Source organism: Canis aureus, chromosome 4, assembly GCF_053574225.1.
Source record: "Canis aureus isolate CA01 chromosome 4, VMU_Caureus_v.1.0, whole genome shotgun sequence".
Taxonomy (NCBI): Eukaryota; Metazoa; Chordata; class Mammalia; order Carnivora; family Canidae; genus Canis; species Canis aureus.
Genome location: NC_135614.1, coordinates 58476747 through 59567885, shown reverse-complemented (window position 1 = coordinate 59567885; position 1091139 = coordinate 58476747). Strand labels below are relative to the sequence as shown.

The following is a 1091139-nucleotide window of genomic DNA, read 5'->3' as shown; positions in this document are numbered from 1 at the left end:
GACTGCTGCTCCTTCTGCAAATAGGAAGTACTCAGACGGAAACTGCACAAAGACAGGGGATTGCAGAAGGGTGAAGTGAAGGGCTTAAACAGGGCAGCTCAAAGATAAGTTAGAAAGATGGGCAATATTTTTCCCTCCCGCTCCACCATTGTCCTCGTGTCCGCTCTCCCTCCAGAGGTTGCCAACTGGCCTCACTCAGGGGTGCACAGATCCCCAGCGCCTCCCACTTTGGTCTGGAAGTACATCTACACAACTCACCCTGCATGTCTACTCTCCTGATGGCTTTCCTTCTGGCGTTACCTTGTATTAGAGGGAGCACCGCCTTGGATTAAAACATCCTGGGTGCAGGCCCCAACTCAGTCACTGACATACTGTGTGGTTGTAAGCAAGTTTCTTACCCTTACTCCCAAGTAACTCATCTGTACAATGGTGGGCTAGACTAGCTTTTGTCAAAGTGCACTTCATGGATCAACTCCACAGAAACCCCCAGAAAGTTGGCTAAAATGAAGATTCTCACGCTTCCAACCAGATAAAATGGGCAAAAAATTTTGGAGAAATCTTATTTAGATTTTGCGTTTACACAAGTAACATGTGATACATTTTCCTTGTGAAATAATAAAATATTACATTGAAGGTTAAAGCTCTCTTTGCCACCGCCACAAATAGCTTTTCCAAAGGCAACCAAGATAATTATTTAGGTGTGCAAACTTTGTAGATATTTATATTCATACATAAATGTACCAGAAGGAAATATATAACATTTGGAGTTTTTGGTTTGTTTGGGGAAGGAGGATGGTTATTGAAATAGTATCTTGTGTGTCATCCTGCAACTTATTCACTCAGCAATTTGTCTTGGGGTCTTTTCGTGGAGTACACATAGATCCACCCACACTGGGAGCTCTCCAGGTCATTCTGGGGCTCATTCAAGTTTGAGAACCTCTGAGCTAGATAAACACTGACGTCACAATCCCTGAGTCTGATTTCAACATAGAGAAGGGGCAGACTTAGCAGGATATTCCCCAGGAATGAGGGGAAGTCTGGCCTAATTGGTACTTCCTTAGAACTGGACTCCACTGTTCAAATAGGCTCCCCCACTTCCCTTCCCTTCTCTTCCTCTTCCCTTCTCTCAGGGCCACACCCTCTTTGCCTTGACAGCCCCGTCACCCTGATGTCATCTGTGCAGGCTAGGACTGACTCAGGCTCTCCCTGCCACCCAGAAGGCAGCTCCCTATGGCTCTTGATGAGGCCTGACTGGTTTGACTTGGTAGGGAGTTGGTGGTTTCTCAATACCTCCTCTCTGGGGACTTCCAAGCACACATCATCTGCCTCTGTGGGGAACTTAAGAGCTGTCTGGGTCTAGAGTAGTGAAAATCTCTTCACTGTCCTCAAGGCTCTGCCATCACTGTGGGAACTTGAGCAAGCCCCTGTCCTCAGAGCTTCTCTCTCTGCAACTATAAAATAAGGCTATAATCAGTAATCTCTATTCCTGACAAATATATCTAGCAAGCAAATCTATGCAAGTTTGTTGAATGAATAAATATTGAAAAGTCCTTTCCAGCTCCCAAGGACTATGAATTTAAGGCAACCATTACGATTAAAATACTTACCATGTGCATAGCCCTAGAGTGAGAACTGAGGGGTACCAAAACCTGGAAAACAAATGATGCAAACAGCCAAGTTGGGGGATCCAGTCATCCAGTCAATCAGTATTTCCCTGGAGTTTAGCATGTGGCAGGAATGGAGGAGCCATGTCAAGGCAGTCAAGAAAGGACCAGGGGTCTACTCCCAAGCCTTTGGGGAAGAGTGAGGGTCAGAAGAAAGGCCAATACATATCATGGTCACAAAGACTATGGGTCCCATAGAAGGTCGGAGGAGAAAGCATTCACAGAAAAAATGAGGTATATAGAGAATGGAAGCAGAAGATATAAATAGGGAGCGTGTGTGACACATGACAGGCTCTGAATAAATGATAAATTGATAGATTGTTATAGAGACCAACTCATGATAAATGGATACATAGAAATAGATGAGTACCTTAAATAGATAAGAAATAAGCAGATGAAAGTAAGTTAGCAATGCATGAGTGGATGGACACATGGAGGGTTGGATGAGTGGGTGGGTGGATGGATAGGATGGGCAAGCAAAGAGATAGATAATCTTGGTCCAGGATTATTGGACTTTGGATCAGGTATCTAAATTTAGATTTGGGCCCCTCTGCTTATTGACTATTACTGGCCATGTAACCAATGAGGGTTTTGTGTTACAAACAGAAATGATCAGTCCAGCCTGCCACCTATCCCAGGAAATTATCAGAGTTCCCTGAAATACTAGATGAAAGCTCTGCATAAAGCTACTTGCAATTGTCAGAGGATAGTGGTTATAAGCAAATCTAAAGGACTTCTCAGGGACATCTGGGTGGCTCAGTGGTTGAGCGTCTGCCTTTGGCCCAGGACGTGATCCTGGAGTCCCAGGATCGAGCCCCGTGTCCGGGCTCCCTGCATGGAGCCTGCTTCTCCCTCTGCCTGTGTCTCTGCCTCTCTCTGTGTGTCTCTCATGAAAAGATAAATAAAATCTTTAAAAAAAAATAATAAAGGACTTCTTAGATCTAGTTATACCTAAATTTGGACAGAGTGAGAGATTCATAAGGAATATAGTTAATGATATTGTAACAATATTGTACAGTGGCGGATGGCAGCTACCCTGGTGGTGAGCGTAGCATAATGTATAGAGAAGTTGAATCACTGTGTTGTACCCCTGAAACTCATGTGACATTGTGTATCAACTATACTCAAAATTTAAAAATTAAAAAAGGGTGACTGAAAGGAGAATAGATTTAGGAGCTGGAATTTATATTACACACAGTAGGTCCTACTCCATCAAGTAACAGTTGAGCAAACCAAGGGCCTGGTGTCTTGGGACTGCTTGAGTTCAGTGTCTTCCACAATTCTGTCTCACCATCCAAAGCACATCATCCTCCCCAGTGCAGCCCCACTGCTGTGATGCCCAGATGTGCCTCTATCTACCCTGATAAGTCAGCCTCAGGGGCAGTATCCAGAGCCCAGTAATATCAGAATCACCAGGGTGCCACGGACAAGAGGAGATTGTGGGGTCCTTGCCCTGTCCTCTAAACCAGAGCACTTTGATGTGTCCAGGTTGAGGATAATAAGTTGCTGTGGCTTGCATTGGTTGGTGTCCAGCAGGATTGAGACTTGAACCCAGCTGTCCTGCTGCCTCCTGCTGCCTTTTCCAGGGCTCCCACTACTGCCTCTTACCCAGGGACTAGGAAATGGCCCGAATGACCTCTTGATGGCCCTACACTCTGAGATTTCAGACCCCTCAGCAACTACCAGACATAGGCTGCTCCAATTGCCTAAGGATTTTGAGCTAAGCCTGCAGCTTTCTCGGGGCTGCTGGTGGGATCCTTGAAAACCTAGGGATAAGGGAGATAAGTGGTTCTTGTTCCTCCTCCCATCTGGCTGCTGCCCAGATGAAGGCCACTCTAATGCCTATAGTAAAGTCCCAGGCATGGAGCCATGGAGCCTTGTAGGAGAAGTACTCACAGAAACCCCAGGCTTGTTTCCCACAGTTGTCTCTGCCCTAGCTGCTCATTACAATAACCACAAGGGAGAGGTGCGGTGGCGGGGGGGGGGTGCACTTTACAAACTATTGCTGCCTGGGCCCACCCCCAGAGATCTGAACGCATCAGGATGAGGTGCAAGCCTGGGCACCAGACTGTGAAGACTCCCTGTGTGGTGCCAGTGTGGAGCTAGAGTTAAGAAGCAGAGCTCAGAGGCATCCCCTCCCCAGGGACTTGCTGTGTCTCCAGCTGAAGTGCTAAGCATTGAATCCTCATTTCCCAGATGGAGAAAATGAGACTCAGAAATGCTGGGTAACATGTCCCAGAGCACATAACGTGCTCTTTAAAAGGTGCAGAAATAGAGGCACCTGGGTGGTTCAGTTAGTTAAGCTTTTGACTCTTGATTTTGGCTCAGGTCATGATCTCAGAGTTGTGAAATCCATGCTGGGTATCGAGTCTGCTTAAGATTCTCTCTCTCCTCCCCACCCCCATCACCATTCGAACTTTTTCTCTCTCTAAAAAAAAAAAAAAAAAAAAAGTAAAAAGGACAAAAACCAACAAAACCTGCCTGCCTTCCTAGTGCAGAATGGGAATTTAATGCATGGGTATGAATGACACAAAGAATGAATGTGAGTGCAGGAGTTAAAATTAGACCCCCTCAAAAGGGAATAACCAGGAAGGAGTGCACAATCCACTCAGGCTGTCACCCCCAGAAGGACAGATGTCCCTCCTCTCAAGATCCAGAATGCTTAAGAGGAGTGGAGCTGGCTGTGCTTGGGTCCCTTGCAGGGCTGGGATGAAGGAAGGCTGACCCTGTGCTCATCTGACCCTGAGTGTTTGTGCATCCTTAAATTTTGTACCCTATATGGCTGAGATACCTGGTGCCCCTCACCCTGGCGCTGAGCTGGGTCTCAGGCCTGAACCTTGGAGTGCCCTTGAAGTGACAGCCCACTGAGACTGCATCAGATAGCCACTGGATGCCTCTCCAAAGGACATTTGGATGCTGTTAGTGCAAGGAGAGAAATAGATACTGGGCAGATGAAAATGTAGGTGCTCATACCCAGGCTCTAGAGTAGAGCAGTTAGAAACATGGCTCTGGATTTAAATGCAGTGTCTCCCCTTAATATTTATTTGACTTCAGACAAATCAACTTGTTCTCTGTTTCAAAATGATGCTATTAATGTTACCATCTATTGATTTCTGTCTTCTGGTTCTTCATTCCATGTCCTTACCCCTATATCCCAGTGTTCTCAAATTTTCCAGTGAGGTCATCTAACTGTAAGGGAGAGTGGACTTAGGTACCTGCAGGTCTGGGAATAGAGTTTGAAACCACCCACAGGGGCAGCCTGGTTGGCTCAGCGGTTTAGGGACACCTTCGGCTCAGAGCATGATCCTGGAGACCCAGGATCGAGTCCCACATTGGGCTTCCTGAGTGGAGCCTGCTTCTCCCTCTGCCTGTGTCTCTGCCTCTCTCTGTGTCTCTCATGAATAAATAAATAAAATCTTTAAAAAAAACACCCACAGGAAGTACTGCCTCCTTTGAGACACACATCAGCCACACCACCACCACCAGCAAGTCCACATGAGGCATATACCCCAGGAAGCCAGTGCATATGTCCACAAATCATCATAGCAATGTCACTCATAAAATCCAAAAACTGGACACAAGCCAAACATCCATTGATAGTAAAATAGGTAAATGAAGCAATACTGCATGACCAGGAAAAATAACAAACCACCGCCACAGGTAATGACATGGGTGGGTCTCAGACAACATGTGTAGAGAAGGAAGCCAGACCCCAAACAGCGCATGCCCTATAATACGTGGAGTTCAAGAATAGGCAAAACTAACACTATGAGCTGTGCTGTAAAGATCAGTGAACTTTATTCTGTGTAATGTTAATTAAAATGGTTTTTAATTTTTAAAAAAGGAAAAATATGTAGTTTTTGCAATCTATCCAAATATGCTTGTGCTTCCTTTAACAACGATCTCCTCTGAAACATCTCCGTAAAATGGACTCTCCCAGAATATAGGTCTTTGTTTGTTGGCACCCCCTTCTGGGTGCCTAATTGCCCTTGTAAGGCACACTCCCTAGTTAAGGAGCTCCCTGCCCTCACTCCAATATGCATGATTTCCATAAACCTGGCAAGCTACAAGTTGTAAACCACTGGTCCGTGAGCCACAATCACCCCTCTTCAGGTTCTATTTGACCCACTCTTCGTTTCCTTAATTTAAAAAAAGCTTTAACTCATCACCAATTTCTAAAAATTGGGAATATTTAAAGAAAAGTCCAGGCTTCTCTTGAAAGTCTGGATGGTCTAAAAAAAAGGGGAGCGTGTTGGCAGCAAAGCACTGCAGCTCAGATACTGCACATTTTCTATGGGACCAGACGCAAGTACTTGAGTCACCCCAGTCCCATCCAGCCTGCCTCACTCATTTTCTTGGCTTCCCAGGCTCTTGCTAGCATTTGAGTGTGCGTCCTTGCTCTCACCTCCAACTCAAACCTCCGCGACTCCTCCATCCAAGTCCTGCCCTGGCTTCCACGTCTCTCCTTCAGAAAGCCTCCCAGAAAGGCCACCCAACATTGTCCTCTCCCTCCTAGTTCAGGGGCCCATAAACTACAGACTGTGGGCCAAACCACCCTCCCCTGTTTTCATACTGCCTGGAAGCTAAGAATGGTGTTACATTTTTAAATGATTGAAAAAAATCGAATCAAGTGTAATATTTTGTAATGTATGGAGTCGAAACCTCTGCATCTATAGATAGTTTTATCGGAACACAGTCACGATTGTTCATTGTGTATTGTCTGTAACTGCCGTCATGGTACAACGGCAGAGGTGAGTAGTTGCAACAGAGACAGTATGGTCCACAAAGCATAAAATACTTACAATCTGGCTTTTTACAAAAAACATGTGCCAAACTCTGCTCTGGCTCTAGCCTTCCACAGGATTGTTGCTGTATCGCCTTTACATACTTTGCTGTTTGGATAATGTGATAATTTGCCCTGTCTTATACTCTTTAATGACATTGTGTCATATTTCTCCTTTGTACCACTCCCTCCTTGGTCTTCACTCTGGTGGAGCAAATTGTTCTCTGCCTTAGGGGGTGGGAAAGCAGGAAGAGCCTGAACCCCTGGAAGTGGATTCAGAAGGACTCTGAGGAAGATATCCAAGCTAAAATGCCAACGGAGGTACATGCCCGAATGCCTACTTCTTCTTTTAATTCTCCCTGCTTATGGGAACCCTTGACCCTAAGTCGTCCGCCCTGGAAGGAATTTCAGAGCACTTTTCTTTCTCTCTTTTTTTTTAAAAAAGTATTTATTTGTTTGAAAGAGGAAGAGAGCACACAGTGGGAGGGGCAGAGGGAGAAGCAGACTCCATGCTGCCATGTGGGGCTCCATCCCACCATCCTGAGATCATGACCTGAGCTGAAGCCAAGAGCCAGACACAAGAGCCAGACGCTTACCTGACTGAACCACCCAGGTGCCCCTTCAGAGCACCTTTCATCCATCCATCTCTTCACTCACTCATTCTACACTATTAGTTGCCTCCGTATGTCCAGAACTGCTTGGGTAAGATGGCCAGGGAAGGCCACTCTGACCAGAGGACCCTTGAGGGGACCCGGAGTGATATGGAGCCAGCTGCACAGATCAGAGAGGTGATATTCCAGGTAGAAGGAGGAGCAGCAACCAGGCCTTGTTTTGTGCTACTTCCAAGATGCAACCCCTTAGTCCACTCTGAGCAAGAGAACCAAAAACTGGAAGATATCTTGAGATTATTTATCTTTTTGGGTTTTGCTCCAGTTTTTGCTTGTTGGGTGTCCGACTGCTGTACTAGGTAGAAGCCCCACCAAAGGAGGTGCTATGCGGGTCTTGTTAGCCACTTCACCCCCATGGCGCAACTGGGGGTGTTTATGGGAACAGAAATGGAGAGTGATGGGGAGGAAATGCTGGTGAAGACGTGGCAAGTCAGAGGGTTTATGTCTAAGTACTCCACTGATGGTAAATGAGACTCTGCAAGATGCCAGTTGGTTACCAAAAAAAGTAACAAAGCCTTCTTCTCCCCTCCCATAATTGCCCCACTTAATTCATTAAAGGATTATCCTTGAGACTGGGGGAGGGGACGGAGCCCAACCTGGGAGTTCTGGCAGCAGCCCAACTGCTGTGAGGCAGCAGGAAGGCCTGGGGACCCCCACCTGGGGCAGCAAGAACCAGGTTGGGATGGAGGAGCCAGGGGTCTAATCCTAGCTCTGCCCCTGAGTGACGGTGTGACCCTGGGTGGGTATCCTCCCCTTTCTGGGCTTCAGTGCTCTCATCTACACAATGAATAAGGGTGGGGTAAGAAGAGTGGCTTCACACTATGCTTCGAGGAGCCCTAGGGTCCCAAAGAGGGGCTCTTAAGGGTCTGCCTTGCAGGGAGGGGCAGCAGAAGATAGGACAGATAGAAGTGGGGGCCCCCCACTCCCCTTCTCAACCAGAACAGCCCTGCTTTAATCTGTTTCTCACTTTGGGTTTCCTTACAAGGAGGTGATATTTGGAGTGATAATGAAAGCAAACATTGAGCCGTCACACCTTGTTGGGTGGATTCCATGCAATAATGCATGCCAAGTGCTTCGCACAGTAACACCGCACAGTATTTGTATCATGAGAACATACATCTTACAGGAAACCGAGGCTGTTAGATAACTCATCCAGGATCTGAGTGAGGATGCAGACACTTGAGTCAGGCCCCTTGACCAAGAGCATGGATGTTTTGTATTAAGCGGACAGGCTCTTGAAGCTCCCCTACTGGCTAACCCTGTGGCCAAGAGTACCTCGAAGCTTGCTGAAGGAGATGATACGTGTGAGACGCTTGCCATCATACTTGGCTCATGATACAGGCTCAAGAATCATTAGATATCATTATGATTATTTGGATCTTAATTTCATGTGAAGACTGATTCCATTCCTAAAATGTGTTTGGAAAGGCCTGGAGTAAATGATCCCTAAAGCTCTTCCAGCCCTGGCAGTCTCCTGGTCAGAAGGAGGGATGATGCTGTGGGTGGGTAGCACTCAGTGGCCCCCTGGTGGGGAGGGGTGGCTGGTGCTGGCCTGTAAAGAAGCTTTCACTAGTTTTTACAAAATGAGACAAAGAAGACAAGCCTGAGATTTTCATGAAGCTCGCTTTGTTTCGTTTAAAGGACTATCCTTGAATCAGAGATGAAGGCCTATCTAACAACAAATATGTTTGGTGATTTTTGAGCGATCACTATGTCCCTGACCTGTGTCACCTTACATAGATGTTCTTGATTAATCCTTAACACAACCCTTATATAACTGAGGAAACTGAGGCTTAGCATGGTCACTAATTTGCCCGCTGAAAAGCAGCAGAGCTGGAATTCACATTGAAGATCTCAGGACACCAGAGCTCTGCACTCTTACCTAATATGCTGTCTGTCCATCCTAGGACCTGCTTTTATGTTTAACCACTGTATTGAAATATAATTTATACGCCATCAAATTCACCTGTTTAAAGAGTGCAAGTCAGTGGCTTTCAGTTTATTTATAGAGGGACACAACAATCACCATAATCAAATTTTCGAATATTTTCATCACCCCAAAAAGAAATCCCTTTTTAAAAAAAAAATTATTTATTTATTCAGGAGAGACACAGAGAAAAGCAGAGACACAGGCAGAAGGAGAAACAGGCTTCCTGCAGGGAACCCGATGCGGGACTTGATCCCAGGACCCTGGGATCATGCCCTGAGCCGAAGGCAGACACTCAACCACTGAGCCACCCAGGCGTCCCACCAAAAAGAAATCCATACCCATTAGCAGCTCCCTGATCCCTATCCTTCATCTCCAGTCCTGCCAACTGCTAATCTACGTTCTGTCTCTGTAGATTCGCCTATCCGGACGTTGCAGATAAATGGAATCATACTATATGTGTTATTTTGTTACTGGCTATTTCACTGAGTATGTTTTTGAGGTTCATCCATGTAGTACCATGTATCACCACTTCATTCCTTTCTATGGCGAAATAAAACTCCATTGTATGGGTGTGTCCTATTTTGTTTATCCACTCATCAGTTGATGGACATTTAGACTTTTTCTACTTTTTAGCTTTAAGAACAATGCTGCTAGAACATTTGTGTATGAGGCTTTTGGGTTTGGGGATTTTTATTTCTTAAGTAGGCTACACATCCAGCATGGAGCCCAATGCAGGGCTTGAACTCATGACCCTGAGATCAAGACCTCAGCTGAGATCAAGAGTCAGACGCTTAACCAACTAAGCCACTCAGGTACTCCTTTTTGGTTGTTTTTTTGTGGGTTATTTTCCGGACATATGTTTTCATTTCTCTTGGGTAGATATATAAGAATAGAACGGCTGCGTCATATGGTAATTCTATTCTTAACATTTTGAAGAACTGCCAAACTGTTTCTCAAAGCAGCCATTTTCATTCCCATGAGCAAAATAGAAGGATCTAATTCCTCTACAACCTTGTCAACACCTGTTGATAGCAGTCTTCTTGATCATTGCCATCCCAGTAGACGTGGAATAGTATCTCACGGCGGGTTTGATTTGCATATCCCCAGTGACTGAAGATGCTGGGCATCTTTTCATGTACTTATTGACCATTTGTATATCTTCTTTGGAGAAATGTCCCTTCAAATCCCTTGCCCATTTTTTGGTTAGGTTATTTGTCTTTTTGTTGTTGAGTTGTAAGTGTTCTTTGTATACTCCAGATACAAGTCCCTCATCAGATACACGATTTGCAAATATTTTTCCCGTTCTGTGGCTTGTCCTTTCATTTCTCAATCATATCATTTACAATGCAAAAGTTTTCACCTCCACACTATCCAATTTATCAATTTTTTCTTTAATTGCTTATGCTTTACGGGTCATATCTAGGAATCCATTGCCTAATTCACAGTTGCAAAGATTTATCCCTATATTTTCTAAGAGCTTATAGCTCTTTATTTTTTTATTTTTTATTTTTTTTTAATTTTTATTTATTTATGATATTTTTTTATAGCTCTTTAATTTAGGTCAATGGTTCATATTGAGCCAAGGTTTCTGTATATGAGATATAGGAGTGCAAATTCATTCTTTTATATTTGTGTATCCGATTGTCTCGGCATCATTTGTTGAAAAGGCTATTCTTTCCACATGGAATTGTCTTATTACCCTTATCAGAATCAACTGACCATAAATGTAAGAGTTTATTTCTGGACTTTTGATTTTCTTCCATTGGCCCAGATGCCTATTCTTAGCCAGTTCCACACTGTCTTGATTACTGTAGTTTTGTAGTAAGTTTTAAAATTGGGAAGTATGAGTTCTTCACCCTTTGCTCTTCTATTTGAAGATTGTTTTGGCTTTTCTGGGTCCATTACATTTCTATATGAATTTTAGAATTAGCTTGTCAAACACTGCAAAAAAACAGCTCTCACTTTTAAAAGTGTTCTCTTATGAAATACGGTGATAAAAGACAGTAATTTAAAAAAAATTTTTTAATGACCTTGTTTGAGAAAAAAAAGCAATTCTATATAAGGCCCCCCAAATTGTGGGGCATTTTACCAATCTGTGAAATTCAAAAGTAACTTAGAAAGTCCTGGAGCATGGGCCAGATTTTGAGGTAGGGCAAAGTGCACACTGCTGGGGAGAAGGAAAACAGATGACATGAAATGGAGTCTTGAGGGGCCCCTGGGCCCCTGTTGTAACATAATCTAGGAGTGTCCTAAGGACAAGAGGTGGGGCACAGAGGGTCCTATTTGCATAAAATTTGCATAAAAGACCCACAAAGCTCCTGGGGAAAAAGTCACCTTTAGTAAAGGGAATCGGATTTGGTGCTTTGGCACTGTCACCACTTGTCAAGGTGAAGGAAAGAAGGGATCTGGGGTACGGCTCGACATCTAAGGTCAGATGTACAACACTGAATACTTCCCCTGAACGAAGCCCTTCCTATGCAGCATGTCATTTTACTGCTCCCTGCAATCCTGTGAGTTCATAGTATAGTTGCCTGCTTAAGTACGGAACACAGCACTGTCCAACAGAAAGATTTTGTGAACCACACGTGTGATTTTAAATTTTCATGAGCCACCTTTAGAAAGTAAAAATAGCAGATGAAATTAGTTTTGTTAATATATTTTTATTTAATTCTATGTATCCAAAATGTTATTTCCAACACATGATCGATATCTAAACATTTATTTTAGAGTATTTTTCATTCCTATTTTCTTACTAATGCTTTAAAATTCAATGTGCTTTTATACATGTCCAGGACATCTTGACTTAAATGCTAAATATTTGATCAGCATTTGGATTTCACAAAATCTACAGCTGAAACGTAGCTTCACATTCCTATTACTGACAGCATACTTAAAAGCAAACCAAGTATCTGTTTTAAAATTTAAATTTGAATGAATAAAAATTAAATGAAATGCAAAAATTTCCTCGGTCACCCCAGCCAGATTTCATACGTTTGTGGCTCTCCCATTGGGCACACAGGCCAGCATCCCTGTCACACTGTATCATGAGGGTAGTGACAAAGTCAGCTTGTTGAACACCATAGCCCTTGCTTTGCGTGGGCACATAGTAGGTAGTCTTAAACACTTAATAAATAATGTGTAAATAGATGAACCAACAAGCAAACCAAGCTAATGAGCAAATGAAATAATGAGTGAAAAAGAAGTAAACTAGGTCAAATGCCTACAAGCCAGTGGCAAGGAAAGAATTCAAAGCCAGGTCTGACTCATTCCAAAAGCTATTGGCTGCAAAGAACATATGTGGACATAGGAAAGGAAAGCGGAAGCCTAGGCCATCGAGCCAAGGATCATCAGGGTGTCCTCCAGGCCCTGCCAGCCCTCCATAGGCCCCCTTTTGTCCACCTACCCTCCCTAGCCTGCTGTGCCACCTTTCCCCCGGCCAAGCTCTGGGGATGCTCCAGGAGCCCAGAGGATGAAAGGCTGCTAGGGCGGGTGACATCGTGAACGTGGTGACAGCCGACTGCCCCGAGCACCAGGGCAGAGCTCTGGGCACAGGAAATGGGCACCAGCTGCACAGACAGAGCCCTCGTTTGTCTTGAAGTCGGCATGACCGACCTCATCTCTGGTCACAAGTTCTGGTGCTGATCCAAAACCAGAAAGAGAAGCCAAGGGAGACTTCAGTTTCAGTCACAGGACTTCAGAGCTGGAAAGAGTTGGGGCATCATCTCATCCAGAACATTTATTTTGTAGATTAGGAAACTGAGGCCCAGGAAAGGCAATAGTCGCACACACGGTTCCTTTCTTTAAGAGGAAAGGCCACATCGTACATTTGCCATTGCTGATGGTACCACTATTTCCTTTCTCTAAAATGATACCAGTTCTGGGGCCTCTTCTAGCCCCTGGCAGTTCTGTTCCCCCCACCCCATGGTGCTGGCCCCCAGTGTTCTGAAGAGTAGCCACACTGCCAGAAATCTCAACTGGTTCTGCCTGGAGCTTTTGCTGATTGTTTTCTCTGCCTGAAATGCCCTTCCTCGCTTGCTCTTTACTACTCCACCCCTCACAGTCTCAGGCCGGCTAGATAAACACCTCCAAGGCTGGGCTCAAATGTCACTGTTTTGGTGAAGCCTCCTCTGTCCCACTGAACTAGCACATCTCCTCCTGCCCTCATCCCATAAGGCTCCACATGACGACTATTGGACAATGGAGAAAACCAGGTGGGCTTTACCTCCTTGGTCCAGGAAGGCATTAGTGGCTGAGACCCCATTAGTGGGAGGAAGTTGTGGAAATTCAGACTGGAGAGCAAGAGTGGGGCCAGATGGGAGAATGGGGCAGGTTGTGAACAGTGAGAAGGGAGAACCTGGAGGCCCCCCTATGTCTGCCTGTAGTGGGAGTGTGATCTGGTCCTTGGGGGCTTCACTTGATCCCATTTTCACAAGAGATGGAAAACAGCATCATTGAAGACCTGCTCCCTGCCTCCCGAGCTTCAGCTGTAGTAGAGGAGACTCACTTATTCATGTTTAACGAGTGCTGAGAGCTTACCTTGTGCTGGCCACTGTCATAGGCAATGGGAATAAAACTAGGTTTGTGTGTGTGTGTGTGTGTGTGTGTGTGTGTGTGTGTGTGTGCACATGCTCGCATGTCCGCAGAGGTGAAAGGATAAACATAGCTAGCAATCCTTTCAATGTGCTAAGCCCTGTTCTACACACTAGAGACACAACGGTGGATGAAGCAAGTATGTTCCTGCCTCGGGAAGTTCCTGTTCTGGTGAGAGAAGACAGATATTGAATAAGTCATGACAAGTTTGACAAGTTCAGTGCATTTTATGAAAGGAGCATAAGGAGCACCATGGGAACGCGCAGCCGGGGAACCTATCTTGATTCAGGACCTCCACGATGAGACATTTCATCTACACCCCAGAGATGAAATACAAAGATTTCACAGATGAAATGTGAAATGGTAAAGTGCCGGGTGCTTTGGGAGTCCATCAGGAGGGCACAGGACTCTGACCTGGTTGAAAGGAAGGCCCCTTGGAGGAAGTGGCATCCAGTGATTGCCCACATAGATATCACTATAGATGGAAGGTGGATACGAGGAACAAGGAAGACCAGTCACAGCAGATCTGGGCTTTCCCGCAGAAGTGATATTTAAGATCTGAAACACACGTCAGTTAACTGGTGAGTACTGAAAAACAGTGCAGGTGTTCCCAGCAATGGGACGGGCACATGCAAAAGCCCTGAGGTGGAAGGAGATGGCTCTCTGCAAACCATTTTTGTCTCCAGGCCCTTTGAAAAGGATCTGCAGGTCCAAGCCACCAGTGAGAGCAGAGGGCTGCTCTCTATACCCAGAGAGCACTCGCTGTGTTTGCTGTGCTCCATCCGTGGGGCTTTCCAGGCACCGAGAGGCATCTCCCTCGGGCCTAATCCTGGACTGAGAATCCAAAAAAACTTCAAACATCATTGAACTTAGCATCATGCCTCCCTTTCCTGAAAGGGAGTTGAGACTCAGAGAAAAAGCAAGGGATTTACCAAGGTCAGAGATAATCACGCTGATTAATCACTTACTATGTCCCAGCTACTGTGCTAAGCTCTTTACTGTTCAACACTAGGTAGGGACAATTACTGGTCTCATGTGATCAATGAGAAAACTGAGGCTCACAGAGGGCATCTTGTCTGGGGTCACATAGCTAAACAGTCCCCAGAAATTTGAAACCCAGGTAGCTGACTGCAGAGCCTACGCTCCTCTTCAGTGGGACTCTTTGGCAGAAGTTGGCCAGAGCTCAGGTTCTCTGACATCCAGCCTTGTGCTTCTGCCACCGGGAGTCCTCAACATCCCTGAGCCCAACAGTCTGACTTCAGGTGGAGCACTAAGCAAGAGTGCTAACGGAGGGCCCCAGGGCTTCAGCCCACCTACCTTCCCTCTCTCCCGCTTGCTCTCCCACTAGCTTTCCCAGCCCAAGCTCCACCCACATCACCCTAAATCCTGCCCCGCAAACAGCACCAATTTGGCACCCCCTCACACCCTTTAGGGGCGCCCAGCCTGCCCTTAGAGGAAGATGCCTAGCAGGGGCTTACTGTACAGGCCTAGGGAACTATCTGGGGTTCTTTAAACAAGAAGTCCAGATCCTGGATGCCCAGAATGTGATCAGGAAGTGGGGGATCATAGGCTTGGGGTGAACCATACCAATAGCTCCACAGACCTCTTGATTCCATGGGGAGAACACAGCTGCCGGAGGGGCAGGCGGGGCCCAGAGCTCCAGGTGGAGTGGAATCCAAACCGCAGACAATCCTGGGGTTACCGCTAGGTTCGCCCTTTGTCCCCATAAGGCAACTTTCCAGCAGGACCAATTGGTGCACATTCCTCATGTCCCTACAGGACATGCAGCTCATGCCCATACTTCCTCCAGGGCCCTTACCTAACAGTGACCCCCACCCCACACCAAAATCACCCCTTCCCACCTCGGTTCATGCCCCAGCTTGTGCAAACCACAGGCCTCATACTGCACTAAGGCAGGATGAGTCAGGGGGAGAGCTGAAGGTGCTAAGCCTGGGAAGCTGCTCTGAGCCGGGAAGAGGAAGCTCTGTGGCCCCGGAGAGGAATGAATCAGGCAGGAGTGGTTCAGATCCTGGTTTCCAGCCTCTATTCAGCAAATACCTGTAGCAGCAACAGATATGGGGGAGGGACCCAGGCATGTCTGGTTTGGGGTCAGGCATTGTTGAGGAAGTGTTTTACCAGGAAAGTAGGTAGATGGCATCTCCAGTGTCGTTAAGACTGCAATTTGCTCATGGGGGGCAGGGGGGCGATGCAAGAGGGCTCTGTGTGTGTGCACACATATGTGCCTTTGGGTGTGTACATACATGCATGTGTCTGTGTATATGTATATGGGATGTGTGTGTGTGTGTGTCTCTGATGGGGGCACATGTCTAGACACACATCTGTGTGTGCATCAGTGGGTGTACAGTGTCTGTGTGTGTGTGAAGGCGTAGGCTTCTCTGCCTATGTCTGTATGGCTGTCATATAGGTCTATGTGTCTTTGTCTCTGTAAGTTAGGTTGTGTCTAAGTGCAGCAAGCAAGAGCACCCCAAACTTGGTGCCTGGCAAATGATGCCAGAACCTATCATCTCAACCACTACATTTGACTGTTAGCCCCTTGAGGACAGGCACCACTCATGATTTTTCTCACTATCGTGAGAACATATTAAATACTAAATACGCAGGTGTTGAATTACTATCTCAGAGAGGCAGGCCCTCACCTGGTTCAGCTGCCCGGGAAGCGCAGAACATCCCAAAGAGGAGGCCCACGGTGGTAGAGGAACATCAGCCAGGCTGATCCCATTCTGAGAACAAGTCTCAGAGGACCTTTCCAACCCTTTGGTGTTTCCCTCTGCCCCGGTCAGAAGTCAGGAAACAGGACTCTGAGCTCTGTGATAACCTTGCTGTGTGAACTTGAGAAGTCCCTTCCCCTCTCTGGACCTCAGGTTCCTTATCTGTTCACAGAGCAGGTTGGATTACAAACCTCAAAGGCCACATCCGGCCTCAGCATGGTGTGGTTTTTACCTTCAGTAGCTCCCGCCCAGCGGGTCCATGGAATGCCTCTCAGAGCCTACTCCAACGTCCAGGGGTCCTAACAAGTATCACTCTCCAAGGCTTCACATTGCCCCTGGGCTCTCCAGGGTGAACACTCATGGGTAACCCGCAGGCTTAATTAAGAGCACCTTTTCTAGAAACACACGGGTTGACATTTATAAGCTTGAGAAGGGAACACTGTGGGACAGTGGCGATGAAAAATGCAGTCCCCTAGCAACCTTAGCCTCTGGGCCTCAAGGGGGGGAAGCATTCTGTAAGTTGTGTTTTCCAGAAAGTTGCGCTGGAGAGAGGGGAGGGGATGAAAATGCTACAATTTTCTTTTGTTTTAAGTGTTTCAGATAAGAAGCTTCCCTGGATGTATTACATGCTTCCCTGCCTTCTCAAACGAGAGGTGAAGCATCATTTCATCTTTCTTTGATGACTCCAGGCCATTATAAAACATTAATGATTGAATTGAGGTTGTTTTTTTTTTAAGATTTTACTTATTTATTCATGATAGACACAGAGAGAGAGAGAGAGGCAGAGACACAGGCAGAGGGAGAGGGAGAGAAGCAGGCTCCATGCAGGGAGCCTGACGTGGGACTCGATCCCAAGTCTCTAGGATCACACCCTGGGCCAAAGGCGGCACCAAACCACTGGGCCACTGGAGCTGCCCTTGAATTGAGTTTTAATACAGTGGTGTCCTCAGGGCTGTGTAGGTCTATTAGGCTATTTTCACTACCCTGGAAAATCCAGGGTTTCCTTTTTTTGTAATCGATTATTGCTCACTGATAGAATGTCAGCTGCAACTTATTTCAAGGGCCCTTCTCTCTCCATTCTTTTTTTTTTAATATTTTATTTGTTTATTCATGAGAGACACAGAGAGAGGCAGAGACACAGGCAGAGGGAGAAGCAGGCTCCTCACAGGAAGCCCGATGTGGGACTCGATCCCAGGACCCCAGGATCACGCCCTGGGCCGAAGGCAGATGCTCAACCACTGAGCCACCCAGGCGTCCTCTCCATTCTTTACAACAGTAAATCTGTTAGATAACTACATGCTACACCGTGTAGAAAATGAGTCTATCAACTCTGGGCAAGGTGTTCTTTTATGAATGAAATACATAGTAGGAGCCTTTTTGTCACCGGCATTTCTTAGCCAAGTAACCCTAAAAAATATCTTTCTGTGGCTCAGTTTTCTGATCTATAAAACAGGACTAATAATAGTATCCACCCATAAAGCTATTGCCACTGAACCTAAGATTATATGCAATTAAAGCTCTTAACACACTGCCAATAGTAGCTATTCAATAAATGTTATTTGTTTTACTCTTTTTTTTTTTTTCCATGTTTTTTCCTGGGAAGCAAAAAGGAGCTGAGTTGTTTTATTCTTACCAGTATTCTTGTCTGAGTTTTGGATCAGTGACATTGTTGGATAGCTACTTGAGTTCTGTATGAGTGAAATGACTCATTCCTAAAGAATGCTTTGAGCTGCAAATAACAGAAAATCCAACTAACACTGGCTTAAACAAATAGATGTTTGTTTTTATTCTATTACAAGAACCATACAGGCAGACAGTTATTGACATTAGTTTAATGGTGCAATGATGTGAGGACAAGTACCTCTGTAATTCTTTTGGCCTCTACCTCATGGTCACATTGTGGCTGCTGCAATTCCAGTCATTGCATCCTTCTTTATGGCTGGAAGAAGAAGAGAGGGCGATGCCAGCTGGCTGTCTACTTTCCCAGGTACCCACTTTCCAGCAGATTTCTCCTTGTTTTATCATCCAGAACTGAATCACATGGTCATTGTTAATGCAAGGATTCTGAAAAACAAGAAATAGGGTTGTCATGATTAGCTTTGACCAAACATCACATCTCTCTTAGGACTAAACCATACCATCTCCCTGCTCCCATCCTCCATCCAGGGTTCTATTAGTAAGGAAGAAGGGGAAATGGAAATTAAGTCAATCGCTAACATTGTTTATTCCAGTGACTATCATATTTCTTTCACTGTCTTAATTAGGAAATTTTGATTCCAAGTGATAGCCAAATCAGACAGACTTAAGCAAAAATAATTGGATAGAGAGAGGAATTAATAGGAACAGGAAAGAAATAAGGAAAGGAAATATATATAATATATAATATATATACATATATAGTGTATAAATAAATAGACTCCTATTCCTGAGAAGTCCAGGAATAGTTTGGTTTTAGGTAAGTATAGGACTGAATGTACAAACAATATTGGCAATAGGTTGCCCTTCTCTGCCTTTTGTCTGTTTTGTTTTGCATTTGGTCAGGTAGATTCTCCTGACACCTGACGGTGCCTGGGAGCTCCAAATTCTCATTCTCCCAGGCTTTTGTCAAGTTGAAAAAAGAGTGAGTCATTTCTCCCTGTTGCCATAAGCCAAAGTTCCAGGGTAAATGTTAGTTGGCTGTGATTGGATCACAGGCCCATTCCTGAACCAATCACAGGGACCATCGGGAATTCAGAGCACTGACTGGCAAGGCTGATCTCAGACCTAACACTGGAGCAGAGGTTGGGTCAGTGGCCCCAAACCACTGGTCAGAATTGGAGGTCAGAATGGGCCGGATGTCTCATGGAAATTAGGTGTGGAACCAGAAAAAGGGGGAAGGGACACGGAGCAGACAGAGAGTTTTGCAGTTTCCAACTTAGACCTATGAATTGGGAAAAACAGGGATTCTGGCCCCATCTAGCAGTGGTCAAAACTATCTTAGAAAGGCAAAATGACATGCCAAGAGCCATTTGGCTCATGGATGGTTAGTGTGAATCCAATGGTTAGGAAGCATCTGAGCTCCCAATGTTTCTCCTACACCACATCCTGAGCTGACGGACAACTGGTCAACCCAGGGAGATAGCTCAGGAGCCACAGGGCCATGGGACAAACTAGTCAGAGGGACCACCAAGAGAGACCACTGGTTCTACATAGTCCTTTATGAAGCTCCATTATTTATTTTTTTAAGATTTTAAGATTTATTTATTTATTCACGCGGGACACAGAGAGAGAGAGAGACAGGCAGAGACATAAGCAGAGGGAGAAGCAGGCTCCCCACAGGGAGCCCAATATGGGACTTCATCCCGGATCCTGAGATCTCGCCCTGAGACAAAGGCAGATGCTCAACCGCTGAGCCACACTAGGTTCGGCGTCCCTATGAAGCTCCTTTAACTCCATCGTCTTATTAAAGCTTCATACTACCCTGTGAGGAGGGCAGGCCCAGAGAAAGTTCCATTCTACTGAAAGAGAAGACAAGAAGGCACCAGGGGGGCTCAGTGGTTGAGTGTCTGCCTGACTTTAGCTCAGGTCGTGATCCAGGGGTCCTCGGATAGAGTCCCGCATCAGGCTCCTGGAGGGAGCCTGCTTCTCCTTCTGCCTGTGTCTCTGCCTCTCTCTGTGTGCTCTCATGAATAAATAACATTTAAGAAAAGAAAGAAAGATGGGATGCTTGGGTGGGTCAGCGGTTGAGTGTCTGCCTTCGGCTCAGGACGTGATCCTGGAGTTCCAGGATCGAGTCCCACATTGGGGTCCTGCATGGAGCCTGCTTCTCCTCCCTCTGCCTGTGTCTCTGCCTCTCTCTCTGTGTCTCTCATGAATAAATAAATAAAATCTTAAAAAATAAAAATAAAAAGAAAGAGAAAGAAAAAGAAAGAAGGAAAGAAAGAAAGAAAGAAAGAGAAAGGAAAGAAAGAAGAAAGAAAGAAAGAAAGAAAAGAAAGAAAGAAAGAAAGAAAGAAAGAAAGAAAGAAAGAAAGAAGAAAGAAAGAAAAGAAAGAAAGAAAAAAAGGAAGAAAGAAAGAAAGAAGAAAGAAAGAAAGAAAGAAAGAAAGAAAGAGAAAGAAAGAAAGAAAGAAAGAAAGAAAGAAAGAAAAGAAAGAAAGAAAGAAAGAAAGAAAGAAAGAAAAGACAAGAAAGATGTGGAGAGAGCACTCAAGGCAGAGGAGTGCTAGTAACCCCTGCCATTTCTCCAGCACTTACTTTGCACCTGACCCTGCATTATCTCATTCATCTCTCCATAATGCTGTGAAGAAGGTACTATTAGTACTACCATTTGACAGACAGGTAGCTCCGATTCAGAAAAGTGAAACAACTTGCCCAAGATCACCCAGCTAATAAGAAGAGAAGCTGGGGCTTGAAGCAGGTCTGTTTAAAAAACCGGGCCCTGGGGATCCCTGGGTGGCTCAGCGGTTTAGCGCTGCCTTTGGCCCAGAGCGGGATCCTGGAGACCCGGAATCGAATCCCACGTCGGGCTCCTGGTGCATGGAGCCTGCTTCTCCCTCTGCCTATGTCTCTGCCTCTCTCTCTCTCTCTCTCTCTGTGTGTGACTATCATAAATAAATAAAAAAATTAAAAACAAAAAAACCGGGCCCTAAGTAAATGAAGGAGGCTCCACCCAAGCTGGGTTCTTAGTGAAAGCAAAGCAGCCTACTGTGATCTGAGGATCCAATGGGTAGATATTTAGGATGCCTGGACAGCCTGGCAGAGGCAGGATGAGTATCAGGAAGGCAGCCCCAAAAAAGCTTCAACAAAGAGTCAGTCCCTTTTGCCTGCTTCATAACACCTGGGATTATGCCCCCTCTGCTTTCCTTCTGTCCCCTTCCTCCAACATTATCTATTCATGCCAGCTTTAGACCAAAAGACTGTCCCTAAAGTCCAGGGATCAGCCCAGGACAAAGAATTTGGCCTGGGAATCTTGGAACCTGCATTGGCTTCTATCCCTAATTCACAGGGCAAACCTAAGAAAAGCCCCCTCTCTGGGCCTCAGTTTCCCCACCTGCAAAAGTAGCTAGTTGGACTCCATAATCTGCCAAGGCACTTCTGGCTCCAGCCAGAATCATTGTCTCAGGTTCCAAGATTTCTCTACCCCGCCTCCCGCATGGTGGCTTCAGATTTCTTGCCTGGGGGAAGAGCCTGGGCAAGTTGCTACAGTTCAGCTCGCTCCCAGCAGAGAGGCAGAGAGGCATGGCTCCCAGCCCAGCAAGGAGTTTTACCTAACCTCAGCAAGCTGAGCAAATCCCTGAGAACAAAAAGGGGAGAGGACCGAAAGAGGGAGGGGATCCAGCGAGTCTATTATTGCCTTGCTGAGCCAACACTTTAACCCTTTCCACCCTCCGCCAGCAGCAGGAAGGCGAGCAGGGACTCAGGGCAGGGCATGCGTAGGCTTCTAGGAACTGCTCCGCACTCCAAGCCAACTTTCCCTAAGGGAGGCCTCCCAGGGAGCGGCTGCAGCTGGAGAAGCCATTTGTCCTTCAGAGATCCAGACGCGGGATGTCACAGTTGGAAAGAGCTGGGAAGAGCCCCACTCCATCATTTGCAAGTCAGGAGGCTGAGGCCCAAAGATGGGGAATAAGTCGGTCACGATCACATAGCTTTAGACTCACAGGGAGGAGGCTGGATCAGCGCAATGCCAAACACATAGATTAATAGAATTTGTTGAATGACAGAAACCTAGCCCCCTCGACTATACCATAGTGCCTTTTAGGATTCTTAAATCAAAGTTTCCATCCCTAAATTAGAAGCAGATTGTTGAGGCCTGTCTATAAATTCCTCACTTGAACCTGCAGTGACTAATTCACCCAGGAGTACGGGATCAAACCCACCATGGCTATTAAAAATTTAATACAAAGCCCCAGTGCCTTGGGGCTGTGCTTTTTTATTAGCCCTGGAACAGGGTGAAGCCTGCATAATCAGTCAGGCTGAGCCAAGAATGCTCAAGAGTCCCATCCCTGAGAAGCTCTGAGGGAGCACTTTTCCCCTCTGGAGGCATTCTGGGGAAGACCTTCCAAAAAAAGAATATCTTTCCTGTATCAGCCTTAATTATAGACAAAGGGGGGCTCTCCTTAGCCAAGAGAAGTATGAATTAATACAGATCACACCACTACACCTGTACCCCTTAGTATGAGGCCGACTCTCAGGTCTCCCAAAAGCCTCTGTGAACATGTGTATGACCCGCAAGGGAAGAAGGGGATGGGGGTCCATACTATTGATGAATTTTAAGCAGACGGCATATATTTGAGCTGGGAAAGCAGCATCAAAATTGGGATCTTGGCTCCTGCAGCCAATGAGGGGGCACGGGCCAGAAGAGGGCTCTGGGTGACCTGAGGATGGCAGTGGAGGTGCAGCATAGCTGCCTTACCTACTCTGGTTGATTGTGGGACTGATAGGACTGTGAGAGAGCAGGGGTGCCTTCTTGGCCTCGTCTCCCTGGGTCCTTGGGAGGGATACAAGCTCTAGGGACTATTCATGACCATATGAGCATCACTCTGTGCCCGGCACTGTGCTAGGCACCAGGAGTAAAGGAACAAAACCCAAGTGGTTCCTGCCCTCAAAGACAATGACAAGTAGGAAACACAAAGGTCGCCCTACTGTCATTTCAGATGTGCCCAAATCCCAGTGCTGAGCTCTTTGGCAAACTAGCAGCCCACGGGGATCACCAAGTCATGTTTATTAATCACTTATTAATTGCATTCTACATACGTGTCCCTCTCTCATAAGCACATCCAATCCATCAGTGAGCCCTCTCAGCTCTACCTCCAAAATATACACCCTGAACTCTGTCAGCCCCTCTGCCTTTGATCCAGATGCCATTTTTTTCTCCCATGGATGGCTGTCCTTCCTGCCCTTCCCTTATCTCCCTCTAGCCTGTTCTCCAAGAAGCAGCCAGAATGAGTTGTTCTCCTCCTAAAACCCTCCCTGGCCCTTAGCATGAAGTACACACTCTCTGCCATGGCCCCCAGACCAGACCTTCCTCCCCTGTCTCCTGCCCACCACACACTCTCTCCTTCTGCACAGGCCTTCTTTCTGCTCCTTGAAGATAACACACTAGCTTCTTTCTCTGGGCTCCCGCACTTGCTGCTTCTCCTTGGAGGGTTTGTCTCAGCTCACTGTCATTCAGGCCTTGACTCAATAGTCACCTCCTCAAAGAGCCCCCCCCCCCTTGACTAGTCTAATCGAAGCCCCTGCCATGGCTCATGCTCCATCACATTCCCTTATTTTTATTGTTACAGTACTTAGCAGTAACTGAAATCATCTTATTACTATGTTAATAGTCTGTCAGTCTCCACCTACTAGAATTCTAGTACGCCCCTTCAGGGCAGGATTTCTATCTTATTTTTTCACTACTACTTACATAGCCCCTAGAACCCAGTGCCCAGTGGGGTCTTCAAAAACTTGTGTGGCCTCAGGACACCTGCGTGGCTCAGTCAGTTAAGCATCCCACTCTTGATCTTGGCCCAGATCTTGATCTTGGGGTCATGAGATCAAGCCCCATGTTGGGCTCCATGCTCAGTGTGGAGCCTACTTAAAAAAAAAATTTTTTTTAAATGGCCTCATTAAATGACTTGTCTAATGCTTAGATGCACATTTTGGAAAGGAACATAGAACTTAAACCCATCTACCTATTTATCAAATGGGGAAATTAAAATACAGAGAGAGACCAGGATTTGCCCAGTCATATGATCCCTTCAGTCATTCATGTAACTACTACATGGAGAAGAAGCAGCAGCTGTGAGGGTATGAGAGGAATAGCTAGTGCCGATGGCCTGAGGCAGGACCTGTATAAGGAAGCAGGTAAGAGATGAGTGAGGAGGGGAGACATGTGAGGTGAGGTGAGGTGAGGTGAGGTGAGGTGGCCAAGCAGGCAAAAGTCAGGCCAGGCAGATGCAGCTTGGATTTTATTCCCCCTGAAGCAAAAAGGGGAATTATTTCACTCCCTTGGGTAGGATGCAGAGAGAGCCTGGGATTTGGGAGACCAACCAGGCACCCACTAGAAGCCCAGAGTAAAGATCCCAAGGTTGAGTGAGTCCCCCTGGCATGTTTGCCAGGGCATCAAAGGTGCCGTAGGCAGTCAGCGCCTGTCTGAGCTCCACTTGGGCAGAGGGTTGCATCCAGAGCCCAGTAAGTGGGAAGGCAGCAGTCTCTGCACAAACCCACTGCTGCCGGTGTGCCGCATGCCAAATTGCTGCACGCTTAGTTACTCATGCCACAGGCTTTGGACCAATTAAGTGAGCAAAGAGGGTGGTTAACAAGGAGTAAACAATCTAAATGCCCATAATTACACTGAGGCTTTGCTATAATACATCTAAGCCAAGAGATGGGAGTGGGAGCAGGAGGAAACATGGGGTCTCCTCGTCTTTGTTCTCTATGGTCTGCCCCGCTGAAATTTCTTCCACCCAGCTCACCCTGTCTCGTGCTCTGATATGGCAGTCTGCAATTTTTTTAAGATTTTATTTATTTATTAATGACACACACACACACACTCACACACTCACACACATACACAGGCAGAGACACAGGCAGAAGGAGAAGCAGGCTCCATGCAGGGAGCCCGACATGGGACTCCATCCTGGGTCTCCAGGATCAGGCCCTGGGCTGAAGGCGGCACTAAACCGCTGAGCCACCCAGGCTGCCCGGCAGTCTGCAATTTTCTTGTCTTTTTATTTTCTTTTTTTTTTTCCTGGCGGAGGAGGGTGTGCATGCTAGGTTCTCAGCATTAGGATTACAGCAGAACAAAGCAAAGTGCCCGCTCTTATGGAACTGACTCTGTAGTCAGATAATCAACAGGTAAACAAATAGCTATAAAATGCCTACGTGCCACAAAGAACACGGATGTGGAGCAAGGGGAATAGGAGAGGTTCTGGGGGTTGGACACATACAGTGTGTCCAGAGAAGGCCTTTCTGATAAGGTGACATTTGAACAGAGATGGGAAGGAGATCAGGGCTCAACCATGCAGTTACCTAAAGGAAAAACACTCCATGCAAAAGGTGTTACAAGTCTGAAGGCCCTGAAACAGACTTGCAGACACAGCCCAGCAGGACTGAGCAGAGCAAGCCACCTTGTAGGACCATTTGGGCTTACACAGCTACTGGGGCAGAGCGGGTTCCAGGTAGACAGAACGGCATGCGGGAATTCCTCAGGAGAGACACAAGCACTTTCTGTTTTTCTAAGTATCTGATTTGATCCCTAGAACAGAACTGTAAGAGTAAGAAGTGTAGGTTTCTTTTTCCATTTCACAGCTGAAGACCTGAAGCTCTAGAGTATCTACCAGTTGAGCCAGCATCACTACCTTTTAGGTCAGATCTGAAGCTCGTTCCTTTTTGACACTGCACCATTGTGAGCTTCCAAAAGAAAAGCAGCTCTCAGGCAAGCCTCTGATTGGGTTACAAAGTTCAAAGCAGAGCTAAGTCCCCGAGCATGATACAGAACGCTCTGTGATGTGTCTATATAGAGTATTAACACATCCCGTAAGACTGTAGTAATTTTTAATAAATAAATAAATAAATAAATAAATAAATAAATAAATAGACTGTAGTAATTTAACCAACGTGGCCGAAAAACACAGCTTTTGAAGAAACCTTTATGGAAACACTGAAACTTAGAATCATGTTCATGTCAGGTCCTAACTTAATATTTCTGGAATGAAATTCTTCTTAAATGTATTTGTCCTTTGGAATTTCTCTAAGAAGTTTCCTGCAAAGTACTGGATAAAAGGTAATATGAACGATTAAATTAAGATCACCATCCAGAAGATCAGATTCCCCTGAAAGAGACATGTATGCAGATTTTGGGAACATTTCCAGAAAGTTTTCTCTAGCTCTGCCATCATTGGACATTTGTTTCTGTGCCATCCATGTTTACTGAATTTCTGATATTGTTAGTGTCATTTTCATTATTCAGTTTCCATTTGTCACTATACCGAGTGAAAACAACAAAATGGGTGTTCATGAAATTTGGCAGAAATGTTTGTGAGCATCTTGTGTAAAACATAGGCTGTGTAGGAAACAGAATTTTTTTTGCAGGGATCAGGTGGGGAGCATCTCAAAAAGCAAGAGAGTCATCTTAGACACTGGCAGGGTTGCTGGTCAAGAGAGACAAGCCACAGCCCTCAGGAAGCTATGGAAGGAGAAATGCAAGGAGGGATTTACAATTTAACTCCCATATTGCAAGTCACAAGGACAGACGCTCTGAATCACAGACATTGATCTGTGATAGAGCTGGTTCTCCCATGGGCCACTCCATGTAGCATGATCCAGGGATCTATTTCTTAATAATGCTAATGACACTGGCAAGCAGCCCCGGGACCACACCCCTAGTAGGCCTCCCTGGGAGCCTTATACCCATGTTATAGTGATTGGGGAGCAGTTCTGTGAGTATAGTGGTTCTCATGCTTTTTGGTCTCTGGACCCCTCTACACTCTTACCTTATTAAAACCGAGAGAAACATGTTAAGTATTTATGTGGATGTATTTAAAAAGTAACAATAAAAAAAATAAAAAGTAACAATAAACTCATCACATGTTCATACAAGTATTCCTATGAAAATATTTTCAAAATCAAAAAATAAGGAGAAGAGTGTCATTGTACATTTTTTCAAATGTCTGCAAGAAACACCTGATTCTCCTCCCTGCTTGCTGTGATATCACAAGTCCTGTAGCTTCTGGAAAACTCCACTATGCACTCATGAGAAAATAAGAGTAAAAAAGGCAAGGAAGTTCTTAGCAATAATGAAATTTATGTTGACCTTGTGGACCACGTCCAAGGGTCTCTGGGACCCAGAGGTCCCCAGACCACTCCATGAGGACCTCTGATACAGCAGTTGAAGCCAAAGTCTGGGACTTTGGGTGAGGCATTTAACAACCTCTCCATGTCTCAAATTTCCTGTCTACAAAATATGGATGATTGTAATACCTATCATCATTAAGACTCTTATGACAATAAAGTGACTTACTATGGGTAAAGGGCCTAAAACATAGTACCAGCTGAGTAAGCACTGGCTGTTCCTATTAGCCTCTCAAGAGCTGAGTGCATGCCCCAATGTTTACAGCAGCAATGTCCACAATAGCCAAACTGTGGAAGGAGCCTCGGTGTCCATCGAAAGATGAATGGATAAAGAAGCTGTGGTCTATGTATACAATGGAATATTCCTCAGCCATTGGAAACGACAAATATCCACCATTTGCTTTGACGTGGATGGAGCTGGAGGGTATTATGCTGAGTGAATAAGTCAATCGGAGAAGGACAAACATTATATGGTCTCATTCATTTGGGGAATATAAAAATTAGTGAAAGGGAAAAAGGGAAAGGAGCGAAAATATCAGCGAGGGTGACAAAACATGAGAGACACCTAACTCTGGGAAATGAACAAGGGGTAGTGGAAGGGGAAGTGGGTGGGGGTTTGGAGTCACTGGGTGATGGGCAATGAGGGGGGGCACTTGGCGGGTTGAGCACTGGGTGTTATGCTATATATTGACAAATTGAACTCCAATAAAAAAATTTTTTTTTAAAAAACAGCTGAGTGCATGGATTCATCGTTCCTCCAGTACAGAGCACAGAATAGGCACTCGAGGACTCTGTCATGAGTAAAGATGCACACACACTATTCCTTCTCATGAGAGGACTCTGCGGCCCTTCCTGGGACCGAGGAAAGTTGGTTTTTTTGCCCTGATTAAAAAAAACTAAACAGCTTGGAGAGGCCAAGTGACTTAGTCACTTATAGTCACTCAGCAAATCCCACCATACCTGCTGTCATAGCTGACTGCAGTCCTCCTCCACCCACCCTTGCCACCTCTAAAGGCCCCTGCACACCCTCGGAATGGAGATCCCTGTAGTATCTGATTTTGTCCTGCTGTGAGATGTGCCCCCTCTGCAGACTACTGGGCCAAAGCATGCCTGCAGAAGCCCTCGGTTTAAGATCCTCAGGCTCTCTCTCCTTCTGCTGCACCATCCAGAGAGCACTTCTTGGTTATAAATACTTATTAACTTATTTGAGGGGACAGTCTCTTTGGTTTTGATGGTTGCCATGCCTGGGATGTGGGAGGGGCCTCTTGTAAAAAATGTGGATGTTTGTTGAAAGAAAAGAGTAATAAAACTGTGTCTTTTTCTTGACAAAAATGAAACCACTTGGATAGTTTTTCTGGATACATAGATGTTAGGGATGGTGGAGAGATAAGGAGAGAATGGTAAAATGTTAAAACAGAAAATCAAGCAGACACATAGGGTCTCAAGAGTTAAGGTGTTGTGTATGCAGAGCCCTGGCTCTGTTTAGCTTTTAAAGCAATAATGGTAATAATTGCAAGAAATGGCTCATGGGTATTAGGAGCTTGCTGCGCGCCCGGCACCATGCTGAGCACTCTGCATGGCTTGTCTCACTGAATGCTAGCAAAACCCTAGTCAGCAGATAATAGTCTTATTTCCACTTTACACATGGGGAACCTGAGTGCTTGAGTGACTCGCCTGACGTCCTACAGCCAGTGAGGGGCACAGCATCGCTGTGGTGTGTCTTGCAAGGCTCAAGGAATAGAATGCAGACCAGAGTGGGTGGAAGGAGGCTGGGATAAGAGAGCGGCAGGTTGGGGTACCAGGCAGCAGAGGAGGCCCAAATGTAGGTGCCAGAAGTTCAATGTCTCTGGGGCTACGCATAGGTGAGCCAAAGGAAAATGCTGCTGACTTATATATATATTTTTAATTTAAATTCAATTAGCCAACATACAGTACATCATTAGTTTCAGATGTAGACTTAATCCTGCGACTCGACACTGACTCAGGGTGACAGGTGCAGAGCCTGACTGAGCACATCTCATTTTATAAAAGAGGACACTGAGGCTCAGAGAGGGGAAAGGCCTTACCCAAGGTCACCCAGCAAGCCAGAACCCAGCCCAGTCACTTCTTCTACCCCAGTGATTTTTGGCGCTCTGCCAAGTGCCCCTCTTCTGAGACACACACTTCCACCAGCCACCAGCTCTCCTGAGTCCCTGCCTCTCTGCAGAGAGGGTGGCGTGGGAAGGAGCAAAGCATGGCCTTCACTCTAGGCTTCCCTCTCCTCCCAGGGCCGGACGAAGAGAGCAGTGGGGGCATGACCAGGCCTGCAGTGGCTGCCTGGATCTCTCCACCACTGCTCCCCCCCCCCCCAGAACAAAGCACTGTTAATGAGAGCAAATTACAAGGGCTCTGAGAATGGAAGGGGGCCCTTTGATGGTTGGGGTGGGAGCTGGGATGGGATGAGCCCCTCCTCTGGCCTCTCCCCGGGCAGCAAGCAGGCTGGCACAGGATGGTGCCCACAGAAGCATCCATCAGTCCAGTCAGTGTGGGGGCTCCAGGTTGGGCTTCTCCAACCAGTTCTCCACTCCCAGCAACCATAGAAATGACAGTTTCTGGTGGCCAGGCAGCTTGGCAGAGTTCCCCAGCCATTCCAGACTTAGGTCTTAAAGCAGATTTGGGGGAGAAGCTCCAGCATCCCCCTAAATCCCTGGAGAATGGACCAGGGCTCTGAGGATTGCTCTGCATCATCTCTGAGTCTGGTTAACTTTTCTGTCTGTGGTGAGGGGGCTCATAGAGTAATAATCACTAAGATATATTAAGTTCTTAGTCTGGTACTAGCACAGTGCTAAGGGGCTACATAGCTTAATCCCACATAAACCTATGAGCACAGTGGTTATCAAGGTACAGTCCCCACGCCAGTATCACAGGGAAACTTGTTAGAAATGCAAATTCCCAGGCCCCACTGCCTTATAGAGAGTGAGCACTGGGTTCAAAGCAGCAGGGCAGCAGGTAGTAGATCCTGGGGTCGGACACTGTTCCTGCTGCTCTGGGCCTCACAAGTCTAACCTCCAGGCTGTACTGCCTGTGTCCTGCCATCCCCATGTCCCTTTTGCGTGGGACATCACAGCTGAGAGGCTGAAAGGAATTTCAAAAGGACAGCATATTCCCTGGGCACTGTTTCTAACTGGGAAAGATTGCCAGCAGCCTAAATGACCACCAGCACCCGGCTGGTTAAATCAGCTATGGGGCGTCCACATGATGGAATATCCTATAAAACTGGTATTTTATAGAAATTGAATGGAAAAGTTTTTTTTATATGCTATGGAATGATCTCGATATTACAGTATTACATAGTAAAAAGCTAAATGCAGAATTATATATGGGGTGGGAGGGAGAAGCTACTATTTGGGTAAAGAAGGAAAGAATTTGTAAACCAATCTGTTCATACACACACACAAGTCTCTGAAAGAGGGAAAAGATTGGGCGACATAGAGATCCCCTGGAGGTGACAGGGAATAAGGTTATAGGAGGAGATTTTTCACATGCTTTCATATGGATCGCCTACTCATATGATAACCAGAATACAATTACAATGGAAAAGAAGAAGGAGGCATGGCGGAGACTGTGAGAAGACAGAGCAGGTAAGGACCAGGAAGCTGAGGGCCTGTAAAATGCCAGGCACTGAGCTAGCCTCTTTACCTGCATTACCTCCTCTAATCTACTCAACAAACCTGTGACGTCATTGGTGTTATCCCCATTTTATTGACACAAACACAGAGTCACAGAGCTGGTTAGTAGCAGAGCTGGGATATGAATGTACATTTGTGTGACTCCAGAGCCCAAGCTTTATTTTTTTTTAATTTTTATTTATTTATGATAGTCACAGAGAGAGAGAGAAAGAGAGAGAGAGGCAGAGACATAGGCAGAGGGAGAAGCAGGCTCCATGCACCGGGAGCCCGACATGGGATTCGATCCCGGGTCTCCAGGATCGCGCCCTCAGCCAAAGGCAGGCGCTAAACCGCTGCGCCATCCAGGGATCCCCAGAGCCCAAGCTTTAAATCACTCTATCCCATTAACATATACATTTTATTTATTTTAATGTAAATATCAAATATGTATATTTACTTTTTATATATGTTCACTTAAAACTCCCAACGCCCTTTCAAAGATGTTATGATTTTTTCCCCTTTATAAATGAGGAAATAGGGGCCCAGACAGGTTAAGTTACTTGCCCAAGGTCACACAGCCATAGCATGAGTAAGAGAAAGAGAATCCCTAGAAAAGATGAACAAACCTTGGGGCCTTGTACTCCAAGTTTCCAGTGGAGAAGACTCCTTCTCAATAAATTAGAGGTGAAAGGCTGTGACTTCTACGTTTATAAAGGAGTGTCCATCATGCTGGCTGTTTCCCCAGTGCCAGGCACAGTGCCTGGTACATGCAGAGCACCTGAAAAATTGGGAGGAAGAGAGGAAATGAAGGATAGCAACACTGACTGGGGATCACCTCAGAAGAGGTTTGGGATCAGCTAAACCAGGTGGGCAAATCCACGTCTAGAGGGGGGCACTTGCTTAAACTGGTTCATAAGGAATTCTAAGGACATGGACATGAGGGTAGACATTTCTTCATGATCCACTTACTCTGGGAACTGTCACGATCTTCTGCCCTCTTCCCTTGCCCCAGTGAGGATGGAAGGGGACAGAAACTGGCCATTTTGATTGGGGCAGAAGAAAATAAGCCATAGTAAGGTCTGAGCCTATGGGGAGAAGGGTCCCTCAGCAACTGTGGGGAGGGGGGGCGGCAGTGAAAGTAGGCAGTGAGTATAAGCAAGAAGCTCAAAAGAAGGAAGCTGAGATACAGCAAAGGCCAGTGGATTAGCAATCAAGGGACCTGACTCTAGTCTCAACTCTGCCTTTTACTAACTGTGTGGTGTGGGGAGGTCACTTCACCTCTGACCCTCAGTGTCTTCATCTATAAAAAGCAGGATTATTGGGGGACCCATTACTAGTGGTCAGGGGTTGATGGGACACAAAGAGGGCTGTGGTCCGAGATGCAGCTGGAAAAGCAGAGCCAGCCTATGGCAGATCCTGCAAGTTGGGCAGAAGCGTCTGGATACCTCCACCTTGCAGGCAGTGGGGCGGGGCACCACAGAAGGTGTTTCTAAGGGACAAATGACCTGGTGGACCTGCACTTCCTTCCCTGGCTGCATGTGAAAGGACAGGCTCCAGGCCAGGGCAGGCTCCAGGAGTAGGCCTCATCACTCACCGCTGTTGGCCAGGCCTTCCTGGAGAGCTGCCCAGAACCAGGGTGAGAAGGGCTCCTGACTGCTCATGGACACCTGGCCTCCCTGTGCCACGGGGCTAGATGTAAGAGGCTGTGGATCCTCCCGCAGGGAAGGCCTCCCCCTAAGGAATGGCTGAAACGACACCAAGTCACCTAGGTGCCCCTGGGCATCTCCCCATCTCAAGTCTGACCGTCCCCATTCTCCCAAAGCACACCAATAGGGCTGTATGGGCTCTGGGGTCAAGTTCTACTCGGAGTGGCTGTGTGACTTGGGCTGGTCCCTGTCTCTCTCTCACAGGCCCTGCATTTCACAGCTCCAAGATGTAACTGTCGCATGGAATACAGTGAAAGGATACTCCCCTAGAGTTGTACAAGCCAGCAGCCCTGCCTCTGCCGTGTTTCCCAGCTGTATAAGTGAGGACGAAGCTTGGCCCGGACCATGTCTGAGGGCACTCCCCATCTCACTGTGCATCAGCCTGAGCACGGCTTTGGGACAGGAGGAGGGAGGGAGCCATGGCCTTCGCGCTCTGCCAGAGGTCGTGAGAGACAGGAAGGTCTAGAAGCTGGTGGATAGCCAATCCCCGAAAGCAACAGTGACCTCCACCTCCCAGAGCCAGACCTGGATTTGCACCCTTGACCCCATCCCCCCTCCTCTTTCAAACTACATATAATCTCTCTAGCCAGGTTTCCTGTAGGAATAAGCCAGGGAGGGCAGCCTGGGTGGATCAGCAGTTTAGCACCGCCTTCAGCCCAGGGCATGATCCTGGAGACCTGTGATGGAGCCACCTCGGGCTCTCTGCATGGAGCCTGCTTCTCCCTCTGCCTGTGTCTCTGCCTCTCTCTCTCTCTCTCTCTCTCCTGCCTCTCATGAATAAATAAATAAAATCTTAAAAAAAAAAAAAAAAAAAGGAATAAGCCAGGGAGAAGAAAATACACCTCATGTGGTCGTTGAGCATTAATATAAGTAATGCCAGTCAAGCACCTCGCAGAGTGCCTAGCCCAGAATAACAGCTCAATAAGCATTATGTTCATCATTTTTTTTGTTTTATTTTGTAAAACAGCTTAAATGTATCCACTCTCAGGCATTCTCACTTTGACCAACTTAAGATTCACAATAAGGTCCTTCAGGCATGGGCCCAGAGCAGAACTCAGATGTGCACTTGAGAAAAGCACAAAAGGGGTCCTAGGGAGTGAGAAAAAGAAAATCAGGATACCTCCCCTCCCCGCAAACAGAACAACCCCAATGTCCTGATAAACTCATAGAGGTAGACCTGCGGAATTTGGACGAAATTTAAGTTAAAGGAATGAAGTACTGACTGTGTAATTCCACGTAGGACAATGTGCAGAGGTTTTATCATGCTGGCTCCCCAAAGTCAGGTTCTGGGAGTGGTACCCAGACCTTGGGCTAGCCCCAACTCAACCTTCCATGGGTTGGGGGTAGGAGAAGGAATCAGCAGGGAAGACTCAGGGCCTTGGTGCTTTGCTGACTGTTATAGGACATCCCGACGAGGAGCAGAGTCAAACCCAGCCCTACCCTGCCCTGCCCCAGCAGCTGGATGGAAGGAAGGGCCAGGTGTGGGGTCCAAAGGCAGAAAGGAGAGCTCCATCTGGGCTCTGGAGATTCTTAGAGTAGGAAAACTAGCAGGCAAATGCACTAGATATGACTCCTCAGACTTCTCTGTATTTTTAGATCTTACTCATTTTTTATGTAATTAGAAAAAAATAACACATATTAAAAAACAATATCAGACTGGTCTGAAATTCACAACACATAGTCTCTAATCTGACCCTGCCATCAGGGGGCATCTTTGTAGTTGAACAAATCATCCTCCCAACCCCCTACTTCACCCCCATTTCAGCTTTGAGCCTTGGTTTTCCCCTGTATTATGGTAAGCGGGGATTCCCTCCTATTCTAACAGCCTGTACCTGTCAAACCTGGTGTCAACATTAGGGTCATGAGATTATAGATGCCTTTACCTTTTGATTGTCATTTCCCCATTTTCCACACTTAAAATTTTCCTATTACTACTTTAAATCTGGAAGAAAGGCAACCACTGATAAGTCATCGCCTCCCTTCGCCTCCTCCTCAGTAGGAAGCAAACCCCTTGCCCCAGGCTATTTGATAAAAAAAAAAAAAAAAAAGGGCAGGTTAAGACAGAGAGGCCCCGTATTTTGTCAGCCTCTCAATGGGTCACCTGCTTGATCCTGTGATTCCATAAACCCAGAGCCTCAGGTTTCCAGAAAGCCAGAGCTGTTCTGTCTCACAAAGACCATCTGGTATCCAGTTTCCTAATCTACACAGTGGAGCCTTAGGACCAAAGAGAAATAGGAAGTGGCTCCAAACCACAGTGTTCACCAGTGTCAGAGTGAACACATCCAAAACCCAGGCAGGGCTTAGACACCATTATGTTCTATCGCTTTGTACCTTGTTATAATTTCAAACTTAGGGATCCCTGGGTGGCGCAGCGGTTTAGCGCCTGACTTTGGCCCAGGGCGCGATCCTGGAGACCCGGGATCGAGTCCTACGTCGGGCTCCAGGTACATGGAGCCTGCTTCTCCCTCTGCCTATGTCTCTGCCTCTCTCTCTCTGTGTGTGACTATCATAAATAAATAAAAATTTAAAAAAAAATAAATGATTTCAAACTTAACCCCAAAAGTTGAAAAAATAGTGCAAGACATTTAAATAAACCCTTTACCCAGATTCATCATTTGTTGACAGCCCCATTTTCTCTACCATTCTCTCCTCTGCACATGCAAGCACACTCATGTCTATTTTTACCTGAACCATTGACAAGTAAGTCAAACACAGCATCCCCCAGTGTTTCAGTGTGTATTTCCCAAGTAAGAATGTTCCCTGACATAACCACAGTATAGTGATCAAAATCAGCAAATCTAATGTTATGGTCCATATTTCAATTTCTTTACCTGTTCCCCCACCTCAAACCCATCCTCAAACCTCGGAACCGGTTATTATTTTTACTCAGTACCCCTGTGCTCAGGCGCCCCTCCTTTTCACCCTAGGCAACATGAATAAGGCCTTTCATCCTTTCTCTCCCACCCCCTACCTCCCATTTAATGCCCCTTTCCACTGCCCTCTCCACTAGGGCATGCCCAGACCAGATGCAATGGGAGGTGCTGCCGTGAGCCCTTAAGCTGTCCTCCTCTGACCTGGGAGCACAGACACTTAAGCCTCTGCCTCCAGCATGCCCAACTGGAAGAGGTGGGTAGAAGGTCCCATGGAGCACATTGCAGTCCTCAGTAACGCTCACTGGCTTGTTTGTCCCAAGGCACAAGATAGGCACAGCACGTTGGCAGTGCTGAGGAGCTCAAATTCTATCTAGTTCTAGAAACAAAACCCACTCCTATGAAAAATCCACACCCTCCAAAATATATTTCAGCTAAGAGGGGTCTGTGACTGGGGAAAGAGCAAGAAGGAACTTTCTGGGTACCGGAAATGTTCTGTATGTGAGTGGTGGTTATAGGGATGCATATATCATCAAGCTGTGATCATGAGATGGTGACCCCTTACTCTGTGGATATCTCAATGAACAGTCGTATCTATATAAATCCTGTGTGTGTGTAATCAAGAATCTCCAAGGTGGGAGCAACTGGGTGGCTCAGTCGGTTAAGCATCTGACTCTTGGTTTCAGCTCAGATCATGATCTCAGGGTTGTGAGATCGAGCCCTGCATGGGGCTCCCTGCTCAGCACGGAGTCTGCTTGGGAGTCTCTCTCCCTCTCTCTGACCCTTGCAGTCGTGCTCTCTTTGTCTCTAAAATAAGCAAATAAATTTTTTAATAAAATCTACAAGGTGGAACACAGCACAGCAGAGAAATGGAGCAGAGCTCAGAGCTCCAAGAGGAAGGGATAGCTTCTACTTGTGTCCAGCTGGCTTGGAGTAGTTCGCATCTGTCATTTTTTAGACACCAAATAAACTGTTGAAGAAACAAATGAATTAATTTGATACTATATAAAAAATTAATTTGATACTATAACCATATTTCTTAACATGGGAAGATGTTCATGATACTTTGTTAAATGGAATAAACAGGTTATGGAATAGTGTGTGAGAATGATCTCATTTGGGGGGATGCTTACTTTTGCATATATTTTTAATGTCCAGTCTGGAAGAATGTATCAATCTTCTATTAAGGATTCTCTCTGGGTGAAAAGATAAGGACAATTTCTTTTTTATTCTTTTTTTTTGTCACTTTGTACTTGAATTTTTTTCACAGCAGATAGGAACTAAGTGAAAAAGCAAACACTTCTTAAAAATTATCCATAAGGGCAGCCCCAGTGGCACAGCGGTTTAGTGCCGCCTGCAGCCCAGGGTGTGATCCTGGAGACCCGGGATCGAGTCCCACGTCGGGCTCCCTGCATGGAACCTGCTTCTCCCTCTGCCTGTGTCTCTGCCTCTCTCTCTCTCTGTGTCTCTCATGAATAAATAAATAAATAAATAATCTTTTTAAAAAATTATCCATAAAAAGTGCCAGGAAGCAGTGTAGGTCCTGAGCATGCTGGAATTGAATGTGAATCCATCTCTACAGGGGGGTTATAGTAGATAACTGTGTCCCAAACTTATCTGACCAAAGACTTTGGGGGAAATGCTGCCCTAAAAAGAAAAAAATAGAAGGATTCTGGATCCCTGATAATGGCACGGCGCCATCACATCAATATGAAACCCCTTGTGTCAAACCTCCTTATAAACAAGAAAAACCTTCTATGTGTACGCTATGGTTACTTGGCTTTTTTGCTACACAGTTGAGCTGAATTCCGGTTGATAGGAGCTCGCATAGTGCCAGGCACATAGGAAGTGGCCGAAGACCGAACTGCTCATGTTTTCAGCTCTCCAGTGGGACACTGGCATCTTATCCCCAAACAGAAGCTACTTTCCCAAGCCTTCCACACGGGGTTCCTGGGCAGTTACTGAGCACAGATGAATCCTTCCTCTCTCTGAGCTCCAGCTGAACAAGTTAGGGATGGAGTCAAGCTCTGGCTGCAAGGGAAAAGCCTGGAAGAAATCCCAGTCCGGGCAAGTCAGAACCAAATGCATGTGGACTTGATGGAGCCTGGTGAGTTTCTGAAACCTTAATGCCCAGCTCGCCTGGGGATGGCCCCCACTGACGGCTGACAGTCCCTGGCTTCCCCAGCAAGAGGGAAACTTAAAAGGCAACCACTCCAACCTCCGAGTGCTTATGCCCTCTATAGCATCCCTTCCAAGCAGCCCCCAGTCTCCATCTGAGTACTCGGTGATGGGTACCTCTCCAGACTACTTCCCCAGACAGCTCGGCCCTCCGTCAGAGGATCCAGAGAAACTTCTTTCTTAGGTTGAGCTGTGGCTTCCACCCTTTGGGCCCATGCAGTCCAGGACTGCACGAAGCGAGCTGTCACTTCAAAATCACTCAGGCATCGTAGGTGTTTCTCCTTAATTAAAATAATAGTAGCAATAGCTACCATGAGTGTGGTATTTGCTGCGTACTAGACACCATGCCAAGCACTTGAGGTGTCTGATCTCCATTACCCCTCACAATGGTCCCACGAGCAAGGGGTTACTATTGTCCCCATTTTACAGATGAGGAGTCTGAGTCTCAGGAGAGGTGAAGAGGTTGCTCAGCTAGTAAGTTTGCAGAGCTGGGCTAGGAACTCAGACTTTTCAGAGCTTAACCACTGTGCTCTGTCTGCTAACCTATGCACATGCGTGCACACATACACACACACACACACACACGCTGAATCCTTCTCCAGCTATATCCACACTGACAACTCTGCAATGTAGCCACAAAAATTCTCACATGGCTCAGGAGAGCCCAGAACCTTTCGAGAAATTCTGTCTGCCTCTCCTCCAGTCCACCCACCCCTCCCCACACTCAGCACCTCCTAATCCAGCCTTGGGTTTCTCCTCACACCACTCTAGGGGAGGTGTACTGTCTTTATCCAGGCCTTCCTCTCTCCATTGCAAGTGATTCTAAGGGGCCCATCCGTCACAGCGTGCCTGCCGAAACCACCACCACAGGCACATAACTCAGGTTGAGCTAGCTTTCTTACTTGCCTGTTTTGCACCAGTGATTGGTACAATGGTCCCATGACCTGACTGCGACTAAGGAGAATCTTTGGCAGTCTCATGGGGACTCTGGGAGAAAGAAACTTTTTCCACTCCCCATGGACTACTTGGATTAGTACATAAGAAGATACAAATCTGGAGACACAAGCCAAGCCCATTGTATTAATTTCCTATTGCTGTGGTAACAAATTACCACCAACTTGGTGGCTTAAAAGAACATATATTTATTTTCTTATAGTTCTGGAGGTCAGAAGTCCTAAAATCAAAGTATCAGCTGGGTCACATTCCTTCTGGACACCTTAGAGGAAGATTCATTTTCTTGACTTTTCCAGCTCTTAGAGGCTATTTCCATTCCTTGGTTTATGGCTTGCTTATTCCTCCATCTTCAAGGCCAGTAGAGTGGCATCTTCAAGACACACACACACACTCTCTTTCTCTGACTTCTGCTTCTGTCATCACATTTCCTTCTTCTACTGTGATCCTCCTGTCCCCCTCTTATAAGGACTCACATGATTACACTGGGCTCACCTGGGTCATCTCCTCATCTCAACATCCTTAACTTAATGATATATGTAAAATCACTTTTACCATGTAAGGTAACATTTGCAAGTTGAGGATTAGGACATAGACATCTTTAGGAAGCCACCATTCAGCCACCACACCCAACCATGCAGAGGAAGCTTAGCAGCAGCAGAAGAGAAAGACCAACACCAATAGAATAAAAAAAAAAAAAAAAAAAAAAAAACTAAAGAATAAAGAGAAGAGAGCCCTTGATCCAGCCATGCCTGAAATCCCAACCTACTGGTTACATGAGCCAACGATTTCCCTTTTTGCTTAAGTTCATTTAATCTGCATTCTGGTGGGAGAGATCCCAGGACGACACTGTTGCTCTGGTCTTCCCGACATCATCCATATGGATGATTATGTGGTTGAACATTACAGCTGCAACACATGCTAACCTTCTATATTCTCTGGTACATGACCCTGTTTACAGAGACTTAGTGCTGACAATACCCTTGTTGCTCTGTGTTTCTATCACACACAGAGACATCACACCACAAGTGAATGAGAAGCCTGGGCCTTTGTGGTACATAGCCAGGGGCAATCACTCTATCTCTTTCCCATCTCCTTCTCATCCAGCTTTTGGCAGCAAAACAATGACTTTGAGAGAAAGCCAAGGAGAGGAAAGGAAAAGAAGTAGCTGTTAAAAAAAAAAAAAAAAACATATGCACACATGTAAAGCCCATCTACCATGCAGCCCCCTGTACCCCCTGACTAGTTCACAATCCAGGCAAGGGAATGTTCTATGCTTGCCTAGTATGTTTCTCTATTTTTAGAAAAAAAATTTTTTGCAATAACAACTCACTAATTTAGGGAATTTTAAGATAAAGTTTTGTAGGGTCTTTTTCTTTTATTCACTCTTTCCTTTCTTCCTTTCTTCTTTCCTTCCTGTCTTTCTTTCTCTCCCTCTCTTTCTTCCTTCCTTTCTCTCTCTTTTCTTTCTTCTTTTTTTTTAGTGTGTGTTTTTTAAGATATTTATTTATTTATTTATTTATTTATTTATTTATTTGAGAGAGAGAGAATGAGAGAGAGCATGAGCAGGGGATGAAGGGAACAAGCAAGTTCCCCTGAGCAGGGAGCCCAGTGTAGGCTTGATCCCAGAACCCTGAGATCATAACCCGAGGCAAAGACAGTCACTTAACTGACTGAGCCACCCAGACACCCCTCTTTTTTCTTTTTTTTAAGCAAACCATAAGATGATCAGATCTTTAAGGGCTCTTCTGGTACAATCTTGTTAAGCTTCTTGGGAGTCTGTTATTAAGGGGAAAGGCCAGAAGAGAACCCTGGGAATGGCCCGAGTGTAGCAACAGTCCCACAAAGAGGAGGTCAGCCTATGCCCTGACTTCAGCACCATCCAGGCAGAGGGGAACTAGGGGCCAGGAATGTTCTGCTCCGTGGGTGCTTGTGGTGGCCGGATGGAGGGCTGTGTTCTGTGCAGGAGATGCTGCACTTCCAGGTCTACAAGGTAGCAGGAGAGTATTACACTTTGTCATCCTAGGACATTTTCCCTGTTGGGCCTTAGTTTTCTCTTCTGCAAAATGAAAACATTAAGCCAGAAATCAATAAATCTTTCCAAGAGACACAAGAGGGCTTCCGGAGAACTGGTAATGTTCTTTTTCCAGAAGTGGGTACTGATCACATGAATGTGTCCAATTTGTGAAAATCCATTAAGTTGTACATGTATGATTTGTCCACTTTTCTGTACATATACTTTTCTTAAATAAAGTTTACACAAACAATAGAAAAGGGGGAAGTGGATGTGAGTAGATATGAAGCAAATGGGAGTGAATTGTATAAGAATGCAGAACAAAGGATGAAGGCAAGTCACAGCTTCCCACTTTGAATCGAGCATGTTATGGAAGAGAAGGAATATGGCCAAAACATTAATTGTAACAGAAATGAGAAGCATTATACTCTTCGGACATAGTTATTTGTTTTGTTTTGTCCAGTTTCAGATACGGTTTGATATCTTCATGTCTGATAGGGCAAATTAACAAAGACTGTTTTGAGACATTTTATTTAAGTTCTCCATAAGAATGCTCATGAGGTCAGGTGCTGGATAGGTTCTGGGTTATCACAGCCCACACACAGTTGGCTCCCTTGCTCTGGCGCCAGCTGCACCAATTGAGCTGGTGGCATGAAGTAGGGGAAAGGGCAAGTCCCATAGGACCCTCTAGAGTTTGGCTTGACCTTCAAGCAGTGGTTGCAATGTCATCATCGCACTTAAAGGGTTCATGAATAGGGGTGCCTGGCTGGCTCAATCAGTAGAACATGTGACTCTTGATCTTGGGGTTGTGGGTTGGCTCCACATTGGGGGTAGAGTTTACTTAAAAAACAAAAATAGGGCAGCCTTGGGATCCCTGGGTGGCGCAGCGGTTTGGCGCCTGCCTTTGGCCCGGGGCGCGATCCTGGAGACCCGGGATCGAGTCCCACGTCGGGCTCCCAGTGCATGGAGCCTGCTTCTCCCTCTGTCTGTGTCTCTGCCTCTCTCTCTCTCTCTCTCTGTATGTGTGTGTATGTGTGTGTGTCTCATGAATAAATAAATAAAATCTTATAAAAATAAAGGGGTTGTGAACAAATCATCGGTGCAAAGTGACTGAGGTTCATCCACTCCCTAAACATGTACTGAGCTCATGCTCCCTGCCAGGCACCCTTCTAGGGGCAAGGGACGCAGCAGTGCATAAAACAGACAAAAATTCCTGTCCTGGGGAAGCATCCACGATTCATTAAGTCACTTACTAGTTTCAAAGACTTATCTAATTTTTTTAGTTTGTGATAAAATATATATAATTTAAATTTTATCATTTTAACTATTTTTGAATGTACAGTTCAATAGCAGTTAAGTATATTTACATTGTTAATGCAGCCAGTCTCCATAACTTTTTCATCTTGCAGAACTGAAGCTGTTAGACAACAGCTCCCCTTTGCCCCCTTCTCCCAGCCTCTGGCAATTCCCATGCATCTATAACATGAGGGGAATAGACAGTCATGGTGACTTGGGCCTGGTGACCCGGCTCCAGGCATTTATCAGGGGCATCCTACTGTGTGCTCAGCACTGTGCCTTCAAAGAACTTGAGGATGGTTTGGGGGATCTAATAAGCAGTTGTGATATGAGACTGTCTGCGCAAAGTGCCAAGGGGGGAAAACAGCCACTGGAGCTCAAAGGAAAGAGGCTGCCGTGGACTGGCAAGGACTTTAGCTGAGCCTTTTGGGACAGATAGGCTTTGAATAGAGAGAGAAGGAAAAACTCTATGCACTTTGGAAGCCTATTCAGCCAACCTCAAACTAAGTTCTGGAGGCAGTTCCTGGCTTCGTTTCCCTCCCTGGAGCAGCAGAGGTGGAATGGAACAAACCTTGCTGACAGAGACAAGGGATGCTCAGGCCCAGTTCCACTGGCGACATTATTTTGTGCCATTGTGTTTCCTGCAGGTGTTTCTAGTTGTTGACTGCAGGGAGTAGGGTGTGGACAGTTCAGAGCTTTTTAGCTAGAATATCAGAGTCTTGCTGAACTTGCTTGTTTTCTGCCTTCTGCAGCTGTCCAAGCAGTAGATAGACCCCCCCCTTCCCGGTCTCTCTCACCTTACCCTCTGGGAGGGCAGGATAAACGAACGAACAGGGGCTCAGATTGCATGGTACAGCCCCCAGCAGGTGCCTCCAATGCAGACTGTTCCCAAGGCGCAGGGGTGCTGGCCAGGGTGGCACGGGGGAGTAGGGGATGGCCCGCTCTCTCCTCAGCTTTCTAAGTGCCCTCTGTTCCAACCCCTGAGCCTTGCTTTCCGCTACACCCAAACCGCCCGTAGGACTGGTTCTCCTCTGCACAAACAGCTCTTTGTTTGCTGCTTGCATTCATTTGTTGGCATCCGAACAGTTCTCTGTGGTTCACAGTTGAGGCCGGCCTGAGGCAAAATGAGGCTTGGGGGAGGTTGGCATGGGTGCCACACCTCGCTTCCACTCTCCTGCCCCCAAACCTAGACCCTCCAAACCTTACCCTTTAACACAATGCCGACGCCACCACCTACGGAATATCCTCCCCATTTGGGGTCCAATCCTTCCCTTTTCCCCATCTGCTCATTTAAGAAACAAATCTTCTCTAAGGGGTGAGATTTTGATAAAGCATTTCCGTTTTCATATAAGTCTTCTACAGACACACTACCCTGAAAGAAAAATGAAAAATGAAATGATAAAGAAAAATGGTGAGGAGTCTCGGGCATTGTGATGGTTTTCTCAGGGCACATCAGGCTGTCCACACAGTACATGATCCACTCGGTTCCTTGTCTATACAGTGGACACCGGGTACACTGCCCCAGTGGCTCTTAATCTCCGCTCAACTATTAATGTCTGTGTCCTCCTCCCCTTTGGGAAGGTCTCCATTTTCTCATCATTACAGTAAAGGAGCTGGATTGGATCTTTACTGCCAGCCCTACCATTGATAAGCCTGTGCAGGCAAGGAGGGATACAATGATGCCCTGACCCCAAAGAAAAGTTCTCTATTTTTTAAGAATTATGAAACTTGGGGACACTGAGTTTCCTCTGACCCTCTTTCCTCTCTGCAACTTGGGATGGCTTTCATCCAAGTACCACACTTTACAGGCCCAAAAGTGTCATCACTGTCCTGACCCAAGCCAACATTTGTTCAGTAAATAACTGTGAACATCTATAAGGTGTCATGCATTTTGCTGACTCTATGGAAATAAGCTTGATCTGCCAGCTGCTGGAAAAAAAGAAGAGCATATTCAAAAGGAGCATAGCTCCTGTGGATGGGACTTCGAATGTAAGACAAGAGTGAATAGAAAAAGCCCACAGATGAAAATAAGATGAGGGGGATCCCTGAGAGGCTCAGTGGTTTAGCGCTGCCTTTGGCCCAGGGCATGATCCTGGAGGCCCCGGGATTGAGTCCCACGTCGGGCTCCCTGCATGGAGCCTGCTTCTCCTTCTGCCTGTGTCTCTGCCTCTCTCTCTCTTTCTGTGTCTCTCAGGAATAAATAAATAAAATCTTAAAAAAGAAAGAAAGAAGGAAAGAAGAAAGAAAGAAAAAGAAAGAAAGAAAGAAAGAAAGAAAGAAAGAAAGAAAGAAAAGAAAGAAAGAAGGAAAGAAAAAGAAAATAAGATGAACATTCAATAACAAGCAGCAGCCAACCCTGGGGAGGTCTAGAGGCAGCCTGTGCAAGGGCCCTGAGGCAGGAACTAAGGCCACTAGACCTGTCAGGGCATCAGAAAGGTCAATGTGCTTGCAACCTAGCAAGCTGGCGTGATGGTAGGACAGAGAGAGGAAAGTGACACTGGATAGTGCAGAGAGATTTATGGGTTTTATTTTGGGCATAGCAAGAAATCATTAGTTTTTTGTTTAGAGGTTTTATTACATTCTAAAAAGATCATAGTGGCTATTGTAGTATGGTCATCAGCCCCACGCTGTACCTCTCCTGGGCACCGTTCATGGCACAGGCAATGTAAATGGAGCCCCCTGGAGTTGTGCAAGATATAGCAGCCTGGACTGTCCTTCCCAATCCCCACAAAAGTTCAGGTGCTAACAATCCCCACCCCCCACCCGGGATGGAAAGAGTCCGAGTCTTCCTCAGAGGCTTTGAGGATGTCAATCCTCTGTCATCTTTGCAAAGCGGAGGGGAGCTCTGGCCCCTCCACTGTGTCTGGTCTGATCCCTGCAAACACTCGCTTCTCCCAAACGCTTTCGTCTGCAGGGTCGAGCCAAGTGGCAGCAGACGCTCCCTCACTCTCCCCTCGTCAAGCTGACACCCTCTAAGCCTTTAAGCGGCGTGTAACTCCCTGGTCTCAGCGCCCCTTGGAAGGGAGCAGCCGCAGATTAAGCGCTTCTGGGATCCAGGCGCTGAGGAATTCGGGGCCTCTCAGGTTTCTTGGCAGGAGTTACAAGTACATGCAGAGACTCTTCTTCAGAACAAGTGAAAATAATTCCTTCCAGGGGCAGAAAAAGGCGTGCTTTTGGCAAAAGGCCTTCATAAGATGTTATCTCAAGAGACCCGCAGAGGAGCGCTTGGGAAGGAAGACAGAACCTGCTGAACCTGGTGGGGAAGGCCCTACGAGGTTCCCACAGGGACCCAGGAACTGGACCGGGGCGGCCTCCAGGGGCTTCCACACTCCTGGGGCAGGAGGGCGCCGGCAGGGAAGGGACAGTGGGACATCCGTACCATGGAATGGTGTGCAGGCATTGGAAGGAAGGAAGGAAGGAAGGAAGGAAGGAAGGAAGGAAGGAAGGAAGGAAGGAAGGAGGCAAATACACATCACTGCTGCGGAGAGATTACTAGTGACACTTTGAGTTACAAACAAAGCACATCATGAAATGTATAGTACAATCCAATCCGTGTAACAACAAACATACATATGGGGGTGCCTGGCTGGCTCAGTCAGGAGAGCATGGGACTCTTGATCTCGGGGTCATGGGTTCAAACCCCACAATGGGCATAGAGATTACTTAAATAAATAAAACTTTTTTTAAAAGTATGTATACAGGGATCCCTGGGTGGCGCAGTGGTTTGGCGCCTGCCTTTGGCCCAGGGCGCGATCCTGGAGACCCAGGATCGAATCCCACGTCGGTCTCCCGGTGCATGGAGCCTGCTTCTCCCTCTGCCTGTGTCTCTGCCTCTCTCTCTCTCTGTGTGACTATCATAAATAAAAAAAATAAAAAAAAAAAATTAAAAAAATAAAAATAAAAATAAAAGTATGTATACATATATATGAACACATAAATACCTTTACATATTACATTACAATATTTCTCCAGAAAGATAAGGAAAATTAAGAGTTTAGGAAATGAAATGGAAGCTGAGGAGAAGGCATTGTAGCTACATTTTATACCCTTCTGTACAGTTTGGAGTTGTATGTTTGGAAGGCATTTACCATGGATATCACATTTTCATTGCAAACAGAAAGTTGGGGGCTCAGAGATGGGAATCATGTAGTCCTGCAGTTATTGCCAGGGCTGGGACCGGGACCGGTCCACGGGCTTCTCTCTTTTGTCCCTAGCACAGTCTTCCTTGCCAAGCCCAGGAGCCAGCCTTGGGCACAGGAGGGCTCGGACACCTGGCTGTGTGTCCCACAGCTGGGAACCAGGGATGTGAAGATTATGTTTCTCAGAGCACAGGGATGTTGGCATCCTAGGGCTTTGGGCTTCCATTCTTGAGTTCCTTCACAAATCGTGCCACTAAGGTAGTTGTGGAGCAAATCTCCAATCCCTGTTCCACTCTGAGACTCAGTTTCCTTCACCTGTAAAATGGTGTGCCTTGGGGTGTGTGGTGGAGCAGGAGATCCTGCTCAGGGTCCTGAAAAAGGACGGGCCAGGTGGCTCCCGGCAGACTGGAGTCCAGCCCAAGGCCTAGGACTTCTCATTTCTTGAGTCAGGCTTCCCCCTGCTGGTGTCAGGTGGTACTCAGCAAGCTTCCAAGAAGCAGATTCTCCTTGGTGGTGTATACCCCCCAGGGCTGGGGACAGGGCCCTTTTGGAGTTGTGGGGCCAGCCACAGTTTCAGGGGCACAACTGACATTTAGCAGGCAGGGGTGGAGACCTAGGCGTCCCACAGTGCATGTGACAGTCCTGTACCATCAAGAATTGTCTCATGTCCTGTGTGTCTTTTCAATGAACAAATCAAGAAATCCTGTTTCTAATGAACCGAGCCCAGAATCTTGCTCTCCTTTGCAAACATTAACAAAGTTGTTTGGGTTTTTGTTTGTTTCTTGTTGTTTTGTTTTGCTCTGCTTAAAGGTAGACTGAAGGGCAACGACTCTGTGAGTTGATGGATGCTTGTGCTTTGCTTTTGCCTGGCGCTTCACCAAGATTTGTTCACCGCCTCCTAAAATGGCATCACAGTGGCACTTGTGCTGTTATCATTCTGACCTACTTGTACTGCCTGCTTTTGTAGCCATATCCGTTGGCAAATTCGCAACCAAAGACATCTGAGACTTCTTTTAACAGATGGAGAACTAAACATTACTGAATTCTCAGAGATATAGGAAATGCAGCGATTCTATTTTGTTTTCTTTTTTCCAGCTTTACTGAAATAGTATAGACCATGTGTAAGTTTATGGTGTACAATGTGGTGATTTAATACACATAAACGTTGCAAAATGCTTACCATGATAAGGCTACTTAACAACAACAAAAAAAGGCTACTTAACGTTTCCATGCTCTCACAAATTTACCTCTGTTTTGTGTGCGGTGGTGACATTTAGGATCTCTCTTAATAACTTCCAAGTATATCACACAGTATTGTTGACTATAGTCACCGTGCCATGATTAGATCCCCAGATCTCACTCATCATACAGCTTGGCATTTAGACTCTTTGACCAACATCTCCCCATTTCCCCCATTCCTCTGCCCCTGGCAACCACCATTCTACTCTCAATTTCTTTGAGTTTGGCCTTTTTAGACCTGACATAAGCGATCCCCTACAATGTTTCTTTTTCTTTGTCAGATTTATTTCACTTAGTGTAATGCCCTCTGGGTCCATCCATGTTGTCACCAAGAGCAGGATTTCCTTCCTTTTGTGGCTGAATAATATTCTATTGTATATATAAATTACATCTTCTTTATCCATTGACCCATTGATGATCACTTAGGTTTTCTCCGTGTTTTGGCTACTGTGAATAATGCTGCAGTGAATATGGGGATGCAGATACCTCTTCAGGGTAGTGTTTTCACTTCCTTCAAATATAAACCCAGAAGTAGAATACCTGGATCACATGATAGTTCTCTCCCTAATTTTTCAAGGAATCCCCATACTGTTTTCCAGAGTGGTTGCACCAATTTACATTCGCACTAATAGTGCACAAGGGTTTCCTCTTCTTCACATTCTCACCAATGCTCGTTATCTTTTGGCCTTTTGATGACAGCCATTCTAACAGGCATGAGGTGATATCACTGTAGTTTTGATTTTCATTTCCCTGATGACGAGTGATGTTGAGCACCTTTTCAAGAACCTGTTGGCCATTTGAGTATTTTCTTTGGAAAAATGTCTTTTCAAGTACCTTGCCCATTTAAAATCAGATTGTTTGCTTTTTTGCTAGAGAGTTGTAGGAGTTCCTGATATATTTTGGATATTAATGCTTTATCAGAGAAATGGTTTGCAAATATTTTCTCCCATTCTATAGGTTGCCTTTTATTTTGCTAACTCTTTCCTTTGCCGTGCAGAACCTTTTTAGTTTGATAATGTACCACTTGTTTACTTTTGGTTGTTACTTGTACTTTCAGCATCGAATTTAAAAAATCTTTGCCAAAACCAATGTCAAGGAGCTTTTTCCCTGTATTTTCTCAGACCCCAATGTCTACCTACCCTTTTCCTCATTCCAAGGGCTTTCCCTACTCGGGCCTTGCCCCATATCTCATTCATTCATTAAACAAATATCGACAGGGAGAACTTAATATGTTCTGAGAAATGTGCTCAGGGCTAGGGGCACAGCAGTGAACAACAGATCCGGTGATTGTGTTCATGGATCTTACATTTTGCATTGGTGCCAGGCAACAAATTGAATAAACTAGATAATAATTACAAGTTGTGAGTGGTGTTTTTTTTTAAGATTTTATTTATTTATTCGTGAGAGACACAGGGAGAGAGGCAGAGATATAGGCAGAAGGATAAGCAGGCTCTATCCAGAGAGCCCGATGTGGGACTTGATCCCAGGACCCCGGGATCACGTCCTAAGCCAAAGGCAGATGCTCAACCACTGAGCCACCCAGGCACCCACAAGTTGTGATTGTTGATATGGAGGGGAGAAAATGGGAGTAAGAAGGGTAGAGAGCAAAGTTGTCTCTGAGAACGTAACATTTGAACTGAGATCTGAGAGTGATAAAGAAGCAGGCACTAAGGAAAAGTTGGGGAAAGACTGTAGTTCCAACAGAGGGCACAGCAAGTGCAAAGGCCTTGAGGCAGGGCAGAACTTGTCATGTTCCAGGAACACAATGAAGGCCACTGTGGCTAAAACATAGTGACTGGGAGAGTAGTGATAGAAGACAGGGCTAGAGAGGTCATTTATTAGACACCAGCTATGAGCAAGATCCACCCTAGTCTCCCATTTGCTCAGACTACTTGCTCCCTGACTGTGATACTTAACTCTGCTTCTCTGAGCCTTTCCCATCCTTCAAGACCAGGGCCTGCCCAGCTCACCCCAGAAATTTCCCTGACTCTCTCAACTCTTAGACATGGAGGGCAACCAATATGTATTTGGAAGTGGGCAGCTCTGTCCACTTTCTTGCCTCCTAAGGCAGTGTTTCTCAAACTGTGGTCTTCAGACCACCTTGGTCAAGGGTGATGGTAAAGAAGCCCTGAACCATGTCTGGGCTGCAGTCTAAGCTTAGACGTCAATGCAGTGGATGGACTTGGAGGTCAAGTTGCCTGATTTAGCAAAAGAAAAGACAACCTACCTGGTTAAACTTGAAGTTCAGGGACCTGACAAGTAATTATTTACTAGAAGTTAAGTTCTAAGTGTTGCATGGGGCATACTTATACTAAAAAAAATTTATTGTTTATCTGGAAAAAATTTAGCTGGGAATCGTGCATTTTATCTGGCAAATCTATCCTATGGAGAGTCTTTCACTCCTGTGAGCCTCAGTTTCCCCATTTGGAAAATGAAGAGGTTGGGCTAGATGACTTTTATGGGTCCTTAGGGCTTAGATGCTCCTGTGGTCAGTTCAGACCCATTCCACAGCTCTGAGAGCCTTTCTCCTCAATCCCGCTAGAGGGCGCCCTTACCCTCCTCAAAGGCCTGGCAGGCCTGTGGCTCCGCAAGGAGGTTTAGGTCCCGCTGGCTCTGGGGGAGCCATCTGGAAACCAGGTTGTGAGGCCTCCATGGCCCAGGGGCCTCACTTATCCGTAGGGCAGCCAGATCACAAAGACACAAAGGGAGACCTCATAGACTCTCTGAAGATAAAGACCATCTCATCCAGCATCCCTCTACCATTGTTTAAGAGCCTGGACCCCTAGAGGGGAAGGCACTTGTCCAGGCCTGCACCAGGGGTCTGAGAACTAGACTGCCATCTCCCTGACCAAGACCCCTTTACCTCCTAAGGGTGCCTTGTTTCTCTGTTTCCTGCTACATACGTTTAACCCTTGCAGTCCTGTAGCCAAAGCCATTACAGACACCAGGCAGCCCAGCTCAGCCTAATAAGAGAGATAACCTCGGAGCCCCTTCACAAAGGGGATGTGGCCTTGAGGCAGGAGCCCTTACAACTGAGAGAGGACTGGGGACAAAGGATCTGTCTAGGTGGTGGGGAGTGGGGGCAAGCCCCTTACATTTAAGTATTAATCTTTTTATTATTATTGGCCTCCTCTGTGTCAGACACCTAAGAGGACCACTGTCATCAGACAAGAAACAAGATCCAGGTTAGGTCACTGGACTAGAAGGGCTCAATCCAGTTCTACAGCAGACATTCAGAAGGAAGGAGCCTTCTGTTACCAGGGACTCAGATGGTCTCCAGCTGAGACTCACACTCCTTTCACTGCAGATAGGAGTTGCCCAAAGCGAGGTAGACCTCCCCCCAACTATGACCTAAGAGATGATTTCAGGAGAGTTACAGATTTGGCATTCGTTAACATTGAATTAATTATAATTCAGTTCTCTTTGGGGCCATCTGATTATCAAAGAGATAATCTCTTAGATTTCTTTCTTTTAATAAAAAACAGACCACCCCTCAAGCATGGGACACAATAATTGCATAACATTGTTTTTTCACTGTATTTATATTTTTATTGTATTTATCCGTAAGGTTTATCTCCAGTTATGGTAAAGGATACTGATTTTCGATCTAAGGTAATGAAATCATTTCCTTTAAGTGTTAAGTTGTCTTGTTTCGTTTTTAAGTGATTTGATTTAACAGTAAGGAAAGCACAGATAGAATATAGAAACACTCACTGCCCTGAAGGATTCTAGGTCCTGCGGCCCCTGTTAACTGAGCTGATCAGTGGTTCTGCAGCTAGCAGGGGTGCAGCCCTGTCCTCCCAGGGCCCTGGGATTCATGCTTCGTGCCCCTCTGGTGCTGCCTTGCCCTTGAAAAGCTCCCAGAGGGAGACATTCCAGTATGGAGGAGAAAGCTCTGGGTCCCAGTTTCCTCCTCTTTGCCTTGTCTCATCATATGACACAGTCCCTCGACTTCCCAGAACCTGTTTGCTTCTCTGTAAGTGGTGGCAGAGCTGTTATACTTATGGGTGCCACGCATCTCACAGATAATCTGCCCTGGGGTTAATCAAGGCCTAAGGACTATATCCCACAGTCCTGAGGTCAGATGTCACATCTCCCTCTTTACCCAAATACCCTGTAAAGCCAGGCTCCATCATAGCTCCCTGCTTTATTTCCTTCATGGCATGTGTTTCCACCTGAAATGGTATTGTTCCTTAACTTGGGCATTGTCTGCCTAGCTGGAAGGAAATCTCCAAATGAATGTGACTAAGGAATGGAAGTTTTAATTTAAATTAATTTAAACTTAAATCTAAATAAGCCACACCTGGGTAGTGGCTACCATGTGGAAAGTGAAGCTCTAGAGTAATTTGTGTCCTCCTATTGCACATACTCTGGCTTCCCTTACTCTTCCTTTAATGCACTTCTTACTTCTTATAATTTGTATTTAGTTGAGCAATTTTTTTAAATTTTATTTTTAAGTAATCTCCACATCTAACATGGGGCTCAAACTCATGATCTCGAGATCAAGAGTTATATGTTCCACCAAGTCAACCAGGCACCCCTAGTTGTGCAATTGTTTTATCTATTCCCTGCTGGGATCAACACCTGCCCTACTCCTGAACATGTAGGACGTGCCTAGCACCCTGGAGGCACCTGATCAATACCAGAGAATGAATGAATGAATGAATGAATGGGCCTGTACCAGAACTGACTTTACTCCATCTCTGCTTGGATCCCTAGAGACTGAGACTACTAGTGCTATGCTTGCATTTCTCAAATGCCCAAGACCAAACTCTTGAAAAAAAGAGAACACTAGAATATAATTCGATTTTTTTAAGTTTGCATTATTTTTGTGGTTTGAAAATAATTTCAAATAAAAGGAAGAAGAAAACCAACTTGGCACCTGAAGATTCAGCTCTGTTGCAGTGGCACACACCTTCTTGAGCCTATTTTTCCATCTCTAACGGGAGTCTTGAATTACTAGCCTGAGCTATCGCACTGGCATGAAGAACATGCACGGATTTTGAAAACTGCTCTATGGACTTTCAATGTTGTTATCTCTTTCTAGAATCAGTGTGCTTATTAAAGCAAATCTAATTCTGTTTGTCTCTCTGGTTTAAAACACTCCAATGAATTCCCATTGCACAAAAAATAAAATCCAAGCTCCTTAGCATAGCTTATGAGACTGCAGTCTGGCCTCTGCCCACCTCTTCAGCCTCATCTGATATGACCTACACCTCACTTTGTACACCAGTCATATCAGCTTCAATTCATCTTGCTCCCCATCTACCTCAAGGCCTTTGCACATGCTGTTCCCTTTGCCTAGAATGCTTTTCCCTGCCCTTTCTCTGTTCTCTCCCTACTCCACACACCTAATCCTTCCTTTCCCTTGTGACTCAGCTCAAATTTTCTCAAGGAAGCCATGAAACAGCTGTGTCCAATAGAACTTTCTTTTGTTGTTGTTGTTTTTAAGATTTTATTTATTTATTCATGAGAGACACAGAGAGAGGCAGAGACATAGGTAGAGACATAGACAGAGAGAAGCAGGCTCTTCGCAGGGAGCCCAGTGTGGGACTTGATCCCTGGACCCCCAGGTCATGCCCTGAGCCAAAGGCAGGGGCTCAACTGCTAAACCACCCAGGTGTCCCCCAATAGAACTTTCCAAGATGATGAAAATGCTTAGATCTACCCTGTTCAATAGGTAACCACTATTCACATGCGGCTCATGAGCACTTGAAAGTGTCCAATGTGACTAAGGATTGGAAGTTTTAATTTTAATTAATTTAAACTTAGATCTAAATAGCCACACCTGGGTAGTGGCTACCATGTGGAGAGTGAAGCTCTAGAGTAATGCTGTGTCCTCCTATTGCACATACTCTGGCTTCCCTTATTCTTCCTTCACTGTATTTCTTACTTCTTATAATTTGTATTTAGTTGTGCAATTTTTTTAAATTCTATTTTTAAGTAATCTCCATATCTAACATGGGGCTCAAACTCACCATCTTTTTTTTTTTAAGGATATTTATTTTTATTTTTTTATTTATTATTATTTTTTAAAATTTTTATTTATTTATGATAGTCACAGAGAGAGAGAGAGAGAGAGGCAGAGACACAGGCAGAGGGAGAAGCAGGCTCCATGCACCGGAGGCCCGACGTGGGATTCGATCCCGGGTCTCCAGGATCGCGCCCTGGGCTAAAGGCAGGCGCCAAACCGCTGCGCCACCCAGGGATCCCTCAAACTCACCATCTTAAGATCAAGAGTTACATGCTCCACCAAGCCAACCAGGCACCCCTAGTTGTGCAATTGTTTAATCTATTCTCTGCTAGATTAGAAGTTCTAGAACGAATGCTTTGTCTACTTTGCCACAACTGAGTCTATCACCTGGTATGGGACCTGGTGCATAGTTGGTGTATCATAAACATTTGTTGACTGAATGGGTGGATGGATAGATGGATGGATGAACAAACCATAAGAGACTCTTAAAGACAGAGTAGAAACAGAGGATTGATGGAGGGAGTTGGGGGATGGGGATTAAGGAGGGCACTATGGTGAGCACTGTGTGTTTATGTAAGTGATGAATCACTGAATTCTACTCCTGAAACCAATATTGCACTGTATGTTAGCTAAGTAGAATTTAAATAAAAATTAGAAATAAATAAATATGAGGCAGTGAAAAAAGAGGATGGATGGATGGTGGGTGAATATAGTTGCTTAGCCTGGTGCTTCTATAATAAAGTACAGTAATGAGAAAAGTTCAGCACACCGTTCATAAAATCAAAAGTAAGCTTAGCTATATGTTGGCAAATTGAATTTAAATAAAATTGAAAAAGGAAGGAAGGAAGGGAAAGAAAAAAAGAAAGGAAGAAAGAAAGAAAGAAGGAAGAAAGAAAGGAAAGAAAGAAAGAAAGAAAGAAAGAAAGAAAGAAAGAAAGAAAGAAAGAAAGAAAGAAAAGTTTGGGGTGCCTGGGTGGCTCAGTCGGTTAAGCGTCCTACTCTTGGTTTTGGCTCGGGTCATGATCTCAGGGTCCTGAGATCAAGCCCTGTGTCAGGCTCTGCGCTCAGTTGGGAGTTTGCTTAAGATTCTCTCTCCCTCTCCCTCAGCCCCTCCCCCTGCTCTCTCTCTTTCAATAAACAAATTAATAAAATCTTAAAAGTAAGCTAGATTTGTGCTTATAGGAACTGTACATTCCCTGTGTACAAATACATCCGTGGTATATAAAGAAGCCTGTGTGTACATCAAGGCATAGTAGTGTGTTTGCAAAGGTTTGCGGTTGTGCCGTTGTGTGCAGACACGTCCATCCGTGTGCCTGTGTGTCAGGCTAATTAGAGATGTCTAAGACTGAGACACATGCAAAATCACTCAGGAAGGCAGTTTCTAAGTCATTACTTTTTATTTTGAAAGATTTGTCAAACTCCCCACATCGTGGCAAGAGTTTGCACGATTAATAAGAAGCAGCTTTTTCATGAAATGCTTGGAGGTGAACGAGTTCTCAGCCTGTGAGATCCGACCATCCCATGGACTTTGAAGTTTCTCTTGATTAATAGGAGGAAAAACGTGAGAAAGGGAGAAAAGGAAGAACATGCTGGAAACTGAGGGAAAGACCTCTTGTGACAGCTATCCAAATGTGAAAACAAAACAAAACAAAACCAATTCACCAACACCACTTTTTCTATTTTACAATTTTTCTACACCTTGCTCTTGACCTTGGCCTCTCTGGTCAAAACAGCCTCCCAGTCCTGCGTTTCCCAAAGACAGCTAGGAGGGGAGAAGCCCTACAGGGTGTGGTGATCCACCCCCCAGCGGCCTGGCGGATTCCAGAGAACTGCTGTACCACCCCAGCTCCCAAAAGTTTGTACAAACAGCCTAACATGAAGAGAAATGGCACTGAAGGATGAGAGGAAAATGGTGAGGAACTGGGTTTATATGAGAATTAATATGTTTTCCTAACACAGACTCAGGTCCTGGCTGTGAGTGACCGCCTTGTCATCTGCGGCTCTGGCTGCTGGGCTCTGCAGGACTTTCTCCCACTAGTTCCCCAGCCCCAGAAACATCCTTGCCAGCATCACGTGCCTGCTACTTCCCTTCGCCCACCTTCAGGCCACATGAGGGCGAACCCCCAGCAGCCAATACCCTGAAATAAAACGAACACAAAGACTAACTTGGTGAGCATTAGTCTCAAACTGAGAAACAGAGAGAAAATCTGAAGATGCAATGTGTCGAAGGCAGACGCGAGCAGATCAAAGTTCCCACCCCTACGCCACTAGGACACGAGGCAGCGCAGCAAATGGCAAGAGAAGGGGACCGTTAGTGGGTGAGCAAGAGGCGTCGACAGCCGTGTGATGACTAAGAATGTCATGACTTGGGTTACAATTTTCATTTTTAGCACCGTTAATGTATTCGCTTAAATCTATATTAGCACCTTGTCCCCAGGCAGAACAACAGACCATCCAAACATTTTAAACATTGGGGGAAACAGGAAGGGAAAGATCAAAGAGGGAGGATCCGGGACTGCGGAAGGAGGCGTGGATTTAGATCACCAGATCCTTGTCAATATCCTCTGCAAAGCAAGATGAGAAAACAGAATTAGAAGTGAGGCCCTGAACAGGGGAAGACGGCTTCCCCAGCAGTCGGTGGGTCCCCCCCACCCCAGGCCAGCGGTCGGGGGACCAGCCCAAGGTCACCCAGGAGGTTGAAGACTGAGAACTGTGGTCTCCCTGACCCCGGCCTGTTCCTGTCACTCACACCCGCTGCCAAGTGACACTTCCTATCCCCTCTCTAGGTGCCTGCCAGCTACCAAAATAGTGCGAGGCACAGACCGAGTGCTGCCCTTGAGGAAGAGAAAGAGAAAGGGGATGGACCAGAAGGCGCCCGAGAAAGCAAGGCCCACCCGGACGGGAAGAGCAGAAAAAGGAGTTAACGAGGCACAGAGAGGGCACAGGACAGTGGCCCCTTTGCTCAGACACTCACGCTCCTTGATGCCGAAGCAGCCCGCCCACTCGTCCAGGGCGATGTACTTGTCATTGTCCAGGTCACAGGTCTCAAAGAAGCGGGTGGTGCAGTGCTCCATGGGGATGAGGGGTGCACGCAGTGGGGCCAGCTCCGTGTGGGACAGGTACCTGCGGGCAAGAGGTTGGAGGGCCTGAGGCATGGGAAAGCCCCCCCATTCCACGAGAGCCAGGGGAGAGCGAGCCTGCCCCACAGAGCAGAAGGAAGGGGTGTGCAAGCAGAACAGGAAGCCGGGATCCTAGGCTACCCCTCGCCGTACCCCGGACCTGCGGTGGGGCTTAGAGCAGGCACTGTCCCCCTCTGAGCCTGTTTCTCCTCCATCGAAGCGGGGAGAGTTGACCATAATGTCTAAGAGCCCTCTCCGTTCTGAGATCCCATGGATTCGTAACAAAGGCCTCTCGGTGCATTTAACTATTTCCTAATTGGCTGAGAACTGGGGCAAAGAAACTTAAATTGAAAATATTCTGCTATTGGTAGGCCAGAATCTGGTATGAAACCACAATGTGTGTTTCTGGTGGACACACATTTGTGTAGCTACAAATGCATAGGAAAGAGTCTAAGTGTGCTTGAGTGGCTCAGCCGGGTAAGCTCTCCGACTCTTGATTTCAGCTCAGGTCATGATCTCAGGGTCGTGAGATAGAGCCCCACGTCGGGCTCTGTGCCTGGGCATGGAACCTGCTTAAGATTCTCTCTCCGTCTGCCCCTCCACACTGCACCCCCTCCCCTCCCTTTTAAAAATAAAGTCTAAAAAGAGATATATCAAAATGGTAACAGTGCTGCCTTCTGGGGAGAAGTGGGAAGGGACTGGGATTGGCAGGAGGGTCTAAAGAACCGTAACCTTCATGGAGCTTTAGTTTTTTGTATATCATAATGTGTGAGAAGGAGGCCTTCTCGTTTCTCTCCCACCGTCCTCCATTCCTACTCCTCCGGCCAGCCTGGACTCCAGAGCCCATGTATGAATTTTCTCCTTATTTCCCAGAGCCCTCAACTAGTTGTCCTCAAAATATTCTTCCCCAAGGGGCCACACTGTGATTCCAATTTTCTCGCTAACCCCCAGACCCTCTCGCCCCTCCTAACTCAGAAGGAATCACACAATGTGTTCGAATGGGAAGGAACACTCCCTCCTCTTACATAGTCTATCGGTCGGAAAATCAAGGCCCTAAGGGAAGCAGGGGCTCGGGCAAGGTCACCACGCAGCTCTGGGATGAGAAGAGGGGACGGCTGGATCTCCTGGCCCAGGCTGGAGCACTTTCCCAGATGCACCGCCCCCATCGCCCCAGCTGGAAGTCTCTTCTCCTGGTCCTTTCATGGTGGTGGAATCCAGATGCTCAGCCTGAGTTCCAGATGTCCTCCTGACTTTTCCCTCCCCCCCCACCGTGAGTGACTCAGTTGGATCCCAGCCATGGAAAGAGCCTGGGAGAGAAGCAGCAGGGAGTTTCCCAGAGCTCAGGAGACCCCGGCCGCAGGGGATGGCCGACAAGGTGGGCGGACTCCAAGCACACAGCCTGCACGGAGAACCAGGGGTGAGCCTCCAGTAAGGAGCACCCCTGTACAGAGTGTGCTCCCCCAGGCATGTCAACAGCATGCCCCATCCTTCTCTGCCCCCCCAAGAACACCCGGCAAAAGGAGACCAGAAAGCTGTGCCGAGGGTCTGACAATCACTACTCGGCCTCACGTGCAGCAGGCCTCCACCTGCACCTTCTGGGAGCCTTTTTACTTGTTTCTTCGATCGTCAGAAGCCCATCATCACCCACAGCGTGAGCTTCCCGGGGTCAGGGACCATGTCGGTTCTGATTACTGTTAAAGCTCCTGCCTGGAATAGCGCTGAGCACATAACAGACGCTCAGTAAGTGTTTGCTGACAGCTGCCTGACTGCTCTGTGGTGGACTTGCACGGCTCTTCACATTTGGACAAGAAGCAAGAACAATTAAACCAAGGCTTGCAGCGTGGATGGGATTGGCTCCGTGGATGTTGCCCTATCGGGGCCGGGTCTCAGGTCCTGCTGAGGGACTGTGAGCACGCAGGCTGCCCCACCTCCGCCGCGCTGGCCCAGGGAGTCTGAGCGCCTCCCTAGCTCAGTCTCCCTCAACTAACGGAGACGCAAGGCCAGCATGCACAGGGGTAAGGAGGGATTTTCAGTTCCCTCGGACTTCCACTTCTTCTGGCATGAAAACGTATTTGGCTTTCTTCCCCTCGGTCCTGCGTGTTTTCTCCTATGCCTGCTCCTCCTTGCCTCGGCCCCTGCGCAAACAAACTGTGGGCTGCAGGGCTGGGAGCAGCAGAGACGGCCGAGAGGGTTTCTGACCAGACCCAGTGCACCTGCCAGCCCTGACCTGTGACACTGTCTATACCAGCGCCAAGGGATCCAAGGGCCGGAGGCCTTACCCGTCAATGGGGTGCTGGTCCAGCTGGCCAAACTGCCAGTGCACAGGGAAGATGTACATGTTGTAGTTCTTCTCAAAGTCCCGGGCCAGCAGCTCCACGGGGTGGTCTCCAGCCTCCAGGCGCTTCTCGTTCTCGTGGATCTTCTTCACCTGTGAGAGCAGACGCTGCGTGACAAAGGGTCCAGCGGAGACAGTCCAGGCCAGTCAGGGCCTCTCCACTCCTGACAGCAGGCCAGAGCCAGAAGAGGCCAGCTAAGGCCAAGGTTCAAAATGAGGGAAGAAAGAGGCAGAGATGGGTGCCAGTATCTCATCCACAAAAGCGGAGGCCTGGGCTGATCTCAAAGGAGTCTATCTCCATAGAGCTGCCCCATCAAACTCATCTGGGGAGTGTGTTAAAATGCAGCTTCCTGGACCTGGTTTCACAGAGACCCTGATTCTATAGGCATGAGGTAGGGTTCAGGAATCTGTACTTTATCAGTACTCCAAGTGCTCCATAGATCCAATAAAGCATAAGATCCACAGACTCCGAAGGAGAAAAGCTTAGGGCTGTCTGTGTCCCTTTGTGTTTAACACTGGGCTAAACCAATGAACTGAGCAGGTCTCTTGATTACAAGACTTCTCAGGGTCCTTAAGAAGTGAACGCATACAGTGGGCCTCCAGAGGCCGTGAGACGTCTGTGTCCCAGCACCCAGAATGAGGGCACTCGTCAGAGCAGGGGTTGAGGCTCCCACCTGGGGGCCTAGTTTTAGGATTGGGACCTTGTGGATCTCAGCAAGCGTGGGGCCAGGAGCCATCTGGCTCAGAGCTGGGCAGAGGCCTGGGACAGGCCAGAAAGGGGGCACTTACTCGCAGCTTCTGCTTCTCGGTCAGAAGGTTGTTGTCCTCATCCCTTTCATACAGAGTGACCAGAACGTTCTTGAGCCAGTCCCGCATGCGCAGAGGGAATTCAGTCAGCTCGGAGTCCAGGCAGGGGGGGATGTCTAGGTTCAAAACACAGGAGTTGCCAGCACAGCCCCTGACCCTGCATGCCTGGGGGCCGACGTGCCAGCTAGGCCAAGCTTCCCACCCCGGGCCCCTCCTATAGCTAGCTCCATCAGCAACCTTGGCTCAGTGGGCGATTCGGCCTTTCTGGGCCAGTGTCTTCACCCTAGTGAGCAAAGGAGACCGTGTGGAGGGAAGAATGCTCTGCAAATGGAGACACAAAGACATGCCTGCTGTTCCCTTGGCCTAATCTGATCTGCTAAGGTAAACGGGTCACTCCAGTGACTCTTGCACCTTTCTGCATGATGGGGCCTGAAAGACAGAGGCCCAGGTCCCACACTGGTGATTCCAACCATTGGGAGAGGTTTGAAGCTGAGAGGCTGAGGAATAACGTCTATCCATAAGCCCAGGTTAGCTGGGGTGGGGAGGTCAGTAATGCTTACCCACCAGAACATTCTTCATGATAATGATTCTATCCTGATCTTTGGAACTTAGAATACCAGAATGTCAGACCAAGTCCACCCTCTTATTGGTCTTATTGGTTAGCATGGGGAGAAGGAGCTTGCTCAAGGCCACATGATCAGAACCTTATCCACCATCCAGGGCATATGGTTGTCCTGGGGCTTAGAGGCCTATCTTTCCCTCATCCTAAGTCTAGGGCAAGTTCCCTCTGTGGTTAGAAGCACTACCTTCTCCACCACCAGCTGAGGAGTAGACGGGAACATCTGTAGTGGACACACTAGGAGTTGGAGCAAGTGAACAATATGCCCCAGAGGACAGTAAAAGCCACTTGGTGAAAGGCCCCTTGGCACACTCCTCAGTCTCACTGCCCAAAGATTCCCATCAACACTCCTTCCCCAGTCCTCCTTCCCCTCCCCCTGCCTCCTTCCTGTGCCTTCTCATTTCATGCCCTGGGTCCCAGAACTGGGAAAGTGGGGCTGACCACAGGAGAACCTGGTTTTCTTCTCCACCTTTGTGCACTCTGTATACCTGAGGCAGGTGAGTGGCCCTCCCCCATGGCATGTAATACCAGAATATACCAGGCACACAACACAACATGGGTGTTATCTTGGAGGAGGACCAGATGTACCCAGGAGACACCTAGGCCAGTGAAATCTGCACCTGGAATCACTAACAAAAAGCTGGACAAAGGGGACCTGGGTAGCTCAGTTGGTTAAGAATCTGCCTTTGGCTCAGGTCACGATCCCAGGACCCTGGGATTGAGCCCTGCATTGGGCTCCCTATTTAGCAGGGAGCTTGCTTCTCCCTCTCACTCTATCTCCTGCTCCCCTTACTTGTGCTCTTTCTCTCTCTCTCTCTCTCTTTTTCTCTCTTTCTCTCCCCCTCTCTCTCTGTCAAATGAATAAATAAAATCTTAAAAAAAAAAAAAAAAAAAGCTAGACCATATCCTGGCATTCTTTCCCCCAAATACCTAACTCCCAGGTTTCTAGAAGAGGATGGTTCATCTTTTTCAAGTGGGCAGTTAGGAATGTGATGGAGTGAAAATGCCGAGGATATGGCAACACCGAGTAACAGGGCCTAAAGGGAACTGACAGGCATGCCCCATATTTTAAAGCATTCAAATTCAAATATTTTCAAAACACTTTATAGGCCCAGGGTGCCTGGCTGGCTCAGTTAGAAGAGCATGTGACTTTTGATCTCAGAGTTGTGAGTTTGAGGTTGTGTAATGCAAGAGATTACTTAAATTTTTTTAAAAATTGTAAATGAAACAAAAATCTGTTATAGGCCCAGAGAGAACATCATTTTTGCCTTACAATATTGAAGCAGTAAAGATTTGGGTTAGCCCTATAGAAGAGCATCCTCATCATTAGAGAAGAAGAATGCGGTGTGTTGGATGCCAGCAAGAGGCTCCAAAAATCCACCCTGACCTTGTGCTTCCACAATTGCTCAGTCCTTCCTGGGAGGCGTCCTAAATGCAGAGCCCAGAGGAAGCTACTCGTAGACAATCCTCTCCTTTTATAAATGGCAATCCTGAGGCTCAGAGAGTGGAAGAGACTTGCCCAATGTCACCTAGCATGGGGCGGCAGAGCCTGTGTCAGCACCAGATCAGGGCTCTTCTGCGAGATGGGAGCCTGGAAGAGCCACCAGGACAGACTCACATTTGCAAGGCCCAATGTAGTCCAGGTGGAGTTTGTGGCCTTTCTTGGTGCCTTCCAGGGTGCACTTGGTGGCAAAGAAGTGGCAGGAAGAGTCAAAGGTCTTGTTGTCGTTGCTGCATACCTGTCGGCAAAAAGCACAGAGCACCTCGTCTTCACTTCCAAAGCCCTTCGCTGGCACCACCATCTTTGCCCATTTCAGAGGTGGAGACACAAAGGGCCAGGCGAGGAATGCAATGAGCCCAAGGCCAAGCAGTGACTTAGTGGTGGGGCTGCAATAAGAACCCGCTCTTTGGGCTCCCGGGCCGATGTTCAGCCCCTGCTGAGAGCCACAGGTGGTCTCCGAGCAGAGCTACAACAGAATCAGGCTGAGACATGGGAAAACAAATCTGGCAGATCTGGAAAGGATGAGTTAAAGATGCAGATGGCAAAAAAGGCAGAGGGTACAGGAGAAAGTTACCACAGAGAGCCTGGGATTGCTATGCTTAGAAAGACCCGCTTGCGATGTTGGCCCTTGGCTGGCATCCAAGAACTTGGCTGGTAAACAAGTCCCTGTGCTGCCATAAAACTTTCCATAGAAGATAAGGACGCCTCACTGTGCCTAGACTGCTTGTACAAACAATTCGGTTTATGCTGAACGTCTGCTTTCCTTCTGGGAGTCTGGAATTTGGGTATGTGCTAGGCAGAGGGTGCCTACGTGACCAGTCCTCAATGAAAACTTTGAATGCTAAGTCACTAATGGATTTCCTTGAGCAGAAACATTGCTCCCATGTGCCAGTATCTTTGTAGCTGAGGAAAGAGTGCATTTTGTAAGACCCCTCATGCAGGTGGAGAAAGGAAGCAAGCCGTACGTGGGTTCCTCCAGACTCTCCCTATGTCTTGTTCCAGTATTTTTTAGCTATGTGTCTTTAACATGCCACTGCAGTAAGTCTTCACTGTGAGTACAACTGTACATTGAGGCATGCGAGTCCTCCTAATGAATCTCTGTACATGGGGGTGGCTGAGCAGAGGTGCTGAGGGCAGAACAAGGACAGTGGCACTATCTCTGTCAGGAGGCTGGGAGCCTTGTGTCAAACCTCCTGTATGTGCTCACTCAAAATTGCTTATATATCACTGCAGAGGGAGAGTTGATGGGCACTGGAGACCAGTGGGATGGGAGGAAAAGGGGTGAAGAGGAGGGAAGAGTTGGCAAGGATGCTAAACGTTGGGGCCCATAGGAGAAGTTGTACTGGGGAGAGACTAAAGATGGAGAACCCAGATAGGAGGTTATGGGAATAACATTGATACCAGATTTGCTATCCTGAGCTAGGCCATCACTAGCACATTGGTTGTCTTGAGTGGGCACTCAACAAATAATCATATGGATGGATGAATGGATGGTTGGATAAATGAGTCCGATTGGAGGCAGAATGGATGGGTTTGAAAGATTTTTTTATATAGCATATGTTGGGTACTAAGTACTTCCTAACAAATCCACACAATAGCCCTATGAAATAAAGCCTATTTCTACACCCACTTTAGAGATGAGAAAGCTGAGACTTGGGAAAGTTCTGCACTTAGTTAAGATCTAACAGCTAAGTTAAAAGGGTGGCAATGAGGTTTGAAGTCAACCTTCAGTCTGACCCCAGAACCCATATTTTTGGGCCTGATGCTTTGCTAGGCTACTCCCAAGCAGAGAAAGCCCCTATCTCAGTGTCTGATGCTCTTGATATATTCCTTTCTAGATCTGGTGAGGAGCTGGGAACCTGTTGGTGCCACATAAATTCTTGCTGGTTGCTGGAGAGACCCAGTGACAGGCAGAGGCTTCAGAGCCTTACTTCCACTTTGTGACTACATGGCAAAGGAACTTTTGAGACTAGAGCTGCCCCATAGAGCCACCAAGCCACTAGTGTTCTGGGCAGCCACTCCATGTTTGCAAGGGCTTGATCCCCCAACCCCCTACCCTTACCTTCTCAAAGTCGCCAATGGGACCAGGGCAGCTGGTAGGGTCCTGGCACACACACATGGGAGTATTGTTCTCATCCAGCTCACACACTTTGCCATGTTTGCAGTGGTGGTTCTGGCAGGGGTCTGGTGGAGTACAAGGACATGTAGTTAGCACCACCGGGTCCACCCCAGCCCAACCAGACTGATCCTTGGGTAAAACTGTCGCCCATGGCCCCCACTCTGGGCTTTGGACAATCCTGAGTCCTTTCTCTTCTGCTGAGCCCAGCAATCGGCATTTAAGGGAGAAATTGGCTCCGTCTGGGGATTAGAGATTCAGTGTGAGGTCAGGGTCAGGTACTTTTTGGGGAGTTGCAGGCTTAATCTGGGACCTAGGAGCACTGGATACCATGTAACTCCCTTGAGGATTGAAATAACCACTGTGTTCTCAGCTCTCTGTTCCTCAGTGATAGTGAGGCATTTGGGTATTATAAAATAACCTTTCAAGAATGACTTGGAAAATCGGCTGTTGTCAGGGTGCCAAGGAGCCGTGAGGCCAAGCAAAACAGACTTGAGTGGCCATAAAGGAAGAGGGAGAAGAGCCCTGAGGCCCACACTGAACAATAGAGCCCAGCTGTGTCTGGTAAACACCGGATGAGGGTGGGCCTGGAGGAGGGGAGGAACAGACTCAGTAGATGCCCCTCTACTCCAACAAAAACTCTGTGCCTTCAGGATGACAGCTCAATCTAGCCGTTTCCTCCTGATACATGATTTGGGGTATTTTAGTCATTCTTTATTGGATGCTTGCCCTCCCAGGCACTGAGCCAAGTGCTCTGGTGCCTCATCTTGTAATCCTCCAGCAGCTGTATGGTGAGGGTCTTCATCATTCCTGCATTAGAGATGAGGAAGCTGGGCTCAGAGGAGCTAAGCAGGCTGTCGGAAGGCACTCTCAGCATGAGTCAACAAGTTTAGAGGCAAACCTAGGTTGGTTGCCTCCCAGGTCCTTGCTTTAACCCCTTGGGTATGATGCCTCTGTACTCTGTGGGAAGGAGATGCCAGCATGGTGGGCTGGAGATGAAGGACATTTCTCTCTTTCTGGCACCTACTCCAAGGGTAGTATTATATGAGCTATGTCGTGAAACCCAACTTTGGAATCAGGGCAAATAGCTGTGAGGGGGGAAGGCCATTTCCAGCTTGGGAACATCCCTTCCTGACACTCACAGAATTGACAGACTGGCTATACATAGATCATTCCTAGATTCCAGAGAATATTCCTAACCTTTGAGTCAACAGTTTCTCCTCCACAGCCCACCCTGAATTTCCTTGGGAAAGAACATCATGTAGGCTGTCCCCATGCCCTGGGCTCAAGCATCAGAAGACAAAGACTGGTCATGACAAGACACAAGAAAGGGACCTACTTTCAGCCACCACCTCCTCTTCAGTTTCCTCAGCACCTTCATCAAATTCTCCTACTTCCACCTGCACGGGGTTGGCTCCCACAGGTCCCTGGGGTAGAGGGAGAAGGGTGAGTTAAATGGCTCCTACCCTCAGAGGTAAATGCTGGAGGGGATTTCCTTGAAGCTTCGGGTCCCACGAAAGGAGAGACAAGCTGGAAAGGTGTGCAGGCCCAGGGCACAGGAAGCACATGATGTCAGGGTCCAGAATTTGGATGGGCTCTTACAGACCCACCGAGATGCCTCAGAGGCTGGCAGAGGTGTTGGAACAGGAGGGGTACCAAGCCCGCCACCCCCGCCAGCCACATCGCAAAGCCCCCTTTATGTTTAATGTATGGGGAGACAGTGGGTGTTCACCTAAGAAAAATTGTTCCATAGCTTAAAAATAAAAAATTTCAAAATCATAGCTTCCAACTCTAGTGTGCCATGGAAGGTTTGGGAAGCATTCACGAATGCGTCAGGATTGGGGGATACACAGGATTCACATCTGTGCTGTGTATGCACATGGGAAGGGCCAAACGCCCATTCCAGGGAATGAATGTAGAGGTCTGGGGTCCCCACCCACCTACCTCTGCCACCTCAGCCACGGTTTCCTCTACCACCTCTGTCTCATCAGGCAGGGCTTCCTGTTGCTGTTGAGAAGAAAAAATGGGGTTCAGAGAGGTCAGAACGATGTGTCTCCAGCCAGAGGATCTAGGAGGGCAGCTCACTGGAGATCCCCAAGGTTATGCCTCAGGGACTGCCCTGGGTGGGGTGATGAAGGCGAACGAGAAGCCAAACACAGGGCTCATTGGAACTCTGGAGCACCCACCTTTATATATTTTATATCTGGGCCATCTATCGAAGATTTAGCTTGGGAAAGCATTTCCATTGCTTTGAACCCCTATGAATCTGAAAACCACTGATGCAGACCAACTCCTTTCATCTTAGAGTGGGACAACGGAGACCCACGAGGCGTGAACATCATGCGTTTTAACAGATGTCATTAGCTTCCCCAGGAGTGTGATATTATTATGATGATTTGGTGATTCCTTCTTGCCATGTCAACTTGGGAGTGGGAAGCAGCAAGAGGAGCCTGGCTGGCTAGGCCTTCTTCTGAAAGTAATGCTAACCCTGCCAAATCTTCTGGCAAAATGGACCTGCCAGAGCCCACCATCACTCACACCTCCTAGTGGAGAGAGGATGAGGGAATCAGGGGTTGAGAGAAGCTGTCGGCCGGCCGCATGCTTCTTCCTCCGTCTTCCGCTATTGGCTTCCAGTTTAGCTTTGGATGACTACTACTAGCCCCCTGCAAGCAGGTCTTGGCGGGAGTGTCTGTCAGGGTGCTCCACACTCTCCTGGCCAAGAAGCAGGGCCAGGACTCAAGCTCAACTAGACTGGCTCTCCTTGAATTGCTTTTAAATCTTCTTGGCACGTTTTCTCAAGATACTACTGGAGCAGATCCATTCAGATAGCAGCATCTCCAAGACCATCTACTTGTTCTTACCTCTCAGATCCTGAACCTGCCCTTTTCCAGTCTTCCCTAACATCTTTGATTTTATGATTTACAACTGTATCTCCTCACCCCCAATTTGGCCAGATTGGAGCCTGTTGCTTGCCATCAAGTGATCTGGAAACTAGCCAACCCTCTCTGTGGCTGCTATAAGTTCACCTTCTCCTTACATGGAAATATCTCTTCCCTGGATTCTCCATCCAACAGTCCTCATCTCAATTTTTCTCCTGTGCTTATTAGTGTAAGAAAAAAAATCTTTTTAAAAAATAAGGCAAATAATGAGATAGACAGGGAAGTCCCTGAGCACCCCCAAGCATCCAGAGCTAGCAGATTTGGTGCCACTGAGCTGGTGGTGTGAGGAAGACCAAGCAAATATGCTCTTTGGGTACTTACAGGGGCTGCCAAGGCCCTCCCGGCCAGGCAAAGGAGAAAGAAGATCCAGGCCCTCATGGTGCTGGGAACCCTGTGGGGAGACAGAGATTGAGAGCTGAGTGAGTGGAGGAGGGCTTCTTGATAGGGGAGCTCCTTCTGACACTGAATTCCTATGAGACGCAGGGTAATTTTAGAGGTGTGTATTAAGTTATAGTAAAAGATGGAAGAGAAATCTGCTTCCACTCAATTCTCTTCCAATCCCAACAATATGAAGAGAAACTCTCAGTGTGGTGCTAAGATGTCTCATACCTTTCTAGCACTCATCTATCTCCTTTGTTTTTTTTGTTTTTTTTTTTTTTTTTTCATCTATCTCCTTTGTAACAGAGAGCAGGTTCTGGCTCAGAGCCTCCGCAGGAAACTATATCCAGCTGGAATTCAACAAAGTTGTTTTGTCTTCTTTGTGTTTATTTTTATTGTTTCCTCCCATTTATGACAAAAGACAAAGATTTCTCCATTTATGGTAAAGATATAAAGTCTCTTTTGTCTGTACATTTACTGAAGTTTTTTTTTTGTTTTTTAAAGATTTTATTTATTTATCCATGAGAGACACACACACACAGAGAGAGAGAGAGAGAGAGGCAGAGACACAAGGCAGAGGGAGAAGCAGGCTCCATGCAGGGAGCCCGACATGGGACTTGATTCCGGGTCTCCAGGATCACACCCTGGGATGAAGGCGGCACTAAACTGCCGAGCCACCCGGGCTGCCCACATTTACTGAAGTTTTTAAAGAGTATTTCCACAAAGGTGGTTGGCTAACTAGTCAAGTTTGGGAGATACTGAGCCAGACCATCTTCAAGGACCCTTAAATCCTTGATGTTCCAGGATTCTTTTTTTTTTTTTTTTTCCTATTCCCATAACCTTCCTCCTCTTCCTTTTCCTCCTCCTTCCTACTCCTTTTGAAAGGGTGGGAAATTAATAGGCAGAAACCCCCTGCCAATTTGAGACAATGAGATCTACCTTCTAAAACAGAAAACAATAGTCTTAGAGTGTGACCAGTGGGAGCTTGAGGGTAGCCACATTTTTCTCCACTCTACCCAGAAGGCACAGCACTTCTCTGTCCCCTAGGGAAACTAACCACATATTTGCATGTGTTCATGTTGTCTCCTCTTTCCTCTTCACAGCTGAAGAATGTTAGCTAAGATCTGAAACATGTTCCTGCCCTGGTAACTGCTAAGACGTCACTCTCTAAATGCTAACCTCTTCACTCCAAAAATCTCAGGATGCCCAGGGATTTGGGAGCAGAATCTTCTCTGATGGTTCACTGCCAAAATGCCATCCCTCATAGAGGAACTGTAAGAAGGTCAATTTATTTCTTGTTCTCACTAGATGGACTTCATTTCCAAATGGCTTTAGAAAGCTCTTCTTTAGATGGATTTAAATTTACCTCCCTCTAACTTTGGTCTACTCTGTTCCTCCTATGCCTACATGAAACAGGAGTGCTCCCTCCGCCCCCCAGTAGATTTTAGGAGACATGAGCAGTGGCCATGTCTTCCCTCTTTTGCCCCCACAGACTTCTGTATTGGGCTCATTAACCCTAGCTCTTTCCAAGACTTTTCAACTGACAGAGTACCTTGGAGGTAGCCTGGCATCATGGAAAAAAAAATACTCGGTTTGAATTAAATGCCAGGGGTCCTTGATCTGCCTCAAAAGTATACTGGTGTATTGGTTAAATTGCTTGTCCTCTCCAGACTCTGTTCCCCCTTCCATCGGTTGTAAGGGTAGGACTAGGTAAGCTTAGAGGTCATAGGCTGGATTCTTGAAATGCCCTCAAAATGCTGCAGGTACACAATGGTCTTGGCATGTGTTGTCACCTGCGGTATAACCCTTCTTCACTTGGGTTATAGCATTTGAACAGTAGAAACAGGCGAGGAGGAGCAGACTTCATAATGGCCCTTTATTGTATTAAAATAGACACAAAACCTCATCTCCTATTTCATGATGTGTGTATGAAATAAAACTAACAGAAATTTAATGGGATCCTCCAGGAGGCCTGGCATTGCTTCACCCTGGCTCAACTCTCAGAGGCGCCCAGTCTTTCCAGGCAGTTGTTAGAATGTTCCTGCCCCACACAGTTGTATGCTTGTTTCCCCCAGGCCTAAGGTGGAAAAATCTCCCTGCTTGCTTTCCCATTTGGAAGATACAAGCAAGACAACCCCTGCATACGATTTTATGAATGGAACAGGAGAGAAAGCATCAATGGATGACTTGTCTGAGCCTGTTTGAAGTCAAAGGGTCAAAGTGAGACCAGTAGCTAGAAACACAAAAAGATGTTGTTTGGGCTCCAGCGACAGAAGTCATGTCATTGGAGAGATACCCTAGCTAGGACTGGACATGTAATAAGCTTCTGGTTGAAGAGCCAAGAAGACCAACATCCTCAGAGTCTGTGTCCTTCATCTGAGCAGAGAAAGCAGCTGTGCTCCCCTCTCTGACCAGGGAAAGGTTTGTTGGTCAACTTTTTTGTCTGTCCTTCCTGCCTCACCCCCTTCCTATGCTTCTTTGCCAGTGGCACACTCACCCTTCCTGCTGCTGGCTTTGCAGCCAGAACCAAAAAATAATTCTAAATCTTATAGTGTATTTAGTGTCTAAAGGCCTCACTTGTATGGAATCTATGACGCACTGGTGGACAAGGCATGGGTAGGCTCCTAGTCCCACTTTCCTGATGAGCCTGTGGTGAGAGTGGGAAATCATGCAACATTCAGGCCTCTTGCAAGTCAAACTGCCTTGACAACGTCCCTTCTCATGGAGTTGGGCTAAGCCTAATAGGGACTACGTTCAGTCCACTGTGGGAGTAGAGGAGAAAGGCAGGAAGTGACAGTGTTAAGAAAATGACCCTAAATCTTGGAGAAAGAGTTTTTTTTCCAAGTTTGGGGTTCTTTATCACCAATCCCAGAACCCTTTCTCTCCAGATGCTTTATCACCAATCCCAGAACCCTTTCCTTCCAGATAATAGGACGAGAGGGAAGGAGAACAGCTGGACTGTTCTTCCCACACAGCCATACTTCCTACACACACACAAGATCCCTCCCTGAGCCTCTCTGAAACAGGTCTGGCACCCATCTTACACAGCTAATGGGGTGCCACAGTAACCCCGGAGAGGTCAGACAGAGTCAAACCCCAACATTTAGAACACATACGTTGTCAATCAAACCTAGATCTGGTATTCCCAGTGAAAATATAAACAGCTTTGTAGAAATGACTAGTTTTAAATGAAAACTCCCTCCTTTGTGATGATGTCTATATTTGTCCTTTCCAAAGTGTCTCGGAGCATCCCACTGGAGGCTTAAGGCATATCTTGCTGTCCCATAGTACAGGTGAGAAGACTGAGGCCCAGAGAGGGGAAGGAATCTTCCAAGAGCCCCAGGGAGTGAGTGGCAGGGCTGAACGAGGGCCCAAGCAGCCCCGCTCCACCACTGGCCAGCTCTTCACCTCACACAGTTTCTCTTGGCAGCTGGTCCCACCCAGGTGCTCACCTGAATGGAGCCCGGCTGGGCTGTGAACTGGCCCGAGGTACAGGGAAAGTAGACTGGGCCAGGGGAGGAACAGGAGGTGTGTTTCCCTTGGCTTGGTGGTCATCAAATGCGGACACTGCTCACCCCCACCCCACAGCTGCCTCCTCCCCCTGTTCCGTACATCAAGTCCCTTCCTTTTGCCTTTATTTGCTCTGGAGACGGCTGAAAACCCGTCTTCAGCTGCCAGCGGGACCCGAAGCTGAGGTCACTTCTCTCTTTAGAAAGACTCTGGGGATGGAAAAGTACAGCCAGCCCCCCAGTTCATCTCCCTCAAGATATAAAGGGCCTCATCCAGGCTCTCCCTGGACACTGAAAAATCCCTGAATGTCAGAACCGGGGGACATCTGAGAATCATGGAATTTTAGATTGCAGTCTTGGAATTGTAGGCTCTTAAGAACGTGGAGCACAGAATCTGAGTTCGATTTGAGTAGAAAGAGGTTTATGGAGCAGTGCAGCCCAATAGAACCCTTTGGAGATGATGAAATTTTTCTATATCTGCATTGTCCAACATGGTAGCTATTGGCCACATGTGGTTGCCAAACACTTGAAATATTGCTAGTGTAAATGAACTGAATTTTTCATTCTACTTCATTTCAATTATTAAATTTGAGTAGCCACATGTTGATTCTGGCTACCACATCAGGGTGGTTATACAGGTAACCACGGGTTATGCAGCGTACCATAAAGGTAAGCACATCGGCTCTGGAGATAGAACTCATGGGTTCAAATCCCCACTCGGCCACTTAGCAGCTGTGTGACATTCAGAAAGTGACTTTCCCTCTCGGGGCCTCAACTCATTTCTCCATCTGTAAAACAGAAATAATACACCTACCTTGAAAGGCTCAGGACGATTCATATGAGAGAATACGAGGAGTAAGCAATGTTGCTTGGAAGAGCATCTTAAAAATCCAAGGATCCCAGAATCTCCATCCCCCTCAAAAAAAATCCAGGGCAAGAACCCCGGCTCTTTGTGTTTCTCCCAAGGAGAAATGGTGCCGAAGTGGAACAAAGGAGACACTGCTCCTCTTGGTCAAGGGGACACCAGCCCAGCTTCCAGAGAACACAGTGAAGAAGCCTGGGCCCCCGGCTGGCCTCTTAGTTGGGCTGCTGACGCAAACCAAGCATCTCTCGCCCACTGTTTGGCTTGGAAACAAGGGTTCCAAAAAACACACGTTCCTGGTAAACAAGCCCCAAGAGAGAAAAACAAGTCTGGAGGCTAATAAAGGGACCCCCTCTGTGAGCCAAGCCCGCCAGGGAGCTGGGACTTGGAAGGCGGTCCGAGCCAGGCCAGAGAGGCGCCGCCAGAGTCGGTCGGACCTCACTAGACTCAATGCCAGGGAGCAAGCACAGCCTCTCGGAGGTGGTCTCGTGACATGGAAGTCGTGAGTCCTAGGATGCAGTCTTGGCAATGCTGCTCCCGGCTCACTGCGCAAACTTACGGAGGGCTCCTCTACTCCCTGGACCACACCTGGCCCTGCTCATCTGCACAATGAGGAGATTGTTTCAGATCAGTGGTGTTCAAAATTATGTAAGCCCTCTCTTTCAATGAGGTCTTCTGCGAAGTCCAATATTTGAAGCAGCTAAAGGCTTTTGCATTTGTTGAAACATGGATATATTATGATCTGGTCAACAAATCAGTTTGGAATTAAAAAAACAAAAGCGGGTGCAAGTGGAGTTGAGATGGGGCTGAAAGTCCTCCACGCTCAGACACCCCTTGGAGCATCTCTGGGTTCTCCCGTGGGTACAGTTGGAAAACCCTGGGGCAAGGTTGTCCTTAAGGATTCTTTCAGCCCTGATGTTCTAAGTGGGCTCAGATAGAAGCCTTTCAGAGCATCACCCCTCCCAACCTGTCCCTTGACTCTACTTCTAATTTTAATATTTCTTGCTGGAAGGGAAGAAGCTAAGGGAAATTTTTAGGGTGTTATGGGTGCTCAAGCCTAGGAGTGAAGAGGTTCTGGGGCAACTCCAAAGCAGCCCTGGAGTTTGGGACTAGAATCAGCCTAACAGAGATTCCATAAACGCACCTAAGATGCCACGTTTCACTGTTGCGTGGTGGTTAGGAGAGGCCCAGGGTGGGGCTTCAGGCTTTCCTCCTTGGCTCCCTCTAGGGGCCACTGCTGCATCTGGGTGACCACAAATGGAGGTGAGAAAGAACATCAGAATCCAGGCTGTCACATACCAAAGATAGCAAATACATGGTGAGTATGTCTCCACCTGCTCCTCTAGTGCCTGTGGCAGACATTACTAATCGATCACATGACCTTTTCCCCTAAAGTGCAGAGTGGCATCTGAATCCTGAGCATTCTCTGGCTGCCAGTACCAATGGATTAGTGTCGTCAAGCCATGTGAAACCTCTTTGCCATGCTCCTGGTTTTAGACATAGAGGAATTGAGGCTCAAAGAGGGAAAACAACTCTCTCGAGGGTCACACGGCAGGCTGGTACCGATGCTAAACTTCCAGATGTTTAGAACCATCCAGATGTTCACCTTGTTTTGCATTGTTTCTTTTTTCCTCTGATCAGTCTGGGATTCTAATGTCATGACTAAGATAAGATGACCCAGAGGGATCCCCAGATGAGATAGGTTAATATCGAGTGTCTGAAAGAACCCCATTCTGGACAGAGTTGGTATCACCATCCATATTTTTTCAGTAGACACCAAGCTGTATGTCTTGAGAGTGAGGGTAGAGCTAATTTCCTGTCTCAGACAGCTCTGACCTAGATAAGAGGAGGTGGCTTTTCTAAATAATTTTGCCAAGTTACTACTTGCTGGCTCTGGCTCTGCTCAGCCCAGCCTCCCTGAGTTCAGGGTTGGGGTCAAGATCCAGGCTCCGTGCTGTAGAGGAAAGTAGCTTCATTAATTCCCAGGTTAGGCTGAAAGCTCAGCTCCAACTCTCTCTTTCCTCCTTTAAAGATGGATCAGGCAAAGAGCCAGCATGAAGCAAATGAGCAGCCACCTACTGGATGCATCATGCTGCCCAAATGGCAAAGCCCTGCAGGCTGGGATAGGCCACACTGGCCAGCAAAGAGGGAGAAAGTACCCCTGTCACTCATCATCCACAGGGCTTGTTGCCTATGGAGGGAGGTGCACAGGTGTGAAACCAAACTGAGCAGATGAAAACCAACCCGAAAAAAAAGAAAAAAGAAAAAGAAAAGTTAGGCTCAGACATCAGTTGGCCATGTGACCTTCAGTAATTATCTTCCTTCTCTGATCCTCTGATCCTCATTATCTGTGAAGATAGAGAATACCAGTGATTTGGTATCGTATGTGTTAACGTGTCTACCTACTTGTCATAACCTGTAGTTCTGTCTGGCTCTGCACATCTGCATGTGGCTACAGATGGCAGTAGGATCTACAACCCTGACATGTTGTATATATAAATTATCTATGGCCTTGAGGACCTCTAGGTGAAGCATCGGTCCGTTTTGGCCCGTGTAGCTCAGGGCCAGGGTTTGTATGTGCACCAAGATGTATACCTGGAACTTGTCTGTGACTCAACATATCATTCAGGGGGAGGCATGTGAGAGTATGACCTTCTGTGTTTGCACATGTGTGCAGGCATTTATTTTTAGCTGTGCCCGTGGGTGTCTTTTGGTAAAATCCATGTTGCAGTCTACATCTTCATTTGTGTCTGTCCATGTTTATCTCTACCCTTGGCTACCTATCTAAATAACCTCAAAAGCCAAGTATTCTCCGGTTTACCTCACATCCTGAGTTCTTGTCTTTTCTCCACCATCCTTTCCTATTTATAGCTTATTTTAGCAAGGAAAACTGCTCTTGTAAATAACAGACCCCAGCCATGCTATTGGTTGACAAGTCTCTACAGATGGATGAAGATTTTAACAGGACTGTTACCCAAGATCCCTTAGCCCTCCTCTCCTCTTTTCAACTAGGGGGATAGGGGTTAAAAACGTAGGCCAGCTATTTCTTCTCATGAAAGCAACCTCTGGGATTTACGTTTGCAGGACTTCAGATCTGGAAGGGCCCCTAGAGACCATCTAGATTCCCCATTTAACAAATTAGGAAGCGGAGACCCAGAGAAGGGAACGGTCTTACCTAATGTCACTCACTGTGAGTTATGCCTTGCCTCTACCACCGCCTTGACCAATGCTTTTTTCACACTGGAGGGTACAACACTCTTGGGAAATACGAAGGTGCCCAAATCAAAATGGATTTAAACAATATTTACTTTGCTTAAACGTGCCTGTTAGCATTTTTGATAAAGAAAAGTTATACACAACCCTGAGATTATGGAGCTGCTGGACCAAAAAGCTGGAAATGAGTTCACCAAGTCTTTGGATGCCATAAGTTTATCAGTTCTAAAAACCCAATGCATGGGGGGGCATGGAGGCGCCACAGTTTACCAAGTGTTTCCTGTGTCTCATCCTTTCTTCTGCGCAGTATCCCTTTTGAGGTGATTGTTGTTATTGCTCTCTAACCAAGGAAGAAACTGGGGCTCAGAACGGAGGAGAATTAATTAGTTCAAGGTCAAATGACACCTTCTGACAGCAGTGGAACTAAAACTCAAGTCTTCAAACCTCGGGTCAGGGAGGTTTATCACAGCCCCACAGCTGCTCTAGGATCCTGGGAGATCAGCAGGGCAGGACCTAGAGTTTGCAGTCCTGGTATTTGGGGACTGAGTGGAGTGGGGGACATTCAGACCGAGCCTGATGTTCTGAGTGTTTCAGTGTCCCCTCCCAGCCAGCAGGCAGAGACCCTGAAAAAAAGGTTACCGTGGCAACTCACATTCCTCCCAGAATGAGTCATGGCAAAGAAGAGCCTTTCTGTGGGTGGGACTTGGAGAAAGTTTCAAAAGTTGATTTCTTCTCCAGGCATCCCTTCCCCCTCCCCCCTCCCTTTGCTCCAGGCTTTGTCGATGTGGCAGCTGAGCACTGTGAGTTAACCCTCTCTTCCCCCAACCACTCCCTTTCAAAATTGTTTATCCTCCCGCAAATATACATCTGCTTCCAGTCCCACACTCCATCTCCCACATCATCATGCCCTCTGGCTATTTGGGAAGTAGTACATCCATTTGAGGATATCTTAAGAGTAAAGGCTGTGAACACTTCTTGTTCTTGTTCTCTCTCTCTCTCTCTCTCTCACACACACACACACACACACACTACCATACAAACAATTTTAAGTGGCTTGCAGATGTCTTTAAGCTCATTCAAAAGCCAGTCCGTGGATTTCAATTTAAGAGACTTTTCCTTGAAAGTTCCAGATGATGTCAAAGACCATCAAGTCCAACCTTCTTACTTTATAGATAGGGAAACTAAGTCCAAAGGACTTACTTACCTAAGACAGCACATAGGATGTGCGCCTTAAGTCTGCCAACCTACTTATTTGCTTCTCCCTCTACTATCAGCACTTGGATGAGATAGAAATTTAACCCCGGGGAATTGCTAGTGAAAATATCCTCTCTGTGTTCTGTGTAGAATGCTGTCCTTTCTGGGGGAAAATGTGTGTCTTTCTGTTCTCTCTTGGGCAAACTGGGCTTTCTTGAAGACATGCCTCATCTCAGTGTACCCTTTTCCCTTGGTGTCCCTCAGACCCAAGGAAGTCCACTCACCAGCCAGCCAATGAAGCTAACCAAGGAAATACAGGAAAGAGTATGTCCAAAGAGGACTTAATATCCTAAAAGGCAAGATACCATTTCCATATAGAGTTTGGGCTTTCTAAACAAGGAGGTGTGAGAAGGTTGCCCGGGACTCTCTATCTTTCGTTCCCCCTCCTCCCCTTCTTGGAACATCTTTCACCACACCCAGCCTCCCACAGGATGGAGAGCCTTGGTTGGATGATATCAGATGCCTGGGGTCTTCAGATCTACACAGACTAAGGGCTCCAGCCAGTGAGTTTCTGTGCTTACACCCAGGCAGCCCAGGATGGGAACAAAGCCTAACCCAGAAGTGACTGTCTGACGGTGCTATTTCAGAGTGCGTGTGTTGGGGGGGAGGGGTCTGTGGGGGAGGATTCCAGGGAAACAGAAGCCTTCTCAGAGGTGCTGAGTAAAGGTAGAGACCCCACCACCACCACCACCACTATTTGCCCTCCAGAGATCAATGTATCGTTGATGCAGATTCCTTTTGGAAAACAGAACCCCTCCCGAGAACCAAGTCTAGGAAGTGTCTTCTCCTGGAATGAGGGAGCAGGGCAGACGTCCCCATGCAGCTGTGACCAGATCAGATTCCTAGGAACACAGGCTGCCACATTTGCGAAGGGAGCACAGAGGTTAAGCAGGCAGCCTCTGACACCAGAGAGGCAGGCACAGAGAAAGACAGAGAAAGAGAAAACCACTCTCAAAGACACAGTGAGATAATGTACCGCACACCTAAAAGAGAGACCAAGTTATGCCACCTGAAAAGCAACAGGCAGTGAGTCCGTGGCCCCTGCCCTTAGCGGGAGTGGTGATGGAGCCCTGAAGGAGAAGCACACCCTGTCCCTGACCCACAGACCTCCCAGCACTTCTCCTCTTTCTGTACCCAAACTGCAGGAGTGAGCTAGGGTGTCAGGGTGGAGCAACCAGAGAAGGGAGAGGCCAGGCAGGGTCGTGCGTACCTCAGTGGCAGGCAGGCAGCTGGCGGAGTGCGCTCTGGGCAGTGTGAAGGTCTGCAGGAATGTGGAGGGTTTAGAGCCAGGCAACAGGAAGCCACTCGCAGCTCTGGGCTGGGTCTGTCTCCCCTCCACCCCTTGGTCCCTCCTCCTCCTCCTCTGTCTCCTCCTTCTCCCCCTCCCTGCCACAGCCAAAGCCAGCCAGATCTTCCATTTCTCTCCTCCTCTTCTTCTGGTGTGCTGTCCTGACTAGGCTCCCCAACACTGGCTGCCTCAGGGGCTCTGGGGCTGCTACCTACACAGACTCATGGAGTGCCAGGGCTGGAAGGGTCCACAGGAATCATCTGGAACAATCTTCCCCTTGTTCCAAGGGGAACTGAGGCTTGGAAGGGGCAAGGGATTACCCAAAGGCTCCCAGGGGCAGAGCTGGGCCCAAGTGTCCCAACTTCATGACCAGTGATCTTTCCAAGATTAGGCAATGCCAACGAGGGCATTGCAATTCCAGGGGGCTGTATCTGTGACAAAGGCAAAGCCAGGACTGGCCTCTGTGCAGACAAGAGAAGCAGCCTCTGGTGGCATCATCGCTGATGATTGGGGGTATGATCTAAAAATAACAACTCTGACTCTAGTTGCACCACAAATAGACATATAAGAGATTTGCTTTCTAGCTGGGGAATCTGTGTCATCAGTATAGAATAGAGAAGGTGACTGATGATAATGATCATAGAAGTGGCAATAGCCACGGCTTACTGAGACTTAATAATCTTCACCAGCGAGTCCTTGACTAGGTATTGTTATTGTGCCCATTTTACTAATAATGAAACAGAGGCTCAAAGCAGCTAAGTCACTTGCCTAAGATCACCAGGTTTAAAATGGTCTGGGGAGGCTAAGTCCATCACAATTCAATTTGGTTCATTCTTATGCTACATGAACTTCTCAGAGCAACAGGTCTTGGTTGAACATTTATGAGAATATTGGGATCCCTGGGTGGCTCAGCGGTTTAGCGCCTGCCTTGGGCCAGGGCGGGATCCTGGAGTCCCAGATCGAGTCCCACATCCTTGCATGAAGCCTGCTTCTCCCTCTGCCTATGTCTCTGCCTCTCTCTATGTCTCTCGTGAATAAATAAATAAAATATTTTTTAAAAAAAGAAAATTTATGAGAATGTTGATGAATGTATGACTGTTTGTGAGTTCCAGGAACTAGCGTTCCTGGAACTTTGAGTGATGTAAGAATGGATATCTGGTCATTGTCCTGCAGGAGTTTTGGGTCTTGCTAAGAGGGCATGCCTTATGCATTAGTCCACTCACATGAGTGATACAGACTCTGGGGGTTCAGAGTGGAGGGATCCCTGGATTGGAGAAGGCTTGCTGGAATAGGTGCCTCTGGGAGCATGGATTTGGCTTGAATAACATGGAAAGGGAGAAGACAGAGAACACTCTCATAAACTTCTACATGATATGGCCTTTGCCTCTCTTGCCATCCTCTCCTTCTTACTTACTCTACTCGAGGACACTGGCCTCAGTTCTTCATGGACCCTAGCATTGTTCCCATCCCTGGTTCTTTGCACTTGCTCTTACCTCTGCCAGGGCCAGTCGCCTGTCTGAATTTCCTGTGCCTGAACTCTCCTCACCCTTCAGGTCCGTTATCATGTCATCTCCTAGAAGAGACCCCCCTGCCCCCGACCACCCACCGAAACCAGCCTCCTTGCCTCTCTCACAGGCATATTTCACACCAACTTACCCTGTCTTTTTTCCCTCCTATCATTTGTCATTATCAGAAATTATTTGTCTCCCCCACAAGGGGAGGCAGGGGTTTCACATGTCATGTTTGCTGCAATGCTCTAAATGTCTAGAACAGTGGCCAACACTGAGCTGGCATTCACTCAGTGAGGGTTGTCTTTTAATAGCATTCCAGCCTGGAATAGTGCCCAACACTTGTCTTCCAGAGACCCTAAACCTACAAAAATTGATTGTAAAAGTTTGGGTGTCTGTGCATCTTTCTGTAGAGAAGGCTCATGGCTTTCATCAAGTTCTCAAAGACTCTAGTGGGGAATCCAAGAAAGGACCTCTACTCCACATGCTCCCCAAGGCCTCTCCCTGCTCCAGGGGCGAAGAGCTGATGCTCAGCCTTGGTGTTCAATACAGGCTGCTGGCGGATTCCTCAGATATGTTTCACCATCTGGACAGATGCACATTTTTATAGGATTGGTTGCTATAGCTCCCAGGCATCATGGGGACTAAAATTAACTTAAGTGCTGTCATTTCTTTTTAAACTAAGATAATGTTTCTGATGAGAATGAGCCAATGGAACCACTCTCATGTGGCCTTTGCTTCAGGAATTGGAAAGCTCGCTGGAACTAAGGTAACACTCTGGGACAGAGGTCCCATCCAGGGGCCGCTCAAAGGCCCTGGTGGGGATAACTTGAGCCAGGATCCCTCCAAGGAAAGCTAGGTAGATTTCATATCTAGGCTAAGAGCACCTTCGGGGAAGCAGGAGCCTCTGAACCAAGAGTGACTTTGACCTAAGAAGGGAAACTGTTAGGACTGGGACTGGTCCTCTTGCCACCACCAAGGGCTTTAGAGGAAGAGAAAGAAGTACAACTGGACCAGGTGTGGCGGACCGGGGTGTGAGTCCCTGCTCTACCACTGAGTCAGTGACTTTGGGCTCATCTCCACCCCCAATTGTCTACCTGTAAATAGATTAGACAGTGTAATAGCAGCAATAAGAACCAGAAGTTTTTAAACACCTGCAATGTGCCAAGCACTGAGCTAAGTCCTTTGCATATATTTTCAGATCTAACCTTTATGAAATAGGAACTTTTATTACCGCCATTTTATAGACATGGAAAATAAAGTTCAGATCAGATCAACAGTATACCCAAGCTCATGCACCCAGCACGTGGCAATCCAGAGATTCGAATCCAGGGTTGAGGGACACCAGAGCCCAGGTGTTCAACCAGTACACTCTACCTCCTCCTAAAATTTCCTCCAGCTCTGACATCTGTGGGTCCAAGACCATACAACCATTTGGTACCCCTCTTCTTAGTTGAGAATGCTGCTTACCCAACATCAGCTTGTAAAATGAGAAGTCCCCACTGCCTTCCCACCACCCTGTCCAGCCACTCTCCAGCCATGCTCGTCTAGGGACTACTTGTTCTACCTGGATCCTGACCTGCCTGACCCTAGTGCCCAGCCACAGCCTTAGAACTCAAGGGTGCTTTACTGCCTTGGGAATGTCCACGAGTGCATGGCATCCAGCCTCTCCACACCTCCAGAACATCAGCTGCCTCCCTCATCCATTCATTGACTCCACTGCACTGGGGCTCTGGCAGTAAGTAGGACAGAGACACTCTAACAGCTAAGGCAGGTGATGAACTCCTTTTAGGTTGTGATCAATTCTATGAAAGAGATAAACAGAATGAAATGAAAAAGCAACGGGGGCGGTGCTGGGTAGCTCAGTCGGTTAAGCGTCTGCCTTCAGCTCAGACCGTGATCTCAGGGTTCTGAGATTGAGTCGGGCTCAATGCTCAGTGTGGGGGGGTGGGGTCTGCTTCTCCCTCTCCTTTTGCCCCTTCCCCCCCATGAGCATTCTCTCTATATATATATATCTGAAATAAATAAAATCTTTTTTAAAAAGTAATGGGGGTTACTACTTTAGATGGTGTAGTTAGGGTAGGCCTCTCAGAAGAGGCAAACTTTGATAGAAAAGTTGATGGTGAGTCAGTGAGAAGGGCTGCAGGAGGAATACTGCAGATGAGGAGAGAATAAGTGCCAAGACTCTGGGGCAGGGAAAGCTTGGCATCTTCAAGTTACTGAAAGTGTGCCCAGAACTGCCAATCAGTGGAGATCCCCCTTCTCCTGTTCCTCCTCCTTTTCTCCTTCCTCTTTCTCCTCCTCATTCCTACCATTTTTACACCCTTTCAGCCATTTGAAGGTTATTTTCTCGTGTAATATCTCAGTCAGTGACAGAGCAGTCTGGTGAGGGAGTCAGGGTAGCTCTTACAACTTGTATTGTAGATATGGGGAACCTGGGGCCCCAACCAGCTTGGGGAGCTGGGGCTCAGAGCCAGGTCTCCTGAACCCTGACTCAGAGGCAGATTCCCAACCCCACTGAGAACTTGCTTGTCTTTCTGCTTGGGAACTCAAAAGTCTCTGTCACCTGAACCACCTGGGGGACCATCTCGGGGAGCTAGGCAGGGCCAGGTGGGCAACCAGTGTTCCCATGTATGGGCAGCAGTACCTGGACATGGAGTGAGACGTCTGAATTCTGGAAACAGATCGGGGTGTCTCTGCTAATTTGGCTTCTGGCAAGAAGGAAAGTAACCAAGCAGAAAGTTGAAGAAATAGAAGCCATGCCAAAAAACATCCCCTGAGGCCTTACTTCAGAAACAGTGTCAGAATCTCAGTGGTTCAGATCTCCAGGCCATAAATCCTGAATGGGCCTGGCAGGTAGGAAGATTGACAAGTTTTGTGTGTGGGAATTGAAGACCCCTGGGGGACCAAGTCCTGAAGGAACAATTATGACTAAACTAGGAAGAAAGATAATAATTTCAGTAATACTGAGCGGACACTGGGCCAGACCCTTTATATCCATTATCCCATTTCATCTTCACTTAAAACACACACTTAGTGCATTCATTTCTTCCTAATGCTGTAATAATTTGCCACTATCTTGGTGACTTAAAACACACATCCATTACTTTAACAGTTCTGGAGGTCAGAGGTCCTAAAATTGAGGTGTTGGAGGCTTGAGGGATGAACTGACTCTTTGCTTTTTTCAGCTTCTAGAGGCCACTTGCATTCCTTGGCTGGTGACCTGTCCTCGTCTTTCAAGACTGTCGCTCCAACTTCTGCCTCTTTATGACATCTGTTTCTGGACTTTGACCCTCTTGCCTCCCTCTTATAAAGACTTAGGATTACACTGAGGCCATCTGATCACCTAGGGTAATCTTCCCATCTTAAAACCCTAAATCCACAAAGTCCCTTTACTATGTAGGATAACATTTTGGTTATGGGGTATGGGACACGGACACCTTTGGGGCGCTGTTATTTGACCCACTTGAGGGGTTGTTATTTGGTCTATCTCAATAGTAATTGAGTACAATTGCCATTCCCAATTAAAAGATGAGGAAACTGGGATCCCTGGGTGGCGCAGCGGTTTGGCGCCTGCCTTTGGCCCAGGGCGCGATCCTGGAGACCCGGGATCGCATCCCACATCAGGCTCCCGGTGCATGGAGCCTGCTTCTCCCTCTGCCTGTGTCTCTGCCTCTCTCTCTCTCTCTCTCTCTCTCTCTCTGTGACTATCATAAATAAATTTAAAATAAATAAATAAAATAAAATAAAAAAAAAAAAAGATGAGGAAACAAAGATTCAGAGAACTAAAATCACTTGCTCAGAGCCCCACAGTAGTGTAGCCAGGAATCCACACAAGAAGCTCAACCTCAGACCCCCTACTCTCCATTGCTTCTATACACACACCTCTGCTGATGCCACACATTGGGAGAGGCTGCATCCTCTCACATCTGCTCCAAACCTACCCATCCTTCAATATCAGACTGAATCTCTCCTATTCTTCAAAGCTTAGAGCTGATAGGCCCATAAGCCCTACTCAATCTTAATACTTTCCCTACAGGGCTAAGGAATTTGAGGATCCTAGAGCTCAAGGTCACAGTGTGGATAACCAGGCTCGGGCCCCGGATCTCCCAACTCTAGGCCCAGGCTGAGGCCAGCTCTGACTGCTCCAAGCCTCTGGAGGCAGGGACCGGACCCGCTGATCCCTTTGGGCTGAAGATTATGTATCAAAACTCTGAAAACTCTGAAATGCCCTCTTTGTGTGTCTGGCTCAAAATCAAGGTTGCGGAGCTAGCAAGGCCTGGGTGCCTGTTGTCTTGTTACTGTATCTATCCCCAGGAAGGCCCTGCATTGGCTGAAGGGCACAAAAACCCCATTGTCATCTGGCCTTCGGTCCCCTGGGCAGAGAGTAGCTGCTGACCAGGCAAGGCCAAACAGAGAGGACGATGAAATTTCACTTCAGTCCCCTCCCCACTTGTAACACTCCCAACTGAGCAGCTTCAGATTTTTTCTGTCAGCTCTTCACAGATCACAAGGGACTTTTAAATCTTCTTTTAAGATTTTATTCATTCATTCATTCATTCATTTATTCATTTGATTATTTAGAGAGCACAAGCATGGGAAGGTACAGAGGGAGAAGAGAGAATCTCCGGCAGACTCCCCGCTGAGTGCAGAGCTGGGCTTCATGACCCTGAGATCACGACCTGAGCTGAAACCGAGAGTTGGACACCTAACTGACTGAGCCCCCCAGGGGCCCCCACAAAGGACTTTTGTACCCATAATTTTACTGAGTGGCGCAGTTAGTCTGTAAGGTAGAAAAGTCAGGATGCGCTAAGCACATGTTGGGCTTGAGCAGACAGCGTCCCTCCAGGACTTGCCCTTGATCACATAGCTGGCCCATGGGGGAACTGAAATGAAAAGTCCAAACTTAACAGGCAACCCAAGTCTCCTTCCAGTGCCCCTGCTGCCTCCACCCAGGGTTCCAGGGAGAGCTTGCTGAGGCATACGTCACAGATCCCCTTCTTCACTGAGGCGACAAGTGGCTGACTGTGTGTTGGCCGCACTTTCTTAGGTTGACACAAACCCACCAGAGAGGAGAAGTGCTAACCCGAGCTCTCAGTTGGATACTGCCCTTAGGAGGATCTGTGCCCTCAGGCCCTGCCCACAGTCTGTCCTTGAGCAGCTCATCTCTCCTCTCCACCTGGCTCTCCTTATCTGTAAAATGACCATGATTACACTTGACCTTCCAGGGTACAAAGTCAGCATAATATTCAAGCGAGCATGAGTTTTAGAGTCAGTAAGCGGTGCAGCTTTGGAGTCAGATCTCTGGGCTTGGGTTCTATGGCAAGCTGTTGAACTCTGGAACCATGGGGCACACTATTTAACCTCCAGCAGCAGTGCCTCGGGTGTACAGGCTAAGCCCCCGCTTAATAGGGTCCTTGTGAGGAGTCACGAGAGCATACGTGTCATACATTTGGCTCACTGTTGCATATCCTAAGCAGCCCATAAATGTACACTCTCTTACCATCAGAGCATGAGATTATTCAACACTTCCCAAAAGGTCTTCCAGAAAATATTAGTCCTCAGGAAGAAGGGGGACCCTGGCTCAAGTGGGTTCAGGTAAAGTGGAGTTTGTCACCTTGCTCACAGATACTCCTGAGGCACATGGGAACATTAAAGCCCCTGAGAAGTTCTGCAGAAGAGAAACCATTTGAACTCTGTTGACCGGTCACAGAGCCCTCTTTTTCGTGAACTTGTGAGTGCCTCCCACAGAGCTTGTGTTCCGTGAAGAACTCCTCGGAAAATGTTTATTGGATCCAATGCCCTTGTCTTAAAAAGAAACTGAAGTCCAGGAAGGTGAAGTGATTTGCCCTGGCCAGTAAATGGCAGAGCTGGGGCTTGACCTGAGCTAATGAATTCTTTGGCCTCTCACTCTTTCTTTTAAACCACCCTGAGAAAAATGCCTTCTGCTACTGATGCGGATACACACTCCCCAAGCATTAAAGATTTGTATGGGCCTGTGTGCAAGTGGCAGGGCCTTCAGCCTTTCTCCAGGGTTCTGTTTCCACGGCTGATGGTGCGGGCTCCCTCTGGCCTGGGCAGGGTTGGAGGAGCTCGGCGGTGGATTGGTTCTGTCTCCACCCATCCCTGGCTCTGTCATATTGCAGCTGCTGGTCCAGGTCCAGGGAACACTCACACGCAGGCACCAATTTTCTTCTGAAACGCCACACGCCTGGAAGTCTTTTCTGAAGGAGGGGGAAAGCCCAATAACCCAACCCTCCAACGTGGCAGATCTTACATGCTGCCTGACGTGGCCTGCAAACCAAACCTCTTTTCGGTTTTAGTAGCTGTACAACCAGGAGTAAGAAGGGCCCGCCAGCCTGGCGACGTGGCAGGGTGACTCAGGCGACCCAGGGGACAGCTCGGGGGATGAGGAAGGGAGCTTGCCCATGTGGCTGAGCCCCCACCCCTCTTCTCCAATGGTAGTCTCCTTTTCTCCACCATTTCCTGGGATGAGGCCTCATTGCCCTCTTCTGAGGCTGGGCCAGCACTGCTTATCATGCCCTCTCTCCCCACTCCTGAGTCTGACCCCTTTCCTCGGACTGGAGCTTCTTGTAAGGAATCTTCATGATGCTCCGTATCAGTGGTTTTCAGACTGCCTTCTATGCAGCTCAGGGAGCTCCATGCAGGAGCCATGCAGATCTCCAGGCCCCCGGCCCATCCCTGCTTCCATCAGAACTGTTTGATGTGTGGCATATTTGGACTTTTGCCTAAGATTTCATTTCTTAAAATGATTTCACTACTCAAGAAAAAAAGAAGAAAAAACCCTGAAATGCACAAATTTATCTTCAGCTCCACCAGTGAAGATAAAATGAGCATGGAGAGAGAAGGGCATCTGTCCTAGGATAGAGTATCACAAACACAGACTGTACTGGACACAGCGGAAGGGGGCAGGTTCCAAGGCCAGGTGTGAGCCCCGGAAGATGGCAGACCCACACCCCAGAAGCTTGCAGTGTGCTCACCCTGGCCAGATGGTGGGTAGTGCCTGCTTCCTCCCAGAAGCTGGAGGAAGGGACTCCCCATCCACCAGCCCAGTACCTCCCTGGAGGACAAACCAGGGGTGACTAGGCATGCAAGCTCAGTGTCTTCAGGGACAGGCAGGTGACCGATGGGAGCATCCTTTCTAAGAAATACACCCGGACTACACCAGGGGGGCCTGAGCCCACCTGGAGAGGATATGCCACACCCAGAGGGATTCAGATACCTTCTTCCCCCTTTTCAATGTTTTCTCCTCCAAACAAAATTCATCTGCTGGAGAAATATCCCCTTGGGCCACCAGTTTGGTACCTTTACTTATGGGGGCTGGATTCACCTTTCTTTAAGGGAATTAACCAGCCCTCTTCTGTATTCTTCTGGGGGAAAGGCTAGCATTTAACCTCCTCCTGGTTTGGAAAACTTGAAAGAGACCCAGCCTCTTGCTTCCTACTCTTTCTTAATCTGTTCCTCTTCTCTTTCATCTTCTCATATATTTTCTCTCCTTCCTTTTTGCCTGGGCCCTCCTCTTTCTGTCTTTCCCATCCTTTTAAAAAGAGCACTGGGGGCAGCCCCGGTGGTGCAGCAGTTTGGCGCCACCTGCAGCCTGGGGTGTGATCCTGGAGACCTGGGATCGAGTCCCACATCGGGCTCCCTGCATGGAGCCTGCTTCTCCCTCTGCCTCTCTCTCTCTCTCTCTCTCTCTCTCTCTCTCTCTCTGTCTCTATGAATAAATAAATAAAATCTTTAAAAATAAAATAAAATAAAAAGAGCACTGGGCAAGGAGCCAAGAGACCTGGGCTGTTCATCCACTCTGTAAATGACTTGGGCAAGTCCTCTCCCCTTTCTGGGTCTTAGTTTGCTCATTTGAAACAGGAGGGTGTTGGATTAGGTCATAATTTCCAAACAGTGAGTGATGAGGACCAAGAGGACCAAGAGTCCAGGCTCTTCCCCTGGAAGCCTCAGAAGCAGCTGTTGTTTGGCTATTTCAATAGCAGCCTCTCATGTGAGCAAAGGATTCTGCAGCTAATAAAACTTGAAATTCACTAGGTCATTTAACTGAAGGCCTTCCAGCCTTTAGATTCCGTGTTTCCTCTTCTCTTTCTCTTCCGCCTCCTCTTCTCTCCCTCCCTGGGATCACTCGCTCAGAGCCTAGGGTTTGCTAGCAGAGCCTTCTGATCCTCCAGGGCTGCAACCCTGAGTCTATCCTGCTATCTCTCGAGAGGCTGGGCCCTGCAATTTCACTTGCAACATGAAAGAAGAGAGCCTTTCTTTCCTGAAATCCCAGAACAATGAGGGACACCCAAGGGCTATGATGAACCGTGGCCAGCCTGCTCACCCTATCTTGGCCTCTGATCCCGACACTGATCTCCAGCCCTCACTCCCCCACTACACTGCCTGCTTCCCAGCCACATCCCAAGTTGGGTTATTCTCCTGATTCAGACATTTTTGTGGTGTGAAATCATCTCCGCCCCAGCCAGCTGAAGCCCGGCGCTCTCTCGCAGCCCAGGGCAGCTGGCGGGCCCTCCCTTCCCCGCCACGTCCCACACCCTCAGCTCCTCTCCTCTGAGTGCTCAGAATTTCCACTTGATTTCCTTCCAGTTCTGAAAAGAAATAGCAGACAGAGCGCAAGGGCATGTGGGCCTGTGCCCTGTCCTCCTGCCGTAGCTGCTGGTGCACGTCCTGGCACACAGCTGACTCCCTGGTAAAAGTGGCTAAGATGAGTCTGCGAGATCAAGACAGAAAAGCAGAGCCAAAGGGAGAGAGAGAGACACCCACAGTGTGTCATGATCGGAGGGAGACAGAGGCGAGGAGGTAGACACAGGGAAGAGAGACACAGAAACAGATGTGGGGAAAACTTACCCAAACTTCGCAGTCACACGGAAGGCGACTGCGTGTCCCCGCCACATCAGGCTGGAGTGTGGTCTGACCACCCTCCCCTCTTGGGGACGTATTGCTGTCTGACTTGCTACCTATTGATTAGGACTGATTAGGACTCTGACTCTGCACATACATCTTAACATGTAGGTTTCTGTGCAGTTAAAGGAAGATGCTCAGAGGTTACAGTTTGGGCACCTTTAAGGACGGTCGCCAGTTTTGCAGATGACCTCGCAGTACCTATCTCCCTCTAAATTCTCTTTGAACCAGCTTTACCATCCTCAGTCCCTTTTTTTTTTTTTTAACAGTTTTTTTTTTAATTTAATTTTATTTATTTATGATAGGCACACAGTGAAAGAGAGAGAGAGAGAGGCAGAGACATAGGCAGAGGGAGAAGCAGGCTCCATGCACCGGGAGCCCGATGTGGGATTCGATCCCGGGTCTCCAGGATCGCGCCCTGGGCCAAAGGCGGGCGCCAAACCGCTGCGCCACCCAGGGATCCCCTCAGTCCCTTTTTTAATGGAGTAAAGAAATCATCGACATGTGCTCATTCTTTATAAAAGTTGTTAACTTTAAAGAGTTATAAGAGTTTCTAACTTTAAAAAACAACAACTATATTTTGGCAGAAATAGAATGAGACAGACAAGAGAGCGAGAAGGCCTCTAGACACTGAGAGAGCTCAGGAGAAAAGACAGAGACGCAGACAGAAGAACAGCGGGCATGTGACCCAGTCAAACCCACACACAGAGTCAGACAGCAAGTCAGGGGCAGCCACACACACACACACACACACACACACACGCACACGCACACGCATTGCCAGAGGTAGCACCCACCTGGAGAGGGGATGGGGTGGAATAGAACAGAGATGTGGGGGACCTCCAGACTCGCTTCTTGTGAGCCTAAAATCACCTGTTATTTTATGCTTTTAAAATAGAGAATCAGGGCGCCTGGGTGGCTCAGTGGTTGAGCATCTGCCTTGGGCTCATATGGTGACCCTGGGGTTCTGGGATCCAGTTCCACATCAGGCTCCCTACAGGGAGCCTGCTTCTCCCTCTGCCTACATCTCTGCCTCTCTCTGTGTGTCTCTTATGAATAATTAAATAAAATCTTTTTTAAAAAAATAATTAATTAATTAATTTAATAAAATAAAAAAAAATAGAATTAGACATAGAGGGAAAGGCAAAGAGCCTGGGAGAGAAGAAGAAACCACCAAAGGGAGATGACATCAAGAGGAGAAGGAGCAGAGTGCCTGGGTGGCTCAGTAGGTTAAGCATCTCCCTTGGGCTCAAGTCATGATCCCGGGGTCCTGGGATGGAGCCCCACATCGGGCTCCCTGCTTGGTGGGGAGCCTGCTTCTCCCGCTCCCTCTGCCAGCCACCTCCCCCTGCTTGTGCTCTCTCTCTTTCTCTCAAAGAAATAAATAAAAATCTTGAAAAGAAGAGAAAAAGAGTAGGAGAAGCAGAGGAAGCCAGATTCCAGGGGGAGGCACTTAAGGTTGGGGACCATGGACCATACCTGGTTCCTGTCGGAGGCTGGCGCAGTGCGGCCCTATCAGAAGTCTGTGTGGGAGACAGGAAGGAAGACAGAGGAAGCCAAGGAGAGAGACATGGGGCAGGCAGGCTGAGGGGCACCCAGACAGAGCAGGGACAAACGGCCCCCCACCAACCGTAGGTGGGTAGGTGGAGGGACAGACAGGAGCAGGCGCCGCACCTTCTCCCTCCTCCCAAAACCCGGGTGCTCAGGCCGGAGGGAGGATAGGAGAGCTACTCAGAAGTTCCAGAACTGGCGATGCTTCTCCAGAACCAGAACCAGCTCTGAGAGCTGCCAGGCCCTCAGGCAACCACCTCTAGGTTAGCCTCATTAGGAGAAGGTAGCAGAGTGCTTGTCAAATCCAACCCCATTTAAGAAACGAGTTAAGTCAGGCCCAGGCAGGGGAGACGCTTGTTCAAGGTCACCTAGTTGGTCTGTGTAGCATCAGGACCCAGAACCAGGTCAGTGACTCCCTCTTTGATATTCTTCCCACTTTTGCCACATTACTGCCCATGTTACACATGCGCCTAGAATGACCCTTTTAAAATCCAAATCATTCAAGTCTCTGCCCTGCTTAAAACCCTTGCAAAATCCTATCCCCCAATATCCATTTTCTAGCCAGCAAGATAGGTAGAGCTGGAGAGGGATCCTTTCAGGAATCTGAGTCCCCTACGAAGTCCATCTTCTTTCTTTTTTTTTAAATTAAATTATATAGATAGGGGCCCACTCCTCCCACTAAAAAATTTGCCCAAGGCTGTGTACACCCTGAGGAGTTCTGCCTGTGACTAAATCCAAATGTCTCCTGTATTGTGGACTCTCCTCCTCAGATCCCTCAAATGTTTACTCTTAGCAGGCAGAGCAGACTAAGCTGGGTCTCTTTATCTCTTCTCCTTCCCAAGGAGGCAGAGACTCACTCCTGGTAGGATGAGAAAGGACTCCAAAGGACAGGATTACTGTTCATTGCAGTACTACTTTGATTAGCATGTGGAAGTCCATCTCTTTTGCCCTTCTTTTCTTCCTTTTTCCAACTGCCTAGAACTCAGACACAATGGCTGGAATACCAGCAGCCATTATGCACCATAAAGCAACCTTAAGGATGGAAACCATTAGCTGAAGTGATAGAATAGAAAAAAACAGCTTGGTGCCTGATGACCAAGGAGGTGCCTCATCAACCCTCTTTCAGGAATTTTACCTGAGAGAGAAATAATCTTTATCTTATTTAAGTCACTATTATTTTTGAGGGTTTTTTTTTTAATTTTTTAAATAAATTTATTTTTATTGGTGTTCAATTTGTCAACATACAGAATAACACCCAGTGCTCATCCCATCAAGTGCCCCCCTCAGTGCCCGCCACCCAGTCACCCCCACCCCCCACCCACCTCCCCTTCCGCCACCCCTAGTTCGTTTCCCAGAGTTAGGAGTCTCTCATGTTCTGTCTCCCTTTCTGATATTTCCCACTCATTTTCTCTCCTTTCCCCTTTATTCCCTTTCACTATTTTTTATATTCCCCAAATGAATGAGACCATATAATGTTTGTCCTTCTTCAATTGACTTACTTCACTCAGCGTAATACCCTCCAGTTCCATCCACATCGAAGCAAATGGTGGGTATTTGTCATTTCTAATGGCTGAGGAATATTCCATTGTATACATAGACCACATCTTCTTTATCCATTCATCTTTTGATGGACACCGAGGCTCCTTCCACAGTTTGGCTATTGTGGACATTGCTGCTAGAAACATCGGGGTGCAGGTGTCCCGGCATTTCACTGCATCTGTATCTTTGGGGTAAATCCCCAGCAGTGCAATTGCTGGGCTGAAGGGCAGGTCTATTTTTAACTCCTTGAGGAACCTCCACACAGTTTTCCAGAGTGGCTGCACCAGTTCACATTCCCAAAAACAGTGTAAGAGGGTTACCCTTTCTCCACGTCCTCTCCAACATTTGTGGTTTCCTGCCTTGTTAATTTTCCCCATTCTCCCTGGTGTGAGGTGGGATCTCATTGTGGTTTTGATTTGTATTTCCCTGATGGCAAGTGATGCGGAGCATTTTCTCATGTGCTTGTTGGTCATGTCTATGTCTTACTCTGTGAGATTTCTGTTCATGTCTTTTGCCCATTTCATGATTGGGTTGTTTGTTTCTTTGGTGTTGAGTTTAAGAAGTTCTTTATAGATCTTGGAAACTAGCCCTTTATCTGATACGTCATTTGCAAATATCTTCTCCCATTCTGTAGGTTGTCTTTTAGTTTTGTTGACTGTATCCTTTGCTGTGCAAAAGCTTCTTATCTTGATGAAGTTCCAATAATTCATTTTTGCTTTTGTTTCTTTTGCCTTCATGGATGTATCTTGCAGGAAGTTGCTGTGGCCAAGTTCAAAAAGGATGTTGCCTGTGTTCTCCTCTAGGATTTTGATGGAATCTTGTCTCACATTTTTTTTTTTGTTTTTTGTTTTTTTGTTTTTTTTTTTTTGTTTTTTTTGTCTCACATTTAGATCTTTCATCCATTTTGAGTTTATCTTTGTGTATGGTGCAAGAGAGTGGTCTAGTTTCATTCTCCTGCATGTGGATGTCCAATTTTCCCAGCACAATTTATTGAAGAGACTGTCTTTCTTCCAGTGGATAGTCTTTCCTCCTTTATCGAATATTAGTTGACCATAAAGTTGAGGGTCCACTTGTGGATTCTCTATTCTGTTCCACTGATCTATGTGTCTGTTTTTGTGCCAGTACCACACTGTCTTGATGACCACAGCTTTGTAGTACAACCTGAAATCTAGCATTGTGATGCCCCCAGCTATGGTTTTCTTTTTTAAAATTCCCCTGGCTATTCGGGGTCTTTTCTGATTCCACACAAATCTTAAAATAATTTGTTCTAACTCTCTGAAGAAAGTCCATGGTATTTTGATAGGGATTGCATTAAACGTGTAAATTGCCCTGGGTAACATTGACATTTTCACAATATTAATTCTTCCAATCCATGAGCATGGAATATTTTTCCATCTCTTTGTGTCTTCCTCAATTTCTTTCTGAAGTGTTCTATAGTTTTTAGGGTATAGATCCTTTACCTCTTTGGTTAGGTTTATTCCTAGGTATCTTATGCTTTTGGGTGCAATTGTAAATGGGATTGACTCCTTAATTTCTCTTTCTTCAGTCTCATTGTTAGTGTATAGAAATGCCACTGATTTCTGGGCATTGATTTTGTATCCTGCCACGCTACCAAATTGCTGTATGAGTTTGAGCAATCTTGGGGTGGAGGCTTTTGGGTTTTCCACGTAGAGTATCATGTCATCGGCGAAGAGGGAGAGTTGACTTCTTCTTTGCCATTGAATACCTTTTATTTTTTCAGTATGTGGCCAAACTTAGTTCTAACTGATTTACCCTTAGTGTTTCCTGTTACATTAGAATAAAACCCAACTGCTTTCTCTTATGTAAGCTGACCCCAGCTATCAGGCTTCAGGTCCAACTACTCTCTCCATTGCTCAAACTCTTTACATACCTTCCCTATGTCAAGCATGCTGGTGGTTTTTCTACCTCAGGGACCTGACACTTGCTATTCCCCTGCCTGGAATGCTTCTAGCTCAGGTCTTCACAGACAAGCTACAACCCTGTCCCCCCACCCCTACCCCCACCCCACACCAGCCATCCATCTGATCTCAGCTCAACTAATTCTTGAGAGAAACTTTCACTAGCCACCTAATCTCAACAAAATTCATTACCCACCCACAAACTCCAGTCACTCTACCATAGCACCCTGGGGCCTTTTCTTTATAGCACAGTCCAAGATCAAATGAATTTGTGTATTTATTTATGGGCTAGTTCTCCATCTCACCTTCCCCAGAATCTAAGCACCACATGAGCAGGGACCTTATCTGTCTCGGTCACTGATATAGGCCTTGTGCTTCACAGAATACATACATCAGTTTGACAGTGATGACTTTTCCATTATCAGGAACTCACCATATGAATTTCATGTTATGTTTGTTTTATCATCATTTGACAAAATCAGTCTTTGTAGACGCCAAGGTTAGAAAGTTCAAGGCTTAATGCTACAGTTAGTATTAGGAAATTTACACTAATGAATGTTAGGCTTAACAAGAATTTTTTTTAAAGATTTTATTTATTTATTCATAGAGACACACAGAGAGAGAGAGAGGCAGAGACACAGGCAAAGGGAGGAGCAGGCTCCACGCAGAGAGCCCAACATGGGACTCGATCCACGGTCTCCAGGATCATGCCCTGGGCTGCAGGCGGCGCTAAACCGCTGCGCCACCGGGGCTGCCCAAGAATTTTTTTTTTTTTTTTTTTTTTGATGTTTAACTACTGGCAAGGTCACACAATGTAATCTTTTCTAAGGATAACACATTAATTTTTTAATGTATCTTTTTTCCACCTTATTTACACGGAAAGGGATTTCATGGAAAAACGAATTCATTCTATGGCAGGCATGTGCTAAGGGCCATAAAGGTGCGACTTAGACATGAATTGTGCCCATGGGTAACTGATCTTTGTGGGTGAGAAAAGGCACATGTACACATAGCAACAAGACACTAAGGAAAGTCGTCCAACCAGACCTTGAAAGCACTGCACTTACATGAAGGAGGCAGTCACCAGACTATATTACATTTATGTGACCATGATGCCATTTATGGGAAACGTCCAGAATAGGCAAATCTATATATAGAGAAAGTAGGTTAGTGGTTCCCTGGGAAGGGGGGGAATGGTGCTGGGGATGGTGATGGTGGGGAGTTACTGCTAATGGGTGTGGGGTTTCTTTTTAGGGTGAGCAAATATCCTAAAGCTGACTGTGCCAATGGTTGTACAACTGAGAATAGCCACTGAATTATAAACCTTACATGGGTAGGTTGTATGATGTATTCCTTTGCCGGGGCCACCATAGCAAAGTACCATAGACTGGGGGCTTCAACCACAGAAGTGTATTTTCTCCTAGTTCTGGAGGCTAGATATCTGAGATCGAGGTATTGGCAGGGTTGGTTTCTTCAGAGGCCTCTCTCCTTGGCTTGTAGATGGCCTTCTTCTCCCTATGCCTTCACTTGGTCTTCCCTCCACATTTCCTCTTCTTGTAAAGACACCAGTTGTGTGTGATTAGAGCCTATCATAATGACCTCATTTCAACTTAATTACATCTTTAAAGACTCTGTCTCGAAATAAGATCACATTCTGACGTCCTAAGGGTTAGGACTTCAACATATGGATTTGGGGGGACAAAATTCAGCCTACAGCATATGGTATGTGAATTATATGTCACTAAAACGGAAAAAGAAAGAAAAAGAGAGGAAGGAAGGAAGGAAGGAAGAGGGAAGGAGGGAAGGAGGGAAGGAGGGAAGGATAAAGGAACAAGGGAAGGATAGATCTACCTAGAGCAGAAGTAGAGCATGCTGGGGGACTCAGGAGGAAGAACTTACTATTGCCGAGGTCTTACTATTGCTCTGCCCTTGATGGGGCTGAAGGATAGAAATGTGGGGACAAGCTGAGAGCTATCTCTAGAGTACTGTGAAGAATCTTTTGAACACAAATCTGATTATGTCACTCCCCTGCCTAAACATTTCATTCCCTGCAGGCTACCCTACAAGCCCCATCAGGTGGCTGCAAGTCCCTGCATAACCCAGATTCTCCAGCCTCCCAATTGCTGGGTCAGGCACCTCCCCTACGGGCTCTGTGACTATTTACACATCTGTCTCCCCCACTGTACTCAGGGTTTAGAGAGGGAGAAACAGACCTTGTCTCCATTGTGTCCCTAGCATTTGGAGAGCACCCAGTACCGAAGGGTTCAGGTACTCATTCGAGTGTGATTGTATCTAGAGATGGAGGCATGGACAGGCAACAGGAATGCCTCCCTTTAGAACTGCCTTTTTCTTCCCTCCCACCCCCCAACTGCACAGCTTTCTGCCTCCCTGGGTTCTTGGAGAGAAACTGAAATTCTCTGAAGTCATTACTCAGCCCTTAGGCCATGGCTGGCTTGTGAGCTAGAGCCAGGGAGGGCTGGATCTGAATACAGGCAGGGACTCTTCCACCCTGTAAAGTCCTTCTCCACTTTCCAACCCAAATGTTCAGCCCTGACGACAGGCAGCATCTCAGTTGGCCAAGGAATAAGAAAGAGGTCCCTGTGTTCCCTGGGAGGGTGGCCAAGGGCGTAGGTTGCAAGGTGGGGGGGAGCAGTCGGTGGAATGCCCAGGAGAGCCTGGGTCCATTTCAGGGGCTCTCAAACCCCTTCACTTCATGACCTCCCAGGGCCTCTCCTGCTCTTTCCAATTAAAAATATCCCTTCCCTAATGTTTCTCAACAAACTCTCAAAGGTCCAGAGGAAAGGCAGGTGGGGAGGGGCCAGGAGAGAGAGGAGGCTGCTACCTACAATACAAGAGAGCAGTCTGGTCCTGAGTAGGGCTTCCCAGATGTCTGTCACCTGGTACCACAGTCCCCTTACTGCCAATGCCTCATAACACCTATGGTATTATTTGCTTTACTTCAATTTATCTCTTAAAACCTAAATATACTTAATTGCAAGGAAAGCTTTTATCACTATTAAGTGGAAAAAATTTCACTTGCTGTGCTGGCTGTGTCCTGTTTGTCCCTCAAAGCCACTCTCCACCACTCCTGTCTGCTGTGGGATAGGGAGCCTGACCTTAAGCCCCCATCAGTGGTCTCCCATGGTATCTGTTTCTATCTGGGATTGGTCAATGGGGAGGATCAGTGGGAGATTGGGTAGTGAGAGAAAAAAGAATGTGGTTGGAGTATCTGTACCTCCAGCTTCTCCTCTGGGACCAGCACAGACTGACTGTGCTCCTTAGCCCCAAGGCCCAACTCCTGTCTGATGGCCCCTCTCTGGTTCTAAAAACCCCTTGCTCCCTTGCCCTTCAGGCCCTTTGCATTTGTTGGTGTCCCGAGAAACTGTACCATCCCTGCGGTTTACCTATGTGGGGCCTACATCTCTATGAATAGTTCTTTGATTCAGTTATCGGATTATTCATTTTGAAAGTGCCATCTGCTCCTGCCAGGCACCTGACTGATAAATTTTTCATAAATAGAAAGTAGTTGACACAGTGCTAGTAAAATTATGCTATCAAATTCTAATTCAACATAAAAAGGTACAAAGAATTTCTGCATAGTGCTATAAAATGATCTTCAGTTTGTATTACATGGAAAACAAGCAACAGCAAAAAAACAAGTTGCAGAACAATGTTTAAAATGTAAGGGAGGGAGAAATAAAAACATGCATGGTCGGACCTTCAAAAACACAGGTTTAAATTTCACGGGTCCACTTACACATGGATTCTTTTTTGATAAATATGGTACAGCACTGTAAATGTATTTTCTCTTCTTTACTGTTTTCTTCATAACATTTTCTTTTCTCTAGCTTCCTTTATTGGAAGAATACAGTATACAATATACATAATATGCAAACTACGTGTTATTCGACTGACTATTAGTGTTATTGGTAAGGCTTCCAATTAATGGCAGGCTATTCATTGTCAAATCTGGGGAGAAGTCAAAAGGCACATTCAGGTTTTTGACTGTGTGGGGGTGGGTGCCCTTAACCTTCACATTGTTCAAGGGTCAACTGTATATGTATTTACTTATATTTTCAAAAAGAAAGAAAAATTAATAGAAATAGTGCCCTTACAGGGAAAGAAGAAAAAGGTTGTTGGTGAAAGCTAGTTCTCTGAATATACCTTGTTATACAGTTCTAACTTTGGAACTATTAACTGTTGTACATAATTAAAAATACTAAAGCATATCAAAGAGATAAAGTTAATTCTAAGTAAATGAGCCTAATTGTATACCAAGTTGGTGGCATAACCATCCTGAGAATCATTATTTCAAGTACATTTAATAGTGTTTTAGCCATTCATCCTTAGTGAGATATATACTAAGGAATGTATATATTTATACATAGTCTTATCCTATATACTAAGGATATAGTATATACTATACTATATCCATACACTAAGTCTTATCCTTAGTATTAATTTTAACATTTTGAAATAACAGGATAAACTAACTATATATGATAAACAAATAAATTTTGTTAATATCATTAGCAACCAACACTTCCAGCCTATGAGATCGATTTTAAAATAAAACAGTAAATGGGGCAGCCCTGGTGGCTCAGCGGTTTAGCGCTGCCTTCAGCCCAGGGTATGATCCTGGAGACCCGGGATTGAGTCCCAGGTCAGGCTCCCTGCATGGAGCCTGCTTCTCCCTCTGCCTGTGTCTCTGCCTCTCTCTCTCTCTCTTTCGCTCTCTCTCTCTGTGTCTCTCATGAATAAATAAATAAAATCTTTAAAAAATAAAAAAAAAACATTAAATGAAAGACTCCAGTCATCGAGCTGGGAATTCAGCAGCCCCTAGCTCAGGATTTTCTTTCCCTCCTTTCCCAGCATCCTTTAGAAGCAACCAATCCACTGCATTGCACTCCTTATTCTAAGGTATTTTAGGACAGCAAATGCTCAGTCACTCAGAGTCTTGCCTTCTAGAGGTACTTGATTACAGGAATCTATAGCTAATAGTTTGAACAACTGTTCTGTCACCACATGCCATGGACTGCAAGTGACCCTGTTAGCACTGGAAACAAGGTCACAGGAGCCTTTAAATCTAATCCAACCAGAAAATCAACTCAGAAAACCCATCTTTAAGATTCTGTTCCTCAGGAGCCACTTTCAGTACCAATCTGAATCTGACTCTAGAGGAAATACAAAGGGATAGAGGAACATCTTTTAAATTTTTTTTTTTAATTTTTATTTATTTATGATAGTCACAGAGAGAGAGAGAGAGGCGCAGAGACACAGGCAGAGGGAGAAGCAGGCTCCATGCACCGGGAGCCTGACGTGGGACTCGATCCCGGGTCTCCAGGATCGCGCCCTGGGCCAAAGGCAGGCGCCAAACCGCTGCGCCACCCAGGGATTCCGAGGAACATCTTTTAAATCACCACAAAGAGCACCTGGCTGGTTCAGTTGGTAAAGCATGCAATTCTTGGTCTCAGGGTTGTGAGTTCAAACCCCACATTGGGTATAGAGATTACTTAAAAATAAAATAAAATGACCACAAGATCCAACCACCACAAGAATCCAACCAGCCAAATCCAGAATGTGGGAATTCTACAGGATAAGTAACATAGTTTCTTTATTAAATAAATAGCATGAAAAGGGGGGGACATTTTGGGGAGGTGGGGAGGAACTTCAATAGCTTAAATGAGACATAAGAATAAAGTGTAGGGGTGCTTGGGTAACTCAGTTGGTTGAGGGACTGACTCTTGATTCTGGCTCAGGTCATGATCTTGGGGTTGTGGGATGGTGACGCAAGTTGGGTTCCATGCTCAGCAGGAAGTCTGCTTGGGATTCTCTCTCTCTCTCTCTCTCTCTCTCTACCTCTGTCCCTCCCTCTATTTGCATGCTCTCTCTAAATATTTTTAAAATCTTTAAATTTAAAATCTATCTAAAATATTAAAAAAAATAAAGTGTAGTGTGTGAGTTTCTTTGTATCTTGATTATATCAACCAAATATAAAACATTTTTTAGATAATCTGGAAATTTTGAATATAGGCAGGGTTTTGGGTGATATTAAGAAATTACTTTCAACTGTGTTAGGTGAGCTGGGGAATTATAGCTAGTTTGAAAAGAAAGTCCTTATCTGCTAGCTACACGTACTGAACTATTTATGAGTGTAATGCTACCATGTATTAGATTTGTTTTGAAATACTCCTGAAAAACAGTGTGTGACAGAGGTGGTAGGTAAAATAAGCTTGATAAAATGTTGAGAATCATGGAAGCTGGATGATGAGCACGTGGGAGGTTAGTGATTATACTCTTTGCTTTGAAGCATGCTAGAACATTTCTATAAAACCTCAAGATAATAATATTAAGTTAAATTGTTACTTCTGAAGGCTCTGAGCCTAAAGTTGACTCCCTTGCTGTTAAAACAAAGATTAGCAAGTGCTGGAAAGGTGTTAGGAACTCAATAGCTCCAAACTAAGACTTTCTCTTTGATGTGATTGGAAGGGCTTGGCAAAAATTTTAAAAGGAGATAATTTACTAATCTGTGGATTCAGTGCAATTTCATGCAAAAATACTCTTGGGAACAAAACATGGTAAATGCTGACCTTGAGAAGTTCTGGTGTTACAAAGCCAGCCCTGGACTGGGGGGCAGGGGGCCCTGGACCCAATACTCACTAGGTGCTGGTCTCACCGGGAAGCCCCTTGTCTTGATTTCTTCTGTGAGATGGGAGGCATCAGACTAAAAGACCTCTGGGATCCCTCCAATCAGGTCAAGCTGTGATTCAGTAAGTGATCAAGGTACCTAACAGCTCATCCAGTCAACCGACAATCATCTAAACACCTGCTATGGACTATGCTTCATGCTGTGATGCACCTGGACTTACTCCCTGCCTTCCCAGAGCTAGCTGTAATCTGCCATTTCCAAGAGAATGTTCACTATTCTGAAAATAGACACTGGCATTGTGGTACATTTTGGAACGACTATGAAGCAGTTTCCTCCCAGATTTCCTGCCTTCTCAATGTCCTGACTGCCTTCCCAGACTGCCTGGACTTCAGAACAGCGGAGGGAGCAACTGATACCTCCGTGACCAGAGCAAGCAATGCTCTGATTGGCCACACTGAGAGGCCCTTCTGGTCTCCCAGCGGGGGAAGGGCCTTCCCAACCCCTCACAGGTACTAGGAATGGGAGGAGGGATCCCCAGGGGAAAACTCAGGTGCAATAACTGGAGAGGAGGTCAGTGAATGCTGAGGGACAAGAGGCAGCAGCGCCACTGCCTTTCCTATCTCACTGCAAGTACTAAAATAAATATATGGAACTTTCCCATTTCCTCTGAGAAGAGGCAACATAAAGAAATCTAGTTGTGCTTTTTAACTAACCCCATCAATGGGAACCAGTCCCAAAAACCTGTGTTAGCCTCTCTATTTCAGTTTTCTTCTCTGTAGAATAGGAATAATGTTATCTATCTCCATAGAGCAGTTAAGAAGGCTCAGGGAGGTAATTCACAGGAATAGCCTAGCACAATGCCTGGCACATGAAAAAGGCTCAATAAATGGCAGTTGTTTCAGTACCTCTTGTCCACCAGTCCAGCTCAACAGACCCAGAAAGCAACTCCCTGGCTTGCCCTAGAGGGTGACCTTTTCGTTCATTATCTGTGACCCCTGCTCCCAGTCTCCCCATAGAATCTGGCAAACGCAACAGTGGCTTTGCTCCTTCAACTTATGGCTCCTGAGTCATTCTCTGGGTTAAATGCTCAAACAGCTTTGCTTAGAACTCTCAAGAAATCAGTCAAATTCTTGTTTATGTGCATTCATTAAAATATTAATGGCCATCCCAGCAAATGCTGGGCTGTATCTGCCCCCTTGTCTTTCTTGAAGGCTTTCCCAGTCCCTTGGCAGACACACCCAGCCCTTGTCTCCATTAGTTCTAACCCCAAACTGGTCCTTTCTGCCTTATTTTAAAGTGCTCTACTCTCATGTACAGAACAGATTATTTTACCCTTGGAATTATAGAGGAACTCCCTCACAATTCTAAACTCTTTAAAATCCAACATCAGGGCAACCCCAGTGGTGCAGCAGTTTAGTGCAGCCTGCGGCCCGGGGTGTGATCCTGGAGACCCGGGACTGAGTCCCACACTGGGCTCTCTGCATGGAGCCTGCTTCTCCCTCTGCCTGTGTCTCTGCCTCTCTCTCTCTCTCTGTGTGTGTCTCTATAAATAAATAAATAAATAAATAAATAAATAAATAAATAAATAAAATCCAACATCAGTGGTTTTCCATCACCCACATGGTCAAGGCCAGTATTCTCAGCTCACCTCTAAGACTCCAACACCTGAACCTCAACCTCCACCATTATCTTTTTATTTAACCTATGCTTGATTCATACTTCAGTTATTATTCTTTTTTTTTTTCAGTTATTATTCTATTAAGAACACTCACCCACTTCTTGGTTTCTCCCAAGTTCAACAGATCCTTGTTGTACTTTAACTTTTTCTTTTTTTTTTTCTTAGTAGGCTCCGCACTCACTATGGGGTTTGAACTCATGACCCTGAGATCAGGAGTCACATGCTCTACCCACTGAGCCAGGTAGGCACCCCTCCTTGTTGGACTTTAGGCAAGTGCTTTCCTTCTGTGTTATAATCTGATAGGCATTTCTCCAGAAATCAGCCAAATGTTAAGATTTGGTGAAGTAGGAAGTTTAACTTATGAGGATAGAATGGAGCCTGTGGTGAAGCACAGTACCTGGGTTATTTCAAGCCATTTAAAATGCTTAAGAATACAGTGATAGCCAGGCAAAATACATCTTTTGGCTTGGGACCTTCAGAAGATCATTGTTATCAAACTCTTTAAGGAGCACCTGGGTGGCTCAGTCGGTTAAGCCTCTGCTTTTGGCCCAGGTCATGATCCCAGGGTCCTGGGATTGAGTCCTGCATTGGGCTCCCTGATCAGCAGGAGTCTGCTTCTCCCTCTCCTTCTATCCCTACCCACTCACCTGCTTGTACTCTATCACTTTCTCTCTCTCAAAAAAATAAAATCTTAAAAAAAAAACCACTTCTTTAATAATATGCCCCCAATTTTGGGCAGCCCCGGTGACTTAGCAGTTTAGCGCTGCTTTCAGCCCAGAGGGTGATCCTGGAGACCCGGGATCGGGTCCTGCGTCGAGCTCCCTGCATGGAGCCTGCTTCTCCCTCTGCCTGTGTCTCTGCCTCTCTCTCTCTGTGTCTCTCATGAATAAATAAAATCTTAAAATAATAATAATAATAATAACATGCCCCAATTCGAAATGAAATTAGACACAAGATCCTGCTATAAAAATAAATAATAGTCGTGTTTTTTCAAAATAAGTTTATTTTATGATTTTATTTTTTAACGATTTCATTTATTTGAGAGAGAGAGAGAGAACAAGCTGTGGGGAGGGGCGGAGGTAGAGGCAGCCTTTCTGCTACACAGGGTGCCGGACTCAGGGCTCAATATCAAGACCCCAAGACTGCAACCTGAGCTGATGGCAGATGCTTAACAGAGCCACCCAGGAGCCTTTATATTCTGATTTTAAACATATTGCTTTATTTTTGTTTTAAAACCAGTCAAAGAGAAGAATAGGCATTGATGATCACAAAAATTTGAAACTGGAACTGGGTTTTTGATGACAATTGCAGACTTGAACCAGCCTCAGCCGTTAATTCATTGAACAATAATTTATTGCCTGATATTAAGAAAAATACCAACTTAAAGAGATATAGTTGTAAAGTCACCATTTTTAAACAGCTCACTTTGAAACAGAGAATAAAGGAGAAACTTTATTCCAAGGTCTGCACAAACAAGTTAGCCTAATAGCTGACCCCTGATATTTTGTATACTTTTCTTTCTTGGGAATAAAAACTCTGATTTTAACTGAGTATGATGAACAGAATTTGAAAAGCTGAATTCCTCAGATTCTCTTGCAGGTAGGCCATATGACTAAGTTCTGGCCAAAAGAGTATAAGCAGTGGTGCCTAATGCAATTTCTGGAAATGTCTTGCTGACAGGTGCAGTTGGGGTGGGCATTTTAAGCAGCTCTTTGAAACATCAGGTTTAACCCCCAAGCTGGGTGTGACAGAGCAACAAAATTGACTAAATCTAGGTCTCTTATAATCATGAGCCACAATCCTAGCCCTTGATAACTTGTTTCCACATTGTATTTATAGGAGAGCATAGCAAATTTTTACATAAGACATTGTTACTTTTGGTTTTCTGTCACAGTTAAACCGGTCTGATACAAAAAGCTAAACCGATGTTGGCCTAGAATGTGTTAAAACTTTGTTATGGGATGCCTGGGTGGCTCAGCGGTTGAGGGTCTGCCTTCTGCCCAGGCCGTGATCCTGAAGACCTTGGATTGAGTCCCATGTAGGGCTCCCTGCATGGAGCCTGCTTCTCCCTCTGCCTGTGTCTCTGCCTCTGTCTTTCTGTGTTTCTAATGAATAAATAAAATCTTAAAACAACAACAACAACTTTGTTCTGTAACATTACATGAGATTTAAGAGTGTCTTATTTAAGATTTTCAAGTAAACTTAATATCTAAAACAGCTAAAGAGTAGCAGAAATATACCACTTCGAAATATGCCAAAGTGACATGGGGTGGTGTGTTCTGCTACCCTTCACAATGGTTCTCAAACCTTTGGTCTCAGGACCCCTTTAGTTTCTTAAAAATTACTGTGGCCTTTAAAGAACTTTTATTTAGTGGGCTATAAACACCAGTATTTACTGTATTAGAAATTAAAATAAGACCTTTTTAAAACATAAGAATATATAAACACATCTCATCAGGTGTCAGAGCCACGTATCATGTAACTTCTGGAAAACTCCACCAGACACTTGTGAGAGAATGAAAATAAAAAAGGTAAACGAGGGATCCCTGGGTGGCGCAGCGGTTTAGCGCCTGCCTTTGGCCCAGGGCGCGATCCTGGAGACCCGGATCGAATCCCACGTCGGGCTCCCGGTGCATGGAGCCTGCTTCTCCCTCTGCCTGTGTCTCTGTCTCTCTCTCTCTCTGTGACTATCATAAATAAATAAAAAAATTTAAAAAAAAAAAAAAGGTAAACGAGGGGATCCCTGGATGGCTCAGCTGTTTAGCGTCTGCCTTCAGCCCAGGGCATGGTCCTGGAGTCCTGGGATGGAGTCCCACTTTGGGCTCCTTGCATGGAGCCTGCTTCTCTGCCTCTGTCTCTGCCTCTGTGTGTGTGTGTATGTGTTTCTCATGAATAAATAAATAAAATCTGAAAGAAAGGAAGAAAGAAAGAAAGAAAGAAAGAAAGAAAGAAAGAAAGAAAGAAAGAAAGAAAGAAAGAGGCAAACAACTTCTTAGTAGTATCATGAAAATAGTTTGGACCCTTAAGGGGACCTCCAGGTACCCCATATCCCATTTTGAGAACCACTGATCTAAACCATTGAAATTTTAATCAAATACTTAGAAGTTCTCCCACACCTTTGTGGCTTAAGAATCTCTGAACGTAAGGATGCCTGAGGTTCAGCAGTAGAATATTTGTTTATGATTTGTTGGGTTTGATTTGGGGCCACCAACACCCCTTTCCCCTTCTTGGGGAACTATGCCTTGATTTCCTTCTCAACAATACCTTCTCCTGCACTCTTAAATCCAGCTTAGAAAAAGAGCATGAGACTAGGCTAAGCCACCATCCCATTCTCCACAGCCACAGGAACCAGGAACCGTTTCAGGGAGGAATTCGAGGTGGAATTCAACACAATCTGGCCTTTTCCTTCCAGGCTGGACTAGGAGTGGCTCTTACATCCGTAAGAGCCAAAATAGCAGCATCCTTCCTGACATCTCACGGAGGCCTGCGTGAGCCAGACACCAACATGAAGGAGAACGACAGAGAAAGATAGAGACTGGCCCTGGGACATTGGCCTGGGAACCAGCCTGGGGCAGACACTGCTATTTGTCTGCTCTTTGGACTCATCAACAGACCCTCAGTTTTTCTCAGGGAGCTCTATGTCCAATCCCAAATGTTCAGCCTCCTAGGCTCCTTGGCAGTGCAGGGAGGCCGTGTGACCTGGTTCTGGCCAATGACTTGCAGCAGAGGTCAGTGGCTGGGGCTGCTGGGGGAGCTTGTGGAGGGAGAGAGGCTTTGCCCTTCCTTCTCAGATTGCAGACCTGAGACTAGAAGTGGAGGAGCAGGAGCAGGAAGCTGAACTGGGGAGGCTGACAGAGATGCAGCCACACCATTGATGGCTTCTGCTCTACATCATCCCAAGGTGGCCGGTCTGCTTTGCAATGTGAGATAAAAGCTTTTGGAGTCAAGTTTCTGCTGATTGCAATCCTTTTGTGGATACAGTCCTGCTTCTGGACTTCTTGTTAACAGGAGCCAATTAATCCCTTTTTGCTTATGTTCTTCTGGGTTGGGTTTTCTGTTGCTTTCAGAAGAAGAAACCAGATGTCTGGCTCTGAGGAGAGCTCATGGTTATGCAGCAGACAGATAGCCATTTCTTGTGTCTGTGAGATAAGGTGAGCCACAGTCATACCTTTAAGAGAAAGGACATGGGCAGCTCCCGTGGCTCAGCGGTTTAGCGCTGCCTTCAGGCCAGGGCCTGATCCTGGAGACCTGGGATCGAGTCCCACATCGGGCTCCCGGCATGGAGCCTGTTTCTCCCTCTGCCTGTGTCTTTGCCTCCCCTGCCTCTCTCTGTCTCTCTCATTAATAAATAAATTTTTAAAAAAAATAAATAAGAGAAAGGACATGACATTTACGGCAAAGGAGACTCAACCCTCTGGCTCCAGAGACACATCAAAGCAGGCAGAGGAGAGAGGAAGAAAGACACCAGGCACGGAGCAGCCTTAAGGGGAGGAGAAAATTTGTTCCAGCTTTGGAAAAGGGCTGAAACAGTGTCTGGAGCTGCTGTCTGGGTCACAAGCATCATTTTAATGACTCTTCAGCCAAGCTATGTAGGGGAGGCTCCTCCAACTTTCAGCAAACTCTGGCTCTTACTCCTCTGAGGCATGTGAAGAGCTACATTCCTCCAGGGGCTGGGCCTCCTTAGAACTTTTCCTCTTTTCTAGAGAGGGTCAGGGAGGGGATGGGGAAAGAATATGAATTAATATAGAGGTGCCTGGGTGGCTCAGCCTGTTAAGCATCTGACTCTTGGTTTTGGCTCAGATCATGATTTCAGGGTGGTTGAGATTGGGCCCCCATGTCAATTGAGCTCAGCGCTGAGCATGGAGCCTGCTGAAGATTCTCTCTCTCCCTCCCTTCTCCCCTCTGCCCCTCTCTACTTCACTCATGTGCACGCTTGCTCTCCCTCTAAAAAAAGAAAAAAGAAAAAAGAAAAATTTATGTAAGCATCGACAAACTTTGGAATTAAGAAATCTGACTCTAGGGGATCCCTGGGTGGTGCAGCAGTTTGGCGCCTGCCTTTGGCCCAGAGCACGATCCTGGAGACCCGGGATCGAATCCCACATCGGGCTCCCGGCATGGAGCCTGCTTCTCCCTCTGCCTGTGTCTCTGCCTCTCTCTCTCTCTCACTGTGTGCCTATCATTAATAAGTAAAATAAAATAAAATAAATTTTAAAAAAATCTGACTCTACGTCCTATTTCTGCACCAAATTGCTAGAGATATTGAACAATGTATTTAATTTTTCTGGGACCCAGTTTCTTCTTATGAAAAATGATCATGAGAATAGTGATCTCATGGAGTTGTTGCAAGGATCAGATGAGCTATTAAAATGTAATAGGAAAGAATTATGTAAGATGTAACCATTGTGCGAGACTGGGTAAAGGGTACATGGGACCTCTGAGTACTGCTGTCTTTTCAACTTCTTGTGAATCCATGGCTAGCTCAAAATAAGAAGTTCTAAAGAGATGTTTTTTGAATTAATAGGAAGAAAAGAAGGAAGAAAGGAAGAGACAAAAATCCACAGGTCCTAGCTGTGGGGTTTTGCAGTTTCCTGGCAGTTAGGCACTAGGAGTGAGGAAATGAGGGAGTTTGATGGGACAGAAATAGAGTTTTGTATTGATTATTAATCAGGTCCCTTTTAATGCTCCTAGATATATGAAGTAAAGATCATAGAGCTTCAAAGTGACTTGTGATGGTGGGACTTTATTTTCTTCCATTGGGACGCTGCACAGATTGTGCCATGTGAAGCTCTGGCATTTTCCAGGGTTATGCTCATGACAGAGGCAGGTCAGCGATGCTGTTGGCCTTTCACTGTCCCAACCCCGCTGTCTGAATGGGCTACCAGCATGCCCAACCCCCACCAACATTCCTCTCAGAAAGGTGGTCAGAATAGAGACCAAAACAATACCTTCGGCCCCTGGGCCTTTCTAGAACCTTCTCTGAGATAAAGTTTCTCAGGCCCATTAACTCATCCCATCCTTCCTTGGCCTCTGGAACAGATTAGAAGCTTCCTGTGCTGGAGGACAAGGAGAAACCCAAAGAGCTGGGGGTGAGCTAAATAGCTCAGGTCTCCCCAGCAACTTCATGATGCTCCTGGTCTTGAAAGCTTCCTGTTGTCCATTAGGCCAGACAATTCCTCAGCTCCTTTGCCCAGGGGAAAGGTGAGTGACAGCGGGCAGAAAGGCCTTGTGGCTATAGTGCCACTGTATTCAACACAGCAAGCTGTCACAAAGGAGGACCAGCTGCAGACTGCTTGGGCAAGGTCCAGAGACAGTCCAGAGATAGGGGAGGTTGTGAGATGTGCCCCCACAGCTAGGGACAGTACATTTGCAAGTTTTGATGCTCCATTTGGTCATCTTTGCATTGTTGGAGGATGGCCTCACATAGATAGCGTAGGGCAGATAGGGCAGGTGCTCATGGTAAATCTGAGAGATGCGCTAGTGGAAAGTTTGGTATGCACACCTCAGGGCATATTATTCCCTGTGCTAAAATATCTTGGATTAGGGGCGCCTGGGTGGCTCAGTGGGTTAAGCGTCTGCCTTCAGCTCAGGTCATGACCCCAGGGTCCTGGGATAGAGCCCTGCATCAGGACTCCTGCTCAGGGGGGAACCTGCTCCTCCTTCTCCCTCTGCTGCTTCCCTTGTTTGTGCGCTCTCTCTCTCTCTCTCTCAGATAAATAAATAAAAATCTTATTTAAAAAAAAAAAGACATCTTGAACTAGACATCAAGCAGCTGATGATGGAGCACAAATTTGGGGCAAAGGGTGGTCTGAACGGATGTGATAACTGATTGGCTTCATCCAGGTGATGAAGTGCTCCTGTTCCGTAGTGGTCTGTCCTCTTCACTCCAAGAACATTAGTGGAAGGCAGTCGTTCTTAGCCTAGAGGTCAAAGTGCAGTCTCCACTGATGCACTGTCTAGGTTCATGTTCTGGTCCACAGCAAGTAACAGTGAGGTCTTGGGTAAATCGAAATTGCAGCTTCCTGGTCCATAAAATGACTTAAAAAAAGAAGAAAGGGGATGCCTGGGTAGTTCAGCAGTTGAGCGTCTGCCTTTGGCTCAGGGCGTTGTTGTGCCCAAGATTGCCAATCCGAGAAACCACCAAGGAGCCGACACACATGCAAACACACGAGGGTTTATTTACAAGCTCGAGCTTGGGTCCAAGTGTACCCAACACAGCGGAGCAGGGACTTGGACCCCGAGTGGGTTTCATCTTAGTTTTAAGGGCTGGTCTAGGGGACCTCCAGAAGGGCTGGAGGAATTTCTCAAGTTCTGTTTACATTATGATATGGGGCTTTCAAGGGCATTGAGCTCTGTTCTTATTCTAATAGGGGCTTCCTGCCCTTGGCTTGGGCTCTGTTCTTATTCTAATATGGGGCTTTCGGGATCCCTGGGTGGCGCAGCGGTTTGGCGCGGGCCTTTGGCCCAGGGCGCGATCCTGGAGACCCGGGATCGAATCCCACGTAGGGCTCCCGGTGCATGGAGCCTGCTTCTCCCTCTGCCTATGTCTCTGCCTCTCTCTCTCTCTGTGACTATCATAAATAAATAAAAATTTAAAAAAATAATAATAATAATATGGGGCTTTCTAGGATGTTAAGCTGTAAGCTGTTTTCTTCCTGTAACTGAAGTAAGGTAAAGTTCAGCTCTTATTCACAGGGGCCTGGGATGGCTGTACTTCTGCTAACACTGAACTTAAAGTGGAATGGCCTTAATTTTCTCGGCCTCCACAGTGTGATCCCGGGGTCCTGGGATTGAGTCCCACATCAGGCTTCCTGTGAGGAGCCGGCTTCTTCCTCTGCCTATGTCTCTGTCTCTCTTTCTGTGTCTCTCATGAATGAATGAATCAATCAATCAATCATTCAATCTTAAAAAAAAGAAGAAGAAGAAGAAGAAAGTATGCCTATCTCTCAGGGTATTCATGAAGTGTAAATGAGATCTTGCATGTCATGTGCTTAACCCACGGCATGGCACATAGGACACATACATTAAATTAAACTATTGCAATTAATGTGGATGAAAAGCATCAGGACAAGTCAGCACATGGCCCTGCCCTGCTGTAAGTTGCTAGTGACTTCAGCTAATCTTCTCAACCTCTCTGGATCCACGCTTCTTCTTCTGAAAAATATAAGAATTGAACCAAAGGTAGGCCCTTCTACTGGAAAGAGCTTGAAAATCTTGCGGAAAGTCTGAGTTCCTCCCAGCTAAGACAGCCCCTGCTTTGAAATGCTGAGTCTTTTTCACTGCCTCAGTAAACTACACTTCCTCTGGGGAACTCCCAACCCAAGAGGAAAGGCTGCTGAATGACAGCTTTTCAAGATATTTGGCAAGGGTGTTGCCAGCTCAGAAGAAACAATGGTCACAATTCTCAGTTCTGAAGGTAACAAGAAGTCCCCTGCCAGTTCCCAGAGAGAAGGCCCTCTGCAAACTCATGGCAAGGGTCAGGGCTTTCATAGAATTTTAGAAGGTCAAAGCTGGAAAAGCTCTTTGGGAGTTTCTAGTTCAGGGGATTTAAGCTGTGTTTTGTGAGTGTATCTGCAGTGCCACAGACTATTACTATTCATCTCATTTTGTATAGCTCAAGCTGTATTTACAACTGTGACTGAAAGACAGCAAAGACACCCGCTTTAGTCACCCATTAATTTTGACACATCAGAAACCATAATCCATTAATATATTGTGGCAGATCTGCTGGTTGTCCCCTAAATCTACTCTTCCTTTTTTACCTTTGTTGTAGACTACAGTTGGGTAGGGCCATGGCCACCCAGATTAAAGGCTACACACTCCAGCCTCCCTCGCAGCTAGGTAAGGCTTTGTCATTAAGTTTTGTCAATGGGATGTAAACTGAGGATGTGAGCACTACTTCTAGGGGGTAAAGTGAGAGACTGTGCCCTTCTCATCCCTCTTCTTGTTGGATCTAATGTGGATGTGATGGTGGAGGTCAGTCAGCCATCTTGGGCTCTGGATTAGAAATTTGTGTTGAGGTTGATGGACAAGAGAGAGAAGGAGCCTCGGGTCCTCGACAATCATTGAGCTCTAACCTGTTCACATTGAGCGCCTTACATGGCTCACCTCAGACTTCATTAACATGAAGGAAACACAAACTTCTATCTTGTTAAACCACTTTTATTTTGAAGTTTTTGTCTTTTGCAACTAAACCTAATTGAACACAGTTGTGTTCTCAGTGACTGACTTTATAACATATTAGTAATATTTTAAGTGTTTACTGAAAGATTCTAGGAAAATATTTTCCACTTGTAACTCCCACTCAGGTCAAGAAGTTTGTAGCCACCCAAATGCCCTTTGTGTGCTTTGACCTAATCCCAACTACCTACTTGCTCCTAAAAGCACCTCTATCCTGACCTTTATAGTAAAAACTTCCATAATTTAATGATGTAATATTACCTTAAAAACACTTTGGTTAAAGACTGCTTTTATCTGTTTTACATGGGATGACTCTTAAGACTGTTTGACAGTAGTCTTCCTCTGATCAGAAAGTTAGAAAATGATTGAGAAAGTCTGACCGTCTCATTTTACAGGGGAAGAATGTAAGGCTCAGGGAGAGGAAAGACCTTTCTAGTATCAATCAGCAAATTAGCGGCAGAGTGAACTAAGACTCAAGTTCTCTCTAACTCTTTAGCATTTCATTTTCTAGTCCTTTCCAGGAGAAAACGACCCTTGATATAAGATACCAGCCTTATCCAGTGACCGAAAGATGGGAAAAGAATGCCAACACAGCCTCTTCTATAGGACGTTCCATCCTCCCACACTGAATCTGGTTCTTTCTGCATAGATCTCAGGGCAGAGAAGCTGTTAAGGAACTTGGCAGTGATTTTTCCTGGATGGCTTTGCCTTTTACCTAAAAAACAAATGTAAAAAATAATAATAATAATAATAAAATAAAATAATAAAAAACAAATGTACCAGCAAAGGTGGGAGTCACAGACAGAGGACACACAACGGAGATGATAATAGCGTGAAGTGGGCATCTCTCCCATGGTGCTGTGTGCACTAAGCCTGACACACAGGAGCCCTAGAGATCACTTTGGTGAAGTATGATGCTGAATCTCTGGGCCCAGCAGTGAGAGGCAGAGATACAGGCTGGAGCAAGCCCGAGCTCTTCTCCCACATTCACTCAGCTGTTCTCACTAGCATGGAGATGCTCCTAACTTAATTCCAGGGGAATCCTTTACATTCATGAAAGTCAGTTATTTTATCTTGTGAAAGATGCCCATTGCACGTTTGCGTAGGACACAGCAGAACCCGATAGCGCCTCATTAGCCAGATTCCACAGCCCTCTCTGTCCTAGATTCTTGGATGGTTTACAGGTAGGCCTGTTGGCTTTCCCGTGGACTAGAATTAGCAAGCACCATTTAGTAAAGATGTTGTTACGTGTTCCCTGAAGGGGCAGGGGAGGTTCCAAGGACTCAATGTTTAGGAAACCATGTATACTTTATCTCCTTTTTGAAGAGTCAGGAAGTGCAGTGTTAGCATATTGAAGGCTCTGAGAATTCCCACAGTAAAGCATTTTACTTGATTTTGACTGACTTGCCATTTCCAGGGCTTTTTTTTGACTTTTGGATCTGGTGTTTCACTAGTAGCATCCTGCATAGAACATGTTGGCCAGTGATGCTGCAGCCCCTCTGAAGGATAAAGGATGCATTAATACACATGTATCACACATACCACGTAACTAGAAAATCACCTTTCTGGCCCAGGTAGCCGATCCCTTTGGAAAAGTACTGAATTATCCCATCCTCCTTATAGCCCCAAGAAGCAATTGTGGAACTGACCGAACCCTGCCCAGTCTGGGGTGGGTTCCCGGGGATAGCTGGCGGGGCTTCACCGCCTGGCACCAGGCTTGTTGTACCAAGAGCCCTGGCCAGCCGGCAGCCACCCAGTGTGTGTCTGGGCTTGTTTTTCCTTCCTTTCCCTGCTCATTTTGGAACACAGCTGAATGGCCTCAGTCTCTCAGGCCTACTCCTGGCCAACACTGGACCCCTCGAAGTCTGGCCAACTCCTCTCCCACTGGCCTTGATAAACACCCCCTCCGAGCTGGGAAGCACAGCACTGGCTGTTTTTCTCCCTCATGCACCCCAGGAAGCCTCTCCTGTGCCTGGGCTTTTTTCCCAGACCTTGGCTGCCAACCCATTTTAAACTCATCCTTAGCCCAGTCAGTCACCTGAAGAAAAAGAGACTCACAGAAGGCTCAAGATGAAAGAGTCTTTAATCTTGTGGCTTTCTGAGTTTTGTTTTTAGCAGGAAAGCCTTATTTTCCAAGCAAATTATTATGCAGAATTTACCAGTTTACAGAACAAATAAGCGAGGACATTTATGGAAGACTTGTTTGTTCCCACAAAACTCTAGAAAGAGACAAAATGTCCACTAGTAGGAAGCAGGCTTAATACAATTATATAGAGTCAAACACTAGAATAGACTCAGCCACCTAAAAGTGTGAGGCAACCCTCAACACTAGCAAAAGCCCTAGGAAAAATTCTTATTCCAAATCAACAATATGTGGTTAATAATTTCATTTTAGGACAAACGCGAAGAGAGGTTTTCCAGGACATAGGATTTTAAATGATAAAATCCCAGGCAAAGCCCAAGCCAAAAGATGACTTGGTCACCCTACACTGAAGAGAAATTAAGACTTTATTTTAGAAAGAAAAGCTTATTATGAATTTTTTTTTTAAATGTTTATTTATTTATGATAGTCACAGAGAGAGAAAGAGAGAGGCAGAAACACAGGCAGAGGGAAAAGCAGGCTCCATGCACCGGGAGCCCGACGTGGGATTCGATCCCAGGTCTCCAGGATCGCGCCCTGGGCCAAAGGCAGGCACCAAACCCCTGCGCCACCCAGGGATCCCTATTATGAATTTTAATCCCAGTTTGTTCACAAATGAAATTGAACTAGTATTTATACTATAAATACAAAAGTAAAACTGTGTGGATTGATAAGAAACATAAAACCACCTCGAGATATAATAAGGAAAAAAAGGCAAGGTACAGAACAAGTGTGCCAAGTGTGCTCTCATTTTGTGAGTTTTCTCTTTTTCTCTCTCTTTTCCCCTAAAGGTCAGAGCAAGGGAGCAGTGGAAGATTTATTCATGTAATAAAGTGAAGTTTGTGACTTCTTGTCTACTTCTGTACCATATCATGAGAAAATTGCTGGACTGATTTTTACTAAATTCTAACATGCTTGTGATGGTCTGACTTAAAATATGAGCTGTTCGGCATACGAAAATTTCATGCTAAGGAGCCTGAGGAGGATACTTCAGAAAGATAATCAGTCATTCTCCAGAGAGGTTGACCCTAGTTAATAAGAGAGGCCCATATATTCACCAATTGGGAAAGATACACAGATGGGTTCAGGTCCACTAAAAGAGAAAACAAAGAGTGGTTTCTAGTGAGTGTCCAACATAAAGGGTCATGAGGTAGACTTTCCAAATGGAAGGCTTCAGTGTGTTGGCCTGCTTCCCACATGGGTGAATAGAATTAGACATCCAGGTGTGTAAGTACATGGGTATGTGTGTATATATGGTTCCGAGTGGAGCAGCAATTCCAGACATTAAAGCTTGCATTTGCATACCCCTGAAACTAATAATACACTATATGTTAACTAACTTGAATTTAAATCAAAAAGAAAGAAAGAAAGAAAGAAAGAAAGAAAGAAAGAAAGAAAGAAAGAAAGAAAAAAGAAAAGAAAGAAAGGAAGAAAGGAAGAAAGGAAGAAAGGAAGAAAGAAAGAAAGAAAGAAAGAAAGAAAGAAGAAAGGAAAGAAAGAAAAAGCTTGCTTTTGCAGACTACTCCTGCAGGATACATATGAAATTGATAATAATCAGAGTCTCCAAGGAGGATCATAGATCTGAAATGAACGGGTATTTATTTATTTTTCATTATATAGCCTTTTGAACTGTTGGCAATATTTTCTATTTTTATATATAAGCTTTTTCTTTTAACTTATGAAATATTTCAAGCATACAAGGAAGGTATAGAGAATAATAAAGTTAATGTCTTTGTTTCTTTTCACTTGTTTGCTATTAAATTGCATATAACATCTTCATCATGGATTTTCAGAGGAGTTTATTTTATTTTATTTTTATTTTTAAAGATTTTATTTATTCATTTGATAGGAAAGAGAGAGTGTGTGCAGGCACAAGTTGTTGGGGAGGAGCAAAGGGAGAGGCAGAGTCCCTGCTAAGCAGGGAGCCTCATTCAGGATTTGATCCCAGGACTCTGAGATTATGACCCCAATCAAAGGCAGATGCCTAACCAACTGAGCCACCCAGGCACCTCAAGTTAATATCTTTGTATTGGGGCACCTGGGTCACTCAGGTGGTTAAGCGTCTGACTTTCTATCTCAGCTCAGGTCTTGATCTCAGGGTTGTGAGTTCAAGCCCCGCATTGGGTTCTATGCTGGGTACAGAGCCTACTTAAAAACAAAACAAAATGAAACAAAAAAACTTTGTGTCTACCTGCTAATTTTTACGAATCTTAATATTGTACCATATATGGTGGTACTGGAAAATCCTAGTTCCCTTCTTGTGTCTTTCTTCTCTACTTTCACACAGAACACTTTGGACACATCCGGTCATCCAGGGAGTGGGGTGTTGTGTTTTTTGTTTTTTTCCCCCACAGCAAGCAATTCTGTGACACCAGCTGAGTGTCTTACAGTATAACTCAATTCTGACACCATCCTTCTGGAGATAGTGTCAGATCCTACAGGTGAAAGCCTCAGTCGCACAAGACACCCACCCTCCCCACCCCACCCCTGCCTCAGATGCCAGGCCCAAGTAGTACATCTGTTGTAGACCCTCAGCTACCCACAACTTCTAACTTGGCTACAAATTGGAGGTTCTCATTACTCCCTCCCCTTTGGATCTGATTGTTTCCCACAAAAGGGAACGCAGGGAAAAACTTATATTTGTCAATTGCAGGAAATGATAAAGGATGGATTTGAATAGCCAGATGAAGGGATACATAGGGTGAGGGCCAGGAGACTCCTAAGCATAGGCAATTTGGGAGCAGGAGAGTGAGGTTCTTTTCTCGTGGAGTTAAGCAAAGATACAGAAGAAGCTCTCAGGAGTGAAGGGTCCTAACAGGGTTGCCACTGGGGGCTTTTAGGGTTGGTCTTTTATTGAAAGCTAACCAGGGAACTTAAATCCTTTTAACATCTCTATTGATATCACCATTGAACAAGAATTAGCGTTATCACCTTTAAGGGCTTACTTCCTTTTTTAGAGCCTGCTCATTTTTCTTTGTCACAAGTCAATGTTATAATGAGACCTCATCTCTGACACCTAGGACAGGATGGTCTGATTTGTTTCCTTTTTGTTTGTTTGTTTGTTTTTTAACATTTTACTTATTTATTCATGGAGAGATGCACAGAGAGAGGCAGAGACATAGGCAGAGGGAGAAGCAGGCTCCTCCTCACAGGGAGCCTGATGAGGGACTCGATCCAGGACCCGGGATCAGGCCCTGAGCCAACGGCAGACACTCAACCACTGAGCCACCCAGGCATCCCTGATTTGTTTGCTTATTTCTGGTTTCCTCTCACCTCCACATTTTTGGGATTTTTGTGAACCTGATCCCATAGCCCCCTACCTATCTCTCCCTACCTAGCCCTATCTGTCTGTCCCTTACTCACTCCTGTCCCTGTGGAGTTGGGGTGCATCACCTTCCAATACATGGATGTGTATTGAGATACCTGGAACTCACCAACCTGGAGATACCTGGAACTCACCAGGTTCACCAACCTGAACCCCAACTCTTTGGATTTTCTACATGGATGATCATTCATCTGCAAATAGAGACAATTATATTTCTTCCTTCCCAATCTGTGTACCTTTTATTTCCTTTTCTTGCCTTATAGCCCTGCCATCTTTTTCCTGAGGTACTTGCATGTAACCTTAGATGTCCATAGAACATAGCTTAAATCACTGATCTAGATCATGAATTAACACATTTTTCTATGCGGGTCATATGGTCTCTGCTGCAACTCTTCAACTCGGCATGTGCAGTGCAGAAGCAGCTCAGATAACAGACATCTGAGATGAAGGTGTGTCCATACACAATTTAGTGAAAGAAGCTGGTTTATAAAACATCCCTACTAATAAAATGGTTAATGCTTGTCAAATGCCTACTACACGCCAGCTGCTGTAGTAAATGATTTACATGGATTACCTTGTTTAATTCTCAGAACTGCCCTGTGATATAAATGCAATGATCTCTAATTACCTGATGGAGAAACCGTTTATGTCTCCTTATATATACAGTTGACCATGAACAGCATAGGGGTTGGGGCACCGACCCCCTGTGTGCCCCAACCCCTTGTGCGGTTGAGAAAATCTTCGTATAACTCGAAGACTGATTTACTTATTTTAGAGAGAGAGAGCGCAGCAGGAATGGGCAAAGGGAGAGAGAAATTCAAGCCGACTCCATGATAAGCACAAAGACTGTTGCAGGGCTTGATTCCACCACCCCGAGATCAGACCCAAGCTGAAACCAAGTGTCTGATGCTCAACCGACTGTGCCACCCAGGCATCCCAAAAATTTTCATATAACTTTTGACTCTCCACAAACTTAACTACTAATAGTTGACTGTTGACCGGAAGGTTTCACCTCTCCCTCTCCATCCAGCCCTTCCTACCATCTCAATGGCTTTTCTGGCCTCTCTAATTACCAGGAACATAGAGGGAACCACAGCTTCTGTTTAGAGCAAAGGAGGAGTTAGATACCCACAAACGACTGCCTGGGTGAGGGCTATTTCCAAATTGGACCCTGGGAGGGGCAGTGACTGAGCACAGTCAGGGCCAGGTCTGTTGGTGGGTGTGGCCTGACTGGGCAGGCCCAGTCGTTTTACTGAGTGGTAGGATTCAGGGACACGTCCTCAAAAATGTAAATTTTGAGATGCATTGACTGACCGTCTATCACATGCTGGGCACTCTGTGAACATTACCTGTGAATTAGGTGCCACCTAGAGCCACGTTTTCCAGATGAAGAGGGATTGAGTAACTTGCCCAGAATCCCTCTGTTTGAGGTACTTGTGCTTTCTCAATTCAGTCCAGCTTTTTCCATGCTGAGCCAGGAACCGTGTGGGCTGACATAGAATCGGTGGGGTTCCAGAACTGCTTGGACTTTTCCATGGTTTCTTAGCTCCCACTATTAAGAAGGCATCAACAAAGAGGCTAGTGACCAGGTGGTCAGATAAGTCCAGCTCTGTCCCTGAGGAAATGCTGAGGAGAGAATTTGGGTTACTCCTCATGAGGTAAGCCAGGGAGGGGCCATAGGGATTAGAAAGGGAAAGCATGTCTCTGAGGAGCCACCACAGGGAACTGTTAGACTGATGGCCTGCATGGCAGGACCAACATGGCCCCAGTCATGAGATGTGCCAGGGATATAAGGATGGGTTCAACACCAGAACCTTCCCTCACAGAGCTGTCCAGGGCAGAGTAAGCTGCTAGTGATGCTCCCTCCTCGGGGTGGTGGGCAGGCCAAGGCTTGGGGCCACGCATCAGAGGGAGTGGACATGGACGTTGGGTTGGATGACCACCTAGTTCTTCTCCTTCCCTAGGATCCTGCAATGATGATGATAGCCAAGCTGAGCACCCTTTGTGTGTGTGCATTATTCACGTCATTCTAAGAAAAAAAGATATCGTTATTATTGTTCCTATTTTACACATAGGAAAACTGAGATCCTGGGCAGTTAAGCAGCTTGCCCAAGTTCACACAGCTGATGAACAGCCAGGCTGGGACTGAACCCGTTTGTCTGCAGAACATGTGTTCATATCCAAGATATGAGATAGAGACTGCTTCTAGCTGTCTGAGGATCTACCTTAGAATAGTATTAGGATTAGAATGCTAGGAACCCATGTTAAGCAGACCAATGGGAGATAGATCTTATTTCCAGAGACTCTGACATTTTATTTCAAGGCAGTCATGAGATTTGCAGAACTCCCCCATTTTAGGTAGCAGATTAGGAAACTCATCTTGTCCACTTAAACTAAGTAGCCATAGCCCCTAAGGACATGGAAATCTAAAATCAGCCCCGACAGACACTCCCTAGAAATTACAGACTTGAGGTTTTTAAGAGACTGGCACTAATTAAAGGAGAACACAAGAGAGGACCGTGACTCTAACCAACTGCTCACACCCACATGGAGCTATGCTGAGATTTCATTTTTACTTTTTTGTAGTCTGCCATGGTCAAAAGGACGTAGATCGGATGTTTTTCTTTTTCTTTCTTTCTTTTTTTTAAAGATTTTATTTGAGAGAAAGAGAGCACTAGAGAGGGAGAAAGAACAAGTGGGGGTCAGAGGGAGAGAGAGAAGCAGACTCCCCACTGAGCAGGGAACCCAAGGTGGGGCTTGATCCCAGGACCTGGGATTCATGACCTGAGCCAAAGGCAGACAGACATCCAACCAACTGAGCCACCCAGGTGCCCCATAGATTGGATGTTTATCAAATTTCAGTTTCAAGCTTTAATTGTATAATGGTGAAAATTTTTGTTCAAACAAAAAGCTTCATTTGTGAAATGCTGTCATCAGGCATTTGGCATGTAATGTTCTTCCTTAAGGCTCAGAATAGCCACATGGGGTAGATACTACCATGATCCCCATTTTATAGATGAGGAAACTGAGTTGCACCAAAGAATCAGTATCTTTCCCAAGGCTCCACAGTTACTAGGTAGTGAAGGAAGAATTTGAATCAAGAGCTGCCTAAGTCCAGAGGATGTGGGGCTGGGATGTAGAAGGAAGCCAAGCTGATAAAACTATCAATTGAGCTGCCTTAGTTCGGGTCTGGGTATTCTGGGTTGGAAGAGTCCAGCCCACTGAGATTCTCTCTTACGCACTGCAGGGCCCTCGGGAAACCATGTCAGCACCAGAGAGCAGTTTCAAAAACTGGAAACAACTCAAATGTCCATCAACAGGTGAATAAATAACCATTTAGGGCTTGTGGTACAGCCATGCAATAGAATACTTACTACTCAGTGTTAAAGAGAAAGGAACTATTGATACCCATATTAACAGATGAATTTCAAACTAATCATGGTGAGTAGGGAAAAAAACAGACAAAAATGAGTATATACTGTATGATTGGGTTTATGTAAAAGTCTAGAGCATTGAAACTGATTCTGGCAGAAAGCAGAATGGTAGTTGCTTGGGGTGGGGAGAGGAGGGGGAGGGATTGCCAAGAGACCTGACGAAACTTTCTGAGGTATCTAATCACTATCTTGATTGCGGTATCAATTCATGAGTGTGTGTTTGTGTCTTTAAAAATCACATATTTGGGACTCCTGGGTAGCTCAGTGGTTGGGCGTCTGTCTTTGGCCCAGGGTGTGATCCTGGAGTCCTGGGATCGAGTCCCGCATCGGGCTCCCTGCATGGAGCCTGCTTCTCCCTCTGCCTGTGTCTCTGCCTCTCTCTCTCTCTCTCTCTGTGTCTCTTATATAAATAAATAAAATCTTTTAAAAAATCACACATTTAAAATGTGTGAATTAATTGAATGGAATTATACCTCAGTAAATCTGTTTTTAAAAAAACAGTCAAAAATAAAAATCTTGTATTTAACAGGAGGCTGAGCCAGGAGGTGATTGGCTTAAGCTCACTCAGCTTGTGGAGGGGCTCACTCTGGGGCCCACACCACCGTGAGGGGGGGGGGACACAGCCTCACTCAAGTCCAGCCCCCAGGCTCTACCTCCAGCATCTTGAGGGGCAGAGGGCTTCTCTGTAGCTGTGGGCTCTGTCAGCACTGGACAAACCAAGGCTCTGGCCACAAGATGGGTTGTTTGATAGAGGCAAAGCTGCTAGGAGCTTTACCCCATTAGTCCCAGAAACAATGACAATGACAATTATTGGGAACACCCCAGAGGTCACTCTAGGTTGCTGTACTCACAACCAAGGACCTATGACAAAAATATAAGCCTGCTGAAAGGATTAGACTAGGCAATCTCCTCTTCTGAAAGATTAACCCAACAAACATCTACTGTGCACCCAACACACACCAGGGTCTGTCCTCATTCACTGTCTTGTGAGGACCAAATAGGATGGAATGACATTAATATAAGAGCATGACACCCAATAAACACTCCCCAAATGGTGCCTATTACACAGCCATCAAATATTCCCTCAGTGCCTGTTCTGTGCTTGGCCTGTTCTGTGAGGATAGGAAAGACACGTGGACCAAAAGCTTTGTCTTAACACTGAAGCTGGTGGGACAGATGCTGTGAGGGCCAGGAGAAGAAATAAATTACTTCCAGTTGTGGACAGGTTTCATGGAAGCTGTGGTATGTAAGACAGGGAAGGAAATTTGTACACGGAGACAGGGTGGTGGTGGAGAGGCAGGCAGAGGAGAACATTTCATTTACCGGGAGCAGCATGAACTGATCTGGCTGCGGGAGGGCTAGGTCAGGCTGGGTCAGGCTGGGTCAGGCTGGGTCAGGCACAGGAAGCTCTGAGAAGTATGTTGACACATGCCCCCCCACCCCCCGCTCCTACCCCCACAGAAACTCCCACCCCACTATGTAAACTCACTTGCTAAAAAAAAAAAAAAAAAAAAAAAAAAACTCACTTGCTCCATGGACGGCCAGCTGGGCTGCTGGCAGGCTCCTCTGGAGCCTCCAAGAACAGAACCAAGGGACTCAACAAGAAACTCAGGTGGGGGAGGGGGGTGGGAAAGAACTCCAAGGGCCACTTGTCCCAAGCAGCACTGGTGCCTCAATCCTAGGACATTCTGGATGGGCCAGCCAGCCTGAATCAGGTCTCCTGGGAGGCTCTGAGAATGGAAAAAACCCTCAGGTTTATCCTCCCAGAACCCACAGGACGGGTCCTTTTTTTTTTTGTTTTTTTTTTTGTATATAAACACAATTGATTTTTTATTGAAGTATAGTCACGGGACGGGTCTTAAACTTGTCCTGATGGTTAAACCCAGAGGACACTGCCATCTGGTGGCCAAGGAAGCCAGATACCATGAAGGTTGGGAGCGTCCCTGTGCTGAGGGCCACAATGGCAGAAATGGTTGAGACTTGTTTAATAATTTCATAAGGGGACCAAAATTATGCTAGCACACAACTTAGAGTTGAAACAACGTCTGACTTCTGGATACCAAGCTCCCTGAGGTGCAGGCATCATCTGGGTGCAGAGGAGGAAACTGCCTCCGGGGGGATTAGGTTGCTTATCTGAGGTCACAGCTGCAGAGCTGGGTCACATCCAAGCCCAGCAGCGGTGGTCCCCCTCATCAATACCCAAGAAATAGTTAAAGGGTCTCTCAACGTGTGGTACCCAAAACCCTTTTAGAAGGCAAAGAGGGAAAAGCTATTTCTATAAGGAGCCTTTTTCTTTCACTTACAATCATACGGTGAAATTTTCCAGAATCTAAGTGACATGCAATGGCTTCATCTAGACCCGATGGCTAATGGGATGCATACACGTATATTCTTGTGTTTCAAAAATTTGTTTTAACTTCTAATAAGGCACAACCTACATAACCAAAAGCTCTTTTGAGATACACAGCAATAATTTTTTTAGTAAATTTATTTTTTATTGGTGTTCAATTTACCAACATACAGAATAACACCCAGTGCTCATCCCGACAAGTGCCCCCCTCAGTGCCCACCACCCAGTCACCCCCCCCCCGCCCCGGCTCACCTCCCCTTCCACCACCCCTAGTTCGTTTCCCAGAGTTAGGAGTCTCTCATGTTCTGTCTCCCTTTCTGATATTTCCCACTCATTTTTTCTCCTTTCCCCTTTATTCCCTTTCACTATTATTTATATTCCCCAAATGAATGAGAACATATAATGTTTGTCCTTCTCCGATTGACTTACTTCACTCAGCATAATACCCTCCAGTTCCATCCACATGGAAGCAAATGATGGGTATTTGTCGTTTCTAATGGCTGAGTAATATTCCATTGTATACATAAACCACATCTTCTTTATCCACTCATCTTTCGATGGACACCGAGGCTCCTTCCACAGTTTGGCTATTGTGGCCATTGCTGCTAGAAACACTGGGGTGCAGGTGTCCCGGCGTTTCATTGCATCTGTATCTTTGGGGTAAATCCCCAGCAGTGCAATTGCTGGGCTGAAGGGCAGATCTATTTTTAACTCCTTGAGGAACCTCCACACAGTTTTCCAGAGTGGCTGCACCAGTTCACATTCCCAAAAACAGTGTAAGAGGGTTACCCTTTCTCCACGTCCTCTCCAACATTTGTGGTTTCCTGCCTTGTTAATTTTCCCCATTCTCCCTGGTGTGAGGTGGGATCTCATTGTGGTTTTGATTTGTATTTCCCTGATGGCAAGTGATGCGGAGCATTTTCTCATGTGCTTTTGGCCATGTCTATGTCTTCCTCTGTGAGATTTCTCTTCATGTCTTTTGCCAGTTTCATGATTGGATTGTTTGTTTCTTTGCTGTTGAGTTTAAGAAGTTCTTTATAGATCTTGGAAACTAGCCCTTTATCTGATACATCATTTGCAAATATCTTCTCCCATTCTGTAGGTTGTCTTTTAGTTTTGTTGACTGTATCCTTTGCTGTGCAAAAGCTTCTTATCTTGATGAAGTCCCAATAGTTCATTTTTGCTTTTGTTTCTTTTGCCTTCGTGGATGTATCTTGCAAGAAGTTACTGTGGCCGAGTTCAAAAAGGGTGTTGCCTGTGTTCTCCTCTAGGATTTTGATGGAATCTTGTCTCACATTTAGATCTTTCATCCATTTTGAGTTTATCTTTGTGTATGGTGCAAGAGAGTGGTCTAGTTTCATTCTTCTGCATGTGGATGTCCAATGTTCCCAGCACCATTTATTGAAGAGACTGTCTTTCTTCCAGTGGATAGTCTTTCCTCCTTTATCGAATATTAGTTGACCATAAAGTTCAGGGTCCACTTCTGGATTCTCTATTCTGTTCCATTGATCTATGTGTCTGTTTTTGTGCCAGTACCACACTGTCTTGATGACCACAGCTTTGTAGTACAACCTGAAATCTGGCATTGTGATGCCCCCAGCTATGGTTTTCTTTTTTGAAATTCCCCTGGCTATTCGGGGTCTTTTCTGATTCCACACAAATCTTAAAATAATTTGTTCTAACTCTCTGAAGAAAGTCCATGGTATTTGATAGGGATTGCATTAAACGTGTAAATTGCCCTGGATAGCATTGACATTTTCACAATATTAATTCTTCCAATCCATGAGCTGGAATATTTTTCCATCTCTTTGTGTCTTCCTCAATTTCTTTCAGAAGTGTTCTATAGTTTTTAGGGTATAGATGCTTTACCTCTTTGGTTAGGTTTATTCCTAGGTATCTTATGCTTTTGGGTGCAATTGTAAATGGGATTGACTCCTTAATTTCTTTCTTCAGTCTCAGTGTATAGAAATGCCACTGATTTCTGGGAATTGATTTTGTATCCTGCCACACTACCAAATTGCTGTATGAGTTCTAGCAATCTTGGGGTGGAGGCTTTTGGGTTTTCTATGTAGAGTATCATGTCATTGGCGAAGAGGGAGAGTTTGACTTCTTTGCCAATTTGAATGCCTTTAATGTCTTTTTTGTTGTCTGATTGCTGAGGCTAGGACTTCCAGTACTATGTTGAATAGCAGTGGTGAGAGTGGACATCCCTGTCTTTTTCCTGATCTTAGGGGAAAGGCTCCCAGTGCTTCCCCATTGAAAATGATATCTGCTATGGGCTTTTCATAGATGGCTTTTAAGATGTCGAGGAATGTTCCCTCTATCCCTACACTCTGAAGAGTTTTGACCAGGAATGGATGCTGTATTTTGTCAAATGCTTTCTCTGCATCTAATGAGAGGATCATATGGTTCTTGGTTTTTCTCTTGCTGATATGATGAATCACATTGATTGTTTTACGACTGTTCACAGTAAGAATTTTGAAGAGTATAAAAGGGTCCTAAGACAATAAGTTTGAGAATGGCTGGCTTAAAGAAATATATTTCTTTTAATAAAATAAAGCTACACACAGTAAAACATTCCCTTTGTTTTGACATATTAGAATGAACTCTGCAAGACACTAATTTTTAGGCTGACTGGAATTATGTCATTTCTATAGACTGATGGTTAATGAAATACACACAAATGAGTGAATAAAGAATGGTTTACTGTTGGGACGCCTGGGTGGCTCAGTGGCTGGGCGCCTGCCTTTGGCCCAGGACATGATCCTGGAGTCCCAGGATAGAGTCCCACATCAGGGTCCCCACAGGGACCCTGCTTCTCCCTCTGCCTATGTCTCTGCCTCTCTCATGAATCAATAAATAAAATCTTAAAAAAAAATGTTTACTAACTGGTAGGCATGACTTGAGGTGATTTACATGTGTCACCTCATTTAATCCACACACCCACCATTTGCTGTAGATGCTATTGTTACATTTTATGTGTGTGGACACCGAGAAATTACATGGCCCAGCTGGGAGATAACTGGAGCTTGGACTCTATCCCAAGCAGTCTCCCTTTTACCCACTATTCCAACTGTTATAAGATTTAACATCCCTTAGATGTGATGCACTTGATGACAGACAAGTTTTTCAAGATACTGAAAACAAAGGAGGGGGGGGGGTCACCCATGTGGCCCAACATCTTCACTTTGTAGATAGGAAAAGGAAAGCATGGAGAGGGCAAGTGACTTGCCGGAGATCACAGCCCAAAGAATCAGGATCTGTCAGGCCAGTAGCTCCCAGCTGGGAGCCCTTAGAACTCCAACCTGAGTAAGCACTGTAATTACTCTTTTATTGCAAGTGAGCAAGTAACATCCAGACATTGCAAGAGACGACACCTCCAGCAAAAGTGGCTCAACTTTATTACAGGGAAGCTAGGGAGGAGCGGGGCAAGTGAGGGTCTCTGTCAGGAACAGCCATCGCTGAGCAGGACTGCCAGGCCCCAGGTCTCTCTGGAAGGCAGGAGAGGATCAGCGTCCTGGAAGAGATGAGAAGTCAGGTGGAACAAAAGCACCATCTGCTGTGCACAGGAAGGCATTGCAAAAGCAGCAGGGGTTCACTAAAGGGCAGCTGTGGGAGGTGAAGTGGGAAACCCAGGTGCTAGAGTGGAACTAGCGCCCCGTGTTCAGCCCCACACACTACGCCCACCAAGTCTGTCACGATGGCTGGCACCCACTAATCTCACGCAAGCCAATCTCTGCCAACGCCTTTTTCTGGGGAACTTCCAGGGCTGCTGGGATGATACCCCTTGTCCTGTTTCAATGCACACAGGGGAGGCAATGAACAAAATCACAAGCAAACAAATCTGCCAATGAACAGACAGTCCTGGTGACTTTATTACCCAGAAATGCTCTATCTCTGATTCCCAAACCTGGCATCACATCAGTCATTGGGGAAGTGTCTTTTTTTTTTTTTTTAATTTTATTTATTTACTCATGAGAGACACACAGAGCAAGAGAGAGAATGAGAGAGGGGGGTAGAGACACAGACAGAGGGAGAAGCAGGCTCCATGCAGGGAGCCTGACGTGGGACTCAATCCCGATTCCGGGTCTCCAGGATCACACCCTGAGCTGAGCCACCAGGGCTGCTCCCTGGGGAAGTGTCTTAAAACAGATTGAGATAGATGCAGCAGGGATGGGCAGGGTAGCTGTTTGGCAGGTGATTCTCACCCAGTGCTGCGCATCTGAATCTGCAGGAGCCTTTCCATACTACTCATGCTTGCAGACATGTGCCCAGATTAAATTAGCTGGTATCTAGAAATTGCTTCAAAATAATAGGGGGAGGCGGTGGCATGCATAGATGAAACAGTGATGGCAATGGCTGATCATTGGATCTGGGTGATGGGTACGTGGGGATTCATTTTACTACTTGTATGACTAAAATTTCCAAAATAAAAAAGCAAAGGTAAATAAATCAATTAAAAACTCTTGAGAATTATTCAGCCATAGAAAGGAATAAAGTGCTGATCCAGCTACAGCTTGGATGAATCCTGAAGACATTATGCTAAGTGAAATACTACGGTTCCTTTTATTTTATTTTATTTTTTTAATTTTTTATTTTTTTATGATAGTCACACAGAGAGAGAGAGAGAGGCAGAGACATAGGCAGAGGGAGAAGCAGGCTCCATGCACTGGGAGCCTGACGTGGGATTCGAACTCGGGTCTCCAGGATCGCGCCCTGGGCCAAAGGCAGGCGCCAAACTGCTGCGCCACCCAGGGATCCCCTATGGTTCCTTTTAAATGAAACATCCAGAAGAGGCAAATCAGAGGCAGAATGCAGATTAGTGGCCCCCAGGGGCTGGGGGGGAGGCAGTGGAGAGTGTCTGCTAAATGGGTTTGGGCCGTTTTTTTTTTGGGAGGGGGGGATAAAGCTTTGAAACCAGAGTTACACAACACCGTGAATGCAGTGAACCCGCTAAATCATACACTTTAATGGTATGTTATGTGAATTTCACCTCAATAAATTCAAAGACTACTATGAGAAGAAGACACATCCAGTTACACATGGTTTACAACTGGCAGGCAGTACTCTTTTAGCTGAATAAGATGCACACGCTCAGGCCAGGAGTCTCCAATGCAAGGGGTCTACGTTGGGGCTCCCCCCGGTGTTTTGCCCACTCAGAAAGTTCTGTCTCTTCCCTCCCTCCATCCTTTCTTGTGGAGCGCTTATATCAACCACAATCTCACAATCTTACATGGAGACCCAGTATGAAACAGAGCTACTACCTGGGATGGCTGGAGGGGCCCAGAGGGCCACGCATCAATCTCCTCCAAAACTCCTCAGGGTGCAGGGACCATATGATGATCACTGATCCTCGCATGGTGGAAATATTATCCTCCCTTTGAGCATAATCCTTCCTATTCAGAGGGATTTCACAGGAATCCCCATAAGGAAGGAAAATAGGATAGAGGCTGTGGCCCCATCTTACAGATGAAAGGCCTGAGTCTCCAGGATGTAAGGTGAAGTATCCAAAGTCATAGCGTGACATGAGGACAGAGTTGGAATCAGAATGCCAGAATTCTCATTATTCATCCCAAGCTCACTCCTGATCATGGGCTGTGTCCATGGACGGACAGGGGATCAGGAAAACAGAGGCCTCTGACCCCTCATGATTTGCATGTGACATCACCACATACACAGGACACCGGCACAACCCAGCAGTCAGTTGGGAGAGGAGGGTCTCATGGGCCTGTTCCCAGGGATGAGGACACTGGCCACTACGGATTCCAATTTGGGATGCCCTCATCCTGTCTCTGCCACCCTCCTGGGTGGGGCTTCAGTCAAGGCACTTCCCCCCTTCCCAGGCCTCATGTTTCTCAATGGCATTGAGAGGGCTGATCCACATCAGGGATGTGGCAATCACTGTCATTCAAGCACCAAAAGCACTGCAAGGGCAGTAACAGCTAGGAAAGGCTGTGCCATGAAGGATTCTGAAGCTGGGGTTGTGCAGAGAGGGAAGGAGTGCTGGAGCGATACATAAGGTCTATCCTGGTTCTGCAACCAACTGATTTTGGCCACCTATAAGCCTCTCTGGATTCTGTACAATTAAAGGGGACATCCTGCTTGGATGTGAGGATTTGTTCTGCACCAGTCGGGAGCAGAGGGCATGCTCAGGAAGCTGACAGCAGTTCCAAGCAAGGAGAGAGGCCAAGCTGAATTAGCTGAACCTGGTCAGCACACAGGAGCATGAGGCCCAGGACATAGGTGTCCTTGCAGATGGGACAATTTATCAAAGCACTGCTCAGGCTCATACGCCCTATACTTAAACCCTGTTGGTTATGAGATGCGTTCCCCAAGTCATAAAAGGGACCCTGGGAGACATAACACAGTGCTCTGCGTATTCTCAGGGGGCTGTGAGGATTCCCTGAACTCATGATTTGCATTAGCTAATGAAATATTCCGTCCAAGGGCTGGGGCCTCACCCACCTGCTCCCTTTGGTCCATCATGGGCTCAGGGTCCAGGCCCTCACTACTTGGGGCCGAGGTAGGAAACGGCCTTTCCTGTTTTCTCCAGGGTCTCCAGCAGAATGTCCACGCTGTGCTCAGAGTTGATGCAGACCTTCTTGTTGGGCAGGTCAATGTCAAACTCAACTCCTGCAGGAAAAGGAAGTAGGGTGTGTGGGGAGGAAGCAGAGACCCTCCCAGTTGGGGCAAGAAAGAATGCTGGCTCCAGAATTCTTATTCACAACCACCTTCCCCTTTCCTCCATGCCAGATATCAGCACATTCTTCCTATAAAGGGCCAAAGTCATGTTTTAGGCATTCTGGGGCCAAATGTACTCAGCTACATATTCTTCTCTCTGTGTGTATTGCTTTTACACCCCTTTAAAAATGTTAAAAACCATTCTTAGCGGTACAAAAAAAGAATGTGGCTAGATTTGGCCCATAGACTATAGTTTGCCAACCCCTGCTTGAGACTGGGGCTTCTTTTAAGTTTTCTCTTCTTTTTAATTTCAAAAGTAACAATACACACCATTGGGGGGAAAAAAAAAAAGCAAACATTGCTGAATAAAACTGGAAAGTGGAAGGCCCCCTACTCTCTCCTATCTCCAGAAGTCACTATGAACAGCACAGCATCTACCCAGTCTTTCTCTCAGACAGACAAGTGAAAAGTAATTGTTGTGTGATAATAGAGCAAAATTCGAAGCAGCAACCTCAGTGTCCCTCAGCAGGGGATCGAGTAGATGTATGGGACATCCACACTGCGGATTATCACACAATGCTACAGTAAACATACTTGAACACATCCTATAAAACTTGTGAAAATATTTCTATACCATGAATTTACAGAATGGAAATTGTGAGCAACCGATGGGCACATTTTAAATGTTGATATTATAAAACCACCCTAAAGGGCTATGTCAATTTCAAGCTTTTCCCTCCCCACAGACCAGTACATGGGAATAGCTAGAGATGCCATCTTGTGGAGACGATGGGATCCAGAGGGAGAGGCCGTGATAGGTTCTAGGCCTGGCTTCATCACTGACTTGCTGGATGACCACAAGCCTGCCCAAAATGGGCCTCAGTTTCCCCATCTGTACATGAAGGAATTGGGGGTGGTCAGCACCTGTGATCTATCCGGTTCACACAGGCCATTAGCTGTGATTCCTCAGGCTCAGCACTGCTCATCTAAGGCCCCAACTCAGAAAGCCCTTCTGACCCACCTCAAAAGGCTACCCAAGTAGGGACAGTGGTAAAAGATGGGGCCATCTATCCAAGGTCAAAGGGAGATTCCCCAAACATCAAAGAGCCTTAAAAAGCCCACAGTACAGAATGTCTGAATTTGTACCTAACAGACACTGAGGGAGAAAAAAAAAACATAATGTGTCCTTACACACTGGATTTTTGTCTTTTGGTTCAGAAGTTTCTCCCTCCTTGGCACTTGATGGGATGAGCACCAGGTGTTATATACTATATGTTGGCAAATCAAACTCCAATAAAAAAAATACAAAAAAAAAAAAAATAGGAAAAGAAAAAGAAGTGTCTCCCTCCTCTTTGGAATAAATATTTTGGCGGCATCATAAACCTGGAAGAAACTCTAGGATCGGGATCCCTGGGTGGCACAGCGGTTTGGCGCCTGCCTTTGGCCCAGGGCGCGATCCTGGTGACCCAGGATCGAATCCCACGTAGGGCTCCCGGTGCATGGAGCCTGCTTCTCTCTCTGCCTGTGTCTCTGCCCCTCTCTCTCTCTCTCTGTGTGTGTGACTATCATGAATAAATAAATAAAATCTTTTAAAAAAAAAAAAAAAAAAAAAGAAACTCTAGGATCATCTAACCCAGTGGGTTTTAAACTGTGTTGCTTACAGCCCAGACTCCTGGTCAGGTGTTCTCAAGTCATCAAGAGTGAAAGCAGGCCCACCTGCACTCCTCACTTCATCCAGAATGTGCCACTTCATATTGGAGGGGCCCCTGAGCAGTTTTCCTCTTACAGTATCCACGGCAGAAGCTAACATAGGCTGACACGCCCATACCACAGCTGGGGAAATAGGCCCCAGGGAGAAGAAGCTGCAGTCACACGGCAAGCCAGCAGCCAGGTTTTCCCCGCTGCTTCAGACTTTCAAATTAAGATTATGATTTCCATGACTAGAAACCAGCCATTGACTCACTTTGGGCAAGTCACTTCCCCTCCTGGGCTCTGGTGTCAACACTCCCATTCCACAGACGGAAAGGCCAGCTCAGAGATTGAAGTGCTAATGAGATCAAGTCCATGTGGAAGGCCTTTGAAATCTGGGTATTATCTAGGGTTGTTTTTCTTCTTTAAAGATTTTATTTCTAGAAAGAAAGAAAGAAAGAAAAGAAAGAAAGAAAGAAAGAAAGAAAGAAAGAAAGAAAGAAAGAAAGAAAGAAAGAAAGAAAGAAAGAAAGAAAGAAAGAAGAAAGAAAGAAAGAAAGAAAGAAAGAAAGAAAGAAAGAAAGAAAGAAAGGGAGAGAGAGAGAGAGGGAGGGAGGGAGGGAGGGAGGGAGGGAGGGAGGAAGGAAGGAAGGAAGGAAGGAAGAAAAAAAAGAAAAAAGAAAAGAAAAGAAAGAGAGAAAGAAAAGGGGGGGTAGGCCAGGTGGCTCAGCGGTTTAACGCCGCTTTCAGCCCAGGGCCTGATCCTGAAGACCTGGAATCAAGTCCCACGTCAGGCTCCCTGCATGGAGCGTGCTTCTCCCTCTGCCTGTGTCTCTGCCTCTCTCTCTGGGGCTCTCATGAATAAATAAATAAAATCTTTATTTTATTTATTTTTTTAAGATTTTATTTATTCATCAGGGAGAGAGAGGCAGAGACACAGGCAGAGGGAGAAGCAGGCTCCCTGCGGGGAACCCAATGTGGGACTTGATCCCAGCACCCTGGGATCATAACCTGAGCCAAAGGCAAACACTCAACCACTGAGCCACCCAGGTGCCCCCTATCTAGGTTTTTTTTTTTTTTTTTTAAGATTTTATTTATTTATTCATGAGAGACACACAGAAAGAGAGGGGCAGAGACACAGGCAGAGGGAAAAGCAGGCTCCACTCCATGCTGGGAGCCCGATGTGGGACTCAATCCTGGGACTCTAGGATCATGCCCTGGGCCAAAGGCAGGCGCTAAACCGCTGAGCCACCCAGGGATCCCCGCTATCTAGGGTTTTAAAAGTGAAAATCTTAGCACTATCAGAACACTGGTCATATCTCAGTCATTACCTCTCGGAAACCCAGGGCCAGACCTCAGTCTCCCCAGCTGAGAACCAAGGGGGCTGGATGAGAATAATGATTTTCTAAATATGTCCAGAAGAGGTGCTTTAGGAGTTTTGCACATGACTCGAGTCAAAGTTTATTTCTTAAAATATTACAATTTTCTAAATGTTAATAGAAAATGACACTCAAATGTAGCATATGCAAAATTATCACACTGAAGATCACCAACACATTAACTAGTGCTGCCAGGACTCTGAGCTAGACTGTGGCAAATCCCAGCTCTGCCACTTACTGTGTGATCTCAGCTAAGTTGCTTAACCTCTCTGAACTTCAGTTCCTCTTGCTGAGGATGGAGATAGTCCAAGAAGCAACCTAAATGGCTGTGGTGAGGAACAGATGATGTGGTTCACAGAAACCACACCAGGCAGAGTAAAGGGCACATGCTAAGTACTCAATATATATATTTTTAAGATTTTATTTATTTATTCATAAGAGACACAGAGAAGAGAGGCAGAGACACAGGCAGAGAGAGAAGCAGGCTCCTCATAGGGAGCCTGATGTGGGACTTGATCCCGGACCCTGCGATCACACCCTGAGCAGAAGGCAGACACTCAACCACCAAGCCACCCAGGAATCCCCTACTCAATACATTTTAGTTTTACTGTTATTAGCAGCTTTAACTCAAGCTTCTCCTGATCCATGTCTGCAAGTATTTGAACATGATTTAAGTGCCTCGGCCTCCCCAACCTCACCCCTAACCGAGGGCCACTCACTCACCTCCCAGCTTGTTGAGCACCCGACTGACCGCGTTAGAGCATCCTTCACAGGTCATGTCCACAGAGAACTCGTGCTTCTAAAATAAACAAAGGGGACCATAAGCAAGTCCTTCAGCATGACACACACACTCCACCAGCATGCAGGCCCACCTAGAGGCCAAGACAGAAAGCAGAGACAGGGCAAGATCTGGCTGTCATCAGACTCACCAGTAGCTTCTTTCTGAGCCCCACTCTCTTAAACTGGAAAGTGGAGTTAAGTAAGGGTTTCTCCATCTCACAGGTTGTATTGAATGAGATAATCCCAGGACACCTGGGTGGCTCAGTAGTTGAGCATCTGCCTTCAGCTCAGGGCGTGATCCTGGAGTCCCAGGATCAAGCCCCATAATGGGCTCCCCGTGGGGAGCCTGCTTCTTTCTCCCTTTGCCTGTGTCTCTGCCTGTCTGTCTCTCATGAATAAATATTTAAAAATAAATAAATCAATAATAAAAATAAAATGTTGGTGTCTAGTCTGACCTTCAAAATCTTGATTCTTGAGCTACAGGGTTTGTCTCAAGACCACTGATAACTGTGATTTGAGTAGGCCCATGGACTCTGAGCAATGCTGATCTGGTGGTCTTATTTATGCATCAGAAGATCATCTTATGCATTAGAATCATCCAGGAACTTGAGAAAACTACAAGTTCTGATCCACAAGTCTGGGCTGGAGTGTCTATTATGGCTAATAAGTTTCTCTGGCATTCTGATACACAGAGATCACTGTTCTCATCCACATGCTGTCAGAGGCAGCACCCGAGTCCTGGGACGAGAAGGGATGTGCCAGGTCTCCCAGCGGGGTGGAGGCTGGGCCAGTAAGGGAACCCAGACTCCTGGACTCTTCGTACAGGCTCAACATCCTATAGTGTCCAAGGGCCTTAAGGCAAGCTTTGTTGAATTCACTGCTGCGACCCGATACTTGAACAGCGCCTGGCACAGAGTGGGTGCTTACTACATTTTGTTGAGTGAAGAGATGATTGACACAACTGGTTGAGGAACTCTGGGTCCTTCTTTTGCTTTCAGACAAAGGTTTCTATACCAATACATCTATTTTAAAATCTCTGGGGCAGCCCCAGTGGCGCAGCGGTTTGGCGCCGCCTGCAGCCTGAGGTGTGATCCTGGGGTCCCAGGATCGAGTCCCACATCAGGCTCCCTGCATGGAGCCTGCTTCTCCCTCTGCCTGTGTCTCTGCCTCTTTCTCTCTGTGTCTATGAATAAATAAATAAAATCTTTAAAGAAATAAAATAAAATAAAATAAAATAAATAAAATAAAATCTCTGGAAATAAGACCGGCCTCAGTTCCCAACTCTGGCAAGCTGTATGACCATGAGTAAGTTATTCAACCCCTCTTTGCCTTGGTTTCTACATCTGCAAAACGGGGACGAGAGTCCTTTCTCTAGGTTAGTGAGTGGGATGAACATTGTAAGTATGGGAGCCAGCATGCAAGATGGCCCCAGTGACCTCTACCTCCTGATTTATGCCCTTAGGAAATCCCATTCCACAATGTCTCAGGGTTGCTCTGTGTGTCCAGTAGAATATGGCTTAAATTACATCATGTGACTTCTAAGGCCAGGTCACGAAAGACACTGTGGATTTTTCCTGGAATGGCAGAGTTGAGTAATTGTAAGGGACCACATGGTTCATGAAGCCTCAAGCACTTAAAGTATTTACCTGACCCTTTAAGAAAAAGTGTGGTGACTCCTGCTCTAGAATAACCAGCAGACAATCCAGATTTGTCAACAGTTTGCACCTGCATATACCCATCCAAAGCTTTTTTTTAAAGATTTTATTTATTTATTCATGAGACACAGAGAGAGAGAGGCAGGGACATAACAGAGAAAGAAGCAGGCTCCTCGTAGGGAGCCCGATGTGGGACTCGATCCCAGGGCCCTGGGATCATGCGCCCTGAGCCCAAGGCAGACGCTAAACTGCTGAGCCACCCAGGCGTCCCAACCCACCCAAAGCTTTAGAGGGTTTGTAAGACCAATATAAGGCCTAAATCTATTGTGTCTGAGTGCACCTCTGTGCCAAATGCTCAGTATATGGTATTTTAAATTAGTTCTCACTTGGCTTGGAAAGGGAGCTCGAGACCCTATTTTACTCCAAAGGAAATTGAAGTTCCCAGGGGTTCACTGAGCTGCTCACAGTTATGGAGCGAGTCTGTGCTGAGGATATGAACCCAGGCCTTCCTGGCTCGAGGGACATTTTGCTAGTTGTGGAGCAGCCAACAGCACTGCCAGCTGCCACCCTGCGACCCTGACTCTCAGCAGGAGCTCTGGGAGTGGGACAGCTTGTGAAGAAATGCAAGTTTATGCTGCCCAAGAACCTAAGTCAACAGAATATGTGAAGCTTTCTGCCGCTGCCTACAGAGAGCGGGTCTCCTTTCATCCTCCATAGTACAGAGGTCAGAAACCAGGAAGCGGCGTCTGGGTGGCAAAAGTTACAATTCTGTGCTCTTCCCCTCAGACTTGCACAAGTCAATTTGAGGGTGGTAGAAAATCTACTTCATGGATAGAGTAACCCATTCTTTACAGAGAATCCCAATCCCCTGTTGCCTCAGCCCCTCAGAGCCTCAGACTGGTCTGTCACCTCTAAGACATGTCCTTTAAAGCCATGAAAAAGTCCAGTAAACTGCAATTCTTTAATAGAATCTCAGAACTGGAAGGGCAGAAATGCAGTGGGGTGGCTGTCCAGCCCCCTCCCAGAGAAGGAATTCTCAAATATCCCGGATATTTAATCTTTGACACAATGTCAGTCGGGTTTACTAATACTAATATTTGAATGTGGACTACATGCCAGATATTGTTCTAAACACTTTGTGTGCATTACCTGGTTTAATCACCACAAGGTTCCCATGAGATGGGTGTTATTATCCCTTGACACACAAGGGTTTGAGATTCAGAGGTTAGGGCACTCACTCAGGGTGACACAGCTAGTGAGGAGCCAGGGCCTATACTGAAAATGTCTCCGAAGCCTAAACTTTTAACCACTGTGGTCCTTGTTAAAATGGGATTAACACCTGCCTGCCTGTAGTTCTACACACTTGTCTTTGGTCTACACGAGAGCTAACATTTCTTGCGAACTAGCAACATCAGTGACTATATGCTACATATTTTACTGGCATTCTTCCAGATAATACTAACAATAGTCCTTTGAGATCACAGCTTTTATCCCCATTTTACAGATGATGAAATCAAGGCACAGAGAGATAAAGCAGCTTGCCCAAGGTCACCCAGCTGGCAAGCAAGGGCACAGATTTTTTCAAAGAGGCCTCTGAGATTCCAAGTTTTTGTCTGAGAAACCTCTCGGGTGACACACTGACCAGTTTTGACCACGGCCCTTGACTAATACCCTCCTTTCTTCAGTTGCTCATCTTGTGATATGGTGCCAAGTACCCTCTTCATTCTGACCATCTGCTCTGGAGGGTCTCTAGCTTGTCAATAGAGTGATCCTCAAGCTGGCCTTTGCTTTACTGCCACCCTCTACAAACACCTGGTGACTATCTCAGTCCCAGGGTGATTAATGTTGTCCTCTTAACATTGCCACAGGCAGATTTGCTCAAGGAGGAGGGCCGATTCTGTTAGGTTCTTTGTCCATACTTGTGTTGTCTGAGGATTTGTCTCAAGGCACCTGGCAAGCCCCAAGGGAAAGGACACCTGAGATGGTTGTGGGTTGGCCCAGAGGGCCACTGGCTTACGTGTCAGCTCCCCAAAGCTAGGCTGCTAAGACACAGGGCATCTGTGGAACACCTCTGGGTATCCCCTTGAATCAGAGCCATAAACTAGGCACTCTGGGGGAAATCGCTCAACACCACATGACCCCAACTAGGATCTACAGGATATACTTGGCATCACAGCTTACTTTCAATCCGGTATAACGACTTTTGTCTGGCATTTATTTCCCAAGTGGTCAGGCCAGAAGAGACTGGGAGCCTGAAGATAAGGGGCTTAATCCTAGCCCTACTCAGTGCCTCAAGGAGACCATGAGTAAGTTACTGGGCTTTTTCCTTTCTTATCTGCAAAAGTCCTGAATTTCTTATCTACAAAATGAGGTCCTGAGCAACCATGTATGTGCATTAAGCCTGAGTGAGCGGCAAAGGCGCCTAAGACCTACTCATTCCTCCCCAAACTCTGTCTTTGAGCAACTGGCAAGTGTGAGCAGGTCCCTTAACCTCCCATGGGCTCATAGGTTCAGGGTCGGAAAGTGATCGGTAGGAAAGGTTAAAAGCACTGTCTCCATTCAGCGTCGCCCAGGGCTGAAGTGAAAATGGGCCAGAGTAGGCAAGAGGAAGGAAAGGAAACCACGGGTCTCTGAAAACGTGCCCCATCCAGGCGGCGACAGCCACCCCACCCCTCCCCCACTCCCCGCTTCTGGCCGGCTCAGCCGACAGGGGCAACAGGGGCAACAGGGGCAAGCGGGGGGAAGGCGCAGGGACTGGCCGTCCCAGTTCCAGTTCGCCACAGGCTCGCTCCCCGGATGAGCTCAGCGACTCGGCCCTTCGCTGGGCCTCAGTTTCCCTCGTCTGTGCTGGGAAGGGCTGGGCTTGTAACCACTGGAGGCCCTGCCGCTCCGATGTCCGGAGGCCTGACTCCTACATCAAGCCCCTTTCGCATCTGGAGGGATTTTCTGGAGGGTCGCGGAAGCCGGGAGGAGACGGGGAGGGAGGGAGCGGGAAGAGAGGCAAGAGCTCCGGCTGCGGCCTGGGCCCGTGAAGAGCGACGTGCGGCCGAGGCGCGGTGCAGCCGGGGCGCAGGCGGGGCCGCGTCTGCGGGGTCGGGAGCGGGCACTCACCGGCATGGCTGTGGATGGCGGGCGGCGGCGGCGGCGGCGAAGCTTCGGCCGGCTCCGAGCGCTGGCGCGGCTGTGTTTCCGGGGCTGGGCGCGGGGGAGGGCCGCCCCCTCCCGCCAGGCCCCGCCCCGCCCGCCAGGCCCCGCCCCGCCCGCCAGGCCCCGCCCCCTCCGCCAGGCCCCGCCCCCGCCCCCGCGGGCGGAGAGCCACCTGACTGCCGCTGGCCGCCGCGCCTCCTTTCCCGCGGTAGGGGCCGGGGACTCCCCGCTCGTCCGCCCCGCGCTGGGCCGGCCTCCAAGGCCTACTGGCCATTTTTAGACCACCTGCTTCGTGCCAGGCGAGTATTAGAGGCTGGGAATGCCAGCCCCACCCCCACCCCCCGCAGTGAAGACGACAGACTCCGCCCCTCCCTAAAGGGACAATCCCATTTATTGATGTAAGCGAGTCCCAGCCTTGAGCCAGCACGGTGCTAGGTAGCCAAGATGCACTAGTGAAAAAGACCTCGCCTCCTAGGGAGCCAAGGAAGCAGGCGGTGAAAACGCTGTGTTAGAGGGGCTGTATCGTGGGAGCCGAGGAAGGGTCTCTAACAGACTGGAGTGTGTTGGGGCTTCGGGAAGAAGTGATCTGAGTCAAGGGTGGAGAGCACACGTTCATCTGGTGAAGATGAGCTACTGGGGAAGGAGGGAGGCAGAGGGAACAGCAAGACGGAAGATGAGAGTGGGCTTGAGAGGCAGGCACAGAGAGAGGTGGAGGAGGATATGAGATCCACAGCCTTGGGTGAAGACAGATGAAGGACACTTACAGAGACAGCCATGCGGAGACTCGGAACTTCAGACACACACACACACACACACACACACACACCCCTCTCCATACACACGAGTTTGGGGTGAGGGGGCTCTCCCCTTGGAACATCCAAGGAACCTGCCGGAGGGGTCCGGTCTGAGTAGTTTCAAAGATGTCCCTCATCAACAGAACTGCTTGGACATCTTATTAACAACCCAGACTTCTAGGCTTCACCCTAGATTCACTGCCCCTTATTCTCCAGGTATACTTTTAGTCCCCCTCCTCTGCTTGGTTTGGGGAACCACTGGTTGAGGAAAACTATAGTCTTATTACATGAAACTTCTTTAAGAAAGTGTGCTCAGGGATCCCTGGGTGGCGCAGCGGTTTAGCGCCTGCCTTTGGCGTAGGGCGCGATCCTGGAGACGCGGGATCGAATCCCACGTCGGGCTTCTGGTGCATGGAGCCTGCTTCTCCCTCTGCCTGTGTCTCTCTCTGTGACGTGACTATCATAAATAAAAATTAAAAAAAAGAAAGTTTGCTCATGATTGATTTATTGTCTCACCTCCAATTCATCCTTTTTGTTTGCTCTATGAAGATGAATCTGGACTCTTTAAATTTTTTTTTTTCCTTTGCCTTCTGGCAGGATGTTAAAACTTCTCAGTAAAAGTTCTGGGAAGACCCTGAAAGGGGAACGGTTTTCCTTCCTGGTTCCAGTGTGCTCACTTGCCAGACCCTTGCAATGTGAGTGGTTGCCCCACGCCCATCTTCTGAGAACGGCTTCCTCAGCACCAGGCTCCTGCTGTGTTCAGGGACCAGCAGCACCTAGCAGCCTAGCACCTTCCTTGTGTCTATCCTTCCTTGTGTACTTTCAATAGCAGAGTGCCTTCGGTGAAGTGCCTCTCTGTAAATAGCTTTTTCCAGTACCCCAGAGGGAAATTTTCCAGCTGGAGGATGGATGTCTAGCAAGTTCCACCAGCCTGGCATCATAGCCATTTCTCTGCCATTCTGTGGGCCACAAGGCCTGGATCTCAGGCTAGGATGGGGCTTAGGGGATTCTTCTCTGTGTAATACCCTATGTTACTACCTTGGCCTTACCAGCAATGGCTGCTCCTTGTATCTGCTGTTTCTATATTCTTCAAAATTCTCTTTACTTCTTACTAGCCAATGCCTCATCACAGACTCATGATTTTTAAACTTTCCTTGTTCCAATTATGGTGTGGTTTCTTTCTCCTGATTAGAACACACTGATACAGGGAGTGACCACAAGCTGCCTGCTTCAGTTTAGGGAAGAGGGTAATGGATCCACCCTTGGCCTAGGTTCAAGGAACACGAAATGGAAGGAATAAATGTAGGCCAGAACCTGTCACTGACTCACACTGGCCCTGAGTGAAGAGGCCCATCTCCAGCATGGTGAGTGGAAGGAGCATGGAAATGACAGCCTGCTATAACAAAATATCACAGACTGGAGGGCTTAAAAAATATTTATTTCTCCCAGTTCTCATAGTTCTGGAGGCTGGAAAGTCCAAGGCCATAGTGCTGGCTGATTCAGTTCTTGGTAAGATTGCTCTTCCTGGCTTGCAGATAGCTGCATTCTCGCCATGTCCTCACATGGCAGGGAGAGCTAGCTCTGGTATCTCCTCCTCCTCTTCTAAGGCCACTAGCCCTATGGAATTAGATCCCAGTCTTATGACCCCATTTAACCTTTATGAACTCTTCAAGGCCCATCTCCAAACACTGTCACCTTGGGGATTAAGGTCTCAATGTGTGGATTTGGAGGGAACACATTTCAGTCCATATAAACCATATAGAGGGCAGCCTGGGTGGCTCAGAGGTTTAGCACCTGCCTCCAGCCCAGGGCCTGATCCTGGAGTCCCAGGATCGAGTCCCACATCGGGCTCCTTGCAGGGACCCTCCTTCTCCCTCTGCCTGTGTCTCTGCCTCTTTCTCTCTCTCTCCTTGTGTCTCTCATGAAAAAATAAATAAAATCTTTAAAAAATAAATAAATAAACCATATAGAGCCATAGACACCAGAGTTTGAATTTTAGCCCTATCATTTGCCAGTTGTATAACCTTGGGCAGATCACTTTACCTCTCTAAACCTTAATATCCTCACTTTTAAAACCAGGATAGTTAGGGTGACTATACAATTTTTTATCCAAACCTTTTGAGAGTAAAAGGGGTTGCCAGGACAATAGGCATACACCATGACTGTTCCAGGCAAACCAGGACATATGGGTTTCTCAAAGAAAACTATTTTGTGGTATTATTGGGAAGAATATAAATGATACTGTCTACAAACCCCTAGCGCATTACTTGGCACATGATAGGCATCAAAAAATACTAGAATTCTAATTGCTGGAATTGGTCCTGGCCTCCCTGACATGGCTCTTCCCCTACTGGCAAAATGCTCACCCCTTAACCCTTCATACCTCTTTGTGACCTGCCAAGCATTTCCTTAGGTCCAGTGAAGGCAAGGCTCAACATTTTAGTAGCACTGGGCACAACTGTATACTGGGGCACAACTGTGAAAGGGACGGGGGCACTAAAGGAAAGGCAGAGGAAGAGTGAATAGGTCAAAGAATTAGGGAAGAGGGGAGGTGAAGCAGAGAGAGCACAACTTAATGAGAGGCAGCATTACGGAAACGGAAACTCAGTGCACGTGACAAATGAGGAGAGGAAAATGTGCATGATAGTTCCTATACATAATCTGCATACATTCCAGTTATTTACATAACAACTCAGCCTGAAATGAACCACAGCAAATGTTATAGAAGTTATCTGGAATGGATGCAGGATTATAGGCTCTTGATGTACATACTATTTAAAAAATTCCAAACAGCACAGAAGGGTATATGGGGAAAATAAGTCTCCCTCCTACCCTGACTACCCCTTTTTAAACAAAAGGCAGGGCAGCCCGGGTGGCTCAGCGGTTTAGTGTTGCCTTCAGCCCAGGGCCTGATCCTAGATACCTGGGATCAAGTCCCACGTCGGGCTCCCTGCATGGAGCCTGCTTCTCCCTCTGCCTGTGTCTCTGCCTCTCTCTCTCTCTGTGTGTCTCTCATGAATAAATAAATAAAAATCTTAAAAAAATAAAAAGTTAAAAAAATAAAAAGTTAAAAAAATAAAAAGTAAAAAAATAAATAAACAAAAGGCATCTATATACAATTTTGCACCTTGCTTTTGTCACTTTACAAAATATTATAGTTTATTCTTTACTTGTGGATATCCCCTTCATTCTTTTTAGTGATACATAATGCTATATAGTATTCAGTTGTACCATAATTTAACTAGTCCTGGGCAGCGCCGGTGGCTCACTGGTTTAGTGCCACCTGCAGCCCAGGGTGTGATCCTGGAGATCCGGGATCGAGTCCCACGTCAGGCTTTCTGAATGGAGCCTGCTTCTCCCTCTGCCTGTGTCCCTGCCTCTCTCTTTCTCTTCTTTGTGTATTCTCATGAATAAATAAATAAAATCTTAAAAAAAAAAGTTTAACTAGTCCTTATGGCAGAAACCATTGGTTGGCTAATCCAACCCTCACTCCCAGTCTTTTTATCTTGCTACTGTAAAGACCAGATCCCCAAATACCCTAAATGCTTGCTTTCCCATCCTCCCTTGCAGCCAAGAGTGCCCATATGACATGGCTATGGCCAGTGAGTCAGAAGCAGAATGTTTCTGGAAAGCTCTTGCTTTTTTCACAAGGAAAACAGATACTACTCCTTTCCCCTTCCTGCTGAGAATACTGGCATGGTACCTTGAGTACAACCATGAGGAAAATGCCAAGAGAATTACAGAGATGCTGGTTCTGACTGTGTGCTCACTGAACTAATGCCAGCTGCAGCTTGACTGCAGACTTGTTACATTACAAATATAAGCCCCTCTTATTTCGACTGCTACATAGACTACCTGTTACTTACCCCTGACATATTCTTGATATAGTCTCTCACTGATATACAGGTTGCTTCCAATCTCTTAATGCTAATAATGATGATGTAATGACAGTTCATATACATAGATCTTTGCTTAAATGTTTATGTAGAATAAATTCCTAAGGTGGAATTGCTGTTTGCTTTCAATTTTGATAATGAGATTGCCTCTCAAAGAAGTTTTATGAACTATGCTTTCATATCTTCAGATCTATGTGTGCTACTCTCACCCATTTCCAATATTATTGATTTTTCTTTCTGTTTTTTCCTATTTCTCTTTGCCATGTGTTCTATAATATGTATTAAGAATCTCAGGAGGGACGCCTGGGTGGCTCAACAGATGGGCATCTGCCTTCGGCTCAGGGCGTGAATCTGGAGACCCGGGATCGAGTCCCACATGGGCTCCCTGCATGGAGCCTGCTTCTCCCTCTGCCTGTGTCTCTGCCTCTGTGTGTGTGTGTGTGTGTGTGTGTCTCATGAATAAATAAATAAAATCTTTAAAAAAAAAAAGAATCTCAGGAAAAAAATTTTTTTGAAAAGCAGATTTCAGGGCAGCCCTGGTGGCTCAGCAGTTTAGCGCCGCCTTCAGGCCAGGGTGTGATCCTGGAGACCTGGGATTGAGGCCCATGTCAGGCTCCCTGCATGGAGCCTGCTTCTCCCTCTGCCTGTGTCTCTGCCTCTCTCTCTTTCTCTCTCTCTCTCTCTGTCTCTAATAAATAAAATTAAAAAAAAAAAAAAGAAAAGAAAAGAAAAGAAAGAAAGAAAAGAAAAGAAAAGCAGAATTCAGGAATTCTGAGTTCCAGACTACGCAGGAGTCTTCTTACTGGCCTTGTAAACTTGAGTAAGTAGATTTAGCACTAAACCAGTGGGCTTGGGAAATGAGCCGTTTCCCAGTGTTGTTATGATGATAGGAGTATATAGACTGTAGTCATGTGTAGATGACAAGTTCACAGACAAGTGGTGGGTATCTTCTTTCTGGTATATCCTACCTCTGGACCTCACCCTACTGGAGTGACCCTTTGGCAGATGCTGGGGTCAAGCTCTGCAAAGAAAGGCCTTTGTAGCTGTTGTCTACTCCCTCTGGAATACCAAGTGTCTGTTTTTTGTGTTATAGCAGAGGTACACGCTGGCTGCCTCACTGCTTTATCCATCAAGGAACCTTCAGATTAGGATCAAAGGTTCTGAGCTGAAAAGGCCCTCAGAAAAGCCTATGCATGGGAAGAGAAGGGCTGCCAAGCACAGGTGGCTTGGGGTGCAGGCTTGGTGCAGGCAGCATGGTATCAGGAAGAGTTGCGATTTGGCTGCAGCTGGTCTGCAGACATATTTTATTTAGTTCCTAAAATGCTCAAAATATTTTTTAATTAGTTGACAACATTTATAAACATGGGAGCTTGGTTGCACAACAGTGTGAATATACCTTTAACGCCACAGAATTGCACACTTAAAAATGGTTAAAGTGGTAAATTTTATGTTCTGTATATCTTACAATTTAAAATCTATTTGTAAAATAAATAAATAAATAAATAAATAAATAAATAAATAAATAAATAAAATCTATTTGTAGGGCAGCCCTGGTGGTGCAGTGGTTTAGTGCCGCCTGCAGCTCGGGGTGTGATCCTGGGGACCGGGGATTGAGTCCCACGTCAGGCTTCCTGCATGGAGCCTGCTTCTCCCCCTCTGCCTGTGTCTCTGCCTCTCTCTCTCTCTCTCTCTCTCTCTGAATAAATAAATAAACCTTTAAAAATTAAATAAATAAAATCTATTTGTAGCATGACATGTAAGCATAGTTGTACCAATGTTACTTTTCAGTGACCAAGAAAAGCATTTTTTTTTAAGAAAAGCATTTTTATGAAATATATCAATTCCAAATAAAGTTTTAAAAAAGAATAAATTCGGGACACCTGGGTGGCTCAGCAGTTGAGCGTCTGCCTTCAGCTCAGGGCGTGATCCCGATCTGGGATCCAGTCCTACATGGGGCTCCTTGCCGGGAGCCTACTTCTCCCTCTGCCTGTGTCTCTGCCTCTCTCTCTCTCTCTCTCTCTCTCTCTGTCTCTCATGAATAAATAAATAAAATCTTTTTAAAAAAAAGAATAAATTCAACTATAGTCTTCTTAGAATATGTTCATTGTATTTTTAGAAGTAAGAACCAAGGGGCACCTGTGTGGCTCAGTTGATTGAATGACCTCTCTTGGTTTGGGCTCATGATCTCAGGGTCTTGAGATGGAGCCCCTAGTCAGGCTGGACATGGAGTCTACTTCAGATTTTCTTCCTCTTCCTCTGCCCCTGCTCTGCCACCTGCTTGCGTATGTGCTCTCTCTCAAATAAATAATCTTTTAAAAAAAGTGAGGACCAGACACTTTTATACCATTAATAAAATGTTAAGAAAGAACACTGAATGATCCAGATTTTGAGTGTCTGGTAAAAAACTGGAAGATCTAGAAACTTATCTGTAACTGGCAAGACAGGCCAGGTAATGCTATAGCAACAAACCATCACAAAACCTTAACGGCTTAAAACAACAGATTTTCTTCTTGTTTATGTCATATGACCATTGCAGGTTGGGCAGTTTGGAGGAGCAGCTCAAGGACCCAGGTTAAGGGAAATTCCCCAAATAGAATGATATTGAATATGGGGGCTGGTGTGGGGAGGGAAGAGCTCAGCAAATAATCACTAGCTCCAAAGACTTCTCTTCCTGGAGGAGAGATGTGTCACATTTGCTCACCTTGTTTTGGCCAAAGCAGGGCATGTGGTCATACCTGTCTATAGGAGGGCAGGACAGTATAATCCTGCCAGGTACTTGGAAGGACTGGAAACAGCTATGTCAGAAAAAAATACAATAAGTCATAAAAATGAAAAGTACAGCATAGGCAATATAGTCAATAATATTGTAATAATGTTGTACGGTGCTGAGTGAAATGAGTCAATCGAAGGACAAACATTATATGTTCTCATTCATTTGGGGAATATAAATAATAGTGAAAGGGAATAGAAGGGAAGGGAGAAGAAATGGGTAGGAAATATCAGAAAGGGAGACAGAACATAAAGACTCCTAACTCTGGGAAACAAACTAGGGGTGGTGAAAGGGGAGGAGGGTGGGGGGTGGGGGTGAATGGGTGACGGGCACTGAGGGGGGGCACTTGACGGGATGAGCACTGGGTGTTATTCTGTATGTTGGCAAATTGAACACCAATAAAAAATACATTTATTATTAAAAAAATAATGTTGTATGGTGATAGATGGTGACTACATTTATCATGGGAACACTAATGTATAGAATTGTTGAGTCATTATGTGGTACACCTGAAATCAGTGTAACATTGCCTGTCAACTATACCTCAATTAAAAAAAAAATATATATATATATACAAACGACCACCAAGGACTCTTCAGATAAGGCATGAGCCCTTTGGCCACTGCAGTACTTCTCTAGGCATCAGGGATTTAAAGCTATGTGTAATGAGACACTCTAGACAAACCTGTGTTCAATTCCTAGCTGTGTTGGGCAACAAACCTCTCTGAACCTGAGTTTCTTTCCCTGTAAGATAAAGATAATAATTAGACCTATCTCATAACATTATTGTGAGAAATAAGATAATGTTCATAAAATATTTAGTTCAGTGTCTGACATACAGTAAATACTTAGAAGCCACGCTTATGGTTATGCCAGGTTTTTTTTTTTTTTAAAAAGATTTTATTTATTTGTTTATTTATTTATTTATTTAAAATGCAAGAGAGAGAGAGAGAGAGAGAGAGAGAGCAGGGGGAGTGGTAGAGGGAGAGAATCTCAAGCAGACTTTACACTGCATGTGGAGCCTGATGTGGGGCTTGATTTCACACCCTGAGATCATGACCTGAGCTGAAATCAAGAGTCAGATGCTTAACTGACTAAGCCACCCAGGTGCCCCCCAAGTTACTTTTTAAATTACATAATACAAGGAAAGTTTCTTAATGTAAAAATTTTTAAACAATCCAGATAAAGTGAGTTTCCTTCAAATCCTCATTATCACTGTTTTCCACAGAGGAAGTAACTATCAGATTGCTGTACATTCTTTCAGACCTTGTTCTGTGGTTTCACAAACACTAATAAATACATATGCATATATCGTTTTTGGTATTTTTTTAAAGCATGCATGACATACTGTACATAATTTGTAAGATGCTCTTTTTAATAAACTACATGGTCTGGGGATTTATATCTATGTATATTGTAATATATGTTTTTAAAATTTTAAAATCCTGCAGATTTCTAGAATTTGCCATGGTTATCAGAATTCTCAAATCACCTGGAAAGCTGTTTCTGTAGCATTACCTCATGGCATACTTGAGGCCCTGAAATAATTCCAGCCTTTCAGGGATTTCTGAGGAGGCCAAACCCCTTTTCTTACTTGGGGCTATATTCTTCTTCCCTGGGCAGTATTGAGAAGTAGGTAAATGAAGATGAATTTGAAGTCAGAGGGACCTAGTTTCCAACCTCAGCTGTGTGACCTTGGGCTAGTTGCTTACCCTCTCTGAGCCTGTTTCTGAGAAATGAGAAATATATATTTTTTGTGGGCATAAATGACATCATCTTTGTAGAGAATATTCACAAGGTTGCCTGGCTCATGATCAGCATTCCATAGAGTTTCAGGAAGTCCTATGTTTGCAGACAGTCAATGCCAAAAAAGGAGAAATCCAATTAGGCATGCGTTTCTTTTTTTTAAGATTTTATTTCTTTATTCATGAGACAGAGAGAGGAGACAGAGACATAGGCAGAGGGAGAAGTAGGCTCCCCGATGCAGGGTCGATCCCAGAACCTGGGATCATGCCCTGAGCGAAAAGCAGACCCTAACCGCTGAACTATGTAGGCGTCGTTAGGCATGTGTTTCTAAGCCAGTAAAGTGTCTCTTTAGATTTTTGTATGCTAAGGAGCAAAAGTAAAAGATGTTTGTAGTCTGGTAGGCAGGCTGATTAAAACTTTGATGTTCATTTTCAAAATTCCTCATATACCTATAAAAGGATAAGGTGTTTTTTTTAAATTTATTTCTATTAAAGATTTTATTTTCAAGTAATCTGCATACCCAAGGTGGGCTCCAACTCACAATCCTGAGATCAAGAGTCTCATGCTCTAGCTCTACGACTGAGCTAGCCAGGTGCCCATATTTTATGTTAATACCAGTGTAGTTAACATATTAGCTTTTGGTCTACAATATAATGATTCACCAAGTCTAGAAATTACTCAGTGCTCATCAAGATAAGTGTACTCTTAATCCCTATCCTGTTTTAAAGATCAAAGTTTCCATATTTGTAGTTCCTATATTTAACATCTGCACTTAACATTGAATTTCTTTTGAAAAATAATACATGCACATGTTAAAAAAAAATTATCAGTACCAAAGTGTACTTTGGATGAATGAAAACTAAGCTGTTCTCTTACAGGGCCCAAGTTCACCTCCCTGTTAGCAATCATTAACAGTTTCTTGTGATCCTTCCAGATGTAACCTATGCATGTACAGCAACACCATCCAGGAATGTGTAGAGATAACTAGAACAATCCAGCATACCTTAATAGAAATAACTGCCCCATGGATTACTGTCCCCCTTTTTTTACTCTTTCCATTATTCTTCACTTTGCAGATTGCTCTGTAACTGTGCACATAGACCTGCCTCATTTTCTCTATGGTTGCAAGACAGTCCACCATAAGAGTAGTTCCATATAGCTCCATTTTTGGGTTGTTTTCTATCTCTAGTACAAGCAGTGCTGTAATGAATATTATACTAGATCTTTGTTCACAGGTGAGAGTTTAATAAATGCAAAGGCACATATTTTTAAGCATCCTCCATAAATGATTAGCTGTTTGGGGAACACTGCATTGACATGCTTAGGATCATTCCTTACCTAGTAATCCCCCCACATGCCCCTCCCTCTCCCCCATACCCCCACTAAAGTGTGTTTTCTGGGGTTTTGGTCACATTTCTCCCTACCTTGATTCTCATAGCTTTGGGGAGAATTGGCAGAAAGAAGGGTCAAGTAGTGTACAGGAGAGGTATCCAGATTTTGCTTGCCAGTAGGGAGAAAGACCAGCAGGAGGCTGGGGACTCTCCCCTACACGACTCAGGAAGACAGATCAGGGTCTCTCTGAGAGGTTTGGCACTATTGACTTTTTTGGCCAGAAAATCCTTTGTCATGGCAGGGGTGTGGGTGTCTTTCCAGTGCATCTGTGCATCCCTCGCTTCTGCCCACTAGATGCCTGTAGTCCCTCTACCCAGTTGTGATTAAAGCCACAAGTCTCCTGGGGGAAAATCTCCCCTGACTCCCCTGCTTTAGAACCAGTGTTCCACACAATTCATTTGTAGTAAATTACTCACTGAACATTTACTAAGTATCCAGCACCTGAGTGCTGAGGGTTTTTATGATTTTTAAAAAATAATTTATTCACGAGAGATAAAGGCAGAGACCTAGGCAGAAGGAGAAGGACGTTCCCTGTGGAGAGCTGGATGAGGAATTCAATCCCAGGACCAAGCCAAGGGCAGTCACTCAACCACTGAGCCACCCAGACATCCCCAGTTTTTATGATCTGAGTGAGGAAGCTACCACAGAATGTCAACTTGCTCTCTCCTGTGGAAGATAGCAATGGCCACGTGAGGGTTCTTGTCTACCTTCTCCCTCTGGTAATCCAATTCCCCTTCTTTTCTTCCAACCTCCCATTATACAACACAGTACATGGACACAGTCTCATTGTAAAACTTTTGAATAATACATTATCCTCATCACTCTCAACCTGGGGGATTCTCTAGGGGAAATAACTATTGTTTTAAATTTAAAATTCTTCCAATGCATTTACATATTGATTTTAACATACTGAAATCAGGTGTTTTGACATAAATGGGAATTCACTGTATATTTTGTTGAACTTGACTTTTTTTCAGTTAATCCAAATAACAAAAGGAGACCCATCCATATCTGTATAATTCTTCTTTTTTAAAACTACTGCATGATATTCTATATTATATGCATATCACTGTGATGTAGTTTTAGAATATAGGTTCATCAACTGGTTAACCAGTTTGTCAATTGATGAGCAATTACATTTTGGTTCATCAACTGGTTAACCAGTTTGTCAATTAATGAGCAATTACGTTTTCAGTTTTTTAAAAATGATTTTATTTGTTTATTCATGAGAGACAGAGAGAGAGAGGCAGAGACACAAGCAGAGGGAGAAGCAGGCTCCATGCAGGGAGCCGGATGTGGGACTTGATCCCAGGATCCCCACCTGAGCCAAAGGCAGAGGCTCAATCACTGGGCCACCCAGGTGCCTCTACATTTTCAGTACTTTCTTTCTTTCTTTCTTTCTTTTTTTTTTTTTTTTTTTTACATTTTCAGTTCTTAAGAGTTGTAACAAAGCTGACAATGCTGCAGTTCAACACCCTGATATACACTTCTTATGGAAAAAAAAAAGTGTGGCTATAAAGCAAGAAGTACTATTATTGTTTTGGATGATATACACAATTTTAATAGCTGACTGCCAAATAGCCTTACAAAAATAGCCGTATCACTTAAAATTCCCTCCAAATGTGATCCAAGAATAGCCTTGACTCTATCACAGGCCATCTGGGTTAAATTACTAATCAGCAAATTTAAAGTTTTGCAAATCTCTCATTAGCATTTCAATTTGGAGAGTCGTCTTGTAAAAGGAAATCTCTTTAAGAACCCTTTCAGGGGCTCTGCACTGCCCAACAGAATAAAACTCCGAATTCCTTAGCACAGCTGACCCGATCCTGGTGTGGGGCTGGGGCGGGGGGGGGGGGGGGTCCTTACTCTAGGAAACTTTAGCGGCGTTTCTCCTCCGGGTTGGGTTCCATCCGGTGCCTTCATTGTCCTAGACGCCTGTTCCCCCTCCAGAGGGGGAGGGGGAGGGGGTGGGGGGTGGGGGTGGGGGTGGGGGTGGGGGCTCCCGACCCAGCGAAGCGCCCCTGTCGGCCCAACAGGGTGACGAGAGCCGAGGCGGCGCTCAGTTGCTCTCCGGGCCCAGCCCTCGCTAGGAGCTTCCTAAGTGCGGAGTGAGCTGGGGCCACAGGGCAGCGGGACCTGCGGGGCCGGAGGGACGCGCTCGCTGGGTCTGGGGCGGCCGCGAGCCCTGTCTGGGGCCGGTCCCCGCGCGGGGAGCTAGAGGGGATGCGCCCGGGTCCCGGCAGGTGGCTGCGGGCGCCCCTTCTCCCCGAGCAGAGGCGCTCCGGGCGCTCCACTCCCAAACTGTCTGCAGAACTTCACGGGAGACCACGAGCCTGGAACGAGAGCCGGCCGGGGCGTCTGTGTCTCCTTACACACCGCTCATGGTGCCCAACAGAGGGCCCAACGAAGCCCCGAGAGACGTGGACAGGACCGGGCTGGCGCGCCGCCGAGCCCCAGCAGAGCTTCGGGAAGCCGCGGGCGGGCGGGCGTGCAGGGGTCTGGCAAGCCGCCCCTCGGAGACGCCAGGGCAGCCCCACAGCGCGGCCGATCGGAGGCCGGATGGCAGCGGCGGTGACGCGCAGGATGTTGCACTGAGCCCCGAGCGGGGCGCAGACCTCCCAGGCTGCGGCGCGTCGGCAGCTACGGCCGGGAAGACCTCGGCGAGCGGGGCCCGCGGCCGGCCTGGGCCCCCGGCACTTGCCACCAGCAGCCGGCGGCGCAGACCCGTGTTCTCGGGCTCCGCGGCGGCTCTCACGTGCGACCTCTCCAGCGACCTTAGGAAGGTCCCCTCGACTGTCCCACCGGAGTGCTGACTAATGCTGAGAGCCAGCCAGTGCCCTTAGGCCGCCACATGGAAATTAGAAAAAAAAAAAAAAAAGTTGCCCTAAGAGGAAGAAAAAAACCCCAAGCAACGGGAACTTTCGCACTTGGTTTCCCTAGAGCCAAACGGTGCAGAAAAGGCGGGAGAGGGGGACTCAGGGGCTAGACCCAACAAGCGAGGGAAAGAAAGGACAGAGGACTGGAGCCCGGGGCCCGAGCGCCTCGGAACCGTCCCCGGAGGGCACGGCGGCCCTGGGGCTCGGTCTCCTTGGCGCAGTCCCACCCCCGCGTCAATCAGACCCTTCCCGCTTTGCGATTGGCCGGGGGCTCCCTTGGCCTCCCCGGCGCCCACCTCCTAGTTGCTTGGGGTTTACTTCCCCAAAGTACACGGGCCCCACCTTGTGGAGCAACCGCTCCTGCACGGACAACGGATCTCCGCCCAGGGGAAACACATCTTGACGAATGGGAGCGGCCCCACGCATTCATTGGCTGCTCTGGACATCACTCAAAGGACTCCCCGCCCAACCTTTCGACGTCCCGTGAAGTGATTGGCCGCCCTCCGTGCCAATCCGTTACTAGGGAAACGAGATCCTCAGAGTCTCATAGGCAGGAGTCAAAGCCAATCAAGAGCCACGCCTTCACCCCGAGTCAGTGCCCAATCGCTGCTCGAAGAGCGCAGAGGACGCAGTTGGGATTGGTCAGCCGGCTGCTCGACCTGGCCGCAGCAAGTTAGGCTGAGGCACGGTTATATAGACCGGCGACGGAGCACGCGTGTGTGCGGACGCAGTTGCGTGAGGGGATTTCGCCTTCCGCCGTGCCGTGGAGCAGAGCTTGTTCCTCTCCCGCTCAGCCGCGCAGGTACGCCCGGGTGTGGGTGTGGGCGGGGCGGGGCAGGGCGGCCCCGGGGCCGAGACGAGCCGGGGCGCCTGAGAGAGAAGTCCGGGCGGCGGCGGCGGCGGCGCGGTGGTGGTGGTGGCGGTGGTGGCCTCCGCGCGAGGCGTGCGCACCGCCCCCCCCCCAACGGCCGCAGGCGGGCGCCCGGGCGCGCGGAGTTTCCCCGCCCCCTCCGCGCCGCGCTCTCACCGGTCGGCGCGCGTGGCCGTGTCCGCGTCCGCCGCATGCGCGTGCCACGCCCAACGGTCGCGCGGGCCGGGAGCGAGCGGCGGCCGCCGCCCGGGCCCCAGGGCCGTGTCGGGAGCCCGGGGCCCCGCGCGGCCTGCTCGCCGGCCTCTCCCGCTGCCGCGCGCCCGCAGAGTCCCCCCACCCCCCGCCCCCGCCCCGCTCCCGGCGAGGGGCTGCGGCCCGGGCCGGCCCGGGAGCGCGAGGAGGCTTGGGCTTGGGAAGCAGAAGTGCTGCTGCTCCCGGGTTTTACAGGGAGTGGAAAGGGGGAGCGGCGAAGGCGCGGAGGATGCGTGGAAGGAGTAACCGCTCTTTTTTCTGAGCCGGGCCCTGTGCTGAGCAACTTGGGTGGCTCTCCTGTACTCCACGGCGGTCCGGCGAGGTAGGTGCGGCGAGTTGCCTTTTTTGCAGTGGATCCGGACGTCCAGAGGCGGAGAGACGCGGTCCCCGGCGCGCCGACGGTAAGGGGCAGGCAGCGGGGGCCCCCGGGCCGCGTGACCGCCGGGCCCCCGGCCTGTTTGCGTCCTGGAGCCGGTGCCCTCGGAGGGAGCACTGGTCCCCGGGGAGGCCAGCGCGGCGGCATCTGTGCTGGGGCCGCTTGTGGGCTTGCAGGGAGGCGCGGCGACAAAGGACACGGAGGGCTTTGGGCTTGCGGTCCGCGTGTGAGCGCACGGCCAGCTGATGGATGCGCCGCCCGCGGAGCTTCCGGAGAAAGGCGGCGCGGAAGTGCCGGCGAGCGCGGCCCGGGCTCCTGCGCAGATTTGTTAACTCGCCCCGCGACGGTGGGAAATCCCCGGCGGCCGCGGGCGTCAGGCTCTGCGCTGACACCTTAGACCTTTTTCGTCTTTTCTTGACCGAGGCAGACTTTTGAGAAAGACCGTCCGTGAGATAGTTCAAAACTTGCTCGTTTTGTCGTTGGACAACATGCGGGGCCGAGCGGGGGGTTTGTTCAGATGGGTGGGTTGAAATGTGAAGTCGGGGTGGAAAGGACGGTGCCCGGCTACAATATGAATTAAGTCTCTGGAGCTTATGCTCGGTGAATTATGAGTGATTGAGGTGTGTGAGGAATCGTGCCCTTGGGGCTAAAGTCGGAATCTTCTGTGGGTGAAAGCCTCTCTACATTCATTTCGTTTGTTTACCGTTTACTGTTCGGCTCCCGCGTGTAGTATATGCGAGTATGGAACACACCTTCAGAGGGGAGCTTATATATTTGCGATTTCTAAAAGCCATTATGCTCCCTGTCTTAATAAAATAGTTACAGGTCCAGACCATTACTTGACATCACAAACGTCTCTACTTGAGGTAAAACTAACAAAAGTTTGGGCATTGGCTCTAATGAATTAATTTTGCTTGGAATGGCTTTCAACCTCTTATTTGTTTTTGGTTTTGTTTTTGTTTTTTTAAATATGTATTTATGATAGTCACAGAGAGAGAAAGAGGCAGAGACACAGGCAGAGGGAGAAGCAGGCTCCATGCACTCCCTCTTATTTGTTTTTTAAAGCCTTTAGGATTAGACTTTCAATAAGAATTTTTTGCAGACAGAGGGAACCTTAGCATTTACATCCTCCTCAGCAAACTAAAACACTACAAGGAAGCTTAATATTTGTAAGTGTTTCCATTTACCCGTACTTTCCATGTTTCTTAACAGAAAGTAGCAATAAAGGATCAAAATATTGTATGGTCCAAGTTCTTATTTTAGTTGGTATTGCTTTAGACTGTAACATTGTTTTACTTAAAACGTGCCTTCATGTAGCAATTCTAGTTACCTTTATTTAGATGGTCTTAACTATTGAGTTAGCATTTTAGGTTTCAAATTTTAAAACATAATAACATACATTTAAACTGTTAACTTGGAGTCCAGCTAATGGTGTTAGTGCTCAGGGTAAAATAGATTAGGATGACATTTGCTTGTGCCTTAATTGAGGAAGAATTTTGTTTCCCTTTCAGATATTTCTTAGCCTGTTCTTTGCCTCGCCTCCGGCCTCCATTGGGTAGGAATATGAAAACTGGTAATTTACAAATTGGTAGCCCAGTGTCTCTCCATGTATGGATTTATTAAGAACAAATGAAGCAGATTGTAATAATATGAGAGTAGCGTGCCTTCCTTCTTCCCAGCCAAGTCAGGTTACTTCTGTTATTGCTAAATCCTTTCTGTTTAGGCTTTTGTATTTCTGATAGAAAAGTAGGCAGTTCTTTGTTCTTTATTTAACTCACATTCAGTTTGCTGTTCTCAGCTGACAGTCTGCTAAGAGTGCATCAGAAGATTTGGTAATGTTTGTTGCTGACCTATTTTGCAGTAGTTCTTGTAATTTTCATTATTTGACTTGTTATAGTACTTTGAATAGAAAGTAAAGGGTAGAGGTTAGTTTAAGCTTTTTTACCTTTATGAATTGTATATGGTTCATAGGATGAATAGGGCAATGGCAGGTAAGAAATGAAATTTAATATAAAGCCTCAATTTGTAACTGAAAGCAGTGTTTTTTTTTTGCCCGTTTAATAAAGTTATCTCTCTGATTTTTTCACATTTTGTAACTCATTTTTTTTAAATGATATTTTAGAATTCGGTTATGCATTGTTCAGCAGATGGGTTTAAAAAATGCCCCCCACCCTTTCAGTTAACAACTAGTGAGAAAAACCTTTAGTTGCAACACTGTCCTTCCAGCATGGAGTTAAATTTAGACTCAGCAATTGTAATCTCACTTGTAGTTGGTGATCACACACTGGTGGTTAATTGGGTTTATTATATTTTTATTTTTTTATTTTTATTATTTATTTATTTTTTTAAAAAAATTTTATTTATGATAGTCACAGAGAGAGAGAGAGGCAGAGACACAGGCAGAGGGAGAAGCAGGCTCCATGCACCGGGGGCCCGACGTAGGACCCGATCTCAGGTCTCCAGGCGTGAGCCCTGGGCCAAAGGCAGGCGCCAAACCGTTGCGCCGCCCAGGGATCCCCTTATTATATTTTTAAATCTCAAAAATCAGCTTTGTACTTTTATTGAAGTATTCTTGGACACCCTGTTTGGCTTTGGCCAGAGAAGTTGAATTGCAAGCCAGGTAATACGGTGAAGAGCTAGGAATAATCTCCACACGAAGAGTGGGCTTTATGAAACAAAGTAATTCAAAAAATTTCACAGATTGTGGCCTTAGTAAATGTTTTTAGATGGCTTTGAATGCTAGATTTCTCCTTTTGTTCTCTGGTGGTCCGTCATGTGATATTGTTTAGCTGTTCACCTTGTTGTCTTTCCGTTACTTAATGATAATTTTTTAGAGATTTCTTTATTTTAGAGAGAGAGAGCATGAGCTCGTGAGCTGGTGGGGGCTGGAGAAGGAAAGGGATAGAGGGAGAGAGTGTCACAAGCAGACTCCACAGTGAGTGTGAAGCCCCACTGGGAGCTTGATGTTCCAATCCTGAGATCAAGACTTGACCCAAAACCCGAGAGTCCGATGCTTATTGACTGAGCTACCCAGGTGCCCCAGGTATTTAATAATCATTAAAGTAAATGTTAGAGCTGGTTCAGAAAAAGGGGCCTCCTAGATGGGACACACCTCTGCTTTGTAAGGATGTCATCCTTGGTGGCTGTTAACTTAATTGGCTATGTAACAGTATCATTGTGTGATTGTGTGTTTGTATAGCCCTTTTATGTACTTTTTTTTTTTAAATTTTTTTTTAATTTTTATTTATTTATGATAGTCACACAGAGAGAGAGAGAGAGAGGCAGAGACACAGGCAGAGGGAGAAGCAGGCTCCATGCACCGGGAGCCTGACATGGGATTCGATCCTGGGTCTCCAGGATCGCACCCTGGGCCAAAGGCAGGCACCAAACCGCTGCGCCACCCAGGGATCCCGCCCTTTTATGTTCTAAAAGTGCTTTTACATAGCTTAGTGTTCTTATCTTTTTACTTATAAAAAGAACAAGCTCTGAAACCCAAATAGTTGTATATTTTGTAGAGCTTGTATATCTAGTAGGGCACTGTAGACTGTTCTATCTTAGCTTTTTCCTTACTCAAAAACGTTTGAAAGTTTCAGAATTTAGAAGGTGTGTGACAAATACTTGACTTTCTAGGCTTTTGTAGGCTATACCTCAAGTATACTCTGGACTCTGAGCTTGCTCTTTGCTTTGTGAGATCTGAAGGGTGGGAAATTCATGTTTTTAGGAATTTGTAGATGAGACAGTAGTATTAATTACAAGATAGTTTTACATTTCAGTCTATGAGAAAGAACATAGACTGTTGCCTAATTATAAATCCATCTGACTGGCTTTTAACTTTGGAGTGGGGAATGGATGCTAAAAAACCAAGACAAACTAGTGAATTGTTAAGTTTTTCAGCTCTGTCTTGAAGTTTCTTCTTTTGAGTTTAAGATAGCTAAGAAATTGACATTGAATGAAATACTGTTAACTAAATGATTGCCCTTATTTGGATTTCCTTATTTTTTTTTCTACTAATGTCCTTTTTCTGTATCAGGATCCAATCCAAGATATACCCCTATTGCATTTAGTCCTCCTGTCTCTTTAGTCTCTCTCTGATATGTGACAGTTTCTGTCTTTTGTCTTTTGTGATCTTGACCCTTGATCTCAGTTGGGCTACATCATGAGTAAGTAGACTGAGGTTATGAATTTGGGGGAAAGAATACCACAGAGGTGAGACTTAAGTCTTCTTATCATATCAGGGGGACATTAATTTACTGGTTGAATTTAGCCTTGGTAAGTTGAATAAAGTACTTAAAGTCTGCCAGGTTAGGGTTTTTTCTCTTATTTTGTTTATTAAAAACCAGTCCCCAATGCCTGAGTGGCTCAGTTGGTTCAGTTGAGCGTCTGCCTTTTGGCTTGGGTCATGATGTCCATCCAGGTCCTGGGATCTAGCTGGCATCGGGCTCTCTGCTGTGCAGGGAGCCTGCTTCTCCCGCTCCCTCTGCTGCTCCCCCCTGCGTGTATGCGCTCTCCTCTGTTGAATAAATAAAAAATATATATATATTTTAAAGTTTATATGTTTAGAAAAAGTCACCCGGGGGAGGAGGATCTGAATTTGTGGACCTGTATTAGCTGTATATTAAAGCTACCATTGTAATTATTAAGTATTTGGGGGAGACCCTTCGAAGCTATTCTAATACTGTTTCTTTAAAGGTTCCCTCCTTTCAGCATTTATTAGTGGATCTTGCTTTTGGCTATTTTTTTTTAAAAGAATTTATGTATTTATTCATGAGAGAGAGAGAATGGCAGAGACACAGGCAGAAGGAGAAGCAGGCTTCATGCAGGAAGCCCGATGTGGGACTTGATCCCAGGACTCCAGCCCTGAGCCAAAGGCAGACGCTGAACCGCTTGTGGCTATTATTTGTAGTGTTTTAATGGTGATTCTTTATTTCCTTTGTTTCTTCTGCCTTTGAAATTCCTCTGTAGGACAGATTTGTTTCTTCTGTCCAGTTTATTTTATTAAGACTTTATTTTCTTACTCATTAATTTCTTTATATCACTATGGAGTCATGGATATTTTATTCTTTGGGTTCTTAATCCAATGTTATCTAACTTTGATTTTTTTTTTTTTTTTACTCCTTTAATTGCTCAGATTGTTCCAATTTTGGCCCTTGTGTCCTTTTAGTAGTCCCCTATGCTTTGTGTTTTTTGTTTTTAAAAGCATTTTCTTTATCAGGTACCTAAGGCTCACCTTGTATTTTGCCTTTCCCAGCCCTAGGGTCAACCATTTCTCCAAGGAGCTATCATGAAGAATTTTGAAAGGAAGTGACAGGTGGTAAATGTGAAGAGTTTAGAAAATAGATTGAATAGTAGATCCAGTGATGGTGATAGTGCTCTTGCTTTGAGCATAGACAGTGGCTTTTATATTAGAATTTCTCTAGTTCTGGGACACCTGGATGGCTCAGTGGTTAAGTGTCTGCCTTTGGCTTAGGACGTGATCCTGGAGTCCTGGGATCCAGTCCCATATTGGGCTCACTGCATGAAGCCTGCTCCTCCCTCTGCTTGTGTCTCTGCCTCTCTCTTTGTGTGTCTCATGAATAAATAAAATCTTAAAAAACATGAAATTAAAGTTTCTCTGGTTCTAAGAAAACATTTTGGTTTTTCTTAATACCTAAACCAAATTTCAAATGTTTGAATACATAGCATAAGCTTGCTACAAAATTTATGACAATTTAATATATACTCCTGTCAGTACATAAAAACCTTTGGTGTTTATTTTTTCTTATTGGTCTTTGATAAATTATTAAAATAGGATAAAAAGACCACTTCAATATCCTAGCAGTTAGAATTGACGATTAGCATTTTGCATCACTCTTTTAAGTAGGATTTCTTTTCTTACATAGGTTCCCATTCCACTCTTCTCCTAGGCTGTTTTTGTTGGAATTAAAAAAAAAATATTTTAGGGGTGCTTGGGTGGCTTAGTCAATTAAGTCTCTACCTTCTGCCCAGGTCATGATCTCAGGGCCTTGGGATCAAGCCTGGCCCCTGGCTCTCTGCTCACTGGGGAGTCTGGTTCTCCCTTTGCCCTTCCCTCACTGCTTGTGCTGACTCTCTCTCTCTCTCTCTCTGAAATAACACTTTATTTTTTTTTAAGATTTAATTTATTTATTCATGAGAGACACGAAGAGAGAGAGAGAGAGACAGAGAGAGAGAGAGAGAGACAGACGGAGACACAGGCAGAGGGAGAAGCAGACTCCATGCAGGGAGCCTGACATGGGACTCGATCTCAGGTCTCCAGGACCATACCCTGGGGTGAAGGCAGTGCTAAACTGCTGAGCTACCCGGGCTGCCCTCTCTCTCTGAAATAAATAAAATCTTAAATTTTTTTAGGGATGCCTGAGTGGCTCTGTGATTGAGCGTTTGCCTTTGGCTCAGGTTGTGATCCTGGGGTCCTTGGATTGAATCCTGCATCAGGCTCCCCACAGCAGCCTGCTTCTCTCTCTGCCTCTCTTTCTGTGTCTCATGAATAAATCTTTAAAAAAATTTTTTAAAAGCTTTTTTAACTGCACATATTTAAAGTGTACAGTAATTTTTGTCACTGTTTATATCTGTGAAACCTTCACTACAATCAATATAGTGAACATACATACCCATCACCCCCAAGTTTTTCCATGCCCTTTGCATTGTCTCTTTCCTATTTCCTGTCTTTTCTGCCCGGAGGAATTTATTTGCTGTCACTGAAAATTGCATCTTATGCATTTTATGCAATCTGCAGTTTTTATGTAAGTGGTATCCTACAGTATGTGCTTTTGAATTTTTTTCTCCTGTAAGTACACCATAGTTTATCTACTCATCTGCTGGTGGATATTTGGTTTGGTTCTAGCTTTTGGCTGTTTAAAGCTTCCTAAGAAACTGCCTAACTTTTCCAAAGTGGTTGTACCATTTAACATTCTCGCCAGCAGAGTTTTGAGGGTTATACTCTCTGTATCCTGGCCAATATTAGCATTTAAAATTTTTGTCGTTCTACAGGCAGACCCCGGTGGCGCAGCGGTTTGGCACCGCCTGCAGCCCGAGGTGTGATACCGGAGACCCTGGATCGAGTCCCATGTCAGGCTCCCTGCATGGAGCCTGCTTCTCCCTCTGCCTGTGTCTCTGCCTCTCTCTCTCTGTGTGCCTATGAATAAATAAATAAATAAAATCTTAAAAAAATAAATAAAATTTTTGTCGTTCTAGCAGGTGTAGTGGTACCTCACTGTGGGTTTAATTTGCATTTCTGTGATTACTAATGATTGACATTTTCATGGACTTACTTGGCATCCAAATAGTTTCTTTGGTGGAATGTTTCTTTATTTCTTGCTCATATTTTATAGGATTGTTACTCGGTTTTGATAGTTCTTCGGGAATCCCTGGGTGGCGCAGCGGTTTGGCGCCTGCCTTTGGCCCAGGACGCGGTCCTGGAGACCCGGGATTGGATCCCACGTCGGGCTCCCTGCATGGAGACTGCTTCTCCCTCTGCCTGTGTCTCTGCCTCTCTCTCTCTCTGTGTGACTATCACAAATAAATAAAAATTAAAAAAAATAATAAAGTAAAACACTTCAAGTTAAATTTTTAAAAAAATTTAGAGAGTGTGAGAATGCATGTGCAAACAGTGGGGGAAAGGCAGAAGGACAAGAAGACTCCCTGCCGAGGAGGGAGCCTGACTGGGGCTCTTGGGGCTTTATCTAGGGCTCTGAGATCATGACTTGAACTGAAGTCAGATACTTAACCACTGAGCAACCCAGGCATGCCATTGAGTTAAATTTTAAGATGATGTGATGCGTGAAGGGGGTTCATTTTTTTCTATATCTGAGTGTGTAACTGATCCACCATTTGTTGAACAGAGATATCCTTTTTCTGTCAGATTATCTGCATTTAATATTGAAAATCCCAATTGTCCGTTTATGTGTGCATATATTTTTCTTTTTTTTTTTTTTAAAGATTTTATTTATTCATGAGAGAGAGAGAGAGAGAGAGGCAGAGACCCAAGCAGAGGGAGAAGCGGGTTCCATGCTGGGAAAACCCAATGCAGACTTGATGCAGACTCCATCCCGGGTGTCCAGGATCACGCCCTGGGCTGAAGGCGGCGCTATACCACTGAGCCACCCGGGCTGCCCTGTGCATATATTTCATAAGTATTCTGTTCCTTGGATCTGTTTGTTTTTACGTCCATACTGTTTTAAAAATAAACGTACCTGTGAACAATATCTGATGTTTCTAAACACGTTTAAAAGCTGTTTTGCAGTACATATTCAGGTGCTGACTTTTCATTTTAATATTGTTTTTGAGATCTCTTTCATGCTGACTTTGACCGCTATAAATAGGATGACTTTGTCTTGGTTTCCCAGGGACAGCCCTAATTCACTCTAGTTAACCTGCTATAATTATAAATATAAATAGTACTGCTTTTCTATCTTATAAGTGCCCCATTTGATGATCTTAGATAAAGGAGGTTTGAGTAATAGGCATAAATGCAACTTAATCCATCCATTTCCCATATGACAGACACATAGGTGATTGTCTTAGGTTTTAGAAATAGGGTGGCAGTTAATTTCTCAGTTTGTCTTGTGCACATGAGTGACTTGTGTATATATCTAGAAGAGAGTTAATAGATCCATTGGAACATTTTTGATTTCTTTTTAAAGATTTTATTTATGAGAGACAGAGAGGCAGAGACACAGAGGGAGAAGCAGGCTCCATGCAGGGAGCCTGACATGGGACTCGATCCTGGTCTCCAGGATCATGCCCTGGGCTGAAGGCCACGCTAAACTGTTGAGCCACCCAGACTGCTTGACTGGTATTTTAATACTTCAGGATATGTTCCGTGAGAACTGGTAGGTCTTATTTAAAAAAAAATTTTTTTTTTAATTTTTAGAGTTTATTTCTAAATATTTAGAGCACTTGTGAGTGTAGGGGTAGGGCAAAGGGGAAGGGAGAAAGAATCTCAAGCAACTCTGTTTAGCAGGAGACCTGGGCTGAACGCAGGATTTTGAGATCATTGACTTTGCCAGAGTAAGCTCTACTATTAAAAATTCAGGTGGATTATGACTGGTCTTCATCATGGTTCCCTGCTTTTGGAACAGAAATAATTACAGCTTTTTAGACTCCGTTAAAGGAAGCACATTTAACGTTCTTGTGAACTTCAGCAAAATTATTGATGGAAACTTCTTTAAAGTTGCCATGCAATCTAGTAACTTGGGGTTAAGTAGGAATTTTTTTTAAAGATTTATTTATTCATGAGAGACACACAGAGAGAGGCAGAGACACAGGCAGAGGGAGAAGCAGGCTCCCGCAGGAGCCCAATGCGGGACTCGATCCCAGGACTCTGGGATCTCTCCCCAAGCAGAAGGCAAATGGTCAACCGCTGAGTCACCCAGGCATCCCCATGTACTGTACCTTAATCATGCTTTTCATTGTTTGCTCTGAGGGATCCAAGTGCAAACACAAAATGGTATTGTTGGAAAAATGATAGTATTACAGGCAAAAAGTGCATTCCTTCCTAAACTTGGAAAACTATTTTTTTTCTTAATTTTTATTTATTTATGATAGTCACACAGAGAGAGAGAGAGAGAGAGAGGCAGAGACATAGGCAGAGGGAGAAGCAGGCTCCATGCACCGGGAGCCCGACGTGGGATTCGATCCCGGGTCTCCAGGATCCGGGATCGCGCCCTGTGCCAAAGGCAGGCGCTGAACCGCTGCGCCACCCAGGGATCCCGGAAAACTATTTTTTTTTAAAGATTTTATTTATTTATTCATGAGAGACACAGGCAGAGACATAGAGGGAGAAGCAGGCTCTCTGTGAGGAGCCTGATGCAGGACTCCATCCCAGGACTCCAGGATCACGATCTGGGCCCACGGTAGATGCTCAACCACTGAGCCGCCTAGGGGCCCTAAACTTGGAAAACTTAAACAGAAAGTATTCTGATACAATCTTCTAAAAAAGCAAAGTAAATAGATATTTTAAGACCAATTTGAAGGTGAAACTAAGAACTTTTTAGGAGAATGCTTGGCTCTTAGACTTTAGCCCTGAAAGTTGTGAGAAAGTAACCAGATAAAACTTACTGCACTTGAAAAAAATGAAATTGGATCATCCATACCTGCTGCTAGTAAATACACGGAGATGTATTCTCAGATTAGTGGAAGTATCCCACTCATACTAATAAAAATCATAAGAGTGGAGTTAGTTTATTTATGGAATATAAGTCTAAGCAGATTTTAGGGCAGCCCGGGTGGCTTAGTGGTTTGGTGCTGCCTTCGGCCCAGGCCCTGATCCTGGAGACCTGGGATCGAGTCCCACGCCTGGCTCCCTGCACGGAGCCTGCTTCTCCCTCTGCCTGTGTATCTGCCTCTCTCTCCCTGTGTTTCTCACGAATAAATAAAATCTTTAAAAAAAAAAAAAAAAGCCTAAGCAGATTTTAAAGATCTGTTCAATAGAGCTAAAATATGTATGATTGCATACCACTAGTTTTACTGGATGTTGGTGGACCCTTTCTTGCATTTTTTGATTTTGAAAATAATGTATGTTGCCCTTAGGGCATTGTAGCAATACAGAGGTGTATGAATTTTACTGTTTTTAATTGTTCCATAGCATTTCATTATGTAAATTGTATAGAATATAACTTTCTGTAACACTGCAAAAGTACTTTTTATATCTTATGCTTATATGTTTTTCTACCTGTGTTTTATTTACACCTTTTGTTTTTTAATAATCATTTTTGCATGGACAGTTCACGAGTAATAAAGTTAACCCTTCCTGAAAAGAAAAAGTGATTACTATTCAGTTATTAGGTTGCTAGTGTTGGGAATAAAGGGAGATGAATGTTTTGACTGTTATTTTCTAGTAGCTTTTCTCAAGGGAAATAACTCCTCATGGCTTTGATGAGTAAAGATTAAGATTACTTCAGAAATCTTTCAGTTCAGCAAACTTTTTTACCTAGCATAAGACTAAAATAGTGTTGCTTATAAGAAAAGTAAAACTTAAATGCTTTAATTTTTAAAAAGAGCAGGAGTTTTTTTTTTTTTTGTAAAGATTTTTATTTATTTATTCATGGGAGACCCACAGAGAGAGAGAGAGAGAGAGAGAGAGAGGCAGAGACACAGGCAAAGGGAGAAGCAGGCTCCATGCAGGGAGCCTGATGTGGGACTTGATCCCGGGTCTCCAGGATCACGCCCTGGGCTGTAGGCGGTGCTAAACCGCTGAGCCTCGAGGGCTGCCCAAGAGCAGGAATTTTTATACATAACAGCACACACATAAGTAAGACCATTGTAGATTCATGATGCATGTTTTAGAAATTAAGATAAGTGTACACTGATTAGATTTTACAGTTTGTGCAGTTAAATCCTGTAGGCACGCAGAAAGTCTTCCCTAAGTAACATTCATAGGCTGGATTACAACAATCATAAAGTCAGCTTAGAATTTCTCTGAAAAGTTAGTTTTACATTAAGTACTTGGGCTTCTATAATTCAAAGTACTCTGTACAAAAATTCTCAGAATAATCATCCAGTATTTTAGTACTGCTAGCAGAGTTCTTAAGTAGTCTTCTGGGAACAGAAAAGGGTGGGATGTGAAAATGCTTTCTTTAATTAGAGTTAGTTAATAATTAGAGTTAATAGTAACAGCTTACTTTCAGCGCTTGCTACTTATTTTTTTATTTTTAAAGATTTTATTTATTCATTCATGAGAGGCACACAGAGAAAGAGACAGAGACACAGGCAGAGGGAGAAGCATGCTCCATGCAGGGAGCCCAATGTGGGACTTGAACCCGGGTCTCCAGGATCACACCCTGGGCTGCCCAGTGCTTGCTATTTAATAGACAGGTTTTGCAGTTATGATTTTGATTTTATGAAAGAACTGGGGTGCATAGAGATTTAAGTTACTAGCCCAAGAGCACAGCAAGTGAATGGTATGGGAGATTTTTTTTTTTTTTTTAGGATTTTATTTATTGGGATCCCTGGGTGGCGCAGCGGTTTGGCGCCTGCCTTTGGCCCAGGGCGCGATCCTGGAGACCCGGGATTGAATGCCACATCGGGCTCCCGGTGCATGGAGCCTGCTTCTCCCTCTGCCTGTGTCTCTGCCTCTCTCTGTCTGTGACTATCATTAAAAAAAAAAAAAAAAAAAAATTAAAGATTTTATTTATTAATGAGAGACACAGAGGCAGAGAGAGGGGCAGACAGGAGAAGCAGGCTCCATGCAAGGAGCCTGATACGGGACTGGATCCCAGGACTCTGGGATCATGCCCTGAGCTGAAGGCAGACACTCAGCCTCTGAGCCACCCAGGTGTCCCTTTATTTGAATCTCAGTACTTTCTCAGTATTCTGAAATTGAGCACTCAGTTTTAGATTTGCTTTAGATTTGGATGGTTCAGTGAAAACCGGTAAACTGAAGGTCATGTTTAGTATTTTTTTCCTCAAGCATTTCTTTCTATTTTACTTAGAGACAGTGTGCACAGGGATGTACAAGTGGGGGTGGAAGGAGAGAGAATCTCAAGCCGACCCCTCACTGAGTGGGGAGCATGATATGGGGTTTGCTCTCGATCCTGAGATCATGACTTGAGTCAAAATCAAGAATCCGACTTTTAACCCCCTGAGCTATCCAGGCACCCCTGAAAGCATTTTTTATATAGAATTTTGGAGGCGCAGTTTACAAATAATTAAATTATAGAATTTAAGGATTCAGCTTGAAGAATTTTTGCATCATATATTTATAATCATCATCCCCAAACAGTTGAATTTTTTTTTTTAAACAGTTGATCCAAAAAAAAAAAAAAAGTTGATCCTTAAGATGAGTTTGAACTCTGTGGGTCCACTTGTAGACGGATTTTTTTTTTTAAATAATACATAACGGTTCTGGAAATGTATTTTCTCTTTATGATTCTCAATGTTTTCATTGCTGTAGCTTGCTTTATTGTAAGAATACAATATATAATACATATAACATACAAAGTTTGTCATTTGTTACTGGTAAGGCTTCTGGTCAGCAGTAGGCTAGTAATAAAGTTTCTGGGTAATCAAAGGTAAACGTGGATTTTCAGCTGTGGTTGGGGTGGGTGTCCATTCCCTTAACTGAGGGGGGGCGCGGTATTTGAAAATCAACTTTACATACATTTCTCTAACCCCCCCCCCCCATCCCTCTCAGGAATTTCTGAATTGTAGCACCACTTTTCTTTTGTGTTTTTTCTTAGTCCTTAAAGAAACAGTGTTGTGGCTGTTATCTTAATCTAACTTCTGAAAAACCTGACAAATGGATGATAAAAAATCCATTTTGGTTGTGTAAAATTCTAATCTTTTGTGTGAGAATGTAGAACCAAAGAAAACTTTATTCTTTGTCAGACATTCAAGTTTTGGGGCTAGAAAGTTACATAAGAAATGATCTCTATTAAGAAACAATATTTAGGAAGAAGCTTGCATTCTTTTTTTTCAAAATGTTTTATCTGACCATGACTCATGAGGAATTCTTGAAATCTTTGGCTGTTTTAATTTAGAAATCAGTTTTTTTTTTTTTTAAGCAGGGAAACAATCAATATAGTTTCTTTTCAATAAAATGTACATTATTTAGTCCCATGATCCCATGAAATGTTCCTTTTTTTTTTTTTTATGGAGAGGTAATTGACAGGAATATTTTATTTTTTTGACAGGAATATTCTTTTTAAATAGTATTTCCATTTTCCTTTAAATTCATTGGTCCGTATTATAGAAGAGCTGAAAGGAGAGACTTCAGAGCCAGAGCTTCTACTGTAATGGAATTATATGGTGCTTGGAGTGTAAATATGAGCCCTTAGGAGGCTACAAGGGTATTTGAGGCAACACTGATGATTGACGTTAAAAGTTGTAACTTGAAAAAAAAAAAAAAAAAAAAAAGTTGTACCTTGAGTAGCAGAGTATTGAAAATTTGGTTTCAGCATAGCTATTGCATGTTTCTGAAGTTGAAAATTTCAATCTAAAATAAAGTACCACCTATTTAGAAAAAAATAAAAGATGCTAATTAAGAACCCAAAATATTCAATTATATTAAACCATTAAGCTAATAAAGAAAATTAATGTTGGAAACTTGGTAAATGATGTGGATTTTAGTATTGGCTTCAGAATTAATAACAAATCCACAAACGAGATGAAGTTTGATTTACCATATAAATATTTAGCTTTTCTTTTTTCTTGGTTTTAGGGGGATGACCTGAAATAAAACGTTGATAATGGTGTAACTAAACCAATAATGAACTTTCTTTATTCTTTTAATTTGAATTATGTAGGTAATCTCAACGAGAAAAGAGAAGCTTTAGTCTAGAGGTGGACAATAGATTATAATTTTTCTTACCTTTGATATATAATCTAGAGGATTTTCTTTATTTTGCATGGGGATATTGGATATCAGAAAAGTAGTTGCTAAAAAGATTTTTAGAAATTTGTTATAATGAGACTACTTGGCAGTATCAAAAGATGCAGTTAGGTTGATACTATTGGTCTAGTAATGATGACATTTATAATATTGACTGGGTAATAAGATGAAACTTGAGAAGCAAGTGCAACTAGAATAGAAAAATAGGGGTTTACTTAATGTGTGCTGTTCCTCTATCCTGTTGTGAAAGTTCTCTTTAAATTGCCTTATATTGGGGATATATTGTATATTTTGGGTAATAGAGGGAAGCAAAACTTTCTGCTCAGCCTCTTACTATGCTAGAAAATATGCAAGTACAACCTAATGGAATGAAAATATTAACGACCAGTTTCTGAGGAATTGGGAGACAATGGTCTTCTGTGAGATCTGGTGGATGATCACAATGATGGAATCACATTGGATTTTTCCTTTTATTTGAGATTTGGTCAGATGTTAGTGACTTTTGATGAGAGTAGCTAAGCCCTTTTAAGAAAGTAAAAGTTATGTAGGAACTGTAATAAAAAAAAAAAAGTGCAGTTGCTCTGGCTTAAATGAAGTAATGGGAAATCTTAAAACTTGAAAACCATAGGCTAGATGACTGTTAAGATCTTCAATGTCGGGATCCCTTGGTGGCTCAGCGGTTTGCTTGCCTGCCGTCCAAGGCATGATCCTGGAGTCCTGGGATCAAGTCCCACATCGGGCTCCCTGCATGGAACCTGTTTCTCCCTCTGCCTGTGTCTCTGTCTGTCTCTCTGTGTGTCTCTCATGAATAAATAAATAAAATCTTTGAAAACAAAAAAAAAGGGGCAGCCCCGGTGGCGCAGCGGTTTAGCGCCGCCTGCAGCCCAGGGCATGATCCTGGAGATCCGGGATTGGGATCGAGTCCCACGTCGGGGCTCTCTGTGTGGTGCCTGCTTCTCCCTCTGCCTGTGTCTCTGCCTCTCTCTCTCTCTATGAATAAATAAAATAAAATCTTAAAAAAAAAAAAGATTTTCAATGTCCAACTCTGAAGTTCTCAAAAATTTAGGATCAGTGAGAACATCTGAAATTACTTTTTTTTTTTTTTTTTTTGACTATGAGCCATGGAAGAAATAACAGCAATTTCTTGTTCTGCCTTTGAGTACATTAGTTTAGGACTTACGATCCAGATTCCTATTATTGATGTTCTCATAACTGCCTGCCGGTGAACTGCTCTCCATTGTGACTGGGAAGGTGTTCTGTATTGACCTCCTTCCTGTAATCTGGAGAAAATGCAGACCAACCTTGAACTAATTTCTTAGGTTTTGGTGAGATAAGTAGTAAACGGGACACATATTCAAGAATAATGCAGATGTACTAGATAAGGATAAACAAATCTCCACAAATTGTTCATAATTGACCGATCAAATTCATTCTTTCACCCATCCTTTGAGGAAACTGAAATAAAATTTCTTGCCTTTTGTACTGTAATTGATCTGTATATATATTTCTTTGTTTGCTTGTATGTTTAACTTCAGGATGATTTTATCTCCTCAAATGAAAAGTTGGATTGTCTCATACCAATGTCTTTTCAAAAAGTTTTAATTTGATCATAACTGACCATAATTGAGGACTTAGCTGTGTGTTAGTTGCCTTTCTTTTTTTTTTAAATATTTTATTTATTTTTTAAAATTAAAAAAAAATTATTTATGATAGTCACACACACACAGAGAGAGAGGCAGAGACACAGGCAGAGGGAGAAGCAGGCTCCATGCAGGGAGCCCAATGTGGGATTCGATCCCGGGTCTCCAGGATCACGCCCTGGGCCAAAGGCAGGCGCTAAACTGCTGCGCCACCCAGGGATCCCAGTTGCCTTTCTTAATACTCAAAGATAAGTCATGATTTTGAGGTGTTGAAATCATTTTGTTGAGTAAGAACATTTTGTTTAACTCATTTTCAGATTATTTTTGGTTTCATCATAAACTAAGCATAGAATTTTTAGATTTTGTGGTTTCTCTATTAAAGATACTAAAAGTTTTTCTGATTTAGTTTGACTAAAAACGTGATCATATGTTGTCTGTAGGTCAAAACTATATTTATCACCCTTGAATCTAATACTGCCACAAATAAGAATGTTTGGAATCTTAGAACTGGAACACTCTTAATTGGGTTTAAAAATATGGAAATTATGATAAGGTGCATGATGGAAAATGTGTACCTTTCAAGTTCTTATATTCATTCATTATAAAGAAATTGACTGTTGGGAATAATAATCCCCCCCCACCCCAAATTCATCAGATTGCAATAAATTTCAGTAAAAATCTCTCCTGGTGTGTTGTGTGGGTTTTATTTGTTCTTAAAACCAGAACTGTTGACATACCTTGTCTTACTTTGAGTTGATTTTATTTAAATGATTCCGTATTCTCCCCTGCTACTTTCTTGCCTTGTAAGTTGACTATATTTGACTTTTTTTTTTTTTTTCCCCAGGTTGAATTGACCAAAGCAATGGTTATGGAGAAGCCTAGTCCCCTGCTGGTCGGGCGGGAATTTGTGAGACAGTATTATACGCTCCTGAACCAGGCCCCAGACATGCTACACAGGTAAAACTTTTTTAAAAAAATTTTTATCCTGCATCATCTAATGTTTTTTAGCATGTGAGTACTTAGTACTTGATTCTCTTATGCATCATGCATAGTATATGCAAGTATGAAAGTCTCCTTCAGAGAGTTGCATATATATTTGCGATTTCCAAAAGCCATTATGCTGTCTTAAAATAGTTGCAGGCCCAGACCATTCATTACTTGACATTACAAATGTCTCTTACTTGAGATAAAACAAAAGTTTTGGCATTGGCTCTTCTAAATTAATTTTGCTTCGAATGGGTTTGCTTGCAGTATTGTTGCATAATAGTGCTTTCTACATAAGAGCCAGTAAATGATAGCTGCTAAAATTATAATTTTATTTATTTTTTGTTTAGAAGTTATTTTAAAGATTCATTTGTTTGCGAGAGTGATCATGTACACACACAAGCAGGGGAAGGGCCAAAGGGAGGGGGAGAGAATCTCAAGTAGATTCCCTGCTGAGCATCTAACCCCTGTGAGATGATCCCAACAACCCTGAGATACGACCTGAACTGAAATCAAGAGTTGGACACTTAGCACTGACTGATTGGACTGCCTAAGTGCCCCTAAAATTAGAATTTTAAGTAGAACATACAAATAGAAGGAAGTTAGACTAAGTTACCTAGACTTTCACATTATCAGAAAAATAGTGCCTGAAAACATAAAGGAATAGAATTTGTGCTTTTGTTTGTTTTTTTTTTTGTGCTGTTTTTTGGTGAATCCTGAATATTTGGTATGAATATGTTCCTGTGATAATATTTTTATGTTGATGTGCTTTTAAAAATTGGGGAAGCTTGGGACACCTAGGTGGCTCGATTGGTTGAGTGTCTGCCTTGGGCTCAGGTCATGATCCCAGGGTCCTGGAATCAAGCCCCATGTCGGGTTGGGGAGCCTGCTTCTCCCCCTCCTTGCCTGTGCCTTCTGTCGCTCTCGCTCTCTCTCTCTCAAATAAAATCTTTTATAAAAAAAAAAAAATGAAGGGATCCCTGGGTGGCGCAGCGGTTTTGCGCCTGCCTTTGGCCCAGGGCGCGATCCTGAAGACCCGGGATCGAATCCCGCGTCGGGCTCCCGGTGCATGGAGCCTGCTTCTCCCTCTGCCTGTGTCTCTGCCTCACTCTCTCTCTGTATAACTATCATAAATAAATAAATTAAAAAAAAAATGAAGAAACTTTAGTGGAAATATTATAGGCTTGTAAATAAAGTTTTTTTTTTTTTTAAAGATTTTATTTATTTATTTATGAGAGACACAAAGAGGCAGAGACAGGCAGAGGGGGAGAAGTAGGCTCCCTGTAGATAGTCTGATGCAGGACTCGATCCCAGGACCCCAGGATCACAACCTGAGCCCAAGGCAGATGCTCAACCACGGAGCCACCCTGGTGTCCATAAATAAAGTTCTTAAACATGGAAATCTTTACTAAAACCATGTTTACAGATGTTCTTGTATGGACGTGCAAACATTTTAACATACTGTCTTCTTTTTACTTGATAATCTGGGGTCCTCTTATAACGATAATACATGTATCACATTCATTTAGTATCCACATAGTTAATTTATAGAGATGTAGCATATATTAATCCTCAGTGATGAGTTTGTCAGTTGCTTCCATTATTTCCTTTAACAGTCTTGCATTATATAGAACTATAAATATGTCTGTGTGGACTTGTTAGAATAATTTTTCTTTCTTTTTTTTAAAGATTTATTTGAAAAAAAAAAAATAAAGATTTATTTGAGAGAGAGCGAGCATGCTCTTGCATGCTCCACCCTCTCATGTGCTCTTAGCGACTGTGCCACCCAGATGCCCCTAGAATAATTTGAGATTTTGAAATATATATTTCCTAGACCAGACTCTTTTCCTCTATACTTTGACCAGCTTGTGTATTGGATATCATATGCTTATTGTGTGCAAAAGAAAATTTATAAATGTTTTGAGTCCTTGCTCTGAAAATACCCCCCCCTTTTTTTTTTTTTTGTAAAAGATTTTATTTATTTATTCATGAAAGACACACAGAGAAGTAGAGACATGCAGAGGGAGAAGCAGGCTCTCCACAAGGATCCTGGCATGGGACCCTATCCTAGGCTTCCAGGATCATACCCCCGGCTGCGCTAAACTGCTGAGCCACCCAGGCTGCCCCTTTGACCTGTTATCTTTTTTTTTTTTTTTTTAATTTTTTATTTATTTATGATAGTCACAGAGAGAGAGAGAGAGAGAGAGAGAGAGAGGCAGAGACACAGGCAGAGGGAGAAGCAGGCTCCATGCACCGGGAGCCCGACGTGGGATTCGATCCCGGGTCTCCAGGATCGCGCCCTGGGCCAAAGGCAGGCGCTAAACCGCTGCGCCACCCAGGGATCCCTGACCTGTTATCTTTTGATCTTTACAAAAACCTTTAGTAAGGCACTGTTATGATAACTTTATTTTGCAGATAAAGATGGTAAGGAGTTAAAAATCTGGTGCTGATAGGACTATTAAGTGATTGAAAAGATTTGAAAAGTTTTCTTATTTTTGTTGTTTTATGTAAAAATTTGATTTTATGCCCTCAGGTTAGATAAGTTTGGAATTTGAAAAGGACTGAGAGTTGAAAGATAGCTAAATGAATTGATATATTTCTTGTCAATATTGATATTAATTGACTCAAAGACCTCTTTTTTCCACATTTTATCTCTGAAGTACAGCTTAGATATACAGGCATATCTTGTTTTGTGTTTTGCTTTATGGTGCTTTGCAGAAACTGCATTTTTTTGCAAGTTAGAGGTTTGTGGCAATCTTACATGGAGTGAGCTTATTGGTGCCATTTTTCCAATAATATTTGCTCACTTTGTGTCTTTGTCACATTTTGGTAATTCTTAGAATATTTCAAGCTTTTACACTATTATATTTATTGGTAATTGATGATCAGTGATCTTTTTTGTTATTATTTTGGGACTCATGCCCATTCATAGAAGACTGAACTCTTTTTTTTTTTAAAGATTTATTTATTTACTCAGAGAGAGAGAAAGGCAGAGACCCAGGCAGAGACAGAAGCAGGCTCCATGCAGGAAGCCCGATGTGGGACTCGATCCCGGGTCTCCAGGATCACACCCCAGGCTGCAGGAGGCGCCAAACCGCTGCACCACCGGGGCTGCCCCTGAACTCTTTTTTTAAAATTATTTTTTATTTTTATTTTTTAAAAAGATTTTTATTTATTTATTCATGAGGGACACAGACAGAGGGAGAAGCAGGCTCTGCACATGGAGCCCGATGTGGGACTTGATCCCTGGACCCGGGATCACTCCCTGAGCTGAAGCCAGACGCTCAACTGCTGGGCCACCCAGGTGTCCCTGAACTCCTTTTTTTTTGGTAAAGATTTTACTTATTTGAAAGAGAACAAGAAGGTGAGCACAAGTGGGGAAGGGGTGGGGTTGAGGTAGAAGCAGACTCCCTGCTGAGCAGGGAGCCTGATGCAGGGCTCAGTCCCAGGACCTGATCATGACCTGATTTGAAGGCAGCTGCTTAACTGACTAAGCCACTCAGGTGCCCCAAAACCATGAACTTAATGTTAAATAAAGGTGTATCCTCTGAATTCTCCACTGACAGCTATCCCCCATCTCTACCTTTTTCTTGAAACACAACAATATTGAAATTAGGCCAGTTACTTAACTGTTAAAATGGCTTTTAAGTATTAAGTGAAAGGAATAGACTTTCCTTATAGTAGACTTTCCCTTAACATTAAAAGCTGGAAGTAAGCTTAGTGAGGAGAGAATGTTCAAAGTTGAGATAGGCCAAAAGCTAGGACCACTTAGCTAAGTTGTGAATGTAAAGGAAAAGTTAATGAAAATTAAAGTGCTACTTGAGTGAACAGACAAGTAATAAGCAGAGCAGCCTTCTTATGGTTATGGAGAAAATTTGAGTAGTCTGAATAGAAGAGCAAACAAGCCACAACATTCCATTAAGCCAAAGCCTCATCCAGAGCAAGGCACTTACTACTTACTCTTCGATTCTTTGAAGGCTTACATAGGTGAAGTTGCAGAAGTAGAGTTTGAGCTAGCAGAGGTCGTTGGTTCATGATATTTAAGGGAAGAAGCTGTCTCCATAAAATAAAAGTGCAAGGTGAAGTAGCAAGTGCTGATGAGAAAGCTGCAGCAAGTTCTCCAGAAGATCTAGCTCAGGTAATTAATGAAGGTGGCTACACTACCCAAAAGATTTTCAGTGTTGATGAAACAGCCTTATATTGGAAGTGGTTTGTGGGAAGATGTCAAAATATCAAGATAAACAGGAGTTGAGAAGAAGTTGATTCAAGACTTGAGTAGAGGAAGTAACTAGAGGTAGAAATAGGAGAACTAGAATAGAAGTGGAGTCTGAGGATGGGATTGAATTGCTGCAGTCTCATGATAAAACTTGAACAGATGAGGAATTCTTATGGATGAGCAAAGAAAGTGGTTTCTTGAGATGGAATCTATTGATGAAGACACTGTGAGGATTATTGAAATAACACCACTAGAGGATATTATGTAGACTAGTTGATAAATTAATGGCAGGGGTTAAGAGGATTAACCCTCAATTTTGAAAGAAGTTCTGTGGGCAAAATGCCATCAAATGGCATCACATACTATAGGGAAATTTTTAGTGAAAGGAAGAGGCAATTGATGGGGGGAAAACTTTATGGTCTTACTTTAAGAATTTGGTACAGCCAATGCCTTCTGCACCCGCCACCCTGATTCGGTCACAGCCAAATGGAGGTAAGACCCCTCCACCAGCAAAAAGATGAGGACTCACTGAAAGCTCAGGTGATGATCAGCATTTTTTTTTTTTTTTTTTTAGCAGTAAGTGTTTTTTAATTAAGATATGTACATTATTTTTATAGAAATACTATTGCACACTTAATAGACTAAGTGTAGTGTAAACATAAATGCACTGGAAAACCAAGAAATCTCTTTTTGACTCTATTGCAAAATTCTCTTGCACTGGTTTGGAACTGAACTTAAAATATCTCTGAGGTATGCCTGAAATGAGAAGTGGATTGGCCAGCAGTACTGATTCAGTGGCTGACATACAGCCTTTTAATAACTTGAAAGTTTTCAGGGTACAACTGGGGTACCCGTGGGCCCCAATCTCCCCACTTTTGTGGGGAACAGGCAGAAACAGGATGTAGAGTGACATGGGGTTCATTTGTGGAAAATTGTGTATCTGTAGTATAGTTATCGAATTGTAATAGCAGTTCTATCTGTGCTGGGGCACTTTTGGTTGTATCTGTCAGGTTTTCCTGATCCAGTATTAAAATGAAAACAAAACATTTGAGGATATAGATGAATTAAAGCTATGCGGAATTAAAGTCTGAAGCTCTTATTGCATCAGCAAAAATTGCTAAAAATTACTCTTAAATTTCACCTGCATGAGTTACTGGGATTTTATTTCATTTCATTTTAATTTAAATAGGCTCCATGACTGGCATGGAGCCCAAGGTAGAGGGCCTGAACTCTTAGGACCCTGAGATCAAGACCTGAGCTAAGATCAAGAGTTGGACTTAAATGACTGAGTCACCCAGGTGCTCCAGTTACTGGGTTTTTAATGGAAACCCCTCAAATACATTCTCAGATATGTAAAAGGATTGGACTCCCCACGCCTGTGGGATGGTATAGATGTCCTCATCTGTATCAAAACTGCCTGTTTGCTTCTTGAGTGAAAATGGGAACTTCTGTTTTTCATTCTGAAGTAGCCTAACTGACAAAATCATCCTACTTTGAAATCTGGAGCTCAACATTTTATAAAATAAGTGTTCTGCCTCATTGACCAAAATCTTTTTTCCATTTGGCAAATACTGAGTGATATAGAGGGGGGAGATCTATGAATGCGTATGCACACAGAAATGAAAAAGAAAATACATTCTTGCTTCTAGGAGTCTGCCAGTGAGGCGGGTAGGTACCAAACATGAAAAATAAGTATCTAATCTAAGGATACTTGATACTGAGAAATAAATTCTCTCTCTGTTTTACAGATTTTATGGAAAGAACTCTTCTTATGTCCATGGGGGATTGGATTCAAATGGAAAGCCAGCAGATGCAGTCTATGGACAGAAAGTAAGCATCCCAAGCTTTCTGTAGGTTGTTATACAGCTAGAAAATAACCCATAAAATTGAGGCAGATACATATTTAATAGATTTACTGTTTAAAGATAAAATTTTTCAATTTCTTTTTTTAGAAATTTTGGTATTCAGAAGCTTCTTGGTAAATATGGTAGCCATTGATAAGCTTTAGGGTGTCACATTTCTTCATTTTGAGTGATGTATTCTGAAGATTTTTTGTTAGGAGATAATTAGTTTTAGTATAGGGATCATTTATTTACTGTAAAACATTTTAGGTTTGTCAATTCAGGACAATTTAAAAAAGCTCAAGGTGGTCACTAGGGATAAACTGTTCTAAGGCAAATCAGGCTGTGTAGTTTGTAATTTAAGCATGCAAGTTATCTCTACCTGTGTTGTGTTGGAAAGTTCTTTGTTGGAGATTGTCTAAATTTTAAGTCATTAACTCTTGCCTTGATTCTTTAGGAGATCCATAGGAAAGTGATGTCACAAAACTTTACCAATTGCCACACTAAGATTCGCCATGTTGATGCTCATGCCACTCTGAATGATGGTGTGGTGGTCCAGGTGATGGGGTTGCTCTCTAATAACAACCAGGCTTTGAGGAGATTCATGCAGACATTTGTCCTTGCTCCTGAGGTATGAAAAAAAGAGACGATGAAAGGTCGTGCATACCTTTTTAGGAACTATTCATTTTGAAATTTCAAACATAAAAGTTGTAGTAATAGTACAGTAGCTCACACATACTCCTTACCTAGAACCACTGCCAACACTTGCCCATACGTTTGTAATTCTTTTTCTCTTTACCTGTCATTTTAATTCAAAACCATTTGAAAATAGGTTGGAGACATCATGCCTAGTCACTGTCATCCTTAGGTATTTCAGTGAGCATTTCATAAGTGTAAGGAATACTTTTTCATAACTACAGTTTTCAAATTCAGGAAGTACTGATATTAATAGAATTAGCAATCTGTAGCCCATATTTAAATTTTGGTGATTGTAACAATAATGTCCTATGTGGTATTTTTTTCCCCTGGTCCAAGAATCAGTCCAGGATTACACATAATATAATATGGTTGTCGTGTCTCTAGTATCCTTTAACCATCAGTAATTCTTTAATTTTATGTTTTTCATGGCACTGACTTTTTTTTTTTTAAAGATTTTGTTTGTTTATTCATGAGAGAGACAGAGAGACACAGGCAGAGGGAGAAGCAGGCTCCATGCAGGGAGCTGGACAGCTGGACCTGGGACTCAATCCCAGGGTCCTGGGATCACGCCCTGGGCTGAAGGTGGCGCTAAACCGCTGAGCCATCCAGCTGCCCAGCACTGACTTTTTTTTTTTTTTTTTTTTAAGATTTTATTTATTTATTCATGAGAGACACAGAGAGAGAGAGGGGCAGAGACACAGGCAGAGAGAGAAGCAGGCTCCATGCAGGGAGCCCGATGTGGGACTCGATCCCGGGTCTCCAGGATCACACCCTGGGCCAAAGGCAGGCGTTAAACCGCTAAGCCATCCAGGGATCCCCAGGCACTGACTTTTTTGAAGAGCACTGTCAAAGTGTTTCATAGAATATCTCTGTTTGAATTGTCTATTTCCTTGTGATTAGATCTAGGTTATGCACATGTTAGTGTCCTTCAGTGCCCGCCCCACATTAGGAGGGCACTAGATGTCATTTAAGTCTTAGTGTTATTAACATTGATTACACGTTTGCCACTATGAAGTTAGTATTTTTATTTATTAGTAAATACATTGTGGTTCATTTCTTTGAGACTGCAGTTATCTTGTTCTTATTTATTTATTTATTTATTTTTATTTTTTATTTTTATTTTTTTATTGGTGTTCAATTTACCAACATACAGAATAACCCCCAGTGCCCGTCACCCAATCACTCCCACCCCCCGCCCTCCTCCCCTTCTACCACCCCTAGTTCGTTTCCCAGAGTTAGCAGTCTTTACGTTATGTCTCCCCTTCTGATCTTTCCCACACATTTCTTCTCCCTTCCCTTATATTCCCTTTCACTATTATTTATATTCCCCACATGAATGAGAACATATAATGTTTGTCCTTCTCTGACTGACTTACTTCACTCAGCTATCTCGTTCTTCATCAAACTTTTGTGTATGCTAGTTTTAGCATCATTCTTGCGTAGTCAGCTGCTATTCTGATGGCTATAAATAGTGATTATCTATTTCTGTCATTTGGTATTCATTAGTTAGCATCTTACTATAAAGTACTCCACCTTCTATCTGCTGTCACTTGTGGAGTTTATTTAATGGATTTAACCCACCATTAACTTAATGACTAAAATATCCCAGATCTATTAAGTCTGAGCTCCTTCAAGCTGTCTTGTATTTCTCTTGGTGAGGGGAGTAAAATTTTTTTTGTTGCTGTTAAATATTTTATTTATTCACAAGAGACAGATGGGGGGCAGGGGCAGAGACACAGGCAGAGGGAGAAGAAGGCTCCATGCAGGGAGCCTGATATGGGACTTGATCCTGGGACTCCAGGATCACGCCCTGAGCCGACGGCAGAGGCTTAACCTCTCAGCCACCCAGGCGTTCCAGGGGAGTACTTTTTAACTTCTGTGACACAAGATGTTTCAGGGTCATTTTGGACTCTTCCCTGCTCTAGCCCCGGCCCTGGAATCTGCTGTTTCTTCAAGGAACCCTGGTTCCTTTTAGTTATCATGCTTGTCATGAATGGGTGGTAATTTATGTTGGCAACTATATTTGTACTGTTGATAATTATATTTGTACTGCCTTCCTGACTGGTGCAGACTGAACACATTCAGGATGCCTATCTGCACAAGTGTGTGGAAGTGGCTCAATAGCGGCCTGCTGGCTAGATGTTTTCTCTAGCATTATCTTTAAGATAGTTTTCTGTCCAGAGTAATGAATCTAAAACCCTGTCCTTTTACAGTTTGAATAACTCGATTATCTTTTTGAAAAACTACATGTTTCATTTTAGTCATAAGTTTCAGAGGATGGCTTAGATTATCTGTAGTATCAAACTTGAGGCACTTCTAACTATATAAAGAATCATGTGGGGATAGGATGACCAGTTATTTCCAGTTTGATTACAGTTCCTTTTACTATTAAAGAGGAAGAATCTGATATTACCGTAATAAGGTGCATTTTTACATGAATTGTCTCAAAGCTAATATTAATACTCAAAGCTGTAAGGTGGTATCGTTTCTTCAGATGAAGACAGTGTTAGAAACTGAATGACTAAAAAACTAAAAAAAAAAAAAAAAAACCTGAATAACTGGTTGTATTCCCATGCGTCTTCTACCTAGTGTGGGCAAACCTTTTCAGCTATACCACTATTGAGTGCTTTATCAATACTGTTGGATACAGGGAATTAAGGGAATTTTAATACCTGCTGCAATTGGTAGTATGTATTTATTGTCCAAAAAATGATTTGAGATGTGTGGCATTGTACATACTTAGAGCTTTACCAATGTTTGGATATCCATTTGTTGGTATTTTAAGTAGCACTATATTTGAATGTAGTTTTTAATGGCTGTAATGTAGAGCAGGGTGTTTCATCTTTGGTATAACCATTTTGGGCCAAATAATTCTTTGTTGTGACTGGCTGTTGTGAGCATTGTGGGGTGTTTTAGCAGCATCCCTGCCCTCTTCTCCGTAGTTTCAGTTGCACTCCCCTGTGTGAAAACTGAAATCTCTCCAGACACTGCCAAATGTCTCTGGTGGTGCAGTATTGCCCTTAGTTGAGAACCACTGGTGTAGGGTGATTTGGTTTTTTGAAAGTCTGCTGAATAAATCAAAGTTTTTGTTGCCATTGCAGGGCTCTGTTGCGAATAAGTTCTACGTTCACAATGATATCTTCAGATACCAAGATGAGGTCTTTGGTGGCTTTGTCACTGAGCCTCAGGAGGGTAAGTTACTTGTCTCAATTCTTTTTTTTTTTTTTTTGAAGGCATCAGGTTGACCTGAAGAGAGTATGGGTTTCTCGAATGTTTTTATTACATTCTGTATTTTCTTCATTAATAACTTCTAATTGTCAAGACGGAGAAAGGGTCTCAGTTTTTAACCTACTTAAGAGCTAACCTGTTTCATGGAAGACCCAAAACTTCTAAGTCATGAGTACATAATTAGTCACTGCAACATGATAATGTATTTTTGCCACAATTTCTTTTTTTTTTTAATTTAATTCTTGTATTTCTTTTTTTTTTTTTTTTTTTTTTTTTTAGATTTTATTTCTGTATTCATGGGAGAGAGAGAGAGAGAGAGAGAGGCAGAGACAAAGGCAGAGGGAGAAGCAGGCTCCATGGAGGGAGCCTGATGTGGGAATTGATCCTGGAACTCCAGGATCAAGCCCTAGGCCAAAGGCAGGCACTTAAGCCACCCAGGGATCCCTTTGCCACAATTTCCACAGGATATCCTGAAGTTCATATGATACCTGCATTGGAGTCGGGTGCATTATAGAGCTGGAACCCTAAGTTTAAGGAATCAAAATCTTTTGTAATGTGTGTAAACATGCCTGCTCTTTGCTTTAAAGGGAGACTATTTTCTGAGGCTGTTTGATGTTTAAATGTTCCTAAGAAATTTAGGAAGTGAAACAAAGGTTAGCCATTGCTTTAGTTGTAAGATGTGCAGAAACACAAACCCATGACGAATTGTCTCTAAACACCAATAATAATTAGTATATTAGTGTTTTCTATATGGCTGATTCTAAGGGCTTTGTATTTGTTGTGTAATATAGCAGGCCTATAGATAAGTACTATTCTCATTTAATGGATTAGAGCACTGAGATGGCAGAGAAATAGTTTGCCTGATATTGTATAGCTAGTTAGGTGGTAGAGCCTGCATTGAATTATGGACAGTATGACCTAGATTCCCATGTTCTTAACCCAAACACTCTCGTAGCCTTAATTCTGTCCTTAAAGCTTTTGCTATAAATTTACCAAATTGCTATAATTTACTTACATTTATATATATATGTGCTTATTTCATTACTTCTTTTTAAGTGTTTAAATTCCAGTTAGCGTACAGCATAATAATACTAGTTTCGTGTGTATGATATAGCGATTCCATGCTTTAGTACAACACCTGGTGCTTATCACAATAAGTATACTCCTTTATCACCCAGCAGGTATTTAACCCACTCCTCCATCCCACCTCATCACTCCACCCACAGGGAGGATTGTGAAAGTGAATATAAAGCTGACCTTTGAACAACATGGGGGTTAGGGGCACTGACACCCTCCTCCCCCCCGTAGTAGAAAATTCCCGTATAACTTTTGACTCTCCAAAAACTTAACTATTAATAGCCTACTGTTGACTGGAAACTTTACTGATATATAAACGATCAATTAACACATTTTGTATATGTATTTTACGTACTGTGTTCTTAAAAGTAAGCTAGAGAAAAGGAAATATTAAAATCATAAGGAAGAGAAAATATATTTACAATACTGTATTTATCAAGAAAAATCTGCATATAAGTGGACCTGTATAGTTCAAACCGTCTTCTTCAGGGGTCAGCTATATTTGACAAATAAGCACAAATTCCTTGAAATTTGTTTTCTTATGTAGAATCTGAGGAAGAGGTAGAGGAACCTGAAGAAAGACAGCAGACACCTGAGGTGGTACCTGATGATTCTGGAACTTTCTATGATCAGAGTGTCAGGTAAAGAAAAAATGTGTTCATCTGTCTAAGGCTGCATGAGAATTTGGGTTGTGTTCTCTTTGGTTGGAGGGAGTTACATATTCTCGCAGAATTATCTCAGAATATAAGTTATTTCCTAAAAGAAAGGCTTTTGCTTTTAGTATCTCTGAGCTAACAAAAATGTTGTAACTTGCTGACAGTAGGTGAAAAACAGATTCTGGGACTTCTTATCAAGTATTTAATGTAAGAAGGCATTGCATTAAGTGCTTTGGGGGAAGTACGTTGAAGGACTTATTTAGAGATCAGGCATAAATTGATAGAAATTCAGACATGAATTAAATGGCTTTATTAACTCAAGACAGTAAATGTGTGACTGTCTTAAGCTGCTTTTTTTTCTCTCTACATCCAGAACAGAAATGTTTGATAGGAATAAAAATTAATATTTGTTAGTTGCCATGTAATAATGAAACCTTTGGTGGTAGTATTTAGTGCTTAAAGGATATTTTCATGTATTTCTCAAGCTGTGGTGATGGACAAACCACACCACTCACCTGGGTTGCTGGTTGAGAATAATCTATTGTCTCACCACAGACATGAGCCAAATTAGATTTCAGGGGGAAAACACCTGCCGTGTTAACAAATATGTGATTCGTGTGGAAGTTTTAAGAGCTAGTGTTCTGAATCGTAACTATTTTTTTCTTCTAAATTATTTGGGTGATTTCTTTGAGAGGCTTTTTTGATGGTAAAAACTGCATCATATGAAATTTAAGTGCACTGTGTAGTAATGTTTAACTCTATGCACGTAGTTGTGCAACAGATCTCTAGAAGTTTTCATCTTACAAAACTAAAACTATACACATTGAGTAACCTCTCTTCCCCTTCCCCACAGCCTGTCTTTTGTGAGTAAATTGTGAGTTTTTGGGATTGTGACAGAAAATCATGATTTGGTTCATCTTTGATCTGTTTTGATGTGTTTACTTATCAGACTTTAGCAAATCTGATTGCAGTAAGATTTGCTCATTGAGTGCTTCTTCTAAAAAGTCTTGTTTTAATATGCAGATATGGAACTCCTAGATCTTTTTTTGGAGAGAGGGAGCTATTTTTTTGGTTCAGATATCTATAGTTAATAAAAACTTCGGAATTTCTTGCTAAATCATTTGAGGCATAATGATATTTCTTAAATTTTCCTGTGAAAGCAATGACTTGGAAGAACATTTAGAGGAACCTGTTGCTGAACCAGAACCTGATCCTGAACCAGAACCAGAGCAAGAACCTGTGTCTGAGATCCAAGAGGAAAAGTCTGAGCCAGTATTGGAAGAAACTGCTCCTGAGGATACTCAGAAGAGTTCTTCTCCAGCACCTACGGACATAGCTCAGACAGTACAGGAAGACTTGAGGGTATGCAATGTGTCTTTTTATTCTTACTCTATTTCTGATTTATTTTAAAAAATATCTCTTCCTTTATTAGTGTTTCATTGACTTTCCTAGGTATGTTTTTCAGTTCAGGGAAATTTCTTACATACTGAGCCATACCTCAGATAAGAAGTAAGATGCATATTTTATAAAAGTAACTCCCCTCCCCTCCTAAGGAAACTTTAATACTCTCTCTCTTTTTTTTTTTTTTTTAAGACCAGAAATTTCAGGTGCTATTTTATTACCGTGTCAATAAGCCCTCATTTTAAAAATATTTTATTTCAAATTATGACATGCTTGTTATAACCAACAAGTGATAATATATCTTTTTGAAAAATACTGTGGCATAGCAGACTTTCCTTTTTTCTGAAATCTAATTGAGGATAACCTTAAAGTAGAAGTAGAAACTACTGAAATAATAGCTACTCTTCTAATTAGAATACATGATTTCAAAAGTTTGAAGCTTTTCAGTTATTCCTGAGTCTCATTAGGCTGATGTTAACTGAAATCCCGGAACCTTTACATTTGATGCTCCATGAGGGAATATGTTTTAATGCTTTATTTATGTAGTCAGGATTCTTACATCATTTATCTAACAATTAATTCAAGTGCTTCTGTGCTAGGCATTGTTCTAAGTATGGGAACTATTGGTAAAACAGTTTTTGATCTGTCTCTGGCAGTGATTAGGTGAGTAGGAATGAGAAATGTGAAATGACTTTGCTTGCGGGTAGAAAAGTAGGTTGGCTGGATTAGGAAGGAATGACTAGTTAGGTGGCTATTGTAGTAGTCCTGGAGAGAAAACTGACACCTGGGATTAAGGTTGTGGCAGTGAAGATCTTTATGTAGTAAGTAGCAAGATTTGGTAAATTTGATGTGCATAGATTGAAAAGGTGTTCAGAGTAGTTCTAAAGTTGATGTAATTGGGTTGATGTTTACACATCAGTTGGAGGAATCATAGGAAGATCTGGTTTTGGAGGAGAGAATTTTATTAAACTTTTCATATTTTGCTGGTACTTGATGAGTAAGGGAATTTTAGTACTAAATTTCTAAGTAGGAGGAGAAAAGGAATCTCGAGGTACTTAGAAACTCTATCCTATCTGAAAATGTGGTTCATATGTATGAGAAATCTAATAACTAAGAGCTTTTATATTGTTTTGATATGGTCAAGCCACTAATGTTGTTGTTCCCTTAGACATTTTCTTGGGCATCTGTGACCAGTAAGAACCTTCCACCCAGTGGAGCTGTTCCAGTTACTGGGATACCACCTCATGTTGTTAAAGTACCAGCTTCACAGGTGAGTTTCTAAGTTTGTGTATTAGGCATATTTGCTTGTATTTCATGTAATTTGGTTTCACACAGGTTTAGAGAATGTGGGAGCTGGTGCACAGAGCAGAGTCCAAGGTGTTTTTTTTTTTTTTTTTAAATAATTTGTGAGAGAATTGTCATTATTTATTTGTCAGAAGAAGGAGTGCAATCTTGCACTGAGCTGGGGTGGGTGTGTAGGGTTGGGGAGGGAGAGGGACAAACTGACTCTGCTCTGAGCACGGAGTATGACAGGCCTCAATCCCAGGACCGTGAGATCATGACCTGAGCAGAAACCAAGAGTTGGATGCTCAGCTGACTGAGCCACCCAGGTGCCTCTGTCATTTTTCTCTCTTAAACCTTATTGTTAGCGAAGAAACTTTTAAAAGTAAGCTTGCTTTGTTTTTAATGCAGTTGACTTATAAATTTTTCAGCCTCGCCCGGAATCTAAACCTGAATCTCAGATTCCACCGCAGAGGCCTCAGAGAGATCAAAGAGTGCGAGAACAGCGGATAAATATTCCTCCCCAGAGGGGCCCCAGACCAAGTAAGAGCTCAGAAGGGTGACTTACCTAGTTTGGGGGAGTTTTAGGTGAGAGCTTGTGTCTTAGGGGTGGTTGATATTTTCTACTTTAAAAAAAATTGTGGAGCTGATGAAATTACCTGGTTTTAGGGGTGGAGAAAAAATTTATTAAATGAAATAGTCACTGAAAATTGTCTTTATCTTTCATTGCTGTTTTTGTTTCTTAAGTCCGTGAGGCTGGTGAGCAAGGTGACGTTGAGCCCCGAAGAATTGTGAGACACCCTGATAGTCACCAACTTTTTATTGGCAATCTACCACATGAAGTTGACAAATCGGAGCTTAAAGATTTTTTTCAAAGTAGGTTATGGAGTTAAACACTAGATTCATCTAATGCAGTGCTGTCTAATAGAAATAGATGAGCCACATATGTAATTATAAGTTTTTAGTGGCCACATTTCATTTGTTTTTAGTGGTCACATTTTAAAACGTAGAAATGAGGATTTAATTTTAATATTTTATTTAATCCAATGTATCTAAAACATCATTTCAACATAGAAAAATAAGTTATTTTATGTTTTTCCATACTAAGTCCTTTAAGTCCAGTGTTTATTACACTTAAGGCATTTCTTGTTTTGGAATTGATACACTTCCAGTGGTCTATATCCACATGTGACTAGTGGTTATCATTGGATAGTGTATGTATGATATTTAAAGGAAATGTTCTCATAAATTGAGAGTCTGTGTTTCACTTCCAGGTTATGGGAATGTGGTGGAGCTACGCATTAACAGTGGCGGGAAATTACCCAATTTTGGTTTTGTTGTGTTTGATGATTCTGAGCCTGTTCAAAAGGTCCTTAGCAACAGGGTAAGCAGTTTTTGATCTTTTTTTTTTTATTTAAAAAAACAAAACAAGACTATCTTGGATCTTGGAATGTATTCATCGTAAAACTGTCTTATAAGTAAAGTAGTATTCACTCCAATGTATTTGGTTAATATATTCATTCCATGGTGATTGGCCATTGTTAAAAGACTTGCCTGGGAGTTTAAAGTAACAAAACTTCTGTCTAACTTAATTTTGAAGACCTTGAATGAAGAGATTGAAATAACTAATGGTTACCAATGCACCGAAATTTATGCAGATTTCTTTTCTTGGTGAGGCCTCTGGTTTAGGAGATGAAATACAATGTACTTCTAGCTGAGTCAGTTTCCCCTGGGCAATTTTGATATAGGACTGTTATCTGGATTTAACTATGAGGAGCTTCTCCTTTTATTCTATAAGTTGTCTAGATTTGGAGTCACTCTACCTGGAACCACTTTTATTAACAGAACTCTTCTTACCAGTGCTTTCTAATAATAGAAGGATTTTGTAGAATCAGAATCTTACTATTGTGTAGTTCATAAGGAACCTTTCCCTTTCCCCGTATCTTTTTCTTTTTTTTAAGATTTTATTTATTTGAGAGAGCATGAGCAGGATGAGGAATGAGGGGAGAAGCAAGCTCTTATCTGAGCAGGAAGCCTGACCTGGGGCTCGATCCCAGGACACTAGGACACCAGGACCATGACCTGAGCTGAAGGCAGATGCTTACCCAACTGAGCCACCCAGGCGCACCTCCCCATATCTTTAATTAAGAAAAGATCCTGTCTTGTAGTAGTAGAGAATAACAAAAGTGTAATAATATTACTAATTCACTGAGGTGACTATGGGAGTTAAAAAAAAATCTTGCTTTAAAAAAAATGGAGGTGAACTTCACCTAATACAAAATTAAACCATTTTATTTTATTATTTTTTAAAAGATTTATTTATTCATGAGAGACAGAGAGAGAGAGAGAGAGGCAGAGACCCGACAGGCAGGGGGAGAAGCAGGCTCCTTGCAGGGAGCCCGATGCGGGACTAAATCTCAGATCCTTGGATCACGCCCTGAGCCGAAGGTGCTAAGCCACCCAGGTATCCCAAAATTAAACCATTTTATTTATTTATTTTTTATTTTTTTAAAAATTAAACCATTTTAAAATGTAAAATTTAGTGGCTTTTAATACAGGTTGTGCAACCATCACATAAGTACACAACATTTTTGTCAAAAGTAAGCCCTTTGTCCATTAAGCAGTCTTTCCTCATACCCTTTCTCTGCAGCCCTTGACAACAACTAATATTTCAGTTTGCTGATTAAAGCTACACGTTTTGTTAACCATGTAATAGAAATTTAGATTATTATTTCCCATGGGTTGTATAGAATCTCTGATGTTCTTTACAGTGTTGATGGCTATACTGTAAAGTTTAATGTTGTGGTCCTAATCTGCACACGTGTTTTCTATTCTTTCAAACTATTTAACCACTTTTTATGAAGCTTCTCTTGCAAAGAACACAGAAATGAGGAGAGAACAGTGTCTAGTCTTAGCATAGCCACAGAATATTGAACCTGGAGATGTCCCATTTATGTGTAAATCCATCATTCTGTATGCAGAAAAGATCCAGTGGCCAGCATTTTTGGTACAGGCTTGAATTTATCCTTAGAGGGTAGGATATTCACAGAGGTCCAGAAGAGGTCAGATCTGATAACTGGCTTTTCATTGTCCAAGGTGTGAGGTTTCTTTTTTTTCATTTAATGCACATAGATAAACCATTAAGAATTCTTTGAAATAAAATTTCCTCAGAAAGGCGTTGTATGTTACATTTTTCTCATTCAAGTTGCTTCTACCCTTGTGATAACTCACATGTCTTCTGTTGCTACCTATTAAAACATCCCCCCCTCAAATTCTCTCCCCTTATCTTTTAGACTTTACTATGGTTTTTTTTTTCCCACTGTATATAGAATATTTCCTGGAGCAGGGCTTCATATTAATGTGTGTGAAGAGGTTTCTATAGTGTGAATATTAAAGTTATATAAATATTTTTAATATCTTAGTCTTAATGTATTTATTAATGTACAAGTACAAATACGTATTTAATCAGAATTTTAAATGTAAGTTAAAATTGTACAGAGGCCTTCTCCCCCCCCCCCCCCGCCCCCAGGCAGGTTTCTTCATGTGTACTTTCATATCTCCCCTTTGTCCTCTGGGATTTCATAAGTAGCTTGCCTTTCCCTCTTCTTACTGTGTTGGCTCCTCTACCATATTCTCTTCAGTAATTCTTTATGAGTACAGAAATAGCTTCTGTAAGACAGAGGACCATGGTGTTTGACATACAGTAGTATAGCTTTGTGGTTTAAAGCGTATACTTGCCTGTCAGGATGCCTTTGTTTATATTCTGCTTCCATCGCTTATTCTGTTGTGACCCATGGGTTAGTTCCATAAACTTCCTGGCCCTTGGTTTGCTGGTCTCGGGTGTAATGACAGCTCTCAGGGGTGGCGGTGGACATTAAATGAGATAAGTGTGAAGTATACAGAACACTTCTCTGCATGGTAAGCACTGTTAGATATCTATTTAAAAAATATGTCACTTAGAAAACCAGTGTGTGCCAGTGAGGAGCATAAATTAAAGTCGTTGCTATCTCTAGTAACCCTTTGGTTTCTACTTCAGATCTATTGGGCTAAAAAGAAGGCCCAAGACTTAGTGTGGGTGTGTCTTTTTTCTTTTGCTAAGCTTTGTTATCTTTATTGTCTTCAGTATTTTCCAAAATTTTGTTAAGGCAAATAGCATTTTGTTCCAGTTCTGTTTAGATGAAATTAATGATGGTTTTGAGATGTATATGTAGTTTACGTAAATACTGTGCAGCACAGTCTTTCCACGTTAGGTGATGATGGAAGATTATTCTAAACCTTCAAATCCATGGAGAAGGTGGCAATTATATATATTCTGTTTATGTAATTCTGTGGGGAAAATAACAAGTACAATGAGAGTTAGTTGTGCTGCTATGTTAATGTAAATTGTCTTTTTTTTTTTTTTTTTAAGATTTATTTATTTATTTATTCAGAGAGCAAGAGAGGCAGAGACACAGGCAGAGGGAGAGGCAGGCTCCATGCAGGGAGCCTGACCTGGGACTCGATTCCTGATCTCCAGGATCACACCCTGGGCTTCAGGCGGTGCTAAACCGCTGTGCCACTGGGGCTGCCCTAAATTGTCTTTGTTTGAACTAGCTTGTGTATCTAACTCCCACCTTTCCATGTATTTGTTAATCGGGAGAATTACGTATTCTAACTTGGAAATAAGAACTGAAGTGAGAATGTAGCTGATTTATAAGTTGCTGGTTCTTGATAATAGCTTTGTTTTATCTCTGGTAGTTGGTAGCCCATAAGCACTCTGTTAAGTCTGCTTACCTTGATTCCTACAGCCCATCATGTTCAGAGGTGAGGTCCGCCTGAATGTGGAAGAGAAGAAGACTCGAGCTGCCCGCGAAGGGGACCGGCGAGATAACCGCCTGCGGGGACCAGGAGGCCCTCGAGGTGGTCTGGGTGGTGGAATGCGAGGCCCTTCCCGTGGAGGCATGGTGCAGAAACCCGGATTTGGAGTGGGAAGGGGAATCGCTCCAAGGCAGTGAATTGCTCTTCATTGATCTTCACACAGCTCCTGCAGAATGGTGAATTTCTTACACCAGCGTTTGGTATCCTGGAGTTTGACCCTAGTCTATGATAAACTGCTTAAGTTTGTACAATTTTACTTTTTGTGTTAATGATGTGTGCTCCCTCTCCTGCCCTTCCCTCTCCTCACCTTTTAGTCCTTCACTTCCAATTTTGTGGAATGATATTTTAGGAAAAACAGATTTTTAAAGAAGAGAAAAAGACTGAATTTCCTTGCTTTACTTTTGCATATACAGACTGGATTTTTTTTTTTTTAACAGCCGTTTCCCCAAAGGAATGTGTCTTGCTTATTACTGACATTTGGTATGTTTCATTCATTGGAATATTTCTTATTTTCTATGTGTTGCAAAAGCCTATGAGAAACACAGGATTTGATAAACATTTGAAGGCAGGAAAAATCCAGATTGTTTGTTCTTTGAGAGTCATGACTACCTTCTGGTGTGTAGAAATTGCCATTGGAAAAATTGACAGTTCTGATTCTTGCTGGTATGGTTAAAAACTGAATAAAAGGTATTAGTAGAGTTTTTTTTTTTTCTTTTGATATGTGATCACCAAACAATTACAAACTTACTGTTTTTACCATTTAAATTGTGAGATAGGTTTTAAATGTCTAGAATGCAACTGATTGAGATTTCTTTTGAAGTAGAGTTTTTTCATGTTTAATTTGTATTTGTAAAAAAGAAAAAAAAACAAAAACACAAAAAGCCCAAAAAACAAAAAAGAAACCCCAAAATCCAAATAACATAAAACCAGAGCAAAACTGTTGTGCCTTCTATTTATCTTTGATTCCAGCCTTGGCAGTTAAAGGAAAAAAACAAAGTCTAGATTTGTTTTACCAGGTGTAGAGTATGTTGGGATTGAAGAATCCCTCTTTTCACCTAGTATGTCTTCTGTTCATTTGTTACGCCTTATTCTTAAAATTGAGTCTCAAACTGGAATGCCTTTAAGGACAGATATGCTTCTATGGAGGTCCTTTGACCTAAATAGTCCAGCATTTGTATTTTTATTTTGAAATCTGTTCAGAATCCTAATCATAGCCCCATACAAAGGAATATAACTTTATTATTGGACTTTGTGCTCTAGTGTCTGCCCGTTTTTTTTCTTTAAATCATAGCCATATGGTAAATTTTCTATTTTGTTATGGTTCTCTTTTATTGATGGGCATGCAGTGGGTGTTTCTTGGAAATGGCCAATTTTTATTAAAATATTTCTGGAAGAAAATTTAATCTGGCAATATAGACTAATATTCGTTTTACATAGTATGTTAATTTTTTGAGTGCTGTGTGTGAGGTGGGTGAAGGTTTTGTTTACACATTTGTGAAGCAAGCCTTTGTGTGATAACTTGTGAAACTAATTGAAGGGCAACAAGGTTGTCAAATTTAACTTATTTATTTTCTTAACAGTATTCATCATTAGGACTGTTTGAGGGTAGAATATGAGTAGAATAGGAATCTTTGTTTTGCTGTTACTGGGAAACTCTACGTTTGCTGAAGGGGTGTAGTCTTAAACTAAAATGAAATTTGACATTATCGGTTCTCAGTACCTGAAATATTTGAAAATTGGCATATTCTCCTTCATAAAGAAACTTATATAACTGGGTCACAGGGCTGTTTTTGGGTCAGCTTAAATAACTATTTGGTAACCACTTCATTTGACCCAGGCCAGTGATAATTGGAAGAAATTCAGCTTGTACTTTTGTAGCTTATATTAAGCCTGTGGTGGAAATAAAAAATTTAGCTGAAGTTGTTTTTGGAAAAAAAAATACAGTTGCAGTAACAGTAGGGTCATAAATTAAGGATAACCTAGAAGTCATTTTTCACAAGTAAATGCTCATCTATACACCTCACTAGGCATTTTTTTCTTAGTAGTTGAAGGGCACCAGCTGGATGCAGTGATTCTCAGCTCAAGCTGTTGTTACATCCTAGAGAACATTTGGAAATGGATGAGATTTGGGGCGGAGGGAAGAGACAACACGCCTGGCATTTAGTGGATGGGGCCAGCAATGCCAAATGTTGTATAGAAGTGAAGCAAACCCCACTGAGATGGATATTCCTCATTCCCTATAATGCTGCATGGAGGATGGAGGGGTGGACGAGGACAGCCAGAGTGAAGACTCAGTCCTTTGAAAAATAATCTCAGATAAATTAATTAGCAACTAGAAATCTCTTTTCAGGAATTATAGTAACATCTACTGCAGGTAATTGATAATCTCACTTTATTTGTACCCATGTATGCTTTTAAAGAAATATTTGGAGAGGAAGTAACAATGTGTTAGATGCTTCTTGTAACTTTTTGCATAAGCTTAGAAAACAAAAGATTGCTTTAGTAATTTCAAGTCATCAGAATGGGATGGTTGTGGAGTTTTAAATAGCATTGGACTTTACGTCAGATTTAGCATCATGATTAACACTATGAAAAAATCCCAGTATCATTGTTTACATTATTGCTGATAAAATAAATATGATAACCTAGTACCTACATATTCATACATGTAGAAAACGAAAATAGGTTAGGACAAGATTTTCTATAGGCAGCATCAGCTCATCACATTCATCTTTTTGGGTTTTAAAATAAGATTCCATCTGTAAGAATGGCCCAGTGTACAGTTATTTTCTGCTGAGCTTTAAATCCTTCACCCATGAGTATTTTAGCTAAGTAAGATTAGTTTGGTTTGATGGTCTTAGTTTTTGAAGGCCTGTTGAAAGTAAGCAGTAGATCTTGGGCCTTAAAAAAATGTATGTTTTCCTTTGTGGTGAGGTTGGGCTTACCTGTGTATTACTACGTTCTCAACTTTTTTTTTTTTTTTTCTTACGTTCTCAACTTTTTGAGCTTTTGCTGGGAGCGGTGAAGTGGATAATCCAAAAACCATTATTTGGCTTTGGGTGGTGGGTAGGTTACCCCCAGAGTATTAGTTGAACTGCACTTTGGTTTTAGGTTAGAAGCTAATTTTCACAATTAACCCTGTGGATTAGGTGCTATTTTTTCCGAAAGCAATAGATGAATAAGAAATCGTGTCAGAGCAGTTAATGACTAAGCTTCTAAGTCATCCATGTAGCAAGGAGCGCTGATTGGCCTCCAAACTGATGCTTTTTCTCTAGAACCCTGATGCCTACCTATTTCCATTCAAGTGACATACTGAAGAATAGGACATGGCCATAATAAATTACTACAGTACAGATACAAGCCTGTAACATTCAGAGAAAGGTTAGCATTCTCCATTTCCTTGAAGGTAAACGAGATAAGGAAACAATTGATTTTGCAGGGCTCCTTTTGATTTGTATAGACTGTAGTAACACAGTAACAATGACTTGTTCTTAGGTTATTTTTTCTCATCTGTTTTTTTTTTTTCATCTGTTTTTTTTAAATACGTGTAGGACAACCTTGAAATCTGAATGTGGAAGGTAACTTTTTATAATACCTTAATCCAGGTGGGTTTGTAGCAGTTATGTTTTGTGCTTATAACTGCCATCCTTTGATAGTTTTCTTCATCCCCTTATTTGAAATTCCTTGTAGAGTTTAATAATTTAGTGGGAAACGTGGCACTTTATAGAAAACAATTTGTTGAAATCTATATGGAAATAATCTTCCTATGAGGTTTAAATTTATAGTCCATTGTTTATGCTGAGTGGCTTATTTCTTTTAAGTAAATGATTGCATTTGTCTACTGATCTAAAGATAACTTATAGAAGTTTTATTTTTGTGTTACTTAAAAGAATCTTCAGGAACTGCATACAAACAAGATCATTGTTAACCTTTTGGTTCAGCAATTTTGAACCTTGTGGAAGAAAAAGCAACTTCAACTTTAGTTTGAATATGGGGTTTTAGCTAACAGTGTAATATACTACAGATGGGCAGTGGACAATTAGAGTCTTCCACAAATGTTTTAGAAACCTTAAAGAATGTATTAGAAACTTAGCAACATTTAGTGTGGGCAGTTGCTGATCAAGTAATGGCCATGTGGCAGTAGATAAGTAAATATTTCTTATTTTAAGGTAATACTTTTGGGATTTGTATTTGTTTACTGTGATATTGAGGTTCTGGGGACCATAGGTAGGCTTGTGAACTCTTAGACTGTATTACAGGAGAAATAGTGGCACATGTGAGATAAAACTTAATTACTTCTTAATAGATACGTTGCTAGCTCAGGATAATGGCTAAAATTAGTCTGCTTTGCTCATGATTTCATGAAACAGTTTCATTATGGCCTGTATGAGTAAAAATCTGATTAGCAATGGTTTAAAAAACCCATACTCAGTTTTGGTTTTGATTATACCTATGTATTGGCTTACAATCAAGCTTGTTTACTTTTTATATGACTTGTTTTGAAAACCTTGGACAGACTCAGCCTCTCCAGTTTCCACTTGAACCGGGTAGGTTTTTTTTAGTTCCCTACGAGAGGAAAATCGTATTGGAAATCAGTACCACAGTTACTTCCATAGACCGTGTGACCTGGCCAATTATAGAAATCTGTACTCATTTGAGAACTTTGGAATATGGCCAGTGTCACAGATTCCTAAGGGACTTACAGCCATCCAATGTGTCTTGTCTTTTAAAAAAGTAAATTAAGGGATGTTTACCAGAAATTCACTATTGAATTTAACAAGTATTTATTTTTCAGAAACCTGCTTATGGGAAGTTTGCCTGTATTTTTGGTAGTAATTATAGAGACAATTATATCTTGTTTAATCTGGATATAAACAGTTTTAACTATTGCTGTAATTAACCACCTTGGTTACTGATTTTCTCCCCCAAGCTTTGATGTCACCTGTTTGGATTTGATTTAAATTCTTAAATGTTCTTGTGAAGAGTATATTCACTGATTTGGCCCTTTTAAATGAAGACATTATACCAAAAAGCTGGCATAAGGGAGTTTTAGGGGAGAAGAACAGGTCTTGCTTTCTTGAAAGATACAGTGTATGCTTTAGATTATGTAGAACACATCATGTTACAAATAAGTTTATATAGGTAGATGTTAGATTTTGAAGAATGGGTGGATGTGGAACTTAGCTCATGGGATAAGAATCACTTGTGATTTATATGGTGAAAATTTCTAAGTGAGAAACATAATATTTTAAGTTTTTCTTCTCATTCTGATTATTAACCATAAGAGGCAGGAGAGACTCCTAGAATTCATTGAATCGTAGTTAGTGCTGGAAAAGACTAACATCCCCTTCATTTTTCAAAAGATAGATGGCTCAGAGAATAGATTATTAGCACAGAGTCCCAAATTGGCTTATAGAAGTAACATGGAGCACCTCCAGAGTCACCACTCTGCCCTAGGTTCACAGTAGGAAGCCAGAGATGTTAAAGGTCAAGATGTGGGGAGAAAAGGGAAGGAGCCACATTTTATATGCTTATTCAGTTGCTACTATAGCTCGGTTTTCATACCCAGTTTTTCTCTATTTTCTTAGAACTGTCTTAATGCCCAGTTCTACCAGGGCCTATTGTCTAAGGATATTACCTTGTGCTCCCCTCAGGGATGGGTTTACTACTAGCTGTCAGAAAGCTATTGGGTATCCTAATGTGTTAATAGCTGAAACTCAGCTGTAATTTTCTCCTAAATCCTTCAGCATTTTGCATTCTGTACATTGTGGTGCTTTTCCCCACCTTGTATTGTTATAACTGTAAGCTCCTAAGGGGCAGCAATTTGGTCTTAGGCATGTACCCTGTTCAGTGCCTGGCAGCGCCATGTACGTATCAGGGTCCTAATCTTCCTTTCCAGTGATTCTCCCATTCTTCATGGAGGTGATGCTCCAGCCATGATAATAAATTACTTAGGATTTTTCTAATAAGCCTGGCATTGCTGATTTTGTGGCTTCAAGTGCCTTCTTTCTTCCCTGAAGATAGACTTGCATCTATATCCCCCTTCCCCAACTCTCTTGCCATCGAAATTACTTTTTTCAAGACCCAGTTCAAGAGCATTTTTCTTTTCCCTAAGAGAAAAGATTTGTGATGGGAGTGTGGAACCCCCCCCCCCTTTTGGGGTTAATTTGGCCAGAATTTGAAATGGGGGGCAAATTTATTCTTGTCTGATTCCTTTTTACATTGTCCTTCCTGTTGGAGATTCTGTCCCAACCTTCGTTTTTTAAAAATACGTGTTCGTAGAGCACTTTATACCTTTCTCCTAGCCCATAATTTACCCCTTCAACCTACAATTAGAATGACCTATATCTGTTTTACTACCTTATTAGACCATAAGCTCCTAGAGGAAAAGGACTAGGGGGTTATCCCTGTATTTCACCAGAAGGTACAGTGACTTCCATAAAAAGAGTCCTTAAAAGATGACTCATTGAGTTGAATAAATTAACGTATTTCTGTTTTCATTCTTACAAGTGAGGCATGCCTTAGAGATAGGACTTAATAAATTGTAGGCACTATGACGATTCATAGTGGAGGGAATTGTTGGGAAATTTTAAGGGGTGGGCAGAGGAGGGAGGAAGTCACTGGTCATTCAGCGGTACTTCCATCCTTGGTCTGGGTGATAGGCCATTTCTTTCTGCACCCAGCCTATCCTAGACACTTCGTTCCTATGCAGGAAAATTTTATGTGCCAACTTTGATTTCTTTTCACAAACTGAACCCATTGTTCTCTCAGTTCATGTCGTCACCCATGCCACACGTCTGCGTCCTCTGCTGCTTTTTTCCTTACTCAAGCTAAGTCCTGTCATTGCTACCTCAAGTCTTTCACATCTCCACACTCAGATAATCTCAGTGGACTCTTGGCTTCTTTTACCTGTTCTGATCCCCCGCCTACCTTATACACAATATTAGGTTCATCTTACTGAAACATAGCTCTGACCATGTATCCCATGTATGTGTTCTATCTCCCCTACTAGACTGTAAGCTCCTTATGGGCAGGATCTGTGTCGGAGTCATCTTTGTATCTCCCATAGTACCTATCAATAAATATTTCTTGAATGAACAACATAAAGCCTTGTCTTAAGTGAAATGATGTTTTCCAGATTAAATGTAGGTTCCTCTCTGAGGTAATCACAGTATTTCAAAAGTTTTTTTTTTTACATATAAAGCGGGTTAAACAGTAACTATGAGTTAACCACAGAGAAAATTTCAGAAAACTTTTAATTTTTTTCCATTGGAATCAGCATGGATATGTGTATATGGATGGTTCAATAAATATATTTTTATATACATGTATCACAGAAATTTTACATTACATTTTCAAACTGCAGAAATAGATTTTTTTAATAAGCCAAAAAATAACTGCCATAACTTTTATGACTTCATGCAAAAATGGAGGTAAATGGACTAAGGGGTAAAAAGGGAATCGGTTGTTTCAGGTTAAGAGTCCAGTAAGAAGTAAAAATGTTACATTAAGGAAGCGATTGCTTAACACGCTGCTTAAGGTGGTAGCCAAACAAATCCTTAACTGCAGCATTAAGGCCATACCAAGTTTATACATATATACAAAGGAATTTCCATATAAAAGACATACTATCATATTTTCTTCTGGGAAAGGGTGAGGAGCTTTGTAATTCTGACCCAATTTTCCAGGCCAATTAATTGTTTAAGATGTCCCCAGGCTCCTTCTAAATCTCTTCACTTTGGCTAGCTGTCAGTTGCTTTTCTGTGGGCTTGTGACTTTTGTAGTTTCTTATGTGGAAGTATGAATCATCTTGAACCTCTTCCATTATGGGTGATGAAACACTTTGTAGTTTAACTCAACACTGCCCAGGCCAGCATATTTTTAAAATCTCCCAAAAGCATTGGAATCACAGTTGGAATTGTGACTTGCAGTTGTTTTACCTGTAACAGACTGACTCCACAGCCAATGCTGGCATTATGACCTGAAAAATTACACAGTTGGTTCTTCGGGGTTAAAATAACTTTTTGAGTAGTTAAAGTTTAATTAATCAAATTGTGAGGTTTCCAGGTAACATTCCTTGGACCTGTTGAAAATTAACACTTTTATCCCTTACATGACATAAACTTAGGTTCCTTTTTGGAAAAAAGGAAGTGTAAAATCATTCACAGGAAAATAACATGGGTTTTGCTCTTCTGTCTGAACATCAACTCAGGCAACTTTTAAGACAAAGGGTAGGTCTTGTGCAAATATCCAAATGTGTGAAATGGGGCAAGTCTAAGGGCAAGTCCTTTGGAGATGACTTCCAGTTAGGCAGAAGTCATCTGCTTTGGCAAGGTTGGGGTAAGACCCTTGAGAGTGCACACTCTGGCTCTATTGGCAGAAACTGGCCCATCTTAGTGGATGAATCTTAAATGAAAAATAAAGGTTACTAAGCTTTAGGTAAATTATGTAAATAAACCCTTTTCCCTTTTGATGGAGCCTTTATTTGATAATGTTCTAACTACTTTGGAATGTTGTAAATCAGTCTAATACTACCTTTTCATTAATGTTGCCTTGGCTTTGGATTGGAAATCACTAGTATTCCTATTTGTCCTATGTTCTCTATGGGCTGTTTTTCAAGTATGGCTCCAACATGTTTACAACAATTATGGCTGCAAGGTAATTCCATCTCCTATGGGTTCCCTGGGGCAGTCAGGGTTGAGAATGAGGTCTCTGGACATGGCCTATCTTGAGAGAACCAAAGAATTGTGGTTTGGAAGCCCTTTTGTTATGCTTGAACACTTAAGAGAGTGAGCACTCACCTTTCCAATCATGCACCAACTGCTCTTAATCCAATGTGATGCTATTTACATTAACAATAATTTCATCAGGTCTAGATAAAGTGATTTTATTTTAGCCAACAGGTCAGTTTTGATGCTGATCTACACAGTGAGACATGGATGTCCTTTGGCTGTCTTGTTCTTACCTAGAGGGCTTAAAAGTGTTACGGGTTTTGTCTTGGTCACTTTGTGGTTCACTTTGTGTACATTTCAAGTCATTATAGCAGCTTAAGACATGTATTGTGTCCAGCTTTTCAAACATATTTGGAGGCCTCTGAGGTACCAGCTATATTTGTCTTGAAAGTAGAACTTGGCTGTTGAGCTTTTTTTCTCTTTAGATAGCTATTTTATCTGTGCTCAGTATACTAAGTAGCAAGAGGCACCCTTCGGGATTTAATTCATCCCATTTTAACTCTCATTAGTGCTGAAAATATAGTGGATTGAGTACTGGAAGATTGAACCATTAAAGTATGAAGTAATACGAATTTTAAATGCTCTGAAGTGCATTTTGGGACCATCAGTTTTTTAGCTTTCTGCATGGCATTCAGGCATGGGAGCATGCTACACCTTTAAATGAGGTAGAATAAATCTAATGTGGAAACCATGGAGTTTAGCAAACTGCTTATTTGATACTACTTTTCAACAAGATTTGAGGAAGTCTTTCATTTACTAGGGTAGGTAATACTGACCTATTGCCCCACAACATTCTTTCTAAAGATTGCCCAAGAAAGGAAAATGGTTAAGAAAAAAACTACAAGCCAGTGACGTTTTCTTTTTTTTTCTATTCATATCTGACTCTTCCCCTCCCCCCCTTTTGTCTTTATGGACTTGATCTTATGGTTTGAATAGAGAAGTTCTGTAGGTTGGAAGGAGTCATTTCAGATACAGCTAACTAATAAAAGACATGCTAGACTGTATTTTCCTTCTGTTTACTATTTCAGATCAAAAGGTTAGTAGTATTTGGATCACAAGCTCTCCTTTAGAAACATGTGCATTGTATTAAGTATTGGCTTGATAGTTGACAAAGCTACAACTCTGGAAGTTTTTTCAGAATCACTGTAGAATAGTGAGCTAACTATAGAACTATGACTTTACCATACCTGTGTTATCCCTTTCTGGTGTCTACCTAGCACAACTAAATGCTTAATATTTGGGTTGATTGATGCCCTTGATGTGAATTTCTAGTGGGTACTATATTTGCTTCTGAGATGAAGGAAAAGATCAGTTCTCCCAAAGTAATAAGTACAGGGAAATCTGAATTAGGTTGGAAGTATCAGCTAATGGGAAGAAGATGGAATGAGCTGCTCTGCCCATGAAGGGATACTTTGTTGATTGGTCTTTAAGAACTGTCTTGATCCAGAGTCCTGATCCCTTATTTTATATTTAAGATGGTTATGATGTATTTCAAATCCCATCTTTCCAAACAAGCCTATTGTTATTACACTTTAGCCAAACAGGTCATCACTATACCATGTTTGTAACCCCTTGTTTTTTACCTCCATATTTTTACTCATGTTGTTCCCTTTGCTGGAATACTCTCTCCATCCATCACAGCCTCCTCTTTAAAGTACTTCTCAAATGGCCCATAAGCCTTGAAATGTTCCATGGTTTATTTTCTTCCTGCTCCATGGCACCCTCCTTTCTCCGTTAATATTTTCTGCACCCCATATTAGTGATTATTTTGGCACTTGGATCATCCCCTTCTATGTTGAAAGAAAAAAGGCTGTGTTTCATTCTGATGCTATGCTTTTAAGGTACACTGCCCTGCTATAATAGATTTAATAAACAGGTGGATGGGTGATAGGCAGGTGTAAGGGAGGTTAAAAAGAAAGCTGACAGACTGGAAAGAGCATACATATTCTAGTCCTGACTGACACTAATTTTTTTTTAAACACTAATTTTTTGAGACCTGCTCCCTGAGCTTCTTTGTAACTCAGACCTTGAAAGGCTGAGCTGCTTTTTCTCCAGGCTGGGACATTTCAAAAAGTCATCTAAAAGCAAGTCTGTAGAGTTACCTGAAGACTCACTGAATCTGACTCAAGGTGACTAAATAGGGTCCATTCAGAGTGCCCCTTTTCTCACCAGCATCCAGAACTGCACAGGAGTTGCTGCAGTAGCTATAGGCCATTCCTGGTGTCACTGCTACAGCTCCTATTCTGTATGCCTAAGGCTAAGCTTCTGGATACAACTGAAGGGACCCAGATGAAGCCAAGTGGGACCTAGGAATCGTGGTAAGCAGAGGCCTTGTCCCATGAACTTGTCTGGCTAATTAGCACACATCCAATTACCCAGGGGATTAAGTCAGGAACAAAAGGACTTGGAGGCAAGCTACGTTTCTACTTAGAATATTTTTTAGGGTGGAGGGGTCTTTCCATACATTTCCCTGTAATTCCATTTTCTCACTTTATTTCCAGAGCCTGGGGGCTGGGTAAGGGTTTTAAAGAAGCATTAGAAGGCCCTCCTTTACTGAAACATTGGTCAGCTTGCCATTTTTAATACTCTTGTTGCAATGGTATCTCATAGGAAGAGATGCTCCCATTTTACCTGAATACCTGCCTGAAGGAAGTGGTTTACCTGTGTTAACCCTTTGAAAGGTGGGGGAGACCACAATTACATAAATTCAGAATTAACTACTGTTTTAGAGACTTAGCTCACATGTCCTGTTGTCCAGGAGACCTTGGATTGTCCTTATGAGACACTTTCTCTGAATTCTGTCTCTGCCTCCTCCTCTGTCACCATATCTTCCCTTGAGTGAGTTCTTCATATCCATGTCCTATCTCCCAGCATTTTAAGTTCTTTAGTTAGGGATGGTGTTTATCTTTCGTTCGTGCCTTGGCATTGTTTGTAGTAGGTTCTTAGTCTTGGTTGAGTGAATGCCTTATAAAGGGATTCCAGTTTTGAAAGACTTAAGAAGTCTAGTCCTTACTCTTGCTGCTGGCCAAATCTAAGCCATTCCAGGCACACCCTGCTCTCATGCAGGACCACAAACCAGCATATTCTCACTATTCTCCAAATGGCATATATTCCCATCCTGCCTTGTTGCTCCACAATTCTACAGCCACTAAATGGCCCATAGCAACTCTAAATCCTTCATATGCCCAAAACTAGATTAGTAGGCTCTCAACTTTTAAGGTGGGCTGATAGATTTGCATTGTTTATATTCAAGTTCTGAGAAAAGGAAGGCTACAGCTTGTCCTGTTTGGCTCTTAAGAAGATTGATTTTGAGTCTATTACAAGATTGTATTCCTTGGTGTTTAAAAAATTATAGGAGCTTAGATGTTTGTGTAAGTAGACTGTACCAAGGCAAAAGGGTCCAGCAGTTACAAGATTCATTTAAGTTAAAATGAACTAATAAGCATTCTTTTTTTTAAATGATTAAGTAAGTTACCACATCCATCACTTGTTTTTATACTCAATAATTTGGGAAGCTAGAGCTTTTTACAGGGTGACTAAGGTCACAGTGGGCCAAATAAGTTGTTGAAAGTCAAAAAGCAGGTAAGTGGAAGAGGTAAATAGATCATGCCTATTTCCAAAATTTAGCTTCATGTTGTCTATAGAATCATATCCGAACTTTGGTAAGACTTTGACTTGGGCTAATAAACTTTCTAAGCCTCAGTTTCCTCATGTATATATTGAGAAGATCAAGGCCATTGTGGGAATTATGTAATTTAAATTGATATATAGTGGTACCTGATAGCTGTATTGTGATATTGAGCATTCATTTACAATCTGTTACTAGTCCACATGTGATTGACACCTATTTGCAGAGCTATGTGTGCCTTTTATGTAGGTAGTATTCAAAGGATACCTGGGCAAAAGGGATGTGGGTGCTTGATAAGTGGAATCAGGACTAGAATTTAGGTCTTTTCAGTGTCTTTTCAAGCTCTGAGGTAAGCACTGAGGGGCTAGTCCTGAAATGTCACTGAATAGCCTGGTTTGTAGGACAGGTGGATTTGGTTTTTGGGGAGCCAGCCTCAGTTCTGAAAGCAAGCTCTTGGATGACCTCTTCTGGCAAAAGAGGAAGACGTAAGAATTTCAGAGAGTGAGACAATGACAGTGCTTTACATGGTTTACAGTGAGGGGGTGGGGTTAATACGAATTGTGTCATTCTTATCCAGACAGTGGACCTGTGATGTGGTTTTTACTGTCCCCAAATACATAAAGAAGCCAACTGCATGCCCATGGTAGTTGCATCTCCGCTTTCTTGGAAGCTAGTGCCCTTTCTGCTGCACTAGAAAACCTCAAATGGGTATAGAGAGGAAAACTGAGAGGGTAAGATGAAGAGTGGGACCAGCTTAAGTCTGGAGGCCTTGTGTTTTTCAGCAGCTAAAAGACAACTGGAGAAGTGGCTTTAAAAGAAAACTTGACCGCTGGTGGAGGAAACCCTTCAAGCTCAACGAATTCAATACTTCTGTTGTACAGATAGGAAAGCTGAAGCTTGAGGGGGAAAATATGTAGAATTTTACAGGGACGATATGGTAACCACCTAGATTATGCAATCACCATTTCACTGTATTTGTGAAACATTTGTTATATCATGTATGTATCCCTTCTAGAGTAGGGTAGGAAATGATTGATTTACAGTATGGTTTCTATTTTATTATGGGAAATCTAAAATGGTCTTAAAAAAAATTCTAAACCTTGGGAACAAGAAAAAAAGTTTCAGTTTGCAATATTCTCATTAATTCCAGGACCAGATGAAGAGAATGAAGATCATTTGTCATAATGTCAACCTATAAATATTTTGAAGAGATTCCATTGATATAAAGCATAAATATGTCCTTGCTGAGAAAGATAGGAGCAGTGTTTTCTGACTATAAGGAGTGTGTGTTGGAGCTACAGGAGTATGGAAACCATTTCAGAAACATCATTGCCTGGGTGAGGTTTTGTTTCTGGGTCTGGCATGGAGTGAGCTGGCCCAAGTCCAGCTACACCTGCTATAATATTTTTTCTTTATATTACTATAGTGTAGCTCAAGGTCTGAATTTAGATGACTCTCTAGTAGTCTGGAGCAGTCCCACTTTTTCTGCCTGTAACTGCAGGCAGCATAATGGACAAATCGGGGGAAATATTCTTAAATCTTGCTGGAAGTTTCTTGGTATGATTAAATTGTATGTGTGGGGAAACAGGCGGGGAGGGGAATTGGTTGGAGTCATTGGAGTTACTTCCCTAGGAGTATTTCACAAGTTCTGCTCTGATGTGTTTTTCTTTAATTCTTCCAGAGGTTCTGGCAGAGAGAACTCAACTGCCATGGGAAATGGGTTACAGCCTTCACAGGACATACATGCTAAAATACCAGAGTGGAATGTTGTCCTGGTGTTTGATGGGATTCTCAGGTGAGAAGCCAGTCTTAGAAGCAAGTTCAACAGTGCTGTGAAATACTTTCTTTCATGGCCAAAACAACAACAAGAAACTAAGATTGTAATCAGCTTGAGGGCCAAGACTCTCCTCTTTCTTAACCTCTCCCTAGTTGCCTACCACAAGGTCTGGGATGGGGTTCCAACCTTGACACTGAAACAGGGAAATAATGAAACCTTCTCTAACATACAGTATACCCTTTTTTTTAACCCATCAAAGTATCCAGTATTTGCCTTTGAAAAATCTCCTTCGGCTTCCTCTTTTTAACAGGGTAGTGAGCAGGCCAAGAAAGGCCAAGTAGCTTCCCTGTGTTTCCATGGTGAGCCTGAGGGAGCACCAGAACAAGGACTCACTTCCTATTGGCCTCTGTCCACCTCAGAAGGCAGGTGTTTAAATAGGATACTGAATTTCTGAAGTCTTTTTAAGAAAACAGTGGAATCTAAAGAAAGGCAGGCCAAAACCAAGGCCATGCAGGGAATTGTGCGGCAGGGCAAGTGTGGGAATGGGAGACCGTTATGCTTAGATCTGTATGAGACAGCAAATGCCTTTTGTCCCCACATGAGGTGGCTGGTACTGCTCTGTAGCTGGTTAATGGCCTTATGTAGAACATAATTTTCGTCACTGGGCTCTTGAAGGGTATATTTTGGGCTTGCCATTCTCTAGACTCTGACTTTTTGACCCAATGTTCCAATGGAAATTTTCCAGAGCAGTGAAGTTTCAAAATGCACATACAAGAGGAAGAATAGACATTGCAGCCTTACAACAAACAAGACAGGAGCTACTATGTCCATTCTAGTCCTCCCCACCCCCCATCCCCTCAGAAATAAACCAGCATCTTCTGGAAGTGTTCGGTTTCACAAAATGAGATGCACAAACTGATGAGAAAGGAAATGCCGGCAGGGAGGCAGTGGGAGGGGCTGGGGGAGAGCACAAGAGGGAGAAGTAATGGTCTGGATGCTAGCTGAAGAAGCCTTAATGATCCTAAAAATTATTGGGCAATAATTTCTACTTTGGAACTCATTTTGCTGTTCTGAAGAATGATAAAGCACCTTAATTATTGCTTTAAATAACCACACAGCTCCATCAAAACAGCATGTAATAGCACCCATGTTTGAACAAACCTATCTCCTGCCATTGCTGTCTTTACAGCTTGAGAAGTTCTAAAGGAAGCAACAGGATAATAATTTGGTAGAGGCATCATCTATTCTGGGCCCTCAGCATTCAAGATTACTTGGGTGGGGAGGGCAGCAGTTTAGGATTTTTCAAAGTTCTATATTTCTGCCAGGATTTCAACCTACCCAAGGATATTCTTATTGGGATTTCAGGGTACTGTGAAACCAAAGCCTTTCCAACATACACTTTTCCTTAACGCTGATAGCAAGTAGTTCAACAAGCCAGCTCAAACACAACAAGGCATATTTCTTTTACTCTTTCCTTTGGTCAGGATAAGCTATTTCTGGCATTGTAGAGCTGCAGAAAAAATAGAGGATTCTCAATTCAAGTTCCTGGAGTTGATTTCTGGGAGAAGGAGCTTAGTGGAGGAAGAACAGAGAAATCATATTTTAAGAACATGTTTGTTTAGAGAATTTTTGGTCTGATAGTTTCCTGGATCAAAGACACTTTATATCCGAGAGTAGAGGTCCATTCGACCTTCCTCAGCAGACCATACCAGCCTCTTAGAGTGCAAGCTTTCTAGTCAGTCTGAGAAACAACAGCCCATAGAGAAGACCCTTTTCAGAGCTGGGGTGGAGGGCAGGGAGACCGTGCAGAAGGTACTTGTTGAGTGAATCTGGTAGCTTCCAGAAAGCGGTACTCATCATCTCTGGGCTGGGATTCCAGTCAGGCGGGAGAAACGTTGCCAGTCTCTGCTCTCGACCCCAGTCCTCAAGTTCATACAGATTGTACCACCAGCAAGCCCTTCACTTGCCAGCTGCTTTTACTAAGGAGGCAGCTACTGCAGACATGGTGAGAACTCTGCTCCCTTCAATTTCAATGCGTTACAGTTAACTAAGGAGTCTCATTTTCACAGAAGACTGACTCACCCGTGATGGTAGCAGCTTAGCTGGGACTGATCTCTGCAATCTAATATCATGGAGCCTCAAAAAGACACAATCTCTTTTTAATGATGCCCATAAAAATGTGTGCTCTTTTTTTTATTTTTTTATTTTTTTATTTTTTTTATTTTTATTTTTTTTAAAGATTTTATTTATTTATTCATGATAGTCACAGAGAGAGAGAGAGAGAGGCAGAGACATAGGCAGAGGGAGAAGCAGGCTCCATGCACCGGGAGCCTGATGTGGGATTCGATCCCGGGTCTCCAGGATTGCACCCTGGGCCAAAGGCAGGCGCCAAACCGCTGCGCCACCCAGGGATCCCTCTTTTTTTTAATGTGTACTTTGAAGGGAAGGGACCAACTCCTGTCATATTTCTCCCTAGTATGAAAAAAGTCTATGACAAATATTGATAGGCTTCTTAGAGGGAAACATTTCTTATTTATTGAAGCTTAGAAGAAGAAATAATTTGGGTCAGATCACCTTCTTTTTTCTTTTTCTCTCTGTCTCTGTCTCTCTCACATGCACACTCTGCATCTTTCTATTCACTCCTGTCCTTGGTCACTCTCTATAGCCTTAGCCAAGAATGGACTCTTGAATGTTTGAAAGGACCATAGGGTGGCAGAGCTGAGCCATTTATTTTGGCTGTTCTTAAAACTAATCTAGGTAAGTTGCAAACTAAGGTGAGAAGTTATTAGTATTATTATCTATCTGCTTAGTTGATATTTCTTAATTTAGGTGTAGCTGCAGAATTGGAGGAGGGTGAACTTACCATCTGCTCTATGCCAGTATCCAGTTCAACCTTCCTGTATAAATACTGGTCTAACCATGTAGATGGTTTGAAAACCAGCAAACCACTTATTACATCTAAATAAGGTTTTCCCCCTCCCATAACATTTGGCATATGTCATCCCCAAAATAGAATATATCCTCTGTGCACAAACTGAAGAGGAAATTAAGAAGGCATTGTCCTACTTGTTGGAGCCAGCTAAAAAATGGTCTTGGCCTAAATTATCTAGTTGATTTTTTTTTATAATGATAAAATCTATTTTTGTTGATATGGTAAAGATCATATCATGGTAAAAACCATTTGATATGGTAAAAAAAATTACCATTTGATATGGTAAAAACCATGATAAAAACCAATTTATTGCTCAATCCTTACCTCATTATATATTAATGATAATACCTTCTCTCTGAGCATGCTCCATTTCTAATTCACGATGGTATTTTTGACTTTATAATGATTGTTCTTTTCCCACCACTGCTCATCTTTGACCAAGTGGAGCAAAAAGCAAAATGAATCTGCAAAATTTCCGAAGAAGAAAGGTGACAAGGATTGTGTGGGTCCATGTACGTGTGTGTGTGTGTATGCGCATCTGGAGGGTTCAGAAATCAGAAAGTGACATTAAACTTTTCACTGTGTAAACCTCCCGTAGTTCAAGCACATGGACCAGTTAGAACTGGAAGGGGTTAGAGATCTGTACCACTCTCCCCACTGTGTTTGTAGAGGAACTAAAGCTAAATCATTTACTGAGGGTTCCTCAACATATTAGTGGTCGGACTAAAATTCTGCTTCTTGTTTTCACTGCTATAATGTATTCACTCAGATTAATTTTCCATGAGGAATACCAAGTTTGAAATAGTTGGAGGAAAAATATCAGTGACCTTGCTCTGTGTCTCAAAAAGATGACTCTACTGTCTGTTAGATGCTGTCAACTAGCCCTGGCAGCTCCCAGAGGGCCTATAGGTTGGGTACGGTGGCAGAAGTTCAAGGACCCAGCAGAGGTTGGGCAAATGGCCTAGTGATTTCTCTCTTTCGGAGAGATTCCAGACACCTTGTACGAGGAGCCCAGTTTGAAATGTGCAGATACTGCTGTGTGAATGGAGGCAGAATGTCTTGGAACAATTGGTGCTGTCTTTAGTCCCTGACAGAGACCTAACGCCTTTGCTGCTTGATCACCTAGACATCAGACATTATGAATTTAGTCCAGTAATGAGTAAACTAGAGAAAAGGGCTGCTTTAATTTTTTTTAAATTAAAAAATGTTTTTCCCCTTAAAGTGAATAAAGTGCTAATGAAAGGGTCAAATAGCCTCTCCAATGACTCACGCGCCACTGCAGAATTGAGGATTTCCTCCCTTAATTAAAGTGAATGTCGTGCTAATATCAGTTCAGTCTGGAACTGGCAGTATTTGTTCAAATCTCTCTGTTTCACCCTTCCTCCTTTAGATGCAGTTTGTGGTGGGGAAAAGGATAGTCGTAGATGAGAGATTCCTACTCAGGATTCCGGGTTCTATCCCACATCATCCAAGGCTAGAATACAGTTTAACTTTCTGGTCTACCCAGGCCAAGAGAAGGGAAGGCAATGACTTACTGACCTTGAACCTGGATGTAAAAAGTTTTTTCATTCAAGCCTCAAAGCCAAATCCTTTTTTGGCTGCACAGTGCATTTTCTTTACCAAGATCACATTAGATCTTTGTCTTGGCTTGGTTTTTTGGGGGCCTCTATAGAGGTATTAGCTATTGTGCCACAGGGAATGGGAGAAATTTCCCTAGGGGAAGGAGTTTTAGGGAAGAGTTAGGCTCCCAATGTCTTCCTTCTTTCCTCCCCCACACTGGGGATACTCTAAAGCTACACGTGAAACCCCAAGCCTCAGGACAAACTGATTGTCTGCTGTGTTCCACCATCTACCACTACTTTGATCCAGAGCCAAGACACTAACATGCAAAGGAAGAAATGTACCCAGTATTCTGGTCACAGGCCACAGCAGGAAGCATGCCCCGTACAGCAGTGCCATCATTTCAGGCATGATGCTGTTGGCAGAGAGGACAGAGGCTCCTGGAGGCTACTCCTATCTTTAATTCTATGGTCCCTTTTGCAAACCTTCCATCAGTGAACATCCATGTCCTTTAGCAGGCCCCCACCCTTACAACTTATTTCCTAGTCTCTCTCCTTTTTTTCTGGAGTGCGCTAGCTAACCTGGGATAGTTCTGGCACTTCAGAGTTAGAAGGAAAGAAATATTTATCTAACTTTCCTAAATGTTAAAGCTAAGCAAAGCACCAAAAGAAAAACAAAAAAGACTTATAAAAATATAATGGGGTCATCCCCCCACGCTTCCCACATTATTTGTGGCATATGAAATGTCAAAATATAATGAACAGACTTTCTCAACATCACTATCTCTTTCCACCTGTATATATCTGAGTTGTGGCTGCCTCATTACTACCCTTTCACATCTTAAAACTTCACTCTGTAGAACCACTATATAATAAATCTACTTCATCCCACGGACCCCACCTTCCCAAATATATATCCACTTGCAATTCCAAAGAGACTCTCCAAAAAAATAGATATTTGAAAAAAGTGCATCTGTGTATACTCCATCTATCTGCATATTTTTCTTGAGATTATTACTTTTTTTTTAACCATAAAAAAGATTGCATATTAGCAATATAACGGGAAAACCATGGCGGCCATTTCTAGGTGGCAGTGAAGGGTAAGTGGGGTGGGTGTTGAAGCATAGAAGCAAGAGGGCTCAGAGAGAGGCAGGTGTGGTCCTTAGCCTTGAGACCTGAGGACTGATATGGGAGTTATCTTGATTATCAATCCTTGGACCTCTGAGATTTCCCATCTCCTTAGTCATACCCTCTCTTCTCTCCATCTTTCCCTATTTCCACACCCATGACCAGGCCGCATAACCCTCTTGAAGCAGAGGTGGAATGGCTTTTGGCATGTGTCCACCCAGGCCAGTTTGAAGACAGGCATGGCATTTGGAGGGCTGTGATATGGGACACACACCAGAGCAAGCTTATTTGTGACTATTTCCACTCTGGGAAAAATTGTCTGTCACTTCTGTGACTATAAAAATTTAAGCAGTTACTAGGCTGATAGGTTTAGAAACAAATCTTTTGTTCTTGTGTTTTGCATTAATATTAAGCATGAATATATATCATATATTACATTGCTTTCCTTCTGCTCTGGGGCAGACTGCACTCTTCTTCCAAATAGGAAAACTGCACAGCCCATGGACTCAAATTTTTGAAAGCTGTTATTCCCCCACTCCCTACCCCCCACCCCTAGCCCTCCCCTTCCTCCCGACCCCTCAGTTCTTATATTAGAAAAGCCCTTCCCACCCCCCTCCCACCAGCCCACCCGAGGTTAAATAGTGCCACATTCTAAGATTCATGCATCACTGCATTTTGCTATTGCACATAGTGCAGAGAAAGGAGTTTGTATGTGTGCCCCCTCCCTCTCCTTTTCTCTTCCTTAGGCTCTCGGATTCCTGTGCTATTCCCAATCTGCCCTCTCCCAGCCTCCCCCCACCCCTCCATCCCAGACCGTCACTGGTTGTGAACATCCTCCCTGCGGACAATCTTGTAGATGATCCAGTAGAACATGTTGAAGATGAGGAAGGCCATGGGGAAGCCAATGCGGGATATTTTGTCGATCTTCTTGGCCCTCTGGATGAAGAGTTTTCGCATCTCCTCTGGGGACTTAGATGGTGCGGGAGGGGGGTTGGTGGTATTGTTGTTGTTGGCTCCTTTAACCGAGATGCCATCTTTGGCCTGCAGACAGGCTGGGCCCATCCCATAGGCAGAGAAGTTGAAGCGGCCTTCTCCAGCCTCATCCTCCTGGAATAGATTCAGCATGGGGCTCTACTTAAAATAAGACAGGGGCTGGGCACCCTCCCTGCAAGGCACTCCCCTGGGGGCCAGGCCAGGCCCATCTGGTTCTCCCTGCCTCTATCATTCCAGGTTTTCTGAAGGCTTTTAAGCTGGCTGGGGAGTTATGCCTTATAGAGGGGCGCCACTTGCATGCTGAAACAGATGCAAACCAGGGGATAGGAATATGCCTAGAGTATGCAGACCTATGTCCAAGTCTGGCTTGGTCACTTGCTGGCTGTGTGGCCTTAGGCAAGTTACTTCTTTGAGTCTCAGGGATTTTTACTTCATCGTTTCCTGTGAGGGAAAATATTCACCCTACTACATCAAAAGGTTCTTTTGATCATCAGAGGTTATACATGAGCAGATGTTCTGGATGCTGTTTTGTTAGAAATCAAGGGGAAAATTTGGAGAGATCCCCTGCTTTGCCTCTGTTGCCTCCTTGCCCTCTTTCTCCACCCCATTCCCCAGATGATGTTTTCTTAGGCATGGGTTGGAGGGAGGGGGCAGATGGCCTAGGAGAGAGCAATGCTATGGACCTCACCTGTTTACACGGCGGGGAAGCCATAGCTTCTTTCTCCCTACACGTTCCCACAGCCCTGGCACTTGTGACCTCAGACGTACCTCTGGATTAAGTTATCATTCAAGGCCCTCCATCATTTGGCTTCAACTTACCTTTACAGGCTTCTGTCCTTCCCCTTGCTTTCTGCTTTGCATACCTGGCAGTTCGGTTGCACTTTGCAAGTCAGCCCTTGTGCATTTCTCTCTCCCTGCCTTATATGCTCACTACCAACATGCCTGCTGCCTTTATTCTTCTAATTTCTCCATTTCCCAGCTCCTGGTTATCTTTTACTGATCTGACTTATGGAGACACTGTTGTCTGCTCTCATCATGTCTGGCTTTATCATCTTCCCGGGTGAGCTCTGGTGGCACCGAGAGCCTCAGCTGAGCTGTTGATTCAGTGTGTAGCTCTGGGGAATTTTTATCAGCTCACATTGTGCTCCTAGGGAGTGAGGGTTCTTAGAGTAGGAGGCCTATCTTCTGCTTGTTCCTGTGTAGGACAGGGCTGACGTAAAACAGAAGACACAGTAGAGGAGCCCCTTTCCAGGTCTGTTCCTCACCCTTGCTTGGGCCACCCTAGGAGCAACTTGTGACAACTTCAGCCCAGTCTTCCTCCTGTCTCCAGTCCGGTCCCCCCAACCCATCTGAGTTGTCATAACACAGATCTTATTGGTCTTTTGTTTGAACTTCTTAATAGGCTGCCCCTGGCTTCAGGATAATTAACATCCTCACATGGTAAATGAGGCTTGGGTGACCTGAACTCTGCCTGCCTCTCCAGTCTCATCTGTGCCGTTCTCCGTCTGGCATTCTATGCGCCAGTCACCCTGAAATATGTACATATATTCAAAAGTGCCATTCTCCTTTTTCAGCTGTGGGCCTCTGTTCAAATTGTTCTGTCTTCCTGGCACATACTCCTAACCTCTGCTTCCAATGCCTTCTCTTTCACTGAACTAATGTCTAACTCTGAAGCCTTCCCTGAGGGCAAGGATAGTGAGGTGCTCCTGCTATGTGCTCCATGAGCTCCATGTACATCCCTCTCTTTTTTTTTTTAAGCTCTTATCAAATTATGTTTCTTTAAAAAAAAAATCTTTATCTCTTGCAAACCTTTTTATTTTTATTTTTTAGAGAGTGAGGGTGGAGCAAGGGCAGAAGGAGAGAAAGAAAATCTTAAGCAGGCTCCATGCCCAGTGCAGAGCCTGACATGGGGCTGGATGTTAAGACCCTGAGACCATGGCCTGAGCCAAAATCCAGAGCCAGATGCTGACTGAGCCACCCAGGCGCTGTACATTATGTTTCTTGATTCATGTCTATTTCTCCCATTAGACTCTAAGCTTTATGAAGGCAGAGTCTTACTCATGTTAATTGCACCCTCAACACTGAACATATGCACAGAGTTCCTGGACATATGCTCAAAACTCAGTAAATATTTGTGGAATAAATAAGTAAATGTTTACTAGTATATCTTCACTACTCCTAGTTTCCTTTTTTTTTTTTTCTTTTTTTTTATGAGGTTATATTCCTGGCCCCAGGGGATTTGAGACGTGAAAAATGCTCAAGAAATCTTTGGCAAATGGTTGAATCTGGTCCAACACCCTCACGGCAGAAAGGGGGAAAGAACATGTGCTTGGCAAATAGATCTCAATAAATATTTGTCTCTGAGTAGGGCAACAGTAGAAGGTTTGTGCCAGGGCCAAGGAACGGAGTTGGGGGCAGCTGTCCAAATTACTGGACCCTGCGCCTGGAAGGGGGTTTGAGTCCAACTCCATTGCTTACGAGTATAAATCTGCCCTAGCTGCAGGATGTGATGCTTGAAAATGTTTTCTCGCTGGGTTCTAGTTATGCAAGGGAAGCACCAAATTAATTTTATATACAGCTTTGGGCGAATTATTCTCTGCCTTCCTCATCTATTAAACATGGGAATGGAAGGGGTGGAGGTGTGGCCTGGAGGCCCCATCTAGTTAGATGATCATCAATTTCACACTTTAGCTAGGAGAAAGGAAATTCGCTAGAAATGACTGGAGAGAGGCTTGCTATTCCTGTTCTCTCCAGCAGATGGCAGGAAATGAAAGCTTGGGGATGGAGCCGGGGGAAATCTGGTTGTCTCTTCTAGAACCCAGGGAGGTTGGGAGTGTGCCTGCCCAGTTGGGATCGCAGATTTCCTAATAATCTGACTAATGAGGCCAGCCAGGGAATTTGAGGACCAGATGTTTTGTGCCCAACAAATGAGGTAACATGGGAGGATGGTGGGAGTTGAGGAGCCTGGCCAAGATCACAGGCTCTGACAAACTCAGGCATGGAGCTAGTTACTTTTCACTCACCATCTGGGGCTGAAATCCCCCTCTGCACCCTTCCCACTGAAGGGAGGTTTCTGCAGCCTAAGCTTATGCACTGCTGATGTACAAGCCACATCCAGAGGGGGTTACTGCAAAGGAAGGGCTGCTTTATGCAATTCTGCATCCTTGTAGTTTCTGACATTTCAGCCAATTTCAGAACCCTTAGGAACAAGGTCACACTGATTCAGCCACACATAAGGGGCTGTGCAGGAGAAATGTGAGTGAAGATATGAGCCAGGGCTGAAAAAAATCTCTAGTCAGAAGAGACCATGGCAAAGCAGAGAATGTGTTCCTACCCACAGGCAGTTCTTATGACCTTGTATCAGATGGGACGTGAATCCAGTGGGACTAGAGGCTGTGACTTTTTGAGTGAAGATAAAAGTGTGATTTTTAAATGCTGGCACCTTATTTTAGACTTCTAAGACACTGCTAGTGAAAATACAGATAGATGCATGTTGAATTAGAACTCTGGCTGCTGGTTTTTGACCTTTGCCTTGGGATAAGTCTTGCTTCTTATTTGTGATCTAATAAATCTCAGGGTTATTTTTATTGGCTTCAGGATGGAAACATTGATGGACAGATAAGCAACTGATGGTATAGGGTCAGTAAGAGCCGTGGGACCTCAAGAACCTACCCTGCTTTTGCCCCTAGCACCTCTGTGATCCTAGTGACTTGCTTCTCCTTGCTGTTGTCACTTGCATGGGCAGAGTGGACAGAGATGCCCTCTAAGAACTCTTTCAGCACTACTAACATGCTGTGAGAGAGGGAGGAGGGAATGGAGCCCAGATTTCTGATCAAATCTGATAGTGGCTTTATTGATATTTCACCTGGCCCCAGAGAAAGTTTAATTTTCCTCTAGTGTGTAAAACTGGTAGGGAGTTGGTGAGGGTGGAGGCAGCCTTTGGAAGTACTGTAGGCCCCTCATACCGCACATTTGCAGGGGATTCCATTTACATTTAGCCTATGCAAATAGCATCCTCTGGAGTTGTGCAGCGCACAGTCTACTGGCCTGATGCTAGTCAAATATTTTGGACATAATCTTCCCAAATAAGTGTCCTTTTAACAAATATATTAACTCTCTTTTACCCAAGGAAAATGGAAAAAGCAGCTAGCCAGTGGGAAAAAAGGAAAAATAATAAATTCCCAAGATAGGCATGTTTGGTCAGTTCTTTGCTTGGATTATTTTTTTGTTTTGTTTTTTGTTTTGTTTTTTTTTGCTTGGATTATTTTAATAGTCAAAGGCTAAGTATCCAATAGGCAGTAGGGTCTAAAACTAGAGGTCTTTTGAGAATGCCTGTCTGGCTTGCTGCACTGAAGATAGTTTTCTCTTCCTTTTTTTTTTTTTTTAGATTTTATTTTTTTATTCATGAGAGACATACAGAGAGAGAGGCAGAGACACAGGCAGAGGGAGAAGCAGGCTCCATGCCAGGAGCCAGATGTGGGACTCGATCCCGGGACTCCAGGATCAGATGTGGGACTCGATCCCAGGACTCCAGGATCACGCCCCTGGCCAAAGGCAGGTGCCAAACTGCCGAGCCACCCAGGAATCCCGATAGTTTTCTCTTCTAATGCAGATTTAGAAGGATGGTTACACCTGAACACCCATAGATATTTTCTGTCTTGAAATGTCTGCCTCCTGCCTATGATAAACTACTAGAAGTTAATTGATTCAGATAGCTGATGTTTAAGAAATACACTGATGAAAATACTGTGTGCATGTAATCATTTTATTCCCTGGCCCTTATGTGGCAGGAATCAAACTTAAAGCTACCTCATAATCTGATTTAATCTTCACCACAGTCCTCCATTGTGCCAATTCAGTCCATTTTACAGATGGAGAAACTGGGCCAAGAAAAAGGCTATCTTTAAATCACAGTGATTAAAAAAAAAAAAAAAAAACACAAACCAGGGATGGGATGCCTGGGTGGCCTAGCGGTTTGGTGCCTGCCTTCGGCTCAGGGCATGATCCTGGAGACCTGGGATCAAGTCCCATGTCAGGTTCCCTGCATGGAGCCTGCTTCTTCCTCTGCCTGTGTCTCTGCTTCTCTCTCTCTCTCTCCCTCTCTCTCTGTGTGTCTCTCATGAATAAATAACTAAAATCTTAAAAAGAAAGGGATACCTGGGTGGCGCAGCGGTTTAGCGCCTGCCTTTGGCCCAGGGCGCGATCCTGGAGACCCGGGATCAAATCCCACGTCGGGCTCCTGGTGCATGGAGCCTGCTTCTCCCTCTGCCTGTATCTCTGCCTCTCTCTCTCTCTGTGTGACTATCATAAATAAATAAAAATAAAAAAAAAAATCTAAAATCTTTGAAAAAAAAAAAACAGGGTCCTTTGACACAACACATTGCAGCTGAGTAGTAGACAGCTATTTGAAGCAGGTCAGTCTAAAGTTTATACATCTGTGGTGTATGGCAGGTATTGGTATGGCCTGACAGGTCATAGTGTATTATGGGTTCTTGTTTGCTCTAATCTAATCTATTGCTGGAAAAACTTCTGGGTAGGCTCTCTGACCGGAAGGGCTCCTCTTTGTTCATTAGGTTATCCCTTTGTCCATTTGTTCAGTAAATGCCTATAGTATATTCACTATGTGTCAGGCATTGTGTTGGTTACCAGAGACAGCACTGAGCAAAAATAGACCTGGTCTCCACCATTATGGAGCTTATAATTCAGTGGAAGAGATAAGCACAAAACAACTACATCATTGAATGTATAATTGTAAATCAAGATAAATGTTCAGAAGGAGGGAAACTGAGTTCTATTAGAGCTTGACCTTTGTTAGCTCACACAGCATCCTTGTGCAGATTAGAAAAAATGGCATCCCTCCTTTCTAAACATATGAATGGGAATCCCTTCCTTTGGCTGATACAGTCTATGCTGAGACAGGTCTTGGGGAAAAGTGCTTCATTGGCTAGGGACCTGTGTAGGATATAGTCTGCATGGCCATACTTGACAGCCTTGCATGAGAACCTCACTACAGGACCTAGACCTTGACTCAGGTATCAGGAAAGATGCCTCAGCTAAGAACCAGAAAATAAGTGCTTGGTTAACACTAAGCAAATGCACGGGGAGGGCATTCCAGGAAAGAACAAGACATCTAAAGTCCTATGTGTACGTTTGAGCAACAAGGGAAAAAATTAGGGTAGTTGGTGCTCAGAGATCAAAGGAGAAAGTGGTGTAAAGATGAGGCTGGAAAGAAAAGTGGATTCTCTGATATCCAGAGGTGAGGATTACTAGAGAGCATCTCCAGTTCCTCCAGCAATAGCCACAAATTCTCCAACTGTGAGACTGCACTCTCACCTTACATGTCACAAAAAGATGGATACAAATCTTTCTCTTCCTTATCTTAATGATGGTACTTTTTTCAATTTCTGGAAAAATAACAAGCCCAACTTCCCTTTTGACTACAGTCATCTTAAACAGATCACATCAATGATAAATGTCACCACTGTAAAAACTACTTAATTTGTAAGGAAATTCTGTTTCATAGTAAAAATAATTGTGGTTGGAGGAAAAAAAAAAAAAAGGTGAGGTGAGGTCTTTGGGGAAATATTTATAGACCAAGGTGTACAATCAGTTTGTTCCCACAGACGGCACTCTCCCCAATGGCATTTGCTGGTTGGAACACAGCCTCTGAGTTAGCAGAGGTTGGTGACTGTGTATAGATGGTCTGCCAAGTAGTTTTTTATTCACACCCTCATAAAGTGAGAGAATGCACTCTGGGGGAGAATCTTGCATGAGGCCCCTTTTATGGAAGTAGGAAGCAAAGACCTGGCACTTGGACATTCTACTCAAAGATCTTACCTTTTGTGGTGCAGTGCCCTTCTAGAACCAAACCCTTGGAAATAATGCAGCCTTGCAGAAAACACCAATAAAAATCTTTCAGCCTGCCACGCTTCAAGGTCACAGCTAGTTATTATCTTAGACCCTCAGTGTTTGCTCTATCACTTCTGTTTTCAGGTATAACTGGATCATTTCTATGTGTTATGGTTTGAAGAATAACTGCCTACAGACCCAACAAGGCATTATTTATGGGATGGGAAGTTAGGTCTTCTAGGACTTCAATCCCTATTTTATATCTGCCTTATGCACTGAGAAGGATGGTCCAGTCAAACACATATCACAAGACAAGGCTGCTTGGAACTCTTCTGTTTACTACCAACTCTCCCTCCTTAGGTAGTGATTCAAAGTCCTACCTTGTGATGTCTTCGCTTCCTCCTGAATCGGAGCAGCTCTTTGTGCTGCCGAGACACAAAGTTGACAGCAGCATACTCAAGCAGGGCTGAGAACACGAAGAGGAGGCACACTGCCATCCAAATGTCAATGGCTTTCACATAGGACACCTGAAGTGGGGATGAGAAGAACACAGGGGCATGAAGGTAGGGGAGAATGAAATATCTCAATATTTCTGCTCCTCAGTAACTCCCCCATCACTTTTCCCTCCTCAGCTGGGATATTAGGAAGGTACAAAGGAAAACAGAAGAAAAATGAATCAAGAAGACTGTCTAAAACACTAGAGAAAATAGAATATGGTACCCAGAAGAGTAGTAAAGAGAGGAGGATGGGGTATCTAGCAACAAAATTGAGTGAAATGGAATGTTGTGTTTAGTCTAAGGGTGATAGGAACAGAATGGTATATATATCATTAAAAGTAAACAGATGATGTTAAAAAGTGTCAGAGTAAGATGTTCAAGAATTCTTTTCTCTATAAAAGGAATGAAGACAACAGCAGAAATGGTCAGAATCAACTGTCTCAGAAGCTCTGTTAACCAAAGGCTAACAGCAATCTTGAAAGAATTTACTTAAAAAGTCAGCTGAATGCCAGTAAGAGCATCAAACTTTGTAGCATTAAAAAAAAAAAAAAAAAAAAAAAAAAAAAAACCTAGCTTCATTGAGATGTAATTCATATACCATACAATTCACACACTTAAAATGTATATTTCAATAGTTTTTAATACATTTGAGATATATGCAACCATCATCACAGTCAATTTTGGAATGTTTTCATCACCTCCAAAAGAAACCTAGTAACCTTTAGCCATCATTCTTTTCCCTATTCCGCCAATTCCTGTCTCTCCCCCTACCCCATCCCAAGCAACCATTAATCTACATTCTGTCTTTATAGGTTTCCCCATTCTGAGCTTTTCCTATGAGTGGAATCATACACCATGTGTCCTTTTATGACTAGCTTCAATTACTTAGCATATTTTCAAGATTCATCCATGTTGTAGTCTTTTTTCTTTTCTTTTCTTTTCTTTTCTTTTCTTTTCTTTTCTTTTCTTTTCTTTTCTTTTCTTTTTCTTTTCTTTTCTTTTCTTATCTTTTTTCTTTTTTCTTTTCTTTTCTTTTCTTTTCTTCTCTTCTCTCTTCTCTTCTCTTCTCTTCTCTTCTCTTCTCTTCTCTTCTCTTCTCTTCTCTTCTCTTCTCCCCTCCCCTCCCCTCCCCTCCCCTCCCCTCTCCTCTCCTCTCCTTTCTTTTCCTTTCCTTTCTTTCCTTTCTTTCCTTTCTTTATTCATGAGAGACAGAGACATAGGCAGAGGGAGAAGCAGGCTCCATGCAGGGAGCCTGACGTGGGACTCCATCCCGGGACTCCAAAATCTCACCTCGGGCCAAAGGCAGGAACCAAACTGCTGAGCTACCCAGGGATCCCCTATATTTCATTCTTTTAAAAAAAAAAGATTTATTTGAGAAAAAAATAATGCAAGCAGGAGAGGAAGAGAGAATCCCAAGCAGATTTCCCGCTCAGCATGGAGCCTGCTGCAGGGCTTGATCTCATGACACTGAGATGATGATCCATGCCAAGACCAAGAGTCAGACACTTAACTGACTGAGCCACCCCTATATTTCATGTCATTCTTTATTATGGCCAAATAATATTTCATTATGTGGATATACCACATTTTGTTGATCCAGTCATCAGTTGATGGACATTTAAGTTTCGACTTTTGGGCTATTATGAATAATGCTGCTGTGAACATCTGTTGTACAAGTTTTTGTGTGGACATATGTTTTCATTTCTCTTGGGGCCTTGTGGTGTTTTAACCTGCCAAATTCCTGTTCTCCTGTCTCCAGTTCTGTGCTAGCCTTGAAAACCAACAGCCTGTAATCATTCTGAAAACCAGTATCCAGGCAATCAGTGGATGGGGTAGAACAGAGTTGGAGCTTCTTTAAAGCCCCATTCCCAGAGAACTGTCATTATTTAACTTGTCTTCTTTTCTGAAAGACCTCACTCACAAAAAAGGCTGTCTTTATTTGGCCTGACTTGGAGCTGGCCCAATGTGAACAGCCTTTTCCCTGGAGGCATCTGTTGAAAACAGTCAGTGGCAATTGTTGAACATCACATCAGCCTGAGGCAGTAGGTAATAGTTGAGGCAAACAATAGGTTGATTAAAAAAGCTTAAAAGGAAAATCTGGGGGAATGAGATGTCCATAGGGGGCTTTAGAAAGCTCTGACATATTTCTGGGAATTGCTGTGCATACTTAAGCCTGTGTTCTACTCAGGGAAGACCTGAGAAGGCCCCTTCGCTCTCAACTCTGTCTCACCTTGACACACTGAGCAAGCTGCAAGTGAAGGGTAAGGCAAAACTGTAAACTGCTTGGCTGAGTGTTGGAGGTGTGTTCTAATATATCTGTAGAGCCTTAGGAGAAAGTTGGGAGATTTCTAGGTTCCACACACTTAAGCAAATTTCTGTCCAATTTTAGCTAACCACCAAGCGGGGCAGAGACTTCACTGACCCTATACAACAAAGACCATATACAATACAATACAGACCTTAGAGAATTAATTCACAAGAGTTACTAAACAAACAGCAACAAGAATCTGATTTCCTGAGATGCCATTACATTATGTAAAATGTAGTTTTCAACCCAAAATTATAAGATATACAAAGATATAAAGGATGGCCTTGCAATGGACTAAATGTTTGTGTCCCTGCCCCCCTCCCTTCATTGATTGAAATCCTAATTCCAACGTGATGGTATTTGGAGTTGGGGCCATTAGGATGTCATTAGATCATAAGAGTGGAACCCTCATGAAGGGATTAGTGCCTTTATAAAAAGATACCAGCTAGCTAGCTAGTTCTCTGTCCACCCTGTGAGGATATAATAATAAGTAGGCAATTTGCAACTGCAAGAGGGTCCTCACCAGAACCCTACTATGCTGGCACCTGATCTCAGGCTTCCAGTCTCCAGAACTCTGAAAAATACATTTTTGTTATTTATAAGTCACCCAGTCTCTGGTACTTGGTTATCGCAGCCCAAATTGACTAAGCCCCATACACAGAAAAAAAAAAAAAAAAGTAGTCAAAAGAAGCTGCCCCTGAGGAAGCCCAGATGTTGGATTTACTGAAGGCTTTTTTTTCCCCCAAAGATTTTTAATTTATTTATTCATGAGAGACACATACAGAGAGAGGCAGAGACATAGGCAGAGAAAGAAGCAGGCTCCATGTAGGAAGCCCGATGTGGCACTCCAGGATCACGCCCTGGGCCCAAGGCAGACACTCAACTGCTGAGCCATCCAGGTGTCCCTTACTGAAGGTTTTAAATCAGTTACTTTAAATGTGTTCAAAGAACTAAAGGAGACCTGTATAAACAACTAAAGGAAAGTACCAGAATAAAGTCTTACCAAACAGAATAGGAGATAGAAATGATAAAAAGAACCAAATAGAAATTCTGGAGTTGAAAAATAACTGAAGAGTTCACTAGAGAGGATAAATAGCATATTTGAGCCGACAGAAGAATCAGTGAAGTTGAAGAATCAGTGAACTCGAGGTTATCTTGTCTGAAGAACAGAATGAAGAAAAATGAACAGAGCCTCAGAGATCTGTGAGGAACCATCAAATACACTAACATGTTTAATGAGTGTGCCTGAAGGAGAAAAAAGAAGCAAAATATTTGAAGAAATAATGGCCAAAACATCCTCAAATTTGAAGAAAAACACTAATGTCCACATCTAAGAAGTATGAACTCCAAGCAAAATAAAGAGCTCCACACCTACACACTTCATAATCAAACTGCCAGAAGACAAAGAGAGAATCTTAAAAGCTGCAAGAGAAAAGCAACTCATCATATACAAGGGATCCTCAATAAGAATGACAACTGATTTTTCATTGGATTGATTATATACTTTTAAGTTGGAGTGGGGGAGTAGAGATTATTAAAGCACAGAGATGACCCATGGGCATAAAGAACTGCATTGCAATTGTGAGGAATGAGTTTTCTTTCTTTTTTTTTTTTAAGATTTTATTTATTCATGAAAGACACACACACACACACACACACACACACACACAGAGGCAGAGACACAGGCAGAGGGAGAAGCAGGCTCCATGCAGGAAGCCCGATGTGGAACTTGATCCCAGGACCCCAGGATCACGCCCTGAGCCAAAGGCAGACACTGAACCACTGAGCCACCCAGTCATCCTGAGTAGTGAGATTTCTCGTTAGAATTCAAGCAGTCTAATACAGATGGCTAACAGACACATGAAAAAATGCTCAACATCACTCATTATGAGTGAATAAAAACTAAAACCACCATGAGAGATAACACCTTACACCTGTCAGAATGGCTAAAATTAACAACTCAGGAAACAACAGATGTTGGTGAGGAGGCAGAGAAAGAGGAACCCTCTTACACTGTTTGTGGGAATGCAAAGTGATGCAGCCACTCTGGAAAATAGTAGGGAGGTTCCTCAAAAAGTTAAAAATAGAACTATACTATGACCTAGCAATTGTACTACTAGGTACTTATCCAAAGGATACAAAAATAGTGATTTGAAAGGGCACGTGCACACCAATGTTTATAGCAGCATTATCAATAATAGCCAAACTATGTAAAGAGCCCAAATGTCCATCAACTGATGACTGGTAAAGAAGATGTGAGGTGTACACACACATATACACACACTGGAATATTAGCCATCAAAAAGAATGAAACCTTGTCTTTTGCAATGACATGGATAGAACTAGAGGGTATTATGCTAAATGAAATAAGTCAGAGAAAGACAAATGCCATATGCTTTCATGCATGTGGAATTTAAGAAACAAAACATGAACATAGAGGAAGGGAAGGTAAAATAAAATAAGGTAAAAGCAGAGAGGGAGGCAAACCATAAGAGACTCTTAACTATGGAGAATAGACTGAGGGTTGCTGGCAGGAGATGGGTGGGGGTGGGGTAATGGATGATGGGCATTAAAGAGGGCACTTGTGATGAACAATGGGTGTTATATGTAAGTGATGAATCACTAAATTCTGCTCCTGAAACTAATACTACACTATATGTTAACTTGAATTTAAATAAAATCTTGGGAAAAAAAGAAAAGAATCAAGCAGTGTAGAAGACAATGGAATGACCTATGAAATGAAAAGACATCCTGTGCTTATGGATTGGAAGACTTGCTATCATTAAGATGGCAACATTCCAAATTCATCCACAGACGCAGTGCATTTTTAATCTAACTTCCCTTTTTATTGTTGTTGCAGAAATTGACAAACAGAACTTAAAAATTCATATTCTGGTTCATATGGAAACATAAGGGACCCAGAATAGCCAAACCAATCTTTAAAAAGAACAAAGTTAGAGGACTCACACTTGACAATTTAAAAACTTACTACAAAGCAAAAATAATCAACAGTGTGGTACTGACATAGGATAAGTATGTCAGTGGAATAGAACTGAGAGTCCAGAAATAAACCTATATATTTATGGTCAGTTGATTTTTGACAAGGTTATAAACTCAATGGAGGGAAAGGATAGTCCTTTCAACAAATAGTGCAGTAGTAACAGGACATCCACATGCAAAAGAATGATATCCCTCCCTCATACTATATGCAAAATGCAAAATGGATTAAAGCCTAAATTAGGGCTAAACTACCAAATTCTTAGAAAACAACATAGGTATAAATTTTTGTGACATTAGATTAGGCATTAGTTTCTTAGATACAATACCAAAGGCCAAGCAACAAAGAAAACATAGGTAAGTTTTACTTCATCAAAATTAATAACTTTTGTGTATTAAAGGACACAAGTAAAAAGACAACCCACAAAATGTGAGGAAATATTTGCAAATCATGTATTTGATAAGGGATTAAAATTCATAATGCACAAGGAACTATTATAACTCAATAATAAAAAGAGAAATACCTTTATTATAAATTGGTCAAAAGATTTGAATAGATATTTCTCCTAAGAAGTTACAGAAATGGCCAATAAACACATGAAAAGAATACTCAACATTATTAATCACTAGGAAAATGCAAACCAAAACTACAATGAGATAGATACTACTTCACATCCATTAAGATGTTTATAATAAAAAAAGATGATAGAAGCATTAGTGAGGAAGTGGAGAAATTGGAACCCTGGTAAGATTATGAAGTAGTGTAGACACTTTGGAGAATAGTTTGATAGTTCCTCACAAGTTTAATATGTAGTTTCCATATGACCCAACAATTCCGCTCCTAGATATATATATCTATCAGAGTTGAAAACATATGTCCACACAAAAACTTCTACACAGATGTTCATAGCAGCATTATTTACAATAGCCAAAAAGTGGAAATAACTCAACTGTCCCTCAACTGATAAACAGATAAGAAAAATGATAGACCCATACAATGGAAATATTACTCAGCTACAAAAGAGAATGAAATACTGATACAATGTACAGATGAATCTTGAAAACATTGTGCTAAATGAAAGTACATATATGATTCCATTTATATGAGATGTCCAGAATAAGCAAGATCATGGAGGTGAAAAGTAGAGTAGGCATTGCCAGAGGCTGGTCAGAGAGGGGAATGAAGGATGACTATTGATGGGTAATGGGGGTTTCTTTTTGAGGTGATGAAAATGTCCTGAAATTAGATATCAGTGAGGACATGCAACTTTATGGATATATTAATTGCCCCTGGATTTTATGCTCTTAAAAAAGTGAATGAGGAAGAATGTGAGGTTGAGTGCTAATAGTATATGGAGCCAAATACCAAGTCTGGTGTCAACAATGAATGGAGCAGAATGTTGAGTCTATTGTAAATCATAAGTGAAAGAGAATGTGGCACCAACAATAGACAGTGGAGCAGGATGTTGAGTCTAACATAAGGAAAAGGAAGCGGATACATATGTTGTTACAATTGCACAGAGCAGAATGTGTTGCCAAGTGGTAATAGTAAATGGGATTTGGTTTCAAGCATTTATAGTGAATCTAGCAGAATGCAAAGTCTAGTGTCAATAGTGCAAAGGGCAGATTATTGTTTTTTTTTGTAAGAGTGAATAAAGGAGAGAGTGGTGTGTAATGTTGATGGGAGATGAAGCAGAATGTCATCTCTCACATTAAAAGTTAATGGAACATCTGTGGTGCCTGGGTGGCTCAGTTGGTTAAGTGTCTGCCTTTGACATGATCTCAGGACTCTGGGATGGAGCCCTACATAAGGCTTCCTGTTCAGCGGGGGTCTGCTTCTCCCTTTCCCTCAGACTGTCCGTCCTCCCCAACCCCCATGCTTTCTTAGTCCCAAACAAACAAAATCTTTAAAAAGTTAATGGAACATGAAATATTATGAAAACAAAAAACAGTGGGCTGACTATTCTAGATTAAAAGAGTAACCATATACAATATGAATCGTGACTGGATCCTTGATTGGATCCCTCACCATTTTTACTGATGATATTTTTTGACAACTGGGAAAATTTAAATAAAGTTTCTGTATTAGATGATATTATAGAATTATTTCTAATTCAATAATTATATAAAATAGATATATGATATAAATATAATTATTGTTGAATTAATGTTAACATTTTTTTAATATGAACATTTTTAGATGTGACAAATATCATTGTGACCCTTATTCCTTATTTAGAGATGGCTTGTTATGATGTCTGTAACCATCAAATGATTCAGCAAAAATTGTGGCTGTCTACCTACCTACCTACTTACCTACTTATCTACCCACCCACCTACCTATCTATACAGAGGGAGAACTAAAGTAAATGTGGCAGGATTATAACAGAATCCAGGTGAGGTATATTAGAGTGATCATTGTATGTTCTTCCAACTTTTCTATATCAAAACAGAATGTTAAATGAGGCATTAATTGAAAATGGTGCAGAATGGTACATTTAGCATAAAGCTGAAGGAAGAATATGGAGTCTGGCATTAATGGTAGAGCTGAATGTTGTGTCTGCTGTTGAGTGATTAAAGCAGAATGTGGCTCAAATGATAGTAGTGAGTGTAGTAGAACGCAGTGCCTAGCATTAAAAGCAGAATGAGGCATCAAGCATTCATACTGAAGGCAGCAGAATGTTGTACCTCACATATGGGTGAATGGAGGAGTATGTGGTGTCTGGCATTAATAGTAAATGAAGCAGAACGTTATGTCTAGTGTTAAAAGTGAATTAAGCAGAATATGAGGTCTGGTGTTAACAGTGAAAGGAACAGAATGTTGCATTTATTGTAAGGGTGACTGGAGGAGAATTAGTGGCTGGTGTCAGTAATGAATGAAGTGGAATGCTGTGTCTGGTGTTAGAAGAATGGAGCAGAATGTTGTGTCTAGCACAGAGTGAATGGAGCAGAATGTGTATCTGGCTTTAATAGTGAATGGAGTGAAGTGCTGTGTCTAGTGTTAATAGTGAATGGAGCAGAGTATGGTTCAAGAGTGAATAGTGAAAGTAGCAGAATGTCATGTTGAACATTAGAAACGTAAAAGAGGATTGAGGTATGTACAGAAAAAAATTCACGTGTGATTTTTCAGATGAGGCTGCTATCTTGCAAAGGACCTGCTTACAAGATTGGCCCTTGGTTGACATCTGGGAACTTGGATTTGGGGAATGTACCCACTTTCCCTAACGAATAAGGATGACTCACTGTGCCTAGACTGCCTATATAAGCAATATGGTGTATGCAGAGCGTCTGCTTTTCTTCTGGGAGTCTGGAGTTTTGGTATGTGCTCGGCAGAGGGTGCCTATGTGACCAGCACCCAATAAAAACCATCGATACCGAATCTTAAATGAATCTCAAAATAATATCTCTATCTCCCTGGGCAGAAACATCCCACACATGTGACTGCCTTTTGATTGTTAGGGTAAGAATGTGCTCTGTGTCGTCTCTCAATGGGAGGGAGAAAACAAGAAGCCTGCACACGGATTTCTCCAGACCCTGCCTGTGTCTTTTTCCTTTATCACCTAGCTGTGTATTCTTTTTAATTTAATTTTACTTTATTTTATTTTTAGAGATTTTAATTTTTTTCAAGGATTTAAAAATTTAATTTAATTTAGTTTTTAAAAAGATTTTATTTATTTATTCACGAGAGACACACACACAGAGAGGCAGAGACACAGGCAGAGGGAGAAGCAGGCTTCTTTCAGGAAGCCTGATGTGGGACTGGATCATGCCCTGAGCTGAAGGCAGATGCTCAACCACTGAGCCACCCAGGCACCCCTATTTATTCATTTTAGAGAGAGAGTGCATGCGTGAGTTTGGGGAGGGACGGGGGAGAGGGGAAGCAGACTCCTTGCTGAGCTCAGAGCCCCATGTGGGGCTCCATTCCGCGACCCTGAGATCATGGCCCAAGCAGAAACCAAGAGTTGGACACTCAACCGACTGAGCCACCTGGGTGCCTGCCTAGCTGTGTATCCTTAATATGACACTGTAAGAAATCTTAGCTGTGAGTACAACGTTTTGTAGAGTCCTGTGAGTTGTACTAACTCTCTGAACATGGGGGTGGTCTTGGAGACCCCCATCCCAAAGTATCTACTGTTAATGGTGAAAGGAGCAGGATGTTGTATTTAGCCACAAAAGTGAATGGAGGAAGTGGTGGAGTTGAGTGTGAATAGTAAATGAAACAGGATGTGTGTGTAATGTTGGTAGAGCATGGAGCAAAATGTGGGGTTTGGCCACTGTATACGACGTAATGTTCAGTCTGGAGGAGAGGATTTGATGGATCAGCATGCTGTATCCTGCCAAGTGTAGTAGATAAAGAAATAGTGACTAATGCCTTGTGCTCCCTTTCTCTCAGTCAGGGTAGGGAGATGAGTACAGGTGTTCTGTGCTCTCTGGCAGTAGGACTTACCTTGGGCAGGGATGCTCGGGAGCCAGAGCTCTGGGTGGTCATGGTGAGCACAGTGGTGATGCCCAGGCCCACACGGGCTGGTGCGGCATCCATGTTGATCCAGAAGGAAATCCATGAGAGAATGACAATGAGCAGGCTGGGAATGTACATCTGGATCAGGTAGTAGCCCATCTGTCGCTCCAGGTGGAACCGGGCCTCAATGCAGGTGAATTTACCTGCAAGAAATTATAGTGAGATGGCAAAGTAGCCTGGTGAGTAGGAACCAGATGTTGAGGTCAGAACAACCTCAGCGGGGGTCCTGGTTCAGCCTCACACTAGCTGTGTCCTCAGGCACGTGATTGAATCTCTATGTCTCAGTTCCTCATCTGTGGAAAATTGGGGATGATGATGATGATGATACCTACCTCATATGGTTACTGTGAGGATAAAATGGGATGATGCCTATGAAGAACTTAGCACTGCCCTCACACCATGTGTGCTCAGTTGCCATCACCCTCATCAGCCATGTTTTGTTGCTAAGAGTGTGCCTAAGTGGACCATTCTTTATCCTTCTGCCAGTCATTTTCCCCAAACGTGGCTTGATCTTGTTACTTCCTCTTATGAAAACCTTTCTTTCCTTCCTTCTTTTCTCAAACCATAAAATCCCCATTATTTACAGGAAAAAGTTCAAACTTTTCAGTCTGGTGTTCGTAGTCATGCTGTGGCCTGGTTTTCCATCGCTTTTCCCTTCTTCCTTCACCCTAATCATGATGCCTTTGACTGTATCCCTTGCCTTGAACATGTCCTACACTTTGGCCTTTCTGAACTTTGGCTCCTGCTAATCCCTCTGTCTGGGATAAACCAGGGACTCCTCCCCACAACCAGCCAAAGCAACCCTCCTGCTCCTCTGCAGTGAATGTGAAGTCTACCCAGGCAGAATGACTCTTCCTTGCAAGTTCCTTCAGTTCAGTTCTGTTCATGCAGTTATCTGGCCTTTAGGGCATAATACAGTGAGGGCATAGTCATGTCGGTGTCTCTCTCTCTCTCTTCTGCACTGGACTGGGGGCAGCTGGTCTTCTCCCCATCTGTGGTTGCCTGAAACTGGGACAGGGCTGTCTCATGGAGGGGGGCTGGTTCTCATCTCCAGCCCACTGCAGTGCAGTTACTAGGGAATTTCCTAGAGCTCCCTGGACTGTCTGCTGCATGTGGGCAGGGCCTCATCAGCCTCTGCCCTTGTATCCACAGGGCCTAGCACAGAACTCAGCCCTCGCTTAAGTGGAAATAGTGAAAAGCCAATGAGATAATGAATGAGAGAGTGGTGTTTCAAGTTATGGTATGCGAGACAGTGTGATTATGTGATTCGTGGGAAGTCCCTGCTCTCATGGCTGCTAATGGGTGTATCATTACTTCTCTGTGTCTCAGCATGCCCAGTGATCAGGAGAGTATCTCTGGAGGTTCTGAGACATCTTGGAGGTTACCCAGGAAGGGGCATCTGTCCTCAAGAGACCAGAGACCAGGCTGCCTGCCCTTGGTCTGGGCCTCCTCCTTGTACCAGGGCACAGCGTGATTTCTCTCAACTCCCCTGCTTCACCTCCTCCCCTCCCTGGCTTCTGTCAGCAGCCATTTTTATGCAACCACCCTTTGCAGCTGGGCTAGGAGAGCAGCCTCCTACCCAATACTCCAGCAGGCATCCTAACTGCCTATCTTTCTTCCACTGTGTCTCTGTGAGCTCCTTTCCAGCTCAGGGTAGGGCAGGAAAGGCCAGTCTTGGTTTGATCTTCCACCAGAAGCTGTGCTGTGCCTGGAAGACAGCTGAGCAAAACAGTCATGGTTTCTACATCCTCTTGCAGTTCACAGTCTAGGGGACCCTTTCCAATTGCACTGTTTACAACCCTAGTGGCACTTCTCAGCTCCCTCCTGCTGTCTGATGAGAGCATTCTGTGTTCCTGTGCCCTGTCAGAAATGCCAGTTCCTCTGTGACAGACACTGTCAGATGCCCTAATATCAGCTCCTCCCTTCTGCCTTAGGAATAGGATTCATTTGGAACTGGGCATGCTGCTACCTGGAATGAAGACAGTCTCTCCTAGCTTCCCATTCAGTGAGGTGTGGCCTAAGCTTCGCTTACTTGCCCCATGACATCCAGGAAGAAAGTGTCAGAGCCATTTTCTTGGTTTCAAAGACTATTCTCTTAACCACTAGGTAATAAACACATAACCATGTCCATCATAGGCACCTGAGAAGATCTGTTGAATCAAAGGTTGAATGAATATTTGGAATTACCTCTGACCCTAGTTTGGGGGTGGGACCTGAGGAGGATACCCTTGCACCTACCTGTGTTGTAATGTTTTGTGCAGTATCTCAAATCTTTCTCCTCTTTCAAGATAAACTGGGGTAGAGTTAGTCCATCTGCCACCTGCACAGCTCCCTGCTCCTGCCACTCGAAGATCAGGTCATTCATGGTATAGCCAACTGGGATGGGGGATCAGAAGAAAGAGCAGTCACCACCCAGAAGCACTTATTTGAAGCATGTCAGAATTGGTTTGGGTTGGAGGCATCAGGCACTAGATGGCACTCATGAGACCATGTTGCCTTACCAACCTCCTCTTCCACCCTGCCCCTTCCAAGGAGGTTAAAACTGGTTTGATTGTTTATATCTAACCCCCTGCCCTTCTACCTCGCTTCTTATCTCTCCCACCACCTTACATTAGCTTGTCCTTTTGCTTCCATCCTTACCCCCACGGCCATAGTTTACTACATCTGCTATTTGACCTTGCAAGTTCCTTCTTCTACTCACAGCAGCTTTTCCTCTGGGGAATGGCTCTATAGAATGCTGTTGTGGGACTATTAGCTGGGGGCCAAGGTGTTAGATAAGGTGTTAGATAATGACTCAACTAGACCAGTCAGATGGTCTGTCCCAGGACTTTGAATCTTGAGTCAAGTGACAAAAGATTCAGAGTTGTCTCTCTGAGGTGGGACTCCAAGGGACTGCTCCATTAGTTCCCACTGCCTACATCCTCTGCTGTGGTGCCTGTACTTTCAGCTTCTCTTCCAAGTCCATGAGGAACCCCTAAGTCCTTCCATCTAATTCCACCTTTTAAATTAGATTGGTTTCTGTTTGTAGTCAATGAAGTCAGCTACCTCCTACATAAAACTCCCTTCAGTACCCCCTTTCCTAGTCAGAAGAAAGCACTTTCTCTGCCATGAGGCCACAACATTTGTACTTCCAACAACACACTTACCACTTGCTGCCCCATGTTAGAGTTATTTGTGCAGCTAGCTGTCTATTTCACCAGCCGCAGGGAGTACCCCTGTGAGTTCAAGGACCATGACTTATTCAAGTTCTTTTTCTTCTGTTCCTGGAGAGCATATTCACAAGGGACATGGAACAGTGCCTCTTGGGAGAATAGTGCTGACTCCAAAGCTAAGCCTCAGCGAGACAGTATAAAGAGGGTTGTGTTTCTAATGCATTTTCTAAAACAAAGCCCCTCATTTGGTATTTTGGGCTAGTACAGTAATCTCTTGGGGTCTAGCAGTTAGAAGCAGCTGTATAGGAATTTCTGTAGGTCCCATGGGTAAAAGGGAGCCTGGTTCTTTCTAAAGCCCTCATGCAAGGGACTCACAGCTTTCCAGTTGCATGATACACGTCTGGACGTCCATGGGGAAATTCTTCAAGTCCATGGGGCAGGCCAGTGTTAGGGTGATTCTGGGAAGAGAAGGGAGTTGAATGATGCTAGAGCCACAGACCAGGGAAGTTGTGCCTCCATTTTAGTTATTACCAGAAAATCACTTATCTTGGAGAGGTCAAGGAGGTCAGGGAACTAGTATTTATGGAAATAACATATGTATATTTCTACCTTCCAGATATGGAAATGGAGGTTCAGAGAGATACTTTATGTTGCCTAAAGTCACACACAGTCAGTGGAACTTCTGGTTTCTTGTGGAGTCTGTCTGGCTTCTAGACATCTGCCTTCAGCAAGTGGCCTGAAGGCCTGGAGGCCAGGGGTTGCCCTTGATCCCTACTCTTCTGCAGAGCCTGAATTTCAAGTTGAGCAGCCCTAGGGCTCAGGCATCCAGTACCTCTGCAGCAGGTGCTTCAATTTGTTCTTTGCTGCCTCCCTGCATACACTGGACTCAGCAAAAGTTATTTTAAAGAGGCCCTTGCCTTCTGGGTATCCAAATAGAGCTGGCTCACATCTGTGGGCCCATGCCAGGGTCAGTTGGGAAGTGGTGGGTGCCCCTGTCTTCTGGGAGAGCTATTTTGGGTTGTTCCACCATGCTGAGGCTGAGCCTTAGAACTAGAGGGAGTCCCCCTCACAGAAGCAAAGTCCACAGCTCAGGCTGGGATGCAAGGCCTCAGCTTGAAAGGCTGTGCCCACATCTGAGCACTTGCTGCAGAGAATAGAGAAGAAAGACTCTCAGAGCTTAGATCATCAGGCCAACTCCCTCATTTGACAGGTGAGAAAACTGAGGTACAGAGAAAGATTGGTTGGGACTCCTGCAAGGTCACACAGCAAGTGATAGCTCAAAGGCAGGATTCAAAACTGTATCTCTTGGCCTTTGGATTCTGAGCTCATGTGTTTGCTTTCCAATACTATCCTGAAAGCACCTCATTGGTGGTGGTCTAGCGACACTTGGCTGCTGGCACGTTAGCTGCAGCTTCCTTCCTCATGCACACACCCACTGCTCTGGTTTTGGGCCCCATTTAAGCACAAGGTAGAAGCAAGAGGGGGAAAAGAGAAGGAAGCGGGAGGAAGATGGTGAAGAGAAAGTGAACACAGTTGAATTTCTGAAGATAAAAGCTCCAAAGTGGGGCAGCTGTCACACTAGGTTAATTTCCCGAAGTTGAATGACCTTGGGAACATCACTTTCTGCTGATTTGTCCTTCTGTCATGCTGCCTGGGGCTTAGCTCTGTGGAGATATGAAACTAGCCTGGCAGCAGCAAAATCCAAGCAGGGTAACCCCAGCCAGTCAGGGCACTGGCGGCCATCCTGAGCCCATCACCCTTCCATCTGGATGTACCCTGGCAGGATGGGCTCCAGGGTGAGGAAGGCTGCATCAGCCCCTGGCTCTTCCCACTCATCCCCTGCTTGGTGCTTCCTTTCCCTGCTAAGGTTCTTAAGTCCCCTCTCCCACCTGGACTATTCTCAGAAGACACCCCGGGCCCAGTCACATCTGAGGGTTAGGACGGTTGCAGCCTCTCTGATGGGCCTGGACATTTAAAGCTCATCTCCTAATGGAAACAGGAAGATTTATTACCCCCAAAAGAACTGGAGGGTGAGGAGGAGTCATTTAGGGCCAGTGTACCTTGTAAGCTCTTTAAAATAAAAACATATTCATTCATTCATCAAATGAGTGTCTACTGAATGCCCTGGACTGTTCTGCCAAGCTCTGAGTGGGCATCAGGTGCACACAGATTAGAATCTGGGCTGTGCCACTAGGTTGCTGTAGGAACTTTGGCAAGTTACTTAAACTTGTAGATCTTCACTTCTCTAATCTGCAAAAATGGGTGTAATAGAAACTACTTCATGGGATTGTTAGAAGGATTACAAATAACATATGTAAAATACTCAGCCTAGTCAGTAAATTCTCCGTGAATACACATGTGTAAGAATCTAACATGGATATTGGTCATTTTCTCCATGACTTGGGGGAGGAAATTGGGAATTACATGGGGAGATTTGGCAGGAGACTCTGAAAGTTTGCCCCTAACCAGTATCTGCAGGGTATTTCCCAGCTGGGAAGGGGGTCCAGCTTCCTAGACTCAGTGCAAGGCATGGAGGATAGAAAGGGTTTATAGAAGGGAGGGAGCAGCCCTGGCTTATACCTGTGAGTAGCACCATCCACTTGGAAGGCCCATTTTTGTTGAAGTTGCTATGACTTTTCAGGCTTTGTGCCTTTGCTCCTGCCTTTTTTTTTTTTTTTTAATTGTGGTAAGAACATTTAACATGAGATCTAGCCTTTTAACAAAAGTTTTTGTGTATAATATAGTATTGTTAATTCTAGGCATAGTGTTGAACAGCAGCTCTCTAGAACATACTTACCATTTTGAGTCACTGAACACCCCTGCTGCTGAGCAGTGTCTTTGAATGCTCTTTTCCCTTCTTGTTTTATCAAAATGCTGGGTAAGCTTAGGGGCCTAACCTTAACGTCTCTCTCTAAGGTGCTTCCTTGGTTCCCCTGGTTATAAGGAACCATTGACTCCTAGTACTTTGCATGGTCTGTTATTCTTACTCCTGCGTGTAATTTACATAGCTGGCTCTGCATATTGTGCAGGGGTGTGGGATTGCCAGGGCCTGTTTACCCATGGTTGGCCCACTGGTTAATGTCTCCTCCCAGGAGGCAATGGGACAAGGTGTGTTCTGAGGCTGACGGCAGGGGTGAACCTGTGAGGAATTCACCTGATGCTGTAGAGCACATTTCCGTTCCTGGAGATCCTCAGCAGTTTGTTGTCTGTGGTGATCTCGTGGAAGTGGGCCCCCTTCTCATTGGCGAAGAACAGGTCAGGTTTCCAGATGGAATCCAACATGGATGGGTCCAGGTCCAGAGAGTCATCTGGGTATTCATTGTAGGCCAGCCGGGGGTCATTCCACTGCTGCCGCAGGAAGATGTTAACCCTATAGTCCTATAGCCAGGAAATAAGGAGTTAGACCCTGGGATGTCAACTCTTGGAGGGCCCAGGTGCTTTCATTCAGTGCTCCGTGAAATCCCTCCTGGAGAATTATGAGTGAGGTTGCAACTTATGAAGTTCATGCATCAGGAAAAAGTCAGGGGAGTCATCCCTGAAAATTCTCTAAATGCCCTATTAAATATATTAAGTTCTGAATTGAGATTATTTAAATGTTATTCTTGTGAAAAATCTTAAAAATAAAGTTCCAACTGATGTAATAAACATCTATTGTCATCCTGTTGACATTTTGTCATGTTTGTTTCATTTTTTTGAAAAGAGAAAGAGTACATTACAGATAAAGTTGAAGTCAATCCCTCTTTTATTATCGAGGTCATCAGGGCAGTAATTCCCATGCACAGTGAAGTCTGAGGGTCGCTCTGCTAGATGGACTGAAGGAGCAAAAGGAGAGGCAAAAAACTGATGTCCGATCATTCAAACTGTTCTGTGTGAAGAGAACAATTAATTCCCAAGCAATGAAGGAAGGATGGGTGAATTCTGTGGTGCTCCTGCTGGCCGTAGGGTTCACACCACTTTGTTTCAATACCAGCCTTCTGCAACCTTCTATCATAGGTGTTGATTTATGTGTTTGGGGAGGATTTTCTTTTTAATTTTCTTTTTCTGATGTAAGCTCTAAAACCCAATGTGGGGCTGAACTCATGACCTGGAGATCAAGAATCGCGTGTTCTCCCAACTGAGCCAGCCAGGTGCCCCTGGGGAGGATTAATAGATGCTGTGGAGTAGTATCTTACTGGGTTCTAAACTCAGTGCTAAGCCTAATGCTTCTTCGAAGGGACTGTTATGTAGTCTGATGGAAAAAAAAAAAAAAAAAGGTCATGATCAAACCAATTAGGGAAATGTTGGACTAAACCAAACGCAACTGATTTTTTATTGTAGGACTTCTCAGAGACCTGAAAAAGCTAATTATTTCTATATATCTCCAAGAGGGGAACAGAATATACATTTCCTGGATTTATTTTGGGCATACAACTCTTGCATTTTGTGCATGATGCTTGCCTTTTATGGAATGTATGTTAGTAATTGCCATCCTAGTCAAAACTCCCTCTCCCACCCTCCACCTTTGTTTCTTTTCTGAATGGAGAAACTGAAGTCCAGAGAGTTAAGACTGATCCAGTTTCACTCAGAAGAGGCAGGTCAGAGCTGATTCTAGAGCGTGAGTCCTGACTCCCTAGCTGAGGATTTGTTCAACTGGTCCTAGAGTTGCTGACAGAGTCCATTCAGCTCCCATGCACAGCCTGAGAAGCAGTTAGTGGTTTGGGGAGGTCTCCATGCCATGAAAGTGGGTCATGAAGTTAAATATTTTCATGAAGACATGTTTTCAATTTTGTTAGGGAGGCATTGTAAATCTGGGATCCATAGTATCACTATAGTGCAAGTAGAATTGGGTGTTTGTGTTTTCCTAGGAAGAAGTGCATGGCTGTCTATATTAGATTCTCAAAAGGGTCTATAGCTCCCCAAAAGATTAATAACCTCAGTTCAAGTCCAACTCTGAATGCCGTCCTTCCAGGAATCATCTCCACACAGGAGCACCTGCTGCCATTTTCCCCGAAAGTGCTGGATAAATGAGATCATGCTACATTTTCTTTTCCTAATCACTCTTGATCTGTCATCAGCAGGGATGGACTAGGATAAATGACCCTCCTCGCCACCCTCACCCTCACCCTTACCCCTGCCAGTTGCCCCCATGGTACATGCCTCATTCTACTTGCCTCCAGAAATATCAATAGCCTCATAAAATGTTCCAAAGTATTTTATAGGATTGTTCTATAATTTAATTGAAGACTCTCCCTCCAGTCCCATAGAAAATGACATTTGGTCTCATAATCTCATGCCTTATAAGTCCCGTGGTGGAGAGAGAACTCTGGGCCAGAGCTGGATGTTGATATTTTGTTTATCCTGCTCACAGTAATGGACAGCTCCCAATCTGGCCCCCTCTTATCAGGGAATTAGAAATAGCCTTTCTCTCTTGGATATTACATGAAGTGTGTGTGCGTGTGTGTTTGCATATGTTTGCACTGGGCAAGTCATGTCAGAGGAACACAGACTATGAGTGGTTGGTCAGGAAAAGCCTTCAGTCCGCAAACCCAGCTGCACTTTTGATGTTCTTGCCAGTGACATGACAATCCTGTTGATGTGGCTGGAAGGAAGAAAAGAAAGTGGCATTTCTTAAAACAGTCTGTTAGGTACCAGGCGCTGTTCTAGATACTGTCACATATACTTATTCCTTGCAAAACCACCCCTCCGAAACTAGACATTCAAGTTCCCATAGTGAGTGGAAGGAGACTGAGGTTTGGAAAGGTTGTGAGACTTGTCCAAGGCCCAGAGCTAGTAAGTGGCCGAGTTGGGTTCTGAAGGCACGTCAGTCAGCCCAACCCGCTGTTCTGTCCCACTGGTGCACATGGCCAGTTCTGTGCCAGGGATGCTCCTCTTTCATCCTCACTGCCTCTGTGAATTTTGTCTGCTTAGCTGAGGCGCTGTCTCCTGCAGTAGCCTTGATGCCCCTAGGTGTCCACGGTCTTTTCCTTTTCTGATCTCCTAGCAAAATGGAATCACTGGAAACATGTCATTTAGCACTGCATGTGTCTTACCTTCTCGACTTGATTGGCAACAGTTTGAGAGGATGAACCTGACCTACCCAATACCTAGAAAGAGGAGGAGGCAAAGCCAGAAAAAGAGCAGGAGGAGCTTTCCTCATTTTAGAGTGCAGAGACTGAGGCCTGGAGAGGGAAAGCATTTTCTAAGGTCACACAGCAATTCAGGAAAGGACTAAAATTTGGAATCTGAATTTGCTTTTCTAAGCCTCAGTGTTCAAAGGAGTTAGCACAGATGGTCTTTAAGGACCTCCCAAATCAAATAGCTAATTGTTATTTAATTTTTTCCAGCAACATTTAACTGAGCATCTATTGAGTGCTAGGCATGGTTCTAGGCCCTGGAGAATCTGCCATGAACAAGAAACACATATTCTTGCAGCCATGGAACCTGAGTGTAATATTTACACCACACAGAGCTCAGGGCTTCCCTAGGGATTAAGTACAGGGTGCCAGGGAGATGTAGAAGACAGGTTCTCCAGCTAGACAGGGGCCTGGTGGTCAGGGAAGGCTCCAGAAGAAGTGATATTTAGTGAGACCAAATATGGTTGAGCCCAAGAGGAAAAGCACTCTGGAGCAGTAGGAGCCCCCATATTGGAAGGCCTAGAGGCAGAGGAAGGGCATGGAAAGAAAAACATATACATGAGTGAGGGGAGGATGCTTGCAGGGCCTCGCCAACTGTCCTGAGGAATTTGGACTTCATCCTGAGAGTCGTGTGGAGCCTTTGAAGAATTTTAACTAGGGGAGGGCTTTGTTACATTTTCATTTTGTGACTGATATTTTAAAAATATTGATTTTTTTCTAATTACAAAAGTAAATGCATGTACGTTTACATGTACAAAAGATAAAGGTACATCCCTTAAAAGAAGAAAAACAAAATAAATGTGATAGGGTCTCATTATGAAATGACTAATGAAAAGTGAGAGCAGGAGACCTGGAGAATGTATCTGGTGTCCTCAGGCAGCTTAACTCCTTCTCCCGGCAGCCCCCGCTCCTCCCCTTAGCAGCTGCTGCCCAAACAAGCTGTTACATCGATTTTCTCCTCCCTAGTTGGGAAACAGCAGTGGGATATGCAGTTCGGAGGCGATCAATGTAATTGGCATAATAGGCTGAAAGCTAAATGCAGTTTTGCTTACTTAGCCCTGCAATCACACTGGTCAGTGTTTGACATGCTGGGGGTCTCTGTTCAAGTTCAGGGGTCAGAGGAGCAACATTTGTGTTCTCCACCCTAGAACCTCAGGTTCCCCCTCTGGTAGTTGGCTTCCAGGTCTCAAGCTCTCAACAGTGGCCCATCTAAATCTGAGGTGGGAGGGATTTCCAGAGCTCTAGCTCAATAGTCTTTAGCATCAACTCACCTATCCTCTCTGTGAAAGTCCCTGATGGTCTCTTTTCTGGTAACAGGGCAACTACCTTGCTTATAAGACCAAGGTAGAGCATTAGTCCCTTCATTAACTCATTTTGTCATTCAATAAATATTTATTGGCGGCTTCCTGTGTGCCACCTGCCGGGGATCTGCCCCCGCCCCCCACTGCCACCCCTATTGCATCTAATTTCAGATTCTAATCTTTCCCAGTAAATTCCTCTAAACTCAGTACTCTGGCAAAATAGGAAGCATGAGTTGGTTTAGCAGGAAAGAGCCTGCATAAGTGTGGTGGTGAGAAGGGGATGTGGTGGGCAGGATGTTGCCCATTACAATCAGAGCCAAGAGACATCACCCAAGCCCTGGACAAAGAACTAGATTCTTATACCTTCCTAGGTCTCAGCATTCTGGCTGTCAAAGGGGTGTCTCTTCGCTCAATCCATTTCTATTCTATAAACATTTATTAGGCCTAGAATGGTGAGGATGGAGGCATAAGGTCTTGGTTCTACCCTCAGACAGTTCAAATTATCTGGCAGGTGAGGTTAAGAGATGGACACAAATATCTACCACATAAAACTGACAGTGATAGAGGTCAAAGAGGTTCTTAAAAATTGCTATTAGATATTGCTTTCAAAGCCATTGAGATAGCTTCTAGCTAGGTTGGATTATTCTGGAAAAGCTATCAGAGAGAAGGTGACATTGGAAATAGCCCCTTTCAGTTTGCTCCATCCTACTGAAGTTAACATCTCTGCTCTGAGATGGGAACTATATCTCATTTCAGCTGGAAAGGAAGCCAGTGATGTGTGAGGGGGACATCCAGGTTTGAAGAGTCAGGCTTAGAGCAGGAGGGACTTGAAGACTGTGGTGTGGCCTCAGGGTATTTAGATTAGGATGGATATAGTCAGGTCAAAGGAATCTTGTGTAGAAGGTACAGCACAAGCAAAGGTGTGGAGGTAGGGGCATTCAGCCCGTTCAACTTAGCTCAACCACTAGCCATATAAGTAATAAAAGGTCCCCCTTATTGAGGACCTACTATGTGCCAGGCATTGTGCTAAACATGCCATCATTTCATCTTATTTTTTTAAAGATTTTATTTATTTATTCATGAGAGAGAGAGAGAGAGAGAGGCAGAGACATAGGCAGAGGGAGAGGCAGGCTCCATGCAGGGAACCCGATGTGGGACTCCATCCCAGACCCCCCAATCACTCCCTGAGCCAAAGACAGACCCTCAACTGCTGAGCCACCCAGGCATCCCTCATTTTATCTTTAAAACAATCCTATTACATAGGTATTTTCAACCTAAGCTATGGACGAAGACTCAGAAAGGATAAGTAAATTGTTCAGACTTACACAGTAGTCAGTAGAGTCAGAATTCGAATCTGGATTGTCTGATTATACAAATTCATGCTCTCAGCTACTCTGCTGTGCTAAGGCTGTAAAATGGATTGATTTGAGACTCTGGATATCATTCACTGCCAAACCAAGGGGTTTGGATTTTATTGTGTAGTCAACTGGGCACCTCTGGGGTCTTAAGCAGTGGAGCAATATCTCCATTTGACTTCAGGAAGATCCGTGTGCCAGCAATGGCCATGAAGTCTTAGAAATGAGAGAAAACAGGTATAGGGAGATCCATTTTGAGGCTCTTGTGGCAGTCTAATTAGGGCCAGCTAAACTAAGACAGCAGGAATGGAGAGTGGCGTAAGTGAGAGAATCATACTTCTGTTACCACCATCATCAAATATTACAGTTAGAAAGAACCTTTGGAGAATTCTGTCTCAACTTCTTCATTTTACACATGGCCCAGAGAGGGAAAGGGACCTTCCTTGGGCCACACAGCAAGTCTGACTTAGGTGGGACTTGCATACAGACATCCTAACCCTACCCCACTTTTTTTTTTTTTTTTTACGATTTTATTTATTTATTCATGAGAGACACACAGAGAGAGGCAGAGACATAGGCAGAGGGAAGCAGGCTCCCTGTGGGGAGCCTGATGCGGGACTTGATCCCAGGATCCCTGGATCACGCCCTGAGCCGAAGGCAGACGCTCAACCACTGAGCCACCCAGGTGTCCCCAAAGTCTGCTTTTAGGTAGTATACTGCGTTGGCTTTTTAAAATTAATAATGTGTCATATTTAGTTGCTGCTTTTTACTTTTCAAAGCACCTTCACATTAATTGTGTTCTATGACATTTGGCATAAAGAGAAGATTCTTTTCCCCATTGGGCAAATGTAGAAGCTAAGGCCCTAAAATCCTGAGTTCTCACCACTAGTTACTGGTAGATACAGAACTGATAACAATGGTGCAAATAATACTAATTTGTAAGATTGAGACTTTACCACATGGAAGGAATGATTCCAAGAGCATGATGTGTGTTATTTTATCTTCATAATAATCCTGTGATGTAGGTTCTAATATCATTCCCATTTTATAGTTAGATAAATCAAGGCACACAGAGGTTAAAGTACTGTTTCTGACATCACACAGCTAGTTAAGGCCAAAGCTGACATTTGGACCCAAGTTGTTCATGCCAGAGCCTAAACACTTAACTCCTAGACTGCACTGCCCAGGATCTCCTAGAATTGCTCCAAGTGACAGTTTCATGACACCTAAATGCCATTGGAAATATTACTCAGCCATTAGAAATGGCAAATACCCATCATTTGCTTCGACGTGGATGGAACTGGAGGGTATTATGCTTAGTGGAATAAGTCAATCAGAGAAGGACAAACATTATATGGTCTCATTCATTTGGGGAATATAAAAAATAGTGAAAGGGAATAAAGGGGAAAGGAGAGAAAATGAGTGGGAAATATCAGAGAGGGTGACAGAACATGAGAGACTCCTAACTCTGGGACACGAACAAGGGGTGGTGGAAAGGGAGGTGGGCGGGGGGATGGGGTGACTGGGTGATGGGCCCTGAGGGGGGCACTTGATGGGATGAAAACTGGGTGATATGCTATATGTTGGCAAATCGAACTCCAATAAAAAGAAATTTAAAAAAGATGCCATTGGATACTCTCGCTGGCTGCAGGTATGTAGCTGTGGATTTGTAGATATCCACAATTATCAGGAAGTATTAAAAGGTCAAAAACAAAAAACTTCTGCCCCAGATCCAGAAGTCTGCTAGAGCTCCTGCCTCATTTCCAGTTTGACCCATTGTCTGCTCTACACTCAAGTTCAGTGCTGGTGGACGCCCCAGATCCTGATCTGTTGAATCCTTGGTTCCAGGGATCTGCTCTGTGGCTCAAACCTCTCCCAAGTCACCATTCCTGCCTAGTGCATTCTCATTTAGATTTCATGCAGTCAGAGATACATTTGTTGTGAAGAACTGTAGATGGTTTGGACCAGTGGAGCTGAGCATCTTTGTTTGTCTTTAGGGGATCACTAAAACACAGCGTGAGTTTAATAATTACATAAAAATGCTAATAGCAGCTACTTTTATTGGGAGTCTTGCATTAGCTAGAACTTTATATGCATTGTATCTCTAAACTTTCATCAACCTAGCACGTTGGGTATTATTATCCTCATTTTATAGGGGAGGAAACTAAAATCCAGAGAGGTCAAATAGAGGTTAAGTGTCTTGCTCAAGTTCTCATAGCTAGTAGGTGCTAGAGCAGGAATATGAATCCAGGGCTGTCTGACTCCCAATTTCACATTCTTTTGACACTTAATGCTGCCTCTCTAGTTCCTTTTTTAAAAAAACAAGTTCCTACATGGGTAGATGAAAAATACAGCAGACATAGTGTATTGGGACCCCACTGAGCCTATGTGACAGGTTGGTTCATGCATGCCCTTATAATCAGTAGCAGTTGGAGAACTTTGGATTGAGATATTAAACAGTGAGGTGGCTTCATAACTGGTTGCCAAAGGGTGCAAACTGGGGTGGGGGGAAGTTAGCCTGAAAGAGGAAGGAAGACAGTGTTGGCAGTGCAGGGAGGAGTAGTGAGATATGCCACTAACACATTTAGAAATATGGAAACAAGGTTGCTCTGTGTAAATTAAACTAATAACAGGGAAGAATGTGCAGTAGAGGAGTTTGGCAAGGCCCAGCATCAATCACAGTGTCTTACGTGTAATCCTGATGATTTAGAACAGGCCTATGCTTGTAATTTAATAACTGAAACCCTAATTTACTGTACTGCGTCTCATTTAGGGAACTGTTTATAAACATATGGGAGACATTCATTCAGTAGTATGAGAAAAGGGTGTTTGAGAAGCAGGAATTTGGCAATTGGTAATCTAGCATCATCTGGTTGGGGGAATACCAACGTTTTCATTCCTGCAAAGAGGGTTTCTGAGTGGTGACGCAAGAATGCTTTCTTAGACCTCTTTCTGGCCTAGATGAAATTTCCCTCAAGACTATCTTCTTTTCCTTTAGTTCCAGATATGTCAAATGTGACTCCTGATTGGCTTCCCTGGTATTCGGAGACTGGCAAGGGAGTGCTTTCACAGAGGACATGAGCATTCCTATTACTTGAATAGAAAGCCGCATTGTAAATTAAATAACGTGGCATTTCTTATTTACCCACTTGAGTATTTTGTGGGGTTGAGTGTCATGAGTCAGCCTTCCTGAATCTGATCTGATAGAGGGCCAACTCTGAGCTGTCACGAATTCCCGATTGTTATGCCCCCCTTGGTGGTGTACTGGGGAGAGAGGCATCCAGCAGATGATATCAAGGCTGCCTACAGCCCCATTTTCTGTCTCTAACAGACTCTAATGGCATTTCTGAGCCTTCTCTCCTTGGCCTTCTTTTAGTATTCAGTTTACCGAGGCTTTGTAGAGTGTTGAGCCGTATCTAATTGGATGACATTTAATAGACTTTCTCTTGGATCCCCAAACCCAAGAGCATAAAAAATGACCTAGCATGAGCTGTGTAAAGAGACTGAAGTGTAATGGAAAAAAGCAACAACAACAAAAAGGATCTCATTCAAAATAGCAATCAACCTCACAAAGTGTCCATGAATAAACCTAACAAGAAATATGTGACTCCTAGATACTTAAAAAAAAACAAAAACAAAAAACCCAACAACTCTAAAACTTTACTGAAGGGCATAAAGGAATACCTAGATAAATGGAGAGACATATTGTGTTTATATAATATTGTAAAGATGTCAGTTCCTCCCAAATTAATCTATAAACTCAATGCAATCCCAATAAAAACCTGAGGTGATTTTTATCAGCCTCAACAAGCTGATTCTAAGGTTCATATGGAAGGACAATGGACTAGAAACATCAGGAAAATCTTAGGAAAGAAAAACAACAGAGAACTGTTTCTACCAGATATAGAAATATAATGTTAAACCATAGTAATTAGAATAGTGTGGTATTGGTGCAGAAACAGACAAACGAGCAGCAGAACACATGGAGACTGGAAACAGACCTAGGTATATATGGAGATTTAGTTTATGAGAAAGATAGCATTTCATATTGGTGGAGAAATACTGATCACTTAAGGATAATGATGGAAAGATTACTATCGAATTAGAGAAAAATAGAGGTAAACCACCACCAAATACTTTACAAAAGATGAAACCAACTACATAAAGGAGGTACACGTAAAAAGAGAAACCTATAATATTATTGATAATGCTCAGTATGCAAAACAATATGCAAAGATACTCGAATTCACTAGGAGTCTGGAGTGAAAATTAAAAATGATAATGAAGTACCATTTTAAAAATCCCATTTGGTAAAATGAAAAGGCTTGATAATATCTTGGGTTGGCAAGGATAAAGAGAGACAAACACTGTTGTCAGTGAATTAGAAGCTTCTTTGGAAGTGATTTGGGTAATACGTCTGTCAAAATTACAAAAAAGTTTCATGTCTTTTGATCTATTCATTCCTCTGCTGGAACGTATCCTGAGGAGACGCGCAGAGTTAGGTACAAGAATATTCTTTGTGGCATTGTTTGTAATAGTGAAAAGCTGCATAAATGTAAAAGGTCCATCAGGAAAAGAGTGGTTAAATACCACAAAATGATGGCCTGTTCCAAACATGGCATTTTTAAAAAGACTTATTTATTTGAGAGAGAGAGAAAGAGAAAGAACACATGAACAAGGGGAGGGGCAGAGGAAGAGAGAGAATCCAAGCAGGCTCCCCGTTGAGTGTGGAGCCAGATGTGATACGGGGCTCTATCTCACCACCTGAGCCTAAATCAAGAGTCGGGTGCCTAGCTGACTGAGTCACCCGGGTGCCCCAAGGAGCATGGGATTTTACAGGCAAGCCATAAAGTTTGGAAACAGATTAAAATTATTTGTCATATCTGGAATGTGGTAATAACAAACCACCTCTTATATTCCAAGTTGGTGTTATGCAAAGAGGTAAGAATGAGTTAGACCCATATGCAGTGATGGGGAGAAATTCCAAGACATAGTGAAGGAAAAGAGCACAGTCCTAGTTATATAATGGTTGTGCATGTGTATATGAGCGTATGTGGAACCAAGGAGGGCAGTAGGATATACACTGACTTATTTATTTGTAGTGATTAACTCAGGATAGGGCAGTAGGAATTGGAGGAACACGGGAGGCAGGGATATTTTTGTTTTCTTTCTCTCTTTTCTTTTTCTTTTTTTTTTTTAATTTTTTATTTATTTATGATAGTCACACACACACAGAGAGAGGCAGAGACATAGGCAGAGAGAGAAGCAGGCTCCATGCACCGGGAGCCCGACGTGGGATTTGATCCCGGGTCTCCAGGATCACACCCTGGGCCAAAGGCAGGCGCTAAACCACTGCGCCACCCAGGGATCCCTCTTTTCTTTTTCATTAGACTTATTACAAAAGCTTCTTTTTATCTCTTACTTGTGTACTTAAAAGAATGTTCCAGAGTTTAGCTCTCTGTAGCATAGTGTGAGTCAACACTGTGATATGGCTACCTAAAGGAAATGTCTTTGAAGTGGCACGTGTAGAAATGATTTTAGTATTCTGAGAAGGTTCCCTGGGAGGCAGGGATTAAGGGAAAAACCGAGGGAATAATATTTCTGGCCTTTGCTCCACTTCGTCCAGAACAGCCTGGTTTGGTTTGGTTTGGTTTAATCAGTTTGTCAAAGTGCTACATAAGATTTAGCTTAAAACTGAACTGTGGTGGTAGAGCTGTTTTTTTTTTTTTTTCTTTTTATTTATTTATGATAGTCACAGAGAGAGAGAGAGAGAGAGAGAGAGAGAGAGAGAGAGAGCAGAGACACAGGCAGAGGGAGAAGCAGGCTCCATGCACCGGGAGCCTGACGTGGGATTCGATCCCGGGTCTCCAGGATCGCGCCCTGGGCCAAAGACAGGCGCTAAACCGCTGCGCCACCCAGGGATCCCGGTAGAGCTGTTTTTAGAAGCAATGCTTTGAAGCCCACTAACCCAGAATTGGGATGGCAGTGGCCTTGCCTTGCTCTGCTCTAAGTACTCTTGGGGGCTCGGGTTCAGTTGTTGGCTTCTCATCTCAAGATGGAAGTTGATGGCCCTGGATGTACTTGGAGAGCATCATGATGGTAAAGGAACTGGGCACCAGGGGGGATGGTTGAAGAGTCCAGGTGTGGGCAGGGGGCAAGAGGACTATCTCAGTTATTTGAAGGGCTGTCAGGTGAATAGATTGGTTCTCTGTGGCCCTAGGAACAGAATGAAAACCATGGGTAAGTGGAGATTTCAGAGTTGTCCAAAGGCAAAATGGGCTGCCTTGGAAGATAGGGAGCTCCCTGCATCTGGAGGTATACAACAAACTACTTGGCCACAGTGTTTATGGTAGAGATTCTGATGACAGATGGCCGTTCAACTAGCAGACCTCCAAGGCTAATTCTTTCTCAGTATTGATTGAGTGCCTATGGTTCAGGCAATGTGTTAGGTGATTGAGAGAGACAAGAATCCCCTTCCAATAAAAAAGCAAACAAGACAACTAACAAGTGAATTTTTACATTTGAGACATTGCTTTAAGGATACTAGAACAAATGATGTGATAGTGACTGGAAGGGGGGTCATTTTTAGATAGGGAGTCAGGGAAGAGCCCTCTGAAGAGACATCTGAGCTGAGACTTGCAGGATGAGAAGGAGCCATTCACACAGAGATCTCTCTGGGCAGAGGGAACAGACCAGAGGAAGGGAAATTGCTGCAGGGTTTGAAGAAAGAGAATGTTGTGATCTGATTTAGGGCTTAAAAACATTCCTCTAGCCACTATGGGAGGGGAGGACATGAAGAGGGAAGGCACAGAGGCCAGTTAGGAGGTTGTTTCAGTCAAATAGGAGAGGGGTGATGTCAACTAGACCTGACAGCAGTAGATTTGGAAAAAAGTAGGTGGATTTAGTTTTATCTTCTATGATTCAAAAATATCTGCTTCATTAAGTCACTTGACCCCAGAAGTAGGTTTGCACTGTAAAGTACTACTTTCCAAACGGTGTATTAACATTTAGGGTTGAACTAAGGGGCATTTAATCTCCTATGTGATAGCTGTTTTTGTGTATCTTGAGGTTTCATTTGTGAATATCCAAAGGGATGAATGGCCAAGGTCTTGTTGTGGTACAAGTTCTGATAGAATCCCACAATCCTACTGATTAACTAGACCACAGTGCGGAAGACCAGGATAAGGTCAGGTCCTCCCATAGCTCATCATCCTGTTGGCTCTGCCACCTTTCTTCTTGCCCCATGCTGTGTAGGTGGACCAGGCCAAGAGCAGGGCTCCAGAAGTCAGGCAGCCTGGAGATAGTAACTGGCAAGGACATTTATCAGCTGGAAAAGTGTGAGTGAGTTAAGTCTCTCTCAATTTTAGTTTCCTCATCTGTAAAATGAGATTGTTAGATTATATGGAATAATCCCCATAATTTGCTAACCACAGATGCCTGGTTTTCAGTAAAGCGATCAATAAATGACAAACACTGCCACCTCACCTTCTCTTCAGAGCAGAACTTTTTGGAAGAATTATCCTCTTACTATCTTTGCTTCAGTTTGTCTTCTGCTCTCTCCATGCCCCTAAGGTTACATTTCTAATTTCATACATGTTCCCTTCCCGTAGCCCACACTGCTAAACCCATTGGATGCTATTGTCTTTTCTTACTTGACTTTCACCCTCTTTTAGCACTGTTGCACTGTTGAACACACATGGGTTTTTAAAAACCCTCTTGCTGTTGGGTCATTCCATGGCATCATTCTCTGCTGGAAGGGTTTAACCTGGAGAGTACCATGATCAGATTTACGCTTTAGAAAAATTACTCAAAATCATACAACAGCATTTTCATAGCACCTGGCACATTAGACATGTGGAGTGAGCATTGGCTAATACTGCTATTGGTCATCATTATTTGCTACGTCCCACAGTATCCTGGGCAAACCTCTGTTATCTCTCTCATCACTCTGCGTTGTTAGCTTTGGTTTTATTGTTCACCATCTCCAATAGAGAGAGCAGAGACCTACTATTTCTGTTTACTTCTGAGGACTTGAGGGGATTATACTTTTCTTCAGGCGGCACCAAGACATCCTTTGGAGAGTGAGATATGAACAGAAGTGGTCTATGTCACTTCTGGGAGGAAAGCGTTGACTAGCTGCAGCTCAAGCCTTCAATGCTTTGTTGCCTTGCATGGCAAATGTGAAATCACATATTGATATGGAGATGCCATGCTCAGCCGCGACATGGAGGACAGTAGTTTTAGAGAGTTCCCTGGATTTGTAGCAGATTTTAGATGAGTGATAAATCAATCTTTGTTGTTTTAAGACTTTGAAATTTGGGGGGGTATTTGTTGCAGCAGGAAAGCCTAGACTAATGTGAATAAGACAGAACTCTTCCTGGAGCTTATTGCCATGTTCAGCACATATAGGATGTTAATAAATGGAGGTGGAGAGGATAAATGAATAAATCGGGAACAGAAGGGAAAAAAACCCCTAGAAGCCATCTCCTTAGGCTTGCATGTATTGGAGTCCTTGGCTGATTGGTTCAGTAGTTAACAATCCTTTACATTTCTGTAGCATTCACGAAAGGCTTTCATACCTCTTACTCGTGTGTTCTATACACCACTCTTAGAGCCAGATACCTAGGACGGACTGAGTCTCAGTAGCATCAAATGATGGCAGAGCTAGAACTCAACTCCCAGTATCTCGATTTCTGGGTCAGGATTCTCTCCATTGCTTCTTAATATCTACAAATGAGGCCAAACTTGTGGACTATATTTGGATAGGCTGTCACCAATCACTGGGGGTCCTGGACACAGTGTGCCTGTCTCTATGCCAAACTAGCCCAAGACTTGGCAAGAGAGTCTGGAGCACATGTCCTGGGATTCACGCCCGAAGGACGTCAATCCACATGTACTCAGACACACATACTCACACACATACATACACTCTGTCTCTCTCTCACATATATATATATCTGTCTCATATATATATGTCTCTCATATATATATATATATATATATATATATATATATATATATATATATTCTACATGAATTCCAGCTACCAGGGTGTCCCCTTATGTGCACAATCACATATGATACACATTTAATTGTGTATCACTTATTCACATGTAATTGTGTGTATACATATTCACATACATGCATATACACATATAAATGTGCTTATTCAAATATTGAAGTATACTTAAATATGTGCTCATCTATTCACAAATACCCATATATAATTGCATAACTGAAAATAATATACTTCATTCCCTCTTAAGAACTTTTACTTATTCTTATGTATATGTGTGCACACAGATATCTGTGCATCCCCACTTACTTACTTGTACATGTAGAACCACAGAAGCAGACATACTTATGCTCATACCTGTACTTGGCCATAACATTTCTCTTTAAGGCTACCTGTTTCAATATCTTTAAGCTACCATGTACATATACACATACCTATGTGTACATTTGCACAAATATACAAGCCCACAGTATACACATGTGCATAAACACTGCACAGAGATGCTGCTGCATAAGCACTTAATACATACTTATGTGTGTCCAGACAAGCTGGATGGATTCTTCTAGGTTCTATCTCCAGATCCTTCTCTTGTAGCCTGCCACAGAGGCTGCTCTAGTTCAGGACCCCCTTCTCTATTCTCTCTTTTCCATTCCCATTACAACCCTACCTTTATTTTCTGTGTAGACTCAATGAAAGTGTCTGGTAAGGTCAGATGAAGGGCTGGCAGCTTCAGCCTTCCCCTCATCGGGAATGGATAGAGACCCCTGTTGCTTTTCTGGCTGCCTCTCTGTGCTCTCAGGTCTGTTAGCTCCGGTGAATAAAGCCAGGCCCTGGGAGGCAGACAATCAGGCCTGGGGACTCCAGCTGTTTATAGAGCTGCTATGCACTCCTGCTGCTCTTGGAGAACAAACACAGCCTGGAAAGTTTCTGGCATTGGGACTATGTCCATATTACCACGGGCCCAGGAGGCACAGCTAGCTCTTTGTGTGGTTGGTGAGGCAGAGTCCTGGGCTGGAAGTCTATTCAGTGAAGTTGCCTTTCATCTCTGATTTCCTTATGATGAAAGGAAACAAGTAGAGACTGGGAAATTCCAAACATCCAGGAATTAAATATTTATATTTGGCTCAAGAGAAGATGGGCTTTGGGGTGAGATAAGATCTGAGTTCAAATTCTATCTCTGCCACTGATCAGTTGTGTGACTTGATACAAGTCACTTAACCTTTCTGAGCCTCATATTACTTATCTATAAAATGGGGATAACATTTCCTGCCCCCTGGAGATTGTGGTGAGCTCGGAATGAGATGATATATGCAGAAGTGCTCCACACTCTGCCTGGCACACAGTAGCATTTAAGGCGTGGTGTGGCTCTTGTTTTTAAGATGAGTCCAGTCTTACTCTCCAAGCATATTCTGCACGACAAGAAAGGAGATTTGTTTTTTTTTTTTAATTTTTTTTTTTTTTTTTTTTTTATGATAGTCACAGAGAGAGAGAGAGAGAGAGGCAGAGACATAGGCAGAGGGAGAAGCAGGCTCCATGCACTGGGAGCCCGACGTGGGATTCGATCCCGGGTCTCCAGGATCACGCCCTGGGCCAAAGGCAGGCGCTAAACCGCTGCACCACCCAGGGATCCCAAGAAAGGAGGTTTGAATGGGGAAAGTGGTTCAAAGAGTTTCGTGGGTGGGATCTAGGTGAGAAAGAAGCTGAGGGGGAGGGGAAGTGTTGGCCACTTGGAAGAGCGTCAGACCTGGGGTTTTGTCACACTTGCTCCGTACTTTGTGGCCTTGCTCAAGTGATGTCCCCACTCTAGCCGTCATATTCCCTCTCTGTAAAGTGAAGGACTGCCTTAGACAATTTCTTCAGGTTTTCTTCTAGTTCTGAGATATTAGGTTATGTTTTTCTGAAATCATCTGCAAAGTAAATTAAACGCGTATAGATAACTAAGGACCCAGTGGAAAAAAGTCACGGTATTATGGAATGTACAAGCTGAAAATGGTAACTCCTATTCTGAATTAACATTAAGTAATAAGGAGAAAACTGTGTCACCTGTGGACCACTCCCAAGGAGGCACATCATTGCCAATTCTTCATTCCTCGTCTGAGGATTCTGTATCTCCACCGCAGGGGGCCACGCCCTCCCCAGGCTTCCCTTGGGGCTCTTCCCATGTTCCATCTGTTCTGTTTTCCCCTGAGGTGTGCTGAGCCTGGCACGATGTGAGGTTGGGTTTCTACTTCTGATAATAGTTAGGTGGTTGCTTAAGTGTGCTGTGTGGGTCTGTGGTCTGTCGGCTTCCTGAGTCATTGCCTTTTGATGTTATGGCAGTGTGGGGCACTGCAAACACCTTCTATGGGTTAGGAGAACAGGATCTTCATCCTTGCCTGGTAGCTAACTAGTTCTGTGATACAATGTGTCCAAATCTATTTCTTTAGCTGGAAACTGGGGGACATAGTGTTTACCCTGTCTACTGTGTAGAGAGTGGTTGGAAGACCTAGTATTTAGTGAAGGAATCAGATGAGAGAGTGGGCATGAAATATGTTGAAAATTATGAGTAGTATTTAATAATAATAGCTGACATTCACTGTGTGTGTACTTTGTGTCAAGCACCATGCTTGGCACTTTCTGCACTTTATCTCTGAATCCTCACCACATGTGGCAAGGTGGATGCTACTGGTACTCCACTCTACAGATGAGGAGAGACTGACTCAGGCTACTCTGCCCCAGGTCATAGAGCTGAACCTCATGTTTTGCTTGGCCATGGAAAACTGTGTCCTAATTGCTACACTATCTCTCTAGAGAGCAAAATGTAGCGGGAGTGAAGTCTAGAAAGGTAGGCAGGAGACATGGGAGAGGGGAAAACGGAGATTCAAGGTCACACAGATGATTAGTGATAGCTCTGAGGTCACCATCATCATCTTCATCATCAGCATTATCATGGGAAACATTAAGAGCACTTACAAAAAGCATTTACTGTGACAAAAACTGTCTTGCACTTAATTTCCACCCATGATACCTCGATGAGGTCAATATATTAGTCACCATTGGGATTTTACAGATGGGGAAATTTAGGCTTAAAGACATGAAGAAAAGTGGATTCTCATATATAGTGGAGAATATATATATTCTCATATATAGTCTCACATAGAGACTATGTGATACCAGAGCCTGGCTGGTAACCACCACACAAAATAAAGGCAAACTGCTATTCTTTTTAAGAGAGAGAGAGGAGGGGGAGGGGGTAAAGAGAAGAAATGAGAGAGAGAACCTTAAGCAGGCTCCACGATCTCTCTCTTCTCTCTCTCTTTGACCTGAGCCAAAATCAAGAGTCAGATGCTTAACTGACTAGGCCAGGTGCCCCAAACTGCTGTTCTTTTAGGAGGAATCTGTGTCAAGGAAATAGATCTATGTGTGGCCATTGTAGGGAAACAGGTTGGGGTGGGCTGGAATGCTCTTCCAGGTGGTTGGGGTGGTTCCAGGTGGTTGGGGGTGGTTAGGGTGCTCTTCCTGCTGGAAGAGCAGGAATGTACACCTGTTCTTAAATAACCAAGTTCTTTACATAGCTGGGTGGTCCTTGACCTAATCTGATAACCATGTATCATTCTAGAAGAGTGCAAGTATCAACACTCACCACATAGAGAGTATGAATAATTCAAGTGTCAATGTGCTTCTGATTTGGGAGGAACAAGAAGAAAAGCATTAGGAGCTCTTAAGACATCCATTCAAAGTGTGGAAAAACTTGCCTTTTTGACCTGGATACCCAGTGAAAAGCAGTCATATTTGTTCCTAGTCAACAGGTGGGATCATCTCCATTTGGAGATAATAGACCTTTTCATTTTAGGGAATTTTTTTTATCATTTGTCCTTTGGATGTGAGCAGGGTCTACTTGACTTTATTAAGACAGGTCTCTTTGCAAAAGGACAGATTTTGGACCATTTGCCCCACAATCTATAGAGATCAGTGATTTTTGCTAGTCTGGGGCTGAAAGATTAGATCTACTCTCCATAAATGCTTAGGACTCAATCATTGTATGAATCAACAGACAATACAGTTGATTTGGTTTATTTATTTAAAAAAGTTATTGAGTACTCATTATTAAATCACTGTTCCAGCTGCTGAGGTTACCACAGGAAATGAGACAATATTCCACCCCAGAAATAACTTATATTATAGCAAGAGCAGGAATGAATAAGCAGACCATTAACCATGTTACTTGTGAGTGGTAAGTGCTATTATGGGAACTGTAAAATGTGTCATAAGAATGGGTGGAAAGAACTCCTCGTAGCCTTGGGTCAAGCACACAGGTGAACTCACACACGTACACACGTGTTTGAGTGTGCGGGCTGCTTCTGCAGGTAATTCTAGCATAGATTTAAAGGGGAATAGGAATCAGCAAGGGAAGGAGGGCTAGTGTGGGTGCTCTAGGCAGAGTCCTCAATGGCATCAACACAGAGACACACCTGTCTAGAGAACTCTTAGGCGTTTCCATTATCCAGAAGAGGAAGTGAGCGAGAGAGAGAAGAGTTGAAGCAGGGCAGAATCACGGAGGACCTTCTAAGCTTTTCAAAGGAATTGGGGCTTAATGGTGAAGCTGAGGGGGAGCCACCAGGGAGGTGTAGAAGCTGGATGATGGTGGGGTTAGATCTGTATTTTAGAAAGACCAGCCTGTGAGAAAGAAGGATAGTAGTGGAGCAAGATGAGAGTTAAGGCTCTTTTGCAGTAATGTGAATAAGCCCCATGGAAGCCTGAACTAGCCAGGGGCAAGGGATGTCTAGAAATGGGTAGCTGTTTTTGCTTTTTTTTTTTTTTAAGATTTTTATTTATTTATTTATTCATTCGAGAGAGACAGACAGACAGAGAGAGAGAGAGAGACAGAGACAGGCAGAGGAAGAAGCTTCATGCAGGGAGCTTGATGTGAGACTCGATCTCAGATCCCGGGATCACATCCTGAGCTGAAGGCAGACGCTCAACTGCTGAGCCACCCAGGCATCTCTAGAAATGGGTAGTTTAGAGGATTTCCTGGCAGTAACATCTGTCTATAGGACTTGATGATTAGCTGGCTGCTCTCATTTGGCTCATAAAGAGATGACTTTAGGCTGCTTAAATTGTTTTCTCATGAGCTAGATCACTCCCTTCAAAGCAAGTACAATTGACTTTTGTTTTGTTTTGTTTTCAAGGATTGGGAAAAATTTTAAAGTATCATTGCATCTATTTATAATCACAAATGTATCATTTGCTCCTTGCAGAAATTCAAAAAATAGGGAAAGACTGAAAGAAGAAAATTAAAAATTATCCATAAGTCTGCAAGCCAGGGATAACTGCTATTAATATTTTGGTATTTTTCCTTCTAGTCTTTTTTTCCAGTATAGCTGGTTTATTTTAAACTTTTTACTATGCGAATTTTGAAATATACACAAAAGCTGAGAGAAGAGTTGAATCAACCCAAAAGACCCACTGCGGCTTCTGTAAGCAGTCTTCTGCTATTGCATAGTTGAATTGTAAACTTACATGCAGCTCTTTACATTTTCTTTTTTTTTTTTTTAAGATTTTATTTTTTCATGAGAGACACACACAGAGAGGCAGAGACATAGGCGGATGGAGAAGCAGGCTCCCTTACAAGGGGCTTGATGTGGGACTAGATCCCAGGACTCCAGGATCACACCCTGAGCCACCCAGGCAACCCTATAATTTTGTTTCTGCATCCTGGGTGTTTGGCGTGTGCTAGCCCTGCTGGCTCTTTGAGAATTTGCAGGTGTATGTCTTCACCCCAAACATTGAATAGGAGAGCAAAAATGCCTAAGTCGCATGGTATGTACTGGAGATCTGAAAAAACACCAGATTCCCCACCTTCTTGGGGAAACTCCATGCAGAGCGTACATATTTCTGGGAGAGAGATGTCCTCAGCAGGAAATAGCAGCCCATATTTTGATTCACTCACCATAGTTGTCTCAGCAATGGAACCAAAGCTGTTGATGAAAATGTTGCAGCTCACATTCACCGGGGGACCTGCCAATCAAGAGAGATTCCTGCTTAGCTCCATGGCCCAGAAGAAACCCACAGGATAGGACCCATTCCCAGAACAGTGACTTCAGGGATGGATTCCTCTCGGCAGAGGAGACCCTTGCTTGCCCTCCACACCAACCCTGAGCAGCAGGGACTCCCAGCCACATCACTATGCCAGATTCCCTGGTCCCCAAGTGAGCATCAGGTACAGAACACCAGAGGCTGAACTGAGATGTACTTTCATTAACACAGGATGATTCATCATCCTGCCATATGGTTGAAATCCCTTCTCCAAACCCCATCGGCTGCCTTCTAATTTGTGGCTGAAATGTATTTACGGCTCCAACATTTGGAGGCCATCTTGGGAATCGCAAGGAACAGCAAGTTCCTTGCCTTGAACTTATGAACCAAGAGATTGCCTGAAAGGGCGTTGATGGGAATTACCAGCTGAAGAATCCAGAGGGAACCTTGAGGGAAGTCCATAAGTCTTTATTAAATACATTTCAGACAAACTTTTTAAATTCTACTGCAAAGGTTAGGAAAGAAATGAAGGAACATTTGTCTTTGGGATCCCATTGTTAGGGGGCCTCTGTCAATCTTTTCATTTTATACTGTGCTGTGCTAAGAGTGTTCTCGATACCATCTCTATATCCTCTCAACAACTCCAGAAGAGGACATGGTTATTACCTCCACTTTGCAGGTGAAGAAACAGGATCAGAGAAGCCACACAGCCAGCATATGGTTAAGCCAGAGTTTGAGTTCAGATTTCTCTAATTCCAAAGCTGGTTGTACTTGGAGGAAAGAGATTCAGAGAAATGAAGGGGCATGTTCAAGGTCACAGAGTGGCGGACTCCAGGATTTTAAGCACTGGGCTTCTACATGAACTGACAAGGGGGCTGAGATAAAATATCCACAGAGAAATGTGAGACCATGGGATAGATTGCTATGAGCAGGAGGAGTTTAGGTATAAGAGAGGTTCTGGGGAACAAGGCATTAGGAAAGACCTCATGAAGGTGATAAACGTTGAGCTGACCTTGAAGGCAGGTAAGACTTGGATAATAAATAGCTCATCATCCTTCACATGAAGATTGCAATGGGCAATCTGTGAATTTTTCAGGTCTGCTTTTTTGTTAATCCCCATGAGGTCCTGAGTGAGCCATGGCAAAATTACTGTCCCTGCTATGGAGCAGAGAGTTTTAATAACTTACTTGGGCTTATTTATCAAGCATGTGGTAGAGCCGGGACTCACACCCAAGTTTTCTGACAGTGGAAAGAAGGGAGCAGATGTCTTTGTGTCTTCTGTTACCTCTTTAAAAAAGTAGCCCAAACATTTTACCCAAACTCAGTCAGTTTCCTTCTTTTCAGAAATCTTGGTGTGGAGGAAGGGACTCAGTTTTAAGGTAGGATCCAAGTTTTCCCTCCAAGGTTGTGCCAGGCTCCCTGGGTTTTCAATACTCATTGGCTATTTTATTTAGGTGCGTCTTACTTCCTGTTTCTGGGTTACAATTTCCCCATAAGTCTGGGAGAGTAGTGCATGATCTTGGTAGACACTTTGAGCTCCTTTGGTTTGGAATTCCCGTATGGAAGTTATCCATGTGAATTACGTGGTTACAGTATTTCAGGGCTGGAAGGTTTCTTAAAGGTCACCTTATCAATTTCTTCCCAAAGTACTGTCTGTAGTAGAATAACCTGGGGCATAATTTAAACTGCAGATTCCTTGGCCCAACCCCAGACCCAGTGAACCCAGATCTCCGGAAATTAGCCCAGAATGTATTGTTTAATGAGCTACCCGGGTGATTCTCACACACAGCCAAGTTTAGGAACCACTGTTGTAGTGGCACCAGCTGCCCATTCAAGGCTGAACACCCCAGTGATGGGGAACTCATTTTGTCTTGAGTAGCTCTTTCCATAGTTGGATACTTCTGTCTGCTAAAACATTTCCCTTATGCTGAGTGAAAATCAGCCTCCTTGTCACTTCCACCTAAACAAAGACCCATTAAATTTTTCCCCTCATTTAGACTCAGACCCAGGCTTTTCTTTTCATTCAGTCTCATACCATTAAGATGCCCCAAAGAGTTACTGCCAGTGCCTTGAAATGACGCACTCAGAGTTCCCACCCAGGCCCTGCAAGCATCTGGTGCTGTGACTCCCATATAAATTAGATCCTGATTTATGTGTGTGAGAGGGCGCCCGCCAAAGGGACCCCATGGGGAGGTGCGGTTCATTGATATAAATCTGAAATTAAATTATCCTCGAGAAAATTACAATCCGGCCGCCTTTGGCAGCAGGATAATGTATATATTTCATTAAATATTAAAGTTTAATTTTGCTTTTGTGTATGTGTTTGTATTAGGCTGTGCCCCAATCCTGGGAGCCATTATCCTATACAAAGTCTTAAAGAAGATACAGACTATCAGAGCTAGAAGGTCTGAAGCCCTACTGGATCCTTCTGCAGATGCAGAAACAAAGGCCCAGATATGTCAAGTGATGTACTTCGTGTCACGCTATCAGGTCAGTGGTGGGAGGACTGGACTCCAGTGTTAGCATGCTTTACTTCCGAATTCTGATTTGCATTGCCACTGTGTTCTGCAGACTGAGCTTGCTGTTCCCTGCCATCCTGATCTTCAGGAGAGTCAAGAGCAGGCAAGATTTCTGGTGTTTGAAGGAAACTGCTGGGTGATTAATCACTCTGTGGAGTTTCCAAACAATGCAGACCTCTTCCTCTTGTGTTAGGGTTACAGAGGCCTTATGTGCATGGCCTTTTCAGGAACTCTGTGTTTGTAAGCTCTGTGGCTTTTGGAAGTCTTATTTGTGCCTTGAGTGGAAGTGTAAAAGGACCTTGGGACTCAGGGGCAGAAGAACCTTCATGCCAATGTTTCACCTCTTACCACAAGGCAGAGTGGTGAAACCTTGCTTCCCAGTTTTAGAGGGTAGGGTGGGGGGGGGGGTGTCCTAGAAGATTTACCTTGCTCAGGGCCTGACTTAGAGGAGACTGAAGGGAGTAGAGACACTGCAGGTTTGGGAAGTGACTAAGACATTATCTAGTGCTGTAGATTTGGGGACCAGATGTTCAAAGTAAGGCTCCCAGATGGGGATAGGGAGGAGAAGAGCCCTGATTCAATAATTTTATAGTCTGAGCAAAATTTTATTTCTTAAAACTGTCCATTGCTAAGCAAATTAACAAGTAAATAAATTAATGAATGAATAAACAAATCAACAAATCACTAGCATTATACCAAGAATTGAGTAAATGTAGCTGAGTGAAAATCCCTAATCTAGATGGCATCTCTTGGGAAAGTCACTTAACTGCCCTATGCCTTTGCATATATTTTGGTTCCTTCGTTCATTCATTTGTTTTTGAAAGGATTCCTGAGGGCCATCTATGTGCCAAGTACAGTGCTATGCACAAAGGATAACTAACTAATACATGAACGCTGTATGGTACACATGCAACGAACGGGATTCCTCTCTCGGGAGAGCTAGACACTCCGGATGGGGTTCCGAGAGAGCCCACCAGGGGGCGTGGTGAGCTGGAATTCGGGAAAACTGAAGGCAGCACTGGAGGCAACCTGGTTGGTCATTGTTCTTGACCATGTTTGGCCAATGGAGTTTCTAAAAGGTGTCATTTAGCTGCCAACTTGGAAGACTTCCTAGAAAACCCTCAAGTCTTATCTCGGAAGGTCTGCTGCCCAGGGCCTGTATTCCTACCTGGCAGCTACCTTAGCACCTGACAAGTGGCTGCCCTTAGATGAGCCTGTGCTTTCTGTTTTTTTCTTATCCCGGTCCCGCTTCACTCATGTGCCATACATGATCCCTCTGGGTGTTTGAGGTTGTGACCCTGGTGACAGGCGTGGTCTCAGGCACTATGGCAGGAACACTGGTCATGATTTACCTGTTCTTGAGGGAACCATGGTCATGCTAAGGATGCTGGGAGATAGGGCCCAGGGAGAAGGGGTCAGAGGAGCCTAGAGGTAGAGAGCAGTGGGAGGTGGGCCCCAAAAAACCAACCCCTATGCATTTCACAGAGCACTTTCCATTTGCAGAGCACTCTGAGAAGGGTACTTGGAGAAGGGGGAGCCAGGTAAGCAAATATTAGGAAGCTGTCACTAGCTGTCACATCCCTTGTTTGGTCTTGGACTTGAGCCGAAAGGAACAGTGAGGAAGGGCATCTGGAATCAAGAATTGATTAGGAGGCTGGCAGTTGATCCTTGAAATAAGATTTTAAAGGGGTACTGGAAGGAAGGTCAGAGAGCTTGGGGTCCCAGGGAGCTCCTTACAATCGTACCTATAGAACTCTGCTTGGCAGTTTGGGATTGCTGCAACTTCTTTGGGTATCCACAGACATGACGAAGGGAACCTGTCTCCTCTGGTAGCAGACGTCAGGGTCTTGTAGAGCCCTTCAGAGCTGAAAGAAGCTTCTTAGAGCACGCTGGTGAGGATGTGTAAATTGGTCACCCACAGGGCATATCTGGCTCACAAACATGTTTTTTTTTGAATTCACATGTTTTAGGAATCAGGAAATTTTGCCTAAATCTTGATTTCTGGCTCTTCTTAGAGTACTGGATGATTAGGAAACATGAGGCCCTAATTCCTGTAGGGTAACTGTGGCCTGGGGCTAAGGAGAGGCTGTGCCCTTTCGAGGAGGAGACTGTACCTCTGTTTCTGCATAGTGGCTACAACTCCCTTTGGCCTCACTTTGGGCTCACCTTACTTGTTATCCCTGGAGCCATTTGAAATTGTGACTCTGATTTAGACTAGACCTATTTTTTTTTTAAAGATCTTTACTTATTTATTTGACAGAGAGAGTGAGAGCATGAATGCACATGTGCAAATAGCAGGAGCAGCAGAGGGAAAGGGAGACTTCCTGCTGAGTAGGGAACCCAAGGCAGGGCTGGATTCCAGGGTCCTGGGATCATGACCTGAGCCAAAGGCAGATGCTTAACCGACTGAGCCACCTAGGAGCCCCAAGACTGGACTATTTCAAAATTATATACTAATCCTTGGGAACTTTCAGCAGATGAATTTTAGTTGGAAGTTTCTTCTCTAAAACAAATAACAGTAAACTGCCTGGAGGAAAAGTGAGGGTGGGCTTGCTCATTATTCCCTGTGTCCCTTTTTTGGGCACATAGTGGAAACCTGAGAACTCCATGAAGCGTAGTTTATAACCCACAGATACATCCAACTCTATCACTGCAGAGATGAGGAACTGAGGCCCAGAGAAAGGAAGAGGCTTATCAAAGTTCAGAGTATACGTTTGCACCTGAAGCAAAACATGAACCCCTTTCTCCATATTCCATATTTGTCTGCCTATTACACCAGAGGGAGCAAATAGGTTTTCATTCACATACTAACTCCTGGCAGCCAGAGGTACTGTTGAGCTGGGTTCTCTGAAGCTTTGTTTGGGCTTGGTGGGGAGAAGACAGAACAATGTCTGCATCTGGGAAAGAGTCGGAGTCATACCATGTGTTTGCCATCTGCGTACAATACCATGCTGTTTGCTTCTGTAATTTAGGAAAGCAGATCCCTGAGAATATGGAAGGAAAGTTTTCTCTACCTTTGAAGTTGGGCCTGATCCTGGCATCATATCCAGAGGTTCTCCCCATTAGCTTATCCAGGAAATCCGAGGGTGACATGGGCTTGGGTGCAGAGCGGGCAGCTTCAGCCTCCTTGGAAGCAGCAAGGCTAAGAAAAGAGAGGAAAGCAGAGGGTTAATGATGGCCTTGTGATCATATCCCAGCCTTGCCCAGATCCAAGAACCACCAGAGTGTTCTCAGCCTAGGAAATAGGGAGTGTGGGTCCTTAATGAGGAAAGGCCAGGTTAAATGTTTGGCCAGACATCAGCCAACATGGAATCCTGTCAGGCAGCTGCCTGTTTCATGCTGTGGAGAAGCTGCTGCCTCTTTAGGTTGCATCTCTGGGGTTTTGTGCAATCATACTTGGCTGCTGGGCCTACCTGGGAGGAGATTGAAGGGTCAACTTCCCCCGAGGCCTAGCCCCGTGTTTTGAGTGACTGCACTGTCATGGGTCTGGGGAATAGCAAGTCTAGAGAGAATCTTAGAGATCTAATAGTTCAGCCTTTCCCCAAAGTTTCTCTTCAGAATCAGTCACTAATTAAAAAAAATGTTGCCCAAGTCAAATGCATTGGGGAACAGAAATTTAATCAGGCATCTTTACCTCGAGTCTTCTCAGAAGCTTTAACAAGCTTAGAGGCCTATACTTATGGGACTACCATCTCATGAAACATACACTTTAGAAAAAGCTCAGTTGGGAAAATTGAGGTATAGTTAGTGGAAGAGAACAATGTAGGTCCCAGAGTAAATCAGTCTGCCTCAGTGTATCAGGATTGGGGGATTCAAGGTTGCTGGAGTGCTTCACACTGTTTCTGTCACCAACCCCCATCCCCCACTCCCACGTGACACTGTGGTTTCGGGTCCTCATTCATGCCATAGCATGAATTACTGAGTCTAAGGACAGTGGCTGTCCCCCTGCCACAATCTCAAAGGTGGATAGATTTCTAAAGGAGTCAAGATTGAAAGCTGAAGGGTGAAAGAACAATCATTCAGGTTCTTTGGGCAACTGAGCTTTCCCAGTCCTGAAATTGTACCAGGAGATAGCTGGATCAAGTGCAACCCTGGGGTGTGGTGCTGTCAGCAGCTGGTAAGTTGAAGGATGTGCATGCATAGAGGGATGAGTGTGTGCACATACACACACACACGTGTGTGTGTGTGTTGCATAAGATGGGAACTTCTGTCACCTAGCCAAGTAGGACATTGTGTTCCCCAAGGATATGCACTCAACCTCTCTTGTTCTTCACCTTGGCTTGTTTCTGATCTCACAGCTGTAATGGTTTAAGTGATCACCTTTAATGGATGACTTTCAAATCTGTATCTCTGCCTGGCTGCTCAGGAAGCCCCCTTTCCTCCTGTGCAAACACCTGCAGGGCATGTCTATCTAGACGTCCTGTGCCTCAAATTCATCTCCCAAACTGAATGCCATAGCTTCCTCTCTGAACCAGCTCCTCCAGAGCACACTTCCCCAGACAGCACCAGCGTCTGTCCACTGGCTAGGTCTACAAGCTCCAGAGCCATCTTGTCTCCTTGTCGCCTTTTCCTCTCATCCCCTCATTCACCAGGTCCTGGACTGTGCTATCTTGTAATATAGTTACTTGTGTTTGCATTTGAAGACCAGGAATCATGGTGTTTTTTTTTTTTTTTAAGATTTTAAAAATCTATTTATTCATTCATGAGAGAGAGAGAGAGAGAAGCAGAGACACAGACAGAGGGAGAAACAGGCTCCATGCAGGGAGCCCAATGTGGGACTCCATCCTGGGTCTCCAGGATCAGGCCCTGGGCCAAAGGCAGACGCTCAACCACCGAGCCACCCGGGCTGCCCAATCATGGTGTTTTCATTTATTGTTTATTTGTTCTTTTAATCTCCTGCTATATCTATCACGTATCTCAAACATAATTGGTGCTCAGTGATTGCACAGTGAATGAATGAATGAATACTATGCTACTTTAATTAAACAAATATTCTGGTTAGGAGGGTATTCATAAATATTCATGTATGGACTAACAATTTTAAAGTAATTATGCTATTATTTCCAGTAATGAAGAATACTGAAAGCACTCTGGTATTCCTGTGCAGGTTCAGAAGGCATTTCAGGATTATTCAGACACTCATGTTATGTCACCTGAAGATCCCTTACCCATATACTAAAGAGCTCGTTTTGACTGACAGGATGAAGGACAAATGCATTTTCCTGTTTTTTTTTTTTTTTCTTTTGTGTGTGACTCTGGATGTTTGTGAGTTGGTGTCATGTGTACAAGTGGGTAGACATGTATGGATGTGTGTGGGGATTGGGATGTGAGGTGTTTGTGGATGTACAGTGGATTGTGTTACATAGATACACGTGTGCAAACGTGAATACCTATGTTCATGTGAAAGTGCGTTGTTAAGTGTGGCATTTGTGTGTGTATATGTGGGGTGGATATATATATGAGCTATAGGGTATGAATATATGGAACGCTTGTGTGGATGTATATATGTGGTATGTGTAGTGCATATATGTGTTTCCAAAATGAACTGTGAGAGGTAATATAAGAAAGCACAAAAAGAGTGGAAAGAACAGATGATTGGAATTTATCTTGTCTCACTTATTTATAAGCTGTGTGACCTTGGGGAAGTTACACAACCTCTCTGAACTTGAGTTGCCTCCTAGGTCAAATTAGTTTTACGCAAGCAGTAATTGATGTAACCGAGGACGGTTCTTGGAACATAGTGGGCATGTAATACATTGTCTTGCTCTTGCCTTGCTGTGTGTGTGTGTGTGTGTGTGTGTGTGTGTGTGTGTGTGTGTGTGTGTGAAGCAGTTCAGAGCCAGTCTGGGGTCTTCTTTCTGGTCTCACTGCTGCTGTCAGTGGCACCATAGGCTCCACATGGCTGGGAAGTCTTGCCAGATACCTTCCATGGCTCACAGTCCCAGCCTTTTCCCCATTCAGCACCAGACTCATGGCTGCTCTGTGGCTCTGGTGTGAACAAAAGTGACCAGAGGCATGCAACTGGTGATTTATGACTTTTCTGCTGCTATAATTCACTTCTAGAACCTTTCTAGGAGTGGGGTTATGAAGCTTTCATAAGTTCCTGTTCTCTCTGCAGCCGCTTCTCTCAGATAATAAGATTTGGGAACATAGTACTCCCTCCCAGCAGCTACTGGAGCACCAGCCATCTCTTAGCCCTTAGGCCTCTTTCATAAGCCTGAATCCTATTATGCTGTACAGTGAGAGAATGAATTTGCCCCAAATTATCCCCTACCACTTGCTATTAGCAAAATGTGCCGTTTAATACCTGAATCCTCCCCCAAGCTGAGGAGTCCTCTGGTCACCCTAGCGCTCCTGTATGCAGCACCTGGCCACTGACTCACTGCAAGCCCTGGCAGGGGGAGCTGAACTTGAGGGCATGGAGACTCTGAGAGGTTAAGTAACTGGCCTCAAGTCACAGGGCACTTTAAGGACAGAAGGTTTTAATTTTTTTTAAAAATTTATTTATGATAGTCATATAGAGGGAGAGAGAGAGGCAGAGACATAGGGAGAAGCAGGCTCCATGCACCTGGAGCCTGATGTGGGATTTGATCCCAGGTCTCCAGGATCACACCCTGGGCCAAAGGCAGGCACCAAACCACTGCACCACCCAGGGATCCCGACAGAAGGGTTTAGAAATCAAACTGTTAAGGGTTGCTTCATCCAAAAGCTACAATGTATGGGAAAGCCTTGTAAATTGCCAAGAGTATCAATAACATAGCTGCTCTTGCTACTATCTGTTACATTCAGGAACATCAGAACATGAGTCTGACTTCCACCAATTCTGGAACAACTGCACTCACCACACTGTAAGGTGGAGAAGAAAGAGTTGTGGGTCACCACATGATCTGTTTCGTCAAGTGATTCACAGCAGAATTCTTTGAAATTCTGAGATTTGCTAGTCCCAACTTCCCCACATATCACATACCAGTGGGTTTTTGGATATCCCTTTCACATTTTTGGCCTTGTTTCTGCACCACCTCTCCTAGTCAGTTACAATGTTTCCTTAAATTGCCTCACTTCTTTCAAACTTACTCTTTTTATTTTTAAAAGATTTTATTTATGTATTGTACAGAGAGAGAGAGATTGATTGAGCACAAGCAGGGGGAGTAGGAGAGGGGAGAAGCAGGCTCCCCGCTGAGCAGGGAGCCTGACACTGGGCTCGATCCCAGGACCCTGGGATCACAACCTGAGCCAAAGGTAGATGCATAACCCCTTGAGACACCCAGGTACCCCCAAACTATTTTTAAACACTGAACTTGGTATTTCACTACTTAAAAATGAAAAAGCACTATTATTTGCCATAATAGACATAACCCCAATAATGAAAGTAGTGAAAACAAAACAAAAAGAGAAGTCTAAAATTCTACTAAAGAAGTCTAAAAATCAACACGTGGTTGATCACCAACATTCAGAACGCAAAGCCTGCCGGGAATACCAGGGGAAGACCAGGAGGTATCACAAAAGTTTGGAGACATATTAACACGTGACTGAGACTCTTCTTGAGATAACGAGAAGAACCAAAAGACAAATATACAATAGTAATTCACTGATACTGTGGGTGAACCACCCCCAGCCATCCCCCATCTCTTTTTGCCCTACACCAAAATTTCTCTAATTCTTTTTCAAATACAAAGGCTCCATTTGAATGTCAAAGTAGCCATGCCCCTCCACTGGATAATCATTGTACATTTCTGTCTATATTTAGAAAGTACATTTTGCACAGAATTAGTTCAAGGGCCCCCTATAGTCAGTCTGTGCTCTGTGCTTGTGTGCAAAGTAAATATGCATCAGGAACCCTTGGTGTACTTTTAGAACCACTACCTATTTTATTTTATTTTATTTTTTTAAATAATAAATTTATTTTTTATTGGTGTTCAATTTGCCAACATACAGAATAACACCCAGTGCTCATCCCGTCAAGTGCCCCCCTCAGTGCCCGTCACCCATTCACCCCCACCCCCCGCCCTCCTCCCCTTCCACCACCCCTAGTTCGTTTCCCAGAGTTAGGAGTCTTCATGTTCTGTCTCCCTTTCTGATATTTCCTACCCATTTCGTCTCCCTTCCCCTCTACTCCCTTTCACTATTATTTATATTCCCCAAATGAATGAGACCATATAATGTTTGTCCTTCTCCGATTGACTTATTTCACTCAGCATAATACCCTCCAGTTCCATCCCCGTTGAAGCAAATGGTGGGTATTTGTCGTTTCTAATGGCTGAGTAATATTCCATTGTATACATACACCACATCTTCTTTATCCATTCATCTTTTGATGGACACCGAGGCTCCTTCCACAGTTTGGCTATTGTGGACATTGCTGCTAGAAACATCGGGGTGCAGGTGTCCCGGCGTTAGAACCACTACCTCTGGTGAACTTGAACGTTGGCCTTAGACTGTGAGCTACACTGAACAGAGAAGCTGGGGATGAATCTGAGAAGGGAAACATTTGATTGTTCGGATTTGCTGACCCTATGAAAGTATTTGGAAATGATGCAAATTGTTTCAGGGATTACTGCACTGTAATGCAGTGAATCAGACTCGATTGAAACAAATTGATTCATAGTAATTTCAGAAAGACCGTGAGGGCTTCAGGGACCAAGTGTTCTGTGCCTCGCCGAGAAGGCTTTGTGGCAAAAGCCGCACAGACTGGACAGAGTGCTAAACTCTCTGTCACCTTTTAGTTAGGAGATTTGTCATGCTGGGAGACTTTGGTACTAAAGCCCCTCAGTTTTGACTCCTAATGGAAAAATCCAGGAGTGGGTTTCCCAGCCAAGGGTGGGGGGATGGAGGCAGGGTGACATAGTGAAGCGAGAGCTGTGTGACTTTCCCTTTATGGCTTTCAGTTTCCCAAGCTATAAAATAAGGGGGTTAGAATAATCTCAAGGAGTCCTTCTGGCCCTAGACTGTCATTTTATTAGTCTGTAATATTCCTTTATTATTTTTTTTCTTTTTCACACATCTCATCTGGACATCTAAATTTGTCTGGACTCTTTTGGGGGAATGTGAGCATGTTTGTGACTTGGTTTTTCCCAACCCAGTCTCGAGATTTCTCTCCAATGGAACAACTCATTTTCCAGGGATTTGTTGCAAGAAAGGCCAGATCAATGCTCAGCTTCTCATTCTCCTGTTGCAACATCAATTGGAAATAGGGAATCAATATGGAGCTGTCCATCCGAATTTCAGATGAACTGGGCTTGGCAACAATACTGGGGAGAAACAGTTTTCAATTATACCCTGCATGACACCGCACCACCAAGAACCATTCTGGGTTGGCAGAGGGCATCCTCCCGACAGATTGCATCTCCTTGGTTCAACACCAGTAGAGAAGTCAGGAGGTCAAGGATGGGAAAGGGGAAGGAAGGATAAAGTGAGGTTCAGAGGAGAGACTAAGGGGCAGAGGGTAGCCAAAGGAGAGGCAGGCACACTGCAGGAGAAGCTGCAGGTGCAGGCTGAGAAGGGAGGGGAGGTGGAGTGGGGAGCAGAGTGTGCAGATGTGAAGATGCCTGAGCTGTGGCCAGTGCTATACTCAAGGGGCTCAGTGAGGACAGGGGACGAGCACTTGACTGCACATAGTGGGAGGGTGGGGGCTTCCCAGGGGGCTTTGAGGAAAAAGCCAATTTTACAGTAGAGCTTGCAGGTTGGGTGTGGAGTTGGCCTGGAAGAAAGAGGGGAGGAGGAGTGTTTTCAGTAGAAGGAACAGCATGTGTACAGTCTAGAAGTGAAAGAAATTTAGTGTGTATGAGGGAGAGAAGGAAGGGGTGGAAGTGAGAGAGACAGAGAGAGAGAGAGGGAGAGAGAGAGAGAGAGAGAAGACAATGATAAGAGGTAAGGATGAAACACATTGAGTCTCTGTGGTTGGGAGTAGTAGAGATTGGCCCCCCACTGGTCTGTGTCCTTATGGTGGATCTAACAGTTAAGGGAAGATTGCCTGTCCCCTAATCCCTTTACATTAAAAATAAGCCATCCTGGTTTCTCTGCTCTTCCTGGTTGTACTGAACTATGTGGTTTGGCCAAGCTTGAGAAATGGGCCCTTCAAAAACAACTGCAAATGAGGGGTGTCCAATTTGGCTTCTAGGCAACTTATCCTCTGAAGTGGGCTGGAATATCTAGCCATGCTTTGCCTTGGAAGGGACATTATCCAATGAGCCAGTATTTATTCTGTGCAGAAAGTACCTGGAAATCTAGTCAAATGTTGTTTGAAAGTGTGCTCTGTGCTTCCACGGGCGTTTACTCACAACACAGTTTTGAACGTCACTGTGGGTATAGCCATCGATCTATCTCTAACTTTCTTTCTTTCTTTCTTTCTTTCTTTCTTTCTTTCTTTCTTTCTTTCTTTCTTTCTTTCTTTCTTTCTCTTAAAAATATTTTATTTATTTATTCAGAGAGAGAGAGAGAGAGAGAAAGAAAGAGAGAGAGAGAGGCAGAGACACAGGCAGAGGGAGAAGCAGGCTCCATGCAGGGAGCTCGATGTGGGACTCATCCAGGGTCTCCAGGATCACGCCCTGGGCTGCAGGCAGTGCTAAACCGCTGTGCCACTGGAGCTGCCCTATCTCTAACTTTCTGTGTGCTCTCGGGCTAAATCTTTCTCATAGGTGGCCCACAGCCTCGTCGTCTGTGAGTGGCAGATTGGCATTAGATTGGGTACGATGAATGTTTTGTGTCGAGTGTCCACTCCATTCAAGGTGGTGGCTGCTTGGAGAGCAGCTCTGGGGCTTGACCCAGCAGGGAAGGTAGCTGGATCATCAGTCTGTCAAGGGACTAGATTGTGGAGTGCTAGGTCGTCTCAGTTTTGCAGGCCCTCTTGCTGTGAAATCCTGTGATCCTTCTGATGGATGAAGCACCCCCTATATGTATAAAGCGTGATGGGGGAGATGCAGATGAACATGTCACTGCCTTATAGAAAAAGCCCCTCAGGTGGGCAGAGTTTGTGTCTGTCTCATTCAGTGCTTGGCATGTGGTGGCAATCAATAATCATTTGTTGATGAATGGCCTTTGCCCCCTTGTTGCCCTCTGTTGCAGGTAGAACAGATTAGGTACATTAACAAATATCAGAGGCTGCCACCCAGCTTAGGTGACATAATTGGACTGCTATGGTGGTCCAGAGAAGACAGGCGGTGTTTAGGGGGTGGTGGGGACATGAATCAGAGAATTTTCCTGAGTTTTATTAATTTTAGCCTCTGCACTTTCAGAGAGAACCAATGTTTGCCATTGTCCACGTTGTGCATTTGGGGGAGAAAGCTTTCTTCTGCCTGCAGGCTGTCCTGGGGAAAGGAATGGGAAGAGGTACTGGGGAGCGCTCCATATCCTAGACTCCTGGGAAGAGGGGTGGCTGGCACTCTCTGGCCTTATGGACTGGACCAGTTTCCCGTCCCTGGCTCTGACTGCCAGGAACCTGGGGGTTGTTGTGCAGGGTGGCCCCTGCTGGTCTCCCTCAGCTTGGCCTGGGTTGCATCCTTAGGTCAACATCTGGCTTTTCATGGCCAGCTGTGCAATTCCAATTTTATTTGATTGCAGTGAGGGGCTTAGGCTGGCCAGGGAGTGCCTGACATCTTATTACTCTCGCTTCATGATCTGCTAAGCATCCCTGGGAGCAGAATGTCACAGTTGGCTTGCTCAGAGTCCAGTTCCCTCCAGGGACTTATGGAAAAACACTTCTTTCCCCCATCCTACCCCACCTCCCCCAGCTATATCTGCTTCCTATAAGAAAACCTTATCTGTATCAGAAAGCACAAGTATTTGAATACAATTCTGTTGTGAAGAAAGATCAAATCTTGGATCCTTGAGCTGGAAGGAACCTTGAGACTACATCTGGTTTTCCCTCTGCCCCTAGGGAAGTAGGAATCTCTAGGGATCTTTCATTTACCTTATCATTGTTTCTGGTCTGTTGCTCTGGATAACCTTCTATCTACAAACTCTTCTGCTTTATTTCATGTATCTCCACGAAACAGGCCAGCAGTAGGGCAAGGGGAGGAGGCTTCTTGGGAAATTGAAGGAGATACTCGCTCTCAGGGTTTTGGACATGCCAACCATGGGGCCCAAGAGTGAGCCCCTCTTTAAATTTGGTATCCTGGGTGCCTTGCTTGCCTCACCCTAGTCCTAGCCCAGCTATGGCATCACAGAGCCTCAAACCCAGTCCATCTAGGGTAGAATTTCCTGTAGGTAATCAAATCCCGCAGGAGAGGGAGTCTGTACTTCCCACAGCCTCTCATTTTATTTCCCAAAAGCTGTGTTTTTATTTTTCTTGTTTGGTGGCAACAAATGGCATGATATCTTTTATCTCATTTTATCCTGCCAATAGCCCAAGTGGTAAGATGTCTATCCTATTTTACAAGTAAGTCAATGAAGGCTTAAGATGTGCCCGGTGATCTAGCTGTGGACACCACATTTGCTTAAATGACATCTAAATTTTCCCTCCTCTAGCCCCTCTTCTTGTCCTCCACATGTTGGTCTCCAGGCTGGAATGACAGCAGCCCTTTGTGTTTTCTGGTTCAAGATCAACCTTCCACTCTATAGCCTTCCTTTTCTTCAGGATTGAGGGCAATCGAGGGGCCCTATAGGCAAGACCCTGAAAGAATGGTGTTTGCAAGTTTCTTTCCAGGCTCTTAATAAGTATGGTTTCCATGAAGCACAGAGCCTGGCATATGGTCAGGGCTCAATAGATGTTTGTTAAATGGGTAAGAAGCACCTGGTATCCCAGGGGAAGCAGAATTTAGCTGTGCAGATAACTGGGCCTCAGTGATGTGATTTGACTAGAGTAAAAATGACCCAAATTCTGGCTCTGATACCTTTAGTCAATCTATGAGGAAAATGCTTGATGTCCTCTGGGAAAATCCAAGGCAGGAAAATAGGAGAAGCCATCCTTTTCTTTTGAGAGCATCCACAACCCTCCCATGGGTTGACTCAGGCCAGTGGCCTAGGTCAAACCCAGGTCTGTGCATAAACCTCACATTTCTCCCCACATAGATCCCTACATACAATTTTTTTGGTTTTAATTTATTTATTTTTTATTTTTTAATAGGTATATAATTTTTTTACATATTTTTAAATTGAAGTTCAATTTGCCAACATATAGCATAACACCCAGTGCTCATCCCATCAAGTGAAGCCCTCAGTGCCCATCACCCAGTCACCCCCACCCCCCACCCACCTCCCTTACAACAACCATCTCACATTGTCAGTTCTACAACAACCATCTCACTGACTGTCCCTATATGTCTCACTTGGGTCAATTTTCCCATGCCTCTGACCATCTGTGTCATTCTGCAATCTGGTTCCATGGCAAAAGAACACTTGGCTTAAGCCTGTGGGTATCAAATAGCCCCCCACCCCAACTCTCCCATGAATTATAGTATGAAGAATCCAGGGGGATCCTTCAGAGACCTGAGTGCTAAAGAACAGGCCAATGGGGTTTGCTGTGCCAGAGTCAAAGCTCTTAGCAGGCCCTGCATAATCAGCATGCATCCCACGAGCTGGACAGGAGAGCAAATGGCTCTCATTACCTTTGATGCAGCTTTCTTTTTAATCAGATAAATCTCACTGGAAAAATATGTCTTTGCAGAGAATGGAGCTCAGGGCTTCTGGACAAAAAGTTTTGGGAGGAAAAATTGCACCAAGCAGGGTTTGGTCATTTGAGGTTGCTAAGACCTGGGAGTGTAAATATTGAGAAGAAATAATAAAAGGATAAAAACAGATAAATTCATGATATTAGCTCATGGTAGTGATAGCTCCCATTCACTTAGCACTTATTATGTGCTGGGTACTTTACATGTGTCACTGTATTTATTTATTTTTAAATTTTTATTTTTTATTTATTTATGATAGTCACACAGAGAGAGAGAGAGAGAGGCAGAGACATAGGCAGAGGGAGAAGCAGGCTCCATGCACCGGGAGCCCGATGTGGGATTCGATCCTGGGTCTCCAGGATCGCGCCCTGGGCCAAAGGCAGGCGCCAAACTGCTGCACCACCTAGGGATCCCTGTGTCACTATATTTAATCTTCTCAACAATCCTATGAAGAAGACATCATTACTTAATTTTACAGATGAGGAAGCTGATGCTTGCATTTTCAAAAATGTGGCCAAGGTTGTATAGCTTATAAGGGACCTAGCCTCTAAAGCCCACACTATTAACTATTACACTCTGCTGACTCTTCCAAGTGGTAGTGATTGCAAAATCCCTCTGAAGAGCCACTGTGGTTCATGATAAAATGTTTGCATGACTCTCAGAATGACCGATGGGAATTCCTAGAATTCTGGGAATCAGGAAGTATGGGTTGAGAACAATATGATGGATCACTCTCATACAAATAATGCTTTCCATGTATATGGCACTTCCATATATGTCACTGCATGCCCGTGACAGCATCTCCGTATACTGGTGATGACATTGAACCTCCACTGGAAGGTTGAGAGATCTGCTCAGGATCTTGGGTAGCAGAGCCATAATGTGACTAGGATCTCCAGATGTGGTCTGGGCATCCTGACTATTTGCCATTCCCAAAAGACTGGAAGGGGATGGGTGAAACCTTCTTGGCTATTCATTAAATTGTTTCTCAGAATATCTCTGTCATTAACTTGACTTTCATTTAATTTTTTTCCATCTCAGTTCACTCATCTTTAAATACAACCTGCCTTTACCACTACAGGTGTTGTTTGAATGGCCAAACGTCCCGTGCTTTTACAGATACAGTGGGAACAAGCTCTTCCTTTCAGAGGGCAGTCAGCCTTTTTCATTCACTAGGCACTTGAAGGTAATCATCCTCTCATTTGAGATACCATTAATTTATTACTTCATCTGTTTACTTATTTATCTCAAGCTATTTATGCAGTGCCTACCGTAAGTCAGGCATTTTACTAGGTTATTAAACAAAATATGAATAACGTAATAATAACAGCTGGCCCATGTTGAGTAGTTATAAAGTACCAGGGATTACACTAAGAGCTTTATTTTCAATATTTAGTCCCTAATATAATCCTATGGGTTGGGGTTCATTACTCCCATTTTACTGATGAGGAAACTGAGGTTCAAAAAGGTTAAATAACTTTTCCAGGTACACCAGACCTGACAAACTTTTCTCTTAACTTTATCAGTAGTAAATATGCCCCAGCCCTGAGTTTGCACGAACTCCCAAACTGAAAGAGGAAGTCCTTCATGAAGACACGTAAGTGCTCGAATATCTGGGCCTATTAGAAAAAAACATCACTGTTTCCTTCAAAGTCTATACTAGTTCAGGCCTGTAGTGGAAAATAAGCCATGCTGCAATGAAGCCATAGGAAATGCTTCAACAAAAAAGGGGCTATTTATCCCAGAGAAAATAGAGGTTTTCATGAGTGGAGCTTGGATGTGTGTGGCCCTCAAGCATCCAGGAGACTGATTTCAAAGGATGATGTTGAGAAAATAAACAATCTTTGCTGGGCTCTGAGGAAGAATGACTTTAAATTGTAGAAAGAGCAAGTTGGATTCAAGTCTGAAGCTGCCTTTAATCAACTGAGTGACTGGTCTTCAGAAAGAGAACACTTCACTGTGAGTGGAGAGGGTTTAGTTGAAGTGGGGATTTGTATGTAAATACGGAGTTTTCCAGAAGCTCCAGGGCTCTAATACTTCTCTAAAGAGCCCTTGTTCATTCCCCTGAATCCTCTAAGACAGGGAGCTGCAGCTCTGCTCAGTGGGGTGGAACTTCTTTGTCTCACTCAGCAGGTTCCAAAGTCTTGGGGAAGACAGAGGAAGAGGAGTCATAGAATTATAGGACTTGGTCATCTTGTACATTAAAAAAAAAAAAAAAAAAAAAAAAAAAAGACAGTTATCGAACACCTGCTGTAAGTTAATGACCGTATGTTACAGTTTTACAAAATCAGTAGGGATGATCATCTCTATCTCATAGAGAAGGAAACTGACTCAGAGGTTAGCTAGCAATAAATAGCAGATGCCATCAATGCTTGAACAGTTTCTGGGTGTCACGTACAGAGCCAAGAACTTTTCCATACAGGTTTTCTAATCTATCCAGCAACTCTAATGGAAGTAGGTACCAGTTTCTCCTTCATTTTTTAGACGAGGAAACGAGGGTGTGGAGAGCTTAAATGACCTAATAACCAAGGTGCTCTGATGGTAGAATTGATACATGACTAACTGAGGTAGGATTTTGGCCTAAGTTTTGCAGCAGCTGTTCACATGTGCTAAAACAGCTCGCTCAACTGGAATATGCTTTGTGTTGAGTTTCCACTCCTCTATGGTTCAGTATAAGCTTCTGTAAGAAACATTGACTGAGGAGAATTCAGGAGAAGACATGTCCATGAAACCCGTGGGACCCAGTGAGGGGAAAAGAAGATAGATGGATGATGAAGGAAAGACCAGGTGCCCCTTCCTGGACTGAGGATGAAGGAGGCTAATGGCTGCAGGAACGCAAGGGTCTCTGCTGAGTTTGTCTTTTCCTTTTGGAGTTTCTTTCCTTTCTACCCTGCAGGATCCTCCAGCAAGGTCACCTCTTTGTAAATCGTGCGGGAACCTTGCAGGGGGGTAGATTCCATTGCCTCCTGCTTTTTTTTTATTATTAAGATTTTATCTATTTATTCATGAGAGACACACAGAGAAGCAGAGATAAAAGCAGAGGGAGAAGCAGGCTCCCTTTGGTGAACCTGATATGGGACTTCAGGACCCCGGGATCACCATCTGAGCCAAAGGCAAATGCTCAACCACTGAGCCACCCAGGCGTCCCTGCCTCCTGCTTCTTGCTGTAGGTCTCAGAGACTGTGAGGAGAAGTAGCCCAGGGGATGGGACAAGCAGTGGATGTAGAGTCAGAAATCCTGGCTTTGACCCCTCCCCCCTTCCTTTCTTGTGTGATGTCGAGCCAGCCCTTCATCATCTTTAAGCATCAGTTTCCTCATCCATCGAGTATAGATACCTTCTGTCCTAACTTCTAAATTACTATTTGAAAACATGTTGAAAACATAAGGTGCTACCCAAGTAAGAACTCCCTTCTGAACTGAAACGGGAATGTTCCATGGACTCTGCCATCATGCTCACGCTCTGCTGTCTACTAGCTGTGTGGCCTTGGGACAAGTGACCCATCCTGTCTTTGTTTCTGCATGTGTAAAATAGGGGTAATGGTAGTTGTTGCTCCTAGGATTATTGTAAAGAATAAGTAATTCTTTCATAGTGCTTATTTTGGTACTTGGCACATTGTGAATGTCCAATACAATTTTTATTGATTCAGAGAAAGTCGGTTGATCTAGGCTCTATGATGAGGGATAAATAGATGAATTTCTAGAGGCTTCCTGTGCTTTGTGCTTGAATGTTCAAGGACCACCCACTGTCACACCTAAAGGAGCCCTCTCTGGGGATCCTTCTCCCATGCTCTTAGTAATTTATCTGTTAAGTAGTAAATTAATAGCATTACTTTGGCATTTCAATCAATAGGATTAAGATGATCTGATGGTAACAGAGTAGTAATTGCTGCTGCACAGATGGAAACTGTCCAGTGGCAAAAACCGTTTTTCACAAGCTGGCTGGCTGCCCTCAGACCAGATTCTTTCAACCCTTTAAAAAATAACATTTTCCTCTGATGATTAAAACAATAAATGTACATTGGAAAAACACAAATTGCAAAAACAAAAACAAAAACAAAAAACAACAACAAAAAAACAAACCACCTGGAAATCCCATTATCTAGATACCTACTGTTACCATATTAGTAAATTTCTTCTGGGTTTTCTTTTTTCCACTACAGATTCTAATCGGTTTTGTTTCCTGCTTTTTTTTTTTTTAACTGAAGATTCTAAATAAGCATTTTTTCTCTTGTTATTAAACCTTTAGAAACACGATTATAAATGACAGCCTATGCCAGTGTGTGGCGTTATTAGCATTCACTTAGCTATCCCTCTACTGATGGGCATTTGTATTATTTTCAATTTTTAGCTATTATAAATGTTGCTATGAAAACTCCCCTTGGTCACAAACCTGTGTTCATGTCCTAGAAGCAAAATAACTTCCCTTGGTCACAAACCTCTGTTTGTGTCCTAGAAGCAAAATTGCTGAGTCAAGGAGTATGACTATTTCTAAGGCAAAAAAATGACACCAGTGTAAAGGAGTTTCCATCTCCCCCAACCCCACAACCAGCAGGCTCCTCATTGAAAATGAGACTCTTTATAAGGTAGAGTCTGCTAGGGGCAAGGGTTGAAGGAAATGGTGAGGCACTGAAAGTTAAAAGAAGAGAGATGACCACTTCTATCTTTTTCCTTTTTCTTCATTAACTCATATTACCAAGAAGTCCTAGGCATTGGAGTGTACTAGAAGGGAGAAGGAGAGACCTTTGTGACAGCATAGTTCAGAAGTTCAATGTTGTAGGTGCAATGCGTTTCTTTTTTTTTTTTTTTTTTAAGATTTCATTTATTTATTCATGAGAGACACAGAGAGAGGCAGAGACACAGGCAGAGGGAGAAGCAGGCTCCCTGTGGGGAGCCCGATGTGGGACTCGATCCCTGAACCGGGATCACGCCCTGAGCTGAAGGCAGACACTCAACTGCTCAGCCACCCAGGAGTCCCCATTTCTTTTTTTTTAAATATTAAATTGCCCCTGCCTATGTCTTCTGCCTGTATCATACCCAATTTTTTCTTTTATCCCTGAAAGTACTTAGATATGATAAGCTTGATATGAGAGATAGGATGGCATGGTGGACTCAAATCTGCCACATAGCTATGTGATCTTGGGCAAGTCATCTAACCTCTTTAAATCTATTTCTTTATCAGAAAAAGGAGAGTAATAGTGTATTCCTAGGACTATTGGGGTGAAGGAGAAAATGTGTGTCAGATGCAGATGTGGTGCTAGACACATAGCACACCACTTGGTGTGTTAGCCATTATTACAAATAAAACTTAAATTTTCTTGAAGATTCAAACATTCTTTGCTAAAATTTTATGCCCAGTCTAGGTTACACCTGATAATCCTGAAGAACTTCAAAAAAATATAAAGACTAAAAGAGGCAGGTATGGCAGGAAATAAGGGATGTGGGCTGCGCTTCCAATCTTGGCTAATTTATTATATTCCATTGTAGGCCTTGCATTTTAAGAAGGGCATTAGCAGGTTGGAACAGGCCCAAAAAGGAACAACTGGGCTGGTAAACAAACTTGAAATTGACCTGTAAGGAATAATTAAAGACTCTGTGGGTGTTAGGCTCAGAGAAGATTTAGGCAGAGAGATCATTTTTTTATAAATCTCTGTTGGGTTGTCATGGGGAAGAGGGACTCAATAAAATAATGTTCTTGAATATTTACTGTTTGCCAGGCACTGAGTTAAGCCCTTTGCAAGCATTATGTCTTTTTTCTTCTCCCAAACACTAGACGTCATGCATATTTGTGTTCCTGTTGCACGGATGAAGAGACCGAGGCACAGATGGCGGAAGTGACTTGGTTGAGAGTGACATGACTGGGAGGTGGTAGGTAGGAATAGAACCAGATTTTTCTGAGTCCGTAGCCCAGATACCTTTTACAGCCCCCTGTCCTGTTTCAGGCGGCCAGGGAAGGCAGGTGGGACTTTCAGAGATGGAGGCAGGTGGCTGCCTGATACATGTGAGGGAAGACTGTATTGACCATTAGGGCCACCCAGTAATGGAAGAGGCAGCAGCATCAGGAGGTGGCATGTTTCTTGTCACCAGAAGTATTCACGGATAGGCTGAACTGAGCAATGGGCTGTAAGGATGAACCGGTTAAAAAGTGGACTAGATGGGGCACGTGGGTGGCTCATACAGCCTTTGGCCCAGGGCGTGATCCTGGAGTCCCTGAATTGAGTCTGGTGTTGGGCTCCCTGCATGGAGCCTGTTTTTCCCTCTGCCTATGTCTCTGCCTCTCTCTGTGTCTCTCATGAGTAAATGAATAAAATCTTAAAACAAAAAAAGAGTGGACTAAAATTGTGACTTTACTACTTACTTTATGACCTTGAAAGTTGCTTAACATTTCTGAGCCTCAGTTTCTTCTTCTGTAAGCTAGGAATACTTAATTCTAACTGTAGGATTGTTAGGAAGAGTAAAAAATTCAGATAAATTGCTTAGACAAGAACCTGGTATACAGAAGTTGCTCATTGTTATGTTAAGTGAACAGTTATCCAAGATCTTTTTCTTTGCACCTGCGTTTATGTAGTGACGCTGTCTACTCACTTCTTCCCTTGGGTCAATTCCAGATTTGGCCCGTCACCTGCAGAGTCCGTACTCTACCTCACTTCTATAGAGGCTGGGCTCTGCCAGGTTCTGCCCTCTTAGGCAAATGACAGGTTGGACTTTGAAACAGGGGCAGTGGATAAACAAAAGGAAGAATGTTTAGACTGAAATGTTGAGCAACAGAATAGATATTATTGGGAGAGAGAATAGAACCTATCACCTACTGATCAATTATTGGCGAGCCCACTGTGTGCCCAGCACCCTGCCCTGTGCATTAAGGGTGTATTCAATCAATCGGAGGTGCTCACGTCTTTGTCCTCAAGGGCCTCAAGGCCTGGGGTGGCTCAGACAGCTCTGCAAACTGGAGAATAGGACTGAGTGTCCCTCTGTGCTAACTCCTTTGGCACAGGGCTCTTAGGGAAGGGATGCTTAGAGGCAGGAGGTTGGAGAAGATGACCTTGAAAGATCTCTTGGTAGCCTGGGATTTTCTCTGTTTGGTGGTTCCCAGGATTGCATCCTTGCAGGCACGATGTGATAATGTTGCAGCTCTAGCTCCTTTGGGCACACTCTCTAGTTGCTTCCCGGGGACATCCCTCAGAACCTGGGAATATGCTAATCATTGTTGTCCATTGTCAGGCCCAGAGGAGGAGGGGCTGCCCTCCTTCCTAGACCCAAGAACCAGGCACCCCCCCTCCCATTTGCCTCCCTGGGCTGCTTCAGGGTCCTGTTCTTCAGACATCTGCCCTGGCCCTCCCCTGCCCAGCCATGACTCCCACGGGGGGGAGGGGGGAGAGGCATTGGAGCTGACTGCCTGAGGATAAAGCTTTTATTGCTATAATTCTTGATACGAGAGTCCTTTCTTCTCTTTCAACAAGAAGGCAGACTCCAACTAATTTAGGAAATGCCTGTTGTTTTTCTTCCCTTGTTTCCTCCCCCTTTCATCATTCCTCCTTAGCATTTGCCTCTTTCCTTCCCTTCTTCCCCTCTAGTTTTCTACCTTCCTCCTTTTCCTTCATTTGTTTCTGAATCCTAGAATGAGGGAGCTGAGAGAGATCTTTAAAGTCAGCTAGTCCAGTCCACTCATCCACTTACAGAGGAGAATACTGGGGTCCAGAGGCGGGCGAGACTCACCCAGGATGGTCTTGGTTGAACCCGGGCGAGATTCTTCCCTCTTGATTACTCTGCTTGTCTCCCTTTTTCCCCCCACCCCTACACCTTGCCCCCTCTTTTATGTCTTGCCCCATATTATTTCTTATTCTCTTTTGTCTCTTCATGAATCCATGGTGACAGATGGAAAGGAAATTAGGACTTTGGGTGGCAGAACTGAGGGAACTGTTTCATCAAGTTCTCCCCACCTCCTTTCCTAACTGGGAAGGGCTATGAATGGGGGTGAGTCTCTCAGTTTTCTTCTTCAGAGACTCCCTTCCCTCCACTCTGCCCCAACACACCTCTGGAGAGGTTTGTCCAATGTCTTTCTGCATATGAAGACTTTGGACTGGATTGGCCTCAAGGTGTCCCAGATTGATAGAATCACTGCTTTGGCGTACTCATGCACAAAATAGGGGTGGTAATGATACCTACTTCATAGAGTTGCTTTACAGATTAAAAAGTTAATGCATATGGAGCTTTCAGAAAAGTTCCTGGCATATAGTAGACTCTAAATACATGTTATTTGATAATATTATAAACATCATTTATGGGATCCCTGGATGGCTCAGTGGTTTAGCACCTGCCTTCAGCCCAGGGCGTGATCCTGGAGTCCCGGGATCAAGTCCCACATCGGGCTCCCTGCATGGAGCCTGCTTCTCCCTCTGCCTGTGTCTCTGTTTCTCTCTCTCTCTCTCTCTCTCTCTCTGTCTCTCATGAATAAGTAAATAAAATCTTAAAAAAAACCTCAAACATCATTTAGAGGAATTTCTGTTCATAAGACAAAGGATTGGGAGTCATAGATATTAGAACCTGAGAAGGGAACAGAAAACTATGAATACAGTTTCAATAGATACTTGCTGGTAACCTTGTCCCCACTGTGCTCTGTCTGCTGAATGCACCACTTTTTACCCAAACATGCCTTCTTTCCTCCAGCTATTTGAATTCATTTAACAGCCATGTCCATGACTCACACTGAGAAGCTGTTTGAGATTTAATGATAGTTAGGCATTGCTCAGCACTGAGTGTCACTCTTTCTGATGTTTTCCATCTACCCCAATGGCAGTGTGAAAGATGAAATGGTAGAGTCCAGCATACTTTAAACTCAAATTGCCCACATATTGTATGACAAGTTTTGCCCAATTCATAATGTTTTTTTAAATTTTATTTTTTGTACATTTTTAATTGGAGTTTGATTTGCCAACATATAGTATAACACTCAGTGCTCATCCCATCAAGTGCCCCCCTCAGTGCCCGTCACCTAGTCACCCCTTCTCCCTGCCCACCTCCCTTTCCACTACCCCTTGTTCATTTCCCAGAGTTAGGAGTCTCTCATGTTCTGTCACCCTCACTGATATTTACCCTTAATTTTATTTCTTAGCTTAACAAAAACTACTAGCATTACAATGAAATTGCTAAATTCTAGTACCTAGTAAAAGAAAATTCATGATAAGTAAAATTAAAGAAAATTATCCTGTACCATTGAAATTTGTCTTGCACACTATCAGTGGAACAATCTTTAGGTTTAAGGGGAAAATGTCTTAGTGAGAAGAGACATAGAGTCCTCAGTCCTTGTCTGGGCTGGGCATTAATTCACAGTGGACTTTAGACAAATCTCTTTCCCTCTGGCTTCTGTTCCTCCCTGGGAATTGAAAGGATTGGGTCAGTTAATTCTTTCCATCTCTAAGTTTTTTTTTTTTTTAATGACCAGGAGGATTTTATGAAATTACAAAAAGAATTGGGTAGGGCTTCAGTATCCTGATGAAAATATGTTGCATCCATCACTTGTTCTGAAGCTCAAGTCTATAACATAACTCTGGCCTCTCATTTTCCAATAACATCTTACTTCTAGCACAGTGATGGGGGGGGGGGAGGAAGAAACTTCCATTTGCTCAGAAAATCCCTCCAAACACACCAAACAGTCTTTGCCTCTAGGCTCATTTTCATTTGGAGAAACCAATCAACTGGGCACTGGTTCAGACCACTCCAAATGTCTTTTTTCCCCTACCTGGTACGTGTGTCTCTTATTTAGGTGGGCTCCAAGTTTGATTGTGTTCCCATGCTCTCTGACAACCTCTTTTGACAAAATATATTTTTTCAGCTTTCAAAAGTAATATATATTGTAAAACATTCAAGCATTACCAAAATATTTAATGTAGGAAATAAAAGTCCCCCATAGTCTCATTCTCAAGAGATAATAACAACTATAAACAGTTTTGGGTCCATTTCTCTAGACTTCTTTTTCCCTATACGAGAACAATAAAACATTAAAAAAATAAAAATGGGTTCTTACTGTACATACTGTTTTGCTACTTGCTCTCCACGCTCCCCCTCCATTTTAATCTTTTGTCCTGGATATTTTTGACTTTTCTGCATGGAATGAGGTCACCTGCCTGTGGAACTTATTGGCCTTGAGATTTTGGATGAATCATTGCTCCTCTCAGAGTTTCAGTTTCCTCATCAGTAAAAAGAAAAGGGCTTTCCTCACCTGCACATCTCCCTATGATATGTCTTTCTTTTTAAAGATTTTTATTTTAGAGAGAGAAAGAGAACACAGTAGGGTGAGGGGAAGAGGGAGAGGGAGGGAGAGAATCTCAAGCAGATTCCCTACTGAGCACTGAGCATGGAGCCTGACACAGGGCTCCATCTCGTGACCCTGAGATCATGATCAGAGCCAAAATAAAGAGTTGCATGCTTTGTGGACTGAGCCACTCAGGTGTCCCCTGCATGATATAAGTCTAAGGGAGTTGGTGTTTGCATGTGCAAGTATAGGCAGCCTGGGGTGGATTCCAGTAGACTATTCTCTGTCCCATCATCTGATTTACTCAGGTTGTAGTTGTGCTCATGACCTGAAAATCTATAGTTTCTCAAGTTGTTTGTTTATAGACCCCTCTGGAAGTTAAGCTGCATGAGAGCAGAGACTACATATGTTCTGTTCATCACTGTATCTGTCCCCAGAACTTGGAACAATTCTGGCTTATAGTAGGACTTCAAGAAATATTTTTGGGATCATGAGCAAATTGCCCACTCTCAGCTGGGATTCCAGTTGATAAAAGGCCCCTTGGGAGGGAACAGGACGGAGCAGGACTGGGCTGAGCCTGGTGACAGTAGATGGCTGGCCCTCGCAGTGTCCTTGAGCTCCCCATCCTCCTACTTGCCTGTTCTGCAAGCCTTCTCCCTCTGCCTGCAATATTCTCTCTTGGCACTTGCTGCCACCTGGTGAATTAGTCATTCATTGTGGCCCAGTTTAAGTGTCCTGACTCCTTCAACTTTGTGCTGTCTCCCCACCTCTAGGTAGAGTTAATCAGACTCCTCTTTATGTTCTCACAATGCTCTGCACCTATTCCCTTTCAGTAATAATAGTCATCATGGCTTTCCTGCTTTGCGTGGTCTCTGTGTGCCACATGTATGTCTAACAACCTATATACCATCTCCCATTTAATCCTTAGGATGATTTTTTTTTAGGTGTGGGGGAGTGGATACTAATCATTGCCATTTTACAGATGAGGGAAACTGAGGCTTAGGAATCTTAAAAATAATCTCTGTCCAGGACATACAGGTATCAAGTGGTATAACCAGGATTCCAGAATATGTCTGACTGATTCATAAGAGTTTTTAACTGCTGGATCTTCTCTGAGACAACTTAATTAAAGAATTATGCAATGACAGATGGAAAGACCCATAGTCTTTACACAGTCCAGTCTTATTATAGGGATGGAAAAACTGAGACTCAGCTACAAAGTTAGAGCAGGAATTACAGGTGAAGGAAAATCTTGTTCTCATCTCCAGGATGTTTGATTTTGAGGCAACATGGGGGTTACACCTTTTATTGAATCTTGTCACCCTCTTTTCCAGGAAGCCTAGCTTTTTTTTCAAAATTTTAAAATTTTTATTTATTTATGATAGTCACAGAGAGAGAGAGAGAGAGGCAGAGACATAGGCGGAGGGAGAAGCAGGCTCCATGCACCGGGAGCCCGACGTGGGATTCAATCCCGGGTCTTCAGGATCGCGCCGTGGGCCAAAGCCAGGCGCTAAACCACTGCACCACCCAGGGTTCCTGGAAGCCTAGCTTTTTATGTTCCAAGGCCTATTCAACGGAATCCTCCAAGCCCCTTCTCTCTAGATGTGATGCAGTCTTTTCTCGGCTCCTGTCAAGAGTTTTTCTTTTCTACTAAATGTTTTAGGTCACACCAAGTAAACTATCTGTGATGAAGTTCATGCTTTCTGCATAATTGAAAACCATTTTAGGAAGTTTGTCTTGTCCCTATGGAAGGGGCCTTTCTGCAGACCTGGGTCATGGTGGGAAGCAGCTTCTTGATCTGTATTGGCTCAGATGTTTTGAAAGGCCTAGGGTTTGAACACGCTCATCTAGATGGCAAGGATAAAGCTGAGCAACTCACTGCAATGGCTACTGAGCCTGGGCTGAGCTGCCATGTCCTGCTCATTCTCACTGTGACTCATGTCTTGGAGCAAAAAGGGGTCACAGTGAGACACAGGAGTGCTTTGGGGTTGGCTGGTTGGAAGCCTTCCGGTCTTGGGCTTCTGCAGAGCCAAAAAGAAGATTCTGGGAGCAGGCATGTGGGGACCAAGCAATTCAATTCAACAAGCACTGAAACCTGATATACATGAACCACAGGGACAATGCTATGTATGAGGAAGGAATAGAACAAGTTGAAAACTCTGGGAAGCACCAGGGGGTGTGTTTTTGTCTTCTTGTTGTCCTTCCACATGTCCCACAAAATTCATTACGTTTCTAGACTTTTAAGGGCTTACAGTCCAATAGGGAAGTTAGAAGGGCACTCAAATGCACAGAAGGCCACTGTGAGTAACCTGAGTGCTAAGGGTCATGCCTACATCTCCAAGGGGACTTAGGAAAGAGAGTCTATGGCCAGTTGGGGGATGGTGGTCCAAGGGCTGCCTCACAGAGGAAGTGAGGCTAGAGCTGGACCATGAGGCATGGATGGGATCTCAGAGATGTGGAGAAGGAATTGCCATTCGTTAAGGTCTTATGTGCAGTGTGGAAAAAGTGCATGAAAGATAACTTCATTGATCTATTGGTGAAGTTCTTATCTTTAGTTTTTAAGATGAGGAACTGGAAGCTTCAGAAAGGTTGAGTGCACTGCCAAGATCATACAGCAAGGAAGTGACAGAGGCAGGATTCAAAGTCAAATTAACTAGAATTCAGAGCTGGTTGGTATGGCTTTCAGGGCAAAAATGAGGGAGAGTTTTTTTTTTTTTTCCCTAGATCTACGGAGGGATAGGGAACAGTATGAGGACAGTATAGGGATGGGAATAACAGGTATACTGCAGAGACCAATGAGAAGCTCAGTTTGGGCTGGAATTTGGTTTGTGTGAAGGAAAAGAGCTGGACATGGAGGTGGAAGCTATACGGTGAAAGGCAGAATTGTGTCCTGCTAAAACTTGGCAGGCTCAGCAAAGGGCAGCACAAATGCAGAAAGGAATGAGATAAATCTGTATGCACACTGGCAACGTATTAGTGAATGAAAAAAGGAAGTTGCAGAGCATGGTGTTTAGTATAATTTCATTTTTGTAAAATAGAAATGGCTCACTAGAGTAACATGGCGGTTAAAGTCCATCTGAAGCCAGACTGCTTGGATTTCAATCCAGCATTGCCATTTCCATGGTGGGTAACCCTAGGAAAATTATTTAACCTCTCTGTTTCCTCGTCTGTAACCTCATCTATACAATGAATGAACAATGCTTTATAGGAGTGCTCTGAAGCCTACGTGGCTTAATACCAATTCAGCTTTTAGAAAGATGTCAGGCACATAGTAAGCACTCATGTTTTTGTCATTATGTTATTAAAATAATCTTGAATGCTGAATATCAAACTGTTAAGTGATTTACCCTAGGGGGTAAGACTTCTGTGGATTTTAGTTTTAATCATATTTCCCTATGTGGTTTAAATATTTTATAACAAACCTGTAATGCTTATAATGTAAACAAACCAGCAAGTTTATTTCAAGAGTTGATATTAGGAGACTTTGTTTTTATTGTATTTTTTCTTCTATTAGCAGCAGACCTGCTATGGATACACTTGGAGAAGTCTCTGGTGTCACTCAGAGAGCTCTTGAAAATGGATGTGTGAGAGAGCAATGATCGGGCTTCCCACAAACCAGGCCTGGAGTGCCGCTCATGATTAAAGGAGAGCTGGCCTAGTCCTTGCTTCCTGTCCCCATTCTGCTCCTGCCATCCTTATCTGGCCCAGGCATGGTTTCCCAGACTAGAGATGTTCTGAGAAGCCCTTGACCATGCTTTGGGAATGGCAAATCTCGAGCCTATGGTGAGACCTCCAATGCTGGAGCTTGGGCTGCCTCTCCAACCTCCTTCCCTGGAGATTGGAGATAAAGGGAAACTGAGTATTCTCAGTCTTGTGTGTTTGTGGATTAGGAAGCAAGGCTTTGGTTTGAGGACTAAGGACTGACAATTAAAAAGATTTTTAGGGGCCCCTTCATGTCTCAGTTGATTAAGCATCCGACTTTTGATTTTGGTTCAGGTCATGATCTCAGGGTCATAAGATTGAGCCCCAAGCCAGGCTCTATGCTGAGTGTGGAGCCTGCTTATGACTCTCTCTCTCCCTCTGCCCCTCCCTGCCCCTGCTCACATACACACTCTCTCTCTCTCTAAAAAATTTTGAAAAAAAAAATGTGGGCCACAGATTATGCTGCCTTTCTTCTCAGCCTCCCAGCCCATGCAGAAATTGTCTTACAGAACCCTCAACAGCTCTTTCAATTAAGCACTTTTGTTCATAAGGCAAGGCAGATGAAGAAGAAAGGTATTGTAGTGACCTGTGTGCCCTTAGAGCCCTCGCCACATCCCTCTGTGATGGGGGTGGGAGTTAGTGCCATTCCCCTCTTATGAGAAGGGTGGAGATTGAAAACTCACATCTGATTATAGATGTACATTAACTTTATGATTATCTGGAACCATCTGAAAGAGATGAGCCCTTGGTTATCTAGAGAGGGAAATTAATGTCTTTGCTACCTTTGTCTTCATCCGGTTCGGTCCTCTCTTTCCTCCTCCTTAGTTCATTCTTGGAGTAATAATATCAGTGCAATGACTAAGAGAATGTTTTCTGGAGTTAGCCTAGTTTTGAATCCTGACTTTGCCTCTTACTGGTTGTCTTACCTTGGGCAAATTACATAACCTCTTTATGCTTCAGTTTTATCAACTGTAAACGGGAATATAATAGCACTCATGTCTGAGGATTTTTGTAGGGTTATGAGATGAAGCACATGATGTTGTGAGCACAGGACCTGGCTTTCAATAAATGCTCAATAAATAATAACAACTATTATCAGTGCTTTGTTGCAGCCCAGCTTGAGAGGGAGCATCATGAGGAAGGAAGAAGGGAAGATTTGGGAAGAAAGGAACATTAGCCTGCAGTATCTATTCGCATAAAAGATGCACATACTCTGTGCCCTAGCAATTTCATTTCTTGTTCTTGTTATCTGCCTGGAAAAACATCACATGTGTTCACAAAGATGTTGGTACACTGAGATTATTGTAGCACTGATGGCAGTGGAAAATTTAGAAGAAAGTATAAATACCCATCAGTAGGGGGATGGCTGGAAAACAATGGGATACACATAACATTAAATGCTCTGCAATAGTTAAAAGAATGAGGTGGAGCTGTATGCCTCAACAGGTAAAGCTTCCCAAGACATGGTGATATGTGAACAAAACAAATTGCAGAATTATATAGGCAATATGATTCCTCAAAATAATAAGATATATATTTCAATAGTTGTACACATGTATGTATGTACCCATATACACATACATATATGAATAAAAATTATCAAGTACAACACCCCTTAAAGAAACAAAAGCTGGGACAGACCTGGAGAGCCTATCAAAAGGGATTCTTAGGTTGAAGTCTAGTATTAGATTTTTAAAAAGGAATGTATTCATATATTGTATCATTAAAAATGATCAAGAACAGAGAAAGAACTACCTATCTGGCTAAGAATCAGAGCAATATGGCTGTCAAACTAAAGGCTTGATGGAAATTCCCAGCTCTTCTCTTGTAGGCTTCTTTCCATCCTCCCACTGTGGCCCACCGGCAGAAGGTGGGGCTGTTTGCCTTAGAACTGTACCAGCTCATTGGCCTGCAGCTTTAGGAATTTTATATATATGTGTATATATATATATATATATGTGTGTGTGTGTGTGTGTGTGTATATATATATATATATATTCTTAGGCAAGTCACTTTTCCAAATCTCAGTTTTCTCAACTCTAAATGGGGATAGTAACCACTGTCTTGTATTTATTTTTTAAGGTGACTGGGATGCTACCATGGGATTGTGAGTGCGAAACACTCAGCAAACTGTCAAGTGCTCTTGTAAGAGAGTGCTGCAAGTCTGCCTGGCAGCCAGGGTTGCTGCGGCTGTGCCGCCTTTCTCTGGAGCTGGGCAGTGTTGCAGAACTGAGCACATAGCAATAAACACGCAGCTCTCAAAGGCCGAAGATCATAGCAGTTACTTTTTTTTTTATTTTTTTTAATTTTTTTTTTTTATTTATGATAGTCACAGAGAGAGAGGCGCAGAGACATAGGCAGAGGGAGAAGCAGGCTCCATACACCGGGAGCCTGATGTGGGATTCGATCCCGGGTCTCCAGGATCGCGCCCTGGGCCAAAGGCAGGCGCCAAACCGCTGCGCCACCCAGGGATCCCCAGCAGTTACTTTTTTTGATGAATAAGATAATAATGTGCTTTGTGGAAAGGATAAAAAGTCTAAGAAGGCAGAGAAGAAGGAAGGACTGAGGTTAGACAGGTGGTAGCATGGGGCAACAGCCTCTGAACATCTGGGAGTCCTAAACAATACTCTAGTTATGTTGGGTTGACAGTGCAATGTGTGCAGGGGTGCTGGTCAGTGAGGTTACCCTTGGAGCGAGAAACCACAGATCTCCTTCTGATCACCTTGGTCTATCTCCTCCATCAATTCTGATAGATTCTCACTTCTGTGTCCTAGGGCCCCCTGCGGCTGGGATTCAAAGCATGGTCCTCAGGTGCCCCTTCTCTTTACCCAACATCATGACAGGAATTCCCAGCTGTGTAAATGAGAGCTCTTGTACTAGGACCTTAAGGCCCAGGCCCCCAGTTTGAGAATGGGGATAGCTCTCTGAGGAACCCTTCTTGTGGTGTGTGTCTGTGTTCATGAGGGAGGACAGTGTGTGAGAGTGCCAAATGAAGAAAATGCAGTGGTAGAGTTGAGGGCACACAGCCCTGAGAGATGACACGCAGGGCGATAAGTTTGGGGATGAATATAATTATGTAGGACTTGGGGAGCTCCGCTATTTCACTCTATAACCTTAAGGAAGTCATTTGTTCTCTCCTCATCTGCAAAATAGAAGGGTTGATCTATGTCAGGGGTCCCCAGCCAGAATCATTTAGAGCCCTACTATTGAAACCTTTGGTCCATGGAAGCATCAGCATCACCTGGGAGCTGTTAGAAAAACAGACTCTCAGGCCCTACCCAAGACGAATCAGCAGCTAAATGAGGTTCTCAAGTGGTTCATACTGAAGTTTAAAAAAGCACTGATTTAGAGACTCTTGCTAACATTATGAGTTTCTGGGTCCCCCGCCTGAGAGATTCTGATTCAGTAGTCTAGTATGGTGGCAGGAAACTAGATGTTTGACAAGCCCCTCACAGCTAGATTTGAGAGCTATTGAATTATAGAACTGCCTTAAGTCTCCCTGATTCTGTTGGTACTTAAAATGCTCAGAAGGAACGTGTGATTGTCTCAGGGTGAACGGGTGGGAAATTGAGGACTTTGCCATGAAGGGAGCAAAGGCTTATAGCCTAGGTGCCTGTGGGTTCCCCAGTATGCGAGGCAAGAGAGAACGCTGCCCATTTCACGGCTGGGATTAATGACTGTCAGCAGCTCCCTGTTAAGACGGTAAACTCATTTAGCAACGGACACTGAAAAACAGCTGAATCCAAAGGCAGAGAGTGGTAATCTAATTGCACTGAATTAGCCTCGGGAGACTCGGACAATATCAACTTCAGAAAACCACAAAGGGCTCTTTTATAAGGAGTTTCAAAAGCTTTGGGGCCTCAGCACCCCTCATCAGGGCTTACATTACAAAGCATAGGCACTGTGCGGATAAGCCCCTCTCCTCAGCATCCCAGGGTATTGTTCCCTTCCAATGTGCTTTCTGAATGAATTTGCTGGCTGGCCCTATGGTGTTTTCAGTTGTGTGTTAGGCTTAACAGAGGCTTGGTTCAGGAGGGATGGCTGGAGTTCAGGGTTGAAAGACCTTCAGCCATACAGGCCACCGTGCCCATGGACTTGTCTGCAGACCGGTGCACTACCTGGTGGTCTTTCTGGCTCTGATATGTTCTTATTCTGAGGTCCTTCTCATTTCTTAAAACCCGCCTCTTACATAACCAGGTGATTTCCTTTTAATAATCCTTTGTTGCATCGTGTGTGTGTGCGCGCACGCGTGTGCGTGATCATTTCCCAATTTATTCATCACCAATCCATTTTGAAGAAGGAAATGATTTGAGTGAATGCGTGTTTGTGGCACAACCAGAGAGCTTACAAAGATCGTATCGTAATTTGGGGGTCAGGAAAGGAGGGAATAGAAGTATTGTGAAGATTTGTCTCTGACCTGCATTCATTGACTTTAATGCAGAAAATTATAAACCTCAATCTACAAAAGCAGCTTGAATTTCTTCTACACCCTTCCTGGGAGGTGGATTTCTCTGCTTTCATACCTCCAGTGACAGGGACCTTTACTACCACCGAGGTAGCCCATTGCACCATTTGACAGATCCGTCATTAATTTCCAAATTACATTGAACTAGAATGTGAGTGTGTACATTAAAATAATTATCCATCAATTTGCTCCATTTCTTCTCTTGGAGCTATATAGAATAAATCAAATTTAATGTTTCCCAAATGGGGTCCCTGGATACCTAGGGGGTTCATGAAATAGTAATGAGGATTCAGATTTCATTTTAAACATTTCAGAGACTCTAACAAATTGCATATTTACTTCTGACAAAGCTCTATGGAGTCACTAAAAAGCATCACATGTCTCTACTTTTGTTTTCTCTTAGGTCAACTCAGGGTGGTGACGTCGCTTATCCCATAATGTTCAGAGTTCCTGACAGTTATGTATGCCTTTGATTAATAAAGATGAGGAAAATAAGTTAATGACAAGTAGGCTTTGGCAAACAAAATTTTAGAAACAGATTTTATGGGGGAGGAAGAAACCCAAACAAAATCCCTGGTGAAAGTAGAGAAGTTTTTGGTCTCTTTCTTATGCCACTCTTCGGATCTATGGGGATACTAAATCAAGCACCCTGTTTTTTCATCATCCAAAGCACTTCCTGGGGAAACGGACATATTTATGCGATTTTTCAATAATTGTATCTAGAGTGGGATAACCCTCCAGAGTGAAGTTGCTTAATGAGGTCCTCAATTCTTTCAGACTTTTGAGCCTGAATATGATGCAACATTGCTATTTCTTATAACTGTTGAAATATGCCACAATATTTGTAAGCAAAACTTCTGTCATGGAGGATATTGGAAGAAGATAATCCTTAACTGGCACAGTTAAAAATGATTTTGGAGAGTGATTTGTTGATTCCTTTCATTTTACAGCTGGGGAAACTGAGGGCCAGAAAGGTCATGGAACCCTCTCAAGGTCATGCCACTGGCTAAATTCTGGATCCCAGGTCTCATGCCCTTTGGGCCAACGCCGCTTTTCCTAAAGCAGCAGAAAACCTGCAGAATAGCATCAAGATGGCCAGGCAGGAGACAGTGCCATCCATCTTAAAAATCATTCTGGCTTCTGCCAGCTGATGAAGGAAATAAAGTTAATGACGCCCACATAAATGTGATGCTGTCGCAGGACGCGTACACAGGCTGTCTAGAGAGGAGCTCTACGGGCCTTCTGAAGGAGGAAAAAGGCTTTTAATGTAGCTTTAAAGGGAGCAGTGTCTCTCCTCTCTGCAAGGACAAGGACTGTGGCATCTGTTACCTTTGTCCCCTCCGCAGAGTGCCTAGCTTTGGACCAGGTGCATACATACATGATAAATAAATGCCTGGTGAAGAAAAGAAGGCAGTGTCGGCACTGAGGCAAATTCAGTTTGAGCCTTTGTGGGTACGGGCCTCTGTCTTTTATAAAGACCTTACCCCAGATTGGAGGGCACTTAAAGGTGCTGGAATCAGTCATTTGAGTTGATTGGTGAGCAAATTGAGTTCCCATGATGCAAAGAGACTTGTCAAAGCCATGCTGCAGGATAGGAGCAAAGCTGACTTTAGAAGGGGAGAGGTGGTTTTCAAATCATAGCCTAACTACTCTCTCCACCGCACCACATTTGCCACCTCTTTCATAACAAGTTGGTCTCAAGAATAAATTTCCTAAATATCCCCAATAGGTCATTACCAGTTTTGCAAATATGCAGAAGCTATGTGTCAATTCATAAATCTATTTACCAGCCTAAGGTCCTTGTCTAAACTGTCCTTTGGGAATAAAAGACTTGATGTTTTCTTTTCTCTTACTCAACATTCCTAAGCTCCCAGAAGAGGGTAGACTGACATTTTGATTGGCCCTGGTGCAAACTTGCCCAAGAAACTTCTTTCCTTAGGAGAAAATCCTTGGCCCATTTCAGAAGCTCTTAGATACTTTTTGCAGTGCCCACAATACAGTGGGTAAGATTTGAGGGAAAATACAGTTATGCTACCAGGAGGAAAGATCGAGATGGTTATCTGCCCCTCTTGGCCAGCGTGGAGACTGAGAAACCAGACAGGCCACCTCAAAGGAAGACTCATTCACCCTTCAACTTGGTGGTTTTCCAGGACCAAGATATGAAACAATATTTTTTCCATGTTCCTTTTGACCCTAGTGTGAATAGAGACATCTTTCCTTCAAGGTTTTAGTGACCTTTCTTAGTAAATGAGTGCCATATTCAGCACAAAACCCTGTGCAAAGAAGCATCTACTGGGGTGGCAGATGGAAGTGGCACATAAAGAAAAGCTGATCATCTTTTGGGAAAACCACCCATCTATTAGGCTTAGTTCATCTCCTATACCTTTATTCCCAGTGCAAGCATAAGCTAGGTCCCTTTTTGTTTCATTGGGGTACTTTGTGTGTTTCATAAGGGGCATTTTCTCAAGGAAACTAGACTTTTCTCCTCATTATAATTAGTATATCAGAACAGCAGATTAAATATTTGGTCATTCTATACCAGTGGTTCTCAACTGCAGATAATTTTTGCACCCCAACCCTCACCGCAGGATTTTTGGCAATGTCCGTAGACATTTTTGATTGTCATGATGCGGGGGCAGGAGTGCCACTGGGGCCATGGTACTGCTAAACATCTTACACTGTGCAGGACAGCCCTCCTAATAAAGATGATACAGTTCAAAATCTCGATAGTGTTGAGACTGAGAAACATGTTATATGCTATAAGTCTATTTGAATAGAAGATAAAAAATGTTGGGGTCTTCCTGGTCCCTTCCAGCCATAAGCCACTGGAAGGGCTCTGGGAATCAAAGCAAGTTCCCTTTGGCTTGAAAGGAGGTTTGAAAGGAATGTGCTTCTACCATAAAAAAAAACAACAACAACATATCTTTGCCTATTATTTTTGACTAGTCTGGATATAAAGCCTCATCTCCGACTGAAAATAAAGAGACAAAATTTAGGTTATTGAATCCTAGAATGTCACTCATGGAATTTTAGAACCATAGGCTTTTAAAATACCAGAACAGGAACTTCAGCCAAATCACCTCATTTTACTTATGGGGTCATAGTTGATGAGCACTGCAATGCTGTGTGCCTCCCAGTACCCTATATCTCTCTCCCCCAAGCTCTGTCTAAGGCCTCAATTTGTTCTGTGTTGGCACCATCTGATATTTCTGGCTCACTTTGATTGTTATTTTGTTTTACCATCATTATTGCCATTTTGCTGCTTACGTACTGAGCCAGCGGTACTTCTGTTATTGATGGCCTTTCCTTTTCTAGCCCCTAGACTTCCCCAACAAGGTGAGCAGCTGGCATCATTTAATCTGAGGAGTACCTGGGTGCCTAAGATGCTTGGACTGGCTCATTCCAACACAGGTACCTGTCCCCTGGGGGAGAAAGAGTTATTCACATGGAATCTGCTAGGGAGCTGCCTATCTCTATTTACCCCCACATACAATTCTATTGAGTCCCCAGATTTTAGTGCTTCTGTATTTTCACCTAAAATTTAAAAAATGAGAGAGTTAGAAATGAAAGTACCAATTACACAAAGACAATACTTTTCCTCCTTTTAACCTTTTTTTCCCCATCTCTCTGAAAAATTGCTAAGGGTATTTCTCTAGTTCAATTGCTAGTTTTATTATTTTATGTTTCAGAACATTTCTGAAACAACATTTACTCCTCAGATGATGTAGCCATTCCTATATTTTGAAAGTGCAGTAGTGCCAACCCCTTCCCAGCTCTCCAGAGTCATGACTCTTCTTTCCTTATAAACACAGAATCCCATATACATTGTAGCTTAGATATGCCTTGACACACGTAGAGGAAGGAGATGTAGAGTGAGGCTTCTTGACGGGCCACCACCAGTTTACTTAAAGAATTAACACGGTGGATTCATCACATTATGAAAATGATTACAATGCAAACCTTTTAGACAGTGTCTCTCTTTTGTGAAAGACAATGTCGGAGAGAAGAAAATCAAGCATACTGTTGTTCATCAAGAAAAAAGGAATCCGATGTGTGCATGGGGTGGGTGATGTGCTTGGTCCTATTAATTTGCTCTTTAATCTTTCTGGTTCAGTTCTGTCTCAGTAAGCCAAACAGAGAATCAATTTGCATACAAATGTTACCAAGTACCCCACATCCACATCATTTTACAGTGCTATATGTATGGAAGGGAGAAAGGATTTGATATTGTTGAGAGGATACTTCTTGCCCTTTCCCCCATAAAGTAGCTACATTTCACTCCAATTCACAGGGCCCTGGATTGTTGCACTTTTTTCATTTTATCTTAGTCCCTGACTATTTGCATTCTGAGCTGTGGGAGGACTATGGCCTATCAAAGAATTATTTGAACTGGAGATTAGAAGCTTTAGCGCTGGGTATCTCAGGGAAGGAAGGGGGTCTTTTCTTCATCTCAAGAGAAAGACATGAAGAGTGATTCATATATAGACCCTTACAACCTGGGGTCTGAAAGAGGTGTCATTCATTTAATAAACCAACCGACAGGTTAATCAAATCAACAATTCATATGCAGAATTCTCTATAATGTTAAAAGGAAAACCAAGAATTAGTTGCTGGTTTATGATGGGAGAGAATAATATTTGATGGTTACTTATTTTTAAAAATAACCTAGAGTATTTTTTTTTCAAATGGCTGTTAATACAATGCCATGGTAAAACATGAGAGTCAGGTATCTAAAATGAGAAAGATTAATGATCCCTGCGGGTCATGGAAGAAGAAACATTTTTTTTTCAATTCATATAAATGGAATTTATCATAACCATCTCTGATGATGGCTGATTCACCCACTTACAAAAGGACTATCTATTTCAATGCTTCCCGAAAAGGTGATTTTTCACTTTTCACTTGTACTAACATAGAATGCTAAGTCTGTAGGTAGAAAATTTTAACCTGGGAGATAATGGGTGAGGGAACTCAGCTGCAGACTAAGGAACAGATATAAATTAAACAAAACAAACAAGAATCGTCCATCAGTTCAGGATCTTCAGCTAACAAAGTAGAGTTTGGAAAGGTGAGTGGGTGAGAGGAGGGAGTCAAAGTTTCAACAGGGAAATGCTTCCCAGGATCTGTTCCTAAGTAGATGCACCCAAGTTCAGGGCTTTACAACCTAAGGTCCTAACACTATTGTTTCCAAGCAGTAAACCTCAGCAACTCTCCCCCCTGCCCCATCCCCACCGCAGAAAAAGAAAACAACAACAAAAAATGAGAGAAAATAAAATGTTCTGTGTCCAGCGAGTTCGAGTGCAACCTTCCCCGTCACCGCTAGTTGTCACTTGGCTCCCAGACGGGAGAGCTGAGGTTTTCGGCACTGCGGTTAGAGAGAATGCAGTCCTAATTAAACTGAGTAACTCCTAAAGCTCCCCCTTAAAGTCCTCAGCCCAGTGAGAGCCAAAATGCAGAGGGGCTGGGGGCCAGGGATGGGGCGGGGGTATAGCAGGTGGAAGGACAAACAAATCACAAAAAACAGGCAAACAGATGCCAGAGCAGAGACCGTCTCAGACCTCTCCACGCACAAGCCAGACAGCCTGCGGGCGGGGTGGGGTGGGGGGGCGGGGGATGGAAGGACCCGATTGCAGCGGTATACAACAGCCCCCTCCCCCCAAATAGGGAGATCACGGACAGAGTCAGCCTCAGTGCTCCTTTCCCCCATTTCCATTACAGCGATGTGGTCAGTAGAAAATTGCATACCTGAAGAATACAATGGTCTCCCAAAGGTAGAGTCGGAGAGTATTGAAGCTGTACATTTTTCAGGTCCTTGTGCTTTGTAGTCCAGGAGTTATGGGGGCAAAAATGTTTCAAATTGGCACTTAACAAAACCAGCGAGCGCTACTGAAAAAATAATCCAGATGCTAAGGGGAGGTGGAGAACAGGGGTGCGGAGCAAGAGCCCCGGGGGAAATTGGAACGAGGAGGCTGTAGGTACCACGGACAGAGGCAGCCGCGAAGCGTTTCAGCACCACGGAGAGCGTCCAGCCCTGCTTTTCAGGAGCGCGAAGAGTATTGCTGTTTGTTAAACTCCAGCTTGTCTGTTGGCTCCCTGCGGCGCTGGGGAGGCACGTTTGGGGGTGGGTATATTTTCTTTTTTACCCCTGTTTTTCTGTTTAAACGGCCAGGTCCATGCAAGAAAAAAAAATCTTCTGTGGCGATCAGAGCGCTGGCCTCGGACCGTTAGGTTGGGCGAGCATCTTGGGTAGCGAGAGCTGGGCTTTATGCCCCTGGGCTGGCCTGAGGGGGTTAGGGGCGAGGGCAAGCGATTGACGGTGCTGCCTTCAGTTAAATCCCGGAGAATGTGCCAGGCTGGCGCATCGCGACCGAGTCCCGGAATCTCGTTCCCCTGCCTGCGTGCCGGTCTGCTGTCGTCTTGCGATCCCTGTTCTCTGGTCCCCGCCGAATAAGTTATGATCGCTGCAGGAAAGGTGTCCCATTGCTCGGGGCTGCAGGCGTGAGAGAGCTCAGGGCAAGTTTCAGGGGCTGCCGGGGTCCATGGCGACCCCGCGGGGCTCAGGAGCCCAAGGCTTCAGATGCATCTCGATTTTCTGAGCTCGCCCATCTTCCTTTGGCCAGGACTCCTTCAGATCTTCAGACTTTCTTACTGCATTAATTTAACAAACTGGCGGCATGGGGGTTAGGAGGGGGGTGGCGGGTGAAGGCCGATGGGAGGGGGGTGGAGAGGGAAAAAAGGGGGGAAAAACTCCTTAGTATCTTCAAACCCTCCCACTCGAGGTGCTCATTGGCCCGCGGCTGCGAAAACCAGATCTTTTCTCAGTGTTTGGCCAATCGCGTATTAGACTCTGGGTTGAGTTTAACGCTTGAAGTGCTGGATGAGATCCGCGTCTCTCCTCCCCTTTGCAAGCGGGCAGTGGGGTGGGTGAGATTATGAAGTTAATCTCTTGAGGTCTCAAAATATTGCCTCGATATTTAAATTATGTAGTTGTATGTAAGTAAAACAAACACCACAGGTCCCAGTTCAAATCTGCCTCGGGGCTCAGTGTATCATCTTAAAAGGGAAGAATTGAACCGGATCCCTGGGTTTCTTTAAAGCTCTGAAGTTGTAATATTTGGTACAGAGGTAAAGGAGAGGTTTCAAGAAGTCTGGTCCATAAAAGTCTCCTCCTCTTCCCCTGGGCCACTGCAACAAGAAAATGCAGGAGAAATTCCTTGAGCATTGTCCAGGGTCAAGAGGGAGCAGTCCTGGCCTCACTGCTGGCACCCTTTGGGGAGATAAGGAAGATATGCCCTCTTCCGACTGGACAGGAGACAGTTTTTTACTTACATGTCACAAGCTGGGGCAACAGAGCCTAAGAGCTGTGTCCTGTTCCCTAATAATGATTGAGCCAAGCTGTACACACAGGTATCCAGTACTTAACCATTCCTACTCTCCCCAGCATCCTGCTTCTCTGTTTCCCCCCTTATTTGAGTCTCAGAAACCAGCTCTACATTTCACTCTAGAGCCCAGCTGGGGAGGTGGAGTTAATCAGATTTTCTCCAAGCTACCAGACTTTAGTGGATTAATAGCCTCTGCAGGATTTTCTGACTGATTTGAACTGGCTGGAACTCTCAGGTCTCTCCCTCCCAGTCTACTGAGCTGGACCACCCTTCCCTCTTTCTCAGCAGTGTTAGGAACTCCTTCTTTTGAGGTTTTGGAGGTTGGTTCTCCCTAGTATAGTTCTTAACAGCTTAGCTGTCTCCAGGCCTAGGCCTTCTCTCCAGAGAAGTCTGGAAAGCTTTGTTCACCAGCCTCCTACCAGCAGGGATCCTTCACCTCCAAACTCCATGCCACTGTTATGACACACCCCACATTACTCTCTTTTACTGGCGTCTACACACTGGAACAGTGATGGGCTGCTTAGAATTTCCATGAGATTCAGAGTAGTGACTGAAAAGCAAATTTTGCTTTGAAGGTAGTTATTCATATGAATCTGATACACATTTGTATTATCTATCCATATATATCTATTACTGGCCTTTATTACATGCCTTTTATGTATCAGGTACTAGTGTGCAGTTCACATAATCTCACTTACTTCTCATGGTAATACCTTGAGGTAAATATTATCTTTGTGAATGTGCTATTTGTGAGTAGCTTGGGCAAGACAAACATGTTTATTTCTATATATATAAATTGATTTGTGATTTAATTCTGAAGCGAATGGGCAGTGCATATGTGTATTTGTACATTTGTGTTTGTAAATGGGTCTCTGTCCACATGGGCATATATGTATGCATCTATTTGTGTCATTGTTGTACCCCTGAAGGTACTAAAACAAACTGTGATGTCACAACTTTGTCCTTGTTCCTTACCTGGCTAGGAAGCAACTGGATTCAGTGAGTACAAATTACTTTTTCTTTTCCTTCAAAGGATACTGTGTGTGTGTGTGTGTGTGTGTGTGTGTGTGTGTGTGTTTTGTTGTTGTTGTTGTTGCTGCTGCCGGTGTGACTGGCTTCAAGGCTTTGGGCTGTGCAGGAGATGAGAATACTTATTACCTTGGGGCCCCTGTTTTCTAGTAGGCTTCTCTTTACTCTGAGGCTGTTACTTTTAGTCATCGTACTTGAGTACGCCAAGCATTGGGGATCCAACAATATGTAAGATGAACAATACTTTGAACTTCTGGACATGAAATCACTTCAGAGGTTCAGTGGGAAAAGTTCCTTATTGTTGTGAATCTACACTTTTTTACCCCACGTCTCATATATTTCTTATGCCTCTAAGCATTATACTTGGATCTTTCTGTCTTCTGTAAGTCACTATTGAAAATATCTGCAGGCTTGGAGGTCAGAGATTTATGTTCTTATTTTATCTCTGCCTTAAAAAGGCTGGATGAAGGGCACCTGGGTGGCTCAGTGGGTTAAGCACCTGACTTTGGCTCAGGTCATGATCCTGGGGTCTTGAGATCAAGCCCCACATTGGGATCCCTGCTCAGTGGGGCAGCCTGTTTCTCCCTCTCCCTCTGCTGCTCCCCCTGCTTGTGCTCTCTCTCTGTGTCAAATAAATAAATAAAATCTTAAAAAAAAGGCTGGATAATGTTTGGTAAATGACCAAATCTCTTTGGGCCTAAGTCATACAGGGAGGGTAGCATCTATTCTTCTTGTCACAAGAAACTGAATAAAATAAATGGCGTTCAGGTCTAATCTTATTATGACTACCATGCTATGAAACGGAAATCTCAATGGAATGGAATGGATTGGCTCCAGCAGATGGTCCCTTGTGTAATGGTGAGTATTTTGTATAGCCTAATTCCAATACTTGAGTGGCTCCTTATAGGTAGCCAGATTTGAGCTCTTCTAAGTATGAATACATTTTGACCTACACTGAGACTTATTTTATTCCCAGAGGTGACTCATTCTTTCATTTCATTCATTCATTCATTCATTCATTCATTCATCCATTCATTTATTGAGCATTTACTATGCGTCAGTCACTATTCTAGGCACTGGGGTTACAGCAGGGAATGAGACAGGTAAAGATCTCTATTCTGATGGAGTGTATCTTCCAGTGGGAGGAGAGAGAAGCTAAAAAATTATGATGGATTAGGCAATCCTAAGGATTAAAGAGAAGAAAGCAGCCTGAGGGCCTAGAGGGATACAGAGGTACTACTTAATATAGGGTCAGATCAGAGAATGCTTTCTGAAAAGAAAACATTTGAACAAATGACTGAAGAAAGTGAAGGAACGAACCATGTGACATTGGGGAGGGGAAGGAGAGCTTTCCAGGCAGTGGGAAAGCAAATACAAAGATCTTGAGAGGTGAGTATGCTTAGAGTGTGCAAGAAACAGCCAGGAGGCCAGCATGCCTGGGTGGAATGAATGAAGGTGAGAGGGCGAGGAAAGAGGTTAGACTAGTGCTTGGAGGCGAGGGCATATACTACCTTCAGGGCACAGTAAGGACTTTGGGTTTTATTATGAGTGAAACTCTTTGGAGGGTTTTGAGTAACAAGATCTGACTTAACATTTTAACAAGATTAGTCTGGATACTGTGTTTAGAGTGAAATTTGTAGGGAAGGGAGGGGCAAAATGAAAACAGGGAGACTAGTTAGAAGCTACTGAAAAAAGTCCATGTGAGAAATTCTTAGACTGTTCTCGTTCAGTACTTTTATTTACAGGAAAGGAAAATTATATCCTGAGAGGTTAAGTGACTCACCCTTTAGACTAGTAGTAAAGTTGGGACAAGAATACAGGTACCTAATTATAGCTAGAGGGTCTTTCCACTATTTTTTGTTCCAACTGAAATGAAGGGCATGGAGTGAGAAGGTAAAGGAAACCTACAATGGAAGGGACTTTTACTGACATATGTCTAGCACCTGGCACAGTGCCCGGCACATAGGAGGAGCTCAGTAAATATTTCTTGCAAGATGAATGAGTGAATAAATGAAGGAAGAAGAAAAAAATTCAGGCAGAGGGTCTGAAGGAAGAAAGAGGAAAGAATAGTGTTAATCAGGTGAGATTATGCAGGCCTGAACCTGCTAATGTAATTAACGCAATGCCAAGCCTCTGACCATAATGGCATTCACAGAGGAGAGTCCTGGATGTTTCAATACTGCTTTGACAGGCTTCAATGATATTTTGTAAAGAGAGATGGATAATTGGAGCAACTGAGCAGCTTGCCTAATTGTGCTGAAGTATTTTGATGAATATGGGTCTTCAAATGGTATTATGGAAGAGCCTTTTGTCCAAGGAGCAGGAGGCTTACTACCAGCCTTTCCTAACCCAGCCCAACTTAGAGAATGAACTTGTTCCTTTTTTTTTAATTGAAAAGCAATGGTATGTCCTTTGTGCTTAGTTTTTTTCCCCCAAAGATTTTATTTATTTATTCGTGAGAGACACAGAGAGCGAGGCAGAGACATAAGCAGAGGGAGAAACAGGCTTTTGTGTGAGGAACCCAATGCGGGACTCCATCCCAGGACCCTGGGATCATGACCCGAGCCAAAGGCAGATGTTCAACCACTGAGCCACTCAGGCATCCCTGGATATCAAATCTTAACAAAGAAGACTAGAACTCAAGGGTGGAGAAGTTATTTACACTTTACACATCAGAAAATATTGTGCTTAGTTTTTTTAAAAGACTTTATTTATTTATTCATGAGAGACACACAGAGAAAGGCAGAGACACAGGCAGAGGGAGAAGCAGGCTCCTCATGGGAAGTCCAATGTGGGACTTGATTCTGGGACTCCAGGATCACACCCTGAGCCAAAGGCAAATGCTCAGCCACTGAGCCATCCAGGTGTTCCGTCCTCTGTGCTTTAAAGGAGGGACTTCAGAACTCCTTGGGACATCTCAGGGGCACTAGGAGAATTTTTAATCATAAGGAATGGGTGCTTAAAATATTGAGACACCTTTCCTCCCATTCTTCTGATTAGTCACCAGGAAGCCTGGAAATTTGAATGATTGGCTTAAGGTATCCCTACAAAGCTGAATCTAGAACTCCGAGCTCCTGTCTCTCCAGTCCTAGCTCCCAATACCTTCATTTGCAGACCTAAAATAAAAGAAGAGGAGGTAGGATCAGTGAGGAAAAATGCCTCATATCAAGACTGATCAGCCCCCAGCTTTCTGCCCAGAGACTACCCCAATTTAGTTTTGCAGCCACGTCTATCCTCGTGTGCTGGGCTCTAGCGGCTTGATGTCCATGTGAGACTTTTCATTATCCCCCTGTGCTGCTTTCCAATCTTTCCATCAAACCATCTCTGTCTCTTTTTTCCCACTTTCTTCTCAGTCTGTCCCTAACTCTTCTTTCATGTTTATTCAGTCAATTCCTTTTATTGGGTCTCTCACTGCCTCCACAAGGAGTTTTGGCATTAAGGTTTGGCAGAGGATATATTTTTTTTTCTTCTTCTGAGTTTTTACTCAGTGGTTCATTCGTTTAAAAAGTACATATATTTTGAACACCAGCTGTATGTCTGACACTGTGCTGAGGTTTTAGACCTCTAATAAAAGAGTTGTTCATTTGGTTTTCAACAAATATTTATTAGTTGCTTTCTCTATGCTGGGAACTATGGCAAATGGGTCATAATCAGTGTTGGTTGAAGGAAGGGGGTGGTGCAGAGAGATTCTTGTATTGCATATTTAAAAACCATTTAAAGTGGAAATACACATATATAAAATGTGTAAGTTTTGTTAAGTTACTTACAAAATGGGTGCTATGCATACCATGACATAGAACATGACCAGCACCCTAGAAACCTGCCTCATATCCTCTGCCAGTCATTATATGCCAAATGTATCGACTATTCTAATGTCTATTACTTCCATTTTGCTTGTTTTTGGCAAAATTAAATAATCTTCATTCATGAGAGAGGTTAGCTCAGAATTTTCCTTTTTAAAGATGTCTTTTTCAGGTTTTGGTATAAAGGTGGTGGTGGCCTCATCACCACTGTTTTTTCTATTCTTTAGAAACATCTATGTAAGATCAGTGTTATTTCTGTTTTTGGAATGTTTGGAAGTGTTCATTGGTAAAGCCATTTGGGCCTGGAGATTTCTTTGTAGGAGGTTTTTATTTACGGGTTAAATTTATTTATTAGCTACAGGATTGTTAAGATTGTATATTTCTACTTGTAGTGATTTTATAAGTTGTTTTTTTCTAGGCACTTGTCCATATAAATTTTCACATTTATTTGCATAAAATTGCCATAATCCTCTTACTTTGTCTATAGAATCTGTAGTGATGTCTTCTTTTCTATTTGTCATAGGATAATTTGTGCTTTCTTTTTTCTTGATTGTTCTTTCTAGGGGATCAGCCGTTTTATTGGTCACTTCAGATAACTAGCTTTAACATTTTTTCTATATTATAAACTTGTTTTCTATTCTTTCTTTTCTTTTTCTTTCTTTTTTACTCTCAACTTATGCATTTTTTTGCTTGTTTAATTTGTGGATTTTTTTCTGGCTTCTTGAAGTGGATGCTTAAATAATTGACTTTTAACTTTCCTTATTTTCTTTTTTTTTAATTTATTTTTTATTGGTGTTCAATTTACTAACATACAGAATAACCCCCAGTGCCCGTCACCCATTCACTCCCACCCCCCGCCCTCCTCCCCTTCTACCACCCCTAGTTCGTTTCCCAGAGTTAGCAGTCTTTACGTTCTGTCTCCCTTTCTGATATTTCCCACACCTTTCTTCTAATATATATTTAAGACTTTGTCCTTTCTCCTGAGCTTTACTTGAAATGCATCCCACCAGTTATGTTTTCAATATTACTCAGTTCAAAATATTTTCTGGTATCCTCTCTGCTTTAGATTTTGATCCTTAGAGGTATTTGGAAGTATTCTGTTGATTATGTCACTCCATTCTTTTCTGCCTGATATAATATCTTTGAAAAGTCAGCTATAGGCTTTATTTTTGTTCCTTTAAAGGTAATGCATCTTTGTTTTCTGGTGGTTTTAATATTTTACTGACTTTGGTTTTATCAGTTTTATATCATGTGCCTATGATTGTTTGCTTTTTTCCCAAGGAGTCAAACACTATTCTAATTAACTAGTTATTTTGTGGGTGTATGTGTGCATATATATTTTTTATTGAAGTATAGTTGAAGCAAAAAGTTACGTTAGTTTCAAGTGTACAACATAGTGATTCGCCAGGTCTATATGTTATGCTGTGCTCAGGAGTGTAGCTACCATCTGTTACCATAGAACACTGTTTCAGTACCATTGATTGTATTCCCTATGCTGTACCTTTCATCCTATTGAACGCTATTTTAGAACTACATAGGAAAGATTGAATAAAGTTTTATGTTAAACTTTGCTGAAAGACATTTTCTCATTAGGCTCTATGTAATGGATTATATCAGTCCCATTAACCACATTTGTACCATTCACAAACGATATACAAATTGTGTCATTTGCTTGAAGAGTCAGGTTTGAAAATAGCAACTTTCCATTCCTTTTGCTTTCAGAATAATTCTTAAACACATTTATTATGCTCCCAGCCCATAATTGTTCAATTAAGTGTTTCTTCTAAAAATAACTTAGAGCAAGAGAATCACTCGCTTTATACTTATTAAAAAATAGAACTCACCCATTTTCTCCAGTGTTCGATAGAGGGAAAAACTGGTTCAACCAAACAGAGTAGAAAGTATGATTTCCATTTTGGCTTCTCTCTTTCAATGACCAAAGAAAATCCTCTGTCATTTTCACCTTGTTTTGACACAGCGCTATCAATATCCTTTTCTTCCTCTGAATGTTTTTATTTTTATTTTTTTATTTTTTATTGGTGTTCAATTTGCCAACATATAGAATAACACCCAGTGCTCAAACCATCAAGTGCTCCCCTCAGTGCCCGACACCCAGTCATCCCCACCCCCGCCCACCTCCCTTTCTACCACCCCGTCTTTGTTTCCCAGAGTTATCTTCCTCTGAATCTTGATCTGGCATCGAACCCCGATATTTTACATCTGAAGAATGAATATTTCGGGATCCCTGGGTGGCGCAGCGGTTTGGCGCCTGCCTTTGGCCCAGGGCGCGATCCTGGAGACCCGGGATCGAATCCCACATCGGGCTCCCGGTGCATGGAGCCTGCTTCTCCCTCTGCCTGTGTCTCTGCCTCTCTCGCTCTCTCTGTGTGACTATCATAAATAAATAAAAATTAAAAAAAAAAGAATGAATATTTCAAACCTTGCGAGATCCTTCCTTCAAACACTGGTGATGGGATTTGCCTTCCTGGAGCCCATACTCCAACTGAAGCAAGCAGGTGTCCAGGCCCTCCTCTAGGCCCCCTGAGCGCCACCTTCTGCCCCATCCTAGAGACCCCCAGACCCAGTCTCCCATCCACGGCCACCTCCACCCTCAGCAGCCACTGTGGACTGCTGAGGTTTGGTGTTCTTATGAATATCCTGCTGAGACTTACAGAGTTATTTCGAATTTGTGTCTTGATGTAGTTCATCAATAGTATTTCTTTCATTATTGCTCCTCCATTCTCTCCTTTCCACTTACACACATGCTAAGAATCCCAATTACACACATGCTAATACCTTTTTGTGATGTTTCCATGCCACTATATGCCTGTTTTTGCATTTTCTATTTCCCCCTCTTTCTCTGAGTCTTCTGGATCTTTTCTACTCTTTTCACTAATCGTCTCTTCTGCTGTGTTTAATCTGGCTTTACACTTGTATACTACTGAATTAATTTCAATTGTTTTAATTTTCAGGCTAGCATTTTCATTTCTTTTTAATTTTTTAAAAAAGATTTTATTTATTTATTAATGAGAGACATAGAGAGAGAGAGAAAGGGATATAGGCAGAGGGAAAAACAGGCTTCCTGTGAAAAGCCTGATATGCGACTCCATCCCAGGACCCCAGGATCATGTCCTGAGCCAAAGGCAAACACTCAACCACTGAGCCACCCAGGGATCCCTCTTTCTTCTTTTTAAAAATAGATTGCAGTACTCTGGAGAGATTTCCCATCTTTTCATCAATTTTCTGGAACATAATCATCACAATTATTTTAAAATTCCTGCCTAAGAATTCTAGAATTTGGGCTATCTGCTCTCTCTATTGCCTGATATTTTAAAAATTGGATTTTTTTTAACTAATTTATTTATTTATGATAGAGATAGACACAGAGAGAGAGAGAGGCAGAGACACAGGAGGAGGGAGAAGCAGGCTCCATGCTGGGAGCCCGATGTGGGAATCGATCCAGGGACTCCAGGATCACGCCCTGGGCCAAAGGCAAGCGCTAAGCCGCTGAGCCACCCAGGGATCCCCTGGATTGTTTTTAATTAAAAATTTTTTTATTGGAGTTCAATTTGCCAACATATAGCATAACACCCAGTGCTCATCCCACCTAGTGCCCCCCTCAGTGCCTGTCACCCAGTCACCCCTTCTCCCCACTCACCTCCCTTTCCACTACCCCTTGTTCATTTCCCAGAGTTAGGTGTCTCTCATGTTTTGTCACCCTCACTGATATTTTCACTCATTTTCTCTCCTTTCCCTTTATTCCTTTTCACTAATTTTTATATTCCCCAAATGAGTGAGACCATATAATGTTTGTCCTTTTCTGATTGACTTATTTCACCCTCCAGGTCCCTCCACATCGAAGCAAATGGTGGGTATTTGTCATTTCTAATGGCTGAGTAATATTCCATTGTATACATAAACCACATCTCCTTTATCCATTCATCTTTCGATGGACACCGAGGCTCCTTCCACAGTTTGGCTATTGTGGACATTGCTGCTAGAAACATCGGGGTGCAGGTGTCCCAGCATTTCATTGCATCTGTATCTTTGGGGTAAATCACCAGCAGTGCAATTGCTGGGTCGTAGGGCAGATCTATTTTTAACTCTTTGAGGAACCTCCGCACAGTTTTCCAGAGTGGCTGCACCAGTTCCCATTCCCACCAACAGAGCAAGAGGGTTCCCCTTTCTCCACATCCTCTCCAACATTTGTGGTTTCCTGCCTTGTTAATTTTCCCCATTCTCACCAGTGTGAGGTGGTATCTCATTGTGGTGTTGATTTGTATTTCCCTGATGGCAAGGGATGCGGAGAATTTTCTCATATGCATGTTGGCCATGTCTGTCTTCCTCTGTGAGATTTCTGTTCATGTCTTTTGCCCATTTCATGATTGGATTGTTTGTTTCTTTGGTGTTGAGTTTATTTTATTATTTTTTTTTTCCTTTTTTTTTTTTTTTTATTGGTGTTCAATTTACTAACATACAGAATAACACCCAGTGCCCGTCACCCATTCACTCCCACCCCCCGCCCTCCTCCCCTTCCACCACCCCCAGTTCGTTTCCCAGAGTTAGCAGTCTTTACATTCTGTCTCCCTTTCTGATATTTCCCACACATTTCTTCTCCCTTCCCTTATTTTCCCTTTCACTATTATTTATATTCCCCACATGAATGAGAACATATAATGTTTGTCCTTCTCCGACTGACTTACTTCACTCAGCATAATACCCTCCAGTTCCATCCACGTTGAAGCAAATGGTGGGTATTTGTCATTTCTAATAGCTGAGTAATATTCCATTGTATACATAAACCACATCTTCTTTATCCATTCATCTTTCGTTGGACACCGAGGCTCCTTCCACAGTTTGGCTATCGTGGCCATTGCTGCTAGAAACATCGGGGTGCAGGTGTCCCGGCGTTTCATTGCATTTGTATCTTTGGGGTAAATCCCCAACAGTGCAATTGCTGGGTCGTAGGGCAGGTATATTTTTAACTGTTTGAGGAACCTCCACACAGTTTTCCAGAGTGGCTGCACCAGTTCACATTCCCACCAACAGTGTAGGAGGGTTCCCTTTTCTCCGCATCCTCTCCAACATTTGTTGTTTCCTGCCTTGTTAATTTTCCCCATTCTCACTGGTGTGAGGTGGTATCTCATTGTGGTGTTGATTTGTATTTCCCTGATGGCAAGGGATGCGGAGAATTTTCTCATATGCATGTTGGCCATGTCTGTCTTCCTCTGTGAGATTTCTGTTCATGTCTTTTGCCCATTTCATGATTGGATTGTTTGTTTCTTTGGTGTTGAGTTTAATAAGTTCTTTGTAGATCTTGGATTCTAGCCCTTTATCTGATATGTCATTTGCAAATATCTTCTCCCATCCTGTAGGTTGTCTTTGAGTTTTGTTGACTGTATCCTTTGCTGTGCAAAAGCTTCTTATCTTGATGAAGTCCCAATAGTTCATTTTTGCTTTTGTTTCTTTTGCCTTCGTGGATGTATCTTGCAAGAAGTTGCTGTGGCCAAGTTCAAAAAGAGTGTTGCCTGTGTTCTCCTCTAGGATTTTGATGGAATCTTGTCTCACATTTAGAACTTTCTTCCATAAAAATTGGATTTTGATCATTTGTATCTGTTTACTATCATGCCTGGTGTTTTTGCAGTAAATACTTTAAATTATATATGAAAAATTACACTGGCTTTGAATCAGGTTATCTTCTAGAAAGGATTACATTTCCTTCAGGCTGGTAGAGTGTGGACAGATCACCTTCATTCAACCATACATTGAGATGAATTCAAGCTTTGTTTCAGGTTTTGTAAGAAGTGTCTATTTCCTCCCCCCTCTTTTTTTTTCAGTGTAACTTTTTTGGGCATAAAATTGGTATGTAACATTATATAAATTTCAGTGTACAACATTATAATTTGACATATGTATGCATTACAAAGCGATCACCACCAAAAGGGTAGTTACTATCTGTCACCATATGAGGGGTGTCCATTTCTGATTTGCTTTACTCCTTGGGCACAGCCCATCAGGGTCTCAGCTAAAAGCCAGAACATTCTCTTTGGTGGGTCCTGACAACTCCAGTTTTTGTTTCCACAACTCTATTGGACTGCCAGAATCATTACTTAGTGTTTTTACCTCTTCAGCTGCTTTTTCGAACATAATCTTTTTAAATTTTATTTTGTAATGAAGCCCCTCCCTGACCATCCTCCTTGAAGTACCACCTGCATCATTATCAGTCATTTTATTTTGGAATTTACAGAAAAGTTCCCATATACCCTTCACCTAGTTTTCCCTCATGTTAACATCTTACATAATATGATACATTTGTCAAGAGTAAGGAAGCAATATTGACATATCACTATTTGCTGAACTTTATTTGGATTTTTCCATTTTTTTTCTTTTTTTTGTCCTTTTACTGTTGCAGACCCCAATCCAGGATACCAGGATACACATTACTCATCATGTCTCTTTAGTCTCCTCTGCGATGTGATGGATTCTCAGTCCTTCCTTGTTTTTCATGACCTTTATGGCCTCAGGAGTGGTGGTTAGGTATTTTATGGAATGACACTCAATCTGAGTTTGATTTTTTTTCTCACGATTAGACTGAGGTTATGAGTTTCTGAAAGAACACCATAGTGGTGAGGTCCCCTCCTTGTTATGGGATCTCAGTGGGTATGTGATATTCCATGACTCTTAATTTAGGTGGTGTCTGGCAGGTTTCTCCACAGCAGAGTTATTGTATTTCTGTTCCCATACTCTGTTCTCTCCATGTGTCATTAAGTCTTACTCTCACTCCAGGAGAGGGAAATCAGCTCCACCTCCTGGAGGAGGTTATCAGTGATGTTTGCTTGGCTTTTTAGACTCTCACCATCTGAGAACTTGGCAAAGGCACTGATGAGAAATTGCATGCGGATGTTGGTCTCACTTTTCTGTGATTCCCTTTTCTCTAGGGTCTTGGCTTTTCAATTTCTGGGTGCCTATAACTATAACTATTTTTTAATTTTTGGCCTTGTACCCCAGTGAAACTGCTAGGCCACTGTTTTCTATTTCTCCTTTTTGTTCTGCAGTGAGAATTATAAAATGTCCTGAGTACAGAAAGCACTGATTCAGGCTTTTGAGTCATGGCTGCCTTGGTGGCTCCCACATACCTTGAAACACTCAGTTTTATTTTTGATCCAGTTTTTTGTAGTTTTTCACAGTAGGAGAGTTTGTCAGACACAGGTTGCTTCTTCATAATAAGGAAGCAGTAAGGAGCCACTGAGGATTCCCACCACTACTCTGCACCATGCTCATGACTCCTTCAACTGGCTCCCTTAGGGCCCCTTTTTATCTCTGTCTTAGGCTTTCTTAAGGGATTGGCTGTTACTCTTTCACTTCTATTCTTCCATCAAGCATTTTTTCTTCCCTAGCTCTTATTTTTACATCCAACCATAGTCCATTATTTATACAGAAGCCAGAGTATTCTTTAAAATATTAAACCTTTGCGGACACCTGGGTGGCTCAGTCAGTTAAGCATCTGCTTTCTGCTCAATCGTGATCCAGGGTCCTGGGATGGAGCCCTGCATTGGGCTCCCTGCTAGGTGGGGAGTCTGCTTCTCCCTCTCCCTCTCCTCCTCCCTCTCTGCTTGTGCTCTCTCTCTCAAATAAATAGATAAAATCTTTTTAAAAATAAAAAGTAAAATATTAAACCTTTGCATTTAATACCCTTTGTACTAAGAATGAAATATAATTCCTCACCACAGACTTATATGATCAGCTCTAACTCCCCTCTGTGACCATACCTCATGACACTCTCCCCTTATCTTACCAAGCAACCGATCTTCACATAATTAGTTCTTTTTGTCATTCATATCTCTGTTAAAATGCTACTCCTCAACAAAGACTTCTCTGATCATTTTCCCTGAAGTACCTCTCTCCCATCACTATCTTCCATTCTGTTTTATTTTTGTCATGACAACTATTCTTACCTAAAATTTTTTGTTCATTTATATATTTGCTTTTTAATTTTATTTATTCTTAAATATTTTATTTATTTGACAGAGAGAGAGAGCACGAGAGAGAGAGAGAGAGAGAGAGAGAGCGCACAAGCAAGAGGGGCAGGAGAGGGGGAGAGAGAAGCAGATTCCACACAGAGCAGGGAGTCTGATGCAGGGCTCAATCCCAGGACCTTGGAATCATGACCTGAGCTAAAGGCAGATGCTTAACCAACTGAGTCACCCAGGTGCCCTGCTTTTTCGTTTCAGAATATAAGCAGCACAATAATAGGAACTTTCTTCCTCATTGTATTACCAGTTCTTATAGTAGTTCTTGGCACATAGCAAGCATTGAATGAATGAATGAAGTCCTACAAGATTTATTTACTATGTGACATGCACTGTGCTTCATTCTTCTGATAACTCTTTTATTAAATGATCACAATGATCATGTGAAATAGAGTCTATTATTGTCCCCATTTTACAGAGAAATGATATTTAAGGCATAGAGAGATCAAGTGTTTTGCTCAGTTATAGCAGCCCATGTCATTTTTCAGACTTATGATGTATAGTGTATGTTTAAGGTTATTTGTTATAATCAGTTAGGCTTTCTATTAATTTTACATGTGACAACTTTCTCTCAACTAAAGAATGGTTTCCTTGATGAAAAAATGTAGCATTATTGTGTATTTCCTTTTTGGATTTCCACCAGAAGAATTTTGAGAGTAGACATCTGTTGTCTTTGCCCAACCAGCATCCATTTGTCAATCTTCTGGTAAAAGCATCTGGTTTTTCCTTGAGGAATACCCCTTACCTCACCCATTGTAAATCTAGGTGGTTGGATGGGATTAGCCCAAGATCCAGAGGTGGGAGGGTCTGACAGGACTGCTTCATCAATATACTCCAGCCCCTGAACATGGATTCAGGAATAAACGTATGACCCAAATCTACTAATTAGACTTCGTGCTTTGAGGATGTAAATAGGAGAGCCCACTCCCCCTTCCTCCCACCAAAACAAAACAAAGAAGATGGAGCCAATATGAGGAAATCAGAATCGAGAGTTGGAGAAAGCCAGTTTCCCGGCGATACTGTTTGAGTGTCTGCATCCAGCCAGCCTCAGATCATGATCAGCCTCTTTTTAGTTAAATGGACCAATTAATTGATTTTGTGCTTAAGCCAGTTTTAGTTGGATTTCTTTTTCCTTTGCACCTGAAAGAGCCCTGATTCATATATTGTTCAATATATGCCTCTTGATGGTTGGTTGACTATGTGCACATGCAACTTGTACCCAACCCAAGTGTGTGTCGGTGTAGCCTGATTAGAGGCAAAAGGGTATCTTGTGTGACCTTGCGGAAATTCTCACCATGCACCTCTCTGAGCTTTGGGCCCTTGAGTCTGAGGGCAGACTCTCCTTTCTCAGGTGGAGGTCATAACGAGCCAGGCAGTGGTTGCCAATGCTTGGATATCAATTAGTGAAGCTCTAACTGCAGAACCTCTCAGACATGTCCTAAGTGTCTTAATCTCTCAGTGGGCCTTCTCCTCCCAAGGCTTAGGTGGCTGATAATATGTTTGAGCTGTTGATCCTTTCTTTGATCATGCCTTATAGGATTATTCTGTAATGAGATGGTGCTGAGGAACTGAGGCTGTTATTTGGTTGCTTTGTCTCACACTCAGGCCATGTTGCTGGTCTCTAGATTTTGGTTTTCATTCTTCTCCTTCTGCTTGTGCTGGAATAGAAGCCTGTCAATACGCTGTCACCAAAGCAGGTGTCTTCTGATTCTTCTGGCTCTCACCAAACTGTGGAAGTGCCAGAGTAATCTCCAAATAAGAAAATATGGCTTACCAATTCCTTGCACACTTGGGGCATTTTGCTCTCATTATCATCTTATTTTAAAACCCTTGCACCTGATCCTCATGGCAACTTGGGGAGAGTCAGGGCAGGTACTGTTAGTTTCGTTTTATAGATCCTTGCCTGAATGAGGTATAGAGAGACAGATGCCGTGTAGTAGATCTGTTCCCAGCCCAATGCTCTCATCGTTATACCACCTTAGGACCCTTCGTCCACTCCGTTCTTTGCAATGGCAGATGGTCAGTAATGCTCCTCAGTCTTCAAGATCAGGCTCAAACAACATCTCTGGGTCATCTTCACATACACAGCTGGAAAAGCTCTTCTGAACCCATACAGCCATTCTTCAGGTATTCTTACAGTTTCATAATTTTCCACCTTGTAATGTAATCATTTGTGTGCATTTTTATCTTCTCTTCTAGAATTTAAGCTCCATGGTTCCCTCGGTACATAAATAGCAGAGTGTTTGATCTGTGGTCGGCATTCTGGCAATGTTTATTGAGAGTATGAACAAGTAAATAAATGCTTTAAAAAATTTTTTTATATAGCTGTAGGGAGAGATGGGGGTGGTATATCTAAAGGGACCAGAATTGTCTTTCAAAGTACCCAGAGGGCTGTTAGGTGGAAAAAGGGTTGAACTGGCTCTGCAAAATTTCAAAGGGCAGAAATAAGACCAGTGGGTAGACATTTCAGTGAGACATATTTAATTCAATGTAGGATTTCCTATAGTCAGAGCTCCTCAAAGGTGAAGGGCTACTGTGTAAGTTAACAATCTGTGTCATTGAAGATATAAAAGCAGGTATTGGGTGACCAGTTGGCAAGGATAGTGTAGAGATCTGAGGAGGGATGGGGCTGCTAGGCTCCCTTCCTTTTCACACAGCAGTATTCAAGGTCTTTAGTGTAGTTGGCTGTGGAATGTTCTTGGGAGCAAAGCTTATACCCAAGATGCAAATCCTCATTTAATATATACATAGGCAATGGTGACAGTGACTAAGAGTGTAGCTTGTAGGGTCCAAATTCTGGCTCCCCTACTTACTAATGTGTGACCTTGGCAAAGCTACTTAACCTCTCTGAACCTCAGTTTCCTTATCTGTAAAGTGGTGGTCACAGCACAGTACCTACCTCCTACCTCAATGGGATGTTGTGTAGTAATGTACAAGGAGCACTTAGCCTGGCACAAGGAAAGTGCCCCACTGTCCCCATCACCCATCACTTCCCTCTCTAGCTGCTGAGGTCCTATCTCTACTCATGGTATGTGACCTGCACTTCCTGGGGGCTGGCTCTGTCCTCCCCTTCTGGTACTATCTCAGGTCTCAGGCAAAAGAGGTCTGAGCAAGCCCGCAGGGGCCCCACAGCCTGTGCCCCTTAGCACTCAGTGGACAGCTGACCGTGAGCCTGGAGATCTGAGCCTTTGAGCCTCCAGTTACCTTCCAAAGCCAACAATGTGAGATAAAAACAGAGTAACATTTCTCCAATCTCTTCTGGGATCCTGGATACTGGCACTCGTTAAAGGCAGTTTTCTCCTGAATTTCAGAAGCAAGAGGTCCCTTTTTTGTTTTAAAAGCTTAAAGTCTAACATTGGATTCCCACAAGATTGATGGCAGTTTCTTCAGTTTCCCCCCAAATCCCTGACCTGAATTTCCAGTGCCTGGGTTATTAGTGCATCAACAAAGTATGTTCCTTGGGAAGAGAAAATCCATTCTTGTCCTTTGGTCATTTAGAGAATGGTAAGAGGAGATCTCAAGTCCTCAGCCCACCCCTTGCTTAAGAGCAAAATTGTTCCCAGAGTAAATCTCTGTCCTGCAAGTTTTGAGATTTAATAAAAGTGGAACAAAATTGACTCAGACTCATATAAATTCTTTTATATAAGCTCCTTGATAAGAAATGATTACACATGGTAGGTACTTGAATATGTTTTATATACTTAATATCATCTCCATTTTAAAGAAGAGAAACGAGGTAATGTTTTCACTTCTGCTTTGAAGATAAACACAGGCATGCTAACTCCTCCCGCCCAGCTAATAAGGCATAGAGTTGAGACACCAAAGTAGATCCACCTGACCCCAAGGTTTGGACCATTGCTGGTGACTCCTGTTGCCTTCTGTTAGGAGGACTATAGGAGAGGACTTATTATTTATATAATAAATTTAACAGATTGACCAAACGTTGTAGATCTGACAAGATAACATGCATGTACAATGAGCCAATAGGTACAGCTTCACATTAAGCAGTCAGGCCAACCCTGAGAGGTTGATGTTCATATTCTTGATTCAGAGATAGGAAAACTAGGCACCAGGAACATAAGGGGTTTGCCCAAGGAACCCAAGCTGGGATGCAAACCCTTCTCCATGAGCAACTGGGGGATGTACCCTCTATCATCATGGTTGTTGCCTACAAGAAATATTTTAATTTTTTTTTAATTTTTATTTATTTATGATAGTCACAGAGAGAGAGAGAGGCAGAGACATAGGCAGAGGGAGAAGCAGGCTCCATGCACCGGGAGCCTGATGTGGGATTCGATCCGGGGTCTCCAGGATCGTGCCCTGGGCCAAAGGCAGGCGCCAAACCGCTGTGCCACCCAGGGATCCCGACAAGAAATATTTTAAAAACCATGCTCAAATATGCCTTCTTTAATTTTTTCAAAACACAGTAAAGAATCTTCTTGGAGTCTCTCAGTGATTCAACAATCGTGGCAGGGCAGGTTTTAGGTACCCTGTTTCAGTAATGATGGGTCTGAGGCTAGAAGGTTTGCTTAATGTCAAACAAGGAGACCAGGCAGCAAGATGGGTTTGAACCAGCTGTTCTCACTTATGGGAAACTCTGCTTTGGTTCTCCTTTGTTTAGTGTTTTGTCCTGCCTGACTCCCTAATTCTTTGAATTGTTAAGTTTCTCTTGACCACTTAGGATCTCTAATCTGGTGCTCCTTAGAGCCTCCTCTTCCCCATCTTTCATGTAGTCCACACATTGTATGCCAGGTAGTTGTCAAGGGGAGAGTTGACCTGAAAAGGAGTCAGCCTGCTTTCCCCGTTGCTTCCCCACTCCTTCTTTCCCTGGGCCCCATTTACTGGCACCTGTTCTACCCCTCAGCTACCCCAGACTTCATGAACAAATTGTGTTTTATAAACTGTTTATGTAGCCCAAAGTGTGACTTTCATGTAGAAGTCAGTGTGAGAGTGGGAAAGGTCAGAGACAAATTCTTAGAGACAAGAGAGCTTGGTATTGAGAAACTAGTCTGATAAAGTGTGTTCAAGTGTCTGTTTGGTCCCTTGTTAGCCGTGTGACTTTAGGCAAGTTAATTAACTTTTCAACCTTGTTTCCTAATCTGTTAAATGAGCTAATTTATAAGGTTATTGTGAAGATCACAGGAGATAATTAATATGAACTGTTTAACACAAAGCATGTGCTCTTTTATTATGGTGCCAAATAAATGGGTAGATAAGACTTATATAAATTAATTACAATATAAAGCAGTGACTGTATTTTAATGAATGCTCAACCCCAGTGCCTATCTCAGGGTTTGGTATAAAGTCGAGGTTCTAGGTCTATAGCTGTGGGTGCCATCTGTTGAATGCTCTTCTTGCTCCAGGCGTGTGCTAAGAATTTAGCATGCATTATGTCATTTAACCTTCCAGCAACCCCTGGGGAGGATAGTATCGCTCTCTTACAGGTGTTACAGATGATGAAGTTGAGGCTTAGAGAATTTAAGTGATTCACCCACTGTCATGTGGGTTATTTTAAAGATGTGGAGAGTCTGGGTTTGAGGTCAGTTATAGCTGACTCCCAAGCCTGTGTTCACTTGCTTATTCCGTGAGTAATTCATTTATTCAGGCAGCATCCTTTGAGTATCTCCACAGGGAGAGGTCTTGGATTTAGTGCTGGGAATGCTGTGGGGATGATGACATAGTTCCTGCACATAAGGAATTCATCTGGGAAACAGAGCTCTCTAACATGGGGAGGGGAGGACGAGTGTCATGAGGTCACTCATGCAGGGACTGTGGACACACTCCAGAGGGACTTGTTGTCTCCTGAAGGAGGTGGACTTCAAACTTTGGGGAGGGCCAATGGTAGATCAAGGAGGGTAGAGTATTCTAGAGAGTAAGCTTAGGAGGAGCCAAGGGTTAGAAGAACTCCCTTGGAAGGTAGCCTATGGGTCTCAGCCAAGGATATGGAGGAGACCAGTGAGGAATAAAGCTGACAGGAAACATGAAATCCAAACTGTGGCTAAGGCAAGGTAGGCAAAGTTGAGTTAGCAATGAACCCACATTTGGTTCTATGGGAGCTCGCACCCTCAGAAAGCATTTGCCAGAACATGAGAAAGCTATGATGAGTTTGCAGTGTTTTTGTTTTTCATGAGACAATCTTTCATCCCAGAGTTGGAGGCTATGCATTTCAGGTAGGTGGGCAGGGTCAGAAAGGTCATTTAAGGCAATAGGAGTTTTGGGCTTAACTCACGTCAGGTACTGGGACTCAGCTGTTCCACTTTCAGGAAGTTGTGAGCACAGAATGAGCTCACGAGGTGAGCTTTTTGCAAGCCCCAAAGGACTGTGTTCACTGGGGGTTGACTGTCACTAAGGAGATGTGAGGATGGGCCTGTTTCTCTGCTGTTACTGCCAGGGGACAGTCCTGCTGCTTCTGTGGAGCTCCTTGAAGAGGCCCTGCTGGGCATTTTCTGCAGCTGCATTGCAGCCACGTTGCCTTACACTGCTATTCTACTGGCCACTCAGAAGGTTATTGAGTTATCCAACACTCTGGGAGCACTGCAGGTAGGAAGCACCTCCCACAAAGTACATTTGCTTCTTGTGATTACATTGCAATCTATAAAGGAAGGACAGTTCCCATATTTATGTATGGGTTTTCAGAGGAATGTGAAAGCAAGCAATTGAACATATGCTATGTTTTCTGTTTTTTTTTTCTATTAAATATTTTTTAAAAATTGAAGTATGGTTGACATACAAAGTTATATTAGTTTCAGGTATACAAATAGTGATTTAACAACTCTATACATTAAACAGTGGCTTACCGCTATAAGTGTAGTTGCCATCTGTCACCATACAAAGTTGTTACAATATTATTGACTATATTCCCTATGTTGTACTTTTCATCCCCATGAGTTATTTATTTTATAACTGGAAGTTTGTACTTATTTTTAAAATATTTTTTTTAAAGACAGAGCAAGTGAACAGGGGGAGGGGCAAAGTGAGAGGGAAAGAGAATTCCAAGCAGACTCCCTGCTGAGCATGGAGCTGATGCAGAGTTTGATCCTAGGACCTTGAGTTTATGACCTGAACCAAAATGAAGAATCAGATGCTTAACTGACTGAGCCACTTGGGTGCCCCTGAACTCTTGTTCTTCTTAATTGCCTTCATCTGCTTCATCCATTCCCCTATTCCCCTTCTCACAACGAGTTCTCTGTATTCATGAAACTACTGTGTGTGTGTTTGCTTGCTTGTTTTGTTTTTTGGGTTCCACATATAAGTGAAATCATAAGATATTTGTCTTTGATAATTCACTTAGCATACTACCCTCTAGGTCCATCTTTGTTGTGAATGTCAAGATTCATGCTTTTTTATGGCTGACTAATATTCCATTGTGTATATATGTGTGTGTGTGTGTGTGTGTATAAAGCATCTTCTTTATCCTTTTGTCTATTGGTGTATATAGTTAGCATTCTTTCTTTTAAAAAATTACCATCAAGTTTGTTTCATTCCCTTTCTCATACTACTTCTGTGTGATATAGTATAATCAGTGGCCCTGGAGAACTGGTCCTGAATTCATATTCTGTTCATGGCATCAGAGCAGAGCAGTGGTGTTTGGTGTTGAAAGCACTTGATTTGGAACCAGCTGGTTTCTCACTACAGTTACACAAGTGAGACCATCCTGGTCAATTCTCCTATTAGAATTCCCCCTTAACTTTGGCTGGAATTAGAGTAACTTAGTGTGGTCCGAAACAGTCTCTCATGAGGATAATTGGTTAAGAAAACAGAGGACAATTATCAAAACTTAAATCATGTGGTTTAGGAAATTGAAGTATTTTGAAGCCAGGAATGCATGAAGGTGAATGTGAAATGGGTCCTCCATGGTATAAAAGTCAAGAGCTGCCAGGTCTAATTAACCTTTCTATGTGCATGAGCCTCCTTCAGGGAGCCTGGTCAACATGTCTTTACCTCCCTCACATAGAAGAGCCTAAAAATATAACCTTGCACATCTGTTGACTTGGGGAACACGTGAAGAAGTGGGGGAGATAATATCTAAAGCCCATAGTATAGATCGAAGTACATGGCATAAAAGTTATTCCCTCTTCGGTATTTCTAGTTACATCAAGAGGAAAGTCTCATGCTGGTGATGCTGTGTCTTTAACACCTTTTTATCCCTTTTCAGTTTCTTTTTTCAAATAAAGGCAGAGGGCAGGGCAGACAGAGGGCAGGGTAGGCCTCAGGCCCAGAGTCTTTGACAGTGGTTGTGGGTAGCTAGTCTTAATAGTGCTCATTTGATTGTATTGTTTTTCTTTATGTTAATTTTCTATTTTTTTTGACAAGTAATATGGGTTTTTCACTTATTGAAGTATTATAACATTGAAAGAGAAACTTAAGTCAAAAGGTGAGTTGGTGATGGAAAAAAGGTTTAAATAATAGAAGTTTCCCCACAGATATGACCAGTATTGTTGAAGTTGTAGTGTAATGATTGAAATGAAACTGAAGATAATTCTCTAGGAATAGAATTGGTTATGCCTCTCTTTCTCTCAAGTCTGTGAAGACAGGGGCTATACTTCCTTCCTCCTTGAGATATTTTGGAACAGGAATTGGGAAACTACTATCCATAACCACATCTAGCCTACTGCCTATTTTCATGTGGCTCCCCCTGCCCCACCCCATCAGGGCCTTACATTTTTAAAAGGTTGAAAAAAATTAAAAGAATAATATTTCATGAACATGCAAATGACATGAAATTCAAATTTCATTGTCAATAAAGTTCTCCTGTAAACACCGCTGTGCCCATTTGTTTACATATCGTCTGTGGCAGCTTTCGCTGCGCAACAGTAAATTGGAACAATTGTGACAGAGACACACAAACATAATGTGTTCACTCTTCAGCCCTTTGCAGAAAAATTTTGCTGACCTCTGCTCTAGAAGGTCATTGGGCTTGGAGTCAGGAGGCCTGAGGTTGACCCCTGGCACTCCACGTGTCACTGGGTGACCTTGGGCAAATCAAGTCTTCTCTCCAAGCTTCAGTTTTCCATTTAGAAAATGGAGCTAATAATAGTAACTACCACTGGGCCATTGTGAGGATTGGATGTGTGTGCCTCCACTTCATAAATGTGAAAGCATTAGAAAACCAAGATATTTTTATTTCCCTTAATAGTTCTAACCTTTGTTTTGTGAGAGACTGTGTGTAATCATAAATACCAGCTCCATCGAGTCCCTCATATTTTCTACTGGAATCTGGAAGCCTCTTCTATTTTTAAGGTAAGGAGAGATTATTCTCTCCTTGCTTTCCTGCTTCTAATATTTGTTATCTTGCTATTATCCACATTTTTCTCCTCCCCATCCCCAACTGGTGATGAAGAAGCGTTCCCTGCACACCTTTGCCTTTGAACATTGTCATCTTGGCCATTGTAACTGACTCCACTCCAACCCTAGGATTCTTCCTCCAGATCAAACTGTACTTAAGGAAATACCATCAGATCAGAAGCAAGAACATATTTGCTATTCGGTATTGTCCTAGATCTATTGTGTACTTGAAGAGCATACTGACTTCTCTTGGCTTTTCAAATAGAATTTGCTCTGGTCAAGGAGGGATATTGGAGTGAAAATTCAAATGTGTATGTGTGTGTAAGAGACCAGCCTTGGGTAAAAGATGCTGAAGGAAATTATTTGACATTTATTGAGCATTTATTATGTGCTGGGCACTTTGGTGAAGCATTTGACACTATCTCATTTAATCTCATTTAATCCTCTCAATAGTATTAAGAGGGAGATAAAGTTATTACCCTTACTTCACAGACTAAGAAACTGAGGCTGAGGGTTGAAGTCACTTGCCCCAGGTCTCCCAGCAGGAAAGAGATGGTGCTGCGATGTCTCTACATCTCACTGTACTGGAACTGCTACCCTTTCCTGGCTTTCTCTGAGCCCCGGTTTGTGCTCCTGGTGGCATGTGATCCCAGCTCCAGTCCTTGTGACACTACCTTGCAGTTGCCGTGTAGTGCTCTGTCTCCCCATCTAGCCTATAAGCCTGAGGAAGGCAGAGACCTGTTCATTGCTGTATCATGGCACCCGGCCCAAGGCTGGTCCAGAGTGGTTGCCCAAAGATGTTTACTAAATGGATGAATGAATACATGAGTATGATGAGCATTCATATAACTCAAAGCATTCACTGGGAGCTTAAAGGGAAGGAAAATGATACACTCCTGCGACTCACCAGCCGCGAATTCTGCTGCTAAGGAAGCCTGGGGAAAGAAAGGAGAAAGGAAGTGGGAGAGCCCAAATTTTCATTTCAGTTGGAAAAACGAGGCAACAGGATGTATTATTTCATGATTATTTAATTTGAGAAAGGAGGACAAAAGTTACACATCATCTACTCCTTTCCAGCTAAACCAGTGCTTTTCCAATTTTAATTTTTTGTGTACTATCTTTGTGATTTGTGCCAGCTATATTATTTACTTAATATTTAAAAAAATCAGCCCACTTTAGAAATCATACATATATTTACTTTAAAAAGGATTTTTATAACACTCCAACCAACGGGAAGCTTTTACCATTTGCTTTAAAAAGTAGATGATGCAAAAATTAATAAATAAAAATACAAGTAATTAAGTTCTAGCAGGTACTATTGCTTACTGAAGGACCTGGGCCAGGGCCTGCTTTTTGTTGGAAAGGATGATTCATAAGTGGGAGAACAGGGTGAAAGACACACTGGTACCAAGTGGAGGCTTCCTTCTTCATCATTAGAAGAATTTAAAGAGAGTTGGGAAGGAGATAACCTCCTTACTGAATGAGTCACTATGATTTAATGTTGTGTCCGCATCTTACCTAAAGTCATTTGTACCATGTGAAGTCAGTGTCATACTGGTTGGGAAATACTGAATCAGTGGAAGCAGGCCCCTCTTCTCGTGTGTGAGATCTTAGACAAGTCTGCTAAAAGCACCCTTCCTCCTGAAAAGAATCACAGTGGTTTATTTCTTCCTGTATCCATGGACAGCTCTGTCCCAAGGCAGGGAAGAGGGTAGAGGGCAGGCTGCCAATAGTCAGGGTCCTTCTGTTCAGGGCTACTTGCACTCTGGGTCTTCAGAGGCTCCCCCCAGGTCACATGGGAGGGCTTGGAGGACAGTTGCAGTCCCAGGCTGGAGCCCACAAACCAAGGGGGTCTGGGAGCCTTTGCAAACAAAGCATATCTACTTCAAGTCACCTCTTCAGCACAGAACATTTTATTCTAGTGAAATCCCTCTCTTGCCCCAATTCACTCACTGCAAAAACCAACATAATTTATCTTCTGGAGGGAAGGGTGCAGACTTCAGTTTGGTAGTGGTTGTGTTTTTTTGTTTTTTTGGCTCAAGCAAGAGCTCAGCCTAAGTCACTTGAAGAAAAAGATGGGGGAAAGGCTAGAGCAGGTTGCCAAATTGCAAGTCTGAAAATAAAAGGCAATGTGGGCATTATCTCAAAGGTTGGAGAGAAGATTGCCTTGGTGTTCAGGAGAGGCAGGAAAGGAGGGTTCCACATCCATGTTTTGTTTGCCCTATTTTTGTTGGAATCCCAGACTTTTAACAATTTTATGAATCTTAGGATCAGGGGATCTTGGAATTCTGTATATCCCCTTAAGAAGGAGGGAACTAGTGTTCACGGAGTACCTATGTGCTTGGCAGGCAGCACCCCATGATTAACCAAAAAGGTAGAGGAAGGGTCAGCCACATTCTAAAGATTAGGAACGCTTTGCCCAAGGTCATTCAACCTCTAAATAGCAGAGCCAGGACTGAACTGCATTATTCTTATCCTAAAATCTATGCTGTTTATTCTACTGCCCTCCAAGAATCGACTAGAACCTGAGACTCAGAAGGAACTTCAAGGCTTCTATTTAGTGTTCTACCTGCATAGGATCTGCTACAGTGTCCTCTACAGATTCAGCCTCCACTTGACACCTTGTTCAGTAGAGCCAAACCATTCCATTGGCAAAAAACATTAGTTGTTAGTGGGCTTTCATTGAAGTCAGAATACCCTCCGTATGCTGCTTTCCCCAAAGACCTCCTTCTTCTTCACAGGCATCACATCAAAGACCCTTGGTTACCATCCTTAACTTCCATAGCAAAGGGATCCCCAAGGGACTGTGCATTTTAGAATCTCTTTTTGTATAAAGACAGACCAAGCTGATTGCTTTCCTTTCAAGCCTATAAACCCTACAAGATTTATTTCCTTCTTTTCTTGCTGTCAGGATTTTTAAAAAGTCTTTTCCTGACCAAGGAAGCTATTCATTACAGAGCAGATGAGAGGAGTCCAAGGTGATTTATTTAGTCCATAAAGGGGCTAAAGGCCTATGTTAGGTTAGGCCAAAGGTTCTCACTTGTTGGAACTAGCAAACAGCTTGGCCAAGACACCAAGAAATCACAGTCCTCTCGTTAAGGCTCTGTGCAGATGGTGGCACCCAACCTTCTTGTGCATGGTGTACTTGTCTATAGACTCTGGGGACATTTGGGGACAGAGGCCAGACGGCTGTGGTTTCCCAAGCCACCAGTCCAGCAAGTGATGGTCCCCTGTCCAGGGCTGCTGGGTGCTGTAGAGGGTGTTTCTATTGAAGAAAGGCTAATGGGAGCATCTCAGGGTTTGGTTCTTTGTGCTAATTTACTCTGTTGTCAACCCCTTCTCCTATCTGGGCCTTGGTTTTACTTTCTCTGAGAAGGGGATGACTGTGTTGGCTCTTTGGGATCATAGAGTTCCTGAAAAAGAGAAACACACAAAGTCTGTGTCCTTCATTGGATACTTAGAATGGGGAAACCTGAGCTACACAACAGCTTCATGCCTTCCACTGAGATGAACAGAGTTGTCAGCATTTGCTCTCCTGGGACCTGCCACCTCCTCTTCCCTGGATCCTGACTTTGGGCTTTTGTTTCCTGGACACACTCTGGTCTCGTCCCTGGTCCCTGGTCATGGCCCATAACTACAGTTCTTTGGTACTGATTGTGTCTCTGGGAGATATTCTGGTGTTGGTTGTAAGTCTCTCTTAGCAGCCTGGCTGGGGGTCTGTCAGACTGGAGTCCTGGAGTGATCATGTTCCAAGTGTGTTGTTTTCTCAAGTCCCCTGGATGAAGCTTTGTTGCTCTCTTTTAAGATTCCTCCTTTTTTACATTTGAGGATGGTTGGAACGTGAGCTGGAAAGTGAGAGGCTGTTTGTAAAGCAGCATGGAAGCATGAGGCAGGGCAGCGGGGTGCTAGAGACTGCTAGCACCAGCTGGGACTGCCTGTGTTTAGGTCCCTTCCCTCTGTGGCTTGAGTTTGTGACCTGGGAAGAGTTGCCTGAACTTGCTATTACTGTAGGGAGGTGCTTCTGGAACTCACCTCACAGGGCTGTTGCAAGGATGACATTTTACGTTGGTGAAACATTGAGAACTGAACCTGACAATTCAATAAAAACCATTATTGTTGAGACTGTATTCATAGTTTTATTGTTAGGATGGGCTGCAAACTGTTTAAGAGAAGGGACTTCAAATGGGGACAGAGAGGGATGAATAAGCATGACTTCCTGGAGGAGGAAGACTAACTAGTCCTGGAGCCTGGGTAGGGGAAAATTCTAGGCAAAGACAAGGGTGAAGTCAAATGTCAAAAAATGGAAATGGTGGTGACGGTGGAGAGAAGAAGATGCCCTAGAGGGAAACCTAGCTCTGAAATGGTAAATTGTTGAGGATATATGTTCTTCTGCAGCTTGTGATCACAGCATGTGTGTGTGCCTGTGCCTGCATGCCTGAGTTGAGAGGGGGTTGCCTTTTTTGTTTTGCTCAGTAAGGGCCAGTGGACCCCCCACTGGGGGAGATGTGGAGGAGGAGGAAGGCAAGGGTTTCTCATTCAGACAGGCCTGGGTTGATATCCTGGCTCTGCTTTTCATTGGTGGAGGGACTTTGAGCTGATTTATTTCACTCCCTTAAGTCTCAGTTTTCTTACCTGTAGGGATATTGGGAAATGACTTAAATAAAGAGCTCTGTTTTCTGCCCTTCTTCCCCTGACCCAATTCAATCTTTAGGGGAAGGGAATCTCTTGGACTGTTCCTACAGCTGCCTCCCATGATCATGTCAGTTGCCAACTGTGTGGCAGGGTGGCAAGGGGATGGTGCCATGGGAGAAAGTTGCAGGTACCACCAAAACAAGAAACAGGATAATTTTTTAGAATTAGAAAGGTCCTAAGTGGCTCTTTAGTGTGGCTCACAAGCAAGTAGACACATGAGAGTTTTGTTTTGCTGTGTTTTTGTTAGACCCAGAGTTTCAGTTGGGTGACGGTATAAGCAGCTCAGCACCATTGCCATCTGCCCGCTCATCATATATATGGGTGTAAACTGCCTCCCCTGCACCAAAGCATTGAAATGTGTGCACCTCCATCTTTTTTTTTTGTCTCTTGGATAAACATTTTTATTTTTTATTTTTTATTTTTTTAATAAATTAATTTTTTATTGGTGTTCAATTTACCAACATACAGAATAACCCCCAGTGCCCGTCACCCACTCACCCCCACCCCCCACCCTCCTCCCCTTCTACCACCCCTAGTTCGTTTCCCAGAGTTAGCAGTCTTTACGTTCTGTCTCCCTTTCTGATATTTCCCACACATTTCTTCTCCCTTCCCTTATATTCCCTTTCCTTATTATTTATATTCCCCAAATGAATGAGAACATACACTGTCCTTCTCTGATTGACTTATTTCACTCAGCATAATACCCTCCAGTTCCATCCACGTCGAAGCAAATGGTGGGTATTTGTCGTTTCTAATGGCTGAGTAATATTCCATTGTATACATAAACCACATCTCCTTTATCCATTCATCTTTTGATGGACACTGAGGCTTCTTCCACAGTTTGGCTATTGTGGACATTGCTGCTAGAAACATCGGGGTGCAGGTGTCCCAGCGTTTCATTGCATCTGAATCTTTGGGGTAAATCCCCAACAGTGCAATTGCTGGGTCGTAGGGCAGGTCTATTTTTAACTGTTTGAGGAACCTCCACACAGTTTTCCAGAGTGGCTGCACCAGTTCACATTCCCACCAGCAGTGTAAGAGGGTTCCCTTTCCTCCGCATCCTCTCCAACATTTGTGGTTTCCTGCCTTGTTCATTTTCCCCATTCTCACCAGTGTGAGGTGGTATCTCATTGTGGTTTTGATTTGTATTTCCCTGATGGCAAGTGATGCAGAGCATTTTCTCATGTGCATATTGGCCATGTCTATGTCTTCCTCTGTGAGATTTCTCTTCATGTCTTTTGCCCATTTCATGATTGGATTGTTTGTTTCTTTGGTGTTGAGTTTAAGAAGTTCTTTATAGATCTTGGAAACTAGCCCTTTATCTGATAGGTCATTTGCAAATATCTTCTCCCATTCTGTAGGTTGTCTTTGAGTTTTGTTGACTGTATCCTTTGCTGTGCAAAAGCTTCTTATCTTGATGAAGTCCCAATAGTTCATTTTTGCTTTTGTTTCTTTTGCCTTCGTGGATGTATCTTGCAAGAAGTTACTGTGGCCAAGTTCAAAAAGGGTGTTGCCTGTGTTCTCCTCTAGGATTTTGATGGAATCTTGTCTCCCATTTAGATCTTTCATCCATTTTGAGTTTATCTTTGTGTGCACCTCAATCTTATCCACATTTTTCTTATTAGATATGAGGAAACTGAGGTCGAGAGGGCAGAAGTGACTTACCCAAGGTCACACACTGGTTGGGCTAGACCATTTGGATCTACACTCTGAGCTCTTTCCTTTGCACAGAGAATGGTGTCTAAAGTTCTTGGTATGAGGAGATGCTTTGTAGGAAAAAAGGGAAGTTGTCGTATAGGTGAGGTCAGTTTTTCCTGGATTATTTGGACTGTTTAGACTAGAATGGGTGTTCCTTTTGGATCATGCTTGTAGAATCCTGCGGATTGGATGTTTCTCACCATCCTTTTAGGCTTGGTGAAAAAAGAAAAAAAAAATGATCACAAGCCCCGAATTTCTCTGAGAACCTGCAGCTTTGGCTCCCCTGCCTCCTTTCAGGGCCCCTCCCTCAGGCAGGTTTTTAAACATGATGAATTGCCATGGTCAGCCACGGCAGTGCGCTGTGCCCAGGGGAGCCAGCCCTCGGCTCCTTGGCCAGCCTGCATCTCTCCAGCAGGCCAGCCCACTGCATGCGTCCCTGCGTAGACAATGTCGCTGCTGCTGCATTCCCTCTGTCCCAACAGAGGCATCACAAATCATCGAGAGGGATGTGTCCGCTCCCTGGCCGGCAGAGCAGAGAGAGAGGTGGGTGTTGCAGAGTCGGGAGAAATTGCTTCTGGTCACTTGGGGCTGGAATGACCCCCACAGGACTCTGATTTTGCCGTGTTTCTTATAGGAATGAACTCAACTAGAGGCTGGGTTATGAACATGCCTGGGGCCCTGGACACTTGGTCCAAAAAAAACAGCCAGCACTTCGCTGCTTGTTTAGCTATTTCAGCAAGCATGTGTTGAGCTTCTAATGTCATACTGCATGAAATGGGGGATACAGAATTGAAAGACAACTTCTGACCTTCAGTTTACATTCTAGTTGAGAAGCATGTATAAAAGTTAATGTTATAAGCCTGTGGGAGACACATTACCAGGTAGCATATTAATAATAGTGTAAATGTTTATGGAATGCCTACTGTATGCCAAGCATTGGCTTATTATAGTTGAAATTCACTGGTCAATGAGCTCAAGGGGTCTGAAAGAAGGAAAAATATCAGTATGGTAAAGTGTCCTCATCTAATAGCAACTAATATTTATTTATCCCCTGCATGGTGTTATGCATGCATAACACATTATGTAGAAACTTATCATCCCATTTTACAGGTGGATCCAAGGCAAAGAGAGTCTAAGAACACCCCCTCCTTTCCCATAGGCCACTAGCTGGTAAGTGGCAGGGCTAAGATTAACCCCTTGTCTAGTTGACTCCAAGACCTCAATCCCTAAAGACTTGGCTCTCTGGAAATTGAAGACTAGGCAAGGCCAGGGAGGAAGGATTCTCATGGGTTAAGCATTTTCAGATATTTACACTTTCCTAAATGTGTTAAGCTTCCTGTTCCAAAGATAAAAGAAAACTGGTACTAGTATAATCTTCTTAGTGGCCCCTGCACCTTCCAGGCTGCCCATTTGTTCAAATCAATGACATTAACTTCTCCATGTTTAAACTTACTCCTATAGAGGAACAAGCAACGAATGATTCCATCTTCCTAGGCACATTTTCTCCCTGTGTCCTATGATGGCCCTGGGGTTGCCTGGCTCCCACAGTTGCTACCTGCGTGACTTCAGATGAGTTACTTGACTTTATCAAGACTCAATTTCTTTATAAATGGGGATAATAACAGCTACCTCTAAAGGTTGTGAGGATTCAGTTAGGTAATATTAAGTGGACAGTTTCTAGAGTATGGGCTCAAACAAGTTAGTTTTTTGTTTGTTTAAGAAGGAAGTGGGGCAGAGGGAGAGAATCTTTTTTTTTAAGAATTTATTTATTTGCGGTGGGGGTGGGGTGGGGTGGGGAGGGAGCACAAGCAAGAGGAACGGCAGAGGGAGAAGCAGACCTCCTGCTGAGCAGGGAGCCGCATGAGGGGCTCTATCCCATGACCCCGGGATCATGACCTGAGCTGACTTAACCGACTGAGTCACTGAGGTGCGCCAGAGACAGAGTCTTAAGCAGGCTACACATCCAGCCTGATGTGGTGCTTGATCTCATGACCCTGAGATCATGACCCAAGCTGATATCAAGAGTTGGATGCCCAACTGACTGAGCCACCCAGACAGCCCACAAGTAACCTTTTCTTAATTATTGTTTTATGCATTCTATTTTGCTTTAAGTTTGATTGTCTTACTAGACCTTCATCTCCTCAAGGTACTTCTCACCCCATAGAATCTAACATAAGGCTTGAAATATATCATGAAACAAAAATGAATGAACATCTAAAGAGATGTTTTCATATTTATATTGGGCAATGCTGGGTAAGGAGCTCATTTAGCCATAGCCTCCCATGCTTTCATCAGTTATATTTTTAATTTGCTTGTTCACTTTTTCACTCTTACCCACCCACTCACCAGTCATGGACTCATTTCTTACTAGGGACACACAGTAAGTGCCAGGAATTAAAAAAAAATTTTTTTTTTTTGGAATGGAGGTGTTTAAAAGTATAGAAAAAGTAGAGTGATATAATAAACTCAGTTCTGAAGTTATTGGTATTTTGCTAATCTTGTTTTAACTATCCCTCTACTTTTTTTTATTTTAATTTTTTTTACACTGGAGCATTTTAAAGTAAACACCAGAATCCTGTCTTTTTTTTTTTTTGCTGTAAATGCTTCATATTTAGCTTTAACTGAGAAGGACTTAATTATTGTGCCTAGCATCATTTATAGTAACCCCTTAATATCATCTATAGCAAATCATATTTATATTTCCCAGATAGTCTCAAAAATGGCTTCTAACAGTTGATTTATTGAACTCAGGATTTAAATAAGGTTTACACTTTGTATTGATAATTACATTTCTTTTCTGATTGTGTCCACTTCTCCCCAGCTTTTAATACCATTGAGTTAGCTAGAGAACTTGGGTCTTTTGTTGATTATCTCACATTATGGATGTAGTTGATTACTTCTTCCTGGTGGTGTTCAAGTTGTTCTTTTATCTCCAGCATTTCCTATAAAGTGGAATTGGGTCTGTAATATAATTATATTCAGGCTGTTTTTTTTTTTGTTTTTTTTTTTTTTTTTTTTAGGCTAGATGACCCTGTATGCATAGTGACAATGTTCTTGCTTTTCTGTCACATTTTGGGCGTGTCATGTTAGGCTGACCTAGTCTCCACGATGTCAGCCTGGTCCCACCATGATAACATTCTCCATCGACTTCTTACTTACTGGGTTTAACATCCACTGATCATCTTGTCTACATCCATCTTTTCATGAGTGGTTGCAAATGGTGACCTTCTAATTCTTTCATTCCTTCTAGGTCCTCTTTTGTATCTTTTTCCTACCCTAATCTTTTCAATAGCATCCAGCAATCGTCAAATGTGAACATGTATGGGGGTTCCCAAATTTAGTTAATAGATTGCAGTTGGGCTGGCTACATAAAAATCGACGGGGATCTTTATAAAAATGCAGATGCCATTGTTACACTACTGTGGTTTCTGAGTCAAAAGGTCTGGGGAAAGCTCAGGAAATGTTTGTAGTTTTTTTTTTTTTTAATATATGTATTCTCAGATCAACTTTTTATTTATTTTATTTTATTTTATTTTTTATGATAGTCACAGAGAGAGAGAGAGAGAGAGAGAGAGAGAGAGAGAGGCAGAGACATAGGCAGAGGGAGAAGCAGGCTCCATGCACCGGGAGCCCGACGTGGGATTCGATCCCGGGTCTCCAGGATCGCGCCCTGGGCCAAAGGCAGGCGCCAAACCGCTGCACCACCCAGGGATCCCAATGTTTGTAGTTTTTAAGCAAGTTGCTAAGATGCAGCTAGTCCAGGGAAGGGGAGTTCTAAGTTCATCACCACTTAACATTACAAAGGATGAAATTTGCCACCATGTATGCCTGCACTTGTCTGATGGAGGGTAAGAGAAGCTGAAGTGAACCAGGAGAGTTCCAGGAGGTATTGTGGCTCTCCCACGCTGCCCCTCCCTTGGAATTTGTGGTTGTACTTTCCTTTGCTGATCCTGGTCTCCCTCATTGTATGAACCTCAGAAACTTAAAATTGCATTAATATATGATTCCTTTGTGCCTCTCCCCAGTCTAGATCTAATTACTCTGAGCTGTTGGGACTTGAGCATGATGACAGAGGATTTTCTAGGATTATGCTCAACATGTGACATTCAATTACTACTCCCCAGGAGGGCAGGGGGTTAGCCAGGCAGGGAGCTGGTAGGATGGATAGGATTTCCAGATAAGAATAGCAAGGGTCTCAGGTATCTGGGTGGCTCAGGGGTTGAGTGTCTGCCTTTGGCTCAGGGCATGATCCTGGGGTTCTAGGATGGAGTCCCATATTAGGCTCCCCACAGGGAGCCTGCTTCTCCCTCTGCCTGTGTCTCTGCCTTTCTCTCTGTGTCTCTTATGACTAAATAAATAAAATCTGAAAAAAAAAAAAAAAAGAATAGCAAGGGTCTCAATTTCTGGAGGGAGTCTAGACTAGTGCTGCCTAAACTATAGAGCAAGGTTGTTAAAAAGTGCATTCTGGGATCACATACCAGACAATAGGTTTCAGTAGGTCTGGGTTGGAGCCCAGGAGTTAGCATTTTCAATCTCTCAGATGATTCTGATATTTGAGCCTCATGAACCTTGGAACCTCACTGTAGTGGGCCCTCAAAAACCTTGGAGACTGGAGGCTCAAAGTCATCTGGAAAAGCAGAGAGTAGTTTAGAGCATGTATTGACCTGGACTTTAGGAGACCAAATGCTAACCTAGCTCTATCAGTGACACTGAGCAAGCACTCTTCTTCCCCAGGCCTAACTTGCTCTTGTATAAAATAAGGGAGTTGGTTGGATCTGTGATTTAATTTTTTTTTAAAGCACTAGACTGTTTTTCCACTCTCAATATTCGATGGGTTAAATGGGGGCTACTCTGGTGGAAACAGGGGCTAGGTTAGTTCACTCAGCTTAAGCACTTGACTCTCTCATTAGACTCTGAGACTCCTGCCTGCCAGCATCCACACACAGCTCTAGATTTTGTAGATCCAGTTTGAAAACCACTGGACTGGGTGGATGGCTGAAGTTTCTTCTTACTCTAACATCTGATCCTTCTATAACATGAACACAGATCTAAATCCCAGACTGCTCTTATGAACTTCATAAGAGAGTAAGAATGCTCTCAGTGCTCTCTCCTCTGAAGGGGTGGGCAGGGAGGGACTTTCTGAGTTCTTACTTTGAACAAAGCAAGTGGTGCTCAGCATCATGGAATGAGGTAGACCTAGCTCCTTCTTTGAAAGAATTTTTATTTGGGAGGTTCTTTTTTTTTGATTGAAAATTAGTAGGCACACAACATTGTGAAAACTTAAGATGTGCAACATGCTGACTTGATATATTTATATATTGCACTATAATTGATATTTGGAGATAATGAGTACCTCTATCCTGTCACATAATTATTTCTTTTTATAGTTGGAGTAATTAGGATCTAGTCTTTTAGCAAGTTTGATCCTTATAATACAATATTATTGTCTATATTCAATCCATAGTGCATTAGATCTCTAGAATTTATTTATTACTCACTGTGAGTTTGCACCCCCTTAAAAAAAGATTTATTTATTTGTGAGAGACAGAGAGAGAGGCAGAGACGTAGGCAGAGGGAGAAGCCGACTTCCTAAGGGGACCCTGATGCGGGACTCAATTCCAGGACTCTGGGAGCACAACCTGAGTCAAAGGCAGACCTGCTCAACCACTAAGCCACCAGGTGCCCCAAGTTTGCACCCTTAAACATCTCCTTAGTTCCCCTGCCCTCTCCCAACCCCAGCTCATGGTAACCACAATTTTGCTTCCTGTTACAAGTTTGGCTTTTTTAGATTCCACATATAAGTGATATAGTATTTGTTTTTCTATGACTTACCATACTTAGCATAATGTCCACAGGATGTCTGTCTTTCTTATAACTAAATAATATTCCATTTATATGTATTTATCTTTATCATCTTTATTCATTCATCTGTTTACAGGCATTTAAGTTGTTTCCATATCTTGGCTATTGTGAATAATGTTGCAATAAATGTGGAAGAGCACAGGATCTCTTCATACTGTGTTTTCATTTCCTTTGAGTGTATCTCCAGAAGTGGAATTGCTGGATTACCTGATAGTTCTATTTTTAATTTTTTGAGGAACCTTCACATTGTTTTCCATAGTGGCTGGATTAACATACATTTCCACCAGCTATGTACAAGATTTCCCTTTTCTCCACATTCTCACCAAAAATTCTCTTTTGTCTTCTTGATAATAACCATTGGAACAGTTATGAGGTGATATCTCATTGTGGTTTTGATTTGCAATTCCCTGATAATTAGTAATGTTAAACATCTTTTCATGTACCTGTTGGTCATTTGGATGTATTCTTTGGAGAGATGTGTATTTAGTTCCTCTGCCTACTTTTTAATTGGATTAACATATAAAAAACAAACTAATTAATATGTGGGAATATGGAGTACAAAATTGGTGCTATAAAATGAGAGAAGAGAGCTTTGAGGAATACACTGATAACTTAAAGAATGACTGGGTTCACTCTCATACTGTTGGTGGAAATGTGAGCTTGTACAGCCACTCTGGAAAACAGTATGGAGATTCCTCAAGAAGTTAAAAATAGGGCTACCCTATGACTCAGCAATTGCACTACTGGATATTTATCCCAAAGGATACAAATGTAGTGACCTGAAGGGGCACCTGCACCCCGATGTTTATAGTAGCAATGTCCACAATAGCGAAACTATGGAAAGAGCCAAGATATCCATCGACAGATGAACGGATAAAGATGTGGTACACACACACACACACACACACACACACACACACACACAGAGGAATATTACTCAGCCATCAGAAAGGATGAAATCCTACCATTTACACTGACATGGATGGAACTGGAGGGTATTATGCTGAGCAACATAATCAAAGAAAGACAATTATCATATGGTTTCACTCATATGAGGAATGTAAGAAACAGTGCAGAAGAATCATAGGGGAAGGGAAGGAAAAATGGAATGGGAAGAAATCAGAAAGGGAGACAAACCATGAGAGACTCTTAACTATTGGAAAGAAACTGAGGGTTGCTGGCAGGGAGGTGGGTGGGGAGACAGGGTAACTGGGTGATGGGCATTAAGGAGGGCATGTGATGTGATGAGCACTGGGTGTTATTATATGCAACCGATAAATTACTGATTTGTACATCTGAAACTAATGATGCACTATATGTTGGCTAGTTGAATTTAAATAACAAAAAATGGTTGTGCTTATTTACCATTGTTCTTAAAAAGTGTTCTTAAAAAATGGTTAGGCTTATTTACCATTGTTCTTAAAAAGTGATATACACACATCTGGCTATTAGAAAACATACATGTTAGGTCTATTATGGAAATCCATTTCACTTGGTTTAAGAAGGGATCTACTGAATGACATGGTTAGGAATTTCAGGCATCAGGCATGATTGGATACAGAAGCTCAAATCATGTTATTAGGGCTCTTTCTCCATTTTTGGCTCTACTTTCTCCTCTGCCCTGCCTTCACTTTAAGGCATGGTTTCTCCCTTAAATATCACGAAAGCAGGAAAATAAGTCTCCCAGCAGTTTTTGGCTTATATGATCTTTTCAGCTTGAAATTCCAGAGGGAAGGCAAGCTTCTTTCTCCTACAATGTTCAGATACTAAATCTTAGAGGCTCACGCTGGGCCATAAGCTCTCTCTGAACCATCCATTATGTGCAGGGAGGCAGAGAACTTTGCTAACTTGAGTCATGTGACAGTCTTGGGGGTGGGGTGGTGATGCTGAGGGTGAGGGCAAGAGCACTATGATTGCCCTGCCACAACTGTTGGGGCAGGGTGGGTTGTTCCCCAAAGGAGAAGGAGAATGTAGATGTGCTAAATCAACATCTGTCTACCCAAACTATGGAAATAAGAAAGAGCAAAATCACTGGCAATTAACACTGAGGAGGTTCATGCACACAGATGTGTATGCATGTGCAGAAAGATGTTTATGCTACTCTAAGGGAAAAAATCATGATAGAAAACAGTTTATACAATAATATCCCATTTTTAATTTTTAGGGTGTGTGTATTCTATTTGTATATGCAACAAATGTATATGTTTTGACAGTATAATAAAATATGTTTTTGTTTTGTTTTTTAAAGATGTATTTATTTGAGAGAGAGAGAGAGAGAGAGAGAATGAGAGAATGAGCAGGAGGGGCAGAGGGAGAGAATCTTTAAGCAGACTGCCCACTGAGCACAGTGGGGCTTGATCCCAGGACCCTGAGAGCATGAGCTGAGCCAAGATCATGAATCCACCACTTAACTAACTGAGCCACACAGGTACCCCTGTTTTGTTTTGTTTTGCTTTTTAAAAGCATGAACACTATTCCTTGTCATTAAGTGTCACCCTGTACTATCCTTTTTGTGGCTGTATTTTGTAGTATGGTTGTAGAATGAGCCAGCTGATATCTGAGTTCTTTTTGAGCTGGACAGCATGTATAGAGCTGGCATTGGGATCTGCTGACCCAGCTGTCCCTGCTAACTTGTGTTTCAGGTCAGAGAGTGTCTACCTAGCACCTCCTTTTTGAGTCCTTTCCAATGGGACCCAGTCACTTGGGTCCCAGGCAAGCTTGGAGAGTTGAGTGGAACCTTTAAGCAGGAATGTATCGACTACTTCTGAAATAGGAATGTCAGGGCACAGGCATTTATATATAGCCTTTGTCTCAGCAGCCTTGTGCAGAGCTGGCATTTTTGGGGTCAAAGCAGGAAAGGTCAGGGACAACTAAAAACTACAGGGATTGGTTGGTGGAAAGCAGGTTGTTCCAAAGCTGAGGTTTGGGTTTGGGCCTGACAGTAACTTAGCATGACCCCAGAGAAGTTGCATGCACATCTCACGTACCTTGTAGAACCATCGAAGATGAGACAGCTGGCTGCAGGTAAAGCAGGGGGAGGGAAGGGAAGCACAGAGTAGGCTGAGTAGCTGCCATTTGCTTTGAGCTCTCAGGAACCTGGCTGGATTTGGTGGTAGCTTTGGTGGCAGTGGAAGGTACCAGCAGGTCACTAGCATGTGTGAGGCTGGTAGAGGGCACACTTTTGGCGGGGATCTCAACAGGTGGCCCTGCAAAAGGCCCATCATTTCACTTCTGGGGAGAGGTGGACCTGTTATCTGACTGACTCACCCAAGATAGAGGTGGGAAGCCTAGAAAAAAAGAAAAGTCAGCTGCTCCTCCATCTCAGAGCAGGGCCTTTCACATTGTGGGCCTCTTTCTTAAAAGGAAGTGACACTCAGGAGAGCAAAGGGGTTGATTTTGGCTCTACTTCTTGCTGGCTGTATGGCCTTGAGCAAGTTAATTTTTCTAACCCCCCCCCCCCCCAGTTTCCTCATGTCTAGGATGGGAATGAAAACAACAGTGATCCTACAAGCTCACTGGGAGTATTAAATGAGATAATGTATATGAAAATGCTTGGCATAGGACCTGGCACATAGTAAGTGCTCAATAAATATTAGCTGATGCTATTAACAGACATAGACATAAAAGTGGACTTGTTTTGATTGAAGCAGAGGTGGGAGATGTCACCTTCTAGAACACCGTATTTAACATCATACACATATAGTTACACAGAAGCAAAAGAATGAGCAACTCAGAATGTTGTAGAAAGTGCACTCAGTTGGAATTTGTGATTCCTGCATTCTAGCCGGGATTCTGACCTAAGCTCACATTGAGACTCTGAGTTAGTTTGCTTCTCTAGGCCTCAGTCTCCCCATTTGTAAAATGGGCTCTTAGATGGCTGGCTTTCAGATTGTTCTCTCGTGTGTTCAGGTTTCGGAGAGGTGCTGGTGATTCTGGGGTGGGGTGGGGTGCTCCAACTCTGTAACGACTAGAGCAGTAGTCCAAATTTAATGAGTTTGACATATTGGGGTTCTACACAAGATTCCTTTTGAGAATAGGTTTCCACCACTGATAACCTGCATTGCCAGTTGCTTCCTGAGTGTCCTTGGAGCTCTGGCTAGCCTTGTGCAGCATGAGACTAGAAATCTAAGGGCAATTCCATCTAATTACAGCATTGCTATGACAGTGGCTCACATAACTCCTCATTTTAAAGATGAGCAAAGTGAAACTCAAGGGATTTAAGCAATGGGTCCAAAGACTAGCAGCTGATGCCAAGGCCCCATATATATTCTGGGCTCTCTGCTCCTATTCCAGGGCTCATTTCAGTCCATTGCTCTGCCTTTCATAACCCTAGACACTGCATTTTATAAAATGGGATTTCCATAGGCTGGGTAAATTCAGTGTTCCTGATAAGCTACCCATCTTAAAATATCACCATCTCAGTATGCTCACATCTCAGACACATTTGTCACGAAAGAAGGGCAGATAGACATCCAGCCTTCATCTGACCTTTAAATTACCTCCCTCTTATCAGCTGTGGCTGATCAGCTGCTCTTTCTGAGAGCAGGTGGGTTGACATGAGATTGATTGGTTTTCTCTGCAGGAGATGTGACTTGGCCCTCTCCAACACTCTGACCCGCAGAGGTCCTCTGAGCTCTGAGAGCCTCAGCTAGAAACAAGAGCATGGATTAATAAAGCAGGGTGGCGGCGGTGGTGGGGTCCTCTGTGCCCTGCTCCAGGATAAGGAGCAACTAGCTGATGAAAGAAGAAGACCCATCTCTGGGACCATGAACAAATCCCTTGGTCTGTCCCTTCTCAGGATTTAAGATCCTTGTGACAATTAACTGAGAAGTTAGACAAATGGACAAACTCAGCAGCCCACGATGGACCAGTGCAGGAAGTTTGAACTCAGAAGCTGGAAATGTGAGAGCTTTGGTTCCAGCAGATCTGGATTTGAATCCCAGACCTGGTTCTTGTAAGAGACGAAGTGGTAAATTGGGCTGTGAAAACTTTGGGCTGGTTACTAAACTCTGTGGTTCAGTTTCTTCATCTGGAAAAACGGAAGAATCATGCCAAACTTCCAGGATTATCTGGAGTGTTAGGACAATCAACTGGCCTGGTGTCTACCTAATAATGCTCAAAATGGTAGTTTTGTTATTGATATGAAATGCTTTATAAAATAAAGCCCTCAGGGGCGATGATTAATTTATTAGTTAACAGGATGATCTGTTCCTGTTGGACCAACTGATAGCAATTAGTCACCTCACAAAGAAAAGTGATTTTGAGTAGGACAGAACACATGAGCTTCCTTGGTGCTTTTGTCTGGTGGGATGTTTGGTCACATTCTGCTATGCATCAACTAGTTATTGAACTAGTTGCATGAACTGAATCATGCACTGGTTACAGAAAGACTACTTTGCAAAAGACTCAGAGACATCTTAGCCCTTTGGGAGCAAGCCCATCATGAGCCAATATGTGATCTGGCTTCCAATCCAGATCATAGGCTCCTGGAGTACATGAACAGAAGGAGCACACCTAGAATGAAGGGAGAGATAGTCCTTCATTCTCTTCTGGCTGGGATACACTTAGAAATCTGGGTTCAGGGATGCTTGGGTGGCTGAGCGGTTGAGCACCTATCTTTGGCTCAGGTCATGATCCCGGGGTCCTGGGATTGAGTCCCACATCAGGCTCCCTTTGAGGAGCTTGCTTCTCCCTCTGCCTATGTCTCTGTCTCTCTCTCTGTGTCTCTTATGAATAAATACATAAATGAGATATTAAAAAATAAAATCTGGGTTCAGTTCTCTAAGAGTCTCACTGTCAAACTTGAATGTGTCCTGAAGAAGGCGGTTGAGATAAGAAGGGTCTGGAAATGTTGCCAATGGGGAACAAAGGAAAGAGCTGGAGATGTTTACCGTGGAGAAGAGAGATCAGAGTGATCAGTGACTTTAAATCTCTGAAGGCTACTGTGAAGAAAAGGGAGCTCTATGGTTCTGTGGGAGGGTCACAGCGCTGGGGGTGAGAGGGTGGCAGAGTCAGTGTCTTTTGGATAAAGTCACAAGTAGGTATGTTCAGCTCAATTTAGAAAGCACTCTTGTAGTGAAGACGTGTCTACCATGGAATTGGGTCACTTCATGGGGTGGCGTGTATGCTGGCAATTAGAGACATTCAAACAGGTCAGCCTGAGTGAAGCGATATGGTGTAGAGTTTAGAGAACAAAATTTGACATCCGATCTGGGTTTGAATCGTGACTCTGCAATTTGCTTAGCTGGGCAAGGAAGTAAGTCTCACTAGGTGGAGTTTCTTTAGCAAAAAGAGGGAGACAGTGCTTATAATCTTGGATTGTGAGGATTAAATGAGATAATATATGTAAAGCCCTTAATCGTCGTCATTACTATTATTTGGTTACTTGTGGAGAATGTTGTACTCACTAGGGTTTCCTTCTTGCTCCAGAATTCTGGGCTTCTATGAATAAATAGGCCACTGCTTTCTCTTTGGTTGTTCTTTGTTCTCCACTTTGAACCAATTGCTGTTTCGCTGTGTTTTGCTAATAATATGATTCTAGTGAAAGCTGGCCTGGCATGAAAGTTTTTTTGTTTTGTGTTTTAGTGTTTCTTCCTCATTAATTTAGATCTTCTTCTACAGCTGATGAATATTTTTGCTTAGCAGAAATTCATTACCACTCCCCTCCCCCCCACCCATTCTAGCAACACAATTGAAACAACATTAATCCGGTGTTTAGTGAGAAAATGGAGTTTTATAATGGGAAACACTCACTTTGAGAGTTAATCTTTTTTTTTTTTTTTTTTCCCCTCAAACATTTTCTTCTTAATCCTAATTTAATGACAAATTACCATTGCTTGTTGTGGAGGAAGGTTCGAGAGGAGATAACATATGAAGGTTCTGGAATTATAGCACCCCTCATCTTCTAGATGAGGAAATTGGGCCTCAGGGAGGCTGAGATATGGACTCTGGACCACCACAGAATAAAGGGCAGAGCGGTTGGGATGCGAATCTCCTCTTGCTGTATCAAGCTGTGTGTGTTTGCTGTGGTGCCCCAGCCTTGGATCCTGTTCGGCCACCGTGTAGCTGCACTTGGCAAGTTGTTTACTACACTGAGGCTCAGTGCTTTGATCCATAAACTACTGGTCTGGTGACAGAGCCTTCCTTGCAAGTATTAGGGGTAGGATCCTGCAAGTAAAGCTGTTACAAAATCGCTGATGCCTCATGTGGATGAAAGAGTATTTGTGGAATGAAAGGGTAATAATTTAAGGTGGTTACTATTTGTGCTTATTATTTACCTGAGTGCTTCCCAAAGCCTTGTTGGGTTCTCCAAATGCTATGAGCTAGGCTTTATAATATGTTTCTATTGTTGGGAGAACTCCAGAATTTCTGTTCTTATTCCCCATTCCTGTCTTGTTTGTTACTCCTCAAACTTCATCTGTTTCCTGCAGGAATTAACGTGAAACCCTTAACAAGAGAAGTTTCTTGGGGATTTGTTCCAGAATGGCAGAGAGGCAGCTCCTGGGGAGATGTCTCTTACTTCACAGTCCAGGGCTGAGCCCGCTCCCTGTGCAGGGAGGGGCTTGGCAGACCTGAGAAACAGAGGGGAGCAGAGGGAGGGAGGCAGGGTGAATTGTCCTCCGTCCTGGGGGAGGAATTTGACTAATCATACCTTACACATCTGGACAACCAGGGAGAGTTTCGTCCCCCAGGGGACATCTGGCAATGCTCAAAGACATTTTTTGTTGTCTCAGCTGACAGGAAAGGGGACAGTTGAGTGTGGTACTGGTGTCTAGTTGGGGGGACCAGGGATGTTGCTAACCATCCTGCAGTGCATGGGACAGCTCCTCACACCAAAGAGTTATCTGATTTCAAATGTCAGTAGTGCTGAGGTTAAGATATCCTTCCTTATACCCATCATATGACTGGATCTTCACAGCAGCTTGAGAAGTCTGAGAGGATGGAAGCTAATGTTGAGTAAGGGGAATGAGACCTCTTTGGTGCCAGGCATTGAGTCGGGCTAGAGTGGGGAACATAGATTTAATTATTTATTTTTAAAATTCTACCAAACATTTTGTTTTTTTTATTTAATTTTTTAATTTAAATTCAATTAATGAATATATAATGTATTATTTGTTTCAGAGGTAGAAGTCAGTGATTCATCAGTCTTATATAACACCTAGTGCTCATTATATTAATGCCCTCCTTGACGCCTATCACCCAGTTGCCCCATCCTCCCACCCCCTCCCCCGCAGTGACCCTCAGTTTGGGAAAATCAATTTTAATCTCCCTATCAGCTTGGTCAGTTGGAAGGCTTTCTTGGATCAATCTACCGACAAGGATTCTGAGACTCAGCAGGAAAGAAGGTTGTAATCAGTTGACTCCCATTTCTGCCACGATGTAGCTGTGCAACCCTGGGCAATTACTTAACCTTTCTATGCCTTAGTTCTCAGATTTACAAAATGTTATTGGTAATAGTATCTGCCTCATTGAATTGCTATGAGGATTAAATAAATTAATATACCTAGTATACAACAGTGCCTGCCATGCTGTTTGTTGTCATCAGTATTCATTGTTGAGGACAGAACAATCTTGCTGTATATTTACCCATTTTATTCAAATTATATGCAATATCTTATGTAGGTAGGCAAGACATGTATAATTGGTTCCGTTTTTAGGATGAGGAAGTTGTATTTCAAGTTGGTTAGAGAATTCAGAGAAATGGTTTAGAGTGTTAGAGAGGAGAGCCTTTACAGAGAGTGTCATCCTAATTCATGAAGTGTTTTCCTTAGCCAGCTTTATCTCTTGTCGAATTCCGAAATGTGTGTACAGATCCTCAGGGGCTAGTCTTGGCTGCCCATTTGTATTGTTCAGGTTTGTCATGAGCTGTGTTCTTGTCATTAGGCAATAAAGAGCACTCTGGCACTTATTGATACAACCTGTCTGTACACAGGGATCTTCCAGAAAAGGGGAGAAGTGGAGTCACTGAGACCAAATGTTGACATAAGCAGCCCACTTATAACATTATTTTGTCTCTCACAAATTTTCAAGCTTGAATTTGTGCCCAATATTTAAAAATTAAAGGAGAGTGCATAAAAATTCAAGTTCTAATGCTCTTGAAAATGAGAATATCTGGTTAAACTAAGCTTATATTACTGCACAGCAATACTTAGCTGGGGTAGGCACTCTCCTCCCTTCAGATGCCAAACTTGCTAATTTTCTTCACTTGTCACTGTGCTCATTGCTTTCTCAAAAGTGAGACTGTTCACACTCACACTTGGCCTCCTTCCCTGGGTTCCACTGCCTGCCTCCCCTGTACTGGGTACTGGGGTTTGTAGCTATTTGCACAGAGCTGATTATAACCCCTTATATTCAAAACACTCTCACATATGTTAGCCTCTACCACCTGGGAAGAATTCAAGGCAGGAAATTATTGTGCCCATTTTCTAGGTGAGGAAATAGAGACCCAAAGTTAAGCAACTTACCCGGATCACATAGCAACTCTAATGCTGAGGCGGGAGTAGTTTTATGGATGCTTAAGATTGGATTTGGTTTGTAGACTGTGAAAACTGTTGACCAAGGGAAAACAAAAATAAATGTATGCATTTATTTGGGGTCTTAGGGATTGCAAACCAGGAGATACAGAGTCAACCAAAATGGAAAGTGTACTCACAAGAGACAAAAGAGGTTAAGGTTTTTCAAGAGGAAAGAGGAAATTTACCTAAGTTGTTTTGAACAAAATGTGATTGGTGCTAGTTAAAATAATGCTGAGTTGTTAAGGATTTGATTGGATAGTCAAATTGGAAAAGGTTGGAAAAGCATCTTTCTGGCCTTCTGGCCAAAGTGCATGGATGTTTTCCAGGATTTTGTTTGCACAATCCTTAGGTGCAGGTTCCATCTGGGTGAGGATGTGCTGAAGAACTCCCCAGTGGCTCCCAGCTCTATTTTATGGCCCCTAAACATGTCTGACTCCATTTAAGGAATTTTCTTTCACAGAACATGATACATTTTATTTTTCTAAGGCCCTCTGGTCCCACAACTGTAAAAAGAGAAGTGGTATACCTGGTATACCAGGTCGGTGATTTTCAGACTTTACAGATTTCTAAAGTTTCCAAAAAATTGGGGTACCCAAGCACAGGGTTGTCAGCTTTGTTGTCAGTTTTCATTTTGCTGGTAAGAATATTAAAAACAAAACCACAAACCAAGTACTATCTACTGTCAGCACTGTTTTATAAAAGCAGTGATATATAGTGACTATAAAGGAAAGAAGAGCATAGTCTTAGGATAAAGGATGGTCTTTCTCAGGAAAGGTGTCTGTGCATACATACAAACCTCATTAAACATTTCCTCATTTTTTCACTTTGCTGTGGCAGACTCAGGGACTAGTTTTTGGAGAATCATGGGGCCAGGAGATCTTTAAGGTTATTTTCAGCTTGCTCATTCCAGAGCTGCCTCTTCCCCAGTGTTATAGGGAGGGCCAGTTCACCAGCCCAGCCTCCAAACATACATCAGAATGTCAGAGAGTATTATGGGTAGGTCATTTGGGCACATGCCCTTTGGTCTCTGTTCTGCTCCTGTTTCCAGAGTCTCTGGTTTGAATGACAGGAAAGAAATCACCTGGTCCTTGTGAAAAGGTTTTCAAGAGTTGAAAGTTAATTCCTAGTCACAAGTGGAGTTTCCACCTAGTAGAACCATGCTAAAGGCTCTCCAAGGGGGTGATATGCAAGAAGTTGAACATACAGAGCCTTCCTCAACTCAGAAAGAAACAACTCTGAGAATGACGAATACCCACCATTTGCTTCAACATGGATGGAACTGGAGGGTATTATGCTGAGTATAAGTCAATCGGAGAGGACAAACATTATATAGTTTCACTGATATGGGAAATATAAAAAACAGCGAAAGGGATTAAAAGGAAAAGGAGAGGAAACGAGTGGGAAAAATCAGAGACGGGGGCAGAACATGAGAGATTCCTAACTCTGGGGAGTTAGTGGAACAAAGGGTAGTGGAAGGGGAGGTGGGTGAGGGGACGGGGTGACTGGGTGACGGTTACTGAGGGGGCACTTGATGGGATGAGCACTGGGTGTTATGCTATATGTGGGCAAATGGAACTCCAATAAAAAAAAAATATACAAAAAAAAAAAACCCACCACAACTCTGAGAAAGCAGTCTTGGAGAACTTTAGAAAAGTAAGGTTTAGATCAGAGGTTGGGAGACTGCAGATGGAGTTCCAGTTTTTTACTGTGCAATCTTAGACAAGCTACCACCCCTCTCTGTGCCTGAGTTTCCTTTCCTTTAAAACCAAGGGATTGGAGGGAATAATATTTAGGTTCCCTTCTAGTTCCAGTATACAATGATTCAATCCAATTCATAAAATCAAAATATATCAAAATATTTCAAAGGGCATCTAGTAGAAGCATTGATCTCTCTATTCACTGAAATGCAAAAGAAAACTGCTCAAGCCCTTGGAGGAGCCCCAGGCATCCCTCTGTCTCTCTGAGCAGCACTTGTTCTGGGAAAGGCAGGGCAGCAGGAGCAGTAGACTTGCTCTGGGGTGGGGGATTGGGGGCTGGTGGCTGAGGAGGAGGTAGGGGGGTGTTTAGGAGAGGACCTCCTTGTTTCACGTGCTTTCCTTCCTCACTGGACTGTTATGGTGCAGTGGAGTAGGGGGTCGTCTGCCTTTTGGATTGTGTTTGTTAAAACTCAAAATTATGACGAACATTGTGGGCTTACTGTTCTGCTGAAATGTTCTCTTTGGAGCCTCTGGGAACGAGGGGTAGGAAGTGGTGGGTGGGAGACGCCTGGGTGGCTCAGGTTGGGCGCTGCCTTCAGCTCAGGGCATGATCCTGGCGTCCTGGAATTGAGTCCCACATCAGGCTCCCCAGAGAGAGCCTGCTTCTCCCTCTGCCTGTGTCTCTGCCTCTCTGAGTCTCTGTGTCTCTCATGAATAAATAAATAAAATCTTTAAAAAAGAAGAGGTGGGTGTGTCCTTAGAATATCAGGGTTGGAGGGATGCAGAGGGACCATCCAGTTTGGATCCCCATCTGGAACACCAGCCTCTCCAGGTACCATCCTATCAAATGCCTTTCCAGCCTTTGTTTAACTGCCTAAAGGAAGCACTTTATATTTTGGAGTAATACTGAGTGATGGTCTTTTTACTGAGCTAAAATCTTTCTGTGATTTTTTTTTTTTTTTTAAACCGGTTGTTTCTGGCTCTATCTTCTGTAGCCACCCAGAAGAAACCTGTTTCCTTCTCAAGTTTCAGGTTGGTCCTGCATCTTTTTCTCAGCTCACCATCTTCTTAACATCACCCATTTCTCTTGTGATATAATTTATATACTTCTCATCATTCTTTGGCCACCCCCCCGAGCTACTCATTCAATTACTCATTCAACAAATAATTGCTAAGTGCCTGCAATGTGCCAGGCATGGTGCTAGGTGTTGGTGATGGAAGGGTTCAGAGGATCTGGTTCCTGGTTTCTGGAGCATGGTGGGGAAAAACATGCATTGAGCAAATGATTGTGGAGTTAGACTGGGTTGGTTTGAACTTGAGCTTCACTATTCACTATTTGGTGATGTTGGGCAAGTTGATTCATCTTTCTGGTACACAATTTCCTCCATCTATTAAATGGGGGAAAATAATAATAGCTACTTCATTAGGGTTATGATTAGGAATTAATAAATGAAAAGTGCTTAGAGTCAAGGGTGGCACAGTTTGAATGCTGAGAAAATGTTAGCTGTTGTTACTGCTACTATAGTGGAGCAGAAGAAGACCCTCTGGTGTGTAGCCTGAGGAATTGTGGAGTCACGGAAAAGTTTGGTAAGGAAGTAGCATATAATTGAGGCTTCAGGGTGAGCAGGGGCTGGCTAGGTGAGGAGGGAGAGGAGCAGAAACAGCACATGCAAAGGTCCTGAGGAAGACAAGGTGCTAGGTATATAGTTGAGGCTTAGTTAGGGAGAGAACAACAGGAGCCAGGGGCTGGAGGGGTGCTGGGACTGTGTTGTACAGGACTTCCCAGGTCACTAGAAGAGCTTGGGTCTTCCAACAACAATGAAAATCACTCTGGCCACTCTGGTGGACTCTGAATATATGGAAATCTTTGGGATCATCATCTTAATTTGTACCCTCTACTCTTAATGGAACAACCAAAGGTCACATTTACTTTTTAGATAGTTTTACAAAACTAGTGGCTCACATGCAGAGTCTCATTCCAGACGCCTTGCTTTCACTTACTGGTCTAATTACATGATAAAAGCTTAAAGTATTATCCCACAAGAAAACTGCAAATCCTTTAGGCTGGAAATCGCTAGATTACAAGAGCACATTAGATTCTAATAATGTGGGTTCAGGCATTGCTGCAGGTGGTGGGGGCTACAGCTTTGGGCAGGGGCTCTTCAAATTGTCCTGAAATCGCGAGGCAGTCCTAGCCCCCCTGCTTCCCAGGCACAGACACCTACAATTCTGTGCCATTTAGGATGCCTCCAGAGTACAGTGAGGCCTCTGAGCTGACATTCAGGTGGGGAGACAATTCTTTTACCTCATTCCTTTCCAAGAAGCCACAGCTCTGCTCCAAGGATCTCTTCCTCCCTTTTGTCAGTGGCACTAAAAAAACAGGGCAAGACTTGGGTGGATTGTAAGTGACCTGCTGCCATCAGAGTGACAGATCAAATAATTTATTTTCTTCTAAATCCGGATTATGCTGCTGTAACTCCCAGGAACTATTTTTAGGGCCCATCAGTCTTGTTCTGGTTGTGAGCATTTGTTGAAGTATGCACACATACACACACGCACACACATACACATTGCTCAAACACACACACTCAGATGGAAGTAGGTTTGAGCGTATGTATGGGAGCGACCGCAATCACAGAAGTGCATGCAGGCCCCCCGCTCGCAACGTCTCAACGTCACCTATAGACCCACACCATGCACTGATAAATAGTCCCCCACAGGCCTGTCTTTAGCTCTGGAGAGATCTTTGGTCATCCCTGCGGTTCTCTTGGGTCCAGTGAACTGCCTGATGAGTGGTTAGGCTCTTGCTGCTCATGGGGATGTTGGTGGACCAGCAGCATTGGCATCACCTGGGGCTGGTAGACATAGAGAATCTTGGGCCCTGCTCCAGGCCTCCTGAGTCAGAATCTGCCTTTTAACGAGATTCCTGGGTGACTTATATGCCTGTTGAAGTTGAGAAGCCCTGAGCTAAGATATTTGCCTTCCTTGGCAAACACAGCAGTGGCTCCAACCAAAGTAGCTCTCCTTTTATGTTCTATGTTAATGGCTTCCATAGAGGATTATACTGGAAGAAAGAGCTCCCCTACTAGGTGGGGTGTGTGTGAAAATAGCTATGCCCCATTGTGCTCAATTGGCTTTCAGGCTTGGAAAATCTGTCCTTGCTGTGGCCACATTTTTCCACCTGGGGCCTTCTTGTATACTTTTCCTATTTCTTTGAACTTTCTTTTCCACCTCCCATTTCTTTGCATGGCTAAATCCCATCCAGCTTTCTGACCTCTCAGCTTTAACTCTTCCCTCTTGGAGCCTCCCAGTCCACAGTGAGTGTCTTCTTCCTAACCCTTAGCACACTTGGAATTATGTGTTCAATATCTGCCTTCTCCAAGAGATTGCAAAGTCCATCTGGTAAGGAATCACTTGTCTTATTACCTACATAGGGACGCAGTAAGTATGCACTGAAATAATGAATGACGTACGTAGCTTACTCAAAGAAGAGTAGGAGTAAAAGTCATTCATTCATTCATGCAGAAAACATTTTTTAAAAGCTTTTATTTATTTTAGAGAGAGAGTATGTGTGAATGGGGGAGGGGAAAGGGAGAAGGAGAGGGAGAAAGAATCTCAAGCAGTCTTCATGCTGAGTGTGATGAGGGGCTCGATCTCATGATGCTAAGATCATGACCTGAGCCAAAACCAAGAGTCAGACGCTCAACTGACTTAGCCACCCTGGTGCCTCCATGTCAAAAACATTTCTTGGGCATCTACTATGTGCCAGGCAGTGTACTGAGTCTTGGAGATACACACAGTTCAGGCCTGGGTCCTGATTTCAGTTGCTCGTGGTCTAGCAGGTGGAAATGGACATGTAAACTCCTAAGTACAGGTGGGAGTCCCTGCAAGTTGCCATGAGTCACATGAAGAAGGGGGTGATTATTCTTCATCTTTGAGATTATTTGTTAGTATCTCAGCCAGGACTTTGGGCTCCTCTGTTTCTCTCTCTGTGAGGAATTGGCTGTTGCAGGGAGCTTTCTCAGAAGAAACCCTTGGCTCGGAGGATATTCTGAATCTTGATTCTGAATTTTTCTTAATTTCTGTGGGACAATTTCTTATAGATGTTGATTTTTTTAAAGAGCAAATCTTTGATTTAGCTTCTCTTTTTTACAATGCTCCTTCATTTCAGTTTTTTTGGGGTGGTTCCCTATCCTTCATTTTTTCCCAGAGGTCAGATAAAGAATAAAAACAAAACAAGAGCCTGAATAAGGAGAATTTTGGGTAGGAAAGGCAGTTACTTTTTCCTTTCCCGCCTTTTCTCTTTCCATTTCTCCTTCCCTCTCCTTTCTTATGTTCTTGGGATTCAGTATCATCTGTCTCCACACATGACTTAAACTAGTGGAGCAAACAGATAAACAAGCAATTGCAGCAAAGTGTAGCATATGCTCTGAAGGGAGGGAGAAGTTGCTATGGGAGCATGTAGTAGAAGTTTCTGTCCTGGCTTAGAGTCAGGAAAGGCTCCTAGAGGATGTGGGAGCTGAGAGATGAATAAGTGTAGGGGAAGTGTCAAAGGTTGAAGTCAGTGTGTATGTTGGGCAGTCGGGGTGGTGGGAGTGTTCCAGATTGGGCACAACGCATGCAAAGGCCCAGAAGCAGAAAGGGGCATAGGATGCTGGGAGAGCTGGGAGGAATTTGGAGAAGAAGGGTTTCAGGATGGGGGAGAGAGACTGTGACCTTACCACCAGCACTCCGTCAAGCCACTTTAAGTTGTTTAGACTTAATCGTGGGTAAATGGGGGGCTAATAAAAGGTTTTAAGCTAAGGAGTGGTACGATCAGCCTTGAGTAACATTGTTAGTGTGGAGAACATAACATGGGGTGTTTAAAGTCAGGGCAAGTCATTAGGGGGCAGTCGTAGTTGCTTAGGTAAAAGAGCACAGCAGGCTGTGTGCCCCCTGGAGACTGGGTCAATGATGCTACAGGCCATCTAGACCCTGACCGCCACACAGGGAGCCCTTATTTGGCATCATGCCTGTGTGAAATGCTTCGTAATTTGGCTTCATTCAACCCTTGCATATTCTTGCCAAGCATTTTCACCTTCACCTGTCAAAAGGGACAAGAATCCATGCCTTGTGCTTCTCTGGGGGGGGGGGGGGTCTGGCAGCTACCAAAATAAGATGCTCTTTAGGAGAGGGCTTTGAAAAATGTAAGCTGTACTTATATGGAAGATTATAGCTGGGAAGTGAATTAGTGATACGTTGTGACTCTTGTCCCGACATGGGCAAATTGGGGGTGAGTGATGTGTAGGGATTTCAGAGACCTTCAAAGGCCCTCAGCAGCAAACTGCTTTCTCTGACACCAGCAGATATCCAAACCATGAGCACTCAAGTCCAAAGGAAACTCTGAAGGGTCAGTGAATATATTTATGTTGCAGAAGAGCACTGTGCATGCATGACATCAGTACTGATGTCTTTCTCTGGCCTAAATTTCTTTGTCCTGAAATATGAATTTTCATGCATTTTGTTTCTTTTTTTTTTTTTTAAAGATTTTATTTATTTGAGAGAGAGCATGAGCAGGGGTAGGGGGAGGGGGTGGGGAGCAGACTCCCCACTGAGCAGAGAGCCCGACAATCCCAGAACCCTGAGATCATGACCCGAGCCAAAGGCAGATGCTTAACCAACTGAGCCACCCAGGTGCCCCTACATGCATTCTCTTCCATTCATCTACAGTCCTAAAACCCACAAGAGGCAGGAGGAGAGGTCTGGAATTATTTATTCCCACTTAACAGATGAAGAAACAGAGGAAGCACTGGAAAGAAAGTGACTTGCTCGAGGTCATCAGCGGCACTTACTATGGAGCCTGGGGCCTTCTCAGCACAATGCTACCTCTCTGCTGCTGGTGGTCTAAGGTCCAAGTCTGCCTTAGCTGAGCCAACCTGAGGCAGGAGGTAGGCACCAGCGGAGGGCTTGGGAGAGAGAACATGAAGGCAGGAGGGCATAGGTGTCCTCCTGGTGGGAGCCCACCTGAGATTTCCTGACAGTGCCTTCGGCTGCAATCTGTTTGGGGTGATAGGCTCTCCCTCTCCGAGCCCCAGGGCTGTCCTGTGCGCTCATTCATCATATTTGCCTTCTGCTTTGCCACCGGGACAGGAAAGTCACGAAGCATTTGCTTTCATTTTGCATATTTACTTTTTAGATGAGTGAGAAATGGAAGTGGATCAAGGGGCCGTGTCAGGCCAGAAGAGGGGAGGCGGCAACGTCACTGATGCAGACCCTCTTCACCAGGCCTGTTAGTTAAAGGAGGCCAGTGATGATGACATTAAAGATATTTTGTGTAAGGAGAGTTCTCAGAAGCTCAGAAAACGCTTCTGGTTCCATCATCTCACTTCACTGTTTTCTGGCACTTTCCTGGTAGGTTTATTGTAGGGACAATATTTTATAAAGTATGTGGAAGTGCCCAGCTATCAGGAGCAACTCCTGTCTTCCTTTCTGTCCTTCATCCTTCCATTGTCTTAGTAATTACTAAGACTGTCTGGGTACAGTCTTAGTAATAATGCTCAAGACTGCTTGCATATAAGGAATTGGCATTCACTAGAATGGCACTTGGCATTCACTAGAAGCCAAACACTATGCTAAACTCACACAGGCAAGTCATCCCATGTAACCTTCAGAACAACCCTTCGAGGAAGAGAATCTCACTCTCCTTTTGTAGGTGAAAACCTAGGCTGAGAGAAGTAAACTCATGAGATGTGTAAGAGCTAGATTTTAAATCCAAGGTGTCTCTAAACCCCTTGCTACTGCTCAGCACCCTCTAAGTATCATCTTTCTCATCCTCAAATCTTTCCCCTAACACAATGGCTCTCAACCTTGGCCACACATTGGAATCACCAGGGGAGTTCTAAAAACATGACTGCCCGGTCTTACCCCAGATGTGCTGAGGTAACTGGTCTGGGCCTTGGGATTTTGAAAAGCCCTCAGGTGATTCCAGTGTTCCACCAGGGTTGGACATGGAGCTGGAAAGTGTTAGTAGCAGCGCATAGCTCCCCTACTTTTCATAGCTCAGACTCAAATACCTACAGAGACCAGGCAGGGAATGTAAGCACAGTTTAGTTCAAAAATATATATTAAAAAAAAAAAAAAACCAACAACAGTGATAGTGTGCTTATATAGGTAATTGGATTTGACCTCAGTTATTAGGACATTAGGGAGTGGTGGCGGCAGTTGTAAACTCAAGAGCTCTTGCCCGTCTAGGGAGGAGTCACTCTACTACAATGAGTTACTGCCATCTGGGCCCAGTGTGGCCAAGTCTTTTTTTTTTTTTCCTCAAGAGAAGATGAAAGTCAGTATTTATTATGGGAAATTTCCCAATTTTTAAATGTTGACAATCACTTAAAAATTTTTGAGACACCATCTGGATTAAAGAGGCCTAGGATTCACATGTAACTTGTGGGCCTCCAGTTCATGTTCTCTGCCTTAATGTTTTTTTTTTTTTTTCCCCCTGTCAGTTCTCAGGAGTATGGTCCTTAGAGCTTCTTTATCTGACCACAAATCACCTCGTGGTTACTTTACATTAAACTTAGAATTTTTAAATTGACAATGCAATACATGTATTCATTATAGAAAATGCAAAACATGAACATAAAGGATTAGTAAATATTATCTACATCCTTTCTACCCAGAAATAAATATGTTTCATATACTTTCATTTTTGATTTCTTTATCATGAAATGGAGCATATTGAAAATACAGATTCCTGGGTCCACACTCAGGCTGATTGAATAGGCCTGAGTGAGGCTTGGGAATCTGAATGTATACTATGTCTGGATATAATTATGTTGCACATCTAAAATTATGACGCTCTTTCTTGGAAAAGAAAATGAGGTTTAAAAACTTAACCATGGGGTGCCTGGGTGGCTCATTTGGTTAAATGTCTGACTCTTGGTCTTAGCTCAAGTCTTGATCTCGGGGTCATGAGTTCATCTTCCTACCTTGATAGAAGCACAAACTCTTCTCACTGTAGCATTCCAGCTGTTCTCTCTTTAAATCTCAGACTGAATTTGTAGGTTTTCAGGGTGATTTGAAAGTTATCTAGGTAAGTTGTTGGGGACAGGTGACTTGGGGACCCTACTCTTTCACCATCTTGCCCTGCCTCAGGGTCATGAGTTCAAACCCCATGTTGGCCTCCATGCTGGGTGTGGAGCCTACACAACTATAAACAAAAACAAAAAACAACAACAACAAAAACAAAATTTAAGCTGTAATAAAACTTTTTTTTATTTTATTTTATTTTTATTTATTTTTTTTAATTTAATTTTTATTGGTGTTCAATTTACTAACATACAGAATAACCCCCAGTGCCCATCACCCATTCACTCCCACCCCCCGCCCTCCTCCCCTTCTATACCACCCCTAGTTCGTTTCCCAGAGTTAGCAGTCTTTACGTTCTGTCTCCCTTTCTGATATTTCTCACACATTTCTTCTCCCTTCCCTTATATTCCCTTTCACTCTTATTTATATTCCCCAAATGAATGAGAACATATAATGTTTGTCCTTCTCCGACTGACTTACTTCACTCAGCATAATACCCTCCAGTAAAACTTTTAAAATAACATTTAGGATTCTATATAATTTGTGCTTATGGACATATCACGTTATTCTTTATCATTGGACATTTACAGGGTAAACAATATTTTATATAATAAATAGTAGTGACATGAACTTTTCTCTAAATACTTTTGTATACCCATTTCATTAGGATAAATTTCTACAAGTAGAATCATTGGGTCAAAGGATACATGTATTTTCAGACTTTTGATATAAATGGCCAAATTGCTTTCCAGAAAGGACTTAAAAAAGTTAAATATCCATTTTTGTAGAGTCTGTCCCTCCTCACCTCTATTAAACCTGGGAATTATCATTTAAAAGATTGGTAGAGGCAAATAGATCTTATTTACACTTGAATTTGTTTGTTGCATGCCAGAGAGATTGAACATTTTTTTCTTTGCCATTTATATCTGTTAATGATTGTCCCTTTCTTATTCTTGTTTATATTAAGGATATCATGTCTTTTTCTGTCATGTGTGAAGCTACTTTTCTCAGGTTTTAAATTTCCCTTTTAATATTAAAGATATTATACTGAAATTCTAATTCAGTGTAGTCAAATCTGCAGATTTTTTCTTTATACAGATGTTTTTTCCTCTATGTAGATTTTTTTTTCTGTATGAGGGTTGATACAATTTCAAGTTAAAAAACATTTTCTTCTACTTAGTTACAATTTAAATTCCATTCTTAAGCCCACTGCAAATTATTTTTGGTATATAATGCAAGATGAAGTTCAAATTTTTATTTTAGTTTCTTCCTTTATTACTGGAATAGTCAAGTTTTTGTTTTATTTTTATTTATTTTTATTTTTTAAAAGACTTTTTATTCGAGAGAGACTGAGAGAGAGAGAATGATAGAGAAAGAGCACACACACACACAGGCATGAGAACAAGGAGGGGCTGAGAGAAAGGGAGAAGCAGACTCCCGATGAGCAGGGGGCCTGACTTGGTTTCCATCCCAGGACTCCTGGATCATGAGCTGAGCTGAACGCAGACACTTAACTGACTGAGCCACCCAGGCACCCCTGGAGTAGTCAAAATTTTTAAATAGTCACTCTTTTTGAGTGAATTTTGTTGATTTATTTCTTTCCTAGAAAATTACCTGTTTCAATGAGATTTAAAAACTTACTAGCCTGAGTTATAAAAAATGTTGTTTATAGTGAAAAAGAAAATCTTTCTCATTTATAATATTTTACATTTAAAATGCTTTAGCTTTTGTCTCAGATTTTCTTGAACTATATTTTATTTAAAATGTTTTTTAAGTTTTTATTTAAATTCCAGTTAACATACAGTGTAATATTAGTTTCAGGTGTACAATATAGTGATTCAGCACTTCCACACATCACCCAGTGCTCATCAGAAGTGCCTTCCTTAATTCCCATCACCTATTTTATGCATCTCCCCACTCATTCCTCTCTGGTGACTATCAGTTTATTCACTATAGTTAAGAATCTATTTCTTGGTTTGCCTCTCTTTTTTTCCTCCATGCTTGTTTCCTTTTTAAATTCCACATATGAGTGAAATCATATGGTATTTGTCTTTTTCTGACTGACTCATTTCACTTAGCATAATACTCTCTACCTCTATCCACGTCATCGCAATACAATTAAAAAATGGGCAGAAGACATAATCAGACATTCTCCAAAGAAGATATCCAGATGGCCAACAGATACATGAAAAGCTGTTTAATATTACTCATCATCAGGGAAATACAAAACTACAATGAGATATTAATTCTAGAAGTGTTTTTAAGACATTTAATTGTCCCTTAAATCATTATCAAGTCACTTTATTAATCAATTAAATTTGTTAGTTTTTGTTTTTATATTCTTCTTACCTAGGTTTATTCTTTTTCTAACATCTTGTCTTCAATGCTTAATGTATTCATCTCCACCTTTTCTTGTTAAATAATGACACATGTGAAGTGATACATTTTATGTTTATCACTTTGGCTGCTGTATCTCATATATTTCAATATGTAGAAGTATCAAATTTTATTATTTTTGAAATACTTTGTAGTGATGATTGTGGGACTTTCACTTCGATTCAAGTTATGTAAGGGAGTGTTAATTTCTAAGAAGTTGGTATTTAAAAAACTTAAAATTCTGGCTTCTAGTTTTATTGCTTTATGATCTAGAATGTGTTCTATACATTTATTTTTGCAGCTTATTGAACTATTCATTGTGGCTTAAGAAATGATCAATTTTTATGACTTTCTTGAGTGCTAGAAGGAAGCTGCATTCCCTTATTGTACCATACACAGCTGGTTAAATCAACACAATTAATTTATATTATTCACATCCTTCTTGTCCTAATTTTTGTTCATTTTTCCAGTCAAAGATTTAAGTGTATTTAATTATCTTATTACTCATTTTCTCCTCAATATTTATATAACAATTTACTTCAAAGAAATGTCTTGGTGCATAGAAATCTAATATTTTTCATTATGCATCATCTTATCCTTTATTACATGATTTGCTTTATCTTCTTGAAGACTTATTTTTTGAACTTTGAGCTGCTACTTTCCTGGTAACAATATTGTGATCCTAATTTTTTCTTAAGTTGCCCATCCTGTATTTCTCCATTTCTTTCATTTTAAAAGTTTTTTGGGTGTTTCTTGGTTTTAGAGAAATCCCTTTTCAGTACCATGGAATTTAGTTGTGTATGGGAGAAAGTTTACTCATTGTTGAGAGTTTTTGTCATTAAGAGAATTGTTAAACTCACTTTAATTTAGTTTTTAATGCCTGTCATGATATTTTATTTTCTGTTTTTTTATACTTTCTTATTGTTTTATTATTTTCTGCATTTTATAGAGTATATGTCACTATTTGTTCCTGGTGTTTTGGAACAGTAATATTAATTTTTTTTTTGAGATTGAGAGAGAGAGAGAGAGAGAGAGAGAGAGATGGTGCATATGCGAGCCGTGGAGAGGAGGTTGGCAGGGCGAGGGCCAGGAGGACGGAGAGAATCTTAAGCAGGCTCCATGCTTAGCTCAGAGCATGATTTGGGGCTCGATCTCTTGACCCTGAGATCATGACCTGAGCTGAAACCAAGGGTTGGATGCTTAACAGGCTGAGCCACCCAGATGCTCCTATATTAGTTATATTTTATTTGTGATTACTTTAAATGTTTTTGAGAGCAATATTGAATCTATATTTATCAAATTTTGTTCAGAGCAAAATTGTATTTACTTTAAAACAGTATGCTTTTATAAACCTCTGAATTCCTACATCTCATTCCACTCTCTGTTAATGTAATCTTGGGATTTAGATCTAGATTACTTATGCCATCATAGTAATTTTTATATTCTATTCAATAACAATTTTTCACATTATTTTATCTGGAGTTAATAATTCCTGAGGTTCATGTATTATTCCTGGATTTCAGTGTTTATTGTCCATCAGTTTTCTCTGAGGTCTCTTTTTTTCCTTTTCATTACTTTTCTCTTTAGGGTATAACCTTAAGCAATTTTCTATTTATTTAATTTATATTTTGGAGAGAGAGAGAGAGAGAACAAGTGGAGGGGGAGGGGCTGTGGGAGAGAGACTCTTAAGAGGCTCTGTGCCCAGTATGAGCTCAATGGGGGGCTGGATCTCAGGAATCCTGAGGTCAGGACCTGAAATGAAATCAAGAGTGGGATGCTTCACTGATTCAGCTCCCCAGGTGGCCTGCTTTAAGGAATTTTTTAACAGAAGTGAACATGGGGCATGGAGACACCTGGCTGGCTCAGGTGGTAGAGTGCATGACTCTGATCTTGGGGTTGGGAGTTCAAGCCCCACATTGGGGAATGGAGATGACTTAAAAATAAAATCTTTAAGAAAAAAACAACAAAAAATAAGGGAAGTGAATATGGATAGCATGTTTTTCTGTTTTTTTCTGAGCCCTTGTCTAAGTATAAATGGGCTGAGTATATTTTTTTTGGTTTTAACTCATTTCAGAGCAGAAATATAAGAACTGCCTGATTTTTTGTCCTTCATAAGAACTCTATTTTTCTTTCCTTTTAAAGTCACTGCATACATGTAGCCCTACTCTCTCTATTCATAAAATTTCTAAAAAGATCACACTATTTTTTTTTTAAAGGGTGGCTTTTAACTGAGTTGATCTGCAAACCAGTGGACATTTTCGGTGTATAATTATTACTAAATTGGGGCACATTTAATTTTTATTTTATCTTTGGCTATTGCTTCTATCTTTTTTGCACTTTCAGAAGTGCTTACTATCTGCACATTCACCTTTTATATTCTTTCTCCCAATTTTCTCATGATTTTTGTCTTTTTTCTCTGGGCGGTCTGGGATAGCATCTTACATTATTGTTATGATTTTCTGCTTTATCAGTTCTGTTTACTGACTGCCTTACCTGTGTATTTTAATTCTGTGATGATGTTTTCAGTTTTTGTTAAATCTTGAAAGAAAACTCATCCGTTTATATTTTATTCTATCTTTTTATATCATTGGACGAGATCATATTTATTAACTTCCCATACCTGTGTCTGTTAATGGCTTCCTGCTTATTTCGTGGACGACAGATCTTTGGGCTCTCTATCAAGAGCATAAAACAGTTTTATGAAATTTTCTTCTGTATCTTGCAGTGGATCATTTCTGGGGTCATTTAGTTGTTGTTCTGCATTATTTTTCTTCCCCTAGAGCTCATAACTCTTTTCCACACTAGTTTCCCACACTTAGTTATCCTTCCAAGTATCTCCAAATCTTCAGTTTATCAATATTCAAGGGTACGGTTTTCTACTGGCTTTCGTCCAGGTGTACTGGTGTGGTGACCCAACAGATTTTCAACTCGTGGGCAATGTAATGTGAACAGCTAAACATACAGTTTGTAGTTCCTTAAAAATTTATCTGTGACACTTCTTAACTGATGTTGACTTTGTCTCCCAAGGGACAGGTAATAATGTCTGGAGACATTTTGGTTGTTGCAAATTGGGGAGGGGTGTGTGTGCTACTGGTTTCTAGTGGACAGAGCCCAGGGGATGCTGCTGAATATCCTGCAATGCGCAAAGAACTCTCAGAAAAGAATGATGTGGCTTCCAGTATTAAGAGTGCCCAAACTGATAAATTCCAAGTTAGGACACTCTGTTCAGCTAAAGGTGGCATTTCACCCCTAGTCCCTCTGCCTTTTTCCCCCTGATACTCTGAATCAATGGAACACATGTAAAATCCAATTTTCAGCCTATACTGCAACCAGAATTTTTTTTTCTTTTCTAGACTGAATTACTTTATGTATAAGAAAGACATGTTCTAGGATGCAGTTTACTATTTCAGGCTCTCCCTGCTTCAAGCCCCCAGAAATGCTATATCTAAAAGATGGTAGGACTCAGGGCATTAGGAGTAGCAATGTGAGGATGGATGGGTCGGGCAAGGGCTTGTTCATTGACTCAGTCATCGTGCAGATATTTAATTACTGTGCACTATGTACTAAGCACTGCGTGCCAGTCTCCTCAGAGGCAGTGTCCGTGTAATAGCAAGGTGACTATTTGGTGATTTACTTGAGTCCTGAGTGAGGCAGATAGTGGGGAGATACTTTTTAGGGTTGCTTGAGAAGATACTTGAGTATCTTGAGGCAAGACTTTGGTATATTTTTTTTTCTAGCAACATCAGCTGCCTCACAATTAGTAAATCTGTCTGTCAGATTCTGTTTTTTTTTTTTTTTTTCCTGCCCTCTTTCATGATGAATATTTGTATGTTTTCCTCGGTCTTCTGGGCATTTTAGTGGAAAGTTGACAAAGGTTGTACTAGGGGCTAATAAGCAGATGCATTTTAGAGTTTAGTTTGATCTTTAATGAGTACTTATTATGTGTCCCCAAAATCTAAGCTCCTTGAAAGGAGGAGCTACATTTTATTTGTCTTTGCAACCCTTATGGAATCCTGTAATGATGTTTGGCAATGACTTGTTCAATGATTACATTTTATCTGCATTCATAACATAAGGACCAGAGAGAATTTACCGCATATCTCTTTGGAATTTATAATGTGCCGAAGTGAGGGGTTAGTGGTTTGGCTCTGAAGGTCGGGTTTGCAGAGAATCTGGGCAGTGTTGCCTGTAGGTCTAGTGTGTGTACATTTTGACGGTCATGCCTGCAGAACATTTTAAGCTGCTTTCCCTAACATCATCTGCAGAAATGCCCGTATGAGCGCCAACAGCAGCAGCAGTGAGAGCTGCTTTCTCTTTGTATTTTATTGGATAGAAATTGACTCCAGGACCATCTGGCCAATAAGAAAGAGCCAAAGCAGGTATCATAAACATGGGGATAGATCATCTTTTGATCGCCACAGAGTAACCTTTCTCTTTCCCTAGTAGCTGTTTCAGAAGCTCCCTCCACCGCTTTCTGGGTGAGCCCTGCAGCAATTATACTGATGACATGGACATCTGGAGCCCCTCGGAGAAGCATGGCATGGAGACATTATATAATTCAATGGGCTAGACAATCTTTAGGGAATGTCTGCAAAGCACTGGGGCACAGAAACTGAGGAACAGAAGCAGGAAGTGTGAAGGACAGATAAGTCTCTCATCCAGATGGAGGAGACCACACCTGGTCATTCCAAACACCACTCTGCTGAGCATTTCCCTCTAAGAAGGCCTATTTTAGAGCCTCTGGGTCCCTTCCCTGTGTTATCGTTTCCATGTCTAAGCATCTGGCCTAGCAGAAATAGTCTTGGATTTGAGTTGAGAAATCCCGGTTCTTGTCCTGACTGCCACTCATCAGCTGTGTGATCTTAAGGAAGCTCCTTTCCCTCTCTGGGTCTCAGGTGCCTTGTGTGTAAGTAAGGAGGTTGGATAGAGAATGCGCAAAATTCTGATTCTGTGACATGGCGATGCATTTCTTATCCTTATATGGAAGTGAGTTTTTTGGTCAGCAATGCTGGCTGGCTGTTGGGAGCTCTGCTATACAGTAAGTAGATGCAAGCAGGGGGTCACTCCAGCTGCAGAATTCATGTAGGATGGCCTACATGAATGTAGAAGAAAAATGTCTCTTTCTTTCTGTGTCTCTTGTTTCAATTTCCTTCCTTATTTCTACCCCCAGCTGTTTTTTTTTACCCCCAGCTGTTGTACACATGTTTGATTCTACCCACCTCTCCCTAAGCACCGCCCTACATGTCACTGAAAGTCTTACATATGCCTCATTCCTAACCTGTCCCTTTCATTTTTAAGGACCAGACTCCTTCTCACATGGCAAGGTGGCAGGGGCATGGAGATAATACTACAAGGATGAAATTGTTTTATACTTGGATATTATAGCAATAATCCTCATTTATTGAGTACATATTATGCATTAGGAATGGTACCAAACGCTTTACTTAAATAACAACACTAATAATAGCTAATGCTTATTAATGCTTATTTGCCAGTGCCAGGTAGTATTGTAAGTACTTTACATGTAAAATCACTGAATTCTCATAACTATCAATCGTAATACATGTGATAGCATTTCATAGATGATAAAGTAAAGCACAGAGAGGGTAAGTGACTTCTCCAAGGTCATGCAGCTAGTTAATAGCAGAGCTGGCCTTAAACCCACATAATCTGCATATACAGCCCATGCTTTTAACTACCATATTATACAGGCTCCATTGTCCTTTTTTAGTTCTCTCAGCCCTGTGGAGCATCTAAAATTTAATTGCCCTAGTATAACAGATGGACAGGCTGGGCCTGAGAGCAGGTACTTTGCTTTAGGCCACACAGCTAGAGCTAGTACTTAAACTCAGGTACCAGTGACTGAAGCCCAGGTTTCTAACCACTGGATCTTGTTAAATTCTTTTTGGATGAAACAACCCCACAAGATAGCTCTGTCTGGTCTTATCATGCTCCTTGGTCAGACGAGAGTGTGGAGGCTGAGAAGTGAAGTATCTCTTTCAAGGTCACACAGGACTCCATACTTCCTTCTCTGGGCCCTGGTCATTTACCCGCACCTCATCGTATTGCCCCCCTTTCCCCCCCAAATGACCACCTTCCATTCCACATTGAGAGATGAGGCAAGAAGTGGAAATATTCAAAGCAGAGAAAACACAGTGACTGACATTCTCTCTCTGCCGGAAAGGACAGCTAGGAGATGTCTTCTCTGAAAGCAGTCTTTGATAAAGGGAGAGGAGGAAAACATGAAGCTATCACGTCCCTGGGTGGGAGGAGAGGGCATGATGGATTGCGGGGAGTTCGCACCGAAGCGAAGGCGGAGGCTGAGGTGGTTGACGCCAAACCTGCAGCCTCGCAATTTTAAGTGGAACTGGCTTCATTTAATGCACACCTTTTCTGCATTGAATCAATTTTCTCTCTGTACATTTGGGTTGCGTGCAGCATAGATACATTTCCAGCCCAGCCACCTTGCCAGGAGTCCAGCCTCCATCCGGGAAGGGGGAGGGGGTGGCCCTCCACGCGTGTGGCTGAGGGCTAGCGAGCCGCGGGCGGCAGCGCGTGTGCGGGAGGGCACGCGTGGCCCGGGGGGCTGCGGGGGTGCCGCAGGTGGAGGTTGCTGCGCTGCAGTTGGGGCCGAGTGGCGGGCTGGGTCCGCCCCAGCCTTGCCTGGCAGCCCTGTAGCCCTAGTCCGGGCGCCGGGAGCGCTGGGCACTGCGGCTCCCAGTGATGCGCGGACGGGAGAGGCGGGAGGACCGCAGCACTGCGGAGGTCTCGGGCCGTCCTGCTGGGGCGGAGGGAGGTGGATCAGGGAGGGTGGGTGACCTTTCAGGAGCTGGACAACTGGTCGGCAAAGGCAATCGTTCAGCTCGTTTTCTTTCATGGGGTAGAAGGCAGGTGGTGGTGGTGGTGGGGGGGTGTGGACAGAGCATTCTTCCCGGAGATCTGGGATGACTCAGAATGAGGCAGAGGTCAGGGATCAGGCAAGAGCTGAGGATGTCAGGAATGGGTGACTCCATGACTTAGGTTATCAGGGCATTTTGCAGTCACCATAGAGACCCTGCGGTATTTTAGACCGAAGAATGGAGGCGGGGGGCGGGGGGCGGGGGGAAGATCCTTTATGTTTGGTGGCTGGGAAAATAAAGAACTAAATTTGGAATTAAGAGAATGGGGTTTGTCTTTTTGCCACTGCACTAATTTGCTCTGTGACCTGTGTGATCGCATCCCTGGGCCATCTGTGATGGGGATCCTGGTTGCTCTGCTTCCCTTGCAGGGTTAACGCAAGGATCAAGCAAAATGCATCACAGGGATTTGTAATAACCTCACAAACATGCCAAGTCCCATACCTTGCTTTCTGTGGAGACCTGTAAAGTGGGTGGGGGTCAGAGGAATTTCTCCAGTAGAGAGTGGGGTCAGAAATTTCACATCTCCCCAACTTGGCACTGTTCTTTGCACCCCGCCCCCCCCCCCCCCCCCCATGTTGACTTGCATGGCAAGTCTTATATAGGTAATGGCAGAGCTGGAGTAAGTTGTCCAGGTCATACGTTGTGCTGGCAAGTGACCAGAATCCAAACCTCCAGTTCTTGGTGGTATGGCTGTACCTGCTCTTAGATGATATTGCCATCCTGAGCTTTTGACTGGGGTGTTCTACTTCAAGGCAAAAATTTCCTTGCTGCTCCTGACACAATCAGCAATTTCCCTTAGATAGCAGTCTGAGCACATGATTAATTATCAATGACAGTTGAGGGGGATCCCTGGGTGGTGCAGCGGTTTAGCGCCTGCCTTTGGCCCAGGGCGCGATCCTGGAGACCCGGGATCGAATCCCACGTCGGGCTCCTGGTGCATGGAGCCCGCTTCTCCCTCTGCCTCTCTCTCTCTCTCTGTGTGACTATCATAAAAAAAAAAAAAAAAGACACTTGATGCTGATCTACAGTTGACAAACCTGATTGACCAGAAAATGGGCAGTAGACACAGAGAAGAGTGGAGCTGGAGACTTATAGGTCAGCTGGCCCAAATCTCTCATTTTATCTTAACACTGGCTTCTGTAACTTACTTTGTCCATGTGCTGCTTGTATTCTTTCCATGGATTAATCTTATATAATTCTGCAAAGTAAGACCTTTATTCTGTCTACCTTGGAGGGATTTGAGTCATAAAAGAGGTTAAATAGAGCCAGAGGTCACATAGGTAGCAGAAGAAGAGTCAGAATTTGAGCCTGGGTTAGGGAAGCTGGTGGCCACAGTTAGGCAGCCAGTGGGAGAGCTGGGCCAGAAGCACAGGATTTCAGTACTAGAAAGAAAAGTAGGGGTCCTCAGCATTAATCTCTTCCTTGTGTGGCTGTAGAGATGCTACATGTAGAGAGGGTGAGGCTGTCCCACATATCCCCTGTGGGTCACAGCAGAACTGGGACATGACCTCAAGTCTCCTAACTGCCAACACTCTTCCATAGTCTCTCCAAGTCCAGATAGGTCCAGAATCAGGGACTTCTCCAAGAAACTAGGGAGTGAAAGAGCATTTACAGATTCTCCCTTATAATGACCCATTGAGGCAGCTCATGAAGGTGACTTTTAAAAACAAGCCAGTTCTGTGAGCACAAACCCATAACCTACTCTATCAGTGTGGAATTGCAGCAGGGATACTGCAATTCCACAGTTTCTGTTTTGTACCCAGAAACATGTCTCTCCAAAACCGAAAAACTCAAACAGTAACAAGAGAGGCATGCATGAAAAAACAATTTATATTATAAAGGCATTTCTGCCTACCATTCCCTCTTAGGGTGGAAAGCTCCAGAGTAAACACGGGATGGGAGACCTGAAAGACAGGGGCTCGGTTGGTCTCGATTTCTGCAATGTCTTTTATTGTGAACATTTTTGTCACACCGAGCGATATGCTGGTATTTTAAGATTTGAATTTTTACACATAGCAGGGCTGCTGTCTATACATATTGCCCTCCAGTGTTGATACAAAAGATCATGTTTACTATATTCTACTTGTGAGAGATTTATGGGCTTTTCAAATATAATTTTGATTAGGCATCATTTTCCCTCTTTGCTCTGACTTCAGAAATTAACTGCATCTGAGAATCCCTGAAAGGCTTTTCTGCTGCCCAAATGGATTCTCAGCCAGACCATCATGGTGTCTGATATTACTCACTTGCTTAAGGCAGTGAAGACTCATGTGAAGAAAAACCTCAGTCAGTCATTAGTACTTTAGCATGGACAAATTTTTGAAAGAACTCAAAGGTGGCGAGCATGGGATATGGTACAGATATATTTTGATTATGGGGGATGAATAAAAAAGGAGCCACCCTATGACCCAGCAATTGCACTACTAAGTATTTACACAAAGGATACAAATGTAGTGATCTGAAGGGGCCCTGCACCCCAGTGTTTACAGCAGCAATGTCCACAGTAGCCAAACTATGGAAAGAACCCAGTTGTCCATTGACAGATGAATGGATAAAGAAGATGTGGTGTATATATATGTAATGGAATCAAAATCAGCCATCAAAAAATGGAATCTTACATTTGCAACCATGTGGATGGAACTAGAGGGTATTATGCTAAGTGAAATAAGTTAATCAGAGAAAGACAATTATCATGATTTCATTCATATGTGGAATTTAAGAGACAAAACAGGATCATATGGAAGGAAGGGAAAAACAAAATAAGATGTAATCAGAGGGGGAGACAAACTGTAAGACACTCTTAACTCTAGGAAACAAACTGAGAGTTGCTGGCAGGGAGATGAGTGGTGGATGGGGTAACTGAGTGATGGGTATTAAGTAGGGCACATGGTGTGATGAGCACTGGGTGTTATATGCAACTGATAAAATCATTAAACTCTACCTCTGAAACTAATGATACAATATATGAAATTAATTGAATTTAAAATTTAAAAAAAGGGGATGTTGGAAGAGTAGATCAAGCACAGTATACTGAAAGATTAGATGAATACAAAACCAGTGTCCCCCATCTCCTAGTTTCCCCCAGGGCAGCCCTCTCAGTGATCCCTCCCCTAAATACTTCATTTATTTGTTTTTCCTTCTGTCTCTAAAACTAGTAGCTGATATATATATATTTTTTTAGATTTTATTTATTCATGAGAGACAGAGAGAGAGAGAGAGAGAGAGAGAGAGAGAGGCAGAGACACAGGCAGAGGGAGAAGCAGGCTCCATGCAGGGAGCCCGACGTGGGACTCGATCCTGGGTCTCCAGGATCACGACCTGGGCCAAAGGCGGCGCTAAACCGCTGAGCCACCCCGGCTGCCCCAGTAGCTGATATTTGAGTCCAGCTTCTTTCTGCCATTCCTTCTGTTTGGGGAACCAAATTACTCCCTGTTGCAGGCAATGATTTTTAATATTCATTGTCTATTCTTTTGAGTGTGTAATGAAAACTGTGAAACCTGTTCTGGGAAGTATGCACCTATTTCTCAAGTTTTACCTAGAAATTCAGAGAGTCCTCTGACCCTAAGGTCAGATGCCTCTGGTCCATCTAGTGGAATGTATCATGGATGTGAAGTGAGGAAGGTTAGGTATTTAGAGAAGTTTCTTCTATAAGCTTGAATTTTGTCATTTACAGGATTGGGGGTGGGGTGACCCGCAAGATAGACCGTGAAGTTCAAATTCTAATCTTCAGAAAAGCTCTGGGAGAAGGAATTAGGGCAGAGGTAGACTGCTAGTGGTGATGCTTGCTCTCCATTCTTGAGTCCGAGCAACCTCTGACCAGTAGAGTTCTCTTTGATTAACACTGGCAATCCTAAAGGCTCAGTGTTATCTGGCTGGTCCTCTTGGCTCCTTATGGAGTGAGAGTGGGTAGTCATGCTTCCTTTTGGGGTAAGTGACTCTCAGTGCCCCCGAACAATGCTTGAATATTCATGTGCTTCCTTCTGCCCACTGCATTGTTCACTCTTCCCAGCTGGCTTGTCTCCTGAGTCTGAGCCCCCTCCACTCTTTTAGAAGGTCAGGCTCTATTACTGCTGAGTAGAACAGCTTGGTTTTGTTTGACTCCTAGAGAAGAATGGTGCCCAGGTTGAAGAGGCAGGAGGCGGGGAGAGGCTGGGGGAGGGGTGCTCTAGCTCAGCTGTAGCTCTTTTGAGAGGTGAAAGGAAGATTTATGATGCCATTTGTCAACTGAAAGATGGATGGAGGTACCCAGACTGTGAACTCCATGTTTGAAGTGGGAGGTTATGGTAATAAATGGGGCCCCTGGAGATAGAGCTGTTGGTAGTGGGGATTGCTTCTCTTAACAGAGATGGTTCCCAAGTCCCTCCTTTCTCTTGCTCCCCTAATGGGTATTCTTTGTTCTTGCTGAGTCTGTCACTCTGTTTTGAGCATAGTCAACTACTGATTGATTATCTGTGTTCATGAAGGGGAGTGTCATCGTGCTGAGAAGAAATCTTTCATGTTGGTGTCCTGGGAAAATGAAACAATGGAAAATGCAAAAGCAGCTTATTTTTGGCTTCAGAATTCTCATGCTTTGCTTGAACTATTGGGAACAGCCTATATGCATATGATCCTCCGTATTTTATGTCTACCTTTGATCTACCCTCATTTAGCACCATCCAGGGAGCTGCAGGACAAGGAGGAGGTAGAAATGCTCTCAAAAAATGCCCCTGCAATGCTCCATGCATTACTTCTCCTGGGAAAAGGTCTTTGAAAACCAGGACTCCGTGATCAAATACTTTTGGAAAATGCTGTATACATATCATGGCCTTACAGAGTTAAAATTAAAATGCATGCTGACACATGAAAAGGTTGGGACAGTTCTGTAGTAAAGAATACAGTTTTTGTTTTAAAGTTTTCCATCATTTTTGATCATAGAACTTTTAAAAAAAATTACATAACACTTCCCAAACCCCTACAGACTTGGTGTTATTCAGAACTTACTTTGGGAAGCCTCGATGTTGAAAAGGGGAATTGGCAATAACTAATGTCCAAGGCAGCTATGGAGCATAGATTAAATGTTTTTCAGCTCAGCATTGGTGCAGACTTGATGCATGACTTTTGTAAACTTTCCATATATTGTCTGTCTGTCTGTATTTATTTATTTAAAAGATTTTATTTATTTATTCATGAGAGACAGATAGAGAGGCAGAGACATGGGCAGAGGGAAAGCAGGCTCCATCCAGGAAGCCCGATGTGGGACTTGATCCCAGAACTCCGGGATCATGCCCTGAGCCAAAGGCAGATGTTCAACCCCTGAGCCACCCAGGCATCCCCGTATATTGTTCTTAAAATAATCTCCGTATGTATGGTTGATCCTGCTTAAAATGGGCCCTTACTGAAGTATGGTTATAAATGGATTTGTTGTGGTAAAACTTTTGTTTAAAATTTCTTTATTGAGGTATAATTGACATTGAATAAGCTACACATATTTATGTATTCAAAGTGTACAACTGGATACATTTTGGTATGTGCACACATTATAAAAGGGTACTGAAATTTCCGACTAATTAATTTCTCTCTTTATCCTTGCAGTTCTGTTTTTGCTTCTTGATCTTTGGAGCTCTGTTACTAAATGAATAAACATTTAAGATTGTTATGTTCTCTTAATAAATCTACCCCTCTATCATGTTGAAGTGATCTTCTTTATCCTTGCAAATATTCTTTGCTCTATGATATGTTTTGCCTGATGCTAATAATCATTCCAGGTTTCTTTTGATTCATATTGGTGGGATATATCTTTATCCATCCTTTTACTTTTAACCTATCTATGTCTTCATATTTAAAAAGGTTTTCTGTAGGTAGCATATAGTAGGTCTTGCTTTTTTTTTTTTTTTTTAATCCAACCTGATAATTGCTGCCTCTTCATTGGGAATTCAGACTGTTTGCATTTAATATGAATATTGATCTCGTCAGGTTTAAATCACTTTGTTACTATTTGTTATTTGATTTGTCCCATCTGTTATTTGTTCTCTTTTCCCTGTTTTTTTTTAATCTTCTTTTGATTACTTTTTTTTATATTTTCATTGGTTTGTAAGCCATACCTCTTCATTATCTTAGATGTTGCCTAGGGATTATAGTATACATCTTAAACTTTTCATAGTCAACCTTCCAGTGAGATTGTGTTAATTCACATATGGTATAAAACATTATGCTTCTGTTTCTCCCCTCTCAGGCTTTGTGCTGATGTTGGCATATTTTACTTTTCCTTGTTATAAACTCCACAATTATTTTTGTTTGCAAAGTTAATTATATTTTAAAGAGATTTAAATAATAAGAAAAATAACTCCTTTATTTATCTACATAATCACTATTTCTGGTGCTCTGTATTATTTAATATTAACCCATTTTTCCATTTTCTATTACTGTCCTCTCGTGTGAAGGACTTGTTTTTAACATGTCTTATAAGAATGATCTGTTGATAAATTCTTTCAGGTTTTGTATGTCTGGAAAAGTCTTAAAAGATATTTTTGCTGGGATTAAAATTCTAGATTGGACATTTTTTTTCCTCCATCACTTTAAACTTGTTGATATACTGTTGCCTTGTTTACATTGCTTCTGGGGGAGAAATCTGCCGTTATCCTTATTTCTATTTCTGTGTATGTGATGTTTCTTCTTCACTTTGACTGTGCTAAGACTTTTTATCATCATTTGGGCAATTTGATGTTGATGTGCTTCAGCAGTTTTCTTAATTTTTTTTTTTGTACTTGGAGTTTGTTGAGGTTACTGGGGCCTATGGGTGTTATGGGTTGAATTGTATACCTCCAAAATTAATAGGTTAATTGAATTTGTTAATTTGTTAAGTTCCTAACTCTCAGTACATCAGAATATGACCTTATTTGGAACTAAGGTTGTTGTAAAGGTTATTTGCTGTTGATGTTATGAGGGTGGGCCCTAATAATATGACTAGTGTCCTATAAATGGGAAAAATTTGGACACAGACATACATACTCAGGAAAGATGTCATGTGAAGATGAAAGCAGAGGTTGACATGATGCTTCTGCAAGCCAAGGAATGGCAAAGATTGCTAACAAAGACTAGAAGCTATGAAAGAGGCATGGAACAGATACTTCCTTAAGGCTCTCAGAAAGAATTAATCCTGCCAAGAACCTGATTTCAGATGTCTAGCCTTTGGATCTGTGAGATAATAAATTTGCTTTTTTAGGTTTATTTATTCATTTGAAAGAGTGTGGGAGGGTGGGGTAGAGGGAGAGGAAGCGAGGGTCTTAAGCAGACTTGGTGCTGAGTGTGGAGCCCAATACAGGGGTCAATCTTGTGACCCTGAGATTATGACTCAATCCAAAACCAAGAGCTGGATGCTTAGCCAACTGAGCCACCCAGGCACTGCTAAATTTATGTTGTTTAAGCCACCTAGTTTGTGGTATTTTGTTGTGCAGACATTGCAAACTAATATAGCAAGTTTATAGTTTTAATAAAATTTTAGATATATTTTGGTTATTCTTCAAAATTATTTTCTATATCCTCCATCCCATCCTTCTTCCAGGACCTCTTGACACATGGATGTTAGTCCAATTCAAGTTTTGTTTTGTTTTTTGAGTCTTTTTTTTCTGTGCTTCATTTTGAAGTGTTGCTAGCAATATATATGTTTGCTAATATTTTCTTCAGTGCCTGATCTACCATTAATCCCAATGTATTTTACTCTCAGATATTGTAGTTTTCATTTCAAGAAGTGTGATTGTTATTCTTTTAAACATATTTTTCCCACATGATTAATTAACATCTTCAACTTTTTCTCTAGTTTTGTGCACATATAAAATATAGTTATAATGTTTCACAATTCTGGTCTGCTAATTCTGGCATCTGTGTCAATATAGGATTGGTTTTGATTGGTTGATTTTTCTCATTATGAGTGATGTTTTGCTTACTTCCATGTCTGGTAATTTTTTTTAATAATAAATTTATTTTTTATTGGTGTTCAATTTACCAACATACAGAATAACACCCAGTTCTCATTCCATCAAGTGTCCCCCTCAGTGCCCATCACCCACTCACCCCCACCCCCCGCCCTCCTCCCCTCCCACCACCCCTAGTTCATTTCCCAGAGTTAGGAGTCTTTATGTTCTGTCTCCTTTTCTGATGTTTTCTACCCATTTCTTCTCCCTTCCCTTCTATTCCCTTTCACTATTATTTATATTCCCCAAATGAATGAGAACATATAATGTTTGTCCTTCTCTGATTGACTCATTTCACTCAGCATAATACCCTCCAGTTCCATCCACATCGAAGCAAATGGTGGGTATTTGTCATTTTTAATGGCTGAGTAATATTCCATTGTATACATAAACCACATCTTCTTTATCCACTCATCTTTCGATGGACACCGAGGCTCCTTCCGCAGTTTGGCTATTGTGGCCATTGCTGCTAGAAACATTGGGGTACAGGTGTCCTGGCGTTTCATTGCATCTGTATCTTTGGGGTAAATCCCCAACAGTGCAATTGCTGGGTCATAGGGCAGGTATATTTTTAACTCTTTGAGGAACCTCCACACAGTTTTCCAGAGTGGCTGCACCAGTTCACATTCCCACCAAGTGCAAGAGGGTTCCCTTTTCTCCGCATCCTCTCCAACATTTGTGGTTTCCTGCCTGGTTAATTTTCCCCATTCTCACTGGTGTGAGGTGGTATCTCATTGTAGTTTTGATTTGTATTTCCCTGATGGCAAGTGATGCGGAGCATTTTCTCATGTGCGTGTTGGCCATGTCTATGTCTTCCTCTGTGAGATTTCTGTTCATGTCTTTTGCCCATTTCATGATTGGATTATTTGTTTCTTTGCTGTTGAGTTTAATAAGTTCTGTATAGATCTTGGAAACTAGCCTTTTATCTGATACATCATTTGCAAATATCTTCTCCCATTCTGTAGGTTGTCTTTTAGTTTTGTTGACTGTATCCTTTGCTGTGCCAAAACTTCTTATCTTGATAAAGTCCCAATAGTTCATTTTTGCTTTTGTTTCTTTTGCCTTCGTGGATGTATCTTGCAAGAAATTACTGTGGCTGAGTTTAAAAAAGGCCTGTATTCTCCTCTAGGATTTTGATGGAACCTTGTCTCACATTTAGATCTTTCACCCATTTTGAGTTTATCTTTGTGTATGGTGCAAGAGAGTGGTCTAGTTTCATTCTTCTGCATGTGGATGTCCAATTTTCCCAGCACCATTTATTGAAGAGGCTGTCTTTCTTCCAGTGGATAGTCTTTCCTCCTTTATCGAATATTAGTTGACCATAAAGTTGAGGGTCCACTTCTGGATTCTCTATTCTGTTCCATTGATCTATGTGTCTGTTTTCGTGCCAGTACCACACTGTCTTGATGACCACAGCTTTGTAGTACAACCTGAAATCTGGCATTGTGATGCCCCCAGCTATGGTTTTCTTTTTTAAAATTCCCATGGCTATTCGGGGTCTTTTCTGATTCCACACAAATCTTAAAATAATTTGTTCTAACTCTCTGAAGAAAGTCCATGGTATTTTGATAGGGATTGCATTGAACGTGTAAATTGCCTTGGGTAACATTGACATTTTCACAATATTAATTCTGCCAATCCATGAGCATGGAATATTTTTCCATCTCTTTGTGTCTTCCTCAATTTCTTTCAGAAGTGTTCTATAGTTTTGAGGGTATAGCTCCTTTACCTCTTTGGTTAGGTTTATTCCTAGGTATCTTATGCTTTTAGGTGCAATTGTAAATGGGATTGACTCCTTAATTTCTCTTTCTTCAGTTTCCTTGTTAGTGTATAGAAATGCCACTGACTTCTGGGCATTGATTTTGTATCCTGCCATGCTGCCAAATTGCTGTATGAGTTCTAGCAATCTTGGGGTGGAGGCTTTTGGGTTTTCTATGTAGAGTATCATGTCATTGGCGAAGAGGGAGAGTTTGACTTCTTTGCCAATTTGAATGCCTTTAATGTCTTTTTGTTGTCTGATTGCTGAGGCTAGGACTTCCAGTACTATGTTGAATAGCAGTGGTGAGAGTGGACATCCCTGTCTTGTTCCTGATCTTAGGGGAAAGGCTCCCAGCGCTTCCCCATTGAGAATGATATTTGCTGTGGGCTTTTTGTAGATGACTTTTAAGATGTCGAGGAATGTTCCCTCTGTCCCTACACTCTGAAGAGTTTTGACCAGGAATGGATGCTGTATTTTGTCAAATGCTTTCTCTGCATCTAATGAGAGGATCATATGGTTCTTGGTTTTTCTCTTGTTGATATGATGAATCACATTGATTGTTTTACGAGTGTTGAACCAGCCTTGTGTCCTGGGGATAAATCCTACTTGGTCATGGTGAATAATTTTCTTAATGTACTGTTGGATCCTATTGGCTAGTATCTTGTTGAGAATTTTTGCATCCATGTTCATCAGGGATATTGGTCTCTAATTCTCCTTTGGTGGGGTCTCTGTCTGGTTTTGGAATTAAGGTGATGCTGGCCTCATAGAACGAATTTGGAAGTACTCCATTTCCTTCTATCTTTCCAAACAGCTTTAGTAGAATAGGTATGGTTTCTTCTTTAAACGTTTGATAGAATTCCCCTGGGAATCCATCTGGCCCTGGACTTTTGTGTCTTAGGAGGTTTTTGATGGCTGCCTCAATTTCCTCCCTGGTTATTGGCCTGTTCAGGTTTTCTATTTCTTCCTGTTCCTGTTTTGGTAGTTTGTGGCTTTCCAGAAATACATCCATTTCTTCTAGATTGCCTAATTTATTGGCGTATAGCTGTTCATAATATGTTTTTAAAATTGTATTTTCTTGGTGTTGGTAGTGATCTCTCCTTTCTCATTCATGATTTTATTAATTTGAGTCTTCTCTCTGTTTTTAATAAGGCTGGCTAATGGTTTATCTATCTTATTAATTCTTTCAAAGAACCAACTCCTGGTTTTGTTGATCTGTTCCACAGTTCTTCTGGTCTCAATTTCGTTGAGTTCTGCTCGAATCTTTATTAACTCTCTTCTGCTGGGTGTAGGATCTATTTGCTGTTTTTTCTCTAGCTCCTTTAGGTGTAAGGTTAGCTTTTGTATTTGAGTTCTTTCCAGTTTTTGAATGGATGCTTGTATTGCGATGTATTTCCCCCTCAGGACTGCTTTTGCTGCATCCCAAAGATTTTGAACAGTTGTATCTTCATTCTCATTAGTTTCCATGAATCTTTTTAATTCTTCCTTAATTTCCTGGTTGACCCTTTCATCTTTTAGCAGGATGGTCCCTAACCTCCATGTGTTTGAAGTCCTTCCAAACTTCTTGTTGTGATTTAGTTCTAATTTCAAGGCATTATGGTCTGAAAATATGCAGGGGATGATCCCAATCTTTTGGTATCGGTTCAGACCCAATTTGTGACCCAGTATGTGGTCTATTCTGGAGAAAGTTCCATGTGCACTTGAGAAGAATGTGTATTCAGTTGAGTTTGGATGTAAAGTTCTGTAGATATCTGAAATCCATCTGGTCCAGTGTATCATTTAAAGCTCTCATTTCTTTGGAGATGTTGTGTTTAGAAGACCTATTGAGTGTAGAAAGTGCTAGATTGAAGTCACCATATATAAGTGTATTATTATCTATGTTTGTCTTAACTTTGGTTATTAATTGATATATTTAGCAGCTCCCACATTCGGGGCATATATATTGAGGATTGTTAAGTCCTCTTGTTGGATAGATCCTTTAAGTATGATATAGTGTCCCTCTTTATCTCTCACTACAGTCTTCGGGGTAAATTTTAGTTTATCTGATATAAGGATGGCTACCCCTGCTTTCTTTTGAGGACATTTGAATGGTAAATGGTTCTCCAACTTTTATTTTCAGGCTGTAGGTGTCCTTCTGTCTAAAATGAGTCTCTTGTAGACAGCAAATAGATGGGTCCTGCTTTTTTATCCAATCTGACACCCTGCGCCTTTTGATGGGGTCATTAAGCCCATTCACGTTCAGAGTTATTATTGAAAGATATGAGTTTAGTGTGATCATGATATCTATTCAGTCCTTGTTTTTGTGGATTATTCCACTGGACTTCTTCTTAAAGGGGAATTTTAAGAGTCCCCCTTAAAATTTCTTGCAGAGCTGGTTTGGAGGTCACATATTCTTTCAGTTGCTGCCTGTCTTGGAAGCTCTTTATCTCTCCTTCCATTTTGAATGAGAGCCTTGCTGGACAAAGTATTCTTGGTTGCCTCTTCTTCTCATTTAGGACCCTGAATATATCCTGCCAGCCCTTTCTGGCCTGCCAGGTCTCTGTGGAGAGGTCTGTTGTTACCCTAATACTCCTCCCCATAAAAGTCAGGGATTTCTTGTCTCTTGCTGCTTTAAGGATCTTCTCTTTATTTTTGGAATTTGCAAGCTTCACTATTAAATGTCGAGGTGTTGAACGGTTTTTATTGATTTTAGGGGGGGATCTCTCTATTTCCTGGATCTGAATGCCTGTTTCCCTTCCCAGATTAGGAAAGTTTTCAGCTATGATTTGTTCAAATACATATTCTGGCCCTCTGTTCCTTTCAGCTCCCTCAGCAACCCCAATTAAATGTAGGTTTTTCTTCCTTAGGCTGTCATTTATTTCCCTTAATCTATCCTCCTGGTCTTTTAATTATTTGTCTCTTTTTTCCTCAGTTTCCCTCTTTGCCATCAACTTGTCTTCTATGTCACTCACTCGTTCTTCCACCTCGTTAATCCTCGTCGTTAGGACCTCCAGTTTGGATTGCATCTCATTCAATTGATTTTTAATTTCTGCCTGATTGGATCTAAATTCTGCAGTCATGAAGTCTCTTGAGTCCTTTATGCTTTTTTCTAGAGCCACCAATAGCTGTATAATAGTGCTTTTGAATTGGCTTTCTGACATTGAATTGTAATCCAGATTTTGTAACTCTGTGGGAGAGAGGACTGTTTCTGATTCTTTCTTTTGAGGTGAGGTTTCCCTTCTAGTCATTTTGCTCAGTGCAGAGTGGCCAAAAGCAAGTTGTATTGGGAAAAGGAGAAAAAGGAGAGAAATAAGGAAAGAAAAGAGAAAAAGAAAAAATACAAAAGGAAGAAAAAAGAAAAAAAAAGAGAAGAAAAAGAGAAAGAAAGAAAAAAGAAAGAAAAAAGGGTGGGGGAAGCAAACAGAAATCAAAAAGAAAAAAAAAAAACCCACGGGGGAGTATCTTCTGCTTCTGTATACTTTAAGTGCCTTGACTTCCCCTGGAACTTGTCCGTCTAGCTGGTCTTCTGGGGGAGGGGCCTGTTGTGCTGAATTTCTGGTGTTAGCACCGGGGGAGCTGCTCTGCCCCCTGCCTGGTGCAGGTTTCAGTGGGGGTTGTTTACCCCATGAGGCCCCAGGAGGAACAACCCCAGTGGTGGGGCCAGCTCTGGAGCCCTGGAGTCAGCTCCCACAGTAACTCTGGAGCTCTCCGTCTGCAGGGCCTGGGGGCTCCGGGGCGGGCCGCTGATCTGCTCAGCTCGGGTCAGGAGCGTCCTTGCTGTCCTGGGCCCTCCCGGCCTCTGCCTGTCCCATGTGGAGGCCGGATCCCGGGCTGTGTCCCGGCGCCCTGTGCTCCGGGGTCTGCGCTGTTGGATTCGGGCTCCCGGGGCCACGCAGCCCCCTCCGCGGAGCCGCCCCCGAGCCCCCCCCGAGCTGCTCCGGGTCCCGCCGTGCGCGCTGCAGCCCTTAGGGAGCTCGGCGCACTCTCCCGGGGCGCAGGTGTCTGTTACCGTCCCCGGGAGCCCGAGGGCATCCCCGCCCTCCTGGGTCCTGCTCCAACTCCCTGCGAGCCCCTTTCCGCCCAGGAAGGTTGGTGCAGCTCCTGCTTCTCCGGGACGGGGCTCTTCTGTCCTGGGGACACTCGCCCCGGCTCCTCGTGGGGCCCCTCCCCCTTGGAGGCCTTTTGTTTCTTTATTTCTTTTTTCCCCGTCTTCCTACCTTGATAGAAGCATGAACTCTTCTCACTGTAGCATTCCAGCTGTTCTCTCTTTAAATCTCAGGCCGAATTCATAGATTTTCAGGATAATTTGAAGGTTATCTAGGTAATTTGGTGGGGACAGGTGATTTGGGGACCCTACTCTTCTGCCATCTTGCCCCTCCTCCCCATGTCTGGTAATTTTTGATTGGATAATAAACATGGTGAGTTTTACTTTAAGTGCCGAATATTTTTGTATTCCTATAAATATTTTGTGTTGGGAGACTATTAAGTTACTTGGAAACAGTTTTTGATACTTTCAGGTCTTACCATTGACATTTGTCAGGTGAGGGATGCCTGGGTGGCTCAGTGGTTGAGCGTCTGCCTTTGGATCAGGGCCTGATCTCAAGGTCCCGGGACTGAGTCCTGCATTGGACTCCCCACAGGGAGTCTGCTTCTCCCCTTTGCCCATGTCTCTACTTCTTTTTGTGTGTCTTATGAATAAATAAATAAAATCTTAAAAAAAAGATTTGTCAGGAGAGACCAGAGCAACTTTTAATCTAGGACTTTTTTGTCCCCACTAGTGAGGCATAACTCTTCTGAATTATTTACTCAATGCCCCATAAATTGTGAGCTTTTCCAGTCTTTTCTTTAAATTATGAGTTCTTTTACAGAATGACTCCATTCTAAGCCCTCAGTGAAAACCTTTCAGGTGGTTCCCTGGCCTTCCACAGTTTCATCACACACATGTGCTAATCAGTATTCTGTTGAATAATTTAGGAGGGCCATCTGTCCATCTTTGAAATTCCCTCTCTAGCTTTCACCTTTCCAATTCTCTGACCTTTGAACTCTATGTCTGCCAGTTTCTCCACTAAGTTTCCTAAATCAGGAAGCATCCTGGGTTCTACATGCATTGCCTGTGACTTGGTCTAGAAACTCTTCAATGCAATAAGCAGGGATAATTATATGGATAACCTTGTTTTTCATTTATTGAGGATCATTGTTCTTCATTGCTTAATGTTCAGTGTCTTGAAAACTATTCTTTTCATGTATTTTGTTAAGTGTTTTGGTTCAGGTAGAAGAGCAAATCCAGGCTCTATTACTCCATCTTGGATGAAAGCAGAAGTTGGTAATACTTTTCAATCAATAATAATCATATCTTGAGTGATTATCATGGTCTAGGGCCTGGTCACTGCCCCCAGACTCATAAGAAAGATGATTTCTTAAAAAATAGATGGCATTAATTCTGGACTAAAGACTTACTGATGGCACAAAGATGTTGAAAAAGTTGCCATAGATCTTAGATTTATAACTTTAATATGAAAGGCCAATATACTTGGCGGTTTGGGCACGAGATATAAGTGAATAAGGTTATGAACTGAAGTCTCATCTGGCATGGGACTTTTCTCACTTTTCTCTCTCCATGGAAGTGGACTGTAGCCTTGACTCCAACTGCCTGTCTCAGTTGAGTGAATTAGGGTAAACCAATATGTTGTATTACAACAAGAACAAAGCAAAGAATTGTGAGTCAGAAGACATGATATTGATCCCAACTCTCCTACTTAGTAGCTCTGTGACCTTAGAGGAGCACCTTATCATTTGCTGAACAGTTTGCTTATCTATACGATGGGAATATGAATTTCAGCTTCTGTAATTCTCAGTTGATAATAGCATCCTGTGGGACAAAGTATGTAAAAGTTATTTGTTTAAAGTTATTTGTTTGCAATAAACCACAAATGATAATGATATGTTATCATTAAAATTAGAAATCTGAGTGCATCCTACTTGCATAATAAAGCTCAAAGGCACAGTCTTTTGATAGAGGCACAAGCCACATGAGTCATCTTTGAATCCCTCCACTGCATCCAGCATGATGCTTTGTACACAATACATTTCTTCAGTGAGAGCTCAGGCTCATTTTCACAGTACAGTGCTATGTAAGAATGAAAATTTCAGAATAACCCTGGATAGTACTCATTTTCTACCTCAAACTTAAGAAGTTCAGATGCATGTCAGAATTGGAGAAATTTTAGAAAAGAAATTACAAACTTGCAGTCTGTTGGCTACATATTCACAGACATTTTTGGCTTGGTTTGTATGGTTATTTTATTTTCTTCCAGTCTGAGATATATTGACATATAATACTGTGTAAATTTAAGGTGTATGGCTTACAGTGTTTAGATATAAACCTATATCAAAATGATGACCACAATAAGTTTGGTTAATATCTATCACCTCATATAGTTACATAAAATGTTTTTCTCCTTGTGATGAGAACTTTAAGGATCTATTTTCTTAGAAATTTTCAAATATACCATATAGGATTGTTAAAGTCATCCTGTTGTACATTATACCCCTAGTAATTATGACTGGAAATTTGCTCCTTTTGACAATCTTCATCCAGTGTACAGTCTTAAAATATTTGAAGCATTTGATAGTGTTTTAAAATTGGGAGATTCTTTACAAAAATACAGATTTCTAGCCTCTCTTGCTAAAACAAATCAGAACAGGAAAGCTTTCACTGGAAATAAAGAGAGCAGCTGCTCCTTTTGGATGAGTTAGGTAGGGACTCTGCTCCGTTTGCCTCCATCTTCAGTTTGGTCTTGCCAACATTGAGGCTGAGTGGAAGTGACATTTATTATTTTGCATGTGATATTTTTTTCTATTAGAGTTAAAAAGAAAATAGCATATTTCTTTCATGTATTTCTTTACCAAAGTGGGAAAATGAATGCTGGGCTTGGGAGGGCCTTAACTTTTAAGAATAATGGGAGAACATACATACTTTGTGGAAACACAGAGAAAATATTTAATTTGTATTGAAAAATATATAACTTAGATGTCCTTGCAATAAAACTTGGCTACTTTATTCATGTATACTACTTAGGTATCTGAGTTTGAACCATGCACTTTAGAGATATCTATAGTCCTATTTCCTTATTCTTCAAGGAAAGAAACTAAGCTCCAAAGTCCATGAAAAGTTGAGACTGAGGTTCAGTTATGGACTTTTAAAACTTATAAAATATGTTGAATACTTGATGACTATCATGTTTCTAATATTTTCTTTTTTTAAATGTTCTTAGTTTATTAATCCTCTCATGAAAAATCTGCACAATCACCACAGATAAAGCCACTGCGGAATCTTTACTCCTTCTGTTGTTCAATCTCTAGCTCACTTCTTTTTGCCAGCACCAATGTTGGCTCTTGCAGTCCTCCTGACTTTCTTCATTCTGTTTTTGCATTCTTTGTGCTGTTTTCTTGAAGTCTTTTTCTTCTAATATGGGCCATGTCTTGCAAGTCTATGTTTGGGTTCATTTTTCTTTGCATAATCCAAGGAATCACAAATCATGCCAAAGCCAGTTGTCTTGCCACCACCAAAATGGGTTCTGAATCCAAATACAAATATGACATCTGGTGTGGTCTTGTACATTTTGGCTAGTTTTTCCTGAATTTCTGTCTTAGGTACTGTTGCCTTCCCAGGGTGAAGAACACCAATGACCATCTGTTTCCGCAGAAGTAGTTGGTTGGTCATGAACTTCCTGGTCCAGATAATTACTGCGTTATTCATGGTGGTGGCCGAGCTTCAAGCAGCCGGGGAGGAAAAGAGTATCTAATATTTTCAATCTAAATATTCATTAGTAGTAATGACATTCCACCTTGTAAAAGGGAACTGAACCACAGAATGGTATAACCGTTAATAATAAATACAGGAATAGAAGCTGTTTTCCCATGGGATCCCTGGGTGGCGCAGTGGTTTGGCGCCTGCCTTTGGCCCAGGGCGCGATCCTGGAGACCTGGGATCGAATCCCACGTCGGGCTGCCGGTGCATGGAGCCTGCTTCTCCCTCTGCCTATGTCTCTGCCTCTCTCTCTCTCTCTCTGTGACTATCATAAATAAATAAAAATTAAAAAAAAAAAAAAAGAAGCTGTTTTCCCACCAAGGACTGATACACCCATGTTCTTTGCTGGTCTATACTTCTATGCAGGCAGTGTTTATAGGACTTCAATTTGTATTTCATTGGAAGTGCTGTACAATATGCTCAGCATTATGGAGGATTTAAAACATAAGACCTCACCATCAGAAAGGATGAATACCTAGCATTAACATCACTGTGGATGGAACTAGAGGGGTATTATGCTAAGTGAAATAAGTCAGTCAGAGAAAGATAATTATCATATGGTTTCACTCATATGCAGCATATAAGAAACAGTTCAAGGGATCATAAGGGAAGGAGTCAAAACCGAATGGGGGAAAAAATCAGAGAGGAATACAAACCATGAGAGACTCTTAACTCTGGGAAACAAATTGACAGTTGCTAAAGGGGAGGTGGGTGGCGGGATGGGATACCTGGGTGACACGGTGGAGGACATGTGATGTGATGAGTACTGGATGTATACACAACTGATGAATTATTGAAAACTGCATATGAAGCTAATGATGTACTATGTCGGCAAATTGAATTTACGTAAAAAAAAATAAAACATAAGATGTGATTCTCTTCTTCTAGGAACTTGTGTTTGGTTGAGAAGAAACAGTACATGATGAGTGTATGATGAATGGAGCTGACCTCACATATTGCTCTGAATGGAGAAGCTGTCAATGAGCTTAAGTGGGCTGGCAAGGCTTGCTGTAGAAAGAGGTAGATATATACGCAGAAAAAAGAGAGTCACATGAATAAGTGATGGATGGAAATTTTTGGGATAGTGAAATGATCTCTTATATAACCTAGTTTAATATGTTCAATTTAGCAACAAACCAAGGTCCAGAGGAAGTAAGTGTTTCTTATGGATTAACAGTAAGTTAATGTCAGAAACCAGCTCTCCTTATTCCTGCTTCAGACAAAGTCATGCATCATTGCAATCACAGAAACTGCCAGTCTATGTTCCATTTTTATTTTTGTCCTTTTGATTTTCTTATTTACCATGCATATTCTCTGACAAAAGGAACTTTGTTTATCTCAGTTACTATGTTCCCAGACCCTCAAATACCCTCCTTCCCTGACCCCAAGACACACTTCTTAAGCCTCAAAGGCAAAATCCAGAGAACTAAATTTTCATTTGATAAATTCTGAAATTAATATGTGAAAAGGCTTAGCTGGGAATAAAAATTTTAGGGAGAAGAGACAAGATAGATTTTAGATCCAGTAGTGCAGCTCAGTTAAGGGACATTAATAGCCAGTCAAGTTGTCCTTTTGGTATACAACCAACTAATCTCATTATCTTGTGTATAAGATACAAGGAATCAAGATTTGTGAGTACTTGTTGAGAAAAAATCTAGCCCATGAAATGATGAATCAAAATGATGAAATTGTCTATAGAGAAGCCTTGGTTAAAGGTCAATTGGTGATGGTAAATATAGAATGAAGACTAAGTAACCAAAAATTGTGATTGCAAATTAGAACGGAAATATTGTACTCTTCGACAACATGAAAGGACAAGACTAACAAAAAATTTGAATGTGGAGGGAAAGAATAAAATATAAGGGTATGGATTCTAACTTTTTAATCATAGAAACCCAGATGGCACTATCCAATATTAAACATGGTAGGAAAAAAAAAGACTGTAGCTGCTGCTGCTGCTTCTTAGCAAAAAAGCATCTGAGTAGAGGGTCGGGTGGAGAAGGGAGGGAGGAAATCTTCAGCAGGCTCCACATCTGGTGTGGAGCCTGACGCAGAGCTCTACCTCACAACCCTGAGATCATGACCTGAGCTGAAATCAAGAGTTAGATGCTTAAGTGACTAAGCCACCCAGGTGGCCTGACTAGCTTCTTAAAGATCTTTCATACTTTCCCTTTTAAGAGTTACTATTTCTTAGAATAAAAAACCTGTTACTTATTACATTTAATTTTAAAGGTGGATCTATATTATAATCATTTTTGTTATATACATTTTATATGTATATACAAAGTCATACACATGAAATATCTGGAATTATGTTAATTTAATGTTAATGATAATATATTGGAATAATGGGGTGTAGGTGACTGTTTTTTCTCTAATTTATATTTACAACATAACTTAAATTTTTCTTCATTAAATTGTTATTTTAGTAAAAATAAGTTATTTTTAAAACTGCAACACAGAAAATTAGAGTATTTCCTACCATTATCATTTATATTCTTGTACATACATCTTCTACATTCTGAATCTTACCATATGTATGTATACCCTTTTATTTTTTTTTCACATACTCATTTTTCCATGTGTTACTCTATCATACTCATATTCTGCTATTATGATTTTAAAAATACAAATATTCCTTTTATATACAGAGATTTATTTGTAGGCATGTACATTGCTTATAATATTTTGCTATTGTAAGTACCCATATTAAACATACATATTTGCCTACATATTATTTTTTAATATAAATTCCTGGAAGAAAGTTTATTGGGTAAAAATGTATGAAGATATTTCAGGCTCTTGAAATATATTATTGAATTGTCTATAATGGTAGTAAAGAGGAAGTGTCTGGAAGTATATACATAAGAGCCTTTTAGGCAGAAATTAATCAGGTAAGCAATATCATGGGAGTCAAAATACTAGGGCTTTACACAGGGGTCAATTCTATATGGCTAATTATATTTTTGGGAAAATAAAATTTTGATAGAATGGAGACATGTATTCATGAAGGACAAATCAAATGATAACATCTAAGATTGTTCATTTGCTCTTCACCTGGGTGAAGTCAGTCAATCAATATGTGTGTATTAAATTCACTTCCCCCAGAACTTTGTGTATCTTCTGACTTCAAATGGTGCTTTAGTCTTAATGGGTTTGGGATTCTCCATTCATGTCTACATTGGTTGGATTTAATTTTGCATTAATTTTTTTCAAGAACTTTTAGATTTTGTACTCCCTGAATTCTTTCATGTTAAAAAAAAATGTTTCTCTGCTGGAAAGATGATTTGGTAGGATATAGTATTCTTTGGTCATATATTGTTTCTCTTAGAACTTTGTGCATATCCTTTTGTTATTTTTTGCCAATGGATGTCACTGAGGAACACTATTAGACCAGCTTGACTTTTTGCCTTAGAGAAGAAAAAATATAGAAAATATTATGTATTACATAATACTATATTTTATATAATTTATATATATGCATAGACACCTGTACATTAACACCTGAGTTTTGCTACTTATGGATCAGTTTTTATTTTAGTATGGTGTACTTTTTTATTATACAGATAAAATTCATTTTAAAGATAGTTACTGTTTTTACTGTGTTTCATAGTTGAGTATTTTTGTAGAGAAACCAGTTATCTTTAAGTTATCTTTGTCTTCCGTATTGATTATCTTTAATTGTTTTGATTTTGTTGTTTGTTCTTTCACCACAATTATATTAAGCCTGTTTCATGTCAATAATTCATTTTACAGCTGTGTCTATCTGATTTCTTTTGTATGTAATTTACTTGGTTTTTTAATAATGTTATCTTGGCTCTTAATTTCTTTTATTAGTTGGCATCTGAATTCTTATTTTATTCTTATTAAAATTAAAAAGTAAGGGGAATTTTCCTTTGTTTTATGGAGCATCTTTTCTTCCAGATGGGGTTCTTCAACTCTCTCTCTTTTTTTGCATACCACCTTTGATTCTTTTAATATTTTACTAGAGCATGTTTTCATTCTTGCCATACTTTATTTTATTTTTTAAATTTTGCTTACACTTAGAAAACTTACAGTTAGTCTTCTGGTGGTTTGATAGAATATGAGTGAATTTTCCATGATTTCTTATAATCTATTTGTCTGAGTAGTGGTGGAACCAATATTTCTAAATTGAATTGGCTTAGGTGTGACAGAAGTTTGGAAGCTGAGGCTAAGGGAGTTGCTAATACTTAGTTTTTGTGTTGCAAATAAATAAATAGGGTACTTAAAGAAAGAAGTACAAAATAAATAATTGCCATAATACCAAATAAAGCCAATATTTGCTTGATACACATAATATGATCATATAATGGCTACTGATCACCATAAAACGTAACTAGATCGTAATCTCTTTTCTGAGATTATGTTAATTTCATTTGTGTAGTGTTTCTTATTTTCATGGCGGGGGGTGGAGATAGCAGAATATACTCTTGAAACTGGAATTGTTTCCCATTTCCTCATGGAAACTTGAATACCTGTTTCTGGAAAAGGAAGTTAATCCAGTTTCATCCTCACTTTCCATCAATCCTTTATATTAATTTCCTCAACACAGCTTAAATCTGAAGGAGGAAAATAAGAATAATCGTCCACAATTTACTGCCCTTCAAATTGGAGATATTGATGAGAATTATTGGGATTATTTGTTAACTCTTCTAGAATTATTTGTTAACTCTTCTAGAGCTTGGACTTAGATGTCATAGGATGTGGGGATTGGAATTTTTTCTCTTTTCTACCATTTCACAGGCCTGGATACTACTCGTATCTTTCACATTTTAATTGATTTTTACAATAAAAATTTGAAAATTAAATCTATTTTAAAATAAAGTTTTGGAGGACACGTATTAAGTATTGGGAGAGAATGTCATTGAACCCTTTTACTGCCATATCCATTTGGACTTGTTAGTGGTAATATTTATGAATAATTTAAACATGAACACTTTTATGTATCTAATTGTTTCAAGATAAGCTTATATTTTATAAGTAAAAAGTCACTCATAAATTTTATTTTCTATCTTTTTTAAAATTTCTTTTTAATTTTCTATTTTTGAAGGTCTATTTCAATTGCCACTTCTCAGAAATCTCCTCTGATATCCCTATTCAAAATAGCTTCTCATTCCACTGTATTTTCACAAAATTTCTCTATTTATTAAAAAAAAAAAAATTTTTTTTAACTGTTATCATGGGCCAGGCCATTTTTAGGCTCTTGTAATCTAGTATGTAGAATACAATTTTTGTCTTCACGATACTACTATTTCCATGATTGGAGGTGGTAGGGGGACTGATCCAACATCTATTTGAATTATTTGGTTCCATATATTTTAGCTTACTGAAGTTAGAGTATTTTATTAACTGACATATCCCGCACAATCTCATACAACATATGGTGCACAATAGGAGCTGATAAATGTGTGTCGAATTAACAAATGCAAAATGAAGGTCTTCTTAGTTGGGATGTGGAAAGACAATGCTTAGGGAAGAAAGGCAGGGGCAGCCCAGGTAGCTCAGTTGTTTAGCACCGCCTTTGGCCCAGGGCGTGATCCTGGGGACCCAGGATTGAGTCTCACATTAAGCTCCCTGCATGGAGCCTGCTTCTCTCTCTGCCTGTGTCTCTGCACCTCTCTCTCTCTCTGTGTCTCTCATGAATAAATAAATAAAATCTTTAAAAAAAAAAAAAAAAAAGGAAAGGCAGGTATGATTTCAGGCCTATTTGGCTGAGAAGATGTTTGTGAAGGCAATGTTAACAGCCTCTCAGTGGTTCAGGCATGTGAAAATAACAAAGCTACGCTCAGGTGGGTGGTCAAGGCTAAGAAATGGTGGGCACAGAGAATATCAATGATTTTTGGAGCAGGAGGAGCCAGCCCAGTATCACTGAAAAGATCCCTGGAACCTGGAGTAGTATGGTTAATCCCTATTTCAGTGTTAAATTCCCCCTCCATGCTGTGAATTTTTTTTTACCACATTACTCAGTACAGGAAGTGCAAAATCATTTATAACTAACTCTCATGGGGAAGGCATGAGCGCCCAGAGACTTAGAAAGAGTTGAATTCTCACAATTAATTTCAATCTGGAAAGGCTGAGCTGGGGACTTTTTCCTTTTCTTGTTATGAGGCTGCCACATGACTAGCTTTTGGCAAGATGCAGTTGACATTTTTCCAAAATAGGGATCTTCACAGGCATCTTATTTAGAGCCTTAAGTAATGAAACATCACTCTTTGTAATTGTATGATCAAGAGCTAAAAGGTAACAGGCATGGGAACTAAAGAAACCCATGAAGCTAGGCTAATATAAACGTTTCCTTATATTTTGCTTAAAAAATAGTGTCTAGGCTTTATGTAAAGAAGTTTTATGGAACCCAGAATATAGTTAGTGTTCAATAAATGTTATTTTTTATTGTTAAGGAATCTGAGTGTTTCATCCTTTGGGATTTGTCAATATAGAGAACTGAGAAAGTTTAAGGGAAAAAGACCTCAACAAGACCTTGAAAGAAGTGAGGTCTTCTGGAGTGAATGTGATTTTGAATGAGCTAATATATTTTGAAGACTCTTTGACCACAGAGTTAGAAGGGTCATCTAGTCCAGTGTTTTGACAAATGTGGTAATTTTAGTCTACAGTCGAGTAACATTTTAAAAATTGTTCATGTATTTTTGAATGTATTAGGAGAAAAATCAACTCCAAATTTATTTATATGAAAAAGCAGTCTAATGTAAAGGAAATATTGAATAAATAATATTGGCAAAATTTGAAAGTGAGTCTTGAATTAAATGTAAAAAATATGATCTAGACCAAAATCATGTTCAATGTAGGAAGATGGTAAGCAGAGAGTGAAGCGGTGTGGATGGGGGGAGTAAGCTCAGTTCCCTACAATACAGATGGTCTTATTATTAGACAACTCTAGCCCTTGTTACAGCAACTGATTGTGTTTTCCCTGTTTGGATCAAAGATTCCAAATTGTCACTACCATTTCTCATTTGAAATTGTCCTCGTCATCATCTTCCTCTTCTTCTTCCTCTCCTCCCCCTCCTCCTTTCCCAACTCTTTCCCCTCCTCTTCCCCTCCCTCACCCCCTTCCCCTCCTCCTCCTCCTCCTTCTCCTCTTCCTTTTAAAAAAATTCTTTGTATAATTCTGCAATTATAAGAGATAAGGACAGAGCTTTCCTGTTCAGAGGGGGTGATGAGGAAAGCTGAGAGCCTACAAGTCCAGCTACTTCCCAGCAAAGGTTTTCCTGGGAATTCTATGGTTCTACCAATCACAGTCTGAAAAATATGGGTTTCAGTTATCTCTTGCTTGTTATTTCTGATGGTATATAAGCCATTCAATTTTTAGTAGCTTCAAGCAATAGTTTATTATTAACTCTTATATTTTTCTATGTTGACTAGGTTCAGCTGAGTAGTTCTTATTTGAGGACTCTCATAAAGTTGAATTCTGATGACATTTATTGCTGGACTTATTGGAAGACTTTTTCATATCCCCTGCCTGAGCTATGATGGTGTGAGGCAGTGGGGGTTGGTAAGATATCTGTCATTTATCCTGGCATCTCCCTATGACAAGATTGTGCTTCTTTACAGCATAGTAGTCTTATATGGTGGCCCACACAGTGAGCATTCCAAGAGACCCCGATAGAAACTGCAAGACTTCTAATGACCTATCTTTAGAAGTTAACATGATATATATTTTTTAAAGATTTATTTATTCGAGAGAGAGAGAGAGAGAGCGAGAGAGCAGAGACACAGGAGGAAGGGGGAGAAGCAGGCTCCATGCCTGGAGCCCTATGCGGGACTCGATCCTGGGACTCCAGGATCACGCCCTGGGCCAAAGGCAGGAGCTAAACCGCTGAGCCACCCTAGAAATTAACATGATATCGATTTCACCATTTCTGTTTGTCAAAGAATTAAGAGACCAATTCAAGGAGGGTGGTGATGGAGGTGGTGGAGGAATAGATTCCACCTTTCAATGGGGGAAATAACCTGTGTATAAGAAAGGAAGGTATCAATGGCAGACATTTTGAGGTAAGCTATCACAGGTAATATTCAGCTCAGAGAAGGCAAGGACTTAAGACCACAAAGCCAATGATGACAGGCCCAGGATTAGAGCCCAAAATCATAAAGGTGAAATCCATCTTCTGAGAAAGTTTCAGTTTCAAATCTTCCTGCCCAATACTGAAAATTAAAAACTTTCCCTTGCTGATTATAGTTCAATCAGGCTTTGTATAAAAAACTGTCATTATAACTGGCATGAATTTAGATTTTTAAAAAAGTTATTAAAAAAACTAATAAAGAGAAAAAAAAACATTTATACTTGTATTAGAGAATACCAAGGGCCTGGAAACAAATCTAACAAAATATGTGTAAGAATTATAAAGAGAAAATGTAAAACTTATTAAAGAGATAGGAAAGAATAATATTTATTTAGGAGAGATACACAACATTCATGGATAGGGATTCTTAATATCATAGTCTTTCTCTTAAACTTGTTCTATAGATTCAATGGATTTCCAATGAAAATTACAACGATTATTTTGCCCCCAAATAACTTAAGGTAATTCTAAAATTTATATAAAACAGCAAAGGGCTGACAACAACTAGGACAATTCTATAGAATAAGACAAGAAAGATATAAAGTATGTTCACAGCAACACTGTTCATAATGGCCAAAACCTGGAAATGGTCCAAATGCCCATTTGAGGGAATGTGTATGAGTAATTGGTGTTATATTCACACAACTGAATTTTATTTTATTTTTTAAAAAGATTTTATTTATTCATGAGAGAAACAGGGAGAGAGAGAGGGGCAGAGACACAGGCAGAGGGAGAAGCAGGCTCCATGCAGGGAGCTTGACCGCGGGACTCAATCCCAGGTCTCGAGGATCACACCCTGAGCTGAAGGTGGCGCTAAACCGCTGAGCCACCCAGGGTTCCCCATCACAACTGAATTTTATACAATAGTCAAAGTAACGAAGTACAGAGACATGCAAAAATATGGATGAATCTTAGCAACTTAGGATTTGAAACACAAGTACTCACATTTCATCCAACTTGATAATCATTTTATAAAATAAAAACGACAATAGAAAACTTTAAAATAATTCATATAGATATAGCAATGCTATGCAAAAAAGGAAAGCAAATGACTTATAAACAGAAGATTTAGAATGTTGCTTATTTCAGATGGGGAAAACAGTGGAATGAAATGGGGGTTCATATGATTAGAAGTGAGGTATTATTAAAGGTGTATCTGGAAATAGCCCAAGTGTCCATGGACTGATGAGTGTATAAAGGAGATGTATGTATATATATATAGTTTTGTATTACTCAGCCATAAAAATGAATGAAATCTTGCCATTTGCAATGACATGGATGGTAGGCAAAATAAGTCAGAGAAAGACAAATACTATATGATTTCACTTATATGTGGAATTCAAGAAACAAAGGGGCAAATGGGAAAAATAAAGAGGCAAACCAGATATTTAATTTAATTTAATTTTCTTTTCTTTTTTTTCTTTTCTTTGTTTCAGAGGTAGAATTTAGTGATTCATCAGTTGCATATAATACCCAGTGCTCTATTACATCAAGTACCTTTCTTAATGCCCATCACCTAATTATCTTTCCACATCACCCACCTCCCCTCAGGTAACCCTCAGTTTGTTTCCTAGAGTTCAGCGCCTCTTATGATTCACTTCCCTCCAAGAAACATATTCTTAGCTATAGAGAACTGATGGTTACTAGACTGGAGGGAGGGTGGAGGAGTGATGGATAAAATAGGTGATAGATATTAAGGAGCACATTTGTTGTGATGAGCCCCAGGTGTTGTATGAAAGTGTTGAATCCCTATATTGTACACCTGAAACTAATATTACATTGTATGTTAGCTAACTGGAATTTAAATAAAACCTTAAAAAAATAAAAAATACAAAAAATAAGTAACCAAATATTGGCCCTCTGCCTATGTTAAAATTGAATTTCTTTCTATTGAGATGTAGGAGTTCCTTATTATGTTGGATGTTAACTCTCTTATTAGATATATAGCATGCGTATAATTTCTCCCATTCCTAAATAGACATTTTTCCAAAGAAGACAAACAAGTGGCCAATAGGTATATGAAAAGATACCCACTAATCATCAGGTAAATGCAAATCAAAACGACATCACTTCACACTGTCAGAATGACCATTAACAAAAAGACAAGAGACTAGTGTTGGTGAAGATGTGGACAAAAGGGAACTGTTGGTGGGAATGTAAATTGGTGTAGCCACTATGGAAAAGAGCGTGGAGGTTCCTCAAAAAATTGAAAATAGAACTACTTATGATCCAGCCATTCTATTCCTAGATACATGTCCAAAGGAAACAAGATCAGTATCCCAAAGATGTATCTGCACGCTCATGTTCCTTGCAGTATTACTCACAATAGCCAAGATATAGAAATGACCTAAGTGTTGCTAGTTGAATGGATAAAGAAAATGTGGTATACATACTCAGTGAAATATTCAGCTATAAAAAAGAAAGAAATCCTACAATTTGTAACAATATGGATAAATGTGGAAGGAATTAAGTTAAATAGGCCATAGAAAGATAAATATTGCATGGTTTCTCTTACATGTGGAATCTTTTTTTTTTTTTTTTAACGCTACTTTGATAGAAGTAAATAGAGTGGTAGTTGCTGGGGGCTGGAGGTGAGGGAAACATGGGGAGATGTAGGTCAAAGGATACAAAGTTTCAGTTTTTTTTTAATTTTTTTTAAAATTTTTATTTATTTATGATAGTCACAGAGAGAGAGAGAGAGAGAGGCAGAGACACAGGCAGAGGGAGAAGCAGGCTCCATGCACCGGGAGCCTGACGTGGGATTCGATCCGGGGTCTCCAGGATCGCGCCCTGGGCCAAAGGCAGGCGCTAAACCACTGCGCCACCCAGGGATCCCCAAAGTTTCAGTTTTAAGAAGAATATTTCTAAGGATCTACTATACAGCTTGGTGGGCTATGGTTAATAATATGGTACTGTATACTTGAAATTTGCTGAGAGAGTACATCTTAATTGTTATCACCACATACACACAGAGTTAACCATAGGAGATGATGGATGTGTTAATTATCTTGAGATAATGATTTCATAATATAATAAATATGTATATCAAATCATATTGTGTAGCTTAAATATATACAATTATATTTGTCAATTATTCCTCAATAAAGCTGGAAAAAATTTACCAAATACACAAAAGCAAGTCATGCTAGGGCCAATAATGAAATCAGGTATTAGATTAATTCTTTACACTTAAGTCCAACCAACCAACCAACTTAACCTTGATAAGTATTGCTCAACCTAGGTATTCCATTGCCTGAGCTGAAGAAGGTGAGCTGGCCTTTGGAAAGTTATGAGACAGGATAGGTTTCTCTTTGTTACCAGCCCATTGGCAGAGATGGTGCTTCTTTTTTTGTATCTCACAGGATGTAGAATGACTGACATTTGGAGCTGGAAATCTTCCAATTACACTCCTTGTTCTTATGAGGAGTAAACCAAGGATGGGGAGAGATTATGTGGCAGTTATGAGGCAGTCAAACCAGGAAAAGAACATATATTATTCCCGGTTTCACTTCATTGCTTTCTTATTAATCAAGTTTTAAGTCAATGGCATACTCTCATACAATTAACCCTGTCAATTCTATGTACTTATTTGTAGTAGATAATGACTTTATGTGTTGGAATACTTTCTTGGGGTCAAATTCTAGTGTATCTTTAAAATTATAATTGGAGAACCTCAATTTTCATCCACTCTTTCTTTACATACACACATTAAAGTTTTATTTTTGAGAGAGAGAGCACAGGGGGAGGAGCAGAGGGAAAGAGAGAATCTTAAGCAGGCTCCACACCCAGCATGGAGCCCAACACAGGGCTTAATCTCATGACCCTGAAATCATGATCTGAGCTGAGATCAAGAATCAGACACTTAACTGATTGAACCACCCAGGTGCCCTGTCACAATACACATTTTCAAGACTATTAATTACTTATTTGAAAGTTTCAATGCAAGCACAATCAAACTTGATGGGACTTATATTAACTCCTCTCCCTTCCCCCTCCCCTGCTTCCAGCCCATATTTAAGGAGGTGATAAAATTTAGTAGCATAGCTGTTCTGTAGAGATCGAGATGTTACCTTTTGTTCATGATGTTCCTTAAAGCATGATACTGCATGATTTCAGTTATATGTGGAATTTACGAAAAAACACCCCCAAACCAGACTCCTCTCACTACAGAGAACAAACTGGAGATTACCAGAGAGGAGGTGTGTGTGTGGGTTGGATGAAACAGGTGAAGGGGATTAAGAGTACACTTATCATGATGAGCACTGAGGAATGTGAAGAATCGTTGAATCACTATAGTATATACCTGAAACTAACACTGTATGTTAATTATACTTGAATTTTTTAAAAAAGCATGATTGTGATCTAAAAAAGAGACGGCCAATATTGGCCAAACTTGTGTTGAAACTTCCAGTTTATTTCTAGGTTTTGTCAATTTGGAAGTAGAGTCAGGTTTTTATTTAATAGAAGGAATCTGAGAAATACTTTTCTCCTTCTGTAACTGAAGCAGGCCACAGAAGGAGGAAATAACTTAGGGTTAGTCTGGATATAGCTTTAATCAATCAATCATGGGAAGGATGGTGGCCTGAATTGCTATGACAGTTATGTGTGTTGAGGCTCAATTTGTGTGTCTATTCAGTTATTGGCTGGGCCATAATACTCAGTTATTTAGTCAAATGCCAATTGAGGTGTTGCTATGAAGGTATTTTGTAGCTGTGGTTAACTATAATCAATTGACTTTAAGAAGCTTTGACAGTGTAAATGGGCCTCATCCAATCAGTTGAAGGTCTTAAGAGCAAAAACAGGTCCAGAAGAGGAAAAAAACTCTAGTTTTAAGAAAAAACTTGTAGACTCAAGACTTAATTTCTGCCTGAGTTTCCAGCTTGCTGACCTGTCCTGAAGATTTGGGACCTGCCAACCCCAATCAATTACACAAGCCAATTCCTTAAAATAAATCTTTATATATTTATAAATATATGTAAATATATATATATATATACACACATACACATGTACAAACACACATGTCCTATTGGTTCTATTTCTCTGGATAACTTGGAAAGATACCCTTTCCTAGCAAAGTGAGAGTACTGGGAAACTGGTGTTTTCCTGTCTTTGCTATTAATCAATTGGGTGAAGTTGTTCCGCCTATAGATTCTGGAGTGCAGAGACTTCATTTTCCTGACACATGTTTCCCTGCCCCTGATATAGTGCCTGGCATACTGGAATGGTCAGTAAATATTTGATGGGTGAATGAATGAACAAATGAATGCCCTTTTCTGGGGTTCAGTTGTCACTTTTATAAAATGAGGAGGTTTGTCTAAGTTCTCTGAGATTCTACCAGAAATGTAGAGAGGCAGTTAAGAGCCTGGGCTTCTGGATTTAGGCATAATGGGGTTAGGTCCTAGCCATACCACTTAATGACCTTGGTAAAGTTACTTTAATTAGTCAGGATCTTCAGTTCCTTATCTGGAAAATTGGAGTTTTATTTTTTTAATTTTTAAAAAATATTTTATTTATTCATGAGAGACATAGAGATAGAGAGGTAGAGGCAGGCAAAGGGAGAAGCAGGCTCCCTGCAGGGGAGTGGGATCCAGGACCCTGGGATCATGCCCTGAGCTGAAGGCAGACACTCAACCACTGAGCCACCCAGCATCCTGAAAATTGGAGTTTTAACTATGCATATATCCTTAGACTCGTGGTGAGGATTAAATGAGGTAATACTTAGTGCTGAGTGCTATGCCTGGCACAGAAAATATTTCACTAAGCTGTTAGTCACAGTCCCACCACCACCACTGTCATCATCACCATCATGCCATCTACCCATGTGATTCACCATCTTTTAGGCATCTTTACGCAGGTCTGTGATTCTCTGGAGAATGTTCCAACTGGCATAGAATTGGTATATATACAACTACCAAATGTTGCAAATTGGGTCAGAGGGCCATTATGAAGCAGAGCAGCCCAAGGAAGCTGGCACTCAGTGTCTTAGAAATCTGGAGATATATTCTGGTAGAGTCAGATTTATTTATTTTTTTTACATAAGCCACCTGCTCTAGAAGGGATTCAACTCACAGTACAGTCGGCTCTAAGCCTGTAAATACAGAAACATCTGGATGAGGACGAGTCAGAATGACCTCAGTGGTTTACAGGGGAGATTGGTGTGACTGAATTGAATTTACAGAGCATGCATAACTAGACCTTGCAGTCTCAGGGAAGTCTCACCATAGTCCCTAGCCACTTCTATGTGAGGTAGAAAACCCGGGTATAGAGCATCCTTGCCTGCTTCTAGTTACACAGCAAGGGCAGCTGGGGCTTTACATACTCTGATTGCTTTGGTTAGCCTGTGCAGCTGAAGCCATTCACCACAAGGCTGGGCCCTCTGTCTTTTTGGAGAAGTTCTAGGAAGGGAACCTGGCATGTAGGAACCAAGGGTGGAAAGTTTTTCTCCTGGTTCTCCTCTTGGCTACCTCTGGCTAATCCTTTCCCATCTCTGCGCCTCAGTTTCCCATCTATTCAGTGAAGATGTGGGAAATAAGTATTCTGTAAATTTCTTTCTAGCCTCAAAAGTTTAAGCTCTTGGGTGACACACATGTGCTCTGACACTCTTAAGTGCTTTAGATGTATTGTTTTACTTCCTTCTCTCAGCAAACTGTACAGAGTAGGGATACATATTAGTCCCCATACATCGGTAAAGAACTTAGGTTTAAGGAGTTAAATGATTTGCTTGAGGTCACACAGCTGATTAATGGCAGGGCTGGATCTCAAACCCAAATTTGATGTCCCAGTCTATATTTATAATTTTAGTTACCCCAGAAGATTTATCTAATAAAGGTGTGAAGAACTCTGGGGCAGGGTTGCTTGAACTGTTCAGGGTAGAACCTGATTATGTTTATTCTCCCTGGTGCCCATCCTGCTCTATCCCAATATACTGCAAACTTTTCTGGGCAAAGCAGGTGGACGGGGCAGGAGCATGTGTGAGTGTTCAACACAGCAGAGATGTCAGTGTCTCCTCCTGTCCTGACTGGTCTGGGTCACAGCCAAGTGTGCTACCAGAGTCATTTGGCTGACTAACCTCCAGTTCAATTAGGTATATAAGAGTAAGTCAATAGCTCAATGGGGCAACATAACAAGGTCAAACATGTGGGTTTTGCCCTCATAGATATGTATTGCACTCTGTGCAGTGGGGTTTAGCATGAAATGGAGTCAGGGATGTAATGGGGGGTCACAGGTAGGAGCTAGGCCTCAGGCTTGGCTTCTTGTCTATGAAGTGAGTCAAATTGGATTAAAGCATTCCAGTGATTTCCCATGAGGAGGCACAGAGCACTATTCCAGGGGGAGAACCATAAAATCTGTCTAGATTGGAGACTAAGTCAGAACCAAAGCAGGAAACCAGGTTCTGAAATTCAATCAAAAGTCTACTGCTGTCTCACTCAGCTGCATACTCTGTACCACATTGTCCTGTTTTATTGTCTTCATACCATCTAACATCACCTGGCATTATTTTGTTCATTTATTTACCTATTTATTATCTCCCTCTCTAACCAGAATGTAAGCATTTGAGAGCAAGAATTTTATCTGTTTTTTTTTAAAAAAAGAATTTTATCTGTTTTACTCACTGTTAGATCATCATCTTCTAGAATAGTTGGTTCAATATGTATTTGTCAAATGAATGAACAAATGAAAAATAATCTTTTCTGCAGAGGACATCTGAAAGGCACCAGGTAACTGGTAGAGATGTAGATTAGTTTTGTTCTTTCTCTTGGCCACTGACCAGACACATCTCAAAATCATGAACTTATAGGGGAAACAGGGAAAGTTGGATTAAAATAACTATAGTCCCTTCCCAATCTAAGCTCCAATACACTATGATTTGTCTTCTGAAATTTCACTTCTTCTGCTGGTCAGTAATTTTACATGCTTGAAGTTTCACGCTTGGCTTATGGAGTTAAGGAGAGTGGCCCAGGAAAAGAGGGTTACAGTGCTCAATTAGTAATTTAAAAATGAGCATGGATGGTTTCATTCAGCCTACCCATTCCTCCCCCTACATAGCAGGACACAAAATCAATTTTGAGTGTGTGGTTAAGAAATTTGAGCTCGATCCTTGTTTCTGTCAAACTTTCTGGATGGGCTTGGGGAGATTTTTTGCTTCTCTCGATCTGGGTTTATATTCATCCCATAAACATTTATTAAACACTTACTAGATGATGTACTTCAATCTAGGTGATTGGGGAATACATCAATGTGTGTGTGTGTTGCAGGGGGCGAGGGGACCCAGTTTTGCCTTCATTGGGTTTACCTGGCCAGGTTTGGGGATGGGTGAAATAGAAAGTAGAAATGTAAAGAAATAAGAAAATTTAGGAAAATGATGATAGATAGATAGATAGATAGATAGATAAACCAAGATAAGAAACACATAGGCTCGTAGGGAGTAGACTTGGGAATGCTTCTCCATGGAAGTGTTGTGAAAGCTCTGATATTTGACAAGTCAGTCATAAAGTCTGAAAGAAGATCTCCCCAGGCGAGTCCAAAGCTTCGAATGAAGAATGAGTTTCACTTATTTTAGGGACATGATGAAGTCCCTTGTGGCTGGTGCTAGGGAGCAAGGAAGAAAGCAAGGGATGAAGTTGGAGAGAAGGAAGTAGATTACCTAAGACATGTAGACAGGGTGTTGAGTTGTTTTCTACTATGTTGGGAAGTTATCCATCTTCATTCTCATTGATTCTTCTTTTCCTCAACATCTCTTTAGAGTATCTGTGAAACTCCTTCTCTTTTCTAGCCTGACTTCCTCTCCAGGTGATTTTATTCAGTCCTTTGACTTTAATTACTACCCCTGTACTAATTATCCCCAACTTTATACCATACAGCACACCTCTTCCCTGCATTCAGGACTTGCACACACAATTGCCTACTCAGTATCTCCATTTCAATGTCTTAAAGGAAACTCAAACTTAATATGTAAATCTGAATTCCTGATCTTTTCCTACTGTCCCAAAGATCTACTTCACCCAGTCGTTCCTAGGAAGAGTGAATCTGCCTGTCTAGTTTCTTGGGCCAAAATACCTGGGGTTGTCCTTGATGCCCCAGCCCCCAGACATCTACTCTGTCAGTAAACTCTGATGGTTCCACCTTCAGATTATATCTAGGGTCCCATTGTTTATCACTCTTCTTATAGCTACTCCTTAGTTCAAGCCTCATAGTTCATCTCTTGCCTGGCTTATTGCACTAAGCTGTTACCTGATCTTTCTACTGTAACTTTTCCCCACTGTATTCTCAACACAGGAACCAGAGGGTAAGCCAACCATGTCACTCCCAATTAGTAACCTCAGGTTCTCCCCATCTCACTTGGGGTAAAGGCCAGAGTCCTCACAATGGCCAACGTGGTCTCATGAGACTTGGTCTTCTGTTACCTTCCTAAGCTCGTGTCCTACTGCTCTCTCTGCTTTGCTTATCCTGCTCCAGCTACATTGGGATCTCCTTGCCCTTTTTGAATATGCCACACATGCTCCTGCTTCCAGACTTTTGCCCTGGTGTTTCTCTCAGTCTGGAGAGCTTTCCCTGGATATCTGCATAGCTCATTCCTTTTTTTTTTTTTTTTTTTAAGATTTTATTTATTTATTCATGAGAGACAGAGAGAGAGAGAGAGAGAGAGGCAGGCAGGGACACAGGCAGAGGGAGAAGCAGGCTCCATGCAGGGAGCCTGACTCAGGACTTGATCCCAGGACTCCAGGATTACACCCCAGGCCAAAGGCAAACGCTCAACCACTGAGCCACCCAGGCGTCCCCACATGGCTCATTCCTAAACTCCTCCACAAGTTTTTGCTCAGATGCTGCCTTCTTATTGAGGTTATTCCTAACTGCCCACATAAAAATAATTCCCCCAGCATGCCCTCTTGTGTTTATTGTCCACCTCCCTGAGTAGGTTGTAAGCCCAAGGGCAGGCATGTTTGTTCAGTGTGTTTGCTATTACTATATTCATAATAGCTCAGACACTACACCCCAAATGCTGACTGTTGAATGAACTAGAGGGTTTTTAAATTTTCTGATTATTAATTTATTTTATTTTTTTATTGGAGTTCAATTTGCCAACATATAGCATAATACCCAGTGCTCATCCCACCAAGTGCCCCCCTCAGTGCCCATCACCAAGTCATCCCAACACCCCGCCCACCTCCCTTTCCTTTTTTTAATAATAAATTTTTAAAAATAATTTATTTTTTATTGGTGTTCAATTTGCCAACATACAGAATAACACCCAGTGCTCATCCTGTCAAGTGCCCCCCTCCGTGCCTGCCACCCAGTCACCCCCACCCTCCGCCCTCCTACCCTTCCACCACCCCTAGTTCGTTTCCCAGAGTTAGGAGTCTTCCATGTTCTGTCTCCCTTTCTGATATTTCCTACCCATTTCTTCTCCCTTCCCTTCTATTCCCTTTCACTATTATTTATATTCCCCAAATAAATGAGACCATATAATGTTTGTCCTTCTCCGATTGACTTATTTCACTCAGCATAATACCCTCCAGTTCCATCCACGTCGAAGTAAATCCCACCTCCCTTTCCACTACCCCTTGTTCGTTTCCCAGAGTCAGGAGTCTCTCATGTTTTGTCACCCTCACTAATATTTTCGCTCATTTTCTCTCCTTTCCCTTTATTCCCTTTCATTAATTTTTATATTCCCCAAATGAGTGAGACCATATAATGTTTGTCCTTCTCTGATTGGCTCATTTCACGCAGCATAATACCCTCCAGTTCCATCCACGTTGAAGCAAATGGTGGGTATTTGTCGTTTCTAATAGCTGAGCAATATTCCATTGTATACATAAACCACATCTCCTTTATCCTTTCATCTTTCGATGGACACTGAGGCTCCTTCCACAGTTTGGCTATTGTGGACATTGCCACTATAAACCATTGGGACGCAAGTGTTCCAGCGTTTCACTGCATCTGTATCTTTGGGGTAAATCTCCAGCAGTGCAATTGCTGGGTCGTAGGGCAGGTATATTTTTAACTCTTTGAGGAACCTCCACACAGTTTTCCAGAGTGGCTGCACCAGTTCACATTCCCACCAAGTGCAAGAGGGTTCCCTTTCTCCGCATCCTCTCCAACATTTGTGGTTTCCTGCCTGGTTAATTTTCCCCATTCTCACTGGTGTGAGGTGGTATCTCATTGTGGTTTTGATTTGTATTTCCTGATGGCCAGTGATGCGCAACATTTTCTCATGTGCGTGTTGGCCATGTCTATGTCTTCCTCTGTGAAATTTCCGTTCATGTCTTTTGCCCATTTCATGATTGGGTTGTTTGTTTCTTTGCTGTTGAGTATAATAAATTCTTTGTAGATCTTGGATTCTAGCCCTTTATCTGATAGGTCATTTGCAAATATCTTCTCCCATTCTGTAGGTTGTCTTTTAGTTTCGTTGACTGTATCCTTTGCTGTGCAAAAGCTTCTTATCTTGATGAAGTCCCAATAGTTCATTTTTGCTTTTGTTTCTTTTGCCTTCATGGATGTATCTTGCAAGAAGTTGCTGTGGCCAAGTTCAAAAAGGGTGTTGCCTGTGTTCTCCTCTAGGATTTTGATGGAATCTTGTCTCACATTTAGATCTTTCAACCATTTTGAGTTTATCTTTGTGTATGGTGTAAGAGAGTGGTCTAGTTTCATTCTTCTGCATGTGGATGTCCAATTTTCCCAGCACCATTTATTGAAGAGACTCTCTTTTTTCCAGTGGATAGTCTTTCCTCCTTTATCAAATATTAGTTGACCATAAAGTTGAGGGTCCACTTCTGGGTTCTCTATTCTGTTCCATTGATCTATGTGTCTGTTTTCGTGCCAGTACCACACTGTCTTGATGACCACAGCTTTGTAGTACAACCTGAAATCTGGCATTGTGATGCCCCCAGCTCTGGTTTTCTTTTTTAACGAGAGCTAAATGGGAGGGTTTAGCTATGAATGAGAGGGTTTTAAGCAGAGGGGCTACATGATACATTTCACAAAGATTGGCTGTTTATGACAAATGGACTGTGAGGGAGAATGAGAGGAAGCCTGGACATCTGTTAGCGACTACTATAGTAGTTAAGGAGTGACAGGATGGTAGCTTATTCTAAGATGCTTTAGGGGGAACTCCTGAGAAATGGGCACATTTAGAATATATTTTGGGAGAGCTGTCAGGACTTGCTGACTAATTGAATGTAGATTGATGATGAAGAATCAAGGATGACTCTTGTTTTTAACCTTAACAATTGACTACGGGTGGTACTATTATTCAAGATAAGAAACATTGGAGGCAGGGCTGACTTATTACTCATTTATTTGAGGGTGGCTTAAGAGTTTTTTGAGGGGCATATTAAAGGTTTGTTTACCTACATATTTATTTATATTAAACATCTATATGAAAATACAGAGTGGGCAGCTGGATATGCGAATTTAGAGCTCATGAGTGAGGCCCAGGCTGGAGATAGGAATTTGGGAACAGCAGCATGCTTAAGATAAAGGAAAGTGTATGATGAGTGTGTCATCCCCTACTCTGGAGTAGTTTATGTTCTTGGGGGAGAGGGCAAGGGTTGGGGAATAAAAACTAAAAAGTAAAGTAAGTGACAGAGAAATGGTCCTGTCAGTCAGTCAACCAGGGACCTACGGAGCATCTAAAATGTGCCACACACTGTGCCCAGTGCTGCTGTTCATGGTGTAAATGAGGTGGACGTGCTCCTTGCCCTTAGAGAACTTACAGGCTATAAATTATCCTGCTTACTCCTAGTTCAAGAGCTATCAGGGAATAAGGGACAACAAGGCCTCTCACTTATTTTGATAGAATGAATGGATTTTTTCTTCCTACCCTCCAAGGCTAGAGAATCCTAAAAATTAAGTTTTGAGTATGTTCAAAATTTATCTCTGCATAGATACATATGGATATGCAGTGATCGTAACCAGGGTAAAGACTGTACTCAATAAATGAGATAAAATCCTGGGGCCATCCAGATTTCTTTTAGGTCAAGGCTGTGGTACAGAGTAATTGTCCTTTATCCTTTGGATAAAGAAGGAACAAATATTTACTGAACCCTTAGTGTGTACTATGTAGAAAATACTCTTTACCTGCATTAATTTAACCCTTTCTGTAATGCATGAGATCGGTGGCAGCAGTCCTATTTCACAGGCCAGAAAACTGAGGCTGAGAGGCCTAGTAAACCTTCCAACGTCAAAAGGGTGAGGTACTACTGGCAGATCCCCTAACCACCCTGAAGTCTGACATGAGACATTGTGCCCTTTCAACTCAAAAGCTCGAAGAAACACAAAATAAACTTAGTATTTCTTTCACGTTAGAGCATGTATTTAAATTTCGTTTACTTTTGCTTTCCAAGCTGCTTTTCCTTGGGGTAAAACAGCTTCACTTCCTTCAATTAATGTACATGTGACATATTAATTGTTAAAGTGCTTGGCACAGTGCCTGGGGTGTGCTAAGCACTTAAGAATTGCTAGTTAATATGATCATGCCATTTGGCAGCTAAGGAAACTGAGTCTCAAGAAGGAAAGAACTTGCCCAGTGTCCCACACTTAATCATCTGTTCTACTCCCAAGTTCTAGGTGCATTTTATTTTTATCAGTATTTATTTTTTATTTATTTTTTAGAGAAAGAGAGAGAGAGAGAGAGCATGCATGTGGGGTGGAAGGGTTGAGGGGACACAGGGAGAGAGAATCTTTAGCATCTTCCTTGCCTAGCATATAGCCTGATGCGGGCCTTGATCTCATGACCCTGAGATCATGACCTGAGCTGAAATCAAGAGTCAGATGTTGGGACACCTGGGTGGCTCAGCAGTTAAGCATCTGCCTTTGGTTCAGTGCATGATCCTGGGATGCAGGATCGAGTCTCACATCGGGCTCCCTGCGAGGACCCTGCTTCTCCCTCTGCCTATGTCTCTGTTTCTCTCTCCATGTGTCTCTCATGAATGAATAAATCTTAAAAAAAAAAGAGTCAGTTGTTTGAGTCATGCAGGGTCAATATGAGCCCCATATCAGTGTTTATTTCTTAAATGTAGCCCAGCTAGAATAAAGCCCTTCCCTTTCTTCCTCCTTTATTTAGGCCTCTATGCTTCTTTTAATATGATCCCGATTGTTTTAGCTTTTAGAGAACTCTTCTTGTACCCCAGGCTTGTGTCTCCTCATTTGGTTTAGTGCAGCAGTTTATTTATTCATTCATATTCTGAAACTGGAGCTGCCTGGCAGGCAGAATTTGATCAGAAGATTGTGTAACCTGCCCAAACCCATAACTATAATAAGAGAATGGGTGACAGGAGAATTGGATGAAAAGGAACCTGCTTTGCCAAGGGGGAAAATTCTGGGTAACTCTAGTTACCTCCTCCCTTTTACTTCTTACTACCCACCTGTGAGAAGGAAAAGTGTGGGGTGAGATCAGCTCTGAGTGACCCCAAGGAATTTCTAAGTGAGGATGTCAGTTAGACACAGGGAGTATGTGTTAAGGAGTGAGAGGATGGTAGCTTATTCTAAGTATGTCTTGTTTGAGTGGTGGAGTCTCTGAAATAAAAGAAATGGCTATTACAGTCAGATTCCAGAGGAGAGGAATCAAGAACCAGTGAAGACTAGGATGCTCCAAGAAGCACCCCGATTCCTCCCTGCCTGCTCCCACCTACTGTGGTGCTCGCAGTGTATCCACTTGGCATTCATTGCTTTAGTTAAACAACTGCAGCAGTATGGATGCAACATTTAGGATTATGAAGTGATTTTCTTGTTTGAATCTCACAGAGGTTCTGTGAGGGATGCAGGGCAAGGAGACATGGTCTGGTGCAGGGGGTATGAGCAAAAGTTTGAGGTCTAAAGGACCAACTTGCTATGGGAGTCTTGCCATGGTATTGAGCCTCTCCAAGTCTTGGTTTTCTCATCTGTAAATTAGATTTAATAATACATGTAGCTCGGGGCTTTGGTGAGGATTAGTAACAATACAAGGGATAGGGCCTGGCATATATTAAGTACTCAGTTCATATTGCTGTTATCATTATCCCCATTTGATGGATGAGAAAACCGAGAATCAGCTTCTCAAAGTGCCTTGCTCAAGGCTGCCAGAGCTGGACGGGATCCCGTGACTTGCAGCCAGCGCTTCCTGCTCCAGCCCATTGAGCAACATCAATTTGTCTCCCTTCTCAGTCAGGACAGTGTCCTTGGGGCAAGGATGCTGCCAGGTTAGAAGGTAAAAGCTTTTTGTTTTTGTTTTTTCCCAAACAGGGTTTTGGTACAGGGTCATTAAAATGCTGCTATGGTTTGTAAGATCTGTTGCAGTTTTTAAGTATCTTTTAATCGCTAAGGTTGTTTGAGGTTCTAGGGCAAAGGTGTTTGGGTTTCTTTGTTTTAAACAAGATGAGTAAGCAGACAAGTAGGAACATGACGTGGGATGAAGAGGTTGGGCTGACTGGGTGCTGAGGTCCTTCACACACTGACGTGATGTTCACCTGACTGCTCATCTGTCACTTCCATCCCAAACCTGGTAGGGAATTGGTAAGTACCCACAGCCACACCTTCTAACTTTGTATCCCCATATGTCCCAGGGAGGAAAGCACATCTTGGGGCCAGGTGGCAAGTTGGCTTTTGGACTGCACTCACTTTTCAGTAGGGGCCCCTAAGGGGGATGCAGGCAGTTGGAGTGGTTCGACTAAGATTACACAGAGAGAAAGTTACAGACGCAAGGCTAGAATGAACGTCTCTGATTCTCGGGTGGTGTGTGGTCTGCTGCACTTTGCAAACGTCCCAAGAACCCTAGGAAGAGTTGAGTGTGTACACATGTGTGTGTGTATAAGAGTACTGGCATAAGAGCGAGAGAAGACTATAATGCTGTGCACTCTCTCCCTTCTAGGATTGGTGTGTTCGAGGCAAGACAATGTAGAGGAGATGTTGGCAGCAGCCGTGGGACAGGATTGATGTTTCCGAAGAGAAAGCTGCAGCCTGAGGCTCACACTCTCACATGGAGGTGGAGCATCTCCATCACATAAGCTGGGAATTTCTTCCCCAAAGTGTGGTCCCTATACCAACACAGCAGTACCACCTGACAGCTAGGTAGAAATGTGGCATCTTGGGTCCCCGCACAGACCTACTGAATGAGAATCTGCATTTTAACAAGATGCCAGAGGTGATTCCTGGGCAGATTCAAGTTTGAGATGCACAGACTAGGCCATGATAGGAGCTTCTGGTCTAGGTAGGAGAAAACAATGGGTTTGTTCTATGTGCAGCTTTGATTGAGAGTTCATTGGAGCATCCTGTGGAGAAGTATTTCTAGACTCATTGTGGTCAGTGATATCTATTGTAGGAGTGGGATGGAGAGTTGGGTCCTGAGGACTAGGTATTAACCCTCACCAAGTAGACTACTTCAGAAGGCCCTCTCAGCTCTGACACTCTCTAGCCTTAATGCTGGCAAACCCTCTTGGACCAGAGACTGAGTGATGTCTTTTGGAAGTCATATCGGTTTTGCCATTAGCTAGCTCTGTGACCTTGGGGAAGTCACTTACACACCTGGAGCCTCCAATTCAACATTTACCCCTGCCTAATTCTAGGATACTGGGAAGTTTACATAAGAAAGAGAATACCAAAGAGCTCTGTGAACCAAAATATGCTGTAGAAATAAAAGGTATTTTCATCTTAATGATGAGAATAATGAAGACAATGAAAAAGGCCTAGAGAATATCAGTGACATTTCCAGAATGCAATGAATCAATGGCCAAGTCAGGGTCTGAATTCAAATTTCCTGCTTCCAGTCCTATGTTCCATTTCTGAGCCTTTGAGCAAAGGAATCTTGTATGTAAACACATCCACACTTAGTGGTGGTGATGCTCATGTGGCAACTGCTAGTATTCATTGGGTATGTATTTTGTACCAGGCACTCCAATAAGTCTACTATGTGTATTCTCTTAGTTCTCACATCAATGCCATGGAGAGGGTGTTCTCCATACTCCCAATCCACGTGAAGAGACTAAGGCGGCTGAGTGTGGTTACTTCTCGTTGAACATTTTGCTTTTTAATGAGGATGATGCTTTAAAAGTCAAAGGGATATGTTTATAATGGCAGAAGTACAGGCCCCATGATAGGCTGGCCAGTTGGGGGTGGGAGGAGAGGTATGTTTTGGGTAGACAGCAGACTGGGATATTCCAGTGCTTCTGAAATTGGACCACAAAAGTGGTGGCTGGCCCTGCCAAGAAGGTTTGGCATGAACTGAGTTTGTCACCTTGTAGTAATAATGCTTTCTTGGCCCTTCTCAGCCTGGGTACTATGGCTGGCCATGTTGGGCAGGGAAATGCCCAGCCAAGTTGGAAAGCCAGACCTAAGATGAGGTGACTGGCAAAGGTGGGGCCATGGAGCTGGGTACAACTGGCTGCTGTGCTTCGTGTTCACAGAACAGAGTCCATTTCCAAATTAAATCTCCTGGAATTCTCACTTGGGGAGAGGTGAAGGAGAGCGAATCAACAGAACAGAGTTGAGAGAACATGAACCATTTTTCCATCCTTGAAATCAGAGGCCTAAGTAATCCTGGGAACAGTGCATTTCTTCTGAGTTTAATCTAATAAGTAGGGTCCATAAATGGATTTTCTCCCACTATTAAGCAAAGTAGCATAGTGGTTAAGTATTTGGGCCCTAAATCATTGACTGGGGTTCAAGTCCTCTCCCATCATTTGCTAGTTGTGTGATGATGGGCATGTTTATTACTTGCTAAATCTCAAGTTCTCTCATCTGTACTGTAGAGATAACAATAGAACCTGCCTTGTAGATGTGTCTGGAAGATTCAGTTAAGATAATGCATTTAAATTCATCACAGTGCCTGACACAGCAAATATTTAAAACATGATAACTTAAACAATTTGCTACTGTTGGTTTCATTATCATCATCATGACTGTTGGTGTATGAGGAGGTCCAATATGTAGCAATCCTTTTTCCTACTTGAATTCTGGATCAGATAATAAATAAGATAAGGGGATGAGAAAAAGGTATAGCATAGGGAATTGTGTATACACTCTATTTAAATTTAAAAAAATAAAGGTACAGCAGGGGGAATAAAAAAAGAACAGGTTCATGGGGGAAAAAAAAACAAAAAGAAATCAGATAAAGGAGCAGACCAGATGAGAGGCCAAAATGCAACCTTTATCATTGAAAAGCTGCCACTGGAGGCTAAGGCTTGCATGGACAGGATTACAGAACCCTACTGTCCCATCCTGGCCAGCACAAGCCATCTTGGGGGAACCTACTTCTGCCAAGTGGGTGGGAGTGAGCTCACCCAGCTCTCAACAAGGATGAGAGAAAAGCTAGAGCTTTGTATATCTTCCCCTCAAATTGTTCCTCAGGTGAGCCAATCCTCCCGTTGGAGGTGGAGATTAGGATGAGGTGAAGAAAACCCTGGGATTTTACAATAAAGGATGCTGCCCCAGGTAGAAGGAACGTTGGGAGTGGACAGGAATGTTTTCCCCAACCTTCAGCACATAGCAAAAACAGTGGTGAGCTTGGCATATTTGACACTTGGAGAAGATCATTTAACATGGCCCCCACCCATAGACAACAGAATTAGTATCAGTGGTAACTATGTAGTGATCAGAAATAATCATTATTTTCTTAATTCATTTTTAGTTTTAAAACAATTGGGAAACAAAAGGGAGGGATTTTGTTTTCCATGATATTTTTCAAACTCAGTAAATATTTCACATCTGAAACAAACTTTTTACTTACTAAGCAATAATATTACAGTTTGCATTTTCCATTGTTTTTGCTATTTTAAATTTTAAGCCCAAACAAAAGCTTCAACTGGTCACATGGAATGACAGAACTGAATTAGCTCAAACTCTATTCCTCCTTCGTTGTAATCACTGTGCTATCATGGTTTATTTCTGATCTACTGTTCAAATGTAGGAGTCTGTAATACAGCGGGGCTTGGAGCCATCAACTGTGTCTGCAGTGAGCTCAAATGATTTCAGTCACACACTTAGGCTGGAAATTGGTGGGTGAAGCTGAGCCCACATTTCAGACTTACATATTATCAAAATTCAGCAATAACCTCAACAATTGTTTAGAACTTAGACCAACCAAAGATTTTTCTTTTTCTTTTTCTTTCTTTCCTTTTTTTTTGTGAAAGGGGTATATATTTTATCACTGAGATTGTTTGGAATTTCAGGCAAGTAGTGAAGTTATAAAAAGCAGAATGATTTCTGATTACTTTAAAAATTACTCTTCTAAATTCCCTACAGACAATGCATGTCCTTATTCCCCGCGCCTGGCACACTGATCGCTCCCACACCACTTGCTCCCATTGTCTGGCCCTTGTTATACCACTAAGTAAAAACTACACTAGGCTGGGAGTTAGGATTTCTGGGTGCTAGACCTGTTCCTGCCTGGAACTGGCGGTTCTCATTTTCTAATGGGACAAATCTCATTTTCTTTTGGGCCTCGGTTTTCCTAACTATGAATTAAAGGGGCTGGACTGGATCATCTCTAAATTTTCTTCTCTGCTCCAAACTCTGAGTTGAAAAGTCATCTTTCACCAAGGAGAGGGAAACTGGAGAACACATTTGGAATCTGAATTTGTCTCTGTTCGGGGAGCTGCGCTGATTTATGGGGACGAGTCAGTGAAAGGAGATCATCTGCCTTTGATTTATGTCAGAGGCACGCTGTGCTCTGGCTTCTGCTGTTCTGGAGGAGCTGGGGCCAAAGTAGAGGAAGTTTCTGGGTTGGCCCTGAAAGGGACAGAGAGGAGGAGGCTGTGGCATGGTGCGGGTAGGGGTGAGGGTGTCTGCACACATTTACTGAGTGCTTATTACCTGCCAGGTGTGGCAATTATCCTAATATCCATCTTGAGGGAAACTCTATTTACCCCTAACTTACAGATGAAGATACTGAAGCTGTGCTCACATTTGTCCAAGGCAAATAATGGTTGTAGGATTTGAACCTAGGTTGTTTGGCTTCAGATTCCATCTTTTAACCAATGTGGTAGAGAATCAGGGGTGTGAGTTGCTCTTCCCCCCTAGATCTTTGTGTCTCTGTCCCCAGATGGCTATGGCCCAGGCAGTCTATTCCTGGTCCTGGCATTATAGGAAGGGCACCTGAGACTCTGCTGAGGGTGGCATTTCGCTTTGTTTCAGGTTCACTGTTTCTGATACAATGTACGCACACTAATTGTTAATGTTCATGGGGGCCTTTGAGTCAGATCTTGCATCTGATTTGTCTCTGGCTCGAGGTTAGAGAGATCAAAGCTCCCAGCAGAGTGAGTGACTTGTTGAAGATCACCTCGACTGAGGTGTACAGATGGATCCGGGATCCCACTCTTCATCCTGCCTTCATGGGAAAACTGGTCCCTGCGTGCACTGAGGGTCTGGCCTGGCTTCTTCCCGTCATCTCCATCTTTCACTTTAAGGTTTCTAGGCCACATCCAGGAATTATCCAGGCCTGCGTCCTGACATGGCACTTAGCTACCCTCATCTTTTGTTCATAGGTAGTCTCTACTGTTTTAATACTAAACTGTATTTCATGAGGATTTTGAAATTTATCTATTTTACCAAACATTATTTCTCTCTGTGAAGAACCTGAAAGGCTTATATATTGCACATGATGATTCCATTCATTCAGCAGATACTTGAGCATTTATTGTGTCTCTTCTAGGTCTTGAAGTCATAGAGACCCAGTCCCTGCCTTTGTGGAACTTATAGTCAAATGGGGGACAGATGCTACATAAGCCACAAAATAATGATTTAATTGCACTTGCCATTACTTAATTCACATTTGCAGGTGAGGGTATGGAGGCCTGTTTTCTGGGTATTATGGGTAGTCCCAAAAGGACTATGAACTCTTTTCTAATCATAGCTTTCCCCCGAAATCTTATATTTCATTTTTATTATATCTCACTTTGTTTAAAAAATGTGGCATATTTTACAGTACATTGTCAAAAATGTCACATTGTTCTTTATCCAAAACAAATGAAATTTACCTTGTAACCAGGTCTCTTTCTGAAATAGCTATAGATCTGAGCAGACAACAATAGAAGGTAATATATCTTCTACTCTGATTGCCCTAGCATTCATCATCTTCCCTCAATATTTTTTTTTATTAAATATGAAAGGTTAGAAAGTCCCTTTTGTTTGTATTGGCAGTCAAAATTTGTTGAAGAGATCGCAACCAACTAGGGGTTCTCTGTATCTGCATGCAATAAGTTGTAACACCTGGCATAGGTGATAGACCTTTCCGTTTTCTCTGGGGATGTTTTGGGTATGGCACCCTGAAGTTCTAGCCTAGCCTCACTGTATACCATGGTAATCCCATGTTACAAAGTAAAACAGGTGAGGTGATGCTTCTCATGTCACACAACTGAGAATAGAATCACTGACCAAAAGTTTGAAAATCTTCTCATAGATGATATTTATTCTGAAACCCGAGTTAGAATTCCACTATCTCTGCTTCCATCCATTCACTCATCCAAGAAATATTGATTGAGCCTCTTCCGTGAGCCTGGTACTATAGCTACTAAATAATGAGAACACACAAAACAGACCAAGTCTCAGCTCCCATGGAGCCTCTATTCTAGTTAGGTTGATTTCTATGAATCAGTAAATAAACAAGATAAGTTCAAATTGCGATAAGGACAATGAAAGAAAATACCAGGTTTATGGGAACAAGATTAACTTGGTGGTGGTAGTGGTGAGGGGCACAGCATTTTTGAGAGAATGACTTTTAAAAGGCATCTCAAAGGAAAAGAAGAAACCAGCTTGGTGAGGACCAAACTGGGAGCATTACAACACATGCAGAGGTTCTGAGGCAGGAAATGGCTCTGTATGTTTGAAAACTGGAGGAAAACCCAAGCACCCGGAATCCAGAAAGCAGAGGTGGTTGTGGGGAGAGTGATGAGATGTGAGAATGAAGAAGCAGCAAGTCGGACCATCTGGTGTCTTTAGGCAAGCTAGAGAGTTTGGACTTGATTCTTAGTCAGGAAGCCTTAGGAAGGTTTGAGAAGGCAGTGAAGATTAAATTTTAGGAAGTTCATTCCATGAGACAATTTACTCTGAGAGCAGCATTGAAAGGAGGGAGACTGTCACTGTGGTCCAGGCAGAGATAATGTTGGTCTGGCCTACGATGGTCAAATGGAAATGGTGGGACAGAAAGTTTCAAGATAAACTGAGAAGTGGGAGCCAAGGGAAGAGAATCAAGGCTGTCTCCCTGATGTCTAGCATGGGCAGCTTATTAGTTATGCTGTGTCGGGAAAGAGTCTTACCACCTTCTCTGAGCCTGAGGATTAGGCTGGGGCATGGCAGGCAACTCCGGGTAGAGACTGAAGACCTATGTGAGATAAGTTTGAGGGATAGTGAAGGAAAGATGGGGATGATGCATGTGTCTGTGGCATGCAGTGAATCTGTCTCTCCACCAAGAATCACACAATGTCACCAGCAAAACCTTAAAATACCAATAACATAAATTACCTGGGCAAAATGACTGATACATATTGCTTCTGCTTACACCTGCGATGCCTAGTTAAGAGAAATTAATAAAGACTTGTTTTCTGACTACACTATGTATTATTCAAGACTTTTTGGGTTATAAATGAAAGAAATGCAGCTTGAATTCATCAAAGCAAAAAGGAAAATTATTGGCTGGCATAATGAAAAGATGAGAGTGTAGCTGAATGAACTTCAAGCATGGTGAGATCTAGGTACTTACGTCTTATAATTAGTCATCTGATTTTCTTTGAGTATGGGATCTGCCTTCCTTTGCGTTGGCTGCTTTCTCAGGTAAGTTTTTCCAAGTGGGTAGAAAAGATGTCAGCCCCTCCTTCCAGGTTTATATCCTAGGAGCTCCAATAGAAGGTAAGCACCTGTTTGATAGTAGTTACAACAAATCTGAGCATAGGTTCTGTTTGATCTGGTTTGGATTCCCTGTTCATCTCTGAAACAAGCTCAGTGGTCAGAGGGTGGATGGGCCAACATCTGGCTAGTGAGTAGAGAGTCACCCCCAGCTAAACCTTATGGAGAGAAAGTGAGAAATTCCCAAAGAAAAACTGGGCTGCTCTTACTGGAGTATCAATGCATGCTGGGAAGGCAAAAACAATAGACCCAAAAGAATCCCCTTGAAATCATGTCAGAATCTTACCTGTCAAACAGGCGAGCCCTTGTAGCTCCATTCACCCATGGCTTTCCTTGAAGGTGGTCAGAATGGGGAAGCACATAGCCTTACAACTCTCAGAAGGCAGAAGCAGTGCTTTTCTATGTACCTTGTGGTTTCAAACATGCAGGAAAGGTAGGGAGATGCTATGGAGATCAAGCCAGGTACGGGAACCTTTGGAATCAAGTTGGAGCAGCTAGTGGTGCCTGGCACTAAGGCACTTTTACTCAGGTCTTTTCCAACACAGGCATTTCTTAAATCTTTCCAGTGGTTGTTGGGTTCCCTAGAAAGCATTTTATCACAGTATCATTGACTGTCAGAGCTGGGAGGCATTCTTCAGTCCAAACTGGTCTCTACTCAAATAAGAATACTGAGGCTTGAAGTACTGAATTGAGAGAAAGATCTTGAATTCAGGCTTTGCAGTTTTATTTCTGTGAACAGTGTATTGAGTTTCTTACTGCTTCCCTCAGTGACTTTGCTTCACACATGAGCTGTCTTCTCTTTTTTCCTTTAAAGAGAGTCTGTTTAGTTTCCCATGGGAAAACTCTTGGCCCAGATTTCACTTGGTTTTCTAATTCTTGAGTTTAAAAATCCCCCAGAGAACCAACGGTTCTTAGGAAGATGAGGGGTAGATGACCTAAGTCACCCTCGAGGCACTTTGTGTCCAAAAAGCATAAGATCATGGATAGTCCTCTTGGTTCAGGGACACACCCAGTCCCTGCCTGACTCCATGGACCTCCAGAATTCATTTATATCTGAACCTCTGGGAATGTCTTCCTATGAAGTGTCCGCTCATATGGTTCATGGTGGAGCATCTACTTCTGAAAGAGGGCTTGCCAGGCTAGAGGAGAAGCCTGAATAAGTGTCCTGATGAAAATTCTGAATGCTGGATTGGCCTTGCATGCAAATCCAGGTTTTAACATTTATAAGTTGTGTGAGCATGACCAAGTCATTAAACTTTGCTGAGCATCAGTTTCGTTATTTAGAATGAACCAACTCATGCAAGCTTACCTCATTAGGTTGAGAGGATGAAATGAAAGTAATGCATAAGAGACACAATGCCTGGGCGATTCTAAGCTCTCAGTGTGTGCGTGAGCTAGCGGTGTTATTATTAATCTTGTGATTCCAGGTGATAGTGGAGGAGAGCTTGAAACACCGTGCAACGCAAAAGATAGGTGGCCATTCAGAGTGAAGTCCATGTGGTGTGGGTTCCCTGAAAGATGAACTCCACTTGGTCTAACTCTCATTCCATTCGCCTCTCTTTGGAGTCCCCCATGTGTAGACATTCTGCACTTTCTCCCAGGAGACCCCTGTATTTATCACTTAGTTTTGGTAACTTGTATACGATTCCTTGAATTCGCTAACTTTGATACCTTTCTCTCTTTCAGTGCCATAGATTCCTTCTCTAATCAATACCTTTCACTCAACATGGACTCAGTGAAATAAGGCACATAAAGCACTTGGCCTACAGTGTCTGGCACACGGTAACTAATCAATAAAATGTTGGTTACCAAGATTACTCTTCTGACTACTCCTGGAATTATTATCAAGTACCTGGCACAGGAATAGTGATGAGGCCGTGAATGGTAAGGGATGTCTGGGGCCACCGAGACACACTTCTTGTCCTTTTAAAAAGGCTAAGCCTTATTCACATTCATCATCCTATTTTTTTTTTCTGGCAGGAGAAATAATTTATTAGGTCAACTTCTTCTCATCCCTCTTTTTAAGGTCAATTCATGTCAATTTTTTTTAAACTTTTCTCATAGATCTCATTTGTTACCTGCTGTTCCCAATATTTCCTCTTCACTAATCTGTTTTGGTGCTTGGAATAGATCTGAGAGGCCAAAAGGCATCCATTACAGAGACAAGATTTGCCACATATGAGTTTGATTTCATCATCATTGTCAGTTTTCAGGGCACTTTCTCAAACATGCTCTCATTTAATCCTCAAAATAACCCAGGGTGGAAGCATATTACTGTCCCTGTTTTTCAAGGATGGTGTTAGCGAGGAGTTAAGTAACTTGTCTAGTGCCAAGCAGAAGCAAGTGTTCGATCTTTGGATCGAAATCTGTTCTGCTGCCTCACAGGGGCCCTCATGGGGTTTGGTGTCAGTTGTTTCTTTTAATGGGTCAGCATGGGGGTGAAGTCATTACATCCATTCTTCATATTGGCCTGGGGACAAATGTGGGGAAGAAACAGGGCATAGCAGGGACACTGATGTTTGCCAGATGCTGAGCATGTGGGCTGGACCATTAGCTGTAGGAGTTTGGCTGGCATCTTTTACTGCTACCTCAAGAGTGTTTCCACTGGCTAAGCTCTCTGCCTTGTATTTGTTGGGCTCAGTGCTAATTGTACCTCTGGGTGGCAACTGTTACGGGCCCAGTGAGGGCAAACTATGAGAAGTATTTCTGAAATCTGAGATATCTAGGCATGGAAGCAATATTTTACCAGCTATGTGATTTTAGGGAAAGATACATTCTAAACCTCCATCTCTGTGTCTATAATGTGATGACAAGAATGCTTGGGTGTTTTCGTCTATGTTGCAGGGAAAAGCAAGTTAAATTAGCTGATTTACTTAAAGTGCCTAGGAAATAGTCTGAACAAGTACAGCTTACTGTCATCACTGGCTTTATCATCTTAAAAAGGAGAGCCCTTTAAGCATAGAGTTGAATAGGAAATGTTAAGTTCTGCAAGTCCAGTCATAGGCCCCTAAGTCCTACTTTTTGTGTAATCTTGGCATTGCCCTCAGATTCAATTACTCATTTTACACTAATAATGTCCAAATGTATATTTTGAGCTCCAGCTATTCATACAAAGTTGCCTGACTAACATTTCTTCTCAGATGCTTCAGATGTATCAAAAATTCAATATGTCTAAAGCAGAACTCATAATCTACTCCAAACCTGATCTTCTTTAGTTTTTTTTTTTTTCCCCAGTGAATGGCCACTCTGTCTGTCTAGTTTTGCAGACCAGAAGCCCAGGACTTTCTTTAAAATGCCCTCCCTAATCTAGTCCATCAGAAATCCTATCTAGGCTGCTTCTCCCATAAACATTGAATCTGCCCATTTCTTGCCAACCCCAGCACCGTCCAAGTCAAATATACCATTATCTCTTGCCTGGATTGCTACACTAGCCTCTGGTTTGTTACCCTACATCTACTTTAGCTCCTTCTGGGCCATTCAGAGTAATTATTTTAGAAGGAGATGATCCTGTGTCCTCCTCCATCCCCATCCCACCCTTAAACACCTATCGGTTACCTATTGATTTTAGGCTCAAACATGCTCCAGGAAATGGCCTATAAGGTCCATCATGATCTGGCCCCTGTCTGTCTTTCAGGCTCATTTTCCCTCATGTTATCCCCTTGAGTTTTCTTGGCTCAGACTTACCAACTGCCTGGCTGTACTTCCTGCTTCCTGGGTTTCTACCACAGGTGCTTTGACCATGGTCATCTTTCTGTTGGGAGTATTTTCCATCCCATTTTCACATAAACTGAAACGACTTTTCCTTCAGGCTCAGACTAAGCCTTCCCTGACCTCTATAACTAGTTCCTATCTCCCTTTCGCAGGCTTCCCTCTTACCTTGAATCTCTCTCTCTCTCTCATAACAGTACAGTTGCAATTATGCATTTGATTGCATGATTTTTGTTTTATATCTGTCTGCACAGCCTAGACTAGAGTCTTAAAGTGCTTTGTTTGTGACCATGTTCCAGCATCCAGCACAGTGCCTGGCACACAGAAAGTGGTCAATGAATATTTGTCCCATGCATGAGAATCCTCAAGGAGGATTCAAATTGCTGAACCATGGATCCAGAACGATGGTTCCAGTTTGTGGATCACTAAGCAGCAGTTCATAAAATTAGTTTATTAGCTAACTTGCCCTTGCTAGTAAGTGTCAAAGCTGGGATTTGACTCTAGGTCTTCTGTGGAAAAAAACAATTTTAAGAGTCTTATTTGCTCAGAGGGCTCCCTCTTGAATTCTGTTCAAAAAGGGACAGAGGCCTTGCCCTGGGAATGGTTCTGCCCTGGGAACAGTTCTGCTCCAAAGTTAGTGATCTAGAACTGTAGGTTTAGATATGTGTATGAGTAAATGATTCATTTGGAAATGACTCAGAGCCTTCTGAAAACCATAGGAAACATATTCTTTTTACTCCTGGCTGATCATGCATAGGACTTAGAAACCAATGGAATGATAAGGAATATATTTTGTACCCTTGTTTGACATCACCTGAGTTTCAGTGAAATCTTATCTTCTGTGATGGGAGGAAGTAGTTTATGGGAGTCAGGCATCGTCTGATGTATTCCATCCGCCAGTCCAGATTCATGTCCTTATCTGTTTATTAAGTTTGAGGAGGAATGGCTTGAGTAGAACCTGCATCATATGTTTCCGTGATGTTATCTTTTCTACTGCATTCTCACACTGTCATCATAAGATCCTTGTCACCTGTCCCGATTTGAATGTTGATAATATTTGGGTTAGAGCATCAGGCTCTCCTGTAGCTGGTCTATTTCTTACCCTATTGTGAGAGTCTTCCTCTTGCAGGTGAGCTCAAAAACCTGTGGTGGCTTCCCAACATGAAGCTCTTCTCCGAGGTCTTTAAGGAGCTTCTTGATATTATTCCATTTGTCTTTTTTCCTATTACACCTATTACATTGCCACTAGGATGTTTTTTCCCATCACCTATCAATTATTTAACTCACATGTTTTAAAAATACTTACCAAGCCCCTGATATGTGCCAGGCACTGTATCACACACTGGAATGGAGCAGGAGCAAGATAGTCATGGCACCTTCCCTCCTAGACCTGTGTCCTGTGAGGACAGACAGACATTTAATAACTCCATTCACCATCGTTGGTGTGATGAAAATGATGACAAGTGCTCAGGGAGGGAGAGGTACTGAAAGTGTGTTGGAAGGGGCCCTCACTTAGAGAAACATGGAAAGCTTTTTTGGGGAAATGGTGTTTAGTCTGAAATCATGTCTTGTGTGCATTCCCATTTTTTTCCTTGTAGGAAAAACATGCTTTCTTTTCTGTCTCCATTCAAAAGTATTCCATTCCTATAGTGGCAACTTGTTAGGCTAACACAACATACTTTAGAGCTCAGGTACTCAAATCAGATGGAATTGCAGTCAAATCCCAGTTCTACCAATTCCTGGCTTGGTGTCTTTATGCAAATCACTCACTTTGCTATGCATATGCATAGTATTTGTTCAACTGTCAGATAAGGATTATAATGCCTTCGCTCTCAGGGTTATTCTGGATGTGAAGTGATTAACACAGTGCTGGCACTTAGTAAAATGCTCAGTTAATATGGCCAGGGTTATTCTAAAGTTGCATTACTGGATTGGCTGCCAGGACCGGCTTCCTTCTTTATTTCTTTCAATCATTCTACAACATTAGCCAGATATTGTGTCAGATATTAGGAGTACGTCAATGAATAAGATGGCCCTGCCCTATCCTTGAAAAATCCCTTCCATCCTCAGGAAGCTCATCCTCAGGGCTCAGCCCACTCTCAGGTTTGGGCATGAGAGCAGCCCAGACCCCAAAGTGGTGTGACTCGGCACCCATTCCCTCTCTTGTTCCTGAGCCTTGGTTCTGAGAACTGTTACCGCCTGGTGCCCTGTGTCTGGGTCCTTCCTAGGCTTACCTGCCTCTGCCTGGATTTGTCCCACCCTGGCAGCAGCCTTTTGCTTCCTGGCACCTCCCCATATCACCTCCCTCCACAACACGTGGCTGGGCTTATAAAAGGTGCCCAGGAAAGGCTGGTTCACTAGTTGTGTTTAGAGCCCCAAGACTGATGTGGGACCTCAGCCAGTGTTCCCCAGTTGAAGGATCTGTTTGATGTATGAAATTTTTGCCAAGCACCTCACACTGACTTTGTAGCTGTCACTCCCCAGGAGGGGGAGCACCAAGTAGAAGCCAGGAGTGCTGTCTTCTTGATTAGGCAAAACACACACAGTGTTCTGTTGTCCCAGCTCAGGCCCATTACTCATGTCACTGGGCCTCCTCCTCATCCACTGATGAGAACTAGCTCTGGACAGAATCTTTCTTTGTGGGGGCAACTCCCATAGAGCCTCACTTGGAGTGCTGGATTCTGTATGAGAAGCAAAATACACAACAGATAAAATGACTCTGTTCTGGGTGAAGGAAGGCAGATTCTACCTCTGGACTCTCAGATTCTATCTCCTTTCCCAACTTTAGCCACCTTTGATATATGCTACCTTAGGGCTTGGAAAGAAACATTCCTTCCTCCCTTGACCTCAGATTCCTTGTCAGTGATGTGGAGATTCATTCATTCATTCATCCACACTCTTTTAAAAAAAAAAAAAAAATTTTTTTTTTTTTTTAAAGTAGGCTTCAGGGATCCCTGGATGGCTCAGCGGTTTAGTGCCTGCCTTTGGCCCAGGGTGTGATCCTGGAGACCCGGGATTGAATCCCACATCGGGCTCCCTGTGTGGAGCCTGCTTCTCTCTCTGCCTATGTCTCTGCCTCTCTCTCTGTGTCTCTCATGAATAAATAAATAAAATCTTTTTTTTTAAATAAATAAAATCTTAAAAAAAAATAAAGTAGGCTCCACATCCAGTGGAGATCAAAACCTGAGATCAAAAGTCACATACTCTGCTGACTGAACCAGCCAGGCGCCCCCACTCAGCCACTCTTAATGCCTGATATGTATCCAGGATCATGCTTGGGCTAGAAAATACTGTGATGTGCAAAGCAGACATGTTTTCCCCACCCTGTCCCCACTGGGGTGAGGGAGGTACAGACATGGAAATGAAATCTGTGATAAACACAGTGAAGTGAGTTTAGCCATCTCGGGAGAGGTGTGGTATGACAGGGCACTGGGACTAGGGTTTGCGGCAGAGCAGGCCAGTAGGCCAAGGAACAGAGTCTCCATCTTAACAGCTCAAGCAGGGGCCAGTGGTGCTTGTCCCCTTTCTCACCTTACATGTATCATGTAGCTAAATGAGATGTTTGAGAAATTTTTGGCTTCAAATACATGTAAAAACTGCCTCTCAGCTCAGATGTCCTTCCTCAAGACAGCCGTCCTTCATTCTACTTAGACCTCACCCTCTTGTTCCTTTTTCTAGGATCTGCCCTTTTTCATTATAGTTGTAATGGTGATGATTAATTAGTTGTTCGTTTAGCCTTTGCTTCTTCTCCTGCATCAGAAGGACAGGAATTACGTCCATCTTCTTCATCTGTCTATCCTCAGCCCAAATAGATCTTAGGAGATGCTCATTAGCACTTATTGAGGGGCGCCTGGGTGGCTCAGTCAATTGGGCATCTGCCTTTGGCTCAGGTCATGATCTCAGGGTCCTGGGATGGAGCCCCCATGTCAGGTTCCCTGCTCAGTGGGGAGCCTATTCTCTCTCTCCCTCTGCCCCTCCCTGCCACTTGTGCTCTCTCTTGCGCTCACACACACTCTTTCAAATAAATAAAATCTTAAAGTAAGCACCTATTGAATGAATCAATAAAATGACTAGCAATGACATTGAAATCTAGTATATGAAAGTCAGAGTATTCTGTAGATTTGTGAAGTGTCTCAGTGGGAATTTATTTTTATTTTATTTTTTAAAAGATTTTATTCATTTGAGAGTGAGTAAGCAAGAGAGAGCACAAGCAGAGGGAGAGGCAGAGGGAAGGGGAGAAGCAGACTCCACGCTGAGCAGGGAACTCCATGTGGGACATGATCCCAGGACGTGAGATCATGACCTGAGCCAAAGGTCCAAAGGCAGAAGCCTAATGGACTGAGTCACCCAAATGCCCTCAGAGGGGATTTAGAGACCATGAAATCAGCTTCATCTTAGGACTAGGGAAAACAAGACCCAGAGAGGGGAGGTAAGTTACCCAAGTGACACAGCAAGTCACTATCTGAGTCCAGGTCATTTTTCTCTTAGTTTGGGCTCTTTTTTTCTATAGTTATGGGTGTTTTGCTTGAAGGCAATGTCTCTTAGAAGCAGTGTCTCTTATGGTATAGGTCATCTCCTCCATTGTAGGACTCAGAGCAAGCTGAAGAGCTACCCCAGGATGTCTCTCTCCACTGGTCTGCCGTTAATGTCTGGAATGCTGCCATTAGGGATTCATCACATGGCATTCAGTTTTGCCCTCTACAACTGTCTATTTGAGAAGGCATGTATGATTGGGAGATGTGGCCAGAGCCTCATTTGGTAAAACATGTATCTAAGTGATCTGCTGCTTGGAATACAGAATTAATATTAATGTGAATGTTTGTTTGGAGAATGCTAATACTATGAAGACAAGCAGCACACTGAAGCAGTCAGAGAAGGGAAGGGAGGAGGCCCGGTACGTGACCTCAGTGGGAGGCCTACAGGGTGTTGAACAGACACAAAGAACCAAGGGAAATGTTTGTAGAAATAAAACCTTGGCAAGCAACATGTGTTGCTTCAGGTTGAAGGAATCGCACTATGTGGAGGAAAAGGAGAGCTTCGATGAATCAGTGGCGATTCAGTTATTTCATTTTCATACTCTCCAAATCATTACTGGATGTTACAAGGCCCCCATGCCCTGTGCTACCTAACTGCTGGGACTGTGGGGAGAGCACGAGAGGGCTGGTTCCTCTTAGTGCTTGTGGAGCAAAGAGAGAGACAGATATTAAGCAAATAATTACTCTAATGAGTGAGTAAATATAAACTGAGATAATTGCAATGAAAGAATCAATCTGGTTCTGTGAAAGCAAACAGCAAGGGACTTACCCAAACTGTGTATAGGGGGAGGCGGAAAGGGAGGGTGTGGGTGTGTGTGTGTGTGTGTGTGTGTGTGAGAGAGAGAGAGAGAGAGAGAGAGGGAGAGAGAGAAAGAGAGAGAGAGGTTGGCTTGCATGTATGTGTGTGGAAGGGAGTTGGAAGGAATATGTGTGTGTGTATATATGTGTGTGTGGGGGGAGATGGAGAGGTAGGTACATGTGCATGTGTGTGTGGGAGAGGTGAAGGGGTAGGTGCATGTGCATGTGTGTATGTGAAGATAGAGGGGTAGCCGTGCACGTGCGTTTGCATGTGTGTATGTGTATGTGTGTGTGTGTGTGTGGGGGGGTGTTGAAGGGGCAGGTGCAGAACAGGCTTTCCAGAGGAAATAATATGTGAGCTAAAACCCGCAGGATGTGTTGAAGCTAACTATATGGTGGGGGTATGAGGTAAAGGGAGAGAGTTCTGGACAGAGAGAGGGAAGCACATTAAGCCGTGAGGCAGTAGGAAGCTGGTAGTGGGAAGCAGAGGAAGGTGAGCACAGTGGGGTGAAGGGAGTGAGGGAGCGAGTCCTGTGGAACGGGGCTGGGGATGCCTGCGGTTGGAAGGGGGGTAGATCTGCCTAACCCTCCATGCTCCGTGCTCCCGAGGAGTGGTCTGTGCGCCGGGACTGTCCCCACGCTGTTAATTGCAGATCTGTGACGAGATATGCACAGAATGGAGAGTTGGCTTTTATTGTACCTTGACAGTTATTTAATATCTGTTGAATCTTGTATTTTGAATGTCATTTTCATTCATTTTTCAAGCAATTCTTTTTTATGTATTTGGATTTTTTTTTCTTTCAGTGGATCTGAAAGTCAGAGTAGATTTGTGGGGAGTAGATTTGTAGTAGATCTGGGATTTGTGTCAGAGTAGATTTGTAGTAGATCTGGGTGAGGAGGAGTCTCATTCACTGTGGGATTTTGGTTTTTATCTGAAAAGCCTCTAATGACTTTGCATAGGACCAAGATAAAATCAGATCTCAGGTTTTGAAAGGATGCCTGTGGCTGCGGTGGGAGCCTGGAGAGGAGGGGCTGGGAGGCAGCATGGGGCTGACCTGACCTGGGGAGGGCGGAGGGGCTCAGGGAATTGTGGCCCGAGGATAGATTTGGGATTTGGGTGGCCCTTGAAACCAAGGGACATTTGTTGGCAGGAATTTCGTCAAAGCAGGCAAAGAGCACAGAGGGCTTTGGGGAGAATTTTAGTGAGTTGGTAGCAGGAAGTATCATTGCTAGGGATACAGAGGGACCTACATTCCTCAGAAAGAAAGAACCTCTTGGTTCTGCATCACTTGCCATCAGGGAAATACAAATCAAAACCACAATGAGATACCACCTCACACCAGTGAGAATGGGGAAGATTAACAAAGCAGGAAACCACAAATGTTGGAGAGGATGTGGAGAAAGGGGAACCCTCCTGCACTGTTGGTGGGAATGGGAACTGGTGCAGCCACTCTGGAAAACTGTGTGGAGGTTCCTCAAAGAGTTAAAAATAGACCTGCCCTACGACCCAGCAATTGCACTGTTGGGGATTTACCCCAAAGATACAGATGCAATGAAACGCCGGGACACCTGCACCCCGATGTTTCTAGCAGCAATGTCCACAATAGCCAAACTGTGGAAGGAGCCTCGGTGTCCATCGAAAGATGAATGGATAAAGAAGATGTGGTCTATGTATACAATGGAATATTCCTCAGCCATTAGAAACGACAAATACCCACCATCTGCTTCGACGTGGATGGAACTGGAGGGTATTATGCTGAGTGAAATAAGTCAATTGGAGAAGGACAAACAGTGTACTCATTCATTTGGGGAATATAAAAAATAGTGAAAGGGAATAAAGGGGAAAGGAGAAAAAATGAGTGGGAAACATCAGAAAGGGAGACAGAACATGAGAGACTCCTAACTCTGGGAAACGAACTAGGGGTGGTGGGAGGGGAGGTGGGTGGAGGGTGGGGGTGAATGGGTGACGGGCACTGAGGGGGGCACTTGGCGGGATGAGCACTGGGTGTTATGCTATATGTTGGCAAATGGAACACCAATAAAAAATAAATTTATAAAAAAATAATAATAAAAAGAAGGAAAGAACCTCATTCTCTCCCATAAAGCTATTGTAATGACTAAGTTAAGGGATAGTTTGAGGAAGCCTGTACTAGTCTCCTGGGGCCACCGTAATAAAGGTGCCACAAATTGGTGGCTTGAACAACACAACGTTTTCTTTACAGTTCTGGACACTATAGCTTTGAAATCAAGGTGTTGGCAGAGCTATGCTTTCTCTGACAGCTCTAGGGAAGACTCCTTCTTTGCCTCCTCTAGCTTCTGGTGATTTCTGGCAATCTGTGGTGTTACTTGGCTTGTAGATGACTCACTCTAGTCTCTGTCTTTATCTCCATATGACCTCCTTCCTTGTGTGTCTGTTTCTTTTTATTTTATTTTTATTTTAAAAACATTGATCTATTTACTTTAGAGAGAGAGAGAGCAGGCAGGGGGAGTGACAGAAAAGTGGGAGAGAAATCCTCAAGCAGACTCCCTGCTGAGTATGGAGCCCAACGTGGGGCTCACTCCCAGGACCCTGAGATCATGACCTGAGCCAAAATCAAGAGCCAGATGCTTAACTGACTGAGCCATTCAGGTGGTCCTATCTCTTTTTATGAGGATACCAGCCACTAGATTGGGGCCCTCCCTCATCCTGACCTCATCTTGACTACATCTGCAAAGATCCCATTTCCCAATAAAGTCATATTCACAGGGTCCACCTGAGCATGGATTTTTTTTGGAGGGGGTGCTGTTAAAACTAATATAAGACCTATTGCTACTTAGACCCCAGTCTAACTTCTTATTTTGTAGATGAGACATTTGAGGCCCAGGGAGGGGAAGAGACTTACTGTTACATATGGCTATTACTACACAACTTATTGTTCCAAAATGAGAATCCAGAATTCCAGACTCCCAATCTAGTCTTTTGTGTGGTTGAATGAAGCATTAAAATTAATATCTCTTATTTTCCCTGTGAAACACCTAAATAATCCAGTTTCATAGCTTGGTTTTGTGGTTCTGTATCTTCAAGGATAACCCAGCTGAACCTGGAGAGATGGTGATTTTTGCTTTAAGTTATGATGCATTCCATGAAACTGAGTTTTAAGGGATTGTTGTAAGACCCATTCCCACATGCTAAGTGTCCCTAGCCTGGTTCCTAGCACCACTCTGGACATTCAGAAATAGATGCTCAACGGATTTTTGAAGAATTTGATGTGTAACAAAGGTTTAATAAATGACAGATCCATGCATCTGTTGCTTTCATCTCTTTTGGATACAAGTAGAACTTTAGAATAAGAAGGCAGGCTTAAGAGAAGTGTAGAGAACTGGGAGTCTGTCTCAGCAGACAGCGTTGAAGATACAGAACAGGGAGAAATGTGAAGTGGCAAAAGTGAGGATTACCTCTACCTCTTTCATTCACTTCATGCTTACTATAATTCCAGTTCCCCAGGAAGGAGGAAAAAGAACAAATATAAAACACTCACTGGTCATTCTGGGCTTGCTTTGTGCAAGGCATTGTTCTGGGTGCTTTATAAATATAACCAATCAAATTCATTTCTGTGAGGTCAGCGTTATCATTCCCACTTCATAGGTTATGAAAAAATAATTTGTCATATAATGAAGTCTTATAACCAATAAATTTTGGGAGCTGGATCAAAACTGATTCTGACTCAAACCCATTTTATTTTAAAATTTTATACCCAAGTTGGATGTGGATCTTACTTTCATTTCAGGAGTAAGGAATGAGGAGCTCTAACTTTACAAAAAGTTTGGCTTCTATGAAGCTGTTTCTTTTGGCCATCAAGAGTCATCTGAGTGAGTGTGTGTGTGTGTGTGTGTGTGTTTTAAGATTTATTTATTTATTTATTTATTTATTTATTTATTTATTTATTTATGAGAGACACACAGAGAGAGGCAGAGACACAGGCTGAGAGACACAGGCACAGAGACACAGGCTCCCCCACTGAGAGCCTGCTGCAAAACTTGATCCCAGGATCCCGGGATCACAATCTGAGCCAAAGGCAGATATTCAACCACTGAGGCACTCAGTTGCTCCCATCTGAATGTGTTTTAATAACATTTTTATTTCCCTGTATCCCTTAGAAATTCTCATAAGACAGTTATGTCATATAGCCTCCTAGTTTCATTAAAATGATTGTCAAAATTGCATGGTGGGGCACCTGGGTGGCTCAGTTGGTTAAGTGTCTGTCTTCAGCCCAGGTCATGATTCCAGGGTTCTGGGATTGAGTCCCGCATCAGCCTCCCTGCTCAGTGGGGAGTCTGTTTCTTTCTCTTCCTCTCTCTCTACTTCTGCTCCCCCCTCCCAAATAAATAAATAAAATCTTTAAAAAGAATCACATGGTAGAGCAGGACAGCAGGGGTGTCAGTGCCCATTCACAGATGGGTCAGCAGGACCTCAAAGAGTAAAGATGATGTTGATGAGGTCACACGCAGAGATGGTGGCAAAGTGGACACTTGAGCAGTTCATCTGGTCCCCGTACATTGCCCTCTTCTGTGATCAATGATGTCACCCTACCCTCAGGTGTGTGTAATGGGATTGTGTCCCCTGACTCCACAAATCTTGGAAAGGGTACAGTGGGGCTGACCCTCACATAAATGACTCCTTTATTCCTCTGTTCTTTTTCCTATTATACATATAGATATGAATTAATCATCTAAGAGGGTGGAGAGGTCACTTCAGGTATAGGGAATAAGTTAAAATGTAAGGATGAGGATGTAGAGGTTGTTTGAGAGGAGTGGATATCTGAGTATAAAAGAAGTAAAAAGGGGAAAGAAATAATCCCAGAAAGAAATGCTGATGATGATGGAATCATTCTCAGACAGCCAGTGTGATGGGGAGAGACCTGTTCTCCCAGGTAAACCTGGTAGGGGATGGAGGAGGAGGGCTGATCAGAGACACCATTCTCTTCTGCCTGCTGTACTGCAGAGGGCACGCCTGCAGGACCCCCAGACCTAAGGGCTAGATGGGAGCCCTTTGCTGAATGATTGGCCAGATGACCAATTCATGGAATCACTGATGATATTTTCTCTTGGCTTGCTTGTGGCTCTGCCTGTGAAAGGTGGGCTTTCTCTGATGAAAACTGTACTGTCTCTTTCAGTTTTGTCACTTATTCCCCACTCCTGTTCCCTGTCTTCTGCCCCATGACCCTCCCTGGCTTCCCCTCTGTATCTGCTCCTTCTGTCCACAGAGGTAAAACAGCAGTGGCCAGTTTTCCTGGAGTGAGTTCAGTATTTGTCTGACAGCTGTATGTAAATCAATTCTTTATTGAATTGATTTTCAATGCACTGGGTCTTACCTAGGGCTTTTGAGCCCAGACAGTTGGCTTTGACGGATACCTTGCTGCTCTGTGATTTCTGCATTGACCCCTCTATGCTTCCTTTTCCCATGCATATAATGACAAAGCCCTCACCCATCTTCAGCAGGTCCCAGGCCTCGAGAAGGAAAAATTGTAATAACAATTGTGAACTTCTTTGGCCTCCTCCAAAGGAAAGGGTGAGGTAAATGGAAGGCGTAGCTACAGTTATTATGTGATACCATATATATTAGTTTTTCTCTCCAAATCATTGCCTGGGGCTGTGTTTTGAAATTGGTTTTTACCCTCCTTGCTCTTATTGCAGCCTTTGGTGCTCCCATTCCATATTTAACGTTTCTGCAATTCAGCACCTGCTCTGTTAGTACACTTCCCTTCCAGGCTTTTAGCACAAGGCACCTGCATGTAGATCAGCCTAAACCATGAGGGTCTCAGGGTGCCTTCACAGCCAGGTCTTCTAGAACTCCCTCTTGCTCTAAAGAGGGTAGGGGTCAAGGAACCTGATCTCAGGAAGACTACTCCTCCCACCCTATTTAATGTAGTGATTAGGAGCATGGACTCTAGAACTAGACTTCTGTTTTGAATCCTAGCTCTGTCACTTGCCTGCTGTGTGACTTCAGACAAGTACCTTAACCTCTCTGCACCTCAATTCCCTCATCTGTAAAATAGGGGCCACTCTAGAGCTAATGTCATAGGATTGTAAGAAGGATTAAATGAGTTAATGCATAGAAAGCACTTAGAACCATGTCTGGTATATAATTAGCACCATAGGAAGTGTTCGTTAATGTCATGTTCCTTAGCTATTTAACCTTAGTTCCTTTTTGGTGGGTTGGACTGGCATTAGGGGGCCCAGACTCTTTCTAGGCACAGTTGTTAAGTGGCCATGTGATTTAGGTCTGTCATTTCTCCAAAATTCAGCTTCCTCCTCAATTAAATGAGACTAGTAGTCTCAGGCTCACCCCGTTCACCCCGTTCGCCCCCTGGGGTTACTTTGAGGATGAAATGACATAATGGGCTTGTGTGGGCTTTGTAAATGTTAGGTGCTGCCTGCAAGAACGGCAACAGGGTGCTAGGTGTTCTATAAAGGGCTAACTTTGTTAAGATCATATTTTGGAAGAGGCATCTTGCTCTCGGAGAACGAGCTCAGCATGGAAACAGTGAGATTCTGATTAGTCTGAGCCCCAGTTGGCTTAGTCCCCATGTGCATGCAGTACCATTTGAGGTGTCCCCTTCCTGGGGTCTTGAGGGAGAACAGTGGTTCTACTACCTGTCGGCATCAGGTTCCTGTTTGCAAACAACAGAAAACAATGCTTGCTCATTTAGGTAGTAAGGGGATTTATTAAACAGCATTGGATAGTGCTCAGAGTGTTCTGGAATACCAGAGAACCAGGAGGCTGTGCAACTAGGATCAATGTCCACAATCACACAGCAGAACTGTTTAGAAGAGATACGTTGGTAGCCACTGCTGTTTACACTCACATAGGACCCAGGTGAGTCCTGGGAGGCACCTGGGTCTGGCCTAGAAATCTTTTATTACTGCTACTCTTTGCAGAGTGGCTTCATTCTCTCCAACCCCGGACTAGCTTTTCTCTTGCTAGGGGATTGTGGCCACAAAGAGCTCTGTGTCCATATATTCCATCCTCCACCATCTTATTCTGGTTCACATTCAAGAAGATATCCTAGGAGGGTTAACTGGGTGGCTCAGTTGATTGAGCATCTGGCTCTTGATTTTGGCTCAGGTCATATCTCAGGGTCATGAGATTGAGCCTGGCTTCAGGCTCTGCACTGAGAATGAAGCCTGCTTAAGATTCTCTCTCTTCCTCTACCTCTACCCCTCCCCTCTGCTCACATGTGTACATACTCTCTCTCTCAAAAAAAAAATCAAAAAATATTTTTAAAAAGAAAGATATCCTAAGAAAAGGATGGGCTATGATTGGCTGAGCTTTGGGTTATTGCCCATTCTTGCACCAATCAGTATAGGGCTTGGTGGTGGGGTACCATTGTTGGCCAGCTTGACTCATATGCCCACCCTTGGGGAGGAAACCATGACTGGCAGCCTTCAGTGGAGCAACTGGTTGGAATGGTAGGAGGAGGAGGGTGGAATTCTTAGAGGCAGGGATGAAGGATGGGAAGGACTAGTCTCAGTAATACTTTCATCTTATGGCTCCACTGGGTTCCAGTCTGTCACCTCTTTCTGTTCACACTGTGCTACTACACTAGACCATGCCTTCATAACTCAATGTGATGATCATCAATCTTCCTCCACTGGGATAGGTCATTGTGTCTCTCTTTGTGTAGAAATCTTACTTGCTTTTAGACTAGAGACTGATACCTTGCTATGATAGTTAAGGTACAACCATCATTTTTGTTTTTAACGTTTTTTTTTGTAAAAGTTTTGCTTTAGATTTTCTTTTTTCTTTTCTTCTTTTTTAGATTTTGTTTATTTATTCATGAGAGACATACAGAGAGAGGCAGAGACATAGGCAGAGGGAGAAGCAGGCTCCCTACAAGGAGCCTGATGCAGGACTTGATCCCAGGACCCTGGGATCATGCCCTGAGCTGAAGGCAGACACTCAACCACTGAGCCACCCACATGCCCCTAAGTTTTCATACCTAAAGATAATAATGTATTATAGACCTACATGTGCTTGTAAACCAGCTTTAACAGATCTTTGTTTTGCCTTCTTCGCTTCCAATTTTTTAAAAAAGATGGAAAGGATTATAAACTTCTACCACTCCAGAGACCTCTTCTTAATCTTATTTCTTCTTTTTATTTTCCGAGTTTACCACCATCTTAAATATAGTGGTTAGCATTTTCATGCACAACTTTATGAATTTTCTACGTGTTTGAGTCCCTATGCAATCATGTTTTTAAACTTCATAGAAATATTGTCATATTATACATATCCTTTTTCAGTTTGCTTTTCTCACTGAATATTATTTTTTGAGATTTACATTGGTCTGTGTAGCTATGTACTGTTTTATCTCCTACTGGTAGATTTTTCTTTTTTCTTTCTATTTTCACCACTATGAGCTTACTGCAGGCTCACTGCAGGCTCATAGTGTAAATCCCGAGTGGTGTACCTAGGAGTGGGATCACATTAGTGGAGAAGAACAGGTGAAAAACAAAGTCATAGCCCAGAAACTTCCTCACTGTCCACAGCGAGCAGGTGATTAAGCCCAGGAAATCCCTGGCAAGGCTGGTCAAATAGGATTTAGCCGCTTGGGAAATGGGACTTTATTTCTTTAACTAATCCCTTGCCTGGGAGAGGTCTTGGGTCTGACATTAGCTTGCTCTGGACTAGAAGGGACAGGCAAGCCTAGACTGTTGAAAATATTTGATTTTAGGGTTGGGTCTTTTGAACAAGAGGAGATTGGCAGTGTGGACTGTTGCTCTCTTTTCTTCCCTTTGAGTCATGCCACAAGTGCTTGGAATAAAAGCCATGGTGAGGAAAAGCACGGAGTGTGGAGTCAGAGACAGCCAGCTGTGTCCCTGGTTCTGCCACTCGCCAGCTGTGTGACTGTGTTCATTCCTTATATTCTCTGGACCTCAATTTCCTTATCTGTAGCACGAACTGTAATAATGTCTTCTTTTAGATCCAATAAGACCACCATCTTGAATTGTTGGGGTTGTGCTGGAAAAGTCAGGTCTCACTGGCTGAAGACCCTTGCAGCCTCTGAATCCACTACTTCTTCTTCACCCAGGACTTATCCCACCTGCCAAGCACTCCAGCTATCTGCCAGAACCAGAATCTTTCTTTGGGGTTCTCTAGCATGACTAGATGCCTATCTAGTATGGGCCAAGATTCTCCTTCGGGAGGTTGGACCTGATTCTTAACATGGCTCTTTGCCCCGAGTCTCCACCTTTGGACTTGGGGCTGCCAAAGCCCATATCCCATCTTCACCATTACGACCCACATATTGGCAGCTACACACATGGAGCCCATGCTCTAAAGCTGTCAACAGGTCAACCCTTCTATCTGTGTTCCCATGGAGGTTATATAGGATAGAATTGGGAGCACACTTTTTAAAGCCAGGTAGATTCATGTTTAGAGTCCCAATTTCCTCAATTTTAAAAAGGTGATAATAGTAAAAAATTTCTGCTGGGATTATTATAAAGAGTATAGATGTGATATGAGTCGAGCTTTCAGCGCAGTATCCAAGCCATAGTCAGCACTCATTAAATTTTAAATAAGTGCACTGCAATATGTTGATGGCTCAATGGAGAAGCAAGAGAGCGGAAGTGATTGAGAAAGTGGGCTTTGCAATCAGGTGGCCTGTGTTCAAATTCTGTGCCCTTCTCTTCTCTGATGTAACCTTGGAGAGCCTGATCTAACCTTGTTATGCTCAGTTTATGCGTCCCCTAAAGGAGATGGTAATAATCCTGAGCCCAAAGGCCTGTTACTGTGAGAAATAAATGATTTCATCTATAGAAAGCTGTGAGAACAGTGCCTGGCACATGGGAAGCGCTCAATCCATTTAGTTGCTCCATTATTTTGATTATTGTTATTATTGTTACTTTCAATATATATGTATGTGTGTATATATGTAGGTCTATTTGCCTGGACTCAGGTTACCAAAACATAATTTTCTTTATTTTCCTAAAACTAAATCAACTTTTTTTTTCTTTTTTGAGCTTCTTTCCACCAGAAGGCAGATGTATATTCTAGTTACTTCCAGGAGAACTGAGCCATTTTCAATTATTTGAGGCCTTATGGGTTTAGACTCCAGAAAACTCAGGATTGCCCTGTCTCCTTCCTTTCCCTTAGAGTTGATGCTGCAAATTGGCTCTGAGAGGCACACTTGTCACGACCCGGGCTTCTGTCATCAGCTGGGTATTGGGTGGCTGGTGTCACTGACCTGGACTGTCACTCAGTTCTCTTTGTCCTCTGCCTCATGTGGCCCTCTCATTTCTACTACTCTATGATGACATGGGGTTTTATTGGAGGGGTTTGCTGTCCTCTCAGAACCTTAGAGAAAAATAGGCAAAGGGGAAGAGGGTGGTCATGCATGCAGAGGGTTTGTCATTAGTAGCTGAGATTTCTTCTTTTCCTTCAGTAGTCTTCTTCCTCATAGGCTCAGAGAACTCTTTACTATCATGGTAGTGTGGAAGGGTACATGTGTATTGATCAACATTCTTCCCTTTCCTGTATTACACTTAAAACACAGCTAAAAGGGAAGAATTTTGCTATCTTTTTCCTCAAGTTCTTTGTTTTTCCCCTCAAGTTCATTTGTGATACTTTTCATGCTTGGTACAGTTTTGGCCTCAGATGTTCTGACCCACTCAGTGGGTGAGGGATGGTCCTGGACTTAGGGGGAATGAAGTAGAAAAACATATCACTCAGTATCTCACATGCCCTCCCATCATAAAGACAGTTTCACAATGAACTGCTTAATGTTACTGATAAACAGTAACATTACTGATAAACAGTAACATTTAATAGTAATGTTACTGTTAGTATTTATCCCACTTTTCAGATGAGGAAACAAATTCAGAGAAGCTAAGTAAGTTGTTTAAGGCCACCTAGGTAGAAAGAAGTGAACTTAAAGCCAGGTGTGTCTGGCTTCAACCCACACTCTATTACCTCTCTACTCCATGATGAGGCGTCTAAAGCACAGCATCAGTTCCCCCTGACTGTGGGCCTTGCCACTCTCCTGAGCCTTCCTCGGCCATGACCGGCCATAGGGTTCACCTCATCCCCTGTTGGGGATTGGCTGAGCCAACCACTGGACACTGGACAATCCAACTGCCCTGTGGCTGTGCACCATCCATAATGATGTGAATTTTCTCTTCTGTTGTCTCAGAATTCTCCATTTCCTGCTTGTTCAAGGTATTGAGGTCCTATCATGAGAAGCATGTGGAAATACTTGAATTTAATAAATCCCTGTTATTAATGAGGGAATGGGTATCAAAAGGCTAAAGGCCTTTAAAGGTACTGGGCCTTCTGAGGTCTCTGGTGCAAGGTGGCTCCTTAGCTCCTGTCACCCCAGCCGTCAGACTCATAGCCAGAGACCTCTCTGGTGATCTCAGCCACACATGCTGCTCCTTCGATGTGACCCAGAACAGAGCTCAGAATGAGATTGTATTGATTTCATAGGAAGCCAGGCCTGCATTTTTCTTTCACTCTGGGTTTGCTGGCTCCTTCCTGAGAGATGGCTGAAGGCCATCATTTTTGTGTGGAGGATTAATTAGAATAGATTCCTTTGACTAAGACTGTCAATAAAACCTGTGGTCCTCAGCTCTGGATTTATGATGCTGAGCAGGAAACCCTGGGTACCCCAACAGGCCCCAGGAAAGTTGTGGTGACAGGTATTTTGATGCCCAGGTGGTTAATTGGCAAAGGGGAATGAATAAGAGATTCAGGGTGTGGGGTAGGGAAGGGAGGCAATACCAGGGCCACTGTGATTCAGCGAATGAGAAGGGAATCTCATTTCCTATGAATGATGTGGCTGAGAAATTGAAAGGGACATTTGTGAACTTTGGAGGCTGAGATGATTGTGAGCAAATTAATAGCTAGATATCTGAGACGTTTATTCTTATGCAGATAATTGAGTTCTGAAGAGAGAGGTCACTGGTCCTTCAACTTCCCCATCGTCTCAGAGTCCAAATTATGATAAAGTTCTAGCTTTTCTCCCCTAGATGACCTCTCAATTTAATTCAATTCGACAAACATTTATTAGCACCTGCTGTGGGAGTGGGAAGGATAGGGTGTAAGGGGTACACAGGAGCAGAAGTCATGTTCCATTCTCTTCAGGACTTTATCACGCACAGGGCAGACATTAAACTTATGTTTCAGACTTTGTGTGTTAGAGCAGTTTTAGGTTCACAGCATTAAACTTATGTTTTAGAGTAGTTTTAGGTTCATAGCAAAATTGGGGGGAAGTACAGAGATTTCCCATGTACCTCCTACCCCCACACGTGCACAGTCTCCTTGACTATCAACACCCCCACCAGAGTGGTACATCTGTTCAAGTTGATGAAGCTACATTGACTGATACATCATCATCACCCAAAATCTATAGTTCACATTAAAGTTCATGCTTGGTGTCATACAGTCTATGTGGTTGGATAAATGTGTAAGGACATGTATCCATCGTTATGATAACATACAATATAGTTTCACTGTCCTAAGGATCTTCTGTGCCCTGCCTATTCATCCATCCCCTGTAACCCCAGGCAACCTCTCTTTATTGTCTCCATAGTTTTGACTTTTCCAGAGTGTCATGTAACTGAAATCATATAATATATAGCTCTTTATACTGGCATCTTTCACTTAGCAATATGCATTCAAGGTTCCTCCATATATTTTCATAACTCGATATCTCTTTTCTTTTTAGTATTTAAACAATATTCCATTGTCTGGCTGTATCACAGTTTATTTATCCATTCACCTACTGAGGGACATCTTGGTTGCTTCCAACTTTTGACAATTATTAATAAAGCTGCTATAAACATTAGTGTACAGATTTTTGTGTGGACAAAAGTTTTCAGCTCCTTTGGGTAAATACCAAGGAGTGTGATGCTTGATCATATGGTAAGAATATGTTAGTTTTGTAAGTAACCATGGGATGGACATTTTCACACCTAGAGCGCAGAATATAATACTCATGGAAGATGGGCAAAGTGTAGAAAGATTTAGATTGAGAGGTAAATAAAGGAAGCTTTCATGATGGATGGCATTTGAGTACAGCTTTAAATAGGCAAAGGGTTCCAGGGGGAGGAATCATCATAAAGAGCAGGTGGAGAGGACTTTCTTAGGTTCTTTTCTTGGGTACTGTTATGACTGGAGCTTAAGTATATGCAGCAAAGCTAAGGCTCAAAGTATACATTGTGGTCAAGTCCTAGAAGGATGGAAGAGCAGGCTGAGGAGTTGGAATTTGATGTTGTAAGTCGTGGGAGCTATTGAAAATCTTTGATGAGGAGAAGGTTGTGATTAGAACCATGATTCAGGAAGCATAGGGCTGCCTCTTGTGCAGACAGGATCAAAGCAGCAAAAGAAGAGAAAAAAGATGCCAGTGAAGAGGTTTTCACGATAAGAGAGAAGAAGATGTGATGGAGGAGGCAGGACAGTGAGGAGACCACTCAAACTTCAATTTTCTCATCAGAGAAATGGGACTTTATTATTATTATCTTTAGGGCTTGGAGACCCATAGGCTTAGGGGGTGAGGGACAGGATGAATGTTTCCTTCCTTCCTTCCTTCCTTCCTTCCTTCCTTCCTTCCTTCCTTCCTTCCTTCCTTCCTAGATTTATTTATTTATTTATTTATTTATTTATTCATAGACACACACACACAGAGGCAGAGACACAGGGAGAGGGAGAAGCAGGCTCCACGCAGGGAGCTCGATGTGGGACTCGATCCTGGGTCTCCAGGATCACACCCCAGGCTGCAAAATGTTAAAAATGCAAAGGGTTACTTTGGGGAGGTGGTGTGATGGAACCAGTTAAAAGTACTAGCTCTGGAGCTAGCCAGCCAGCCTAGGTTAGAGACTTGCATCTGTTACTTACTATCTTTGTGATGATTATCTACCTTCTATGTTCCTCATTTTTCTCTTGAGACACATGGGCATATTAATAGTCATTATCTGATAGGTCTGTTGTAAGGTGGACTGAAATAATGCACAGAGTAGCTGGCACACTATGGGTGCTGAATGCATGTTTGCAACGACGATAGTGATACTGATGCCATCACTGCATTGCACTGCTAATGATGGGCTCTCTGAGTACTCCCAGCATAGCCTTCAGCATCAGATAAGCCCAGCAAAACTAGGCTGCTTTCTTCCCTCCTTTTAGCTTCTGCCCGTATTCACGTTTAAACTTCGTGTTTCATTGTATCACCGAATGTCATAGCATTTCAGCAAAGAAAGATCTGTGGAGACACCTAGTCCAATGCTTCATGTGTTCCTTGAACTACTGACCAGAAGTAATCTTACCTCCTGGTTAAAGGGAATGCCCTTTTCTCTAGGCAACCCAATTCCTGTGTAGATACCTACCCATGATGGTTGAGGTTCAAGTGAATTAACTAATATTTTCGTGTGTGTGTGTGTGTGTGTGTGTGCATGCGTGCGTGCTAAGCACACCCAGAATAATTACTTCCAGGGCTATTTCTTTGGTTTTTGCACTAATATAACAGGAAGAGAGTCCTTACTAAAACATTGACTGTTGAGGGGAAAACAGTGATAGAAAAAATAGTAAGATAAATGCTCAAGATTTGGAAATGCAGATGAAGAAGTGAAATTGAGAACAGCTACATCCCAAATGAACTACGTTTCTCACCCCTTCCTTTGCCCAGGAAACTTCCAAATTCAATGAGAAGGAATGGGCTTCATGGAAGAGGAAGGATTTGGACCATACACTCAGGAAGTGATCAGAAGAAGTCGAGGCTTCTCTTGGTTGCTCACATGTCTTCTTTATGTGTGCCAGGTTCTCTCTGGTCTGGAGATAGAAGTAAATTGGAGAAATCTGGGAGATGCTTTGATCCCAGGAATTTACTAACTGCGAGAAGGGAAGGAGGGAGGGAGAGGAAGGGTGTCTTTTATTCCAGTCTGTTAAGGAGAAGTTCAACAGAGAGGTCAGCATCTGGGAAGGACTGATGCCCTATCTATCTGACTTCTTGATGGCAAGAGGGGCTTGGCTGCCTTGGGTCTCCCCCACTTGCATTTGCTTAGAAGGCGCTCAGAAGAGGCCTATGACTGGCTTCAGGATGACCTGGCTAGCACCAATATCACCTACTATTAGTTGTGAGAACTCCTTGGTAATAAAAATAATAGCAATACAGTAAAAAATCCTGGCTATCTAAAATGCCTCAGGAAATGAAGCAATTCAGATAGTGGAATTTTCCATAAAGCTGAGAATTTTTCCATTTAGGTAGAGACTCTTATTTTTTTTTTAGATGGATTGAATCAATATAACCTAACATTTCTCATTTACTTGGAGGACACCAAATGAATGATAGTTGTTCTGTACCATTAATATAGTTATTCCCTAGGCTGTTAACGAACTATACTGTTTGCCCCCAAACCAAACGCTGAAACCTTTATGCTTATTAAGTTCTGCCTGCTTTTTAGTTTTTCTGACTTCTTTGCTTCAAAATATCTTTGCCTCTCATTTTCTTGCTGTTATCCATGCATCTGACGCTAGCAGTCTCTTTTTTTCTTTTCATTTTTCTCTCTCTCTCTCATCTCCATTTGTGGATCATGAGCTGTTGTTGATGTTGCACATCTTTGTTAAGTAACTGGTTCCAGACCATTCAAAATATAGGCTCCATATTTGTCTTTACACTAATTGATTTGCTTAGTAAACAAGTGTTGAGCATCAACTCTGCGGTGGGCAACGTCATGAGTGCTTCCGGTATGATGGTGAAGAAGACAGATGCACTGACTTTCTTATTTTCACCATCTGGCTGTTCACTTCTAGAGGATGCATTGCCTCAACCCTTCCTCCAAGTCCACTCTTCTCTTTGTTCTAGCCTCGTGGTTCTCACATTTGCACCGGCCTGAGAAGCACCTAGAGGACTTGTTCAATGCACACGGCTGGGCTCCACACCCAGAATTTCTGACGCTGGCATGAGACCCAGGGATGCTCCTTTCTGACAAGTTCCCACAGGTTGCTGACATTTCCTCGTCTGGAGACCACACACCAGAAGACCACACACCACGTTAGCCACAGGACCTGCACTCTGCTCCCTGACTGCCCGTCTTGCTTCCATCTCCAGGTGTTTACCCTTCTGCCCACCCCCTACCTCCCGTCTGGTTGCAGCCCAGCTGCCTCATTTCCTCACCTCCTCAGAGTGGACTTCCCTGAGCACCCTAGTGAGTATTGCCTTCCTCTTCCCAGGCACTCAATGTCACAGTCTTGACTTCTGTCACTCTCTGAAATTATCTGTATATGGGTTGTCTCAAGGGTGATGGTGATTGATGAAGAGATATTAACAGACCCAGGCAGAGGACACACATTTCTTTACTGTAATTAAAATAACTAAAGAGTTTCAGTGCATGAAGCCAGCTACACAAGGCAGGGGACAGCATGACATTTTTTTTTCAGTGGAAGTCCCTGGGGCTGGTGCATTGGCTGATTGAAGGGAGGATCCCCTCTGTCTTCTGAGAGCTCCCAGTTCTCCATTCTTAGGGGTTTTCCACCCTCTAAACCCCTGCTTTCTAATCTGCAGACTCAGAGTGTTTCCTGAAAGGTCAGTTTCCCCGGTGGAAGCTCTAGGCAGGATGGAATTTCAGGCTTGCCTGCCTCTACTCCTGTGATTTTATACCTATCTATCTATCTATCATCTATTTATCCATCCATCCATCATCTATCTCTATCTCTATTATCTATCTATCCTCTACCTATCTCTATATCTATCTGTCTATCGCTCCTTCCTACAATATGCATAATATATGTATTTTACTGTCTTATCTATCTTATTTGTCTCTCCCCACTAGTATATCCGCAGCATGAGAGCCAGGGCACTGGCTTTCTCCTGTATCAGTGTTTTGTCCGCACCCAGAGCAGAGCCTGGCAGGGAAGGGATATTTACTTTCCAAAAGCCTCCTCTCTCTTCCCTCACCTAATAGGGAACTAAATATGTGCTTCTGGAGAGTAACGTAATTCTTTCAGGGACCTGGACAGACGCATTCCCCAAGGAAGCCTCTAGAGTTGCCCTGCAGCTCGTTTCGGGGAGCGCCAGCCACACAAGGAGAAAGGCAAACAGGAGCCAGAGGAATGGTCCCTCCCTCTGTATCTTAATGGAGCGAGAGCTCTCAGGCAAGAGGCCGTCTGTTCACGTTCCGCTTTCTTTTCTCTTCCTCTCATTTCCCCTGCTCTCTCGTGTCGCCTGACTTCAGAGCTATAATAGCAAACCTATTACCGCAATAAGAAGCCAGAAGGGGAAAATGAGAGGAAGCTACGGACGGAGAGAGGATGCAGCACCCACCCTGAGCCCGCCCCAGAACCTGCGGGCTGTTGAATAAGAGATGCCAGTTTAATTGCCGCTTTCCCCCCTCCGTGTGGTGTAGATGCGTCTGTTCTCTTCCTCTCTGTGTTCTCTGTTAGGTTCCCAAATTATTTTGCCATGAGATGCTAGCAGTGTCTGTAAAGACGAAGTATACTTTTAGAGTTGTTGTGGTTTGAGCATCTCCCTCTTCACCTTCCACCCCCTGGCTCCTTATTTTAACTGTTTGTCCAGCCACATGAGAGGCTCTTGGAAGACAGGGACCACATCTTGCTGGGGGTTTCCTGATGATGATTCCATTTCCCTTTTATTTTTATTTTTTTCCATTTCCCTTTTAGAAGCATGCACAGGGGTGGCATATTATATGCATCTGCAAATTCTCATGGAAGCAAGTTCCCATTTCTTTTCCTAGCCCCTTCACCTCCGTCTTTGTAGGTTGCCCCCACTGAGAGAAGTACAAAGTGATACTGACTTCCCTTCCTTGCTTTTCCCAAGGAGGGCTGTGAGGTAGTGCCTAGATTGTAGCGACTCACATTTATTCAAATATATTTATTGAGAACTCTGCTCCTGTCATGCCCTGTGCCAGGCATGTGGAAGATCGTGATGATCAAGAAAGACTCGGTCCTTACTCTCTTGAAGCTTATATTCTAGTAGGGGAAGCAGACAGGAGCAAGTTAGCTAATAAGTAATTGTACTTTATGTTGGCTAATTGGATTTAAATTTAAACATTTGATAAGAGCTGTGAATTTAAAACAAGGCGATTAAGACAGTGGATGCTGAGAAAGGTGACCTCCTTTCCATGGTCCAGTCAGGGATGGACCCTCTGAGAGTTAATCTGGGAACTAGAAACTGAGAACCAGACAACTGTGTTGGAGGATGATAGGATATGCACATGCAAATGTCCTGAGGTGAGCAATGTCCTATTGGAGGAAGTAAAAGGAGCTCAATGTGGGAGAGGTACAAGATGGCATGAATCCAAGCAAGAGGGGCAGGCAAGGGCTAGATCATGAGTCATATGTTCATTTTGTTTAAATGCAGTATCCTGCTCTGTTTTCCTTTTAGTCATTTAGGTCCTGAAGAAGTAATACTTTATTTTTTTTAAAGATTTATTTATTTACTTATTTATGATAGACACACACACACACACACACACACACACACACACACACACAGAGGCAGAGACACGGGCAGAGGGAGAAGCAGGCTCCATACCGGGAGCCTAATGTAGGACTCGATCCCAGGACTCCAGGATCACACCCTGGGCCAAAGGCAGGTGCCAAACCACTGAGCCACCCAGGGATCCTCTGAAGAAGTAATACTTTAATTCTCAAACTTTGGTATGCACCAGACTCCCCCCACAGGAGCTTGTAAAAGTGAAACACTTGTACTTTAAGTAGTTAGGGCTCTTTCTGTTACAAGTAATAGAAATCCAATTAAAACCAACTTAAGCAAAAGTGAAACAACAGTTAATGGCTCTCCTACTTGGAAATCAAGGGGTGGGTGGCTTTAGGCATGGCTGGATCTAGCAGTTAAAATATTATTAAAGTTTCCCCTCTCTCTTTTAAAAAATTCTTCTTATATATATTTTGGCTTCATTTTAAAAATTAATTAATCAATCAATCAATTCATTCATTCATTCATTCATGAGAGACACACACACAGAGAGGCAGAGACACAGGCAGAGGGGGAAGCAGGCTCCATGGAGGGAGCCCAACGTGGGACTCGATCCCGGGTCTCCAAGATCACTCCCTGGGCCGAAGGCGGCACTAAACTGCTGAGCCACCCAGGCTGCTTTGGCTTCAATTTTAGTAATGCTTTCCCAACATGGTGGTAAAAATAGGTATGGGAACTCTAGGCTTATATTATTGATACAAGATATTGATCACAAGCATTGATCCAGAGGAAAGAATGCTATGGTCTCTCTTTACATTTCCTATAAAGCCCTGAAATGGACTCTGATTAGCCTTTTAGGGGTCACATGCCCACAACAGAGGTGTTCAAAGAGAAAGGGTACATAAGTTGGCTACCTGCGTGGCAGAGAAAACAGGGTCATGAGTGATAGTATCACCAGAATCACTTTGTGGGGAGGAACAGGGCAGTTTCCATAAAAAATAAATGTAGAAGCAGGAAAGAACTGAAGCAGCAGATATTCACTCCAGAAGGCCTGAGCAGGACAAGATTCTGACTTCCCAACACCAATCCCAGTTGGAGAAAGATTGCTGGAGATCTCTTTGCAGATTGAGACACTAAGACCATGGAGAATGGGAGCCATAACAATGACAGACCTGCATGCTATGAAAATGAAGTCTTAGAAGAGTCTCGTAGTCATTTTCCTGGTCTCTAAGTCTCCTTAAATTCTTGTAGTATCATACATGTTGTAGCTTTCTTCCCTTTAGTTATAGGAAACATAAACCAACTAACTGGCTTATTTTTTAGAAAAGGAAGAAGACTTATTTGGAGGATGTGATTTGTCACATTTCTCAGGAAGTTCTACTGGAATTTTGATTAGAATTGCACAAATATATTAATTGATAAATATGGGGAAAATCAAGATAATCACAAATGTAACTTATTGCATCTGTGAACATTAATCTCTATTTTTTTCAAGTCTTCCCCTTTGCTGTTACTGTCTTTTAAAATAATGGTGTTGTATATTTTTCCTTTATAGTTCCTAGCTATTTTATTGTTTTTGTTGCTATTATGAATACATTTCTGTTTTCTGTTGGTTATTGCTGGCATAGACATGTGCTGTTACATTTTATATATTTATCTTAAATCTGGCAATCTTACTAAATTCCAATATTCTATTGATTTGTTTCTTTTTTTTTTTTGTTTCTTGATGCTGTGGTTATTTTATATATAGATGATTCTATCATCACTAATAATGATGGTTTTGTTTCTTTCCTCCTTATACTAGGTTTTTATTTTTTCTTGTCTTATTAAATTGGGCAGTTTCCAGTATTTTTTTGAATGGTACTGGTGATAGATGAGATCCTAGTTTATCCTTGATTTGAAGAAGATGTCAAGGTAGTATATCTAAAAGGTTTTTATTAAGTTAAATATTGGATGTAGATTTATGGAATATAGTTTTTATCAAGTTAAAGAAGTTCTTCAACTCCAAGTTTTCTGGGAGTTTTCATAATTATAATTTTATAAGATGCTTCTAATGTGACTATTGAGATAACAATGCAAATTTTCTCCTCTTGTACTTGATTGTAGAGAATTGCATAGTTTCTTCTCATGTTAAACCATACTTAATTTTCTTGAATAAATCCTACTTGATTATGATAGATAGTTTAGGGAAAAAAGCTAACATTTTACTTACACTTTTCATAGATGTGTTTGAATGAATAGGCATATAATGGTCTTTTACTTGCTATGTTCTTATCTAGTATTTTTGGTAAAGTTTGTATAAGCATCATAAAAATTGATTGGAAATCTTTCCTTCTTCCTTCCTTACTCCCTTTCTCCCTTTCTTCTTTCCTTCTTTCTCCCCCCCGTCCTCCTCTCCTTTCCTCCTTCCTTCCTTCCCACCTTCCTTCCTTCCTTCCTTTTTCCCAATTTGCATGAGAGATGGATCATTATCTTTTTCTTGAAAGTTTGTTGGAACTCTTTGTAAAATTCTGAGCCCCAGGCTTTTTTTTTTGAGAGATAGAAGAATTTTCATTATAATCTTTATTTCTTTAATGGCTAATCAGATTATATATTTCCTTTTTGTACCAATTTTGGTAATTACGTATATATTAAGCAATTTACATATTTATATTTTCTTGTTTTTCACATATAATTTTTAAATAAAAATTCAATATCTTAAGAATATGGTTTTAGAAATTGGCATGCTATCTTTTTAATTTTTTAAAATTATAATTAACTTAGTGTTATATTAGTTTCAGGTGTACAATATGATTCAGCAATTCTAAACATTACTCACTGCTATCTTTAATATTTATGTCAGTTATTTCAGAGGTTTGTCCATATTATTGCTCTTTTCAAAGAGTCACTTTTTGGAGTTTTTTATTTTTGGAATTTAAAAAATTTCTTTATTCATTGACTTCTGTATCTGATACACTTATTTTCTTGAGTTGAATACTTAGCTTGGTTACTTTGAATTTTTATTATTTTCTGTTAATTATATTTAAAGCTATACTTTTTCCTTTATGTACTGCTTTTGCCATTATCTACAAATTTTAATATATATTGATTTCACTGCTTTTTAATTACAAGTGTTTTGTAATTTATATCATGAATTTCTCTTTAACCCAAGCATTATGCAGGAGCGATATTTTTGTTTTAGTTTGCAGATATATGGAATTTTTAAGCTGTAATAAAGATGATTAATTTTATTCTGCTATGATCAGAAAACATGGTCTGTAAGACATTGATTCTTTGGGCTATTTGGAGCCTTCCCTTTGTGTCCTTGAGTGCTTAAAAAGCACAGATGTTCTTTATTTGATGGGTGTAAAGCTTCATGTATTCTATTAGGCCTAGCTTATTAATTATATCAAGAAAATATTTATCTTAATTTTCTGTTTATCTGACCCACTTGTTTTGATAGGGATGTGTAAAATCTCTAATACTTCTCTACTTAGTTCTGCATACCCAACAATGAAATATAATTTCTACTTTCAAACTATTTTTTTTAAAGCAGCAGAATCCTGTTGTCACATGAACTCTTTTTTTTTAAATTTATTTATTTATTTATTTATGATAGTCACACACACACACAGAGAGAGAGAGAGAGACAGAGAGAGAGAGAGAGGCAGAGAGAGAAGCAGGCTCCATGCACCGGGAGCCCTACATGGGATTTGATCCCGGGTCTCCAGGATCGCGCCCTGGGCCAAAGGCAGGCGCCAAACCGCTGCGCCACCCAGGGATCCCTGTCACATGAACTCTTGTGCAGGAACCCTGTTTAAAAATGGATAAAAGCAGAGCTACTCTGGCTGGAGGGGCAACATCTTGGGGGGCATTATAGCCCCCTCTTTCTTTCCTTTTATATTCTGTAGGAACTTCCCCCAAACTCAGCAAAACTCCAGCACTACAGGGAGCAGGGTTTTTAAAATTTTTATTTATTTATTTTTTTAAATTGATTTATGATAGTCACACACACACACACACAGAGAGAGGCAGAGACACAGGCAGAGGGAGAAGCAGGCTCCATGCACCGGGAGCCCCACTTGGGATTCGATCCCGGGTCTCCAGGATCGCGCCCTGGGCCAAAGGCAGGCGCCAAACTGCTGCGCCACCCAGGGATCCCGGGAGCAGGGTTTAAAACCATTAGGGAAGCAAAGGGAGAGCCAGAAGTCAACCCCAGTTTTGTTTTTAATTAGTTTTGTCCTCTTAACCAAATTATTTTTTTCCCTATAAAATGAGAAGGTTGAAGCAGATATTTTCTGAAGTCCTCTCTAGATACAGAGTTCTATCATTTTGGATGTGTATTGATCACCCACTAAGTGCCCAGCATTACAATCATATTAACCTTTGTTTTAGCACCAAAAACCCCTATACCACGTCAAATACTATTATTCCATTGTCTCACTTAATCCTCACATCAGCCGTGGAAGATATGCTGAAGTCAGCAAGTAGAACCTGTCCAGAGATCTCTGTCTCCCATGCATTTGGAATCCTTAGCAAAAAGATGAAAACTTCATAGTTAAGACAATGGGATTTGGAGCCAGGGCTCAGATTCAATCACTGCTACTAATTAGCTTGTGTCCTTGAAAAGCTATTTAAGGACTCTGAGACTGAGACTCATTTTCCTCATCTTTAAGATGGTGGTGAAATAGCATCTAGCCCTGTGCCTGACACAGAGTAGAAGGTCAGTTAGTATTAAGGTGTCTTTCCTTAAGAAATAGAGATTCTAGCTTGGGATAGAAATGACTCCCGTGAGCCTCATGACTTCCAGACCAGATGTGTGAATTTCAGAAGTTTGTCTTGGGACCTGTGGCCTTTGTGTGTATGAAACTCCCTCAGCTCTGAGGCCCGAGGTTTGATGGGCAGGAGAAATGGCACAGAAACTCCAGAGGCCCTGGTTACAGGTCCCCCTGTGGGTCTGCTTACCGCACACCCCTGCTCAGGTTCATTACACAGTCATGAGGAGACTTCACTAATGAGCTGACCTTGTTAGAATTAATGGATGGTGGGGTAATGGGTCTGTGTGACTCATTAGATATAGGAATGGGATCCAGCTTTCCTACATTTAGTTTAATTGAAACTCTAAAACATTTATTACTTTGGGCACATGACAGCAGCTTTCGTTTTTAAATATCAAAGTGATAATTTCAGCTGTTTCCAAAGAGAAATTGGGGTTGGAGGGGACAAGGCAAGAAGAGATGAGACCCTAGGGAGGCAGTTCTGGGCCAGAGAAAGGGAATTTGGAGGCTTGGGGTCTGTTTTGATTGAGTTCTGGTGAGTGACTTGGACAAGCCTTCACCTCTTAAAGCCACAGTTTATTCACCATGTGATGAAGACACTGGGAAGGCCACTGTCTTCAACACTACCTACACTCTCCACAGTTGCTCAGAACTTATTAGGTGCAGCCATTCCACTGGTTCATTTCTTTTTTTTTAAATAATAAATGTATTTTTTTAATTGGTGTTCAATTTGCCAACATACAGAATAACACCCAGTGCTCATGCGGTCAAGTGGCCCCCTCAGTACCTGTCACCCACTCACTCCCACCCCCAGCCCTCCTCCCCTTCCACCACCCCTAGTTCGTTTCCCAGAGTTAGGAGTCTTTATGTTCTGTCTCCCTTTCTGATATTTCCTACCCATTTCTTCTCCCTTCCCTTCTATTCCCTTTCACTATTATTTATATTCCCCAAATGAATGAGAACATATAATGTTTGTCCTTCTCCCATTGACTCATTTCACTCAGCTTAATACCCTCCAGTTCCATCCACATTGAAGCAAATGGTGGGTATTTGTCATTTCTAATGGCTGAGTAATATTCCATTGTATACATAAACCACATCTTCTTTATCCATTTATCTTTCGATGGATACCGAGGCTCCTTCCGCAGTTTGGCTATTGTGGACATTGCTGCTAGAAACATCGGGTCCGATGACATGATACTCTACATAGAAAACCCAAAAGTCTCCACCCCAAGATTGCTAGAACTCATACAGCAATTTGGTAGCATGGCAGGATACAAAATCAATGCCCAGAAATCAGTGGCATTTCTATACACTAACAATGAGACTGAAGAAAGAGAAATTAAGGAGTCAATCCCATTTACAATTGCACCCAAAAGCATAAGATACCTAGGAATAAACCTAACCAAAGAGGTAAAGGAGCTATACCCTCAAAACTATAGAACACTTCAGAAAGAAATTGAGGAAGATACAAAGAGATGGAAAAATATTCCATGCTCATGGATTGGCAGAATTAATATTGTGAAAATGTCAATGTTACCCAGGGCAATTTACACGTTCAATGCAATCCCTATCAAAATACCATGGACTTTCTTCAGAGAGTTAGAAGAAGTTATTTTAAGATTTGTGTGGAATCAGAAAAGACCCCGAATAGCCAGGGGAATTTTAAAAAAGAAAACCATAGCTGGGGGCATCATAATGCCAGATTTCAGGTTGTACTACAAAGCTGTGGTCATCAAGACAGTGTGGTACTGGCACGAAAACAGACACATAGATCAATGGAACAGAATAGAGAATCCAGAAGTGGACCCTGAACTTTATGGTCAACTAATATTTGATAAAGGAGGAAAGACTATCCATTGGAAGAAAGAGTCTCTTCAATAAATGGTGCTGGGAAAATTGGACATCCACATGCAGGAGAATGAAACTAGACCACTCTCTTGCACCATACACAAAGATAAACTCAAAATGGATGAAAGATCTAAATGTGAGACAAGATTCCATCAAAATCCTAGAGGAGAACACAGGCAACACCCCTTTTGAACTCGGCCACAGTAACTTCTTGCAAGATACATCCACAAAGGCAAGAGAAACAAGAGCAAAAATGAATTATTGGGACTTCATCAAGATAAGAAGCTTTTGCACAGCAAAGGATACAGTCAACAAAACTCAAAGACAACCTACAGAATGGGAGAAGATATTTGCAAATGACGTATCAGATAAAGGGCTAGTTTCCAAGATCCACTGGTTCATTTCATGTATGGTGTAGGTACTCCACTTACTACCAATTTACTTATAGAGGTTAAATCACCTGCCTGGAGTCACCCCAGGAGTAAAAGTACAGTTGAGACTTGAACTGGGCTGGTCTTACTCTCAAACTCTTGCTCCTCCCCCAGCTCTTCTGATGCTTCTTCCTGCCTTAGCACTCCATGAGTTCTATGGGCAGAGAGCTATTTTGGATCCCCCGTTTTAGGAAACTATCATCTGCTTATTCCCTGTAAGTACATGTACCTTGAAATTTATTGAAATCCTCAAGATTTAAGTGTAGGAAGAAGGCATTAGCTAACACTTGGTTAGAATTTCTTCCAGGCTCTTTCACACCTCTATGGGTTTTTTTGATCACAGTTGAAAGTACGTGTGTATAATCTTGTATGCTTTCTACCCCCTAATTTAGGGACATTAGTATTTCCAAAAGTTACTAGAATTCCTCAGGATCATCATTTTTAATTTCTTTTACAAAGTACTCAATCACATGGAGGCATCCTCATTTACCTAGTCAACCCCTTGTTGTTGTACATTGAAATTATTTCCAATTTGTCACTATTCTAAATGATAGTATGACAATCTTGGGCATTAAGCATCTTTAAAAATTTCTAGATTATTTCTTTAGGATTGACATTTATATTATAACTTTTTTCTGGTTATAAATATAATGCAAAGATATTTTAGAAGGTTTTAAAAGCTAGGGAAATTTATTTCTTTATTCTTTATTTTTAAAAAGATTTTATTTATTTGTGAGAGAGAGAGAGAGAGAGAGGGAGAGAGAGAGAGAACAGCAATGGGAAGAGGGGCAGAAGGAGAGGGAGAAGCAGAGTCTCTGCTGAATGGGAACATGATGCAGGGTTGGATCTAAGGACTCCTGGGATCGTGACCTGAGCTGAAGGCAGATGCTTAACTGACTGAGCCACCCAGGCACCCCAAAAAGCTAGGGAAATTTAAAGAGGGAAATAATAACAGTTATTCATATTAGCTCATAGTTATACAAGGCTTTTTAGGTACCAGGAACTATTATTTTAAGCACTTTACAGGAATTAGCTTTAATTCCCACATAACCATGTAAGATAATATTTTTGATATATCTTGATTATTTCTTAGAAAAAATATTGCTTAAAAGACATGAACATTTTTGAGATTCTTCAGACATGTTACCAAATTGCTATTTGGAGATGAAGCTGTTTATCCTCAAGCCAGCCGGGTCTGAGCATGCTCTTTCTTCTCTCTGTGTTTTCACCAGTATACTTTTTATCATTTAATTTAATTTAATTTAATTTAATTTAATTTTATTTTTTATCATGCTGTATAATCTTTAATTAAGTATACAGACTTCCAATCATGTCACCTAGGGACCATTTTATCCACTGCTCTGTTTGGCTGCCAGTCTCGTTTTTTTTCCTCTGCAATGGTGAAGCGGATACCCTTTCCATGGGGAAGAGAAATCCATGGTATATTGCCTTTGCCAATAACAAAAATGTTGGAGAGTCGGGTGGCGAAGCTGTTGCCATTGGCATCTTTCACGTGAACTACATCAAAAGAACCTGGGTGGCTCTCTCGGTTGGTGATCACACCAATTCTTCCCAGGTTGGCACCTCCAGTCACCATACACAGATTACCAGTATCAGACTTGAAGAAATCTGTAATCTTTCCAGTCTCCAAATCAATCTGAATGGTGTCATTCATCTTGATGAGGGGATCAGGATAGCGGATGGTGCGAGCATCATGAGTCACCAGATGAGGGATTCCTTTTGTTCCCACAAAGATCTTTCTCACTTTGCCCAACTTATACTTGGCCTCCTCAGGTGTAATCCGATGAACAGCAAAGCGACCCTTGGTGTCCTAGATTAGACAGAAATTCTCCCCAGTCTTGTCAATGCTGATGACATCAATAAAACCAGCACGGTAGGTGATATCAGTTTGAACCTTGCCATCCATCTTAATAAAATGCTGCATACGGATCTTCTTCACTTCATCCCCTGTTAGGGCATACTTAAGTCTGTTCCTTAGGAAAATGATGAGAGGAAGACACTCTCTCAGCTTATGGGGGCCAGTAGATGGGTGAGGAGCAAACACACCAGTCAGTTTATCCAGCATCCAGTGCTTTGGAGCTGCTACATGCTTCAGATGCTTCCTGGGACTACGAGCCATGGCTGCGCTAGGCACGAAAAGAGACTTTTTATCATTTTAAAAAGTGTTTGAGTCCTGAGTGCTTTCTACTGCATCATTTCTACCTCCAAGGACCTTTGAAGCTGTCATAATTTCCAACTGGCATAAGCTCAACAGTTACTGTGGTAGTTTGCACAGTAAAACGTTTGCACTCTGCTGGTGTGGAACCTAGAAGCTGAGATGAGGACAGGCCAGGGTCTGGGAAGCAGTGTGTGTGTGCACGTATCTCTGGTGTTGTGCTAGCCCAGGACTCAGAAATGTCTCTAGGGGGGTGAGAAACTCACATATCAGGTAGAGAAAGATAAAGATGATACCCAAAAGAGGTGCCTGGGTGGTTCAGTCAGTTAAGCTTCTGACTCTTGATTTCAGCTTGGGTCATGATCTTGGGGTCATGGGATAGAGCCCCATGTTGAGCTCAGTGGGGACTCTGCTGAAGATTCTCTCTCTCCCTCCCTCCTGCTCTCTATCTCTCTCTAATAAATACACTTTTAGAAAAGAAAAAGATGATAACCAAGAGTATTTCACAGTTGAGATTCAAAGGAGTTGCCTAGAAATTCAGCTTAGAAAATAAAAACTCCTAGTAAATTTGAACAACAAAGAAATTTTCCTCTCTAGACCCCTAGAACTTGGCAGACTGAAGATGGAGAGAATAGGGGTTTGAAAGAGTGATGATCTATTAGGTCAATGCCATGTCTAAAAGTCCTAATGTCCTTAAAGAACCAGGCAGGATCATGGAAACCTTGTAGATCTATAAGGTGTTTTTTTCTGCTTTGATCAAGGAGCATAGATCTTTCTTTTTATCCTCTCTTTTCTCCTTTATTCCTGTCTCTTTGCTTCCTCCCTCTCTCCTTCCCTTCTCCCAGCTCTATTAGATTTTTCATATTATAAAAGTAATGCATACTTATTTTTCTATGCCAAATAATTCAGAGGTACAGGAAAAAACACTTATAATCTCTATCTTTGTTTAATCCTACCCTCCTCAGATAATCAAGGTTAACAGTTTGGTATTTTCCACACTTTCAAAGAATGCCCCTATAGGTAGAGAAGGCTCTTCCCTTTTTTCTTTTATAAAATAAAGAAATAAACCCAAACTCTATATACTATTTGCTTTTCTGACTTAAAGATGATATCAGGGAAAATGCTCTGGGTTAGGATATATAAGTTTAATGCAAATAATAATAGCTTTATAATATTCCATTGTATGGATATACCATAAATTTATTTGGCCAATCCCCTATTGAAAGACAATCAAATACATTTTAGATTTGTTCTCTTCTTCCCTCCCTCCTACTTTCCTTTCTCCACTCCCTTTCCTGTTCCTATACTAACTGAACTGAAATAAATATTCTTCATAATTCCCTTCATGCAGCTGCTTGTATTTTTGTAGAACAAAGTTCCGCCAAAATGAGATTACTGGGACAGAGGAAATATAAATTTAATTTTTCAATAGCTTCTTTTGTGTCCCTTAATTGCTTGTATTTGTTGAGCACTTTCACCTACATTATTTGTACCTACATGACACCTTTGTGCAGTAGGCAAGGTGAAGGACAGAACCTCCAGTTTGCAGGTGAGCCTCAGTAGATTGAGTGACTCAGTCAAGGTCTGGCCAGCAAATGGCTGAGCCTGTTCTTACAGCTCTTGTGCTCTTGAGACTTGTGCTTGATCCATTAAGTGTTTGTCCTCTGCTTCTCCCAGGGCAGCCCAGTTTGTCTATCTCTCTGTCTGTCTCTCAATTGTCTATATATATCTATCATCTGTCATCTATCTCTCCATCTATTATCTATCTATATCTATCTATCTATCTATCTATCTATCTATCTATCTATCTATCATCTAATCACCTCTCTGTCATCTACCTATCTACCTATCTACCTAGTTATTCTTGAAAATTCCTTAGAAAGAGAAAGTGAGGATCAATCACAAAAATGGCAACACTTAAAGAAGGTGATGATGATGATGAAGGTACTGGTGCATGAGGAAATATTTCCCAAATAAAATAGAGGTTATCTCAGAATTTAGTGTTAGATTTTTAAAGTAGTGTTTAAGTTTAAAGAATTTTCAGGGGCCCAGTTTCTGATAAGATGGTCCCTGCGTCTGGGCCTCTTAGCTTGAATATTCAGCAGAATTAGGAGGCCACAGGGGGTCTCAGGTCTCCTTCCATCTCCCGTTTGGGACCCCTCTTCCCTTCGGTACATCACTAGGATCTAGTTTGTCACATTTGGGAGGCTCTTGATGCAGGCCTGATCCCATCTAAAGGGCTGTAGCCTCCTGGAGATGCTCAGTTTCTGAGCAAAAAGTAATAAGTGGCCGTCAGTAGAAATAAGCCCGGATCCAACCCTGAGAAGTGAGTGTGGAAAGTGAGTGTGCCTCCAACGTCTCTGCTGTTCCTTCCCTCCTAGATGTGGCCCAGCTCCCTTCCCCACTTTCACACACCATGTGTGCCTTCTGACCCCATCCCTTTCAGGCTGTCAAAATTAGCCCTCAGAAGAGTATCTTTTCTTAGTCTTTATATATGAATACGATTGCCAGTGGTCCTCTCTCTCTGATGGATTTGAAGACATATCTCTTTGGGAAAATGTTCATTGTTGAAGGAAGAACTAACAAAAAGGTGAGGGAGGGATTTGAGGAGCAGGAGGCCTTTTTGTTGTTCCTGAAATAATTACTAAGATGGCTGGTGTTTAACGGGGTGCTCCCTTTGTGCCAGGCATGAAATCCTCACATCCCTATGAGGTAGATAATATCCCTGTTTTGCCAGTAAGACAATCGAGCCACACCACAGTTATGTGGCCATCTGGAAGTCATATACAATGTTTTAAACCAATCTTGGTAAGTAATTAGTGGTATGTTAATTGTAAGATGCACTGTTATTTTATTTATATCAGGAAAAAATGCTACCAATTAAACTAAGACATGTAACTGACTTTAAGAAATGATAAAATGTGAGGGCACCTGGGTGGCTCAGTGGTTGAGGGTCTGCCTTTGGCTCAGGTAGTGGTCCTGAGGTCCTGGGATTGAGTCCCGCATCTGGCTCCCCACAGGAAGCCTACTTCTTCCTCTCCCTATGTCTCTGTCTCTCTCTGTGCCTCTCATGAATAAATAAATAAAATCCTTTAAAAAAAAAAAGAAATGGTACAATGTGAAAAAAATCATTTTAGAATCAATGACTCTAGGTGACAGAGCTGGGATTTGCACCCAGGCAGATCAACTGTAGTGCTTATAGCTTGTCTGCTGTGTTCTACGTGTGTCACCATGTAGTCTGTCTTGGCTACCAAATGTTTTGAAAGAGTTGTGGATCTAATGGAAGAAAATGTTCTGTGAACCAAAGAAATTGAGAAAGTCTTCATTAAACAGAATAAAATAATATAATAGATTTTCCTACTGTTTTTTTTTTATTACTGCAGGGCTTTATTTATTTATTTGAGGGAGAACACAAGTAGGGGAGGGGCAGAGGGAAAGGGAGAAACGGACCCCCTGCTGAGTGGGGAGCTGGACATGGGGCTCGAGCCCAGGACCCTGGGATCATGACCTGAGCTGAAGGCAGACACTTAACCAAGTGAGCCACCCAGGTGCCCCATACTACAGGACTTCTTTAAGACATTAATATCAACATGCTTTTTTGTACCTCCAGAGAGGGAGATAGACTACGCATCATTTCTGAAACATTTTTTGGTGGTGGAACATTTTATGGAACTTGTTCTTTGGAACACATTTCTGAATACTCAGTAGTAGGTCATTTCTCTAATCTTTCAACAAATTCGTATTGAAGGTCAAGTTTCATTTTGCTTAATGACTCCAGTCTTTGGGGGTAATTATTGCATATCACGCATGATGAATCTATAAAGACAAGTTTGAAATTAAGCCTACAACTTTAGGCAGTTTTTTTTTTCCCGGTCCCTATCTTTCATTCAGTAGTCATTTAAAAAAAGCACATATATTTAATACCAATAGGATAGTGTTTCTCAAAGCATACTTTATGGCAATGAACTCTAAACTTTTTGGTAAAGTATGACTCCTAGAAAAAAAATCTTTTTTTTAAAACTAAAAGTCCTCAAACTACTTTACTTTCATTGAAGTGTAGTTGCCATGTAATATTACACTAGTTTCAGGCGTACAGCATAGTGATTCTACAATTCTATACCTTATTCAGTGCTCATCATAGTAAGTGCAATTACCATCTGTCACCATACAAAATTGTTACAATATTATTGACTTTATTCCCTATGCTGTAAATTAAATCACCATGACTTTATTTTATAACTGGAAGTTTGTACATTTTAATCCCCTTCATCTATTTCACCCATTTCCCCAACTCCCCTCCCCTCTGGCAACCACCAGATTGTTCTCTGTATTTATAAGCTGTTTCTGATTTGTTTTGTTTTTTAGCTTTCACATAAAAGTGAAATCATATGGTATTTGTCTTTCTCTGTCTGATTTATTTCACTTAGCATAATACCCTCTAGGTCTGTTCATGTTGACGTGAATGACCAGCTTTCATTTTTTTTTTTATGGTTGAGTAGTATTCCTGTGTATGTGTGCGCGTGTGAGTGCGTGTATGTGTGATTCTACATAAAGTACATCTTTGTCCAACCATTTATCACTGAATGGACACTTAGGTTGCTTCCATATCTTGGCTTTTGTAAATAATGCTGCAATGAACGTAGAGGAGTACATATCTTTTCAAATTAGTGTTTTCATTTTCTTTTGGTAAACACTTAGAAGTGGAATTGCTGGATCATATGACAATTCTAGTTTTAATTTTTTGAGGAATCTCCATATTGTTTTCCATAGTGGCTGCCTAAATTTGCATTCCTACCAGCAGTGCACAAAGGCTCCTTTTTCTCCACAGTCTTGCTAGCACTTCCAATATTTTGTCTCTTTCATACTAGCCATTCTGACAGTTGTGAGATGATATCTCATTGTGGTTTTGATTTGCATTTCCCTGATGATGAGTGATGTTGAGCATCTTTTCATGTGTCTGTAGGCCATCTGGATGTCTTCTTTGGAGAAATGTCTATTCAGATCCTCTGCCCATTTTTTTATTGGATATTTTGTTTTCTTTGATATTGAATTGTGAGAGTTCTTTATATATTTTGGATATTAACCCCTTATCAGATATGATCCAATAATTTCATTATTGGGTATTTACCCTAAGGAAACAAAAACACTAACTCAAAAAGTTGTATTTATCCCTGTGTTTATTGCAGAATTATTTACAATAGCCAAGATGGAAGCAACCCAAGTGTCTATTGAAAGACAAATATATAAGGAAGATACACACACACACACACATTGGTATATTATATAGCCATAAAAAAGATCAAGATTGTGCCCTTTGTGACAATACGGATGGACATAGAGTATACTATGCTAAGTGAAGTAAGCCAGACTAGGAAAAATAAACTTTCCCTGGGACTGAATGTACAAACAAATGTGAGACTTTGCATAACGAGAAGCACCAGTTTTCAGTGTTTGATTTTTTTTTGAAAAGTTGTTTTGCAGAAAGCTTTTGTATAGGTTACAGTTGCTTTTAACTATGAATAACAATTCACTTAACTAATGATGCTTAAATAATAAAGACATTTTGTCCAACTTCTAAGATAAGACATTCAGAGGTAGTTGGTCCAGGGCTAATGTGGGGGCTCAAATATGTCATGAGTGATCCAGACTTTTCTTTTTTTGCCCTGTTGTGCTTCTCCCTACAGTGTTGTCTTGGTGCCTCATGGATGTACGATGAGTCCTACAGTCCCAGGCATCACCTCTCTCTCAAAGTAGAACAAAAGGGATGGAGCCACACAAACCATACTATTCTTTTTATTAAGAAAGCAAAAATGTTCCTAGAAGTCCCAGCAACCTTCTCCTAACATCTTATTGTCCAAACTGCTGAGATCCACAGCCACACCTGGCTGCCAGGGAGTTGGAGATCAGAGTTAATAGTAAGTTTCAGCCAGTGGTTCTTTAAGAGAGATCTCCACACCAGCAGCAACCCCATCACCTAGGAACTTGCTGGATTGCAAATCATTGGGCCTCGCCCTAGACCTACTGAATCAGAAACCCTTGGAGTTAGGCTAGTGATTTGTATTTTAATGAACTTTCTGGGTGATTCTGATATGCTTAATTTTGAGAACTACAGGCCCAGACTGATTCTTTGTTTTCTGGGACTGGGCTTATTGTCCTGAATAGAACAGACATTCCATCTAACATTCTTTCCTAACACAAAGGTAAGAGATGGATATTGTGCAGGCATCTATGTGTCTAACACAGAGATATTAGCTTTTGGCTGTAATATAAGTTGCAAATAGGACAATTGTTATTAAAAAGACTTGCATCAGAAGTCAGCATCCTTAGGCTTGAGAACTGGCACTTATCTATTTGCTGTGTGATCTTGGGCAATCACTGAACCTTTCTTATTCTACTTCCTATTCTCTTAAAAAGAGATATCCTTGCAGGGCTCCTATAAGAATCACCCAATACGATGTTTATGGGTGGACTCTGCAAACCCTAAGTCTTCATGTAGTGTCTGTTCCCATGCATCGGTGCATCACTGTCCCTCTGTTCCCTAGGCTTCTGCTCTGATGCTCTATCCTGACAGTCCCTGAGCAATCCAATACAGGTTCCACAGGCAGAACACACTAGACTTTATCAACAATGTCCAGGTATCCTACTTACTCGGGGCAGGGGATAATGTCTTGGGCAGGGAAGGAATAGGGAAGGGAAATTTTCTGTAATGCACTAAGGGTAAGTCTGTGGGTTTTTTTGTTGTTGTGGTAGTCATTTTACTCTTGACTTCTTACATTGAATTCCTTGAATTTAATTATCTGGGAGCTTTCAAAATGGCTTGCCAGATAACTTGCCACCAAAAAATGACAATCAAGAAGTTTGAGATGGGATACTGATGGCATTTTTGTGGTAAGAGGAGGCAGAATGGGATTTCTTTAGCATGTGCCAAGCATTTAAATAGCAAGAAGCTGTTTCTCTCAGACTTCATGCATATAACATCATCCACTGTACTGTAATCTCAAGCATGTTTACAAGCTTTGAAATTATTATAACCATAAAAACCAACTATGCATAACTCTCCATGATTTGATCAATTCACTGGCAAGGATCTGTGTAGTGCCTGGGAGGGGGCATATTCTGTAATCTAGGCCAAAAAGGGCACAGAGGATGATTATTTTGGTATATTGGCTGGTTGCTGTTGTATCAGTGGTCACCTTCCTTATCAAGAGCGATCCTTGCTTAACAGTCATTAGTGGTAGGAAGTGGAAGAGGATAGAATGGCAGAACCCTGAGCACTGAGAATTCCTTTGAAACACAATCTCATTTGAGACAAGGATGGCCTTGTGAGGCGAGATGTGAGGTTGTGCTAGGAAAGAAATTTGGTAAGTTCAATTCTCATAGCAGAAAGAAGCCCTATGAAGCACCAAGTTATGATCTTAAGGAGCCCCAAATTATGGAGCAAGCCCCAAATTAAGGAGCCCTTGATTATGAGTTTTGTAAGACTCTGGAATTCTTATAAATTTTGTGAACTCCTGAATGTGTTCACATAGAAACCCTTGATTATCCTTAGGGAGAAAGGCTTCTGGGCTCCTCCCCCCCCCCCCCCCCCCCCGCAAAAAAAAGAAAAAGCTGGAGAAGTAGCAAGGAATTAAGGAGTGGATGAGTTGAGGAAATGGTGATAGTTACTGATGGAGAACCATCTGGGAAAGGCTGGAGGAGTGCATGGGGGCCTGGTTTGCAGTGGAGAAGGATCCTTGAATTTGAGCTTTAGAAATTCCAGGGTAGAGTCAGTGTCCCCTTCCTTTCTTGATAACTGCAACAGGCCAGAGATTGGAAACTTGTCTCATGCCATTTACCAACTGTTGGGCCAATAGTTCATGTATTCAATGCATATTTCACATTTGCTGGTACCTACAAATGCTGAGTGCCATATGTAGTGTTGGTGAGTAATGTGAAAAAAAAACATGCAACATTTCTGCATCATGGAGCTTATGTACTAATAAGGAAGACATAAAAAACCCTCAACAAATAAATAAGTGTAACTTATCAGAGAAGTGATGTGAAGGAAATAGAGTGGTGAGTGAGAGGTTTGCCAGCAAGGCCATGTTGAACAGGGTGGTTACTGTGGTCCTTTTGAAGACACACATTTGAGCTGAGATATGAAGGATGAAAATGAACAAGACACATAAGGAGTTATCAGGAAACTATTTCTGGTGGGAGAACACCCGACACAAGTGCCTGGTGGTGGGAGAGAGATTGACAGTTTCAAGGAATGGAAAGATGGCTAGGATGTCTGAAGTATGGCAGGCAAGGGCAGCATGGGGACAATGCTGTGAAATAGGCCGGGGAGTTGGGGAGGGCCCAGATCACGGAGGACTTTGCAGGTATGGGAAAGAGTTAGGCATTTATTTTATGAGAATGAGAAGAGGGAGATGAGAATTTATTCTACGAGAATGGGAATGGGAAGTCATTAGAGGGCTTTGACCAGCAGGTTGACAAAGACCATTAACAAAGGTCCTTCTGGCTTCTAAGTGAAGAATAGATTAAAAGGTTCTCCAAGAAGTCATTGAGACAAATCAAAAGCTGGGCATGGGAGAATATGGTGGCTTGGCATGGTGGGACAGCGAAGATGGAGAGATGTAGATATGAGGGGCTCTGCAGGTGGAATGGCAGGTGGACTGCAAGAAATGAAATAAATGGTGACAGTCCTGATAGTCTTTTTTTTTCCTGGTAGAGCGTCGTAAAAAGGGTACCATACCATTAGGGAAGAACTGAAAGGAGATATGTGGAAATATCTATACTTGAGCAAGTGCCCTGGAGTCTGAGTCATAGAAAAGCCAGCGTGGAATCCCGAGTTTTACACTGTTTTCTGTCCTTAGGCTTCAACTGTCAGGTATCACTCCAGTGTCAGTGATGGATTAGCCATACAAAAATAATAAAAGCAGTCATTGAGCTCTTACTGTGTCCAACAGGTTGCCAAATTCCTAAATTTCCCATCAAAACTATGGAATAGATCTCTCTTATTGATCCCTGTTTTCTAGTTGCAAAAGTGAAAGCTCAGAAAGACTAAGAAATTTGTGTTAAGTCACCTAGTTAGGAGGAAGTAGGAGAGCAAAGAACTGAAGCCAGGGCTATCTGACTATAACTTCATGTGTTTGTTCCTATACTCTGTTTTATAGGCTATACTTGGTACACAATTAGTCAAATAAATGTTTCCTGTGGATACCTACTATTCATAGCATCTAAACACAAGGTATGACATTGAGCAAAATGTGGGTCCTGTTTTTAAAGACTTGACACAAGATCAGAGGGATCAAAGGTGGCCACAAATGACTCCTTGCCAACTAGAAAGTGATGAGTAACACACAAGAAGTAAAATCAAAGGACTTTTCTAGTTCAAAGAGGCAGGGAATTTCTGCTGCCTGTGTGTAGGGGGATATACAATCAGAGAGTGCTTCATGGAGGAGGTGGCAAGAAGAGGGCCTGGCTATAAAACTAGAGCAAAGCCTGAGGGTACACCACAGAAGCTCCTGGAGTATGTGTCATGTGACTGGCTTAGGGCAGAAGTTCTCAAAGTGTGGCCTGGGGACACTTTGATATGTGAAGTCAAAACTATTTTCAAAAAAAAAAAAAAAGACACAACTATTTTCATTATTTGCCTTTTTCACTCTCTTCTCTCATGAGGTTGCAGTTGCATTTCCCAGAGGCATGAATGACGTAGGATATTGCAATAGACCGAATGCAGGAGCAGAATGAGAACACAGCTGTCTGACTAACCCAAATAATAAAGAGATGTGTGATGAAAGTAAAACATACCATGCTTCCTACTATTTTTTGTGTGTGTTTGCCTTGAGAAACAGTTGTTTTTCATAAAGATGTTATTTTTTATTAACGGTGTCATTGTAGATTGTGTTAAATAATTTAAAAATTGTTTTTATTTTAAATTTCTAATATAATAAATAATCAGTAGGTATAACCTGCATAAACCAAAGTTCTTTCGGATCTTTAATGATTTTAAAGAGTGTAAAACTTAACTCCTGAGACCAAAATTTTTTGATCTGGGGGCTCCTGGATGGCTCAGTCAATTTAAGTGTCTGACTCTCGATTTTGGCTCGGTCATGGAATCAGCTGGCTGGACTCCATGCTCAGTGGAGAGTCTGCTTCTCCTCTTCTGCTCTTCCTAGTGCATGTCTGTGCATGCATGTGGTCTCTCTCTCTCTCTCTCTCTCTCTGTCTCTCAAATAAATAAATAAATCTTTAAAAAAAAGTTTATGATCTGTTAATCTGATGCAACAGTAAAGTGTAACCAGGGTCAGGGAGAAGTTAAAGGATCTTTTAGGCTGGAGTGTGTGTTGGCTTTGCTGCTTCCCGATAGGAGGAGAGCCAGGCTCAAGTTCCTGGCCTTTCCTTGGTGGGGCTGTAGGGTTTGTAGGGTTACATGCATCATAGCGTGTCAGTATTCTGTTCAGCTCCAGGCAGCATCCCCTGTCCTACATTGTGTAAAGTCCTGGAGGGTGAGGCTGCTCTGGTTGGGGAGCTATTGGAGTTCTCAGCTACCGCCTCCAGGACAGGAGGGAGAATTGTGAAATGGATTATTCTCATTGCCTTTCTAGTCTCACTTTGCTACCTGAAGTACTTTAAAGCACATGTTTTTTGTGTGCTTTAGTTGAAATCACCAGCTGGATCTCACCATTACAGCAGAGAGCTAAGGCCTCTTAGTCATTGGAGTGAGGTATTGCAGTGTGGTTAACCACTTGGGCTTTTGCATTAGCCGTGCTGGTGTTTAGTCCAGATACTTCTATGTATTGTCTTCTTGTGCTAGTTATTTACCTCTCAAAAAATTTTTTAAAGATTTTATTTATTTATTTGAGAGAGAGAGAGAGAGAGAGCGGGCGAGCACACATTAGTGGGCAGGGGCAGAAGGAGAGGGAGCAACAATCTGAAGCAGATTCCACACTGAGCACAGAGCCTGACATGGTACTCGATTCTACAACTATGAGATCATGACTGGAGCTGAAACAAAGAGTTGGATGCTCAACTGACTGAGCCACCCAGCTGCCCCTACCTCCCTTATTTTTTTAAAAAAGATTTTATTTATTTATTCATGACAATACAGAGAGAGAGGCAGAGGGAGAAGCAGGCTCCCTAAGGGGAGCCTGATGCAGGACTCGATCCCAGGACCCTGGGGATCACGACCTGAGCCAAAGGCAGATGCCTTTGGTACCCCTACCTCCCTTATCTTTCATTGGTAAGTAGAGCTGATGATATCTGCTTCATAAATTTGTTGAAGATATTAAATGAGAGAAGCTATGTAAAGTATGCAGCATAGTGTCAGGCACATAGCAAGGCCTCAGATGGCAGCTATTAGGGTTCAACTAGGACCAGTGTGTTGAAATCATAGGCAGGCAAATTGCCGCTCAATGAGCGGATGCACGTCAAGGCATTAGTATAGTACTTGGCATCTAATAATCATTTGATAAGTGGTCATTGCTGTTACTGATGTAATTATTTTCAATGTGAATTTTAAAATTTTATGATGTAGAACTTCCTTATGCTTAGAGCTGTCCTCTGAATAAATTCAGCTATGTTGGATTTTATCACTTGTCATTTGTTCATTTGCTCATTCATTCATTCCACACAAATGTTGAATGCATCACCAGATACCACTCTAGATGCTGAGGATTCAGAATTGATTTTAAAAACTGGAAGAATGTAAGTAAGGGGTGGGCAATGAGTCATGGGATGCTATAGAGGGGAATCATGCATTGGATAAGCTGGGGTAGGATTCCGGGACTTTCGAGCAATTCCCCTGCCTGGTGACTTATGAAACTGCATCCTCATATGACATTAGCATTGTAGAATGTCAGAGCTGATATTCCACAATGACATTCAGGCTTTAGTGGTCACTTAGTTCCTTACACATATGAAGAAATTGAGGTCCTACTTCCTGTTCCAGATTCTGATAATGTTCTCTTTAATACTAAGGTCCCCAAAGAATTCTGATTTAGTTGGAAAAATGCAGGAAAGGGGGAGGATGATGAACTTTGTCCAGCTTCACAACAGCCAAATCAGTCCTTCAATGAGTAGAAGTGTGTTAGACGCAAAGTATCTAACATAGGTGAGCCAGGAGGGAAGCAGTGTAGCCACCTGGTTAAAAATACTTCATTACACTCCCAGGTTTTACACTTAGGAGGTTATTAGTTCTCTGAGGTTAAGTTTTCCCAGTTGGAAAATGGGGATATAGTTAGAAATTGCATTCAGCTGGTTGTAAGAAAAAATCTCTCAAATGGTGACTTGAACGCATTAGTTTTGGTTTTTTTTTCTCCCTCAAAGAAGTGAGCAGATCAAGGTGTATGGCAGTTATACAGTCTCCCAGTGATGCAGGCTCCTTCTGCCTTTCCTTTTTTCCATCCTTAGTACATGGCTCTTTTCTTCATTGTTAATGTATGGTCAAACATAGCTGTTCCTCTCCAACCACCACATCCAAGTTTTTGTAGGAATATAGAGGAAACGTGGAAGGGAAAAAAGTCACCTGTAAATGGAGTCAGTCCTCTTTTAGAGACTGTTTCTCAGATATGTTGCTCACAAACTTTTTATGTCTTATGGTCAGAACTTGACCATCTGACTCTCCTTACTTGCAAGAGATGTTGAGAGAGAAACTCTTTGGTCTGGGTACTCTGCAGCACCTAATAAAACTGGAGTTTACTTAGTAAGGAAGAAAGGGATAATGGATATTGACTGAGTCACTAGCAGTCTTTGCCACAGGAACCAAATAGCATTGTCTATCCCCTTTGGTTTGGGGAGGATTGAATAAGATGATGCATGTAAAGCACTTAGCTCAGTGCCCAAGCATATAGAGTTTATCCAAGAGAACATGATAATCTTTGCCCTCAAGAAATTTCTCCTTTTACTGGGGGGATAGATATATAATGAAGTAGTGACATGGCAATCTACTACAAGACAAATGTAAAATACAGTCGCTTCACAGGGTCAGCTCTGCCATAGCCTTTCTTTCCTCCCGCCACCTCAGGTCCATGTACCAAAGATCATAGCACAGACCTTTGTGGAGCACTTCTCACTGGTTAGATGCTTTCTTACTGCTATTCAAGCATGATCTCTTTTGACCTCAAAGCAACCCAGTGTAGGTTGGGTTGGGTGATATGAAGTAGGTATTTTGGGGGAGAGGGAGGCTTCTTTAAAAATTGAGGCATATTTGACATATTACATTAGTTTTCATTAGTTTCAGCTGTATAACAATGATTCAATACTTATATATATTGGAATGATATTTTATATTTTAGTTGTACAACATAATGATTTGATGTTTACATATATTATGAAATGATCACTATAATAAGCCTGGTTAATACTTGTCACCATACATAGTTACAGACTTCTTTTTTCCGGTCATGAGAACTTGTAAGGTCTACCATCTTAGCAACTTCTGAATATACAAGATGGCATTATTAACTATGGTTGCCGTGCTGTACATTACATCCCCATGACTTGTTTATTTTATGACTGGAAGTTTGTGCCTTTTGATTCCCTTCACTCATTTTACCTACTTCCCACCCCCAGTCCTGGAAACCACCAGTTTGTTTTCTATATCTATGAGCTTGGTTTTGTTGTGGTTGTTTTTAGATTCTACATGAGTGTGATCATATGCATATTTGTCTTTCTCTGTCTGATTTATTTTACTTAGTGTAGTATCTTCCAGGGCCAACCATATTGTTTCAAATGAAACAGCCTTTCTGAGGTAAGTGATTTGCCTGAGTCATGTGCTTATTAGGGACAAGTTGGAATAGGAGTCCACATCTGTGGGGCTGGTAGCCTTGCTGCCATACATCGAAGCAGGTGGGCTTGAAGGTAGTTTCTCTCTCCTATGGATTGTTAAAAGGAAATTAAAAATAAAAGATAAAAATCATGATTCCCATACAGATGTAAAAATGAGCACAATTCATATTCAAGATTTTACTGAACTTATTTAATGAAGAAACAGCTGTGATGTTTTAACCAGTTCAAAGGAGAATCCAAAGAACAGGAGAATTTAGAAATCAGGGACATTAAAATAAATTTGGAAATGGAGACAAAACTCATTTTTTTCCTACAGGTTGGGGAGGGTTATTCCCTTCGTTGGACATAATTCATTTGCATGTCTGTGGACAAGAATTATTTTGCATTGCTATCAATTATCTATAAGTTACAGAGTTAAATAGTTCCCAAAGTCAGAGTCAGAAAAGGTGGAAGGGTACTATAGACAATGCATAATTTCCCACTGAAATACACATTGTCCCTACAACACCTTCAGAGAAGTTTCTCGTCCAGGCTTTCTGATCCTGTTTCGGGCCCAGGCCTTATGTTTCTACCTCCCTCAAATATGACTATCCTCTTCTGTTAACTTCATATGTTACAGAATTCGTGTCCCTTTCGTGCCCATGATTCTTGGTCACTCCGCTTTGAAGAATGAAAAGGTAGAGCAGACGAAGAGTGGTGGGCAACAAAGCAAAATTTATTGAGCAAGAGTATAAAGCTCCCAGAGAGGGAGGGGAACTCAGTGGGTTGCCCTCAGAGTTTCTAAGTTTAGGGTTTTTTATCAGCTCTTTGTCGGAACTATGTTAAGCAATCAGGCTGAGTCGTGCCAATCAGGGCTTTGGTCACGTATCTGTCTTGTCTTATAGGATAAGTGTAGTAGGATTGCAGGGTTCTTATCTCACAGAGTTGAAGAATGAATCTCAGGGACACAAAAGGTTGAAGTGAAAGCTTATTAAGTGAAGGTGAGAACAGTACGGAAAGGAAAAGCTCTCTAGAGTAAGAGGGGTCTGGAATGGTTTGCCACTAAGGGCTTTTAGGGCTGGTCTTTTATTGAAAACTTCACCAGGAAGCCTGTGGCCTTGAGATCCTGGTGCTGTCTTGGTTTGAGCAAGGACTATTGATAACACCCTTAATGACTGACTTCTCTGAGGTCTGGTCATTTTCCGTGATAACAATGTAGCCGCTGAAGAAAAATATTCCTTAATATTCAGGGCCAGGTGGTCTGGTCTATTCCCTCATCTTTTGTTCACTTTGTGTTGGGCTTCTGTATGCCAGGAATAGTTTCAGAGCCTGGTCAGGGACCCCTACCTAGACTAGACCTTAACCCTTCCCTTACTCACTGTCAGGTTCATGTCCACATACTGATAGTCCTCTTTTGGTGACATCTGAGGGCTTAGGTCTTCACAGCCCCTTGCCTGGGATATTGACAAATGCTTTCGTGGTTAATTATATTATTTTAGGATGTTTTGCCGAAGTCATTTCTGCAAAGGCTGCAAAGGAGAATGTCAGTGTGGTCCTGTCTAATCTGCAGAACAGGATGTCAGTGCTGTTTTATTTTAGCTGTCCTGACTCCGTATTTTCTTGTTGGGGACCCTGGCCCTGACTACCTTACTGTCCAATTAACTCTGAACACATAGACTTCTGTTCCCTTTGGGTTTGGCCTATAGTTTGTTGCTTCCAGGGTTTTTATTGATTGATACTCCTTAAATGGGGGCAGGAAAGCCAATTGGAGGGCTGTGGCTGGGATGGCTCTGTGAACTGACTAGATCAGGAAGCCTCAGAACTGGAAGATTCTCCAGCCAGTCTGCTTCCTAGGCTTGGCTCCCATGGTGGCTCAGTCACGAATTGGTTAAGTAGCCTTGGAAAGTCACTTGACTTTGAATCTCTCTGGAATATTCCAGAACTTCCCCACATAGACTGAGCTCTCCCTGAGAGCTGAAGAGAGGTTTTTGTTTGTCCTTTTCTTTTCCTCTCTCTCTTTTCAGAGGTACATTTGGGAAGCCATGTGATTGAGTTGAAATGTACTGGATTTAGTGTCAAGATTTGGTTTCCATGTTGTCTCTGTTTACTAGCTGGGTGATTGGAGGCAAGTCTTCCAACATGAGTTTGCTTATCTGTAAAATGGCGACAGTTATTCATGTCTGCCACAGGCTGAAAAAATACCACCCCCCCACCCTGAGAGATGTCCACATGGAATCTCTGGAACCTATGAATGATACCTTGTTTTGATAAAGGGTCTTTGCTGAGGTAATCTCTAGAAGAGATTATTCTGGATTATCCAAGTGGGCCCTAAATGCAATCACAAATGTCCTTGTAAGAGAAAGGCAGAGGGAGATTAGACACCCAGAGGAAGGCAGAGTGCAGGTAGAGCAGAGGCTGGAGTACATAAGCACCAGCCTGGGAGTGCAGGCAGTCACCAGGAGCTAGAAGAGGCAGGGAACCCATTCTTTCCAAGCCTCCAAACAGCGTGGCCTGGGCAGATTTCAAACTGCTGGCTTCCAGAATTGTGAGAAAATAAGTTTAAGACACCAAGTTTGTGGTAGTTTGTTGCAAGTCCCAGGAAATGAATAGATATCCCACTGGCTTCACAGGGTTGCCCTGCATCTCCTAGGAGAGAGAACCTAACAGTGCTCTATAAATGGCCACCTGCATGTTAAGGGTCATGACAAATAATGGGTAAGTAACATGTATGTATCCATTTGTCCATTGCACATTTAGGCAGCACTTTGATAAACTGAAACAAAAATTTTGTGAAAAAAAAAACTTTTCAAGTAAAAAATAGCATCTGGAGCAAATATTCCTGGCTGACCTCACTTTAGGTATTGGCCTCCTGCTGTCAGGGGAAAGGATGAAGACCGTGGTCTCACCTTGCAGCTACCCTGGGCTGGACTTGTGGCATAGGATGTCTGAGGATGGATCAGTACATCCCAGACATTGCTTGCTGTAGTGAAAATAGTGTTGTTACCATGAAGAGGCTTCGAGTGACAGCAAGAACAAGCGGCTATTGTTTGGTGGGTCCCATCTCAGGGTGAAAACTGGCACAGCAGAGAGACAGTTGGAGTGGACTGCCTTTGCCCTGCCAGGGCTCAGTGCAGCAGACCACAGCAGCTGCACTGCAGCCCAGCGGGACTGAAATGCAATGGTGAGGCACTGCCTGCCAATGCTGACTGCATTCCAGAGGTGTAGATGCCAATCTGAGACGGATGCTGTGCCAGGAGCAGGTGGAAGGTCCCCGCTTTGCCAGACCAGACCTGTCTCCACCTTCCTCTCCTAATACACACACCTTGTCCAACCATGGTGCTGTGTCAGGGGTGTTGGCCTGGCTTTGCAGATGCATCCTCTTGGACCTTTTTGTGTTCGTGTCTTGCTCTGCTTATTCTCAGTACTTAAGCCAAGACACTACTTGCCAGAACCTCTTCTTTGTCCACTAAACCCGTCATATTCAATTTCCCATCTCTGGCATGTTCCCACCTATATGCTCTGGGAAATCACAATTGTCACACCATTATTACAGGCTTTAATTAACTACTTACTGAGCATTGAGTACCCACTATAAGTCAGGCGGATACATGCTGGGAACATATAGTAGACAAAACAGACAAGACCCCACCACCCAGGGAGTATGTTAGTGGTGGCCAGACTTTAAGCAAACAGTCACGTAAGGAACTCCTTAACTATAAGTTATGATATAGTATGGAGACAAATATAGGGAACTAAAAGTTGTTTATTTTTTTTTATGACTATAGGAATTTTTTTTTTTTTTTTTTTTTTTTTTTTTTTTTTTTGACTATAGGAATTAAAGGGCAAAGGTGCTCAGTTGGTTAAGTATCTGCCTTGGGCTCAGGTCATGATCCTAGGGTCCTGGGATAGAGCCCTAGGTCAGGCTTCCTGTTCAGCAGAGAGCCTGTTTCTCCCTCTCCCTCTACCTGCTGCTCCCTCTGCTTCTGCTCTCTTTCAAATAAATAAATAAATGAATGAATAAATGAATAAATGAATGAATAAATAAATAAATAAATAAATTCTAAAAAAAAAATAGACTGGAGGAATTGGGAGGTCTTCTTGAGGAAGTGACTTTTATTTGCAGGTGTCATGGATGAGTGGGAATTCAGCCAGTATACAAGCTGGGGGTTTGGTGTTTGGGGTAGGAGGTAATTTCAGGCAGAATGAACAACAGGTACAAAAGCTGACCTGCAACTGAGATACTGAAAGGGGATGATGTGACTTCTGCTGAATGAGTGAGGAAGGGACAAAAGGCTGGAGAGGTGGGCAGAGACCTGATTGTATTGATGGCATTTTAAACATCTTTGTCTTTGTTCAAATTGTGAGGATTTCCACAGAAATATTTTAACAGGAAGATGACATGATCTGGTTTTTGGCTAGTGAAAGAACAGGTAGGAGAAGGCTAGAGTGGAAGCTGAGACAATTAGGATATCTTGGGAGAGAAGGACCCTAGTAATAAGCCCATACAACCTTTGCCCATACAGGTGGAGTTCAACTGGTAGCCCAAACTCCCCCAGAGAGTTGATGGATGAGCTAGGACTTGAATGCAGATTTAATGATTTGTAGGACAATATACTTGCCTCTGTACCACACTACATTTAAGTAAATGCTTTCCCTTTCATAGGGATAGTAATAATTGATGTTTTGTCTTCAATGGGAATGTAAGACGTTTTGTGGTCTTATTACAAGATTCTCATAGAAGTTGATAAAGGATAGAGGAAAACCCAGCAACTGACTTACTAACTATAACTTTACCACATGGATGACCACTGTAGATAGGTTCACCATTGTGTTCAGGGCAAGATGACATGGTGGTTGTAAGATTTAGGGCTGCTTCATCAGACAGACATGAGTTGAAACTGAAGATCCACTCTTCTCTTCAGATAGCATTATTTTATTCAAAGCAAATATTTGTCTGGCATATGGTAAGTATACAATAAATGCTATTTATTCAAATAGGGATAGTGGTGATGATAATGTCAGTCTATTTAATCAAAGACAGAGTATGTCCTTAAGGGGACAGGAGACTTCAAAGTAAAAAGCCTTTCAGAATAGCTACTGAATTTCACCTTTAATTAATCAGTTCAATAAAATTTATTGCGTGTAGGGCAGCCCCCGTGGCGCAGCGGTTTTGTGCCGCCTGCAGCCTGGGGTGTGATCCTGGAGACCAAGGATCGAGTCCCACATCGGGCTCCCTGAATGGAGTCTGCTTCTCCCTCTGCCTGTGTCTCTGCCTCTCTCTGTGTGTGTCTATGAATAAATAAATAAATAAAATATTTTAAAAAATTTATTGCGTGTATACTATGTACAAGCAATAGTCTGTCCCAGGCACAGTTCATGCCCCCAACGTGTTGAAGAGGGGGGATAAGAGAAATCTATAAACAATTCTAATGCCATGTAGAAATCATGTTCCTTGGGAGAGATGCTAAGTAAAATGGAGGTTCTGTGACAGTTGTACCATCTAGCTGGTGGAATTTCGAAAGTATTATGAAGAGGATGGCTCCTGAAATGTGGTTTGGAGGATGGGTAGATTTTTAATCTTTTGAAGATAGGGTAGGGTAGTTTGGACGTTTTATTTTATATTGCAAAAGTTATACCTGATCTGTTTAGAAAATTCAGAATAAAATCTGTAAGCAAAAGAAAGAATCAAAATTCCCTGTGATCTCACCAGCTGGGATAACTAGTTACCATTGTGTTGTATAATTTTAAAACATTTCACTATGCAAGTATATATACACATGATTATACAAATAGAATTGTGCTATCCTATAGTCAGTTTTTTCTTTTTTAACTTTAAACACATTTAAAAATAATTTTTATTTCACCAAGTGTTCTCTTTTGTGTTCTTTTGAGTCAGGTGCTGCCACAAGAGGGGATACGAGAGATGCGAGAAAACAAAGTTTATTATACTTTTAGGTTCTATAGAGTGTCATCAGACACCATAGTGGGGACATATCAGGGAAATACCCGGAGAGGGGCTCATTCAGGCAGATGGGGAGCCAAGAGAGAACAAGGATCTGTGGACAGGTGCCTTTATTGGGTGTCAGGGTGGAGTACACAAGCAAAGGGCATGAGGGGATTTTACTGGTGTATTTGACTGTCACTAGATCACAGGGCCTGGCAAGAAGGCAACTGTGGCACGGGTTAGCCTTCTCACTCACTGCTGTACCTGAATGCCAGGTCAGGGTGCTCACAGCCGGTTCATGGAGATGTTGAAGCAGCAGGGAAACACATTTTAAAATTTACAGTACATATCTACAGTCTTACAATTTTGTGGTGGTTGCTTAGTATTGGACTCTTGGAGACGTTATCGTATATTTAGCCAAGCTTCTATAGTTGGCCACATAAGGTACTTCCTTGTTGCTTTCTGGTTTATTTTTTGCTCGTTAAACAATACTACAATAAACATAGTCATAGCTGAGTAATGCCATCACATGATGATGTCTTCAGGCTGATTTATTAGTAGTAGGATTTCTGGGCCAAGCGGCCTATACACTTAAAATTGTTTTCTTTTTTTTTTAATTTTATCTTCTAAGTTCTGGAAATAAATAGTGGGTATACACTTCAAAAAGTCATTTATAAAGTTGTATTACTCAAAGTTTTATTAACCTGAGATACTATGTTAGTAATAACTCCTTACATTTTTCTATCCTCTTACAATGATGAAAGCATGTTTACATACATTTCATCATTTGATTCTCATAACGGCTCTGGAGGCAGACAGATAGATATTGCTATTTCTCCTTTTTCAGAGGAGGAAAGTGAATCTCAGCCAGCTCAGCAATCTACTTAGGATAACATGGCTAGCAAGCGACAGAGCCTTCTGACACGGAGTCCTGACACCCTTTGGCAGTATACCCTGTGGCCTGCTGTGCCTCCTCACAGCACATTAATGACCATCTCACCATCCATAATATTAACCTGATGAGGCTATTAGACCTGTGATATTCACTAGGAGTGGTTTTCCAGGTTTTATATCACTTTTCCCTAAAATATTATTTTAAAAAATACTACTGTGAACATTGTTTTTAGCGTTGGCTACTTTCTCAGTTATGAATGGGTGGGATTTTAATAGGCAGTGGAGAAGGGAGGTAAAGTATTTCAAGCAGTAGGAGTATGGCTGTGTAGGAAGAGATTAGGCACTGGCTTCAAATGGGCAATGTCAGGCTAGCATTGGTGCAACAGAAATAGGTTATTTAGCTTGATCTATGTTAAAAAAATTACCAACATCAGGATATTTCATGTAGTTATGTGTATTCCTGGGCTCTTCATTCAGGAGCTCTGGCAACCCTTGGCCTGCCTTCAATCTAGACCATGATTTTTATCCCCAGATTTATTGATATATAATTGACATATAACAATGTATAAGTTTAAGGTGTACAAATGCTGATTTGATATACTTATATATTACAAAATGATTACCACCATAACATTAGCTAACATCTGCATCATGTCCTTAATTCTCTACTGTGGTGATAATATTTAAGGTTTACTCTCTTAGCAACTTTCAGGTACAGTTAACCCTTGAACAATATGGGGATTAGAGGCGCTGACCCCTTGCATAATGGAAAATCCATGTATAACTTTTGACTTCCCCCAAACTTACCTTCTAATATCCTACTATTGACAGGAAGCCTTACTGATAACATAAGCAGTCTATTAACACATATTTTGTGTGTTATATGTACTAAATACTATATTTAGAAAAAAGATCCATGTATAAGTGGACCCATGCAGTTCAAACCAGTGTTGCTCGAGGTCAACATAGTAGAATATTAACTATAATCACTATGCTGTACATTAGATCCCCAGAACTGATTCATCTTATATGGAAATTTGTACTCTTTGACAAACATTTTCCCTTTTCCCTCACCTCCCACCCATTGTTAACTATGATTCAAGTCTATTTCTATGAGTTTTGGCTTTTTTAGATTGCACATGTCAGTGATATCATACAGTGTTTATCTCTGATTTATTTCACTTAACATAATGCCCTCCAGGTCCATCCATGTTGTCCTAAACAACAGGATGTTCTTTTTCATGGCTGAATAATACTCCCTTGTGTATACCACATCTTCTTTATTCATCTGTTGACAGACCTAGATCCTCCATATCCTGGCTGTTGTAAATAATGCTGCAATGAACACGGGAGTGCAAATATCTCTTCTAGATCCTATTTTCATTTACTTTGAATATACTTCTAGAAGTGGGATTGCTGGATCATGTAGTAGTTCTATTTTTTTTAGTAGTTCTATTTTTAATTTTTTGAGGAACCTCCATACTATTTTCCATAGTGGCTGCACCAATTTACATTCCCATCAACAACACACAAGGTGGTTTTTTTTTTCCCCCACATCCTAACACTTGTTATCTTTTGTCTTTTTGATGATATCTATTCAAAAAGAGATGATACTTCACTGTAGTTTTGATTTGCATTTCCTTGATGATTGATATTGAGCACCTTTCATGTACCTGTTAGCCATTTGTATGTCTTTTTTGAAATAATATCTATTCAGATCCTCTGCCCATTTTTAAATTGGATTCTTAAAATACTGCATTTTATAAGGTTTTTTTTTTTACATATTTTGCTTACTGACCCCTTATCAAATATATGATTTGCAAATATTTTCTCTCATTTTGTAGGTTGCTTTTTCAATTTTTGTGGCTTTCCTTTGATTGCAGAATGTTTTGGGTTTGATGTAGTCCCACGTATTTATTTTTACTTTTGTTGCCAATGCTTTTGGTGTCATCCAAAAAATAATTGCCAAAATCTGTGTCAAGGAGCTTACCTTATATGTTATTTTTCTAGGAGCTTTATAGTTTTAGGGCTTACATTCAAGTCTTTAATCAATTTTGAGTTGATTTTTGTGCATTATGTAAGACTAGGGTCTAGTTTCATTTTTTTGTGTGTGGCTATCCAGCTTTCCAGTTTTCCCAACACCATTTATTGAAGATACTGTCCTTTCTCCATTATATATTCTTTGTTATAAATTAAATGACCATGTATGCATAGGTGTATTTCTGAGGTCTGTATTCTGTTCTGTTCATCCATGCATATGTTTTTATGCCAATACCATCCATTGAAATGAATAATTTAATACCTCTAGCTTTGTTCTTCTTTCTTAAGTTACTTTGGCTAGGGACACCTGGGTGGCTCAGTGGTTAAGCGTTTGCCTTCAGCCCAGGGTGTGATCCTGGTGACCTGGGATCGAGTCCCACATCAGGCTCCCTGCATGGAGCCTGCTGCTCCCTCTGCTTCTGCCTGTCTCTGCCTTTCTCTCTCTGTGTCTCTCATGAATGAATGCATGCATGCATGCATGAATGAATGAATGAATAAATAAATAAGTAAATGAAATCTTTAAAAAAAAGTCACTTTGGCTATTTGGGTCTTTTGTAGTTCCATATACATATTTTAGGATTGTTCTATTTCTGTGAAAAACGCCATTGGAATTTTTATTACTGTTATTCTATAGTCTGTTTTTTTAAAGTTTTTATTTAAGTTCTAGATAGTGAACATACAGTGTGATATTAATTTCAACTGTACAATATAGTGAATGATTCAGCACTTCCATAGAGTACTCAGTGCTCATTTTAGCAAGTGCCTTCCTTAGTCCACATTACCTATTTAACTCTCCTCTGCCATCCACTTCCCTTATGGTAACTATCAGTTTGTTCTCTGTAGTTAAGAGTCTTTTTCTTGGTTTGCCTCCTTATTTTCTCCCCTTTCCTCATTTTTTGTTTCTTATATTCCACCTATGAGTGAAATCATATGGTATTTGTCTTTCTCTGACTTATTTCACTTAGCATAGTATTCTCTAGCTTCATCTACGTCATTGGAAATGACAAGATTTCATTCCTTTATATGGCAGAGTAATATCCCAATATATATATAAACACACAGCACACGTTCTTTATCCATTTATTAGCCGATGGACACTTTGGCTATTTCCAAATTTGGCTGTTGTAGATTAACCTGCAGAAGAGATGAATAGACATTTTCCTAAAGAAGACATGTACATGGCCAGGAGACACATGAAAAGAAGCTTAATGTCTTTGAACATCAGGGAAATACAAATCAAAACTATAATGAGCTGTCACCTCACACAGAATGGCTAAGATAAAGAAAATAAGAAACAATAGATGTTGGTGGGGATGTGGAGAAAGGGGAACCCTTGTGCACTGTTGCTAGGAATGTACCCTGGAAAACAGTATGGAGGTTCCTCAAAAAGTTAAAATAAGACTACTCTATGATACAGCAATTTCACTACTAAGTTTTTACCCAAAGAATACAAAAATATGAATTCAAAGGGATACATGCACCCTGATGTTTATAGCAGTATTACCTACAATAACCATTGGAATTTTGATGGAATTGCATTTGAATCTGTAGATTGTTTTGGACAGTTGGGCATTTTAACAATAGTAATTTTTCCAATCCATGAGCACAAAATATCTTTCCATTTATTTGTGTATTCTTCAACTTCTTTAATCAATGTCTTACAGTTTTCAGTGTGTATCTCTTTCACCTCCTTGGTTAAATTATTCCCAAGTATTTTATTTTTTTTAATGCTATTTTAAGTGGGATTGTTTTCTTAATTTCTCATTCTAATAGTTTGTTGTAAGTGTATAGAAATACAACTGATTTTTAAAATTTGATTTAGTATCTGATAACTAATCAATTTGTTCTAAATGTTTCTGGGTAGACATTTTAGGGTTTTTTATATATAGTATCATGTCATCTGCAAATAGAGACAATTTTACTTTTTCCTTTCTGCTTTGGATGATTTTTCTTTCCTTTTCTTGCTTAATTGCTCTGGGTAGGCCTTATAATAATACATCAGATAAAAGTGATGAGAGTGGATACCTTGCCTTATTCATGATCTTAGAGGGAGCTCTTCCAGCTTTTTATCATGGACTATGATGTTAGCTGTGGGCTTTTCATATATGGACTTTATATTGAATTGTGTTCCCTCAGTATCCACTTTGTTGAGAGTTTTTATCATTGAAAGCATGTTGACTTTTGTCAAATGCTTTTTCTCCCTCCGTTAAGATGCTTGTATGATTTTTATCCTTTATTTTGTTAAGGTAGTGCATCATATTGATTGCTTTGCAGATGTTAAGTCATTTTTACATCTCAGGAATAACTCTCACTTGATCATCATGTACGATCTTTTAAGGTACTATGAAATTCAGTTTGCTAATATTTTCTTGAGGATTTCTGCATCTATGTTCATTAGGAATACTGACCTGCAATATATTTTTGTAGTATCTTTGTCTGGTTTTGATAATCAGGGTAATGCTAGCCTTGTAACATGGGCTTGGAAGCACTCCCTCCTCTTCTATTTTTATTTTTATTTTGGAAAACTTTGAGAGAATCGGTAATAACTATTTTTTGAACATTGTATATAATTTGCCAGGGAGTCATTTGGTCATAGAATTTTCTTTGTTGGGAGGTTTTTGATTACTACTTCAGTCTCCTTACTGGTAATTACTCTGTTCAGATTTTGTATTCTTCATGATACAGTCTTGGTAGGTTGTATATTTCCAGGAATTTATCCATTTTTTTCTGAGTTGTCCAATTTGTTCTGAGTTGTCTAATTTGTGTATTATTGTTCATAGTAGTCTTTTTGATCGTTTGTATTTGTGTGGTATCAGCTGTAATATCTCCTCCTTCCAATTTTATTTATTTGAGCCCTCTATTTTTTTTCTTGGTGAGGGTATCTAAGTATTTATTTATCTTAAAAAAAAGCATTGTTTGTGTCATTGATCTTTTCTATTATCTTTTTAGTCTTTATTTCTGCTCTGATCTTTATTATTCCCTTCCTCTGCTAACTTTAGGCTTAGTTTGTTCTTTTGTTTCTAGTTCCTTGAGGAGTAAAGTGAGGTCATCTAAGCTGAATCATGACTGACAGGAGTTGGGTAATTTCTACACCCTTTAGATGGGACACAAGTGTTCTAGTTTGTTTCAGGCTTTTGCCTCCAGTTTTTCTCAGGCTTTACCATTCTCTGTTGTTTTTCTGAGGGTCAGTAGTGATTAAAAATATGCCTGTCATATTGTTTTTCTTACATCCAGCTGGTTTTACTCTGTCACTTTGCTGGCTGGACCTTTTAGGCATCTGAGTATAAACCTGTTGTTTTATTTATTATTTTATTTTATTTTATTTTAAAAAAGATTTTATTTATTTATTCATGAGAGATACAGAGAGAGGCAGAGACATAAGCAGAGGGGGAGGCAGGTTCCCTGCAGGGAGCCCGATGCAGGACTCAATCTCCGGAGGACCCCGGGATCATGCCCTGAGCCAAAGGCAGACGCTCAACCACTGAGCCACCCAGGCGTCCCTGAACCATTGTTTTAGGGTATGTGCAGGGCATAGCCCATTTCAATTAGGGCCTAGAGAAGATCCAGGAGAGTAGTGGGAAAGAAAACTGGAAAGGCAGCTTATGGTCAAGCGAGGGAGAGTCTTAAAACCAGGAGAAGCACCTGGACTTTATTTTTTAGGCACAAGGAAGCCACCAAAGGATTTAGAACTCTTAACTGACATCCTTGTGCCCTGTCCTGGGGCAGCTGTTCTTTAAGTGTTCTTTACTTTTGCTGCATTTTCTCTTTGCCATCTCTGCTCCCAATGGAGAGTGTTTTCAAAAGCCTAGACAGCTGTTTACATCTTCTTTGTAATGAAGGCATTGTGCTTCTTCCCTCCCTCTGAGGACATCTTGTAAATTGCTCGCTCTTTGTGAGAAGAGCAGCCTGTACTCCTTTCCGTGCTCCACGTCCCTGCATGGAGGCCGGGACAAATAAACCAGGGAGGTATCGCTGCATCCGTGTCTGACTGATTCACCAGGATTTGAGGAGGAGGAGGAGGGCCTTCATTAACTGTTGCCAAGTGGTTTCTGGTTGAAAGCGATTTGTATGGTGTTTGGCTTGTGGGGAGTCTTTGCTTATTCCCAGGTCAGGTCCTTGGATATAACCTGGATGTGATGCAGAGAAGTGCTGATAAGGGATTTCAAAACTCGACTTCTAGCCCTGGCTGGGTTGCTCATGGGCTCTGTGACCCTGTTCACTATCACGTTGGTGAGTCCTCCTTTTCTCATGTGCAAGATTAGATTAACTGCTACCCTGTCCCACATCACAGGGGTGGTTTGAGGATTGAGTGGAAGCATGTACAAGAAGAGTGCCAAGTGTTATACACACACTACAAGGTGACCATTAAGGGAAGAGAATTGTTTTTGTGGAAGAAAATGGGTCCTGGCCAAGCACCTTTGTAGGGTGATGGTGCATATGGCCTTGACTCGAAGTGGAGTGGATGATTCAGGTGGCTGAGATAATTCAAGCAGTTGATTCTATGGACTAGAAAAAGCCCGTTAGGGCAATATGTCCCTGCTAGCTCGAACACAGTAGTCCTGGTTAAATAAAATGCAAACTTATAGCAAAGTGCTTAAAAGTATGGTCTCTGGCCTATGGCTCTCCCTTTGGATCACACTCTTTCTAGCTTTGTGGCATTTAGGCCATCTTTTTCTGATTTGCTAAGCAAGTATCTTAACAATAATACCTGGGTCATAAGTTTGTTGTGAAAATTAAGTAAGGCAGTGCAGGTAAAGCCTTCAGTAAAGTGCACAGCCTATTGGAGGCATTAAATAAAACTTGGTATTGTGAGTAGTTCTCTGTTGCTCTGGCTCACTGCTGGAGGGGAGTGAATAGGACTCAGGTACAGGCCTGGAGGGGAGCAGACCTAGAACAGCAGAGGCCCTGGCCTGGTCCAGGGCAGGATGGAGGAGGCTCTGGGAGCATGAGAAAGGACACAGCACTGGGAAGTGAATGGGGGGCACTCTGTTGTCACCATCTCCATAGTGTTGTTCTGGAAACCTTGTTAAGGTGATAGATCACTGCAGCTTAGCACTCCTCCCTTCATCTCAGCAGGTACCTCCCACCCTTGATGATGATAAGGAGGGGAAGGTTATCAGGTGTTGGTGTGGGACCAGGCAGCAGTTTCCAGGGAGCTCCTGACGCCTCTGTGGCAGCTTGGTGCAGAGTGTGCAGGAGGCAGGCTGGGCAGGCGAGTGTAGCAAGCTGGTTACGGTTGTGGCAGGCGCCAGTGTTTTATGGTTGTGGTGGCGCAGGCTTGCTAGTTGCTGTTTCTGGAAAGCATTTTCACTTGCCTTTTTATTACCTACATCCCAGACATTCTCTCTATAGAGCTTGTGTCCTCGGCCCAAAGTCTCCCTCCCTTCTTCCCTGCTCCGTCAGAAACATATAGACATTGGTAGCAGCGCAGAAAACTTATGACACACATTATATACATAGGCACTTGTGTAACCCTTGTGACCTACCTGTTTCTCTACCTCTAGGACCCCCTCTCCCCATAGAACACAGGAGTGGGCCCTGGTGGGGCATAAAAGAAGGCTTGCATTTTAGCACATTCCCCACAGCTCAGCCTCTCCCTGACCTTTGGTCTTCTTTTCCCTTTCCTCTGAAGATCTGATAAAAATGCAGACATGGGGGTGGGGCACCTGGATGGCACAGGTACTTAAGCATCTGACTCTTGGTTTTGGCTCAGATTGTGATGTCAGGGTCATGGGAACTATCCCTATGTCCGGCTCCGTGCTCAGTGTGGAGTCTTCTTGGGTTCTCTCTCCCTCTGCCTCTGCCCTCTGTACCCCCTCCATGTTCTTTCTCTTTCTTTGTGTCAAATAAATAAATAAATAAATAAATAAATAAATAAATAAATAAATCTTTTAAAAATGCAGGCACAGAAAAGGTCAGCTTTGCTGTCTAAATCATTAATCCACATATATTTAGTCTGAATCTATAAGTTCAAGGCTCAGCATGTTTATCACAAGAGCAATGCAGGTGACAGTCAACTTGGAGGTGTGGGACCCGCAGGGGGATGGGGGAGGGGGACGTGCTAGACAGGGACCTTAGTCTGTGTGCAGCTACTTCCATAGCTACATGACCTTGCTTCTGTCCCTGTCCCTTGCTGGGTTTTAGTTTCCCCATTTAAACAATACATATTTCGTATTCAGCGATTTCTGTGTTCCGTTGAGCCCCGAAATTCTGTGATTCTGTGGAATTTGTCATTTCAGTTTCCCCAGACCCCCTCACCCTCTCTTTAGAATGAAGCATTATTGGTAAAAGCCCATCTTGCAGTGCCTTTCATCTGCACCTGCTAATGCAGCGTCTCCAGCCCCCGGCAAGGCCCTTCAAGCTATTTCAGGGGGTCCCCAGGGAGAGTCCCATATGTGCTAACAAATAAATCTGGTCAGCTATTACCTGGCATCTGCCATTTTCTCCTTCCAGACGCCCGAGATAATGCTCATAGCTGATGTTCTGCAGTGTTCATTGGTCAGGGGACGTTGCTTCCCCAATTGTCCCAGTGCCCAGAGGCAAGCCACCTGCTGCCAGGCTCTAATATTTCCCCAGACCTTGAGGGTCTCCAAAGGACTTCTGTGCTACCACTGCTCCCACCATGCCCAGCCAGACCCAGGGCCACTATAGGAATCATTCTCACTCAGTTAGTTACTGATTCTTCTGCCACTGCAGTGAATGTGCTGGAATCCAAAGCAGGGCTCTGGAGCGAGGTGGGGAATAATGTACCTCACTTCCTTCAGCTCCCTGCTAGGATGTCTACAGCTCTCTTCCCAAAAGCTTCTGGGCTTTCTAGTTCTTTCTGTTCACCTTCCACACATAACCTGTGAGAAACTGAGCTGAGGAAAAATTGGAGTCTGAGATAGTGTACTGGACTCAAAATGACTCTACTTTCCAATAATAAAGGATTTGGCTAAGGGAGAACATTGACTTTGGAATGTTCTCATATACAACTTGCTTAGGGACACAGGAATGTCTACACTGTAATCATACATTTCAGTCCTTGTGGCTCCCAAGGGATTTAGAGTTCGAGAGGACTGTGGTGGATGGAACGCAGGCATAACTCCATTCCAACGTAGGACACTAGCAAACTAAGCTATAGGTGCTCAGCATGGCCTGAGATCTAAGCAAATTCCTTCCTCCTCCTATTACCAAATCAACCTTGAGATCTGACTACCTGCACAGGTCAGGAGAGTGAGGTGACGGACCTTGCCCTGAGCACCAAGCACGGTACTTGGCAAGCAGAAGACAGATGATCAGTAAGTATTGGAGGCCAAGAGAGGGACTAGATAAAGAAGAGAGAGGCGGGGGAGGTAGAGAGAGCCCCGGATAGATCAAGGCTGTCGTCTGGTCAGACCAATGCGAACCTCTGATTCTTTTCTCTTGGACTGTCTCTCATTCCAGACTTACCTTTATAAGTGACTGATTTCTCATCATATACACACATGACATGTCCCTTCCTTCCCTAGTGGTAGCAGTGGGAATGCATAGTCATAGCTTCTGGAAATGTGTATATATTAGGCCAAGATTAAGAGCTGTGCTAATGATTTTAGTACATGGCATGTCCTACATGCAAACCGTATTAGCTTGTCTTTTATGTCTAAAGCTTCTATCTCTTAAAATTAGGGCATAAGGGGCACCTTGGTGGTTCAGTCAGTGAAGCATCAGCCTTTAGCTCAGGTCATGGTCCTGGGATCGAGCCCCATGTCGGGCTCTCTGCTCAGTGGGGAGGCTGCTTCTCCCTCGTCTTCTGCCTGCCACTCTGCCTGCTTGTGCTCTCTCTCTGTCAAATAAATTAAATAAAAATAAATAAATAAAATACAATCAGGTAATTGAGTAGGTAGACATGACAGATAGAATTCCATTCAAATATAAAAAAGCAATTTTTAAGAAAATATAGTCCTTGGGGTAGTGAGTTTCTTACTACTGGAAGTATTTATTCAATCACAGACAGCTTGGCTATTTGATGAGGATATTATATGGGAGATTCAGGCACCAAAAAGAAGTTAAACTGACCTATAAAGTCCTTTCTAAATGAGGGAATCTATGTTTCTAAGTTCCTTATATACTATTCTCACTATCTGCATGTTAAGGAGGTATCATCCAAACCCACGGACTAGACTTCCTCTTTAAGCTTGATACATAGAGATGGGAAGGATGAAGGGACCCCTCATGGCTAGCAAATCATCTTATATCATCACTAATACTCTCAAAAAACGGGATTAAGGGATTTTAGGTTATTAACTCTAGCCCACACTCCCAGTTCAAGTATACTTTTTTTTCACATCAACTTTCCAGTGGACACCCTTTTTTTTTTTTTCTGTTGACCCCTTCATTGGCGACCTTATCATTGGTAAGATAGACTTTCTTTACACTATACTGTATGTAAGGTTCACAATAGCAGAGACTGTATCTGTTTGGTATATGGGTGCATCCCGGGCTCTTAGCATAGTTTCTGGCATGTATAGTGGATAGATAACAAATTTACTGAATCAACATACTGGTTGATTGAATATCAAACTTCTCCATTTAAGTCAAAATGTGCTGCCTCCTTTGAATTCAAGGACAGAAGTCCATGGACCAATACCAGAGGTTGGAGAATTACTCGTCCCTGCATTTTAGCCTTTGACCTAGAACATCAGCTTCATCTTAAGACTTATGAAGGGCCAAGTTAAAGAGAGATGGAGATATGTACTTGAATAGCTGCTGGATCTTCTGAACTCAGGGGCCCTATTGCATTTGGTAGCAATGTAAATAATGTATCATTGCATTTGAGTTTGTGTGGCTGACTGGTGGAAGACTAACATTCCCAAATAATGTGCATTTGAGAATACTATCCTGGAGAGGATAGTTATCCCAAGCTTGTTAGCTAAGGAGAATAAAGAACTGTTAGAGGGGCTAGTCTTCATTAAAAATTTCTTAGAAACACTTCTTTCATAGCCAAGTATGTTTGCCTTAAACCTTTTCCTCTCTCTTGCAAATGTATGCCTTTGATTCTAAAAGAGAGTAGCAATGATCGCAAGTGCTCCATTGGTGACAATCTAGAATATAAGGCATTACCTGTTTCTATGGGTTTTCTCTCTTTTTAAAAAAGATTTTACGTATTTTAGAGAGATTGAGTGCATATTTGTGTGTGAGAGAGAAGAGAGTGGGGGAAGGGGCAGAGGGAGAGGGAGATAGAGAATCTGAAGCAGGCTTTGAACTGAGGGCAGAGCCCCGTGCATGGCTCAGTTTCATGACCCTGAGATCAGGACCTGAGCCCAAATGAAGAGCCACTCAACCCACTGAGCCACCCAGGTGCCCCTTAGGGGTTTTCAATCTCAGATGGATCCTCCATGCAGCTTGGCGATCCCTTCACAGGTTCTAAATCACATCCCATCTCTGATTTCTCTCCATGATTCTGCCCAATTTTAGCCTTTCCCCAAAGTGTCCAGTTCTGTCATGTTTCTTTTTATGCTCAGTGGATGACTTTAAATCCTTCAGTGAGAAGATAGATTCCATCATTTTAGCTCCATCAATTGCCTGTCTTGATATCTCCCAGCTTATCTCCTTCCATATAACTTTCCTCTTTCCTCATTATCTAGAGAAAGAAAAATCATTTCCCCTGGCCAAGGGTCATATCTTTGTCTTTCAAGCCCATCCTCCATCACTTCCTTGCAAACCTTGTTTTTCCAGTCTTCTACTTTGTGATCTTACCTTCAAGTGCCACTTCCATAATGCTAGTTCTTTCTCTTCAGTATGTGAACACGAGCAATCCCACAGTTCCTAGGAGCTATAGTCTCATTTCTTTTGTGTTCTTTTTAAATTTTATTTTATTTTATTATTTATTCATGGGAGGCACAGAGAGAGAGAGAGAGAGAGAGAGAGAGACAGAGACATAGGCAGAGGAAGAAGCAGGTTCTCTGTGAGGAGCCTGATGCGAGACTTGATCTTAGGACACTGGGATCATGACCTGAGCCAAAGGCTCAGCCACTGAGCCACCCAGGTGCCCTCTTTTATGTTCTTAATGGTTAATTTTGCTCAAAAGCAAACACTGCTTCTCAGTCGATCAGAACCCATTTACTCCTCTACCAGTGTAATGCCCTGTCTTCTCCTCCTGAAATTGCTCCTGATGACTGGTAATAACCATTATGTTTCTAAGTCCTGTGGGTGCTTCCTGCCCTTTTCCTTGGCTTCTTTGTGGCATTTGCCATTGACCATATCCCTTGGTTTCTGATTGTCTCCGGATTTTCCTCTTCTCTGCCTAAGAGTCTTTCTTACCTGGGATACAAAATGCAAAATAGGATTTTAGGGACTATTTGCTCAATTCTCCCATGGAAAATACATAACTAGTACCACTCTAGTGCATAGGAGAAAAGTTAAATCATTAGATACAATGGATGCCTTAGAGCATTTAATTTTTTCCATGCATAGGAAAAGAGTGGCATCATCTCTACTTCTTCAGTTACTTTTTTCTTCCTTCCTCCTCTGATCCTTTTATTTCTCTAACCCTAAACTTTCTCCCTGGGAATGACCTTCTCTAAGCCTGTAGTAGGAGCTATCAATTAAAATCTGGTGGCTCTGAAAGCAAAAGTCCAAACCACACCTTACTCAACAAACTCAGAAACAGTATTCAAAATAAATTCATCATCTTTTCTCTGGACTTTCTTGAGCCCCTGAATTGTATCCCCATTCAATCAGGTACCCAGCCATATCTGGGAGTCATTTTAGATTCTCCATCTCATATGTCCTATCCCAATGCAGTTATTCAAGGAATTCCTTAGTTCTTGCTTCTTTGATATCTTGTGATTTAATATCTTATTCTAAATTTAATTCAGGCCCTTAATTCCTAGATTTCAATCAGGTGCAACCTTCCCAAGAGTCTCCCTATTTCAAAGTATACTGTCTTCCTCCTTCTCCCCTCAATAACCACAGAGTGATTAATGTAATATTCAAATATGCTTATGCTTCTCCCTATTTAAAGATTTTCAAGGTTCCCCTCTCCCTGCACCCACCATTAATCTGTCAGAATACATTTTGAATTTATTTGTTAGGCAAGGTCATCCATGATTGATCTCTGGCCTCACAGTCTTCCCACACAGCATTTATTCCAACTACTTTGTCTACTTACCCACTGCCAGTTCTTTCCCTGGGGTGCCTGTTCACTCTATCACTTTATTATTTATTTATTTATGACAGAGAGAGAGAGAGAGAGAGAGAGAGAGAGGCAGAGACACTGGAGGAGGGAGAAGCAGGCTCCATGCCGGGAGCCCGATGTGGGACTGGATCCCGGGACTCCAGGATCGTACCCTGGGCCAAAGGCAGGCGCTAAACTGCTGAGCCACCCAGGGATCCCTATTTATTATTATTTTTTAAATTTAAATTCAATTTGCCAACATATAGTGTCACACCCAGTGCTCATCACATCACATGTCCTTCTTAATGCCCATCACCCAGTCACCTCCTCCCCCATCCCCTTCCCTGCCAGCGACGTTCATTTTGTGTCTCAGAGCAAGCGTCTCTCGTGGTTGGTCTTTCTCTCTAAGTTTTCCCTACTCAGTTTCCCCTTCTTTCTTTATGGTCCCTTGTGCTATTTCTTATATTCCACATGTGAGTGAAACCATATAATAATTGTCTTTCTCCGATTGACTTATTTCACTTAGCAGTTCCATCCATGTTTTTGTAAATGGTAACATTTCATCCTTCCTGATGACTGAGTAGTATTCCATTGTGTGTTTGTGAGAGAGTATATACCATATCTTCTTTATCTATTCATCTGTCGAAGAACATCTTGGCTCCTTCCACAGTTTGGCTATTGTGGTCATTGCTGCTATGAGCATTGAGGTACAGATGTCCCATCGTGTCACTGCATCTGTATCTTTGTCTCTATTATTTTTTAAAAGATTTATTTATTTGAGAGAGAGAGAGAGAGTAAACACAAGCAGGAGGGGCAGAGAGAGGGAGAATCTGAAGCATATTCTATGCTAAGTGCAGACCCCAATGGGGGTGCTCAGTCTCATGACCCTAAGGTCAGGACCTCAGTTGAAACCAAGAGTTGGTCAACTTAACTGTGCCACCCAGGTGCTCCTCACTATTTTTATGTACAAAAGTTTTTAGCTTTACTGAGATATAATTGACATATAAAGGTTTATAAACTTAAAGTTCCTTATATATTTTGGAGGTTAACCCTTTATTAGATATACTGTTTGCAGACATTTTCTCCTATCCTGTAGATTGCCTAAAATCTGTTGTTTCCTTTGCTATGCAGAGGCTTCTTAATTTGATGTAGTCCTACTCATTTTTGTTGTTCGTTTGTTTTTATTGCCTGTGCTTTTGGTGTCATATTTTTGAAATTATTGTACAGACTTACATCATAAAGAACTCCCCCCCCCAAAAAAAAACCCAAACAAACAAAAAAAGAATTTCCCCAATGTTTTCTTCTAGGATTTCTCAGTTTCGTCTCTTAGTTTAAGTCTTTACTACATCTTGAGTTGCTTTTTGTGTGTCGTGGAAGATTAAAATCAATCCTTCCTCCTTTCCTTCCTCCCTCCCTTCCTTCCTTCCTTCCTTCCTTCCTTCCTTCCTTCCTTCCTTCCTTCCTTCCTTTGTATATCCAATGTTCCTAGCATGAAAAGACTACCTTTTCCCCATTGTAAATTCTTGGCACCTTTGTTAAAGATAGTTTTTTGGTATTTAGAAATGCAACCAAGATTGTGTGTTGGTTTGTATCTTGTAGCTTTATTGAATTTATTATAATAGTTTTTTTAATGGAGTCTTTATAATTTTCTATATATGAGATTATATTGTAAGCAGGGAAGATTTTATTTCTTCCTCTCTGATTTGAATGCCTTTTATTTATTTATCTTGCCTAATTGCTCTGGCTAGGGCTTCTAGTACTCTGTAAATAGAAATGGCAAGAAGGGGCATCTTTGCTTTGTTCATGATCTTAGAGGAATTTTTCACTGTTGGCCATGATGTTAACTGTGGGTTTATGACATATAGCCTTTATTATGTTGAGGTATATTTCTTTTATACCTGGTTTGTTGAGAGCTTTTTATCAGGAATGGGTGTAGAATTTTGTCAAGTGCTTTTTCTATTCTATTTTTATTCTTTCTTCTCTTAATGTGGTGTATGACATTAATTGATTTCATATGTCAAACAATCATTGCATCCCAAGGGTAAATCCCATTTGTTCATAGTGTAATATCCTTTTAATATGTGGATTGGACTCAGTTTCTTAGTATTTTGTTGAGGATTTTTGCATCTTAATTAATCAGAGATATTGACCTATTCCCCCCAAGCTTTATTGAGATAGAATTAACATATAACCTTATATAAGTTTAAGGTATACAACATTTTGATTTGATGCATTTATTGTGAAATGATTATCACAACAAGGTTAGTTAACACATCCATCCCCTTACATAGTTACAATTTGTGTGTGTGTGTTGAGAACTTTATGAGAGTTGTTTTTTAATTCTCTGTCAGATAAATGGTGTAACTTCATTTTATTAGGGTCAGTTTCTAGAGATTTATCTTCTTCCTTTATTTGAAGCATCTTTGTCTGACCCCACCCTTTATGACTCTCTGTGTTGGTGTGTGTTGGTTGGACAAAGTGGACACTTCTCGCCATCTTCACAGACTGGTCTCATACAGGAGAAGATCCCCACCAATCAACCTTCCTCAAGGAGAAGCAGATAGATGTGGTTTTTTATGTGCTTACTCTCTTGGGACTGGGGCCAGAGAGCTATGGCATCCACCGGCCCAAGCTGTTGCCTCTGTTATCTCTTAGGAGGCTAGACTGTGCTGGACCCATTAGACCTCTAGGACTAATGAGACAGATGCTAGTTCTTTGGGAAGTCTTGGGGAAGTTGGGATGCTGGTACAGCACTCTTTCCTTTCTCTGGAAGGAACTTAGGAGCTGAGATTTTTTATCTACTCACTCTGCTGAGTTTGAGGATGGGAAAAGGGAATTAATGACATCTACCAGCCTAAACTATAGCCTCTATTATCTCCCAGGACACTAGGCTGTGCTAGACTCATCAGAACTCTAAGACTGGCAAGACACAGCCAGTCCTCTGGGTACTCCCTTGGAAAAGTCAGGGTCCTGGATACATGAACCAACTACTTCTCTCCTGATTAAAAGTGGGAGTTACGGGATCACCTCCTGATTATATGATGCTGTGCTAGGGGCAGAGTCAACAGCAAGAGGTTGTCCTGAATCTGTCTACTGGCTTTGGTGTGTCTTGTTTCACATTCTCTTGAGGTGCAGGAGCCTTTTAATTAGTTTATCATTTTTTCACAAGGGAAATTTGTCTAGGAATTGTTGTTGAATTGGTATATTTGTGGGGGTTTGGGGGAAGGTGGATTTCCTACTGACCATTTTGCTGGTGTCACTCTCGACCTGTCCACTCCTCTTGCTACTTTATGCTCTTTGCTCCCCATAGTTAATGGAGCTCTATCTCCTCTAAGTGTGCACCCCACTCCGATATACACTGTGATTACATCACACAAATCACTGTAGTCTCTGCCTTACTTATGGTCTCCCAATCATACTGTGAACTCACTGCGAACAGAAATATACTTGCTCAATTTCTTCTTCCATACTTGGCACTGAGTACATCCTCATTTATGAGCAGTAAGTTTTAAGTATAATTTCCAAAGACAGAGTAGTGGATTATTTGTTTTAACTAATTGTGAATAGGGGAGTCCTAGATTTAGAATCAGACACCTATGATCCCATTCTGGCATATTACCAATTAGTGATCTATCTTTGGACAATTCAGTTCACTTATTCTAGCCACATTATCCTTTCCTCTAAAGGGAGGCTAATAGAGAGTACCTTCTGAGAAAGATCACCTAAAATAAAGAGTATGAAAGGGGCTATGGAAATGTAAAGGATTATTATTATTTTTCCATATTGAAGATTTTGTCCATTTGAAGGTTTGGAGGTTATCAATCATCTGTGTAGATCAAAAAGAGAAAGGAGTTGTGGGCAAAGATAACACCTCTCAGTTCAAGTTTTCTATACCTTGGTACTATTCATAGCCAATCATGTATGACTTCAGTGTTCTAGAAATACAAAAATAATCTAGCTAAGTGTCTTGCCAGAAAATATAATCTAATATATGCTCTTATTCTCCAGAAAACACATCAGAAGAAAAAGTGACATCTATTCCTATAGTGCAAATTAGTTCATTCACTAATTCATTCCAAATTAGTTCATTCACTAGTTCATTCCATTAATCTTTTTTGAGAAACTATGTAGAACGAGACACTGGATTGGGTGCCATGAGGGGTATGGAGAAGAATGGGACTTAAATTGTCTTCAACAACGTTCAATCTTGGAAGGAGCTGATACATGTCACTTTGTATTTTGCATTATTGGTATTTATGCCTAAATCATAAAAGAGGTATAAATCAAAGGCAAGAGGAGGGATCCTGGGGAATATTCCAGGGAGAAGATGACATTAGCCTTAAGATATGGGCATGATGTGGAAATACAGTAATACACGGTGGGCAATGGGAAAGAATCCCCTCAAATAGCACCAGCTCCACTTGTGGAGTTTCCAGGAGTGTGTCAAATGGATTCCAGTGGAGGTCATCATAGAGGCACACAGAAAACAAATAGGAACAATAAATTGGATGTTTCAGGCAAATACTTGGATAAAATAGATGGATAGAAGGTGTGGTCTCATAGTTCTCAGCTGTTGCAATTTTCCTCACTAAGAGAGTGAGAGACTGGGTAACACCCAGGAGGGGAGCCCAATATCTGCTCTGCAACTCTTGCTAGTGTCATTCTGAACACTTCTGGTCTGACCTGACATTCAGTTTCATAACCCCCATTGTGGGACTGCTGGGTGAATGTAATAATACTTACCTTGCCTCTCAGGGGCGTCATGGAGTATAAATGAATACATCCTAGGCAAAGCATTAATTGGGTTCTTCAGGTAAAAGGTGCTCAGTAAGTGAAAATGCTAATGTTGTTATGAGTTTCCCCCTTTGCTGTCATCCTGGGAAGCAGAAACGATGTTTACACAGCTATGCAAAACCATCTTCTTCAGCGTTCTAACCTTTTGAGAGGATAAAAATATGTGCAGTAATAACCATCAAGCTGGGTTTGAAGCATTGAGATAAAGGGCCTGCCCACCAGATGGTTCCCTGGGGTAGGTGACTGGTAAACCCTGCTTTAATCTTCATCAACAGAAGAAATGTTTGTTTCTTGGTAGTTCACAGTAGACCAAAGGAGACACAGTCTTCTTTTTTATTTGCCACTTGTGTGGCCTTGCTAACGTCTTCCTGCCTGGTTATTTTCATACAGAAGCTCTCCAGTCATGTACAGAAGCATGAAACACTCATTTCTGTCGGGTAAGTCTGTTAGGATACAGCTCTCTGTGGGTCTCTTGCAGTTCCGCCTATCTTTGAGTAGGAAACATTGACAGCTTTGTTCAGGACTGTCTTTTCAAGGACGTGTCTATAACAAACAGCCTTGGAAGATCAAGATCGCATCCCTTCCTAGGGTGGAGGGAAGATTTCTTTCCTAATCAGAGAAATGAAGGTAACATCTCACTCTGGGAAAAAGATTGGACAGGTTTGTGTGTCCCCCCACCCTCCTTAATGAGATTGAAGGTTTCCTAAAGTTTGGGTTCCTCAGCTCCATCACGAACACACTGTGTTGGCTGCACCGCTCTTGGCACATCTCTGCACTTCCCCAAAAGACTCAAAGGACCAGGGAAATGGAAACAAGCATGGAGCTCATGCTGCCTGCTGTTCTTTGAGTTATAAACTCCATTGTTTCAGACCCAGGAGTCTCACGTCTTCTGTCAGCATCTTGAAATAGTGGCAGGCTGAATTATCATCTTATGGGACCTCATACCCTTCCCATTCCTTGATGACCTAGTTCTTCTAAAAGTCAAGAATTTAAAATGCTCTCATATCTACCTTCTTTTTTTTGTTTTCTTTCTTCTCACAACTGTGGGAGCGAAACACTCTGCCTTAAATCAGTGCCTTGTTATGGCACCCTGGGAGAGGTAATGCAGGAGCCTCCTGACTGCTTTCTTGCCTCCAGTCTTTCTCCACTGTGTATTCATATCCTGCACAGTTGCCAGGCTCAAGTCCCTAAAGCTCAGCTTTGATCACGGCCCTCCCTTACTCCAAAGTATCTAATGGTTCCCCATTGCCAGAACGAATGATAGGTCCTTTAGACAAAAACAAATGCTTTCTGAAAGTCAGGCTTCACTGTCTGTTTCCAGACCTCAACTTTTATGACCCCTCTTTTAGCACTCTGTCCTTGAACCAACTAAACCACCCCTTGCACTCATAGTCCACTCTTTTCTGCTTCCTATCTCTGTTCATGTTTCCTTTCCCTGAAATAGTAATTTCATTCCCCATGTCTGCCCTTGAAATTTTATCACCTTTTCATCCATGCTTCAGTACTGACTTTTCCAAGATGGCTTTTGAATTTCTATGCTGACTCAAAGTATGATTTTCCCATGGCACTTTTCTTATTTGATTTTGTGCCATAATCACCAATATTTGTCTTATCTTCAGTTGAGGGCAAAGGTCACATTATGCTCTTTGTTGCAGAACTTTATCTTGCTTATTAGTGTCTTTTAAATAGGCATTCAATAACAGTTGAATTATATGGGTTTGATAGATGATTCTAGTGGAGTTCAGAGAGGTGAAGAGGTGTGTTCAAGGTTGCACAGCAAGTTAGTGAGAAAATGCTTGGACCAGAATCTCACTCTTTTGATTTTAAGCCAAGGATGTTATGCTAGGAGTGTTTCACTTCTTGAGAAGCCTGATTTTGGCATAATATGCCTCAAGCATTGGCAGTTATATACTAGAGAGGAAATTATTTATTACAAAGATCAGACACCAAAATCTAATCAAGGATTTTACTTTATACCAAAGATATAAAATACTTATTTGATTCTAACTATAAATTAACAAAAGGAAACCAGTGGTGTGACAGTAAGTATGGACAAATGTTGTAGGAGAAGTGGCTTTCCAAGGGTCTCTAAAAGCCTGCTCCAGAGGTGGCTACTTCAGCCTCACCCATGGGTGACAGCCAGAATCTTTAGCAAGTCAAGTCCTTACTCTGTCCTATTTGCCTGTTGGAGGTTAGGATGGAGCAGCTGACAAAACTGCTCCCAGGGAGCAGATCTGCTGACATCCTGGGCTGTTTAGGAGCAGGGGAAGAAGGATGATTTCACCATGTTCTACAGGAAGAGAGGCGTATGGCCTTTCCTTGGTCTGTGCCTTCCCTGGGATGAAGATTGCTTGGCTTGGAGTTAGTCTTTCATTGCTGGATGTTGCTAGTAACAAGATGAACAGATAATTTTCCTGAAATTTAACATTCCTGGCCATCAGCATCTTTTGCAGTTGATTAAACAGAGAGCTAGTTCTCTGATGGTAACAGTCACTAAAGTTCGTCGTGAGCCAGTTCACAGTCTATCTGAGAGGCAAGAAACCCTTGGGCCTGTCTCACCCAACCCCCATCTTCTCCTCATAAAGAAACTGAGGTCCAGAGAGGTCTTTCGACTCTCACACCTTCTCCCACCCCAATGTAACAGGCTTCAGGGTGACCTTGAAGAGGGAAGGTAACATTGATCTGGGCAATCATGGATAGAAAAATGCTACAGAAATACTCCTGGAATCTAGGGAGTGTGTACTGCAGGTGGATACACCTCTGTTAAGAGAAATGGAGTGCATTCCCACCCAACAGAGCAAAGACAAAGAAATAAGTCTTAAAACAAAGGTGATTCATAGAACCTATAACCTAGATAGGGCAGTGTTTTTTTTTTTTAAAGAATAAATTAAGAAGTACTTCTTGCTGTCCACACAAAAAAGCTGGAAAGAGGTGAGAGGGTGAACATGGGGAACTGACTTTGCAGACTTATAAAAATTTAAGCACTACTCTGTGCTGTATTAGGTTTATTAGGGAGAGTCTGGGGGAGCTTTTGTTCGTGCCTTGAATCACAATGGTGCAGTAGAATCCCTGTCATTAAAATTTGAAGGTAGATAAACAGTAAATATTTCCAGGAATAATTACTTAGTGCTGGGCAAACCTCAAAGTGTTGGAAGTTCCAGCTCCTGTTGGATCAGTACCATAGATGAGGGGGGTGGTATTTATCTAAAGCTTATCTGAATCATCTGAGCAGCAGAGGTAGGTGCAGTTTGGCAGGTGCTCTTCACATGGTTCTGTTTGAGAGGCTTAATAATAACAGTTAAAAAAAAACCTTCCCCAAGGAGATATTTATTATTTCTACAGTGTCACCACTAGCAGAATCACGTCTCCCTGCTCCCTCTGGCCTGCCCCTTCTACCCTACCAGTCCTCATTTACAAATCCCTACAAAAATCAGCAAAGCCTGATTTGCAAGATGAAAATCTTCCCTGGAATTTTGGAAGATTCTGTATTCACTGGAATTTTGCATCAGTGGAACCAGGGGCATGGCTATTTGTTCTTGAGTACTTAAAATCTGAGTTGTACTTACTAAATACACTTATATTCTTATCATAGAGAAAAATATAAGAAAAGTGAAAGGTCTCTGACCACCAAGAGGCCCTGGGTTCAGACCCCAGCTCTGCCATCATCTTCTGGAGGTTTAACCTTGAAGAAGTCATTTAAAACCCGAGCCCAGGCTTTCTCAGCTACAGAATAAGGTGATCATCAGATCTGGTGATCATTAAGGTATTTTCCAGTTATAAAATATATGACGACACTTCCAGAGCTGGCATGGATGTTAGATGTTCTACAGTTTACTTTGCAGATAGGGAAACTGATTGGAACAGTTTGCCTGCTTGGGTATCAGGCTTATCAAAGTGAGAAGAAATCTACACACGAGATGGTTATATTACCACTCAGGATAGTAAATACCTTTATTGTCTAAATGCCTGGTCCAGAAGCAAAACAGCCCTTTAGGATTAAACATTTCCAGAAAGCTTCATGAAGGAGAAATGGGACTGGCTAGCAGAAAGGGAAAGATGGTGGCATCATCAAGGGTACAGAAAGAGGAATGTGGCAGGCCTGTCTGAGCCAAGATGTATGCCAGGGCGGCATGTTCTACAGCACAAGCTGTGCTCTGTTGCCTTGCTAGTACTTCCACCATGATTCCAGGTGGTACATGGTCTCAGTATTGAGTAATGTGGACTGTGAGAAAGTTCTTTCCTCTTCAATTCTCCTTTAATCCATCTGATCATGCCAGGGAGAAAGACTTGTGTTTGTGCTAATATGTTTCTTTGCAAAGATTTATTTATTTATTTTAGAGAGAGAGTGCCTGTGAGCCAGGGGGAGGGGCAGAGGGAGAGAGAGAATCCCAAGCAGACTCTCCACTGAACGTGGAGCCTGATATGGGGCTTGATCCCATAATCCTGAGATCACAACCTGTGCTGAAATCAAAAGTCAGTTGCTTAACTGAGCCACCCAGGTATATGTTTTTAAGGTCCTTAATAACTCCCTCACACCTTTTTGGTTTTAATCAAAGGCAGAGCAAATGATAGCTTCAGAAATATCATCAAGTAACAGCATCTCTTACATTTAATAACTCTGCCTGTTATTCTTATATTTATTTTGAAGATTCCTTCTATTTATGGCAAGCAGTACATTTTTTCCTATTTATATGGTGATATAAAGTTTCTTTTAAAAATAATTTTGCTTTAAAAATTATTTATTCACAGAGAGAGGCACGGAGAGAGGCAGAGACATAAGCAGAGGGAGAAGTAGGCTCCCTACTGGGAACCTAATGTGGAATCATGACCTGAGCCAAAGGCAGATGCTCAACCACTAAGCCACCCAGGTGCCCCTTAAAATAATTTTAAATAGACGGTCCTGGGATGGAGCTCCTGCATCAGGCTCCCTGCTTAGTGGGGAGTCTGCTTATCCCCCTGCCTCTCAACCTGCCTGTACCCTCTCTCACTGTCTCGCTCTCTCTCAAATAAATAAATAAATAAATAAAATCTTAAAAAATAATTTTAAATGGGAACATGCCATTTAAAATGAATATACTAAGTAAGAAACAATGCATGCAGGTAGTTTAAGGGTCTAGAAAAATCCAGAATGTGATAGGAGATTGATGACATTTGGGAAACCCTGATATGTTTGTAAAGAGCTGAGGCTCCTGGAATAAGACAGGCCTGGGTTCAAATCCTGCTTCTGCTATTTACCAGTGCTGTGACCTTGAGCCTAATCTTCAGGATTACATGGAGGAAGAAGAATGAAGGATTATGATAACTCCAGGAAAGCACCTGCAGGATTATCATGAAGTGAACACGGTCTGCTCTATGCCTGTCTTTACCACCACCCCTGCCCTGTGGTATCAGGTGCTTCCCTGTAACCACTGGCCCCACCACACCTTCAAGTCTGGCTTGTTTTTTATTCCCACCTCATTTTGTGCTGCTAGTGCTTTGGTGAGCTTCCTCCGTTCTGTGGAGAGAGAGCTGCTATGGCGTGGTGGAAGGGATATTAGAACTTGAAGCAGGAGACCGAACTTCGAACCACTTACTAACTATTGACGTCTGAGATAAGTTACTAACCTCTCTAAACCTTTAGTATGAATATTAATAAAATAGACATGAGTATACTATCTAAGCCTGTTGTGAGAATGGACATCAGTGCACCAGAACATTCCGGGCACATAGTAGGTCTTCAGTAAATGGCTGTCGCTTCTTCTCTGTCACCTATCATGTAGAATCTATCAGCATCTCTCTTTGGAGTCTTTGTCTACTTCGTTAATGCTGTGATATGACAAGAGACAGAGACTACTCTTTAGGCAGCTAAATTTCTCAGGAACAAACTGCAGGCTGTTAAAAATGCTCAGCACGACCAGACAAAAAAGCATTTCAACCAACGGTTCTGCAACCCAGTCTGGCAGATTCTTGACTTTGGCATGATCTTGCCTCTATAGTTTCCTCCCTTCTGACTCTTGACCCATAGAAAAGAAAACCTGCAGAGACATCTAAATCTAGCCCTTATATTATGTACTGTATGTAGCAATCTTACTTTCTAGATAGATTGTGTATTTTCAGGTCTCTTTCAGTTATAAGTGACAGAAACAGAATGCAGTAGGATTAATTGGGACAGGGAACTTTTCAACCCATATAAGCTAAAAAAAAAAAAAAAAAGTGAAAGGGACTGATTCATCTAACTGGAAAATCTGGGGATTGTTGGCTTCAGGCATGGCTAGATCCAGGTGCTTAATGATATTATCAGTACTGATGAGGAATGCAAATGTAATCTTAACCTTGATCATCCAGGCAGAATAAGAAATGCTGTAGTTAGACATGAGATATTAGGGTGTTGGCAACTGTTCTGTGAATATACACTCTGTGGCCATCATTGTTCCTAGTGGATGGCATTGCCCAGACACCCACCATGTCAAGAGCTAGTGAAATGGATGTGGTTAGAGATTTTAGATGGTTAATACTGTGAAGGAGAAGCTAAACACCCTTTGGCGTGCCAAGATAAAGTCCCATGTTTATTAGAACCATAAAATGCTATGATGTTACGGCTGACAGTGCCAAAGAGAATCAAACTTTCCCCTTGATTTTATAGGAGATAAAATGAAGGCCCAAAGTGACTTTCCCAAAATTATACAGAAATTCAGAGACGCATCTAGAGTTATAACTCAGATTTCCTAGGTCCCAATTAAATATACTTCCTCCCCCTACACTTTGCTACACTTCTGGATGGCTTAGCCTCCAGCTGCTGAATCTGGCTGTTCCTCTTATTTAACCAAAGTGCATCTGCTAAGGATTTAGGCTCTTCTAAAAACTTCTAGCCTGGCTTCAAGTGGACCCCTGCCACAAGACAAGAGCAGTCAGCCAAGCAGAGCAGTGCCGACACACAGACCCAGGCAGAGGGGGAACTGCAAGGTACAAAACATTCTCCCAGTCCTGACACCTCCATCTCCCATACGCCAGAGGCCATGTGAACTGGTTTGCTGAGAAGGTTCTGGCATATGCATATTCTGCTCCCCTAAGTGTTACTCCTCCTGCTTATACTCTATAAACCCATCTGCTGCAACTCTGTATATATCTGGGCCATGGTTCCACTTTGTGAAACTTTCCGTGATGCAGACTCCCAGAAGTTTGTCTCTGTTCTCTTTGACTCCTGGCATCAGACTTTGGAGGCTGACCTTTGAGAAATCACCTTGTCCATTCTTATTAATGACAATGGAGGAAACTAAGGCTTGTAGCACTTAGTGATGCTGAGTGACTTGCTCAAGATCTCCAGTGATAAGAGATAGGCCTTCAGTCACACGTTCAGTCTTTTGTCTACTAGATCCCGCTACATATGGTTGTACCCTGGACCTTGGTGACTTCTGTCCAATCTGGAGTCCACCTCATGTTTTGCTGTTTCTGGAAGTGACCACCTCACTGTGTAGGTACTACGACCCTTGGTCATCAATGTAATTCCTGGATTTCTACAGCTGTGGCTACCTGTTCATACATGGCTGCTATTCTAGAAGCAATGCCAATAGACTCAGGCATCTTGGCAAGTAAGTAATGTAGTGACAACTAAGTGCATGCAATTTACAGTATAGTCACACTGTATGTGTGGTTAAGTTCTAAAGTGAATATGTAACAAGAACAGTCTGCATAATCAAAGTACCCTAGAAAATGCTTTAAATTGTCTGTAAAGTATGAAATAATTCCATCTCGTCCTATGTTTGACACAGCCAGTTTGTCCTTGAGCACTGGAACAGATGGCTATTTGGTTGAGCCCCACATGAAATGGTTGCCTTGTGTTTAGAAACCAATTAATACCAAAAATAATACCATGTCTTTAAACAAAAACAATCACGATCATCTTATTAAGATGGCCATGCTCAGAGAGGATGCAGGGACAGACACTGCCCTGGGGACCAGCAGGTTAGTCTCTCTCACCTCATGCTCATGCGTGGGCACCTCTCAGCTCTTTAAATTATTTCTCAGCCAGTTGCATGCCAATGAATTAATGTATATTAAATATGTATACTACATAAATCTACTCTACAAGATAGGTAATAAGAAACATCTACACCATTTGGGGCCTGTGATACTTTTGACAGTTGAGCTAAAGGCTGATAAGATTGCCACCACCCTCAAGGAATGTGCCGTGTGTACCATACTTGCTCTCTGTACTCTCTTCTTCCATTTCTGTGAATGGAAGAAAAACTGACTTTTTTCTCAGTGTACTTAAGCCCCATATGCCTGAAATTGTGTCCAGAGTGTCCTTCTTACCTCCATCATGTGTCATAAGGCTGAAAACACAGAGCACATCCCATAAATACTGATACCACCATAGCCTTATTGACAGAGCTGTGCTAAAGCAAATGCGCAGTGGCCTTTGGGTTCAGGAAGCCCTGGCTGCAGATCCAACCTCTCCCCTTTGATAACTCTGATGAGCTCCCTAAGGTTTTGTCTCCTTCATTGAGTGTCAGATTAGATAACAACATCTTGTTTGAAAGTTTTGTGAGCCCTTAGACATGGTGCATCAGGATTGCCAGGGGTTGTGGTTGGTATATGGTGGTGTGTTCAGTAACTGGTGGACACCTGGATGATTATTGCTGATTGTGTTGGAAGAACCGTGGTCTCTGTGATTCTCTCTTAGACATAAGAACATGTGGACTAGAATTCTGAGATTTTTGGGATTCTGGTCTTCATTCTATCACCTATTACTATTATTAACAAAAACCTCTTGAATGAGTGTGACAACCTCATTAGACTTCTTGGGGCCTCTGTTTTAACACTTGTCAAGAAATGCTGATAATTCTTCATTTTCCTAACTGCCAAGATTTTTGTTAGGAAGTTTCACATATGAGAAAATATACACGAAAGTGTTTTACAAATGTGAGTCCACGGAGAGGTCCGAGTTCGAGCTCTGGCACCGTGACTAGCCAGCTGAGTGACCTCCTGCAAGTGAGCCTCTGTCCTCATCCCCACCAACTCCTCCAGGTTATTTTGAAACACAAAAGAGGTGATGAATGTGAAAGTAGGTTATAACCTCTAAAATATATTCATGTAAGGAACAATTATGTCATTATTAATAAAAACATTAAATGCTCTAAAATACCAGAGACATTAGTAACATCATCTCTCAAAGGAAAAATGACGTCATGAAGAAGCTCGCTGAACTGTTCAAAGATCGATTTGGGCTAATTTTGTCCTAGGAGGAGAGAGGGACTTAGAAAGATCTCACTCTGGCTTCAAGGAGCCTCCTCGGGTTAGGAGTGATGTTTTCATTTTTGTTTAGTTTTGTTTTCTGGGGAGTCAGCAGCGGGTCTAATTAATGCCATCAAAAGCATGACATTTAATTAACTAAATCACATGTTGAGCCTAATGATAACATATTTCAGCACCCGGCAGGCAGTGATGGTCTCTTGGGCCATTTCTAAAGAGGCTTGTGATTTGATAAGAAGGAAACCCTTCTCAACAAAATCAGAGATCCCCCCAGAGTAGCCAGAGAAAGCACAGCAAGAGTGCGTGCCCGCACATTCTCCCAGAAACAAAGAGAAGGAACAGCAGAGAGAGGAATGGGACCAATGCATGGCCTCTTTATCTTTTCAAAAGGTTTGTTGGAAATCTAGAGGCATATAAGAACAAACCTAAGTGTCTAAATTGCCTGTCCCATGTCTTGGTTTGTTCCAATTACCACTGGCAATCGGAGCAGGACAAACAAGGAGCTGGCAGTGGGGTGTCTGAAGCCAGCCTGCCAGAGTCCCTCCAAGCAGCCAAGCATGTGGACGTGGGTGCCCTCTGCTGGGCACTGGGAAATCTACGATGATGCTCATCTGGGTTCGTACCCCAGGGGCCAGAGCCTTTCCCTCTGGAGTTGAACATTCAGAGTAGAATTCCCAGAGACTCCATGGTCACAATAGAGCCCACCCATTTGTCCTACAGGAAATCGATTTCCAGATCATTCTTTGCCTTGGTTTACGCACAGATCCCTCCTTTGCTACCCTATTTCCATTACATTCTCACAGACATTAGTATTGCCTTAACTCTGGCACAGAGTTCTGTTTTGTGTCGTTGGTAATAAATCTGGATAAAATGACTTATATATGGTGTCATGAACTGCATCAAGTTGGGTCATCTAATGTAAACACTCCTTTGAGAGAAGAGGGAAGCAGAGGCTTAGGAAGGTGAAGTGACCTGTCCAAAGTGCCCCAGCACAGTGGTGACTGCAGCCTGTCCCCTTTGCCTGGATGTGCTGTCTCCCCACACTGGCCCCCAATGCATGGTGGGCGACTGAGATATTCACTTGCATGGAACCTCAGAGGATGAGAGCGTATCCTGGTGGTGAGAGTGTAGGCTCTGGAGACAGGGGTCTTGCACTTGAATCCTTGCTGTACCTGCGTTGGCTGTGTGATGTGAGACAGGTTACATGACCTCCTTGCAGGTCATTGTTCTCATCTAATACCAAGGTTGTGAGGGTTGAATAACTGAAAGCGGGGAAAGCGTTCAGTGTAGTGCTTGGTACATAATTGGTATTCAATAAATGATGTTTATCATTACTTCTATGAGTGCATGGTAGTATTGGTTGGGAGACATTAACAGTGGTTATATAATAGAACTACGAGAACTGATGTCAAGGGATTGCCTAAATTGTTTCTTGCATTAAACATGAAAACATGCCTTCCTCCTGGAGGGCCACTCTAGGCAGAGTGAGCAAACTGGGAGCAGGTGGGGGGGGGGGAGTTTAGGGGAACTATGTCACTGGTGTCCCTTGAAGGAATGGTAGAGTCGGGGAGGAGACTTTTAGTCTTTTAGTTGGTGCTAAAAGAGGTGGCCTCGAATGCCAGGAGCTTGGCTTTATTTGGCATTCGACTAGGAGTCATGGCTGATTCTTGAGTAGGGCAGTTTTCCGTTTGTCTCATGTGACTCATTCTTCTGCTCCTGTGATGCGAGGGCTGCCAGGAGCCTGACGGATTACTGCCCCCATCACGTGTGCACGCGCACATATGCACACAAACACACCCGCTGTGTGCTATTCAGTATTCCACTCACCTTGAGGTTGTCGCCAAGGAGCCTAGTGTCGCTTGCAGCCACCTCAGAATGAGGAACGAGCCGGGCTGTCACGGTTGGCCGGTGGCGGGGGCTTGTCGCTTCTAGATTGAGTGCCCGTTTCCTTGCATGGAAATCTCTGGTGTGGGTGTAAAGACGCCGAAGGTACTGGCAGAGGGGAAGGAAAGGGGGCGAGAGGCCGCTGGTGTGCAGAGAGAGGAGAGAGAAAGCCCTTCCTGCAACTGCTGCAGGGATTGTGCCCCTGGAAAGGGTGGTCAGTCCTTTTAGCAAACGCTGCCTGGGCCTGTCAGGTGCACTGCACCTCCTGGGGTGGGCCGCGGGGCCCTGAAGTCCCTGCCTCCCCCATTCTTGGACTGGCACTTTATTTTCTGCATGTTGCCAATTCTTATTTGCTGGGGTGAGCAGGAGATGAGGCTGAGGGAAAGGAAACAGGGACAATTCTGATGGATGTTGCAAGTGGAAGCTCAGTGGGGTTTGGTCTTTGGGTGATGCGGCCCCTGGGCCTCAGCAGAGACTCAGCCGTGTGGAGCTGCTCACGTCTCTGTGACCCCATCAGTTAAGGTGGCAAAACAGCAGGCTTGTGGGCTACTTGCCAGTGGATTTGATTTAGCACCAGAATGTCTCTTTTTTTTTTTTTTTTTTGGATATTAGAATGAGATGGCAAGATTTTAAAATTGGATTTTTTTAATATAAAAATATGAATTCTGGCTTCTTTTGAAAACCAGACCATTTGATGGCACCGGTCTGCATTCCCCCACTGGCAGCAATCAGTAAGTAAACAGGAAGACTCTGCCCTGTTTTAACAAGGCGAGCATTCTCAAGTTCCCCCACTGCTTCCACCTGGTCCCTGATCCATTAACTTGACCAGCCTGACCCTTTCACCATTAGCTGGTGACCCCCAATGTGGGCTGACTTCTTCGTCTTAGAAGTAAGAGCACTGAGTTCCAGAGAGGGCCTGTGGTTTATCCACGGTCACACAGTCTGCCCCCGTGGACAGAGAAGGTGCCATTTACTTGATGGGATTTGAGAGGTGGTAAGAAAGACTTACTTTTTCCCCCAGTTCCAAGTGGAAAGTTAACCTCCTATCCCTGCCATCTGCTTCATAACAGTCTGCAAGGGGTCCCAGGAAGAGAAATCTTTGGCCATATTACATTTCTGGCCTCCTTCAGATCATTTCCCATATGTATCTTTGCTGCTTGTTCTTATACAGACAGCCTGGCTCTGCCCCCCAGGCTTGGGTACACCAAATGGTGTCACCACTGGGAGCTGAGCAATAGAGCCAGAGTTCTAGAATCCTCAGCAGTAGTTCAGGCTCACAGGGTCTGAGCCTGAGTCTCCTTATCATAATCTCAGGAGGCTGTTGTCAAAATTAAAAGGAAGAAAATGTAGAATGTGCTCAGCATAGTAGTGGCCACAGTGGCAAGAAATAGCCACTTGAGGTTAGAAGTTATTATTCTAGAGAGACTTGGAACTGCCGGTGTCTGAAGACAGCATCTTGTCCAAGTGGCTCATATTTATGATTGAGGTGATAACACGTGCTTGTGGTAAAAAACACAAAAGTAGAGGAGAAAATCAAGTAAAATGTAAGAGGCTTTCTCTCTATCACCACCTCCAGATAGTCTCATCTCCCCAGAGGCAGACACTGCTAAGTTTCTTGTGTATCCTTCCAGAAATTTTATTTGCATCTGCATCATAAATAACTTGCATCCTATATTTTGACACAAATGGAATCAGACTACTTACGCTGTTCTGGTACTCACAGTTTTATTTAATAATATGTAATATGTCCTCTTCTCAGGGAAGCACATATAGGTCTCTTTTCTTCCCCCCATTTTCAGTGGCTGCTATTTCATAGGAAGATTATAGTATAGCTCACAGGTCAACAAGCTTCTTCTATAAAGAGCCAATATTTTAGATTTTTTTGGATCATAGGGTCTGTACCATTTCCTCCTACTTCCTGTTTTTTTTTTTTTATCAATGCTTTAAAAATATAAAGACCATTCTTAGTTCATAAGCCATACAAAAACAAGCCAGATTTGGTCCATGGTGGTAGCTCATCTATGCAGTCTTTTGCGGGGACAGTTAGGTTGCTACTACAAGCAATGCTGCAAGGAGCATCTCTGTGCTACATCTTCCAGACTTTGTTGAGTTTATCTGGAGGATGAATTAATGGCAATGATGTTGCTGGGTCATATTTTTAAGTCATGGAAGATATAGTCTCAACCTCCTTATTTTATAGATAGTTCAAGAAATACAGTGAAAAGAAGAGTCCAGTGTCCCTCAGTAAGCCAGTGGCAGGAGGAGGACTAGAAATTACTTTCCCAGCACTTGACCAGGGCTCTTTCCACTATAGCGCAGGCTCTGTTCCTGGCTGAGGCCTGGGATAGAGCTTGTTTTGGGATGTGGAGTAGGAAAGACTCAAGTGCCCTTGAGTCACAGAGCAAGGTTGTGGAAACTGGGAACTTGAATACTCTTAGGTCTCTTTACCTATCTGCGTCTTATTTCTGCACTTGTAGCCATTCTTGCTCCTGTTGTAGACCAGCTAGTTTCCATGATGAATGGCTAATCATGACGACCACTAACATCTCCAGGATCCGAATGGCGGAAAGGAAAGAAGCATGAGTCACAAAGGAGGCTTTTGCCTGCAGTTAACAGGAGACCTAGGCACAAAGTAATTTAAATAAAAAAGAAAATTTATTATGGCACATAACTGGAAGTCTAAGAGGTCGGGCAGGCTGTAATTAACATGGTTAGTGGCTTGATGGGTCCTCATGAACCCTGGGTCTTTCTATTTCATGTTTTTATTCTCAATGTCGGCTTCATCTTCAAACTGTTGTAGGATGGTTGAACAAGTTCCCAGAGTCACATGCAGACCCAAGAACAGTCTGCAGCTTCCCCTCAGGAGAGAGGAAGCTTTCCTAGGCACACCCCAAACACACTTCCCCTCATTGGCCGGAATTGGGTCACATGCCAGTTAGTGACTCAATTACTGATAAGAGGGATGAGGTTACTAATACTGGCTTATGAAAATTATCTGAGCTTCAGTGCTTAGTGGGACGGCCACCATCCTATTACAGAATGCTTATTTCTCAAATCAGCTAGAGAAAATTGCAGAAAAGGATTTGTGTTGCTTTGTCTTGGGTCATATTATGCATTCCTCAGGCCAATTCCTATAGTCAATAAGGGATTAGCTTATTGTTGCTAAACTTGGATAAGATAGTTACTCTTTGATCAACTGCTATTGTAAGAATGGTACAAATTTTGAGAATGGTGGGAAGATGAGGAGAATGTGCTTCCCTTAAATGCACCCTCATTGTGTCCACTACAACCTTTAGGAGATCTCAGGTTTTAGGAAATGACCTAAGGAGAGGAGGAGCACTAGAATTCAAGCCAGACTTCTTGGACGAACGTCCTGGCTCTGTTATCCACTGGGCTCAACTCACTGTTTCTGTGCTTGAGCCTTTCCATAGGGGGATAATCATGCCTAGGCAGCCTGTTTTATAGGATCCTCCTGAGAATCAATGAGGACATGATGAAAACAAAGTAAGGGAGCTTTCAGACACATGATAACCTAAGTAAGGGATCCTGGCTAGTCCCATAGTGTCTCTGGGAGGCAGGAGGGAGGGCTCTTTCTCTCTTGGCTCTGTGTACTTCTAATCCAAGGCTGTGGGACAGGAGTAGACTCAAGGGAGGTGAGCTAGATAAGGCACGGTGAAGGCATTGATGCAGAGATGGAGTTGTAGGGTGAGGCTTCCCTGATTCTTTAATGGCCCCACTTCACTCTCCCTGCAGAGCAGCTCCTGCCATGTTTCTTTGCCCTTTCTCCTTCCAATGTCCCTTTTTTCTATGTGGGGACCTGAGTGACTTAGACTGCTGGTTCCTAACAAATTGCTCTCTTGGCCTTCCTTTGTAACGATCACTTTGTTAACATTGAAAAGATTTATTCAACCAAATTTTACTTTTGACCTTCTGACTTTCTGCTTGTATGTATGTGTGTGTGCGTGTGTGTGTGTGTGTGTGTGTGTGTGTGCTTCCTTCTCTTTGGAATGTTTGAAATGTATTTGGAACAAAAATGGAGAGTTTAAACAGTTTCACTGTGCATTCATCTCATTCATTCATTTGCCCCATTCCTTCATTCAGCAAGTATTTGTTGATGATCTGTGCCAGGTTTTAAGCATATAAGAGAGAGCAAACAGAGATGTGGAGCTCACAGTCTAGTAATATCAGTGAGTGGAAGCCCACTGCTGTTTCTCTCCCTCTTGACATAGCACTCATCACCGTACCTAGGGATCTGGGCATACCTTTCGAAGCCAGTCTCTGGGACAGGGCAGTACTCCCACTACTCCTCTCCTACAAAGGTTTCACGGGAAAGGTAACAATCTTAACTCTACCACTTGCCAGCTGTGAAACCCGAGTAAGACCCTTTCCTCCCATAGACACGGCATACCTGTCTGCCAAATAGAAACAGCAGGACTATCATCAGGTTGCTGTGAAGATTAAGTTGGATCACCTGAGGGAGCCTATGCATTGCCCAGGTAAGGGCAGGGGCTCCGGGGTCAGGCTGTCTTGTTCACAGTCTGGCTCTATTTCTCACTAGCATTGTGACCCTGAGCAATTTAGTTTATCTCAGTTTTCTGATCTGCAAAATGGGAATAGTGATCATTTCTACCCCATTGGATTGTTATAAGGGTTAAGTAAGTCTTATAAAGTCTTTGGTCCAGGCCTGGTATGTTATAGTGCTCGACAAAGTTTATTATTATATCTACCTAAAAGTGTTTTCCCCCCAGGTGTAACTCTTTTATAACTGGTAAGGAATTACAGTGGCATCTCTTTATTTTGCTTTTCAGAAGAGGAGCACCCATAGAAGGTTATCACTCATGACTGAGCCTTTTAAAGCCCTGCCTTGTGGACACAGATGTGCTGTCGCTCTGCTCGTCATTCACTGGGCATGTCATAATTGTGCCTGCACTGCTTACACTGAGTGTGATCGGTGCAGGCAGGCACACACAGTCAATGCTGGGCAGAAAAAGACAAGGGAAATGACTCTCAAAGAGAGAATACAAGCACATATGACTACCAACAACAGTAAAAGATTCCTTGGAGCTGCTCAAAGGAGGGTAGCAAAGGGCTTCTGAGAAGGGAAAGAAATCCATGACACCATTTCATTATTAGCAGTGCTAACAGGTCATGTGACTTTGAGCAACTTGCTAGACTTCTCTGTGCCCTGTTTCCTTATGTGTTTTACTGTTTTAGAGAGAGAGAGAGCTAGAGAGAGAAAATATCATACTTTATTAGAGATCCCAAACTGGTACCATAGATGGGTTTTATTTGGCTTATAGAGGCTTTAAAATTCAGGGTTAGTTATCGACACTTAAAACTTCAGAGATTTGGGATCCCTGGGTGGCGCAGCGGTTTGGCGCCTGCCTTTGGCCCAGGGCGCGATCCTGGAGACCCGGGATCAAATCCCACGTCGGGCTCCCGGTGCATGGAGCCTGCTTCTCCCTCTGCCTGTGTCTCTGCCTCTCTCTCTCTCTGTGTGACTATCATAAATAAATAAAGATTTAAAAAAAAAAACAAAAAACTTCAGAGATTTCATGGAAAACTCTAGATAGCCAGTTTTTTTTTTAAATAAAGATTTTATTTATTTATCTGACAGAGAGAGAATGCATAAATAGGCAGAGTGGCAGGAAAGGGAGAGGGAGAAGCACAGAGCTAAATGCAGGGCTCAATCCCAGGAGCTTGGGATCATGAACCGAGCTCAAGAGAGACACTTAACTGAGCCACCCAGACAACCCAAATAACCATTCTTTTGGAAAATTGGAGGAGCTGGCAATAGGTAGATGGAGTTGAATATCAATCCCCCACCTTCAGGTGAGACATGCATGTTCTAGGGCCTCCTACTCCCAATAAACTTGGTTTCCATCCACCCACCTGGCTCATTTAGGTTTGCTGCCTGGATCTTATCAGGACTGGAGTTTGTGACACCTTAAACAGGTGATCTCCTTAGCATCTTTTTGTTCTACCATGAGTTTACTAAGTAGGACAAATATTACTATAATCCTTTTAACTGCAGAGGAAAGAGTGAGTCAGAGAGATTGCTATTTGAATACACAAAGAGATGAGGAGCATTGGTGGGACTTGAAAACAGGTCTCAATTCATTCTTTAACACTTTCTTCCAGGTGCATTACACTTTTTTCTGGACTCAGGGTGATCTATTCACTCTTCTGATGATGATGGTGTTAACAATTATGATAATAATACCTATTGTTCAGTGAGAATTTCATTTGTCTTAGTTACTTTCTATCACTTAATTATTTTAAGGTATAGGCATTAATATCCCCATTTTGTAGAAGAGGAGACAGAGATATAAGGAAGCCAAGTAATTTTTCTGTGGCTACATGTTTACTTGAAGCCAAGATTTGAGCTCGAGTCTGTCTCACACCAAACTCCCATCCTTAACCTTGAGAGTCACAAAACTGCAAAGATAGGGCCAAAAACTTGTCTCATTCAGTAATGCTGATATGTGAATTTTAGTGGGATTAATTTTTTACCCTAAATGAATGCCTGTTTCACTTGCTTTAAGCATGAGACCCTCTGAATACACAAATCCTCAAATGTGGTGCTCTTAGCAATACACTTACCAAGGAGAATGAGAACCCCAGAGAGGTCAGAGGGTCTCATTGTGATGAGAAAGGAGCTTCTAGCTGTCAGGCTGGATATGGCAGCGTAGTAACATCACTCCCAATGTCAGAGAGAGGTGAAGGAATAGCCTGGCTGGGCATCATTCACAGAGTCCTGAGGCTGTGCTCCTGGCGCAGTTTGACTCAGCGTTCTCCCGAGAGATGGGACTGGCCTGGCTTGTCATAACTTCACACGTTTATAGGACCTGAGGTTGGAAGACACTACAGAGGTCATCTGGACCCATTTTATGCTGGCATCTTCCCTATAAAACCCCCGATAGGCTGTTTCTACCCTATGCTGAAAGACTTCCCGTGACAGCAAGCTCAGTATTCTATAAAACAGTCTTTTCCATATTCGTTAAAAATTTCTTTGAATCGGGTTCAAGGCTGCATTTCTATTTGATCTACTGTTCATTGTTTTATCTACTGGAGGACTGTCTCCTCTCTGCCTTATACATCAACCCTTCACGTTCTATTGTGGTAAATACTTTACCACCAGGTGGTCCCTCCTTGCTTTAAATATCCATATTTGCCTTAACTGTCCCACATGGAAGAGTTCACAGATTCTTACCACCCGTGCTCATTATTCTCCATTTGTCCCTCCTTTCTGTACCCATTTCTACTGTTTTCTGTACTGTTCCCTGCCTTGGGAGATAGACCTGTCTGGGTTACATCACCTGGGCTCCCTTGCTGACTTATGCCATACTGGGGTTAGCCAGTAAGAAGTAGAGGTGGGTGCTTAGAAGGTGAGGGAGAAGAGAGGATACTTTTCCTGCACTCTTTCTCTGCTTCAGCCTGACTTTCAGGTTATGACAATATCTCTCCATCTCTACAGCTCTTGCTGGCGCCCTCCTGCAGGGATCTGGCTCTCAGTGGAATCTGAAAATACTACTCCCTGCCCTTGCCCTTTCAGTTGTATGGAGTTCATGACTTTCCTCTGTTGCTAGTCTTCAAGTGCCTCAGCATCCCTAGCTTGTCACTTAACCCTGCCTGTGCTTCTCTCCTGGTTGCTTTGCTTTGTTGAAGTTTCCATTGTTGTGGATTTCGTTTCCTGCTGTGACCATGAACTATCTTGTCTCCTACTGCTAAATTTACTCATGTGTGCTCTGTATTTGTTGTTCTTCCTGTTGATTTCTCAAATTATCAGGCCTGGCACAGTTGACAAGGTCATTGCATATGAGCTGTTAGCCATTGGCACACATTGTTGGCTCACCCCAGGTTTAACTAAAATTGTTAGGTCATTTTTGTGAGATCAGGTGTCACGCCCATCTTTGGAGCCAGGTTATCTGGATTCAAATTCTGACTCTAAAATAAATAATGCATATGAGCAAGTTGCTTCCTCTCTATTGCTCAATTTTCTCCTCTGTGAAATGGGATGACAATAGTTTTCATCTCCAAAGAATTGTGAGGATTAAATGATTTAATACACATTAAGCACTTAGAACAGGGCCTGATACACAGGATGTTACTTTCATTATCAAGGTAACCATCTTTTAAATATACAATTGAACATTTTATTTATTTATTTATTTATTTATTTATTTATTTATTTATTTATTTATAGATTTTATTTGTTCATCAGAGACACAGAGAAAGAGAGGCAGAGAGGGAGGCAGAGAGAGAGAGAGAAGCAGCTCCATTCAGGGAGCCCAATGTGGAACTTGATCCTGGGTCCCTAGGATCATGCCCTGGGCCAAAGGCAGGCACCAAACTGCTGAGCCCCTCAGGTGTCCCACAATTGAACATTTTAATCTAAATGCAGAACTTTTCATTTTTGCCTTTTTTTTAGCATTCCTTTATGCCATTGGTATTGTGATTTTGATACTGTCCCTTAAAACTTTGTTGCTCAAAGGGTGGACTACTAGCCAGCAGTGTGGGCATCACCCAAGATGATGAAAAGAGCTGGTGAAAAATTAAGAGTCTTAGATCTCACTCTAGCCCCATTGAATCAGAATTTGTTTGTTCACAAGACACCAGGTCATTTTTGTGCACATTTAATTTGAGAAGCTCTGTTCACTCCCATCTATTGTTTCTGAATCATCACTCTCAGCTAGGATAGAGAAGGTATACCTTTGACAGGGAAGGTATGCCATTCTCTACTTTTAAGTTTGCCATAGACGCTGGTGTTGTAGCTCAACCAAGCCAGGCAATGCTTCCGGGAGTAAAACTCTCCTGGGAATAAATATGGAGTCCTATTTTTACTGCTGAGGTCCAGAGTTAGACTGAACAGGTGTGTGTGTATGTGTGTACACATATAAATCGTACATGAAAAGATGTATTTACCTTAAGGTTTGTTGTGAGGGTTAAGTGAGATAACCCTGTGAAGCATTGAGTGCATATCCTGGCACATAGAATGTTGACATCCGGGATCCCTGGGTGGCGCAGCGGTTTGGCGCCTGCCTTTGGCCCAGGGCGCGATCCTGGAGACCGGGGATCGAATCCCACATCAGGCTCCCAGTGCATGGAGCCTGCTTCTCCCTCTGCCTGTGTCTCTGCCTCTCTCTCTCTCTCTCTCTGTGACTATCATAAAAAAAAAAAAAAAAAAGAATGTTGACATCCTTTCTCTTTTCCATGAGTCATATGACTTATGTCCAAAGTGTAACCCATTCCTTGAAGAAAAAACTCTACTTGACATAACAGGAAAATTCACTTCAAATAAATTGGGAAGATTGGGTTTATTTGAAAGCTGCAGCAAATGCCTCACGGTGACATGAATGCCACTGCTCATTTCTCTGGCCATGTGTTTCTGAATAAATTGTATTTGACTTGATAACTGTAAATGGAAGCATAGTGTAATTAAGAAGTGAAGAAAAGATTACTGGTGTATAAATTTGAATTAAACACCATTGGCATATAAGTATTTGTATTGTGGCTGAAGTCCCAAAGAGGATACTGTTGAGGTTGCTGATTAACCTTGACATTAATTAAAATGCACCAATAATAGAAGAAGTGAGATGGCTTTCTGTGATCAATAGATGAAAGATGTTAATTTTGGATTCACCCCGATGCAGCTCAGAGGACACTGTATAGCTGGCCTTACTTTTCTCCAGGAGCCATGTAATGGTTCAGAGTATGGCTCTGGATTCCAACTGTCTGGGGTCAAAAGCCATCTCCTGCCACTTACTACTTGAACTCTGGAAAAGTTACCCCATGTTTCTCAAGGCCTCAGTTTCCTTAACCGCAGAATGTGGAAGATAAGAATTTTATCTAAGGGATGCATTCCTGAAGACCATGTGCACTCCAAAACTCACACATTTCAAAATCAATTTTTCCATAAGACTGACAAAAGAAGGGAAGGTATTCCTGTCCATGATCCTGTGTTTTTTAATAAGAAATACACTTTTGGTCTTATTGCTGGCACAGAGTTCCTAAAACCCTTGGAATTTCCTAAGTTACAAGAGTTATAAAGGGATCTTTTGTTAAGTTAATGAGGTGACTTGTGGACACACCTGAAGATGGAAGCTGGTTACCAGTAGAGTCAACTATGTGATTAGAGGATTGGAACTTTCAGGCCCACTCATGACATAGGAGAGAGGAACTGGAGGATGAATCAATAGCCAGTGGCCAATGATTTAATCACCTATGCCTATGTAATAGAGCCTCCATAAACACCCCAAAAGGACTGGGTTCACAGAGCTTCCAGGTTGGTGAACAGGTGACAATGTTTGGAGAGTGGGGTCCTCTGAGAGGGCATAGAAACTCTGTGCCCCTTTCCCAGACCTTTCCCTAAGCACTCCTTCCATCTAGCTGTTCCTGGGTTATACCTTTTTATAATTAACCAGTGATCTAGGAAGTAAAATGTTTCTCTGAGCTCTGTGAGCTGCTCTAGCCAATTAATCTAACCTGAGCAGAAGTTCTTGGGAATCTCTGATTTATAGCCTGTTGGTCATGAGTACAGATAACAATCTGAACCTGAAATTGGCACTCTAAATTGGAACCTCAATTTGTACCCCTGGGTCAGAAGCTCAAGTAATAATAACCTGGGATTGCAGCTGGCCTCTAAAGGGGGTAGGAGTCTTATGAGACCAATTCCTTAACTTGTGGAATCTGATGCTTTCCTGGTAGATAGTATCTGAATTGAGTTGAATTCTTGGACATCTTGCTGGTGTCTGAGAATTGCTTGGTGTTGTGTGGGAAGCTCTCCCAGTACGCACATTGGAATGGGTGTTCAGACACCAAAAAGCAACCCTTGAGCTAAACTGGTACCACTGTCATTTTAGGACTTAAGAAAATGTATAAACATAATTTATAAATCCCTCGGTTCATAAACTTATGCGGTATTTGACCAACATGGGGAGGAGTGGAGATTGGTGTTATATTACATTTTGTGCATAAAGTAAGATTTTATCTTTTTTATCACAATACTTCAAATATGCATAAAATGGGGCTGTCCTATACTGATCTCATGGTTGACAGATAAATGAGATTGTACATATGAAATACTTTGCATGGTGTCTTATCCATAATATTAACAACTACTATCAACTATTTGTTAAATGCCAGGCGCTAAATACTTCAGGCATATTATCTCCTTTACTTTTCACAACAACCTAATGAGATGGGAGAATTATTTATTACTGTGTAACAAATTACCTCCAAATTTAGAGTCTTTAAATGACAAACTTTTATTACTTCCTACATCTTTTAAGGTTTGGGAAATCAGGGGAGCTTCGTTGGTTGGTCCTGGCTTAGGAACTCTCCTAAGGTGGTAGGCAAGCTGTTGATGAGACCTGTAGTCATCTCAAGGCTCAGCTGGGGCTGGGGAATCTACCTCCAAAGCTGCTCAGGTGGTTTTTGGCAGTTGTCAGTCTTCACTGGCTATTGATAGGAAGCTTTGGTTTCTTGTCAGGTAAGCCTTTCCATATAGCTGCTCATAACATGGCAGTTGCTATCTTCCAGAGCAAGAGACCTGAGAGAAAAGGAGACAAGATAGTGTGTCCAAGATGGAAGTCACAGTCTTTTATAACCAAATATCTGATATGACATCCCATCTTTTCTGCTGTATATTGGTGGCAACACAGATCAATGCTGGTGCAACAAGTAAGGGGACTTCAAAAGATTATAAATAGTGGAGGCAGGTTGTCTCAGTCTGTGTAGACTGCTACAGTAAAAATGCCATTGATTGGGTGGTTTAAACAACATTTATTTCTCAGTTCTGGAAACTTGGAAGTCCAAGACCAAGGTGCTGACAGATTTGGTGTTCAGTGAGGACCTACTTCCTGGTCATAGAAAGCTGCCTTCTTGTTATGTCCTCACATGACAGAGGGCAAGGGAACTCTCTGGGATCTCTTTCATAAGGGCACTATTCCTATTCATAAGGGCTCTACCTCTCATGATCTAATTACCATCCAAAGACTCATCTCCTAATACCTCGATTGGGGATTAAACCTCAACGTATGAATTTTAGGAGTACACATTCAGTACAGAGCACAGGTATTTGAGAACTATCTTAGAGGATGTTTTCCATAGGTGGATACTGTTATTATCCACTCCCCTTCAAAATTAGAAAACTGAGGCATACAGAGGTTATGCAAGTAATTCAAGGTTGCACATTAATAAATTTACAAAACAACAAAACAAAACAACCCAAGTTCTAAATTTAGGCATTTTAGTGGCAGGGCCCATAATCTTAACAGTACTATTTTGTCCACAGAGTAAGTAACAGATCAACATTAGCCACAACAACATTCCCAACAACCAGTCTGCATATCTAAGACTGTAGGCTTAGATTGCATTTGACCTTTATTCCTTCTGCTTAAAGATAAGTCTGTAGTGAGCTTCTTTCTTCCCTCAGCCTGGTGGTCTGGGTATGTACAGAGAAGCAGAAAAGAGGACTCATCTGTGTGAAGCATCCAGTCTTGCTGGGGTGACAAGACCAGCAGAAATTTTTGCCCTTTGCACTTCTATGGCGCTTTTTCCTTTATAGTGATAATAATAATAACAATAATAATAATATGTATTTATCATAATAATTAATTATATATATTATTGTTATTATTATTATTATTATTGACACTTCATTGTCCTGTCCTGTCATTAACTTTTTCTACGTGAATTTTTTTGGCCTCCAAACTAGATTTAAACCCCTCTGGGGTTGGTCTCTGTTCTCTACCTCATTGATTCTCACTCAGTGTCAAGTAGAGTTAGTTAATGATAATGGATATCCTCAACCAATGTTTACTAGGGAAAATTATATAAAATTATTGGAAGGCCAAGGCAATGTGTGATGAAGTGGTAAAGCACACAGGAGAGACTATGATTGCTCTTTGATGTCAAAAAAGGAAGAATTTGGAGTTTTTTTTCTTGAAATATGTTCCTTTTTTTTTGATGTTCCCTCTTTGAGCTATCTCTGAAGCATGCCCTTCTTTCATCTACAACATAACACACTATTCTCTGAAAATATCCCAGCCCCTGACCCACCCATACCTCTCATTCCTACAATAGCCTTGGTATTCTTGAGTGTCTGTTCCATCAACGTAAAAGTTTTTGAAAAGGATCCCTACTTATTGTTGCACAGAAGAACCTTCAAGTTTTGAAATCGGAAATGTCGTGAAGATCCTTTATTCCACTGTCTTCCCTTTGAGGTAAATGGGCATCCATGTCAAGGAACAAAGGGTTTCGATTCTATTGGCACATTTCCCCACAGATATAAAGAGTATAATTTCTTTCTCTCTCATTTCAAAGTCAAATTGTCCTCAATTTCTTCCTTCTCTGGTTTGCCTTTGCTTCAGCATTATGTTCCAGATTTTGGTCATTGCTTGCAAAATCTTGGAAACCGACTCAACTCATTTCTTTCCTCTCCAGTCTTTTCTTTTCCCTTGGCTTAGCTGAATTGTACTATTTCAAAGGCTACTTTTATTTTTTCTTTCTAATGCTTCCCTGGGGTCATTATTCCCTATTAAATCATTCCCCAAAGGTGGGATTTTGTTTGTTTGTTTTTGTATCTATTGTCTTCTGTGAGAAGGCAGAGACTCCTGCAAAGCAAAATGAATAAGGATTTCAGTGATAGTTCTTGGTTTGGCTCCTCTTCCCTCATCTGTCCCTTTGTAATTTCTGGTACTGGTACTTTAAGTAGAGGATTGATTTCCTTGAATAATTCTGTCCCACTAAGTTCAGAGAATATTACACAGCAAAAATGGGAGGGAGGCAATTGCATGTCACAGTTCCTTGTTGCCCAGCCTGACAAGGATTCAAGAGACCTAGCTAGACCTTAGCCTTCCCAAAATGCCTACTTCAATCTTCTTAAGTAGGAACTGTTTTTACTTCATTTTACACATGGGGAGATTGAGACTCAGAGTAGTTACATGGCTTGTTGCGGGTGACTCAGGTAGAAAGAAGTAAAATCAAAATTCATACCCAGAAGTCTGGTACCAAAGTCTGTGCAATTGGCATAGGTGCATCATGGTTAGATGCTGAGTGAGCAAATCAACATTTCAATCAGCCTTAGGGATGGATGAAATACTAATGAATTCTTGCTTTAAAAATGTGTAATCTTGTTGGAGTATGAGACATGAAAACATGTCATCTGGATGTCACATGTAATAAGACATGAACATGTATTCTCAGGGTCTGCCTATGCTTAGAACTTATAGCCCAGCCTAGCATCTTCTGTTCTGGGTGTCTGGTCAGGGGTGATACCCTCCCTCACCACTGGCCCAGCTATGTGACTATGTTCTATTCTCCCCTGGAGGCCCAGAGGACAGCTGTCACAACTCAGCCCATCAGGGAGCAGGGATACTCAGGTAAGGGCAGAGAGGAACTCATATGTTCTGGGCATTCACCAGGCAAGTCTCCACGTGTGCTCTTCTTTGCTTTTTCCAACTGCCCTTTGGAGTAGTTGGTATTATCTGGATTTTGGAGATAAGGAACTTAAAGCTTATTAAAAAAAAAACTAACTTGTCTAAGATCTCACAGCCCGTGAAGAGAAGATCTGGCCTCGAATTTATATTCCTCTAATTGCAAAGTACATTTCTATTGTGTGTGTGTGTGTGTGTGGAGGGGGGGGGGTAGTGGCAGCAGTGATGTAATAGCAAGAAAAGACTAGTACAACCTAATACTCCCTTCTGCCCCCACTCTTGTCATCCACACTACTTGAAATTCTCATCATGAATTACTGGTTTGGACTTTGGGGTGTCTTTTTTTCAAGTTACTGTTCCTTGGGTAAGAAACCAAAAATCTAGCAAGTTTTCAGCAGAATTAGATTCTAATGGGAAGTGACTTAGAGCAGATGTTTAGTTGTGAGAAGGACCTGCTTGAGTCTTTAGGGGAACCCCTGCAAAAATGAGGACAGGCATTCTGTCCAACTGTCTTCCAAACCTGTTTTATTGGTTTGGCTAATTCTCTAAGATAAGAAATCATATACACCACTCTTCCTGCTCTGTAACTTCCCAAATTTTCTCTGGATATCTAATAGCCTGAATTTGAAAAGAAAAACCTAACTGTTAAGGAATTAGACCTATGGTCTTTCTTTGACAAAATGCCTCCCCCAATCAATTAGGTTCAGTAAGAAAAGTCTAGACCTGTAGATTTTGGGGTGTCTCTCCCAGCCATGTGGTAGGGGAAGGATAGGCAGGTGGAAAGAAAAAAAGACTGTTATTCTCCCTCCCTCATTTTAATTACTACTGAAAAGTTACAACCGGAAGAAGGGATTTCTAACTACTCAGCAATTAATTAACTTTCTGCCTCTCCAGCAAGCACATATCCCCTAAGACTTGGATGAGTCTGATGGGCAGAGGGGAATGCTTGGCCAGGACCAGCTGTGTGTGTCCATCATAATCCCCTTTGGTCTCCAACCTAATCTGAAAGTGGCAGCTCAGAGTTAGTAGACTTGGCAGCTAGTAGAGTTGGAAGTGGGGAGAGAATGAAGGAAGAGAATGAGTAACAGCAATGCTAAAAAAATAAAATGTAGGAAAATCATCCTTAGAATGAACTTGAAAAATTCCATAATATATGGACTCTTAATTTTCAGCCCATGAATGGACTTCAGGGAATCTACCAGTCTCTTGACATCATATGCAAAACTCACTCTGTGGGGGCATTTTCCATGGGTTTCATTAGTCTCAAAATGCTTCATGATCCCCCAAAGTTCAAGGCCAGTGGTCTAATCTACTTACTATTCTTTAGAGATGCAGAAACTAAGGCTGAAGAAGGGTTCACAAGATGTCCAAGGTCAGAGTGTAAATTAGTGTTGGGTCAGAATTCGGACCAATATCTCCAAACACTTGATCCTGTACCTTTCCTACTTTCATCACATTTTCTCTTTGTCCTGGCTTTAGGTTTAAAACTTGAGGGGTATGTTTGGTGGAGGTTTAAGGGACATGGGTGGCTCCAGAAATATAGTACATTGATATCATTGGTCTATGATATCTCGTCATGTCTCCTCTCTCTCATCCCAATCCTTTGAGGATTTTACCCTACATTGGAGGCCAATTCTATTACTTAACTAGCACCTGGTATCATTATGTTATTTGATCTACCTGAAGACATGGTCACTCTAAGATGTGGGAGTCTGCAGCTGTAGAGAAGTTGCTGTGGACAGTGCGGTAGGTCACAGTAACGCTTTTCTTCTGAGAAATCTTTCCTATCTTTGGGTCAACCTAGTATCTTCATCAACCTTTGGTTTCCTTGGTTATTTTTTTCTTCTCTCTCTCTCTCTCTTTTTTTTTTTGTTGAAGTACAACTCCTATGTACTAAAATATATAAATTTTAAGTGTAGAAACTGGTGGATTTTTACCTATGTATGTATCTATGTGACCACCATCCAGATCAAGGTATAACACTTTTACAGCAGCCCAGAAGGTTCCTTCATGCCCCCTTTCCAATTAACAGAAAACTTTTTCCTCCTGTAGGCATACATCATTCTGACTGTCAGTTCATTTACATCATATAAATAGAATCATATAATATATATCCTTTTACATCCAGCTTCTTTTGCTCAACATAACATCTATGAGAGTCATTCATGTTGTTAAGTGTGGCAGCTGTTCATTCTTTTTCGTTGCTGCATAGTGTTCCATTATTTCAATCTACCATGTTTTATTTATCCTTTTCCCTGCTGCAGATCATTTGGATTGTTTCCAGCTTTTAGCAATTGCGAAAAAGGTTGCTGTAAACCTTCTTGTGTATGTCTTTTGCTGGCACAAGCACACGTTTCCTCTAAGGGATGGAATTGTTGGATTATTTTACATACATATGCTTAGATTCAGCAAATACTGCCAAAGTGTTTTCTAAAGTGGTTGTATCAAATTCCCCTGATTTTAAAGCACCTACCTCAGATCGCCTGCCTGTGTAGCTATCTGAACTCATTCCTGCCCTAGTTTCTGCATTCACCTTTGCCCTAACTTCAAATTCTTTCACCTTGGCTCTACTGAGTTGTAAAAAGTTAGATCTAGAAGAGCATGCAACAATCATGCGATTCAACCTCAGGGTTTCAGAGGTGGACAAGATGAAGCCCGAGTGTGGCTGGGTGAGGAAGTTGTCCAGTGACGCTGAAAAGGTCTCAGCTGACCTGGGATGACAAAGCATCATTGTAAATGCTCTGATAGAGGCAGGGGACATTTCTTATTCATCTTTTTGATCTCCCAAGCATCAGCTACATGAAAGTACTCAAAGAACATGTGCCAAAAAAAAAAAAAAAAGAAAGAAAGAAAAATGAAATGGAATGATTCTTAGAGATCATTGAGTTCGGTGTTTGCTGGATCATGAGACCATGTATGCCTGGTACACAAAGAAGATTCTAGGTGGTAACCTGTTAAAAATGAGTGACCCTGTTGTGAGGAGGGTTTTCCTCTTTCATTCTCTTTTAATCATTGCAGTTGGTAAAAGGATGAGAATTTTGATTTAGTGCCATATGTCACCTCATTAACACTTGTCAATCTCCCTTCTAGCTAGAGCTAAATTTTCACAATTTTTTAAAAGAGGTAAAATTAACATATAACATTATATTAGTGTCTGGTGTACAACAGATTTGCTATTTGTATTTGTTGTGAAATGATCACAGTAAGTCCAGTTAACATCTGTTACCATGATGCTTTGTTTTTGTGGCATTTTTTTTCTTTATCTTTTACAGTGGTTACCTTCTGTTGGAATTTTTCTATTCATGGCTATGGTAGAAAGGGTCCCTCCTTTTCAAATATCTGTATTTAAGCATAAACCAAAAACTTGTTTCACTGAAGAGAAAGGTAAATAAACAATAGTAAATGACACATTACACTGTGAAAGTGCTCAGGGATTGACCAAAGTCTCATTGACAGTCATCTAATTCAGACTTGTACTGGATAAAGAAGAACCAGAACCCAGGTGGAAGAACCTTGAATGGCCATTGGAGTTGGCTGCAAGGGCTCTCGGTACAGTGCTCCTTATGCATAGGTCTGGTTGTGGTACCTGTTTCTGTGGGAGGGAAAGAGACAGTTGTAGCCCCAAGCTCCTCATTTTACCCTAAAAGAGATTTGAAGGATCACCTGGGGGCATTTTTGAAGCACAGCCTTTAACTTGTCCTTCTGCAGAGCCTCTGTAGGCGGAAGAGAAGACACCTATCTGGGACTGTGGAGTGCTGTGTCACCACTGCCTCCATGGCTTAGCTCCTATGGCAGCTTTCCTTACCGATGCCAAAGGGGATGTTGCCAAGTGCTTCCTTGATGGTGCAGCTCTGCTCTTGCCTCGGCCCAGCTCACACAGCTCAGGTGGCTCCCCACCAACTTCTGAGGTGTGTTATATTTCCTCAGCTTGGCCCTGAGGGTCCTCACAGCCAGTTTGCCTTTCCAGGGTCATCTCCTGTTGCTCCCCAGACTGTCCCACATCCCATGCTTACCAAGCTGCACATCAACCCTAAGGATGTTTCCTGTTTTATTTCCCTCATGCATTCCTTTATAGTGTTCCCTATTTTCGGAATGCTCTTCCTTCATTTCTGACATTTAAGAAGACTTTAATGATTTCTCCAAGCAGGTGTGATTTCTTTGCCCTCTACTTGAAGCAGGATCCATTTTTTTGCTGAAGAGCCTACCCAAGTGTAATTCACGAAGTCTCATTCAAATGGATTACCTCATTGAATTGTCAAGATCTATGAGCTAGGTATTATTAGTAGGATTGTCATTTTACAGCTGAGGAAATTAAGGTGCAGAGCAGTTAAGTAACTTGTCCAAGGTCACACTGCTGAGAAGCAGCAAAACCAGAACATAGACATTTGGCCATGTGGAGTCCAAAGTTCACACTGTTTCCCAGTATTCTCTCCTGACCACCCTTGCTGTCTACTACATTCTGCCTTTGAGTTGGCTAAATGAATTCTAGGAAGCTCTCTGCTCAACCCATCCCAAGATGCAGTTGCGGTCAGGTGTATGTCTGAGGTGAACATAGCGAGGGCCTTTTTCTCACCATCACTGGTTAGGAAGCTGGGTCTGGCAAAGATGTCTGCTTTGCACCAGCCTGGGTTATCTGTGGAGTACTGTACTGGCAGCTGTTGTGTCCTGGTAAGAAAGCCATGGGCAGAGGGTGGGGAGAGCGCCAGAGTATGTTCTTTCTGCTTTGACTCAGGGAGAGCTCCTGGCCCACAGGAGAGAAGGTTCTAGCCTCAAGGAGAACAAGAGCTTGGCTCCTGTCCTTGGGCTGCAGCAGCAGCAGCCTTGCACAGACTGCTGCTGCCCAGGGACACCATAAATCGCTGGGCCATGGACTTGACAGCCAGAGCGATGTGATCAGAAAGCCAACAGGAGCCATGGCCAAACCTTTGGTGACTGCTTCTTTCATGGTCCTCTCATCCATCATGCCAGACATAGTAGTAGGTGGGATAGTCGCCTTCTTTCCAAATGGGGACTTGGGAGTTAGACAGTCAAGTCCCAGGTGAGCAGAGTGCATTAACCCTTTCAAAATAGTAATCCTTTATCCCAGCAGAGCATTTCATATGCATTATGTCCCTTAGTGCCCATTCAGTTATTCCTTGAACAGACTATGACACAACCACTAGGCACTAGGCATCTTTTTCTGATACCTGCTAAAGGAGAGGGAAGAAAAGTTCCCATTTTACGGATTAGGGAATGGAGATGGGACGTAGTGCAGTAGGCAAGAATCTCTCATTTTAGTTCCAGGACTTCTGTTATCATTTGAGTGAAGTTAAGAAAATCACTTCAGTTATTCATCTACTGCTTTTCATGAATTATCTATCTTTAAAATTCACTGTTTTTTTTTTTAAAGTTATACTTGCATATAATTGGAATTTAAACTTTCTAAAAGGTATAAAGCCAGGCAAAGCTCTTGCTCATCTCTCCTCTTAAACTCTAGCTCTTGTCTCTGAAGATGACAACTCTTTTTTTCTGGAAAACAATGTGTGTGTGTGTGTGTGTGTGAGAAAGAGAGAGAGAGAAACAAATGGGAATGTTGTATGCTGAGCCTTGCTATTTTAACTAAACATTATATCTTGTAAATCTTTCCATGTCAACAGATAGATCTCATTGTTTTTAAAGGTTAGTTATTATTACATTGCATGGATATACAATTAATGATTTGACCAGTTTGCTATTTATAGATACTTGTTTTATTTTTTTCTTTTCTTGCTGCTTCATAAACAATGCTGCAATGAATGTCCTCATACATATGTCTTGGCATACTTTTGAGCAAATTCCTAGCAAAGAAACAGCTGAGTCAAGAGGTAAGTGAATTTTAATTTTTGAGAGCTATTGCTGCATTGTTTTCCAAAATTTGCCTCGATTAACATTCCAATCAACGGTGTTTGAGGCCTATTTCCTACATCTTCCCTTTTAATTGGTCATTTTAAAATAGGTTTTATAAACCTATTTTAGCATAGAAAAGTAGAATCCTATTACCTCTAAGTCCCCCTTTCAACTTGTATTTTTGTCGTTGTTGCTTCTGAGATGTTACATATATTCTATTGATGTTTGGCTTTTTTTTTTTTTTAATTACATAGGAGGCCAGAGAAAACATAATTGTTCATATGTATAATAACAAGGATTTATTTTTTAAAATTTATCTAACATGATAAGGAAAAAAGGTGAGTCCCCATATGTAAACCTCTCTGTTAGCCAAAGTGGCAAATAGCCCAAATGTGTGAGGGCAAAAGGAAGAGAGTGGTGCCAGAGTGTCAGGGGTACTTGTCAAGAGCAAGTTCCTAGGATGCTTAATTATTCTACAAAATAAGGGTTTTGGCACGTGCAGGTCCTCCTCTGACTGTGGCTCCTAGAAGCAACCTGCAAGCCTCTTGTGGTCCTTGTCCTTACGAAACTCATTCAGAAATGAGTTTGGGCAGACATGCTTATTAGCAGGGTGCAATACACAAAAACTCTGTAAGTTTGTAAACGTTAAAAGATCTGATTCTTAGTTCTGTCAGTGCCACTAACCGAGACCACCCCTCCACCACCACCAAGGTGCGAGCACATCACTCCAATGAGTCTCAGGTAATATTTCCTGTAAAGCAGAGTTAAGAATTAGACTAGATCAGCTGCACTATTGAAATGCAGTATGTGACCCACTAATGGACTATAACATGATTTTTCTGTTGACTCTTATTTTTAATATAGTCTTTATTTTTAATTCAAAATTTAGAGTCAGATAATTCTATCAAGTTTATTACAAAAGACATACCATTGTTCCCAATAATTTTACATATTTTGAGCTATTCAAAAAATTTTATCTCAAAGTAGCATGCATGTATAGGACCTCTTTTTTTTTTTAATTTAGAACTATCTTTTTATATCCCACTATGGAAGATAAAAAATTACCTGTCACCTAGCAGCACTACCCTCAATGCACACAAACACATTTTCTATTCCTCTACTCCCTAATGCAGTTATGGCATAGTTAGTTATGTGAATGTTCCAAGTTTACATTATGTAAATATTTTTTTGCTACTGAGCCATGTAGAATGAATGCTGTGATGACTTTTCCTTTTCTCTCTAATTTTTCTGTTTTCTGTAGAGCTAAGAAATATCTTTCTTTTATTTGTTTAGTTTTTTTAAGATGTAATTTTTCCAAAATTTGTGCCCAAGTGTTGTTCCCTCCCTTTCTTTGCTTGTCACAACCTCTTCTCATTACGTTTACCCATATTAGATATTCTTCCTAATTAAATATTTTTGGAGATGTGACTCTTAGAAAACTCCTGAATTGCTTTAGCCTGGATGGTGTTCTCTGAGTCTGCTATACCATTCTCACTCTGGGGGTTTTCATCCCTACTTTTTCTTTCCCTTCTTTCTTGCATTGGACTCTATATCCTCCTCTTTCTGGTTTTATTCCCTTATTTTGGTGAAGCACTTCATTCAGTCATTTTCTTATAAAGGATGCCCAGGATGAAAATTAAAGTAATTTGTGTTTCTGAAAATACCTTTAATTCATTTCTATAGTTATTTAACATTTTGGTTTGATATAGAATTCTGGATTAGAAATTATTTTTCCTTATGATTTTGAAGGTATTATGTTTCACTGTTTAAGCTTTTAGGATTGCTGTTGATAAATCTGAAACTTATCTGCTTCTTGATTCCTAGTAGGTAATCAGTTTCTTTTTTTCTTTTTCTCTGTGGATCTCTTAGATCTTTATTCTCATCATTGGGATGTTCTATCAATGTTCCTTGGCTTAGCTCTATTTTTACTTCCTGTGCTGGGGTTTTTAGTGAGTCTTCCAATGTGGAAACTCAGGTTTTTTGATCATGGGAAATTAATACTGAATTTATTCTTAGATGATTTTCTCTTTACTATTTTCTCTTTTCTCTGTTCTTGAAACCCCTATTATATAGATGTTGCATCTTCTGGAGGGAGTCCCTATTTTTCTTATATTGTCTTCCCTATTTGTCTTTTTGTCTTTTTGCTCTTCTTTTTGGGAGATGTCTTTCACTTCACTTTGAGTCCTTTAGCTTTTCGTTTCTCTTACCACAGTTTGGATTTCTAAGAGTTCTTTCATGTTTTCTAATTCTACCTTGAATAACATTGTATTTTTCTTTTTTCTTTTTTTAAAGATTTTTATTTATTTATTCATGAGAGGCAGAGAGAGAGAGAGAGGCAGAGACACAGGCAGAGGGAGAAGCAGGGTAGGGAGCCTGATGTGGGACTTGATCTTGGAATTCCAGGACCATGCCCTAGGCTGAAGGCAGGCGCTAAACTGCTGAGCCACCCAGGGATCCCCACATTGTATTTTTCTTTCATGGATACAATATCTTCCCCTTTCTTTCTTGCTCATGATGTTAATGGCAGGTGGTGGTGATTGTTGTTTACGGTTTTCATTTTCCTGTAAAGTCTCTGTCACTAAGTTGCTTTTTTCCTTGTTTGCTGTCTTATTATTTGTGGTTCATTTTATTTATTTATTTATTTATTTATTTTTTTTTTTATTGGTGTTCAATTTACTAACATACAGAATAACACCCTAGCATGTGGTTCATTTTAAAGGCTTTATTTAGATACTTAGTCATTGTTGGCTATCTGCTCATATTTAAGGATGAGAACGAAAAATGAATTGAGAACCTTGTAAGTGTGGGCACACTTCCATTTTAAGGTTATAAGTTGGGCTACTTTATGAGAAGTCCTGGTATTGGTTTTTTCAGGTGTTTTATTCTTGAGCTAGTTGCATTCCTCATGTAAGATTCTTCCAATATCTTGCCTGGAGAATATGAATGTCATTGTTTTGATAGAACCCAATTGGAGAATAAAAGCTGGAAGTCACAGCATTTAGATTGTAACTATTGACTTAGTACCCTTGCTTTGAGTATAATATTCTCTTCCTCATTTCTTCCCAATGCCTGCATATTCAGAGATCTTGAGTTTTTTCATTCTTCACAATAAATTTCTAGTTTTTAGTCATAAATCAGTTAAGGGTAGTTTCCTGGCTCTGCAGATTTGAGAGAACATCTGGAAGCCTACTGTTTTTTAAACCTTCTATAATGGGTAATATTCCATTGTATACATAAACCACATCTTCTTTATCCATTCATCTTTCATTGGACACCGAGGCTCCTTCCACAGTTTGGGAGGCGAGAATTCTACCACTGAACCACCAATGCGTCCTTCCACAGTTTGGCTATCGTGGCCATTGCTGCTATAAACATCGGAGTGCAGGTGTCCCGGCGTTTCACTGCATCTGTATCTTTGGGGTAAATCCCCAATAGTGCAATTGCTGGGTCGTAGGGCAGGTCTATTTTTAACTCTTTGAGGAACCTCCACACAGTTTTCCAGAGTGGCTGCACCAGTTCACATTCCCACCAACAGTGTAAGAGGGTTCCCTTTTCTCCGCATCCCCTCCAACATTTGTTGTTTCCTGCCTTGTTAATTTGCCCCATTCTCACCGGTGTGAGGTGGTATCTCATTGTGGTTTTGATTTGTATTTCCCTGATGGCAAGTGATGCAGAGCATTTTCTCATATGCATGTTGGCCATGTCTATGTCTTCCTCTGTGAGATTTCTCTTCATGTCTTTTGCCCATTTCATGATTGGATTGTTTGTTTCTTTGGTGTTGAGTTTAATAAGTTCTTTATAGATCTTGGAAACTAGCCCTTTATCTGATATGTCATTTGCAAATATCTTCTCCCATTCTGTAGGTTGTCTTTTAGTTTTGTTGACTGTATCCTTTGCTGTGCAAAAGCTTCTTATCTTGATGAAGTCCTAATAGTTAATTTTTGCTTTTGTTTCTTTTGCCTTCGTGGATGTCAGCTATTAGAAATGACAAATACCCACCATTTGCTTCAACGTGGATGGAACTGGAGGGTATTATGCTGAGTGAAGTAAGTCAGTTGGAGAAGGACAAACATTATATGTTCTCATTCATTTGGGGAATATAAATAATAGTGAAAGGGAATATAAGGGAAGGGAGAAGAAATGTGTGGGAAATATCAGAAAGGGAGACAGAACGTAAAGACTGCTAACTCTGGGAAATGAACTAGGGGTGGTGGAAGGGGAGAAGGGCGGGGGGTGGGAGTGAATGGGTGACGGGCACTGGGGGTTATTCTGTATGTTAGTAAATTGAACACCAATAAAAAATAAAAAAAAAAACAAATATGAAGACCAAAAAAAAAAAAACCTTCTATAATGGAAGGTTTCCAACATAAACCAAAATGGAGGGAAGAGTATAACAAACTCCCATCTTCCTAATACCCAGCTTCATTACTTGTCAGTATTTTTACAATTTCAATACTTCAAACATACTTATAGCTCACCTTCTTACATTTGGCCCTGCATTCCCCCTCTTCTCGAGGTCCTGGCATCACCAGTTTTCACTCTTATTTCTGCTTTACTAGATTTTTATTGTTGCTCCCTCAGTGTTTGGTCTCTGCCACACTGAAGTTTCAGTTCCCCCATGCAGATCATATCCCTTCTGACAGCTATTAGATGCCCTCCACTTGGAGTCTTACTTCCCCCACCACCTTGACAGGCTAGTCTGTTACATCTTATCACAGCCTTTGCATTCTCCTAGAAACTCCCCTAACCCCTTGATTATGAGCTCATGGCCCCTTCCCTACCTTCTCCTTTCCCCTCCACTTTATCCCACTAAAATGCTTCTCTCATTGCACTGGAAATGCCAGTCTCCCTCTTTAGATGATGAGTTTTGGGAAGACAGGTATATCTTCCAGCACAAATTATATATACAGCAAAGCATTATTAGATATGTACTGTATGCCAGATATGACTGAGTGTTAATTCTCAGACATAGGTGCTATTATCATCCCCACTTTATAGATGAGAAAACTAAGGCACTATTTGTTATTCAGTAAGTTGGCCAGGTTCATATCACCAGTAAATAGAGGAAGAGCCAGGAATAGAATTGAGGCTATCTGTTTCCAGAACCTGCCAAGCAAAGGATATTTCAGATCCAGTTGTAGAATAAATGCACATATGAAGGTGTGATTGAACTGACCAGGCAAGCCCAGTGCAGCCAGGAGGTTAGGAAGCCCCATCTGACAGCCTCACCAAAAGCACTTCTGTCTTACTCTGCAGCACTGGATATTTCCAGTCTGTGACAAAAGGACTGAAGGTCATTGCTATTCATAACTGCAAATATTCATCTACAGCCTGCCCTCTGGACACCCGAAGAAGAGACCTTCAGAATTATAACACAATGGTCTCTAGAACCTGCTCATATGCAGATTCTGTCCTCTCAAGAGTCTAGCAGAGTGCCTGGCATTTAATAGTTTCTCAGTTTATGTTGAGGGTTGCAAGAAGTCAATCAATGAGTAAAATTAATTGAATAATCGATCCTTCAGTCCCTAAGTGCCAAATTAAAAGGCATTTTAGTCTACCTCATACCTGGGAAATAAACATTAAAAATTATAAGATTAGAGTTTCTCTCTACCCTCCTGTTCCCTTTTAGTATCTACTTTTCCTTGTCCTGGTACCAGCTTCAGATATCTAGAATACTAATGCTGTCCATCCTGCGCCCTGCCCATTTCCTCAGGATACTCCACCTGGAATATCTTCTTTGCATTATCAGTCAACTAGTATTTATTTTTAAAATGTCTGTAAAGTACCTACTAAATGCTAGGAGTTTAATGGTGAGAAAAAATGTCTGTGATTCATGGGGGTTGTCAAGTTCTTGAATTCCTATTGTGTGCTTTGTCCTGGGCTTGGCTTTGTAAGGGATATAAAGAGGCAAAATGATGTCTGTGCCCTCCAGGAACTTATTGTCTGGATGAGAAAGCAGAATAGGCACACAAACAAAAAATTAGAGCACAGGTAAGAATTAAACTGTAGGAGAGTTTGCATAATGCAGTAGGTTCTCCCAGAAGGGAGACAGCAATGTGAGGTAGAGTTTAGCCTGTATCACAGGAATGTTTAGAAGATTAAGGAAGGGGAATCAAAGATTAAAGAGTTTCCTTATAACTTCTAACTTTTCCACTAAACTGTCAAGACCTTACCTACTTTTGTTACACTGTATCACCAATGCCTAAGACAGTACTCATTCATTTCCTCTACTCAGTTGTAGAGGAAATGAATGAATGAATGAGTGAGTGAGTGAGTTTTAGAGAAGAGGAGGATATGAAGGTAGATGGATGAGACAGATCTAGAGTATGGGCTGTACTTTTCTCTCCTGAGGATATTGTTCTGATGTCCTAGATATTAGTCAATTATCTCATAAGTTAACCTTTAAAAATCCCTTTCTGCCTTGAGAACCTCTGGTTCTGTGATTCTTATCCCTGCAGAAATGCTAATTGTTGATAACGGTTTAATGCTGGATTCCTCCTAGAGCTATTTATTTTAACACTGGACTCCAAAGATGTCTATATTCCTAACTGAAGGAATTTTAAGTGCTTAGACAGAACCAGGGGTGGGAGAGATATTTATAGACTGCAAGGGATGGGTCCCTGAGTATTAGCTCACATGGTGTTCTCTGCTCTACCTACCCACAAGAGTGACTCAGGAAGAATGGTTTTGGCAGCCACTTTCTTACTTCAGGGAGATTGGGAACTTTAGAGTTTTTTTTTCCAGTTTCCTCTTCCTCTCTCCAGCCTTCCCTCCCCTTCCTTTTCCCTTCCTTCCTCCCTTTCTTCTCTTTTTCCTTTGTCTCTGAGTCAACCAGTGAGCATCTCATCTACCCAACCTGGTTATGTTTCCATAACTTGTCTGTCAGTTCTGATTTCCATTAGGGATGGGCTTGTCCCTTAGTTCTTGGTTAGCAAGTGAGTCCCCAGGCTTATAAGAGAACAATTGGGCAGGTGGTCCTTTGTGTGTGTGTGTGTGTATGTGTGTGTGTGAAAGAGCCAGCACAGGCACACAGGATATGTGGGGTGAGGGGAGAGAAAGAAGGACATGTGGAATACAAATTAAGAGATATATAGGTCAGTTGATTGATTGTTGAATTAATAATAGGTCAGGGCCTTGAGCCCTGTTGTGTTAGGACTCATGACTATCCTATGTAAGTGTTATTCTTATTGTAGAGATGGTGTAACTGAGGCTAAATGGGGTTTAGTGATTTACTTAAGGGTACAGAGCCAGTAAGCGTTAAGGGGGATTCTCTTTGGTCGCAAAGTCAACAAGTTAGCCTTTTGTTATATCATTTCCTTTGTTGCTTGCATGTGGACAAGACTGTGTCTGGTCCTTCAGCATACAGCAGAGATGACCTCAGTTTGCTGATGGCATTCTTAAAATCCATAGCTACTTCTAGCAGACGTCATCTAGAAATATAGGAAGTGTCCATTTGTGGGTGTACTGCCCAGGTTTTAGTCCTCTTCCCTCACCCAGCCCTCATCTTAGCCTTTCCACCTGTCCCTAACACTTTGCACTTGGTGGTAGGAAGGAAGGAAGAACACTGACCAAGAGGCTAACAGGCTTGGGTTCAAGCCCTGCTCAGCTACTTATTTTTTTGGCTATTCTGAGCCCTTTAAACTCACTGGTCCTGCTTCCTTTCTGTGAAGTAGATGCGCTATCTAGTAATATAATAAAAATATGGTAATAACCACAATAATAGCCACAATGCCACTTTTTGAGCAGTTACTATGCAGATATTATTTTGCTAACTTTATGACAGATTTATAAGTTAGGGAGGGGATTAGTATCTACCCCCATTTAACAGAGCAATGCTATGGTTAAGCGACTTGTTCAAGATTATACAGGTGCTGACTCTTTGAATAAAGAGTCATATCCTTACTACCACCTACAAGGCCCAGCATTAATTTCCCTTTAAACCAATGCCCCTCCACTCTCTCCCCATACCTCACTTTCTGTGCCCCGGCCACACTAGCCTTCCTGTTATTATTCTCCAATATGTTGTGCTTCCTTCCACTACAGGGCTTCTCTTTGAACAGGCCTATTTACAGTGGATGTAATATCTCCCTTCCTTTCCTGCCAGCTTAAAACTCTCTACTCAGTCTCCAGATATTCATTCATCTCTCATCTCCTAAGGAAGTCTATGGAGGTTTAAAAATAGGCCCAAACATTTTTTGACATCTTTTCTATTGAATGGAGCATATCCCTGCTCATGGATCTGGGCAGTTTTGTGGCTTTGACTAAGGACAAGGTGGAAGTGATGCTATGTAACATCTGACAGTTGGTCATAAGGTACCATGCTCTTTCTAACTTGTTCATTAGAACACTTGTACTGGGAACCCTGATCCACCTCACAAGAACTCTGGGTTTCCCAAGACTGTGCTGGCACAGCCATGCATTGGTGCTTTGGTTGGCAGCCAGCTGAGTTCCCAAATGACAGCCAGCATCTACTACCAGCCTTGTGAGTAACCCATCTTAAATACCCAGCTCAGTCAAACCTTCAGATGACTGCAGGCTTAGCTGATAACTGATTGAAATCCCATTAGACATACCAAGAGAGAATTACCAGCCAAGCCTTTCCAGAATATCTAATGCACAAATCACGACCACAATAAGATGATTCTCTCAAGCTATTAACTTTTGGGGCCATTTATTATATGGAAATAAAGAACATTAACAGAGTTTTCCATGGGTACTTCCTCCTACTTTTGTAACCAATCTTGGTCATTTTCCTTGTTATGTTCTTATATAACTAAATTCCTTTTTTCATACCACTTTTCTCAGTTTGTAGTTACATGATCATTGGTATAATTATTTGGTCATCTGTCTCCCCCAGCAGACTGGCTTTGTGAAAAAAAGAGTTGTAATTGTTTTTGCTTGATTGTTGTTTCAGGTAAGAGTGAATTTGGCTACAAGTAATGGTGCAGTGGCTGGTTCCTGGCAGTGGCTCCAATCTCTTTGGGGTTGTTTCCCACGGATGTGAAGGTAGGTGGCTGCTAATATTAATTTAGTTGCTCAGACTCTCAAGAACCCAGAAATGCTTCCTCTTCTTTTTGGTCATATCCAACTCGTTATGTTTTCATCCTCAGACTTATATTTTACTGTTGCAAAATTGATGCCTAGCTCCAAATACTATGTCTTTACTCAACACTCCAATAAGCAGGAAGTAATAGGATAGAGAAAAGGGCTTTTTCCTCATGCAGATCTATTACTTACCAAGAAAGAAAGTTTCCAGCAGACTTCTTGTGATGTCACATTGCTCAGAACTGAGTCATTTGTTACGTAGAAGAGTTAACATAGCAGGCTATAGGCTGCTACCTTTATTTATTTTTTATTATTTATATATATATATATGTATATTTTAATTGCAGTTCAATTTGCCAACATATAGTATATACCCAGTGCTCATCCCATCAAGTGCCCCCCTCAGTGTCCATCACTCAGTCATCCCATCCCCCCACCCACCTCCCCTTCCACTACCCCTTGTTCCACTAACTCCCCAGAGTTAGGAATCTCTCATGTTCTGTCCCCCTCTGATTTTTCCCACTCATTTTCTCTCCTTTCCCCTTTATTCCCTTTCACTATTTTTTTATATTCTCCATATGAGTGAAACCATATAATGTTTGTCCTTCTCCAATTGACTTACTTCATTCAGCATAATACCTTCTAGTTCCAACCACGTTGAAGCAAATGGTGGGTGTTCATCCGTTCTAATGGCTGAGTAATATTCCATTGTATACATAAACCACATCTTCTTTATCCATTCAGCTGTTGATGGACATCGAGGCTCCTTCCACAGTTCAGCTATTGTGAACATTGCTGCTACCTTTAGAAGAGCCTACTTGCAAGCTTTGCTTGGGGCTGGCATTTGGGAACTTAGTATTTGACCCATTCCATAATGAATAGAGGAGTTTATGGCTCCAACACTGTTTGTACAAGTAGTGCAATTAATGTTTAACACCTTCTTAGAGTATGGAATTTTGGTACATGCTAAGCAAAGAGTGCTGATATGACCAGCCCTCAGTAAAAACCTTAGATTTTGGATTCACATGGGCTTCCCTAGGTAGAAATGTTGTAGACATGTTACTGATTTCTTTTTTAATTGCTGGTGAAGGGAGCACACTCATGTGTCTTCTCATCAGAAGGGGAGAGCAGAACACAACCTATGTGTGGATTTCTCCAGATTTCACCTTTGTGTCTTTTTCCCTTGCTAATTCTATTGTGTCCTGTTGTGTATCTTTTTGCTGTAATTAGGTTTAGCCATGAGAGCTTCTAGCAGACCATCAAATGATGATGAGAGTCATCATCATGATCTTTGAGAGTCCCAGAACACATGCTCACTGTGAGATCCCAGAACACATGCTCACTGTGAAACACATAACAATCAAAGAGGAATGGGAAGGATTACAATGACTAGTGTAGATCAGCACAATTTACTGTTTTGGCCTGGGAAGGAACCTACTGTCCCCCTACCACCCCTGCACCTGAAGATGTATTTGAAATTCTGGAATCAATTTAGGGGAGGATATGTATGTATGTTGGAGAATGATGTTAAAGAACCAAAATAGAATCTAATAAAAGCACATAGAAAGTGTATAGTATATACATTTTGGGAGAAGGAGAGGAAGAATGAACTGAACAGAGCCAGATTTTGGCTTCTTATATCATTTATTCTAAAGTTCAGATCTTAACTATTATGTCATATGCTACTCCCTTTGGCTTCTTATAGTCCTGTTGGAGGAGTCACATAAGAGGACTATCAAAGGACTACATACTACACAGCTGGGAAGGTTCTCTGTCAGTCTCTATGCACAAGGCACAAGGCAAACTTGCTTTGTCTACTCAGCAAATGGGTAAAGTGGCACCTACTTCCACTCCATCTGGTGTTGTGTCTGGAGTGGATTGATTGGTATGGGATTTTGGTCTGTTTTCTTAAATGATTCCTGCATCAAGTCAAAATAATTTCATTTTGAGAATCTTTGCTTTTAGTGTTTTAAATAGCTAGTTCTTCATGAAAAAAAAAACCTGAGAACTTACAGGTAATGTTTTCTTTGTTGATTGAGATGCTGGGGAAATTGTTCAACAGGAGATATAGCTAGAGTTGAAGGCGAAGGCATGGAGCTCTAGGCAGTCTCCTGCTGAGAGGAGAGTGAGGAGGGTTGTCATACAGGGCAGGACTACTTGTGAGTGACAGCTAACTGCCGTGCCCTAGTGCCAGGCATAGTGCGCAGTGCTCATAGGAGGTCCACATGGCTCCTCCACTACATTTTGTGTCATCTCTGCCAATGACTTTTTTTTGTATGTATGTAACAAAAATATATCATTTTTGATTCGTAGAATAATATCAATTCCAAGAATTGGTCTACCTTAGATCGAAACAGTCCAAGACCCTAATTTTACAGATAGAAAAACTAAGATCTAGAGAAGGGATGGGACTTATCTAATGTCATCAGGGAAATTAGTGTCAGAGCCACAGTGAAGAACCAGTTCTGCTGGCTCTCAGCTAATGTGCTTTGCCTGATATATCAGGGATCACCAATGGCAGAGTGGTACTAATGATATTCCTTTAAGTTCATATAGATCCTTATGATTTTTCATATTTTCAGAGGTATGTCTCTATTTTAACAGTAAGGAAACTGGTATAAGGTGCTCAAGGGAGTTGCTAAGATTTGAGACTTGTTCTAATTGAATTTTTGCTTTTTATATTACTCTGGACAGTAGAATTTTAGCAATGGTAACAGCAGTTATTGTGGCTGTTGCTCTTAGAAGGCTTTTGGCTACAATGAACAAAAACTGCACTAGAAGCCATTTAGTGACTTATTGACATTATAGACATAATAGTGACTTATTTTCTCATCTAGGAGGAACAAGCAGTCTGGGAATAGGGCAGATTCAGGGTTGTGAAGAATTTGGGGTCTTGATAACAACATCACTAATGCCAGATTTCTTCTCTCTCTTTGCTCTACCATGTTTGGTCTATCAGCAAGTCTGCCTTCACGGTCACAGGATGGCTTAAATAAGCATAAGAACTTTAATGAACAGCCTCTTTTGTGTAGTGTTTTTGTTTTTGTTTGTTTTGGTTTTTTAGTAAGGAAAACTTCTAAGAGGTGACCCAGAAAAATTCCTCTCAGGTCTCAATGGCTGTGAGTGGGTCACATGCCATTTACCCATTCAATTAATGACAAGCATAAAAGACCATGCCATGGAGACCCATCCAGATGCACTCCCTGGGACAGTGGGGCAGGGTCTGCTATTGAGAGATCTCTGTGTTCAGAGATGTGAAAGTGACATGACCAAGTTCACACAGCCAGAAAGTGGCAGAGGAAGGGAATAAAATCCAAAGTGTGTCTGACTCTACAACCAGCATTCTCGACCACCACACAAAAACACTTCCCATTCTTGTTTTCCATATTTGCCCTCCCCTCCCTAGTACTACTTGCCAAATTCCATCCCGCATGCCTAAGTCACTTTGGCTGGTGATTGCAGGATCTTCCCCTTGCCAGGTCAATGTCAGCAATCAATCCTCATCTCCTGGGCGTGAAAACCAGCCGATTAGAGCTGTAAGTAGGTGTTTAACAACAAGGAGTCAGCCAGAGCGTCCGTCAGCAGTTTTTCCCCCTGGCGGCTGGGCATTAGCAAATATGCTGAGAGAGGCACCCCTGTGCCACGGCTGCTGGGAGGAGGGAGTGTCACGGGGGCAGATGATTTGAGAAAAGTAGAATGACAGGATGTCAGAGCTGAAAGGTCTCTTAGAGTCTGTCTAGTTGGGCTCCATCACTGTGGTGATGGGAAAACTGAGACCCAGAGGAGGGAAGGGATTGCTTAGGATCACTCAGAAAACCATTGATTGGTCCAGGATGAGAGCCTGTCTGGATTTATTCAATGTTATTTCCAAGGTGTTCTGAAGTCTAACTCCATATACTGCCACCTTATAATTCTCACTCATGAAATCAGTTCTTTATTAAAATGACATCTGAAAAACGAAGGCTTTTTGGACTCTATTGTCTGGTCTTGATTAGGGATCTTGGGGCCCTCTCCTGAGAGAAGTACTCACTGACATACATTTGCCTGGGATAATTGCTCCAGGTAAAGCCCTGCCAGGTTACTAGTCACAGACAGGCAGCCAATCCCCACTCCTCTTCAACCTCTTCCTCCCAGTCTTTTTTTTTTTTTTTTAAGATTTTATTTATTTATTCATGAGAGATACAGAGAGGGGGGTGGGGAGGGAGAGAGAGAGAGAGAGAATGAGAGAGAGAGACAGGGAGACAGGCAGAGGGAGAGGGAGAGGGAGAGGGAGAAGCAGGCTCTATGCAGGAGCCTGACGTGGGACTCGATCCCAGGACTCCAGGATCATGCCCTGGGCCGAAGGCAGGCGCTAAACTGCTGAGCCACCCAGAGATCCCCCAGTCTTTCTTTCTTTGATCATTCAGAACAAGTCCTGTTATTGGAAAGATCTAAAGGCACATGAACCTTGGAGCCTCAAGCCTTAAAAGTGAATGTTTCCAGCTTGAGGAGTAAAAGTTAATCAGATCAGAGTATAGAAATTTCTTGCAACAGTATGGGATGGCTTGAGATCTCCACATTTCATATATATATATATATATATATATATATATATATATATATATATGAACCTATATATATATATATAGGTTTGGGGAAGTCATAAGAATTTCAGCAGTATTTATTGAATGACTATAAAAGTAGTAGTAGCAGCTGCTATTTACTGAGCCCTTCTTTGTGCCTAGCACTATGCTGGGTCCTTCACATGCATTTTTAACTTGAGTCTCCCCAAGCCATGACATTTCTTTTTTTTTTTTTCTCTTATATTTGTTTTTTTATCTCTCTCTCTCAAGACTAGAAAGTTTGGTCCATAGCTGAAAAATCCTTTAATTTACTGCTATATTCTCAACTCCTGGAACACTATCATATCATCAGTAGGTGCTCAGTTAATATATACTGAATTAATAAAGCAACAGGCTGATGAAGTAGGTATGCTTATTTTTCATTTTATAGATGTGACAACTGAGGCTTTAAGAAACTACTCTGTCCAAAGTAACTATATCAGTTTTCCTTGGCTGTCATTAATATAAGAACAACTAATTCTTATTTAAATGAATGAGAGTTCTGTGGTTTTCTTCCTCAAACAAGAATTCTGGAGATGCTGTGGATTCTGATTCCACCTCAAAGATGCCATCAAGGACTCAAGTTCTTTCTAACCTTCTGCTCTGCCTCTGCTGCCTTCACTGTGTTGGCTTTTCTTCTTTATGTTGTATACTCCTGGCCACAAGATAGTTATGACATGAAAAGTACTTGCTTCAGACTGCAAGTCTGTGTAAAGAGAGAAGCAAGCAGATGGGGGCAGCAGCAGCCATGTGCATTCCTTTAATCATAAAAAGAAAAAGTCTTCTCAAAAGCCCCTGGCTGATTTCCATTTATATCTCATTGGCCAGGTTATGTCATAGGACTACAATTAGCTGCAAGGGATGCTGGGAAAATGAGTATTTGTCTTTCTCTGGCCCTACTGAGGAAGTAGGCAAGGGAGATAGGGATTAGCAATAAAGGTATGTTAGCTACAAATGTCTCTACCCTAGTTGGGCAGATAGTAGTGGTGAAGCCAGAACTGGAATACAGATTTGCCTCTAAACTCTGTGTTCTTATTGACCAAGCATTAGCTAATCTGACTTTTACTCCTGATCCCAATAGAAAATGATCAGCTTGAGACATCTGGCTCTATTCTGAGTCCTCATTCTGTCCTGAGTCCTAGTTTCTTTATCTGCACATTGAAGGAATGGACTAAATGAAGTCTGTATGTTCTGGTGTCTATAAGGTTGTATGCTTTCAGGTCTCAGTCTGGCTCATGGCTGCTTTTAAAAGTCTTATTCAAAACCAAATCAAAATCAAAGTCACCATGTCAGTGGAGTAATGTATTTCCCAGGATCCAAATCCATCAAATAGAATTGATTTTCTTGGTGTTTGTTTTCATAGATGGTGGTATGTGTGTTTATGTGTGTCCCTCTGAGATATCTGATTCAGTTTTAGATGGTGAATAAAGATTGATTTTTGTCTCTAGTGATCTGGAAAGCCCAATTATTGTTGAGGTTCCTATTTAAATAGTTCTTCTAGCCTTTCATTTTTTACCTTCCTTAACAGTCCAGTCTGTGTAGTCTATATATTTCAGGGTTTTATTTTGTTTTAATTAATTAATTAGTTAATTAATTAATTAGAGAGCCCTGGCAGGGGAGAGGAAGAGAGAGAATCTTAAGCAGACTCCGCACCCAGTGCAGAGCTTGTTTCAGGGCTTGATCTCACAACCCTGAGATCGTGACCTGAGATCATGACCTGAGCTGAAATCGAGAGTTGGTGGCTCAATTGACTGACCCACCCAGGCACCCCTCAGGGTTTGATTTGATTTATTATTGCATCTTTCTAGCAATAATTTTCTCTCATAGGATTCAGAACCAGAGGGAGTCACAAGTGCTAGTCTCATATCTTTAAACGATCAGCTCTGGGACCCTGAGGAACTCCTTCTACTTCTCTAGGTCTCTGTTCCCTCGTTTATAAAATGACAAGATTAGACAAGATGGTTTATATCTTAGGATCTTCCAGCTTTGATATTTACATATTATCTGTGAGTATATGAGGACAAAGCAGATTCTGATTAATGAATAGACCACATTAGTTTTATTTCTTTCATCTATAAAGTGGTTACAAAGATCAAAAGAAGAATTGGCAGATATTAAATAAATGCATCAAATAATAATTATTACTTTTGTAATCATTTTTAAAATTTCAGGCCAGACTTTCTCATTTCCCTAAAAATAGCCTATTAGGGCATTTTGGTAATTTTGGCAAAATATGATACCCAGTGATGTGAAAAGAGCATTGGATATAGGGGCAGGCCAGTCTGGATTTACATTCTAACTCTGTCACATAATAGCTTTATGCCTTGATTCATGTTATGTATTCCCATAGTGCCAAAGTTCCTTTAATCCTGCAAAAATCAGGATTAAAGATATTTAAATTACAAGGTTATGGTGAGGATAAAATAAACAGGTTTATGAACAACACTCAGCACAATGGCTGGCGCATTAGGAGAGTTCAACAGACCTTATTGTTTATCCTTCCTTCTTCCTGATGCATTAGAAGCAAACACAATTTGGTAATTGTCTATTTTCTGGGTGTAAATTTTTCTCTTTGATGGTAGAGCCACTTTAGATGGGACATATGGCCTATGCATCTTTATTTAATATATCAGCCATCTGAATATTGGTTGTTTTGTAAGGGGCAGAAAGAGTGAATCCTTTTAGCTGGGACCCCTGTTTCTACTCTGTTTCTTTTAGCTTGTGAAACCTGGGACACTGGGAACTTCATTTAATTTTTCCAGTCTTCAGCTTGCACATGTGCAAAATGTTAATATCGATTTCAGAGGGCTTTCATTAGTCCTCTAATAATTTGAAAATGCTTGGTAATCTCTAGAGCATTAGGGAAATATGAGGTATCACTTCTGTTATTAATTCACCTACCTATCTTTAAACTGGTCTCCTCTTTACCTGTTCAAATTCTTTCTGAACTTCAAGATCAAAGTCATACCTTTGTTGTAGGAAAACTTCCTTCTGCCCTACCTCTCCAAAATCTACCCATCACTAACTTTTCATGGCCATCACTGCTTGGGCTACTCTCTGTTGCCATATACTATTAGTGGTTTCTCCCTGTTTGTAGATGATTTCCCTCAACTTGATATTGATAATGCTTTTTGCACATCATTTTGACTCATAGCCCTTATCATGCATCTCTCTTAGGGCACAGTTAAAAAATATGTGGCAGTTGATTGTTCTCTGTGTTATTATTTTATTGTTCAGGCTTAACCATTTTCATTCTAGAGTAATTTATTTTTCATTTAAATTAAATTAATGATTTCTTTGGGGGCATGGGTAAAAATGCACATGGCTTAAAATTCAAAGGGTGAAATGAAAAAGGATTCTCCCCTCCCACATCTGCTTCTTGGTGCCCTCCCCAGAGACAACCACTATTGTTAGTTCCTTGATTGTCTTATCCAAAGCTGGTCTACATATCCCCTTTCTCCTTATAATAGTAGGCTTCTCTTATGTACCTTGTGTTTTTATTTATGATCTCATAGATAAATGAAATCAGATAAATATCTGATAGCTTCCTTAATAGTATAAAAATATCAGTCTGTCTCCTTTTATTTTTTGGTTTATTTAAACAATCATTTTTTTATTGCAAGTGTTAATGAGATCATTGTACATTTACATACATTTGTAAGAAATAATTTAGAGAGATCTTGGGTACCCTTTATCCACTTTCCACTAATGGTAACATTTTGCACAACTTTTAGAATAATATCACATCCAGGATATTGCCATTGATTCGATCGACTGATCTTATTCAGATTCCATTTTATTTGTGTTCATTTGTGTGTGTGTGTGTGTGAGAGAGAGAGTATGAGTATTCAGTTCTATCCAATTTCATCATGCATTGTTTAGTGTATCCTCTACCACAGTCAAGACACTGAACATTTCCCTCACCACAGGATCCATTATAGTTCTACCCACCTCCCTCTCATTTCTCTATTCCTAGCTCTTGTCATTCACTAATCTTTTCTGTATTTCCAAATATTTGTCATTTAAAAAAAGTGTTATATAAATGGAATAATACAGTATGTTACCCCTTGGGATTGGCTTTTTTTTTGTACTGAACATTATTATTGGCTGTGTGTATATACGCACTACAGTTTCTTTCACTTTTTATCTGTTGAAGGACATCTGGGCTGTCTCCAGTTTTTTGTTATTATGAATAAAGCTTCTATGAATATTTATATACAGATTTTCATGTGAACATAAGTTTTCAATTTTCTGTGATAAATGCCCAAGTGAATGATTGCTGGTTTGTATGGTAATTGCATGTTTAGTTTTATAAGAAACTGCCAAACTTTTCCACAGTGACTGTACCATTTTACATTTGTATCAGTAATGTGTAAGTGATCCAGTATCTCTGGATCCATGCCAGAATTTGGTGATGTCACTATTGTTTATTTTAGCCATTTTGTTTGGTGTATAATGATATCTCATTATGACTTTAATTTGCATTTCCCTGGTGGCAAGTGATGTTGAACATCTTTTCATGAGCCTCTGTCATCTGCATATCCTCTATATTGAACTGTCTGTTCATTGCCCATTTTCTAATTAGGTTGTTTTATTTTTTTATTGTTGAGTTTTGAGAGTTCCAAAATACATTAGATACCAGTCCTTTGTTGGCTATGTAGATTGATAATATTTTCTTGCACTCTGTAGCTTATCTTTTTGTCTTCTTCCCATGGACTTCTATAGAATGAAATTTTATAATTTTAATGTGATCCAATTTATCAATCTTTCTTTTGATGAACTGTGCCTTTGGAGTCAAGAACTCTTTGTCTAGCCCTAAATCCCAAAGATTTTCTCCTATGTTTTTTCTAAAAGTTTTACAGTTTTACACATTACCTTGAAGTCCATGACTCATTTCAAATGAATTTTTGTATAAGATGTGAGGTTTAGGTTGAGATTCTCTTTCTTTTGTACCTATTGGTATCCAATTACTCCAACATCACTTGAAGATAATATCCTTCTTCCAGCAAGTTGCTTTTGCCCCTTTACCAAAAATCAATTGCACATATTTGTGTGGGTCTAATTTTGTGTTTTCTGCTCCATTGATCTATGTGTCTGTCTATCCACCAATAGTTCATTGTCTCGATGACTTAACATATAGTGAATCATGAAATCAGGTAGACTGATTCTTTCTACTTTATTCTTTGTCAAGATTATTTTAGCTATCTTAGGGACTGCAACTTCCCACATTAATTTCAGAAGAATGTATACAAAATATATACAAAATTTCTGTTGGGGTTTTGGTAGTATAGTCCATCCTTGAACAATGTGAAAATCTGCTTATTTCTTTGGACTCCCCCCAAACTTATCTAGTAATAGCCTGTTATTGACCAGAACCCTTACCAACACAGATGATTAACACCGATTCTGCATGTTATATGTATTATATGCTGCATTCTTACAATACAGTAAGCTAGAGAAAATAAATGTTATTAAGAAAATCATAAGGAAGAGAAAATACATTTATAGTACTGTAATGTACTTATAAAAAATCTGTAACTGGACCTGTGTAGTTAAAATATGTGTTGTTCAAGGATCAACTATAATTGCTTTACACTTGTAGATTAAATTAGGTAGAGGTGATACCTTTACTGCATTGAATATTTGCTATGCTCTCTATTCATTGATTTATCTAATCAGCATTATGTAATTTTCAGCAGACAGATATTCTGTTCATCTTTAGAGCTAAGTTTTCATTTTTTCTTTTGGAATGGTTGTAAATGATACTGTGGGTTTTTTCCCCAGCTTTACTGAAGGATGATTGGAAAATAAAAATTGTATATCTTCAGGTTGTACAACATAATTTTTTAAAAGATGTACAACATGATTTAATATATGTATACATTGTGAAGTGATTAATACAATGGTATTGTGTTTTTAATTTCAATTTCCACAAGTTCACTGTTAGCATATAGAGATGTGTTTTTGTGTGTGTATGTGCTTTGGTCTTATATTCTGCAAGCTTGATGAACTTACTGTTGCTTAAAAATTCTAGAATTTATTTTTTGTAAATTCCAAGGATTTTCTACAGTAGAAAATCAGGTCATCTGCAAATAGAGATAATTTTATTTCTTCTTTTCTTATCTATATGGCTTTGTTTCTTTTTCATGCCTTATTGCAGAATCTAGAACTTTCAGCACTGTATTAAGAGTGGTGAGAGTAGATATCCATGCCTTTTTTTTTTATCTTAAGAGAAAGGTATTTAGTTTTTCATCTTTAAGTATGATGGCACCTGATTAGCAATAGGTGGCTTCATTTTTAACAGATTACTGAATATTATTCCACTGTAAGGTTGTACTATAATCACTTCTACAGTTCTTTCTCAGTGGATTTTTATTACTATTAGTCTTTTGCTTAAATGATGCTTCTTTGAGTATTCTTGTATATAGATATCTTTTCACATATTAGTGAATATATAACCCTCTTCTCTGTTCTGTCAAGGCTTACTCCCTAGAAGATCTTACCTGGTTTTGTGGTTTTAAGTGTTATTACAATAACAACTCCTAAATATATGTTCCAGCCTGATGTCTACCTTGAATCTAGATTTGTGTATTCCTTTGCCCATTTAATTAATATCTTCATTTGGATATCTAAAATGCTTCTCAAAGTCCACAAGTGTAGAATTGAATTGCTAACTTGCCTATTTCCATCCCACAAAACCTGCTCTTTGGATGCTTTCCCTATTTTAGTAAATGGAATTCCAGCCTTCCAGTGGCTCAGACTAAAAGCCTTATATTCATCCTTGCTGCCTCTATTTCTCTGACATCTAAACTATCAGCAAACCTGATCAGCAAATTCTGTCCTAACTATGATCAATGTTTTTCACTCCAAGGCTATTCCTTTGGTCCAGACCACAGTCTATCTTCCCTAGGTTATTGCTGGGGCCTCCTAACTGGCCTCTCTCCTTCTGCTTTGCTCCTCTACAACGTACTCTTCATACAAGAAGTCACAGTAAGAAAAAGAAAAAAAAAAAAAAAAAAGGAAGTCACAGTGGCCATCTAAAATATTACATTGTATACTTCCCTGCTCAGAACTTCCAGTGACTTCCCATCTCCCTTAGGGTAAAATAAAGGTCCTTACTGTGGCCTGGAGAAACGGTACAATCTAATTTGTAACTCCTGTATGCTTTGGGTATATCTACCTCTCTGACGATTCTCACTCTGCTCTGGCCACACTGACCTCATTTTGCTCCTTAAGATGTCAAGTGCACTCTGACCTCAGAGCACAAACTGTCCCTATACCTGGGACATTCTTTCCCTAGGTATCTACATAGCTGACCCCCTCGTTCCCTTCAGTCATCTGCTTAGTTTTTACTTGATCAGGCAACCTTCCCTAAGTACCCTCATCCTCCCTTGGAACTCTCCTTTCCTTTTAACCAGATTTTTTTCCAACATGCTATTTATCATCATCTGAAATATTATATGTTCACTTGTTTCTTTGCTGTATGTCTTTCTACCAATAGAATGTAAGTACCATCAGGGATGAAATCTTGTTTTCTTCACTGATGTATCTCCAGCTCCTCCAACAGTATGCAATAAGTATTTGTTGAATGAGTTAATGAATGAACTGCTGGGTCAAATGTAATGCGCATTTAAAATTTGATAGATATTAGCAAGTTGCTCTATAAAGAGTTTATACTAATAATATATGAGGGTTACAGTCCCACTCTTAATATATGAGAGCTCATTTCTTTTTGTATACAACCCATTAAGAGTTTTTCTCAACACTCAGTTTTATGCTGCAACTCCCAGAGGTAGACACGATAGATTCAACATCCATATATTTATTCAGATTCCAAGACAAGTTTCAGAAAGATCCCATACAGAGATAGTGATTTCAACAAAATGTCTTAAATAGCTAGGTTCTCAAGCTTTGTATGTTCACATAATTTCATACATGAGAAGAATCTGGCAAAGTGCTCACAGCTTCTGTGTCTTGTTTACATTGAAATGTTAGTAGAGTTAACCTTATTTTTCCATTGGATTTTCTCTTGAATCCTAAGTCAGAGAGCACAGGAGAGCCCTCTTCCTGGTGCCTTTTTTGTTCTTTAAGGCAATTAGTGATTCTTCCCTCAGAAAAGAGTACCTTCCCAGTATCTTGAGCCACTGAGGATGTTTTGGTGGGGGTGAGAGTGGGGATAGATGTGAAGATTAGACTATTTTAAGAATTAGGCCAGAGAAAAGGGACCTTGTTGCTTACTGTTAGATTCCTACTGCTAGACCCTTAGTAGGCACTATGTGAATAGTTCTTGAGTGCTGACTTAACATTTGTGTTATTGACACACTTGCCATAACAGCCCTGAATATCAGTATCATGCTTTCCAACACATAAAATGGCTTTATATGATTCCCAAACAGTACGCATTTCTTGAGCAGAATCTCTAGAAGGTAGGGCAGGAAGGATGGAGGCAAAACTTGGTCATTGTAATCTTTCCCAAAGTGAGTACTGTGGAATATTAATATGGGAAACAGATTTCTTAACAGCAGGGGTTTTATAAAGCTTCTTCAGAGACTTTTGGTTGTAAATATGCTTTGTGAATATCTAAGAGGGGAACAGAATGCATGGTGTTTGCCAATTTATTTGAATCAGTCTTTTATTCCCTAAAGTACATCATGGGCTTGGGGTTTCAGGGAACAAGTTTTCAGAAAGATTGGCCTAGAGCCCTTCTGTCTGGGGTAAACACTTGGAGACAGAAGACCTCTTATTCCAGGCCTGATTCTTTACTGAAGTTTCAGTTTACAGCTTTCATCTTAAGAGAGAATATTGACATTTTGCTTTGATTTTCAGGACAAAGTACAAAGGACCATCCCTAGAAGGTCCATGATTTATTTAGGACATTTGGAACAGTGGAACATCTCCAGAAGGTCTGAGTTACTCAGTTCTGTAGGTTGTTTGGTCTTCTAATTAACTATCCTTCTTTATTCATTTTTAACTGGTTGGCACAGCCATCCAAGATGCATGTTTAGCAGAACCTGTTCAGGTGAGATCAGCAGAAAAAAGGAAGGAGCTGGAAGGAGCTAATGAAATGCTGGGATCCTCACTTCACACTCATTTTCCTCTCACCCAACCTTCGGAACAGGAGCTGACACCCGGAGAATAACAGAAGTTACTCAAATGTGATGCTTTTACCGAGGAGAAAGATCTGGAGGAGGGTACTGACAAGAAGTAGAAATGTTTTGTTTGAGGGCGAGGGCTTATTTTCAGTGCAGAAATCAGGGATTGCTTCAAGGAGAAGGTGGCTACTAATTTAAAATGTCCATTTGAGAGAAGTTAGTATTGATTGAAGTTTTGAGGGCAATTTGACTATCAAATTTTAAGTGTTTATATCCTACTGATTCCATAGAGTTCCATGACAATGCCACTTGTAGGAATTATTATAAAGAAGTACTCACATAAGAACAAAAATGCATATTTATAAATAATGAATGGTGATACATTGCCAAAATAGAATCCTATGTAGACGGGAAGAAAAATGAAATTTCTCTATGTGAAAATATATCCGTTATATATTCCAAATGAAAAATCAAGATACTGCACATTTTGTGCATACCATTTTTATATAAAAGAGTTAATAGCTTATAATACAGAATATAGACTAAAATCCATAGTGACTTAGAATACAAATGAAGCTGCTGGTAGTGTTTATCTCAGCGGGGTAGAAAACTGGGAATCATCTCATGCTCTACATTACATTTTTCTGTAATACTCATTTAAAAAATAATCACATGTTATCTATATGGTTAGAAAATAATGACAAAGATCTTTTTTAAAGTACGGTTTGTGTGATAGATGAACTTTTTTCTCTTTATTTCTCAGGAGATTCAAGGCACATGGGAATCCCAGAACATATAGGAAATGTATAATTTCTTTCTCTTTTTCCAATTCTTTTGGTCCTCATCTCCCCTTCTAGAGCCCTCATTTTCACCTAGCCTACTTTCTCTCTTGGACCCTCTCTGTCCCTCCAGCCCTCCCAGGCCCCCAGTGGATAGCCCATCTGCCTTCATCTCATGTCTGAGATTGCTTCTCTATAGCTCCCTCTGGAGCTTTCCTATGTACTTGCACCTTCAGACCACTGAGGCTTCCAATATTTTCTCCAGGTAGGCCACCTATGGGTGAATAGAAGGGAAACAATCTGGCATCCCTCTGCTCTACAAATGCATCTACTTTGTGGCATGGGCCACTATTTTTTCCACATCTGGAAAATGTTTGAATTATGTTAAATAATTTCTAAGGATCTTTCCCAAGATAGTATTTTATGACCACTTAAGAAAACATATTTACTTTCCACTTTAAGGTTTTCTGACTTTGTGCCACTCTTACCTGCTAGAGGAGAGAAACTTTTATCACATTTCTTTAAAATGTGCTGACAGGCAGTATTGGAATTTTAAAAAGTGCAGTCTTGACTTTACTACCATTTTATTTTGTGGCCTTGGCCATTTGCTTTATTTCTTTGGGTCTCAGTTTTCTCAGCTTAACAGTGTGTGTGTGTGTGTGTGTGTGTGTGTGTGTGTGTGTCTGTCTGTCTGTCTACAGCCTTCTCATTATAAGGAAATATTTGGAGGGCAGCCCGGGTGGCTCAGCAGTTTAGCACCGCCTTTAGCCCAGGGCCTGATCCTGGAGACCCGGGATACAGTCCCACGTCGAGCTCCGTGCATGGAATGGAGCCTGCTTCTCCCTCTGCCTGTGTCTCTGCCTCTCTCTCTCTCTCTCTCTCATTGTGTTTCTCACGAATAAATAAATAAAATCTAAAAAAAAATAAGGAAATATTTGGAGATAAATGTGGATATTGACCTGGCTTTTATCCCAAGGGCCTAAGAATCAAATGGTAAACAGATGTGTAGGTGCTTTTATCAGTGCACAGCAGAGTCTCTCAATCGAGGCACTATTAGCATTTTGGGGCAAATACTTCTTTGTAGGAGGCTGTTCTGCATGTTATAGGATGTTTAGCAGTATTCTTAGCCCTATTTACTAGAAGCCAGCAATATCTCCTCCCCAATTACGGTAACTAAGAAAATGTTTCCAGATGTTCTCACATGTCCCCTGGGGGTGGGGGGCAAATCAGTCCTGGATTGAGAATCGCTGATGTAGAATCATATATTGACTTCAAGCATTGGTAATTATATAACTACTTTGAGAAGGAGAAAATAAAAGGAAGAAAAAGTCACATAAGTAGAATTCCAGAGAGTGCCAGAGAAGTCTCCTGTGAGGAACAGAAGATGATACACAAGTGAAGGTGGTGCCAAATAGAGCATCATTTCTGGGCAGTCATATTTCCTGTGGGAACAATCTGTACCCTAAAGAAGGATGGAGAGATCCATCCTGTTGAGGAACCCTTCTACCATGACACGGGAGAGTAGGGGTTTATAGTTCTTGCCAACCTCTAGTTATAGATGGTGATCTAAGGGGGATTTCAAAGGAAAATGAAGGATACAGCTTATTCCATTTGGTCAGAGACTTATAGAATTTCATGGATATTAAAGCATTTAGCCAAATCTTACATTCAAGTGCTACACTGCTCTGTATAATATTCTTAATTCCACTAGCTATTTGACCTTGAACAACTTATTTAATCTCTCTGAGGGTTTGTTTCCTACTTTCTTCTTTAACTCCAGAAGAATGTCCAATTTTTCCAGTTTCTTAATACTGTAATAATAGTTGTGAGCAAGACTAATCATTATATTACACAAGGATCACTGTACTTTATATGCAGTGCCTCAATTAGGCACACGGTAACCCTATACATCTTGTTATCATCCCATTTTGTAGATGATGAAACTGAGGGTGAAAAGAAGCTTTAAACCTAGTTCGTCCTGTCTCACACTTTTGCCTACCTCTGCTTCGCAGCCAAGAACTCAACACACAACACAATACCCTGGGTCATTGTTATTTATTTCTCTATCTCATCTTCTAGAGTGTAAACAACTTGAAGCAACTTGTGAGCAATCTGAGCAATCCCTGCACCTACTTACTCCTGACTCCAAGGGCTATGTCATGTACATTGTACTGTTCTCAGGCCACTATGCCTTACTTGTAAGGAATAAAGAGCTAATAGTAGAATTTTATACACCAGGACCCAACAGGACAGCAGGAGGGCAAGAACCTGAATAAGTCAGAAAATATCAGTCTTCCAGGCAGCAGGAGACTAAAACCTATTCATAGGTTTATTAAGTAGGAATAAGTGGAAACAGAATTCATCTTTTTAGTGCCTTAGAATTTGAAATAAGGAAGCACAGGAAGATAAAGTGCTTGTCTATGCTTACACGGTATGTTGGTAGCAAAGCAAGGTTGAGACTGGGCTCTGGCTCCCAGTCAACTTTTAGTGGCATGCTGTACAGGTTGGATGGATCAGAATGCAGCATCTGGAGAGGTATTACCAGAGCTGTGAACTGAGGTCAGAGTGTAGATAGTTAACTTCTGTGACTCTCCTTTTCCTTATCTGCAGATGGGAGTCACAGTGATTCCTACCTTAAAAAGTGTTTGTGAGGATTAAATGAGATAAAGTACAAAAAGTCTGTAGCACAGTATCTGTCACATAGTAAGGACTGAACAAATGTTAGCCATTATTATTATTTTCAAAGATTTTAAAGAGATTCCTAGCTATATGCTTTTGTGACTTTTCTTAGAATGCAACATATATCCACTTTTAAATTCTTCTTCTTTAAAAGATTTGTTTATTTATTTCAGAGAGAGAGATGGCAGGGGGAGGGGCAGAGGGAGAGACTGAGTGCTGAGCTGGATGTGGGCTTGACCTCAGGATCCTGAGATTACCAACTGAGTTGAAACCAAGAGTCAGATGCTTAACTGACTGTGCCACTCAGGCACTCCTCCACTTTTAAATTCTGCATGCACTCCGTTTTCCTCTTTTTTTGCATATAGTTCTTTGAGTTTTGGCAAATTCATACACAATCAGGATACAAAACAGTTCCATCATTCAAGAAATTCTCAACATTTTCCCCTTTCTAGTCAACACTGCACCTTCTAGACTTAGCAGAAATCTATGTTTTCTGTTCTTGTAATTTTGTCTTTTTCAGAATGTCATTTAAATGGAATTATATAGGGACGCCTGGGTGGCTCAGCGTTTGAGTGTCTGCCTTTGGCCCAGGGTGTGATCCCGGGGTCCTAGGATCGAGTCCCACGTCGGGCTCCCTGCCTGGAGCCTGCTTCTTCCTCTGCCTGTGTCTCTGCCTCTCTTTCTCTCTGTGTCTTTCATGAATAAATAAATAAAAATATTTTTTAAAAGGAATTTATAATATATAATTTTTGAGACTGTATTCTTAGCATAAATCATGGGATTCATCCATGATATGATATATATCTATATAGATACGTTAGAGGCATCGATATCCAGATATATCTATATCTCAGTGTTTCTTTCCTTTTTATTGCCAAATAGTATTCCAGTGTACAGGTATACCACAATTTGTTTATCCACTCACCAGCTGAAGGACATGTGTGTTGTTTGCTGTGTGTATGGAACAATTATGAGTAGTGACGCTATAAATATTTGTACACAAGGTTCTAGGTAAAAATAAGGTGTTATTTCTTTTGGGTAAACACCTAGAAGTCTGCTTGCTGGGTCATATGATAAATGTATGTTTATAAGAGATTGTTAAACTGTTTTCCAAAGCAACTGTTAACATGTTATGTTCCCATCTGTGATATATGAAGATTGTAGTTTTTCCACTTCCTCTCCAGTACTTAGTATGGTCAATCTTTTTAGTTTTAGCCATTTAAATAGGTGTGTTATATTATCTCCATTGTCTTTGTAATTTGAATTTTCCTAATGACTAATGTTCTTGAGCATCTTTTCAAGTGCCTGATTTCCATTAGCATATCTTTGATGGAGTTCTTTTTCAAATCTTTTGTTCATATTTTTAAGTTGAGTAATCTGGTTACTTAGTATTGATTTTTTAGAATTCTTTATATATTCTGAAATTCTGACAGATATTTTGCTAATATTTATACCAGTCATCATTTATCCTTTCATTATCTAAACAGAATCTTTTGTAAAATAAAAGTTTTGAATTTTGGAGGTGCCTAGGTGGCTCATTTGGTTGGGTGTATGACTCTTGGTCTCAACTTAGGTTATAATCTCCTTGGTCATGAGATTTAGCCCCATGTGGGGCTGCATGCTCGGTTCAGAGTCTGTTTAAGATTCTCTCCCTCTGCCCTTCTTTTCCACTCGCACTCTCTCTTTCTCTCTCAAATGAATAAATAAATAAATATTTTTGAAAAACACTTTTGAATTTTTATGAAATCCATTTCATTAATTTTTCTTGACTAGATCATGCTTTAGATTTGTGCCTAGGAAATCTTTGCCTTATCTAAAATCACAGAGATTTTCTTCCTTTGTTTCCTTTGGAAATTTTATAATTTTAAACCTAACATTTAGATTTGTGATTAATTTTGAGTAAATTTTTATGTAAGACATATGGGTTGGAAGGTTTGTTTTGCACATGAATATCTAACTATTAAATTCATAATACTGGTTACTTGTAAACACTTAAGGCTGCTGCTATGTATGATCTCTCACTCATCAGTACCTTAGGAATATTGATAACTTCTATTACATGATTATGATTATAATTATGATTATTTGTCCATCTATCACCCTTCTCCAACAAATGAGTGAAAACCATGAAACAGCCACTGTACTAGGTAAAGAACTGTCAACGTTATTGACTATTATCTCAAACAACTCAGGCTCATTAAGAAGGTCAGTTATGGGCAGCACACATTTATAGTGATAATAAGCAAGACGCAATGTCTATTTGTCAGTCTGATGAGGAGTTAATTTCTCAAGTCTGAGAACCGAGGAAACATGAAACCTAACAAAGTCAATTCTCTTAATTTCATAGCTTACTTCAGTGCTTAGGGACAAAATAATCAGGTTTTAATTGAGCCAAAATCATCTCCAGAGACTCTGAAAATGTCTTGTAAACAGTTTTGCTAGTGGACCAAGTGCCCAGAGGCAGAGAGAGTTCTAGGAAGAAATTGTTTACTCATCTCACTTTTTCTCCCTTATTAACAATGCATTGTTTCATTTGTATCTGAATATATACAAACAAAACTTTCCCACAGATAATTTAGAAAACCTACTTGAAATTTTCAAGCCTTTGTCACATCTATTTCTTAACATGTATGGGATAGTAGAAAGCACACGGGAATGAATCCATGGTCCATCTTTCAGTAGTATGGCTTTGTTTCTCTTTATCATGATCTTATTGTCTGTAAAAATAAAATAGCATGCCAACCTTCCAGGGTTTACTACCTTATAGGATTTTTCTCACTGGACAGTAAAAGAATTAAGATGATGACTCTTTCTATAGTACCATACTGCAGATATGTTGGGAGGGATAGTTCCTATGACATGAGTTCATGCAAAAACACCACATAGGTAGTGAGTGATTTCTCTATGTCAGGCACTCTACTAGGTTTGGAAATACAATGATGAGTTAGAAACAAATATAATTCTTGCCCATATGGACCCTGTGGTTTAGTGGGGAGGGTGAAACTAAAGCAGATAATTACAAGCATAAACTGTACAAATTACTGTATAACATCCAAAGAAGCTATATGATAAATTGCCTATGTTGAAATAAGTCCCCAGATCATCTGACATATACCCAATAAATTTTATGGGTTATCTCTTTAAAAATAATTTTGTGGTCCCTAAGGAAGACATATTTCTTACCTAGAAGTGAAGAATGTTTTCATCTGATTCGAAGAGTCAGAAAATATAGTAAAGTACCCTCAGTGAATAATCTTTGATGGAAAGTCAAAGTCATCTTGTTACCAAAACAATAACATTTTAGAGATCAAACATAATTTCTGTTTATATTTCTGTATTAAGATTTAAAGAGGAGGAGTTAATTTGTATTAAAAAATTACGTGTTCTCTTTAGAATTGATTCTCAAGAAGTAGAGTCTTCTGATGACTCAGAATCATCATTATGAGTGTTGGCCTTTTGCTCTGTACGACTCATTCTGTCAGAAGGACTACATGCCCCTCACTTGAATGTCCCCTGGTTATAATTTTATGACTTCTAATACCCACTTTTATAATGTTTCTAATTTTCCATTATTGTCATCTGTCAACCTTCCTTTTTTTTAAGATTTTACATTTATTTGTTCATGAGAGACAGAGAGAGAGAGGCAGAGACTTAGGTAGAGGGAGAAGCAGACTCCCTGTAGGGAGCCTGATGTGGGATTCCATCCCAGGATCTGCCTGGGACCATGACTTGAGCCAAAGGCATCTACCTTTGCTCAGTGCTCAGTGCTCAACCACTGAGCCACCCAGGCTTCCAACCTTCCTATTCTAAGTTTATTTGCTTTCAGTAGCTCCTCTATCCCTTTTCATTTCTAGTTCCAATCTGCTATGATTGGGAAACAATGTAACCACATTCATTAGAATTGTTTGTGAAATAAGAACAGGCTCAAGGAAAAGAAAAAAAATCCTCTTTCTTTAGCAAAGTGCATCAGCTTTATGCATGAAGGATTTTGTATGAATGCCAATTCTAGATAGTTTTAATAATTCAGGTTACCACAAAAGTATCTTTAAACAAATGAAGTGATTTATGTAAACTGGAGATAGATAGCCAACTAAAATCTATTCTATTTATACAGTGCTTTTCACTTTTTAACGTGCTGTGTTTTTCATTCTAGCTTAACTTCATCCTCACTACAGCAGGGTGAGGAGAGATAAGGTGAATATTATAAAGAAACTCAGATACAGAGATGTGAAGTGATTTATCTCAAGTTGCTTGGTGAATTGTTGACATAATTATGTCCAGAACATAGGTCTCTTGACTCTTGCTTGAAGGTTTTAGAAGGGCAGGAAAAATAAAGAAGTAGGACTCAAGAAGCAAACATTTTACATTAACCTATACTGGTGAATTTTACTGGATGAAATTCAAGTGTTTGGGGAACAAACCTAACATCATTTTGGGTAAATATGGGTTTCTGGACATGCTTGAACCACGTATAAATGCACAGTGATGGTTCTCTTGGCCCCTTGGATATTTTAAAGTGTTCTTTTCTCTGTCAGAGCAAATTCATCAAGGGACTACCATGTGGGGAAGTTGGTGAAATATCAAAAAGAGGATGAAGAATGTGTATGAAAGTGAGACCTTCAAAATTAGGTTGCCATATTTGATAAAGAAAAATGCAACATGTCATAGTTTTGAAATTAATTTTTTCCTTTCACTTATTTTTTATTCGTTCAACAAATACTTACTTGGTGACAGATAGTATGCTATGCCGTGATGGTCTAAAGATCAACAAAACATGGCATCTCCCTCAAGTTGCTCACGCTCTAGGAAGAGGGGTGGTAGGAATATCTTAAAATTAGATTTTGGGGGTTATACTACAACTCTGCAAACACGCCAAACTTCATTAAATTGTATACTTAGAATGAGTGAATTCTATCATTTGTAAATTACATCTCAATAAATCTGTTTAAAAAGAGCCAATTTGTAAACCAAGAAACAGACTCTTAACTGTAGAGAACAAGCTGATGGTTATCGGAGGGGAGGTAGGTGGGGGGATGAGTTCAATAGGGGATGAGGATTAAGGAATATGCTAGTTGTGATGAGCACTAGGTGGTGTATAGAAGTGTTGAATCCCTATATTGTATACCTGAAACTAATATACCATATGTTAATTAGCTGGAATTTAAATTTTTTTTTTTTTTTTTTAGAAAATAGAAAGAGCCAAACTGAAGCAGAGTGATTTGTGCCATAATAGACATAAATTTAGGATGTTATGGGATCTCTTAAGAGGCTTACTAATTCAAAGAGACAAAGGGCCTCTAGAAGAAGTGATATCTAAACAGAGATTTAAAGAATGAATCAGGGATACCTAGGCAAGGAGTGGGGGAAAGCTGAATTGAGCAACAAAAAGAACATGCATAAATGTTGAGGGTAAGAGCATGCATGGTCTGTGTGCTTCAAGAGGTAGAGTGGTTTAGCTTTGCTAAAGCTCAGCTTAGGAGGAGGAGTTACAAGAATTGAAGCTGGAGAGATGAGCAGGAGTTAAGCATTATGATCTTCTATACCATGAAGAAGAATTTGTAATTTATTTTAAAGGTGATTTGAGTCATAAAAGTTCAAGACATGGAAATGTCATGAATAAATATGTGCTGTGGAAAATCAGTTTAGCTGCAGTGAGGATACTTGCTTAGGAGGAGAAAGTCTAGAGGTAAAATCAGCAATACAGGCAATTTCATAGCCTTAGTCAGTGGATTTGAACTAAGTAGATGAATTTAGGAAAAGGTAGAATTAGAAAGACTTCATGACAAATTAAGTGTAGGAGGTGAGGAAGTTGAAGATGTTGAGGAAGATTCTAGTTTGTATTTCAGTGGCCACATACTCACCAAGAGAATGAATACTGGGTGTAGTTCAAACCTGGAAAAAAAGAAGGTAATAAATTCAGCTTTGAGCAGTTTAAAATTTAGGTGTTTGTAGGATATCTATCTATCATCTATCTATCTATCATCTACCTATTTATCTATAGAGAGAGTGAGTTTTAGGCTGGGGACACAGATTTTGGTAGTCACCAGCACATACATAATAATTGAAGCCAAATGGTTGAATAAGGTTTCTTAGAAGGACATATAGAAAGAAGAGAAGGGGCCAAGATAAAACATAAAAGGACATTAAGATTCACTATGTGGACAAAGGAAGAAGAAACTTAGAGGGAGATTTATAAGAAATATATATGGATGCGTATAAGGTAAACAAGGGAATTATGATGTCATAGATCTAAAAAAAGCTATTTCAAAGCTTGTTTAAAAAAAAAGATGAACAAATGTTTAATGTTGCACAGATATTAAGGACTGATCTTAGAAATGCTCCAAAATTTGTCCTTTGGATTTAGTGACAAAGGCCATTCATACTCTTGACAAAGGTATTTTAATGGAGTAATAGGGGAGAAGACCATGTTACAAGATGAAGCATGGACGGAAGAATGGGGGTGAGAGTAAAAGGTAGTGTAGACAAATCCTTGACTCCAAAAGAGAAGAGAGAAGGGGGCTATTTGATCTAAGGTGGTAAGGGAAGGCTTCTCCTCAGGGAAGATGATGTTGAACCTCAGTGATGAGAAGGTGGTGGCTCTGCCAGGAACTGGGGAAATAGTGTGCCAAGCAAAAGAACAGTAAGTGCACATATTCTACTGCAGGGCTGAGCTCTGTTTGTTTCAGTGACAAGAAGACCAGCATGGTTGAGCGGCAATAAATGCAGGGAGAGTGTTGGGACTTGATGTCAGAGATTGGCTGTTGGGTCATGTAGGGGTTTTAATGGCCATTCCAGGGGTTTAAATTTCGTTCTATGTGTGATAGGAAGTCATAGCCAGGTTCAAATGGGGATATGCTGGTTTATGCTGCTATGTGAAGGATAAACTATAGGGTGCCAAGAGTGGAGAGAGAGACCACTAAGGAGGAGGTGGCAATTTCTGAGGCAAGAGATGATGGTGACTCAGACCAGTTTGTTAGCATGGGAGGTGGTGTAAGAAGGTGGGGTTCAGGATAGATTCAGGAGGTATCACTGATGAAACTTGCTAATGAATGGGATCAGAGGAATGAAGGATGACTCCTAAGTTGTTGACCTAAGAAATGAATGGATAGAAATATGGAGGGGGGTCCACAATCCATAGTTTTGTTTAGCCATGTTAAATGTGAGATGTCTATGACATCCTCATGTGCCTGTAGAGTAGGTACTTAGATATTTAAGTCTGGATCACAAGGGAATAGTTAGAAGAACTAGAGTTGTAGATTTGGATGTCTTGGAACATTAGGTAGTTTTTAAAGTGATGACACTGGCAATGTATGGAAACGTTGAGTCACTAATACTGTATGTTAACTAACAGGAATTAAAAAGCAACATAAAAAAATTTTAAAAACCCTACTAATATCTTTAAAAAAAGTCATGGTACTGGATGAGATCACATAGGGAGTGAGAATAGGGAGAAATAAAGTTTGATGACTGAATCTTAAAGTACTATGTTTAGAAACATGGCAGAGAAGGGAGATCGTCAAAGGAGACTTAGAGCAGCAAGTGAGTTTGGAAGAAACCAAGAAACGTGTCATATCCCAGAAGCCAAGGGAAGAAAATGTTTCATAATTCTACAAATCAGATTAATTTTCTCTTCTCTGGTTGGGAGTAGAGGTACAAGTTACACAGAAAATCAGGAAAAGGGGATTTGGGGCTTTCTCCCCTTATAGCCTTCTTCTTTGCATTTTCTGTGAAACTGTTAAGCTTGATAGCCAGGAGTGTTAAGAGTAAGCCGCTCTTGCAGCCCTCATCTTTAGGAAGAAGACCAACATACTTCAAGAAAGGCTTGTATAGACTTGAACAGAAATAATTCAAAGTGGAAAGTAATGTGTCATCAAACAGCTTCAGATGAATCATCTTGGGGGCTTTGTATTGTCTTTTTGACAGGGAATTTTTTTTAAAGATTATTTACTTATTTATTCATGAGACACACACAGAGCAGCAGGCAGAGGGAGAAGCAGACTCCATGCAAGGAGCCTGATGCAGGACTTGATCCTGGGACTCCGGGATCACACCCTGAGACAAAGGCAGATGCTCAACTGCTGAGCCACCCAGGTTCCCTTTGATTGGGAAATTAAGGAAGTCTTCATGTAGGAGGTTATGCTCATGTGTACGCACACACACAAAAGCATATGGAAATAGGCAGGAAAGATATCTTAGCCAGAGGGACTTGCATAAGTAGGCCACAGAGGAAGAAACTTACAGCTGGTGTCAAGGATCCCAATCAGTTCAGTTTGTTTGGCTCATAAATAGGTTGGTTGATTGATTCTGTGCTCCACCTGTGCCCAGAGCTCACACAGGAGACACTCAAAGCAATGGTTCTTTGCCACAGATTAAAATATATAGAGAGCCAGAAACTCAAAAGATTAGCTTTCAGTTTCTAGACTCCTCCACTGGCATTGTTCCCTCTCTGATCTTTTAATCCAAGTTTGTAAAAATCCCTGAAACTTCCCTGGTCTCCAAGGAGGAAGGATAGCAATGAGATTGTATTGAAGTCCTAAATCCCCAATGGCCCAGCTTAATCGAATGGACATATTTCATTAAACAAATGCCTCTGCCATCTGCTATATTCCAATTAGGAATGCATGAGGAACATATTTCTCAATTATGTTGGAGAAGATGTCTGGGCTCAGAGGCCCTGGCAAACAGCCTTTTTTTCAGGCAGTGCTCAATGGGGAGAGCTGTCTCTAGCTTGTAGTGGCCCTCATGTTTTTTCATGTCTTTTCTCAACTCCACTAGTAACTTTGTATTACTACATTCCCTTCTGGGTTGGGACTGATCTGATCCAATACCCCAAACACGCTGGTTTCAAATCATTGCATTTATTATAAAAAATAGTATTTGTTGACATTTTTGTTGTGATCAGCTGCCATGCTATGCATTTTGCATAACTTTATCTAAATCTTAAAACTTCTCTTATTGAATAAGTAGGATCCCCATTCTATCAATGAGGAAATGAAGGCTTAGCAGTCTTAAATAATTTCACCAAGGTTCCACAGGTTGTGAATGATGGAGTTGGAGTTTGAACTTAAACAGCCTGGCTCATGTTCTTACCAGTGAGTGTTACTAGAAGTGCCATACACTGACAATGCTATCCTACTTCCAGGGACTTCGCAGTCTGATGAGGAGGAAACAGGGAAATTGATCAGGGTGGGTGGGGCCAAAGAAAATGCTGAAAATAGCCTGGGAATGGAAGAAGTTACCCTCAAGATTCCAAGTCAAAACACTGGAACAGCATACTCACCATTTTATATCCTAACCCAGAATTGACTGCAGAGCAACCTATCACATCTATTTATCCACCTCTTCTCTCAACTCCCAAACCTGTTTATTATTTAACCAGTCAACTGTGCTAACTCTTAGGCCTGGCTCATGCCATCAGGGTTGATGATGATATAGGAGAAAAATTACACAGCACTGTGATTTCCTAGTTCTACACATTTATAGGTGCCCATCTCAGATGCCTACCTCAGACTACGCAATGATCCTTTTACCCATTCCTAGACCCTCATTGCTCACAGAATGTCATCATCATCTTGTGATATGATGTTTCTAGCTACCTGTACTTCTTACCAGCTTCTACCTCTAGCTTATTCCCTGCCATCTCAGAGCAATAAAAATTAACTATCAACATTTATTTAGCATATTTTATAAACTGGAAGCTACTGAATGTCTACATGTATTAGTTCATTCAATCCTCATCACCAAACTGAATCCTCATTTTACAGACAAGAAAAATGAGGCTCAGAAAGGTTAAGTAAGTCTTCCTCAGGAATGTGTTCTTAGAGCTTTTGTCTTCTCATATGTTGTCCCTACAAAACTGCATCTTCTTCCATGATGTCAGTCACCAGCTAGGTACTCATCTGGGAGATAGGGATAATGACTCTCCTTGGTACATAATAAACCATGAGTAAACAGGATGTGTGGTGGTATGGGGGGGGGGGAAGGAATGAGAAGGCTGAGGTAGCAAGAGTGTCAGGGTGTTGTAGATAAGATGGAAGTGGTCACAGTGGTGACAGTGATCCTTATGGGGGTGATAATTATCTACTGGTTAGTCAAAACACAGAACTATCTGATTTTTTACTCCTCCCTCTTGCTTATCATATCAACATCTATAAATGTTATTTTATTAATTTATTTTAGGCCTCATAGTCCTCATCCTAGTTGGAACCTGTGCCATTTTTTTTTGCCCAACAGGTGAAATGACTTTCTTAAGGTCACACAATGAAGATCGAGTGCTGGTCTAAGGTCTTCTTATTTCATATTCTTTTCCCCTCAATCAGGGGCAGTAGAACAGAATAGCAAAGAGCCAGGATGACTGGATTCATTTGTGGTTCCTACTCTATTATCTGGGCAAGTTACTTATCCTTTTCTACCCACCAGCAAAGTGGGAAATGACCGTAGCATCTACCATGTGGGGTTGTTATGAGGATTGAATATAACAATGGATTTGAAGTATGTATTAGCTTCCTAAGGCTACTATAACAAAGTACTGTAAGCAAGGCGGTTTAAAACAAGAGACATTTATTATCTCAATCCTGGATGCTAGAAGTCCAAAACAAGGTATTAGCAGAGCAATGCTCTTTCTGATGGCTCTAGGCGAGAATCTGTTCTTGCCTCTTATAACTCTTGCTATTGCCAACAATCCTTGCTGTTCCTTGGCTTATAGATGTCACATAGTTGTCTTCTCCCTATGTGTCTATACATCATCGTCCCTTTGTGTGTGTCTGTTTCTGTGTCCAAATTCCATTTTTTATAAGGACACCAGCCATACTGAATTCAGGTCCACTCTAGTTACATCATTTTAACTTTATCACCTCAGTAACAACCCTATTTTCAAATAAGATCACATTCTGAGGTATTGGGATTTAGGACAGGAACATATCTTTTTCATGAGGACACAATTCAGCCCATAACAGAGTACTTTGCCAGTCTTGGATACAGAGTAAATCCTTAATAGATGTTTTTTTCTTTCTCGCCAAGGAGTCTCTTCTGTCAAAGGAGAGCTCTGTGCTGGGGAACAAGACTGACAGCTTTGGCTCAGCAATTGCTTGCATTACACAATTACACATTCAGCTCTGGAGGCAGGCGGCTTCTGTGTTCTCAGGGAACATCATCAATATTGTGACACTGCGACATGTGTCAGCCACAGGGTTCTCCAGGTCTCCTTCTCTGGGGATTCTTATAAGGATGGAAACTTAGCCTCCAATCTTGGGCAGTGTGAGTGATGGCCCGCCCAGAGGCCGGAGGATGAGAGGGTCAGAGTGTCAGAGCTACCAGAGATCTCAGATCCACCACACTCAACTCCCTCACTTTAGTGATGAGGAATCTGCAGTGAGCACAGAGGGGCAGAGATACTCACCTGGTGTGTGTGAGGCAGAGCCAAGATCAGAGCCCCTGTTTCCTAATTTCCACTCGATGCTCTTTCAACCATATCCATATCTCATTGCCAGCATTCTTTTTTTATTTTGTTGTTTACTTTGTACAAAGATTCTCTCTTTGAATTTCTCCATCTGTGTAATGGGAGAGTTACTCTAGGCCAGCACCATCTAACAGAGATACAATGTGAGCCTCATAAGTGACTTTTAATTTTCTAGTGCTTATATTAAAAAAGTAAAACAGGTGAAGTTAATTTTAGTACTGTGTTTAATCCAGTCTACAATCACTGCATTATAATTAAATAGACATTTGACATTTTTGTCTTACTAAATCTTTGCAATCTCATGTATCTTATGGCACATCTTAATTTCACTCACCACATTTCTTTTTTTTTAAGATTTTATTTATTCATTTGAGAGAGAGAGAGAGAGAGGGAGAGAGAGAAAGACTGCATGAGTGAAAGGGAGCAGCAGAGGGAGAGGGAGAAGCAGACTCCCTGCTAAGCAGAGAGGCTGACATGGGACTCAATCCTAGGACCCTGAGATCAAGACCTGAGCTGAAGGCAGACACTTAACTGACTATACCACCCAGGCACCCCCAACTCACCACATTTTAAGTGCTCAATAGCCACACAGCCAGTGGCTACAGTATTGGACAGCAGGGCTCTAGGTCACTGGTTTCCAGTGCTGGTCTGCCCATCTATGGTGAAAATGTTGGTGTGAATGTATCATTTTTACTTTCTGAGGAAAGATTATTCATTCTTAAGTTAGGTTCTTTCTCTCTTGAAATTTTTGATCAAAGTATCTCCTCCCTCTTAAAATTATGGGGATACACAGATGGAAATGTTTATGTTTTTGGTTTTAAAATGTCCTTATTTGACAAAATAATAGGGAATGCTAGAGTAGTTAAGAAAATATAGACGTATATTAAGAGACATATATGCATATGTGTGTACATTATGTGTGTATTTATACACATATATATATGTCTGTATATGTATAACATTCTGGGCTATGAAATCATCATTAATCATTTAGGATTATTTTCCACTCTGATCTTCCATAGTTGTCATTAAAAGTCAGGTAGAGGTAAAATGTCTGAGACTTTGGGGATTAGGAAAGCAAAAGTACCAAGAAAGATCTACTTGGTTTTGGTTTTTGTCAGTTGTGGAGCATTTGGATTTTCATCACTGAGTTGAGTATATTTAAAGGCTCTTACTAGGTCAAGTCATCATATCGGACACTAGTTTTCTCTGGCTCTAGGAAAGATAGTTAAGTACTGAGAAAGTATTTCTACATTCTGTCCTTGAGTACATGAACTCTAGTGCCTTCTGAACACTCCCTGGGGAGTACACCTGACATGGGCTTGGGGCCTGGCTCATCCAGGTATTTCCATATGGGGTGGGTGGCCTGATGTTCCTTGGGAATGCATAGTCATGATTAAAGACCCAATTCTTTACTGTTAACCTCTCAGTCTTTCAAACTCTGTGTTCTGCCTAATTGTCATCTCATCTCACCTCTCCTCACCTCTATTCTCTTTTCCATCCATAAAGGTCTGCTTTCAATTTCTTTTCCATACTTCTTCCTGCCTCAGGGTCTTTGCACATATTTCCTCTGCCTAGAAAGCTCTTTCCTCCTTCTGGCTTATCTGTCTGGGCTCAGCTTAAATGTTACTTCCTCAGAGAAGCCCACCTTTATCCTCCAGACTTGGTCAGGTCTCCTGTTATAAATTCCCTTAGCTCCTCTACTTTATAGCATCTAGCCCAATAATTATTTGCATGATTGTCTATTTGATGTGTGTTTAACTAGATGGTAAGCTCCAAGGGAAGCTTTTGTTCAAAGATGCTTGCCTGGCACCTAACAATATACTTGATTCAATAAACACTCAATAAGTAAAATTGGTTGAACAATAGGAATGCTCTGTGTGTAGCATTTAATTTGGGGGTAGTTATTTCATATACTGAGAAAGGGACAAGTCAAGCCCATTTAACCCTTTTTTACCTGGATGTTGGTTCCTACTAGGCCAATACTGAGCTCTAAAGCTTGTGATCCCTTGGTATTTGGAAACTCTAGAAGATTCTGTGTACTTTCTTCTGGACATATGTAACACAGAAGCTGTCAGAGAAGTCTGCCATTATCATCACACTAAGAATAATAAGATGCACCCTAGTCACACCTGCATTACTCATTAGCTAAGAGATCTTGGGAAAGCCACTTAAATTTCAACTCAGTAGACTACTCAGTTCCAGGTTTTCCAGTTGGTGGCTTCAGCCTGAAATAGGTTGTCAAAATCTGTCAATGTGGAGGGCCTGGATCTGTTATCTCTGGAGGGCTCATATAGACTTTGGACAATGGGGAAATCTTGTCAGAAATTGCGTTGCTTGTGACTCTGGGTTCTGAAAAATAGAAACTTGTCAGAGGAATAAAGGTTACCTTTTTTTTTTTGGTCAAGGTCACCAGTGAGTCACTGACTGTGCCTAGAATAGCAATTGGCTCAGGAACACAGTTTTGATCATTTTTGAATATCACCCAGATATTTATTAGACAATAAATATTTTTCCTTTTTTTATTAGTTTTTAAAAAAATGGATATGAACTATTGGCACTGAGGAAACAGGACCAAACAGGGAAGAAGAGTCTAAACAAAACCTAGGAATATCTGGCTGGGGTCCCTCTGCCTGGGTGAATTATGTCAGCGTGAAGGGTGCACTGGAATGGAAGCCAGAAGCCCTGGCTTTTAGTTCCAGCCTTAATACTAATGAAGTGTGAGGCCTAAGCTTTCTGGATCCCTATCCTCCTTTTCTGGAAAGTGGAAAGAGTCAACTTTGATCACATCCATGGAATGTTGCAAAGGTTCAATAGTGTTTATGTTAATTTATTTCATAAGCACAAAGCCCTCTACAAACAGAAGGATTCCAGTGATTGTTTTTGTTGTCAGTGAGGATATCCTATGCTTTAAATTGAGCCATTTATGGTGTGAGCCCTCTAGGCTCAATCATTCACTGTGAAGTGCAAGTCATTTACGTCTGTAAGACTCAACTTTCCCATCTGCGAAATGGGACAAACAAATCTTTCTCTGCAGGCTCACTGAGTTGCTATGAAAAAATAAGCTAAGTGATGTGAAAATACTCTGAAAAGTGCAAAGCCTTTCTTCTCTTGCTTTCTAATCCTTTGACTTCCTTCTTCTCCCTCTCTGCTACCATCTTTACAGGGCATCTGCTGTGTTTTAGGCACGTTATTAGTTATGGAGGACTCATGTATAAGATGCTTGACCCATATCATGCTTTCAAGGGATATTTGAGTTTATTTGGAGAGACATGGGCATGTAGGAGTGTAATGCAGTGTTTTATAACAATACTGAATGAACATTTAATAAGTGCAAGGCACTGTTCAAAGCACTTACATTAACTCTAATCCTCACGCTAACTCGATAGTACTCAATGGTACTAATATTTTCTCCAGTTTTGAAGAGAAGGAAGCCAATACCCAGAAAAGTTGGGTATCTTGCCCAAGGATGCAGAGCTACTATGACTCCTGGGGGTCAAGCTCTAGAGTCAGTTCCCTTACTCATCAAGTACAAAATGCACAAGTATAGTAGAAGCAAGAAAGAAGAGAGTCATTTGTTGAAACCTAGGGAAATCAGGGCAAGCTTTCTAGAAGAAATCACAAAACCAAGTGTTCTAGGTGGCAGGAATGGGAAGGGCATTCCAGGCAGATGGAACAGTTAGAGCAGACATAGAGGTGTGAAATAACCCGACAGACTGTGAGACCCTCCATGACTTGTCTCTTGTCGACATTTCTGACCTCATCTCCTTACTTTTGCCGTGCTGATTCTGCTGTAGCCACATTGTCCTTCTTGCTGGTCCTGTTATGCCAGACTTTTCTTGTTTCAGGTCTTCCATGTCTGTTCTTCTTTCCTAGGACTCTCTTCTCTTTGTTAGCATGTCTGTTCTGACACAGATGTCACCTCCTCAGAGAGGCCTCCCCTGATCACTTTGCCAATTATAGTTGCTTTCCTTCTGTCGGTTAGCAGCTCATTTTTAAATTTCTTTTACTTTTCCTACTAACACATAGAATTACCTGAAATGATATATTTATGAGTTCGCTCTACCTCTGCCTACCTTTCCTGACTTTGTTAGAATGTCCGCAAGGTGGGAACATTGTCTTTCCTATTTACTGATGTGTCTTTAGCAGTTAGAATATTGCCTGGCATAGGCTGACTGCTCAGTGAGTGTTTGTGGAGTTGGTAAGGTAGAGTAGGACATGGGGTAGGATGGGATAAGGCTATTCCAATGCACTGGGACCTTGTGATGAAGATCTGGAATGGCTTGCAGATCGTTCTTATGGGTACTGTCTTGGCAGGGTTCTTCTCCAGTGCAATATTCACAGGGGAATCTGGAATTGTTGGGGCCATTTGGTTGGTCAAATGCTGACATTTAGTAGACAAGAGAAGAGGTCAGCGATGCCATTTTCCTGTGATACACAGAATAATCCTGCCCTATGCAGCAACAGCAACAACAAAGGTTCCATCCAAAATACCAACACCTCCAACCCCCACTAAGAAGCAAAATGAATAATTAATAAGAATGACCTTTAGGGGACTGAGCAAGGGCACCACTCTGGTCTTAGTGTTTTAACAAAAAAAAAGGGCTTGAAATGGAGTTTGGGTTTATTCATCTGTAAAGTACAAGTCTTCTCTTTGTCACTGGGTTACCTGTGCTAATGAAGGGGAGAGAAAGAACATCATGAACTGCAGCATGTTTTGTCTCTTAGTTAATTAGGGTTTCCTATGAAGCATCTCTTCACAGGTATAAAGCTTATTATTATTACTAGTGGTGTGAAAAACATCTCAGCGATGATTTCATTTGAATCTATTTCCCCTGTGAAGTAGTATGGCAATAAAATAAAACACATAACATAATCTATATGTCTGCTTTCTTCCTCCCTTCCTCCTACCCTCTCTCCACACTACCCTCCTTCCATCATTGCCATGACGAAAATAAAGCAGGAACTGGTGTCTATGTGTGTCAGGGGAGGAAGGACACAGTTTAAGATTAATGGAACCCAGGCACTGGAAGTGGATTTTATGAGGATAGGAATAGAAGTTTATTCACTTCAAAGAACATTTAGATGCTATCAGGGAAAATATATAAACGCATATATATTTTTATTCAAGCCAGCCCCTGAATGGGTAGAGCACGCACGCTGAATCGAAGGTGGCCAAAACATTTCTCCACAGCCCAAAGAACCTTAACATTCATTCAGGATTTCAACAGGCTTTTTTTTTTTTTTTTAAGATTTTATTTATTTATTCATGAGGGAGGGACACACAGAGGGAGAGACATAGGCAGAGGGAGAAGCAGGCTCCTTACGGGGAGTCGGATGCGGGACTTGATCCTGAAACCCCAGGATCATGACCTGAGCCAAAGGCAGACGCTCAACCACAGAGTCACCCAGGCATCCCTCAACAGGCTTTTGATGAAATATTTTTAGTGAGTAAAGACCGTGGAGTAGGTACTACACTGCATGGTGGGAGCAGAGTGGAGTATGACACAGAATGTCGCTTTTTCTCTCCCGCATCCGCCCACCCCTCTTGCTGCTGCCAGTCTGGTCTCCCTGCAGTGTGGTGCAGAGAATTCCAACATCACTGGGAGCAATGTTAGACTCCTCGCCAGGATTTCATGCACAATTATTTTTGTTTTATTTTAAATGTCATCAGATGATTTGAGATTCTCTCTCTCCCTCCACAGAAAGGAATCAGTTTTTTACCTCCAAGGAGCTAGCATTTTCATTTAAGGTGTTGGTAGGGGCAGAGCTTTGGGTTAGATGAACCTGGTTTAAACTAGGCTGTGCTGCTTAAGTCAAGCACTTCACCTTCTAGGAAATCAGTTTTGTTTGTTAAGTAAGGCTAATATGACCTCTGCTTTGGGTTCCAAGAAGAAGGTGGGAGAGGACATAGAATGCTCTAGCACTGCATCTCACGGAGGCAGGGTGATCAACCTTTCCTGTTTGTCCAAGTCTGTCTTGGTTTAGGCAGTGAAAGTCCTGCATCTCAGAAACTCCCTAGTACTAGGCAATATGGAAAAATGGGTTATCCTAGAGCAAGTAAGTGTTCAACAAGTTGTAGTTGTTAATAGCAACCACAGTAATAATGTCTCTCATAGTAACTGCGATGAAATTTATGAGGCTCTTGTTCTCTGTTTCTTTATCTGGGAGGGTGGCTAGTGCTCTCCTCCTCGATTGGGGTGCATTTCTTTATAAATTTCTGTTCCAAAGCTGGTGAGTGAGTTCTGATACTTTAATAATACTGACACATTGGGCAGAAATCATGTCTCCTCTTATTATGGCGTTTACAGCTTTTTGATTTAGGCTAACAGCAACATGAGACCTGTCTCAACCTTTACTTTGGCTCTAATTTAACCCTCTGTTATCTTCGGTTTCATCTGTAAAATGAGAATAATTTCCCTGTCCTTGCTGGTTACAAGGGCAATTGTGAAGATCAAATGAGATCGTAGGAGTGAATCTGCAGAGTAAACCGAAAAGCGTATTATAAAAATAAAGAATTATTTAGCTGTGAATTTGAGGACATGGACAGAATCTATTTTCCTGGGTCCCAGCACAGTTCTATCTACAGGAGATCTTCAGAGTGCCTCCTTGGTAAAGGAATGAATGAATGAGTGAGCAAAGGTGTGAGCTCACAGATGAGTCTCCTCTGGTGTCAGTTGCTTCCAGGAAGGGAGCTGGAATGACTTGCTCCCTAACACCAGCTGGTGTGCACCAGTCCAGCGATCGCCTTGCTTCCCAACCAAGAACAAGTGTGCTTCTCTTTGCCCTGCCTTGGCCCAAGGTAGGCAGAGGCAAATTCTGCCGAGGGTTAAAGCTGGATTAACAGCCCATGAACGTTTTATTTCTTTGCTAGCTGAGCACAGTAACTATTGATGGCAATATAATGTTCTTATTGAGAGGAGAGTGAGGGAAATATGAGAGGAGGGATTGATTTTTTAGCTCGGACAGAAAAGAATACTGGGGAGACAGTGACCCATCACCCAAGCACACTCACACAGTGGGCAACACTTCTGAGGTAATCTTTTCCCGGTAGATCAGGGGTTTTTAACCTTTCCTAGACTATAGAAATCCTGAGAAGAGTCTAATTGGAAACTCTGGAGCTGTCTCCAGGAAAACACATATGTACACATGCATATTAAGTTTGTTGTATGATGTCATGGAACTCCAAGACCCACAGAAGAGTTTTTTTGAACTTGGGAAAGAAGTATCATGATGCACATTTGAATTTAGTTTGCAGATGTATCTTGCTTGGTTTAAAGGTGACATAAAATTGTATTGAATTAGTTGCCAAGAGCTAAAATCAGAAGATTTCTACATAAAAATCCAAGTATCTGTCTTCTCTTAAAAAGGCAAAATGTCTGGCACTCTTGGGCTTCCACAGTGGCTATCAGCTGGGCTGAGCGAGGCTGTGTGTGTGTGTGTGTGTGTGTGTGTTTTAAACAAGGGAAAAAGACTTTCTAATTGTTGCCAGTCCTTTCTTCTCTCCCTTTCAGGCCTTTGAGTTTTGTCCTCTACTAAGATCAAGAACCCCTGTCATCTTTTGGGTTCTAGAAAGAGAGCTCTTCAGGAAACTTTGAAGTCAAGTATTCTTGGAACATGCCCTCAAAACAAATCCCACCCACACCCAGAGTATAAAACCAATTAAGGAGAAGTTGGTCTGTTTATTTATTTATTTATTTATTTTTAAAGATTTATTTATTTATTCATTCAGAGAGAGACAGGCAGAGACACAGGCAGAGGGAGAAGCAGGCCCCATGCAGGGAGCCCAATGCCGGACTCGATCCTGGGTCTCCAGAATCACGCCCTGGGCTGCAGGTGGCGCTAAACCGCTGCACCACTGGGACTGCCCAAAGTTGGTCTGTTTAAATGGAGACAAGGCCCTACATCATGTCAGTTAGTTTGGCCTCCCTCAGCCTACTTCAGTGGCCCCCAAGGTACTACTGGGAAACATCCAGGACTCAATAGGGTGAGTCTGAAAACTTCCTTATATCAGTCAGAATTCCATCAGTTGCATGTAACACAAACTCGAGTTAGCTTTAGCTGAAAAGATAATTTATAGGCTTATGCAACTTTGAATGTTTGTCCTCAGACAGGGCTAGATCCAGGAACCCAGATGATGTTATCAGAAATTCTCACTGTTCTTTGCTTTCCTCTGAATTGGTATCGTTCTCAGGAAGCCTCTTCCCATGTGGAAGACAGATGACTACCAGGAAGACTCCAGGTTTACATTATTGCTACAGTTTATAATCCTGTTAGGAAAAAAGCTTTTTCCTAAGAGTTCCAGCAGAACCTGGGATATGGTTTCAGCAAAACATTTTTGGTGAGTGCCCATCCCTGAGTCAATCACTATGGCCAGGAAAATGGAACCAGCATTGGTCAGGCCTAGATCACATGTTCCAGGAATCATGGAGGTCCTGGGATTGAGGTCAGAGTCACATGAACCACATGGATGAGGACTAGGGTATGGCTAATTCTCCAGAAGAGTAGTGGGGAGTTAGCACAGAAAGAGAAGGTATAGATGCTAGAGAGGCATAAACAACAAAAATCTGTTCCAGAGTGATTTAACCCCACTTTTCTTTTTCCTCATGAGGATGTGGAGACTTGGAAAGAGAATGGCATGTGTCTAAGGCCACAGATCTAGGAGGTGGCAAAACTGAAGTGCCAATCCAGAACTGTTGCCTTGAATCCTAGTGCTCCTTCCATTTTAGGCACTAGCCCTTCTTTGTTATCTATTTTTCTGGGATCCTGACTGTGATATGTTGTAAGGTAACAATAATCATATTTGACAATAAATCAATCCTTGAACTATAGAATTTTAGTGATAAAAGGGCCCTAAGTGGGTTTATTATTTAAATAAGAAAACAGGCCCAGAGAGACTAACAAGGTCAACTGACAATTTATATAAGACTATCAAAGAGTTCTCACATTTCTTATCTCATTTGAAAGTAAGAATAATCTTATGACACGTTGAACTTGGGTTTCTTGTTTTCAAATATTTTCTCATCAGTGAAATCATTTTAGCCCCACAACAACCCTGTAAAGTAGGAGAAGATAATAATTATTTGCTGTTGTCTATACAAGGCACATGGTCATAGAGGGTAAGATACTAGCCCAAGGTCCCACAAACATGTAAGGGGCAGACCCAGTTCTAGAATTCATGTGTCTGGCTCTGGGTACTTTTTCTGTGTGACACTTGAATCGGATAGTAAATTTATAGTCAAGGACCTTTTACTTAAGTAATAATCTAAAACATTTGGGCAGACTGATCACTATTAAGGTTTTTAAATCTTACCATTACAAGTTACATTATATTTGTCCTATACCAAAGACAAATATGAGGGCCAATGAGCTTTAATTCATAAGAATAAAATTTAAATAAAAGAATTTGGGGAGGGGTACCTGAATGGTTCAGTCAGTTAAGCATCTGCCTTTGGCTCAGGTCATGATCCCAGGGCCCTGAGATAGAACCCTGCATTGGGCTCCCTGCTCAGCAGGGAGCCTGCTTCTCCCTCTCTCTCTGCCACTCCCCTTGCTTGTACTCTCTCTCACTCTCTCTGTCAAATAAAATAAAATAAAATACAATTACAAAAAAACAAATAATATAAATGGTAAGATGAGATTGAGTTTATGGAATTTTAGATCTGGAAGGGATAATAGAATAAAAGAAAGAATAGTCTCCTTAATAGATAAAGAGACTGTGGTTCAGGGGCACCTGGGTAGCTCAGTTGGTAGAGCAGGTGACTCTTGATCTCAGGGTCGTGAATTCATGCCCCATGTTGGGCATAGAGATAATGTTAAAAAAAAGAAAAAAAAAAAAAAGAAACTGAGGTTCACAAAGTTGATGTAATTTGCCTCAGAGCCTATAGCTGGTAAATGGTAGAGACCAGACAAGAATATGGGTCTCCCAACTTCCTGTCACCCTGAGGATTTTGGTCATGGTGACTGAGAGGGAATGTATTGTGGGTAAGACACTACATGACTGTCTAAATGATTCTGCGGTACTTGACTGTGTGAGGAACATCAGCCACTGGTGGTACTCAAGGCAAATTTTGGTGTCAGCCAGACATGGAATTATGTAACATTGACTCAAGCTCCAAAAAAGTAATTATCTTTAATTTTCTTTCAATGTTTCTGATTCCATTAAAGGAAAAGTCTCTGTTGGATTCTAATTTGACCTTAACACCTCTGTAGGAGTTGCTTGTGTCCCTTTTTTTAGCCGAATATATACAGGTCTCAGGGTCAGAGGTAGGCACTTTTGGTAGGCAAGAGTGACTGGCCAGAGCTCAAAGACATTGTATTATTTTCCTCATCTATAGTTTGGATATATGACAAATGATATCCATTTTCAATTCATGAGTTGATCTAAAGTTTCTTCAAAATTTTACTTCAGTTCTATTTAAAATTTATTTAAACAAAAATGAATTGATTTATTAGAAAAGTTATGTGTATATAATAGTGCAGATTAGGGTCCTGGTACAAAGATCTGGCAAAATCAAGATGACAATAAATAAATGAAGTTGGAGAATTACTGCTGCAGGAACTGGGTCCAAGGCTGTCATCTAGGGCATGTTGAAGAGTGCACCATTTTGACTTTAGAGGAACACAGATTTAGCTCCTAGTCCTACCACCAGAGTGAGCTGTGTGACCTTGGGCTAGACGCATCACGTCTCTGGGTCTTAGTCAAAGTAAACAACAGTGCTTCCTTTGCAAGGCTGTTATGCAGGTGAATTAACACGTATAACAAGTACCAAGCACAGTGTCCAACACTTGGTAGATGAGGAACAATAGCTCTGAGGAGTCCTGTGCTTTAACTTGTTATGAATGAAAGAGGAGAAAGTGAAAGGATGAAGGAGGGTAATAAAGCAGCAGATACAGCCTTGCTTTGAACTCTCCCACCCTCTTTTTTGTTTCTCCTGAGGTGACCAGGCAACATCACAGCTGGTTAAGTACATCCTTGCTCCAGGAGGTCTGTTTTGTCACTTTCTGAAAAGGCAAACTATAATCCTTGAGGCTGCTTTATTGCTTGACGACTGCAAGTTTGCTTGACGGAAAAGCAGCCTTCAGGGCATGCTGGGAGGTGGATTCATTTGTTATTCGGGGCGTAGGAGGCCATAGCTTCTGGGTTGTTAAAGAACAAACAAAAATATCCCTTAAAAAAATAGGCTATGGTTTGGTGAAGCTTGAAATGTAATCCTGTGGTTCAGCCCTAAGAGAAAATCTTCATTAAGCTTTTTGAGGTTTGCCCTGGTGGACTGTGGTTTGCTCCGTGGGCTGTAGCTTGCTTATTTGATTTCTTAAAATACCATGTGAAGATACTGTTTATTTGTATACTGTGTTTTTGCCTCCTCCTCAGATATGGCTTCTGAGGCAAGTGCCTCACCTACCTGTGCCTGGGCCTAGTCCTCGCTCTGTTCCACAACGGCCAGTGGCACCCCTGCCATGAGGAAGAGAGAGCGTCATTATACTCTGAGTTTTCCTGGTAGGCCTAAACGTAAATATTAGAGAAAGGGATTTTTGGCTCAACATAAGCTGGACAACAATGAAATAGTTTACCTTATGAAATGGTGATTGTCCTGCTGTGGTGAAAGTACAACCCAGTTTAGGTGACTTCACTCAAGAAAGCCAAGAGTGGAGGGGTTTTTCTGCTTTGAATTGGTGGTTAGAATGGAAGACATTTTCTTGTAATTCCGATATTGCATGAATTGAATCCATTCATTCTTTCATTCGACAAATATCACTTGGAGTGTCAGGACTGTGCTAAACACTGAACATGAATACAAATGTAAAGAGACCATGCCACTATCCTCAGGAGATCCCGTTTCTCAGCTGTGAATGTGAATGTGGCAGGGATCGACAACTCCAATAAAGCAGTTAGCATCAACCAAGTGCTATGTCCAAGGCACAGTTGCTGGGTTCTCTACTCGGTGCATATTGTATATTTGTTATGGAAATAAAACATACATATAGTGAAATCCCCAAATCATATGGGTGCAATTTGATGTTTTGGTTAAATATATATGTATATACACACATGTAACCATGATCCCGGGCAAGAAATAGAAAACACTTCCATCATGCCTGTAAGTTCCTGTGTGCCATTCGCCAGACAGTCTTAGTTTTCTCAAATAGCCTCTGCTTCACTCTCTAATACCATATAATAGTTTTGCCTGTTCAAAGACTAAATCTATGTGAAATCATAGAGTGCATTAGAATTTTAGTCTGCCTTTTTAAAATCAGCATTTTTAAAAAAGATTTATTTATTTGAGAGAGAGCGAGAGTAAGCACGGGCAGGGGGGAGGGGTAGAGGGAGAGGAAGAGAAGCAGACTTTCTGCTAAGTGCAAAGCCTGATAGAGGGCTCTAATGCATTAGGGCTCCATCCCATGACCCTGAGATCATGACTTGAGCCAAAATCAAGAGTCAAGATGCTTAACTGACTGAGCCATCCAGGGGCCCCTTAAATAAGCATGTTTTTAAGATTCATCCATATTATTGTAGGTTTTAATACTTTTTTCTTATTGCTAAGTAGTATTCTACTGTATGAATATGACACATTTTTTTTTTTAAATCATTCACCTGTTGATAGATACTTGTTTCCAGTTTGAAGTATTAGAAATAAAGTTGCTTTGGAAATTTTTTTATATATACCTTTTGGTTCATATGGGGATTCTTTTCTGCTGGGGTTTTGAGGTGAGACTGTGTTTAACTTTTTAAGAAAATGTTGAATAGTTTCCCAGGGGGTTTGAACCATTTTATAGTCCTACCCACAGTACATGAGAGTTTCACTGGTTCACATTATTGCCAATATTTTTTGGTGGTGGTATTTTTAATTTTAGTAATGCTAGTAGATATGTACTGGTATCTGATATGTTGTTTTCTTTCTTAAAATTATGTTTTAAAGTCACATATAGTAAAGTTGACTTTTTAAAAATGATTTTATTTATTTATTCACGAGAGACACACGTAGAGAGAGGCAGAGACATAGGCAGAGGGAGAAGCAGGCTCCTTGCAGGGAGCCTGATGCTGGACTCGATCCTGGGATACCAGGATCACGCCCTGAGCCAAAGGCGGATACTTAACTACTGAGCCACCCAGATGTCCCTAAAGTTGACATTTTTACTGGAGTATAGTCCTGTGAATTTTAACTACTATAGATTTGTATAACCACCCCCACCTCCCAATCAGGATACAGAATAGTCCCATCACCTGAAAAAATTTCTTTTTGCTTCCCCCCTTATAGCCAAATCCTCCTCTCACTCCAACCCTGGTAACCACTGATGTGTTCTCTCTCCTTATAGCTTTGCCTTTCCCAGAATGTTATATAAATGGAATCATATATTTAATTTTTGAGACCAGCTTCTCTCCTTGAGCAAAATATGTTTGAGATGCATCCATATTATTGCATCTATCAAGAGTTTTTCTTATTATGAATAAAGTCACTGTAAGCATTTTGTAGAGGCTTTATGCCTGCATAAATGTTCATTCTCTTGGGTGATTGAGAGCAGGATTGCTGGAGTCATATGGTATGTGTATACCTAGCTTTATAAGAAATTGCAAGTAGGGGCACTTGGGTGGCTCAGTTGGTTACATGTCTGTATTCAGCTCAGGTCATGATCTCAGGGTCCTGGGATTGAGCCTGTGGTGAGCTCTGTGTTGGGCTTCCTGCTCAGTGGAGAGTCTGTTTCTCCCTCTGGCTCCCTCCCCACCCCTTCTTGTGCTCTCTTTCTCAAATAAATAAATCAAGTCATTAAAAAAAAGAAACTGCCAAATTCTGTTGCAAAATGGTTGTACCATTTTGCATTTCAACCAGTATTCTCTGAGAGTTGTAGTTGTTCTATATTGTGAGTTGCATCATGTCCCCCAAAAGATATGTTGACATCCTAACCCTTGGTACTGGTGAACATGACCTTATTTGGCAATAGGGTCTTTGCAGATATAATTAAGTTCAGATGAGATCAGACTTGGAATAGAGTGGGCTGTAAATCCAATGACGGGTATCCTTAGAGGTTTGGAGAGACACACAAATAGAAGGAAGACAGTCATGTGAAGATGGAGGTAGGAATTGGAATCATGCAGTGACATTCCAAGAACACCAAGAATCACCAGCAATGACAATCACAAAAATTAGAAAGAGGCAAGGAAGGATTCTTTTTGAGAGCCTTTGGGGCCATGTCTCTGTTAACACCTTGCTTTTGGACTTGTAGCCTCCAGACTGTGAAAGAACAGATTTCTGTGTTTAAAACCACCAAGTTTGTTGTGATTTGTTATGGCAGTCCTAGGGAATTAATATACTCTGCATCCTCTCCAGCAGCTGCCTCTTTTTTTTTGGGGGGGGGGACAATATTATTTGAATAGATATGTAATAGAATCTTCATATAGTTTTAATTTACATTTTCTTAGTAGCTAATGATGTTGAACCTGTTTTCATGTGCTTAGTTGTCATCCACATGTGTTCTTTTCGAAATGTCTATTAAAATCATTTGCTCGGGATCCCTGGGTGGCGCAGCAGTTTGGCGCCTGCCTTTGGCCCAGGGCGCGATCCTGGAGAGCCGGGATCGAATCCCACGTCGGGCTCCCGGTGCATGGAGCCTGCTTCTCCCTCTGCCTATGTCTCTGCCTCTCTCTCTCTCTCTCTCTCTCTCTGTGACTATCATAAATAAATAAAAATTAAAAAAAAATCATTTGCTCAATGAAAAAAACCGGCTTGTTTACTTTTATTGAGGTTTGAAGGTTCTTTATATATACTGGATAAAAGTCTCCTGTCAGGCATGTATTTTGCAAATATTTCTCTCACCTGCCCTCTTTCATTCTCTTGCCAGTGTCTTTTGCAAAGGAGATATTTTGAATTTTGATGAAGTCAAGTTTATAATTTTTTTCTTTTATAAATCATATTTTTTGTTGTATCTAAGAAATCTTTGCCCAGTTCAAGTTGTGAAATTTTTTTCCTAGATTATAGTTTAAAATGTAAATCTAGAATTCATCAATTTTCTTTTAAAGAAATTAGAAGAAGGTAAATATGTAAATTTTATTTTGATGACATATTTACCAGTCTGGTATTCTATATTTCTATAAATCTAAGGTTTCACTCAGTCTTCATTTCCTCTGTCTTCAGCCTGAAAACATTCCTTTACCATTTGTATGTACAGATGTTCTAGCAATTAATTCTTTCAACATTTATTTATCTGAATAATGTGTTTTATTTTACCTTTAGTTTTGAAGGATATTTTCACTGGATATAGATTTATACATTAATGATTTTATTTTTCTCAACTTTAAAGATGTCATTCCATTGGTTTGCAGTGCTTCTATCCTCTCTAATGAGAAATCAGCCATCATAATATTTTTTATCTTCTGTATGCAATGTGTCTCTTGTCTTTGCTTGCTTTTAATATTTTCCTCTTCATCTTTCACTTTTAGGAGTTAACTCTGATATGTGATTTTCTTTATATTGATTGTACTTGGGATTTGCTATGATTTCTTATCTCCAATTTGATCTTTTTTTCACAGTATTTTTGAAGTTTTCAACCATATTTCTTCAGTTACATTTTCTTCATTTTTCTCTTTCATCTCCTTCTTAATCTCTAATTACACACATTAGGCTGCTTAGGTCATTGAGACTCTGTTCATATTTTTCCCAATACTATTCTCTCTGTTTTTAAAATTGGATAATTTCTATTGATCTCCTTCCAAGTTTGCTAATCCCTTTGCCTGTAGTTTTCATTCTGCTGTTAATTCCATTGAATGAATATTTCATATCTAATATTACATGTGTCATTGCTAGAATTATCACTTGGTTCTTTTCTCTAACTTAAATTTGCCTTTTGATAATTCTCTCTATTCATTATAGTTATATTTTTTAATTTGAATTTTTGAACACATTTCTAATATCTGCATTAAGGCTCTTGTCTGATAATTACATCTAGGACACTCTGGGGGGTCTATTTCTAATACTTGCCTTTTCCCTTGATTTTGGGTCATGTTTTTCTCTTCTCACATTAAGAAATATTGGATCTTGTGGATGATGCATTGTAGGTACTTTATATTTAAATAATTTTTCTCTACCAGGAAGTTACTGAATGATCATGTTGAACTTGCAAAGGATTTGTTTTACATATCCTTAGATTATGTATATTTCTGATTTGCTCTTAATCCTTGTTCATCACTTAAAATTCTGAGAGTCTTTACCATATGTTACAGCTCTTGTGGAGCATTAATGGAAAGTGCAAAGTACTTCTTAAGCATTTCTAACATGGTTAAACCTCTAAGCACTGTCTCTTCTGAAGTGAGCAATACCTGAAATCTCAGTTTAGGTCTGTTGCCTTCTACTATTGATTTCAGCTGGGTTCACTGAGCCTCTCCTCACATGTTCGATTTTGGAGTTGGCCAAAGATTGGAGAGGTGTTTGTCCTAATTTTGGTGCTTCCCACTTCATAGGTTTCTTCTTTCCTGGATCTTTCCCATCAATTTTTAATCTCTTTGGTAGCACTGAAATCCTCTGGCATATTTAGCCAATAAGATGCAACTTTCTGTTTGACTACTGTCCAGTCTGCACCATGTAGACCAGAGATACCCTCAGAAAAAATATAAATAAACATGGATTTTACAGATGAAGTTTCCTTCTTTCATGGATTGTGTACACTCCAGTTATTGTCTTCTTTTGATCACTTTCAGTGCCTTAAAATAGTTATGTTTTTAAGGAATATTTCATTCACAGTTTATTATTATTATTGGTGCACAGGTTAGTCTAATATGAGCCACTCTATTATTACTGGAATTAGAAGACATTTTTACTCTATGAATTGTTATACTTTTCTTCAAAATAGAATAATAATTAGCAATTATTGTTACCACTGTTTTCCTGATGAGCAAAACAAGGCTAAAAGAGATTAAATGCCTTTCTCAAACTTACCTAGCTTGCAAATGATACAGTCTGAATTTAAACCCTTTAGTTTTAGTTATAGATCTATTACTGCAGATTATAGGAATTTAGGATAGGTAAGGGGAAAAAGATCACATGACCTTAGGGGAAAACTCAGTTATGTTGGTGGTAGACACATTCTGTGTTTATTTAATCCTTCTAACAGCCAAAGAGGGAAGTTATCACAATGACTCAGGTATTTTACTCATGTGAGTGTTGATAAAACATATGCACAGCTTGCATACCTGGTGTCTTTCTGACTTTACTTACTACATTGTGTTAAGTCACCGATCCTTCAGTCAGAGGTAGGACTGCCTATTAGGCAGATGAGGTAGCATTAGGTGACCCATAGATGGAATGGCATTGTATAGTCATCTAACAGAAAAACAAATCCTGGAAGAAAGGAAAAAAATCCTTGAAGATTCTATAGCTAATCTATTCATCAGCATGGGCTGCCATAACAAAATACCATAGACTGGTTGGCTTATGCAACAGAAATTTATTTTCTCATAATTCTGGAGACTAAAAGTCCAAGATCAAGGTTATGGCCAATTTCTGGTAAGAACTCTTCTGGCTTGCAGATCATTGCCTTCTTGCTATGTCCACATATGGCCTTTCCCTGATATATGCATGTGGAAAGAAAGAGTTCCAGCATCTTTCCCCTCTCATAAGAGAGACTCCAGTCCTATCAGACAAGGGCCCTACCCTCATGACCTTATCTAACCCTAATTTACTTCTAAGGACTCCATCTCCAAATGCCATCACACTAGGGTTAGGGCTTCAATATATGAATGTTGGGAAAGACAATTCAGGGAAACGCTGGTCTCCATGTAATACCTGAATTGACTGAGGCCACACAGTTAGCAGCAGATTTGAGAGAGCTTCTCAACTTTGCTCAGTGTTTTCCCACCAGAGAGTAGTTCATTGACTGAGTTTGTCAACAAAGAAAACCCTTCTTCACCTGTTAAGTACTCAGGACACTTATGTAAGAATTGTCCTTGCTTATGAACAAAACAAGCAATTACCTATCCAGAATAATCTGGCATGTCCCAACTACTCTAAAATAGCTCTGTCTTTATACCTGAAACTTCCATCATGAAAGGAATTCCACTGGATAAATGCATGGCCTTTAATAGCATAGATAGCCTAGTTAGAGGTAAGTCACTTTACATTTTAGTGTAAATTAGTTGATGTAAGCGTTTTTGATATGAGAGCTTCTAAAGATAAACATTAGTTGGAAAACCTTCCACCATGTGTATTCTCTTTATCATGTCATTAACTTGAATCTGCTTCCTGATCTGTCAATGGGAATAGTGATAGCATGAATTTCTTAGTTGCTATAAAGAGAAATTCAGAGATGTACCTAAACTTCATATCAGACATGTTACAAGCTTACAATAAGAGCCACTAATAATTTTAATCATGATGATGACAATGATGATGATGAAAGAGAATACTAGCTGAACTAGGAGGCACTGAGCTATTAGGAAGACTATTTGGGCTGCTTGGGTATTCAGGGACTAGTGTAAATGTGTTGAAAATCTGTGATCTAGGAGGGGAAAAGGGGATACATACAAAGAAGAGGAAGACAGGGGCATTAAAGATAGATTAGAAAGATGACTAGCATGGAGGAAAATATTTGTTAATTATATATCTGATAGAAGGTTAATATGCAGAATATATAAAGAATGTCTGCAACTTGAAAACAAAAACAAAATAACCCAATTAAAAAATGGGCAACTGATTTGAATAGACATTTCTCCAAGGAAGATATATGAATGACCAATAAGCATAGAAAAAGATGTTCAACATCACTAATCATTAGAGAAATAAAAATGAAAACCATAATGGGATAGCACATCACACCCATTAGGAGGGCTATTATAAAAACAAAGCAACAACAATTAAAGACCCAGAAATTAACTAGTGTTGAAGAGGATGTCGAGTAATTGGAACCCTTGTGCATTGCTGGTAAGAACGTAAAATGGTTCAGCTGCTGTAGAGAACAATTTAGTGCTTCCTCAGAAAGTCTAATAGATCATATGGTCCAGCAATTTCACTCCTAGGTATATACCCAAAATAATTAAAATCAAGGACTTAAAAAATAAAATAAAATAAAATCAAGGACTTGAACAGACACTATATACCCATGTTCATAGAGGCATGATTCATAGTAGCCAAGAGGTAGAAACAACTCATATTTCTATCAACAGATAAATAAAATCTACATGTATTGTACATACATACAATAGTATATTATTTAGCCATAAAAGGGAATGAAATTCAGATACATGCTACAACATGGAGTTTATTTCTCCCAACCTCATGACTTTTGAAACATCATGCTATACGAAACAGGCCAGATACAAAGATTCCTCTTACATGAGGTACTTAGAATAGGTAAATTCATAGAGACAGAAAATCAGTAAGAAGTTACCAGGGCTTGAGAGGAGAGCAGAATGAGGGATTATTGTTTAATAGGTACAGAGTTTCTGTTTGGGATCATGAAAAATTCTGGAAATGGATAGTGGTAATGTACTGAATTGTGTACTTAAAGATAGTTAAAATGCTAAATTTTACATTATATACATATACTACATAAAAACAATTGTAAACATGGACTAGAAATATTAGAGTTGAATTTTATCTGAACAATTGTGCCTAGAAGTGGTATAAAATTATAAGAGGCCCAAGATAGTGGCACATCATATTGGGGTAACCTAGAGAGGAGGGTGAGGTGAAGTACCCAAACTCCATGTCATTGATATATACATTGTCTTAGTGTCTAAGAGATTAGTGTTATCAATAACTCATTTTAGCATATATTTTATTGAGCTCCTACTCTGTGTCAAGCTCTGTTCTGGGGATTTCTGGGGATTGTCTGTAGAAATCTAAAGCACAATTCCTAATCTCAGGATTTTATAATCTGGCTGGGAACAATAGTTTAATTACACATAAAATGACTTTTGAGAAATGCAATATTAAAAAATCTAAGAGCTGGGTTGAGTAATGTAAAACTATGAAGATTAGATTCAGCAAGGGCTAGTGATGTCTGGGAAGGCTTTGACCCTGGGTGAGGTCGTGGTTTGGGCATGAATTGATAAGACTGACAAGTGTCAGATCTTCTGCATTATTATTATTATTTTTTTAAATTTTATTTATTTATTAATGAGAGACACAGAGGCAGAGACATAGGCAGAGGGAGAAGTGGGATAGAGGGTAAAATACTCAAGTTGAGTTTCCTGGAGTTAAAGGAATCTGGGAAAGGAGCTTATTAAGTGACCTTTCCTTGTTTTTTCCACCCTGCTGGATTCAATTCAGCAGTGAGGAAGACTTATTCTCAACCTTTCATCATGTTTCTCTATCCCCCAACTTTTCATAGGCTCAACTGTCGCTTTAGTATCCTGAACATCTGGGGTAGGGGTGGAGGTCAAAACAACAACTCCAGATAGTTCCAATGCGAAGGCTATAGAATTGCTTTTTATGAGACCAGTTCAAGATTGTTCAGTCAATGCAATCTATTTTTAGAGAGTTTTCCAAATTTTTTATGGTACTGTCATGGCTTCATTGATAGAGACTTGTCAGCAAAGCCTTCTCATCTTCTTCTTTTGCCTTATCTTCCTTGACTCCTTCATGTTCATGTTCCTTCTGTATTAATTGAATATTGCTGAAAGATTTAGTTCTAGGTATACAAAAATAAATTAAAAATTCATAGCTGATCCTTAATAAATGTTTTCCAAACTGAACTGAATGTATAAGCATATTCTCTTGCTGTTAGGAGCCTCTGCCTGGCGTTTAAGTCTGGCCATAAAATGACCCTACTCACTCTTCCATATACACCTGCTCCCACAGTATCCTTTAATCCAAACATGTCAATCTCATCTTTTAAACACAGTGTGAACATTCTACACTCTACAGCTTGACATGCTGATCTCTCTATATGGAATCTCTCTTCTTGATCCCTATTTTGAAGCTTGAAATCCTATCACCTTCTTAGACAGTTTTTAAAGCATAACTCTGCCTCCTCTGGTTCTTCCTGTCCTCTTCCTCCATATTATTCTCTATATTCTGTTAATAATTAGTGTGCACACAGCAGACTATCACCCATTCCTGGCCAATGCTACTAAACTAGAGTATGTTTCTACGGTGTCTGTCTCTGTCTGTTTCAATATCACTGGGAAATTTTATTGGCTTTTCTGCACATCATCACACACTGAATGATTGCTTTTGTAGCTTGTCAGGTCTTTATTGGGCACCTAATCCGAGTATTGCCTGAAGTGGTTCTAAGAAGCTCTTTCTATAATTCCTCCAAATTTTTAGTTGGCATAGATACTCAGTCTTGGCTTTGGCTGGAATTAAGGCTCAGTTTGTGCCTGGGGGTTATGAGTCAGTCTGGGACTTGGTCTTGAGCCTATTTATGTTGGAGTTAAATCATCACAGTAAATACATACAAAAATTGTAATTAATTGACTTTTTGTCTATCTTGCATGAATATTTTATTGATGGCCACATACCTATTGCTCAGCAGAGAGCCTGGCACATAGTGGGCACTTTAATAGTTGTTGAATAAGAATTAATGAATAGCCTCACTCTGTGGCCACTGCAGGCCCAGTATTGGTTGAGGTTAAGACTAATTCTGGGGCAGCCTGGGTGGCTCAGCAGTTTAGCGTTTGCCTTCAGCCCAGGCATGATCCTGGAGACCTGGGATCAAGTCCCACATCAGTCTCTCTGCATGGAGCCTGCTTCTCCCTCTGCCTGTGTCTCTGCCTCTCTCTCTCTCTCTCATGAATAAATAAATAAAATCTTTTTTAAAAAAGACTAATTCTGTACCCAGGGTTTAGATGGCAGTCTTTGGCTAGTTTCAGGAGTTAAGTCTGGTCATTTGAAGCTGAGGTCAGGTTTCATTCTGTTAGTGGGAGCAGGGCACAGCTTGTGGTCACATTCAGAGGCTGAGTGGAAGGCTAGGGTTGGGAGGCAGTGTCCCATAAAGCGATTTAGTTGGCAAACTGGCTCAAGTGGGATCAAATTCTTGATCTATCCATTTGGAATGGGAATTTTAACACTGGGCAAATCTGTCAGAATACACTATGCAATTGCAACCTAAGGCAGCAGATGAACACGACAACATTTATGCCATCTTCTGAATAGACTTCAGAGAGTTTTCAACTCAATTTTACATGAGGAGATTTCTGACTTCATCATCTCCTGAAGGCTTTTCCTCACAGTTTGGAAATGAATGACCTGATTTCAAGACCTAGCATAGGGATTATCCTACAGGGATAGTTGTGTAGGGAAGGAGTTGATGAATTATGATTTTAAATTGTCCAGTGGTCCTACATGCTTACCTGCTCACTGTTCTATTTAAACATCAATCCCTGGCACCTCTATTGAGGTGTCTCTCTGACTCTGCTGCTGTGTCTATCCTGAGTTCCTCTGGCTCACTGTCTCACTGCCCATCTCCAGTTTTCTTTTGTCCTCTCTCAGATTTTAGCAGTCACCTTGCTGGGTTCTTGCTGAGGCAGCACTGCTCCCAAATGATTAATAACTTGGAAAATGACTCTGAGTCTGGTGATGGATTAATCCCAGTGGAGAAGGAATTGCTGGGAGGCCAGATGCCCTGGAAAGGAAATGACCACTGGAAGCTTTATACCCAGATCTGGGCAAATTTTCTTCCCAACTGAGGCCATCCTGGGGTATACAGAAACTCCTCTCTCACTCCTATACCTTCCCATAGCACCTTGGCTTCCAGGTCCTATCACTATTTCATGATCAAAACTTACTAGTTTAGGGTCTTATACTTTGATCTCTCCTTTGAGTGAAAATATCCAGGTTTTGATCTTGGATTTTTCTTAAATTAGCTGTTATACTTTACAGGAACCATTTCATCTCTCTAGACCTCAGTTTCCTCATTTCTGAAACAGAAATGATAGTATGTGTAAGGATAAGAAGGAGAGATATTTGTTAGTGCTTCATAAATTGAAAACTTCTGTGCAAAGGTAAGAATCAGTTTATGGATTGCCCTTCTGTATAATTTTTTGTTCATCTTAGAAGGGAGATTTTAATAAGATAATTTAAGAGTCATGAAGAAATATGGATATTGCAGGCACCAAGAAAGGTCAGGAGATTATCTATCTATCTATCTATCATCTATCATCTATCTATCTATCTAAGATAATGGGCACTTTTCAGTTATTTTTATTAGGAACTGATTTTTACCTACATGTGTAGATATTCCCTCTTTTGGTTGAACACAAACACACTTATTCATATATATTTATATATACATGAAACAAAATGCAGACTTATACATGTTGGAGGGAGTCATTTGAGGATAGAATTTTTTATCTTTCCTTGAGAGTACCATGATTCTTATTGAGACCCATTTTTTAATTAGAAGTTAATAGAAGGAAATACAGAACTCTTTGATTCTCCTCTGCCCTTATTTTCTTTGAATCTATTATGAGCAAGATGTTTTGCCCATGTTTATTGATCAGCCATCTCGGATGAGGGGCCCATGCCACATAAAAAGTCTTCATGCTTGTGACCCATCATCTTGGATGAGGAATCTTTCTCAGAAACTTCATTCAGCTGATACTCTTGGAGTACCTACAATATTGCCTTTGGGGATCACCTAGAGCAAGATAGATACACTATCTGCCCTCATGAAGCTTAGCTTTGCTATTCTGACTACTTGCTAGGTGTTGTTCTAATCACTGTGAATGGAGTAGTAAACAAGATAGACAAGGTTCCTGTTCTCATGGAGAGAGATAATCCACAAATAAAAATATATTAAGTGTAATAAAGAGAATCAAACATGGTGATGAAGCATAGGGTTCCTAGAGGGTAACTATGGGTGGTATGGTCAAGAGAAGCCACTTCTTGACCATGTGCCATTAAGTCCAAGCTTGAATGACAAGAAGAAGCAAGTCATGCAAAGATTTAGGACAATGAAAAAACAAATCAAGATCAGCATATCTGGTGCTTAATGGGCAAGTGAAAGGATAGGAGGGGATGAAATTCATAAGATTAAAATTTTCTACAACATTGGAGGCTGTTGATTCTAAGTGCATCAGGCAGAATCTACTTGTTTTAAGCAGTAAAGTGATATGCTTTCATATATGTTTTTAAAAGAGTAGTTGCTTATTTTGGCTATTTGTGCACGATGGATTATAGGATTGAAATGACAGCAAACTCAGGGAGATGTGGTAGGAGGTATTTCAGTAACCCAGATGAATGATAAAGAATTATCCTGGGGAATGAGTAGTGGAGATAGAAGAGGAAGAAGTAGAGGTATATGTCACATTTAGTAGAAAATTGGGTGTTGAGATTAAAGGGAAAGAAAGGAATTGCTGCCATTGTATTTTAATATGTTTACTTTTCCATCTCTGTAGACTGTAAGCTTCTCGAGGTCAGAAACTGGCTCTTTAAATATTGGGTATAATGAGTATATGTTGAATGAATGAATAAATGCACACACCTTGGATACAAGAATGTAAGTAGGAACAAATTATCTTCTAAGTTATCCTTTTCCTACTTAAATTTTAAAAGTCCTGCATTTGTATTTGCTGTCTTTTTTATTTTCCTTGTAACTGAATTTTAATAATACCAGAGCAGCAGGATGATATTTATATTAAAGCTGACTAACCCATGCCTGTTCAGTAGGGATTTAAAAGCCTCAAACAGAGGCAACTTGATTTCACCAAGGTAGATTCTGTGAGCTTCATTTTCCATTTGTCTTTTATCCTGTTGAGGCCTGTTCCTCTCAGAAGCCTAGCTTCTGGGCACAGGCCAATTGTAATTGACTAAAATTGATTGCTCATTGAGAAATGAGGGCTAAGTAATCAAGACTGGAAATTCGAGCTGCAAGTTCCATCAAGTCAGACTTTCTGCAAAGACTCCTCAGCCTCGGGAGCCAGACTCATCCAACAGGGACTGGTGTGGAAGAAGATTTAAATTGGAGCTGCTTTTCCATAGCCTTTGGAAAGCTGCTGATTCATCTTCTAAACTGGGCCAGATCAAAAGCAAAGCTGAAGCAACTTTCTCAGGCATTTGCCCTAGAAGAGGAATGAGAGTCTGGCCTTCCACACAGAAATAAAGTGGTTTGTAGGTTGTATCATCTCATTGGGAGTACAAAGATCCTACTGACTGCCTGTGGCCCTGCCAGGAATCTTGAAATGCCCATTTCTTTCTTGATTTAAAGCATCAAAGATTCCCTTGGAGATGCTAATGTTATGATAAAGTTCAATTAAATGATCTACTGTCTGTGTCAATGCTGCTATTTAAGGATATTACAGTTCTTTTTTTTTTTTTAAATTTTTTTTATTTATTTATGATAGTCACACAGAGAGAGAGAGAGAGGCAGAGACATAGGCAGAAGGAGAAGCAGGCTCCATGCACCGGGAGCCCGACGTGGGATTCGATCCCGGGTCTCCAGGATCGCGCCCTGGGCCAAAGGCAGGCGCCAAACCGCTGCGCCACCCAGGGATCCCGGATATTACAGTTCTAATCTCTGAATAAAAGTCCTTGGAATTGTAGACCCTTCTCCAAGTTAAAGTCAGGCACAGACTAATAAATCCATTCCAAATTCTTGCAAAGCCAGCCACAGTTCTTCCATGGTTCTTTCATAGTCGTGGTCCTGAAACAGCTGTTCAGCCAGAGGAAGAAAGCTGGTCTTCCTGAGATGTGGAGCTGATAGCACCTTGGAGGTTAGCTATGTTTATTCTTTATGGGTGCTTTCATTCCAGCATTCATTCACAAAGTATCTATCAAACATCTCAGCTGTTTGTATGGAAAAATCCAGGCCTAGAGAAAGGAAGAGACTTGCTAACTGACAAGTTAGCTGTTTGGTGGCAGATCGAAGATGAGCTAAAAACAATATCTTAATTCTATTTTCCTTTCCCAGCTTTAACACTAAAAAGGAGCAAAAAAATGCTCCTTTGTTTCCTTTGTTTAATGCACAGTTTGATCGTGATGTAACCATTGTCCTAATCACAGAACAAGGATGTACCAGCACTACTTTAATGAAGAAAAGCCATTTTATAGTCTCCCATCATTGGCTTCATAGAAGCTTGGAGAATGAACAGTAAATCACCTTTGTTTACAGCCAGTGGGTATTAGAACATCAGAGTAAGAAGCAATGAAAACTCACGAATCTGAAGCTAGCTAATTAAAATTGATACCTTCCATGGATGTATCAAGAGTTTGCTAAGGCAGTCAACATCATATATTTAATTCCAGGACTCTCCCTCCTCTAAAGATTTTTAGAGCAATTTCACACTAAATGAGAAGACTAGCCCAAATTAGGAAACATAGAGACTTGCAGTTTTCTATTACCTACTAGAATCAGTCTAAATAAGTGGATATTCTTGGTTAATTTCATTGAAGTAATGGATGGGAATGTTATGGAATTAACATATAATTAAAAATATAAGTGCATGTGCACCTAATTTGTATGAGAATGTGTGAAAAATAAACTTCTTTAAGGTTTCTTAAATATTTCCTCTGAAAATGTTAAAATGCTATTTTGTTTAATAAACTTGGCTTTTATACAGGAGGCATTTTAGCTTATGACTTAAGTTAAATTGAAGTCAGAACAATCCTGTTCCAACACTTACCAGCTACTTAGCCTCAGGAAATTTTATCAATATTGTGGGACCGCAGGTTTTTCAATACTAAAATCGGCACAATAATATCAACTGTGGTATTTTAGATATTTTATCAACTTTGTAGGATTGTTGTAAGGTTTTAATCAGGCAATACATGTTAAGTGTTTAGTGTACTGCCTCTTATGTAGGTGTGAAACAGTGCACAATGAAGACAAATATTATTATTATACTTGTTAAAACCAGTATCAGACATTTCAAATATTGATTTCTCACTTTCACACTATCACAAATTTCCCATTAGCAGAAGATGACAAGAGCTAAGTAAGCAAAGGATACCATCACAGTAGATATTGATAATGTAAGCCTTGTTAGGAAAGTAATATACAATTGTTATATAACACCCCCTATCCCTAGCAAGGTCTGGAGCAGTACTTAATAATTAAACACAAATATTTCTTAGCAGATACAAATTGGACTCTTTAAGTGAGAGACTGGATTTTCATCCCAGTAAAGCTTCTATGAATTTTGAATTATTTAAAACCACCTACCTGAAAGGACAGGAGTCCCTCACTGACATCTTAGGTCATTATTTTGATATATGGTACTTTCTAAAGCTCTATCTCAGTGTAACCTGTGTCCCAGCCAGACTGCAGGCTAGTTATACTCTCATTCTATTGACTTGCCAAGGGAATTATTTATTTGGCACCAATTATATGCCCTGTGCTATATGGCACTTAGTGATAATAATAATAGCTTGGGTTTATTTTATACCTTTACTCCAAGTAATTGAGAGGACATTCAGATGCACAAGGAAGGATAAGCTGCCATATTGCTCCTGCTAACTTACAACACTTGGCCTCCTATGAACCACTTTGAGATGATGATAATGTGGAGATGTACATTGCAGAAAATGACAGTGGGAATACAGATGAAGAACAAAGGAAGAGAAAAGAAAGACAGAACTGAGAAGAGAAGCAGAGAAAAGACAAGTAGCAAAAGAATTTTGACTGATATTACAGGGAACCTGAAGAGTAAGAGATACCTCAAAAATATGTCACCCTCATTTCCTTTGGGAGCCAAATCCTCATTCTGGCATTCAGCTTTCATCCAACCTATATAACTTTCTCTCTTTCGTCTTCAATCTTGATTGAGTTGGACTGCCAACTTCAGGACATAGATTTCCCCATATTGCACGGAAAACTTGAAATAAAATGAACTCCAAAATAACTCATCATAATCTCTAATGATAAAGTATCAGCCCTAGAAAGGATGAGAGTGGATGGCAATGGTCTTCTCACCTCCCTAAATAGAAATCCCTTCTTAAATAAGAACACCTGTGGCTATGGAAATCTTGATACCTGTTAAAATGTTCTGGCTGTAGGAATAATTTTGAAAGATATCTTTACCCTCTTTTCTTTAAATAGGAGAAAATAGGGCCCTGGGAGTTTAAATGGCTTGTCTAATCTCACACAGTTAATAAATGCTAGAGCCATATTCAAAGCCAAGTCTATAATTCTGTAAATATTCTCTTGCCACTTTTTTCCTTCAGATTTTTATTTAAATTCCAGTGCAGTATTGGTTTCAGGAGTAGAATTCAATGATTCATCACTTACATACAACACTCAGTGCTCATCCTAACAAGTGCCCTCCTTAATCACCCATCTAGCCCATCCCTTACCCATCTTCCTCCATCAACCCTAAGTTTCTTCTCTATCTTGAAGAGTCTCTTACAGTTTGTTTCTTCTTCTCTATTTCTTTCTTCCCCCTCCTGTATGTTCATCTGTTTTGTTTACTTTTTAAAAAAATCTGTTTTGTTTCTTAAATTCTACAAATGAGTGAAATCCTATGGTATTTGTCTTTCTCTGACTTATTTTCCTTAGCATAAGTACACTCTAGCTCCAACCATGTCAATGCAAATGGCAAGAGTTCATTCTTTTTGATGGCTGAGTAATATTTCATTATATATATATGTATATATCTATATCTATATTTACACACACACACACACACACACACAAACACATACATACCACATTTCCTTATCCATTAATCAGTCAATGGACATTTGGGCTCTTTCCATAGTTTGGCTATTGTTGATAATGGTGCTATAAACATCGGGGTACATGCACCCCTTTAAATCTGTATTTTTGTATCTTTTGGGTAAATACCTTGTGGTACAATTGCTGGGTTGTAGGGTAGTTCTATTTTTAACATTTTGAAGAACCTCCATACTGGTTTTCAGAGTAGCTTGTCCCAATTTGCATTCCCACCAACAGTGTTTCTCTTGCCACATTTTAACTGATGACATTCCCTTTCTTTTTGCTATCAAACACCACTTGCTTTTTTTTTTTAATTAAAAAGGTCATATTTCATGATCAAGTTGGTTTTATTCCAAAAATGCAAAGTTTAACATTAGAAAATTAATTAATGTAATTTGCCACATCAACACAGTAAAGGAAAATAAAAACATATTTTTTTCTTTTTTTTTAATTTATTTTTTATTGGTGTTCAATTTACTAACATACAGAATAACCCCCAGTGCCTGTCACCTATTCACTCCCACCCCCCGCCCTCCTCCCCTTCTACCTCCCCTAGTTCGTTTCCCAGAGTTAGCAGTCTTTACGTTCTGTCTCCCTTTCTGATATTTCCCACACATTTCTTCTCCCTTCCCTTATATTCCCTTTCACTATTATTTATATTCCCCAAATGAATGAGAACATATAATGTTTGTCCTTCTCCGATTGACTTACTTCACTCAGCATAATACCCTCCAGTTCCATCCACGTTAAAGCAAATGGTGGGTATTTGTCATTTCTAATAGCTGAGTAATATTCCATTGTATACATAAACCACATCTTCTTTATCCACTCATCTTTCGATGGACACCGAGGCTCCTTCCACAGTTTGGCTATTGTGGACATTGTTGCTATGAACATCGGGGTGCAGGTGTCCCGGCGTTTCATTGCATCTGTATCTTTGGGGTAAATCCCCAGCAGTGCAATTGCTGGGTCGTAGGGCAGGTCTATTTTTAACTGTTTGAGGAACCTCCACACAGTTTTCCAGAGTGGCTGCACCAGTTCACATTCCCACCAACAGTGTAAGAGGGTTCCCCTTTCTCCACATCCTCTCCCACATTTGTGGTTTCCTGCCTTGTTAATTTTCCCCATTCTCACTGGTGTGAGGTGGTATCTCATTGTGGTTTTGATTTGTATTTCCCTGATGGCAAGTGATGCAGAGCATTTTCTCATGTGCATGTTGGCCATGTCTATGTCTTCCTCTGTGAGATTTCTGTTCATGTCTTTTGCCCATTTCATGATTGGATTGTTTGTTTCTTTGGTGTTGAGTTTAATAACTTCTTTATAGATCTTGGAAACTAGCCCTTTATCTGATAGGTCATTTGCAAATATCTTCTCCCATTCTGTAGGTTGTCTTTGAGTTTTGTTGACTGTATCCTTTGCTGTGCAAAAGCTTCTTATCTTGATGAAGTCCCAATAGTTCATTTTTGCTTTTGTTTCTTTTGCCTTTGTGGATGTATCTTGCAAGAAGTTACTGTGGCCGAGTTCAAAAAGGGTGTTGCCTGTGTTCTTCTCTAGGATTTTGATGGAATCTTGTCTCACATTTAGATCTTTCATCCATTTTGAGTTTATCTTTGTGTATGGTGCAAGAGAGTGGTCTAGTTTCATTCTTCTGCATGTGGATGTCCAATTTTCCCAGCACCATTTATTGAAGAGACTTTCTTTCTTCCAATGGATAGTCTTTCCTCCTTTATCGAATATTAGTTGACCATAAAGTTCAGGGTCCACTTCTGGGTTCTCTATTCTGTTCCATTGATCTATGTGTCTGTTTTTGTGCCAGTACCACACTGTCTTGATGACCACAGCTTTGTAGTACAACCTGAAATCTAGCATTATGATGCCTCCAGCTATGGTTTTCTTTTTTAAAATTCCCCTGGCTATTCGGGGTCTTTTCTGATTCCACACAAATCTTAAAATAATTTGTTCTAACTCTCTGAAGAAAGTCCATGGTATTTTGATAGGGATTGCATTAAACGTGTATATTGCCCTGGGTAACATTAACATTTTCACAATATTAATTCTGCCAATCCATGAGCATGGAATATTTTTCCATCTCTTTGTGTCTTCCTCAATTTCTTTCAGAAGTGTTCTATAGTTTTGAGGGTATAGATACTTTACCTCTTTGGTTAGGTTTATTCCTAGGTATCTTATGTTTTTGGGTGCAATTGTAAATGGGATTGACTCCTTAATTTCTCTTTCTTCAGTCTCATTGTTAGTGTATAGAAATGCCACTGATTTCTGGGCATTGATTTTGTATCCTGCCAAGCTACCGAATTGCTGTATGAGTTCTAGCAATCTTGGGGTGGAGACTTTTGGGTTTTCTATGTAGAGTATCATGTCATCGGCGAAGAGGGAGAGTTTGACTTCTTCTTTGCCAATTTGAATGCCTTTAATGTTTTTTTGTTGTCTGATTGCTGAGGCTAGGACTTCCAGTACTATGCTGAATAGCAGTGGTGAGAGTGGACATCCCTGTCTTGTTCCTGACCTTAGGGGAAAGGCTCCCAGTGCTTCCCCATTGAGAATGATATTTGCTGTGGGCTTTTTATAGATGGCTTTTAAGGTGTTGAGGAATGTTTCCTCTATCCCTACACTCTGAAGAGTTTTGATCAGAAATGGATGCTGTATTTTGTCAAATGCTTTCTCTGCATCTAATGAGAGGATCATATGGTTCTTGGTTTTTCTCTTGCTGATATGATGAATCACATTGATTGTTTTACGGGTGTTGAACCAGCCTTGAAACACCACTTGCTTTTAAGTTTACCTTAAATCTTGATATTTCTATGAAATCCTCTTTTGACTACTCCATCTTGTATTCAACTTTCTATTATGAGGCACCTCAGCAATTTAGTTCTATAAAATTCTTATGGCAGTTATCCATAAGATTATGCATCATGAAATCTCTATGGTGAACTTAAACTTTATTTAAATATTGTTTGATTATTTGGATTAATGAAATACCAGAAGCAGAAGAGACATAAGGCATAAAAAAATGACAAAAGTTGGTATTTATGAGTAATTACTATGAAAGATTACTCTAAGTGACTTACTTGTATTAATTCACTTAATCCAAACAAAGCCTTGTGAAGTATGCGCATATATTATTTTCATTTTACAAATGGAAACAGAAATACCAAGAAATTAGTTAAATTTCTCATGCTTAACAGCTATAGGTTCAGTTATTTAAGTTGAAATGGATCTGAAATGAAGTTATTTTTTTCTTAAAATTGTCAGCAAAACCTGATCTGACATGTACTGATTTTGTGGCAAAGCTTGATCTGACCTGACATCAGACTATAATTATATATTTTACTTAATGTTAATAGTCATCTATTTTGCTGCAGAAATATTTGTGTTTAATTTTTGAGTACTGCTCCAGACCTAGGTAGGGATGGGGTAGGTGTTATATTTGTATATTACTTTCCTAACCCTGCCCCCCACAGTGGCACATATCTGATAGAAACACATCTACCCCTCAGGGATTTTTTTTTTTCTGGTACACAAAGATGTTTTTATTAAAGCATAGGGACAGGACTGGTGAGCAGAAAGAGCTGCATTGGGATTGTGAGGAGCAAATTGCTATACACTTTTAAGTTGAGGAGAGGGATGGGTAGAGATAAAGGGAGTTTCCAATAGGATTTTCATATGTTAAAGAAGACTTACAGGATCCTGGAGGTCTGGCTATTGTTCAGCTAACATTGCGTTTTGCCTGAAAGGCTTTCGCAGAAAGAATTTCCATCTGTAGTTAGTGGTAAAAAATCCACGTTTTAAATCAGACTGTTAGGGATCCCTGGGTGGCGCAGCGGTTTGGCGCCTGCCTTTGGCCCGGGGCGTGATCCTGGGGACCCGGGATCGAGTCCCATGTCGGGCTCCCAGTGCATGGAGCCTGCTTCTCCCTCTGCCTGTGTCTCTGCCTCTCTCTCTGTGTGACTATCATAAATAAAAAAATTTAAAAAAAATAAAAATAAAAAAAAATAAATCAGACTATTAGATACTTGAAACAGGGGTCATAACAACTACACTAATTTTTCTAACACTTCTATGCAAAGTATAAGGAAACCAAGAGTCCAGGAAGAACAGTGAATTGACTAATATTATATAGGTGATAAAATATATGATTTTCATATTCCAGCAATCTTTCAAACAGAATACTTTTTCTGTGTTCATGTCTTGTCTCCCATCTGAACTCTTAGCTCTTTGGGACAGAGGCAGTAATGGAGACACAAACATTTTCCTCTGGGACCCACCATGGCACAGTGGTTAAGGAAACCCAAGCTTTGTGGTCATAGGACCTGGGGTTGAATGGCAGCTTCATCACTTTACTGACCACTTTGTGCCTGGGGCCATGTCCCTAACCATAAAACACAGTGAAGACAATGCTGTGGGGCTGAGGGAATGATGGATATAAAATGTGGACAGAGCAAAGATTAAACAAATGGAAAATTTTCTTCTTAATGAATTTTAAATGATTGAGTGAACCTAACAGGCTTTGATATTCGCTTCTCTTATACTCTCCTGTATTAGCAGGAATAACCTCTGGGCTTCACCTTTCACTGCAATGGGAAGGGCAAGCCCTTCAGAGGGCTCTTTGTTTTGTTGCCAGCTAGCTGCTCATGATCCTAATTCAGTGGGGCAAATGGAGTGAAAATGATTAATCTTCCTTCCAAAAAGCATAAAGTTTGGAGCTTGACTTGAGAAACATCATTTTTGGTCTGTATAGCTAGAGGATATCCTCACAGAAAAATCATTCGTAGTTATTTCACAGACAATGAATGTTCAGCCATTGATGAATTCATGATTATCCAGTTATTCTCAAAACAGAACTGATATTTATGTGAGATAATCCTTTCCTATCCTTTTAGGTAGGCCATCTCAAGATTGATTTATATCAGCTCTACTAATGTGCCTTTTACTTTCCATTAGATGGAATGTACTAGATATAAACCAATGGTTTGGCTTAGCCAGAGTGATGAACATCAGTTGGAAGACTGCCTAAATTAGAATCACCAGGGAAGCTTTTTAAATATTGGTTCTTGGCCCCCTAGAGATTTTGGGTCCAATAGCACTGTTAGGATCTGGGCATTTATATTCTATATTCTCAAGTGGTTTTGGAATATAACTAGGTTCTAAATAACTTCTCTAGGAATGAAAATTGAGTTATTATTTAATTTATTAATTTATTAGGCCTTATTCAAAGTCCTGCCAGCTTTGGTTCTCAGGTTTCTCATTTGTCAAATGGGACATTAGTTATCCTGTCTCTAAGTTTTTTCTAATGTTGGTAGTTTACGATTTTATTTCTGTTATATGACTCTAGACTTCTTAGAAGGATAGCTTTTGTTGTTGTTTGCCAAGATAGGCATTGTACTGTAACACAAGATATAATAAACTGTGGGTAATTGAGCCCAACAATGAGAACAGCAGTATCGGTTGTTGTTGCTGGTTTTTTTTTTCTTTTTATTTGTGGTAGAAAACATGTGATATCTACTCTCTTGAATTTTAGAGTGAACAGTATTGTTAACTATAAATACAATGTTGTATAGGTCTCTATAACTTTCCATCTTGCATGACCCAAACTTTATATCTACTGAACTTCATCTCCCATTTTCTCCTTCTTCCCAGTCCCTGACAACTACCATTCTACTTTTTGTCTCAATGAGTTTGAATACTTTACATACCTCATATAAGTGGAATCATGTGGTATTTATCCTTCTGGAGACTGGCTTGTATCACTTAGTGTAATGTCCTCAAGGTTCATCACTGCTGTAGCACATGATAAGGTTTCTTTCCTTTTATGGCTGAGTAGTATTTCATTGTATGTGTTTGCCATATTTTCTTTATCCTTTCATCTGTTGATGGACATTTAGGTTATTTCTAGCTTTTAGTTATTGTGAATCATACTGTTATGAACATGAGAGTGCTACAACTCCTCAAGAACCTGTGTTCAGTTCTTTTGGATAAATACCCAGGAGAGAAATTGCTGGGTCTTACAGTAGATACATTTTTAATTTTCTGAGGAATCTCCATACTGTTTTTTATAGCTGTACCATTTTACATTCCTACCAACTATGCACAGGGATTTCCTTTTCTCCACATTCCCACCAACACTGGTTATTTGTTTTTTTTTTCTGTTAATGAACATTATGACATGTATGAAGTGATCCCTGATGATCACTTTGTCTTGCATTTCCCTGATGATTAATGTTGACATTTTTAATTTACCTTTTGGCCATTAGAAAAATGTTTATTTAAGTCCTTTGCCCATTTTTAAATTGGGTTATTTGTTTTTTTCACTATTGAGTTGTAGGGGTTCCTTATACATTTTGAATACTAACCCCTTACTAGAGGTGTGATTTTCAAATATTTTCTCTCATCCCATAGGTTGCCTTCACGGGAGCCCTCATTTTGCAGCAAGAACACCTAATCTTTTTTCTTTGTTTCTCTAGAAGCTTGTGGTTAGTAGTCAAAGTCTCAGTCTTCATAACTACCAAAAGGAATAATAACACCATTCTGAGCTGATTTGTTTTCTTGTGGGTACCACATGACTTAATATTTACTAAAATATTCACTTAAATTATTGACATTTTATTTACCATTATCATATTTCAACTTGTATAGTAGGGTTTATAGAGAGTTAGTTTATCTTAGGTTTCTCCATAACAAGAGTTACGAGAAGATCTTTTCATATTCTCTATTAGATGGTAGGGAATGTGTTTGTGTGTGACTTTTGCAATACCCTATCATTCATCTCCCCAATTATTCATCTGTGTATCCAATTACCCAGTTAAGAATATTTAACAAATATTAACAAATACAAAGTGATTTAAAATTATTATCATAATAGTCATAATGACATTTAAAATAATTATTATTATAATAATGACTTATATGGATATGGTGCTTTACAGTTTACAAAGCACGTTAGTACACATGGTCATTGCAGTCTTGAGAGACAATGGTTTCTCACTATTATGTGGCTCTTTACTGAAGGTGGTCCATGTAGCCAAAATTTTAGCTGTATCTTTGCTAATGAGAAGCAGAGATGGCTATCTTAAGTAATTATCTCTCTAACACATTTATCATATAACTTGTATCCTCATGTTAGTATCATCTAGGTAGTTAGAGAAAGTGGTTAATTACTTAGGAGATACCAGAGGTCCAGAGAAAATCCATGACTTGACTAAAATTACATAGAAATTTCATTGTAAGGCTGGATCTCAAGTCTGAGTTTCCTGATTCAGTTCCTCTCCAGACTCTGAACCCCTCTACTCCTGAAGAACCCTAGCATCATAGGCATCCTTGTTTGCCTCATGCCAGAGAGCTACCAATGTTGGCTCCTTGCCACCTCCTCCCCTGCAGTGCCTCAAATGAAAAAAACCATGTCACTCTTCTCCATGTCCTAACCCCATTCTGTCACTCCTGCCTACATGTTGGTGAATTATGCTTTTGGCTGAGGGAAGAAAATTTGCAACTGCCAACCTAGAGATGGTCCTGTTGGGGGCTGGAGTCATGCATCTGACCAGGCTCCAGAGGGAGAAATTGTTCTCTGAAGAGAGCTATTGCCTCAATGGTGTCTGTACCAAGAAAGATCACCCTGTTTTCTGTGACAGTTTCCTTAAACCCATTTTATAGTGGATAATATATACAAACACATTATTTATATATACCTAAAGGTACAAGAATCAATGCAGTAAGCATACAAGGATCATAATTTAATGAAGAGACAGTCACAATCATGAGTGCAGCCTTATAGATAGGTAAACTGAGGCCTCATAAGTCTAAAGGGACTTGCCCAGTAGAATAGTCATACATATGATCCAGTGGCAGAGCCAGCTCTGATCTCAGGAAAACCTTGCCTGGTTCTGTATAGAAAACGTACAACAACAAAACATCTTCACAGCAGCTTGTATGTCTCCTCCATAGCACTTATAAAAACTGAAACTGTATAATCATTCCCATTTTGTTCATTGTCATTCTCTTCCACTGGATAAGGAGTTCCTTGAGGGGATGAACTGTGTTGGTCTTGTTTACTGTACAATCCTTAGTGTTTAGCATGATGCCTAGCACATAGAGAGCTCTTAATAAATATTTATTGACTGGATAAACAAACATGAATATATTAAGGATAGATTAATAAACAAGCTAGGAATAGAGCCTGAGTTTGGAGATTTCAGAGTAGTAGTCTTCTCTTAGAGAAAGCTGTCCCTCCGTATTTTATATCTTGTAAGATATTTTATATTTAATGATGGCACAAATGCATTTTTCATTCATTTTGTGTGCAAAGGCAAAAGGTCTCCTTGCTTTTAGGATGACAAATACAAAGTGATTTAAAATTATATAGTATATTCAGGACTGGAACAAGACCAAGTGTTGGTCCAAAGCTAGTGACAGGGTCTGACAGCACAGCTGACAGACGGAGGGAAGCTGGCTGTTCCCAAATATATTTTTCTATCCTTTATAAAATTCTCCATCTTCACCCCTGTTCTATCTTCTGTCTCTCATCCCTTACTGTCCTCTTTATCCTAATCATCTCCCACCCAAGTAGACAGGCCTTTGGCCAGTTTTCCACATAAAAGACAGGAGGACTGATTCCCAGAGCTTGGCTACACTCTCCACCACTGGGGATTACCTGGGTGTTGAACACTGGGTGTTAGAACTAATGTTTGTCCAGCTGATTGAGTCAGAGGACTCATTTATGGGACCTACAGCCAAGCCTCTCCCCTTCCACATCCCCAGATATTTGCCATCAAAGGCAGCCACATGGCCTGGGAACACTCTTTTGCTCTTTTGATCAGCCCTAGGTCACGAGGTTGAGAATAGGAAGATCATCCTTCTATGTTATTTAGTCCAGCTGGGCATCCTGGAGTAGCAGGCCTTAGAAGTATTTAGTTTGTGAGGGACTGACCATTGGCCAAATGTTTTCTTTTCATAATCTTGCTTGGACCATGGACCAATAAATTCCTCTAATTTAGATTCTTGCCCTTCCAGACTATGTGGCAGCATTAGCCTTACATCAAACTGTACTGTCTTAATTTAAGGACTGGGATTTGAAAATTGGCTAATGTCAAGCTGACATAATATCCTATTTCTGATCTAAACCTGCTTCTAGTTAAAGAAGGAACAGACCAAGAAAGGAATTTGGGCTTCACTTTCCTTGTTATAGGAAGAGCAAACTGAGGTCCAGAAGAGGAACATGACTTTTCCAAGTCCCCACAGCAGGTTTCTCTCATTATTCCAATTTTGATTTTCAAAGCCAGCCACAAAAGTAGCTAATTGTCAGTAATAGGCAGGCATTTGGGAAGGTGGATAATAATCACCTGGGAAGCTTGCTAATTAATATATTCTGTTTTGATTAATCTACGATAGGGCCCAGGAATGTATACCTCCTGCACCTAATGATTCTGTTGTAGATTTTTTGAGGACCACATCTGCACTGGTGTGGACCTCTTTGTTGATACAAAGAGGTTAGAGTAACTCTCCCATGATCACTCAGCATGTGAGGGCACTCTGATTAGTAAAACAGGAACAGCCAGGCAGAAAAGTGGCTATTGAGGTTGCTTGAGGTGATTAAAGAAGAGATGGACAAAGAGAGGATGAAGAAGGTTTCAGTAGTCATGGCGGAGGTGGAGGAGAATGTGCTAGTGGTACATCTTAAACAGAATTCTCAATAAGAAGCAGCAGAAACCAGCTCAGGGTACCTGTACTAGTTTGCTAGAGCTTTTAGAACAAAATACCACAGAATGGTATGGCTTAAATACCATTTATTTAAAGAATAAGAATGAGTGGCTTAAAAAACAGACATTTATTTCTCATGCTTCTGAACCCTGCAAGTCCCAGATCGAGGTGCCAGCAGCGTTTATTCACTTTGAGGCCCTCTCGGGTTTGCAGACAGCCGCTTTCCCATTGTGTCCTCACATGACCTCTGTGTGTGTGTGTGTGTGTGTGCACATGCGTGCATGTGTACATGCATCCCTGGTGTCTCTCTGCATGTCCAAATTCCCTCTTGTTGAAAGGGCATCAATCAGATTGGGTTAAGATTTACCTTAAAGGCCTCATTTCACTTAATCACCCTTTCAACGATGTTATCTCCAAGGACTTACATTCTGAAGTATTGGAGTTAGAACTTGTGAATTTTGAGGTGACATAATTCACCCCATAACACTGCTCTAGGCCCACAGGGTTGAGAGGCCAGGCTCAGTTATGGATGAATTTGAATGGTAGAAGTAGAGAGGATGAGGAAGGTTCTAGGGATGGGAAAGTAATCTCACCTGCTGAATTTAAGGCTTTTGTACTCTTCATTTCCCCTTCCTGGAACAAGGGACACACTTTTAGTTCTCCCATGTTTCCATGAAATTATAGAGAATTAAATGTAAGCCTTTCATCCAACGTCAAAAAAAAATCAACGGCACAGATACATGTTGAAGACATGACTTAGCAATAGTGAGTGAAAGATCATTATTGTTATTTAACTTTCTCTGAGGCAGCTATGAAGGGAATATAGGGGTGTATACTGAGAACTCTATACTTAAGTTCTTGCTTCTATTTTTTTTTTACCGAGATGTGTATACATAGAATGCAGAAAGAAGAAAATTAAAACTGATCATATAATAGTAGACACCTAAATATACCAACTGTGTGCCAGGCACTGTTCCAAGTGCTTTACATATATTAACTAATCTTTACAGCAACACTTTGTGGTAAATACTATTATTATATTCATTGTCCACTGAGAAAGTTGGTACAAAGAAGTTAAAGTTCCTCCCCTGGGATCATCCAGCTCTTAAGTAGCACAGCTGGGAGTTGAGCCCAGGAAGTCTGACCCTAGAGCTCTGTGTTATGCTGTCTCCCAGTGAAGAGTTCAGGAAACTGGAGACTTTTCTAGAGCATTCAATTTTCAGATATGCTTTCGGTTACTGTTTGGAAATATGCTTATTCTGTATGAAGCATCAGAGTATATCTAGAACAATGGCAGAGGAGATGTAGTGTTAAACAGTTACAAGCTCAATATTATGCAATACTTTGAAATAATTCAACAAAGAATTGGGCTACTATAGCAGATATAGCTATTGCCTATACCTAATAGCCATTTTTTCTTTTTCTTTGCTTATAAAACTATCCTTTTTCAGAGGTAGTGGGTCCAACTCCAAGGCATGGTTCACAATTGGGGAAGGCCAGCTTAACAATCCTATGCCCCTCTGACAGTGATTGGTTTAAGGATGGGCATACAATCCTTTTCTGGCCTATGAGATGCTAAGGAAGTCTTCTGGGCTCTGGAGAAGGTTTTCCATTTTGATTAAAAGGGAGAGATACATGAGGAGAAAGCCTCTGGTATGTACCACTTTTCTGTTTGCTTTGAAAGTATCAGATTGAAAAAAAGATAATTGAGCCTGTGAAGAAACCCATCACTGATTTCCTGCAAGATGGAAAAGGCCTTGGCCCTTGGTGACTGTACTGAGCCACTAACTAACCCTGGTGCCACCTTGCTTCAAATTTCTTGTTAAATGAGATGTTAAAATTTGTATTGCTAAAATATGCTGTTACTTGTGGCTCAAATCATCCTGATAGAGCTGCCTTGGAAGATAATGAGCTCCATGTCCTTGGAGATAAGCAAGCAGAATCTGGAGGCCCACTTATCGGAGATATTGTAGCAGGGCCTCAGGCTTTAGATGAGGTTTTCCACTAGAGGACAATTAAGGTCACTTCTAGGTTTTATAGTCTATGATTGTCTCCATGACCCTACCCAACCCTGGCACAAGTCACTCTGCATGACACTCCAAGTCTGTGTGCATTGAGCCAGGCTGGCAGCCACACTTGACATTTTCTGAGTCACTTGTAGTGCCAGGCCCTTGTGAAAAGGCAGAGGCTGTGATGTCACAGCTCTTCCAATGACACAGCATCAGGGGACAGCCAGAAATAGACATGTAGAAGCCCTTGCCACTGGCGCTCTCTTGTACTCTGACACAGTCACATTTCTCTTAGCTCAGACACCAGGCTGCTGGAGAATGGGAAAAACCAAAATAGACTGGCTGCCCAGTCACCCTCCTAGAATTTCCCATCTACTCTGACAAAGTTCTGAAACACCCAAGGTGAAACCTGTCAGATAGAATGTTGAGAAACTGGTAGACATTTAGCTGGGCTTTGATACCTCTTCATGGTGGCCCACTCCAATATGAAAACCCCGAGAAAATGTCTTGAGGCAGCCTTGTCCTCAATGCATTCCTGCGATCTGATATTGGGAAGTTGGGGACTATGGTCAGTTTCATCTCTGGCTTCTTGGTGCTGTAACATATTGGTTGTTACAGCTAGATGGGGCGGCCAAACCCTGTAGAACTATGCCAGCCATTTGACGGAATGCAAAGGAGCTGTAGCCCTCTGGCACTTCTGCTTAGAAATAGTTTTTACATAATACTGATAATTATGGCGGCAGCTAATATTTGTTGGGATTTCAGGGGGTCAGTAGACTGTGTCTACCTTCTTCCCTAAATCTGAATTAGCTAAGAAATAGATGTAAGAATCAGAAAAATGGATCTCAAAATGTCATATGTATTATTGATGAAAGTTAGGTTGGGGGATTTAGCTTAGAAATGAGACGACAATGGATATCTTAATACTGCACTCATACTGGTGTGGTTGTACAATCACAGGCCTCCCCTAAATAGAGTAGTAATCTTTGTAAAGTCTCATGCGTGGCTAAGAGCAGACCCCAAAGTATAACTCCAAATGTACTCTGATAAAACTCTTCTCCCTTGGGAAGTGTAAGTGAGAATGGGAAGTGAGGCTAAGAGCATTGGTCTAGCTTAAGTCCCTGCACATGGAATCATGATGAGTGAGAAGCATTTCCCCCATCCATATTGGCTGAGTCCTTAATATTTGCTAGGTACTGTGCCAAGTATCTGCAGAACCTGTATAGTTTAACTGCCTTTCAACCTTGTGAGGAAAGTACTTAGGATTATCTTCATCTTACAGATGAAAAAAGATCAGGGGCTTTCCTGAGGTGATACAGCCAGTATGTGGTAAGATGGGATCCAGACTGAAGTTGGTATGAAGCCAGAACCTACCTTATAAACACTGTGCTGCTGCACCTCCTCCCCATTACTGCACATCATGGCTGGGTGCTGTGAAGAGATGGAGGAACACAGGGTTCTTGATCAGGAGATTTGGGTTCTGGCCCAGACTCTGTCATTTCTTAGCCTCCACAGCTGTGGTGTTCTCACCTGCAAAATAGGGATTGTGCTGCCTCTTCTGAGAAGCTCAGCAAGTCCCTGTGAAGGTCAGGTGAGATCATGGGCATTAAAGTATGTTGTGACAGGCCAGCCCAGAGCACAGATGTGTACCAGGGAGCAGTATAGCTGAGTTCCATTCCTGCCTCCCATAAAAACTTTCTCAGGGATGTGGTCTAACCACTTGACTTTCAGTACCTCAGTTTTGTCATCTGTAAAATGAGAACACTAGTCCTTGACTTATTAAGCTCTCAGGTGTTGTGGTGCTTGAAGAAGGTAAAGTGAAGAAAATGCTTTCTTTGTATAATATAGAAATGCAGAAGAATGATGAGGGCTGTTATTTTGTGAGATGTGGTTATGGGCAGTTTTATTTTTGTGATAAAATTGTTTCTTAGATTCTCATCGACTCATTTGTCTAAAGAATTAAAATCTTGATAGTTTAGCTTTGCATCCAGAGATTTATTATTTAAAATAAAATACTAAAACAAAAATCTTCAGCTAGTTCAAATAATTCCACTTGGAAGCATTAGCAAATACCAGCTTTGTACTCAATCTTATGTGCTAAGGAGCAGAAGGTAAAAATGCCAACCACATAGGGTGCTTACAATGTGTCTTATACTATTTTAAATGCTTTGAATATATTAATTTATTTAATGTTCACAGCAAACTGTGAGTAGGCATATTACTATCTCCATTTTAGAGGTAGGGTAGGGGGAACAGAGGCTCAGGGAGGTTAGATGACATTCCCAGGACCTTATAAACAGCAGAACCACAATTTAAACCTAAGCAGTCTAATTCATAATCTATGGTCCTAACCACTAGAACAGGAGTTTAGAAGCCAAGTGCTTGCCTTCACACAGCTTGCAGAACAGCTCACAGACTAGCTGAGAGGCAGGAGTTGCACAGAGAAATTGGAAAGCAAACAAGACATTGCTGTATTAAATTATGTGTCAAATAATACTGTCTGGACTATGAGTTGATAAAAAGGATTCAAAATAGAGCAGGGTAGTGGAAGTGTTATGGAAGAGGTAATGTGCAACTTGGGCCTTTTAGCGCAGTTAGCTCTGAAGAGGTAGGTAAAATGGTAGGGACCATCCATGTGGTACTTGGCCCTGACTAATGGGACTCATTACTCAAGAAAGCATTGGTGAAAAAATACCACTAAACAAAATAAATATGTATCATACAAAGAAGACAGCTCTAGGAATAAACAAAGAACACTATTCTAGATCACTAACTAATCATATGGCAATTTGTGCCTCAGTGTCTTCCTTTGTAAGATAGGACTAGTAATTCCTATTTTGCCTTCCTTACAGAGTCAACTCATATTAGACATCATAAATTATGCATATACAATGGGATAATATTTTAAACAAATCATTCATATTTTTCTCTTTCGTCTTCCCAGTGATAGGAGCTTTGCCCTAGTTACCCAGAGAAGGGCTGCCAGTGGAGGGATACTGACCAAAAGGAGCATCCACACACCAAATCAGGCTGTAGTCTTTAAAGCGGATTGTCTAAATTCCTTTAGCTCCTGTTTAGCCTATCAAGGGCATGCCGTATCTGAGGAAGGCCACTGTGGAGGAGCCCGTCCCTTTCTTACTTCGAAAGTTAGGATAATACAGGAGAGAGAAGGGTGCAGGAGAAGAGAATGAAGATACAGGGTCCTAACTGTTTCATCCTTGTGGTAGCTTTGGCACAGGGGGCTGGAGGCTCATTAGATAGATTGGGACAACACTGAGAGTAGGTTTGCTTTGTCATCAGCCGAGGACACAAGATGGACCTGCTAGTCCCGCATGGGGCAGTTTGCTCCAAAAATACCTGAGAGTGCTTGGATCTTGCTTCGGTGGGTTATGGTGGTTGGGGCAAGCTGGCCCTGTAATAAAGACTGCAGATCAGGGATCCCTGGGTGGCGCAGCGGTTTGGCGCCTGCCTTTGGCCCAGGGCGCAATCCTGGAGACCCGGGATCGAATCCCACATCAGGCTCCCGGTGCATGGAGCCTGCTTCTCCCTCGGCCTATGTCTCTGCCTCTCTCTCTCTCTCTCTGTGACTATCATAAAAAAATAAAAAATAAAAAAAATTAAAAAAAAAAAAGACTGCAGATCAGACCCACCCAGGTGGGGAGAGTGGAGTTTAAACCAAACCTAAGAAAAACCTGCTCCTAGCCGTAGGCAAGGTGAGGCCCAGATAGGCAGGATCCCCCAGTCTGTGTTCTGGTTGAGGCAAGAAAGCCAATGAGAGTGCCATGCCAGCTTTCATTTCTGTTGTGCAGGCCAGAGGGGCAAGCAGAAACCAGGTGGACATAGAGTGTGATTCCCTGGATAAAAATGAACAGGAGGTCATCCCTCTACCCTGCATATCACCATGAATACTTATAAATCACATATCCCTCTCTGTCTCCACACTTGCCTTTTACTTAGAATTTATCTTGATGGAGAAGCAGGGAGGGGTTATTTGAGAGATTAAAAAAATTTTATTCTAGGGAGACTGACACTACCTGAAGTGACTGTTTAGATAATAAGAAGAGACAGAATTTAAACTAGATTGATCATTTAGTTCATTTTTCTACCAACTGTCAGATGGGAGTTATAGACAATTGAAAGCTCAGTTACAGGCAAAATAAATTCATTTTCTGTCTTTATCTAGGTTGACGTGTGAACAACACTGTGTGATCCAATTACATACAATGTTTTTGTTGTTAAACCTTTCTGACTGAGAGTAGCATGTCTACATATTGTATTTTTAAATATTTAAGTGACGTTAACCTTTGCCTGGAACATGATAATATATGTAAAAGTTCCTGGCACATATTTAGTGCTAGGTGAATATTAATTATTTTAATGTTGTTAAGGGTCAACGTCAGGAAACATAACAGCTATGTTCTTTGGATCACAGCTCTTGGTTCTGTATTTAGAGCCTGGATGTTGGGCAAGATGGACCCAGTGTGTAACATCAGTGCTTTTCCTCTGGGTGATGATGTAAGGAAGTGTGGTCCAGAGCAGGGGTTCCCAAACTTGGTCCTGCATCAGAATTATCTGGATAGCTTATTTAAAAATATAGATTATTTCTCCTTTGTTTCTCCTTGTGATTATGATTCAAAATTTCTGGGGAGGTGCCAAGGCATCTTTTGAAAACCATTAAAAATCTGTTCAGATGGCATTGTAAATACCAGGAGGCACTATGGCATATCTTTGGTTATTTCTTCCTTCTTTGTTGTTGACTCTTAACACATGTATGGGTAGACTAGAGCAAGTCAGGTTTGATTGATTATTTAGTTTCTGTCTATATAAAGCTCTATGTCTAACCAGCTCAGCTCTGTAAATTCCCCACATTTCAAAACAAAACATATGTAAGAGATGATGAGGGTTTTTGTTTTGTTTTGTTTTGTTTTTTGGCAGGGGTGTGCGGTGGGGAACAGGTCAAAGAAAATGACATCTCCTCTTTACTTGAGCAGAACACAAAGTCTCCATGCCAAGAGCAAAGGTTAGGTGGGAGTGAAAAATCCCTAATGTGAGCAGAGCCATTTTCTTGTTTTTCTCTCCTTTTTATTCCTGTTTTCAAGTCCCAGAGGTATATTGCTCCTATCAACTCTCAAACAGAGGATTTTTACTGCAGCACAAACTGCAAAGCAGGCAAGGTGTGTGCTAGAATTCCTGTAAGAAAATCTTTCTTTGGGGTCCTAGCACTTTTATCCCACCTCTGCCACCACTTTTAGGGTGCTATTGCCTTAATGGGGCCTCTCCAGCACTTTGAGTCATCTTTTTCTGTTGGTCACCTGACCAAATGATGCCCTGGCTGAAACTGGCAAATGGCCATTGTGCTGAACATAATCGTTCCAGTAAAACATGGCTGATTAGCATAGAAATCTCCATAAGCCTTTCTATTCTAATTTTGCTGTTAGAATTCTGGCCTCTCTCGGAGGTCATGCTAACCTAGTTAAGGCTCTTGGAGAAAATACTGTCGTTCCAGCTCATTGCGTTTGCATTAAAATATATTGTCCTTCAGCTGACATGCTAACCAGCAACCCATCATCTGCAACTTTGTGCAGAACCTAAACTGCAGGGCATCATCCATTGTTTAAGTTGGAATCTGGAAACCTCAGTGGAAATATATCATGGGCACCAGGACATTAAGGTCCTTAAAGTTCTGGCTGTGCCTACTTCACTCTGGATAAAGTGAAAAGATTTTGATGAAAAGCAGGTTATTGCAAAGTGAAGGATGCAAACTGCGGAGGTCCCTCTAGTGTCGCACCCCACAGAGACAACATGGTATTGTGAGAGCATGAATGCCAGAGTCAGACTGCCTGGTTGAAATTCCTGCTCCACTGTGTACAAAATTTGGGGATTTGGGCAGGTTACCTAGCTTTTTCATGGCACAGTGTATATTTCTATAAAACAGAAGTGATAATAAAATAGTATATATCTCACTGGGTTGCCATGTGGCTTAGATGACATCATTTATGTACAATGATATGTCATATATGCTCAATCAGTATTAGCTGTTATTATTATTAGTTAACTATTAATATTATCTATGCTCAATCAGTGTTAACTATTTTTATCAATAACAATAACAAAACTAAGGAATGGTTAATCCCTCATATGTCTCATTGATACAATTCTTAAAAATCTATTTGAGAAAAGATATCTAGGTGCTGAGACTACAATGACAAATGAAAAGGGATGATTTCTACCTCTGCAAATATTACATTCCAGAAACACAGCCTGGAAGTTAATGAGTTACCTATTACTGCAGGTTCAAGAAGAGGGTGGGTAATTGTTTTGCAAGAATGTTATGGATTTGTTTTTATTGGTTGGGAGGTTGTAAATTGCTTAGAACAGTACCTGACACTGCATAATAAGTATATAATAGTTTAATTTATATTGTTATTATTACTATGATTTCCAGCTGTACTAACTTGTATTATCTTGCTTAAATCTCATGATGACTTTTTGAGGTATTATGATTATCCCATATTACTGATGAGGAAATTAAGGCTGGGATCCCTGGGTGGCGCAGCGGTTTGGCGCCTGCCTTTGGCCCAGGGCGCGATCCTGGAGACCCGGGATCGAATCCCACATCGGGCTCCCGGTGCATGGAGCCTACTCCTCCCTCTGCCTGTGTCTCTGCCTCTCTCTCTCTCTGTGTGACTATCATAAATAAATACAAATTAAAAAAAAAAGGAAATTAAGGCTTAACTTCCTCAGTGCTATATAGTTTATATGTGGCAGAAGCACCTTTTAAACCAATTACATAAGGTCTTTTGGAATTCTTACTTACTTGACTTGATTTGTCATAGCCTGTGTCTCTCAAAGCAATTGCAGAGCTATGAAAAGTCTGTTGGGTGATTGGTTGGTTTCTTTTGACTTATATACTTGAGATCATTTTCTTCTTTTTAGGGGGGATTGGACCTCTCAGACATTTAGACACAGGCAGTGAGCTTCTGAAGATCCACATTGCAGTGGATGGATGTTTGTATCCCTTTCCCACCCCAATTTCATTTGTTGTACTCTTAACTCTTGATGTGATGGTATTTGGAAGGATAGTGCCTTTGTGAGTTGATTGAGTCACAAAGATGGACTCCTTATGAATGGGCTTAGTGTCCTTATAAGAGCGACCAGGAGCATCCCCTTATTTCTTCAGCTACATGAGCTTACAGCAAGGAGACAGTTATCTGTGAACTAGGAGGTAGATTCTCACCAGACCTTGAATATTCTGGTATCTTTATCTTGGACTTTCCAGCTTCCAGAACTATGAAACATAAATGTTTATTGCAAAAAAAAAAATAAATAAAAAAAAAATAAATGTTTATTGCATAAGAGACCCAGTCTGTGGTATTTTTGTTATAGCAGCCTGAACTGACTGAGGTACATAGCCTGGTCCCTAGGAATTCCCTATGAGTTGAGCTACCCCACTCATTGTTTCTTGACCTTGAGAAAGTATCTACCTCACTTCCAGTTTCAGGCAAGACAATGTCTAATATTTCCTCACAAAAGCATCTAATTTTAAAATATTCTTGCATAGGAGCACCTGGGCGGCTCAGCTGGTTAAGCATCTGACTCTTGATTTCAGCCCAGGTCATGATCTCAGGGTTGTGGGATTGAGTCCTGCATTCTCTATCTCTCTCTCTCTCTGCACATTCCCTGCTTGCATACTCTCCATCTTTCTCTCAAAATAAATAAATAAATAAACGAAAGAACAAAAAACATTTAAAAATACTTTTGCAGAAAAGGGAAAATCTATACTTAAATAAAATTAGGCTAAAAAAAGATCAGAATTGGAAGAAACTACAAAGATCATTTACACTAACTCCTCCATTTTGTGTTTGAGGCAGAGACCAAGGGAAAGGATGAGAATTACCAATGTTTACTTGACTAACCATTGCTGTGGTGGCTAAGAGTGTAGATTCTGGAGCCAGATGTCTTGGGTTTGAATTCTAGGTCTATTACTTCTTAACTGTGGAACCTCTTTATGCCTTAGTTACCTAATCGATAAAGTGATGGGAATAATGGTTTTTACTCTTGGGGACATGCTGAGGATTAAGTTGACAACACTGGGGACTAAGTCCAGATTGCTTAACTCTGACTAGTCCTCTTTTTATTTCTCTAAATTCATTTCCATTAAGATCTTCTTTGTATCTAGCTGAGGTTCATCTGGCTTTAGTTTGACCTTTGCCCGCTTGTTCTGTTTTCAGTCAGGATGTATATGTAGCCACACATTATGATCTTGGGACTCTGAGATCATGTAGATGTGGAATTGAATTCCAACTTTACCACAGAAACTTAGTTAGCTTCCTTATACCTCTGTTTCTTCATTTGTAGACTAGGGTTAAAAAGGCATATATACCAAAGCTTCTGCATAGCAACAAAATAAAATACAAAATCAACAAAATAAAAAGGCAACCTGCGGAATGGGAGAAAAACATTTGCAGACCATATATTGGAAAGGGATTACTATCCAAAATATATAAGGAACTCCTACAACTCAATAGCAAAAACTCAAATAATCCAATTTAAAAATGAGCAAAGGAACTGAATAGACATTTCTTAAAGAAGACATACAAATGGCCAACAGGTACATGAAAATGCGTAATCAACATTACTAGTTATCAAGGAAATGCAAATCAAAACTATAATGAGATAATACCTCATACTTGTTAAGATGGCAATTACATATATATTAATAATTATACATATAATTATTATATTAGTATATATATAGTGGAGAAAAGGAAACCCTAGTACACCATTGGTGGGAATGTAAACTGATACAGACATAATTAATAATAAATTTAGAAAACAGCATACAGGCTCCTCAAAAAATTAAAAATAGAAGCACTCTATGATCCAGCAATCCTTCTAGTGGATATAATCCCAAAGGAAATGAAATTAGTACATCAATATGATATCTGTGCTCATGTGTTCATCACTGCATTATTTATAATAGCCTAGATACAAAAGCAACCTAAATGTCTATCAACAGATAAGTGGATTTTTAAAAATGTGACATATACAATGGAATATTATTCAGCCTTAAAAAGGATGGAAATCTTGCAATTTGTAACAATATGGATGAAACTTGAGGACATGATGCTAAATGAAGTAAGCCAGTCACTGAAAGACGAATATTACATGTTATCATTTATATACTGAATCTAAAAAAGTCGAACTCAGAAGCAGAGAGGAGAATAGTGGTTGCCACAGGCTGAGAGATGGTATAAATGGGAGGTATTAATCAAAGGGTATAAAGTTCCACTTATAAGAAAGTGAATAAATCTTAAAGATCTCCTGTACAGCATAGTGTCTGCCTTAGTCCCTTCAGGCTGTTTTAACAAAGCACCACAAAGGGACGCCTGGGTGGCTCAGTTGGTTGGGCATCTGCCTTTGGCTCAGGTCATGTTCTCAGGGTCTTGGGGTTGAGCTCCAAGATGGGCTCCCTACTCAGCAGGGAGTTTGCTTCTGCCTCCTGCTTTGCACTCATGCTCTCGCTCTCTGTCTTTCGTACTCAAATAAAGAAATAAAATCTTAAAAAAAAAAAAAAAAGACAACAAAGCATGACAGAGTGGGTAGCTTATAAACAGCAGAAATTTATTGGTCACAATTCTGGAGGAGAAAATTCTGAGATCAGAGTGTCAACATAGTCAGGTTAGGGTCCTTTTCTGCATCACAACTTCTTGTTTTATCCTCATGTGCCAGAAAGGACTAGGGATCTCTGTGGCATCTATTTCCTGAGGGCACTTTTACAAGGGTTCCATCCTTATGACTTAGTAACTTCCCCAAGGTTTTACCTTCTCATACCATCACTTTTGGGGTTTAGGATTTCAAAATATGAATTTTGGGAGGACACAAACATTCAGACCAAAGCAGTTCTTAGAGTTAACAATATTGCATTGTATACATAAAAATTTGCAAATATAAAATTTGCAAAAAATATATATATAAAAATTTGACATTTTTATCACAAAAAAATGTGTTAGAGGGTGGGAAACTTTTAGAGATGATGGATATATATATGGCATAGATTGTGATGGTTTTACAAGTGTTTAATTATGTATAAATTCATCAAGTTGTATGTTAATCATACTTCAATAATTTTTTTTAACAAAACTCTTATTGGTTGCTGATAGGATTAAATAAGCACATCTTCATAAAAGGACTTAGCAAATCCTGACACTTAAGTACTTAATGCATGCCAGTACATTAACAGTATTTATTACAGATCCTTGTAAGATTTTGCAAGTTATAGGAGTATTTTCCTTTTGTAGGTTATTTGAATAGGCTAAGCCATCAGTGAAAAGAGAGGTTTTGCATCTCACAAATAGGACACTGGAGAGTGTGAAGCCAATGTGACATTCAGATGAATTAGATTTATAATTCCCAAGCAGATGCTTAGGCATTCTCTGGGAGATTCTGGGGGAAACTCATTAAATTATGAATTACTGGGTCCCATCTCATAATTGTTAAATCTGAATGGAATAAGGAAGTATGTCCCAGGAATATATATCTTTCAAAGTTCCCTATGTATGCTTATGAGCTTCTAGATTTGAGAACCATAGGATTAGGCAGCCATCTAAATGGGATGACTTAAGGGGAGCCAAAGATGTTCTTTTATATCATTCATTCCTCCCATGCCTTCCATTAATGCATTCATTCATTTATCTGTCCCCTCCCCCAATCCATCAACCAAACATGTGTTTGTGCTCAATGTTTGCCTCATGACCTGCTGTTCCTATTATTGATGCAATAATGAATGATCAATGTTCTTATAGAGTTGATAGTCTGAGAGAATGGATAAAATAAGTATAAATAATATGTGATGAACTATAGAGTGGGAGGGGAAAATGAAACACCTCTTGCAGGTTGTAGTGGAAAAATCAGGAGAGGTTTCATTGTATCCAAGGGCATCTCCTCTCCTTAGGATGTTTCTCTGATTCAAGCTTCTTTTGCTCTTGATTGTTTGCATTAGCTACCAATCCTATGGGTTTCTAAGCTTTCTGACTTACTCTTCACACATTAGATAAGAGTTATGTGTTTGCTTATATGCTTTCTTAGGAGCTGAGAACTTGAGGAAGGTGATGCCTCCTCGCTAGGTGCCTGCCTATGACTGAGGATCATTAGTAAGTACGCAGTAAACATCGAAGAAGTTGGGTGGTCATACTGGTTATGGGAAGAGGAGAAGCAGTGGAAGATGGCCTGGAGGGGCGGGGCTGGGGCCAGATCATGGAACATGTGGAATTTGAATCAATTTGAACTTTAGCTTTCAGGCAGTGAGCCCAAGACAATTTGGGAAGCCATATCGACTGTCTACAAAAAAGGTAAAAAGGGCAAGAACTAGATCTTAAAGTGAGAGAGAGTACAGAGATAATTTTAACTATAAATTGTGATGGATTACATCAAATTATGAAGTGAAACAATCGTTTCCTTTCCAGTTCCATTTGAATCCACCTGATTACTTCAATGAGACATTCTCAGTTAGGTGCTAGCACTTAAAAATCTAACACTTTTTAATGTGCCTTTTTAACAAAGAGAAAACATACTTCAAGCTCAAAGCCTTGGCAGATGTATTAATTATCTACTGCCATATTAATGTATGTAATAAACATTTAGAAAACCTCTGTACCTTTCAGGGGGCACCTGGGTGGCTCAGTGTCTGCCTTTGGCTCAGGTTGTGATCCCGGGGTCCTTGGATCGAGTCCCACATTATGCTCCCCACAAGGAGCCTGCTTCTTGCTCTGCCTATGTCTCTCTCTCTGTGTCCCTCATGAATAAATAAATAAAATCTTTTTAAAAAAAATACAGAAAAAAAGAAAAGCTCTGTTCCTTTCAGCAATAAATCTTTATTTAGCTCAGGAGCCTGCAAGTCAGCCATTAAGGCTAGTGGTTCCTTTGGTCTTAGACTGGATTTGCTGTCAAGTCTAGTGGTTAGATTCTCAGCTTATCCTTAGCTGGGGTAACTGGAATCTGCTTCATGTATTTCTCACATTCTTCCAGCAGCATAGCCTGGGCACATCATCATTGCAGAGGGGTGATCCCAGTCATACAAGAGCCTTTCATGCCTCTGTATGTATCAAGTACACTAATGCAAGATTGGCCAGGGCAAGTCCTATGTCTGGATGCAGAATCAAGGGATGGAGAAATGGACTCTGACTACTTAGAGGAACTCAATCCTGTGGGCACAAAGCATGGAGACATGAAGGGATAAAAGAATCATTAAAGGTCTCAGTGTATCTAGTATAGCAGGCAAGATTATATAGCTAGAATTTAGTATAGCATCTTTTTCCTTATTTTTAAAACTATATTTTCATGGCAAGTGATATAAGTTTTCAGTTATGAGAGTAATGTAAAATTTTCTTCTAAAACAAATCTATTTGAGACAAATGTAATTGTATGTAAATAAAAAGTGTTTTTTAAAAAGTAGCCCATATGGCACACAGGTATGGCAAAAATCATCCAAGGAAGTAACAAGCTTGGAAAACTGAGCCAGGATGATTGCAATTGGGACTCTGAACAGAAAATGCGTGCAAGAGATGCTGCAGACTCAGCAAAATAAATTTAATAACCACATGGGTTCAGTTGAGTTCAGTTAAATAAACATATGTTTTAAGTGTCAGCAAGCTGCCTGACACAGTGGCAGGAACCAGAGATACAAAGATGAAAAACTCCAAGTTTTTGTTCTAAAGCACTTCATAATTTAGTGGGTGAGAGATGCATGACAGATAACTTGGACACTCTGGACTGTTATATAGTTAGTCAATATGTTCTGGGTGCCCACAGAAAGGGCACTCAGCTTAGGCTGGGAGTGGGCTTTGGAGAAGGGCTCCCAGCAAGCTCCCTGGAGGAACCTCTGGAAGAATGAGTAGAGGTTCCCCAGGTAGAGGGCTGAACGAAAGTGTGAAAAGTGTGAAATCCTCCTTGGAAAAGCTCATTCTTATTGAAGCCTGACAGGAGATGAGATAGAGGAATTGGGGACAACCAGGTTATAGACAGTACAGCAAAGCTAGACAGTTTAGAATTTACTCTGTTATGGAAAGGATGGGGTGGTGGTTAGTGAAGGTTCTCAAGCAGGGAAAAGACATATGTGTATATATATATGTGTGTGTATTCATGTATTTATATTTATACAATATTCACCACAATATATACACATTTTTTCTTCTTCTCTGTAATAATTCCTGCCAGGTGGTTTTGGACTTTCTGTTCGGAAACCTTCAGGGACAGAGGGCTCATTATTCCACAGGAGAGGCTGTCATAGTAGACCTGATTGTAACCAGATGCAAATTGACTTGAGGGACACACAACTGGAAATGGGAATTGTGCAGTAATAGAGATGAGGGACACGAAGGGGCTGGATGAATAGGGAGAGTTCAGATGTAAAAACAGAGAACCTTTTGGTTCACGCTAAGTGCTGAAAAAATGTAAACTGTGGTTGTGCTCACTTTCACACCCAAACTTACTGCATAAACAACTCCCAAATCACAAAGATATCTATTTTTCCTTTTAATTGGACAAAGCAATGCTGACACCCAGTGGCTGGTTCAGATTACCCACAGCTTCCAAAGAGAGGATCCCTAGGGAGGGAGATGGAAGTGAGCTTGCCCAACCTGGCAGTCAGAGCATCCCAGGATCCTTAGCTGAAAGAGCAAGTCTAAATTCAGCTAGAAACAGCCGACCATGTGATGTGCTTGGCACCACACAAAGGATAGTTCCCAGTGAGTTTAATGCAGACAAAAGAGCTAAATTAAACCTGCAGATGAGAACAGCATTGCATCAAAGTCAGCCCCTTGTAAAGCAGAGGCAAAAGCAATTACCCTCAGAGTTCCCCAGAGAGTTCTTTATCCAAAGCACCAATAAGAACATGGAATATTTAAAGGTCAGTTTCGTAGTCAAATCAATACTGTATTTGTAAGACAGTGTCCCAGACTCCCTGCTTTAGATGGAAGTTACTCAGCTCCTATTCTGACCATGGGTCAGACATGTTAGAGCAACAAGGAACTTGACAGATCAGATGAGAAAACAGATCCAGGGAGGACAGACAAGTTTCCCATGGTTTCAGAGCAAACTAATAGCAGAGCTGTCTCGCCAGACTTACTGGCTGGAGCTCCTGCAGCCATCCTGGACCCTGTGACATGCTATATTCTAAGGATGGTGGACTAGAAAGGGGGAAGGAGTCTGGGTCATAGATAAATTCAGGGAGCTGCCCTACCACCCTGGACTGCAGACCAGATTTTTGTGAATTCTCATTCATTTCTGTCTTAATTCATCTGGGCTGCTATAACAAAAACACCATAGACTGAAAGGGTTAAACATTTATTTCTCACAGTGCTTAGGCTGGGAAGCCTAAGATTAAAGTGCCCTGCTGAGGGCCTCCTTCCTGATTGGCAGATGGCTGTCTTCTCAATGTATCCTCACATGGGGGTGGGGAAGCAAGGGAGTTCCGGGGTCTCTTTTATAAGGGCACTAATCCTAGTCATGAGGGCTTCACCCTCATGACCTAATCACCTCCCAAAGACTCTACCTCCTAATACCATCACATTGGAGGTTGGGATTTCAACATATGAATTTTGAGGACATACAAACATAGTCTATAAGGATGCCTCAAACTTCAGTTACCATCTGTATGTTATCGATGGCCATCATCTACTTGATATTACTACTTGAGCATCATAGATGAAATGAATATTCAGAACCAAACTTAGGATCTTCTCCCCACAAACTTGGTTTTCCTATACTGCCCCCATCTTAATAGATGACACCTCCATCTATTGTACAAACCAGAAAGAAAGGAGCTATCCCTCTTTCCTTTTCCTTATCCCCATAACTAAATAAAGCATCACAAGGCTTGGCTAGAGATTCCTAATATTAACTCACCTCTTAATATCCTTCCCACCATTGTTCTACCCCATTCATACTTTATTTTTCACTTTGGTGCTACTTACCACTTGATGCATAATCTACTTGTTTGCTTACTGTCTCTTTCCTCCCTACCAGAGTGTCAGCTTCCATATCTGCCCTCATTTATGTCCCACTGCCCCCTCCTCAAATACACTCTGTTGTATTATATGCTATCATTTTTATCATAGCCCTTATCAGTTTCTGAAATTATGTTTATTTGTTTACTTATGAGAATCAGAAACTTGTCTGTCTTATATATAGTTGTTGACTATTTTAGCAAGAAAAGAATTTTATCTGTTTGGTTCACTACTGTATCCCAGTACTTAGACCAGTGCCTAGTACAAAGTAAGTGTTTAGTAAATGCTTGTTGAATGAGTGAATATGTGTACATGTACCTGTCTCATGTACCTGTAGTTTTTGGGTAGTGACGGTTTGTAGCAGAGGATGCGTAGTGTTAGCAAGTGCCTGGTTATTGCCTAAAACTCAGCGACTTCTGTCTTGTAATTTTTGTAAATTTTGTAGTTTATAATTATGAAAGCAAATGTTGCCTATCTGACAAGGACTTAAGAAGGCAATCTGGTCTGATGGAGAAAAAAATTATTTCTTTTAAACCTGATTTTGGAAAAGGGAGGTCTGATATTGTCTGGAGCATATTGTCCTAGGTGTTATAATCTTTTTTTTTTTTTTTGTATATCATTGCGGGTTTAATTTAAATTTCCTTAACAGTTAATGATGGTGAGCATCTTTTCATTTGCATATTTTCTTAGGAGAAATGTCCCAGGTGTTATAATCTGATCTGCTACTTTTATTCTGCTACCTTTCATTAGGGCCAACATCTGTAAGGAAAATGATTGGTTATGGGTTCATACCATAGTTTATCTGGTCCTTGACTGTGTCCACTTATTTACTTACAAGAAATTATCTAACTCTACTCAAGACCCTGTGAGGGACATAGATGGAAGCTCTCTTGCTTCTGCTGCTCATTCTCTGATCCTGGACACCTATGAGATTATCAAGGGACCAAGATACCTTCTATCTTGTAACTCTGAGCCCTCTACCTGGATGCCCTCATTCAGCATGGCTGATTTCTTCATTGATTGGTGAGAACTCAGCCCAGAGAGAGACCCTCCCATTTGCCCCAGTTTAATGTCCCTTTTACCCTTTCCTCAAAGATAATATATTTTATTATACTCTATTAATTTCTTCATAGCTCATATCAGCATCTGAAGATACAATGTATTTGTTTATTAATGAGAGGAATAGATCTATCTATGTTGAATATGATCACCCATTCCTGTAGTTTAAAAGAATATCTGGCACCTGAAAGGTACTTACTACATGTCTACACAGTGCTTACCATGTGACAAATACTCCCTTATATACTGCATAGACATTAGTGCATTTTATTTTCACAACACTATAAGGTCAGTACTCTTATAATTCCATTTCATAGAAGGAATCGAAGCCCAGAGAAGTTAACTAACTTGTACAGGGTGACAGTGCTAGTAAGTTAGAAAGCTGGAATTCTGATTCTGTGACTTTAAAGCCGATCAGAAGTCCAGCTTTCAAATAGAATTTGCTGTCATCTGATTATCTCACCACCATCAGATGCAGAGATACACTCTGTGACCTTTCATCAGAGGTTCTCTAACTTTTCTTGAGCATTCAGGGCACAGTGCTCACTTCCTCTGGAGTGAACCTACTTCATTACTGAATATTAATTTCCCCTTCATATTGAGATATTATCTACCTTCCTATAGATTCTCCCCAAATGTTCATTTTCCACCTGCTCCCTGTGCCTACGGGAAGCCCATCAGCAGTGACAAGGTCTTCCTCCTGACCCTTCTCTCCTCTCTGTGGATAGTGCCAGGTTCTCCATGGGCATGGTTTCTCTTCCTCTCCTTGCAAGGGAGTGCAAAGCTGCTTTCCAAACAATCTATGACTGAACCCATTCTTTGCTCCTGTACCTCTTCTGGGAGGCTGTGGGTCAGCTGTTAGTTAGTGGGGTTTCTAAACCCATCACATCTGATTTCTCTGAATCTCATCCCTCAGCCAGGATGGTAACAACAACAACAAAAACAAAAACCCATCTGGCACAAAGGCAATTCCTCTCTGGGACCATGGGAGCTGTTATCTGCGGCTCCTTGGATGATGCTATTAGCATTACTTACAGCTTCCGTTCCTCCTTCACGGCCTGAAATCACAAGCATGGGAGAGGCAGATAAAGAAACTGGCTTATATACGCCTTTCCTTTCATTGCTGATATGCTTGTACCTTGTGGATTTCTTGCCAAATAATGGAATTGTGAAATGAGGAGAAAAGTTATCACTGGGTTGGGACTATGGAGATCCATTATGATGGACTTTCCAGGGGTTACCAATTCAGGGGATGGAGGTGGACAGTATTTATTGGCAGAATAAAACATTTGCCAAAAACAAACAAACAAACAAACAAACAAACAAACAAAAACCCCAGTAACATGGTATAGGTGAGACTGGCTGACCTGTGTATAAACACCAGCTCTATTTATTTGTTGTGTGACTCAGGCTAAGTTACTTTACCTGAATCTTTTTAAAATAGGGAAACAATAACTAGCTGACATAGCTGTTATAAGGCTTAATTACACTTGTGCTTTATATGCTGTAGGTCCTCAAAACATATTAATTCAGATCAGTGGAACTCAGCGGAGGTTTCTTTTATTTGTCAAAAGTCTGTGTTCATGGGATTTAAATCTCTATTTCAGGCATCTGGCTAAATCTGTGTGTTTAATAGGGTGGCACTATAGAATAGTAGAAGAATTTCTAGTAACAGGAATTGAATATACTGAATGCTTTACAGTTTTGTAAAATGCTTCCTCCTATGCTATTACATTTGATTCCCATTGCAGCCCTATGAGGTGAGGATAGTAATTCTACATTTTGTAGATGAGCAAACTAGAACACAGGGAATTTACTGAACTTGCCCAAAATCACAGTCAGTGATTGATTGTTCACTATTGTTAGCTCAGAAGACCTGGATCAGGACCTTGCCTTGAACTCAGGTTTTTAAATTTTTTTTTTAATTTAAATTTTAGGTAGTTAACACACAGTGCATATTGGTTTCTGGGGTAGAATTCATTGATTCATACTTACATACAACACCCAATGCTCATCATAACAAGTGTCCTCCTTAATACCCATCACCAATCTAGCCCTCCATCAACCCTCAGTTTGTTCTATATCTTTAAGAATCTCTTATGGTTTGTTTCCCTCTCTCCTTTTTTTTTTCTTTCCCCTCTTCCATATGTTCATCTGTTTTCTTTCTTAAATTCCACATATGAGTGAGATCAAATGGCATTTTTCTTTCTCTGACTTATTTCACTTAGCACAATATACTTTAGCTCCTTCTACTTCATTGCAAATGGAAATATTTCCTTCTTTTTGATGCCTGAGTAATATTCCATTGTACTCTCTATCCATTCATTTGTTGATGGACATCTAGGCTCTTTCCATGGTTTGGCTATTGTTGATAATGCTGCTATAAACATCAGGGTGATTATACCCCTTCAAGTCTATATTTTTGTATCATTTGGGTAAATACTTGGTAGTACAATTGCTGGACTGTAGGGTAATTCTATTTTTAACATTTTGAGGAACCTCCACACTGTTCTCTAGTGGGAATGTACCAGTTTGCATTCCCACCAACGGTGCAAGAGAGTTCCCCTTTCTCTGCATTCTCACCAACACTTGTTGTTTCTTGTGTTGTTAATTTTAAACATCCTGACAGGTGTGAGATGGTATTGCATTATTAGAGAAATACAAATCAGGTTTTCTGATTTTAAGCTCTGTTTTGGATTTCCTTCACTGAATATAGAGTCCTTTGCTGGGTTTATAGAAATTAATTTTGTGTTACTCTTCTCTGTATCTTCTGTTTTAGTGCCTAGCACACAAAGGGCACCAGACAGGCATTTATAGAACTTAAAAGTTTCAAGCAATTACAGATAATAAATGAATTTGCAGGAATGGGGATTGATGTGCCCAGTGTATTAAATAAGACAACTTCTAGATGAGCCTCTCTCTGCCCATCCCAAACTTGGCAAGGGTTAAATCTGCTCCCATTTCTTTTCTTTTCTTTTTTTTCCTGCTCCCATTTCTTAGCTTATTTGTGACTTGGACTGGAGCATTTTTGAGACTTCTACTGTGACTACAATTATGGGAAAAAGTAGCTAGCCCAGAGAATCTGTGTTTTTACAAATAACGGAAGAAAAATTCTGTGAGAATCAGACATTGCTTAGATGAGTAGCATATAGTATTGGCAAAGGTGTAGGTTTGGGAACCAGTTCTGACCCAAGCCATATAGATATTTATGGATTGTATATCTTTACACATCTTTCCATGACTTGAAGACAGCCAGCCTACCCCCTACAACTATGGGCTGAGCACCCCCTTAGTTTAGGATCTTAGTTATTTTATTTTTTCTTCTTGATCTTTCTGGCACTTTGCTTCCTTTTCTATTTCTAGTCTCTGCAGCTCCTGACCCCTAGCCTCATCTCCCATTCTTCCCTGGGCCTGGCCCTTGGCACAACTTCTCTGATTCTGACTTTTGTCTTCTCTAATTGACTAAAATGAACTCTGTTTTGTTTTGTTTTTCCTGGCTGCCCTGAGCAATACATACTCTCATGAGGATAATTCCCTTCGATTAGCCCCATTACTTCAGGTGGGAATTGACCCTATAGAATCTGTTCACTCATCCCTGTACTCATTCACTCCAGCTTGGTCCATTTGGGCTGCTATAAGAAAGTACTGTAGACTGGGTGGCTTATAAAAAAAAAGAAATTGATTTCTCACAGTTCTGGAGTCTGGAGGTCTAAGATTGGAGTGCCAGCACATTGTACCGCCTTCTCTCTCCAATCTCATATGATGGAAGGGGCAAAGGAGCCATCTCTGGCATCTTTTTTTTTTTTTTTTTTAAGATATTATTTATTTGACAGAGAACACAAGCAAGGGGAATGGCAGGCAGAGGGAGAAGCAGAAGCAGACTCCTGCTGCGCAGGGAGCCCGATGTGGTGCACAATCCCTGAGATCATGACCTTAGCCAAAGGCAGATGCTTAACTGACTGAGCCACACATGTAGTAGATCCTAAGGCCTCTTTTAGAAGGGCACAAATCCCATGCCAAGGGCCCCATTCTCCTAATGCCATCATTCTGGGGTTTAGGATTTCAACATCATTTTGGGGGAGGGACCCAAACATTGAGTCTGTGGCACTTTCCTTCAATCAACCTATGTACATTGAGTATTACCTACTTGCCTGGCACACCAATGCTGGAATATGGACATGGTCTTTGCCCCATGGAGCCTGGCATGAAGCAGGGGATGTGATGTAGCATGGTGGTTAAGAGCATATGGGTGGATCTGGGTTCTAAACACAGCTCTGCCCCTCGTTAGATACATAACCTGTGTTGCCTTGGTCAATATGCTTAAATTCTCTGATTCTATTTCTCCACTTACAAAATTTTTGTGCTATCATATGTGTTAGTGCAGTGCCTAACACATATTAAACATTCAATTGACATTGGCTGCTGTTTTTATTAGGGAAGGACAGATAAGTAAAAACACAATTCACAATTTGAATGTACTACAGTACATTCAGTACTACAATAGGGAAAGTATAGGAGGCCTTATGCAGGTTTTAGAAGCCTTTCTGGAGGAAGTGATACCCAGCTCACACCTTACAGGTAAGTATGAGTTAGTCATGTTAAGCAAATATGGAACATTCCAGGGGAGAGGAACAGCATGTGCAGAGATCTAGATAAAACTAACAAGTCACTTGGTATGGCTAGAGAAAAATTTTGAGAATGCGTGATGAGAGATGAGTCAGCGTCCTGCTTACTTACTTTTTCTTGACTCTCTTCCTCCTGTCCCTTTCCAAGCCATGGCCTTATCTCTTTACCTTACTTTTCCTTCTTGCACAGCTGTGATTTGCTAGGGGCAAAGGATGCCGGAGAGAAAGTTGTTTCCCCTCGGTGACTTACTTACAGAATTGCTGATGCAGGTACCCCATGGAAAACTTGGAGCCATATTCTATTTAGAGACATTTCAGCCTTACACAGCAGATCCAACTGCTGCCGTTTGCCTCATTACCCATTAAGGGGACATTTGCATGGAAATAAATGTTTCTTCACTTTGTTCCCCAGGCAGATTTGTCCTGCAGAAGGCAAGTAGGGGGAGTGAGGAAGAGGTCACTGAGATGTGCTTCCAACTGGCCCTTGCTAGGAGTATCAGCCTGGGGGCTACTTTACTGTGACACAGAAAACTGAAAATTCCTATCCTCAACCCTGGAAATGGGTGGAGCTGGTAAGAACAGAGCGATGATGGTATTGACTCTGGGAGAGTAGGTGTGAAACTGTGAAATTTGCCTCTCTGGTCTACTATCAGTGGCAAACATGTGCACATCTGTCTACATCCCTCCTTTATGCACCCACAACAGGTATTACTAGCTGATGGCAGTACAGTTTCTGAGCTCACATAGAGCCTCTGAATCCTTCTAAACTTACTGCTTTAGGAATCCATTGCTGAGTGTGTAGAGTTGGAAATAGTGGTGGAACACATTAACTTTCTCATTGCCTCTCTTCTGATATGCGAGAAAGTAAGCCCATCAAAGTGAAGCATTAATGGCAGAGCTTAGCTTACAGTTCTGTGCTCCTGATCTAGACCCCTTAAAGGATTTGCTCTCCCTAAAGGCATCATGAAGCCCAGTTAAAGAGCCTTTTTCCCAAAAATATGCTGTTGTAATGCTATCCCCCTGCTTGGCATCTTCCGATAGTTCCCACTGTTTGTTAAAAAAAAAAAAATCTGAACAACATAGTGAGTCATTCTAAGTTTTCCATCTTCTGAGCCCAACTTTGGTCAAAATGGATTCCAATCCCATTGTTTATATCTTTTCCATTCTATTTGTCTACATTTATCCTCCAAAGCTTGGGTCAAGCCTTTTGACCTCTCTGAAACCAGCCAATTTCAATCCTATTGATCTTCTTCCCCTAAACAACTCTTAGAGTTATGGTTCAAGCCACATCACTTATTGGAGTTTTGGATATTTTAATGGTGGAAAAATGACATCTGGCCAATAATGCTGTACATCTCATTTCCTCTGGCCCTAGATTAGAAGAGAAAGCTATACCTAAGGGCTGACCTTTTAATATACATTGATCCTTTTCTGTATGCAAACAGCCTAGCTGGGGTCCCAGCATCCAGCCAATCTGATTGAAGTTCCATTGGTTTCAGGTGAATTGAGAACGCATCAGTGGGTGTGCAAGGGGCTTAGCGAAGTCCCTTTTTCCCTGGCGGCTTTCATTTAGTATACGCTGTTTCCTCTTTTCCTTTTATGTTCTTTTTCTTTCAGTCTATATGTAAGGCAGTATCTCATTAATGAATTAGTTAATTAAATATTTATTAAGCACCTTCTATTTGTCTGGCACCATTTGGAGTTGGGAATACAAAAATAAGACAAATTCCTTTCTCTCATTGAACTTGTATTCAGATAAGGGAGACAAATAAGACACAAGTAACAAATAAATAATGACTTTCTTGTCTAGCACGTTCTAAGGGAATACGGTGTGTACTCCGTAAATGCTAGTTATCTTGGCTTATTTAATATCTATTTGGATAGATAGGTATACTTGGTGGATGTGTGTGCTCATTTATTCAAATACATTTACTGAATGTTGGAATATACAGCAAGAATCTCTTTAATAGATCCATGCCTGCAGTCAGCCCAGATGGTCCAGAAACATGGACTATGGGATTATGTAGTCTTGGAGTCAGTACCATAATTCTAAAGGCAACTGTGTTTAGAGTACTGTGTTCCATGATGGATACCACATTGGAGTCTAGAGAGTATCTAATGGAGAGTGAGTGATTTGGTATGAGGTCTTAGCATCAGGTTACCTGAAAAACCTTTGAAGGAACTGGAAGTATTTTGGAGTATAGTTTAGGACTTTAGCTGAAAGTAGGCAATGGTAATAATTATTGGCTGTAAACACTTGATGAGCTAGTATATGTAAAAATGAATATTTTTCTGTGCATCTCAGAAAATAAAATCAGGACCTGTGAAAATGCCAAGAGGCAGCATTTAGTTCAATTTAAATTGTTCCCAAATAGGCTATACAATCTTTTGTCGAAGGAAACTCCTTGACACTGGAGACGTTCAAGCAGAAGTCACAGTTCATGGTGGGCATGCAAACATTAAGGAAATGTTTGTACCGGGCTATCTCCAATAGTTCTGTTAACTTTATATCTAATAATGATTTGTTATAGGAATCGTTATTTTGTTTTATGGGCTAGAAAGCATTTTTATATAAAGTTTCTGATTTGATCTTCATAAAGAAAAGGTTTGGACTATCCCCATTTTACAGATAAGCAATCAGACCATAAGAGTCCAGTTATCCCTGGACAAGCTCAAACTATGATATATGGCTTATGACCCCACAAACAGTACTCTTACTACAAGGTTTAAACATCCTTGCTGATTCATCTTATAAATCAGAAATGATCAGATCATCAGATATGATCATGGTTGACAGTTACTTTGTACCCTGTGTATTCCTGCCCTTTTTTTTTTTTTTTTTTTTAAGACAATCACTGCTGGACTATTTCTAGTTTTCTGTTCTAATGCCCATATGTTTCTTGCTGCTTTTGACTTTTCCTTTCCACATTCAAAAAGTATATGTATATATACTTTTATATGGATATATATTTCCTCTCTACAAGTTACCAAACACACTAACTGGTTGACCTAATAGGTGGTTCCTAGGGGGCAAAGGTTATGGAATAATTGACATGTTGCCTAGAGAATTTCATCTTTATGTTTCTTTTCATGTTGTTAGTCTGGTATCTTCTTTATCCAGTTTTAGCCCATCCTTCAAGGTTGGGCCTAAATCTTATATTTTTCTGGAAGCCTTTCTTATGGGTTGTTTTTTGTTTTTTTTTTTGTTTTGTTTTTTTTTTTGTTTTGTTTTGTTTTTTGCCTTATTTACCCACCCATAGCATTTATTATGTATTCTGTTCATTTCAATTCTTGTAAATTCTATTTTAAAATTGCTTGACATTTTTAAGTTACCTGTTCCTGCTTGGACTATGAAATCTTTACTTACCTGTTTTCCTCTTCCTCTGCAAACTCTAAACCTCTTACCACAATGTTGGGCACACAGAAATGTTGAATAACTATTTGATGACTTTAATATCACCTCTGTGGGCATCAGTCTTCTCATCAATAGAATATTAAAACATATTTTCCACTTGCCCTAAAAAAGCAGAAGTAGCATGTAGCTTTGGCTCTAGGACCCAATGATGTTGGATTCAAATCTTGGTTCTATCACTTTTAGAAATATAACCATGGGAAAGTTTCTTCACTCTTTTAAGCCTTATCTGTAAAGTGGGGATTGTGATAATATGTATCTTCAGGGGACATTGTGAAGATTAAATCAAGGGATGAGTGAAATTTTGTGCACGGTGCCTGGCACATTGTTAATCCACAAAGAATGTTAGCAGTTATTGTAAATGCTGTTGTTATTCTTCTTACCACAGGAACTGTCAGATAAAATGACCCAAATTTGTTTAAATGATTTGGTGTTCTGACTCTAGGGATATATACTAGTAAATCAAGAGCCCTATTTTAGGTATGTATATATACATTTGTATGCTTGTACTTATTTATTTATACCTAGCCTTGCCCTAAAAAGGATTTAAGGCAGCTTATTAGGATGCAGAGCATATAGCAAGGTAAAGTAAATTTTAAAATAAGAAAAATGATGCTCAAGGAAAACTAGGAAAGAGAAAATAAAAACTTAGAAACGAGAGTAGCATATAAAATACATGCTGTGAAGTATCTTTCCCCTGATGGAGGTGGGCTACAAATCTGGTTTAAGTTTCTGAAGAGCAAAGAGTAAAACAAAATCAGTTATCCAATTTACAGGGCACAGGAGATAAAAACAATCAAGATGCTTATGAAAAGTGTTAGGATTTTTCCTGGTGGCATTGGAGAAGATGCTCTTATGGCTCAGTTGGTGGCTGTGTGGTGTAATGGACAATATCTTTGTGGTAGTTTTAAAATGTGCTCACAAATTTTTTGAGACTCCTTTCTTCCAGAGGGGGTTGCTAATTCTCTTCCTCTTTTCTGTGAGACTTCTAATATAAGGACACAGAAGGCATCTTCTCCTTGCTCTCTCTCTCTCTGGAATGCTCACTCTTGGAGGAACCAGATACCATGTTTGTGAGAATGCTCGAGCAGCTGTGCATGCAGAGAAGCCCTTGTGCTGTGGCATTAAGGCCTCCTGCAAACAGCCATGTGAGTGAGCCACCTTGGAATCAGATCCCTCAGCTTCTGTGAGGCCTTGTTGTGTCTGCAGCTCTGCCTGATATCTGGACTACAGTCCTAGAAACCCTAACGTAGAGGTGCCCAGCTCAGCTGCTTCCAGATCCCTAACCCTTGACACTGGTGAGATAATACTTGTTTGTTGTTTCAAGCTGCTAAATTTGGGGGATATTTTGTTACATAGCAGTAGATAACTACTGCAACTCTCAACATCTCCTGCAGAGATCCCAGTAAGGAATTTTAGGAGGATACTTCTCATGGTGACCCTCAGTTTATGATGAGTGCAAGTTATGTGAGCATGGTTTGGTGAGACATAAAGTAGATGGAGTGCTGGCAATTCCACGGAGGGGAGGTAGACACACAGGCCATCAACTGTAATTTGAGGAGGAATGGATAAGTTACATGAAGGTACAAGCGATAAGATCTGGGAGTTTAGGAAGATATACTTGCTGAAGATTTTATGGAAGAAGGGGCATTTGAGTTGGTTGTTGTTGGATTGTATATTAGATAGGACTCCTTTGGTTACAAATGCACAAACCTGCTTAGGATAGACCTGCGAGAGAGTGCGGGAAGTAGGACTAGGCAGAGGGAGGTGTTGAACTGCAATTTACTTGCAACAGAGGCCTTAGCCAACATCATAGGGAATTTTGGAGCTGGGATAGCATTTCAGAACTGTCTCGAATTCAGACAGGAGTCTGCACCTGTGTACCTGGCATTGCTCAATCATCAGGTGTGAGCTGCTTCTAGGGAGGGAACATAGCCTTGGGTAAGATAGTTTCATGCAGCTAAGGGCAACTGCTGGGCCATCAGCAGGCAGTGCTCATGGCCACTGGAAGAATGAATGCCACATTTCTAAAGAGGTCTGAGGGTAGCACACCATGGCATCCTGCTTATGCTGACTTAGACAACCATCATCATCATCATTATCATCACAATTAACATCATTTATTAGCTCACAGATCTGAAGAGCCAGTGGATATGGCTAGTTTCAAGTCTGGCTGGTTCAGAATCTCAGAAAAGACTATTAATAAAATGTCTTCTTCTCTGACTCTACTGTTCCTTTCTATTGGCCTCATTCACACTTTCAGGTGGTGGCAGAAAAAGATACTGTAGTTCTAGGCTTACGTCCTACCACTTGAGCATCTCACTGGAAAATTCTGTCTTTCTCAACATTCCTAGCAAAAGTTCTGGGCTGCCACTGGCCTCCTTGAATCACCTGCATGTCTCTTAACCAGTCCCGGTGGCCAGGTGACTATAGTCTCTGACTAGACAAGGCTGGATTATTTCCCTGTCCCAGAGCTGGAGGGTGTGCTCACCCTCACACAAACCACATCAACCCAGTCACATGAAAGAGTCGAGATCTCAAGGGAAAATTGGGGTTTCATTACCAAGGGCTGACAAATAGTAGTCTTCCATAGATAGATGGGTGTGATGTCAATGGGAAGTAGAAGAAATAAGGTCTTTCTAAGACAAGGGACTAGCTTGAGCAATGATGTGGAAGTGCTAAAGTTGGCTAGTTCAGTGACTGCCAAGTGGCATATATTTATACATAAACATATTCAATATGTAAAAATCTTTGTCTCCCCTAGCTTAGATCTAGACCCATACCCCTTTAGTCAAGGGAGGATAAATTAGGCAGATAATATTTCCAGATGCACACAGAGCCCTACCACAAGGGACACTATGCTCCCCTGGGAAACCTATCTGAAAGCCAGTGGGCCCGGAGAAGGAAGAGGGCAGGAAGAAAGAAGGAGAATGAGTTCTGGCAGATTTTGCTTGCAGCTGGAGCAAGGCTGAATGAACCAATGATTTTCCCTGAGGCTGTTCTGTCAGGACCAAAGTGGCTTGGGCTGGCTGTGGCAGCCTGGGCAGTCAGCTCTGAGACACATGATGACAGAGTGTGGACCTGATAGGAATTTGTGTTGCTCTCTGAAGGGTGGTAGCTTTGGTGATTACCACAGCAGTTAGGAGTGAGGAGTTGGTTGGCACAATCAAAAGGCTGTGGTACCTACGAGAGAGTACTGGGCAAAACACAGGGCTACCTGTGCTGGGTGATTCATATCTCATAGCCATGTGGGCCAGTCATCTTGAAAACTATCATTGTGAAAAGACAGCAGTGCAACCTCAGAACAACTCCTGACTCTGTGTCTGGATATGAGGAGACATAGAAAGTGTGTTTTGATAGGTATCTGAGTAGCATACCTCTCACAGGCAGGGCACAGCGTCCCAGTCCCAGAGGGAGGCATGGGCATTCAGTGGGGAAGTTCGAGTGCAGTTAAGCCACTGACCTATCAGATAGTTTCTGACAATGCTAGGAGAGATCAAAGATGCGTTCACCATGACGTTGACTATACACACATAGAGCTGGAAGGAGAGATAATCTGGTTATGCCACATCATTTGAAAAATGAGAAGAAAAATTAAGCCTCATTTGGGTTATATTTTTTTATGATTACAGTAAAAGGTATTAACAAAACTGGGGTTTGCATTCAATCTTATAATTCTGCTTTTCTTGATTTGAAAATCACTTTCCCCACTAAGGTATCAGACAGTACAGACCAACCAAGTTAATTCATACTTCCTGAACTATAGGAAGTGATAGAAGAAAAATTAAAGGGAAAAGAGCTAGAAAAAGTTGTGGGCTCTAAGAGGGGTTTCTGAAACAGGCACACATGGGGCATGTCTAGCTCAGAAGAAGATGCAGCTAACTCACTCAAATAATGAGAGGCAGTGTGATCCAGGGAAAGAAGGCTGGACTCCAATTTCCCAGAGTATTTTTTATGAAACACAAATCCTAAAAAATTTCTCTAGTCATTGCAAAATATGTTCATCTCCCCCTGGAAGATTTACAGGGTGAGCCTATTTGCTGTCCTGCAGCAAACAGACCTGCTTAACTATTTAACCAACTGCTTATTAAAACACATTTGAATCTCTTTTCACTTTTTATTTTTATTGCACAATACCTTTTAACATCCCATGGAAAGTACTTTGAAAAATGGTATGACAGTTAAATTGTATGACTTTGGGAATTTCTCTTAGCCTCAGCCTTTCCCTGTAAAATTACATGATTAGGTTAAATGTGTTCTTTCGTTCCCTCTGAGCTCCTTTGACTCTAATTATTGCACATTAGTGGTGTGATTAAAACAAGCAGCGAGGAGGCAGGGTGAGCTTCTCTAAGCTACTGTTATCTTTTGCCTGGATCACTGCACCAGTCTCTACCCTGGTCTGCCACTTTCAATCTTGTCCTTCTCTAAACCACTCCCTCCACTGCAGCCAGAGACACTTCCTAATAAAATGCAAATAAGATCATGTCACATCTCTGCCCCCAAAATTTCAATGTTTCCTTCCAAACTTCAAGGCAGAAAGTCCCTAAGAATGCATCATACCAGAAATCCTTTGCTAAATATCTCACTAGCCATCAACACACAGTGAAATCAACCATTTTTTAGGTTAGAAACAATACTTAATTGTTAAAAAGAAATGGTGGCATCAGAAGGAAAAGTCTTCTTAGGCTAGATACCGAAAGAAAGAGCAGTCTGCAGACCACACCACATGACAGCTTCTTAGAAATGCAGGACTCAGGCCCTAACCCAGACCTTCTGAATCAGAATTTGTATTTAACAAGATGATTTGTGTGAACAGCACAGCTTGAGAGGCACTTAGAGAAATCCAAGTCACTGTACAAACCTCAACAAGGCCTCAGGGGTAAGGATAAAAGCACAGGCTTTAGAATCAGGATTGGTGTCAAGTCTAAACTGCATTGTGCCCTTGGGCAAGTTCTGTAGCACCTCCGAGATCTGTAGCACCTCTGTTTCCTCATCTGTAAAATGGGAGATACAAATACTAGTACCTAGCTCACTATTGTGAAGATGAAGTGATACATTAAAGACAGCCTTCATCACTGAGTTGGCATACAAACCTTAATAAGAGCCAGATTAGTAGACTGGGAAACTCCTTTTACTCATAGAGGGCCTCCAGCATGCAGCATCAGGGTCTCGGGGTGAGGGCATTGTAGGATAGGAAACAGGGGTAAGATTCATGAACTCCTTTTCCAGGGAATTATCTAGCATGCACGGTGAGCTTGGCCCTGGAAGGAGCTGGGCTCACCCAGTACTAGCCCTCATGGAGCACAGAGACTGTGATGGTGTCAGAGACATCATTAGCAGGGACCTACATGCCATTGAAAATAGACCTGACCCTTCTCTGTCCTTGTGTCGCCCCAAAGTTGCTTTAGCAGAGCTCTGGTCTCAGCTGTTCCTTCTCACTGGGGAATTCAAAAAGTCTCCTTTTTCCCCTGATCCTCAACATATTATTTTGTTCATTTGGAAGGGGAAAAACACCCATCAGCTGTTTTCGATGGAAAATATCTTTTTCTTTTTCCTATATAAGACCATATTTTTCAGGGCTTTCTGGGTCACTGAAACCTCAGCGTGTGTCTATTTATCTCAGACTCTTGGGTGACCCCTTCATTTGCTGAGCAATCTCTCCTGTTTACACAGGGCTTGGCAGCCTCTGGGATGATTTTTCTAATAAAGACATCTCTCTCTCCTAGTCTGGCGGAGCTGGAGGCCCTCCTTGGGAAGGCTTGAGGCTTGAATAGAATTGGAGAGTGAGGTAAATGCAGGGATGATGTAATTGTCAGATCTCCCCCACCCAGCTGGTGCCCTCCACGTTACCTGCATGTCTGAGAAAGTTCTGTGAGTACTCCAAATGCAACTTTGATACAATTCATGATACTGGTGTGGGGAGGTTTCAAAGAACTTGCTGGAACTTGCTGGCTCATTTTTATAATCGCGATGGGCTTTAAGTGTTCATATTTGTATTGGAAAGTTTTGTTGGAATATTCTGGCAAATAGTTTCAGGAGGATAGGGACTTTACCTATCAGTTGAAAATGGTGCTCAGTTGCCATCTGACTCTGGTGGTAGCAAGAAACCAGGAGAACAACAACCATTTGTCTGGGAGAAGGGCCACCCCTGGGCCAGAGAAATAGAATTCTGTCTCAAGTGAAGCCATCTTTCAAATTATTATCTGAAATTTCAAATTTCAAATTATTATCAAATTTGAAAGCCATCTTTCAAATTATTATCTGAGGAAATCATGTGGAAGACTTGTGATCAGTTAACATTAGCTACATGTTCTTGTTCTCATAAAAAGCAAGAGCAGCGAGGATTGGATTCAGAGACTGATCCAAGACATGGTAACCTCTTGGAAATGGAGAATCAGTGATTGTTCACTTTACTGAGACGGAAAACACAAGGTATGTGAGTGTCCTGATAGTGTCTGCCCCAATGTGTTTCTTCTCTTCTTTTCTTCCCTTTTAATTTTTTAAATTTTCTTAAATCTCTGGTTGGTCTTTTGTTTATAAATGCTAGTGATATGAAGTTCTTATCTGTATAATTTTAGCTATGAGATTTGAGAACAAATGCTTAATCTTTTAAGCCTTGGTTTCTCCATCTGTAAAATGATTAATTTGGATCAGATTATTTCTAAAGCTTCTTCCAGCCTAAAAGTCATCGCCAACGACGCTACATTATTTGATGATGAGTTGACGCTACATTATTTGATGATGAGTTGCAACAAGTTGGCAACTAACATTAGCTGGCAGCTAAAGCAGAGTGTAAAGTAGAAGATAAGATAGCTGAGATCTTAAAAATGCCTGTTATTTTTTTAAAACAATGTGAGCCATGTTGCACTTTTGTCTAGAGTGTGTGTGTGTGTGTGTGCTCACGCGCGCTCACACACACGGATGCAATGGGAGACATTAGTGAAAAGTCTGCATGGAGTTAGGGATGATTATGCAGCAATGTAGGGCAGGAAGGAAGAATGCCTGGCGAGATGCCATTATTCCTGTGGGCACTGCTGATGCCCAAGGGCAGACATTGCTAATCAACCTTATCACTCATTTTAGTGCTTCAGGGAACCATTCACAAAGCTGTGATGGCATCTATTTGTCTCTCCTAGCAGAAGTATAAAACCCATAACACTGACCCTATCAGCAATATTCTCTATCCTCTGAGATCCTGAGGGTTCCTTTCATTTGAATATTCATTCATCACATATTTTTAAAGCTCCTACTATGTGCCAAGCACAGTTCTTGGAAATGGTTATAAGCATCGAAGAAAGCAGACAAGAAGTCCCTGACCTCATGGATCTTTTATTCTAGTGGGAGCAGGGAAGGAAAGATAGACAATAAACAAGTAAATAAGTGAAATATGCTGAGTGTTAGGCATTGGTCAGTGCTATAAAGAGACTTTCAAAGCAGGAGGTGCCTGAGTGGCTCAGTCTTTTAAGCAGCTGCTTTTGGCTTATCATGATCTTGTGGTTCTGGGATCAAGCCCTGGCTGGGTTCCTTGCTGGGTGGGGAGTCTGCTTCTCCCTTTCTCTCTGCCTCTCCTCCCAGTTTGTGTTCTTTCTCTCTCTTCCTCTTTGTCTCTTTCTCAAATAAATAAATAAAATCTAAAAAAAAAAATAAAAAGGAAACCAAAGCAGAAAAAGGGTAAATGGAGTGAATATGTGTAGGTTAGAATTAGACTATAGTATTAATAAGGCTCTCACCAAAGTCTTCATGAGGGGACATTTGAGGGAAGATCTAAAGGGGATGAGAAAAGTTGGTAAGCAGGAGAGGTTATCCCAGGCCATGTGTTGTTGAGGTTGTACAGAGAAGCAAAAATGGTCTTAATGTGAAAATATTCAGTGATGGATACTTGTAAAATTAGCCCCACTCAAGCATTCTTCTCTGCTTAGCAATTGTTTCCTGACACATTGTGTCAATATTTTTGTTGGCAAGTTGCTGATAATAGATATAAACATCAAATAATACAAGCAAGAGTAATTCAAAGTAGTTGTAAAGTAAAATTACTAATTATAGTAAAGATGATGATTTTATGAAGCTGTAGAAAGTTATGTTGGAAAAATGCTTTATTATAAGCAAATAGGATCTGAGTTTTTACAGTTTACAACTGAAGAAGATAGAATCATTGAGGATCAAATGTGATTAGCTTTTTCAAAGAACATGTTTAATCAAAAGACTCTGAAAGGACTTTGGGACAATTTTTATTTTTCTTAAACATTTTTGCAAACATGACCCTGTTAATGATCACTTGTGAACATCAAACAAAGAAAAGGAGATTGCACCTTGCTTTGTAATGTTTTTGAAAAAGTATGCCCCAATCCCACCATACTTGATTTAGTTTTTGTTGCTTTTTAGAATTATCATGGAGTTACAACAATATCCTAAATATAAGCTAGAAATAACTTGCTTTAAATATTTTGGCCTTATTTTTAAGTTGAAGTCCCAATAGTACCTCTTCTACTGTTTAGGATGACATTTGAGGATTTGTTTTAAGTGGATTCACTTTAAACTGACTGATTTCCATCATTACCAGTAGAATTCCCCTGGTGAGGCAAGTTAAGTTTGGAAGGATGAAGGAACTCACTCAAGGTCACATGGCTAGAAGGTGGCAGAGACTAGGCAATGCTTTTTCTGTGCTTGCCAAAGAGGATCAAAGTCATATTCAAGTAATCCTCTAGCTGATTTATGGTTTTGAACTCACATGGGAAATTAGGGCTTCCAGACAATTCATTGGAAAACCAGCATAGTGACTCTTTTTTTTTTTTAAGAGAATTTTTTTCCTTTTAATATAAATTTATTGGCACTTAGAAAAAAGTAAGTGTGGACATGATTCTGATTTAGAAGACATTCCTCATAGCCTATGGCAGTCCTGAAGAAGGAATGGTTGGCTTACAAGGCCTGAGGAGTAGGGTGAAATGTACATTTGCAGAGTTATAGAGATCCTCTGAGTGCTTTCTTCCCTTACTGCCTAAGTACGGGACCTCTAATTTTGAGTAGGAAACAGAGTAAATACTGCACTAAATAATGGGCAAGCAATTTTAGGAGTCATATTTTTCCTTTTACTCCTGGGGGCTCTTAGAGAAGAAATAGATGCTTTCTTGAGTTTCCAGCCTGTTTACTTTGGGAACACCCTGCATTTCCTCATTTGACCACATAGTTTGAGATCCCTGGTGTTTTGAGGAGTGCTAGAGGATTTTTTAATTTGCATTTTGCTTATATCCACATAAGGAGATACTTTAATTGCTATTCACTTCCAAATATAGATTTATAAATGGATAAGATTGAATTCCCACAAATATGTAAACATTTATGGGATGGGCATTAGGGATCATCTCATTTCCTTTTTTCATTGTACACTGAGGTTGTACATAAAGGGAAAGCGTCATACCTGGGTTACACAGCAGGGCAGTGACAGATCTCACACCAAAATAAATATGTTCTGAATTATGGTCGGGTGCTCTAGTTCACCCCAGTATGAATGCTGTTCCTATAAGCATTTATGTATGACTAGTCAGCATATCTGTATTTAAGATGTCTGCAAGAACTATTTTTTTTCTCTGTTAACCCCAGTAAGCTAAGAACACTCCATGTTCTGCTGTTGCACCCAGAAAATTGGTCACATGGGGTTATAGTTCAGAGTATGTCATATAAAGCAGTATTGAAATACCAGACTAGCTGTGTGATTTGGGTGAGCCTTTAAAATCCTCTCTACCTTGATTTCCTCATTTGCTAAATAAAGGTAAGAATACTGCCTTCACAGGCTCGTTTTTTTTTTTTTTTTTTTTAAGATTTTATTTATTTATGAGAGAGAGAGAGAGAGAGAAAGAGGCAGAGACACAGGCAGAGGGAGAAGCAGGCTCCATGCAGGGAGCCTGACATGGGACCAATCCTGGGTCTCCAGGATCATGCCCTGGGCTGAAGGTGGCGCTAAACTGCTGAGCCACCCGGGCTGCCCTACAGGCTCGTTTTGACAGTTAACCAGGGCAATTGATATAAAGTAATGAAGTACTTGAGAGTGTTTATAATCAGGTGGGATACAGCTCAAGAAATGCTAGCCATCCTTGTGGTCATCCTCATGAGCTCTGGTGGCAGCCGTATCTTCATCATTAGTTTTGCTATTGTTACTGGCAAGTTGAAATCAAGCCAGTGAATTGTCTGTTGAGCATATCCAGCCCAACTTTGGTCTGATGACTTAATCTTCTTTCCAACATCCCTACCATAGGACCAACCAGTCTTAACTTGAATACCTCCAGCACCAGCAGACTACTTTCTCCCTTGAGTAGGAAGTTCTAGTTCCAGAAAGGATTTTAAAAACAACTAAACTGGGCCTTAAAAGTCTCTAATTTTGAAAATAAATGGCCTGTCCTGGTATCATTATTCACATCTGTAATGATTTATATACCACTTATATAAGGGATTTGTTTCTACTGTTTCTCATAAAGATTATGAATCAATTAGGTCCTTGTTTTTCCCTTGTAAAAACATGAAGGTCCCAGGCCAAAACTTGGAAATTGGCTGACCAGAGAAGGAGGGAACACGCCCCAGCAGTCTTCATTTCCAACCTGACCTTTGTTACCAATTGTCATCTGGGCTGAGGAGCCTCTGCTCTTCTGACAGGCCACCCTTCTCTGAGCCTGTTACTCTTCTCACTTCATCTGGCTGGCTGACTGTGGGTGTTTGTGGATACCTAATATGTGCCTGATACTGTTTTTGACCTTAAGCATACAAAGGCGATTGGGATAGACTACATGGTCTCATAAAATGGATAACCTTATATGGAAGACCCAGCAAACAAGGAAATAGGAAGATGATAATTTCAGTGAGTGGTATGTGCCAATACAAAATTAAAACTGAGCAATAAGGCAGATGCTATGTGGGGGTCAGGGAGACATTTAGATTAAGGAGTCAGTGAATGGGTGGCATTTAAGTGGGAGTCTTCGTAATAGATAGGAGAGAGCCACATGAAGACCTAGGAGTGTTCCAGGCAGAGGAAGCATCAGGAAGGAATAAGTTTGTTGAGTTAATGAGTAGAGTGGCTGGAGGCAGCTTTCTAGGCATGAGGTTGGGCAGGTAAGCAGACCTGAAGGCCATAGAGAGAAGTTTAGATTCTCTTCTAATTGCATTGAGTCACATCAGAGGGCTTTAAAAAGTGGAGTGATGCTATATGATTTACACTTTTCAAGGATTATTGTGGCTAGTAGATGGATAAGAAAGGGTCAAGAAAAAAAAAAAGGTCAAGAGGATAAACAGGAGGTCAGTTAGGTTATTGGAATCATCCAGGTTAGAGACAATGGCAACTTGGCCTGGGAACCTAACAATGGTGATGGAAAGAAGAGGACAGGGTCAGGGAAAACTGGAGATAGAACTGGCAGCAATTGCAGGGGGTGAGGCCAAGTAAGAAGTCAAGTAGGTGTTGGGCTTCAGAAGCTGGAGGCCTGGTGGTACCATTTTCTCAGCTGGGGACATTTGGGGATAAACACATTGGGAGATGAAAATCAACATTCTGTTATGAACGTATTCCATTTCAGATGGGTCTTAGACCTATAAGAGGCTAGAGGATGCTATAGCTCAGCATACAAGCCAAGGGTAAAAACACAAACTGAGAGTTATCAGCCTAGGATGGTATTGAAGATCATAGGACTGGAGATAGCAGTGACAGTGGGTTGTAGCAAAAAATCCACTCACAAATGTTAGCTGACAGCAGCCATTGGATTAGCAAGTGTGCCATTCAGATTTTCTTACTTTGTCTTCCTTCAACTGAGAAAACATACCCAGAGGGCCATGAGGGTACAAGACGTTGGCTGGGATCAATTACAGAGATGCTATCTTCTTTCAGTTCAGTGAACTTGCAATCATCAGATGAAAGAGAGATGCACAAGTCACTAATTACAAAACAGAGCAGGTTGAAAGGAGTATGAAGTGCAGGGATCAGCAAGCATTGGGTCAGGGAACAGGAAGGAGCAGTTAGTTTGGTGGAGGCATATCAGGAAACACTCCACAGGGAATATGCAATTTGTAGGGGAACCTGAAAGATAAAAGACATTTTAGAAATTAAAAAAAAAAAGTAATAGCACACTACTGGCAGAGGGAGACTAGTGGAGAATGGTTGGAGTGGGGGTGGGAGGTACAGAAAGGGACACATAGAAGGATCACATAGTAGGATCTCAAGACAGTTTGTGGTATGAATGCACAATGAATTGATACCATGTCTGAGGCTGGCTATTCTCCTCTGCCTGGAGTCAGCCCTTGAAATGAATTTGTTCCCTTGTTCTGAGATGTAGATCTTGCATGGCCCAGAGAAAGTAGAAGGAGCCTTTCACCTTGCGCTGAAAATCGAAGGGCAGGGAAGAAACAAACTTCTCCCAGAAGGCCAATAACAATGACACTCAAGATTGTAGATGGCAAGCTTGTTCCAAAGGTACCACTGGTTATCCAGGCCACCTCGCAGTAAATCACACTGCACCAGGCCTCACGGCACATTATGGGCTGGCTTGGCGAGTTCTCTCTGGGGGAACAAGGACAACGGATTCAGGAAGTGAAATGCAGGGCCTCAGAGAAAACCAGAGCCAGACAGGCACCCAGTGGTGCCCATGGCCTCACTCATGAGAGAGGGGAACTGAGGCTCTAAGATAACCATCTCCCACTGAACTCACATAACAAATTAGTGGCAGTGCAAGCACCAGAATGAGGTTCTCCTGATTCATGACCTTGAATGAATTTTCTACTGCTTCCCACTTGCTCCCTGTCTTTGAGGTTGGAAGTGTTTTGCAGCCTCAACTTTGCTAGTCTCTGGCTTCAAGAGAGCAGCTATCATCTGCTTACTATGAGGCCCTCTTCCCCAGCACGCCCTCCTCTTGCCTAGCTCTCAGGAGGAGGCAGGTTGAATGTTGGAGAGAAGCTTAATTGTCTTCACTCTGCAAGGAATCATGACATTTTGCAGTAATGAAGATTGTTGGTACAGGGAATGGTGGCCCTTCAGGTGTGGTCATTGTTGAGCTGTCTTTAAAGTCCTCATCTCTGGACAAATCTTCTTCAAGCTGAGTTTGACTGGAAGAGACTGTAGCTATCCTTGGAACTTGATAGATTTATTTTATGCCTCCCCAGAAGCCAAAGCATCCTTTCTCCCCCCTCCAAGCTTCTGTCTGAATTGCTTCCCAACTGACCCAAGGACAGACTGTTGGCTTTGGCTCCTGATCTCTCCCTGGGTCTCTCTTGGAACCTTCCTGCCTCAGTGCTGGGGTGATTCTTTGTCTTGGAAATGGAAAACTAAGATGCTGTGGACCACAGGAAGGCTTGGAGTGGGGGCCTGTGTGGGAGAAATTAAAGAGGTGTGGGTGAGGGCATGTGGCTAGGACCATAGGGAGGAGTGTGGTGGGAAGCTGGCAGAGAGTTAAATTTAAATGCAAGACACTTAGGCTGATGTATGACCGTTGTAAATCCACGAGCAGCTTCTACATGCTTGGCAGACTAGTTTCCTCAGTATAAATGCTTTTTTTTTTTTTAAATGAGTCTAGAATAGCGATCCTGCAGTATATGACAGCAGGCCCTTTGTTTGCAAGGCAAGTAAGGTACTGAGGATGAGAAAGAAGGAAGAGAGTTGGTATTTCTGGGAGGTTGCAGCTCCATGACAGCTGGGATCCAACCCATCCTGCTTACTGCTCTCTCTTCACTAACACATTACATGGCACGTTACGTGCTCAGTAAGAATTTGTTGATAAACAAATCATCTTTTAGAAGAGAATTTGTCCCCAAAATACCTCACTTCTAGGTTTATCAACTCTGAAATTTCTAGCTATCAGAAGCTTCAGCATATGTAGAGAAGAAGGAACTCAATAATCATTTATAGCCACACAGCATTTACCCAGGTGTCTCACATTCATTATCCTCGTACTTCTTATTGGATCAATAGTTTTTTAAGATCAGCTGCCTTGTCCATTTCCTCCTGTAGCCTTGGAGCCCTCCTAGCACTGGAGACATTCACTGAGAAGCTGCCAGGTGCTGAGGGTATATTGGAGCAAGTGTGGACAACAGATGCACATAAAATAACCTACCAAATAGACTGTGAACAATGCTAGAAGGGACAAGAGCAGCCCTGAGACAGAATGGGAATATAGTTGTAATTTAAATTGAGGTGGGGTTGGAGAAGGTCTCTTTGGTCAATTTCATTTATTTGAAATATATATCCACCTTCTCCTTTGCTCCTGCCCATAGCACTAGGAACTGAGAAGGTACACCTGCATGGTGTTAGGATGTTGAATGGACCCCCCTGACTGCCTACCTGGATTATTGCCCTCTTCCCTTCCCACTACCTCTTCCATTTTTCATTCCTTGGATTCATTTGTTTACTCATTCAATCAACCAATATCTATTTGGTATCTACACCTTCCAATGTACTGCACTGGTACTAGGAATATACCAATGAGCAAAACTAACATCGTTCCCACCTTTTTGAAGCTTCTGGTCTTTAAGGGAGAAGCACATAACTCAATCCCCAAATGTCCTATTATGGACAGTGAAATTTCCTAGGAAGGCTGATTTCATGGTTCAATGAGTGCGTTAAGTAGACACTTGATCCAGTGTAGGGGTTCCAGAAGGGCCTCCCCAAGGAGGTGACATAGACTAAAGTCTAAAGGGGGAATTGGATATACACTATACCACTATTGGGGGAGAATGGGGAGCACTGTAATCACATGCAGGTAGGCCCTAAAATCATGGTGGGGAGATCAGTGATCTTCATGTCAGCCCTGTGAAGTGGGCAGGGCTAACTCTATTATAGGAATATATTTTTATAGATGAGAAAGAACTGTGACTTGAGAAAGGTTAGTAAGTTGCTCAGCTTCCTGGAGGCAGAACAAAATTGGGACTTGGGCCCAGGGGTGCAGACTCAAAGCTCTCTAGCATTTTCCACACCCTCCTTGGCCATAGTCATCCAGCTATAAAATATCTGATGCCCAGCTGGTTAATCACTGTGCAGGCTCCAGGCATATGGAATGCATACTAAATCATGGTTAGAAATGTCACCTTCAGGCTCCATTATCTTCTATCCAAATGAAGAAAAATAAATAGTAGTAGTCTCATAAGCCCCAGAGCTGGGGTCTAGCCCCTGCCTGTTTGGTTTTTAAGTCTCTGTATCTTATCACTATATTAAGTATTATGTCCAAGGTCAAACTGACAGTGACACATTTGAGAGTTGAGGCTCCTTAAAACAACACTTCTTTCACCTGTTCTTGGACCTAGCAAATATTTGGGGAAAAAAAACCAAGGCCTATTTAGTATCCCTGGCTCTATTTCTATAAAATAGGATCAGTATCTTGGGCAAGAGAGAGCTCAAATTGAACAAATTGAACAAAAGTATTGTATTCAGTTCTTCTCTTTTCTTTTTCTTTTTTTTTTTTAAGATTTATTTATTTATTCATTCATGAGAGACACACACAGAGAGGCAGAGACATAGGCAGAGGGAGAAGCAGGCTCCCTGCAGGGAACCCAGTGTGTGGGACTTGATCCCAGGACCCCAGGATCAAGACCTGAGCCAAAGGCAGAGGCTCAACCACTGAGCCACCCAGGGGTCCCCAGTTGTTCTCTTTCTTACTCTTCCTTTCAGCTTTCTAAAAAACATCATCTTCTTCAGGCTATTATGTCATCGAGGCTAAACATTTTCACAACTATACCTCCTGAACATGTAGAATCTTAGTCCCCACTCAGCAGATTCATTCTATGGGTTTCCACAGGGACACAGTTTCAGACTGGGAAATGCAGCAGGAGTGAGGGCTTCGTGGGCAGGCACAACACTAGCCTGCTCTGTGACTGCAGGCCTGTCACTGAGCCATTCAGAGCATCAGTCCTGTCCTCCATGCGGGTGAATTGGTGGCAGGGAGTGGGGTGGGATCAAGGGAGGAAACCCCTGCGAAGCACCTCACTGAGTCCAGCCTGGGACACGGTTCTCACTAAACTTTGGTTATTAGATCATAATTATCAGCTTTCACAAATAAACAAGTGTGAGGTCCAGAAAGAAAAGGGGACTTGCCTGGGGTCTCACAACCAGTTAGATCCTGAGTTTGGGACAGAGCCCATGTACCAGGTGCCCTATACTCTGTATCTCCATTCAACCACGTATTCTTCAGCCAGAACACAAATCTAAAGTGTCATTGGGAAAATAGTGTTCGTCCCATTGCCTGCTTGTGACCTGAATTCCTGGGATCTGAAATCATTCTCCCTGCCCCCCATCCCAGCCCCTCTCTGCTGCAACCGGGCTCTGTGGCCTGCGGCAGCACGCAAACATATTACCAGGGAGAACATGCTCGTCACGCTTCTGCTCTTCCTCCTCTCCTCTGGGGCAGCCCGTTTTCATGAAAATAGGACGGGGAGGAGGAGGAGGAGGAGTATCAGTATGATCTTTATCATCATTTATCTGGAGCAAACTTGAATTGGTTTCTTTGAGAGGAAAACTTCCTCTGAAGACCAACAAGGAAGCAGTACAGCCACTCAGGAGCCCAAGGGAAGCCTGAGATAATAAGAATCCCTTACATTCCTGCCGGCTATAGAGCTTTCACAACTTTTCATTTATATCACCTAATTTGATCCTCTCAGCAATCCTGCGAAGCAGGTAGGATAGGGAGTCTTTTTCTTTTTTTTTTTTTTTAGCTAGGTAAACTGAGTCACAGGGAAATCATGTAGGTCATATCGCTACAAACCCATTTGTGCATGCTTTCATTCAGCAGATATTTCTTGAGTATCTATTGTGTGCTGAGCCAATCTTAGGGATGGAAAGAGATACCAGACATCAACTCCTGGCTTCAAGAGATATACATTAGTGGAGAAGACCAGAATAGGCACATAAATAGGAAATTGAATTATAGTAGAGTTAGCACAATAATATAAACATGCTAGGAAATTAAATGGGGAAGAGGTACCCGATGTATTCTGAGGGGGAGTGGTATCAGGGAAAGCTTCCTGGAGGAGGTGATGCCTGAGATTTGAAGGCTGAAGAGGTGCAATCCAAATGAAGTGGTTGGGGAGATGGCACAAGCAAAGGCATGGCCTAGAGAAATGGTTTGAGAATAGAAAACCAGGAATGGGAAGTCAAGGAGATCATACAACTTATTTTTGAAAGTACACTGTATGCCTTGCTAATGACCTTGGTTTTATAGTCTGGTCAAAGGGGCAGGGAGTGCGGGGCAGGGCCATAGAAGGTTTTTAGGTAAGGGGATAACAGGCCTAGTTCCACCTGGGCTAAAATTGTGATGTTTGATTTTCTGGTACAACACTCTGGTGCTCCAACTTCATCTCTTTATGATGAGGGCCACTAGGCTAAGCCTCCCTTAGGCTCCTGAAATCCACCAGCCTCTAGTCAGAGAACCAGGGTAGGCCCAGGCAGATGACAAAGTCTCTAAGACTATGCATCCTCCCTCTGATCTTATGCCTTGGTTCTACTTTTTGGACCATTGTCTTCTTGAAACACTAAGCTCACCCCGCTGTCAGCCCTTAGCAGAGCCCTCCTGTGCATCAATCCTTTTCATGCATCTGGATTTAAGTGCCTGTTCCCATCACCAGCCATGTGAGTAGCCCTGAGGCTGTGAGGCTCTGCTTTGACACCTTTCCTTTAGCCCCAGGGGTGCAAGGCCTGGAGCAAGGATGCCTTGCAGCTTACCACCCTGGACTCTACTTTTTGCAGATTCCTTCTTCTCTAACTTTCTGGTTTATGCACAAATCCAGCTCCTCTAAAATCCCTGTGCTCGAAATATGCTGTCTGTTATGAAGAATGTGAGCTGCTGTTGGGTCTTAATGATTCCTAACTGTACAGCCTTATGAAACCTCTACAAGCCTCATTTCCTCATCTATAAATTGGAATGTTATTAATACCTACATCAGATGATTGCTGAGGTTTAAATGAGATAATGCATGTGAAGTGCTCACTAAGTACTTAGCACAATAAATATTTAATAAATCATCATGGGTTTTTATTATTATTATGGTACTGACTTTATAGGGTGTCTGACTCAGGCAGTAAGGAAAATGGAGTAGTAATCAGTCTCTCTTTTTGCAGCAAGTGCAAATAGCATTTCATTCATCTAAAGGGGCTTTTAGGTAGGTAGAAGGGTAGGTATGACAGTGTCAGTAAGAGCAGTGTGGATGTAGATTGTCAGATAACCTGGGTTCTGATCCACCTCGGCCACTGACTTTTCTGTGACCTGGGGTACACAAAGCTCTTTCTCCCCACCTCATTTCTTTCTCCCATAAATGGAGTCTCCCAGCTCTCCTAGTCAATGACTCCACTACTGGAGTCTACACTGTCTATTTCACATTCTGCAAGGTCTTGAGACATCCAGGGCTGAGATATCTGGGACCTGCAGTGTCCACCTGCCACTGTCTGGGGAAAGGGGCTGATGGGTCCATTGCCTGTCAAATACCAGCTCTTTGTCCCCCAAGCTGGCAACCCCTATGCTGCCACTGGAGGCTGGTTCTGTGGTCCTTTTTTGCAGTCCCCAATACTTTCTTGAGTTCCAGACCGATCTGGGACATTTGCCATAAGTTTTACTGGACTCAACAGTCTTGTTCCTACTTTAGAGGGATTTTATGCCTGGTCATCCAGCAGTTGGCAGGGACAGAAGATGGACCAGGGAGGGAGACAAGAGAAGAGGGCGATGGAAAAAAAGTAGGTACTGAGTAAGTGTGTGATGGATGAATGAAGGAGGGGAGAGAGGTTAAGAGAGAGGTCTTGAGGAAGACCAGTACCAACGCTTTTAAATACAAAGGCAATGAATAAATATTTGCCAAGTCAATGTTGAAGAAAGTCAGAAGAGAAAGAAGATAGAAGAATATAAAGAGGAAATAGAGTTGGGGCAGGGGAGAAAAAGAAATTGGAGAGAAAGAAATATGAAGGAAGAAAGGAGTACAAAGAGAATGATGTTAGTAGGATATGAAGGAGGTAGGGGAGGGAGGGAGAAGAACAACAAGAATAAAAGACAATTTGGTAGGCAATAGAATGAGAGACATAGATAAACTCTAGGAAGTGTCCTGCCCATGATTTTCTTCCATACTTTCCCCTAAAGCTGTTAGAAGTTCCAACATTGGAATTAGAAAGTGTGTGTGTGTGTGTGTGTATGTGTGTGTGTGTGTGTGTGAATGCATAAGCACTGCCCTCTATTAAAATCCAGAATTGATTGAGGTGGGACAAAGCAGGAAGGTGCTGTCAGCCCTTAAAACCCAGCTGAGAGCAAAGTTTGCATGGAGGTGCCCAGGAAAAGATAAGTAAGCAAGCCCAGGTCAACTCTGGCCTGCACTCAGGGGCAGTGGTGGGGAAGATGAGCCCAGCAGAGAACTAGGCGCTGAAACTGGGAGGTGGGGACCTCAGAAGATTCTTGTATGTGAGAGGCCCCCCAATTTCTGCTCATTCCTAAGAGCTACAGTGTGTTGGAACTGGAGCCCCGGAGATCACATAGCTTGGAGGTCTAAGACCAGATGGCATAGCTACCATTGGGGAAAGGCATTTCTGGTTCAAACTCCTCATTTACAGATAGGGCGAAGGGGGCCCAGGGAAGGGTAATGGCTGGCTCGGAACTAGGGTGGAACTGGACTGGAAACCCAGGTATCCTCCTTCTTAGACACTGTGCTTTCTACCTGCCTGTACTATTTCCATAATCCTTCTCTGATAATCCTTCTTAAAGCCCCCAGAAATTGATCTGTTAATTAAGGGTCTGCTTGACGAAGTCTAAACCTCCTACTGTACTGCTTCCTTTCAAGGATGAAAATAATGTATTTGCCTCATGATTACTTGTCATGGTAGCTACCTTGCAACTATTCAGCTATTAGACATGGTGTGATTACTGTGGGTTGTCCCTGATTTATAGAATGAATAAATGTTGAGAAAAATGGCATATAAATCAAATTTGTACAAATCAAATTCCATTTTTCTATTGATTTACTTTATCTCAGAGGTGTTTTATCTTAGTTTTGGAACTCTTTTCAGTTGATAATTGCCCCAAGCCTTTTTCTTTCTTTCTTTCTTTCTTTCTTTCTTTCTTTCTTTCTTTCTTTCTTTCTTTCTTTCTTTCTTTCTCTTTCTTTCTTTCTTTCTTTTAAAAGATTCATTCATTTATTTACTAGAGAGAGAGAGAGAGAGGGAAACCACAAGTGAGGAAAGGGGAGAGGGAGTCAGAGAATCTCAAGCAGACTCCCTGCTGAGCATGGAGCCCAGTGCTGGGCTCAATCCCATGACCCTGAGATCACAACGTGAGCCCAAACCAAAGAGTTAGATGCTTAACCGATTGTGCCACCCAGGTGCCCCACTTTATTTTTTAATGTAAAGAACACTAGACTGAGGGCCTGTGAAAATGGATATCACGTCCTACTTTGCCACAAACTCACAGTGTGATCTTAAAAACCCCTGAACCTCCCCACACCTCACCTTCCCTAAATGAAATAAAAAACAGCAGGGTTTGAGGGAAAGGATCTCCACAAGCCTTTTCCTCTCTCTCTAATGTCAGAGGCTTCTCTGATTTTGTGTCACTGAATCGAGGTGGCTTTTTCTCCCCTTTAGTCTCTACATGGTTAAGAATACATAAGAGTTGGACCATGACTTAGGAACAATTTCAAATCCAGTCCATGTCAGGATTAGAAACAAAGAAGTAAAGAGACCTGGGGAGGCCAAGGGATGGAATGAGGGGATGCAGTAGACAACTTTGTAACTGTCTGCTCAGCACCCCTTTGCAAAGGATGACTCCTTACCCCAGCCAAAACCAATGTGGAAAGATTAACTATATTCTAGTATGATCTCACCTCTAAGACAATTGATTAAGAGGGCAGGCAGGCACCTGTCCGAGGTTGAGCTCTTCAGAGTGTCTCACAGTGAGTTCGGGAAGAACCTAAGGTGTCTGTATGGATAAGACATAAAGCTTGAGAGCTGTGTGGTCATTTTTGTTTTTAGCCATGAATACTGTGGTACTTCAGGGAAAGATCAGGGCAGAACTAAAGCAGATGCACAGGAAGAAAAAGAGAAAAGGAAGAGAATATGACTTCTGATGGCGCTTGAGATGCTGCTCCTTTATTTATGAGGCTCAATGATTTTTCATGCTTGCCCTTAGGAGACACCCCAATAGTCTTAAACATTATTCCCTTGACTCACTTTATTGTTGCCAAGGAGGAGTTGAGCTGGTTCTGTCACTTGCCACCAAAAGGATTCTAATAAATTATAGGGACCGCAACCCAGACTCACTGAATCTGAATCCCTGGTGCTGGGTTACAGACATTGTTGTTTAAAATGAAACTTCCTTAGATGATTTTCACATGCAGGTGGTCTCGAGAACCTTTCTTAAGTACAAAGCGGAGAAAGTAGGTAGCCAACTAGAGTAGAGGGTGTAAGGCGTCTCATTCTGCTTCATCCTTAACGACCCAAGTGCTCTTGAACATGACTTCATGTCTGGCCCTCAGTCTCCTCATCTGTTCAATAAAGTAATTATCTTTATCCTGCACTCCTCCCAGAGCTCTGAGTAAAAGAAACATACAGAATGTGCTCCTCAGGAAGCAGATGCTGAGGTGGAGGTGAGCAGGCAGGGTGTTCACGAGGAAGTGCTCTCTGATCCACCCCTGTGAAAAGAAGGAAAGGAAGCAGGTTGGGCAAGGAAGACAGAAGCTCACAGGGGGCTTGTGGCTAAGGAAGACTCTGAAGACTTGTTCTTCCTTGGCCTAACTAAGGCAGCCTTTATTTCCATCAGTCACTGGGGGTAGCAAAGTACATTCTTCAGGTAGTTCTCTAAAAGGACCCATAGCACTGGCCCTCATCTCATGCCTTGGAGGGGGAGCTAAGCAGCCCTTTCAAGGTTAGTCAACCCCAACATGAAATGCCCTTTATTTGATACTCATCCTCCCCCAGAAACCTATCTCTAGTATTTCCTGCTAGTGTGAAGGACCCCATGGTAGATGGTCACCCTGCTAGAAACCTCCAGTCAACCTCTCCCTCAGCCTCAATCATTCTTCACAGCTCTTAGATTTACTTTTAAATATTATTGTTAGGGGCACCTGGGTGGCTTGGTCAGTTAAGTGTCTGAGCCTTGGTTTTGGCTCAGGTAATGATCTCAGGGTCTGGAGATGGAGCCTCACATCAGGCTCTGTGTTCAGTATGGAATCTGCTTGAGATTCTCTCTCTCCCTTTCCCTCTGCCCCTCCCTCTACTCACATGCAAACAAGTGTGCCCTCTCTCTCAAATAAATAAATCTTTTAAAAAATAAATATTTTTGTTATACTTTTTAAAAAATATTTGTCTGTGTCTTTGCTACCATTGCCTTAGTTGTTTGCCATCATGTCATCTGAATTATTCCAACAGCTTCCTAACTGGTCTCGCTGATTACTGAATTCTCCTTCTTAAATTCATTCTGCATGCAACTGCCAGATGGATCTTTCTGGAATGCAGAGCAGAGCATGTCACTCCCCTTCTCAGAACTTTCCAGTGGTCCCCTCATTGCCATCAGGATATAGACCGAATGGTGATATGGCCCATGGGATCTATCCTCATCTGATTCTGCTTCTCTCATCTCTCCCTCTCTTTCACCAAGCTACTTATAGCTTCCATCATACAGAGGGTTGCTCTGTGCCTTTTTGCCTTTGCTTATGCTGTTCACTCCTTTGGAATGATGGTACCCTCTCCATCCATCTGCCTAATTCATGGTTATCCTTTTAAGACATCACTCCCTCCAGAAAACAATATTACACTCTTGGGCTTCCAGAGCTTTTGTCCCACAAAACTCATCTTTGTGTGTTCTTGCATTTGCTTTTTATTAATAAAAATCATATTATAATTTGATCTAACATTTATTGACAGCTGAGTTGGTATACTGTGCTGAATATCTTATATAGATTATCTCATTTAATTCTCAAAATTACTTTATGAAGTTAATATTCTCATCTCTGTTATATAGATGGGCAAGCTGAGCCTTGATGAAGTAACCTGTTTGAAGTCATGCAGTTAGTGTAGTTGAGATTTGAAATCAAGGCTGTCTGATTACAATATTCTTATCTTTTTTTAAGATTTATTTATTTTAGAGAGGAAGAACATGTGTGCAGAAGCCAGGAAAGGGGCAGAGGGAGAGGGAGAGAGGGACAAGTAGACTCTCAGCTGAGCATGGAGCCTGATGTGGGGCTGGGGGGTCTTGGGACCCAGAGATCATGACCTGAGCCAAAATCAAGAGTTGAGTGCTTGACCGACTGAGCCACCCACATGCCCCAATATTGTTATCTTACTAATCTTTTTAACCTCAGTACTCAGAATGGTATATAGAAATAGAGTATGGTATCTAGCACATAGAAAATGCCTTTTGAACTAAACCTGGCACAGTGACTAGATCATGGTTTGTTTCAATAATTGATTTTTTTCACTGTATAAAGCACATTGAAGTAGATTGAAAGCTGTTATAATAGCAGTAACTAGTGTTTGATATAATTTTAAAGAGTATAAAGGAAAGCAAATGGAAGCTTTTAAATTGTTTAAAATAAAATGCCTGGGCCAGAAACCACAGAGAGGAAAGAAACTAAGATTTGACTTGAAATTTACTACCTTTGTCTTTCATCTCAGCAGAAGTGACACAATGCCTGTTTGTTTGTTCACATAGTAAAGATAGGCTCTTATCATTTCTCTTAATTTTCAGATCACCAACAGATGCAGGGTCTTCCCAAGTTGGCAAGGATCCAAAAATTAAAGAAATAGCAAACACATGTTGAGTGTCTCCTTTCATCCCCTTTTACCTCCCCCATCCCAGCAAGGTATATAGATTTTATCATTTTGATTTTACATTTTAAAAATAGAGGCTTCAGGAAGGTAGAGTGACTGGATCAAGGTCACAGAGTGAATATGTATAGGATTCAAAATTGGGTCTAACTCTAAACTCTTTGCTTGTCCCATGGCATCACCCTGAAGTCCTGCCCACCTTTGTTCCTGAAAAGCCAGACTTGTCCCCAGGGATCTAGATAGCTTCTAATGGGCACTAATGTTCTTAGGCATCTTCAATTGCTGGTACAATGGCTCCCCTGGGGGAAGGAGCTGCCCAGTTGTTCACCAGCTCCAGTGTTTTTCAATTAGGTAATTAGCAGGTAGCTCCCTGGGGAGCTAGGTGAAAATGCTGTGGCAAAACCTTGCATAGAAAGGGAGCTGCTGTTTTCTTTCTTTCTCTCTTTTTTTATTTCTTTAAGATTTTACTTATTTGAGAAAGAGAGGGAGGGAGAGAGCAGGAGTGCATATGAGCTGGGAGGGGCAGGGGGAGAAGGGGAGGGAGAAAGAATCTGAAGCAGACTTCACAGTGAGTGTGAGGAACCCTACATAAGGCTGGATCCCATGACCAACCCACCGTGAGATCATGACCTAAACCAAATTCAAGAGTCAGACGCTCAACCCATTAAGCCGCTCAACAGACTAAGCCACCCTATGCCCCAGGAGCTGCTGTTTTCTGTAACAGCAATCTTTCAAGAGTCTCATTCAAGTACATTATGCAAGAGGGAGCTACAGAGTTTGCATAAATCCATAGGGATACAAAGTAGGGTGATGGTTAACATTAGATTAATGGAGGGGGAGGGTCCTGGCGAGTGACTGCTTAATGAGTACTATGGGGTCTTCTTTTGGGATGATGGAAATATGCTAGGACAAGGCGGTAGTGATAGTTGTGAGTGCACTAAGTGCTACAGATTTGTACATTTTTAAATGGTTAAAATGGTACATTTTGTGTCATGTGTATGTTACCACAATAAAGAAACATGTCCATAAACATACAGGCCAAATTTGTGGACCATTTGCCAACAGGTGCAGTTCTCCCACCCATTTCTGTGTCTAAGATGATTTCTTACAGCTACTTTGGTGTAAAATACAACAGTGATATCCTGCTGTAAAGGTGCCTGCAGCCTGAGTGTTGGTGTGGCTGGCTTTTACTCTTCACTCCTACTCAGACACTTTTTCTATTCATCGAAGGAGGTAGTATAGCATAGTAGAAAAAGAATGGGCTTGGAGTCAAATGGACCCATCTCTGAATTCCAGCTTGCGATTTACTGACCGTGCTGTTTGAGAGTATTACTTTCTTTATCTCTGAGCCTTGATTTTCTCATCTATAAATCAGGAATGATAACAGGAGTTTCCTCCTAGGAAGTTGGTGAATTACTGCTTACAAAGTCTGGCTGATAGATGATGATTACTAACTGGTAGCTGCTTCTCTTCTTTTCTTCTTTCTCCTTTTTTTCTTCTAATTTCTTCTCCCCATCCTCATTATCATTACACAAAAAATTTACGGCTAGGAGAAAAGAAAGGGCTTGGTAAAACAGAATACTCTGTAAAGCCTAAAGCTGGTAGAAGCAACATTATTAATTCTTCTGATGGACACGCTACTGTGAGGTCTTGAAATCCTCTTTCCACTCTTATCTCCTTTATTCCTTACTATTATTCAAGTAATATTTAGCATAGACTTATTATCTCCATGTAGCAGGTGAGGACACTGAGGCACAGGCAAGTTCCCATCAATGGTTCTGAATTTCACCAGAAATGGCAGAGCCAGAATCAAAACAAGAATCAAAACAAGTACTTGTTTACTTCCAGCTTGCTGCTTTATATAGCCAAAGCTACCATCAGTGCTGTTGATAGTATTCACAGCATCTTTCGTAAAAAACAGCTGTTGAGACGATGCCTGGGTGGCCCAGTGGTTGAGCGTCTGCCTTCAGCTCAGGGTGTGATCCTGGGGGGATCAGCCTGGGAGTCTCCCATCAGGCTCCCTGCGAGGAGCCTGCTTCTCCCTCTGTGTCTCTGCCTCTCTCTGTGTTTCTCATGAATAGATGAGTGGGGTCTTTAGAAAACAACAACAAAAAATAGTTGTTGACTTTTATGTTGCTAGGAGTCTGTCTTCATGGGGTGCCAAGAGATTCTTTGGGGGGATCACACACAACCCTGAATCCCTTCACCAAGTGGAATAATCTGAGTAGAGATTATTGGCATTGTTATCAGGAGTCCTGAGTACTGGTCCTGGCTTGGTCATTAATCTTGCCTTGTTCTGAAGCCTCCAATAAGAGAGCTTAAAGTAAAGGAAATGTCATCTGCTTGCATTCATTCATTCATTCATTCATTCATTCATTCATTCATTTATTCATCAATTCTTTAATATATAAGTATTCAGCAAGGTACAAGGAATAAATACAACAGTGAACAAGCCAGATGTGCTTTTTTCCCCTTCCCATGCAGAGCTCATATTCTAGCAGGGGAGAAAAAAAAAATACATAAATAAAATAATTACATGTAGTATTAAATTTTAGGAAATAAAAGGGGCCAAGATTGGACATAACAAGGAGAGATCTATCTGTAGGGTGACCAGAGGAAAGAGAGAAGAGCTGCCCTTTAAGCTAAGAGCTGAAGACCTACAAAGAGCTAGCCAGTGAAAGGAGAGAGGTAGAGGTGGGGGTGGGGGTGGGGGCAGGGCACATTTCTGGTAGAAAACATCATAGGAAGAAGTGCTAGGGCTGGAGAGGATTCAGAGCATTCTAGGAACCTAATAACCCAGCATGGCCAAGCTTAGTCAGTAAGTGGAGAGTGATCTGAGCAGAAGTTGAAGAGCAACAGAACCCAGACCATTCAGAGCCTATAGTCCACTGTAAGGAGTTTGAATTTTAAGTGCAATAGGAACTCTTTGGTATCTTTTCTAAGCAAGGGAACTACGTGGTCTGATCTGCATTTTAAGAATGCCAATCCAGCTGGCCATATGGAGAATGGACCAGAGAGGAAAACCAGGAACCTAGTTAAGGGACTTCAACAATGACTCAAGGAAGAGTCAAGTGGCTCTGAATCAGAGTGATGCTAAGGAAGATGGCAAGAAGGTTGAAGAAACATTTTGGGGATAAAATCTAAAGGACTTGCTGCTGAGTTGGTTGTAGAGAGGAAAGGGCACAGAGAAATCAAGGATGACCACTATAATTTGGATAAGACCACTGGAAGTTGGGAGAGATGGGTGGGAGTAGAGGAATAACTAGTTCCATTTTTGTGTTGGGTCCCAAAGAAAGAGCAGAGTGACAGTGAGGGACAAACCAATAGAGGGACATGGGTTTGAGGACCTTGTATAAGGTTCTGGAGACACAATTAATTCACTGAGTGGCTGTAAATTCTTTTCTTTCTCTGGGTCTCAAGTTCTCCATCCATAAGTTGAGTTAGTTGATATGGTGATATCTTTTGTTTTTCCTAGTTTTGACATTCCATGATTCCAATAACATGTTTACTTGTCATTCATGGGTCTATCTAAAGTCTTATATATATATTTATATTTGGGGCCTCTTCTGCCTCTTATAAGGTGATGAATTCATTCCTGCTGTACCACTTCCTTTAATTTGTCCTGAAAAATTTTTTGAAGCCTTTACATGGGGACCCTTCATTTGACTTTGCCAGAATTGGGTGAATGCTCCACAGAGTTGTAAGTCAGAACTTTGGTTATGGCACCCCACCTCTTTGTTACTTTTGTGCTTCTGGCACCACCTCCATTCTTACTTGCTTAGATATTAGCTTCATGGTTCCCAAATTATGCACATTGGAATCACCTGAGGATCTTTTAAAACCAGTGATGCCTGCTGCCTACCCATAATCATTCTGATATATTTGGCATGTGACCTGGGCATCAAGAGTTCTAAAAGTTCCCCAGATGATTGTAATGTGCAGCAATGTTTAAGAATGATTATGTTACTGATACTTAAGATATTACCTGATAATTAAGGAATGGATAAATGGCAAGCTAACAGGGAAAGAACCAAAGCAATCATTCTTCTCTCAGGAATTTAGAATTTCCCCAAAGCCCTATAGGTTCAAAGGTTAAGAACAGAGATGGTAGGGCTAGGAAGTTGTTGTTGTAGGGAAGGGAGCTAATCCTCTGCCTTGTTTGGTGTGTCAGTTTGGAACTTCCTCAGGAGCTTCCCAGGGGTCATCTGAAACTGGCTGCAAAGGCAGAGGGCAGGAAGAAAGGAAAGAGGTGGGCCACTCCAGATTGGTAGATGACAGATTTTATAAGCAGGTGAATTTACTTACAAGGCTTGTCTTGGGCAGTTACAAGAAAAGCAAATCTCCATACCTGCCCACCAGAATCTTAAAAATTTATATAGAAGCCTCAGCTGAGTTCAGTCATATATACTGTCCAGATAGTCCCAATACCACATCACTATTTCAAGACGATGTCCTCAGGGCAGCTTCTGAGAGTGAGGAAGGCATTTTGGGAAGCATACTGCAAGGACAGGGGAGGGGTTTGACCTTCTGTTGCTGGGGTCCAGCTCACTCCATCAACCAGCTGTCATGATCTCTCCATGACCTCCCTGAAAATGATGACAATTAACTATGTAGAAAAGTCTACTTTTTCTGTTGCTTTTTCTCTCCTTGACTCTTAACAGATCTGAGACTCTGATCTTAATCTATTTTGAATCAGAAGCTTGCTATATTACTTAACACATACTCAGAATATATCCTGTCACTCCTATGGTCACAGCAAACAGTGGAAATCACACAGGATCTATTCCTGCTGGACTCCCAGGCTGTCACTAGTCAGTCATTCGGATAGTCGCTGCACCAGTGGGTTAGAGTTGGCAGGAAGATACCTATTATGTTGACTCTAAACTAAGGAAAACACGTGTGTGTGCATGCTCATTCTTTGCCGGGGAGTGGAGGGATGGGTGGGGGGAGGAGGGGTGTCAGTTTTCATATTAGAAGGCACTTTCTTCCTGATGGTAATTTTGAGAGAATACCTCTACACTCTGGTTTTAAATTTTCTTATCTGAAATAGGATATTTAGATCCTTTAGTCTACTAGTTGGGAAAGCACAAGAGGCCTGTCACGGCAGTGAAATTTTCTGTGGCTCAAATGAATGAGAGACGAATCACAGATTCAATCGAAAGCTGCACACAGAAAATTCAATATTTGAGGAAAGGGAACCTTGAGGCCATTCATCTTCACCTCATAGGAATGAAACAGAAATAAAAACCACCTTTCAAAAGGAGAGCTATAACTTCCAGCTGTTTGAGGTGGGTTTCAGAGTTTTTTCCTCTTATTCAACCCAGTTTCTTTATGGAACACAAATAAACCTTAAGGAGTAGAAGGATTGGAGAGGATTGAAATCTGATTGCATTTGCTCTCCCTCCCCCGTTTTGGAGCTTAAAAATCATAATTGCTTTCTTCTTTTTATTTATCAAAAGTTATAAACTTTCAAAGCTTGGTAAAATTAATCAGAGATATGAACTGTATTTAGTTAAGGGTGAAATCTTAACACCCCCCCCCCCCCCCCCACCATGGATCTCTGAGATTCCTTCTTGGTCTTCAGGCTCTCCTTGGAGGGGATGGTGCTACCTAGAAAAATCAAAGCAGACATTTTGATCGAAGCCCTCAAGACTTTGGGCCTTGCTACATCTGAGCCTGGAAAATATCCCTGACCCAATGAATAGGGTCAGACTTCAGAGCCAAATAAATGTGTGTTCAAATCCCAGCTTTGCTTCTTCACTCCGTGGCCTTGAACAGCTAACTTAGACTCTGGTGTTCACCTGTACCAAAGAGTTAATAATCTCTCTCAGAAGCTGGAATGTCAAGGGCCAAATAGAGGGCCTGGCCCAGGATAGATGTTCTACTGGAAAAAACTACACAGCAAATCTGCTCATACCATGACAGTGATGACCTAACTATTTCAGGCTTGTGTGGACAAACTCTAATCCTTTTCCTTTCATATTAACTGGTAGACAAAATCTCACAGCAGTTGTGCCTTCTTGGTGGAAGTTGAATTTGTCCAGTGGATATCGGGCTAAAGAGGGTCTCCCTGTTATTGGCCTCAGGAGGACCACCCTCCTCTCCTTCATATGGCTTTGGTAGAGTTGCCAATCCAGGACCCCCTGCTTCCCTACCAAAGTGGACAGGTGGCCCAAGACAGACCAGTCAGATTGTCCTTTCTCAGAGCTTAAATCTTGAGGGAGACATGTAAGAAAGGCAAGAAGCTGGAGCCAAGTCATCTTAAGGCTGCATGGGAGAAAGATAGTACAGATTCTTTCCATGAATCTTTCTAGAATCTCCTTCCCTGACTTTACTATCCTCCTTTAATTCTGAACACTACCCAGTGCTGATCTATTTAACTTCCTTCTTTTCTATGCAAGAGTTGGAGCAGCGTCAATCACTGGCAAGAATCTAATTGATATATGAAAGAAATGTCCCAACATGGATTGGGGTCTCCACTTTTAACATAATACAATTACTAATTAACTCACCTTGAAGAACAAGTAACTTTCATACATGCTTTAGATCCACTAATATAGACACACAGTTTTTGGGCCAAAAGGGGTCTCAGGGGAAGTTCAATCTATCATAATCATTAATATCCAAGAAAACTGAGGCCAACAGATGAAGTATGACTTGGTCATTATTCCATAGTCATTTGATGGCTCAATCAGAATTCAGATCCCCTAACACTGAGCCTAGTGTTAGATTGCCTCTCCCCTTCCACCATCCTTAACTTGTGTTTATGGACATAATGCTTTGAGTTTCGCCTCTGCAAGGCCATAATAGTAGCTTTCATCTTTATAAAAGCTAATAGGCTTTCTCTTGTGTCATAGTCCATACCTGCACCCCTGACCAGGTCTCTGGCATTGTTGGCTATTGGTTGAAAAGAGAGGATGGGATGGGGTTAGCATGAAATAGAGAGGCTGGGTCCCTGCAACCTAGGCCCAATACCCAACAGGCAGAACCCAAGCCCCAACAAAGCACTGGCTTTGCATGAAAGAGTTGCACACTTTGATTTTTTTCTTTAACATGACAATTCTGACCCTAATCAATAACTTTCCTACTTAAGAAAAGTTTTGGAAACTTGCAAAATTACAAAAACTAGGAGTGAAGTCCATTGAAAACTAAAGGAAATAGAGAAAACTGCTTTCTTTTCCTTCTAAAGATTTCAGAAAATCCTGAAACGCAGCAAAACAACAGCAAACACAAGCACAAAGACAAACACTAGTCCTTCTTTGTGAGAAGCAGGAAAGAAGAAGGAAAATAGCTTGGGTGGTCCTTGTTCTTACCAAGTGAGATAAGGGTCTTAGTGTGGCCCTGGTAACCCAGGAAAAAGAAGAAAACCACCGGTTTTCTAAAAGTACACTGAGCACTTCCTGTGGGCCAGGGACTAGATTTCATTATTTAAGCCCAACAGTTTCATTGGAAGGAAGTATTCCTATTCTATAAATGAGGAAACATGTCCAGAAAGGAGAGTCTATTTGTCCAGTGTCACACAGGTAGTAAGTAGGGGAGCCATGATTTAAACTAGGATAATTTGAACCCCAGACCCTTATTCAGTATGCTTTATGGACTCCTAGCCACAGAAGGAATGAGTCCCTAAAACATGTTTGAAGTCTACAACAAGCTGTGCAGTTCCTTCTTTCTGCATATACAAATTGGGAGAAAGACATGTCTTTGAAAATTTAATCGTTTCTTTTTCCTCCTTCCCTGAACCAACCTTTACCAAGTGCTTGAAAAGGGCCACTTAAATCCACAGCCCAAGAAAAATGTATCTTTGTGATTAATATGTGTTAAAATGAGGAGTGACATGGTAATAAAATGGGAAAGGTTTGGGGGCCTTTGGGGAAATCCATCTGACTTCAGGCTGTGGTTCCAGTAATGAGGCTGCTATTTTGCGGTCATGGAGGTAATGTTTTCTGATGCAGGTAGAATGATTAACAAGGTGAATATATCTGCCCAGAGGAAGGAAGGGTAAAGAGGAAGTGCCTGTGGGAGAATGGCTTAGGATGGAAGGCCACATACCTTTCCTTCTTCCTTTTTGGGGAGCTCTGAGAATTTCAAGTAAGCTCAAATGCCAGGAGTGATTTGCTCTCTCACTCCTCTTTTGCTCTCAATCTAATCCATTTAATGGTGTGTGGGGTGGGGTGGGGATGGAGGATTGGGGGGGGGGCAGGAAAAGCGGCAAGAAGTTTACAAGAAAAGAGGCAAGAAGAAATAGAGAAATGCATTTACTTAATCCATTTTTCCCATTGTCTGGAAGTGTAGCTTAGGTAATTCTTCCTCTACTTACCTGTAGGGAATTCTTGCCTGGCAAGTGCAGTATAGCTGTTAGGGGGATACTGGGTAAACTATACACTATAAACTAGAAACTAGGAACACTATAATACCTCATACCTGCTGATAACAAAGAGGAAGGAGATGGGAGAGATAGCAAGGTGGCATCCTGCTCCCCTTGTCTCCTCCAGCTGTCAGGCTAGATAAAGCTAAGGCCTGGCTACTATGCTGGCAGAAGAGAGAACATCCTGAAATGGAAGTGGCTGCCTAGAGGTCCCTCAGGATGTGGGAAAGCCTGTTTGTGTGTCTCAGAGAATACCAATCCTGGAAAAAGCAGTCCAATCGGTTTCTGGACTCTGACCAACCAAATAATCATGACTCTTCTTTGTATACACGTGGGTATCCAAAGGGGGAGTGGAGATGATGCTGGGTTCATACTATTCATCTTGATTCATCCGTAGGAGGTTGACAGCCATTGTGGAGGCACCCAAAACACCAAAAGGAGGTGAGTTACTGATGCTCTCTGTGTTCATTGTCTTCTGCTTCAATTATGTCTTTCTAGATGAATGCAATGGTCTTCCTCATCACTCTATTCTATATTTGGTATAAGGATGACTTTCCTGAAGCACAGCTCTCAGTGTGGCACTAAATACTCAAAAACATTCCATGGCTCTCACTGTCTAGAGCAGCAGTGGGAAATTTGGCCCAACTTCTGTTTTTGTAAATAAAGTTTTCTTGGAAAAGCACACTCATCCATTTACAAATTATTTATGGCTACTTTTATGCCACAATATTAGAGTCGAGTGGTTGTGGCAGAGAGCTTATGGCCTACAAAACTTAATATATTTACCATCTGGCCCTTTACTTAAGAAGCTTGCCACATCCTAGTCTAGAGAAAGGTGCCAAACATCTATTCCTGGCAGTTGAGGTCCTTGTCAATATGGTCCCAACCAATGCTTGTTTCATTTACTTCCACTCCTCTTGAAGTACCTCATGTTCCTGCCAAAAAGGCATCCCCTACTTCATGCTTTTTTAGTTGTTTTTAAGCTTTTAATTGAATGATTACATACCTATAAATATCAAAATTCTATGTGTGTAGCCTGATGAATTTTTAAAATATCAACATATCCTGGGATCCCTGGGTGGCGCAGCGGTTTAGCGCCTGCCTTTGGCCCAGGGCGCAATCCTGGAGACCCAGGATCAAATCCCACGTCAGGCTCCCGGTGCATGGAGCCTGCTTCTCCCTCTGCCTGTGTCTCTGCCTCTCTCTCTCTCACTGTGTGCCAATCATAAATAAATAAAAATTAAAAAAAAAAAAATCAACATATCCTCATAACTGACACCCGTGTTCTATAACTAGACGCCTATGTTCTGTGACTAGAACATTAATTACCAATAGTCTAGAGGCCCCAGAGGCCCTTTTCATGCTCTCTTTTATCCTGATTTCTAACATTATAAATCACTTTAACTCTTTCGGAGTTTAGTATACATACACAAGTAGTATTCCTTTTGTCTGGTTTCTTTTGCTCAAATTATATTCATGAAATTCAACGATGTCATTGCATAAAGTTATAGTTTGTTTATTCTCATTGCTAAAATCCATTTTGTATATTATACCACAACTTGTTAATTCTTCTGATGATAGGCACCCTGGGTTACTACTTTGGAGCTATTATGAATAATGCTGCTATGAACATCATTTTGCTTGTTTTCTGGTTAACTTATGTATACATTGTTTGAGTTAATACCTAAGTATGCCATTGTTGAATCATAGGGTACAAGCTACCTAATAATTACCCAATGTACTTATACTAATAGATACTCCTATCAGAATGTTTGAGAATTCCAGTTGTACTGAATATTCTTATCAACACTTGGGATTTTTGTCAATGCTGTTTTTTTCTTTCTTTCTTAGCAATTCTGGTAGGTGTAATGATGCAATCTCATTGTTGTCTTAATTTGTATTTCCTTAATGACTAGGAGGTAGAGCACCATTTCATACATTTATTGGCTACTCATGTGTCCTCTTTTGTGATGTGCTTGTTTTAATCTTTTTTCTCTTTTCCTATTAAATCATATGTTTCAGTAGGAAAAAATCATAGTTTTTTTTTTTTTTGTAGAAGTTCTTTATATATTCTGGGTATGAGTCTTATGTCAGATATGTATCTGTGAATATCATCTTTTACTCTTTGTTTTTTGTTTTGTTTTAAAGATTTATTTTATTTATTTGAGACAGAGAGAGAGCACAAGTGGATGGAAGGGCAGAGAGAGAGGGAGAAGCAGACTCCTTGCTGAGCAGGGAGCCTGATGTGGGGCTCAATCCCAGGACCTTGGGATCATGACTTGAGCCAAAGACAGATGCTTAACTGACTGAGCCACCCAGGTGCCCCCATCTCTTACTCTTTGGATGGTGTTTTCATTTAAGCTTTTTGCCCCGATGAACAGAGATTTCTAAGCTTACTATATTGCAATTCATTATTTTTTTTTCTCCCTGGTTAGCACTTTATGAGTCCCATTTAAGAACTCTTTATCATCTGTAAAATTATAAAGATGTTTTTGTAAATTTCCTTCTATAAGCTTTATTGTTTCTTTTTTTCTACATATAGATCTTAAATCTATCTGAAAATGATTGTGTGTGTGTGTGTGTGTGTGTGTGTGTGTGTGTGTGTGTGGTATGTACGACTAGGGATAAGGATTTGTTTTTACCTATATAGTTATCCAGTTGAACTACTTTTTTGTTTTTAAAGATTTTATTATTTATTCATGAGAGACAGAGAGAGAGAGAGGCAGAGACACAGGCAGAGGGAGAAGCAGGCTCCATGCAGGGAGCCCAATGTGGGACTCCATCCCAGGACCCCAGGATCATGCCCTGGGCTGAAGGCAGGTGCCCAACCGCTGAGCCACCCAGGGATCCCCCAAACTACTTTTTTTAATTAAGAAAACTCTTTGCATACTAACCTGCAGTGTCACTATTGTGCTCTATTAGTTGACTATTTCTTTTCATAAATGCTGTGCGAGGAAATAACTATGTATATATTAAAAGAGTACAGCATTTATGATAGCATCAGAATCCGTTCAATTTCTAGGAATAAATGTAACAAAAATGCACAACCCTCTGCAGTAAAAACTTTAAGCAAAAGATAAGAGAAAAACAAAATTATAGTATAGGTGTAAATATTTTTCCTATTCTTATGCCTTTTTGTTCCTTGCTTTATTACAATAGCCAGGACTAATACAGAGTTGTATACAAGTGGTCTTAGTGTGCAGCCAGTTTCTCCCCTGCTAAGGGCATGTGTCACTCAGACCGACATGACTTATTTTACTGATTTGCTCTCCAGAAATCATAGAGTGAAAAGAATTGTTTTCCTGCTTGAAAGGGTCTCTTATGGCCAGACAGAACTATTTGTTGTTTTTTCTTCTTGTACTATATTTCGGAACAATTCTTTGACTATAGATGAAAGGCCAAAATCTACTTACTAGATTCTCTGGGTTAAGTGAACATAAAGCTCTTTTATTGGTCTATGAAACAAAGATATGATATAACTAGTATCTACTGAGTATTTATTAGGTGTTGATGGCTTTGTTTGCATTAGTTTATTTGGTGGTACCAACAATCCTGTAAGGTAGTCATCATCATTTCATCTGTATAGGCAAGGAGCCTGGAGATTAGAAATAACAAATTTGACCCAAATCACCCAGTTTGGAAGTAGCAGAGCTGGTTTTGAACCTAGACAGTTTGATTCCAGAGCCCTTCACCACTGTGCAGTACGAATTTGCTCATACCAAGTTGAAATGTGCCTTTTTATAATTCCTTTGTGGTCACACAGAACAAGTGTGCCTTCTTTTTCCCTGTGAATCTCCTTCAGTTGCATGAAGATAGCTTTTATCAGCCTTCTGAGTGTTCTCCAGATTCAACATTCCTAGTTTCTGTCATCCCCTGCATGACAAGTTTTAAAAATCTCCTTTGCTTTTCCAGTTAGCAATTTTCTTCTCAAAACTCCTCTGCAGACGTGGTGCTCAGTGGGGGAATACATTGCTGTGTTTGAATGATTACTATTTCACAGCAGAACTTTACCCTTCTTTATTATGATCCCTATACTGCTTCTAATACATCCTAAGGTTGAAGCAACTTGGTACAGACTTTGGAGTCCGAAGATCCCATTCTAATCTTGGCAAAGCTATTTGCCAGCTGTGTAATGTTGGGCAGGTCGCTAGATCTCCCCAAGCCTAAGTTTCCTTATATAGAAAATATGGGGCCATTGCTGGTACCCTGGTTACCTCCCAGAGAAGGATAAGAGACTCATTTGAGATAATGGATGGGAATGTTGTTTGCAAACTATGAAGAGCTCCATCAATGCCAGTTATTTTTAGCAGACTCATCATGCTGTTGACACATACCAAGTATTTGTACAGAGTGAAGCTGAATTCAGCCATTAAAAAAGTGAGCAAAAGGGAATGTTAGTGGCATTCAGCCAACATAAGGAAATGCTAGTTGGGCTGTTTAGGAGAGGGAAGGGGGAGAGTGTGAAGTTAACCCCAGAAAAGGAGATACAAACCAGAATGAGATTTGGGAGAAGCTGCCACGGTCCTTAAGGTTAATGGGGACCAGGAAATTATAATCATAGCTGGTGACCTGTGATGCTGATTGTGTTTTTCCTCCCAGTGAAATCATGAGGCAGAGCCATTCCCTGCCTCCCTCCCCAACCCCCATCCCACAAGGCTAATTATTATAAAAATTCTCTGTCATTGCTTTGCAACGGTCCACAGCCTAACTAATTTAAAAATGCAAATGAATGCTAAATTACAGTCAGGTTTGGAGCTCGTTTCCTGCCTGTGCAACTAGAGATGGTAGGTGTCATGTCTACAGCTTGAAATCAATCTCAGGCACCCTGGGTGATTTGATAACAGCCACTGGCATCGCTGCTGATGTCACAAGATGCTCAGTTGATGGTAGGTTGCAACAGCACTGTGAACTATCAATCTTAGGCCTGTCTCTGGCTCTGCAGTGGCATACTGCAGCAGCGTTATTTTCTCCTGAAAACCAAGGGGCCCTCCCTCTGCCATCTGTCAGGTCCATGATGGGCCAAGTGATGAGCCTGATTCTGGTGGTTGGATAGCTTTCCCTTACCACCTAGTTGTGGGCTTGGGGTCTGAAAGCCTGTTTGATGATTATGAGGATGATGATGAGAGATGGAGTCCTGCCTGTCAGCTAATCTTTAGATTAGAGCGTGTCTCACAGTGTAATCCTGGGGCCTGCGGTGTTTTAAATGCAGATTCCTGGGTCCCATCTTAAACCTATATAACTGGAATCTCTACACATGGACTCTGGAAATGTATTCTTTAAGTCTATCTTCCCAGGTGATTCTTATGCACATTAAAGTTTGAGAATTGCTATCTTACATTGTAAGATTATGGTATACTGGGGCTGAAAGTAGCCCTAGAAATCTCCTAGCCCAGTGGTTTTCAAACATGGTTGCTATACATTAGAATTATTCAGGGAAATTTTAAAATTACCAGTGCTAGAGGGCTTAGTCCTCACAAATGTTACCACAATCTCTGCAATTGGGGTCAGACTATCAGTGCTTTTTCCTTTTCTTTTCTTCTTTTTTTTTATTTACTTAAAGCTCCTCCAGAATTCCAACATACAACCAAGGTCGAGAATCCCTATGCACAGTCCAGCCCATTGGTTTGACAGCTGGGGACTCTGTGGCTTTCCACATAGGTACTATCTCAGAGGGGAAGTAGGAACCCAAGAGAGTCAGTGGCCCAGACAGGATAGGAACTCAGATTTCCTGATTCCTAATTGGTGCTGCTTCTACCATATCAGATTGCTTTGTTGAACCAATGGCAACCCTGTTTCCCCATGTTTTATTTTATCCTATAAAAAGTAAAATAACACCAAAGGGTTTGATTTCCTTATAAACCAGAGATTAAGCCAGAGACTATTCCTGTTCTCACAAGGGGAATCTATGGCTCCAGCCAGATTAATCGCTGGTTCAAGCTGTGGCCTAAAGCTCAGCCCCAGCAATAGGCCCATCCTCATATCCACCCTAAGTAGTGCTGAGTCACGTCTATCAGCTGGAAGAGGTTTGCTGTTTGCTGGGAAAACAGGCTTCTAGTTCTGGCATTAGCCATACACATGTGACTTTTGAGCAAGCAACCAAACATCTTTGGGGGTTCACTTCCTTGCCTTATACAGAGAGTGCACATAACCAAATTGCACATAACTTTGCTGAGAAAGGGACTGTGTTTCAATAATGTAGCCTTGTGCTAGACACAGAGCAGACATCCAGTAAATACTTGATGAATTAAGTAATTAATTCAGAAATGCAGGTAGAAACCTCATATAATCATTTCCCCTAGCTTATCTTCTCCCCAAATAATTTACATATTAAATCTTATTTCAGAAGATTAGGTTGCAGTGAAAATTTCTGTATGGTGCATCTATTTCCAATCCCAGTAAATGGCATAATGATACCTAATACAGGTTTTCCCTACTCTCTGAAAATTTGCTTTATGCCACTTTGCTTTTATAAAAGATCTATATTAGTACCCATTTCACTAACTGTAAGAAATCCAAAGAGGATTCTCACTTTTACAAAATGGCAATTGATTCTTGGCTTTACATCATTTTGGCTTTCAAAAGGTTTCATAGGAACATTCTACATTCAGATAGCAGGGCAAACCTGTATTTGTCTTCCACAACAGAACTTTGGTGAACAAAATAATTTTAACTATCCCTTAAAATTCTATATAATGGAATATCCTTTAGACAGGTTGTAAAGCAATCATGTCTTTATTTTCCAAAAGTCCTTTTGACATTATGTAAGAAGAGTGGGAACAAAATTCAAAGGATGAGGAGTATGTATGCCAAACCAGTGGAAACATCTCCTGAGTTTCATCCATATATGTATTGAAGTTCTAGATTTTTTAACCTAATAATAATGTACTGTCTTTCACTTAGAAAAATCATTCACTATCAGTAGGACCTACACCCTGAATTATTTCATGATTTTTGAACTTTCACTCAACTATACCAACATATTTATGTGTGAGCTTTGAACCATATGAGTTTCCAATTCGTGGCCAGGATAAAAGGTCTGTGACTGTAAATAGAGTGTGGTCTAGACATTCACTGACAAATGTTTATTGACATAAGATAGGTACTGCTCTGGATGTTGGGGATTCATTGTTTTCCTGCAAGAGACACACCCCCTTTGATCCTGGAACGTACAGTCTGGTGGGGGATACAGGTATGAATGTCTGAATGGTAGCAGATGGAGGCACAGACTGTGAAATAGAGATGTGGCTCTCTAAAAGTGTTTAGTAAAGAAACCTGACACAGACTGGAGGGTCAGGAAGGCACCTCCTAACAAGTGATGGCTGAATCAATACTTAGGTGAAGAGGCGCAGGGACATGGCTCAGGCAAAAGGCACAGCCTTTGCAAAGACCCTGTGGTTGGAACAAGCTTGAGTTTGAGCTGTGAATCAAGGTCATTTCTTTAACAAATATTTAATGAATATCTACTATGTTCCAGGTAGGTTAATGGTTGGCCAGGTGAATGGAGCAAAGTCAGCTTCCAATAGTGGTTAAACATGTCAGCTGTGAGGAGACAGTGTTGGGATTGCATTAGGACTACAAAATGTGAGAATTTGTTCATGTCATGAGTTCCGTTGCTCAGCCATTAGATCAAGGATAATAATAGACTTTTCAGGGGATGGCCATGAAGATCAAATGAGTTACCATGTAAAAAACACTTGGCATAGTGATGGGTGCATCATAGACATTTAATGAATATTTGCTATATGCAAGCCAGCTAGAAAGGATAAGAAAAAAAATCGATCTTTGTTTCTAAGTCTGGGCTTTAGACCCTGAGAAAACCTCTGGAGCATCTCAAGGCACAGTTGTGGGGACAAGGAGTGGTTTCCTGCCAGCTGCATCATCCACCCAAGAGACTCAGCTGGCACTTCTCTTGTCCCTTTAGACAGCTTGCTGCTGGCTGGGATGGTGGCAGTGGGCCAGTCACTGAGTTTAAATAGAATTTTCTTTGCAAATTGACATAGCAATGAAATTACCAAACTGCTGTGTTTATCTTTCCAAATAAAAGCCAGATTTTAAGTACATTATACCAATGTAATTGAAAATCAGAAGCAAATGAGGGTGTGTATGCTGTAACTTCTGTGCTAAAGAAGGTGTGCTTGCAGTACCCTGTGCTCAGAACTGTTCAGATGAGCTGGATTCTTGAGGTGATAATGGCTCACCATTCAGGGAACCTGAAGGCCCCAGGTTATCTCTAGGGTTCCAAATACAGCAACTTGGATTTTAATTAAGACCTGCTATTCCCGGGATCCCTGGGTGGCGCAGCGGTTTAGCGCCTGCCTTTGGCCCAGGGCGTGATCCTGGAGACCCGGGATCGAATCCCACATCGGGCTCCTGGTGCATGGAGCCTGCTTCTCCCTCTGCCTATGTCTCTGCCTCTCTCTCTCTCTCTGTGTGACTATCATAAATAAATAAACATTTAAAAAAAAAAAAAGACCTGCTATTCCCAAAACAGAGTCCTCTAAATCCTTCTTCAGAGATGCTTCAGGCTATAGGTGGTTTTCCCTAACCCAAACTTTACTGCCAGAGCTCTCTGAGACAAGCTCACCTGCTTGAAACCCACTGCCACCTCCTGTTGTCTGCATGTGGAGAATTGCAATGCCTCCACATGGTGCAGGAGGCTGGCTGAGAAGTACAAAGTATGAAGCTTGATGGGAAATTCCGGGACTGGCTGGCCACCTGGCTTCATTTTTGGGGTCTTTTTTCTTGCCTTAGTGGTTGTTACCTGACAGTGGCCATGAGGGAGTTGGAGGTAGGCCTCCCTAAAACTCCATATGCCCCCATTCAAGTTACCTGAAATTAGAATAGTTTTTTGATGTGAACAGCTGCTAATATATTTCCTCAACTTCAAAAATGTGAAAGAAAGCATCTTTTTAAAAACTTTGCTTTTTAAAAGATATTAGTCATGCACAAACTAGGTAAGATAAATATAGTTTAAGACAAGTGCTGGGCAGATTACCACCCTAAGCCTCTCTTGTGTTGATTCTTCCACACTGACACCTGTTCATCCTTCTTTATTCAACAGCATCCTGTAGCTAACTGTAAGCAAAGGGGGTACAGTTCAATCTGGAGATACAGATCACCTGCACATCCAGGCAGAAAACAGGCTGAAAAATGAGTATCATGACAGAAGGCTGGTAACAGTGTGCTGTCTGAAGAGAGTGCATAATAGAATTTTGCTTGGAGGACTTTGGCAACTGAGTATTATTTGCAGAATATTGATAGTCAGGTGATGTTAAGGCAGCTTTTGTGATAGAATAGTTTCATTTAGCTCACCTTTGGGCTTTCATTGTGGGCTTTTACTTGGGTATTTTTTTAGACTAGTATCCTTGATGGGCAGCAGAATGTGCTGACTTAGGGTGCCTTTGGATTCGAATTCCTGTCATTTCCATGTTGAGTTGAGTGTCCTCCCTGGTGTCCTCATTTCGTGAGGATCTCAGGGTGACTTAGAGAATCAAGCATGTCTGTTTTTATTGGGGAACACATAGCAGTGAAGTAATAGTCAAGATGAGGCCCAGCTCTCACTGCAAAATGCCTTTGGTGCTGAAAGAAGTCAAATGATATGGGTATTATCATCTGTGATAGGGGTCGGATGGCCTCAGCACAGAAATGCTATAGATAACATTTCCTTTTTTCTTCAGTTAAAAGCAAGGGTAATGAACCTTCATCTTTGGACCAAGCACCCCTAGGCTGGATGACCTCTCCGTGTGCCTCAGTTTCCTCAACTATAAATGAGGTGCTGGGGATGCCTGGGTGGCTCAGCAGTTGAGCGTCTGCCTTTGGCTTAGGTTGTGATCCTGGAGTCCTGGGATTGAGTCCCATGTTGGGCTCCCTGCATGGATCCTGCCTCTGCCTCTCCCTCTGCCTGTGTCTCTGCATCTCTCTCTCTCTCTGTGTGTGTGTCTCTCTCATGAATAAATAAATGTAATCTTTAAAAAAATAAATGAGGTGTTGGACCAGTTGATTTCTGAGGTTCAAATGTAGTAGAGAGGGGCTTGGAATCCTGGGGCCTGGGCTAGAGTCCCACATTTAGCACTGACTGGATAGGTCCTTTCCCTTCTCTGTGCCTCAGATTCCTATAAGACAGGGAGTCTAGAAAAGATGTCTTTATGATCATTCTCAGTCCTAAAGAGTAGAGGGCCCATCTCTCTAGTAGGAAGGCAATGACTAGTCCTTGAAACACAGCTATGCCATGATGAGATCTAATAGAACAGTCAACTTGTGATGGAGAGGCTGGTTCATCCTATTTCCTAGTAGGCATCTTTTCCTCTATTTCCTTGGACTACTTTGGGCATCCTCAGAAGTTCAGCCCATGTTCACTGCTGAGAACAGCCGAGCAAATGGCAACAAATGAAATGGTACTTTCAACAGATGAAAGTGCTATTTCTGCCTGTACCAGAAGATGTTTTTTTTTTTTTTTTTTTTTTTTTTAATTTATTTATGATAGACAGAGAGAGAGAGAGAGAAGCAGAGACACAGGCAGAGGGGGAAGCAGGCTCCATCCCGGGAGCCTGACGTGGGATTCGATCCCAGGTCTCCAGGATCGCGCCCTGGGCCAAAGGCAGGCGCTAAACCGCTGCACCACCCAGGGATCCCACCAGAAGATGTTTTGAAGTTACCATATCTTGCAAGAGATGAAGAGGATGTGTGCAGAGGGAGAGATGTGATAAAGGCAACCTAGTTTGATAGCCAATCAAATGAAAAAGTTTTGGGGTGGGGTTGCACACTTATAAAAATGCATTATAAATGGGGAATTGGCTAGATTTACCTGTGTCAGGAGAGGGAGGGGTGGTTACAGCTCCTTGTAGGAGGGAGGAGATGCCTAACTCCAAACAGGTGTCTCTGGAGATGGGCTTCAGTTTTGTGTGGACGGGGGAGTATTAATATAGTAGGGCACATCTAGGAAGAGATAAGAAAGGATGTTGGTTAAAAACACATGTTATGGGGCAGCCCAGTGGCTCAGTGGTTTAACGCTACCTTCAACACTGAGCCTGATCCTGGAGACCTGGGACAGTGTCCCATGTCAGGGTCCCTGCATGGAGCCTGCTTCTCCCTCTGCCTGTGTCTCTGCCTCTCTCTCTCTCTGTCTGAATAAATAAAGTCTTAAACACACACACACACACACACACACACACACACACGTTGTATAAGGAATAATTGAAGATCCCTGGGGGCGGAGATGACAAGCTGAGAGCAGAGGGGAAAAACCCTTGAGGAGGAGGGGTCATGCAGCTGCTAAGCAGAGAAGGGAGATTTAAGATAAAACAGTAGTCCATTGTGAGTAGGCAAATACTGCCCCAGGATAGGGAAAATCATTTGAATTTTACAATGGTGGAAGGGGTTTTTGAGTTGGGCTAGGAGCTCCTTATCACTGGGGGGTTTAAGGAGAGCCTGATTAGTCAGTCTTCAGAAGTGCTGTGTTAGATGGGAGGTTTAGCAAGGAGATTTGTTTCTAATTCTGTTATTTTATGGTGCTCTTCACTGTGGTTAAACCTTGAAGTTCCAATTGTGGTGCTTGTACTAACTTGCTATGTCACCTTGACCAGGTCATTTAAACTTTCTGGACCTCAGTTATTCCTGTGTAAAATGGAGACAATAGCACCAATCCAACAGCATCCAGTGATGCTGTTACAGAGAAGCCTTGTGAGAGGGGAATAATGCATAGGAAAGTGCTTTGAAGAACAGGACATACTATGTGTAAATGACCCCTGAATGATGCCAGAATTCATCATTCTCCAGGCACTGTCTGGCCTGGCAGTTCGTCATAGTTGTGGGGAGTGGAGACACAAGGGCTCGACATCCTGGGTTGGAATCCTGGCCCTCCCTCTTGCTGGATATGAGATTTATGGCAAGTTATTAAACTTTCTGTGCCTCAGTTTTCTGGTCTAAATAATGGGGCTGATAAGAATAATATTGATTTTGGAGGATTGTGAAGATGGAAGACTTAATACATGGGAAGTGATTTCCACAGAGCCTGGCACGGAGTATAACACCTCAAAGGGTTTTGTTCTCCTCACTGTTACTGTTGGCCTCAGGCTATACTTAATGCCTCTTACAGTGGATTGTGACACCAGCTGGCTGAGTTGCTAGGATATGTTCTAGACATGTCTTGGAGGGACATTAACCCATTTTCAATGTCCAAGGCAGCAGAGAATGTCCACATAGGTCCCTCATGGGAGATCTAAACACAGCTACCAAAGTTTGTCAATTTGGCAACCCCAAATGTTTTCTTTTATTTGGAAGCTCATAATATTCCATCATAAATGTTTCATAATTGCCCTCATGAATTATTCACCTGCAACTTAATAACCTTAAATTTTATGGGATTATGGTTTTATGGGAGAAAAACATTACCAACCTGGGACCCAGCTGTGAAGAGAAAGTGCTGACATTACCAATTTATTTTCACTATGCTGTAGAAGATTTTTTTTGTAACTATGAAATATAGAATATTAATAAAAGAGCAAATAAACTAAAGGAGGAGGAAAAAATCCTTACGTTGCTCTTTCTAAAGCATTTAATCTCAAAGCTGTGTTTGCAGTATTTTTTCCTATTGCCAAGAAGCTGATCCACTTCCATTATAGTTGGTGTCATTTTCTTTGGTGAAACCAAAGAAAAGTTATTGTTTCCCTTTCTTTCTCTAGCCTTTGGCCTTCATATACTTTTATCCATTACACAATTTATTTTTAAGTGAGTATTCATTAGTAATTTTTAAATTAGTATCACACTCTCCCTATCCTGGACTATTAGAATATTAGTTTTGGGATATCCCTGGAGTTATCTGAATCGAGTATGGTAATAGAGTAGAAAGAGCAATGGATGGGAGATTTAAGCATGAACCTAGCCTACCATTTAATTGATTATATAACATCAGCAATTCGATTTTCTCAGCCTCACTTTCCTTATAGGCAAACTGGGAATAATCATGTCCATTCTACCTACCTCCCAGAAACTTTGAGAAAGTTAATAGGCAAGGCAGCCTTTTATTTTGTATTTTTTGAAGTTTTTATTTTAATCCCAGTTAATTAACATAAGGGATATTAGTTTCAGATGTACAATATAGTAAATTAACACTTCCTTACATCACCCTGTGCTCATCACAACAAGTGCACTCCTTAATCCCCAATAGATGAGGCAGCATTTTAGAAAGCAAAGCACTACAGGAATGTAAGGAACTGGCCCAGCAGCACAGGTGAGGGAAGACCAATGTGTTGATAACACTGTGCCCTGTGGAGGGATGAGCAGGAAGGTCCTATGGGAGAGCTGGTTCATATCAGACAGCTGGCAGAGAAGCCAACTCCTTTATTCAGGTTGGAGGTTTCCCTGGGAGCAGAAAAGAATAAAACAAGATCATGTTCTCCTTTAATGCCAGGTGGGGATACAGCTGTTATTCAAATTCCTTTGTTGCAAATCATGGGGTATGTGTGTACTTTTTAGAATCAAAGACCAGCAGAGATAATGAAAAGTCCAATGTCCCCATTTTACAGATGAGACCTAGTGGGGAATGGAGATTTTTATCAAAGTTCCACAGTAGGGTTAAAGGCAAAAGCTGAGACCATATGCCTGGTTCTCTGATTTCTGACATGGACACTTGTCTGTCACAGAAAGTGTCATGGATGTGCTGTAAGTAGGGCCCTCTGCAATAGAGGGTAGGGGGTCACTAATAAAAGTGGGATGGGGCAGGTGTTGGGCAAGATGGGGACTGAAGGAGAACAGCTAAGAAATGTGATTCTGCTGTAGGGAAATGAGCCCGACAAGCAAAACCTAGGAGTCAGTGGGGCATTTTTTTAGACCAACTAGACCTGAGTCATCCAATTAAAACAGGAATAGATGCCCCAGAGACTGCACCTCTTTTCCTCACAGTTTATGCTGACTTCTAATAACATTTTATTAAAATTCTCTGGGTCCTGATTAATTTTCTTGGCTGCTTTCTTTATTATTGCTCTCCTGGCCACAAGATAAGAACAGTGAGTGCTCTAATGAATGGAATGAACAGTTGGGCTCAACTCATTTGGTTGGTATGGCTCTCTGTCCTCTGCCTAATGAAGCTTTGGGGGATTTCTCCCCCTGTATTTTGGGTGGATGGTGGGACATGACACCTGCTAGTGTCTGAGAAGACAAGTATTACTTAGAATTTACCCTCTAGGGCATTATCTGTAAAAAATATTTTGATTTGGTTACTAGAGGGTCTATCTGTCAACTAAGGAAGAGAAGTCCCATTTGCTAAGTACCTGCTGTGTTCAAAGCCTTTTTCTAAGTGTCTCTTCTCTGGGTTTCTAGAGCATCCTGTGTATTCTTCTAACACAGAGTTGCCAAGATATGTTTTCACAAAAGCACTGTGAACAATTTGACGGCAGACACTATATCTTTCCCTTAGATGCATTCTCAGCCACACCATGAGGCTAACTCTCAGCAAGTTCTCAGTAAACATATGTTCAATTGATGAATGACTGCTGGTGATAAACATAGGCTTTCTTCTTTCGGTGCTCACCACCACACTTACTCTTAGTCTTAGCTCTGCTTTACACATGACTAAGGCAAGGCTCAAAGGACTTGCCTAAGGTCACATATCTATAATATATATGTCTTCATGGCATGAAAAAGGCCATGATCTTTCTACTGATTAAACATGCTACTGCGTGCTATTATGAACAGTATTTTATTACTGGGAACTTGCTAAATTTCAGCCCAGATCCCAATGAAATGTTGCCTTTGAAAGATATACATTATAGACTTATCTTTATGGTAGAGGTATGCTATAGTTTCAAGCTTGCCCTTGATGTATCATTATAAACTGAGAGATGGCTTTCGAAATGGTGAAAGTGGAATGGTGGCATGTAAATTAGAGGTAAAGAAATTGTGGTTGTTAGAAGGGAAGATCATTCAGGATCTTCTCTGTACAATATTACAATTCCCTTTAGCACTGCCAATGTACCCTTAAGTGGATATTCCCAATTGTTTTGATTCTTAGTGGTTATGAGGGTTGCTATTGGATAAAGAGCTATGTTAGTTAAAGAGGGATTAAGGGCAGGCAAGAAGAGGATGTTGATAAATCCTTGAATGTAGAAAGAATCAGGGAAAATAGGGGGGAGATAAAAATGAAGCAGGAAAAGGCAAGGCTCTGGGAGCTAAATCATGGATAGACAAACTGAAATGAAAAGCGAAGAATTGTAAGCTGATGGGCATGGCCAAGGATGGGATTCACAGGTCAAGGTAGTCCCCTAAAAAATATATGTAAAGCTTGCAATGTACATTTCACTGGAAGTAGGGTCGAGGAGTACTAAGACCAGAATTCCAGAATGGGAGGATGGGGCCCAGTGAGTTTTTAGAAGTTACACTTGGAAGATGGTCAGGCTGTAACAGTTAGCATTGAGTGTGTTTTATACATATATGGGGGGAGGGGCTGAGGGAGAGGGAGATTGAGAATCTTAAGCAGGATGTATACCCAGTGTGTGAGCCTGACACAGAGCTTGATCTCATGACCCTGAGATCATGACCTGAGCCAAAATCAGGAGTCAGACGCTTAACTGACTGAGCCAGCCAGGTGTCCTGAATGTGTTATATTTTTACAATATTGCTTTAATCTCTCTTTAAGGCCTTTTTTAATATTACTTTATTGAATCCTCATGATAGTAGGTACCCTTATCATCTCCATTTTACAGATGAGGAAACTGAAGCACATGGAGATTTTGTAGATCACCCAAAGTCACATCATTAACAAATGAGAGAGCCATAATTGGAACTGAACAATCTAATTCCTGGAACTGTCATTCTAATTACATCCTTATGGTCTCTCTAGAGTAATAAAAGGAGAATGTCCATCAGGGATGATGAAAGACTTAGTATTTTTTGCATGGCTTCCTAGATCACATGACTATATGACTTCATGTGTGTAGTTTCCCTAAATGGCCTCAGGTTGGGTGCTTGAACTTATCTGTGGGAAGGACTCTAGTGGATAAGGGCAGAAGATATTGATAGTCCCAGAGAACCACCATGGGGAAGCAACCCCACAGTGGCAGCAGCAGAAAGGTCCTGGAGATTTGGGTGGCTGGGGGAGACTTGTGTTTATGGAGCAGCTTGAAGGATTCACCCATGAAGGGGCTTTCTGGAGCAGGCTGTGGAAAAATGTGGAAGTCAAGGATCCAGCTTTAGAATTTACCCAAGGATGTCTCTTTCCACGCTTACAGTGATCCAAGTGCCTTCCCTCGGTGTTTCTCTGTTGTGTGAGCACCAGCACAGAGAAATGGTAAGAAGTCACACAGGCCTAGGCTCTGCTCTCAGGTTCTGTCCCTTCTGCCGTACATTCCTAGACAGATTTTTATGTCTTGGAGCCCCTTTTCCCTCTTCTGTGGACCTGGGGCAAGTACCACCTAAGACCATCTACCTCAAAGGGCTGTCGTGAGGACTGCGTGAAAGCATGGAGGTAAAGCACCTTGCATGTCATGAGCACTCCATATGTGATTGGTGCTGATTTCCACTTACTTCAAGGGAGATCCATGTTTACCACCTGCAGACAACTCTTGTCCCAAACAGATTCCATTCTCTTACCAGCCTTTCTTAAACTCTTCTCAAACCTGTTTCTTTTAACAGAATGTGAACTTGGCTCTCAATTCTACATGAGCTCCACTCCATCAGGGGATTGGGAAGACATCTGTGGGCTATCTCTAGTTAGTACCCAGTGACGAGGGCTTTAATGTAAGTCTGTGCTGGAGCTGGCTGATATCATCTCATGAAAACTGATTAAGTTTTTAGTTTAGTTTTTTTTTTTTTTTTTTTTTTTTTTAGGAATTTCACGAGTTGGTTGGCTTTACTTTGATAGCTTGACATTGGCCAATATACCATTTATACCACAGAAAGTGTCAAATACTATAATTAGAGCTTATTTTGCTTCTTTGGGAGTTGGTTTAAAGACACTTACCAGCATGCCACTGAATAGCTAACAGTTATAAAGTATATTATCTGTCATCTGCTGTTTGAAGAGCTGTATGTGTACTAACTTAATCCTCACAATAACCTTTGGAGGCTTTTATTGTTATCCCCCTTTCACAGACTAGGGAACCGAGAAAGCGGGTTGCCAGAAGTCCTGTAGCTAGTTGGTGACAGAACTGGGATATCAGGTAAGGCAGGCTGGCTCCAGAGCCTGCATTCATAGTCAGCGATCCTGCCCCTGGAGGGTTCTTGTGAGGATCCAGTGATTTACATGAAGGGCTTGGCTCAGTGCTTACTACCTAGTAATTGCTTGATAAATATTAGCTGTTATTATTTATGTCAAGGATTAAGTTTTTTGATGTCCAATGAGAGCTGTGGATCCTTTTCCCTTGAAAGATGCATAACGCATACACACACACACACACACACGCACACACGGAAGGTATGATATTGAATACAATTTTCACAGTCTCTCCAATACTCAGTGATCCTGTCTACCTCCTTGGAAAAGTAGATCCAGAGAAAGGAATCAAATTCCCTTTGTTTTCTCTTTCTAGTGAATCATTACTGGTTGTTTCACTTTGCCTTCTGGGACTGTTTGTATATTCTTCTCAAGCCACTCCCTCCCCTTTGGATGTGCTCTGATTTGTTTTGTGTCTCTGACAGCGTGAGGTCCAGAATTGGGCAGACTCATAGTCTTCCTCCTATTTCCTGTTGTTTTTTCTACTCTTATTTTGCCTCTGTTGTCCTGCCTTCAGGGGACTTTACATCTGGTATCTGGGATATAAATCTGAGCTGCAGTTTTAACACCATTAACATCACACACACGTACACGCACACACACCATTACACACCCTAAAATACCACAACAGGAAAAGAACTCTGAATATGTGCACAGGCATGTCAAGTTTTCTTGACTTGCTTTGTCTGGACATTGATGAGCTAGAGACATCTACTTTAGTATCTCCTGCTTTTTAAACTTTACTTGTACCCTATTCCTCTTCCTAAAGTCCCAACCCCCCATGAGCATGTTTATTCTCCAGGCCTTGATTTCAGCTCTTACTTTGACCTGAGAAAGGAAGGATAACTAATAAAAATCATTTAGTCTGTCTATATGTGCAAAATTTTGTACATGTCATCTCATTTCACTAAACTCACGCAACAGCCCACAAAATAGGGGATTTAAAGGAATCTGAAGCTCAGAGAGGTTAAGTTAACTTGCCCAAGGCTTCACAGCTAATAGTTGGCTAACCTAAAATTCAGACCCACATCTTAGAACTCCAGGTTTGCATGCCTCCTCTTGTACTCCGATTTCCTTTTCTTTTTATTTATTTATTTATTTATTTATTTATTTTTTATGATAGTCACAGAGAGAGAGAGGCAGAGACATAGGCAGAGGGAGAAGCAGGCTCCATGCACCGGGAGCCCGATGTGGGATTCGATCCCGGGTCTCCAGGATCACGCCCTGGGCCAAAGGCAGGCGCTAAACCGCTGCGCCACCCAGGGATCCCTCTCCGATTTCCTTTTCTATATAACAGCATCTAATAGTGGCCTGCCATGCAGTCCCCTCCCTGGATATCCACATTTATCAGTGGGCTTTAGAAGTTCATAGTATATATGACCTAAAGGGATTCCAATCAATGAGCATCAGGGATATTCTTGCAGGTTAAAGTTCTCCCTGGATTTCACAAATGCTACCACGCAGGTGTTTTTTCCTGACCAGCCTTGGGGTTCACTAAGTAGGAGCAGGCTATGGCCCATCTTCTTTTCCTTTCAACCTCAGGAGGAAATGGGGCTAACACCCTTATAGAAAATAAAGGCATCCCTCCTTGCAAGGGTCTCTGAGCTAGATTTCTGATAATTCAGAAAGCCCTTTAAATAAGAAATACAGTGTTTAGAACCTGACAGGTAGGCATCCTTCCAGCTTTTTGTGGCTTACCAACGGCCTCTAGTGGCCAGTGACTCCAAGTGCCATGAACTGCAAGCCTTGGCTTCTTACCCAGATCCTTTGGCTGTGTGCCCCATAGAGTTTTAAAATACTGCATTAATTCCTGATCAACATGGTTTGCAGTATTGGGACAGAAAAAAAAAAGTAGAGTCTAAAACTCTAGGTAAAGAGAGTATTACAATGGCTGATCTAATTCATAAAACCAGGAGCCAGGCTGTTACTAAAGCTCTTCTCCTTTTAATATTGCAGGCTATAAACCCTAGGAGGTAGATGATACTATTATCTCTGCTCAGCTGCTAGGTAAACTAAAGTTCAGAGAGGTCATATAACTAGGCCACACACTGGTTAGTGTGAGGAACACCCAGGTTCATGTGGGCACAGGTCTATATGAACATAGGCTCTAACCTTTGCCAGACAGGCTGAAGGCAACATGTGTGCAGTTGATTGTCATGGCAGTGGTCTAGACTTGGGCAGAGTAATGGCAGCTAGCATTTAAAAATTCATTCTGTGCCAGGCATGTGCTAAGTGCTCTTATGTGGAATACCCAATTCACTCATTTCTAGCTACCATGTGAGATAAATATCTCCAATTTACAAATGAGAATGTAGACTCTTAGCAAGGTCAAAACTGCCAGAGGTCATAAAACTTAAAGGAGGAACCAGGAGTTAGGATTCAGTTTGTTCAAATCCAAAGCAATTGCTCTAATTTATCTGAATGTATTGAATGTGTATCCTTATAGCAAGTCTAGGTTGTTGGTCTTTAGCACTCACTCACCTGAAATATTCTTTTCTTCCTCCTTACCTGGCTATGTGCTAATGAAAGTTTTGGCCAATAAGAGTGTAGGGAACTATGGAAGTCTATCGGTCAGTGTCCCTCAGAACAAAGACTGTGTAGTTGGGAGAAAGTCCACTCTTGCGTGTGTGTGTTTTATGCTCTCACTTATCCCCTCCGACTCCTGACAGGTGGTGGGTGGAGTGGGATTCCATCATTTCCTGGGGTCTTGGAGGATTTCAATATGTGGAGATGGTACAGGGCAGTGGTCATGAGACAGGCTTTGGAGTCCGGGACATAGCCACAGTTACTCAACCATTTAAGACTCAGTTTCCTCATCCAAGAAATAGACACAATAGTGCCTACCTTGTAGGGCTGTTGCAGGAATTAAATAAGACAAACGCATATGATATTCTTAGTGTAGAACCCATCTCAGGGTTAGTCTTGCTACTGTGTTCATGAGGAAGGGAACACACAGTGACTTGGTATGTTTCTCTGGGAGGCTTCTCACCAACAGCACTAACCATTGAGGACCTGGCCTCTTGTGAAATTTTAGCAGATGCAATCAGGTTTTTCCCCTTGTAACATGAGCAATTCACTTAGGGCTTGAAGCAAGAACAATGTTTTGATGGAAGACAGCCAAAGCGCTGATGTCCCCCTCCCACAGGGATAAAATGGGGGAGAGGAAGTCCTGAAGCCTCTATAGAGAGCCATGCCAACCAAATTTCTTGCCAGGAGACTATTGAGTTTTGGGAGCCGCAGGGGACATATAGCCACGGAGGAATTAATTTGCCTCAAAAGGAATCGCCGTGACTTAATGGCTTTATTGAATCCACAGTTTTTAGCCCATTGATTCCTGTTTACTTGAACTTGGGGCTGTGCAGGAGCTGTGCCATTACTTTGTCTGTTCCTATCGATTAGCCAGTCTCCCTCCTCCTCTGGCCTAACATTCATCCTTCTTCACGTATGTCACTGCTCCTTTCCTGCCTCCTGCATTCTGTCCTCATTTCGGCCTTCCCAGTGACTAGGTTGGACGTATGCACATGGTCCAGGAAAGTCCTCTGGATTCCTTGCTAATTGGAAATAATGGCATCAGGTAGATCAATGCTGCTGTCTTGCATTAGGGCTTTTTTGTGCTAGTTATAATCATGCTTTTGCTTAAGGATTTGTTTTCTTACAATGGAGCTTTGGAAAAAAACAAAAAACAAAACTTTAACTTCTGGGTTCTTTTGGATTGTCTTATTTAGCTGTCCTGGGAGTTTTTAAAAGGTAATTTCAAACTTTAGTGTACACCAGGATCACCTGGGATCTTACACAAAAGGACATTTCTGAGCCCAAATATTTTGACTTAGTAGGTTTTTGCTCTCCTTTTTTTTTTTTTAAATTGAGGTTGACTTCGCATGACATAAAATTAACCATCCTGAAGTGAACAATCCAGAGGTATTTAGTACATTCACAATGTTGTGCAGCCATCTCGTCTGTTGAGTTCCAAGACATTCTCATCACCCTCAAAGGAAACACTTGTGTCCAGTAAGCAGTCACTTCTTGTCCCCTACTCCTCCCCAGCTCTTGGTGATCACTAATCTGCTGTATGTCTTTGTGATGGAATCATCTAGTTTTTTTCTTTTCGCATCTGGACCATTTCACCTGGTATAGTATTTTGAGGTTCATCCATGTTGTAGCATAACTCAGTCCTACATTTCTTTTTGTGCATATATTTTATTGTATGCACATACCCTATTTTGCTTATTCACTTAAACAAGGACATCCTTTTGTTCTGTAGCAGGTGACCTTTGGTCCACACTTTTGGAATCACTGGTGTGGAGGCCGAGAAAATTAAGGCCATTCCACCTTAAATTCAGCGTTAGCACAAGTACAGCCATCCTAGGCCCCTGTGAATAAGAGCTGAACTTTACCTCACTTCAGTTACAGGAAAAAAAAAAACAGCTTACAACTTAAAGCCCTAGAAAGCCCCATATTAGAATGAGAACAGAGCCAAGCCAGTGGCAGAAAGCCCCATATTAGAATGAGAACAGAGCTCAATGCCCTTGAAAGCCCCATATCAGAATGTAAACAGAACTTAAGAAATTCCTCCACCCCTCCTGGAGGTCCCCTAGACCAGCCCTTAAAACTAAGCTGGAACCCAACTAGGGTCCAAGTCCCTGCTCTGCTGTGTTGGGTATACTTGGACCCAAGCCGAAGCTTGTAAATAAACCCTCGTGTGTTTGCATCGGTGTCGTCTCCTTGGTGGTTTCTCGGATTCGCTATCTTGGGCACAACAACTGGCAGTAGATATTATTGGGTTTGCCCCCAGGCAGTTTGATACCCTGTCAAAGTAGTTTGGAGGCCAGGCCCCGGCTGCCCATTGCCTTTGGAGATGGTCCTAGCAGGGGATGATCAGGGAAATGCCTAGTCAGACAGGACAAAGCATTGTAGCAGGGCATAGACAGAGACCCAGGCAAACAGTATAGTGAAATACATGTAAGAGAGACTTGTATTTATATCCTGATTCTGTTCTCTGAGCAAGTTAAAAATTTTCTGATCCTCCTGTTGTTTATTTGTAGATTAGAAAAAGAACAGTTATCATTCCCACTACATTGTTGTTTGCATTAGATGAAATAATTTATATTAAGTGCCTGGTATAAGGTCTGGCACAGAGTGAGTAAAGTGGGGCCCAAAGTGGTCATGATTTTTATTACTTTTCCAGAAAAGGAATAATGTGCCGCTGGAGTCTGGCATAGCTAACTTAGCTGGTTTGGCTGCTGTTCTAGTACCCTATAGCATCTCCAAGAAAACTCATGAGAAAAAGACCCTGTTGTGAAAAAATAAGAAGACCCAGCATGAGACTCTGAGTCTTAACAATAAAAGAGAGACCTTGTTTTTAAATTGAGACAGTGTCGGAATGGAAGCAGTAGTAGGGTTAAACTGGTCAGAGTTGTCATTGCTGGTCTGATTTCTCTACTAGACTGAGAGTAAGGGAAGGCAAGAGTTATGTTTGTCTTTTTTACTACTCTGTCTCTAGCACATGTGTAGAGTTTGCACTCAATAAATATTTGTTACATGCCTGGCTGGTTGGATGGATGAATGGATGGATGGATAGGTGGATACTGTGTTATCTCTATGAGCTTAGGACTCCTTAAATTCTTCTGAATAAGTCTCATGTACTATTGGAAAAAAATTTCCTGGCCAAGGTACCCTTCTATGAGACTATTTCGAAATCAACTCCAAAATTCTTAAAAATATGCACATCTTTTGGTTCAGCAGTTCCATTTCTTAGTATTTAACTTAAGAAATCCCTGGAGGCTCAGAAAGATGATGGCTTAAGAACATTAATTGTGAGGCCATTTAGAATAGCAAAAACAGTGGAAAATAACTTGCTATCCAACAACAGAGGATTGGTTAACTATATTATGGTTTTTTTATTTAATAGATTTCAAAGCCATAATAATTTAGAAGATTGTTTATAATATGAGAGAATGCTCAAATTATATAGTTAGGGAAAAAAGCAAATCACACAACCATATTTTGATATACTACCATTGATGTGTATATATGTTTGCATGTGCAAGTATAAACTGGAAAAACATGTACTAAAATACTATCTGTTATTCTGAGTGATATAATTGGAGGTAATTTTAGTTTTGAGCTTTTTGAGCTTTTCTGTAGTTTCTATTGTTTTTATATTGAATGTGTAATCAAATACAATAATATTAAATATTGCTAAGGATTATTTCTGATAAGAATTTGAATCTTAGATCTCTTATGTGTGTCTTAACCTGCATAGGATATGGAATGGCTTTAACTGTGGGGATTGGAAAGCTATGAGAAATGGCTGGGGACAGCAAAGCATTAGGCAAGGCTTCTACAACATTCCAGGAGTAGGCCACGTTGCTCTTATTTTGCTAGAAGAGAGTATGTTCTGCATCCCTTTCATGTCATGTTCTCTATTCTCTCCTATATGTTACTATTAGAGGTAAACTGAGGCAAACTCAAATTAGTTTATTAAATTGAGTTTATTTGGGAATAGCAGAGGAGTTGCAATTCAAGAAAGCTATGCTGTAACAAGCTACAGGAAAGTCCATTGAGGGTTTGGGGCAGTCTGTATTTATGGGCAGGGAATGTAAAGAGAGGAAAGTCCAGCCAGAGTCCAAGCAGTAAGTTCTTTGGCTTGAGGAAGGGGAAAGATTCTTGGTAGATGATCATTGGTCAGGAGATGTGTCTCAGTCTTCTGTAAATCAGGCAGTCATGAGAAATGAGTTTCTTAGTTCTTAAATTCTATTCTTCTGAAGGTATATACATGACATTTTCCATTTTATTTTCTCTAGTTCCATTTTACTTTATTTATTTTTTTAAAAGATTTATTTATTTATTCATGATAGACACAGAGATTGAGAGAGAGGCAGAGACACAGGAGGAGGGAGAAGCAGGCTCCATGCTGGGAGCCCGATGCGGGGCCCAATCCCGGGACTCCAGGATCGCGCCCTGGGCCAAAGGCAGGCACCAAACCGCTGAGCCACCCAGGGATCCCTCTAGTTCCATTTTAGATTGACATCCCTTCATATTAGCTTTGAATGCATCCAAGGGTGTAGTTGTTTTTTGGTCTACATGGAGACTGGATCCATGTTGTAAGCTTTGACTACTGAGATAACCAGCCATATAGTTTTCAAGAAGATAATTTGCAACCTTGCATGGGGTGAATTGTTCATTAATTGTTCATGTTTAGTTCTGTCCCATGTTCCAGGAAGTTAAAAGAAGAAAATCTGGACTGAGAAAGTGGAAATGGAGTAAGTATTTCTAAGGAAAGTAAGGGAAATAAGATGACAGTTTTTGACCACTGGCTTTTTAGGTTTTTAGGTAAATATTCAGTTAAATTTAATACCCTCCTGAGCGGGCCTAAGGCTTTGTTCTTGGGTCATCTTCTTTGAGGTTAGGTTCTCCCCAGAGGTTCCTGGATCCCTTACACTAGCATGTGGCCTCTGGGTGCTCCTCCAGAGTTCTTCAATGTGTTGGCATCCTAGATAGGGATGATTTGGATTCATGCTGGACCTCTACAGGATTTGAAAACCAGTAGTGATGTTGGTCTATGGAATGTGCTTTATAGGAAAAGGAAAGGTGCTAAAGGGAATATGTATAGAGGAGCATCTGAAGTCATATAAGATGCAGTTTGACAGATGAATAGGAGATTTGGGGGAATCAAAGAGAACCCATGGTCAGAGGCAAAGGTGCAGTGTTTGAAAGGCCATTGAGGTGGGAAGGAACTCAGTGTGCAACAGGAAAAAACCATGTCAACAAGATGTGCAAAGGTGTTTCAAGGACTAGATAAGAGAGAGGCTTATATTCCATACTTAGGAGTCAGCTATTCTGGCTCACAGCTCATTGGTTGCCATTGAAGGATTTTAAGCAAAGGACAAACATTTAGTAATATACACACCCTATCACTTCTATTAATCTGTGAGTTCCCTGAAGGCAAATATTTGATTTTGAGTCATCTCAGTGGTGACCTCCTCCCGTGCCTACTATGGCCCCTTATTTATAATAATTGCTATCTTGAATTAGGTGCTCAGTATGAGTCTGACACTGTGCTAAATGCTTTACATGCTGTAGTAGTTAGAGTTCTCCAGAGAAACAGAACCAGTAGGGTCAGTCTATGTATCTATGTATCTATCTACATTGATTTATTATAAGGAATCAGATCATGCAGTTAGAGAGGCTGAGAAGTCCCAGATCTGCAGTCAGCAATTTGGAGACACAGGAGAGCTGATGTGTTGCTCCATTCCTATCCAGAAGTCTGAGGAACAGGTAAGCTGATGATGGACGTATCAGTCTGCAAACTGGCAGTCTTGAGAACCAAGAAGAGCAGATGCTTCAGGCCAAGTCTAAAGGCCAGACAAGACCAATGTCCTAGCTCAAGTAGGTTTTGTTTTAAGGCAAGAGTTCCCTCTTATATGAGGGAGGGTTATTCATCTGTCCTATTCAGGCCTTCAACTGATTAGATGAGGGCTGCCCACATAAGGGAGAATAGTCCATCTTACCCAACCTCCTAATTGACATGTTAATCTCATCCAAAAACATAGTCACAAACACACCCAGAATATCGTCTAATAAATTCTCTGGGTACCCCCTTCCCTCCCCTCCCTCCACCACCATGGCTCAGTCAAGCTGACACACAGAATTAACCAGCACACATGTATGTCATTCAACTTACACAATGATCTTGCAAGGTTGTTTCTATTTTCATTCCTATTTTATAGAGGAGGAACTGAACCTTAGAAAGTTTGTGTCATGTTCACGAATAACAACTGGTGAGTGGAAAGGCTAGTATTAAAACCCAGGCAACTGACTCTTCGGGCTACATCCTTAACTACCATGCTCGAGCAAATATTTTAAGATTGTTTATAGAACTGTTGCATAGAAATTTAACAAACATATAATCACTGATAATAGGTTAATTATATTGAACATCCATTAATTTCTATCTAATGAGTAAATAAATGTATTCTTAATACCTGCCTTCCAATAAATACATATTTTAAAACTTTTTTCTGGTTCTGGAGAAAAAGGACAAGATACAGTGAGGAGAATATTGCTCAGCAAACACTGGTGAGTCTGATGGATAATTCAGGTTCCCTTTCACTATGAGTGTCCTAGGTCTACCAGCTGTATTTCAGCAAAGAAAGAAGTCAGTACAGGAAGATGTGGAGACAGCAAGGACCTCTCAGCATTAAGTTAGCTGTGTTGTAAAAAGAGGAGACAAATGTAACCAGCTCACAGTAAGACTTGACCCTTGGAAAGAATAATGTGGTGAAATAATTTCCTGGGGATTGTCTGGAGTATGTTTGAATGAGGTTAGTCAGCTAAACTTATTCCAGAATCTCAGGAGTCCTAGGCTCTGTGGGTTGACTGTCACTAATAAATAGCATGTTCTGGAAATCTGTGCAAATCAAATCCTGCTTTTCCTATTGATTTTCATGGATTATGAAGATATCAGTGGGCACTACACACAAACTCTATTACAAAGCTATAATTATCAAAATGGTATGGTATTGACATAAAAACAGACATGAACTCACTGAAATAGGATAGAGAGCCCAGAAATAAACTCACATATAATATGGTCAATTAATTTTGAACAAAGCCACCAAAAATAAACAATGAAGAAAGGAAGGAATGTCTTCAATAAATGGTGCCAGGAAAACTGGGTATATCCATGCAAAAAAATAAAACTGGGCCCTTGTCTTAAACTACACCCCAAAATTAACTCAAAATGTATTAAAGACTTAAACTAAGACCTGAAACCCTTAAATTCCTAGAAGAAAACATAATGGATAAGTTCCTTGACTTTGGTCTTGACAATAATTTTTTTGGATTTGACACCTAAAACAAAGGCAACAAAGGAAAGAATAAGCAAGTTGGGGCTACATGAAACTAAAAAGCTTCTGCTCAACAAAGAAAACCATAACAAAATGAAAAGTTTTCTCTATGGAATGAGAGAAAATATTTGCAAACCACATATCTGATAAGAGGCTAATATCCAAAATACATAAGAAATCCATACAACTCAATAGCAAAAAAACAAATAATCCAATCAAAAAAGGAAGAGGACCTGAATAGACATTTTTTCCCCAAAGAATATATATAAATGGCCAAAAAGTACTTGAAAAAGTGCTTAAGATACTAACCATCAGTGAAATGTAAGTCAAAACCACAATGAGATATCACTTCACACCTGTTTGTTGTCACATTATTCACAATAGCCAAGACATAAAAATAAACACAACTTAGTGTCCCTCAATGGATGAATGGATAAAGAAAATGTAATACACACACACACGCACAAGCATACAATGGAATAGTATTCAGTCATAAAAAGAAGAAAATCCTGTCACTTGTGACAATATGGATGAAACCAAAGGGCATTATTAATACTAAGTGAAATAAGCTGGATGGAGATAAATCAATACTGCACGGTATTACTTTATGTGGAATTTTTTTAAAAAAGAAAATTGGCTTCATAAAAATAGAGTAGAATGGTGGTTTCCAGGGGCTGGGTGGTTGGGAATATGGGGAGAAGTTAGTAAAAGGGTGCAGACTTGCAGTTATAAGATGCATAACATCTGAGGATCTAGTGTATTACATGGTAACTATGGTTGATAATACTGTATTGTGTAATTGAAATTTGCTAAGGGAATAGAGTTTAAGTGTTCTCATCATAAAAAAAGATAAATATGTGTGGTTATGAGTGTGCTAATTAGCTGAATGGTGTGATCCTTTCATAATGTTTATGAGTATCAGATTATCACATTATATTTGCTATACAATTTTATTTGTCAATCATACCTCAATAAAGCTGGGGGAAAAGAGAAATATCTGCATAATTAAGACTGGCTCAGCTGGGAGTAATGTTGGGGCTTTAGTGGCCCAGGCTGGTAGGGAAGAATGTCCTAAATCCAGATAGTAGTCTAATTTGTCACACCCAAAAGGAAGCTTCAGGTTACAATAAGACCAGTGTTTACCACTTGGGGAAATTCAAGATAGGAAATTTTTTTATTTGCAAAGAACTGAACTCATTGTAGCTGGTTCTTTATAAAGGAGAATTTTGAAAGTTTACAGGGACATTTCAAAAAAATGAAAGACAATTTTGTACTTTGTTTCAGAAAAACATATGCTTTGATGTAAAGGTCCTAAGGATTGAGTTTTCTCTCGTCTGTTTTTTTGTTTTTGTTTTTTTTTTCCCTCTCTAGATGCATTAAAAAATGTTGATTGGTTTCTCTCAGTAATACTACCTTCTAAGGCAACCAGTCTGTAAGTGTGTGGCTAAAAATGACCATCCCATCTATGACTCACATGACCTCTCAGTTTAAACTTATATGTATCTGATTATATCTGTTTTTTTCCTTTGTTCAAACTCTCAAGGAAGGGTACTGATTATTTCCTAGCCAGTTAGTGGATCTTTGTTGCCTTTTTGTGTGTGTTGGGTGTGTATTTGGCTATGGCTTACAGTGGATCACATGCTAAAACATACTCACCCCTCATCAGGTGTGGGGAAGAAACTTTTCTGAAAAAGGAATGTGGGCTTACTGGTATGCCAGCACTATATCCCAAAGTAAGTCCCAGCAGGACTTCTTTTTAAGCAGTGATATTGCCCTGAATCACAGAGTTATCAAGTGTCTGTCCCCTGTCATCTCTTTTAAGCAGAACTCAAATCAGTGGCTGGGAGTTTGGCTGACGGGATTCAGTTACCAGAACAAAGGGATTGGCATATGTGTGGTCGAGGCTTCAGCCCACTAAGCTTAGGTTCAGAACAAAATCCCAATCTCAGAACAGGAACAGGTATGCAAATCAGGGACAGAGGGACAGGTACTGTCAAATGGTTGAGAAAACATGACATGTCTAATGAAAAGGCGTACGTGTTTGAGCACTATGTGATGCATTTGAATGAGTTGAGGAGCTTAATTTCAGTTCACCTGCCCAGATCTAGTGATCTGCTAAAAGAATTCTTTTGACAGTATCAGGTGGTGAATGTAGTGGAGGGTTAGGTTTGGAAACCTGTGAGGTACTGGGCTCTTAGATGCCTGCATGTACCTGATTCTGAGCCAACTTACAACTGCAGCAGGGACCTAGGTCCTCCTACTTCCAGGCTCAGGCTCTTTCCTTTGTATCCTGCTGCTGCCTTTATAGTTGAAAGACATCACAACATTCTTCTGTATCCTAGAAACAGGGTTTGTCTTGCTGTGACTATTAGATTTTATTTTATATGATCAGGGTAGGTAGGACTTAGGTGAATTTCATGAGAGATTGAGTTTTGAATATATGTATTCATAACTGGGCTCTATCAGTCAGAAAAGGTTAGATTTTAATTTTTTTTTTCCAGGGACATATGATAACATATAAAAATGCTATATATCTATGCTGGATCTTCTAGGGGTTCTCCCATGAGCTTTTCTAACTCTAGGAACTAGGCTAGTTAGGGAGGCAGAGGGAAAGGACAACATGGCAAAGCATATCTTGACTCTTAAGCTTCTACCTCAAAGTGATACGCATCAGTAAGTTCATATTTCATTGGCCAAATCAAGCCCTTACTTCACATAGGCAGGGAAGAGTAATCCTACTATAGCCCTAGAAGAAGAGATTCATTCATAAAGTTTAGCATGGAGACGTTTGACTTGTTTACTTCTATATCCTCAGCATTTAGAACAGTGTTTGGTACATGGTAAGTATTTAAAAATATGCATCGAATAAACAAAGGAAAGAATAAATGTATGAAACTAAAATAACAACTCATATCACCCAGGATTTACCTTGGTTCCTGGACACAGTTCTGAAATTTCTTTGCTAAAACCTTTTAGGAAATAGCTACAGAAAAAAAATCTGTATTTGGGAAAATAGTCTTCAGTATAGATTATTCATGATTGGGAAGTCGTGAGCTGCATGAGTCCTTAGTTGCATTTTATATTGGTATCTGTGTCACGTTTTTTCAAAGGGTGTTTGGCAGGTGAGTTTGAATAGTTGTCTGATTCTCAGGATATTGAAGTGTGGGATGTAGAATTGGGGTTCATTCAGGGATCTCACTACAGAGCTGAGAGTAAAATCTCCATATTGACAATTAACTTTGCAGAAGATGTCATGAGGATCCCCTTTTCTCCAAAATTATGGGTCCTCTTGGGGTTAACATTGGTTCTTACATGAAATAGCCAGAAGACTGCATGTAAGTGGCTATTCTGGGAGGCCTGGCTCTCAAATCTGCAGGCACATTAAGATTAATGGCCACTTCCATTTCCCTGCTTTGTCCTCAGTAAGCATGGGTCCTTAGAGCCACTTTATGCCAAAAGAACAAATGTCTGCAAGTGCCCCTTCCATTTCTGGGAAATCTAAAACCTGCCCATAACTTGGCTAATTTGTAGTTAATCATGGGGAAGATAATGAGTAGGGAAAATTGAGGGAGCAGGGGACAGAGTTGCTAGGAAACAGATTTACTTCTTACATCTAGACAAATAAACTAAAAAAATGGTGTTAATGAGTCCAGTTACTGACAATCTCAGTTCCAAGGAAGCACACTACAGAAATAGTGTTCCCATGAAAAAGCATCAGTTAGAAACAGAGGCCCTGGGGAAAGGAGTAGAACATGGATATTCAGCACAGAATACTACTTCTTAGAGTAGATTCGCTGATTAAATGAAGTACTTGATGGAAAGGGCTTAATACACTATCTGCATAAAGGATGTGGTCAATAAATGTTAGTCAAAATAATTATCGGTATTATAAATATATGTTAGCTATAAGTTAGTATTAGTCCCATCATCCTCTTATGTGTTCTGGTTCTAGCTCTTCACCAATTGCGAACATCTTCCATTATTAGTTAAACAATTTCTGAGTCTTCATCTCCTCATTTCACCTCCTGTGCCTTGATTGCTGGAAGGGTCAATGAGGGAAGATGTCTGTGAGCAATTTATAAACCTCAAGGAATTTTTTGTCTACAAAGGGCATAATTTGTCTGCTTCGTTATTGATAACAGCAATTCCCTGGACCCAAGAGGGATTTTGATATATATCTTTGGGGCTCCTTTCCTGCTATTCTTTCCTTTCTCTGCACTTCAAATCCCAGTCTTTTTAGTAGCTGTGAACTCTGATCTCTGTTTCCCCAATCCAGCAAAACTGCTGCTGTCTGCTTGACTATTTTTCTGCATAGCGATTTGGAAAATGCCCTCACAAAGAAGACTGATGTGTGAATTGGGAGGGTTTTACCTCATGTGCTTTCCTTCTCTTGAGGCTCATAGCCTTGCATTGGTTATTGTTCAATGTCTGAAAACAGTTGTTTTATGTATTTTGTTTAGCTTTTTACAGCAGAGATTAAATCTGATAGTAGCTACTCTACAAAGGCTAAAACCAGAAGTAATTGTAGCTTTCTTAAAACTTTTACTTTATTTTGTTAGGTGAGAAAGCAAAAGTCCTTCAAGTAGACAAATTAATAAAATAATTACAAATTGTGATACATTCTATGAAGAAAAAATAAAGGCACTAAAACAGAGGTAGAAAGTGGGGAGGGATGGCAGGATTTGGGGTATGGCGGTCAGAGGAGGCTGCTGTGAGAAGTCTCAAGTTAAGATACAAAGGATGAGCAGGAAAGAAAAAAAAAAGGAAAAGTAGGACCTTACTTATATAAGCAGAGGTAGGAGGGGAGAACAAAAAAGAATTCTAAATAAAAGTATGGACTCTGAATAAGTGGTGCTTGCCAAAATTTACACCACACAAATAAGAGCCAGAATATTACGTTAAACCTGAGTGCCATGTTTTAAAATAGAGAACTTGTAAGTGTTGTTAAGCCAAGGTCTCTGGAGACCCTGAAAAGAGAGGAATAAAGAAGTCAAGGCTATAGCTAGGGATTGGGTAGGGGGCAACATTTGGGCATATCCTACTACGATTGCTATCTTTAAATACCCACAAAGCTATCATAAAGGGGATAAGCAACATTCTCGTGCATGGTTTGGCAAACTACAGCCCAGGGTCAAATCCAGCCACAAAGCCTGCAAAATTAAAATGATTCTTTTTTTTTTTTTTTTTTTACATTTTTAAATGATTACATTTGAAACAGTTATATTAGTACCTCTGTAATTGCTTTGATTTTGTTATTTGGCCCACAAAACTTACACTCTTTACCAGGGCCCTTTAAGAAAGTTTGCTGACCCTTGCTTTAGAACAATTGCAGGAATTTAATTTCCTGTAGCAAAAGAAATGAGCAGCAGATTTGGATACAAATTCTCTAAGGGAAAAGTATTTCCTGGATGGGGTTCTGGAGGGGTCTTCCTCATAGGCCTTCTCCTTACCCCTCATTTCACACTGGCTAGTTTTCTACCTACTCAGCCCATGCATGAGAGGACATTGTTTGGCTTCCTGAGAAAAATGTGGAGGTGCTAGACCAACCAACTGGCTAAGAATTTGATTCTGTGAAATTGGACGGTTTTCTATTTAGTTGAGACAATAGTTTAGTTTGAAAATACCCAGTTACTGATTGTAACTAATACATTGTTTCACCAAAGCAAATTACTTTATCATTCCTCAAACTGGATTTAAAGCATAAACCCCTTGAGTAACAGATTAGTATCTGAAATTAATCTATCATAAATTATTAAGAACCAGGGGGAGACTAGTTCATAGTATAATAAACCAGGCTAATTCTCCAGAAACTAGGCTTTGGGTCCAGGTATTTCAAAAGGAAAATACTGATTTCAGAGCAGTCTTTTCTAGCAAAAACCGAACAGGTGATAGAATATCCTGAAACACGGTGTAGGTATTGTTCCTTTACCAAAGAAGGAGTACAGTCTGATGAGGAGATTAGAAAATAATAGGAAGTATGTAGGACATTCCTAGTACTTAATTATCTTATAACTGGAAGTTTGTACCCTTTGACCCCCTTTGTCCAATTTCCCCCTCCCCTTCTTGTGGTTACCTTCTGGTAACCACAAGTCTTACTCTTCTTCTATGAATTTAAAAAATTTTCCATATATAAGTGAAATCCAAGTGTTTATCCTTCTCTGACTTATTTCACTTAGCATAATGCCTTCAAGATCCATTCATATTGTAACCAATATTAGGATTTCCTTTTTTTATGGATGAGAAATACTCCGTGTGTGTGTGTGTGTGTGTATGTGTGTACACGTAGACACACATACAACTTCTTCACTCTTTCATCCATCAATGAACCTTTAGCTTGTTTCCATGTATTGGCTATTACAAATAATGTTACTATGAACATGGTGTGCAGATATCTTTTCAAGTTAGTATTTTCACTACTTTTGCTTGTATTCCCAGAAGTGGAATTTCTGATTCATGTGGTAGTTCTATTTTTCTTCTTTTTGAGGATCCCCTATACTGTTTTCCATGGTGGCTGTACAAATTTACAATCCCACCAACAGTGTACAGGATTCCCTACTCTCCAAATCCATACCAGCCTTTGTTGTCTCTTATCATTTTTTACAATTATCAGTCTAGTCTAACAGGGATGAGGTAATATCTCATGGCGGTTTTAATTTGCATCTCCCCAATGACTAGTGATGTTGAGCATCATTTTATGTACCTGTTGGCCTTTTGTATATATTCTTTGGAGAAGAATCTATTCAAGTTCTTTGCTTGTTTTTAAATTGTGTTTTTATTTATATTTTGATTTTGAGTTGTATGAATTCTTTATATGCTTTAGAATTAATCCCTTAATCAGGTATGTGGTTTGCAAATATTTTTTTTCCTATTTCGTAGGTTGTCTTTCCCCCTTTGTTTATGGTTTCCTTTATTGAACAGATGCTTTTTAGTTTGATGGAGTCCCACTTGTTTATTTTTGCTTTTGTCGGCTTATACTTTAGGTGTCATATCCGAAAACTCATTACCAAGACCATGTCAAGAAGCTTTGTTCCTGTGTTTTCTTCCAGGATTTTCACAGTTTCAGGTCTTACATTTATATCTTTAATCCATTTGAATTTAATTTTTGTCAGTGGTGTAAAATATGGATCTAGTTTTATTGCTTTACATGTGAATATTCAATTTTCCCAGTACTATTTATTAAAGAGACTTTTTTTTTCTCCACTGAATATTGTTGGCTCTTTTGTCAAATATTAGTTGATCATATATGCTTGGATTTATTTCTGGCTTCTTGATTCTGTTTAATTGGTCTATTTGTTTGTTCTGTACCACTATCACACTGTTTTGTTGATAAAACAAACCAAAAAAATGGCAAGCCATTCTATACTGAGGAGTTTGAATTTAATCTCCGAGAGCAGTGGGGAACTACTGAAAGATATTAACAGTGACATGATTATATTTGAACTTTAGAAAGATTGTTCTGATAGCACAATGGGGAGTTGAGTGGAACAGAGTAAGACCAGAGCTTGGGGGTATGTTAAAATTACTGTTGCAGTTACCCAAGTGATAAGCGACAGTGAAGCATACAGTAGTAGGGGCCATGGGACTAGGGGATGAAATACCAAGGAAGTGAAATTATAGGATTAATTATTGCTTGGACGTATGCAGTAAGTGAGGAAAGAAGGTCAAGAATACCATTTAGATATCTCTTAATGAGATGACTACTCCAGGAAAGATACCCAGAAAATTAAACTCAAAGGAAGGAATGATTAGCAGAATAAAACAGTACTAAGAAATATGACGATTTTGACTAAAAAACTGGGGAGGACTTCATGGAAGAAGTGGTATTTGACATAAGCCTCGAAAGATGGGTAAGTTTTTAAAGGAGAGTCAGCTGTGCTCTTTCTCAGGAGGATGACGGTTCTAGAAAATGTGTGGAAAAGAGTAAGGTATCTAAGAGAGTCATTTCATAGGTAGGTAAGTGTTTGTAGTCCAGTGTTATTGGCACCCATCTTTTTTTTTTTTTAAAGATTTTATTAATTTATTTGACAGAGACACAGAGAGAGAGAGAGCCAGAGAGCACAGTGAGGGGAATGGCAGAGGGAGAGGGAGAAGCAGACTCCCCACTGAGCAGAGAGCCTGGTGCGATGCAGGGCTTGATTTCAGGCCTCTAGGACCATGGCCTGAGCCAAAGGCAGATGCTCAACCACTGAGCCACCTAGGCGCCCTGCCACCCATCTTCTTATTTGACTCTGACGATGTTCACATGATAAAGGTATGGTAAGTAAAATGATCTCCTTTTCAGAGGTAAGATGCCAACTCATGGATAAAATAGTGCTTCCAAGCTACCCTCTTTGTAAGGAGAAGAACCATGACTTGAACCCACATGGTACTGAGTACAAGGCAACATGAAGCTGGATCCAAATGGAAAGCCAATCAGTTGCTGCTCACCTATCAGAAGGACCTGAACAGAAATAGCTCTCAAGGAAGAAATATTTTAGCAATAGAATCCAGTCATACTTGAGCTGTGTATCCTGGAAGAAGAAACTCTGAAATTGGGAGATCTGAGTGCGAGTTTCAGAGGAAACTTCAAGGACCCTGTGAATCAAACAAAACCACTGAAGGGCTTGAGTGGCCTTCATTCTTTTCTCCTGGGAAGCAGTAGCTTGCATATTGGCCATTTGGAAAGATATGCCATGAATCCAGGTATTATAATTGTTGTTATCATTGGTTATAGTACAATATGACTTTATGTTGTTGCCAAAATTATTCTACCTTTGCTATTGGGAACTTTTCAAGTTGTTTTCTGTGTTCTTTTGGCCTACCTTCATCATCATGGGTATTCATTTATTTTTTTAGTACTTTCTTACTTTTTTGGCACTACAAGATGTTTCAGGCTCATCTTATAGATTTCCTGTCCCTAGAATTAGTCATTTTTACAAGGAAACTTTTTTTCTGTTTTGTTTGTTGTTTTGGTTGGTTTGTTTTTGGGTTTTTGTTTGTTTTTGCTGAATGATATTAGAAACCTGAGTTTCTAATCTGAGCGCTGGTGTGCTTTTTGCAGCCAGGGTGCCATTGCTTCCAGGCACTCTCAGCTGACAAAGCAAGGAAATACATGTGTGCATACCAATTGGTATCTATCTATCTATCTATCTATCTATCTATCTATCTATCTAATCATCTATCATCTATCTATCTATCATATATCTAGCTAACATCTCTATGAATACTTCTATATTTGACCATCTCTATCTATATTAAACTGAATTAAAGGCTCATACTGATGTCTTTAATGCTAAACCACTACCACATGGATTATTTTATTCTCCTCCCCTTGATTATGCATAATTTCTGATTTCAACCATGAAAAACCTGGCTCTCACCATCTGTCACTCAGTTAGTTATTTAATTGTTCAAATCCAGTATATATGCTTAATGGTTTCAGAGTTGACCTGTATCCCCATGGGGGGGGATTATCAAGTAGAGGACAGTGCTTATGTATACAGTTCCTTTTGCCTTTGCTCTTATAGAGTCCATCAATTTCTAGGTAGGTTTATCCTATCCTCATACATTGTACCACAGTTAGATTCTGTGGCCACATTATGCATTCCATCCTGAGATTCCTGATCCTAAACCATGTTTTAAATTTGCATATGTTAGTTTCATTCTGTGTCCTATAAAGTTTTATAGGTTTTGACAAATGCATAATATCACATATCCACCAGTACAGTGTAATACATAATAATTTCACTGACCTAAAAAAAATCCTTCTCCCCAAACTTCAGGAAAGAAACAATTTATGTGTTTACCAACTCTGATTTTGCCTTCCATAATGTAATATATATTGGAGTCTCTTGGACCATCCCCAGGTTTGATGATTCACTAGGAAGACTCATGGGACTTAGCAAATAGTATTCTCAGCTAAGATTTATTACAAAATACAAAATAAAAGCAGCAAAAGGAAAAGGCACATGGGGGCAAAGTCAGGATAAAAGGCACAAACCTCCAAGAGTTCTCTCCCAAAGGAGTCACACAGGGTGTGCTTAATTCCCTCAGCAATGAGTTATGATGATGTGTATAAAATGTTACCCACCAAGGAAACTAACTGATGACTCAGTGCCCAGAGTTTTTATGAGAGGTTTGTTGTATAGGTACACTCTGTATAGCATGTACCAAAATCCTGGATGCGTGGAAGAAAAAATGTCCAACTCACACCATATTGTTTGCACAGGAAGTTTAGACACAGTGATCACTCTTATGAATTCTTGGAATGGTGGGAACCCCCTTTGAAATCCAAGTCCTGAAACACCAGCCAAGCAGCAACCTTGTAAGCCACGTCTTTCTAAGGAGAGCAGTCTCAGGCCTTCTTTATTAACTCTTTTATGTACATCATGTGAATGAGGTTATATAATATATAGTCTTTTTAGACTGACTTCTCTCACTTAACAATATGCATTTAAAATTCCTTCATGTCTTCACATGGATTGATAGCTTATACCTTTTTATCACTGAATAGTGAGTGTTCATTGTTTGGACATACCACAATTTGCTTACTCATTCACCTATCGAAGGATATTTTGGCAGCTTCTAGCTTTTAGAGATTATTAACAAAGCTGCTCAACATTTGTGTGCAAGTTTTTATATGGACCTGAGTTTTCTAACCAGTTGTGTACCTAGGAGCATGATTGCTTGATTGTGTGGTAAGACTATGTTTAATGTTACAAAAAAACTACCACACTGTTTTCTGGAGTAATTGTAGCATTTTGCTTGTTTTTTTTTTTTTTTTTTTTTTTTTTTTTTTTTTTTTTTACCAGCAATCAGTGAGAGTTTCCACTGCTTTTCATCTTTGCTAGCAATTGATATTGTGTATTTAAAATGTTCTATTTTAGCCATTTTATTTTATTTTAAAATATTTATTTATTTATGATAGACACAGAGAGAGAGAGGAGAGAGAGAGAGAGAGAGAGAGAGAGAGAGAGGCAGAGACACAGGCAGAGGGAGAAGCAGACTCCATGCCGGGAGCCCGATGCGGGACTCGATCCCAGAACTCCAGGATTGCACCCTGGGCCAAAGGCAGGTGCCAAACCGCTGAGCCACCCAGGGATCCCCCTATTTTAGCCATTTTAATGGTGTGTGGTAGTAGCTCCTTGTTTTAATTTCCACTTCCTTAATGAAAGTGATGTTAGACATCTTTTTTTGCCATTCTATACGTTCTTTGGTGAAGTAGGTATAGAACATTCTGCTCGTTTTTAAATTAGGTTTTTTATTTTTTTACTTGTTGAGTTTAAAAATTTTTGCATGTTTTGGATACAAGTCCTTTACAAATATAACATACTCTCCTAGTTTGTGGCTTTTCTTCCCATTATCTTAACAATGGCTTTCATGGACTGAAAGGTTTTAATTAAAAAAAAAAAAAAAATTCAACCTAACAATTTTTCTCTCTTCTAGGTCATACTCTTGGTGTTGTGTCTAAAAACTCATCACCAGACTTAAATTCCCTATATTTTATTCTAGATGTTTTATAGTTTTTCTTTTACATTTTTATGATCCATTTTGAGTTAATTCTTGTGTAAGGTATAAAATTGTAAGGTCTGTGTGTAGGTTTGTTGTTGCTGTTGTTGTTGTTGTTGTTTTGCATATAGGTTTCCAGTTGTTCCAGCATCATTTGTTGAAAATAATATTCTTTCTCCATTGAATTGCCTTTGTGCCTTTGTCAAAAATCAGTTGACAATATTTGAGTTTATTTCTAAACACCCTGTTCTGTTCCATTAATATGTGTTTCTATTCTTTCACAAATAGCATGCCTTCTTCATTACTATAGTTTATAATAAAGCTTGAAATAAGGTAGTATGTCTTGAAGACATTCTTCATGTATTGGCTACTCTAGATCTAGATCTGTTACTTGTCCATGTAAACTTTAGAATTTGTTGATATCTAAAAAATAGCTTCCATAAGTATATTTTTTATTACAAGGCTTTGCAGAACCCTAAGTATACTAAAGTGCATTCTGAATATCTAAGAAGGATATATACTTTGCAGCATTTCCCAAACTTATTTGACTTCAGTATTCTTTTTTTTCTAGACTTACATTGCATGACATCAATGGTAATTCCCTTCTTTTGACAAAAGGAAACAGTAAAGATCACAGAGGAGGAAATGTCTTGCTCTAGACTAGATTAATAATTTAATAGGATCAAGTCCTGGACTAGAAACCTATTCTTTTTAATTTTGTGGATATAATTTATTTTGGTCACATCTATACATGACATACATTTCTACCTTCAGATAATTTTGTAGTTATTATAAAAGCTCAGAGAAGCATAATATAGATATTTTTTATTTTGAAAGATTTCAATGCTTCATGCCAGATGAATGGATTTTCATTTAACTTACTCTCAAATAATAGTGAGTAAATGTGACTATGTATTATATATAATAATTTTTTCTTATTCAGATTATTTAAAATTGTACAATTTAATACTAGGGATAATAATAACATAAATCTTATTATCCCATGCTTTTAATGTTTATTGATACCTATCCAATAAACATGGTGGGATTGGGGGCACACTCATTGAAAACCATAAATGATAGTGGATTGAAGATACTAAAGTGGTTATGAAGCCCACCAATCTCCTTTATTTTTTCTTTTTAATAATAAATTTATTTTTTTATTGGTGTTCAATTTGCCAACATACAGAATAACACCCAGTGCTCATCCCACCAAGTGCCCCCCTCAGTGCCCGTCATCCATTCGCCCCCACCCCCCTCCTCCCCTTTCACCACCCCTAGTTTGTTTCCCAGAGTTAGGAGTCTTTATGTTCTGTCTCCCTTTCTGATATTTCCTACCCATTTCTTCTCCCTTCCCTTCTATTCCCTTTCACTATTATTTATATTCCCCAAATGAATGAGAACATACAATGTTTGTCCTTCTCCGATTGACTCATTTCACTTTTATTGGTTTTGAAATTCATTCCGTTGATACTTCTCACTCTCCTCAGGGTCATGGGTTTATGCTTTCTTCCTCTCTTTACTTAAATAGGGCTCTACTAATGAGTGATTCTGAAAGGCTTTCCCTAAGAGGGCTAAATTATTGGTTCCTCAGTTGAATATTGGTTTTCTTTCTAAGCTCCATCAACTTATTTAAGTACTTCTGAAGAGTCAGTGAAGGGATCCTCAAGGTCCATGGCCTGAGTGGTTTACAGAAATGACACAGTGTTTATCTCTTTAATACCTCAGCTCTTTGCTTGGTTTATATCTTGTTACATTATGTTTTCCGGGAAACTTCAGGGTGGTACCAATGGTTGGATCTGTTGGTGGACTTGTAGCTTTATTTATATAACTGGATTAACAGTACCTAATCATATTCTGAGCAAATGTTCTGTCATAAGTAGAATGGTAGCCTCAAAAAAAAGTTTGTCCAAGTCTAAACACTTGGTACCTGTGAATGTGAAAAAGGGTCTTTACAGATGTAATTAAGTTAAGGAGCTTAAAATGGGATCATCCTGGATTATCCTGGTCGGCCCTAAATTCAATGGCAAGTGTCCTTATAAGAGATAGGAAAGGAGAAGGCACTGGAGGAAGAGGAGAAGTTCATGTGAAGATAAAGGCAGAGGTTCGAGTTATATGGCCACACGCCAACGAATGTCCGGCACCAAAAGAAGCTGGAAGAGACAAGGAAGGATCCTTTCCTGGAGGCTTAGAAGAGAGCCTGGCTCTGCCAGCACCTTGATTTTGGTCCCTGGCTTCTAGAACTGTGAGATAATAAATTTCTGTTTTTTTAACAATCTGTAGCAATTTGCAGCAGGAAATATACCTTCACAGGAAATATACCTTCTCTTCCAAAATTTCCAACTTAAGTTTTGAAACATTCAAGGCATCTTTCTGGTAGTTTAAGGTTTGTCAACCCAGAAGAATCACAAGGTGAGAGTCGAGCTCTGTGAGGGCAACAACATCTGCTCCTTGTCATGTCCACATGCCTGGGTAGCTCTTGATCATCTTGTCATCATAGGTGACAGCACCTTATCATCATAGGTGCAATATTATGATTTTTAGAAAAGATTTTATCTATTTATTCATGAAAGACACACACAGAGAGGCAGAGACACAAGATGAGGGAGGAGAAGCAGGCTCCATGCAGAGAGCCTGATGTGGGACTTGATCCTGGGACTCCGGGATCACTGCCTGAGCCAAAGGCAGACTCTCAACCATTGAGCCACCCAGGCATCCCCAATATTATGATTTCTAAGAAATATGTATTCGGTCAGGCAGATGATCAAAATGCTTGGTCTTTGTCTATGGTTTCTGGCTCACAGATCCTAAAACCCTTGGAATTTCCTGCAATAAGAATGGTGAGGTGCCCACAAGTCACCTAAAAGCCTTCAACTAACCTAAGGTTGGGGGTCTGGCTGATGGGAGAACCATCCTTGTGATTGAAGGGTTGGAACCTTCAGTCCTTTCACCCCTACCTTTGGGGAGTGGCGAGGGTCTGGAGATTGTTTTCAATTGCCAATGGCCAATGATTTAATCAACCATGCCTATGGTAATGAAGCCTGCATAAAGCCCAGAAAGGACAGGGTACAGAGAGCTTTGGGATTAGTGAATACATGGCAGTGCAGGGGAAAAATGCCTGGGGACAGCATGGACGCTCCCTACCCTTTCCTCACACTTTGCCTATGTGTCTCTTCCACCTAGCTGTTCCTGAGTTAAATCCTTTTGTAATAAATCGGCAATATAGTAGGGAAATGTTTCTCTGAGTCCTGCAAATTGCTTTAGCAAGTTAATTAAACCTGAGAAGGAAGTCTTGGGAATCTCTGATTTATAGCCAGTTAGAAGTACAGGAAACAACCTAGACTTGTGGTTGGCATCAAAAGTGTCTGTAGGAGGCACAGTCTTATGGAACTTAACCTATGAGATCTCATGCTATTTCCAGGTGGACTGAGTTGAATTATAAGACCTTGAAAATTGCTTGTTAGTGTGGGGAAACACCCCTTCCCAAAAAACAGACATGACTTACCTATGTTTTTAATCCACTTATTCATGTTGCTCAATTCTTAGGTTTGTTTGTTTATTTGTTTATTTTTACTTGATCATTTTGGCAATAGAGAGCAACTCTTGGATGATAAAATATTCATGTCCATAGGTGGTTGAAGACATGTTTTACTTGTGTATGTGAAATATATATATTATTTTACATATTCTCACCATTGAAAATTCTTGCTCCTAGTACTTTGGAAAGAGACTTAAGAGCACTCTGCTGATTTTGACTCTCAAAATCAGAGGCTGAAAACAAACTCTAACATTGTAAGAAAATCTTGTTTTTTTTTTAACTATGCTGTTGAAATACAAAAATAACATTAGATTTTACTCATTACTTTCTCTTCATTTTATTGTCATACTATTTCCTGCACTTTTGCAACAGCTGAGTAACTGTTTACCTTTTCCTAGTTTACTTTTAACAGTCTGTTCTACATATAAACAACTGAATCTTTGTAAATCTCAGCTTTGATAAAGTATTGCCACCCCTTAAATGCTTTACCCTGTTTTCAAATGTCTACAAAGGGAAGCCTAAACTGCTTAAACTGGCCCTAGCCAATCTTTTCAGCATTATTCCCACCTGCTTATTAGAGAGATCTTCCTGACCCTTAGACAATGCTTCTCAAAGTTTAATGCACCCGTGAGTCACTTGGGGGCTCTCGCTATACTGCAGATTCTGATTCAATAAGTTTGAGGTGGGGACCTGGGTTCCTGCCTTTGTAACAAGTTTTCAGGTGATGGTGATAAAGGTAGTTCAAGAACCCAGTCTGAGGAGCAAGACCCTGACAATACGCCCTTCTGCTATATGTACCCATCATACTTCATTGTTATATGTTTAGTAGCTGTCTTTCCTTTACTGGTGATTATGTCCCAGAGGACTATAGACCATATCAGACCTGCTAGTTTCACTGTTAAATCCCTTGGCACCTATCAGAATGAATCTGAGATTCTTAATACTCTGCTTTGGAAAGGATCTAATTTCCCCCTTTTCTTTAAACTGCAGGCAGTGAATTGAATCCAGAGAAGGAAAGTGACCTCTCCAGGATAATACTGTGAATTTAGTGGCAAAGCTGGGATGAGTAACTGGTCTCTGAAATAAATACCTACTGTGGCACAAAACTTCAAGTAAAGTTCTTAGGACAAGTAGCACATTATTCAGAACTTGCCCCCCAGGTATTGGATACTTAACATAGAACTCCCATTGCAAGCCCTTTGGCAAATTGCAAATGTCTGAGAGAAGACAAGAAATACCTCTGGGGCATTTCTCAGAGTCCATGGAGGCTCTGCAATTAGACTAACAGCTTATAGAATAAGTAGAGTGTAGCCAATTGAGAAGGATTGACCTAATTCTTCCTTTTTAATTACCTTAATTTTATGCATCAGGTAATTAATTGAATGACTTAGTGATTACAGATATTTTCTTTATCTCCAGCCAGGAATGAAAACAAGTTGCCTCAGAAACATAGGTGGGGGTAGGAAGAGCAATCAAGGTATTGGCTACTTGATGGGAGTCTGCATGGACCTATGCTGTAATAAAAAATCATTGTTGTCTCATATCTATCTGAGCAATGTACTTGTCTGCCTAGTAGGAGGAAAATGCAGGTAATGCCCCAAAATAGCTTGCAGGACTAGACTAGGGTTTCTCAACTTTAGGGCCAGATAAAGATAATTCTTTGTTTCCGGGAGCTATCCTGTCTGTAGGATGTTTAGTAGCATCCTTGACCTCTACCCCGTAGGTTCCAGTAGCCATTCTCCTCTGCACACACACACACACACACACACACACACACACACACCAAGTTTATGGTACAAGGAAAAATGTCTCCAAACATTGCCAATTGTCTCCTGGGGGAGAAAAGGAAACAAATCATCCCTGCTTGAGAACTGGACTAGACCATTGGTCAGGCTAAGTATGTCCACAGGACTGTGGGATATAGCTTCATGAGTTGTACAGTAACAATTCTACAGAGTGCTATTGTCATAGATTTCAATACTATTTCGGGGAAATTTTTTCAGATTTTGATAGTAATCTGCAACCTAAGATTTTGGCCTTTAATAATGAATCTTTATAGAATAAGAGCCTCCCACATTTGCAAAAGTTATCTGCCTATCAGAATATCTGGTGACTTTAGTGTCTTAAGAAGATGAGCCGTTAGTCACCTTGATCTCCACAAATGTTCATGTCTTGTGTCCTACCTCATCCTAGTCCTTGCGGTCATCAGTAACTGTATCACCTCATTTCAAGTATCTTTCTCTCTAATCACCAACCTTTGTGCCTCTGCATTATCATCTAGTTCTCCCAACAATATATAGACACCACCAGGTTTCCAGTTTGACATCACTGTTTTGCACTACTGACCATGCCCCTCTTACGCTATTTGTTTCTTTACCCAATTCAGACTTTCTTATTCATCATGGTCATCATTCCCCTGTGAAAACCATCAATAACCTTGCCTTACCAACCCCTACAATGTGTTTGCCTGGCTCAACCCAATGTAGATCGAATCTAATTATTTACCGTCTGTATCTGTATCTAAACAGATAAACATCTGCACCTAAATGGAAAAGACACATACAGTATAGTGACTAATCCATTGCAGTTTAAATTCAAGACCACAAACCTCAAAGGGGCAATCACACCGCCTAACATTCCCACCGTGATGACTGTTTTCTCCTAAGACAACTCTTTTATATTTCACTTCCTCAGATGTCTTACCACACCTGTGCTCTCACTCTTATCTGACAACTTTGCCTGAAAGATAGAAGCGGAGGGAACTCTCACATACATGTTATCAAATTTGGAACATAACTCTCTTTGGACCTCAATTCTCTATCTTCTATCCTTTCATTGCTTCTGTCAAGGGCTAGTCTCCTCCTGTGCTCTCTGTCCCAGCTCCTGTAACTTCCTCAAGCACATCCCTTTGGTAGTCCCCCATTCCTGCATCACAGTTTCTTCCTTTTTCCAAATCATTCCTATTGCATCATTGCATATAAATACATTGGTTTCTCACATTTTACATTACCCATTCATGATCCAAATTATATTTCTTCTACCACCATCTCTCTCTCTTTTTCAATAGTAATTCTTAAAAGTTTCATCTATATTCACTGGATCTGGGTTCTTATCTCCCACTACTTCTTCATACACTCCAATCTGGTTTTAACTGGCTTTTACTTCATGCACTCCAATGCTGGTTTTTATATTACTTTTAAAAACCATCCCTGTCCATAATCATCATGTTGCCAAAACTAATGGAAACTTCTCTGAACTTCTTACTCACCATTTACTGTAGCCAGTCTCTGTTTCATGAAACTCTTCTCTTGGTGTCTAGGATATCACCCTCTCATAATACTTTTCTTCTTCTTTATATATCCTCCTTTATTTTTATTTTTATTTTATTTTTGGTTTCAATTCTACTTTTAATTGTTAGAGTTCTCTACTGATTGGTCTGCCTACACATTCTCCTACAGTGATCTCATCCACCCCATGGCTTTAAATATCAAATGGATGAAGATGACTCCCAAATCTTTATCTGCATCCTGTATTCTTTTCTGTGGTCCAGATTTATATATCCATCTGACTCATTACTATTTATAATTGAATGTATGAAGGCATGTCAAATTAGCATTTTCAAAACAGTTTTTGAATTTTTCCTTCCTCTCTTTCCATGCTCCCCTCAAGACTTTCTCCGGTCACTAAATGGCACCTTCACCCACCCAAGCCCATTCAGAGCCCACTCAGAGAGCACTCTGGCCCCAACCCCAGGAGTCAACCTGGATATGTTCCTTATTTTCATTTCTGACTTATAGTACTTTTTCACGGTGTTTCATTCTATTTCTGAAAAAATATCTTGTCTGGTCAAAGAGAAATAGCACCAAAAACATAGTAAAGGTGGCAAGACACATTTTATTCAAGCTTTATTCAGTAGGTGACAGAGACTCTAGTATAAACTGAACTCAACTCCAATTAAGATGAAGGTAACAGGGGCACCTGGGTGGCTCAGTGGTCGAGTGTCTGCCTTTGGCTCAGGACGTGATCCCCAGGGTCCTGGGATGGAGTCCCATGTCAGCCTCCCTGCAGGGAGCCTGCTTCTCTCTCTGCCTATGTCTCTGCCTCTCTCTGTGTGTCTCTCATGAATAAATAAATAAAATCCTTAAAAAACAAATAAGACAAAGGTAACATTTTTAAAGGGAAGACAGAGAGGGAACAAGAAGGGACTAGGGGCTGCGGGAAATGGAAAACAACAGAGAGGAATAAGTGGAGAATTACCCAAAATGATTTGGCAGTGTGAATTGGAACAACGCACATTTTGTGGTTTGGCAGCATTGCCTTTTATTTTATTTTTTATTTTTATTTTTTTTTATTCAGCAAAGACTCAGCACTGGAGCTAGGGTCACCTTTAGAGACATGGCCCTAGTACAGGTAGAAGCCAGGCTTAAAGTGTGGTCAAGACTCTTAGCACACTGTTCAAGTCTTTTGTGCCATATGGCTGCTTACAGTTCACACCCTCTTGATTATTACCACCTTGTCAATCATTTATCATCTGGATTTTTGAAGGAGGCTCTTCAGCGGTCTCCTTGCATACATTCTTGCCCAGTGCCAATTAAATCATGTGTTCATTAGTCATTAAAGACATGCAAGTCAAAACCACAATGACATATCACCGCATACCCATTCCAGTGGCTATGAAAAAAACATACAATAATGAGTGTCAGTGAGGATGGAAAGATTGTAACCCACTGCTGGTGGGAACATAAAATGGTACAGTCACTTTGGAAAAGTTTGGAAGTTTCTTAAAACATTAAACATCGAGTCACCATATGACTGAGCAGTTCTATTCCTAGGTATCTACCCAAGAGAAATGAAAACATATGTCTACACAAAAAAATATATCAAATGTTATTATCTGACCATTGGAGATCAGCAGAGAGACTCTACTTCCTGTTCATTCAGAGACAGAATTACAAAGCAGCCACCATTCCTACCAACAATTGTTAGTTGTTGTTCCAGAGGGAAAACATTACTCTAGTAGATCTTACATCAGTAATTAAGTGACACACATTACCTCTGGTCCATAATTAATCACAAGTCTTCACCTAACATAAGAACAAGGAAGTGCAATCCTGGGAGGTGGAGAACCAGCAATGGTCAGCAAGCATACCAGTGACTCCATTGTCTGTGATCTTGGCTTGGTATGATTTTTCTTCATCTCTGTGCAGAGCTGGCTCCTTCTCATCCTTTTAGCTCTCAAGACTTCTCTGAGAGAACTGCTGTAAGAAGTTCATCCCAAGCAGTATCTCTCTACCTCTTGCACAATCCTTTTGAGCTCTTTATCCCATCCCCCTAATGTGTTATGACACCACTTGTTTTATGGTCTGAAATTGTTTAGTATATTTCTTTACCTATTTTACTATTGACTAACTCTTCCCACTACAACATAAACTTTTGGAGGCATAATTTGTATACTGTTTTATTCATTACTGAATTCCCAGCTTTCAGAACAATGCCTGGCAAGCTCATAAGAGAAAATTAATAAATATTCATTAAATGAATGAGCATGCTTTTTTTTTAACCTCCCTAGCATTTTCATGCTGTACTATCTTCTTCTTCTTCTTTCAAGCAAAATACTAGGCATTCTCTAATGTTTAGCTAAAGGTCATCTGCTCTGTAAAGCCTTCACCTAATCAGAGGTAATGTTTAACTTAACCACACTCTCAAAAAATTTTACTTATTAGTTTTTTTTTTTTAAATAGCAGATTCCCTTACTTACAGCTTTCAGCCTTTGCATGACTCCCCATTATTTCCTATTCCATACTTTGAATTAGATTTAAGAACCTTATTAAAGTGAAGTATTAGGTCTACAAGTAGTTTCCATTCCAGGGGCCAGCTCACTTAACAAATATTTATTGAATACCTATGTTCTAGGCAGTGTTCTAGGTGCTGAGGATAGAGTAGTAAGCAACAGAGAGTCCCTGCCCTCATGAGACTTATTTTCCACTGGGACAGACGGCCCAACCAACAAATAAAAACATGACATTATTAAGATGTGATAAGTATTTTGAAAAAAATTAGAATAAGAGAAATAGACAGCAAAGAGGGAATGTTGGTCACAGAAAGCTTTTTTGAATGGAGAACTGCATGAAGTGAATATGTAAGCCATCAAAACATCTGCGAGAAGGATACTATAGGCAGAGGGGACAGCAAGCTCAAAGGCCATGAGATAGAAGTGAGATAGAAGAAGACTATTATGACATCGGTGAAGTGGGATTGGGACCACATTTCTTGCAGAACTTTCTGTAGACTGAGGTAGTCATTTTGGGTTTTGCTCTAAGGGTGTTGAGATGTATTACTAGATTTTGAGCAGATCAAGACTTTTTAAAGCATCTAATCAACCATCACTCCATCTTCTTTGTAGAGAATAGTCTGTGAGGGAGGAAAGTGGAACCAAGAAAACTGGTTAAGAAGTTTTTGATAGGTCAAATGAAGGAGGATTGCTAAGATTAGAATGATAGTGAAATGTTTGGTAAGTGGCTGGAAGGTGAGTATAGCATCCAGGGAGCCAAGTGAAGAAAGTGTTTCAGTAAGGAGCAGGACCAAATAAATCAATGCTTTGGGGCAGTTAAGCAAAAAAGGTCTTAATAATTGACACACAGAGTCATTGGTGGGCTTCATAAATGTAGTTTCCCTGGAGTAGTGCAGACTAAATCCTGACCAGAGCAATTGCAAGAAAAGATGGAAGCTGAGAAGTGGAGGCAGAAAATATAGACTGTGATGGAATTTTACTATAAGAGGAGCAGATACATGGAGGGCAAGTATACACTTTGCATAAAAATGATTACTTTATGGATCAAAATTCAAAATGAACACTCAGAAGGAAAGAGAAGGGAATGAATTTATTTGTAATTATTGGTCATTCACTCTAATCTAAGGTAGAAACTTGAGGTCTTCCATTTAAGAAGACCTTCACTCTCTACTGTCTTCTCTCTCTGCTTCTTTAATTTCTCTCTGTTCCCAGGGAACAGAAAGACCTCCCCTATAAATCAGGGAGGAAGGAAAGAGACCCTAAGGACCAGGCAGTCCATGTTGCTAGCAATAAAGGTTCTAGAGGAAAGCATAAAGGGAAAATCTGTAGCTATGTTCTAGGCAAAGCTCTTGTGTCCCTTTTAGAATTGTTCCTTCTTATGCCTATCTTGTCTTGGCCATGATACTCTTTTCTTTTTGGATTTCTGCCCAGTGTTTTTGAATTTCACTTTCCAGAAAGCCAGTTATCCTGGCCAGAACTCTTAATTGAAGATAAAAAACAAAAAAGAAAGGAGGGGGGGAAGGCAGGGAGAAGGATGGAAGAGAGAGAGTAAGAGAGACAAAACAATAAAAAACAAATTTTAAAACCCAGCTCTAATTGATTTAGTTTAAAATGAGTCAATTCTTTTTGTTTTTTCCTCCAATATTTTTCCTTAGTAAAGAAATATGACCTTTAAAAAACAGTATCAGGTTATGGACCTAGGAGAAGATGCCCCTCACCCCCCACCCAAAATTCCTTTGACTGTTTTTAGTCTTTACCAGGGGTCAGCAAAAAATAACTTAGAGGCCACATCTGGCTTACTGTTTTTGTAAATAAAGTTTTATTGGACCACAGCTGTACTAATCTGTTTACACATTGTCAGTGGTTGCTGTAATGCTACAATGACACTGTTAGAGAGTTGTGAAAAAGAGTTAAACTATTTTTTTAGTTCAAGAACCTAAAATATTGGGCAGCCCCAGTGGTTTAGCAGTTTAGCGCCGCCTTCAGCCCAGGGCCTGATGCTGAAGACCCAGGAGTCTGAGTCCTGAGTCCCACATTGGGCTCCCTGGATGGAGTCTGCTTCTCCCTCTGCCTGTGTCTCTGCCTCTCTCTCTCTCTCTCTGTATCTCTCATGAATAAATAAATAAAATCTTTAATAAACCCCTAAAATATTTACTATGTGGCCTTTTTTTTCCCAGAAAAAGATTGCTCACCCCTTGGTCTGTACTAACATTTTCCAAAATGTGCCTTCAGTGACATTACCTCAGTGGGATACAGTGAACACACAGGCAGGGAACTCCAAATTAAAGAAGATTAAGGTAATTTCTTCACTGCAGGACTTTATAGAGCCTTTAATATTTCACTATGAATGTGAATATCTAAAAGGAGGATAAAATGTGCTTTGCAGGTTTGAGAATAAAATCTTAGAGAATTAAGATGGTATAATGGTTTTGATTTCTAAAAATGCCCAAATTCTGGCCCGAAAGACACCTCTTTTTTATATCTCTGGATAAGTTCTTGTATTTCTACAAGGAAATATTGGTGACTTCTTTGTAATATCTACAAAGAAAAATAGCTTCTCAAGTGCCCAATACCTCAATGCAGGGCCCTCCTGTAAAGGTCATGTTGAAACATACAATGTATATCTTAAGTTACACAAAGTGCTTCCTATCCTCCACCTGTTTTAAATCTTGGGATATTATTATCTCATGTCAGGCTCATAGATAAAGGGCATTGAAGGGAATTGATCAGGAGCATTATGGCAGGTCTGCAGATCATGACCAAACCTAGCTTATGTGCTTGGAGGAAGTGGAAAGTAGAGTATGATCACAGCCATGCCTACGCAGAAGCAGCAGTTTTTAAATGGAAACATAGGAAAAGGAGTAGAATCTTGTTTGTACGTTTATGCTTTCAAAACACAGTGTTTGTGTCTGATAATGACAATGGTCCAGTCAATATTCCATCTGAACCATCTGATATGTAACCTTTTGCTACATGCAACTCCTTCTTTGCTGATGGTGGGGACAATTGAAAATGCCCTGGCATAGTGAAATGATGCTGTAGTGTGTCCTTTCTCTATAATTTGCTGATTTTCCCCGACTTTTCTGACTTTCTTTTTTTTTTTTAATTTTATAGAATTAGTAGTGAGACCAATCTTCTAGGAAAGTTAGTCTGGGGGCACCTGGGTGGGTTAGTTGGTTAAGCATCTGCCTTCAGCTCAGGTCATGATCCCAGGGTACTGGCATCAAGTCCCACATTGGGCTCCCTGCTCAGTGGGTAGCCTGCTTGTCTCTCTGCCTCTGTCCCTCCCTCTGCTTGCACTCTTTCTCACTCTCTCAAATAAATAAATAAATAAATAAATAAATAAATAAATAAATAATCTTAATTAAAAAAAAAAAAGAAAGAAAGAAAGAAAGTTGGCCTGAGCCAGTGGTCCTCAGATTTCAGTAGGTTTAAGAATTCTTGGAGATTTTTAATAATAATTCATATTCCTGTATTCCACCTCCAAAGTTCTAGTTAAGCAGGTTCAGGAACTTTGTCTTAACAAACTCCCCGGGTAGGAGTTTTTTAAGACAAAGAAGGTAGTCTGCTGGTCGTATATATTTTTTTCCCAAGATTTTATTTAAATTCAAGTTAGTTAACATACAATGTAGTATTAATTTCAGAATAGAATTTAGTGATTCATCACTTACATATAACCCCAAGTTGTCATCCCAACAAATCCCTCCTTGATACCTATCACCCATTTAGCCCATCTCCCCACCCACCTCCCTTGGAGCAACCCTCAATTTGCTATGGTTAAAGAGTCTCTTATGGTTTGCCTCCCTCTCTGTTTTATTTTATTTTTCCTCCCATATTTTGAGGAACAACTGTCTTGACACTGGCTGGAGAAGCAAAAGAAATCTTTTTTTTTTAACTTTACTATTTTTAAGTGATTTTCCTAGAGTTTGCAATATAATTTACAACTAACTCAAGTACACTTTCACCCTTCTTTATCCCTAATAACCTTTCTTACTTTAAAGTTTGTTCTGCCTGAAATTAATACAGTAATTCTTGCTTTCTTTTGATTGGTATTAGCATGGTATATTTTTCTCCATTTACTTTTAATTTACATGTATCTTTACATTTAGCATGGGTTTCTTATAGACACATACAGTTGCATCATGTTTTTTGATCTACTCTGACAATCTCTGTCCTTTAATTGCATTTAGACTATCGACGTTTAATGTGATTATTGATACAGTTGGGTTAATATCTACCATATTCCTATTATTTTCTATTTCTTGTCCTTGTTCTTCCTGTTTTTGTCTTCCATTCTTTTTTTTTCCTTTTGTGATTTTAGTTGAGCATTTTATTTGATCCATTTTGTCTTTTTAAAAATAATATCAATTATATTTCTTTTTTACTTTTTTTTTTAGTGGGTGCAAAAGAACAGTCCTCAAGCTGACATGTAGTCCTGCCCAACTCAGCAGAAGAGGGTTGGAGTAAAACTCCAGACTGGTGGACTAAGTTTGAATTTTACTCCAAAATCAAATCTCTTCTTGGGAAACCTCTGAGACAGGTAGGCAGTCAGTCTAGATTTAGATTTCAAATTTGGGCAAACTGAACAGATATATGATTAATAGTTGGACCTAGGAAAATTTGAAAGTCTTAAAGACTATAGGGGTTCTCTATATGTTAGGAACAGTTGTGTCATTTTCGTAAAAACAGGAGTTTTTAGGGTCAGACCTTAGAAAGCCCAAAATTCAGTTCTCTGGGTCTTTGAATATACTTTCTGGAAAGTTATATTTATTTATTCATTAGAGACAGAGAGATTGAAAGGCAGAGACACAGGCAGAGGAGAAGCAGGCTCTATGCAGGGAGCCCCACGCAAGACCCGATCCCGAGACTCCAGGATCACACCCTGGGCTGCAGGCAGCACTAAACCATTGAGCCACCAGGGCTGCCCTACTTTCTGGAAAGTTATAGCATCTCCTTTTCTGGAAATTATTAAGAACATTATGAATAGTACAGACAACATGAGAGCTTGCTTGGTTTGCACACTATTTACAAGAGAAATGAAGATTTACTAGAACAACAAAAATGGAGCTGTCTGCAAAGATAATGTGCTGTCTAGGCAGGCAGCAAACTTATATAACTAAAATGTACAAGCGTAAGATATGTTGTCGAGGGATTTCAAATATCTCATCATTCTAGGGTTTTAAACTGTAAAGTTGTAACTTTTAAAGTCCTCGTTAGCTTTGGGATCCTGAGTCTTATGTATAATCATCGCATGCCATTTTTGTTGTTGTTGGAAAGCATGGAAATTTTATATTTTATTTCTGTAAAAATAATGTATGTGTCCACTTGGGGGTAGTAAAGTATTTTTTCAGTATCTCTAGGGAGTCTTCAGTATTTCCTCTGCAAATCCATTCGACCGTGAAAACAGTACCAACTAGATGTTGTTCTGTATCTTTTATTTTGTGACTGTGTCTTCTACTGTATAAACATACACAATAGGAATTATGAGCAAACACAGATTTTATTTCCTTTTTTTCCTGTAATACCCAGAGAGTTAAAAACATACAGATTAAAATGGTTTTATCAGCAACAAATAAGCCCAGGGCTGAATGTCATTTGAGTTAATTCTATAATGGTGGTTTCATTATGTTCAATTCAGTTCAATTCATTTCAGTAAGATAGTCCCAAGATGGTTTGAAAATTCCTGAATTATAAAGATATGCTAACACTTGAATTATTCTCCTGCTCTTAAACAATTTCAAGATTTCCATATTTTTACTGTAATAACAGTAATGTAACAATTTATTGTAAAACGTAGTGGATTAAAATAATGCATCTTTATTACCTCCTAGTTTCTGCGGGTCAAGAATCTGGGCACAGCTCAGCTGGATACCCCTGGCTCAGGATTTCTCATGAGGCTGCAATCAGGGTGTCCACAGGCTTGCACTCCCTTCAAGGCTTGACTGGGATAAGATCTGCTTCAAAACTCACTGGCAGCTGGCTTCTCCAGAGAAAGCTATCTAAAGAGGGAGGAAGAAGAAGAGCATAGGAGAGAAACCAGCAGAGAAACCAGTCTTTTTGTAACCTATTCTTGGAAGTGACATCCAGTCATTTCTGTCATATTCTATTTGTTAGAAGCAAGTCAGTAAAGACAAGCTCACACCCAAGGGAAGGGGGATACATAGAACGAGTATCAAAAGTAGGTATCATTGTAGGGGTCCATTTTATAGGTTGCCTAACACAGATGTAGCTATCACATTTAAAATTATTTCTCTTTTGAAAATTGACTCAACAGCATTCAGTAGTTAATAAGATTTCTATTTTATGATTGGAGTAACCAGAATCTGTCTTGCACCTGGTGTCAGTAGACATGGTTCTCGTCCTTCCCATGTGCTGCCCAGTTGTGGCACCTCAGGCTTTTAAATCCTGATTCATAGTTTCCTTGTCAAAAAAGAGAGTCCATTTGATTATACTTTTTAAGATATCTTCTAGTTTGGATATTCTTTCGTAGCAGATAATCAAATTCTGTTCTAAGGGGGTCCAGCTCTCTTTTCTTTAGATAAGAGTTTCTCAACCTCAGCACTATTGACATTTTGGATCTGAGAATTCTTTGTTGTTGGCAGGGAAACTCTCTTAGACATTTTAGGATGTTCAACATCACCCCTGGCCTCTACTCACTAGATGGCAGGAATAGCTCCGTATTTGTGGCAATAAAAAATGTCTCTGACTTTGAGGACCACAGATCTAAGCAGAGCTATAGTTTATCTAACATACAAAAATTATTTCCTCTTCTGAAACACCTTGGTTTCTCTTCTTAAGGAAAAAATATATAAATTAATAAATCTACAGGTGTTAATAACTTACAAGCATTTGTAATTTAAAAGAAAAGTGCTCTTTTGAGGTAGAAATTTAAGACCTAGAGAATAATATTTCTGGTGACTGTGTAAAAGGGAGGGTGGGGGGAGGGTAGGACACTATTCATGTGAAGCACGAATCATACTTATTCTACAGAGAAAATGAAACTGCTAGAGAAAAATTTCCAGAAGCCACAGAAGTGATTGTGTGGAAGTATTCATGAGTCCTGTGATAGCTAATTTTATGTGTCAACTTGACCGGCCCATGCAGTGCCCAAACGTTTGGTCAGACATTATTTTGGGTATGTCTATGAGCATATTTCTGGGTGAGATTAACATTTGGATCTATTTGGGTGAGCAGACTGATTAATCAGATTGCCCTCTCTGATGTGAGTTGGCCTCATCTAATCAATTGAAGATCTGAATAGACCAAAAAAGGGTGAGTTAAGAGGGAATTTTGCCTACTTGAGTGATTGAGCTGGGCCACTGGGCAGCCCTTGGGCTGGAAATTATGCCATTGCCTTGCCTCTCTTTGTTCTCAGGCCTTCAGACTCAGACTGGAACTGTACTACCAACCTGCTTACCATAGATCCTTAGTCTCAGTTTTCATAATAAAATGAGCAATTCTTTATGTTAAATCTGTCTTTTTCAACCTATGTATGTGTGCATGTACGTGTGTGTGTGTGTGTGTGTGTGTGTGTGTGTGTGAATTTTACTGGTTCTATTTCTTTGGAGAATCCTGACTAATACAAGTCCTGGGGAATTTAGAATAAGAGAAAAGATGGTCAGGGGAAGACTTCTGGGGAAGACTTGAAAAGAGGATGGAAGGGAGAATTTCAGACAAGTCAGACAAGTCACAACTTTTCTAAGCATTTTCAACCCCTGGACTGGAAATTACGGAAATATATTTCCATATAAGAAATATATTGCATTATATGTTCCATTGTAACACTTAAGAAATTTCTATTTGTCACAGCTTCCTCCTACTGCCATCCTCAACTCCCAAGCACCATTGACAAGGAGTATCTCCTTGACCAAACTTTATTAAAGCTCTTCAAGCCTTCTTTGTGAGAGTGCCTTCCTTGGCCCCCATCTTTGACCTGTTTGAGTTCAGTTTTAGCAGAGCATCCTGCCAAGTCAGTTTAAGAGCATCCTTCTTCCCAATGACATCCAATCAAGTTATTTTCCTCTGCCCCTTATCTAATCAAGCTCTGCTTCCCCTACCCCACTCTTGATACCTAACCAGTTTCCTCTCAGTAATTTTGCATCCCTCCCTCACCCTGGTCACTGGCCATAAATCCCTACTGGGTCCTGTTATATTCGAGTTGAGTTCAATCTATCTCTACTATTGCAGTAGTCTATCCCTTATTACAAGAGTCTTGAGTAAAGTCTTCCTTGCCATTTTTGACTAGTGTCTGGTGCAATTTTTGTTTTATTTTATACTGCAATGCAATGACATCTCCAGTAAATAAAAATCACAGGGGACAGATTAAGACTAGATTCTTAGACATTTCTTCAATTGGAGTCAAACTGCGATTTTATTTTTTTTTCTACTCAGGATGACCATGTACAAGTTACCTAGGTATTTTTAAAAATATTTTATTTGTTTATTTTAGAGATCGTTCACAAGTGGAGGGAAGGGCAGAGGGAGAGAATCTCAAGCAGACTCTGCCCTGAATGTGGAGCACCATGTGGGGCTTGATCTCATCACCCTGAGATCGTGACCTGAACTAAAAATCAAGAGTCGGATGCTTAACTGACTGAGCCACTCAGGTGCCCCAACCTAGGTATGTTTTTTTTTTTTTTTTTAATTTTTATTTATTTATGATAGTCACACAGAGAGAGAGAGACAGAGAGAGGCAGAGACACAGGCAGAGGGAGAAGCAGGCTCCATGCACCGGGAGCCCGACGTGGGATTCGATCCCGGGTCTGCAGGATCGCGCCCTGGGCCAAAGGCAGGCGCCAAACCACTGCACCACCCAGGGATCCCCAACCTAGGTATGTTTTAAAGCTACACCTTCCTGTCAAGAATTGGTCCATATGAAGGGAATATAAATTAATTTTATACTTAATTATGTCAATATAAACCTAGTGATGAAATCCTCTTTGGTAAAGCCCAAAGACCATATTGTATGTTTAAGAATTATGCTGTTTTTAGATTATATTTCATTTTCTGAGTTATCCAGATTGTCAGTTCTCTCCATTCATTCAAATGTAGTTAGATGCAGGAAGCAATATGAGAGTCAAGAGAAATCAGTCCAAATACTGACCCTGCCACTTATTGTTTTATATTGGAAAAAACAACTTTGTGCTTTAGGCTAGTGGTATAGATTTGTAGCTAAGAGTTGGAGGTCTAAACTTAAAACCACGTTAAACCTCATCTTCAACATATATTAGCTCTGTGACCTTGGGCAAGTTACTTAACTTCCGTGTTTCTGTATTTTTCTTCTTGGAATGAGGATTATAATAGTGCCCATCTCTTGGGAAGTTCTTTGGAAGGTTAAATCAGATGATAAATGTAAAATTTGTAGTATAATAGCTAGAAAAATCTAAATAAATATTGATAGCTGAAAGGTACATTGGGCTAGGTGATCTTGAAGTCTTCTTCATTTTCTAAATTTCTATAAATTTTGTAAGTTACATAGGCATTCAAAATAGGCTGCACATCAGGGCCAGAGTTAAGAATAGATAATAGATAATGAAAGAATGAATATAAATTTCTTTTTAGTTGGCAAATTTGAATACCCCAGGATTCAACAGATTGAGAATAAGGACATATTTGCTATTCATTGTCTGTGTTTTTAGATTTAGATCAATGTCTGCCACTTGATATAGAGATATATATATATAGTATCTACTGGGAAGGGAGAATGGAGAGTATATAGCATATGGAGCAATTAAGAACAGGTTACAGGTCAAACTTCCTGTCTTGGTCCCTAGTTCTTTTACTTATTTACTTGTATAAATAGCAATCCAGTTATCTCTTCAAGATTCCATTATCTCATTTGTCATATGGTGATTGTTACAAGCTTTACTTGATACAAATGTCAAGCACATGGCCCATGATCTGCCACATATAAGTGTTTAATAGATAGCCATATATGATCTAAATTTGATATTGAGGTTCAGGTACAAGATACAGCTAAACATTCGTTTCTCCATATACTGGAGATAATGTAACCATTAGCACCCCTGAGGCTTATCTCCTTGTCTCCCTGTTATTCCTCTCTGAGCTTGGTGTCTATGCTGGAACGATCACATTACTTGGATCCTTAGCCTTCTGTCTTCTAATTCTGAGAGCCAAAAATCAGACCTTTAATTCCCCAGATGAAGACATGCCAAAGGCCTTTTAAAACAATTAATATATATGCTTGTCCCTAGCAGCCTGGGAGCCTTGTGGTTTTGCTGACTTCCCTAACATAATATTGATTAATCTTTGATGTAACAGAGAAACAATCTTTAATACACATTCATGCTTTCATTATTAATGAAATCCTACCAGTTCATGATGGCATCTTGGGCAGCTTTTTTATCTGGTGGAAATGACTGCAAAAAATACCTGACACAGTTCCTGATACAGAACTCAGTTAAATCATTTTACATTTGAATGCTGCCAGAGAGAGTAACATTCTCTAAAAACTGTAAGCAAAGTGAAACGGTATCAAAAAATATATCTCCAGGAAGCAATAAATGCCTCCATTCCCATTTATTATTTTCCCACAAACACTTATCACAGTGCTCCTTAGGTGTCTGGCACTGTCCTAGCATGTTACAAATAGTATATTCACTTATTTAATCCTCATATAACTACTGTGATATAGATAGATACAGCCATTATGTCTCTTACATGGATGGCAAAATTAAATTACAGAGAGATTAGGTAACCTGTCCAAGGTTACACAGTTAATCTTGTTATAGCCCGTATTTGAACCCAAGTATCTGGCTCAAGTGTTCTTTTTTTTTTTTTTTTTTTTTTTAAGATTTTCTTTATTTATTCATGAGAGAGACAGAGAGAGAGAGAGAGAGAGAGAGAGAGAGAGAGAGGCACAGACACAGGCAGAGGGAGAAGCAGGCTCCATGCAGGGAGCCTGATGTGGGACTCAATCCTGCGTCTCCAGGATCACTCCCTGGGCTGAAGGCAGGCGCCAAACCACTGAGCCACCCGGGCTGCCCAAGAGTCTTTTTCTTGAGTACAGTGTTGGGTTTCCAATCTATATTAATGATTTAGTGGAAAATAAGTAAAGAGGTAATATTTGGGCATAACATTAAACTGAAAGGCTTTTTTAGTGATGCCAATGAGATAGGGTCCCATGTAGAATCCATGTAGTAAAACGGCGGAACTCAGACTTTGGAGTCAAATAGTTCTGGGTTTAAACTCACTGTACCATTCACTAGATGTGTGTCTTTAGCCTCAATACTTCATTACCTTTGGTAGTGTCCTACATCTCACCCTTAGTCAGGCCATGGATGGTGAGTGGAGTATTCTTCCATGCCCCCTGGCATTGGGATTGTCCATGTGACTTGCTTTTAGCATGGAAAGCACATACTGCAGAGGGCAATTGTGTTTCTTGTGAGTGCCCCAGGCTGCATGGAGTGGAGGTGCCCCAGCTCACCTGCAGGTATACGATTAAGATGTAAATACTGTTGTGTGTCTCACTTAGACTTTGTGCATGCTTATCTATTTTCCCAAGTGTAAGAGAGGACAAGTTTTAATTTGTCAGTAGTGGAGCTGGGGGATGTAACTCCCTCTTAGTGAAGCTGAGAGAACTTGGTGAGATAATCATGCACATGAATATTATGAGGTAAAACAGTTTCTACTGTTTTGGTAGAAAAAATTGGTAATAAAGTTAGGATCAATATTAAAATATTTAACATTTACAAAAGGAAGCATGGAATTTTATAAGATATTCCTTCTGTTGGTATAATATTCAAATAAACAAGCTTTACTCAAGCCTGTTTAAGACATAATTTCAAAATACTTACAAATCATTCTTATCTATGCATTAACATAGGCTTCTTAACAAACATTATTTTTTTCTTTGAAAATAATGAATTGCCTTTTAAAAAATATTTTATTTTATTTTATTTTATTTTATTTTATTTTATTTTATTTATTTTATTTTATTGACACACACACAGAGAAAGAGAGTACAAGTAGGGGAATCAGTAGAGGGAAAGGGAGAAGCAGGCTCTCCACTGAGCAGGGAGCCTGATGCAGGGCTCAATCCCAGGACCCTGGGATCATGACCCAAGCTGAAGGCAGATGCTTAACCAATTGAGCCGCCCAGGTGTCCCTGCTTCCTTTTCTAAATAGTATTTTGTTTATCAGTTCAGTCTAACCATTCTAGCCTACTACATTCACAGTATATTTTTCACAATATATATATGTCATTGGCAATGGTATTATTTAGGTGCATGCAACAATTTCTAGACCATGTATAGATTAAAATTTCCAAACATTGACATTACCTAGAAAATGTTTCCAAAGTATAACATATACATATGTCTAATGTAGAGTTCAAATGTGATTTAATGATTTAAAGGGGATGAAAAAAGGGAAGGAATAGATTGTTCAGACCTGTTTGACTTGTGTAAGTTAGTACAACCTCAATACTCCTTATAATGTTTATAATGGTACACTTCTACGAATTTAAAAAAAATGAGGCTGGGTGCCTGTTGGATACTTAATCGTATCCAACTCTTGATTTCAGTTCAGATCATAATCTCAGGGTCATGAGATCAACCCCCACATAGGGCTCTGCACTGGGGTGGAGCCTGCTTAAGATTCTTTCTCTCACCCTCTCCCTTCCCCCCTCCCCACCAGCTCACACAGGCTCGCTCACTCATGAGCGTGTGCTTTCTCTCTTAAAAAAAAAAAAAGAGGTCTCCAGCCAAGTAGAGAGAATGTGGAAATTTAAATTTTGCATCTTTTTACAATGAATCCTGTGGGATATTTAAAAACAGATGTATAGGGAAGATAACATGTAGAGCTGTTACTATTTTCTACATTGATATTAATGGAGAGCATCCAAGAATAATTATTCCATTCTAGGTTAATTATAAAATGCTGATGAGGCTTTCATGTCATAATTAGCATTATCTCATACCTCAGGGTCAAAATCTGGTTCAAAGAGGTGGTGGAAAGGGAGGTGGGCAGGGGGTGGGGATGACTGGGTGATGGGCACTGAGGGGGGCACTTGATGGGATGAACACTGGGTGTTATGCTATATGTTGGCAAATTGAACTCCAATTAAAAAATATGTAAAAAATAATTTAAAAAATAAAATTCTTTTTTTATTTTCTGTAAAACAAAAAACAAAAAAGAAAATCTGGTTCATTGACTACTATTTTTTCCAACGAGTTAACCACAACTTTAAGTGCTCTGTAATTATAATGGTGTTATTGGGCATCTATTCTACAAATCAATCATGTATATTATAGAAAGATGGCAGATTGCCAGTGTATTGATGGTTAGTGGTGTGCTGATAAGATGGCTCTGGAGGGGGGGTGGTGAGAAGAACCCTGATGTAAAATATTTGCCAACTTCTGGTGGTATAAATATTCCCACTGTGGCCGATTTCAGGTTACCAATCATATAACACCAGGCTCTCAAAATTCCTAAATATGTAAAAATAAACTTTTGGAGGCCAGTCTGAGCCAGCATCAGCACAACACTGAGCCACTAATACTTATAAATGCTAGATTCTTGGGATCCCTGGGTGGCTCAGCGGTTGAGCATCTGCCTTCAGCCCAGGGCATGATCCTGGAGTCCTGGTATCAAGTCCCATATCGGACTCCCTGCATGGAGCCTGCTTCTCCCTCTGCCTTTGTCTCTTTTCTCCCTGTGTCTCTCATGAGTAAATAAATAAAATCTTTAACAAAAAAACACCAGACTCTTATGTTGGAATAATGATACTTTTAAATTCTCCTGCAATGCCTTCATCCAACTATAACTCATCCATTAAGACAGCATCTTTATGTTAGACTGTTAAGGATACTTTACAATAGTAATTATAATAATTTAAGTCATAGACTACTTTGAGAAGCTAATCAAAACTATAAGCTTTCTTGACAAAAAAGTACACACTAAGAGTTACGAACACAATTTCAGGAGATTCTTGGACTTCCTGACACATGTTCATGAGTCTCAGATTAAGGATCTTGGCTGTCGGGCAGCCCCAGTGGCGCGGCCGTTTAGCGCCGCCTGCAACCTGGGGTGTGATCCTGGAGACCTGGGATGGAGTCCCACATCAGGTTCCTGTGGGGGGCCTGCTTCTCACTTCTGCTTGTGTCTCTGCCTGTGTCTCTGCCTGTGCCTCTGCCTGTGTCTCTGCCTCTCTCTCTCTCTCTCTCTCTGTGTCTCTATGAATAAATAAACAAAATCTTAAAAAAAAAAAAGAATCTTGGCTGTCTTTATGGACTAGACAATTAATTTGGCAAACAACATTCTGAATGTCTTCAGTTCACTAAATTCATGAAATACCAGAGACCTCAAAAGTCACTGTTTAATTGCAAGAGTTAAATTACCAATATGTTATTAATCATGTTTACTGGCCTCTTCTGTCATTATTCCAAAATGCAGAGATCACAAGGAATCCACAAGGAGATGATGAAGTCAGCTATTGAGCAGCATTGAGCAATTTAGTTTTTATTTTTCTCTTTGTTCTACTAATTGTATGTGAACCATTACATCAGCTAAGTCTTAGACTTGTGACATTTCAATTTTCATTTTGAAATATGTTTCCTATATGTGTATATATGCATGTGTATATGAATATGTATATAGACAAAATATCAACACTTAACTCCTTTTCCCCTTCTTAAATGCTAGGCTTAATTAAACCTATTGCCCTTGACTTGAACAACACCTTTTTTTATATAGTACTATAGCACTTGTATTTGTATTTTGTAGCACACTTCACACACATACACACACACACATACATACACAAATAATTTCTTCTACAAAATGTAAACTCTCAAGGCCAGAAAATTCATAACCTGGCATAATGCACATAACCTATGGGTACTAAGTGATTTATCAAAGAAATAATTAATGAGCAAATAATTCTTATATACATTTTTGAGAGAAAAAAGGTAAATAAAGAGAAAACAGATCAAAATTATAATCAAACAGCAAAATTACTAGCTTCAATTTTAGTGTTCTTTTTCTATGCATTCACCTACAATAGCAGCATATTTAGTTGTGGTCACTGGGAGTTGATGTTAAGGCAGGTGACCTTATTAGATCTTAATTTGAGCATGCTTCTAAAAGGTGAGAAGGAAATTAATTTCTCCTCCATTTCTGAGGTTTTATTTTGTTGAGTCCTTTCAACATGATCTTCAAATGACTCAAGGATTCTGCTCACCAACATAAACCATCACTGGAGGACTCTAATTCATTCAAGTTGGCTTATAATTAGCAAAGAGATTTAAAAATACATACATTGAATCACCTTGAATATGATTGTTCGGTTAGGAAATAATGATGTCAGGGACCAATATCCCCATTTATCAATAGGATGGCTCATTCAATTTAGGGAAAATTCAGAGACTAAAAACTGGAACTTGTAGTTTTAGCATCAGTAAGTATCTGGGATTGGGAAGAGCCTTCTTGTACCACAGGCACTGCAGACATGCTATTATAATCACAACTGGCTAAACAGCCAACTGAAAGTCAAATATCCCTATCAGAAACACAACCTTAGTCTTTTGGCTCTTACTGCAGTTCCATTTGGAGCTGTTCTTTGGCTCAGCACATTGGAATGTGAAGTCAACTCACTTACCACATATTTATTGAACATCTACCATTGTGACAGATATATTGCCAGGATTCCAGCAACAGGAAAAATGAATACAAGATACTTCATGCCTTTGACAAATTTACATTCTGACAAAACAAGTATATAAATCTCTGAAATACAAAGCGGAGTGAGAAAAAGCTTAAGAGAGAGACTGACAGGTCAGATACCACATCTATTTGAATAAGTCAAGCAGGGTTTTATGGAGGTACCACACTGAGATCGATTGAAGCATGGGTAGGAGAGCAACAGATGGGGCCTGGAGATGAAGAGGGCATTTTCTAATCAAATATGTACAGCTGAGATAACTGGGGCACATTTTCATTAGAAGAGCAAGTAACCCATTTTGAATAGAATATATATTCCATGTGATGCTGTAGTAGAAGATGAGTCTGGAAAGTTGATTTTTCTTATACGTGTGAAGACTGGTATATAGATAATGAAGGATTAAGTAAGTGAAAGTCATGGGTTTGAGACCAGTAGTTGCTATTTAGCTTAGGTTTTTTCCCAACATAGTTTTTTCCTCCAGATACCTCTGTTTATTAAGACTTTAGGAATGCATGTCTAGACCAAACTATGAGAGCAATTAAGTTCACATGCTTGGAATAGTTTGTCTCTATTGACCTTCCACACATAACCTTCTCCCTCTTCCCATTCTTGTCTAAGTAGAACTTGTATCTGATCCCATTTTTGGTAAGGGATGACTGAGAATGACTTGGGGATCAGAAAGGTGGGAATAATAGTTCTATAAAGCATCCCCATATTATCAGGAGGACTCTTCAAGTAAGGCTTCAAAACTTTAATGAATCACATTATAATGACAAAATATGAGGCAATAGGGTAAATAGTTTTCTGTGGAAGAACATTGACATGGATACCTCAAATTATGTAAAGTAGTATAAGCATCTACATGGCTCCTTTTTATGTCACACAGGGGCCACTGGTTGTGAGAGTTACAGCCTAACTCAGAGTGTGAATGACTCAGGATAAATGATTTCCAAAAGTGAAAATTACTCAAAGTACAGGTGTCATATTTTATAGGTCATGATTATTTTTTCTTTCCATGAACAAGTAAAGGGGCATGAGGCAGTTAACCCAGTTCTGGGTTTCAGATCCAGATTTAGTAGCGATTTGTTTTAAAAAAAACCCACACAAAATAGAAATGGGTATATAAATTCTAAGACTCATTTCACCTCCCTTCTATCCTATAAGGAGGCATAAATTAAGGGTGTCCCTCCCTATGGGATGGTGGCATAGAGGAATGTTAACTCTTTGAGCATTCCTTTTATGGTGCCTTTCCACTACAGAGTGTTGTGGGGAGGGGAGAGCTGCTGATGGACAACTGACAAGGGAACTGGGGACCTGCATCTTCAGTCAGCTCCACAAGGTGACATTCTGTCAGGAAGATGTTCCGCTGGGCAGGTGGCCCCTGTGGGTGGTGCTGGGAGTGCCCCTGTTTGCAAGAAGGAGAGATCACATTCCTGAATGCTGCCCGGAAGCGGCGAGAGAGTAGGTTATAGATAATGGGGTTGACGGCTGAGCTCAGGTAGAAGAAGACACCTGGAACACAGGAGATTAAAAAAAGAGACACACTGAGGAGAAACTGAGTGAGAGGTATGATAGAGAGAAGTATAAATATTTAACAAGGGCCTCGAATCCCTGAGACTGCCTCTTTTGGAAGTAATAATATATACAAGACTCTAATTGAGAATACAAAATGCTCTGAACAGATCTACCACCTGTGTATTTAGGAATCAAACACAGAAAGATTAAAGAGTCTCAGAAAAATTTAGGCTGGCATGGGATCTCTCTGAGATGCTTGGCAATTTCCTTTGATCCCCACTTGTTTAATTAAAGAACATGCTCTCATAGCATTAATGAGAGATGCTTAAGTATCAGAGGAAAGAGAGATTGTTTTTATCTCATTGGAGCTTTGCTTAAATCTATAATTTGAAACTGCAAGTGATGGAGGAATAGCAAATCAGTTAAGGCATAGTCTCTGCTGAGATTTCTTATAATGCTAACTATCTCTTCAATAAAATATTCCCCAGGGCCCTTTTCCTACCTGGCCTTTCCCCTTGATGGCTCTTCCCACCTTCCAACTTCATTAAATAATTGTATTTTGCCATTCGTTTTCTCCACCAAATGCCTTGCACACTGCCATTTCCTTGTTTTATACACACTTCTTTTATTACTATATCCTGTTTTATTTCCCCAAGGCCCAAGATGGGCCTAAGGTTGAGAATCAGAAGACTTAGTTTCTGATCTTGTCCCTTGCTTGTTCTGTGACAGAGGGAACTGGCACTTCAATTCTTTTCTCTGCAACATACCATCCCAACCTACCTCTCTGAATTACTGTGAGGATAAAGTTGAGATGCTATCACAGAGGGACTGAGAATGGCTAAGAATATAAAACAAGTGATAGGTACTGTTAACAACATTCATTGTTGTCCTCATTTACATAGTTCAGGACATACAGAGTGCCATATGCCCTATGCACAGAATTGGGCAGGGAGGAATACAAGAGAAGAATATTGCTATAGACTGTTAATTCATTCAATAAATTCTTATTTTGTGCCAGAAGCTTTGAGGCACATTGGTAGATAGTAGATTTAGACTTCGTTCTCAAGAACATGGAATAGTATTATAGAGGAAAAATCTATGCCTAAATTTAGTAGTTAACAAAAGAACAATACCAAACTGTATCTATTAAGAGCGAAACATATGATACTAACTGTCACCCTATGGAAATTCACATAATAGCATAAACACAAGGACTATAATAATCATGAAGGATTTAATTAGGTGATTGAACACTAGCCAGATCCTGAAGCGGGCAGGAGATAGTTGGAGAGGAAAGGAGAGAATACTACAGGTAGAAGGTATAGCCTGAGCAAATGCGCAAAAGTAGGAATGGTTATTATCATGCAGGATTAATGCAAAAAGTGCAGCACTCTAATTAACCCATTTGACAAGTGTATGGTTTATGAATGGAAAAATATAACTTGAGGATGAAAAGGCAATTTTGGGGTTTTTAAAAAATTTTGTAGCATTTAAGACATTTAGACTTCATCTGGTTGGCAATGTGGGGAAGAGAGAGAAATTTTAACAGGAAAATGTTAATATAAATGCTGTAGTTTAAAAATCTTAAAATGGTTGTCTTGATACATCTCAAGATGTAGAGTCAACTGGTCAAGTCTCATGTGATCTTGTGATATTTTACAATTTGTTTTATCACTTCCACTTTTCTCAGCTTAATCACAAAGTTAAGCTAAGAGCTGTAAATATTTTTGAGGTTAATAATTAATTAATAATTAATTTTACAGGGAAGAAAATACTAATGTCCGGGTGTAAACTGTTTACATGGCCTGCTGAGTACAAAAGAGAGGGTGATTGGAAACAGATAATATACATGGCATTCAATATGCCTATGAACAGTAGTTTTTGCTTTATGCACTCCTGAAGCTTAACACATGCAGGTCGTCCTTCTTTCTCTTCTCTGGTGATGTCTTTGATAATCTCAAGAGCTAAGGTAGCTGGACAAGGTGGTCTGCATCGAAGTCTAACAGTCACACCAGCTGAGAAAGAGGGATGTGGGCAACCATTCTCTATTCCATTTCAGAGTAAAGAACCCTGAACTTGAAGTTGGGTGACTTGGGTTGGAATGCTGTTTTTTACCATTTGCCAGCCAAGTGACTTTGGGCAATTGAGTTTTTTTTTTGTGGAACTGTTCTTTCAGCTGTAAAATGATGATGGCAATATCCTTGTGACAATTATAGAAAGATATGTAGCATTGTGTAGCTTAAAAAGCTATTATTTTATTTACTTCTTACCTTAGCCAATGGTTAGTATAGAACAGGCATTATTGCCATTTTATAATTGGGAAAACTTGACATGAAGGAAGCCACATTCTTCAGATCACTCAGAATAGTAATGATATGAGAGAGATGCAAATCCAGGTCCTCTGACTTAATGACCTTTCCACCAAATTTCATGGTATTCTTCACAAGCATCATTAAAGTAGCCTAAAAGCAGATCTTGATGCCTTATGAATAACTTTTAGTTGGCTTTCATGAAGATCTAACGCTTGCTGGAGATAATATGAGATTTCAGGGATTAAGCCCGGATGTTTAATTAATAAGAACCAATTCAATCATGTGATCATTGGAAGTGAAACAAAGGAATCGCCTCTTAGACCATTTTCCTGCTGTAATCATCATGCTTAGAGTTGAGGTCTTCAGAAAAACATCCACCTAGAATAGTGATTTGGTATATTTCTTTTGGACGCATAACGTATCTAATCAATATGTGAATAAAGTAACAATCAAATGTGTTCTTTATTGTATGGTGGGTCCCCATAATCATCAGTATATCCAATAGAACCTACTACTCTAAGCAAGATGAAGCAGCTGCAATTACCTGAACATTTGCAATGCAACCAAACCAGCCAAGATTTTACCTGATACCACATGGATGAGATTGAATGCAGCAGCCAGAGATTCAGTCCACTCCTCCACAAAGCTAAAGAAGAGCCGATCAATGTGGAATGGGGCCCAACAGAGAGCAAACACTAAGACCAAGACAACTGGAAAACGATGATGAATGAGAGAGCAAAAGACAATCAAAGTAAGGATAGGTACACAATGTCCACTCTAAGTCCATACATTGCTTCTGGTATTCCCCTCCCCACCCCCGCCATCTTTCTTAAGCTATCATTATAATGGACCATATATGTCTTAAGGAGCCTCTACATAGAGTATTTACATGTGAGAATGAATTGTATAGGATTTAGGGTCAGTTTTACCTATGATTATTCATGATTTCTTGTATAAATTTACTTTGGAACACTTAAAACAGTATTGACTATTCAAAGTTCTGAAAACATTCTGTCATGGAAAATATATCACAAGAAGGTTGCTGGAACCATATAAACTGGTTATAGAAATAAAGTGGGTTCAAGCAATTGGTGTTCTTTAAAGTCATAGACTGATAATAAACTATGTAGTATATAGTATAAATGTATTAATTTATCTTATTACTCGAAATGATTAAAAACTTCTGTGCATTCAATCATTCTGTAAGGGGTGGGAGAGACAGAAAGAGAAGAATCATGAGTGTAATATTGCTTTATAAGCATCTTTTGACTGGGAAGGCAATGTGTTATAACTTTCTAGAGTACAGACTTCCTTCCAATATCTTTTTCTTTTTTATTTTGAAATAATTATAGATTCATAGAAACACACTATTGCCCACTTTTTTTAATTTTTAGCTCCCAAGATAGAGATTAGTGCTACCATAGTTTTTCTTTGGGGCATTTAATCTTCACCAATATAAATATGTATGTTTTTCTTTCTCTTCTGAAGTTGTAAAGTACTTTTATTTCCCAAGACATGATGCTTGAGATTTGCCTCAGAACAATCTTGTAGGGGCTGGGGGACAGATAGGAATATAGATGAAACAAGATTAGCTATGAGTTGATAATGTTTGAAGCTGAGTGATGGGTACATGGGTGTTTATTTTACAATTCTCTGAACTTGTGAGCACATTTGAAGTTTCCATAGTAAATGGTACATATATTTCCTGTTGGCTGTAAACATATTCAGAGTAGGTGGTCTGCCTGTGTAGTATAGTTTCAAGAATATCTAAAAGCTTCTTCTGAGTTTACTCCTCAAAGGAAAAGTTCCTAGTCTGCTCACTACTGCCTACAGTTCACTTTAGCTAAAAATTTAATTACTGTTGGGGAACCTGTGTGGCTCAGTAGGTTGTGTCCAACTCTTGGTGTCAGCTCAGGTCATGATCTCAGGGTTGTGAGGTTGAGGCCCTCATCGCTCAGCAGGGAGTCTGCTCTGGATTCTCTCTCTCCTTCTGCCCCACTCATAAATAAATATTTTTAAAATGTAGTTAGCATTAAAATTGAACACTCTACCCCCAAAGACAAATACTTTACTAAGTATTCTATCAGTCTGGCTTTAATGTGAGTACAGTCTTTTTGTGAGAGCAGATTATGATCTAGGAGAAAGGGGAGAGAGACAGAATGAAGATATGAGACTTCTTAACAGAGAAAGTCAGATACCAACAATCAGGGGCCAAATTGGGGCCAAAATATTTCCAAGAAGATGGCTATCACTTTAGTGACTTCAAAAATCTTTTGTTCATAAAACATCACATAGTTATGTGAATGATTTATATGCATATTAGTCTGAAGGATTTATTTTTTTCCAAACCTTAGGTTTTTACTTGGGAAGCTTATTATAAATCGCCTTTCTCATCAATATCTCTCATACCCTAGTGTAGGATCATACATTTTTATAACATTCTTTTGGGAGAGTGTAGAACAGTGCCTGGATTTTTAAAAACAACTTATCTATGCTAAAATTATACTGTTTTATATAAAATGAAATAGGCAGGATGACTGTTTAGAGTTATTTGAGGCCAGATATTCTTAATCTAGAATTAAAAGATCCCAGAAAGTCCAAGGATGGGTTTTAGGAGGTGTATGATCCCCTATAATGGATTATAAAATGTTTTGTATAAGTGTATTTGTATGTATTCTGAGTGGAGAGTTCACAGCTTTCATATTTAAAAAAATCATAACACAAAATAGGTTAAAATCACCTGCTTATTTTATATTTTATTTTTTAATATTTACTTATTTACTTTAAAGAGAGGCAGGAGATGGATACAGGGAGAGGGAGAGATGGAATCTTAAGCAGATTCCAAGCTGAGCATGGAGCCTGACTTGGGGCTCATGACCTGAGCAGAGACCAAGAGTCAGATGCTAAACGGACTGAGCTACCCAAGTGCCCCTCACCTGCTCCTTTTAGATAAGAAAAGCAATGCTCAAAAAATCAGGGTGAGGTTTACAGAGTATATTACAATGATGCAATTTAGGGTATTGTTTGAGGGTTTAAAAAAAAAAACTAAAATAGAAACAAAACAGACAAGTCCCAGGAGATTGAGAAAACCAAGGTTTCAATGTTATGTTTCAGGAGAATTTTGATTCTGATCCCAGCAGCACTTTCTCAGTACTAAATGCAACTCTTTTGCTTTCACAAACAAAGAAACCCCAAACAAAGTGGAAGACTTACACAGCATTTTGGTGATTGACTTTCTGGCAGGTCTTTGAATATTTGCAGTCACTTCATCTGCCCCAAGGAGCTGATCTTTCTTCAGCTACAAGAGAAGTGGAAAAAGATGCTAAGGGAGGGAAACATTGTTTCCTTCTGTCAAGATCCAAGAACTGTAACTCTAACATTGATTTTGCAGTCAAAAATCTGAGATTTAAAGATATGTAAGAATCCATTAAATATTTAACAATAAGTTGGAGGTGGAGTTGGATCCAAGTCATCTAACTCAACTGGATTACGGTTATGGCTACGTTGCAGTGCTACCATGTATCATATGCTATTCTGTAGAATGCTAGCTATGTAGTATATTAATAGATGTTCCATGAAAAGTGTGAAATCTAAAGTAAAAAAAAAGTGTTAGGCTTTTTCATCCATCCATTAATTTAATAATTATTAGATGTGTATTAGAATGAAATCCCTCTTCTGTAGGGTGAGTAGGCAGTAGAAAACAAGAACAGATATTGTTTCTTGCTTCATAAAGCTTATAGTCTTTATTGTGGGTCTTCTCAGAGGCTTTAATGTGCTTTGTAGACATTATGAACATCTTCATGGGGGTTTGTATATCACCCTAACCCCCATCCCCACCTTCCATACCCCACATCTCCCACCTCAGCCTCAAGGGAGATAGTGCTGCTTTGACTGAACAATATCCCTCCTGACCCAACCCCTTTCAGTGGAATACCTAGTATATCTTGAGAAGCACAATTTAGGGAAATCTGTGTTACTAATATTACTGAGAAGAGTACATATGTTTTTGAGTTTATATGTTAAAATACACTCATTCTGTTGTAAGATGTGGTTATCCTTGAAGAGGTATATAAAAAATTAAAAAAATTAATACCTGTACATGCAATTTTTCCTACCTATGTACTCTAGAGGACTCTGGTAGTTATTGTAGCTCATTGTCCTCTTCTTCCTCTGAACTCGCATAGCACTGAAGATCTGCATCATTCTCCTAGTCGTAGAATTTTCTTCTCTTTAATTCACATATTTTTATTTGTGAGGATACACAACCAAATAAAGAAAGCTTCAAGGACTCATGATAAACTACCATCAAATATCTAGAAGATAGTACAGTATATATTTGTAGTTGATTATCTAGCATTTATTCTTTTCTCCTACCAATGGTATCCTGATTTTCCTTTAGGGATTTTAGTCCTTCTCCATTCTTAGTCATTAATTCGGATGGGAATGATCACAACTCCAGCTCCAGGTTCAGCCTTTGAATAATGTAGCTACTATCCATCAGTCACAGTAACTGGATAATTAGATCCAACACAATTTCTGATACTTGCTTGTACTTCTAGAAATGGAAGTTTTATTTCCCTTTCATTGGGAGCCCTTCTTGTTTTCTGCATGTGAACTCTGGAATACAACAGCTATTTTTTCTTCCCACCATGAAAAAAAGTGCGTGGAGCCACCAATGGCCTGCAGTGTGGATCTTGAGGTCAAAATCAACAGTACAGACAGAAAAACAAAGAAACAGAAATAACACTAGGTCTTTGAGAACATTGTGTGTTTCATGGGATTAATCTTCATCAAAAGCCAGCTCTAACTCTTGACTTTTCAGTTCTATACTTTCCTTCATATTTTGTCAGATTGACTTGAGATTCCTTCATTAACAATGTAAAACGTTCTGACACTATTGATCAAGGCCATCAGGTGGAAGGAAAATTCAATGTACTCTATGTACTCTTGGGTAGATTAGGATCAATTTATTGAACTATAAGGAGATATATTCTAATTCAAGATGAAAAAGACATTGGTGTGATTATGTGAAACAGTGCAGCAAACTACTCTAAGAATCAGTGAGCTTCCTCGGCTGGATGGCATTTTTATGGAATACTGTAGAGAAGGTATTTAAAATTAAATAAGACTTGGAAGGGGACTCATTGGAAGTTGCCTCCAAAGTTTAACAAAAGATTATCTTGTCTCTCTAACATGTAAGCTCTTGGAAATCAGGTAGTTCTCAGGACCACACCAGTCCTGAATCATCCACTTGGATGATTAACAAACCTGACCATCTGTCTCTGAATATAGTGGTGCTCTCTACATATACCTGTGTCTTCACAAAGTGGGGGGTTAAAGTACCTGTGAGATTTGACCCTTCAGAGATGATCTAGAACTTGGAAAGAAGGAAGAAAAAATACTGTGCAGTTATTAAGAATAAATGGGAGAAAACTGAAGACTAAGAGGTTATAAACATAATAGTAAAACAAAATAATTCAGGTAGAGCATTCATCTCAGTTCCTGGCATATGATACTCAAGTTATATATTACTACTGTCATTCTGATTATTGTCCTTTTACTCAAAAGACATAATAAAAACTGAATTTTGATTAAACAGGGTTATTTATTTATATCTGTGGGCCCACTCATGTGGATTATTGAGTCCCTTCCAAAAAAATTCTCCTTCTCATGGTACTGCTCATACATAAGCAATACTTGATTAAAGCAAAGAAGCAGGCAGATGCACTGACAAAAAACCTTGATATTTAAGGTAAGAGTAATAAATCAAACTGCCAATCTTACTAACTCATGATCAGTTAAATCTACTAAAGATTCTAATTATTTCATATCATTAAAAAATGTCTCATTATTACAAGATAGTTATTGCAATATTTGATTTAAATCCATAATTAAGAATAATAAAGAACTATTGAGATCTCTTAGTCCATTCTGTGGGTGGGTGTAACAATTTTCATTGGTAATTTCTCTACTTCAAGGAACAATTTCCTTAAATCAAACATAAAGCAAACAGTCCATATAATTCTTTTATAAATAGGCTTCCTGTACAGTGTAGTTTGCAATGAAAAGAAAATTATAAGGGTATTAATTATTGCTTAATTTTTAGCTTCTGTAGGTTTTAGTGATACAACTAGACAACTAGGACAAGAGTGAAAAATTGAATATTTATGTGTCATATACATTGTTTCAACATAAGTTGAAGGAAGTGATATAGTAGAGTAAAATCCAAACAATTTGTCCAAATACTGCTTTATGTTTGAATACTTTTGTTTCCCTTCAGATGTTTAGCAAAGTAGATACTCAACCATTAAGTATTCTATCCACCTCTGAACTTTTATTTTAAAGGTCAAGATAGAAAAAGAGGAGTGAAAAATTGTGATTACTGCATAGGAAGCTCAGGGCCTTCCTACCCTGCTCTCATTAGCTGTATAAGATAAGAGGTAAGGGGGAGGTCAATGGAGGTGACTCAAGTTGATTTATTATGCTGATCAGTTGTTTATATGATTACAATCATTCCAGCAGATGTTCATTTATATGATTTGTGGAGACTAAGCTTCAGAATACCAAAATATAATCCTAGCTTTTGTGTAAATATTTCTACAATCTGAACAAAATCTGTTTAATTATAAAAAAAAAATTAGTGCAACTCCGTTTGGCACGGCTGGATTCTGCTACAATTCATAATCCATCTGCTTCAATTCAAGTGTTAATGCTGCACGCAATCTCAACAAGTACTAGTTGAGAGCTCCAAAAGAACTTCCTCTCAGATAGAAAGAAACTTGCCCTGGTGTTGTCTGTTTTCCATCTCTAACATATTCTAACCTTGGAGAGCAGCTCAGTGGATACTTACGTCCTGGAATGATGAAGCAGCCCTGAATGCTCAGCTTTAAGCATGCATATGGGCTCCCTTCTTTCTTCCTTAGTCCTGGGATTTCATCAGTCTTAGGTTTTTTGCCTTCCGAAGGCAGTGAGTACCAAAGGCAATCATAACTTTAGATTTGCCAAGGGAGTCAATAACTTAATAGTCATCAGAGTTGCTTAATCTCTTTTCAGTCTCTTAGATCAAAAAGCTCTTTGAAATAATGTTTCCAATTCTCTTGCTTTCTAAAGTAGGAAAGCTGAAGTCCAGCAATGAATAAAATAATTTAACTTCATTCATTCATTCATTCATTCAGCTTACAGTCTAGTTGGAGAGAAATAAATTGAGGAACCCACAAATATAGAATTGTAAATTGTCATAAATGCAATGAATGAAAATCACCAGGAATCATGACTAGATACACAAGTACCAGGTGCAGCTAGAGAGTCAGGGAGAGCTTCCCTGAGAAAGTGTGGGTGAAGTAGGATTTAAAGGATAAGTTAGAGTTAGAAAAGCAAAAGGGAATGTGATGGTCAACAGTAGCAACATTTCAGGCAATGATTGAGCAAAAGTTATAATAGCATGTGCAAAGGCCCTGAGGCCAATCTCATAGACTGGGGCCTATTTCTCCTGACTCTTAGTCTACAGATCTTTAAACTCCTCTAGCAATGATTTACTAAGCAGATAGTTCCTTCTTTGGTGTCCTCTGGGTAACAGTTCATCCTTCCTGAGAATAGGAATAAGTTGCACTATACACAGAGCAAATTAGGTAGTTTCTAAACCATTGTCTGAGCTGTCACTTAGCTCCTGATACAAGGTAGCTATAGGTTCATGACAATGAAACAAAGTCATTGGTTGGGGATAGAGGATGTGTGTTTCCTATTCAAAGTTAAATACTTCTTTCAAATTAACCCAAGATGAAAGATTGTTTGGTGTTGGACAAAAGGTATTAGTCAGTTTGGGGAGATTTCTCATAGCCCTCATGATATTTGGAATTATGTAGAAGTCCTTTCCCTCCAGTGATACACACAGGACATCCTAGACTTTGCAAGCTAGTCTGGGGTGACCTGTGTCTCTGGATGTAGAGAGACATCTTAGAGGATCCCCCTCTAAGAGGAGACTGGCACACCTCTCTGTCTGATTAAATTTACTCCTATGTCCAGATATCTGTGGTTTTTGGAATTTGTTCTTACTACTTGGACTGTGCTACTTACCTTAGGCAAAGCAGATATGGAAAAGGACCATTGTGGGACACTCATTTCTGACACTCACCTTTCTCAGAGATGTCCTGAGATGGGAGTACGTTAATTGTCACAGAATATCTGGTGGCAGAGCCATCTTGAAGTATATGATGTGAATGTCATGTTTGCTTTGTTTTCTTTTCATTTATAATTCACTTTGCTCCTGCTCACAGATTTTTTTCTCCTTTAAGTTATCACAGACTGTTAGAGCTATTAGGAGCCCTAGATATGATCTAAATGTGACCTTTTCATTTTATAAATGTGAAAACTAACTCCAAGAGAGAATTATGTGGCTTGCTTAAAAGTGTATTTTATGTGAGCTTCAGACCTGGGAGTCTAAATGGTCCCAAGACTGTTTCTTACACAAGCTGCCTCCTTAAATGGGCATAAAGATGTCACAGTTAGATTTCATCCCTATGAATTGGGATGTAGAATATACCAGGAGAGGAATTATATAGGCTCACTACTACCCTCACCAAAAGTAGTTTCTCTCAGCTAATTCAGATCTTAAAAAAACAAAAAACAAAAAATCCGTTTACCACCATTAGTACAGGAAAGGAACTTCTAATTATTAGATATGTTACAAACTAAGTGATAGTTTTTTAACTAAATCTCAACTATCATTTATTACCCCTTTCTTCTACTTTATCTTATATGCTCTGTTCACTTCCTTGTCTCTCAATTTCCACTTGATCAAGAGAAATCCAAGTTGGTCACACTCAAGCATATTTTGGCATTTCAGCCTGATATTTCAACCAAAGGATCAAAGCAACCATAAGGGGCAGTCCGACTTTAAAACTGTATGTCTGTCTTGGAGTATAAGATAGGCAGAGATAGCTTATGTTATGCTCTGACCAAGTTGATCTAGAGAAAAATTTCAATGCAGGCAGTAGATGGAGGCAAGAGAAAATAGGATGCAGAACAATGCCTCCAGGGGTGGCCACTTTGTGCTATTTAAAATGAGGTTCCACCTCAGACCTACTGAATCAGAATTTCCCCCTGGGGGGGGGAGGGGCCTGCACATTGATATCATAGTAAGATTTCTAGGTCATTTGTAGGAACTCCTTAAGTTGTGAAGGCCACAGGCATAGAGGAAGAATAATGGAAGGTGACTTACAGGAAATGGTTTATAGTTGTGGTCAATATTTGCCTAATTTTGAGGCTAGCCCATTAACTTGTTTCCCCTCTAAGCTCATTCTATTTTTCTCTATTCTTCCTTTCAATTCTTAATTTCTCCAATTCTAAGGTTTGAGTCAGTGAGAGAAGAAGGGATGCTGTGCTAAGCCGGGGAGCTTGGATACTCACTTTGAGGCCCATGAGGTAGTAGAGGACACTGATGACAGTCATGGGGAGGATGTAGAAGAGGAAAGAAGTGACCTGAATGATGAAATTGTAGATCCATATGGGTTTGATGACCGCACAGGTGGCAGAGCCTGGGACCAAGGACCCATTGGGGAAGTAGTGGACCTTGATGCCGTGAATGCTGGTGTTGGGCAGAGAGAAGAGAACAGAGAAGCCCCAGACGACGCCAAGGATCCTGAGAGCCCGCCTCCGGGTGCTCTTCAGCTTGGCGCGGAATGGGTGGAGGATAGCCACGTAGCGCTCCACGCTGACCGTGGTGACACTGAGGATGGAGGCAAAGCACACTGTCTCGAAGAGGGCCGTCTTGAAGTAGCAGCCCACGAGCCCAAATAGGAAGGGGTAGTTGCGCCACATCTCATAGACTTCCAGGGGCATCCCAAGGAGCAGGACCAAGAGGTCAGAGACAGCCAAGCTGAAGAGGTAGTAGTTGGTGGGTGTCTTCATAGTTTGGTGCCAAAGAATCACCAGGCACACCAGGAAATTGCCAATAACCCCCACCACAAAAATTAGTGCATACACTGCAGTCACTGGGAAGAAGAATTGGCTGCGGGGAGGCCCATAGAGGAAGGCCAGGTAGTCCTCGGTGCTGTTCATGTATTTCTCAGATGGATCTTCCAGTTCCTGCTGGTGGATCCAGGAATCATTCTTGTGTTTTTCCATCACTGACATTAAAATGCAAGACCTGAACCTCCTCTGATATGATCGTGTGTCCCAGGCTGAGCCAGAAAAGAAAAAGAAAGCAGGCAAGAAAGCACAGACTCAGGGGAAAGAGGGTGGGAGAGAGTGAGTAAGTACTCCAGCAAGCCTGGGCTGCTCAGATCGGATCCTTTTTTGAAGAGCTAGAGGCCCCGCCCCTCCACAGGCTGTGGGCCAATGAGTGCGTGTCACACACTCGGCAAGAGGGCCTCTGGTTGGGAGAGCTGGCTTTGAAAGCCTGGAGCTGGAGAGGAGGGGGGGACATTTCTCTGAATTGAAACAATCTGGGAAAGCAGCTCACATAAATGATGATACTCTAACTTAAATAAGCTGTGGGCACTTTGAGCGGTGCATTTTACAGAATTGTAGGAATCTGGGTGGAAATACAAATTAAAGTTGCAGGGTCTTGGGTAGGAGGGTACAAATTTCCATTGATCCTTGTCGCCTGCGCAGCGTGACAAAAATGAGAGATCAGTAGATTTTTCAAGTTATCTTGTTCCATTGAAAATGCAAGGCTCTCTGGGGAGAGCATGATCAATGTGCCTTTCTTGGTTTGATTGCATCCACAATAGAATCCAAAACCTGAAAGAACACTTGCACATTATAAAGCCCTGCCTACTCTCTGTCACTTCAGTGCCTTTGGGCAGTGGCTTGCTGTACCAAAAGGCAGTGGAGGTTAGAATCAGGCATATCCCTAGAAATCCTGTAAGACATTGGGAACGTTACTCAAACTCTGCCAGCCTCATTTCCTTATCTGTATATTGTAGATTCATCCACTCTGTTTTTTTCAACAAATACTTCTTGAGGATTCACTATGTACCAGTCAATGTTTGAGGATTTGTAGAAACAGTGAAAAAGCAAGACAAAATCTCTGTCACATGGAGCTTTTCTTACAGTAGGGAATTCCAAAAATATACAAGCAAACGAGTAAATTAATGATTTCAGATAGTTGTGTTGTGAGGCAAAAGGGTACAAGACGATACAAACATAAGGCTGGAGGTGTTCTTTTATCAGGGGTTGTCAAAGTAAACTTATCTTAGGAGATGTTATTTGGGCTGAGAACTGAATAATGAAAAGTCAGTCATAAAAGAACTAAGGGAAGTGCGTTCCCAGCAAAAGTAATAGCAAGTGCAAAAGTCCTGAGGCAGTCACATCTTGATATGTTTCAGAAACATCAAGAAGACAAATGTAGATGGGACTTAATGAGCAGACAGGAGAGTATGAGTGATTAGGTTGAAGTGGCTGATGGGGGCCAGATCATGTAATTTTTTTCTAGGATTTGATATAGAGTTTCAGTCAGATTCAGTCTACAGAGGGACTTCTTTGGAAAGTTGTGAGCAGAATTATGAAGGGTGAAGTTTTAACAGAATATAAGTACGAGGCTGGTGCAGTACTCTAAGAAATAGCAATGGCTTAGATTATGGCTTGGATTATTATGATAGCAGTAGATTTGAGATATCTGAGTTCAGGAATATTTTTGCAAGGGATGATACCTTTATGGTTGTTGAGAAGATTAAATGAGAGTACTTATATTAAAGCATCTTATAGTTAAGAGATGCTTCCTAAATTTTAATTATTTTTCTCTTTTATTTGTTAAATTGAATGATAAAACTGAGACTGAAAAGGTCAAGTGATTTGTCCAAGTATAATCTGTTGGTCAAGATGGGGCAGTTTATGCTGCTGAAATAAAGGATATCTCAGGGGTTTAAAACAGTAAAGATTTATTTCTCACTCACACTATAAATTTATCATTGGCCAGCTGGAAGGTCTGTCCCACATTCTACTCACTTTAGGACCTAGACTGATGGAGTGGTCACTATCTGGGACTTTGCTAATCATTATGATAGAAAGTGAGCTCTGGAAGTTCTCAAGTAGGCGACCATAAATCCTAGCCCAGAAGTAAGTAATACATGTCACCTTTGTTCATAGCTCACAGCTCTTTGGCAGAGATAATCATGTGTATCCACTCAAACACAATAGGGGCAGGGAGTGCTCTCCTACCATGTGTACAGAAAACAGAGAACCAGGAAAATTTTGTGTACAGCCTTAACAATGACATAAATAGAAAGTTATGGCAGAGCCAGAATTGGAACCCTCTCATTCATGATGTCTTTTTATTTTTTTTTAAGGATTTTATTTATTTATTCATGAGAGACACACAGAGAGAGACAGAGACAGAGACACAGGTAGAGGGAGAAGCAGGCTCCATGCAGGGAGCCTGATGTGGGACTCAATCCCTGGACTCCAGGACCATGCCCTGGGCCAAAGGCAGGTGCTAAACCGCTGAGCCACCCAGGGATCCCCTCATGGTGCACTTTGACATTGAAATTACTATTAACAAACTTTAATATTTATTTCTGATAAAGTGTAAGTATTGGAATGTAGTATCTCATTGAAATGCAGGGTCATTAAAATTATAAGGGTGGATAGTAGCAGATGTGACTTGAGGCTGGAAGATACACGTAGGACAACCAATTAAAGATTCAAAGGCATCTCTATTGCGACAGGGGAGGTTTAATGAAATAGAACAGTGTCTAGTAAGTGATCCAGTGACAGGCTTGTTACTTTGCAGGGAGATGATGTAGAAGTGATAAAGACATGTAATAAGTTAATAGGTTAAACATAGAAATGTATTTATTTTTATTGGGGTCAAAAAGACTTGTAAGATTTAAAAACTGGGAGATGTGGTTGGGAGTGTTCATGTGAGAAGGACTTCTCAGTTTGTTTGTTTTTTTTTTTTAAGATTGTATTTATTTGAGAGAGAGCTCGAGATAGCACAGAGGGTTGAGGGGCAGAGGCAGAGGCAGAGGGAGAGGGAGAAACAGATACCCCCTTGAGCCAGGATCCTGAGCAGGTCTTGATTGCAGGGCTCAATCACAGGGCTTGATTGCGGGATCCTGATATCATGACCTGAACCCAAGGCAAATGCTCAATGGACTGAGCCACCCAGGCACCCCAAGAACTTCTCAGTTTTAATGCACTATCAGTACAGGAAAGCAAGTCAAAGTAGCTGCTAAGAAAGTATGTGCACATCTATGCCCCCTATTACCTGGATCTTCACTTTCTAGCTATGTGAAGATGGTGAGATTAATGAGGGGCTCAGTATCCTAAAGGCAACATTTGATGCAGGTTGGGAATGTTTTGCCTGAAGAAGACTCAGAAGAGTGAAGTGGGATATGAGGGTCACCTTCAAACACTTCACAATATGTTTGGATGACACCTAAGGAAACAGCAGAAGCTCATGTGTAGAAAACCCAAGGAAGCCACAACAGGAGGTCAATTCCACTGGAATTTCCTAGTAATCAAACAGAAAACCTCTTAGAATTGTTCACTTGAATGAAAATAAGCTTAAGTTTTTATCTACCAATTCCTGTCCCCCGTTGTTTGAGGGTTGCTCCTGGGGTCAGCAACTTCCCTATATCTTTAGACTGTTCTTGCTCAGGAGTTGAACAACTTCCATATTGTCAGAGAATGTTACAGGATGGAAAAATAGATATGGAGCATGAACTTATGGTGCAACTCTATCAGCAGAGATAAGTCTGAGACTGCATAGGGCTACTCTTTGTAGCGGTGGCTTAAATCAGGTGGGCTAAGAGGATGTGATGTGAGGGTACCCATAGCATCTACTAAAATCTTTAAAATAAAAAATATAATAGCTGATATTTGTTGAGCAATTATTCTTCCCAGGTGCTACTTTAAGCATCTTACATGTATTAGTGTATGTAATCTTTACCATAATCCTGCGAGGTAGGTTTTTTTTTTTTTTTTCCATCCTTTCATACAGGTGAGGAAACAAAGCCCAGTGGTAATGCATTTTGGCAGATTTATAAAAGATAAAGAAGAAAAGATCCTTAGGCTAATTTTCACAGACACCTCTCTGGATTCACAAATTCCCAGAAAGTCAGTGAGGATTTCTGTGGCAAGAGATGTTATATATCTAGGAAGAAAATCGTGGTGGCTGTTGATTTCTTTCAAAGCTCTTTGACAGAAATAAAATCAGTTTCCACTTCAGTGTCAATGATTTATGTTGACTGGAAACAGAGAATAACTAAGAGTGCTTAAACCACCAACAGACGGAGACTTTAGTAATTACATCTTTATGAAAGTAGATACTTGAGTAGCATCCAGAATAGACAATTTTTTCTGCATATCAGAATGCGACTCAGTGGAAGTCAGCACCTGACAGATGATATGGCATGTTTTCAAAGGAGATAAAAGCCCCCATTGGCTAAAAGTCCTGCACCAATAAGGTTTAAAATTTTACTCCTCTCTGAGGGCAAAATATCATCATCATCATTCATTATCATCATCATTAGCAGTGGCAGCAGTGCCAACTTCCATAATCTAGTGTTAACTGTGTGCCAGGAGCTGTGTAAGTGCTTGTGGGTTTGTATACTTGTTTCCATATATGGAGGGTGAGGAGAGACTGAATAATGAGGCAGATCACTACAGATTGTTAGGTGGAACGTATGTATAAAGCTTGTCGTGCATGGCCATAAGACAAGTAGATTTCTGCACCTGCCCGTCTGAATCTTAAAAGTTGATAAAGAGGCCTTTACTGGGTTCAGTCACATATACCATCTAGATGGTCTCAGCACTGACTTATTCTCTCAGTTCTGTGTTTTTGGAACAGCTTCCAGTGTGGAGATGGTAGGAAGAACATATATTATAAGGACAGGAGGGTGGTAAGGAGCCTCCAATTGCCTGAGTCCAGTTCATGGGTCAGCTGGTGGTCATATCCTCTTTATGACCTCCTTCAACAGCATTTTATTTGAATTCTTTAATACAATCCTTGAAAAAACCCACTGAGGAGGTATTTTTATTTCCTCTTTTACAGATGAGAAAATCCAGGATTTAGAAAGGTTAGATGCCTCACAAACTTACATAGTTAATTATTATTGGTTCCAGGATCCAAACAGAATCTGAGTCCTAGCAGACTTGACTCTTTGCTATCTAAATGTAAAGCCTTTGCCCTGAATCATGACTCAGAAGTACCATGTAACAAATTCTATTTTATTCTCACATGAATTACTGAGCCTTGCATTTCAGGGATATCTACCTTTAAACAGAGTGTTCCTGTGGACACAATATATTGACCTAAAGGTCAGTTCATAGCTGACAGGCATGCACTCAATTCTAGGATTGTGTTTTAAGGGACTTCTTCTTTAAGTTAAAAAATAAAATTTTATGCACCCAAGTTAATAGAACCTGTCAAAATGCTTTTAAATAGAAGCACATCCATATGGTTCTGGTGTAAATTAGTTCACAGATTAAAATAAGTGGCAATTTGCCATATTAGTGCTATTTATATGAAGGGTTACTTGTAGATGACACCATCCAGCATGCCAGCCACTGTAGAAGGTATTTTGAATGAAAGTAATCATAATCAGAGGTTTTTTTGTGGTCCAGTTGGAGAGAGAGACTAACTAACTAATAACATAAAAAAATATAAAATCATAGCAGGGTTAACAAAAGAGGTACTTAATAAATGCAACTACAAGATGTGATCTAGTTCTGAGATCTGAGAGATGAGAAGAAAGTAACATGAAGTTTTAGGGATGGAGGTTGGGAGAAGAGCATTCCAGGCAAAGTAAAGGACATGTGCAAATATCCTGTGGTGGTAAGGCAAGGGGAGTCTAGTACCCATGAGGAAGAGATGTGGGGGGCATATTGTGAGGTGGGGACCATGCAGGGATCTGCAGGCCACACTGAGGGCTTTGTTTATTCCTTTTGCTATTAAAAAAAAAAAAGCCAATGAAGCCTATGTTCCAAGCAGAACACGATCCTCAGAAAGATCCTTTTTGGCTATGGTGAAGAAAGGGTTAGAAGTAGGGAAGATGAGGGGATACAGGCTATTTCATTAATCTAAGTAAGAACGTGATGGTCACTTGGGCTTAGATGGTGGCAGTGGAGATGGTGGAAGGAGATAGAGATAGGAAATAATGTTCAACAGGACTACTAGGTACCCAGGCCCATCACTTCTGACTATATGACCTTGAGAAGATGCTGGACCTCTCTGAATCACTATTTCTACCTCCATAAAAATTGTAACAATAGCAATATTTACTTCAAGGTTCTATGAGTTCACCTATTTACTTGGCATATGGTAAGTGCTCACTAAATGATAGCTATTATTAGATTCTGTTATGATAGAACTATTGTATTCCTAGTGGAGGAAGTCCTCGTAGTAGTTATGGTAGTGCTATCAAATTTAGGATAAGAGAGTTGACTAAGATGAAAATATTTCCAATAACTAGATTCATTTAAGTAGAATTCCTGGGTCAAAAAGATATGATTTAAAAGAATCAACCCTAAATATACCTTTATTTTTTGTAACTCCCCCTTTTTAAACCTGTGTTAGAGACATAAAAAAGTTAAATCATCTTTCACTTTCTAGTTTTCAAAAAAAGATATTTAAATTACAGTTCCTCAGTGGTGACTAAGCATGCACATGCCCCCAAAACCTTGCCAACACTAGATATTATCAAAGTTCCTTTTGGGGTACAGTATTGTTTTCATTGGGTTTAAGCTTGACTATTCTTTTAATGTTTCATAGTCATTTTTAATTTTTTCTTTGAAATCCCTTTTCATACAATTTGCCTAACAGTAAGTAATAAACAGAAAATTAGACTTTTGCAAATACCACAGAAACAGACACTAGAAGATGACATCCCAGTAAATTGTTGGAATTTTGAGAAGAGTCAGATGAAGGCAATCAAGATAGTAAGGAGATTAGAAATCATAAAAGTGATAGCACAAAGCTCCAGAAAAGATTTGGCCTTAGGGAATGAACACTTCGGTAGGGTGCAATGATTAGGGAAGCTTGCATATCTCTAAGAGATTGTCATGTGGAAGATAGATTAAATGTTTTCCATGTTGCTTCTTTGAATCAAGTAAAGATGCTTCAAACCAGTGGTGAATATTGAGGTAAAATAAGGATGAAATTTCTAATAGTTCTTTGAATTCCCTAAATAAAAATAAAATTCTCTGTGAGAGGTGGGGATCCTTTTACAAGGAAGATTTTTAGGAAGACTGGAGACCTTCCCTGCTGGAAAGGATAGTAAGTCAGACAAAGATGAATGAGCTTCTCACTACTCCATGTTCTCCATAGACCAGAAGCATCAGTATCATGTGTGAGCTTATTAGAAATGTAGAATTTGGGGCCCAGCCCAGGCCTCATGAATCAGAGTGTGCATTTTAAGAGAACTCCCAGGAGATTTGTTCATACATTAAAGTGTGAAAATCACTGGACTAGCTGTCCTCTTTAATTCTCTCTTAATCAGTATGATCCTGCGCATCTAAATGTAATTGCAAGTGGAAGGAACTAGGCCTGATAGGAGGACCCCGAGAGAGACGCTGGATGAGTTGGCTAATCTTTTAGAGTTTTTCTGACGACTTCAGCCAGCATTCTTGCACCAAGTTCACAGCAATAGCTGGGGTGATACCAGAAGTAGGCATTGCTTCATGCAGAGTGAATTTTGAGCTGTTGACTCTCTGAGCTGAAAGAACCCCAGGGATTCTGATTGCAGTGACTTGTCCCAGATTAAAATAAAAATTGATAACTTCTTTATACTTTAATTTCTAACCGGATTTGTTCTTTGCCTATCTCTTTCCCTGTCTCTCCTCCTCCCCTTCCCACCTGGGACACACACATGAACATAAACACACATAGGCACATGTATGCATTTCTTGATTTAAACAACTTGCTTTTAAATGAGTCTAGTAGCTGTCCTTGGGGCCAAACACTGTAATCAAAGGGAAGGAGGAATGTAATATCTCAGAAAGAGTCCTTTCCAGGAGTAGGAAAGCAGGCTGTGAAGAACAATATAAACAGCAGTTGGAGTTGAAAAGAGTATAAACTAAGAATGCTAACATTCTTCAGAGTGATACATGCTCTTCATTAGTTCTTCCTCAGACTCTCTAGCTGAGATCTGTCATTGGTTATTTCAATAAAAAGGCTAGTGTCATGATTTAGGTCAGAGAAGAAAATGGGGGAAAAGAGAGTAGCAGTGGATGGAAGACAATATCAGCAGTTGGAAGATGTGTATGTAAGCCCCAGTTCTACCATTTAAGAAGACTATGTTTGGTCTAATGGGTCCTTAGACAAGTTACTTTATATGTCCGTATTTCAATAGCCTTATGCATAAAAAATATGAATTACTTCTAATTCACTTTCACGGTATTTTGAGTTCCAATAACACTCTGTAGTTTCTAAGAGATTTTTGAGGCTTCTTGTTTAAGTCATCACTCATCCCAATAAAAACATTAAGATTAATTATAGCAGGTAGGGCAGCCCTGGTGGCTCAGCGGTTTAGCGCCGCCTTCAGCCCAGAGCCTGATCCTGGAGACCCGGGATCGAGTCCCACGTCGAGCTCCCTGCATGGAGCCTGCTTCTCCCTCTGCCTGTGTCTCTGCCTCTCTCTCTCTCTCTGTGTCTCCCATGAATAAATAAATAAAAATCTTTAAATAAAAAAAAAATAATTATAGCAGGTAGGGTGCTATTTTACTTATTTACTGTTCCACTTGTGTGGCTAGCACAGTGCTGCTGCATAAAGAGTACTCAATCAAGTTGTGCTACATAGGTGGGTATATACATGAAGGAAAGAAGGAGGAAGGGAGAGAAATGGAAGGCAGCACATTTGCTCCTTTTGTGACTTTAGAGTCTTGTTTGTGATAATCAGGTTTCCCACAGTCTCTTTCTGGTCACCTGGGCTGATGTTTCTTTCACAAGTTTTGTCTTTTAGTGATCGCACTAAACTGGCTAATGGTGTAGTGAGAAGACCTAAGGTTCTGTGGTCATGGTCAGGTAGGCCTGAGTTTAATTTTGCTTCTTGAAAGTATATGGATTTGGGCAAGTGATCTGCCTGCCTAAGCACCAGTTTTCTCAGTCTAATTATTAATTAGTCCCAATTAATCAGTGGGATTAATATGTTCTAACTCATTAGGATTGTTGTGAGGATTACATGGCAAAATGGGTGTAAACAGTTTAGCACAGTGTTTCATACAGTAAGCATTCAGTAAATGCTATTTTCTTGAACTAAGAATTCAAGGTGGTTGATCTAATAAAAATATTTGATCAATGACCTGTTTGCTGGCACATGATGTACATTCAATAAATGATATAAAGTAGAATGTGTAAATGTGATATTGATTTTTGTCTTCCATTGCATTTTCCTTTAAAGTGATTTATAAATCTGGGATTAATTTTTTACATGATCAAATTTTAGTTTTTTAATCATTTGTTTTAAAGTGTTGATTGTAAAGCTTCTGCCTTTTGAAATTTTTGAGATTTTTTCTTTATTCTGATCTATGGTTAATTTTTATAAATTTTATAAATTTTAAAAATTTATAAAATTTATAAATTTTATAAATATTATATGAAAACTGGAAAAGAAGATATATTTTTGATGTGGAGTCCTACCCATATCTGTTAACTTCATTTTATGGACTATATCCATTAATTTTCTTTGATGAAGAGCATTAATAATGCTGCAGAAGCAAACAAATAAATAAACACAACTTGCTTAATTATAGCAAACTGGGTAATTCAAAAAATTAAAGGATGAGATGAACAGCCTGTCCTCAAGCAGGACAGGTACTGTTAGCTCTGGAGAGCCAAGCAGGGGATGCTCATGAGCAGCCTCTTTAAGTCACTGTCATCTGATGCTTAATTCCATCTACATTCCCTACTTTTGGATCTCTGTTTCAGAGTCAAATTCCTTGGGGCGCCTGGCTGACTTAGTTGGCTGACTCTTGATTTTTGCCCAGGTCATAATCTCTGGGTTGTGAAATCCAGCCCCGCATTGGGCTCCACCCTGGGGGTGGAGCTTGCATAAGATCCCCTTTCTCCCTCTTCCTCTGTCCCTTCTCTCTCTCCTCTCTTTCTCTTTCAAAAAAAATTAAATTCCTCAAAGAAAGAATGAGGTTGGCTTAGCTTAGATTTCTTGCCTAATGCTGTGAATTACAGAAGAGATCCATTCCCAACTAGAAGAAAGGAGGAGGAAACCAGAGAGGTGATAACAACAAAGGTACGCTCCCTGAATTGTGAAGGTAATACCTTTAAATCCTCATCTCAGTGGTTCTCTTTGTTTTTCCAGAGTAGGCCATAGGTATATTTAAGACTCAGAAAAATGGAAGCATAATTAGCTACATAAAAGAACATGGCTGGGCTTGGGTTCAAGGTACTCTCTTTCCCTTGATTTGCTTGTCTACAGAGAAAAATTATGGCTTTGCTCTTTCTATTATTACCACTACCACTATTTATCAAGTACTTGATTCATTTATTTATTCATTAATTAATATTTAAGCTACCAGACACTATGCTAGGTACACTTCTACCCCCATGCAACTTAGAATGTAGTGGCAGGGTAGTCATTTAATAAAATAAACACTTAAGATGATCAAATAATTACAGAAGTAATTATGATGAAAGAGAAATACAGCATACTTAGAGAGTATGTAAGGAGACTTGCTCTTGTCTGGAAGGGCAAAGAAGTGTCTGAGTTGGTGGTGATAGAGGAGGAAGTATAGGAGTTAACCAAGTGATGAGAGGGATAGAATTTAGGCAATGAGAAAAGTATGAAAAAAGTCCATGCCTAGCAGAAGCATGATTTATCTGAGAAACCAAATGAAGTGTCATGTGGCTGGAGTACAGAGAGCAAATGAGCATTAGGTATGAAAAGAACTTGGAGAGGACAGTACAGCTACCCCTGTGGACCTTATGGGTCATTTTAAGTATTCTGGCATTCAGCTAACAAAGATATGAAGCTATTGAATCATCAACACAGGAGTGATTTGACCAGGTTTACATTTTGAAATAATTTTCCAGCTGCTGTATGAACATTTTTTTTATTATTATTATTTTTTTAATTTATTTTTTATTGGTGTTCAATTTACTAACATACAGAATAACCCCCAGTGCCCGTCACCCATTCACTCCCACCCCCCGCTGCTGTATGAACATTTTAAGGGGCTAAGCATCAAAGTAAAGCATATCCAGGAATAATTGTAGGAATCTATAAGATAATGAAAGGGCTTAAACTGCTGTTATGGAGTAGAGATGAAGAGAACTGGACAGATTTGAGATCTATTTAAAGAAGTGAAACGTACTTGATGTTGGATTAGACATGGAAAGTATAGAAGAGGAGAGTGACAACCATGATTCCTCGGTTTTAGCTGGTATAATTGAATAGATTACCCATCCATTGATCATTTGTTGAATGGACAGTCATACATTCAATTGTACCAGTCAAAATCTAGGCCCATTCACATTGCTTTAAGCACCAGTATAGGCCTGAGTTGAAGGGGAAAGATCATGAGTTTAATTTTAGACTGCTGACTTTGATAAGCCTTTGTGATGGCTATGTGTAAAAATCCAGAGGAGGCTGGATACAGGTGTCTAGAACTCATAGGGAGACCTTGACTAGTGATAGAAATGTGTGAGTCTTTGCTTGTAGAAGATAATTAAAGTTGTAGGCATGGCGAGGTTGACTAGGGAAACAGTACAGATAGGGACCTTGAGAAATTCCAATATTTAGTAGAAAGATAGCTGCTCCCTCCCTCACCCCTGCCCCGGCCAAGAGCCTGAGAAAAGAGGAGTAAAACCAAGATAAGGTCAAGAAGATCTGATTCTTTAAGAAGTCAAGACAAAATCACTCATGACTTTATGAAAGGTATATAATTACAATGATGGGGGCATGCAGATTGCACTGATCTGGGGAGTTAGAAAGAAGTGAGGAGATGTAGGATTTATTAATAGGGTCAGATAAATTATTTTGAGAAGTTTGGCTGAAAAGGGGAAGTAGAGACATATTGTGACTGAAAGGTAATTTTGAATTGAGGGAAAATTGTGATTTTTAGTAAAAGAGACCCATTTTTTTTAAAAGATTTTATTTTATTTTTTATTCATGAGAGACACAGACACAGAGAGAGAAGCAGAGACGCAGGCAGAGAGAGAAACAGGCTCCATGCAGGGAGCCTGATGTGAGACTCGATCTCAGGTCTCCAGGATCACACCCTGGGCTGAAGGCAGGCACCAAACCTCTGAGCCACCCAGGCGTCCCTAAAAGAGACCCATTTAAGAGTAGAAAGGATCCCTCTGAAAGAGAGGAAGAGGAAAGAATGATGGTACAGAGAGAGAGAAAGGGGAAAGAGAGGATGGTCATGGGGATGAATGAGTACATACCATAAGGTATGGGAACACTGGTGTGTAAGATTCCTGAGAAGGTGGGGATAGAAAGATGAAGCAAGACCATTGGATTTTCCCCAAATGATACCATCTCCACACAATAGTGAAGAGTTCTAGCTCTTTGATTCCTTCTTAGTTACTGAAAATGAAGAAAAGACAGCCTTGGACCCCGCAGAAAAATAAAGCTCAACGGTCAGAGGTCTGCAACTATCAAATGAGTTCCCACACTCATGCCAGTTCCCACACACTGGCATATTTAACATTTGGGTGGGAAACAGACATTTGAATGATCAAGATACAACTTATACAGTATGTCACAAGGGCCATGCCTGATGAGAATGTCACAAATTAACAGCAAAAATGCCTGTAACATTTTCCTTCATGTCTTTACGTAAGAACTATGTATAATCCATTTACCTCTCCCAGGGAAGCCCTTCTGATAAGGTGCAGTATGTAAGCATTGTTCCTTCCCCTCTACCCTTCTGAGGCTCTGCCCTTGTTTAGGTCCAGCTCATTATACAGCAGCTGTCTTCATTACCATGTCATTTTTTACTGTTGGGAAAATGTTGCCATGGTGATGCTGGAGTATAGGCCAGAACACAGACCAACATGAACTTATCCCAAGTTAGAGGCAGTGGAGAAATATCCCATCTTCTTTCTTCCTTATATATGTGCTTCTTAAATGAAGGGGTATTAGAATTAGTGGATGAGCCCTTAGTAGTACATGGGATAGATGCAGGTCCTCACATAGCTATTTTATTTAATTATAATTATATTGTTTCTCATAAACATATTCATGAAGCTTCCCAGGTTAGCAAAGACATTGCTCAGTTGAAGAACTGACGGTATTGTTTGCTATTTTCTCTACACAGTCATAGGCTGTACAGTATGCACACTTCTACAAACATGCACCACTGGCAGTGGATACCACTGGGAACTACGTGGATGTCCTCTATTGTCTCTAGAAAAGCTTGGGTTTGTGACCTATTGAGGGTTGTTGATTTAGGTGTTTGTATACAAAATTATGGATTATTAGAGCTAAAGAACTTTTAGAAATAATCTACTTTTCCATTTAGAGGTGAAGAAACAGGGTCTAGAAATGGGAGAGCCCCTGTAAGGGATCCAGTAAGCAAGAGGCAGGTTGACTGAGCTGGAATGAGAAGCATCTTTTTTCCTTTCTCTTTGACTGATATATTCTTCCGCTAAATTCTGCTTCCAAAGGCTTTCAGAGAACAAACTTTATCTTCTTCAGCAGAAGGAAATGGATGGAAATGAAAATAAATCCAGAAGACTCCCCACCCCAAATATGAAACTTAATTTTAGTCATTTAAAGCCACTGACCTGAACCTCCTAATAAAGCCTGGGTCACTTTGGAGGGCATTATTAATGACCTGAAGCCTTGAGGAGATAAACAATATTAGTGCTCAGAGCTGACGTTTTAGCACGTCCAGTCTAGCTGTCAGCATGACCTCTTATCTTACCCTATTATCTTTGCTTTCTTGGTTTCCAAGTCCATTAGTATAACGCATCATTTGATATATTTCTGTCTGTCCTTCCTAGAGCTCAAGAACTATTATAATGGGTCTTGGTGACTTCATATCACAGGATGATATCAGAAGATTATTTTGACACTAGGTTAGTTGTAAATTAAGCTAAGCCATGTGGGTTCCCTGGAGACATCAGTGAATCTTGGCAGAAATGTCTATATATTTTCTTAATAGAAAGGGTGGTTTTGGAACTTTGTACTGCTATTTTACTCTCTGTCAAAGGCTGAAGATCTTAAGAGCTTCTTGTTGGGGAAGAGACTTAATAAAGAGTATAGTTAACTGAGATTTAGGCTAGATACCAAGAATCTTAGAAACAGATTCTTACGGATAGAGAAGTTAAGAGACTATTTTAACCCCTCTCAGCTTCAGTTCCCTTGTATATAAATCAGGCTCAGAATTATATATCTTGTTGGCATTGTTGTGAGGAAGAGGGAAGAAAATGCAAGAGAACTGATAAGAGCTGTCACCTTCTCCAACCTTTTCTGAGCCCCTGTGACACTCTGGGACACTCTGAAGAAAGTTAGAAGGTGCTTCCTTACTCTTGGGGTTAGTCTGGGTCTGCTTGCTTTCTTCAAAGGAATTTTATACCCATCAACTCCCTTGGCAGCCCCACTGATGATATGAGATGAGGATGAGGGAAAAAATTGTCTTGTTCAAATTTACCATGCACAGTGTTGGGATGCCTGAGTTTTTGTCCCTGTTGGGTTTTATGGAGCCCATCTTATCTTCAGGAAGTGATCTTCATAAAATGCAAAAAGGATCATGTCATTTCCCAACTTAAAATCTTCCATTAGCTTCCCTCTTCTCTTCAAATAAATTCTAACATCTTTACTCAGTTCTACAAGGTCCCACACCATTTGGCCAGTCCTCATTTCCACCTCAACCTTTTCCATTCTGACTCTTACCCACTGTATTTCAGGAATAGAAGACTTCATTCATTCCTTGACATATCTTCCTTTCCTGCCTCAGGCTTTGCATATGCAGCTGCTTCAGTCTGTAATGTTCCCTCTCCTGGGGATTTGCAAAACTGCTTCTTTCTCATAGTTCAGATCTCAGCTTAAATGTCACTTGCTCAGAGACTTCCTATACACCTTACCTAAAGCAAGTATACTCTATTGTTTTTTATTACATTCTTTAGTTTGTTACCTGTATAGCAATCTCAATTTGTAATATTTTGATGAATAATTACTTTGTTCTATTGTGATTACTTGATTTTTCTCATATGGTTTGTCTACTCTTCTGGAATGTAAGTTTCATGAAAGTAAGAACCTTCTCTATTTCATTTGTGGCTGTTTTTCCAGGATCTGGCAGACAGTTAGTAACATTTGCTACATGAACAAATATATGAATAGATATGTCACTCTCTGAGTCTCTAGTTTATCATTAGTGAAAATATACTACAGTACCTATTTTATTTATTCTCTAAACTACAAATATGAAAGGATATGTGACTCTTTCCTTTTGTGGTAATCATTTTCTGGTCTCCTCCAGGCATGTTTTTTTCTCCTTTGTTTTTTCTTTTATATTTTTTTTCTCCTCTTGCATGAGCTATTATGTAGAATCTAGTAAAACCAAAAGTTATAGTGGTGAGAACACTGGATTGGAAGTCAGGAGATCTGAGTTCTAGACTTAGATATGATTCTGCCCACAGTATGATCTTGGACAGGTTAGATGCCTGTGTTTGGACTTCAATTTCTTCTATGTTTATTATGAGGAGGTTGGAACAGAGGAGCCAAAGAGATCTTTTCCACCTGGACTATTGTCTAACTTAGATTGTTTCCCTTCCATCAGCTAACCTGGGCAGCCTCATAAGGCAATTGCTTTTAAAATAGCAATGGTCATCTGGATTCATGTTTAGGTATATTGATTAAAAATAGAAGTCCATTAATTAATTTATATTCATGCTATAAAATTTACAATCCCTGAGAAACCAAGTCTCAAAACATCTTGCCAATGGACAAAATATTTTATGCCCTTGATGCATGCTGGCTGCAGTATACTGGGAGCCAAGAGTGCTGGCAAAACAGGAGGGAATAATGTTATATCCTCATGTTGTTCTCCATCTGCCATATTTTGTAGGTCTGCCAGACTTTTCCCAGCATGATTTCTCTAAATTTCCTATTTCATTCCAGATTACGCACATCTTGGCCCTGGCAGGAATGTCCATACTTAGAGCCAGTTTTGGAAATAGTGGGAATGTTTGACATATATTCAGTTTTTAGTATTCATTACCCTGCGTCCAACAGCAAAATGGGAGGATAGTCTTCTGATTAAGAGATTAAGCTGTGGAATCAGAAGCATGGATTTGAATTCGACACGACTTGCAAGAACGACTTAATTACTCTAAGATGAGTCTCCTTGTCTATGAGAGAAGCATAATAATAGTAGCAAACCTGTAAGTTGACACAGTTAAGTGAAATAATAATGTAAAATACTTAGCATATATCCCTGGCTTACGGATAGTGCTCAACATGCATTACTTGCTGTTTTACTTTCTTTTATTACTTGAGTAGAAACTGGAGAATTCCACCCTAGGTTGGGAGGCATTGTTTTCCCTGTGTCCAATATGTCGATCTTTTGTGTCATCATCTGAAAAGTTGATATATGGACTAAAATCTTTATTTTTTTTTAATTTTTATTTATTTATGATAGTCACAGAGAGAGAGAGAGAGAGAGAGAGAGAGAGAGAGGCAGAGACACAGGCAGAGGGAGAAGTAGGCTCCATGCACCGGGAGCCTGATGTGGGATTCGATCCTGGGTCTCCAGGATTGCGCCCTGGGCCAAAGGCAGGCGCCAAACCGCTGCGCCACCCAGGGATCCCCTGGACTAAAATCTTTAAGAGCCTTTCCTGCTCAGAAGTACTAAGGTGAATAGGAATAAGGCAAATTGTTATTATGAAAGTATAAACAATATACTTTTTAGTTTTTCTAAATCATCTAAGAACTCTCAAGCATCAATCACCACATATTATATAAAAATAGCTATGAGTTTCTCAGATAGAACATACAAGCCAGAAAGTGGGTGTGCAGTAAAAAATGTGCAGTAGTTGACATTTTGGGGGTAAATCCAGACCTTCCCAGTCTTCATCTTTCCTGAAATGTTTCTCCTGACATCCTAGCCCTTTTCTTATGCTCTTCTTCCCCATCCCTTTACTTTCCTGAATCTCTGAATTGTATGTCTTATCTCTGACTGTAAAATGAAAGCTCTTGTTTCCTCCTATTAAATAATTTCATGCTCTGAGAAACCCAGAGGAAGGATATTTCAACCAAGTCTTGTGATTAGACCATGCTTTCCAGGGCCCTGATATAATGCCAGATGGGTGGTTGCTATTTTTTCATATTTGACAGATCAGAGAATTATGGTACTTCCTCTTGCAGCAATGATATAACTAGTTCTTTAATTTTTACACATTACTGGTTCTGGCTTCAGCCACTGACCAATGATACATCTCATTATAAGTCTGTTTAGAGTTTCTATCTCATACCTAATTAAACTATCTTAGACTTTTTCTGACTCTAACCTTCTCAGTTATGGAAGAGAAATAGAGACCCCAAGAGATGATGTGACTTGCTTTCTGTCTCCACAGCTAATAAATGACAAAGTTTTCTGTCATAATACCTGAAATACCATTGCATGATTATATTCCTTGGATTCTTGCTGCTTTTTGATTATTTATTTTTGTTTTTTTTTTTTAATAAGAGCCTGTTACTAAGTTTGCATCCCTCTAGAATAAGTATTATGTTAAATTGGAAGTAATTAATACTTACCAGATTAATTGAGAAGCAGTTGTTAGTTAGAACAGGACCCAGCAAAATGCCTGGAGCACAAGAGGAACCAGAAAAGGAAGGAAGAAGTGCAGAGTACAAATTGTAGTAGAGAACTAATCTTGGATTTGGCAGGATGGGGTTTGCTAGTGGCTCTGGTTAACAGTGGCTTCTGCATGGTGGTTGGAGAAAAACCTGCCCAAAATGAATTAAAAAGAAAATATGAGAGAGTGAAAGAATATTAATATTTCTAAGAATTTTTTTTTTCCTGAAAGTGAGTAGGTAAATGAAATAGCTGGAGAGAGAGATGAGGCCACTGGAGGAATCATTTAAAAATATAGATGAAATTTCAGTGTATTTGTATGCTGTTGGGAATGGTCTAATATCTGGGGGAAATTGATAAGGAGGATAAAGAATGATGGTCATAAGAGCAAAGTCATTTTCTCAGTGAAACAAAAAGTAAATCAAGAGCTGAGAGTGAGGAGAAGGGAGATAATGCTGAAGATTTCAGAGGAGATGAGGATGTGTGAATATTCACCTTGGAGAATGGAAAAATGAATTAGTTGGGGAATATAGCAAAATTGCTGGGTAGTACTAGAGGCCTTCTTGAGTTTGGTAGCCATAGATTTAAAGAGACACAAATGAGACCATAGTGTGTTTTTCTCCAGCCCCTTTCAGATACTTGAGTGTAGTTGCAAAATAGGTGGAGGACCAAGTTAAACTACAATTGGGGTTTTGTCAAACTGGACTAAAGGAAAGAAGAGGATCCAGGGTGTGTGTGGGGAGGTATATGAAAGAAGTGGGTATAGAGGTTGATCATGGCATCCAAGAAAAAAAAAAAAGGAGGAACAGAGGGCATAAGACAGGGAATGGGCAATGAAAAGTGGTGGAGCTGATGTGCTAGAGGTCCTAATGGTACTTAAAGAATTTGTACAGGAAAATTTGGGAGATTATAAAATTAACTTAGTTGCAAAAATAAGAGCAGATGTTTGAAAAAAATATTTCATAAGCAATGCAGTTATTAATAATAGCAAGGTCTAATGTATGGCCATGGTAGTGGGTAGCTGAAATGAGGTGAAATAGAAAATTGAGGTAGTAAAGGCCTGAGAATCACAGGGCTTGGATTGTGACCAGGCATTGGTGTGGAAATGGTCAGGAATGCTAACATAGTTATAGAGTAGAAGAAGAAAAAAGATGGTAATGTAGAAGGGAAGAGGAATATGACAGTGATTTTGAGACTTATTTTTCAGTGATTAAGGAAGCTAAGGAGAATAGCAGGTGACTGCAACAGGCACAATAATGGGTGGTAGAGCTTGATGGCCTGTGCTTCAAAAACAGCAGGATTTTGGAAAGAAGAAGGAGGAAATGGTTGACTATAAGTAATTGCAAGGATAAAGGAGAGCTCTTAGCTTCACCTCCACATTCTTTGCAATGTAGGGTGTGGAAGGTAAAAACAATCTTCACTTGAGAGGCCTACAAAGGAAGCAGGTTTCATAATCAATGCACAATTCATTGTGTGATGGAAGAGCTAAAGTGAAGTTTGAAGATATAGAAGATTTTTCTGGTATAGACTGTAAGTTCTAGAGCACTCATCAGAAGAGCTGAGATAGGTGATGGTGGTTAACAATAGCTATGAAATCATATTAGAGGATGAACAAAGCTCATCTGAGTAATGATAAGTGATCTAGAGTAGTACATCTCAAACTTTGATATATATACAAATCTCCTTGAGATCTTGTGAAAATCTAGATTCAGTAGGTCTTATGGGGAGGTGGGTACAAGGCTGAGGTTCTATTTATTTATTTTAAAGAGAGAGAGAGACAATGAGCGAGTGGGTGGGTGGGGCAATAGGAGAGAGAATCTTCAAGCAGACTTGCCTCTGAGCATGGAGCCCAATGCGAGGCTTAATCCCAGGACTCTGAGATCATGACCTGAGCAGAAATCAAGAGTCAAGTGCTTAACTGACTGAGCCACCCAGGCACCCCAAGGTTCTGCATTTCTAGCATGCTCCAAGGTAATGCTGATACTGCTAATTTAAGGATCACACTTTGAGGGTCAAGGCTTTGTAGGCTTGGACTAGTGTCATAGTTGGGCCTGGAGACAGGATTCCAAATATGCAGTTGATGCAGAACATTTAGAACTCTGGAGCCTTCTTTGTTCTAAGAATATTTAATAGTTGCTACCATTTTTGGAATATCAGTTTTTATACCTCATTCCTTCTCTGAATCTGAAGCATCTGTGTTTAATATATATTTATTCCACTAAGTGTCTTGTCTTTGTTTCAGAGATGTGCATGTATTATTCCAACAGGATCATTTGCTCATTGGAGCCAGAGGTTATGGGGATTGGTGAAACATTATTGGATCATGAGTCATAATATCTAATTTTAATTCCCCTTTCTATGATTAACTAGCTATGGAAAGTAGAGGAAAAATCATTTACCTTTCTGATCATTTTTATGTGTGAAGTGGGGATAATCATGCCTAGCTGCCAATGCTATGAAATTCAAATGAGATACTTGATATAAAAATGTCTTATAAACTATAAAACAATATAATGGTATGATAATGCTTATTATAGGGCTGGCATTTCTGTGGTATATACCAGCATGACATTCTGGCATTCTGATTGATTGGTGACCATGCCATGCTGGTGGTTAAATATTTTTGTAATTTTAATTCAATTAGCCAACATATAGTACATTATTACTTTCAGATGTAGAGTTCAGTTATTCATCAGTTGCCTATAACACCCAGTGTTCATCACATCACATGTCATCCTTAATGCCCATCACCCAGTTACCCCATCCCCCTACCCACCTCCCCTTCAGCAACCCTCCGTTTGTTTTCTATAGTTAAGAGTCTGTCATAGTTTGTCTTTCTCTCTGATTTCTTCCCTTTCACTTTTCCCTCCCTTCCCCTATGATCCTCTATACTATTTTTTATATTTCACATGTAAGTGAAACCATATGATAATTTTCTTTCTCTGATTGACTTATTTCGCTCAGCCTAATACCTTCCAGTTCCATCCATGTAGATGTAAATGGTAAGATTTCATCCTTTTGATGGCTGAATTATATTCCAATATATACCACACCTTGTATATCCATTCATCTGTCATTGGACATCTGGATTCTTTCCAAAGTTCGGCTACTATGGATACTGCTGCTATAAACATTGGGGTGCAGGTGCCTCTTTGGATCACTACATTTGTATCTTTGGGGTAAATACCTAGTAGTGCAATTGCTGGGCCACAGGGTAGCTCTATTTTTAACTTCTTGAGGAACCTCCATACTGTTTTCCAGAGTGGCTGTACAAGCTTGCATTCCCACCAGGAATGTAAGAGGGTTCACTTTTCTCTGCATCTTTGCCAACATTGGTTGTTTCCCGACTGATTAATTTTAGTCATTCTGACTGATGTGAGGTGATATCTCATTGTGGTTTTGCTTTGTATTTCCCTGATAACATGTGATGTGGAGCATTTTTTTTTTTCATGGTTCTGTTGGTCATTTGTATGTCTTCTTTGGAGAAATGTCTTTTCCTGTCTTCTGCCCATATCTTGACTGGATTATTTGGTTTTGGGTATTGAATTTGATAAGTTCTTTGTAGATCTTGGATATAAGTATTTTTAATATAAACACTGAACATGATGTTTTATTATTTTTACTTATTCTGTATCTGTATACAATGCTAGCAGAAACATAGACATACAATAGTTGTTGAATTAAAGATTTGATATAACTAGAGGAGTAGAATATCTGAACATCTACCCTGGGGCACAGTGAGTGAAAAGTGAAAGTAGTTTCCAAAATCTATGGAATTAAATCTTTCTGATGATGATTTTGACACTTTTACTAGGAAACATTAAGCTGTCAATTTTGGTTCCCTTAAATTTTAAAGTGCCCTCACCACAATTTCTTATATCATCTTCCTTTTGCGATTATACCTATTATGGTTGATTAATGGTTGATTCATGCTGGTACACTCAGCCAAGAGAAGAGAGTCATGCATGGCCAAGCTATGAGTAACCTTACCTATTTATTTTGTTCTGGGACAGAACTCTCTGTTCCAAAATGTATTATGGGACTCAGGTCAAAACTTTTTCAAAGCCTTCTTGGTGAGTTACTACATGGGGAAATATTTTTGTGAAGACAGTTTATTCTCTGACAGTAAACATAGTTCTATTTAAAAAAAAATTCTTGGAGCGTTTGCTTTATTAAATGAGGATTGATTTTCCTCTATCTCTTCAGGTAACATAAAAAGAATGGATCTTGCAGTTCAAGTTCTGGCTCTATCTCTTATTAACAATGAGATCTTAACCAAGCTACTTAATCTGTGTAAGCCTTACCTGTAGGGTTTCTTACTGTAGGACAGGGATAATTATGGTATGTTGATCACAGGATTAAGTATTGAGACAATGGTGTGATGCAAACAGCATACTGTTAAGCCAAAGTAAATGTTAGTTGTGGTTGCTGTTGTTACTACTACTGTATAAACATCTGGATAAAGGGCTTGAATCCAGAATCTAGAACTCTAAATTTAATTGTAAAAAACCAAACAACCCAATTAAAATGGGCAAAAAACAACACATATTTTATAAAGTAAGGTATGCTGATGGAAAACAAACATATGAAAAGAAGTTCAACATTATGATTCATTAAGGCAATGCAAATCAAATTAACAATGAGATACCACTTTATACTTTACACATCAGAATTCTGATGGCTAAAATCGTAATATCAACACCAACACTGATGACTATAGCAGGTGTTGGTGAGGATGTGAAGCAACTGGATTTTCCTGTACACTGCTGGTGGCATTGGAAAATTGTAAAACCACTTTGAAAAAGAATTTCACAGTTTCTTAAAAAAGCTTAATATGCCACTACCACATGAGTTTCTTAGAAAGCTAAACATGCCACACTACCATATAACCCAACCATGCTTCTCCTAAGTGTTTACTCAAGAGAAATAAAGCCTATGTCTATAGAGTGCTTCTTATAAAGGTGTTCATATGTGTGTTTATAACTGAAAACAATTCAAATTTCCATCAACAGTTAGACAAATAAAGTAAATATTCATACCATGAAATATTACTCAGCAACAAAAACAGTTTAATTATTGATATACACAATATAGATGCATCTGAACATAATCATGTTGAATGAAAGAACCAGACCAAAACCATACTTGCTGTATATTCCATCTATATAAAAATCAAGAAAATCTGAATTATAGTGACCAAAAGCAAATCAGTGGTTGCCTAGAGACAGGTGGGAAGATAGTGCGGAAAGGGAGGAAAAAAGGAATTCCAGAGCAACATGGGGAAATTTTAAGAGGAATGTATATGTTCATTATCTTGATTGTGTTGCTCATAGTAATGGAAGTAATGGTTTCACAGCATATATCTTTTGTCAACTTTATCAAATTATACACTTTAAACTGTGGAATTTATTGTAGATCAACTATACCACAAATAAGCTATTAACAACAACAACAAAAGAATATATGGTATCTCCTACCTTCATTGCCTTCCCTCTGCTTCTAAGCCTACAAGGCTTCTAGGATTTTCATAATTTATCCCCATCTTATTGATTAGTCTCATCTATTACTGAAACTTCTCCACTGAGACCATTTTCTTCATCTTCTCCACCATAAGGTCAGATGGTTCCTGCATCCCTGTCTCTCTGGTCATGGTATTCTCCCTATGTAGAAGGCCTTCCCCTATTTTATCCTGATAATATATACCCCTTTCTAGGAACCACCCATAAAACATTTCCTTAATTTGTTCATTTAATATGCATTTATAGGGTACTTGTTGTACAACAGACCTTAGACTAGGAGTTAGTTCCCTCCAGGGACCAAGATGGTCCCAGTTCATGTTCTTATGAGGTTCACAGGCCTCCCAAGACACAAAAAAGTCAGTTGACTTGTATGTACAGTTGTACATACATTTATGCTACTCAGCCTTTGAATACTCTTCATTTTATGGGGGAATTCTCCACTGGGGGTTGTTGGTGAGAAGCAGGACCCATCTCTTCCTCAAGGTGTTGAGATTGCTCCCTACCCCCTAAATATGAGGTGTATGATTTAGGATTGCTAGCTTAGTGCTCCTGATTGCTAGTCAGAAATTTCAAAAGAATAAAGAAGAGACACAAGTACAAATTGGCAAGTTCCCAGTGGCATTTTGACCATGTCAGTGTCCTAAAGAGACCATGCCTGTGTGTGTGTGTGTGTGTGTGTGTCTGGGTGGGGGGGTGAATTTTAGCTCTTGCCCATTTTTAGATCCTTATTCTCTAGGCTTTATGTAGGTAGCTACTATCTAAGTCTTTTTGGGCTGTTATAATAAAATATTTGTTTCTCATAGTTCTGAAGACCAAAATCATGGGATAGTTTCTGGTGAAGGTTCTCTTCCAAGTTGCATACTGCTGGCTAGAGAGCTCTGTGGGGTCTCTTTTATAAGAATACTAATCCCAATTATGAGGCCTCTATCCTTATGACTTAAACATCCACCTCTATCACTTGTTGGTCTACTCAACCTCTTTTAGTTTTAGTTTCCTGGGCAAAATAATAGTATCTACCCCAGATACTATTTTAGTTAGTTATAATAATAACTATATTATTTTTCTATGGGACAATCCAAGCTATATGCTCTTCACAGTGCTTGACATATAAAGATACTCAGTAAACTTTAGCCATTGCCATTATTCTGACTTACTAAGGTGGTTTGAAACAGATGTAAAAGCTACTCTAGCCAAACGTGGTCAATGCATGCTCAGGAAAGTAACACTGACCCAGAACCTTAGAGGATCCTTAGATCACCAAGGAAAAATGTTCTTGCATAGATTACATTATCACATATCAAAAGAGACAGAAGTTCAGAGGACCAAGCAGATGAAACAAATATACACACAGTTTGGAACCCCATAATAAGAGGCAAATCAGGAATTTAGATAGTCAAAACTCACCCAAACCCCAGGTGAGAAAAGCAGGCTGAAAAAGATTCCACTTTAGGACGTTTAATTATGCTTATTTGTGTCATAATGATGCAGACAGAAAAGCTGGGTCACAACATCAGTCTGAATGCTAAAATGTCAATTTAATTGAGATGTGTTGGCCCCTGCCATATTTAGTCTCCCCTAGGTAGAAGTGAATATCGTTGAGTCCCTGGTGGGTAGTTGGAAAATGACTGCCTCTGTGAAGAAGGGCATGAGAACTGTGGTGTGTGACAGATGGAAACACATAGAAGTACAACTTTGTATATTCATCTTTTTTACTCTCTCTTTGTTAGCTCATTCTTTTTTTTTTTTTTTTTTTGTTAGCTCATTCTTATCTTAAAACTTAGGCTATGATAGAAATTTGGATGCAGAAAAATGTGACTGAAGTATTATTCATTCTCTGAAAACATTCAAACTTGGTTGATCATTTAAAGAAAATGAAATATGTAAAGGGTTTACACTCGGGGACATTACCCATAGTTCAATGGTGATGCTTTTAAAGCCATCATGTAGAACATTCAATGCTTAAGAAATTTAAGGATAATGGAAAATCACTGTTTCTCTTAATGAGCACAGAGCCAGAACAGACCCTGTGTCATCATGCAAATTATCTTCTTGGCACATGGACTGATTGACAGTTATTATCCCTGCACACTTAATGGCACATCGGGCATCTGTGTGCAAAGTCCTTTTAGTGTCAAAAGGGTGAACAAGGGCAGTGAAGTGAAGGAGGTAGAGTATCCTATACAGCAGTTTTTGACTGCAAGTATAGACTTCCCTTGTTTGCTGGATCCCAGCTAGAGCTTCCTGCGTCAGTCAGATTCTCTCCACCTTCAAATTTCTGCTGGGAGGCTGGAGAGCAGCAGACAACAGAAAAGAGTAGGAAGGAAATTGGCTGCAGCCTGGAGGAGAGTGCTATCAGAGAAAATCATTAATGCTGAGGTTAGAACAAGATCTGGACCTTCGATGTGATCGCAGTTGCTCAAAGTAGACCATGGAATCCTCTGGGGTATCCTCTCTTCCTGCCTTTGGTTCTCCCTCCTCACTCCCTACATTCATCCTTTCCTTCATTCGCTCCTGCATTCCTAGAGTACTAAGCACTTGAGAGATGGCAAGATGAATAAGAATCAGTTCCTGCCACTGAGGAGCACTGCAGGATTTAGCACAGAAACTCCTAATCATTTAATGACTTTGAGCAGGTCTCTTTACTTCTTGGTCTCTAGCTTTATCTTATTAAAAAAAAAAATCCAGGACTAGATATGATTTTTTAGGTTTTCCTAGCTCTTAGAGTTTACTAGCTATTAAATATTATCAGTTATTATGGGCTAGGCATTCAGCCAAGAATGTGATTTCATTCTTATGAAAATGAAACAGGCAAGAATGGTTGTTATGTTTCCCATTTTACAGATGAGGAAACCAGAGCTTGATAAGGTTACATAAACTGTAGAAGATAACTCGGAGAGCTAGTTGGTGAAAGACTTAGAATGTGAGTCAGGAGGTCTGACTCTACATAAAGCTGCTGTACTATATCGCCTTTTTTGAAGCCAGTGGGTTTGTTTTACAGCTGGTGTGGCTGGAACTAATGGAAATTGCATAAGTGCCTGGCCTTTGATGTCAGAATTGCCTATGTTCAAATTAAAGCTCTATTACTTTCCAACTGAATGCCGTTAGGCAAATTACTTAAGTCCTCTGTGCCTTGATTTCAGACTATCAATGCATTAATAACAAATTTTGGACTTGAAATCATTGCCATACTAAACTTTGCTTTACAAATCAATAGCTGTCAATTCCCTCATCCCCAGAATATTGCCACTTTCCCTATTTTGGTGCCCATAGTGCCTAAACTGTCACCATTTTTGTATAGGTTCCTTCTAGTAGAGCAGTATTCTTTTAGTACAGTCCTCTTATTAATAATAAAGATATTGACTAAGATCAAGGGATTGTACTCTTTAAGGGAAAATATAAAGCACTTTCTGTTCATCATCACACTTATCCCTCATGACAAGCATATGAGATATGTCCACACAGCACATGTCTGACAATTATTCCCATATTACCAAGGGAAAATGAGGCTTGGAGCAATGCCCAAGATCATGCAATTTATAACTGGTGAGACTGGGATTCAATCCAGATCTCTCTGACTCTAGAATTATGGTCTTAACCATTCAGAATGGCATCTGATGGTGCCAGTCTCTCACCATCAGATATGCCTGGAAGAATTAAAATAGAGTTGTCATTACATAAATATGAATTCATTTGTGTCTTCTGTCATTTTCTCCACAAGAGGAGCAATCAGAACAGGATAAAAAGCACAGCCTTGTGGGAGGTGTGGCCAATTAAAAAAGAGAGAGAAGCCTTGAAAAACCAACTTCCCTGGGCTGAAGAGGGCTGGTTATGGAGATTAATTTGCCTTTTCTGGTTTTGTTTTGAGCTCATGCTGGGATTGCTACTGGGAAACAAGACAATCCTAATTCTAATTAGAATTACAGAAGCTCAGGGTTGGAAAGACTTTGGAGTGTAGCCTTCAACTCCTGCTTGATGAAGGCACGCCCTCTGTAACAACTGGAACTATTGGGCTTTTCCCCTCTTTGTCTGCTGTAACACCTTGTTGAACATGAAGTCACAAAATACATCCTTCAGGTCAGCTCTGTGTTTCAAAGTTTTTTCCGTATCTCAACCTTGACTTCTCCTTGTTTTGTTCTTTTCTCTTGACCAGCAAAGAACAAATGTTTTCATTTTTCCATACTATTATTGTATAACCTTTTGGAAGCAGCCATTACAAATCATAGACTCTGCTTCTCAGTCTTGCTGACATCCATTAACCTGGTTATTCCCACCCGTTCTTTGGGATTTAGATCACACATCACTTTCCTGAAAAGACCTTCCCTCATGCCCAGACAAGGTCAGGTCCCCCTGTTTTTTGTATCCACTGTGCCATGAATTCTCTTTTGTAACACTGCATATGCTTACAATTATATAATATATTGAATGTTCATATTTCCCACAAGATATAAAATCTAGAACTTGTTAGTTTTGTTCATATCTGCATCCCAAACACTGTGCTTGTGCATTCAATTCAAAGCTTTTATGGATTACTTCCTGTGTACCAACCATTGTACTTGTGAACAAGAGATTCAACCCCTCACCTCATGGAACTTGATCTAGTAGAATTTTTCATTTTTAAAAAATATTTTATTTATTCATGAGAGACAGAGAGAGAGAAGCAGAGACATAGGCTGAGGGAGAAGCAGGCTCCCTGAAGGGAGCCTGATGCAGGACTTGATCCCAGGATCTGGAGATCACTACCTGAGCCAAAGGCAGATGCTCAACCACTGAGCTACCCAGTTGCCCCTCAATTTTTATATCTTAGAGCAATTGGCAATAAAAGAATTTTGCTGTGCGATTCCACTGTAAAATACTTTTCTAAGTATAAATTGGTTCAGAGTGGTGGCTCAGATGTGTGCTCACTGTCTTGGTTTAGTTTATGAGCTGCACTTGTCTTCATTTTGCAGATTCAAAAACTGTGCCTAGGCAGTTCAACTGATACCTGCACAGTTGGACATCAGTGACATGATTCATTCATTCATTCATTCATTCATCCATCCATTTGGCCCCTGTTTTCCTTTGCAATTCTGATTCCAAGCATTTCAGTATCTGGGATCATAAAAACTTTGGCCATGGTGTAGGCCTGGCTTAGGTTCTATAGCATTCTGTAACTTACTAGCTGTGTAACCTTGGGTTAGTCAGTTAAACTCTGCAGTTCTCAGCTTTCTCAGAAATATCAGTTCATACTTTTTTTTAAAAAAAAGAGGACCAAATGAGAAATAGGGCAACAACGGCAGCATCTAACAATTATGTGATATATTTATTATAAGCCAAGAGCTGTTCTAAGGACTTTACATATAAAAATTAATTTAATCCAACCTATGAGAGAGATGCTGGTTTTATTTCTATTTCACAAACAAGGTAAAAGAGGCACATAGAGGTTAATGAACATGCCAGGGTCACCTAGCTGGTAGGTAGATCCAGGAGAGAAACCTCAGTCTCTAAATCTGCAGCCTACACTCTCAACAACCTGGCTGTAATTGCCTGTGGATAATACATGCAGAGCCCTCAGCATGGCGCTCAATAGAAGGTGTCTCTATTTGGCTAATACAGGTTTGTGACAACTCTGAATTGGTGTGCCCCACTTTTCTTAGGAGATCTCATCAGATAAGAGAAGCACTGTGAACATGAAGCACTGCTTATCAATTTTCTAGCTCAAATGAGCCCTAAACCCAGGCTTATACCAGCTCTAAGTGGTCAGACTGGCAAAGTAAAGAAATAGATACATAAAAGAAGGAGCAAGGCATGGAATCTAATGAGGGGAAATGAGCTTCTGATGTGAAAACTGTCTGCAAGATAATAGAGTTGATTCCTAGGTCTTCCACGCAAGTTCTTTGATTTTAAAAGCAGCAGTATTGTCCATCAGTGTCACTGACTCAACTCTTCAGTGCCTTCTTGGTGCTAACCATACTAAGAGCTCTGAGACTTTTAATTCCCTTGAAAAGAGGACAAACGTACCATACCCATGTTTACAGATTCCCACTCTGCATCTCAGTTGTCTTTTCAGAGTGGAATAAGGAGGATTTTTTGTGCGTTCAAACCTGGTCTGCTGTTTCCTGTCTTGAAGGGAGGATGAACCCTCCTCCTGCTTCTCTGTGTCATCTGTGTAACATTGTCCCTCTCCCTTTCTAGTCGAGTTCCATCCTGCTATGTTTTCCTTTAAGGGCCAGCCAAGTTTCAAGTCATATTTTCACTCATTTCATTCACTCTCATCTATTTCTTTAACAGGTATTACCTACTTTGTATCAGGCACTGGGGGCAGATACATGGCCAAACAAAACAAGCATAGACCCTGCCTTTTAGGTCACATGGAGGAATTTGGATGGTAGGTTCAATGGAAAGACTTTAAAGGATTTTATGTTGGGATGGTGATCAGATTTGCATTTTGAGATCACTCAGAGTATAGTGTACAGGAAGATTGGAAGGGACAAGAGTAAGTGCTAACGGGCAAGAGATGATGAAAATACTATCCCTCAGCTTCATATTTGCTCTTTCTTTCATGAATTCCCTGTCATCTTAATATTTCTTCCTACAATTCATTAAATTCCCTACCTATTGCATCCTGCTTAGTTAAGTGGTAAGCTCCATGCTGAGTGTCCATGACTGATTATTATCCTCTGAGTCTAGCACAGAGCCCTACATATATTCAGTGCTCGCTATAAAGAGTTTGCATCTCAGCATTTCAAAGTTGAAAATGCCCTTAGAGGAAATCTAGGCTGACTGCTTTATTTTGCAAAGTCCAGGCAGGTTAAGCAACTTGCTCAAGATCATGCATTAAATTAGTAATAGAGGTTTGATTTAATATTAGCATTCTGACTCTAGTTTATGAATGATTCAAAAGATTAGTGAATAAAGACTTTTTTCTCTCTTGTTTACAGTTGGAATCCTATAGTGAAATAAAGAGAGGAGCCAGCAGTTTGAGAAGAAAATAATGGAAAGAGAAGGTATAGAGTTAAAAATGAAGTAAATGTCCACATTTGCTCTTCACATGGGATCAGTTTACATTCTGAGGTGAGGATCCAATATTTCTAGACTGGCTGTGAGGATCCAATATTTCTAGACTGGCCAGGTCACACCAAGGAGGTCAGGGACAGAGACTGTGACCCTTTGGGAAAAGTCTGGGAAGGGACCACTGGATATGGTGGTGATAAGGAGAAAACTTCCTTTTCATCCTTCTTTCTCACAAATGGTTTCTTTGGGCAGCCCCGGTGGCGCAGCGGTTTAGCGCTGCCTGCAGCCCAGGGCTTGATCCTGGAGACCCCGAATCAAGTCCCATGTCAGGCTCTGCATGATGCCTGTTTCTCCCTCTGCCTGTGTCTCTGCCTCCCTCTCTCTCTCTGTGTGTGTGTCTCTATGAATAAATAAATGAAGTCTTAAAAAAAAAACAACAACAAATGGTTTCTTTATCCTTTTGATTTCACCCATACTCACAGTTGCCTTCTCTAATCCATTAGTGTTTTCTTTTATACTCAGGTTTTAATTCATGCACAATGGGCTTTTAATGTGAATATCTTTGGATTTGGGATCAAATGTGTGTTTTTCTTAAATCTAGCTCTCACATTATATGTAAGATCTTAGGCAAATATCTAAGTCTCTCTGAGGATTAGTTTCTTTATCTTTAGAATCTCTAAATGATCTAAAATGTGATAATTAGCTGACACAGCCATGGTTAGGCTTATATAAGTCAGAGATTTTCTAAGCTTGGTCTGTAGACCACCTGCATCAGACTTTCCTTCAGGTGTTTGATAGAAATGCAGTTTCCTGGACCCTGCTCTAGATCTTTCTATTCAGAATCTCTGGCAGTGGGATATCCAGGTTGGCATGTTTCCAAGTGATTCTAATGTGCATTTAGGCTCAAAAAACCTCTAAATAATTTGGAAAAGTGATTTATACATCATAAGGCATTGTATAAATACAATTTTAAGAAAATGTATTTTTGCCCCCAAACTGTCCTGGTCTTTGCCTTTTATCTGCTCAAAAATCTCTTTAGAAAACCATGTCTACAAAAGCCCTTGGCAGCATCTAAATAGTCTAAGAACACATGGATGAAGGCAAACGGCCACCTGACTGGAAATTTTGTAGTCTGCTTTAGGCTTGACTCACCAGCCTTTTAAGAAAATTCTGTAACATTGATGTGTGTAATAACCGGATGGGGATTCAGGCAGCAAGATTTAGATGCATGGCTGAACAAAGGAAAAATCTCTGCAGCTGAAAAAAAGCAAAATGAAGTTAAGCCCAGTGTTTCATATAAATGCAAGACGTGTACTATAAGATTTAAGACATCTAGTTTGCTCATACACAGAATATTAAACCTATACTTTTATCATCTCTTAACTAGATTTCTATAATCTCTCAGTTACTGTCTAGTTGAATGACCTCTCTTGTATCTCTTTGTACCTCAAAATGATGGAGCAGAACCCTAGTTAAATTATTTCCTTGTCCCCCCTAAGAGACTGTTGGCTTAGTTGATGTGAGATAAGCCTTATGTGATGGCAGTAAGCAAAATACCAGGACTGAGGCCATCATACCCTGATCCAGCACTGCCATTTTTTTAGGGAAGTATTGACCTCAAGATTTGCCCGAGTTTTGTGCTATATGAAAACCTGGGGTACTCCCACACAGGCTATCTGAAAGCTCAAGAGATATCCATATGGGTTTTTATCCATATAGATAGCATTGTCTTGATAGAAGTTCTGACTTTAAGATCTGCTTTGCAGTCTGTCTGTACCTTTTTTTTTTTAAATATAGTTTCACTAAAGAAATTGAATTTTTTTTTTGAACAAGAATAGAATGGGAGAAGCTATAAAGTAGCCAGGATTTATGGTCTAGCTCAGAGGTGGTTTTTTTCAACTCATCTAGACAGAAATTACTGCAGTCTTCCCCTTAGAGCTTCTTTGGAATCTATTTTCAATTTATACTGCATACCTGTAAAAATGGGATGCAGAATGATAATGCAGTTTCTGAAGAAGGATCTGGAAACCTAGACTCTGCCATGCTTATAAACAAATTCATACATATTTGTGATAAAGCCTTACTTAGATTGAGAATCCAATTTTCTAATCACTTTACCCAAGGGCTATATTATTAACCCTTTGTTCAGTGTATCCCATGTCAAATGTCTTAATAGACCCCCATGAGCTTTTAAGACACTATTAGGAGGCCTAAAAGTGAAGTATAAAAGCAGAGTAGTTATGAAGAGACCTGACTTTTAGTTCTGATTCTGCCTCTCTGTATATTTCATCATAATGAAGTCATAACCTCTTGGGTCTCAGCTTTCTCATCAATAAAATGGGAGGAGGCTAAATGAGATCAGTGTTTCCAAAGCAGTGTTTCCCAGAACACAACTAAAATACCTAAAACTAATTGTATTCATGAATCATTACAGGATTAATATTTAGAAAATCTGTAATATCCCAAATCTAGAACACATATATTCAAAAGCTTGCTATTTTGTTGCTAATCAAGGGAATAAAGTAGGAAGGATAGGAACTAGGAGACCTGGGTTTGTAGAAAATCACTGTGTAACTTTTAAGTGTCATTTTAACTCATTTATGGTCTCAGTTTTCTCATATGTCATCTACTCCAGGAACATCTTGTGGCTCTCATAAAAGTCAAATGAGGTTTGCACATTTGTGAGCTATCTTAGTGACATTATTTTGATAGCTATGTACAAGGAGATTGCAAATAAGTGTAACTTAAAGTCACTTTAATTTTTATTGTGTAATATTGGGATGGTCAATTGCAGTTGAATCAATGTAAAGAGAGGAAAGTGACAAGATTCACTTAACCATCTTCTTGCCTGAAGCAAGGCCAGATCTGGACTGGAAGGTTGGTTACATCTGTAGGACCAATTCCAGTCAATTGTAGAAGCTGTCCGATCTGAACAAATCTGAGAATCTAACCGTAAGAGCTGGGATCTGTTAGATATGGCTGGCATGCAGCTGGGAGTGGGGAATAGAAGCTTGTGGCTCACATGCAGCCTGACCTGTACATGACATCCATCTATTTGAGATGATGCATGTACATCAATGGGGCTGATACAGAGGTTATGATATTTTGTTTTTTGTGTATATCTCTGGAGCATTTGGAAGATCCTTAGGCCAAAGTTGTGAAAAACATGAGCCTAGCCAAAATTAGTATCTGAGAAACATGTGTACCAAATAGAATTAAACATCTGGCTTGAATTTTCTTCCTTTTCTTATTCTAAGATTTCTTTTCTCCTCTTCCTTAAATTTGAAATTTTTTTCTCAATCTCTCTCTTTCATGATCTAGTTTACATCCCAGCCCTTCCTTGAATCTGTTAGAGATCATAGTTAGCTTTTCTTTATAGGTACCATGGCATCTTGCACACAAATATACATACGGTAGGTCATCAATAAATATTTGGTTCAAGGGATCCCTGGGTAGCGCAGCGGTTTAGCGCCTGCCTTTGGCCCAGGGCGTGATCCTGGAGACCCGGGATCGAATCCCACATCGGGCTCCCGGTGCATGGAGCCTGCTCCTCCCTCTGCCTATGTCTCTGCCTCTCTCTCTCTCTCTGTGTGTGACTATCATAAATAAATTTTAAAAAAATTAAAAAAAATTTGGTTCAAGCAGTAGATGAATCACTAACTACATCATAGGAAATAATATATATAAATATATACACATAAAACATATACTATAGTCTGTAAAATAGATGAATAACCTTACAAAGAGAGATGAATGAGGACTTTGCTGAGAGCCTCATCAGAAAATGTTGATATCTAGAGTTTGCTCATTAGCCAACATACCATTTAGAGACTAGCACGGGAATCTCTTAGCACAAAAGTTTGAATACCCAGAAAATTAGAATTGTGCATCAATTAAAAAACAACAACAAACAAACTAGAGTCAGGAAAGCAAAAAATACTTCGAAGGGAAGTGGGTCAAACCACAGATTTTGTTTTAAAACTCCTTCTCTAATCTTGCAAGGAATTGCTACATTAACTCAGACTGGACCTCTGGAGGAATAATCAAACAATTCCACGTGGACCGGATGTACTACTGCTTCCTTCTATTGAGAGAATTCATGTGGGCATTCTGATCTGTCTACTTTGCTTCTTTTGGTTTTCTTTGTGTTTATGTCCAGTTTTTCCTCTCTAGAATAGGAGCATAATAACAAGTACCATGTAGAACTATTGAGAGAATTTAATGAGATGGTGAATGTGGATGTGCTTTGTAAACTAAGAATATAAAATACTGTACAGCTACATTGTATTATTGTTACTTTTCTCATTTGAATGTGGATTAAATAGAATATCTCATCCTAGGAAAATATAGACAAAATCAGGGAAAAATATAGTATAATGGATAACCTTATTAAGTACATATCAGGGAAGAAGAAACCTTTAGTTTAGCACATTTCTTTTTTAATGTACTTGAAGTCGATTGGTTTTTATAGCAAAGTCGAATCTATTGGAATGTACCAGTAAAGAAAAGAAATAGCCCTCTCTTCCTTTTTCCCTTGCCAAAGACCTAGAGATTCATTTAATACTTTTTAAAGCACCTACTATGTGCCAGTAAGTGTTCTGGGTACTAGGTTCCAGTGGCGAATGAGACAGCTAAAACTTCTATACTTTTGTCAGTCATAATGTAGAAGAGAAGGAGACAATAAACACACAAATAGGATGCTACTAAATATTGATAAGTGCTATAAAGAAGCAAACAAAGGGATGTGATGGAGCATGGCTATAGTGGGGGATGGGGTGGTGATGGCCATGAACATCTTCTGCTGTGGGAAATCGTTGACTAATGGCCTCAGCTGTTGCACCCTGAGCTGTTGCCATGCCCATGCTGAGGTCATCTTTAGCAAGGGCAGCTCCCAGCCAGTGACTCAGCCTGGTGGGGCTACTAAGGCCAGGTCACTGCTGTGGGATTCAGCACTCCTCCAGTGGTGACTCTGGTTTGAGGACTAGGGGCATCAGCCTTGCCAAAACTTTAACAGAGCTGCACCATGATCAGAGATGCTTCTTAGCCAACCCTCTTTCCTTTCACAGGGGTCAGCTCTAATATCACAGTGTGACAGCTCCCCCATCACCTCACAGGCATGCCTCCCCATCCTGTGCATGGCTCATATCTCTTGGGGCTTGCTTCTGGGAGCACAATGGAGCTAACTCAGGGGAGGCATTGGTAATTTCAGTTTGTGTCAAACAATGCTGCTTAAAGGAGGAGAGAGATGAGCTGAGATTTAGAGGAAGAACATTTCAAGAAGACAGAACATCAAGTACAAAAGCTGTAAGGCAGGGAAAATGCTTGGCATATTCAAGAAACAGGGAGAAGGACAATGAGTTGGAATGGGGTGAGAGAGTCAAGGAGCATTAGGAAGGAAGTTCACAGAGGGACACAGGCCTAATCTTATAGGATCTTAGGGGCTATGCTGATGAAGTTGGGTTTTATATTAGTATGATAGGAAGCAACAGGAACATTTTAAGCTGGAAACTGAGATGGTCTGAGAGAGAAGGTACACTTTCTACAGTTGTATATTCTGCAAACATGGAGTCCTTTTGATGTAGAGAACAATGGGTGCTTGCAGTGATGTTTTCTCAGGCAGATCCTACATCTGCTGGTGCCTTAGCCACTACAACCTCTTCTTCTTCTTCCTTCTTTTGTCTGGGAAAGGGATAGAAAACAGTAAGTTTTCACCTTGGTGGCTGGGAGAGTTGAGAACAGTTACCACAATGACTTTACTCAGAGACTATATATATATATTTTTTGAGTTTTATTGAATATACGGTGTTATATTAGTTTCAGGTAACAATACAGTGATTCAACAATTCTATATATTACTCAGTCTCATCATAATATGTGTTCTCTTAATACCCTTCACTTATTTCACCCATCCCCCTTCCACCTCCCCTCTGGCAACCACCAGTATGTTCTCTGTATTTAAGAGTCTGTTTTTATTTCTTTATTTTTAAAAATATTTATTTATTTGAGAGAGAGAGCAAGCAAGCATGAGCGAGAGTGGCAGGGCAGACAGAGAGAGAATCTCAAACAGCAGACTCCCTGCTGAGCATGGAGCCAACCTGGGCTCAATCTCATGACCCTGAGATCATGACCTGAGCTGAAACCAAGAGTTGGATGCTTAACTGAATATGCCACCCAGGCACCCCTAAGAGAGTCTGTTTTTAGTTTGTTCATTTGTTTTTCAGTATGGTAGATTCGTTACAATTAATGAGCTAGTAGTAGTGGATTGTTATTAACTAAAGTGCATACTTCATTCACGTTTTCTTAGGTTTTATCTATTGTCTTTTTTTCTGCTCCAGAAGTCCATCTAGGATGTCACATGACATTTAGTCATCATATGTTCTCAGGCTTCTCTTAGCTGTGAAAATTTATCAGACTTTCCACATTTTTTATAACCTTGAGAGTTTTGAAGAGTACTGGTCAGATGTATTATAGGATGCCCATCTACTGGAATTTGTCTTACTTTTCTCATGAGTAGACAATGGCTATGGGGTTTTTAGAGGAAGGACACAGACATAAAATGGCATTTATCACATCATATTCAGGCTACATACCAGCAGCATGATTTATGATGGTTGGTGTTGTCTCTAATCACCCGGCTGAGGTGTGTTTGTCAGGTTTCTCCACTAGATAGATACCCGCTTCAAACACATACACCCTCTTTTTTCCTACTGTGTTCATGGGAAGAAAGTCATTATATGCAGCCCATACTTAAGGTGTGGGGAAATCTGTTCCATCTCCTTGAAGACAGTAGATTAATATAAAGCATTTGAAAATTTTCTGCATGGGAGGTTTGTCTCTTCTCCCCATTTATTTATTTATTCAATCATTTATTTATGTCTGTATAGTCTCATGGATATTTATTTTCTTTTTTGAGTTATAATGCAATACTATTTTATTTTGATACTCAACTAGTTTCAGCTTTGGTATTATTGACTGTTATGTTCATTTGGCATATCCCAATCATTGTGTATTTGTCTGTTTGTGTCTTCCTTTCTTCTATCATTTTCTTACTTTATGGCAGCACAAGATGCTCCACATCTATCTTGTGTATTTCGTGTTTCAGTCCTAGAATTTATTTCTTCAGTGAGCCTTCCTTCTTTTGATCAGAGAATGGTGTTAGAACACAAGACCTCACATATTTCTTTCATTTATTAAAGGACATATTGGTTGATTATAATTTTTTGAGATTATGAATGAAGCTACTGTAAGCCTTCTCATGCAAGTGCTGTGTGGCACTTACATATTGAAAGCATTTCTACATTAATTTTTTCATTTTCATTTTCAAAACATTTGAGGGTAAATAAAGTCACATCATACCTGTGTTGCAAGGTGGGAAAGACTCAGAAAAGATGAGTTTCTTGCCTCAGTTTATACAATTCATAAAGGGTGAGGCCAAGACTTGAAGCTATGTCTTCCAACCTCAAATCTTGTGTTCCTTTATTTATAATTTATGCATTATCTAACTCTTGATAAATTACTTGAGGAAATAATTGAAAACTCTGTTATACCATCCAAATATTAGTTATTTTATTGCACCACCGTTTCTTGTTTTTCTTGTCTTTGTTGCTACACTCATCCCGACACATAGAGCAAAGGCAATAAAAACATAATCTCCTATAATATAAATGAAAAGAGAAATAAGTTCTTTAGAGATCTTGGAAACTAGCCCTTTATTTGATGCGTCATTTGCAAATATCTTCTCCCATTCTGTAGGTTGTCTTTGAGTTTTGTTGACTGTATCCTTTGCTGTGCAAAAGCTTCTTATCTTGATGAAGTCCCAATAGTTCATTTTTGCTTTTGTTTCTTTTGCCTTCATGGATGTATCTTGCAAGAAGTTACTGTGGCCGAGTTAAAAAAGGGTGTTGCCTGTGTTCTCCTCTAGGATTTTGATGGAATCTTGTCTCACATTTAGATCTTTCATCCATTTTGAGTTTATCTTTGTGTATGGTGAAAGAGAGTGGTCTAGTTTCATTCTCCTGCATGTGGATGTCCAACTTTCCCAGCACCATTTATTGAAGAGACTGTCTTTCTTCCAGTGGATAGTCTTCCCTGCTTTGTAGAATATTAGTTGACCATAAAGTTCAGGGTCCACTTCTGGATTCTCTATTCTGTTCCATTGATCTATGTGTCTGTTTTCGTGCCAGTACCACACTGTCTTGATGACCACAGCTTTGTAGTACAACCTGAAATCTGGCATTGTGATGCCCCCAGCTATGGTTTTCTTTTTGAAAATTCCCCTGACTATTTTGGGTCTTTTCTGATTCCACACAAATCTTAAAATAATTTGTTCTAACTCTCTGAAGAAAGTCCATGGTATTTTGATAGGGATTGCATTAAATGTGTAAATTGCCCTGGGTAACATTGACATTTTCACAATATTAATTCTTCCAATCCATGAGCATGGAATATTTTTCCATCTCTTTGTGTCTTCCTCAATTTCTTTCAGAAGTGTTTTATAGTTTTTAGGGTATAGATCCTTTACCTCTTTGGTTAGGTTTATTCCTAGGTATCTTATGCTTTTGGGTGCAATTGTAAATGGGATTGACTCCTTAATTTCTCTTTCTTCAGTCTCATTGTTAGTGTATAGAAATGCCACTGGCTTCTGGGCATTGATTTTGTATCCTGCCACACTGCCGAATTGCTGTATGAGTTCTAGCAATCTTGGGGCGGAGGCTTTTGGGTTTTCTATGTAGAGTATCATGTCATCGGCGAAGAGGGAGAGTTTGACTTCTTCTTTGCCAATTTGAATGCCTTTAATGTCTTTTTGTTGTCTGATTGCTGAGGCTAGGACTTCTAGTACTATGTTGAATAGCAGTGGTGAGAGTGGACATCCCTGTCTTGTTCCTGATCTTAGCAGAAAGGCTCCCAGTGCTTCCCCATTGAGAATTATATTTGCTGTGGGTTTTTCACTAGATGGCTTTTAAGATGTTGAGGAATGTTCGTGAAATGGGCAAAAGACATGAACAGAAATCTCACAGAGGAAGACATAGACATGGCCAACATGCACATGAGAAAATGCTCTGCATCACTTGCCATCAGGGAAATACAAATCAAAACCACAATGAGATACCACCTCACACCAGTGAGAATGGGGAAAATTAACAAGGCAGGAAACCACAAATGTTGGAGAGGATGCGGAGAAAGGGGAACCCTCTTACACTGTTGGTGGGAATATGAACTGGTGCAGCCACTCTGGAAAACTGTGTGGAGGTTCCTCAAAGAGTTAAAAATAGACCTGCCCTACGACCCAGCAATTGCACTGCTGGGGATTTACCCCAAAGATGCAGATGCAACGAAACGCCAGGACACCTGTACCCCGATGTATCTAGCAGCAATGTCCACAATAGCCAAACTGCGGAAGGAGCCTCAGTGTCCATCGAAAGATGAATGGATAAAGAAGATGTGGTTTATGTATACAATGGAATATTACTCAGCCATTAGAAATGACAAATACCCACCATTTGCTTCAACATGGATGGAACTGGAGGGTATTATGCTGAGTGAAATAAGTCAATTGGAGAAGGACAAACATTATATGTTCTCATTCATTTGGGGAATATAAATAATAGTGAAAGGGAATAGAAGGGAAGGGAGAAGAAATGGGTAGGAAATATCAGAAAGGGAGACAGAACATGAAGACTCCTAACTCTGGGAAATGAACTAGGGGTGGTGGAAGGGGAAGAGGGCAGGGGGTGGGGGTGACTGGGTGGTGGGCACTGAGGGGGGCACTTGACAGGATGAGCACTGGGTGTTATTTTGTATGTTGGCAAATGGAACATCAATAAAAAATAAATTTATTATTTAAAAAAAAAGAAAAGAGAAATAAAGAGATCACCCATATTCTTTGCTACTTCTCATTTTATTGCTTAGAGAATGGTGCTAAGGCACTCCTTAGTGTTTTGTAATTTTCCTTTAACACCTTTTGTCATTGTTTTCAATCATTTTGCATGTTGAATAAAACGTATTTAAAATTAATAATCATAATTATATGTAGCAATGGAGTGTTCACCATATACACAGGGCTAAGCAACTCACTTGTTGTATTTATTCTTCACCACCTCATAGATAGCATATACTATTGTCCCCATTTTATAGGTGAAGAAACTGAGGTTCACGGAGAATTCTGTAACTTGCCTGGGAACCTGCAGTTAGTAATTGACAGGAATAGGGCTCCGAAACTGTGGACGTATTCTTTTTTCCTTCTCTTCTTAATGATTGCCAGAGATGCATTACCTTTAAAATAAAAGTTGTTAATTTAGAGATAAAAACTTGATGACAAGGGTTTGGGAGAAATTAAACTGAAGAGTGGGTATAGCTATGTCACTAGACATAGGGAGGCAAGCCAGACAACTGTGTCCTGTAAACACAGTTACTGAACAAAAGAAGTTGAACCTTGGGAAAGAGAAAATACTATTTCCCCCTGGTGACACCATCTAATAAGAACAGCAGCTGCTCTGGGGCACTGGCCCATTATGTTGAAGTGGTAATCGTGCAATTAGCTCTTTCTTCATTTTCCCATGTTAACCCAGGGGTAAAATGGCACACTGAGCAAATATACTAAATTACATTAAACTTAGTGTTCAATTTGAAAATCTTAGCTGCTGGCTGCAGAGAGATTAGTAGCTCTAGCAAAGTTTTGCTCATACTCTACCCTCACCCTAATGAAAAACCTCAGCCACAGCACTGATGGCTTTTATCAGATGCAGCATAACTTTCTGCAGGCAACTTCAAGTTGGCTCTCTGAGGTTTCCAGAGAGAACTCTTGGCATGAGTTAGCAGAGTGAATCTCATGCAGTCATCAATAAATATATCTTGGAGGGGATCCCTGGGTGGCTCAGTGGTTTAGCGCCTGCCTTCAGCCCAGGATGTGACCCTGGAGACCCAGGATCGAGTCCCTCATTGGGCTCCCTGCATGGAGCCTGCCTCTCTCACTGCCTGTGTCTCTGCCTCTCACTTTCTCTCTCTCTCTGTGTCTCTCATGAATAAATAAATAAAATCTTTTTTAAAATAAATAAATATATCTTGGAAAGAATATTTGCATAGTGTTGCGGGGGATGACCATCTCTACCAAAAGGATGTTTGCCTCCGGGATCCTGATCTATTCAGCATTACTGGCATTATGAAAATAGTGCTAGTCAGGAAGACATACTAGAGACTCTAGTACTCTGATACCCTATTACTTGAAAAAATTCAGCTGGCTGTTTGTTCAGTGGTGATCAACGAGCCCCAGAATTTTCCAAGTGTTTATAATATGTGGCTTTGCTGATAAAGCTAAATTGGAAAGACTGATGTCTTGGGGCACTAAGGTTATACTTACATATTTGACAATATTTTATTGATGACTTACTATTTGTCAGGCACTGTACTAGGTTCTGGGTTCAAAAAGAGAAATAAACAAGTAATATAATGGGTTTTAAAAAGAATGTCAAATCAATGTATTAAAATATTCTCTTATTATGATCTTCCAGCTACAAGAGACTAAAAATGAAATGGTGTGTGTGTGTGTGTGTGTGTGTGTGTGTGTGTAAGGGGGTGGAGGGGCAATGTATCCCCTTCCCACATGCATAGAAGACTTTGAGTCTGCCCTTCCTCTTGTTGAAGATTTGATAAAAACTTGTTTCTCAGGACTTTAAGTGAAAGTTGCCAGACATAGAGTGGAACTGGCTTATCCCAAAGAAAAAGAGGTTTGGCTTTTCCTAGAATGGATTGATAGGGCAATGGAGCCTTGTGAGTCTAAATCATGCAACTGTGTCTTTTCTCATAGCCTCTGGTGAAGTGATGGGATCCCTGCAGAGGGTATGCATTGGGTGGGGTAGGAGGTATCTAAATGAACACTACACGATGTACCCACATTTAACACTGGTCCATCTTCACATAGAGCAGACAGTCATGGATAGTGAGCAATGTAATGGCAGTTGTACTGGACTAAAGACCCAAGATCTCTCCTGTCTTTTTCTGGGAACATGTAAGTACTCCCTCTTATCACCACCTTAATAAATATATGATGCCAAGGAGGTACTCTAAAAATGTGATGATTTTTAATTTTTTGCCCTCCCCCTGACATTTGAGTGGTGACATTTTAAAAAATTAACTTTATTTCAAAATTATTTTAGATATACTGAAAAGTTGTGAAGAGAGTATGGAGAGTTCCCATAGTCCATCACCAAAGTTTGTATCTCCCGTTTAAATCTTCCTTAGTATTATCATCTTATATTATCTTGGTACATTTGTCAAAACTAAGAAACCAACAGTAGCACACTACTATTAATTAAACTGTAAACTTTATTTAGATTTTATCAATTTTTCCAGTAATGTCCTTCTTCTTTCCAGGAAAGAAGGTGCATACCACCTTTAGTTGTCATGTGTCCTTAGTTTCTTCTGGTGTGTGACAGTTTAACAGTCTTTATTCTTCATGGCCTTGGCAGATTTGAGGAGTACTATTGTAGAATATCCCTCAAATAAAGTTTACTTGATCTTTCTCTCATGATTAGACAGGCGTTCTAGGTTTTGGGAAAGAAAACTACAAGAGTGAGGTGCTCTTCTTATCATATCATATCAGATGTGCATAACATCACTGATATTAATTAACCCTGATCAATTGGTTAAGAAGTGTCTGCCAGACTGCAAGGTTACTATTTTCCCCTTCCACCTACATTCACTAAATTCAGCCCATGCTCAAAAGGTGGGATAGATAAAGCCCTGCCTTCTGAAGGAATTATTCTACATATATTTGGAATTATTTTCTAAGGAAGATTTGTCTCTTTCCCGTTTATTTATTCAATCAATCATTTATTTATGCCAGTATGAATTTATATGCTGTGATCTAAATGTTTGTATTTCCCATAATTTTGAAATTGTAACCCCCCAAAATGATGGCATTAGGAAGTGGGGATGGAGATGCTTATGTCATGAGAATGAAACTTTCATGAAAAGGATTAGTGCCTTAAAAAAGAGACTCCAGGGAGATTCCAGTTTTTTTTTTTTTTTCTACCAGGCAAAGATACAGCAAGAAGGTGCAGGCTATGAACCAGAAAGAATCTTCACAAGAACATGACTATACTGTTGTCTTGATCCTAGTCTTCAGGCTTTGCAAGTTTGAGAAATGAGTTTCTGTTGTTTGTAAGCTACCCAGTCTATGGTGTTTTGTTGTAGCATCCCAAACAACCTTAGGCATCATGTATATTTAGTTTATATTTTGTATTATAAACCAATGCCCTGTTATCAATTTTCTTGTATAAAATTGTTCCAGCTTTGGTCATTGGGACTTTCATTGGTTTAGCTCTTGTGTCCTTTTGAGGTGCCCCCCATTGTTTTATGAACACTTCCTAACTTGCTGGTATTACCAAATATGCCACACTTAAATTTCATTTTCCCTGCCACAGTCCTAGAATCAGCTGTTTACCCAAAGAGGCTTGGTTTATTTTATTGGAGAATGGTATTTTGAAACCAGGGTTTGGGTACTGGAATGATGGTTGCTACTGGGGTGACATTGCTTCCAAGACTTCTCAGCTGGCAGAGCCAGGTAATATATGTACATATACTAACCCACATATTCCCACTTATCTGTAGTTGTTTCTGTATCTGTCTGTGTGTAAATGCACATTAAACTAAACATGAATCCATGTTGATCTCCAATCCAGTACCACAAGGTTATTTTAGCCTTCTAGTCTTGTTTACACGTAACTTTCTGGCACCTATCCTCCTGTCCATTCACTTCCTTGTTCAACCCCAGTATATGTATAAAACAGTTTCAGAATTGTTAATCTGTATCCCCATGATAAACAATTTTAACGCTATAGTATTTATGTATAGTTTCTGTTTTCTTTGCCCTTATGGTTTCTAATCTGAACACAATTTTCCAAAGTTACTTAAGTCATCTCCTTTTCCCCCACTTTCTATACTGCTGTTACACCAGACATTTGTGATATACTTAGATTCATTTTGTCACAGTCTGCATTTCTTCTTGGGATCCCTCATCATTGTGGTTGATTATTTTTATTTTATTGTTTGCATAAATTAACGTTTACTCTTTGTGATTGTAAAGTTTTATGAGTTTTGACAAATGCATGGAGTCATACATTCAGCACTCCAGTACCATAGTAGAATAATTCCCCCAAATTTCCTCTATAGAACATAGGAATTTAATACTGTATGCAACCTAATAGAGAAAAAAAATTATTGGGTCTTCCTGGGACCGATACTGTATGTTGGCTTACTTTATACCTATCCAATTCCCCTCCCCCCATCCTCAACTCCTCTTTGTACTCAACCACTCCTATCTATACCATTCTCTTACTGCTTTTGATCTGTTTTCCTTCCATACAGTCTTGACTTTTCTGAAATTTCATATGTATTAGAATTATATAATATGCAGCTTTTGGGATCTGGCTTTTTTTCACTGAGAAAATTCCTTTAAGACTCATCCATACCACTAAATAAATCATTGAACAATTTAATGGCAGCCATAATGGATGGATCTTTTCTCTCTTTTTTTGATATTATATATATCTACATTTAGCCCTACATTTTAATAAATATATGACTTTAAGGAGGGGCTCTAAAATGTGGCTGAGTTTTAAGTTTTCATGACCCTGACAAGTGTGAGTTTTAAGTCATATCTAAAGTAATAATGATAAAAGAATAAATAATATAATAATTTAATATTTTATGTAACTTAATTTTTATGCAACAAGTTTCCAAGGAAGATACTAGATATAGGCTCACTCTATACATATCTAATTATTCCTGATTTCAATTCCTTTTCTTTGTTTTCTTTACAACAATAGAGGTTGGATATATATCTATATCTATATCTATATCTATATCTATATCTATCTATCCATAATGCATGGATACATGGATTTGTAGCTACTGGTGGCCAGTAATGCAGTTCTTACCTTTTGGTTATTTATATATCTCTCTTCACTTTTCTTTATGCCTAGAATATGGACATGTTATAGGGGACACTGGCTTAAGGTTCAACAGTCATTTTAAGACAATGAAAACAAAAGATGAAGAAATAAGATGGAAGGAAACTGGTTTCCTTATGGCATTGTTGTGCAGTTGCACAAGCCCAGGACAACTGCAACTTATTCCCATTCTTTTCTTGCATAAGATGATTAATCTCTTATATGTACACTTTTATGTTTTCTGTTGCTCACGGTTAAACACAATCCTAACTAATACATACTGCAATAGTGTATATGAGTTACTCTAGGACATCAGAAGAGTGAATCAAGATAACTGCTAATTCAGTAAAATAATTATTTCTAATTAATTAATAATTCTGGGTCCTTATTCATTGAAAAGCACTCTGCTAAGCCCTTCTGTAGATACAAAGATGACTTAAAAGTACCTTCTGCCATAAAGGAACTTATGATATAAGAGAGTTTAATGCAATGTATCTTCAAAAAAAGCTCTGGATTTGCAGTTGAGATTTGAGTTCAAAATATGCCTTTTAATCAGACATGAAACATGCCTTATTTATTCATTTGTTGTTACTGTTTATTAATGAATTATTTATATGTATCATTCACTCTATGCTGAGATCTTCACAAAATACACTTGATCTTCACAATTATAAGAAACAAAACATTATTCCCCATTTTATAGGAAACTGAGGCTCAGAGCAATAAAAGCATTCAAGGTTACACAGTTCATAGCAGAGATTGAGTTCAAATCTGGTGCTGTCCAACTCCAATCTTTCTAAGTCTCCTGGTCCTCATCTATAGAGTGCCTACTGCCTCAGGGAAGTTTTTGTCAAGGCTGAGAAAAAAATAAAGTTAGGGTTTGGAATTACTTTTCTTTAAACTATAATAGCTGTAGGATTATAAGGTGTTATTCCCACACCTGTCACATAGAATATACTGAAAAATGCTTTCAAATGAATAGTGGGAATCAACAGATATGCATGTGCCCAATTAGCTCAATATCAAAGTAGACTGTGATAAACCAAAGCAAAGAAAAAAAGGAGAGATTGATTCCAAAGTTGGGGATCTGGGAGAGTTTATGGAGGTGATGACAGCTGAATCACATTTTCAAAGACAGTTAAAACTTTGAACATGCATGAGGACTATTAAGTGGGCAACAGGTGTTTGCATGCATTTCCTCATCTTCAGCAGCACCAGAATAATCGACAAGCCACATCTTGTTCCTCTTTTCAATGCTCACTGTACACAGCACAGACCTTGGACATTGTGTGTGATGGTGGTATAGATGTATTATTCTGATTAGGGATGGTTTTGTTTGGCAAGATTTCTTATTTTCTTAAGGAAAATTGGCAATTGTTTCCTTTGTAATTTCTTACCTAGAAACTCCTTAAGTACTTCTCCTAGAATCTCAAGAATCAAATTCCAATTCTCCAAACACTATAAAGACTTAAGAGACATTTTGTCAATTGCTGTGTTTACTCCAGAATGAAATGTTATCAACAAAATTGAAAATAAAAGCCAAGTTTAGACTCTTACATCATATTTGCATTGTGTTAGTTCCAGTTGCCAAAGGTATCCAAATCCATGGAGAGAATGGGAAAAATCCATAGAACGAAATAGTTCAATTCATTAATCCAAGTATCTTGCAAAGATTTATTGACTGCCTATTATGTGTTATGCACTGTTATAGGCAGTAGGGACACAGCAGAAAACAGAACAGTCTTGATGGTTAGATATATTATTATCAAATATTTGGATATTTTTCTCTTACCCCTGCTTCTTCACCCATACCTCACAAAAAGGCTCATTGCAAATCACATTTAATGTTTCTACACAATTCACTTTTTTTTTGAGAGTAAGAACCGTGCTTCTTGACATCTGATTATGACAACATGCTTAGCATAGAGTTTTGCTCTCTGTGTGTGTCTTTGTGTGTGTTTAAGGCAGAAGTGGTAGGGAAGAAATGTGGAGAGGTAAAAAGAAAATGGGCTTTGGAGTCAGACTGAAAAGAATACTGGATCCAGATCCTCAATTAATGACATTCACATTCACTTGACAAAATTTTGCTAGGTGGCTACTATGTACTAGGCACCATGCTAGGTATGGGAGTTACAATGGTGATTTCTACAAGACAGACTGGGCCCCTTTCTCATATCACTCATGCTCCGTTGAGCAGAGACAGAGAATCACAGAAGTATGTTAGTTGAGGTCCTCTGAGTAATAGGCATCAAAGAGCTTTATCAGAAAACATGCCTATAAAGGAAAATGGAGAGGGAGCTAGGAGAGGCTGGGAGAATCATCAGACCACAATGCATTTCTGACCCTGTGGAGAAAAGAAGGAAACAAGAAACATGTGTAGGATTTATTCTCATAAATTTTGGCACAGCTATGGGAGTCTTCAGCCAAGTCAACAATCAGAGGAGTCACATCTTCTAGGAATGGACCTGCCCTAGTATTCCTCTGGGCTCAGTCATGGGCTGGGAGAAGCTGTGGTAGGTATGGCTTCCATGCTGCAGTCATTGAATTACATACGTGTCAGTCAGATCTGAGAGCGAATTTTCGTGGCCACCACAACAAAATGTGTTGAGCATTGTGAGAAGGAAAGTATAGGTTCTATAGGGGATATAAAACATGATGTGTGTTGGGGGGTGCCCAAAGGTTCAGTTGAGTGTCTGCCTTCAGCTCAGGTCATGGTATCAGTATCAAGCCCTGAGTTGGGCTCCCTGCTCAGCGGGAAGTTTGCTTCTCTTTCTCCTTCTTCCCCTGCCCATGCTCTCTCCCTCTCAAATAAATAAATAAAATCTCAACAACACAAAACAAAACAAAACAAAACAAAACAAAAACTACAGCATGAGGGACTATAGGCTTCCCTGACGAAGGAACACCTTGGGGTAGTACGTCAAACTTATCCAAGAGAGAAGAAGGAACAAAGAAGGGGAAGCATTTTGGGCAAAGAGAATGATATGAGAGGGAGAACATGGAGTCACTGAAAGAAATAAAAGGAATTTGCTTTGACTTGAACACAGGGTGCAAGGGCAGTAGAGGGGAGAGGGAAGGCATGGAGACATTGGGAAAAATAAATCTGGAGAAGTAGTTAGGGGTCAAATCTTAGTATTGTAAGACTAAGCAATTTAAATTTTATATCGAGGACAATGGAAGTGTTTTAAACATGGATGAAGGTTACAGGAGGGAGAGTGAGATTCGAATAAAATGATCTCGTTTGCATTTTGAAAATATCATTCCAGTGGCTATGTGAAGAATAGACTGGTTGCGAGCACAAAACTGGAAGCCTGAAGACAAAGTAGGAGGTGCTTTGAGTAAGCCAGATGTAACATGTCAGTGGCTTAGGCTCTCATGCAATTATGGTCATTTGAGCCATAATTAGTTATAAAATGCAGATTGCTAATTTAAAGAATGCGGTAGGTAAAGTAGAGAGAAAATAAAAGGAAGATACAGATTTCAGCTTTATATGCTATGTGATGTGAAGGACTACTTACTCTTTGGACTTTGGTTTCTTGATCCAAAAACTAAAGGCAGTAACACCTACTTTATAGGGTTGTTTTGTGGCTAAATGAGATAATGCAAATAAAGTGTCTAACTTGGATAAGTTTGACTTACTGCCCGAAGGTTAGGTTTCACCTTTTCCATTTCTTTCCCACATCTCTTCCAGATTATTACATTGCATATGAATAAACACCATTTTAGCTCAAGGATCTCAATGTAGTAAATTATTTTATTAACCTTTCTGATGGGGATCTCTAAACTCATTGAATGAAAGATTCTGAATAATTATGACTTATTAATAACCAACATCCAGCTAGGCAAACCATTTTCTCTAGAACGTGTGTGTGTATGTATCTCCCTCACTCTGCTTCTAGCTCTCTTTTTGAGTTTTAACCTGAGTAACCTAAGAGAGAGAAAAAATACTGAGAATTTATTCATTCTAGAAGACTCTTACTGGCCCTTGCTACATGGATCTTCTGGAGCTGTCTTTCCACCTCCTCCTTGAGCCTGCTTCTGCAGCCCCTGCGAAGACCTCTTTCCCTAGAAAATGGCCCCTATCTGCTTCCAGTAGCCAGAGTCAGTTTCTTTTGTCTGTCCTAGAATGCTAGGGTGCCCCTCTCCCTTGGGCTTTTGTCTTCAGCCATCTCAAGATAAGGAGGCTTCCGTTTAGGAAAAGAGTCATTTATTTATCATTGCCATGAGGTGTCTTTTATCACAGCTGTAGACCTGTTCAGGATGGCATTCCTGAGGACTTCCATGCTGATCTCAGAATATCTGAAACCCTGGGTCCGGGACCTGAGGTTATTAAAGCAAAACCAAGATTATGTCACATTTTATTGTGCATAAGAAGCATCTTAGAAACTTGCTGAAATATAGTTGCCTGAGCCCCAGCCCAATATTCTGAATTAGCATCTCCTGGGTTGGATCTTAAGATTCTACATTTTGAAGAAAGCATCCCAATCTAGATTTTTGCTTCTAAATAATAAAATATTATTCTCAGACCAGCAACCTCAGCATCACCTAGAAGCTGTTAAAAATGCAGACTCTCAGGCCCCACTCCGGATCTCCTGAATCAATCTGAATTTTTAAAAAGGTCCCCATGTGATGTGTTATACATGGAAAGTTTTAGAAGCACTGTTCTAGATCACGGTTCCCACTTGGGGAGCATTTTGTTTTCCAACCTTCTCTACACACTCAGGGCAGTATCTGAAGATATTTTTGGTTGTCATAACTGGGAAGATGCTACCGACACATAAATAGGTTGAGGCCAGAATGCTGCAATGTGTATCCTACAATGTTGCACCCCCAGCAAAGGACTATAAGACGACCCAAAATGTCAGTAGTACTTATATTGAGAAACTCTGGGCCAGATGACTATGATGAAGCTGGTAGATTAGTCTGGGGAGTCAGGTGTCTTCAAAGGCTTAGAAGCAGCAGCTACTAGTTTGGGAGTGAAGGGTCTGAGCAGGCTCGATATCCTCAAATTAGAGTAAAGAGGGTAGGTTTTGGGGTCTGAATGCCTGGTTTGTTTCTCAGCTCTGTCTCTCAGGCAAGTGTAGAAATAAACAAAGATCAACTGAATGAGAACAAGTGAAGGCTTTTGATTCTGAACTTGCTATAGCAAGGGAGTCAGCCACCATCAACTTGTGTTTTCACAGAGACTCAAAGGCAAGTACAGTAGGAAAGTTTTGTGGTGGAAAAAATGTAAGGCTCTAGCTATTCCTTGATTGGAGCCTATTAACTAATTAGAAGTGGAACATCAATGTGATTGGTTTGAAGAGCATATTTGGCTTTTCTGGTTGGTCCTAAGTTGGAAATAGGGACAAAATTTAGGGAAATTGTAGTTATTAGTCAAATCCTGACCATTTGGAGCAGATCATTACACAAGTTATGGTTTTGCTTCCTGTATTATTGCTGAATATAGCAATCAGACTTCTTTCAAGTCTGACTCATAGCACACTGGCTTCCTGAGCTGTTTATTATAGATAAGGGGGTTGGTTTCCTGGGAAGTTTGCTGCAGGTTGTGGGTCAGAGTTCTGTTTTTATATATGGTCCTGCCATTGTCCGTTTGTATATTCAGTCTCATAACTTTTAAATTTCTTTAGTCCTTAGTATTTCATAATCTACATAGTGGTAATAATAGGGTCCTAGTCAAAATGAAATAAGTTAAACCATGTAGAGCTCTTAGAATCTCACTAACAAGAAGTAAGGGCTGAGTAGTATTTTTCATGATCATCCTCTACAGCTATTTCCTTGCAGCTACACTGAAGGGTTTGGACATCCCTAAGAATACAAATGAGCAAAAAGTTTAGTGGATGCCAGCCATGGGTTCATACATGATTGAGTATTTTCAGTGATTCAGAGAGACATTACTGGGGTATGAGGGTTACTATTAAGAGAAATCAGGGACTTGAGTTTAACCACAAGAGTCCATCCTCGTTTTAATTACTTACTTCTGTGGCACCTAACAGCCAATCTAGGCTTCTTTTATAAAATGGGGATGATATTAGCATATATTGGTGAAGATTAAATACTCATGTTAAGCACCCATACAGTGATTGGCAGAGAGCAACTACTCTGTAAAATTTAACTTTATTATTTTTAGTATCATTGACTCAGCCAGAAACCAAAGCTGCTCTTGCCCTGAGAACAGAACTTTGTCATGTGGTAAAAAGTTCTGTCCTCTGGGGTTAGTTGTATTTTAGAGCTGCTTCTCTGGTTTTGGCAATGCACATACACTAGGTATACCCAGAGAATTTATCATTGAATAGAATCTCTGTGACTGGACTTTAGAAATACACATTTTCACTGTGCCCAGGTGATTCTTATATACTAGGGTTTCAAAGACCAGCCCTACAATTTCTTATTGGTCGTCTCTGGGTGCCCAGTGTTTCTCTGAAGTAAACTCCAGTCCTCCTCACACCTGCTCTAAGTTATCAGGACGTTTACATCAACCTTTTCCTTTTATAATTAGGGAAGCTAGTAGATACCAACCAAGAATCTGAGCTGGAGACGGCTGTTTTCTTCTCTCAGGTTAGGTTAAGTAATAGCCCATTCTGTTTTGGGCTCTCTGATACAGAGGTCTTACAAAGATAGTTTGGTCACCTTTGAGTGGTTGGGTGAAGGAGATACTGAAGGTCTCTGGGAGCAGACTGGAATTTCAGTGAGATGCCTTCCTAACTGAACAAAAGAATTTCAGAAATTTCTTATAGTGATGCATCTCTCAGATTTGGAGAGCTAGCTGTGTCTGTGGTAGAAAGCCCACCGCTACAAATGAGGACAGAGGTGGTTGCAGTCAGGGGCCGGGCCTGCCTTGGACTTGACAGAGGCAGTGAGGTACTTAGGGATATGTCTGAGTCTGATCTCCCCAAACTCATGTCAGATTTGTTCTGGGGAATAGTTAGCTCTGGTGAATCCAGACCCAAGGGAGCAGGTATCTAAAGCATAGCATTAGCTTATTCCTTTTCTATTGACTTCTGGCCATTGAAGGTCTTTCAGGGTCTGAGTCTTCCATTCCTGTTTGAATATTCAGGAGCCTCGGGGAGAGTTACAATCGTCTTGCCTCCTGCAGGCACATGCTCAAGTTTTGATTGATTAGGGACATCTGGTATCAGTTTGGGAAGGTTGGGGAGAACAAGACAAGCTTGGATGATCCAAGAGCTTAACTTTGTGTTTTTGATGGTGCTCTATTTTCCTTGAGGTACACGCTTGAAATCTTGCTAGCTGATTATTGAAAACCCAACTGTTTCTCTAGGTCATTCAGGCAGAGCATGGTAGGTCACCTTAGGTACCACTGCCAGGAGGACTTCCATTAGAACTTGGACTCAAAAAAAAAAAAAAAAAAAAAAAAAGAACTTGGACTCAGTCTAAGGCTTAGAGTCCACAGAGGACTGAGGAGAAGGGAGGGTATAACTGGGAGCATCCTTGCTGTGGGAAGTTCAAATGGCTGTCTTTCAACTGTGAGTAGATACAGGGAAAACAAAGGAGCGACACTTGTATAGCATGCAACCCCATGACTGTTCCCATTTCTTCTTGATGGAGGTGATTCTTACCTAATTCCCTTATATATTGTAAACCCTTGAGTGTATATGATACTCATTTGTTTTGACCACAATAGAGGGAACACATTGCCTAGGAGCATGGTCTGCAATTGCTGAGTGAAAAAAGTGACTCTCCCCATGTTCAGAGTCAGAGGAGAGGGACTCATCTAGCTTGATTACATGAGAGAAACGTAGTTTTTGCTGTCTCCATGGGAAATTACTTTCATTTTGAATACCTAAGTTGAAGCAAATGATTTACTCTTCTGTGTGGCAGAAGGCCTGGCCATCTCTGTGGTGTAGCTTGAAGTTGGGGACCAAAGCTTCAGAGAATGTTCAAGGGAGGCCCAAGAGAGAAGGGCCTAGCACTAGAGCCTGTAGTTTCTAAAGGACCTAGAGACTGAGGAGGATGAAAAACAGACAAGAGTTAAACAGAGTCTGAGCAGGAAGCACACGGCAAAAGACGGGAATATCTTAAGGATGTAACAATTCCTACACTAACAGAGAAGATGTTTCCAAAAACTATAAGCTGATGGAGGGGGAAAGCCTTTGACCTGAATGCTTGATGAAATATGAATTGGAAATATTCTTATAAATCTATTTGACCCTACGAATATATGAGAGTATGAGAGACAAGATTGCTGTGTTCCAGGAAAGACTGCACTATGGCCAACAAATGGGAATAAGTGGAAATAAATTTTACTTGGGGCTTACTCTCCTATTGTTTCCTTGTGAGGAAAAGTGAAAAGGAAAAGTTATTTCTACACACTTTCTGGTTCTAGGAGAAAGAAGGGGTCTTGCTCTCTTGTAGCTGTGTATGAGAGAGAGAGAGAAAGAGAGAGAGAGAGAGAGTTCCTGAATAAATGAAAAGGTGAATTTGCTGCTGTAAATCTTGCTCTGCAAACTACCACTGGGAGGAGATGTGTATGCATGATGGGCTGTTGAGAAGAAGCTATTGGTGAAACTGGGTGAAGGAGGACAGGCTGGTGGTTACAATGCTGTAGGAGAAATTTTAGTAGCAGCTGTTATGAGATATTATCCAGACTGTCTTTCCAAAAATTTTTTCTGTACAAATCACATCCTTATTAGCAATTATTTCTCTTCAAGAAAAGTTTGCCAGAGTCCTCTTGAGTCCTATCTTTTCAGCTTACAAGTGGCCAGGGGATTGCTTTGCTAGGGGATTGAGTCATAAGGCTTCAATTGCCTCTAGGATGTGGGAATCCATGGCATGCTAGAATGAAGTGGAAGGCAGTTAATGTGTGTGTGTGTGTGTGTGTGTGTGTGTGTGTGTTTCTTATGCTCTGTTTATAGTACTCTTTGACTTTTAGGCTATGCCCCTGTATCTTTAGGCAAATATATTGCTTTTTTTTTTTTTTTTTTTTTTTTTTTTTTTTTTTTTTTGTGAGTGTGCTGTGCTAATAGCAAAAAACCAAAGCCTAGATTCCAAAGAATCTAGATGTAAGTTTGGGGGGATAACTGGAGGTATATCTGCCCCCTGAGCCCTGGAAAGATTTAACTGAATTCTCATTAAGTAATAAAGTCAAAGACCCCTGAAGATCTACTGTATATTAATAACTAAATTAAGCTAGGGAACATCGAACTGGTGGGTAGGTCACCCCTTAATCCCGTGGCTTCCTTTTAAAAAAATGTTTTTTTTCCTTCAGGAAAGGAGGAAATAACATAAGACTTAAAGGTCATTTTCAAAGATTAAGATGCAAAATTAGAGAAGTTTTCCTTTTGGAACTAAACTTTTATAAGTGTGCCGGATAGAGCAAATGACCAATTTGGCTTAATGTTTCACAGGTGAGGAGGATAGCAAAGGTCATGATCTTTTCTGTCCTCAGGATGTACCAGGAACAAGCAGTCTGCCTCTCAGAACGGTGCTCAGGAATAAAATTAAAGCTAGAGGTAGTACATTGCATTAAAGGCTTCTGGCTCTGGAGCTAATATTACAGGGGTTCTATTTAGCCTGGGGAATAAATTTAAGGGTTACACAGATTGAATGACACTGAAAGAGTGGTGTCAACTTTTGACTCTTGTTTTTTAAAATTACCTGCAAGTAGCAATTTCTGTCCTGTTTAATGTATGCACATGGGAATTGGATTAAAATGCCTTAAAATAACACATACAGTCTTTAATCAAAACTCTTAGCCAAATTTACCTAGTTGGGGCTTTTTCTATTTTTTTTTTCCTGTATCTATGCATGAAGTATAGCATGCAAAGCTTGCACATTCACTGGCTTCTAATGAGAATCCTAAATTGCAGGTACAGGATCTATGAGGAACAACCCAGCCTGGAAGGGCCATGGCTTATAAAATGATCTGTATTATATGATGGCAGAGAGTGAAGTTATTTCTCACTTTGGAATTAAGGTCTTCTAAGCAGGGTGTAAGATTTAAATGTTAATTGTAAGACTGCTTTCAGTTTAGTGAAATGTTTCCATTCCAAGGGTTCCTTGACCTATTTATAACTTAAACTTTATGTCTCTTTAGAGACCTAAAGAGAGAAAGTGGAAGTTGGAACCACTGAGTCTGGGTTCTAGGTTTGCCATTTGGTTATGGCTGTCCATGGGGAAAACATTACTTTTTGTGTAGCCTCTATGAGTATGTCTTTGTTTTCACCATTTGGTAGTCACACAAAGATCCCATGTCTCAAATGAGGAAACTTAAAAAAAAATTTTTTTTTATTGGAGTTCAATTTGCCAACATATATAGCATAACACCCAGTGCTCATCCCGCCAAGTGACCCCCTGTCAAATGAGTAAACTTTCTCACCCTTTCTTTGCTGGCCTACAATCCTCAGTCACCCATTACTTTGATACTCTAACCATATAGAGAGCCATTACCAGCCAACCTATCTGAGGTATTGATTAATATACTTATTTCTGGGGCTCATTCCTCTCCTCTAGGAAACAATTTCATGTAGAGAAAAAGGGTATATGTAGGAGTCATGGGATTTGGGTTTTTAATGAGCTACCTAGGTCATGTGCCAGACCATTGGATCTGAATCAGAGGTAGAACCACAGGTATCAATATAAGACAAGATTTCAAAGTGTAACCAATATTAAGACCTACTGCCTTTGGGAATTTGATAAATAATATTTTCTCAGAAAATGCTTGCTAAATAAATGTCCTCTGTGGTTTTCCAGATATGTCATGAATGTTTAGTATTAGGTTTTGAAACATAAGCTCACATCCTATAAGTCTTGTGTTTAATTTGAATAGTGGGAATGATAGAATTTTCTGTGATGGAAGGATACTGTGTAAATTTTGGAAGGAGGTTGGAGAGAGTGGAAAAAACAGATACTTGAAAGCAGGAGAAGGATGGCTTTGAGGGTAAATGTCCCCACTGGCGATGGCATCACTGCAGCCAAGGATCTCTGTCTTGAGGACACAGGAAGAGCAAAGATACCAGAGCTTCCTGGTGGATTTTCACCTTCTGTTAGGAATTACAGGATTCCTTGATAGAGGGTTTTGACATTGCCCAGAGCCACTTGCTAATGCCAAAAGGCTATTTATCAAAGAGACTTGACATGTTTGCCCTTGGAAGGTTGAGTTACCAATTTGTTTAAAAAAAAAAAAAAGTTCTGTCCTGTTACTCAACCATTTAAGGACACAAATTTCCTTGGCAATAAAGTTCACATTTTGCATGGGACTGATTGGAAATAAAGCATGTGATAGCATGCAACCTGAAAATTCTACTTTGCTGAGCCCTTATATCAGAATACACATTTCTTTTCTAGGAAAATACTCCTAACCCCTCTTCTTTGTTTTAGTTACATATCTGATACCTATAAAATGTTTCCCTTGCATATAACTTATAAACTATATGAGAATATGCAAAAAATGAAGTTACAGTCAGTGTTGAGTCCATACATACTGTGCTTAAAATAGAGGGCATTTACGACTAAAAACAAAAAAAAAAAAATTGAAAATATTGAAAATGGTTTTCATTTCTTATCTCTACCCCCATCCTGATGGATTTTGTTAGGAGATCTATATTTCTATGCTTGGGAATCACTGCTTTGGCAAGTTGGTATTAATGAGTTGTACTAGGACAGAAAAAAAAACAATACACACAGTCCACAGATTAATGGCTCTACAAGATGTCCACATCTCATTCCCAGAACCAGGAACTGTTACCTTATTTGGCCAAAGATATTGTGTAAATGTGAGTACCCTTGAGATGGGAAAATGATCTGAATTATCTATGTGAGCCCAATCCAATCACATTGGTCTATGGAAGAGTGAACCAGGATAGATAGCAACATGAAAAGGGCTCCACCCAACTGCGCTGGCGCTGAATGCAGATGGACAAAGGGGCCACAGACGAAGATATACAGGCTGCCCCTAGGAACTGAGAAAAGCAAGAAAACATTCTCCCTTAGAACCTTTAGGAAGGAATACAGCCTTAGGAGACCCATGTCAAACTTCTGACCTCCAGAACCATGAAATGATAAACTGGTGTTGTTTTTAAGCCTTTAAACTTGTTGCAATGTGTTGTAGCAGCAGTGGAAACAAATAGACTCACTGTCATTGATGAAGGGTCAGGGGCCTGAGCCCTGGTGTCATGTAGGAAGCTGGACTACAGGTGCTTTTCCCCTCTAGGGGCTATTGTCTCCTCTGATAAATGAAGGTGTTGGTTCAGATGGGTGATTTTTCAAACATTGTTACCTATAGAACTTTTCCTCAAAAGAGCTATTAAACTGTTGATGGAGTTGCTTTGAGTCAGGGACATCTAGAACCTGGTAGGGTGAAAGCAGGGCAAGCTATCAGGAGGGTTCATTTGGGGAAGGACCTCATAAATCCAGGGTCTGAACTCAAAAGCAATGAGCTTCTTGAATAATCTGCATGGGAAAATTCTTAAGGAAAATATCTTTGGGAGTGTGATCAGAGCAAACATTCTGAAAATTGTATTGTCAGAAAACTAAAAATAGTGCATACCTATTTTCACGAGGCATTGATCTTGAGAAAGCACATTTTGCCTTTCCTCAGCAAACCAGGATGAAATCAGAGTAGGTCTAAAACTAAAACATAAAATGGGATTTTGCTAATCAAGTTCTTAAAAGTCCAGTAAAACAGCATTCAGTTGTTTTAGATGATGCCAAAATGGCCATGTTTAGGAGCTAGCTTCTGATTCACACGTGAATGTGCGTGATTAGTAACCTCTTTGGGTAAGCCTTAGTATTCTTAGGCTTCTTATGTTTTTGTTGGTTATTTCCTATATATGGAAATGTTACTTTTGAACTCTTGAGCTAGTGTTTAGAGGTAAATGAGGGATAAGAAGCACTTTGATATTCAGAAGCAACAGGAGTCTCCCCAGAAAAGATAGTGTTCTGGACAGCAACACTATAGATGTGCTAGTGACAGATGTAGCAGAGGTTTTGAAAAGTAGTGAAATGATGGTGGCAGCAACCATAAGACATGCATATACATCTATATATAAACATGTACATATACATGTACATGCTTTACAACACAAAGGCATATTGGGTATGAAAAGTAACATTTAAGTCTGTAAGAAAGCATCCAAATTACTGGTAATCTCATCACCCAAAGATTTCACAATGCTTTTGTGAGTCTTTTGGCCTTTATTCTTTGTACCCAAATTCTTCCCATATTCACTCTTGGTCAGTGAAAGACAATCTGATATCATTGTCAAGATTTTTTTTTTTCGAATTTATTTATTTATTTATTTATTTATTTATTTATTTATTTATTTATTCATGAGAAACACACAGAGAGGCAGAGACCTAGGCAGAGAGAGAAGCAGGCTCCCTGCGGGGAAGCCTGATGTGGGACTTGATCCTAGGATCAGGATCTGGGATGGAGGCAGATTCTCAACCACTGAGCCACCCAGGTGCCCTTTGTCAAGATGATTTTTAAAGTTAGACAGCCCTGGGTAGAGTCTTTTATGTTATAGGAGGTGAAGTACTTAACCTTTCTAAGATTTCTTCAATCGTACAAGGAAGGTGGTACAAATAAAGCATTGTCTTGAGGGTAAAAGACAATACTATGATTTTTCAGTCTTACCAATGCATTAAAATCACCCAAGATCTTTTAAAAATTCTGCATGTGTCTCCTCTCCCTAGAGAGCCTGAGTTAACTATGCAGCCCTGGCTTGTTTTGTGTGTGTACCTGTGTGTGTGTGTGTATTCTAGGTAGTTTTGGTGGAACCAGGATGAAAAAGCTCTGCAAAATGTGTACAAAGCTCTTGATATTTAAAGCTCAAAGGCATTAGCATTATTATTGGATTGTGTTGAATAAAATGGATTAATAAAATGCTGTCTATCACCTGCGGTATTTTTACTACTACACAAGGCACAGCTTTCACTGTCCAATATATATAGCTACCTTATTTATCAGCTTCCAGGGCTTCATTGTGTTCAGAAGTATCCTTATACTCCAATATACTTGATTAGCTGCACATTAGAAATTCATTTTAGGTATTCTATTCTAAGAAATATTGTGAAGCTTATGCTTATAAATCTTTATAGATTTTCAACTATTAGGATAAATTCCTAGAAGAGGAACTGCTGGCTCAGAGAATATGGCTCAAATACATATATTTTTTAAGGCTTTTGAACATTGCCAAATTGCCCTGCTTAATGGAATGATCAATAGCATTTAGGATGCATTAGGGCTACAAATAAGAAAAAAGTTAGTTGAAATTGACTTAAACAATAAAGGAGATCTATTGGTTCAAATAACTGGCAAATCTAGAGATTAAGTGAATTTCAAGGGTAGTTTGATTCAGCATTTCAGTGATACCATCAAGTACCTGTCTATATCACTTAATCACTCCCCTTTGCTCTCAGCCACACCAGTCGTTTCTCCCTATCCCCCACATCCCACCCCCGGGGGGAAAATCGGCTGCCAACAATTTCTGGGACTGCAGCCGCCTTCATCCAGATCCAGTGAGGGAAAGGGTCTCTTTAAGATGCCTTCTCTATAAGAACAAGGAAGCTCCTTCCCTCAATGTTCCAGCAAACTGTGCCTCACTACTTATTGGTCTGATTTGATTGGTCAGAGATGGGAGTATGCTGATTGGGTTATGCCTGAGTCACATGCGCTCCCCTTAAAGAAGTCGGGTAGGTTATGGGGAGAGGTTGGGATACCTTAAAAGAAGGGAAGCATAAGAAGGGAAAAACACCTTGAGAAGATAACCACAATGCCCAAGATGAGCAAAACTGGAAGGAATCAGAGCCTAATGCTTCACACAGAGTTGAAAGAGAGGAAGAGGGATCCCTGGGTGGCACAGCGGTTTAGCGCCTGCCTTTGGCCCAGGGCGCGATCCTGGAGACCCGGGATCGAATCCCACGTCGGGCTCCCTGCTTGGAGCCTGCTTCTCCCTCTGTCTATGTCTCTGCCTCTCTCTCTTTCTCTCTGTGTGTGACTATCATAAATAAATAAAATTTAAAAAAAGACATTAAAAAAATAAGTCTTAAAAAAAGAAAGAGAGGAAGAAAGTGTGCTCACAAGAAATGAGACCTTGCATTAGGGTGAGTCTACCAGAATCTACCATTGGCAGATTCTGGCCCTTTCCACAGCTGTAGGGGAGAATAGTAGCACACCCTCTGTTAAGAAGGGAACCCACTCAGGAGGTGGTGTAGTGTGTGTGCTACATTCACACACACATGGTGAGTTTTACAGATTAGTAGGCTAACTATCACAGGGCATTTGGAATATTATGCAGCTAAAGTCAAATTCAATTTCCTATAACACGTGTTGGTTAAAATTTCTTAAATTCCAATCTGAAGTAGTTAACCCATTGTATATATAAGTTTTGTTTCTTAACGACTGCTGGTTAATACGGAGATTGATTTTAGAACTAAGACCATGGCCACGGTTTAATCTACAATGCCTTTCCTTCCTCTGGCAGTTTGTTGATGGTGTTTTATGTATTCCAGAAAGCTTCTTTAACATAACTACAACTTTAGTTTTATAGATAGTATCTAACAGGGAATTTGTTTCTTTCGGGAGGCAGCATTGTTCAGGGAAGAGGTATACATTCGGGTCAATAAAAGTATAGTAATGAGGGGCAGAATGGTTTGGAAGAGATTGACTCATTAATATAAAGGGGGCTGAAGTCAAGTGAGGATGGAGTCAACATTTTAGGAGACTTTTAAAAATTATTATAGCCCTTAAAACCCTTTCTCCCTTGCAATACTGTAGTACAATGGCTCTCAAACCTGTGCATGCATCAGCATCCTCTGGAAGGTTTGTTAAACACAGATGGCTGGGCACCACCCCCAGAGTTTCTAATTCAGTAGGACTGGTGGGAATGGAGAATTTGCATCTCTAACAAGTTCCCAGGTGAGGCTGATGTTGCCTGTCCCGGGATTACCCTTTGAGAAATACTGCCACCGTGCATGGATATTGCAGATAAAATCTGGAGTCAGAGTCCTGGGTTTGGGTCTGTCTTCTTCGCAGCACTTTGAATTACTTACTTCTAAGCCTCCATTTCCTTAATACTGAAATAGGGAATAATCATATGACCTCATTCTGTTGTTGAGAGGGTTAAATTGGAAGAGGGAATGGACATACTTTTTTTTTTTCTTACTCAGGTGTACTTAGGAAAGCTTTGCTCACATCTATTAATTAGGTCAGGTTCTTCTCTTACATGCTCAAATACAACCAAAGTTTTAAGGGGACTCATCCCAGTTCTTTTGTGCATTCATTAGTAGGGTTATTTTGATTAACATCTGTCTTTCTAAGCAAAGTATGAGAACAGGATAAGTTTTTTTTGTTTAAAGCTAATTACTGTATCCCTACTGCCTCCCAGCAGAGGGTACCTGTTTTACGTATATATATTTTTGGTGCAATTTAACCTGTAAGGAAAACAATTTCTGGAAGACAACAAGCATTTAACTTAAAACTGTAATGTTATATTTTAAATGTGTGTTTTCACTTAATTGTTTCAAGGATATTCATCTGTTCTACCCACAATCTAAACTGCATATTTTTTGAAGTATGGAAATAAAATTTTGTGGGATGTGTGTGTGTGAGAGAGAGAGCTAGAAACTGGTTTGTAAATGGTAAAGTGCCCTAAAAAGTCCACGTGTGGTTGGTTATGATAACTGTCTAGTGACTATTATCATATCTAACACAGATTAAGGGAGGAATACTGTTTATCCAGCTCCTAGGTGGTAACTTTCCTGCTGGAGTTTTGAGTATAGGCATCAGGAAAGGTCATGCATTGATTTACTTGAAAGGCATTACTTGTGTGGCCAGGTTCTAATTGGATTTTATCCTATCATGAAAGAGATTGTACAGTGTTTCCTTAGGTGCTGTCAGTCTAGCAGTAGCAATTCCCCCGATAGCATTCTGCCTGCTTCCATTCTTTCAAACCCAGACCCATAGGGGTCTGGGATGTGGAAGTATTAACATTTAGATTAATTTTTCATGGCAGTTGGGTTATTGGATTTCTTTCTCTTGCCAGCCCTCCTTAAACTGGTGTAACTATCACTCTTCAGTGGACTTCTTAAATAGAAAGCATTGGTGGAATAATGTCTACTAAAAAGGACTATATCAATTCAGAGTCTATCTTCAGCATTTGGTGAAAGAAAAAAAAAACCCAGAACCAAAAAACAAACCTTGCCATGTTCGGCAATGAAATATACTTGTAAAGGTGTCAGTATTTGTATTCCAGGGACCTTTAAAGATCATTCAGTCCCTCCAGGTCTCTAAGTTGAACGATTTGTTGGCCAAGTCAGAAATGTAATTGTCATGACATATATGAGACAAATTGTCCTCATTTCTGCTGAAAACCTTTCTGTGAAATCAAATATGTATTTAATTGTTCAAATAAAACTCTTGTAAAGAGAAGATTTGAAAAAAGTTGGGAAGTTATGGTTTTGTTACTGAATTATTCCCTAACGTATACTTAAAACTCACTTATGTGTGACAAGTATGAATTTTGTTCCACATATCTCAGTATAAAAAAAAAGCACATCAATTCTTTTCTCAGTATAAAATTGAATTCAACTCTAAGGCACAGCTTTCCAGCTGGTGAGTTTTGGGGGTAACTTCATCCTCTCTACTCAAAGATCAGGACATCCAATGTGTCTCTAGGGCATAACTAAAGAGCATCCATGAAGTTCAGTTCACCATAGCCGTGTCAGGGGCTCTCTGTCAAACTTGATGGTGGGCACATGGGGGGAAGGGTGAATGTGTCACTGTGTACTGAGTATGGAGCTGCTGACCATTTATGACTATCCTTAAGCAATGATCGGAGAGTCATAAAAATGGTAACAAAAAACTGGGGTCTTCCCTCAAGCAATATTGTTAGTGTTTCTTCTCAATTTTTAAGTCCCATACTGTTGACAGATAACTTGACCACAGAATGATAACCAGATGCTACAGCACAGTTACAGTTAAAGCACTTTAAGAGTTAAGATTGTGAGAAGGTGGTCAAGAGTGCCACTTCTTAAAACTCTGTTTTTCCACCAAATCAACAGGGTTGGTCTTACCTGCCAACCTTGAACCTGGTTACCTCCACCTATTCCTCTACCCCAGTCCATCCTCATCATTCACTGGGCATCTAGTGAAAGAAAGACCTGTCACATCAGAATGTGCAGGTCACTATAGAAGTATACAATTCTCCATTTAGAGAATTGTAGCTTTCAGAAGAAAACCCCAAGCCCACTTTCTTCTTCCATTGGAAGAATTCATCTTACATCAGATATTTGGAAACAATTCTTTAGCAAACAGTCACACGACTGCCACCGGTTCCTGATTCCTATTTTGAGATCCATGTTGTTCCAGTGAATCTGACCAAATCCCCTGAAAAAGCCTTACCTACAGAGTGGTGTAGACTGATGTTGCTTGTTACTCCATATAGGCCTTGTGTAGAACACCAGGCTTTTTCTCTTCCAGCTCTGTCTTAGGCCTTGTGTGTTTGAACCTCAGGAGTGAGGCTGTTTCTCCCTCCAAGGTTGCTACACTCTGCTCTGTATTAGAGAGTCTTGCTCAAGAGCACGTTTCCTTCCATCCAATGGTGGTAGTGTAGAATCCTTGACTTGAGTGAGTTCCTGGCCCTCTGTTAGTGGAAGATGGTTTGGGCCTGGAGCCGGGCTTGGTGAGTTCCTTACTCTTCTCTATCAGCTTTTGTTGTTTCCGTAAGATCTCATTTTTATTTATGAAATTGGAAAAAAGTATAAATGTTTAACAAGAGAGTTTTGTTTGCTTGTTTGGTTGGGAATATGCCAAAACATCCCCTTTTCACTGCTGGACAGGGTACTAAAAAGTCAAACCCCCATGGAAGGGGAATTTGGTAATATACTAGAATATTATATATTAACCCCAATCCTGGCAATTAACACCCCCCCAATATGGTAGAACAAATGTGAACGTATAGGTAAGATTTTTTATTGTACAATATCTACAAAATAAAAAATCATCCACTAATAGAGATCTGATTGAATAAATGGTATATCTATACAATAGTTATACCATACAAAAAATAAAGGGAGAAAAATGTTGACATACAAATAGAGAGTCCTCCCCAAGCTCTATTGTCAAATGGAAAAACAAGAACAGTAGGTAGGTAGGTAAATGTGATAGTTAATCTGATGTGTCGTGTCCCCTTGGCTAGGCTATGGTACCCAGTTGTGGGGTCAAATACTCTAGATACTGCTCTGAAAGCATTTTATAGATGTGGCAACATTTACAATCAGTTGGCTTTTTTTTTTTTTTAAGATTTTATTTATTCATGAGAGACACAGAAAGGCAGAGACATAGGCAGAGGGAGAAGCAGGCTCCCTGTGGAGAGACTGATGTAAGACTCAATCCCATGACCCCAGGATCATGTCCTGAGCCATCCAGGCATCCCGAGTCAGTTGGCTTTAAGCAAATCTGATTGGATGAGGCTCACCCACATTATAGAGGATAATCAGTTGAAGGCCTTCAAAGTCAGGCTTCCTGGAGAAGGAATTACACCTCTGGATGGTAACATAGAGTTCCGTCCTGAATTTCCTGCCTGCTGGCCTGCCTTACAGATTTCAGATTTAAAACTGCAGCATCAACTCTGACTTAACTTTCTGGGCTGCCAATTGTATATATCCTATAGGTTTTGTTTCTCTGGAGAACCTTACTGATATAGTAGAAAAATAGATTGATAGCGTATGCTGCCTTTTGTTTATAAGATGAAATCCCAGAAGGATAAGCTAGAAACTGCCTCCTAAAAATAATAATAAAGATCAGCCACAAGAGGTAATGGAAACAGAGAATGAAAATAAGACCTAGAAATATATGTAATATACTTAATAAATCTGTGTTTTATTGATATATAACTTTTTACTTTCTATTTTGGTATTATGTAAGGTATCATCTCTTGATGAAGTTAACTTAAAAACATCCTTGCACAAGTATGACTAATTAGCTAGTTTTATTTTGACTTTTATAAAAATGGGCCCATGCTTGTTTTGCAACTTGCTTTTTTTCCTCTAAAGTATCTTTTCCTGATATTCATATTTATACCTGTTTATTACTTTTTCACCTACTGTATGGCATTGCATTGTAATAACCCCCACAATTTTTCAATTCTCCCCTTGATTATACTACCATTAAAATAGTTGAGCAGAATTATTGCACAAGGGCAAGAGTTTACCTAGAACTTCCCTGGGGCCAATCTGACAGGAAGTCTAGAAGAGTTTTGAACCCAATTAAAAACAAAACAAACTAGTGGATCTTGTAATCTATTTCTTTAAAAATGTATTAAAAAGCTAGAGTTATATAGAACTTTAAGACAATTAATTTGTACCAATTTGTAAATTTTGTGTTGTCTTTGTATGTCCTGTATTTTCAAAATATTACATGAAATATGTAGTTAAAATTCTTGCTACCTCACTAATTTTATTGTATTTTTTTAATCAAAGCATATAATGATTGAATAAACCACATTTTCATTTTCTTTTCAGTGACTGAAGGAATCCTGGACAATTTTATCAAATTACTTATAACCAAGTAATTAATGTAGTAGAAGACATAGGAAATATAAATCCTATATTGAGTTGAATTAAAGCCAAAAACAATAAAAAATGTCCCCAGAGTGACTATTTTCCAAACTCAAATGCATGCTATGTATGATATAGTCAAGGAAGGCTTTGTCCTGTTCCTATTCATTCCTTTTTGCTGTTTCCATTCTTTCTTGCTCTCTTCTTGGTGAAAATTACCACTATGAGTGGCCGTGTAGATGTCTCTCTTCTCCTTAAAAACAAAATTCTACCTTCAGTGTAAGAGTCCTATGAGATTTTTTCTTTTCTTCTTGGCATTAACTTACACATTAACTGAGTTAATAATATTTCCATTAGGCATGAGTATAGAACATTATACTAGGGATTATGTGTAAGGAATATTTTCCTTAAGAAAAGTAACTGTGGGGACGCCTGGGTGGCTCAGCAGTTGAGCGTCTGCCTTTGGCTCAGGTTGTGATCCCGGGGTCCAGGATCGAGGCCCTCCATCGGGCTCCTTGCAGTGGAGCCTGCTTCTCTAGGTCTCTGCCATTCTCTCTTTCCCCCTGTGTGTGTGTGTGTGTGTGTGCGTGTGTGTGTGTGTGTGTGTGTGTCATGAATAAATAAATAAAATCTTTAAAAAAGATAACTGTGACTGCAATTTTTATTTTTTTACATAAAAATATTCTAATGATGTCTAATTGCTTTCCTCAGTTTCTCCACCTATTCTAAAAAGAAAAGAAAATGTAAACCCTTACTTACTTGTGGGTCAGTGATCTTACTTGTGGGTTAGTGAAAACACAAATTTAAAAAAAATAACTAATACTTAAAAAACAAAAGTTGTCAAATAGCCCCCCCAAAAGTTTTCTCCTTACAACTCCCTTTTTTTTTTTTTAGAATTACATAATTTTAAGAACATTAGTCATTTGATTTCATTACCCACAGGAAACTAAATATAGCAAGTTGTAACTAGGGTTAGACACATTCCCCCTCACAAGAGAAAGCTGGTAAGTGAGGGTCAAGGAAAGGAGGGGCAGGGAAGACATAAGAACAATAATTTGAGTCTCCTAAATAAGGGGCAAACAGTTGTCTACATAGTGGTCTCTGGGTTTTGAAGAAAACTATTGTACATAGTTGGTTCTCAGTTTAGATTAGGAAACCATCCCTGAACTCTTCACCACCTTCCTTACCCACACCTAAAGATCCCTTATTACAGCGTTTATCACTGTATCATCGCTTCGTGGTTATTTGCAGTTGCTACCACTATGTTACTGGCAAGCCCGTGGCATTCTTTACAGTGTGGTTTTCCCAGTCTCTGATAGTGTTTATTACAATAAATGTATTAAAAGAATAAATGAATGTTCACCATATTGACTGAGTCCATAAGATTTCAATTGAACTAAAGGAATTATAGAACTGAAAGATAACTCATAGAAAAATTGGTCTGTCCATTATTTCCCTTTCATTGCTCTTGTTTCTCTCAGCTAAAAGATTCCTGCTTTCCCTTGATGCAAAAGGAAAGACTTTTTAATCATAAAAATGGGGAAATAGAAAAATGAGAGTCCACAATAATGAAAGACTGGCAGGAGGGGGATGTAGGAGAGGCTTCAATATGGTAAGTCTAGATCTGAAAATAAATGTGCGTGTGGCCTTTCAAGTAACATCTAGATAAGGGAGGCAACATACTGTAGTATTTAAGAACTCTGTTATTTACTAGACTCATGAGAGAATGTGTACGTTCTTTTGATGATCTCCCTAAAGATTTTGTAGGTTCTCATAATGTTTGCTATAATCTAGTCACTGCAGCTTATAATGTTTCTCTGTAGACTGAACTACAGAAAAGCCCTTAGCACCAACTCTTTGTACCATGGTATTAGAAAGTGTACACACATAGATAATGAAAGAAGAACATGGCTGTGATAATGAAGTATCTTAGGAAAAGAACAGACTGATTTGTTCCTGAGATGATAATTAAAAATGATGGTGATGATGCCATTAGAAGCAATAGGAATTTGACAGATTAATTTTTTTGGTGATTTTTATGTAATTAAGATATTGAGCATGGTTGATGAGCTGGGGCTGCTGGATCAAACCCTTCATGCATAATCTGATTATACATAGATTGTGTAAAGGTGGCATGCTGATGTAATTTATGGATGAAAAACATTTTGTTAGTATTTCAAAATAATGGGTTGCTAGAAGTGAAATAGCAGAGTAAAAAGGATTTTCAATGCCATTTTGTTTAATCCTGCCAAATTGCCTCTCCATAAATGTCATTCTGCTCTATTATCCTACCAATCATGAAAGAAAAAAAAATTAAGTCTAAAATGTCTAATTTTCACTAAAAACATAGTGGTTTCTTTATGTCCAAATTACAGTTGTTTCTTTTTCACACATTTGTAATCATTTACATAGGGTGAGCATAACTATGGTATCTAATTGAGTCCTAAGTGCCAGTATTTCCTGCTGAGAACAAGATCTGTACTGGTGAGGGGGGAACATCGGAGAAACACTGCCGTGTGTAACCCAGGAAGTGGAATTAGTTGAGGATAGATGCATTCAGTGGCATGCATCCTATTCTTCCTATTATGTTGCTCCTTCTCAAAATTGAGATTCTGCTTCTTAAATCCATTCCCACTCTTTTGAGGATCTCTTTAAGTGTGCTGGATTCCTGGTTATCCTTAGAAGTGCAGCTCGTTTATTCAGTTGCTTTGCTGGTACTCAAGCATACTAATAAGGCTTTTGTGAAATGTCAGCAGTCACAGACCATCTCTGGACTCATCCTGTGATTAGTGAATTTGCTGGCAGCCTTCATAGTTCCTTTTGGAGAAAAATTAAGTGTTACAGTAACCATAGTAGCATTTGTAGCTATGGACCGAGAATTAAGGTTATTGATTACTGTATTGGATTTAGAAACTTCCATGTGAATTCATGCATGTTTCTTAATGTGTTTGTTTTGTATGGAATAAAAGAATTTTAAAAATCCCATACCTACTTCTTTATTCCATAGGAAAAAAAATGACAAAAATGAAAGTGCTTAAGAGGTTTCCTGCCCCGCCCCCCCCCCCCCCCCCCGAGCCATTTCAACTAAGAGGTATTGAAAATCTCCTATAAGCCAATCACTAGGGAAATATCAAGATGAAACCCTATCTCTGCCATCAAGGAGCTAGTCTAGTAGGAAAGACAAATGTTTCAACCAATATTATAATATGGTATAGGGATAAAAAATGGGTAGCAGAGGTAGAGCTATAACTACATCCAACTTAGAGGTGGCAGGATGAAAAGACGTCTTTTCAAGCATATTTAAAAATCTTGAGATATGAGGGTGTTTGGCATAGCATGGTTGAGAAAAATTTGGCATAGCATGGTTGAGAAAAAGGCACAGATGGTCTTTGGCAGGTATGTTAGTTTTCTAACGCGGTGTGCCGAGTTACCACAAACAGCGTGTACAATGCCTGGCTATCATCACAGGTTTGGCTTATCTGGCTCATTGGCCCAGGCTCTCCCAAGCCTGAATTCCAGGTCATCCAGCTTCGACGCACTCCTCTGAGGCTTGAGTCCTCTTCCGAACTCATAAGGTTGCTGGCAAAATTCAGTTGCATGTGATTCTAAGACTGAGGTTCCCACTTTCTTGGTGATGGTCAGCCAGTAGCTCTTCTTGGCTCCCAGAGGTCCCCCACAGTTCTTTGCCAGGTGGCTTCGCCCCTAGGCAGTTCACACCGTCACTGATTCTTCCAGGGAGGAAGAGGACCTCCCTACTAGGATTTCCCAGCCTTCGAAAGGGCTCCTGCCTGATGACGAGGTCCACCTAGGATGGTCTCCCTCTTGATGAACTCATAATCAACAGTTTGGGCGTTTACTTTGAACTACAAAATCTCCTCAGCTTTACCATGTAATGTAGCCTAATCACAGGAGTGATGTCTCCCTACGTTTGCCATCTTCTGGGGTTGGAAGAAAGTTCCTGCCCATACTCAAGGGAAGAAGGTCATAGAAGGTATAAGTTCCAATGGGTCATCTTAGAATTCTGCGTACTGGGGTGGGTAGACTTGAATAGTAACAGGGTTGAATCCTAAGAGCTCTTGTTCAAAGGAGGCAGGGATCCTATAGATAATGTTGAGTTACTGTTAGATTTCATCCAAGGAGGCATGGAATTTAATAGAGTAAAAGATAATTTATTTGGCTGCGTGAAGAATGGTTTGACGGTGAAGCTGGATGAGAGGCAATTAGGAATTAACTCAGGATGGCCTCCAGAGTACAGTGTCAGCTATGGCCACAGAGACTGGCAGGAGAGAGAATTACTAGGAATATTTAGAAGGGAGAATAGTACAGTAATTAATGAGTGATAAGATGGTGGCCAACACCATAACTGCCCTTAGCTGCTATTTCTCAAGATCAAGACTTTATTCTAAGGAGCCAAATGGAGTATGAAATAAGTCTAGAGAGGAGACTGATATATCTTATGATATAATGTTAATAGATTTTAATTTAAAAATTTATAGTGTATGTTTAATTAGGCTGTATTTATGTAGTATTCCATATTCCCAAAGAAACCTGTTTTTTCCAAAGAAACCTTTGACACGGGTAAGTAAAATACATATTAAGCCATGACAGCAAATAGATTTTTTATAACATTTAGATCAATACAATTTCAATTTGCATAAGAGTTGCAAGAACAGTACAAGAAATTCCTGTATGCTCATTATCCACATTCACCAGTTCGCATTTTGCACTATTTGCTTCATTAATCTCTCTACATGGTGATAGGGATATACATTTTTTTTTTAACAATTCCAGGGTAATTTGTGGACAGCATGCCTATTTACCCTTAAATATTTTAGTGTCATTTCCTACAGACAAGGCATCAATTTGATAGTATTCTGTGAAGGATATTTTCATCTATGTTCATAAGAGATGCTAACTGGCAGTATTTTTTTTTCTTTAATGGCTTTGATTTTTTTTTTAAAGAAAGTATATCAAGTTGAAAAGGAAATTTTATAAACAAATTTGTGTAATGTTGGTATCATTTTGTGCTTAAATGTTTGTTTGTTTTTTTAAGATTTTATTTATTTATTCATGAGAGACACAGAGAGGCAGAGACACAGGGCAGAGGGAGGATAAGTAGGCTTCATGTGGAATCACGCCCTGAGGTGAAGGCAGATGCTCAACTGCTGAGTCCCAGGCGTCCCTTGTGCTTAAATGTTTGATAGTATTCACTAGTTCGATAATCTGGGCATAGAATTTTTCTTTGGAGAAAGTTTTTAATAATGTTATTACTAGACTAAAGAGTCTTCATCTATTTAGTTTGTGTGTGTTTTATCAGTTCTGATTTTTCAAGGAATTGGTCTATTGCTTTTTTGTTCTTGGATTTGCATAATTTTTCCTGTTCCTTTATTAGCTTTTTTTAACTTTTTAATTTGAGGTAATTTCAGATTTAAATGAAAGTCGCAAAAATAATGCAGATAATAACTGCATAACATTCGCTCAGTTCCCCAAATGTTAAAATTTTAACACATTTGCTTTGTTTTCTCTTTCCCTCATTTTTATACATGCATACTTATAAGATGTAACATAAATATTTATAACATAAGTATAAATATTTTCCTGAGTTCAGTACTGTGCACTAAGTTACAGATATGATAGCCACTTATCCCTAAACAAATCAGTATGTATTTCTTAAAAAACAAGGATCTTCTCTCTTATAACCACAATGCAATTTTCAAAATCAGAAAATGAATGTTGATACAGTACTATTATCTCTATGTAGACCAACTATTTCACTAAATATTTTTTACAGAAAAAGGCATAAAAATTCCCAAACCCAAATTCTGTTACAAATCCTAATCCAAGATTACATATTTCACTAGTTGTCAAATCTCTGAAGACTAAAATCTCCTTTAATCTGGAATAGTGCCTTAACCTTTGTCTTTTGTGACCTTCATGTTTTTGTAGAATGACTCAGTTTCTCTCTTCAAAAAATATTTTTCTTGTTACTAGATTTTGGTTAAAAGTTTTTGTAAGAAATGTCTCAAATGATGTATCCTTTTCAGCAAATCAAATCAATAGGCATGCAGAATCTACTGGAATCCTTCATGGTTCTGCCAACTTTGATCACTTGGCTTTGTGGGTGTCTACAAATTTTCTCCACCAAAAAATTACTACTTTTCCTTTTGTAAAGAAGTGAAATAATATGTTGAGATTCTGAGAATATTTCGCTTTTTATTAAATATCCACCTGTTAGTTTTAGCACCAATCAGTGATTCTAGCCTGGAACTGTTATTACTATGGCAATTACCCAATCGTAGTTTTGGGTCCCATCATCCCCTCTACATTTTAGTTGAAATTGTACTATAATTAGAGTATTTTTGCATCTCCCCCATTGATTTTTCACATTAATTTATGTGTGGATAGTCCTTTCTATGCTAACAAGCACTATAACTTCCTGGTTTTGCTCACATTTTCTCAGATTTGGCTGGGAAAAGTCCCTATCAACTTGTTTCTATGTCTTTGATATATACTAATTTTTCTTTCAGCACTTTTGAACTTTGGTAATTTCCAGATTCCTATACTTTGCCTCTGCAGCCCTAGAGTCAGCCCTTTCTCCAGGGTCCTACAGTTGTGAATGGTATTTACAAACTATAATCTGGACATGACCTGTTCTTTGCTACTGGATGCCATTGCTTGTAAACTTAAGGAGATACGTGTGTATGTGTATGTATGTAGATACGTAGGCATAGCCGCATCTATATTGAAAACTGAGTTCATATAGATACTTCCAATTCCACAGGATTCATTCTATGGGGAAGCTGCTTCCATTTTCCTAGTTAACTTCCTTGACATTGAGAACACTGATTCTCATTATCCAAAAAACACTTACTTCCTCAATACTACAGTATACGTAACTTTAGTATTTATTAGTATTTAATGCTAAATTAAGCAAATATAGTATTGTGAAAGCTGAAAAATATATCTGTCCTAGAGTTTAACATTTGTTTACTGTTCTTGTTTTTAGCTTGAGGGTATAGAATGAAATAAAGTATTCAAAAGTTAATTGGGGATAGTTCATTTTTCTTCAGTGTGATTGTTATTCTTTTGAATGACCGGTTCATTTGTTGCTGTTTTTATCCTACCTTGTCCTCCTCCCATCTTTGTTGATTTTATTTATAAGTATATTAAAAATAATATGGTTTTACAAGTCAGGACTATACAAAAAATTATACTTAGAATGAATCATTCCTCCTACCTCTGCCATCCATTTTATCCAGTTCCCATCCCCCATTCCCTTCCATCTTGGACCTACACTGTAGGTAACTAATCTCTTTCATTTCTGGTTTATCTTTTCTATGTTTCTTTTTGTGCAAATGAGATTTATGTAAGTTTTATTTCTCCTTTCTTACACAAAGGAAGTCTACAGTAGTTTCTCTGCACTTTGACTTTTTTTTTTTTTTTTTAAGTAACACTGTATTCTTGTTATCCTAATAGCTATAGGGTTTGTAGTGACATTTTCTCTCATTCCTCAGGTTATAATTGTGCCTTCTCTCTTTTTTCAGTCATTTCGTGAGGAGTTAATCAGTTTTAACTTTTCCAAGAACTTGCTTTGGGCTTTAACTTTTTCTATGTGTTCTTACCTATAGCATTTCCTTTCTTCTACTTGTGTTGGATTTATATTGCCTAGCTTTTTAGAATGGAAACAGATTGTTGATCATAAATTAACTTCCTTTCTATATAAGCATTTGAGGTCACAGGTGTCTCACTAACCACTGCTTTAGCTACATTCAACAAATCTTGATATTTTGAAATACTTTTTAGTTTCTCTGTAACTCCTTTCATCCATGGATTATTTCTATGTGTATGTTTAATTTTCAAGTATAGAGGGCTTTTGACTGGTAAATGTATAAAGAAGATGTGGTGTACAGTGGAATTTTTCTCAGCCATCAAAAGAAATCTTGCCATTTTGCAAGTGCATGGATGGAGCTAAGTGTATTATGCTAAGTAAAATAAGTCCGAGAAAGACAAAATATATGATTTCACTCATGTGGAATTTAAGAAAGAAAACAGATAAACATATGGGAAAGGGGGAAATTAAAAAAATAAAATAAAAGAGGGAAGAAAACAAGCCATAAGAGACTCATAATAGAGAGCAAACAGGGTTGAGAGAGGGAGGTGAGTGGGGGATGGGCTAGATGGGGGATGGGTATTAAGAAAGGCACTTGTCATGAGCACTGGGTGTTGTATATAAGTGATGAATCCCTGAATTCTACTCCAGTAGAATTCTAGTCTCTGTGTGTGACTATCATAAATAAATAAATAAATAAAAATTTAAAAAAATGAATTCTACTCCAGAAACCAAGGTTACACTGTATGTAAACTACTTAAAAATTTAAATAAATAAATAAATAAATAAATAAATAAATAAATAAATAAGATAAATAAATATCTTTTACTGATTTCTAATTTAATTCTGTGGCCAGAGAAGACTTTTTGAATTTTTTTTTAATTTTTATTTATTTATTTATTTATGATAGTCACAGAGAGAGAGAGAGAGGCAGAGACATAGGCAGAGGGAGAAGCAGGCTCCATGCACCGGGAGCCCGACGTGGGATTCGATTCCGGGTCTCCAGGATCGTGCCCTGGGCCAAAGGCAGGCGCCAAACCACTGCGCCACCCAGGGATCCCGGAGAACACTTTTTAAATACATCCATCTTTTAAAACTTGATGAGAAAATGTTCTTTCATGGCCCAATATATACTTTTTTGAACATTCTTTTTTTTTTTTTTTAACATTCTATGTGCTCTTGAATGTGCAGTTTACAGTTAATGTAGTGCTCTGTAATGTTATCTAGGTCAAAGTGATTAATGCTCAGATTTTCTATGCTCTTCTGACTTTGATTTGATTGCTCTGTAAGTCACACAAAGAGGAACGTTAAAGTTACTAATGAGTATTTAGGATTTGTCTATTTTTCCCTTTAGGTCTTTAAATTTTGCTTGATGTTTTTTGAAGGCCTTTTAATAGGCACATAAATTTATGATGTCTTCCTAGAAAACTACCAGTTTTATTACTATGAAATATTCTTCTTCTCTCTTGTACTCCTTGGCTTGAATCCCATTTTGTTTGCTATTAATATAGTCACTCCAGCTTTATTATGTTTATATGCATAGTAAATCACTTTTCATTCTTTTACTTTTAAATTGTCTATTTTAATTTAAATGGCATCATTTGTAGGCAGCATGTAGTTCTTCTTATATACAATCAGTATTTTTTCACCGTTAACTGGAGTATTCAGTCCATTTTTGTTTAATGTAATTATTGATAAGGTAGATTTAAGTGTATCATTTCTGTTTCCATTAGTTCAGACTAGCTGGCTTATATATTTATTTACAGTTTGCGTATTCTTTCCTGACTATTTTTAGGCTAACAATTTTAGTAGTCCATTTTATTGGCTATTTATTTATTTGTTTGTTTGTTTATTTATTTTTAAAGGTATTATTTATTTATTTTGTTATTTAAAGGTTTATTTATTTATTTATTTTTAAAAGTTTTATTCATGAGACACACACAGAGAGAGAGAGAGAGAGAGAGAGGCAGAGACACAGACAGAGGGAGAAGCAGGCTCCATGCAAGGAGCCTGATGTGGGACTTGATCCCGGGACTCCAGGATCATGCCCTGGGCTGAAGGCACGCGCTAAACTGCTGAGCCACCCAGGGATCCCCATTATTGGCTTTTTAGCTATGTATGTACTTTAGCTATATGTTTTTGATAGTTGCCCTAGAGACTACAATATGCACAGCCTAATCTATCACAGCCTATTAGAGTTATCTCTTAGATATCTATGTAAAACTTAAAACATCATTGTTCTATTTGCCCATTCATCCTTGGGGATGTTAACATACATAGCACACCTAGGATATGCTGTATGATACACATCTATGATACAGCACTATACATTAGTGTTTAAGTGTTAAAATTGTTCATTTAAGTAGTCACGTGTCTTTTAAGTTAAGAGAAGAATACACAGATTTTTAATACCTACAAATATATTTATGATTTATGGTGATCTGCATTAGTTTCTGTAATCCTAAATTTTAATCTATTATTTTTCCTAAATTTTTTTTCTTTCTTTTTTTTTTTATTTATTTTTGATAGTCACACACACAGAGAGAGAGAGGCAGAGACACAGGCAGAGGGAGAAGCAGGCTCCATGCACCGGGAGCCCGAAGTGGGATTCTATCCCGGGTATCCAGGATCGCGCCCTGGGCCAAAGGCAGGCACTAAACCGCTGCGCCACCCAGGGATCCCCATTTTTCCTAAATTTTAACAACATGATTTACTATTCCTTGAATTGCCGATCTGCTGTAATAAATTCTTATAGTTCCAACTTATCTGAAAATATCTTTATTTTGCCCTCATTTTGAAGGTGATTTTTGCTGGGCATAGGATTCAGGGTAAAATAAGTCTTCTTTTAACAGTTTAAACTTCTTTTCTTTGTCTAGCCTCCTTTGAAGAGACACCAGCTATCATTCTCATTGATGGGAACTGTAATATCTCGTGCATGTCATTTATGTTTTCTCTCTGGCTACTTTGAGGATATCTGCTTATCTTTAGTTTTCAGAAGTTGGATTACAATATGCCTAGGTATGGTTTTCTTTGTAATTATCCTGATTGCAATTTGATGAGTTTTTTTGATCTGCAAGTTTGTTTTATTTCCCAGTTTAGGGGAGTTTTTGACCACTTCCCCTCCCCCCATATTCTCCTGTCTTATTTTTCTCTTACCTACTCTGGAATGCTCCTCCCCACACCCCTTACCCACCTATACATGGTAAACCAAATTGTGTGTGTATCTTGAAGTAAACTAAAAATTATATTGTCTTCCTAATAAAAGATGAAACTTAGACTTGGGTCATTTGGATTTTCTTTTTTCTTTTCTCCTTCCAAATCAAATGTTTGAGTCTTTTAGTAGCCAGCATTCTCTTAGATTTACAGTTGGGTTGAATACATTCAAGTCTCAGCACAATCTTCTTTGTAGTTTTAGTCTTTTTCCAGAAAATCCTCTTGCCCACTATAACCAGTGTACTTGGGGTCATAATATCACTTTCCAGGCATACAGAGAATCCTTGCCCTGCTTGTATGTGTCATTTTGTTGGTATTTGCCACACTTACAGAAAGTCCAGTGGGTTTTAGGAATGTTCAAAATATTTACAGGTATGTTACTGGATGGATGCCCTTACATATATTTTATACCATTGGATATTGTCCCATGAGCCTCTGAGGTTATATTGTTGTTGTTTCAATTTTGATTCCCTTTAATCTTCAGAGTGAGTAATTTATATTGATAGACTATTTATCTGTAGACAGATTATCTTCTGAACATAATCTACCTTCAATTTCACTGATCCATCCTTTCTGCTCTCTCCAGTTTGCTTTTTAAGACTTTCAAGGAAATTTCATTTCAGATATTTTACTTTTCAGTTACAGAATTTTTATTTTATTCTTGCATTAAACTTATTTTTTTGGCCTACTTTCCCTACCTCTTTATTATGATATATTTTTCTTAACATTTGAAAACCTAGATTTAGTAGATCATTTCAAGCCTTGTCTGCTAGTTCCAACATCTTGAACATTTTAGGTTCAGGAGTATTGACATTTTCCTGTCTCTTTGTGAGCCTACTAGGTGTACTGCATATTCTTAATGAAACATTATAGGGACTCTGATTCTGTTTTCTACAGAATGTTCTTTTTAGTTGTAGTAGGCAGTCTAATTAAGTACCAAACTGTCTTTCTTGCAGTGGGCAGAAGTTGAGATCTCAGAGCTCCTTTTAGTTTTATAGCTATTGTTTTACACTGTAAATCTTGGCACTTCCAAGCACTAATGGGAGCCAAAGATTTGAGTGGTATATTCATACTCAGATTTAGAGGCTTTCCCTCTACCCCTTTCCTAGATTTTTCCCTTCATTTTCTAGCTGCCCTGGTAGATCTGAACTCCATGCTCTGACTTCTCAATTCATTATGGTTGACTTCTTGCAGTTTAGGGAATGCCCACAGTACAAAGTTTAATAAATGTGAATGTTTTCCAAAGTAGTTCCCTTCTTTCAAGGGCCAGCTTCCCTCCAATTCCTTCTTGCTTTTGACTTCTGTCTAGGCCTCCTCTTTAAACAATGTGAGTTTGTTTTGTTTTGTTTGTTTTGGTCCATTGTTTACAAATGTAAACTTCACTGCATTACAGAAAATAGAACGAGAGTAAGTAGGTATTTCTAGGTTGCTAGACCAGTACTATTCAATAGAAATATAAACTATGTGACATAATAAAACATTTGTAGTAGCTACATGAAAGTAACAAATAAGAAAGAGTTGTGTTAATAAAATGTATCATTAGAATAAGTAAAACATTACCATTTCAACAAATAACATAAATTTATTAGTAAAATGTTTTCCCTTATTTTTGTTTACTCTAGCTTTGGAATCTGATGTGTGTATTATACTTTATAGCTCTATTTGGATGCTAAATCTTCAGCAGTTAAAGCAGAATGTAGTATTATGGAAATTATGAAGTTATGCTTAGTGGAAAAGTAGCTCAGATTGCTTCGGTTTCTAAATTAATTAAAAATAAAGTAATACTAAAAATCCTCAGTTTTACATATGTTAATGGTTAGTGGCCACATGTGGCTAATGGCTATCATACTGAGCAGTATATATAGGTCTAGCTAATAGTAAAGGATTTCTGTATTTTCATGAAGGAAGCAGCCTTGTAAGGAATAAGTATAACTTTATAGGAACTTAAAATAATTCATATACAAGTACCTCTTTTTTGGAAAACTTTTTTAAAAATAGGCTTTTTCTTTCAATATTTACAGAGATATGAAAAGAAAAAGTCCTAAACTTCTTGCAAAAAGAATTTGGTAACAGGAAAGCCAAATTGGTTTGCATGAAGCACACCATTTATTGCAGACTTTGTCAACAAATTACTAAAATTTTTAATGGAACACATTGTTCATTCTTCTATGAATGTATCCTTCTGGGATTCATATTTAATAATATCCTGGCTATAAACACCTGCTACTTTTAAAGTGTTCTTTTTTGTTGGCTAAGTAATTATAACAATGATCTTGATTATTTAAAAAGTAGTCTTTTGGTATTATTGTTATAATTGCCTTGATTCCCAAGGCAGAATTATGTCTAAATTGGCTTATGTAAAATTCCAGCTGTGCAAACTAGCATAAAAATCTCATAAATGGTGATTGACTTGGTAGAAAATATACCTACAAACCAAGTGTTCTTAGTACCCTATTTGGGGGTGAGAGTCTGTTATAATTCTAATGACTTATCATATTGCTTATAGGTTTTACTGCCCTAGCTGCTTGATTCTGCCTATGCTGAATTCCATCAATGTCTAAAATGAAGAATCTATTTAACCTCCCCCAGATCAAAGCTCTAAAATTTCAGTATCATAAGGCAGGAAACGTTGAATGTGACTAAGAACAGGGAGGTCAATTTGCACCATCTGAATTGGGGCCCAGTGGTCATGCATATGCAATTAATATGGTTAGACTACATAAAATCAGGTGTAGAAGAAAAGAATGGTAAGAAAAGTGATGCTATCTCTCTCTCTCTTTTTTTTTCTAAACCTGGTCAAAGAGGTGACCAGGCAATTAGAGAAGAGGGTGAGAAGACTTCATCATTGTGGGCAGCTCAGTTGACCCTTGGGCACATGGAATCATTTTTTTGAAAGTTTCTTTGGGTGTCTGGGTGGCTTAGTTAAGTGTCTGCCTTAGTTCAGATCATGATCTCAGGGTCCTGAGATCAAGCCCCCACATCAGGCTCCCTGCTCAGCGGGGAGTCTGCTTCTTCCTCTCTGTCTGCTGCCCCAAGCAATACCCGCCCCCCACCTGTCTCATGCTCTCTCTCTCTCTCTCTCTCTCAAATAAAATCTTTAAAGAAAAGTTTCTTGAATACTTGTTATATACCATGTTAGGACTATCTTTGGGGAATACCATTGAATATGATACTCTATGGTGCCTACCCTCATATAGGTAAGATGGTAGGCAAAGTGCTAAGAATGTTACAATTATTACCTCATTTGTCATTAAAAATAAAAAAAAAAAACAATTGGGTGACCCTTTTCAGGAAAAGAAAGCGAGGCCTGAAAAATCACTTCAAGATCAACAAAAATGCATGTGGCAGGGCATGGATTAAACTTCGGTTCCATCACTCTATGTGCTATATTCTTAATCTCTGTTGAGTACTATGGATAGTGGTTTTCTCCGAACTGGTGTCTTTTGGTTCTTTGTGAAAAACGTCTTGCCCTCATTCTAAGATATATAACTTTTGAAATTCAGAAGACCCCCATATCCTTACTCATGACTCTACTGCTCTTGTGAAAATGGATTATTTCTATCTGCTCACAATGGTTCATTATATGAAGCAACAGTGTTATGTATCCTGTATTCCCCTAGTTATTGTAGATCATTTATCCTGGGCTTCAGGAGCTTTGAACTTACAGGAGTGATCCAGGTTTCCAAGAAGCAGATCGTTTTACTTCTTTGAATTAAAATACTAGGTCTTGGGGCAGCCTGCATGGCTCAGTGGTTTACGCCACCTTCAGCCCAGGATTGAGTCCCACATCAGGCTTCCTGCATGGAGCCTGCTTCTCCCTCTGCCTGTGTCTCTGCCTCTCTCTCTCTGTCTCATGAATAAATAAATAAATAAAATACTAGGTCTTTGAACCTGAAATGACACTTAGATTATCTTTCCTGGTCCCCTTGTACTTTAGAGTTTGAAACAAATTCCAAAGAGGGGGCAACTTGTTCAAGATCTAAAGGTTAGTGTCAGTCATTAGACCCAAACACCATTAGCTTGATGCTCAGGTATTGTTCCCTGTGTATTATGGATCACTCTTGCCTTTTAGATTACCTTTCTCTGAAGTTTGGACCAAATAGGAGTCTAAATTGGAATATAGTCTGCAGTGTTCCAGGAGTTCTCATTCTTCCATACCACAAAGATGCTGAAGTTTTCAGAGCATTCCTGTGGGTGTGGGCTGGGAAGTGGGAGTGAGTGAGGGTCACACAACTTAATTATTGCTAAAACATGTGGTACTCACAAAGGGAGGAATGATTTGCTTACTTGGTTTGCTAGCCAGCCTTTTTCATTAAGCATTATGCTTATACATGCTGAAAGGGAAATAAATACCTTATAATCACAGAATCACAGGCTGTTTATTATGACCATCCTTTCTTCTTTCCCCATCTAATGATTAAATCCTACTTTAATATCCCCAGCAAATAGGGTCACCTAGCATCTCCACTGGAAAGTCTTTTATATGTGTTTTCTCTTGTTATTTACAACTCCATTAGGTAAAAATTAAAACTAACCCCATTTTACAAATGATGGCTTGGCTTATAAATATTAAGAAATAGCAATTTGTAATTGTCAGGGCAAGACTTAGGACTTGGCACAGTCAGGATCCTGAATTTTTATTCTACATTCTATCATGTCAAAATTTGCTTGCATACCTCCGGTGACAGGGGACTCATTGGTACCTAGGGCATTCCTGCATATCTTTGGATTATCGTGATTGTGAGAAGGCCTATCCCTTAATGAGGCTAAAATTTGTTCTGTTGGACTTCTGCAAATTAATCCTTCTTTACTTCTTTGATACAGCAGGGCACAAGTGCTATTATCTTCTTATAATGATTTTTTTTTTTTTTTTTTTAGAGGGGCAGAGGCAGAGCGAGAGGAAGAGACAGGATCTCAAGCAGATTCCCCACTGAGCACAGCCTGATATGGGGCTCTATCTCAGTGTGCTGAGATCATGACCTAAACTGGAATTGAGAGTAGGACGTATAAGCGATTGAGCCACCCAGGTACCCCAGTACCTTTTTCTTTAGTTATGGGATCCCCATGACTTTCAAATGGTAACTCCTGGGACATGATTTCTGGTTTCCTTGCTATCTTGTTCCTCACCTCTGAACTCCTTTTAATTTAAATGAGCCTTAGAGCGGGGCTCCTGATTAACTAAAATCTGGGGCCACATTGAATTTATTAGATAGGGGGCAAAGAGATTATCCAATACAGTGACTTAGATAATATGGGAGGGTTTTTTTTTTTCTTCTATTGCACATAAAAGTTCAGAGGAGATGGTCTGAGGTTAGTAGTATTACTCAAAGATCCTCAACTCAGGCTTCCAGAATTTCAATAATCATCATTTCCCAACTGGCAGCATTGAGGACAAGAACCTGCAAAGAAAGCAGCTCCATCTTAAAGGACATGATTGGAAGTGTTGCATTGCTTCTGTGTGTGAGCACTGGCACCTAACTGTAAGGGAGCTGGGAAAGAGCACCTCAATATGGCCAGCCATATTCCTAGTGAAAACTCAAGCAATTCTGTTACTGAAAGAGAAAATGAACACTGGAGGCAATTGCAGATTGCCACCTGAAGTAAGGTGTAAGTGAAAAGGAAGGGGTAGGATGCCTGGGTGGCTTAGTGGTTGAGTGTCTGCCTTTGGCTCAGGGTCTGATTGCGGGACCCAGGGATCAAGTCCTATATTGGGCTCCCTGCAGGGAGCTTGCTCTCCCTTTGCCTCTGTCTCTGCCTCTCTCTGTGTTCTCATGAATAAGTAAATAAAATCTTTAGAAAAAAAAAGGGGGGGCGGGAGGGAAGAAAGGAGGAAAAGGAAGGGGTGAGGGAATGTATCTTTTTGACTCAAGCATGAAAATAGGCACCAGGGAGTTTTAGTATTCTGTTCATCTGTCCTCTAGACAGTCACTTACTAACTTTATCTTTAGTTCTTAAAAGAATATGAATTGTATTCTTTCTTTTTTCTATTTCACAAAGCTATTGTGCTGTAGTTATAAAAGTGATTTTACATGCTGCATTAAATGATTTTATAATGGAATTATAGCCAATATAATTATTTTGTAAGTGATAAAATTGGAAGGAATAGCTTATTAGGACCCAAAGAGGTAGAATTATAGAAGACAGGAGGTTTTCAAAGTCAATAAATGGCAGTGAAGTTACTGAGAAAAACATGTTTATATGTTGTCTCTTCACCTGTCCTTGAGGTTTTATGTAACTTTGGGGATTAGGGGGACCAAACAGTTTAGAGTTAACATTTTTGTTTTATATTTTCACCAGAAATTTGTTGTGATTATTTTCCCCATCCTCACTGAGATTTTTTGGAAGATACAAGATGTCTCTGATAATTGTTCAATAGAGATTTAATTGTATGATAATTGGTTGTACTGTGGATGATTCTGACCATTTAGAAATTGCATAATAAATAAACCATAAATTCTGTGGAGCCCTGAGCATTTTTGTTAAGGCTGGATACTGTGACTTCTACTCACAGCCTAGAGCACATGGCTAGAGGGGGAGAAAATGTGACATAAAAAATGCACACCCACTCTCCATCCACCAGGATTTTCTATAGATTAAGAGAAGTGAATGCATTAAAAGTTCCCAGACTGCCCCTGCCTGGCTTGCACTATATTACTTTACTTCTACCAGGCATATCTACTCTTCACCCCATGTTTCTCGATCACCTGACTCTTGTAAGGTGGTCTTAAGGAACTACCCCTTGAGAAGGTTTGGATTCCCTTTCCAAACTTGATCGTTCTAGTTAAGATCTGTTAAAGAAACTGCCAGAATCTATATTTCCTTCTTCCCTTCTAACAGACTTTGTTCTTGGGAGTGCCAATATGCCCAACTTAGAGTCTACATTTTCCCGTGTCTTTTATAGGTTGGGGGTAAGGGGACACTCAATGTAAACAAAAGTCCTTGGATAGTACCTCTCTGGAAACTGGTAAGCAGGACCAAGCATAGTGAGGTATACTCTTAAGCTTATATCCCTCCCTCCTTTCTTCATACTGAAATGTGGATGTGATGGCAGCAGCGTGGCAGCAGCCATGAGCTAAGAAGGAAGGGTGAGAAGGTTAGAAGTAGCCTGGGTCTCTGACTTGCACTTCCCATACCTGTAGCCTGAGGCTGCCTATTCCCTGACTTCTTCTATATGAGGATCAAATAAGACCTATACCTTTTTTTTTTAATAGTGTCTTAGGATATGTTGTGTAGTAACAGCCTCAGGCAGGGATTCAGGGACAAACATAAAGGAGAGACTGATACATATTAAGGAAAGGGGAAGTAAGAAAGAAATAATGTGGTCTTGGGCGAAGTCTAATCATGGTCTTGTCTATGGGGACCTGGGATCTCTGGAACATAAGTTGCCACAGAGTTGTCTTACTATGAGGCAAAAAGGCTAGCCTCTTCTATCACATATAAGGGAGCCATTGACTGTGGGCTACCACCAGAAGGGGATATGTGCATAATTTTCTGGGTAAGGCTGCTTTTGTCAACTGAGAACAGTTCTCCAGACAAGAGTGACAGTGAGCATTCAACCAATGCCACATAGTCTGGGGTCTGGGTGTGCCAGCCCATTAGAGTAGTCAATGTGGGGTACTGCAATGTCCCACCTCTTGCATTGTTCACATCCACTTCTCACATAAAATTGATTTTATCCACCCAGATTCTCCAGGATTCTGGATTTAAGATTCCTAGGGAAATATTCAAGAGGAAAATTAGCAGAATGAACTCCAGAGCTGCTACAATTGGTCCTGAGGCTGTGACGGATACTTATCCCTCCCCTTCTCTGCCACCTCATTCTAGATGATTTTCATTCTCAGCCAGGACTTACCAGGTATTGGCAGCTTACCTTGGATGCTTCAGACCCTCTTCCCTAAGCAGTCTGAGGCCCCTGGTTGTTTGCTTATCAGGCCGTGGTTTCTCTACTTTCCCATTTAGAGTTAAAGTGGGCATAGGAGTATCAGGAGATGACCCAACAGATAATCTGGATGTCAAACATATGCCTTTTTGTTTTTGTTAAGTGATAGCTGTCCTGCCTCTCATAACTGTCAAGGTTAATTGCCAGAAGGAAAACTCTGTTCTGTGGCTGCTGGTGTATTGACAGTAACCAAGTAACACTTTGGCTTTAAATTTAATGATTTTTTCACTGTGTCTGCTGCCAGAAGTGTCCCCCTCTGGTAACCAGCACACCTAGAATTACAGAGCCTGAAGCTGTGGATATAGAAGTGCATATTCTCCAGCGGGTCACTGGGAATGATGGTGAGAAGCCTTATTCATTCTTTCACTCTTCGGTTTCTTAGAATATTCATTGAATTCCTTTTTTTTTTTCCATTTCAAAGAAATAGCTGTGATTCATAATAATGTTATAGCTATAAAAGTAATTTTCACCCATTGAACAGAGTCGTGTTTTAATGTTAATTTAGCCAATGTTATTCCTTAAGTGATCAGTTTGGAAGAAGCCTACATAAAATGTCTTTTGGTTTAATAGAAAGAATCCTGAAAGACAGCCCTCCATTCTCACAGGTGGCATCTCTAAGTGGCACATTAGTTGTGTGAGTTGTGTGTTTAATAAGCCATTTCATCATTCTATTGGGATGGCAGCTTCTGGAAGTATGTGGTGGGATTCGTGGAACCCAGGGCCATAAGCTGCATGGCCCTCCTAATGAATGTGGGGAAGAATTCATTCACTATTTACACATATACAAATCTTTAGTTACCTGTTTTAGTATACATTTAGCACAGAAGCCCCAGTTGGGGTTTCTTCTTGGTTAATATTGCTTTAATTCACTGTTTTTCCATGATTCACCCATTTTTTTCAGGTGCTGGACTGATTAGTTATATGGATTATGATAGAGACTGTTATTCCTGGGATGCCTGGGTAGCTCAGCAGTTGAATGTCTGCCTTTGGCTCAGGGCCTGATCCTGGATATCCAGGATTGAGTCCCACATCAGGCTCCTTGCATGGGGCCTGCTTCTCCTCCTTCTGCCTGTCTCTGCCTCTCTTTCTGTGTCTCTCATGAATAAATAAATAAACTCATAAAAAAATGTTATTCCTGCATCCTTTAGGTCTTTGAAGGTGGCCCTCATCTCTACCATTCCACCTAGGTGCAATACTGCTTTTTCTATAGCATCTTAGCTAGACATGGGGTGTAGATCTGTGGCTTCTACTTGGTTGTCCTACTATTATAGTTTTCCCCCTATAGGTAAAGGAATCAATGTACAGCTTCTACCACCTAATTATGTTCATTCTAATAATATATTGGGGATCTGGAGAAATGACCACCAGTTGGTCCGCAGGGGAAGTCCTGTGAAAGAGACCTGGGCTAGAACTCCATAGGGCTCTAATGGTGCTTTAGTTCTTTGCATATCATCATTAATTAACTTGGACCCTATATCTAACAGCCCTTGAAATAACTGGATAGTCTTTCTTCTCCAGTATAATATTACCCAAAAGAATGGGTGTAGGTCCTTCTGGGAGAGGACTAGTTGAAATCACTGTATCCACTTGCCATGGTGCTTCCTGGTATGTTGCTCCTGGGGACCTGGCCTCTTCTTTAGTCAATGGGTCCTGATAAAGTATGGGTCTGGAAACTAGTCAGGGATCATGACTTTCCATTGGGGTGCCCAATTATATTTTCTCCAGGAATACCATGTTCTCTTATTCATCTCCATAAAACCCTGCAGGTCAGGCCATGTCCCACCCCTGTGCCTGCCAGTTTTAACTTGCTGTTAATTGCTTTCCTTATTTATGCCCACTCTGCTTTTGATGTTTCAGTCAATTATCAGTGAGCAATGAATGATAAATCACTATTAAATATCATTAGAGAATAGTGACCCATACCAACAAATCCTCCCTTACTCAACTTTATATTGTACCCTTCTCCCACCTTGGTCTAGCACTAGATCTACTCCCAAGCATAGTGTCTAGATACCTGCAGGATATGTAGACCAGCTTTATAGCTTCATTATAGCTTCATTGACTTAGAATTCCTCTTCTCTTTTAACACATCCATAACTTTGCCAGTTGGATCACAATAAGATGTGACTTTAGTTCTTGGTCTGGTGCCCAGAACGTGGGTGAGAACAGATTCTGAGGAAGACCAACATTGTATTATAAGGCACCTGCCCCATTTAGAGTTTCTTCAGTCATCCTGCAAGAGGAATACTTGCCATTTCTATGAGACCAGAGAGTATAGGGTTATCTGGGGGTTTAAAGTGTTCCAGCACATCTATGTAGATATCCTTATCCCAAGTGGACATATCTTATCAGGGACCTAAGTTTGGCATAGACTTAAGATAAGAATTCCATTTTTCCCCCTGAAATTTGTAATCAATCCCTGTGACTGATATTCAGTTTCGTGTACTCTTCAGTTACAGAGTATGGGACTCCTTTTCTAACATATAACGTTATTAAGGCAATAGTTTAGATTTTGGCTCATTTTAGTTCACAACATTTACACAATGAAATGATTTTTTAAAAAAGATTTTGTTATTTATTTGAGAGAGAGAGGGAGCATGAGAGAGAGAGAGAGCTCACACAAGGAGGGTGAGGGGCAGAGGGAGAAGGAGACTTCCTGCTGAGCAGAGAGCCCAGTGTGGAGCTTGATTCCGGGACCCCGGGATCAGGACCTAAGCTGAAGGCAGGCGCTTAACTGACTGAGCCACCCAGGATCCCCAGTGAAATGATTACTTAAAAACTAGTAAATTTACATAATCCTAAATCCAAAATCCATATCCTAAATCATTTTTAGAACATTATCATCACCCCAATAAGATCCTACATGTCTAATGACTGTTAATGAAAAGAGAAGGTCTCTTTAAAATGTCTGGTCCTATTCTGACCTTTTGTCTAGCACTTTGGAAACTAAATGTCCTAAATGGAACAACTCGAATGTTGTTCCAGAACTAGATTGGGGTAGATGGAGCTGGAAAGGGATCTATGAATAGGGCAAGGACAGGAGGGCCTTTCTGATCAAAACAGGTGGCAAATGGATCATGTGAGAATAATCCAGGTTATTGTTCTCATTGGAGCAACAATCCTAGCAGTGATCTGTAAGCACGGAGTTGCTCAGCTAGTGGTTCCTAAATTGGGAGGGACATCAGAATCACCAAGAAGATGTGTCATGAATACATATTTTTGGGCCCTGCTGCTGGAGATTGTAATTCACCAGGTCAGAGGTACAGATTCACATTCTTAGCAGGATGCCTTGATAATTCTCACAATTCACCAGGTTGGGAGCTATTATTCTGGTAGTGTAAGTTTGCTTTTTCAGTAGTAGTTGTAAATTTTTTCCAGGAAACACATTTGTGGTATTGAGTCAGAAAGTATTGGAGAGAGATATATATATATAAATGTTTAATCCATGGATAGAAAATAAAACCCAGCACATTGGTATTTCACATTCTTGTATGTAGAGATGTTTATCTCTTTTCTGAAGTGAAAAAAAAAAAAAAAAGAATTGCCTCAAGGAATTAGGCCTGTAACACTTAGGTTTGTTTAGTTAAGGATCATAAACATAAGGGAGGCAAGGCATTGTGAACATGATATGACCCAGAGGTAAAGAAGCTGAAGTTCATAGCATATTGGAAGCATAGAACAGGGAGTCACTGGGATATCCAGAAAGTTGTCACTTCTGTAGAATTTCCACAAATGAATCCAGACCATTTTGTATGATTCTTTCTAGCTTCAGAATCTCACAACTCTGATTAAGTACTGTGATTATTTAGAAGAGAAAGGGATATTTGATCATAAAATAGGTCAAGTATTATCTTCACCCTTTATGGAAATGAGTCAGGGGTTAATATAAGGCAATCTAACTCTTTTCAGCCCACATCAGATTTCTCACTAAATCCTCAAATTTCTACCTTTAAATTATTTCCAGACTTGGACCATTTTCCACCTTTTTCCTCCCTGTAACCTCTTAGGACATTTCCAGCATTTCTTTTGAATTATCACAATAACCTATAATTAGACTTTCTCCAGACCTTACCATGTACTAAACACACATGCACACATTCTATTTGCATTACAAAAGACTAATTGATTCTGTGAAAATACAGTCTCTAGTATAAATCTTCCAGTAGCTATACATCAACCTCATAGTAAAAGTCAATGTCTTTATCATGACCACAAGGGCCCTACATTATCCCATCTAGCTCACTCTTACTACTCTTTCCCTTGATCATTCTGCTTTAGCCACAGTGGTGAGCTCTCTGTTGGTTGAACATATCAGGTACCTTCCTGCCTCAGGATAGTGATACCTGCTGTTTCCTCCATCTGGAGTGTTATTCCCCACTCTCTGGGTTCTTCTAGATCTTAGCACAACCATCTCAGTGAAGCCTGTCTTGGCCATCCTATTTAAAACTTTAATCCTGCCTGGGACACATTTTTAATATCTCTCCATGCTCTATTTTATATCCTTAGCACCTAACATTATCTACTTATGATCTATTTATGTACCTTACTGTCTATCTCATCAATCAGGGTAATGAAAGCTCTGTCAAGACAGAACAATGCCTGATTCTAGGTGCTCAGTAATTACTGGCATTAGTGAAAAAAGATCTATTATACAATTATTGGTTAATTCTCTGTTTTAGCCTGGGAATTTTGTTTATTTGTGAATGAGATGAAGTGGGACTTTATTCCTCAGAGCTCAAAAAAGAATAGATTTCTGAGAATTAGAGAACACTGGATATTATAATCAAGTTGACTTGTGTCCTAAACCTCTGACTTCAGCAATCAGAATGTGAAGCTGCAGTGGATCTTGAGTATCATTTGGTCCAGTCTTATATTTTACAAATAAGGAAAATGAGGCTCAGAGCAAAAAAGGGATTGCCTAAGGTCATCAAACTGAGTGGCATGTGCTGAGGTAAGATTTTTCCTCCTCGATTGCAGTACAGTTATGCCTTTCTTGGTCTTTTGTTCACAAGTGAACATTTTCTGATAACTTTTGAACTGAGATGTTCTTAACAATTGTTATTCTTGAGGAGAAAAATATTTTGATTTTAGCAAAACCGTGCTCAGTCTCATACATAATTTTTTCATACCCAGTAAATAATTCTTTAAATATTCCTGTTTATAACATGCCTATTTTTTCTTTTTACTACATGTAAACATTATGAACTATGTGCAGTTTTGACAAGGTGCCCATGTTCTGAGAACCCTGAAGGGCAAAGTGCTGTCATTGCGTGTATTTGATTATTTAGTAAGTATTAATTGAATACCAGTATGTGCAAGAAATAATCCTAGGTCCTGAGATTCCAGTGATAAATAACACAACTGAGGCCCTTGTAGAGGACATGGAAGATAAAATGATAGCAAAAATAATTGCAGATAATTATATGTGCCTTGAAGAAAACAAAACAGATATGCAATAGAGATGGGATCAGAAAAAAAAATTGTTAGAAGGCAACATCCGAACAGAGGCCTCAAAGAAAAGAACCAATCAGCCACCTGATGATATGGGATGGAGTGGAGTAGACAGACACCAGCAAGAATACAGGTTTTATGCTGGAAATAGGCTTATCATGATCAAGGAAGAAGAGAAAGGACAAGTTGATTGTGGCAATACAAACAAAAGGAAGGTTGGTAGAAGATGAGGTCAGAAAAAGAGTAGGAATTTGATCACCAAACCTGAGTCCCAATGAAGATCTTGGGAAGCCCTAGGGGGAAGTGATTTAAAGCAGGGAGTAACCGCTGTGGTTTAGATTTGGAAAATCCCACAGTGGTTAATGAGTAGAGAATGTGTTTCAGGCCGCCTGGGTGGCTCAGCAGCTGATTGTTTGCCTTTGGCTCAGGGCATGATCCTGGGGTCCCCGAATCCAGGCCTATGTCAGGCTCCCTGCAAGGAGCCTGCTTCTCCTCTCTCTTTCTCTCTCTATCTCTTTCTCTCTTTCTTACTCTCTCTCTCTCTCTCTCACTCTCTGTGTCTCTCATGAATAAATAAATGTTAAAAAAAAAATGTGTTTCAGAGGATCAAAAGTAGAACCAGTCAGATCTTAGGGGGAAAAAAATCAGTCAAGAGAAGACAGTGGCTTGGAGAAAAGAAGTTACAGTAGAGACAGAGAGATCCCATTATGTGGTGTAGGTACCACACTAACGACTGCTCAAGTGACCAAATCTCATAAAGTGTCTGCCTGTGGACAACCCATTCTGAAAGGACAAAGGGGAAATGGTGGATAGGTTTGGTCAATTTCATCAAAAGGGGATACATTGTTACATATGGTTGGAAGGCACACTTCACAGATTACTGGGTCAAGAAGATGTTATTAAAAGAAGATGCAGAGTGAATGGGTGACGGGCACTGGGGGTTATTCTGTATGTTAGTAAATTGAACACCAATAAAAAAAGAAAGAAAGAAAGAAAGAAAGAAAGAAAGAAAGAAAGAAAGAAAGAAAGAAAGAAAGAAAGAAAGAAAGATGCAGAGAGGATTGCTCTGTGGCCAAATAAGTGCAGGGAACAGATCCAGTAGATTTCCATTTGGAGATTCACAGTGCAGATTAATTTATTCTGAGAGCTCTAGAGTTAACTTCATTTTTCCCATACTTCTTCAAAATCTTTAATCAAGAAATTGTTTTCTTTTTTGCCTTCCTCCCAGAACACTCACTAGTAAGCTGAGGGAGATGGTCTTAAGCAAGCTGATGCAGTGGAATAGAGACATTATTCTCTACTGCCATCACTGACTTTATTTTGTGTGCTATTGGACACACCACTTTTCCTACTGGAACATCATTGTCCTCATCAGTAAAATATAAGGTCAGAATAATGGGTCATCAGCTTCACTTTCTTTTATACAGTTGTTTAAAGTTGTTTTTCCTATAAATCCTCAAAGAGTAGTTGCTTGAGATAAAGCTAGTAACTCAGTTTAAATGAGTTTGGCGGTAATGCTTCAACCCACCCTTATCTTCCTGAGCTGATAGTGACATGATTTCTTTGTACTGTGTGAGAATTTTTTATCATCTTCACTTGCAAAGGAGGTATTTAATAACTGGATCAGAACTGTTGCTAGCCCAAGGTCTGAATCTCCTAGGAGAAGAGTTACAATACTGTGAAGGTGGGTTAGACCGAATGGATTTACAGTACAGCTGGTAATACTCACTTAGATGTTACTAGGCAACTGTGCAGGGTGGGATGGAAAAGATATCGATACTCAGACTTTGTCTTGTAAGCCCATTTGCTTCAAATCTCAAGAGATGCATTTCTTAGCAAAAAGTGGAGTACTGAAAAAACATTCTTTTGTTCAAAATTTTTTCTGTACTTTGGAAACAATGAGGACATAAGGCATATTTTTGCATGTTGAAGGTTGCATTAGCTCCTTTACCAAAAGATCCATCCTACCTTCTGTCTTTCCTTCATTCTTTCCTTTCTTTCACATTTTGAGGATGAGTCAGCCTATTTCTCTGGACCTTGAACATCTTTAGCTGTGCTTTTGGGAACCATAAGCAAGCCTGAGGAATAGGCAGGCAGTACAGAGAGAGACTATCAGGGGGCTGGTGGAGGAAATGGGGTTAAAAAGCTATGGAATCATGGAGGAGGTAAGAAAGAAGATAAAAATAAGAAAGATTAATGGAGAAGTACACTCAATTTGGAGTAGGAAAGACAGAGGAAGCATATTCAAATTGATGTTACTTTTTTGGTTCAAAGAGACATAAGGACAGCTAAGCCCTTAGTTATCTAAGGGATTTCCAAAAGTCATTTGTTAACCTAACAAATGGCACTTTTATCTTTCCTATCACAGGAAATTGCAAGATTTTAGAAGCTCTTCACTAAGAACAGAGAATTTTGTCTTTGGCAGCTCAGTATCTGAGCTCTTCCTGAGGTCTCAGTAATCTGTTTTGGGAAAGGAGGTAGATATGGAAAGAGAAGCAGTTGGAGTATACAGAGTGAATCAGGGAGAGGAAAACAACCAGGGATAGAAGAAACTAATTTGTTGGAAATGCAAGAACAGGGGCAAAAGAATACAGTCGTGAAGGAGCTTGATTTGGCAAAAGTTTCAGTGAGATTGAGAGTGAGTTGGGGCAGAAAAGAAGCTTTGGAGCAGATATGGGTATAATGTGTGAAGAAGGGGGAAGAAGGTTTCCATGGATGTAAATTGGAGCTCCTTGTATGATGTTATTGAGGTAGCACCAGTAAAGATGGCAATCACTTGTAATTGCCTCTGATCCCTGTCCACTGCCTATGACACAGATCAAGGACTAGATGACATGCAGCCACAGCTGACAGCAAAGATGGAAAGGAGAGGAAGAGCTGAGAGGGGTGAGTGGAATGATACATACATGGAAGTAAGTGCATAGGGAAGGAATGGAAACGTTTCCTATTTTCACCAAAGACTCAAAATTCTAAGCAAGAAATTTTAGATTAAGTAGCAATGCACTCCCTGGCTGTACAAGTGTACTATGAAAATTTTTTTTGATATTCACATAACCTGGCAAATCTGATTCCTGGCTTTTTAAAGAAAATGTTGACTATAGCATCTTTCTGGCTTACTGAGAGAACACCTCTTCTGTGAGAGAAGAATACATTGAGCAGATTTCCTGGTCTGAGCATTTGTGATTTAATGATTCAGTACCACTGAAATGAATTTTAATATAGTCAACACCAATTCTGAATACTTATCCCAACACACTATTTTCACTGGCTTTGCCGTCTTGAGATTTCCATCGACTGTGTTGCATTCAGTCTTACTTCTGAGGCTGCAGTCAAGAGGCTGGATAGAATGAAATCACCACCCTATTACTATTTATGTAAATGTTCAGCAGGGTTTTGGGGTGTCAGCAATAATCACCCCAGAATTCTGTGGTGGTCAATGTACCAGTTACACTGACAGAGTTCAGTATTGTTTTAAGAGAAGCATCAGCATATGGAATTATATCACAAGTGTATACCATAGAACGTGGAGCATGCAAGATCTTGTTTGGCAAAAGAGTTTATTTATTTATTTTTTTTTAGAGCAGTTTTGGATTTGGACAGAGGGAGAAGCAGGCTCCATGCACCGGGAGCCCAACGTGGGATTCGATCCCGGGTCTCCAGGATCGTGCCCTGGGCCAAAGGCAGGCGCTAAACTGCTGCGCCACCCAGGGATCCCGGCAAAAGAGTTTAATAGTCAAATCAGTTTGCACACTTTAAGCACTGCTGGTTTAATATAAAAGCCACTCTGTTAAGAGTGAAAGGACTATATATCTAGTAGCAGGTGTGCACTTAACATTGTATATTACCTCAACAAGCCCCTGAAACTGTAGGACTATGAATTGGAGGTCACACTCTCTGTCTTCTCTACACAATAGGGTTATAACCTATCATTTAGTTGTGGTCTACGGGGTGAAGTCCTGGCTCTATGGTCAGAGAGCTTATATTAGAATTCTAGCTCTATCTCCTAAAGCTGTGTGACTAGACCATGTTACTAGATTTGCCTGAGCATTAGTTTATCCTTAGGTGTGAATAATTGTGTATTTATCTAATGGGGCTGTTAGAGGTAGATGAGGTCACTAATTGTCATCCTAGTACTACTTTAATAGTTATTAGGCCAGTCATATGATTAGCAATATTATGATTAGCTCAAACAATGATTATAATTATGAAACTTTTTTTTTTTAAAGTAGGAATAGGAGCAGGAACAGCAGTAGTAATTATTGTTGATTGAGCACTTGGGTTTTTTCCAGGCACTGTTCTAAGAACTTACAGGATTTTTATGAGAATTAAGTAACATCAGTTAGGTATCTAATTATACCTATTTTTTTTTAAATTATACCTATTTTTACAGAGAAGGATTGCTGTGGTTCAGGAGGTTGAACCTGTTCAGTCGTCTAGTCTGAAAGTGGCAGAGCTATGTACTCCTATGCAATGCCAGAGGATTCTTTTTTTCAAGTAAACTTCATACCCTTGTGGGCTCAAATTCAAACCCCGAGATCAAGAGTTGCATGCTCTACCAACTAAGCCAGGTGGGGCTTCAGTGCTGGAGGATTTTAACCTACTTTCTATCCCAAGTTAAATGTCCCTTTCAACCGCCTGTTGGTGCTGTTAGCATCTCTGTTTTCCAGCTCTGTGAGGGCTTTAAGAGGAAAAACTAGGGATTCTTCAGAGTTCACCAGCAAATCATTATGAGTGGAAATTAAAGAAGTATAGACAGGATAAGCACTAGAGGCACTTAGATTTCCCTACTGATTTTTCTTTCTCAATGACTATTATTAAGTATTTAACTGTAATTGAAAGGGTAGTGCTGTATATTAGATGTAAAAGGAGAATTTTTATATGCTGATTATTGATTTAAAAAAATAAAGTGGATGGCACTGAGTTCTCAGAGGGGTTATTGTACTGTGAATCCACAATAGCTGGAGCAGAGCCCTCTGTGACAAGTAGCGCGTGTTCTGGAAATGTTGAAGGGGGCCTTGCAGGTCTTGGAAGAAAAATGGGCAAGATTGCCATCTAGTGGACTCTGAGCTAACTTCAGCTAAAAAAAAAAAAAGCCGTGTTTAGTGAAACCTGTCTAAAATAAATTACATTAATGGATACTTTATTTAAATATGTAATGGAGAAATGTATATTGAGTCAGACCAATACTCAAACTGAATTCTGAGTTGGTCAGTGGAAAACCAAAATGTATGCTAAAGGCTCAGACGCACAGGATTTTAGCACTAAAGAGAATCTAAGATTAGCATCTTCAACCTCTTCCTTTTGCAGCCCAAGGGAGGGCAGTAACTTGCTTAGGATCACGTGAGCATGAGGACTTATGCTCAAGGCTTCATAAATCCATGTTCCAGGCTCAGACTTTTATATAGAGTGCAGAGCAGAGCACTATCCTTTATAAACAAAACATAAACAAAATGGGAATCCATCCCAAATTGTATAAATCCAGCTAGCCATTATAGATTCACATTTACAAAAGAAGATGGATATTATAAGCAGTAAACTGTTTGAACTCTTTTTGGAAACCTCTCTGCACACTTACGTCACGGTGATGGAAAATAACAGTATTTTAATCAGGGTTCAAGAGCATTTCTCCGTGTCTGTTATTTAGGGATGTGCTAAATACACATAACTGAAGAGTATGTTATAGGACTCTGTTGATGATAAAAGTTTGTTGACTTTTATTCTATCCCCATTCAGCTATCAACTTTTGATGTTTGTGTCCATGTTTCTCATAGGAAGAAACCAAAGGGAAGGGAAGGACGAAGAGTTTTACTCCTTGGAAATGTCAGTTGAGCTATTTCAGATGGAGGGGAAAGAATAAACCCCTATTTTGAGTCACAGCTGTGTCCCATCCAGGCTGTGTTGTCTGAAGTTTTTGTTTGTTCATCTCTGGAGTAGAGATGGTGATAATGTGCCTCCTCAGCTCAGGGTCCTTGTGAGATTTAAGAGGGAGGACATGTAACACAGTACCCTGTAGGGTTTCTCCATCTCTTTCTCCTCCCCCTCTGCCTTCCTCCTTCCTTCTCTGTGGGAAGTGGTCGTATTTATATTCAGCCTTCCTAGCCTTTTCTCCTTAGATTCCAAACCAAACCTGCAGACACACTGAAAGAATAGCTCACTGGATATCCAAACATCCTTCTGGACAATTCACCAGTTGTTAATATTTGAATGTTGTATCACGGGTGCCCTTCACAGCTTTTCTGTGTGTATCACCAAAACATCACCTTTTCACTATAACCGCGCTACCATAAACACCACAGAGGAAGCTCGTGATTCTGTAGAGCTAATATTCTTTATGTTCAGCTTGCTTTAATGGTCCTCTTCATGATTTTTATATGATTATTTTTCAACCCAGGATCCAGCCAAGGTTCTATTTGGTGGTTATTTCACTGGAGGTTCTTGTCTTCTAGAACAGTGCTCCTAAAACTAAATGTTTTATTTTTCAGGATGTTAATGTTTTGAAGACCTTAGAAGGCAGATTATAACACTCTGATGCCAACTTTGATCACTTGATTAAGAAGGTAGAGAGATTAAGAAGATTTCTTTTTAGTTAAAAAAATTTTTAAAAAAGGTAACTGCTGGGCATCTCTGTTGTAAAGGTGTATTTTTCTGGTTGAAATAAGTATTTGGGGGATAATAATTAGGGTTTCGTGAACATTCTGTCCCCAAATATATTTTGACCCACAGTTTTTATGTATCCATGAGGGAACTGTAGCTGAATTGTGACTAGTTTGGAAATTGAAAAATGGTAATTTTCCCCCTATTTTCGGCTACAGTGATTACCTGTCAATTTCTTAAAAAAGAAGAACTTTCCCTTTTCTTCCCCTCAGGTGCTATTAGAGACCCCCAATTTTTTTTTTAATCCATTGCCATCATTTTCCTTAAAGTTCAGGTTGTTGCAAACTTGGTCAATGATAGCTCCTTGGGGTTGGCTCCTCTGTTTGTGTACTAGACTGTTTCCTTTCTGGCACAAGCTGTCAGGAGGCTCCTCTTGTACTTTTTGTAACCCACCCTGGAATTAGGAATTAGCACTTAAAGGAATGGAGAACAATACTTAGAAACCGAGACCAAAGTACTAGATTAAGCAGTATACAAATGTTTTTAAAACCCTGGTTTTAGTGTAAAATAAGATTAGAGAAAAATGTACTTGGCTTTGGGTTTTTTGTCAAATGACCCCTCTGCTTGGTTAAATCCTCCTTCAACTTTTAACTGCTCACATTTTCTGAGGAAACCATAAAGTCCCAGGTCCCTCAGGATTAGGATCATTCTCCCCTAACATATCTGCTTTTGGAGCTCTAAACTTTCCTAACGCGTATCACATGTATAAATATTCAAAGATTATCTTGTCTGAAAGGGATAACTGAACGTTCCCAGATACCCCTTCCCCAACACATGTATAGCCTCCTTCTCCTGCTATGAACATCTGCCCCAATGTAACACATTATCATTGAGGCGTTATTGCCACCCAACATCCACAGTTGACATTAGGGTTCACTCATGATGTTACACATTCTGTGGGCTTTGACAAATGTATGATATTTCTATTGTAGTATACAGAATAGTTTCACTGCCCTAAAAATCCTTTGTGCTCTGCCTAGAAATCCTTCCCTCTTCCTTAAGCCCTGGCAACAACTAACATTTTTTCTATCTCTATAATTTTGTCTTTTTTGGAACATCCTATATTGGCAATCATACAGTATGTTGCCTTTACAGATTGAGTTCTTTCTCTCAATAATATGCATTTGTTTCCTCCATGTTTTTTTCATGGCTTGATTGCTTATTTCTTGTTACTGCTAAATAATATTCTGTTATGTGTTGTTACCACAGTTTATCGCATACCGAAGGACATCTTGGTGGCTTCCAAGTTTTGGTAATTAGTAATAAAGTTGCTATAAACATTGATGTGCAGGTCTTTTGTGTGTGCATACAAATTGTCAGCTCATTCGTGTGAGAACCAAGGAGCAGGATTGCTTGAATTATATGGTATAAGTAGATTTAATTTTATTAAAAATGGTGGAGCATTTTTTATTTGTATTAAATTGCAGACGTATGTCCTCACAATCGCCTCCTCTCTGTCATAGATATGGCACTACAGCTAATAGGTTGGATGCTATTGTTACTTCTACTCCTTTTTATTGTAGTCAAATTTTTCCACCCTTTTCTCCCAGATCAGTGTAGTGATGTGGGTTCCATCTAGTGGACATAGAGAAAATGTCTTTTCATAGAACAAAAACCACCACCAAAAGATTCATGCAAACTAAATCAATCAAAATCCCTTCTGTATTGTGCTACATAAGAAAAACATTCCAATGTTTTGGACCTGGAACAAGTGTTTGGACTACAGCAGAGTCCTAACCTTGGAGAAGTATGTTAGGAAAATAGCAGAATCAGCAGCAAGTCAACACTCTGAATTTCTTAATTTATTCATCAGAATGACTTGGGATCTTCATTAATATACAGAGCTTTTGGAGAGAGAAGAATGCCATAGAGGAGATAATTAAAGGATAAAAAGTGGTCATTGTCTCTAGAACTCCTACTCTTTTTGTAGAAGAAGACCAATTAGAAACATACCAGAGGGCAGCCCCGGTGGCCCAGCAGCGCCGCCTGCAGCCTGGGGTGTGATCCTGGAGACCCTGGATGGAGTCCCACATTGGGCTTCCTGCATGGAGCCTGCTTCTTCCTCTGCCTGTGTCTCTGACTCTCTCTTTCTTTCTCTCTCTCTCTCTGAATAAATAAATAAATCTTTTTTTAAAAAAAGAAACATACCAGATATGATGATACAATATTAAACTGTAAATTGCAGATGGGAGGAGAGGGAAACACAGAGGGTAAATGTCACTGAAAAACTATGAGCAGTCACAAGTCTTGAAATAGGAAGAGGCTATGGAGAGCTTCATGAAAAATGGCTAAAGTCAGGGCATAGAAAAAAAGTTTGAATTACAGAGTTCCATGCAGAATATCTATATCTATTTGTTCTAATTCACTGAGACTTTGAGAGGAGGCAGGGGGTAAGTGAAATAATTGAACTATCTCTAGGAGACTCTAATGAAGAGTAATTGAGATAATAAAAGATAATGCTAACACTTTAAATGATGATTGGAAGAGCTAACTGTTGCTGATGTCGCCTATGTGGAGTCACTGCCCTAATTACTTTTACATATATTATCTCATTTAAACTTTGTAACAATCAGATGAGGTATAGGTATTACAATCTTCTTTGTTTTAATTTGAGGAAATTTAGGCCTCAAAAGTATTTTTTTTATAACTTTAACTAAATTATAAAGCTAGAAAGTGGAAGAGCCTGGATTTAAGCCCAGAAGGAAGATTTCAGGGCCTCTGATCTCTTGAATTCTGCTAGATGGAGTGAAACAAATGGGATGAAACAGATTGAGGAACCTGAATTATGGACCTATTCTCTTCTTGATGTATCTAGGGCAAATGCAATTCTGTTCCTGGGCACGAGTTTCTTCACCTGTTTAGTGAGAATATCAAAATTAGGTACCTTTAATGTATCCCTTGGTTCTAAAATATGTGATTATATTTAGGATGCTCAATACTTTGTTTTGATAATTAAATAATATTAAAATATCTAAATATCTACTTGAGATTTTATGTTAAAATAAAGGGGCAATGTAATATACTCCAAATTGATCATACTTATTTTCTGTAGTGTTTGGTGTTATTTCTCCACTCATTCATGATTTTGAGTTCTGTGTTTTTTTATTTTTCAAAAAGTTTTTATTTATTTATTCATGAGAGACAGAGAGAGAGAGAGAGAGGCAGAGACACGGGCAGAGGGAAAAGCAGGCTCCATGCAGGGAGCCTGATGTGGGACTCGATCCCGGGTCTCCAGGATCAGGCCCTGGGCTGAAGGCTAAACCGCTGAGCCACATGGGCTGCTCTGTGTTTCTTTTTCAGTAAGTCTGGTTAGAGATTTGTCAATTTTACTGATTTCTTTCAAAGAACCAGCTCCTTGTTTCACTGATATATTGTACTTTTTTAGTTTCTATATCATTTATTTCTGCTCTAATCTTTATTATTTCCCTCCTTGTGCTAGTTTAGGTTTTGTTTTCTTTTTCTAGCCACACTTCTTTTCTGATTTAAAATGGCTATTCTGGGAGTGCCTGGGTAGCTCAGTTGGTTAAGTGTTAGACTCTTGATTTTGGCTCAGGATTGTAAGACGGAGTCTCACCTTGGGGCTCTGTGCTGAGCATGGAGCCTGCTTAAGATTCTCCCTCTCCTCCTTCCTCCCCTTCTCTCCGTTTCTTCCTCTCTCTCTCTCAAAATAAATAGCCTATTCTGTAAGGCAGATGTTAAGATCATCCTATGTGGACAATTCTACTACTACTGTCAGCATGAGGGAAATAAAAATCTACCTTGGCTTAAAATACTATTGGAGAGTCAGCTCGGTGAAAAGGGAAGCAATGGAAGTCTAACCATTCCTGACTCACCTCCTCCTCCCCCACTTGTATCTGTTGAGACCTGTTGATAGAACTCACAAAGCTCTGTTGAGTCTGTCTGAAGCTCCACTGAATTTACACAGTTTTTTTTTAAGACTTAATTTATTTATTCATGAGAGACAGAGAGAGAGAGAGAGAGAGACAGAGACACAGGCAAAGGGAGAAGCAGGCTCCATGCAGGGAGCCCGACGTGGGACTCGATCCCAGGTCTCCAGGATCACGCCCTGGGCCGAAGGCAGTGCTAAACCACTGAGCCACCTGGGCTGCCCTACACAAAGTTTCTTTGCATCTTTTCAGAGCACTCATTCCTAACACCTTTATCCTAACTCGGGACATCATATTGTTCCTGAGAACTACTATACTGGCTCCCTTACAAGTCTCCCTGACTCTGTATGGCCTCCTTCCAATTCATTTTTCACACTGTGAGTTGAGTAATCTTCTCATGTAATTCTGCTGACACCCATCCAGTAGCTTCTCTGTGTACTTGGGATATCTTCCCAGAATTCTCATTTCATTCACATGGTTTAGGAGGTATTTCCTGTTTAAGACATTGCTTACCTTCCAACCCCAAGGCCACATTGCTCCCTATCCTGAATTTTTAAAGCTTAGACTTTATTATCATTGAAGAGTCCTTGACTTTCATCCTTACAGTATAAGTTGTCTTGACATTCTGTAGTACTTAATCCTGGCACCTGTTGTACTATGATGCAGTCACCTTTATTGCCTATAGAACTGTAAGAACCATGAAGGAAAGAATCCTATCTGCCTGTTCACACTCCTGTTCCTCATTTGAGTAAGTGCTTATATTAAAAGAACAAATGCCTAACGAATGAATGAATAAATACATGAATGAACCAACAAACTGAAAAATCAGTGTTTGAATACCTAGGAGATTTACCAAAGGCCAGGGTTAAATGAGGGCTAAAGATCACATAGCCTAACTCCCATGTAGCCTGCCTACTTTGTGTACCATGTAAAATGGCACTTACCTTCTGCTAGTCCTAAGTAAGCTAAACCCCAGTGGTGTGAGAGACCTCAGTCTCTGCTGTTCTACTGAGCTCTCTGACTCAGAGCCCCCACTGTGCGGCTGAACATCACCTAGACATTTGAGCCCCTTCTGTTCCCCCTGGCTCTGGAGTTTCCTTGCTATCTTTCCCTCTGGTCTGTGGTCCCCTGTATGGCAGCCTCTGTTTTCATTTATTGTTCTGGATATTGATAGGTGCCCTTGATCTGAAACAACATGCCCCTTGAGCCTATGACGTTTTTCAATTTTAATGCCTTACTTCCCTAAATGTACCTTATTCTTTCATTCTAGAATTCCTATTATTTGGATGTTGGAATGCATGGACTGTTGGTCTAATTTTAAATATATCTATCTTTGTCTTTTTGCTCTACTTTCTAGTTTCCCTAAACTATTTTCTAACTCTTCTGTGAGACTTAAATTTCTGCTAAACTTTTTTTTTTTTTCCCCTTAAGTAGGCTCTATGCACAGTATGAATCTCACGACCCTGAGATCAAGAGTTGCATTCTCTACTGACAGCCAGGTGCCCCACTGCTAAACTTTAATATCTAAGAGCTCTGTTTGGTTTTTCAGAAATCTACCCCTTTTTGGATCGTATACATGTTTTATTGATGAATATTTGCTGTTATTTCTGAAGATATGGTGGGATATCAGGATATCGGTAGGATGTTATTTAAACTTTTCTTCTTGGCTTTCTGTCAGCTGCATTTTACATTAGGGGCTTGATATTTTCTAAAAAAAAAAAAAATCTCAGATGTTTGGGATCCTGTTTGTTTTATTTAAGAGTGGGGTACTTGAAATGTAGAAGCACTGAGCATGAGGTTGGTGCTGGTCAACAGCGGACTTTACTGGGGGTAATCTGAGAGGACTCTCAGGTGGGAGGGTTCCCCTAAATGTGAATATCTTTAAGTCTTTCCTCTAATCAGATTCCTCAGAGGAGATTCTTCTAATGCCCTGCCTGAAAAGTGAGATTTGACTGCTAGTTTTCTGAGAGCCAAGGAAGGGGATGGGGATGCCAGGGCTCAGCATTCAGTAGTAACTTCATAATCTAGGGAAGAAGAAACATCTGAAAAGGAAAAAGAAAAAGAACCCAGTACCCCTCATTCACAACCAAAAGTTAGTCTGCCTACAACAAGATCTAGTTTGGTTCCAGAAAGGGAAATAAAACTCACTTTTCCATAAAGATTAATGTATTGGCTAGAAATTGCTTGCTCCTGGGTTGAAACAAAGTTTTGTGTCTTAAAGATTGATGGATTTATTTTATTTTTTATTTTATTTTATTTTTACCTACAGGGGACAAGAATAGTCTTGGGGTCTATAAGAATTTTCACTCAGTTTGCGTCCTGGCAGAGTCGCCCCTGCCCCCCTCCCCCCAAAAAAGAATTCTCATTCAGGAAGAGAGAAAGAGGGCAGCCCAGGTGGCTCAGTGGTTTAGTGCTGCCTTCAGCTCAGGGCCTGATCCTGGGGACCTGGGATCGAGTCCTACATCGGGCTCCCTGCATGGAGCCTGCTTCTCCCTCTGCCTGTGTCTCTGCCCCCCCCCCCCTCTGTCTCTCATGAATAAATAAATAAATAAAATCTTAAGAAAAAAAAAAGGAAGAGAGAAAGGTCACCCACTGATCAGGATAAAAGAGAAAATTTCATCTTTTATGATCAATCTTGATGACTCCCACTACCTTCAATATTTAGTTATACATAATTGCAAATCTAAAGTTAATTAGCATATTAAACTTCTCTATTCAAATTACAAGGACCTTAGGATATTTTATCTTTGATCACTCCCTTTCCAATTTACATGTAATTTTTGGGTAGTATTTATAGGTGTCCTTCATTTTATTGTGTTTCATAGATACTTACTGTGTTTTTTAAAAATTGAAGGGTTGTGGCAACCCTGTGTTGAGAACGTCTCTAGGCACCATTTTTTTCAACAGCATTTGCTCACTTAATGTCTCTGGGTCACATGTTGGTAATTCTTGGAATATTTCAAACTTTGTCATTATTATTGTCATGGCAATCTGTGATCAGTGATTACAACTCACTGAACACTCAGATGATGGTTAAAATTTTAACCATCATCTGATGGTTATCTGATGGTATCATACTTATCATAAGTATGATAAGGATCATACGTATTTAACAAAGTATTCTTAAATTATGGTCTGTACATTTTTTAAGACACATTTTACCCTTAATAGACTGCAATATAAGCATAACCTTTATATGCATTGAAAACCAAAAAATTCATCTGACTTTTTTTATTGCAGTATTCTGGAACTGAACCTGCAATATCTCCAAAGTATGCCGTTATCAATTTTCAAAGCCTGTAATTTGGTATTATTTTTACATTTGCCAAATTCTTAACTTTTTTTTAAATCTCAGAACTTATTTCTAGGTCATCTTTCAATTATTCACAATCATACAATCCTTTAAAAATTACTTTATTAAGGTTTTGTTGTAGAAAACTCTTAAAAATTATTTATCTGAAAACATGTTTAAGTAGCTTTATTGGGTGTTTCATATTTTGAAATTAACATTTACTCTCTGACTTTGATTTTTGCTGTTAAGAAGCCTGGTTTGTTTGTTACTCATTGTGGGGTATCATTCTCTTCTCTCTGCTGCACTTTAAATCCTTCTCTTGATTTAGTATTTTACAGTTCTACTACAATATGCCCAGGTTTCTTGTTATCTCTCTTAGTTGTTTTAACTTAAACACATTGGTGTTTAATCTTCCTGTTTTTAAGATAATTGACATGCAACATATTTCTGGTGTAGGACTTGATGACTCTGTATGTATTGCAAAATGATCACCACAATAAGTCTACTTAACATCTGCCATCTTACATAGTTATGATTTTTTTCTTACGAAGAGGACTTTTAAGATCTCTCTTAGCAACTTTCAAATATACAATACAGTATTATAGCCACTATGGTGTACATTACATCCCATGACTTATTTATTTTATACTCAAAGTTTGTACCTTTCACTTCCTTCATTCATTTTGCACACACTCCCACCCCCTGCCTCTGGCAACCACTAATCTGTTTGCTGTATCTATGGGCACAGTTTTGTTTTAAATTCTGCATTTAGGAGAGATCATATGGTATATGTCTTTGTCTGATTTATTTCACTTAGCGTAACGCCCTCAAGGTCCATCTTTGTTGCAAATGGCAAGATTTCCTTCTTTTTTATGGTTGAATAATATTTCTATGTGTGCATGCAGGTGTGCATGCTATCACCTTTTGTATGCATGCCACTTTTTCTTTATTCTTCCATTGATAGGCTTGGTTGCTTTCATATCTTCACTATTAAAGATAATGCTGCAATGAATACAATAGTGCATACATCTTTTTTTGATCATTTCATCTCCTTTGGATAAATACCCAGAAATGGAATTGCTGGATCATATGGTAGTTGTATTTTTAATTTTGTGATGAATCTCTGTGCTACTTTTCATAGTGGCTGACAAATTTACATTCCCAGCCACAGTGCACAAAGATTCCCTTTTCTCCATATCCTCACCAATACTTGCTATCTTTTGTCTTTTTATAATAGTTACTCCAACAGGTGTGAGGTGATACCTCACTGTGGTTTTGATTTGTATTCCCCCAATAGTGGTATTGAACACCTTTCCATGTGTCTGTTGGCCATCTGTATGTCTTCTTTGGATGGTGCTTAATCTTTCTGCTTGCATTGTGATAGCACTGCTTTTAACTGTGCCTGGTGTTTATGAAACTTCTGTTTATGCTTCAAAAGAACAAAACTTTAATTCTCTGTCATAATAGGAGGAGACAATGAACACTTGCCTGAATTTGTGGAGTAAGAAAGGGGATTTAACTGCTAAAGGAAACAAGTACTGGGGCTTGAGTCCTGAGAAAGAGAATGAGGTCTAGTTCTAAGTGAAGTTACCTCTGAAAAGTTTACAAAGGCATGGATCCTTGGGTGTAAATACAAAACCCACAGTAGACATGGAAGTATGGAGTCCATTTAAAAAGTATACTGTCGGGGATCCCTGGATGGCTCAGTGGTATAACACCTGCCTTTGGCCCAGGGTATGATCCTGGAGTCCGGGGATCAAGTCCCCTGTCGGGGTCCCTGCATGGAGCCTGCTTCTCCCTCTGCCTGTGTCTCTGACTCTTTCTTTCTCTCTCTCTCTCATAAATAAATCTTTAAAAAAAAATTATGCTGCCCTAAAGGATAGCCTGGCAGGACAAGGAAGCCCATGATTAAAAAGTTGTGGTATATATTTCTCAGAGTAGAAACTGGAAATGGGGGTGGGAGCAGCACCCCTCCCTAAGAGGAGCTGTGGTTGAAGGGCCAGCATAGGAGACCCTGGACAACCCCATGAGGCATCCTCCCCACACTCAACTATATTTTCGTTATCTTCTTTCCTCTTTGTTCTTCTGGCTTGATTCACTTCATTAAATATATCATAAAAATCATTTTAGGAGGGCAGGGCAAGATGGAGGAGGAGTAGGGGCCTCCCCTCACCCGGCCCCACCAACTCACCTAGATAACTTTCAAACCATCCTGAACACCTACGAATTCGACCTGAGATTTAAAGAGCGAACAGCTGGAACACTACAGAGATACGGGCTTTCACTTCTAGCAAGGTAGGAAGGCGGAAAAATAAAAATAAAAAAGAATCAAGTAGGGGAGGGGCCCCACAAGGAGCTGGGCCAAGGCGGTGAGAACCTCTGGGACAGGAGAGCCCTGCCCCGGAGAAGCAGGAACTTTAAAAATCCGCACCGGATTCTTCCCGGATGGAAAGGCACTGGCAGGGAACTGGGGCAGGATCGCAGGAGGGGCGGGGGAGCCTCCAGCCTCCCGGGGGCACTAACGGAGGAGGTGCCCCCGGGGAGAGCGCACCACGCACCGCGGCCGGTCTCGGTAAAGGGCTGGAGCGGGCCCAGCGGGGCCTCGGGGAGAAGCCGGGGGTCAGGCGGGGGCTCCACGGAGGGGGTGCACCCTGTGCCTCCGGGAGCCCTGGCCCAGGAGCGCGATTCCAGCAGCACAGGCCCCGGATGGCAGGGCGCCGGGGGGCACAGCCCAGGATCCTGCCTCCCCCCAGGACAGGTGGAGGCGGGGAGGGCACAGAACAGCGAGGACACCCCTGCCGCGGGGTGCCCCCGAGCTATGCAGATCAGCGCCTCCCGCCCCGGAGCATCCAGGCCAGTGTGCACTGGGAGCTGCGGTAGTTACTGCGGAAGCTGACTCCAGGGCTGGAGACCTGGCTGCCGCCAGTGTTGTTGTCCCTCCTGGTGTCACCCTATGCCTGGGACGGAGCGGGGCTGCCAGGGAACAGGAGCCTCACAGGATAAGCAGCTCCCACAGAGCCGGGCACCCAGCGGGGGGCGGGGCAGCTCCCCCAGGTGCACACACCTGAGAGGCAGCAAAGCAGGCCCCTCCCCCAGAAGACCAGCTGGAAGGACAAGGGAAGAGCAAGTTCTGGACCGAGCAGCACTGCAAAGCTCCAAGGGAAGTAGAGGCGTTTATAGTATATAAAACTAGAGCCTACTCCTTCTATTTTTCCCCCCTTTTCCAGTACAACTCTTTTTATATCAGACTAAAAATTTCCAGTGTTTTTTTCTCTTTTCCCACCTTCACTACAATATTTACCCCCTCTTCATTTTTAAGTTTCTTCCTTTCTGACTTTCCTATTTCTATAATTATATGTCTTAGATATATTTCCCGCTTCTAGATTCTCTTCAACATATTCAATTTAATTTTGGGAGATACATGAGATATGTTTTTGTTTTGTTTTGTTTTGTTTTGTGTTGTTTTCTCTGTCTCATTTTGTTCTACAATGGCAGAAGTTAATACCTTCTAAAACATGACCAGCATACACCCAGAACCAAGTGGTATACGTGTTGGTTGATTCTGTGAGATTATATTATTATTATTATTATTATATTATATATATATTATATTATTATATTATTCTCTCTTCATTCCATTCTGCCCCCTCTTTTAACTCGTTTATGTTTTGGTGGTCAATGTTGGGGCTTTCTACAAGTATTGCTGGTTTATATAAATTTGGGACTGAGCATCTTCTAACAAACAGAACTTAATACACTCAGAAACAAGAGGATCACCCTCTAGGACCCCTCAGGTAGACTACATCCTCCCTCCACTATAACTTCTTCACCACCATCATCTCCCAGTCTCCACCTTTTTTTCTTCTCCTTTTTCTTCTTTTTTTTCATCCTTACTTTTGCTTTTTTCTCTTCCTTTTTTCTTTTTTTTTTTTTTCTTCTTTGGGATTCTTGACCTTTTATTTTTCACTACTTTATTTTAAAATTTGTTTTTCACTTTAGTGATCCTTTTATTTCTTTCTGATCTTCTTTTCCATTTTCTGGTCTCTGACCTTGTCAGAATCATCTAGGATGGAATTTACTTAGGTCGTGGTTGATATTCTTGACTCTCACCCTGCTCATACAGCCACTCTGCACTGACTAGGCCGCCCCAAGCTGTGCAGATCAGAGCACCTGTACTGGCCCTGGGAGCATCTAGGCCAGTGTGGACTGGGAGACTGGAAAGAAGAATTCACCACAAAAGAATCATAAACAGTACTCTTTGTCACAGAGTTACAGAATATGTATTTCAATTCGATGTCAGAAAGCCAATTCAGAAGCACAATTACAAAGCTACTGGTGGCTCTGGAAAAAAGCATAAAGGATTCAAGAGACTTCATGACTGCAGAATTTAGATATAATCAGACAGAAATTAAAAATCAATTAAATGAGATGCAATCCAAACTGGAGGTCCTAACGACGAGGGTTAATGAGGTGGAAGAAAGAGTGAGTGATATAGAAGACAAGTCAATGGCAAGGAAGGAAGCTAAGGAAAAAGAAAAACAAAATACCATGAGGAAGGTTAAGGGAAATAAATGATAGCCTTAGAAGGAAGAATCTACATATAATTGGGGTTCCAGAAAATGCTGAGAGAGACAGAGGGCTAGAAAGCATATTTGAACAAACCATAGCTGAGAACTTCCCTAATTTGGGGAGGGAAACAGGCATTCAGATCTAGGAGATAAGAGAAGTGCTCCCCCCCCCCAAATCAATAAAAACCATCCAACACCTCGGCATTTAATAGTGAAACTTGCAAATTCCAAGGATAGAATCCTTAAAGCACTGAGAGACAAGAGAGTCTTAACTTATATGGGGAAGAAATGTTAGATTAACAGCAGACCTCTCCACAGAGATCTGGCAGGCCAGAAAGGGCTGGCAGGGTATATTCAGGGTACTAAAGGCAAAAACCATGCAGCCAAGAATACTATATCCAGCAAGGCTCTCATTCAGAATAGAAGGAGAGATAAAGAGCTTCTAAGATAGGCAGAAACGGAAAGAATGTGTGACCACCAAACCAGCTCTGCAAGAAATATTAAGGAGGACTCTGTAAAAGAAAGAGGAAGCCCAAAGACATAATCTACAAAATAGAGACTGAATAGGTATTACAACGACACTAAATTCATATCTTTCAATAATTACTCTGAATGTAAATGGGCTAAATGATCCTATCAAAAGACGCAGGGTTTCAGACTGGATAAAAAAGCAAGACCCATCTATTTGCTGTCTACAAGAGACTCATTTTATTTATTTTACTTATTTATTTTTATTCACTGCAGATTTTATTTTTTTAATTTCTTTTTTATTGGTGTTGAATTTGCCAACATATAGAATAACACCCAGTGCTCATCCCATCAAGTGCCCCCCTCAGTGCCCATAAACCAGTCACCCCCAGCCCCTGCCCACCTCCCCTTCCACCACCCTAGTTCATTTTCCAGACTTAGGAGTCTCTCATGTTCTGTCCCCCTCACTGATATTTCCCACTCATTTTCTCTCCTTTCCCCTTTATTCCCTGTCACTATTTTTTATATTCCCCAAATGCATGAAACCGTATAATGTTTGTCCTTCTCCGATTGACTTATTTCACTCAGCATAATACCCTCCAGTTCCATCCACGTGGAAGCAGATGGTGGGTATTTGTCGTTTCTAATGGCTGAGTAATATTCCATTGTATACATAAACCACATCTTCTTTATCCATTCATCTTTTGATGGACACCGAGGCTCCTTCCACAGTTTGGCTATTGTGGACATTGCTGCTTAAACGTTGGGATGCAGGTGTCCCGGCGTTTCATTGCATCTGTATCTTTGGGGTAAATCCCCAGCAGTGCAATTGCTGGGTCGTAGGGCAGATCTATTTTTAACTCTTTGAGGAACCTCCACACAGTTTTCCAGAGTGGCTGCACCAGTTCACATTCCCGCCAACAGTGCAGGAGGGTTCCCCTTTCTCCACATCCTCTCCAACATTTGTGGTTTCCTGCCTTGTTAATTTTCCCCATTCTCACTGGTGTGAGGTGGTATCTCATTGTGGTTTTGATTTGTATTTCCCTGATGGCAAGTGATGCAGAGCATTTTCTCATGTGCTTGTTGGCCATGTCTATGTCTTCCTCTGTGAAATTTCATGTCTTTTGCCCATTTCATGATTGGATTGTTTGTTTCTTTGCTGTTGAGTTGAGTAAGTTCTTTATAGATCTTGGATAATAGCCCTTTATCTGATAGGTCATTTGCAAATATCTTCTCCCATTCTGTAGGTTGTCTTTTAGTTTTGTTGACTGTATCTTTTGCTGTGCAAAAGCTGCTTATCTTGATGGAGTCCCAATAGTTCATTTTTGCTTTTGTTTCTCTTGCCTTCGTGGATGTATCTTGCAAGCAGTTACTGTGGCCAAGTTCAAAAAGGGTGTTGCTTATGTTCTCCTCTAGGATTTTGATGGAATCTTGTCTCACATTTAGATTTTTCATCCATTTTGAGTTTATCTTTGTGTATGGTGCAAGAGAGTGGTCTAGTTTCATTCTTCTGCATGTGGATGTCCAATTTTCCCAGCACCATTTATTGAAGAGACTGTCTTTTTTCCAGTGGATAGTCTTTCCTGCTTTGTCAAATGTTAGTTGACCGTAAAGTTAATGGTCCACCACCTCTGGATTCTCTATTCTGTTCCATTGATCTATGTGAAGAGACTCATTTTAGACCTAAGGACACCTCCAGCCTGATAAATGAAAGGTTGGAGAACCATTTACCATTCAAATGGTCCTCAAAAGAAAGCTGGGGTGGCAATCCTCATATCAGAAAAATTAAAGTTTATCCCAAAGACCGTAACAAAAGATGAAGAGGGACATTATATCATACTTAAAGGGTCTATCCAACAAGAAGACCTAACAATCATGAATATTTATGCCCCTAATGTGGGAGCTACCAAGTATATCAATTAATAACCAAAGTAAAGCATGCTTAGATAATAATACACTAATAGAAGGAGACTTCAACATGGCACTTTCTGCAAATGACAGATATTCTAAGCACAACATCACCAAAGAAACAAGGGCTTTAAATGATACACTGGACCAGATGGATTTAACAGATATTTACAGAACTTTACATCCAAACGCAACTGAATACACATTCTTCTCAAGTGCACATGGAACTTTCTCCAGAATGGACCACATACTGGGTCACAAATCAGGTCTCAGCCAGTACCAAAAGATTGGGATTGTTCCCTAAATATTTCCAGGCCACAATGCTTTGAAACTAGAACTCAATCACAAGAAGAAATCTGGAAGAAACTCAAACACATAGAGGTTAAAGAGCATCCTACTAAAAGACGAATGGGTCAACCAGGAAATTAGAGAAGAATTTAAAAGATTCATGGAAATTAATGAAAATGAAGATACAATAATTCAAAATCTTTGGGATACAGCAAAAGCAGTCCTGAGAGGGAAATACATTGCAATACAAGCCTACCTCAAAAAATTGGAAAAAACTCAAGTACACAAGCTAACCTAGCACCTAAAGGAACTGGAGAAAGAACAGCAAATAAAATCGACACCAAGCAGAAGAAGAGAGATAATAAAGATTCAAGCAGAACTTAATGAAATAGAGACCAGAAGAACTGTAGAACAGATCAACAAAACCAGGAGTTGGTTCTTTGAAAGAATTAATAAGATAAACAATTAGCCAGCCTTATTAAAAACAAAAGGGAAAAGACTCAAATTAATAAAATCATGAATGAAAAGAGGACAGATCACAACCAATACCAAGGAAGTGATTTTGAAAACGTATTATGAACGAGTATATGCCAATAAATTAGGAAATCTAGAAGAAATGGATGCATTTCTGGAAAACCACAAACTACCAAAACTGGAACAAGAAGAACTAGAAAACATGAACAAGCCAATAACCAGGGAGGAAATTGGAGCAGTCATCAAAAACCTCCCAAGACACAAAAATCCAAGTCCAGATGACTTCCCAGGAGAATTCTATCAAATGTTTAAAGAAGAAACAATACATATTCTACTAAAGCTGTTCTGAAAGATAGAAAGGGACGGAATACTTACAAACTCATTTTATGAGGCCAGCATCACCTCAATTCCAAAACCAGACAAAGACCCCACCAAAAAGGAGAATTATGGACCAATATCCTTGATGAACACAGATGCAAAAATTCTACAAGATACTAGCCAATAGGATCCAACAATACATTAAGAAGATTATTCACCATGACCAAGTGGGATTTATCCCCGGGATGCAAGGTTGGTTCACACTCGTAAAACAATCAATGTGATAGATCACATCAACAACAGAAAGAAACAAGAACCATATGATCCTCTCAATAGATGCAGAGAAAGCATTTGACAAAATACAGCATCCATTCCTGATCAAAACTGTTCAGAGTGTAGGGATAGAGGGAACATTCCTCAGCATCTTAAAAGCCATCTATGAAAATCCCAGAGCAAATATTCTCAATGGGGAAAAACTGAGAGCCTTTCCCCTAAGATCAAGAACACCCTAAGATCAGGATCCCCTAAGACAGGATGTCCACTCTCACCACTGCTATTCAACATAGTACTAGAAGTCCTAGCCTCAGCAATCAGGCAACAAAAAGAAATAAAAGGCATTCAAATTGGCAAAGAAGAAGTCAAACTCTCCCTCTTTGCAGGTGACATGATACTGTACATAGAAAACCCAAAAGACTCCACCCCAAGATTGCTAGAACTCATACAGCAATTCAGCAATGTGGCAGGATACAAAATCAATTCCCAGAAATCAGTGGCATTTCTATACACTAACAATGAGACTGAAGAAAGAGAAATTAAGGAGTCAATCCCATTTACAATTGCATCCAAAAACATAAGATACCTAGGAATAAACCTAACCAAAGAGGTAAAGGATCTTTATTCTAAAATCTGCAGAATGCTTCTCAAAGGAATTGAGGAAGACACAAAGAGATGGAAAAATATTCCATGCTCCTGGATTGGAAGAATTAATATTGTGAAACCATCTATGCTACCCAGGGCAATTTACACGTTCAATGCAATCCCTATCAAAATACAATGGACTTTCTTCAGAGTGTTGGAACAAATAATCTTAAGATTTGTGTGCAATCAGAAAAGACCCCAAATAGCCAGGGGAGTATTGAAAAAGAAAACCAGAGCCGGGGGCATCACAATGCCAGATTTCAAGTTGTACTACAAAGCTGTGATCATCAAGACAATGTGGTACTGGCACAAAAACAGACACATAGATCAATGGAACAGGATTGAGAACCCAGAAATGGGCCCTCAACTCTATGGTCGACTAATGTTTGACAAAGCAGGAAAGACTATCCACTGGAAAAAGGACAGTCTCTTCAATAAATGGTGCTGGGAAAATTGGACATCCACATGCAGAAGAATGAAACTAGACCACTCTATTGCACCATACACAAAGATAAACTCAAAATGGATGAAAGATCTAAATGTGAGACAAGATTCCATCAAAATCCTAGAGGAGAACACAGGCAACACCCTTTTTGAACTTGGCCACAGCAACTTCTTACAAGATACATCCATGACAGTAAGGGAAACAAAAGCAAAGGTGAACTATTGGGACTTAATCAGGTAAAAAGCTTCTCCACAGCAAAAGAAACAGTCAACAAAACTAAAAGACAACCTACAGAATGGGAGAAGATATTTGCAAATGACCTATCAGATAAAGGGCTACTATCCAAGATCTATAAAGAACTTATTCAACTCAACAGCAAAGAAACAAACAATCCAATCATGAAATGGGCAAAAGACGTGAACAGAAATTTCATTAAAGAAGACATACACATGGCCAACAAGCACATGAGAAAATGTTCTGCATCCCTTGCCATCAGGGAAATTCAAATCAAACCACAGTGAGATACCACCTCACACCAGTGAGAATGGGGAAAATTAACAAGACAGGGAACAACAAATGTTGGAGAGGATGTGGAGAAGGGGAAACCTCTTACTCTGTTGGTGGGAATGTGAATGTGAACTGGTACAGTCACTCTGAAAAATGTGTGGAGGTTCCTCAAAGAGTTAAAAATAGATCTGCCCTACGACCCAGCAATTGCACTGCTGGGGATTTACCCCAAAGATACAGATGCAATGAAACGCCGGGACACCTGCACCCCGATGTTTACAGCAGCAATGGCCACAATAGCCAAACTGTGGAAGGAGCCTCAGTGTCCATCGAAAGATGAATGGATAAAGAAGATGTGGTTTATGTATACAATGGAATATTACTCAGCCATTAGAAATGACAAATACCCACTATCTGCTTCGACGTGGATAGAACTGGAGGGTATTATGCTGAGTGAAAGAAGTCAATCAGAGAAGGACAAACATTATATGGTTTCATTCACTTGGGGAATATAAAAAATAGTGAAAGGGATTAAAGGGGAAAGGAGAGAAAATGAGTGAGAAATATCAGTGAGGGGGACAGAACATGAGAGACTCCTGACTCTGGGAAACAAACAAGGGGTAGTGGAAAGGGAGGTGGGCGGGGGGTTGGAGTTATTGGGTGGCAGGCCTTGAAGAGGGCACTTGATGGGATGAGCACTGGGTGTTATATGTTGGCAAATCAAACTCCAATAAAAAAATATACAAAAAAATGAGAATCATTTTAGTGAGGCTTCAGGAAGAAACAAAATGAAAGTATCTTTCTTCTTAGAAGTGCTTAAAATGTTTTTTTCTTAATATTGAAATTGTATTTTATGTACTATTTGGATTTTACTTAATGTAATATTTAATGTGCATTCTGATGCATAATAATAAACCAAACATCTGTGACACTACCTCCAGCCTAAGAAATGGAACAATACTCTCTGCTAATATGTCTGTATTGGCATCCCCTTCCCATTCTATTCAGATAAACTTCCTCCTAAATTTGGGTTTCTTGCTCATTTTTATTTTACCTCTTAGCTTTGAAAAGTAAGTATATTAAGATTTATCTTTTCTCACCTTTGATAGTTTCAATATTTGAAGTCCTCTGAGGTCTATATCAGCTGATTCTTATTTGTGGCTTCCTGATTTCTCCTGTGTTTATTTCTGTTTTTGTTTGTTCTCTTTTAGCTATCTCATTTAGGGTTGAACTTGATCACAAAACACTGCAAGGACCCTAGTTGGGGACCCCATACTGTGCTTGTGTATGATTCTGCTGGATCCCAGAGGTGCTGCCAAGCAGAGATTCCTATATTAGGTTTTCTCTGACAGGACAGGTATTATCTGTTTCAACTCCAGACCCAGGTGAGAGCAGGCTTATATTTAAACTTATCAAGGGCTACTATATGTGGAGACATTTGAAGCCAGGATTTCTGGAAAGCTCTTTGCTGGTGGGTAGACTTTTCCAGCATGTCCATCTTTGAGTTTCCTGGTTTAATGTAGGAGTTCAAGTTCAGCTCCAGTACTTTACAAGGGCTTAGAGTTTCCCAATTTCCTTTTTCCAGTGAACACACAAATTATAAGAAAAGAAAACAGCCTTATTGCTGATATGGAGAAGGTTTGAATCATCTAGGTAGATCAAACCAGCTACACCATTTCTTTAAGCCAAACCCTAAACCAGATCAAGGCCCTAACTCTCTTCAATTTTATGAAGGCTGACAGAGGTAAAGAAGCTGCAGCAGTAGAGTTTGAAGTTAGTAGAGGTTGGTTCATGGGGTCTAGGGAAAGAGGCCATCTCCATAACATCAAGGTGAAGCAGCAAGGGCTGATATTACAGCTGCAGCAAGTTCTCCAGAATATCTAGCTAAAATAATTAATAAAGATGGTTACACTAGGCAACTGATTTTCATTGTAGATGAAGCAGCCTGGTATTGGATAAAGATACTATCTAGGATTTTCATAGTTAAAAGAAATCAATGCCTGGCTTCAGAATTTCAAAGGATGGGCCAACTCTCTTGTTAAAGGCTAATGAAGCTGATGACTTTAAGTTGAAGGCAATACTCATTTACCACTCTGAGAATCCTAGGACCCTTAAAAATTATGTAAATCTACTCTGCCTGTTTACATTTTAAATCCACTGTTGAGGCCTGTTGCTCAAAAAACAAAAAAAAAGATTCCTTTTGTTATATTACTGCTCACTGACAATGTACCTGGTCATTCAAGATCTCTCTGATAAAGATGTACAACAAAATTAATGTTTGTTTTTGTGTCTGTTAGCACAACATCCATCCTGCAGCCATGGATCAGGGAGTCATTTTGACTTTCAAGTCTTATTATTTAAGCAATGCATAACATAAGTCTATAGCTGCCACGGATAGTGATTCCTCTGATGGATCTGGGCAAAGTGAATTGAACATTCTTGATACATGGAAGGAAATAAAAATAACATCAAACAAGAGTTTGAAACTCCTTGGTTGGTTGATTCCAGCCCTCATGGATGACTTTGAGGGGCTCAAGACTTCAGTGTATAAATGTAGTGGAAAAGTGGTAGAAGTCTTAAGAGAACCAGAATTAGAAATGGAGACTGGGTATGTGACTGAATTGTTGCAGTATCATGATAAAACTTTAATGGAGAGGAATTGCTTCTTATGGTTGAGTGAAAACTCTTTTTTTGATATGGAATCCACTCCTGATGAAGTTGTTGTGAAGATTGTTGAAATGACCACAAAGGATTTGGAATATTGTATAAACTGAGTTGATGAAGTAGTGGTGGGGATTGACTCTAGTTTTGAAAGAAGTTCTCCTGTGGGTAAATGCTATCAAACAGCATCACACACTATGGAGAAATCATTCATAGAAAAGATTTGATTCATGTGGCAAACCTCATTGTTGTCTCATTTTAAGAAATTGGCACAGCCCCTCAAGGCTTTACCAACCACCACCCTGATCAGCCAGCAGCCATTCACATTGAGGCAAGAACCTCCACCAGCAAAAAGATTGAGGAATCACTGAAAGCCCAGATGATGGTTAGCAATCTATAGCAATGAAGTATTTAATTAATGAATACACAATCTTTTTCAGACATAATGCACACTTAATACTTTATTGCACACTTAATTGCACACTTAATAGACTATAGTGTAAATATAACTTGCATATGTATAGAGAAACCAAAAAGTTCTCTTGATTCACTTTATTGTGTTCCTGACTTCATGGCAGTCATCTGGAACCAAACCTGCAGTATCTTTGAGGTATCCTGTACTTGAACTTTTGATTTCCCTTGTAATATAAACACTGTTAGGAGAGAGACTTTTATTTTTATTTCTCTGTTGTCTCATTACATTTTATGAGTTGTTAGTATTACTATTGATGCTGTTTTTCTTGTTTGGCTTTGCTTTTGCTTTTTATTGTGTGTGTGTGTGTGTGTGTGTGCGCGCGCTTTAGGGTAATTGCAGAGATTAGAAAATAAAGTCAATATTCTTCCTGCTTTATAGTTTTTTTAAAAGTTTTTCTTTGTGCCATATTAGGCAGTTTTTTCTTAAAGTTATATTGAAAGGAGTGTGTTCTCTCTACAGTATACTTACTTTATTGTTAAGGTCCTCCAAATAACTATAATAATTATTTCTACCCACTGGAAATGTCAGCTTTCATAAGAGATTTAGTTACCCACTGCTTTTTGTAGATTTCTCCTTCCTTGTCCTCAGATGTTACTTCACCTGTCAGTATTCTATCTTTCACTGCTAAAAGGTTTATTGAGAGAAACTTACATTTTTTCTAAATTGTAATCTTTATCCACACTTCAGTGATATAAATAGCATGTTAACCTCTTTAATCTCAAATGTTTGTTATGTCTTGGTTTAGTTTAACATCAGACTAAATGATATAGTTTATAATGATCACCATATTTTTATCCATATTTCCATCATGTATATGTCTATCTTTAAGAAGTATATTTAGTTCTACAAATTTTGGGATTGTGTAGAAATCAAATGATATTCATTCATTCAACAAATATTCAGCCTGTTCTCTATGCCAGGTACTTGAGAGACTGAATATACAAGTGGACAATGGCCAGAATTCTGACTCACAACCTGCGGCTTTCTGCCCAGAAAATCAGTCCTCTTGTCTACATTCATCACCCAGGAAGCCAGACTTCTCCAAGTCAGACTTGGAGGAAATCAGACTGGTCTTCTGTAACACTAGTCCAAAATGGCCAGGACTTGATTAATAACTGACCATTCCCTAATACTAATCTTCTCTTCCATTTTAGAACCAACTAGAGAAAGCCCAAGATGCTCCCTTGACCGATCACATACATGTCCTACTTATAAAAAGCCCACCTTTAGCTTCTCTTTGACAACAGCGTCCAATTGGGACACACCTGAAATCTGTTTCCACTATAAAGCTTTCCCAATGCTCTGCCTGCCTTTCAGTCTCTGAAAATGAAGCAATGGTGGCTGACTCCCTTGCTATAGCAAGCTCACAATAAACAGCCTTTGATTATTCTCCTTTGATTGGTCTTCATTTATTTCCATTTACTCTTGTACCATAAGTACTAAATCAAAGAAAAAGAGAAAAATGCTGTCTTCAAGGAACTTAGGTTCTAGTGGGGCTGTGGTGGTAAGACACAGTAAAACATGATAAGATTATAGAATATGTGAAGGTTATAGTGCTATACAAAAGAGCAGTGGAAGGAACATGGGGCTAGGGGGAGTTTGCAATTTCAAATAGAATTGTCAGGGAAGATTCTACTGAGAAGGTGACATTGAACAAAGACTGGAAGATACTAAACGAGTAAGTCCTATAGATGCAATGCCAGTGGAGAGAGCCTTCCAGGTGGAAGGAACCTCAAAGCAAAGGCTCTGAGGCAGAAAGTAGGCATGACAGGAAAGAATAAAAGCAGAACTTGGGGCTGAACAAAGGGAGGGAGAGGAAGAGAGAGGAGATAGGCCAGAGGCCTCTGGGTGAGAAGGAGGCAGGTCATGGAAAGCTTTCCTGGTCATCCAGAGGACCTTGGCCTCTATACCAAGTAAGCTGAGAAAGAGGAGGGCAGACTCTGAGTTAGGTTTTAAAGAGACATCTTGGCTGTTGTGTTGAGATTAAATAGGTTGACCATATGACCCAGCTTGTGCAAGACAGTCTTAGTTTATGCCAATTGTCCTGGTGCCTTTCCCATTCAAAATGCCCTGACTTAGATGATGAAACATAGGATCACCCGTAGAGCAGACTACTGGAGGCAAGGATGAAAGTAAAGACAGAAAGCCATCAATGGAGCCAATAAAAAGTGGATTTCTAAATAGATGCAGTGAATGGTAGAGAAACAGAGGATCAGGGAATTAAATCAAATACAACTCTATTGGTTTTTTGGGAAATGTAGTTTTCATTAACTTAGAGAAACTCAGACCTAGTATTTAGAAGAAGATGGCCGTTTGGTTTTAGAAATTGTACTTTTGAGTGGTTAGATAATCCCATGGACTATGGAACAGGCACTTGAATGAGTTTGGAGTTGAAAGGAGAAGAGCGGGGTAAGTCTACAAATATGTATCCTTCATATTTTGGGGACCATGTTCTACAAATACACAGTTCCCTGTCCAAACTATACAGCAAAGCTCTGCCAACTGCTTGCATGTAAACTGAGAAGTCTGGGCTTAATATAGATTACCTTTCTTTAAGTAACCACTTCTTCTGTATTTTATTTTTTTTTCTGCTGTTGTTGTTATGCTTTGTTTTGTTTTTGTTGGTATTGTTTTATTTATTGCCTAGGGGCAACTGGAGCGGGGGGAAGGCCCCTTTTTGGGGCCTGATTTTCCTCAGAGCTTCAGCTCTCTGCTCTCTGGTGCATAGCCACATGCTTGACCACACTGGCCTGGCCTTGAAGCTGTGCACACAAGAAGCTTGCTCTGCTGGAACTGCTCCTCCAAAAGATGCTGATTTTGGCATTCCTTTGTCTTTGTATCCTATTTCTTCTGAACTGTTCTTATTTTTGTGTTTAAAATCTCTTCATCTTCAGGAGTCTGTTTGACTCCCTTCTTACAGTGCAAGGACAGTACAGAGTGGGACCCATACCACTGTTGGGACAATGTGCTGTTATCGAGAATGATTCCATTCTTCACTGGGGTCTTGGTGGGACCAGTTGGTTATTAGATATACTGTAGTCCATGTCAGTAATCTTTGTTTTGTGTGTATAGCACTTGGTATGCCAGGAGAAGTTCCCCGTGTCCAGCCTCAAGACATGCTACTTGTTCCCTCCCTAAAACAGTGACAGGCATCAATTCAGTGTTGGTAATGTGGTGTCTCAGCTCCTATTCCCATTTCTTATGGTGGGGCTGCCACTTGTGCCAGTTGTCCTGAGAGATCCCCATCACTCAGTGTTGGCTGGAAAGGAGATGCTTTTGATTTTGAAGTAGAACAACTCTGAATAGACCCTTTTTCTCCCAGAAAACCAGAAACTACAGACCTTCAGAGAAACTCCTGCTTCATTTCTATATATATTTTCATGCAGTGCATATTTGAATAATCTTTTCTTCCTTTTTTAAAAAAAGATTTTATTTATTTATTCATGAGAGACACAGAGGCAGAGACCTAGGCAGAGGGAGAAGCAGACTCCCTGCAGGGAACCTGATGCGGGACTTGATCCCAGGACCCCAGGACCCCAGGACCACGCCCTGAGCTGAAGGCAGATGCTCAACCACTGAGCCACCCAGGCATCCCGAATAATCTTTTTTTCTATTGCAATTATTGTTTTCTCTTCAGGAGAACAATTATTAATATATAGTGGTCCTCCATGGTCTCCTTCTAGGTACTTGCTATACTTTCTCTAACCATTTTCGTCCCAATCAAGTTCTTTTTTTTTTTTAAACTTAAGCATTGTGTGTGTGTGTGTGTGTGTGTGTGTGTGTTTTCCTTAAGCCTACCTTCATGTCGCTGACCTAGTATTGTGCTTTGGGTAACTCCTAGTCCTTTCATAGAGTTCGTGTAATGGTAGTATTCCTTTGCTCCACTAGTTTCTTTGTGTATTACAGATTTCTTTCCTGTTTCAGAGCATTCATGTTTTGTGTAATTTTCTTGACAGGGAAAGGCAGTTGTAAAATACTATTTTTTTCAATATCTCTTGTGTTCCAGGTCTGTCCCATTCTCTCAGAGGTTTTGTGCTGGGTTGTTTCCTTTGCTTACTCATCTTTCAAAATGGACAATTCTATGCAAGTCCAAGACTGTAAATGCAGTTTATTGAATGAACTGGATGGGGTAAGCCTCAAACAGAAAACAACTTTATTCTTTCTTACCGTCTGTCACTCTGTGCAGTATCAAAACCTCTTTTCTATAGCCCTGACAGTACTTGGAGTTTCATAGCTTCTGCTGTCACGTTCAATAATAATAAACAGTCTCATTTTTCCATGCACAAAAATATCTGTTCAGTCTGATATCACAGCCTCAATATTGCTTCCAGTTTTAGACTTTACACTCTCCGCCCCCTCCTCCGCCCCAGTTTGAGCCTGACTTGGTCTTGGGTGCCTCTCTTGGAGAAGTTGGGATATGGCAGGTTAGCCTTGCATATTAATATGCTTTACACACTTCATCTTCCACTTGAGGATTGTTCTATTCCCATATGACTACAGATAGGGCTGTTGGAAAAAGGAACGGAATGTAAAGTTAGGGCAGGCCAGCTTTTAGTCCAGTGTTGATGTCCTCAGGTAAGATGGATGATCCTATGGGGGATCGTGTGTCCCCCACGCCTTCGTGTGTCCCTACTTTCCCTGTGGCACCCTGGGCCACAATGTGCAGTTTGTGACTATCTGGTGGTGCTGGTGTCTTCTCAGCTTCTGCGTTCAGTAGTATGAGGCAACGTATATACAAAAATACTTGACGTGGCATATGTTAGCTATTATTGCTGCTCTTACAAGTATGAATGGTCCTGTTGTTACCACTTTTTAGGAGTCTACTTTTAACCTTTTGATTTGGGTTCATTTTGTGTAAAAGAGGTGGTATTTAAATGGGAGATGATAACTACCAACTTGGCATTTAAAATTTAGGGGAAATTCTATATATTGTAGATGATACTCTTATAGAAAGAAAAGTATAGCTTGAGTTTAGTCCCAGTATTAAAATATACACATAAAAATATGGAAAAACATATGCACAAAAAATAGATCTAAAAACATTTACATAGTAACTGAAGCTCAAAGGGGCAATGGGACTTGTCTATTCTTTAACAGCTAACAACAACTACTGGATTATGAGACTTCAATTTCTATCTCTAAACTTGGGCCTTGGTACCAGTGGTCTCTCCTTCTGAAGGGAAAGTGCTCCATATTTTTATGACTTATTGAGTATGGAAGGGATTTTGCTTATATGATCTCATCTGACTCTTCCTGTGAAGAAGATGTGACATATGCTTTGATGGATAATGCAACTTTCCGCTAAGGAATGAACCTTACCTGTAAGGAGCAGTATTTGTGAACCTTTGCAAAAATGGCCACCAGATGTCACTCTAGACTAGCTTTTGTCAACTGAGACTTCAGTTTCCATTGTTCTCAAATTTGCTTGAGGGGGAAAATGACATCAAATAAAAGGCATGCATCCTAATGTTCCAAGTCAGAAGGAATTTTCTAGGGCTATCTTAAGACATACAACCAACCATGAGACCCCAATGCAGAAGGATGCTATGGATCCTGTTCTCTTGGAATTATAATTTAGTAGGAGAAGGCAGGGCCAGACACGTGAGAAATAAGAATCTGTTACCCTGACCCCTCTGCGTGTAAGTGGTATTGACCCAGACAGGGGAATACAGAGTAAGTGAAGGAAAAACTGATAACTTTGTATGGGAGAGAGTTGCAAGCTTTGAATGATGTCTATTAAGGTTAATATAGGACCTGGGAGAGGCTACATGGTAAGTTATGGAGTGATGGGAGGGAAGGTAGGCTCATAGCAGTGTGAATGAGCCAGGAAGCTTGGCCTGTTTGGACCACTGAGAGAACAGTAAGCCATGCTGGAAGGGATAAGCGGGTGGTGAGTGATATACAAGGCTAGCAGGGTCAGTGTTTAGGAGTATAGGCTCTAGAGCCAGGCTGCATGGGTCCAAATCCTAGCCCTGGTACAAACTAGTTGTTGGCACATGCTTTAGGGCATGCTACTTACCCATGCTGTGCCTCTGTTTTCTTATTTATAAAGTGAGCGCTTAATATAATACCTCACTCATAGGGTCGTGGAAAGATTAAATGACTTCTATTTTTCAAGTGTTTAGAAGAGTATCCAGCACTTAATAAGTACTACATTAAATATATGTTGCATAAATAAGGTTCTGCATAAAACTAGGTCTAAGAAGTAAAAATAAGGTTAATGATTGAACACAGGCTGGGATGTGCCCTGTTCAATGAGCACTGTACACTAGTCATTGAAATAGACTCTGCGTAAAACTTAAAGCTATATTAGTGTTGGTAACTTCTATGTATTGACCTGCAACTAGGCGGTAGCAACTAACTGAAGTACTCAAATGCATTACTTTGATTTAATCTTTTCCAAAACATATGAGGCAGGTATTCTTATTATCCTTATTTTATGGGTTAGGGAAACAAGACCAAGAAGGAGTAATTAATTAATGTTCAAAATCATAGAAACAGCAAACGTCAAACCTGGGATTTATACTCAGAGCCTAATTATTTAACCACTATCTGAATTCTAAGAAGCATTGAAGAATATTATAAAATCATATTATTTTAGAGCCAAGATGGACTTTCTTGATACCGTAGTTCAATTCTCCCAATATATGCGTGAAGAAACAGAATCCCTTAGATATTAAATGATTTAAGATCATTTGGTTGAGGATAGACAGTATAAGAACATGCATTTTCTGTTCCCAGTCCAGTTCTGATAATAAAAAGTTTTGAAAGTACATAGACTAAGCATCAAGCCAGTACATTGTTTTTATTTTTGTTCAAGAGACTGTGTTATACAATGTCTCCTTCCATAGGGCAACAAGTGAGAATACTGTGTTTTCTTTTTGCAAAATGGCTATCTAACAGCAATTTGAAATATTTTTTCTGTTATGGATGTAGATTAAAATGTCCCTAGAGTCAATTAACTGTTCTGGCCTCCCTGAGCACAATATGCTGTTCCTTGTTTAGAGCTCTCCTTTTTGTATGATAATCTGTTTTGTCATGTGTCTCCCCAGTTACAAGGCCTGTTTCTAATGGCAGAACCAAGGGGAGGCTCAAGGATATCATCTTTCCACAATTTCTTTCAACCCTGCCAAATTTTGCCCTTCAACAAATTATTCAATGTAGCAGTGATGTTGCTCTGCACACTCAAAATCAAGGCAGGTCACCAAACTCTCCCCAAGTCCCCATTCATCCTGTCAGACTAATTAGCCCTAATTTCTAATGTATATAAATTCTGTACCTGCCATTGACAGCCCTTCAAGGCTTGTGACAGGGTCTTCTGGTTCATGTCTGTCCCTACCAAAGTACCTGTTATGGAGCAGACTTCAATTCACTCCATACGAAGCAATCTTTTGCTACATGAAGGAAGAAAAATACTGAGCTAAGGCTGTTTGTCATTGTTCTATTTGTCTGATTTTCACTGGCATTTTTGTTTTGCTCCTGAGTTTGTATAAACACTAGTTATATTATGGAGATTTCTGTTCTTTAGGGCTTCATTAAAAAACAAGAGCAAAGGGTAAAGAGGAAACCTGTCTGGTGTGTGAAGCATTTAATCCAAAATGTGGGTTGAGTAGTGGGCACAGGTTCCCAACTGTATTCCTTGGGTCAGTTGTGCTATTTAGTGTGCAATAAAGTATGAGGAGTAATATATAGTTGGGGCACCTGGTGGCTCTGTCTGTTAAGCATCTGCCTTCAGCTCAGGTCATGATCCCAGGGTCCTGGGATTGATCTTGTGTGTCAGGCTCCCCTGCTCAGTGGGGAGTCTGCTTCTCCCTCTCCCACTCCCTGCTGCTTGTGTTGTCACTCTCTCTGTCTCTGTCAAATAAATAAAATCTTTAAGAAAAAGTAATATACAGTCATTTCTTAGTGTCAAGGGGCTCATTAACATAGCAAAGGCACCAATAAATTTGATAGTATAAATCTGAACAAATTAAATATGTTTGAACTATATTTTACAAACTTGCTGAAAGTGTAGAGCACCTACTATCTGACCTCTTACAGAAATATTGCTTTAAGGAACATTAGGCAATGTTAGTTTCACCAAAAGAGCGTAGGTTTGGATATGTGGAAAAACTACTTAGCTGCAGTCAGTCCTGCTTGAACTATGACCCACGGGCTGCAAGTTCCCAAATTATACACTACTAGACTGTACTACATAAGGAAGGAGCTTGTCCCGAATGTCGGTCAGTTACATCACCAAGCATTACTGGGTTCAGCTAAGGAATCCATATGTGTGATCTCATAGTCTGTTATAAGTCTGACACTTGGAGAAGTATCAGCAGTCCTGAATGTTGGGTAATCCTTTGACCTTCTTGATCTTCATTTCACTTACTCTCAAATTATTGACTAGGAAAATAAACTCTGGGTTCTATAATTTTAAACCTGGCAATTTTCCCAAGTCTAGAGTTTTGGAACAAAATGGAGTACTTCTGTTCTCCTCTGACATAACCTATGAAAACCATAAAGATTTGACATGCATATTCATTTCCAGCTAGCAAAATGGACACATTTAAAATTCTTATTGTGTCCTAAACAAGTGACCAGTAATGCTGACCTATAGTTTTTCCCCTATTACTCTTGTTAAAGGCCCCTAGATATTTGGGATTTTGTCCCAAATCATCAAGTTCAGCAATGCTGCTTAGTATTTAAATTGTGCTTGCAATAATGGTGTATCTCTGTCTTAGATGATGAACAGATTTTGTCATAGACTTTTTTAGTGCAGTTGTGACGTGAGGTACAGGATGAAGACAGCTGGAAGACTGAGGATTTGAAAAGCACTATTATACTCTGAAAGGAGTGGGCACTTTTAAGTCATGCACACTGGAGTTCAAATTCTATCCCCAATATGTACGATCTCTGTGACCTTGGACACTTCTCATTAGCCTTTATGGACATTAATTTTCTTATCTACAAGCCCCAAATAACTATTAGTTTTATAGTTTTAAAAAAGTAAAGACAGATGGGAGTGAGAAAAATATAAAATTAGAACAGAAGAAGGGTTCAAGGAGAGACATGTGGATATAAAAATGACAACTCCCCAAAGTACCGGTTTGATGCAAAGATAGAGCCAATTCACATTGCTCAGATAATTCAATAGAAGATAAACAAAGCTAGAGGTTTGAGGAGTTTGGAACCTGTGTTAATAGGCCCAGGATAGAGTCAACAGTGGTAGTCTGGGCAGGAATAATGAGAATGGCAGCTTTATAGGATCGAAAATGGCAACATGAACATTTTCTATTCTAGTAAGAGATAAAGATAGATCAGAGTGGGGAGTTCAGTAAGAGAACTCTAAGTGTCCTGGAAGGAGGTTGGAATAATTCTCAGCAGGGTGACAAGGCTAAAGGTATCAGGTGAGTCAATTTAAGAGTTCTCACCAAACTTGTCACCCTGCATGGTGAGTTTGAGTTCACTTAATCCTAAGTGAAACTGAAATAGATAGACTTTTAGGGGCTTGCAATTAACAAAGGATCTCTGAATGTTACATAGTGATTTCTCCAGAGTAAAAAGTCCTAATTATATAGTACTTCCCAATAGCCAGAGCATTTTTACATGCATTACTTCAGTGGGGCATTCCCACAGCTAATAGGTGTCATTTCTGAGTAATGATTAGTATAAGGAGGCACAGCTGATACTTGGAAGAAGGAAGATTGATATAAAATTTAATTCATGTAACTTAGCTTTTCCCAGAATTATACAGTATCTCTTCCTAAAGGTGAAGCTTATCAATTTATATCCATCCTGTTCACTTGTACAAACTGGAAGAAAATTGTGGAAGAAAAGTTTTCCTGAAAAAGTCAGTAAAGGTGTAGCTGTGGATGTGGCTGACACAGCTTTAAGGGTTATTTCTCAAAATAAGCCAATTTGTTGAAATATAGCTGCAAAATAATGGCCAAGTGCCAATACAGTCACATATTTGAGAATATTTACACAAAGTTGTACAAGCTGAAAAATAAAACTGCAGGCCTTTGTTAGTCGTGGACGGTTTATTTTTTTATTTTTTTTAAATTTTTATTTATTTATGATAGTCACAGAGAGAGAGAGAGGCAGAGACACAGGCAGAGGGAGAAGCAGGCTCCATGCACCGGGAGCCCGACGTGGGATTCGATCCCGGGTCTCCAGGATCGCGCCCTGGGCCAAAGGCAGGCGCCAAACCGCTGCGCCACCCAGGGATCCCTAGTCGTGGACGGTTTAGGTCAGAGAGGATAAGTAGATTGTACTCAAGCGACTACTTTCCCTTTCCATGACTGTGATAGACATCAGTAATGGATCTAATATCCTTTCCCATTGGATCTATAGGAGACTTCACAGTTCTTTTCATTTTGTGTTCCTGGCAGGCACTGCTAAGTGTTCAGAATTGGCTTATTTGCCATTCCTGCTTTAGGCACAGACCTGCCCAACAGTCTGTCTTAGCTTTGCAGTCCAAAGCCATTGTAAAACCCTGCTGCTTTTTCTAGGTAATATCCAAAAGTAGATTTTCACTACCTTTATATGGCTGAGATCTATTAACAACATAGCCTAATCTGTGCAAAATTAGGTAAACATTCCAAAGAACAAGAAATTTGTACAGGAGCTGACAACTGGTACTTTGTTCTACATCTTTGAGGATATGATCATTTCTGTTTGGTGAGGAGACAAAGTGGCCCTCCAGTAGTCATTGGTGGATTTCCTTCTCCAAAAACGTGATTGTTATGCACTTAGCTCCTGCAGTTGTAAAATTTAATTTTATTCCGGGGACCCAGAGAAGTTGATCTGTTCCTTTAGGAAGGAAAACTGTCCAATGCATAGTTCATTGTTGCTAGTTCAGAAACCAGATATTTGATTCATAAAGTGTGAGACAGTGCTTTAAATTAGAGGCTCACTGCTGTACCCTAATGGAGTACCCATGGCACTCAATGTAACAAAGCAACATGAGAGAGTAGAGTTGTTTTACAGCTAGGGAAGTATGACTCACTCAGGGAGTTTTGTTTTCTTTTTTTTTTTTTTAAAGATTTTATTTATTTATTCATGAGAGAGAGAGAGAGAGAGAGAGAGAGAGAGAGAGGCAGAGACACAGGCAGAGGGAGAAGCAGGCTCCATGCAGGGAGCCTGACATGAGACTCGATCCCGGGTCTCCAGGATCACACCCTGGGCTGAAGGCGGCGCTAAACCCCTGAGCCACAGAGGCTGCCCAGGGAGTTTTCTCAAAGTGTATTTGCTTATATTTTTCATTTCCCTTCTTTCCTCCCATCCCTGAGTTTTCATTTATTCTAGTTTCTGTGGGGGCAGGGGACTATTGAGAGTAAATGTATCTATTAGAAAAGTTCCTCCAAGTGATTCTGAAATCTCATGCCCCTCCCCACCTCAAATGAGAACTTCTGATATAATGAAAAACTCACCTAAATTTTACCTTGAGAGACATTCTTAGATTTGACTCTTGGTCCTACCACTTTTCCTAGTAAACTAGGTTATTACTCAGATCTTGCTTGGTTGTAAATGGCAGAAGCCCAAATCAAACTGGCTTTAGCAAAAGAAAAAGAGTTTTTAGCTGATGTGCTTAAAATATTCAGGGTTGATTCTGGCTGGCTTCAGATATAGATGGATCAGGAATCTAAGCGGTATCATAAGGACCATATATTTCTCCATTTCTTTATCTGTTCTTTCCTCTGTGTTGGTGTTCTTAGATTCTATGTGGTGACCCTCAATCACTTTAGGATTACTTCACTCTGATTATTCAGTAAACCTCCAAAAAAGGAAGAAAATGTCTTTCCCCAGGAGATTCTCAAAAGGCCTTAGCCCCACCCTTTGACTTGATGGTGTCTTGTGACCAGTACTCTACCTCTCTCATGAATAAATAAATAAAATATTTTTAAAAAAGCTACAACTCAAATGTATGTGTCTCAAATGCTGAAATTTTAGGAACTATTACCAGAAGTAAGCATGGGATGATAACACTGAGGAGAATGAGCATTGAAGCAACAGGGTCTGTGCCATAACTTGGGGAGGGAATAATTAGTTTAAAAAGCCCCTATCAAAAAAAAATAAAAAATAAAAAAATAAAAAAAAAATAAAAAAATAAAAAGCCTCTATCTGTCTTGACTACCTTTCTACGTGTCTCATGACCCTCTTTGTTTTTTTTTTTTTTTTGGTGTCATTTCGTGAATGGCCTCTTCAACCCATATTTAACCAGATCTTCATTCTAACTTATTATCTAAATAATAAAAATGTGCCACTTTTCAGGGGTGCCTGGGTGGCTAAGTTGGTTAAACATCTCCCAGAGTCCTGGGATCAAGCCTTGCATTGGATTCCCTGCTCAGCAGGGAGTCTGCTTCTCCCTCTTCCTCTGCCTTTACCTTGGTTTGTGTGTATGTGCTCTCTCTCTCTCAAATAAATAAAATCTTTTTTTTTTTTTTTTAAAGTGCCACTTTTTATAACTTGGCTTCTCCTACCCCCTACCAATTGTCCTTACAATGATAGGCTAACATGAGTGAAAATTTAGATTGGGGTGGAGTTTCTGATCACTTTTAAATCCTACAATATTAAGTCCTGTATATTTCACAGAAAGTTTATTTGTTATTTTCATTTCACAAGACTGAAAGACTTTCTCTTCCATCTTGCAAAGATATTGTTAGCTAAGAATATGAAATCCAAAGCATGGGCCCAACGCAAGACACTCTGTCTCATTCACATGAAAATCACTTATTGAGTGCTAATTCTGTGTAAGGCTGAGTGATATATAAAGATGAATTGCTGTCTTATAGAGATAAGACCCAAGAATAAATCATTATAGTACAAGATAGATGGTAATCTCTGTCATAGGAAAGGAATAGATGAATTGCTGTGAGCGGATATAGGGATGACTGTGGTCTAGATGGACTCTGGGGTGCTGTGCTTGGGCATCTTCTGACTTTGAGTAAATGACTTCGCATGTGCTTAGGCTCAAGTCAAAAGCACGTTCACATTTAATTCTGAGAGAAAGGAAAGGCTTTATGAAGGAGAAGAGGTTGAATCTGAGCCTTGCAGAGGTAACTAAGATTCAGAATTAAGTTGACTCCAAGAAATCTTGCTGAGGTCTCCTGTTTTCCTGGAAAAGGAACACTTTAACTCATTTGCAGCCACTAGATCCTTAGCTAGGGGGTGACAGCTAATTGTCAAAATGAAAAAAGTAGACACCCTGGTATGGACGTGGATTGAAAGAGGAAGTGCTAAGCACGGCCACAGCCTGAGGAGCGAAGAAAAGGCAATGGGAGTTGGAGACCACATTCTGTGTCAAATAGTCACTGAGAACAAGGAGAGACCTATAGATTTAAAACAAAGATCTATAGATTAAAACATCTCTTTAAGAAAACAAAATTGGGAAGGCAATATGAAAGGTAATAATATAAGTGAAGTATTTTGGAAATGGATATGCACCGTCTTCTAAAAGTGAAATTTTCATTTTATTTTTAGAGATGAAAATGAGGATGCACAAAGGGACAAGCTGGTATGTTTCCTTACCACAGATAGGCTCTGTTCTGGGTGTTGAGGACACAGTAGTGAATAAGAGAACTCCCCGTTCTCAGGGAGCCTTTGTTCTAGTGTGGGAAGAAGATGAGGGAACAATTACATACATAGTGTATTTTATGGCAACCTATCCAACTCAGGGCTAGAATTTGAATCCTTTTCAAATAACTGACCCTAACTATCCATTCTAGTTCCTAATCTTAATGTAAGATCTTCCTTACTAGTAGTTGTTCAGTAATCCTTTCATTATTTAATCCATTCATTTATACTTTGATTCAATAGATATTTGAGCACCTACCATAGTCCAGGCTTTGTGATGGGCACTAGAATACAACAGGGAACATGATGGACAGTGAGCTCTGCCCTAAAGGAACTTATTTTCTAGAATAATGTTATCTAATAGAACTTTTCTGCAGTGATGGAGGTGATCTATATTTGTGCAGTCCAGTATAATACCCACTAGCTACTGTGAACATTGAAGTGTAGCTAGTGTGACAAACTGAATTTGTAATTTTATGCACAGTTGATCCTTGACCAACACAGGTTTGACTAAACCAATCCACTTACATGTGGATTTTTTTTAAGTACGACACTGTAAATGTATTTTCTCTTCCTTATTATTTTCTTAACAGTTACTTTAGCTTATTTTATTTTAAGAATACAGTATATAACACATACAACATACAAAATAAGTGTTAATCAACTACTTATGTTTTCAGAAAAGCTTCCAGTCAACAGTAAGCTATTAGTAATTACATTTGGGGGTAGTCAAAAATAATCAGATTTTGACTAGAGGGAGTCAGGACCCTTAGACCCCTCTTGTTCAAGAGTCAACTATAATTTTAATTTAAATATAAAAAGCAGCATGGAGCTAGTATCTGAGATGCACAGCATAGTTCTACTATCTGTCACTCACAGAAGGAGTTAAAGGTTCTCAGGGAACAGAGGGAAGAGCCCAATAACAAGGAAATGGCTTGGCATGTTTGAAGGAGTGAAAAAGAATGGCTGAAGGCTGCTAAGAAGTAGTGTCTACAAGAAAAAGTTGGAAGAGAGGAAGGAGCCACAGGCAGTGTGTGTGCTGATTCCATGAAGAATACCATATTATCTCCTGAGTGCCTGGGTCCATTTTCCAGCACCATGGTCATTTCCTAATGGGTAATTTTCCATACAGCGCATGTGCTGGAGCACCTCACAGCACCTACTGATTACATTCGATCAACTGCCTACTCTGTTATGTGATTCACTATGAAAATGACGTTGCCTACCATGAAACAAAACTTAAATTAGACAAGGCCCATGCTTGCAAGAAGTAAAGCAAATGAAATACTAATTTAAAATGTTGTATTAATAAGAGTAATCAATTTTAAGTGGCTAAAAGTAAGATAACTATTCCCCCCCTCCCTTTTAAACATCTCTAGAAGGAAGGTAGCTTATGAAGTCTGAGAACACTTATTTCCTGATAGCTTTTGAAAGAAAATACAGGGGAGGTAAAGAAGAGAATAGAAAATTGACTGAAAATAAGTTAACTATTTTCAAAGCTGTCATTTCTTGATTTGGAGTTTCTTCTCTAAATTCACATATATTTAGACTATAGAGATTAGTGATCTATGCATGGAGATAGTCAATATGCAGATGAAATGCCTATAGTAGGAGTGATGACAAATAGCTATGTTTTTCAGCTGTCACTTTTGTGAGCTTCATTAATTTTTAAAAATTGTCAAGAACTTGCATATTATGGGTGACTGGGGCCTCAGTCAGTCAAGTGACTGCCTTTGGCTCAGGTCATGATCTCAGGGTCCTAGGATGGAGCCCTGCATTGGGCCCCCTACTCAGCTGAGTTGCTTCTCCCTCTCTATCTCCCTCTGCCCCTTCCTCTGCTCCTGTGCATGTTCTCTCTCTCTCTTCCTCAAATAAATAAAATCTAAAAAAAAAAGAACTTGCATTTTAGAATATAAATTCTTCTGGGAAAATGTTTATATACTTTCTCTGTAGATCTATGGTACACGGTGCAGGTTCTAGAGCCCAGGAAATCACCTTACCTGATGGAGGAAAAATGTAAAATGTCATTATGTGCTTTGTTCTCTAGAAATAGATCTTTCATTAAAAGAGCAATATATGCTCCAGATGTGCTGATTACTAATCTCTAATGACTAATACTGACTTGAATGACTATTCACACTTCTCATCTTGCCTAGTCCAACACCAAACATGTACATGTATTCTGCATTGGCAGGTTGTTTTTCATTTCAGAATGTGATACTAAATTGAGCATATAAATAAGAGCATGTATTTTGAGCTAATCATGATACCAGACTATCAGGCTGTAGACTTGCCAAAATTCTTTCACATGCGTCTTGTCATTTCAAACTCTAAACAGCCTCATTAGAAGGAAGGTATAGAACAAAGCATAATCTGCCTCTTACTTACATGTACCCTGAGAGCCCCCTCTGTCATGTTCTGGGATATTGAATGAAATATGGACAGAATTTGAAGTCAGAACATTTATGGACTTCTTGAATTCAGAACATTTGCCTTCTTCTTTTCCCTCTTCTTGGTCTTCCTCTTCTGTTCTTTTCCCTGATGGAGGGAAAAAGAGTACAGATTCTCCTCTATATTTTCTTCTGTATTAAATGTCATATGCTGGCAAAACCATGAATTAGGTGTAACAGTACTTTGGATTCAGAGAAAGAAAATCTATATGTCAATTAGGAATCTTTGTATTATAAATAACCAAAATGTAACTCCTAGTGGCCTAAAAATCAAAGGAATGTATTGGCTCCCATAACTTAAAAGTCCAGAGACAGGGCTAGCTTCGGGGCCTAAATAATGAAATAATGACCCATCACTCATCTCCTTATTCTCCTGATTGGCTCCATTGTCAGATAAGCCATCTCTTCACTTAGTTACGCAACTCATATTTTCGAAAGAACGTTGGATATTTTAAAGATTAAGCAGCACACAGCAGAAAGTGCATGAGAGTGGCAGTCAGGAAATCTAGACTCTAGTCTCAATTCTGCCACTGTTCTGTGAACTTCCCTTGTCAGAGTGGTCAGAGAAATGCAAGCTAGCTCCTAGAGCTACATATTTGCAGATAGAAATTGAGTGGTTTGTGTGTGTGTGTGGGGGGGAGGGTGGTTGCTAGGGAGGACAGCTGGGGGAGGGGGACAGCTCCTTGGCCCCTGCATTTCCAGAAAAGAGATTTTCTCTATTTGGACTCACATATTTTGTATACCCACCCCAGAGCCGCTTGTTTGGGATTGAGCAATGGAGTACCACCCGTGTGTCTAAGCCAACTAAACCACAGAGCGAGTAGAGATGAAGACAACTTGAAATAGAGGACTGTTTGTTATTAGAATTACAGTGAACGTGTTCTGGGTGGTCCTCTATCCAAATATTATGTTCACTGATCCTCTAAAAATCAAACCTCTAATCTTAACTTTTTAGTATCAAGAGCCAATCCCTTTGGCTAATGGTTCATGGAACCAGAATTCATCTCTCTGCTTTGCTCTCATAAGGACTCCCTAGTCACAAGATGCCCAGAGGGGAATTGGGATATTCCAGATGGCTTTGATCCATGCCAGTACTCTTCATTATGTAAACTTTCCTTTTGACAGCTCACGCGGAACATGTCACATCTTGAAAGAGGAGTTTTCATTAACTACTTTGCTGCTGCCAAATGGAATCAATGTATTATGTGGCTCTCTGCCAGAGAGGCAGAGAGAGAGATGTTCCTCTTGTTTGTGGCACTAGCCTGGCTCCCACCATCAAGCTAAAGCCTCCTGTTTTTCAAAGATCAGTGGATTTCCTATCTCATGCGGGGTGAGGCCTCTTGATTCCTTTAGCAAGGGAAGGTTACATAGCCAATGGCAAAACTGAGAATAGAACTTAAATTTTCTACCTGGCAGGATTATGTTCTTTCTACTGTATACTACTTAGCCTCTAAAATCTGAAGTGTTGTTTTTAAAATATGAATTGAGTAAAGGATATGCATTTGTTTTGAAAGGAAACTTGGCTACCATCTTTTCTTCTCTCCCACTTCACTGCATATGGTCAATCAGTACATCTACTTAATTTATGCCTTCAATAAGACAGAAATATAAATGTCAATATAAATGTATGAAACCAAAATTATAATGTGAATTTATTGTCTGAATTTTCCCATAGCATTAAATATGTTTATGAAAAAAATATTTTTACTTTTTTGATCTCCACTATCCAGGCCACCGTCCTCTTTCTCTTAGACTCCTGTGTAATTCTTAAGTGGATTCTTTGTTCACTGCAGACAGAGGAAATTGTCTAAAATAGAAATGTAGTCCTAGCAGTTCCCAACATAAAACTTCTCAGTGACTCCCACTGTCTTGCCTCAACTTTAACTCTTTTTTTTTTTAATATTTTCTTTTTTTTAATTTTTATTTATTTATGATAGTCAGAGACAGACGGAGAGAGGCAGAGACATAGGCAGAGGGAGAAGCAGGCTCCATGCACCGGGAGCCCGACGTGGGATTCGATCCCGGGTCTCCAGGATCGCGCCCTGGGCCAAAGGCAGGCGCTAAACCACTGCGCCACCCAGGGATCCCATCAACTTTAACTCTTTATGAGGTTTGCTCCATGCACATTCTCCCATGACACCACAGTGACCTTGCTTACTTCTTAGAAAAAGCCAATTCTCTTCTTTTTTACCCCAAGGCCTTCACATATGGTGTTGTTCTTCCTTGGAATATTCTTCTTCTTCATATCCTCTCTCTTGATTTGATAATATCTATTCATTCTTTAGGTCTCAGCTTAGAGGCTTCTTATTCTGGCCCTTTTCTCCAGCTTTCCATTGGCATAGCTGCCTCTATTATTTGCTATTGGCGTACATAGCATCCTATACTATTTTAGCCCTCCTTGTGAGTTGCCTGTTGTATCAGCCTTCTTGCATGCACTCCCCAGTCCCTTTACATAACACATCATATATGCACACACCACACAAATACACACTCTGCATTAAAGCATGTTGTGAATTCACTACATTTACTGAAGACTTAGAAGTCAAAGAGAAGGAGCACACTGCAGAATGGCGATATCTATCTCACATCTCCCTTTCATGTTTTTGTTGACTAAAATGAGGAAACTTCTCCATAACAAACCCAACATCTCCCAATGATGATTGTAGTTATCACTTTTTTTTCCTTTTGTAATCAATTTTTCCTTAACTTCCACCTAAAAGAAAGTGATTCTTTTGGGATGTGTGTAGAGCATGTCCAACTGCCCCCTCCCATCCTTACCTATGACAATACTCAGTTTTCTGTTTCTTCATTCAGAGATATGTAATGACAATTATTTATAGAGTCTGGGCCCCAGGAGTAATTCATATCTAAATCAGAATTGAATTATTTTAAAAACCATTCTGGTGGCAAAATTTTAAGGACCCTCTTAAGAGCGACTAGAATGTTGAGGTGAGCAGAATCTCCCCCTTGTAAATGTCCACCCAAGGTCTTAAGGCCTCAGGCTTAGAAAGAAACTTCAATGTCCTGTTTATGATCCTGTGACTGGTGCTTCTCCAAAAGTTCTTTTAAATTCCAATCATTTGTGTGTGTGTGTGCACGTGCGTGTGCGCACATGTGCATGCACCAACCTGATGAAAGTCACTGTTCTCTACTGGATCAAGTAAATAACCTCCTAAATACATTTGCTACTTTAACCTTTGTTCTTCTATAGTTGATTCTCAACATAGTAGCTGGAATGATATTTTAAAAAATGAATCCTATCACTCCTCTGTTCATACCTCCAAAAGCTTCCTTAGGAGTGGTGTCAAGGCCTCCAAGATCTGTTGCCTGTGATCATGCATACCTTTCTTACTGCCATTACCCTCTCACCAGGTCCACTCCAGCCACATTGTCCTCTGTGTTCCTCACACTTGCCAGGCCTGCTCCTGGCATGTGTGACTCTGACATTTCAGTGGCTCTGCCTCAGCCAGGCACAGTACCTTATTCTACCCAATTTGCACATCCTTCATTCCTTCCTCTACTTCAGGTCTGTGCTCACATCCTCCTTTCTCAATGACACTGAACTTGATCACCCTGTTTAGATTTACCACTCACTTGTAATGCCTCTCTGATCTCTTATCATAATTCTGGTTGGTTTGTTTTCTCATAGCTCTTAACTAATCTATGGCATAATTGACCTACTTATTAGGCTTGTTATGTCTCTCTTCCAAAGAAAATGTAATCTGCAAGAAGGTAAGGTTGTTTGGCTATGTTTTCCACAGATGTTTATCTATCATCTGGAACAGGTTCTCAAAATATATTTGTTTAAAAAGATTAACTGAATATTGCCAACTTTATACTTGAATCAACTTAAAACATTGTGTTTATAAAGCCTTTTAAGCCAAACTGTAAGCTTCCAGTTAGTCACAGCTAAGGATGCAATAGCTATTCTTCCATTAATCCATGTTTATAATTGACATTCTATTCTTTCAAAAACATTTCAGAACAAGGTCTCAGCTACCTAGTGAATCTTCCTATGATTCTTTGTCATTCTACTACCCATTCCTTCTCGCCTCTATATTCTTGGTTCCTAATGTAACTTTTTTTTTTGGTTTCATTAGCCAGTCTCCTGTTCCCATCTAGTCTTATACCACATTCAGCCCACCCTTGTATTTTTCCTTAGACAAATTTAAGAACAGACATTTCTCTGCTTTTTCACAACCTAACACCAACTTTATGGAATATAGCTCTATCTAGATAGATGGGAAAACTAGTTTTCTGACCATTCTAACTAGATATCAGAGTACATTACTAAGTATGATACACGCATATTTTTTTTTCTAAATCCTTTTCACTTTTTCTTACTCATATCCCACCTACCTCCCCTCTGGTAACCATCTGTTTGTTCTGTATGTTAAGAGTCTGTTTTTGTGGTTTGTTTCTTTTTTCCCCCAAGTTGTTCATTTGTTTCTTAAATTTCATGTAAGAGTGAAATCATATGGTATTTGTCTTTCTCTGACTGACATATCTTGCTTAGCATTATACTCTCTAGATCCAACCATGTTGTTGCAAATGGCAAAATTTTGTTCTCGTTTATGGCTGAATAATATTCCATTGTATGAATATACTATCTTCTTTATCCATTCATATATCGATGGACACTTGAACTGCTTGCATAGTTTTATTATACATAATGCTGCAATAAACACAATTAGTGTTTTCATATTCCTTGGGTAAATACCCAGTATAATTGAGTTGTCAGATAGTTCTATTTTTACCTTTTTGAGGAAACTCCATGCTGTTTTCCACAGTGGCTGCACCAGTTGGCATTCCCACCAAATGTGCAAGAGGATTCTTTTATCTCCGTGTTCTCTCCAACATTTGTGGTTTCTTGAGTTTTTAATTTTAGCCATTCTGACAAGTATGAGGTAATATCTTACTATAATTTTGACTTGAATTTCCCTGATGAATGATGTTGAGCATCTTTTCATGTATGTGTTGACCATTTGTATGTCTTTGGAGAAATGTCTGTTTATGTCTTCTGCCCATCATTTAATTGGACTGTTTGTTTATTTGTTTTGGTGTTGAGTTGTATAAGTTCTTTATGTATTTTGGATATTAACCCTTTATTGGATATATCATTGGCAAATATCTTCTCTCATTCAGTAGGTTGTCTTTCAGCTTTATTAATTTTTTGCTGTGCAGAAAATTTGCATTTAGAAGGAATCCCAATAGTTTATTTTTGCTTTTATTTCCTTTACCTTCAAAGACCTATCTAGAAAGATGTCACTACAGTCAATGGCAGAGAAATTACTGCCTACGCTCTCTTCTAGGATTTTTATGATTTGGGGTTCCACATTTAGGTCTTTAATCCATTTTGAGTTATCTTTGTATATGATGTAAGAAAGTGGTCCAGTTTTATTCTCCATGTAGCTGTTCAGTTTTCCCAATATTATTTGTCTTTTCCCCATTGTATATTCTTGCCTCCTTTGTTGAAGATTAATTGACTATATAATTGTGGGTTTATTTTTGGGCTTTCTATTCTGTTCCATTGATATGTGTGTCTATTTTTGTGTCATTGCCATATAGTTTTGATTACTATAGCTTTGTAATATAACCTGAAGCCTAGAGTTGTGTTGCCTCCTCTTTTGTTTTTCTTTTTCAAGGTTGCTTTAGCTATTCAGGGTCTTCTGTGGTTCCATGAAAATATTAGGATTGTCTGTTCTAGTTTTGTGAAAGATGGTGTTGGTACTTGGTAGGGATTTCGTTAAATATGTAGATTGCTTTGGTTAATAAAGACATTTTAAAAATATTTATTCTTCCAATCCATGAGCATGGAATGTCTCTCCATTTCTTTGTGTTGTCTTGAATTTCCTTCATCAGTGTTACATAGTTTTCAACGTACAGATCTTTCACCTCCTTGGTTAAGCTTATCCCTAGGTATTTTATTATTTTGAGGTGCAATTGCAAATGGGATTTTCTTAATTTCTCTTTCTGCTTCATTATTAGTGTACAGAAATGCAATAGATTTCTTTCATTGATTTTTGTATCCCGTGAATTCATCTATCAGTTCGAATAGTTTTTTGGTGGAATTTTTAGGCTTTTCTACATATAGCATCATGTCATCTGCAAATAATTGAAGTTTTACTTCTTCCTTACCAATTTGGATGCCTTTTATTTCTTTATTTTATCTATTTGCTGTGGCTAGGATTTATAGCACTATATTGAAGAAAAGTGGTAAAAGTGGACATCCTTGTCTTGTTCCTGACTATAGAGGAAAGGATCTCAAGTTTTTCTTTTTAGTATGATGTTAGATGTGGGTTTTTCACATAAGATTTTTAGTATGTCAAGATATGTTCCCTCTAAACATAGTTTGTTGAGAGTTTCTATCATAACTGGATATACTTTGTTTTATGTATTTGAGCGCTTCCGTGTTGGGTACATGAATATTTATAATTGTTATATCATCTTGTTGGATTTTCCCCTTCATTATTTTCCCCTTCACTTTTGTGTTGTTACAGTCTTTGTTTTAAAGTCTATTTTGTTCAATATAAGTATTGTTACCCCAGCTTTCTTTTGATATCCATTTGCATTATAAATGTTTCTCTATTCCTTCACTTTCAATCTGGATGTGTCTTTAGGTCTGAAATGAGTCTCCTGTAGGCAGCATATAGATGGGTCTTGTTTTTTGTTAATCCGTTTTCCCCTTATTTCTTTTGATTGGAGCATTTAGTCCATTTACATTCAAAGTAATATTTGTTCAAAGTAATTATTGATATATATGTATTTATTGCCATTTTGCTGCTAGTTTTGTTGTTTTTGTAATTCTTCTCTGATCTCCTCTTGCTCTCTCATAATTTTCTGGCTTTCTTTACTGATATACTTCACTTCCTTTTTCTCTATTCATTGTATATCTATTACTATTACTGGTTTTTGATTTGTGGTTACCATTGGGTTTGTATATAACATCTTCTGCATATAGTAGCCTATATTAAGTTGATGGTTGTTTAAGTTTGAGCTCATTCTTTATTCCTCTGTCCCCCACATCTTATATATACATATGTATAGTGTCATATTTTACATCCTTGTATTTTGTAAGTTCTTTGACTGATTTTTACAGATATGTTTATTTTTACTGCTTTTGTATTTCCTACTTTTCTTACTTTTACTTATGATCTTTCTTTTTTCACTCAAATAGTCCCTGTTAACATTTCCTGTAGGGCTGGTTTAGTGGTTGAGAAATCTTTTAGCTTTCATTTTTCTGAGAAAGTCTATCTCTCCTCTATCCTAAATGACAGCCTTGATGGATAGAGTATTCTTGGCTGCATTTTATTGTTGTAGTTTTCTTCCAACAGTTCGAATGTTCCTGCCACTCTCTTCTGGCCTGCAAAGTTTCTGCTGAAATCTCATCTGGTAGCCTTATGGGGTTTCATTATCTGTAACTGCATTTTTTTCTCTTGATGCTTTTAAGATTCTTTATCACTACTTTTTACGATCTTAGTTACAACGTGTCTTGGTGTAGATCTCCTACACCAAGGTTGAATTGATTTTGTTGGAGGTAGTGGTGGTGGTTCTGTACTTCCTGGATCTGGATATCTGCTTCCTTCCTCAGATTTCAGCTATTACTTCTTCAAATAAATTTTCTGCCCCTTTTACCTCTCTTATTCTTCTAGAATCCTTATAATGTGAATGTTATTACACTTGCTGGTGTTGCTGAGTTCCCTAAATCTGTTCTCATTTTGCATAATTTTTTTGTCTTACTTGCTCCTCTGGAGTACTTTCCATTACTCTGTCTTCCAGATCACTGATTTGCTTTTCTACTTCTAGCCTGCTATTTATTCCATCCAGTGTATTTTTACTTTCATTTGTTGTGTTCTTCATTTCTTATTCATTCCTTCTTATCTCTTTGTTAAGAGATATTTATTCTTGTCCTCCACTTTTCTCAAGTCCAGTGAATATCTTTATAATCATTAATTTAAATTATCTATCAAGCATATTACTTATATCCATTTTGCTTAGATCTCCTGCTGTAGTTTTGTCCTGTTCTTTTATTTGTGACATATTCTTTTGTCTCCTTATTTGGTCTAACTCTCTGTGTCTGTTTCTATGTGTTAGGGAATTCAGCTATGTCTCCTGCTCTTGAAACTAGTGACATTATGATGAAGAGGTCCTGGAGTTCCCTGCATTAATGTGGCCCTTTTTCACCAGAACCTTTCACTTCAGGAAGTGTCTCCTATTGTTTTCCATGTATCTGCTGTTGTGTCATGGTTGTTTTTTCCGTCAGTCCAACTTTATCTTTTATGAAAAGTGTTTGGTCTCTGACAGGAATGGGGCACACAGTTTTAACAAAGTACATTCAGTTCTGCATGCAAAATAAGAGCTGCTACCACTGCCTCTGGGACTGAAGCCCCACAAATCTCCATGGTAGGGAGACTCAGTGTTAGCAGTGTTTGTGCTGGTCTTCTGGGGGAGGGATCTTGCAGTGCTGGGACTGAAGCAAACATGATTGGGAAGGGCTGGTCCACTGAAGCATGGGAAAGGGGACAGGGGACAGTGTAAGCAAGTTAAGTAGTGAGTATTGGCACTGTGCTGGTTCTTGCAGATGATGGTGTGTTTATGTTGATAGGTAGAGGAGGGAGATGGCACCTGCCAGCTCTTTTGTTCCTGGAGGACTTTCCCTGTGAATGTGCCCATCCAGAACACATCGAAATTAGTAAACTATTTTCCATCCTGTGTGCCCCAGGAATTTTTCAAATTGTTGCTTCTACACTGTAGCTCCACAGGCTGTTTGTTCTGCTATCTTTAAGGGCAGGAACTTAGCTTCCTATTGTTCTCAGGGCTCTCCCAGAAATGAGTCTGCTGAGTTTTAAAATTCCAGACTTTAAGCTCCTCTGATTGTAAGGGATCCAGAAATTCCACCCCTCTCACTTTCAAAGCCAAATGTTATATCTTCCCTGTGTAGGCTCTCTGGTATGATAGTCTGTTTCTCTCACTTCTCCATGCCCAGGCCCCGTCCACCCAACCATACCCCCCACCCATGGAAGACTACAGTCCCTTTTAGCTACCTACCACACCTCTGCCTTTCCTACCCTCTTCAGTGTGGCCTTTTCTCCACCATTAGTTGTGGAGTTTGTTATTCCAGTGTTCTGATTGTTTTCTGGATTATTTACACTCATGTAAGGGTTATCTAGGTGTATCTGTGGGATGAGGTAAGCTTAGGGTCCTTTTATTCCACCATCTCTAAGTATGATATATTTAATTTATAGGGTGATCTAAATGCATATTTATAGCTTTTTAAATTTCATTATATATAATTTCAAGATATTTTTACTACCCCAAAACTTTTTGGCTTAAATCAACTTTTTTTTTTTTTTTTTTTTTTTTTGGTCATGAATAGTAGTTTTACTGGGCCCAATTGGGGGGAACTGCTTCATGTGAGCTGAGGCCATGCAAATAGCTACCTTCACCTGGGATCTGGAATGTGGCTACAGTGCCCATGGAGACCCCAGGGTCTATTAGGCTTTCATTATTCCACAGTCTGTTCTCAGTTTCTTCATAGCATGGAGGCTGGCTTCTTAGGGTGAAAGTGAAGCTGTTGGGCCTGCTAAGGGTTAGGTCCAGAGCTGGCATAGCATAATCTCTGGAGAATTCTGCTGGTCAAAGCAAGTCACAGGGCTGACCCAGATTCAAGGGAGGAATTGTAGGTAGTCATAGGTGTAGATAACCACTATACCTTTTTCTCAGAACTTAGAAGACATAGAAGTACATAGAAGTACAATTCAGAATGTGGGGCTGAAGGCAGATACTCAAACAGTTGTAGAGATTTTGCCCAGTGTATGTGTTGATGGAAGCCTGCGTGTAGATGGGTGGTAGTAATAGAAAACATGTAAATATATAAAAGGTTCAAGACTTCCCAAAGTATAGCACTTACTGGCATATTTAAAGTGAAAACAAAAAGCCTGTGGATCCTCAAGAAAATTAATGTGTCATGGCATTGCATAGTCATTGATGTACCTGACTCTAAGTCATTAAGAAGGAGGTGTATCAAGTTACGTGTATATTCTATTCAAGCAGATGAGGAAATGTTTAATTTTTTTTAAATGTCAGGGTTTTAAAAAAGATTTTCTTTATTTATTCATGAGAGAGAGAGAGAGAGAGAGGCAGAGACTCAGGTAGAGGGAGAAGCAGGCTCCATGCAGGGAGCCTGATGTGGGACTCAATCCTAGGACTCTGGGATCACGCCCTGAGCTGGAGGCAGACGCTCAACCACTGAGCCATCCAGGCATCCCGGAAATGTTTAATTTGTTGTAGAAATTTTACAGTGAAAAGGGACTACTTTAAGTTTCAGGACTCAAAAGGACAAATTTTAATTATGTGAAATTTACTTATGGATAATGCTCTTATTTTCCATCCACATCAGGAAAAAAAGACTCTTCTCTGTGATTTTTAAAGTTTATTCTTTAAGCACAGGCCTGTATATATAATAGGTGCTTGGTAAATGACTGCTTATTAAAATCAGACCACGAGCAGAAGCTAGAGGGATGTGGATGTTACTGTTCTATCCAATGACAAATTTCCTATTGAATAAAGTTTCCTTACAACTTCTAAAAATATGAACAATAGACTTTTCCACAGAAGTAATGGTACCTGGGTGGATTAATTATCTTTTTGTTCCCATTAACTTGTGGCAAATATGCAGGGCCCATAGCATAGAGCCAGGGAAGGCATATTAGTCATGATTTTGTTACAGATCATGAGAAAGAAAATTGGGTTAATGAGAGGGCATGGGGATTGAGCACCAAAGCCCATAGTGGAGCACATCAAGTAAAGAGGATTAGATAATGAATAATAGGATGAAAAGGAACAAAATGCATATTCTGAAAAATCAACGGGTAACTGAGCAATTTCCAACAAAAGAGACAGAAAGTAAATTCTCACAGGAAGAAAGACAGTCTTCATGTTTTAGAACTCGACTCACCTCTGACTGCTGCTCTGCTCAGCCGTTAAAGGAATACCCAGAACTAAGGTTGAGCTGGCATTAAAACTCCTGACTGTGTCTGTAGAATCTATATTCTCTAAGAATGAGCCTTAGAAGTCTACATATTCTGGCTCTAACCTCATATAAAAATTTCATACTCAATGTCATTGACGCTCATTTTTCTAGCCTCTACTTGGACATGTCCAGTGAAAGGAAACTCTTTCTTACATAGTAGGGTTTGGGTTAGTTAAAAATGTAGTTTCTGAAATTAGAAAGGCTTACTTGAATCCTGGATTTATAATTTATCTAATGCTTTCCTTGAGAAAGTGACTTAACAGCTCTAAACCTCAGGCTGAAAATGCTGAGTGTGGGAGGGAGGGATAGCATCACAAGGTGAATATGAGGGTTAAATGAGGTAATGCAAGTAGAGGACTTATCAGAGTACCTGACCCATATTCAGTCCTCTGTAAAAGTTATTAATTTTTCAATTCAATCCTACAAAGGATCAACATTATTTTTCCACTGAAATAGTACACTTGAAAGTATTTTGCATCCTTATCTCTTTAGATGTTTGCAGTAGTTCTGCATAGGAATCATTACTTTTCTTATTCTTCTAATGAGAAGACCAAGACCCAAGCTCTGTGCTAATGTCTCTGTGTGCATTTTCTTTGTCTTGCAAACAGGAAATACAATATTATCTTGGTAGAAAGTCTTGCTAGGCAGAACTGATCTTAGACAAAAAAAGTGCATGATCACCCTTTTTCTTGTCCCACTCCACCCTTAGTGTCAAGTAATTACATGATATTTCTTAGCACTTTCACTTGATAAAGGAAAGACTGATATCAGTCATCTGCATCTTGGGAGATGATCTCTTTCCTGGGGGTTTTATACTTCGACTCTGAAGGACATTAGGACTTTTCTTACCAAAATGAGCTCTAGTCATCAGAGAGCAGTACAAGTAGACTTCAGGATCACTCACAACATGGAGGTAGCTAATATATTCTACCTCCAAAGACTGATGTTCCTTTTTTTATGTATCTGGAGGCCAGGGGAAAATTCTGGCCACTCAGTAGCTATAATTTTATTAGGGAAGAAGCCTGGAATATTTATACATGAATAGATTTTCATGGAAAGTGGAAATGTCCTAGGCAAGGACTATTAGCACTGGAAGAGAATCACTTTGTTCTGATCTCATTCTTTCAGAAGGGATGGGACAGGGATTTAATTCGAGGTTCGGAGGTAAAATACACTATGCTCAAAATCACAAAGGCTGAATGTAGAATCTCCAGATCTGCAACTCAACATCACTACTTAAAGCCTCCAACTTCTCTTTGGAATGGATTAAATTCCCTGAGCCTATGAATGACATGCTTGAGTCATCTTTTAAAACAACTTCCTAACACTTAGGTATCATTTCCTCCAAACGTTGTCCTTCATATGCACACAAGTTGAGTGGTTTTGTTTTATAAAGAGCACTGCAAGTTAGTCCCTAACTCTGCTTAGCACCAGGAGGTTGCTTGGGCTGGATACTGGCCAAGAATGTGTCATTCTCTATGTTTGCATGTTTAGGTCACCCTGCCTTCTGCAAAAAAAGCAGAAGACAGTGGAAATTGTGGCTGCATTTGGAGAATCCTTCATATAATCAAAACAAGGCTGGAGTCAACAACCTGAATTTAATTACTGTCCTGTCAGCTGGGAGGCAATTAATCCTTCCCTCACTCCTTCTATACCAGCTTCAAACTGTCACCCCCCCCCCCTTCCTTCTCATACTAATTAGAGACATGCTGTAGGGTGAAAGGTGATCAGTGGGAAGCTAGCACAGTGTCACCAAAGTCCCTTTGATAGCACAGTTTACGATTGGAGGATGCTGATCTCCAACATGGAAGCATCTGCTTCTGGGGCAGGGAGGGAGAGCTGGGTGTAGAGCTGACCCCTAGGTCTGTTGCGGTCTCTGCTACCCAGCTCCTCCATGATTTAATCAAGTCACTTGATATCTTTATGTAAGTCTCCACACCAGGATGTGAAGAACTTCCAACTTTTCTATTACACAAGGTATATGAGAGCATAACATGAAAGTGAATGTGCGCATATAACAGAAAAAGCATCATTGCAGAATATGAGATGGAGATTTGGTGTTATTGTCAGGTTGGATACCACTACAAAATATCACAGACTGGGGGGCTTAAGCAGTAGACATTTATTTCTCACAGTTCCAAAGTCTGGGAAGTCTAAGATCAAAGTGTCAGCTGCTTTCTCCCTATGTCTTCACATGGCCTTTTCTCTGGGTGTGCATGTATCAGGGAAGAGAGATTTCTTTCTCTTCTTAGAAAGCTACCAAGCCTCTTTAATGGATTAGGACCCCCGTCTTATAATCTCATTTAACCTTAATTACTTCCTAAAAGCTTTATTTCCTTTTTTTTTTTTCAAGCTTTATTTCCAAAGAAAACCACACTGGGGGTTAAGGCTTCAATGTGTGAATTTGAGGGGAACATAATTCAGTCTGTAGCACCTGAAAAAGACAGCTTCCTTTCAATAATGCCATGAACTAGACTTGAGGACCCAGGATCCAGAAATTTAGAGGATTCAGACTTTTAAAATAATGTATTTAAGTGTGGAGTTAAGTTTTATACAATGTTCTCCCTTGGCAAATTGTCCCCTTCACTTCACAACATTTTCCTGGTGCCAGTGGCAGGCTCAGCCTCAGCCTCAGGACCAGGATCTTGACAGCAGTGAAGAGGGAGAAATTATAATAGCCTAGGTCAAGGGCAATAGGCCCAGTGTTACCTCCTTCATCAATTCCTGCAGGGTGGTGCTGAGCTCTCTGTTGTTTGTTCCAGGTGTCAATATTGCTAGATATTTACTTTAATCATTTTAAAAAAAGAGAAAAAGTTGAACAGTTTTGGAATTGAGAGAGATTAATCACCCCCAGGGGAGCTGTAGAGGTAAAGTGACTTTTCCAAGTCACTGGGTACTTAGATCTCAAAATGGGGCTGTAACAAAAACTTTCTAAGTCCCAGTAGGATTTTTAGACTGGTAATTAAGTTCTTCCATAATTCCTTACTCCTATTTAAAGATGATTATGGCCCCAAATCTCATTACATTAACTGGATAACTCATTCCAGATGTAAACTGCTTGTAGAAGCACAAAAATAATAATAATTCAACTTAAATACATCCTTTTTTTCCTCAAGTACTTTCAATCCATCTGGGCTACATTTCTTACCCAAACCAGAATGCTGTTTCTGGTTTTTGTGTTTGTTTTCTGGAAAATCATAGGGGCCAACCATGGATGAGAAGTCCTCTGCTTGTATCATTGTAGTTGAGACTTTAGCCAAATGCCAGATGTAGCAAGATACATGTGAGAGAAAAGATAATGCATAAGAAATAATTAGTACCGTTGTACTTTGAGTTACAGATTATGCCATTGAATGCCTCTGTCTTTACTGTTGACTAACCATGTGGCTTTGGAAGAACCCCTTCCCCATTCTAGACTTCAGGCTCCTCTCTTTAAAATGTTGTTCTCAGGATATCTGGGTGGCTCAATAGGCTAAGCATCTGCCTTTGGCTCAGGTCATGATCTCAGGGTCCTGGCACATGCCCTGCATCGGGCTCCCTGCTCAGTGGGAGCCCTTCTTCTCCCTCTGGACCCACCCCTTGTCCTGTGTGCGTTCTCTCCCTCCCTCCCTCACTCCCTCCCTCCCTCCCTCCCTCCCTCCCTCCTCTCTCCTCTCTCCTCTCTCCTGCTTTCTCTCAAATAAATAAAATATTTTTTAAAAATAAAATGTTCTCTTTAAAAAATGAGAGTGGTTAAGGGGAGGTCTGTGGGCTGGGCATTCCTTTTCAACATGGTTTGTTTGACCTGCACCATGTTCTGAAAAATTAGAAAAGAATACATAAATTCTAGACTTCTACCTTTGCTTGGAATATCTGCTGATCTGGCAACAGTGGTCCATATTCTTGCATTAAAACATTTGGTCAATTCTGAGTTGTGGCTGTCCTTTCAAGACAGAATCTTTATTGCTCCTTGGTTGATCAAGATCCTTACCACCATGCCAGTTCACTGATGTGTGCACTCTGCCTGGCCCATAAAAGAATGGCTCTTGGACTAGGTGATCCTCAAGCTCCTTTAGCTCTGGTTCTATGGTTTGGTTATTTGTCTCTCCTTCACCACAAAAGTTCCCACCTTAAAGACCAAGGAGTATGACAGAATGAGAAGGAGACTAACTGCGTATCTGTGGCGACCCTGATTCTGCTGTTCATTATAACCTGGAAGTTATTTTTACTTTTGTTTCTTCTATATGGCATCAGTTTTTCAGGAGGCAGTGTTCAAAATGATCTGGACATAGCATGCTCTGAAAGAAGCTTTTAGATTTTGGAGCTAATGTTTGTTGCCTGAGGGCCATTTTAGGCAGATCTACTCAAAGTAGTAGTAGTATAGCACTGATTATTAATTATCATTAATATTAATAATGACAATTATGGTCTATACTATTCTCAAGGCATGATTTTTTTTAACATTTATCAAATCCAATATAAGTCTATCATCTTAAGTATAGCGTCAGTATCAGAAAGGGAGACATCGTTGAGTGCTCTTCAGTAATGACCTGGCATAACATCTGAACATGCTCCCATAATGTGGGAAAGGAGTAGAAAAATGTCATCATTTGGAATGTGCCAAACCTTTCAAAAGAACACAAAAGTACCATGTGAAACAAAAGTCACAGTTCTATTTATTCTGTGAAAGTGTGAAAATCATTTTTTCCTCTAAATAGAAAATAAACAGAAGTACAAGGAACAGTAGCTTATGGAACAATTCTCCATTGCCACCTCTGAATGTCCACCACCCCCAACCCCCCCTCCTCCCTGAACCTACCTGAAATACTCCTTCCAATTACTTGACTGGGCACTTTACATTTTCATCCTTATAATTTCACTACAAAGCTACAACTCAATTCTGTGATCTCTATAAAAATGGGGAGGGTATGGAGATTCAGAAAGATGGATACTGACACTGCAATACCAAGTCCATGCTCTTGATCACAACCCTATTGCACCACCACTGAAAATGAGAGAGTTCGCTTTATGGTCTTTGGAGCCCTTCCAACAGCAGCAGTCTGTTTTAGAATGTCAGAATGGTATAGTGATAAGATGATGCCTTCTGCCTTCTTTTCTACATCTGGAGGGAGGATTCAATATGAACCTGGCACTTCTTTCTTCATTCAGTAAACTTAGGCCATGATCATTATTAATGTATATATCCCCAGCACTCACAAAATATGGCACTATGAGAGCAAATATTATACCTATTTTCCCCATAGATATCCCCAATGACCAGAAAAAATATTCTTTGCTATTAGTAGACAATCAATAGATATTTGTTGAGTAAATATGATGAACCAATGGAAGATTTAGTAACGTGGATATGAACAGGGATAAAAATGGCTTTATAAACCAGCACCATCAATCACGCCAATGCCTTGTGTTGGACCCCATTTCTTTCTTTTTTAATTTATATTCAATTTGCCAATCAGTTTCAAATGTAATTTTCAATAATTTATCAGTTGCATGTAATACCCAGTGCTCATCCTATCATGTGCCCTGGGTAATGCCCATCACCCAGTTACCTCATCTCCACACCAACCTCCCCTTCAGCACCCTCAGTTTGTTTCCCAGAGTTAAGAGTGTCTCATGGTTTGTCTTCCTCTCTGATTTTTTCCCCATTCAGTTTCCCCTCCTTCCCTTATGGTCTGTTACACTATTTCTTATATTCTGCATATGAATGAAACCATATGATAATTGTCTTTCTCTGTTTGTCTTATTTCACTCAGCATAATACCCTCCAGTTCCATCCATGTCAATATAAATGGTACGTATTCATCCTTTCTGATGGCTGAGTAATATTCTCATATATAATATTATATAAACACACTATATTATAATATTCATATATATATGTACACACACACACACACACACCACATCTTCTTTATCCATTTATCTGTCAAAGGACATATTGGCTTCTTCCACAATATAATAATATTCATACACACACACGTGTGTGCACACACACATGCACCCCACATCTTCTTTATCCATTCATCTGTCAAAGGACATCATGGCATCATGGCTCCTTCCACAATTTGGCTATTGTGGACGTTGCTGCTATGAACATTGAGGTGCAGGTGTCCCTTCATTTCACTACATCTGTATCCATGGGGTAAATACCCAGTAGTGCAATTGCTGGATCATAGGGTAGCTCTATTTTTAACTTCTTGAGAAACCTCCATACTGTTTTCCAGAGTGGCTGTACCAGCTTGCATTCCCAATAACAGTGTGAGAGGATTCCCCTTTCTCTACATCCTCACCGGCATTTGTCGTTGCCTGTCTCGTTAATTTTAGTCATTTAACTTAATGACTAAAATTAAATGTAAAGTGGTATCTCACTGTAGTTTTGATTTCTGTATTTCCCAGATGCCAAGCAATGTGGAACTTTTTTTCCTGTGTTGGTGGCCATGTGTAGGTTTTCTTTGGAAAAATGTCTGTTCATGTCTTCTGCCTGTTTCTTGGCAGGATTGTTTGTTTTTTGGGTGTTGAGTTTGAAAAGTTCTTTATAGATCTTGGATACTAGCCCTTTATCTGATATGTCATTTGCAAATATCTTCTCCCATTCTGTCAGTTGCCTTTTAGTTTTGTTGACTGTGTCCTTTTACGGTGCAGAAGCTTTTTACGTTGACGAAGTCCCATTAGATCGTTTTTGCTTTTGTTTCCCTTGCCTTTAGAGACATGTCTTGAAGGAAGTTGCTTTAGCCGAGGTCAAAAATGGTTGCTGCCTGTGTTCTCTAGGATTTTGATGGATTCTTGTCTCACATTTTCTAAGGCTCCTTGAGCATTGCTCCTGTTTTGTATACAGATCTGTGGCTTCTTGTGACCACCAGGGGGCAGTGCATCTTCACTCAAGCAAGAAGCTGAATTTGTTTTGAACAATTCCGTCTGACAGTTTTTGTGGGTTTTTATTCCTTGGTGATGTCTTCATGGTACTTACAAATGTGAGACAAGATTGCTTTCTAACTCTCTGAACTGCAAAAAAAAATTGTGTTGTTGTTGTTTAATATTTAAATAGGATGAGGAGCAGGTTCAGTCCTTTTGTAGAACTGACACAGATCTAACACCATGGGGTAGGAAGGTGGTAAATGACACGTCTTACCAATTTTACAACTTTAGTTTTACTGGGATGTAACCCATCTGTACATAAGAAGCTAACTCAGACTTTTTTCCATGGCCAGCACACAAGTAGCACAGAATTTTGGGAGTTAGAATTTTTTGTTGTTTTTCAAATAGAAAACAGAAGAGTAGAATTGCAGGGTATGAAGGGACGCTGGTTTGTGCTGTCTTGGTCCTATGACAGCTTTTAGCAGCAGTTCTTAAAAAGCTTAGCTTTGGTTTCTGTGCTCCTCCATGACTTATTTCATGGCTTTCGAGGCATAACAGATGGAGAGACTCCTCCCTTGCTGGTAAAGGCTTTGAAATTTACATTGAGTCACCTTGAAATTATTTCCATTTTTTTTTTTTTTTAGGAAAACAAAAAGAAGAATTTCAGTAGTGTGACCAAGGTGTTTGGGGAATTTACTTTCACAGGAAGGATTTTAAAGTGATGCTCAGTATTAATCTTGGGATGAGATCATTAGGCCTGGTGCTTATGATAAATTGCTGCCTATGGCTGTGTGAGCCCAAAGACGTCTTCGTGTATTTCTGAATTTTTCTTAATGTCCTATAAATATTTTTACTTTTGTTCCAGTTTTGTTCTGGTGTCCTGAGCCAAAATATATGGGAGTCAGTTAGGGTTGCCATATCATACAATTCCAGGGACACCATTCATATTGTCTTCCACATTAATGCCATTCCTAGAAGCACAGCTCCAACTAAAGGTAACTGGACTCTAGAGATGATCCAAAGATGAGGCTCTGGTCTGATGTTATCTTGCAAGACCTAGCCAAGTACATCGCAAACTGGGGCCCAGAAAATGTTCATTGTAACATGATTTGCATATCACTCTGATATAAGAGATCAATGAGTCACAATTTTGAAAATACTGTGTTTTCTAGAACATTCCTTTCAATAAGGCAGATGAAAGAAAATAGGAGATTTAACAAAGTACTCTAATAATTATGTAGTACTAATTCAGCCTCAGGTATTGAATTAAGCATCTGTGGTCCTGTTAATTTAATTTGATTGAATTTTATCCAGTGTTGCTCTGTTCAACTTTCAGGAAAAAAACCAGAATCCCATTGACTGAAACATAACTCTTCCATAATCCAGTGGTCTCAATGCTCAAAATGCCTGTAATAACAGGTACCAAAACTGTAGCTGGCCATTTGGGGATGCTCTCACTCTCAAGAGAATGTATACGCTTGTGTGGGACTAAACTCCAGCTGACTTTTGGCTTATATAACTGTTTGTTGTCTGACTGTTTGGAATTTTTAAAGGAAGCCAGAAAGATACACTTTTTTATGGGAAATATCTTGGGTTGTAAAAAAATGTTGGCTACCAGTTCAAACTTATAAAATGTACATTGTGGTATAGTCAAAATCCTTCCATGGGCCAGATCCAGATAATAGGTTGCTAGTGTATATTCCTGGTCTAATCTTTGATAGTCATTTTTGGTTTCGAGATGAAAGAGGCCTTTTATTATGGTAGATTAGTGGAAAAGAGGATACAAACTATATTCAGAGGATATGGTTTTAGCCTCAGTTCTTTAGAACATTAGCTATGAAATCTTGAGTAGTTTACCTCATCTCTTTGAGTATCAATTTCTTATCTGAAAGGAGAAATGGGATTAATAGTATATTTACAGGATTTCTGCAAAGGTAAGGTGAAATACTATGTGTCAGAATTTTTCAAACTTGAGCAACTCATAACTTTCATAGTTTTTGCTACATCTAAGTAACACCTCTACTATTATTTACTTAATGTTTTTTAATTTACTTTAAAAAAATCTAAAGTAGCCACATTGCTTTCAAAGCAATACTATCTGTAGAAACATGAATTTAAGCCACTCTCCCAATAATATTACAAACTAAATATGAAACAATATTGATACTTTGGCTATATATCAATTTATACTTCCACAATCTTCAGTACTTTCATGAGACCAACACCAACATAAAATTAATAAAATAGCAGTGAATATAATAGTTCAAGCAGTCATTCTACAGTAAATGTTAGCCATTATTTTTAATGAGGTAAAAATAGATTTTATATTTATGAAGTAGCTGTTTAAACTATGAATTCTTGGTTTTATTTATTTTTTCATCTCCAAGATGGGTCTTCCGATCCCCTTCTACCTTTAGTAAGAAGCGATGTATAGGGTCTGTAAGATCCAATAATTTAGGATGTATTTAGTATCATGGCTTTCATTCAATATTGATAATAAACATTTCAATTGTTCAGCATCTCATTTTAGTGTTAAATCAATGAAAAGAAATATCTTGAAATGGATTTTTGCTTACACGGTTGGTGGTCTTTAAGATTCCAAGGCTGAAATTAAACAGTGAAGGGAGATAGTACATATCACTTCCTAAGGCTTACTCTGGAGGTATTTGTTCAACATATGTAATGGCACTGGAGGTCCCACAGAGGACAAAGCAGTATTAGTCCAAATAAAGCTTTAGTCTGGTAGGGGGAAACAGGTAATTGAAAATAATACATGTTTATTCTATCAGATGGTAATAAATGCTACAAAATAAAAAGCAGGTAGGGAAGAAAGAATGATAATAAAGGATTCATTACTCTTTCAGAGGTATTAATCTGGGAGGGACTCTTCCTACGTTGCTATTTTATTAGAACCTAAATAACATGAGTAAGTCATGATGTTATCTAGAGGAAGAGTGGTTCAGCAAAAGAGATGTGAAGGCCTTGAGGAGGGTTCTTGGTATGTCTCTGGAAGAGCAAAGAACTGAGAATAGCTGGAGAAGACTGAGCAAGAAGAGGGATAATGGGGTCAGATCAAATAGGCTTAAAAAAAAACTGAGTGGGAAGCCTTTGGGGGATCTGAGCAGAAGAGTGACATGATATGATATGATTCTGAACCATCTGTCTAGCTATTGTGTGGAAAGGTTTATACAGGAAGATAAGAGTGGAAAGGGGAGACCTACTCAGACTATTATCAGGATTCAGAGAGAAATTATAGTGGCTTGGATTTAAGTGATAGCATGCAAGTTAAAAAAATATAAAAAGTGATCAAATTCTGGACACATTTTCAAAGTGGAGTTGATGCTATTTTCTAGTTAAATGGATATAGGATAAGACAAAAAAAGAGTCAAGATTTCCAGGAAGGGGAAGAGCATCCAGAGTAATCAAACATTAATTTACTTGAAAATTTTCATCTTTTCTAAGTCTTTTGTACTTTTTCTATATGAAGAAATTCTTCCATCAGACACCCGGATATAATTTACTTCCCTAGGTGTCAGAGACTACTTCAAATGCATGCCTTCTTATGGAGATGTATATGCTGTTGGACACTAACTGGTCACTTTTGTTTCAATGAGAAAATAATCGAGTAAAGAGCTCAAAATAAGCAGGGTATAATGCTTGCTTTGGATTATTGTTCTCTACTTGGTCTTTAGCTTTGATGATGTACAACCTGTGCCTGCAAGAAGGGACCTTTCCCCAAAAGGTTGAATATCAAGTAAAAGAATTCAACTAAAATTGAGTTATTTTTCTCTTTTTTCAGACTTTTTATTCCCATAAGCCTAATCATCCACTATTTTCTGGCACAATTCCTGAACATCAGTTAGGATTCTGTCCTTTCTCTTAATTTAAATACTATGTACTTTCACACTTTAGATATTATTGCAAGCTTACTAATATGTTCGTATTAACCCTAAATTGGTTGTGTTATTCTTTTTCACAGCTGAGAAAACTTTAGTTTAGAGACCTTAACTGAATTAATTGAGCTCACAAATCTCAAAACCGACGATGCCGAGATTTGAAGCTGGTAGTGCCTGATTCCTACTGCCAGCTCTTAAAAGCTTCACTGTTCTGCTTTTGCTATGTCACATTAGCAATGATCATTTTCTTCCCACTTTACCACTTCCATTAAGATGTTATCTTAAAGAAAAAGTAATGTTTGTTGTTTCTGGAGTGGGAGAAATGCGTCCATTATTCAGCCTTCCTTGAATGCCTCAGCATTTCTATGAGTCTTACTTTTTTCTGTAATACTGGTACTCAAATATTGTTACTGGCCTACCTAAAATATCACTTCCTTTGTGAAGGCTCCCATGACTACCCCATTAGAATTTTCCCCTTTTTCCTCCCATAGTACTTTATCATTTCTGTGATGGTACTTACTAGAGTCTGCCTCTGAAAGCAGTAGCACTGTAGTATTGTAGTACAGTAGCATTGTAGTTTGTTATTAGTGTCTTCTTTCCTATTAGATGTGAGCTTCTTGAGGCTGGGATCATCTTTTTTATTTTCTTCAGAGCCTAGCCTTGGTGCTTAATATATTTATTTGAGCATAAGAATATGATCTGTTTCTTATATGTGCTTCCTAGTGCCTACCATGTCTGAATACAGAGTGGACATTAAATGTATCTTAAATGAACAAAGGGAAAAAAGAGAGTTGCTATTTTCCACATTTCCTTCTAAAAAAATAGATGGTCAGCTCCTCTGGCCTTTGCAGCCTCATGAATTTCCCTTCATACAGAAGGTTTATTTTTTGTCAAATGAGTTTCTCTAGGATGCACACAAAGCTTGCTGAGGTTCAGCTTTCTCTTTCATGCAGTAAAGGCCAAGTCAGCAGGGAGACTGGCTACCCACCCCCAGCCTACTCCAAACTTCATGCAATTTTTATTTGCCTTCTTCTGGCTAGCCAACTCAGTCTTAAGCTTACATAAAAATTCAACCCTCTGGCATTTGATGAATAAAATAACTCCTTGGCTAGAATACACTTTTGGCAGAAGGAGGACTCAAAAGATATCCAGCTGTCCCTGTACTCAGATTTCCTCGGTGGGATACCATTCCATTTCAGTGCCCATCAGTAATTAGCCCTGTGCCATTTGCTTACCTGGTGGGTCTTTGCAATGGGAGGCAGTGAAGTAGGACAATGAGAATACTAGCCTTGTAATCAGGAGATTTGGTCTCATATTTATGAACTTTGCAACCTCTCAGAATAGTTCTACCTCTGCAAAGTGGGAATAATAACTTCAAAATTAACCCTAGGTTGTTTCTAGAATCAAATAAAAGGGCACAGATATTATTCTACAATCATGTTTTTTTTTTTACAAAAGAATTCTGAAATGATCTCTCTTTGTAAGATAATTATAAGTGAAAAAATGGAGGAGAGGGGCATAGGTAAGGATATGGAGGATATTATACATACAAAACACTCAGCACAGTCCCCATCCAGTGCATGACAAATGCTCAGAGCAGCTGAAGTAGTTGATGTTATTACTGTTTTGGTTACTATTACCTACTCTCTTGACTTTTTTTTTTTTTTTTTTGTGGGAACTCTCTTGTCTTTACCCTTACCATAAACATGATCTTATTATAATTAATAATTAACAGTTTCCTTTTTCTTCTCTTCCTCCTATTACTATTATCATCATCATAATCATTATCAGCAGCAGCATCATTTTACAGATGAGTGAATTTACAGCAATACAGGTTACAAGTAACCTGCTTAAAGTAACATAGCTCATAAGTAATGGAGCTGAGTTTGGAACTTAGTCTAACTCCAGAGCCCTTACACTTCTTGGCTATGAAATACTAGCTATTGATGACAAGTAACTCTGACATAAGGAAACATAATGGAGTTGTCTAGCTGAAATCATTCTAGAATTTTATGTTAAAAATATGCTTTTTATCTGTGAGGTAGAGAAGATGTATTTATTATCTTCATAAATAAGGAAACTAAGGCTTAGAGGTCTAAAATGGCTTAATCAAAGAACTGTGCCATTTTGTAGAATCCTAAAATTCAGGAGCACATCTTGTTTAAACCTGTCATTTTAAAGAGGAGATTTTTGCAGGGAGAAGGCACCATTTATTCAGTGTTTATATTGATCTAGTAATAGCATCCAGGCTAAAAATATTCTTTTTTAATTGCGTTCATGAACAAATTGACCAGGTATGGGAATATTAGCTATAGTTATATATCAGATGACATTAACTTATGTACAAAGTTTTAGAATGGCTAGTAGGACTTTGAACCCACCTTAACTTCTTGATTATATACAAATATAATGGTAGGTCAGTTAGTGGAAGAAATCCATGTCATTATTTTCACTCTGGGGAACTATGGAAGGATTTCAAGCAGGTGGAGGAAAAGATTCATGGAAACTAATGAGAATGAAGATACAACCGAACTATAGATTGAATTAAGGGAAAATCTTTGAGGATTTATCACTATTCTTTATGAACACTTTGAATGAGAAGTATACTGCAAATGGAGCACCTACAAAAGGATACTTAAAAAAAAATATATATATATATATATATTCATGGCCTGAAGGAAGATTGATTCCCTTCTTAAACTAGAGACACTAGAGGGGGACAGAGTCTCATTGAGCTATTGGGTCCTACTTTTTTGGGAGTGACTGGGAGTGCTAGCTAGGCTTTTGTGAACTGAGAATGAGATGCTAACTTCGTATCTGTAACTATGGTTTCTAGGATTGTTTTTCTTCCTACTGAAACAAATCAGTCATCAGCAGAATACTTATTTTCACTAAAACCCTAACAACAGTTCTTCCCTCATCTAAAATCTTAAGCCTTGCCAATGGTAGTTTTGAGATCTATGTTTTTTTTTTTTTCTTCTTTCTTTTCTTTGCCTCTGTCAATGACACCCTAATATTAATGACGATGCTCCTTTTAAAAAAAGATAGCAATAATGACAGATAAAAACATTAGACAAAAAAAGATACCAAGTTTGAGATTTTCTTGATTTGGCAGAATTTTTTTTTTTTTTTGTCATTAATTTATGTGCTTCATCAAAGAACTTGCTATAATAGTTTGGTGATCAGTCAGAGAAAAGTCCAATGCCCATGAAATGTGGATGCAGCATCTGAAAATGTCACTGTAACTCTTAGTGAAGGAGAAAAGCATATACTTGGTATTATGAAAAATGCTAGACAAAGGATGCATAATGACACTTGGGGAAAGGACTTGTACACAGGCCATTGTAGATGAATAAGTGGAGCTGTCCGTGGTACTGGACAAAACCCAAAATCTCTGTAAAGCCATCTGGAATATTTAAGCCTTCACAAGGGGGGCAATCAGACTTCCTTTAAGAGAACTGATTGCTAGTCTTGTTAACAGGGAGAAATTAGTGATCAATGTGTTTAATCACAGCCTGACAACAGCTTCTAGTAAATAAGGACTTAAGAAGGAAAAACATTTTAGAAATGAATTGCTGTTCTATGGTGTTTGAAAAGTTTTGTGTCTTGCTTCCTCCTTAATCTCCCAATGCAGGCAGTCCTTTTTTTTTCTTTCTGTCCAACACCTGCCTTTTCTTCATAGTAAAATTCTATGGATAAAGAATAGTAAAATCTATAAGGCACAAAGATGTTTACTTCATGGAAATGTGTGAGTGGGAATCTATAACAGTGAAGGAGACTGACTAGTGCTTATATTTGGGTAAGAAGAGATAGTCACTTATGCATGCTTATTTTATTTCAATGAATAAAAGTCCATTTTTAGCAGTTTCTTCTTTGGGGCTGATTTAGAGATATTTCAGGCACAGTTCTAAATTATGTTAAAGAGCGATAATATGCAATCCCTGGTGTCAGATTATAAACTAATATAAGGTTTAACAAGTGCCATATTATCTAATACATCTTTAGTACAGGTGGAATAAGTTAATCCCTTTACTAAGAGGTAAAGAAAATGCAATAGGAATATAGACCAAAGAGATTATATATTTTGATAGGAAAAAATAAGACTGAACGTAAAAGATGGCATTTGAGAGGGTCTTTGACAAGTAGGCAATACTTAAATATCAGTAATGAGTTGTGGTGAAGCATCATTTTACCTATGTAGTAATTTTCTATTTTAATTATGAAAGTGAAGATAGGGGCTTAACTTGACAATGACTATGGTAATAAAGTCCTCAAGAATTAAGTCAAGGAATGCAAACTGGTGGCTTCCAAGTTTCACAACTAGTATGGGTGTTTTTATCTGAGAATGTTATTACTTTATATCCTTATATGAATTTTTAAAGGTAATGTAACTAAACAGTGTTTTGCTTAGTTGCAGGACAAGCTGCTTAGTACACATTTTTGTATACCCAGTAAGCATTATGATAACTTTATTAACCTACAGGCATTTGAATTTGTGACCTCTGGCCTAATTAGTAATGAGTTTATTTGATTTATTTCTTCTGGAGACAGGGCTAAGGTAGGAAGAATGAGGAATTGAATGCTTTGTGGAAAACAGGAAGGGAGCATTAAAAGAAAGCAAATGGTTACAGAAGAAAGATTATGAGGCCCCTTTCTATAGAAGCTCTTAGTTCCTCTTTTATAGGTAGAAAACTGAAGCCTTTGGCTGTAATTATATAGGCATGTAGTCAGCTCATATTTTTTTATATCCTGATAGAAGCAGAGTTCAAAGACAAGTGCTTTCTAAATTTAAGTGTTTCCTAGAGTTCATCCTGATAAGGTTGGATGATAAAGAAGTCTCAGATTCAGGGACAGAGGTGATATTTTACAGTGATAATGACAGTGATAACTTGAACCAAGAAAATCTTAGAAAAATACATTCTGAATTAGTGAAAGAAGATACCAATTAAGACAATAACAAATTCATTGTGTTCTAATTGTTTAGTTGAGTGAGACACTAGGCAGTATACATGAATTATTTATTTGGATGATATCTCATATTGAAATATATTACACATAAATATATCTTTGTTTATTATTTTGTACCAAGAGAGAAAAGTGTCCTCACTATCCCCTTGTCAACTGTGCTTTGTCCTCTGACTAGCAATGTCTTCATTGTTTATCCTTTTTACAGCAGGGATTTATAATGCTTAAGAGCATTTGGGTATAGGGGAAAATGTTGACGTTAGAGATGATTCATTGAATAAATTGACACAAATTTATTGTGACTGTGGGTCAGTGTGCTGACATCAATTCTCTCAAGCAAAATTGCTTTATCAAAATACAAATCAGTGAAGAAAAACTCCCTATTTTTTTCTCTTGAAGAAATCATTCCTGGTCCTTCTCATATAGAGTGCTGAATATTTCTGAAAGTAATTATTCCTCTGGGAAAATCAGCTTTTGATAGTTTCATGAATTGAAAAAAACAAAATGCCAATGAAGAATATCTGATTTTCTGGCTACCAATAAGACATTGTCCCTTCATATGAGATTGTAACGTTGAGAGTGGACTGAGGCATGCAGTTTGAGTTTAATAGCACTTGGGTATATCTGTATAATATAATAATATAATGATATAATGATATAATATGTAATAATATAATAATATATATTATATAATAATAATAATGTTAGTGGTTCTCAAGCTTTAACATGCATAAAAATAACAAAGAAGGCTTATTAAGTGCACACTGCTGGCCAGCACCCTCAGCTTTTCTGATTCATTAAATCAGGGTTAAGGTGTGAGAATTTGCATTTCTAATGAGTTCCCAGGTTTTGCTAATGTTGCTGACCCAAGGACCACACTTTGAGAAAATGCTTTACATTACACTTTAAAAATCCTTTTGTGTTATTATCAAGTTCATTTGTCAGATAAACTTGGCAAAATAGGAAAAGTTAGCATAATTTTTGTATGTTACGTATGGTATACTGAATTTGCCAAAGACCACACATTAAATCAAGGATGAAGTGAATATTGGAATCCATCTTCTAACACTTACTATTGGCTTTAATGATGTAAAATCTCCTCTAAGATCTATGTGATAAGTCCAAGGAATAGGGCATGAGATGCTTTTTATTAACAGGAAGATAGGATATAAATTAAGTACAAACTCCTTTGTCTGGCATTTAAGGTTTTCATGACCTCTCCCAGTCTAACTTTGCCAAATTCACTCTCCATGTAATCTACAAATTAACTCAATTTGAGGTTTCAAACACACTGAAACTTCCTCAAACGAGACAGGTGATTTTCTGACTTCAAACAAGGACATCTACAATTTTTTCCCCTCATCTCTTCTTAATAAATTCTGTTTCTCAGTATTTAGTTAATATGCTACCTTCTCCATAGAACTTTCCGTGTTCTTTCTAGCTTTTCTCCAGACAGAACTGAATGCTCTTTCTTCATCACATTGCAAGTGCTACATGAACGTTCACACAAACATAACATAAATGAACATACACAAACATAAATGAACAAAAGCCCAGCATTGTGAAGGAAAGAATGTGTAGGGTTTTGTTTTTGTTTTTTTTTTTGGCGGGGGGGAGAGGAAATCAGATAAGTGGGAGAAGCTAGTAGGGAGAAGCTAAGTGGGAGAAGCTAGTAGTAGTAGGTTTTCCTCTTTGATAGGCTTTTGCTTGTCTTTTGTTTTCTATTTTGTGTGACTCAGTTTAATTTTTTTAAATTAATTTACAGTAAAATTACTTTTAGTCTGTATATAGTTCTATAAATATATGTATAGATTCATGTAGCCACTGCCAAAATCAAGATTTAGAAGAATTCTATAACCCCATAAAACTCCCTCATATTATTCCTTGGTATTCATAGCTTTCTCACACTTCTAATCCCTGGCAACCATTGATCTGTTCTCTGTCACTATAGTTTTGTCTTTATGAGAATGATACATAAATGGAATTATGTGGGATGTAAGTTTTTGAGACTGGCCTCTTTTACTCAGAATAATGCCTTTGAAATTCATCCAAATTGTTAAGTATATCAACATTTTTTTTTTTATTGAATAGTAGTAGCCCTCTAGTCAATTACTGAAGGGCATTTAGGTTGTTTCCATTCTGTGATTGTGAATAAATTTTCTATAAACATTTGTGTCTAACTTTTTTGTATGAATGCCAGTTTTATTTCTTTAAGGTAAATACTCAGAACTTGGATTTCTGGGGCATGTGGCAAGTATATGGTTAACTTAATAAGAAACTGCAAGATTGATTTGTATTTCTGTGATGGCTAACAAATCTTTCATGTGAGTATTTGCCACTATACATATTCTTTGATGAAATATATGTTCAAATCTTTCGTCCATTTTTTAATTAGGTTGTTGTCTTACTGTTGAGAAGAGTCTCTGTATATTCTGTATTCAAGCTCTTTGTTAGAAATGTAATTTACTATTATCTCCTAGTCTTTTTATTCTTTCCATAGGGTCTGTCCTATGCAAAGCATCAGTTTTTAATTTTGACAAAGTCCAATTTATTCCCATGTTTTCTCTTATGGTTATGGGCCATGCTTTTAGAATTGTGTTAAGAACTATGCTGAAGAAAGGTTAGTGAATGCTTAGGACTGGGAGATGGGTAGGAATGGGGAGAGACTATGAATAGGTACAAGATTTCTTTCTAGAGTGATAAATAAGTCCTACAATTAGATTATGGTGATATCTCACAACTCTGTGAATATACTAAAAGCTATTGCATTTATATATTTCGGGTGAATTTTATGTTAGGTAAATTATATATCATAGATTTATAACTTATTATATCTTACATATCTCAAAAACATGATTTAGATTAATTGCATTAATTTATAATAATTACATAAAAAATAAGCCATACTTGATTAGATTAATTAAAATTGATATATTAAATTGATTCAAATAACATTTATTTATTTATTTATTTATTTATTTATTTATTTATTTATGAAGATTTTATTTATTTATTCACTGGAGATACACACACACACAGAGGCAGAGACATAGACAGAGGGAGAAGCAGGCTTCTCGCAGGAAGCCTGATGTGGGACCGATCCTTAGGGACGGGATCACACCCTGAGTTGAAGGCAGACACTCAACTACTGAGCCACTCAGGCATCCCACAAATAACATTATTTTAAAAGTTAGGGGATCCCTGGGTGGTTCAGCAGTTTAGTGCAGGCCTTCAGCCCAGGGTGTGGTCCTGGAGTCCCAGGATAGAGTCCCACATCTGGCTCTCTGCATGGACCCTGCTTCTCCTTCTGCCTGTGTCTCTACCTCTCTCTCTCTCTCTCTTTCTCTCTCTCTCTCATGTATAATAATAAAAAAAGAATCTTTAAAAGTTAAAGTAGCTCTTTGCCTAACCCAAAGTTATAAAGATTCTATCTTAGGTTTTCTTCTGAAAAATACACAGATTATAGATCCGAAAGTACAATACAAAATTATCTTGGGTTGATTTCTATATAAAGTGTGAAATTTAAGTTGAGATTTTTTTTTTTTTGCTTGTTACTGGATGGCTGTCTAGTTGTTGCAGCACCATTTGTTGAAAAGACTATCCTTCCTCCATTGATTTGCCTCTGCACCTTTGTCAAGAATCTTTTAGCCATATCTGTGCTGGTGTATTTTTGGACTCTGTCCTGTTGGTTTATACTTTTGTCAATTACACACTGTCTGGATTACTGTAGCTCTATAGTAAGCTTAAAATTTAGTGGTGTTATTTCTCCAACTTTATTTTTCTGATTCAAATTTCTTTTAGTTATTCTTAATACCTCTCCATGTAAAGGTTAGAATACACTTGTCTGTATCTATAGATAATCCTGGTGGGATTTTGTTTGGAATTGTGTTAAATCTATAGATCAATTTGGGGAGAATTAACATATTTATAAGTTTTTCAATGTATGAACATCCTATATCTCTCCATTTATTTAGTTTTATATATATATATATATATATATATTCTTTTTTTAAGATTTTATTTATTCATGAAAGACAGAGAGAGACAGAGAGAGAGAGAGAGAGAGAGAGAGAGAGAGGCAGAGACACAGGCAGAGGGAGAAGCAGGCTTCATGCTGGGAGCCTGATGTAGGACTCGATCCCTGGGCTCCAGGATCAGCCCTGAGCTGAAGGCAGGCGCTAAACTGCTGAGCCACCCAGGAATCCCCTATTTAGGTTTTTAAATTTTATTTCATCAACATTTTATTGTGTTCAATGTAAAGGTACTATATATATTTTGTTACATTTATACTTAAGTATTTTATTATTTTGGAACTCTTGTACATTAAAACATCTATTTCCAATTGTTTGATGTTAATCTGTAGAAATACAATTGATTATTGTATTTGATTAATTCTAAGTTTCTGTTGATTCTTTGGGACTTTCTACAATCATCTTCCTTTCCTATCTCTAGGACTTTTATTTCTTGTTCTAAGCTTATTTCACTGGCTTGGATCTTTATAATGTTGAATAGGAGTCCTAAGAATCGATATTTATGCCATATTCCCTACTGGGGAGAAAGAGCATTCTATCTTTTACTATTATATGTGATATTAGCTGTATGTGCATGCACACACACACTATTAGATTAAATTCTCTTGTATTTCCACTTCACTTAGAGTGTTATTATGAATGAATATTGATTTTTTTAAATATGCTTTGTCCGTGTCAATTTATACCATCATGTAGCTTTTATCCCTTAGACTGTTAATATGGTGGATTACATTGATTGATTTTCAAATATAGAACCAACAGTGCATTCTTGTAATAAACTCCACTTAATTGTTGTGTGTCATTCTTTTTATATAGTGTTAAATTAGATTTGCTAATATTTGGTAAAGGATTTTTATGTCTATGTTTATGCTGGATATTGGTTTGTAGTTCTCTTGGATTATAGTTACCTGTTTTAAAAATTATTATGTTTATTAATACATTTATTAATAAAAATTAGGCAGAAAATATGAATTACATAGTTTTGAATGATATAGACCCTGAATTTTGTAGAGTTAATGTTGGGAGATGACCAAAGTTGTTGCAGACCTTTATATAATGAGAAGAAAATTGTTCCCTTTAGTTTTCTGGAAATATTCTGTAGAATTGATATTACCTGTTCTTTTAATATTTGATAGAATTCACCAAAGAAACCATTTGGGTCTGGAAATTTCTCTTTCTGAAAACTTTTAATTAGGAATTAAATTCCTTTAATGGTTCTAGATCTATTTGGTTTACTTGTTTCATCTGTTTGGTAGTTTGTGCTTTTTAAAGAATTAGTCAATTTTTTCCACTTGTTAAATTGATACATAGTAATGTAATATTGCCTTATTTTAACACCTGCAAAATCTATACTAGAATCTCCTCTTTCATTCTTGCAATGGCAATTTACTATTAAATATGATATTAGCTGTAGGCATACACACACACACACACACACACACACACACACACAAACATACTCCCTCACCCTTTATTAGGTTGTTTCTTTGTATTCCTACTTTGCTTAGAGTGTTATTATGAATCAATGTTGATTTTTAAAAAATATGCCTTTGTCTCTCTTTTTTCTGTTTTGCCAGAGGTTTTTCAGTTTTAAAGATCTTTCCAAAGAACTAGTAGCTATCAGTGTCATTGATTCTCTCTATTATCTTTACTTTTATATTCCATGGACCTCTCTTACCTTTGTCATTTCCCTCCTGATGCTCTTATTTTTCTAGTTTCTTTTTTCTTTGTTTTCTTTTTTTTGTCTTTGTTTTCTTTTTTAAAGATTTTATTTATTTATTTATGAGAGACACAGAGAGAGAGAGCGAGGCAGAGACACAGGCAGAGGGAGAAGCAGGCTCCATGCAGGGAGCCTGACATGGGACTGGATCCCAGGTATCCAGGATCATGCCCGGAGCTAAAGGCAGCGCTAATCACTGAGCCCCCGGGCTACCCTCTAGTTTCCTTTTTTAAAAAGATTTAATTGAGAGAGAGAGAAAGAGTGCACATGCATGTGAATGCGGGCAGGGGCAAAGGGAGAGAATCCTCAAGCAGACTCCCTGCTTAGCCTGGACGGTGGGTAGGTGGGGGTGGGGAGTGGTGTGCTATTCCAGGACCCAAGAGACCATCACCTGAGCTGAAACCCAGAATCAGATGCATAACTGACTGAGCCACCCAGGTGCCCCAGTTTTCTAGTTTCTTAAAATGAGAGTTTGGTTTATTGATTTGGGATTATTTTTCTTTTTTAGTGTAAGCATTTAACACTATGTTTAACTCAGCACTGCTTTAGCTAAATTCACAAACTTTGGAATGTTGTATTTTAATTTTTGTTTTGTTCAAGATATTTTATAATTTCCTTGGAGACTTCTTATTTGATCCATAGATTATTAGAAGTATACTGTTTAATTTTCAAGTGTTTGCAGATTTTATTACTATCCTTCTGCAATTCAATTCTCATTTACTTCTGTTATAGTCACAGAAAGTGCTTTGTACAATTTCAATTCTTTACATTAAAAAATTGTTTTTTTAATTGGAGTTCAATTTGCCAACATATAGCATAATACCCAGTGCTCATCCCGCTAAGTGCCCCCTCAGTGCCCATCACCCAGTCACCCCAACCCCCTGCCCACTTCCCCTTCCACTAGCCCTTGTTCATTTCCCAGAGTTAGGTGTCTATCATGTTTTGTCACCCTCACTGATATTTTCACTCATTTTCTCTCCTTTCTCCCTTTATTCCCTTTCACTAATTTTTATATTCCCCAAATGAATGAGACCATATAATGTTTGTCCTTTTCCGATTGACTTATTTCACTCAGCATAATACCTGGTTTGTTCTACAACCTGAGATATGGTCTATCTTAGTGAGCATTCTTATGTATACTTGAAAGGGTATATGTTCTGTTGCTGGATCAAATGTTATAAAAATGTCAATTAGAGTCTATTGGTTGATGATGAATAGCCTAGTTCTTTTGTATCCTAACTGATTTATTGCCTATTTGTTCTCTTTATTATTCAGAGGGGAGTGGGAGTGTTGAAGTCTCCAACTCTAATTGTAGATTTGTTCCATTTCTGTTAGCTTTTGCTTCATTTTTAAGCTCTATTTATTAAGTGTATACATAATTAGGATTATTTCTTTTTTAAAAACATTTTATTTATTTTGCATTTTTATTTTATGTTATTTATTTTACCATTTTTCATTATTTATTTTTTATTTTTTTACATTTGTTTTTATTTAAGTTCAATTTGCCAACATATAGTATACCACCCAGTGTTTATCCCATCAAATGCCCTCTTCAGTGCCTGTCACCCAGTTACTCCAACACCCTGCCTACCTCCCCTTCCACAAAAATATTTTTATTTAAATTCCAGTTAACATACAGTGTAATATTAGTTTCAGATATACAATATAGTGATTCAACAATTCCATACAGCACCCAGTGCTCATCATAACAAGTGCACTCCTTAAACCTCATCACCTATTTTGCCCATTTCCCTACCCACATCTCTTCTGGTAACCATCAATTTGTTCTCTTCAATCTGTTTCTTGATTTGTTTCTCTCTTCTTTTTTTTTTTTTTCCTTTGACTTTTGTTGTTGTTCTGGTTTCTTAAATTCCACACAGGAGTGAAATCATATAGCACTTATCTGTTCTGACTTATTTTACTTAGCATAATCCCCTCCCTAGCTCCATGCATGCTTTTACAAATGGCAAGAGCTTATTCTTTTTCATGACTGAGTAATATTCCATTGTGTATGTATATATACCACATCTTCTTTATCCATTTATCAGTCAGTGGACATTTGGGCTATTTCCATAGCTTGGCTACTATAGATAATACTGCTATAAACATTGAGGGTCAGGTATCCCTTTGAATTGGTAATTTTATATACTTTGGGTAAATTCCTAGTAGTGCAATTTCTGGATCATAGAATAGTTCTATTTTTAACTTTTTGAGGAAATTCCATACTGTTTTTCAGAGTGGCTGTACCAGTTTGCATTCACACCAACAGTGCAAGAGGGTTCCCCATCTCTACATCCTTGCCAACACCTGTCGTTTCTCATGTTTTTTATTTTAGCCATTCTGACAGGTGTGAAGTGACATCTTATTGTAGTTTTGATTGCATTTCCCTGATGATCAGTGATGTTGAGTATCTTTTTATGTACCTGTTGGTCATAGGATTGTTATTTTTTTGATGATTTGATCTTGTTATTATCGCATAATTCTTCTCTTTTTCTCTATTTTGTTTTGATGTGTAATTTGTCTTGTATTCTAGTAGCTATTCTAACTTGCTTTTGATTAATGTTTATATGCTATAGATCTTTTTATCCTTTCGGTTTTTAACCTAGCTCTAACATTGCATTTGAAATAAGTTTCTCATAGATAGAATTGATTCTTTTATATACATTCTGATAATCTTTGATTTTCAACTTGTGCTTAGACCATTTAAATTTACTGTATTATTTATATGTTTTAGACTTAGTTCTATCATTTTACTATTTGTTTTCTGTTCTATTTCTGGTTTCTCTGTTCTCTCTTCTCATTTTTTTTCCCCCTGGTGTTATTTAAACCCGAGTAAAGATGGTTACTACTTTATCTACTGTGTTTTTTTAACTTTATCTCATCATATATTTTTGTAGTGGTTTCTCTCAGAATTACAATACAAATACTTAACTTTTTTGTAGAATCAATGTCTTACACTTCACAAATAAAATGTTCACACTTTTCCACCCATACAGAGTTCTCTTCCCATCCTCTTTATGTCACAGTTTTCTTACAGATAACATACACATCCCTTGAAAACCGCTAGACAATGTTAAATTTTTAACTTTCAACAGTCAAATACAGATTTAAAAAGTCAATAGAAACATACTATTATATATTTATCATATATAAATTCACTATTTTTGTTGCTCTTTATTTATTCCCAATATTCCACGTTTCCTTTTTGTATAATTTTTCTTCTGCCTGAAGATCTTCCATTAGCAACTGTTTTAAAGCAGTAGTTTTTCCTAATTTTCTTTCATCTGAGAATATCTTTTCTTTCTTTCATGAAGAGAGAGAAAAAAAGAAAATACTTGTTAGAAGGTGCTTAAAGTCATCAAAAATAATATTCAAAATTGATTTCCTAAGGAGAAACTGCTAAAATGCCTACATAGGACACTTTTGTCATTAGAATTGCATTAAATGTTTCAATATCATAATCTGATTTTGAATAGATTATATTGGCAGATCACTAATTAATAGAATTGGCTGAGAAACCTCAGAACTAACTTAATTTATTTGGTAACATATATTTAAAAAATATTAAACTCCTATACTACACAATACTTTGGTAAGGTGATGGGACACAAAAGTGAATAAGAAATAGTTAATTTCCTCCAAGATAGAGACTGATAGACTTTTTTTTTTTTTTTTTTCTGCAAAGGGCCATATAGTAAATACTTTAGACACTTCAGGCCATATGGTCTCTGTCACAACCACTCAACTCTGCCATTGTAGTACAGAAGCATGTAGACAATATGTATATGAATAGACATGGCTGTCTTCCAATAAAACTTTATTTACTAAAACAGGTGGCAGACTGGATTTAGGCTATAATTTCACTGTTTCTTCTCTAAAACTTATAGTAGAGGGTAAAAAGATACAGGATGGCAAGTTATAATAAAATGTGTCAGAACAGTGATGGAACATGTAGTGGGTACTATGGGAGTATAGAATATGAGTCATTTAACCTAGTTTGTCAATAATGGTGCTAACCAAAGTCTTCCTGGAGAAGGCAATGTGTGAGATAAGTTATAAAAAGGAAAGTGAAGTTAGGTATGAAGAATTATAGAGAAAATAAGGGGGTTAAAGGACATTTAATTAAGGAGAAATAACATGAACAGGAATATGTAGGCCAATACAGAGAAGTGTACATAATTTTGGATTTTCTCCAGCTTAAAAGAGAAGATCAAGAGTGAGTTTTTCTAAGTAGGTATAGTGCTCAAATGGAAGATAGGAATGTTGGAAAAGTAGGTCAGTAGGTCGTCAGTGAAGAATTTTAGGTAAAGCATCAATGTGTTCAGATTTTCATTTTATATAAATACCTCCGGGCACCAGGTAGGAAAAGGACTAGAAGGAAAAAAAACCCACCATGGGCCCTCACATCACCAGAAGGTTATCCAGAGGAGAAATGATATCCATAGATAAAGCAGATTAGATTCAAGAAGTATTTAGAAGCCAAAATCAGTAGGATTCCTAATGATTGATGAGATAAATGATTATATTGCATTTGAAGGTGAGAGAAAGAATGAAAGTCAGGGATGACCCTCAGGTTTACAGCCTTGTGGTACCAACAAGTGATACCAAGAATATTCATAGGCAAAAATAATGTGGGGAAGATGGGAATTTAAACAATTTGTATTTTAGTCAGCTATGGGAGATTTCAGATGATGTCATTCAGCCTACACTTGAATATATGAAACCAGAGAGTTGAGAAGGGAATGTGAGTATAAGAACAGCTTCTGGAGGGAATATCATAGTATGTTGTTTTTGAAGACTAGAGTAATAAAGGTGAGGATTGGTATAGATATAGGCGAGTTAATGGTTGGGGTAGAGTAGGAAGTTGATGCAAATCAAATTTGGTGGCCTCAGTTGTTTTATGAAATAGGAGACATGGCCAGCTAAGAGAGAGAAGTGAAGGCTGAGTGATGGGCTCTAAGAGAGTGATGGAGACTTGGAAAATCCTGAAAAGGATGGGGAAGTGGGCTGACCAAATAAAGCATAAAGATTATAAATAGGTCCAGCTCATGAAATTGTAGAGATGCCAATTTACACAGTGAAATTAATTTCTTCAGCAATATGAGGCCATCTGACCTGACAGATGAGCAGAGAGAGAAGATTGTAGAATTTTTTTTTTTAAAGATTGTAGAATTGATCCAAGATCATGGGCTTTCTAAGCCTGTGTGGAGCCCAAGTGAAGTGGAAAACCTGAGCAGAAAGTAAGAAAAGAATGTGCCACAATCTCTGAGCACTTCATTTCTCCTGTGAATTCTTGGAATTTTCCTGCTTTATTATCTTGTCTGCAATGACATTGGACTGTATTCTGTGACTTAAGACAATCTTCAGATGATTTTTTCCTTTTCCCCCTTTGTGATTCTGAGGCAAAGCACAACTCTGGTATTATCTGATGATAAATTTGTTTTCCAGCCTTGATTGAGTACTAACTGACAAAGACAGTTGTATATATCTAAAGTATACAATGTGATGATTTCACACACACACACACACACACACACACACTGTAGAATAATTGCCAAGGTCAAGATAATTAGCACATTCATTACTACATATAGTTAACTCTGTGTGTGTGTGTATGTGTGTGTATGGTGAGATGATTAATATCTACTATTACAAATGTTCAAGTGTAAAATACTGTATTTTTAACTATAGTCATGCACTATAGCTATGCATTAGATCTTTAGAACTTAGTCTTATAACTGAAAGTTTTAACCCTTTGACCTACATCTCTGCACTTTTCCCTTTCCTTCAGCCCTGGGAAACCACCATTCTATTCTCTGTTTCTATGAAATCAGTTTTTTTTTTTTTTAAGATTCCACATGTTATTGATACTATATAATTGTCCTTTTTTTTTAGCTTATGTCACTTAGCATAATGTCTTCCAGGTTCATCCAAGTTGTCGGAAATGACAAGATTTCCTTTTTTTTATGGCTGAATAATATTCCTGTGTGCGTGTATGTGCATGCATGTATGTGTATGTGTATATGTATATATACTTCTACATCACACATATGTTGCATTATATATAACATATATGTGTATACAAAAACACACATGCATAAATATATAAATATTTATTTTAAAATAAAATATGCATGTGTATTAAATATATACATATCTCATGTCTTTATTCATTTATTGTGGAAAGACATTTAGATTATTTCCATATCTTGGCTATTGCAAATAATGCTATAATGAACATGGATGGGAAGATATCTCTTCAAAATACTGATTTCACTTCCTTCAGACATATACCTAAGAGTAAGATTTCTGTATCATGAGATAGTTCTATTTATAATTTTTTAAGTAACTGTCATACTGTTTTCCATAATGGCTATACCAATTTGCAATTCCACCAATGGTGTGTAAGAATTCCATTTTCTTCACATCCTCACCAACATCTTCTCTTTGTAATAATAGTCATTCTAACTGGTATTGAGGTGATAATTCATTATGGTTTTGATTTTCATTTCCCTAATGGTTTGTGATGTCAAGAACCTTTTCATATGCTGGCCATTTAAATATCTTTGGGAAAATGTCTGTTCAGGTCCTTTGCCCATTTTTAAATTGGATTACTTGGGTTTTTGCTTTTGAATTATATGAGCTCTTTCTTTAGTTTAGATATTAACCCTTTATTAGATATATGGTTTGCAAATATTTTCTCTCATTCTGTAGGTTGCCTTTTCAATTTATTATTTCCTTTGCTGTGCAGAGGCTTTTTAGCTTACTGTAGTCCTACTTATTTTGGCTCTTGTTGTCTGTGCTTTTGGTGAATTGATCAAGAAATCATTGCCGAGATGCCTGGGTGGCTTGGTGGTTGGGCACTTGCCTTCGGCTCAGGGCGTGATCCTGGGGTCCCAGGATCCCAGGATAGAGACCCATATCCAGCTCTCCTTTTGCCTGCTTCTCCTTTTGCCTATATCTCCACCTCTCTCTCTGTGTCTCTCATGAATAAAGAAATAAAATCTTAAAAAAAAAAATCATTGCCAAGATCAATGTCAAGGAACTTTCTTGTTTTCTTACAGGAGTTTTTATGTTTTCAGGTGTTATATTTAAGTCATTCATCTTTTTTGAGTTAATGTTTATGAATAGTGTAGATAAGTATATAGTTGTATTATTTTACATGTGGCTGTCCAGTTGTCCTAACACCATTTATTGAAGAGACTATCCTTTCATCTTTCTGTGTTTTTGGCACCATTGTCAAAAATTAGTTGACTTTATATGTGTGGGTTTATGTCTGGACTCTTTGAACTGGTTTAATAGCCTATGTTCCTGTTTTTGTTCTAGTACCATATTGTTTTGATTACAGCAGCTTTATAATAGTGTTTAAAATCAGGAGGTGTCTACACTGAAATGTGTATCCTCATAAATAGAGATGATACATTTCTGAATATAGACTTCAAGTCAGTTTATTGTCATCTGCCGAAAATTACCATAATATATCAACAAATATATAGTAATTAGGAATGTAAGTGATGTCCTCTCGTGTTTCTGAAACCAAAAATGTACACAGTAATAAGCAAGTGTCCTGGCAAAATAATTAACATGATCTTCCCTCCACATGAACAAAACCAAACATAAAGGAGAAAACCAAACTCCTGATTTAGTTACACTACTATCTTCTAGTTTATTGACTGTTTAATTTTTCATACTATGTCCTCTCTAATTCTTAATCCAGAAGACCAGCATCTCTGGAATCAATAGATGGAGTCCTTTCTGTTCATTATACTTCACTTTAGGGTAGATCTCAGTTCTCAAATGTCAATGGGGACTATTTCTACGTAGCTAATACTTTTCATTCTAAGGAAGCCATACTTAATCACAAGTTATCACACTGATAAACCAGATACAAAAGGGAGAATCTCATTTCCCCCCAAATTTTCTTTTTTTGTGCTTAAGAGACAAATTCATTTTGATTTTCAGGAAAATCACATAATCAGCAGTCATTTTCCTGAGGTCATCCTAATGATGTTGTGATTTTAGGATTGTTGGATCTGGGTATAAATCCAAGCTCTTACACTTAACTGCACATAATGTCTAAAATTGAGACGTTTAAGTTCACTTTCCTTTTCCTTTTATGTGGATAAGGTCACATAAAATAAAATAATCAAAGGATTATTGTAAAGACCAAATTAAATTTTGTAGGTGTTGCTAGCTCTCTGCACAAATGAGGAAACTAAGGTTTAAAACACCTAAATATGCTGGACAATTATGTTTTATAATAGCAAGTAACATTTTTTGCACTCAGAAAATGTTAGTGTCATAGGTTTTGCTAATATACTCTCTGCCAAGAGTTGATTTATAGGTACTTTAAAAATTGTTCATCTATCTAAACTGTTGAGTCAGGTCAACAGAAATTGAATGGGGTAAGGTTGGTATATTATTATCTGCCCGATAGGAATTTTTATTTAGATATATTACCTAGTGTCCTCTGATTTGGAAAGTATAAACTCATGCTAATATCTGTGAGTATTCACATACTTAGCAGAGATGACCAGTCCAACAGGAAACCAGGGGAAATCCCAAGACTCTAGTAAGTGCCACTTCTAAATTCGGTTGTTCTGAGATGACTCAAATCCATCTTTCTTCTTCTCCTGGTCAGAGTCTCTGTAGAGACATGGTAGCTATGAGTCTGTGGCCTCATCTGGTATAAAACTGCTTTCTAATGAAAGGCCTAGAGCCAAAGACCTCATTTCATTCCCCCTGAGCCTTCACAGATGGAAGTTAGGATTTCTATTTCACAAAGCAAAAGGGCATGCTATCAGAACTACAGTCTCTGCTTCTCTACTCAATAAAGCAAATTCAAAATCTAATGTCCCCTGCTGCTGACCTTGTTACAGTGGTTGTGTTTTTTCATCATGGTTGTGTCTCCCTTTGGCTGTGTTTAACTCACTGCAAGGCCAGACACTTGCATGCATGGGAATGATGCTGAAGCCCAGTTCTGTTGAATGCCTTAAGAGAAAAGGAATCTGCAGAGGGTGCTGGGGGTGATGTATGGCTGTGAGAGTAAGGACTTAGAGACTACTATTGACCATTCTGGATTACTTCTATGTATTATACAGTAATGGCCACTAGAAATCTGCAGATCTACTTTCTTTCTTTATAGACAAGGAATCTGAGGCCCAGCAGGTAACTTGGTTAATTTTATATGGTAACTGGTAGAGGTAGAACCAAAACCTAGATCTCACTTGAGACCTGTGGTATAGCCTCAGTTATATTTTTTACTTACTCATATTATCACTCATTTGGTTATGAATCAGTGTTGTTTTTCAGATCAAAGTTTCCCCAATTATGATCTCCAAGGAGTCTGCATCAAGATCTCCTTGTGTGCCTGTTGGCAGACTCCTAAGTATTGTTCCAGGACTATCCTTTCCTTGTTTCTGAAATTGGAAAAGCTTGTCTTTTCAACATTCACTTGATATGATTTTTGTGGAATATAATGCTTTTTTCTTTTTGTCTTGAAAAAAATTTAGACTTATAGAAAAGCTGCTTATAGAAAAGTATGATAGAACATAGAGTTCTTCATCCACCTTGCCTTGATGTTAACATACTATTTATTTATTTATTTATTTTTAGATTATTTATTTATTTATTCATGAGAAACAGAGGAAGGGAGAGAGTGTCAGAGACACAGGCAGAGGAAGAAGCAGGCTCCAGGCAGCGAGCCTGACGTGGGACACAATTCCTAGTCTCCAGGATCACACACTGGGCAGAAGGCAGTGCTAAACCGCTGAGCCACCGGGGCTGCCCAACATCCTATTTAACTATATACCACAGCTATCAAAATCAAGAAATGAACATTTGAACAATACCATTAGCTAACCACAGATTTTATTCATATTGCATCAGGTTTTTCTTTTTACTACATTTTATTATTGTTATTCTAGGATACATTTTAGAATATTATATTACTTTTAGTTATTATGTGTGCCAAATTATTTTCCTCCAGATTATAATCCTATATTTCATATTTGAAATCTTTGAAATATTTTATATTTCATATTCCTATATTTGCATAGTGGCTGAATCCTGGCTCTGAAGGTATCTGAAGGGTTAGTTCAAGTACTGGTATGACTATACTTAAATGTAGGCCACAATTAGGTATTATTTAATAATGCTGCAGACTCAGTCAGCCAGAAACCAAATTGGAGACATAAAAGATTCAGTCTTGATCCTCATATTACTGATGGAGACACTGCATTTCAGAAAAGAAACACAATTAAGCTAGGGAAAAGATTGGAACTGAGTCCATATTACTTGGCTCAAAGTTTTCTGGCAACTTCTTCAACTAAATGTCTTTGGTTATGTTTCTCTCCTTTATTCTTAGAGTGAGAATTATGGACATTTATTTAATGTGTCCACAATCTCATATGAGTCTCTCATCTATGAAAGGGAAATGAAAAGTCTCGTTTCCCCCAGCTTTGGGATCAGAAAATATGTTCAGAGAAGGAAACCAGTGTGCCCAACTAAGGTCCTATCACGAAAGTACAGCTGAACCCAATCCACACCTCCACAAGCCAACTCCTGAATCAGTGCTATTCTCCAGTACACCACACGCCTCCATCCTTGAATTTATGTACTCTGTGCTGAAATGAGTATTTTGTGTATTCAAATAGAACATTTGGAGGAGTGAATATTTATACACAGATTCAAATAGGGCACCCAAATGGGGAGACGTTGTGAACCTGGCATATTTAGTTATTATAAATGGGAGACATAGTTGTGGGAAGGAAATGGACATGAATTAGTGTGAAATTCTGCACTCAGCAGGAAGGACTAGAGAATTCTAAGGTTGTTTTTTTTTTTTTTTTTTTTTTTTTTTTTTTTTTTTTTTTTAATTTAGGCTCTTCAGTCCTTGTCTTGTCCTGAGTATGAATTGAATAATTCCTATGAATTTTGTTACTGCTCACAGCTTGACATCATTCTGGAAAAAAAAATGTTCATGGGAGAATGAATATAATTTAAGACCCTGTCATAAACATAGCTACCAGCTAAGTTGTATACAGGAAAGATCATTTGCCAGGGAGGAAAACTTTTTCTTTCTTCCTTTCTAGGAGGTTGGTCTTATTGGCTGGTCTAATAATTAAATTGGCATAAGATAGATTAACAGGAGAAAATAAAATTTAATTTTATATGTGTGGGAATCTCAGAGATAGGAGGTTCAAAAAGAGGCAATTGAGGTTTATATGCCATCCTGAGCTAAGGAGAAGGGGTTAGGAGTCTGGGGCTCCAAAGGGAAGTAAGACAACAGGAAGATGGGAAGAACAAATATTTGGTAAATAAATGTTTGTAATGCCATGCAGAGACAGTGGAATAAACAGGCTGCACTTGGGCTCATCAGCCTACCATACCCACCCCATATGCTTTGTATTTGTCTCTGGTAATAGCTCCCTTTCTGAACCAGCGCCCCTATCTAAATTCTTTTAGGCACTACAGGAAGAGATAAAAAGCTCTTCCTGCATTTTTGGGGCCTTGATTATCTTCAGTTTAAAATGACCCACATGCCAAAATGGCTCATTCTAGGACAGCCTGCCCCAAACTCTATCAGTTCTATTCTTGTTTTAATCACTAAAACAATTTTTTTGTCCATAAGCAAGTATTTTTTCTTGATACTTTGCCTCAGTCACCCCAAATGCAAAAAGAGGAGTTAGAATAAGTGATTTCTTGGGCAAAGTCAAAGCTAGGATCAACAATGGTAGATGGCCATGGAAGGAGCTGGTGAGTTGAGCCCTGTCTGTTCTATTGTTTGATGGGAGATGTATTGACATGAAAAGGTTACCACACTTTTCCTGATTGTCTATGATTCTCAAGCTCTTGCTTTATCACTGTTTCCTCTGATATCTTTTCATTAGAGTCTTAGCAAAAGCCATTTCCATCATTATTTTTATTGATTTATATGAAGGCATAACTGGTATAGAAAGTAACTCCCTGTTCCCCTTCCAGCTCTGTCTCTGCTCTAGGGTTCTCTTCTGAATCCCTGTGCTTCCTAGGTTTCCAGGATTGGCTATCTCTCTCAATAAACAAAGTGAAGAAGTTCTGTGAGGCTCAAGATGACAAAAATTTGACAGAGTGGGCAGCCTTTGGGTAGAGCTGTATGAAATATTCATCTATCACATCTAGAGACCTAAGTTTGAAGGCTATTTTGGCAAGTTACAGAATAAGGGAAATGTGGCTTTCATGTCCAGCATCTAACTTTGTATTTCTATGCCTCTGCCCCTGAATAGCAAACACAGGCTTAGGAGGTGGTTCTGCCAATAGGATTTACCTTCTAATATGGGAAGTTAAGAGGCCCATCAACTTAGAAGAATATATTCTTAAAGGTAAAATTTCTAAAGGGTATCTGGGATTGTGAAAGATATTGTTAATTGACCTGAACATATCCTAAATCCAACTATATAGGCCTTTATTTTTCACTATATACTTAAGGTAGCCCTAGGAGTTATCTTGGAAATTTTAATTACACTTGAAATACATGACAAATACAAATGGGCCATTATTCTCCTGTATTCCTCCATCTTTTCAAACCAGTATATGGTGACAGATAGTGGTAGCACCAGAATCTCCCTAGAGTCTTAGGCTAAAACCCTTGTCTTGATATTGACATACTGTTTTGACTTAAATACTTATTTGGAGTAGCTGGAGTAGAAAGTTGCCTTGCCAAGGATGGAGACAACCGTATATATCACTTCTTTTGACCTTTCTTTAAAGCAATGAGAATATTAAGTTCAAAGATGGGGAATAAATTTTTGAAGGTCACAAAAGAATCAGTAAAAGGGCTTAAAAACCAAATCTTAGGTTCTCATGAAAGCATATTGTTTTCTATAAAGCTATTAATTAATCTCAGCTTCAATAGGAGAGAATCTCCACAACCTTAGGTAAGGACCCCTTTACCAAGGCCAGCTCAATACTGAGTGCATTGCAGCCACATTGATTTTACAGAACACATTCTGCAATTCTCTAAGGTGTATGTATGTATGCATGTATATATGTGCATGTGTGTGTGTGTGTGTGTGTGAATTGTTTTGTTTTGAAGTCTTAGTATTTTAGAGATAGTGTTTTAAATAGAGGGGGTTTCTATTCAGATTTAAAATATTTTGAGTCAGAAGAAAAAATGTAAAAAAATTCTATTCTAAAATTATAGAATGTCAAGGTGTTAGGTAAAAGGAAAGTTTAGTAGAACTAGTGGATCATTAAAGACTAACGAGGCAGTCAGGCATCATCTTAGGAAAGAGGCTCTCGAATCAGCATGTGAGTCAAAAATAGAGTTTAACTATAACTACCCTTGAAAATACCTTCAGCAGATAGCATAATACCTCAGAACTCCAACAGGATTTCTGCCAGTTTCTTCTCCAATGACAGAGAAGATACCCATTTGCCTGTTTTTCCTCTAATGACAGAACAGATATCTCTTTTTTTTTGGATAGAGACAATATATTTTCAGAGTTGTATTATATGGGAAAAAAGTACCTATCTTTAAACACAAATCACATTCAGTCTTGTAAGATGCTCACTTGGTGAAGTGCACATGAGGAGGAGACGTGCGGAGGGAAATCACTTATATTTTCCATCTCATAGTAACTCTTGGCCACTATTTTCTTTTCTTTTTTTTTTTTAATTTTTATTTGTTTATCATAGTCAGAGAGAGAGAGAGAGAGAGAGAGGCAGAGACATAGGCAGAGGGAGAAGCAGGCTCCATGCACCGGGAGCCCGATGTGGGATTCGATCCCAGGTCTCCAGGATCGCGCCCTGGGCCAAAGGCAGGCGCCAAACCGCTGCGCCACCCAGGGATCCCTTGGCCACTATTTTCATATAGGGAATGATGTGTGAAATCATGTTCTCCTGATCTCTCTCTTCTCCTTCTTGCCTTTTCAGTGCTCTTGCCTACTTTATCAGAGACAGTCTAACTGAATTTGCCTCAATGTATGTAACATAGAAGAACTTAAAATCTGGGGTTTTGACTTAAGGTTTAATTTTTTTTTAATTTATTTATGATAGTCACAGAGAGAGAAAGAGAGAGAGGCAGAGACATAGGCAGAGGGAGAAGCAGGCTCCATGCACCGGAAGCCCGATGTGGGATTCGATCCCGGGTCTCCAGGATCGCGCCCTGGGCCAAAGGCAGGCGCCAAACCGCTGCGCCACCCAGGGATCCCCTTGACTTAAGGTTTAAAATCCAATCTGACATTTCTTAACACCCCAACTTCGTTTCCCCTTCTCCCTTTTTCTACACATATTTAGTTTATACCTATATATATCAGAGTCTATAGAAAGCACTGAAGTAAACCATATAGAGTCCTATCCTTATGGAGTTTTAGACTTAGTGGGGAAGAAAGTAAAAATGACAAATAATTTCTGACATATTTATTCTACAAGAGCATATAGAATTACACAGTACTATGATATCCTGTAATAAGACAACCTAATCCATCAGGCTCAGTTTTGGAGGAACAGAACTCCTGCTACTTAATACTTGTGAGATTTTAGGCACATCACTTAAATATCTCAACTTCTGTTTTCTCAACAATTGCATTAAATTAGTAGGTTATTGTGAGAATTCAACTGAATAGGATATGTAGGAGCACCTGGTAACCTATTATTGGAATATAAATTGTTCGTGCTGTTGTTGACCACTTATCTTTCTGTATTTCTGCTGTTCTGCAACAGAACTACCCAAGAGGTAGAAGATATGGATGGATTTGCCTTTTTATCCTTGGGAAATTAGATTGGTTGAGAGAAATATTAAAGAGATAGTATTATAGGACTCAATGCATAACAGGTGTACATGTATCATATTTTATCATACAGATCAGATACCCAATAAATATACAATTCATACATGAATTTGAAGAAGGGAGAAATTCATCAAGGTAAGTGGGAATATAGGGCAGTCTTCAAATAGCTAACTGGATTTCATGAGTTTATCTAGAGAGGAGAAGGGGTACTTTGGAGTGTTATAGGAGGAGACATGGGATGTCGTGGGTACAGGTGTAAGGGTGCTATTACATTGGAATAACCTATCATGGGTATGGTATGGAAGACATCAAAATCAGCTGAGCAAACCACTATGGGGCCAGAGTGGCTGGGTTTCTACTTCATTGGTATTTCTCCTCACAACTCTAAATAAAATGTCCAGCTTCCAATTACCATTAAAAATGTTTCATTAACATAATGTCCCTGTTAGTAAATACATATGAGAATGTTTTCTCTACTGATTGCCAACCATTAGTTCTGAAGCCACAAGAAGGAAATCTGTCACTTATTGGGATAGTCTTGCCTTTGAAGATAGGTTCCATGTGTCCTTCCCTTCTCATGTCTCAAGTTTGTTCTCTTGTGAATTACCATACTATTCCATATTCTGCAATTTGAAAAGCAGGTGGAAACAGTGTTTGAGATTTTTTTATAAGTTCTATAAACCATGTAATTGTTCTTAAGGTAATAAGTCTTCCTTTCTGACCATCAAATTTCTTCACCAGTCAAGGCAGAATTTTGGTAGTCCCTAAAGTGGACCTTTATAGTCTTCATATAATCTGTGAAGGTATTCAAAAATTCATTACCTATTATTTCTCATGGTATATGTTTTCTGGAACACAAAAATGAACATGTAATTAATTATATGTTACCTTAGATTGTATTCTACAGGATTGGTTGGTTATGTCTATGTTTAAAGATATTTCAGGGCTAAATCTTATATGATCTTTTTATCTCCCACCTAAAATATCTAACAGAGAGCTAGGTATATAGTTTTTTATTTTGCATTGATTGAAATTTTGATGATCAATTTATTCATGTTTCTTAGTTGATCGGATATCTGACAAATAGTAAGCTATAAGTAAATGTCAGCTGAAAAAATGATTGAGGTTGGTCAGAAGACTTGAAGGGGCTCAGCATCTCATGATCTCAGATACCTTAACTTTGGGCTACAGGAAAACAGTCATTATCTTTGGCAATGCACACTGTCCCTGCTCTGAAATGAAACAGTCTAGATTTGAATCCCAACCCCACCATTTAGTGCCTATGATGTTGGGTGTCTCAAAATGTGGACAATAATGGAGTTGTGAGAACTAAATGAAACAATGCATATAAAATAATTTGGAGAGTCTTAGAATATTATTAGCACTCATTAAATGTTAATTCTCATTATCTTCAAAAATCTCATATATGGAATTACTTTATTTTTAATGCCTAATTTGGCAGGGGGATTTTCCTACCCATTATTTTTATAAGGAATCATCAATTCATAAAGGTCCAACTCAGGCATTTCCCCTGAAGATCATTACAGTGGAGGACAAGACCTCTGTGGTCTTAATTATTACCTGACTAGCCCATTTCAGCTAAATTAAAGCACTGCATGAAAATCACTGAAGGTTCTCAATACCATGCCTGACATTAACCACTGACAGGAAATGGCCTGGAATTCCGTGCCTTTGGGCAGCTGTTTCCTCTTTACCAATTAAAGATTTAATGATTCCCTGCTTATTGCAGAGTGAATCAAGAACTAGCTCTCTCTTCTTGAGTTCCAAGATCTAATCAATATTTACTGAACCAGAAAGTCAACCACCCATCCCTTGGGTCCTGAGTCTGAACTGGTTCCTTTCCTTCAAATGTACTTTATCAATGAGGAAGTCTCAAGACTTTCCACATAAAAATCTTTAGAATAATCAGCTTGAAGAAAAGTTGTCTTTTTTATTTTAAGAACCAGAGGTATCTGATTGAAATGGGTTTGAGGTTAGCAACTGGACATGAAAAGAAAATAGTCTCTATACTCAGGGGGTCCCTTTGATAGCAGCTGTATTTACTGGGGGAGTTGGTGGTTATTTGTTCACCAAGGTTATTACAAGCATCTAGTCACTCAGAAATTCTATCCAAATATAGTGCTTTTTTTTTTTTTTTCACACCATGGGAACTCTACTTCAAAATTTATCCTGAATCCTACCACTTGTCTCCACCTGTATAGTCACCTCATTCAGGCCACCATTTTCTCATGCCTTAATATACTGTACCCATCTCTTACCCAATTGCCCCCAGTCTATTCTCTACACAGTAACCAGAATGATCCATCATGGGAAAAAAAACTAAAAATGATTTTAAAAAGTGATGGTAATGCCTATCCCTAATACAGTATTTACTATGTACTGGATCCTATTTTTTAAGAAACTACCTTATTGTGTGTGATATAATTCACATATCTCAAAATTCAGTCTTTTAAAGTGTACAAGTTATTGGGTTTTAGTATATCCACAGAGTGCAATCATCACTGCTAATTTTACAGTATATTTATCATCCTATGGGGAAAATCTCATATTCATTAGTAGTTCTCTCTCCTACTGCATAGTATTTGGCAGCCACACATCTTTGTGTCTTTGCAGATTTGCCTCGATTTTGCTAGATATAGAATTCTTGATTGATATTCTTTTTCTTTGAGCATTTTGAATATGTCACAACTCTGCATTCTGGCCTCCAAGATTTCTGATGCAAAGTATGCTTTTAATCTTATTGAGACTGCTTTTGTATGTGAAGAATAATTTTTCTCTTGCAGCTTTTCAGACTTTGTCTTTGATTTTTAATGGTTTGAATGTGATGTGTGTTGATGTAGAACTATTTAAGTTATCCTTCTTGGAGTTAATTCATATTCTTGGATGTTTAGCTTAATATTTTTCATCAAATTTGAGAAGTTTTTGGTCATTATTTCTGAAAATATTCTTTATTTCCCCTTCACAATAGGTTTATATCAAGGAGAAATGAAAATATACATCCACACAAAAGCTTTTACATAAATGTTCCTAGCAGCATTATTCGTAATAGTCAAAAAGTAAAACAACACAAATGCCCACCAACTAATGAAAGAATAAATAGAATGTGATATATCTATAAAGTGAAATGTGAAATATTACTCTGGTTAATAAGGAATGAAGTACAAGTATAAATTATAACATGGCTGAACCTTGAAAATTTATTCTCAGTTGAGAGAAGCCAGACAGAAAGTCCCAATATTATATTTATATATCTGTATCTATACTAATCTATATATCTATATGAAATGAAGTTCAGTGTATTCTTTAGCATCTAACAGCAATTATCTTCTAAAGTAGCTCATCATAAGAGAAGGAGAATAAAGAATAAACTTCCATTGTGATGAATCACTCACTTGTCACTTACCATGTGATTGATGCTGATAGAGGTATTAGTCACACATTACAGAAACATGTGAAATGCATAGGTAGCAAGCCCATCAGTGAAATGTATGGAGAGGGACTAACCCATAATAAGGAGCATATGAAAAGAACCAGTGGAATAAGGCCTTGAAAATTAAGTATAGTTCAAATCCTGACTCTTCCTTACAAAATTATCGACCTTGGTTAGAAAGTTAACCAATCCATGACTTTGTTTTTTCATTTTTAAGATGTGTATAATTATGCAATGCTGGAAAATGACCAGGATAATTGAGTGAGATAGCTCATGTACTATTCTTGGCACATAGCACATACTCAATGCACATTCATGGAGGAATTTCAGTGCTAGGAGAGACGACATCAGAGTAGGAACTCTCAGAAATGACTTGCTGAAGGAATCTGAAAGTCGAGCTAATTATTATTGTAAAAGATAGTACATGTCAAATGTCAGATGAGTAGCACAGATGATTAGTATTACTGTAAAGACAGTGTAGTTGACATAATTTAGTATCAGACTAGGGTTTGAATGCTCTGGGTCCACCACTTAATAGCTGTGAGATTTCAACCATATTTTTTTTTTTTCTAATCTGGGAAAAAGGAAATTAAACTCCCTCTCTCTTATTGTTATTGAAATTACACCAGTAAGAACATCTGAAAAGCATCTAGCAAAATGCCCTATACACAATAAATTGATTACAGGGATTTATTGGAGAAAAAATAAATTTCAGATTCAAATAGCCAGAAAGGGTTTTTTAGATGATAGAACTGTTGTAACCCCTGAACAAGAGTTGAACAGTTAGATTTTCATAAAAATAGGGCATTCAAGATCTCTGATAGCTTGTTAAAACTCCCACACTACCTTTTCCTCACCTAAGCACAAGAATTGCTCTGTCACTGGTTATTGTCTGATTCTGGATTGATTCTCAGTGGAGGAAGAGTGAAAGAGAGTGTCGAGACAGAAGTCATTCAGTGATGGTTTCAATCAGAAGTTTTCCAAGTGGAATGCCTTCATGCTGACTGGCAACACAAGGGTTTGGGGTGTTGCGGGGGAGTTAGAACTTCTATTTATTTAAATATATTGATTTAAATAATTAAAATTTTTTGTATATTTATAATACACATAATATGGAGTCTGTTTGGATTCTTACCGAGAGTATATAATCAAAAATATCTTACTAAAGAGAGTGCATAACCAAACTTTGGGAACACTAGTCTAGATATCAGCCTGGTAATTCTCCTGGTAATTCATGTTCCTGCCATCATCCCAGTGATGGTAATGGAAGAAGTACATCAATACAGGAAGAAGAGGAAGCAAACTGCCTCTCCTTGTTTTACAGAGAGGTAAGCAAGATTCTGAAAAGCAGAAAGACTTGATCAAGTAAAGGGGGAAATGAAACTAGGAGACAGTCTCCTGTGGAAGTCTTGTTTTCCTTCGGGGAGGGCAGGAGTGGATATAGAGGGTAAGAGTATGTATCTTGGTGTGGCCATGGGACGTGAAGGGGTCATAACTAGTTTTTTGTTTGTATTTTTTCCTACTAAATAATCCTGGCAGAACTTGAGTATACAAAAGCCCTTTAAACCCTGGTCTGAGAAGCTAGTGCTAAGAAAATTCATCCTCTTCTCTTGCCAGGGTTCTGTCTCATGAGTCTTGATGTCCTCAGTTGATTCTGTTTCAAAAATGTAATTTCATTGAGTGACAAATGATCAGCACACTCAGTTCATGTGGCCCTGGGTGCATGAAGGGAGTAGGGTTTTTTCTGTGGAATCACCTTGGGAATCACTGAAGCATCTGTGAAATCATTCTTGTCAAGCAATGTTTCTTTTTTTTCTCCTGCAAGGAAAGGGGGAGGTGGGGGGGGAGGCTGGAGGTCTGGCTGGGGAATCTATCCCCAGTGAGAATTCTTTGCATTTTAAATAAACAGAATCTCAGGAGTCATTCAGTCTATTAACTCTCATAGAAACACTTATATGGCTTGGATCAGTCATTCAGTGAAGACATAGTCTTGATTTTATGCCTAAAAGATATACAGATAGTAACACCATTCGGCAGCAGAGATGTCCTTGTTTATTGATGTTAAGGAAAAGGATTTTAAAAAATGAGAAAATGGAATAATGTGTTTTGCAGATTCAATTATTTGGAGGAAGTATTTCCCCAAAGCAAATGTTGTATTCATTTAAAATGTAAATAAACTTCTATCACCATTCACTCTGAGTCCTCTCAGCCTCCATTATGTATAATTAAATGGGTTTTTATCCTGAGAAGCTGTTCAGCTCACAGCAGACTATTTTCCCATACCCTGACAGTTGTCCTGCTTCAGAATCCTCTTGGGCTTCCTGTCAAAAAGGAGGCCTATTCTGCATGGTGTATCCAGGGCCAGCTCAGTAGGATGGGAACATGCGCACCTGCAAGAGTCACATCAGCATCCTGTCAGTTAATGAGAATCTTCCAGTGCCCCTCTCTGAGAGAACCCAGTATGCAGCGGGTGAAAAGGTGAGCAAAGAGAATGCTTTAATGAGGGACAGATAGTTACAAAGCAGTGGCTTCTGGGGCCACGGCTTCAGAGAAACTGGTAAATGATTCAAATGAAAAGCAATGGGCTAGACACAAATCTGGAAATTGGGTACCAGTCTAGGGTCAGCACTAGCCATCTGTGGAAATTTGTACAAATCATTCTATCCTTTGCTCCTTGGTTTTCCTGTCTGTAACATAGGTGGTTTGGATTAGCTAACTTCCAAGGCTTCTCTCAGCTTCAGTACTATTCTGGACAGGAAAAGGTTATGCACTCCACTTTTCATTTGGCTATATGTCTATGGTGTTGTCCAAGGCCTTCTATTCTAGGTATCCATATACCTTGTATTTACATAAAGATTTCTGTCTCTGAAATACTTAATGCATCTGAGCACCCTTATTTATAATCTGTGGCCTATAAAACAGATATGCTTTAGGTAGACAGAATAGTTATTACCTGAGATCAGGATGCCCATGAACTTTACATGGGGCTTCAAGGCAAGGGATTAAGCAAGAAGTACTGCCAGGGGAAGAGGGGATGATTATCAAGATGGATAGGAAATATCTGAAGGGGAGACAGAACATAAAGACTCCTAACTCTGGGAAACGAACTAGGGGTGGTGGAAGGGGAGGAGGGCGGGGGGTGGGGGGGTGAATGGGTGATGGGCACTGAGGGGGGCACTTGATGGGATGAGCACTGGGTGTTATTCTGTATGTTGGCAAATTGAACACCAATAAAAATAAATTTATTATTAAAAAAAAAGATTTTGACTTTCACACTTGGCGGGATGAGCACTGGGTGTTATGCAATATGTTGGCAAATTGAACTCCAATAAAAAAATTTTAAAAAAAGATTTTGATTTTCGGAGTGTCCTTCAAGCACCCTGAAATATGCAAAGTAGTGGTGGTGCTTGTTCTGCCTTAAAGCAGAGGGCACGGCTAAGTTATTATTTTAGGGGGTCTGCAATACCAAATTACATGTTGTAGGGTGCATGTATTACTAGTTGCTCTGGAGAATTTAACTCCCTGGATGCCTGTTGATTTCACTGAGCCATTCCCACAGTTGTCTTTCCAGCCAACTTTTTGGCATAATACAATGATAGAATCTAAATCCTGGTTTGAATCTTGCCTATGTCACCTGCCAGCTCTTTAACCTTGCACCACTCTGTGCCTCAGTTTCTATACCTCTAGAATATGAATCATCATAATAGTCAATGTACAGGGTTTCATAAGGAGGAATCAAAACCAAACATGAAATTACTTATTTCAGGACTTAATGCATAGTAAGAACATAATAAAAAATAGCTATTATTCTCATATATTTCAGAGACAACCTTAGGTGCCACCTTCTCAATTAAGGCACTTTTTACTACTTTGACCCATAGAGATCTATTCAGTCTCAAATGATAGCAGTTAATATTTTTACAGCTTAATTTAGCTCTTGCCTACTCACTGTCTTGGAATAGTTTTAATGGCAAAACTTTCCAATCATATAATATGTTCTCTAGTGACAGAGGAGGGGCCTGAGACAAGTTAAGTATTTTAGTCAAAATGAAGTAGCTAATAAATGGCTCAGTTCGTGTTTTCTGGCTCTAAGGCCACTCTTTCCCCCACTGTGTGTCAGAACACTCCTCCACTGCTTGAAATGAGGTCTCGTTGAATTTTCTCATTGGTGACACTAAGAATCTTTCCTAGGAGTTGGTAATCCAGGCTTGAGGGATGTCACTGCCAGACTTCTTGACTAGCTTCTTGTGGAAATAGGGGCCTGGCACTTCCCCTCTCTGAGCCTCCATTTCCCCAGCTTTAAAATAAGATAGTAGTGGTGGTAATTAATAAGAGCTTAGGTGGTGAGACTGGAAATGGCCCCATCCTGGTGCTGTTACCAACTGTTCATCACTGAGAAAGTTATTTACCCTCTCTAAAGCTGAACTATGAGGGCCAAATGCAATAGTGCATGTAAAGTGCTTGGCACAATGCAGACTGGGGTTGTGGTCTTTGTTGCTGCTGGTGGCGTTATCCTTAAAAACAATATCATCATCATCCCTATTAGCTTTTGTAGCACAGTGGGAAAGAGCATAGGCTCTACTTAGATTTTAAAACCAACTCCATTTCTTACTGCCTATGTAATCTTGGGCAGGTGACTTTGTCCTTCAGATTCTTAATTTATTCACTTGTCAAATGGGGATAATGATAAATGCCTACTTTAAAAGGTTGGTGTGAGGATTAGATGAGATATCATTAAGTATCTTGTACATTGTTCAGCATGTAAGTATTCAAATATTAGCTAACATAAGTAGTAATGATAATATATGTTCAGCTGTAACTTCTGTGAATCCCTAGTTATGAGTTGAAGCTTGGGAAAGAAATCAAACTTATGCTGTGGAACTTGGTAAAGACATCTGTGGGTAGGCGTGGAGTAAATAGCCTCATATGTAGCCTTCCAGACATCTGTCTACAGCCAGTGCAGTGGCCTTTGAAAGAAAACAAATGGAATGTGGCAAGCTTTTGGACTCCTTTTCTAGGACCTGTATCTTGGCACTAATGTGTGAATTTCTGCAGACCAGCTGGCTAAATGAAGGTCAGCTGAATTTCTCTCCACCCCAATCCTCATGTTAGCAAATGGAGGAAAAACACACAAGAGGGTATTCTGAAGGAGGTGTAATGAAGCCTATGACCCTGTAGCAGTAATGAAATGCAACATTGATGAAGATATTCGGGAGGGAATTAGGGAGACAGGGAAGTAATGGTCAGTAGGAAAGTGTTCTTTGCATGAGTACTGTCTTTTCATTAAAGGGGACCTCTGATTAAATGTGAGCCTCATCACACAATCCTAAACTCAGAAGGATGTGGGGGCAACTCCATTGGGTCAAAGGATATGCTCTCTTTATAAACTATGTCATGGACTTAAGAATCAGGCCTACTTGGGTTCAAATCTCAGTTCTGCCACTATTTAGCTGTCTGATTTGAGACAAATTATTTCTCTTCTCCATTTTTTCTCATCTACAAATGGGAGATACTTTTGGTTGTTTCTACCTTATCATTGGTGAGAGATTTTTAAAAGATGTTGGTAAAACACTTAGTTCAATGTATGATACTTAGTAATCACTCAAATATTAACTAAATTAAGGTAAGATCATCCTCTTTTTATAACCCTCTCTTTGTAATCACAAGGCTAAAGGTTCCCCTGTATCTTTCCTGAATCTTAGTTTCCACTTATATACAATAAGAATCCTATACACAAATCATCAGTTTCTTCCAAAGATGTCTGTACAAGGAATCTGCTTCAAGCAATAACCCAAAAGACAAGGATGAAAGAAACCGGTTGTTCTTTAGGATCTTAGTTTCAAAAGTTAGGGACATGATGAAAATATCATACTCTTCTTTGGTGATATATTAGTTTTTCTAAATTTGTACTTTAGTCCTGCATAGCTCTTTGGAAGTAATAAATTTACCAGACTTAGAAAAAGGACATTGAAATAGGTCATGTGACGTGAGGTAGATGTTCATGTCCCCACTGGTAAAACAGGAGTCCTTAATTAGATGCATTCTAAGTTCCCCGTGAGGTTTGAAGTTTTCAGTGTAGGATTCTAAACTTTATTTCCTATCATTTGTTCTGAATAGAGCTGTATTGGTCAGTGCAGTCTTCCACAACAAAATACCATTGGCGAGGTGGCTTAAACAACTGAGATTTGTTTCTCACAGTTCTGCAGACAGGGAAGTCCAAGATGAAGGTGCTGACTGTGTCTTTCTCCAGGCAGAGAGAGAGCCAGAGCAAGTTCCTTGGTGTCTCTTCTTATAAAGACACTAATCCCATCATCAGGGGCCCACTCTAATGATCTCCTTTAAACTGAGTTACCTCCTAAAAGCTCCATTGACACCTGAGGATTTGGGCTTCAAAATATGAATTTAAGGATGAGCACAGTTTGGCTCATAGAACAGTAAATGGGGGAAGATTGCTTTTGAAGTATTCCTAGATTTATTCATGTAATACAAAGTTACTGAGTACTTACCAAATGCCAGATACTGTTTGAGTCACTGGGAATATAATACTGAATAAAACAGGCAAACTCCCATTTTCTCATGGTAGAATTGATGTTCTGTTTTGCTGAATAAGTTATATGTTCATCTTTTCTATAAACATTATGATATAATTCACGGGGAATTGAATGGTGACTTCCTAAGGAGCATGGTAGTAAACTAAACATTTCTTTCTACTTTATTAAATCAGAGAATTTTAATTCCTAGGGGTGCTGGGTTGTTCTTTCTTTGAAGAGGCCAATATCTTTAATTTATGTTTGAGTTTCATGGACATTCACAAACATCGTATTAATGTTTAATACAAGCACTAGATTTATAGGCAGAAAATTTGAGTCAGAAAAATTTTTAAAGATTTTATTTTTATTTATTCATGAGGGACACACAGAGAGAGGCAGAGACATAGGAAGAGGGAGAAGCAGGCCCCCCACAGATAGCCCAATGTGGGACTGGATCCCCGGACTCTGGGATCATGCCTGAGCTGAAGGCAGATGCTCCACCACTGAGCCACCCAGGCGTCCTGGGTCAGAAAATTTTTTTTTCAGAAAATGTGGCTGTGTTGTTTACTAGTAGATGATCTTGGTCAAGTCACTTTAATTTCTGTAGTTTTAGGTTTGTGTGGTTCAATTTAATTTTAAAAGCTGTGGGTTTAGATAACTGATCTTTATTATAAGGGTTTGCTGTAGTAAATTCAGAAATGAATTTGTTTACTATGCTTTTTTATACAAATAAAATACATTATTGGATATGAAAACATTTTAAAAATGGTTTTATCTATCAGATTACTAAGGAAAGTGAAAATGTTGCAGGTGGACCCTCCTTTTACCATTGTGGTTACCTTATAGTACAAAACAAATTACCCCCCAAATCAGTGTTGCAATACAATTATTTGCTATATTCACAAATTCTTTGGGTCAGGAATTCAGATATGGTACATCAAACATGGCTTGTCTCTGTTGCCTTGCTGTCTGGAGACTCCAAGGGAAGACTTGAAGGTGAGGAGCTGTGATCATTTGTAGATTTGTTCTCTTTGGTTGTTGATGCTAGCTGTTGGCTGGGTATCTGAGTTCCCTTCCATGTGGGCCTCTTTGTGTGGGCTGGTTTGGGCTTCAAGGGATGGTGGCCAGCTTCTTCAGGGTGAATGTTCTACATAGAGCATGTGGAAACTGCCCTTTTATATATCTAGTCTCAGAAATTATAGAATCACTGTCAGCATACTTTGTTGGCTAGAGCAGTCACAAGAAGGTCAAGGTTCAAAGGGAGGAGAAGTATACTCTATAATTTGACAGGGAAAAGCAAGGTTATAGAAGAACACATGGGATCTGAAATACCTCTGTGACTATTTTTGAAAAATATAGTCAGCCCCAGTCAACCCTTTGACCACATTAATTCATATCCTTCTCACATATGTGCAAAATATGTGTACTCTTTCACCAAATCTTATACCATTCAGTTTTATCTCATCATCTGAAGCAAGTACAAGGGTAGGCAAGGTTCCTTAGATGTAACCTCTCAGTACAGCTTCTTCTTCTTTTTTTTTTTTTTTTTGAGGATTTTATTTATTTATTCATGAGAGACATGCACACAGAGAGGCAGAGACATAGGCAGAGGGAGAAACAGGCTCCATGCAGGGACTGCAGAATCACACCCTGGGCGGAAGGCAGATGCTCAACTGCTGAGCCACCCAGGCATCCCTCTCAGTACAGTTTCTTAAGAACAGTTTCTCATGATTCAAAGAAATGTGATCTATAGACAGTTTTATTCCCCACAACACCCAGCATACCATGGTGGAACTGGCATAGGATAACCACTATAGACACTTTGATTAAAAAATGAGAAGATAGAAGTTATAAATCAGTCACTAGTCCATAGAATTTCTTTAATCTAGAGAGGCATATTATGCTGGTTCTTTGATTGGTTCTCTGGATCACTGTCTGAGAATGATTCTCTATGGCTCATGGATTTGCCCTGTCAGTGAGTCATCCTTTCAGTTCCATGAGAAATGTCTAGCAGTATTTCTCTCACAACAATTATCTCACAAGTGTTACAGATTTCCTACTGATCTTACAGGGGTTAACTCCATCAAACAAAAGCCATGGCCACAAATATAATTGAGATAACCCCTTATCTACCTCAGATTTCTTGTTAGGCAAAAGGCAAAAATGACCTGAAGATTATTAGAAACCCCACAGTTAAAAAGAGAGGATCTCTGTAGCATAACTGTAAGATCTTTAAATGGACTTTTTAAAAATGGAAATAAAATCAGTATATAAAACTACATATGTTTAAGGTTTATACTATTTGATATGTATATTAATTGCAAAGTGATCACCTCCAAAACCTCTTGTTAACATTCATCACCATACATTTGACCCCTCTTTCTAGTTTCACTCCCTAACTCTCCTTCCCTTATGGTAACCACCAATCTGTTCTTTGTGTCTATGAGTTTGCTGTGTTGCTTTGTTGAGTTTTTTTCGATCCTACATAGGAGTGAAGTCTTGCTATTTTTGTCTTTCTTCTTATGGCTTATTTTACTTAACACTTTCAAGGTCCATCCATGTTGTCATAAGTGGCAGGATTTCACTTTTTTTTTTTTATGCCTGAGTATTATGTTGTATGATATATGCCACATCACCTTTATCCCTTCATCTATTGATAGATGTTGTTTCCATATCTTGGCTGTTGTAAATAATGTTGCTGTAAATAACAGGGTGTATACATCTTTTCAAATTAGAATTTTTGTATTCTTTAGAAAAGTACCCAGAAGTAGAATAGCTGGATCATGTTGTAGTTCTATTCTTAACTTTTTCAGGAATCTTCATACCGTGTTCCCATAGTAGCTGTACCAATTTACATTCCAGCCAGCAGTGTACAGGGTTCTGTTTTACCTGTATCCTCTCCAATGCTTGTTATTTCTTGTCTTTTTGAATAGCCAATCTAACTTGTGTGAAGTGATAGCTCATTGTGGTTTTGATTTGTGATTTCCCTGATAATTTGTGATGTTGAATACCTTATTGGCCTATTGGCTATATGTCCTTTTTTTTTTTTTTTTTTTTAAGTCCTTTCAGATCCTCTGCCCATTTTTTAATCAGGTGGTTCATTTTTGTTGCTAAGTGTATGAGGTTTTATGTATTTTGGATATTAACTCTTTGCTGGATATGCAATTTGCAAATATCTACTTACATTCAGTAGGTTACCTTTTATTTGGGCAATGGTTTTCTCTGATGTACAGAAGCTTTACAGTTTTATGTAGTTCCATTTGTTTTTGTTTTGTTTCCTTGTCTTGGAGTCAGATCCACAGAAACACAGTTAAACTAATGCCAAGAGCTTACCACTTATATTTTCTTCCAGGAATTTTGTGGTTTCAGGCTACATATTCAAGTCTTTAATCCATTTTTAGTTAGTTTTTGTGTATGGGATAAGCTAGTGGTCTAGTTTCAGTTTTTTGCAGGTGGCTTCCAGTTTTTGCAATACTATAAATGGAAGAAACTGTCTTTCCTCCATTGTATGTTCCTAGCTCCTTTGTCATAAATTAGGTATATATGTGTACATTTATTTCTAGGCTGTCACTTCTGTTCCACTGATCTTTGTGTCCATTTTTATGCCAGTACTATACTCTTTTGATTACTATAGCTTTGGTATATAGCTTGAGGTCATGGACCATGATACTTTCAGCCTTATTCTTTTTTTTTTCTTAAGATTGTTTACCTATTTGGGATCTTTTGTGGTTCCATAAGAATTTTTGAAATATTTATTCTAGTTTTGTGAAAAATGCCATTGAAATTTCAATAAGGATTGCATTGAATCTGTAGATTACTTTGGGTCAACAAATTGTTCCTTCCAATTGATAAGTATGGAACATCTTCCCATTTATTTGAGTCATCATCAATTTCCTTCATCCATGTCTTAATGTCCATATAGACATCTTTAACCTCCTTGGTTAAATTCATTCCTAAGTATTTTATTATTGTTTTTGATGCAGGTGTAAAGAGATTGTTACAATTTCCATTTCTGTTAGTCTTTAGTATATAGAAATGATTTCTATAGATTTGTTTTATATCCTGCAACTTTACAGAAATTGTTTATTAGTTGTAACTGTTTTTTAGTGGCGTCTTTAGGGTTTTCTACATAAAGTATCATGCCATCTGCAAATAGTGATCTTATTATTTTCTGATACAGATACCTTTTATTTATTTTTCTTGCCTGTTTGGTGTGGCTAGGACTTTAAATATCATGTTAAATAAAAGTAGCAAGAGTGAGCATTCTTGTCTTTTCCTGAATTTAGGGAAAAAAAGCTTTCAGCTTTTCACCATTGAATATGTCAGCTGTGGGTTTGTCATATATAGCCTTTATTATGTTGATGTACTTTTCCTCTGTTCCACTTTGAGAGTTTTTTTTTTATCATAAATGGATGTTGAATTTTGGCAAATAATTTTTGCATCTATTGAGATAATCATATTATTTTTATCTTTCATTTTGTTAGTGTGGTGCATCACATTGATTTTTCAGATCACTGGTATCATTGGAATAAATCCCCTTGATCGTGGTATATGATGCTTTTAATGTATAGTTGAGTTTGGTTTGCTAGTATTTTATTGAGTATTTTTGCATCTATGTTCCTCAGGGTTATTGATATGTAGTTATCCTTTCTTGCAGTATTGTCTGGTTTTGATATCAGGGTAATTCTTATCCTATAAAATGAGTTTTGGAAGAATTCCCTTTTCTTCAATTTTTTGGAAGAGTGAGGATAGGTATTAAATCATCTTTGAATATTTGATAGATTTCACCAGTGAAACAGTCTGGTCCTAGACTTTTGTTTGGAGGTTTTGATTATTGATTCTTTCTCCTTGCTAGTAACCAGTCAGTCTATTCAGATTTTCTATTTCTCTGTGATTCAGTTGTGGAAGATTGTACGTTTCTAGGAATTTGTCCATTTCTATTAATCTAATTTATTGGCATATATTGTTTGTGGTAGTCTTTTATGATCTTTTGTATTTATGTGATATTGTGATTTTTCTTTCATTTCTGATTTTGAGTCTTCTATCCTTTTTTCTTGGTTAGTCTGTTAAGTATTTGTAAATTTTGTTTACATTTTCAAGGAGCCAGCTTTGAGTTTCATTGATCTTTTAAAATTTTTTAAAGTTTTTATTTCATTTATTTCCTCTCTGATCTTTATTATTTCCTTCCTTCAATTAACTTTAAGCTCCATTTGTTCTTCTTCTCTGAGTTCTTTTAGGTGTAAAGTATTAGATTGTTTTGTTGTTTCTTGAGGTGGGCCTATATTGCTATGAACTTTCCTTTTAGAACTACTTTTGCTTAATTGCTTAGATTTTGTGTAGCATATAACTGTTTTCATTAATTTCTGTGTGGTTTTTTGTTTCTTACTTGGTTTCTTTGGTGACCCATTTGTTGTCTAGTAGCATATTGTGTGATCTCCACATTTTTGTTTTTTTCTGTTTTCTTTTTGTAACTGAATTCTAGTTTCATACTAGAATGTGAGGTCAGAAAACATGTTTATTGTTTCAGTCTTCCTAAATTCATTGAAACTAGTTTTGTGGCCTAACATGACCTCTATCTTGGAGAATGTTCCATGTTACACATGTGAAGAAACTACTAAGTTTATCTGCTTTGATGTGATGTTTAAGGTTGGTGTTTCCTTATTGATGTTTTGTCTGGTTGATCTATTGACATGTGAGAAGTATTAAAGTCCCCCATTATTGTATTGCTGTTAGTGCCTCCCTTTAGATGAATTAGTAGTTGCTTTATATATTTTCATGCTCCTATGTTGGGTACATACATATTTATAAATGTTAATATTTTTTTGCTGATTGACACCATTATCATTATGTAATTAACTTTGTCTTCTATTACACTCTTCATTTTAATGTCTATTTTGTCGGATATTACTACATCAGCTTTCTTTTTCATTTCTGCTTATATGAAATATCATTTACCCTTTATTTTCAATCTGTGTTTTTTACATTTGAAGTGAGTCTCTTATAGGCAGCATATAGATGGATCTTGGTTTTTTTAATCCACTCAGCCACTCTGTTTTTGCTTGGAGAGTTTAGTGTATTTACATTTAAAGTAGTTATTATTATTATTATTATTATTATTTTAGCAGGATACAATTCATTTACAATTTTAAAAAATTATTTAAATTAAATTTAGTTAACATACACGTAATTATTGATAAGTATGTCTCTATTGCCATTTTGTCAGTAGTTTTTGGCTGTTTCCATTGTTCCTCTCTATTACTTTCTTCTCTTTCTTTTCTTGTGGTTTGGTGGATTTCTTTAGTGTTAGGTTTTCCCATTTTCTTTTGTTTATTTACTACGTGCTTTTGCTTTGTTGTTACCATGAGGTTTACCTATAGCACCTTATGTATATAACAGTCTGATTTAAGCTGATAACAACTTAAATTTGGACATATCCAAAGCCTTACATTTGTTTTTTACCCATCAATGTTTTATATTTTTGATGTCACATTTTACATCTCTTTATTTTTATACCTCTTAACTAATTAGTATAATTTTAGTTAATTTTACTACTTAATGTGGTTTATTTATAACTGGTTGATCTACTATCTTAATTGCATAACTACTACTTCCTGAGAGGTTTTTACTTTCATATATTTATTATTATTTAGTCCATTTCTTTTGGCTCAAAGTAGTCTCTTTAACATTTCTTGTAAGGATAATTTAATGTTGATGAACTCCTTCAGCTTTTGCATACCTGATTTCTCCTTCAATTCTGAATGATAACTTTGCCAAGTGGGGAATTCTTGATTGGAAGGTTTTTTGGGTCATTTTTCCCCCTTTTAGTACTTTGAATATGTCATGCCACTCTTTTCTGATCTGCAGTTTATGCTGAGAAATCTGCTTATAGCCCTGTGGAGTTTCCCTTGTAAGTAAGAAGTTGTTTTTCATTTGCTTCTTTTAAGATGCTCTCTTCATCTATAACTTTTGACATTTTAATTATAATTTGTTTTGGTGTGGATTTCTTTGGGTTCATTTTATTTAGGACTTTCCCAGACCTGAATGTCTGTTTCTTTCCCCAAATTATGGAAAATTTTAGCCATTATTTCTTCAATTAAGTTTCCTGGTCCTTTTTCCCTATTCCTTTGGTGGATGGAAATGTTATTTGCTTTATGTGGACCACAAGTTCCCTTAAGGAATCTTCACTTTATCTTATTTATGTATTTATGTATTTATTTATTTATTTTAAGATTTTATTTATTTATTCACGAGAGACACAAAGAGAGAGAGAGGCAGAGACACAGGCAGAGAGCCTGATGTGGGACTTAATCCCAGGTCTCCAGGATCGCGCCCTGGACTGAAGGTGGCGCTGAACTGCTGAGCCACCTGGGCTGCAGGATCTTATATTTTTCTTTCGTTGCTCTATCTGGGTGAATTCCACTGCTTTGTCTGCAGTTTGCTAATCTGTTCTTCTGCTTTATCTAGTCTGCTGTTAAACCGCTCTAGTGTAGTTTTCAGTGTAGTTTTTGTATTCTTCAGCTGGTGTAATTGCCATTTGAAACTTTATTTTCTACATCTTTGTTTAAGATCTCACTGTGTTCATTGATTCTCTCCCCCTCTTCCCAAATTAGCATTTTTATAACCATTAATTTGAACTGTCGATAAGATAGATTGCTTATCTCCATTTCATTAATGGATTTCTGAGGTTTTGTTTTCTTCTTTGTTTTGGAACATATTCCTCTGTATCCTCATTTTTCCTGACTCTTTTTGTATCTATGTATTATTTTTTAAAAGATTTTATTTATTTATTCATGAGAGAGAGAGAGAGAGAGGCAGAGACATAGGCGGAGTAAGAAGCAGGCTCCATGCAAGGAGCACAACCTGGGACTCGATCTTGGGTCTCCAGGATCATGCCCTGGGCCGAAGGCAGGCACTAAACCACTGAGCCACCCAGGCGTCCCTGTATCTATGTATTAAATGAAGCAACTGTCTCTCTCAATATTGAAGAAATTGTCACTGGAAGGTGGAGAGTCTGTCCAGTGTCCTCCATGTGGTAATCTGCCAAACTCTGTCACTTCTAATGTTTCAGTTTTATGGGGCCCAGAAATGCAAGCTCCCTGGATGGGCATTCACTGATGACACTGTGTGGATGTGCACACTGTCATCTGGCAGAGTAAGGGAAATGGTAGAGAAGTGCCAGCCCAGGGCACACTTTGGGACTGGGTCTGGAAGGACAGGGTCTATGGTAGACAAGCACTGGAGTGAGGTGAACCACCATGCTGGGTCTTATGGGCTGTGGTGGATGAGTACTGGGCTGAATTATAAGGCAGAGCTATAGAGGAATATGGGATAGGGTGACACTAGCAAGGAAAATTGAGAGTACCTGCCAGCACTGGGCTAACAATGAAGGAGGAGAAAAAAAAAACACAACACAAAAACAAACAAAAAACCAATACCTCCCCAAAATAGCACCTGTCAGCTCCTCTGTTCCTAGGGAGAGCTCCAAAAGATACCTGGCCCTCTGGTATACCCTGTAAGACTAGTCAGTGAATCATCCTCACACACCACCCAGGCATTTCTCAAGCTACTGACCCCACTGTAGGGATTTGTGGTGAGTGAGTCTGTGTACAAGCCCTTTAAGAGAGGACGGTTGGTTTTCTATAGCCCTCCTGCTGCCCCAAATGTTAGTCCCACTGGATTTTAATGCCAGTCATTTGGGGTGTCCTTCCAGTGTTGGTCCCATGGGCTATGGTGTCCATTATGGACCTCAAACCTCTCCTCAATGTGGAGCTGCACATTTGTGATATCCCTTCCTCTTATGAGTCATGGTATAGGTGGCAGGGGTTCAGGAAAGACCACTTGTCTGCTCCTTTTACCCATCTTGATGTAGCCTTTCTTCATTTTTTTTCCTTCCTTCCTTCCTTCCTTCCTTCCTTCCTTCCTTCCTTCCTTCCTTCCTTCCTTCTTTTGGAACTACTTTGTTAGTTCTCAGGTCTTAGAGAAAATTTTTTTACATATATTTGTAACTGATGGGAGGAGGCAAGCTCAAATTCTTCTACACCACCATCTTCCTTAAATGAACGTTCATCTGTTGAGATACCACCTTAATTTTTTTTTTTTTTGAGATCTTAAAGGGTTTTAAAGTCACACACTTGACTTTATCTTTAGATCACATTTTCCTGACAATACCCCAGATATGATTTCTGCAACAAAGCCATTTATTAATTTTAGCCTCTTTTACCATCTGGAGAAGCTGGGAATGAGAAACACTGTTATTTTCAAACCCAGAAAGTCCTGGCTCCTTTATATTCACTAGTCTTTCCTTTAGCATTTCTTTATTTTCTTACATTTACTCTAGGCTGCTATAACAGCCTGTAGTACCAGGCGGCACCTTCAGCAATCTGCCCGGAAATCTCCATGGCTCAATTATCCAAACCATTGAATACATTTCTGTTTCCATGTTACCATAGGAGATAGTGTTTCCAAACTTCCTACCACTGCATAACAAGTGTCTTCTTTCTTCCAGCTTGCAGTAACACTTTTTTTCCCTTTAATCTCCTACTTAGAATCTTCTCAAGGGATGTCAAGGTTCTGCTGATAGACTTAGTAAGATGCTTTAAGTGTTCACTAATATTCTGCTCTGTGTTTTTGCTAGTCTTTGCCCACCACCAAGTCCCAAAGTCACCTCCCTGGTTTTAGGTCTTTTTGTAATGGCAGTGACCTAGTTTCTAGGTATGAAAATCTATTCCAGTTATTTAATGCTACATAATAAATTACTATGAAATTTAGAATAAAATAAATCTATTTATTTTGTTCATGGATTCTTCAAGTTAGGAATTTAGATAGGTGTAGCAGGATGGTTTGTCTTCTCTCCATGATGATTGGGTCTCATCTAGAAGATTCATTCTGAGGACTGGACTCGTGAAGACTTGTTGATTCACAGGTATGGTGGTTAATAAAGGCTGTGGATTGAGGAGGCCTCAGTTACTTTGAACATAGTCCTTTCCATGGGATCTTTTTGTGTGGGTAATGTGGGTCTCTTAACAGCACGGAATTTGGTTTCTCAGAGCAAGCATCCCAAAAAGAGGGATCCAGATGGAAGCTGTATTCTTTATAAGACTTAGCTCCAGAAATCACATAGCATCACTTCACTTTATTGGATGGGAAATTCACAAACCTTCTCAAGTTTAAGGGGAAGGAATATAGGCTACAATTCTTGACTGGAATATTGTATGGTTCTGGAGAGAAATGTGGAACTGAAAATATTACTGTGACCTTTTTTAGAAATTACAATCTTCCATGCTATGTTTTATTAACCTTATTTAAACATTACTGGCTTTTTAAAAAAGATTTTATTTACTTATTCATGAGAGACAGAGAGAGAGAGAGAGAGGCAGAGACACAGGCAAAGGGAGAAGCAGGCTCCCTGTAGGGAGCCCGATGTGGGACTCAATCCTAGGACCCTGGGATCATGACCTGAGCAAAATGCAAATGCTCAACTGCTGAGCCATCCAGGTGTCCCTAAACATTACTGGTTTTAAGAAAAACTTATATGTGCATGTGGCAAAATGAATGTAAGACAAAAAATACAATGTGAAAAATTAAAAAGCCCATCTCCTTTTTCCTAATCAGAGATGCACTTCTGTTTAATTCTTATAGAGTAAATTTAATCATTATTAAGTTTGTGTAATTTTTCAAAAATATTCTATGCATATACCAACATATACATATAAATAGTCTTGTATTCTATTAAGTCTACATATATTTGAGTTACACAATCCTTTCTTAGTTGTCCATACCGGCAAGGTTGGAAATAAAATACTCAAACTTTATGGGGTTTTTCTCTTGAAAAGTTTTTATGAATCTTGAAAGGTTTTATGACTCTTTTTCTTTAAAACATCCATTAAAAGAATTGTTTTCTTAAGCTTCACATACTGAAGATGACAGGAAGTAGATCAGAGGCTTACCTCATTCTAGGATCTAGAGTGGCCATTTATGAGGAAAATGGCTATTTTTCATCCTTGATGGCCAAAAGTGGATTTAATTTTGTTTTCTCATACTTTATGTTCTTAAGGCCTTAGTAGGGCAGGAAACAGACTAATATGAGGATTTTTGCTTGTTAGGTATAATCATCTCAGAACATTTCAAGATTTAATGAGAATGAAGAAGACATGTGTTTTGGGTTTCTGATGTATGGCATGTAATGGAAAGGAACCTGGGCTACGATTTTAGAGATTTTGTCTCTGGTCTTGATCTCACTACTGCAAAGCTTTGTGACCTTGAGTAAGTATCCTTTTCTTGTCCTCCTGTTGATTTCTTCATTTGTAATATGAAGATATTGTAATTGAACTTTACTACTCAAACTATAGTCCATGAAACAGCAATATCCATATCACCTGGGAGCTTTCTATAACTGTGGACCTCTTTCCAAACCTACTGCATCAGATTCTGCATTTTAACAAAATCCTCAGGTGGTTCACATTAAACTTTGGAAAGCATTGGACTAAAGAACCTCTAAGGTCCCTTTCTATGCTAACTTTTTAGGACTAAAGAAACTTAAGAGAGGAAAATATGAAACAAAAACAAAACAGCTTTAGTGATACTGATATTTTATTCTTTCTGAGAAAAAAGAGATATGACCCAAATATGTGACATATCCTGACTGATACAATCAAAAGATCCTTTTTTTTTTTTTTTTTTTTTTTGTTAGTTGAAAATTATGGAGGCAAAAATGCCAAGGGATCCAAGATTGCTTGTTGTATTTAGTGATCTTGTAGCTTGTTATAGTGTCCAGCTATATCCTTTTCTGCTTCCCTGGCTTTTCTCATTGCCACCTTCTCAAGGTTACTTTCAAGAATTCTATTAGAAACAAGCTAGGAAAAGTAAAGTGACCTACCAAAGGTCATGCTGCAAGGCATTCCTGAAAATGCCAGTAATAATGGATGACAGCAGTACTACAGAAAAAACCCTAAAATAAATAATGGATTTAGTTAAATGAAGCCTAGAATAGCAAGCAGTGTTCCAGGTAATTTATTACATGGTTGAATAAATAAGGGAAAGAGAGTAACTTTTTTATATTGTTGCAACATTTCTCCCTCATCGTAGCCAAGTATTTGGACTTAATAAGCTCCTAATAGTAGTGAATTTATTCTTTTTTATCTTTCCAACAAATAACTGTTGCACTCCTGTTAGGTATCAGGTATTGTATTGTAAAAAAGAACAGGGACCTCATTCTTTTTCTTAAAGCTTATTTCTTAATAGCTTTACTGACATATAAGTCACATAATATACAATTCACACATTCATGCAACTGATAAATTACTGATCTCTACATCTGAAACTAATAATGTACCATTTATTGGCTAATTCAATTTAAATAAAAAAAAATCACATTTAAAGTGTACAATTCAATGGTTTTTAGTATATTTGCCAATATTTGCAACTACCACCAAAGTCAGTTTTATAACATTTGTAATGCCTCAAAAAGAAATCCCATACCAGTTAGATATTGTCCCCTGTCTCCTTTCCCTTCTAACCCTAAGCAGTCACTCATCTACTTTCTATTTAATAGATTTTTCTACTCTAGACATTTCATATGGATAGAATCATATTATAAGACTTGTGTGTTTGGCCGCTTTTACTTAACATAAATATTTTCAAGGTTCAGCTATATATGTTCATTATAACACATGTTATAATGTGTATCAGTAGTTTGTTCCTTTTTATGGCCCCAAATATTCAATTTTTGGGATATATCACATTTTACTTAATCCATTCTTCAGTTGATGGACATTTGGGTTGTTGCCACCTTTTGGCTGCTATGAATAATATTGCTATAAACATGTGCATACAAGTTTTGGTGTAGACATAGGTTTTCATTTATCTTGGGTACATAACTAGTTGTAGCATTGCTAAATCATATAGTAACTATGTTTAATCATTTAAAGAACTATCAGACTGTCTTCCTAAGTGGGGGCATGAAACTTAACTCTTGGTGAATGTAAAGAAATAGAGTCAAGTTAGAGGAGGCAGTGTGTGGGATGTTTGACACTATGTAATCTGTTTCTCATCACTCTATCCGTTCCATTCTTCCCACCTCCATCTGGATAGGCTCCTTAGAATGTCTCTTTCAAAATGTTATTTCCATGCTCAAGAATCTACCATGAAAACCCACTGACTGGTAGTATTAAACCCTCAAAGCAATGGTAGTCAAGGTCCCCGTATTATGACATAAGCAAAGCACAGTGGTTCAAACATAGAGCTTAACATTAGGTTAGGTTTTAATTCAACTTTGGAACTTTATTAGCTTTATGTCCTTATATAATTAATCTATCCTGCCTCAGTTGTCTTATCTTTTAATTAATAGATGGTTGTCAAGATTTTCACAGAGGATGTTTAGTATGGTTTCTGGCACATTACAATTACTCAGTGGGTAGTTATTGATACAGTACCAATATGAAATAATAAGTTATATTTCTATATACCAGCTGAAAACACTTGGAAAATGAAATTTAAATATAACATTTACAATAGCATAAAAGATACTCATAAAATTTAGAGATAAATTTAACAAAAAGATATAGGAGACCTCTTTACTAAAAACTGTAAAATATTCCTTAGAGATTTAAAGCAGGCCTAAACTGAGATAGATATAAAGTGTTAATGAACTGGAAGATTAAATACTGTTTTGATTAAACACAATGTCAAGCAAACTTTCAACTTTTTTGTGGAAGCAATTTTTTAAAAAGTTATATGAAAATGCTCACTTGTTTCTTCAATTACACATAGGAATGAAATCATTTGGTATTTGTTTTTGACTGACTGATTTCACTTAGCATACTCTCTAGCTCCATCTACATCATTGTAAATGGCAAGATTTCAATTTGTTTTTGTAGCTGAGTAATATTAACAAATGAACATAGGGGAGAAAAAAGAGGAAAACCAAAAAACAGACTCTTGACTGTAGAGAACAAATCTATGGTTACCAGAGGGGAGGTGGGTGGGGGGAATGGGTAAAATAGCTGATGCGAATTAAGGAGTGCACTAGTGAGGAGCACCAGGTGTTGTAAGGAAGTGTTGAATCACTATATTGTATACCTAAAATTAATATTACACTGTATGCTAACTAATTGAAATTGAAATTAAAATGTGAAAAAATGTACATGAAAATGCAGAATTTACAACAGTTGAAGCCATCTTGAAAAAGAAAAGTCAATTGAGTTATAATTCTTTTTTTTCCTTTTTTTAAATTGAAGTTCAATTTGCCAACATATAGAATAACATCCAGTATTCATCCTATCAAGTGCCCCCCTTAGTGCCCGTCACCCAGTCACCCCCCCCCCCCGCCCACCTCCCTGTCCACCACCCCTTGTTCATTTCCCAGAGTTAGGAGTCTTTCATGTTCTGTCTCCCTCTCTGATATTTCCCATTCATTTTCTCTCCTTTCCCCTTTATTCCCTTTCACTATTTTTTATATTCCTCAGATGAATGAGACCATATAATGTTTGTCCTCTGATTGACTTACTTCACTCAGCATAATACCCTCCAATTCCATCCACATCGAAGCAAATGGTGGGTATTTGTTGTTTCTAATGGCTGAGTCATATTCCATTGTATACATAGACCACATTTTCTTTATCCATTCATCTTTCGATGGACACCGAGGCTCCTTCCATAGTTTGGCTATTGTGGACATTGCTGCTATAAACATCGGGGTGCAGGTGTTCTGGCGTTTCACTGCATCTGTATCTTTGGGGTAAATCCCCAGCAGTCTTAATATCAAGACTTCATATAAGCCATAATAATCAAGACGGTATTGTGTTAGTATATAAGGATATAAAGTTGATCAATGGGACAGAGTTCAGAAATAGATCCATAGATATATAGTCAATTTCAATAAAAGCTCAAAGGCAATTCAAAAGATAAGTCTTTCTAACAAATGGTGCTAGAATAGATGTATAAACACATGGGAAAATGAATCTCAACTGCAACTAATTAACATAGATAAATTACAGATCTAATCATAATAACCAAAACTAAAGATTTTGGGGGCACATGGCTGGCTCAGTCAGCAGAGCGTGCAACTCGATGTTGGGCTTGTGGGGTCCAGCTCCACACTGGGTGTAGTGATTATTTAAAATCTTTTTTTTTTTTTTTTTTAACTAAAGCTTTTAAAAACTAACATAGAAGAGTATACTACTGATTTTGGGGTAGGCAAAATTTCTTAGGAAAGGAAAACATTAAGCCACAAAAAAAGTGACCAAACCAATCAACCGAACAAAACTAAACTTCTCTCTGTTGAAAGAAAATAAAAAGTTTAGTAACAATATGGGAGAAAATATTTGCAATATATATTTGACAGAACTTGATCCAGAAAAAAGAACAAACTAACAATAAAAGATTAAACAGATTTTTTGTTTGTTAGTTTCACTAGGCAAAGTTTTGGACACTTTCTCACAAGAAAGAATATGTGAGTAGTAAATGTGAACTTGCAAAGTATTTAACATTATTAGTTATTAGAGAAATGTAAATTGAAACAATGTAATACTTCATTGTGGTGACAATAAATACTGAGGATATGGAGTAATTGGCACCCTCATGTTGTTCCAATTGAAGTATGTATGTAAAGCATCCACTTTAGAAAATAGTTTGGTAATTTCTCATAAAGTTAAACATCCAACTATGTCTACTGATCCAGAAATTCCACCTCTAAAGTATTTACCCAAGAGAAATAAAAATATATTTCTACAAAAAAATGCTTGAACCAGAATGTTTATAGCAACTTTACTAATACATGGTCAAAAAGCTTTACTAATAATAGCAAAATGACTGGTATCAGTGGGTGAACAAACTGTGGTAAAATCATATAATGGAATATTATTCAAGCAGATTTAAATCTGTCCTTGGAAATGTATTAGCTTTGTGTACTTGGCAATTTTAACTTGTCTTTCTGTGCATCAATGTCTTCAATGGATTGTTACAGCATTTAAAGAGAGAAATGTATGTTAAATATTTAGTTATTTGGGGCATGTTATAGGCACTAAAGAAGATGCATCATATCATTAATGTAGCTAAATCCCTAACTGGTCAAATATTTGCTAGAATCAAATGATAATCTTAGCAACTTTTGCACATTACCCTTGTATTACTTCCACTATGTATTTGCTTCTGGGCATCTTCTGGCTTGGAACCTAAGAAGTTAATTATTGGTAATTAAGGCAGCACTTGCTGCCCACCAAGTGCTAATTAATATGGTCTTAATAAATGCCTTTATTTTTTTCAGCTTTAGTTTTCTCATCTTGTTTCTCATGTTTAGCAGTACATTAGAATCACCTGATGAGATTTTAAAATCACACTGACAGTGGTTCTCACTTACAGAGATGCTTATCTAATTGACCTAGTATGGGGCCCAAACATTAATATTTTTTTGAAAGTTGTCCAAGGATTTGAATATGGTCTCAGAATTGAAAACCACTCGATCTGGTGGTTTCCAGCTCAAATGGGAACCTTCAACTATTATTGTTGATGCTTAGTTAGGGCACAGAATTTCCAACCAGATGCCAACACAATGCTTTTTATTGCTTCATAACCAGTCTTTTTACATATTTACTTCCTCTGCCTGGGACTTTAAAATAGTAAACTTATTATTATTATGGTCTTATTTGTAGTCTTTGGTTCTAAATATATTTAGCACCTATTATAAGGAAAGGGTTTTTATTTATCTTTTATAGCCATTATTAATTTATTGTCCTCTTCAATGAATGGAAGCCAGATCGCACTCATCTGGAAAGACAGACAGAACTGTGATACTGAATTTTGAATACAATCTCTCATCCTACATTGTTCAATTGCAGCAAGTTGGCTAGAAAATTGCCCCACACAGCTATTGTGTCTCCTGCTGTATCAGCAAAACAAGAAAATCTGATATAACACCTTCTGAAAATGTAGAGATTTATTTTTTAAAAACTGGAAATTGCAGAACAGATGAAAAAATACTTTCATTCTTTTCTTTCCATGTATAATAAGGTATTCAACTGGAGCAGGATGATGAGGTCACTAACTGCATTACAAATAGCTTGATCAGGTTGGCTGATTCTTGCAAGGATAATGGCAGTAGAATTCATAAAAAGAGAAAAGAATGGGATATTGGGATTGCTCCTGAAGCCCCTTTCAGTTCAAAAGAGCTGGGCTAATGTTACCCACCAGTGATAAATGATTTGCTTTTGTCCAATTTTCCTGAATGACTGCCGGTATAATCTATAGCTCGGAAGCTCAGAAGTCTGTATAGATGGGACATTTTTTGCTCTTATGTGGGGAAAATAAAAGCATACATCCTATGATGGTGGAAGTAAATGATATCTTACCCCAGATATCTTGGTCCATTCAGTAATGTGACAGGCTTCTTCTCTACTTAATTTTGATAAAAATTCTGAGGCTTTTTATAGAAAAACCCTCACTTTTCTTCTTGTGTTTAGCAAATAAAGCATACCAAATCTTTCACACCAGTGTCTAGTAAAGATGAAACAATATCTTAGAATGTATGTGATTCTGAGTTGGTTTTAAAAGTCTGTTCCAGCCCTTGATGTTAAGCATTTGTAGAGATTTATAAATGTGCTTCTTGTTGAATAGCTCTGATAGTGGCAATCACTACTTCATAGGTATCATTTTTCATTTTTAGACAAGTTTTGGAACTTACACTTATTAGTCTTACTTGGTTCTCTAAAACAGCATAAGAAAAGTCCAAACACTCTTCAATATGACAGACCTTTTAAGTATTCATTAAAATGTAACTGTTTTCAAAGTCTTTCTGTTAGAGTAAATACCCTCTGTTTCTTCAGGCATCACAAGCCATGATTTTGTGGCCCTTCACCATCCTGGTAACCCTATATGAATGAACTCTAGTTTCTCAAAAGACCTTATGAAATATTTTTTATGGAATTTAGGATTCTCTTCAATGTGTCACCTAGAAACCAAAAGTGGAGTGAGATTTTCAACTACTTGTTTCTGGACACTATTATTTATTGCCCCCTAAATCTTTCTTGAAAGAGGTTGAGGAAAAAATAAATGGCTGTTGTTCTATTTAACACAGCCTTGGATTGCATTAACTTTTTTTTTTTTTTTTTTTTGGCAGCCTCATTTTTCCTGTTCAGTGAACTCAATCTCCGTGGCTGGTTAATTCTGTCATTCGAGAGTGTGATTCAAACAAAGCCAGTCCAAGTGCCAGCCTGTCCCACAGTCACAGTCCACAGCCCTCTTGCCTGCAGTCACCAGTGCGTAGACTCTCTTGGTTGTAAGAGAGATCGAGACATGCTTTCACCCGTCCTCAAATGGAAAACTTGAGGCCATAGAAAAACAATAAACTGGTTTTAGAAGTTTGGTTTTAGAAGTTTGGGTAATTGTTCTGGAAGTTCTCAGAATGGCTGAATAAACTTGGCTAAGTTTTCTAACAGAGCTTCCAAAGTTGTTGTAAAGATTAAATTGAGAGTGTTCTTACCCATATCAGTATTTAATATTAAGCATCATATACTTTAGGAAGGTGAGCATGTTAATATGTTTTTGGACTAGTAGTAACTGCCAAGCCTTTTGAGTGTTAAGTGTTAGAATTTCAACTACCCTTTACTTTTCTTCTCCATTGAGCTTTTCTAAGCACAAAAAGTCAATTTCTTTAACTGTCATATGACTTGTGTTTGTGCATTTAAATCCCCACATGGGAATTGTATAAGCACATGGATGAAGCTTTTTCCTTTTTGGTGATTAAATTTGATTATTTTTAGTAATAGATGTGGAGATGGGTGGAGTTTAAGAAACAAAGGTGGTAGTTGCGAAATCATATTCTAAGCTAGAAAATAATGATCTAAGATCTCAGGATGTTAGACTTTTCTAGCCATCTGGCATCGTGTTAAGAGGTCCTCATGGTGCTTAGCCCATAATAATGTTGCTAAGCTTGTGATACTGGCCTTGATTCCTCCTCCTCCTTCTTCTTCTTTCTTCTTCTTCTTCTTCTACTTCTTCTTCTTCTTCTTCTTCTTCTTCTTCTTCTTCTTCTTCTTCTTCATTTTTTTTCTTTTTAAGATTTTATCCATTCACTTGACACAGAGAAAGGGAGTACAAACAGGGGAAGCAGCAGGCAGAGGGAGAGGGAGAAGCAGGCTCCCCTCTGAGCAAAGAGCCCAACACGGGGCTCAGTCCCAGGACTCTGGGATCATGACCAAAGCCACTCAGGCACCTTGATTCCTTCACTTTTCACCTGATCTTTTGGGTAGTGTCACATATATGGTTAGTGGTTGCTCATCCTCTGGAACCTGGATCAGTGTTGCAAATACTCACTATGTATACTCTACTCACCTTTCCACCCATAGCACATTTTATCCATTAACTATAGCACACCTTCTTTACAAGCTCAGATATAGTAAAAAAATACTCCATGTGGCATTACAGACAGTTACTACTGGTTGATGGTTGCCTTGGGAAGGGGTTCACATTTAAGCTCTGCCTCTTCCTCAGCTTAATTACTCTGTGCCTCAGTTTCCTCACTTATTAAATGGAGATAATAGCACCTACTATATGGGAATATTGTGGGGGTTTAGTAAGGTAATGAGAAAGATTTTGGAACAGTGTGTACATATAGTTAGTTTTTAATAAACGGTAGCTCTGAAGTGAACTCAGTTGCCTTTAGATATGCAACTAAAAGCTTACTTAACCAGGCACCTGGGAAGCTCAGTTGGTTAAGCATCTGCCTTTGGCTCAGGTGATGATCCAAGGCTCCTGGGATCAAGTCCTGTGTAGGGCTCCTTGCTCAGTGGGGAGTCTGCTTAACCCTCTTCCTCTGCCCTTCCCCTCCACTCATGCTCTTTCTCTGTCAAATAAATAAAATCTTTAAAATAAATAATAAGTAAAAGTTTACTTAACAACTCAAAGCTGCATAATTTGGAGTGATATATTTGTTGATTAAAGATGTTCAAGTGCATATCTTTATGTTTGTATCTCAGTTTATTCCTATGTGCATTTGGATAGATGGATCAGGAAGTATAGTGGTTTATGTTTTTATAACTGTATTTTAGTTAGAATCTGAGTAGAACAATTTGGTAAACATGTTACTAAAATATTCTTTCCAAAATAGACACCAACCTGGCTATTGATACTACTCAGCCATTAACCTAAATTTCTTCCATCTTTAATTCTATTTACAGAAATACAAAAAAAAATTATCAACTGCTTTAAGGAAGTAGGAGTTGGTTATGCTGACCTTTCTGTTGGCATTTGATTAGGTCTTCCTGTTTTTCTAATTGACTCTTGATCAGAAGCTTCTGTCCCTATGTCTGTCTTTGAGGTATTTGTGTGCTTCATTTCTGCATTTGTTTCAGACAGCTTTGCTGAAATGCTGTTGATACTCTCGTGGATGAGAGGAAATATGCAAGGGGGGGAATGTGTATGTGTGTGTGTGATTTGTGGGAGTATATTTATGTGTGTGCATGGACACATGATTTGTACATAATGAGGAATATGAGGAGATTGTGTATATATATATGTGGTGTCTGTGGGTGGAGGAAATATATAACCATGTGTGCCTGTATCTGCAAGTGTGCATATGTGCACCATTGAGAGTATAAAGAACAGCCACTCCTCATGTTGATATATTTTTTAAAGCTCTGACTGAATGTTATCTTTTCATTTTCATCTCCCCTTTTCCTAGTATCTGTCCATTTTCTTTCTTCATCTCAAGTTTTACCCTCTCAGACAGCATCACTACTCAATAATCTGTACCTTTCTATCTTAGGAGTAAGAACCTTTTTGCATTTTTACCTTTAAAGGGGATCGCATGATGGATCTTGTTTCTCAGTAGTTCTATGCAAGATGGCCCATGTGTTTACCCAAGACATGTATCACTTCAGGCTTTCTTAAGTAAACCATGCCTAAACCTTAATTTTCAACTTTTCTCTGCTGTTCATTGACAAAATATTCTCTCTCTGTCATTTCCAGTTAGGCAGGGCAGATATTTTAATTATGCTCCCTGTAATGGTAAAGAATTTGAGGCCATAAAGTTACAGAGTCAGAATTAAAACTTATGCTTTTTTTCATCAAGTTATTTCTATAGAGGGTTGAGGAGTTGTTTCCAGATCAGACATATGTGGAGGGGTCTATGAATAAATACTTCAAAAATATTATCTCACATTCTAGCCCTTTCCTAAGCCCCAAAGATTATTGAATCTTGACCCATCACAGGCCTTAGTGAAGACCTGTTGATGGATTGACTGCTGTCTCAAGACTTGAGTATGAGTAAGATGTGTATTCTTTTTAGTAGCATTTTTTGGAAAATTCAGTTCTGGGTAAAGGCGTCTTCCTTCCTTCATACTTAGTACACATGTTGACAACCTGCCTGGGCAAAATTAATAGTGATATTAATAATCATGACAGGTCATGAACAAAATCTGTGAGTATTACTAAATATTCATGCTTTCTGCACCCTTTATGTTCTGTTTACAGTTCTAATAATTAAGCATCTCAGAGCTCTGTAAGGGAAATAACAACTGAGTTTATTAATGATAACTATGAATATGAATTTATACAAGGTACTATTTACATAATACAAGTAAGGGAATTAATTACAAACCAGAGAGGGAGAGGCTCTGGCTTGTCAGTGAACTCTAAGCCTACAACATTCATATGAGGAAAGTTTTTTCTTTTTTTTTTCTGGTAATGACAGTGACTTACATATCTGTGGAAAGAGGGCTAAACTTGGGAATCTGGAGTATATAGGCTTAAATATAATTGCTTTGCAACTGATTCACAGGGTCACTCATTTCTTTTGAGACTTACATCCACATAAGGAGAGAGAAATTGGATTTTACTTTTGAGGGAATAGGGGTACACAAATGAATGGACACCTTTGAAAAATATCTCAGCTCACAAACAATTCCTCTGCAATGAGGATAAATACATCTTCTATTTAGTCAGGAAAATGGATCTCAGGCATGGTATCTAAAATTGATACCTACTCTTTTCATGCTTTTGAGTCTGGAGAAGGCACCTGATACTAGGTTGGCCAGTCAGATCTTAGGCAAGAATCACACATGGAAAAGAGAATGAGAATTGAGAGTCAGTCTTTCCTTGTGACTAGACTGATAACATGAAAACTTGGGTTATTTTTCTTCCATCAGAAAATTATGGGTGGGGGAAGAAAGACTGATGAAGAGAGAGAGAAGCAAATTCACAGAAAATAGCAAGAATGAAAGAAGAACTGAGGTCCCTTCCTGGATCTGCAGTGCTTCTGAGACTCTGGGGTGTTCCTGCCCTTGGCTTCCATGAAATACCTGTGGATCCTTGAGATTAACTAACTGTTTTATTGCTTTTGCTTAAAGTAGCTTTAATTATTATTAATAAACAGAGTTGTAGTTAAGACAGTTTGCTTAAGTCACAAAGCTAGAGAGTAGCACAGAGCCAGTGAGAACACCAGTTTTGTAATCATTCCTCTGCAGTTCTTCCTGTAGCTCTGCAGCTGCTGTATATATTCAGTTCTCCGTCCTCATCCTCTATTCAGGACCCATCTAGCCCTGTCATGAGGGCGGAGCCTACTAGAGGGTTTTCAGATCTCAGAGTTTGGGATGAGAGCATTCTGCTTTGCTTCTAGCATGTACAGATGTACTCTATCAGGATGCTCCTTGATTCATTAAAATTCTACAAGAAGGAAATGCAGCCAGCTGCCATTCTCCTTGCTCATCATCTTTCCTGGTGTCAGTTTCACCTCATTGCATTTGGCAACGCTTTTGACGTGAGTGACATTAGCCAGAGCACAAATCAGGTAGCATCTGCTGAGGAATGGGAAAAAAAAAATCACAAACACATTTATAAAAGGGAAAACAAAATCAGGGTGACATCCAGGTTGTCTTTTTTATAAGCTCTGTTTCTGGGTTTGTGTTGAAGATACATGGGTCCATTTTTTTGTTCCAATTTAACTGTTTCAAAGGCTGTTTCTAACCTTTATCTCAGAGGGGACTCAAAACATTGAATAGATTAACAGAGGTTATAACTAGAATAAATACATCATCTAATTTATCCAGTATCAATTCAGTTTATAGCTGTTGTTGAAGAAAGACCCCTTTCCCTCTCAAACATATGCTGATTTGGGTGATAAATTATTTGATCATGGTGGTGAGAGTCTCCATTTGATAAATCAATGATATTTAATAAGCACCTATTGTGCATGATCAAAGGTGGTATGAATGTGTATTATAAATGTAAGTATTTCATGGACCCTGCCTTTAATGAACTTTCTTACAGTTTAGCATTACAGTAATAGCAAAATAGAACTGTAACTCCAGGGATCCCTGGGTGGCGCAGCGGTTTAGCGCCTGCCTTTGGCCCAGGGCGCGATCCTGGAGACCCGGGATCGAATCCCACGTCGGGCTCCCGGTGCATGGAGCCTGCTTCTCCCTCTGCCTATGTCTCTGCCTCTCTCTCTCTCTCTCTCTCTCTCTCTCTCTGTGACTATCATAAATAAATAAAAATAAATAAAAAAGAAAGAATAGATTAAAAAAAAAAAAAAAAGAACTGTAACTCCAGAAGATGAAATCTCCTTAATGGTTGAATCAGAGAGTGCAAGCCAATTGGTTCTTAGTTTACTCTTCTTGTGGGAGGCATTGTATGCATTGGTCAAGGACAGAGAGTCTAGAGATTCAGAACTTGGATTCATATTTCAACTCTGCTATTTACTAGATGTATGAGTATAAGAAGATTAACTTCCCCTCTCACTCCTCTAGTTTCTCAACTATGTGAATGGATGATACCAGTATCTTCCTTCTTGTTGAGGTGTTGAGGATTGTGTTATGTGTGGAAGGTGGTTAACAGTGCCTAGTGGAAATTAAGAACTCAGCAAATAAGAGCTAAGGTATGGTCTACAGCAACAGGTCCTTACTGGGTTGACAATCTTTGGAATCAGCCCTTGTCTATTTTATTCAAATTCTATGATGTAATGAGTAGGGCTAATCATAGAATCTCATTATTTTATCCAGCCCCAAATCCCTATCACTCAACGGTGGATGATAGGTAGGTAAACAACATTCCTCAGAATCATTCATCACATTTCTTCTCGACATTTTCAAATAGAGTTGTGACAGCAAGGCAAACTGTGTGCTGTGGGCTTAGGAGAACAGATGGTGTCAGAAAAATCTAGCATGTGATAGAAAAACATGGTGAATTCCTATCCAGCATAGGGAGGAGCAGGAACAGTGTGTACTGAATAATTCCTCCTTCCAGGTGGTGGAGGTGGGAAGAAAAGGGAGATAGTAGAGTACCAATAGCAAACTCCTTCATGGAAAAGGTCTAGCCTGCTGCTGCTTTAGAATTCCTCCCTGGACTAGAAAGATACTATATTTTTTTAAATGCTATTTGAATATGTTTCTTGGAAATATACTGGGAACTCTTTCTATGCATTGGTTGAAAAGTTTGAGACATCTTAGGCCTTGATGAAAGAAGTGGACCCTTCCAAAAAAAAAAAAAAAAAAACTCAGTATAAAGCGAAATATGTACTTATTTAAATTACTGTTACTTATTATAGTTTAAATTAATGACTAACATTTATTGAGCTCTATATGCCAGATCTGAGCTAAAAGTTTTACATGCTCTTTCTTATTAAATATCTACCACTGTACTGACATAGGTGGTATAATTCCCATTTTGCTTATAAGGAAAATGGTTCAAAGATGCCTAAGGGTCACACTGTCACTAGGAGGAGAGGCCTTTTACCTAGGTCATTCTGAGTCCAAATTTTTATACTTTTGATTACTATGCTGTATGTGCTATGATATGCTTGCCTTAAAAATAATGGATTGTAGGACTAGATAAGTGCAACACCTTTGATGATCATTGTATTCAAGGATGAAATAATAATGAGTGGAAGAAGAGGAGTTAAAATACTGAGGGCAAGAAGGTCAATTATGATTTGCTTAAATATTCCTGTTTTATATCTGAATAACATAGGCTCTAGACTTAGAGTTGGGTATCCGGTCTTGTTTCAAAGGAAAGATCTTTTATCTTTCCTCTAGAAAATATTGCAAGAGTTGAGCAATACTAAAATGCAAGAAAAATATTCCTCATTTTGAACCTAAGGTCTAACTGGATGATATGAGATAGGAATTGGAACATAAGATCTTTCCACTGTAATGGGTAACATACTGGTTCCTTATTTATTTTTTAGCTCGATTAATACTTAAAATATGACTTCTATATGCTAGGCTTTTTGCAGGCAAATAGAAGACACAAAGGCCAACTGTGGAAGGAGCCTCAGTGTCCATCGAAAGATGAATGGATAAAGAAGATGTGGTTTATGTATACAATGGAATATTACTCAGCCATTAGAAACGACAAATACCCACCATTTGCTTCAACGTGGATGGAACTGGAGGGTATTATGCTGAGTGAAGTAAGTCAATCGGAGAAGGACAAACATTATATGTTCTCATTCATCTGGGGAATATAAATAATAGTGAAAGGGAATAGAAGGGAAGGGAGAAGAAATGTGTGGGAAATATCAGAAAGGGAGACAGAACGTAAAGACTGCTAACTCTGGGAAACGAACTAGGGGTGGTAGAAGGGGAGGAGGGTGGAGGGTGGGGGTGAATGGGTGACGGGCACTGAGGGGGGCACTTGACGGGATGAGCACTGGGTGTTATTCTGTATGTTGGTAAATTGAACACCAATAAAAAATAAATTTATTAAAAAAAAAGACACAAAGGCAAGGAAGACAGGCACAATGGCTATGATGATTAAGTTTATTATCTTTTTTTCTCCTAGGAAACAAAAAAAGCTGTGAAATCCTGCCCTATTCAATAGGGGAGTGCATTAATTGCATATGGTCAATCATCTATATTTAAAACTTAGTTGCTTATATATCTTTATAAATGCATTCACATGTTATCTCAGAATAATAAATAAATTTATGGAGACATCAGTAATACAGTGTTAAATGTCTGATTGCCTTTATTCAGAAGATAAGAGCGTCACAGCTTTGCTGAATTACACACAATAAGTTGTTACATTTCTCCAAGCTTATTTACTAATTTAGAAAATGACCCTTTGCCTTCCTTTCACTAAAGGTAAGCTACATGTATAAAATCATTTTTCATATGAAGATGCATCTGTCCCAGAGCTGAACAAGTACTTGGAGCCAAAGGACTCTGAAGAACTGGTTTTAAAGAGTAATTTTTGTCTTCTCTCTCTCTATCTTTGGGTGAGTCACCTCATCTTTAGTGAAGTGGAAATACCATTCTATGTTCTGCCTTGATGATGGTCCAATGTTAGGATCCAGTGAGATGGATTGGAAAGTACTCTATGAATTCAAGGGCTTCTAGTTAAATGGAGTTTGTATCTGAGATACTTACCAGACAGGCATGAAATAATTTCAAACTGTGTGGTTGTATACCTTACAATATCATATGGTTTCCTTTGTGAGTTGGATGGGTCAAGAAGATTGTGAACAAATGGTTCTCTGAATTCAGATTTTACTGTGACAAAATACCTCCTATAATATAATTTCTTGTGAGTGACCAAGTAGAAATGCATGCCTAGTCATCCATCAATGCATGGAATAGTCCATGCAGCAAAATGAGTTGGTCTCCAAACTTCTATTCCCCTCCCTGTTTAGGAGAGATGTCCATAGCTCCTGGCACCATGTCCTTAAATCTGCCTCCAGATTACAGAGTATGTTCAGCAGGGAGTTGTTCTCTTGTCAACAATGAGCATTAGTACAGCAGTTGGACTGGAAGGAAAAGCCTTTGTCTATTAGGAAGCCTGCAGAGCTTGGTTGCTAGGCAACCCAGTCTGGAGGCAGCAACCAGTGTGTACCATGAGGGAATCCAGGGAGGTGGGCCTGGAAAATAGGGGGAAGCAATTCTTTTCTCTGAGAGGCAGAGGAAGAAAAGGTTAAGTGGTGGTATGTACATTGAATTAAGTTGTGTGTTTTACCATTGAAGTGCTAGGTGCCAACACTTACTGATTACTGTATTGTCATCTGGAAAACTGTGTGACCTTGAATAATGACTTTCTCCAGCCTCTGGTCATCTGGTAAAAGCAGAAAGCCAGGGAACCAGATATTGTTAACTTACCACTACAGATATCACACATACACATACCTCCTCAAATCAGAGAAACATGATTCTGATCTCTTATGTATTGTATTTGCATGAAAGGATGGGAAGAAAAGGATAGATTACTAAAAATCCTGGAATAAATGGTGTTTGGGTTTCTTTAAACTTAAGGTTCTAAATAAAATGACTGTTTCCCACTCTTAAACATAACTAAATATTTACACAGGGCAGAATATGCCAGAATGCAGATATATGGGGGAAGTTCTTTCATATAGCCAAGCTCTTAGAGCTCCTCTGTCCTGAAATACATTCCTCAGTAGGCTGCCAGCAGATTTAAAAGATGCAAGATTAGATACTTTGGGGGGAGTTAAGGCATGAACTATTCCTGAACCACTTGGGAGATATGACATATCAACTAAACATTCATGAATTCTGAGCTTAAGGATGACAGTGAATTTGGACTCAAAGAAATGAGGCACCTTCCAGTGAGAGGGTACCTCACCTTCCAGGCTTGAGAACTGGGCTGATGTTGGACATGCAGACCCACGAGGGTAGAGGCATCACAGAGAAAAGGCAGTAGGTTTTAATATTGCAGATAGGCGTATAGAGATCTGAAGCAGGACTACTTCACTTATTTAGCTGTCAATCCTCAACATATTACCTAAAATTTTAAAGGCACAGTTTAGTTACTCACCGGTACTTGGGACCTAGAATGGTATTGACTTCCAAGAGACGTTGTGAACTTTAAATGAAAGATTGCATAAAAACCACTTAGCAGAGGGCCTGATGTGTTGTAAATAATGAATAGAGGCTGGAAAGTTTGTTCACATAATTTCTCGGATCAGTGTCACAGAGTATATCTGGGTGATGCCATGGTTTAAAAAAATAACACAGCTCAGGGGCAGGATGTTGGCATGAGGAAGTCCTGTAGTAGGAGTTGGGAGACCAGGCTTCTTCTATGAGGGTCTAAATCACCACCCAGCAGCAGCTGGGACAACCAGAGGTTGCACAAAGAGTAGTGATAAGGCCAACAGTATCTTCTCAAGCACCATAGAGCTCTACTCCAGCTAGAGTTCGGGAAAACAGCTCCAAATCCAGATGCTTCCAGTCTGAAATCATTTTTTTGAGATGACACTTTCAGTAATTAGAGTGCTTTTTAGTTTCTTGGATCTGGGATTCCTAATCTATGAGTAGTTTCCAGAAGATTTGATTTGCAGATTCTTTCATTGTTTAGGTCTTGCTCTAAACTTTTCTTTTCTGGAGTATCTTTTCCTCACTAATAACAAGAAAGATTGGCTTAGATGATCTTGGAATCTGCTCTAGGTTGTCTTTTATCCATTTTCCCCAAATTTTTCTTAAGTCTTACAGCTTTTTATTCACTCATTAAACACATTTTACTGAGTGCCTATTAGGTGGCAGACTCTGTCATCGGCCCTGAAGGCTCATACAATGGTAAACAATCCAGAAAAAAAAAATTGTTTTCATGGAGCTTTCAATGGCAGGAGATGGACTACAATCAGGGAGACAGGAATGTCTGATTATTTCAGGTGGAGATAATAAATGCTATGAAGTACACTAAAATCAAGAGGAATTATATCATTATCAGTTACAGTGTAAAAGCCACTGAAGATATACTGTCTTACAGCAACAATGATTTATAGATACTCACGAATCTATAGGTTGACTAGACTCAGCCAAGTTAATCTCTCCTTCCACGTGCTCCAGCCAGAGTTACAGGCACCTCATTCAGCTGGGAGGTCATTTGGGGCTGGAGTATCCAAGATGAACCCTCATTCTCCAGGGTCTTTTTACCTCATCATTATTTTGCATTCCTCCCAAGCTTTTTTATAGAATGATAGCTGGGTAATAAGTGCACAAACCCCAACATACAAATGTTCCTAAAGCATAGGTGGCTGTCATGTTTTCAATATCCCATTGGCCAAATCAAAGCCCAGAGTCAGTGTGGGAAGGAATTATACAAGTGCATGAAAACAGGGCCATGGTACATCATAGTCACCAAAGATAGGGGAAAATGACCACTTGATATTGGAAAACGAGTGAAACCTCTCAGAAGCAGTGCTTTATGAACTTTATGAAACTTGCAAGCTATAAGAGCAGAGAGAAGAGGGCAGTTACAGAGGTGCTAAGATAAGAAATACTTGGAGTTTTTGAGGATCTGAGATTAGCCCATATGGCTGGTACTCTGAGTAAGAGGAAGGAGTGATTAGAAGACCAAACCAGTGAGGCTGGCCAGAGGTGGTGGATCATAAGGCTTTATAGGCAATAGGAATTTGGATTTCATTCTACACGCAGTGAGAAGTCATTAATACATTTAAGAAAGAGAGTCAGCTGATCTGATTTACATTTTTGAGAAGTCATACTTCTCTAACAAAAAAAGGATGTTAAGAAAATTGATCCAGTTTTTTCAATAATTCAGAAACTTAAAAAAGGGTCTGTGCTATATTAAGGACATAATTAAAGTGTCCCTTGGAAAAAATAGCTGTAAAAACATTTCAGGATTATCAGAGAAATGTTTTAAATTATTAAAATACAGAGGTAGTATTATCCTCTAGAAATTAGTTAACAATAGGTATACTATGTTCTCATTTTGGTTAAAAAAAAACCACACATACATGTATACATACATGCATAGAAAAAGATCTATAGACACATAGACTAAGGTGTTAACTTTGGTGGTGATTCCTGAATGGAAGACTTCACTCTTTATGCTGAAAGCCACAAAGCAATGTGGCTTTTTCGTTAATTGTAGAAAGAAAACATTTGGCTAGATTGAAGAAGAATTTCTCAAATAGTAAATCAAGACTAGAATAGGTGACTCTTTGAAAGAGTTTCTACCCATTGAGACTATTTCCTAATTTTATGATTTTATGGCCAAGCATATAAAGCAAAAATAATCAGACTCTTGAAAGGCAACTCCATCCAGTGTATTTTTTTAAAAAATCTGGCCCATAACCAATCTAACCAGATGCATCACAGCTGAATCAATCCAGATGGTTCTTTGAAATAGCCAAACTGAGCATTTCAGACGTGCCACAAATTTGGATACTGGATACCTCAGACTCTTAACTAAATAGGAAATCTGAGAGGCCAATTACAGAAAATCAGAGACCACAGAACTAATAGGGTAGAGGTAAAATGTCAAGTGATGAGCAGGTGTGGATTTTAGTGAAAAAAAAAATTAGCCTTCAGTGGAGTTCAGGTCTTTAACATAGTTCCTTCATTAATTTTTTCCATCTTTTATTTAAATTAAAAAATTTACACTCTCTGAACAACAAAATCTCTCAGAATACATGCTTTCAGTGTTCTTATTTAAGTAGAAATCTCCCAATAGAAAGAAGAAACTGTATAAAAGGCTTTGTTGTCTTAACAGCCTATAAGAAATATTTGGATATATAGCCAACAAGTTTGTTTTCTCTAGCAAAGCTAAACTATTAAAGCTAAACTATAACTGCTCTAAACATTTTCTCTCAAAAAAGTACCCACATAAAATCATAATTTCTCTAACTGCTCCACTTAGAAAATAACCTGTGTCCAATAGACCACATTCTATCATTAAGAAATACTGGCTTGAAGATACCTGTATAACTGGAATTCATGGTACTGCATGTCTTTTCTGGCTTTTGGATCAGGTCATATAGCCTATTGATAATAACATCTTAGTAACATTGAAAAATTTCCCAATAAGTGAGTTTAAACTCCCTAAGAAATGGGGCAAATAAAAGAGATGGACATAGACTAAACAAATGAGCACAAGTCAGCAAGATCTTTGTAGCTGGTTTCTATGGTGAAAGGAGGATCAAGAAATAGGCAGAATGGACTGAAGGTTGTAAATGACCCAGAGAGGTACCTTCACATGTTGGGTGAAGAAGCCAAAGAGGCCACAGCCACTTTGCTTGATCTCTCCTTGTTGATAGAAGTTCTCTTCCTGTAAGAGGAAAAAGCAACACTGGAGACAAAACCACTAAGGTCACAAAAACTCTCCTAACTAAATCAGACAGAACTTGGTTCATATTCTAACTTTATCAATTATTCTTTGATTTTTTTTTTACCTGGTACTTAATTTCTCTAGGTATCTATTGTCTCCTCTGTAAAAGGATCAGTTATGAGGATTAAACAAGATATTGGTATATAAAGTATTTGTACAATGTTTGGTATCTAAGAAGTTTCAATACTAGCTATTTTTAATATCAGTAGAAATGAAGAGAGTAGAACCAAAAATAAGGGAAAAATAAAATATTACCGAATTTTTCAGTTATAACAACCATGTTTCTAAGAATGTGATATTTCTTTCAGGTATGGTTGGGAATCAAATTGTATTGAAAGCCCATTACTACTGGTAGGGGTATGGCTCTCTGAACATTCATAGCTGTGATTTTTTGGAGTAGCTCTTGATATTTTTTCACTACACCAGATTTGAAGACAAATAGTTGTCCTAAAGTTTCTACACTTGATCTTAGCCAAAAGGCCGAGAAGCGATGTCCTAAAGTTTCTTGAGGCCTACAGATAAGTGCCGGTGTGGATTCAACTTTAGCTCTCCAACTTTCTGACTTTGTTTAATCACTTTTGATTGAGGACCACCAGCTTCAAGCTGGTAGTACAAAGAGGGCACAACTACAGTCTGCCCCGGAGCAGAATTTAAACCTGTCTGCTACAGCTGTTTTCATTTAACCAATAACTGCCACAACTCTGTTTTGCATTTTTCTTTGCATGTCTGGAATCTGTCTTCATCTTACATGGACTTGAACACATAATATGTTTGCTATATTTCTTTATCTTCATTCTATCTTTCTTTTTTTAAGATTTTATTTATTTATTCATGAGAGACACAGAAAGAGAGGCAGAGACACAGACAAAGAGAGAAGCAGGTTCCATGCAAGAAGACCAATGTGGGACTCGAACCCGGAATCTGGGATCATGCCCAGAGCCAAAGGCAGACGTTCAACCGCTGAGCCACCCAGGCATCCCTTAACTCTTTCTGATAGGCTGGCCAATCAAATTTTAATAAACCAGACATATTGAAAACAATGGTGCAACTATTAGAAGGCAATGTTGAACATGCTATAGGGAATTATTACTGGTGTATTACTTATAGTCTGGTGTTCAGTTTTCTTTTTATTCTGTCTCAGTGTTTTGACCAGAGGAGTTGGGATACAAAAATGATGAGTGTGATGGGGCTAATCAGGGAAAATATCTGGGCAGAAATGAGTCTCAAAAGCCACGACAGACAAGGGATGCACCAGAAGTTCATTTGAAACTAGGCTAAGCCCCACGTAACCTAGTTTGAGGATGAAAACTCAAACCTTGCATTTGGGGGAAGAAAATCCTAAGTCTCCTATTTGAAATTCTTTTTATCTTTATGATGATAATGTTATTTTCTAGCACGGAATACTTTCCTACCCAGTAGGTGGTCAGGCTGCAGTGCCTAATTTAATATTTCACTGAATATATTCCTTTAAATACAGTATCTCAGTTGACACTTATTAAATGCCTGGTTGACACCAGACATCAAAGAATTGGGGAACAAACATTAGGTGCCACAGATTCATTTAGCAAACAAAGATAACTGCTGAGTAAATAATGACCAGAATAGATTTATTTTCAGGATGAATGGCCAGTTGCTATGTGAATTGCAATTTCTGAATTTGTCCTCTTCATCAGTCTGCCAGAACACTCCAGAGGCACTTGTTTGAGGCCTTTCAGAGATTGGCTTTTAAATTCTTACTACTGCTTAATGATCAGTCCTTTTGGATACCAAAATTCACATTCCTCTTTCATATTGTTCCTCCTCTACTATGCATTTCATTTTTCTTATTCTTCTAGCTTGTTCACACTTGTTCTGAAAAGCAAAATGCTTCCCTTTGTTTGGGGTGAGAAGGCACTCTATAAATATAGATCTTCCAAAATTCCAAAGGAAAGAAAGAGTGTGATTGAATTGTAAAGTTATAAGAAAAGTTAGAGAACATATAAGCTGGCACTATGACGGGAATAGCTGAGAAGACATAGGAGGAGTATTGATCAAAGTGGAGTCAAGTTTTTAGCAGAATAAGAAAATAATAATTTGGACAGTCTATTCAATAAGTGGTGTTGGGAAAACTAGACCCCTATATTACCCTACATGCAAAAATTAAATGGTTAAAAGGCTTGAATTTAAGAAGGAAGAAAACATGGGCAGTAAGCTCCTTGACATAGATCTTGTTGATTTTTTTTTAATCTGACACTGAAAGCAAAAATACATAAGTGGGACTATATCAACTAAAAACCTTCTGCACAGCAAAGAAGACCATCAGCAAAATGAAATGACAACCCATTGAATGGAAGAAAATAATTGTAAGTCACATATCTAATAAAGGGACTATTATTAAGAATATACCAAAAACTCATACAAATCAATAGCAAAACAACAAACAAAACCAACAATCCAATTAAAAATATAGAGAAAGGATCTGAATAGATATTTTTCCAAAGAAGATTTACAGCTGGCCAATGGGTATATGAAATGATGCTCAATATCATTAATCATCAGGAAAATGCAAATCAAAACCACAAGTAGGATATAACCCCCTACGTGCTAAAATGGCTATCATCAAAACACCAGAAATAACAAGTGTTGGCAAGGGTGTGGAGAAAAAGGATCCTCATGTGCTGTTGGTGGGAACATAAACTATTACAACCACTATGGAAAACAGTATGAAGGTTCCTTTAAAAATTAAAAATAGAATTATCATATGGTCTAGCAATTCCACTTCTGGCCATTTATCCAGAGAAAATGAAAATATTAATGTATCTTTGAAAAGATACATGCATGCCTATGTTCAATGTAGCATCATTTACAATAGCTAAAATATGGAAACAACCAAGTGTCTACTGATGAATAAATGGATAAGGAAATCTTGCCATTTGCAATGCACCCTCTTAAGCACTATGCTAAGTGGAGTAAGTTAGAGAAAGACAAATACTATATGATCTCTCAGGTATCCAATCTCAAAACAAAATCAAACCCAAACTCACATATAGAAAACAATTCAGTGGTTGCAGGGGTAGGGTGGGTGGGTGGGGGCACAGGAGGATGAGTGGATTTTTTAAAGTTTAAATAAATTGAATGAATAATTTTTTTAAACTTGGAACTACATAATGTTTTCATTTTTTGCATTCTAGTTCATTCTCACAAACACTGAGTATGTCTTATGTTGTACATAGCATAGGACAAGAACTGTGCTCTGATATGGACAATATGGTAGGGTGAACAAAGGTGAAAAAGTATATATATATATTATATTTTAAAGTATATATATTTTTATATTCTAATATTTCTGCAATTAAATAGGGCTGGAAATCATATTTGAGGAGGCTGTGAATTTTGGAAAAGAAATGTAGAGATTATTTGGTAGCCAAAGTAAAGAAGGAAGGTGAAATTATACTCCTATAGTATTAAAATATATTTGATATTAATCTGAGCTAGAGAAACACTAATGGTATAAAATCGCCAGAAGGCTATTAAGTAAATAAACATATATGCATAAAGAATGAAAGCCTTACCAAGAAGAAATAATAATGATAAGGAAAGAAATAAGATAGTGTAATGAGAATAAGAAATCACCCAGGCCATGGTATGTTGGTATGAGACCACCTCTTATAATAAAGGAATGTATATATGTATATATATGATATGTAACATATAATTTTTATCAATATGTGTACTTTTTAATGCCCATTACCTACTTCACCCATCTGTTTGCCTACCTCTCCTCTAGTAATTATTAGTTTGTTCTCTATACTTATCTCTTTCTCAGTTTGTCTTTTTTTCCTTTCCTTGATTATTTTGTTTTCTAAATTCCACATATGAATGAGATTATATTGTATTGGTGTTTCTCTGACTGACTTTGCTTAACATTATACTCTCTAGCTCTGTCCATGTTGTTGCAAATGACAAGGTTTCATTCTTTTTTATGGCTAAATACTATTCCTGTGTGTGTGTGCGTGTGTGTGTGTGTGTGTGTTCATTATCCATTCGTCAGTCAATGGACACTTGAGCTGCCTCTATATCTTGGCTACTGTAAACAATACTGCCATAAATATAGGTGCATATATCCCTTTGAATCAGTGTTTTTGTATTTTGGAAGTAAATAACAGAGTACTGGATAACAGGGTAGTTCTGTTTTTAATTTTTTGAGTAACTCCATACTACTTTCCATAGTGGTTGCATCAGTTTGTATTCTTACTAACTGTACAAAGTTTCCTTTTTCTCCACATCCTCGATAACACATGTTGTTTCTTGTTCTTAGATTTTGGCCATTCTGACAGGTGTGAGGTGATACCATGTTGTCATTTTAATTGTATTTCCTGGATAATTGATATTGCGCATCTTTTTATGTGTCTGCTGGCCATCTGGGCATCTTTTTGGAGAAATGTTTATGTCTTCTCATTTTTAATTGGATTGTTTTTTAGGTGTTGAGTTTTACCAATTGTTTGTATATTTTGGATACCAACCCTTTATCAGATGTGTCATTTACAAATATTTTCTTTCATTTAGTAGGTTGTCTTTTAGTTTTGTTGATTGTTTCCTTTGCTATACAGAAATGTTTTATTTTGATGTCCCTATGGTTTATTTTTGCTTTTGTTTCCCTTGCCTCAGGAGACTTATCTAGAAAAAGTTGTTACAGCTAAAATCAAAAGGTTACTGCTTGTGTTCTCCTTGAGGATTTTGATGGCTTCAGGTCTCACATTTAGGTCTTTAATCCCTTTTGAGTTTATTTTTGTATGTGGTATGAGAAAGTGGCTCCATTTCATCCATTTGCATGTAGCTGTCCAATTTTCCCAATCCCTTTGTTTTTCTTTTTCCCAATACCCTTTGTTGAAAAAATTTTTTCCCATTGTGTATTTTTGTCTTTTTTGTGAAACATTAATTGACCATATAATCATGGGTTCATTTCTGATCTTTCTACTCAGTTCTATTGACCTATGTGTCTATTTTTGTGTTAGTACCAAACTGTTTTAATTATGACAGCTTTGTAATATAACTTGAAATCATGAATTGTGATACATCCAGCTTTTTCTTCTTTTTCAAGATTATTTTAGTGATTTGGGAAATTTTGTGGTTCTGTATAAATATTAGGATTGTTTGTTCTAGTTCTGTGAGAAATAATTTTGGTATTTTGATACAGATTGCATTAAACTGTAGGTTTCTTCGGATACTATAGATATTTTAACAATATTTGTTTTCTGACTTATGAGCATGGAATGTCTCTTATGTCCTCTTGAATTTCTTTCATCAGTGTTTTATATTTTTCAGAGTACAGTTCTTTCACATCTTTCGTTAGGTTTATTCATAGATATCTTATTATTTTTGTTGAAAATGGAGTTGTTTTCTTAATTTATCTTTCTGCTGCTTCATTTTTAGTGTATAGAAGTGCAATGATATCTGTACATTGATTTTGTATCCTGCAACTTCACTAAATTTATCAGTTCTATTTGTTTTTTTGATGGAATCTTTAGGGTTTTCTATATATGGTATCATGTAATCTGCACATCATGACAGTTTTACTTCTTCCGTACCAATTTGAATGGATTTTATTTCTTTCTGTTGTGTAACTGTTATGTTTAGGACTTCCAGTATTATGTTTAATAAAAGTGGTGAAAGTGGACATCCTTGTCTTGTTCCTGACCTTAGCACAAAAGCTCTTAGCTCTTCCCAACTGAGTGGGATGCGGCTATGGGTTTTTCATATAAGGCCTTTATTATGTTGAGTTATATTCCCTCCAGGACTACTTTGCAGAGGGTTTTTTTTTTTTATGGATTTGTGTTGTAATTTGTTGAATGCTTTTTCTGTATCTTTTATAAGTATCATATGGTTTTTATCCTTTCTCTTTTGATATGACCTACCATGTTGATTGTCTTGCAAATACTGAACTACCATTGCATCCTAAGAACAAATCCCACCTAATCTTAGTGTATGATTTTTTTTAATGTATTGTTGGATTTGATTTGCTAATAATTCTGTTGAGGAAATGTGCTTCTATATCTATGAGATATACTGGCCTATAGTTCTCTTTTCTTGTGGTGTATTTATCTGGTTTTGTTATCAGGGTTATTCTGACTTCATAGAATGAATTTGGAAGTTTTCTTTCCTCTTCTGTTTTTTGGAAATGTTTGAGAAAATGACTATTAACTCCGTTTTACTTATTTGGTAGAATTCACCTGTGAAGCCATCTGGTCCTGGACTTTTGTTTAGTGGGAGTTTTGATTACTGATCCAATTTCATTGCTAGTAATTGGTCTTTAAAATTTTCTATTTCTTCCTGCTTTAGTTTTTATAGGTTATGTGTTTTTAAGAATTTATCCATTTCTCCTAGGTTGTCCAATTTGTTCACTTATAGATTTTCATAATACTGTTATAATTACTTGTATTTCTGTGGTGTTGGTTGCTCTCATTTTACATTAGTGATTTTGTTTATTTGGGTCCTCTTTGTTGTTGTTTTTGATGAGTCTGGCTGGGGTTTATCTATTTTATCGATCTTTTCAAAGAATTGGTGGTTTCATTGATCTATTCTTTTTTTTTTTTTTTTTAGCTCCTATACAATTTATTTTTGCTTTAATCTTTATTATTTCCTACCTTTTGCTGGATTTATATTTTGTTTGTTCTTTTTCTTGTTCCTTTAGATATAAAATTACGTTGTTCATTTGAAATTTTTCTTGCTTGTTAAGTTAGAACTATAGATGAGGTAGATAATGCTATAAACTTTCCCCTTAAAAACAATTTTTTTGCATCCTAAAGATTTGGGACCATGTGTTTTTATTTGTTTTCATGTATATTTTTATTTATTTGATTTTTTGGTTGACCTATTCATTGTTTAGTAGCATGTTATTTAACCTCCATGTATTTGTGCTTTTTCCAGATTTTCTCTTGTGGTTGATTTTTAGTTTCATAGCATTGTGGTCAAAAAAGATACATGGTATCACTTCAATCTTTTTTAATTTGTTGAGACTTGTTGTGTAATATGTGATATGATCTGGGGAATGTTTCATGTGCAGTTGAAAAGAATGTGTATTGTTTTAGGATGGGATGTTCTGAATATGTCTATTAATTCCATCTGGTTTAATGTATTATTCAAAGCCACTGTGTCCTTTCTGATTTTCTGTTTGGATGATCTATCGATGCAAGCAGGGTATTAAAGTTGCCTCTTATTATTGTATCACTACCAACTACCTTATTTGTTTGTTATTAACTGCTTTAAGTATTTGGGTGCTCCCATGTTGGGTGCATAAATATTTACAATTATATCCTCTTGTTGGATTGTTCTCTTTATTATTATCTAGTGTCCTACTTTGTCTCTTCTTACAGTCTTTGTTTAAAGTCTACTCTGTCCAATATAAATATTGTTATCTTGACCTTCTTTAGTCATCCATTTGTATGATAAATGTTTCTTCAATCCCTCCTTTCAATCTTAAATGAGTCTCTTATAGGCAGTATATAGATGAGTCTTGTGGGTTTGTTCTGTTTTGTTTTTACCTATTCTATCATTCTATGTCTTCTGATTGGAGCATTTTAGTCCATTTGCATTCAAAGTAATTACTGACAGATAAGTATTTTTTTTTTTAAAGATTTTATTTATTCATTCATGATAGAGAGAGAGAGAGAGAGAGAGAAGCAGAGGGAGAAGCAGGCTCCATGCCGGGAGCCTGACGCGGGCTCGATCCCGGGACTCCAGGATTGCGCCCTGGGCCAAAGGCAAGCGCTAAACCGCTGAGCCCCCCAGGGATACCCCGACAGATAAGTATTTATTGCCATTTTTGTTACTTGTTTTGTTGTTATTTCTATAGATTTTTTTTTGTGATCTTTTCTTGTTTTGCTCTCTTTCATGATTTGTAGGCTTTCTTTAGTGACATATCTGCATTCCTTTCTCTTTATTATTTGCATATCTATTACTTGTTTTTGATTTGTAATTACCATTAGGTTTGTATATAACACCTTCTGCACTTATCAGTGTATATTAAATTGACAGTCACTTAAGTTTGCATCCATTCTTTACTCCCCGCCCCCCATTTTAGGTGTATGGTGTCACAAATTTTGTATCCTTTTATTTTATAAATCCCGTGACTGATTTTTGCAGAAAAGTGGATTTACTGCTTTTATGTTTTTTTACTTTTTATGCTCTCACTTACGGTCTTTCCTTTTTTTTTTTTTTTTTTTTTTTTTTTTAAGATTTATTTACTTAGAGTGTGTGTGTGAGCAGGGAGAAGGGCAGAGGGAGAGGGGAAGAGAGATAATCCCAAGCAGACTCCTCACTGAGCATGGAGCCCAATGTGGGGCTTGATCTCACAATGCTGAGACCATGACCTGAGCTGAAATCAAGCGTTGGATGCTCAACCAACTGAGCCACCCAAGTGTCCCTATGGTCTTTCCTTTACACTCAGAGAGTCTCCTTTAATATTCCTTATAGGGCTGGCTTAGTGATCATGAACTCCTTTAGTTTTTGTTTGTGGAAATCATTATTTGTTCTTTTATTCTGAATGATACCTTGCTAGATAGAGTATTCTTGGCTGCAGATTTTTTCATTTCAGTTCTTTGAATATATCATGCCACTCCCTTACATCCTGTAAAGTTTATGCCAAAAATCTGCTGATAGCCTTTTGGGACCCAAAGTGGTTGATTGGATGGCTATGGACAAGGTTGACATTCCCACTGTGAATGAGGTCTGTACAATCATTGCCTAATGCCTACATGCTGAACTGCAGCATCCTGACCCTTCCAGGGAAGCTTCTATAGAATGCTTCTGCTTTATAGTACTTCCTTCCCACACCCAACCTCCATCAGAGAACAACTCTTAGATTAGACATACAGGGACATGTATGCTTCAAAATTCTGCCCAAAGGGAATTTCTGTCACACTAGTGTTTTCCTTTAAGCTAAACTCTAAGTGAATGAGGCCACCTAGCCATTCCTTGTAAGATGGTTATTTTTGAGTATTTTAATACTGTCTGAGGCACAGACAGTATTTTTTTTTTCTGATTTCTGAGTTTTGCCAAGTTAACTCAAGTGGAGTTATTACATGCTTCCTGCAGTGGTATGGTAAATGTCACTTGACAGGCCAGGAGAAGTTCCAATATGGTAAACTCTTTATCCCTAACCCAATTAGGAAGTCTAACTCATTCAGATCTGGGATGAGCATATAACTATGTTATTTTACTATCTGTAAGAAATTTGGCAAGATAGTTAACTTCTCTAAAGCTCAGTTACATAACCTATATAATGGAAAACACAACTATTTAAGTTTCAACGTGTAGGAAAGTTTTTTTGTGTGTAAGCATACTTAGAGTGCTAAAGCTAGAATCAACCAATCAAGTGTTTGAATCAATCAAACCTAGTTATGAAAAATATTGAAGTTGGTCGTTACCTTTCTTGTATAAGGGCTGTGACCCTTCTTATATATAATAGCTATACATATGTTATATATATATATGAGATACATATTTATATGTTCATATATATACATGAAAAGGTTTATTAAATTTATTTTGGGAAGTAACTTATAATCTGATGCAGTGTCCTGGGCATTCTGAGAGGAATAGTGAACAAGAAAAACAATAAAGTTGCTGATCTTAAAATTGGGAAATGTATATACTCCATGGGCTATTCAACTAATGGCTAACACCATAGCAGAAAGCATGTAAATCCATTTGCAGTTATTATTATTTTAAAATTATATATATAATTATATAATTATAATTATATTATATATATTTTTCATAGACACACACACACACACACACACACAGAGGCAGGCAACATAGGCAGAGGGAGAAGCAAGATCCATGCAGGGAGACTGATGTGGAACTTGATCCTGGGACTCCATCATCACACCCAGAGCCGAAGGCAGATGCTTAACCACTGAGCCACCCAGGCATCCCTCCATTTGTAATTAGAGTACTAGAAGTCTAGGTAATTCTTAAAGGCAGAATCAGAAGAAATGACATCAAAGATCCTGAATATTCTCAGGAGAGCTTAAGAGTAATCTACAGATCTTCCTCAACTTACTATGGGGTGATATCCTGATACCCTGATTTTATTTTCATAAATGAAAATATATAAGTCAAAAATGCATTTAATACACTTAACCTAATAAACATCATAGCTTAACCTAGCTTACCTTAAATGTGCTCAGAACATTTACAGGAGCCTATAGTTGGGCAAAATCATCTAACACAAACAATTTTTCATAATAAGTTATTGAATATCTCATGGAATTTATTGAATACTGTGCTGAAAGTAAAAAAAAAAAAAACAGAATGATTTTATGGGTACAGAATATTTTTAAGTGTATTGGTTGTTCACTCTTGTGATTGTGTGGCTGCAACTGCCCAGGGTCACAGGAGAGCATAGTACCACTATATATCACTAGCCTAAGAAGAGATCAACATTCCAAATTTGAAGTATTATTTCTAAATAATACATATTGTTTCTGTACCATTATACATTGAAAAATCATAAATCAAACTATTTTAAGTGGGGGATTGTGCACAGTCCAATCTAAACATAGGGCTTGAATTTTCCCTACACAAATCCTCTGGTTTTGTTTACATACCTCAGATGGTAGGGTACTTGTTACCTTTCAAGGTTGTTTATTCTCATCTGGACTTGGATAGCTTCAACTGTCCTATTTAAATCCAATATCAAAACACATTTTGACTCCTTACAACTTCTAGAAATTCAATTATTTGTGTCACAAGATAGATGATGAAACTCTCCTTCATTTAATTCAATGAGGATATTAAGGGCCTTAGGATCTATACTTCCCAGTCAAATAACCTCAGGTTGTTCATCTATTTTCCATGGGACCTAGTTTTAAGATCTTTTTTCCTCTTGGCAATTTTCCTCCTAAAACACTGGCAGTGCAGTATAAAGTCCTTCAATGATGACACCCAGAAAAACTGCTTACTCTTCTAATCTTGTTTCTACATTTCACAGTTTTTATCATCTCAATTGCATGTCATATTGTTTCAACTTTCATTACATATAAAATCTTGCCAGGTCACATATTTCTATTTCCTAGGTGTACCTTTGTTTAAATATCATATTTAAGATATATATTTCTTTCTATTAGTTTAGAGATAATTTTTAGCTTTTTTTTCTTCAGTCAGAAGAACACTTGATCATCTCAATAGAGATTTTTTTTGCACTGTGAGAAGAGTTGGATTTTTTTTTATATTAGGCAAGATACTTAAACTCCCTTAGGTATTAGGTAAAATTGGCATACAGCTTGGATATACCAAACTACCAAAAATGATTGCTGAGAACATTTATATTGTTGTATAAGCTCCTAGTGTAATACCAGGCTCATTGCCTGGTTTTCAAGAAATGGTCTAAATCATACATTAATAATGATAGGTGGTGACTCCCAGAGAATCCAAATCCATACCCCTCAAGTAAATCATTTTTATTATTTCATAATCTACACATCCCAGATGTGCTCTGTCTAGGCATTTGGCTTTATTCCTCTGGTTTCATGCCTAGAAGGAAATTGGTTACCAACCTCTGAAAAATAATGCTAGTCTAACATTTGAAGCCTTCATCATCCTGTAGAAGCTAAAATAACTATAGGAGTTGTCTGTACATTCATTCTTTGACCTCAATTTTCAAGGTATGTGAACTTCCAGGAAAAAGAAAAAGGACACATGTTGTGGAAGCCATGAGGTATTTATCCTCAGCCTTTTGAGGCAACATCATTGTTCTCATTTTTTTAAACTTGAGGGGCACAGGGATTTAAAGAAGCTATCAAAAGGAAACGGAACCATCTTTTTAATTGAAGACGACTGTAGTTCATGTGCCTATACACTACGTTAAGTAAAGAGACTGCCAGGTGGAAGTGAATCCTCTCAATGAGATTTAAGAGCCTGTGTTTCAGCTTTGCTCTGAAATGAGGCAGCCTAATTGTCTACTTGTAGCCAAAATTCTATAGGTATTGCTTCAGAATACATGCTGGACTATTTCATGGTCCTTTGTGAAAAAATGGGATTTTATATATATTGTAAATATGAATTGTTTCTATATAACACTTTAAAAAGTTATATAATTTTAAAGTTCTAGACAATTTTTAAAATTTTTTTTAAATTTATTTATGATAGTCACAGAGAGAGAGAGAGAGAGAGAGAGAGAGAGAGACATAGGCAGAGGGAGAAGTAGGCTCCACGCACCGAGAGCCCGATGTGGGATTCAATCCCGGGTCTCCAGGATCGCGCCCTGGGCCAAAGGCAGGCGCTAAACCGCTGCGCCACCCAGGGATCCCTCTAGACAATTTTTACCTTACCCTTTGAAAGTAGGGATTTATTTTCCCATTTTACATCTGAGTAAACTGAGGCTACTCTAATTTCATCAACTAGAGTTTTTATTTTTTTAGGACAAATTTAGAGAGAACACATACCAGTTGGGGGAGAGACAGAGGAAGGTGAGAAATCCTCAAAGAGGACTTCGCTCTGAGCACAGAGCTGGATGTGGAGATTGATTCCAGGACCGGAGCAGAAACCGAGTTGGAAAATCAATTGACTGAGCCATTTAGGCACCCATAAACCAGTTTTTAGATAGTAGTTGTCATTTTCTTCTTCTAAAGGAAGGAAACAATACTGACTATTAAGTGAAAAAAATTATTAAAACAGCATGGCATAATAATGCAAGGATGATGAAGTGTTTCAATGCTAACAGGACTTTTGCTAGGAATAGAAAGGCTTGGTGTCTGAACATTTCTTTCAATCCTTCATCATCCTCAGTAGATATAATGGAGTCATTAATATGAAAGGGGAAAAGAAAGAACAGTGTTGATACTGAGCAGGTGATTAAATTTTAATAATACCATGATCAAACCGCTTTGTTTTTGGTTAAAATCATAGATTTTCTCTTCCTCTTCACTAGTGTAGGATTTCTTTAACCTCTCATCTCATGAATTCTTTGTAACAATATTAACTCTTTGAATCTATGAGCATGGTATATCTTTTCATTTGTGCTACTTTCAATTTCTTTCATCAGTGTTTTATAGTTTTCAGGTTATAGGTCTTCATTTCATTGGCTAAGTTTATTTCTAGGTACTTTGCTCTTTTTGGTGCAATTATAAGTGGAATTGTTTTAATTTGCCTTCTACCTTGTTGTTAGTATATAGAAACACAACAGATTTCTGTACATTAATTTTGTATCCTGCAACTTTATTTATTACTGCTAATAACTTTTTTGTAGTCTTTAGGGTTTTCTGTATATTGTGTTATGTCATCTGCAAATAATGATGGTTTTACTTACCAGTTTAGATGCCTTTTATTTCTTGTCTGATAGCTGTGGAGGGCTTTGAGTACTATGTGAGAGAAGTGACAAGCATGGGTAGCTTTGTCTTATTCCTGATCTTAGATGAAGATCACTCATTTTTGTTCATTGAGTATGTTACCTGTGGGTTTTTCATGTATGGCTTTCATTATGAAGTATGTTCTTTATAAACCTACTATCTTGAGAGTTATCATAAGTATATGTGGACTTGCCAAATGCTTTTTTGGGATCTATTGAGATGATCATATCATTTTTTTCCCTTCACTTTGGTAATAAGGCATATCACTATGATTGATTTGTGAATATTGAACCATCCTTGCATCCCAGGAATAAATCCCACTTGATTATAGTAAATGATACTTTTAATGTATTGTTAAATGGAGTTTGCTAATACTTTGTTGAGGGTTTTTTGAATTTATGTTTACTGGGGCTATTGGCCTATAATTTATTTCCTTCCTTCCTTCCTTCCTTCCTTCCTTCCTTCCTTCCTTCCTTCCATCCTTCCTTTTTTGGAGTGTTTTTGGTTTTGGGTATCAGGAGAATACTGGCTTCAAGAATATATTTGAAAGATTTTCTTCTATTTTTTGGAATAGTTTGAGGAGAGTAGGTATTAACTTTTCTTTAAATTTTTGGTACAACTCATCTTTGAATCTATCTGGTCCTGAATTTTTTTTAGAGTTGTTTAATTCCTGATTCAATTTTGTACTAGTAATTGATATGTTCAGATTTTTTTCCCTGTTTCAGTTTTGGAAGATTGTGTTTCTAGGAATTTATCCATTTTTCTGGGTTGTCTGTAGTATTCTATTATAATCTTTTGTATTCTGTGCTGTTAGTTGTTCTGCTTTTTCATTTCTGATTTATTTAGGTCTTTTCTTTTTTCTTGATGAATCTGACTAAAGGTTTATGATTTTTATCTTTTCAAAGAACCAGCTCTTGTTTTCATTGATCTTTTCAATTTTTTTGGTCTGTATTTTATTTCTCCTCTGATCTTTATTACTTGTTCCCTTCTACTAACTTTGGGTTTTATTTTTTTCTAGTCCCTTTAGGTGTAAGCTTAGGTAGCTTGAAATTTTTTGTTTCTTGAGGTAGACCTGTATTGCTATAAATATCCCTCTTAAACTGCTTTTGCTGTGTCTCAAATGTTTTGGACCATGGTATTTTCATTTCTCTCTCTCTCTCTCTCTCTCTCTATATATATATATATATATATATATATATATCCTACATAATCATTCAAAAATGCTTTCCTTACTGATTTTTTGCCTGGATAATCTAACCATTTTTTAAGTGAGGTATTACAGTTGCCTACTATTTTTGTATTATTGTCAATTTACTTGCCTTTTATTATTTGCTATATGTATTTAGGTTCTCCAAAGTTGAATGGACATTTACAATTATTATATGAGTAGTTTATGTATAAGCTTAAAAACCATAGAGAATTGACATATGAGCATTTCTAGCATAATATGGTGAGTTGCATAAGAAAACTATCTTGCTCTGAAGCCCATCAGTGTGGGATGCACAATAAAAGATTGTAAGCACTCTGAAAGTAAAAGAAAAAACAATGTCAGAAGTTGGCATTTTAAGACCTGCATTCATTCATTCATTCATTCATTCATTCATTCATCTATTTATCTATTTATTTTTTAAAGATTTTATTTATTCATGAAGAGACACACACAGAGAGAGGCAGAGACACAGGTAGAGGGAGAAGCAGGCTCCATGCAGGGAGCCCGAGGTGGGACTTGATCCTGGGTCTCCAGGATCATACCCTGGGCTGAAGGCAGTGCTAAGCTGCTGAGCCACCCAGGCTGCCCAAGACCTGCATTTATTTAAATGAGTTTACATTTGGGAAAGGGTTCTGAGCAGAGGATATACATTTGATAGTCATTAATATAGAGGTGGTATGTATATACCCCAAAGAGATAAAATCAGTAAGAGAATGAGAATAGATAAAGAAAAGAAAACCAAGGATTAATCCATGGCTTGCTCCAACATTTAGGGGTTGAGGAGAATAGGAAAAAAAAATATCATGGGTGATAAAGATGGAAGGAGTAGAAGCAAAACCAGAACAGTGTGTATCCTGGAAACCAAGTTATCAAGGCAGATATGATTTTATATCTAATGCTACTGATAGATCAAGTAAGATTAGAAAGGAGAATAGAACACTGGGTTTAGAACATGATAGAGCAATGGTGATCTTAAAAAGTTAGAAGAGTGGGTGAAAGTCTAATTAGAATGGGTTCAAGAAAGTTGGAAGAGAGGCTTTGGAAAGAATGTTATAGAAGTCCTTCTAGGAATTATATTATGAAGAGCAGAGACCTGGAGAGGCAGCTGGAGAATAAAGTAAAGTGAATTGTTTTGTTTTTCTTGTTTTGCTTTTTTAGTTGGAAGAAATAATATCATATTTATAATATGATAGGAAAGATCCAGTAGGGAGGGGAAAAAAAACCTTGATATAATATTATAATGTATTAGAGAATGCTATCATCTCCTATCTTTATAAGGACACCACTCCGGGATTTTGTGCATTCAGTGCACAAATATGGGGATTAACTAGATAGGAATTTAGAGCATACAAGGAAGGAAAGGCTCATGTTACCTCAGTCTAGAGTCACATGGCAGTGGCCTACTATCTCAGCCACTCTTAATACTAACCCCATTGGGTTTTAGGAGGATTAAATGATTTCACATATATAAAGTACACATAACAGTGCCTGGCACATAGAAAAAACTCAGTAAATAGTACTTGCTATTATTCTTCTATTACTTGATAAAAAGTCACATTTTCCAAGATCATAATGGGGTTTATGGTCAGATTTAGTACATTTCAGGCTAGTGAAATCTGCTTTTGCTTCTTTTGAACTATATCTAGGAGAATGAAAATATTCCTATTTATTACCTAGGAGTTGCCAAATGTAGAAAGAAGCTAATATTTGTAGTCTAATGTTTCTACTAGTTCTGTATTAAGCTCATTCTAGTAATATTTTTTAAAGGTGTAGTGTATGTCCGACTATTTATGGATATTATTTAATTTTCAACAACTGTTTGAAATAAATAATATAACTGTCCTCCTTTTATAGAAAAGATATCGGAAAGTTAGAGAGGTTACATACTTTTACCAGGGGGACATGGGTGGTGAGTAGTGGAGCTGAGCTGTGAACTCATGTAGTTGGAGTGTATTGCCTCTCCAATTTGGCTACAGGTAAATACTTACAATTTGTTTTATGCTTTCTTGGTCCAAGGCATTCTCACCTGAATGGTCCTGTAGATAGGTAAGGATACAGAGGGAAATAATAAATTAACCAAGTCATACCTTTAGCAAAGAAGGGAGCTCAGTCATTACCATGTGAAACAGAAGCTGAATCAGCCTACAAGGGAGAAAGTAAAATAGAGTAAGTCATGGAACTTTTTCCAAAAAGAATGCTGTGCCAAAGAGAAGCTCCTTAGAATTACTGGGCTGTAGCTTAGTATGCTGAACTAGGGTCTCTTCCAGAAAGGCCTGAGAATTAATCAGTTAATCATTCTGTGACATTTAATCAAGAGCCAGGAATCTAATCAATGGCTGACCCATTGTAACATTAGGGTACTGGTCTGGCTTCTTGCCTGGACTGTCCAATCTTAATTAGCAATTATCTCTGCTGGGTGACCCTTTGCCCCTGGGAAATTTCAACAAGGAATAGCTATTTCTAAGTGGAAATTTCACCTTTTGCCTCCATCACTTGTTATTAGGCAGTATGTTTATTCAGTTTCCAATGTCTCATTGGGCCTGTGTAAGGAGCTATCTGGCATTAAACCAACAATTACTTTAATGAGGAGAAATAATGAAGCTCTCCTAAAGGCAGGTACTAGATCTAAATTTTTCTTCACTTTCATCTCCTTTACAACTTTTTCCCTTTCTGTCACTCTAAAATGTGACCTTATTTGATTATATTAGTTTTAGTTCTTTCTGGACTAAATAGAAAAAGACACCCAACTTAGAGTGAAGAAGAATTTTTGCTTCAACTTGAATCTGAGAGTTTTCCATTTAAATTATCTTCTTAGGGTAAAGATAAAACCTCTACTCTGATTCTTTCAGTGACACCTGCTTTTGACCCCCTACTTTGGAAGATCTTAGATTCAAATTATTGATTTGCCCCTAAGGGATTTAATTTTGAGTCTATTTCAGAGGGGATGGTTAGGGAAGGCCTTTCTGTACAGATGTCATTGAGCTAGGAACAGAAGAAGCTCACTCCATGATAACCACAAGTAAAGACATTTTTGGTGAAAGAAACCACAAAGGCAAAGCTCTGAGCCAGCATGAGCAAATAAGCCACATGAAGAGTGGTACATGCTAGGTTAGAGAGACAGATAGAGACAGACAACACAAGAGCCTTGTAGACAGGGTGAGGTATAGGAGGATTTAACTTGATATGCAAAGACAATCTATGAGGTTTAAGCACTGGAGTAACATGATCTAACTTACAATCTTTTTAGTTTGTGTAGAAGACTAGGAATAAATGCAGATTAAATGTTTAGTACAATGTATGGCTTATAGTATTGAGAAATATTCGCTGTTTTCACCATTATCATTATTGTTATCAGTGAGGAGTCGACTCCCTAGGAGGGCAAGTCAGAATCTTCTCTGTGGGGGGGGATGGCAGGGGGAGCTGCAAACCACTGTAAAGCATCAAGTCAAGCTCAATAGGAAAGAAGTGCTCTTACCATCCTCTGCCCTCAACCACTCACTCAGCCTGTGGGGTATCATCAATAAACCATGGTGTTTTATCCATCTTAGGTGTGGTGGGGGTAGACTTCCACATTTATATATCTAATCTCCTTCTGCAGAATTATACTGCCACCGGGATCATATCAAATTCAAGCTTGGTATGCAGATCATTAGAGAACCCATTTCTATACCAAATGGAGAAACAATATTTGCAGATAAGGCACTTTTCAAGGAACTCATTATAACCTCAATTTTAAAAGCTGCACAACTGAAAGCAAGTTAAATTTTCTAACTTGTATATTTGCCGCTGTTAATAATACCAAGAAGTGGCCTTGGATGACACTAAATGCATGGGAAGGCATCTTGAAAAACTTCATCTCATATGACCTTCACAATAGTGATGGCTTGTGTAAAGTTAGATTAATGACTTCCAGTTTGAGGGACAAAGCACGCAGCATGGAAAATCTGTGACATGTTCAGACCACGGCCAACTCCTAACTGGGACCTATCATTGCAAATCATAATCTGGCATTATTTTCATTATCCTCAGTGGCTGCTACTACCACTTGACCTATGTTCACTTCATGGTGTTATAGAGGACAAGGTCATTTTAAAGTGCTCTATGGAATTGGAATTTCTAAAATGTCATTGTGAAAAGCATGCTAGTATTTATTTAACTGTATTCTAAAAGAGGGAAAATCCTGAATGGGTACCCTGAACAGACACATCATGTATGTGATCACAATGTTGGAGAAGCTTAGATTTTACTTAGAAACCAAATGTTTGAAATTGATATATCTTTCTGGTGGATGAAAAAGCCCACTAAGTTTTGGAGAATGAACTGGCCAGATTTGTTTGTTTTTTAACCTGTTATTATCATCAATCTTTTAAATACAGATCTTTAAATGAAAGCAAGCTCATCATTTGAGAAAATTCTAGGACTAGACTACAACAAGATTCCTTCCTCTAAATGGGTCACTGTTTTATTTTTGTTGTTGTTGTTTGTTTATTTTGTGAAGTTTTAATTTAGAGAGTAGCCCACATCTTTTAAGTCAGCCATTTGATTAATTTTTCCCAAGTGAATATACCCATGTAACTGCTAGTCAGATTAAGGAATGTGACATTTCTAGCATTCCCAGAAACTTCCCTTCTATTACTCCTGGTCAACACCACCTTCTCCGGGAAAACCACTATCCTAATTCTGTCACCTTAAATTATTTTTGCCTGCTTTGAACTGGTGGATATGATTTGGTATCGCATTTGGTGGAACTTTTAAAAAATCATTTCCTTAAAGTATAATTTACATAGCAAATGTAACCATTATAAGTATATACTTAATGGTTTATAGTTAACTTATAAAATTGTGCAGGCATAGCCGTAATCTAGTTTTGGAACATATTTGTCATCCTAAAAAATTGCTTCTGCTTCCTATTAATACCTATCCATATTTCCACCCCCAAAACCAGACACCATTCAGCTTTGCTCTGTCTCTATAGGTTTTCTGAGTCTGGAAGTTTTATAAAATGCAATTATACTCTGTATGTTCTCTTGTATCTGTCTTCTCTCACCATAATATTTTTGTGGTTTACTCATATTTAACATGAATCAGGTTTTTTAAAATGGTTGAATAATATGCCATTGTGTGGATTTTGTTTATCCATCAGCTGATGCACATTTGGGTTGCTTTTCCTTTTCTGGCTATTATAAATAATGCTGCAAGAACTTCCCTGCATGAATCTTTGTGGAAACTTAGGTTTTTATTTAACTAGGGTAAGAGATTTATGAGTAGAATTGCTAGGTCTTATGTTAATTGTGTCCTGAACATTTTAAGAAACTTCCAATCTCTTTACAACATTGGCTGTAGTACTTTACATTCCCATAAGCACTATGTGAAGGCTTCATTTCTGTAAATCGTTGTCAACATTTGATATTGTCAATTTCTTTGATTATAGGGTGTAGCATTTCATTGTATTTTCATTTTCATTTCCTTCATGATTAATGCTATGAGTATCTTTTCTTGGGCTTATTGGCCATTTGTGTATTTGCTTTGATGAAATTTCTAAACTTCTACCCATGTAAAAAATTTAGTCATTTTATTGAGTTGTAAGGATCTTTATATATTCTGAATGAAAGTTATTTATTAGATATATAACTTTCAAATAGCCTGTGGAAATTTTCCTACTGTGTAGTTTTTATTTTTACCTACTATTCTATTTTGAAGAGCAAAATATTTGTTTTTATAAAATCCACTTCAACTTTTTTTCTTTTACGGCTAAGCTTTTGGTGTCATAGTTAAGTAATCTGGCTGATCTAAGGTTGCACAAAGTCTCTCCTAGGCTTTCCTTTAGTTTTATTTGCATTCCGACATTTAAGTATCTGATGCATCTTGAGTTAAGTTTCATGTATATATTGTTTTATATAGTCTCTTTCTAGACCCTGACAAGGACACTTCAAGACATGAAAATTATAGGCCAACTTTTCTGATGGAAACCTCAGAGAAACTAGATTAATCTTCCTAAGGTCAGGTCACTCAGCTGGTAAATAATGGAGCTGGGCTCTGACCTCATGGAATCTGATTCACAGCTCTTGTTCTGAATTTCTGTGCCAGTGGGATGGATTCAGATGGCCAGAATGGAGATGATGAGGGCTGCAAGTGACGGAGTCATAAAGGAAGAAGGACATCAAGAAAATTTTATAGGTAAAAATCTCTAAAAAAAAAAAAAAAAAAAAAAAAAAAAAATCTCTAAAACCCAGAAATTCACTGAATGTTTGGGCTGAAGGAAATGAACTCTCAGTTTTCTAGCCCCTGATATCTGGGTAAGAAGTGATGATATTAACCAGAGAAGAAGTGTGTGAATTGGGACTAGTTTGGGGCTGAAAATGATACATTTTCTCCATTTCCCTGTATTCCTGCTGGTTTTTAACAGAGGAACTTAGCGATATGTCTAGGGGGAATGTTCCTGTCCTCCTTTCCTTTCTCTCAGTAGTTTTTTCCTTCAAAATCATCTGACCTCTTGGTGAGATAGTAAAAAGACACTGAGGACATTATTACTCAACTCCGTTTTTGATTTGTTGTTTTGAGGTCTGCATACCACACACACACATACACACAATTGCCTTTTCTCCATGTGATATTTCTCCTATAGCAGGCTCAGACTTGACTTTAACCGAAGCATATTAGAGCTGTTGAAGCAGCTGGCAGTGTTTGTGCTACTTGGCATGGGACTGGGTAGTTAGATATAATTTGGGATATATGAGGGGGTTAGAAATCCCACTTTGGAATCATCCCCAGGGCTGCTTCTCCTATCCAACTTTACTAGGAATGTGCTAATATTTTGGGCTGCTTCTTCTTCCATTTTTCCCTCACTGGTTCTTACCTTGACAGGGAAGGAGGCAATCAATTATTGAACTCAAAAGCAAATAGTTGCCTCCTAAATTTGATCAGCTTATAAGACATTCACAGTGGGGAGATGTCCAATGACTCGTCTTCTAATATAACTGCTGGGTGTTGGCCCATGAGGCATTAGAAATACAGGTCTGGAATTCAAAAGAACTAATGAATATAGAGAGGGCATGAGGACAGATGATGGAAGGTCTAGAATTCCTGATTAAGTTGTTTTGAATATATTCTCCAGGCTGTTGGAAGGCAGGGAAGCTCTAAGCCAATGTATATTTTGAAAAGCATGTGCATTTATTATTATGTTAAGCTGACATTTACTGCAACTTATAGGTAATATAGAAATGGTTGATTGTCACCATCTTTTCTCTCATGTACCATGATCCTTCCTCAGGGCTCATATAAACATAGCTCACTGTGGCATTTAGGGAAGTGGAGAGAGAGGGCATTGGTACAGGTGTCTAAAAATAAATTGCTATAATACTGCAGTTGTATTAAACTGTCATAAGCAATATTCCCACTGGGCCTATGGATAAAATACTGGCTTCAACAGTACCTCATGACTAGGTCTGGGACCCTAAATTATGTCTGGGCTTAGCCACTTGTTATAGGGGTAAGATGGATGCCAGGGAATTAACCATGCCATCTGAAGCTCTCCAGAATGTTGACAGAGATGAAACATGTTGATGGAGTGCTATGCTTCAGACTGATATATTAAAAAAGGATTAGCTGGAGAGGCAGCGACTTTAGATAGAACTTGGTCTGTTTTGATTCCCTAATTGCCCTTGAAAACAAGGGAGAATTCCCAAGCTTTCCCAGTGGCACTTAGAGCAATGGTGTTGGACTGAGCTAGAGGTCAGAAACAGCATTTCTAAGGCCATCTCTATAAATGGTAAATCAATATCTTGTGACATATATGTCTCCTCACCAAGACTGAGGGCTTTAAAATTATATTATTTCTTTGGAACTTTAAGCTCTGTGTGATATGTTTTGGTTAAATGAAAGTGTTTCTTATCAAATGAATAGGGCTTTAAACATTTTTTTCTGTGTTAGAACTTTCTTTTCTGTGAAGCTCAGTCTTTTTTCCATTCCCAAAAACATTATGAAAACTTCCAAACATTATTTAGGTATTGATAATTTTGTTAAATGTGATAATGATGTCATACCTACTTAGAAGATCTTTTTTTTTGCTTACACTGGACAAACAAGGAGTGAGATGTTGTGACAATTGCAACTCTCAATGTTCCAGGGTAAGAAAGATTTTGAATTTCTAATGCAAAATATATATGTTAATACTTTATTGCTTTGCAAAGTAAAACTGTCATCTTCAAAAACATTATCTTGTTGACCCTTGGCTTTCTCAAACCTTTAGGATTAAATCTAAAATTTTTAGCATTCCTACAGGACCCTGCATGAACTGGCCCCAGCTCCATTCTTCAGTTTGCTCTTGTGCCACTTGCTCCTTTGATAGGAAGCCTCAGCCTTTTAGGATCTGCATCCTGTCATAATCTTTACTGCCTCAGGGCCTTTGCAAATACCATTCCTTTCAGCTTCTTCCACTGTCACAGCTCTTCTATAAGTCTTACTGCCAGTACTGCTCTGCTTTTGCTTGGTTATACCACAGTGACAAAAAGCCCCATGTCACAAGGGCTTATAGTAATAAGAGGCACCGTCTCAATCTGATCTCACACAGCCTTCTAAGGATCCTGGCAATTTTGTTGCCTTCACTGGGCTTACTCCTCCATCTATAAAACAGGTCAATGATACAGCCCTTCCTACTTCATGGACCTTCCCATTGTAGTGGTTATAATCTAAAGCTCTTGAGGATAGCCTCTGTGACTTGACCCCCGCCCAGAATTCTGGCCTTATTGTGAACCCCTTACTATCTTCCTAAATTTGCCCTATGACAGTTGTCTCTTTCTGGCTATTTGGAAGCACTGTACTCTTTCAGTGTCATGTGATATTCCCTGTTACTAGAAGGCTTTTACTCCCCCTCCATAACTATCTGTCTTCTGCTCTTCAGGTGCCTGCTAAAATAGCCACTCAGTTGAGCCTTTTGAGTTTTCTAATTTAAAAGTAAGAGCTTTGGGGATCCCTGGGTGACTCAGTGGTTTAGCGCCTGCCTTTGGCCCAGGGCATGATCCTGGAGTCCCGGGATCGAGTCCTGAGTCGGGCTCCTGGCATGGGGCCTGCTTCTCCCTCCTCCTGTGTCTCTGCCTCTCTTTCTTTCTCTCTCTCTATCATGAATAAAGAAAGAAAGAAAGAAAGAAAGAAAGAAAGAAAGAAAGAAAGAAAGAAAGAAATCTTAAAAAAAAATAAAAGTAAGAGCTTCACTTGAAGTTCGTAGGAACTAATTACTTTCTTCCATAGGAAGAGGCAGTAAGTATAGGGGTTAAAATACAATCTCTGGAGTCAGACTGCCTGGGTTTGAATCTCAGCTCTGACCTTGTAGGTCAGAGGTGACCTTGTAGAAGTTACCTGAACTTACTTTCCTCATCTTTAAAATGTGTATAAAAAATAGGGCCTGCCTCATAAGGCTGTTTGAAGGATGATGTTAATTAATGTAAAAGGCTACCATTGTTCCTGGCACATATTATGAGAGTTCTTCTGTATTAAGTACTTAATATTTCTAATAATTTTATCATAGATTTGTGCATTTCGTACATACTAGTTTTTTCAATAAAGGAATCTTAAAGGTCTTAACTGATCACTCCTCCAATTCAGAATTCCTTTTTCTGATATTCTCAATGGTCATCTAGACCTTGTGTGACAATTCATTAGAAGAGTTTACTATATTACAAAGCAGCTTTAAATTTCTGCAGCTTTGTTCAATTAAACTAAGATTTGTGTTCTTGTCAGTGCCACCACTTACCTCTTATTCTGGAACAGAATCATTCAGTTTTCTTTTCCACCTGACAAATGCAGCCTTCCTGGAAGCCCCGGAACAACATTTCCAGTGCCAGTACCCCAGACCCTCTATCATCACTTTTTTTGGTCAGCTTTCAAATCTGGAGTGATCTCAGATGCCTTCTTCTCCTTGTAGTTTGTCAAAGTTGGTTTGTGGAGCTCAATGATGAACATACAGAAGTGTTGAGTGTGTGGGTCAGAGCTAATGCATGGGAGAAGGGTGCTGATAACCTGTTTAGAATGCAAGCACTTTGACAAAGTCTAAAGCCATGCTTTCATATACTGAGATAATTTGGGGAATTTTTCTTCTTATTTACATTCTCTGGTCCCTCTAGAACTTTCATAGAAGTTACTTGGCCAGTCAGTTCTCCCTTGGTACCTGTGATGTGCAAGGTTCTGTTCTGAGTATGGGGAGTATAGATACTCCACTTATGGAGATTAGAGTCATGGGAAATTTAAATCTAGATAGCAAGGTATTGACTATGTAAACTCAAAGTGGGGTTTTGGGCTTTTACAAGTATTGGTTTTTGTAGTAAAATGACTGAGTTTGTGTCAAGACTTCAGCATTCAGCCAGTACCTACAATGAGTTAGTCACTGCAGATGCTGAATTGGATAAAGTGTCAAGGGAATACGGCGAACTCAAGTTAAGTTACCCTTCAAGTAAAGAAGGGTAAAAATGAGAAATCTGTTAGACTTCAGGTCTTCCTAATGTTTACACTGGGGGATGGCCAAGGTGGGTCATGGGCTTGGGGGAGGGGAAATATCATAATTGTCAGAAGTTTAGAATATAGAATCCTAGAACTGAAAGGATTTTTTTCTAAGTGCCTTGCCTAGCCCCATCCTTCTGGAAGGAAAAATTGCTCATTCTGAAACTGGAATGCAGGATCCCTGATGACAGCCTTCAAACTTTTTGTGGTTGACTTATGATTACATCCATTCTTTCTACATTTCTAATTACAGTCTCTCTTGCCTCCCTTAATTCCATTTTCTCTGGCAATTATATAGACAGTCTGATCAACACACTATGCCCCAAATGATTCTCCCATTTCTATTGCAAAACTGCCAGGGCCAGTGCGGAGGCAGCAATATGAATCATCCAGCTAAGTTGGAAAGGTTGCTGTAGTGGTGTATGGCTCTGACTTAGCTCACTAAGCTACTTGGCTCTTTCATTAACACAAGTCCAAGAAGGTTGCCAGTAGAAAGCCCTTGTAATAATAGCCAACAGCTTCTAAGCATCTGAGCTCTTAATGAAACCCCATCCTCAGAGGGAGGGAAGAATTGTTGGTTTTTCTCTCTCAATTATTTTTCTAATCTATTAAATTGTCACAACCCCTGTGTATCTGTGAGAGGTAAGTGTCATCATAGCTCATCTCCTGGTGCCAGAGGAAGGTTTTCTGAGTCTGTTTCACCATCACCAGAGAAAAGAAGGTGATGATGGAAAAGCTCAAAAGCAGTAGATGTCCTGGAGAGATTTATGAGACACACAATAAGCGGAACGAGGATGTTTGTGCCACCGGGTTCTATAAAATATGCAGTTTTAATCCACTAAGCAGTTTATCTTTTCACGCAGCTTAGTTTGCTGGGATAATTACCTTCCTGAGTAGTCTATGTCATGTACAAAGCAAAGTATGTGCAAAATACACAAATCTGTGTGTGCCACTGAAAAATGTGGCAGAGGGAGAAGTATTAATTCAAATTTTAGAAAAACATGCTGTAGACAATCCAGGAGATCTGCTGAAAGCTTCCCTTTTGTTGTTAGCAAGAGTAAACATTATTACATCTTATATAATGACAACAACTCATGGAGCCCTGGGCTGAGTATTTTTTTTTAAGCCCCACAAAGGTTTAGAGAGATTAAATAACATACTCAAAAGTGTCTAGTGAGAGCATATCTGAGCTGAGATTTGATCTGGATCCTGGATCTCCTTCACTGAAGTGACCCATCTGCATTTCCATCATTCACCATTGTACTATACCATATCTGCTCTTGCTGATGATGACATAGTACCAACAATTCTCCACTACTGTCTCCTGAGATATTAAATTTCCCTTTCATTAATGGATCTTTCCTTCCATGATACACAAATACTATCATTTTTCCCATTTTAAAGAACCTCTGTTACCTTATTTTCCCTTCCAGTTATCACCCAATATCTCTGCTCTCCTTTACGGAAAAACTACTTAAAGACTTATTTATACTTTCTATCTCCAGTTCTCTCCTGGACCCATTCTAATTAGACTTATATCCCACCACTTTGGACACTGTTGCTCTAACAGTCACCTGGACATTAGCTCATAACACTTCATTATTCCTTCTTTCTTGAAACATTTTCTACATTTGGCTGCCAAATATACATACTCTTGGTTTTCTTTCTTTTTCACTGTCCATTCATCCACATTATCGACGCTTACTGTTTTTTTTTATCTCCATCCTTTTTTTTTTTTTTTTTCATCACCATCTTTTTTTCATGGTGAAGTAATACAGAGCTTGTTCCTAGGACTTACACTCACTCCCTTGTGCCAATGTCTCTAGAATTTGTATCTGGAGCATGAAACCCTCCTGATACCATGCTGCTACTTAATATCTTCATTCGAACAGCCATCTGAAACTCAGTATATCTCAGTCATACCTAGTGATAGCTTACTACCACAATTCCTGGCCAAATCTGACCCATCTAAAGTCATCCACATACTGGTTAATAACAACTCTTCCTTGCACTTGCCCAAGTCAAAACCATGAAGTCATCTTTGATTCCTCTATTTCTTTCATATGGCACACTTGAACTTTCAGAAAATCCTATTGACTCCATCTTCAGTACATATGCATACTTTTATTACTACTCACTACTTCCACTGATACCACTCTGATCACTGTTAGCATCATATTTTACCTAGAACATTGCAGTTGCTTCCTAGATGCCTGCTTGCTTCCACCCTTGCCCTACTGCATCCCAGTCTCAATACATCAGCCATATGATACTTTAAATTTGCCAGTAGGGTCATGTCACTCCTCTGCTTAAAACACTTCAGTGGCCCCCCCATCTAACTCTGAAAACACAAAGTCCTTACAAAGGCCTAGGAAGCCCTAAAGGACATGTCCCAGCTCCTCCACCCACCCCCAAATGTCGTTTCTGAATCACTCTGATTTGGGCATACTTGCTGGGCCTCCTGTTCTTTTTGCTTGGAATGCTCTTTGTCTAGATATCCATATGGTTTGCTCCATTTTGCCATTTAGGTTCTTGATCAAATGGCTTCTTCTCAGTTTTTCCATCTCTAACTTCTTTATTTAAAGAGGAACACCGTGTCATATATACACACATAATCTATTCCCTTTCCCTGTGTTACTTTATATTATTTATTGTTCTTTAACGTACTACATAATTTACTTCCGAGTTTGGTTTACTCTTTGCTCCCCTCAACTAAAATGCTAAGTATTTGAAGGCAGTGATTTTGTCTGTTTTCTTTATTACTATATCCCTGAACTTAGAACTGTGCTAGAGACATAGCTAAGTGACTATATGTTGAATGATGAATGAGTCTTAATAATTGTTACAAGAGATTGTAGAAATGGCATGGCAGTCATAGATTCATCTTTCAAGTGGGTTGGTGTGCTGTCTGGATTGGTGTTAAAAACTGTGTCTATAACCTGACTGGTTATAATGTTTTCATTTACTTGGGAGATGCAGTATAGTGTAAGGGTTATATGTGCCATTCTGAAGCCAGAGGACTTGGGTATAGATTCCACTTCTGGTTCTTACTAGCAATTTGAATAAGTTCCTAATAAATCTCTTGGGCCTCATTTCTTTTTTTGTCTACAAAATGAAGATAATAATATTTTATTTGATAAGTTTGTTAAAGATTCAATAAGTCAATATACACAGAGTACTTAGATTAATGCCTGTTATAGGGCTTAAACCAGTACCATGCAAGTGGCATTATAATAACAATGACAATAAGGATGAAGATAACAACATGCCTGTTTATCAAGAGATATTAAAGAGAGTCCAAAGGGTATAAACTTTCATGTATAAGTCACAAGGATCTAAGGTGTAGTATGCTGACTATAATTAATAATACTGTATTATACATTCAAAAGTTGCTATGGGAGTAGAGCTTTAAGATTCTCATCATTACAGTAGGAACAACAACAAAATGGTAACTATGTGAGGTAAAGGATGTTTTAACTAATCTTATTGTGATAAACATTTTATAATATATACGTGTATCAAATCATCACACTATAAATTTTAAACATACAATGTTATATGTCAATTATGTCTCAATAAAGTTGGAGTGGGGGAAAGATCAAAGCAACACTATGGAAGACTCTGAAAACCTTTCCATTTCTGACTAAAGCAACTGTATTCTACAAAACACCTCTTACTGCCATTATATGAAGACAACACCTATATCATAAGATAACTTGTAAATATAATAGTATTTATACTAGCAACTAACATTTATTAAGCACTTACTCAGGACTAGGCACTGTTCTGAGCACTCTATTAACTCACAATAAAACTATGATGTAGATATTATTATTCTGCTTGTTTTAAAGATGTGGAAACTGAGAACAGAGAAACTAATTAACTTGCTGAAATATAATAAAGCTATTAGCTATCATATTAGCTAATATCATAAACCAGAATACAAATCTGATAAAACTGCATAGCTACTGTAATAAAAGAAACAATTTTCATTGGATACTCCTAAAGTATAATAGGATGTGTTCAAGTCACTGCCTAAAGAATTTAGATTACTGGTAACAACCAGGACAGGTCACAATGTTACAATGTTAAAAGTGATTTAAACACTAGAGTGAATTATAAGATTATAGCTGAAATTAAGTTACTTTTACTATGACATACTTTCTAAACAGAGAAAGGGATAGAGTCACAGCTAGGATGTTGAGAATTACCATTGATGGACCATATCTACACCACACAATCTTTAGCAGAGAATGATTACTGGTGTGTAATTAAGATTTGTGCTAATTGCTGTAGTGCTTATAAGGTGTGATCATATGGCTATACCCGTTTTTGAGGCTTCATCAAGATCTGGGTATACTCATGGGAAATGGTCATTCAGTGTAATAGCATGTGATATATGTGTTGAAGCAGAAGAAAGGGTTGAGTCCTCCTGGACCAGATGGTGAGGTGTAAATAAGTGTAAGAAATTGTTTAGTTAAGGCTGCCCCTGTGTACTTCAGAAGTCTGATATATTGTTGAAGAGATCTCTTCTTACATGCAGAAAATGCATGAAAAGAAATACTGATCCCAAGTCTAGTTTAGAGAAATGAGAACTTATATCGAAAGATTTTGTCCTTGGACCTTGTGCTATACCCAGATGTAAGAATAGGAATTTGTGGGCAAAGGGAGCTCAGTGCTTCTATAGCTACAGGGTAAGAGTTACGCACTCAGGAAGAGGTACTTCAGCCAGACCCTGCCTTCAGCAAGTATGAAGCCTAAATTCTAGGCTTCCTTGTGCCCCCAGGAAACCAGCACTCTCCATCCCCTGCATGCAATAACTGGTGATGGCTGTCACCACAATAAACCTAGGACTGCTCAGGAACTCATTTTTCTCCAGACATGAATACCCACATGATTCTGTATATCACTGTTGTTAACCCCAGTTTCCACCCCTCCCCCATATCCTACAACCATCTGTGTCCTGTGGGCGTCTCCCACAGATTTCCCATACCTACAATGACTTCAGAAAATGCTCATCACCTTCTTCCTCTAATAGAAACCTGGATCTCCCTGGGGGACATTGCTACCTCTCAAGCCTTCTCATGGTGAATCTTCTCTCCCCACATCTCTCCTACCAGAGGCCTGGTAGGGAAAGTGTCTTTGCTCTTCATTGCTACTTCCAGATCCTTTTTCTCTCTAAAAATTCCACTTGAAACTCCTGTCATTAGGCTCAAATACATATTACTTCCTGCTTAATGCTATTGCCAGATGAATCGGTTACTGTCTGTTTGATTTGAATCTGTTACTGTTTGATTTACTGTCTTTCCTATTTAACCTTCCTCCTGGATTTTTAGTGAAGTGAAAATTCAATATAGTGTATTTTTCAAACCACTTGGCCTTTCAATTCCCAAACTTTTCCTTCTTCAATCTCTTCCTCCTTATCCATTCCTTAAACCTTAAAACCAACAATAATCACAACCTCTCTATAATCTCATTTTCAATCATTTCATTCACAAACCTCCATCCCCTGTCTCTTCAGCTCATTTGCTTTTGTAACCTGACTTCATCATTATGTTCAACCTACAGCAATCTAAAGTCCTTACTCTCAATAAAGGAGATTCTATTTTGTATTATCATAGTATGCTCACTTAGTTTCATTGGTGCCCTAGAGGTACATTAAAAGTAAAGGACTATAGACATCAGTAAAAATGGTGGAGTAAAGATGTCTGAAAATCCTCTCCTCCATGAAGTATAAGAACACTGGCATAAATTGTCAGAATAAACTTTTCCAGAACTCCAGGAATTGATCAAAGCATCATAGAACCCTTAGGAATATATATTTAAGAACAACAGCAAAATCAGGTAAGAGTTCTATTTGCAGACCCTCCTCAGCACTACAGTTGCCTGGAAACCACTGAAGAGAGCAGAATGGATTTAGATCTCATTCAAAACCCCTGAGAATTTGTCATTATTTGGCCTTTTAGGTCAAGTAAAGATAGCTCTGCTAATGGCATCTTCCAGGAAATAACTTAACATGGAGCTCAGTGTCTGAGGCAATAAATTGTTGGGACAAATAATCTAACCAAAAAGCTTACCAAAAAATCTGGGGAGTGAGATGGTCAAAAGGGCCTTGAAAAATGCCAATATGATATATCCCATAGCATCTAGAAAGCCGTGCTCATGCTGAGGGTTATGCAAATGCTTAGGAATACCCGCCCCCCCCAAAAAAAAGCCCTACACTATTATTTATGGCTAACTTTGAAGTTCAAGGGAAGAAGAAGGTTCTATCAGGATTATTAACTGCCTGACAGAATGGTAAAGGTACCCCAACAGGAAGACAGAGCTCCTCAGCAACAACTAGGAGACTTACAGCTTCTAAAAATCTAAGGAAATCTCTACCTAATCATTAGCTGACAACTGATCTAACTGAGCAGGGGGCCTGAGTGGCTACATAACAAAGAATTAGCTCAGAAAAGTCACTAAACAAAAAGTAACAAACACTGTTTAAGGAGTAGAATCTGATTTCTAGAGTTGCAACATTATTTAAAATGTTAAGTTAGAAAAGCATGAGGCATGCAGAGATACAAGAAGAAAGAATATTTAACAAAGAGCATCCTTGAGGAAGTCCAGACATTAGATGTATTTGAAGAAATAATGGTTAAAAAAATATCTAAGATCACCTGACTCCAAGAAGGATAAATCCAAAGAGATACAAGCTCAAATTCATAATAAGTGAACTGTCAAAAGGAAAGAATCTTAAAGCAGAAAAAAAGAAATTGGTCATGCACAAAGGATCTTCAAAAAGAATTATAGCTGGCTTATCATTAGAACCATCAAAAATAGAAGGCAGTAGGATAACATATTCAAAGTGCTAAAAGAAAAAAAAAATCAACCAAGAATTTTATATCCAGCCAAATCATCCTCCAAAAAGTAAGAATTTTAGACATTTCCAGATGAATAGAAACCAAGAAACCAAAAGCATTCATCACCACATTTACCTGTCCATATAAAATTACTACAGTAGTCCTTTAGGATGAAGTGAAGGTATACTAGAAAGTAACTCTAAAGAGCACTACATAGATTAATATAAAGGACACTACATAGATTAATATAAAGGAAAGTATACACATGATTTTGTTTGTAATGCTTTTTCTCTTATCCGATTTTAAAGAAAACAGCATAAAGTGATAGTTATTAATCCATACTGCTGGTCATAACAATGTGTAAAGAAGCAATTTGCATAACAATAGAAGCACAAAGGAGAGGAACAAAGCTCTATATGAGTACAATTTGTACATACTTTTGAAATTAAACTAGCATAATTGTAATCCCCAAGGAAACCATGAAGAAAAAAATTTGTAGTAAAAAAAAAAACTAAGAGAATAAAACTGAGCACTAGACACATGTATTTAACACAAATAGAGCAATGGGAAAATATGACAGACATGGGGCATGCAAAATAAATAGAAAAATGGCAGATGTAAATTCTACTTTATTTATAATCCTATCACATTGAAGTTTATTAAGTTCTCAAAAGGCAGAGAATAGCAAAATGGACTAAAAGGAACCATGATCCAACTAAATGTTGTCTAAATGTTGTCTGTGAGACATATACTGTACATTTAAACATACAAATAGGTTCAAAGTAAAAGGATGTAAAAATAAACACCACACAGTGACTAAAAGAGAGCTAAAATGGCTACACTATTGTTAGGCTCTACTAATATTTTGACTCTAGGACAAAAATAGTTAAGAATTATATTTAAGGGGTAGCCTGGCTGGCTCAGCAGTTTAGCGCTGCCTTCAGCCCGGGACATGATCCTGGAGACCCGGGATTGAGTCCCATGTCGGGATCCCTACATGGAGCCTGCTTCTCCCTCTGCCTGTGTCTCTGCCTCTCTCCCTGTGTGTGTGTCTCTCATGAATAAATAAGTAAAATTTTAAAAAATGATACTTAATAAAAGTCAATTTATCCAAAATATATAATAATTTTAAATATACAAACACCTAAAAACAGGGCCCCAAAATATATGAAGTAAAATGTATGGAATTGAAAAGAGTAATAGAAAAATCAACAATAATTAGAGGCTTCAATATCCCAATTTAAGAAATGAATAGAACTAGACAGAAGATCAACAAGGAAATAGAAAACTTGAACGATATAAACCAACTAGACATTAAAGAGACCTATAGAGCATTACATCCAAGAGTAACTTTTTAAAAAGTAGGCTCCATGCCTAGTGTGGAGCCCAGTGTGGTGCTTGAACTCATGACCCTGAAATGGAGACCTAAGCTGAGATCAGGAGTCTGGCACTTAACTGAGCTACCCAGGTGCCCTAATAGAGTAAATAGTCTTAAGTGTTCACCTGGAACATTATCCACAAGACACCCATAGGTTAAGGCACAAAATAAGTTTCAATACATTTGAAATAATTAAAATAAGAAAACTTTGTTGCCCTGGGACAATGGAATGAAATCAGAAATCAATAACAGAAGGAAATTTTTGAAAATTCATATATTTAAAAGCCTACTAATAATAAATAAGCCAAGGAAGAAATTAAAAGGAAATTTAGAAAATAGTTCCAGATGAATGTAAACAAAGTAACAACATAAAAAATTTAAGAATGTTACTAAAGTAGTGCTTACAGGGAAATTTATAGCTGTAAATGATTCTATTAAAAGAGAAAGACATTTCTTTCAAGAAGATGCACATATGGCCAATAAGCCATGAAAAATGCTCATCATCATCAGTCATTAGGGAAACGCAAATCAAAACCACAATGAGATGTCACTTCACACCCACTAGGACAAATAACAATTTTAAAAGACAATAACAAGGATTGGAATAGAAATGGGAAATTGAAACACTCATACATTGCTGGTGAGAATGTAAATTGATGCAGCCTCATTGTAGAACAGTTTGGAAGTTCCCCAATAGATTCTTCAATAACAAATGAAAACAAATGGCTCAAAGTCTAGTACATGTATTTTTTTCTATACTTGTTATTTTAACTGACTAAAAGTATCAATATAAAATAGTTGAGCATTTGAAGTTGAATTGAATTAGAGCTAAGCCAAAGAAAATGATTGAAACAAAATGCAAACTCTAATACAATCTTCTAATCTATTTTATCTAAAAAGATTTTTCATTTCCATATTAGAAATGTAGCTACCTGATCTTTTTATATTGATGAGTAAAAGTAGATATTTTTCTATGATCATATTTATTATCTTATACAGCAACATTCATAGTGGCCAGAAAGTGGGAACTCAAATGTCCAACTCAAATGGTTAAACAATATGTGTTACGTTGATACAATGAAATATTACTCAGCTACATATAGGAATGGAGTATTGATTCACACTATAATATGGTTGAATCTTGAAAACATATGCTGTGTGAATGAAGTCAGAAACTAAAGACCATTTTATGATTTAATTTTTATTAAGTGTACCAAGTAGGTAAATCTATAGGGAAAGAAAGTAGATTAGTGCCTTCCAGGGGCTGAAGAGGGAAGCTTCCTTTTGGAGTGATGAAAATATTTTGGAATTAGATAGTGGTGTTAGATGTAGGACTTTGTACATATTATAAAAGCCATTAACTTAAAGGTTAAGTTTTATGCTATGACAATTCTATCTCAGAAAAGGTAAAAGATTAAGTCAGAAACAGCAATATTAATCCTAACTGAGAAAATTATGAAAGACTTTATTATAACTAGGGTGCATTCACACTGGAGCTAGTGTGGTAAGTGTGTAAGTACACTGCAAATAGAGAAATGTTGTTATGAGCAGAAAGCATGAAGCATGAATTAGAAGTTAATGTTTTCTTTTTCTGCAAGGTAATACTGAGGAATGAGATTAGTTATTTGTGGCTAGCTTGGTGAGAAGCAATACTGGACATCTGTGTATATTGCAGGTCAACTCTCTATGACCCTGAATAAAATGAAATTAAGAGTATATGCAGTATGCTCTCTAATGATCTCTAATTCTGCTTTTTTTACTCTGGACTCTGTATATCTAGGATTGTCCCATTGTGAGTTTTCGAGGCTAGAGAACAAACGAACCCAAGTCCAGATTCCTCTCAAAACCATAGAATGTAGCCAGTCTGTTCTACTAATTATGAGGTTACGTCTGTACTTCTCATTTCAAAATTGCATTCCCGGGCTGAACTTAAGCAATTCAAATGCTAAGTCTGAGCCATGTTTTCCCAATGTTAGAAGGAAACCTCAGCTGACATTTCCACAGAGTGGATACAAGTTAAATTAATGATGATATATAGTTTATTTTTCTACCTCTAACAGGAGTTTGAATTTGCATTGGCTTCCATAGGATTTGAAATTCATTGAAAGATAGAAATAATCGAAAAGGAAACCAGGAACCCAAAGTATATGGGATTCTTGTTTTTAGTTTTTGTTTTTCCATCTGCAAATGAGCATCTCAATTTTAGGTATATCTTCATGTTGAGCTTTCAACCTAGCAGCCATACCTGTAAGATAGCTTTTACCCTGAAAAAAAAAAAAAAGAAAAGAAAAAAAAAAAAAGAAAAAACAACTGATGTAATTTAGCCTATTCTTCTATCTGATTTTGCCATCTCTTTGAACTTACCCTACATCTCTCTCCCTACCACCTTATCTTTAGGAAGTAGTTCCATACCCTTTTACTCACTCATTCTGTCTCTTAAGTGGCCTTTGGAAGATCATTTGAACCCCTGATGCTCATCTCTTTAGGGAGTAATATGGGGCCCAGTTGAGTCTCCCTCCTCTCCTAATCCTTTATTGAGACTGAGAAAAGAAGCTAGGGGTCATTCCTTTCTCTATTCCTCACATTCTTTGCCAACTCCAACTATTCCTACATGGGGCTTTCAGAACAGACAATGAAGACAGGATCTTCTGTTACCCTTATCTATGTGTGGATTATATGGAAAAACCCAGGCCACTGTATCCAAGTGATACCCCTCCACTAAACTTTTAACTTCACAGTGAGAGTACCACTTTGAAAATTCTTTCTTTTCTTTTTACATTTTATATTCATCTTTCTTCTAGTATCTTCACTCCTCAGATTTATTCCTTCATTTTTCCAGCTCCTACCCTCATTCTGTTCCTCTTAAAGTATCATCTGGAAAAAAAAACTACAGAAATAACTCAGTGGTCTGAAGGCTGTGCTGATGGTCTGTGAATATAACCCTGTGTAACTTAAAAGGATAAAACTGTGAGGATAAAGATGTGTGTGGTGGTGACATTTCTGGCATCTGCATCTGCTTTGGTTTCATACATTTAGGTTCTAGCAAGCCTTCTCTCAGGTCTGTGATCTATGCTTTTATCCTTGCTGCCTGCTACCTTGGAAAAGAGGGAGTAAGAGAAGATAATTATCATCCCTGATAATACAATTTGGAATTACATTTTTCAATTTTTTTCCTTTGAGTACTAATGGAAGGCTTATCATCTGAACTTTTTTTTTTTTAAGATTTTATTTATTTATTCATGAGACACACACAGAGAGAGAGGAAGAAACACAGGCAGAGGGAGAAGCAGGCTCCAAGCAGGGAGCCCGATGTGGGACTCGATCCCGAGTCCCCAGGATCACACCCTGGGCTGAAGGCGGCACTAAACCACTGAGCCACGTGGGCTGCCCTCATCTGAACTTCTTATAGGTATTTATAAGTATAATAAAAGACAGAATGTAATTGTGGGTGTCTATTGTGTCTTTAAGTTTCTTGAGGGCAACATTAATGTCTAAATGAGTTTTCTAACCCCATGTTGGTTAATATACCAATATAAACTGTAGTTTAGGACATTTTCTTGATGGATAGATGTATAAGTAAAAGGAAAGAAAGGAGGATCATGAATCAGTTCACTGACAACTGGAGGTAAAGGAATAAGGGAGGTAAATGCTGGGAATAGAAAGAACTGTGTTTTTTGTTTTGTTTTTGTTTTTGTTTTTGTTTTTGAGTACTAAAGCCAGACAGTAGGCCCAGATCTTGGGTATCAAACTGTGGTTCTGATGGCAAGAGGGAGATAATAACTTTAGCCAATTGACTGGAGAAGCTAGGCACTTGGCTGGCTAGCCTGAGTTCTGAATATGCAGTTTATAGCTCATAAGGCACAAAAAGAGAAATAGTTACCAACCATTAACCACATAAAAGATACTATGGTTAGTTCTCTTTTTTGGGTTCTCTTTTCCTTTCCATCACCCTTATTTTATCCCTCTGATGCTTGTTTCCTCATTTGTTTATGGTAGAAAGGGAGTTTCATTTCTATTTGAATATATCAATATAGGATATTCTTTCAGAATAATTCTGCTGAACACCTGAAAGCTTTGTAAATATAGAAAGTTAGTAATGCAGGAGGCTTATCGAGGTGGTGAGATTAATGCCAAAGAAAGATAAAAGGTAGATAGACGGAGGATTAAGCAGATCTAACAAGTCTTGACCAACCCAATGAGGAAATGTAAAGCAAAGAAGTGCCACACATTGAGAAGATGTACCCAGATCCTAGTAGCCCCATTATATTCCATCATTGGCTGGGGATGCCTGGGAGGAATTTGGCATCAGCTGGAAAGGTGGGGCAGATGCCAAAGGAACTAATTACTGGAGGTTATCAATCAGCTATCTGTGTTTCTTGCAGCTAAACAGCAAAGTTCTTTTTAAAAGACTGATCTAAGTGACATACCTCCATGGCTGCCATACCTTCCAAAAAGTCTTGATTAATATAGACATCCTTATGGCATTATGCTTGGCTAGTCCCAGGATATGGCCTCATAGATTCATAGAGCATCAGAACCAGAAGTGTCCCTGGAAACAGTCCACCAGTCAATTCTAAAACATGTTCCTGTTTGCCTCAGGTTCCCTATAAGGGTCACTGTGGGAATCAGACAGGAGTAAAGAGTAGTTATGACTCTAGATTCTCTAAGCTTCCTTTCGATACAGTGGTTTTACCTTCTTATGCCAGAGAGAAGGATTTCCTTGTAATATTCGGTTTAAAAATAGCCTGTTATTAATTTAAAAATGTTTAAAAACCATTGATATTATCTAACAGCTCATATCCTGAATGGTGAGGGAATACCAGAGATTTATAACTTTTCAGACTTGAATAATTTTATAGTAGATACTAGGAATTATACATAAATCACAGCTACTCTTGTCTGTGCCATAGTCCTATATCTGAGAATAACCATAGAAGAGTGACACAGATCACTTGGGGAGAGTCAGGTGGAGACAGGAGAAGGGATTACCTCAAGGTGACTTGATAACCAGGGGTACTGATAGGACTAGTAATTGGATTGCCTCTTTATCTATGCAGAATGTTCTTTTCAATCTGCCATGATACTCCCATGATTGAGCTAGACCCAGGTGAAACACAAAAAGCACAACAGATGCTACCAAAAACAAAACAAAACAAAAATCATTAAAAATTATTAGCATCAAGATAAAAAATAAAATTGTGCTTATCCAACCCTGGAGTAGAATCCTTTTTCACAGGAAACCCAGTGTGGAGCCACAATATAGTGAACAGATAGAATTTGATTGAGCTAGTGTGATTACAAAGATTGGGGGCATTAGTTGGAGTCAGAGCTTCCCATCCTATTTGACCTTTTTCTTCTCTTCCCACTCTACAGTGGCTCAGAACACCCATAGAACACCTGGTCTCTGAGTGCCATGGTATGATAAAGAAGAATGTACCAAAACTCAGAATGGCATAGCCACTGTCACTGTTACATAAGTGAGTTAGCTGTAAAACAAGTGACCTCATCATTCCAGCCCACAATACACTTTGAAGGCAACTTCTATTATTGAAAGCTAGAAAGTTTAGAAGCATAAAACTTTTTTTTAAAGATTTTATTTGTTTATTCATGAGACACACACACACAGAGAGAGAGAGAGATTGAGAGAGAGAGGGAGGCAGAGAGAGAGAGAGAGAGGGAGGCATAGACACAGGCAGAGGGAGAAGCAGGCTCCATGCAGGGAACCTGACGTGGGACTCGATCCCAGGTCTCCAGGATCATGCCCTGGGCTGAAGGTGGCTCTAAATTGTTCAGCCACCAGGGCTGCTCTAGAAGCAGAAAACTTAGGATTTTAGAAGGTATTTTCTCTTATGCTATAGATCTGAGTCTGACAGCAGACACTGATTTGAAAATATACATGCGGTTCAAGCCAACCTTAGGAAATTTATTTCTACACAGAAACTAGCATGGAGGGAAACTGGCTATCACTTTGAAGCAGTTGATCCTGCAAATAAGTCCACTGAGGAAGCAATTTACATCTGTCAACCCCCTTCCTTCTCAGAGCAGAAAATGGCCTCTCCACTCACTAAGGTGGCAAGAAGAGCCAGGTTTTGGAATGAATTAGATTATCTGCTGAAATGTGTCTTACATTTGGACTCTTTCATCCTTACTATGTAGAAAGGATTTAAATTCCATTATATCTAACTTACTAACGGAGTGGATTGTTGACCCTTCCCCCAGAAGCAGTCCCTTTTCAGAGGTCAGTATCACACAGCCCAGAAACTATAAAAGCAGCCAGCAGACCACAATGAGGTCCTTCCTTGCTACTTGGGTTTCCCATTGATTGTTCTTTCCTCTGCTCCACCTAACACCTGTCCCTGCCACCTGTTCTTGATGCCAGGCTGACACCACCATCTCACCAATGACCCATAAGCTGCTCCTGAGAGATGCTCAGAAAAATCATATATGCAGCTGCTCAGTCTTGCAAGAGAGAAAACCTGATTAGATTTCCACGCCTTCCAAATACAATACTGCAGGCCGTCTGCCAAGCAAATCACTGGGCACTTTTAATCAGTCATTTCATGGAGAAGTTCCTGGGACCCTGGGCAGTGGAAACGCTTATAAAGAAGGAATAGGAAACGCTTATGGAGAAGCCGCCAAGGCTGTGTGGGCGTAGGCTTAGTCAGGTGTGTGGTGGAGGACAAAGCAAATACAATTTCAGAGTACTTCACAGTTTACAAAGCACATTCATGGGCATTATTTCACTGGAAGTTCTAAAAAAAATCTCTGAGGTAAGACTTAAAGGAGATATTCTTACATACATTTTCCAGTTCTTAAAAATTATATTCACACTTAGTGGCTAACTCAATTCTATATAGTAATTGACAAGGTTGAGACTCAAAGCAGGGATTTTATGATTCCAAATCCCATGTTGTTTGCATTTTCCTGCACAATGCCAACACTCACTGCTAACATACAGTGAAGTATTGTATGCCAGGTGCTCTGACAGTACTTTTCCTGCCTTATCATCATAGACCTCCTCTGAGCTGGGTACCTACATGTCCCTGTTTAGCACAGTGAAGTTCAGAGAGATTGTATTTTAAACTATGATATTAACCTTTCCTTACCTGTACAACTAAAACTTCAGGGAAATTAGCTTGATTCATACATGCGATTTCTCATTTTTACACCTAAACATTACATAATTGTGTGAGGGTCTCACAAACCTCACTCTATGCAGCCCCTGGAAACAGCTCATTAAAAGGCTGCAGAGGTGGTAAATTAGCAGTAAGACAGGAATCTTCCTATATTATTAAAGGACACTGTTCTTATCCCTTCTTTCACCTCCTCATCTCCTACAACCTACAAGGTCACTAACATTGAGGGGCAATTATAACCTTAGGAAAAAAGAAGGTAAGAATTATTGTACTTTGTGTTTCCCTTTAATCTGATGCAGAGTTGAATCCTTTTATTGTGTCTACTTCTTGAGAAGTTCCTTCTGTTCTAATATGGTGAAGTATAAGGTGAAAGGAGTCTAAGTAGGAAGGGGAAGAGGATAAGGGGAAATGTTTAGTAAATGTTCAGTGTTCCTAAAGTGATTTCTGTCATCATTTTGAGTATTTGTGATGCTGGGGCAAGCATCTAGCATTTACAGTTATAATTGTAGTGGCTTGAACTGAGCAGACCATGATAACTGGTGCCCTCAGTCTAACCCTGTTTCTTTTCATTCTAGAAAGTAGAGCAGAAAGGACATTGGAGAAAGGATTGTCATTATTTATAACTGTTTTGTAAGGACACATTTCTGTAAAGGAGGTTCAAGTATACATTTGGGGATGAGGCTTCCCTGCCTTTAGATGCCATTACTTTACTCTCCTCATACCTATTCTAAGACTTGTGCCTCTTTGAAGGTCTTCTAAGGCCAAGGAAGCCTTCTGTAACTCTTCTACCTCTTCAGAACACTAATAGCATTTATTGTCAGAACTCAACAAACAAATATTGGATATATTCACTTTTATTCTTCTCTAATTACGTAGTCTTGTAGTCTCAACCTCAGAATCCTTGAGGGCAATCAGTACATTGTCATCATCTTATGTCATCTCTCACTTCTTGGGGCTTGGACACATAGTGATAAATGAACCTTGATAAATTCCTATTAGTTGTGATACACATGTAAAACTTTATCACACAGTCATAGAGCTCTTAGGTACCCAAGCACACAACCTATGCACCAAAGTTCAAATTTTGGTGAATAACTATTGATGAGGAAAGAGTTGCAAGCTCACTCTTAATGTTTAACCTTCTATTCTAAAGCTAATGTTTTCAAAATTAATTTTTTTTCTAAACCACTGACTTCAGAACATGTGTACCTTTCAGTGATATTTGTGGATCATATTTTGTTTTCTATATTTATCAGGGAGCCTGCCTGAGCAAATATTATGTCCTAGTCCAAATAGCTCCAATTAAAGTAGAAACCTTTAGTTAAACAAACTGGAAAATAAGCTCAAAGCACATATCTTTGGATGTTAAATCAACCAAAAACAATATATTGTGGATTAATTTGTGTCTACCAGTGGAGGAAAGGATTACTGCTAGATTTAACAAGTTTTTTAAATTTCTCAACTTCAGAGACCATTTAGGGAATAGGACAGTACATGAAACTGGTTTTTAAAAAATAGCACAAGCAAGAATATGCAAAGGCTAAATGCTAATTTGTTATTGTCATTCAGAATAAAATCTTGGGTCCATAGCATGGAAAAATCTGTAAGAGCTTGGGAGTGAGCTAGTCCAGTCTCCTTATGTAACTAACAGGGAGAAGCTAAACCTTGGAAATGTGAAATGACTCACTCAGAGTCACACAGCTATGTGGTCAGGAGACTTGGTTCTAGTCTCAATTTTATTTTCAATGAAATATAAACACTTTAAGAAATACAAAGATAACAGATGTTAATACAAGGTGGAATAGTCTAGAAAAAATTACATAATTCTTTACCTATATTCATTTACTGTGTTACTTCAAGGTAGGGGAAAATATTGGTCTTTTTAATTTTGGAAATTCTACTGTTCAGAATATTAAAACACTATAGTAAATTGTCTGAGCACTAAAAGCCTGAGAAGGCCTCATTTTTATTCATCAGATGTAAATGCAATGATTTGACTATGGTTGTCATTAACTGGCTAATAACTATTTATGACCTCAGGATGCAGTTTCTGCCAGTTAATGGGCTACATAGTAAAGCTATGATTTTATTTCAGCCGTTATGGCTCTTGGTCTCAGTTGCTTGTATTAAGGCATGAGCAGGTTCTGCTGATTATCTACATAATAAGAGATCATGTTCCAAGGGCCTTCAGAAAAAAAACTCTCATCAAACAAAATTGGAGTTGTGCCTCAGAAGGAAGCCTTGCAGAAAAACATGTTGATTGCCCCAAATAACCCTTAGGAATCACACTTACAGGAAATTGATCATACATTTTCTCAGTTGCATTTTCAAGCAATTGTGAATCACTAAGTGCTGGCGGGTTGTATCTGCTGACACTTCTCAAACAAAATTTTTCCAAGCTGCTTCCACTTAGCCTTAAAAATGGCAGCCACTCTTGTAGGCATAGTTTTACAGAACGTGAAGAGTCCATTCTCTCTGAGCCGGCTCAGAATGCGGGAGCTATTAGTGGTTGGCCAGGTGGGGTAAAATAAGAGTAAGGTCTGGCAATGCCTATATCTGTTTTCCTGACCATCCTTCAAGACAACGTCCATATCCTCCTCTCCTATTTTCCCCCCTTAAGAATCTATTCTTTTCACGATTTTATTCCTTTATTCGCCTTGTATTGAATGACCATACACAATGTGTCTCTTGTAGAGAAAAGGTGAAAGAAGTTTAAGATATGTTCCTTGTTCACTCTGATGGCTGCTTTTTACCTCCACCATATTGCTTGTTGAAGTTACCATTTTCTTTTGCCTGGATTATTGCTAAAGCCATACTCCTAACTGACATCCCCTTGTCTATTTTTGTTGAAACATCAGTCACACTCTATCATTTATTTCCTGAAAAAACCTCAGTGGCTTTGTATTACAAAGTACAAGCCAAAGTCTTCACCATGGCCTATACAACCTTCTATGACCATATGCCATGTTTGTGTGATACTACATTCTACCACCTGTCCTCTCCCTGTACTCTGATCTGACTCCACTGGGCTGTTGCTGCTCCTCAACCATAAGAGTGACTCCAGCGCTTTAAGGTTTTTGCCCTTGCTGTTCCCTTGGCCTAAAACCTTTTTTCCCTTAGGCACCTCCATGGTGTCTCCTTCATTTAATTTAGGTTTCTTGTCAAATGGACACTTATCATTAAGACTTCCCTGACCAACTCATCTCAAACACACATCTCTGTCTTCTCACTTTGCTTTCTTTCTCAGCATTTAAAACCAGTTTAAAAAAAAAAATAAAACAAAAAAACCCAACAATTCAATTGGTTTATCTGTCACCTAAAACTAGGTGAGTTTGATGATAGAAGGAGATTTACTTGGTTCCCTAGTATATACATAAAGCCTAGAGCTGCACCTGGCACAAGTTGACTATTAATACATCGGCTGAACTAGAAAACTTAAATGCTTCAATGATTAAAAATTCATGCATGCATGAATGAATGGAGTACTCTGACGAGCTTTTCATTTTCTAGTGCATGAAGTCCTTTCTCTCTTCATTCTAGCCTTCAAAGTCATTCTATTAGAAATACTTTCAGATTCAACTAACACAATCAATAGTTTAAATATTAACAATACTCAATTAGGTCATACAACAAGAAGCCTGGAAGAAAGCAGTTTTGATCCAGTAGGTGCTAAGAGGTGTATCAAAGATAGAACTTCTATCTTTATCTTCACTACCCTTACCATGTGGGCTTATAGCCTCATGGCCATAACATAGTACAATCAGGCAGTATATATATATATCCGAGGCATGGAACGTAGAAGTGATAGTGACATCAAACCTATTTTTGAAGAAAACAACATTCCCAGATGTCTTTTCCTAGAAGATTTTTCATTACAACTGTTCCATTTATCCATTTTGTAAGTCAGGGAAGTTTTTCATTTTCTAGCCTCTGGGGTGGAAGTGGGCTAAGGAGAAGTGGGTTGTGAATGAGTTTAAGTATAGCCAACCTCCACTTTTTTCTAATGCCTTCCATGGTGTAACCCTCATCTTGATTTCCTACCACTGTACCATCCCTGTTGCAGCCCAACTCAGCTATTCAGTTTGCCAAACATTTCTGCACCCTACTTATTTTTAAATATACATGTTTAGAACTGTTTTAGATTTATGGAAAAATTGAAAGGATAGTACAGGTAGTTCCCTTATACTCCATAGTTTCCCTATTAATATATTACATCAATATGGTACATTTATTACAACCAATGGACCCATACTGATACATTATCATTAATAAGATTTCTTTACTTTTTACCTAATTAATTTTTCAATCCAGGAACATGTTCAGTTTACTCTATTACACTTAGGTGTCCTATTTCCTTAGTCTTCTTTTGGTTGTGACAGTTTCTCAGACTTTCCTTGTTTTTAATAACCTTGACAGTTTTAAGGAGTACTGGTTAGGTTTTGTAGAATATCCCTCTTGATTTTGACTGATGTTTTTCTCAAAGTGCTACTTGCATCATATATCAAATGTACATAGTGACAATATGAGATGTTTTTCCAATCTTTCTACCATAGAGTTCTGTCTTTTTAGCCTTTGCATACTATGTTCTTCAGTAAGAAGTCAATATGTACTTCCCCTCCCTGAGGATAGACTATCTACATTACTATGCTCAAAAAAATTCCTTTAAAAATATTACTGCTTATTAACAATACAGCAGATCACCCAAGAGCTCTGATATAGATGCACAATTAAGTTAATGTTTTCATGCCTGATACTACAATAATCATTCTGTAGCCCATGGATGAAGGAGTCGTTTTGACTTTTAAGTCTTATTATTTAAGAAATACATTTCATAAGGCTATTGCTGCCAAAGATATTGATTCTTCTGATGAATCTGGACAAAGTCAATCTTTCAGGAAAAGATTCACCATTTAACTGTCATTAAGAACATTCTTGATACATGGGAAGAGATAAAAATATCAACATTTAATAAGAGTTTAAGACTCCTTTGGTTGGTTGATTCCAGTCTTCATGGATGACTCTGAGGGTTCAAGACTTCAGTGGAGGAAGTAATTGCACAAGTAGTGGAAAAAGTGAAAGAACTAGAAATGTAGCCCTAAAATATGACTAAATTGCTGCAATCTCATGATAAAATTTTAATGGATGCCTCTTACGGATGAGCAGAGTAACTGGTTTCTTGAGACAGAAACTACTCCTGGCAAAGATGATGTGAAGATTGTTGAAATGACAACAAAGGACTTAGAATATTACATAAACTAGACTTCCAGGAAAGATGGCAGAGTAGGAGGACCCTAGGCTCACCTTTTCCTATGGATACAATCAGATAACAGTCACATCAGTGTAAGTAACCCAGAAAATGATTGAAGACTGTCAGAATAAACTCCACAACCAAATACAGAGAAGAGGCTGCATCAAAGGGGATAGGAAGAGTAGAAATGTGCTCAGGAGCTAAGTGGACTCACAGAACTGCCTGTGGGAGGGAAAGACACTGTAGGCAATGAGAGGAGAGAGAAACAGATCCCCACACTGGGGAGCCTGCACTCAGAAGATGAATTCCCACAATATTTGGCTTTGAAAACCAGAGGGGTTGAAATTCATGAGTTCTTACAACCACCAGGACTTAAAACCTAGAATTAACAAAAAAAAAAATCAATAGGCTTAGTTCTGGAAGAGCCAGTGGGCAAGAAGAAACTGAGTCCCTGCCTTTAAAGAGACAGCATAACAAACAGCCCATGGACATACAGCATAGAAGCAGCAGTTTGAAAGGCTCCTGGAGCATACCAGAGAGAGTTATCCGCTAGTGTCAGACCACTGTCCTAGAGGGACTGACGCTGCTTGGTAACTACTCCAGGAACATAGGAAGTGGCAGGTGCCATTTCCCTCTGCAAACCACCAGCAAAAACACATAGCCACTTATAAGATTTGCTACCTCAATTGCAAGCACTCCCACTCCACCCCCACATTCTGTGCTTCTACCAATTCACCCCTCCAGACAGCCCAATTCAGGCCAGGTGTTATAGAGCCTCTCCTGCAGAAGACCTGTGACCCTCAAAGCTGCTAACATCACCACCTTGCTAAAATTCTCCCCCTGTCCTGCACTATGCTTTGGTGAGTCCATATAGGGTGGTGCCACAGGCCTGGCAGTGTGGAAGTAGCCCCTATATTGGCCAGCATCATTCCAAAATGACTACTGCCCTAGGGAGAAGGAAAGATAATCACTCACACTAGTCAGATGGAGGCCCTAACAGTAGACTAGAGGCAGATAACTGGTCTGACTGCAGGCCCTACTAGCCAAGGAAAGCTTCTTAGAGGATAGCACAGAGAATGTGCCTTACAGTTTGTTGCTACTGCATCTCTGGCAAACTCCTGGTCTGATTTGACTCAAGCCCATGGCATTGCCAGACTGCCCCACTAACACCACAGTGAACAAACATTGCCCACAATAGGCAAAAAAAGACTCTGCATAAACTGACCTAAAGGGAAAAGGCAGCTTAGCCACAATAGCAGGACACATGCATCACAAATATTCTCTTGGTATATCACATATGGGTGATACCTCTGAAGTGCCAGGTTCTGATAAATAGGGAAGACTGCATGGCAGGGCAGGAGACACAGGTGATGTAGCTGACCTTCCTAATACACAGAAACAAACACAGAGTTAGACAAAATTAATAGGTAAGAAGTGTGTCCCAAATGAAAGAACAGGACAAAATCATAGCAAGAGACCTAAGCAAAACAGAGATAAGTAAGGTGCATGCTAGAGGATTTAAAGTAATGATCATAAAGATACTCACTGGACTTGAGAAGAATGGAAGACTTCAGTGAGACAATTAACACAGAGATAAAGAAAAAAGTATAAATGAGAGATGAGGAACACAATAAATGAAATTAAAAATATACTACATAGAATAAATAGTAGACTAGATGAAATAGAAGAAAGAATCAATGACCTAGGGAACAGAGTCACGGAAAGTAATTAAACTAAGCAGGTGAGAGAAAATTATATAAAATGAAAATAGACTTAGAGAACTCAGCAACACCATCAAACATAATAACCTTAACATTATGGGGCTCTCAGAAGAAGACAAAGAAAAGGAGGCAGAAAACTTATTTAAAGAAATAACAGTTCTATCCATGTTGAAGCACTGGGTGTTATACTATATGTTGGCAAATTGAACTTCAATAAAAAAAAATACACACACACACACACACACAAAAAAAAAAAAAAAAAAACAGCTGAAAAATTCCAAAATCTGGGGAAGGAAACAGAAATCCAGATCCAAGAAGCACAGATCCCCCAACAAAATCAACCCAAAGAGGTCCACAACAAGATACATAGTAATTGTGATGGCAAAATGTAGTGTAAAGAAAGAATTTTTAAGGGAGCAAGAAAAAGAAAACAACTACATACAAGGGAAACCTTATAAGACTATCAGCAGATTTTCTGTAGAAGCTTTACAAGCCAGAAGAAAGTGGCATGATATAGTCAAAGTGCTGAAAGGAATAAATCTGAAGTCAAGAATACTCTATCCAGCAAGTCTATCATTCAGAATAGAAAGAGAGATAAGTCTCCCAGACAAATAAATGTTAAGAAAATTCATGACCACTAAACCAACCCTATAAGGAATGTTAAAAGGGACTCTTTTTGTGGGAAGGGAAGACTATAAATAAAAGTAAGGAAAGTAGGAAGCACAAAAACAGTTCTAAATATGTGTATCTGTAAAAATCAGTCAGGGGATTCACAAAACATAAGCATATAAAGTATGACATCATATACCTAAGACATGGAAGGGAGAGGAGCAAAAAATGGGTTCAAACTTAAACAACCATCAACTTAATATAGACTGATACAGGGATCCCTGGGTGGCGCAGCGGTTTGGCGCCTGCCTTTGGCCCAGGGCACGATCCTGAAGACCCAGGATCGAATCCCACATCAGGCTCCCGGTGCATGGAGCCTGCTTCTCCCTCTGCCTGTGTCTCTGCCTCTCTCTCTCTGTGTGACTATCATAAATAAATAAAAATTTATAAAAAAAAATATATAGACTGATACATGCAGAAGATGTTATATACAAACCATATACCACCATATACGGTTACCACTGCAAATAAAAAATCAGTAATAGATATGCAAAGAATAAAGATAAAGGAATCCAAATACATCACTAAAGAAAGCCAACTGATTGTGAGAGAAGAGAGCAAGAAAGGAAAGGAATGGAGAAAAACTACAAAAACAATCACAAAACAAGTAATAAAATGGCCAAAATACACACCTATCAATAATTGTTTAGAATGTAAATGTACTAAATGTTTTAATCAAAAGACACAGGATGATGAAGTGGATAAAAAAAACCAAGACCCATCTATATGTTGCCTACAAAAGACTCATTTCAGACCCAAAGACACATGCAGGTTGAATGTGACGAGATGGAAAAGCATTTATCATGCGAGTAGATGTCAAAAGAAAGCTTGGTAGCATACTTTATATCAGACAACATACTTTATATTATTAGTTTTTAGATTTTATTTAAATTCAAGTTAGCTAACATATAGTATATTATTAGTTTTCAGGGGTAGAATTTAGTGATTCATCAATTGCATGTAACACCCAGTGCTCACTATATCAAGTGCTCTCCTTAATGCCCATCACCCAGTTACCCATTCCCCCACCGCCCCCTCTAGCAAACCCTTAGTTTGTTCCCTATATTATGATCTGCTTCCCTGTTTTTATCTTGATTTTATTTTTCCTTCTCTTCCTCTATATTCATCAATTTTGTTTCTTAAATTCCACATTTGAATGAAATCATATGGTATTTGTCTTTCCATGACTGACTTATTTTGCTTAGCATAATACCTTCTAGTTCCATCCACATCATTGCAAGTGGCAAGATTTCTTTTTTTTGATGGCCGAGTAATATTCCATTGTGTGTGTGTATCACATCTTCTTTATCCATTCATCAGTTGAGGGACATCTGGGCTCTTTCCATATTTTGGCTGTTATAGACATTGCTGCTATAAATATTGGGATGCAGGTACCCCTTGTAATCACTATTTTTATATCCTTTGGATAAATACTTGTAGTACCACTTTGGAAAGTAGTACAGAGATTCCTCAAAAAGTTAAAAATAGAGCTACCCTACAACTCAGCAACTGGACAACATAGACTTTAAGACAAAGACTGCAACAAGAGCAAAGAAGGGTACTATATAATAATAAAGGTGACAATCCAATAAGAGATACAAAAATTATAAATAGTTATGGGAGCACCCAAATACTTAACAAAAATAAAGGAAGTAATCAATAGTAATATACTAATATTTTGGGACTTTGACACCCCACTTACATAAATGGACATATCATCTAAACAGAACATCAACAAGTAAACAGTGTCTTTGAATGACACTTTGGACCAGATAGAATTAACATATATTCAGAACGTTCCACTCTAAAACAGAAGAATACACATTCTTTTCACGTGCACACAGAACATTCTCCAGAGTAGATCACATTTTAGGCCACAAAACAAGTCTCAACAAATTAAAAATGATTGAAGTCATACCACAGATCTTTTCTGACCACAACACTATAAAACTAGAAATTAATCACATGAAAAAATCTGGAAAGAGCACAAACACATGGAAGTTAAATAACATGCTATGAAACAATAAATGGGTTAACTGAGAAATCAAAGAGGAAATAAAAAAAATACATGGAGACAAATGAAAAGACAAATGAAAATGAAAACAGTGGACTAAAATTTTGGAGCTACAACACAAGCTGTTCTAAGAGGGGAGTTTATAGCAATACAGGCCTATGTCAAGAAATAAGAAAAAAATCTCAATAAATAACCTAACCTTACACAAAAAGGAACAAGAAAGGAACTAGAAATGAAGACAAACAAAACCCAAAAGCAAGAGAAGGAAGGAAATAATATTAGAACATAAATAAATGAAATAGAAACTAAAAAATAAAATAGAACAGATTGATAAATCTTTAGACAGACCCATCCAAAAAAGAAAAAGAGGGCTCAAATAAAATCAGAAATGAACAGGATTTGGTAAACCAGGTTGGTGCAGTCACTTGAGCATCGGACTCGATTTTGGCTGGGGTCGTGATCTCAGGGTCATGAGATTGAGCCCTGCATCAGGCTCTAGGCTCAGGCAAAGTCTGCTGAAGATTCTCTCCTCCTCTCCCTCTGCCCCTCCCACTGTGCTATCTTTCTCTAAAATAAATAAACTTTCTCAAAAGAGGAGAAATAACAACTGACACCACAGAAATATAGGCAATCACAAGATAAATTTATGAAAAATTATATGCCAACAAATTGAACATAATGGATAAATTTCTAGAAAAATTAATAAATTTCTAGAAATAAATATGTATCAGGAAGAAATAGAAAATTTGAATAGACTTAGTATCAGCAACAAAATTGAATCAATAATCAGAAAACTCCCAACAAACAAAAGTCTAGGACTAGATGGCTTCACAAACGAATTCTACCAAAAATTTAAAGAAGAGTTAATACCTATCCTTCTCAAACTTTTCCAAAAACTGGAAGAGGAAGGAAAACTCCCAAATTTATTCTGTGAGGCCTGTATTGCTTTGATGCTAGTATCTCTGATGAACATAGATGGAAAAATCCTCAACAAAATATTAGCAAGCCAAATCCAACAATACATTAAAAAATTATTCACTATGATCAAGTGCAATTTATTCCTAGGATGCAATGGTAGTTGAGTATTCACAAATCAATGTGATACATCATATAAAGAAAAGATAAGAACCGTATGATTTCAATAGATGCAGGAAAAGCAGTTGACAAAGTGCAGCATTCATTCATGAAAGACCCTTGACAAAGTATATTTAGAGGGCACATACCACAACATAATAAAGGCCATATATGACAAACCCACAACTGACATCATACTCAGTGGTGAAAAACAAGAGTTTTCTCCCTATGATTATGAACAAGACAAGGATGTCCATAGTTCTCAAAATCCTGGTCATAGCAATCAGATAATAAAAAGGAACACAATGCATCCAAATTAGGAAGAAGTAAAACTTTCACAGTTTACAGATGACATGATACTATTTATAGAAAACCTTAAAGACTCCACCAAAAAACTACTAGAAATGACAAATTCAGTGAGGTTGCAGAATATAAAATCAACATAGAGAAATCAGTTGCATTTCTATATACTAATTATGAAACAACAGAAAGAGAAATTAAGAAAACAATCCCATCTATAACTTCACCAAAATTAATAAAATACTTAGTAATACATTTAGCCAAGGAGGTGAAAGACCTGTACTCTGAAAACTATAAAACATTTAAAGAAACTGAAGATGATACAAACAAATGGACAGATACTCCATGTTCATTGCTTGGAACAAATATTGTTACAGTATCTATATTACTCAAATCAATTTACAGATTTAATCTGTATCAAATCTGTATCAAAATACCAAGGGCATTTCTAGCAGAACTGGAACAAAGAATCCTAACATTTTTATGGAACCACAAAAGACTCAAATGGCTAAAGCAACATTGAAAAAGAAAAAGCTGGAGGTATCACAATTCCAGGTTTCAAGTTACATTACAAAGATATAATAATCAAAACAGTATGGTACTGGCACAAAAATAGACACATAGATGAATAGGAAGCTCAGAAACAAACCCATAATTATACGGTCAATGTTTGACAAAAGAGGCAAGCATATACAAAGGAAAAAGTCTCCGCAACAAATGTTGAGGAAACTAGACAGCTGCAAGCAAAATAATGAAATTGGACTACTTTCTTACATCATAATAAAAAACTCAAAATAGATCAAAGATAAGACCTGAAACCATAAAAATCTTAGAAGAGGGCACAGGCACTAATTTCCTTGACATCAGGCACAGCAACTTTTTTCTAGATAGGTCTCCCAAGACAAGGGAAATAAAAGCAAAAATACACTACTGGAACTACATCAAAATAAACAGCTTCTGCACAGTGAAGGAATCAAAACTAAAAGGCAACCTATGAAATGAGGGAAGATAATTACAAATGACATATCCAAAAAAGGGTAAATAAATAAGTATACAAAATTGTTATAGGGCAGCCAGGGTGGCTCAGCAGTTTAGCACTGCCTCAGCCCAGGGCCTGATCCTAGAGACCCGGGATCGAGTCCCACTTCAGGGTCCCTGCATGGATCCTGCTTCTCCCTCTGCCTGTGTCTCTGCCTCTCTCTCTCTCTCTCTCTCTGTCTCTAATGAATAAATAAATAAAATCTAACAAAGCAAAACAAAACCACAAAATTGTTATAGTATTCTACACCCCAAAAACAAATAATCCAATTAAAAAATGGACAAAAGACATCCAGATGGCCAACACATACATAAAAAGATGCTCAACACCACACATCATCAGGGAAATGCAAACCAAAACCATAAGATACCACCTCATACCTGTCAGAAACACTAACATAAAAAACACAAGAAACAACAGGTGTTGGTGAGGATGTGGCAAAAGGGGAATCCTCTTGCATTGTTGATGGGAATGTAAACTGGTACAGCCACCTGGAAAACAGTACAGAGGTTCCTCAAAAATTAAAAATAGAACTACTTTATGATCCAGTAATTGCACCACTGGGTATTTACCCAAAAAATACAAAAATACTAACTCAAAAGGATATATGCACCCTTGTGTTTACTGCAGTATTTACTTGTAATAGCCAAACTATGGGAGCATCCAGGTGCCCCCTGATAGATGAATGGATAAAAAGTATCTGGTATGTGTGTATGTGTGTATGGGTTTATATTTATATAAAATATATACACAATGGGATATTAGCTATAAAATGAGTGAAATATTGCCATATGGAACAGACATGGATTGATCTAAAGAGTATAATGCTAAGTCAGAGAAAGACAAATACCATATTATGTCATTCATATGTGGATTTAAGAAACAAAACAATATAAACAAAAGAAAAAAATAGACTCTTAGAGAACAAACTGATGGTTACCAGAGGGGAGGTGGGTGAGGGGATGTGTGAAATAGATGAAGGGAATTACGAGTACATTCATCATGATGTGTACTGAGTAATGTACAGAATTACTGAATCACTGTATTGTACACCTGAAACTAATATACGCTATAGGTTAACTAACTGAAATTAAAATAAAAAATTAAGAATATTATATCACAGTTGATAAAGCAGTGGCAGGGTTCAAGAGGGTTGACTCCAATTTTGAAAGAATTCTTCCTATGGGTAAAATTCTGTTAAACAGCATCACACACTACAGAGAAGTTGGTCCTGAAAAGAAGAGATGACTGATGCAGAAAACTTGATTATTTTCTCATTTTAAGAAATTGCTACAAACACCCCAGCCTTCTGCAACCACCATTCTGTTCAGTTAAGAGCTATCAACATCAAGGCAAGACCCTCCACCAGCAGAAAGATTAGGACTCAATGAAAGCTCTGATGATGGTCAGTATTTTTTAGCAATATAGTATTTTCAATATTTTTAACTAATGCATGTCCATTGTTTCTTTATACAAAATGCTTCTGCACATTTAAAGGCTACAATATAGTATAAATAAAACTTTTATATGCACTGGCAAATCATAAAATTCATGTGACTCACTTTATTGCCTTAGTTGCTGCTGTTGTCTATAACCAGAGCTGTACGATCACTAAGGCATAGCTGTATTTCCTTTTATTTGGGGTTATAATCTACTGCTCTATTTTGTTGGTCAAATTCTTTTTGCTTTGTCAATTGAAAGCTCTTTGAGTTGGCTTCTGTGTCCCTTTGACATATCCTAAAGCAATGTGGTTTTCCAGTTTTTGAACACTTTTTGGCACTAGAAAGTGCTCCAGGTTCATCTTGTGTATTTTTTGCCTCAGTCCTACAATCAACCATTTCTCCAAAGAACCCTATTAATTCTAGTGGAGGGTGAGATCTTGAAACAGAGATCTGGGTACTAGATATGCTCTGGGTACTTCGATGTTGTTGCTTCTAGACGTTCTCAGGTGAAGAGCAAGGAAATATATGTGTGTGTACTACGTGTGAGTATACATAGCTCTACAGATAATTCTCTATGTAATGATATGTTTTGTGTTAAGCTAAATGTTAGTTCAAACTGATGTCTCCAGCTTTAATCCCTCACCACAAGGACAATTCTAGCCTCCCCACCCCGTGTTTATTTATAAAGTCTCACTACTTCAGTGATAGACCTGCTCCACCATCTGCCTTCCATTCACTTGATCCTTCAATTCCAGTTTACATGTACAACAATATGAGAATTGTTTACCCATAACCCAGGTGAGGCACAACTTGATCAATTAGAATAGTCATTACGTATGGTACCTTTTAGTTTTAGACTCAACTTATTTCCTAATTTAGTTAGGTTAGTGCCTTTTTGCACCACTCTTTAGTGAGGTGGTTTCATGCATTTATAGAAGAGTTAGATTCTCTTGTCAAAGTCTGCTTTTCTTCCTGGGATCTCTAAATGTCCTAGATGATTTACATATGTTAGAGTTCACTCTTTTATGCTGTAAAGTTCAATGGGTTTTGACAGATGCATAATGTCATGTATCCGCAATTACAGTATCACACAGAACATTTTCATTGCTCTAAAAATTTATCCACTTCACCTATTCAACTCTCTCCTCTCTACCTGTAACTTCAGCAACCACTGATCTATCTCCATAGTTCTGTCTTTGCAGAATGTCATGTAATTGGAATCACACAGTAAGTGTCCTTTTCAAATGGTTTCTTTTACTTAGCAATATGCATTTAAGGTCCCCCTTATCTTTTTGTGGTTTAATAGCTCATCTCTTTTTATCACTAAATACTATTCCATTGTATGAATGTACCATGGTTTATCCATTCACCTATTGAAGGATATTTTGGTTTCTTTCATTTATTGGTAATTATGAATAAAGCTGCTTTATATACTCAATACCTTGGATTGTGACTATATTCAGCTGTGGGGAAAGATTGGCCAACTATTTCTCCAAATGGCTGTACCATTTTGCATTCCCACCAGCAATGAATGAAAGTTTCCATTCTTCTAGGTCTTTATCAGCATTCATATTGACATTTAAAAATTTTAGTCATTCTATAGATGTGTAGTGGTATTTCATTATTGATTTAATCTCTTCACATTTTTATTTCATTCCTCACATTAGAAAAACTTATTCACTTACCAAGTCATATGTCCAAGCCCTTGAAAGCCAATTTCAATGCCATTTACTCCAAAGTACTTCTCAAAACATTCACCTTCTCTACCAAATAAGCCTTTCTTTCTTAAATTTCTAACATCCTTTCTCACTAAAATAGTTTTCTAATATTTGAAAGAGCCCATGAGATCTTCTAAAATAACACATAACCTTCCACATAAGAGTCAATATTTTAAAATTAAAATATTTTGCAATGCTTTAGATGCTTAACAATATATTTTGTATAAATGTCAGTGAATAGAAAGTAATGAAGTCACATTGAGGTGGAGGTATGGGGAAGGCAAGTTGGTTCATTTACCAGTGATGTGATTCATTCCCATATACCAGTCTTAACCCACAGGGAATTCAATCATCTCAAATTCCATCATGTCATGGGCCACTGCAGTAACTTTTGAGTTGTTGAAATCATGAATATTAACTCTGTGAATGCAAAGCGTCTACAGAACATTTTTCAGGCACATTCTTTTTTTTTTTTTTTTTTTGAATCAGTAAATTTTCCTCATGCTCTTTTCCTTCTAGATTATAAGGACTTAAGGATAAACTATGTCTCTAATTAGTTTTAAATGCAGTAATTATCAAATTAATAAATATAAATAGTTCTACAGAGTTTAAAAAGGAAAAGATCAATGTGTAGTTTAAGGGGTTCTTTCAGATTTCAAAGAAGCCTGGAAGAGAAAAACAAAACTTAAAATACTACAAATGTAGGCACCTTGTAAAGAAAATAGCCATTGCATTAATACCGAAGCCCTTAGGAAGGACATGTGTTCCCCTCATCCTATAAAGGCTGTGGATGTAGAGTGGGTGATGGTGCCTAAGTGATCAGCTTGCTTGTTGCCATGACAATGTAGCCACCCTTGCTACAGTAAGTCTCCCAGCTCTGTCCCGGTGGACTGGAACAGCCCACCTGTTCTTTATCTGTTTATACCTGGCATGCTGCCTTGTAAACACAAGGTGGAGTTGGGATCTTTTGTTTATGTTGTGACTAATCAAGTGCCAGAATACAGGTAAGCACAAAAGGATGATTTGGTGTAGGAAGATTGATAACCTCCCCCAAACCTTAGGTTATCTCTACCACATAGCTAGGGATCCCACAGCTCCTTTCTTTGAAGAAGCAAAGCATTTACAAGGGAACACTTTTGAAGGATATCCTACTCTGTCCCCAAAATGTAGCTTTATCTTGTATTTCCAAAAGACAAATCCAGAGTACATGTGACCCCACAGATCCAGGACAGTACTGACCAGGAGGTTGGTAGTCAGTAAAGAAGGGCCTTTAATCAGTGAAGTCAGTATTCCTGGAGGACTCTGATGCTTTTCACACTTAGGGCTAGTTCTGGGGACAAGAATAAAAGTGAACAAGCCTCAGGTAGCAGGTGAGGGGCTTGTAAGTCATCTGCTATCAGAGAGATACCATTTCCTTTTCCTACATAACAGTATTTCTTAACATCTACTCCATGTTGGGCACTGGGGACAGAACAAAAGTCAAGATATGTCTGTTCCTCATAAATTAAGTAGATCTTTCAATTTAAATTGATAGCCATTTATTTGGGTCACTTTACTATGAGCTGCCTTTAGAAAGCATTTATTACCAAAGATTTCCCAGAAATAATTATTGACACTATTCTCAACAATTCTAGTGATATCATTTCTATATATTTATAGTACTTTATGACTTTCACAAAATCCATGATCTCTTAAAGCAACCCAGTGATGTAGGTCAGGCTGGACTTTGCAGTTGAGGAAACAAGGCTCAGAAAGAGTACCTAACTTGTACATATCAAAACACCAATATTTTAAGGTGTCATTGTCGTTTGAGTACCTACAATAGATCCAAGATCTACTGGATCATAGTCAGTAGGGACAGGCTCAAGAAATTTCATTTTATGATTGTTCTAACTCTCTATTAACTAATCATGGCTATATACTTTGGTTGATTTGGGATTTTAACTCAGGTCTCCTGAACCTTTTACATTTCCTACCACATCATGGTGACTCTATGTCCTGGGAAAATTGCTGCTTTTTGGTAACCTGAAGCAGGCTTGAGATGTTTTATATCCTTCTCAGTCCTCCCCATGCTAAGTGCTTCTCTGGAAGTGGAAAGAAGGCCTTCAGAATGCTGATTCAATTTTCTCATCAACTACCCTTTCCCCCCAAAGGCTGACCCCTCTAAGCATAGAGCTGCAGTGAAGAGCTTAGATCACCAAGAGCCTCTTGTCTTTTTGCTGGTGACAGCATTTTGTCCCTGATGTTTTCTATTTTGGCATCTCATCAGTAGAGCCACTGGAAGGTGGCAGGAAACTCACTCTTCAATTAAGGCTCACATGTCACCAAAGCATGCAGTGGAGGAGAAGGAAGAGATGGATATGGAGGCAGCTAAAATAAAGGACCTTGAGCAAATAGATCAGCCACCCTTCTGAAGTCAGCAGCCTCCCCCAGTTTCAGCATGGTGCCTCCATGCTGTGGGTACATGTCTATTCTCAGGGTTCCTACTCCTGATTTACATGTATTGCTCTTCATAAATTAAGTGTTTTACAAAATTAAGACATTATCATCAATTTAAAAAGTATTTCATGAGTATTCATTCTGCTATGGATTATTACTGAACAATACACTCAAGGTCCCTGCCCTAGAAGTACAGCACACAAATTAGCAGGGACTACAGATTTAAAACAAGTAATTAAAAGAGCAGCGTAGGTTTCCATGGAGAAGTTAATCATACTCTGATGTCATACAGCAAGAGAAGTTAACATCATCCAGGGCTCCCCAGAGTGCGGTCGAATGCATACGTGGTCAGTGTGGTCAGTAACCCTTGGGGATATTTGTTAGTAAAAAGAAAATAAAAGCCTGGATCCACCTCCCAGTACTCTGGGGATGGGCTTTGGGAAGCTACATTTTTAACAAATTCCTTAGAGTGTACTTTTGCATACTAAAATTGAGAATCGTTTGGGTGTGTGTGTGTGTGTGTGTGTGTGGTGACAATGGGAGAGAGGGTGTCAAGAAAGGCCACTGTGAAGACAAGTATGTGTGCAAGATGAAGGTTGAAGATTAAGTCTTAAAATAAGGGTACTTGAACCAAGAACTTTCCAGGTAAAAAACAACAACAACAAAAACCTCAAAAAACAAAAACAGCATATGTAAAATTTTAAAGTGAGTGGAAGAAAGTGAATGGTCCTCTGTTGCTGGAAAATAAGGAGAAATTTGGAAAAGGGGAGATACAAGGCCAGAACCTGAGATGCAAAGACATGCGAGTATTGTTATGGATCTTAGATTTTATCTTAAGCCACTAAAGGGCTTTAGGCAAAGGAGGAACATAGTCAAATTTTCATTAAAAAAATAAAAATAAATAAAAATAAAATAAAATAAAATAAAATAAAATAATATATATATATATATATATATATATATATATATATAATGAAGGGATTGGAATCTTTAGAGAGGATGTGAGGCTATGAGGAGAAAGCTATGACAATAATTGGGTGAAAATAATGCTATCCTGAATTAGGTCAATGGCAATGAGAAGGGAAAGAAATGGATCCCACAGACACTGAGTGCCACCATGTCCATGTTAACTCACCCTTCAATTTCAAGTATAGCAATTGAATTGAGCTGTTGCTGCAATGATGGGAACATGCTCTTTCAGAAAACCTCTGCCACCTGTGTCCTTTGTGGCAAAGGATATGCTTTGATCTGGATAAGAAAAGGCTAACTGGGCTAAGTTTAGAAGATTTTTGGTTTGTTCCAGACTCTGCCACTAATGCTCTTTGGCCCAATCTGAGGTTCCAGTTTCCCATATTTAAGTGATGCCCTTTTGGTATATTCTTACTGCATTCTGTACTTTTCCTCTACAGCACTTATTACAACTTAAACTTAGTTGAGAGATGAGAAATGTGAGAAATGCCTTCAATTGTTAAATACCTGTCTCATTCCTTAAGCTGTAAACTCTGATGGCTAGTAGCCATAGGTCTGGTTCATTGTTATTTCCAGCTCTAAGAGTAACAGTCACGGAGAATCCATGAAAGAGCCAGGATTCCTGCCCTCATGGGATTCACTCTTTGGAATATGGGTGGATGAATGTGACACGTAGGAGGTAAAAGTGACCGAATCCAGAGGCCACTTAGATGTAGAGTATGAGTGTGAAGAGGAAGGAAAATTCTAGAAAGGTTCCTGTGTTTCTACCTTGGGTACCTGAATGCATATAATAACCATTGACTGAGGTAAAAAAAAAAAAATCTATAGGAGAGACACAGATCTTAAATATAAGACAAGTTTAATTTGGAACATCTAAACTATAATGCAAGGCATGAAACTAGATGTCTGGTAGGCAGTGGGCTATGGAGTTTTGAGGCTTTGTTAAGATGTCTGAGTCAGAGGTATTGCATATACTTTGGGAAAGCAGCATAAACTTTTTTTCTTATTTTAAATAAGATGACATATGAATGAATAAAATCCAATTTATAATAGCTGTTATTTATAGCTAAGTGCTGCCTCAGGTCTCAGTGCTTTGACTTACTTAATCTTCATACCAATTCTGTGTAGTAGATAATCTTAGGATTCCCATTTTGCAGATGAGGACATGGAGCATAGACAGTTCAACTATCTTGCCAAGGTTACACAGGCAGTTACTGGAAGAGATCATCTTCAACTTTGGCAGTAGGATCTGCTATCTTGCTTTCCAAATGGTACTCTTCCAACCTGTCATACACTTGGTCTCATAGCATCCAGGCCATCCTCCATCCAATGTCACATCATAACAACTGTTTACCATCTGTCTTTCTCCAGAGCCTATGAAGGTTTTGGCTAGAGATTTTACTTTATTAGTCTTTTATTCGCTATTTTACAAAAGAAGAAACTGAGGCACATAGTGATCAAATACTTCCCTAAAGTCACATAGGGGAGTGGACTAGCCAGTATATGAACTTAGCTCTACTTCCAGAACTAATAAATTTAATTGATATAAGACCATACAAAACCATATTTTTGGATACAACTTTTTGATTTCTAAAGGGAGAAAAAGGAAGGGTGAGCATTGATCTGAGAAGGAAGTTAAAATCTAGTCTATGGATTGCCATTAAACTTGTGATGTCAAAGAAATATCACTTGGCTCCTCTGATCTTTAAGGGGAAGTATTTACATTAGTTAACACATCAAGCTCTAGGGCTTAAAGTTTTTAAATAAATTATTATAGAGGGAGGAAAAAAATGAAACTCTTTAAAAATCACCAAAGCCAACTTTAAAAGGCCAAATTGTTAATGTTGTTAAACAGAGACTGCTTTAAATGCAAAATCCCACTTGTCCCTCATAGTCTATGAAGTGCTATTGGCATTAATTATACATTGGTTAAAAACAAGACAACAGGCCCAAAATGGAGTCACTTTTAATGAGCCCCATGTCACCAAATTGCGATTCAGTGACTTAATTACAATTTTAGTTTTTCCAGAAATACTATCTTGAAACAGTCAACCAGGAATAGTCTGATCAGAATTAGTTAGGTAATCTGCCAGATAGACCCCTACCATGTCTTAAAGGAAGCTAACCTTGAAATAATGAATTCACTCTCTTTGCTTAGTGTAATTTCCTTATTCCTTCTCCCTCCTGCCTATAAAAGTGTTCCATTTTGTACAGCTCATTGGAGCTCCTTTCTGTCTGCTAGACTGGATGGTGCCTGATTCATGAATCATTGAATAAAGCCCATAAGACTTTTTAAATGTACTTAGTTGTATTTTGCTTTTTTAACACCATCCTGCCTCCATCATTTTGCAGAGGAGGGAATTGAACCTAAGTAAACTAAATAAACTCCTCAAGGACACACAGCTAGCTAGTAAAGGACAATGTAATTTTAAATCCAGGTTTGTCTCATGTCCAAGCTTAAACTAAAATACTGCAACTTGTTTCACTTTCACTTACTGTAGAAATGATTCTGCTAAAATAGGGTTTAATCAAAAGACAAGTGGAGAGGTAAATTTACCCTAGAAAAGTGAAAGAACAGTGAATTACGTATGTACCACTATGAAAACACCTTTGTCTTAAAACTGGGTTATTCACAACTTTTTAACTGCTCTATCCACTTTTTCCAGTCTGCTCATAAGGGTGCTGAAAAACACTATAATATATCTGTTTAAAAATTTTTTAAAAGATTTTATTTATTTATTCATGTGAGACACACAGAGAGAAGCAGAGACAGAGGTAGAGGGAGAAGCAGGCTCCTTGTGGGGACCCCGATGTGGAACTCCATCCCTGGACCCCGAATCATGCCCTAAGTCAAAGGCAGACACTCAACTGCTGAGTCACCCAGGCATCCCTATATTGACTATATATTGAGAAGAAGTACAAAATTGACCATTTTACTATCATTTGGACACTGGGATGAAAATAGGTGCAAGGAAATGAGCGATACTGTGGTTGGCCATAAGAAAGTTTTTTGAAATATATCTCTTAACCTGGACTAACAGAAAGCTCTTCTCTTTCTTTCCTTCCCTAGGTTTGTTCTTAATTTGGAATTCCTACATTTTAAAATGATGTTATATGTCTCCTAGATTTTAGCATATGGCTGGCAAAATATTTAGTTGAACAGTAAAGAGAATGAACAAATGAAAAAGAAAGGCTGGTAAAGAGTAAAAAAGATAGAGACTTAGATGAAATAAGAGATTATTGCCTGAAGGGTTTTGTTGCCTGGAATTGTCATTTGGTTCTTAGGGCTTTTGCTCTTTCAAAATACAAATGTCCCTGAAGCATCTAGGGATGGTCATTCATAGCTTAGTATGAATTAGTTGATGCAGGTTGCTTTCTAAATCCTCCCTAACTTTAAGGCCAGTTCCCGAATTAGGGGTATCTGAAAGAACTAACTGACCCAATTCTTCACAGTAGAGCTAAGTTTCTGAGGCTAGGAGAGGGTGGTGGTTTGACCAGGAATTCACAGGTAGTTTCATATTCAGCTTTGGAACCAAGGAGAATGAATCTCAGTACAGGGCTCTTTCCTTTGACACTATGCTGCTATGGATATAAAATATAGAAATGATGTTATGGGCACAGCATTATGTATAGTTAATAGTGGCATGTGGAGACAAATAGCTCCTCCCCTCTCTAGCCTTGGGAACCTGGGAATATTTCTTATCTTCCCTAAGCCTACATTTGTTCTTCTGTAAAATGGAGATAAATATTATCTGTCTTACTATGATGTTATGAAAATTAAATGGAATTGTGCATACAGTGTTCTCAGCAGAATGCCTGTTATCTAGTAACTAGTCAATGCATGCTAGCTCTTAAAAATTGACTTCATTAAATTATTTAAACCTCAGAATGGTTAGTTATGATATAGGTAGATTAAAATCTTATATGAAGATTTTGATTAAAATATGATTTTTCACTTTTTTTCTGCGTCTTCATCTTACATTAGATGTAGTTGGCAAATGCCACTGTAAAATGCCAAGGATACATACGGTGAACAGTACTCATCTTTGAAAATTTTCCTTCCCAACATCTCTGTAAGTGCCCCAGACAGGAAAAAATAATTTGTACAATTGGTAATTTTTTTGAGGTAGATGTTTGAGCTAATCTGGAAGGGCTGACCATTTTAATTAATCCCTGTGAATTTCTAGTTTACATGAAGCAGCTTTGGTCTCACTAATTAAATCTCAGAATTGTCAGGTTATTAAAGTCTGAAACTAAAGATCAGAGAGAATTTTTGAAATGGAAATTAAACTGGAATATCTTAAAATTTTGGAGGGACATTATGATCAGTGCAAAGAACAGCAGTTGAAGACATGATTTCTCTACGAGATTTAGAACTGTTATTTGTCAAAGTCTTGAGCATTAGATAAGCAACAGATAAAATTTTAGCAAGCTTTTTTAATATAACATTCAGTGAAGATTAAAATGAGATCAATTGTTTTTAGAAGTCTTGGTCATGGGACACATGCAAAATAAGAAAAATTAGTTTCATTTGTGAAGACTGGACCTAGCTGCTACAGAGAAACTTTAATCGGGTATAACTGGTTTTAATTAAGGAATTTATAATGTTTTGGATTAAGATTATGTTACTTAGAAAACCTCTAAACACATGTTTATGAGTTAAAGTGGATTCCTCTCAGGATGACAAAAACTAGAAGTTGTTGCTTTCACCTGAATCATAATAAAAAGTGACAATTTATGACAGCCTACTTTTCAAGAACTGATCAGAGAACCGAGGTTGCGGGGTTACAAACTAATCTGAAATCTAAGGAAAGACAAATATCTCTTAAGGAAAAGTATGCCCTGACTTTCCAAGGGGAAACACGAGAAGATGATGGGAGCATCATATAAGTTGTGAGATTTTGGCTAAAATTTCTAGCCAATTTCTAAGACTAGATGACTGTCATTAGAATTGAGGACTCTCTAGAATCCAGACACAGAGGGAATTTGCAGCCATTTACAGACATTTCTTCACAGACCTCCATAGAGTACTTAGGGAAAGGGATTGGAGAAAGCCTCCCATGGGCTGCAGGCCTCAAGGAAGAAGCAGCCATAGCCTTGCTGATAAAACCCTGTCTGGAACATTCTGTCCTATGGAAGAAAAAGCCTCAAACCACTGGGCAAAGCATAGCAAAACACTAAGTAGACCCATTATGGCTGAAGGAAGAGAATGGGAATGCGGGAAGCTCTACTTGAGGCAAGGCCAAAAAACTATACAGGCCCAGATTGCTGCAGGGATAGGAGCAAGTTCACCGAGAAAGCCATACTTTTAACATGTAGATGGCTAAGAACAATAGAATCCCACCTCTGTTTCCGGCCATCGAGCCATATAACAGTCAACCAATAAGAGTGTACTTCTGGGAAAGCGGCAAAAACCTGGAGGTATCTACTATTTGAGGTATAAATTCACAGAGAAAATCTAAAGCTGAAAGTGTAACAGGAATATTTACAAAAATCTTATGACAAGTTAAACCCTACCCTAAATACAAGGTAAGGCTAGGGAAATATGAAGCAGATGATGTAAATATAGAGAGTAATTAAAGCAACAACAAAACCCAAATATGCCTTAACTCCTAACAACAATGAATAAATATCAAAAGTCTAGCAATCAAAAGAAGCATACTTGTTTGGGGGCATAACTACTATTTTCTCCAGTTTGTTCTGTTCTGCAGATAATTTCCAAAGCTAAAAAAAAAAAAGGAATGAAAAAAAAATCCACCATCAAGAAACAATCAATAAAACCGAGTTCGAATGCGTACCAAATATTGAAACTATCAGGAAATAAGTATCTATAATTAACAAGTTTAAGGATCTAGTAGAAAATTTGGACAACAGACTCAAACACATGAAGATTTTTAGCAGCCAGATGAAAACCGTAAGAAAGAAAAAAAAAATATGAGAACTCCAGTTCTACATGGCAATGCAGGAAGATCTTAAACTCACTCCTCCCAAGAACACACTGAATCTACAGCTACATATGGAACAATTTCCTCTGAGGAAAAAAAAAAAAAAAAAACCCTAAAAACTATCTGAGCAACTCCTACACATTGGGTAAATAAAAAAAAAAACAAAAACAAAAAAACACACACACACATCAAGGTGGGAGGGAAAGGCTAAGACACAATCTTGCCATAAACCCCACTCTTGGCATGGAAATCCCCAAGGAGGGAACTCAAAATCCAAAGCTTCTCCCTGAGGAGCAAAGGATTTGAACCTCATATCAGGCACTGTGCCTGGGAGATGAGCTCCCCAAACATCTGGCTTTGAAGACCAATGGGGCTCATATCCACGAAACCCAAGTGCTGTAGCAAACATGGCAACAGCCCTCAAAAGGCTCATTTGTGGGTTCACTCTCCACTGGAGCCTGAGCAGAGGCAGCCAATGGAGAAATGCCCAGATTTAATATGAAAGAGGCTTATTATTTTATTTATGTTTTTAAGGATTTTATTTATTTATTTGAGAGAGAGAGAGAGAGAGATCACAAAAGCAGGGAGAGGGGTAAAGGGAGAGGGAGAAACAGACTACTTGCTAAGCAGGAAGCCTGATGTGGGATGTGGGGCTCCATCCTAGGACCTTGAGACTATGACCTAAGCTGAAGGCAAATGCTTAACCACTGAGCCACCCAGGCACCCTTATTTAATTATTTTAAAGTATTGACTTGGGAGGCAGACATCTAATTAAGCACACAGCTAAGAGCCCACTTAGTAATCCTACTTACCAACCCCCGGGTACTAGACAGACAGCAGACTAAAACATACCCCAGTCTTTCTGTGAACAACACAGCACCTATTTTCTTGTCCTGAAATTTCAGCCTGAGGGGCAGTTTCCTGGTCTGGCACACATCTAGGCACCTACTGAAATGTACTCCAGGGGTGAAGACTAGTGATATCATGTTTGTGCTTTCTTTGTGCCTTGTTCCAGCTTACTGGTATCTCACAGAAAGGAATTTAGGCCTTGTTTGGTGCCTCAGTTTTTGTGGCTGCCACCAGGGGACATCACTAGATTAATGTGGCTCTGGGAACCAGAGAAGTTTATGCTCATGAGTCTCATAGGACTGTTACCAATGAAGAAACAGTTGATTAGTGGCTAACACTTCCTGGGCACAAGAAGAGGCAAAAGACCTAGGTACCTGGTCTTTCTGAGTTTAGCTTATCATCAGAGTTACAGAATAAAGGGTAAGTTTCCAAATAAACACACATCTAAGGGCCCACTGTAATTTTCTACAGAAACTTCAGGGGGTGGGCACTGTCTTTCCATTCCCTCTGCTGTACTGCGGAGTGAAGAATCTCCCAAAGAGAATTTGTACATGTCTGGTGATCTGGTTTTTGTGGCTGCTACCCAGGAGATGCTGCTTATCACTTAACTCTGTTAGCCAGCAGGGCTTGTATTGTTGGGTCCCATGGGACTGTAACCAAGAGAGAGACAGTTTTGGGGCTGCTATCACCCCCAGGATACTGCACAGAAAGCATGCTAAACCTCCCTTACAATTTTCTATGAAAGACTTATCTGCTTGTCCTGGAGCTTAGGCATGAGGGGAAGGTTTCTGGTTTGGCACACCATTAGTGCACTGAGATATACTCTAGGTTGGTTGATTCCATTCTCTTGGAAAGGGGATTGTATACAAACCTGGTACCAGAGTTTTGCAACTGACACACAACTAATGATTCTAGATTATCTGGCTCTTATAGCCAGCAGGATTTATGGTAGTGGTCACACAGGACTATATATTAGAATATTTAAACACTGCTACTTAAGGTTCTGACCTTCCAAACATGAAAAATTTCAAATCACTTAACTTTATGTCTAAAGGAACTAGAAAAAGAGAACAAATGAAACCCAAAGTTAGTAGAAGGAAGGAAATTACAAAGATAGGAGTGGAAATAAATGAAATAAATTGAAGCTAAAAAGACAATAGAAAGAGCAATGAAAATTTCTTTTTAAAGAACCAGCTTTTTTTTTTTTTAAGATTTTATTTACTAATCAAGAGAGACACAGAAAGAGAGAGAGGCAGAGACACAGGCAGAGGGAGAAGTAGGCTCCATGCAGGAAGCCTGATGTGGGACTTCATCCCAGGGACTCTGGGATCATGCCCTGAGCCAAAGGCAGACACTCAACCACTGAGCCACCCAGGCATCCCAAAGAACCAGCTTTTAAACAAAATTGGTACCTCTTTAGTGAAACTCACCAAGGATAAAAGAGATAGGACTCAAAACCAGAAATGAAAAAGTAGATGTCATAACTGATACCACAGATCATAAGGATCAAAGGATCATAAAAGATGACCATGAATATTTACATGTCAATAAATTTCTCAATCTAGAAGAAATGGGTAAGTTTATAAAAACATACAATGAAAATCAGAACAAACCAATAAATAGCAAGGAGATTAAATCGGTAATTGAAGACCTCTCAACAAAGGAAAGACCAGGACCAGACAGACCACTTCATTGGTAAATTCTACCAAACATTCAAAGAAGTAATACCAATTCTCTCAAACTCCTTCCAAAAAAATAGAAAAGAAGGAAATACTTCCAAAATTATTTTTATGAGGCCAGCATTACCAGGCTAACAAAAATAGACAAGGATGCCACTAGAAAATTATAAGCCAATATCCCTGATGAATGTAGAAATAAAATGTTCAACAAAATATTAGCAAATCAAATTCAGCTGTATGTTAAAAGTACCATGCACTGATCAAGTAAGATTAATTCTAAGGGCACGGGTGGCTTAACATCTGCAAATCAGTCAACATGATATATCACATAAACAAAATCTTCCTCAAAGAGTTAAAAATAGAGCTAACCTACGACCCAGTAATTGCACTGCTGGGGGTTTACCCCAAAGATACAAATGCAGTGAAGTGGCAGGACACCTGCACCCCGATGTTTATAGCAGCAGTGTCCATAATAGCCAAACTGTGGAAGGAGCCTCAGTGTCCATAGAAAGATGAATGGATAAAGAAGATGTGGTTTATGTATACAATGGAATATTACTCAGCCATTAGAAATGATGAATACTCACTATTTGCTTCAACGTGGATAGAGCTGGAGGGTATTATGCTGAGTGAAGTAAGTCAATCAGAAAAGGACAAACTATATGGTTTCATTCATTTGGGGAATATAAAAAATAGTGAAAGGGCTTAAAGGGGAAAGGAGAGAAAATTAGTGGGAAATATCAGAGAGGGTGACAAACCATGAGAGACTCCTAACTCTAGGAAATGAACAAGGGGTAGTGGACGGGGGAGGTGGGCGGGGGGATGGGGTGACTGGGTGACGGGCACTGAGGGGGACACTTGACAGGATGATCACTGGGTGTTATTCCATATGTTGGCAAATCGAACTCCAATAAAAAAATATACAAAAAATAAGTAAAAATCAAGGATAAAAATTATCTCAATAGAGAAAAACAATTTGACAAAATTCAGCATAATTTATGATAAAAATTCTCAACAAAATGAGCATAGAGGGAAGGTACCTCAACATAATATAATAAAATAAATGACAAGCACATAGCTAACATCATTCATTTATTGAATTTCCTCTAAGATTAAGAACAAGGCAAAAATCCCATTCTCCTCACTCTTATTCAGTATAATATTAGAAGTCCTAACCAGAACAATTAGGTACAAACAGGCAACTAAATTGAAAAGGACAAGGTAAATTAGTCACTATTTGCAGATGACATATTATAGGTAGAAAATTCTAGACTCAATTCCTCCCTCAAAATAAAACTAATCAACAAATTCAGTAAAATTATAGGATATAAAACCAATATAAACAAAGATGTTGTATTTCTGTACACTAGTAACAACCTATCAGAGAAATTGGGAGAACAGGCTCACAATTGCATTAGAAAAATAACATATCTGAGAATAAATTTAACCAAGGAGGTAAAAGACCTGTACACCTAAAACTTTAAGGTATTAATTAAAAACACTAAAGAGGACACAAATAATGGAAAGATATTCTGTGTTGGTGGATTTGAAGAATACTGTTAAAATGTTCTTATTAAAAAAATAAAAATAAAAAATAAAATAAAATGTTCATATTACCCAAGGTAACTTACCGATTCAATGCAATTTCTATAAAAATTCCAATGGCATTTTTCACAGATATGGAACAAACAATCCTAAAACTTATATGGAACCATAAAGATTCTGAATATTCAAAGCAATCTTTAGAAAGAAAAAAAAAACTTGAGGCATCACATTTTCTTATTTCAAACTACATTACAAAGCTACAGTAATCAAGACTGTATGATACTGGTATAAAAACAGACACGGAGGTCAGTGGAACAGAAATAACATTCTAGGAATAAAACTACACATATATGTTCAAATAATTTATAATAAAGAAGCCAAGAATTTAAGTTGGGAAAGAAAAGTCTCATTAATAAATGGTGTTGAGAAAATTGGAGCACTCTCTTACACTGTATTCAAAAGTAACTCAAAATGGATTAAAGACTTGAATGTAATACTTGAAACCATAAAACTCCCAGAAGAAAACAGGCAGTAAGCTCATTGAAATTAGTCTTGATAATTTTTTGGATTTGACACCAAAAGAAAAGCAACAAATAAAAAAAAAAAAAGCAAGTGAACTACATCAAAGTAAAAGCTTCTTTAGAGTACAAAAAACCTATTAACATAATGAAAAGAGTTATCTACTGAATGGGAGAAAATATTTGGAAATCACAAATCTGATAAGGGATTAGTATCCAAAATATATAAAAAATTCATACAACTCAATATCAAAAAACAAAAATCGTCTAAAAATGGGCAGAGGATCTAATTAGATATTTTTTTCAAAGAAGACGTAGAGATGCCCAACAGGTATATAAAAAAGTGTTCAACATCAGTAATCATCAAGGGAATGAAAATCACACTACAAGAAGATATCACCTCATATCTGTTAGAATAGTTATTCTCAAAAAGAAAAAAAAAAAAGCTGGCAAGAATGTGAAGAAAAGGGAGCCCTTGTGCACTCTTGGTGGGGATGGTAATTGGTCCTTCCACTATGGAATACAATTTGGAGATTTCTCAAAAACTTAGGAGTATAATTACCATATCATCCAGCAATTCCACTTCTAGGTAGTTATTGGGTGTCAATGGATAAACTGATTAGGAAAATGTGACATATGTATACAGATACATATACACAATGGAATATTATTCAACTACAAAAAAGAAGGAAAATCTTGCCATTTGCAATAACATGGATGGACCTCAATGACATTATGCTGAGTGAAATAAGTCAGAGATAGACAAAGACAGCCACTAGGTGAGTCAATTACTGTTTCTGATGATTTTCAAGGCAATATGTCTAAATGCCCAAAGACCCAAACTTGAAAGCTTCAACTCTTAGCTTTTCTGGGCTTTTATATAAGAACCTGATTCTGAAAAATGTCATTGCTTTTCTCTTGACAATAAAATCAACCTATTATGAAGACCAAGAAATAAAGTTATTTTTTCCCTTTTTCATTCAAATACCTATAGTACCACAGGAAATTCACTATATTTCTCTTTTACACTTACTGAAACTTTAAAAAAATATAAACATCATTTAATCCTAGAAAGTAGGCACTGACATCATTGCTGCTTCAAGGAGGAAGTCTCAAAGTTTCATATATAGGGATTGTGAAAACCTAACTAAAGCTCATGCTCTTACCTATAAGAACATTATCATCACTGCCTATGCTAAGCTGCTCAACAGCAAAGCCTATATCAATGTGTAGGACACTAATATGACACCTATTTTCTTGAAATAGTCGGTGATAATCAGAATCTGATGGTTCTCATTGGACTGTAATCTAGTTAAAATAACACTACTTTATATTTTTATTAAAATTCATGTTGAGAGCTATTAATCATCAATAAGTAGATATTGATTATCAACTTTATACCTGACATTTAGCTATGTTGTTATACTACTTATAAATGCAGCTTGGGAGTTTCCAGCCATACACTGTGACAGATTTTATTTCATCAATATTTTTCAAATTGTGGCCTATATAGTACATATGTCAAAACTATGTGGATGCTAAGTTAAAAGTGTGGACTCTGGAACCCAATCAGGGCCACTGAAAACAGATTTGCTAATAAAGAGGCCTGGGAATCTGCATTTGAAAGAAGTTTTTATGGATAATCATTACTTACATTGAAGTTTGAGAACTACCATAATCTATACTTATAAAATGGTCTGCCATTTGGAGAATCTTTCTGTTAAAAAAAGGTGGGAAGAAAAATGATCTGGAAGACTGGTATAAATGTTAATAGCGTTTGCACCCACCACATCCTTCTCAGGACATTTTACTTCTAAATTATTCAGGTTTTCTTTCATGTTACTATTAGGAAACTTTTCTTTTTTCAGTTGAATGCTATAAATTTCACATCTTGCTCCTGGTAGTACTACTCTGTGAGTGACCTAGTTTGGAAAGAAATTAGAAGTGCTCATGTATTTTTTTTTAGGAATTCCTTCCCCAGTTTCTACATTTTGTTCCACACCACCATTCCACAGCAGAGTTCATCTTTTGGGTCTAGATTGCTCCACTTAAAAGCAAAAGAATAAAGATGCCACCTGCCCCTAATTCAAACACATCTGCCTTGATTTTTATGGCATGCTTCCCTTCTAAATATTAACCTGGGAAGACTTCCTGATCCCAACTAGCTGTAGCTGACAATTTTGTTTCTTCTGTGAATGAGGAATTACATCTCAGCAGGCAACTGGCTTGTGTTTGGCAAAAGAAGAAAACGTAAAATAATTGAGAAGATAGGAAGCTGCATGTATTCCTATTTCCATAATTAGCCATATCTTGTGCTCTGAATTCTAAATTTTTGAGAAGGCACATTCCTTAAACTCCAGTTAATAACGGCACATTCCAGAGTTTTCCCAAAAAAGGCAAAAATAGCCCTTGAGATCTGCAATTCAGAACTTGCTAATGTGTTTTCCTTAACTGTCAGATTCATAAAACACTTCAGAAACCACCTCCGGTTTCTCTTTAAAGGTCATTTCACCCTCTAGCAAATTATAGTCATTTCTCCATTTTGTTACTGGTAACTTTGTAGACATTCATACTCATAATGCCATACAAATGCTCTCTTTAATTAATTAATCAATTAAATGCATTTTCAGGATCTATTTTTACTAATTTATTTATTTATTTAAAGTAGGCTTCATGCCCAATTGTGGGGCTTGAACTCACAAACTTAAAATCAAGAGTCACATGTTCTACTGACTGAGCCAGCCAGGTGCCCCTCTGCTCTCTTTATTTTAAACTCCAAAGCAGAAATGGACACAGAGGATTACATCTCTTTTTCCCTTCTTCACTTAGAATCCCAGCTATTCTTAGGACTGGAAAGAGACTTACATCTAATAATATTAGGAAGCTTTTTATTAATTATTTTTCAGTATTATATCATAAAGGATAACATCAGAGAATCTTGTTCCAGCTTTTTCTATCCAGAATAAGCACTTTTTCTCTTCTATTCTTATTGAAACTTGAGCTCTTTTTAACTCCAATGTGAATATCTCTTGCTTCTTATTTCTTGAATACTTTTTTTCCCCACAGATAGGGTGAAACATTCAGCAAGTATTTTTAGAGTAACAAAGACTAAAGTCTAGACAGGCTTCTCTGAACCCTCTTCTTGACTAAGCCTCGACCTGTGTCCATAGGAGTCACAACTAAGCATGAATGATTCCACCCGCTCCCCACACTAAGAGACCTGAGCAAACACTAGCATAGTTTCTAACCAGCTCAAAGCCATGTCCTTAGGATGATTGCCCCAGCCGCCTTGAATGCCTGCCTGAGAAGGCTCAATGCTGCCAAAAAATTTATTGTGTTTTCTAGTCAAGCCCTGCCTATAGACCCTTTTTCTTAAAGCATATTTGTCAGAAAACTTACCACTATAAATCCTCTTTGTCTCTGAGATGTATTGTAACTTTTATAACAAGGAACATCTCTCTCAAGGACCCGGGAGCTGCACCCTTGAAGTGTTATCAGGAAAGACAGGGCCCCTGTCTCCCGGGCTCTCTGGGAAGGTAGGAGCCTCACTTTGACAAGCACCACTCTACAGACACCGATGGCTTAATCACATTGACCAATTCATACCTGCTTGTTGTAATTTTCTACTTGGTTTACTCTGCATGAACCTTCTTCATTCCCACTCAGTACTACTTCATTTTCCCTTTCAGGTGCCCAGTCACGACTGTAAAGATTGGAATTGAGCTCAGTTTACCTGAACTCTCTCTATGCTACTGCACTAGTACTGAATAAAATCTGTTTTGTCATTTTTAACCAGTATGCTGTGCAATTTTTTTCTTTAACAAGAGTACTGTGTACTAAGGTGTCTACTGGGGTACTATGTTAAGTGAAATGGCTGTGGCTTCTATTCTTAGAGACCTAAGGGTTTGCTAGGGCTGAGACTAAAAGTATGATAATTACTTAGAAAGGAACGGTAGCTGGTACTATAAAGGCCTAGAGTAGGGAAAGTCAGAGGTACTCCTTTAGTAAGTAAAAACTGAGCCAAAGTCTTAAGGATGGAGTGGAAGTTAGGAATGCACAGAGGGGGTAAGGAAGTGTACTCCATGCAGAAGGAACAGCACAGAAACACCTTGGGCAGGAAAGGTGCTCAGGAAGGATACATGCAATGAAGGTGGGTTGGTAGCTCAAGCACAGGCACCATGGGCCAGGAAAGAGTGGGGTGTAAGATGGTAGGGCAGATCCACTCAGGCTTGCTTTTCTTTCTTGTACTATTATGAAAAATTAAAACATAAAAAATACAGAAATAGTATAATGAACTTCTATGTACGACCCAGCTTCAACTATTATCAACTTTTATCCTATCTTGTTTTATCTTGTTTTTACCTGTACCTCCCCTCTAAATGGCTTATTCTGAAGCAAATGAAAGATATTGTGGTCTTTCCTCTAAATAGTTCAGTTTTTATTGTATTCTATTTATTTTTACAGATTTATTTATTTGAGAGAGGAGGATGGGGGCATATGCCAATGTGCAAGCATGTGTGAGCCAGGGGAGGGGCAGAGGAAAAAGGAGAGAGAATCTCAAGCAGACTCCCCAATGAGCAGTGAGCTCTACGTGGGACTCAATCTCACAACCCTAAGATCATTGTTAGAAGTTAGTTGGACACTTGGGTTGTCAGGGCCAGGGTCTTCAACAAAACAAACAAAGCACAACACAACACAACACAACACGACACACAAAACACAACAGGGAGCTGGGACAGCTAAAACGAAACCACAATAGCATTCTGTTTTATAACTTACACAAGACCACAATAGCATCCTATCTAGCAGCCCTGCAGAAGTGACTTTTGCAAACCATCTTGAAACAAAACAATTAACCATAAAACACTGGTCACTATCATAAGTTGAGGCAGTTAGTATCCAAATGTCATCCCAAAAGACCATCAGCACAATAACCTGATAGGTAGACTGATACATGATCAAAACTCTGATTGGTACACATTGGTAGTCAATCTGCAAGGGGCCCACATGATGATAACTTAAAATAGTTCTACAAAAGAGCTTCTAAAACCCTCTAGATTTGGATATCAAAATGGCAACTCTCTCAGGTCCCTTCCCTCTCTGGTAGCTTTGTACTACTGCTCAATAAACTATTGCCTTGCTGCCCACCACTCTTAGTCTAGACTACATCTTCATTCTTCATATTGGCATGACTAAGGGCTTTTCTTATTTTGAGTGTAAGGAGTGCACAAAGCAACAGGGCAGGTGGTAGAGTGTACAGGGGACAAAAAGAATGGATTTAATTAGAAAAACAACACCTGGGCATTTTGGTTTCTATTTTTCCTTTGACTCTGAAACTAATAGAACTTTGTGATTTTGAGATAATTGCTTAAAATCTCTGAGTTTCACTGCATTTATATATGAAATATAGAGAATAATTCCTGCCCTACTTCTTCATGGGGTAAATCTTAAAGAAAACTTTATGGGTATATGGTGAAAAGTACAAGTAATAAATAACTGAAAAAAATTTAACCATATTTGTAGATACCTGTTTTACACTTGGGTTTCTTAGAATATAAAGTTATATTCAGAAGTTCATATAAGTCATTATTCAGTCCATACTTCAGAAGATAGAATGTGCTGCTTTCCAATGAATACAATTTTAGAAGTTAGAGTATGATAAAATCCTGTTTAACCTGCAATGTATTAAAAATACCACATGCACACAGTATGTATATATATATGCATATACAATATAAATGCATGTGTGTGCATGTGCACATGTGTATACATGTATAGTACATTATTTATATGGCAAAATTGTAGAAAACATTGTTATAATAATAGTAGAAATTAAAGTTTATAAAAACAAAAATCAGAGTAATTAAATCAGAGTAATTTAAAAAAATACTGATTACTGGTACTTGAAGAAAAGTGGATTTAATTAGAGGAAGTGCAGGAAGTAGATACCTTTTGCAGAGATTCTGAAGAAGTTTTCCAAACACTTAACTATATTTTAGCATTTTACAACACACATTCATAATTATGCATTTGATTTCAGAACTTTGTTGATATAGGCAAATAGAAACTGTAGTCTTTTTCATGCTGTCTTGATGAAAGATGTAGTAGTAAAATGAGAGAGGGACATTTTTTCCTAATACATTAGCAAGAAGTAGAAGGAAAAAAAAGGTTTAAAAGATTAATTTCAGAGCTACCGCTTATTGAAGGATTACAACAGACCAGATAAATACTTACATTCTCTAAGTACTGATATTTCTGTTTGCTTACTTCTGTTTATGGTCAACTTTTCTTTTTTTTTTTTAATTTTTATTTATTTATGATAGTTACAGAGAGAGAGAGAGAGGCGGAGACACAGGCAGAGGGAGAAGCAGGCTCCATGCACCAGGAGCCTGATGTGGGATTCGATTCTGGGTCTCCAGGATCGCGCCCTGGGCCAAAGGCAGGCGCCAAACCGCTGCGCCACCCAGGGATCCCAACTTTTCTTTTTTTATATAGTTTTTTTTTTTTTAAGACTTTATTTATTTATTTATGAGAGACACAGAGACAGAGAGAGGGGCAGAGAAAGGCCATGGAAGAAGCAGGCTCCATGCAGGGAGCCTCACATGGGACTTGATCTCGGGTCTCTAGGATCACACCCTGGGCTGAAGGCCGGGCTAAACTGCTGAGCCACCCAGGCTGCCCTCTGGTCAACTTTTCTATAAAAAATAATATATCTATTTTTAAAATGCACAAATCATGAGGGTTTCTACCTTAATAAATTTTTATAGTTTAAATTCACCTGGTATGTGACTATCCGTGACTATCACTCAGATGAAGAAACAGAAAATTAATCAGAGAAGTCTTTCTTGTTCAGCCTTTCTGTCACAATCCCCCTACCATGGATAAGCACTCTTCTGACTGCTAAACCTATAGGATAATTAGGCTAGCTTTTGAACATTACATAGATGCAAGAACACAGTATATACCGTTACGTGTCTGGCTTTTGCCATTTTGTGTATTATAGTCATCCGTGATTTTCCATGTAGGTGTAATATGTTTATTTTTATTGCTGGATAAAGTAGCTGCTCAAGTCTTTTTTTATTTTTTTTTTATGGGAATGTCTGCCTTTAACATTGATTTATAGAGTACTTAGTTATATAGAACTATATATATATATATATATATAGTTGTATATAGTTATATACCTCAGTTCTGTATATATTTAGTTATATATATCTCATATATAACCATATATACACATGTATAACTACACATGTAGCATACACACATATATTTATATATTTAAAACATATATATATAACTAAGTATAGATAATTATTTTTTTCTATTTCATGGCTTGTCTTTTCACTTTGCTCTTGGTATCTATTACCATTAAGAGTATACAGCTTCCGTTATATTTTTACTTTGTATAATACTTCATTAAAAAAGTAGAAATTTTTACTTTTATCGTGCTTTTATCTCTGCCTCGTGACATTTTTTTTCCTATTTAAGGAATTTTATCTAGAACAAGGTTCATGAAGCTATTTTGCTATATTTCCTTTAAAAGCTTGCTTGTTTTCTCCTTTCTTTCTTTCTTCTTTCTTTCTTTCTTTCTTTCTTTCTTTCTTTCTTTCTTTCTTTCTTCTTTCTTTTTCTTCTTCTTCTTCTTCTTCTTCTTCTTCTTCTTCTTCTTCTTCCTTCCTTCCTTCCTTCCTTCCTTCCTTCCTTCCTTCCGTTTTTATTGTATTCTATTTATTTTTAAAGATTTATTTATTTGAATAAATCTTCCTTCCTTCCTTCCTTCCTTCCTTCCTTCCTTCCTTCCTTCCTTCCTATACCTTTTTTCATTTAGATTGATAATTATCTAGAATTGATTTTTGTGCATGGCAAGAAGTTGGGGCTGAGTTTCATACTTTCTCATACTGGAACTCATGTTAGTTTTACATTGCTGCTTAATACATTACCACAAGCTTGAGGGCTTAAACCGACACAGATTATTTTATAATTATCTAGGTCAGAAGTCTGACATGAGTCTCACCCAGCTGATGTCAATTTGTTGCAGGGCAGTATCTCCTTCTAGACATTCTAAGAGAGAATTGCCTTTTCACACCTGCATGCCTTGGTCCATACCCCTCCCTCCGTCTTCAAAGCCATCAATGGGGGAACACATTTTTCTACTCTTCCGTAGTTGTATATCCCTCTGGCTCTGTCACTATGTTGAAGTGTCAACTGTGTCATAAAATAATTTCATCATTTTGTTGTGTGTTTCAGTGGTCTTTTTGTACATTCTTATCTTAATAACCTATTGGGTTTATTACTGTGCTTTATGATGAATTTGTTTAGTAGTTGGATCTTCCAACTTCATTCCTCTTCAAGACTGTCTTGGTTCTTTGCCTTTCCATATAAATTTACAAGTCAGCTTATTGATTTTGATAAATTGGTACTGTTTAAATTGCAGTGAAATGATAAATTCAGTGAGGGAGCACTGATATTTTTATATATTGATTTTTCCATTGCATGTGCACAGTATCTTCCCAAAATTAGGGAGGGAAGGTATTTTACTTTCCTTTAATAATGTTCTCTATTCTCTGTGTAGAGGTTATTCATAGCTTTTGTTGTATTTTTTCCCATGCATTTGATATTTTTAAATAATGTTAAATTATACTTTTTTTTAAAAGTTGAAATTTTTATATTTGTATCTGGAGACATTTCTATATTACCTTACTGTTTTATCTTCAGATTCATTTGGATTTTGTATGTACACCAGTATGTCATCTGAACAGTTTGATTTTTTCCAATCCAATATTTTACTTTTTTTGTCCTCCATATTGCATTGCCTAAAACTTCCAGCAAAATGTGAAAAGTGGTGATAATAGGTTTTATTTTCTCATTCTTGACACCATAAAGAAAGTTTTCAGTATTTTACCATGAAGTAGACTAATTTCTTTTTTTTCTTTTCTTTTTTTTTTTTTTGAAGTAGACTAATTTCTGTATGTACTTTTGTAGATGCTCTTAATTTGATGGGGATTTTTTTTTGTATTTTACTTAAGTGTTTATATGTTATATAAAATGAATAAGCATTGATTGTCAAATACTTTATTGTGATAATGATATATCTCTTATTCTTTTAAAAAGATGATTTTCACTGATTGGTTTTCAAATGTTAAACATATAATGTATTATTGGAACATACCTAGTGTGTTACCAGCTATTATCCTTCTCCATTGCTAGATTCAAATTTCTAATATTTTTATTAGGAAATTTTATACCTATGGTCCTAGAAGAGGTTGGTCTATAATTTTCTGTTTTTACAATGTTATCTTCTAGTATTGACATCAAGGTTGCTCCGCCCTTCTAAAAATAAATTTGAAGTATTTCTTTTCTTTGGCTAGTATGTAAAGATTGTTTATTTCTCTGTATATTTAGAAGAATTCACCAGTGAGTCCATTTGAAATAGGTGCTTTCCTTGGAGAAGTCTTCTAATAATAGTTTCAATATAATTAATAGCATTAGAATTATCCATTTACTCTATTCATTCTGCTATCAGTTTTGGTGAATTGTGTTTAAATGGGAATTTGTCTATTTAATTTTAATTTTCTAGTGTCCATAAAGTATTACATTTTAAAATTCTGTGGAATTAGTACTAATATCACATTATTTCTGGTTTTGGTAATTTGTGCTTTTCTTTTTTCTTGATCAAACTTGCTAGGTTTTTATTATGTATTATTTTTTCCATTAACCAACTTCTGGTTCATATAATTTCCCCCCACAGTTATTTTCTATTTCACAACTTTGATTCTAACTTCTGTTATTTCTTTGCTTCTACAATTTTGGGATTGAGTTGCTGCTCTTTTCTAATTTATTATAAAGGATACTTTGATACTGGCTTTTCTGCCCTTAAAACATACCATTTGAAATTGTGTAATTGAGTGGTTTTTATTCACTATGTTGTATAATCATCCCCACTATCTAACTTAAGAAAAATGTCTTTAACAGACCTATTAGCCATCACTTCCCATTCCCACCTCCACTGATTCCCTGGCAACCACAAATCAACTGTCAATGGGTTCACCTGTCCTTGGATATTTCAGATAACCGCAATCATACAATACATGGCCTTTTGTGTCTGGCCTCTAACACTTTAGTAACAATTTTTTCAAGACTCATCCATGTTGTACCAGCAACAGTACCTAACTCCTTTTTATGCCTAGATAATATTCCATTGTACAGATATACCAAATTTGTTTATCAAATGGAAATTTTGGGTGGTTTCTACCTTTTAACTGTTATAAATAATGCTTCTATGAATATTTAAACACAAGTTTTTGCATGACTACATTTTCACTTGTCTCGGGTTTGTACCTAGGAGTGGAATTTCTGGATCATATGTTAACTCTACATACATAATTTTTTGAAGAACTGCCAAATTGTTTACAACAGTCATGGCAGCACCATTTTGCATTCCCATCAGCTATTTATGAGAGCTCCAATTTTCCAACATCCTTAGCAACACTGTTGTCATCTGTCTTACTGATTATAGCCATCCTACTAGGGTGTGAAGTGGTATATCATTGTGGTTTTGATTTACATTTCCCTGGTGCCTAATAATGGTGAATATATTTTATGTGCTAATTGGCCATTTGTATATCTTTACTGGAGAAGTGGCTTTTCAAATCCTTTGCCCATTTTTAAACTGGACTATTGATATTTTTATTATTGACTTAGAAGACTTCTTTATATTATAAATATAAGTATCTGTTCAGATCCATAATTTCCAAGTATTTTTTCCCATTCTGTGGGTTATCTTTATTCTTGTGTGACAGTGTCTTTTGATGCTTCAAAGTTTTTAATTTTGATGAAATTCTATTTATATTTTATATGTGGCTGTTTATGATTCTGCTGTTATACGTACAAAACTGTTGCCTTATTCATAGTCAGGTAGTTTTACATCTGTATTTCCTTCTAAGAGTTTTATTGTTCTATCTCTTGATTTAGACCTTCAATTCATTTTGAACTAGTTTTTTAATGGTGTGAGGTAGAGGTCCAAATTTATTCTTTTGTACATGCACAGTCAGTTGTTCCAGAACTATTTGTTGAAAAGACTATTCTTTTCTCATTATATGGTCTTGGCATTATCAAAAATCAATTGACCATGGATGTTTATTTCTGGATTCTCAATTTTAATGCACTAGTCTATATATCTGTTCTTATGTTTATGCTACACTGTCCTGATAACTGTAACTTTGTTTTAAGTTTTGAAATTAGGAAGTTTAAGTTCTCCAATTTTGCTCTTTTTTCTCAGTATTATTTTGGCTATTCAGGTCCCTTGCATCACCATATGAATTTTAAGAAGAACTTATTTGTTTCTGGGGAAAAAAAAGCAGCTGCAAAAAATTTTATAAAGATTTTATTTATTTGAGAGAGAGAGAGAGAGAACAAGGGGAGGAGCAGAGGGAGAGAGAATCTCAGGCAGACCCTGCACTGAGCACAGAGCTCAGAGCCTCATGGAACTTGATTCCACAGCCCTGAGACCATGACCTGAGCCTACACCAAGATTGGACACTTAAGTTGCCCCAGCAGTTGGAAATTCGATAGGATTTACATTGAATCTGAAGATCAATTTGTAATCTTTGATTACTATCTCAACAATGTTAAGTCTTCCCCTGCACATGGGGTATTTTCCATTTATTTAGATCTGCCTCTGTTTTTTTTTTTTTTTTTTTTTTTTTTTTAAGATTTTGTTTATTTGAGAGAGAGAGAGAGGCAGCACAAGCAGGGAGAGGGGCTGAAGTAGAGAGAAAAGCAGACTCCCCACTGAGCAGGGAGCCTGATGTGGGGTTTGATCCTAAGACCCTGGGATCATGACCCAAGCCAAAGGCAGACACTTAACCAACTGGACCACCTAGGCACCCCTGCCTCAGGTGTTTTTTTGGTTTTTTTTTTTAAACAATAAGGGTACAAATGTTGTAGTTGTAAAAAAAAAATTCTCAAGTACTTTATTCTCAATGGAATTTGTCAATTTCCTTTTCAGATTGTTTATTGTTAGTACACAGAAATACAATCCGTTTTTGATTTCGTATTCTGCATCTTTGCTTAATCATTTATTACTGCTATAAGTTTTTGTGGATTCTTTAGGATTTTCTATATATAAGATTAGGTCATTTCCAAAAGACAACCTCTACGTCTTCCTTTCAAATTTGAATCACTTTCTTTCCTTTTTATTGCAAATTGATTTAACTAATTGACTTAGCTAGAAACACCAGTATAAAGTTTAATAGAAGTAATGAGATTAACTATGTGTCCTATTCCAGAACTTAGGGGGAAAGCTTTCAGTCTTCCAATCCTTTTTTTATTTTTTTAAGATTTTGTTTATTTAGTCATGAGAGACACACAGAGAGAGAGAAAGGCAGAGACAAAGGCAGAGAGAGAAGCAGGCTCCTCACAGGGAGTCTGATGTGGGACTCGATCCCCAAACTGGGATCACTCCCTGAGCCAACGGCAGAAGCTCAACCCGAGTCACCCAGGTATCCCTTGTTTTTGTTTTTTTTAAGTATGCTGAGCTTTCTTTCACTAATTTACGAGTTTAAGGCTAAGTTTTTTTATCAAGGGCACCTTTAATTGCATCATGTAAGATTTGATAAGTATTGTCTTCAAGTATTTTAAAGGATCTCCTAATTTTTATTTTTATTTCTCCTGGGAAATTCGCTTATTCAGATGTGCTCTGATAATTTTTAAACATTTAATGATTTGGGGTTCTATTATATTTTGTTCAATTATTCTACAGTTTAAAAAGAAACTACAAATTCAAACTTGAAATTGGTTCAAATTGAGTAAATGGCAATAGCAATTGGTATATATTGGTAAATACTCAATGTAGACTTAAAAATGTTTATCAGTTGTTTCTTACAGATATGTGTCCAATAATTTTATTGTGTTATGGAAATCTTTCATATAATTAATTTTTTGTCCTATCCATTACTGAGAGATATAAAAAAAATCTCTTCAATGATTGTTGATTTGGCTAATTCTTTTTTTTAATGCTAGATTCTTTTGTGTGTTTTATAGTTTGAAACTATGTTTGTGTGTGAATGTGTATGAGTTGTCATTTATCACAACAAAATGTTCACTTAAGTTCTAGTGATTTTTTTTTTAATTTTATACTGATATTAGTATAATTATACTAGTTCTCATTTGGTTAAGGTTTGCATAGTACATTTTCTTTCATACTTTTAATTTCTTCTTTATTTATTTATTTGTATATTTTTTATTGGAGCTTGATTTGCCAACATATAGCATATCACCCGGTTTCTTTTTTTTCTCTGTATCTATTATTTAAGTGTGTTTCTTGTAAGCAGCATATCATGTTTTTAAAACCAATTTGACAAACTTAATCTTTTAAATAGAATATTTAATCCATTAAGATGCAATGTAACCACTCAAATATTTGGGCTTAAATGTATCATTTTACTGTTTTCTGTCTCATCTTGCCATCTTAAAATTAACCTACTATTATTCTACTCTCTGATTTTTTCCATTTTCCTTCTTTATTGTTATCTATTAAACATTTTAAATTACCCTAGACATGCTAGTATGCACCACTGATTTATTAGCATTTGTCATAAATCAGTGTCTTTTCCACTTTCTAAAAAGGTACCTTAAAATGCCCTATATCATTTAGCTGCCTCATGCCTTTTGTGCTCTTATCATATATTCAAATTATATTATATATATATTTAAAATTCTAGAATACATGTTTTAATTTGTTAATATTTATTTAGTGTTGTCCATATATTTATTTTTTCCTGTGTTCTTCATCATTCCTGTATTTTCATACTTCTGAGTTTATTTTTGTTTTGCCTCAAGATATCTCTTTTATTGAACACCAGATATTCCATATTAAAAATTTCAGACATTCAGGATGATAGTATCTTTTCCCAGAGATGACTTAGTCCTCTTATTGGCAGGTAGTTAGACAAGTGTGAGGGATACAAGCATCTGAATTGAGCCAGGAATGGAAATTTTCAAGGCTGTTTTAGTCTTTGTAAGTCTTAATCCATTTGTTTTGCCTACTCCTATGACTTAGTTCTTTAAGGCCCTCAACTAAAACTCACGGTGTTTACACATCTCATCTCTTTGGGAAACCTCAACTTTACTTCCTGGACTGATAGCTCTTCCTATATTCCCAGTTTCTCCTTTCTGCTTGGCTAGTCATACTGTTTCTCTGTATGGTTTAGGAAGAAGCAGATTCACTGAGATGATATGTCATGCACAGTTACTTCTTTGTGGTCTCACTTTTTCTGAGAACCAGCCTCCATAGTCCTAGATGCCTTGGTTGCTCTTCAATTATCTTTTTTATTTAATTTAATTTCTAGGTTAATTTTTATTTAATTTAATTTCTATGTTAATTTAATTGTTCTCAACATGAAGGTTAAGATGTTCATAACCAAAAGTGGAAATCTTTCTTTTGTTACTTCTTACAATAGTCTATAACATGTTTATTATTACTATGAAAAACTTGGATCCAAATAAGGTGATTTAACTTAATTAAGGTCATACCAGTGAGTGGTGAAGCTATTGTTATTTTTCTTATTTAAAACTTGTGCTATTTACAAAGCAGTATTATGAGATGAAATATAGAGTCTGGAGCAGAGTGAGAACATGATATACCTTAAGAATAAGAAAGAAAATGGTTAAGAAACTCAAGGTCTCTGAGCTATTCAGTAATTGGAACCCACAGTCTGCCACGACTTGGTGTCAATGTTAGTAGGAAGAGATAGCTTTTAAGTATATGTGCTGCCAAAGTGAGCACAAGGGAGACACAGCTTCTAAGCATTCATTATAAGATGCTTCCAAATCAAATAATCACAATTTAGGCAAAGCTTATAGACTTATTTACTCAGATACATTATACATTTCTTAAAAATGCAAATTATTTACTCTACTTGTCAGTATCACTGCTAATTAGGCCAAATACAGCATTGTGTGAACTGCAAATAATTACTGAATCACAATATATTTAACTGAACTACGATGGTAGCCTTGCCCTTATTGCAATCTATACTTTAAAACATAAATATATACTTGTAATCAATGTTCCTAATTATGCATGTTGTATTTAAATACAATGTCATACTATCAGGTATAGAAAGACTCCTAATGTGTATTCTTATAGAAAATTCAAGCAAATTTCTGGACTTTAAGATCTATGATAGCAGTAGCTCTGTGTCATCTTATTTTATTCACCCATAGTGGACTTCGAGTTACATTGGCTGATTGATGGTTGATGGAAACACAACAATTTCATGTATATACAACTGTATACAACTGTTAGCCAGAGGGGAAAAAATATATAGCCTTGAGTATAGGTGGAGTGACTGCATATGTGTAAGAGAGAGACTCTTGAAAGACCTGATCCCTGTTCCTTCAAATATCTCCTACTTGCCAAGTTTTATTAAGTAAATCATCATCAAGGGAGACCAACTTCTTCCCTTTCAAAAGTTGTCATAGTTCCTCAGAAAGTTAATACCTTATTGATTAAACACATTTCCCCAAGAGTGAGATCATTAGCTCATGCATACATTTAATACATATTTATTTCCTAATTGCTCCTTGGAGTATAAAATTTATAGATTGAGTATAATATAGTGCCTGCCGTCATGAAGCTTATAGCTCATGATTAGATACAATTGAAAGAGATGCATTACAGCATAATAAAAAGTTTCAGCTTTGGCAATAAATTCTAGTTTCATTCTTCAATAGTTGTTTGAGTTTAGATAATTCAATCAACTACTTTAAACTTAAGTTTCCTTCTCTGATAATTATGATGTCACTTTGGGTTGCTTTGAGATTTTTTTGAGATAAAATATTTAAAGTATTTAACACTCTACCTAACAGCAGACACTATATATCTATATCTAGCATTTAAAAATTATTTGAATTGAAACTTTTAAAAATAATTAAATTTTATATGTTTTACATATATTGGTAATATGAGACACAGGGTAATTTAAATTTCTGTAAATATAAGAGAATATGTTGAATTAACATTTTAGATACAGTAAAAAAGGCACAACTCAAAGGAAAACAAGCAACTCAGAGAGAAAAACAAGACCAAACTATATACTACCAAAATAGAGTCAATTTAACTTTAAGGACACACATAGGCTTACAGTGAAGGGATGGAAAAAGATATTCCATGCAAATAGATATTAAAAGAGAGAAGGTATAGCTACACATACATCAGACAAAATAAACTTTAACCAAAAATTGTAACGAGATAAAGAAGGTCATTATATAATGATAAAGCGATCAATTCATCAAGAAGATAAAACAGTTGTAAATATATATACATCTCAGTTTGTTATGCAAATACTAACAGAGCTGACAAGAGTAACTGACAACATTACAGTAATAGTAGGGGACTTCAATACCTCACTTCTAACAATAGATACATCATTTATACAGAAAATAAATAAGGAAACATTGATCTTGAGGTATACTTTAGACCAAATGACCTCACAGATATATACAGAACATTCCATCCAATGGTATCAGAATACACATTCTTCTCAAGTGCAAGTGAAGCATTCTCCAGGATAGAATATATGTAAGGTAACAAGTCTAAATATATATGAAAAGATTGAAATCATATCAAGAACCTTTGCAACCACAATATTATGAAACTAGAAATCAACAACAAGAAAAAAAGTAAAAAAATTAAAAATACATGGAAATTAAACAACACACTCCTGAACAACCATTGGGCCACAGAGAAAACCAAGAGAGAAAAGAATATCTTACAACAGATGAAAATGGAAACACAAGATACCAATACTTATGAAAGGCAGCAAAAGTAATGCTGAGAGGGAAGTTTATATTGATAAACTATATTTAAAACTATATTTAAAACTATATTTTAAACTATATTTAAAAAATGAGCACTGGGTGTTATACTATATGTTGGCAAATTGAACTCCAAAGAAAAATACAAAAAAATAAAAAATAAATAAAAAAAAATAGTAATAATCTCAAAGAATAAGGAAGAGAACAAAGTGTGCCCAAAGTTAGGATAAGAAAGGAAATAACAAAGATCAGAGCACAAACAAATAGGGAATATAGTAGAATAGATCAGTGAAACTAAGAGTTGACTTTTAAATAAAGTAGAAAAACCTTTAGCTGGACTTGCAAAGAAAAGAACCCAAATAAAATTATAAATGAAAGATGAGACATTACAACTGGTACAACAGAAATACAAAGGATCATGAGAACACCACAAAGAATTTTGTACCAAAAATTGGACAACCTAAAAGAAATGGATAAATTCCTAGAAAAATATAACATAAGAAGTATGAATCAGGAAGAAATAGAAAATCTTAACAGACCAATAACAAAGAGATTGAATTAGCAATCAAAAAACCTTCCAACAAAGAAGAGCACAAGACCACATGGTTGCACATGTGAAATACACCAAACCTTTGAATAATTAATACCAATTTTTCTCAAACTCTTCCGAAAAACTGAAGTGGAGAGAACACTTCCAAACTCATTTTATGAAGACAGCATTACCATGATACCAAAGCCAGACAATGCTGTAAACAAAAAGGCAACTATAGGTCAATAACCCTAATGAATCTAGATGCAGAAATTCTTAACAAAATCCTAGTAAACCAGATTCAACAGGACATTAAAAGTGTTATAGAACATGATCAAGTAGGATTTATTAAAAAAAAAAAAAGTAGGATTTATCTGCAGGAAGAAAGGATAATTCAACATAAGCGAATCACTATGATATATCAGCAACACATTAAAAACAAAAATTATCTGATTATTTCAATAGATGCAAAAAATCACTTAATAAAACTCAACATCCATTCATGATAAAGATTCTTGATGAAGTAAGTTTAGAGGGTATGGACCTCAACATAATATAGGTCATACCTGACAGGCAGATACCTAACACACTCAACAGTGAAAGATTGAAAATTTTCTAAGATCAAGAACAAGACAGGACTGCCAAGTGCCATCACTTATATTCAATATAGGATTGGAAATCCTAGCCAGATCAATTAGGCAAGAAAAAAAAGAAGGGGCATCCAAAATGGAAAGAAATATGCAAAACTGTCACTTTTTGTAGGTGACATGACATATGTAAAGACAATTCTAAAGATTCCACCTAAAAAGAACCCTCACTTGTTAGAACTAATTAACAAATTCAGTAAAACTGCAGGATAAAAAATCAACATACAGTGGTGTGTTGCATTTATGTACACTAATAATGAACTCTCCAAAAGAGAAATTAAGTAATCTTATGATTTGTTTGCATCAAAAGAATAGCTAGAAATAAATTTAAACAAGGAAGTGAAAGATCTGTACACTGAAAAGTATAAGACATTAATGAAAGACATTGATGATGACACAAATAAATGAAAACAATATACCATACATTCATGGTTTGGAAGCGTTAACATTGTTATAATATTGATACCACCAAAAGTCATCTACGGATTGAATGTAATTCCTATAAAAATTCCAATGGTATTCTTCACAGAAATAGAACAAAAAAAAAATCATTCAAATTTTATATGGGAATACAAAATACAAAACACAAAATAGCCAAAGTGATGCTGAAGAACAAAGCTTGAGGCATCATACTTCCTGATTTCAAGCTGTATTACAAAATTATGGCAAATAGAATAGTATGTAAATAATATAAAAATAGACACACACACCAATGGAACAGATTCAAGAGCTCACACATAAGATCAACTAATATTTGATAAAGAATCAAGAATATTCAATAGGAAAAAGATAGTTTCTACTAAATTGTATTAGGAAAACTGGATAATTACATGCAAAATAATGAAATTGGATCCTTTCACTAACTCATGAAAATTAACTCAAAATGAATTAAAGACTTAAACATAAGAAAATATAGAAAAAAACAACAGTTGTTCCCTAGCAGTGTCTTTGACACTGCTCTTGACAATGATTTTTTTTTACAATAATACCAAGGACACAAGCAGCAAAAGCAAAAATAAAAAAGTCAGATTATATCAAACTAAAAGGTGTCTTCATAGCAAAAGTAACAGTAAACAAAATGAAAAGGCAATCTATGAAATGGGAGAAAATAATTCCAAATGATATATCTGATAAGTGGTTAATAGCGAAAATCTATAAATGACTCATATAACCCAACACCCAACACAATCCAATTAAAAAAATGGGCAGAGGACTTGAGTAGACATTTTCCAATGAAGATATACAAATGGAAATCAAGTATAACAAAATATGCTCCACATTACTGATCATCAGGGAAATGCAAATTAAAATCACAAGAGATATTACTTCATACCTCTCGACATGGCTATTATAAAAAAAAGACAAGAGTTAATTGTTGGTGAGGATGTGGAGAAATAGGAACCCTATGTATTATTGATGGGAATATAAATTGGTACAGCTACTATGGAAAACAATATGGAGTTCCTCAAAAATTAAATATGGAACTACTAATATGATCCAGTAATCCTACTTCTGGGTACATATCTGAAGGAAATGAAATTAAGATCACAAAGAGAGATCTATACTCCTACTATTACTGCAGCATTATTCATTATTGCCAATATATAGAAACAATTGAACACTATAGTTAACAATACTGTATTGTATACCTGAATGTTCCTATGAGAGATCTTTCAGTTTCTCGCTATAAGAAGAACAAAATGGTAATTATGTGAGGTGAAGGACATGTTAACTAACCTTACTGTGATAAACATTTCTCAATATATAGGTACGTCAAATCATCGTACTATATACCTTAAACTTACACAATGTGATATGTCACCTATTTCTCAGGAAAGTATGAGAAAAAGAATACACCATGGTACATTCACAGGATTCACTGTGTAAAAAGCTGCTGATGGTTAAGGGACATAAAAACTAGGAATATATGAATATAATCCTCACCAGAGCTGTTTTAGTATTACAGTGGTGATAAAAGTCTCACTGAAGAGGTTTCAAAAAATAGTAATGGAATAGACATTAATTTTATTAAAAAGTGATCAGAGAAATGGGGTAAAAAAATATAGAGGATATGGAATCTAAAAGGCATTTTTTTCTATTTTTTAAAAGATTTTATTTATTTATTCATGAGAGACACACACAGAGAGAGAGAGAGAGAGAGAGAGAGAGGCAGAGACACAGGTAGAGGGAGAAGCAGGCTCCATGCGGGGAGCTGGATGTGGGACTGGATCCCGGGACTCCAGGATCATGCCCTGGGCTGAAGGCAGCACTAAACCGCTGAGCCACCCAGCCGTCCCAAGTTTTTCCTATTTTTTAAATGTATTATATTCCTATGTTTCAAAATAAAATAATATTAAAGGTATATATTGTGAAGTATTTCTGCCATGATTATCTCTTGCTGTTCTTTCTTTGTCTTTCCTACTTTCTTTCTCTGTCTTTCTCCATTCTATTCAAATGTAAATATAAATTCTCAGTTATCCTATTCCCTTTTCATACCCATTAGGTAAGTAATGTAAATGTTGATTTAGCAGTATATAAAGAAAATATTGAGATATCAGCCTTTCTCATTTTTTTTACAGCTATATCATATCCCATGTACCATATCCTCCTCCTTGAAGCATGTATGTATTTTCTTCCAGGAAACTCTAGTGCCCAAGATTAACACTCTGTTCTCTTAGATTCTCTAATCTTTCTCTCTTGATGATCTCTTCTTTGGTTTCTGGCTTTACATACCATTTATATGTTGTGCCCAAGATTGTGAATCCGAGAAACCACCAAGGAGCCAACACCGATGAAAGTACATGAAGGTTTATTAACAAGCTCAAGCTTGGGTATACCCAACACAGCGACACAGACTCAGCTTGGGTGTATCCAACACAGCGATACAGACTCAGCAGAGCAGGGACTTGGACCCCGGAGGTGGGTTCCAGCCGAGTTTTATGGGCTGGTCTAGGGGATTTCTAGAAGGGGTGGAGGAATTTCTTAAGCTCTGTTGACATTCTGATATGGGGCTTTCAAGGTGTTCAGCTCTGTTCTCATTCTAATAGGGGCTTTCAAGGGCATTAAGCTGTTTTTTCCTGTAACTGAAGTAAGGTCAAGTTCAGCTTTTATTCACAGGGGTCTGAGATGGCTGTACTTGTGCTAATGCTGAACTTAAGGTGGAATGGCCTTAATTTTCTTGGCCTCCACACTATATACCAGTGGCTTTCAAATTTGCATCTTAGGTCTGGACGCATGTGCTGAACTTTAAATTCCTACATCCATCTGTCTACTCACTCTCTTTACTTACAAAACTAACATGAACTTTGATTTTGATAACTTAAAAACAAAAATTCCTGACCTCCATCACACTTGTACCCAAAAAGCAACTCCTACTGAATTAAATATTGTGATGATTAATTTCATGGATTAACCTGATGGGGCTAAAGGGCGGCCAGATAGCTAGTGGAACTTTATTTCTAGGTGTGTCTGTGAAGGTGTTTCTGGAAGAAATTAGCATTTGAATCAGTAGACTGAGTAAAGATCTGCCCTCACAATATGAGCAGGCATCATCCAATCCATTGAAGGTTGGAGAAGAGCAAAAAAGTGATGGAGGAGGGAATTCCTTCTTTTTGACCTTAATATCTAATTTTCTTGCCTTTGGAACATGTGCAGTTCTTGGGCCTTTGGATTTTAGAACATATACCAGTGGCCCACTGGTACTCAGGCTTTGGTGATTATACTACTGGCTTTCCAGGTTCTTTAGCTTGCAAATAGCAGGTTGTGGGACTTCACAACCATCATAAGCCAATTCTTGTAATCTCTCTTTTTATCTATGTATATAGATAGAGATATGGATACATCGTAGATAGACAGATATAACAGATGGAAGGAAGGAAGGAAGGAAGGAAGGAAGGAAGGAAGGAAGGAAGGAAGGAAGGAAGATGAAGGAAGGAAGATAGGAAGGAAGATGAAGGAAGGGAGGAGAAAGAAAGAAAATATGAAAGACAGAAAGAGAAAAAAGTAGGAAAGACAGCAAGGCAGACAGAAAGAAAAAGAAAGGGAGGGAGGGAGGAAAAGGAAATGTTCTGTTTCTCTGAAGAATCTTAACTAATGTGCCCATCTCATTAAACTATAACTCCACTTTTCCCATTGCTCAGGTCACAAACCTTGCTTGGAATTACTCTAATTGCTCTTTTTCACCCATACTCCAAATCCCATTCCTCAGCAAGTCCTATGGTCTCTATCTTAAAATATATCCAAGATAAAAAAAAAAAAAAAGTATATAATCACCTCCTTCCTTGCTCTTTGATTATCTATTCTTAAAATATTTAGCAGAGTGATTCTTTTGAAATACAAAGCAAATTGTTGTGCCCAAGATTGCGAATCCAAGAAACCACCAAGGAGCCGACACCGATGCAAACACACGAGGGTTTATTTACAAGCTGAGCTTGGGTCCAAGTATACCCGACACAGCAGAGCAGGGACTTGGACCCCGAGTGGGTTTCAGCTTAATTTTAAGGGCTGATCTAGGGGACCTCCAGAAGGGCTGGAGGAATTTCTCAAGTTCTGTTTACATTCTGATATGGGGCTTTCAAGGGCATTGAGCTCTGTTCTTATTGTAATAGGGGCTTCCTGCCCTTGGCTTGGGCTCTGTTCTTATTGTAATAGGGGCTTCCTGCCCTTGGCTTGGGCTCTGTTCTTATTGTAATAGGGGCTTCCTGCCCTTGGCTTGGGCTCTGTTTTTATTCTAATATGGGGCTTTCTAGGATGTTAAGCTGTAAGCTGTTTTCTTCCTGTAACTGAAGTAAGGTAAAGTTCAGCTCTTATTCACAGGGGCCTGGGATGGCTGTACTTGTGCTAACGCTGAACTTAAAGTGGAATGACCTTAATTTTCTTGGCCTCCACACAAATCATACCACTTCTGTGCCCAAAACTATTCGAGAATCCCAGCTCACTCAAAGTAAATGCTGACTTCATTATAACAGGGAGCATAGCCCTACATGATCTGAAGCCCTTTCTCTTGATCTCTTATGCAAGCACGCTCAGCTTTAGTCCCACCTGCCCATTGCTGTCCCTTAAGTTATGAATGACTTGTCATTCATAGAAGTAGCTCCCACACCTATATATGTTTTGTAGAGATCTCACCTTTTCAGTTATCATGCTGTTTAAAATGGCCATTTTAAGCATTCCTTCCTTGCTTTGTTTTTAACATAATATTTATAATATTTATCATCTGTAGAACGAATGATATACATTAGTTACTTATTTGCTTCCATCTCTATATGGGCAAGCATTTTTTGCCTATTTTATTCACTGTTCTATTGCTAGTGTCTAGAACATAGTGGGTACTTAATATTTGGTGACTAAATGACTGGTAGATAACTTGAGCCTTTATAAATTTTGATGGTTTTCTTGTGTTGCTTAGTTCATGTCAAGAAGAAATGAACAATTTAAACACAAAATCTCTGGTGAGCAGAGAGTGGACCATTTTTACTTCATCTGCAATGATAGGGAATGAAGCAAATATGTTTGAGAGTGAGATACACAGCTACCATCCACAAAAAAGCTCTTTGAGTAATGGGAACAGTTTTCAAGAGCTCTCCAAAGATTTTCTCTACTTTCCACTGAAGACAAAGCATTTCATAACACTCCTACCTGAGCTAAAGCAGAATATGCTAGTGTGTGTTGTTCATAAGATTTAGGAACATTTTGTTCCTAAATGCACATTGTACTATGTATTTATGGATCTCTGAGCACCTAGGAACAACAAGGTTGAGAAAAATACATCACAATTTATTTTAATCCATGTGGCCATATGTCAAACATAGAAAAAATATTTAATGCTATTTTAAATTAAAAAATAAATATTAAGACTAAAAGCAAATCAAAGAAATTGCAAGAGGAACTTCTTTAAATCTATTATTTGCTTAGAATAATAAAAATATATTGGACTGATACTTCTGACCTAGGTAATACTGTTTTTTTGTTGTTGTTGTTTTAATTTGTTCATTCTACTCCAAGCATATGGCAATAATGCATAATGAATACTTATGAATAATGAAATATTTATGAACAAAGATATAGCAGGGCTCCAAAACAAGATAAGCAGAAATGGATTAGAAACAAAAATCAAGAGAAGAATGAGAATCATGGGCTGCTCTGGGCCTGCCATAGACAGTGGTGTCTGGAATTCAGCTCCTGTGTAAAAGTAACAAGGACTAAAATGTCCCCATGTGAGAGGAGATGCATGAAATAATCTTTTGAAGTGATCTGAAATAGACTTTAAAATATATATCAGTATATATTTATGATGCTAAAAATGTATATAAATAACTTTTATTAATACATTAAATCATTAACCCTATAGTGAAAAAAATGAAACAAGCAGAGGTAGGTATTGCAGAGAAGCAAAATTTGCCATCTCAAAGTATGTCTCTTTGGCATGTGGATTATTTGAGACTGATTTTTAAAAAATATTTTTAGAAATCTCCTTTATGGATGGGGTGGGGTGGGGTGGGCAGGAGCAGAGGGAGAGGGCGAATCCCGAGCAGACTCTGTGCTGAACATAGAGCACAAGACTTGATCTCACAACCTTGAGATCTGAGCTGAAAACAGAGCTGAAACTGAGCTGAAAACAAGAGACACACACTCAACCAACTGAGCCACCCAGCTGCCCCAGCTGATTATTTTTAAAAAACAATATACTCAAAAAGTTTCTCTTCTTTGTCTCCCATATAACTGTCTAATTTAGATAGAAGACCTGCTCCAGGAAGGGAACTATCATCATAGATAATAATAGTATAATATGAAATAGGATGGTAGATAGAGAAGAACTTAGAAATGCCTCTTTGGTCAAAGTCCTTTTTAGACCCCCATTGCTTCTGAATGGCACAGCAAATATTTTCTTTTCCTTTCTTTCTTTCTTTCTTTCTTTCTTTCTTTCTTTCTTTCTTTCTTTCTTTCTTTCTTTCTTTCTTCTTTCTTTCTTTCTTCTTCTTCTTTCTCTCTCTCTTTCTTCTTTCTTTCTTTCTTTCTTTCTTTCTTTCTTTCTTTCTTTCTTTCTTTTTCTTTTCTTCTTTCTTCTTTCTTCCTTTCTCTTTCTGTTTTTCTATTTATCCTTGCCATTCCTCTTGTGAATTGCCTTTGTTTCCTTTGAAGCACCAGACTTCTAACCCCTTTTCCTTAGTCCAGAATGACTTACAGATCTCAGTTTACCTGTTTTTTTTGTTTGTTTTTTTTTAATCTCTCATGCTTATGTAGATTCCCTGTATTTCTCTGACTGACTTATTTTGCTTACCATAATACTGTTTGGCTCCATCTATGTCATTGTAAATGGCAATATTTCATTCTTTTTATGGTTGAATAATATTCCATTAATTAATATTCCACACACACACACACATACACATCTTCCTTATCCATTCATCAATCAATGGACACCTGGGCTGTTTCCATAGTTTGGCTATTGTAGATAAGGTTGCTATAAACTTCAGGGTGCATGGATTCTTTGAATTAGTACTTTTGTCTTCTTTGGGTAAATACATAGTAGTGCAATTGCAGGATCACAGGGTAATTCTATTATTAGCTTTTTGAGGAATCTCCATACTGTTTTTCAGAGTGGCTGCATCAGTTTGCATTTCTACCAACAGTGCCAGAGGGTTCCCTTTTCTCCACATCCTTGCCAAGATCTATTTCTTGTGCTGTTGATTTTAGCCATTCTGACGGTGTGAGGTGATATTTTGTTGTACTTTTGATTTTTATTTCCCTGATAATGAATGATGTTGAATATTTTTCATGTGTCTGTTGGCCATCTGTATGTCATTTTTGAAAAAACATCTATTCATATCTTCTGCCCACTTTTAATTATATTATTTGTTTTTTGAGTATTAAAAGCTCTTTGTAGACGGCAGCCTCAGTGGCCCAGCAGTTTAACACCACCTTCAGCCCAGGGAGTGATCCTGGAGACCTGGGATCGAGTCTCACGTCAGGCTTCCTACATGGAGCCTGCTTCTCCCTCTGCCTGTGTCTCTGCCTCTTTCTCTCTGTGTGTCTCTCTTGAATAAATAAATAAAATCTTAAAAAAAATAAAAATAAAACCTCTTTATATATTGGATGCTAACCCTTTATCAGATAAATCATTTGCAAATATCTTCTCCCATTCCATAGGTTGCCTTTTAGTTTCATTGATTGTTTCCATTGCTGTGCAGAAGCTTTTTATTTTTGTGAAGTCCCAAGAGTTTATTTTTGCTTTTGTTTCTCTTGCCTTAGGAGACTTATCTAGTAAGAAGTTGCTATGGCCTATATCAAAGAGGATACTGCCTATGTTCTCCTCTAGGATTTTAATGGTTTCAAATAGCCAAAGCAACCCTGAAAAAGAAAAGAAAAGAAAAGCTGGGGGTATCACAATTCTGGAATTCAAGTTATATTAGAAAACTGTGGTGATCAAAAGAGTACAGTACTGGCACAAAAATGACACATAGATCAATAGAACAAAAGAGAAAACCCAAAAATTAACTCACAACTATATGGTTAATTAATCTCTGACAAAGCAGGAAATAATATACAATGAGAAAAAGACAGTGTCTTCATTAAATGGTGATGGGGAAACTGGAGAGCAACAAGCAATATTAGAAAGGGAAATAGGTTACATGGCAAAAAGAATAAAGGAACATTACATTGGAAAAGAATAATACACCAAGAAGATATAAACCCATGAACTTTTTAATGTTTATGCCATCCCAGGTATTTCAGCAAAAACTAAAAAGGACAAAAACAAACTGCCAAATCTACAATCCTGTTGGGAGACTTCACATTTCTATGGTAAAGCAATGGATGAAATGGACCAGAAAAAAATTACCAAGGCTATAAAAATATTAAACAAGAAATAGACATCTAACATGTCTATGAATCCACATATCTATCTCTATATCTGAAAGATAATAGTATGAGATATTCTGTTAGGATTATAAAAATTAATTTTTTATTTTATTTTTTAAGAAATATCTATTCATGAGAGACACAGAAACATAGAAGAGGGAAAAGCAGGTTTCTTGTGGGAAGCCTGATGTGGCACTTGATCCTAGGACCCTGGGATCATGACCTGAGCCAAAGGCAAATGCTCAACCACTGAGACATCCAGATGCCCCAGAATTCATTTTGTAAAAGAATTTCCATTTAATGACCTATTTCATCTTACTGAGATAAATCTGAATTCTGAATATCTTCTGAGCAAAATCAAAAGAGAACTACCATACAATCACCTTTGCATTTGTATTATTAGTTAGTAGCAGTGATAACACAAATGTGTATTGCTTGCATTGTTTTCATTGTCTTTAGTATATTTTTTTCATTGAAGTACTTTTATACAATGAATGACATATGTTTATCTTGCTAGCAAAGTTCCAAGTGAATAGTATTTAAAAATTTAAAGAATACTAAATGGCAGATTATGAAAAACATATTATGAAGGAATTTACTTGAAGACGCTACTCAAAAGCTTTTTGATAATTACATTTAACTCTTTAATGAATCATGTTTATTGAGATGTGCATAAATGGCTGTTATGGGGGAGGAGTACCTCAGGGATGTTATAAAATGCTTTCCATCAAAATAAATAGTAATTACATTTCTGTATTATAAAGACAGGAATTAAATATTTTATAAGGTAGAAATGATTTTAAAGAATATATTCAGGTATTCATGAGCCATTGAACACAAACTCAAAGAATAGGTTTCAGATTTCAAATACCATGTAATCTTCTTTGACCTACATGTAAATTAGTTAGGAGCCATTCATGCAAAGGAAGCCCCTATCTTTCAAAAAGAAAACACATTTTAGACACCTGAAGTGAAACATAGTACAAATTACTAGATCCATATAATTGAAAGAACATCAAATGAAAATATGTATCATGAAGCTAAAACAGTACTTAAAAATGTATCCCTTGAAATTCAATGTTACTAATATAAGACTGAAAATAAATGCTTTTTATCTGTTGAAACTTAAAAGAAAAACTGAGGAACACAGAATAAAGGTTATATTTAAGAGCTAATAGCTGAAATTGATGAGATAAAAAGCAAAGAAACAAAAGAGAAGATCAACAAAACTAGAAATGCATTCTTTTAATGTAGTCTAATAAAATATAAAAAACTTTAACAGGAATGATTTACAAATGAGAAAGAGAAAGAAAGAAAAAGGCACAAATACAAGCAGAAAGGAAAAATCTAACTGGCAGGTATGTTGGAGCTGTGCACAGCAGAGGGCCAATTATGTGCCAATTCTGTTTATTGATGCCATACCTATAGCTTGAAATCTATCATGGTATTCACACTAAAAATTGACAAATGCTATAAACTGGTATTATTTTTGGAGATATAGTTTACTAGCGCCATGAACTAGAGCAGAATCTTTAAAAAATCATTAGTGAATATCTTTGTCAATAATTTTGAAAAAAGTTATTTAAAAAATTGAAAAACTAGATTGTTTTTTTAGAAAACTATGAATACTCAAAACCTAGATGAACAAGAATTGAAAAACTAAGTATGTATAGCAGTGTTGCTCTACAGCAGATCTCAGACCTGCACAGTTATTCTGTCAACTTTTACTAACATTTCAGAAAATAGAAAAAAGTGAGCTGCCCAAATGACTACATGTGGCTTATATAAATCTTGATTCTAAACAAGAACAGTATAGGAAAAGAAAATTACAGATCAAGATCTACTAGGAACCCAGATCACAAAAGCTGAAGAAATAATAGTAAATTAAATTTAGTGGCATATTAAAAATGTACATATATACAATGAATAAGAAGGGATTATCTCAGGAATAGAAAGATTGTTTAAAATCATAAGGTCTGCTGTGAAACATACCACTTTAGTAGGTAAAGAAAGACATGATCATTTCAGTAGATGCAGAATAAGCATTCAATAGAGTCCAACACTTTTTATGAAGAAAATTAACATTTAAATATAGATGATAATTTTTTAACCCCACAAAGGATATCTATGAGAAAACTAGGGCAGATATATTGACTACATTTTAGAAACATCCCCTGAAAGTTAACAAAAAGACAAGCATGGCCTCTTTTGGTACTTATCAACATTTTACTGAAGCATTCAGCCAAAGAAAACAAAACAAAAATAATTGGCACAGGAATTATATAGGAAGAGATTTTTGAACTTACATTAATATATAAACATCATAGAATGGTCTGTAAGGCTTTGTGTGACCTGACCCTACTTACCTATCCAAGTTCCTTTCCTAACTCTATCCTGCTTTACCCTCTGGCTACATTTGCTTATTATTAAGTTTTTGTTTAGAGTCTTTAAACTGACTGTTTCCGCCCCCCCCCCCCCCACCCCGCTCCTTTTCTCCTTTTCTAGAATGTTTTCCCCAGCTCTATTCATGACTGGCTCCCTAAGGTTTTAGTTCCAGCTTAAATGTATTTCTTATACTCCTGTTTATTTCTCTCTTTGCACTTATCACATTTTGTAATTAGTGACTTAGCTGTACATTCATTATTGATTGGCTCCCCTATTAAGCTGTCAGCTTGGTAAAGGTATAAAAAGGTGGTTTTTGGGATCCCTAGGTGGCGCAGCGGTTTGGCGCCTGCCTTCGGCCTAGGGCGCGATCCTGGAGACCCGGGATCGAATCCCACATCGGGCTCCCAGTGCATGGAGCCTGCTTCTCCCTCTGCCTGTGTCTCTGCCTCTCTCTCTCTCTCTCTCTCTGTGACTATCATAAATAAATTAAAAAAAAAAAAAAAAAAGAAATATTCCTCATTTAAAAAAAAAAAAAAAAAAGGTGGTTTTTTTTCTTGTTTACTATCTTAAGAGCTCAGCACAGGGCATGGCACAAAATATACTGCCCTATTAGTATTTGTCAAGGTAATGAATGAACAAATTGACAAATATCTGTATGTCCATACTGCATGGTCCTTACATCTTCTTTCCTGGCTATTTTTGAGACATGTTATTAAACCTCACTGCTTGCTACTTTTATAGAAATGTAGATTAATCTTGCTTGGGACAGCTCGTTTGTTTTTCAGAGTAAGTATGGCATCATTATTTGGACATAATTTCTTTTCATTACAATCAAAGTCATGATACCACTACAGCTCAATGAAAGGAGGAAGTAAAACCTAGGGCACCTGGGCTGCATCTGGGATATTCAGAGATCATTTCCTATTAGTTGAGAAGCATCTTTGGAGGGCAACTTCCTGTATCTCCATGTACTGACTCCATCCTAGTGAGAAGAAAAGAAACCTAAGTACCATATGTATGGAAATAAATGATCTAGACCTGCTTCCGATATGTAGTGTATCATTTAATTAAACTAGGATGTATCTTAGGGCATCTGGGTGCTCAGTCAGTTGAGCATCTGATGCTTGGCTTCAGCTCAGGTCATGATCTCATGGGTCTTGGGATGGAACGTTGTATGCTCAGTGAGGAGTCTGCCTGGAGATTCTCTCTGTCCCTCCCCCCCTTGCACACACTCTCTCTCTCTCTCTAAATAAATAAATCTTTAAATTAGAATGTATCTTATCACTTATCTATATATCTCTCACTAAGAATATATATTATCTAGGAAAAGAATATATAATATATAAAATATGTAATATAGTTATATAATAAACATTATACTGTATATGGTATATAATACATAGGTAATATAGATAAGTCTTATAATTATTGCATATAATTATTGCACATAATTACATATAATTATTATATGTGATACATATATATTACTCCCCTTTCAAGCAAAATAGGCCTTTTTTTGAACAGTTATTAAAATAATGGTTCCTTAAAATTAAGATGATAAAGTAATCAAGCTAGAGTCATTAAATAAACTGGCCACTAGGATCTGTAGAACTTAGATATCTTCAATATGATGCCCCTCTCCAGTGACCCTTTGATAAAAGTGGCAAATCATTAATACTTGTAAATCAATCATGCCACTTAGCACTAATGAATTAAGAACCACTTTGTAAAGACTGTCCAATTCCTGGCTAATGAAGTGACAGCTGACTTAACCAGGCCTGCTGAGGATGACATCATCAAATAGTAACTGATCTGCAGATTTTTCTGTCATTTTTAATAAGAACCAGCAGCAATGAATTTGGAGCAAATATAAAGGGAATCTACATGAAGAGATGCTTTGTCCCATGATGCTTTTTTTTTCTATTGCTCTGGAATTCTAAATATAAAAAGATTGAGGCTTTCCTTCTGCTTTCTCACATTTGAAGAAGCAGAGAAATCAGGGGCCACAGGGAATAACTGATTGGGAAACTGAAGCATCAAGTAAGACATATCTGAGATGTCTAAAAATGTACAGAGGCAGCTTGATTACACATCTCGCTACCAGGGCTATAAGAAACAGTGGGTATCAATGGACATTCTCTTCATCTCGCACAGACTTAGTAACTGATGTGGAACATATTGTGAAACTACGTTAGGCTCAAGAAATCTGGTCAAAGAGATAGAGATGATAACAGGAAAGAGAGGGATCTCTGGTTTCAGGTTAGACTCTAACTATTCATGCCATATTTCATACAATCTGCGGTCATCAGAGACAAAATGAGATTTGCATCAAGAAGTCATAGCAAGATTCATGAAGAAACCATTTAAAATGATCTATTGGAATTACTTCATGGTTTAGCAGAATTTGTATTGAATATCTTTTCTATTCCTTCATTCCTACATGCAATCTGAGTTTCCCCCATGATTTGGCTACTATGGCCTGATTGACGATACTCTTCTTTCAGTGTGTATCTCACACACACATGTACACAAACACAATCTCACATATATGTACTTTGTCCCCTGGTTTGGTTTTATAGGAATCAATGTAATTACCTGAACACAGAAAGGGATGGTACCAGGTACTATGATGGGTCCCTGTCTTTGCCATATCTATCCTGAGGAAGAGCCATCACAAATCCTGACACCTTGGCTTTCCAAATTGGATCTTGTTCCCACAGACCCAAGCACAGCCTACTCTATTGCCTCTGGGCAAACAATCACCTTGCTTTTGGGTGCCAGGGTCAGGTTGTACTATATACTGCCTTTAACTTCCATATCTCTGTGTTAAAATGAGAGCAGACAAAGCATCACATTAAAAGAAGGGGGGAGGTGGTGGTACCAAATGGGATAAAATTTCTTGCAGCCATGAAATTCTGGGATTCTGTATAATCCTCTAGTATCATGTGGAGACAGGCTCACTGGCTGTTCTGATTATATTGTACCCCTCAACAAGTCACACAAATGACTAGGATCCATCTGACGCCTCGTAAATAAAATACTTAAGTGGCAAAAGGTGAGTTTTTTCTGATCTGAACAAAAGGGGGGGAAACACTTATGTTTCAGAACCTATGGAAAGAATTAAAGCACAATGGTCAGGGTATCACTAGAGACAATAGAGTAAGGTGATTTGAATAGTTGGGCCCTGAATTCAGAACATAGTCACTTGGGATTAAGATTATTCCTTTGTTGCTAAATCACCTCTGGCAAGTCATTTAACTTCTGAGCCTTAATTTTTATTTTCCCTTTTGTAAAATGAAAATAACAGATGGAGATTATAGGATTCACTGTAAAATTTAAATAAGATAAAGCATATAATCACTCAGTATAATGCCTAACATTTCACAAGTACTCACTTAAGGTTAGTGGTCATTATCATATAATTTATTCATTTCCAGTTATTTACCTCTCTCATCTTCAGTTTTACTCAAGTTCTCTGAGTTTAATAACCTAAGTGTGTTAAGGCTCTTCATCCCACATGGGCAAACAAAACAAGCTCTGATTCACTCCCTTTCCATGGAACACTGAGCCTTCACTTCCTCCTTTGTGAAAGTAGCAAACTGGAAAACAATTCCTAGTACTATGCATTACATGTATAGAAAACCAAAGTGAGAAAAAAAATAATCAGATCATCTTTAAATTGAACATTCTGGGTTACTGGTTTTGGGTGTGTAATTCAGTCAGTCAAGCAAATCCAAGGTATGACAGTTTTTGTATTTGCTCTATGTTATATTCAGTCATTCACTCAACCATTTGATTATATAGGACAATCAAATAATTTTGACACTATAAGGGAGTTTAGAAATGATGTATTACAATGCTTTTTTCAAGAAATATGTCCAAGGAGGTTAAGTGCTCTGTTTTTAATTCCATAGTGAGTAGAAAGTAAAACAAAGCAAAACAAAGCATCTGGCAAGGCAGTGTGGAAAATAGAATGATGAGTAGGAATATCCACTTAGTCTTTAGGATCTTAAAAGTTAGTAGAGAAATGAGATGTGTGCACAGATACCTGTAATGCAAGATAGAAAGCTGTTGAGTACTATAGTAATTTTAATAGGGTAAGATATTACTTTCAGCTAGAAGAAATGGTTGAAATAGAATCTCACATCTGTGCATCCCAGCATCCATTCCCTTTTCTTCTGTTAGTGAAATCCCTCTTTTCCTTTCAGGAGTCAAACAATATCACTCTCCATTCCTACAGCACATGCGGAACTAACTCCAGTCCCCCAAACAAGGTCGGCATATAACTTTGCCCAGTTGATTAAAGTACCACATTCCTTAGCTATGTCAATTATCTCGGAGATGGGTGTATGATTCAGTGGTAGCCTTCAGAGCCCTACCCAGGACTTTTTAAAAAAATATGTATTAGTAAATAGATTTTCTCATTTTAGTAGAGTTGTTAAGTTAGTAGAACACATTCTTGGAGCTATTGGATGCCATTATAGCTACCTCAAAAGAAAACCTTGATTAAAAATCTATTCAGTACAAAAGAAATCAGAGTGAAGAGATGGAACCATACAGATTCCTGATGGCATAATTTGAGCAGCTAGATCCAGCTATATCTTAAGTGAATGCACTTAATTCTTAAGTGAATGAGATGAGACTTTGCATTCGCTATACTATGTATGTTCTCCTGTTCTCCTGTTTTAAGGTGGATTTGCAACTCAGAGCAGAGATACTTTAATTTGGCCTTGGTGGGTTGCAAATATTCAACCTGTGCATGCATGAGAAAGAATTAGAAGCTGGTGCTCATTGGTGGAGGCCAGAGATTGGAAAAGTATAGATTTATCTGGGAGATACAAAGCATACTGTGTGGATGCAATTAGAATGAGTGAAGAGATATCATGGGAGGATGAGTTTGGAAATGTGAGATAGGATTCGATTTTGGAAAGCCTTCAATCCTACACCAGAGGGTCTGAACTTAGAGGAGACACAGGAGACACCAAAGACTTTAAAGAGGCACCTGACCTTTCACAAGTACTCACTTATGATTAGTGGTCATTATCTAAAGCAGAGATGTACTTTAGAAAGAGTAAGCAGGACATTGCATCCAGAGTGAATTTATAGGGAAACGATTTTCTCCCTTTGGTAGAGAAGGCCACGTGATAGACATGTTATTAACGTTCTTGTGAAACCTCTTTTCTTTTTCAGAAGTAGCACCATACTTCTATTTCCTGCTTGACATAAATTTGCGTTCTGTGAGTCGATTCGTTCCGCTGATGTTTTCAATTGCTTAAATGTCACTCTTGGTTCCTGGGAAATTCCGGAGGTGTCATTTCACATTCAGACACATACATTCCCTTCCAGTGATTATTTATAACATCTAATCTCTCCGCCTTGAAATTGTCTTCAACTCAAAATTCCTCAAGCCCATCACCATTAGCTTAGACTAGCACAGAAAAAATTTTTACCTGTCACAAAGCATGGCTACAATTGAGAATCAGTTTTTAATAATATCTTACATTCTTATGAATTATTTTTAATTTTCTCATGGTGCCTTAACAACTATTCTCTCTTGTGATTATCCAAATGTCCTGTCATATAACTAGGAAAGTTTTTATCTTGCTTTAACTAATGAGGTGACTATGATCTAAAGATGCCAGGATAATTGCTTACAGACAGAAGACATGCAAATTACAGAACCAGAGTTTTAACCCCAAACTTCAGACCCTACCCCAGAAGTCTTTCCAGATTTCCAAAATAATTTTCCTAACAAACCATGGAGTTCAAAGAAGACTGCAACAACTATCTAAAAAATAAATTCACTTAGGGACATTTATATATCTAGGGGTTGAAATGAAATGACAGATTTTGTGACTGCAAACCTTTTGTCCTAAAAGTATGTCCTAGTGATTCTTAAGGGTTGAAATTAACATAATCAAGTACTTATATTAGATACAGAAAGGCAGCACATCCTAGGGTCACTGGTTTGACAATAACCTAAGAAAGAAGGTCTGATCAGTCTTTCTGTAATAGAAAGATCTGGACGCCTCAGAGCACTCCTTTTAAAAGAATGGCTCAAACCTCAACAGACATCAGAATCATCCAGAGTGCTTATGAAAAATGCAGATTTGTCAAGCCTAACTTCAGAAATTCTGATTCAGTGGGTAGGACAGAGTCCTCTAATCTGTATGCAGTGCAAAAAGCACACTTTGAGAACACAAAGGCCCTTTGGCTGTGTTACCCAAGCAGGTTCTGAAGGTCTGTTATTGTAGTAGGAGTCATATAGGAACTCTGTGAAGAGCTCTTTCAACCCAGACATAAATAATACTGTGCTGAGAATTAAACAATGAAAACCAGGTTGGATTAGAGGCATGGAAAGTCATCTTAAAGAGTCCTTACTGACAACCAGATGTGACACTAATATCAATAAAACTAAAGGAGTAATTATCAACCAAAAGAGATCAGCCATAGAAGCACAGAAAAATGATGCCCCAGTGGCAAAGAGCAGCAGCAATCCTCTGGGGAAATTAGCTCTTTGGCTCATCCATGGAAGTATCCAGTGCCCATGGCAGGTTTATTCCCAATATGGAGATCAGCTCTACAAGGCTCTGTTAATCTACACCATCTCATGTTTGAAATCGAGTAAATAACTTATACTTTCTCTGGTTCATACTTTCCAATAAAACTTTTGATTATTTTTGGGTTACCATGTAGCTTTTTTTTTTATAGGAAAAAGGCAATCCCTAGAGAAACTAACATTGATAATCTAGTTCATATGACATTTTAAAGATTTACAGTGAGAAACACCATAGGCATTCTGGAGTCTATCAGTTTCTATGATCTTAATAAAAGCTGTACTTCTGAAAGCTGGGTCTAAACTGTTTACCAAAAAAATAAGTTTTCTGAACTTGCAGGGCCAGATCCTCTTCTAGTTGACCGGCTGGCCCTCTTTAGAGCACTGTTTGTCAGTCTTTTCTTCATTATCATTCTCCTAGAAGTCGTTTAGAGATTTTTTTCCTAATTGCTGGCCACAGAAATTTTAATATCACAGATATATAGTGTGCATGTATATATATATATATATATATATATATATATATATATATATATACTGTATGCATATTTGTACTTTGTACCTAAAGAGTAAAATCTTTTGCTTCTCCCTCTAAGAATCATAATTTGCTCCCTTGGTATCAATGTTGCCCCTATTGAGCAACAATAAAACTTTCTGTCTTGCAATTAAACTTTAACTTTATACAACCCCCCCCCCTTTTTTTTTTCAAAAGTGTCATCATGCTTTCACTTATATGCACAATTACTTTAGAGGATGCTCTAACACTGATGCTCTAAAAACAACCATAAAATTCTATTCATTTTCTCTGTGCAGAATGAACTGTTTTCTCTACTTAAAAATGTGAATTTGCATATATTGGCTTGTTATTTAGCCAAATCATTGATCTGATTTAAATTTGGCCTTTGTGTCTCTTGCTTAAATTCACTGGCCAAATGACAAGGACCTGTGTGTCTTGTTGCTTGTTCTCACAGGTTACTAGAACTACACAGAAGTCTTTCTGAATTCCTCACTTTACTTTGCTATTGCTCATTATTATTCAATCTCTCCTTGTCCATTTCTTCAGGACAAGAGTCTACTGATTTCATCTTTATTCTCAAATACAATATGTTGCTTCCTTTCTCTGTATTTTTGTTTCTGCTCCTCTTCTTGCCTGGAATGTCATCCTATCATCCTTCTTTCTGACCATCCATATTCAACACACATTTCTTTCATAAAGCATTCCCAGCCCACTATGACCTCTTCTCCCCTCTAGCAGCATTTCCTATCTCTAGAACTCATTTGGTATGTATTCATGTACTCCTTGTGGGCCTAGAATAGAAATCACAAACACAAGCTCTAAAATTAGGATGGAGGCCTTTTCTACTACTTTACCCATGGCAGACATCAATAGTCACCTCAATCCCACTGAACAAAAAGGAAGCTCAAGAGAGACACTTCTAATGATGTCAGGTTAATATACAAATAAAACCTAATTGTCCCCTGGATGTTGTTGTAATCTTTATGGACTCAGAGCCCCCAACACAATTTTCTGCATGCAGGTTGTGCTCAGAAATGACTATTTCTTTGGTAAACAAATAAATGAATGCCTCTATTTAATGTGGATGTCACTAAGAATGCCACAGCCCACATCCCAGAGCTCAGTGGAAACCTAATGAAAAGGTCAGAGGGAAAATGGAAATAATAGGCAGGAGATAATATTTATCACATTTGGGAGACATATGGCTAGGCTTTTGCTGTCTCTCTGTTTGGATTTCTTTCTTTTTTTCTTTTTTCTTTTTTTTTTTTTAACTGATGAGTAATTTATTCCAGGACCAAATCTTTAAGTTTTCCTATATCTGAATTCTTAGAATAATTATTTCTTCTATCTCTCTTGGACATAGAAATGCTTGCCAAGAGAATAGAAGATTTAGGTGAGCCTCTGTATCTGCATTTTGTATATGGAAAGATGATTGAGCTTTCAGATCAATGTAAAGAAGAAACTTTTCACTGTAAATTCTGGTCAAGGTCAAAACACTTCCTTTGGAGATGAGCTCCCTATCGGTATAGGTGTTGAAGAATATACTTGGCAGCTTGGAAAGGAATCATTAGGACGAATTCAAAATCAGAAGATGGCATTGGGAGAATGGATTGTCACAAAAGACCATCATTCAGATTGTTCATTCCAGGATTGCCTGGATAATTCACTGAGCATGTCATTCTCAAACAGTACAGGCTATCCCCTGAAGGGTGCAATTCCTTTACCTTCATGAGGATACAAGCTACATTCTGAAACCTTGCTATTTCCTGTGCTCAATGAGAATAAAACAAAGAATTCATCACATTGGAGAAAAGCTTTTTAAAATTACTATTATTACTGCTACTGCAAAAAGTGTTTGTTAATTTCCACCCTTGTCCTACTCACAAAATTACCGAGATGCTTTTCCCAGGTGTGAGGTAGTTGTTTTGATTACAAGCTGTTTGAACATTACATTTCTTCCCAGACAGCAACTTTCTGCTGTAGGCAAATTGGGCTATTTTCATATAAATACAACCAATGCTTCAGCAATATTTTAATTATCAACTCCAATGGTACTAGACTGGTTTTTTTCCCCCCCTCACATCAAAATCCTCTGAATGACCTCATCAGTTCAAGTAGTTTAAAATGAAGATCATTAAACTCAAAGTTGAAGTGTTTCCTAAAATTCCTTTATTATAATACTATTATATACATTCCACATCGATTCCAAGTACCCCATGCTTTTTATTATTGGTGAAAGTTCCATTAAAATAGCTGATATCTGATGAGCACATACTGGATGCTAGTTATACTGTTTCTATTCATTGTCTAATCTTAGCCATGCAAGTGATGAAATAGATATTATTATCTCCATTAAATGAAGAGATACTGAGGCTCTGAAAAATCAGAGAAACAGCCCAAGAAGATTAATTTATAGGCTGTATAGCTAGGATTCCAACCTATGCCCCCCTGGTTCTAGAACCTGGGTGTCTTCACAATATTATGCTTTAAACCAATAATTCTCAAAATGTGGCTTTTGGATTAGCAGTAGCAGCATCACCTGGGAACATTTTAGAAATATAAATTCTCAGACCTCACTCCAGACCTACTGAATCAGAAACTCTGCCTTCCAGGTGACTTTGATGTACTTGCTCCAAACAAATAATATGGTTATTTTCTGTGTCAACTATTGTGCTATGCATAAGAGGAACTGTAAAAAAAAAAAAAAATGGGAAAACTTGGTTTCTCTCTAGAAGAGTTTAACAAAGAAAAAGAAGTTAAAACTATAATGATGAATAATACAGAGAAATATATATATATATAGTATTTAAGAAATATTTCTTCATCAATTGAAATAGATTCAAATTCTAGGCTGATTTTGTGGATTTTAATTTTCTATAACCTCTTTTGTTCCTTCCTGCATGTATATTCAAGTTTGGGTAGTATTTTATAATGTTTAACAAAAATACTTCACTTTCAGATAAACTTATATCTGTATTTCTCAGTCTCTCATGATGTATTTATGATGTTTGGATGACATGAATAAGTACCCTACATTTTATTTTGATTTTCAGAAGATTGTCTAGTAGAGGAAAACATTTTTTCAAATATGCTAATATAAGGAGCCTGCTCTGTCTGTCATATATAGTTCATATAGGCTCTGTTACAGTGGTAGAGACCAAGATTAGGAAGAGAGGGTGTCCACAGGTGACATCAAGCTTCATTCGACAATCTGTCTAAAGCCCTGAGTGTGATTTTGGCTCTACTTCTCAAATGCTTTAGTATTATTATCAACATTATAAACTCATCCTCCTAAAATATGACTTTTTTTAAAAGCATGGTTAGCAACCCGCAGGCTATCAAATATATGTCTAATTTAATTAGTAATTCTTAACAAGGGTAGCACCACCCTCAAGGCTGTGCTACCCTTGTGACAACTTCTTTTTGTCACAGCAGCTAATTGGTGATACTAGTACTTATTGGGTGAGGTCAGAAATGTTAGAAATCCTGCAGTGAATCAAATTCATATTAATAATTGTCCTTCCTCCCAGCCTCAAACTCTTGAACATTTTGTCAGATCCTTAGGAAGTACAACAACAGTTTATAATCATTTGAGCCTACAACCTAACTCCACTGTACATATTGAAGGGGAATAGAATAGTCCACCAAAAAAAAAAAAAAAAAATACCATTGTGGCATGTGGATTATTTTGAGCTAAAGGCAATCAAAACCTAGCATATTCAAGAAAAACTTTTATCTTTCTCTTAACTACCTAAAAGAATTTAGATAAGGAGTCTGACCCAGAAAAAAAGCTATTACTAAATAATCTTAAGACCTATTGATAGCCAGGCAAACATGTATTTACCAAACATCTACTTTTCTTTTCTTTTCTAACATCTCTTTTCTTATGTCCTGTGATTACCCTCTCTCCTTTGAAGCTACAGACCCCTATCCTATTCCTTAGCTCAGGATGGCACAAAGGCCTCAACTGCTTGACTTGTTGCTGGGTCTCATATTATAGGGCTCTCTTACATATGAGATTAAATTTTTTTCTTGTTTATCTGTTTTATGTCAATTATTAGACCAACCAAGAAAGTAGAAGGGTAGAAAGAAAAATTTTCTACCCCTACAATGTGAAAGAAATAATTTTTTTGCATGACTTCCTGTACTGAATTTCCTAAGAATATAAATACATGATGAATCTAGGGAAAATTATATTTTGTTTTATTCAGAACTTTACCCAGGATCGTTCATAATTTCAGTTAGCCATGCAATTAACAGGATTGCTGTTTTTTTATTGTTTTGCTTGCTAATATGACATATGATTCTTAATGTGTGTGTAAGTTCCAATTTCAAAACTAGTAACTATAAGGAAAAGTGTTGATTATACTGAGCTTGCTTGCTAGCTTGCTATACTGTCTTGCTCAAATCCAAACACATATCATTACAAGTAGATGTCTGTTCTCGTATAATTGTATACAGCTACTAAATAATATCAATTAACTATAAATTGATATTCTTACTTTCCTATGCAAATATGAATAAATATATGGCAATATTTTGATATTTGTTTACTTTTTTCTCAGTCTTTTTAGATTATCAATGCCACAGCTCAGAGATCTGTTATATTTACCACTGTGGCCTTGATGCCTAGGGCAGAGCATCTCATCTTTAGTGAGATCATTCACTCTACCATTTGCTGAGGGCTGATTTGGGTCAGGCACAACAGGGAATAGGACTAGAGAGGAGGCAAGTGACCAACAAGCTACCAGATAAAGATACCCACAGAAGGCAGTAAAGTGCCAGGAGGAAAATACAAATGTAAGAAGAATAATCTATTGAAGAGGTAATTTAGACAGTCAGCATGCAGGCCTCTCTGAGAAGGTAGCTTTTATAATAAGACTGAACCATCAGAAACAGCAAGCCAGTGAGAGTCAGCAAGAGCATTCTAGGTAGAGGGAATAGCAAATACAAAGACCTGAGGCAAGCTAGGGTTTAGTTTGATTTCAGGACACAGTATATGATGTGTGGCTGGAAGGTTGGAAGGAGAGCAAAATTTGTCACCCCCAAATATGCTTCTTTGTCATAAGGAATACTTTAAGCTGATTATTTTAAAGAGAGAGCAGGAATAGGAGAAGCCCTGAAAACCAAGCAGAAGTTACGCTTTTGTAAGAGACATTCACATTTATAAGGGAAATCTCCATTTCTAAGAATGTCTCCTTTGATAAACCAGGAAAAGGGGGATGATTAAACTCTAGAACCTTATCAATGGAGAGAGCAGACTGTATAAAACCTTACCTTTTTTCACTAATCATCTAATCACCTCCCAGTACTGGCCACCTACCTCCCACACTTGGTCTTTAACTGGAGATGGTATATATAAGGTGCTAGCTGAGGGCATCTTAAGGGAGTTATTCAGTTTCAGTTTTTTTTTTTTTTTCTCAGGTATCTCCCATGTATGTAGGAGGTAGACACAGCATTAAACTCCAAGGATCCCAACTCATTTGTTTTTCTTAGGTTCGTATATCTTTTATTATAAGAGGTCTCAGCCAAGAACTTAGAAGGGGAGAGAGGGAATGATCTTTCATCCTCCACAGTGGTGATAGAGATGCTGGGTGAGGTGACTGAGGGGAGACAGTTGATAGAGACAAGCAAAAGTCCATCCTGTTTGGCCTCATAGGTCTTGGTAAAGCAATAAGATTTTATTCCAAGAGCAATATGAGGATATTGGAGTGTTTTAAGAAGAAAAAAAAGAATAGGGACACCTGGGTGGCTTAATGTTGAGCATCTGCCTTTGGCTCAGGGCATGATCCTGGAGTCCCAGGATCAAGTCCCAAATCAGGCTCCCTGCATGGAGCCTGCCTCCCCCTTTGCCTATGTCTCTGCCTCTCTCTCACGAATAAATAAATAAAATTTCTAAAAAAAGAAGAAAAATATATCTAGCTTCCATTTTTAAAAAATGACTGTGGCTGCAGTGAAGACAATGGACTATTGCCATTCAATAGATAATTTTGTTTAATAAATAAATGTCCCAATACATCCATCCATCCATGCATGAATGAATACATTTATGATTCAATAATTTAGGAAAAACCAAGGGCTGACACTATGCCCCCTTTCTCTCCCATCTTCCTGGGTAGCTCCCATTAGTCCATTCCTGAGCCCTAGATTCCTCACAAGGGAAAAAAAAATAAAAAAGCACTGAAGGTCTCCTCCAGCTCTGAAATAATTCAGTAATTCCTGCCAGCCCCGCCCTACTGCCAAGGCTCTCAGGCAACAAGCAGCTGAAAAGAAAAGCTGCTGAATGCCTCTGCTCTGTTTATCATCCTCCGTTTGGCATTTTGTCTGCAGCTGGGGCCCTCTGTATAAGACCACTCAGCATCTATAAGCTGACTAATTTCCATGTTGATTGCAAAGCTGGAAATGTATATACTTGTCATTCTTATTCTTGGCCAAATGCCGACAGTAGCTCTGACGATGGGGTGCTGACACCACTTGCTAGTTATTGTCTGATGTGCAATTGACATGAGTGGGTTTAGGAGGATGCACAATTTGATAATCAGACCACATCTGCAAAGCAATCACGAGTCACATTATGGAGAAAATACAAGTAAAAGCTGGAGATGTGACGGTCTTATTTTCAACTTCCCTTACCCCAGCAAAGATTGTGTAGAGATGTTGATGTGTGAAACAATTTTATATTTTTTAATATAATGAGCATTTCTTAGTATTTTGAATTTATATGAGTGTAGCAAGTGGCAGGCTATAGAACAAAATGCTTTGATGTTTATAATCTAGTTTTAGAAATGCATTGTATTAGAGCTATAAAGTAATAGATGTCTGATGAAGATATACAAGCCACACAGAAGCATATACAATTGAAAGAAAATGTCCTTGAAGTACATGCCCAGCTCACTCCCATATGATGTGGCAGCCAAGGGCAGACTCTATATAGTCAGACTACATGGATTCAGATCCTGTTTCCACCTCGTGTATGATTTTCTGTTACAACCTTAGCCATGTTATTTCACTTCTCTGTACCTCAGTTTTCTCGTCTGTAAAGTAGAAATAATAGTAGTGCCTTTGTAAGAATTGTGATAGAGATTAGTTTATGAATGTAAAATTCAGAATAGTGCTTTGCACTTAGTAAGAGCTCCATAAATATCACATATTCTTATTATCCATTTTGTTACTCCTCTCCAAAACCAATACCACCCATTGGGTGTCCTATAACTCTCAATTTAATCGTTAGTCTACTCACAAACTGTCATCTCTATTTTTTTTTAAGTTAAAACTGGAACTACAAGCTATACCAGAGTTTTCAGATTTTTCTTTTTTTCCATTAAAAAATGTATCATGGAAATTTTTACCAATATATAGATCTGCATCATGAACAGTTATGAAGTATTTCATTTTGTGGATGAGGTAGCATTTATTTAGCCATGCTTCAACTGAGAAATATTTAGGGTGCCTCTGACATTTTGCTGCTACAGTGTTGCAGTCAACTTCATTATCAACCTATCTTTGTACATTCCCAAGAGTTTTTCTATAGGAAAGATTTTGAGAGGTACAAGGTGCTCTTAGTTATATCTTTGCAAAAACTCTTAGGAGGAAACAGAGTGAGTGCTATTATTACAAAGGAGGTTAATTACAGGAGTTGAGCAATTTCCCTAATTCCTCACAGATAGTACTTACTAAGAGTGCCTAGTGCAGATGGGACAAATACTCAGGTCTTCTAATTCCAAACCCTGTACTCTTCCTATAGGATGACATAAAGATAGATCAAGATTGGCTTGGTTACCTCTGCTTACCTCTGTAGACTGGAGTCTTTCATATTAAAATAGATTTTTTTAAACTCTAGCTGCAGATGGGCCTGATAGTCCTATAGACTGACTAGACAAAGCCGGCCAACCCTGTTTTTCATCCATGTCCATAGAAAGATTCCCCAATCCTTAAACATGGATAACATTTACTGAGGGCTCAATATAGTAAAAACACTGTATACAAGACGAAAAGAAAACAAAGCTGAATCAGACAGTGTAGAGAGACCTTGTCCTGAGTCAGTTCACAGCCTAGCAGACAAATAAGAAATGTCCATAAGAAAGAAAAATGTCCATAAGTAGTTAAGGTACAATGTAGATTAATAACTTAAGGAACATGACAAATAACAGCCTTTGTGGAATTCAAAAAATGGAAGATTGGATATTTAAAAACCACAGCCCACCTGCTTTTAGCTTTAATCTCCCCTCGAATTCCCACCACTGTGTCCAGAGACACAGAGAATTAAGAATTAATTCCAGAGAATTAAGTCCAGAGAATTAAGTGTGGCATTAATTCTATAACCCTGAGGGTCCTTTGAGACCCTAAATCCAATAACAGAACAATCATTTACTCATGAATGGACAGCAACCTGAAACTTAGCTACAAATACTTTTCTTTGATAGCCATTTGTGAATAAAGGTTATATATAAGGTATAAAAAACTATTGAGATTAAATAGGTAAATGAGACAGTCTATCCCTCAGGTTGGATTTTTTTTCAGGTTGGATTTCACATTCTGTGAATACTCATCCATGTGAGTTACAGAAAAATTTTCTATTTAATTATTGTTATAGTTTTGAAAAAAAAAAAGTAATACTGATGCCCATCTCACAGATCATTGTCAAACTGTAACAGTGTGTTTTCACAGCATTTATTAGTCATTATCCTGGAACTTTCACACCGAGGTTTGAATCCACCAAAATGGTACAAATGGAATTCTATTTCTTTCTGTTGTTTGTGGTTATTTAAAATCCACAATCAAGCAAAGGGACAGATGGAGTGCTCCTTAGCACTTTGATACCTAGAATAAATTGGATCTCTGTGTAGGCATCAAACTAAATACTAAAAGCTTCAGCTATCTTTGCTATAAATCAGTGTTAGTTATTAAGGGGCTGAACTTGTGGATACCTTATTCAGAATAATTTCATATATGAACTTGATTACTAGCGCTCTTTGAAATCTAGATTTTCCAAAAGACTGATGCTGTTAAATCCATTCAATTTTTCAGACAGAACTAATCCAGCTCAGAGGGCTGCTGTTTTATAATTCTACCTCCTGCTTGATCAGTAATTAAACTTAGAAAAGAAGGAGGTGGAGGAATTATCACCAATATCTCAGTTAACAACAAGTAACTTTAGAGCATCAAAATAAAATAGTTCCTCAAACCTTGCAAACATCTATGAGCTTAGAAAAAAAAAGAAAAGAAAAGAAAAAAACAATTTGATTGGTTCAGTGTAAATGAATCATAAACATATGTCTTGGGTTTCTCAATATGGGGACATGGCTGGCAAAATTCATTTAAGCTGTGCAGAACCCAGAGCATTTGAAAAAGAGCTTGACAGGCTGAAAATATATCCGTGCTGTCCTATGAGCAATGCAAATAACTCTTAAATTAAGCACAGTATTTTTTTCCAGTGGGCCAGGAAACCTAACAGCATAATAACAGCTTATATTTCCATAGCTGTTTTTCCCCCTCAACACTCCTGAAATTCTGTGAGCAATGTATCAATTTTTCCTATCCTTACTTTACTAATAGCAGGATGATTCTTTGGGCAGAGCACACATGAAGACACACATAACAGATGGATAGAGAGATATCTATATCTATACAGATAGAGGATACATGACAGTCAACTTTCAATTTCAGATAACAAATTACATTTTCGTTTAAGTATACCCATCAATAATATTTATATTAAAGTTAGTATTTTAAATAAGTTTTTAGGGGCACCTGGGTGGCTTAGTCAGTTAAGCATCTGCCTTCAGCTCGGGTCATGATATCAGGGTCCTGGGATTGATCCCTACATTGGGCTCCCTGCTCACTGGGGGGACCTGTTTCTCCTTTTCCCTCTTTCTGCTGCTCCCTATGCTTGTGCTCTATCAAATAAATAAATAAAATATTTTAAAAAGTTTTTAGTATGTGCCATATAGTGTTTGGGATATGCCTAAAGAGTATTTGTTGTTTATCTATAATTCAAATTTAAATTTTAACCAGTCATAAAATGAATAATACTGTGTTGCATATTTGAACCTTGCTAAGTGAGTAGATCTTAAGAGTTCTCATCACAAGAAAAAAATTAACTATATATGGTAACAGATGTTACTTAGATTTATTGTGGAACTCATTTTGCAATGTAAACAGATACTGAATCATTATGTTACACACCTGAAAGTAATGTAATGTGAGACATCATTTATACCACAATCTTAAAAAAAAACAAAAAAAAAAAGGAACTGGGTATCCTGGATTTTTTGCTAAATCTGACAACCTTAGTTCTATTCTTTCCCAAACTAGACATATGATACAAAAAATATAGTTTGTGGATTAAAGAAGTTTGTTTGTCTTCAAAGGAAAAAAACATCTAGAATAAGAGAGGGCTGGAGGTAGAAGAAACTCCTTATCAACTGTTGCCCCAGAAAGTAAAGACACACCAGTGCAACTGTGTGAAGGACAGTCATGGTTTTATAAACTGGACTCCACTCATGCTTTCCTGGAAGCCCTTCTTCCTTTCAGTACTATTATGACACAACTAAGTTTGCTTAGAAGGAATATGGAGCATATATTTTATTTTGGGGACTTATTGGTAAAGCAGAGAAAAGGAGGTCATCACCTATCTCAGTGGGGGAGGGAAGGGCAAACATTGAGCAAAGAAACCAAATTAGTATGGCTACTAAAGGAGGTGTGGTGGTCTACAGAGGGTTACAGACTAAGGATCAATAGTCCTGTGACTCTCTTACCTTATATTTTGTTATTCTCAGTTCTTGGCATGGCGATTGACAGTGTGGGTACTCAATAAATATTTGTGGAACAAATGAATAAATGGACCTTTCCATCTATAAAATCAAAGAATGGAACCGAGTCACATAGAACTCTGAGGTTTCCAACCAGACCTCAATTTATAAAGAACTATCTCTAGGGTTCCCTTAATAGAAGAAGGGGGTATCAGAGGCAGGCAGACATCCAGGCACATGTCTCCTACTTCAGGCAGAGCACTTACTTGCCTATCTTCTGCACTGAGGTTCAATGCAAAGATAAGTTATAAAAAAAATTTAAGAAAACTTCAGTTCTAAGTTCTTTGACTCCACTCACAGTTTAGTCCCCACAACAAAATAATCCACACTTTGCTCAAATCTAGCAAGAAATGACTGGGACATAGTTTAAAGGACAGCAGAATAAAGGAGAACCTGAAAAGGGACTTCTCACTCTGGTCTCCACTTTCCCCAAATGGTTCTTCTCAGGAACAGTATGTCTTGTCTGGAGTGATAATTACTTGTCGAATTACAATAGAAAAATGAAGAGAAAAATCATGCACAATCTCTCCAGTAGTTTGTCATATTGAAAATATGGCATAATTGATTTTGCAAATGCACCAAGAGAATACAAAACCACAATCAGTTTTTCTTCAGTGTTTATAGTGATGGAAGTCTAATTGCATAATTTATCATTATGAAATATACTGTAGAGATCACAGGTATACATGGTAATCAGTAGGAGGGTTTTGTCAGCTTTTGTGTAAATCACTGTGGGCATTTTTTGTTCAGCACACAAACCAGTCCCAGATAAACTCCATTTTGATCATGTACAACCACATTCCAGTTGTTAAGTGTTTCAATGGCCCATGTAATCCATTAACTGTGCTATTTCTGCCCCTTTTCACCCCTCTAGGAAATCTCTGTTTCCAGCTCAGGTGAGGATGTTAGGGAGTGCTACCCTGAAAGTGCCATTGAGCTGTGTTCTGATCTGAGCAATGGGCTTTAATGGCTCCCCAGTGGCTCAAGATCCTTATCTCCAGCTGCTTCTCCTTAGTCTTTACTACACACACATTATATCACAGCTACATCAGATAACCTGCCAGTTGCTGAAAACTGAATTATCTTTTTCTTCTCTGGTCTTTCATTCATTTCTCTGAATCCTCAAGTTTTCTATACATATTTTAAAAATGTCTGTATAAACCATTTTGCATCAGGTATGCTTCTAAGCACACATCTATCATTAAAAGTAGGACAGTAGACTTCTTTTAGGAGTACAGAATATATATACTTTCCCCCATTTCTCCTGCTAAGTGCAAATAAAAACCCTGGACATTATGTGTAAAACAAACATAAGGCAACTCTGAAGGGTAAGGAGAAAATGGCAGACCAGTAGGAAACTGTGCCCTGAACAATGAGTCTTCCTGGTTTCTTGTTGCCTTATGTATCTTGAGATGCCAGTAACTGGGAAATGCCAGTAGCCATAACAATAACAAAGACACAACAAAAGTCTGTTAAAAGAAAAGGGGGAGTCTGAAACAACAGAAAACTTTTAGCCAACAATTGTTCTATTGCAGCTAGGAAAAAACTACAGCTTCACCCTTACTCAGACCAGCAAAGACTAAGTGAGGAGCCTACACTTACACCTTTACCAGGCTTTAATAAGGAGCCCAGCCTTATGCAACCCTGTCAGGGTGGTGTCCAAGAAGGCCCAATGCAGATATGGAGCTATAAAATATTCTGGGCAGTAACAAGCTCCCACTGTCTGACCATATCAGACATGGGGACATGACAAAATCACATGGGGAGCCTGTACTACCATCCCAACACAACAGTAAAGAGGCACACTCCCTGTGGGTGGTATAACAGGAGGCCTCTATGGAGTCTAGAGTCAGGACTTCCATATTACTTAATGGTAAAAAGGCCACTTCTCTACCATGAAGTCAGTGAGGCCACCGAGAAACAGTAAAGAGGATTCTTATTTCTCTTAGGGAGATTGTGGTGGATGGAGGTCTAATGGGAACCAGAAGTCTCAGCAATGCCCAGCAGTAATGAGAAGTTCCCATCCTGAGTTGTAAATAAAAGGCCCATCCTGAGTTGTAAAACTTGGCCTGAAGGCCAAGTAGGAAACCAGGACTTCTTAGTACCTGATGATAAAATAAAAATGCCTTACCAAGTAATTAAGAACACACTTGAGGGATCCCTGGGTGGCGCAGCGGTTTGGCGCCTGCCTTTGGCCCAGGGCGTGATCCCGGAGACCCGGGATCGAATCCCACATCGGGCTCCCGGTGCATGGAGCCTGCTTCTCCCTCTGCCTGTGTCTCTGCCTCCCTCTCTCTCTCTCTGTAACTATCATAAAAAAAAAAAAAAAAAATAAGAACACACTTGAAAAAAATGAAAAAGAAATAGAGTCAGTACAAATATATTTTATAAAGAATGTCCAAATGTAAGGAATAGAACTTCATATACAGTAACCAAAAGAATGATATTGAATGGACTAAAAAAATATAAGGGGAAGAAGAAAGAATCAGTGAGCTGGAAGAAAGAACAACAGAAATTACGCACTCTGAAAAAACAGAGCAAAAATAGACACAATGAATAGACCCTTGAGGACTTTTATGTCTATAACAAAAGATTTAACATTCATGTCATCAGACTCCTAAAATGAATTGCAATTACAGTGTTTTCTCTAACTACAATGGAATCAAACCATGAATCAATAACAAAATAGAACAGTTACGTCTCCCAACATGAGGAAACTAAGCAATATACTTCTAAATAAACCATGAGTCAAAAAGGAAGTCATAAGAAAAAATTATCAAACTGAATAAAGATAAAAATACAACATATTTTATCAAAGAAGATACCCCACATCATATGTCATCAGAAAATACAAATTAAAATAACAGTGAGATGTTTTTCACATCTATTAGGATGGTTGATATCCAAAACGCTGAGTAAATCAGATGCTGCAGAGGATGAGGAGCAAGATTCATTGCTGGTGGGAAATGAAAAACAGTACAACCACTTTGGAAGACAGTTTGGTGATTTTTTACAAAACTAAACATACTTCGACCATACAGTCTAGTAATTACTCTTTGGTATTTACCCAAAGAGTTGAAAACTTATCGCCACACAAAAACCTATACAGAGATGTTGATAGCACAAAAGGAGAGAAAATGAGTGGGAAATATCAGAGAGGGGGACAGAACATGAAAGACTCCTAACTCTGGGAAACGAACAAGGGGTAGTGGAAGGGGAAGTGGGCAGGGGGATGGGGTGACTGCGTGATGGGCACTGAGGGGGGCACTTGATGGGATGAGCACTGGGTGTTATGCTATATGTTGGCAAATCAAGCTCCAATAAAAAAATATACAAAAAAAAAAAAGCAAAACGATGTTTATAGCAGCTTTATACTCATAATTGCCAGAACTTGGAAGCAACCAGGATGTCCTCCAATAGATGAGGAAATAATCTCTGGTATATCCAGATAATGAAATAGTATTCAGCACTAAAAAGAAATGAGCTATCAAACCATGAAAAACACGGAGGAAGTTTAAATGAATATTAATGAGTGAAAGAAGCCAATATAAAAACGTTACATACTGTATGATTCCAACTATATGACATCATGGAAAAGGGAAAATAATGAAGAAAGTAAACAGACCAGCGATTTCCAGTGACTTGGGGTGGGGTTGGGGGAGAGGATGGGATGAATAGGTGGAACACAAAAGATTTTTAGGGTAGTGAAACTATTTCATATGGTACTACAATGATGGGTACCTATTATGCATTTGTCAAAACCCAAAGAATTTAAAATGCCACAAATGAACTGTAATGCAACCTATGGACTTTGGGTAATTGTAACATGTCAGTGCAGGGTCATCCATTATAAAAAAGGTATCACTCTGGTAGGGGATGTTGATAATGAGGGAGACTATATAGGAGACCCTTGTACCTTCCCCTAATTTTGCTGTGAACCTAAAACTGGTCTAAAAAAAAGTAAAGTCTTAAATAAATATGCGCACAACATATTCAAATCCATGTGACACAGCTAAAGCAGTGCAGCAAGGAAAACTTAGAGCAATAAATCCACACGTTAGAAAAGGTGAAACCTCTCACATCCATAGCTCATAGTTCTCAACTCAAAACCTAGAAAAAGAAGTACAAAATAAAGCCTAACTAAGAAAAAAAAAAGTAACAATAAGTATGAGGATAGAAATTAATGAGATTAAAAATTAAAAAAAAATAGAGAAAAATCAATGACTGAAAGAGCTAGCTCTCTGAAAAAAATCGGCAAAATTGACAAACCTCTAGCAAGATTGACAAACACAAAAAGGGAGAAGACACAAAATCCTAATATCAGTCACGACACAGATGATATTACTACAGGCTGTGCAGACAAAAAAGATAAGGGAATACTCTAGACATATAATTTTGAACACTTGGATGAAATACATCAATTCCTTGAAGCTACCATATCATTGTTAATATGAAATAAAGAATTTGAATAGCCTTGTAACTATTAAGGACATTGAATTCATAATTTAAAAACTCAAAATGAAGTAATCTCCAGGCCCAGATGGTCTTAGAGAATTCTACTAATTTTAAAAAAGAATACCAATTCTACACGGCCTCTTTTGGAATAGAAGAGGAGAAAACACTTTTAATTCCTTTACGGAGTTGGTATCACCCTGATACTAAATGGACTAAGACAGTACAAAGAAAGGAAATTTGGACCAATATCCTACATACATCAATGGACAGATCATCTAAAAAGAAAATCAACAAGGAAACAAGGGCACTGAATTACACAGTGGATCAGATAGACTTAACAGATATATTCAGATCATTTTGTCCTAAAGTAGTAGAATACACATTCTTTTCAAGTGCACATGGAACATTCTCTGGAATAGATCACATATTAGGGCACAAAACAGGACTCAACAAATTCAAGAAAATTAAAGTCATGCCATGCACCTTTCCTGACCACAAAACTATGAAACTAGAAGTCAATGATAAGTAAAAATCTGGAAAATCACAAATACTTGGAGGTTAAATAATATGCTACTAGAAAATCAATAGGTCAACCATGAAATGAAAGAATAAGTTTTTAAAAAATTGTGTATGGAAACAAATAAAAGTGAAAACACAGTGATCCAAAACTTTTGGGATGCAGCAGAAGTTGTTCTAAGAGGGAAGTATATAGCAATGTAGGCCTACCTCAAGAAGTAAGAAAAATAGAGAACCTGACATTACACCTAAAAGAGTTAGATAAAGAAGAACACACCAAACCCCAAACCAACAGCAGGAAGGACACAATAAGGACCAGAGTGAAACAAATGATATGGAAACTACAAAAACAATAGAACAGATTAATGAAACCAGGAATGGTTCTTTGAAAAATTTATTTATTTATTTATTTTAAATTCTTTGAAAAATTTAGTAAAATTCTTAAACCTCTAGCAAGACTTATCAAAAAGGAAAGAGACAGGATCCAAATAAAAAATAAATCACAAATGAGAGAGTAGAAATAACAACCAACATTAAAGAAATGCAAATAATTATGAGAATATTTTGAAATATGCCAATAAATCGGACAACCTAGAAGAAATGGATAAATTCCTAGAATCATATAAATTAAAAAACTAAAGCAGTAATAGAAAATTTGAGCAGACTGATAACCAGTAAAAAAAATCGAATCAGTAGTCAAAAAACTCCCAACAAACAAAAGTCCAGGACTGGGTGACTTCACAGGCAAATTCTTCCAAACATTTAAAGAAAATTTAATATCTATTCTTCTCAACTATTCCAAAAAATAGAAGAGGAAGGAAAATTCAAATTAATGCAATGAGACCATTATCCATTAACCAGATAAGACACCACTAAAACGGAGAAATGTTTAGAGAGAATATACCTCAATAAAATAAAACACTGTATATGAAAAACTCATAGCTAATATTATCCTACTTGGGGAAAAGTGTAGAGCTTTTTCTTTATAATGAGGAACAAGACAGGGATGTCCATTCTTACCACTTTTATTTAACATAGTTCTTGAAGTCCTAGCCACAGCAATCAGATAAGAAATAATAGGCATCCACGTCATCAAGGAAGTAGTAAAACTTTCACTAACTGCAAATGACATGATTCTCTATATAAAAAACCTGAAAGACTCCACCCAAAAACTGCTAGAACTGATAAATGAATTCAGTAAAATCACAGGATACAAAATCAACATGCAGAAATCTGTTGCATTTCTATACACTAATAATGAAGCAGCAAAAAGAGAAATTAAGGTATCAATCCTATTTATAATTGCACCAAAAATAATAAAATACCTAGAAATAAACTTAAGCAAAGAAGTAAAAGACCTGTGTATAAAACTCAAATACTGGCATGCCTGGGTGGCTCAGTGGTTGAGCATCTGTCTTTGGCTCAGGGCATGATCCCGGGGTCCATAATCAAGTCCCACATCAGGCTCCTTGCAGGGAGCCTGCTTCTCCTTCTGCATGTGTCTCTGCATCTCTCTCTCTTTCTGTGTGTCTCTCATGAATAAATAAATAAAATCTTTAAAAAATATATAAAAAAATAAAATAAAATAAAACTCAAACACTGATGAAAGAAATTGAAGAGGACACAAAGAAATGGAAAGACATTACATGTTCATGGATTGGAAGAACAAATTTTGTTAAAATGTCTAAATTCTCTAAAGCAATGTACCCGTTCAGTGGAATCCCTATCAAAATACCAATGGCATTTTTCACAGGAGTAAAACAAACAATCCTAAAACTTGTATGGAAACAAAAAAGACCGTGAATAGCCAAAGCAACCTTGAAAAAGAAAAGTAGAGCTGGAGGCATCACGCTTCCAGACTTCAGGTTATATTACAAAGCTGTAGTAATCAAAACTCTACAGTACTGGCACAAAAATAGACACGTAGATCAATAGAGTGGGATAGAAAATCCAAAAATGAACCTACAGCTATAGGGTCAATCAATCTTTGGTGAAGCAGGAAAGAATATCCAAAGGAAAAAAGACAGTGTCTTCAACAAATAGTGTTGGGAAAACTGGATAGGAACATGCAAAAGAATGAAACTGGATCATTCGTTTTCACTATACACAAAAATATGCCCAAAATGGATTAAAGATCTAAATGTTAGATCTGAAATCATAAAAGTCCTTGAAGAAAACACAATCAGTAATTTCTCCAACACTGGTCATAGCAACTTCTTTCTAGATATATCTCCTGAGGCAAGGGAAGCAAAATAAAAAATAAGATATTGGACTACATCAAAATAAAAAGCTTCTGTACAGCAAAGGAAACAATCAACAAGACTAAAAGGCAACCAACAGAATAGAAGATATTTGCAAATGATAAAGGTCTAGTATCCAAAATATATAGACTTGTAAAACTCAACATTCCCAAAACAAATAATCCAGTTTAAAAAAGGGCAGAAGACATGAAAAGACAGTTTTTTCAAAGAAGACATACAGATAGCCAACACATATATGAAAAGATGCTGGGCATTACTTATCTTCAAGGAAGTGAAAATCAAAACTAATCATCTCATATCTCTCAGAATAGCAAAATACAGCACAAGAAACAACAGGTATTGTGATTTGGTGAGGATATGGAGAAAGGGGAATTCTCTTCACTGCCGGTGGGAATGCAAACTGGCACAACCACTTTGGAAAACAGTATGGGGATTCCTCAAAAAGTTAAAAATAGAACTATCCTATGATCCAGCAATTGCGCTATAAAGTATTTACCCAAAGAATACAAAAAATACTAATCCAGAGGTATACACACACCTCAATGTCTATAATAGCATTATCTATAATAGCCAAATTATGGAAACAGCCCAAATTTCCATCAATGGATGAATGGATAAAGATGTGGTGTGTGTGTGTGTATACATTATATATACATTATATGTATATATAAAATACATAGTGTGTGTATACATTTTGTATGCATTATTTATAATGTATACAATATATACACATACATGCATTATATATAATGTATATAAAATGTATATAAAATATATATACATTATATATTCCAGTTTATATATATAAAATGGAATATTTCTCTGCCACAAAAGAGAACAAAATCTTGCCATTTTCAAAAACATGCAATACAATGTCAGAGAAGCAATACCATATGATTTCAGTCATGTGGAATTTAAGAACCAAAACAATGAACAAAGAGATAGAGAGAGAGAGGCAAACCAAGAAACAGACTCTCAACTATAGAGAACCAACTAATGGTTACCTGAGAGAAGCAGATAGGGGAATGGGTTAAATAGCTGATGGGGATTAAGGAGTGCTCCCATTGTGATGAGCACTGAGTGATGTATGGAATTGTTGAATCATTATACTGCAAACATGAAATTAATATTACAATGTGTATTGATTAACCAGAATTTAGTTTAAAAAGTCTATCAATGTAACCTACCATATTAACAGGTTAAAAATGGAAAATATACAATCATACCAGTCCAGAAAAAGCATTTGACAAAATTCAGTATCCATTCATCATTGAAAAATATATAGCAATCTCTCAGAAACACAAGAATAGAAGGGATTTTCCTCAATTTGAAAAAGATCTCCACATACAAAAAAAAGAATCTGCAGATGCTTTTCCCCTGAGGTCAGGAATGGGTAGGGACACTTACTCTCACCACTGTAATTTACATAGTGCTGGAAGTTCTACCCAGCACAACAGACAAAGAAAGGAAATAACAGGCATATAGATCAGAAAGGAAGAAATGAAATTGTCAATATTTACAAATGACATAATTACCTATAAAGAAAATTTCAAAGAATCTACCAACTCCCCTCCCCACCAAAACCCAGAACATGCAGAACATGTAAGTAAGTCCAGCAGGTCAAGGGTTTAAGATAAATATCAACTACATTTCTACCTACTACAAGTTAGCACATGGACATCCAAATCAAAAAAAAAAAAAAAAAAAAAAAAAGAATGATTATAACAGCTCAAAACAAAATACTTAGATGTATATCTAATGTGTATAAGACACACTGAAAAACAAAAATTGCTTACAAAAAATCACAGTATGCCTAATAAATACATGTATTGTGTTCATGCATTAGAAGACTGAAGAGAGTAAAAGATGCCAATTCTCTTCAAATTGATAAATAGATAATGTAATTCCTCTCAAAATCCCAGCAAGATTTTTTGTGCATAGAGGCAAATTTTTCTGAAATAAATTATATGGAAATGCAAAGGAACTAGAAGAGGTAACATCATTTAGAAAGGAATAATGTGAGAGAAATCAAGCTACTTTTTCAAGATTTAATATATAACCTCAGTAATCAAGACGGTGTAGCTTTGGTGGATGTATAGAGGTTAAGATTAATGGAACAGAAGAGAAAACCCAGGGATGCCTGGGTGGCACAGTAGTTGAGCATTTGCCATCAGCCGAGGGCATGGTCCCAGAGTTCCCTGGATTGAACCTGGCATTGAGCTTCCAGCAAGGAGCCTGCTTCTCCCTCTGCCTCTCTCTGTCTCCCATGAATAAATAAATAAAACCTTTTAAAAAAGAAAAAAGAAGAGAAAACTCAGATATATTAAAATATGCCCAGCTCATTTTTGATAATGCTATAAAAGCAATTACACAGAAGTAGGAGTCTTTTTAAATGATACTGGAGGGGATCCCTGGGTGGCTCAGCAGTTTAGCGACTGCCTTTGGCCCAGGCGTGATCCTAGAGTCCCGGGATTGAGTCCCACATTAGGCTCTCTGCATGGAGCCTGCTTCTCCCTCTGTCTGTGTCTCTGCCTCTCTTATTAATAAGCAAATAAAACCTTAAAAAAAAAAAAGAATGATACTGGAAAAATTGGACATACATAGGCCAAAACAGAAGAATATCAACCTAAATCTCACACCTTATAAAAAGATGTGACTCAAAATGAATCACAGACTCAAATACAAAACATAAAGCTATAAACATTTGTGGAAAAAAATGCAAGATAAAATCTTTAGGATCTGGATCTAGGCAAAGACTTTTGACTTGCTACCAAAAGCATGATCTATAAAAAAATTTTTGAGAAATTGAATTTCATTAATATTAAAAAATATTTGCTCTATGAAAGACAGTGTTGAGATGAAAAGGCAAGGTACAGAGTAAGAGAAACTATTTACAAAACTTGTATCTGGCAAATGACTGCTATCTATAAAATATAAAGAACTCATAAATGTAACATTAAAAAATTAATCAAATCAGAAAATGGGCAAAAGATATGAGGCAGACATTTCACAGAAGAGGATAAACAGATGACAAGCACATGAAAAAATATTCAGTATCATTAACCTTTCAGGAAATGCAAATTAAAACCACAATGAAATATCACTACATACCTAGTAGAATGACTAAGATTAAAACAAAACAAAACAGTGAAACCAAATGCTTGTGAGGATCCAGTTAAGTATTTAAACTGTAGTATAACCGTACTTTGGAATGCTACTCAGAAAAAAAAAAAAAAAAAAAAGTAAAAGGAATATTGACTTATGTGACAATGTAACAACCTGGATGAATCTTTAAGGATTTATTCTGAATGAAAAAGGGCAGTCTCAAAAGCGTTACATACTATGTGGTTCCACTCATATAGAATTCTTGTAATGAAAAATAACAGGAATGGACAACAAATTGGTGGTTTCAGTGGCTAAAGATCAGCCAGGGATGGGAATCAAGTGGGAGGTGGGGTATAAAAGGGCAACGTGATTCTTGAAGTGGCAGACATATTCTGTATCTTGAATGCATCATGTCAATATTCAGGTTGTGATATTCTACTACAGAGCTTTCTAAGGTATTACCTTTGGAGTAAGCTGAGTAAATAGTGCATAAAATCTTTTTGTTTTCAAAAATTTTATTTATTTACTCATGAGAGAGAGAAAGAGGCAGATACATAGGCAGAGGGAGAAGCAGGCTCCACGCAGGAAGTCCAACGTGGGACTTGATCCTGGGACTCCGGGATCACACCCTGAGCCAAAAGCAGATACTCAACAGCTGAGCTACCCAGGCGTCCCCATAAAATCTTTCTATATTATTTTTTTAAAAAATCTGTTGAATCTATGAGTATGTCAAAATACAATGTTTAATTTAAAACTTCGGTAGCATGGAGTAGAGAGAAGGGTATATATTTCTACAGAGAAGTAAATGAGTCCCCCATCGAACATCTCTTTCCCATTGTTTATCTTTCCTGCATCTCCATTAACCCTCAATATTTGTCTTTCCTTTTTCTAAAGATGCTGCAAAGAATTTATCTAATCAACCCCTGAAAGTGAAAACATCAAAGATACAGATTTATGTCATTTTATGCAGAAGGAAAATCACTAGGGATAGGTTATCTGGGATCTAATTTCTGGCTGATACTTCCTTGGGGAAAGATCCTTGATGAATACATGGACAACAGTAAGCCTCAGCTTCCCTCTCTGTAACATGATTAGACTTTCTGTCTTTTCTACCTCCTAAGGCATTAATTATAAGAATAGATGAAATCATAGAAGTCCGAAGGCTTTGTAAAGGACTGGCTACTGCATATATGCTGATATTGCTGTTATTCCATTTTGAGAACATCTGCTTTTACTTGGAGGCAGAGGTGTGAGCCAGTCTCTAAGGCTTAATTTTCACAGTTGGGAAGGGTTAAGATTATTTTTTGATAAAGAATGCAGTGGTTCCACTGCTGTCACAGGGACAGGCATGATCAAAAATGGCAGTTTGAGCGCAGCCTGGGTGGCTCAGCGGTTTAGCACCGCCTTTGGCCCAGGGTGTGATCCTGGGGACCCGGAATCGAGTTCCGCATCGGGCTTCCTGCGCGGAGCCTGCTTCTCCCTCTGACTGTGTCTCTGCCTCTCTCTGTGTTTCATGAATAAATAAATAAAATCTTAAAAAAAAAAAAAAAGGCAGTTTGAAAGAACAGAATGCCATTAGCCTCAAGAGATAGCACAGTATCCTGAACACAGAGGGTCCTCGAAATATGTTGATTTGAACTGAAAGATGTTTACAAGAGCTAGACCTTGCCAATCAATTATATCAACAAAACTTTGGTGGGAGGTCACAATCATCAATATGATACTCTGCTTATCATGCAAAAATTCAAAGCAACTGATATTCCCAGGAAGTTTCTTATTACCCAGGTAATAAGTAGAGTAGTCTTTGCTTTACACTCAAAATGCTGGATATCTGTTTTTTTTTTTTTTTTTTTTTTTTCCTTACCCCTCATCTGGGCAAACCTCTATAACCTATACAAATGGTGAATTCAAAACTTATGTACTGCTACTCTTTTCTCCCATATTCAGGGAGGACGTTACTAATTGAAAATAAATCCTGCCATCAATTAGCTAGCCATTCAAGAAACTAATTTGTGACAACATGAATGGACCTAGAACATATTGTGCCAAATAAAATAGGCAAGGAAAGACAAATACTATATGAGTTAACTTATATGTGAAATCTAAACAAAACAAAACAAAACAAACAGGGGATCCCTGGGTGGCGCAGCGGTTTGGCGCCTGCCTTTGGCCCGGGGCGCGATCCTAGAGACCCAGGATCGAATCCCACGTTGGGCTCCCGGTGCATGGAGCCTGCTTCTCCCTCTGCCTGTGTCTCTGCCTCTCTCTCTCTCTCTCTGTGACTATCATGGATAAATAAAAATTAAAAAAATAAAAATAAAAATAAAAATAAAAAATAAAAACAAAACAAAACAAACAATAATAACAACAAGCCTCTAAAAACCAGGCTCTTAAATACAGAGAACAAACTGGTGGTTGCCAGAGGGGTGATAGGTAAAATAAAGGAAATTAGAGAGATACAAAATGTCAGTCATCAAATAAGTTGTAAGATGAAAATTATAGCATAGGGAATATCATCAATGATACTGTAATAACACTGTATGGTGACAGATAGTGACTACACTTCTCATGGTAAGCACTGAGTAATTTATAGGGATTGTCAAATCACTATATTGTACAACTGAAATTAATATAACATTATATGTTAATTATACTTCAAAAGAATGAAATAATAGATGAGACCCATTGGTCAATCCTTGTTAATTTGCCCTTTGCCAACAAGTCTTGCAACCCAAGTCTCCATTTGTATATTGTGATTTGGTGTCTCTTATGTGTGAGGCGATAGGGGAGGTGACTACTGATTTTAAGGGGCTCAGAGTCAATTAGAACAGAAAACTTCAGCCTTCATAATTCTGCATTGGGGTAGGCATGTTGAAAGTGCTGGAAGAAAGGCACAAGCTTCAAGGGAGGTCTAAAAAGTAAGAGGTTACATGTTACTAGTACGATCTGGGAGGGCTCCCTAGTCATGTGCAAAAGTGTTTCATCTTCCCCAAAGTAGTGAAGATTTTCATTTCCAGAGTTGAGAGAAAGAGCATTCTATTCAGACAGCAAAGACAACAAATGCAGGGACATGTACGGTACGTACAGAAAGCAAGGCTTTACTTTGGTGCACAGGGTATTTTGAGGGAAATGACAGGATAGGAAATTTAACAGGAAAACCAGGGCCAAATCTTGGAGGACCATAGATTAAATGAAGTCAAAATGCCAGTGCTTCCCAACACACCCAGTGTACAGATATAGCAGACTCATAGTATATCAAAGTCAGAAGAGATGTCAAACAAATAATATTCTGTTTATTTTTGAGACAGAGACTTTTTACAGATGAAGAAACTGAGTCACAGAAGCTAAGTTTCAGAACCGAATGCAATCTAGGAGTCCTGCTACCAATTGAATAGCATGTTTTGTTTTATCCTCCCAACTCCTCCCCACCCAGTTCCCAGTTGTCTGTTTCTGGGCACAGAAGTAGATAATTAAGATTACCTATGCTTCCCTCTGATTGAATTACACATTTTCTAGACTTCACCAGTAGCGACTTTTTCCTTCTAATTTAATCTCAACTCAGAAGCCACTTCTCTGGGCAGGTCTTCTCTAACTATACTGTCTGAAGTAGCCCCTCACATCACTGTCCATCCCATCAACCTGATTTTCTTCACAGCAGGAAGCATGCTTTGAAATTACTTCCTTCATTTATCAATTTATTATTATTTTTTGTCTTCTCCTTTTAGAAGTCATCCTCTATTCTTTCTGCTTCTGCTAAAATTCTATCTTGTATTACTAGCAAAATTCTAAACCTAGGGGAAAAAAAGAAAGAGGGAGGAGTTTAAAAGGAAGAGAGATGGAGAGAGGAAATTTGCAAGGAAGTTAATACAGGTTCACTAGTTCACTGAACAAACTATGAACACCCACTGTGAAGCACTATGTTAGGTAGTAATAAGAGAGACACAAAAGTGAGTAAATAAGCATGCTATTGTCCCTCTCCTCAAAGAGGTTACTGCCCAGAGTTAAAGTCAAAATGTACCCAGTTCATTAACCAGATAAATTACAACTATGAATAATGCAAAGAATGAGAAATACAAGTTGCTATGAAAGCAAAAGATAGCAAGATTTGAACCTTATCAGGCGAGACTTACTGAGAAAATGATGTTTGATAGGAGATCTCAAAGAAAGCATGGGTAAATGAGGAGGGAACAGAATCTCAACAATCAAGTGTCTCATGCCTATTTCTGTTACTGATGGTGATGGTGGTCTCTAGGCAGCTTAAATGGCCCTGGACTCCGGGACACTGTCATTCTAACAGGGCTCCTGGACATAGGAGGAAAAGATGGTGTGACAGGGTCAGCAGTACCAATTAATTACCATTCTTTGCATTAGAATTATTGTTAGTCTCAGAATAAACATTGAATGGCTAATGCAATGTTATCTGGCTACAGCAGAATTTTAATTTGCATGTTTTATGACACCAATACTTTTACACTATCCAGTAGATAGCTTTTAGAGTCAGTCTTTCTCTCCAATCTTTTAATACAGTGTGGGAACAAATTAATTTTCCACCCTCCCCTCCTCCTAGAATTCTTTCCTTTGGGCATTGCTGTATTTCTTTTCACATTTCCATTAATTGACTTGTGTATTAATTTAACTAACATTTGTTGACTATGGGCAAAGTCCATGGCAGGAACTATGAAGGATTCTGGCTTTCAGAAATCAGGCATGTTCGCAGACTGAAGTTTCTTTTCTTATACGTTGAAGAATCAATCTCTTTATACACCTGACAATCTCTAAGAGTTGTCTAAAATTTCATCTTTTCTTAGAAGCCATGAATCTCTCAGGACTATTTTGATTGCAATTGACAGAAAATCCAATTATAATTATATTCTATTTATTAAGGGAATCTATGTCTTTTGTAGCTGAACAATCCTGGGGGAAATGTGGCTTCAGGAATAGCTTATTTCAAAGCAAACCAATGTCACCAAGATCTAGATCTTGATTTCTCTCTCTCTCTTTCATATTTTGGTTCTTCTTCTGCATAAACTATAGATTCTCTCAACAAATCCTATAAACTGTTGACTTCACACCTTGGGAGGAAATCAAGTATACCTTCTCATAAATCTCAGGGAAAGATTTCATTTCTCATTGGCCTATATTGCATCTCACAACCATCCTTGAACCTATTACTATTTTCAAGGGAATGTGAGGCACTAGTCACTTGATAGGCCTAATAACATGATAGTTTTGTTGACCTATTGGTATTCCCTGAGTAGCTCTAGAAATACTTATAAAACTGTATTTTCTATCTGTTTGGAAATTCACTGTAGCAGATAAGATGGAAAAAAGCATGGTGATAGTGCTGGCAGAGTCTGTACGTGGCTTACTTGTAAAGATAATGGTAAATAAGCATTCTTTTGTTAGTAGCTTTCTCTGCCCTAAGTTATCATAGAGACTGTACAAAATTACTATTTAAAGGAGGAAATATGGCCTACATCCAAGAAACAACCTGGTAGTTCTTTCAAACATGATTGTAATTAAAATAATACCATTAATATAATATCATGGGCTAGATGTTGTGCTGAGAGCTTTACTAATATTTTGCATTTAAATCATACAACAATGGTTTACTTATATCATTTATTATTATTATTATTATCATTATTATTACATCCCCTATATTACATTAGGGGATGGGAAAAGAGAGACTTGAAACTAGTCATTTTCTCAAGTCTTTCAGCAAGTATATGACTCTATAAAATTTGAATCCATTGGTTAAGAGATGAGAATATAACAGTATACAAAACCCAGAGAGGTATTGCTCTCATAAAGTGATACAGCCACCGTACAAGAGATAGACATTATTAAAAAAATTATGCGTATAAACATCAAAGTACACAGGTGATGGTTTACAGTGAAGAAGTGCAGAATGCTATGAGAATATACAGCAGGATATCTCTGAGACCTCAAGAAAAATTCTTCTGGAGAAATTATGCTTGAACTCAGACTCTGGGGATGGGCATAGGGTTAACAAGATGGAAAAAGGAGGAGTATTCCAGATAGAGGGTACCGTGTGATCAAACGTTCCAAAGGGCAAGGGAAAACGGTATGTTTAGAGATAGGAAAAAAGGCCAGAGTGACTAAGGCATCGAGAAATAGTGTGACCTTTGGATAGGCTGGTACAGAATATAAAACTGTGAATATAATGTCCAAACTTGCAGGGCCTTGGTAGTCTACATATATATTTTGATTTTAGAGTAACCAAAAATAATTGCAGGGTTTTGAGCATAGGAATGACTTGATTTGATTGCATTGCAAAGCAGGAAAGGAGTTAGAAGGGAGACCAACTAGGAATATATTGTATACTCCAGGAGACAGATTGCTGTGGCATTAGCAAAAGAGATGAAGAAATTGACCAATTCAGGAGATTATCAGGGGGGTAAAATCATAAGTACTTCATCGTGACAGGTTTTAGATTAGATGTGGGAGGCTGGTGTGAGAGAGAGGGAAGTGTCAGGATAAAGCCCATGTTTGTGCAGTTATCTCAGTATGAACCAAAGTTACTATCAGGAAGGCAGCAAAGCAAGGTGAATACTTCAATAGGGGAACTAGGGGATGTAAACAGGATTGGAGGAAAGGCAGCTGTATAATCAAAAAGAAAAGAGGTAGGCCCATGTGGGTGGTTTTGATGGGCAGAAAATTGCCAGGAGCCATTTGATAAGGAAAAATAGAAGATAAGATGGGGAAATATGATGACAACAGATGTAGCAGGGTGGCAGGAACCAGGCTACCATGTTTAAACATGATCCAGTAGCAAAGAAGAACCACCACAATTTTCAGAGAAAAGAAATGACATGACCATGTAAGCATGTCAGAAAGATTTGTAACCACGTGTTAAAAGAATGGAAGGGCATTGCAAAGAGAACAGAGGAGATTGAAGGGGTTGAGGGGCAGTAAGGAAGCTGATACCATATGTTCAAAAGAGGATAATGGAAACAGGGCCAAAAATCAAATCCAAATTCTAAAGTAATGTGAATATGCCAACATGCTAGATACTACAAGCTTTATGAAAGATTATACGTTATCTCAGGGAAATGACAATTTAGGGAGGAGTGAGATTTGGTTTCATTTCTTTAAGCCCAAATAAGTAATCTTATGATAGGAAAATCTACAGAATTTCAAAGAGAGCCAAAGATGGCTCTCTTTGAAATGGCCCAGGAAGACCTTATAGAGAAACTGGAAGAATTTAGAATCTGGTTTTAAGTTCAACAGACAGAAAGGAAAAGCATTGCCATAGTCACAATCAAATGCTTATGTCCCCAGTATCTGAAATCTGCCTAAAATTCCATTGTAACATGTTTGATTCCTCAGTGTGATTTTGCATGTCTTTGTTTTCAGCCCCTCCCAACTAAGCACACTCTGCAAATTACTCTAAGGAGACCTACAGCCCCTTTCTGGAGTAGTTAATGAAGATGGTAATGAGATTGGGCTGAACTATGATCTCAGAAAGCCCTCCTTTAGACACTTTGAACTCTTTGCGGCCTCTCATGCCACTCACTACCACCCTTTGTCAGCTTTGCCATTATATTCTCTGACAGTTTTCAATCCTGATGACAGTGTTCATATTCAAGCCAATTTGCAATTAATCTTGCAGATGGGCTATCATCAAACTCCATCACACAATTTCCTGAGATGCCAACATATAATGCAAAATGCATTTCTTTCATGTACTGCAATTATAATTTTATCAGAAAACCAGTCAAGGATTTCTAACATTTTTATCTTCTTAACTCTAAGTAGCATATCCATTTATATTCACAGCTATGGGGCTGATGGCTTTGTCAGGAAACAGAAGTTGTAATTCCAATGGTTTTTCTAGAATCATAGGAAAAAGATACTTCACATTAGGAAGTGAACTAAGAGGTCATGTGAAAATAACTCTAATATTTATGCAGTCATTTTACAGTTTTTAACCATTCTTCTCATTTGCCCCATGAGATGCACTGGGTAACTACCCATTCTGTCGCTGAAGGATCTGTGTTTTAGAGAAACAACAGGACTTGCCCAGGGTGACACAGGTTAACACTCTGACCTTAGAACTCAAGTCTTCTGATTCTTAGATTACTACTCTTTGTACTTTAGTGTGTTGGCCTACAAATTATGAATATTCTCAGAGGGTTGTCAAAGTCCAATTACATTAGGGGATTGGAAAGTAAGAACACCTGAAGTATTATCAAATTTAGGAGTGAGGAAGTCATAGCCAACAAAAAGAATGCATGTCCAGTCTAAAGGCAATTACATAAAACATAATCCAAAACACTGTTCTGGGCAAAAATACCACAAATGTAGACTGAGTTTGGCCCCTGGACTGCCAGTTTATGACCCTTACTTCAACATCTGAGAAAAAAAAAAAAAAAAAGTTCACCCAGTTCCCATTCACTCAACCCCTAGATTTTTAATATGTATTATCTTTGTAAGAATGTTTGCTATTTTCCTTCCTTTATTTCTTTGTCAAGTACTCAAATCCTCAGGTTTTTATATGTCCTTTTGAGGATTACACATATGTCAGGAATCATATAAGACTGTGGTTGACATGATCAGTAAGATGGTATATGTATAAAATAAGAGGCACAATCAGAATTACTATAGGTGTTTAGAGAAGAGAGCTTTCTCTGGGAACAGGGGTGATTAAGGAGGAGCTTCCTGGAAAATATGGAACTTCAGCTGAGCTTTAAAGAATAGGTAACTCTTTGGTGATGATGTTCAATCAGTGGTCTCCGAATTGAGGGGCCCAAGACAAGCCCCTGAAAATGAAAATATCATGTCTTTTATCTATTTTATGTATTTAAAATTTTGTTTATTCTTAGCATGTGAAGAGAATATCTAGACAAAATATCAGTATATAGTTTATAAATAAGAAATATTTGTATATTTGAGTAAATTCTCAAAAATATTTTTTTTTATTTTTTAAGATTTTATTATTATTTACCTATTCACGAGAGACACAGAGGCAAGCAGAGACACAGGCAGGTGGAGAAGCAGGCATAGAGCCCGACGCGGAACTCGATCCCAGGTCTCCAGGATCATGCCCTGGGCCAAAGGTGGTGCTAAACCACTGAGCCACCCAGGCTGCCCTCAAAAATATTTTCGAAAGGAGGGTAAGACCAAACACTTTAGCCTTGGATAGACAATGATGATATGATTACCAATTTTTAAATGGTTATTATGAAGTAGGTACTTTGTTTTCAATTTCATTCATTCTTACTCTTTATTATTTTTCTCTTTCCTTTTTGTTTTGCTAGTTTTTAGGATATTGAGGTGGGAGCTTAGATTATTGATATGAGAGTTTTCCTTTCTTCTCATATATGTATTTAGCACTTTAACTGTTCCTTTCTATCCTATGTTAGCTATGTCTGACACATTTTGATATATTTTATTTTCATTTATCTCAATGTTTAAATTTCTCTTGAGACTTCCTCTTTGATTCATGAAATATTTAGATATGAAATATTTAGATACATGCTGTTTAGTTTCCAAATGTTTGAAGATGATGTTCTTATCTTTCTGTTAATAATTTCTAGTTTGATTTCACTGAGATTCTTTCAATTCATTTAAACTCAATGAGGTTTGTTTTGTAGCCCAGTATATGTTCTATCTTGATATATGTTCTGTAAGCACTTGAAAAGAGTTTGTATTCTATTTTTGTTGGGTAGAGTGTTCAATAAATATCGATTAGATCATGCTGACTAATAGTGTTGGATTCTTCTGTATCCTTACTGATTTTCTGTCTAGTTCTTTTATCAATTGCTGAGAGAGGGATGTTAAAGTCTTCAGTTTTAATTGTGAAGTTGTCTATTTTTCCTTTCAGTTCTGATTTTGCTTCGTGTATTTTGCAGCTTTGTTGTTCAGTGCATATACATTGCTGAATCTACTCGATGCATTGACACTTTTATGGTATATAATCTCCCTTTCTATCTCTGGTAATTTTCTATGTGATTAAAATCTTACTTTATTGGATATTAATATGGGCACTCCTCCTTGCTTTCATTATTTAAATAATATTTCTTTTTTACTCTTTTATTATCAAACTGCCTGTAGTATACTTAGAGTGACTTTCTTGTAGACAACATATTGATGGGTCATGTTTTATAATCCACTATGTCAATCTGAGTTTTCTCATTGGCGCATTTAGATCATTTTCATGTAATGTAATTATTGATGTAACAGGGCTTTAAGTTTGCCATTTTCTGGATTATCATTAGTTTCTCTTTCTTTTTCCTATTTTTCTGTGGGTGACTTTAATATTTTTAGAATTCCAGTTTGATTTATCTATAGTGTTTTTTAGTCTATTTCTTTGTATAGCTTTTTTTAGTGGTTATCATGGGTATATTATATATAAATAATTTAATAGTTTATTTATATTGTCATTTTACTTTGTTGAATGAAAATCCTACTTCTTTTTATGTCCTTTCCCCTCCTCGATGTGTGTCATAGTCAGCAAGGGCTGCCATAACAAAACACCTTAGACTGGGTGGCTTAAATAAAATAAATATATTTCTCACAGTTACTGAAGCTGACAGTCTGAGATTAGGGTGCCAGCATGGTCTGGTTCTGATAAGGACTGTCTTCCTGGCTTGCAGAAGGTCACCTTCACATTGTATCTTAACATGGCCAAGAGAGAAAAAGAGAAGGGTTAGGAGAAGTGGGAAAGGGAGGGGAAGAGAGGAAGAGAGAGAAAGAAGAGTAAAGGAGAGAAGTCAGCAGGAAGAGAGAGAGAGATCAAGCACACACTCTAGTGTCTCTTCTTATAAGGGCACTAATTCCATCATGGGGGCCCCCATCCTGATGACTTCATTTAAACTAATTATCTCTCTTTTTTTTTTTTTTTTTTTATAGTCACAGAATGAGAGAGAGGCAGAGACACAGGCAGAGGGAGAAGCAGGCTCCATGCACCGGGAGCCCGACGTGGGATTCCATCCCGGGTCTCCAGGATCGCACCCCCCGGCCAAAGGCAGGCGCTAAACTGCTGGGCCACCCAGGGATCCCAAACTAATTATCTCTTAAAGGTCTATCTCATCAGATTGAGAGAGGACTTCAACATATGAAAGGGGCAGGAAGCACAATTAAATCTATAGCATTTTTAAAATATAATTGCCTTAAATATTTTCTCTAATACATTTAGAAACACATCAATGTTATAATTTTTGCTTCATTTGTCAAAGAACACAGAAAGCTCAACAAGAGGAAAACTATCATTGTATTTATCCACATTTTTGGCTTACCTTGGTTTTTTTGTTTGTTTGTTTTTGTTTTTGTTTTTTTCCTTTCTGGTATCCCAAGAGTCCTTCTCTTATCATTTTCTTTCTGTTTAAAGAAATTTCCTTTGTTTTCTTTTAGGGTAGATTTTCTGGTAACAAATTATGTTAGTTTTATTTCATCTGAAAATACCTTGATTTTCCCTTTTGTTTCTTAGGAAAAAATGATATTTTTACTGGATATAGAATTTTGGGTTGACTTTTCTTTCTTTAAGTACTTGAAAATATGATGCTAATTCCTTCTGGTCTTCATAGATTCTGGTGAGAAATTATGTCATTTGGAGGGTTTCCTCTCTACAGTTAAGCAGTTTTTCTTTCCTTGTTTTTCACCATGATTTTAAATTTATCTCTACTTTTCAGAAATTTAATTATAGTGGGTCTTGGTCTGAATTTCTTTAGATTTATGCTGTTGGGGGTTTCGTAGGCTCCTTGAATCTGTATCCTTACATTTTGTGCCAAGTTTGCAAAGTTTCAAATTACCTAATTAGCTATTCTTTTTTCCATTCTTCCAGGAATTCAGTGATAGGAATGTTAGCTCTTATATTCTCACATGTTCCTTAGGCTCTTTTTTTTTCAGCTTACTTTTTCCCTGTGGTTCTGATTCTGTAATTTCTATTGCTTCAGCATTAAGTGCACAGATTCCTTCTTCTGTCTTCTCAATTGGCTGTTGACCATTCCCATTGAGTTTTATTTTGGTTACTATATTTTATATTAAACTTTCTACATGGTTTATCTCAAATTTTCCATTTTCTTGCTGAGATTTTCTTTTTATTTGTTTCAGAGATGATCATAATCAGTGAAACATTTCTTGGATGGCTGCTTTTAAAGTTTTTGTCAGATGATTCAAGCATTTCTGTCATCTTAGTGATGTCATCCATTGTTTCATTTTATCATTCAGTTTTAGGTCTTCCTGGTTCTTGGTATGATGAGTGATTTTCATTTGAAACCTGAATATTCTGAGTATCATGTTTTGAGACACCAGATCTGGGGTGACTGCTGTGCTAAACTATGTGAAAATCATAATAGTAGGTCAGGTGTTGTACTGTAGTTTCCTACATATGTCAACAGTCCATTTTTTGATGTGAAACTCAATTACTTTTCTCTCGGAATGGGCCTCTTATGCTACTCCATGGTATGAATTTTTTAAATATCTCAATTCCCTTTTACTTCCATCTTCATTGCTCTTTTTTATATTATAATTTTATTGCATTTTGGCATTAAATGGGAATCTTCAACAGAGTATAAAAGTACTACAAGTTTGGGGCAACTAAAAACTTGGAATTGTTAGAGGAAACCAAATATGGCTTGGCAGAAAATGGATAACAGAATCCATGACTGGTAATCATGGGGGGCCCAAATGTCTGTTTTTTCTGCTCTGCTCTTTTGTTTGGTCTTTGCAAGCCAATCAGATGTGGCTCCCATGAAATCTTCAATGACAGTAAGCAGTTGCCACCTCAAGAGGGCTGGCATGATAGCATACTTTTAAGAGCTCCTAGTGGTCTCTGCTTGCTTGGCTGACATAGTACGCCAGCTTCGCACAAAACTTCTGATCTCACTGTGAATCAAGAGGTCCTAACCCAAGTAGGGAAAAAAGCAAAAATCTCCCCAATAGAACCAGGGCTTACCTTCAGAGCTGTATACTCCCTAGAATTACTACTGTGAATCCCTCTACACCTTCAGAATCTGTTCCACTGACCTTGAATTATGCTATTTTCATTTTAATACACTGAAGTTTAAAAGGCTGTGAAACTCTTAAAAAATCATTGATCCCATGGCTGAATCTATGCCCTCAAGTAATGAACATGGAATGGAATCCAGAGTCAAAATTAATTCTTAAATATTATTAATTTTGTATGTTTCTCAAGAGATATTAAAGATGACTCTGTTCCTATGACCCTACTCATATAACTTTTTCTTCTTCTAAGCCCCTTTATGCAATGCTGCATCAATGCTCTTAGAATGTGGGTAGCTTCTCTCTCTCTCTCTCTCTCTCTCTTCTTGTATGTTAGTGAGCCTAGAATTTTATTAAACCTTTCCTCTTCTCTTCTTTTTGGTTTTATCTGTATTAGCTTGTTCACTTACTTCTACCTTGTAAAACCTTGAAAATCAGTCTGGAAATGCAGAATATTCTTCCAGAGAGGGGTAGAGTGAACTGGGGAGAGACTATGAACACACTTTTGGATCCCATCAAAGCTGCCAATGCTTTCAGAGAATTGTCTATTTCTATAGAGTTAGCTCTTAAAAGTATGGCATCTAATATAACAAAATCAGTATTATGTTATCTGTTAGCAGCTCAAAGTTAAACACTAACAGAATTTCTTAACACTTTGTTTTGCTGTGTAGGCATGGGCAATATAAGTGTTGCTTTGTATGCAAGGTCCAGAGGGTGGAAACCACACATTTAAAGCTGAGTAATATGTATCCAGCTCCAAATATCGCTGAATAGGTGTTTGAATTGGAAATCATCTCTGACATTATCAAGCCCAGTGTTCCTCTATGTACCCCAGTGGTGCATCAGAGGATATACAAAGCTACAAGAAAATAGCACACATCATTCTGAAATAAATTATATTCAATAATGAGTAACTTAAAATATAAATTTTAGAGTAAAATGAGCATAGGTTTTCAATATTTTTCAATAAAACAAACAATTTGAGGCTAGTTTTAAGATATATTTGACATTGAAAAATTGAGATTTTGCATTGGGCTGCTTCAGAGTATAACCCCTCATGTGACTGGAATCTATATTCACTTTTTTTTTTTTTTTTAACTTAGGACAGTTGTTGGCAAACCTATGTGCATACTATACTAACCTGAAATGTTACTGGATAGTGCTCTGGTACATAAGAAGCCTAGCTCCCACCTCAAGCACATGGATATCAGACTCTCTGGAAAAACAACTTGGACATCTGAGTTTTGTTTCTGTTTTTACTTGTCTTTAAAATTAAAGCTCTTTGGTCACTCTGATATAAAACTAGCATTGAGAACCACTGATTTGAGAGATACTTCAGCAGAACCACAAGAAAAGAGCTACATAGCATATTCTTTTCATTTTGTACCTAAAGCAGCTAGGCTCAGAAATAAAAAAGAACTCACTCAGGTCACATAACATATTAGTGTCAGAGCTGAAACTAGAATGCGATCTATCAATGTCTATGCAGTGTTTTTCTATTATGTTTATCTCAACATTTATAATAGGCTAATGTCAATTTTAAAGACATTAGCTATATGATGGCTATTTAGATAAAGAACCTCATTCTAAATTACTAAAGAAAGTACTTATCTATATAGAAAATGAACCAACCAGGAATATCTGGGCTGATCCTCACAAATTATTTACATGGAAATAGCCTGAGCTTAAATGAGCTGGGAAATTTCCCTATTTCCAATATATACGCTTATTATTTTTTTTTAACTCAGTAAATACACATTCAGGCATAGCTCAGTGCTGGGCATTCCAAGGAAAGCAAAGAGGTTCGCAATATCCCAGGGAGCTTCCTAATAGTCCAGTGGAAATACAAGGCATCCCACAATCGTTACCAGTTAAGATAGGTAGAATGAAAGTTCAGACACCAACACAGATGCTGGTGTATCAACAGAAGAGGAATGAAGTTCTGGGTAAAGGCAATAATGTTTCATGGAAATGGGGGCTTTGAGGTTGGCCTGGAAGACTGAAAGCATTTGATTTGGATGAAGAGTGTCTATACCACCTATGGTAGCCAGAGAGAATGTGCAGGATACAGAGTGGAGCTACATTTCACAGGTTAGGATCGGCATCAGAGATAATGAAAGAAATCACAGAGGAAAAAAAAGTACTCTTAAAATGTTTTTTCTTTTTTTTTTTCTCTTAGAAGTTCTTTAAGTCGCCCCTAGAATAGAAAACATATTAGCTTATATAACCAACCATATACAATAATTTTTATGTGTAAGGAAGAAATTGTGAACAAATCTCAAGAACAAAAAAAGAGGAAGTCTGTATGACTTCCTGGATAGTCAAATCAATCTACCTCTAAGGTAACTATCAGCTTCTTACCAGTGAAGGGAAAGAAAAATTGTTCTCTACCATCAAGGTCTTCCAGCTGGAATAAGAACTAAATTTACATGAAACAGATTAATGGGATTAAAAAAGTTTTATCATGTGCACACTTAAGCCCAGTTACAAAACTGAGATCTAAAGTAATGACCAAGGCAGGCAGTTCTTATACTTTATAGACAGAGACAATAAATCTGTAAGGAATTGACAGGGCAAAGAAAACTTAGCTTTGGAAATTTTAATTAGTAAGGAATTCTCAACAGAATTTGGGCTGGGGTGGTCAATTAGTAGAAATCAATAAGGGTTGTTTATACAGACTTTTGGGCTCTAAATTTCCCATGTCTGATGAGGATGTCTCTTTCCCTCCTGGTACAGGGATGGTACCTTTCACATGGGAGATTTATTTCCTGCTTTCAGGGGGTCAGAGGAGGGTCTGAGTGCCTTTCCTTTCCTGCAGAGGCTATCTCTTATGTAACTTTTATGTAAAATAATATGCCAAAGTGGCACATTTTAGGGCAGCCTGCCCTTGGCATCTACAGCAGGGTGGCAAATTCAGAAAGGTCCTTGCCTGCCTGAAGGATTTATGGCTCCACATGGTACATATTATAGCTATGTTTGCTGAGTTGAGATTTAAATGAGATAGAAGAGTTGCACATTGCTCAAGGAAGTCTAGTTTAAAGTTTTTCCCATGAAATAAACATGTAGATTTTATGAATTTATTATAGAAGGCAAATAAGGGCCTAGATCCTAGGGTGTATGAAGCACCAATGAACACTCAACAATCATGTGCTTCATAATCTATGCCAAAAAATAAATACAGAATGTGCAGGAAAACAGAATTCATGGCACCAAAATCAACCCAGCTATTCTAGGAGGTGAGATTTATGATAACTAGCAAAAATAGGATTCAATGCAGGGTTGAAGGCAAGTACCCACTACTAACTCAAATGACCTGTTGTATTTTTCTCCTTGAAATCAGAAGGCTCGCTTTAGCTAAGTAAGATTGAGGTTTATTGCTGGTGTTAGGAATGAGATCCCCAGCAATAGAAAACAGAATCAGTCCAAGTAGCATTGTTCTCATACAGGAATGTTCACCAATACTGATAAAAGATACAGAGAGGATCTCCTTTTTAAAAAAAAAAAATTATTTATTTATTTATTCATGAGAGACACAGAGAAAGAGAGGAAGAGACACAGGCAGAGGGGATGAGGGACTCAATCCCAGGACCCCAGGATCTTGCCCTGAGCCAAAGGCAGATGCTAAACCACTGAGCCACCCAGGTGGCTCCCACAGATCTCCTGTTCTCATAGAATCCAGCAGTCCAGAACACAGACTGATATAAGACCTGTAGACTTGTCTTGATCCTCACTTACTTTTCTCTGGCATTTTTTACTCTTCTCCAACCTTATACTCCGAGATTCAATTTTTTTGGGAGGGAGAGGATCTCTAGAAATACAAGTGGCTGCACCAGGGTGGGAATAGAGGGGTTGTTACTATTGTAGTTGCTATTTTTGGAGCTCATTGCAGTTTGTACAAACTCATACCTGCATAAGACTCATAAATTTGGCATACCTTTAACTTGCCATACCACTTACTTTTACCATCACATTGATATTAGTAGTTAAGTGGCAATGAATTATCTGAAAAGGATGTAAAGAATACAATCTCATTTGAAAATACCACCAAAATAATAAAATGTCTCATGGATTAAAATAATTAATATTGTTAAAAATGTCCATACTAGCCAAAGTCATCTATAGATTTATTACAATCCCTTTAGAGTCTAATGATATTTTTTTAGAAGTAGAAAAAAATTCTAAAATTTATATGAAACACAAAAGGCCCCAAATAGCCAAAACAATCCTGAGAAAGAAGAACAAAGCAGGAGACAGCATCCTTCCTGATCTGAAGCTATATTATAAAGCTATAGTAATCAAAACAGTATGATACTGGCATTAAAATACACATAGACCAATCAAAATGGGAGCCCAGAATTAACTCATGCATGTATAGTCAATTAATATTTGACAAACAAGCCAAACATACTCAGTAGAGAAATGACAAGTCTCTAGTTGCTGGGAAAATTGAATATGCACATCTAAAATAATAAAACTAGACCTGTGGGTCACACCACTTACAAAAATTAACTTGAAATGGATTAAACACTTTAAGACCGTAACAGTCCTAGAAGAAAAAAGAAATAAGGAAAAACACTCTGACATGGTTCTTGGCAGTTATTTTTTGGATATGACACCTAATACACAAGCAACACAACAACAACAACAAAACAATAGAGACTACATCAGGCTAAAAACTTGCATACCAAAATAAGTGATCAACAAAATGAAATGACAACCTACTGAATAGAAAAAAGTTTATAAATGATATATTTGATAAGGGGTTAATATTCAAAGTCTATAAGGAACACATATAACTCAATAGCAAAAAATCAAACAGTCCAATATTAAAAATTGGCAGAGGATTTCAACAGACATTTTCTAAAATAGATATACAAATGGCTAATATATACATGAAATGATGCTCAGTATCAGTAATCGTCAGGAAAACGACAATCAAAACCACAATGAGCTATCACTTCTCACTTGTGAGCATGGCTATCATGAGAAAGACAAGAGATAACAAATGCTGGTGAGGATGTGAAGAAAAGGGAACCCTTATGTACTGTTGAAGGGATTGTAAGTTGGTGCAGCCATTCTTGAAAACAGTATGGAAGTTCCTCAAAAAATTAAAGATAGAACATGTAATCAAGCAATTCCACTTTGGGAAATATGTCTAAAGGAAACATAAATACTATGTAGAAGAGGTATCTAAACTACTATGTTTACAGAAGCGATACTTATAATAACCCAGACATGGAAATAATCTGAGTGTCTATTAAAAAATGAATGGGTAAAGAATCTGTGATATATATATATATATATATATATATATATACATATATATAATGCATAATAAAGATATAGATATATATAATAAAATAAAAAATAAAAAAACATATATATATAATGGAGTATTATCCTGTGATAAAAAGAAGGAAATGTTGCCATTTGTGACAACATGGATGGACCTTGAGGGCATTATGCTAAATGGAATATTCAAAGAAAGATAAATGCTATATGATATTGCCTATATGTAGAATATTAAAAAAAACACATCAGAGATCATAATTGTGACTTGTGAATACCAGAGGCAGGGGATGAGTAGGGGGCCACACAGAGAGGAAATGAAGGAACGTAGTCAAAAAGTACAAACTTCCAGGTAAGAAAGTACTGGGAATGATGTGTACAACATGATGACTACAGTTAACACTGCTGTATGGTATATATGAAAGTTGTTAGAGTAAATCCTAAGAATTCTCATCACAGGAAAGGTAGGAGGGAGGAGAGGAAGGAGAAAAAAGGAGGGAGGAAAGAAGGGAAGAGAGGAAGGAGGGAGGGAAGCAAGAAAATTATCCAAGTAAACATCTGCTTTACCATCTTGCTATGAAAGTAAAATTA

At 40.2% G+C, this 1091139-nt stretch overlaps 7 protein-coding genes, 1 long non-coding RNA gene and 3 pseudogenes across 61 annotated transcripts; 3 read left to right on the top strand and 8 right to left on the bottom strand.

Annotated features, from left to right (window-relative positions):
• Window positions 1–54571: 54571 nt before the first annotated feature.
• SPARC (secreted protein acidic and cysteine rich) lies at window positions 54572–77210 on the bottom strand. 2 transcript variants are annotated; one of them, XM_077895816.1, is made up of 10 exons: window positions 77056–77210; window positions 66951–67020; window positions 65635–65697; window positions 65030–65117; window positions 63637–63758; window positions 61692–61812; window positions 59437–59570; window positions 58592–58740; window positions 56168–56316; window positions 54572–55757 (listed from the first exon to the last, which is right to left on the bottom strand). In XM_077895816.1, the coding sequence occupies exons 2-10, from the start codon at window positions 67005–67007 to the stop codon at window positions 55729–55731; spliced, it is 912 nt and encodes a 303-aa protein (XP_077751942.1). In that variant the 5' UTR covers window positions 67008–67020; window positions 77056–77210; the 3' UTR covers window positions 54572–55728. The 2 variants fall into 2 exon arrangements, with proteins under 2 accessions (XP_077751942.1, XP_077751943.1); XM_077895817.1 differs by lacking the exon at window positions 77056–77210 and adding an exon at window positions 71331–71482.
• Window positions 77211–124709: 47499 nt separating this feature from the next.
• On the bottom strand, window positions 124710–136951 carry ATOX1 (antioxidant 1 copper chaperone). Of its 2 annotated transcripts, XM_077895815.1 has the most exons (4): window positions 136627–136787; window positions 131804–131879; window positions 127797–127964; window positions 124710–124848 (listed from the first exon to the last, which is right to left on the bottom strand). In XM_077895815.1, exons 1-3 carry the CDS (start codon window positions 136630–136632, stop codon window positions 127840–127842), a joined length of 207 nt encoding a protein of 68 aa, XP_077751941.1. In that variant the 5' UTR covers window positions 136633–136787; the 3' UTR covers window positions 124710–124848; window positions 127797–127839. The 2 variants fall into 2 exon arrangements, with proteins under 2 accessions (XP_077751941.1, XP_077751940.1); XM_077895814.1 differs by lacking the exon at window positions 131804–131879 and having other exon boundaries at window positions 136627–136951.
• An 11497-nt stretch (window positions 136952–148448) lies between these two features.
• LOC144312779 (uncharacterized) lies at window positions 148449–151131 on the bottom strand. The gene is made up of 2 exons (XM_077895803.1): window positions 150479–151131; window positions 148449–150098 (listed from the first exon to the last, which is right to left on the bottom strand). Exons 1-2 carry the CDS (start codon window positions 150564–150566, stop codon window positions 149629–149631), a joined length of 558 nt encoding a protein of 185 aa, XP_077751929.1. The 5' UTR covers window positions 150567–151131; the 3' UTR covers window positions 148449–149628.
• Window positions 150781–189262, top strand: G3BP1 (G3BP stress granule assembly factor 1). Of its 3 annotated transcripts, none has more exons than XM_077895797.1 (12): window positions 150781–150938; window positions 168464–168576; window positions 174568–174649; window positions 175118–175291; window positions 178461–178551; window positions 180212–180305; window positions 181481–181682; window positions 182890–182991; window positions 183434–183545; window positions 183750–183878; window positions 184277–184386; window positions 187790–189262. In XM_077895797.1, the coding sequence occupies exons 2-12, from the start codon at window positions 168482–168484 to the stop codon at window positions 187994–187996; spliced, it is 1398 nt and encodes a 465-aa protein (XP_077751923.1). In that variant the 5' UTR covers window positions 150781–150938; window positions 168464–168481; the 3' UTR covers window positions 187997–189262. The 3 variants fall into 3 exon arrangements, with proteins under 3 accessions (XP_077751923.1, XP_077751924.1, XP_077751925.1); XM_077895798.1 differs by lacking the exon at window positions 150781–150938 and adding an exon at window positions 151426–151581; XM_077895799.1 differs by lacking the exon at window positions 150781–150938 and adding an exon at window positions 151639–151660.
• A 10824-nt stretch (window positions 189263–200086) lies between these two features.
• On the top strand, window positions 200087–940118 carry LOC144312780 (uncharacterized). Of its 44 annotated transcripts, XR_013378375.1 has the most exons (10): window positions 676268–676548; window positions 676691–676715; window positions 682157–682557; window positions 699089–699231; window positions 700523–700869; window positions 703141–703311; window positions 754336–754468; window positions 925306–925465; window positions 939412–939599; window positions 939971–940118. XR_013378375.1 is itself a non-coding variant. In XM_077895804.1 (7 exons), the coding sequence occupies exons 2-5, from the start codon at window positions 201936–201938 to the stop codon at window positions 270380–270382; spliced, it is 345 nt and encodes a 114-aa protein (XP_077751930.1). In that variant the 5' UTR covers window positions 200087–201556; window positions 201901–201935; the 3' UTR covers window positions 270383–270450; window positions 375987–376118; window positions 399042–401818. The 44 variants fall into 44 exon arrangements, 6 of the variants coding, with proteins under 6 accessions (XP_077751930.1, XP_077751932.1, XP_077751931.1 ...); XR_013378373.1 differs by lacking the exons at window positions 676268–676548; window positions 676691–676715 and adding an exon at window positions 620691–621145; XR_013378374.1 differs by having other exon boundaries at window positions 676268–676715.
• GLRA1 (glycine receptor alpha 1) lies at window positions 208247–293935 on the bottom strand. The gene is made up of 9 exons (XM_077895813.1): window positions 293015–293935; window positions 258264–258391; window positions 252645–252712; window positions 232085–232308; window positions 229306–229388; window positions 228017–228154; window positions 225707–225921; window positions 215838–215984; window positions 208247–208746 (listed from the first exon to the last, which is right to left on the bottom strand). The coding sequence occupies exons 1-9, from the start codon at window positions 293068–293070 to the stop codon at window positions 208432–208434; spliced, it is 1374 nt and encodes a 457-aa protein (XP_077751939.1). The 5' UTR covers window positions 293071–293935; the 3' UTR covers window positions 208247–208431.
• LOC144311906 (small ribosomal subunit protein eS24 pseudogene) lies at window positions 374530–375080 on the bottom strand (annotated as a pseudogene).
• Window positions 441858–442666, bottom strand: LOC144311905 (small ribosomal subunit protein eS4, X isoform-like; annotated as a pseudogene).
• Window positions 700173–724476, bottom strand: NMUR2 (neuromedin U receptor 2). Of its 2 annotated transcripts, none has more exons than XM_077895802.1 (4): window positions 723606–724476; window positions 717414–717498; window positions 714785–714910; window positions 700173–700690 (listed from the first exon to the last, which is right to left on the bottom strand). In XM_077895802.1, the coding sequence occupies exons 1-4, from the start codon at window positions 724329–724331 to the stop codon at window positions 700623–700625; spliced, it is 1005 nt and encodes a 334-aa protein (XP_077751928.1). In that variant the 5' UTR covers window positions 724332–724476; the 3' UTR covers window positions 700173–700622. The 2 variants fall into 2 exon arrangements, with proteins under 2 accessions (XP_077751928.1, XP_077751927.1); XM_077895801.1 differs by lacking the exon at window positions 700173–700690 and adding an exon at window positions 709923–711885.
• LOC144311731 (small ribosomal subunit protein eS8 pseudogene) lies at window positions 843581–844752 on the bottom strand (annotated as a pseudogene).
• An 889-nt stretch (window positions 940119–941007) lies between the features above and the next one.
• On the top strand, window positions 941008–1086561 carry LOC144312775 (uncharacterized). Of its 6 annotated transcripts, XR_013378355.1 has the most exons (7): window positions 941008–941108; window positions 999009–999129; window positions 1035405–1035446; window positions 1056567–1056638; window positions 1073185–1073350; window positions 1081245–1081430; window positions 1086363–1086561. It is a non-coding gene; the product is annotated as an uncharacterized LOC144312775 (long non-coding RNA). The 6 variants fall into 6 exon arrangements; XR_013378353.1 differs by lacking the exon at window positions 1035405–1035446; XR_013378356.1 differs by lacking the exon at window positions 1073185–1073350.
• The last annotated feature ends 4578 nt before the right edge of the window (window positions 1086562–1091139 follow it).

Excerpts from the sequence above, each read along its gene's own strand:
- SPARC (XM_077895816.1), bottom strand. The coding sequence starts at position 67,007 with ATGAGGGCCTGGATCTTCTTTCTCCTTTGCCTGGCCGGGAGGGCCTTG. Across the intron at positions 61,813-63,636 it reads CCATTGGCGACTTTGAGAAG|GTATGCAGCAACGACAACAA; the intron begins GTAAGGGTAGGG and ends TTTTGCCGACAG. Across the intron at positions 59,571-61,691 it reads CTACATTGGGCCTTGCAAAT|ACATCCCCCCCTGCCTGGAC; the intron begins GTGAGTCTGTCC and ends TTTTGAACCTAG.
- ATOX1 (XM_077895814.1), bottom strand. The coding sequence starts at position 136,936 with ATGGCCAGTAGGCCTTGGAGGCCGGCCCAGCGCGGGGCGGACGAGCGG. Across the intron at positions 127,965-136,626 it reads CGCCATCCACAGCCATGCCG|GAGTTGAGTTTGACATTGAC; the intron begins GTGAGTGCCCGC and ends CTTTTCCTGCAG.
- LOC144312779 (XM_077895803.1), bottom strand. The coding sequence starts at position 150,566 with ATGAATGCGTGGGGCCGCTCCCATTCGTCAAGATGTGTTTCCCCTGGG. Across the intron at positions 150,099-150,478 it reads AGGAGCGGTTGCTCCACAAG|GGCACTGGCTGGCTCTCAGC; the intron begins GTGGGGCCCGTG and ends TGGCGGCCTAAG.
- G3BP1 (XM_077895797.1), top strand. The coding sequence starts at position 168,482 with ATGGTTATGGAGAAGCCTAGTCCCCTGCTGGTCGGGCGGGAATTTGTG. Across the intron at positions 180,306-181,480 it reads TTCTATGATCAGAGTGTCAG|CAATGACTTGGAAGAACATT; the intron begins GTAAAGAAAAAA and ends TTCCTGTGAAAG. Across the intron at positions 182,992-183,433 it reads TTAAAGTACCAGCTTCACAG|CCTCGCCCGGAATCTAAACC; the intron begins GTGAGTTTCTAA and ends TAAATTTTTCAG.
- LOC144312780 (XM_077895804.1), top strand. The coding sequence starts at position 201,936 with ATGGGTTACAGCCTTCACAGGACATACATGCTAAAATACCAGAGTGGA. Across the intron at positions 202,015-255,062 it reads GTGTTTGATGGGATTCTCAG|GCTGTGCCCCAATCCTGGGA; the intron begins GTGAGAAGCCAG and ends TGTTTGTATTAG. Across the intron at positions 255,221-269,934 it reads ACTTCGTGTCACGCTATCAG|GTGTTGTTTGAATGGCCAAA; the intron begins GTCAGTGGTGGG and ends TTACCACTACAG.
- GLRA1 (XM_077895813.1), bottom strand. The coding sequence starts at position 293,070 with ATGTACAGCTTCAATACTCTCCGACTCTACCTTTGGGAGACCATTGTA. Across the intron at positions 252,713-258,263 it reads GATCAGGCCCAACTTCAAAG|GTCCCCCGGTGAATGTGAGC; the intron begins GTAGAGAAAACT and ends CTTGATTGGCAG. Across the intron at positions 215,985-225,706 it reads CCCGAGCATCCCTGCCCAAG|GTGTCCTATGTGAAAGCCAT; the intron begins GTAAGTCCTACT and ends TCCCCACTTCAG.
- NMUR2 (XM_077895801.1), bottom strand. The coding sequence starts at position 724,331 with ATGTCAGTGATGGAAAAACACAAGAATGATTCCTGGATCCACCAGCAG. Across the intron at positions 714,911-717,413 it reads GTCAATCACCAAAATGCTGT|TTGTCTTGGTCTTAGTGTTT; the intron begins GTAAGTCTTCCA and ends ATCGTTTTCCAG. Across the intron at positions 711,886-714,784 it reads TCTCATCCATGTGGTATCAG|GTGTCTTCTTCTACCTGAGC; the intron begins GTAAAATCTTGG and ends CCTGTGTTCCAG.